General features: G+C 40.0%; 6 protein-coding genes across 8 annotated transcripts; 5 read left to right on the top strand and 1 right to left on the bottom strand.

Moving 5' to 3' along the window:
- Nucleotides 1-113,130: 113,130 nt before the first annotated feature.
- LOC122235271 lies at nucleotides 113,131-118,714 on the top strand. The gene is given in 7 exon segments (XM_042973950.1): nucleotides 113,131-113,319; nucleotides 113,676-114,282; nucleotides 114,285-114,842; nucleotides 114,845-115,005; nucleotides 115,008-117,089; nucleotides 117,142-117,833; nucleotides 117,871-118,714. Coding segments are annotated over 7 exon segments (4,572 nt in total). The 3' UTR covers nucleotides 118,154-118,714.
- Nucleotides 118,715-148,050: 29,336 nt separating this feature from the next.
- OPHN1 (oligophrenin 1) lies at nucleotides 148,051-712,453 on the bottom strand. The gene is made up of 25 exons (XM_042974015.1): nucleotides 712,401-712,453; nucleotides 711,651-711,808; nucleotides 518,858-518,953; nucleotides 477,629-477,690; nucleotides 472,229-472,300; nucleotides 422,851-422,952; nucleotides 411,076-411,186; nucleotides 408,164-408,268; nucleotides 406,178-406,307; nucleotides 403,535-403,635; nucleotides 399,523-399,617; nucleotides 388,664-388,742; nucleotides 386,350-386,383; nucleotides 385,773-385,835; nucleotides 384,065-384,139; nucleotides 327,039-327,123; nucleotides 316,351-316,409; nucleotides 315,079-315,184; nucleotides 285,946-286,105; nucleotides 232,613-232,760; nucleotides 201,433-201,756; nucleotides 163,923-164,088; nucleotides 162,614-162,664; nucleotides 153,347-153,388; nucleotides 148,051-151,906 (listed from the first exon to the last, which is right to left on the bottom strand). Exons 2-24 carry the CDS (start codon nucleotides 711,802-711,804, stop codon nucleotides 153,355-153,357), a joined length of 2,412 nt encoding a protein of 803 aa, XP_042829949.1. The 5' UTR covers nucleotides 711,805-711,808; nucleotides 712,401-712,453; the 3' UTR covers nucleotides 148,051-151,906; nucleotides 153,347-153,354.
- On the top strand, nucleotides 531,421-531,940 carry LOC122235316 (glycine cleavage system H protein, mitochondrial-like). The gene is given in 1 exon segment (XM_042974016.1): nucleotides 531,421-531,940. A coding segment is annotated over 1 exon segment (498 nt). The 3' UTR covers nucleotides 531,919-531,940.
- Nucleotides 712,454-751,978: 39,525 nt separating the features above from the next.
- Nucleotides 751,979-792,636, top strand: YIPF6 (Yip1 domain family member 6). 2 transcript variants are annotated; one of them, XM_015535298.2, is made up of 7 exons: nucleotides 751,979-752,205; nucleotides 765,181-765,309; nucleotides 766,571-766,649; nucleotides 770,219-770,261; nucleotides 772,972-773,097; nucleotides 787,315-787,472; nucleotides 789,254-792,636. In XM_015535298.2, exons 2-7 carry the CDS (start codon nucleotides 765,247-765,249, stop codon nucleotides 789,370-789,372), a joined length of 588 nt encoding a protein of 195 aa, XP_015390784.1. In that variant the 5' UTR covers nucleotides 751,979-752,205; nucleotides 765,181-765,246; the 3' UTR covers nucleotides 789,373-792,636. The 2 variants fall into 2 exon arrangements, with proteins under 2 accessions (XP_015390784.1, XP_007077221.2); XM_007077159.3 differs by having other exon boundaries at nucleotides 751,979-752,171.
- Nucleotides 792,637-895,080: 102,444 nt separating this feature from the next.
- STARD8 (StAR related lipid transfer domain containing 8) lies at nucleotides 895,081-940,318 on the top strand. 2 transcript variants are annotated; one of them, XM_042974800.1, is made up of 14 exons: nucleotides 895,081-895,203; nucleotides 926,581-926,652; nucleotides 929,092-929,173; nucleotides 930,143-930,206; nucleotides 931,422-932,818; nucleotides 933,438-933,611; nucleotides 934,597-934,756; nucleotides 935,224-935,422; nucleotides 935,851-936,061; nucleotides 936,584-936,698; nucleotides 936,951-937,175; nucleotides 938,166-938,383; nucleotides 938,484-938,660; nucleotides 938,808-940,318. In XM_042974800.1, the coding sequence occupies exons 1-14, from the start codon at nucleotides 895,143-895,145 to the stop codon at nucleotides 938,923-938,925; spliced, it is 3,273 nt and encodes a 1,090-aa protein (XP_042830734.1). In that variant the 5' UTR covers nucleotides 895,081-895,142; the 3' UTR covers nucleotides 938,926-940,318. The 2 variants fall into 2 exon arrangements, with proteins under 2 accessions (XP_042830734.1, XP_042830735.1); XM_042974801.1 differs by lacking the exon at nucleotides 895,081-895,203 and adding an exon at nucleotides 902,722-902,797.
- A 76,688-nt stretch (nucleotides 940,319-1,017,006) lies between these two features.
- EFNB1 (ephrin B1) lies at nucleotides 1,017,007-1,029,664 on the top strand. Its single transcript, XM_042975002.1, has 5 exons — nucleotides 1,017,007-1,017,904; nucleotides 1,026,307-1,026,584; nucleotides 1,027,342-1,027,434; nucleotides 1,027,616-1,027,744; nucleotides 1,027,880-1,029,664. Exons 1-5 carry the CDS (start codon nucleotides 1,017,777-1,017,779, stop codon nucleotides 1,028,290-1,028,292), a joined length of 1,041 nt encoding a protein of 346 aa, XP_042830936.1. The 5' UTR covers nucleotides 1,017,007-1,017,776; the 3' UTR covers nucleotides 1,028,293-1,029,664.
- Nucleotides 1,029,665-1,153,433: the final 123,769 nt, after the last annotated feature.

Here is a 1,153,433-nt window from a genome sequence, read left to right on the forward strand (position 1 = left end):
CTTGACACGTCTCCAAAGGCAAGGGAAATAAAAGCCACATTGACCTATTGGGACCTCATCAAGATAAAAATCTTCTGCACAGTTAAAGAAACAATCAGTAAAACTAAAAGGCAACCAACAAAATGGTAAAAGATATTTGCAAATGACATATTAGTTAAAGGGTTAGTATACAAAATCTATAAATAATTTACCAAGCCCAACACCCAAAAAACTAATAACAGAGTGAAGAAATCGGCAAAAGACATGAATAAACACTTTTCCAAAGAAGACATCTAGATGGCTAAAAGACACATGAAAAAAGCTCAATATCACTCATCATCAGAGAAATACAAATCAAAACCACAATGACATAACACCTTACACCTGTCAAAATGACTAACATAACAACTCAGGCAACAACAGATGTTGGTGAGGATGCAGAGAAATAGGATGTGCTTTGCCTTGCTTGTGGTAATGCAAACTGGTGCAGCAACTCTGGAAAACAGTACGGATTTCCTGAAAAAACTAAAAATAGAGTACGACCCAGCAATTGCCCTACTAGGTATTTATTTCAAGGGATACAGGTGTGCTGTTTTGAAGGGGCACATACACCCCAATGTTTATAGTAGTGTTATCAATAATAGCCAAAGTATGGAAAGAGCCCAAGTGTCCACTGAAAAATGAATACATATATACAATGGAGTATTACTCGGCAATAAAAAAGAATGAAATCTTGCCATTTGCAACTACGTGGATGAAACTAGAGGGTATTATGCGAAGTGAAATTAGTCAGAGAAAGACAAATAGCGTATGACTTCACTCATTCAGAGAAAGACAAATAGCATATGACTTCACTCATATGAAGAATTTAAGGTACAAAACAGATTAACATAAGAGAAAGGAAATAATAATAATAATATAAAAACAGGGAGGGGGACAAAACATAAAATACTCATAGATAACAAACAGAGGGTTGTTGGGGGGGTTGTGGTCAGTGGGATGGACTAAATGGGTAAGGGCATTAAGGAATCTACTCCTGAAATCATTGTTGCACTGTACACAAACTAACTTGGATGTAAATTTAAAAATAATTAATTAATTAAAAATAAATAAATAAAGTATATAAACAATATAGTTCTTTCAATACATGCAGAAAAAGCAATTGAAGTACATCATTAATGATAAAAACCTTCAATAAATATGGATAGAGGGAACATATTTCAACATAATAAAGGTAATATATAAAAAATCCACAGCTAATATCACCCTCAGTGGGGAAAATCTGACAGCTTTCCCTCTACGTTCAGGAACAAGACAGGGAAGTCCACTCTAACCAAAGTTATTTAAAATAGTACTTAGAGTCCTAGTCTCAGCAATCACAAACATGAAGAAATAAAAGGTATCCAAATAAACAAGAAAGAAGTCAAACGTTCACTATTTTCAGATGACATGATACTCTATATAGAATATCTTAGGGACTCGACCAAAAAATTTATAGTACAATAAATAAATATATATGCTCTCAGGATATAAAAACAATACACAGAAATCTGTTGCATTTTTTAAAAGTTTTTATTTAAATTTCAATTAGTTAGCATACAGTGTTGTATTAGTTTCAGGTATATAAATAGTGATTCAAAACTTCCATACAACATGCAGTGTTCATTACAATAAATGGATTCTTTACCCACCTCATCTACTTTTTTATTTTTATTTTTTAATATAAATTATTGTCAAGTTAGCTAACATACAGTGTATACAGTGTGCTTTCGGATTCAGGAGTAGATTCCCATGATTCATCACTTACATACAATACCCAGTGCTCATCCCAGCAAGTGCCCTCCTCAATACCCATCTCCCATTTTCCCACCCCCTATCAACTCTCAGTTTGTTCTCTATTTAAGAGCCTTTTATGGTTTGCCTCCCACTATGTTTGAAACTATTTTTCCCTTTCCCCTTCTCATGGTCTTCTGTTAAGTTTCTCAAGATCCACATATGAGTGAAAACATATGGTATCTATCTTTCTCTGACTGACTTATTTCACTTAGCATAATATCCTCCAATTCCATCCATGTTGTTGCAAATGGCAAGGTTTCATTCTTTCTTATTGCTGAGTTGTATTCCATTTTATATCTTCTTTATCCATTCATCAGTTGTTGGACGTTTGGGCTCTTTCCATAATTTGGCTATTATTGATATAGCTGCTATAAACATTGGCGTACGTGTGTCCCTATGAGTCAGCACTGCTGTATCCTTTGGATAAGTTCCTAGTAGTGCTATTGATCGGTTGTAGGGTAATTCTATTTTTAATTTTTTGAGGAACTTCCACACTGTTTTCCAGAATGGCTGAACCAGTCTGCATTCCCACCAGCAGTGCAAGAGAGTTCCTGTTTCTCCACATCCTCGCCAACACTGGTTTCCTGAGTTTTTCATTTTAGCCACTCTGACCAGTGTGAGGTGGTATCTTAAAGTGGTTTGGAAATGTATTTCCCTGATGATGAGGGATGTTTAGCATCTTTTCATGTGTCTCTTGGCCATATGGATGTCTTCTTTGGAAAAGTGTCTATTCATGTCTTCTGCCCATTTCTTCACTGGATTATTTGTTTTCGGGTGTTGGTTTTGGTAAGTTCTTTATAGATTTTAGATATTAATCCTTTCTCCGATGTGTCATTAGCAAATATCTTCTATTCCATCACTTGCCTTTCAGTTTTGTTGATTGTTTCCTTTGCTGTGCAGAAGGTTTTTATCTTTATGAGGTCCCAATAGTTCATTTTTGGTTTTATTTCCCTTGCTTTGAGAGAAGTGTTGAGTAAGAATTTTCTGCAGCTGAGGTAAAAGAGGTTGTTGCCTGTTTTCTCCTCTAGGGTTTTGATGGTTTCCTGTCTCACATTTAGGTCTTTCATCCATTTTGAGTTTTTTGTGTGTGTGTGTATATAGTGTAAGAAAGTGGTCCAGTTTCATTCGAATGCATGTTGTTACATTGAATACTCTTTCCTGCTTTGTCGAAGATTAGTTGGCCATACATTTGTGGGTCCAATTCTGGGTTCTCAACTCTCTTCCATTGTTCTATGTGTCTGTTTCTACACCAATACCATACTATCTTGATTAATACAGCTTTGTAGTACAAGCTAAAGTCCTGGATTGTGATGCCTCCAGCTTTGGTTTTCTTTTTCAACATTACTCTAGCAATTCGGGGTCTTTTCTTGTTTCATACAAATTTTAGGATTATTTTTTCTAGCTCTGAGAAGAATGCCAGTGCAATTTTGACCAGGATTGCATTGAATGTGTAAATTACTTTAGGCAATATCAACAATTTAACAATATTTGTTCATTCAATCCATGGGCATGGAATATTTTTCCATTTATTTGTGTCTTCTTCAATTTCTTTCATAAGTTTTCTATAGTTTTCAGCATATAGATGTTTTACATCTTTGGATAGGTTTATTCCTAGGTAACTTATGGTTCTTGGTGAACTTACAAATGGGATTGATTCCTTGATATCTCTTTCTGTTGCTTCATAATTGGTGTATATAAATGCAACCGATTTCTGTACATTGACTTTATATCCTACAACTTTGCTGAATTCATGTACAAGTTCTAGCAGTTTTTTGGTAGAGTCTTTCAGGTTTTCCATGTATTATGTCATCTGTGAAAAGTGAAAGTTTGACTTCTTCTTTGCCAATTTGGATGCCTTTTTTTTCATTTTGTTTTCTAATTGCTGAGGCAGGACTTCCAACCCTATGTTAAACAACAGTGGTGAGAGTGGACATCCCTGTTGTGTTCCTTATCTCAGGGGAAAGCTCCCAAGTTTTCCCCATTAATGATGATACTAGCTGTGGGCCTGTCACATATGGCTTTTATGATGTTAAGGTATGTTCTTTCTATCCTGACTACTTGAGGGTTATCAAGAAAGGGTCCTGTATTTGTCAAATGCTTTTTCTGCATCTATTGACAGGGTCATATATATTTTATTCTTTCTTCTATCAATGTGACATATCACATTGATTTATTTGTGCATATTGAACCAGCCCAGGAATGAATCCCACTTGATCATGGTGAATAATTCTTTTTCATTTTTTTTCAATGTATGAAATTTATTGTCAAATTGGTTTCCATACAACACCCAGTGCTCATCCCAAAAGGTGCCCTCCTCAATACCCATCACCCACCCTCCCCTCCCTCCCACCACCCATCAACCCTCAGTTTGTTCTCAGTTTTTAACAGTCTCTTGTGCTTTGGCTCTCTCCCACTCTAACCTCTTTTTTTTTTCTTCTTCCTTCCCCTCCCCCATGGGTTTCTGTTAAGTTTCTCCGGATCCACGTAAGAGTGAAACCATATGGTATCTGTCTTTCTCTGTATGACTTATTTGACGTAGCATCACACTCTCCAGTTCCATCCACGTTGCTACAAAGGGCCATATTTTGTTCTTTCTCATTGCCAAGTAGTACTCCATGGTGTATATAAACCACAATTTCTTTATCCATTCATCAGTTGATGGACATTTAGGCTCTTTCCATAATTTGGCTATTGTTGAGAGTTCTGCTATAAACATTGGGATACAAGTGCCCCTATGCATTAGTACTCCTGTAGCCCTTGGATAAATTCCTAGCAGTGCTATTGCTGGGTCATAGGGTAGGTCTATTTTTAATTTTCTGAGGAACCTCCACACTGTTTCCCAGAGCGGCTGCACCAATTTGGATTCCCACCAACAGTGCAAGAGGGTTCCCGTTTCTCCACATCCTCTCCAGCATCTATAGTCTCCTGATTTCTTCATTTTGGCCACTCTGACTGGCGTGAGGTGATATCTGAGTGTGGTTTTGATTTGTATTTCCCTGATAAGGAATGACGTTGAGCATCTTGTCATGTGCCTGTTGGCCATCCGGATGTCTTCTTTAGAGAAGTGTCTATTCATATTTTCTGCCCATTTCTTCACTGGGTTATTTGTTTTTCGGGTGTGGAGTTTGGTGAGCTCTTTATAGATTTTGGATACTAGCCCTTTGTCTGATGTGTCATTTGCAAATATCTTTTCCCATTCCGTTGGCTGCCTTTTAGTTTTGTTGGTTGTTTCCTTTGCTGTGCAGAAGCTTTTTATCTTCATAAGGTCCCAGTAATTCACTTTTACTTTTAATTCCCTTGCCTTTGGGGATGTGTCGAGTAAGAGATTGCTACGGCTGAGGTCAGAGAGGTCTTTTCCTGCTTTCTCCTCTAAGGTTTTGATGGTTTCCTGTCTCACATTCAGGTCCTTTATCCATTTTGAGTTTATTTTTGTGAATGGTGTGAGAAAGTGGTCTAGTTTCAACCTTCTGCATGTTGCTGTCCAGTTCTCCCAGCACCATTTGTTAAAGAGACTGTCTTTTTTCCATTGGATGTTCTTTCCTGCTTTGTCAAAGATGAGTTGGCCATATGTTTGTGGGTCTAGTTCTGGGGTTTCTATTCTATTCCATTGGTCTATGTGTCTGCTTTTGTGCCAATACCATGCTGTCTTGATGGTTACAGCTTTGTAGTAGAGGTTAAAGTCTGGGATTGTGATGCCTCCTGCTTGGTCTTCTTCTTCAAAATTACTTTGGCTATGCGGGGCCTTTTGTGGTTCCATATGGATTTTAGGATTGCTTGTTCTAGTTTCAAGAAGAATGCTGGTGCAATTTTGGTTGGGATTGCATTGAATGTGTTGATAGCTTTGGGTAGTATTGACATTTTGACAATATTTATTCTTCCAATCCATGAGCAGGGAATGTCTTTCCATTTCTTTATATCTTCTTCAATTTCCTTCATAAGCTTTCTATAGTTTTCAGCATACAGATCTTTTACATCTTTGGTTAGATTTATTCCTAGGTATTTTATGCTTCTTGGTGCAATTGTGAATGGGATCAGTTTCTTTCTTTGTCTTCCTGTTGCTTCATTGTTAGTGTATAAGAATGCAACTGATTTCTGTGCATTGATTTTGTATCCTGCAACTTTGCTGAATTCATGTGTCAGTTCTCACAGACTTTTGGTGGAGTCTATCGGATTTTCCATGTATAATATCATGTCATCTGCAAAAAGCAAAAGCTTAACTTCATCTTTGCCAATTTTGATGCCTTTGATTTCCTTTTGTTGTCTGATTGCTGATGCTAGAACTTCCAACACTATGTTAAACAACAGCAGTGAGAGTGGGCATCCCTGTCGTGTTCCTGATCTCAGGGATAAAGCTCTCAGTTTTTCCCCATTGAGGATGGTGTTAGCTGTGGGCTTTTCATAAATGGCTTTGATGATGTTTAAGTATGTTCCTTCTATCCCTACTTTCTCAAGCGTTTTTATTAAGAAAGGGTGCTGGATTTTGTCAAAGGCCTTTTCTGCATCGATTGACAGGATCATATGGTTCTTCTCTTTTCTTTTATTAATGTGATCTATCATGTTGATTGATTTGCGAATGTTGAACCAGCCCTGCATCCCAGGAATGAATCCCACTTGATCATGGTGAATCATTCTTTTTATATGCTGTTGAATTCGATTTGCTAGTATCTTATTGAGAATTTTTGCCTCCATATTTATCAGGGATATTGGCCTGTAGTTCTCTTTTTTTATTGGGTCTCTGTCTGATTTAGGAATCAAAGTCATACTGGCTTCATAGAATGAGTCTGGAAGTTTTCCTTCCCTTTCTATTTCTTGGAATAGCTTGAGAAGGATAGGTATTATCTCTGCTTTAAACGTCTGGTAGAACTCCCCTGGGAAGCCATCTGGTCCTGGACTCTTATTTGTTGGGACATTTTTGATAACCGATTCAATTTCTTCGCTGGTTATGGGTCTGTTCAAGCTTTCTATTTCCTCCTGATTGAGTTTTGGAAGCGTGTGGGTGTTTAGAAATTTGTCCATTTCTTCCAGGTTGTCCAGTTTGTTGGCATATAATTTTTTATAGTATTCCCTGATAATTGTTTGTATCTCTGAGGCATTGGTTGTAATCATTCCATTTTCATTCATGATTTTATCTTTTTGGGTCATCTCCCTTTTTTTTTTGAGAAGCCTGGCTACAAGTTTGTCAATTTTGTTAATTTTTTCAAAAAAAACAACTCTTGGTTTCGTTGATCTGTTCTACGTTTTTTTTAGATTCTATATTGTTTATTTCTGCTCTGATCTTTATTATTTCTCTTCTTCTGCTGGGATTAGCCTGCCTTTGCTGTTCTGCTTCTAGTTCCTTTTGGTGTGCTGTTAGATTTTGTATTTGGGATTTTTCTTGTTTCTTGAGATAGGCCTGGATTGCAATGTATTTTCCTCTCAGGACTGCCTTCGCTGCATCCCAAAGCGTTTGGATTGTTGTATTTTCATTTTTGTTTCTTTCCATATATTTTTAAATTTCTTCTCTAATTTCCTGGTTGACCCACTCATTCGTTAGTAGGGTGTTCTTTAACCTCCATGCTTTTGGAGGTTTTCCAGACTTTTTCCTGTGGTTGATTTCAAGCTTCATAGCATTGTGGTCTGAAAGTATGCATGGTATAATTTCAATTCTTGTAAACTTATGAAGGGCTGTTTTGTGACCCAGTATATGATCTATCTTGGAGAATGTTCCATGTGCACTCGAGAAGAAAGTATATTCTGTTGCTTTGGGATGTAGAGTTCTAAATATATCTGTCAAGTCCATCTGATCCAATGTGTCATTCAGGGCCCTTGTTTCTTTATTGACCGTGTGTCTAGAGGATCTATCCATTTCTGTAAGTGGAGTGTTAAAATCCCCTGCAATCACCACATTCTTATCAATAAGATTGCTTATGTTTATGAGTAATTGTTTTATATATTTGGGGGCTCCGGTATTTGGCGCATAGACATTTATAATTGTTAGCTCTTCCTGATGGATAGACCCTGTAATTATTATATAATTCCCTTCTTCATCTCTTGTTACAGCCTTTAATTTAAAGTCTAGTTTGTCTGATATAAGTATGGCTACTCCAGCTTTCTTTTGGATTCCAGTAGCATGAGAAATAATTCTCCATCCCCTCACTCTCAATCTGAAGGTGTCCTCAGGTCTAAAATGAGTCTCTTGTAGACAGCAAATAGATGGGTCTTGTTTTTTATCCATTCTGATACCCTATGTCTTTTGGTTGGTGCATTTAATCCATTTACATTCAGTGTTATTATAGAAAGGTACGGGTTTGGAGTCATTGTTATGTCTGTATGTTTTATGCTTATAGCGATGTCTCTGGTACTTTGTCTCACAGGACCCCCCTTAGGATCTCTTGTAGGGCTGGTTTAGTGGTGACGAATTCCTTCAGTTTTTGTTTGTCTGGGAAGACCTTTATCTCTCCTTCTATTCTAAATGATAGACTTGCTGGATAAAGGTTTCTCGGCTGCATATTTTTTTTCCATTCAGCACATTTAAGATCTCCTGCCAATACTTTCTGGCCTGCCAAGTTTCAAAAGAGAGATCAGTCATGAGTCTTATAGGTCTCCCTTTATGTGTTAGGGCACGTTTCTCCCTTGCTGCTTTCAGAATTTTCTCTTTATCCTTGTATTTTGCCAGTTTCACTATGATATGTCGTGCAGAAGATCGACTCAAGTTCTGTCTGAAGGGAGTTATCTGTGCCTCTTGGATTTCAATGCCGTTTTCCTTCCCCAGTTCAGGTAAGTTTTCAGCTATGATTTCTTCAAGTACACCTTCAGCACCTTTCCCTCTCTCTTCCTCCTCTGGGATATCAATTATGCGTATATTATTTCTTTTTAGTGTATCACTTAGTTCTCTAATTTTCCCCTCATACTCCTGGATTTTTTTATCTCTCTTTCTCTCAGCTTCCTCTTTATCTTCTAGTTCACCTATTCTCTCCTCTGCCTCTTCAATCCGAGCCGTCGTCATTTCGATTTTATTTTGCATTTCGTTTCAAGTGTTTTTCAGCTCCTCCTGGCTGTTCCTTAGTCCCTTGATCTCTGTAGCAAGAGATTCTCTGCTGTCCTCTATATTGTTTTCAAGCCCAGCGATTAATTTTATGACTACTATTCTAAATTCACTTTCTGTTATATTATTTAAATCCTTTTTGATCAGTTCATTAGCTGTTGTTATTTCCTGGAGATTCTTTTGAGGGGAATTCTTCCGTTTGGTCATTTTGGATAGTCCCTGGAGTGGTGCGGATCTGCAGGGCACTTCCCCTGTGCTGTGGTGTATAACTGGAGTTGGTGGGTGGGGCCGCAGTCAGACCTGATGTCTGCCCCCAGCCCACTGCTGGGGCCACAGTCAGACTGGTGTGTGCCTCCTCTTCCCCTCTCCTAAGGGCAGGATTCACTGTGGGGTGGCATGGCCCATCTGGGCTACTTGCACACTGACAGGGTTGTGGTGCTGAGGATCTGGCGTATTAGCTGGGGTGGGTAGGCAAGTTGCACAGGGGCAGGAGGGGCAGGCTTAGCTCGCTTCTCCTTAGGTGATCCTCTTCAGGGGGGCCCTGTGGCAGTGGGAGGGAGTCAGACCCGCTGCCGGAGGGGTGGCTCTGCAGAAGCACAGCGTTGGGTGTTTGCGCGGAGCAAGCAAGATCCCTGGCAGGAACCGGTTTCCTTTGTGATTTTGGCTGAGAGTTGGGTGAGGGAGATTGCGCTGGTGAGCACCTTTGTTCCCCACCAAACTGAGCTCTGTCATCCCGGGGCTCAGCAACCCTTCCTTCCTTTGTCCTCCAGCCTTCCCGCTTTTCTGAGCAGAGCTGTTAACTTATGACCTCCCAGATGTCAAGTCCCGTTTGCTGTCAGTACACACTCCGTCTGGCCCCTCCGCTTTTTCAAGCCAGACTCCGGGGCTCTGCTTGGCCAGCAGACTGCCCCTCTGCCCCGGATCCCTCCCGCCAGTCCGTGAAGTGCACACTACCTCTCCGCCCTTCCTACCCTCTTCCGTGGGCCTCTCGTCTGCGCTTGGCTCCGGAGACTCCGTTCTGCTAGTCTTCTGGTGGTTTTCTGGGTTAGTTAGGGAGGTGTAGGTGGAATCTAAGTGATCAGCAGGATGCACGGTGAGCCCAGCGTCCTCCTACACCACCATCTTCCCTTGGTCTCTGTCCTTTTTCAATTTTTTAATTTTTATTTATTTTTGAGAGAGAGACAGAGCATGAGAAGGGGAGGGGAAGATAGAGAAGAGACGCAGGGTCCGAAGCAGGATCCAGGCTCTGAGCTGTCAGCACAGAGCCTGATGGGAGGCTTGAGCTCACCAACTGTGATATCATGACCTGAGCCAAAGTCATACACTTAACCAACTGAGCCACCCAGGTGCCCCGGTGAATAATTCTTTTAATATTGTTTTAATTTGATTTGCTAGTATCTTGTTGTTGAATTTTTGCATTGACGTTCATCAAGGATATTGGCTTGTTATTATCTCTTTTAGAGAAATCTGTGTGGTTTGGGAATCAAGGTAATGCTGGCGTCACAGAATGAGTCCGGAAATTTTCCTTCCATTTCGATTTTTTTTGGAACAGCTTGAGAAGAATAGGTATTAACTCTGCTTTAAATGTCTGGTAGAATTCCCCTGGGAACCCTTCTGGCCCAGTACTCTAAATAAGAGTCAGGAGGTTTTTGATAACTGATTCAATTTCTTCACTGGTTATGAGTCTGTTCAAATTTTCTATTTCTTTCTGAGTCTTGGTAGTGTGTGGGTGTCTAAGAATGTGTCCATTTCTTCCAGATTGTCCAATTTGTTGGCATAAAATTTTTCATAGTATTCCCAAATATTTGTGTGTATTTCTGTGGTGTTGGCTGTGATCTCTCCTCTTTCATTTGTGATTTTATTTATTTGGGCCCTATCTCTTTTCTTTTTGGGAAATCTGGCTAAGGTTTTACCAATTTGTTTATTCTTTTAAAAAAACAGCCCTTATATTCATTGATCTGTTATGCTGTTTTTCTGAATTCTATACTGTCTCTTTCTGTTCTAATCTTTATTATTTTCTTCTGATGCTGGCTTTGGGGTTTCTTTGCTGTTCTATTTCTAGTTCCTTTAGGTGTGAGGTTAGGTTCTGTATTTGGGAGTTTTCTTCTTTCTTGATATAGGCCTGTGTTTCAATGTACTTTCCTCTTACGACTGTCTTTGCTGCATCCAAAAAGTTTTGGGCTATCTTGTTTTCATTTTCATTTGCTTCCATATATTTTTAAATTACTTCTTTAATTCCTTGGTTGACACATTCATTCTTTAGTGGAATTTGTTTTCTCACTTCCATGCTTTTGGAGGCTTCCCAAATTTTTTCTTGTGGTTGTTTTCAAGTTTCATAATATTGTGATCTGAAAATATGCGTGGTATGACCTCAATCCTTTTATATTTATTGAGGGCTGTTTTGTGACCCAGTATTTGATCTGTTTTGGAGAATGTTCCATATGCACCAGAGAAACATGTGTATTCTGCTGTTCTAGTATAAAAAGTTCTGAATTCATCTGTTAAGTCCATCTGGTCCAGGGTATAATGCAAGGTCATTGTTTCTTTATTGATTTTCTGCCTAGATGATCTGTACATTGCTGTCATTGGACTGTTAAAGTCACCTAAATTACCACATTATTATCAATAAGACTGCTTATGTTTGTGATTAATTGATTTATATATTTGGGTGTTTAAGTTGGGAGCAAAACATTTACAATTGTTAGCTCTTCTTGATGGATAGACCCCTTAATTATGATATAATGCCCTTCTTCATTTCTTGTTACATTCTTTAGTTTAAAATCTAGTTGTTGTTTTTTTTATATAAGTATGACCACTCCAGCTTTTTCTGACTTCCAGTAGCATGATAGATGGTTCTCCATCCCCTCAATTTCAATCTGCAGGTGCCCTCAGGTCTAAAATGAGTCTCTTGTAGACAGCATATACATGGATCATGGTTTTTTATCCATTCCGATACCATATGTATCCTGATTTGGGCATTTAGTACATTTGCATTGAGAGTAATTATTGAAAGATATGGATTTAGTGTCATTGTGTTATCTGTAGGTTTCATGCTTATGGTGATATCTCTGGTTTTTTACTCTTTGCTGCTTTCCACTCACAGAGTCCCCCTTAGGATATACTGCAGGACTGGTTTAGTGGTCATGAATCCTTTAGTTTTTTGGGTTTTTTGTGGGGGGGGGTCTGGGAAAGCCTTTATCTCTCCCTCTATTCTGAAGGACAGCTTTGCCAGATAATAGATTATTAGCTGCATATTTTGTCTATTCAGCACATTAAAAATTTCCTGCCACTCCCTTCCGGGCTGCCAAGTTTCAGCGACAGGTATGCTACTACCCTTATGTGTCCATGCTTGTATGTTAAGGCCCATTTGTCTCTACCTGCATTCAGAATTCTCTTTACCTTTGTATTTTGCCAGTTTCACTGTGATATGCCATGGTGATGACCTGTTCTTGTCGATTCTGAAGAAAGTTCTCTATGCCTCCTCGACTTGGATGTTTGCTTCCTTTCCAGGTTAGGGAAGTTCTCAGCTATAATTTGTTCAAATAAACCTTCTATCCCATTCTCCCCAACTTCTTCTTCTGTAACTCCTAGGATATGGATTTTATTACTTTTCATTGAATCATTTAAGTCTCTAATTCTCCCCTAGTGGTCTTGTATTTTCCTATCTCTATTTTTCAGCTTTATAATTTTCCATAATTTTATCTTCTATTTCATTTATTCTCCCCTCTGCTTCCTCCATCCTTGCATCCCTCCATCATTGTATTTTATTATTTGTATCTCTTTTACAGAATTTCTTTTTATTTTTCAATGTTTTTATTTATTATTGAGAGATATAGAGACAGAGCACAAGCAGGGTAGGGGCAGAGAGAGAGAGGGAGACACAGAATCTGAGGTAGGCTCCAGGCTCTGAGCTATCAGCACAGAGCCTGGCATGGAGCTCAAAGCCATGAACCATAAGATCATGACCTGAGCCAAAGTCAGACACTTAACTGTCAGATTCACCCAGGAACCCTGCTTTTATAGCATTTCTTAATTCATTGTGACTATTTTTTAGGTCCTTGATCTCTGCAGCAATAGATTGTCTGCTGTCATCTGTGCTTTTTTCTAGCCCAGCTATGATTATTATGACTATTATTATAAATTCTTATTCATATATACATACATATATATATATATATATATATATATATATACATATATATATATATATATATATATAGAATTATTCTGTTTACTCATTTTGGCTAGTTTTCTGTCTTTTATGTGTTTTAATAGCTTGTTATTTGTCTTGCACCTGTGAATACTAATATATTAAAAAGGGGTCATACATTGTCCAGGGTTGGCCCTTAAGGAGGTGTCTTTGGAGTGTGTTGTATGCTCTCTGTTGTTGGGAGTCTGGTTGCTTCATCTCCCTACTCATGGTGGTGGTTTGGACATTTCACCAGCTGTGCTTTGATTTTTTCATTGAAGTAACTCTGGAAAAAAAATTAAAAAGTGGGGGATGGTGGAAGAAACCTTTTCCCATACAAAGAGAGAAATGAGAAATGACAGGGGTGGGGAAAAATGAGCAGGCAGCATTTCAGAGAAACTATACGGCTTAATCCAAAGTGAGAGAGTAAAATAAAGAAGAAGGAGATACAGAAGAGCTGTAAGAAGAATAGATTAAAAATATCTGCTTAAATAAACCAACAACCAGAATAAAGAAGGAAAGGAAGAAGAAGAAGGAGAAGAAGAAGAAGAAGAAGAAGAAGAAAAGAAAAGAAGAAAAAAATATATAAATAAGACTTGACCAAGAATTAAATCAGAAAATGCAAAACAGCTGAACTGTTGTCTGATGGTGCTTTGGAATCAGTAGCAGTGCTGATCTGGAGGAGGGGCCCTCTGGTTTGGTCAGTGTCAATCTCGCTCTGGTAGATATGCAGTTGCCAGGCACAAAGGGGAGGGGTTTGGTGTAAGCAAATTCTTCCTCCACTCAGAGCCATTGTTCTGTTCCCTGAAGCACCCCCCATTGGTGATAGAGAGAAAAATGGTGACACCCCAATCTTTCCATCCCTGACCAGCTGTCCCAATCCACACTTTTCAAGAAGTCCTCACAACAACATGTGGGCATGAGTGGGCTGGTTTGTCCCACTCCACAGTCTCCTGTGCCTCCCAGTTGCTGGGCTGGGATTCAAACCCCAATGTTTTAAAATATCCTCCTCTGTGGGGCTCCTTCTGGGGTAGTGCCACTCCGCCAACCTGACAAAGCGCCTCTGGCTAGCACCTGAAAGTTCTTTTGTCCTTGGAACAGCAATATACCTTCTTCCCACAGAATTGAAGGAAGGGGACTGCTCTCCCAATGTACCTCTGAGCTTGCTACTGAGTCTGGGGATGGCTCCCCTTCCCCACTGGGCCTGGCACAAAGACTGGCAGCCAGCTCTTGTCCTGGTCCAAACAAAGTCATGCAACCCTGCATCATCACTCTTAAGGCTGTTTGCAAGTTAGATTCTGGGTCTCTCTGATTTTTTCCATCCCCCTGTCAGTGGTCCAGAGATGTTTTACTCTTGTCCAAATACAATCCCACACTTCCACAGCCTCTTTTCCTCTTCCTTTTGTCTCTCCACCAAAGGGGTTCCCCCTTCTGTCTGTGCCTATGCTGCCTGTTTTAGATCTTCCAATTTGCAAGCATGCACCTCTGTCCCATTAAGCTTTCCCTGTGGGCCCCTGGAGATGTTTCTGTCACCCTGTAGCCCAGATTCCTGGAATTCCAAGTCTTTTGGCCTCAATACTGCTGTGTTTGAGGGATGAGGCAGCTTTGGGCCCACTATTTCTCTACCACGTTGACTCCTCCATTTACTCCCTCTCATCTATTTAACTCATCTCCTGACCCATCTACACTCAGGTAACCATTAGTTTGTTGTTTATAGTTAAGAGTCTGTTTTTTGAAAAGAAAAAAAATTCTGTTTCATAGTTTACCTCTCTCTCTTTTTTCCCCATTTGCTCCTTTCCTTTGTTTCTTAAATTCCACATATGAGTGAAATTGTGTTTTTGCCTTTCTCTGACTGACTTATTTTGCTTAGCATGATACTCTCTAGTTTATCCATGTTGTTCAAAATGCCAAGATTTCATACTTGTTTATAGCCAGCTAATATTTCATTATATATATATACATATATATATATATATACATATATATATATATATATATATGCTGGCTATATATTATATATATCATATATATAATATCATATATATAATATGATATATACATGATATCTCTCTTTCTCCATATATATATATATATATATATTCATCAATCAATGGCTACTTGGGCTGTTTCCATAATTTCACTATTGTAGAAAATTCTTCTATAAACATTAAGGTTCATGTATCCTTTTGAATTAGTATTTTTTACTCTTCAGATAAATACCTAGTACTGCAATTCCTGGATCATAAGGTAGTTTTATTCTTAACCTTTTGTGGAAACTCCGCACTGCTTTCCACAGTGACTGCTTTGGTTTGCTTTCTTACCAATAGTGCAGAAATTTCCCCCTTTCTCCACATCTTGCCAAAACTTGTGTTTTTGATATGTTGTTGATTTTAGCTATTCTGCCAAGTGTGAAGCGATATCAATATTGTACTTTGGATTTGTATTTCCCTGATGATCAGTGATATTAAGCATCTTTTCATGTGTCTCTTGGTCATCTGCCTGTCTTCTATGGAAAAATGTCTATTCATGTCTTTTACCCATCATTTAATTGGGGTATTCGTTTTGGGGGTGTTGAATTATAGAAGTTCTTTACATATCATTGATACTAACCCTTTATTGCATATGTCATTTGCAAATATTTTTTTCATTAAATACGTTGCCTTTAAGTTTTGTTGATTGTTTCCTTTGTTGTGCAGAAGCTTTTTATTTTAATGAAGTCCCAGTGTTTATTTTTGTTTTTGCTACCCTTGCCTCAGGAGACATATCTGGAAAGAAGTTGTTACTACAGATGCCAAAGAGGTTACTCCCTCTGTTCTCCTCTAGAATTTTTATAGTTTCAGCTCTCACATTTAGGTATTTCATCAATCTTGAATTTATTTTATGTATGGTGTAAGAAAGTAGTAGCTGAGTTTCATTCTTTTTCGGTGTAAGAAAGTAGTAGCTGAGTTTCATTCTTTTTCATGATACTGTCCAGTTTTATCATTAATGATTGTTGAAGAGACTGTCTGTATCCATTTGGATATTCCTTCCTGCTTTGTCAAAGATTTATTGACCATATAGTTGCGAGTTCATTTCTGGATTTTCTATTCTTTTGCATTGATCTCTATGTCTATTTTTGTACCAGTAACATATTCTTTTTACTACATCTTTGAAATATAACTTGGAGCCTGGAATTGTAATGCTTCAGCTTCGCTTTGCTTTTCCAAGCTTACTTTGTTCTCCAATGCCTTTTACAGTGCCATACAAATTTAAGGATTGTTTGTCATAGCTCTGTGAAAAATGTTCGTTACTTTTTATAGGGATCGCTTTAAATGTGTAGATTGCTTTGGGTAATATAGACAATTTAACAACATTTATTCTTCCAATCCATGAGCATAGGATGCTTTTCCATTTCTTTCTGTAATCTTCAATTTCTTTCATCAGTATTTTAGGTTTTCAGAGTCCAGGTATTTCACCACTTTGGTTAAGTTTATTCCTAGGCATCTTACGGTTTTTGGTGCAATTGTGAATCAGATAGATTTCTAAATTTTTCTTTATGCTGCTTCATTATCAGTGTAATGAAATGCAACAGATTTCTGTACATTTATTTTGTTTCCTGTGACTTTACTGAATTTGTGCATCAGTGTTTGATGGAGTCTTTCAGGTTTTCTATGTAAAGTACTATATCATTTGCAAATAGTGAAAGTTTTACTTCTTCCTTGTTGATTTTGAGGCTACTTATTTATTTATTTATGTTGTGATTGCTGGGGCTATGACTTCCAGTATTATGTTAAATAACAGTGGTGAGAGTGGAATCCCTGTCTTATTCCTGAATGTTGAGTAAATGCTCTCAGGTTTTTCCTATTCAGGTTGATATTATCTGTGTTTTTTTTCATATGTGGTTCAAACCATTTAGATGCAGCAAATGTGGTCCTAACTGGTAATTAAATAGCAATACAGGCCTACCTAGAAACAAGAAAAATCTCAAGCGACCTAACCTTACATTTAAAGGAGTTATATAGAAATAGAACAATAAACAAAACATAAAGCCAGCAGTAGTAAATAAATAATAAAGATAAGACCAGAATAAATGATAGAGAAACTAAGAAAACAACAGAAAATATCAATGAAAACAGGACATAGATCTTTGAAAAAATAAATTGATTAACTCACCAGACTCATCAAAAAGAAAGAGAAAGGACTCATATAAATAAAATCACAAATGAGAGAGGAGAAATACAACCACAGAAATACAAACAATTATAAGAGAATATTATCAAAAAATATATACTAACAAATTGGACAACCTCAAAGAAATGGGTAACTTCCTATAAATATACAAACTACCAAAAACAAAACAAGAAGAAATATAAAACTTGAATGTATTGATAATTAGCAAAATTAAACCAGTAATGAAAAATCTCACAAGAAAAAATGTCAGCCAGAATGCTTTACATGTGAATTCTACCAAATATTTAAAGAAAAGTTAATACCTTTTTTTCTCAAACTAATCCAAAAGTAGAAAAGGAAGGAAAACTTCCAAATTCATTCTATGAGTCCATAATTATACTGATACCAAAACCAAATAAAGACCCCCCCCTACAAAACAGAACTACAAGCCAATATCCCTAATGAACATGGATACAGATATTCTGAATACAATACTAGCCAACCGAATCCAACAATACATTAAAAAAATCATTCACCACAATCACATGAGATTTATTCTTGGGTTGCAAGGATGGTTCAGTATTTGTAAATTAATCGATATGATATATCACATTAATAGAATAAAAGATAATAACCAAATGATTATTTCAGTAGAAGCAAAAAATCATGTGACAAAGGACAACATCCATTCATGATAACATCTCTCAGCAAAGTAGGCTTGTAGGGATTATCCCTCAACATGATAAAGGTCATATATTAAAAACCCACAGGTCATATCATCCTAAAAGAGGAAACACTGTTACATATCTATATAGTAATAATAAAGGGGCATAAAAAGAAATAAGAAAATAATCTCATTTACAATTGTACCAAAAAAATAAATACTTAGGAATAAACTTAACCAAGGAGGTGAATGTCCTGTACTCTGAAAAGTATAAAACATTGATGAAACAAATTGAAGATGACACAAATGGAAAGACATTCGTGGATTGAAAGAACAAATATTGTTAAACTGTCTACCCAAAACAATCTACACATTTAATGCAATCCCTGTCAAAACACCAATAGTATATTTCACAGAGCTAGAAACAAACAATCCTAAAATTTTTATAGAACCACAACAGACCCCAAATAGCCAAAGCAATCTTGAAGAAAAAAAAGCAAAACTGGAGACATTAAAATTCCAAATTTCAAGTTATACTACAAAGCTGTAGTAATCAACACTATGGTACTGACATAAAAATAGACACATAGATAAAATGGAACAGAATAGAAATAGAACAGAAATAAACCCACAATTATACTAAATTAATCTTTACTAAGGAAGAATATCCAACGGGAAAAAGTATTTTAAAGAAAGGGTGTTGGGAAAATTGGACATCTACATGCAAAAAATAAAACTAGACTACTTACACCAAACAAAACCAAACTAAAAAAGGATTAAAGACCTAAGTGTGAGAGTTGAAACCAAAAAATCCTAGAACAAAGCATAGGAAGTAATTTTCTGAGGTTAGTTTTCTAGATTTTTCTAGATATGTCTTTTGAGGCAAAGGAAGTAAAAGCAAAAATAAACAGTTGGGACTACATGAAAATGAACATGTTATCCTCTGCAAACAAAGTAAACAATCAACAAACTAAAAGACAACCTACTGAATAGAAGAAAATTTTTGTAAGTGACACCTTTAATAATAGGTTATTATCCAAAAAATATAAAGAAGTTACAAAACTCAACATGCCAAAAAAAACCCCAAATAATCCAATAAAAATGGGTAGAAAACATGAGCAGTAATTTCTCTGAAGAAGACATGCAGAAAGCCAACTGACACACAAAAAGATGCTCAACATCACTCATCATCAGGGAAATACTAATCAAAATCAAAACCACAATAGATATCACCTCACATTCATAAAAATGTGCGCATGGCTAAGATAAAAAAAGAAAAAAACAGAAAAATCAACAAGTTTTGGCGAGGAAGTGGAGAAAAGGAACCATCTTGCACTGTTGGTGAGAATGCAAACAGATGTAGCCACTATGGCAAACATTGTTGAAAATCCTCAAAAGTTAAAAATAGAACTACCCAAAGACCCAGTAATCTCACTAGTAGGTATTTACTAAAAAATACAAAAACACTAATTCAAAGAGCTACATGCACCCCTATGTTTATTGCAGCATTATTTACTGAAGGCAAATTATGGAAGCATGCCAATTGTCCACTTATTGATGAATGGATAAAGAGTCACACACATGCACACACACACACACACACACACACACAGAGGAATATTAATCAGCCATATAAAAGAATTAAATCTTGCCATTTGCAACAAAATGGGTGGATTATAGAGACTATAATGCTAAATGAAACAAGTTAGTCACAGAAAGACAAGTATCATATGATTTTACTCATATGTGGAATTTCAACACAAAACAAATGAACAAAGTAAAAAAGAGACAAACCAAAAACAGACCCTTAATTATTGATACCAAAATGATGGTTATCAGTGTAAGGGTGGGTGTGAGGAGAGGTGAAATAAGTGAAGGAAATTAAGAGTACACTTGTCATGATGAGCACTGATTAATTTATAAAATTGTTGAATCACTATATTGTACTCCTGAAACTAATATAGCACTGTATGTTAAATATACTGGAGCCAAAATTTAAAAAATTTAAAAAGCAGTATGGCACTGACACAAATATAGACACATAGATTAATATAACAGAATAAAGAGCTCAGAAATAAATTCCTAATTATATGTTTATTTTACAAAGAATAATATGCATAATATATTACATAATATAATACATAGCATAATAATACTATGAAGTGCTAATTTTTAAATGCTTTCAAAATAATGAAGAGAAGAGGAAACCCCTACACTTATTTTTTGAGGCAAATATTACCCTGTTACCAAAGCCAGATAAGACAATACAGGGGAACAAAATCTATATACTATACCTGGTGATATAGATTGAATAATTGCTCACAAAATACTAGCAAACTGAACTCAATAGCACATTACTAGTATCTTGATCAAATAGGATGTATACATGGGATGAAAGGAAGGTTCAATATACACAAATTAATAAATTTGATACTTCATATTAATAAAATTAAAGATAAAAATCAAATTATCTGAGTTCTTGCACTCTCCTTCTGTCCTGCTAAAGCTAGTGAGCATGAGTCACCCCTGTGCTCTCCAGATGCCCTTTCAAAGCCAGCAGATCCTCACATTTCTTGGATGCTCCAGGTGCCCGTCAAAAGCTGGAGGGTGCATATGGTTTCTATGCTCTCCCTCTGATCTCCCAAAATGAGTGGATGCATGTGCTTCGTGCACTTTCCTGAGACCTTGCTAAAATCAGTAGGTGTGACTTACCACTGAACCCTCCAGTTGACTCACTAAAGCCAGTAGGAAAATTCAGAACACAGAGAGACTCTGTTTATTCACCCAGCTCTGGTGGCCAAGGTGGCTTGCACATCTGTGTCTCTTGGGAATGTAACAATCATGGAAATAATTCTTAACAGTCTATCACTCCCAGAGAATGGCAAAGAAAGCAAACGAAAATATATTTCCGGTCTTCCTGTGGTGAAAAAAAACCTATTATTTGTCCTGTAGCTTCAGTTTGAAGAGTAGGCTTCATGTTTGCCACATGTACAGAGGCTAGGGTAGGTGTTCTCAAATAATGTGTCCTGTGGGACTTCTTTGTGCTCTACCTAGGCCTCACTACAGCTCACCAGTACTTTCCAAAAAGGAGCATATGCACTCAATTGCATCCACAACTTTTGCAGCTGTTTCCAGAGAGAGAACTGTAGCTTACCTGGTCTGGAGGCCAGTAGGGTCTATGGTAATAGTCTAACCCATAGGACAATATATATTTACATACTTTATAAGCTGTATCATGATAGTTCCCAATCATCCCAAAACTAGATGCTGACTGAGATCACTCACTTTGGATGACTGAGAGATCTTGGCCCACCCTCAACACCTGGAACTTATGAAAAATAAAACAGGATACTTAAACAAACACAAAGATTTGATAGACAACTGACAGCTAGAGCAGAGTTAAGTGACAAGCTTCAACACTTGCGTATGAGATTCAAGACTTGGAGAGGTAACTGTTTTACCTAAAAGGAGGAAAAAATACAGAAAGAAAAAGAAAGAAACAGAAGAATGTGCTCCAGATGAAAAAGCATGAAGAAAAAGAAACAAGAAAAAAATGAAACAGAGATAATTACTTCATCTTAAAAAAAGTTCAGAGGCGCCTAAGTGTCTCAGTCAGTTAAGTATCCAACTTCAACTCAGGTCATGATCTCACGGTTTGTGAGTTCAAGCCCCATGTCAGGCTCTGTGCTGACAGCTCAGAACCTGAAGCCTGCTTTGGATTCTGTCTCCTTCTCTTTCTGCCCCTCCCCACATGTGCTCTGTCTCTCTGTCTCTCAAAAATAAATAAAAATGTAAAAAAAGAATTCAAATTAATAGTCATAAAAAAGCTTACCAAAATAGGAGAAAATGAGTAAATTCAGTGAAAACTTTAACAAAGAGACAGAAAATATTTGTAAAAATACAAAACAGAGCTAAATACTACAAGAACTAAACTGAAATATACCCTGGAGGGGTTCAACAGCAGACCAAATAAAGCAAAATAAAAGATCAGTGAGCTAGAAGACAAGGAAGTGGGACTCAACCAAACAGAGAAGCTAAAACAAGAAAATAATGCAAAAAAAGTGAAGCTACCTTAAGGGACCTATGGGCCAACATAAAGTAGATCAACATTTGCATTTCAGCAGTCCCAAAGGGAGAAGAGAAAAAGGGAAAAATATTTGAAGAAATAATGGCTGAACACTTCTCTATCCTGGGAAAGGAAATAGACATCCAGTTCCAGGAATCCCAGAAATTTCCAAATAAGAAAAAAACACATAATCATTTCAGTAGATGCATAAAAGCATTTGACAAAATTTATCATCTATTTATGACAAAAACTCTCAAAAAAGTGGATATAGGGGCGCCTGGGTGGCTCAGTCGGTTAAGCAGCCAACTTCAGCCTGGGTCACGATCTCACGGTCCGTAAGTTCGAGCCCCTCGTCGGGCTCTGGGCTGATGGCTCAGAGCCTGGAGCCTGCTTCCGATTCTGTGTCTCCCTTTCTCTCTGCCCCTCCCCCATTCATGCTCTATCTCTCTCTGTCTCAAAAATAAATAAACGTTAAAAAAAATTAAAAAAAAAAGTGGATATAGAGAGAAGATACCTCAACATAATAAAGGCCATATATGACAAGACCACAGCTAATATCAATAAATACAAACTTTTCTTTGGATGTTCACTATTTTCACTTTAATTAAACATAGTATTGGGAATCCTAACCAGGGCAATTTAGTAAGGAAAAAAAAAAGTCATCCAAATTGGAAAGAAAGAAGTATAACTCTCACTATTTCTAGTTGATATGATTATATACATATATATAAATCTCTAAAGGGGCACCTTGCTGGCTGAGTTGGTAGAGCATGTGACTCTAAAAAAATAAAAATAAATATACAAACATTTAATAATGAACTATCACAAAGAGAAATTAATAAAACAATGTAATTTATAATTGCATCAAAAAGAATGAAATACCGAGGTGCCTGGGTTGCTCAGTCAGTTAAGTGTCTGACTCTTGATTTTGTCTCAGGTCATGATCACATGGTTTGTGAAGTTGAACTCCACATTGGGCTCTGTGCTGACAGCATGGAGCCTGCTTGGAATTCTCTTTCCCTATGTCTCTGCCCCTCCCCCAGTCATGCTCTCTCTCAAATTTAATAAGTAAACTTTAAAAAGGAATGAAATACCTGAAAATAAACTCAGTGAAAGAGGTGAAATACCTCTATATTGAAAATAAGACATTAATAAAAGAAATAAAAGACACAAATGAATGGAAAGGTATTCCATGTTCATGGATTGGAAAAATGTTAAAATTTCTATACTACCAAAAGCAATGAACAGACTCAATGCTATCCTTATCAAAATCTCAATGGCATTTTTCACAGAAGTAGCGTAGACTATCTTAAAGTCTGTATGTAATTGTTAAAGATCATGAATACCCAAAATAATATCAAGAAAAATGAACAAACCTGGTGGCATCGTACTCCCTTATTCATAAATGTATTACAAGGTATAATAATTAAAAGAGTATGGTATTGTCAAAGAAACACACGCAGAAATCAATGGAACAGAATATAAAGCTCATAAATAAACCCACTCATGTGGTCAATTAACTTATGACAAAGAATCCACACATATACAGTGGGGGGAGTATAGTCTCTCCAATAAATTTTGTTAGGTAAATTAAACAGACTCCTGCAAAAGAATGAAACTAGATAATTATCTTTCACCATATGCAAAAATGAACTCAAAAGTTGTTAGACTTAAAAGGAAGACCTGAAGCCCAAAAACTCCTAGAATAGAACACACACAATAAGCTTCTTATCATTGGTAATTGGCAATTATCATTGGCAATTATTTCAAACTGAAAAGCTTCTTCTCAGGAAAGGAAACCATTAAGAAAATGATAAAGAAATCTACTGAATGAAAGAAAAATTTGCAAGTTATATTTGGTAAGAGATTAATATTCATAATATATAAAAAATTCGTATAACTCGATAGCAAAAGAAATGTCTGAAAAATGGTCAGAGGTCCTGAATATACTACTTTTTTTGCAAATAAGACATATAGATAGGCAACAGGACCATAAAAAGATGCTCAGTGTCATTAATTATGAGAGAAATGCAAATCAAAATCACAGGATATCACCTCACATCTGTTAAAATGGCTAGTATCATAAAGACAAGAAATAACAAGTGTTGGTTAAATGTTCAGAAAAGGAGAATTTCATGTACTGTAGGTGGGAATTTAAATTGGTGCATCCACTATTTAAAACAATATGCAGTTTCTCCCCAAAATTAAATATCTAATGACCATCGTATCCAAAAACTCCACTATTGTGTATATTTATCTGAAAAAAAAACACCACTTATAAAAGATACATCCATCTCTATGTTCATTGATGTATTGTTTACAATATCCAAGATATGGAAAAAATATAACTGTCCATTGATGTATGAATGGATAAATATGTTTTATATAAATGCAATGTAATAGTACTCAGCCATTAAAAAAGAATGAAATTTTGCCATTTGTGACAACATTGATGGACCTTGATGGAATTATTCTAAGTGAAATAAGTCAGACAGAGAAAAACAAATATATTTCAATTATATGTGAAATCTAAAATCATAACAAAACAAAACTCATAGGTATAGATAACAGAACTGTACATGCTGGAGTGGAGATGACTTTGGGTTGGTTTAAATGGGTAAAGGGAGAAAAAAAGAAATGGGTAAAGGGGGTCAAGAGGCAGAAACTTTCAAATATAAAATAAATGTTATGGAGATGTAATGTACAGCACAGTGACTATAGTCAATAACATTGTATTTGAAAGTTGCCAAGAGAGTAAATCCTAAAATTTCTCATCACAAAAAAATGTAGCTTTGTATGGTGAAAAATGATAACTAGACTTATTGTGGTCATTTAACAGTGTAGGCATTGAATTACTATGTTGTACACCTGAAACTAATATAATGTTGTATGTCAATTATACCTCAATTTTAAAAAGACCTTCAGGTCACAGCAAAAAAAAAAAATTAATTGTCACCTAAATGGATAAAGAAAGAGCATTTGAGAAAATTCATCATCCATTCCTAATAAACTCTCAATAGAGTGGTATACATTAAAGGTAAATATGACAAACCCACAGCTAACATAATACTTAATGGTGAAAAGTTGAAAAGTTTTTCTCTTAAAAGATCAGAAGCAAGATGTGGGTGGCCACTTGCACCACTTTTATTTATCATAATACTGGATGTCCTGGCCAGAGCAATCAGGTGAAAACAAGAAATAAAAAGCATCTAAATCAGAAAGGAGGAAGTAAAACTGTCTTTGTATGCAGATGACATGATATATATATATATATATATATATAATCCTAAAGATGCCACCAAAAAACTTTTAGATCTAATCATAAATGCCATAAAGTTGCAGGAAATAAAATAAAAAATACAGAAATCAATAATGTTTCTATACACTAACAATAAAGTATCATAAAAAGAAATAAAGGAAACAATACCACTTATAATACTTTCAAAAAGAAAATACAATAATTTAGGAATAAATTTAACCAAAGAGGTGAAATATCTTTACACTGAAAACTATGAAATTAATGAAATAAATTGAATAAGACATAAAGGATGTATCATGTCCATGGCTTGTAGAATTAATCTTGTTAAAATATCCATAGTACCCAAAGTACATTGAATGCAATCCTTATGAGATTGAAGTGGAATTTTTATACAAATAGGAAAAAAAAATCCTAAAATTTGAATGGAATGGCAGAGGATTGTGAACAGAAGATTGAGAAAGAACAAAGCAGGAGACATCATATTTCCTGATTTTAAATTATACTACAAATCTATAGCAATCAAAAAAGTATACTATTTTCATAAAAATAGACCTATGGGGGGGTGCCTGGGTGTCTCGGTTGAGTGCCTGACTCTTGATTTTGGCTCAGTTCATGATCGCACAGTTCATGAGATTGAGTCCCATGTCAGGTTCTGCATTGACAGTGCACAGCTTGCTTGAGATTTTTTCCCATCTCTTTCTGTCCCTCCCCTGCTCTCTCTCTCTGTCTCTCTCTTTCTCACTCTCTCAAAACAAATAAACACTTAAAAAGATAGATGTACAGAAGAGAATCAAGACCCTACAAATAAACCCATGTCCATCTGTTCAACTAATACTTGACAGGTGACTCATGAATATTTAATGGCAAAAGGCTATTCCTTCAATAAATGGTACTGGGAAATTGGATATTTATATGAAAAAATAGAAACTGGACCAGTATTTACACCACTCAAAAATTAACTTGACTATATTAAATATTTTTATGTATGAATGAAAGAGCAGAAAATAGGAAGATGGCGGTGTAGGAGGACGCTGGGTTCACCGTATCCTGCTGATCACTTAGATTCCACCTACACCTGCCTAAATAACCCAGAAAACAGCCAGAAGACTAGCAGAACGGAGTGTCCGGAGACAAGCACAGACGAGAGGCCCACAGAAGAGGGTAAGAAGGGCTGTGAGGCGGTGCATGCTAAATGGACTGGCGGGAGGGAGCCGGGGCGGAGGGGCAGCCCACCGGCCAAGCAGAGCCCCTAAGTCTGGCTTGCAAAAGTGGAGGGCCGGATGGAGTGTGTTCAGACAGCAAGCGGGACTTGATACCTGGAAGGTTATAACCTAACAGCTCTGCTCAGAGAACGGGAAGACTGGAGGAAAACAGGAGGGAGACTTGTTGAGCCCCGGACGACAGAGCTCAGTTTGGCAGGGAACAAAGGTGCTCGCCAGCGCCATCTCCCTCGCCCATCCCCCAGCCAAAATCCCAAAGGGAACAAGTTCCTGCCAGGGAACTTGCTTGCACCACGCAAACACCCAATGCTATACTTCTGCAGGTCCATCCCTCTGCCAGTCTGACTCCCTCTCGGTGCCACAGGGCCCCTCCCAAAGCAGATCTCCAAAGGAAAAGTGAGCTGAGCCTGCCCTTCCCGCCCCTGTGCACCTTGCCCATCCACCTCAGCTAATATGCCACATCCCCAGCACCACAAGCCTCGCAGTGTGCAAGTAGCCCAGACGGGCCACACCACCCCACAGTGAATTCCACCCCTAGGAGAGGGGAAGAGAAGGCACACACCAGTCTGATTATGGCCCCAGTGGTGGGCTGGGGGCAGACATTAGGTCTGACTGCGGCCCCGCCCACCAACGCAAGTTATTCAAGACAGCACAGGGGAAGTGCCCTGCAATTCCTCACCACTCCAGGGACTATGCAAAATGACCAAACGGAAGAATTCCCCTCAGAAAAATATCCAGGAAAAAACAACAGCTAACAAACTGATCAAAAAGGGTTTAAACAATATAACAGAAAGTGAATTCAGAATAATAGTGATAAAATTAATCGCTGGGCTTGAAAACAGTATAGAGGACAGCAGAGAATCTCTTGCTACAGAGATCAAGGGACTAAGGAACAGCCAGGAGGAGCTAAAAATGACATCAATGAGCTGCAAAATAAAATGGAGACAACCACGGCTCGGATTGAAGAGGCAGAGGAGAGAATAGGTGAACTAGAAGATAAAATTATGGAAAAAGAAGAAGCTGAGAAAAAGAGAGATAAAAAAAATCCAGGAGTATGAGGGGAAAATTAGAGAATTAAGTGATGCACTAAAGAGAAATAATCTATGCATAATTGGTATTCCAGAGGAGGAAGAGAGAGAGAAAGGGGCTGAAGGTGCACTTGAAGAAATCATAGCTGAGAACTTCCCGGTTCTTGGGAAGGAAAAAGGCATTGAAATCCAAGAGGCAAAGAGAACTCCCTTCAGACATAACTTGAATCGATATTCCGCACGACATATCATAGTGAAACTGGCAAAATACAAGGATAAAGAGAAAATTCTGAAAGCAGCGAGGGATAAACGTGCCCTAACATATAAAGGGAGACCTATAAGACTCGACTGATTTCTCTACTGAAACTTGGCAGGCCAGAAAGGATTGGCAGGAAATCTTCAATGTGCTGAACAGAAAAAAATATGCAGCCGAGAATCTTTTATCCAGCAAGTCTGTCATTTAGAATAGAAGGAGAGATAAAGGTCTTCCCAGACAAACAAAAACTGAAGGAATTTGTCACCACTAAACCAGCCCTACAAGAGAACCTAAGGGGGATCCTGTGAGACAAAGTACCAGAGACATCACTACAACCATGAAACCAACAGACATTGCAATGACTCTAAACCCATATCTTTCTATAATAACACTGAATGTAAATAGACTAAATGCACCAACCAAAAGACATAGGGTATCAGAATGGATAAAAAAACAAGACCCATCTATTTGCTGTCTACAAGAGACTCATTTTAGACCTGAGGACACCTTCAGATTGAGAGTGAGGGGATGGAGAACTATTTAGCATGCCACTGGAAGTAAAAAAAAAAAGCTGGAATAGCCATACATATATCAGACAAACTAGACTTTAAATTAAAGGCTACAACAAGAGATGAAGAAGGGCATTATATAATAATCACAGGGTCTCTCCATCAGCAAGAGCTAACAATTATAAATGTCTATGCGCCAAATATGGGAGCCCCCAAATATATAAAACAATTACTCACAAACTTAAGCAACCCTATTGTTAAGAATGTGGTAATTGCAGGGGACTTTAACACTCCACTTACAGAAATGGATCGATCATCTAGACACACGGTCAATAAAGACACTAGGGCCCTGAATGATACATTCGATCAGATGGACTTGACAGATATATTTTGAACTCTGCATCCCAAAGCAACAGAATATACTTTCTTCTCGAGTGCACATGGAACATTCTCCAAGATAGATCATATACTGGGTCACAAAACAGCCCTTCATAAGTATACAAGAACTGAGATCATACCATGCATACTTTCAGACCACAATGCTATCAAGCTTGAAATCAACCACAGGAAAAAGTCTGGAAAACCTCCAAAAGCATGAAGGTTAAAGAACACCCTACTAAAGAATGAATGAGTCAAACAGGCAATTAGAGAAGAAATTAAAAAATATATGGAAACAAACAAAAATGAAAATACAACAATCCAAACGCTTTGGGATGCAGGGAAGGCAGTCCTGAGAGGAAAACACATTGCCATCCAGGCCTATCTCAAGAAACAAGAAAAGTCCCAAATACAAAATCTAACAGCACACCTAAAGGAAATAGAAGCAGAACAGCAAAAAAAGCCTAAACTGAGAAGAAGAAGAGAAATAATAAAGATCACAGCAGAAATAAACTATATAGAACCAAAAAAAAAACTGTAGAGCAGATCAACGAAACCAAGAGATGGCTTTTTTTTTGAAAAAAATAAACAAAATTAATAAACCTCTAGCCAGGCTTCTCAAAAAGAAAAGGGAGATGACCCAAATAGATAAAATCATGAATGAAAATGGAATGATTACAACCAATCCCTCAGAGATACAAACAATTATCAGGGAATACTATGAAAAATTATATGCCAACAAATTGGACAACCTGGAATGGACAAATTCCTAAACACCCATACTCTTCCAAAACTCAATCAGGAGGAAATAGAAAGCTTGAACAGACCCATAACCAGTGAAGAAATTGAATTGTTTATCAAAAATCTCCCAACAAATAAGAGTCAAGGACCAGATGGATTCCCAGGGGAGTTCTACCAGATGTTTAAAGCAGAGATAATACCTATCCTTCTCAAGCTATTCCAAGAAATAGAAAGGGAAGGAAAACTTCCAGACTCATTCTATGAAGCCAGTATGACTTTGATTCCTAAACCAGACAGAGACCCAGTAAAAAAAGAGAACTACAGGCCAATATCCCTGATGAATATGGATGCAAAAATTCTCAATAAGATACTAGCAAATCGAATTCAACAGCATATAAAAAGAATTATTCACCATGATCAAGTGGGATTCATTCCTGGGATGCAGGGCTGGTTCAACATTCGCAAATCAATCAACGTGATACATCACATTAATAAAAGAAAAGAGAAGAACCATATGATCCTGTCAATCGATGCAGAAAAGGCATTTGACAAAATCCAGCACCGTTTCTTAGTAAAAACCCTTGAGAAAGTCGGGATAGAAGGAACATACTTAAACATCATCAAAGCCATTTATGAAAAGCCCACAGCTAACATCATCCTCAATGGGGAAAAACTGAGAGCTTTTTCTCTGAGATCAGGAACACGACAGGGATGTCCACTCTCACCGCTGGTGTTTAACATAGTGTTGGAAGTGCTAGCATCAGAAATCAGACAACAAAAGGAAATCAAAGGCATCAAAATTGGCAAAGATGAAGTTAAGCTTTCACTTTTTGCAGATGACATGATATTATACATGGAAAATCCAATAGACTCCACCAGAAGTCTGCTAGAACTGATACATGAATTTTAAAAAGTTGCAGGATACAAAATCAATGCACAGAAATCAGTTGCATTCTTATACACTAACAATGAAGCAACAGAAAGACAAATAAAGAAACTGATCCCATTCACAATTGCACCAAGAAGCATAAAATACCTAGGAATAAATCTAACCAAAGATGTAAAAGATCTGTATGCTGAAAACTATAGAAAGCTTATGAAGGAAATTGAAGAAGATATAAAGAAATGGAAAGACATTCCCTGCTCATGGATTGGAAGAATAAATATTGTCAAAATGTCAATACTACCCAAAGCTATCTACACATTCAATGCAATCCCAACCAAAATTGCACCAGCATTCTTCTCGAAACTAGAACAAGCAATCCTAAAATTCATATGGAACCACAAAAGGCCCCGAATAGCCAAAGAAATTTTGAAGAAGACCAAAGCAGGAAGCATCACAATCCAGTCTTTAGCCTCTACTACAAAGCTATAATCATCAAGATAGCATGGTATTGGCACAAAAACAAACACACAGACCAATGGAATAGAATAGAAACCCTAGAACCAGACCCACAAACATATGGCCAACTAATCTGTGACAAAGCAGGAAAGAACTTCCAATGGAAAAAAGACAGTCTCTTTAACAAATGGTGCTGGGAGAACTGGACAGCAACATGCAGAAGATTGAAACTAGACCACTTTCTCACACCATAAACTCACAAAAATAAACTCTCTTACTTGACACATCCCCAAAGGCAAGGGAATTAAAAGCAAAAATGAACTACTGGGACCTTATGAAGATAAAAAGCTTCTGCACAGCAAAGGAAACAACCAACAAAACTAAAAGGCAACCAACCGAATGGGAAAAGATATTTGCAAATGACATATCAGACAAAGGGCTAGTATCCAAAAATCTATAAAGAGCTCACCAAACTCCACACCCGAAAAACAAATAACTCAGTGAAGAAATGGGCAGAAATCATGAATAGACACTTCTCAATAGAAGACATCCGGATGGCCAACAGGCACATGAAAAGATGTTCAACGTCGCTCCTCATCGGGGAAATACAAATCAATACCACATTCAGATATCACCTCATGCCAGTCAGAGTGGCCAAAATGAACAAATCAGGAGACTATAGATGCTGGAGAGGGTGTGGAGAAATGGGAACCCTCTTGCACTGTTGGTGGGAATGCAAATTTGTGCAGCCACTCTGGAAAACAGTGTGGAGGTTCCTCAAAAAATTAAAAAATAGACCTACCCTAAGACCCAGCACTAGCACTGCTAGGAATTTACCCAAGGGATACAGGAGTGCTGATGCATAGGGGCACTTGACCCCAATGTTTATAGCAGCACTGTCAACAATAGCCAAATTATGGAAAGAGCCTAAATGTCCATCAACTGATGAATGGATAAAGAAATTGTGGTTTATATACACAATGGAGTACTACTTGGCAATGAGAAAGAATCAAATATGGCCCTTTGTAGCAACATGGATGGAACCGGAGAGTGTTATGCTAAGTGAAATAAGCCATACAGAGAAAGACAGATACCATATGGTTTCACTCTTATGTGGATCCTGAGAAACTTAACAGAAACCCATGGGGGAGGAGACGGGAAAAAAAAAGGTTAGAGTGGGAGAGAGCAAAATCATAAGAGACTCTTAAAAACTGAGAACAAACTGAGGGTTGATCGGGGTGGGAGGGAGGGGCGGTTGGTGATGGGTATTCAGGAAGGCACCTTTTGGGATGAGCACTGGGTGTTGTATGGAAACCAATTTGACAATAGACTTCATATATTGAAAAATAAATAAATAAATAAACAAATAAATGAATAAAAATGTAAAAATATCATTTAAAAAACTTTTAAAAAATATGTTGACATAAAGAAAGAGATCATTAAAAAAAAAAAAAAAAAGAGCAGACCTAGGCCGGCTGACTCCATTTTTTCTGTGTCCTCCATCTTGTTCTGTGTCTTCCATCTTGTTTTGTATCCTCCTTCTTGAGTGAGTATGTCCTCGACATGGCTGCAGAAAGAAATTCCTGCTCATACCTCAGACCTCGCCTCCTCCTCTTGAGTAACTTCCAGTTCACACCTTGCCTGGCAACCTGCGTAATGGGACTCTGACCCTTCCCCAGCCGATTGGCTAAGGCCATGACCATTACCTCACCAACTACCCCTAGACCCCTATAAAACCTTTGTGCTTTTGAAACTCACTCTCTCTCTCTCCAGTATCTCACCGCTGCGTTGGTGCAGGTAGGGGATTGAGCTCGAGCTAACTCGAATAAAGGCTCTTTGCTTTTGCATCGGACTCGGCTCCCTGGTGGTCTTTGGGGATCATGAATTCTGGGCATAACATGACTTGAAATCATAAAAGTTCTAAGGGAAAAAAAACGGGAACAGCTCCTTGACATTGGTAGTGGATATTATTTTTTAGATATGACACTTAAAGGATAAGCAATAAAAGCAAAAATAATTAAGTGGGACTATGTCAAAATGAAAAGTTTCTTTGAACATCAAAAGAATCAGATTCAGGAAGATGGTGGTGGAGTAGGAGGACTGTAGGCCTGTCTCTTCCCATGAACTTAACTAGATAACTATAAAATCTTCCTAAATACCCCAGAAATCAACTCGGGCAAAATGCCAAGGCAAAGGAATTTATCCCAATTTAAAGAACAAATTAGGCCATTTCTAGAAATCTAATCAAAATAAATGTATGCAGATGAAATGATAACATGCCTGATGGGGAATATAAGGCAACAATCATAAGGATACTCGCTAGGCTTGAGAAAACAATAGAAGACATCAAGGAGACACTTATCACAGAGATAAAAGAGTTTAAGATAATCAATCAGTGACAAAGAATGTAATAAACAATATTGGAAGCAGGCTTGATGTAATGAACAGCGGGCTAAAAGGAGCAGAGGAATGAATTAGTGACCTAGAAGGCAAAATAGCGGAAAATAATGAAGCTGAACAAAGGAGGAAGAAGGAAGAATTATGGAATATGAGAATAGACTTAAGGAACTCAATGACTCCATGAAACATAGCAACATTTGTATTTTTAGCAGTCCAAGAAGAATGAAAAGGGAAACTTTTTCAGAAGTAATATCTGAAATCTCCCCTAATCTGGGAAGGGAAAGAGACATCCAGATCAATCATATCCAAGAAGCAAAAAGAACTCCCATCAAAATCAACAAAAACAGGTCAACACCAAGATATATTGTAATTAAATTTGCAAAATATAGTGATAAAGCAAAAATCTTCACAGCACCAAGATGAAAGAAGTACTTTACTTACAAGGAAGACCCATAAGGCTAGCTGCAGATCTTTCAACAGAAACTTGGCAAGCCATAAGGGAATGGCATGATATATTCAAAGTGCTGAATGCAAAAAATCTGTAGTCCAGAGTACTCTGCACAGAAACACTATCATTCAGAGTACAAGGAGAGATATAGAGGTTCACAAACAAAAACTAAAGGTTCATTACCACTAAATCAGCTTTGAAAGAAATATTAAAGTGGACTCTTTGGAAAGGAAAGACCAAAAGTGACAAAAACAAGAAAGAATTGGAGAAAATCTCCAGAAACAATGACAAAACAAGTAATAAAATGGCATTAAATACATATCTATCAATAATTACTCAGAATGTACATGGACTTAGTGCTACAATCAAAAGACATAGAGTGTCAGAATGGATTAAAAAAAAAACAAGACTCATCTATATGCTTCCTACAAGAGACTCACTTTATGTCTAAAGACACCAGCACAATGAAAGTGAAGAGATGGAGGGGCACCTGGGTGGCTCAGTCAGTTAAGCGTTTGACTCTTAGAATCAGCTCAGGTCATGATCTTGTGGTTCTTGACTTCAACCCCTGTGTCTGATAGTGGAGAGCCTGCCTAGGATCCTCTCTCTCCCTCTCTCTTTTCCCCTCTTCTGCTTGTGATCTCTCTTTCTCTCTCTCAATATAAAATGAATACACTATAAAAAATTTTTAAAAAGAAAGAAAGTGAGGAGATGGAGAAATATATATCACACAAAGGGGTGTCAAAAGAAAGCCAAAGTAGTGATACTTATATCGAACAAAATAGACTTTAAAACAAACACAATAACAAGAGACAAAGAAGGGCACTATATCACAATGCAGGGGACAATCTAAAAAGAAGATATAAAAATTAAATACTTATGCCCCTAACATGAAAGCACCCAATTATATAAAACAATTAATAGCAAATATAGAAGAACTCATTGATAATAATACGATAATAGTAGAGGATTTAACACCCCATTTTCATCAATGGACAGATCATCTAAACAGAAAATCAACAAGGAAACTGGCTTTGAATGATATCTTGGACCAGACGGACTTAACAGTTATGTTCACAACATTTCATCCTAAAGCAGCAGAATACACATTCTTTTCAAGGGCACATGGGAAATTCACCAGAATAGATCACATACTAGGTCACAAATCAGGCCTTAACAAATACAAAACTATTGAAATCATACAATGTGGCATTTCTAACAATAATGCTATGAAACTTGAAATCAACCATAAGAAAAAATATGAAAACACCATGAGTTCATGGAGGATAAACAGCATGCTACTAAAGAATGAATGGGTTAACCAGGAAATCAAAGGAGAAATTAAAATTTCTCGGAAAATATAAAAATGGAAACACATTGGTCCAAAATCTTTGGGAAAAGCCATCCTAGGAGGGAAAGAGAGGGCAATACAGTCCTACTTCAAGATGCGAGAAAAATCTCAAATGACCAACCTAAAATTACATCTAAGGAGCTAGAAAAAAGAACAAATGAAGCCAGACGCCAAAACAAGAAGGAAGTAAATAATAAAGATTAGAGCAGAAATAAATATTATAGAAACTAAAAAACACTTGAAAAGATCAATGCAAACAGGAGCTGGTTCTTCGAAAAAAATTAATGAAATTTGATAAAACTCTTGCCAGACTCATCAAAGAGAAAAGAGAGAGGACCCAAATAAATAAAAATCACAAATGAGAGAGAAGAAATAACAACCGACACCATAGATACACAGTTATCAGACAGTATTATGAAAGAACATATGCCAACAAATAGAAAACCTGAAATAAATGGATATATTCTTAGAAACATATAAATTAGCAAAACCAAAACAGGAAAAATAGAAAACATGAACAGACCAATAACCAGCAAAGAAATGGAATTAGTTATCAAAATCTCCCAACAAACAAAAGTCCAGGGCCAGAATGCCTTACACACAAATTCTACCAAACATTCAAGGAAGAGTTAATACCTATACTTCTCAAACTATTCCAAAAATAAAAAAAGGAAGGAAAACTTCCAAACTCATTCTATGAGGTCAGTATTACCCTTCTAGGAAAACCAGAGAAACACACCACAAAAAAGAGGCCAATATCCCTGTTAAACACGATACTACATTAAAAAATCATTCACCATAATCAAGTGGGATTTATTCAATATTTTCGAATCAATCAACATGATACAGCACGTTAATAAAACTAAGAACCATATGTGATTCAATAGATGCATAAAAATCATTTGACAAAGTACAACATCCATTTATGATAAAAACCCTCAACAAAGTAGGTTTACAGGGAACATACCTTAACATAATAAAGACTACTTATGGAAAACACAGAGGAAATATCTGTAATGGGGAAAAACTGAGAGATTTTCCTCTACAGTCACAAAAAGGCAGGGATGTCCACTCTCACAACTGTTACTTAACATAGTAAGGAAAGTACTAGTCTAAGCAATTAGGCAACAAAAAGAATAGAAGACATCCAAATTGGCAAGGAAGAAGTAAAACTTTCACTATTTGTAGATGATATGATACTCTGTATTGAAAAACCAAAAGACTCCACAAAAAATTTGCTAGAACTGATACAAGAATTCAGTAAAGTCACAGAAAAGAAAAATCAACATACAGAAATCTGTTGCATTTCTATACATTAGTAATGAAGCAGCAGAAACAGAAATTGAGGAATCAATTCCATTTACAATGGCACCAAAACCAATAGCTCACCTGGGAATAAACCTAACCAAAGAGGTGAAGACTTATATTTTGAAAATTATAAGACATTGATGAAAGAAATTGAAGAGGACACTAAGAAGTGGAAAGACATCTCATGCTCATGGATTATAAGGACAAATATTTTTTAAATGTCTACACTACTGAAATCATTCTACACATTTAACGTAATCCCTATCAGAATAGCAAGAGTATTTTTCACAGAGCTAAACAGACAATGATGATATTTGTATGGAACCACAAAAGACCCCAAACAACCAAAGAAATCTTGAAAAAGAAAAGAAAAGCTAGAGGCATCACAAGTCCAGACTTCAAGTTATATTGTAAAGTTGAAGTGATCAAACAGTATGTTACAGACACAAAAATAGACACATAGATCAATTGAACAGAATAGAAAACACAGAAATGTATCCACCACTATCTGACCAATTAATCTTCAGCAAAGCAGAAACGAATATACACCGGGAAAATTTCAGTCTTTTCGAAAATTGGTGATGGGAAAACTGAACAGCAACATCCAAAATAATGAAACTGGACCACTTTCTTATACCATACAAAAAAATAAATTCAAAATGGATGAAAGATCTAAATGTGAGATAGGAAACAATCAAAATCTTAGAGGAGAACATAGGAAGTAACCTCTTTGACATTGGCCATAGCAAATTCTTTTGAGGAAAGGGAACAAAAAGCAAAAATAAATAATTGGGACTTCATCAAAGTAAAAAGTTTCTGCACAGGGAAAGAAACATCCACAAAACAAAAAGGAAACCTATGGAATGGGAGAAGATATTTGCAAGTGACATATGTGATAACGGGTTAGTATCCAAAATTACAAAGAACTTACAAAACTCAATAACCAAAAAACAAAAAATGCAATTAAAAAATCGTCAGAAGATATGAATAGACATTTTTTAAATTTTTATTTATTTATTTATTTATTCATATGAAATTTATTGTCAAATTATTTTCCATACAAAACCCAATACTCATCCCAAAAGGTGCCCTCCTCAATACCCATCATCCACCCTCCTCTCCCTCCCACCCCCCATCAACCCTCAGTTTGTTCTCAGTTTTTAAGGGTCTCTTATGCTTTGGCTCTCTCCCTCTTTAACCTGTTTTTTTTTTTTTCTTCCCCTCCCCCATAGACTTCTGTTAAGTTTCTCAGGATCCACATAAGACTGAAAACATATGGTATCTGTCTTTCTCTGTATGACTTATTTCACTTAACATAACACTCTCCAGTTCCATCCACGTTGCTACAAAGGGCCATATTTCATTCTTTCTCATTGCCACGTAGTATTCCATTGTGTATATAAACAACATTTTCTTTATCCGTTCGTCAGATGATGGACATTTATGCTCTTTCCATAATTTGGCTATTGTTGAGAGTGCTGCCATAAACATTGGGTTACAAGTTCCCCTACGCATCAGCACTCCTGTATCCCTTGGGTAAATTCCTAGCAGTGCTATTGCTGGGTCTTAGGGTAGGTCCATTTTTTAATTTTTTGAGGAACCTCCACACTGTTTTCCAGAGCGGCTGCACCAGTTTGCATTCCCACCGACAGTGCAAGAGGGTTCCCATTTCCCACATCCTCTCCAGCATCTATAGTCTCCTGATTTGTTCATTTTAGACACTCTGACTGGCGTGAGGTGATATCTGAGTGTGGTATTGATTTGTATTTCCCTGATGAAGAGCGACGTTGAGCATCTTTTCATGTGCCTGTTGGCCATCTGGATGTCTTCTGTAGAGAAGTGTGTATTCATGTTTTCTGCTCATTTCTTCACTGGATTATTTGTTTTTTGGGTGTGGAGTTTGGTGAGCTCTTTATAGATTTTGGATACTAGCCCTTTGTCTGATATGTCATTTGCAAATATCTTTTCCCATTCCGTTGGTTGCCTTTTAGTTTTGTTGGCTGTTTCCTTTGCTGGGCAGAAGCTTTTTATTTTCATGAGGTCCCAATAGTTCATTTTTGCTTTTAATTCCCTTGCCCTTGAGGATGTGTCAAGTAAGAAATTTCTGCGGCTGCGGTCAGAGAAGTTTTTGCCTGCTTTCTCCTCTAGGGTTTTGATGGTTTCCTGTCTCACATTCAGGTCCTTTATCCATTTTGAGTTTGTTTTTGTGAATGGTGTAAGAAAGTGGTCTAGTTTCATCCTTCTGCATGTTGCTGTCCAGCTCTCCCAGCACCATTTGTTAAAGAGACTGTCTTTTTACCGTTGGATATTCTTTCCTGCTTTGTGAAAGATTAGTTGGCCACACATTTGTGGGTCCAGTTCTGGGGTTTCTATTATATTCCATTGGTCTATGTGTCTGTTTTTGTGCCAATACCATGCTGTCTTGATGATTATAGCTTTGCAGTAGAGGCTAAAGTCTGGGATTGTGATGTCTTCTTCAAAATTACTTTGGCTATCCGGGGCCTTTTGTGGTTCCATACAAATTTTAGGATTACTTGTTCTAGCTTCGAGAAGAATGCTGATGCCATTTTGATTGGGATTGCATTGAATGTGTAGATAGCTTTGGGGAGTATTGACATTTTAACAATATTTATTCTTCCAATCCATGAGCATGGAATGTTTTTCCATTTCTTTATATCTTCTTCAATTTCTTTCATAAGCTTTCTATCGTCTTTAGTATACAGATCTTTTACATCTTTGGTTAGGTTTATTCCTAGGTATTTTATGCTTCTTGGTGCAATTGTGAATGGGATCAGTTTCTTTATTTGTCTTTCTGTTGCTTCATTATCAGTGTATAAGAATGCGACTGATTTCTGTACATTGATTTTGTATCCTGCGACTTTGCTGAATTCATGTATCTGTTCTAGCAGACTTTTGGTGGAGTCTGTCAGGTTTTCCATGTATACTATTGTGTCATCTGCAAAAAATGAAAGCTTAACTTCATCTTTGCCAATTTTGATGCCTTTGATTTCCTTTTGTTGTGTGATTGCTGATGCTAGAACTTCCAACACTATGTGAAACACCAGCGGTGAGAGTGGGCATCCCTGTCGTGTTCCTGATCTCAGGGGAAAAGCTCTCAGTTTTTCCCCACTGAGGATGATATTACCTGTGGACTTTTCATAAATGGCTTTTATGAGAATTAAGTATGTTCCTTATACCCGAGTTTCTTGAGGATTTTCTTTAAGAAAGGATGCTGAACTTTGTCAAGTGCTTTTTCTGCATCGATTGACAGGATCATATGGTTCTTATCTTTTCCTTTATTGATGTGATGTATCACATTGATTGATTTGCGAATGTTCAACCAGCCTGGCAGCCCAGGAATGAATCCCACTTGATCATGGTGTATAATTCTTTTTATATGCTGTTGAATTCGATTTGCTAGTATCTTATTGAGAATTTTTGCATCCATATTCATCAGGGATATTGGCCTGTAGTTCTCTTTTTTTATTGGGTCTCTGTCTGGTTTAGGAATCAAAGTAATGCTGGCTTCATACAATGAGTCTAGAAGTTTTCCTTCCCTTTCTACTTTTTGTAATAGCTTGAGAAGGATAGGTATTTTTTTCTGTTATAAATGTCTGGTAGAATTCCCCTGGGAAGCCATCTGGTCCTGGACTCTTATTTGTTGGGAGATTTTTGATGACTGATTCAATTTCTTCGCTGGTTATGGGTCTGTTCAAGCTTTCTATTTTCTCCTGATTGAGTTTTGGGAGTGTGTGGGTGTTTAGGAATTTGTCCATTTCTTCCAGGTTGTCCAGTTTGTTGGCATATAATTTTTCATAGTATTCCCTGATAATTTATTGTATTTGTTAGGGATTAGATGTCATAATTCCATTTTCATTCATGATTTTATCTATTTAGGTCATCTCCCTTTTCTTTTTGAGAACTCTGGTTTATCCGTTTGGTTTATTTTTTCAAAAAACCAACTCTTGCTTTCATTGATCTGCTCTGCAGTTTTTTAGATTCTATATTGTTTATTTCTGCTCTGATCTTTATTATTTCCCTTCTTCTGCTGGGTTTAGGCTGCCTTTGCTGATCTGCTTCTAGTTCCTTTAGGTGTGCTGTTAGATTTTGTATTTGGGATTTTTCTTGTTTCTTGAGATAGGCCTGGATTTCAATGTATTTTCCTCTCAGGACTGCCTTCCCTGCATCCCAAAGCGTTTGGATTGTTGTATTTTCATTTTCGTTTGTTTGTATATATTTCTTAATTTTTTCTCTAATTGCCTGTTTGACCCATTCATTCTTTAGTAGGTTTCTTTAACCTCCATGCTTTTGGAGGTTTTCCAGACTTTTTCCTGTGGTTGATTTCAAGCCTCATAGCATTGTGGTCTGAAAGTGTGCATGGTATGATCTCAATTCTTGTATACTTGTGAAGGGCTGTTTTGTGACACAGTATGTGATCTATCTTGGAGAAGGTTCCATGTGCACTCGAGAAGAAAGTGCATTCTGTTGCTTTGGGATGCAGAGTTCTACATATATCTATCAAGTCCATCTGATCCAGTGTATCATTCAGGGCCCTTGTTTCTTTATTGACTGTGTGTCTAGATGATCTATCCATTTCTGTAAGTGGAGTGTTAAAGTCCCCTGCAATGACCACATTCTTATCAATAAGGTTGCTTATGTTTATGAGTAATTGTTTTATATATCTGGGGGCTCCGGTATTTGGCACATAGACATTTATAATAGTTAGCTCTTCCTGATGGATAGACCCTGTGATTATTATATAATGCCCTTCTTCATCTCTTGTTACAGCCTTTAATTTAAAGTCTAGTTTGTCTGATATAAGTATGGCTACTCCAGCTTTCTTTTGGCTTCCAGGAGCATGATAAATAGTTCTCCATCCCCTCACTCTCAATCTAAAGGTGTCCTCAGATCTAAAATGAGTCTCTTGTAGACAGCAAATAGATGGGTCTTGTTTTTTTATCCATTCTGATACCCTATGTCTTTTGGTTGGCGCATTTAATCCATTTACATTCAGTGTTATTATAGAAAGATATGGGTTTAGAGTCATTGTGATGTCTGTATGTTTTATGCTTGTAGTGATGTCTCTGGTACTTTGTCTCACAGGATCCCCCTTAGGATCTCTTGTAGGGCTGGTTTAGTGGTGACGAATTCCTTCAGTTTTTGTTTGTTTGGGAAGACCTTTATCTCTCCTTCTATTCTAAATGACAGACTTGCTGGATAAAGGATTGTCGGCTGCATATTTTTTTCTGTTCATCACGTTGAAGATTTCCTGACATTCCTTTCTGGCCTGGCATGTTTCAGTAGATAGATCCATCACTAGTCTTATCGGTCTCCCTTTACATGTTAGAGCGTGTTTATCCCTAGCTGGTTTCAGAATTTTCTCTTTATCCTTGTATTTTGCCAGTTTGACTATGATATGTCATGCAGAAGATCGATTCAAGTTACGTCTGAAGGAAGTTCTCTGTGCCTCTTGGATTTCCATGCCTTTTTCCTTCCCCAGATCAGGGAAGTTCTCAGCTATGATTTGTTCAAGTACACCTTCAGTCCCTTTCTCTCTCTCTTCCTCTTCTGGAATTCCTATGATATGGATATTGTTCCATTTGATTGCATCACTTAGTTCTCTAATTCTTCCCTCATACTCCTGGATTTTTTAATCTCTCTTTTTCTCAGCTTCCTCTTTTTCCATAATTTTATCTTTTAATTCACCTATTCTCTCCTCTGCCTCTTAAATCTGTGCTATGGCTGGCTCCATTTTATTTTACACCTCATTTATAGCATTCTTTAGCTCCTCACGACTATTTTTTAGTCCCTTGATCTCTGTAGTAATAGATTGTCCGCAGTCTTGTATGCTTTTTTCAAGCCCAGTGATTAATTTTATGACTCCTTTTTCTAAATTCTCGTTCTGTTATATTGCTTAAATCGTTTTTGATCAATGCGTTACCTGTCGCTACTTCCTGGAGTTTCTTTTGAGGAGAGTCCTTCCGTTTCATCATTTTGGATAGTCCCTGGGGTGGCTCCAAACGCAGGGCACTTCCCCTATACTGTCCAGAACAACTTGTATTGGTGGGTGGGGCCGCAGTCAGACCCAATGTCTGCCCCCAGCCCACTGCTGGGGCCACAGTCAGACTGGTGTGTACCTTATCTTCCCCTCTCCCAGGGGCAGGACTCACTGTGGAGTGGTGTGGTCCCTGTCTGCGCTGCTTGCACAGTGCCAGGCTTGTGGTGCTGACGCGATCTGGCGTATTAGCTGGGGTTGATCCGCAGGGTGCACAGTGGTAGGAGGGGCAGGCTTAGCTCACTTTGCCCTAAGTGGTCCCATGTAGGAGGGTCACTGCAGCACTGGATGGGAGGCAGGCCTGTCAGGGGGATGGATCCACAGAAGCACAAAGTTGTGTTTTCACGGTGCAAGCAAGTTCGGTGACGGGAACTGGTTCCCTTTGGGATTTAGCCTGGGGGATGGGAGAGGGAGATGGCACTTGCCAGAGCCTTAGTCCCTGCTGATTTGAGCTCTGTCTTCTGGGGCTCAGCAACTCTCCCTCCTGGTGTCCTCTCACTGTCTCTGCTCTCTGAGAGCAGAGCTGTTGACTTTTAACATTCCAGATATTAAGTCCCACTGGCTGTCAGAACTCATGGAGTCTGTCCCCTCTACTTTTGCAAGTCAGTCTTCAGGGGCTCTGCCTTGCCCAGTGGGCTGCCCCTCCACCGCCCGGGCTCCCTCCTGCCAGTTTGTGTAGTGCCCACAATTTCTCCACCCTTCCTACCCTCTTCCGTGGGCCTCTTGTCTATGCTTGGCTCTACAGAGTCTGTCCTGTAGTCTTCTGGTGGTTTTCTGGGTTGCTTAGGCAGATGTGGGTGGAATCTAAGTGATCAGCAGGACGAGGTGAGCCCAGCGTCCTCCTACACTGACATCTTCCATGGATTTCTTTAAATTTTTAAATGCTTATTTCTTTTTGAAAAGAGAGAGAGAGAGAGAGAGAGAGAGAGAATATGAATGATCTGTGGAAGGGCAGAGAGTGAGGGAGACACAGAATCCGAAGCAGGCTCCAGGCTCTGAGCTGTCAGCACAGAGCTTGATGCAGGGCTCAGACTCATGACTGCAACATCATGACCTGAGCTGAAGTCAAATGTTTAACCAACTAAGCCACCCATGACCTCCTCATTTATCATAATTTCTAATAAAACTTTTTGTTTAATCCCTAAGTCTGATAGTAGCATATCCACTCCAGTTTTCATGTGGCTGTTATTTGCATGATATATTTTTCAATCATTTTACTTTCAAAATATGTGTCTTTATTTTTTTATGTATTTCACCCATTCCCACCCATATCCCTTCTGGAAACCACCAGGTTGTCCTCTGAATTTAAGAGTCCATTTTCTTTGTTTGCCTCTTTTTGTTTATTTGCTTCTCTGTTTTGTTTCCAAAATTCCACATAGGAATGAAATCACATAGCATTTGTATTTCTTTGTCTCACTTAATTTACTTATCATTATACTATCTAGGTCCATCCAAGGGGTTGCAAATGGCAGGTTCTCATTCTTTTTTATGGCTAATAAATATATATATATTTATTTAGCCTTTTTATTAGCCATTTTTATGGCATATATATATATATATATGTACATATATATATATATATATATGTACATATATATATCACATGATATTCTTTGTCTCCACTCATTTTTGGATGGACACTTGGGCTACTTTCATATCTTGGATACTGTAAACAATGCTGCTATAGAAATAAGGTTCATGTATCCCTTTGAATTACCGGTTTTTGTATTCTTTGGGTAAATACCTGGTAGTGCATTTGCTGGGTTGTAAGGTAGTTTTATTTTAAAAGTTTTGAGGAACACCTGTAATGTTTTCCAGAGTGGGTGTAACACTTATCATTCCCATCAACAGTAAAGGAGGGTTCCCTTTTCTCTGCATCCTTACCAATACTCATTTTTCCTTGTGTTGCTGATTTTAGCTATTATGACTGGAGTAAGATGATATCAAATTGTAGTTTTGATTTGGATTTACCTGATAATCACTTATGCTGAGCATGTTCTCATGTTTCTGTTTGACATGTTTATGTTTTCTTTGGAAAAATGTCTATTCATGTCTTCTGCCAATATTTAATTGGATTATTCATTTTTGAGGTATTGAGTTTTCTAAGTTCTTTATATATTTTTTATAGTATCCCTTTAGCAGATCTTTCTTTTGAAATTATGTTCTCCCATTCCATAGGTTGTCCTTTAGTTTTGTTGATTGTTTATTTCACTGCGCAGAAGTTTTTATTTTGATGAAGTCCCAATAGTTTAATTTTCCTTTTGTTTCCCTTGCTTCAAGAGGCACACCTAGAAAGAAGTTGTTACTGGCCATGTCAAAGAGGTTACTTCCTGTGTTCTCTTCTAGGATTTTGATGGTTTCCTGTCTCACGTTTAAGTGTTTCATCAATTAAAATTTTTCCATTGTATATTCTTTCCTGCTTTGTGAAAGATTAATTGACCATATAGTTTTGGATTAATTTATGGGTTTTCTATTTTGTTCTATTGATCTATGTGACCATGTTTGTGCCAGCATTATACTGCTTTAATCCCTACAGCTTTGTAATATAACTTAAAGTCCTGAATAGTGATGCCTCCAGTTTTACTTTTTCTTTTCAAGATTGATTTGGATATTTGGTGCCATTTTTATCTGCATACATACTTTAGGATGACTTTATCTAGGTCTGAAAAATGCTGCTGGTATTTTGATAAGGATTGCATTAAATGTGTAGATTGCTTTTGGTAGTATAGACATTTTAGAAATATTGGTTCTTCTCACCCACGAGTATGGAATGTCTTTACATTTCTTTGTGTCATCTTTATTTTTTTTCACCAGTGTTTTGTAGTTTTCAAAGCATAGGTCTTTCACCTCTTTGGTTAGGTGTATTCCTAAGTATTTTACTATTTTTGATGCAATTGTAAATGGGCGTGTATTCTTAATTTCTCTTTCTGCTGCTTCATCATTGTGTATAGAAATGCAACAGATTTCTGTACATTGATTTTGCATCCTGCAATCTTACCGAATTAATTTATAAGTTTTAGCAGTTTTTTGGTGGGGTCTTTGAGCTTTCTATCTAGAGTATGATGTCATCTACAAAGAGTGAAATTTTACTGTTTTGGATGCCTTTTGTTTCGTTTTGTTGTCTGATTGCTGTGGTTAGGACTTCCAGTACTATGTTTAATAAAAATGGTGAGAGTGGATGTCCTTGTCTTCTTTCTAACCTTAGGGGAAAAGTTCTTAGTTTTTCCTCATTAATGTTAGGTGTGGGTTTTTTATAAATGACCTTTATTATGTTGAGGTATGTTCTCACTAAGCCTACATTTTTCAAGGTTTTTATCATCAATTGATATTATATTTTGTCAAATGCTTTTTCTTCATCTATTGCAATGATCATATAGTTCATATACTTTCTCATATTAATGTGATGTATCACGTTGATTGATTTGTGAATATTGTACTACCCTTGCCACACGGGAATAAAAGCCCCTTGAATATGGTGTATAATTTCTTAAATTTGTTATTAGATTCAGCTTGCTAGTATTTTGTTGAAGATTTTTGCACATGTTTGTCAGGGATATTGGCCTGTATTTCTCTTTTTTGTGGTGTCTTTACGTGATGTTGGTATAAGGTAATGCTGGCCTCATGGAATGAATTTGGAAGTTTTCCTTCCTTTTTTCTATTTCTTGCAAACGTAGGAGAAAAATAAATATTAACTCTCCTTTAAATGTTTTGCAGACATTTCCTGTAAAGCCAGCTGGTCCATGAGTTTTGTTTGTTTTGAGGTTTTTTTGTTTTTGTTTTTTGATTACTGATTTAATTTTTTGGTGGTAATTAGTGTGTTTAAATTTTCTATTTCTTTCTGTTTTGGTTTTGGTCGGTTATGTTTTTTTTTGTAATTTAATAATATTCTCTTAAAATTGCTTGTATTTCTGTGGTGTTGGTTGTTATTTCTTTCTCCTTTGTGATTTTATTTATTTGAGTCCTTTCCATCTCTCTCTCTCTCTCTCTTCTCTTTTCTCTATTCTCTCTTCTCTCTCACACTTTTTGATATGCCTGACTAGAAGTTGATCAATTTAATTGATTTTTCAAAGAACAAGCTCCTGATTTCATTAATCTGTTCTATTGTCATTCTACTTTCTATATCATTTATTTTTGAACAAATCTTTATTGCTTACTTCCATCTCCTGATTTGGCTTTGTTTCTTCTTTTTTCTAGCTTCTGTAGGTGTAGGGTTAAGTCGTTTATTTGAGATTTTTCTTGCTTTTTGATGAATTGCTATATACTTCCATCTTGGAACAGATTTTGCTGCATCCCAAGTGTTTTGAACCATTCTGTTTTATTTTCATATTTATTTTTAATTCTTTTATTTTATGGTTGACCCATTCTTTATTTAGTAGCATGTTATTTAACCTCCATGTGTTTGTGATATTTCCAGATTTTTTCTTGTGGTTGACTTCTAGCTTCACAGCATTGTATTCAGAAAAGAAGCATGGTATGACATTAATCTTTTTGTATTTGTTGAAACTCATTTTGTGGCCTAATATGTGATCTCTTCTGGAGAATGTTCCATGTGCACTTGGAAAGAATGTGTTTTTGGCTGTTTTAGGATGGAATGTTCTAAATATATGTGTTAAATCCATCTGGCCTAGTATGTCATTCAAAGCCATTGTTTCCTTTCTGATGTTCTGTTTGTTTTTTAATTTTTAATGTTTATTTTTGAGACAGAGAGAGACAGAGCACAAGCAGAGAGGGGCAGAGAGAGGGAGACACAGAACCCTAAGCAGGCTCCAGGCTCTGAGCTGTCAGCACAGAGCCTGACGCGGGGCTCAAACCCATGAACCATGAGATCATGACCTGAGCCTAAGTTGGATGCTTAACTGAGCCACCCAGGTGACCCTCTGATGTTCTGTTTAGATGATATGTCCATTTATTTGAGTGAGGTGTTAAAGACCCCTGCTACTATTGTCTTATTATTACTTACTTTGTTATTAACTGTTTTATGTGTTAGACTGCTTCCATGTAGGCTGTAAAAATATTTACAATTGTTATATCTTCTTTTTGGATTGTGCTTTTCATTATTACATAATGCCCTTATTTGTCTGTCATTACAGTCTTGTTTTAAAGTATTTTATCCAATATTAGTATTACTACTCCAGCTTTCTTTTGACATCTATTTGCATGATAGATATTTCTCCATCTTTCACTTTCAAATTGCAGATGTCTGTATGTCTAAATTGAGTCTCTTGTAGGCAGAATGTAGATAGTTGTTTTTTTTTTTTTTTTTAATTTTTTTTTCAACGTTTTTAATTTATTTTTGGGACAGAGAGAGACAGAGCATGAACAGGGGAGGGGCAGAGAGAGAGGGAGACACAGAATCGGAAACAGGCTCCAGGCTCCGGGCCATCAGCCCAGAGCCTGACGCGGGGCTAGAACTCACGGACCGCGAGATCGTGACCTGGCTGAAGTCGGACGCTTAACCGACTGCGCCACCCAGGCGCCCCAGATAGTTGTTTTTTTAACATTCTGTTTTCCTATGTCTTTTTATTGGATCATTTATTCCATTTACATTTAAATAATTATTAATAAACATGTATTTATTTCCATTTTATTACTTGTTTGTTGTTTTTTGTGAATATTTTCTCTCATCCTTTCTTGTCTTTCTTTCATAGTTTGCTTGTTTTCTTTATTTATATATGTGGATTTCTTCCTCTTTATTCTTTGTGTATTTATCAATGGCTTTTGTTTTGTGGTTACCATTAGGTTGTATATATATTCTGTATATGGCAGTCAATTTTAAGTTGATGAATGCTTAAATTTGAACCAATTCTTGTTTTTATAATTTTTTATTTATGTTAGAGAGAGAGGAAAGAGAGAGGGAGAGAGAGAGAGAGAAAGAGAGAGAGAGAGAGAGAGAGAGAGAGCGCTTGAGCGGGGGGAGAGCAGAGAGAGAGAGAGACACAGAATCACAGAATCCAAAACAGAGTCCAGGCTCCAAGCTGTCAGAACAGAGCCTGATGTGGGGCTCAAAACCACAAACCATGAGATCATGACCCGAGTCAGAGTCAGACACTTAACCACCTAAGCCAGCCAGATGACTCTTGAACCACTTCTTTACTCCTCCACCCACCACATTTTAGGTATACGGTGTCATATTTTACATCCTTTAATTTTGTGAGTTCCTTCACTGATTTTTTATGAAAGTATTCTTTTTTACTGCTTTTCTATCTCTTACCTTCATACAGTCACTTTTTTATCTTCCTTTCCCCTCGTATAGTCCCCTTTAATATTTCTTGCACAAATGATTTAGTGGTCATGAATTCCTTTAGTTTTTGTTTGTCTGGGAAACTCTTTTTCTCTCTGTCTATTCTGAATGATAGACTTGCTGGATACAATATTCTTGGATGCAGATTTTTTAACATTCAGCACTTTGAGTATATTATCCCTTCTGATTTAGAAAGTTTCTGCTGACAAATCCATTGATAGCCTTATGAAGTTTCAAGTTTCTCTTGTATGCAACTCTTATTTTCTATTGCTGCCTTCAAGATTTGTCTGTATCACTATATTTTACCATTTTAATTGCAATATATCTTGGTTCAGACCTTTGCTAATTTTGTTTTGGTTTCATTGCGCATACTGGATCTGGATATCTGTTTAGGGATATTTTCAGCTATTACTTATTCAAATGAATTTTCTCTCTTTCTTTTTTCTCTCTTATTTGAGACTCCTATAATATGAATGTTATTACATTTGATGGAGTCACCATGTTCCCTAAGTCTATTCTCATTTTGCATATTTCTTTTTTCCCTTTTGTTCATAATTATTACTTTTCATTATGTATTATGTATTATTACTGTCTTCTAGGTCATTAGTTAGTTTATCTACTTCTTCCGGTCTGCTACTCATTGCATCAGGTGTGTTTCTTATTTCACTTTATTGTACCCTTTATCTCTGACATGTTATTCCTTATCTCTATGTTAAGGTTCTCACTGATGCCTTCCTCTCTTTCTCAATTTCAGTATCTCTATGATCATATATTTAAATTCTCTTCAGGCATGTTAGTAATATCTGTTTCACTTAGGTCTTCACAAGGCTGTGGCCTTGTCCTGTTCTTTCATTTGAGGTAAATTCCCCAGGCTTCTCATTTTTTCTAAATGTCTGTGTCTGTGCCTGTGTCTATGTGTTAGGAAATTAAGCTACATCTCTTATTCTTGAGGGGAAATGCATTATGAAGAAGAGGTCCTACAGTACCCTGCTGTGTAGTGTCCCTTTGTTCCCCTGGACCTTGCTCTTCTAGGAGTATCTCCAATATGTGCTGCATGTACTTTGCTGTTGTGTCCTAGCTACTTTATCATTCAGACCAGTTCTCTGCAGTGATTCTCTTTGCCTGTTGTGGGCAGTGTTTTGTCGCTGGCATGAATTTTCATGGCCAGTTGTGACTAGGTGTGTTCTTGTCTGCTTCTGAAATGAAACCCATTGTCACTGCTGCTAGGACTGAGGCCCTGCAAAAGTCCCAGTTCAAGAGATTCAGTGTTGGCAGGAGTTTAAGCTGATGTTCTGGAGGAGGATGTCTGCCACTCTGGGAATGAAGCAAATGTGACTGGAAAGAGCAGTTCCATCTGAACATGGGGAGTTGGAGCTTGGTGTAAGCAAGTTAGGTTGTGAGTGTCAATGCTGTGCTGATTCCCACAGGTGGCCCAGTGCTTATGCTGAGGAGTTGGGTAGAGAAATGGTGCTGGGCAGTTCCTTTGTTCCCAGAGGGGTCTCTCGGTGAATATCTCCTCTCTGGAACATGCTGATAAAAAAGTAAATTACTTCCCCACTGTGTGCCCCAATCACTCTTCAGATTGTTGTTTGCATGCTGTATGTCAATGGGATGTTTTCCATACCTTCCCTCCCAAGAGCTGCACAATTCCCTCCAGGCTTTCACTGAGACAAGACTAATGACCTTTCAACTCAAGCTCCACTGTTTGCATGAACTCACAAAATTTGGACTATCTTACTTTCCCAAGCCATTTCCTATGAGGAATCGTCTTCCTTTCTGGGTTGCTTTGGAGGAATGACTGTGGAGTAGAAAGAGTTAGATGTGTTGAATTTTCAGAGGAACATGTGTCAGGGCATGATGTGCTAGCAAGATAGGTGGGAAGTGCTAGCATTGTTTCCTGTAACTGTTTGGCTATCTAGGCTGGGGTAAGGGGGTTGAGATACATGGCACCCACCAGCACTTTTCTTCTTGGTGAAGTCTCCTAAAGATTCCTGGCCCTTCAGCACATGTTATGGGACTAGTGAATATATCTCCTTCACTACTCCAAATGATTTTCAACCTAAGGTTTGTCTGTCATGTCTGAGTCAGGTTATTTGTTATGCTGACTCTTTAAGTGTGGGAACTCTGTTTCCTGCTGCCCTCTGGTTCTCCTGGAGCTAATGTCACTGATTTGAATTTACGTGGAGCTAAGCCTCTGTGATTGTACAAACTCACAATGTTAAGCCCCACTGTTTTTCAAAGCCAGATGTTATGGTGGCTTGTCTTCCTAGTACATGTCCCTTTTGCCTGTGGTACCTGCTGTGGGGTCTGATCTTGTTGTTTCTCTGTGCTTGTGGTATCCCTTCCATTTGTAGTTGGTGTCATTGGGCATTTGGTGCCTGAGTCTCTATCCCTCCTATCCTTTTCAATGTTGCCTCCTTTCTCTGATTAACTGTGAAAAGTCTGTTCTACTACTCTTTAGCTCATTTCAGAGTTAGTTTCTCTAATGTAGCTATCTCAGTGTGTCTATGGGTGGAGGTGAGCTCAGGATCCTCCTACTCTGATTTCTTTCCAGAAATTTGGATTTTCTTAATTTTTATCTGAAAGTGTTTATTTTGCCTTATTTTTTACACGTTATCTTTGCTGGATACAAAATTCTTGTTTGACAGTGTTTTTCCTTGAGAAATTTAAGTGTGCTATCTCACTGACTCTGACCTCCACTATTTCTCCTGAGACATCAGCTCTTAATCTTACTGGAGTTCCCTTATAAATGATATGTAGCTTGAAGCTAGAAGCTTTCGAAATTTTCTCCTTGTTGATTTTCAGCATTTTTACTCTGATATGTCTGTGAGTCTCTGAGTTTATCATACAGAGATTTCATAGAACTTCTGGGATATGTGTGTTGTCATTTTTAAAATACATTTAAAACAGTTTTGGCTATTGTATCTTTGAATATTTATCTTCAGCTTCTTTCTCTCTCCTGATATTTCTGTTAGGTGAATTTTGACATTCTCAATGATGTCTTGCATTTCTCTGAAACTTTATTTCTCATCATTTTTTTCTCTTTGTTGCTCAGTTTGCATAATCTCTATCAATTTATATTTAAGTTTGCAGATTATTTTTTCAGTAATAAATCTACTCTTGATCCCTTGTAGTAACTAGTTTACTTCAGTTATAGTATTTTTCAAATCTAGAATTTACAGTAAGTTCATTTAAAATTTGTTTTCTTAGGGGGCACCTGGGTGGCTCAGTTGGACATTCGACTTCGGCTCAGGTCATGATCTCTCAGTTTGTGAGTTTGAGCCCCGTGTCAGGCTCTGTGCTGAGAGCTTGGAGCCCAGAACCTGCTTCAGATTCTGTGTCCCACTCACTCTCTGCCCCTTCCCTGCTCACTCTCTGTCTCTCTATGTCTCAAAAATTAAAAAAAAAACAATAAAAAATTGTTTTTTAATTCTATTTATTATCTTTTTGATCAACAATGTCATACCTTCTTTACTTCTTTAATCAAGTGTTTCTTGTGTATTATTTAGTTCTATTAACATATTTATAATGGATAGTTTCAAATGTTTTCCTCTTACATTTGGCATACCGTCACTGTTACATGTCCTTTCTGTTGATTTCTCTCTTTTCTGGTGTGTTGGTCATATTTTCATGTTTCTTTTCATTCCTTATAATTTTTTTTTCCTTAGGAACTGGATATTTTATTTTATTTTGTTGCAATTTTTATTTATATATTAGTTAACATACAACACAATATTAGTTTCAGGAGTAGGATTCAGTGATTCATCCCTTAAACAAAACACCCAGTGCTCATCACAACAAGTGTCCTCCTTAATACCCATAACTCATCTAACCCATCTCCCATCATCTCCTTCCATCAATCCACAGTTTTCTATCATTAAGTTTCTTGTGGTTTGTTACCCTCTCTTCTCTTTCCCTCCTTCCCATATGACATCTGATTTGTCTCTTAAATTCTACATAGGAGTGAAATAATATGGTATTTTTCTTTCTTGATTAACTTATTTTGATTGGCATAATACATTCTAGTTCCCTCCACCTCCTTGCAAATGGCAAGATTTCATTCTTTTTGATGGCTGAGTTTTATATATATATATATATATATATATATATATGTGTGTGTGTGTATATACACATCCATACACATATATACATACATACATACATACCACATATTCTTTATCCATTCATCAGTCTACGGACATTTGGGTTCTCTCCATACGTTTGTTATTGTTGATAATGCTGCTGTAAACATTGGGTGCATGAACTTCTCCAAATCTGCATTTTTATATCCTTTGGGTAAACAACTAATAGTGAAATTGCTGGCTTGTAGGGTAATCCTATTTTTAGTTTATTTAGGAATAGCTACACCAGTTTTCACTCCCACCAACATTTTAAGAGTGTTTTTCTTCCTCTACATCCTCACCTACAACTGGTTATTCATGTGTTGTTAATTTTAGCCATTCTGACAAGCGTGATGTAGTATCTCATTGTAGTTTTGATTTGTATTTCCCTGATGATGAGTGATGTTGAGCATCTTTTTATGTGTCAATTTTTTAATTTTTAATTTTATTATTTTATTTGAAAAAAATTTATTTAATTTATTTTTTAAATTTACATTCAAATTAGTTATCATATAGTGAAAGAGTGATTTCAGGAATAGATTCCTTAATGTCCCTTACCCATTTAGCCCATCCCCCCCACAACCCCTCCAATAACCCTCTGTTTGTTCTCCATGTTTAAGAGTCTCCTACATTTTGTCCCCCTCCCTGTTTTTATATTATTTTTGTTTCCCTTCCCTTATATTCGTCTGTTGTCTTTTAAAGTCCTCATATGAGTGAAGTCATATAATTTTTGTCTTTCTCTGACTAATTTCACTTAGGATAATACCTTCCAGTTCCATCCGCATAGTTGCAAATGGCAAGATTTCATTCTTTTTGATTGCCAAGTAATACTCCATTGTGTGTGTGTGTGTGTGTGTATATATATATATATATATATATATATACATACCACATATTCTTTATCCATTCATCCATCAATGAACATTTGGGCTCTTTCCATACTTTGGTTATTGTTGATAGTGCTGCTATAAACATGAGGGTGCATATGTCCCTTTGAAACAGCACTCCTGTATCCCTTGGATAAATACCTAGTAGTGCAATTGCTAGGTCATAGGGTAGTTCTATTTTTAGTTTTTTGAGGAACCTACATATTGTTTTCCAGAGTGGCTTCACTAGCTTGCATTCCCACAAACAATGCAAAAGAGATCCTCTTTCTCCACATCCTCACCAACATCTGTTGTTCCTTAGTTGTTAATGTTAGCCATTCTGAACAGGTGTAAGGTGATATCTCATTGTGGTTTTAATTTGTATTTTCTTGATGATGAGTGATGTTGAGCAGTTTTTCATGTGTTGGTTGGCCATCTGGATGTCTTCTTTGGACAAGTGTTTATTCATGTCTTTTGCCCATTTCTTCACTGGATTATTTGTTTTTTGGGTTTTGAGTTGGATAAGTTCTTTATAGATTTTGGATACTAGCCTTTCATCTGATAATGTAGTTTGCAAATATCTTCTCCCATTCCATCGGTTGCCTTTTAGTTTTTTTTCTTTTTTTAAAAATTTTTTTAATGTTTGTTTTTTGAGAGAGATATAGAGTGTGAGCAGGGGAGAGGCAGAGAGAGAAGAAGACACAGAATCCAGAGCAGGCTCCAGGCTCTGAGCTATCAGCACAGAGCACGACGGGGGGCTTGAACCCACGAACAATGAGATCATGACCTGAGCCAAAGTCGGACGCTTAAACGACTGAGCCACCCAGGCACCCCAGTTGCATTTTAGTTTTGATGATTGTTTCCTTCTCTGTGCAGAAGCTTTTTATTTTGATGAGGGCCCAATAGTTCATTTTTGCTTTTGTTTCCTTTGCCTCTGGAGACGTGTTAAGAAGTTGCTTCAGCTAAGGTCAAAGAGGTTGTTGCCTGATTTCTCCTCAAGGATTTTTATGGCTTCCTGTCTTACATTTAGGTCTTTCATCCATTTTGTGTTTATTTTTGTGTATGGTGTAAGAAAGTCGTCCAGGTTCATTTTTCTGCATGACTCTGTCCAGTTTTCCCAGAACCACTGCTGAAGAGACTGTCTTTATTCCATTGGATATTCGGTCCTGCTTTGTCAAAGATTAGTTGGCCATACATTTGTGCACCCATTTCTGGGTTCTCTATTCTGTTCCATTGATCTGAGTGTCTGTTCCTGTGCCCGTACCATACTGTCTCAATAATTACAGTTTTGTAGTGTAGCTTGAAGTCCAGGATTATGATGCCTCCTGCTTTGGTTTTCCTTTTCAAGATTGCTTTGGCTATTCGGGGTCTTTTCTGGTTCCATAGAAATTTTAGGAAACTTTGTCCTAGCTCTGTGAAGAGTGCTGGCATTATTTTGATAGTGATTGCATTGAGTATGTAGATTGCTTTGGGTAGTATTGACATTTTGACAATATTTGTTCTTCCTATCCAGGAGCATGGGATCTTTTTCCATTTTTTTTTTTTTGTGTCTTCAATTTCTTTCGTAAGTTTTCTGTAGTTTTCAGTGTATAGATTTTTCACCTCTTTGGTTAGATTTATTACTAGGTATCTTATGTTTTTTGTGCAATTATAAATGGGATCAATTCCTTGACTTCTCTTTCTGTCGCTTCATTGTTGGTGTATAGGAATGCAACTGATTCCTGTGCGTTGATTATATATCCTGCAATTTTGCTGAATTCATGACTCAGTTCTAGCAGTTTTTTTGTGGAATCTTTTGGGTTTTCCACAGAGTATCATGCCATCTGCGAAGACTGAAAGTTTGACCTCCTCATGGCTGGTTCGGATGCCTTTTATTTCTTTGTGTTGTCTGATTACAGAGGCTAAGACTTCCAATACTATGTTGAATAACAGTGGCAAGAGTGGACATCCCTGTCTTGTTCTGACCTTAGGGGGAAAGCTCTCAGTTTTTCCCCATTGAGGATCATATTAGAGTTGGGTCACATATGGGTCATTCACATATGGTTTTTATCATTTTGACTTATGATCCTTCTATGCCTACTGTCTTGAGGTTTTTTATCAAGAAAGGACGCTGTATTTTGTCAAATGCTTTCTCTGCATATAGTGAGAGGACCATGTGGTTCTTGCCCTTTCTTTATTGATGTGATGAATCACATTAATTGTTTTGCAGAGACTGAACCAGCCCTGCCTCCCAGGTATAAATCCCACTTGGTCGTGGTGAATAATTTTCTTAATGCATTGTTAGATCTGATTGGCTAATATCTTATTGAGGATTTTTGCATCCATGTTCATCAGAATAATTGGTCTATGGTTCTCCTTTTTAGTGGGGTCTTTGGTTTTGGAATCAAGTCAATGCTGGCTGCATACAAAGAGTTTGGGAGTTTCCCTTCCATTTCTATTTTTTTTGAAACAGCTTCAAGAGAATAGGTGTTAACTCTTCTTTAAATGTTTGGTAGAATCCCCTGGAAAGCCATCTGACCCTGGATTCTTGTTTTTTGGGAGATTTTTGATTACTAATTTGATTTTTTTACTGGCTATGGGTCTGTTCAAATTTTCTATTTCTTCCTGTTTCAGTTTGGCAGTTTATATGTTTCTAGGAATTTGTTCATTTATTCCAGATTTCCCATTTTTTGGGCGTATAATTGCTCATAATATTCTCTTATTTTTGTTTGTATCTGTTGTGTTGTTTGCAATCTTTCCTCTTTCCTTCTTGATTTTATTTATTTGGGTCTTTTCCTCTTTTTTTTTTTTTTTTTTGATCAAACTGCCTGGGGTTTATCAATTTTGTTAATTCTTTCAAAGAACCAGCTTCTACCTTCACTGATATGTTGTACTTTTTTTGTTTGTTTCAATAGCATTGATTTCTGCTCTAATCTTTATTATTTCCTGTCTTCTGCTCGTTTTGGGGTTATTTGCTGTTCTTTTTACTAGCTCTTTAAGGTGTAAGGTCAGGTTGTGTATCTGGGACCTTTCTTCCTTCTTTTAGAAGGCCTCGGTTGCTATATACTTCCCTCTTATGACTGCCTTTGCTGCATCCCAGAGGTTTTAGGCTGTGGTGTTATCATTTTCATTGGCTTCCATGTACTTTTTAATTTCCTCTTTAACTTCTTTGTTAGCTCATTCATTCTTTTGTAGGATGTTCTTTAGTCTCCAAGTATTTGGTACCTTTCCAAATTTTTTCTTGTGGTTGATTTCGAGTTTCATAATGTTGTGGTCTGAAAATATGCACGGTATTATCTCGATCTTTTTGTACGTGTTGAGGGCTGATTTGTGTCTCAGTATGTGATCTATTCTGGAGAACGTTCCATGTGCCCTGGAGAAGAATGTGTATTCTGCTGCTTTAGGATGAAATGTTTGAATATATCTGTTAAGTCCATCTGGTCCAGTGTGTCATTCACACTGTTTCCATTGTTTCCTTGTTGATTTTCTGTTTAGATGATCTGTCCATTGTTGTAAGTGGAGTGTTGAGGTCCCCTACTATGGTATTATTATCAATGAGTTTCTTTATGTTTGTGATTAATTGATTTGTATATTTGGGTGCTCTCACATTTGGAGCATAAATGTTTATAATTTTTTGGTCTTCTGGGTGGATTGACCCCTTAATTATTATATAATGCCCTTCTTCATCTCTTGTCTTTGTTTTGAAGCCTAGATTGTCTGATATAAATATGGGTACTCTGGCTTTCTTTAGTTGGCCATTAGCGTGGTAGATATTTCTTCATCCCCTTACTTTCAATCTGAGGTGCCTTAGGTCTAAAGTGGGTCTCTTGTAAACAGTATATAGATGGATCTTGTTTTCTTATCCATTCTGTTACCCATTGTTTTTTGATTGGAGCATTGAGTCCATTGACATTAGAGTGAGTGCTGAAAGATATGAGTTTATTACCATTATGTTTCTTGTAGATTTGGAGTTTCTGGTAGTGTTCTCTGGTCCTTTCTAGGTTTTGTTCCTTTTGGTATTTTTTTTTCGTTGTTTCTCCCCTCAGAGAGTCCCTCTTAAAATTTCTTGCAGGGCTCGTTTAGTGGTTACACACTCCTTTAATTTTTGTTTGTCTGGGAAACTTTTAATCTCTCCTTCTATTTGGAATGACAACCTTACTGGATAAGGAATTCTTCGCTGCATATTTTTCCAATTCAACACATTGAATATATCCTACCATTCCTTTCTGGCTTGCCACGTTTCTGTGTCTTCCCTTGTAGGTTAATGACTTTTTTCTCTTGCTGTTTTCATAATTTTTTCCTTGCCTGGATCTTTTCTGAATTTGACTGTGATATGCCTTGTTCATCATCAGTTTTTGTTCAATCTTATGGGTGTCCTTTGTGCTTCCTGGATTTTGATGTCTGTGTCTTTCCCCAGGTTAGGAAAGTTTTCCACTGTGATTTGCTCACATAACCCTACTACCCCTTTTACTCTCTTTTCATCTTCTGGGACCCCTATGATTTTGATATTGTTCCTTTTTAATGAGTCACTGATTTCTCTAATTCTTATATCGTGCTTTTTTTGCCTTAGTCTCTCTCTTTTTTATTCATTTATTCTCTCTTTTTTGCTTCATTATTCTTCATAAGTTTGTCCTCTATATTGCTGATTAGTTGTTCTGCCTCATCCCTTTGCTGCCATGGCATCCATTAGAGATTGCAGCTCAGTTACAGCATTTTTTATTTCATCCTGTCTAGTTTTTACTCTTTTATCTTTGCATTGTATTCTAGTCTATTTTCGACCCCAGCTACTATTCTTATCATTGTGATTCTAAGTTCTGGTACAGACATCTTGCTTGTATCTGTGTTAAGTCCCTGGCTGTCATTTATTCCTGTTCTTTCTTTTGGTGTGAATTCCTTTGTTTCACCATTTTGAAGGGAGAAAAGGAATTGAGAAGGTAAGAAAAAATAAAATTAAAAATTAAAAACAACACACACACACAAATCAAATAAATAATGCTAGATTCTACATGTACTTTTGCCTGGTTATGAAAGGAACTTGATAGAGTAGATAAAAAAAGGAAAAAAAAAAAGAAAAAAAAAGGAAATGTTTGAAAATTTGAGAAAATGAATATAATAAAATGGAATAAAATGAAATGATGGAAGTAAAATAGGAATTTAAAAATTTACCAAAAGGGAAAATATAGTAGAAAACATAAAGAAAATATTTTTCATAAAAATTGAAAATAAAAATAAATTGTTTCTCTTTCTGTATTAAAGAAAATGAAAAGAAATGAAAAAGATAAGGAAAAAAAAGAAAATTGAGTAGATGGACCAGCGAATTAACTGAAATAGGATTGAAATTATGGGGAGTGGGTGATGGGTATTGAGGAGGGCACCTGTTGGGATGAGCACTGGGTGTTTTATGGAAACAAATTTGAAAATAAATTTCATATTAAAAAAAGAAAATTATATAGGTTTCCCCTAGAAGTCAAACTGTGAAGCACTTTATAGTGTTTAAACTAAGCAGGTGGAGAGATTTTTGGTGTTCTTGCAGAGCCTGGTTGGCCTAGTTGGGCGGGGGTTAGTGTAACAGCTCCGTTTTCTACTAGATCGTGCTGCTTCACCTACTGGGGTGGATTATTGTGGTGCTTGCAGGTGTGAATGTGCATGCGAGCAAGGAGTGAAAATGGCATCACCCAGCTACCCAGTCTCTAGTATAGAAATTCTGTGCTCTCCCTAACTAGCAATCATGCACCTGTCCTTTGTCTCTAGCTTCTATCCAGTCCCCTCTTTTACGATGTCTGTGACCAAGTTGTCAGGTTGCCAGGCGACACCTCCCTCCTGAGTTTTATCTCAAATGTTGTGTTTCCCAACCCCTCTCTTCTGAGGAACTGTGGTTTTGACCGGCTCAGAGCCTCTTGAGGAGGGTCTCATGGAGCAATGGCTGGGCCTGGAAGCACCCAGGAATGTTCAAGGGAACATGCTCTGCCAATTCCCAGAGACTGTGGCTGGTTCCCAGCTCACCCCATCAAAAGTTCACACAATCACATAGCAGCAGCATTTCAGGGATTATGGAAAATCACAATACACATCTGTCACCAGGCTTCAACCTTAATCATCTTCCAGCACCAGTGAATGTGGCTGTTCTCTGGGATCTGCTGGGACTGGGTGGCCTCACAGCCTCTAACAAGTGTCCTTCCAGCAGTGGACTGCTTCTCCCTGTGTGGCCTGAGAACCTTCCAGACCCCACTCTGCTCATTGGGATTCGCCCTTCCCACCAGAGCACCACCAGGTATTGACTTGTGGAGTTTCAGACTCTGCACTCCCCCTGTTTATAGAGTCTTAATGGAATTTAAACCCTCTCCTTTCTCCATTCTCCCTTTTTAGTTCAGTCCCTGTGTCTGTTTCCACTTTTTCACTTTCTCTCCAGCTGCTTTTGGAGGGGGGTGCTTTTCCAGAACTGTCCCCCCGTCTCCATCCTCTCTCCACAAGCAAAAATAGCTCCCTGCCCTCCACGTTTTCTCTCTCCTCCAGTTCACCTCTCCACACCACGTACCTGCTGAATTCTGTGTTTCACGTTGTGCGGATTGTTGTGTTAATCCTCAAATACTTTTTCTAGGTGTGCAGAATGGTTTAGTGTTCATCTGGCTGTATTTCATGGATTTGAGATGCAAAAATATATCCATGATGTTCTGCCATCTTGGCTCCACTCTCCAATACCACACATTCTTGATTACTGTAGCTATATATGAAGAGTTCATATCTGATAAAGTTATTACTCCCACTTTATGTTTCTATTTCAAAATTGTAGGTATTATATTTTCTTTGCCTTTTCATACACAATTTAGAATATTCTGTATACACAAAAAATATTGCTCGGATTTTAACAGGAATTATGTTAACCCTGTATATAAATTGGGGAGAATTGGCATATTTACTGTGCTAATTCTTCCAACCCATTACCATGATATTTCTTTCCATTTATTATGTTTTCTTTGCTTTCTTTTATCAGAATTTTATAATTTTCAGCATACAGATTCTATAACCTGGGAAAAAAGAAACAGTTTATAGGGAATTGTTTATGTAAATATGAAACATCTTTACAATGAGATATCCTGTGGCTGGTTAAATGACAATATAGAAATGTAGTTATTGAAAGATCATCACTTTTAGATATCAGAATACCATTCACCTTTTTTTGTTCTCCAGATTTCTGGCAAATGGAAAGCACACATGAATATCACTACCCAAATGAGAAACACATGCTAATTTTATTCAATTAGGCAAAATTGTTATACCCCCAGTGTAAAGCTATCGTTTAGAGAAAGTAGTGTAGGTTTGAGGCTGAATTGCTGCATTTTACACTCTCTTGCATCTGAAACTGGTCTGGGTACCTTTACCCAACAAGTTCTATGTATGAAAATTAAAGTCTGCCATATAAATCAACTACAGGCAGAAAAAAGAGAGTGGGAAAGATAAAGAGCAAGTTTAGATTTTCTGCCTAATGTCCTTATCTTATAGTGTTCTGACTGTGGAGGAAGGCCAGAAGTGCATAGATCAATGTGCATAGGCATTGGAAATGAAAGGAAAGAAGGATACTACTTTTTAAGCAATGTAACCTTGCCCACCAGTATATATGTCACCCCCAATTTTTTTCTATGTTAATAACTATTCTAAAAGCTTGGGAACATTGCAGTGTTAAGAAAACCCTGAGTTCAATGCATCTAGTGTTTACAGTGAGGTATCTTCCACATCCAAGTCAATAATCTAGATAGTGATCCAAAGACTGACAGAACAAACTAAATATAGAAAAGAAACTGCATATGAAAGGTTAGAAGTGTCAGAAAGCCTGAGGGAGGCTGCTCACAGGAGAAAGAGAGCTGCAAGCATGGAGAGGACACAGAAACAGACCCTCCCACCAGGGAGCTCACACGGGGAAGCCTAATCCTTATAAAATTTGTTTTTACAAACTGGAGGGGCTGAATTCCATGAGTTTGTATAAAAACTGTGTATTGGAGACTGAAGCTTTAAAAGTCAACTAACTCAGCACTAGGCAAGCAGGAAAGGTGAGTTATGGCTGGGTCACTTCCCTTAGACAACAGCCTGTGAGGAGACGCAACATTAAAAGGGCAGTTTACATAATATAGGGGGCAAACGGGAGACAGATTTGTTCGTACTGATTTAAGAGCATATTGGGGGATGTCTCTGAAAATGAGGGAGCTGGCAGGGGCCACGTTCCTCCCCCCAACCGCCAGCATAAACACAGAGCCATCTGCATGAGTTGGTGCTGCACACTTTTACCTAACCTGCTAGCAGTAAACCATGTATATGAGTTTTCCTGCAAAATTGCCCACTGCAAGCCTGCTAGCCTCAGTCCTGGGTTCAAGGCAAATTCTGTTAAAGCCCCACATGCACCATGCCCATCCACTACACCCAGCCAGATACCTCAGCCCCCATCCTGCACTGGACCAAGCAATGTCCAGGCATGACCACACATTGCACCTAGCCTCATGCACAGCCATAACCAGTGCACAGCTTCCAGCCACAACAGGACTTTGATGTACTTGGCTTAGGACTAGTGGCCTGGATAACTTTTGCTAACACTTCTGCTCTGCTCCCAAGTTCTTCAGTAGGCATGCACCCCCAGAGCTGCCCCTCCTGGGTCCCACTAACACAACAGAAAACAAGCACAGCCCCTAAAAAAGCAGAGAGTTGGTGCAAATGACTGCACTGAAAGGAAAAGTGACTCAGACAAAAGAAAGAGCAAGGCATAAGCAACACACACAGGATACTATCCTGAAGTGCCAGGTTCTGGTGAATAGGGGGCACTGTATGCAGGGGATTCCTGGACTTCTGTCTTCATAAAGTCACTACTTTCAAGAGCAGAAGGTACAGCTGACTTTCTTAACATACAGAAACAGATACAGCGAAGCAAACAAAATGAGAAGACAGAAAGTTTTATCTCAAATGAAAGAACAGCACAAGGCCATGGTCAGCTATCTAAGTGAAACAGATATAAGTAACATGCCTGAAAGAAGATATAAAGCAATGATCTTAAGGATACTCACTGGACTTGAGAAAAGAGTGGAAGACATGAGTGAATCCCTGAACACAGAGATAAGAATAACATAGCAAAGATAAAGTGTTCAATAAATTAAATGAGAAACATGCTTGATGGAATGAACTTCAATATAGAAGAAACAGAAGAATGCATTAATGACCCAGAAGACAGAGTAATGGAAAGTAATTAAGCTGAACAAGATAGAGAAAAAAGAAAAATGAAAAATAAGAATACACTTAGGAACTCAGTGACTCTATCAAACATAATAGCATTCATTTTACAAGAGTGCCAGAAGACTATGGGAGAGAAAAGGGAACAGAAAATTTATTTGATGAAATAATAACTGAAAACTTCCCTAATCTAGGGAAGGAAACAGATACCCAGATTTAAGATGCACAGAGAATCCCCATCAAAATCAATAAAAACAGACCCAGACCAAGACATATTGTAATTTAATTGGAAAAAATATAGTGATAAAGAAAAAACATTAAAGCAGCAAGGCAAAAAAGTCATTAACTTACAAAGGGAAACCCATAAGGCTAGCAGGAGATTTTTCAACGGAAACTTTGCAAGGCAGAAAGGAATGACATGATATATTCAAAGTGGTGAATGTGAAAAATCTGGAGTCAAGAATACTCTATCCAGCGAGACTATTATTCAGAAAGGAAAGAGAGATAGTTTCCAGACGAACAAAATGTAAAGGACTTCATAAACACTAAAACAGCCCTGCAAGAAATATTAACAGGGACTCTGTGAGTGTAAAGGAGATGCCAAAAGTGACTGTATGAAGATAAGAAACAGAAAAGCAGTAAAGACAAATATTTTTATAAAGAATCTGTCAAGAAATTCACAAAAATGATTAAAATATAATAATATATGCCTAAAATGTGAGGAGAGGAAAAAAGAATGGATTCAAACTTAAACAACCATCACCTTAATATTAACTGCTATATGCAGAAGAGGTTATGTACAAAACTACTGGTAAGCATATATGAATAACCACTAATAAATATGCAAAAAATAAAGAGAAGGAAATCCAAATATGTAACTGAGGAAAATCAGCAAAATATGAAAGAAAGAAAGAAAGAAGAAAGAAAGAAAGAGTGAGTCAGAGAAAAATCTTCAGAACCAACCACAAAAAAGTAATAAATTATATATATATATATATATATATATATATATATATAATAGCTTTCAATGTAAATGAACTAAATGCTCCAATCAAAAGACATAAGGTGACAGAATGGATAAAAAAGCAAGATCTGTCTTTATGCTGCCTTTAAGAGACTCATAAACCTAAAGACACCTGTAGATTGAGAGTGAGGAGATGAAGAAACGTCTATCATGGAAATAGATGTCAAAAGAAAGCTGGAGTAGCAATACTTATATTGCACAAACTAGACTTTAAAACAGTAACTGTAACAGTAAGCAACAAAGAACACTATATAATAATAAAGGGGACAGTCAAACAAGAAGATATAAAATATTCATGCGCCTGCCATAGGAGCACACAAATACACAAAACAGTTAATAACAAATATAGAGAAATTAATCAATAATAATTTTAAACAGTTAATAACAAATATAGAGAAATTAATCAATAATAATTTTAAAATAGTAGGGAACTTTCACATCACACTTACATAAATAGACAGATCTTCTAAATAGAATATCAACAGGGGAACAAGAGCTTTGAATGACACCCTGGACCAGATGGATTTAACATATATATTGAGAACATTCATTCCTAAAACAGCAGAATCCACATCCTGTCTAAGCGCACATGGAACTTTCTACAGAAAAGATCACATATTAGACCACAAAACAAACCACAGCAATGCATCTTTTTAATGACAATGCTATGAAACTAAAAGTCAAGCAGAAGAAAATTAAAGTAAGGATCACAAATGCATGGTGGTTAAATAACAGGCTACAAAACAATGAATGGGTCAACTGAGAAATGAAAGAGGAAATAAAAAGTACAGGGTAACAAATGAAAATGAAAACAAAATGATCCGAAACCTTTGGGATACAGCAAAAGTTGTAAGAGAGAAATTTATAGCAAAGAGGCCTCTGTATTGAGAAGCAAGAAAAATCTCAAATAAACAACCTAATCTTGCACCTAAAGAAGCTAGGAAATGAAAAAAAATTGAAGCCTAAGGGCGGCAGAAGGAAGAAAATAATAAATATTAAAGCAGATATAAATTATATAGAAACTAAAAAAATAAAACAGATCAATGAAACCCCGGGAGCTTGTTCTTTGAAAAATTAATGAAATTGATAAACCTCCAGGCAGACTTATCAACAATAAAATAGAAAGGAGTCAAATAAATAAAATCACAAAGGAGAGAGGAGAAATAAAAACTAACACCACAGAAATACTAACAATTAAATGATTATATGAAAAACTATATGTCAACAAAATAGCCTATAAACTACCAAAACTGAAACAAGAAGAAATAGAAAAATTGATCACACTGGCAAGCAATAAATAAATAAATTGAATGAATGATAAAAAACCTCCCAACAAACAAAAGTCCAGGGCCAGATGGCTTCAGAGGTGAATTCTACCAAACATTTAAGGATGAGTTAATAGTTAATTATCTCAAACTATTCCAAAAAAAAAAAGACCAAGGCATCACTAAAAAAGAGAATTATAGGCCAATATCCCTGATGTACATAGATGCAAAAATCCTCAATAAAATACTAGGAAACCCATTTTAACAATATGTTAAAAAAAACCATTCACCACAATCAAGTGGGATTTATTTCTGGGTTGTAAGTGTGGTTCAATATTCACAAATAAATCAATGTGATAAGTCAGATCAAAAAGAAAAAATATAAGAACTATACAATTATTTCAATAGACACACAGAAAGCTTTGACAAAGAACATCCACTCATGATAAAAATTCAACAAAGTAGGTTTACAGGGAACATGCTTCAACATAATAAAGGCCATATATGAAAAAACCACAGCCAGTATCTTCCCCAATGGGGAAAAACTGAGAGCCTTTCCCCTAAGGAGAGGTACAAGACAAGGATGTACACTCTCACTACTTTTATTGAACATAGTACTGGAAGTCCTAGCCACAGCTTTCAGACAATAAAAAGATATCAGAAGCATCCAAATTGGTAATGAAGAAGTAAAACTTTCACTCTTTGCAAATTACATGGTACTTTATATCAAACACCTGAAAGACTCCACATAAAAGCTAATATAACTGATTCATAAATTCAGTAAAGTCACAAGATACAAAATAAATGTGCAGAAATATGTTGCATTTCTATACACAATGATGAAGCAGCTGTAAGAGAATTAAGGAATATGTCCTATTTACATACAATTGTACCCAAACAATAACATACTTAGCAACAAATATAACCAAACGGGTGAAAGACCTGTACTCTGAAAACTATGAAATACTAATGAAATACATTGAAAATAACACAAAGAAATGTAAAAACATTCCATACTCATGGACTGAAAGAAGAAATATTGTTTAAATATACTACCCAAAGTAATCTATACATTTAATGCAAACCCTATCAAAATACCAAGAGCATTTTTCACAGAGCTGGAATAAACAATCCTGAAATATCTATGGAACCACAAAAGACCCCAGATAGCCTGAGAAATCTTGAAAGAGCAAGGAAAAGCTGGGGCATCACAATTCTGGACTTCACACTATACTGCAAAGCTGTAGTAATCAAAAAAGTATGGTACTGGCATGAAAATAGACACATAGATCAATGGAGCAGAATAGGAAACACAGAAATGAACCCATAACTGAATGGCCAATTGGCCTTCAACAAAGCAGGAAATAATATCCAATGGAAAAAGGACAGTCTATTCAACAAATGGTTTTGGAAAAACTGAACAGCAACAGGCAAAAGAATTAAACTAGGGCCACTTTCTTACACCATACACAAAAATAAATTCAAAATGTATTAGAGACCTATGTTTGAGACCTGAAACCACTAAAATCCTGGAGGAGAACACAGGCAGTAATCTCTTTGTCAGTGGCTGTGACAATTTTTTTCTATAAAAGTATCTTGAAGCAAGGGAAACAAAAGCAAAAACAAAGTATTCATACTTCATAAAAATAAAAAGTTTCTGCACAGTGAAGGAAACAATCAACACTAAAAGGCAACCTGATGAATTGGAGAAGATATCTGCAAATGATATTTCCAATAGTAGGTTAATATCCAAAATAAATAAAGAACATATAAAACTCAATATCCAGAAAACAAATAATCCCATTAAAAAATGGGTAGAAGCTTGAACATACATTTCTCCAAAGAGGTATAGATGGTTAACAGACACATGAAAATATGTTTATCACATACCATCATAAAAATGCAAATCAAAGCTCCAATGAGATATATCACCTCACACCTGTCAGAATGTCTAAAATCAATAACATAAGAAACAACAGGTGTTGGTGAGAATGTGGAGAAAGGGTGACCCTCTTGCACTGTTTTTGGGAATATAAAATATTGCAGGCATTATGGGTATTCTTCAAAATTTAAAAATAGAAAATTTGGGGGCTCCTGGGTGGCTCAGTCGGTTAAGCTTCTGTCTTAGGCCCAGGTCATGATCCCACAGTTCATGGGTTTGAGCCCCGCATCAGGCTCTGTGCTGACATCTCAGAACTCAGAGCCTGGAGCCTGCTTCAGATTCTGTGTCTCCCTCTTTCTGACCCTCCTCTGGTTTCACTCTGCCTCTCTGTCTCCCAAAAATAAATATTTAAAAAAAGTTTAAATAGAAATTTTCTATGAGCAGCAACTGTACTACTGGGTATTTACCCAAAGAATGCAAAACTACCAATTTAAAGGGATATATGCACCTGTATGTTTATAGCAGCACTGTTTACAATAGACAAGCAATGGAAATAGTCCATGTGTCCATGGATTGATAATGGATAAAGAAGGCATAGTGTGTGTGTGTGATGGAATATTTTTCAGCCATAAAAATGATGAAATCTTACCATTTGTAACAGGATGGATGAAGCTTTGAGTATTATGCTGAGTGCAATAAGTCAGTCAGAGAAAGACAAATACCAGAGAGTGAGGCAAACCAAGAAACAGATTCTTAACAATATAGAACAAAATGATTTTACCAGAAGGCAAGTAGTTTGAGTGATCGGTTAAATGGGTGATACAGATTAAGGAGTGCACTTGTGATGAGTACTGGGTGTTGTATGGAATTGTTGAATCATTGTGCTGTACATCTGCAAGTGGTTTAACACCATATGTCAATTGATAGAATTAAAATACTTAGGGGTGCCTGGTGGCTTGGTTGGTTAAGGGCCCAACAACTCTTGATTTTGGCTCAGGTCATGATCTCACAATTCATGAGAACAAGCCCTATGTCAGACTCCACACTAATAGTCTATACTCACCAGTTCCAAAGAGTGAGGTAAAGATTTATGTTATATCTCAAAATCAAATGTAACCTAATCCTGGTCCTTTATAAATCTGTACTGGAAGAATGGAGAGCATCTTCTCCTCCTCTGAGGTAACAGAGACTTCAATAATTGTTCAGAATTCACAAAGCAAGTGGAAAGCCCTTTCAGGATCTGAACCCAGCTAGAACACCCTCTTCCAGACATTTAACTGCAAGCAGTCATATAGCTCTCTAGCTTAGGCCTCAGGTAATAAACTTACTGAGACTCGGTTGTTTTTTATTTCATTTACAAATTGAATTTATTGGAAATCTCTCCTTATTGCATCTCTCCCTCTGAGTCAGGCACATGACCAATCACCTCTAATGAATTATTAAATGCTTTAAAAGTGATAAAAACTAAGCCAGCCTGAAAGCCGGCAGTAACTGTGTCCCTTATGAGCATGCTGGAAATAAGAGCCCTCATTGTTTCTCATCATACATGCAGGGTAAGGCAGAGTCATTTTACCACTGCTCCCTTGTTCCTCGTCACCAGGTTCTCTTGTGAACTTGAAAGTTGAGCACCCCAGGCCTTGACTCAAGGGGAAGAAGGAAGAGAACCAGAATAAAAAATAATAATAATAATAAAAAAAAACCTTTTCTTTGAGAGCACCTAGCATGGTAGTGCAGTACAGTGGAGAGATTACCAGCTTTGGAGACACACAGAGTGAGTTCACATCCCACCACTGTCAAGTATTGATACTAAAACCTCAACTAGGTCCTTTCATCTTTCTGAGACTCAGTGTTCCCTCATCTAGAAAATGATATAAATTGGGTTTCAATGAACTTCTTTCCCACTTACTTCCATCTCTTTAGTTTCTGTTTTAAATACATCTTCCTTATCTTCTTCCAGGAATCTGGCACTAGAAATGTTGCCCTTTATTAAAGTGTGGACACATTGAAACATTCTCATGTTTTTGAGCCCCATGCCAATGTTCTGGGGTTTGCAGTCTGCAGATGCAAAGCATATTTCAACTTCACATTCACATGCCACAGAACTTTGCATGTCTCCAGCAGTTCAGACAGAACATTCCCTAATGGAGTGGACTGGAGGGTGGGGCTTGTCACCAATCACTGAAAGTTTCATCCACTGGAGACCAGATGGGCTTTAAGGCTGCCAGCTCCTTGGCTGTGGTAAAAGGCTTGTTAAGAGAAGGCTGATTCCACTGTGGGTGAAAGCTACCCTGATTCAGAGGCCCATGGTAAAGCAGAAAGAATACTAGAGTGAGTGGGAGGGAATTACATAGTCATACAATGTGTCCTTGCACAAGTCAAAACCCCTTCTGGAACAGTTTTCTTTTCTTTTCTTTTCTTTTTCTTTTCTTTTCTTTTTTCTTTTTTCTTTCCTTTTCTTTCTTTTTTTTTTTGAAAATGAAGATAATAACCTCTGATCTTCTTATTTCAGAGGGAAGTATTAAAATAAATCATGGGCATGTGTACCTTAAAAGCTTTACTATTTATACACGTGTTATTATTATTTCAGAGGGCTTAATCTACATATACACCACTGGAATTTTGAACTAGTAGAAAGGTTTTATGGCTCTACCTGGGCTTGGTGGGAGAAAGTACCATGACTGTATACCATGAGACTGTGGGTTGTTGAAGGATTGTGAGTGGCAGTATGTGGTCTGTAGGTCTGTAGGTATGTATAGATTTGTTGACAAGGAGAAGCTGCTTTGAATAAATGGTTTCAGAGTGTACTTGACTTTGATTGGATTATTTAAAATACTGACTTTTGGATCAAGCCCCATCACTCTTACTTGTCCCACTCACTTTGGAACAGCCTGTGTTCTTTTTTAAAAACGTTTTAGATGTTTGTTTATTTCTGAAAGAGAGTAAGAGAGAGAGAGACAGAGCATGAGCGGGGGGAGGGGCAGAGAGAGAGGGAGATACAGAATCTGAAGCAGGCTCCAGGCTCCGAGCTGTCAGCACAGAGCCTGACAGGGGGCTTGAACCCACCAAACTCAAGATCATGACCTGAGCTGAAGTCAGACGCTTAACCAACTGAGCCATCCAGGTGCCCCAGGAAAGCCTGTGTTCTTGAATACTGAATAATTTCTGAGGACTTCATGACCCAGTCACTACTAGTACTTAGGGCTTTGTTTAGGAGGCATATGTTGGGGGGGAAAGGAGTAACCACAGGGTGCAGAGGATAGGAAAGCTACAACCGTTATGCATTTAATGGCTTGTGTGTATCCAATCTTGTGGCAGAACAGACTTGATAGGATAAAGGGAACACAAACTTGTTGTTTTATGTAAACTCTGTTTACATGCCCAGCTTAAATACCTCCTGGGCCATTATCAGAGCTCCTAATTACAGCAATACCTATTTCCTTGTTAGGCATTTTATAAGGAAGTAAACTTCTTGGAAATAAATACTTTATTTTAGTTTTTTTCACAACTAGGCCTGATAACTCATCCCTGCAACTTTATTTTTTTTTTATTTTTTTAATGTTTATTTTATTTTTGAGAGAGAGAGAGACAGAGTGTGAGCAGGTAGGAGCAGAGAGAGAGGGGGAAACACAGAATCTGAAGCAGGCTCCAGACTCTGAGCTGTCAGCACAGAGCCCAATGTGGGGCTCGAACTCATGAACCATGAGATCATGACCTGAGACGAAGTTGGACACTTAACCGACTGAGCCACCCAGGCGTCCCTCCTTTCTGCAATTTTCAAACAGGGGTTTCACAAGCCTTTAGGGAAATATATATTTACTAAGTACCCCCCAAAAGATATGGATTTCATGCCCTGGCAATGATGGTCCTCCCCAAAGAGACCTGTCCGTAGTTTTATAAATTAAACATTGTCTTTACCTGTGAATAACAGAAATCTCCAAATGGTTGTTTTTATTAGAGACTTTACTTTTCTCACATGAGAAATCCAGAGGTATGTGACTCTATGAAGCCCTGAGATATCTAAGCCTTTTCTGGTCTTCTATTCAGTCTAGACTGCAACGTACGGTTCTAACAATTTTTACTGTCCAATGGTACCCAATAAGAAGTTAAGGGAAAGATGAAATTGACCCTGTGTTTAGAGGTAACATCTTCTCTTTGTCACAAAAAAAGCTATAAGGTTTGGCTACGGTTAATCATGTCTTAACAATAAGACAGTTACTCTACTTCCTGTATCATGTACATATACTAGATAAGAAGAAAGGGAAGGGCAGAGAACAAAAGACATCCACAAGAGTCATCCTGACTTAAAGAACTTTTCTAGAAGCTCAATCTGGAGACTTTCATTACATTTCAAGGACCTGAACTGTGTCACATGCCCACTCCTAATTGCATAGAAGGCTGAGAAATGTATGTCTTTTTCTCTTTATTCTTTTTTAAAAATTTATTTATTTAAATTCAAGTTAGTTAATTCAAGTTAATTCAAGTCAGTGTAGCATTGGTTTCATAAGGAGAACCCAGTGATTCATCATTTACATGTAATACCCAGTACTCATCCCAACAAGTGCCCTCCTTAATGCCTATCACCCATTTAACCCATCCCCCACCCACCTCCCCTACAGCAACCCTCAATTTGTTTTCTGTATTTAAGATTCTCTTATGGTTTGCCCCCTCTCTGTTTTTATCCTATTTTTCCTTCCCTTCTCATATATTCATCTGTTTTTTTTTAATTCCACATGAGTGAAAAAATATGATATTTGCCTTTCTCTGACTAACTTATTTTGCTCAGCAAAATAGTTACATCCACATTGTTGAAAATGGCAACATTTCATTTTTTTATTGCCAAATAGTATTTAATTGTATACATATACCACATCTTCTTTATCCATTAATCGGGTGATGTACATTTGGGATCTTTTTATAATTTGGCTATTATTGATAGAGCTGCTATAAACATTGGGGTACATGTTTATAATCACATTTTTTTATCCTTTGGATAAATATCTAGTAGTGCATTTTCTGGGTTGTAAGGTAGTTCTGTTTTTAATTTTCTGAAGAATCCCCACACTATATTCCAGAGTGGATGCACCATTTGCCTTCCCACCAACAGGGCAAGAGGGTTCCCCTTTCTCTGCATATTTGCCAACCCCTGTTGTTGCCTGAGTTCTTAATTTTAACCATTCTGAGAGGTGTGAGGTGATATCCCATTGTGGTTTTGATTTGTATTTCTCTGATGATGAATGATGTTGAGCATCTTTTCATGAGTCTGTTAGCCATCTGGATGTCTTCTTTGGAAAAGTGTCTATTCATGTCTTCTACACATTTCTTCACTGAATTATTTCTATTTTTGGGGGTTGAGCTTGGTAAGATCTTTATATCTTTTGGATACTAACCCTTGGTCCCATATGTCATTTGCACATATCTTCTTCCATTCCATCGGTTGCCTTTTAGCCTTGTTGATTGTTTCCTTCACTGTGCAGAAGCTTTTTATCTTCATGAGGTTCCAATAGTTCATTTTTACTCTTGTTTTCCTTGCCTCTGGAGACATGTCTAGTAAGAAGTTGCTGAAGCTGAGGTCAAAGAGGTTGTTGTCTGTTTTCTCTTCCAAGGTTTTGATGGTTTCCTAACTCACATTTAGGTCTTTCATCCATTTTGAGTTTATTTTTGTGTATGGTGTAAGAAAGGGGTCCAGGTTCATTCTTCTCCATGTTGCTGTCCAGTTTCCCAGCACCATTTGCTGAAGAGACTGTCTTTTTTCCATTAGATATTCTTTGCTGCTTTGGCAAAAATTAGTTGGCCATACATTTGTGAGTCCATTTCTGAATTCTCTATGCTGTTCTATAGATCTAAGTGTATGTTTTTGTGCCAGTACCATACTGTATTGATGATTACAACTTTGTAACACAGCTTTAAGGCTGGAATTGTGATGCCTTCAGCTTTGGTTTTCTTTCTCAACATTACTTCACTATTCAGGGTCTTTTCTGGTTCCTTAAAAAAATTAGGCTATTTGTTCTAACTCTGTGAAGAATGCTGGTATTATTTTGATAGGGATTGCACTGAATGAATAGATTTCTTTGAGTACTATAAACATTTGAACAATATTTATTCTTCCAATCCATGGGCATGGAATGTTTATCCATTTATTTATGTCTTCAATTTCTTTATAAGCTTTCTGTAACTTTTAGTGTACAGATATTTTACTTCTTTGGTTAGTTTTACTCCTAGGTACCTCATGGTCTTCTATGCAATTGTACATGTTTTTAAAATTGACAGAATTGTCACATACAAAAATCATAATTCTCTTACTATATAAAAAAGCTGATTATTGTATAGATGGAATATGATTTTCACAAAAATTATAAGCCTCAATCATTCAAAAATACTTTGGGGGAGCTACTATGTGCCAGGTATTATTTTAGGTAATGAATACACAGTAGTTAACAGGATAGGCATGCTCTCTGCATTAGGGCAACTGACCTAAAGTCTATGAACCTAACTTTCTTAACTTAACAGTGATTATAATGCTTATCTTGCATGATTATTATAAAATATAGCTAATTTTTTACAGATATAGATATAGACATAATGATAATACAAATATAGTTAATGATAAATTTTATTAGTACCATTTTTCAGTAATCTATACTTTTCCTATTGATTTGATTCTACACTGAATTACAAATATTCTTGTTCCTTTTCCCCAGCTTTGCTAAAATATAATTGGTATACACCATTATATAAGTTTAAGGTATACATCATAATGATTTAATATATGAATATATTGCAAAATGATTACCACAATAACTGTGGTTAACATCCATCACATCACATAGTTACATTATTTTTCTTGTGACAAGAACTTTTAGGTCTACTCTCTTAGAAACTTCAAATATACAACGTAGTATTGTTAGCTATAGTCATCATGCTGTATAATACATTTTCATAATTTATCTTATAGTTGGAAGTTCATAAATTTTCACCACCTTCACCCATTTCTCTCAACCCATCCACCCATGCTGGCAACTACCAACCTGTTCTCTATTTCTATAAGTTCAATATTTCTGACTCTTCATATGATATTATGCAGAATTGGTATTTCTCTTTCAGATTTCACTTAGTATCACACCCTCAAGATTCATTCCTATTGTCACAAATGGCAAGATTTCCTTCTTTTCTGGCTGATAATATTCTATATATATAACTATACTATACCACATTTTCTTTATCCATATATCTGCTGATGAACACTTAGGTTTTCATGACATGGTGATTGTAAATAATACTGCAGTGTCAATGAGGATGCAGATATCTTTTAGAGATAGTGGTTTAATTTCCTTTGGATATATACCCAGAAGTAGAATTGCTGGATCATATGATAGCATGATTTTTATTTTTTTCAAGCCTTTATATACTGTTTTCATCTTAGCTGTACAAATTTACATTTCCAATAACAGTGTACAAAAGTATCCTTTTCCTCCTTTCCTTGCCAGTGTTTAATAATCTTTTCATGTGTCAGTTGGCCATCTGGATGTCTTATTTAAAAAAAAAATGTCTTTTTGGAGGAAGATGGTGGTATAGTCTTCTGGCAGATTTCTGGGTTATTTAGGCAGATCTGGGTGGAATCTAAGTGGTCACCAGGATGTGGTGAGCCCAACATCCTCCATGAGTTCGAGTCCCATGTCGGGCTCTGTGCTGACAGCTCAGAGCCTGGAGCCTGCTTCAGATTCTGTGTCTCCCTCTCTCTATTCCCCTTCCCTGCTCATGCTCTGTCTCTCTCTGTCTCAAAAATAAATAAAAACATTAAAAATTTGTTCAAATAAAAAAATAAAGACACATATTTTGAAAGTAAGATGATTGAAAAATACATCATGCAAATAACAGCCACATGAAAACTGGAGTGGATATGCTACTATCAGACTTAGGGATTAAACAAAAAGTTTTATTAGAAATTATGATAAATGAGGAGGTCATGGGTGGCTTAGTTGGTTAAACATTTGACTTCAGCTCAGGTCATGATGTTGCAGTCATGAGTCTGAGCCCTGCATCAAGCTCTGTGCTGACAGCTCAGAGCCTGGAGCCTGCTTCGGATTCTGTGTCTCCCTCACTCTCTGCCCTTCCACAGATCATTCATATTCTCTCTCTCTCTCTCTCTCTTTTCAAAAAGAAATAAGCATTTAAAAATTTAAAGAAATCCATGGAAGATGTCAGTGTAGGAGGACGCTGGGCTCACCTCGTCCTGCTGATCACTTAGATTCCACCCACATCTGCCTAAGCAACCCAGAAAACCACCAGAAGACTACAGGACAGACTCTGTAGAGCCAAGCATAGACAAGAGGCCCACGGAAGAGGGTAGGAAGGGTGGAGAAATTGTGGGCACTACACAAACTGGCAGGAGGGAGCCCGGGCGGTGGAGGGGCAGCCCACTGGGCAAGGCAGAGCCCCTGAAGACTGACTTGCAAAAGTAGAGGGGACAGACTCCATGAGTTCTGACAGCCAGTGGGACTTAATATCTGGAATGTTAAAAGTCAACAGCTCTGCTCTCAGAGAGCAGAGACAGTGAGAGGACACCAGGAGGGAGAGTTGCTGAGCCCCAGAAGACAGAGCTCAAATCAGCAGGGACTAAGGCTCTGGCAAGTGCCATCTCCCTCTCCCATCCCCCAGGCTAAATCCCAAAGGGAACCAGTTCCCGTCACCGAACTTGCTTGCACCGTGAAAACACAACTTTGTGCTTCTGTGGATCCATCCCCCTGACAGGCCTGCCTCCCATCCAGTGCTGCAGTGACCCTCCTACATGGGACCACTTAGGGCAAAGTGAGCTAAGCCTGCCCCTCCTACCACTGTGCACCCTGCGGATCAACCCCAGCTAATACGCCAGATCGCGTCAGCACCACAAGCCTGGCACTGTGCAAGCAGCGCAGACAGGGACCACACCACTCCACAGTGAGTCCTGCCCCTGGGAGAGGGGAAGATAAGGTACACACCAGTCTGACTGTGGCCCCAGCAGTGGGCTGGGGGCAGACATTGGGTCTGACTGCGGCCCCACCCACCAATACAAGTTGTTCTGGACAGTATAGGGGAAGTGCCCTGCGTTTGGAGCCACCCCAGGGACTATCCAAAATGATGAAACGGAAGGACTCTCCTCAAAAGAAACTCCAGGAAGTAGCGACAGGTAACGCATTGATCAAAAACGATTTAAGCAATATAACAGAACGAGAATTTAGAAAAAGGAGTCATAAAATTAATCACTGGGCTTGAAAAAAGCATACAAGACTGCGGACAATCTATTACTACAGAGATCAAGGGACTAAAAAATAGTCGTGAGGAGCTAAAGAATGCTATAAATGAGGTGTAAAATAAAATGGAGCCAGCCATAGCACAGATTTAAGAGGCAGAGGAGAGAATAGGTGAATTAAAAGATAAAATTATGGAAAAAGAGGAAGCTGAGAAAAAGAGAGATTAAAAAATCCAGGAGTATGAGGGAAGAATTAGAGAACTAAGTGATGCAATCAAATGGAACAATATCCATATCATAGGAATTCCAGAAGAGGAAGAGAGAGAGAAAGGGACTGAAGGTGTACTTGAACAAATCATAGCTGAGAACTTCCCTGATCTGGGGAAGGAAAAAGGCATGGAAATCCAAGAGGCACAGAGAACTTCCTTCAGACGTAACTTGAATCGATCTTCTGCATGACATATCATAGTCAAACTGGCAAAATACAAGGATAAAGAGAAAATTCTGAAACCAGCTAGGGATAAACACGCTCTAACATGTAAAGGGAGACCGATAAGACTAGTGATGGATCTATCTACTGAAACATGCCAGGCCAGAAAGGAATGTCAGGAAATCTTCAACGTGATGAACAGAAAAAAATATGCAGCCGACAATCCTTTATCCAGCAAGTCTGTCATTTAGAATAGAAGGAGAGATAAAGGTCTTCCCAAACAAACAAAAACTAAAGGAATTCGTCACCACTAAACCAGCCCTACAAGAGATCCTAAGGGGGATCCTATGAGACAAAGTACCAGAGACATCGCTACAAGCATGAAACCTACGGACATCACAATAACTCTAAACCCATATCTTTCTATAGTAACACTGAATGTAAATGGACTAAATGTTACAACCAAAAGACATAGAGTATCAGAATGGACAAAAAAAACAAGACCCATCTATTCGCTGTCCACAAGAGACTCATTTTAGACCTGAGGACACCTTCAGATTGAAAGTGATGGCATGGAGAACTATCTATCATGCCACTGGAAGGCAAAAGAAAGCTGGAGTAGCCATACTTATATCAGACAAACTAGACTTTAAATTAAAGGCTGTAACAAGAAATGAAGAAGGGCATTATATAATAATTACATAGTCTATCCATCAGGAAGAGCTAACAATTATAAATGTCTATGCACCAAATACAAGAGCCCCCAAATATTTAAAACAATTAATCACAAACACAAGCAAATTTATTGTTAAGAATGTGGTAATTGCAGGGGACTTTAATACCCCACTTACAACAGTGAATAGATCATCTAGACACAGGATCAATAAAGAAACAAGGGCCCTGAATGATACATTGGATCAGATGGACTTGACAGATATATTTTGAACTCTGCATCCCAAAGCAACAGAATGCACTTTCTTCTCGAGTGCACATGGAACCTTCTCCAAGATAGATCACATACTGGGTCACCAAACAGCCCTCATAAGTATACAAGAATTGAGATCATGCCATGCACACTTTCAGACCACAATGCTATGAAACTTGAAATCAACCACAGGAAAAAGTCTGGAAAACCTCCAAAAGCATGGAGGTTAAAGAACACCCTATTAAAGAATGAATGGGTCAACCAGGCAATTAAGGGAAGAAATTCAAAAATATATGGAAACAAATGAAAATAAAAAGGCAACAATCCAAACGCTTTGGGATGTAGCAAAGGCAGTCCTGAGAGGAAAATACATTGCAATCCAGGACTATGTCCAGAAACAAGAAAAATCCCAAATACAATATCTAACAGCACACCTAAAGGAAATAGAAGCAGAACATCAAAGACACCCCAAACCCAGCAGAAGAGAAATAATAAAGATCAGAGCAGAAATAAACAATACAGAATCTTAAAAAACTGTAGAGCAGATCAATTAAACCAAGAATTTTTTTCGTGAATAAATAAACAAAATTGATAAACCTCTAGCCAGGCTAATCAAAAAGAAAAAGGAGATGACCCAAATAGAAAAAGTCATGAATCAAAGTGGAATTATTACAACGAATCCCTCAGATACAAGCAATGATCAGGGAATACTATGAAAAATTATATGCCAACAAACTGGACAACCTGGAAGAAATGGACAAATTCCTAAACATCCACACACTTCCAAAACTCAAACAGGAAGAAATAGAAAGCTTGAACAGACCCATAACCAGTGAAGAAATTGAATCAGTTATCAAAAATCTCCCAAAAAATAAGAGTCTAGGACCACATGGCTTCCCTGGGGAATTCTACCAGACATTTAAAGCAGAGATAATACCTATCTTTCTCAAGCTATTCCAAAAAATAGAAAGGGAAAGAAAACTTCCAGACTCATTCTATGAAGCCAGCATTACTTTGATTCCCAAACCAGACAGAAACCCAGTAAAAAAAGAGTACTATAGGCCAATATCCCTGATGAATATGGATGCAAAAGTCCTCAACAAGACACTAGCAAATCGAATTCAACAGCATATAAAAAGAATTATGCACCAAGATAAAGTATGATTCATTCCTGGGCTGCATGGCTAGTTCAACATTCGCAAATCAATCAGTGTGATACATCATATTAATTAAAGAAAAGAGAAAAGAAAAGGAAAGAAAAGAAAAGAAAAGAAAAGGAAAGAAAAGAACCTTATAATCCTGTCAATCGATGCAGAAAAAACATTTGACAAAATTCAGCATCCTTTATTAATGAAAATCCTCAAGAAACTTGGGATAGAAGGAATATACTTAAACCTCATAAAAGCCATTTATGAAAAGTCCACAAGTAATATCATCCTCAATGGGGAAAAACTGAAAGCTTTCCCCCTGAGATCAGGAACACGACAGCGATGTCCACTCTCACCGCTGTTGTTTAACATAGTGCTGTCAGTGCTAACATCAGCAGTCAGACAACAAAAGGAAATCAAAGGCATCAAAATTGGCAAAGATGAAGTTAAGCTTTCACTTTTTGTAGATGACATGATATTATACATGGAAAACCTGAAGACTCCACCAAAAGTCTGCTAGAACTGATACATGATTCAGCAAAGTCGCAGGATACAAAATCAATGTACAGAAATCAGTTGCGTTCTTATACACTAATAATGAAGCAACAGAAAGACAAATAAAGGACATGACCCCATTCACAATTGCATAAAATACCTACGAAAAAACCTAACCAAAGATGTAAAAGATCTGTATGCTGAAAACTATAGAAAGCTGATGAAGGAAATTGAAGATACCAAGACATGGAAAAACATGCCATGCTCATGGATTGGAAGAAGAAATATTGTTAAAATGTCAATACTACCCAAAGCTATCTACATGTTCAATGCAATCCCAATCAAAATTGCACCAGCATTCTTCTCAAATCTAGAACAAGCAATCTTAAAATTTGTATGTAACCCCAAAATACCCCAAATAGCCAAAGTAATACGGAAGAAGACCAAAGCGGGAGGCATCACCATCCCAGACTTTACCCTCTACTACATAGCTGTATTCATCAAGACAACATGGTACTGGCACAAAAACAGACACATAGACCAATGGAATACAATAGGAACTCTAGAATTGGACCCACAAAAGTATGACCAGCTAATCTTTGACAAAGCAGCATAGAATATCCAATCAAGAAAAGACAGTCTCTTTAACAAATAGTGCTGGGAGAACTGGACAGCAACATGCAGAAGGATGAAACTAGACACTTTCGTACAGTATTTACAAAAATAAATTCAAAATGGATAAAGGACCTGAATGTGAGACAGGAAACCATCAAAACCCTAGAGGAGAAAACAGGCAAAAACCTCTCTGACCTCAGCCGCAGAAATTTCTTACTTGACACATCCCCAAAGGCAAGGGAATTAAAAGCAAAATTGAACTACTGTGACCTCATGAAGATAAAAAGCTTCTGCACTGCAAAGGAAACAATCATCAAAACTAAAAGGCAACCAACGGAATGGGAAAAGATATTTGCAAATGACATATTGGACAAAGTGCTAGTATCCAAAATCTATCAAGAACTCATCAAACTCCACACCCGAAAAACAAATAATCCAGTGAAGAAATGGGCAGAAAACATGAATCGACACTTCTCTAAAGATGACATCCTGATGGCCAACAGGCACATGAAAAGGTGCTCAATGTTGCTACTCATCAGGGAAATACAAATCAAAACCACACTCAGATATCACCTCACGTTGGTAAGAGTGGCTAAAATGAACAAATCAGGAGACTATAGATGCTGGCGAAGATGTGGAGAAATGGGAACCCTCTTGCACTGTTGGTGGGAATGCAAACTGGTGCAGCCGCTCTGGAAAACAGTCTGGAGTTTCCTCGAAAAATTTTTAAAAAATGTACCCTATGACCCAGCAATAGCACTGCTAGGAATTTACCGAAGGGTTACAGGAGTGCTGATACATAGGGGCACTTGTACCCCAATGTTTATAGCAGCACTCCCAACAATAGCCAAATTATGGAAAGAGCCTAAATGTCCATCAAATGATGAGTGGATACAGAAATTGTCATTTATATACACAATGGAATACTATGTGGCAATGAGAAAGAATGAAATCTGGCCTTTTGTATCAATGTGGATGGAACTGGAGAGTGTTATTCTAAGTGAAATAAGTCATACAGAGAAAGACAGATACCATATGTTTTCACTCATATGTGGATCCTGAGAAACTTATCAGAAGCCCTGGGGGGAAGGGAAAGGAAAAGAATAGGTTAGAGAGGGATGGAGCCAAAACCTAAGAGACTCTTAAAAACTGAAAACAAACTGAGGGTCGATGGGAGGTGGGAGGGAGTGGAGGGTAGGTGATGGGTATTGAGGAGGGCACCTGTTGGGATGAGCACTGGATGTTGTATGGAAACCAATTTGACATTAATTTTCATATTTAATAAAAAGAAAAAACTCAACAGGGAAATAAAAACATCAGAACAAATGAAAGTGGAAAAACAATATACCAAATATTGTGGGAGAATTCCAATCAGTTCTGAAAGGAAATTTATAGAAATAAATGCAAATATTAAGAAATAAGAAGGGAGCTTTGGAAGATGACAAAGTAGGAGAATCTTAAGCCCACCTTGTCTCATGCATACAACTAGATAACAGACACATTAGTGTAACTAACCCATAAAATGAACTAAAGCCTGGCAGAACAGGCTCTTCACAGTTAATTTTAGACAGAAGACCACATTAAAAATTGTTAGGACAGAGAGCTTCTCAGTAACAAAAATAGCCTGTGAGACTAACCACAAATGGGAAAAACACCACAAGTACAGAGAAGGGAGAGGAACAGACCCACTAGACATCCCAAAAGTAGGGAACCTACACTGGGAAGACAAGTACCCATAACATTTGGCTTTGAAAACCAGAGTGGCTTAACTTTGTGAGTTTTTTTTTTATTCAATGAAGCTTAACATTTATCACTTTAAAAAGCAGTAAGGCTGGCTCTGGGATAGCTGAGGGCTATAGGAAACAGTCCCAGTCCTGAAAGACCCAGCGTAACACACAACCCCATTAAGATACAGCATAGAAGCAGTAGTTCAAAAAGTGCTTGGGGTATATCAGAAGATTTATTTACCAATCTCAGGACATGAACTGGTGGGGCAGGGACCTTTATGAGACCTCTCCAAGAACAAAAGATCTGGTGGGCACCATTTCTCTCCCTCTCCCCTCAAGAGCCTAAATATCTGGACATCTTCTGGAACCAGTGCAAACACTCTGGTCCTAGCTTGATAACATTGTGGATCCCGCCTCCATATTCTCTTGCAGGCTTGCCTCATCCAACCTGCTCCACTTAGCAGGAGTCTTCCCAAAGTGGCTTCAGTTCTCATCCTGCAATCAGACCAATGCATATCTTTCTAATACCACACACCCTGCCACCATGCTCTTGTGGACTGCCCCATCCAACCCATTTCATTTGGCAGGAGCCTATCCAAAGCTACACCAGACATGTCTCATCCTGAAATTGACCCCAACAGTTGCCAGGACCACTCCAATGTGACACTAGCCCCAAGAAGAGGGAGAAGACAGCCACGCACATCAGTGAGACTATAGTCCCAGCAGTGGGCTGGGGGAAGGCATCTGATCTGACTGCTGGCTGCTCCATCAAGAGAAACCTCACATGGGACAACACAAACAGACAGCTTTTTATTTCAGGGTCATAGCAACTCCAACAGATAGACTGGGGGCAAATATCTGCTCTGACTAAAGGCCCAGCCACCAATGAAAGCCTCACAGGAAAGAACATAGGAAGAGCACTCTCTTGTTTGGTGTGTCCACAGTTATGGCAAATGGACTGAAGGCAGGCATCTGGTCTGACCCAACTCAAGCCCAAGGAAGCTCAAGACTGGCCCCTCAATAGCATAGTGACAAAACCCTGTCCACAACAAAGAGGGCTATTCCAGCTGACTGGATTGAAGGCAAACATGAATAAACCACAGTAGTAGGTCACATGTAACACACATAGGAGACACGCCTTAAGTGCCAGCTTCTGATGAACAGGGGACATTGACTAGAGGGCACTACAAGATCTCTTTCATGAAGCTACTACTTTCAAAATTGGGAGATGTACCTGAGTTTTGTAATACATAGAAATAGACACAGAGAGTTAGACAAAAGGAGGAAACCAAAGAATATGTCCCATATGAAATAACAAGGTAAAAATCGTAGCAAAACAGCTAAATAAAATAGAAATAAGCTATATTCTTGTTAGGGAATTCAAATTAATGGCGATTAAGATACTTTTTGGACTTGTGAAAAGAGCACAGGATCTCAGTGTGACCTTTCACAAAGAAATAAAAAAATATGAAAAAAAAAATCAGAGATGAAAAACTCAGTGATTGATATCAAAAATACACTAAAGGGATTAAGTAGACTAGAGGAAGGAGGAAAACAGATTAGTAAAATGGAAGATAGAGTGATGGAAAGCAATCATGCAGAACAGAAAATAGGAAAAAAAAAGAATAACAAAAGAGAATAGAGTAAGGGATCTCAGTGACACCATCAGGCAAAATATTTACATTATAATTATCCCAGAAAAGGAAGAGAAAGAAAAAGGGACAGAGAATTTATTTGAAGAGACAATAACTATAAACTTCCCTAATCTGGGAAAGGAAACAGAAATCCAGATGCAGAAGGCACAGACATCAACCTCTGGAACACAGCAAAGTCAGTCATAAGAGAAAAGTATATAGCAACCCAGGCCTTCCTAAAGAAGGAAGAAAGATCTCAGATACACAACCTAACCTTATGCCTTAAAGAGATGGGAAAAGAACAGCAAATTAAACCCGAAACCAGCAGAAAACAGGAAATAATAAAGATCAGAGCAGAAATTAATGCTATCGAAACCAAAAATCAAAAACAAAACAAAACAAAACAGAACACACAAACAAACAACAACAACAACAACAAAAAAAAAACAGTAGAACAGATCAATGAAACCATAAGCTGGTTCTTTAAACGAATTAACAAAATTGATAAACCCATAGCCATTTTGATCAAAAAGAAAAAGGAAAGGAACAAAATAAATAAAATCAAGAATGGAAGAGGAGAGATCACAACCAACACAGCAGAAATTAAAACAATAATACGAGACTATTATGAGCAATTATATGCCAATAAAAAGGGCAATCTGGAAGAAATGACCAATTCCTAGAAACATATACACCACCAAAACTGAAACAGGAAGAAATATAAAATTTGAACAGACCCATAACTAGTAAGGATATCGAATTAGTAACAAAAAATCTCTCAAAAAACAAGAGTCCAGGGCCAGATGGCTTTCCAGGGGGATTCTACTAAACATTTAAGGAAGAGTTAACATCTATTCTCTTGAAGCTGTTCCAAAAAATAGAAATGGAAGGAAAACTTCCAAACTCTTTGTATGCAGCCAGCATTAACTTGATTCCAAAACCAGACAGAGACCCCATTAAAAAGGAGAACTATAGACCAATTTCCCTGATGAACATGGATGCAAAAATCCTCAACAAGATATCAGCCAAATGGATCCAACAATACATTAAAAAAATTATTCACCACAACCAAGTGGGATTTATACCTGGGATGCAAGGCTCGTTCAGTCTCTGCAAAACAATTAACGTGTTTCATCACATCAATTAAAAAAAGACAAGAACCACATGATCCTCTCATTAGATGCAGAGAAATTATTTGACAAAATATAGCATCCTTTCTTGATAAAAACCCTCAAGAAAGTAGGCATAGAAAGAACATACCTCAAGTTCATGAAAACCTTATATGAATGACCCAACGTTAATATGATCTTCAGTGGGGAAAAACTGAGAGCTTTCCCCCTAAGGTCAGGAACAAGACAGGGATGTCCACTCTCACCACTATTATTCAACATAGTATTGGAAGTCTTAGGCTCTGTAATCAGACAACACAAAGAAATAAAATGTATCCAAATCGTCCAGGAGGAGGTCAAACTTTCACTCTTCGCAGATGACATGATACTCTATATGGAAAACCCAAAGATTCCACAAAAAAATTGTTAGAACTGATTCATGAATTCAGCAAAGTTGCAGGATATAAAATCAATGCACAGAAATTGGTTGCATTCCTATACACCAACAATGAAGCAACAGAAAGAGAAATCAAGGAATTGATCCCATTTACAATTGCACCAAAATCCATAAAATACCTAGGAATAAATCTAACCAAGAGGAAAAAAATCTATACACTGAAAGCTACAGAAAGTTTATGAAAGAAATTGAAGATTTCTTCAATTTCCATAAAAAATGGAAAAAAGATTCCATGCTCCTGGATAGGAAGAACAAATATTGTCAAAATGTCAATCCTACCCAAAGCAATCTACATATTCAATGCAATCCCTATCAAAATAACACCAGCATTCTTCACAGAGCTAGAACAAATAATCCTAAAATTTGTATGGAACCGGAAAAGACCCTGAATAGCCAAAGCAATCTTGAAAAAGAAAACCGAAGCAGGAGGCATCACAATCCTGGACTTCAAGCTATACTACAAAGCTATAATCATCAAGACAGTATGATACTGGCACAAGAACAGATACTCAGATCAATGGAATAGAATAGAGAACCCAGAAATGGACGCACAAACGTGTGGCCAACTAATCTTTGACAAAGCAAAAAAGAATATCCAATGGAATAAATACAGTCTCTTCAGCAAGTGGTGTTGGGAAAACTGGACAGCGACATGCAGAAGAATGAACCTGGACCATTTTCTTACACCATACACAAAAATAAACTCAAATTGGATGAAAGACCTCAATGTAAGACAGGAAACCATCAAAATCCTCAAGGAGAAAGCAGGCAAAAACCTCTTTGATCTTGGCCACAGCAACTGCTTATTCAACACGTCTCCGGAGGCAAGGGAAACAAAAGCAAAAATGAATGACTGGGACCTCATCAAAATGAAAAGCTTCTGCACAGCGAAGGAAACAATCAGAAAAACTAAAAGGCAACCAACAGAATGGGAGAAGATATTTGCAAACCACATATCAGATGAAGGGCTAGTATCCAAAATCTATAAAGAACTTATCCAACTCAACACTCAAAAAACAAATAATCCAGTGAAGAAATGGGCAAAAGATATGAATAAACACTTCTCCAAAGAAGACATCCAGATGGCTAATCAACACATGGAAAAGTGCTCAACATCACTCACCATCAAGAAAATACAAATCAAAACCACAATGAGATATCACCTTACACCTGTTCAGAATGGCTAACATTAACAACTAAGGAACAACAGATTTTGGCGAGGATGCGGAGAAAGAGATCTCTTTTATATTGTTTGTGGGAATGCAATTTAGTGAAGCCACTCTGGAAAACAATATGTAGGTTCCTCAAAAAACTAAAAATAGACTACCCTATGACTCAGCAATTGCACTACTAGGTATTTATCCAAGGGATACAGGAGTGCTGTTTCAAAGGGACATATGCACCCTCATGTTTATAGCAGCACTATCAGCAATAGCCAATGTATGGAAAGAGCCCAAATGTTCATTGATGGATGAATGGATAAAGAAGATGTGGTATATATATACAATGGAGTATTTCTTGGCAATCAAAAAGAATGAAATCTTGCCATTTGCAACTATGTGGATGGAACTGGAGGGTATTATGCTAAGTGAAATTAGTCAGGGAAAGACAAAAATCATATGACTTCACTCATATGAGGACTTTAAGAGACAACAGACAAATATAAGGGAAGGGAAACAAAAATAATATAAAAACAGGGAGGGGGACAAAACATAAGTGACTCTTAAATATGGAGAACAAACAGAAGGTTACTGGAGGGGTTGTGGGAGGGGGATGTGCTAAATGGATAAGGGGCATTAAGGAATCTATTCCTGAAATCATTGTTGTACTATATGCTAACTAATTTGGATGAAAAATTTTTTAATTAAAAAAAAAGAAGAAAGCACAGACCCCCCCCCAAAATCAACCCAAGTGTGACCACACGGAGACATATAATAAAATGACAAAAAGTAGTGATAAAGCGAATTTTAAAAGCAACAAGAGAAAAGAAAACAGTTACATACAAGGGAAACCCCATAAGGCTATTATTTAAGTTTCAGCAAAAACTTTGCATGTCAGAAGGGGTGGCATGATATAGTCAAAGTACTGAAAGGAAAAAAAAAAACCCTGTAACCAACAATACTCTACCCAGTAAGGCGATAATTCAGAATTGAGGGACAGAAAAAGGGCGTGTCATACAAACAAAAGTTGAAAGAATTCATTACTAATAAACTAGCCCTACAATAAATGTTAAACAGAATTCTTTGAATGGAACAAAAAAGCCAGTAAATGAAAAAAAAATTCAAGGGTACATGCCAACATAATAAAAGTAGTATATTAAGCACTTATAAAACCAGTACAAAAGGTTAAAGCACAAAAGCAGTAAAATCAATTACATCTATAAAAATTAGTCAAGGTACTCACAAAATAAAAATATATAAAGTCTGACGTTGTATACATAAAAAAGGGAAAAGGAGTAAAAATTGAGTGCTTTTACAGTATGTTCAAACTTAGCTGACCATCATCCTAATATAGAATGTTATATGCATAGTATGTTATATATAAACCTTGCATAGTATGTTACATATAAACCTAATGATACACACAAATCAAAAATATGTAATGACATGCAAAAAACAAAGATAAAATAATCCAAAAATATCACTAAAAAACCCACTAAACCAGAAAGGAAGAGATAAAGGGAAGAAAGAAACAGAAATGAACTACAAAAAAAAAAAAGACAAAAAAAAAAAAGATAAAACAAGTAACTAAATTGCAATAGGAACACACCTATCAATAATTATTTTGAATATGAATGGACAAAATACTCCAATCAAAAGACATAGTGTGGCTGACTGGATAAAAATGTAAGATCCATCTATATGGTGCCTATAAGAGATTCATTTCATACCTAAAGACACATGCAGATTGAAGGTGAAAGAATGGAAAAACGTTATGTAAATGGAAGTGAAAAAAATAGAGTAGCAATACTTACATCAGAAAAAAATAGACTATAAAAAAGACTGTAACAAGAGACAAATAAGGACACAATAGGGGAAGTAAGAAAAAAGAAAGAGAATGGGGAGACTATTAACTGTAGGGAACAAACAGAGATACTGGAGGGGAGATGGGTAAAGTATGGGCTAATGGGTGATGGGTATTAAAGAGGGCACTTGTGATGACCCCTGGGTATTATATGTAAGTGATGAATCACTGAATTACTCCTGAAACCAATATTACACTATATGTTAACTCACTAGAATTTAAATAAAAACTTGAAACATTAAAAAAAAATAAATAAAATACATCCTAATATCCTTTAGCACCACATGGACTACCTCTATACCTTTTTCAGTTATTCCCTTGGGAATGGGAAGTAATAATAAAAATATCTAACATCTAAAAAAAGACAAAGGACACTATGTAATAATAAAGGGAGCAATCCAACAAGAAAATATAATAATTGTAAATATGTATGTAGCCAACATAGGAGCACACAAATACATAAAGCCACTGTTAACAGACATAAAGGAAAAAAATTATAGCAATAGAATAATAGTAGATGACTTTAACACCCACCTAACATCAATGGATAGAACATCAAGACAGAAAATCAACAATAAAACAGTGGCTTTGAGTGACACATTGGACTAGATGGATCTAACAGATATATTCAGAACATTCTATCTTAAGACAGAAAAATACACTTTCTGTTCAAGTGCATATGAAACGTTCTTCAGATCAGATCACATGTTTGGCCACAAAACGTCTCAACAAATTAAAAAAATTGAAACTATATCATGGATCCTGGCTAGTCACAATGGTATAAAACTAGAAATCAGCTGCAAGAAATAAATCTGCAAATAACACAATACATGCTACTAAAGAATGAATTAATCAACCAAGAAATCAAAGAGGTAATAAAAAATACATGGAGACAAATGAAAATGGAAACACAGTGGCCCAAAATCTAAGGATTCAGCAAAACCTGTTCTAAGAGAATAAACTATAGCATTACAGGTGTTCCTCGAGGAGAAAAAAAATTCTCAACAACTTAACATTACACCCCAAACTAAAAGAAGGAAGGGAATACTAAAGATTAGAATAGAAACAAATGAAATAGAGACTAAAACAACAACAACAACAACAACAATGTAACAGATCTATGAAAACAAGAGCTAATCCTTTGAAAAGATTGGCAAAATTGATACAATTTTGGCGAGACTTAACAAAAGAAAGAGAGGACTCAACAAATCACATCGGAAATGACAAAGAGAGATTTTATGGCTGGGAAAAAGTTTGCTTCCCCCCAAGCATACAACTAGATAACACTCACATTAGCATAAATAACCCAGAAAACAATCCAAAGACTGGCAGAACAAACCACAACTAAAGATAAAGAAGACACCACATCAAAGAAGAAAGGAAGGGTGGAGACATGGTTTGGTTTGAAACAGACCATGGGTGTCCACAGTGTGGAGGGAGTAAGTGTAGCACAGAAGAGCAAAAAACAGCCTAGCACATTGGGGAGTCTGCAGAGGGAAAATGAATCCCCATAACACTTTGTTTTGAAAACAATAGGGGCTGAATCTCATGAGTTATTCCAGCCAGTGGGATTAAAGCCTGGAATTTTAAAAAATTGGTGAACTCTGTTCTCAGAAGGCCTGGAGGGCATTAGGAAGTTAAGTCCCTGCACTTAAAGAGATTGCAAGACAGCCAGTGGAGATGCAATGGGGAAGCAGCAGTTTCAAAAATACCAGGGACAGATGGGAGGGATACTTATTTATTCATCTCAGAGCATGGCCCAGGGAGGCAGGGATGATAGGGAGACTCCCCCAGAAACAAAGGGGCAAGCTTGTGGCATTTATCTCCCTTGACCCCAGTATAAACATCTGGCCATCTGTGGAAACCAGCCCACATGGATGCTCCCTATCTAAATTGCATAAACCAAGGCCTGAACCCCCGCCATTCAGTGGATCTACCCTTCTCAGTCATGCTTGCCTCAACTCCAGCACTGTAGGCACCTGCTGCCAGAAGACCAGCAGAAACCCAATCAACACTTCATCTCCCAACCTCAGCATTTTGTGGGACCTCAGCTTCTATGACATCAGTGGCAGTGGCACTGACAGGTAATACTTCAGAAAGAAACCAGCACACACCTTGTTAAAATGTGCCCCACCCATCCAGGTACCAAACGCTGCCCCAAACAGATAAATGAAGCCTCTGAGACAACTGTACCAAAGAAAAAAGCAGCCAGGAATCAACAACACAGACATACACAACACATGTAGGAGATGCTTTCTGAAGCACTAGGTCCTGGGAAAAGGGGGACAGTGCCCTGCAGGGCACTATAGGACCACTTCTTCCTAAAATCATTACCTTCAACAGCAAGAGATGTAGTTGACTTTCCTAACCCACAGAAACAGACACAGAGACAAAATGATGAGAATATGACCCTAACAAAAGAACATGACAAAAACCACAGCAAGAGAGCTAAGTGAAATGGATATAAGTAATATGCCTGATAAAGAATTTAAAGTAATGGTCATAAAGATACTCACCATACTTGAGAAAAAATTGGAGGACATCAGTGAGACCCTTTAGAAAGAGATAAAAAAAGAACCAATCGGAAATGAAGAACACAATAAATGAAATTAAAAATAAACCTGATGGAGTAAAGAGCAGGCTAGATGAAGCACAGAAACAAATTAATGACCTGGAAGACAGAGTAATGGAAATTGATCGAGTTCAGTAAATGAGAGAAAAAAGAATTTTGCAAAGAGAACAGACTTAAGGAACCCAGTGACTCCATCAAGCATAATAATGTTTGCATTATAGTAATCCCAAAAAAGGAACAGAGAGGAAAACAGGCAGAAATTTTATTTGAAGAAATAATAGCTGAAAACTTTCTTAATCTGGGAAAGGAAACATATTTAGATCCAGGAGGCACAGACATCGTCCAACAAATTCAACCCAAGGAGGTCCACACCTATAAAGATACATAGTAATTAAAATGGCAAAAAGTAATGAAAAAAATCAGCAAGAGAAAAAAGACATTTACATACAAAGGAAACCCCATCAGCTGATTTTTCAGCACAAATATTGCAGGCTGGAATAGAGTGGCACGATATATTCAAAGTGCTGAAAGGAAAAAAATCTGCAGCCAAAAATATTCTATCCAGCAAGGCTACCTCTCAGAATATAAGGAGAGATAAAGAGTTTATCAGACAAATAAAAGCAAGGGAGTTCATGAACAATAAACAAGCCCTGTATGAAATGTTAAAGGGGACTCATGTAGTGAAAAGGAAAGACCATCAGTGATAGTAAAAAAAAAAAAAAAAAGTTGGAATGGAGGAGACTTGAGAATATGGTGGAATAGGGGGACCCTAAGCTCACCTCGTCCTATGCTTACAACTAGATATCACTTACATCCAAGTAAATAAACCAGACAGCAATCCAAAGACTGGAAGTACACACGCCATAAGTAAATATAGAGAAGTCATATCATAAAAGTTAGGAAGGACAGAAACACTAGTCACAAGCTCTCCACAGGAGGGAGCTGTGGGTGCAAAGATGGGAAAGTACCAGGGAGTCCACCTGTGAAAAATGAATCCCCATAATATGTGCCCTTGAAAACCAGAGGGGCATAATTCCGTGGGTTTGTATAACCAATGGGATGAGGTGCCTGGTGCTTTAAAAGTCAGCTGGTTCAGCAGTGGGCAACCCAGAAGGGCAAGCGATAGCAAGGTTGCCTCTCTTAAAATGACAGCCCAAGGAGAGGCAACATAGAAGCGAGTTTACACAAAAGGACGGAGATCTGTTTGTAGATCTTGGAGCATGTTGGGGGACTTTCCTGGAAACAAAGGAGCTGACAGTCAGCATTTTCCTCCCCTACCCGCAGAGTAAGCACAGAGCCACCTGTGGGAGGCAGCTCTGCACAGACACTTACTACCTAGCCTTCTAGCAGTGGGCGCCACCCATGAGTTCTCCAGAGGACTCCCCCAGCCCAAGCTTGCTGGCCTAGGCCCTGGGTTAAGTGCAAGTTTTGTTAACTCCAAGCATTCCCCATGTAGGTGTGGCCTCCTCATACTAAACCCATGGCAGGTACAAGGCTTCAGAGGATCCAGCATAGGACTAATGGTTGGGTTTAATTTTACTAACTCTGTACATGCCCTACCCAGCCACCCTGCACACAGATGTCTTGAGCCCCTGCCACTGAAATGCTCCGTGACCAGCTGCCATGCACACAGACACCATGTGTGCTCAGCTGCCACACTCCACACACAGCCACCATGTTCAAAGATGTCCTATGCCATTGGTCACTGCCAAGCCTTGGGGTATTTGGCCTAAGACTGGTAGCTCAGCACCAATTTTAGTAATTCTGCATGTGTGCCCTGCCCAACCACTGCACAAATAGATGACATACACTTCTGAAATGTCAACACCACCACCATATGCTGTACCCCTGGCAGCCATCAGGCTGTGGGAGATCCAGCCTAGGACTAGTGGCTCAGTGCAAATTTTGCTAATAACATCACCCTGCCCTAAAGCCATTCAGAGTTCATAACCCCTCAGAGCCAGCCTGCCTGAATCTCACTAACCTCACAGAAAGTAAGCACTGACCTCACCAGGCAGCATCAGTGCAGATATCTGGACTGAAAGGAAAGGTGACTCACACAATAGGATGCAAGCAACACACAAGGAGACTTCCCTGACATAATAGGTTCTGGTGAGCAGGGGATATTGCACTGCAGGCAGTAGGGACCTTTTATTCATAAAGCCACTACTTTCGAGAGCAGGAGATGTAGCTGACTTTCCTAACACAGAGAAACACAGAGAGGTGCAAAAAATGAGGAGAGAGAGAAATATGACCCAAATTAAAGAACAGGACAAAATCACAGCAGAATAGAAATGCATGATATGCCTGATAGGGAATTTAAAGTAATGATCACAAATATACTCACAGGATTTCAGAAAAGGGCCGAGAACAGCAGGGAAAAAATAACATATTACAGGTGAAGAACTCAAAAAATGAAATTAAAAATACAATAGATGGATAAATAATAGGGTACAGACAGAGGAACATATCACTGACCCAAAGGAGAGACTACTGGAAAGCAGTCAAGCTGAACAGGTGAGAGACAAATACTGCATAATGAGAATTTAATTAGAGAATTAAGGTAGTCCATCAAATGTAATAACATTCGCATTATAGGGATCTCAGAAAGAGAAGAGAGAAAAGGAGGAGGCAGAAAAGATATTTGAAGAAATAATAGTTGAAAACTTCCAACATCTGATGAAGGGAACAGAGATCAAGATTCGGGAGGTACAGGGATCCACCAACAAATTAAATCCAAGGAAGTCCACACCAAGACACATAACAATTTAAAAACCAAAAAAAAAAAAAAGTGATAAAGAAAGAATTTTAAAGGTTGCAAGAAAACAGTTACATAGAAAGGAAAGCCCATAAGGCTATCAGCTTAATTTTCAACAGAAATTTTTCAGGCCAGAAGGGAATGGCATGATATATTTAAAGTGCTAAAATGGAAATCTCCTCAGCCAAGAATACTCTACCAAGGCTATCATTCAGAATAGAAGGAAGGTTAAAGAGTTTCCCAAACAAAATTTTAAAGAAGTTCATGACCACCAAACCATCCTTGTAGGAAATGTAAACGGGGACTGTGTGAGTTGGAAAGAAAAACCACAAGTAAGAGTAAGAAAAATAGGGGCGCCTGGGTGACTCGGTCGGCTAAGTGACTGACGTTGCCTCAGGTCATGATCTTGTGGTTCATGAGTTCGGCCCCCACTTCTGGCTCTGTACTGACAGCTTGGAACCTGGAGCCTGGAGCCTGCTTTGGATTCTGTGTCTCCCTCGCTCTCTGCCCCTCCCCCATTCACATGCTGTGTGTCTTTCTCTCAAAAAAGTAAAGAAACATTAAAAATTTTTTAAAAAAGTAAAAAAAATAAGAAGCACAAAAGCAAAGCAAATTAAGTATATCTGTAAAATAAATCAGTCAAGAAAAGAACAAAATAAAAGGATGTAAAATATGATAGCAAATATCAGAAAGGTGGAGGGCAGAAGAGAAAAGAATTTCAGTTCTAGCAACTTTTTGTTGGGTTCTTTCAGGTTTTCTACATAGAGTATCATGTCATCTGCAAATAATGAAAGTTTTCCTTCTTTGCTGATTTGGATACCTTTTATTTATTTTTGTTGTTTGGTTGCTATGGCTAGGACGTCCAGTATAATGTTAAATAACAGTTGTGAGTGGACATTCCTGTCTTATTCCTGACCATAGATGAAAAGCTCTCAGTTATTCCCCATTGAGGACAATATTATATGTTTGTTTTTCAGAAATAGCCTTTATGATGCTGAGGTAAGTTCCCTCTAAACCTACTTTGTTGAGTTTTTTTTTTCTTATCATGAATGGATGTTGTACTTTGCTCAATGATTTCTGCATCTATTGAAATGATCATAGAGTTCTTATATTTCTTTTATAATGCTATGTATCAAGAAGATTGGTTTGTTAATACTGAACCACCCTTGCAACTCTGGAATCAATCCCAATTGATTGTGGGGAATGATTTTCTAATGGATTGTTGAATTAGGTTTCCTACTATTTTATTGAGAATAACACAGGCAGTAACCATTTTGGCATGGGCTGTAGAAACTTCTTTCTAGACATGCCTTCTGAGGCAAGGGAAACAAAAGCAAACATAACATATTGGGACTTCATCAAAATAAAAATCTTCAGAGCAAAGCAAACAATCAGCAAAACTAAAGGTCAGCCTGCCGAATGGGAGAAGATATTTGTAAATGACAGATCTGATAAAGGGATAGTATCCAAAATATATAAAGAACTTATAAAATTCAACATACAAAAACCAAATAATGCAATTAAAAATGGGAAGACAATATAAGTAGACATTTTTCAAAATATTTTCAACAGACGAGAGGCCCACGGACGAGGGTAGGAAGGGCGGCGAGGCGGTGCGCGCTCCACGGACTGGCGGGAGGGAGCCGGGGCGGAGGGGCGGCTCGCCGGCCAAGCAGAGCCCCCGAGTCTGGCAGGCAAAAGCGGAGGGGCCGGACGGACTGTGTTCCGACAGCAAGCGCGACTTAGCGTCTGGGAGGTCATAAGTTAACAGCTCTGCTCGGAAAGCGGGAAGGCTGGAGGACAAAGGGAGGGAGAGCTGCTGAGCCCCCGGACGGCAGAGCTCAGCTCGGCGGGGAACAAAGGCGCCAGCGCCATCTCCCCCACCCATCCCCCAGCCAAAATCCCAAAGGGAACCAGTTCCTGCCAGGGAACTTGCTCGCGCAGCGCAAACACCCAACTCTGTGCTTCCGCGGAGCCAAACCTCCGGCAGCGGATCTGACTCCCTCCCGCTGCCACAGGGCCCCTCCTGAAGTGGATCACCTAAGGAGAAGCGAGCTAAGCCTGCCCCTCCAGCCCCCGTGCACCTTGCCTACCCACCCCAGCTAATACGCCAGATCTCCAGCAACACAAGCCTGGCAGTGTGCAAGTAGCCCAGACGGGCCACGCCACCCCACAGTGAATCCCACCCCTAGAAGAGGGGAAGAGAAGGCACACACCAGTCTGACTGTGGCCCCAGCGGTGGGCTGGGGGCAGACATCAGGTCGGACTGCGGCCCCGCCCACTAACTCCAGTTATACACCACAGCACAGGGGAAGTGCACTGCAGGTCCTCACCACGCAAGGGACTCTCCAAAATGACCAAACGGAAGAATTCCCCTCAGAAGAATCTCCAGGAAATAACAACAGCTAATGAACTGATCAAAAAGGATTTAAATAATATAACAGAAAGTGAATTTAGAAAAATAGTCATAAAATTAATCGCTGGGCTTGAAAACAGTATACAGGACAGCAGAGAATCTCTTGTCACAGAGATCAAGGGACTAAGGAACAGTCACGAGGAGCTGAAAAACGCTTTAAACGAAATGCAAAACAAAATGGAAACCACGACGGCTCGGCTTGAAGAGGCAGAGGAGAGAATAGGTGAACTAGAAGATAAAGTTATGGAGAAAGAGGAAGCTGAAAGAAAGAGAGATAAAAAAATCCAGGAGTATGAGGGGAAAATTAGAGAACTAAGTGATACACTAAAAAGAAATAATATACGCATAATTGGTATCCCAGAGGAGGAAGAGAGAGGGAAAGGTGCTGAAGGGGTACTTGAACAAATTATAGCTGAGAACTTCCCTGAACTGGGGAAGGAAAAAGGCATTGAAATCCAAGAGGCACAGAGAACTCCCTTCAGACGTAACTTGAGTCGATCTTCTGCACGACATATCATAGTGAAACTGGCAAAATACAAGGATAAAGAGAAAATTCTGAAAGCAGCAAGGGATAAACGTGCCCTCACATATAAAGGGAGACCTATAAGACTCGTGACTGATCTCTCCTTTGAAACTTGGCAGGCCAGAAAGGCTTGGCACGATATCTACAGTGTGCTAAACAGAAAAAATATGCAGCCGAGAATCCTTTATCCAGCAAGTCTGTCATTTAGAATAGAAGGAGAGATAAAGGTCTTCCCAAACAAACAAAAACTGAAGGAATTTGTCACCACGAAACCAGCCCTACAAGAGATCCTAAGGGGGATCCTGTGAGACAAAGTACCAGAGACATCACTACAAGCATAAAACATACAGACATCACAATGACTCTAAACCCATATCTTTCTATAATAACACTGAATGTAAATGGATTAAATGCGCCAACCAAAAGACATACGGTATCAGAATGGATAAAAAAACAAGACCCATCTATTTGCTGTCTACAAGAGACTCATTTTAGATCTGAGGACACCTTTAGATTGAGAGTGAGGGGATGGAGAACTATTTATCATGCTCCTGGAAGCCAAAAGAAAGCTGGAGTAGCCATACTTATATCAGACAAACTAGACTTTAAATTAAAGGCTGTAACAAGAGATGAAGAAGGGCATTATATAATAATCACAGGGTCTATCCATCAGGAAGAGCTAACTATTATAAATGTCTATGTGCCAAATACCGGAGCCCCCAGATATATAAAACAATTACTCATAAACATAAGCAACCTTATTGATAAGAATGTGGTCATTGCAGGGGACTTTAACACTCCACTTACAGAAATGGATAGATCATCTAGACACACAGTCAATAAAGAAACAAGGGCCCTGAATGATACATTGGATCAGATGGACTTGACAGATATATTTAGAACTCTGCATCCCAAAGCAACAGAATATACTTTCTTCTCGAGTGCACATGGAACATTCTCCAAGATAGATCATATACTGGGTCACAAAACAGCCCTTCATAAGTTTACAAGAATTGAAATTATACCATGCATACTTTCAGACCACAATGCTATGAAGCTTGAAATCAACCACAGAAAAGAGTCTGGAAAACCTCCAAAAGCATGGAGGTTAAAGAACACCCTACTAACGAATGAGTGGGTCAACCAGGCAATTAGAGAAGAAATTAAAAAATATATGGAAACAAACGAAAATGAAAATACAACAATCCAAACGCTTTGGGACGCAGTGAAGGCAGTCCTGAGAGGAAAATACATTGCAATCCAGGCCTATCTCAAGAAACAAGAAAAATCCCAAATACAAAATCTAACAGCACACCTAAAGGAAATAGAAGCAGAACAGCAAAGGCAGCCTAAACCCAGCAGAAGAAGAGAAATAATAAAGATCAGAGCAGAAATAAACAATATAGAATCTAAAAAAACTGTAGAGCAGATCAACGAAACCAAGAGTTGGTTTTTTGAAAAAATAAACAAAATTGACAAACCTCTAGCCAGGCTTCTCAAAAAGAAAAGGGAGATGACCCAAATAGATAAAATCATGAATGAAAATGGGATTATTACAACCAATCCCTCAGAGATACAAACAATTATCAGGGAATACTATGAAAAATTATATGCCAACAAATTGGACAACCTGGAAGAAATGGACAAATTTCTAAACACCCACACTCTTCCAAAACTCAATCAGGAGGAAATAGAAAGCTTGAACAGACCCATAACCAGCGAAGGAATTGAATCGGTTATCAAAAATCTCCCAACAAATAAGAGTCCAGGACCAGATGGCTTCCCAGGGGAGTTCTACCAGACGTTTAAAGCAGAGATAATACCTATCCTTCTCAAGCTATTCCAAGAAATAGAAAGGGAAGGAAAACTTCCAGACTCATTCTATGAAGCCAGTATTACTTTGATTCCTAAACCAGACAGAGACCCAGTAAAAAAAGAGAACTACAGGCCAATATCCCTGATGAATATGGATGCAAAAATTCTCAATAAGATACTAGCAAATCGAATTCAACAGCATATAAAAAGAATTATTCACCATGATCAAGTGGGATTCATTCCTGGGATGCAGGGCTGGTTCAACATTCGCAAATCGATCAACGTGATACATCACATTAACAAAAAAAAAGAGAAGTACCATATGATCCTGTCAATCGATGCAGAAAAGGCCTTTGACAAAATCCAGCACCCTTTCTTAATAAAAACCCTTGAGAAAGTCGGGATAGAAGGAACATACTTAAAGATCATAAAGGCCATTTATGAAAAGCCCACAGCTAACATCATCCTCAACGGGGAAAAACTGAGAGCTTTTTCCCTGAGATCAGGAACACGACAGGGATGCCCACTCTCACCGCTGTTGTTTAATATAGTGCTGGAAGTTCTAGCATCAGCAATTAGACAACAAAAGGAAATCAAAGGCATCAAAATTGGCAAAGATGAAGTCAAGCTTTCGCTTTTTGCAGATGACATGATATTATACATGGAAAATCCGATAGACTCCACCAAAAGTCTGCTAGAACTGATACATGAATTCAGCAAAGTTGCAGGATACAAAATCAATGTGCAGAAATCAGTTGCATTCTTATACACTAACAATGAAGCAACAGAAAGACAAATGAAGAAACTGATCCCCTTCACAATTGCACCAAGAAGCATAAAATACCTAGGAATAAATCTAACCAAAGATGTAAAAGATCTGTATGCTGAAAACTATAGAAAGCTTATGCAGGTAATTGAAGAAGATATAAAGAAATGGAAAGACATTCCCTGCTCATGGATTGGAAGAATAAATATTGTCAAAATGTCAATACTACCCAAAGCTATCTACACATTCAATGCAATCCCAATCAAAATTGCACCAGCATTCTTCTCGAAACTAGAACAAGCAATCCTAAAATTCATATGGAACCACAAAAGGCCCCGAATAGCCAAAGTAATTTTGAAGAAGAAGACCAAAGCAGGAGGCATCACAATCCCAGACTTTAGCCTCTACTACAAAGCTGTCATCATCGAGACAGCATGGTATTGGCATAAAAACAGACACATAGACCAATGGAATAGAATAGAAACCCCAGAACTAGACCCACAAACGTATGGCCAACTCATCTTTGACAAAGCAGGAAAGAACATCCAATGGAAAAAAGACAGTCTCTTTAACAAATGGTGCTGGGAGAACTGGACAGCAACATGCAGAAGGATGAAACTAGACCACTTTCTCACACCATTCGCAAAAATAAACTCAAAATGGATAAAGGACCTGAATGTGAGACAGGAAACCATCAAAACCTTAGAGGAGAAAGCAGGAAAAGACCTCTCTGACCTCAGCCGTAGCAATCTCTTACTCGGCACATCCCCAAAGGCAAGGGCATTAAAAGCAAAAGTGAATTACTGGGACCTTATGAAGATAAAAAGCTTCTGCACAGCAAAGGAAACAACCAACAAAACTAAAAGGCAACCAACGGAATGGGAAAAGATATTTGCAAATGACACATCAGACAAAGGGCTAGTATCCAAAATCTATAAAGAGCTCATCAAACTCCACACCCGAAAAACAAATAACCCAGTGAAGAAATGGGCAGAAAACATGAATAGACACTTCTCTAAAGAAGACATCCGGATGGCCAACAGGCACATGAAAAGATGTTCAACGTCGCTCCTTATCAGGGAAATACAAATCAAAACCACACTCAGATACCACCTCACGCCAGTCAGAGTGGCCAAAATGAACAAATCAGGAGACTATAGATGCTGGAGAGGATGTGGAGAAACAGGAACCCTCTTGCACTGTTGGTGGGAATGCAAATTGGTGCAGCCGCTCTGGAAAGCAGTGTGGAGGTTCCTCAGAAAATTAAAAATAGACCTACCCTATGACCCAGCAATAGCACTGCTAGGAATTTATCCAAGGGATACAGGAGTACTGATGCATAGGGGCACTTGTACCCCAATGTTTATAGCAGCACTCTCAACAATAGCCAAATTATGCAAAGAGCCTAAATGTCCATCAACTGATGAATGGATAAAGAAATTGTGGTTTATATACACAATGGAATACTACGTGGCAATGAGAAAGAATGAAATATGGCCTTTTGTAGCAACGTGGATGGAACTGGAGAGTGTGATGCTAAGTGAAATAAGCCATACAGAGAAAGACAGATACCATATGGTTTCACTCTTATGTGGATCCTGAGAAACGTAACAGAAACCCATGGGGGAGGGGAAGGAAAAAAAAAAAAAGAGGTTAGAGTGGGAGAGAGCCAAAGCATAAGAGACTGTTAAAAACTGAGAACAAACTGAGGGTTGATGGGGGGTGGGAGGGAGGGCAGGGTGGGTGATGGGTATTGAGGAGGGCACCTTTTGGGATGAGCACTGGGTGTTGTATGGAAACCAATTTGACAGTAAATTTCATATATTAAAAAATAAAAAAAAATTAACTAAAAGAAATAAATAAATAAATAAATAAATAAATAAAATATTTTCAAATGGCCAACAGGCACATGAAAAGATGCTCAACATCACTCATCATCAGGGAAATGCACATCAAATCTACAATGAAATATCACCTCACACCTGTCATAATGGCTAAAATCAACAACAAAATAAACATCAGGTGTTGGTGAGGATGTGGAGAAAAGGGAACCCTCTTGTCTTGTTGATGGGAATGCAAACTGATGGAGCCGCTCTGGAAAACAGTATGGAGTTTCCTCAAAAAGTTAAAAATAGAACTACCCTATGATCTAGCAATTGCACTAGTAGTTAATTACCCAGAGAATATAAATACACACTAATTCAAAGGAATACAGGCACTCCAATGTTTATAGCATCATTATCAACAAGAGCCAAGTTAAGGAAAGAGCTCACATGTCCATCAACAGATGAATGGATAAAGAAGATGTGGTATATATATGAGTTATTACTCAGCCATAAAAAAAGAATCAAATTCTTTCATTTGCAACAATGTGGATAGAGCTAGAGAGTATTATGCTAAGTGAAATAAGTGAGGCAAAGACAAATGACATATAGCTTCATCCATATGTGGAAATTAAGTAACAGATAAAACAAGCATAGGGGGCCAAAGAGAAAGAGAGGTAAACCAAGAAACAGACTCTTATCATAGTGAACAAACTTATTGTTACCAGAGGGGAGGTAGGTGGGATTATGGGTGAAATAGGTGATGGGAATTAAGGAATGAACTTGTGCTTGTGATGAGCATTGTGTGTTGTATGTAAATGTTGAATCACTAAATTGTACACCAGAAACTAATATTACACTATATGTTAACTACCTGGAATTTAAATAATTAAAAAAAAACTACTTTGCCAAAGATCAGTTGATCATATGGTTGTGAATCCATTTCTAAGTTTTCTATTCTGTTTCTTTGATCTATGTGTCTGCTTTTGTGCCAGAATCTTACTGTGATGATGACTGCAACTTTGTAATACAGTTTGAAGTCCAGAATTGTGATGTCTCCAACATTGTTTTTCTTTTTCACAATTGCTTTGGCTGTTTGTGGTCTTTGTGGTTCCATATACATTTTAGTGTTGTTTGTTCTAGCTCTGTGAAAAATGCTAGTGGTATTTTGATACGGATTGCATTAAATGTGTAAATTGCTTTGGGTAATATGAACACTTTAACAATATTGGTTTTACCAATCCATGAGCATGGAATGCTTTTCCATTTCTTTGTTTCCTCTTTAATTTCTTTCATAAGTGTTCTATAGTTTTCAGAGCACAGGTCTTTCACCTCTTTGGCTAGCTTTATGCCTAGATATCTTATTGTCTTTGGTACACTTGTAAATGAGATTGATTCCTGATATCTCTTTCTGCTGCTTCATTATTGGTGTATAGAAATGCAAATTTCTGTATATTGATTTTGTATTTTGCCATGTTACTGAATTTGTGTATCAGTTCTAGCAATTTATTTTTTACTGGAGTCTTTCAAGTTTTCTACATAATCATGTTGTCCACAAATAGTGAAAGTTTAACTTCTTCCTTGCCAATTTGGATGCCTTTTATTTCTTTTTGTTGTCTGATTGCTGAAGCTAGGACTTCCAGTATTATATTAAGAATGGTGACAGGGGCTATCCCTGTCTTGTTCTTGACCATAGAAGAAAAGCTCTCATTTTTTTCCACTAAGGATGATATTATCTGTGGGTCTTTTGTATATGGTTTTCATGATGTTGAGTTATGTTTTCTGTATCCCTACATTGTTGAGGGTTTTTATTAAGAATGGGTGCTGTACTTTGTTAAATGCCTTCTACATCTATTGAGAGGGTCCTATGGCTCTTATCCTGTCATAATGACTAATATTAACAATACAGGAGACAACAGATGTTGGTGAGAATGCAGACAAAGAGGAACCCTCTTACAATGCTGGTGGGAATGCACTCGTGCAGTCAATCTGAAAAATAGTATGGAGGTTCCTCCAAAAGTTAAAATAAAGCTACCCTATGACCCAGCAATTGCACTATTAGGCATTTACCCAAAAGACACTAAAATACTAATTTGAAGGGGCACACGTACCTCAAATGTTTTAGCAGTGTTATCAACAAAAGCAAAATTATGGAAAGAGCCCATATGTCCATTGACTGATGAGTTGATATAGAAGATGTGGTGTATATAGACATAGATGATATAGATATAGATATAGATGATATAGATATAAACATCATAAAGATAAAAACCATATATATATATATTTATATTTATATTTATATAATATATATATTGCTGCAGAGATCAAGGACCTAAGAACTAGTCAGGAAGAAATAAAAGACGCTATACCTGAGATGGAATACGAACTGGATACAGTGACAACAAGGATTGAAGAAGCAGAGGAGAGAATAGGTGAAATAGAAGATAAAATTATGGAAAATAATGAAGCAGAAAAAAAAGGGAAAGGAAATTACTATATAACAAGGGGAGACCTAGAGAACTAGGCAATCCCATGAAAAGAAACAATTATCTGTATCATAGGAGTCCCAGAAGATGTAGAGCGGGAAAAGGGGGCAGAAGGTTTATTTGAAGAAATTATACCTCAGTACTTCTTTAATCTGGGGAAGAAAACAGGCATCCAAGTCCAAGAGGCATAGAGAACTCCCCTCAAAATCAACAAAACAAGTCAACACCATGACATATCATAGTGAAACTTGAAAAATACAAAGATAAAGAGAGAATTCTGAAAGAAGCTGAGAAAATGTCCTTAATTTACAAGGGTAGACACATAAGGTTAGTAGAAGACCTATCCACTGAGACTTGACAGGTCAGAAGGAATTGGAAGGAAATATTCAATGTACTAAATGAGAAAAATGTGTAGTCAAGAATCCTTTATCTAGCGAGGCTGTCATTCAGAATAGAAGGAGACATAAAGAGTTTCTCAGACAAAAAATAAAAGGAATTCATGACACAAAATCTGCCATGCAAGAAATTTTAAGGGGAACTCTGTGAGGGAGAAAAAACAAAAAACAGAAGAAGAAGAAGAAGAAGAAGAAGAAGAAGAAGAAGAAAAATGAGAAGAGGAGGAAGAGGAGGAAGAGAAGGAGGAGGAGGAGGAGGAAGTAGAGGAGGAGGAAGAGGAACAGAGCAACAAAGGCCACAAAGGACCATAGAACATCGCTAGAAACACCAACTCTCCAGGTAACACAGTGAAACTCATTTTGGATTGTAACAAGAGATGAGGAGGAGCATTATGTCATAATTAAGGGGTAGATCCATCAAGAATATCCATCAAGAATATCTAAAAATTGTAAATATTCATGCCCCCAAATTGTGGCACCTAAAGATATAAACAAATTAGTAACAAACATAAGGAAAATCCCTTGTAATGCCACAATAGCAGGAGATGTTAATACCTCACTTATAGGAATGGACAGATCATCTAAGCAGAAAATCATCAAGGAAACAATGGCTTTGAATGACACACTGGACTAGATGGACTAAACAGATATATTCAGAACATTTTATCCTAAAACAGCAGAATACACATCCTTCTTGAGTGCACATGGAACATTCTCCAGAATAGATTCCATACTAGGTCACAAGTCATCCCTCAACAGATTACAAAAATATCAAGATCATATGATGCATATTTTCAGAACATAACATTATGAAACTTGAAACCAACCAGAAGAAAAAAAAATGGAAAACCCTCAAATACATGGAGGTTAAAGAACATCTTACAAAAAAATGAATGGGTAAACCAGAAAATTACAGAAGAATTTGAAAAAATACATGGAAGTAAATGAAACTAAAAACACAACAGTCCAAAACTTTGGGATGCTGCAAAGACAGTCTTAAGATGAAAGTACAGTGGAATTTAGGCATATCTTAAGAAGCACGAAAGGTCCTAAATACACAACTTAACCTTACACCTAAAGTAGAAAAGGAAGAGCAAATAAATCCTGAAGCCAGCAGAAGAAGGGAAATAAAGATTAGAGCAGAAAAAATGGTATACAAAGAAACTAATGGCTGGTTCTTTGAAAGAATTAACAAAATTATTAAGCTCCTAGCCAGATTTATCAAAAAGAAAACAGACCCAGCTAGGTAAAATCACAAATGAAAGAGGAAAAATAAGAACAAACAACACAGAAATGTGTACAATAATGAGAGACTATTATACAAAAAAAAAAAAAAAAAACTATACACCAACAAACTGGACAATCTGGAAGAAATGGAAAAAATCAAAGAAACTCGCACACTACCAAAACTGAAACAGATAGAGAGAAATATGAACAGGCCTATAACAAGCAAATAAATTGAATCCATTATCAAAAACCTCCCAATGAACAGGAGTCCTCGGCCAGATGGTTACCCACGGGAATTCTACCAGACATTTAAGGCAGAGATAATACCTAATTTTCAAATGTTCCAAAATATAGAAATGGAAGGAAAGCTTCCAAACTCATTCTATGAAGCCAGTATTACCTTGATTCCAAAACCAGATAAAGACCCCACTAAAAAGAATTACAGGACAATATCCCTGATGAACCGGGATGTAAAAATTCTCAACAAGATACTAACAAATTGAATTCAGCAGTACATTAAAAGAATTTTTCACCATGATCAAGTGGGATATATTCCTGGGATGCAGGGCTGGTTCAGTATTTGCAAATTAATTCACATAATGAACAACATTAATAAAAGATAGGATAAGAGCCATATGATCCTGTCAATAGATGCAGAAAAGTATTTGACAAAAATGCAGCATCCTTTCTTAATAAAAATGCTCGACAAAGTAAGGAAAGAAGAACCGTCTCTCAACATCATAAAGACCATATATGAAAGGCCTATAGCTAATATTATCCTCAACTGGGAAAATCTTAGAGCTTTCCCCCTAAGGTCAGGACCATGACAGGGCTGTGCACTCTCACCACTGTTGTTCAACATAAAACTGGAAGTCCTAGCCTCAGCAATCAGGCAACAAAATGAAATAAAATGTATATAAATTGGCAAAGAAGAAGTAAAACTTTCACTCTTCACAGATGACATGATACTGTACATGGAAAACCTGAAAGACTCCACCCAAAACCTCCTAATACTGACACATGAATTCAGCAAAGTCTCAACATATAAAATCAATGTACAGAAATCAGTCGCATTTCCATACACCAATAATGGAGCAGAAAGAGATATCAAGGAACTGATCCCGTTTACAATTGCACCAAAAAACATAAGATATCTAGGAAAAAAACCTCACCAAAGAGGTAAAAAATATGTATGCTGAAAACTATAGGAAGCTTATGAAATAAAATGAAGACATGAAAATATGGAAAAATATTCCATGCTCATGGATTGGAAGAACAAATATTGTTAAAATGTTGATACAACCCAAAGAAATCTACACATTCAATGCAATCCCTATCAAAATAACACCAGCATTCTTCACAGAGCTAGAATAAACAATCTTAAAAATTGTATGGAACCACAAAAGGTCCTGAATAGCCAAAGTCATGTTGAAAGAAAAACTGAAGCTAGAGGCATCGCAATTCCAGACTTCAAACTATATTAGAAAGCTGTAATCATCAAGAGAGTACGACACTGGCACAAAAACAGACATGTAGATCAATGAAACAGAACAGAGAATCCAGAAATGGACCCACAATTGTATGACCAACTAATCTTTGATGAAGCAGGAAAGAATATCCAATGGCAAAAAGTCTCTTTAGCTAATGGAACGAGGAAAACTAGATAGTGACATGCAGAAGAATGAAACTGGACAACTTTCTTACATGATACACAAAAATAAATTCAAAATGGATGAAAGACCTAAATGTGATACAGGAATCCATCAAAACCCTAGAGGAGAAAACAGGCAACAACCTCTTTGAACTCACCCACAGAAATTTCTTACCAGACCTATCTCTGGAGGCAAGGAAAATAAAAGCAAAAATAAACTATTCAGACCTCATCAAGATGAAAAGATTCTTCACAGTGAAGGAAACAACCAACAAAACTAAGAGTCAACCTAAGGAATGGGAGAAGGTATTTGCAAATGATGTAACGGATAAAGGGTTAGTATCCAAAATCTATTTTAAAAATACTTATCAAAGTCAACCCCCCAAAAAACAAAGAGTCAAGTGAAGAAGTGGAAGAAGACATGAATAGACACTTTTCCAAAGAAGATATGCAGATGACTAACAGACACATGAAAAACTATTCAATATCACTCATCATTGGGGACATACAAATCAAAATCACATCTCACACCTGTCAGATTGGCTGAAATTAACAACATGGAAAACAACAGATGTTGGTAAGGATGCAGAGAAAGAGGAATTATTTTGCACAGTTGATGGGAATGCAAACTGGTACAACCACTCTGGAAATCAGTATGGAGGTTCCTCAAAAAATACAAAATAGAACTAACCTATGACACAGAAATTGCACTACTATGTATTTATCCAAAGAATACAAAAATGCTGATTTGAAGGGGCACATGCACCCCAATGGTTATAGCAACACTATGAACAATAGCCAAATTATGGAAAGAGCCCAAATGTCCATTGACTGATGAATGTATAAAGAATATGTGGTGGGGCGCCTGGGTGGCTCAGTCAGTTAAGCATCCAACTTCGGCTCAGGTCATGATCTCGCGGTCCGTGAGTTCAAGCCCCGCATCAGGCTCTGTGCTGACTGCTCAGAGCCTGGAGCCTGTTTCGGATTCTGTGTCTCCCTCTCTCTCTGCCCCTCCCCCATTCATGCTCTGTCTCTCTCTGTCTCAAAAATAAATAAACGTTAAAAAAATTTAAAAAAAGAATATGTGAGATATATATATATATATATATATATATATATATATATATAATATTACTTGATGACCAAAAAGAATGAAATCTTGCCATTTACATCAATGTGGATGGAAATAGAGTGTATTATGCTAAGTGAAATAAGTCAATCAGAGAAAGACAAATATCATATGGTTTCACTCATATGTGGAATTTAAGAAACAAAATAGATGAGCACAGAGGAAGGGGAAGAAGAATAAAATAACATAAAAACAAAGAGGGAGGCAAACAATCAGAGATTTTAAATACAGAGAATAAACTGAGGGTTGCTGAGGGGGAGATGGTGGGTGGATGGCCTAAATGGATGATGGGAATTAAGGAGGGCACTTAATGGAATGAGCACTGAGTGTTATAGGTAAGTAAGGAATCACTAAATTCTACTCCTGAAACCAATACTACACGGTACATTAACTAACATCAATTAAAATACATAGACACATGCATACATACATACATACATACATTCTCTATGAAAAAAATACATTCCATGCTTATGGCTTGGAAGAACAAATACTGTTAAAATGTCTATGCTACCCAAAGGATTTTGCACATTTAATGCAATCAGTATAAAAATACCAACAGCATTTTCACAGACTAGAATAATACTGAAATTTGTATTAAACCACAAAAGATCCCAAATATCCAAAGAAATCTTGAAAAACAAGGACAAAACTGGAAGTATCACAATCCCAGATTTCAAGATATACTCTAAAGCCGTCATAATCAAAACAGTATAGTACTGGCAAAAAAAAAATTGGAACTTAGGTAAATAGAACACAATATAGAGTCCTAAAATATACCCAGGATTATATGGTCAATTAATCCGTGACAGAGGCAAGAATATACAATGAGAAAATTACAGTCTCTTCAACAAACTGTGTTGGGAAACCTGGAAAGCTACATGCAAAAGAATGAAATGGAACCATTTTCTCTCGCCATATACAAAAACAAACTCAAAATGGATTGGGGACCTAAATGTGATAATTGAAACCATAAAATTCCTGGGAAATAAAGAGGCAGTAATTTCTTTAACATTGGCTGTAGCAACTTTTTTCTAGACATGTCTCCTAAACAATGGAAACAAACAAAAAAAAAATTAAACTATTGGGACTACACCATAATGAACGTCTTTGTACAGCAAAGGAAATGTCAACAAAATAGAAAGACAATGTTTGAAATAGAGAAAGATATTTGCGAATGATATATGTGATTAGAGGTTAATTTTCAAATGTATTAAGAACTTATACAACTCAACATTATAAAAACACATAGTGCAATTTAAAACATGGGCAGTGGGGTGCCTGGGTGGCTCAATCAGTTAAGTGTTCAACACTCGGTTTTGGCTCAGGTTATGATCTCATGGTTCATGAATTTGAGCCCAACATCAGGCTCTGTGCTGACAATGCAGAGTCTGCTTTGGTTTCTCCCTCTCTCTGCCCCTCCCCCCTCTACCTCTGAATAAATAAATAAACTTTAAAAAATAGTATAAAACATGAGCAGAAGACATGTGTCCCCAGTACACAACCTAACCCTACACCTAAAGGAGATAGAAAAGGAAGAGCAAATAAAACCTAAAGCCAGCAGGTGAAGGGAAATAAAGATTAGAGAAGAAATAAATTATATACAAACAAACAACAACAAAAACCCACAGTAGAACAAATCAAATAAACTAAGAGTTGGTTCTTTGAAAGAATTAACATAATTGATAAACTCCTAGACAGACTTCTCAAAAAGAAAAGAGAAATGACCCAAATAGTTAAAATCATGAACAAAAGAGAAGGGATCACAACCAACACCACAGAATTACAATTTTAAAACAATACTATGAAAATCATATGCCAACAAATTGGGCAATTTAAAACATGGGCAGAAGACATGAATAGACATTTTCCCAAACAGATAAATAGATAGCCAACAAACACATGAAAAGATGCTCAACAGTAAAAATCATTAGGTAAATGCAAATCAAAACCACAATGAGATATGATCTCACACCTGTCAGAATAGCTAAAATGAAAAGCACAAGAATTAAACAGTGTTATATTGGTTTCTGGTATACAATATAGTAATTAAACAATTTTATACAATACTCAGTGCTCATCATGGTAAATGCACTCTTTATCCCCTTCAACTATTTCACCATATATTAATTATACTGGAATTTAAAATATAAATTAAAAAATTTAGAAGGAACCCTTGTGCACTGTTGGTGGGAATGCAAGCTGGCACCACCATTGTTGAAAGAGTATGGAGGTTTCTCACGAAATTAAAAATAGAATTATTATATGACCCCATATTTCCACTACCAGATATTTACCCAAAGAAAATTAAAACACTAATTCAAAAAGATACATGCACCCCTATATTTGTTGAGCATTATTTACAAAATCCAAGATATGGAAACAACCCAAGTGTCTACCCATAAAGCAATAAATAAAGAACTGTATACACACACACACACACACACACACACACATATACATACACATACAGTGTAACATTACACAGGCATAGAAAAGAACAAAATATTGCCATTTACAACAACATGGATGGATCTAGGGGTTATAATGCTGAGTGAAATAAGTCAGAGAAAGATGAATACTATATAATTTTACTTATGTATGGAATTTACAAAATAAAACGAAGAAAGAAAAACAAACAAAAAACCCAGTCTCTTAAATATAAAGAACAAAATGGGGGTTGCCTGAGGGGACATGGATGAGAGGATGGATGAAATAGGTGAAAGGGATTAAAAGTACACTTATGGTGTCAAACACTGGGAAATGTATAGAATTGTTGAATTGCTATATTGTACACCTACACTAATATAACTCTGTATGTTAATTATACTTCAATTTAAAAATAAATATATAAAATAAATAAAATAGAAAGATCTAAAATAAGCAACCCAACTTTACACCTCAAGAAACTAGAAAAAGAAGAACAAATTAAATACCAAGTTGGCTGAAAAAAGGAAATAAAAGGATCAGAGCAGAAAAAAATGAAATAGGTACCAGAAAAATAACAGAAAGGATCAATAAAACCAAGAGGTGATTTTTTTGGATATTAACAAAGTTGACAGAACTTTAGCTAGATGAACTATAAAAAAGAAAGAAGACTGGAATAAATAAAATTATATTTGAAAAAGGAGATATCACACAGATACTACCAAATACATAGGATTATAAAAAGCTACTATGAACAATTACATGTCAACAAAGTAGATAATCTAGAAGAAATGTGTGAATTCCTGGAAAGATACAATTTACTAAGACTGAATTAGGAAAAAATAGTAAGTCTAAATAGACCAATAACATGTAAAAAGACTGAATCAGTAATAAAAGAAAACTCCCAATACATAAATATTCAGGATCAGATGGCTTTATTGGAAAATTATACCAAAATTTAAAGAATTCATGTCAATTACTTTCAAACTTTTTCAAAAAATTGAAGAGGAGGGAACACTCCTAAAATCATTCTACAAGGTCAGCATTACCATGATATCAAAGCCAGATAAGGACACTACAAGAAAAGAAAACTCTAATAGGCCACTACCTTGATGAATATGGATGCAAAAATTATGAACAAAAAATAGCAAACCGAATTCAAGAACACATTAAAAGGCTTATAAACCATGAATATGTGGGATTTATCTCTGGGATGCAAACATGGTTCAACATATGCAAATCAATAAATATTATACATCACATTAATAGATGAAAAAAATCACATTACCATTGTAATAGATACAGAAAAAAAACATTTGAGGAAATAAATCTTTTCGTGTTAAAACCCTTAACAAATTGTTTATAGAAAGAACATATTCAAATAATAAAGGCTATCTACAACAAACCCACAGGTAACATTATACACAATGGTAAAAGATTGAAATCTTTTTCTCTAAGAACAAAACAAGAATGCCCTCTCTCACCAGTCTTATTCCACATAGTATTGGAAGTCTTAGCTAGAGCAACAAAGCAAGAGAAATAAATAAAAGACATCAAAATTAGAAAGGAAAAAGTAAAAAAATGGTAACTATCTGCAGGTGATATGATTTTGTATATAGAAAATCCCAAATACTCAACCGAAAAACTGTTGGAACTAATCAACAAATTTCAGTGAAGTTGCAGAATATAAGATCAATGCAGAATTCAGTTGCAATTCTACACACTTAACAATGAAATATCTGAAAAGGAAACAAAGAAAGCTTTTCTATTCACAATAGCATTGAAAACAATAAAACATCTAGAGATACTTTTAATCAAGGAGGTGAAAGATCTGTACAGTAAAAGCTACAAGATGTTGCTGAAAGAAAACTAAGAAGACACACAAATGGAAAGATATTCCATGTGAAAGGAACAGCTTTGAATCCAAATGACAGCCCTGCCTTAGTTTAAAGCTAGGTTCTCTTTTCTGCTTATTATGGATCTTTGATAAGAAATACAATTGCTGAGAAGTCTGTTTTGCTTGCTGTTTGCTATGAGCATTGTGAGACCTTTCCTGATTGTAACCCGCGTAAAATGGGCTGTAAAACTTCCTAAATGTAGTCTGATATGTAATAAAATGAGTAATTGTATACAAACTAACCGGCATTTCTCGCTTCTGTAAACCTGCTTGCTTAGCACATTCCTCACCTACCCCCTTCCCCCTTTCTTCCTCCCGCCACAAGTAAAAACCTCCCCTGTGCTATTTGTCTCTGTCTATAAAAACGCTATACCAACCCTAATCGTGGCCTCTTGTGTCACCGGCGACGAGTGCGCAGAGGACCAGGTTCGAACCTGCAATAAACGACCCTTGCCGCTTGGCTTTGACTTACGACTCTGGTGGTCTTTTGTGGGAGGTTTTGGAACTTCAGGCATTACATTTGGAGGTCCCACCGAGATCTCCCCCGAGCCCACCAGACTTCTGGTCAACGGGTCGTATTTGATTCCGATCGGTAAGTAAGCCGGCTCTAACGTTCTTCCTTTTCTCTCTGATCTGTGTTTCTTCTCTGGAGAACCGGTTCTGTCTGGAAGCTGGTGTGACCCTGGCGGACGCGCTATAGGGCACCCGGCCGGGGTCAGTTGGAGACGTCCACTGACATCTGGGGGCCTTCTTGGCCCATCTGGGGGCCTTCTTGGCCCATCTGGGGACCTTCTTGGTCCATCAGGGGACCTTCCTGGTCCATCGGGGGGCCTTTTTGGCCCATCAGGATTCTTTTCTGTGGGCTGCTTATGCCCAACGCGCCTGCGAACTAAATACTTTCATTTTCTCTATAAACTTCCAGAGTGCTAAGAAATATCTTTCGGCGTCTAAAAGAAAAAACCATCTAGGCATGCCAATTGTTACCCGTATTTTGATGTGATGTGTGTCTGTGTGTCTGTCTGTTAAATCGACTGGAATGATTGCTGGGAGTCAGGGGCACGCGCCTGACTTACCCTATGTGTAGTCCCACGGCATAAGCTACGGGATTCGAGTGGGCTCTAACCCGATTTCCGCGGTGATCCTCATACGGCTTAAGGCGGTCAAAATTTATTTTGATCCAAGCAGGGGGTTTATACCTGCCCGCCCATGCTAAGAGGCGCCTAAGTTCCCGCGAGGGACGCGGACGGGCGAGTACGCGAGTGCTTCTATGTCAGTCTAAATGTATTGTCACCCCTGGGCCCTTGTAATAACCGCTGTCCTAGCCATAACCCTTTCTGTTGGGCTGGCCGAGACGGCCCCAGAAAGTTGAAACCACTGTCAGAGATTCTTGTTGGCTCTTGTTTTTCTTTCGTGCGTCGGATGTTTTATTGGAATTAAGTGTTTTTTCGGCTGATCAGAATTAATTATTCCATCCTTTGTTCCTCTTACCTCCTTCCTCAGCTGCCTGCGGCTTTCCCTCCCGCCCCTCCGCCCGGGGCCCAGCCAGGCCGCCAGGGGTCTCACCCTCGGAGGTCGCCTGTGCGAACTCCATCGCTGATTTCACCGCTTCAGGGCCCCCTCCATGCCGCCCCCTTCTCTTCTCCTCTTCCTCAGAATCATAACATGGGCCAAACGCAGAGCACCCCTCTCTCCCTCCTTCTCGCCAACTTCAGGGACGTAAAAGCTAGAGGACATAACTTAAGCCTAGACATTCGCAAAAGGAAGTTGATCACCTATTGCCGCTCTGAATGGCCCACCTTTGGGGTCAATTGGCCTACAGAGGGAACCTTCTGCCTCCCTGTGGTCCTTAAAGTAAAATAAAAAATTTTCCTACCAGGGAAAGAAGGTCACTCGGATCAGATTCCCTATATTCTGGTGTGGCAAGATTTAGTAGAAAACCCACCTCCTTGGATGGCCTCTTCCTTAATAGCAGAGTTATGCCAAATCCTAGCGGCTAAACCTATCAACCCTCCCAAGCCGCCAACTCCAACTGCACCCCCTGTTCTCCCCGACAACCAAGATTTACTTTCCCTTGACCCTCCCCCTTACCAGGTTCCTCCTTTTATTCCGCAAGCTGCCCCTATCCCTGCTGCGCCGGCAGAGCCTCCCGTAGCCCAGCCCATAGGAGAACTAGAGAATAGGGAGGCTCAACCCACGCCCAAGCCTAGTGGGGGCAAAGTCCAAGGGCCGCCGGACATACCCGTAGGCGGGCCCCACATGAGCCAGGACTCCACCTTCCTGACTCCACCGTAGCTTTACCCTTACGGGAAATAGGGCCTCCCGATGAGACGGGGAACCCCCGACTTCAATACTGGCCCTTCTCTACCAGTGATCTATATAACTGGAAAACCCAGAATGCCTGATTTTCTGACAACCCTAAAGATTTAATAAGTCTCTTAGACAGCGTTATGTTTACCCACCAACCCACCTGGGATGATTGTCAGCAGCTCCTCCGAATCCTGTTCACCACCGAGGAGCGAGAAAGAATTCAATTGGAAGCAAGAAAGCTGGTTCCTGGAGATGACGGCCAACCCCCTGCTAACCTTGATCTCATTAATGCAGCTTTTCCCTTGACCTGACCCCCACAGGATGGCTGGGACTACAACAAGGCAGAAGGTAGGGGACGGCTACGCATTTATCGCCAGACTCTAATGGTGGGTCTCCGGGCTGCTGCACGCAAGCCCACTAATTTGGCAAAAGTGTATTCAGTGATACAAGGTAAGACAGAGAGCCCTGTCGCTTATTTAGAAAGATTAATGGAAACCTTCAGACAGTATACCCTCATGAACCCCGAGGCCCCCGAAAATCAAGCGCTGTTGTAATGGCCTTTGTAAATCAGGCAGCCACTGATATTAAAAAGAAACTCCAGAAACTAGAGGACCTGGAGGGAAAACAGATTCAGGACTTACTCTGCATTGCCCAGCGCGTCCTTAATAATAGAGAGACTCCAGAGGACAGGCAACTTAAAGCCACCGAGAAAATGACCAAAGTCCTGGCCGCTGTTGTCCAAAAGCCCCTGGATAAACAAAAGCCCCTAGATAAGGACCAATGTGCCTATTGCAAAGAAAAAGGCCATTGGGCCCGAGAATGCCCTAGAAAGAAAAAGCCACGTCATGATCAAAAACCGTGGCAGCCACAAACCACACCCGCCCTCTTCACTCAAGATGCAGAATAGGGGGGACGGGGTTCGGATCCCCTCCCCGAACCTAGGGTAACGCTACAAGTGGAGGGGAACCCAGTTCAATTTCTAGTTGACACAAGAGCACAACATTTGGTCTTGATCAGGCCCCATGGAAAAATTTCTCAAAAATCTTCCTGGGTCCAAGGGGCTACCGGAATAAAAAATATCCCTGGACCACCCAGAGGACTGTGGACCTAGGAAATGGAAAGGTCACCCATTCCTTCCTAGTCATCCCCGACAGCCCATGCCCCTTATTAAAAAGAGACTTACTCACTAAAATGGGGGCCCAAATTCATTTTACGCCAGGGGCCCCCAAGTGACTGGCCCTCACAACCAACCCATTACCACACTTACTCTAAGATTAGAAGATGAATATCGACTCCACCAGGGGCCACCCTCACAAAGTCAAAACATAGAGCCCTGGCTCCAACAGTTTCCAGGAGCATGGGCTGAAACCGGGGGTATGGGGTTGGCTAAACATCACCCAGCTCTATTCATAGAGCTGAAACTGGGGGCAGATCCAGTTCGGGTCCGACAATACCCGATGTCAATGGAGGCCAGAAATGGCATCACGCCACATATCCGTCGCCCCCTAGACTTAGGCATCTTGCGTCCCTGCCATTCAGCCTGGAGCACCCCCCTGCTGCCTGTACGAAAACCTAACAGTGCGGACTATCGTCCAGTACAAGATCTGAGAGAAGTTAACTGCCGAGTCATGGACATACACCCAACAGTACCCAACCCCTATACCCTCCTAAGTGCCCTCAGCCCAGAAAGACAATGGTATACTGTCCTTGATTTAAAAGATGCTTTTTTCAGCCTGCCTCTGGCCCCCAAAAGTCAAGAGCTCTTTGCCTTCGAGTGGTCCAATCCTGAGAGAGGCATAAATGGGCAACTCACCTGGACCCGGCTCCCCCAAGGATTTAAAAACTCACCCACCTTGTTCGAGGAGGCACTTCATGAGGATCTGGGTGAGTACCGGAATCAAAACCCCAAAGTGACTCTCTTGCAGTACGTTGACGATCTTTTAATCGCCGCTGAGACTGCCGAAGCTTGCTTGCAAGGCACCAGGAACCTCCTCCGGACACTTGGTGCCCTGGGGTACCGGGCTTCAGCAAAGAAAGCCCAAATTTGCAGACCCGAGGTAACCTACTTGGGGTATCTGTTAAGAGAAGGCCAACGATGGCTCACTGATGCACGGAAGGAAACCGTCCTCTGCATCCCCCAACCCACAACGTAAAGGCAGGTAAGAGAATTCCTGGGATCGGCCGGGTTCTGCCGCTTGTGGATACCTCGGTTCGCCGAGATAGCTAAGCCTCTTTACCTGGTCACCCGAGAACAGGCGCCCTTTGAGTGGACAGAGAAAACTGAGCAGGCTTTCCAGCAAATCAAACTCGCCCTATTGTCGGCGCCAGCCTTAGGGCTCCCCGATGTCTCCAAACCCTTTCATCTCTTCGTAGATGAAAAGAAGGGGGTAGCCAAAGCAGTGCTAACGCAACTCCTTGGTCCATGGCCCAGGCCCATTGCCTATCTTTCAAAAAGACTAGACCCAGTAGCGGCTGGCTGGCCCCCTTGCCTCCGTATGACCGCTGCTACAGCTCTAATGGTAAAGGATGCTGATAAGTTAACTATGGGACAAGAGTTACATGTTACAACCCCTCATGCCATCGAGGGAGTCCTCAAACAACCTCCTGACCGATGGATAAGTAACGCCCGACTGGTTCACTACCAGGGACTATTATTAAATCCCCTCAGAATCATTTATGCTCCCCCCCAAACACTAAACCCTGCCTCCCTGTTACCAGACCCGGACTTGGATACCCCCCTCCATGACTGCGCTGAGATATTGGCACAGGTTCATGGAGTTCAGGAAGATTTACAGGATCACCCGCTGCCAGACGCCGAGGTTACCTGGTTCACTGACGGCAGCAGCTTTGTACATCAAGGTCAAAGGTACGCGGGGGCAGCAGTCACAACTGAAACTGAGACTGTTTGGGCAGAGCCTTTGCCAGCTGGCACCTCTGCCCAACGAGCTGAACTTGTGGCCTTAACCAAGGCACTGACTTTGGGAAAAGACAAGAAACTAAACGTGTATACCGATAGCAGATATGCTTTTGCTACGGCCCACATACATGGAGCTATATACAGAGAGAGGGGACTGTTAACTGCAGAGGGGAAAACTATCAAAAACAAAGAAGAAATATTGGCTCTTTTAAAGGCACTCTGGCTGCCTAAACGACTAGCCATCATACATTGCCCAGGCCACCAAAAACCGGTCACACCGGTGGCCAGAGGAAATAATTTGGCTGACCAGGTGGCCCGAGAGGCCGCCTTACAGGTGGACTGTGCTTTAATGACCACCCTACCAGACCCCGGTTCAGCTAGTTTACCAGAAAATCCCGCCTACACTAAAAAAAGACCTAAACTGGACCCAAAAATTACCTTTAACTCAGTGCCTTAACGGATGGTGGAGAGCAGCAGACTGTAGCATAATCCTCCCAGAAAAAATGAAAAATAAAGTCTTATCCAAGATGCACCGAGCCACTCATATGGGCACAAGAAAAATGCAAGACTTAATAATAGTTACTAGCTGTAAAGCTTGTCAATTAACTAACGCCGCCAACCACGGGAAAAACCCTGGCTCCAGAACCCGCGGAACCAGGCCAGGAGCCTATTGGGAAGTAGACTTCACCGAGGTAAAGCCTGGAAAATATGGATATAAATATTTGTTAGTGTTTATAGATACCTTTTCAGGATGGACAGAGGCCTTCCCCACCAAGCATGAGACTGCGCAGGTAGTAGCAAAAAAAATGTTAGAAGACATCATACCCAGGTACGGATTCCCTACCCTAATAGGATCAGACAACGGACCAGCATTCATTTCAAAGGTAATACAAGGGATAGCGCAGTTTATTGGGGCTGATTGGAAACTACATTGTGCATATAGACCCCAAAGCTCAGGACAGGTAGAAAAAATAAATAAAACTCTAAAAGAGACCTTAACTAAATTGACCATAGAGACTGGCGCTAATTGGGTAGTCTTACTCCCCTACGCTCTGTTCAGGGTGCAGAACTCCCCTTACAAACTGGGATTAACCCCCTTTGAAATCATGTATGGAGTGCCCCCCCCCCATAATTCCCAACCTACAGTCTAATGTGTTAACTGAATTTGATGATCATAAACTTCTTATTTGCCTGAGGGAACTCCAGCACACCCACCAGGAAGTTTGGCCCAGATTGAGAGCCATTTATGAGAATGGGCCCCCTCCTGAGCCGCATCACTACCGACCCGGAGATTGGGTAGATTGGGTATACGTGTGGAGACACAAGCAAGAGACCCTCCAACCACGGTGAAAGGGACCCTACATTGTGATCCTAACCACACCCACTGCTCTCAAAGTAGAGGGGATTGCTACCTGGATCCATTACACCCACGCCCGACCAGCTGATTCCTTTGCGGTTTGAGAAGACTTCGTGCTGGAAGCCAACACTGCCTGGACGGTTGACCAGAGTAAGACCCATCCTTTAAAATTGACTCTGCGTCGAAAACCTGACCCCGAAAACCGGCTGAGACCAAAGGCCTGGGTGTCCCATACCAAGACTGTTGTTGCAGCTCTGGACCCACAATGATCGGAGGAACACTCATTAGCGTGCTCCTGTTCACCTCCTATGGACTCATAAGTATTGCAGGCAACCCCCACATACCCTATACTTTAACTTGGGAGGTTTCTAATTTAAAAACCCAGAAAGTCTATAATACTATCCTTCTCTCCACTTTACTCGGGCCTCTGGCCATTCTACTTCTCGCTCTCACATTAGACCTCTGCATCATAAACAAAATTATTAATTTTGTCCAAGACAGGTTCAATGCTGTACAATTAATGGTCTTAGTACCAACCGCTCGAGACATTACAAATAGAAAACTGAAGATCCAAGATTGGCTCTTTAGGCACAAGGAAAAGGGGGGAATGAAAGGAACAGCTTTGAATCCAAATGACAGCCCTGCCTTAGTTTAAAGCTAGGTTCTCTTTTCTGCTTATTATGGATCTTTGATAAGAAATACAATTGCTGAGAAGTCTGTTTTGCTTGCTGTTTGCTATGAGCATTGTGAGACCTTTCCTGATTGTAACCCGCGTAAAATGGGCTGTAAAACTTCCTAAATGTAGTCTGATATGTAATAAAATGAGTAATTGTATACAAACTAACCGGCATTTCTCGCTTCTGTAAACCTGCTTGCTTAGCACATTCCTCACCTACCCCCTTCCCCCTTTCTTCCTCCCGCCACAAGTAAAAACCTCCCCTGTGCTATTTGTCTCTGTCTATAAAAACGCTATACCAACCCTAATCGTGGCCTCTTGTGTCACCGGCGACGAGTGCGCAGAGGACCAGGTTCGAACCTGCAATAAACGACCCTTGCCGCTTGGCTTTGACTTACGACTCTGGTGGTCTTTTGTGGGAGGTTTTGGAACTTCAGGCATTACACATGTATATAGAATGAAAGAATTAATATTGTTAAAATGTTTATGCCACCGAATATCATCTACAGAGTCAATGACATCCCCATCAAAATACCAGTAATACTCTAGAAATAGAATAAAACAATCCTATAATTTGTATGGAATCAAAGAAACCCCACAATAGCTAAAGCAATCCTGAGAAAAAAGAACAATGCCAGAGGTATCACACTTCCTTATTTCAAATTATATGATGAAGCTATAGTAATAAAATCAGTACAGTATTTTCATAAAAATAGACACATAGGTCAATGGAACAGAATATAGAGGCCAAAATTAAAGCCTTGTATATATGGCCAACTAATATTTGACAAGGAAGCCAAGAAAATGCAATGGGGAAAGGATAGTCTCTTCAGAAAATGGTGCAAAACAAATGAAATTGAATCCCTATCTTACCCCACTCACAAGAATTTACTTGAAATGGAATAAAGACTTGAGCAAAAGACCTGAAACCATAAATTTCATAGAAGAAAATGTAGGAAAGAAGCTCCTTGACATTAGTCTTGGCAATGATTATTTGATCAATACCAAAGCACAAACAACAAAAGCAAAAATCAACAAATGATACTGCATCAAGCTTAAAAGCTCTTAACAGCAAAAGAAGCAACAAAAAAGGCGATCTACTGAATGGGAGAAAAATTTTGCAAACCTTATATTGGATAAGGAGTTAATATCCAAAATGTATAAAGAACTAATACAACTCAATGACAACAAAAAAATCTAATTAAAATAGGTAGAGGAGTGCTGCTATAAACATTGGGGTACAAGTGCCCCTATGCATCAGTGCTCCTGTATCCCTTGGGTAAATTCCTAGCAGTGCTATTGCTGGGTCATAGGGTAGGTCTATTTTTAATTTTCTGAGGAACCTCCACACTGCTTTCCAGAGTGGCTGCACCAATTTGCATTCCCACCAACAGTGCAAGAGGGTTCCCGTTTCTCCAAATTATGGAAAGAGCCTAAATGTCCATCAACTGATGAATGGATAAAGAAATTGTGGTTTATATACACAATGGAGTACTACATGGCAATGAGAAAGAACGAAATATGGCCTTTTGTAGCAACATGGATGGAACTGGAGAGTGTGATGCTAAGTGAAATAAGCCATACAGAGAAAGACAGATACCATATGGTTTCACTCTTATGTGGATCCGGAGAAACTTAACAGAAACCCATGGAGGAGGGGAAGGAAAAAAAAAAAAAAAAGAGGTTAGTGTGGGAGGGAGCCAAAGCATAAGAGACTCTTAAAAACTGAGAACAAACTGATGGTTGATGGGGGGTGGGAGGGAGGGGAGGGTGGGTGATGGGTATTGAGGAGGGCACCTTTTGGGATGAGCACTGGGTGTTGTATGGAAACCAATATGACAATAAATTTCATATATTGAAAATAAAATAAAATAAAATAAAATAAAATAAAATAAAATAAAAATAGAGGAACTAAATTGACATTTTCCTAAAGACATCCGAAGTGTCAACAGGTACATAAATAGATGCTCAACATTACTAAGAATCAGGGAAATGCAAATCAAAACCACAAGATATCACCTCACACCTGTTAAAATGGTTATTATCAAGAAGACAAGAGATAACAAGTATTTGCAAGGAAGTGGGGAAAAAGAACTCTTCTACACTGTTGGTGTTAATATAAATTGGTTCAGCCATTACAAAATGCAATATTAAGGTTCCTCAAAAAATTAAAAATAGGTCAAGCACACAATCCAACAACTCAACTTCTGGGTATATAACCAAAGGAAATGAAAACAAGATATTGAAGGAATATATTCACTCCCATGTTTATTGTAGCATTATTCACAAGAGCCAAAATATGGAAACAACTTAAGTGCTTATCAGTAGGTGAACAGATACAGAAGAAATGGCATATATATATATGTATATATATGACAATCCAAAGGACCTCAACTGTTGATGAATGACAAAGAAACTGGCACATTAATACAATGTGATGTTACTCAACAATAAAGCATGCAAAAATGTAGATTAACTTCATTATGTTAAGCAAGAGGAGTCATATACAAAAGACTGCATACTGTATAATTCCATTTATATGACATTCTGGATAAAGCAATAGTATAGGAATGGTTTTCAGGGATTGGAGATGGGCAGATGTGACTACCAAGTGGCAACACATTTTTTTTTCAGTCTAAGAAATTCTACATCTTTTTTTAATGTTTATGTATTTAAGAGAAAGACAGAGAGAGAACACATGGGGGAGGGACAGAGAGAAAGGGAGCAAGATAATCCCAAGCAGGCTCCACACTGTCAGCACAGAGCCAGATGCCAGGCTCCATCCCACGAACTGTGAGATCATGACCTGAGCTGAAATCAAGAGTCAGATGCTTAACCGACTGAGTCACCCAGGTCTTTGGACCTCATGATTCTTCTGACGCAAAGGCTGTATGAAAAGGAGTCAGAAACCTATGTGAAAATGCCTATGTAATACTCAGTGGCAAATTAAATCAATCAAGATCTCCTTCTCACTTTGATAGTGTAACCATGACATTTAAATAGAGAAGGACCTAAGGAGAAATGGCGATTTTCTTTAGGGAGGATCTGGGCCATTGGAACTGTGGTTATATCTTGAATGATGCTGAGTCATTATTCTCATTCTCCCTGAGGTCACACAATTCTGTGTTACCAACATGGCCTCCATATACTCCAAGACACCTCTACAAAACAAGATATTATCCAGGTACTCATTTTCCTTGCAACTTAAAACTTCTTGATAACTTTAACATGAAAGGAAAGTAAGTAATATTAAAGGTATACATTTACCTTCCAAAACTTATTCTATGATCACCTATGGTGATGGACCCTATCCCCACCTTGAGGCATCTACAGTTTTCTTTCTTATATTAAACTCAAATCTGTTTAATCAAGCTCCCATCCATAGGTCTTATCCCTCTTCTAATTAGATGATGCTTTTGAAGTGATGTATTAGACCTACATTTTAATTTTTGGTTTTCTAGGACAAATTATTGGGATTTTCAAAATTATCTTTTTTGTGTATCCTTCTAAAGAAGACATTAGCTATCATTTAATTAAACAAAACTTTCAGACCAGCCAGAGATGATAAATATGTTACAAGGCATGAGGACAAGCACTCTTGTAGCCAGAGCCCTCTCTCAGCTTTCCCTACTCAGGACTACTTCCAAGCCATTTTCCTCTATGTGTGGGGGCACCAGTTCAAGAAGGAAGGGGTAGTGGTTTATCCTGGCATAGGGCAAGCCTCTGGCCAAATATCCTTCATGAAGCATAGGCACCCTTTTGCTGAGATCATAGGGACAGTCAAGATTGAATTCTGAGACCATTTTCGTTGACCCAAGTTAAAAATTATGCAAATATTAGAGTATTCCAGAGGCCCCTAGAGGTTTCATTATAACACTGTCATCAATTTGCCATCTGCTTTAAGCCAATCTTCCTCGCGAAGAAAGGCTATACCTTTTCATCATATATCAGGGTTTCAATATACTTAGGGATAACCCTCATGAGACCACTGGTTATCCCAAAGAAAAGAGAAATGGAAATGAAAATTAAGCATAGAGGAAGACTCAGAGGTTGATCATCTCCCACGGTTCCCTTAATTGAAACAATTGCCATCTAAGGTATGGGAGAACTGGGCATTAGGTTTTGTTTTGTTTATATTATTACTGAAGTGTAGGAGAACTCACTTTTCCAGAGCACCTTCTATGGGCCAGGTGCCAAGCATATTACAAATATTGGGAATGTTCTTATTGGTAGCAACACCCACTTCCCAGACAAAAAAAGGAATGTAGAAGCCTTCCTGATTTCCTCCCTCACCATCACCCCCCACAGACAACCTATCAGTAAATCCTCTTACTTTATCTCTAAAATATTTTTAAAAATTAATGTTTATTATTTATTTTTGAGAGAGAGAGAGACAGACAGACAGAATGCTAGGTGGGGAAGGGGCAGAGAGAGAGGGAGACACAGAATCCAAAGCAGACTCCAGGCTCTGAGCTGTCAGCACAGAGCCCAATGTGGCTTTGAACCCACGGACCGTGAGATCATGACTTTAACCAAAGTCAGACACTTGACTGAGCCACCCATGTGCCCCTAAAATATTTTTATTCCATCTTCTTTCCTCCATACCTTCAGTTAGGAATTCAGGCTAGTTCACTATCATCTGGCTTAATGAAATAGTCTCTTAATCAATCAGCTTATAACTGTTCTTATGCCCCTGCAATTCTTCACACATTAACCAAAATGATCTTTTAAAAGTGAAAATTTGATTGTATCTCTTCCCTGTTTCAATGTCTTTCAAATGCTCATTGGAGAGTGCCCCAAATACTTGACCCACAAAGTTAAATTTCGTTGTCCAGCTTTATCTATCTCCACATGCAACCTTTCTATTTCCACTCCAGTCACATTAGAACTCTCTCAGTTCCTTCAACATGAAATGCTCTCCTCCATCTTACAGCTTGAAAACATGATATTACTTGCCATTTTAATATTCTCCTATCCTTTTTTTTCCCTAGTCAATTCCTACTTATCCTTAAGATATCAATTTAGGTATTATTCCTTAGGAACATCTACCCTATACTTACCCCCTAGCCTCATGCTGCTCCCATTTTCACCAAGAAAAGGTTGGATTTAACTGTAGTGTAGATGTATGAATATTTAGAAGTGTATAGTGAAATGGAAGTGTGTAGAGAATTCCTGATACTAATTACACTTATAATTATTGTTCAAATATATTTTCTATGCTTTGTTATAAATTTCAAGAGAGCAAAAGCAATGTCTTCAACATTCCGTGTAGAATTAGTACAATTTCCTCTGTAAACATTTACTATAATGCTATAGTGAAACTATTTGAACATGAAGATTTTTTCCACATACTTTTACATTTTGGACTCAATTTTCTTAGGACTATTAACTTATCTATTTCATATTGGATGAGTTTTAGTAGTTTGTGGATTATGAGAAATTTGTCCATTAAGCTGTTGAATTTATATGCATAGGGTTCTTTATTCCTTTTTTTCACTTTAATGAAAGCAATATCTGTAGTTACATACCCTGTTTCACTACTAATATTGGTAATTTTTTCTTATTTTCTTCTTTATCAGTTTTAGTGGATATTTGTCAATGCTATTGATACTTTCAAATAAGTACCTTTTTGTTTCAATGATTTGCTCTCTTGTTTTTCGATTTTCTATTTCATTGTTTTCTCTTTTTTTGGAGGTAATAGATACATTTATTATTTTGATTGTGACTATGGTTTCATGGGTATATACATATATCCAAGTTTATTACATTGCATACATCAAATGTATCCATTTTTTAATATCAATAATACCTTGGGGCACCTGGGTAGCTCAGTCAGTTAAGTGTTTGACTTCAGCTCAGGTCATGATCTCATGGTTCATGAGTTCAAGCCCCGCATCAGCATCTGTACTGACAGTGCAGATCCTATCTATTATTCTCCTTCTCTTCCTCACTGTCTCTTTGTCTCTCAAAATAAATAAACTTTTTAAAATACCTCAATAAAGTTATTTTAAAAATACAAATATTAGTAGGTCTATGCTGGAGTTTGGAATTATTTATTTATTTATTTATTTACTTATGATATAATTGACATATAATATTGTTTAATTTCAAGGTGTTTTAACTTCAGCATTTTTTTATTTTGTGTCTCTTTTTTTCCTTATACTCATTTGTTTTGTTTCTTATATTTCACATGTGTGTTTTTATTTGATACATTTATACATTTTAATATGATCACCACTGTAAGATTAGCTAACACTTCTATCACATCATGTAATTATCATCTCTTTTTTGTGGTCAAAACATTTAATATCTAGTTTCTTAACAACTTTATACAATACAGTATTGTTTACCTAAATCACTACGCTGTGTGTTAGGTTTCCAAAACCTATTCATCTTCTAGTTGTAAGTTTTCACCTTTTGATCAACATCTCCCAATTCACCAACCCTCCAGCCCCTTATATCATATTTTACTCTCTGGTTTTACAAGTTTGGTTCTTTTAGATTTCACATATAAGTGATATAATACAGTATTTGTTTTTCTCTGACTTATCTCAACTAGCATAACCACCTCAAGGTCCATCAATGTAGTCACAAATGGCAGAATTTCCTTTTTTCTCATGGTTGAATAATTTTCCCCTGTAGAAATATATACCACAACTTGAGGGAAGGTGAAGGTGGCAGTGTAGGAAGATCTTGAACTCACCTTCTCCCATAGACACACTGATTATTTACTTACATATAGATCAATTCCTCCTAAAGGATCACTAAAGGCTGATTAAAAACCTGTCACACAATGGGGAGCCTGGGTGGCTCAGCCTGGGTGTCCAACTGACTCAGGTCATGATCTCATGGTTCATGAATTTGAGCCCTGTGTCAGGCTCCATGCTGTCAGCTCAGAGCCTGGGGCCTGCTTTGGATTCTGTGTCTCCCTCTCTCTGCCTCTTCCTCAGCTCTCTCTCTCTCTCACTTTCTCTCTCAAAAATAAATAAACATTAAAAAGTTAAAAGAAACTTTCACACAACAAAGGATAGAGGGACCACATAAATAATTGCAGGAGAGATGGAGACATGGTAATTATGGGAACCCCACTCCCAATACTGTGAACTGCAGTGGGGAAGATAGTACTGAAGGATTCTGTGCAGGTATGTTTGTGCTGGAGCACAGAAAAAAAAACACAATTTAAATACAACAATACTACAAGTGAACTAATTTTGGAGTGTCTTCCAAACAGTGAGTAAATACTTTAGTATCTTCAGGGTTAGATGTGTTAGTAAGTGTCATTATTTATGTGCCCCCTCCACCTTAATAGCACAGAAAGGAGTAGGGTCCTGGTGCTCTAGCTGGCCTGCTACCTCAGAAATCTCTAGACTCATAGCCCACACCAGTCCCAGGCACATTGGAGCATAGAAAAAAAACCCCTGTGATATAAAAGGCAGCTAGACTAGAATTTAACTAACCCTAAAGGATCTGCCAAATGGTGGGGTAAATGCTGGAAATCTTTCCAACATTAAAGGTGCTGACAAACACCACTGTTTACATTTCCCATCCACATTTATGGCACAGACAGCATCAGGATCTGGATGTCTAGCAAGCCTGCTGCTTCTGTGAGCACCAGGACCCTAGTCTACACCAGCCCCAGCAGTCCCCCTAAAGTGGCCCCCACACTCACGTACATCTGCCAGAGCTCCAGCTATCCCACTAAGGTGACCACAGTGTGGTACATGCTGGGACACCTTCAGACTGCAACTACTACAACTTTAGACATCTTACAAAGTGACACAGGTACAAAGCAATTCAGTAAACCACAGTCCCACACACACTGCACCTCCAGCCAATTTGCCAGAACATCCCCTATTTGGAGCACCCCAAGACACCCTGGCCCACATCTACTTCATCTCCAGCTGTCTCTCAGGGCACCTCCATGATCAAATGCCCTGGAAATCCCTGGCCCATACTTGTGCCTTCTTAAAATACACCAATCCCAGCAGGGTGCCTCCTGTAATAGAGCACACTGAGACCCCCCCCATCTGGTGCTTACTTCAACTCCAGTCATCCTACAAGGGAGAGCCAGCATAAAGTACCCAGCAAACTCCAGCTAGCACCAACTACAGCTCCAAACAGCCTGCAAAAGCCACCAGGTACACACAGTCTAACGAGGAAATGTTTTTCATAAGGTCATTTCTTCAAGACTGGGAGACATAGCTTTCTACCGTAATTTATAGAAACAAACACAGGAGGTTAAAAAAAAAATAAGCAGAGAGAGGAATATGCTCCAAAAGAAAGAACAACACAAAACTTCAGAAACAGAAATAACGGACATGAAGATAAGCAATCAACTTGATGAGTTCAAGATGCTCACCAAACTTGAGAGAAAAGTGGAAGAACTCAGAGATAATTTCAACAAATGGATCAAAAATATTAAAAAGAACCAATCAAAGTTGAAGAATACAATAACTGAGAAGTAAAATACAGTAGAATGAATCAATATCAGGTTACAGGATGCAGAAGAACAAATTAGCAATCTGCAAGACAGGGTTTAGCACACAAACTAAACAGCAAAAAAGAAAAGAATTAAAAAGAGGATAGATTAAGGTATGGCTAGGACAACACCAAACATACTAGTATTTAGATTATAGGGGTCCAAGAGGAAAAAAAGAGACAAAAGTCAAGAATTTTATTTGAAGAAATAATAGCTGAAAACTTCCCAAACCTGGGTAAGGAAACAGACATACAGGTCCAGTAATCACAGAGAGTACCAAATAAGTAGAACCCAATGAGGTCCACACTAAGGGAAGTATAATTAAAATGGTAAACTTTAAAAATAGAGACTCTTGAAAGAAACAAGAGAACAATGAATACTTAAGTACAAAGGAAAACCCATAAAGCTACCAGATGATTTTTCAGCAGAAACTTGGCAGGCCAGAAAGGAGTGGCATGATATATTCAAAACTTACAACCAAGAACACTCCACCCGGCAAGGTTATCATTCGTTAATGAAGGACAGATAAGTCTTTTTAGGTTTTTTATATAAATTCCAGTTAGTAAGCATACACTGTAATATTAGTTTCAGGTGTAGAATTTAGTGATTCATCACTTATATACAACACCCAGCGCTCATCACAAGTACCATCCTTAATATCAATCACCTGTTTAACCCATCTCCCACCCACCTACCCTGTAGTAATGAACAGTTCTCTATAGTTAAGAGTTTGTTTCTTGGGACACCTGGGTGGCTCAGACACTTAAGCATCCAACTTTGGCTCAGGTCATGACCTCATGGTTCATTAGTTTGAGCCTGCTTCAGATCCTCCCCTGCTCATGCTTTCTCTCTCTCAAAAATAAATGAACATTAAAAAAATTAAAAAGCATCTGTTTCTTGGTTTGCCTCTCTTTTTTTCCCCTCTGTGTTCATATGTTTTGTTTCTTAAATTCCACATATTAGTGAAATCATATGGCATTTGGCTTTCTCTGACTGACTTCCTTTTTAGCGTAATACAATCTAGCTCAAACCATGTCATTGAAAATGGCAAGATTTCATTCCTTTTGATAGCTGAGTAATACTCTAAATATATATATATACACACACATATATATATAATATGTATATATGTACACATATGTATATATATGTGTGTGTATACACACACATATATAATATATAATATGATACATATATAATGTGATATATATGTGTATATGTATATATATGTATATACACATACACACATTTACATAATCACAACTTCTTTATCCGTTCACCAGTCAATGGACATTTGGGCTCTTTCCATAATTTGTCTATTGTAGATAATGCTGTTATAAACATTGGTATTCATTAGAATCTGTATTTTTGTATCCTTTGGGCAAATACCTAGTAGTGCAATTGCTGGGTTGTAAGGTAGTACTTCTTTTTTTAACTTTTTAAGGAAAAAAGTTGTCCAGAGTGGCTGCCCCAGTTTGCATTCCCACCAACAGTTTAAGACGGTTACGCTTTTTCCACATCCTCACCAACACTTGTTTCCTTGTTGTTAATTTTAGCCATTCTGATGAGTGTGAGGTGATATCTCATTGTACTTTTGATTTGTATTTCCCTGATGATGAGTAATGTTTAGTTTGGTAGCCATCTGTATGTCTTCTTTGGACAAATGTCTATTCGTGTCTTCTGCCCATTTTGAAGTGGATTATTTGTTTTTGGGTGTTGAGTTTCATAAGTTCTTTATATACTTTGGATACAAACCCTTTATCAGATATGACATTTGTAAATACCTTTTCTCATTCTTTAGGTTGCATTTTAGTTTTGTTGATTGTTCACTTTGCTGTGCAGAAGCCTATTATTTTGATGAAGTCCCAATAGTTTATTTTTGTTTTTGTTCCTCTTGCCTCAGGAGATATATCTAGTAAGAAACTACTATGGCAGATGTCAAAGAGGTTCTCCTCTAAGATTTTGATGGTATCTTCTCTCACATGTAGGTTTTCGATCCATATTGAATTTATTTTTGTGTAAGGTGTAAGAATGTGGTCCAGTTTCATTGTTTTGCATGTTGCTGTCAACTTTTCCCAACACCATTTTTCCCATTGGGTATTCTTTCCTTCTTTGTCTAAGATTGACTATATTATTGTGGGTTCAGTTCTGGGGTCTCCATTCTCTTCCATTCATTTGTGTGTCTGTTTTTGTTTCAATACCATACTGTCTTGATGACTACAGCTTTGTGATATATCTTGAAGCCCAGAATTGTGAGGTCTCCAGCTTCAACTTTCCTTTTCCAGGCTTCTTTGGCTATTTGGGGAGTTTTGTGGTACCATACAAATTTTAGGATTGTTTTCTTTAGTCCTGTGAAAAATGCTGGTGATAATTTCATAGGGAATGCATTAAATGTGCTGACAGCACAGAGCCTGGAGCTTGCTTTGGATTCTGTGTCTCCAGCTCTCTCTGCTCCTCCTGCACTTTCTCTCTCTCTCTCTCTCTCTCTCTCAAAAATAAAAAATAAAAATAAAAAAAGTGTTATAGCATTGCTGAAAACTGTGGTTTTATGTCTTACTGTAGTATCCTAACATTCTGAGCCATTATTTTTTCACATATTTCTGCTCTCTTTTTGCTCCCATCCTTTTCTGGAAAGTCATTTAGACCCACATTAGACCTTTTTATAGTTTCCTATACATCTCTTATCCTCTTCTTGCTATTCTGATCTTTCCATTATCCATGCTTTTGTTTATTTTCTACTGACCTATCTTAAAGTTCATTAATACTCTCATTAGCTATGCCTCTGGTCTGCTGTTAAATCCATCTATTGAGTTGAATTTTATTATTGTAAGTCTGTTTTAACTCTTTTTTGTAGATTTCATTTCTCCACGGAAATTTTATGTTTTTATCTGTTTTGTTTAATGAAACATCAGTTATTTTAAAGTCCAACTGTAATAATTGCAAAATATAGATCAAATGTAAGTGTGTTTTTTACTGCCATTTTCCTCTTAATTCTATCTCCTGTGTGTTGGTAATTTGTATTCAATACTGGAATTAAAAAGTTATAGAAGCTATTAGTATTACTTTTGTGTCTAGCAGGCAGATAGAATAAAGGGTGGAAAATTTAATGTAACCTGGGATCGAACTGATTCAAAGTTGTGTTTATTTATGAAAGCTGGTCTATTTCCAGTTCACTTTTGCTCCTAAGGACCAGTCCTTCAAGTGTCACATCATAAAGTCTGAAAGTTTCAAGTCTCTCAATCTTAATAGGCTATTGAGGTAAAATGTTTCTCTTTTCTGCTCTGTGAGACTGTTTTCAACCTTGTGCTTAAATTTTCTGCTGAGCTTTTAACCTCTGAGCTTTGTGCTAGTTATGAATGAGTAAAAACCCTGAAGGGGGGGAAAAGGGAAACAAATGTCAGAGTTACTTCTCTTTGCATCAGGTTTACTTTTTTGTCTTCCCAGTATCTTATCCATTCAAGTCATGGCTGCCTTGGCAGTTCTCCAATTCCATTAGGTTTATTTTTTCTGTAATCATGTTTTATTTTAGCACATTTATTTTATTTCTTTCTGAAAAGGTCAAATGTATATGATAAAACTGATATGTAGATAGACTTTTAAAATCATTTTAATATGAACATGAGTCTTTAATTTTAAAATACTAATCTTGATTGTATAATTGTAAAATTTTCAGATTAAAAATTGAGTCACTTGATAGTCACTTATTTTTCTTCTATTTCCTTGGCGTATTTTTTAAAATTATTGTGATTAAAAAACACATAACATGAGACCTACTATCGGAAAAAAAATTGTAAGTGTATAGTACAGTATTATTAATATGCACATTTTTGTAACAGAGTTCTCTAGATTTTTTTTTATCCTTCACACTATTAATCTGGTGTATTACATTGATTTGACTTTTATATTAAACCATTTCCACATCCCAGATATAAATCCCACTTGGACATGGTATATGATCTGTCTAATGTGCTGAATTTGGTTTTCTATTACTTTTCTGAGGATCTTTGCATCCATATTCATCAGGAATGGCTTATAGTTTTCTTTTCTTACAGCACCTTTGCCTCGATTTGGTATCAGAGTGATATTGAGCTCATAAAAGGAGTTGGAAAGTACTCCTTCCTATTCAAGTTTTTGGAAGGAATTGGGTAGAATAGACCTCGATTTTTCTCTAAACGTTTGATAAAATTCACAGTGAAGCCATCTGGACTATGGTTTTCTTTGTTATGAAGTTTTTTTGGTTACTGATTAAATCTCTTCACTAGTCTATTCAAGTTTTCTGTTTATTCATGCCTCAGTCTTGGTAGGTTTATGGTTGTAAGAATTTACCCATTTTTAAAGGCTATGTTGACAGTATTCTCGTATAATCCTTTTTATTTCTGTAGAATCAGTTGCAATATAACATTTCATCTTTCAATTTTATTTTTATTTGAGTCTTCTTTTTCTACTATACATAAAAATGCAATTTTTAAAATCATTTCCAAAAATAAATTTAGTTTTTATTTACTTTTCTATTGTTTTTCAATTCTCCATTTTATTTGTTCCTGCTCTACTCTTTATTATTTTCTTCCTTCTGCTACCTTTTGGTTGTATTTCTTATTCTTTTTCTAGTTCATGATGTTTAAAATTATACTTTTTATTTGAGATATTTCTTTTTTAAATATTGGCATTTACTGTAACAAGCTTATTTTTTAATACTGCTTTTAGGGTGCCTGAGTGGCTCAGTCAGTTAAGCATCTGACTCTCGATGCTGGCTCAGGTCTTGATCTCATGACTTGTGAGGTCCAACCATGCATTGGGCACTGCACTGGCAGCATGGAGCCTGCTTGGGATTATCTCTCTCCCCTTTCTCTTTACTCCAACCCCACTCATGTGCTCACTCTCTCTCTCTTAAAATAAAGAAATAAACATTAAAAAAATACTGCTTTTGCTTCATCCCATAAATTCGGATAAATTATGTTTTATTTTTATTTGTTTCAAGATAATTTTTACTTTCTCATTTATTTCTTCTTTGACCAGTTGGTGGTTCAAGAGTGTGTTGTGTAATTTCAACATATCTGTGAATATTTCAGTTTCCTCCTAGAATTTTAACTTTCCTTTTGAATTTCCCAGTTTTCTTTCCTACTGATTTCCAGTTTAATTTCATTGTGGTCAGGAAAGGTACTTAGTATGATGTCAATCTTTTAAAATTTTAGGCTATTTTTATAGCTTAATACATATTTTTATTCTGGAAAATATTCCATGTACACTTGAGAAGTGTGTATTCTACTGTTTCAGGTTAAACTATTCTATATATGTCAATTATGTCTAGTTGGTACAGAATGTTGTTCAGGCCCACTATTTCCTTATTTATCTTCTCTCTAAAGATTTCTGCATTATAGAGAGTGGAGTATTAAAGTCTTCACTTTAATTTTTTTAATTTTGTCTATACATAGAAGCTCTTTTTGTTGTTCCTGTATGTGCTTATAGTTTTTATATTATCATGATGTATTGATCCTTCTATGAACATATGATGCCCCTTTTTGTTTCTTGTAACAGTCTTTGATCTAAAGTCTATTATATCAGATTTAGTACAGCTACTTCAGCTCTCTTATGGTTATTATTTACATACAAGTTTTTTTGGTATTTTCATTTTAAATCTCTCAGTTTATTTCAATATAAGGTGAGTTTTTTTTATCTTATTTTTTAAAATTGACATCCATATTAGTTAGCATATAGTGCAACAATGATTTCAGTAGATTCTTTAGTGCCCCTTACCTATTTAGCCCATCCCCCCTCCCCCAACCCCTCTAGTAACCCTCTGTTCTCAATATTTATGAGTCTCTTCTGTTTATAAGGTGAGTTTCTTTACACATGAAAAGATGCTCAAAACACTAATCATCAGGAAAATGCAAATCAAAACCAAAAATAAATATTATTTCATGCCTGTCACAATGGCTAAAATCAAAAATACAAGAAATAACAAGTATTGGAGATGTGGAGAAAAGGAAACCTTTATACATTGTTGGTAGGTATGAAAATTGCTGCAACTATTCTAGGAAACCTTTTTGATGTTCCTCAAAAACTTAAAAATAAACCTACCATGTGATCTTGTAATTCTGCAACTGGGTATTTATTAATACAAAGAAAATGAAAAAAACTAATTCTTGTAATATATATAATTACAAAACTTTAATAAAGAATGAAATCTTGCCATTTACAACAACATGAATGGACTTGGAGGCAATAATACTAAGTGAAATAAGTCAGTCAAAGAAAGACAAATATCTTTTGATTTCACTCATTTGTGGAATTTAAGAAACAAAGCATGATAGGAGGGGAAGATAGTGGGAGGGTAGGAGGATCCCAGGCTTGCCTTGTGCCACAAATACAAGATAACTATGAAATCATCTTAAATACTCCAGTAACTGACCTAAAGACTGGCAGAACAAACTCCACAACTAAAGGTAGAGAAAAGCCCTCACTGAAAAAGGTAAGAAATGTGCATACATGGTTTGGGAGAGAAACGGGCCACTGTGGTGGGGAGGAAGCCTTGGTCACAGAGAAGGGTGAAAGACAGACTAACACACAAGACAATGCATGAAGAAAGTAAATCCCTTGGAAAGCAAAAAGAGCAAATTTCTTGAGTTCTTGCAATCAATGGAAGTTAGAGCTCGGTGTTTCAAAGGCCAGCAGGCTTAGCTTGGATAGACCCCAGAAGTATAGGGTTTCTCTTTGAGGGAAGGCAGGGCAAACAGCCCACAGGCACAAAGCATGGAAACAATGATCTGAAAAGCACCTGGGGCACACCATGGGGAGGTTATTTGTGTCAAATTGTGTCCCAGAGAAGCAGCATTCACAAAGAGACACCACAGGGAAAAAAAGAAACTTACAGGCTCTATTTGCCACTCCTTCACCTCAGCATAAGCACAGGGCCACCAGTGGCAACCAGCCTAGCACTGACACTCACAACCTAACTTGCTTACACCAAGCCCCACCCTCCTATGCTCAGATGGAACTATGTTTCCCAGTGACACTTGCTTCAGTCACACCAGAGTTGGCCCCCTGCCTGAGAATACTGTCTCAGACCCCTGCTCAGAATGCATCTCCTGAATTGGGAGTTTTGTGGTGCCTTGAATCACGCAGCAGTGATGACGGGTTTCCTTTCTCAAGAAGACCAGAGCACATCTAGTTAAAATGCACATTCAGACCAGAGACCAAACACTGTTCACAACATGCAAAGAGAACCTATACAGTAGACTGGCATGAAGAATAAAACAGTCAGGAAAAAAACAGCAGAACACATGTTAAATACATTGGAAACAATTCTGGAAGCACCAGTCCCTGAGGAACAGGGCACACAGCAGGGAACTACAGAATCTTATCTGCATAAGACCAATACCCTCAAGAACAGGAAACTAAGCTACTTTCCTAACACAGAGAAACAGGCACAGAGACTAGGACAAATGAGAAGACAGAGAAACTTGTCTGAAATGATAACACAGGACCAGCCCACAGCCAAATATCTTGGCAAAACAGAGATAATTAACATGTTTGATGGAGTATTTAAAGCAATAATCATAAAGATACTCACTGGACTTGAGGATAAGTGGAAGGCATCAGTGAAACCTTTAACACAGAGATTTTAAAAAGCCAATCAGAGATAAAGAATGCAGTAAATGAGATGAGAAACGTGCTAGATTCAATGAATAGCAGATTGGAAGAGGCAGAGGAATTAATAACCTACAAGACAGAATAATGGAAAATAATTGGTCTGAACAAAAGAGAGAAAAAATAATTATGCAAAATGAGAATAGACTTAGGAAGTTCAGTCCCAGAAGAAGATGAAGAGAGAAATGAGAGCAGAAAATTTATTTGTAGAAATAATAACTGAAAACTTTCTTAATCTGGGAAAGGAAAAAGATATCCAGATACAAAAGGAACAGAGAACCCCAAGGAAAATCAAGAAAGGCAGATTCACACCAAGACATTTTGTAATAAAACTGAGCAAAAAATAGTGACAAAGAAAAAAAAAATTAAAGCAGCAAGATAAAACAGTAACACAAAAGGGAAACCTCATAAGACTATCAAGGGGTTTTTCACCAGAAAATTCCCAAGCCAAAATGAAGTAAAGTGATATATTCAAAGTGCTGAATGGCAAAAATATGCAGCCATGAATACTCTCTCTGGCAAGGCTATCTTTCAGAACTGAAGGAGAGATAATGAGTTTCCCAGACAAACAAAAATGAAAGGAGTTCTTGGCCACTAAACCAGCCTTGCAAGAAATATTAAAGAATACATTTTGAGTGGAAAGGAGATACCAAAAGTGACAGTATGAAGATAGGAGACACAAAAGCAATAAAAACGAGTATTTCTGTAACATATCAGTCAAGGAACTCACAAAATGAAAGAACTTAAAATATGATAACATATACCTAACATAGGAGGAGTAGAGGAGGAAAGAATGCATTCAGAGTGAAATCACCATCAACTTAATAGAGATTGGTATATGCAGAGAATGGTATATACAAATCTAATGGTAGCCACAAATCAAAAACAACAAATAATATGAAAAACAAATAAAGAGACACAGAGAGAAATAAATGCAAATATATTACTAAAGAAAACCAGGAGGGAAGATGATGGCATAGGAGGATTCTGGGCTCACCTTGTCCTGCTGATCACTTAGATTGCACCCACATCTGCCTAAATAACCTAGAAAACCACCAGAAGACTAGCATAACGGACTCTCAGGAACCAAGAGTAGACAAGAGGCCCACGGAAGGGAGTAGGAAGGGCAGAGAGGCAGTGCGTGCTGCACAGACTGGTGGGAGGGAACCAGGGTGGTGGAGGGGCAGACCGCCAGGCAAGGCAGAGCCCCCAAAGTCTGATTTGCAAAAGCAGAGGGGCCATACTCTGTGAGTTCTGACAGCCAGTGGGACTTAACATCTGAAATGTTAAAAGTCAACAGCTCTGCTCTCAGAGAGCAGCTGGGAGGGTGAGAAGACGCCAGGAGGGAGAGTTGTTGAGCCCCAGAAGACAGAGCTCAGCTCAGAAGGGGAACAAAGGTGCTGGCAAGTGCCATTTCCCTCTCCCATGCCTCAGCTGAAATTCCAAAGGGAACCTGTTCCTGTCACGGAACTTGCTTCCACCATGAAAATGTCCAACGCTGTGCTTCTGTGGATCCATCCCTCTGACAGGCCTTCCTCCCTCCTGGTGCTGCAGGGCCCCTCCCATACAGGTCCACCAAAGGCAAAGCCAGCTAAGCCTGCCCCTCCCGCCCCTATGCCCCTTGCGGATCCACCCCTCTGATACATCATTGGCCAGATCCCATTGAAGCAGAACCACAAGCCTGGCAGTGTGCAAGTAGCCCAGAAAGGGGCCGCACTACTCCACAGTGAGTCCTACCCCTGAAAGAGGGGAAGATAAGGTACACACCAGTCTGACTGTGGCCCCAGCGGTGGGCTGGGGGCAGACATCGGGTCTGACTGTGGCCCTGCCCACCAATACAAGTTACTCCAGACAGCACAGGGGAAGTGCTCTGCAGTTTGGAGCTACTGCAGGGACTAGCCAAAATGACGAAATGGAAGAATTCTCCTCAAAAGAAACTCCAGGAAGAAGCGACAGCTAACAAATTGACCAAAACTGATTTAAGCAATAAAATGGAATAAGAATTTAGAATAATAGCCATAAAATTAATCACTGGCTTGAAAAAAGCATAGAGAACTGGAGAGAATCAATTGCAACAGACATCAAGGGACTAAGATATAGTCATGAGGAGCTAAAAAATGCTATAAATGAGGTGCAAAATAAAATGGAGGCTGCCATAGCACGGATTGAAGAGGCAAAGGAGAAAATAGGTGAATTAGAAGATAAAATTATGGAAAAAGATGAAGTTGAGAAAAAGAGACATAAAAAAATCCAGCAGTATGAGGGGAGAATTAGAGAACTAAGTGATGCAATCAAACGGAAAAATATCCGTATCATAGGAATTCCAGAAGACGAATAGAGAGAGTAAGGGGCTGAAGGTGTACTTGAACAAATCATAGCTGAGAACTTCCCTGATCGGGGAAGGAAAAAGGCATGGAAATCCAAGGGGCACAAAGAACTCCCTTCAGACTTAACTTGAATCAATCTTCTGCATGACATATCATAGTGAAACTGGCAAAATACAAGGATAAAGAGAAAATTCTGAAAGCAGATAGGGATAAATAGGCCCTATCTTACAAAGGTAGACACATAAGACTAGTGGCAGACCTATCTACTGAAACTTGACACGCCAGAAAGGAATGGTGGGAAATCTTCAATGTAATGAGCAGAAAAAAATGCAGGCGAGAATCCTTTACCCAGCAAGTCTGTCATTCAGAATAGGAGATGAGATAAAGGTTTTCCCAAACAAACAAAAACTGAAGGAATTCATCACCACTCAACCAGCCCTACAAGAGACCCTAAGGGGGACTCTGTGAGTGAAATGTTGCAAGGACCACAAAGAACCAGAGACACCACTATAAGCATGAAACCTACAGATATCACAATGACTCTAAGCCTATATATTTCAATAATAACACTGAATGTAAATGGACTAAATGCTCCAACCAAAAACCTAGGGTATCAGAATGGATAAAAAAAAACAAGACCCATCTATTTGCTGTCTACAAGAGACTCATTTTAGACCTGATGAAACCTACAGATTGAAAGTGAGGAGATGAAGAACTATCATACTACTGGAACTCAAAAGAAAGCTGGAGTAGCCATACATATACCAGACAAACTAGACTTTAAGTTAAAGTCTGTAACAAGAGATGAAGAAGGGCACTATATAATAATTACAGGGTGTATCCATCAGGAAGAGCTAAAAATTATTAATGTCTATGCACTGAATATGTAAGCACCCAAATATATAAAACAATTAATCACAAACATAAGCAACCTTATTGATAAGAATGTGGTAATTTCAGGGGAATTTAATACCCTACTTACAACAATGGATGGATCATCTAGACACAGGATCAATAAAGAAACAAGGGCCCTGAATTATACATTGGATCAGATGGACTTGACAGATATATTTAGAACTCTGCATCCCAAAGCAACAGAATATACTTTCTTCTCCAGTGCACATGGAACATTCTCCAAGATCAATCACATACTGGGTCACAAAACAGCCCTTCTTAAGTATAAAAGAATTGAGATCATACCATGCACACTTTCAGACCACAAAGCTATGAAGCTTGAAATCAACCACAGGAAAAAGTCTGGAAAACCTCCAAAAGCATGGAGGATAAGGAACACCCTACAAAAGAATGAATGGGTAAACCAGGCAATTAGAGAAGAAATTAAGAAATATATGCAAACAAACGAAAATGAAAATACAACAATCCAAACACTTTGGGATGCAGGGAAGGCAGTCCTGAGAGGAAAATACATTGCAACCCAGGCCTATCTCCAGAAACAAGAAAAATCCCAAATACAAAATCTAACAGCACACCTAAAGGAAATAGAAGCAGAACAGCAAAGACACCCCAAACCCAGTAGAAGAAGAGAAATAACACAGATCAGAGCAGAAATAAACAATATAGAATCTAAAAAAAATTGTAAAGCGGGTCAATGAAACCAAGAGTTGTTTTTTTGAAAAAATAAACAAAATTGATAAACCTCTAGCTAGGGTTCTCAAAAAGAAAAGGGAGATGGCCCAAATAGATAAAATCATGCATGAAAATAGAATGATTACAACCAATCCCTCAGAAATAGAAGCAATTATCAGGGAATACTATGAAAAATCATATGCCAACAAACTGGACAACCTGGAAGAAATGGACAAATTTGTAAACACCCTCACACTTCCAAAACTCAAACAGGAAGAAATAGAAAACTTGAACAGACCCATAACCAGCGAAGAAATTGAATCAGTTATCAAAAATCTCCCAACGAATAAGAGTCCAGGACTACATGGCTTCCCTGGGGAATTCTACCAGACACTTAAAGCAGAGATCATACCTACCCTTCTCAAGCTATTCCAAGAAATAGAAAGGGAAGGAAAACTTCCAGACTCATTCTATGAAGCCAGCATTATGTTGATTCTGAAACCAGACAGAGTCCCAGTAAAAAAAGAGAACTACAGCCCAATATCCCTGATGAATATAGATGCAAAAATTCTCAACGAGATACTATCAAATTGAATTCAACAGCATATAAAAAGAATTATTCACCATGATCAAGTGGGATTCATTCCTGGGCTGCAGGGCTGGTTCAACATTTGCAGATCGATCAATGTGATACATCACATTAATAAAAGAAAAGAAAGGAACCATATGATCCTGTCAATTGATGCAGAAAAAACATTTTGCAAAATTCAGCCTCCTTTCTTAATAAAAACCTTCAAGAATCTCGGGTAGAAGGAACATACTTAAACATCATAAAAGCTGTTTCTGAAAAGCCCACAGCTAATATCATCGTCAATGGGAACAACTGAGAGCTTTCCCCCTGAGATCAGGAACATGACAGGGATGTCCACTCTCACCGCTGTTGTTTAACATAGTGTTGGAAGTTCTAGCATCAGAAATCAGACAACAAAAGGAAATCAGAGGCATCAAAATTGGCAAATATGATGTCAAGCTTTCACTTTTAGCAGATTACGTGGAAAACCTGATAGACTCCACCAAAAGTCTGCTAGAAGTGATACATGAATTCAGAAAATTTGCAGGATACAAAATTAATGTACAGAAATTAGTTGCATTCTTATACACTAATAATGAAGCAAGTAAGAAACTGATGCCATTCACAATTGCACCAAGAATCATAAAATTCATAGGAATAAACCTAATCAAAGATGTAAAAGATCTGTATGCTGAAAACTATAGAAAGGAAGGAAATTGAAGAAGATACAAAGAAATGGAAAAACATTCCGTGCTCATGGGTTGGAAGAATAAATATTGTTAAAATGTCAGTACTACCCAAAGCAATCTACACATTCAATGCAATCCCAACCAAAATTGCACCAGCATTCTTCTCAAAGCTAGAACAAACAATCCTAAAATTTGTATGGAACCACAAAAGACTCCGAATAGTCAAAGTAATTTTGAAGAAGAAGACCAAAGCGGGAAGCATCATAATCACAGACTTTAGCCTCTACCAGAAAGCTGTAATCATCAAGACAGCATGATATTGGCACAAAAAACAGACACATAGACCAATGGAATAGATTAGAGACTCCAGAATTGGACCCACAAAATTATGGCCAACTAATCTTTGACAAAGCAGCAAAGAATATCCCATGGAAAAAGAGACAGTCTCTTTAACCAATGGTGCTGGGAGAACTGGACAGCAACATGAAGAAGAATGAAACTAGACCCTTTTCTTACACCACTCACAAAAATAAACTCAAAATGGACAAAGGACCTGAAAGTGAGACAGAAAACCATCAAAACCCTAGAGGAGAAAGCAGGAAAAAATCTCTCTGACCTCAGCCACAGCAATTTCTTACTTGACACATCTCCAAAGGCAAGGGAATTAAAAGCAAAAATGAACTATTGGGACCTAATGAAGATAAAAATCTTCCGCACTGGAAAGGAAACAATCAACAAAACTAAAAGGCAACCAACAGAATGGGAAAAAATATTTACAAATGACATATCAGACAAAGGGCTAGTATCCAAAATCTATAAAGAACTCATTAAACTCCACTCGGGAAAAACAAATAATCCAGTGAATAAATGGGCAGAAGACGTGAATAGACACTTCTCTAAAGACATCCAGATGGCCAACGGGCACATGTAAAGATGCTCAACATCACTCCTCATCAGGGAAATATAAATCAAAACCACACTCAGATACCACCTCATGGCAGAGTGGCTAAAATGATCACATCTGGAGACTATAGATGCTGGAGAGGATGTGGAGAACGAGAACCCTCTTGCATTGTTGGTGGGAATGCAAACTGGTGCAGCCGTGCTGGGAAACAGTGTGGAAGTTCTTCAAAAATTTTTTCAAAAAATCTACCCTATGACCCAGCAATAGCACTGCTAGGAATTTACCCAAGGGATACAGGAGTGCTGATGCATAGGGGCACTTGTGCCCCAATGTTTATAGCAGCACTTTCAACAATAGCCAAATTATGGAAAGAGCCTAAATATCCATCAACGGATGAATGGATAAAGAAAGTGTGGTTTATATACACAATGGAATACTACGTGGCAATGAGAAAGAATGAAATCTAGCCTTTTGTAGCAATGTGGATGGAACTGGAGAGTGTTATGTTAAGTGAAATAAGTCATACAGAGAAAGACAGATACCATATGTTTTCACTCTTAATGTGGATCCTGAGAAACTTAACAGAAGACCATGTGGGAGGGGAAGGAAAAAAAAAAGTTAGAGAGGGAGGGAGCCAAACCATAAGAGACTCTTACCTCCTGAGAATAAACTGAGGGTTGATGGGGTGTGGGAGGGAGGGGAAAGTGGGTGATGGGCTTTGAGGAGGGCACCTGTTGGGTGGGATGTGCACTGGGTGTTGTATGGAAACCAATTTGACAAAAATTTCATATTAAAAAAAAGACGTGGAAAAAAAACTTGTAGAGCTTCATTTCCACATATCTCACATTAGGACAGCACTCTCTCTCCCAGAGCTTTTATAGTAATAAATGAGGAATTTAGTGTAAAAGTGCCTAGCAGAGGTCTTTTACCTCCTCCATTGCTTAATTCTTTCTCTTAGCTACAAGTCAGCCTTCTAAAGCTTTCAGAATTTCAACAATGTGAGTTAGTAATATAAACTTAAATCCCTACTTTCCCTCTAACTAAGCTTCCATAATCCGTTTCTCCTTGGAATCATATAGGCTTTGATATATATAATAACCTTCTGGGCCTTAGATGGATCTGAGGCATGCTCATTAATGCCTCTGTTTGTTCCATGTTTATTTCACCTTCTTTGTACTTTGGGTCACCTTCTTCCTAAGGCCAAATAATGCAGTTGTGATGGCCACATCTAGAGGTGCCTTTCACATTTCAATTGGCGATTTGTCTATTTATTAATATTTTCTGGCAGATGACCATAAAGTGTCTTGAGCAATGGGTGGGTTTTTTTGTTTGTTTTTGATTGACACAAAGCCTCCATATAAACTACAGATAGTTTTGTACTTTCTTATCCCCAACTTGTTTCAGGTACTGACTTTACACTTACTATTCACCTCTTGCCCCACCTTTTACAGCACCATAAATAATAAGTTTCTTTTCCAGGTTGGAGTTCATCTGAGTTTGGAGGCCCTCAGCGTGAAAAAAAATTTCAGTAATGAAAATATACCATCTGTACACAGGCTAACGAGTCCTACAGGTCTCCATTCCTATCTTGGCTTCTACCATTTAATCTCTGTGTGACTTTGAGCAAGCAGCAATTTTTCTGGACCTCTTTATTTGTAAAATGTGACTAAAATGAGTTATTTGAGAGGCTCAAATGAGACAATGTACTTCGGGTCATGTATGTGCATGTAATGTGCCTGCCAGGTGGTAGTACTGTTTGTTTTTTTTTTTGTTTGTTTGTTTGTTTTCACAGAGTTACCACCCTAATTCTTATCCCAGATCTCCTGAAAAGGCCCTAGAATTCAAGTCTTTCCCATTTCATGCTTGGCACATGATAGATACTCCACAGTGTTTGTTTCCTTCCTTAGTTTCAGGGGAGACCCAACTCCATTGTGGGCTTTGTGTCAACTCCCAAGGACCTGAATTCTAGAAGCACAAATTATGCAAAGGCTCTGGATATGATTCTCATAACCTATCTGATTTGTGGTCAGGGCCGAGTCCTTTTCCCCCTTTGTCACAGTGGGATTGGCCTATTTGGCTGACAATGCTTCTTTCCCAGAGCTCTTCAAATTTATTTAAAGACTCTTTAGACCCATTCCTAAGGCATTTTGTGATGCCTTCTTCGCTACAGGGAAGATAATGTGATATTTTTCTGGACATAAATACACTCTGGACAGCCAAGACCCCAGGATTAATTTCCAATTAAGTGTGAAGTCAGCCAGTAGTAGGATAGGGTTTCTTTCTATTTCCCCTGTAAGACTTGCCCACCCTTTCACGGAGTGTCTTTGAGGAAGTACCATAAGCACCATTGTAATTATAGTAGGAGTAAAAAAATGTAAGAGGTAGGGAGAGTAAGGGAATGTGAGAAAGATGGCTGCTCCCCAGAATAGCATAAGGTGTGCTCAAAAAGGTGAAGGTACCCAAGCCACATCACCAGGGGCTTGTCATGAGAAGAACAAGCATCTGTCAGACCTCAAGACATATGAATCCTCCAGATTCCTCCTGCCCTGGCAACTTCACAGGGAAGAGTAGCTCAGACTCAGTGTTTGGCCTGAATCTCTTTTATGAGATAAAAAGTATGAGTGGAACTGAGCCTATTATGGGAAAAATGTACATAGGGATGTCGGAGTCAGGATGGCTGGTCACAAGGCCAAAGGACATAACAGTTTCCAAACAAACAGGTTACACTGCATTGAAGAATCTAAAAATCAAGTTGTAGATAAAATTTGAGAAGATTTTAAATGACAGAGCATGATCCATCAGATCTGAATGGGTGTAGAGAAGATTCTATTCCTGAATAGCAAGTGAGGCAGCTGCCGCCACCACCACCACCATCAGTATTTCTACTACTATGACCTGGTTAATATTAACTGAGCATTTATTAAGGCCTAACCACAGTTATTTGGGTGAAATGAGTTTCCAATGGTGACTGAGACATGAATATGGATAATACTTTTTGAGTTCCTTCCACAAGAATTACAGGCCAGGGTCTTATCTGCAATGGCTAGCAAAAAAAGACACAGAGAACAAAAGAGGAAATCAGTCTTTATTTAATCCTTCTAGATCTTAGCCAAATAACGGATATAGAATTCTGAGTCCTGCAGGATGATAGTAGGGGTGGAGAAAAGTTGAGGAACAGTTAGGACTGAGGTTGTTCCTACCCTACCTACCTCATATCTTAATAGCTCTGGGAACTACAATAGGTTGGTAGCATCATAAGACCCAGGTGGGAGTAGTTGAAGAAGCAAAATCCAGTTCTCACGGGCTTGCCAATTGCTAGGAAAGGGCCAGCATAGAGAACACTACTGCTTAGCTTTGTTTTCCAGGACCAGGAAAGCCCTCTTTTGCAGTCTTAATTTTAGGCACCTTCTTTTGGGCATTTTGAGGGCTTGGTCTTCAGGAAATGGGCTTCACAGAGAGAGAAAGTAATACAACTTCCATTCACACCAAAACAGGGAGATCTACCTCATGCAGAGGCTACCAAGTGGAAATTCTGCTCTGGAGAGAGCATTCCTGGGACCAAATTATCTTGGTCCCATTCACATGGACTGACAGTCTCCTTTTCTTCCAGCCTATGAAAAAAGATTGGGACATTCACTGTGCAGTCCACTGGCCACATAAAATCCATTAAGTCTAAATTTAACCTACTCTTTCAGAAAGTTCACCTGTGCTGATTTGGGTTTCGAGAATTCTGGGACTCTGAGAGCAAGCTTAGAGAATCAAAGGTGCAAGGGAGTTTTAAATCAACTTGACCTCAATGTCTCTTCTAGGAGATTTTTCTCTGTCTGGTGGAAGCCACTGGGGATTAGTTAAGAGAATAAATCCTGAATTCACCATTTCCAGGGCAAATGGCATAATCATTCTGTGCCTCAGTTTTCTCAGCTATGAAATGGAGCTAATACCACTACTTACCTCAAAGAAATATTATCAGGATAAATTCAATAAAGCCATTCAAAAGCATACAGAGACACATTTGGCATAAAATATATACTATATAATTGTTACCTCTTCTGGTCAAGTTATATGGGGAGTACATATCTCAACTTGGATCTTTGGGGGAACTTCTCCCTATTCCTAGATAGAATGAGACTAGTTAAGGAATTGGTCACCAGCATCAAGATGCCATCTAGGAGTACCATCAGCTTCCAAAGAGCCCCCTTTGCCTTCTAGCTACCACTTTCTTTGTTGTGCCACCCAATTGTGTCTGAGTGTAATTGAAAGATGGGAGAAATTGAATGGCACCAGAGTTTCTAGCTGCCATGTAAGTGGGATGCAAATGGTAAGTTTTTTCTTCCCCAGAATGAAGATCTTGACAACCATGTGTCTTGATGCTGAAAGGTGGGACTTCTGTAGGTAGCTGCTCCATGCCCGTTGTAAGCAATATTATGACCTCCAAGAATATTTTATGTCATAATCATTAGAATTGTGATGGCAATTATAATGGCAAAAGAGATGTTGAAGATGTGATTAAGGTTACTACTGACTTTAAAACAGGGAGGCTATCCTGGATTATCTGTGTGGGCCCAATGAAATCACTGCAACAAAAAAATAAGGCTGTAACAGCAGAGGCAAAAGAGGAAGTCAGATGCAAAAGGGGAAGCAAAAGGATTTTCCATGCCATTGTTAGCTTGAATATGGAGAGGTGCACATGTCAAAGAAATGATGACCTCACTCCTACAATGAGGGACTAAATTCTGCCAACAACCATTGAGCTTGGAATAGGATTCTGTGCCCCAAATGACAACCACATGTCTAGCTTATATGTTGATTTTAGTTCAGCGAGCCCCTAGGAAGAGGATCCAGCCACACTATGCTGAATTTCTGACCTACAGAAACTGTGAGAGAATAAATGGATGTTGGTTTTAAGCTGCTAAATTTGTAGTCATCTGTTACAGCAGCAACAGAAAACTAATACAGTGCTCTGGGCCTCGATTTGTATATCTGTAAAATGCAGGCAAAATGCCTTCTCTTGACTACTTTTTGGGGCTGTTATGAGAACAAAATGATGGATCCTAGAGGGCTCTGCAGTTTCAAGTTATAAAACTGTTAGGCTATTCTCCAACAGAAAAAAAAAGTTCATCTGTTTTGAAGTAATTGGATTAAACCAATTGAGAGTTTAGAGCTGACATTTCTCAGAAGTTCTGACGGTTTGGAGGGTTGCTTCTCCTCTCCTAGAGAAGCAGTACAATATGGATGAAATCAGAAAACTTAGGTCCAAGTTTATTTTCTACTTGCATGTCCTTGGTCATGTTTTGTCACCTCTCTGAGCCTCAATAAAATGAGGGTAATCATCTTGCCTAGATCATATAGTTGTCTGAGGCTTAACTGAAGCAATGACTGAAAACACGTGATGGAAACAAAATACCCAGATGGAAGGCCTATTAGTCATCCCCAATGTGTGCCCTGCTGCTGGAAGCAGATTTCTTGATTTGGGTAGTCACCCAAATAAAGTAGAATTGAACTCTGAGCACCTATTTTCTGTTATTTCTGGTACATGGCCTTAGACAAGTCCCTTCTTTATGGGTCTGATTTTGATTTTAAGAGTTTATATTATAGCCAGTTAATTGTCTTCAGCTAATAGGTATCAGAATCTGGAGAGTGGCAGATAGAGGATAAGTAGAACTTTTCCCCTTTTAATATTCCCCTTCTACTCTCAAGAAACTATCCCCTAAAAGCCCAACTCAGAGGAATTTACTGTATTAAATCATGCAAAGTAAGCCCCATTTAGGATATAGGAATTGATTCCCAAGTATGTGGTTTGAAACAATTGATTCTAAAATTTCATATTTTTAAAATTTAAAAATTGTCTAGCCAATTTCAAGCTGGTTAACTAGAGTCATGGCCCTCCCATTTCCTTGCAGTGCCCATTAATGTTGCTTTGTCATGACTGTGAGATTTTCTCTCAGAATAACCCTTATTATGTGAACTGAAGATGTTAAACTATGGCCTGACAAAACCCTATAGAGTTATCCATGTTTTAATTAAATGTAAGCTGTAGCAAAACCCATAGCTTAGAATAACAGAACATCAAAACTTAAAAGTACCTTTGAGACTACCTTGTTTAAAGACAATTTGAGACCTAGAGAGAGCAAGGTACTTGCTGAGCATTACAGAGAGTCAGTGACAGAGGCAAATCTGGATCCCCCTACCAGGGCTTCTGAAAGTAGCTCTTCCTACGGCCACATGTTGCCTTTCTACTGCCTTTAATGGTCAGAAATTTGAAAATCAAGTGATTTTTCAGTCTTTTCCCCCAGGCTGGTTTCACTGTTCTTTGAAGTGGAGAAATTTCATTCACGTGCCATCAAAGTACAAGGCCATGTACAAAGTAGTGCAAGAAGCAGGCAGCTATGGACACAATCTTTTGTAAACACTCTCAACATACCAGAATGCTCTTATCCACCATTTTTGGTCTTTGCCTCACTAAAAAATCTCCTTCCTCAACCCTTTTTTGGTCTCAAATGCCTTATATCAGTGTTTCTCAAACTTTAATGTACACTGAAATATCAAGATCTTATTAAAATAAAAGTTATGATTACAGTTGTCTGTGGTAGTACTCAAGAATCTGCATTTCTAACAAGCTCCCAGGTAATGATGATGCTGAGGCTGATGAACCACATTTGTAGTAGAAATATTTATAGATGTTGTTTCCATCAGTCTCATTTCTAAAGCATGTTCTCCATTTACCATCAGGATTTCTTTACTCCTAAGGGGTAGTGTGATGTACTAGAAACTGTAAGACCTCTGTAGTTTCCTGTCCTGTATTTTTATCAATCCTTAGCTGTGTGATCTTGGGCAAAGTCATTTCTCATTTCCTTGAACCTCAAGTTTCCTTATCCATAAAATGGGGTTATTACCCATCTTGCAGTGATGTTGTAAGGCCTGAGGAAATGACAAGGGCTTGGTGCAAAGTAGACTATAGCTTGAGAATCTTGGTAATAAAAAGATTCTGTGCCTGTATGCCCTTAGAATTGCAAAAGACAACACAAGCAGTGCATGGCAGCTACAGCATCATGTCTAATATGCTCAAAGATTGTTTCCATGAAAAAAATGCAGATAGAGGACATCAATACTAGAGAGTCTGCATATTTTATTGAAAGTCACATGAATGGGTCCAAGGACCTCCTTCTTTTGTCTGTCACATATGTATTTCACATAGGCAGTCTTTCTAGCATCTATTAATGTCCTTGGCATCAAGTGCTTCATGAAAATGAAGGTTTCTTCTTCATCAGAAACATCTTTTCAAGGTATCTTACTTCCGTCTGAAATTTTTAAATGCTTCTGAAGCTTTTGGGGATTGTAATGTGTCAAGGCCATTTGCTTGCAGCTACGTTAAAACTAATATCATTGATCTACGTTCTTTTGAAAGCAATTTGTTTTCTGGCCACAGAGATACATCTTCTACTCTATTCTAGTTATTACATAATCAAGGAAGTTCTAGAAAAGGGAAGAATCCTTTCCCATGAAACCAGTTATTTTATAAATACTCTATATGACACTGTTTCATTACTGAAATCAGATGCTGAATTTTACATCCACACCCTGTAGCTGGACAACCTCCCCACATTTTTTAAGCAAAAACTTCAATAACATTTTTTATTCTACACTATCTCTTAATTTTGCTCTCACCACAGAAAACGTCGTAACGATTTTACCCCAAGGTAATAAGTACCAGAGAACCACAAATACCTTTTTTGATTCTTAAACTGTCTGTGTGGATATCTCCAATCTCTTGAACTGAAAATACACATGCTACAACCTTGGTAAAGTACATAGACACATACAAGGATCCTTTTTCCTTTGAAAAACAGCTAAGCCAAGGACTCAACAACTACCAACTGAAAAGTAAACCATTCATTTCACAAGGTAAAATTGAATGATCCTTTTAAAAACATTACAAAATGGATAAATGGAAGGTGAGGAGAAAGCCCAACTCAGAAATCTCTTTCTGCCCAGTTTTTGTTCCCCTGTAAACTAGACCTGCATCCCCAAATTCCCCTCAAATTCTGGCCTTCTAATATTTTATTAGGGAGAAAAAGTCATAGAGTCATGCCAGCTCCAGTAATGTAGCCTCTGTGTGGCAAAGGGAAACCAGCATGGAGTCAGAGAGGCCTGGATTTCAAGCCACGGTCCTGTCATTTACTTTCTGTGTGAATTTGAGCCAGTTACTTTAGCCTCCTGGGCCATAAATCTTTTATCTGTAAAATGAGGAGAATAGCATCTCTGCATGATTGTTGTAAGGAAAAAGGAGATTATGTATATAAAGCACTTAGAACTTAGTAGGTGCTTAATAAATGTTATTACTGTCAGTTCAAGATTTACAGTTCATCCATTGACAGTTTATCTAACCTTCTGGCCAAGGTATGTAGGTAATTTCCTATAGTTGTCACTCTTCAATTATCATCCCATTCCAATAGCCTCTTCTGAATGACTATTCATCCATTAAGCCTGAGCCAAGCCAGTCTCATTCCATGATGATGTGCCTCACCACAAAAGTTTTTGCTCTTTAAATCAGAGTGCAAACGAGGAGGCTCTGAGGTTCATTTGGGGGCATTCTTTGGGTATAGACTAGGTCAGGGGCAGAACTATCCAGTTACTTTTTCCTGACATCCAGCCATACTGGTGGTCCCAACTTTCTAGCTCAGGGTCTTGATCTATATATGTCCCAGAAAACACACAGCAATCTCATGGTCACATTTTTAGGACACCTATTCAACTGAGACTGCAGTGGCTTTCTCTGGTTCTCAATAATCTTTCAATATGTGGCCAAAATCTACACACCCGCTTGCTTTAATCATTCATCTAATGGGGGCAGAGCAAAGACGCCACAGCTCTGAGACCAGTGCTCAACAAGCACTTCCTGGGTGAGGCCAGTAGTCTCACAGAAAATTCCTTTGGAGGTGAGTAGCAGGTAGAATGATGGCTACTTGGCTTTCTTGCTACTGGTTCTTATTAACTTGGTCTTTGAGACTGGGTAGAGCTGAGAGAGTTTTATGTGGCTACTTGGGCATGTCTTTATTGGGAATGGCATCAAGTTTCCACTCAATAACTTCCACAAGGGCTCTCAGTGTGTTTAGCCTACATGTTACTAATTCACCAATAAACCATGTTGAGTTCAGTCTTGAAAGTGACTATCACCTTTCAGTAACACTGTTTCAAAGGCATCTCAGAGTCAGTTTGAGAATGTGTGTTTCTCTCTCCTCCCCTTCATCCATCTCCCTCTCCTTCCTTCTCTCCTTCCCCTCTTTCCACCCATGTCTATGCTTCTCTCTCAGTTCCATAGTCAGGGTCTTTCTAGAAGGGTCCAAGTAGGAAAATCCTTTCTGTCACACTTGTTCACATTATAAATATACAGACTCTAAAGACAGGCTATGGTCTAGACACCTGCATGGGAACACAAGCAATGACACTTTCTCCAGCAGCCTCCCATCAACAAACAAGACTCAGAGATGTCTACTCAGATTTTTGACTACTCAATAAACCAGCTGTGTTTTAGTACTTTTCCAATGACTGAGATGGCAAATGGAACACCAGGAGCTTATGTCTTATTAAAGTTTTCCACTTGATGAAAAATATGTGGGATTCAGTAAAGAGGGTAAAAACCAAACACTCAAAATGATGACCACCAAAGCCACCTCATAAAGCCTCTTATTAGACAAGTGTTGTAAAATGGAAAGAAACTTGCACGGGAACCCAGGGACCTAGGATCTTGTTTAGGCCTGGCTAATAACTTGCATTGTTTCAGTTTCTCCAAAGGTAAATTAGGCAGTTAGAGTAAATAATTTTGGAAGGCTCTTCCAATCATATACTTTATGGGTTGTAAATAGAATCTTTTATCTCAAGTGCTGTGGTTCTTAACCTTTATTGGGTCACAGGTCCATCTGAAATTCAGTAGAATGCTATGGACCATCTCCCCAGAAAAGGCACATTGTCATGGAGTTCTGCATACCATTTCAGAAGCTTCGTGGAGTTTCTGAATCCACGGACACTGGGATAGGAGTTGTTTCTTGGAGGAGATAAAAGAGCTTGCTTATCTGCATAAGGCAAACATGAAGCAACAGTGCCAGCTGCCTGGACTCAATCCATCTTAACAATTTTTCCCAGTATTTGACCCAGGAATGGAACTCGTGCAGGACAAATACAGCCTGCATTTTTAAAAGAACTGTTTTTCAGCTTTTGTATCTTTCTTAATTGTTTGGAAATGAAGCTGTCAGGAAAAAAAAAACAGGAAAAATAACTCAAACAAACCTAGGCTTCAACATGCAAAATATTCTTTGTAGATTTGTCCTATGTGGCTATATGTAAAAACAGGAAGGCCACTTTTCGAGTCCACATGAAGAGGTTGTGGTTGGCATCACTCATGCTGTCCGGCCCAATAGGAGCAGACAGGTTCTTGGTAATATACTGCAGTGCCAGAACTCCAACCTAGTACCAGCCTCCTTATCCTTAGTAAGAGACATGTTAATATTCTCCAATGTTTAGCAAACATTCCTACTCTTCTACAATGGGCAATGACCCCCAACTCAAGTAGCTTCTACTTTAGGGTAAGACCTCTGAGATCAGTCTTTAGTCCAAAATCTTTCAGAGTTCCATGGTCTTCTGAGGAGGCAGGAAATTCAGAGAAGAGCTGAAAACTAAGCTCCTCTTCAACTCAGGTCAGGAGATAGCTTGGTTTCTGCAGTCTGGCTTGAGGGTGTTCAGCCATTCACAGTCATATAGTAGCTCAACATAGATCTTCAGAGGGAATGAAGACAGAATACATAGGAGAAATAAACCTGTGTCTAAGACATGTGCCCCTTATTTTATAGCATCCTAGAGCCTGAAGGTGCAAGGCCAGGAAGGAGCTGCTCTCCTCAGCACAAAATGACTCAACACACAAGGGTTTGAAGAAGACCCTTCCAGAACCTGTGGAGGATCCCCTGAGACCAAGGATTTCAAAACCTAAAAAGGAAAGAAGAGAGTAGGTAATTAGCTAGAACTGGTCAAGTACTTACCAGCCACTGAGGAGTGACACCTCTCTTGTTGGGTAGCTAAACATATAATTGGTAGCTAATCTTCTGAGCAACAGAGGCTGGCTAGGAAAAGGCCCTTACAACTCAGATCCTTTGAGACAGGCCTAAGATGGTGCTGTAATCAGGACTGGAAACTGTGTCCATTTGACCTCAACCCTTATTCCCTAAAAGTCCACAGGAGATGAAGCCTGATACCTCTGAGGTTACCCACCTAGAGTAGCCATTGCATTTATGGTACTACAATAACTGAACTGATTTTCTGGGACTTCACCTCCATGAGAGCTGATAAGGAAAAGCTTATCAACCCATGGACCCCTTAGGACTGGCAGTGATAGGAAGAAAAAGAAGGCTAGGAGACAAATGGAAAGTTCTTCTTCAGATACCCAGAGCTCATTTATGTTTATATTGGTTAATGTCATGCCAGCAACCTGATAGCCAATTAGAACTCCTTGGTAGAGAAAAAAAAATTCCGTGATCTCTGTGGCTCTTGTGACCTTACCATGTTACTTATCCCCTCTGAACCTCAGTTCCTTTTTTAAAGTTTATTTATTTATTTTGAGAGAGAAAGAGAGAAGGGGAAGGGATAAGAGAGAGAATCTCAAGTAGGTTCTGCACTGTCAGTAAGGAGACTGATGCGGGGCTCAAACTCATAAATCATGAGATCATGACCTAGGCTGAAATTAAGAGTCAGATGCTTAACTGACTGAGCCACCCAGGCGCCCGTGAACCTCAGTTCCTTTATTGGCTGAGTTAAAATACATATTATTCTCCTTATTCTGGCATTTGATATGGATCAAATAAAATAATGGAAGTGAAAGTATTTTGCATAATGGAAGTGGAAGTATTTTGCATTAAACAAATATACAGGACTAAGGATAAAGGTTTTGGGGGTAGGACTTAAATAGTGATTTGTTCTAAAGCTGCGAAGTCTCTACATGATACTGAAGTGGACTCATGGTACTTGCTAAAATACCGAAAGAGAGCTTACTGATTTTCTTATAGACCGAAAGAATGTCAGAGTTAGACAGTTCCAAACTTTTCATTGTACAGATTGGGAAATTGAGGCTAAGAGAATGAAATGTACTTGCCCCAATGTCACAGTCTAGGATTTCTAATGAACTTTATCCAAAGGCAACTTGTAAAACCATGCTGTAGTTTGGTTGGAGTAGAAAGGAAGGAAAGAGGAAGGAGACTTAAAAACACAGGGAAACTCAGAATTAGAAGGCAGTAAATGTAAGGGTCATGAACTGAGACAGGGAGGGAGCTCCTACCCTGTGGACCCTCAAGACTGAAGTCCTCAAAAGCTCAAATTCCATAAAGAAGGCTTATATTTAATAAGGTTTTGTAATCAGGGGTGAAGAATACATACCTGAGGCCTCAACTCTCATCTCCAGGAAGTCTTCCTTGAGAACTGTGGGTAAAGGAGGAAAAATATTTCACTAAGTCTCTAGAAATCAGAACTGGAAAGGCAAAGCAAGGGGATGGGTGACCCTTCCAGGCCAGTGTCAAAGAGTCCATTTGAAAAATGGGAAGTAATCCATCCAAATATTTCAAAGCATCTAGATCTATGCTTATAAGTTGGGATGCCTCTCGGCAGTTTTAGAAAGCCCAGTAACCTAAATACAAAGACATCTCTCAGGTGTCAGAATAATCCTTTTAGTGTTTAGGCAATGGGAGGCTAGGGGAGCCCAGAGAAACTGGCCCAAGACCAAAACCTGTATTCTGTGATTATCTCTCATAGGGATAAGGACAAGGGAGAATGGCAAATGCCATTCAAAACATTAATCACCCTTTGCCTTAAAGACCAAACCAACTTTCCTCAGCCCCTTAATATGCTTAGATTCATACTAAGTTAGCCTTGTCTGGGAAGAGCTGGAGGGAAGAGACAATCCTAAAGAATGAAGGCCTATATAGTTTTGCCAGAACATCCCAGACAATAGATAGAATGACAATAGGGCTATTTCCATAGCATTGTTTTTCTGACCTTTCCTAAGTCTATTTATACCTACTTCCTGAGTGATCTTACTCCCATTCATGGTTTAAATCACCACCAAATACTGAGAACCCACCAAGGGGCCACTATTCACATCGTAGTATATGTAAATGTCCCGTGAAGTTGCACAGTGGCTGTATTCAACAGTTCTACCCCTAAATCTCTGTGGATTCAACCTCAACTACTAGTCTAAGTTGCAGTTACCTACTGGACATTTCTTTTTTTAATTTTTTATTTAAATTCCAGTTAGCTAACACACAGTATAATAATAATTTCAGGTGTACAATACAGTAATTCAACATTTCCATAAAACACCTGGTGCTCATCACAAGTGTTTCCTTAATCCCCACAATGTATTTACAACATCCCCTACCCCCTTCTCTTCTGGTAACCACCAGTTTGTTGTCTATAATTAAGTCTGTTTCTTCATTTGTCTCTCTATCTCCAATTTCCCCCCTTTGCTTGTTTTCTTAAATTCCACATATTAGTGAAATCATATGGTAGTTGCGTTTCTCTGACTTATTTCTCTTATCGTAATACTCTCCAGCTCCATCTATGTTGTTGTAAATGCCAAGATTTAATTCCTTTATATAGCTGAGTAATATGCCATTCTATATATACCATCTCTTCATTATCTATTTATTCATCAGTTGAAGGACATTAGGGCTCTTTCCATAATTTGGCTATTGTTGATAATGCGGCTATAAACATTGGAGTGCATGTGCCGCTTCGAATCAGTATTTTTGTATCCTTTGGACAAATACCTAGTAGTGCAATTGCTGGATCATAGGGTAGTTCTATTTTTACCATTTGATGAACCTACATACTGTTTTCCAGAGTGGCTGTACCAGTTTGCATTCCCACCAAAATTGCATGAGGGTTCCCCTTTCTCCACATCTTCATCAACACCTGTTGTTTCTGGTGTTGTTGATTCATTCAGACATGTGTGAGGTGATATCTCACTGTAGTTTTGATTTCCATTTGATGTTGAGTGATATTGAGCATATTTTTATGCATATGTTGACTATATGTATGTCTTCTTTGGAAAAGTGTCTATTCCTATCTTCTACCCACTTTTTTAAATGTATTGTTCATTTTTTGGGTGTTGAGTTTCATAAGTTTTTTTTAAATATATTTTGGATACTAATTTTTATCAGATATGATATCTGCAAATATCTTCTCCCATTCAGTAGGCTCTCTTTCAGCCTTTTAGTTTTGTTTATTGTTTCCTTCACTGTGTAGGTTTTTATTTTGATGAAGTCCCAATAGTTTATTTTTTATTTCTCTTGCCTCAGGAGACATATCTAGTCAGAAGTTGCTATGGCTGATGCCAAAGGGGTTACTCCCTGTGTTCTCCTCTAGGATTTTAATGGTTTCCTCTCTCACATTTAGGTCTTTGATCCAATTTGAATTTATTTTTGTGTATGGTGTAAGAAAGTGGTCTAGTTTCACTATTTTGCATGTTGCTGTCCAGTTTCCCCAACACTGATTGTTGAAGAGACTGTCTTTTTCACATTGGAAATTCTTTCCTGTTTTATTGACCATATAGTTGTGGGTTCATTTCTGAGGTTTCTATTCTGATCCCTGATCCATTGATCTATGTGTCTATTTTTGTGCCAATACCATACTATCTTAATCACTACAGATTTGTAATATAACTTAAGCTCCAGAATTGTGATACTAGCAGATTTACTTTTCTTTTTCAAGGTTGCTTTGGCCGTTCAGGGTCTTTTGTGGTTCCATGCAAATTTTAGGACTGTTTGTTCTGGCTCTCTGAAAAATGCTGGTGGTATTTAGGTAGGAATTGCATTAAGTGTGTAGATTGCTTTGGGTAATATAGACATTTTCACAATACTTGTTCCTCCAATCGATGGACATGGAATGTTTTTCCATTTCTTTGTGTCCTCAATTTCTTTCATCAGTGTTTTATAGTTTCAGAGTACAGACTGTTTACCTCTTTGGTTAAGTTTATTCCTATGTATCATATGGTTTTTGGTGAAATTGTAAATGGGATTGATTCCTTGATTTCTCTCTCAGCTGCTTCATTATTGGTGCATATAAATTCAACAGATTTCTGTATGTTGAATTTGTATCCTGCATCTATATTGAATTTGTGTATCAGTCTTTTGAGTTTTCTATACAGAGTATCATGTCATCTGCAAAGAGTGGAAGTTTGGCTTCTTTGATGATTTTGTTGCCTTTTATTTCTTTTTGCTGTGTGCTTGCTGTGGGTAGAACTTCCAGTACTATGTTAAATAACGGTGAGAGTGGAATCCCTAATTCTTGACCACAGAGGAAAAGCTCTCAGTTTTTCCCCATAGAGGATGATATTAGCTGTGGGTTTCTTGTATGGCTTTTATTATGTTGAGATATGTTCCCTGTAACCCAACTTTTGTTGAGGGTTTTTAGTGAATGATGTTATACATTGTGAAATGCTTTCCCTGCATCTATTGAAAAAATCATATAGTTCTTCTTATTTCTTTTAATAATGTGGTATACAGTATTGATTGAATTGTGAATATTGAGCTACCTTTGAAGCCCAGGAATGAATCCTACTTGATTGTGGTGAATGATTCTTTTAATGTACTGTTAGATTTGGTTTGCTAGCATTTTATTGAGAATTTCTGCATCCATCTTCATCAAGGATAGTGGCCTGTACTTCTCTTTTAGTGGAGTCTTATTCTGGTTTTGGTATTCAGGTAATGTTGTGGCCCTATAGAATGACTTCCTAGGTTTTCCTTCTTTTTCTATTTTTTGCAACAGCTTGTGGAAAAATAGGTATTAATTCTTTCTTTAATGTTTGGTAGAATTTCCCCATGAAGCCATCTGGCCCTGGACTTTTGTTTGCTGAGAGATTTTTGATTACTGATTCAATGTCTTTGCTGATTATCAGTATGTTCAAGTTTTCTATTTCTTCCTGTTTCATTTTTGGTAATTTATGTTTCTAGGAATTTATCCATTTCTTCCAGTTTATTCAATTTGTTGGCATATAGTTTTTCATAATATTCTAAGTGTTTGTATTTCTGTGGTGTTGGTTGTTGTTTCTCCTCTATCATTTGTGATTTTATTTGTTTGTGTCTTTTCTCTTTTCTTTTTGGTAAGCCTGGCTAGAGGCTTATCAATTTTATTAATTGATAGGAGGAGTTAAGATGGCAGAGTAGTATGAGGATCTTATGCTTGCCTCATCCCTTGAACATAGATAGGTAATTATCAAATCATTCTGAACACCCAGGAAATCCATCTGAGGCCTGAGAGAACAAACTACACAACTAGATGGAGAAAAGAGGCAATATTATGGAAGGTAGGAAGTTTGGAGATGTGATTTGGGGGCTAGAAAAGAATCGTGGGTTCTGCAGAGAGGAGGGAGCCCTGACCACAGAGAGAGGAGAGATAGACAAAGGGAAAGAGAGAGAGAGGCAAAATGAAAGATAAAGCAGTATGCAAGGGGGTTGCAGAAGAAAAACACTTCCCCAAAACCAGTGACTTGGGAATACAAGAGGAGCTGATTATAGCCAGTCTTTACAAGCAGCCAAGCTGATAGTCTGAAGTTTTAGAAGTCTGCACCATCACCAGGGTCAAGCCTGGTGGGTATAGTGTTGCTCCTGTGGAGAAGGAGGCCAAAAGCCAGAAAGTAGTCAGTGTTCTCTGAGGATCTCCTGGGTTAGACTGAGAGAGGAAGTTCCTCTTCTTGGACTGCATTTGGAAGAGGTGGCACTGCCTCTCAAGGGACAAAAGAGCCAGTGGGCACCATTGAGCTGTCCCATTCATTAACATAAAGGCTGCTGAGGGCAGCTAACCTGGATGAGGGCTTTTTGTTAAACTTTACCATAAAATCCAAGCCCCTGCGTGATCATGTGACTATTTTTCTGGGACAAACTGGTACCAGCAGAGAGCAGTGAGACCCTCCTAGAGAATCAGTGTGGGTCCCTGCCACACCAAGTCCCTAAAATTTGCAGTTTTGAAACCCAGCCATGCGCCTGAGATAAAACACAGCAGCACTGCACTGCTGGGTGGACAGAAGGCCAGTAAACAGGGTGAAGGTAGAAGATTGTTCACTCTTCTGTGAGGGCTTCCTGAACAGAGGTGGAAGCAAAGTCACCTCGCTGGGAAAGAGAGTGGGCTAACACCATTTTACATCCATCATATGAGCAATGAGGGACATCAGCTAGTGGCATAGCCCACACAGCAGAGGGTGAGCTGCTTATACCAAGTCCCGCCTCCCTGAGATCTGCAGGTGTCTTTTTTTAGTAGGGAAAGTATGACTGAAAGCCAGAGCAGCAGTGAGCTCTTGCTCCAGAAGTGAACACGAACCCCCCCCCCCCCCTTCGCCCCACGCTGTCCATGGCCTGGAGCTTTACAAAGTGTCTCTTGTGTGTGCTGCATGTTTTCTGTTGTGTTTTAGGTGCTCCATCCTTCAGGCCAGTCCCATGCAGACATTTTCCTTGCCTACCTTGGACAGTGTTTGGTCCCTGGTCTTAATGTGGTGAGGTTTAACTAGGTGTGCTCGTGAAATGAGACATGATGCTACTTCCAATAGAAATGAAGCCCTGCAGAATGCTCTGGTCAGGAGATGCAATGTGGACAGGGGTTTCTGGCGGTCTTCTAGGGAAGGGCCTCACCATGCTGTGCCTGATACAAGCTTGACCTAGAAGGGCAGTACCTCCAGAGCATAGGGGTGAGGGACCTGGTGTAAGCAGGCTAGGAAGCTAGTGTTGGTGCTATGGTGCTTATTGCAGGTGGCTCTGTGTTTATGCTGAGGGGTGTGAATGGGAGAAATGGCACCAGCTATCTCCCTTGTCCTTGGAGAGGTGCCTCCACGCACACTGACTCTGAGGGAAGCACTCTGAGAGGAGCAGATAATCTTCCCCCGTATGTCCCAGGTGTTTTTCAGATAGCTGTTTCCACACTATCAGACTTGGGGGTGTATACTGCCTTCTTTATAGGAGCAGTGCCCCCAGCCTCTATCACAGCAAAGTCCACTCTCCCTTAAAACTACATGCTTTAAGCCCCACTTGTTGCAAGAACTCAAAAAATTCAGCCATTTTCATTTTCCAAGCCAACAACCCTGGGGAAATGTTCTCCTTGTGCACTCTTCTGTGATCCTCTATCTCTTTCCCTTCTCTGTGAGCACTGATCCCTCCCCTGCACATACCAGCGATCCATTTCTCCCCTAAACGCCCTCTCCACACTTCCTACCTTCTTCAGTGTGGACTATTTCCTACCTTTATTTGTAGAGTTTTTTCTGTCAGTCTTCCTGTCTATTTCTGGGGGCATTTAGGATGATTTTTAGTTATCTAGTTGTGTTTGTGGGATGGGTGAGCCGCAGGTCCTCCTACTCCGCTCCTATCTTCCTCTCAACCCCCACTGGATATTTATTTCTGGATATTCCACAGGGTCTTAAAATCACTGTGTCCAAAATTGAGGGGAGCAACACTTTCCTACAAAAGTTGTTCCTCCATGACTAATTATTGTTATCATACAGTTAATTTTCTAGAATAGACTTTTACCCCCTCTTAATCCTTCTCCAATGCTCCATGTTTGAAAAATCAGCAAGGTCTCATTGTGTCTATTTCAAAACTGTCCATTTTATTCCATTGTATTGGCAATGTCATAGGTTAAGGCCTCATTAACTGTTGCCATGATGATTATCATCCTAATTAGTCTCTCTATCTCCAGTCTTTACTCTCCCATCTATCTTTCTCAGTACTGCTAGAATGATTTTTTTACAATTCAGTCATCTCAGACTATGCATTGTCATGTTTAAAAGTTCCATGACTCATCATAGAGTATAGTATAAAGACCAAAACCCTTTGTATGTCATATAAGGTCTTTAAAATCTGGCCCCAAAGTATCTTTCTGGCCTCACCTCCAAGTAAGTTTCCCTCTTCTCACCCCCACATTGTAGCCAAAGTGGAACACTAATGACTTACTGAACTTGTCTTGCATAAGCTGTCTGCCTTGCTGAACTATCTTCCCCTCCCTTCTCTTCTTGATGAACCACTTCTCACTGTCATTTGAGATTTAATTTTTTATTGGTTATGGAAAGGAGATGAATGAGGAAGTCAGGTAATTCAAATGTCAGGCTACAGTCAGGGGTACACATGGGAAGCAAAAAGGAGGATAAACAAAGGATAAACAGATGATTATTTCCATCAGAGATGAGAGAAGAGATTTTCAACAATGTCTATAGATGGTACTGATGTAGATGTACTAATACAAGTGGGGGTTACAAGGTGGGAGCCTAGACAGAAGTGTTGTTTTTTCTACGTGGATACTAAATGGGAGGAACCTGTGGATACAGAATATGTCTCTATGGCTCATGACACACTGGAGGATAGGTGGATCCATTTCAGTGTTGCCCACACCTCTGCCAAGATGGAATCTGGAGGTAAAGTACAGAATTAAATCTAGGTTCCAGAAGCCTAAACATAGGATAAGTAGAGTTGTTCTCTAGCTTGAAATGCCTGGTTTGGCTACAGCCCTCTCATGTTGTAAGTTGGTCCAGGAATTCCCTGAGCAGTAGCTGACATAGCTGACATAGCTCAGCCAGTAGTGACAGTAGCTCAGACAATGTTTCCATACTCTCAACATCAGTTTGGCTATAATTTCCTTTTAGAAGCTGGCCTGCCTTCAAGATTCTATTGGACTTTGTTCATGCCTCTTACAAATTCTCTCTAATTGTCTCCGTTCCCTGTCCAAGGCTACCAATGAATTCTTTATATGTTTTGGTGTATTTCTACTCATCTTTTAAGCTCTAACTTAGATATCACTTCCTCTAAAAAAGTTTTCCTTTTAAAAAATGTTTTAATGTTTATTTTTGAGAGTGAGAGAGGCAGAGTGTGAGTGGAAAGGGGGCAGAGAGAGAGGGAGACACAGAATCCAAAGCAGACTCCAGGCTCTGAGCTGTCAGCACAGAGCTCAAAGTGGCGCTTGAACCCAAGAACCTTGAGATAATGACCTGAGCCAAAGTTGGATGCTCAACCTGAGCCAAAGTTGGATGCCTAACCCACTGAATCATGCAAGTACCCTGTAAAAAAAAGCTTTCCTTTAGATGTACCCATTTCATTCTGTTAATTCTAGTTTACTTCATTACATTTCCTTGGTAGTTATTTCTCATATGGCTTATTTTAGGGAGGGAGGAAGAATCACCAAGGAAATAGGATGTGATCCTGCTCACAGGCAGGTGCTATATTAAGAGTCTCTCTGTCTCTGTCTCTCTCTCTTATTTTTTTTTCAAGAGGGACATTTGACTAAGCCTGTCTTAAAAACATCCTAGGTAATAATTTTATTGTATTGGAAGATAAATCTGGGACTGTAACATCATTTTTATCTGTTATGGTAGAATAAATGGTAAATTATTGTCAAAGGAGAATTTGGCCTGGTCTAATGGCTGACTGCCAAGCAGAACTAGGGTGACTTGCTGTGCAGGGTCATGTCCTGGTGAGTTAGGTCTCACAGCATTGACTAGATAGTGTTAAGCATACCCCAGCTCCAGTGCTGGTAAAGGCACATTGTTCTTTTAACTGACCGCCTAGAAAAGCTATACTCTTATCACCCATCAGGAATCACAATTTCAAACTCTCTGATAAGCAACATGGAGCAAGCTCACAAAAAAGTCCCTAAAGGCTATGCAGCCATTTCTCTAGATGTTATAGCCTAAAGGGTCTCAGATGCCAGACTCTAGACAATCTGTATCAATACCTTAGAAGTTTTAAAAACAAACTGGAAGGAAGGAAGGAAAAGAAAGAAAGAAAGAGGAAATAAAAGGAAAGGAAAGGAAAGGAAGAGAAGAGAAGAAAGAGAAGAGAAGAGAAGAGAAGAGAAGAGAAGAGAAAAACATATACTCAGGCCCCACTCCTGGAGATTCTGTTTTAGTGGGTCTGGAGTTGAAGGCAAATCTATTTGTTTTTTGTTCCCTCAATTTTTTCCAGGTGATTTATATCATACCACCTAATGTTTGCTTATTCTAAGGCTGCTTATGTTAGAGTGCTCCATTATGTGTATTCCTATCAGTTGCTCTTTTAGAATATAATAGAGTCTAAATAAGTAAACTAACAAAAAAAATAAGACTTACGTTGAGTGTAATATTTTTTGTAGTGTTACTTAGTATGTGAGTACTGTTTGTATATCTGTGTCTGAGAGAGAGAGAGAGAGAGAGAAAGAAAAGAAAAGAGAAGAAAAGAAGAGGAGGAGGTGGAGGAGAAGGAGGAGTAAGAAGAAATGGAAAACAGTGCCAGAGACTCAATGGCACAACAGATACAGAAATAGGCAAAGAAAAAGAGACATGGAGAAAGACAGAAAAAGAGTGAAATATACAGATAGGAGACAGAGAGACAAAGACAGAAACAGAGATATAAGTAGAAAAACACAAAGAGAGAAAAAGACTGAGAATGACAAAGACAGAGAGAAGGAAAGTGTGAGAGAGACAAATAAAGTAACAAAGAGAAACACACATGTATATAGACAAAGACAAATGTACAGGGTGAGAGATGAGGAGACAGAGAGAACTAGGAGAGAGAAAGGGACAGAAAGACAGAGACAGCTACAGAGAAACAGAAAAACAAAATGTAAGAGAGGAAATGAAATGCTCATGATCCATTAAATAAAAAGTAACTTGGTTCTTCTGTCACTTATATGTCTTACCTTCCTGTTTTTCGGGAAGCTGTTTCAAAGAACCTGGTCCTGGAAGCCACCCTGCAAACAGAAGTCAATCAAGTCCCATGAGTTTCTCTGGAATACTTATGAGAACCAATAGACAATGAGCAACACAAAAACTATAAACCAGATGGGCACCAATTGAAGGGTCTGCCTTAGCTTTCAAAGGACCTGGGTCTGAGAAGAAACCCAAGCATCAGAATGTGAAATGACTCAGAGACCATAAGCTACTGCAAGGCTATGCTTAATGCCCTTTGCTTTCCCTTGGTTCAGAATGGTCTGAGTATGTTGTTGGTTCAGGCTATTCTTGTGAGAAACAAGTGAAACAAGTCCTTGGTTTCAAAGTATAAATTTTTGCCATTTTTGTAAATACACTTAGCTACTTAATTAACATGGTAGAGTCTTTGTTTTTCTTATTTCCCCCATTTTACAATTATGGAAAACAAGAGACATGAGAAAAAGGAATACCAGGAGGCAGTATATGAGAGGGATCCCAAGCACTGGCTGAAGAGAGACCAGTCAGGCTAACTGTGGCCATGAAAGGCTGATCTGTGAGAGCTGCTATGCTCCTACCTTAGCCACTCTATGCCTGGTTCCTTGGCTTCCAGTCCCACCTCAGGAAAAACTGCTAGAAATCAGCTCAGTTCCTACTTTGCAAGAGGTTCTCTGGAGAATCTGAGACATTTTGGAAGATTTTTAAAAAATGTTTTATTTACTTTTGAGACAGAGAGAAACAGAGCATGAGCAGGGGAGGGGCATAGAGAGAGGAAGACACAGAATCCGAAGCAGGCTCTCGGCTCTGAGCTGTCAGCACAGAGCCTGACATGGGGCTTGAACTCACAAACTGCGAGATCACAACCTGAGCCTAAGTCGGGCGCCCAGCCAACTAAGCCACCCAGGCGCCCCCATTTTGGAATATTTTAAAAAATCATACCCTTGATATTTAAAAAAAAGCCTAAAGGCACAAGTACAATAAATAAATCTGTTAATTAAATTACTTTAAAAACCAGTAGCAATAACAAGAAAATACAAAAAATTTCCAGAGGGAACATGAAAACAGAAGGTAATCTTATCACCCTGCAGAGATCAGGGCAGTTTTAGTGAAATCTGTCAGCCTTGAGTGATGAGTGCAACACGCCAAACAGGACTTGTCTGTGACATTTCCCTAGACTATTAAGTGAATGAAGCCTTGGGGTTGTAGACTGTATACTCTTCATAATCATAATGGTGATCCTGAAAGAACTCCTGATGGCCTAACATGAGCTTTAGGTCAAGGATGAGGAACAACTCTACTTACACAGACGATGAGATTCTCCCTGCATTGCTAACCACAATATCTGGCTTTGGTTCTGGCTTTTGGGGAGTAGCTGCCCGGCACGGAGGATCTGGAGGCCTCACTGGAGGGCGGACAATGGTTGGCTTTTCTCCTAGAGACCGCACTTTGCTGAAACTGTCAGAGTCTCCTGAAAGAGAACACCACCAAGAACTTGAGTGGTTAGCCAACTGGAACACTATTCATGAACAGGCACCCAATATTGGAGTTATCTTGGCTACCTCCCTTGGTCCCCACTTACTTTTGGTCACTAACAACTATGCATTTGTTTTCCTTTCTTTCTATTGTTTTTTTTTTTTTTGGTTGGTTGATTTTGGTTTTGTTTTGTTTGTTTGTTTGTTTTTGTTTTGTTTTGCTTTTCATTCTTTCAGCAGCTTAATCCTTCAGAAACTCTATGTTTGAAACCCAGCTCTAGAACTTCTATTTGTGTGACCTAGGGTATGTTATATCAATTTGATAATTCTTAGTTTCCTCATCTATATAATGAAGACCAATAATACTTTAACGTACAGAGATAAAAAAAATTAATTAGGTACTAGGGTGCCGGGGTGGCTCAGTCAGTTAAGCATCTGACTCTCGATTTCGGCTCAGGTTATGATCTCACAGTTCAGCTATGCACTGACAGTGCGGAGCCTGCTTGGGATTCTCTCTCTGCCTGTCCCCCACTCATATGCATGTGTTCTTGCTCCTCTCTCTTTTTGTCTCAAAGTAAATAAACTTAAAAAAATTAAGCACTAATATATTTAGTACAGGCCTGGCACATAATAGGCACTTAGTCAATGTTTTATAATGAATTTGAATCTGTTAGTTTTGTAATTACCAAAACTCAGGTCTTTTTTACTTAGACCTTGACTATGGTAGCAGTATTCCAACTTGCCTCCCTGCCTCTATGTCTCTGGTTTCCAGGTCAGTCAGTACAAAATAAATATATGTAATTATTTATGAAATGGTTCTGGCAGGAGTTTATGACATGGATGCACTTACACATTGCTGGTAGCAGTGTACACCAGGCTAATTCTGTCTACATAGCCATAAAGAATTCTGGAAAATGTGGATGCAAAATCATACATAAGACATAGTTTATACTTATTGATCCAGTTGATCCACATTGGGGAATAGGCCCAAGGGAATTAACCCCTCCCCAAAATAGGAAAAACATTCAGAACAAAAACATGCTTCTTAATAGCAAATACTCGGACCCAGCACAAAGAAAAGCAAACCAATTTTTATAAGCACTTAACCAGTAAATATTACACATGAACTGACAAGGATTTGGGGCAGGTTAAAAAATATACATGCATTTAAAATAATATTAAGTGGGGCGCCTGGGTGGCTCAGTCGGTTAAGCGTCGGACTTCAGCTCAGGTCACGATCTCGCGGTCCGTGAGTTCGAGCCCCGCATCGGGCTCTGGGCTGATGGCTCAGAGCCTGGAGCCTGCTTCTGATTCTGTGTCTCCCTCTCTCTCTGCCCCTCCCCCATTCATGCTCTGTCTCTCTCTGTCTCAAAAATAAATAAACGTTAAAAAAATTAAAAATAAAATTAAAAATAAAATAAAATAATATTAAGTAATGGGGCACCTGGGTGGCTCAGTTGGTTAAGCATCTGACTCTTGATTTCAGCTCAGATCATGATCGCAAGGTTTGTGAGATAGAGACCCACGTCAGGCTCTGAGTTGACAGTGCAGAACCTGTTTGGGATTCTCTTTCTCCTTCTCTCTCTGTTTTTCCCTCCCTATCTCTCTCTCTACAAAAAATAAATAAACTTTAAAAAATAATTTAAAAAGTTAAAATTAAAATATTAAGTGAAAAAAAAAACCACTAAAAGTACTTATGGCCTGCAGAACATTATAGGGAAATAGACATATGAGCAACTAAGGGTGTTAGCATGGAGGAGCTAAGATGGCGCTAGAATAGGAGGACTCTAGGCTCATTTCATCCCTCAAACACAGCTAGATAACTATCAAATCATCATAAATACCCCAGAAATCAACCTGAAGACTGACAAACTCCACAACTAAAGGCAGAGAAGAAGCCACATTGAGGAAGGTAGAGGTGCAGAGACATGGTTTGTGAGAAAAAATTAGATGGCAGGTGCTGCAGAGGGGAAGGAGCATGATCATAAAGAAAGGCAAGAGAGAGAGGAGAGCACAGGGAAATGCACAAGGAGAACATTTCCCCAAAGCCATTGACTGGGAAAATTAGAGGAGCTGATTTTCATGAGTTCTTGCAACTGGAGGGGAGGGTTAAATGTTGGTGTGCTTGGCTGTGATAGAGACCTGAGTGTACTGCCCTAATTCTGGAGAGATGGCAGGCAAACAACCAAGGGTCAGATGGCATGGGAAAAGTGATTTGAAGAATGCTTGGGGCACACTGGGGGAGATGACTCCCTCTTCCTGGAGTACCTCCATGAGAGTCAGAGTTCAGGAAAATGCCTCTCTGAGGACAGAGGAGCTTGCTATCAACATTGCCCTCATTTGCCACTCAGTACAAACACAGGGCCAACTACAGACGGCACCTTGGCCCTACACTGGCTGCCTAACTTGCTTAAACCAGGTCCCACACTCTTGTGCTCTGGAACAACTGACCTTCTCAATAAAACTTGCCTCAATTCCAGCTTGGTAGGCCCTTCACCAAGAAGACCAGCGCAGACCCCTGCCCAAACCATATTTCTTATTTATTTATTTATTTATTTACTAGTAATTTTATATACTTTTTTACTTTATTTTATTTTATTTTCAATATATGAAATTTATTGTCAAATTGGTTTCCATACAACACCCAGTGCTCATCCCAAAAGGTGCCCTCCTCAATACCCATCACCCACCATCCCCTCCCTCCCACCCCCCATCAACCTTAGTTTGTTCTCAGTTTTTAAGAGTCTCTTATGCTTTGGCTCTCTCCCACTCTAACCTCTTTTTTTTTTTTTCCTTTCCCTCCTCCATGGGTTTCTGTTAAGCTTCTCAGGATCCACATAAGAGTGAAAACATATGGTATCTGTCTTTCTCTGTATGGCTTATTTCATTTAGCATCACACTCTCCAGTTCCATCCACATTGCTACTAAGGGACATATTTCGTTCTTTCTCATTGCCATGCAGTACTCCATTGTGTATATAAACCACAATTTCTTTATCCATTCATCAGTTGATGGACATTTAGGCTCTTTGCATAATTTGGCTATTGTTGAGAGTGCTGCTATAAACATTGGGGTACAAGTGCCCCTATGCATCAGTACTCCTGTATCCCTTGGATAAATTCCTAGCAGTGCTATTGCTGGGTCATAGGGTAGGTCTATTTTTAATTTTCTGAGGAACCTCCACACTGCTTTCCAGAGCGGCTGCACCAATTTGCATTCCCACCAACAGTGCAAGAGGGTTCCCGTTTCTCCACATCCTCTCCAGCATCTATAGTCTCCTGATTTGTTCATTTTGGCCACTCTGACTGGCGTGAGGTGATATCTGAGTGTGGTTTTGATTTGTATTTCCCTGATAAGGAGCGACGTTGAGCATCTTTTCATGTGCCTGTTGGCCATCCGGATGTCTTCTTTAGAGAAGTGTCTATTCATGTTTTCTGCCCATTTCTTCACTGGGTTATTTGTTTTTCAGGTGTGGAGTTTGGTGAGCTCTTTATAGATTTTGGATACTAGCCCTTTGTCTGATATGTCATTTGCAAATATCTTTTCCCATTCCGTTGGTTGCCTTTTAGTTTTGTTGGTTGTTTCCTTTGCTGTGCAGAAGCTTTTTTATCTTCATAAGGTCCCAGTAATTCATTTTTGCTTTTAATTCCCTTGCATTTGGGGATGCATCGAGTAAGAGATTGCTACGGCTGAGGTCAGAGAGGTCTTTTCCTGCTTTCTCCTCTAAGGTTTTGATGGTTTCCTGTCTCACATTCAGGTCCTTTATCCATTTTGAGTTTATTTTTGTGAATGGTGTGAGAAAGTGGTCTAGTTTCAACCTTCTGCATACTGCTGTCCAGTTCTCCCAGCACCATTTGTTAAAGAGACTGTCTTTTTTCCATTGGATGTTCTTTCCTGCTTTGTCAAAGATGAGTTGGCCATACGTTTGTGGGTCTAGTTCTGGGGTTTCTATTCTATTCCATTGGTCAATGTGTCTGTTTTTGTGCCAATACCATGCTGTCTTGATGATGACAGCTTTGTAGTAGAGGCTAAAGTCTGGGATTGTGATGCCTCCTGCTTTGGTCTTCTTCAAAATTACTTTGGCTATCCGGGGCCTTTTGTGGTTTCATATGAATTTTAGGATGGCTTGTTCTAGTTTTGAGAAGAATGCTGGTGCCATTTTCATTGGGATTGCATTGAATGTGTAGATAGCTTTGTGTAGTATTGACATTTTGACAATATTTATTCTTCCAATCCACGAGCGGGGAATGTCTTTCCATTTCTTTATATCTTCTTCAATTATAAGAAAGCTTCATAAGCTTTCTACAGTTTTCAGCATACAGATCTTTTACATCTTTGGTTAGATTTATTCCTAGGTGTTTCATGCGTCTTGGTGCAATTGTGAATGGGATCAGTTTCTTTATTTGTCTTTCTGTTGCTTCATTGTTAGTGTATAAGAATGCAACTGATTTCTGTACATTGATTTTGTATCCTGCAACTTTGCTGAATTCATGTATCAGTTCTAGCAGACTTTTGGTGGAGTCTATCGGATTTTCCATGTATAGTATCATGTCATCGGCAAAAAGCGAAAGCTTGACTTCATCCTTGCCAATTTTGATGCCTTTGATTTCCTTTTGTTGTCTCCTTGCTGATGCTAGGACTTCCAACACTATGTTAAAAAACAGCGGTAAGAGTGGGCATCCCTGTCGTGTTCCTGATCTCAGGGAAAAAGCTCTCAGTTTTTCCCCATTGAGGATGATGTTAGCTGTGGGCTTTTCATAAATGGCTTTTATGATCTTTAAGTATGTTCCTTCTATCCCGACTTTCTCAAGGGTTTTTATTAAGAAAGCGTGCTGGATTTTGTCAAAGGCCTTTTCTGCATCGATTGACAGGATCATATGGTTCTTCTCTTTTCTTTTATTAATGTGATTTATCACGTTGATTGATTTGCGAATGTTGAACTAACCCTGCAGCCCAGGAATGAATCCCACTTGATCATGGTGAATAATTCTTTTTATATGCCGTTGAATTCGATTTGCTAGTATCTTATTGAGAATTTTTGCATCCATATTCATCAGGGATATTGGCCTGTAGTTCTCTTTTTTTACTGGGTCTCTGTCCGGTTTAGGAATCAAAGTAGTACTGGCTTCATAGAATGAGTCTGGAAGTTTTCCTTCCCTTTCTAATTCTTGGAATAGCTTGAGAAAGATATGTATTATCTCTGCTTTAAACGTCTGGTAGAACTCCCCTGGGAAGCCATCTGGTCCTGGACTCTTATTTGTTAGGAGATTTTTGATAACTAATTCAATTTCTTCGCTGGTTATGGGTCTGTTCAAGCTTTCTCTTTCCTCCTGATTGAGTTTTGGAAGCGTGTGGGTGTTTAGGAATTTGTCCATTTCTTCCAGGTTGTCCAATTTGTTGGCATATAATTTTTCATAGTATTCCCTGATAATTGTTTGTATCTCTGAGGGATTGGTTGTAATAATCCCATTTTCATTCATGATTTTATCTATTTGGGTCATCTCCCTTTTCTTTTTGAGAAGTCTGGCTAGAGGTTTGTCAATTTTGTTTATTTTTTCAAAAAAACAACTCTTGGTTTCGTTGATCTGCTCTACAGTTTTTTTAGATTCTATCTTATTTATTTCTGCTCTGATCTTTATTATTTCTCTTCTTCTGTTGGGTTTAGGCTGCCTTTGCTGTTCTGCTTCTATTTCCTTTAGGTTTGCTGTTAGATTTTGTATTTGGGATTTTTCTTGTTTCTTGAGATAGGCCTGGATTGCAATGTATTTTCCTCTCAGGACTGCCTTCGCTGCGTCCCAAAGCATTTGGATTGTTGTATTTTCATTTTCGTTTGTTTCCATATATTTTTTAATTTCTTCTCTAATTGCCTGGTTGACCCACTCATTCGTTAGTAGGGTGTTCTTTAACCTCCATGCTTTTGGAGGTTTTCCAGACTTTTTCCTGTGGTTGATTTCAAGCTTCATAGCATTGTGGTCTGAAAGTATGCATGGTATAATTTCAATTCTTGTAAACTTATGAAGGGCTGTTTTGTGACCCAGTATATGATCTATCTTGGAGAATGTTCCATGTGCACTCGAGAAGAAAGTATATCCTGTTGCTTTGGGATGCAGAGTTCTAAATATATCTGTCAAGTCCATCTGATCCAATGTATCATTCAGGGCCCTTGTTTCTTTATTGACCGTGTGTCTAGATGATCTATCCATTTCTGTAAGTGGAGTGTTAAAGTCCCCTGCAATTACCACATTCTTATCAATAAGGTTGCTTATGTTTATGAGTAATTGTTTTACATGTTTGGGGGCTCCGGTATTCGGCACATAGACATTTATAATTGTTAGCTCTTCCTGATGGATAGACCCTGTAATTATTATATAATGCCCTTCTTCATCTCTTGTTACAGCCTTTAATTTAAAGTCTAGTTTGTCTGATATAAGTATGGCTACTCCAGCTTTCTTTTGGCTTCCAGGAGCATGATAAATAGTTCTCCATCCCCTCACTCTCAATCTAAAGGTGTCCTCAGATCTAAAATGAGTCTCTTGTAGACAGCAAATAGATGGGTCTTGTTTTTTTATCCATTCTGATACCCTATGTCTTTTGGTTGGTGCATTTAATCCATTTACATTCAGTGTTATTATAGAAAGATATGGGTTTAGAGTCATTGTGATGTCTGTATGTTTTATGCTTGTAGCAATGTCTCTGCTACTTTGTCTCACAGGATCCCCCTTAGGATCTCTTGTAGGGCTGGTTTAGTGGTGACAAATTCCTTCAGTTTTTGTTTGTTTGGGAAGACCTTTATCTCTCCTTCTATTCTAAATGACAGACTTGCTGGATAAAGGATTCTCGGCTGCATATTTTTTCTGTTTAGCACACTGAAGATATTGTGCCAATCCTTTCTGGCCTGCCAAGTTTCAAAAGAGAGATCAGTCACGAGTCTTATAGGTCTCCCTTTATATGTGAGGGCACGTTTATCTCTTGTTGCTTTCAGAATTTTCTCTTTATCCTTGTATTTTGTCAGTTTCACTATGATATGTCGTGCAGAAGATCGATTCAAGTTACGTCTGAAGGGAGTTCTCTGTGCCTCTTGGATTTCAATGCCTTTTTCCTTCCCCAGTTCAGGGAAGTTCTCAGCTATGATTTCTTCAAGTACCCCTTCAGCACCTTTCCCTCTCTCTTCCTCCTCTAGGATACCAATTATGCATATATTATTTCTTTTTAGTGTATCACTTAATTCTCTAATTTTCCCCTCATACTCCTGGATTTTTTTATCTCTCTTTTTCTCAGCTTCCTCTTTTTCCATAACTTTATCTTCTAGTTCACCAAGTCTCTCCTCTGCCTCTTCAATCCGAGCCGTCGTGGTTTCCATTTTGTTTTGCATTTCGTTTAAAGCGTTTTTCAGCTCCTCGTGACTGTTCCTTAGTCCCTTGATCTCTGTAGCAAGAGATTCTCTGCTGTTCTATACTGTTTTCAAGCCCAGCGATTAATTTTATGACTATTATTCTAAATTCACTTTCTGTTATATTATTTAAATCCTTTTTGATCAGTTCATTGGCTTTTGTTATTTCCTGGAGATTCTTCTGAGGGGAATTCTTCTGTTTGGTCATTTTGGATAGTCCCTGGAGTGGTGAGGACCTGCAGGGCACTTCCCCTTTGCTGTGGTGTATAACTGGAGTTGGTGGGTGGGGCCGCAGTCAGACCTGATATCTGCCCCCATCCCATTGCTGGGGCCACAGTTAGACTGGTGTGTGCCTTCTCTTCCTCTCTCCTAGGGGCGGGATTCACTGTGGGGTGGCGTGGCCCATCTGCACTACTTGCACACTGCCAGGCTTGTGGTGCTGGGGATCTGGGTATTAACTGGGGTGGGTAGGCAAGGTGCATGGGGGCAGGAGGGGCAGGATTAGCTCGCTTCTCCTTAGGTGATCCACTTCAGGAGGGGCCCTGTGGCAGCGGGAGGGAGTCAGATCCGCTGCCGGAGGTTTGGCTCCGCAGAAGCACAGAGTTGGGTGTTTGAGCGGAGCGAGCAAGTTCCCTGGCAGGAACTGGTTCCCTTTGGGATTTTGGCTGGGGGATGGGCGAGGGAGATGGCGCTGGCGAGCGCCTTTGTTCCCCGCCAAGGTGAGCTCTGTCGTCTGGGGGCTCAGCCACTCTTCCTCCTTTTGTCCTCCAGCCTTCCCGCTTTCTGAGCAGAGCTGTTAACTTATGACCTCCCAGACGCTAAGTCGTGCTTGCTGTCGGAACACACTCCGTCAGGCCCCTCCATTTTTGCCAGCCAGACTCGGGGGCTCTGCTTGTCTAGCAGGCTGCCCCTCCACCCCGGCTCCTTCCCGCCAGTCCGTGGAGCATGTACCACCTCGCCGCCCTTCCTACCCTCTTCCTTGGGCCTCTCATCTGCACTTGGCTCCGGAGACTCCGTTCTGCTAATCCTCTGGTGGTTTTCTGGGTTATTTAGGCAGGTGTAGGTGGAATCTAAGTGATCAGCAGGACACGCGGTGAGCTCAGCGTCCTCCTACGCCACCATCTTCCTATCCTGTCCACCTTATTTCTAAAGTCTGGAGTTATAAAAGTCAGCATGCTTGGCTGGGATAGAGCCCAGAAGCCACTGCGCTCCTCCTGGAAAGAAGGCAGTATACACCCCAGAGTCTGATAGTGTGGAAACAGCTATCTGAAAAGCACCTGAGACATATAGGGGAAGATTATTTGAGCTTCTCAGAGTGCTTCCCTCACAGACATTATGCATGGAGGTACCTCTACAAGGACAAGGGAGATAGCTGGTGCCATTTCTCCTTACTCACACTCCTCAACATAAACACAGAACCACCTGCAATAAGCACCATAGCACCAGCACTAGCTTCCTAGCGTGCTTACAGCAGGTCCCTCACCCCTGTGCTCTAGAGGTACTGCCCTTCTAGGTCTAGCTTGTATCACTGACAGCATAATGGGCCCCTTCCCTAGAGGCCCAGCAGAAACCCCTGTCCACATTGCATATCTTGACCAGAGGATTCTGCAGGGCTTCATTTCTATTGGAAGTAGTATCATGTCTCATTTCACGAGCACACCAGAGCACACCTAGTTAAACCTCACCACATTAAGACCAGGGACCAAACACTGACCAATGTGGGCAAGAAGAATGTCTGCAGAGGACTGGCCTGAATGATGGAGCACTTAAAAAACAACAGAAAACATTCAGCATATACCAGAGTCATTCCCTGGAGCTTCAGGCCATGGATAGTATGTGACCTCTTCTTCCCAAAGCCATTACTCTCAGGAACAGAAAACATGACTGGATTGTCTAACACAGCAAAGAAGACAGAGACTTAGAAAAAACTGTGAAGATGGAGGGATTTATCCCAAATGAAACAACAAGATAAGGTCAAAGCCACAGATCCAAGTGAAACAGATATAAGTAACATGCCTGATGGAAAATTTAAAGCAACAATCATAAGGATACTTGCTGAGCTGGAGGAAAGAATAGGGAGACTTCAGGGAGACCCTTACCACAGAGATAAAAGAGTTAAAAAATCATCAGTCAGAAACGAAAAATGCAACACTGACATTGGAAATATGCTTGTGCAATAACCACAAGCTGGAAGAAGTAGAGAATAAGTAATACAAAGAACAAAATAATGGAAGATAATGAAGCTGAACAAAAGAGAGAAAGAAGACTTATGGAACACAAGAATAGACTTAAGGAACTCAGTGACTCCATCAAATGTAATAACATTTACATTATAAGAGTCACAGAAGAAGAAGAGAGAGAAGGGGGCAGAAAATGTATTTGAGGAAATCATAGCTTAAAACTCCCCTAATCTAGGAAACGAAACAGAAATCCAGATCCAGGAGGCACAGAGATGTCTCATCAAAATCAACAAAAGCTGGACAACACCAAGATATATTATAATAAATTTGAAAAATACAGTAATTAAAAAAATCTTAAAAGCATCAAGAGAAAAGAAGTTCCTAACTTTCAAGGGAAGACCCATAAGACTAGCTGAAGATTTCTAACAAACTTGGCAAGCTGGAAGGGAGTGGCATGATTCATTCAAAATGCTGAATGGGAACAACATGCAGCCATGAATACTCTATCCATCAAGGCTATCACACACAATTGAAGGAAAATTAAATAGTTCCCCAGACAAACAAAAACTAAAGGAGTTTGTGACCACTAAATCAGCATTGCAAGTATTAAAGAAGACTCTTTAGGTAAAAAGTAAAGACCCAAAGTGACAAAGACAAGAAAGGAACAGAGAGTATCTCCAGAAACAATAAAACAAATAATGAAATCACACTAAATACATATCTATCAATAATTACTCTGAATGTAAATGGACCAAACATGCCAAGAAAAAAACAGAGAGTGTCAGAATGAATTTAAAAAAAAAAAAAACAAGACCCATGTAAATGCTCCCTACAAGAGCCTCATTTTAGACCAAAAGACACCTAAGATTGAAAGTGAGGGGATGGAGAAAATTTTATCATGCAAATGGATGTTAAAAGAAAGCTGGAGTAGCAATATTTATGTTGGACAAAGTAGATGTTAAACCAAAGACTGAAGAAAGGCACTATATTATAATAAAGGGGAAAATCCAACAAGAAGATCTGACAATTGTAAATATTTATGCTCCCAACATGGAACAGTCAGATATATAAAACAACAACAAAAAAGGAACTCGTTGATACTACTACAATAATAGTAGAGGACTTTAACACCCATACTTACATCAATGGACACATCATCTGAGCTGATAATCAACAAGGAAATAATGGCTTTGAATGACACCCTGGATCAGATGGATTTAACAGATATATTCAAAACATGCCATTCTAAAACAGCAGAATGCACATTCTTTGCAAGTGCACACGGGACATTCTGCAGGTCATAGATCAGGCCTCACCAAGTACCAAAAGACTGAGATCATATCATGCATATTTTCTGAACACAACGCTAGGAAACTTTAAGTCAACTACAAGAAAAATATTGGAAAGACCACATATACATGAGTGTTAAACAGCATGCTGTTTAAACTTCAGCATATACATGAGTGTTAAACTAAACAATGAATGGATCAACCAGGAAATCAAAGAAGATATAAAAAATACATGGAAACAAATGAAAATGAAAACACAATGGCCCAAAACCTTTCTGATGCAGCAAAAGCAGTCCTAAGAAGGAAAGAGATAGCAATACAGGTCCACCTCAAGAGGCAAGAAAAATCTCCAATAAACAACTTAACTTTACACCTAAAGGAGCTAGAAAAAGAACAAGAAAAAAGCCTATAGCAAACAGAAGGGAGTAAATAATAAAGGCTAAAGGAGAAATAAATGATATAGAATCAAAGAAACCTAATAGAACAGATCAATGAAAGCAGGAACTGGTTCTTTAAAAAAATATAATAAAACAAAAAACCTAGAGCCAGACTTACCAAAAAAGAAAGAACCCCAATAAATAAAGTCACAAATGGGAGAGGAGAAACAACAACCAACACCACAGAAATACAACTGGAATATCATGAAAAAATATATGTCAACAAATTGGACAACCTAGAAAAATGGATGAATTCCTAGAAACATAAACTATGAAAACTGAAACAGGAAGAAAACAGAAAACTTGAATAGAGTGATAAACCAGCAAATAAACTGAATCAGTAATCAAAAAATCTCCCAAAAAACAAAAGCCCAGAGCCAGATGGCTTCACAGGGAAATTCTACCAAATATTTAATAAGGAGTTAATTAATACCCATTCTTCTCAAACATTCCAAAAAATAGAAAGGAAGGTAAACTTCCAAATTCATTGTATGAGGCTAGCATCACCCTGATACCAAAACCAGATAAAGACTACACCACAAAAGAGTATAGGCCAATATCCCTGATGAACATGTAGGCAGAAAGTCTCAATAAAATACTAGCAAACTGAATCAAACAGTACATTCACCATAATCAAGTGGGATTTATTTCTGGGCTTCAAGGGTGTTTCAATATTTGCCAATCAATCTATGTGATATACCATATTAATAAAAGATAGTATAAGAATCATATGATCCTTTCATTGGTGGAGAAAATGCATTTCACCAAGTACAACATTCATTCATGATAGTTACCTTTAACAAAGTAGGGTTAGAGGAATCATACTTCAACATAATAAAGGCCATATATGAAAAACCTAAAGCTAAAGCTAATATCATCCTCAATGGGGAAGAACTGAGAGCTTTCCCTCTAAGGTCAGGAAGAAGACAGGAATGCCCAATCTCACCATTGTTATTTAACACAGTATGGCAAGTCCTAGCCACAGCAATCAGACAATAAAAAGAAATCAAAAGCATCCAAATTGACAAGAAAAAAAGTAAAATGTTCATTATTTGCAGATAACATGATACTCTATATAGAAAACTTGAAAGATTCCACCAAAATATTGCAAGATGTTATACACAAATTCAGGAAAGATGCAGGATACAAAATCAATGTACAGAAATCTGTTACATTTCTATACACCAATAATGAAACAGCTGAAAAGAGAAATTAAAAGAATAATCCAAATTGTAATTGCAAAACCATAAGATACCTAGGAACAAACCTAACCGAAGAGGTAAAATATCTGTAATCCAAAAACTATAAAACATTTATGAAAGAAATTGAAGATGACATAAAGAAATGAAAAAATATTCCATGTTCATGGATTGGAAGAACAAATATTGTTAAAATGTCTATTTTTCCCAAAGCAATCTAGACATTTAATGCAATCCCTAGCAAAATACCACCAGCATTTTTCACAGAGCTAGAATAAACAATCCTAAAATTTGTATGGAACCACAAAAGACCCCGAATAGCTAAGCAAACCTTGAAAAAGAAAAGCAGACTGGAGGCATGACAATTCCAGACTTCAAGTTATATTACAAAGCTGTAGATATGAAGACATTATGGTACTGGCACAAAAACAGACATATAGATCAACAGAACAGAATAGAAAACCCAGAAATCAACTCACAACTATATGGTAGATTAAACTTTGATACAGCAGGAGATAATATCCAATGGAAAAAAGACAGTCTCTTAATGATAATGGGAAAAGTTAACAGCAACATGCAAAAGAGTGAAATTGGTCCTCTTTATTATACCATACACAAAAATAAATTCAAAATGGATGAAAGACCTAAATGTGAGACAGGAAACCATTAAAATCCTAGAGAAGAACACAGGCAGTGACCCCTATGACATCATCCACAGCGACTTCTTACTAGATATGTCTCCTGAGGCAAGGGAGACAAAAGCAAAAATGATATATTGGGATTTCATCAAAATAAAAAGCTTCTGCACAGCAAAAGAAACAATCAAAACTAAAAGGCAATCTACAGAATGGGAGTAGATATTTGACATATCTATCTATAATGACATATCTCATTAAAGGTTAGTATCCCAAATATATAAAGAACTTATAAAACTCAACACTCCAAAAACCAAAGAATCCAGTTATACATGGACAGAAACATGAATACACTTTTTTTTTCTAAAGAAGACATCCATATGGTCAACATATGCATGAAAAGATGTTCAATATCACATATCATCATGGAAAGACAAATCAAAGATGAGATACCACCTTACACCTGTGAGAATGGCTAAAATTAACAACACATGAAACAACATATGTTGGTGAGGATGCAGAAAGGGGAACACTTTTGCCCTGTGGTGGAAATGAGAACTGGTGCAGCCACGTTGGAGAACAGTATGGAGGTTCCCTAAACATTTATAAATAGGGGCTGAGCCTGGGTGGCTCAGTCGGTTGAGCTTCCAACTTTGGCTCAGGTCATGATCTCATGGTCTGTGAGTTCGAGCCCCGCATCGGGCTCTGTGCTGGCAGCTCAGAGCCTGGAGCCTGCTTTAGATTCTGTGTCTCCCTCTCTCTCTGCCCCTCCCCCATTCATGCTCTGTCTCTCTCTGTCTCAAAAATAAATAAACATTTAAAAAATTAAAAATAAATTTTTAAAAAAATTTATAAATAGAACTACCTGATTATGTAGCAATTGCACCCTTAGTTATTTACCCAAATTATACAAAAATGCTAATTTGAAAGGATACATTCACCCTGATATTTATAGCAGTATAAGAAAATGACCAAATTATGGAAAGAGCCCAAATGTCCATACCCTAATGAATGGATAAAGAAGATGTGGGATGGATATATATATTACAATGGCATAATACTCATCAATAAGAAAGAATGAAATCTTGTAATTTGCAATAATGTGGATAGAGGTAGAGAGTATTATGATAAGTAAAATAAATCAGAGACAAAAACCATATTATTTCACTCATATATGGAATTTAAGAAACAAAACAAATGAACATGGTGGGGGGGAGGAGAGGAAAAGCAAGAAACAGACTCTTAATTTATACAGAACAAACTGACGGTTATTGAGTGGGAATGTGTTTAATAGGTGATGGAGATTAATGAGTGCCTATGTTATGATGAGCACAGGGTGTCATATCTAAGTTTTGAATCACTAAATTGTACACCTGAAACTAATATCATACTGTATGTTAACTAATTGGAATTTAAAGAAAAATTTGGGAAGAAAAGAGGTGAGATATATATATATATAATATTACTTAGTCATAAAAAAGAATGAAATCTTGCCATTTGCAATGATGTGGATGGAGCTACAGATTATTTTGCCAAGTGAAATAAGTCTGTCAGAGAAAGACAAATACCATATGATAGCACTCATACATGGAATTTAAGAAACAAAACAAGCGATCATGGCAAGAAAATTGAGAGGTACACAAAGATACAGACTCTTAACCCTGAGAACAAACTTGAGGTTTTACTGGATGTGAGGTAGGTAGGGGGATGGGTGAAATAGGTGATGGAGATTAAGGAGTGTACTTGTTTTGGTGAGCACAGGGCATCATATATAAGTGTTGAATCACTAAGTTGTACACTTGAAACTAATATTACAGTGTATGTTATATAAATGGAAGCTAAATAAAAGCTAAAAAAAGTAATAAAAATTGTGTCAGTAGACCTTGATATTTATTCATTTTTTAAAAGGACATCTTGATACTTTCAAGTTTTCTTCTATAAAACGTTAAGGTAGAGGAGGGGACAAGATGGCAGAACAGCATGGAAGCTTTTTTTTTTTTTAGTCTCTCATCCCTGAAATGCAGCTAGATCAATGCTAAACCACCTTGTACACCTAGAAAACTGATTTTAGGATTAACACAAAAATCTGCACAACCTGAACCACAGAATTCAGCAGGTATGTGGTGCAGAGAGGTGAACTGGGGAAGAGAGAAGCCTCAGAGATCAGGGAGCTGTTTTTGCTTGTGCAGAGAGGATGGAGACAGGGGGAGAGTATTAGAAAAGCACACCCCCCTCCCGAAAGCAGCTTCAGAGAAAAGTAAGAGTCAAAACAGCTGCAGGGGCTGAGCAAAAAAGGGAGAAAGGAGAAAGGAGAGGGTTTAAATTCTATTAAGATTCCATAAACAGGGGGAGCACAGAGTCTTAAACTCTGCAGCTCAATACCTGGAGGTGCTCTGGTGGGAAGGGCAAATCCCTGGAAGTGGAGAGCAAGGTCTAAAGGGTCCTCAGGCCACACGCAGAGAGGATGTTCCCCTGTTGGGAGGACATTTAGTAGAGGCAGTGTGGCCAACCCACTGTCAAAGGTCCCAGAAGACCCAGAGAATGGCCACATTGATTGGTGTTAGAGAGGAGGTTAAGGGTGAAGCCTGGCACCAGATGTGTGTTGTGATTTGCCATAATCCCTAAAATGCTGCTGGTACATGATCACAAGTACTTTTTCTGGGGCAGGCTGGCACCTGGCTGTAGTCTCTCGGCATAGGCAGTGGCACAATCTTGTGAATATTCCTGAGGGCAGGCCGGGACATGGCCACTGCTTAGTGAGACCCTCTCCCAGAGTGGCATAAAGGGTCAAAGCTGCAGTCCCTCAGAAGTGAGGGGTTGGGAAACACAGCCCCATCTGAAATAAAACTCAGGAGGGAGGTGCAGCCTGGTAGCTTGACAGTTTGGTCATGGACAGTGTAGAAGTGAGGAGTGGACGGAAGCTGGAGACAAAAGAGAGCTGCTTGATTGCTGGGTGGGGAGAGCACAGAGTTCCGATACTAGAGACTGGGTAGCTGGGTGACCACGCCTACACATGCCACAACAATCCACCACATTAAGCTAAGCAGCACCACCTAGTGGAGAACAGAGCTGTTACACTAAACCCCACCCAACTGGTCCACCACGATCTTGAGAAACACCACAAGTGTCTTCGCCTGCTTAGTTTACGGACTATAAAGTGCTTCATACTTTGACTTCTAGGGGAAACCAGATGTAATTAAATCATATTTGTTTCTGTTTGCTGGGCCATCTATTAGATTTTCTTTTCTTTTTCTTTTTTCTTTTTTATTCTTGAATACAGAAAGAAAAAAAATTATTTTTATTTTCCATTTTTACTAAAAAATTTTCTTTAAGTTTTTTCTATTTTTTTAACTTTTTTGAAAATTTTTATGTTCTATTTTACTTCCATCATTTCATTTTATTCTATTTATTGCATTCATTTTTCCAAACTTTCAAACATTTTCCTTCCTCCACTCTTTTTTTCTTTTCCTTTTTTCTCTAATCTATCAATTTTTTCAACAACCAGACCAAAACACACCCAGAATCCAGCCTCATTTATTTGATTTTTTGTATTGTTTTGTTTAATTTTTAGTTGTTTTTTTACTTAAAAATTTTTTTCTTAATGTTTATTTATTATTGAGAGACAGAGAGAGACAGAGCATGAGCATGGGAGGGGCAGAGAGAGGAGACACACAACCTGAAGCAGGATCCAGGCTCTGAGCTGTCAGCACAGAGCCTGACATGGGGCTTGAACTCACAAACCATGAGATCATGACCTGAGCTGAAGTGGGATGCTCAACCGACTGAGCCACCCAGGCACCCCTTTATTTTTTTACTTTATTAATTACTTCTCTACCTTCAAAATGACTAAACGAAGGAATTCACCCCAAAAGAAAGAACAGGAAGAAATGACAGCCAGGGACTTAATACACACAGGTGCAAGCAAGATGACTGAACAAGAATTTAGAATCATGATAATAAGAATACTAGCTGTGGATGAAAATAGATTAGAATCCCTTTCTGCAGAGATAAAAGAAGTAAAAGCTAGTCAGACTGGATGAAATAAATAATGCAATGACTAAACTGCAATCCCAAATGGATGCCATGGTGGCAAGGGTAGATGAGTCAGAGCAGAAAATCACTGATATAGATGACAAACTTATGGAGAATAATGAAGCAGGAAAAAAAAGAGGGAGACTAAGGCAAAGGAGCATGATATAAAAATTAGAGAACTCAGTGACACATTGAAAAGAAATATCAGAATCATATAAGTCCCAGAAGATGAAAAGAGAGGAAAAGGGGTAGAAGGTTTATGTGAGCAAATCATAGTGGAAAACTTTCCTAACTTGGGGAAAGACACAGACATCAACATCCAGGGAGCACAAAGAACTCCCATTGGAGTCCACAAAAACCGACTATCAGCAAGGCATATCATAGTCAAATTCACAAAATACTCAGGCAAAGAAAGAATCATGAAAGCAGCAAGGGGAAAAAAAGTCCTTAACCTACAAGGGAAGAGAGATACGGTCTGCAACAGACCTATCCGCAGAAAGCTGGCAGGCCAGAAAGGAGTGGCAGCATATATTCAATGTGCTGAATCGGAAAAATATGCAGCCAAGAATTCTTTATCCAGCAAGGCTATCATTCAGAATAGAAAGAGAAATAAAAAGTTTCCCAGACAAACAAAAATTAAAGGAGTTTATGACCACCAAACCAACCCTGCAAGAAATTTTAAGGGGGACTCTATGAATGGGAGAAAAGATGAAAAACAACCCCAAAAGACCAAAAGCAACAAAGACTAGAAGGGAACATAGAACACCATCAGAAACTCCAACTCTACAGACGACATAATGGCAGTAAATTCATATCTTTCAGTACTCACTCTAATCTATCTTTCAGTACTCACTGTAATCATCAATGGACTAAACATTCCAATCAAAATACATAGAGTAACAGAATGAATAAGAAAACAAGATCCATCTATATGCTGTTTATAAGAGACCCAGTTTACACATAAAGACACATTCAGATTGAAAGTAAGGGGATGGAGAACCATCTACCATGCTAATGGTCCCCAAAATAAAGCTGGAGTGGCCATAATTACATCATACTATCTAGATTTGAAAATAAAGGCTTTAACAAGGGATAAAGAAGGACATTATATCAAAATTAAAGGGTCTATCCACCAAGAAGATGTAACAATTGTAAACATTTATGCTCCAAACGTGACAGAGCCCAAACATATAAGTCAATTAATCACAAACATAAAGAAACTCATTGATAAAATACCATAATAGTAGGGGACTTCAACACCTCACTTGCAGCAATGGACAGATCATCTAAACAGAAAATCAACAAGGAAACACTGGCTTTGAATGAAACACTGGATCAGATATATATAGAATATATCATCCTAAAGCAGCAGAATACACAATCTTCTCCAGTGCACATGAAACATTCTCCAGCACAGACCAAATACATAGCACTCCAGGCTTTCCTGAAGAAGGAGAAAAGTCTCAGATACACAACCTAACCTTACACACCTTAAAGAGCTGTTAAAAGAACAGCAAATAAAACCAAAATCAGCAGAAGACAAGATAATAATAAAGATTAGAGCAGAAATTAATGCTATCGAAACCAGTAGAACAGATGAATAAAACCAGAAGCTGGCTCTTTGAAAGAATTAGCAAAATTGATAAACCACTAGCCAGTTTGATCAAAAAGAAAAAGGACCCAAATAAATAAAATCAAGAATGAAAGAGGAGAGATCACAGCCAACACAGCAGAAATATAAGCAATAATAGAAGAATATTATGAACAATTATAGGCTAATAAAATGGGCAATCTGGAAGAAATGGACAAATTCCTAGAAACATATAAACTACCACAATGAAACAGGGAAGAAATATAAAATTTGAACAGACCAATAACCAGGAAAGAAATCGAATTAGTAATCAAAAATCTCCCAAAAAACAAGAGTCCAGGGCCAGATGGCTTTCCAGGAGAATTCTACCAAACATTTAAATAAAAGTTAACACCTATCCTTTTGAAGCTCTTCCAAAAATAGAAATGGAAGGAAAACTTCCACACTCATTCTATGAAGCCAGCATTACCTTGATTCCCAAGCCAGACAAAGACCCCACTAAAAAGAAGAACTATAGACCAACTTCCCTGATAAACATGGATGCAAAAATCCTCAACAAGATAGTAGCCAATCGTATCCCACAATACAATAAAAAAAATTATTCACCACGACCAAGTGGGATTTATGTCTGGGATGCAGGGCTGGTTCAATATCTGCAAAACAAGCAATGTTATAGATACATAACATCAAAAAAAGAAAGGAGAAGAAGTAGAACAAGATCAAGAACAAGAACAAGAACAAGATCCTCTCAATAGATGCAGAGAAAGCATTTGATAAAATATAGCATTCTTTCTTGATAAAAACCTTCAAGAAAGTAGGGATAGAAGGATGATACCTCAAGTCATAAAAGCCATATATGAAAGACCCACCGCTAATATTGTCCTCAATGGGGAAAAACTGAGAGCTTTCCCCCTAAGGTCAGGAACACAAGAGGGATGTCCACTCTCCCCACTGTTATTCAACATAGTATTGGAAGTCTTAGCCTCAGAAAGCAGGCAAAACAAAAGAATAAAAATATCCAAGTCAGCCAGGAGGAAGTCAAACTTACACTCTTCAATACAAACACAAAGAGTGTTTCAAAACAAACACTCTTCAAAACAAACTTCCACTCTTCAAAACATGATACAGTATATGGAAAACCGGAAAGAATTCACCAAAAAACTGCTAGAACTGATTCATGAATTCAGCAAAGTCACAGGATACAAAATCAATGCACAGAAATCGGTTGCATTTCTAAACACCAATAATGAAGTAACAGAGAACTCAAGGAATCGATCCCATTTACAATTGCACCAAAAGTCATAAAATACCTAGGAATAAACCTAACCAAAGATATAAAAGATCTGTATGCTGAAAACTATAGAAAGCTGATGAAGGAAATTGAAGAAGACACACAAAAAATTTAAAAAAGTGTTCCATGCTCCTGGATAGGAATAACAAATATTGTTAAAATGTCAATACTACCCAAAGCAATCTACGTATTCAATGCAATCCCTGTCAAAATAACCACAGAATTCTTCACAGAGCTAGAACAAACAATCCTAAAAGTTGTATGGAACCAGAAAAGACCCCAAATGTTCAAAGGAATCTTGAAAAAGGAAACCAAAGCTGGAGGCATCACAATCCCAGACTTCAAGATGTATTACAAAGCTGTAATCATCAAGACAGTATGGTACTGGAACAAAAACAGACATATAGATCAATGGAACAGGATATAGAACCCAGAAATGGACCCACAAATTTATGGCCAAATAATCTTCAACAAAGCAGGAAAGACTATCCAATGGAATAAAGACAGTCTCTTCAGCAAATGCTGCTGGGAAAACTGGACAGCAACATGCAGAAAAATGAACCTGGACTGCTTTCTTACACCATACAAAAATAAACTCAAAATGCATGAAAGACCTAAACGTAAGAAAGGAAGCCATCAAAATCCTCCAGGAGAAAGCAGGCAAAAACTTTCACCTTGGCCGCAGCAAATTCTTACTCAGCATGTCTCCAGAGGCAAGGAAAACAAAAGCAAAAATGAACTATTGGGACCCCATTAAAATAAAAAAGCTTCTTCACAGCGAAGTAAGCAATCAGCAAAACTAAAAGGAAACTGATGGAATGGGAGCAGATATTTGCACATGACACATCAGATAAAGGGTTAGTATCCAAAATCTATAAAGAACTTATCAAACTCAACACCCAAAAAACAAATAATCCAGTGAAGAAATGGGCAAAAGACATGAATAGACACTTCTCCAAAGACATCCAGATGGCTGACAGACACATGAAAAAATGCTCAACGTCACTCAACATCAGGGAAATACAAATCAAAACCACAATGAGATACCACCTCACACATGTCAGAATGGCTAACATTAACAACTCAGGCAACAATGTTGATGTTGGTGATGGATGCAGAGAAAGAGGATCTCTTTTGCACTGCTGGTGGGAATTCAAACTGGTGCAGCTACTCTGGAAACCAGTATGGAGGTTCCTCAAAAAATTAAAAATTGAACTACCCTATGACCCAGCAATTTTAGTACTAGGTATTTATCCAAGTGATACAGGTGCGCTGTTTCAAAGGGGCACATGCACCCCAATGTTTAGAGCAGTGCTATCGACAATAGCCAAAGTATGGAAAGAGCTCAAGTGTCTATTGATGGATGACTGGATAAAGAATATATATATATATATATATATATATATATATATATATCACATCTTCTTGTAATATGCCATTATATATACACATGTATATGTATATGTATATGTATATGTATATATATGCATATGTATATGTATATGTGTGTGTGTGTGTGTGTGTGTGTATATATATATATATATATATATATATATATATATATATAATGGCATATTACTCAGCAATCAAAAAGAATGAAACCTTGCCATTTGCAACTATGTGGATGGAACTAGAGGGTATTATGCTAAGTGAAATTAGAGAAAGACAAATATATGACTTCACTCATATGAGGAATTTAAGATACAAAACAGATGAATATAAGGGATGGGAAGCAAAAATAATACCAAAATAGGGAAGGGGACAAAACATAAAAGACTCTTAAATATGGAGAACAAACAGAGGGTTGCCAGAAGGATTGTGGGAGGGGTGATGGGCTAAATGGGTAAGGGGCATTAAGAAATCTATTCCTGAAATCATCGTTGCACTATATGCTAACTAACTTGGATATAAATTCAACAATAAATTAATCAGTTAAAAATATTAAGGCAAATATAAAAAAATTAACTTAATCTATTACTTTAATTATTACTTTATTACTTACTGTTATAATTTTTAATACTGTTACATATTTTACCTTAAGTATTTTAACAGTTTTTCTTCTTATAGTTCTTTTCCATGGCTATAAAATGCACAGGACAAAGTTCAAATTCCTTAATATAAATTCAAGGCCCTTTATGAGCTAGTCCCAAATTATGAACCCAGGCAGCAACTCTGGACCTTATCTTCAAGCTCTACTCTAGTCAAACTGGACTCCTCACTGCCCTATCAAATCAAGCCCTTGAGTCTTATTTCTGTGTGAGACAGTATGGTATAGTGGAAAGTACAAAAATCTGGAGTTGGGTAAGCCTGATTTTGAGACCTTGTTCTGCTACTTCCAAGCTATGGGACTCTGGAGAGTTATTTCACCCCTTTGACCATCAATGTCTTCACCTGGGAAGTGAGTCCAATAACCTCTCCTCAGCAGAGGAGTTGTAAGGACTAAACTAGATAGTCTGTTTAGAATGCCTAGCATAGAGTATGGATAAGTTAATGTTAGACTCTCTTTTGATTCCTACCTGATACATGCCCCAGTTCTCATGTCTTATCTGTATTGTAACCATCCCTTAAAACTCAGGTCAAATCTCATACCTCTGAACACTTCAGGTGGCATAGCAGATTTACATTCATGTAAACACTCATTAAGTGCTTATATATTGCCTTGTGGTTCTTTTTAAATTTACCCAGGTAGCCATTCTGGTGAGGGAGACATGGATGAAAAGAGCTAATGACAATACAGTGTGATTGGTGTCCTAATGGAGGAATTATTTGTGTATACACATACAAATTCTGTCTCCCCATATAGACTACATCTTACATTTCTGAACATGCCATTCCCCTTAACAGCAGGCTGGGCACAGAGAATTTCAGCTAAAAAAATGACCAAAATTATAATAATTGATTTTTCTAACACAGTTTATAGCATTCAAAGCATTCTTCCAGATAATTATTTGATGTTCACAATAAGCTTGGGAGGGAAGATGTTATGGGTCTTATCATCTCCATTTCATAGAGAATAAAACTGAGGTTCAGAAAGGTGAACTAATTCACCCCAAGTCACATAGTTAGGTAAGTAATAGAGTGAGAATTGAAATCCCCATCTCTTTTTGCTGTACCCACTGTTCTTCTTAGTGTCTGCTGTTTGTTATTTGAGGCATATAAAATTATAAATGGCAAAAATAAAGTAATGGTAATAACTGTTAAAAATTTAGCCATCATTTATTGAATACCTGCTCCATTCTAGATACTGAGATCCTGTACTTAGTACTTTATGCATACATTCTCATTTAACACTGGTCATAACCTTCCAAGGTAGAAAGTATTATCCCTATTCTACAGTTGAGAAACAGAGACAGACAGATGAGACATAACTTCATAGGTAATTGGCAATAGAATCAGGTACATGTGATTTCTTAAGTCAATGTAGTACCAGTACCAGTGGTTTTCAAACCTGGCTACACACTGGGAACATTAAAATCATACAGTACCTGGGGTCCATCCCCCAAACTTCTGGTTTAATTGATTGGGGTAGGACTAGGGTATAGGAATTTTTTTTTAATTTTAATTTTGCTTTATTTTTTTTTTTGAGAGAGAAAACGAGCAGGGTAGAGGGACAGAGGGGGAGGGAAGGAGGGAGAGACAGAGAGAGAGAGAGAAGGAGAGAAAGGATGAGAGCCTTAAGCAGGTTCCATTTTCAGCTCAGAGCCTGATGCAGGCCCAATCTCACGACTGCAAGATCATGACCTGAGCTAAAATCAAGAGTTGGTCACTTAACCAACTGAGCCACTCAGGAGTCCCAGGTATGGGTGTTTTTAAAAGCTCCTCAAGTGATGCTATGTGTAGTCAGAGTTAGGAATCAATAGGTCAAATTATGCTACTTGGTTACTGTAGATCAAAGATTACCAGAGTTGACAATGGCATACCATTTCTACTGTATGGTAGAGGTGGTGTTGGAAAAGAAGTGTATGTTGCAGTCTGTGCAAAAAAACACTTCTACCCAAAACTGTCCATTTTAGAGCTATCGCTTTTCTTGATGAGAGAACCAGATAATGCCCACTAAAATATGAATCCCATTCCTTTCCAACTAACAGCCACATCCAAATGGACATCACCCCCAAGGCCTTAGAAAGGAAACATCATTAGCCTTGCATTCTTAGTCTCCTTCTTGATGATTCATTAAAAATAAAACTTTGAAGTCACAGCAAAGGGATTTCTTGAGTGAAAGATTCCAACATTCTCTCTTATCTCTAATTTGCCACAGTAAAACTACAATGTCAAACTGAGGAGGCAGTGATGGAAGAGTAATAAAATGGAGTGACTAGATCTAGATTCCAGTCTTAGTACTAAAACTACCTTGCTGTGTGACCTTGACAAGATCACTTCAGTACCTGTACAATGTGGACTTGGGCTCTTTTATAGATCAATGTGTCCGTGATATAAGTCTACAGGCCTAGATCTCTCCTTACTGTCTTTTATTTATTATTATTATTTTTTAAATATGAAAATTATTGTCAAATTGGTTTCCATACAACAACCAGGGCTCATTCCATCCAACAGGTACCCTCCTCAATGCCCATCACCCAATTTCCCCTCCCTCCCATACCCCATCAACCCTCAGTTTATTCTCAGTTTGTAAGAGTCACTTATGGTTTGGCTCCCTCCCTTTCTAACTTTTTTTTTCCTTCCTCTCCCCCATGGTCTTCTGTTAAGTTTCTCAGGATCCACATAAGAGTGAAAATAGATGGTATCTGTCTTTCTCTGTATGACTTATTTCACTTAGCATAACACTCTCCAGTTACATCCACATTGCTACAAAAGGCCATATTTCATTCGTTCTCATTGCCAAGTAGTATTCCATTGTGTATATAAACCACAATTTCTGTATCCATTCATCCGTTGATGGACATTTAGGCTGTTTCCATAGTTTGGCTATTGTTGAAAGTGCTGCTATAAACATTGGGGTACAAGTGCCCCTATGCATCAGTACTCCTGTATCCCTGGGATAAATTCCTAGCAGTGCTATTAATGAGTCATAGGGTACATTTTTTTAAAAAATTTTTGAGGAACCTCCACACTTTTTCAGCGTGGCTACATCAGTTAGCATTCCCACCAACAGTGCAAGAGGGTTCCCATTTCTCCACATCCTCTCCAGCATCTGTATTTTCCTGATTTGTTCATTTGAGCCACTCTGGCGTGAGGTGGTATCTGAGTGTGGTTTTGATTTGTATTTCATTGATGAGGAGTGACGTTGAGCATCTTCTCATATGCCTGTTGGCCATCTGGATGTCTTCTGTAGAGAAGTGTCTATTCACGTCTTCTGCCGATTTCTTCACTGGATTATTTGCTTTTCCGGAGTGGAGTTTAGTGAGTTCTTTATAGATTTGGATACTAGCCCTTTGTCTGATGTGTCATTTGCAAATATCTTTTCCCATTCCGTTGGCTGCCTTTTAGATTTGTTGATTGTTTCCTTTCCAGTGCAGAAGCGTTTTATCTTCGTGAGGTCCCAATAGCTCATTTTTGCTTTTAATTCCCTTGTCTTTGGAGATGTGGCAAGTACGAAATTGCTGCGGCTAAGGCCAGAGAAGTTTTTCCCTGCTTTCTCCTCTAGGGTTTTGATGATTTCCTGTCTCACATTCAGGTCCTTTATCCATTTTGGGTTTATTTTTGTGAGTGGTGTAAGAAAGGGGTCTAGTTTCATTCTCCTGCATGTTGCTGTCCAGTTCTCCCAGCACCATTTATTAAAGAGACTGTCTCTTTTCCATAAGATATTCTTTCCTGCTTTGTGAAAGATTAGTTGGCCATACTTTGGTGGGTCCAATTCTGGAGTCTCTATTCTATTCCATTGGTCTATGTGTCTGTTTTTGTGCCAATACCATGTTGTCTTGATGATTACAGCTTTGCAGTAGAGGCTAAAATCTGGGATTGTGATGCCTCCTGCTTTGGTCTTCTTCTTCAAAATTACTTTGGCTATCCGGGGCCTTTTGTGGTTCCATACAAATTTTAGGATTGCTTGTTCTAGCTTTTAGAAGTATGCTGGTGCAATTTTGATTGGGATTGCATTGAATGTGTAGATTGCTTTGGGTAGTATTGACATTTTAACAATATTTATTCTTCCAACCCATGAGCACGGAATGTTTTTCCATTTCTTTATATGGTCTTCAATTTCCTTCATAAGCTTTCTATAATTTTCAGCATACACATCTTGTACATCCTTGGTTAGGTTTATTCCTAGGTATTGTATGATTCTTGGTGCAATTGTGAATGGGATCAGTTTCTTTCTGTTGCTTTATTATTAGTGTATAAGAATGCAACTGTTTTTTTGTAGATTAATTTTGTATTCTGTGACTTTTCTGAATTCATGTATCAGTTCTAGCAGACCTTTGGTGGAGTCTATAGGGTTTTCCATGTATAATATGTCATCTGAAAAAAGTTAAAGTTTGACCTCATGTTTGTCAATTTTGATGCCTTTGATTCCCTTGTGTTGTCTGATTGCTGAGGCTAGAAATTCCAACACTACCTTAAACAACAGCGGTGAGAGTGTCATCCCTGTCATGTTCCTGATCTCAGGGAGAGAGCTCTCAGTTTTTCCCCATTGAGGATGATATTAGCTATCGGCTTTTCATAAATGGCTTTGATGATGTTTAAGTATGTTCCTTCTATCCCGACTTTCTCGAGGGTTTTTATTAAGAAAAGATGCTGAATTTTGTCAAATGCTTTCTCTGAATCAATTGACAGAATCATATGGTTCTTATCTTTTCTTTATTAATGTGATGTATCACATTGGTTGATTTGCGAATGTTGAACCAGCCCTGCAGCCAGGAATGAATCCCACTTGATCATGGTGAATAATTCTTTTTATATGCTGTTAAATTCGATTTGCCAGTGTCTTGTTGAGAATTTTTGCATCCATATTCATCAGGGATATTGGCCTGTAGTTCTCTTTTTTTGCTGGGTCTCTGTCTGGTTTCAGAATCAAAGTAATGCTGGCTTCATAGAATGAGTCTGGAAGTTTTCCTTCCCTTTCTATTTTTTGGAACAGGTTGAGAAGGATAGGTATGATCTCTGCTTTACATGTCTGTTAGAATTCCCCAGAGAAGCCATCTGGTCCTGGACTTATTTGTTGGGAGATTTTTGTAACTCATTCAATTTCTTCGCTGATTAAGGGTCTGTTCAAGTTTTCTATTTCTTCCTGTTTGAAATTTTGGAATGGGTGGTGTTTAGGAATTGTCCATTTCTTCCAGGTTGTCCAGTTTGTTGACATATAATTTTTCACAGTATTCCCTGGTAATTGCTTGTATTTCTGAGGGACTGGGCATAATAATTCCATTTTCATTCATGACTTTATCTATTTGAGTCCTCTCAAAGACTATTTGAGTCTTCTTTTTGAGAAGGCTGGCTAGAGGTTTACAATTTTTTTTTATTTTTTCAAAAAAACAACTCTTGGTTTCATTGATCTGTTCTACAGATTTTGTAAATTCTGTATTATTTCTGCTCTGATCTTTATAAGTTCTCTTCTGCTGCGTTTGGGATGTCTTTGCTGTTCTGCTTCTATTTCCTTTAGGTGTGCTGTTAGATTTTGTATTTGGGATTTTTCTTGTTTCTGGAGATAGGACTGGATTGCAATGTATTTTCCTCTCAGGACTGCCTTTGCTGCATCCCAAAGCATTTGGATTGTTGTCTTTTCATTTTCATTTTTTTCCATTTATTTTTAAATTTTTTATCTAATTGCCTGGTTGACCCATTCATTCTTTCGTAGGGTTTTCTTTAACCTCCATGCTTTGGGAGATTTTCCAGATTTTTCCTGTGGTTGATCTCAAGCTTCATAACATTGTGGTCTGAAAGTGTGTATAGTATCATCTCAATTCTTTTATACTTATGAAGGGCTGTTTTGTGACCCAGTATGTGATTGATCTTGGAAAATGTTCCATGTGCACTCGAGAAGAAAGTATATTCTGTTGCTTTGGGATGCAGAGTTCTAAATATATCTGTCACGTCCAGCTGATCCAATGTATCATTCAGGGCCCTTGTTTCTTTATTGATCCTATGTCTAGATGATCTATCCATTGTTGTAAGTGGAGTATTAAAGTCTCCTGCAATTACCACATTCTTATCAATAATGTTGCTTAATGTTTCTGATTAATTGTTTTATATATTTGGGGGCATCTGTATTTGGTGCATAGATATTTACAATTGTTAGCTCTTCCTGATGGATAGACCCTGTAATCATTATATAATGCCCTTCTTCATCTCTTGTTACAGCCTTTAAAGTCTAGTTTGTTTGATATAAGTATGGGTACTCCAGCATTTTTTGACTTCCAGTAGCATGATAGTTCTCCATCCCCTCACTTTCAATCTGAAGGTGTCCTCAGGTCTAAAGTGAGTCTCTTGTAGCCAGAAAATAGGTATTGTTTTCTTATCCATTCTGATGCCCTATGTCTTTTGGTTGGAGCATTTAGTCCATTTATATTCAGTGTTATAGAAAGATATGCATTTAAAGTCATTGTGATGTCTGTAGGTTTTATGCTTGTAGTGATGTCTCTGCTTCTTTGTGGTCCTTGCAACATTTCACTCACAGAATCTCCCTTAGGATCTCTTGTAGGGCTGGTTGAGTGGTGATGAATTCCTTCAGTTTTCATTTGGGAAAACGTTTTTCTCACCTCTTATTCTGAATGACAGACTTGCTGGGTAAAGGATTCTCGGCTGCATATTTTTTTTTCTGTTCATCACATTGAGGATTTCCTGCCATTCCTTTCTGGCCTGCCAACTTTCAGTAGATACGTCTGCCACTACTCTTATGTGTGTACCTTTGTAATTTCGGGCCTGTTTATCCCTATCTGCTTTCAGAATTTCTCTTTATCCTTGTGTTTTTCCAGTTTCACTATGATATGTCATGCAGAAGATCAATTCAAGTTATGTCTGAAGGGAGTTCTCTGTGCCTCTTGGATTTCAATGCATTTTTCCTTCCCCCGATCAGGGACGTTCTCAGGTATGATTTGTTGAAGTACACCTTCAGCCCCTTTCTCTCTTCTTCCTTCGGCATTCCTATGATACGGATATTGTTCCATTTGATGCATCACTTAGTTCTCTAATTCTCCCCTCATACTCCTGGATATTTTTATCTCTCTTTTTCTCAGCTTCCTCTTTTTCCATAATTTTAGCTTCTAATTCACCTATTCTCTCCTCTGGCCCTTCAATCTGTTCTATGGCCGCCTCCATTTTATTTTGCACCTCATTGATAGCATTATTTTTTAGCTCCTCATGACTATTTTTTAGTCCCTTGATCTCTGTAGTAATAGATTGTCTGCAATCCTCTATGCTTTTTGCAAGCCCAGCGATTAATTTTATGACTATTATTCTAAATTCTTGTTCTGTTATATTGCTTAAATCGGTTTTGATCAATTCGTTAGCTGTCGGTACTTCCTGGAGTTTCTTTTGAGGAGAATTCTTCCATTTCATAATTTTGGCTAGTCCCTGTGGTAGCTCCAAACTGCAGAGCACTTCCCCTGTGCTGTCCAGAGTAATTTGTGTTGGTGGGCAGGGCTGCAGTCAGACCCGATATCTGCCCCCAGCCCACCGCTGGGGCCACAGTCAGACTGGTGTGTATCTTATCTTCCCCTCTTTCAGGGGTAGGACTCACTGTGGAGTAGTGTGGCCCTTGTCTGGGCTACTTGCACACTGCCAGGCTTGTGGTGCTGCTTTGATGGGATATGGCCAAGGGCATATCAAAGGGATGGATCCGCAAGGTGCACAAGGGTGGGAGGGGCAATCTTAGCTCACTTTGCCCTTGGTGGTCCCCTGCGGGATGGGCCCTGTAGCACCGGGAGGGAGGCAGGCCTGCTGCAGGGATGGATCCACAGACACACAGCATTGGGCATTTACATGGTGCAAGCAAGTTCTGTGAAGGGAACTGGTTCCCTTTGGAATTTTGGCTTGGGAATGGGAGAGAGAAATGGCACTTGCCAGTGCCTTTGTTCCCCTTCCTAGCTGAGCTCTGTCTTCTGGGGCTCAACAACTCTCCCTCCTGGCGTCCTCTTGCTCTCTCCACTTTCCAACAGTAGAGCTGTTGACTTTTAATATTCCAGATATTAAGTCCCACTGGCTGTCAGAACTCACAGAGTCTGGCCCCTCCGCTTATGCAAGCCAGACTTTGGGGGCTCTGCCTTGACTGGCGGGCTGCCCCTGCAGTGCCCAGGTTCCCTCCTGCCAGTCCATGTAGCACGCAACCCCTCTCTGCCCTTCCTACCCCTTTCCATGGGCCTCTTGTCTACGCTTGGCTCCAGAGTGTCTGTTCTGCTAGTCTCCTGGCATTTTTCTGGGTTATTTAGGCAGATGTGGGTGGAAACTGATCAGCAGAAGGAGGTGCACCCAACCTCCTCCTACTCCACCATCTTCCACCCATATCCTGTGTTTCCCCTTGCTGGCTTTTAAATGATGCTTTTGGAGTACTCTAGAAATCTGTTCTGCTCATGTACTTAACAAACTTGAAAAAAAAATCTCTCTATAGATATAGATTTAGATTCCATAGTTTCCTGTTGCTTGAAAAATAAACTGAAGTTTTTGTTTTTTTTTTTTTTTACCTAGAAGTTAGTATCCACTTCCATTTGGCTTCAACTGATATTTCCGATATACCTTTCCACTATTTATCTTCACATACCCTGCAGTCCACACAAACAGTACTATTTGTTTTTCCATATACATGTCTTAAAATTAATCATATTTTCCCCACATTCCCTTTACCCTATTCCCATATGCCCAAATTTACATCATCCATCAAGACTCAGCTTAAATGCTCCAAGCCTAAGATGCTCTAGATTCTTTTCTCTGACTCCTAATGCACTAATCATCTTGTACTATTAAACCAGGTTCCTTGTTTTGGTGGCTGTATGTCTCCTATTAGAATGCAAGCAACTCGATAGCAACATACAGGTGGGATTCATCTCTGCATTCCCCAAAAGCCCAAGTAAATTGCTTTGCCCATAACTGATATTCAATAAATATTTATTGAGTAAAGAAACACATACTTCAGTCCATTAGAAAGACAATGTAAAGAGATTTTCTTTTTTAAGTTCCCAGTTGTGACCTCTTTGAGACACACACAAACAAACGTGATATGTCCAAATTTTATGTCCAAATTTCAGGCTATTCCTAAAGCTAAATGGAAAGGTTTTAAATATACTGAGTGTTTCTTGAGGGCTTTTGTGCCCAGCCTTATGTTCTTACAAGTGATCTGACAAAGACCTTGCCCTCCAGGGACTTAGAACAGAGGTAGACAATGAAGTCATACATATGGGAAATAAGTGTGAATACTGTAACTCAGACCCACATTAAAGGGTAAAACTTGAATGTCAAAATAAGTGAAGTATTGGAGATTTCCCTGAGGCAGAATTGTCAGAAGGTTTCAAGGAAGGAATAGTACTTGAGCTGGACCTCAAGATGGTTAAAAATCCTTCCTTGCCCCCTTCCCCTCAACAATAGTCCTCCTTTTTCTCAGTGTTTGGCAGGGTCATAGAAAGTCTGAGGGTGGAAATAGCAGCTTTGAGCTCGATTATGACACCTACATTTGAGGCTTGAGGCTTCTCATAGGCTCCAAAATAGAGAAGAGTAAACACCTACTATCTTCTATGGATGCCATTTTCTGAGAGGTTGTTATCCATTTTGAACTTCTATTGTATTATAAAATGTTTTGTATACCTAATCTTAGTTTATAACCACAAAACATTTCCTATAATGTAGGCATTGTCTCCATTTATAGGTAAGAAAACTGGCTCAAATAAGTTAAATTTATCTAAGATTATGTAGCTAATAATTATCTTCCTGGAAAATCAAAACAACTGCTACCACTTACTGAGTATTCATTATGTGTCAAGCACATAGATATCTCAATTCATTGTTGCAGCAATCCTATGGGTACAATTATTATCTTCATTTTACAAATGAGAAAACTAAGGCTCAGAGAGGTTGTGACTTGATGAAGGTCCCACAGTTCTGAGGCAGAACTAAGATTCAAAATCACACCTGGGAGACTGGCGCCTGTCACATCTGAGACTTCACTAAGCCTTTTGAGGTTATGATCTTTATACCAAACTGTACTTCTCTTATTTTCTTTTTAACTTTCTCCACAGCCTGACTTTTACTACAAATTTGACCTCCCTCTCCAGCCCAACCTCTTCTTTCCCTTCCCATTCTCTGTCAAATGATCATAACCGATCTTAGCACTTGTTGATTTCTCAGTACCTCATGACCATCAGTCCTCAACATTTAGCAACTTTCTTTCAGCTTTCCTTATATCTATATATACCCAACCAAAGGGTAAATAAGGAGAGATTCTTTCTCTTTGTAGATTCCCCAAGTTTTCTAGAATCATCTCCTACTTTCTATGAAATTCTGCCATGCTCACCTGAAAGCCCCTCTTCTCCTGTAGCCACTAATTACTCTTTTGGATCAATTGGGAGTTAGGCTCCAGGAAAGGCAGAGAAAGAAGATAAAACACAGTAGATTACTAAAGCATAATTAATCTAAACAAACAAATGTGGATAATGGCCAGCACAGCCAATTACTGAAAGAGCAAGTCTGTTTCTAATACTTCTAGAGCAGATACAAATGTCACTGACTGCATGTCTTAGCCCAGTGGAAAATTGGTGGACCTGTGGCTGAGGAAGACTTTACAAGCTCTCTTCTCCAAACTCTAGAACACATCACCAGAATGAAGTCTTTTATTTCTTGTCAAGACAGAGAAAAAGAGCTAAGAAGGGCTCCTAAACACATGTATTGTATTTTACAGTATGGATGTATTCTTTACTTTTATCGAAGAACCTGAGACAGACAGGAATTTATTCACACCAGCTTTAGAACATGGATCACACTGGACTGGGACTGTTTTCTTACATGCCAGCCTCACCATGAACACTTGGAGGGCAGGGACCATGGCCTTTCATCATTGTCCTCCCCGTTGCATAGCACTATGCCTAAATAAATGAACAAGTGCATGTAAGTAGATGTTTTATCCACCCCACTCTCCAAAGGAAAGTCCCAAGTCCTTTTGTAGCAACTATACAAAGGAAAGTCCCAAGTCCTTTTCAAAGCCAGGCCTGATTAGAGGCAGTGAGATTAAAGGACAGTATATTGGCTTGTATATTTTTTCTCTCCTAAAAGTTAATGCTTCTTAGAAAATAGAAATAAGAAGGTAGCTAAAACCATTTAAGAAACTAAAATTTGGTAGCCAAGAAGCCTAGGTTCAATCTCTGTCTCCACATCTTACAATGTGGGTGGCTCTGGGAAGTTGTTTCACTTCTCTGAGCCTCAATTTTTCCTTAATCGGGAAATAAATGTGAAATGAGGGAGGAAACCTACCTCATAGGCCTATCATAATGATTAGATACAACAGAAAAAGAGAAAGTATCCAGTTCTATGTCTGGAACAGAAAAGAGCCCTTGCCAAAATTATCTCAGAAAACAATATTGATTTTATTGTAAGTTGACTGCCATGGAACAAAGCAATTTAACATGTACTTTGTGTTTGCTATCTTTAATTGCTAAGGAAAAATGTAAAGAATATCAAGCCCACTCAATATCAAATCCAAATGTTGGATTGATGCAAGGGGAGGACATCGGGGACAAGGAAATGGCATAGTTGGATCACTAAAGAAATGAGGCCTGTGCATTGACCTTTGACATGGTAGGCAAAACTCTGAACAAAGAGCTGAAATGGAGTGACAACTGCAAAGTGCAGAGTGGGTCAGCTGAGGTGACTGTCATTAAGGCTGCTGGCCAGTACCTGGGGCCAACAACTCTTAATTATAGCTCAGGGTCAGAGGTGTTTGCAGCTTTTGCTTAATTGATATCTGTTCTGATGCCTGGAATCTACCACTGGAGTGGTGGCCAATATAGGGAGGAAGCGGGGGGGAATAAGAGGTGAGGAGGTGGGAGTGAGTGAAGTTCAAAGAGGCAACTATAGAGATGTAGTTAGTAAGAAGTTGCTATGGGCTGATGTCAAAGAGGTTGCTGCCTGTGTTCTCCTCTAAGATTTTGATGGTTATAGTAGCACTATCAACAATAGCCAAATTACGGAAAGAGGCCAAATGTGCCCACTGACTCATAAAAGAATAGAACAGTTTTGGGGCACCTGGGTGCCCCAGTTGGTTAAGCGCTGACTTCAGCTCAGGTCATGATCTTGCAGTTCATGAGTTCAAGCCCTGCATCAGGCTCTATGCTGACAGCTCAGAGCCTAGAGACTGTTTTGGATTCTATGTCTCCCTCTTTCTCTGTGCCCATCCCCCACTTGTGCTCTGTCTCTCTCAAAAATAAAACATTTAAAAATTAAAAAAAAAATAAAGGATAAAAAAGTTTTGAAATATACACACACACAATGGAATATTACTCAGCCATAAAAAGAATAAATCTTGCCATTTGAAACAACATGGGTGGAATAAAGGGTATCATACTAACAGAAATCAATCCATCAGAGAAAGACAAATATCATATGATTTCACTCATATGTGGAATTTAAGAAACAAAACAAATAAGCATAGAGGGAAGAAAGAGAGAGGCAAACCATAGAACAGACTCTTAACTATAGGAGAAACTGAGCGTTGTTGGAAGGAATGTAGGTAGGGAGATGGGTTAAATGGGTGATAGGTTATTAAGGAAGGCACTTGTGATGAACACTGGGTGTTATATGTTAGTGATGAATTACTAAATTCTATTCCAGAAACTAATGTTACACTGTATGTTAAGTAACTGGAATTTAACTAAAAACAAACAAACAAAAAAAAAAAAAACAAAGAGGCAACTACATCATAAATTTGGCTCATTTTTCTCCAAGGCCAGGATTATAACTACAGTTCTGTTTTCTGTAGCTAAGGCTGGAGGCATGGATCTTTGAAAAAATCTACATAACACTAGCCTGTTGCTGACTGATTTAAGGTAAAAAGCAAAAACCAGGCAATGATGTGGCCCAGATTTAGACAGTCTGACTGATAATGTACAGTAAGATCATTATATTAACTGAAACTATTAGATAAGAGCAGCTGTTGCCAGCAGCCTGGAGCAGGACTGTGGAGGAATGGGAAGGGGAAATGCCTCTAGAATTTAACTCAACAGTAGGCAATAGTTAGGGAGGGCTAAGTTGTGGTGTGCTGACCTTAGAGGATCTGGCTGACCTCAAGGCTTAGTAGCAGGCAAAACAAACTTCTTCGTGAAAAATATATCTTGAATTACCCAACTCTACCAGATTGATGTGAAGGTCAATACATGACTTATAAATTGAAGCAGTGTCTACATAGAAGTCTGGTGTTAATTGGTTATTTCCCTAAATAGGCAAATCTTAGGGGAAAAGCAGGGTAGGGAATTAATAACGTATTTTGAATATATGGCAGAAATTTTGGTATTTCTTTTAACCTTACCAGTAATTCTGTTAGATGAGCTGTTTCTCCTATTTATAGATTTAAAAACCTAGGTGCACAGAGGTTAAATAACTATTAATCATACAGACAGATGGATCAGTGGGCCAAGACAAATAATTCACAGAGTCAGTTACTTAGTGGAAATCTTATCAGATTCCCAAAGAATAGCTTTTACGGAATTGTGCTCTGAGACATTGCCATCAGCCCATGTTAAGGTTGTTATATGCAACAATTCTTGAGAGAAAATGCTTCTTAGAAGTATTCTCTTGCCTCAAAAATGGATGAGTTGTACTTTTACTTGAACAAGTGGCTTGTTGTTACCTTAAGAGCATAGACTTATATTACCATTAAGTTCCTCCTCTTTTCATTTTCTCTAGAAAGTTTGGAGACAAATCTGTGACACTGCTCCAGCAAGTATGTAAGGTTTCACAGCAAACATTTTGTGTATGAACTCCATTATTTCTATATTCTTACTATACTACCTTTTTTTTCTCTCTTGACCTCATTTTTTCTCACCTGTATTCTCTAGAATCTAAGGCAGAAGTCAGCAAACTTCTTCTGTAAAGTATCAGATAGCTAATATTTTAGGTCTTGTAGGCCATTGGAAGGTCTCTGTTGCTACTACTAGATTCTGATGTTGTAGTATAAAATCAGCTTTAGACACTATGTAAGTTAAGTGGTATATTATGGACACAGAAATTTGAATTTCATATAATTTTCATGTTTCATGACATATTATTTTTCTTTTGATTTTTTTCAACCAGTTAAGGCCATAGTTTGCTAAGCCCTGATATAAGGCTCAAGAGAGTAGGGACCTTGTGTCTTATTCATTCTTATGTCCTCAACACTTAGAATGAGGCCAGGCATACAGTAAGTATTACATAAATACTTGTTGAATAAATTATTCTTACTATTTTGAGTCCTTGTATTTTCCATATTGTGAAATGCCTTAAATCCTTTTTGGAATAGGACAAGATAAAAAAAAACAAGGCATATTTTTAGAAGGTCATCTATCAAGAAAATAAAATATCCACAATTTGGATCGAAGCCTTTGTGATATCAAAGTCTATATTCTGTCCAGTATACCATACTATCTTCATAGAATTATGTACCCTTCTCCAGATACCCTCTGGATTAGCTCCAACCTCCAAATATGAGTCTCCACATGTAGTAACCAATTAAATTTACAGAAGTCAGCCACGTCTTGAATTTGTAATTTAAAAAGCCTATAGTTTTGCAGAAGTTGTGCCCTTTTGTCCCTATTTTGATTAATCTGGCAAGTGAGAATGAGAAACCAGCAGTTTACCAATTTCAAAGTTTCTTATAGAAAGGTAAAGTGATAGTTCTGCCTTATTGGAAATAAAACAGGCTTTTGTGCCTGTCAGACTTGGTAAGATTGAGATCCCAGCTCAGCCAGTTACTAGCTATGAACGTTTGTCAAGTCACTTAGCTCTAGGATCCTCAGTTCTAGTAGGAAAAAAAAATGGTAATACGTTCTCCACAGTAAGGCTGTGAAGATCAGAAATAGTTTGTCAATACCTAGTACAGTGCCAAGGACATAGCAAATACTTAATGGCAACAGTAGCAGTAATAATATTTATAAAAAATATTATTATTAATTTATTATACAAGTAATAAGTGTCTACCTTGTAATAGTCAGGCAATGTTCTAAACACTTGGATATAGAAGTAAATAAAACAGGCCCCAAATCACCACCCTCATTAAGTTTACATTCTAGTGATTATTGTGAATGGGTTTTATGTTCTTACCCATAATTCCAACATTAGTGGTAGTAAACTGGAACAGATTCCTATTTAAATATCTCCAACCTCAGAAAGATCTCAATGTACACAAGAGTTGGTTTCAATTCTGGTTTCAATGGGATTCCCAAGCACTTACCCTCCTTGTGGTGAGTCAGGGGACGAGGAGCTGGTCTCTTTATTTGGAAAGAGGGTGCTTTGGTGGGCCCAGAGCCTGGCACAGGTCCATTGGTGGCCTTTGATATGGCCTTGGTTCCTCCATCTTGCAGCCTAGACACCAGCTTCCCCACATCCACTTCAGGACAGGACTCCAACTTGCCATCTGAAACAAGCCTGCTTGGGGACTGCCTCTCAGTATCAGCTTCCCCACTCCTCTGAATAGGCAGTTTGGGGTATTGTGGTAGCTTGGGGGGTTCTATACTGCTGGTGATAACACCATTGGGTGTTTGATGTTGGATTTCATCTAGGAAAAGTTGGTGTAAAGAGGGAAAATTAATGATATAACATTATTACCATTTCATTTTTATACACACATAATATTGAAATATTGTACACATTTTCAATGGGGTTATTATTGTGGAACAAATCACTGATAGCTCACAAAATCAGTCTCTACCTACCCCAATTCATGTCGAGTCACAGATTCCAACTAATAGGGAATTCAGTTCAAGATCTGAGTATGATTTTCACCACCACAATTCAGTAACACCACAGTACACCAAGATGCTTTATTCAAAGGGATATGTAATTTAAAATGGACTTAAGAGTTTCTGATCAATTATAATTCTATTCTTTTAAAAAAATTTTTAAGTGTTTTTATTTCTTTTTGAAACAGAGAGAGACAGAGCATGAGCAGGGGAGGGGCAGAGAGAGAGGGAGACACAGAATGCAAAGCAGGCTCCAGGCTCCGAGCTGTCAGCACAGAGCCTGACGCGGGGCTCGAACTCATGGACTGTGAGATCATAACCCGAGCTGAAGGAGGATGCCTAACCGACTGGGCCACCCAGGCACCCCTATAATTCTATTCTCTTTAATGTGACACCAATTAATCCTTAACTATTTCTATTCCTCTCAAAAGTAATTTGTTAAATTCTCTTAAATTTCAAGTTAATAAACTTAACAGAATTTAACTTCATTCTCCATCCTCATAAACTCCCAACTCTAATGAAAGCCAAGGATATTCTCCTAAGACAAATTAACCAACACAAATACATGCAAAATTTTAACAACTAATTTTAAGAGATTCATAGCTTCCCTTAAAGCTGTTACTCCCTAATTTAGAACTCCTGCTCTAAGGAAAGTGGCACCTTTCTTCATAGTAGAAACCCTAGATCAGAGTGTAGTGGTTAATAACAGGTTCTAGATGGCTAAATGAGACTTGAGAAATATGTCAAGCAGTTGTAATACATGAATCTTATTTAGATCCTGATTTTTTAAAAAAAAATGACAGGAAAATTTGAACACTGACCGGACAGTGATCTTAAGGAATTACTGTTTGCTTTTCTTTCAGGTACGATGATGGTATTGTAATTTTGGTTTAAAAAGGTCTTTATCTTTTAGAGATATATACTGAAACATTTATGGATGAAGTGACATGAGGCCTTGTTTGGGGATGTGGGTAGGGGTATAGATGAAACAAGAATGGGCATATGGTGGTAAATGTTAAAGCTGTGTGATAGGCACCGGGGAGTATGTTATACTTTTTTTTTTTAAGTTCAGTTTATGTTTTAAACTCTCCATAGTAAAATGTTAAAAGAAATGCAGGCTTTGGAATCAAGTGGCCAAGTCTGAATCTCAGTTCTGCTTCCTATCAACTGTAGGACATTTGGCAAGTCCATGATCTCTCTATACCTCAAGTTTTCTCCTCAGTATAATGAAAATAATAATAGTACCTACCTCATGAGGTAGTAGTCAGGGTTACATGAGATGGTATACTTATTTCAGTATGTGGTACATAATAAATACTCTATAATTGCTAGTTATTACTTATGCTATTATGCTCCAATTAGGCAGTGAGGTAAGAGTTTTTATGTGAGAAAGAAGGGCTAAGTTTTGCTGCAAAGACTTTTCCCCCCAGAGAGCTTTCTTCTATTTGAGAACCTGTTACCAATCACTCCTGTTACCATTATAGAGATCAGGGCCAAAAGGATTCCCTTTATAGTTTTCCTACTTTGTCCCAAGGTAGATAAATAGTCCTGCTTTCATAAGCCTAGCACTAGAACATTCAAACAAAAATCAGATTAGAGCATTCAAACAAAAATTTACTGAAGGCTTACAACTAATAGGGGCATAAGCACAAGAGAGCCATGTAACTAGATCATATGCTTCCAGGACATGACTTGTGGCAGAGGCTACCTGTAAACCTCCAGCACTTAGGAGTAACCTTAAGCACATTTACCCTCTCAAAACAATGAAGTGAACAGTGACATGAATTTCTTCTCTCATGTGCTTTAGGCCCAACATCTCATTTACATGTTTCTATTTGAATACTTTCTTCTAGTATAAAGACCCTAGGAAATTTCACCCCTGCTCTACTTTAGTAGAGACAACAGGGATGGACTGTGCTCTACAGGACATAACAGCATTATTGCCATCTCAATACAGTACAAGAGGTCCAATGTCATAAAGATGGGCCACATATACAGTCTCACAGAGGTCACTACCTTCTACATAGGAAAGGATATTTTTCTGATTCAAGGAAATAGGGGATAGAATGATAGTAGCAATGGGGACTTTGGAACTAGACCCTCTGCCAAGGGAAAATGTTTCCAGGTTCTGGGATATGCTGACAAATAATGCTCACAAATAATAATGACAAAATGGTAGTGATGATAATAATGACTGTGATGGTAATGGTAACAGATACCATTATTTGGGCACTTTCTCTGTGCCAGGCCCTGTTCTAAGTGCTTTACATGGATTATCTCACCATTATTTTCAAAACTGCTTTATAAAGTAGTGAACTCTTTATTAGTCCTACTTTACAGATAAGGAATCTAAGGCACTGGGAAGATCAGTGTCACAAAGTTAATGTGGCAGAGCCAATTTTCAAAGCTAGAAGTTTGTTTCTAGAGTTCACACTCTTTCTGAGGAGAGAGTTTATTGCTCCGGTCAGGTAAAAAGTGTTCAGTACCATTCCCTTTCTTTAGCTAGTCATCCATTTCCACAATAAAACACATAGCCCACTTCATAAACTGCAGAAAACTGAGAGTGAATCAGGAAAGACAGGGAGGCCTCACAAATAGGCAAGTAGCCAACTGGGGCCCTCTCTTCTACATGTGGGTAAGTGGTAGGGAGAAGCTTTGAGATGTATCATACTAGTATAGCAGGAGAAATATATCAATTATTATAATACAAGTAGAATCATGCAAATAAGTGCTATGAGGAGGACAGTGCTAATTCTACTTGGAGGGGCTGAAGAAGATCTTTCAAAAGGAGTAACATTTGAGTTGGGCCTTGAAGGATTACAATAGGTAGAAAATGAGGGAAAGGGAACTTCAGACAGAACACCTTAGAGGAGTGAAAGATCATAGTTTGCCTAAGAAAATGTAAACTAAGAGTAAAGTTTAGTGTGGCTTGAGCATAGGAACCAATTTTAGATGATAAGTGTGGGTAGCTGGAGATGAAGCTGTTAAGGTGGGTTGGGGCTGTATCATGAAGGCAATGAATGCCATGTTCATGAGTATGAACTTTATCACTGGGCTGAAGTGGGTATGACTTTTTTTGTTTACAGGGAAGTGGTATTATCAAATGCATTTTTAGAATATCCCTTTAGGTTCATTATTGAAAGTTGACTAGACTAGAGAGACTGAGGTAGGGAGACCAGATAGGATACTGCTGATAAGAAGGATCTAAATTAGAATACCAGCAGCAAAGAGAGATAGATTCAAGAGATATTGAAGAGGGAGAATGGGCAGTGCTTAGATATGGAGGTGCGAAGGAGTCCATGATGTTAGTGAGCAGACTCATTGAAATACTTTATACAAGAGGAATAACAAGTTTGGGGGTAAGATAATAGGGGTAAAGCACAGTGGTGAATAAAAGGATTTGGTGCCTTCTCAGAAGAGGGTTTAGACATTATACAGTAGACAAATGAGCTCTGGAATGAGATGGATGCAAATTGCTGCACTGTTGTTTAGAAGTAATGTGGATTGGGCAAAATACTTTCCCTCTGAGCATCCAAGGACTTCACTATAAAATAGATCTCAATTTACCAGCCTCAAATGGGAGGTGATAAGAATTAAAGGAGTATGAATTCATGTCTACTTATGATGGAAAGAATTAAAAAGATAACAAGATATGGAAACTGTCTATTAAAGGATGAATGAATACAGAAAATGTGATATATATATGTTCACATATGTGAATACTATTCAGCCTTAAAAAAGAAAGATATCCTGGGGCTCCTGGATGGCTCAGTCGGTTCAGCATCCGACTTCAGCTTAGGTCATGATCTCGTAATTTGTGAGTTTGAGCCCCGCATCTGGCTCTGTGCTGACAGCTGAGAGCCTGTAGCCTCCTTTGGATTCTGTGTCTCCTTCTCTCTCTGCCCCTCCCCCACTTGTTCTCTGTCTATCAAAAAAATAAAATAAAAAAAGATATCCTGCCATTTGCAATGATATGGATAAACCTGGAAGATATTATGCTAAAGGGAATAAGGCAGACACAAAGAAAAAAAACTGCATGATCTCACTTATATGTAGAATCTAAAAAAGTCAAACATACAGAATTGCATTGAGCCTGTAGATATCTATGGGTAGTATGGACATTTTAACAATATTAATGTTTCTAATACATAAACACAAAATATCTTTCCACTTATTTGTGTCTTCTTCAATTTATTTATCAATGTCTTCTAATTTTCAGTGCATAGGTCTTCAACTCCTTGGTTTAATTTTTTAATTAAGTATTTTTTGAGGCTACTGTAAATGGGAAGGTTTTTAAAATTTCTTGTTACTGAGTTTTAGGACTTCCTTATATATTTTGGATATTAACCCCTTAACAGATATATGGTTTGCAAATATCATCTATTAGGTAGGTTCTCTTCATTCTGTTGTTTTCTTTGCTGTGCATAAGCTTACACAGGTCTTCAACTCCTTGGTTAAACTTTTTCCTAAATATTTTTGATGCTATTGTAAATGGGATGCTTTTCTTAATTCCTTTTTACTTTTTTCTTTTTGGATAGTTCATTGTTAGTATGTAACATAAGTGAATTTTGTATACTGATTTTGTATGCTGCACTTTACTGAATTTTCTTATTAGTTCTAACAATCTTTTGGTGGAGTGTTTAGACTTTTTTTCTATATAAAATCATATCATCCAGGGGTGCTTGGGTGGCTCAGTCAGTTAAGCGACTGACTTCAGCTCAAGTCATGATCTCACAGTTTGTGGGTTTGAGCCCTGCATCAGGCTCTGTGCTGACAGCTCAGATCCTGGAGCCTGCTTTGGATTCTGTGTCTCCCTCTCTCTCTGCCCCTCCCCAACTTGTGCTCTGTCTCTCTCTCTCTCTCTGTCTGTCTCTCTCTCTCTCTCAAAAATAAATAAACATTAAAATAAAATTTAAAATCATATCATCTACAGATAATTTTACTTCTTCCTTTCTTATTCGGACACTTATATTTTTTCTTTTTCTCGACTAACTTCTCTGGCTAGAACTACAAGTATTATGCTGAATAAAAGTGGACACAGTAGACATCCTTGTTCCTGATCTTAGAAGAAAAGCTTCCAGCTTTTCAACTTTGAATATAATGTTAGCTGTGGGTTTGTCATATATGGCCTTTTTGATATTGAAGTACATTCTTTCTACACCTAATTTTTTGACAATTGTTGTCATGAAATAATATTGATGAATATGCTTTTTCTGGATATATTGAAATTATCATATAATTTTTATCCTTCGTTCTATCAATGTGATGTCTCACATTTATTGTTTGTTATATAGAACTGTCCTTGTATCCATCCTAGGGATAAATCTCCATTGACCATGGTGTAAGATCCTTTTAATCTGTTGCTGAATTCAGTTTTCTAGTATTAATGTTGAGGATTTTTGCATCTATGTTCATCAGGGTTACTGACCTACAGTTTTCCTGTTTCATATTGTCCTCATTTGGTTTTGGTATCAAGGTAATGCTGACCTCATAAAAAGAGATATGATTATTCCCTCTTCTTAAAGTTTTTGTAATGGTTTAAGAAGGATTGGTATTAATTCTTCATTAATGTTTGGTAGCATTTTCCAGTGAAGACATTTGACTGTGAAACTTTTCTTGGTTGGGAGGTTTTTGATTGTTGATTTAATTTTCTTACTCATTATTGGTCCGGTCAGATTTCTTATTTCTTCATACTTCAGCCTTGGTAGCTTGTATGTTTCTAGAAGTTTAGCCATTTCTTCTAGGTTATCCAATTTGTTGGCATTTAATTATTCACAGGTATCTCTTTAAGATTCTGTAGATTTCTGTGGTATCAGTTATAATGACTCCTCTTTTATTTATAATTTTATTTGAGCCTTCTCTTTTTTCTTAGTCTAAATAAATGTCAATTTTGTTTATCTTGTAAAAAACACTTAATTTCTTTGAATTATTTTTCTATTTTTTTCTGGTCTTTATTCCCTTTATTTTCACTGTGATATTTACTTTTCCCTTTCTTCTGCCACCTTTGGTCTTATTTTGTTCTTTTTTCTAGTTCCTTGAAATTTAAAGCTATGTTGTTTATGTGATCTTTCTTTTTTCTTAATGTAGGCATTTGACACTATAAACTTCCTTCCTAGAACAGCTTTTACTTTATCCCATAAGCTTTTGTATATGTATTTCTATTTTTATTTGTCTCATGATAATTTTTGTATTCCAATCTGATTTATTCTTTAATTGGTTTCCAAATATTTGTAATTTTATTCTATTTTTCCCCAGTTATTTATTTCTAGTTTCATACCATTTTGGTCAGAAAAGATACGTGGTACAACTTCAACCTTCTTAAATTTGTTAGGCTTTGTTTTGTGGCCCAACATATAATCTATCCTGGAGAATGTTCTGTGTGTGCTTTAAAAATGTGTATTCTTCTGCTGTTGAGTGGAATGTTTGGCATAGGTCTTTTAGGTCCATGTGGTCTATATTGTTGTTCAAGTCAACTATTTCCTTATTTTCCATATGAATGAGCATTTTTAAAAGTAAGTTATTAAAATCCCCTACTGTTATTTTATTGTTCTATTTCCCTCTTTATTTCTGTTAATATTTGCTTTGCATTGGATATTGTGTACATGTGTATTTACAATAGCTATATCCTTTGATAAATGACATAATAATTACTATATAATGACCATTTTTTCTCTTGTGACAGTTTTTGACATATATAGTTCATTTTTCCTTATATATAGGTATTGTCATTCTTACTCTTTTGTGATTATCACTTACATAGAATACCATTTCTAGTCCTTCACTTTTAGCCTATTTGTGTTCCTAATGCTAAAGTGAACCTTTTGTGGCCAAAATAGAGTCGAATCTTATTTTTTAATCTACTCGGACACTGTGTCTTTAATTGGAGAATGTAATCTGTTTCCATTTAAAGTAACTACAGGCATAGCAGATATATTGCAGGTTTGGTTCCAGACCACTGAAATAAAGTGAATATTACAAGTAAAGCAAGTCAAATAAATATTTTGTTTCTCAGTACATAGAGAAGCTATGTTCATACTACACTACATTATATGCAATATACATATACATATGCACTACATTATGTGCAGTGGCATTATGTCTAAAAAGACAATGTCTATACCTTAATTTAAAAATATTTTATTGAAGTGACTCACTGAGTAGAAGGGAAAGACCATAAATAAAAGTATGAAAAATAAGTATATCGGTAAAAATCAGTCAAGGGATTCACAAAATAATATGATGTAAAATATGATACCAGATACCTAAAATGTTGGGAGGAGAGGAGTAAAGAATGGGTTCAAACTTAAGTGATGATCAAGTTCATATAGACTGCTATATGCAGAAGAGGTTATATATACAAACATAAGGTAAACATATATCAAAAACCACTAATAACTATGCACACAATAAAGAGAAGTGAATCCAAGTATATCACTAAAGGAAACCATGAAAGAGCAAAAGAAGAATGGATCAGAGAAATAACTCCAAAACAAGTTACAAAATGGCACTAAATACGTGTCTATCAATAATTACTTTGAATGTAAATAGACTAAATGCTCCAATCAAAAGAAATGGGGTAGAAAAATGGATTAAAAAAACCAAGACCCATCTATATGCTGCCTACAAGAAATTCATTTCATACCTAAAGACATCTGTAGATTGAAAATGAGGGGATAGAGAAATATTTATCACTAAAATAGATGTCAAAAGGAAGCCATAGTAGCAGTACTTATATCAGACAAAATAGACTTTAAAAAAGACTGTAACAAGAGACAAACAAGGACACTAAATAATAATAAAGGGGACCATCCAACAAGAGGATATAACAATTATAAATATGCACCCAACATGAGAGGGACCAAATACATAAAACAGTTAACAACAAAGGAACAAATCAATAGTATTACAATAATAGTAGGGGACTTTAAAACCACACTTATATCACTGGACCGATTATCCAATTAGAAAATCAACAAAGAAATCGTGGCTTTGAATGACACAGTGAATGAGATGGACATAACAGATATATTCAGAACATTCCACATAAATAAAATACCAGAATACACATTCTTTTCAAGTGAACATGGGACATTCTTCAGAATAAATCACATATTTTGCCTAGTGCATATAGAACATTCTCCAGAATAGATCACATATTATGCCACAAAACAAGTCTCAACAAATTAAAAACGATTTAAGTCATACGATGTAGCTTTTCTGACAATGCTATGAAATTAAAACTCAAAAGAGAAAATCTGGAAAGAGCACAAATACATGGAGGTTAAATAATATACTACTAATTAATAAATGGGTCAACCAATAGATCAAAAAAGAAATAAAAAATTACATGGAAACAAATGAAAATGAAACACAACAGTCCAAAAATCATTGGGATGTAGCAAAAGCAGTTCTAAGAGGGAAGTTTAGTGCAACACAGGCCTGTCTCTAAAAGAAAAATACTCAAATAAACAACCTAACTCTACATATAAAGGGGCTAGAAAAAGAGGAAATAAAACCAAAACCCTAGCAGAAAGAAGGAAACAAAGATTAGAGCAGATACAAATGATATAGAAAAAAAAAAAAAACTAAAAAAACCCCTATAGAACAGATCAATGGTTCTTTGAAAAGAAAAACAAAAATTGGTGAACCTTTTGCCATACTCATCAGAAAAAAAAGAGAGAGAGAGAGAGAAAGGACTCAAATAAATAAAACAATAAATGATGGAGGAGAAAGAACCACCAACACCACAGAAACACCAACAAATGTCAGAGAATATTATGAGAAACTACATGCCAACAAATTGAACAACCTAGAGGAAATGGATAAATTCCTAGAAACATATAACCTACCAAAGCTGGATCAGGAAGAAACAGAAAACTGGAAGAGACCCATAACAAGCAAAGAAATTGAATCAGTAATAATAATAGTAATAATAATAATAATAATAATAATAACAACCTCCCCCAAAACAGAAGTCCAGGACAAGACAACATTTAAAGAAGAGTTAATACCTATTCTTCAAATATTCCAAAAAATAGAAAAGGAAGGTAAACTTCCAAATTCATTCTATGAAGCCAGCATTACCATGGTACCAAAACCAGATAAAGACAGCACAAAAAAGAGAACTACAAACTGATATCTCTGTTGAACATAAATGCAAACATTCTCAACAAAATACTAGCAAACTGAATCCAACAATACATTTAAATAATCATTGACCACTATCAAGGGGGATTTATTCCAAGGATGGTTCAATGGTTCAATATTAGCAAATTAATCAATGTGATACATCACATCAATAAAGAACAAAAATCACATGATCATTTCAAAAGATGCAGAAAAAAAAATCTGACAAACTACACACCCATTTGTGAAAACAACAACAACAACAAACATCAACAAAGTAGGTCTAAAGGGAACAAACCTCAACATAAAGTTCTCATATGAAAAACTCACAGTGAATATCACACTCAATGGAGGGGGAACTGAGAGAAATTTTCTCCTAAGATCATGAACAAGACAAGGATCTCCATTCTCACAAATTTTATTTAACATAGTACTAGAAGTCCTAGCCATAGCAGTCAGATGAGAAAAATAAATAAGAGGCATTCAAATTGGTAAGAAGTAAAACTTGCACTATTTCAAGATGACATGATATTATATAGAGAAAAATCTGAAGACTCCACCAAAAAACTGTTAGAACTGATAAATAAATTTAGTAAAGTTGCAGGATACAAAATCAATGTTCAGAAAAGTTGATACATTTCCACATAATAATAATGAAGCAGCAGAAGGAAAAATTAAGAAAACAAGCCCATTTAAAATTGCACCAAAAATAATAAAGTAGGTAGGAATAAACTTAGCAAAAGAGATGAAAGCCCTGTACTCTGAAAACTGTAAAATACTGATTAAAGCACTGTTCTTTAGACGACACAAAGAAATGGAAAGACATTCCATGCTTAAGGACTGGAAGAATAAATATTGTTAAAATGTCTATACTACCCAAAACAATCTAGACATTTAATGCAATCCCTAACAAAACATCAGCGGTATTTCTCAAAGAACTGGAACAACCCTAAAATTTATATGGAATCACAAAAGACCCTGAATAGCAGCTACATCCAAAAGAATGAAACTGGACCAATTTCTTACACCATACACAAAAATAAACTCAGCATAGATTAAACACTTAATGTGAGACCTGAAATCCTAAAAATCCTAGAAGAGAGCACAGGTAGTAATTTATCTGACATTGGTCACAGCATCATTTTTGTAGATATGTCTCCTGAAACAAGGAAAACAAAAGCAAAAATAAACTATTGGGACTACATAAAAATAAAAGGTGCTGCACAGTGAAGGAAACAATCAGCAAAATTAAAAGGCAACCTGCTGAATGGGAGAAGATATTTGCAAATGACATATTCAAATAAGTGTTAGTATCCAAAATATATAAAGAACTAATACAATTCAACACCTAGAAAACAAATAATCTAATTAAAAATGGGCAGAGTAAATGAATAGACATTTCTTCAAAGAAGACATCCAGATGGCCAACAGACACATGAAAAGATGCTCAATATCACTCATCAGGAAAATGCAAATCAAAATTGCAATGAGATATCATCTCAAACCTGTCAGAATGGTTAAAATTAAAAATAAAAGAAACAAGTATTGGCAAGGATGTTCAGAAAAAGGAAACCTCATTCACTGCAGGTGGGAATGCAAACTTGTACAGCCACTGTGGAAAACAGTATGGAGGATCCTCAAAAAGCTAAAAATAGAACTATCCTATGGTCCAGTAATCACACTACTGGGTATTTGTCCAAAGAATACAAAAACACTAATTCAAAGATACATGCACCCTTAAGTTTGTAGCAGCATTATTACAATAGCAAAATTGTGGAAGCAGCGTGTGTCCCTTGATAGATGCATGGACAAGGAAGATGTGGTATATATACACAATGGAATATTACTCAGTCATAAAAGAGAATGAAATTTTGCCATCTGCAATGATGTGGATAGAGCTAGAGAGTATTTTGCTAAGGGAAGTCGGAGTCAGTCTGAGAAAGAAAAATACTATATGATTTCACTCATTTGTGTAATTTAAGAAACAAAACAATCCAGCAAAGGGAGGGGGGAGAGAGAGAAAGAGAGAGAGGTGCAGGCAAACCAAGCAACAGACTTTTAACTGTAGAGAATAAACTGTTACCAGAGGAGAGGTAGATGGGGGGATGGGTGGAAAAGGTGATTAGGATTAAGGAGTGCACTTGTGATGAGCACCAGGTGTTGTATATAAGTGTTGAATCACTATATTGTACACCTGAAACTAATATAACACTTTGTGTTAACTATTTTGGAATTTAAATAAAAACTTAATAAAAAATGCTTTATTGTTTAACAAATGTCAACCATCACGTGAGATTTCAGCAAGTCATAATCCTTATGCTGGAGGAGAGTCTGGGTTTATTGTTGATGGCTGCTGACTGATCAGGCTGGTGGTTGCTGAAGGTTGGGCTGGCTGTGGCAATTTGTTACTTTTTTTAACATAATTTATTGTCAAGTTAGCTAACATAAAGACTATACAGCATGTTATTGGCTTCCGGAGTAGGTTCCCATGATTCATCACTTACATACAACACCAAGTACTCATACCAACAAGTACCCTCCTCAAAGTCCACTGCCCATTCCCCTCTCCCCTGCACCCCCTCCATCAGTCGTCAGTTTGTTCTCTATATTTAAGAGTCTCTTATGTTTTGACTCACTCTCAGTTTGTAACTGTTTTTTTCCTTCCCTTCCCCCATGGTCTTCTGTTAAATTCCTCAAATTCCACATATGAGTGAGAACATATGATATCTGTCTTTCTCTGATTGACTTATTTCACGTAGCATAATACCCTCCAGTTCCATCCACGTTGTTGCAAGTGGCAAGATTTCATTCTTTTTCATTTCCAAGCAGTATTCCATTGTGTGTGTGTGTGTGTGTGTGTGTGTGTGTGTGTGTGTGTGTGTATACCATACTAATTTTATCCATTCATCAGTTGATGGACATTTGGGCCCTTTCCATAATTTGGCTATTGTTGATAGCACATTGGGGCACCTGTGCCCCTATGAATCAGCACTCCTGTATCCTTTAGATAAATTCCTAGTAGTGCTGGGTCATACAGTAATTCTATATTTAATTTTTACTATTTATTTTTATTATTTATTTTTAATACTCTGAGGAACCTCCATACTGTTTTCCAGAGTAGTTGCACCAGTTTGCATTCGTACCAATAGTGTAAGAGAGTTCCCCTTTCTCCACCTCCTTGCGAACATTTTTTGTTTCATGTGTTCTTAATTTTAGCCATTCTGAGTAAGTGTGAGGTGATATATTTCATTGTAGTTTTGATTTATATTTCCCTGATGATGAGTGACATTGAACATCTTTTCATGTGTCTGTTAGCCATCTGGATGTCTTCTTTGGAAAAGTATCTGTTCATGTCTTCTGGCCATTTCTTCACTGGATTATTTGTTTTGTGGGTGTTGAGCTTGGTAAGTTTGTTATAGATTTTGGATACTCACCCTGTATACAATATGTTATTTGCAAATATCTTATCCCATTCCATTGGTTGCCTTTTAGTTTTGTTGTTTCCTCTGCTGTACAGCTTTGTATCCTGATGAGGTCCCAATAGTTCATTTTTGCTTTTAATTCCCTTGCCTTTGGAGACATGTCAAATAAGAAGCTGCTGTGGCTGGGACAAAGAGGTTGTTGCCTCCTTTCTCCTCTAGGATTTTGTGTTTTCCTGTCTCACATTTCGGTCTTTCATCCGTTTTGAGTTTATTCTTGTTTATGGTGTAAGAAGGTTGTCCAACTTCATTCTTCTGCATCTGCTGTCCCATTCTCCCAGCACCACTTGCTAAGGAGACTCTTTTCCATTGGATATTCTTTCCTGCTTTGTCAAAGATTAGTTGGCCATACATTTGTGGGTCCAATTTTGGGTTATCTATTCTGTTATATTGGTCTATGAGTCTGTTTTTGTGCCCATACCATACTGTCTTGATGATTACGTCCTTGTAGTACAGGCTAAAGTCCAGGATTTTGATGCCTCCAGCTTTGGTTTCTTTTTCAACATTAATTTGGTTATTTGCGGGGTTTTTTTTTTTTTTTGGTGGTTCCATACAAATTTTAGGATTGTTTGTTTTAGTTATGAAAAGAATGCTGATGTTATTTTGATTGTGATTGCATTGAATGTGTATATTGCTTTGGGTAGTATTGATATTTTAACAACATTTGTTCTTCCAATCCATGAATGTAGAATGTTTTTCCATTTCTTTGTGTCTTTTTCAATTTCTTTCATAAGTTTTTCTATAAATTCCAGGATACAAATCTTTTACCTCTTTGGTTAGGTTTATTCCTACATATTTTATGGTCCTTAGTGCAGTTGTAAATGGAATCAATTCCTTGATATTTCTTTCTGTTGCTTCCTTATTGGTGTATAGAAATGCAACAAATTTCTGTACATTGATTTTATATCCTGCAACTTTGCTGAATCCATGTATCAGTTCTAGTAGTTTTTTTGGTGGAGTCTTTTGAGTTTTCAATGAAGAGTATCATGTCATCTGCAAAAAGTGAAAGTTTGACTTCTTCTTTGACAATTTTGATGCTTTTTATTTCATTTTGTTGTCTGACTGCTGAGGGTAAGACTTCCAACACTATGTTAAACAACAATAGTGAGAGTGGACATCTCTGTCATGTTCCTGATCTCCGGGGGAAAGCTCTCAGTTTTTCCCCATTGAGGATGATATTAGTGGTGGGACTGTCACATATGGCTTTTATGATATTAAGGTATGTTCCTTCTATCCCGACTTTCTCAAGGTTTTTTTTTTTTTTTAATCAAGGATGCTGTATTTTGTCAAATGCTTTTTATTGCATCTATTGACAGGATGTTTATCTTTTCTTCTATTAATGTGATGCATCACATTGATTGATTTGCAGATATTGAACCAGCCCTGCAGCCCAGGAATGAATCCCACATGACCATGGTGAATAATTCTCTTAATATACTGTTGAATTCGATTTGCTACTATCTTCTTGTGAATTTCTGCATCCATGTTCATCAGGGATATTGGCCTGTAATTCTCCTTTTTAGTGGGGTCTTTGCTTTTGGGAATCAAGATAATGCTGGCTTCATAAAATGGGTCTGGAAGCTTTCCTTCCAAGTTTTTGGAACAGCATGAGAAGAACAGGTATTAACTCTGCTTCAAATGTCTGATAGAATTCCCCTAGGAAGCCATCTGGCCCAGAACTCTTATTTGTTGGGAGACTTGATAACTGATTCAATTTTTTTGCTGGTTATGGATTTATTCAAATTTTCTATTTCTTCCCGTTTGAATTTTGTTAGTGTGTGGGTGTCAACGAATTTGTCCATTTCTTCCAGATTGTCCAGTTTATTGGAATGTAATTTTTCATAGTATTCTCTAATATTTGTTTGTATTTTTGTGGTGTTGGTTGTGATCTCTCCCCTTTCATTAGTGATTTTACCTATTTGGGTTCTCTCTCTTTTCTTTTTGAGAAATCGGGCTAGGGGGTTATCAATTTTGTTTATTCTTTCAAAAAACACTTATTAGATTCATTGATATGTTCTACTGTTTTTCTGAATTCTATATTGTTTCTTTCTGCTCTAATCTTTATTATTTCTCTTCTTCTGCTGGCTTTGGGGTTTCCTTGCTGCTCTGCTTCTAGTTCTTTAGGTGTAAGTTTAGGTTCTGTATCCAAATACAGATTTTTATTGCTTCTTGAGATAGATCCGGATTGTAACGTATTTTATTCATAGAATGGCCTTTGCTGCATCCCAAAGTGTTTGGATTGTCATATTTTCATTTTTATTTGCTTCACTATATATTTTTAATTTCTTCTTTAATTTCCTGGTTCACCCATTCATTCTTTAATAGGGTGCTCGTTAACTTCCATGAATTTGGAGGCTTCCCAAATTTTTTTCTTGTGGTTGATTTCATGTTTCATAGTGTTGTGATGTTAAAATATGCATGGTATGATCTCAATCCTCTTATATTTTGTGACCCAGTATGTGATCTATTTTGGAGACTGTTCAATGTGCACTCAAGAAGAATGTATATTCTGCTGCTTTGGGATGAAAAGTTCTGAATATATGTCAAGTCCATGTGGTCCAGTGTATCATTCAAGGCCATTGTTTCTTTATTGATTTCCTGCCATATGACCTGTCCATTGTTGTAAGTGGAGTATTAAAGTCACCTACAATTACAGTATTATTATCAATAAGTTTGCTTAGGTTTGTGATTGACATATATTTGGGCTTAAAAGTTGGGGGCATAAACATTTACAGTTATTAGCTCTTATTGATGGATAGACCCCTTAATTATGATATAAGGCCCTTCTTCATCTCTTGTAACAGTCTTTAATTTAAAGACTAGTTTGTCTGATATAAGTATGGCCATCCTGGCTTTCTTTTGACATCCATTAGCAAGACAGATTGTTTTCCATCCCCTCACCTTCAATCTGCAGGTGTCCTCAAGTCTATAATGAGTCTCTTGTAGACTGGCTGTGGGAATTTCCCAAAATAAGACAATCATGAAATTTGCTGCATTGATTGACATTTCCTTTCACAAACCATTTCTCTTTAACATGCAATGCTCTTTGATGGCATTTTACCCACAGTAGAGCTTATTTTTTCCTGCTAAACATGGAGTTTATTGGTATTGTTTGGTATAACTTTATCCCAATCCAGGCGTGTTAACAATCCTTTAAAAATCATGCTACATTACTTTGGAGGAAGATACCTCCAGCTTAACGTGTTTAATGTCAGATAATTGTAATCTTTTAAAACATTTTTCACTGCCTCTGATTTTTAACACAGTGAGCATCAGTCTAATGTCAATGTGAATGCACATTAACCAGGTAATGGCTTTCTAAAGTGATTCCTTCACAGATAGCAAATGGCATAGTCCTGGAACTGTGTATGAGAGGCAAAAGGGAAGCTGCGCGTGCTGCCAATATTTTATGGATTATCTCCCTCTTGTAAGTAGTGTCCACTCTTTTTTTTATTAAAAATTTTTAATGTGTATTTATTTTTGACAGAGAGAGAGACAGAGCATGAGCGTGGGAGGGGTAGAGAGAGAGGGAGACACAGAATCCAAAGCAGGTTACAGGCTTTGAGCTGTTAGCACAGAGCCCGATGTGGGGCTTGAACTCACAGACCGTGAGATCATGACCTGAGCCGAAGTCAGACACCCAACCGACTGAGCCACCCAGGCACCCCAAGCAGTGTCCACTCTTTGATTAACAATTGCAAATGACCCAACTGGAGAGAACACTCAAGAGAATAAGCAAAGAGAACTGGAAAGCTATGAAAATGCAATGCCTGGCTGAGCCCTGAGGGGCATCCTAGGTTGGATGTGTTGATCACAATGACCATGATATCGTTGTACAGAGGCTGACATGGACACCAGGAAGGGGGGACATTGAAGGCAGATGAGAAATGGATGTGACTGCATCCTAGAAACCTCCCAAAACACACTTTGGGTGTTGGTGGGGTTATTTTGTGTGAAACTTGATATCAATCTGTCTCACACTGAGCTAAGGAAATAAGTATAACAGGGAGTTTTCCTGTTTCTTGATTTCTCCTATATCTGGGTTTACAGTTAGGTGGAAGACAACTTTAAAGTGAACACGGTAAGCTTCCTTATGGTGGTGGTATTCAGAAAGGAAGAATGAAAGAATAAGCTGGCCTGAAACAGTGCATGCTAACATGGTCAGGAGAACTTAGAACCCATGTGAGCCTTTTTTACCCAGGGAATGAATGTATTCCTGCTACTTTTCTCTGTTTCATAAACTTTCCTGTGGCTTTGGCTCACCACTTTTACATAAAACAATATTGCAGGAGTTGCACAGGCAAACTAATTGCACATTCAGTTTATTACCATATGCAAGTACTGTGCCAATACATTTATGTGGTAAGTAGGAGGCTGAGAATATCCCAAAAGCCCAGGCAGCCATTGGCTGCCAGGTAAGACAATCTCTCAAGGAACTCAGCAGCAATCATGCTCAGTAAGGGCCACTCACTTATTCAAGACTTCTTGATTGGATCCAATATGTGGAGGGCACCAAAGAAGTCAATCTATCCTTCTAGTTGACACTCTTCTAGTTAATACAGTTCATGATTTTCAACTTGTGTCCCCCTGTCAGATACTTTATTTAACATTAATGGTGACATTATTTTGCAGACATTCACTTAGCATCTCTTTTAGTATGTGTGATCTGAAGGCTATTATGTTTCTGGGTCAGAGAGCCTGAGTTGAGGCTCTGGGGATTCAAGAACTGGGTTCCACAGCTCGTCTTCTTCTCTGGGGCCGTAGATCAGGGCATACCATTGAAAGACAGTCCATCTTCCAACACACCTGCATGCAGGCCACTGACTTCATAGCCATTGTCAGTGGCAGAGACATCAGGTGGCAAATCCAATTTGGTGTAGGTAAGTCAGGTGGACTCACACTCCCTGGTCCAGCTCTTGTAGTAACAGGACTTGCTGGCATTGGCCCAACTCCTACCACAGTTTATGCTCCCATGCTGTGGGATGTCACAGTGTGCCCTGTGACTGGAGGGCTCAAGGCTCCAAAGGTGCTTAGCCCCTGTGGTGCATCCCAGGCCCCCAATCAGGTAGCAGTGGCTGTGACTTCAGGTTCCTGTGCCCACCTGTGCAACATTCAGGCACCCAGGTCCTCCTGCACTTGCTGCACCCCCCACAGTAGAAGTTCCTTCAAAATTGGATTCAATCCTCTCAAACATTGTCACTGCTTTATCAACTAAGTTTATTGATATTCAAAATCCTTTGTTGTCATTTAAAAATCTTTACAGCATCTTCACCAGGAATAGATTATCAAGAAACCACTTTCTTTGCTCATCCATAAGAAGCAACTCCTCATCTATTGAAGTTTTTCTTTAAAAAAAAGTTATAATTTTTTATTTATTTTTGAGAGAGAAAGACAGAGTATGAGCAGGGGAGGGGCTGAAACAGAGGGAGACACAGAATCTGAAGAAGGCTCCAGGCTCTGAGCTGTTAACACAGAGCCCGATGCAGGGCTCAAACTTGTGAACCAAGAGATCATGACCTGAGCCAAAGTCAGATGCTTAACTGACTGAGCCATACAGGTGCCCCTCATCTGTTGAAGTTTTATTGTGAAATTGCAGCAATTCAGTCACTTCCAATTATAGTTCTCTTACTATCTCCACCACATCTGCAGTTACTTCCTCCACTGAAATGTTGAACCCTTCAATGTCATCCATGAGGGTTGGAATCAACTTCTTCAAAACTCCTGTTAATGTTGATTTTATGGCCTCTTCCCATGACCAAAAATGTTCTTAATGGCATCTATAACGGTGTTTTCTTTCCAGAAAGTTTTCAATTTACTTTGCCCAGGTCCGTCAGAAGAATCACTCTGTATGACAGCTATAGCATTACAAATGTAGATCTTAAAGAATAAGACTTGAAAGTTAGTATTACTCCTTGATCCAAGGGCTATAGAATGGATGTCATGTTAGCAGGCATGAAAAACAACATAAATCTTATTGTACATCTCTAACATACACAGCTTTTGGGTGACCACTGGATACTGACAATGAGCAGTAGTATCTTGATAGTATTCTTTTTCTCAGTGTATGTCTCAATAGTGGGCTTAAAATACTCAGTAAACCATCTGTTTATAAAAACAGATGTGCTGTCATCCAGACTTTGTTGTTCCATTTATAGTGCACAGGCAGAGTAGATTTAGTGTAATACTGAAGACTGCCTTAGGATTTTTGGAATTGTAAATGAGCATTGGTCTCAACCTAATGGCACCAGCTACATTAGCCCATAACAAGAGTGAGCTTATCTTTTGAAGCCAAGCATTGATTTCTTCTCACCTAGCTATGCTACATGGCATCTCCTTCCAATATAAGGTTGTTTCATCTACACTGAAAATCTGTTGTTCAGTGTTGCCACCTTCACTAATTATGTTACCTAGATCTGGATGACTTGATGCAACTTCTACATCAGCGCTTGCTGCTTCACCTTCCTCTTTTCTGTTATGGCAAAGGCTTCTTTCTTTAAACCTCATGAACCAAAGAATATCCAATGGAATAAAGACAGTCTCTTCAGCAAATGGGAAAACTGGACAGTGACATGCAGAAGAATGAATCTGGAACACTTTCTTACACCATACACAAAAATAAATTCAAAATGGATGAAAGACCTAAATGTAAGACAGGATGCCATGAAAATTCTTGAGGAGAAAACAGGCAAAAACCTTTTTGACCTTGACTGTAGCAACTTCTTACTCAACACGTCTCCAGAGGCAGGGGAAACAAAAGCAAAAATGAACTACTGGGACCTCATCAAAATAAAAAGCTTCTGCACAGTGAAGGAAACAATCAGCAAAACTAAAAGGCAAGTGACAGAATGGGAGAAGATATTTGCACATGATACATCAGATAAAGGGTTAGTATACAAAATCTATAAAGAACTTATCAAACTCAACACCCAAAAAGCAAATAATCCAGTGAAGAAAGGGGCAAAAGACATGAATAGACACTTCTCCATAGAAGACATCCAGTTGGTCAACCAACACATGAAAAAATGCTCAACATCACTCATCATCAGGGAAATACAAATCAAAACCACAATGAGATACCACCTTACACCTGTCAGAATAGCTAACATGAACAACTCAGACAACAACAGATGTTGGCAAGGATGCAGAGAAAGAGGATCTCTTTTGCATTTTTGGTGGGAATGCAAGCTGGTGCAGCCACTCTGGAAAACAGTATGGAGGTTCCTCAAAAAACTAAAAATAGAACTACCCTATGACTCAGCAATTGCACTACTAGGTATTTATCCAAGGGATACAGGTGTGCTGTTTTGAAGGGACACTTGCATCCCAATGTTTATAACAGCACTAGCAACAATAGCCAAAGTATGGAAAGAGCCCAAATGTCCATCGATTTTTGAATGGATAAAGAAGATGTGGTATATATATACAATGAATATTACTTGGCAATCAAAAAGAATGAAATATTGCCATTTGCAACTACTTGGATGGAACTGGAGGGCATTATGCTAAGTGAAATTAGTCAGTCAGAGAAAGACAAAAATCATATGACTTCACTCATATGAAGACTTTAAGAGATGAAACAGATGAACATAAGGGAAGGGAAGTAAAAATAATGTAAAAACAGGGAAAGGGACAAAACATAAGAGACTCTTAAATATGGAGAACAAAATAGAGGGTTACTGGAGTGGTTGTGGGAGGGGGGATGGGCTAAATGGGTAAGGAGAATTAAGGAATCTACTCCTGAAATCATTGTTACACTTTATGGTAACTAATGTCTATGTAAATTTAAAAATAAATAAATAAATAAATAAATAAATAAATAAATAAATAAAATTAAAAACAAAACAAAAAAAATCCTCATGAATGAACCTCTGATAGTTTCAAACTTTTCTTTTCACCTTCCTCACTTCTCTCAGCCTTTATAGAATTGAAGAGAGAGTTAGGGCATTGCTCTTGATTAGGCTTTGGCTTAAGTGAATGTTGTGGCTATTCTGATCTTCTATACAAATGAATGAAACTGTCTTCATATCAGCAAGAAGGCTGTTTTGCCTTCTTATCATTCATGTATTCACTGGAGTAGCATTTTCTATTTCCTACGTTTTGTTTTGTTTTGTTTTTGCATTCAGAACATGGCTGTTTGGCACAAGAAGCCTAGCTTTCAGCCTATCTTAGCTTTCAACATGCTTTCCTCACTAAGCTTAATAATTTCTAGCTTTGATTTTAAATGAGAAATCTTCAACTCTTTCTTTCACTTAAATACTTGCAGGTTATTGTAGGGTTATTTAATTGGACTCATTTCAGTATTGCTGTGTCTCAGAGAAGAATGATGAGAGGAATAGATATGGGGGAATGGCCAGCTGATAAAGCAGTGAGAACACAACATTTATCAATTAAGTTTGCCATCTATATGAAAACTATTAATGGTGCCTCAAAACAAATACAATAGTAACATCAAAGATCACTGATCATATATCACTGTAACAAATATGACAATAATTAAATAGTTCAAAATATCGCAAAAATTACCAAAATGTGATGCAGAGACATGAAGTGAGCAAATGCTGTTGGGAAAAATAATGATGCCAATAGAGTTGCTAAATACAGGGTTGCCACAAACCTTCTATTCATAAACAACAACAACAACAACAACAACAACAACAACAACAAAAACAACACAGTACTTGTGAAATGCAAATAAAGTGAAGCACAGTAAAATGAAGTATGCCTATAGTGGTAGTTAAGAACTTACTATTGGCATTTTGTTAATCGTTTCTCATTCCTTTGTATTCCATTTCTCCTGTTTGCTATCTTTCCTGGTGATTTTTTTGTAGTGTATACTTTGACTCCTTTCTCCTTATCTTTTGCATATCTACTACAGATTTTGTATTTGTGAGTATCATAAAGTTTAAAACTTTGTACAGTTATAGCCGTTGATTTAATCTAATAACAAAGTAACTTTGTTTACAAAATCTCTGCACTTGGATATAGAGAAGAAGAAGATGGAGGTGTAGGAGGACGGTGGGCTCACCTCATTCTGCTGACCACTTATATTCCACCCATATCTGCCTAGAAATAACCCAGAAAACCGTCAGAAGACCTAGCAGAACAGACTCTCCGGAGCCAAGCATAGACAAGAGGCCCACAGAAGAGGGTGGGAAGGGCAGAGAGGCATGTGTGCTACACGGACTGGTGGGAGGATAGCCAGGGTGGTGGAGGGGCAGCCTGCCCAGCAAGGCGGATTCCCCGAGTCTAGCTTGCAAAAGTGGAGGGGCCAGACTCCGTGAGTTCTGACAGCCAGTGGGACTTAACACCTGGAATGTTATAAGTCAACAGCTCTGCTCAGAGAGCGGGAGGGCAAGAGGACACCAGGAAAGAGAGGTGTTGAGCCCTGGAAGACAGAGATCAGCTCAGCGGGGAACAAAGGTGCTGGCCAGCACCATCTCCCTCTCCCACCCCCCAACCTAAATCCCAAAGGGAACCAGTTCCCATCACCAAATGTGCTTGCACCTTGCAAACACCCAATTCTGTGCTTCTGTGGATCCATCCCTCTGACGAGTCTACCTGCCTCCCTCCCGGTGCTGCAGGGCGCCTCCCTCAGGAGACCACTGAACACAAAGCAAGCTAAGCCTGAGCCTCCCGCCCCTGTGCACCTTGTGGATCCACTCCAGCTAATACACCAGATCCCATCAGAGCAGCAACACAAGCCTGGCAGTGTGCAAGTAGCCCAGACAGGGGCCACACCACTCCACTATGAGCCCTACCTCTGGGAGAGGGGAAGATAAGTCTAATCACACCAGTCTGATTGTGGCCCCAGCGGTGGGCAGGGGGAAGACATCAGGTCTGACTGTGGCCCCGCCCACCAACACAACTTAGAGGAGACAGCACAGGGGAAGTGCCCTGCAGTTCCCCGCCACCCCAGGGATTGTCCAAAATGAAGAAATGGAAGAATTCTCCTCAAAAGAAACTCAAGGAAGTAGTGACAACTAACGAATTGATCAAAACTGAAGCAAGCAATATAACGGAACAAGAATTTAGAAAAATAGTCATAAAATTAACCGCTGGGCTTGAAAAAAGTATAGAAGACAGCAGAGAATCTATTGCTACAGAGATCAATGGACTCAGAAATAGTCATGAGGAGCTAAAAATATGCTATAAATAAGGTGCAAAATAAAATGGAGGCAACCACAGCCAGGATTGAAGAGTCAGAGGAGAGAATAGGTGAATTAGAAGATAAAATTATGGAAAAAGAGGACCTGAGAAAAAGAGAGATAAAAAATATCCAGGAGTATGAGGCGAGAGTTAGAGAACTAAATGATGCTTCAAACGGAACAATATCCGTATAATAGGAATTACAGAAGAAGAAGAGACAGAGAAAGGGGTTGGAGGTGTAGCTGAACAAATCATATCTGAGAACTTCCCTGATCTGTGGAAGGAAAAAGGCATTGAATTCCAAGAGGCACAGAGAAGTCCCTTCAGACATAACTTGAATCGATCTTATGCATGACATATAGTGAAACTGGCAAAATACAAGGATAAAGAGAAAATTCTGGAAGCAGCTAGGGATAAACAGGCTCTAACATATAAAGGGATACCGATAATACTCGTGGCAGACCTATCTACTGAAACTCAGCAGGCCAGAAAGGAATGGCAGGAAATCTTCAATGTGATGAACAGAAAAAAATATGCAGCCGAGAATCCTTTATTCAGCAAGACTGTCATTTAGAATAGAAGGAGAGATAAAGGTCTTCCCAAACAAACGAAAACTGAAGGAATTCATCACCACTAAACCAGACCTACAAGAGATCCTAAGGGGGATTCTGTGAGTGAAATATTGCAAGGACCACAAAGTACCAGGGACATCACTACAAGCATGAAACCTACAGACATCACAGTGACTCTAAACCCATATCTTTCCATAATAACACTGAATGTAAATGGACTAAATGCTCCAACTAAAAGACATGGGGTATCAGAATGGATAAAAAAAAAACAAAAACAAAAACAAAAACAAGACCCATCTATTTGCTTTCCACAAAAGACTCATTTTAGACCTGAGGACACCTTCATATTGAAAGTGAGGGGATGTAAAACTATCTATCATGCTACTAGAAGTCAAAAGAAAGCTGTAGTAGCCATACTTATAACAGACAAACTAGACTTTAAATTAAAAGCTATAACAAGAAATGAAGAAGGGCATTATATAATAATTACAGTGTCTATCCATCAGGAAGAGCTAAAAATTATAAATGTCTATTTGCTGAATACGGGAGCCCCCAAATATATAAAACAATCACAAACATAAGCAACCTTATTGATAAGAATGCGGTAATTGCAGCGGAATTTAATACCCTACTTACAACAATGGATAGATCATCTAGACACAGGATCAATAAAGAAACCAGGGCCCTGAATGAAACATTGGATCAGATGGACTTGACAGATATATTTTGAACTCTGTATCCCAAAGCAACAGAATATACTTTCTTCTTCAGTGCACATGGAATATTCTCCAAGATAGATCACATACTGGGTCACAAAACAGCCCTTCATATGTATAAAAGAATTGGGATCATACCATGCACACTTTCAGACCACAATGCTATGAAGCTTGAAATCAACCACAGGAAAAAGTCTGGAAAACCTCCAAAAGCATGGAGGTTAAAGAATACACTGCAAAAGAATGAATGGGTCAACAAGGCAATTAGAGAAGAAATTTAAAAATATACAGAAACAAATGAAAATGAAAATACAACAATGCAAACATTTTCGATGCAGCAAAGGCAGTCTTAAGCGGAAAATACATTGCAATCCAGTCTTATCTCCAGAAGCAAGAAAAATCCTGCATACAAATATAACAGCACACCTAAAGGAACTAGAAGCAGAAGAACAAAGACACCCCAAACCCAGCAGAAGAAGAGAAATAATAAAGATCAGAGTAGAAATTTAAAATATAGAATTAAAAAAAAAAAACAGTACAGCAGATCAATGAAACCAAGAGTTGGTTTTTTGAAAAAATATACAAAATTGATAAACCTCTAGCCAGGCTTCTCAAAAAGAAAAGGGAGATTACCCAAATAGGTAAAATCATGAATGAAAGTGGAATTATTACAACCAATCCCTCGGAAATGCAAGCAATTATCAGGGATTACTATGAAAAATTATATGCCAACAAACTGGACAACCTGGAAGAAGTGGACAAATTCCTAAGCACCCACACATTTCCAAAACTCAAACAGGAAGAAATAGAAAACCTGAACAGACCCATAACCAGCGAAGAAATTGAATCAGCTATCAAAAATCTCCTATCAAATAAGAGTCCAGGACCAGATGGCTTCCCAGGGGAATTCTACCAGACATTTAAAGCAGAGATAATCCTTGTCCTTCTCAAGCTGTTCCACAAAATAGAAAAGGAAGGAAAACTTCCAGACTCATTCTATGAAGCCAGCATTACTTTGATTCTGAAACCAGACAGAGACCCAGCAACAACAACAAAAAAAACACACAAATACAGGCCAATATCCCTGATGAATATGGATGCATAAATTCTCAACAAGACACTAGCAATTCGAATTCAACAGCATATAAAAAGAATTATTCACCATGATCAAGTGGGATTCAGTCCTGGGATGCAAGGCTGGTTCAACATTCACAAAAAAATCAATGTGATATATGACATTAATAAAAGGAAATAAAGGAACCATATGATCCTGTCAATTGATGCAGAAAAATCATTGGACAAAATTCAGCATCCTTCCTTAATAAAAACCCTCGAGAAAGTCAGGAGAGAAGGAACATACTTAAACATCATAAAAGCCATTTATGAAAAGCCCACAGCTAATATGATCCTCAATGGGGAAAAACTGAGAGCTTTCCCCCTGAGATCAGGAACACGATACGGATGTCCACTCTCACCGCTGGTGTTTAACATAGTGTTGGAAGTCCTAGCATCAGCAATCAGACAACAAAAGGAAATCAATGGCATCAACATTGGCAAAATGAAGTAAAGCTTTCACTTTTTGCAGATGACATGATATTATACATGGAACCCGAAAAACTCCACCAAAAATCTGCTAGAACTGATACATGAATTCAACAAAGTCTCAGGATACAAAATCAATGTACAGAAATCAGTTGCATTTTTATACACTAATAATGAAGCAACAGAAAGACAAATAAAGAAACTGACCCATTCACAATTGCACCAAGAATCATACAATATCTAGGAATAAACCTAACCAAGATGTAAAAGATCTGTATGCTGAAAACTATAGAAAGCTTATGAAGGAAACTGAAGAAGATATAAAAAATGGAAAAACATATTCCATGCTCATGGATTGGAAGAGTAAATATTGTTAAAATGTCAATACTACCCAAAGCTATCTACACATTCAATGCAATCCCAATCAAAATTGCACCAGCATTCTTCTCAAAGCTAGAACAAGCAATCCTAATATCTGTATGGAACCACAAAAGACCCCGAATAGCCAAAGTAATTTTGTAGAAGAAGACCAAAGCAGGAAGCATCACAATCCCAGACTTTAGCCTCTACTACAAAGCTGTAATCATGAAGACAACATGGTATTGGCACAAAAACAGAAACATATACCAATGGAATAGAATAGGGACTCTAGAATTGGACCGACAAAAGTCTGGCCAACTTATCTTTGACAAAGCAGGAGACAATATCCAATGGAAAAGAGACAGTCTCTTTAACAAATGGTGCTGGGAGAACTGGACAGCAACATGAAGAAGGATGAAACTAGACCCCTTTTTTACACCACTCACAAAACTAAACCTAACATTGATAAAGACCTGATTGTGAGACAGTAAACCATCGAAACCCTAGAGGAGAAAGCAGGAAAAAACCTCTCTGACCTCAGCCGCAGCAATTTCTTACTTGACACATCCCCAAAGGCAAGGGAATTAAAAGCAAAAATGAACTATTAGGACCTCATGAAGATAAAAAGCTTCTGCACTGGAAAGAAAACAATCAACAAAACTAAAAGGCATCCAACAGAATGGGAAAAGATATTTGCAATTGATATATTGGACAAAGGGCTGGTATCCAAAATCTATCAAGAACTCATCAAACTCCACACCAAAAAACAAATAATCCAGTGAAGAAATGGGCAGAAGACATGAATAGACACTTCTCTAAAGAAGACATCCAGATGGCCAAAAGGTACATGAAAAGATGCTCAAGGTCGCGCCTCATCAGGGAAATACAAATCAAAACCACACTGAAATACCACCTCACGCCAGTCAGAGTGGCTCAAATGAACAAATCAGGAAACTATAGATGCTGGCGAGGATGTGGAGAAATGGGAACCCTCTTGCACTGTTGGTGGGAATGCAAACTGGTGCAGCCTCTCTGGAAAACAGTGCAGGGGTTCCTAAAGAAATTAAAAATAGATCTACCCTATGACCCAGTAATAGCACTGCTAGGAATTTACCCAAGGGATACAGGAGTACTGATGCATAGGGGCATTTGTACCCCAATGTTTATAGCAGCACTCTCAACAATAGCCAAATTATGGAAAGAGCCTAAATGTTCATCAACGGATGAATGGATACAGAAATTGTGGTTTATATACACAATGGAATACTAGGCAGCAATGAGAAAGAATGAAATATGGCCTTTTGTAGCAACGTGGATGGAACTGGAGAGTGTGATGCTAAGTGAAATAAGCCATACAAAGAAAAACAGATACCATATGGTTTCACTCTTATGTGGATCCTGAGAAACTTAACAGAAGACCATGGAGGAGGGGAAGGGAAAAAAAAGTTTAGAGAGGGAGGGAGCCAAAACATAAGAGACTCTTAAAAACTGAGAACAAACTGAGTGTTGATGGGGGGTAGGAGGGAGGGGAAAGTGGGTGATGGGCATTGAGTAGGGCACCTGTTGGAATGAGCACTGGGTGTTGTATGGAAACCAATTTGACAATAAATTTCATATTAAAAAACAACAACAACAAACCAAAATCTCTGCACTTGACTACAGTTCAACTTCTTCTCCCTCTACATTTTATGTTATTGATGTCATACTTTATATCTTTTTAAATTTTGTATTTAGTAAAAATTACTAGAGCTCTATTCATTTTTAATACTTCTGTATTTTAACTTTTGTACTAGAGTTAAAAGTGATATACACGTTAAGGAAAATGTCAGAGAAAGACAAATACCATATGACTTCACTCGTGTGGAATTTAAGAAACAAAACAAGCAAAGGGAAAAAATTTAGAGACAGACAAATCAAGAAACATACTCTTAATTATAGAGAACAAACTGATGTTTACCAGAAGGGAATGGGGGATGGGTTAAATAGGTGATGGGGGTTAGGGATTGCACTTGTCACGATGAGCATGGAGTGATGTATGGAAGTATGGAATTACTATACTGTACATCAGAAACTAACATAACGCTGTATGTTAGCTAACTGGAAATAAAATAAAAACTTTTAAAAAGTGATTTACCCATCAGTATTATAGTATTAGAGTATTCTCAATCTGACTATATCTTCACTAATGAGTTTTATACTTTCATGTTTTCTTCTTGTTAGTGTTCACTTGTCTCAACTTGAATAATCTTTTTTTTAGCATTTCTTATAAATTAGGTCTAGTGGTGATGAACTCCCTTAACTTTTGTTTTTTTCTGGAAAAGTTTTCTCTCTCCTTCATTTCTGAAGGATTGTTTTGTCTGGTATATTATTCTTGGTTGGCAGGTTTTTAAAACTTCCTTTCAGTACTTTAAATATATCATCCCACTGTCTCCTGGCCTGCAAAGTTTGTGCTGAACAATTGCTCATATTATTATGGGAGTTTGTTTTTTATTTACTTATTTTTATTTCTATTTTTTTTTAGAGAGAGGGAGAGAGACAGAGAGAGAGAGAGCAGGGGAGGGGTAGAGGGAGTGGGAGAGAGAATCTCAAGCGGACTCAACACTCAGTGCAGAGCCCAACATTGGGCTCAATCTCACGACTGTGAGATCATGACCTTAGCTAAAATGAAGAATCAGACACTTAACTGACTAAGCCACCCAGGCGCCCATGGGAGTTTCTTTATATGTGATGACTCATTTTTCTCTTGCAGTGTTCAAAGTTCTCTGTCTTGGAATTTTGAGAATTTTATTATAATCTGTCTTGGTGAAAAATATTCTTAATCTATTTGGGTTTATTTGGGCTTTGATGATCTGGATGTTCATGTCCCTCTCTTATTTACAAAGTTTCTCTCATTATTTCTTTAAATAAGCTTTCTCTACACTTCTTTCTTTGCTCCTTCCAGGACTCCCATGATACATATATTCGTTTGTTAGACAATGTTCTATAAGTCTCAAGGTTTTTTTTCACTTTTTTTCAATTATTTTTCTTTTTGTTCCTTGACTGGGTAATTTCAAGCGACCCATCTTTGAGCTCGATGATCCTTTCTTCTTCTTAGTGATAAAGCACTCTATTCAGTGCACTCATTTTTCAGCTCCAGGTTTTCCGTTTGTTTTTTTTCCCCTACAGTTTCTATCACTTTCTTGAACTTCTTGTGTATTGTTTTCTTGATTTTATTTAGTGGTCAATCTGCATTGTCTTTTAGTTCACTAGGCATCTTACAGACAATTATTTGGAATTCTTTGTCTGACAGTTAATAGATCTCTACTTCTTTTGGGTGAGTTTCTGATGCTTTATTTTGCTCCTTTATTGGTGTCATTTCCCCTGGATATTCCTGATTCTTGTGTCTTGTGGTCTTGTGTTGGTGGTTGTCTATTTGAAGACATAGGCACATCTCCCTGTCATTACAGATGATTGGAAAGGAAAACCCTTTAGAGTCAGAGCAAACAGAGATTTTGGGTGGCCCAGCTGATGGGCTACACAGGTGGGATCAGTGCTGGAGTCCTTGGGTAGGCTGGTCTGGTGCCTGGATCAGTTGGCCAAACTTTCAGCCTGGATCTTCAGGGGCAAGCTTGCAGTCTGGGACCAGGGGGCTGGTCTGGCACTGGGGCAGACCTGTAGTGTGGATCTACAGGAGGCCTGCCTGGAGGCTGGGTCTGTGGTTGCATTCTGTAGGGTAGGGCTGCAGGGGCCAGGCTGGGGCCACAGGGACATCCTGGTGCTGTGTTAGTCCTGAAGCTTGGGGTTGCAAGTAATAGCTGGGGCAGGACTAGAGCCTAGGTCTGTGGGCGCCACCCTGGAGATGGATCAATGGAAGATGGGTAATTGGGTTCACTGGGGTGGGTCTGCTGCTGGGGTTGTGAAGTCAGGTGTTCACTTTATTCTCCTTCACCCATGCAGAGGATGGCTATCTCTCTCTGTACTGTGCTGTGTGCGCTTGGGAGAGGGGTGATATGTCTAATATTAAAATGTCCTCCCTACCCTCTGCAATGCACTATTTCTTATTTCTGTGCTCCCCTCAGGTGTTGTAATCTCTCAGCTGGATTGTATAGTTCTTATGAAGGGATTTTCATGCATGAAAGTTTGCTCAAATTAATTTCACCATGGGGAAACAGCAAAGAAAACTCCTATTCAGTCAACTTGCTGAGATCACTCCTCCATGGAAACTAAACTTGAATTTAAAATCTGAGAATATTCATGGGTGCTTGGCTAGTTTAGTCGGTTAAGCGTCCGACTTCAGTTTAGGTCCTGATCTCAACATTTATGAGTTCAAGCCCCGCATCACGTTCTCTACTGTCAGCGCAGAGCCTGCTTCAGTTCTGTCTTCCTTTTTCACTGCCCCTTGCCCACTCTCTCTCTCTCAAAGATAAAAATAAAACATTTTTTAAAAAATGTCAGAACATTCAGAACACACATTGTTTACCCATTTCAATGCACTGAGGTACATATCTTAGAACATTTTGGATCTTCCACTGTCCTCCTTAGGGATCATGGTATCTGGCTTTACATGTTCATCTCTGTCCTATCCACTAACGATTTCTCAGTGGCACAAATTTTGCAAACCTTGCTTTGCCTGGCTCAGGTACTAGAAAAAGTCTATATTTATATTGAGAAATATGGCTCCACTTCTGCTCTTCGATATACTTTTTGTGTCTAATCACTATTAAGAAGCTAAGGGTGTACCTCAGTACCGACCTTCACGTTCATCCACAGAAGAAGTATAAAAAACTGTTCTTTCTCGCAACAAGCGCTTTGAAATTGTGATTGGTTTGTGCCTTCTTGCTGTCACTCGAGGTGGAGGCACTGGAGGTGTAGCACTTTCTTCAGGTGGACCTGAATAGATCTGTAAAAGGAGGACATTTTCAGGAAACAATTAGAAAGACTGAATTTTTGTCTCCCTAATGCTAACTAGCAATTGATGCTCACTAGCATTACATCTAGAGTCCGCCATAGCAATTCTAATATGACTGAAGGAATTGGGGGGGGGATTTTTAAGAATCACTCTAGCTACCAGCAAGTGTTTAGAGGCCTTCCTTCCTGTTTACCACATAGGACCTGGCACTTTACAATGTGGAGGAAACAATGCAGACAAGAACTGCAATATCAGTCCTGGATTTTTCACTTACTTCCTGAAAAACCGTAGGCAAATTACATCCAATCTCTAAGCTTTAGATTCCTTATCTGTAACATGGGAAGACCACCTACCTCACAGTGTGACAAAAATAAGGTGAAAAGGGCAGTCAAGGTACATTGTATGGGTAGGGGTAGGTTGTGGAGGGTTACTAAATGCACCAAATATTTCGGAAAGGATACCAAATAAACTGGTTAGAGTGTTTGCTTCAAGACAGGAATAATGAATGGCTGAGGAAAGGATGGAGGGAACCTATTTCTCACTCCTATATCATTTTTATCTTTTAAAATTTCATACCATGTATGCACTACTTGTTCAAAAAGGAAAGGGGAAAACCAAAATGTCTTATATGATATAAAAAGTGCTGAACAAAAGAAGAGAAGCTATGATTACATTTTTATATAGTGTCTCATATGTATTTGAGAATCTTTCTTGTCTCTGAGGAGACTGAGCTTTTGGCCAGAGTGGACCCACTTTGGGAGGACACACGTGTGGTGAGGGAAGAAGGGGACCATTGAATAATGCAATAATGAAATCAACCCCAATGATTAGTGCAAAGAGAAATGTCAGAGCCCGACATTTCATCAGGCTGCATAGTCACAGAAATTAAATGATTGGGAACACAAACGCTGTGTAAAAGCTGGACAATGATAGAAAGCAGTGCAAGCACAATCAAAGGCACTACATGTCTCAACATTTCATGACATAGGAAAGAGAGAATATGGCATAGTAGCAAGCAGAGGAGTTTTGAGGCCATACAGTTTCACAATGATTAGTAATAATATTTTAAATAGCTACAATTTTGTGAGCATAGGTTTAGGTACTGTAGAGTTTCTTAAGAACATTCTTTGCTAGACCTATCCACAGAAACTTGGCAGGCCAGAAAGGAGTGGCAGGATATACTCAATGTGCTGAATCAGAAAAATATGCAGTCAAGAATTCTTCATCCAGCAAGGCTGTCATTCAAAATAGAAGGAGAGATTAAAAGTTTCCCAGACAAACAAAAATTAAAGGAGTTCATGACCATTAAACAAGCCCTGGAAGAAATTTTCAGGGGGACTCTCTGAGGGGGAAAAGATGAAAATAAATAAATAAATACCAAAAGCAACAAAAACTAGAAAGGACCAGAGAACAACACCAGAAATTCCAACTCTGCAAGCAATATAATGGAAATGAATCCATATCTTTCAGTACTCACTCTAAATGTCAATGGTCCAATCAAAAGACATAGGGTAACAGGATGGATAAGAAAACAAGATCCATCTGTATGTTGTTTATAAGAGACCCACTTTAGACCTAAAGGCACCTTCAGATTGAAAACAAGGGGATGGAGAACCATCTATCATGCTAATGGTCAACAAAAGAAAGCTGGAGTAGCCATACTTATAACAATATAGACTTTAAAATAAAGACTGCATCAAGAGATGCATAAGGGCATTACATCATAATCAAGGGCTCTATCCACCAAGAAGACCTAGCAATTGTAAACATTTATGCTCCAAATGTGGTAGCACCCAAATATATAAATCACTTAATCACAAACATAAAGAAACTTATTGATAATAATGCCATAATAGTAGGGGGACGTCAACATCCCACTTACAGCAATGGATGGATCATCTAATCAGAAAATCAACAAGGAAAAAATGGCTTTGAATGACACACTGGACCAGATGGGCTTAACAGATATATTCAGAACATTTTATCCTAAAGCAGTGGAATATACATTCTTCTACAGTGCAATGGAACGTTTTCCAGAATAGACCAAATACTGGGACACAAAGCAGCCCTCAACAAGTACAAAAAGATCGAGATCATACTGTGCATGTTTTCAGACCACAATGCTATGAAACTCGAAATCAACCACAAATAAAAAATTGGAAAGGCGACAAATATTTGAAGACTAAAGAACATCCTACTAAAGAATGAATGGGCTAACAAAGGAGTTAAAGAGGAAAGGAAAAGTACATGGAAGCCAGTGAAAATGATAACACCAGAGCCCAAAACCTCTAGGACACAGCAAAGGCAGTCATAAGAGGGAAGTATATAGCACTCCAGGCCTTCCTAAAGAAGGAAGAAAGATCTCCGGTACACAACCTAACCTTACACCTTAAAGAGCTGGAAAAAGAACAGCAAATAACACCCAAAACCAGCAGAAGACAGGAAATAATAAAGATTAGAGCAGAAATTAATGCTATTGAAACAAACAAACAAACAAAAAAACAGTAGAACATATCAATGAAATGAGAAGCTGGTTCTTTGAAAGAATTAACAAAATTGATAAACCACTAGCCAGTTTTATCAAAAAGAAAAAGGAAAGGACCCAAATAAATAAAATGAGGAAGGAAAGAGGAGAGATAACAACCAACACAACAGAAATAAAAATGATAATAAGAGAATATTATGAGCATTGATACACCAATAAAATGGTCAATCTGGAAGAAATGGACAAATTCCTAGAAACATATAAACTACAAAAACTGAAACAGGAAGAAATAGAAGATTTGAATAGATCCATAACCTGTAAAAAAATAGAATTAGTAACAAAAATCTCCCAAAAAACATGAATCCAGGGCCATATGGCTTTCCAGGGGAATTGTACCAAACATTTAAGGAAGAGTGAATACCTATTCTCTTGAAGCTGTTCCAAAAAGTAGAAATGGAAGGAAAACTGCTAAACTCTTTCTATGAAGCCAGCATTACCTTGATGCCCAAACCAGACAAAGACCCCACTAAAAAGGAGAACTATAGATCAATTTCCCTGACGAACATGGATCCAAAAATCCTCAACAAGATAATAGCCAACTGGAACCAACAATACATTAAAAAATTATTCACCACGACCAAGTGGGATTTATACCTGGGATGCAGTGCTGCTTCAATACCTGCAAAACAATCAATGTGATTCATCACATCCATAAAAGAAAGGACAAGAACCATATGATCCTCTCAATAGATGCAGAGAAAGCATTTGACAAAATACAGCATCATTTCTTGATAAAATCCCTCAAGAATGTAGGAATATAAGGATCATACTTCAAGATCATAAAAGCCATATATGAAAGACCCACCGCTAATATCATCCTCAATGGGGAAAAGGTGAGAGCTATTCCCCAAAGGTCAGGAACAAGACAAGGATGTCCACTCTCACCACTGTTATTCAACATAGTATTGTGGAAGTCTTAGTCTCAGCCATCAGATAACACAAAGGAATAAAAGACATCCAAATTGGCCAGGAGGTGGTCAAACTTACACTCTTTGCAGATGACATGATACCCTACATGAAAAATCCAAAAGATTCCACCAAAAAACTGCTAGAACTGATTCATGAATCGGCAAAGTTGCAGGATATAAAGTGAATGCACAGTGATCAGTTGCATTCCTATACACCAACAATGAAGCAACAGAATGTGAAATCAAGGAATCGATCCCACTTACAATTACACTGAAAACCATAAAATACCTAGGAATAAATCTAACCAAAGAGGTGAAAAACCAATGTGCTGAAAACTATAGAAAGTTTATGAAAGAAATTGAAGAAGACACAAAAAAATGAAAAAGTATTCCATGCTCAAGATTGGAAGAACAAATAATGTTAAAATGTCAATACTACCCAAAGCATTCTACATATTCAATGCAATCCCTATCAAAATAACACCAATATTCTTCACAGAGCTACAAAAAACAATCCTAAAATTTGTATGGAACCGGAAAAGACCCAGGATAGCCAAATCAATCTTGAAAAAAACCAAAGCAGGAGGCATCAGACTTCAAGCTATTTTACAAAGCTATAATCATCAAGACAGTATGGCACTGGTACAAAAGCAGACACTCAGATCAATGGAACAGTATAGAGAACCCAGAAATGGACCCACAAGCATATGGCCAACTAATCTTTGACAAAGCAGGAAAGAATATCCCATGGAATAAAGACAGTCTCTTCAGCAAATGGTGCTGGGAAAACTGGACGGTGACATGCAGAAACATGAACCTGGACCACTTTCTTACACCATACACAAAAATAAACTCAAAATGCATGAAAGACCTAAATGTAAGACAGAAAGCCATGAAACTTCTTGAGCAGAAAGCATGCAAAAACCTCTTTGATCTTGGCCGCAGCAACTTCTTACTCAACACGTCTCCAGAGGCAAGGGAAACAAAAGCAAAAATGAACTATTGGGACCTCATCAAAATAAAAACTTCTGCACAGTGAAGGAAACAATCAGCAAAACTAAAAGGCAACTGACAGAATGGGAGAAGATATTTGCACATGACACATCAGATAAATTGTTAGTATCCAAAATCTATAAAGAACTTATCAAACTCAACACCCAAAAAACAAATAATCCAGTGAAGAAATGGGCAAAAGACATGAATAGACACTTCTCCAAAGAAGACATCCAGATGGCTGACAGACACATGAAAAAATGCTCAACATCACTCATCATCAGGAAAATACAAATCAAAACCACAATGAGATACCACTTCACATCTGTCAGAATGGCTAACGTTAACAACGCAGGCAACAATGTTAATGTTGGTGATGGATACGGAGAAAGAGGATCTCTTTTGCACTGATGGTGGGAATGCAAACTGGTGCATCCACTCTGGAAAACAGTGTGGAGGTTCCTCAAAAAATTGAAAATAGAACTACCCTACGACCTAGCAATTGCACTACTAGGAATTTATCCAAGTGATACAGGTGTGCTGTTTAGAAGGGACACTTGCACCCCAATGTTTATAGCAGCACTATCAACAATAGCCAAAGTATGGAAAGAGCCCAAATGTCCACCGATGGACGAGTGGATAAAGATGTGGTATGTTTGTATGTTTGTATGTGTACACACATGCATACATACATACATACATACATACGACACAGTGTTACTTGGCATTTAAAAAGAATGAAATCTTGCCATTTGCATCTACGTGGATGGAACTGGATGGTATTATGCTAAGCAAAATTAGTCAATCAGGGAAAGACAAATATCATATGACAGTACTCATATGAGGACTTTAAGACACAGAACAGATGAACACAAGGGAACGGAAGCAAAAATAATATAAAAACAGGGAGGGGGACAAAACATAAGAGACTCTTAAATATGGAGAACAAACAGAGGGTTCCTGGAGGAGTTGTGGGAAGGGGTATGGGTTGAATGGGTAAGGGGCATAAAGGAATCTGCTCCTGAAATCACTGTTGCTAACTATTTTGCATGTAAATTAAAAATAAATAAAAATTAAAAGAAAAGAATATTCCTTGCTATTTATTACACACCAGGGTCTTTGCACTGAGTGTTTAATCTACCTGGTGTGTTCTTCCTCCAGATATCCGTATAGCTTGCTCTCTTGAATTCAGTAGGTTATGATAAAATATATTCCTCTCAGTGAGTCCCTCTATGTGAATGTATCTAAAATTTTGACACACCTCCCTGTATGCAGTGCCTCCTATCCCCCTTCCTTGTTTAGGTTTTTTTCTCCCTAGCATTTCTTATTACTTTCTATCAAGATAAATTGTAGTTATTTATTTTTTGTTGTCTGCTGCTGTAATCTATTGTAAGCTATTTGGAAGTATATTATCATGTTCATTGCTATATCTCCAGCAACTAGAACACTGAGTGAAATTGCTGACTGACTGAAATTCAAACACTGACTGAAATTCAAAAGAAAAACCCATTTAAAACAGTGATATAAAAGGCCAGACTGTCCTCTGAAAAGACATAACAGCTACTTCCATTTCCAGCCAAAATAGGACAAGAGGTATTAGGTTTACATCCTCAGCCAGGAATAATTTAAAAACTAGAAAAAATACATGTAACAATGTTATGTGCCTTTTTCAAGGCATTAGAAATCTGGCAATGAAAGTCAGTGATCCGTGAGAGACAGTAAAAAGAAAAGACAGTGATCCATGAGAGAGAGTAAAAAAAAAAAAAAATGATCCCCATATTTCCAGCTTACAGCCTGGAGAAAGTCTGAAAGTCATAATATATGGAGGGAAACTTGGGGGGTGGGCATCAGTCTGCTTAAGTTGAGGACAGTGGGTTGCAGGTATGGAGAGAAGAAGAAAGTGAATTTTCCAGGCAAAATATCAGAGAGGAGGTAGCTGCACAAAGAGCTCTAGAGAGCTGCAGGGATCTTCTTTAAGACTTTAGCTGAGTACTAGTCAATACTTATGTGTGAGGCAAGAACCACAGAATTGAATTAGAAGGACTAATTACCTAAGATCACACAGTGCCTTCAAGAGTTCCTGTTCTCACCACTCACACTGGAAAATCAAATAATTAAGTGCTGTGGTTGGTGAGCACTGCAGATGTGGAGCATGCAGGGAGGTAACCAACTCCAGCAGCACAAAGGCTGGGTGGCAGCTTGGGTGCCATTTTTCTTTTGTCTTAAAGTAGGTGTTAATCAACATAAAATTCCCTCTTAGAACTGCTTTTGCTGCATCTCATAAGTTTTGATACAGTTTTTTCACTGCAATTTGTTTCAAGATATGTTTTAATTTCCCTTTTGATGTCTTCCTTTGACCCCTTGGTTGTTCAGGAATGTGTTTGTTTAATTACCACATATTTGTGAATTTCCAATTTTCCTCGTGTTATTGATTCCTACTTTCATATAATTCTAGTCAGAAAGGATACTTGATATAATTTCAGTTTTCATACATTTGTTAAGGATTGTTTTGTGACCTAGTATATCATCTATGCTTTGAGAAAGCTCCATATGTATTTGAGAAGGTGTGTTCTGTTGCTGTTGGATGCAATGTTCTATAAACGTCTGTTAGGTTCATTTGGTCTAAGGTATAGTTCAAGTCCAATATTTATTTATTAATTTTCTGTCTGGATGATCTATATGCATTGTTAAATGTGGCGTATTAAAAGTTCCCTACTATTTTTTTTTCTATTTCTCCCTTCAGATCTCTTAGTATTTACTTAATATATTTCAGTGCTCTAATGTTGGGTGCATAATATTGATAATGGTTATATCCTCTTGGATACTAGACCACCCTATTATTATATAATGATCTTCTCTGTCTCTTGTTACAGTCTTTGGCTTAGAGTTAACCTTGTCTCATATAAGTATAGCTATCCTTGCTCGCTTTTAGTTTCCATTTGCATGGTATCATCTTTTTCCATCCCTTCACTTTGAGCTTATGTGTTCCCTTAAAGCTGAAGGGAGTCCCTTTTAGGCAGCGTATTGCTGGGTCTTATTTTTAATCCATTCAGCACTCTATGCTTTTTGATTGAAAATTTTAATCCATCTACATACTTGTTGATAGGTAAAGATTTACTAATTATCTCTTTATAATTGTTTTCTGGCTCATTTGTAATTCTGCTGTTCCTTTCTTCTTCTCTTGCTATCTTTGAGTGAACTGATCATTTTCTGTATGGGTATGTTTTGATACCTTGCACTTTATCCTTTGTGTATCTACTTTAGGTTTTTGTTTTGTGGTTACCACGAAGCTTCCATAAACAAAAATATCAATGTAACAATCTCTTTTAAGCTGATAACAACTTATCTTTGATCACATACAAAACCTCTACAATTTTACATCTCCCTATATTTTGTTTTTGATGTCACAATTTACCTCTCTTTATATTGTGTACCTATTAATAAATTATTGTAGCTGAAATTATTTTAACACTTGTGTCCTTTAACTTTTGTATTAGAGTTACATGGTTAACACACCACCATATTACAGAATCCGAACATACCTAATTTGAGTATATACTTACCATTACCAGTAGATTTTATATTTTAATATATTTTTATATTACTAGTGTCCTTTCATTTCAGCTTGAGGAATTCCTTTCAGTATTTACTGTAAAGTAGATCTAGAGTTGATAAACTCCCTTAGCTTTTGTTTTTTGTTTTTGGTTTTTTTTTTTTTGTAAAGTTTTTATCCTTCATTTCTGAAAGATGACTTTTAAGGTAACATATTCTTAGTTGGTATTTTACTCCTTCAGCATTTTGCAACATCAACCAAGTCTCTCTTCGTCTGAAAGGTATCTGTGGGAAATCTGTCCATAGCCTTATAGGTTCCCTTTAGATGTGAATATTTTCTTCTCTTTTTCCTTTTTTAATTTTTTTAACATTTATTTATTTCTGAGAGACAGAGAGAGGCAGAGCATGAGCAGAGGACAGAGAGAGAGAGACACAGAATCTGAAGCAGGCTCCAGGCTCTGGGCTGTTTGTTAGCACAGAGCCCAACGCGGGGCACGAACCCACGAACTGCGAGACCACGACCTGAGCCGAAGTCGGACGTTCAACCAACTGAGCCACCCAGGTGCCCCTTTCTTCTCTTTTTCTTACTGCTTTGAAAATTCTTTTTTGTCTTTAATTTTAGACAGTGCCTTGGAGAAGATTGCATCAGGTTGAAATTTTGAAGTGCTTATTAGCTTCATTAAATCTCTCCCCAGATTTGAGAAGTTCTCAGCCATTATTTCTTTTTTTTTTAATTTTAATTCCAGTATAGTTAGCATACAGTGTTATATTAGTTTCAGGTATAAAATATAGTGATTCAACAATTCCATACATCACCCAGTGTTCATCATGACAAGTGCCCTCCTTAACTGCCATCACATATCTCACCCATCCCCCACCTACCCCCCTCTAGTAATCATCAGTTTGTTCTCTATTGTTAAGAGTCTGGAGGTGCCTGGGTGGCTCAGTTGGTTAAGCCTCCAACTTCAGCTCGAGTCATGATCACACGGTTCGTGGGTGTCAGCCCCACGTCGGGCTTTGTGCTGACAGATTGGAGCCTGTAGCCTGTTTCAGATTCTGTGTCTTGCTCTCTCTCTGCCCCTCCTCCACTCATGCTCTCTTTCAAAAATACATAACACACTTATTTTTTAAAAAAAGAGTTTGCTGCTTGATTTCTCTCTTTTCCTTTGCTCATTTGTTTCTTAAATTGCACATATGAATTAAATCATGTATTTTTCTAACTAACTTATTTTTTTGTCTTTTCAAATTTTTATTCAAATTCTAGTTAGTTAACAGTGCAATATTGGTTTCAGGAGAATTTTGTGATTCATTACTTACATACAACACCAATGCTCATCATAACACGTGTCCTCCTAAAACCTGTCACCTATCTAGCAAATCTCCCACCCACCTCCCTCCAACAACCCTCACTTTGTTCTCCATCATTAAAAGTCTCTTATGGTTTGTTGCCCTCTCTCTTTTTCTTTCTTTCTCACTCCCTTATGTTTATCTGTTTTGTTTCTTAAATTCCACATATGAGTGAAATCATATGGCATTTGTCTTCCTCTGATTTATTTCACTTAGCATAATACATTCTAGCTCCATCCACATTGTTGCAAATGGCAAGATTTTATTCTTTTTGATGGCTGAGTAATATTTCTGTGTGTGTGTGTGTGTGTGTGCACCACATCTTCTTTATCCATTCATCAGTCGATGGATATTTGAGCTCTTTCTATAGTTTGGTTATTATTGATAATGCTGCTATAAACATTGGGGTGTGTGCACATCTTCGAATCTGTATTTTTGTATCTTTGAATAAATGCCTAGTAGTGCAATGGCTGGATTGTAGGGTAGTTCTATTTTCAACCTTTTGAGGAAACTCCATACTGTTCTCCAGAGTGGCTGTATCAATTTGTATTCTTAGCAACAGTGAAAGAGGGTTCCCCTTTCTCCGCATGCCCGCCAACACCTGTTGTTTCTTGTGTTATTAATTTTAGTTATTCTGAAAAGTATGAGGTGATAGCTCATTGTGGTTTTGTTTTGTATTTATCTGGTGAGGAGTGATGATCTGATGTTGACCATATTTTCATATGTCTGTTAGACATCTGGATGTCTTCTTTGGAAAAGTATCTGTTCATGCCTTCTGACCATTTCTTAACAGTTTATTTGTATTGGGGGATTTGGATTTAATAAGCTCTTTACAGATTTTGTATACTAACCCTTTATCAGACAGGTCATTTGCAAATATCTTCTCCCATTCCATACACTGCCTTTTAGTTTTGTTGTTTGTTTCCTTCACTGTGCAAAAGTTTTTATCTTGATGAAGTCCCAAAAGTCCATTTTTGCTTTCGTTTCCCTGACCTCTAGAGATGTGTCTAGTAAGAATTTGCTATGGCCAAGGTCACAGAGGTTGCTGCCTGTGCTCTCCTCTAAGATTTTTCTGAGAGAGAGAGAGAGAGAGAGAGAGAGCAAGCAAGCACACACAAGCAGGGGGAGAGGAAGAGGGAGAGAGAAGATCCCCAGAAGGCTTCCGTTTTGTTAGTTTGTATGTTTCTAGGAATTTATCCATTTCTTCCAGATTGCCCACTTTGTCAGCATATAATTTTTCATAATATTCTCTTATGATTATTTGTATTTCTGTGGTGTGGCTGTGATCTTTCTTATTTCATATGTTATTTTATATTTTTGGGCCTTTATCTTTTCTTTTTGATAAATATGGCTAGGGGTTTATCAATTTTAGTAATTCTTTCAAAGAACCAACCCTTAGTTTTGTTGATCTGTTATATTGGGTATTTTTTTTGTTTCTATATAATTTATTTTTGCTCTAATCTTTATTATTTCCTTTCTTATGCTGGATTTAAGCTTTATTTGGTGTTTCTTTTCTAGCTCCTTTAGGTGTAATCTGAGGTTGTGTATTTGAGACTTTTCATGCTTTTGAGGTAGGCCTGCATTGCTATATAGTTCCCTTTTAGGACTGCCTTTGCTGCATCCCAAAGGTTTTGGACTGTTATATTTTCACTTTCAATTCCTTCCATGTACTGTTAAAATTTCTTCTTTAATTTCCTGGTTCATCCATTCACTTTTTAGTAGGATGTTCTGTAACTTCCACATGTGTGTGGTCTTTTCAATTTTTTTCCTCATGATTGACTTCAAGTTTCATAGGGTTGTGGTCTGGAAATTTGCATGCTATGATTTCAGTCTTTGTACTTGTTGAAGGCTGATTTGTGATCCAATATGGGATCTATTCTGGAGAATGTTCCATGTGCATGTGAAATGAATGTGCATTTTGTTTCTTTAGGATGGAATGTTCTGAATATATATTAAGGCATCCAGTCCAGTGTGCCATTCAAAGCCATTGTTTCCTTGTTGATTTTCTGTTTAGATGATCTGTCCATTGTTGTAAATGGGGTGTTAAAGTCCCTTACTATTTTTGTATTATTATCAAAGAGTTTCTTTATGTTTGTGATTAATTGATTTATACATTTGGGTGCTTTCAAGTTGGGGGCATAAACATTACAATTGTTAGATCTTCTGGTTGGATAGATGCCTTAATTATGATATAATGCCCTTCTCCATCTATTGTTAGTCTTTGTTTTAAAATCTAGCTTGTCTGATATAAGTATGGCTACTTCAGCTTTCTTTTGACCATCATTAGCATGATAGATAGTTCTCCATCCCCTCACTTTCAATCTGCAGGTATCTTTAAGTCTAAAATGAGTCTCTTGTAGGAAGCATAGAGATGGGACTTGTTTTTTTTTTAATCCATTCTGATACTCTATGTCTTTTTAAAGGAGCATTTAGCCCATTTATATTCAAAGTGAGTATTGAAAAGTTATAAATTTAGTGCCATTGTGTTACCTGTAAAGCTGGTGTTTCTGGTGATGTTCTCTGTTATTTTCTAGTCTTTGTTGCTTTTGGTCTTTCTTTCCCCAAAGAGTCTCCTTTAAAAGTTCTTGCAGAGCTGGTTTAGTGGTCACAAACTCCTTTAGTTTTTGTTTGTCTTGGAAACTCTTTGTCTCTCTCCTTCCATTCTGAATGACAGCCTTGCTGGATAAAATATTCTTGGCCATATATTTTTCCATTTCAGCATGTTGAATGTATCCTGCCATTTCCTTCTAGCCTGCCAAGTTTCTGTGGACTGGTCTGTGAGCCTGTTCTGTCTTCCCTTGTAGGTTAAGGACTTTTTTTCCTTTGTTGCTTTCAGGATTCTTTCTTTATCTGTGTATTTTGTTAATTTGACTATGTTATGTCCAGGTGATGGGTGGCTTTTGTTGAATTTAATGTGAGTTCTCTTTGGTTCTTGTACTTCTATGGTTGTGTCCTTCCCCAGCTTGGGGAAGTTTTTAGCTAAAATTTTCTCAAATAAACCTTCTGCCCCCTTGTCTCTCTCTTAATCTTCTGGGACTCCTATGATATAAAGATTATTATGTTTTAAGAAGTCACTGAGTTCCCTGAGTCTACTTTCATAATTCAGTACCATTCTTTCCCTCTTCTTTTCAGCATCATTATTTTACATAATCTTATCTTCTATATCAGTGATTTGTTCCTCTGCTTCATTCATCCTCATTATGACATCCATTCAGGTTTACATCTTGGGTACCACATTTTTAATTTCAGCCTGACTAGATCTTAGTTCTTTTCTCCCTGAAGTATTGGATTCTCTAGTGTCTTCTATGCTTTTTTTCAAGCCTAGCTAGTATCCTTATAATTGTTTTAAATTCTAGTTCAGACATCTTACTTATATCCGTATTGATTAAATCCCTGGCCATTACTTCTATTTCCTGTTTTTCCCTTTGAGGTGAATTTCTCTCTCTTGTCATTTTGTCCAGAAAAAAAAATGCTATATCCTAGGTGTGTTTAGTCTGCTTATGAAAAGATGCTAGATCTAAAAAAAGTTTAAGTAAAAATTATATGTAAATAAAACAAAAAAATTAAAAATTACAAAAAGAAACAGAAAAAATAAAATAGTAAAAAAAAATAAAACTAAAAATATAAATGAAGTTAGATCCTATTTCCCCTAGGGCTAAAGCTTTTCAGCACTCTGTGATCAGTAGACTTGGTGTGTGGGAGTGGTTTGTGCTAGTCGTCTGGGGGAAGGGCCTGTTACACTGATTCTCAGGCAAACTTGCCTTCTTAGAGATGCACTTGCTGCACGCAGTGGGGCGGGGTTTAGTGTAAGTTGCTCTGGTCTCCACTTGGTGGCTCTGTTTAGCTCACCGAGGTTGGTCAGTGCTGTTGGCAGAGAGGGGCAAAAATGGTTTTGCCCCACTTTCTCCTCCCCAGAGTGAAGAGGTAATTCTGTTCAGGAAGCCCTCACAGAAGAGCAAATAATCACCCTTCTTGTGTCCCCAGCTTCCATCAGATCCCTTCCTTTACCCTGTGTCCAAGCTATTTTATCTCAGACTCATAGCTAGGTTTCTAAATTCTAAATTTTAAGGAATCATGCAACTCAGACTGTGCTGATCCTCTGGGGGAGGGTCTTGCTCTGCTTTTGCTGTTTGCTGGCCCATCCCAGGAAAGCAGTTGCACAACTGCTCAGCAGTTTGGAGCTGCCACTGCCACTTCCAAATGCACTTCAATCATGGTACTGTTTCTCCCCATGCAACCCTGGGGATCCTGACACCATGCTGTCTGCTCCCAGGTCTCTACCCTCCTTCTGCACAGAAGTACTACTAAGCCAGGCATGACCCTGGCAGTGGCAGACTTCTACAACATCAGATTTTACATCCACTGATTATAATACCTTGTGGTAGTCTCCATAAGCTCTATATGTGGTGGAGTTCCATAAGCTCCATATACTCTCTCCCCTCCGCAGCATCCACAGTTTTTTCTCCTCCAAATCAACTCTCCACAGCTCCTACCTTCCATAATTCTACATGTAGTTTTGTTCTCTTAGTCCTCATATTGATTTCTTGGGTGTTCAGAATGATTCGGTATTTATCTACCTGTGTTCAAGGGATGGGCAAACTTAAGGTTACCCTACTCCTCTACCATTAACTCCTCAATGACTGACTTATTTCACTTAGCATTATACTATCTAGCTCCATCCTTGTTACTGCAAAAGGTAGGATTTATGACTGAATACTATTTCATTAGGTGTGTGTGTGTGTGTGTATCTCCACATTAAAAAAAACTGTATATATATACATATATGTATATAAAAACATATATATATATATATATATATATATATATATATATATATAATCTTCTTTATCCATTCATCTACCAATGAACACTTGGGCTGCTTCCATAATTTGGTTATGGTAAATAATGGTGCTATAAACATAGGGGTGCATGTAACCCTCTGAATTATTGTTTTTGTATATTTTGGAAAAATACCTAGTAGTGTGATTATTGGATGATAGGGTAGTTCCATTTTTAACTTTTAGGGGAAACTCCATACTGTTTTCCACAGTGGCTGCACAAGTTTGTATTCCCATCGATAGTGCATGAATGTTCTTTTTTTCTCCATATCCTCACCAACACTTGTTTCTTGTGTTGTTGATTTTAGCTATTTTGACAGGAGTTATGTGCTACCTCATTGTATATTTGATTTACATTTCTCCTATGATGAATGATGAGACTATTTTCATGTGTCTGTTGGCCATCTGGAGGTCTTCTTTGGAGAAATGTCTGTTAATGTCTTCTGCCTATCTTTAATTGGCTTATTTGATTTTGGGGGTGTTGAGTTGTATCAGTTCCTTGTATATTTTGGATACTAACCCTCAAGTGGATGGTTCATTTGCAAATATCTTCTCCCATTCAGCAGGTTGCCTTTTAGTTTTACTGATTGTTTCCATGGCTGTGCTGAATCTTTTTACTTTGACGTAGTCCCAATAATTTATATTTTATTTTATTTAGCCTTGTATTAGGAGACATATCTAGAAAAATGTTGCTATGCCTAATGTCAGAAACATTACTGCCTGTTGTCTCTTCTAGAATTTTTAGGGTTTCTGATTTCACGTTTAGATCTTTAATCCATTTTGAGTTTATTTTTGTGTAATGTGTAAGAAAGTGGTCCAGTTTCATTCTTTTGCATGTAGCTGACCAGTTTCCCCAATACCATTTGTTGAAGAGACCGTCTTTTTCCCTTTTGGATATTGAGCCATTCTTTCTTTTAAAAAAATTTTTTTTAATGTTTATTTATTTCTGAAAGGAAGAGACAGAAAATGAGCTGGGGAAGGGCAGAGAGAGAGAGGGAGACACAGAATACAAAGTAGGGTCCAGGCTCTGGGCTGTCAGTACAGAGCCCGATGCGGGGCTCAAACCCACGAATTGCGAGATCATGACCTGAGCTGAAGTTGGACGCTTAACCAACTGGGTCACCCAGGTGCCCCAGCCATGATTTCTTTAAATAAGCTTTCTCCTATTCTTCTCTTTCTGGGACTTCTGGGACTCCAATAATACACAGATTGTTTCTTTTAATGGATCACATAATTCACATAGGCTATCTTTATCCTTTTTCGTTTTATTTTCTTTTTGCTCTTCTGACTATATGATTTTAAATGACCTGTCTTCAAATTCACTAAATCTTTCTTCTGTTTTGTCAAGTGTGATGTTGAAGCTCTCTGTTGACTTCTTCAGTTCAGTCACTATTTCTTGAACTCCAGGATTTCTGTTTTTTTTTTTTTAATGATTTTTATTTCTTTGTTGAACTTCTCATTTTGTTCATGTTTTGTTCTCCAAACTTCATTTAGTTGCCTATCTGTGTTTTCTTACACTTCACCTAATATCTTTAAGATGATGTTTCTGAATTCCATGTCAGACAATTCCTAGATCTTCATTTCTTCAGGGTCAGTTAATGGAGCTTTATTAGCTTCCTTTGGTGGTGTCATGTTTCCTTCATTATTCATGATTCTTTCTGTCCTTGCATTTGTGTCTGTGCATTTGTTCAAGCAGGCATCTTCTCCAGTCTTTACAAACTGGCTTCAGCAGGCAGAACCTTTCAGCAGACAGCTCAGTCTGAGATTCTGTGTGAACCATCTGGTGGCATCTATGGGGAGGTTTGCTGCGAAGTTCTTGGAAAGGATGTCTGGTTCCTGGGTCGCCAGATGGGCAGGCCTGATGATGGGTTCAAGAGGGTGGGCCTGTAGCCTGGATTCACTGGGGTGGGCATGGTGCTTCAGTCTGTGGTGATGGACCTATAATCTCAGTTTGTGTGGATGGACCTGAACCTGTACCTGGGTCTATCGGGGTTCACTAGGTTCAGGGGATTACTGGGGTGGGCCTGGAATCTGGGTCAACAGGAATCGGCATGATGCTGGGTGGGCCAGGAGCCTGGTTTCATAGGAACTAGCTTAAAGGCTAAGACCACAGGGGCTGGCCTGCCACTAAAGTACACCTGCAGCCTAAGGGCATGGAAGTTGACCTGTTACTTGGGGCCTTGGGGTCCACCTTGGAGATTGAGTCTATGAGGCCTGCACTGGTACTAGGGCAGACAAGGAGCCTGGGTCCATGAGAGCCTAAAGGCTGAAGCTGCAGGTGCTGGCCCAGCACTGAGGCAGACCAGGAGGCTGGGTCCACAGGAGCCCACAGGAAGCCTGAGCCACAGGGGCAATCTGAGTGTTGAAGCAGGCCAGGGGTCTGGGTCTGTGGGAACTGGTCTAGGCGGCTAGTTCTGTGGATGCCGGCCAGTTATGGAATTAAACAGGAGTCTCTGTATACTGGAGCCCACCAGTAGCCCAATGCCTTGGGAGCTTCCTGGGGATATGGGGTCTGCATAATGCTAGTGTGGCTTGGGGGCTTGGGTTCACAAGAACCTGCTGAGCCTGATTCTGTGGGAAATTTCTGGGGCTGCAAGACATGCCTGGGGCAGTGGAAGCTGGAAGTGTGTCAAAGTACTGGGTTTTCAGGAGCCCACCTGGAGACTAGGGCTATGGGAAACACCCAGGCTTGCAGGAATTGGCCTGGTCCTGGGGAGGCCAGAAATTGGATCTATGGTGAAGTCAGGTGCTCATTTTACTCACCTCCCATTGGGAGGGTGTCCTTTTCTGCACTGGGCTGTCAAGTATTGGGGGATGGTTAATAGGGATAATGTGATTATCTTTCCTCCTTGGTGTTTCTTATTTCTGTGCTTCATCCAGGTGTTGCAATCCCTCATCAGGTGCACACAGTTGCTCAAATTTATGTTGCTGGGAAGAGACTTGTGCTAGAAATTCCTATGCTGACATCTGGCTGATGTCACTCCACAATCTTCTGGCCTCCACTTCATATCCCATTTGCTTCTCAATCTGATCTCTGCTCATACCAATCTTCTGTACCTGTTTTAATAACGATCACCACTAACCTCCTAATTGACAAACCCAATGGGCCCTTCTCAATCTTTATTTTGACTTTGCTAAAGCATTTGACACAGCTGACATTCCTGTTCTAAAAATGCCTTACCTTTTACATTTCTGAATGAGCATATTCCTGTATCTCTAAGCACTGCCAAGACTCTCTCACTGGCTCTTCCTAAATGTTGATCTTCCCCCAAATTGTGTTCTCAGTCCTCTAACGATTTCACTAATTGATACTCTCTCTCAACAGTTTCATCTCTCATGGCTTTTACTATTAGTTTTCTGTAATGATTTCTATACAAGTATATCTAACTGACTGCTGAATAGATGCTATTTGGATATCTTAATCTCAATATTATGAAAATTAAACATATTTAGTTCTATACTTATAATTTTATTACTCAAAATGATGCTAATGTCCAAGCCAGAGGGATTGACATTATTATCCTGGTATCCTCCCTCTCTCTTACACCCCACATCCATTTAGTCACCAAGTTCTATCAATTATACTTCCTTGATTTCTCTAATATATCCTCTCTGTTTACAGCCACTGCCTTGGTTCCAAGTCTCATCATGTCTCTCAAACATTGCTACAATGGTCTTCTGTTTTCTGTGCGACTGAGTTTTAGCTGGGTTCCCACGCCTACATTTTCTAGCCTCCTTTGAAACTAGGTAAGACCATGTAGTTAAGCGTACTTTTAGATAATAGATAATAGAATACAAGGGAAAATGAGGTAGCTAAACTTCTGTGTCATGTTTTTATAAAGAACTTGTCTGTATTCCATTCTGTCTCTTTTCACCCTCTCTTTGGGTGGTAATGGAGACAAATGTCTAGGATCCAGAGATTGAGGCCAAGTGGTGAGGTTGGGAGGGCTGCCACACAAATTTTGTACTGTATATCTATGGATTCCTCCATGACAGAAATGAATTTTTCTCTATCTTATTTATGTCACTGAATTTGTGGTCTTATTTGTTACAGAAAGTTAGCCTGTACCTTAATTAATCCACTCCTCTTTAACTTTCAGGACTCATCTCTTGCATTACCCAGTGTATGAAGCCTTTTCTAACTCCCAAACAGAGATATATTCATCTTCCATGTGTTCCCATAGTGTCTGATATATATCTTCATCACAGTAGTTATTATACTGTATCCTGAGTGTTAGTTGGTCCAAAATCTCTGCCAAGATAATGAATCTCCTGACAATATAGATTTTTGTCTCATTTATCTTTAGAAGCAAGGGTCCTACTAGGGCACCATATAAAAGGTAGCAGCTTAGTGGCAGTTTTCAGAATTAATGAATCTTGGCCACCAGGACCCTCAAGGTCTATTAAATCATAGAGGCTATTGTCACTTATTCCTTCTCCAATTGCCATCAGGAAAAGAGAGCACAGCATAGAAATTAAACTTTGAATCAGAATCAGTTGTGTTGAAGATTTTCCACTTGCTAGCTGAGTGACTTCAGGCACAGTACTTAAAGTATATGAGCCTGACACTTGAGGCTCAATTTGAATTTTGCAAACAGTTGCAAAATGAGGATAAAAGTACCAGCTACCTATTAAACACTCAAAAACTGATAGCGACTCTATTAGCAATCCTAAGAAGGTCTTAAACCCATGTTTTCTTGGATATGGGTAATAAGAAGCTGGGGCAGGAGGGAAGTTGAGATTGGAGCAATAATGGAGTGAAGCAGTTATGTGATAAGCAAATCAGGAGATGTGAACTTATTGGCTCTTTAAGGTCTCTGCCAGACTAAATAAATATTTCCCTCTTCCAGTTTCACAAATTACTCACTTCTCATTTACAAAGGTCCTTCCTCACAGCCTGCTCTTTAAGGAGTTATCCAGGCCCAAAGATAGATATGGGCTCACCAACTTCTAGGGTTTAGAAGGAGAGATTCCAAATTTACTTGAACAGAGGTTTTCTACAGTCCCTGTCTCCTCCAAATAGACTGAGGCATTGGTTTGGAGCCTTCTGAGATCGCTTCTGCCAATGTGCCAGTAGGTAGAACTCAGAGAAGATGCTTGTTAGGCTTAAATACAACATTTTCTCTCTAAATGAGAAAAGTCTAGAAAAACAGAAAGGACACTTCCTGTTGTGTATCATGTCTAAAATTAAAACATGGCCTTTACAACCCCACAGTCAATGTGGATTGCAACATCCTTCCTAAAGCTGGCTGACACTTGTAAACCTTGGAGCGAGGTTTTAATGTGGAAATGCTGGGAATTATTGTGGTAGGAAGAATCTACTTACCTCTTTCTGGACTGTGGGCCTTCCAAAGGTCTCATTTCACATCTTTTATTAAAAAGTTTATTTATTTATTTTGAGAAAGACAGAGACAGCAGAGGGACAGAGAGGAGAGAGAGAGAGAGAGAGAGAGAAAGAGAGAGACAGAGAGAGAGAGAGAGAGAGAGAGAGAGTCCTAAGCAGGCTCCGTGCTGCCAGCACAAAGCCTGCTGTGGGGCTCAAACTCATGAACCATGAGATCATGACCTTAGCTGAAACCGAGTTGGATGTGTAACTGACCAAGCCACCCAGGTGCCCCTCATATCTCTTTTTAAATGAGTTTAACCAGGGTCCCTGGCTGACTCCGTCGGTTATGCATCTGATTCTGTCAGTGCAGAGCCTTCTTGGGATTCTCGATTTCCCTCTCTCTCTGGCCCTCACCCCCCTCTCTTTCTCTCAAAAATAAGAAACAAACATTAAAAAAATAAATAAATGAGCTTTAACCTATGTGTTACTGCTATCCCCTTTAAAAAAATAAATGGAGTAAATGGTCCTGCTTGCTCATTCAATTCTAGCCACTTTGGCCTCTTTGCTGTTCCACATGCCAAAAACTTCTGCCTCAGGGTCTTTGCACTTGGCTGTTCAATATTCTTGGAGCAGCTCTTCCCTAAGATATCCACCATGGCTTGTACCCTTAATTTAATCACTTTTTTACCTAAGTATTATGTTAACATCACCTTCTATAAGATGAAAATCCCTTATCTTGTGTTTATTTTTCTTCAGAGAACTTATCATCACCTGGCAAATATATCAAATTATCATTTATCTTTCCAAATAGAATATAAGATCCATGAAATAAAGACCTTTATTTTGCTTACATGTATATACAATAAAAATTTAGTATTTATTTAGTTAATGGATATCATCAGCTCTTTGAAAATAGAGCTCTAACCTACAGACTAACTAGTGACCTTGGGAAGGAAATTGTGGAAAAATCTCCATAGTTCCTCTTAAGAGAGAAGAAAGGAGAGATGATAGGACCATGATCTCTGGACTTACTTTTGGCAGCCCAATTTTAATGAGGGAAAAACTTTTAAAGATGAAGAGAGTTAAGAAAGGAACAAGAAACCCAGTCTGCCTATTCAATTCCCTATCAACTTCTTGAGTATCCAAGAAAATATATTCTAACCATGTTCTGAGAAAGGAATAACAATATACCCTTTGAAGGAAGAAGAAATAAATCCTAAAGCAATAGGAAACACATAGTCTATGGGGGTCTCCTAGGGGTGGATGGGGCCAAATACCAGGTGGCATAGGATACAAAAATAGCTCCTCTATATCTCATGTAATCATGCAAAAGGGAAGTGATAGCAATGGCAGGAAAAAGCCTAAAGGATGGGACCAGCTGCTGACCTAGAAGACTGACAAAAAAATCGCTTTGGTGGAACAAACATTTTCCAAGTTCAAGCCATAGGTCAGAGCTGTTTTTAATGATCAACTCCTATACAGTGTTTACTATGTATCAAGCACAGTTTTAAATGTTTTACATATACTAACTTATTTACTGATTGTTTACAAATTCTTTCTCTGAACTTCCAAAGGGAATTTAGGGTGAAAAGACATTGCTGATCAACTAGTACATTAGGGTAATCACAGAATAAATCCTGCTACCCACCCCTTTCATAGGACAAAAAAGGGGAGAATAATTGGCAATATAAATGGAAAGTTGAAGAACTATTACTAAAACTTGACAGGAAATAAGCCCTTATTTTCCCCTCTTTGGACACTGTATAAGAGTCTTCTATAGGTGAAAAACCAAGCTGGAATTCTTAACTCGTAGATAGACTAGGTCAATTAATTAGGGAGAAGGCTAAAGAGAGGATCTGAGGCCAAAGAGTTGGATAGGAATAAAGAGTGTACATTTTCTAAGGTACCCGGATCGTAAATGACAGCACTATGATATGAACTCAGCTGTGTGTGACTTTAAGGTTAACATTCTTTCTACTATATAATATAGAAGGAAACATTTTAAGTTTGAAATATAATTCCTTGGCGGGGTGGGGGGGCCGCCTGGGTGGCTCCTTGGTTAATCATCTGACTCTTGATTTCAGCTCAGGTCATGATCTCACAGTTCGTAAGATCTAGCCCCACTTGGGTTCTGTGCTGATAGCATGGAGCCTGCTTGGGATTCTCTCTCTCCCACTCTCTCTCTCTGCCCCTCCCCCAACTCACATGGGCTCTCTCTCTCAAAATAAATAAAAGGGCTTAAAAAATTAAAAAAAAAATCCTTGGGTGGAAAGAGTATTAGCCAAAACTCAAGATAGAGGACAGACTGAACTGGTTTTCTGTGGATTTGTTAAGAACTTAGGGTTTTGTGATCTTTGATAGTGACTTCAGAAAAAATCCTAGAGGGTAGCCAGAGCAGAGTCTTGGGCTAAACCTGTGCCTATTTGTTTGCTGGGCACATGGTTAGCACTGAATGAATGTTTGCTGAGTTGAATTCTAAAGGCCTGGTCTAATAAAACTCAATATTCAAGGGATGCTATTTCACACAATTGGGCCTTGGCCATTGTCTGGGGTTGTAGTTGGGAGTCCAACTGAGAATCCTTCTTCTGAAGTCTCCTAAGGGTAACACTGGATGATAACATTTGTTGAGCTTTGAGGCATGGCCAGAAAGGAATCTTCTACAACTGGGAAAGGAGTTCATGAACTACTTGCCTAACTGGTCACATATTAACTGTCTTCTGGTTTCTTCTTTTTCATGTTTTAGGTGTTAAATAAAGAATAAATGTAACATAAGGCAATTATTTTTCAATTGCTAAAAGCCATGAGGTCCAGACTCATTCAAACTGTTCAAAATTTTGGCAGAACTGAACACCAATCCAGATTCTTCCCAGATGCTGCCTCAGGGCTACAAATATCGGATTGTACAAAAAGCATCTCGCCTTTCTATAAATCAAAGCTACAAGACTTGGACTTGATGAAATCCAGCTTTCCACTGAGTCTCCCTTTACACTCTGGCTCAGTCTGTCTTGGGCTTTCTTGGGTGTGGTTATATTAGCAAAATCTGCACTCTGAACTTCGTTAGAAAAAAAGGTGGTGATGAGGTTAAAAATAATGAGCTCTTAGCATTTGGCAGACACCACTTTAAACATCAAGTGTGTCACCAAGTCTTCTTAAAGTGTGCACAGAAATTTGAAAATATCATGTCTGTTGTTATCAAGAGCCAACTATTTTTAAAGAGGGCTCTCATCAGCTATCTTTGGTCTCTTCAACACATAGTTTTAAGGCCCTTCTATGTGGAATATTCTAGAAGCCTATCTAGTCTTACCCATACATTATACTTATGTGAAAACTGATATCCAAATAGGGGGAGTGATTTACCCAAGGCTCCAAAGCTAGTAGCTGGTAGAACTGGGAGAAGAACCCAAGAATACTCTCCTCAAGCTATCCCCTTAAAACATGGTACTTCGTATATAAACCAATTGTATTCTCCCACTGATTATATCTAATAGGTCTATAATCCATGTTCTGTCAGTCCACTCCCCTGTCCAGTTGACTTGGGAAGACAATACTGAGGGAGAGAAACAATAAAGTCAGATTCTGCTAAGGACAACTCCATCTACTTAGCATAGGTTATGTTTTCTACTAGGAATGAGATAGCATATTTCAAATGGAGTTTTCCTTTTAGATCTATTTAGAATGATTTTAAGCTGGATTTTAGATGTATTTAGAATGATTTTAAGTTTTTGTATCATTTAACAACCAATAATTAACAATAGTCTAAAGACATCTAAGGAAAGTCCCTTTCCTTATTAAAGACTTACTAGATACCAAGGTAAAAGGATTATGGAAGAAGGTCATCATGAACATAAAGTTAATTTCATGTCAATATAGTAAAGAGGTAGTAGTATATGGCAAAGGGAGGTATTAAAATTTGGTGGGCAATACTACATACAAAGAACTTGACATATTTATCTCACTGAATCCTGCAAACAACAGAGTGAGAAAGGTCTAATTCTTAGCCTAGTTTTAAAAATAAGGGTAACCAGGATCAGGGAGGTAGACTAGCTTGTTGAAGACCACCCAGCTAGCAAAGGATGGAGCTGGGATTCAACCTTAGGGCTGTCTGGTTCCAAAACATTCTTTCCATTCTTTCCATAATATACTTACCTCTAGGGATATTTGGCAAGCCTACAGAGTTGGTCTTGGCATTTTCAGGGTTATTTTAAGAAGTTTTAATCCAAGAAATTAGCAGTGACCCAGCCATCAGTTCCAAATTATCAGAACAAAGAAAAGTCCACCCAATCTCAATGTTCCTCCCCTGATTCCTGGTTTTTGAAATTTCCATAGGCAGTACCAACAGACTGAGGAAATTCAGTCTACTTCAAGTCTAGCTTGCCATTTAGCACACTGGTCCCAGTTTTACTGTATTATTTGGACTCTGATGTTCAAACCTGAGACTCAGACCACTCAAAGGAGCATATGAGAACACGACTGGCTATTGAGGGTAATGAACTATATCATCTTAGAGATCTTTTTAAACTCTCAACATTCTCTAATTCTATATTTCTCTTTCTCATACTTTCAACAAGCACACACATGCACAAACACAGACAAGCAAACTAGAAGCCTACAAAAATACAATAAAAACAGATATTTGATTTTGATAGTCCATAACAAATTTAGCCCTTGTAGGCCTCAGTTTGCCTGAAGTAAAATTAGGGAATACCTCATAAAAGTTGTAAAGATTCAATGAGATGTTGAATGTCAACTGTTTAGCATAGTACATGGAATATAGGAAGCTCTCAATAAATGCTATCATTTTTAATGTTGTAATTATTATTTAAATGCCAGCTGAAGAAAGAAAAAGGAAGGGGAAAGCATTTCCATCTTCTGCTGACTCTTGAAGATAATTCTCAGTGTGATAAGAATGAAAAGGGTGACTCATGGGGGATGTTTCAGTTCTCTGAAGGTTGAAGGGTAAACCCCAGCTTACAGCTGCATCCTACACTTATCACACTATCTCATCAGGCTTGGACATGTTTATTCACTTCACTTCAAAGCTAAAACAAGTAGGCTTTTGGAAATTGTGTGAAGATCTTCTTGATTTAGCCAGAATTGAAAACTTGAAGCTGTATTTTCAAAGATTCACTATGACTAATAAACACATCTGAATTTCTCAGTTTTAATAATTCTCTGTTCAAAGATGTTTTCCTTCAGGTTAAACTTTGCTCTTAATATTCACTAGTTAAAGATATTTATTCTGAAGATTCATTTTAAAATGTTTGTCAAATCCCCAGATGACTACATATTAAACTAAAAATGTCTTCACATGTACAGGCTAACAAAAATGTTATTTTTGATAACTTTTAGGTTAACTTTATCATTTCAGAGATTAATGGTAATGAAGTAGAGACTTGGCTTAATTAGATTCTCTTGTTGTCTCCATATGTATGTATGTGTGTGTGTACACATATATGTATATATGTACTTAGATACATAGAGTATATTTTTAAAATATATAAAAAATCTGTAAAGTATAAATCTATATGTATATTTACTTATATTTTAAAATATTTATCTATCTACTTATTCCAGAAAGCAGAAGTGGAGAGAAACATTCATCTATTCTCTTGCTGCCCTCTGGTGGCAGACCAAAATTCACAGAAGTCACATTTCAGAGAGAAAGGAGGAACAAACTAGAAGGGTTTGTTTCCCCAGAGTTGCTAGACTGGGTGTCTTAAAAATACATAAATCAGAGCTGTTCCTTAAAAGGGTCTCTTTCTTCCTTTCCCAAATCCATTAAATTGCTACGATTTTGAGTTTTTCCTGGACAAGGTCCTGTTTGGCCATTTAAGGACATAGACAACATTTGAGTTCCCTCAAATTTCACTGAGAACAACGCAGCTTTCTCTGGCCAATTTACAGAAAGAACTGCCTCAGCCATATACATCTGTAGCAAAGACTGTACTGTTTGGTTTCCTCTAAATAGTATGGCTTCTAACCATACATATTTAGAGATAAGAATAAAATCCATTTTTACATACATTGATAATAGATTTTCTAATTATCTTAAAAATAACTAATTATTTTCCCAGAAAATTATACTTAACACAGTAAAGCAAGATTATGTGGGATTAAAAATCAGCTTCCCACCAAGTAAAAGGAAAAGATTGGCAATGCGGAGGGAGCTCAAGGGAGGTTAGAAAAGCTAAGTCAATATCAGTGATACAAAGACAAGTACAACAACGTCACTGTTGTTTTAAACATCTCACATAAAACAGATCCACATTCCCTGAGGTACAGGCTTACTCCGACAAACGTAGATTTTGGTCTCAGCTTTGTCACTGACCATAATCAATGCCTAATCCAAAAAAATAGCAATATCCATTATTCACAGAGTTATAATAAGGAATAAATGAGATAAAAAGTACATTGCCCTACACTGGTCACATAGTCTGATTCCATGTTCCTTGAATACAAATCAAAATCTACAAAGGCCAAATTGATGGTTCCTAGATTTAATATAATGATCTCAGTAGTAGTAAAAGGAAAATGCTAGCTTGTGTAACTGAGATGAGTTTGCAAAGCACAAATGGGAAAACTGGTAAGACTTTGGGGCTGGTACTTGATTTCTTTTATAAACTAGTTGGGAAGAACTGTGAGGGTAGGTGAGTGGGAGTGGGCTTAAATTCTAAAGAGTAAATGAGTGGGAATGGAGCTGGACAAATGCAAACTTGTTACCACTACTGCAGCCTGCAAAAAGGGACTTAATTTAAATGAAGCACATGGAGCAGAAGGTATTCAAGATCCCTTTCCAAGTACTAATATTCAAATAGACCTATCCTATATTTTGTCACCTTAAGTGAAATAACTTGCTGTCCTCAAAACTAAATCGAAAAGAGCTGACCTGCCTTCCCTTGTATTTCCTGGAAGTTTCCCAACACAAAATGTTCAGAAAAGTAAAGTCAACCTTCTTCTATCAGTCCAAATTGTCTGTGTCTCAAGGCAGCAGCATCAGGTTTGGGCACCCTGACACATACTGCTCAATGAAGTGGGAAGAGAGAGAACTTAAGAATGATTGATGCTGTTCTAGGGATCAGAGCAGAGGCAGATATCTCCCCATCATTTACCTACCTACCAACTTAGAAAATAAATAATTTAGACAAGATGATTCAATTGCTTTAAAAATTCTTTAAAAAAGACTTTGGAATGGACTCCTTAAGTATCAATTTTTTGATGACTTTAAATTTTATTTACAAACCCTGGTTGTTCTTAAAAGAGAGGCTGAAGGAAGGGAATGGCAGAGAAACTTAAAACCAACATGTATAAGCCCTTTTCTATTAAAGAGCAAGTATAAATGGAAAAAAAAAACATATTACTGAAATTATAATATACGTCACCTGAAAAATCATATCCTATTAACTGAACAACTTGGCAGGAACATATTATCCCTGATATTTGTAGAGCAGTATCAGTTCTCATATATATTATCTCTTTTAATCCTTATAACTATCCTATGAGGGTACACCTACAGAATGTTCAGAATTTCTGAAACAATCTCACCCACACATCATTATGCTCTTTTTTCTAAAAAGGCAATCCAATATAAATGTATAAAAAACTAGGACTTCATTTCATATGTCTAAAAAGATATTTCATATGAAATAAATTTATAAATCTGGAAAGATCCTTGGTTACCATGTCTTTGTGTGGAAAACATGATGAGACTACATCTCTGGTAACACACAAAGGTCAGAACTTCAATCATTTAACACATAGTTATAGGCTACAAGGGTATAACAACTTCACTCAAAAGCTGACCATTGGTTAGTAGAAATAACCTCCTATTGGATCCTGGAGATAACAGATTATCAGTACTTTCATTGCTCTTTAAATCACTCCACAGGATATGCCTTGTGCCTGACCAAAAGCATACCAAAATCACACTTTAATACACTCAGTAGGGATTGAGGTCATTCATTTAAAAAATGGACTTTATGGTAAACTGAAGTTGGCATTTTCCCTAAAAATTATATAGAATAACAACACAAGAGGCCCTATCTTGTTAGATTAATGATGAGAGACTAAGCACACTGTGTCAATCTTGTATCCATTTGTTAATTTATTAGAACACTTAAGGGCGGAACAGCATGGAAGTTTTTTGTGTGTCTCACGTCCACGAAATACAACCAGACCAACACCAAACCATTCTACACACTTAGAAAACTGATTGAGGGATTAACACAACAATCTGCACAACCTGAACCACAGAATTCAGCAGGTATGTGGTGCAGAGAGGTGAATTTTGGGAGCAAGAAGCCACGGGAAGGGAGGTGCTTTTGCGGATGGAGAGAGGATGGAGACGGGGTGGGGGAGAGAGAATACGGGAAAAGCACCCCTCCCCAAAAGCAGCTGGAGAGAAAGTGGAAAGTTGGAAACAGCTGCAGGGACTAAACTAAATAGGGAGAAAGGAAAGGGTTTAAATTCCATTAAGACTGTAAAAAAAGGGGAGTGCAAAGTCTGAAACTTCACAGATCGATACCTGGCAGTGCTCTGGTGGGAAGGGCAAATCCCCAGGAACAGAGTGGGGTCGGGGAGGTTCTCAGGCCACACAGGAAAAAGCGGTTCCACTGCTGGAAGGACATTTGGTAGAGACTGTTGAAGCCACCTGGTCCCAGCAGACCCCAGAAGGCGGCCACATTTGCTGGTGCTGGGGCAAGGTCATTAAGGGTGAAGCCTGGTGCCAGATGTGTGTTGTGATTTTCCATAATCCCTGAAACGCTGCTGCTACACTGTCTAGCAAGCATTTTCTGGGACGGGCTGGCACCTGGCCACAGTCTCGGGGCACCAGCAACAGCAGGGTCCAGCCAGCATTCCAAGGTGCAGGCAACATTCAGCCATTGCTCATTCGACCATTGCTTGGTGAGACCTTCCCACAGAGGGGTGGAACGGGTCAAAGCCACAGTCCTTCAGAAGGGGCCAGAGAAAACAGCCACATCTGAGACAAAACTCGGGAGAGAGGTACTGCCTGGGGCCTGGTCACGAACAGTGAAAAAGCGGGGAGTGGACGAAAGCTGAAGACAGAGGATGGGTGTTTAATTGCTGATCTGGGAGAACAGAGTTCCCATACTAGAGACTGGGTAGCTGGGTGATGCCATTTTCACCACTCCCGTGCATGCGCATACGCAGTTACCAAGGCCAAACACTCCACCCTAGTAGGCTAGCAGCGTCATCTAGTGAAGAATGGAGCCATTAAACTGAGCCCCGCCCAACTGGGCCAACCTCCCTCTTCAAGAACACAAGTCTCACTGCCTACTTAGTTTATGGACTATAAAACACTTCATAGTCTGACTTCTAAGGGAAAACGAAGTAATTTCAGTCCTATTTCAAGCTGTTAGCAGGTCCATCTATTCAATTTTCTTTTTTTTTTCTTTTTCACTTTTCTTTTTCTTGAATACAGAAAAAGAAAAAATCCATTTTTATTTTCAATTTTTATTAAAAATATTTTTAATTTTTTTACTATAAATTTTGCTTTTGTGTAATTTTTTTCAAATTCTATTTTACTTCCACCATTATATTTTAGTCTACTTCAGTATATTCACATTTTAAAATTTTCAAATGATTTCATTTTTCTTTTTCATTAATTTTCTTTTTCTTGAATGCAGAAAGAGAAAACCTTCACTTCTACTTTCAATTTCTATTAAAAATATTTTTATTTTTTTTCTATATTTTTTGCTTTTATGTAAATTTTTTCAAATTCTATTTTACTTCCATCATTTTATTTTAGTCTACTACAGTGTATTCACTTTTTCAAATTTTCAAACAATTTCCTTTTTTCTCCCTTTTTTTTCATTTTTCTTTTTCTTGAATACAGAAAGAGAAAAAAAATCATTTTTATTTTTAATTTTTATTCAAAATATTGTTCTTTAATTTTTCTACTATATTCTTTACTTTTCTGTAAATTTTTTCAAATTCTATTTTACTCCCATCATCTCATTTTAGTCTACGCCATGTATTCATTTTTTAAAATTCTCAAACGATTTCCATTCCCCCCCCCTTTTTTTCTCTAATCTGTCAAACCATTTTCAATTCACAAACCAAAACCCACCTAGAATCTAGGATCATTTATTCGATTTTTTGTGTGTGTGTGTGATTTTAATTTTTCATTTTTAATATTTTTTAAATTTTATCTTTTTTAATTTTAATTTTTCTACTTCATTAATTCATTTTCTCCCTTCAAAATGACAAAACAAAGGAATTCACCCCAAAGAGAGAGCAAAAAGAAACGACAGCCAGAGATTTAACCAACACAGATACAAGCAAGATGTCTGAACCAGAATTTAGAATCATGATAATAAAAATACTAGTTGGAGTCGAAAATAGATTAGAATCTCTTTATGCAGAGATAAAAGACATAAAAACTAGTCAGAATGAAATTAAAAATGCTATAACTGAGCTGCAATCATGGATGGATGCTTCAGTGGCAAGGATGGATGAAGCAGAACAGAGAATCAGTGACATAGAGGACAAACTTCTATAGAATAATGAAGCAGAAAAAAAGAGGGAGATTAAGGCAAAAGAGCATGATTTAAGAATTAGAGAAGTCAGTGACTCATTAAAAAGGAACAATATCAGAATCATAGGAGTCCCAGAAGAGGAAGAGCGAGAAATAGGGGTAGAAGGGTTATGTGAGCAAATCATAGCAGAAAACTTTACTAACCTGGGGAAAGACACAGATATCAAAATCCAGGAACCACAGAGGACCCCCATTAGATTCAACAAAAACCGACCATCAACAAGGCATATCATAGTCAAATTCACAACATACTCAGGCAAGGAGAGAATCAAGAAAGCAGCAAGGGAAAAAAAGTCCCTAAGCTACAAGGGAAGACAGATCAGGTTTGCAGCAGACCTATCCACAGAAACTTGGCAGGCCAGAAAGGAGTGGCAGGATATATTCAGTGTGCTGAATCAGAAAAATATGCAGCCAAGAATTCTTTATCCAGCAAGGCTGACATTCAAAATAGCAGGAAAGATAAAGTTTCCCAGACAAACAAAAATTAGAGTTTGTGACCACTAAACCAGCCCTGCAAGAAGTTTTAAGGGGGACTCTCTGAAGGGAGAAAATATGAAATATATATATATATATATATATATATATATATATATATATATATCAAAAGCAACAAAGACTAGAAAGGACCAGAGAACACCACCAGAAACTCCAACTCTACAAGCATCATGTCAAAAATTCATATCTTCCAGTACTCACTCTAAATGTCAATGGACTCAATACTCCAATAAAAAGACATAGGGTAACAGAATGGATAAGAAAACAAGATTCATCTATATGCTGTTTACGAGAGACCCACTTTAGACCTAAAGACACCTTCAGATTGAAAATAAGGGGATGGAGAACCATCTATCATGATAATGGTCAACAAAAGAAAGCCAGAGTAGCCATACTTATATCAGACTCTCTAGACTTTAAAATAAAGACTGTATCAAGAGATGCAGAAGGGCATTATATCATCATCAAGGGGTCTATCCACCAAGAAGACCTAACAATGGTAAACATTTATGCACCAAATGTGAGAGCACCCAAATATATAAATCAATTAATCACAAACATAAACATAAAGAAACTAATCAATAGTTAATACAATTATAGTAGGAGACACCCCACTCACAGCAATGGATAGATCATCAAATCAAAAAATCAACAAGGAAACAATGGCTTTGAATGACACACTGGACCAGATGGACTTAACAGATACATTCAGGACATTTCATCATAAAGCAGCAGCATATACATTCTTCTCCAGTGCACATGGAATGATCTCCAGAATAGACCATATACTGGGTCACAAATCATCACTAAGTAAGTACAAGAAGATTGAGATCATACCGTGCATATTTTCAGACCACAACATTATGAAACTCGAAATCAACCATAAGAAAAAATTTGGAAAGGTAACAAACTTGGAGACTGAAGAACATACTACTAAAGAATGAATGGGTAACCAAGCACTTGAAGATGAAATTAAAAAGTACATGGAAGTCAATGAAAATGATAACACTACAACCCAAAACCTCTGACATGCAGGAAAGGCAGTCATAAGAAAGTATATAGCAATCCAGGCCTTCCTAAAGAAGGAAGAAAGATCTCAGATACACAACCTAAACTTATACCTTAAAGTCCTGGGGAAAAAACCAGCAAATAAAACCCGAAACCAGCAGAAGACAGGAAATAATAAAGATTAGAGAAGATATTAATGCTAAGGAAGCTAAAAACAAAAACAAAAACAGTAGAACAGATCAATGAAATGAGAAGCTGGTTCTTTGAAAGAATTAACAAACTTGATAAACCACTAGCCACTTTGATCAAAAAGAAAAAGGAAAGGACCAAAATAAATAAAATCAAGAATGAAACAGGATAGACCACAATCAATACAGCAGAAATAAAAACAATAATAAGAGAATATTATGAGCAATTATATGGGCAATCTGGAAGAAATGGACAAATTCCTAGAAATATATATACTACCAAAAGTGAAACAGGAAGAAATAGAAAATTTAAAAACACACATAACCAGTAAGGAAATCGAATTAATAATGAAAAATCTCTCAAAAAACAAGAGTCCAGGACCAGATGGCTTTCCAGGGGGAGTCTACCAAACATTTAAGGAAGAGTTAACACCTATTCTCTTCAAGCTGTTCCAAAAAATAGAAACGGAAGGAAAACTTCCAAACTCTTTCTATGAAGCCAGCATTACTTTGATTCCAAAACCAGACAGAGAACCCACTAAAAAGGAGAACTATAAACGAATATCCCTGATGAACATGGATGTAAAAATCCTCAACAAGATATTAGCCAACCACATCCAACAATACATTAAAAAAAATATTCACCATGACCAAGTGGGATTTGTACCTGGGATGCAGGGCTGGTTCAATATCTGCAAAACAATTAACGTGATTCATCACATCAATAAAAGAAAGGACAAGAACCATATGATCCTCTCAGACGCAGAGAAAGCATTTGACAAAATACAGCATCCTTTCTTGATAAAAACCCTCAAGAAAGTAGGGATAGAAGGAGCATACCTGGAGATCATAAAAGCCATATATGAACAACACAATACTAATACCATCCTCAATGGGGAAAAACTGAGAGCTTTCCCCGTAAGGTCAGGAACAAGACAGGGATGTCCACTCTCGCCACTGTTATTCAACATAGTATTGGAAGTCTTAGCCTCTGCAATCAGACAACACAAAGAAATAAAAGGCATCCAAATCGGCCAGGCGGAGGTCAAACTTTCACTCTTTGCAGATTACATGATACTCCATATGAAAAACCCAACAGATTCCACCAAAAAACTGCTAGAACTGATTCATGAATTCAGCAAAGTTGCAGGATATAAAATCAATGCACAGAAATCAGTTGCATTCCTATACAACAACAATGAAGCAACAGAAAGAGGAATCAAGGGATCGATCCTACTTACAATTGCACCAAAAAACATAAAATACCTAGGAATAAATCTAACCAAAGAGGTGAAAAATCTGTACACTGAAAACTATAGAAATCATATGAAATAAATTGAAGAAGACAGAAAAAAATGGAAAAAGATTCCATGCTCCTGGATAGGAAGAACAAATATTGTTAAAATGTCGATACTACCTAAAGCAATCTACATAGTCAATGCAATCCCTATTAAAAAAACACCAGCATTCTTCACAGAGCTAGAACGAATAATCCTAAAATTTGTATGGAACCAGAAAGACCCTGGATAGCCAAATCAATCTTGAAAAAGAAAACCAAAGCAGGAGGCATCACAATCCCAGACCACAAGCTACACTACAAAGCTGCAATCATCAAAACGTATGGTAGTGGCACAAGAACAGACACTCAGATCAATGGAAGAGAACAGAGAACCCAGAAATGGACCCACAAACCTATGGCCAACTAATCTTTGAAAAAGCAGGAAAGAATATCCAATGGAATATAGACAGTCTCTTCAGCAAGTGGTGCTGGGAAAACTGGACAGCAACATGCAGAAGAATGAATCTGGACCACTTTCTTACACCATACACAAAGATAAACTCAAAATGGATATTAGCTAGGAAGCCATCAAAACCCTCCAGGAGAAAGCAGGCAAAAACCCATTTGATCTTGGCTGCAGCAACTTCTTACTCAACACGTCTCCAGAGGCAAGGGAAACAAAAGTAAAACTGAACTATTGGGACCTCAAAATAAAAAGCTTCTGCACAGCGAAGGAAACAATCAGCAAAACTAAAAGGCAACTGATGGAATGGGAGAAGATAGTTGGAAATGACATATCAGGTAAAGGGTTAGTATCCAAACTCTATAAAGATCTTATCAAACTCAACACCCAAGAAACAAATAATCCAGTGAAGAAATGGGCAAAAGACATGAATCGACACTTCTCCAAAGAAGACATCCAGATGGCTGACAGACACATGAAAAAATGCTCGACATCACTCATCATCAGGGAAATACAAATCAAAACCACAATGAGATACCACCTTACACATGTCAGAATGGCTAAGATGAACAACTCAGGCAACAACAGATGTTGGCGAGGATACAGAGAAAGAGGTTCTCTTTTGAATTTTTGCTGGGAATACAACCTGGTGCAGCAACTCTGGAAAATAATATGGAGGTTTCTGAAAAAAACTAAAATTAAAACTACCCTACGACCCAGAAATTGCACTACTAGGCATTTATACAAGGGATACAGGTGTGCTGTTTCAAAGAGACACATGGACCCCAATGTTTATAGCAGTACTATCAACAATAGCCAAAGTATGGAAAGAGCCCAAATGTCCATCAATAGATTAATGGATAAAGAAGATGTGGTAGATACTTTGGAGGGAATATTGTGGTGTAGGAGGACGCTGGACTCACCTCGTCCTGTTGATCACTTAGATTCCACCCACACCTGCCTAAATAACCCAGAAAACCACCAGAAGACTAGCAGAACAGACTCTCCAGAGCCAAGCGTAGACAAGAGGCCCATGGAAAAGGGTAGGAAGGGCAGACAGGCGGTGCACGCTACACGGACTGGTGGGAGGGAGCTGGGGCAGTGGGGGGGCAGCCCAACAGCAAGCTGGAATCCCAGAGTCTGGCTTGCAAAAGCGGAGTGGCCTGAGTTCGTGAGTTCTGACAGCCAGTGGGAATTAACATCTGGAATGTTATAAGTCAACAGCTCTGCTCAGAGAGTGGGAGGGCAAGAAGACACCGGGAGGGAGAGGTGTTGAGCCCTGGAAGACAGAGATCAGGTGAGCAGGGAACAAAGGCGCTGGCCAGCACCATCTCCCTCTCCCATCCCCCAGCCAAAATCCCAAAGGGAAACAGTTCCCATCACCGAACCTGCTTGCACCTCACAAGCACCCAATGCTGTGCTTCTGTGGATCCATCCTGCCGAGGGGTCTGCCTGCCTACCTCCTGGTGCTGCAGGGCCCCTCCCGCAGGGGACCACTGAAAGCAAAGCAAGCTAAGCCTGCACCTCCTGCCCCTCTGCACCTTGCAGATCCACCCCGGCTAATATGCCAGATCCCATCAAAGCAGCACAAGCCTGGAAGTGTGCAAGTAGCCCAGACAGGGGCCACACAACTCCACAGTGAGTCCTGCCCCTGGAAGAGGGGAAGATAATGTACACACCAGTCTGACTGCGGCCCAGTGGTGGGCTGGGGACAGATATTGGGTGTGATGGCGGCCCCACCCACCAACACAAGTTACTCTGGACAGCACAGGGAAAGTGTTCTGCAGTTGGGAGCCACCCCAGGGACTACCCAAAATGACAAAACAGAAGAATTCTCCTCAAAAGAAACTCCAGGAAGTAGCGACAGCTAACGAATTGATCAAAAACGATTTAAGCAATATAATGGAACAAGAATTTAGAACAATAGTCATTGAATTAATCGCTGGGCTTGAAAAAGTATAGAGGACAGCAGAAAATCTATTGCTACAGAGATCAAGGGACTAAGAAATAGTCATGAGGAGGTAAAAAAATGCTACAAGGGAGTTGCAAAATAAAATGGAGGCAACCACAGCTCAGATTGAAGAGGCAGAGGAGAGAATAGGTGAATTAGAAGATAAAATTATGGAAAAAGAGGAAGTTGAGAAAAAGAGAGACAAAAAAATCCATGAGTATGAGGGGAGAATTAGAGAACTAAGTGATGCAATCAAACAGAACAATATCCGTATTATAGGAATTCCAGAAGAGGAAGAGAGAGAGGAAGTGGCTGAAGGTGTACCTGAACAAATCATAGCTGAGAACTTCTGGATCTGAGGAAGGAAAAAGGTATTGAAATCCAAGAGGCACAGAGAACTCCCTTGAGACGTAACTGGAATAGATCTTCTTCATGACATATCATAGTGAAACTGGCAAAATACAAGGATAAAGAGAGAATTCGGAAAGTAGCTAGGGATAAACAGGCTCTAACTCATAAAGGGAGACCCTGCAGATCTATCTGCTGAAACTTGGCAGTACAGAAAGGAATGGCAGGAAATCCTCAATGTGATGAACAGAAAAAATATGGAGCTGAGAATCCTTTATCCAGCAAGTCTGTCGTTCAGAATAGAAGGAGAGATAAAGGTTTTCCCAAACAAAGAAAAACTGAAGGAATTCATCACCACTAAACCAGACCTACAAGAGATCCTAAGGAGGATTCTGGAGTGAAATGTTGCAAGGACCAAAAAGTACCAGAGACATCACTATAAGCATGAAACCTACAGACATCACAATGACTCTAAACCCATATCTTTCAATAATAACACTGAATGTAAATGCACTAAATGCTCCAACCAAAAACCTAGGGTATCAGAATGGACAAAAAAAAAAAAAAAAAAAAAGACCCATCTATTTGCTGTCTACAAGAGACTCGTTTTAGACCTGATGAAACCTTCAGATTGAAAGTGAAGGGATGGAGAACTATCTATCATGCTACTGGAACTCAAAAGAAAGCTGGAGGAGCCATACTTCTATCAGACAAACTAGACTTTAAATTAAAGGCTGTAAGAAGAGATGAAGAAGGGCATTATATAATAATTACAGGGTCTATCCATCAGAAAGAGCTAACAATTTTAAATATCTATGCACCAAATACGGACACCCCTAAATATATAAAACAATCACAAACATAAGCAATCTTATTGATAAGAATGTGGTAACTGCAGGGGAATTTAATACCCTACTTACAACAATGGATAGATCATCTAGACACAGGATCAATAAAGAAACAAGGGCCCTGAATGATACATTGGATCAGATGGACTTGACATATATTTTGAACTCTGCATCCCAAAGCAACAGAATATACTTTCTTCTCGAGTGCACATGGAACATTCTTCAAGATAGATCACATACTGAGTCACAAAACAGCCCTTCATAAGTATAAAAGAATTGAGATCATACCATGCATACTTTCAGACCACAATGCTATGAAGCTTGAGATCAAACACAGTAAAAAGTCTGGAAAACCTCCAAATGCATGGAGGTTAAAGAACACCCTACAAAAGAACGGATGGGTCAACCAGGCAATTATAGAGAAGAAATTTAAAAATATATGGAAACAAATGAAAATGAAAATACAACAATCCAAACGCTTTGGGATGCAGCGAAGGCAGTCCTGAGGGGAGAATACATTGCAATTCAGGCGTATCTCAAGAAACAAGAAAAATCCCAAATACAAAATCTAACAGCACACCTAAAGGAAATAGAAGCAGAACAGCAAAGACACCCCAAGCCCAGTTGAAGAAGACAAATAGTACAGATCAGAGCAGAAATAAACAATATAGAATCTAAAAAACTGTAGAGCAGATCAATGAAACCAACGAGTTGTTTTTTTGAAAAAATAAGCAAAATTGATAAACCTTTAGCCAGGCTTCTCAAAAAGAAAATGGAGATGACCCAAATAGATAAAATCATGAATGAAAGTGGAATTATTACAACGAATCCCTCAGAAATACAAGCAATTATCAGAGAATACTATAAAAAAATTATATGCCAACAAACTGGACAACCTGGAAGAAATGGACAAATTCCTCAGCACCCACACACCTCCAAACCTCAAACCGGAAGAAATAGAAAATTTGAACATACCCATAACAAGCAAAGAAATCGAATCACTTATCAAAAATCTCCCAACAAATAAAAGTCCCGGAACAGAAGGCTTTCCAGGGGAATTCTACCAGACATTTAAAGCAGAGATCATACCTATTCTTCTCAAGCTGTTCCAAAAAATAGAAAGGGAAGGAAAACTCCCAGACTCATTCTATGAAGCCAGCATTACTTTGATTACTTTGGACGTGAATTAAAAAAAAATAAAATAAAAAAGCAAGGGTTCCTCTCCTTCCTTCTGGGCATTTGTTTATGGTTTTGCCATAACCTACTTGTCTGGGATTGTAATTCTCTGCTTTTTTCCAAATAAACCCTTTTTTGCTTCTAAAAAAAAAAAGAACATTTAAAATGCAATGAATCATGCAATGAGCTTCCATGTCTCCCTACTACCTTCAAAATAAAGACTGACAACTTAGTCAAGCATACAAGATGCATTATCTGACTACCAAATGCTAAAATTAGAAGAATATCTTCTAATAAAACTTGTCATGGTCTGTGTAGGTGACCCTTAAGCAACTCTTGACTCAAATTTCCTTGGTCTTTTGATCACCAATGACCTTCACCTCCAATTCAGGTACATATTTTCATGAATGTAATGAAGATCTTGAGGTGGTAACTGCCTGATCCTGATCTCAGGTTCTAAATCTGAATTCCAATACTCATTCTGTGACAATGGACAAGTCACAACTTCTCTGTGTCTGGGATTTTTCCTATGTGATATTAGGTGTAAATTTCCTAATATGTTTCAAGTGCTGCAAACAGTGTTTGACACATAGTAAGGGCCTTCTAAGTATTAGCTAATACTTTCTTGTCATCACCTGGAAATTTGCTTTATCTTTGACATTTAAATACTAGTATTCAACTTTGATGACAAGTTATTCTTCTAGCAAACTCAAGCTTTCACTCTCTCTATTCCTGGTCTTTAATACTGATACCTCTACTTCCTTGATAATTCCACTTTCTCTGAGTCTACTAATTACCTCACTTCCTTCCCCTCATTGTCAGATTGGTCTAAATGGTGGATCATAAACAACTAACTCAACATTTTTGGGTCTTGTTCATTTTCTGCATTTCATTAAATACACCAGTGCTGAAGGCAGCACATAATTATTCTTTTCCAGATCTACACACTTGCTTTTGAGCAGTCTTGCGTGGGGAAGTGAAGACCCACCATGGATGGTACCACTCTAGATTTATAGTATATATAGTTTTTTTTTTAATAACAGCCCTGTAACATGTCCTTGGTCAGCTCTTTCCATTCCGTAATAGACTGTTCTAAACTTTCTCTTACTCTTTTCAAGCCTCCACCTCACACCCATTTACCTTTGCTGTCAGAAGATAAGATAAACTTACATTTTACTTCAGAAAATAAAGTACAGTAATCATTATGTTTCTCAGTTTTCACAGACACTGCTTCCTCATGCCCCCAGCTTGCAAACTCATATGCATCTATTCCTATTTCCCTTCTTTTGTAAAAGGTCATCCAAAGCAATCCTTCTTCAAGTAATCTGGAAGCCATATGCTCAAAGCTCCTTAAGGACCTCCCTCCATCAATTATCTTCTCACTTGGATCTTCACTTCCATCATACTAATTCTACTCCCCCTGGTTTATAAACATGTACAAATTTACCAGCCTTAAAAATATTATCTCTTGAATAAATATCTTTTAGCCATTGTTTCCAATTTTTCTCTCCTTTTACAACTAAGCTACTTGATGCTCATTTCCTCACCTACCACTAAATATTTAAAAATAATTTATTATTAAATATTTAAGATAGATAAGGGATTAAAAATATTGTAACAAAACCTGTGTAACTACCACTCATTTTAAGATCAATAACCCTCACCAATTGCACTCCCTTTTTCCTCACAGCAGAAACCACTATAATGTAATGAAGTTTTTGGTGACTAAAGATTAAATAAGTGCACAAGGATAATACACATACATTCAAATTTTAACCTAGTAAAAACAATCTGCCACCCATCTCTCAAATCAAATAGACACCTGTTATGGACTAAAATGTGCTCCCATTCATATTTTGAAGCCTTTACCCCTAAGGTGACTGTATTTGGAGACAGAGCCTTTAAACAGTAATTAGGGTTAAATGAGGTCATAAAGGTGGAGCCCTAACCCAATATGACTAGTGTCTACATAAGGGCACAGTGATAAGGCTACCATCTGAAAACCAAGGAGAAAGGCCTCAGAAGAAGACAACTTCCTAGCACCTCAGCACCTTGATTTCAGACTTTCAGCCTTCATAACCGTGAGAAAATAAATTTCTGTTGTTTAAGCCACTCAGTATGTGGCATTTTGTTATTACAGCCCTAGCAAACTAACATAACCATGAAAAGATAACCAATCTCATTCATAATTTCAAAAATTGAAAACAATGAAATATAATTATTCATTTATAATTCAGATAACATTAACACATTTGGTAATTTGGTAAGTTTATTGAGAATGTGAAGAAATAGGCCAAATACTGATGGTGCCAATATATATCAGTAAAAGTGTTTTTTAACTTTTTATTTTTGAATGATTTTAGACTTACAGGAAATATGCAAAGATAGAACAGAGTTTCTGTATAACTTTCATCCAGATTCCCCTAATGTTAACATATTTCATAATCATAATATAATTATCAAAAAGGAGATTAACACTGACATAAAAATATTAACTAACCTACAGTTTTTATTTGAATTTTGTCAGTTTTCACATAATATCTTTTTTTCATGGTTTAGAATGCAATCCAGGATCCCATGAAGCATTAAGCTGTCATGTCACTTTAGTCTCTTCCTGTGATACTTAATCTTTGTCTTTCTTGACCATAACACTTTTGAAGAGCAGTGATGTGGTAGACATATTAATGATACCCAAGATGTTCATGTGTTAATCCCCAGAAACTGCTATTATGTTAACTTATGTGGCAAAAAAGACTTTGCAGATATGATTAAAGTCAGGATTTTGAGATGGGAAGATTATGTTGGATTATCTCCATAGGCCCAATATAATCACAAGGGTCTGGCAGGAGTGTCAGAGAGATAAGGTGATGTGATGACAGAGCAGAGGTGAGTTAGTGAAGGAGAGAGAAAGAGAGAGAGAGGGAGAGAGAGAGAGAGAAATTAATCTGAAGATGCTGTGCTTTGAAAATAAAGGAAGGAGCCACAAACCATGGAATGCAGACTTCTAAAAGCTGGAAAGGGCTAAGAGAGATGCAGCATTGCCAACTAATTTTATATTTGTGACCTCCAGACCTGTTAAGACAATACATTTGATTTCTTTTAAGCCACAAGGTTTGTGGTTATTTTTTTACAGCAGTAATAAGAAATTAATATAAATTTTGGTACCTATAAACGATGTGCTGTCACACAAAATACGTTAAAATTGTGGAAGTCAAAATTGTAATAAAATTGTCGAGGTGGCTTTGTAATCAGGCAGTGATCAGAATTTGGTGGAGGGCATGATAGAAATAGTCTAGACTGCCTTGAACAAATTGTGAGAATGTTCATATTAACAATTCTGCTATTGAAGGCTCAGAAGGAGGTGAAGAGCACAATATAGAAAATGTATATTGTCTTAGGGCACACTGAAATTCTTATAAACAGACTATTGGTAGAATTACAGATTTTAAAGATACTGCTGACAAGGGTTCAGAAAAAAAATGAACATTTTATTAGAAACTGAAGGAAAAAGGATTCTTGCTATAACAATGGCAGAAAGCATAGCTGAGTTGTGTCCTACAATTATGTGGGAAGCAGAACTAATAAGCAGTGAACTTAGTTATTTAGCTGAAGAGATTTGCAAGCAAAGTATCAAAGGTATAGCCTGGTTTCCTCTTGCTGTTTATACTAAAACATGAGAACAAAGACATAAATTGAGTAAAGAACTGTTAAGCAAAAGGGGAGTATGTCTTCTAGAAGTAGATAATTTAGGAAAGCCTACACAGATTTCAAAAAATTCTAAAATTAGGAGATTCATTGTAAGAAAAACATGTTCTGAAGAGAAAGCCAAGGATATGGCTAAATAGATTTTGCTAGTGACTCAGAAGGATCAAAAGATCACAGTAGTTACAAAGGGGGCTCTTAAAAGAGATTATACATGTGGCTCCTCATCCCTTTATCTAGTTCAATAAAAGCCAAAATTAGAGATGGGATGGCTAAGGGGATTATTTAGGAAAGACTTGTGGAGAAGCTTCTTGCCTAATGGAATGAATCTCAATGACATACCTGGGGTACCCACAGAATTTTGAGGATGTTATACCAAGATAAACACTGCCAGGTTGGCTTCAAAGGGACAGATAGTAGATGAAATGAAAGAAGGTGGTCAGACCTTCAAATGCTACAAGCAGGAAACAGGCTGATATAGCTACTCAGCTTCAAACACATGCTACTTTTCATGAAAAAGGAAGGATGACTCAGAGGGTGGAGATATAAGCCCAAAGGATTGAGCCACAATTCACAGAGAATTATTCCAGGCCTTGAAACCTAAAAAAAAAAAAAAAAAAAAAAAAAAAAAAAAAAAAAAAAAAAAAAATGTGCCCATTTGAATTTCAAAATTGCTTGGTATTGGTGGCTCATTTTTCCTTCCATTTTCTCCCCTTTCTAATGGGAATATCTATAACTACTATCTTATATCTGTCCTACCACTGTATTTTGGGAGCAAATTACTTGTTTTCTAGGTTCATAGGTGAACAGATGGTAAGAAATTTCAACCTGGGATGAATTATAACAAGAGATTCACCCATATCTAGTTTATATTATTTAGATGATGAGATTTGTGACTTCTGAGCAGATAATAATTAGATGACATTTTGGACTTGAGTTTATGCTATTATCAGTTGAGACTGTGGGGGAACATGGAATAGTCTGGATGTATTTTATATGTGGGATGGATGTAAATATTTTGGGGCCAGAGGGTGAATTGCAGTGGACAGAATAATCATCCCCCAAAACGTTCCTATCCTAATCCCCAGAACCTGTAAATAGGTCACCTTACATGGAAAAAGGGCACACAACTGGTCAGTTATTTTGTATGATTCAGTCAACTTGGGGTTTTAAATGTCTTCTCATGGTTAGATTTAGGCTATGCACTTTTAGGAATAAGTGATGCTGTACCCCCTCAGTGCATCATATTAATGGTACAAGATATTAATATATCTTATCACTGGTGATGTCAGACTTTTCCACCATAAAAACACTATTTTTCCCTGTCTCATTAATAAGTATCTTGCAGAGAGATATTTCGAGACTATGTAGATATTCTGATTCTTGCCATATTTGATCAACTAATTTCAGTATTCTTTAATGATTCTTGCCTGCAAATACTGTGTTATTTACTATAGTGATTTGCTATTTTTCTTATTCATCCTATTTTGTTAAATAAAATTCTATGATAAGAGCTGTTAATTCTTCCTCCCCTGTGTTTGTTTTATATCAGTATGAAATCATACATGTTTACTTTTTTTCTCTGGATTATAATTCAATACTATCATTATTTTTTTGCTCAAATATTCTCATTTTGACCATTGGGATCAATTTCATGTTGGCTCCTGTGTCCTTTCATTGTGTCCTTGCAATTTGTTAGTATTTCCTTACTTTCTGGCACCAAAAGACATTCTAATATCATTTCTTATTTCCCATTCTCCAGACCTGGCATCAGCTATTTCTCCAAACAGTTCTGGTTATTTTATTGGAGAATGGTATTTAGAAACCAAGATCTGGCTACTAAATGTGCTTATTATTACTGAAATGGCACTGCTTCTAGGCCCTCTTAGCAGACACAGATACATAATTATATTTACTTCTATGTTTATCTGTATATTTCTAAAAAATGAGTTCCCATTCTTTCCATTCCAATCAAATACCACAGATATAATTGTAATCTTCACCCTTTGTTTATTTTTAATGTCTGTCTCCAGTAGCAATAAATCTAGTTTTTAATATTAATAATATTTATTTAATCCTAGAATATAAAAACATTAGTTTCAGAATTGCTAACCCATACCTGTTGACTTTGTTATCAGCATTCTGTAATTTTTCAGCATATAAATCCTATACATATTTTATTAGACTTACACCTAAGGATTTCACTTGTTTTGAGAGTTTGTAAAATAGACTGTATTTTTAATTAATTTCCCACACATTTATTGCTAGTATATAAAAAATACAATTGATTTTTGCATGTTGGCCTTGTACCCTGTAACCTTGATAAATTCCTTTTTTAGTTTGTAGGAGGTTTTCTTAATAGATTCCTTGAGATTTTCTATATAGACAATCATCCCAGCAGCAAATAGAGAAAGTTATATTTCTTCTGTTCTGATATATATGTGTTTTATCTTCTTTTCCTGCCAAATTGCACTGGGTAAAAATTCTATTACTATGTTGAATAGCAGTGGTGAGAGAAATTGTTCGTATGTTATTCTCACTCTTAAAAGGAAAGCATTAATATTTCAACATAAAGTCTGATATTAGCTATAGGGTTTGTTTGTTTATTATCTATTTATTTATCTATTTATTTTTGTAGATGTTCTTTACCAAGTTGAGGACGTTATCTCTATTACTAATTTGCTGAGTTTTTGTTGTGTGTTTTTTTTGTGTGTGCGTGTGTGTGAATGTATGTTGATTTCTTCAAATACTCTGCATAAATAGGTATGTTCATGTGATTTTGCTTCTTTAACCTGTTAATTTGGTAGATTATATTGATTGATTTTCAAATAAATTCTGCTTCCTTGGCCATTATGTGTACACACACACACACACACACACATACACACACACACACACACACACACACATATATATATATATATATATATATATATATATATATATATATATTTGGTGAGCTCTATCTGCTAACATATTGTATGAATTTCTAAAAACTTATTTATTTAAATTCTAGTTAATATACAGTGTAGCATTGGTTTCAGGAGTAGAACCCAGTGATTCATCACTTACATATAATAACCAGTGTTCATCCCAACAGGTGCCCTCCTTAATGCCCATCAGCCATTTAGCTCATCCCCCACCCACCTCCCCTCCAGCAACCCTGTTTGTTCTATTTAACTTTCTCTTATGGTTTGCTTCCATCTCTGTGTTTATCTTATATTTACATTTCTCCCCCTATGTTCATATGTTTTGTTTCTTAAATTGCAAATATGAGTGAAACCATATGATACTTGTCTTTCTCTGACGGACATATTTCACTTAGCATAATACAATCTAGTTCAATCCATGCTGTTGAAAATGTCAAGATTTCATTCTATTTGATTGCTGTGTAGTATTCCAGTGTGTGTGTGTGTGTGTGTGTGTGTGTGTGCCACATTTTCTTTATCCATTAATCAGTTGATGGACATTTGGGTTCTTTTCATGATTTGGCTATTGTTGATGAGCGTGCTGCTATAAACACTGGGGTGCATTGCCCTTCGAATCAGCACTTTTGCATCCTTTGGATAAATACCTAGTGGTGCAATTGCTGGGACATAGGGTAAGTTCTATTTTTAATTTTTGAGGAATCTCCATACTGTTTTCCAGAGTGGCTCCACCAGTTTTCCAAAGTGGCTGCACGAGCATTACCACCAACAGTGGTAATGCAGAGAGTGCCCCTCTCTGCATCCTTACCAACATCTGCTGTTTCCTAAGTTGATAATTTTAGCCATTCTGACAGGTGTGAGGTGGCATATCATTGTGGTTTCGATTTAGATTTCCTGTACTGTTGAGCATCTTTTTATGTGTCTGTTAGCCATCTGGACGTCTTCTTTGGAAAAGTGTCTATTCATGTCTTCTGCCCATTTCTTCACTGGATTATTTATTTTTGGGGTGTTAAGTTTGATAAGTTCTTTATAGATTTTGGATACTAACCCTTTATCCAATATGTCATTTGCAAATATCTTCTCCCATTCTGTCAGTTGCCATTTAGTTCTGTTGATTCCTTCACTGTTTTTATCTTGATGAAGATTTTTATCTTGATGAGGTCCCAATAGTTCACTTTTAACTTTTGTTTCCCTTGCCTCCGGAAACATATTTAGCAAGAAGTTGCTGTAGCCGAGGTCAAAGAGGTTGTTCTCTCTCTGTCTACTCCTCTAGGATTTTGATGGTTTGCTGTCTTACATTTAGGTCTTTCAACCATTTTGAATTTATTTTTGTGTATGGCATAAGAAAGTGGTCCAGTTTCATTATTCTGCATGTCACTGTCCAGTTTTCCCACACCATTTGCTAAAGAGACTGTAGTTTTTCCATTGGATACTCTTTCCTGCTTTGTTGAAGATTAGTTGGCCATAAATTTGTGGGTCCATTTCTGGGTTCTATATCCTGTTCCATTGATCTATATGTCTGTTTTTGTGCCAGCACCATACTGTCTTGAAGATTATAGCTTTGTAATACAGCTGGAAGTCTGGGATTGTGATGCCTTCTGCTTTGGTTTACTTTTTGAACATTACTTTGGCTATTCAGGGTCTTTTATGGTTCCACAGAAATTTTAGAATTGTTTTTTCTAGCTCTTTGAAGAATACTGGTGTTTTTTGATAGGGATTGCATTGAATAGATTGCTTTGGGTAATATAGATATTTTAACAATATTTGTTTTTTCAATCCATGAGCATGGAATGTTCTCCCTTTTCTTTGTATCTTCTTCAATTTCTTTCAATAATCTTTCTATAGTTTTCAGCATACCAATCTCTACTTCTTTGGTTCCGTTTATTCCCAGATATATTAGGGTTTTAGTGCAATTGTGAATACCCTCTGCTTTTCTTTCTTGTTCTTATACAGCTGTATACATCTCAGTTTTGCTCATCTGAGTGGGGTGAGATTGTAGTTAGATCTTCATAGTGCTCTGAGAGGATGGAGAAACTGGTTGCTCACTTCATTCTTCCTTTCCTGGTGAGGGGAAGGTTTTCTAGCTGGGAAATTCCTTCTTGGCACTGAACAACACTATCTTGTAGAATGGGATGATGTAAGCAAAATGAAGTTAGTTTTCTTTCTCTTCTTATGCAGTTATTCTCAGATTTTTTAGTTCCATTGTGTTGCTAAAACTACCTATGTGAATTCTAGAGGTCTCCAAGAGCTATTTTTGCTCACAGATATCTATACAATCATTGATAACATTGGAGGATGGGGTAGCTGGGTTCTTCAATCTTGCCATTATTCCCTCCAAGCCTTATGTTGCTTTTTTGTTAATGATTTTTAGTTTTATTCCATTGGGGTCAGTAAAACACCATGCATACTTTTATTTTTTAATGTTTTTGGTTTGTTATATGGCCCAGGATATGGTCTATCTTGGTATGTGTTCCATGGCTACTTGAAAATAATGTGTATTCTGCTGTTGGTGGCTGGAGCATTGTATAAATCCTGTTGGTTGATAGTGTTCTTGAATTCTTCTAAATATTTTATGATTTTCTATCTAGTTGCTCTTTCAGTTGTTGAGAGGGTTATTAAAGTCTTCAAGTATAATTGTGGATTTTTCTATTTTTCCTTTCAGCTCTATAAATTTTTGTTTCATGTAATTTGAAGGTTTATTGTTACTACATAAACATTTAGGATTGCTATGTCTTCTTGAACACTTTTTAGAATTCCAGTTTATCTACAGTGTTTCTGAGTGTACCTCTTTGTATAGATTTTTAGTGGTTGCATTAGGTATACATATATACTCATCACAGGTTACAGGTGTCAATATTTTACCTGTTTGGTTAAATGTACAAACCTTACCTCCTTTGATATTCTTTATACTCCTTCTTTTATAAAACAATTGTCTTAAACACTTCTTTCACATACATTTAGAATCACATCAGATCATACTGTAAATTTTATTTCAATAAAGCTGGAAAAATTGCTTTAACCATCAAACATAATTGAGAACACTCAAGAGGAAAAGGAAAGTCTATTAAATTTACCCATATTTTTGTTTTTCCTATTGTTTATTTTTCCTTCCTGATATTCCAAGATTCCTTCTTTTATTGTATCTTTTTTGTTTAGAGAACTCCCTTTAGCCATTTTTTACGATAGGACTGCTGGCTACATTTTCTCTTAGTCTTCTATTGTTCTAGCCTTAGTCTTCTGTTGTTTGGATTCTGTTATTCTAACAGTTCAGTTTCTTTCTTTTTCTTTCAGAGAAGAGAGAGAGAGAGAGAGAGGTTGAGAGAGAGAGAGAGAGAGGGAGAGTGCCAGGGAGGGCCAAAGAGAGGGAGATAATCTTCACACTGGGTGCGGAGCCTGATGTGGAGCTCAATCTCACAACCATGAGATCATGACCTGAGTTAAAATCAAGAACCAGACACTTAACCAACTGAGCCACTCAGATACCCCTTAGTTTTTTTCCCCTGTCCTCCCCCATTCTATTGTTAAGCCCATCCACTGGTTTTTAGAATATAGTTTATTGTATTTTTCAGTTCTATAATTTTCACTTGGTTATTTTTTATATCTTTTATATCATTTTTATACCCTCTATTTAGTTGCTGAATCTGTATTTCTTTGAAGAAACTTTTTATTACTTTGCTGAGATTCTCTTTTTTTTTTCTTTCAAATGTATTCCTAATGGTTCATTAAAGCATTTTTATAATGGCTACTTTAAAATTCTTGTCAGATAATTAGCATCTGTGTCATCTTGGTGCTGATATTCATTGATGGTCTTTTCTCATTCATGTTGTAATCTTCCTGGTTCTTGGTATTATTTTGACAAATGATTTTCAACTGAAGCCTGCAGACTTGGGGTATTATGTGACTCTTGTTCTTACTTGTATCTTCGGTTATAGCCAGCTTCCTCTGACACTGGCACTATAGGGAAGAAGGAGCACTGCCTCATTACTGCCAGGACTGAGTGAAAGTCCAGGCCTCTATTGACATTCCAATGGAAGGGAAGAACTTCTTGTTACTGATAGGTAGGAGTTCAGACTTCCCACTTAGGCCTCTGCTGATACCTCTCTGGCTGGAGGGAGATGGATATCTCATTTTTCTTCCCAAAATGGTATCCTCTACACTGACACTACAGTGTGCTAGCCATATTACCACTGAATGGTGGTTAAAAATCTGTATTTCTACCAGGTCTCCTCTGATGCTACTCCAGTGCCAAATAGGTATGGTTGTCCAGGTGCTTCATGTGGTCTCCACTGACATGATTAGGAGTGTGGGAAAGTGTCTCATTACCACCAGGTGAGGATGAAATTCTGGCTCCTCACTTGGTATTCTTGAGACTACCACATGGAGTCAGGGGAGGGAGGCTCAGGTGCCTTGTTACAGACTTGCAAAGGTAGGAGTCTACCTTCCCTGTGCAGTCTTTGCTGGAAGGGGTGGGAGTGGGGCCACAATTTTTCTGTACTATTTTGCTGGAGTAGAGATGTTATTATCTGAACATTTTCTGTGTTGTGGGGCTGTCCCTTTCCTGGTCCTTTGACTAGAGAGTGTAGGCTTTTGTTGACACCTTTTTTTGACTGCACCTGTTGGTGTTCTTAGGCTGTCAGCTTCTACACTACCCAATCTGGAAGACATGAGGCAAAAACAAAATCCAGATGACTCAAGGCCATGTCATTCCTCAGGTCCTAAGGTTCCTAGCCAATCTGGTCTGCCTTCCTCCCTCCATATTTAGAGTATTCTTGTGACTGATTATGTGTGTGTGTGTGTGTGTGTGTGTGTGTGTGTGTGTGTGTGTGTTTTCTTTATGGTATTTTTTGGCATGTACATCTATTGCTTATATTTTTAAAAAATTAACAACTTTTAAAGCAGTAGATTATGTTCAGTGATTGTCCTACATAACATGTCTTGATAAATTGAGACTACTCTTCACTCTTTCCTTCCTAAGACTCTCTCTTTTCCAGGGGTCTGTGGCTCCCCTATCTCCTAGTTCTTTCATTGACGATTCCTTCTAAATGTGTTTTATAATCTCTTCTATTGGCCCTTCAAACATTGGTACTCCTTACATTTCAATTCTTTGTCTAATATTTATTGTCTCACTACACGTATTCCATAGGCAAGAATATTTACTCACATTGTCTTAAACACCATCTCTATGTTGTTGACGTCAACTCTATTTCTCTAATCCTTCTTCTCTGACCTCAGATGTTTCACAGACATATCTATCTTAACTTGTTGTAAACTGAGTTTCTCCTCTCCCTCACCCGTATGTATCTCAGTAAATGGCAATTTCATCCTTCCAATTGCTCAAATTAAAAAAAAAAAATCTTGAAGTCACCCATGACTCCTCTCTTTCTCCAACATTTCACATGTGATTTGTCAGCAAATCCTGTTGGCTCTGACTTCAAAATATATTTAGAATGTGACCACTTCTTACCATCTCCACTATTACTACCCTCATGCAAGATACAACCTTTTTTGATTGCATTACTGAAACAGCTTCCCAATCAGTCTCCTTCCTTCTACCCTTATATCCACACAGTATCCAGAATAGTCCTGTTAAACATAAGTCAAATTGTGTTATTTCTCTGGTCAAAAACCTCCTTATATCTTACTCAGATACAGCAAAGTCACAAAGTACTTCCAATGGATTCTAAGGACATATTGGAATCTACTCAGCTTCCCTTCTCTATTTTCTTTCTGACTCCATCTTCTTGTTTTTTTTTTTTTCTTAATCTTTTCTAGCTAATCAGGCCTCCTTTTTGTACTTTGAACATGATAGGCACACTTCTGCTTCAGGGATAATATACTTACCATTTCCTCAGCATAAAATGCTTTTCCCTCAGATATCTGAATGAAATCACTCCTTTATTTCCTATGGATCTCTGCTCAAAAGTTGTCTTCTCAGTGAGGTCTTCCTGTATTTAAAATTGGAAAACCACTTTCCAATCCTTCCTATTCCCCTTATCTGTTTTATTTTTCTTCTTAATGCCCATTACCATCTAACATACTATGTATTTTACTCATTTTAAATACTGTTTTTCTACTTTTAGAATGTAAATTCCATGAGGGTTGTATCTCCAGGCCCAAAAATAGTAACTGGCAGGGGCACTTGGGTGGCTCAGTCTGTTAAGCATCTGACTCTTGATTTCGGCTCAGGTTCATGAATTCAAGCCCCACGTTGGTCTCTGCACTGACAGCATAGGGCCTGCTTGGGATTCTCCCTCTCCTCTCTCTGCCCCTCCCCCATTTGCACTCGTTCTCTCTAAATAAATAAATAAATAAATAAATAAAATAAACTTTAAAAATAAAACAATAAAATAGTACCTGGCAAATAGTAGTTACTCAATACATATTGGTTGAATGAATATCAATTAGTCAATTAATTAATAAATGAAATTTGGGCTTTAGATCAAGAGTCAGGAAATTACAGCCCATAGGCCTGCTCCCTGTTTTGTAAATAGAGTTTTATTGGAATACTCATTTGTTTACATGTTTTTCCAATACAAAGGTAGAGTTGAACAGTTGTGAAAGATTTCTATGATCTGTGAAGCCTGAAACATTTACCATATTGTTCTTTAAGAAAAGTTTGTTACTCTTTACTTTATATAGTCAACTACTTCCTAGATACTGCCTTCTGGATATCCTTCAGGAATCTCAAGTCCAACCTGCCCCTAATTAAGTTTTTTTCCCCCCATCTTTCCCAAAACTTTAACATTCTGTATTTTTATATGTGTGAAGGACAGTCCCATCCATCCAGTCAGCCACATCAGAAATCCAGAATTCAGACATCTTCCTCTCCCACAATTTCCATTTCCAATAACTAAGTCTTATACTTTTCCCTCTCTATTCTTTTTCCCACCACCCTGACTCAGACTACAGCTGTTTATTGCTCTCACTATAACACTACCCTCCCTCTCTGTGGTCTCTCTTTCACACCACAGTCAAGATAATGCCTTCCAAATGTAAGTCTATCCATCATACTATTCTACTTTTATGAAATGCTTTCCCAAGCTTGCAGGAACAATTCCAAACATTCCAAACTCCTCAACTAGGCAGAGTTTAGTCCTTTTAGGACCTGGCCCCTGTCTGCCTCCAATCACATCTCTGGCCACTGCTATTTTCATTTCATGTTCCAACAATACCAAATTACTTGAAGTTTTAGGCCCTTGGGCCTTTGTTCATTCTGGGTCAACTCCTCGAAAATTCCTCTTCCTATTTTCCTTTATTTCCACCTTCAGTATTAACGTAAGCTGTACTTCTCTGAAAGTACCCATCCTTGACAATCCCAAAGTGCCCTCTATGCCTAACAATATCACTGTTCAAAAATTATTGGTGAGGCAGCACTGATTAAGGATTAAGTGATTAAGGATTTCTATGCTACTTGGATATAAACCCCAGCTCTGTTATTAGCTAAATGACCTTGGACATGTGTCTGTCACATAGTACAGGTTTATTATCATCTTCACATTTTAGCTGAAAAAATGACTATCATAGAAGTTGTTTGATGTAACACAGATAATATAACAGAAAATGCCAGCTGTTATCCAATATACATTCTCTCATTTTTCTTTTAGCATAAGAACTAAAGTCTTATCTTCGCATATGAAGTGTCCCAAATAAAAACTACACTTCTCTAATTCTCTTATAGCCAGATGTGACCAGGGAATTAAATTCTGAAACGGTAAATAAAAGTGGTATATGGGGCTTCCAGGTCATGGGCTTAATGGAAAGGTTTGAATCCTTCACTTGACTTTCTTTCAACCTTTTCAAATGATATAACACAGAAGGTATTTGGCCATGCAGATGAAGCAGCACCTTGGAGATGGCAGAACAACAAGAAAGAAGGAACCTGAGTTCCTGCTCATGTCAAGTCACCATACCAGCCCTGAAACACTTCACTGGACTATTCCACAATCAAATAATAAGTGTCTCTTTTGTTGGAGCCACTGTGTTTGTATGTGGAGTCTTAGAGGCCTAACCTGTATCCCCCCAAATACAGCTAGTAAGTGGCAGAGCTTGGATTTGAACTGTGGATGCTATCCGAGTTATATCATTAGCCCCCTCCCCTGCAAAAAGTTTTTATTGAATTATGTTTTTCTAGGATGGTACTGGCTGCTAGAAAGCTTAGAGGTTGATGAAGGGCCATCTGTAACAAGTGTACAGGACTTGTCAATAAATATTTCTTGTCTAGCCTCATTCCTGGGTACATTTTCTGTCTCTATCCTTATTTCTCCTTTTCCATTTGACCTAATTATTATGTACAATACTTCATATTTTATATGCCATATAAAATATACCACCCTAATTTTTTTTTAATGAAATGAGGTTTAAATAAGTATTAGTATTGTTTTATTTATGGTTTCATTGTACATGCACCACTTTTATATCTATCATTTTCATTTGTTTATATGGCTATCACCATATTACACTGTTAGCTCCATAAAGGCATGAATAGTTTTTGTTTTTTCTTCTTCTATATCGTGTAGCCTGGTGCCTAATAATAATTATAGAATTGAGCAATATTTTCTAAATGAATGAATTTCACAGTGTGAGAAATGTTATTAAATGCCATTGTGTCAAAACGGAATTTCCTTCCATTATCAATTTGAGCCAGGGAGGGAGACACAACTCTAAAAGGTGCCAAGGGGAAAGTGTCACATGCTTGGAGAAGTGATGGTGAGAACAGGGAATGCATACCTTGACAAAGTGCTCGATTAGGATTTCCACCACAATGTTCTGGAATTTGATGTTCATCATGGCAGCAACAGTGTCCTCCTGAGCTCTCATCAGTGTGGGCCCAAAGATCACCCCCATGTTAGAGGGGGTCATAAGATTCTCTTTGCTGTGCTCACATACACTGCCAAAAGAGGAAGAAAATGATTAACAAGACTTTCTCCAAGACCCCTTGTAACCAACCAAGACTGTGTTAGCTGATATAGGGGGTAAGAGAAACTAAATAGTAAGGAAAAAAAGGAGAGTCCAAAATATATATGAGAATAAAATACTACAAAAGAAGCAAATAGCAAAGAATAAAAGTTAGTATATAATTAGGGGCCAAAGTGAGACACATCTAACTTAGTAGCACTGTAGGAGTTACGAGAAGGAGGGTGGGCAGCTATAGTTAGAAAGTATTTGGGAAGACAGGAGAAAAGCAAGACAGCATTCCAGGCAAGAAGTACAGCATGTATAAAGCACATATAAAAAACAATAAAGCACACAGATAAATGTATACCAGCTTCGCCAGTCAGGAATCTAGCATTTTCCCTACCCCTAGTTTGAAAGCAAAAAACTCTAAGGGCTGGAAGGGATACTTTTTTTTTTTTTCAATATACGAAGTTTATTGTCAAATTGGTTTCCATAAAACACCCAGTGCTCATCCCAAAAGGTGCCCTCCTCAATACCCATCACCCACCCTCCCCTCCCTCCCACCCCCCATCAACCCTCAGTTTGTTCTCAGTTTTTAAGAGTCTCTTATGCTTTGGCTCTCTTCCACTCTGACCTCTTTTTTTTTCTTCCCCTCCCCCAAGGGTTTCTGTTAAGTTTCTCAGGATCCACATAATAGTGAAAACATATGGTCTCTGTCTTTCTCTGTATGGCTTATTTCACTTAGCATAACACTCTCCAGTTCCATCCACGTTGCTACAAAGGGCCATATTTCATTCTTTCTCATTGCCACGTAGTACTCCATTGTGTATATAAACCACAATTTTTTAATCCATTCATCAGTTGATGGACATTTAGGCTCTTTGCATAATTTGGCTATTGTTGAGAGTGCTGCTATAAACATTGGGGTACAAGTGCCCCTATGCATCAGTACTCCTGTATCCCTTGGGTAAATTCCTAGCAGTGCTATTGCTGGGTCATAGGGTAGGTCTATTTTTAATTTTTTGAGGAACCTCCACACTGTTTTCCAGAGTGGCTGCAACAGTTTCATTCCCACCAACAGTGCAAGAGGGTTCCCGTTTCTCCACATCCTCTCCAGCATCTATAGTCTCCTGATTTGTTCATTTTGGCCACTCTGACTGGCGTGAGGTGATATCTGAGTGTGGTTTTGATTTGTATTTCCCTGATAAGGAGCGACGTTGAGCATCTTTTCATGTGCCTGTTGGCCATCCGGATGTCTTCTTTAGAGAAGTGTCTATTCATGTTTTCTGCCCATTTCTTCACTGGGTTATTTGTTTTTCGGGTGTGGAGTTTGGTGAGCTCTTTATAGATTTTGGATACTAGCCCTTTGTCTGATATGTCATTTGCAAATATCTTTTCCCATTCCGTTGGTTGCCTTTTAGTTTTGTTGGTTGTTTCCTTTGCTGTGCAGAAGCTTTTTATTGGAAGGGATACTGTAAACTAGCCCTTTATCACTGTCCTCATTTTACAGATGAAATCACACACACACACACACACACACACCAAAACAAACAAAAACAAAAACAAAAACAAAACAAAACAAAGAGCTCCAAAGAAGGAAAGGAATTTCCCTGAAGTCACCATTAGTCTCATCAGAGTAGAGCCTGTAATCACTAATGTTCTAATCCCTAGTCCCTCTCCTTGCTTAAATTCTCTTTAGGGGTTTCCTACCATTTATAGGATAGGACCAACTCTTCAAAGTTGCAACTTGATGCCTGTTTCTAATCCCAATGCACAGCTTGGACTCTGAAGCTTATCTGGGTTTGAATCCTAACACTACCACATAGCTGTGCAACAGTGTTAGTAACCTAACCTCTCTGGGATTCAATTTTTCCACATGCAAAAATAGTATCCACCTTAGAGGGAAGTTGCATAGAGCTAAATTGCTTCAGCATGGTATCCTGGAAATACTGCATCAGAAAGATCTGATGTTATTGTTACCTCTACAGGAGGCTCCATTCAGGCTCTGCTGGCCTTTGACACTCTTGATATATTACACTGCTTAGATTAACATGGCTGTACCATGTTGTTACATGCCACTCCTTCTGCGTAGAATGTCTCCTTCTTCCTGGATCTAAAGAATGTCTATCCTTTGAGATACACTTCAGATGATATATCCTTCAGAGCTATCACAGCCCATTTTCTTCTTGATTGATACCATTGGCAAGCAAGTATGTTACGATTTTCTGTTTTTTTTTTTATCTGCCTCCTTTACTAGGTGGTAAACAACTTCCAAGTGTGTGTGACTCATACACATCAGGTGCCAATTAATTATTTTTCATGGAAATAAATGCTTCTAGTGCTTTTTCAAATACTACTGGAGGAACCAAATGAAAGATTAACAGCTGTTTGGTCAGTTTGGCTGTGGGGTGGGGAGGTAAGGCTATGAGACCACCCACCACAAACACTAATTTTCAAAACTCCCTGCTCAGGTAAAGACCCCTGAGAGGTTGACCCCATCAACAGGTTCTTGTTACTAACTGGATAATTGGGAGGGACAGAATCCCTAGACAAATCCTAATGTTAAGCCAATGACAAAGGCTGGTGAAATTCACATGATGATGAACAGCAACAATGCATAGGCATTTGTTATTGCTGGGCTGGTTATGGGTCCCTTTTAACAGTTTAAATATTTCTACAATTAACCCTTACTTTTTTAAATTTTTTTTACATTTGTTTATTTTTGAGAGACAGAGAGAGACAGAGTGTAAGCAGGGGAGGGGCAGAGAGAGAGGGAGACACAGAATCAGAAGCAGGCTCCAGGCTCCGAGCTGTCAGCACAGAGCCCAACGCGGGGCTCAAAACCACAAACTGTGAGATCATGACCTGAGCCAAAGTCGGATGCTTAACTGACTGAGCCACCCAGGTGCCCCAATTAACCCTTATTTAATGACAGAATTTTTTGAAATGTTAAAATGGAAAAACAACTCTATACAGCCACCAAGAGATCCAGAATGGCTAAACCACTAGTAGCAAGGCAAGGGCACTCCTGAGAAGATAGCCTCCAACATGTGTGAATGCTTATCTCCTTATGTGAGCTTTGAAAGGAACTGACTTTGATTGAAGGTGCCAAAGCTTGCTTAATCCTCCCAACTCCAAAAAAGGCAGAGTGTTTTATCTCTGAAGCCTAGGTTCATAGAGGGTAAAGCACTTAATCAAGATCACAGAGTTTGTGAATACATGAAAATACAGGGATTGAAACCTATATTTGTTTGGCCACAAGTCTTACAGTCATTCTATTGCCTCCCACTGCCTGCTTGTTTAATTCCTCTCAAGAAATCAAAACCCGTGTGGGGACCCTTTAAGCTAAAACCACCTTCTATTTCTCTAAGGGAGGTTGCTGGTGATGTGGGAAACAAAGGGAAATGAAAAATTAAATTTCCTTACTGCCTATTGACAAGTCCTTGAAACAGGCAGAGTGATATTCCTCTAGGAACTGAGCGGCTTCAATGATGATATGTTGCTCAGGGGAAAAGGCAATCTTAGCTTAACATTATCCTGACCCCCAAGGACACTGTAAATCTACTTTAACATATAAAAATTCCTTTGGAATCTTCCTTTATCTCTACCCCCCAAGATATATGTTGGTAACCATCCTCCAAGCATATGGCCCACTGATATACATCTTAAGGGTCTCCTGACTGAATTTTTACTAAACAATAATGAATGACCTTTTCCTAACAGCAGCTAGCCCCTCAAGGTCCTGGAAACCTTGTTTCCAAAATACCTTAGAGACTTATGCTATCCCTGACCCCCCTCCCAACCTGAAGATACATAATCACTCACTCTTCGCAACCCCAGTGCAGCTATTTCTGTCCACAGGTCCTGTCCCTGTGCTTTAAGAAAATCACCTTTTTCCACCAAAGACATCTTAAGAATTCTTTTTTTGCACCAAAGATGTCTCAAGAATTCTTTTTGGTCATCAGATCCAGACTCCCACCACTCCAAAACCCCATCACTGGTATCCCATTTAGGACATTCTTTTACTTCTTGGCCTTCTTATGATAGGAAAAGATAGGATAAGATAGGCAGAGAGGGAAAGATTAGGACCTGAGGTCCCTGGGTGGGGAAAAACAAATTTTGGAACAATTCTAGGAATGTCTAACTGCAGCAAAACCCCTCGGATATAAGGTCCCTCTTAAGAATGTAACAGATACCACCTACTCCCTCTCATGTTCCCCCCAGGAATTTGACAATCAACATACCTAACTAAAAAAAGTAAACCATAAAACTTATGTTATATGAGGGACAGTCTGACCAATCTGATTCCTCACACAATAGAACTGAACCAATCAGGAATGGACAACCCAGAACCTAGAGTTGTCAAGCCAATAACGATGAGACCTGAGAAGAAAGGGGGAAGGGAAGGGAGGTGACCAGAACCCTATAAAACAAGGACATCCCCTCTCTGTAAAGACAGTTTTAATAATATTCTTCTTTCCTAATGTTATACCCTAATAAACTTTGGCCTGCTGCTCATTTTGTGTTCACCTCTTCATTCTTCGAAGTGGCGAGACAATGAACCCTGGGTATTGATGTAAAAAATCCCACAACACTATAAGATTTGGAAGATAACCTATTTCTGGGTAGATTTCTTTGCATCTGACATATTTCCTTTGAATATACATTTTGAGAACCATTAGGGGGCATAAGTCACACCCCAAACCATAAGATGAATAAAACTAAAAGGGCACTGTGAGTAGTCAATTAGGTAGGAGTTTGTGATATGATTTGACAGCAAATAAACCTTAAATTCTCTAGTCCACATGGACTAAAAACAATGGGTACAAATTCTTGAACATCAATATTTTTTTAAAAAGTGGATATCAGAGGGAAGTTGTAAAAAGCTTCCAGTTGAGGGAAAAATAATTTTTATTTGAGAGTCTATAAAATAGAACAACCTTATGATCCAGAAATCCCATTTCTGGAAATATATCCTGATGAGAGAAAAACTCTCTAAAGGCCTATATACAAGGGAAGCCATTTTAGATTTCTTATTTAGCATGAATGTACATAAACTTTGTTAAAATCAGAAGCCTGATATATGGCTTACCACACATACATTGTACACTTGCTTTGTGAATGAGTAGCATAAAGGAAAACCATCTTGTCCTTGAGATATTGGTCAATGTTCCTACTCCCTATGATGAGGAGAACAAAGGCAAGAAAAACATAGATAAAATTAAATTTTCTTACAACTTGCAGCCGATTGATAAACGCCTGAGACATGCAGAGTGTGAAATTCCTCAAGAAACTCAGGCCTGACTTAATCTTGATGTTCTGCCAGAGACTAAAAGCAACCTTAGCTTGACAATAGTCAGACCTCCAGGATCCTGTAAGTCTTCTTTAACATATGGAAATCCTTTTAGAGACTTCCTTTATTCCTACCCCCCAACTTGAAAGTATATAGTCAATCAATCCTCACAGTCACAGTGCATCTCTTCCTGTCTGGGGGTCTTGTCCCATGCTTTAATGAAAACACCTTTTTGCACTGAAAATGTCTCAAGAATTCTTTCTTGACCATTTGCTCAGTGGCCCTACATCACCTGTATTCATGATAAAACTCGTGATTCCTGCCTATCTTCAAAATATATAATATTTTGAGCTTTTATAAGATGTAAAAAACTATATAGCCTTGTAAAAACTGTTAATTTTCTGGAGCACTTTCTTCCTTGTGAAGACTATGTTTCCTGAGCAACTGTCCTTATCTTGGGCTCAAATAAAACTCTATTTCTACTTCTGGAGATTCCTTTTTTAAAGTTTATTTATTTGTTTTGAGAGGGGGGGTTACACACATAGTGGGGAGAGACAGAGAGAGAGAGAGAGGGAGAGAATCCCAAGCAGTTTCCATGCTTGCGCTGAGCCCAATGCAGGTCTCAATCTCATGACCCTGAGATCATGACCTGAGCCGAAACCAAGAGTCAGACGCTTACACTGACTGAGCCATCCAGGCGCCCCTACATTTAGAGATTCTAAAATGTTTGTTCACTTTGCATAGACAATCCAAATGAAATTAAATCACTATCTCAAAAAGATATCTGCACTCCCATTGCAGCATTATTCACAATAGCCAATATTTGGAAGCAACCTAAGTGTCCAACAATAGACAAATAGGTAAATATACACATACAATGGAATGTTTATCAGCCTTAAAAAGGAAGCAAATTCTGCCATTTGCTACAACATGGATGCACCTAGAAAACATGTTAAGTGAAATAATCCAGCCACAGAAAGACAAAATTATCTTGCTTATATGTGGAATCCAAAAATAGTCAAACATAGAAACAGAGAGTAGAATGGTGGTTTCCAGGAGCTGCGGGAGGGGGAAATGGGGACATGGTGGTCAAGAGGTGCAATGTTTCAGTTATAGAAGATGATTAAGTTCTGGAGATCTAATGTATAGCAATGCGAATAGAATTAACAATACTGTACTGTACAGTTGAAATTTGCTAAGAAGGTAAATCTTATGGGTTATCACTACAACAAGAAGAAAATGAAATTATGTGAGTTGACAGATGTTGTTGTGGCAACCATTTCATAACATATATATATATATATATATATATATATATATATATATATACATATACCAGCCATCAAGTTGTATATGTATCTTAAATATATATAATTTTATTTATAATTTCATATATAAATTTTATTTGTCAATTATATGTCAGTAAATATGGAAAACATAAAAACTGAAGAAGTTCATTAAAGCTGGTTCCATCACTTATGTGCTGTGTGAATTTTGGTATATCTTTTTCTATCCTTAGATATCTATTCTCTCGTCTGTAAAATGAGCAAGTTATTATGTGAACTAAAGAGGCTCCAAGATCTGCCATCTAATGAATCTAAGAAAGCTGTCTCTTGAAAGTAATGGGAAAAAAAGAAAGCTACACATTATGTATCTACTGTTGGAAGAACACAGGACAATGTATAAAGTGTGCTTGTCTTCCCCACTCTAAACACCACCACCACCACCATCACCAAAAACCCAAAACAAAAAAAGCACACACAAAAGAAAACCCCAAAACCAAATATTTCAAAAAAAATAAAAAAAAGAACTGGAATCAGAGCAAGCCTCTTGATTCAACCATAGCAAACTTTGAAAAACAAATGATCTGTTTCCATTAATCAAGAAATTACAAGAAAAAAAAGATGAAGAAACTTTTATATTGGGAACATGGTAAAAACATAGAAGCCCTATCCTATATTGTATTAAGATTTGGCCTCTGTGTTCATTAGCCTTCTAAGTGCTTATGATACACACAAAAGCTTCAGAACTACTGCTATAGATTGGGGCTCATCAAACTACAGCTGTTGAGCCAAATGTAACCTACCACCTGTTTTGGTAAATAAAGTTTTATTGGAGCATAGCTCTGCCCATTTGTTCACATATTATCAATGGATACTTTCGTACTGCAAAGGTAGAACTGAGTAGTTGTGACAGCATCCATATAATTCACAAAGCCTAAAATATGTACAGTATAATCCTTTGTGGAAAACATTTTCTGACCTCTGTTAAAGATTAAAATAGGTTTAAAAACATTTCAATAGATACTATGTATGTATAGTATTTGCATCCTGATTCAAGGAAAAACCACATGACATATTTGAGACTACTGGAAATTTGAACACAGAATAAATAATAATATTAAGTAATTATTACTAACTTATGTTTAGGCATGATAATTATATTGTATTTATATGTAAAAATAGTTTTAATTATTTCAATATACATACTAAAATAGTTATGGATGAAATAATATGATGTCTTGGATTTACTTCAAAATAATATGGGGGAAGGTGGGTAGAAATATAGATGAAACAAGATTGGCCACATCAGTTGGCCACAAAAGTTGATAACTTTTGAAGCTGGGTGATATACACATGAGAGTTCCTTACACTATTTATTCTATTTCTGTATACACTTGAAATTTTGCATAATAAAAAGGAATTTTTAAGGGACAAGATACTAATAGAGGGAGAGAGTGAGTCAGTGTCTGTCACAAAGTGAGCAGTTTCCATGGGTGCCCTTAAGGTTAGATAGGTTTGTTTCCTCTACTGATGTTATATTATCTGTAAATTTTTTGCTTTACTTTACTTTTTATTTTCATTTCATTTCTTTTCATTTTTCAACTGTAATTTACTTTAAAAATACTTCAACACAGTCAGTGCAATGTCCTGAATTTCATCAATGTCATCAATTGCAACCACATCATCATTTTATGGATCACTAAGTATGAAAAACAATCAGTTTATTGTCAAATTATATAATATCATAAAACATTTTAATAGAACCTAAGCTCAACAATGAACATCATTTAACCAAATGACTACAAAATGAGTGGCTATGACCAAGTTCATGCATGTAAAGGTTATGACATTATATCAAAACTGCTCTGCTGCCTGACAACAGTAATTTTAAGAAACTATTGATTCTTTTTAAAAATGTTTTTAAAATATTTTTAATGTTTATTTTTTGTGAGAGAGAGAGAAAGAGAGAGAGACAGAAAGACAGAATGAAAGTGGGGGGGACAGAGAAAGAGGGTGACACAGAATCCGAGGCTTTGAGCTGTCATCACAGAGCCCAATGCGGGGCTTGAACTCACGAACTGCAAGATCATGACTTGAGCCAAAGTCAGATGCTTAACTGACTGAGTCACCCAAGTGCCCCAAGAAACTATTGATTCTAAGATGCATTTGGAATTCAGGTTACAACTAGAAAAAAAGTGCCCCTTAAAATTGATAAAATTTGATATATGTTAGTTTTCATGCATACTCTAGGATAGGTTAGTTATAACTGTAGTATTCTAATTGTAAATACATGCTTACATACAGTAGGAGTGATTGATTACTATTTTAAAAACTAATCAGAAGGCAGAGGGATTACTATAAGCTTCAGACAACTGCACCTCCAATCAACACCAGAGGCTTTTTAAATTAGCATGATTGATGGTAAAGTGATTTCTCATTGCTTAGATGTGTCAAGATACTATATATGGAGTGACTACAAATATTGTATGGACACTACCAAACTTGCATAGATAGGTTAGAAGAATAGAGCAATGGTCAATCATAACATCAGTAGGGTGGACCAACAAATATGCATCTTCAAATGTGATATACCACATGGGACACAACACTGTCTATTATATGTTCTAGTCAAAAAATAGTTAATTTGAATTCAACTAGTCTTTAAATATAATCTCTACTTTAGCAGAAATAAAGGAGATATGGGAATAAGCTGAACAAAATGACACTAAAGAAAGTAGACACAAGTAGTAAGGCTCTGCAGGAAAAATGGTGGATCTAGTCTTATCAATAAGCCAAAGTCAATAAAAAAGGGACTGTGCTAGAATTTTTGAATATGAAAATAATATATGAGGTAGATATAATGTGTGGCACTCTATGGAGTACAAGATTGAACACACCATCTACACAGGGAATTTTTGGTTCAATGGGAAAATGATAATATTTCTGAAAAGTAGAAATAGTTGAACTGAAAAAAATAAGTTGCAGAATACCATAATCTCATTTTGGTAAAAAAAATGCAAATTGTGTGTGTGTGTGTGTGTGTGTGTGTGTGTGTGTGTATCAATACACATTCACAGAAGGATCTGAAAAAATGCACTAATTATTAATAGCAGTGATTTTGGATACTGGGGATAAAGAGCTTTTACTTTTAATTTTTTCTGTATTTTCTAATCTCTATAATGTACAGTATTGCTTCAGAAGTAACAGATGTGTTATTACAAAAATAAGAATGTAGTAAACCAAAGAGCCACACCTTTTAGAATCATAGCCCAGGCCTATGATTACAAAGTAGTCTTTCATTTGAGCATAGAACACAGGATTTTATTGTCTGACTCCAGTTGTGTTGCTATATTATTTATCTCCATCCAGTGAACATTTGATGCAAATGCAGTCAGAGCATCTGAAAGGAAAGAGAACTGGGACTTCATGGAGTTTATAGAAGAGGTTGTTTTTATGCATCAGTAGCAGAAAAAGGCCTGAGTATCACTTCCATTGTAATATTCCTCTGGTAGTGAGGTTGTGGGGAAAGTAACCTGTAGCATTCTCCTACCTCTGATTAATAGTAACTGTAAGTACTATTCAAAAAGAACTGGATATTTGGGAACCTCATATTGGCTGAGGAAAGTTTGTGTCTGTCTGTTATTACCTTAGAAAATGAGTTGGCAGTGGGAATACTTTACAAAGGCAAAGATATAATTATATATAGATTAGCAAACAGCGGTTGGCAGGCAGAATAATTATGTGAATTTTAAAAGTACATGGATTTTCCTCTCATGTGTGTATTTCCCTATTAGAATGAAGCCTATTTTTTATTTGAATTTTCCCTACAACTTTTGGTTTATAAAGTTTACAAACACACAAAATACTGAAAAAATTTGTATTATGAACATTCATACTGTCATACCTACATTCAAGAATTAGCATTTTACAAGTGCTTTCCGTCTCTCTCTATATTTTTCTAAATCCTTTAAAAGTAAATTGATCAACTCCAAATACTTCAGTATTCATCTCCAAAGAAAAAGTACACAAAGGGGAGGATCTAAGATGGCAGGGTAGTAGGAGGACCTTAGGCTTGCCTGGTCCCCTGAACTCAGCTAGATAAATATCAAATCATTCTGAATATCCAAAAATAAATGTGAGTACTAAAAGAACAAACTGCACAATTGGAGGGAGAGAAGAGGACACATCATGAAAGGTAGGAAGTGCACAGACATGATTTGGGGGAGAAGAGGATTGTGGGTGCCCCAGAAGGGAGGGAGCCCTGGCCATGGAGACAGGAGAGAGAGAGGAATGCATAGGGGATCGCACAAGGAAAACAATTCCCCAAAGCTACTCACTGGGAAAATAAGAGGGGCTGATTTTTGTGAGGTTTTACAATCATGGGGCTCAAAAGCTAAAGTTTTAGAAGTGTGTGGCATGGCAAGTGTAGAGGCTAGAAGGCTCTGCAGTGCTACTGTAGAGAAGGAGAGCAAATAGCCTAGAAGGAAGACAGCCAGACGGGCAGATGGCATGATCTGAACATCACCTGGGATGCACTACTAGAGATGGTTCCCTGTTTTTGGAGTGCATTTGAAAGAAGTGGCATTGCCTCTGCATGGATAAAGGAGCCTGAAGGCACCATCTCTCTCATTCTCCTCAGCATAAACTGACTTCAGTAAGCAGCACAGTGCCAACACTGGCAGCATAAACCCCTTACACCAAGCCCCATCTTCTTATGCTCAACAGGTGCTGCTTTTCTTGGGTAAGTGTGCTGCTGAAGCAGCACAGCTGGCCCCTCCCCCAGAAGATCAGCACAAACCCCCCCCCCCACACACACACACCATGTGTACAGACCATAGAGTTCTGCAAAGATTTAGCTCTAGTGGAAATAGCATCAGGTCTCTTTCAGCAGGCAGACCAGAGCAACCTAGTTAAAACTCACCACATTATGGCCATGGACCAAACACTCCCCACTGCAGGCAAGAGGAAATTCTGCAGAGGACTGACTTGAGGGGTAGAGCAGCTATAACACAGCAGCAGAGTGCAAAGCATACTCCAGAGACACTTCCTGAAGTGCCAGACCATGGACATTATATGACCTCTACTTCATAAAGCCATTACTCTAAGGATCAGGAAACATAACAGGCTTTCTGAACATACAGAAGAAGACAGATACTTAGACAAAATGCCAAGATGGAAGAATTCATCCCAAAAGAAAGAACAAGAAAAGATCATGGCCAGTGATTTAATGCAAACAGATATAAGTAATATGCCTGCTATGGAATTTAAAGGAACAATAATAAGGATACTATCTGGACTTGAGATAAACATAGAAGACACCAGGGAGTCCCTGACTTCAGAGACAAAGACCTACAAACTAATCAGGCCAAAATTTAAAAAAAATGCTATAATCGAGATGCAAAACAGACTGATTGTAATGACCACAAGGATGGAAGAAGCAGAAGAATGAATAAGTGATATAGAAGATAAAATTATGGAAAATAATGAAACTGAAAAGAAAAGAGAAAGAAAAATATTGGATCATGAACGTACACTTAAGGAACTCAGGACCCCCACAAAGTGGAATACCACTCATATCATAGGAGTCCAAGGGAAAAAAAAGAGAGGGAAAAAGGGCAGAAGATTTATGGAGCAATTTATAGCTGAAAACTTACCTAATCTTGGGAAAGAAATAGATATCCATATCCAGGCCTCACAGAGAACTCTCATCAAAACCAACAAAAGCTGGCCAACACGAAGACATATCATAACTATATTTGCAAAATACAGAGATAAAGAAAAAGTCCTAACAGCAGTAAGACCAAAGAAGTCCCTAACTTACAAAAGAAGACCAATAAGATTAGCAGCAGAAATCTCTGCTAAAACTTGGTAGGCCAGAAGGGAATGCTTGATATACTCAATGTGCTGAATGGAAAACTATGCAGCCAAAAATACTCTATCCAGCAAAGCTGTCACTAAGAATGGAAGAAGAGATAAAGAGTTTCCCAAACAATAACAAAAGTAGTTTGTGACCACTAAGCCAATCCTGCAAGAAATGTTAAAGGGGGCTCTTTGATTGGGAGAGAAAGACCAAAAGGGACAAAGACTATAAAGAAACAGAGAAAATATCCAGAAACAACCAGAAAACAACTAGTGAAATGGCACAAAATTAGTATCTATCTATAGTCACTCTGAATGCAAATGAACCAAATGCTCCAACAAAAAGACATAAGTTGTCAGAATGGATAAAAAAGCAAGACCCATCTTCATGCTGCCTACAAGAGACTCATCTGCAACACAAATACACCTGCAGATTGAAAGTGAGGGGATGGAGAAACATTTATCATGCTAGTGGACATCAAAAGAAAGCCAGAGTAGCCATACTTATATCAGACAGACTAGATTTCAACCCAAAGTCTAACAAGAGATTAAGGGCACTATATCATAAAAAGGGGTATATCCAACAAGAAGATCTAACAAATGTAAATATTTGTGCCCCAAGTTTGGAACACCCAAATATATAAAACAATTATTAACAAACAAAAGGAACTCATTGATAATAATACAATAATAATAGGGGACATGAACACCCCACTTACATCAATGGAAAGACCATTTAAGTAGAAAATCAACAAGAACAATGGCTTTGAGTGACACCCTGGAGCAGATGGACTTAACATATATTCACAACATTCCATCCTAGAGCAACAGAATACACCTTCTTTTCAAATGCACATAGGATTTTTCCAGAAGAGATCACATACTAGATCACAAATCAGGCCTCAACAAATAAAAAAAGAATGAGATCATACCGTGCATATTTTCAGACCACAACACTATGAAACTGAAAGTCAACCATGAGCAAAAAGATTGGAAAGACCACAAATCCACAGAGTTTAAAGAACATCATACTAAAGAATAAATGGGTCAAACAGGAAATCAATGAAGAAATACAAAAAATACATGGAAATAAATGATAATGAAAACATGATGGTCCAAATCTTTGAAATGCAGCAAAAGTGGTCATAAGAGGGAAGTATATAGCAATACAGGCTATATCAAGAAGCAAGAAAAATCTCAAATACACAACCTAATATTATATCTAAAGGAGATAGAAAAACAACAGCAAATGAAGTCTAAGGCCAGCAGAAAAAGGGAAATAATAAAGATTAGAGAAGAAACAAATGATATAGAAACTAAAGAAACAGAACAGATCAATGAAGCCAGGAGCTGGTTCTTTAAAAGAATTAATAAAATTTATAACCCCCAAGACAGACTTAACAGAGAGAGAGAGAGAGAGAGAGAGAGAGAGAGAGAAATGACCCAAATAAGTGAAATCAGGAATGTGATATGACAAATCACAGCTAACACCACAGAAATAAAAACAATTATGAGAATAGTATGAACAATTATATACTGACAAATTGGGCAATCTGGAAGAAATGGACAAGTTCCTAGAAACTCACAAACTATGAAAACGAAACAGGAAGAAATAGAAAACTTGAACAGACCGATAACCAGCAAAGAAATGGAATCAGTAATCAAAAAATTTCCAAAAAGCAAAAGTCCAGGGCCATATGACTTCCCAGGAGAATTCTACCAAATATTTAAAGAAAAGTTATTACCTATTCTTCTGAAACCATTCTAAAAACTAGAAATGGAAATAAACTTCCAATCTCATTCTATAAGGCCAGCATAACCTCGATTCCAAAACCATACAAAGATCCTACTAAAAAAGAGAATCACAGGCCAATATCTCTGATAAACATGGATGCAAAAATTCTCAACAAAGTAGTAGCAAATCAAATCCAGCAGTACATTAAAGGAATCATTCACCACAATCGAGATTTATTCCTAGGCTGCAAAGGTGGTTCAATATTCATAAGTCAATCAATGTGATATACCACATTAAGAAAAAGAAAGGATAGGGGCACCTGGGTGTCTCAGTTGATTAAGCCTCCAACTTTGACTAAGGTCATGATCTCACAGTTCCTGAGTTCGTGTCCCATGTTAGGCTCTGTGCTGGCAGCTCAGAGCCTGGAGCCTACTTCAGATTCTATGTCTCCCTGTCTCTATGCCCCTCCCCCACTCATATTTCTCTCTCTCTCTCTCTCTCTCTCTCTCTCTCTCTCTCTCTCTCTGCCTCTCAAAAAATAAACACTAAAAATTAAATTAATAAAAAAGAAAAAAAGGATAAAAACCACATGATCCTCTCAATAGATGCAGAAAAAGCATTTGGCAAAGCACAACATCCATTGTTGATAAAAACCCTCAACAAACTAGGGACAAAGGGTACATATATCAACATCACAAGGTCATATATGAAAAAACCACAACTAATATAGTCTTCAATGAGGAAGAACTGAAAACTTTTGCTCTAAGGTCAGAAACAAGACAGGGATGTCACCTCTCACCATTGCTATGTAACATAGTAATGGAAGTCCTAGCCTCAGTAATCAGACAACTAAAATAAATACAAGTCATTCAAATCAGCATGGAAGAATTCAAACTTTCAGTATTTGCAGATGACATGGTATTCTACATAGAATACTAAAAAGATTTCACCAAAAAATTACTAGAACTGGTAAACAAATTCAGTAAAGTCACAGGATATAAAATCAACGTACAGAATCTCTGGTATTTCTATACACCAATAATGAAGCAGCTGAAAGAGAAATCAAGGAATTGGCCTCATTTACAATTGCACCAAAAACCATAAGATACCTAGGAATGAACCTAACCAAAGAGATTAAAGATTTGTACTCTGAAAACTACAGAACACATATGAAAGAAATTGAAGACTACACAAAGGAATGGAAAAACAGTCCACGCTCATGGAATGGAAGAATAGATATTGTTAAAATGCCTATACTACCCAAAGCAATCCACACATTTAATGCAATCCGTATCAAAATACCACCAGCATTTTTCACAGGCTAGAACAAACAATCCTAAAATTTGTATGGGACCACAAAAGACCCCAAATAGACAGAGCAATCTTGAAAAATAAAACCATAGCTGGCAGCATCACAATTCTGGACGTCAAATTATATTACAAAGCTGTAGTGAGTAAAAGAGTATGGTACTGGCACAGAAACAGACACATAGATTAATGGAACAGAATAGAAAACTCAGAAATGAACCAAAAAACTACATGGCCAACTAATCTTCTTCGACAAAGCAGGAAAGAATATGCAATGAAAAAAAATATATAGTCTCTTTAACAAATGGTTTTGGGAAAAGTGGACAGAAATATGCAAAAGAATGAACCTAGACCATTTACACCACACAAAAAAGAAATTTTAAATGGATTAAAGACCTAAATGTGAGGCAGGAAACCATCAAAATCCTCAAGGAGAACACAGGCAGCAACGTCTCTGACATTGGCTGAAGCAACTTCTTATTAGATGTGTCTCCAGAGGCAGGAGAAACAAAAGCAAAATTCAACTATTGGGATTTCATCAAGATAAAAAGCTTCTTCACAGTGAAGGAAATCAACAAAACTAAACAGCAATCTGCAGAATGGTAAAAGGTACTTTCAGATGACATATCTCATAAAGGGTTAGTACCAAAATCTATAAAGAACCCATCAAATTCAACACTCAAAAAACAAACAATCCATTTAAAAATTTGGCAGAAGACATTAATAGACACTTTTTCAAAGACATTCAGATGGGTAACAGACACATGAAAAGATGTTCAACACCACTCATCATGAGGGAAACACAAATCAAAACTACAATGAAATAATCACCTCATACTTGTTCAGCACAGGTAAAATTAACAACATGGGAAACAACAAAGGTTGGCAAGGAGGCAGAGAAAGGGGAACTTTCTTATACTATTGGTGGGAATGCAAACTGGTGCAGTCACTCTAGAAAACATTATGGAGGTTCCTCGGAAAGTTAAAAATAGAACTACCCTATGATCCAGCAATTGCACTACTATGTATTTACACAAAGATACAAAAATACTGATTCCAAGGGACACATGCACCCCATTGTTTATAGCGGCATTATCAACAATAGCCAAAGTATAGAAAGAGCCCAAATGTCCTTCGACTGATGAGTGGATAAATAAAATGTAGTGTGTGATACACACACACACACACACACACACACACACACACACACGTATACATACAATGGAATATTACTCAGCCATCAAAAAGAATGAAACCCTGCCATTTGGAATGAAGTGGATGGAGCTAGAGTACTTTATGCTAAGTGAAATAAGTCAGTCAGAGAAAAAAACACCATATGATTTCATTCATATGTGGAATTTGAGAAATGAAACAGATGAACATGGCTGGAAAAAAGAGGCAAACCAAAAAAACAGCCTGTGACTACAGAGGGTCAGTGTAGGGGAGGCGGGTGGAGGGGTGAGTTAAATGGGTGATGAAGATTAAGGAAGGCACTTGTGATGAGCATCTGGTGTTGTATCTAAGTGATGAATTATAAAATTCTACTAGTTAGTAGAAATAGTTACACTATATGTTAACTAACTGGAATTTAAATAAAAAGTTAAAAAACAGAAAAAGCACGTTGTTCTGCAAAATCAAAAAATATTTTTATACCTAAGAAAATTTACAACATCATACAATAATTAGTTCATATTCAAATTTTCTGAAATGTATTGCAAAAAAATCATTTTGTAGTCAGGCTTTTACAAATCTAGTCCATAGTTCACACACTGCATTTATTTCTCTTTTGTCTCTGAATGTAAAACAGTACCCCTATCTCTGTTTCCCAGGATTTTGACTTTTTAAAAACTCCAAACTAGTTTCTTATAGAATGTCCAGAAGTCTGTATTTTTCTATACCCTATATTTTCTATAAACTGCAAAGGTCTAATTTGATTGAGGTTAAATATTTGTGGCAAAATTACTTAGGTTACATTGTGCACTTCTTTTTGTATCCTATCAGGAGGCACATAAAGTCAGTTTATACCATTCTTAGTGATGCTAACTTTGATCAGATAATTAAGGTGGTGTTTGTCAGACAGTTTCATTGTAAGATATATTTTTTCACTTATAACTAGTAAGCAATCTGTGGATGAAACATTGAAATTATTTGAATATTTTTTTGTGAACAATCTTTTATCCAATAGTATTGATGTATGCCTGAAACAGGACATTGAGATTACAAACTACTGGTTTGTCTAATTCTATTATTCCTCCTAACATTTATTAGCTGGCATTCTTCTGTAATGAAGGGCTTTCCTTAGTCTACCTATCTCCCATAAATTTTTATTTATTCAAAGTGTTATATTCAATACAGTATTTATTGTTTTTAATTTTTATTTTGACTCTAGATTTAATCAGTGTCAGCCTTTTCAAGCAGGTTCCTGTGCCCTTGTGACATGACCATATTAGTACTTGAGGTCTTCTTTGCTTACAAAGGTAAAATTTTCCGAGGCTTACCTTGTATTTCCCTTGTTTAAGACCTGGAATCAACCATTTCTCTAAGAAGCCTTGGTAGTTTTGAAAAGTGAAGATACTGTAGAAACAAGGATCTGGGCATTATGTGTGTTCACTGCTTTTTTAGAGTAGAAGCACTTCAAGACTGGTTCAGTGAATAGAAGCTTTTGTTGTTTTGTTTTTAAATCATTAGCTCATATGGCATTAATTCAACTTAACTATTGTAGGATTTTTATCTTAAATTTTATATCATCTCTTTTTCTTACACCATAAATTTTGTCTTCTGATAATATTATTTAATTTTTGCTTTATCCTTGTGATATACATTGCAGGGAATAACTTTAGAAATACCCTTAGCCTCTACTGATGGGTTAAGGCAAAAAGATTTACAAAGCCATAGGATGCTCACACCCAAGTTTGAGTAAACAAGATTAAGTAAATAAGTATAAGGAGGGTAGGGCCAGGGCCACCAGGATAGAGAGGGTGGGGCAAAGTCCCATTACAAAGGTACATGAGGTAAACAAGAATAGGTATTCAGGGTGAAAATGCCCCCCGATTTAGTACTATAGCAGAAAGCTGCTTTCACAGGAAGGAAGGGCCAAATTAGGTAAATAGGTAAATAGGGCTATAGACCTCTGCAGGTGAAGATGCCCAGAGTGGAGCTAATTAGCAAAAGAAAGGTGCCTTGTTAACCCTGAGGTTGAAGGCTCTGTCATATCCCCTAGGCTGGCTAAGATAAACAGACATGGGGCCTCCTGTCTGCTGTTAACATCCATCTGGCTGGTGCCAGGATTTTGGTTTATATTGACACAAACCCCTACCACCATATATCATCAAAACCCCTTCCCTCATGCCCATGAGTTAATGTTCACAGATTCATTGTCTCTTTGTGCATGCCCAATCACGTCTGTAAGCCTTCTGATCTTAATAAATACGGAGCAAGGACCCTTATTCGGGGCTACTGTCTTTTCCCAGACATTAGCCATCTCTTGCATTTTAATCCTGCGTCCACTCTCTTGCTGGACAAGAGAGAACTTTAGATCCAGAGTCTATGACAATACACAAACACAAAATGGTTTCAAATTTATTTATATTATTAATAGTGTTAGTAAACCTACTGAGTGATGTTTACTACTTTTTTTGTAGCTTGTCCTGTTTTCAGAATATACCTCATTGAGGATAAGTCAGAGGATCGTGTTTATAAGTTAGGTGGAATAACTTGTCTTTGTTTTATCAATTTGATAGATTTAGATTCATTTGCCTTTTTATCATCAACTTTAGGGTTTGTAATCCTTGACTCAATTTTACTTTTTAGGTATGTAAAACATTAATATGGCTCAAAAGTAAAAAGCATTCAAGGAGATGGACTTAGAGGAATCTAGCTTTCATCTATATCCCTTCTACTGTATTCACCACCCTGTAGTAATCATTTTCATTCTTTTTTTTTTTTTTGGACAGTTGTACCTCTTAATGCCCTTCATTCATCTCCCTCCCACCTTCCCTCTGACAAACACCAGTTTGTTCTCTATATTTAAGAGGGTTTTTTTTTGTTTTTTAGATTCCACATGCGTGAAATCACGTAGAACTTGGCTTTCTCTGATTGATTTATTTCACTTAGCATAATACCATGTAGGTTCATCCATGTTGTTTCAAATGGCAGGATTTCATTTTTAGGGCTGAGTAATATTCCATTACACACACACATATCCATCATATATAAATATCTATATCTATATAGCTATGTCTATATCTATCTATCTATACATACATGTATTCCATATATACATGTATTCCACATATACATGTATTTATATTCCACATATTTATATATCTCATATCTTTTTTTATCCATTCATCTATGGATAGCCATTTGGGTTGCTCCCATACCTTGACTATTGTAAATAATGCTGCAATAAACATGGGGCTGCATGTATCTTTTTGAATCAGTATTTTCATATTGCTTGGTTAAATCCACAGTAGTGGAGTTACTGAATCATATGATAATTGTATTTTTACTTTTTCAAGGAACCTCCATAAGGTTTTCCACAGTGGATGCACCAATTTACATATCCACCAATAATGCATGAAAGTTACTTTCTTTCCACATCTTCACCAACATTTGTTATTTCTTGTCTTTTTGATACTAAACATTCTGAGAAGTGTGAGATGGTATTTCATTAGGGTTTTGACTTGTATCTCCCTGATGGTAAGTGATATTCAGCATCTTTTCATGTGTCTGTTGGCCATATGTACGTGTTCTTTGGAAAAATGTCTATTCAGGCCTACTGCCCATTTTTCAATCAGATTGGGGATTGTTAGTGTTGAGCTGTATGACTTCTTTATAAATTTCGGATATTAAATCCATACCAAATTAATATGTTCTTCCATTCACTAGGTTGTCTTTTTTTTTGTTGATAGTTTCTTTACTATACTTGCTTTAATAATACCTTTATTAAAATATATTTCACATTCCATACAATTAACCCTTTACTGTTGTTTTAATTATCTTAGTATATTCACAGAGTTGTGTAACCATCATCACACTCTAATTTCAGATCATTTTCACTACTCCAAAAAGAAACCCCATAGTAGTCACTCCCCATTTCTTCCCATGTCTCCACATGCCAGCCCTAGGCAACCACTAACCTACTTTCCGTCTTTATACTTGTCTGTTCACATTTTATATAAATGGAATCATATAATATGTGGCTTTTTGTATCTGGCTTCTTTCACTTAGCATAATATTTTCAAAGTTCATATTTGTTGTAGCATGTATCAGTGCTTCATTTCTTTTTATCCCTGAATAATACCCCATTGTATGTTTATGCTACATTTAATTTTTTTCATTTATCAGTTGATGGTCTCTGGGTTGTTTCCACCTTTGGGCAACTATGAATAATAGTACTTTGGATATTTGTGTATATGTTTTCATTTCTCTTCAGTATATATATGAGTGGAATTTCTGGGTCATATGGTAAGTATATATATAAGAGTGGAATTTCTGGGTCATATGGTAACTCTATGTTTAACTTTCTGAGTCATTCGTTTTTTTCTAATTAATTACTTAATTAATTAATTTTTAAATTTTCATCCAAGTTAGCATATAGTGCAACAATGATATTAGGAGTAGATTCCTTAATGCCCCTTACCCATTTAGCCCATCCCCCCTCCCACAACCCCTCTAGAAACCCTCTGTTTTTTCTCCATATTTGAATCTCTTATGATTTGTCCCCCTCCCTGTTTTTATATTATTTTTGCTTCCCTTCCCTTGTGCTCATCTGTTCTGTGTCTTAAAGTCCTCATATGAGTGAACTCATATATTTGTCTTTCTCTGACTCACTAACTTTGCTTACCATAATAACCTCTAGTTCCTATCCACATAGTTGCAAATTACAAGATTTCATTCTTTTTGATTGCCAAGTAACACTCCAGTGTGTGTGTGTGTGTGTGTGTGTGTGTACATACATATATATACATATACCATATCTTTATCCATTATTCCACTGATGGACATTAGGGCCCTTTCCATACTTTGGTTATTGTCAATAGTGCTGCTATAAACATTGGGGTTTATGTGCCCCTTCGAAAGAGCACATCTGTATCCCTTGGATAAATACCTAGTAGTGCAATTGCTGGGTCGTAGGGTAGTTCTATTTTCAATTTTTTGAGGAACCTCCATACTGTTTTCCAGAGTGACCGCACCAGTTTGCATTCCCATCAACAGTGCAAAAGAGGTCCTCTTTCTCCGCATCCTTGCCAACATTTGTTGTTGCCTGAGTTGTTAATGTTAGCCATTCTGACAGGTGTGAGGTGGTATCTCATTGTGGTTTGATTTCTATTTTCCTGATAATGAGTGATGTTAAGCATTTTTCAATGTGTCTGTTAGCCATCTGGATATCTTCTTTGAAGAAGTATCTATTCATGTCTTTTACCCATTTCTTCACTGGATTAATTGTTTTTTGGGGTGTTGAGTTTTGTAAGTTCTTTACAGATTTTGGATACTAGACCTTTATCTGATATGTCATTTGCAGATATCTTCTCCCATTCCATCAGGTGACTTTTAGTTTTGCTGATTGTTTCCTTCACTGTGCAGAAGCTTTTTATTTTTATGAGGTCCCACTAGCTCATTTTTGCTTTGGATTCTCTTGCCTCCAGAGATGTGTTGAGTAAGAAGTTGCTGCAGCCAAGGTCAAAGAGTTTTTGCCTGCTTTCTCCTGTAGGATTTTGATGGCTTCCTGTCTTATATTTAGGTCTTTCATCCATTTTGAGTTTATTTTTGTGTATGGTGTAATAAAGTGGTCCAAGTTCATTTTTCTGCATGTCCCTCTCCAGTTTTCCCAGCACCATTTGTGAAGAGACTGTTTTTACTCCATTGTTGTTTATTTCCATTCCATTGATATTCTTTCCTGTTTTGGGTTCTCTATTCTGTTCCAATTATCTGAGTGTCTATTTTTGCACCAGTACCAAAGTATCTTGATGATTACAGCTTTGTAATACATCTTGAGGTCGAGGATTGTGATGCCTCCAGCTTTGGTTTTCTTTTGCAAGATTGCTTTGTCTATTCAGGGTCTTTTCTGGTTCTGTACAAATTTTAGGATTGTTTGTTTTAGTTCTGTAAAGAATGCTGGTGTTTTTTGTTAGGGATTGAATTGAATATACAGAGTGGTTTGGGTAGCATAGACATTTTAACAATATTTGTTCTTCCAATCCAGGATCATGGAATATTTTTCCATATTTTTTGTGTCTTCTTCAATTTCTTTCATAAGCTTTCTATAGTTTTCAGTGTATTGGTCTTTCACCTATTTGGTTAGGTTTATTCCTAAGTATTTTATGGTTTTTAGTGCAATTGTAAATGGAACCTATTCCTTGATTTCTCTTTCTGTTGCTTCATTATTGGTATATAGGAATGCAACGGATTTCTGTACATTGATTTTATATCTTGTGACTTTGCTGAACTCATGAATCAGTTCTAGCTGTTTTTTGGTGGAATCTGTTGGGTTTTCCATGTAGAGTATCATGTCATCTGCGAAGAGTGAAAGTTTGACCTCCTCCTGAACAATGTGGATGCCTTTATTTCTCTGTGTTGTCTGATTGCAGAGGCTAAGACTTCCAATACTATGGTTGAATAACAGTGGTGAGAGTGGACATCCCTGTCATGTTCCTGACCTTAGGGGGAAAGCTCCCAGTTTTTCCCCACTGAGGATGATATTAGTGTTGGGTTGTTCATATATGGCTTTTATGATCTCAGGGTATGCTCCTTCTATCCCTAGTTTCTTGAGGGCTTTTGTCAAGAAAGGATGATGTATTTTGTCAAATGCTTTCTATACATCTATTGAGAGGATCATGTGGTTCTTCTTGTTTCTTTAATAGATGTGATTTAACTCATTGATTGTTTTGTGGATGTTGAACCAGCTCTGCATCCCAGGTATAAATCCCAGTAGCTTGTGGTGAATAATTTTTTAAATGTATTGTTGGATCTAGTTGGCTGCTATTTTGTTGAGAATTTTTGCATCCATGTTTATCAGGGAAATTGGTCTATAGTTCTCCTTTTTAGTGGGGTCTCTGTCTGATTTTGGAATCAAGGTAATGCTGGCTGCATAGAAAGGGTTTGGAAGTTTTCCTTCCAGTTCTATTTTTGGAATGGCTTCAAAAGGATAGATGTTAATTCTTCTTTATATGTTTGGTAGAATTCCCCTGGAAAGCCATCTGGCCCTGAACTCTTGTTTTTTGGGAGATTTTTGGTTACTAATTCGACTTCTTTACTGGTAATTGGTCTGATGAAATTTTGTATTTCTTCCTGTTTCAGTTTGGTAGTTTATATGTTTCTAGGAATTTGTCCATTTCTTCCAGCTTGCCCATTTCATTGGTGTATAATTGCTCATAATATAATTTTATTATTGTTTGTATTTCTCCTGTGTTGGTTGTGATCTCTCCTCCTTCATTCTTGAGTTTATTGATTTGGATCTTTTCCTTTTCCTTTTGGATCAAACTGGCTAGGGGTTTATCAACTTTGTTAATTCTTTCAAAGAACCAGCTCCTAGTTTCATTGATCTGTTCTATTGTGTTTTTTTTTTTGTTTTTGTTTGTTTGTTTGTTTGTTTGTTTCAGTAGCTTGGATTTATTCTCTAATCTTTATTATTTTCTGTCTTCTGCTGGTTTTGGGTTTTATCTGCTGGTCTTTTTCAGCTCTTTAAGGTGTAAGGTTAGGTTATGTATCTGAGACCTTTCTTCCTTTTTCAGGAAGGCCTGGATTGCTATATACTTCCCTTTTATGGCCGCCTGTGCTGCATCCCAGAGGTTTCGGGCTGTGGTGTTATCATTTTCATTGGTTTCCATGTACTTTTTCATTTACTCTTTAACTTCGTGGTTAGCCCATTCATTCTTTAGTAGGATGTTCTTTAGTCTCCAAGTATTTGTTGTCTTTCCAAAATTTTTCTTGTGGCTGACTTTGAGTTTCACAGCGTTGTGGTCTCAAAATATACATGGTACAATCTTGATCTTTTTGAACTTGTTGAGGGCTGATTTTTGTCACATTAATTGTTCTATTTGGAGAGTGTTCCATGTGCACTGGAGAAGAATGTGTATTCCACTGCTTTAGGATGAAATGTTCTGTATATATCTGGTAAGTCCATCTGGTCCAGTGTGTCATTCAAAGCCACTGTTTCCTTGTTGATTTTCTGTTTAGATGATCTGTCCATTGTTGTTAGTGGGATGTTTAAGTCCCCTACTATTATGGGATTATTATCAATGAGTTTCTCTATGTTTGTGATTAACTGATTTACATATTTGGGAGCTCCATGTTTGGAGCATAAATGTTTACAATTGTTAGACCTTCTTGGTAAATAGACCCCTTAATTATTATATAATGCCCTTCTTCATCTCTTGTTCTAGTCTTTATTTTAAAATCTAGATTGTCTGATATAAGTACCGCTACTTTGGCTTTCTTTTGGTGACCGTTAGCATGACAGATGGTTCTCCATCCCCTTATTTTCGATCTGAAGGTGTCTTTACACCTAAAATGGGTCTCTTGTAAACAGCATATAGATGCATCTTGTTTTTTTATGTATTCGGTTACCCGATGTCTTTTGATTGGAACATTTAGTCCATTGAGGTTTAGAGTTAGTACCAAAAGATATGAATTAATTGCCATTATGTTGCCTGTAGAGTTGGAGTTCTGGTGGTGTTCTCTGGTTCTTTCTAGTTTTTGTCACTTTTGGTCTTTTTGGTTTTTGTTTTTTCATCTTTTCTCCCCTCACAGAGTCCCCCTTAAAATTTCTTGCAGGGATGGTTTAGTGGTCACAAACCCCTTTAGTTTTTGTCTGGGAAAAGTTTTTTCTCTCATTCTATTTTGAATAACAGCCTTGCTGCATAAAGAATTCTTGGCTGCATATTTTTCTGATCCAGCACATTGAACATATCCTGCCACTCCTTTCTGGCCTACCAAGTTCCTGTGGATAGGTCTGTTGCAAACCTGATCTGTCTTCCCTTGTAGGTTAAGGACTTAAGCGATCATGTAGAAGCAGCATTTCAGGGATTATGGCAAATCACAACACACATCTGGCACCAGTCTTCACCCTTAGCATCCTTGTTCCAACACCAGTGACTATGGTTGTTCTTCAGGGTCTTTTGGGACTTTTGCCTGTCGGGAGGCGGCACAGCCTCTACCAAATGTTATCCTAGCAGGGGAACCACCTCTCCCCATGTGGCCCAAGGACCCCTTGGACCTTGATCTCTGCTACTGGGGACTTGTGCTTCCTACCAGTGCACCACCAGGTATCAAGCTGCAGAGTTTCAGGCTCTGCACTCCCCCTGTTTATAGTCGTAATGGAATTTAAACCCTCTCCTTTCTCCTTTCTCCCTTTTTTGATTTCCATCCCTTGTGGCTGTTTCTACTCTTCCTTTCTCTCCAGCTGCTTTTGGGGGGGTTGCTTTTCCCATACTCTCCCCCTGTCTCCATCCTCTCTCCATAAGCAAAACAGCTCCCTGCCCTCCATGGCTTCTCTGTCTCTCAGTTCACCTCTCAATATCCTGTACCTGCTGAGTTCTATGGTTTAGGTTGTGCAGATTATTGTGCTAATCCTCAAATCAGTTTTCTAGGTATACAAGATGGTTTAGTGTTGATATGGTTGCATTTCATGGATGAGAAACACAAAAAAATCATGCTGTTCCACCATCTTGGTCACTCCTTGAATCATTAGTTTTTTTATTTATCTTACTGTGTGTTTAATTTGACAGAAGTAAGAAAATATGTGTTTAATATTTTTACATATTCTTTTTTTAATGTTTATTTTGAGATAGAGAGTATGTGAGTGCAGAGACGGGGAGAGGCACAGAGAGAGAGAGAGAGAAAGAGAGAGAGAGAGAGAGAGAGAGAGAGAGAGAGAGAGAGAGAATCTCAAGCAGGTGCCACACTATCAGCTCAGAGCTCAATTGGGTTGCTTAATCTCGGGAACCATGATATCATTACCTGAGCCTAAATCAAGAGTCAGGCACTTAACTCACTGAGCCAGCCAGGTGCCCCAATATTCTTATATATTCTTATTTCCCTCATTTTCTTTTTACATAAAAGTTATCATACTAATATAATGTTTTAAACTTTGGGTTTTGTTGCTGTTGTTGTCTGAACATATAACCTCAAATTTGTAATGCATCTTGGAAATCACTGCAAAAGAAGTTCACAGATATTTTCCTAATTATTTTTAGGTTGTAGAATGCTACATTATTTGAATAGACCATTATCTACTCAACTAGTCCCCTATTGTTGGACACTTTTGTGTTTCCAACCTTTTGTTATTAAAAAATTATGCTGCGATAATGAACCTTCTACATATGCTATTTGGTACTTGGTGGGGTGTGTCCTCAGAGTAAATGTCTAAAAGTAGAATTGCTTGGCACTGGTTAAGTGAATATACAGATTTGTTAGATATTGTCAAATTCTCCTCCTGTCGTATATATTGCATTAACACCAGCAATGTATTACAGTATCCATTTGCCCCAATGTCTCATCAACAGAGAATACAGTCATGCCTTAGGTTTTTCCCAATAAATGGCATCTCAGTGTAGGTTTAATTCATATTTTTCTTATATGAGTGAACTTGAGCAGTTTTTCATATATCTAAGTGTATTTGTCTTTCTATTTCTCTTCCTTGTGTGTTTGTGTCTCTTGTTCCTTTTGTTCTAGAGTTTTGAAGGACCAAAATTCTTGAAATAAGGCAGCAGTCAGCCTTTGAGTGCATGGTAGCAGGTGCTTCTTACTAACTGCTGGTAGGATAATTCTCAACTGAGTCCCTGCCTCCCAAAACATACAAGACTGTTAGAATGTCAGAGCAGGAATAATCCCTTGAGATTAGCTAGTTCAGTCCCCTCATATTATAGATGAATAAACTAATGTCCAGAGAGTGGGAGGGACTTTCTTTAGTTCACCCAAAATTAGTGTCAGTGTGGAACTTGAACTCAATTTCTCTTTCCCCCAGGGCAGCTTCAAATTAATATGCAAATGATTTATGTATTGATTGTTGTACTTTTACTGAGATTATCACAAACAACTATTTGGGAAGAAACTGCTCTTAATGTTCTGTATTAGCCCAAATTGGAAACATTGGCAATAAATGTAAAAGGTATCCTCTTGTTAATTCTGCCTATTTATCTTCCTTTGTGTATTTAATGCTCATTTGTTATAGAAGTATAAAAATACATAGACTGTCAGAGCTCCATTGAATCTTGGTGGTATCTCATTATGTCATTAGGGAAACCTGAGATCCAGTGATGCAGAATTTATTATAGGGGGAGACCAAGAGGATCATTTAGCCTGGAGCCTCAACTTCAAGTTGGGGCTTCAAGTTTAGGTATTTGAGATCCTCTTCAAATGAGGTTAAAATGTATAATTACTGTACTTTTGTAACTTTGATGATAGCTTTATTTTTTAATAGACACTCTTAAAATGCATCATGATTTTTCTAAGCTTGTTGTCTCATTTCTGTACTTTTAAAAATATCAGGAGGAGCCTTGAGAGTGACCTGCTTATGATCATCAAGAAAGCCAGTAGCAAAACAGAGCACCTGTGTGGCTCAGTCAGTTAGGCAACAGACTCTTGAGCTGGCTCAGGTCAAGATCTCATGGGTTAGTTCATGAGATTAAGCCCTGTGTTGGGCTCTGAGCTGACAGTGTGGAGCCTACTTGGGATTCTCTCTCTCTCTCTCTCCCTCTCTCTCTCTGACTCTCTCCAACTCACGCTCACACTCTCTGTCTCTCTCAAAATAAATAAATAAACTTTAAAAAAGGAAGCTAGTAGCAGAACTGACACCAGAACACAGGTTTGTTGACCCCTAGACAGAGTGCTTTCTGATGCACCATACTGCTTCACAAGAGCTACTTGCTGTATTTTACAAGGCACGTCAACTTACTTTTATTCCAATCATTAAGCTCTCTGGCCAAAAATCACCACCACCCCATGCCACTTAAACCCACTATCTTGGAGCTCATCACCGGGCCTACTCTTTCAAATACTTGTCTTTCCTGCTTGTCATACTCAAGCAAAGAGTTGACCACAATCCTAATAATAACTCCAATTTCTTGAGAATCTTCTATGTGCCATGCACTTTACCTGTGTTCATTCAAAGCCACAGAACAGTCCTGCATGGTGGGCAATACTATTCTCTTTTTAGAGATGACTAAACAGAGGTTAAGAGGTTTATCTAAGATCGTACAATTAAGTAAGTGGTATGGTTGGTATTTGAAACCAACTTTATCTGACTGCAAAGTCTGTGTTCAGTCCAATTTACCTCATGTTACCTCTTAACTGAGATGCATGATGAGCCTGAGAGGATATATACAAGGTTCAAGATAAAATCATCTTCATAGAGCACTCAGCTTTCCAGGATGAAACAGCTGGTGGCTGGGACTTAATCAGTTGGTAAACAGTTCCTCTCCGGTACTACCCTATGGGCCAGTCATTTAATAGCAACTCCTCCTGAAAATCCAGAAGTTACTTACTTGACCAAGTGTCTTATAATAAGTTCCAGCATCTCTCGGTTCTTTTCAGGTAGCTTATATACCAAGGAATGAATAGCTCCCAGCCGGTAATCCAGGTTGTCAGACTCTGAGATAGAACAGAGAGAGACAGTTTTGCCTTTTGGGCAACTGTATCAAGTAAACTCTCTCTCTCAATCTCTCTCTCTCTCTCTCTCTCTCACACACACACACATGCACACAAAGACAATTAGAGACATAAAGAGACAAAAAGAGACACAGAGATAAATAGGCACTATGAAATAATGGTAAAGAGAGATGAAGAAAAAAAACTGAGATGGAGAGCAAAAAACTAAAAGACAAAGAGACCAAAAGGCAAAAAGAGAGATAAAAACAAAGAAATAGTCCCATATAGTTGAAGTAGACGACAGAACAGAAAGATGAGAGCATAAGACTATTTCTGAGGAAGTGAGAGTTCTAGGTACAGCAGGTTGTTCCCAAAGTTCTGCATGTAAACTTCCACTGGAAACCCTTGCCCACCCATTTTCTTATGGTGATAGGGGGTATGCTCTTTCTCTGGGTTCATGCGAAAATCACTGAGACATCTCAGAGTAAAGATCAAAGGTCCCTTGCCTCCACAAAAATTCATTATGAGGACAAGTCCTATGAATCTTTTTTCCTGCACACCACAGAGGGTACCAAGCAAGAGAAAGGTCATGTAGAGATAGGGACAGATGCTCATAGATACAGTGGCCTCAGCCAAAATTTTTAATACTTCTTCAGCTGCCAAACGTTTTAGGGTGATTCTTTATGCCTTATTTCCCATGCAATGTTTCACCTTAACCCTCAGGTTTATCATCTAGAAAATGTGATGCTAGCACTAACAGATTAGGAGTATTCGTTCACAGCACAATTGAAAAGCGTTTGAAAAGGCAAAGTGATGAAATAAAGCTAAAACAGTAACTGTAAGGGAACAATTTTGTTGTCTCCTAGTAACATAAGCCAATGCTCTTGTTCTGATAGAAGAGGCATAGTCAATAAAGCCCTCATACCTGTTATATTCCTCATATTACCCAGTTTTGCCCAAACTACTCAACTTACATTGATTTATGAAAAATAATAGAACATTTGAGTTAGACAACAAGCAGGAATACTCTCATTTAGCAATAGACGCAATCTGTGGATGTATTTTTGTTTTCTCCCCTCACTTTCCCTCAAGCAGTCTTCTAGGTTTATTGCTATGAACATTATTAAGAAGGCAAGACAACACAATTAACTAGTAACATAAATACTTACTGGCAGCAGAGACCAGCTCTTTGTGAAGTCTGTAGGTCATGACAGGTTCAGAAAGATTCCTGAAATAAAGGAACACTGTAAGTTCCTTTGGGGAGGGAATAGCCAGGCCTTGGATTCTCAGTTTTGTGGGCAGCAAGGCTTAAGTTTCTGAGCCCCATAGCTTAGTGTGACCATATACATTTCTCTCTTCACCTGAAACTTTGTCAGAGGAATCCTAGTTACTAGTAATTCAATGAAAAACCTGCAAAAGTATAGGAAAATTAGTCTAGTAAGGTCTCTAATTAGTTCTCAAAAGTGAAAGGAGTTTCAAACCAATTCTGAAAAATTCCAAAGTAGACCCACTCTGAATTCTGCTATAAAGTTCTTGCAGTTGGTTAGTTCTTTAGTTTTCAAAGTGCTTCATATCTGTCCTACCATCTGATCCTTCCAATGATCCTGTGAGATGGAGCAGTTATTCCAGTCCCAGTTTAATGGAGGAGAAAATTGAGGCCCAATAGATTTATTTGGTAAAAAAAAATGACTGAGCACCTATGGGTACCTAGCATTGTACCAGATGTTGGGGATCCAGCGATGAATAAGAGAGACCCCAAACCTCCAAGGAGCTAATAGTCTAGTTGAGAAGAGTGTCATATACAAAATTTTCAATGTAAAATGACCAGTGTGATGATAAAATAAAGGTAGGTGGTGGGTGGCTCAGAAGAAGTAATTCACTTATAATAATAATAGTAAACTCTTCATTGTTCTAAGCGATGTGCATATATTTACTAATTTAATCCTCATACCAACTCTGTAAGATGCATATTGTTATTATCTCCATTTCATACATGAGGAAACTGAGGTTCAGAGAAGTTTAATTTATCCAAGACTACACATGCCTAGTAAATGGCAGAACTAGTCAGTCTGTCCTGAGTCTATGCTCTTAATCACTGTTATACTTCCTCCCACTGTTATTATTGTAATAATCCAGTTGAGAGTTAATAAAGGCCTAAACAAAATTAGTGGCATCAGGGATAGAAAGAAATGATGAGAATCATTTAAAAGACATTAAAGACAGAACTTCTTCAATCATTGGGTATACTGGTGAGGGAGAAAGTTTTCTGGCTTGGAAGACTGCATAGAATAGAAATTTATTCAGAAGGAAGTGGAGATCTAAGCTAGAGGGACTTATAGGATAGCCAAAGGGAGATGTCTATTAGGCAGATGGAAGGAGTTCCTTCTAAATTTGAGAAGTGGAAATCACGAACCTAGGTGAGTGATTAAAACCATGAGAACAGATACCACTGTTCAAGGAGAGATGACCAAGTCACAGCCAATAGCTACATGAGGACTTTAATTTATTATTTGTCCAGAATAGTGTATAAAAAAGAAATGGAATTGAACCAGTCATTAGAATATAAAAAATTTGAAATATTTCACATAAAATCCATTATTTTCTAATGCTATTGAAAAACTGAACGAGTTGGCTATATTGGGCCTATATGGTTATTTGTGGAAGTAAATAATATTGCGTATTATACATAAACAAAGGTATCACTATGCAAATACAGGTTCAATATGTAATGTGTTTAATATGAAAAGAGTCTGCTTCATTCATCTTCACATCCTGGCCCCTGTGGATATTTGAATTTTCCCTCCCTCCAGTATAGCAAAAAGAGGGGAGAGTCCTGGAATATATCAGGTAGAAAGTCCATAAAGGGAACTGCTAAAATGGTTGAAAAGGTGTGAGGAAGCCAAAAGCAAGAGATACAGTAGAATCCAAAAGAAGATAATGTTTCAAGGAGGGCTTGGTAACACCTTCAAATGCTACAAAGAAATCAAGTAAGGTAAAGACTGACAATTGTCCATTGTGTTTAGCATTGAAGGAGTCACTAGTGGCCTTGGCAAGAGCAGCTTCAGTGGAGCAGAGTTGGTGGGAGGGAGACTACAATGGGTTAAGGAGTAAACTAGGAGGTTAAGAAGTAGAGACACTGAGTGTATATTACATCATATACTGAAGCTTGAATAGGAAGGCATGAAGTATCTCTCTTATTAGGCAATCTCATCCAAAATCCTGCCTCCAATTTTCATCTATATTGTCAATGATTCAAAATTTTTAGCTCAAGCTCAGAACTCTTCTCTGAGTTTATTCCCATATATGCAATGCCTTGGTTAATGCCTTGTTCTGATTTCTTCAAAGACACCCAAATTTTAAATATCTAAAACCCAACTTGCCATCTCCCTTACATCTAGTCTTTTTCTTGTGTTTCTCAAATCACTGAATGTATGACCACCATTTGGCTGTATGGGTCAGAAACATGAAAATCATTCTTTTATCTCCCTCTCCCCCATTCTCATATCTAAATTTACTCCCCAAATTTCTTTATTATGCTTATTTCTAAAAATCTATATTCCTATTCCCTACTTCAAGAAGAAGCATCATCTTTTTCATGGACCACAGCAATAGCCTGCTAATTGGTTTCTAACTCAACGTATTTTGATTCCCTATAATCTGATCTCTATTTTTTTTTTTCAAAATTCAAACCTCATCATGTAACTTGTTTAAAATCTCTCAATTTATTCCCATTCTTTTTAAAATAAATCCATACTCCAATTCTTAAAATGTCCCATACAGCCTTGCAATGTCTGGCTCCTACACATCTCTCCCTCCCTCTCTACACTCAGTACTCCACCTATACTAGTACATGTAGTTTCTTGAAGAGGTCATCCCCTCTTTTGCTTCAAGGCCTTTGCACATGCAGTTCTCTTTGTCTGCAACTGCCTCCTCCCAGTTGACTCCAAATTATAATTTAAACCTCAGTTCAAACGGACACCCAGAATACAACAGGTCTTCCCGTTGTAAGCCTTCATACCACCTTGTGCCTTCCCTTCAGAGTACTTACTATAGTTTGCTATATTTGTATGATTACCTGTTTTTTTTTTCTGCCCCTCACTGGATTATAACCTTTTTAAATTCAGAGATCACATCCATTCACAATTGTATGCCTCCTGCTTAGCACCATGCTAGACATAGACTAGCTATACAGGAAATGTTTACTGATCCAGTAAATGGTAAAATGAATAAATGAAAAAAGACACAAAGTCAAAGAGATGTGCTTTATGGTACCATATTTATATGCTGAGAAGAAACAGCCAGTCGAAAAAGAGACATTAAAAATATAAGAGAGAGAGGATAGTTTTTGGAGTACTTTTCTGAAAATGTTAGAGATAAGGGTTGAGTCAGGTATCTATAACACAAATGGAAGAGGCCCTCTTTGAAAATATTAATGTATTTGAGAAATGTAATGGGTGTTGATTGGCTCGTGTATATTAAAGGCCCATACATAAGTCTTAAAGAAAAATCTCTTACTAGGGGTATTGCTCATTCAGGCTTTAAGGCCTGACCCTCCCATCTTTCAAAAGGGCCACACTGGTTATTATGGGATGAGCTTGAAAACATATAATGTGTGGATGTATCTAACCTATATAAATCTTTGAAAAAACTTGACTCCTTTGAAGAAGGCTAAAGACAGAATCATTTACTCTCAATATTATCATCATCAGTATTCTAAAAACATACATAGTAGATTGCTCTCTATCTTCACTAAAATTACCGAAGTAACTCCAAGGAGGCCATAACCCCTGGGGGTAGGAAATAGAGGAAAAAGATGCTACAATATAAGTGGCCTACAAGTCATAGATACTTAGGTTCAAGTAATATGAGCTGTGAGCATGGATAGTACTAAATGGGGAAGGGGGTGCCTTTCAATTTTCTCATCTATAAAAGAGCATGGTACTACCTACCTTATAAGATTATTGTAAAAAAAAAATGACATTGCCCGAGAAGTTGGAAGATGGCGGCATAGGAGGATGCTGGGCTCACCGTGCATCCTGCTGATCACTAAGATTCCACCTACACCTGCCTAACTAACCCAAAAACCACCAGAAGACTAGCAGAACGGAGTCTCCGGAGCCAAGCGCAGACAAGAGACCCACGGAAGAGAGTAGGAAGGGCGGAGAGGCAGTGCGCTCTACACGGACTGGCGGGAGGGAGCCAGGGCGGAGGGGCAGCCTGCCGGCCAAGCAGAGCCCCCGAATCTGGCTGGCAAAAGCGGAGGGGCCGGACAGAGTGTTTTCCGACAGCAAGCGCAACTTAGCATCTGGGAGGTCATAAGTTAAAAGCTCTGCTCAGAAAGCAGGAAGGCTGGAGGACAAAGGAAGGGAGAGTTGCTGAGCCTCCGGAAGATAGAGCTCAGCTTGGCGGGGAACAAAGGCGCTCGCCAGCACCATCTCCCCCGCCCATCCCCCAGCCAAAATCCCAAAGGGAACCAGTTCCTGCCAGGGAACTTGCTCCCTCCGCTCAAATACCCAACTCTGTGCTTCTGCAGAGCCAAACCTCCGGCAGCGGATCTGACTCCCTCCCACTGCCACAGGGCCCCTCCTGAAGTGGATCACCTAAGGAGAAGCGAGCTAAGCCTGCCCCTCCTGCCCCTGTGCACCTTGCCTACCCACCCCAGCTAATACGCCAGATCCCCAGGACCACAAGCCTGGCAGTGTGCAAGTAGCCCAGATGGGCCACACCACCCCACAGTGAATCCCGCCCCTAGGAGAGGGGAAGAGAAGGCACACACCGGTCTGTGGCCCCAGTGGTGGGCTAGGGGCAGACATCAGGTCGGACTGCGGCCCCGCCCACCAACTCCAGTTATACACCACAGCACAGGGGAAGTGCCCTGCAGATCCTCACCACTCCAGGGACTATCCAAAATGACCAAACGGAAGAATTCCCCTCAGAAGAATCTCCAGGAAATAACAACCGCTAATGAACTGATCAAAAAGGATTTAAATAATATAACAGAAAGTGAATTTAGAATAATAGTCATCAAATTAATCGCTGGGCTTGAAAACAGTATACAGGACAGCAGAGAATCTCTTGCCACAGAGATCAAGGGACTAAGGAACAGTCACGAGGAGCTGAAAAGCGCTTTAAACGAAATGGAAAACAAAATGGAAACGACGACGGCTCGGATTGAAGAGGCAGAGGAGAGAATAGGTGAACTAGAAGATAAAGTTATGGAAAAAGAGGAAGCTGAGAGAAAGAGAGATAAAAAAATCCAGGAGTATGAGGGAAAAATTAGAGAACTAAGTGATACACTAAAAAGAAATAATATATGCATAATTGGTATCCCAGAGGAGGAAGAGAGAGGGAAAGGTGCTGAAGGGGTACTTGAAGAAATAATAGCTGAGAACTTCCCTGAACTGGGGAAGGAAAAAGGCATTGAAATCCAAGAGGCACAGAGAACTCCCTTCAGACGTAACTTGTATCGATCTTCTGCACGACATATCATAGTGAAACTGGCAAAATACAAGGATAAAGAGAAAATTCTGAAAGCAGCAAGGGATAAAAGTGCCCTAACTTATAAAAGGAGACCTATAAGACTCATGACTGATCTCTCTTTTGAAACTTGGCAGGCCAGAAAGGATTGGCACGAGATCTTCAATGTGGTGAACAGAAAAAATATGCAGCCGAGAATCCTTTATCCAGCAAGTCTGTCATTTAGAATAGAAGGAGAGATAAAGGTCTTCCCATACAAACAAAAACTGAAGGAATTCGTCACCACTAAACCAGCCCTACAAGAGATCCTAAGGGGGATCCTGTGAGACAAAATACCAGAGACATCTCTACAAGCATAAAACATACAGACATCACAATGACTCTAAACCCGTATCTTTCTATAATAACACTGAATGTAAATGGACTAAATGTGCCAACCAAAAGACATAGGGTATCAGAATGGATAAAAAACAAGATCCATCTATTTGCTGTCTACAAGAGACTCATTTTAGATCTGAAGACACCTTTAGATTGAGAGTGAGGGGATGGAGAATTATTTATCATGCTACTGAAGCCAAAAGAAAGCTGGAGTAGCCATACTTCTATCAGACAAACTAGACTTTAAATTAAAGGCTGTAACAAGAGATGAAGAAGGGTCTATCCATCAGGAAGAGCTAACAATTATAAATGTCTATGTGCCGAATACCGGAGCCCCAAATATATAAAACAATTACTCACAAACATAAGCAACCTTATTGATAAGAATGTGGTCATTGCAGGGGACTTTAACACTCCACTTACAGAAATGGATAGATCATCTAGACACACGGTCAATAAAGAAACAAGGGCCCTGAATACGACACTGGAACAGATGGACTTGACAGATATATTTAGAACTCTGCATCCCAAAGCAACAGAATATACTTTCTTCTCGAGTACACATGGAACATTCTCCAAGATAGATCATATACTGGGTCACAAAACAGCCCTTCATAAGTATACAAGAATTGAAATTATACCATGCATACTTCCAGACCACAATGCTATGAAGCTTGAAATCAACCACAGGAAAAAGTCTGGAAAACCTCCAAAAGCATGGAGGTTAAAGAACACCCTACTAACGAATGAGTGGGTCAACCAGGCAATTAGAGAAGAAATTAAAAAATATATGGAAACAAACGAAAATGAAAATACAACAACCCAAATGCTTTGGGACACAGCGAAGGCAGTCCTGAGAGGAAAATACATTGCAATCCAGGCCTATCTCAAGAAACAAGAAAAATCCCAAAGACAAAATCTAACAGCACACCTAAAGGAAATAGAAGCAAAACAGCAAAGGCAGCCTAAACCCAGCATAAGAAGAGAAACAATAAAGATCAGAGCAGAAATAAACAATATAGAATCTAAAAAAACTGTAGAGCAGATCAACGAAACCAAAAGTTGGTTTTTTGAAAAAATAAACAAAATTGACAAACCTCTAGCCAGGCTTCTCAAAAAGAAGAGGGAGATGACCCAAATAGATAAAATCATGAATGAAAATGGAATGATTACAACCAATCCCTCAGAGATACAAACAATTATCAGGGAATACTATGAAACATTACATGCCAACAAATTGGACAACCTGGAAGAAATGGACAAATTCCTAAACACCCACACTCTTCCAAAACTCAATCAGGAGGAAATAGAAAGCTTGAACAGACCCATAACCAGCGAAGAAATTGAATCGGTTATCAAAAATCTCCCAAAAAATAAGAGTCCAGGACCAGATGGCTTCCCAGGGGAGTTCTACCAGACGTTTAAAGCAGAGATAATACCTATCCTTCTCAAGCTATTCCAAGAAATAGAAGTGGAAGGAAAACTTCCAGACTCATTCTATGAAGCCAGTATTACTTTGATTCCTAAACCAGACAGAGACCCAGTAAAAAAAGAGAACTACAGGCCAATATCTCTGATGAATATGGATGCAAAAATTCTCAATAAGATACTAGCAAATCGAATTCAACAGCACATAAAAAGAATTATTCACCATGATCAAGTGGGATTCATTCCTGGGATGCAGGGCTGGTTCAACATTCGCAAATCAATCAACGTGATACATCACATTAATAAAAGAAAAGATAAGAACCATATGATCCTGTCAATCGATGCAGAAAAGGCCTTTGACAAAATCCAGCACCCTTTCTTAATAAAAACCCTTGAGAAAGTCGGGATAGAAGGAACATACTTAAACATGATAAAAGCCATTTATGAAAAGCCTACAGCTAACATCATCCTCAATGGGGAAAAACTGAGAGCTTTTTCCCTGAGATCAGGAACACGACAGGGATGCCCACCCCCACCGCTGTTGTTTAACATAGTGTTGGAAGTTCTAGCATCAGCAATCAGACAACAAATGGAAATCAAAGGCATCAAATTGGCAAAGATGAAGTCAAGCTTTTGCTTTTTGCAGATGACATGATTTTATACATGGAAAATCCGATAGACTCCACCAAAAGTCTGCTAGGACTGATACATGAATTCAGCAAAGTTGCAGGATACAGAATCAATGTACAGAAATCAGTTGCATTCTTATACACTAATAATGAAGCAACAGAAAGACAAATAAAGAAACTGATCCCATTCACAATTTCACCAAGAAGCATAAAATACCTAGGAATAAATCTAACCAAAGATGTAAAAGATCTGTATGCTGAAAACTATAGAAAGCTTATGAAGGTAATTGAAGAAGATATAAAGAAATGGAAAGACATTCCCTGCTCATGGATTGGAAGAATAAATATTGTCAAAATGTCAATACTATCCAAAGCTATCTACACATTCAATGCAATCCCAATCAAAATTGCACCAGCAGTCTTCTCGAAACTAGAACAAGCAATTCTAAAATTCATATGGAACCACAAAAGGCCCCGAATAGCCAAAGTAATTTTGAAGAAGAAGACCAAAGCAGGAGGCATAACAATCCCAGACTTTAGCCTCTACTACAAAGCTGTCATCATCAAGACAGCATGGTATTGGCATAAAAACAGACACATAGACCAATGGAATTGAATAGAAACCCCAGAACTAGACCCACAAACGTATGGCCAACTCATCTTTGACAAAGAAGGAAAGAACATCCAATGGAAAATAAGACAGTCTCTTTAACAAATGGTGCTGGGAGAACTGGACAGCAACATGCAGAAGGTTGAAACTAGACCACTTTCTCACACCATTCACAAAAATAAACTCAAAATGGATAAAGGACCTGAATGTGAGACAGGAAACCATCAAAACCCTAGAGGAGAAAGCGGGAAAAGACCTCTCTGACCTCAGCCGTACAATCTCTTACTCGACACATCCCCAAAGGCAAGGGAATTAAAAGCAAAAATGAATTACTGGGACGTTATGAAGATAAAAACTTCGGCACAGCAAAGGAAACAACCAAAAAAACTAAAAGGCAACCAACGGAATGGGAAAAGATATTTGCAAATGACATATCGGACAAAGGGCTAGTATCCAATATCTATAAAGAGCTCACCAAACTCCACACCTGAAAAACAAATAACCCAGTGAAGAAACGGGCAGAAAACATGAATAGACACTTCTCTAAAGAAGACATCCGGATGGCCAACAGGCACATGAAAAGATGCTCAACGTCGCTCCTTATCAGGGAAATACAAATCAAAACCACACTCAGATATCACCTCACGCCAGTCAGAGTGGCCAAAATGAACAAATCAGGAGACTATAGATGCTGGAGAGGATGTGGAGAAACGGGAACCCTCTTGCACTGTTGGTGGGAATGAAACTGTTGCAGCCACTCTGGAAAACAGTGTAGAGGTTCCTCAAAAAATTAAAAATAGACCTACCCTATGACCCAGCAATAGCACTGCTAGGAATTTACCCAAGGGATACAGGAGTACTGATGCATAGGGGCACTTGTACCCCAATGTTTATAGCAGCACTCTAAACAATAGCCAAATTGTGGAAAGAGACTAAATGTCCATCAACTGATGAACGGATAAAGAAATTGTGGTTTATATACACAATGGAGTACTACATGGCAATGAGAAAGAACGAAATATGGCCCTTTGTAGCAACGTGGATGGAGCTGGAGAGTGTGATGCTAAGTGAAATAAGCCATACAGAGAAAGACAGAGACCATATGTTTTCACTCTTATGGGGATCCTGAGAAACTTAACAGAAACCCATGGGGGAGGGGAAGGAAAAAAAAAAGAGGTTAGAGTGGGAGAGAGCCAAAGCATAAGAGACTGTTAAAAACTGAGAACAAACTGAGGGTTGATGGGGGGTGGGAGGGAGGGGAGGGTGGGTGATGGGTATTGAGGAGGGCACCTTTTGGGATGAGCACTGGGTGTTGTATGGAAACCAATTTGACAATAAATTTCATATATTGAAAAAAAAAAGACATTGCCCATGTAAGCAACTAGAACACTGCTTAGCACTGAATAAACCCTCGGACAACAGTACCTTTCTTCTTTTGCAGATGTAGGAGAAATACTCCTGGAAAAAGCATCCATGTTTATATAAAGTTCTAAGATTATACTACAGCAGGAAGTCATTTAACAGCAATATCTGAGGTCCAATTTATTTTGGATTAATGATATTTAAGTATCTATCTTAATGTCTGAAGAGTACAATAATTGAAAAAAAGTCATTTATTTAATAAAGTATGGTACATAATATTGCACATAAAGAATAGTAAGAAATGAATGAGTTTAAAAGTATATGTCCCAAATACTTTTACATAATATAAATTTATGCCAATTAACTAAATGATATATTTATTACCATTGCACATCCCCATATTTTGCTGATAAGGTAAATTTTGTTTTCCTACTTCTGTCAATTCATTCAGTTTTAACATTTTTATGGTTGTACTTTCTTCTTTTTTTATTTCTATTACATGGATTAAAGCATGGAATATGGCATATAAACTTACAAACACATGTATTGTTTGTGTAAATGCAATTTAATGTTTCAAAATAGTTATTATTCACCAAAACATGTTAACAACCTTGAATTGTCATAAATCCTGATATTACTAGTGAGCTAGTAAGCACATTGTGACACCATTACATATATGCACAATGGGAAAACCTCCATTATTTTAAGGGTATGATTTTTAAAATAATCATTTCCCTAAGAAAAAGCAATTTTTCAATAACAATCCTATTATTTTGATGCTTCACTTGCGTAAATTCCCAGATTAAATGTCTTCTAATGCACATTCTTTGTTTTGACAGAAATCCTTTTCACTCTTTTTTTCTTTAGCATTCCTATCCAACCTCCAGAAACTATGACCACATAAGCTCCAATATCCACCCAGACAAATTTCATGAAGTGTGAAAAACAAAGTTCCAAATCATATCAGGCATACCTGAGGTAGAATTTCAAGGAGCTGGTAATTGTCTTAATGTCCCAGTCACTATAATGAAAATCAACATCTCCTGGACATTTAGGATCTATTTGAGAAAAAAAAATATGAAAAAAGTTAATGTTCCAAAAGTTCTTACTTTTTACCCCTTTAAAAGAAAAAGTTCATTAATTAAAACATGATTATGTTACCCAGTTTTCAAGAGATGAAAACTTTGTGCAACAAACATCTTTGATGCCTCAAAAATTTCCTTGCATTCCAGTCAGTCATGTAAGAAGGTTGGAAGTCATCTCTTCTACCCACACAACAAGAAAAAAGGTGTAATAAACCGAAAATCAACTCCTCTTAGATCTATCAGAGAACTGAGGTCATTGAACTACTGTCCCCAAACTGAAGAAATAGACAGGCATATACAAAAAATCAAAACTTATTAGAGCAGGAGCCCGGGAGCAGAAAATTCCTTGGGAACCAGTACAAGTTTAGGAAAACCTAATCTGCAATTGATGAATTGCTAGAGGTTCAGTGTGGACAGGTTTGAGAGTTAAAAATTCTCAGGGGGCCTGGTCCTATGGGGACTTCCACACTTTTGTGAATTTTACTTCCAGGAGCCCTATCAAGTTCTCAAGGTGAAGATGTGAGAAAAATTTACTCATGTTTCTGTGCTTCTGAGAGGGCAAAAGAGGAAAAGTAGCTCTTTAAAAAATATTCACAGCACATTTCATTCTTCTTAGTGAAGCCTACCATTAAGAGAAACTATTTTACCAGATCCTAATGTGATGGGCTTTTACTAGAACTTAACTGAACTAGGAAAATTAAAATACCCAACTCCATACCTGGACTGCCTTCCTGTCTAAGGGGGAAAACCGAAATTATACTGAGAAGTACTTGTGAAGGTCACTGGCCAGTGGCAGAGACTCACTAAAAGACATAATGATAGGATTATAGGATATAGGATATAGGATATAGGATATAGGATATAGGATCCCCCCACAAATTACCACCACATCAATAGTCCTCCTGAATAGTAACAGGGGAATGCAACTAAAAGAACTGTGCTTCTTAGGTAATATTTAAGAAGTCTCTAGGGAAAACCGAAGACAACAGAGGAAATAAAAACAAGGTCATCAGAGATAACTGTAGCCTCTGACACATATGGTTACAGCAAACATAAACACAGGCTAAATTCTAGCAGCTAAACAAAACCTCACAGGATAGGCTTATTCACTTCAGTTCTTTTTATCATTACATCGTGTCAAGCTTACAACAAAAATTGTAAGACATACTAAAGACAAAAGACCAAAAACAAAAACAAAAACACAGTTTGAAGAGACATAGCATAGCAAGCATCAGAACCAGGCTCAGATACGGCAGAGATGTTGGAATTATCAGACTGGGAATATTAAACAAGTATGATTAATATGCTATGGACTGTAATGGATAAATGGACAACATAAAAAAGGAGATAAATTAGGTAAGCAGAGAGATAGAAGCTTTAAGAACCAAAAGGAAATTCTATAAATCAAAAACACCATAACATAAATGAAGAATTCCCTTAATGAGCTCATCTATGAATTGGACACAGCTGAGGAAATAATCAGTGAGTCTGAAGAAATGTCAATAGAAATTTTGAAAAGAAAAGAGGAAAAAGAAAGAAAAAGACAGAATATCCAAGAACTGTAACATAATAACAAAAGGTGTAACGTACATGTAAGGGGAAAATCAGAAGAAGAAAGAAAAAAAGGAATAGCAGAAATATCTGAAGCAATAATGATTGAAAATTTCCCCAAACCAATGATAAACATCAAAGCACAGATCCAGTAAGCTCAGAAAACACCAAGCAGGTTATACACCAAAACAATCCACACTTAGGTATAACATATTCAACTAAACAAAATCAAAGACAAAACATCTTGATAGAAGTCAGAAGGAAAACAAAACCAAAAACAAAAATGATTTTGCCAAAGTTGGAGAAGGATAAGAATTACATCATACTCATCTTTCAGAAACCATGCAAACAAGAAGAGAATGGAGTGAAATATTTAAAGTATTCAAAGTAAAGAAGACCAGCCTGAATTCTGTACCCAGTAAAATTATCTTTTAAAAGTGAAGGAGAAATAAAGACTTTTTCAGATACAGAAATATGGAGGAACTCTGTCAACGGTAGACCTGCCTTGCAAAAGACATTAAAAGAAGTTCTTCACAATAAAGATGAGGTCAAAAACTCAGATCTATATGAAGAAAGAAAGAGCATTAGAGGAGGAATTAATGATGGTAAATAAAACTTTGTATTTGACTTAATCTTTCTTGGCCTAACAGGTAAAAGTTCAAAATAATATAAACAATGTATCCAGTAATTATAGCTTATGAAAAAGTGAAATGAATGATAATAATATTAATGAGGATTAGAGACAGTAATTAAGAATAATACTTTGTCATAAGTTACTGGCACTACTTGTGTAGTAGCATAGTGTTATTTGAGAGAGGATCTGAATAACATGAATGTATATTAAAAATATAAAGGCAACCACTAAAAAAAAGTTTTTAAAAAAATATAATTGATATGCTAACAGAAGAGAAATCATACAAAGTACTCAGTTAAACCCAGAGAAGGAAGAAAAAGAGTGGGAGACAAAAAATAAGCAAATAAGAAAGACAATGAATAGAAAACCGTAACAAATATGGTAGATACTAATCCAGCTATATCAATAATAACTTTAAATATAAGTGGTACAAATATGTTAATTACAAGATATAGACTGTCAAGAGTGTATTAAAAAACAAGACTCAATTATATATTGTCTACAAGAAACCAACTTTAAATATAAAGACACATATAGATTAAAAATTAATGGATAGAAACAGGTATGTCATACTAACAATAATCAAAAGAAAGCTGGAGTAGCTGTATTCATTTCAAACAATGCAGACTTCAGATCAAGAAAAATTATAAGGTATAAAGAGGGGCATAACATAAAAAGGAGCGATTCTCAAGGAAGACTGAACATTTCTTAACAGGTATGCATCCAACAACAAAGTATCCAAATATGTGAGGCAAAAACTGATAAAACTGCAAGAAAATGAATCTACTATTATCGCTAAAGACTTCAACACACCTCCTTCAGACAGACGCAATAGGCAGAAAGTTGGAAAGTATACAATTGAACTAAATAAGACCACTGACCATTTGGACCTAATAGACATTTGTAGACTACTTCATCTAACAATAGCAGGATAAACATTCTTCTCAAGTCCGTATAGAACATTCACCAAGACAGACCACAGTCAGGGCAAAAAAACATACCTGAACATATTTAGAACAGAAATCACATAAAATATGCTCTCAGAAAATGAAATTAAACTAGAAATCAATAACAGTAAGATACCTGAAAAATCCCCAAATTCATGGAGATTAAACAACACAATTCAAGTTATTTAGGTGAGTCAAAAAATAAATCTCAAGAGAAATTTTAAAATATTTCAAGTGAAAGGAAAATACAAATACAAGTTATAAAAATTTGTGGGGTGTAGCAAAAGCAATGCTTTAAAGGAAATACATAGCACTGAATGCATATATTTAAAAAAAGAGGGATGAGCTAAAATGAATCACCTCAACTTCCACCTTATGAAACTACAAAAAGAAGAGCAACCCCAAAGGAAGCAGAAGGAAAGAAATAATAAAAGTTAGAGTAAAAATCCATGAAATTGAAATAGGAAATCAGTAGAGAAAATCAATAAAACCAAAAGATGGCTCTTTGAAAAAATTCAAAATAAAGGTAAACCTCTAGCCAGTTTAATTTAGAAAAAAAGAGAAGACATAAATAACTAATATCAGAAGAGAGATAATCAACTACTGATCCTGTGGACATTGAAAGAAAAAATAGAGAAATATTATGAATAGTTCTATGCCTATAAATTTGATAATCTTGATGAAATGGACCAGTTCCTACAAAGATGAAATTTACCAAAATACAAACATAAGGATATAGACAATCTGAATAGATTGGTAGCTATTAAAAAAAAAAAAAACTGAGTCAGAAATGAATTACATGCTAAAACAGAAACCACCGGGTCCAGAGGGATTCCCTGGTAAATCTGCCAAAACATTTAATGAAAAACAAAACAAAACAAAACATATCATTCCTATATAATGTTTTCCAGAAAATAGAAGCAAAGGGAATATTTCCTAAATCATTCTTTGAGACCAGCATTACTTGAATACCAAAACCACAAAAGTCATTGTGATGAAGGAAAACAACAAATGAAATATCTCTCATGAAAATGCAAAATCCTGAATTAAATATTAACAAATAGAATACAACATAGTATAAAACCCATGAACAAGTGGGATTAATTGCAGGTATGTAACGCTGATTCAATTTTCAAAAATCAATTACTGTAATTCATCACATCAATAGGTTAGTTCTTCTTTAGAGTAAGCATATGATTGTATTCATAGATGCAGAAAAAGCATTTGAAAAATGCAATACTCATTCACAATAAAAAACCATCAGGAAACTAGTGATAGAAATGAACTCAATTTGATAAAGAGCATCTACAAAAAACAGGAAGCTAACATATACTTAACAGTGAAAGATAGAATGCTTTTCTCCAAAGATCAGGAACAAAGCAAAGATGTCCTCTCTCACCACTCCTATTAAACATCAAACTGGAAATCTTAGTTAATAAAATAAGAAAAGGGAGTATAAGGTATACAGTTTGGGAAGGAAAAATGAAAATTGCCTTTGTTACAGATATAATGACTGTCTATGCAGAACATCCCAAACAGTTAACAAGAACAACAAAAATCCAGGGAGAAGAGAAGATAGCGAAGAAGCATGGAAACCCTTACCTTGTCTCATACCTGAAACACAGCTAGATCAGCACCAAACCATTTTTGCACACCTTGGAAACTGATCTGAGTATTAAACACAAAAATCTGCAAAACTTGAACCACAGAACTTGGCAGGTACAGAGTGCAGAGAGGAGAGTTGAACTAGGGGACAGAAAAGCCTTGGAGGGTAGGGAACTGTTTTTGCAGAGAGACAACAGAGAAAGGGGGAGAGTGAAGCACATAAGGAGAGTGCAGGAAAAACACTCCCCTGAAAGCAGCTGAAGAGAAAGAGAGAGAAAGAGTGAAAACACTCACAGGGGATGAAAACAAGAAATCTGTTCCCCAAAACCACTGACAGGAAGAAAGGAGAAGGTTTCAATACCACCAGGATTCTATAAACAGTGGAGGTCAGAGTCTGAAGTTCTGGAGCTCAGTGCCTGGCAGTACCCTAATGAGGAAATAGGGCAAATCTCCGGGAACAAGCAGAGGGGTCTGAGAGGTCCGTGTGCCACATGGGGAGAACTGTTTCCCATGCTTAGAGAACCCTTTGGTAGAAACCATACAGCTTTGCCACACGTAAAGGTCCCAGGAGACCCCGAGAGCATCCATGTTTGCTGGTACTGGGACATAGATGCCAGGATACTGTGAAACCTGGCACAACCTGTGTGTTGTGATTCACCAGTCTCTGAATCTCTGCCACTGCGTGATTGCATGAACATTCTCTGGGGTAAGCCAGCATCACTGGCCATTGCTCAGTGAGACCCTCTGCCAGAGAGTCAGTGTGGGTTCAAGCCACAGGGGTCTCTGAAGTGTGGGGTTTGAAACACAGCCCCATCTAAGATAAAACTCTGGAGGGAGGTGCCACCTTGCAGGTGGATGGCTTGGACATGGACAGGGTAGAGACAGGGAGTGGACAGAGACCTGATACAAAGGAAGGATGGTAAATCATGAGTCAGTGAGAGCGTAAAGTCCCTGGGCCAGAGACTAGGGAATTGGGTGAAGACGTTTCCACCTTTCTCGAGCATGAGCATGCGCATTCATGCTCACTCATATGTGCACCACACTGATCCACCCCAGTAAGATATGCAGTGCCACCTAGTGGAGAACAGAGCCATTACACCAACCTCCACCCAACTGCACCCTCCAAGCACAATACCCTAGAAGACCAACATAAGTCCCTCCATCTGCTTAGTGTATGAACATGGACTATAGAGTGCTTGATAGTGTCAGTTCTAGGGGAAAGTGGATGTAACTTCATTCAAGTTTCATTCTGTTTACTGGCTCATTTTTTAGTTCGGTATTTTGCTTCTGTTTTTGTTTAAGTTGTGTTTTTTTCTTCCTTTATCTTGGATACAGAAAGAGAAAAAATTATTTTTTATTTTCTTTTTCTTAATTTTTAAAATTATCTTTTACTTTATTATATTTTATTCTATTCATTTTATTTCATTTTATTCTTTTATCATATATTTTTTAATTTTTAAATTTTTCTTACCTTTTTTTCCTTTCTTTCCATTTTTTCTCTATTCTATCAAGCTTATTACAACAAGCAGAACAAAATACACCAATGATCTAGTTTCTTTTATTTGATTTTGTGGTTGGTTTTTAATTTTTTAATTTTAATTTTATTAATTTTTTTTCTTCCTCCAAAGTGACAAAATGATGTAATTTACCCCCAGAAAAGAACAGGAAGAAATGACAGCCAGGGTCTTAATCAACACAGATATAGGCAAGATGTTTGAACTACAATTTACAACCATGATAATAAGAATACTAGCTGGGGTTGAAAAAAGCCCTTTCTGTAAGGAAAAAAAGTAAGAACTCAAATAAATATAATCATGAATGAAAGAGGAGACATCACAATGAACACCACAGAAACACAAACAATAATAAGAGAATATTATGAGCAATTATATGCCAACAAATTGGGCAATCTGGAAGAAATGGACAAATTACTAGAAACATATAAACTACCAAAACTGAAACTAGAAATAGAAATTTTGAACAGACTCATAACCAGTAAATAAATTGAATTAGTAATCAAAAATATCCCAACAAGAGTTCACATCCAGATGGCTTTCCAGAGGAATTCTACAAAACATTTAAAGAAGAGTTAACACCTATTCTTTTGAATATGTTCCAAAAAAAGTAGAAATGGAAGTAAAACTTCCAAACTGATTCTATGAGACCAGCATTACCTTGATTCCAATAACAAAGATATCACTAAAAAGGAGAACTAGAAACCAATTTCCTGTTGAACATGCAAAAATTCTCAACAAGATATGAGCAAACTGGATCCAACAATACATTAAAATAATTATTCACCAGGATCAAGTGGGATTTATTCTTTGGACACAGGGATGGTTCAATATTTGAAAATCAATCAATGTGATACATCACCTTGACAAAAGATAGGATAACAACCATATGATCCTCTCAATAGATGCAGAGGAAGGATCTGACAAAATACAGCATCCTTTCTTGATAAAAACCCTCAAGAAAGTAGGGATAGAAGGATCATACCTCAACATCATAAAGGTCATATACGAAAGACCTACTACTAATATCATTATCAATGCGAAAAAAAACAGAGGTTTCCTCCCAATGTCAGGAACACTACTAGGATGTCCACTCTGACCACTCTTATTCAGCATAATGTTGGAAGTCTCAGCCTCAGGAATTAGACAATACAAAGAAATAAAATGCATCAGAATTGGCAAGGAGGAAGTCAAACTTTCACTCTTCATAGATGACAAGATACTCTTATGTGGAAAACCCAAAAGACTCCACCAAAAACTGCTATAACTGATACATGGATTCAGCAAAGTCACGGGATATAAAATCAATGTACAGAAATCAGTTGAAATCCTATACACCAACAGTGAAGCGACAGAAAGAGAAATCAAGGAATCAATCCCATTTACAATTGCACCAAAAAACATAAAATGCCTAGGAATAAACCTAACCAAAGAGGTGAAAAATCTATACACTGAAAACTATAGAAAGTTTATGAAAGAAATTGAAGAAGACACAAAAAAAAATGGAAAAACATACCATGCTCATGAATTGGAAAAATATTGTTAAAATGTTGGTATTGCCCAAAGCAATCTACACACTCAATGCAATCTTATCAAAATAACACCAGCATTCTTCACAGAGCTAGAACAAATAATCCTAAAATTTGTATGGAACCAGAAAAGACCCTGAATAGCCAAAGCAATCCTGAAAAAAAAAAAACAAAAAACCAAAGCTGGAGGTATCACATTTATGGACCTCAAGCTCTATTACAAAGCTGTAATCATCAAGACGCTATGGTCCTGGCACAAAAACAGACACACAGATCAATGGAACGGAATAGAGGACCCAGAAATAGACCCACAAATGTATTGCCAACTAATTTTGATAAAACAGGAAAGAATATTCAATGGAAAAAAGGCAAGTGTCTTCAGCAAATGGTGCTGGAAAACTTGGATAATGACATGCAGAAGAATGAATTTGGACCACTTTCTTAAACCATACACAAAAATAAACTCAAAATGGATGAAAGACCAAAGTGGAAGACAAGAAGCCATCAAAATCCAAGAGGAGAAAACAGGCAACATCTTTGACATCAGCCACAGCAATTTCTTACTTGACATGTCTCCAAGGCAAGGTCAATAAAAGCAAAAAATGAACTATTGGGACCTCTTCAAGATAAAAAGTTTCTGCACAGCAAAGCAAACAATCAGCAAAACTAAAAGGCAACCAATGGAATGGGAGAAGACAAATGACATATGACAAATGACATATCAGAAAAAGTGTTAGTACCCAAATCTATAATGAACTTATCAAACTCAACACCCAAAAAAACCCAAATAATCCAGTGAAGAAGGGGCAAAAGACTAAAATAGACACTTTTCCAAAGAAGACATCCAGATGCCTAACAGACACATGAAAAGATGCTCAACATCACTCATCAGCAGGGAAATCAAAACCACAATGAGATACCACCTCACACCTGTCAGAATGGCTAACATTAACAACTCAGACAACAACAGATGTTGGTGAGGATGTGGAGAAAGAGTAAACCTTTCACACTGCTGGTGGGAATGCAAACTGGTGCAGCTACCCTGGAAAATAGTATAGAGATTCCTCAAAAAATTAAAGATAGAACTACCCTATGACCTAGCAATTACACTACTAGGTATTTATCCAAAGGTTATAGGACTGCTGTTTTGAAGGGCACATGCACCACAGTGTTTATAGCAGCACTATCAGCAAGAATCAAAGTGTGGAAAGGGCCCAAATGTCCATCGACTGATGAATGGATAAAGTAGATGTGGTATATATATACACAATGGAATTTGACTTGGCGATGACAAAGAATAAAATTTTGCCTTTAGCAACAATATGGATGGAAGTAGTGCATTATGCTAAGCAAAATAACTCAGTCAGAGAAAGACAAATACACAATTTCACTCATATGTGGAATTTAAAATGATGAACATTAAGTAATGGAATAAAAAAAACAGAGAAGGAGGCAAACCATAAAAGACTGCTAAAAACAGAGAACAAACTGAGGCTGCTAAAGGGGTTACGGATACGGGGATGGGCTAAATGGACAAGGGGCATTAAGGAGGACACTTGTTGGATTGAGCACTGGGTGTTATATGTAATGAATTAGTAAATTCTATTCCTAAAATCATTATTATACTATATGTTAACTAACCTAGATTTAAATTTAAAAAAATAATAAAATGAAATGAATCTGAAAAAAAAGGAACAACAAAAATCCTGGAAGTAATGAAAAATTATAGAAAAACTGCAGGATACAAGGTTAATAAGCAAAAGTCAACTGCCTTCTCATATACCAACAATAAACAATTTGAATATGAAATTAAATACATAATGCCATTTATGTTAGCACCATAAAATGAAAAACTTAGGTATAAATACAATAAGAGATGTGCAAGATCTATATGAAGACTGCAAAATCTTGATAAAATACAGATCTAAATAAATGGGCAGATAGTCCATATACATGGATAGGAAGACTCAATATGTCTTTCTTCCCAGCTTTCCAATGATTTTATTTATTAAATGAAATATAAATAAAATCCAAGCAAGTTAATTTATGGACATCAATAAGTGACATGAAAGTTTATATGAAAACACAATAGATACAGAATAGGCAATGTAATAATGGGGGAGAAAAAATAAAGTCTGAAGAGTGACACTATCCAACTTCAAACTCATTATAATTCTATAGTAATCAAGGAAGAAAATGAGTGTCTTAGTTCAGGCTACTATAACAAATTACCATAGACTGGGTAGCTGATAAATGACATAAAGCTATTTTCACTGTTCTGGAGGCTGGAAGTCCAAAATCAGGATATATGGTCTGGTCAGGTCAATAAGACCCTCTTCGAAGCTGCAGCCCACAAACTATCCAATGTGCCCTCACATGGCGGAAGGGACAAGGATCTCTCTGGAGTCTCTTATAAGAGTACTAATCACATCCCAAACGCTCAACTCCAAATACTATCACTTTGGGGGGTTAAGATTCAACATGAATTTTAGGGGGACATATTCAAACCATAGCATTCCACCTCTGGTTCCTCAGAATCTGTGTCCTTGTTACATGTAAAACACATTCATTCCATCACTAGAGCCCCCAAAATTAACTCTTTCCAGAATCAACTTAAAAGTCTAACCCCATTTTTAATTTTTTTGAGAAATCTCCATACTATTTTCCACAGTGGCTGTACCAATTTGCATTCCCACCAACAGTGTATGAGGAGGGTTCCTTTGTCTCCACATCCTCACCAACATTTGTTATTTCTTGTCTTTTTTATTTTAGCCATTCTAACAGGTATAATGTTATACCTTATTGTGGTACTTATTTGCATTTCCCTGATGATTAGTGGTGTGGAGCATCTTTTCATGTCTGTTGGCCATCTGTATATCTTCTTTAGGAAAAAAAAATGTCTATTTACTTCCTCTGCCCATTTTTAATTCCATAGTTTGCTCTTTTGGTGTTGAGTTGTATAAGTGCTCTATGGATAAGGAAGATGCTAAAGTTTCCTGGAACATGCTAAAGTTTACACAAGACAATGAACTAAGACAAACGACTAAAATAATTCCTTCAAAAAAGAATAAATGAGAATTTGTGTTACTTGATAAGAAAATGATTAGTGATGCTACAATTGTAGCAAGATCATACTAGTATAAGAACAGTCATACAAGTAGAAAAAATGAAAAGTCCAGGAAAAAAAATCATGTAAATATAACAACCTAACACACAATAAAAACAGAATTATAAATTAGTTAATAAGATGTGTTCAACACATGGAATTTTAAAAAAATTAACTCTTTAGGGGAAAAGTTAGATCCCTATCTCATAATGGAACAATATACTTAGTTAGGGAATGACTTTTTGAGCATGCTAGAAAATAAAGTTTTGAATGCACCCTGGAGCATACTATGGGTATATTGCAAAGGTGTCAAGTTCTAGAAACTGGAATAGAGATGACCACTTGAGACCTGTACTGGGGTCATGACTTGATGTGGAGCATGCACTAAAATGAAAGTATGCATTCTCAAAATGAGCCTATAGTAAGGTGCCAAACTGCAACAAATTTTATTGGGGAGCCTTGCAAAAATGTTGATCCCTGGATCTCAAGAGACCGAATCATTGAGTCTAGAATTAGACCTATGAATTTGTTTGTTCATTTGTTTGCTTAATAACAATTTCTCAAAGATGATTGTAGGCTGAGGCTGGCTTTCTGTCATGTAATGTGATAGATAATCAGATTGGGAGTAAAAATAATCATAGCAATATCTTGAACAAAGTTCTAACCAACACTTCAAATGAGTACCATGATCTTTTGTTACATGTAGAGGCAAAACAACAACAACAAAACCAAAACCAAATCCAAAACAAAAACAAAAAACTCAACAACCCATAACAGCAAGAAAGTTACAATGGTTCTTCTGAAACACATGAGTTATGCCAGAGTGTCCCAATTAATTAAAAATAAAAGTTAATAATATATTACTGTGAAAATCCTGGTTGCATAAATAGTAAGATCAGTTTTGATGGCTTATAGTTGATAAAACTGATCAAGTGAGATGATGCAACAGACATGATTAATAGAAAGTGTAGTCAGAAATGAGCCCATCAGGCTCTGATGCTAGCTGAAAAGCAGCAATTACTAATGTGAGAATTGATCAGTTTCATGAAGTTACAGTTTTGATAGCTGTATTTTAGGATCTTACTCATCCTCATATAAAACCCAGAAATGCCAGACTAAAGAATAGCTAAAAGAAAGGTCACTTGTTCTTTTATTGTTGCTGTATATAAGATGCGTGTGTCACCAGTGCAGTGATAAAAAGAAAATCCACCTGTAGAAGAACAAATGTTATATAAACTATGGCAGGGGAACATGTTCAAATACTTAATAATTAGTAATGGCACAATTTCCATTAATTGGCAGAGATACTGGTTATAAACTCCAAAAATAGCCACACTGGTGCCTCCCAACTATTTCAGACCTGGATCCTGTTGTATATGTAGGAAAGAGGGGTGTGACCTCATAAAAAGGTGGAAACTACCTTATCAGCTTAAAGTAAATCCATCTGTGGCCTACTGGTTCTCTTAGATTCAAATTATAGAAAGATTATTAATAACATTTATAACCCTAGAGCAATAATTCTACTTCAGCAAATCTACCCAAAGTATACATTACAATTTATTCTACAAATATGTCATCACAAAAAAAGGAAGCAAGTTGAATGCTCAAAAGGAAGGAAATGATTTGATAAACATTGGTTCTTTTATTTACCACAATATTATGTAGCCATTCAATTATTTACAAAGTATTTTTAACTATATGAGAAAATGCTTATGTCAAGGTAATGCTGGACATGTAAATCTACATCTCCCTACACATACTCCATAAAACAACATGCAACCACCAGAAAAAAACAGGGCTACACAAAGCCATGTACCCCACATAACAAATACATAGAGAATAGCCAAATTCCAAATCACCTGAAAGTAGAAAAATGGACACCAAATCCCAGGGAGCTATCGCTAATATTCCTTCTCCACAAACCATTGCAGGGAGAAAGTGCAATGCTGGAAAAAGTATGTTCATAAGAAAATAAGGGGTCTAGAGGCATAAAATTAATCTAAAACTAGCACCAGAAAGACAAAGTCTACACAAAGTATAAAAATACTGAAAAACACGGTAAACCAGAGCACTTTTGGAAGAGTGTTCTAAGTGATCTTCAAAAGGAAGTCATGGAAATATATTGCTCCTAGGAAAGGAAAGGTCAAAACATAAGGGAGAGACATCAGCCAAAGGGAAGTAATGAAAAAGAGGAATATTTAGGAATGGGCAAATATCTACTAGGCAAAAGGAATCAATATCAGACAAAGAAAATTTCAAGCCCAAAAGCACTACATGAGAGTAAGAACACTTTTTAGTGCTAAAAGCCATGCTCAGAATGAAAATAAAATAGCTTTGAGCATCTGCACATAAAATAACATAGCAACCAACATTCTAAAGCAAAAAAGGGTATAAAAGAAGCCATCAATAGGGACTTCACGGAGATATGGTGGAGAAGGAAGACTCTAAACTCACCTCTTCCCAAGGATACAATTAGATAACACTTAGCCCAGGGCAAAAAACCCAGAAAAGGACCCAAAGACTGGCAAAATAACTCCACAACTAAATGTAGAGAAGAGGACACATTAAAGAGGATAGGAAAGGCAAAGATTTGGTGAGAACCTAAACCCTGCAGGTCTGAATGCTGGATGGGTGGGGGGTGGGGGAAGCTGCGTGCACAGAGAGGAGCAAGAAACAGACTAGCACACTGTGGCACCTAGAAAGTGAAGACAAATCACCACAGAATTTAGCTTTGAAAATCAGAGGGGCCAAATTTGGTGAGTGCTTACAACCAGCAGGAATTAAATCCTAGAACTATAAAAAATCAGCAGGCTTGGCTCTGAGATGGCAATGGGAAGCTAAGCGCCTATCCTTAAAGAAACAGCACAAAAAACAGCCTGTGGAGATACAGCTTGGAAGCAGCAGTTTGAAAAGCACTTGGGATACAAGAAGGAGAGCTAGTTACTAATCTCAGAGTTCACTGAGGGACTTCACCAGGAACAAAGGAGTTGGCAGGCAATGTTTCCCTCCCTGGCCCAACATCATAAATGCACAGTCACCTGTGGGGAACCAGAGAAGCACCAACACTTGCTACCTAACTGACCTACACCAACAGCACAAACCCCCAGCCAGACCTGCCTCAATCCTGGTGATATAGATGCCCACTGCAGAGGACCCATGCAAACTTTGCCAACATTGGGTCTATCGATATCCCACAGAGAATGAGCACACCTTCTTAAAATTGCACCCCCTGACCACCATGTTGTGTTGAGTAACTGGCCCAGGTCTCTGTGGCAGATGTGAATCCCCAGTGGAAGAGGACCAGCACTTATGGCACTGTGGCCCGTTCAGTCTGCTTGAGTTTTTTGCAATGGCTCTGGCCATTCCCAGTCTCCACAGTGGCTGTGCATCCCTATGGAGGAGGACAAGTGCCACCTAGTTAAAAGTGCACATCCCGACCACTACTTTCAAGAGCAAGAGGTAAAGCTGACTTTCCTAAAACACAGAAACAGACACAAAGAGGTAGGCAAAATGAGGAGACAGAAGACTATGTCACAAATGAAAAAATAGGGCAAAACCACTGCAAGAAACCTAAGCAAAAAGGATATAAGTAACATGCCTGATAAAGAATTTGAAATAATGATCATAAAGATACTCACTGAACTTGAGAAAATAGTGGAGTACATCAGTGAGACTCTTAACACAAAGATAAAAAAGAACTAATTAGAGATGAAGAAGACAATAAATGAAATTAAGAATACAACCGATGGAATAAATAGCGGCTGGAAGAAACAGAGGAATGAATAAATGACCTAGAAGACAGAGTAATGGAAAGTAAATAAAGATAAACAAATAGAAAAATAAGTATGCAAAATTAGAACAGTCTTAGGGAAGTCACTGACTCTATCAAGCATAACATTCACATTATAGCATTCCCAGAAGGAAAGGACAGAGAAAAGGGGGCAGGGCATTTATTTCAAGAAATAATCACTGAAAATGTCCCTAATCTAAGGAAGTAAAAGGGTATTCAAATTCAAGGGAAACAGGGATCTACCAAGACACACAGTAACTAAAATGGAAAAAGTAATGATAAAGAAAAAGTTTTGAAATTAGCAGAAGACAGTTACATACTAAAGAAACTGCAAAAGGCAACCAGCAATTTTTCAACATAAACTTTACAAGTCAGAAGGGAGAGGCATGATATATTTAAAGTGTTGAAAGGGAAAAATATACAGCCAAGAATAGCTATCCAACAAGGCTATCATTGAGTAGAAGGAGAGAAAAATAATTTCTCAAACAAACACTAAAGGAGTTAATGACCACTAAACTGTCCCTACAAGAAATATTAAAAGGGATTCTTTGAGTGGAAAGGAAAGACCACAAGGGAGAGCATGAAAAGAAGGAAACATAGACGCAGTAACAATAAGTAATTCTGTAAAGGGATTCAAAAAATAAAAGGATGTAAAATATAATGACATATACCTAAAATGGTGAGGGGTGGAGAGACAGAGGAGTTAAGAAAGTTTTCAAATGAAAGTGACCATCAACTAAATATACACTGCTCTAGACATATGTTATATACAATCATAATGGTAACCACAAATCAAAACCAATTAATCATTATGGAAAGAATAAAGAAATCGAGGTTTATCACCATAGAAAACCAAGAAACCATGAAAGACAGAAAGAGAAGAAAGGATCAGAAAAACTACAAAAACAAAAAAAAAGACAAGTAATAAAATGGCAATAAGTACATATTTATCAAAAGTTATTTTGAATGTAAATGCATTATACTCTCCATTCAAAAGACACAGGGTGACAAAATGGATAAGGAAAATAAGATGGACTTATATGCTGCCCACAAAACATTCATTTCAGACCAAAGACATTTGCAAATAGAAAGTGAGGGGTTGGAGAAACATTTACCGGGCAAATGGATGTCAAAAGCCAGAGTAGCAGTACTTGGACAAAATAGACTTTAAAACAAAGTCTGTAAAGAGAAATAAATAAATAAATAAATAAATAAATAAATAGACAAAGACGGATACTATATAATAATAAAGGGTACAATCCAAGAAGAAGATATAACCATTTTAAATAATTATGCACCCAACATAGGACCACCCAAATAAATAAAACAGTTAATGACAAACCAAAAGGAACTAAACAACAGTAATACAATAATTGTAGGGGAATTTAACACCCAAGTACAACAATGGACAGATCAGCCAAACAGAAAATCAAGAAGGACACAGTGGCTTTGAATGACACACTGGACCAGATGGAGTTAACAGATATATTCAGAACATTCCATTGTAAAGCGGAAGAATACACATTCTTTTCAAGAGCACAAGGAACATTCTCCAGAATAGATCACATATTAAGTCACAAAACAGGACTCAAAAAATACAAAATGATTGAAATCATACCATGCGCCTTTTCTGACCACAATGACTAGAAGTCAACAACAGGAAAATTTTGAAAACACCACAAATACATGGAGGTTAAACAATCTGCTATGAAACAGTGAATGGTAAAGCAGGAAATCAAAAAAGAAATTTAAAAAATAGGTGGAAACAAATGAAAATGAGAACACACAGTTCAAAACCTTTGGAATGCATTGAAAGTATTGAAAGTGGTCCTAAAAGGGAAGGCTATAGCAATACAGGTCTGTATCAAGAGGGAAGAAAAATTGCAAATAAACAACCACATTACACCCAAAGGGCAAGAAAAAAAAAAAAAACAAAAAAACAAAAAAACCCCCACAAACCCCAAACCAGCAGAAGGAAAGAAACTATAACTATTAGAGCATAAATTGATTTGCAAATCAATCAATGTGCTGCATCAATCACATCAATAAGAGAAAGGATAAAAAACATATAATCATTTTAATAGATGCAGAAAAAGCATTTGACAAAATACAACATGCATTCATGATAAAAAAAAAAAAACCTCAATGAAATAGGTTTAGAGGGAACATACCTCAACATAAAAAAACCATGTATGAAAAACCCACAGCAAACATCATACTAAATGGAAAAAAACTGAGAGCTCTTACACCTAAAAAGTCAGAAAGACAAGGATGTCCACTCTCACCACTTTTATTCAACATAGTACTTGGAGTCCTAGGCACAGTAATCACAAAAAAAAAAAGAAACAAAATATATTTGAATTGGCAAGGAAAATGTAAAACTTTCACTATTTGCATAATACAGGATACTCTATATAGAAAACACTAAAGACCCAACAAAAAACTACTAGACTGATTGATAAATTCAGTATAGTCACAAAATACAAAATCAATGTGAAAAAATATGTTACATTGGTATACATTAATAATGAAGCAGCAGAAATGGAAATTAAGAGAATAATCTCATTTACAATTGCAAGAAAAACAGTAAGATACCTAGGAATAAACCTACCAAAGAGGTGAAAGACCTGTACTCTGAAAACTATAAAGCACTGAGGAAAGAAACTGAAGATGACACAAATAAATGGAAAGATATTCCATGTTCATGAATTGGAAGAACAAATATTGTTAAAATTTCTATACTACCCCATACAATCTACACATTCAAAGCAATCTCTATCAAAATACCAACAGCATTACTCACAGAACTAGTACAAAAATCCTAAAATTTATACGGAAGAAGAAAAGACCCCAAATAGCCAAAACAAACTTGAAGAAGAATAGCAAAGCTGGAGGCATCACAATTTCAGACTTCAAGTTATATTAGAAAGCTATAGTAATAAAAACAGTAGGGTACTGGCACAAAAATAGATGCTTACTTCAATGGAATGGAATAGAAAAGTGGGAAATAACCCCACAATTGTATGGTTAATTAATCTTCAACAAAGAAGGAAAAGATATCTCATGGAAAAAAGACAGGCTGTTTCACAAATTGTGTTAGGAGAACTGGACAGCTACAGGCAAAGAATGAAACTGGGCACTTTCAACATACACAAAAATAAATTCAAAGAAACACTGAACACACAAATGTGAGACCTGAAACAATAAAAATTCTAGAAGGGAGCACAGGCAATAATCTCTCTGACACTGGCTTTAATAACATTTTTCCTAGATATGTCTAGGAAAGGGAAATAAAAGCAAAAATAAACTATTGGGATTGAAACAAAATAAATAGCTTCTGCATACAAAGGAAAAAATAAACAAAACTAAAAGCAACCTTGGGAATGGGAGAAGATATTTGCAAATGACATATCTGATAAAGGGTTAGTATCCAAAATATAAAAAGAACCTATAGAACCCAATATGAAAAAAAATAATGCAATTAAAAATGGGCAGAAGACATGAAGACATTTCGCCAATGAACACATACAGATGTCTAAGAGACTCATGAAAAGATGCTCAAAATCATTCATCATCAGGGAAATTCAAATCAAAACTACAATGAGGGGGGTGACTGTATGGCTCAGTTGGTTAAGCATCCAACTTCGGCTGAAGTCATGATCTCACTGCTCATGAGTTCAAGCCCGGCATCACAGCTCAGAGGCTGGAGACTGCTTCAGATTCTGTCTCTCTCTGCTCCTCCCCTGCTCGCTCTCTCTTAAATATAAAATAAAAAAAAAATTAAAAAAATTTAAAAAAACTTACAATGAGGTATCACCTTACACTTTCATAATAACAAACAAACAAACAAAAAACAAGCAAACAAAAAAACCCAATAAATGACAAGTGTTGGCAAGGATGTGGTGAAAAAGGAACCTTCTTACACTTTTGGTGGGAATGCAAACTGGTGCAGCTACTCTTGAAAGCACTATGGAAGTTCCTCAAAAAATTAAAAACAAAACTACCCTATAATCCAGTAATTGCACTACTAGATTTTCATCCAAATAATATGAAAACAGTATTTCAAAGGGATACACGTATTCCTATGTTTATAACATCATTAATTACAGTAGCCAAATTATGGAATGAGTTCAAGTATCAATGGATAAATGGTTAAAGAAGATTTGGTATATGTGTGTGTGTGTATATATATATATATATATATATATATATGTGTGTGTGTGTGTATAATGGAATATCATTCTGCCATGAAAAAGAATTAAATACTGCCATTTGCAATGACATGGATGGAGCTAGAGAGTATAATGCTAATTGACATAAGTCAGCAAGAAAAAGGCAAATATCATATGATTTCACTCATATGTGGAACTTGAGAAACAAAACAAATCAGCAAAGGGAAAAAAGGGAGATAGGGACAAACCAAGAAACAGACTCTTTTTTTTAATGTTTATTTATTTTTGAGACAGAGACAGAGCATGAACGGGGGAGGATCAGAGAGCGAGAGACACAGAATCTGAAACAGGCTCCAGTCTCTTAGCTGTCAGCACAGAGCCCAAAGCAGGGCTCGAACTCACAGAACGCGAGATCATGACCAGAGCCGAAGTCGGCCGCTTAACCGACTGAGCCACCCAGGCGCCCCAAGAAACAGACTCTTAACTACAGAGAACAAATTGATGGTTACCAGAGGGGTGAGGAGTGGAAGGATGGGTTAAATAGGTGATAAGGATTAAGGAGTGCACTTGTGATAAGTGCCAGGTGATATATATGTGTTCAATCACTACAATGTACACCTGAAACTAAAATGATAACTAACTGAGATTAAAATAAAAACTTTAAAAAAAGCAATTGTAAGAAAAAAACCTGGAGAAAACAAAAACATGTGGAAGCTAAACTATATGCTACTAAAGAACCAATAGTTCAATGAAAAAAATTAAAGAGGAATTCTTAATATATATTATATATATACATTACATATTACATATTATATAATATGAACATACACACACAAATGAAAATAAAAACACAATGGTACAAAATCTTTTGGACACAGCAAAAGCAGTTGTGAGAGGATAATTTATATCAATACAGAACTATTTCAAGAAACAAAAATCAACAACATTCTAACATTACCTCTAAAGGAACTAGAAAAAGGAACAAAAAACAAAGCCCAATGTTACTACAAGATAGGAAATAATAAAGATCAGAGTGCAAGGGTGCCTGGGTGGCTCAGTCGCTTAAGTGTCTGACTTCAGCTAAGGTCTTGGTCTAGTGGTTTGTGAATTCAACCCCCACATCAGGCTCGCTGCTGTCACCATGTCAGTGCAAAGACTGTTTCAGATCCTCGGTCCCCCTCTCTCTGCCCCTCCATTTCTCACACTCACCCTCTCAAAAAATAAAGAAAACATTGTAAAGAAAAGATCAGATTGGAAATAAATGAAATAGAAACTAAAGAAACATTAGAAAAGATCAGTGAAACCAAAAGCTGATTCCTTCAAAAGGGAAACAATGATAAACATTTAGCCAGACTCATCAAGAAAAATGGAGAAACACCAAGTAAATAAAATAAAAAGGGAAATAGAAATAACAACCAATACTATAGAAATACAAAGGACTATACAGACTACTATAAGAAATTATATGTCAACTAAGTGAACAGCCTACAAGAAATGGATATATTTCTAGAAACATGCAATCTAACAAAATTGAATTAAGTGGAAATAGAAATTTTGTTACCAATTACTAGAAACAAAATTGAATCAGTAATATAAAATTCTAAACAAACAACAAAAAAAGTCCAGGAGAAGATGGTTGCACAAGTGAATTTTACCAAGTATTTAAAGAAGAGCTAAGGGGAGCCTGGCTGGCTCAGTCAGTGGAGCTTATGACTCTTGATCTCGGGGTTGTGGGTTCAAGCCCCACACTGTGTGTACAAATTGCTTAAAAATGAAATCCTAAAAAAGAAGGATTTTTCTCCTCAAATTACACCAAAAAAGAAGGATTTTTCTCCTTAAATTACACCAAAAAAAAAAAAATAGAATAGAAAGGAAAGCTTCCAACTACAATCTATGAAACCAGAATCACCCTGTCACCAAATCCAAAGATACTACAAAAAAAGAAAACTAAAGGCCAATAACCCTGATGAACATAGATGAAAAAAATTCTTAAGAAAATATAAGCAATCCAAATTTGGCAATATTTTAAAAGGATCATTCACCAAAATCAAGTGTGCTTTAACTTAGGGATTCAAGGATTGTTCAATATCTATAATCAATCCACTAGGCACACCACATTAACAAAATGACAGATAAAAATCATATTAACATCTAAATAAATGCAAAGAAAACCCTTGACAAAATGTATTATCTGTTCATGATAATAATTCTCAACAAACTAAGTTGAGAGGTAATATAACTCACCATAATAAAATCTATATATGACAAACACACAACACACACCCCAGGAACTATCAAAAATGATGAAACTGAAGAATTCTCCTAAAAAGAAACTCTAGGAAGTAGTGACACCTAACGAATGGATCAAAATCGATTTAAGCAATATAATGGAACAAGAATTTAGAATAATAGTCATAAAATTAATCACTGCACTTGAAAAAAGCATAGATAGTAGAGAATCCATTGCTACAGAGCTCAAGGGACAAAGAAATAGTCATGAGGAGCTAAAAAATGCTATAAATGAGGTGCAAAATAAAATGGAGGCAGCCATAGCACGGATTGAAGAGGCAGAGGAAAGAATAGGTGAGTTAGAAGATAAAATTATGGAAAAAGAGGAAGCTGAGAAGTGAGATAAAAAAATCCAGGAGTTTGAGAGGAGAATTAGAGAACTAAGTGATGCAATCAAACGGAACAATATCCACATCATAGGAATTCCAGGAGAAAATGAGAGAGAGAAAGGGGCTGAAGGTGTACTTGAATAAGTCTTAGCTGAGAACTACCCTGATCTGAGGAAGGAAAAAGGCATTGAAATCCAAGAGGCACAGAACTCTCCCTTCAGACGTAACTGAAATCAAACTTCTGCATGACATATCATAGTGAAACTGGCAAGATACAAGGATAAAGAGAAAATTCTGAAAACAGCTAGGGATAAATAGGCTCTAACTTACAAAGGTAGACACAAAAGAATAGTAGCAGACCTATGAACTGAAACTTGGCAGGCTAGAAAGGAATGGCAGGCAATCTTCAATGTGGTGAACAGAAAAAATATGCAGCTGAGAATCCTTTATCCAGTAAGTCTGTCATTCAGAATAGAAGAAGAGATAAAGGTTTTCCCATACAAACAAAAACTGAAGGAATTCATCATCATTAAACCACCTCTACAAGAGATCCTAAGGGGGATTCTGTGAGTGAAATGTTGCAAGGACCACAGTACCAGAGACATCACTACAAGTATGAAACCTACAGACATCACTATGACCCTAAACCCATATCTTTCTATAATAACACTGAATGTAAATGGACTAAATGCTCCAACCAAAAGACATAGGGTATCATAATGGATAAAAAACAAGACCCATCTATTTACTGTCTATAAGAGTTAGACCTGAGGACATCTTCAGATTGAAAGTGAGGCGATGGAGAACTATCTATCATGCTACTGGAATTCAAAAGAAAGCTGTAGTAGCCATACTTATATCAGACAAACTAGACTATAAATTAAAGGCTGAAACAAGAGATGAAAAAGAGCATTACATAATAATTACAGGGTCTATCCATCAGAAGAGGTAACAATTAAAAATGTCTATGTGCTGAATATGGGAGCCCCCAAATATATAAAATAATCACAATCATAAGCAACATTTTTGATAAGAATGTGGTAATTGCAGGGGACTTTAATACCCCACTTACAACAATGGATAGACCATCTAGACGTAGGATCAATAAGGAAACAGAGGCCCTGAATGATACATTGGATCAGATGGACTTGACAGATATATTTAGAACTCTGCATCCCAAAGCGATAGAGTATACTTTCTTCTCAAGTGCACATGAAATATTCTCCAAGATAGAACACATACTGGGTCATAAAACAGCCCTTCATAAGTATAAAATAATTGGGATTATACCACACACAATATCAGACAACAATGCTATGAAACTTGAAATCAACCACAAGAAAAAGTCTGGAAAACCTCCAAAAACATGGAGGTTAAAGAACACCATACTAAAGAATAAATGGGTAAACCGGGAAATTAGAGAAGAAATTTAAAAATATATGGAAACAAATGGAAATGAAAATACAACAATCCAAACGCTTTGGGATGCAGCGAAGGCAGTCCTGAGAGGAAAATACATTGCAATCCAGGCCTATCTCAAGAAACAAGAAAAATCCCAAATACAAAATCGAACAGCACACCTAAAGGAAATAGAAGCAGAACAGCAAAGAAACCCTTAAACCAGCAGAAGAAGATAAATGATAAATATCAGTGCAGAAATAAACAACATGGAATATATATAAAAAAAACAGTAGAACAGATCAATGAAACCAAAGAGTTGTTTTTTTGAAAAAAATAAACAAAATTGATAAACCTCTAGCCAGGCTTCTCAAAAAGAAAAGGAGATGACCCAAATAGATAAAATCATGAATGAAAATGGAATGATTACAACCAATCCCTCAGAAATACAAGCAATTATCAGGGAGTACTATGAAAAATTATATGCCAACAAACTGGACAACCTGGAAGAAATGGACAAATTCCTAAACACCCACACACCTCCAAAACTCAAACAGGAAGAAATAGAAAACTTGAACAGACCCATAACCAGCGAAGAAATTGAATCAGTTACAAAAATCTCCCAACAAATAAGAGTCCAGGACCAGACAGCTTCCCTGGGGATTTCTACCAGACATTTAAAGCAGAGATAATACCTATCCTTCTCAACCTGTTCCAAAAAATAGAAAGGGAAGGAAAACTTCCAGACTCATTCTATGAAGCCAGCATTACTTTGATTCTGAAACCCGACAGATACCCAGTAAAAAAAGAGAACTACAGGCCAATATCCCTGATGAATATGGATGCAAAAACTCTCAATAAGATACTAGCAAATCGAATTCAACAGCATATAAAAAGAATTATTCACCATGATCAAGTGGGATTCATTCCTGGGATGCAGGGCTGGTTCAACATTCGCAAATCAATCAACGTGATACATCACATTAATAAAAGAAAAGATAAGAACCATATGTTCCTGTCAATCGATGCAGAAAAAGCATTTGACAAACTTCACCATCCTTTCTTAATAAGAACCCTCGAGAAAGTTGGGATAGAAGGAACGTACTTAAACATTATAAAAGCCATTTATGAAAAGCCCACAGCTAATATTATACTCAATGGGGAAAAACTGAGAGCTTTTCCCCTGAGATGAGGGACATGACAGAGATGTCCACTCTCACCGCTGGTGTTTAACATAGTGTTGGAATCAGCAACTAGCATCAGCAATCAGACAACAAAAGGAAATCAAAGGCATCAAAATTGGCAAAGATGAAGTCAAGCTTTCACTTTTTGCAGATGACATGATATTATACATGGAAAACCCGATAGACTCCACCAAACGTCTGCTAGAACTGATAAATGCTTTCAGCAAAGTCACAGGATACAAAATCAATGTACAGAAATCAGTTGTATTCTTATACACTAACAATGAAGCAACAGAAAGACAAATAAAGAAACTGATCCCATTCACAATTGCACCAAGAAGCATAAAATACCTAGGAATAAACCTAACCAAAGATGTAAAAGATCTGTATGCTGAAAACTATAGAGAGCTGATGAAGGAAATTGAAGAAGATAGAAAGAAATGGAAAAACATTCTGTGCTCATGGATTGGAAGAATAAATATTGTTAAAATGTCAATACTACCCAAAGCTGTCTACACATTCAATGCAATCCCAACCAAAATTGCACCAGCATTCTTCTTGAACCTAGAACAAGCAATCCTAAAATTTGTATGGAACCACAAAAGACCCCAGATAGCCAAAGTAATATTGAAGAAGAAGACTGAAGTGGGAGGCATCACAATCCCAGCCTTTAGCCTCTACTACAAAGCTGTAATCATCAAGACAGCATGGTATTGGCACAAAAACAGACACATAGACCAATGGAATAGAATAGGGACTCCAGAACTGGACCCACAAAAGTATGGCCAACTAACCTTTGACAAAGCAGAGAAGAATGTCCAATGGAAAAAAAGACAGTCTTTTTAAGAAATGGTGCTGGGAGAACTGGACAGCAACATGCAAAAGGATGAAACTAGACCACTTTCTTACACGACTCACAAAAATAAACTCAAAATGGATAAAGGACCTGAATGTGAGACAGGAAACCATCAAAACCCTAGAGGAGAAAGCAGGGAAAAACCTCTCAGACCTCAGCGGCAGCAATATCTTACTTGGCACATCTCCAAAGGCAAGGGAATTAAAAGCAAAAATGAACTATTGGGACCTCATGAAGATAAAAAGCTTCTGCACTGGAAAGGAAACAATCACCAAAACTAAAAGACAACCAATGGAATGGGAAAAGATATTTTCAAATGACATATCAGACAAAAGGCTAGTATCCAAAATCTATAAAGAACTCACCAAACTCCACACCCGAAAAACAAATAATCCAGTGAAGAAATGGGCAGAAAACATGAATAGACACTTCTCTACAGAAGACATCCAGATGGCCAACAGGCACATGAAAAGATGCTCAAGGTCGCTCCTCATCAGGGAAATACAAATCAAAACCACACTGAGATACCACCTCACGCCAGTCAGAGTGGCTAAAATGAACAAAACAGGAGACTATAGATGCTGGAGAGGATGTGGAGAAACGGGAACCCTCTTGCACTGTTGGTGGGAATGCAAACTGGTGCAGCCACTCTGGAAAACAGTGCGGAGGTTCCTCAAAAAATTAAAAATAGACCTACTCTATGACCCAGCAATAGCACTGCTAGGAATTTACCCAAGGGATACAGGAGTGCTGATGCACAGGGGCGCTTGTACCCCAATGTTTATAGCAGCACTTTCAACAACAGCAACTTAAGGAAAAGAGCCTAAATGTCCATCAACGGATGAATGGATAAAGTAATTGTGGTTTATATACACAATGGAATACTATGTGGCAATGAGAAAGAATGAAATATGGCCTTTTGTAGCATCATGGATGGAATTGGAGAGTGTCCTGCTATGTGAAATAAGTCATACAGAGAGGGACAGATACCATATGTTTTTACCCTTATGTGGATCCTGAGAAACTTGACATAAGACCATGTGGGAGGGGAAGGAAAAAAAAAGTTAGGGAGGGAGCCAAACCATAAGAGACTCTTAAAACCTGAGAATAAACTGAGGGTTGATGGTCGGTGGGAGGGAGGGGAAAGTGGGTGATGGGCATTGAGGAGGGCACCTGTTGGGATGAGCTCTGGGTGTTGTATGGCAACCAATTTGACAATAAATTTGATCTTAGAAAAATAAAGAAAACAAAACAGCCAAGTACTGAATGGGAGAGGATATATGCAAATGCTATATCTGATAAGGGATTAATATTCAAAATATATAAATACAGAATATATAAATTTATATATATTTTTAAATAAAATTTATATATATAAATAGTATTTATAAATATATATAAACATACATAGAAGTCAATACCAAAAAAACACAAATAATCACAATAAAAAATGGGTAGAGGGCCTGAATAGACATTTTTCCTAAAAAAGACATACCAATGGCCAACAGACACAGGAAAAGATGCTCAACATCCCTAATAACCATGGAAATGTAAGTCAAAACACCAATGAGGTATCATCTTATGTCTGCCAGAATGGCTAGTATCAAAAAAATAAGTATAGTAATGTCATTTCCTAGTATATATCCAAAAAAATTGAAATCAGTATCTTGAAGAAATATCTGCACCCCCATGTTCATTTGAACACTATGTACAATAGCCAAGACTTAGAAACAGTCTTGTGTCTTAAGTGTCCTTAAACAGATGAATATGTAAATAAGATTATATATATATATATATATATATATATATATACACACACACACAACACTCATACACACACACACACACACACACACACACACACACACACACACACACTCATACATAAAGGTAAACTGTGTAAAGGAAGTCTCCTTCCACCCCTGGTTCTCAATCATCCAGTTTCCACCTCAGGAAGCAACCACAGTTACCATTTTCTTTACCATCTAGTTCTTTTTTTTTTTAATTGTAGTATAGTTGACACATAATGTTACATTAGTTTCAGGTGTACAACACAGCGATTCAACAAGTTTATACATTTTGCATTTTGCCTTTTTTACAAGTATAGCTAACATCTGTTACTACCGAATTCTATTATAATACTGCTGACTATATTCCATATGCTGTACTTTTCATTTTCATGACCTATTCATTCCATAATTGGAAGCTTGTATCTTCCACTCCTCTTCACCCCTTTTTGCCAATCTCCCCACCCCTCTCATTCCTGGAAACCACCAGTTTGGTCTCTGTATTTATAGGTCTCTTTCTTCCTTTTGATTTATTTGTTTGTTCTTTTGTTTTATTTAGTTTGCTTTTTAGATTCCAAATGTAAATGTTAAGATCTCATTTCTTATGGCTGAGTAATATTCCATTGTATGTATATGCCACATCTACTTTACCTATTTATCAATGACAGTTGTGCTAGTTCTATGTCGTGGCTATTGTAAATAATTTTGTAATAAATATAGGTATGCATATACGTTTTCCAGTTGACGTTTTCATTTTCTTTGGGTAAATACCCAGTAGGTGAATTACTGGCTCATATGTATTTCTATTTTTATTTTTTTGAGAAATACTCATAGTGTTTACCACAGTAGTTACACTGATTTACATTCCCGCCAACAGTATACAAGGATTACCTTTTTCTCCACATCCTCACCAAAATTTGTTATCTCATATTTTTGATAAAAGCCATCTTAAAAGGGATCTTAAAAAACTTAACTCATAAACATAGAGACTAGAATGGTGGTTTACCAGGGGCTGAGGTTGGGGGAATTAGGAAAATGTTGTTTAAGGGAAAATCTTACAACTACTAGATAAATAAGTTTTGGAGCTTTTATGTACACCATAATGATTGTAGTCAACAATACTGTGCCATAAACTTTATAGTTGCTAAGAGGCTAAATCTTAACTTCCCAATGCAAAAAAAGCAATGATAAAAGTGTGACATGATAAAGGTGTTAGCCAATGTTACTTTAGTAATAATATCACAATATATACATGTATGAAACCTACTGTTGTATACCTTAAACTTATACACTATTATATGTAAATTATATCTCAATTTAAAAAAGGGGGGGGGAGACAAAACCTCATCTTGGGCAAGGCCCTACCAAGAAAGTACATGTTGGCTACTTGCTCTCCCAAGAGGAGATGGTTACAGAAATCTCTATCCAGACACCAACCTTTTGAGGATAACTTAACTACGAGGGAAGAAATAACATGTTCTGTTTAGACCTAGCAAGTGTCAGCTGACACATTTTCAGTTGGAACTTTCCTTGAGCTATATAATTGCTATGTGTAAAGAGAAAGATAAACCCTGAGGCAAATCCACTGGACTTGCTACATATAGTTCCTTTAGAAACCTGACAAAGACAGATGCAACATATTAGATCCACACACTAGAAAGAAAACCTTAGAGGCAACTGACAAGGCCATGAAAGAGATGAATCAACTTGAAGCAGCCATCCCAAACAGGTTCATTGGGCATAGTACAAAATGATCATCCAGAGGGGCACCTGGATAGCTCAGTTGGTTAAGCATCTGACTCTTTGGTTTAGGCTCAGGTCATGATTTTGTAGTTTGTGTGTTTGAGCCCTGTGTTGGGCTCTGTGTTGGCAGCATGAAGCCTACTTGGGATTCTCTCTCTCTCCCCCTCTCTCTGACCCTCCCCCACTCACACTGTCTCTGTCTCTCTCAAAATAAATACATAAAAAGAAACTTCAAACAAACAAACAAAACAAAAAAAGTAAGAGTTCTTTTTTCAATATATGAAGTTTATTGTCAAATTGATTTCCATACAACACCCAGTGCTCATCCCAAAAGGTGCCCTCCTCAATACCCATCACCCACCCTCACCTCCCTCCCACCCCTCATCAACCCTCAGTTTGTTCTCAGTTTTTTAAGAGTCTCTTATGCTTTGGCTCTCTTCTACTCTAACCGCTTTTTTTTTTCCTTTCCCTCCCCCATGGGTTTCTGTTAAGTTTCTCAGGATCCACATAAGAGTGAAACCATATGGTATCTGTCTTTCTCTGTATGGCTTATTTCACTTAGCATAACACTCTCCCTACGTGTCAATGAGAAAGAATGAAATATGGCCCTTTGTAGCAACATGGAAGAGTTATTTAAAGAAAAAAGTAATCGCCCGGAATATTTCCTTCCATATGGAAGAGAAAAAGACTGAGGAAAAAAGATTGAGGAACCTAGATACCAGAGGAACAACTGCATGATCTGACCTATGATCAGTACAGTTTATAATGCTAATGAATCACACTACCTTAAAAGAGTATATAATGAAAATAAGCAAGAAGTATGTCTGGTTTGCTCATATTTCTATCCTTAGCACTTATCACTATGTTTGGCACATAGAAGATATTCAAAACACATTTAATGGAAGGACTCAAGAAAGGCCTATAGAACAGGAAACACTCATAGGCCAGCATGAAGAATATCTACAGCATAAAGCAATGTGGTAAGGTCAGGGCAGAAGCAAGGGATTACATGTAAACAAAATTTCTGTATGTGAAGGTTACCATTATACCTTCGTATACTTTGTAAAATTACTGCTACTTCAAATCTAAGATACATTTAAATGTAATCTCTTCCATTATTGTTGTATTATTAACAAAGAAAAATACACCTGCCAGTTATACAGTGACATACCATCAAGTACGAGAAAAATCTCAATTTAATAAATGTCAAATGTGAAAAATGTGTGATTCTCTGTATCAATGAAATATGATATTTATGGTTGCTGGGACTGGCTCTTTTCCAATGGGGATACAACAGCTCATAAAGAGGGTCAGTGGCTGAGACTTATGTTGACGTCAAGAGAGGTCCTAAAAGAAACCAGAGGTATATTCTGGCCAGGAAAAGAAAAGCCAAAAGAGGGAAAGAAAATGAAGATAGTGACAACATGGTGTTGCTAAGAGAAAAGCAATTAGAGAGGTAAGGGCCCAGCTTGGAAGACTTACAAATGAAGACAAGTGCCTATGGATCTGGACAGTCCTTGAGACGATGACCACAACTGGGCCCTGGGCAAAGATCCCCTCAGTCCTGACATTGTCACTTTCCCCTTATGTTCCTACATGGTTTCCCAAATGTTGGTGAAACATTTATTCAGCTGACTGAAGTATAAGAGTGCCTATTCCAGGGGCTCCTGGGTGGCTCAGTAAGTTAAGTGTCTGACTTCGGCTCAGGCCATGATCTTGTGGTTTGTGAGTTCAAGCCCCGCGTCAGGCTCTGTGCTGATAGCTCAGAGCCTGGAGCCTGCTTCAGATTCTGTGTCTTGCTCTCTCTACCCCTCCCCTGCTCATGCTCTGTCTTTATCTGTCTCAAAAATAAATAAAACATTAAAAAAAGAGTACCTATTCCATGTTTTAGATGGTGCTGACACAGGACCTAGGACACAAACAACAATATTCCAGGCCATGATACCCCGAGGAATTCTTGTAAGAGCATGATGACATAGGTGTTATACAAATGTAGATGATAAAGGATTATTCAAATTCTTAAGAACATGTAGTGTAGTGCAGGAGTCAAATATGAAGATAAAGTATTACTATACAGTGGGCTAGGGACAAGTATGCAATTATTAGTTAAAAGGAATAAAATATTTTCCCCAAATGGTTTAATTTGGGGATAGATGGACATTTTATTGGTAAACAGAATCATTATTTTAGAAATTTATGATATAAAATCTTGAGATAAATTATCCATTCTCTACTTGATAATTTGTGATGAAAAAATAAAAAACTGGAGAACAATTATGTAGTTGTAAAGGTATGTCTGATTTCAATTGCTTAGTTTCTCCATATTAATAGTTGGGCATGGTTTGTGGCCTCTTACCTTCTATGTTAACCTTTATAGAACAAGCATTCTCTGTGAGTTCTTTTATCCTGGATTAAGACTTGAAAACCTCTTTTGCTATGGAAATCTGGGCTCTCCATGAAGATTCTCCAAGCCCCCATGGTGCTTAAACAAGAAGATACATTAATACCTTTTGGAATCATACCCTATCTCTAGCATATAACCAGACTGCAAGGAGAAATTGCCCAATGCTAGACCTCAGTAGAAACTTAAAAAAGAAAAGAAAACATATTGTATGTGTAAAACTTTACTAAATATAAAATCAATAAGCTGCATTGTGGGATAGGAGGTAAGAAAAGGAACCTTCACATTAGTTAAAGAGTGAAGCTCATTACAAGAAGTATGATGTTATGCTTAGTGGTAAAGGCTTTTAACTGAAGACATCTGGGAGGGGAAAAAGACACCAAGTGACAACAAAATAAATTTGGATTTCTTCAACTTTGGGAAATTGGTGCTTGGTGATGGCAGGGGCCCATTCACATCTGAGACAGTGACTAAAAGAGAAGACAGTGAATACTAGAAATGGTACTATGGACTATTGCTGGACCATATTGAGAACATCTCAATAGAACCTAGACTGTCTATGCAAACACTGTGGCTTTTGCTGATCACTGCTTTCCTCTTGTAGTCTAGAATTTTGGTACGTCCTGGGCAGAGGATGCCTGCATGATCCGCCATCAGTAAAAACCTTAGTCACTTAGTCTGTAATGAGCTCCTATGGTAGACAACACTTCACACACGTGGTCAAAATTCCATAAGGGAAGAATTAGGTGTATCCTGTGTGACTCCACTGGGAGAGGACTCTTAGAAACTTATGCCTGTTTTACTCCAGACTTCACTCAATGTACCTTTACCCTTTGCTAATTTTGCTTTGTATCCTTTGACTATAATAAATCATAGCCATGAAAATGACTATATGCTCAGTCCTATGAGTTATTCTAGCAAATGACCAAACCTAGAGGTAGTCTTGAAGATCTCCAACACCTATGGGTAATACATTTTCAGAACTTTCAGGAAGAGAATTTCTTTTTTTAGTCTTTCAATAACTCAACTGACAATGCCTATGGCACTGTACCATACAGAGTGACAATTATAGAGAGTAATGTACTAAAACAACATTGAAATAATAACAGCATAGATATATGCATAAAAATTAAAAACAAAGTTTGCAAAGTCCCACAAACAAGTTTCAATTAAGTAAAGAAACCAAAAAGGTGGCATGTAAATATAAAGGTTTATAAAACATATTTACACATGAAATTGGGTAAGGTAATAAAATAGCATATTACATAGAATCTGATACATGCATGTTGCATATGAAAAAAAAATAAACAGGAAACAGGATATGATAAGTAAAATTATACTAAAGTAAGAAATAAAAAGGGAACCAGGGTGAAACTCCAAGCTAATCACAAACTCAGAGCTTTGAGTTTCCTCTGTCACTGTGGTATCTAAAGCTGCCTTTGGAATAATCCCACATCCCCCCAGAAACCATACAGAACTATGCCCTCTGAGAAGAATAGTATAATTCATTTATTTATTCAATACCTGTTTCTGAAGTAATTTTTCCATGCAAAACACTATATCAAGGTTCTAAGAATATAGCAGTAAATAAAACAAAATTTCTGTCTTCATGGAGCTCAATATAGGGTTCGTTTCATAACTCTTCGCCAAGCAAGTTCAAGGTCAACAGAAAAGCATGCCAGCCTTGATCTTGCAACAAGAAAAACAATGGTGATGAAGCATCATATTATTTAAAAAGTCACAATATATGCCAGGTTTAATAGGATAGTTCTGATGTGGCCAGAGGCAAGTCTGAGTAAAGGCTTCCATGCTGAGGAGAGGTGGTTAATTAGTTTATTAAATAACTAGATCTAACTGGAACAAACTGTATCTTTTTAAGAGTCCACAAAACCACAGAGGAAATAAACATAAAATGAAATAGGCTAGAAAACAAAGTTACAATTGTAATATGTATATGTTGTCAAGGAGTTATGCAACAATTTTGTAAAGAATGAAATATTATACATTGACAAAAACCATCTTGATTAATATCCAGATGATCTATCATAAACTTCTATTACATTAAAGGTCTCCAGACATAAATGCAGTAGATTCTAATTTATCGACATAAAGATTTATCATTTTCCACCATGCTGATATTCCTTAACAATTCTTGCATGCATCAACAGCAGAGGTGGCAAAGTGACAGTATCTGAGTCAAATTCACCTTGCAAACATGTATTGATTGGCTTATACAGTGTTTTTTTTAATGCTTACTTATTTATTTCAAGAGAAAGAGAGAGAGAGAGAGAGAGCAAGTAGGGGAGAGGCAGAGAGATATATAGAGAATCCCAAGCAGGCTCTGTGCTGACTATGCTGTCTGCGCAGAGCCTGATGTGGGGCTCGATCTCATGAACCATGAGATCATGACCTGAGCCGAAATCAAGAGATACTTAGCCAACTGAGTCACTCAGGCACCCCCCCACACACACAGTGTTTTTTTAAATTGTCAAATGCTTCACACATAAAGACACAAAAAGAAAAAAAATATAGCAAAAACCAATGTACTAATCATATCATATTATGCCATATGTCTATCAAATCACTTTTATAAAGAAATTAAACACTGTAATTACATTGACTCACTGTGTACCCATCCCTCCCTCTTCAGAGATAATCACTATTATGAGTACAATGCTTATCATTCCCATGTGTACACATGTGCACACACACGTCTATAAACATTATGTTGTTTTTTGCATCTTTAATCTTTATCCAAATGTTAATAAGACGCATGAATCTTTCTACAACTTAATTTGTTTATTCAAATTATTTTTCTGATATTTATACATGTTGATATATCCTACTTTAGGTCAAGAGTCAGAAAATTATCATGCTTCATCCCAAATCAATCTGCTGCCTGTTTTTATAAACACAGTTTTATTAGAACATAGCCATTGGAACACTCTCATTAGATGACATATTGTTTATGGCTGCTTTCTCACAATAGCATTGGAGCTGAGACAGATGATGTGGGTCTCAACACTTCAACTATTTACCATCTGGTTCCTTATAGGAAAAGTTAACCAACTCTCATAATAGTTAATTCATTGTAATTGTTTTGTGTAGCATTTTATTGTGTGAATTTATAACACACAGATAGACATTTTCATTTCTTCAATTTTTTCACTATTTAAAATGTCACTTGTGTGAAGTTTTCTTTACCAGCCCGTGTTGCCGTCTCCTCAATGCTACAAGTGAAGATCAAATGGACACTGACTTTAACCTTCTGAAACATACTGAGCCAAAAACTGCTATGCCAAGCCAAAGGCCTTATCTGAGAAAGGCTTTCCAATAGTCGAGAGCTCAAATGGTACCAAGCACGGTATGAAGTGGAAGATAAAAATAAAAAGGAACAAGGGGAAATTGTAAAGTCCATGATTAAATTGAGGCAAAAACACAAGTTTAATATAACCTGAGTTATATAAGATAGATATTTCAAAGTAGTTGTAGAGAGCTCATTTTTATCAGGAAGTAATCACTGTAATTGTTAAGAAATCACATGCCAATGACAGTGAAAATCACAAAGGACTATATGATATTAGTAGGGATGTGTCCAAGTATCCAGGGCTGACATCCAGTGCACACGGTAAGCACAATGCCTAGGGCCCATTATACTTTCAGAGGCTCAAGAAATAATTTATTTTTTAAATCAAAAGAAAATAGGGGCGCCTGGGTGGCCTAGTCAGTTAAGCGTCTGACTTCAGCTCAGGTCATGATCTCACGGCTCATGAGTTCGAGCCCCGCGTCGGGCTCTGTGCTGACAGCTCAGAGCCTGGAGCCTGTTTCAGATTCTGTGTCTCGCTCTCTCTCTCTGACCCTCCCCCATTCATGCTCTGTTTCTCTCTGTCTCAAAAGTAAATAAACGTTAAAATTTTTTTTTAAATTAAAAAAATAAAATAAAATAAAAAAATAAATCAAAAGAAAATATTAATATAATTCAGTCTCTATAATATATGCCTTTATGCCAAAACAGTCATAAAATAGAACTTTTAAAATTTTAATGGAAAAGGTGTCCAATGAAAGAAAAAGTGCCTAGGACCCATGAAAACTGTAATGTGGCTCTGCAGATAGCTTTTAAGAATTCCCAAATTCATGACTATTATTATGAAGAATAACAAAGCCACAGCTGACATTTAGATGATTAATATTCTTCCAGACTCACTCGACTAAAAAATTCCTTGCCCCTGAGGCTTCAGCCTTGAAACCCATACCACAGAAACAACTAATTGAACCAAGCAAAAAATCACCACATATGCTGACTATTGCAAATTCCTTGGAAAGAATCAAAATAATTATTATTATATGCTTGAGTGGCAGACTCTAATGGAATATGGGAGAAAGCAATTTTAAAAAGTTATACCAAAGTTTTAGCCAACGTGCATTAAAATAACCTCTAAGTACACTGTTCATGGCAAGTTGTAAAGCCATTGACATGAAAGCTCAGAATTTACTACCAGTATGATTTTTCTTATAATTACTGTATTTATATGCACCCCATTCCCTTCATTTATGATAGAAAAGAAGAAATCTGTACAAGACTACATCAGTAAAGACCACATACAAATGGCCAACAAGCACATGAAAAAAATACACAAACTATTAATCATTACAGAAATGCAAATTAAAACCAAAATGAGATGTTATTTCAGACATAAAGTGATGACTATAATAATTAAAAAAAGACAGAAAATTTCAAGTGTTGGCAAGGATGCAAAAAAGTCAGAACACTTGCACGTTGCTAGTGGGAATGGTTCAGCTGCTGAAGAAAATAGTTCAGCTTTCCTCAAAAAGTTACAGAAGTACCATGTGACCCAGAAATTCTACTCCTAGTCATATAACCAAAGAATTGGAAACAGGTATTCAAACAAGTACATGCACATGCATGTTTATAGCCACACTATTGACAACAGCTAAACGATAAAATCATCCCAAATATCCATCAAGAGAATATTAATCAGTCACAAAAAACATGAAAAAAGTATATATGCTACAACATGGATGAAACTCAAAACCACGCTAAGAATCCAGACAAAAGATTATATATTATAAAATTCCATCAATATAGAATTCCTGAATATATAATATGAAGAATAAGCAAACCCATACAGACAGAAAACATATATGAGGGTACCAGGAGCAGAGAGAAGGGGGAAATGGGGAATAAGTGCTTAATGGGTATTGGGTTTCCTTTTAGGGTACTGAAATGTTTTAGAACCAGAAAAAGGCTGTGGTTACACAACGTTGAAAAGTTACTAAATGCAACTACACTGCTTACTTTTAAATGGTAAATTTTACATTAGGTGAATTTTGCCTCAATAATAAAAAAAAGGCATTAAGTCACTTTGAAATGTTTAAGTCATTCTCTACATTCATCTTGAAGAGAGCACACAATGTGGGGGTAGAGTGGGCTAAAATGGAACGAAATAACAGAAAATTATAGCACAAATCTAACACATTCCTATTTTAGTAGTAAAGTACAACAACAAAGACATGTTCAGTAGTGATGAAGAGGACAATAACCAATAACAGCTGAATCTATAGCAGGGAGGTTTATAGAAAAGGAGAAAGAATTTACAAAAGACTATCTGAGAACTTGAATTGTCATTTCTTTACTTAAGACTAAAGAAGATGAAAACTCAATAGATTGATGACTGCCCTTGGACTTACCAGAGATTGGTTGATAAAATCAATTAGCAATGGTAAGTCAGTCAGTAGAGACAGCTAAGTAAAATGATTCTAGAACCATGAATGAAAGGCTGCAAAAACGGAGTTTTTTAAGGCTTTTATTTTAAATCTAAACCACCCCTTGAAGGTGAAACTACAAGTTGACACTCTGAGGAAAATGAAGTAACTAAGAAAAGTCTGGATAGAAGAATGGTTATATATTTGTGAATAAAATTCTATGATAAGAAATCACTTCAAAATTGGAATTCTATTATTATTCTAACACATCTTATTTAAGACTTCACATTGGTATGACTTAGAAGGTAAAAATTATATATATATATATTTAACAGAGGAATTGAAAATATATGAATTATATCTAAATAAGAAAATGGATTATAAACCATAAATGGAGGACCATTATACCACCTGAGTGAAAGAATGCCAGCAAGTAACCTAGAGCATAGCCGTGGCCTCTTGATTCAAACACCTGGTATCAGGAAAGGGTTCAGCAAAGTTTTTGTATAAAGGACCAGAGAACAATTACATTAGATTTTTCCAGCTACATAGTTTCTATTACAACAATTCAATTCTGCCACTGTAGGGCAAAAACAGCCAGAGACAGGGGTGCCTGGGTGGCTCAGTTTGTTAAGCATCTGACTCTTGATTTCAGCTCAGGTCATTATCTCATGGCTTGTGGGATTGAACCCTGCATCAGGCTGCACACTGACAGTGAGGAGCCTGCTTAAGATTCTACCCATCTCTCTCTGCCCTCCCCCACTCATTCACCTTTTCGCTCTCTCTCTGAAAATAAATTTAAAAAATAATTATTAAAAAAAACAAGCCATATAAGGAAAATAATTGAAGATTTACTTCAATAAAATTTTATTTTCAATAACAAGCAGTAGACCATAGTTTGTCAAGGTGCCCAAAAGGTCAGGTAGCTATAAAATAACTTCCTTGTCTCTTAGTAGGCATGAATCTACTTGAGGTTGAAAGATTTATGTTGAAACCCATTCTCCACCAAATTATGATGAAAATAAAAATGATTCTGAGTGAAAAGAGACCCTAAAATCCATAGGCAGTAACATTCATACCTATTATTACACTACACAGTTTTTAGGACACCACAATGGGGAAAGCCTAATAGTAATAGGTCTTCCCGATTGAGGTAAACCCAGCACTACCTAGTCCTGCATAGGAGCAGGTGCACTGCTTCACTTTTATCCATGAAGGAAACTGCGTAATTGGACATCTGGGGATAGCTAAGAACAAAGATAAAGGATTGGTTGCTTACTACAGCTGACTTGCATTTGCAAGACTGGGAAAAGGTACACAACCCTGAGGCATTTCCCCCAGGAGGAAGGGGGAAGAGTGAGGAACACACATCCATAGAAAACTTTAAGTTGTCCATGTATAAAATCATGTCATATGCAAAAAGTGAAGGTTTGACTTCACCATTGCCAATTTTGTGCCTTTGATTTCTTTTGTTGCCTGATTGCTGATGCTAGAACTTCCAACACTATGTCAAACAACAGCGGTGAGAGTGGACATGCTCGAACTGATACAAGAATTCAGCAAAGTCGCAGGATACAAAATTAATGTACAGAAATCAGTTGCATTATTATACACTAACAATGAAGCAACAGAAAGACAAATGAAGAAACTGATCCCATTCACAATTGCACCAAGAAGTATAAAATACCTAGGAATAAACCTAACCAAAGATGTAAAAGATCTGTATGCTGAAAACTATAGAAAGCTAATGAAGGAAATTGAAGAAGATAGAAAGAAATGGAAAAACATTCTGTGCTCATGGATTGGAAGAATAAATATTGTTAAAATGTCAATACTACCCAAAGCTATCTACACATTCAATGCAATCCCAACCAAAATTGCATCAGCATTCTTCTCGAAACTAGAACAAGCAATCCTAAAATTTGTATGGAACCACAAAAGACCCCGAATAGGCAAAGTAATATTGAAGAAGAAGACCAAAGCGGGAGGCATCACAATCCCAGACATTAGCCTCTACTACAAAGCTATAGTCATCAAGACAACACGGTATTGGCACAGAAACAGACACATAGACCAATGGAATAGAATAGGGACTCCAGAATTGGACCCACAAGTGTATGGCTAACGAATCTTTGACAAAGCAGGAAAGAATATCCAATGGAAAAAAAAGAGAGTCTTTTCAACAAATGGTGCTGGGAGAACTGGACAGCAACTTGCAGATGAATGAAACTAGACCACTTTCTTACACCATTCACAAAAACAAAGTCAAAATAGATAAAGGACCTGAATGTCAGACAGGAAACCATCAAAACCCTAGAGGAGAAAGCAGGGAAAAACGTCTCTGACCTCAGCGGCAGCAATTTCTTACTTGACACACCCCCAAAGGCAAGAGAATTAAAAGCAAAAATGAACTATTGGGACCTCATGAAGATAAAATTTTCTGCACTGGAAAGGAAACAATCACCAAAACTAAAAGACAACCAATGGAATGGGAAAAGATATTTTCAAATGACATATCAGACAAAAGGCTAGTATCCAAAATCTATAAAGAACTCACCAAACTCCACACCCGAAAAACAAATAATCCAGTGAAGAAACGGGCAGAAAACATGAATAGACACTTCTCTACAGAAGACATCCAGATGGCCAATAGGCACATGAAAAGATGCTCAAGGTCGCTCCTCATCAGGGAAATACAAATCAAAACCACACTGAGATACCACCTCACGCCAGTCAGAGTGGTTAAAATGAACAAAACAGGAGACTATAGATGCTGGAGAGGATGTGGAGAAAGGGAACCCTCTTGCACTGTTGGTGGGAATGCAAACTTGTTCAGCCACTCTGGAAAACAGTTTGGAGGTTCCTCAAAAAATTAAAAATAGACCTACCCTATGACCCAGCAATAGCACTGCTAGAAATTTACCCAAGGGATACATGAGTGTTGCTGCATAGTGGCACTTGTACCCGAATGTTTATAGCAGCACTTTCAACAATAGTCAAATTATGGAAAGAGCCTAAATATCCATCAACGGATGAATGGATAAAGAAGATGTGGTTTATAGATACAATGGAATACTACTTGGCAACGAGAAAGAATGAAATCTGCCCATTTGTAGCAACATGGATGGAACTGGAGAGTGTTATGCTGAGTGAAATAAGTCATACAGAGAAGGACAGATTCCATATGTTTTCACTCCTATGTGGATTCTGAGAAACTTAACAGAAGACAATGGGGGAGGGGAAGGAAAAAAAAATGTTAGGGAGGGAGGGAGCCAAACCATAAGAGACTCTTAAAAACTGAGAACAATATGAGGGTTGATGGGGGTGGGAGGGAGGGAGGGGTGGGTGATGGGTATTGAGAAGGGCACCTTTTGGGATGAGCACTGGGTGTTGTATGGAAACCAATTTGACAGTAAATTTCATATATTAAAAAAAAAAAAAAAGAATACATAAAAAAAAAGAATCACTTTGAATATTAATAGACTAAACTCTACAATCAAAAGACATAGTGTCAGAATGGATTAAAAAAAAAGACCATCTATATGCTGCCTACAAGATATTCAATTTATGTCTAAAGACACCTGCAAATTGAAAATGAGTAATGGAGCAATATTTATTATGCAAATGGATGTCAAAGTAAGCCAGAGTAGCAATACTTAAATCAGACAAAATAGACTTTAAAACAAAGACTGTAACAAGAGACAAAGAAGGGCACTATACAGTAATAAAGGGGAAAATCCACCAAGATATAACGACTGTAAATATTTATGCACCCAACAAGGAAGTTCACAAATTTGTATAACAATTAATAACAAACGTAAACTCACTGATAATAATACAATAATTGTAGAGGATGTTAACATCCCACTTCATTCTTTTTTTTTTAAATATGAAATTTATCGTCAAATTGGTTTCCATACAACAACCCAGTGCTCATCCCAACAGGTGCCCTCCTCAATACCCAGCACCCACCCTCCCCTCCCTCCCACTCCCCATCAATCCTCAGATTGTTCTCAGTTTTTAAGAGTCTCTTATGGTTTGGCTCCCTCCCTCTCTAACCTCTTTTTTTTTCATCTCCCCCATGGACTTCTGTTAAGTTTCTCAGAATCCACATAAGAGTGAAAACATATGGTATCTGTCCCTCTCTGTATGACTTATTTCACTTAGCAGAACACTCTCCAGTTCCATCCATGTTGCTACAAAAGGCCATACTTCATTCGTTCTCATTGCCACATAGTATTCCATTGTGTATATAAACCACAATTTCTTTATCCATTTATCAGTTGATGGACATTTAGGCTCTTTCCATAATTTGGCTATTGTTGAAAGTGCTGCTATAAACATTGGGGTACAAGTTCCCCTATGCATCAGCACTCCTGTACCCCTTGGGTAAATTCCTAGCAGTTAACACCCCACTTGAAAACAATAGATCATCTACATGGAAAGTCAACAAGGAAACAATGGCTTTGAATGACACACTGCACCAGATTGATTTAACAGATATATACAGTACATTCCATCCTAAACCAGCAGAATACACATTCTTTTCAAGTGCATATGGAACATTCTCCAGAATAGAGCACATATTAGGTCACAAAACAGGCCTCAACAAATAAAAAATGATTGAAATCATACCATCATGTTTTCTGACTACAACAGTATGAAACTAGAAGTCAAGAACAAGAAAGTTTTGGAAATACCACAAATATGTGGAGGTTAAACAACCTGCTACTAAACAATGAATTGGTCAACGAAGAAATCAAATAAGAAATAAGAGAATACATGGAAACAAATGAAAATGAAAACACAACATTCCAAAACATTTGGGATGCAGCAAAAGTGGTCCTAAGATGAAAGGATAAAGCAATACAGGCCCACCTCAAGAAGTAAGAAAAATCTAAAATACACAACCCACCATTACACCTAAATGAGCTAGAAAAAGAAAAACAAATAAAGCCTAAATCCAGTGGAATGAAAGAAATAATAAAAATTACAACAGAAATAAATGATATAGAAACTAAAAAACAATAGAACAAATAAATGAATTATGAGATAGTTCTCTGAATAAACAAAATGATAAACCTCAAACCAGACTTACACAAAAGACCAGAGAAGGGTCCAAATAAATAATATCACAAATGAGAGAGAAGAAATACAAACTAGCACCATGGAAATACAAACAATTATGAAAGAAAATTATTAAAAACTATATGCTAACAAATTGGACATCCTGGAAGAAATAAATTCCTAAATATATATATATATATATATATATATATATATATATATATATAGTCAAATGGAAACAGATAGACATAGAAAACTTGAATAAACCAATAACCAGAAAGGAAATTGAATCAATAATGAAAAAGCTGCCAAAAAACTCCATGGCCAGATGGCTTCAGAGGAAAATTCTCCTAAACATTTAAAGAAGAGTTACACTGATTCTTCTCAAATTATCCCAAAGAAAAGTACAGAAATGGAAGAAAAACTTCCAAATTCTATGAGGCCAGCATTAGGGTGATACTAAAACCAGATAATGACTCCATTAAAAAAGAGAACTACAGGCCAATATCTCTGATGAACATAGATGCAATAATTGTCAATAAAATACTAGCAAATCAAGTCCAACAATATATTTAAAAAACTCATTCACTACCATCAAGTGGGATTTATTCCTAGGTTGCAAGGGTAGGTCTATATTTACAAATCAATCAATGTGATACATCACGTTAATAAAAGAAAGGATAAGAACCATATGATCCTTTCAATAAATGCGGAAAAAATGTTTTACAAAGTACAACATTCATTCATGATAAAAACCCTCAACAAAGTAAGTTTAGATGGGACATACCTCAACATAATTAATGCCATATATGAAAAACCCACATCTAGTATCATCCTCAACGTGGAAAATCTGAGAGCTATTCCTCTACAGTCAGGAACAAGACAGGGATGTCCACTCTCACTACTGTTATTTAACATAATCCTGGAAGTCTCAGCCACAACAAACAGAAATAAATGGCATCCATATGGGCCAGGAAGAAGTCAAATTCTCAGTATTTGCAGATGACATGATACTACAGATAGAAAACCCAAAACACTCTCACAGAAAACTGCTAGAACTGATAAATTCAGTAAAGTCACAGGATACAAAATCAATGTACAGAAACCTACTGTATTTCTGTGTACCAATAATGAAACAGCAGAAAGAGACATTAGAAATCAATCATGTCATATAATCCCAGAAGTAATTACATCACAATAGGAAATGCACAATAACAGAAATTGTGTGAAGTATAGAACTAGTAGAGAAGAGGAAGTGATTACCTGTTTTGGGTAAGATGAGATTTGGCTTCAGTGGACACAGAACATAAATCTAATAGATGAACAAGAATTCAAAAGGTGGACAAATATGGAAGTATGGCCAAACTGCCTGAACTTAGAATGCACATATTTTTTTTATTTCTGAGATGACAGTTTCCCCAGTAGAGGGAGACCACAATATGCTCTAAAAAAGGAATGAATCAAGTGGGTGATGGGCATTGAGGAGGGCTCCTGTTGGGATGAGCACTGGGTGTCTTATGGAAACCAATTTGACAATAAATTTCAAATTAAAAAAAAAGGAATGAACCAAAAAATAAATGGGGTGGGAAGAATAATAAAAATTGAACTACCTAACCAGGTAAGAATAGCCTGAAGAATAGCCAGAAGAGTGAAACATTTATTGCTTTACTTTAATTCTGAGCAATAAAAATGGTTATTGTTAAATGTGTCTATTATTTTCGGGTTTCATGCTTTTAGTCATGATTTATTAGTTCTCTTGTCTGTATTCTATATAATTTTGAGTTATTAAGAATTTTAAGTTAGTAAGTCCATGTTAACAAAGTGAGACTTAATTACAGTTTTGGCTCTCAAAGAAATGGAATTTTTAAACAATCAGGAATTACCTTAACAGCACTAGTTAGGAAATTTGCCTAATAAACCTCTGTCATCCTTTAAAGTGAAGTAACCTTGTAATAGGAAATCTGCCTAATAAACCTCTGCCATCCTTTAAAGGGAAGTAACCTTGTAATAACCAACATGCTTTTTTTGCCAATATAACTTCCTTGTTTCCCACTTCCTTCTGCCCATGAATGTCTGTTATTTTGTACAGCTCCCCTGAGCTCCTTTCTATCTTCTAGATTGGATGATGTCTGATTTGAATTGACTTTTACTCAAATACACATAAAGTTATTAATATGCCTCAGTTTATCTTTTAACAGTTCTTGTGTCAGAAATGGGATTTGAAGAGGAAACCCACCCTCAAAGACTTCCAGGAACAACAAGCAACCACACAAAGGTACCCACTGAGTCCCCTGAGCTTGCTGCTTTCTTGCTGCCTCTGGAGGTTGTGGGTAAGTTCTTCTTGGATCCTAGCTCTACAGCCTTTGCATTGAGGGATTTCAGACTTTGAACATTTATTTTTCTGGACTGAGCCTAATGTAGAAACCAGCCTGGGTCGAGCATCAGACTGAGACTGACTTGGAAACCAGACTAGATGGGGTCAGACTGAGACTGACTTAAGCTGGACTGGGTCCAGTATTAGGCCTCAGATGAATGAAATTGTATTCAAAGGATGAACAAGTATGTTAAACTTAGTACAATATTCTTGAATTTCAATGGCCAGTATGGAGAACTTTTAACCTAACTAAGCTTATCCATGTAGGTAGGTGGTGTTCTAGAGAAAAATGGGATCTAGCCAAGCACACATCATAAACAGTGGAAGGAGAATTATTTTTCCTCCTCTACAGTTTCTTGTGGCCATGATAACACCCACTGGGACACCCCACTCACTCCAGAGCCTACAGATGGGATCCTAGAAAAATGGGCAGAAGCCAGAAAAGGGTGAGAATTCTTACCAAATTCAGCTCTCACAGAACTCTATCTGTAGTGTATGGTTGAGAGAGAAAGGTAAACGTTTACAGTGTCCCTTCATTATTAAATTTAGATTGGTAGTATTAAACATTTGTAAGAATTAAAATTGTGAATTGTGACTCATGACTTTGCTTTCAGATACTTTTGCCATTGGTTGTTGATCTTTAGCATGGACAGCCATTGCCTTCTTCTTTTGCCTTGTTTTGTGACCTGAGATCTTGGCTTGGCAATAGTCAGGTTGGGGATCTCCCAAATTTGGCCAGACAGAAATGTGGGCTGTACTCCATTTATGGCTAACTATGGCTGAAGAGAAATTCAGGTCACATTCCATTTGCATCTAGGGTCCTACCAACTATTACCTACTCTCAGAGGAATTGCCTGTTTCTTTCTTTTGGCTATTTTGAGAGTAGCTCTGGATTGTGGGAGGATAGTATCCTTTGCACCCTCTTTTAAGACACCTCTTATGCCTAAAGGGTTATTCAAGACTTCCAGGAATATTTGCTATTTGCCCCAGTTGAAGCCTGGCAAGATATTTGAAAGAATTTTTTTAACTCTATGGTCAGAAGGTGGCCAAATTGGAAGTTTATATTCAGAGCCTAATAGAAAGGTTTTTTTTTTTTTTAGGCCTTCTCTCCTAAGCTAAAATGAAAGATGTAAGACCTCCTTTTGTGTCTGTCTTCACAGTTATGAATGTCTGTGTATATATGTTATAGATGTGTGATATTTTTCGACCTCTAGGTGATATTGCCAAAATTAATTTATAAAGAACTCTATTTAACTGGCTTAAAGACAAACAAGAATTTATATAAATCAAGTATACTCTCAGAAGTACAGAAGTAACCCAAATATTTTTCAAGTTCATGTGATCTAGGATAATATTCAGTAAATAAAGCTCTTTTAAGTTTGGTTTAATTAAAATAGGAATGTCTTTAATATTATCAGCATTAAATATAATATTTTATTGTACTTAGGTTTACTAAAAGTCAAATAAACGCATGTTATTTCTGTTACAGAATCTATCAGCAAGAAAGAGAACTTAATATGATTGTTAGCTATGTAATAACTCATAAAATTTTCCATGACTGATTTAAACATAATTGTTAAGAACAAGTAAATTAAATAGATGTAAGGAAAAAGTTTATAAACAGGTTTCTAGTTATGGAATGAATAAGTCATAGGAATAAAAGGCGCAGCATAGGAAATATAGTCAATGATATTATAAATAGAGTATTATATGGTAAATTATGGTAGCTATAATTGTGAGAATAGCATAATGTATAGATATGAGAAATCACTATGTTATACATCTGAAACTAAGATAACATTGTGTATCAACTATACTCAAAAATAAATAAATAAATAAATAAATAAATAAATAAATAAGAAATTTAACAATAATTATACTTTATGGTATGTCTATTTAAAAACAGTTTCCTAAATCTTTTTGGTAAGATAAAACATTGAAGTTATACTGAGATAAGTTAAGTAATGGATATTCATTGAATATCCAGATCATTTCCAAATAAGATAAAACAGTGAAACTCAATTACTAAACATAGGTTTATCTACCTTTGGCTTGCTTCTATAGAGGAGCACATATATGAGTCTATAATTAAACATGTTTTATGCCAGTCTGGAAAATTCACTATGAGGAAGAAGATACTTCTAGAAATCATGAAATGTATTTATAAGTTTTCCAGTCTATTACTGTTTACTTCTTGTTTTTTACTAGAAATTAAGAATTCTCAGGATTAAGAATTCTAATTAATATATGTAATTAAAACTACTAGAAATACTAAGGGTTTTAAAAACAAGCTATTAGGGAACCTGGGTGGCTCAGTCACTTAAGCGTCTGACTTTGGCTCAGGTCATGATCTCATCGTTCATGGGTTTGAGCCCCGCATCGAGCTCTTTGCTGACAGCTCAGAGCCTGGAGCCTGCTTCAGATTGTCTCCCTCTTTCTCTGCTCCTCCCCTACTCATGCTCGCTGTCTCTCTCTCAACAATAACCATTAAATAAATAAAAGAATCTATTATATCAATAGTGTACTTATGTAAAACTAAAGCTAAAAATTTTCCTTCATATGCTAAAAGAACAAAATTTTCTTAGATTATTGGTCTCTTCTTGATAATAACTTATGAAAAGACTTTCTTTACCTTTTAATAAAGTACTTCACATGGAAAGCAAAGATTTTGTTTCTAATCAAAATAATTTACTATACTTCACATTGTCTTGATCAGGGCTTTAATCAAGAAAACCCAATATTAAGAGAGTTAATTTTTATTCAATATTAAGAGAGTTAATTTTTATTCACAACTATGTAGCCTTCTGTGTTTCCTTTATTCATCTTCTATATCACTTTGGCTAAATATATAAAGTATTATTTCATAATGATCTTTGATCCTTTTTAATAAAATGTCTAAACCTTTGACATCTTCTCAAAATCAAATTCTAAATGGAGTTTTTTTGACCTCAAACTAACTTTGATATTTCTCAAAGGGTCCTTGGAAAATCTCAAAGGATTTGTCTCTCACCTTGTATAAGAGAAATGTTAAACTAATTAGGCTTATTTGGTATGTTAAATTATATGTGGAATATTGTTAAATAAATGATGATAAACCTTCTTAGGGTATATTGTATGGATGCATGTTATTGATATAACTGATCTAGAAATCATGTGAAATTCTTAAAAATCTGATACATCTTGGTATAATGTCATCAGTCTTCATTGTAGTAATTATCATATAATGTTATATGTTACAGAAATAACCAAATTTCCTTGACAATTCTATTATAATGAACTATCATCAGATTGTTAACCATGGGCATTTGTAAGTCTTTTGCCATTTACAGACATTTATTCTGATGCTTTTGCAAAAGCACTTCATCTTCAGAAAGATTCATGGAAAGAACTCTGACAATTACTGTAGAATACAGACTTCTGATAACTTTAACATAATAAAACTGAACTGTGCAAGAATGTCCAGAACAAATGGAAAAGCAGGATACAAGCAGAACAACAATAACATGAGGATGGATGAACTGATGAGGATGATTATAATTTTTAAAAACTTTTTCTTTGAAACATTGCTGATTATTCCTTAATGTTGTTTTATCCAGATTTAAGGAAAACGTTTTCTCTTTTCTCTTAAGCTACCTATGACTTACAGTAATTTTGTAGAGTATCACTTTTTAAGCAGAATTTAAACATTTACTTTTTCTCTCTACCTGATTTCTCCAGAATTTGGAAACTTAATGAATTTTCTTATTTTCAAGGCAATATAGTTATTTAAGTAATTTCAATAAGAATCTGTTCTCCTCCTGGGACTCCTGGGTGGTTCAGTTGGTTAAGCAACCTACTCTTGGTTTTAGCTCAGATCATGGTCTCACCGTTCATGACTTCCAGGCCTGCATCAGGCTCTGTGCTGACAGCTGACAGTGCAGAGACTGCTTGGGATTCTCTATCCCCCTCTTTCTCTGCCCCTCCCATGCTCTCTCTCTCTCTCTCAATATAAATAAACTTAGAAACAAGGATCTGTTCTCTTCAGACACAACTGGAAGACATTGGTTATGTTACCAATGCTTTGACTAGAATGTTATATTTGAGAATATGCATAGAACCAAATATGAACAGACAGCTTTAAGAAACTAAGGTTGACTTTATGCAATCAATAAAGCCCTTGGGAAAAACCAGCCTGGGACCTTGTTTACAGGATTCTTGCCAGTCTAACAAGGTGAGTAAATAAGGTCACTTCCTGACAGGCCCAGGGACCTCAGGATCTCCTGGGGAGTTCATGAAGAAAGGAATCCATCCAAATCTAAAGGTATTCCAGAAGTCTGATGGTGAGTGTTTGGCTTGGTTTCTTAGTCTGGAGAGGGTTTTAAAAGTCCAATCTAAGATTCTTTATGAAAAGTTCCAGCATAGCAGATTTAAAAAGAGCCTATACAGTCAATCACTATTCTTGCTGTACTTATGTAAATAACCAGGACAGTGGAATGAGACTAAATTTATTTTGCAAACAAATTAGTCTTACTAGGATTATCTTTGATAGAAATGAGGGTGATTGTAGAGAAAAAGAAGGTTTCTGCAGAAAATTATGACAAAAGTCTGTAAATGTCAACTTATAGCCCTGCTCATTGCCATTGATATTTTGTTATGTAATTCTACACTGGACTGGATTCTAAATTCTGCTAGTTTCCTCAATTATCCAGGCTACAAGCTACAATTTTCCAAACATTTATAACTTCCTCCAACTTTTCTAATTTGGAATCATTTAGAATAAAGAGTGCTCTTGAACCTCCTTGGAAGGGACTATACCAGGTCCTCCTCACTACCCAGACAGAAATAAAACTTCAGGAACCTGAACTTTAGGTCCAAAACTCCCAATTAAAAAAAAAAATCTCCAGACTCTTGGAGCTGCATACCAGCTGCAGATATAAAATTAATACTGACTAGGGAGGTTCCCCCACAGAATCAGATTGCATCCTGAGGTAAACAGCTGTCCCAAGTTGCAGATCGAGATCTTCATCTCCAACAGTAAGCTTTTATTCCTTTTGCTTTTCACTTCTTATTTTTCGTCTCTGTTAATGCACAGGAAGGTAATGCTCCTTAACTCTGGTGACTATACCTGAATCTACTGCTCAAACAATAGCTGCCAAACAAAAATCCCTAGATTCTATGGCCAAAATTGCTTTTAATATCCCTTGATTATCTTTTAGCTGTGCAAAGAGGTGTTTTTGCTATGGCCAATACCAAATGCTGCAACTGGACTGACACTTCTGGGGAAGTTGAGATTCAGCTACAAAAGATTACTGAACAAGTTAGTTGGATTAAGAGATCAGCTTCTTCAATGGGGTCTTTCTTTGACTTATTTGATTCTGATGGGTTTGGGTCTTGGGAACCATGGCTCTGATGTACACTCCAGACCTTGGGAATTATCTTGCTTCTAATAATCATAGTAGTTTCCCTGTACACGTGTATTCTCTCAAAAGCTTTAAGTGCATGCTCACATCTGCTAATCACCAGGAAAATTACCTACCTAAGATCAGAATGTCAGAAAAGGAGTGAAGAGAATGACCAACTTAAAGCATGTGAACCTGATGTGACCTGTGAATACCAGATAGATTCAGCAAAAAACAAAACAAAACAAAACAAAACAAAACTGTGAGCACTCCAATGCAGTAGCTGGGAATAGCACTAATGCCTTAAATTTTTATCACATCCCTCAGTTAGGCTGAAAGTCTATTCAAAGGGGGGGGGGGGGCTTGTTTAAGAAAATAAGACAACAGGCCAAAAATGAAGTCACTTGTGTTAATCACCACATTCTCCAAACTGAAACTTAATTATTATTTTGGCTTTCCCAGTAATGGAATCTTAAACAAGTCCATCAGGAATCACCTGATTAGCATTAGTTAGGTTATATGCCTGACAGACCCCTGTCATCCCCTAAAGGAAGGTAACCTTGCAATAAGCAAACTACTTTTACCCAATATAACTTCCTGTTGTTGCTCTCATCTGCCTATAAAAGTGTTTGATTTTGTACAGAGCCTTTCATCTCTTTTCAATCTGCTAGATTGAATGATGACCAATTCAAATTGATTTTTGCTCAAATTAGCTCTAAAAATTTTTAGTATGCCTCAGTTTATATTTTAGCAGTAGGTGTACTGACCATGGAATGTAATATTGTAAGTGCAAGTACAGACTGATTAATCTGTGAAATCAATTTAGAATGTATACTCACACAACAATGGGACACACTGAGTATTTTTATTCTACAAATTTTGCTGATTTCTAATTTTTAATTTATTTGAAAAAGTATGTGGAACTCTGCTAAATGTAACTGACAATTAATTACTTGTACCACTATTAAAGGTACATGAAAATACATGAATATGGAACTATAGTTGGATTTTGCTGTGGCCAGTACTGTGTCATAAGCTTTGTGTCTTTTAAGGTTATCATTATAGCATTCATTCATTCCACAAATATTTCCTCTATCAGCCATTGTGCAGGATACTAGATTCCTAGAGATCCAAGCATTTGGTTAAAAAAATACAGATAGAAAAATACTAGAGCATGTACTAGCTACCTGAGAATTCTGTAAATTCAGTTTTCCCAGATGACAGCTAGGTTTGATCCAGAGAAAACTAGTCTCTCACTTCTGATTGACTTGTTACTTGTAACTGAAAGGGTCTCCAATATGAGCTAATGGGAGAAATTTTATGAAAGTAAACTGATAGTCAAAGTATATCAGAATTGAAGGCAAGGAATATGTGAAGAATGAGACACACACACAAAAAAAAGATAAAGCGAGGTAAACAGCAGCCATAAACACTAATGTCTATCATACAGTAGACATTCAATAAACACTGGATGAACCAATGCAAGAAATGGGGTGAACTGTAATACTGGTCTAAAATGAGAAAGGGGTTCATAAATCTAGATAGGAGGAGGCAGAAGACAAGCAAAAAGAGTGGGAAGAAAATGAAAAGCAGTGGAGTTCAGATAGAGGAAACAAAGTATATACTCCACATCAGAAAAAAGAATACTTTTACATTACCTCAAAGTTAATATATTCTTCTTATGTGCTTCATATAAATAGTACAAAAGACTTTGGTTCAAGAAGCAGTCTGTTTTTTCAAAAGGGAATTCAAAATATTCAAAAGGGAATACTGTGATTTCTCTTTTCCAATTGCCTGTAATGCTTTATGTGCTAGTGATGCCAAAACAAATATATTTGGAGCTTGATGTTAAATAGATGCAATATGCCAACCCTACCAGTTTTCATGATATGTGAGCAAAATTGTATTGCTATGTATGATTTGAGGGAACCATTTCAGGCCTCTTGAAGCCTGTAACAAAATCAGTAGGATACTGAGAATGGCATATTTTTTTAGCTTATTATATATTAGGTAAAAGAACATAGTGATACTATACACAGAATTCTAAACAGTTAATAGTTATATTGCACAGAATTCTAAACAGTTAATCTGAGTTCAATAATTTTTCAGAGACTAAATATTCTGGGCCATGCTATAAACCCTTTTATATATATAAAAAAGTGTCCTTTGGTTTACAAAATAGGATGTAAATGGCTAGGAATAAGACAATGTGAATTTTTAAAAGTCAAGAATATAAAGAGATAAATACAAGCAAATATTGAGGCACTAATGATGTAATATGTAATGCAAAAATTCCATACTTGACATTACTAGATGTTGTAGCACTCTAAAATACTAACAGGGTTGGTTTGTCATGGCTACATGGTTATGGAAGGTAAGCTATGCATCAAAGACAAAAAATACATGCTTTATCCAAACTGCAGCTTTCCACACTCAATTTGTTTTCTGACTCTGCGAAAATTTTGCTTACCAGATAGTTCACTATAATTCACAAAAGAAAGAATAGCAGGTTTGCAGACAGATAAAAGCAATTAAGTTTAATTTTGGACATGTAAAATACACATATCTTTGGAACATCTACATACGGAGAGAGTCTGAATCAATTCCAGTTCTGATTCCTTCAGCCCTTGGAGCCTTATTACCTCAGGCATGATGAGTTTTGTTCATTTATCAAAGTGTGCTATACAGATATGATCATTCCAATGTGTCATGACGTAAATATGTTTGGGAAGCACAGGTCCAGTGAGAACTGAATAAATGACTTTAGAACTCATGAGATGATGTCTAGACTAGAGATTTTTGGGTGCTGCAAGCACAGAGGTGCTAGTAAACCCACACAGAAGGATTTCAACTCCAGGCCATGATGGAGTAACTGGTACTAGACTTGCTTTTCTACTTTAACAATTAGAACCCTTGACATAATATTAGAAAGAGTTGTTTGTAGTCATTTAGCTATGAAGCATGGGAGTATGACTCTCAAAAAAAGGGGAAACAAAGTCCTACCATTACCACAGGTTGCTACCTGAATGCACTTTCTGAAGGATAGCACAGCGAATGAGAACTCAAGCTGACATAGAAGTCTTATTAAGTAGAAGAGACAAAGTTTAGAGTTCAGAGAGACTTGGGCAGAAAGAATTTGCATGGCAGTGTACCAGAAAAGAGGGAGCTATATAAAGGAAGAATATTAAAAGAAAAAGAAAGAAAAAGAAAAACACCTTATTCTATGGGCCCTATGGATACTATCATTGAATACTGAGCCATGAATGGCCAAGATACAAATCTTCATAGATTTTATCAGGGAATTTAAACTGAACAATCAATAAGAATGAAGAGACAAAAGAAGTCAGGCCTTAGTAGTACACCTAACCTAGCCAGTAAAAGATACTTTATATTTGTACTAACAAGCTTAAAAAGAAGCCCCTAATGAACCAAGCTGATCTACAAATAACTACCTATAAAAGAAAATTCAGTAGTCTTTAAAAGAAGTCAACAAAATCAGGACATGCAAAACCCATAATTTTATAATTTAATCAAAATTACTAGATATAGTCATAAGAGGAAAGTACATAGCAATAGAGGTCTACCTGAAGAAGCAAATTAAATGTCAAATAAACAGCCTAAATTTACACTTAAAGGAGCTAGAAAAAGAACAAATGAAACCTCAGCCCAGCAGAAGAAGGGAAATAATAAAGAGAAGAAATAAATTATAGAGAAACAACAACAACAACAACAACAAACAATAGAACAGATCAATGAAATAGATCTTTTAAAAAATTAATGAAATTGATAAACCCCAACCAGACTTATTAAAAACCAAAAGACAAAAGACCCAAATAAATAAAATCACAAAAGATAAAGGAGAAATAACAACCAACACCAAAGAAGAACAAACAATTATATGAGAATACTGTGAAAAACTATATGCTAACAAATTGGACAACCTGGAAGAAATGGATAAATTCCTAGAAACTTACAAACTACCAAAACTGAAACAGGAAGAAAAAGAAAACTTGAACAGACCAATAAACACAAAAAAATAGAATCAGTAATCAAACGTCTCCCAACAAACAAAAGTCCAGGGCCAAATGGCTTCACAGGTGAATTCTCCAAACATGCAAAGAAGAATTAATAACTGTTCTTCTCAAACTGTTCCAAAAAACAGAAGTGGAAGGGAAACTTCCAAATTCATTCTTGAGGCCAGCATTACCTTGATACCAAAACAAGATAAAGACTCCACTAAAAAAAGAGAACTACAGGCCAATATCCCTGATGAACATGGATGCAAAAATTCTCAATAAAATACCATCAAGCCGAATTCAACAGTATATTAAAAGAATCATTCACCATGACCAAGTGCGATTTATTTATACCACATTAATAAAATAAAGGATAAGAAACATATGATCCTTTGAAAAGATGCAGAAAACGCATTTGACAAAGTACAATATTCATTCATGATAAAAACTCTCAAATAAGGAGGATTAGAGGGAACACTACTCAACATAAGAAAGGCCAGCCATGTAGGAAAAACCCACAGCTAATATCATCCTGAATGGGGCAAAACTGAGACCTTTTCCTCTACAGTCAGGAACAAGAAAGGGATGTCCACTCTCACCACTGTTATTTAACATAGTACTGGAAGTCTCAGCCATACCAGTCAGACAACAAAAAGAAATAAAAGACCCAGATTGCAAGGAAGAAGTCAAACTTTCACTATTCGCAGATCACATGATATTCTATGTAGAAAACCTGAAATACTGTACCAAAAACTTGCTAGAACTGATACACGAATTCAGTAAAATCACAGGATATAAAATCAACATTCAGAAATCTGTTCCATTTCTATACACCAACAGTGAAGCAGCAGAAAGAGAAATCAAAGAATCAATCTTATTTACAACTGCATCCCAAACCACAAGATATCTAGGAATAAATCCAACCAAAGAGGTAAAAGATCTGTACTCTGAAAACTATAAAATACTGATGACAAAAATTAAAGATTACACAGAGAAATATTTTGTGCTCATGGATTGGAATAATAAATATTTTGAAAATGTCTATACTCCCCAAAGCAATGTACACATTTAATGCAATCCCTATCAAAATACCACTAGCACTTCTCACAAAGCTAGAACAAACAATCCTAAAACTTCTATGGAACCACAAACACCTGGAATAGCCATAGCAACCTTGAAAAAGAAAACCAAAGCTAGAGGCATCAGAATTCTGGACTTCAAGTTATATTGTAAAGCTGTTGTGATCAAGACAGTATGGTACTGGCACAAAAAAAACAGACACATCAATCAACAGGACAGAATAGAAACCCCAGAAATAAATCCACAACTATATGGTAAATTAATCTTTGACAAAGCAGGAAAGACTATCCAATGGAAAAAGGACAATCTCTTCACAAATGGTATTACGAAAATCGGTAATCTACATTCAAAAGAATAAGACTAGACCACTTTCTTACACCATACATAAAAATAAGTTCAAAATGGATGAAAGGCCTAAAAAAAACAAACCCATAAAAATACTGGAGAACACACCTAGAGAACAACTTTGACGTCAGCTGTAGCAACTTCTTACTAGAATGTCTGTTGAAGCAAGGGAAACAAAAGCAAAAATAAACTACAGGGACTTCATGAAAATGAAAAGCTTCTGCACCATGAAGGAAATAATCAACCAAACTAAAAGGTAACCTAGGGAATCAGAGAAAATATTTGCAAATGACATATTGGATAAAGGGTTAAAGAACTTATAAAACTCAACACCCAAAAAACAAATAATCCAGTTAAAAATGGGCAGAAGATATGAACATTTTTCTTATTTCTTTAATTTTAAAACGTTTATTTATTTTTGAGAGAAAGAATGCAAGAGGGGAAGGGACAGAGAAAGAGGGAGACGCAAAATCTGAAGCAGTCTCCAGGCTCTCAGCTGTTAGCAACAGAGCCTAACATGGGGCTCGAACCCATTTACCGGGAGATCATGACTTGAGCCGAAGTCAGTCGCTCAACTGACTGAGCCACCCAGGCACCCAGAACAGACATTTTTCTAAAGAAGACATCCAGAGAGCTAACAGAAACTTGAAAATATGTTCAACATCACTCATCATCAGGGAAATACAAATCAAAACTACAATGAGATATCACATCACATTAGTCAGAATGGCTAAAATTAACAACACAAGAAACAACAAGTGTTGGCAAGGATGTGGAGAAAGGGGAACTCTCTTGCTCTGTTGGTGGTGATGCAAACTGGTGCAGCCACCATGGAAAACAGTATGGAGGTTCCTCAAAGAGATACAGGTAGAAATATACTATGACCCAGCAATTGCACTATTAGGTGCTTATCCAAAAAATATGAAAATACTAACACAAAGGGATACATGCACCCTGATGCTTATACCACCATTATGAACAATGGCCAAATTATGGAAACAGCCCAAATGTCCACTGACTGATGAATGGATAAAGAAAAGGTGGCACACGCGCACGCGCACACGCACACACACACACACACACACACAGACACACACACACAGGAATATTACTCAGCCTTAAAAAGGAATGAAATCTTGCCATTTGCAACTATGTGGATGGAGCTAGGGAGTATTATGCTAAGCAAAGTAAGTCAGTCAGAGAAAGACAAATACCATATGTTGTCACTCATATGTGCAATTTAAGAAACCAAACATATGAGCATAGGGGGAAAACCAGAGAGGCAAACCAAGAAACAGATTCTTAACTATAGAAAACAAAGTAATGGTTTTTAGAAGGGAGGTGCGTGGGGGGACAGGTGAAATAGGTGATGGGATTAATGAGTACACTTGTGATTAATGAGTATACTTGTGTATGGAAGTGTTGAATCACTATATTATGCACGTGAAACTAATATTACACTGTATGTTAACTGGAATTTTGAAAGTTAAAAAAAATTACTAGACATACAAAATTGAAAAAAATGTGACACATAACCAGGTTAATATTTATTCATTAGGAAAACAGGTAGAAGAAGTAAAGGGGGACAGAGATGGAATGCTTGAAAATACCCAAACAAGATTGAGAAGATGGGAAGAATAAAAAGGAGCTGACAAGAGTCACTTGAAAGGTTTCATAGAAGATTTTAGAAAAATCAAAAGATGTTGAGTCACAGAAGTCACATAGGGAGAAAGCTACAAAAAGGAGGGAGTGGTCAACAAGGAGATCAAGCAAGATAGAAACTGAAAATTGTCCCCTAGATTTCACAGATGATACCTTCTAAGCCTGGTGAAAATATTTTCAGTGGAGAGGCTGGGGTAGAAGCCAGATTGCAAAGGCTTTGATGAGTGAGTATGATGTGGAGAAGAGATGCTAGTTGTTTCTTCAAGGCAAGATTGTCTCTGACACAGGGTTGGCAAATATGTGTACATTTCTCCTTTGAAAATATTTTTTAAAACATTCTACAACCATTGCTAAAGCAATGTCTCATTTCTTTTATAGTCACATTTCTTTCAATACACAATTTCCAATGAGAATAATGAAATTAATTTGTTACCAAAAAAGGCATTCAGCAGCTTCTGAACCTGGATATTGCTGCCCACAGTACGGTACAATCCTTCTGTCTTGATCCCTAGGGAAAAGAAAATCAGGTCAGTTTTGTTTATACAGCTAGAGCTTTCATTTCCCTCTAGGTAGAAAAAGTAGGTACTTTCACCCTGGCATCAATTCAAACAAGAAAGGGTCTCCTACTCTCTCCTAGCTTTCTAGCCCTCCCCTGCAATAGGGGGCCAGTTTTGAAGCAGCTCTCCAAATTATTCTCTCCATACTTTCATTTGGATTATACGGAGGTTTCATTAGTGTGAACAGAAGAGAATATACACTCTAGTAAATAGAAAAATATGGTTAGGTTGATAGCAGCAGATGGCTGAGAATAGTGCTGCCATCTTGGAAAGGAGCTAGAGTTTAACTGATAAAGGAGGAAATATCAATCATCAAGCTGCCCATGAGCAGCAATATAAAGGAAGAAAGGCCTGAACTATGGCAAATGTGAAACAAAAGGCTATTTTGTGTATGGGGAAAGATTAAAGCAACATTTCAAGGAAAAAAAGAGGCTTGGCTCATATACTACATGCCCACATTCTAAATATTCCCAGAGAGAATCTAGAGAGTATCATGAACATGGAAAAACACAGATTCCACATTTGTCTGAGTTAAGCTTTGCACCCCATCAATTTTTTTAAATTTATTTATTGAAATTCAAGTTAGTTAACATAGAGTATAGTATTGGTTTCAGGAATAGAACCTAGTGATTCACCACTTAACATATAACACTCAGTGCTCATCCCAACAAATGCCCTCCTTAATACCCATCACCCATTTAGCCAGAAATTTTTAAACCAATATGTATTATGGCAGAAATTGAACTCTTATTTATTTGTGATGGAACCATCATAACACTACTTGAGGAGTGCCCATTAGTAGTTCAGAATACTTTAAAAGCCATTTGAAGCTCTTTGCCTTGTTTCTGAAATACAAGAAGCTGTACATATTTAATAGATATAACTTGGTGAGTTTGGAGATAAATGAAACCATCACCATAATCTATGCATAAACATATCTATCACCTTTAAAAGTTTTCTGCTGTCCTCTTTTTTCTTTAGTATTTTTTCCAATAAAAACTCAATACAAAATCTACCGTCTTAGCACATTTAAGTCTGCAATACAGTATTATTTTTTTAATGTTTATTTATTTTTGAGACAGAGAAAGACAGAGCATGAATGGGGGAGGGTCAGAGAGAGAGGGAGACACAGAATCTGAAGCAGGCTCCAGGCTCTGAGCTGTCAGCACAGAGCCCGACGCGGGGCTCGAACTCACGGACCGTGAAATCGTGACCTGAGCCGAAGTCGGATGCTTAACTGACTGAGCCACCCAGGCGCCCCTGCAATACAGTATTATTAACTATAGCTTTATGCTGTACAGCAGATCTCTTGTATAACTTAGAACTGTGTACCATTTGATTAATTAAGCTATTTCTCTTTAAAAGGAAAAAAACCACAAATTATTCCAATATGCTTGGATACCACTGGTTTGGAACTTGCTGGAATTTTACAAATTTGTGTCTAGTGTTCAAGGTATATAGTCTTCATTCCTAAAATGAGTCCTGAACAATAAATGACATCATTGCTACTTTCAAGAAATTGACCCAGGATAAATTCAGAGTGACCAGATTCAAACACTGCCAATACTCTGGTTCAAATCTTACCTTTTGTCTCAATGACATTGATGCACTTTCTAACAAACTTGAACCCTATGTCATTCAGCTCCACTGTTTCAAATAAAGGAAAACAAAGTTAGATCCACTATAACAAGCTTTACCTACCAAGTATTTATTGATCATGTTAGGAGACTGCAGTTAGAGAATAAGGGGTATGGTTTTTCATCTCCAATACTCTTAAATGGAAAGGTCTTTGTATTCAGGGGGAACTTAGAGTTTTTACTCTTATTACACAAAATGCTTTAATTATCCCTTTGCATTATGTTTGTTTTAGGTAGTAGCAACATCAAACGTGAAATGGTGGGCTAGAAATGCACATAATTTCTATCATGTGTTTAGAACAAGAAAGAGATAATGTTCTTCTCTATATTAATATTACTGCCCACAACATAAGCCAAGATAAAGTGACTTCCTTATTTCAATAAGTAGACATATTTAAAAAAAATAGGTCTGAATTCTACTCCACACAGTTGCATCCATAAACACACTTGAATCAATATTACATATCACAGATGATAGGAAAACTGGCAGTTTGTAATGTCAATAGATTGTAAATTTGACTCACTTTCTTCCTGTTTTGTTATGGGGCTGTGGTAGATCTACAAAAGAAGAGAAAGAGCCATGTCTATTGTGAATCACTATAGGTAAGTACAGCAAATAATACTAACTCTCTTTCCCCAGAAAGTCCATCAAAACCATTAGTGACTCTAAGGCTTTAATGGAAAAGTGGGCTAAACAGAATCATCTTTGACTAGGTCCCTAGAAAACAACTGATTTAACAAATCTGAAGACTAAACTAGATTCCAAGTAGCTCACTATAGCTGAAGTTGTTGCCTACCTATTTTAGAGATTTACTTATGTAAAACTTGGAGAATTTTTCTGATAGAGCAAGAGAAACAGTCTCCTTATGGGACCTGGGTAGTGGGCATTGATGGTAAAATTTAAATGTGCCCAATACCAACCTCCTACCCCAAAGGCTAATTAATGGGTATTTCTCTGTAGAAAAGCAAGTGTCTGTCTGAAAGAGATCCACACACTGACCAAGATTTCTTTGAGTTATCGTGAAATACACATCACGATAGCTATGTGAGAGGCCAAACAGGAGATCCTTGACTCTTGAAGTCTAGCCTGGCTCTTTTTTTCATTATAAATTTTATTCATTATAAAATCTTGGGCATGTCCTTTTCATTCTCTATTCTTCAAACTTCATATCTCTAAAATGATTTGAGTTGGAGTAGATGTTCCTTAAAGTCCTAATCTTCTTTGATACTTTAAGCAAAGGCATGCATATCATGTATAAAATTAGTGAAATGGGGTGTTTAGCAAGGCAGCAACAATAACAATGTGAAACTGCAGGAAATAAACCTTCTGTACAGTATCTATTAGAGTCCACTTTAACAATCTCTCCTTTTAAAAGAAAACTTTCTGCATATGTGTGTATACCCATGGATATTTCAATGAGAGAGATTTCTGTTCTGGGAAGCCCTTGCTGCCACTTTTATAAACAAGTTATTTGTGAAAAGTCTAGCATAATCGAGTTGTTAAGGATCCACATTCAGTGGACCCATGTTCTATTATCATTCTCCACAAAAAGCCATCTGCATCCTTCGATCTTTAAAACTTAAAGGGAGAACAAGTTCCAATGACGGAATTAAGAATAAAATGTTTCACTGAGCCTGCTACCATCTTCCTCGAGAAACATCATAGGCATGCAATAGTTAAGCTCCAGTCTTCTGGGAAGGAGGGAGGAGCAACAGGTCATGGGCTACTTCCTGTATGACAATCCTCATAACACCCCTTCTCTCTTTGCTACCTTCTTGGTTGCTATAAGTACATTCTGAAATCTGTGCACTTCTCTTTAGTTTCCAGGGCACTGAGGAGACACAGAAAGAAAACCTTGGAGTATTTCCCCTCTTAGCACATTTTTGCCTTGAACAAAACAAAGATATTAGACTGTACACAAATACTATGGAATCTCAGTAGCTTCACATTCATTCTTTATCCCACTTCCATTCATTCAATTTTTCAAAGCAACTCTGTGAGGTAGATAGAATAGAGATGATTCAACCCTTTTTACTGAAGAGAAAAAACTGAGTCTCAGAGAGATAGAATACCTTGCCCAAAGTCACACCACCACTGATGGCACAACTGGGATCCAAATTCAGGCTTTTGTAAATCTAACGGTAGGAAGCTAATATTATTTCATACACCACTAGAAGAAATTTACTTGGAAGATACTGAAGAAAAAAAAAACTCTCTTCAGGAATTTATGACTCTTCAGATTGGTCTTTCTATGACAATCACTAAACCTTTTAAGGTATTGCTTGTCCTCCTGTGTAACAATGTTCTAAATGGAGTGGTACATCTTGGGATATAGGATGGTAGCACCATCTTCTCCACCAGCTATACCTTTAAAGAGAATAAGCTGACATGGGAATGTAAAATAGGGGCAGCAAAACCCTTTTGAATAAATTCTTAATAAATCCTTATTCACAGTTATGAAAATTATTTTCCACCTTTCTATATGAACACATTAATTTTATAAACTGACAAAAGGGCTTAATTTTCTTTAAGAAGATCTTGTAGGCACAGCTGCATAATCTAACACTGAAGCAAGAAGCTAAGAAACCTGGATTCTATCTAGGCCCAACTTTTATGTCTTTTCAGATAGTAATCCTAGAGAAGTCCCTCATCCTCTATGGAACTCAAATTGCCTTACTTTTTAAACAAAAAATGTTGAGTAAACAATTCCTTCTAACTCTAAAATTTTGAGTCTGAAGATCTGACTCTTTAAATGTCCTAGACCCACTAGTACCACCAAGGGTACTCATATATTGGACTATATTGCTAAGTTTCTACAGTGTCCTCACGTAACTTACAGGTTCTTTTCCATCCATGGCTTCCATCCATAGCCTTCTGTTAGCTTCCGAAAGAGCTTGCAAAGTTATGGTTCCTGGCCTATAGAAAAAAATGACAAGTTAAAAGCAGAAAACTCACCTAAAAAATGGAACCTGGTTCTACCAGGAACCTTATAAAGCAGCTTAGAGAGGCTGATCTAGGGTCCCTATCAGCCCTGGAAGGTGTCACACCGAGCAGACACATATAGAATTCCAATTTTTCAAAATCTCCTTTACTCAAAAAAACAATGGAACATTTACAAAACAGTATCTTTGGGAACCCTGGAGAAGGTGGTATCTTGGCAGCCTCATGCCAGGGTCAGGCAAGGAAATAGAGTCAGATGTCAAGACACCTCACCATTATACATACTTAAATTGGCTCGATTGCACTTGAGCCTAACTGTGGCTCTCTCTGCCTTTCTCTCTTGGAAGCTGGAAGTTTGTTCTGGGCACTAGGAATAAGCATGTTCAGCCACAAAAAAAGATGTCTGTGCTACTTCCACCACCTATGATGTCAAAGGAGTATTTCTAGATGGAAATAATTCAACATGAACACTGGCTCAGTACAGGGAGGAGGGCTTTTTGCTGACTTAAGCAATTTTATGACTAATAATAACTAATAGTTATTGAGTGCTCACTATGTACCACATTCTGTTCTAAGTACTTTATAGGTATTAATTCATGAAATCTACCAGGAACCTTATAAAACAGGTACTATATAGTAATCCCTATTTTACAGAAGGGGAAGCTGAAGCACAGAGCTCTTAGCTACGTTCACACAGTGGGTAAGTATAGAGCCAGAATTTGATTTTAGGAATTCCGGTCCAGCAGTCTTTCTTTTCTTTCCTTTTCTGTTTCTCTTTCTTTTTCTTTTCTTCCCTTCCCTTTCTCCTCCCCTCCTCCCCTTCTTTTCCTTTCCTTTCCTTTCCTTTCCTTTCCTTTCCTTTCCTTTCCTTTCCTTTCCTTTCTGTCTGCCATCTTCTTTCTTAACCACTATACTACAAGGCTTCTCCATGGAAGATGGCCTCAAAACCATTTTTTGGTATTTATTTGTAGGCTACCTTTAACCAGAGATACTCCAAGTTGATATACTCTGTATGGCCTTTTTAGACCTTCATGACTAAACTGGGAATTGCAGATTGGACATATCATTGCAAACATAAATCTTCCTCACATTATCTGTGTATCTGCACCATTATGAGAAACTGGTTCCTCTTGTTCCTTCTATGTTAAGACTCTCAGAGTCACAAAATGATAAGAATAATGTCAAGAGAGCTCAGAAAGCCTGGAAAAGTAACTTGGGCTCTATGGGCTTCAGTTTCTGTATCCATAAGGGTGTCAGACAAGATGAACTGGAAGGTCCTTTCCAGTTTTGATATCATAGGATTCCTATTCTATCTTCCATTCTTTTATTCCATTAAAGTACATTTTAAAAAGGAAAGTCTCCAAGTCTTTAAGTCAAATCAACTGAAAAACAGGACTTGGCTTTGGGAACTGGATTCTTTCAAGTTTACCTTTCTCTAACAAATAGCCAACCTTCTGGATATATTACATGGGGATAGAAAGTTTAGAAATAGTTTTGGAAAGATAGGAGCCCAGCTGAATCCTGAAGGCAAAAAGAAGGAGAACAAGTAAATTGAGAACAGACTTAAAAGCAGACAGTGTAGATCAGGTATGATATTAATCCCATTCTGGAACTCAGCTTCCCTATCTGGGAAATCAAAAAGCCAGTGTGTGTCTTTCCTTAACTGTAAAGAGAAGCTGAAATAATAAGTAAGTAACTATTTAAGAAGCATTTGAAGATTCTCAGGTGCTACAGAAAGTCAAATTCAAAGAATAATCATAAGAACAGGATGACAAAGTAGAAAGAACATTGACTTCTAGTCCAGGCTCTTCCATTGACTATCTTTATTATCTAAGACAAATCCCTTGCACTCACCAAGGTCCCAGTCACTCAATCTGGAACAAAAAGGCATATACAGCATATGTGCAGTATAGTGTAATGGTTGAGTGTGGGCTTGGAGACTAAAATTCCTGGATTCCAATCCGGGCTCTACCGTTTGCTAGCAGTGTTACCTAAGTTGCTTAATTTCTCTCTGTCTCCTTGTATTCCTTTGTGAAATTGTGAAATACAGTCACCTCATATGACTGTAGTGAGGAATAAAGGAAATTATACAATTTCAAGGGCTGAGAATGGTACCTGGCACATAGAAGTTACTCTGCAAATGTTAGCAGTTGTTGTTTGTTATTGTTATTATTATTATTGCACTTCAAGCTCTATGAGCTATAAGTCTGTGGTTTTAAATACTGGCAGCAAAGCTAATTAAAGAAAAAAGTTATCCTCTATTCCTTAGATAGAAAAAGGGACTAAAAGAGCTCTTTGCTCTCTGTGCTTCAGGGACATGAGTACAGGTACCCAATGCCTGCTGGGAAGTCTGACTTTATTTTTTATATCAGATTTACTAGCCACTAAAGCAGATGTCACATCCCTCAGATAACTCCATGTGCACACATGTACCTCATCACCTGTTCGTTATTTCATTTGATCCTTTATTTCACAGCATATTTATTCTCATTCTAAGATGATGTAGCAAAATTAAAAAGAACATGGACTTTGTAAACCTCTAAAGAAGTGTTTGAGCTCAGCCTTGCCACTATGTGACTTTGGGCAAGTCACTTAATGTAGTCAAGTCTCAGTTTCCCCCACCTGTAAAATAGAGGAGGGATTCAATGACTGAATGTTTTTTCTGTGCCCAATATGTGGTAACTTAAATCACAGACACAACAAAACTTTAATTCCTGGGTTCTAGTCTAAGAATTCCTTAGTGTTAGGAGTGGGAAAAATACATTTAAAAATAAACACCAAATATTGTACCTACCATGAGCCATGCATAGTACTAGGTACAAGATATATGAAGATAAACTGGTCCCAGCCCCTAACCTCAGGGCCAAGCTGTCTGCAACTGCTTTGTGTATATGGGAATATTATTTGCAAGAAGCTTGCAAATTTAAGCTGAAAGGGGAATCAGAATGAAACTAGACACACATAAAAAAATTTAATTTCTTTTAAGCACCTTGATGTTGCAGAGCCAGAGACACTAAAAGTTCATGAAAGAGAAGCCACAGGCAATAGTCATTTTCCCCAATAAATAGTATAGTTTCCCCTTCCAACTAGACCTGAAGCTATTGGAAAAAATGAGTGACATCTTTATGGTTACCAGTAACAATGTTTACTATCACAACCATCTTTGGTCAGGACCATCCATTTTTAAGAAAGAAATCACATAGATTAAAAAACAGAAATTTCAAATGTGGAAAAGGACTTCCTACTTTTTTAGAGACTGAAAAAAAGAGCCCTCATCTCTTAGTCTAATCTTTACGATTCCAGTCACTGATAATTTTGTTCATATGACACTGTAATTCAAACTTCAAGCCCCCTTATAGGAATCTGACCATTTTGTTAAATTCTATTCTATTAAGCAGTAACAAAAACATAGAAATAATAGACCAAAATAACACATAGAAACATTTATTCACTGAATTTTAGATCAACTTCCCAACTATATAACATGCTTTTCTCCAAAATACCTCCAAATGCGGATACTCGGGAGAGGGAGGGAAGATGGCAGCATAGGAGGACAGTGGGCTGACCGCGGGTCCTGCCGATCACTTAGATTCCACCTACACCTGTCTAAATAACCCAGAAAACCACCAGAGGATTAACAGAACGGAGTCTCCGGAGCCAAGCGCAGACGAGAGGCGCATGGAAGAGGGTAGGAAGGGTGGCGAGGCGGTGCGCGCTCCACGGACTGGCGGGAGGGAGCCGGGGCAGAGGGGCGGCTCGCCAGCCAAGCAGAGTCCCTGAGTCTGGCAGGCAAAAGCGGAGGGGCCTGACGGACTGTGTTCCGACAGCAAGCCCGACTTAGCGTCTGGGAGGTCATAAGTTAACAGCTCTGCTCAGAAAGCGGGAAGGCTGGAGGACAAAGGGAGGGAGAGCTGCTGAGACCCTGGACGACAGAGCTCAGTTTGGTGGGGAACAAAGGCGCTCACCAGCGCCATCTCCCCCGCCCATCCCCCAGCCAAAATCCCAAAGGGAACCAGTTCCTGCCAGGGAACTTGCTCGCTCTGCACAAACACCCAACTCAGGGCTTCTGCGGAGCCAAACCTCCGGCAGCAGATCTGACTCCCTCCCGCTGCCACAGGGCCCCTCCTGAAGTGGATCACCTAAGGAGAAGCGAGCTAAGCCTGCCCCTCCTACCCCCGTGCACCTTGCCTACCCACCCCAGCTAATACGCCAGATCCCCAGCACCACAAGCCTGGCAGTGTGCAAGTAGCCCAGACAGGCCATGCCACCCCACAGTGAATCCCGCTCCTAGGAGAGGGGAAGAGAAGGCACACACCAGTCTGACTGTGGCCCCAGCAGTGGGCTGGGGGCAGACATCAGGTCGGACTGCGGCCCCGCCCACCAACTCCAGTTATACACCACAGCACAGGGGAAGTGCCCTGCAGGTCCTCACCACTCCAGGGACTATCCAAAATGACCAAACGGAAGAATTCCCCTCAGAAGAATCTCCAGGAAATAACAACAGCTAATGAACTGATCAAAAAGGATTTAAATAATATAACAGAAAGTGAATTTAGAATAATAGTCATCAAATTAATCGCTGGGCTTGAAAACAGTATAGAGGACAGCAGAGAATCTCTTGCCACAGAGATCAAGGGACTAAGGAACAGTCACGAGGAGCTGAAAAGCGCTTTAAACGAAATGCAAAACAAAATGGAAACGATGACGGCTCGGATTGAAGAGGCAGAGGAGAGAATAGGTGAACTAGAAGATGAAGTTATGGAAAAAGAGGAAGCTGAGAGAAAGAGAGATAAAAAAATCCAGGAGTATGAGGGAAAAATTAGAGAACTAAGTGATACACTAAAAAGAAATAATATATGCATAATTGGTATCCCAGAGGAGGAAGAGAGAGGCAAAGGTGCTGAAGGGGTACTTGAAGAAATTATAGCTGAGAACTTCCCTGAACTGGGGAAGGAAAAGGCATTGAAATCCAAGAGGCACAGAGAACTCCCTTCAGACGTAACTTGAATCAATCTTCTGCACGACATATCATAGTGAAACTGGCAAAATACAAGGATAAAGAGAAAATTCTGAAAGCAGCAAGGGATAAACGTGCCCTCACAAATAAAAGGAGACCTATAAGACTCGTGACTGATCTCTCTTTTGAAACTTGGCAGGCCAGAAAAGATTGGCACGATATCTTCAGTGTGCTAAACAGAAAAAATATGCAGCTGAAAATCCTTTATCCAGCAAGTCTGTCATTTAGAATAGAAGGAGAGATAAAGTTCTTCCCAAACAAACAAAAACTGAAGGAATTTGTCCCACTAAACCAGCCCTATAAGAGATCCTAAGGGGGATCCTGTGAGACAAAGTACCAGAGACATCACTGCAAGCATAAAACATACAGACATCACAATGACACTAAACCCGTGTCTTTCTATAATAACACTGAATGTAAATGGATTAAATGCGCCAACCAAAAGACATAGGGTATCAGAATGGATAAAAAAACAAGACCCATCTATTTTCTGTCTACAAGAGACTCATTTTAGATCTGAGGACACCTTTAGATTGAGAGTGAGGGGATGGAGAACTATTTACCATGCTACTGGAAGCCAAAAGAAAGCTGGAGTAGCCATACTTATATCAGACAAACTAGACTTTAAATTAAAGGCTGTAACAAGAGATGAAGAAGGGCATTATATAATAATTACAGGGTCTATCCATCAGGAAGAGCTAACAATTATAAATGTCTATGCGCCGAATACCGGAGCCCCCAGATATATAAAACAATTACTCATAAACATAAGCAACCTTATTGATAAGAATGTGGTAATTGCAGGGGACTTTAACACCCCACTTACAGAAATGGTTAGATCATCTAGACACACGGTCAATAAAGAAACAAGGGCCCTGAATGATACATTGGATCAGATGGACTTGACAGATCTATTTAGAACTCTGCATCCCAAAAAACAGAATATACTTTCTACTCGAGTGCACATGGAACATTCTCCAAGATAGATCATATACTGGGTCACAAAACAGCCCTTCATAAGTTTATAAGAATTGAAATTATACCATGCATACTTTCAGACCACAATGCTATGAAGCTTGAAAGCAACCACAGGAAAAAGTCTGGAAAACCTCCAAAAGCATGGAGGTTAAAGAACACCCTACTAACGAATGAGTGGGTCAACCAGGCAATTAGAGAAAAAATTAAAAAATATATGGAAACAAACGAAAATGAAAATACAACAATCCAAACGCTTTGGGATGCAGCGAAGGCAGTCCTGAGAGGAAAATACATTGCAATCCAGGCCTCTCAAGAAACAAGAAAAATCCCAAATACAAAATCTAACAGCACACCTAAAGGAAATAGAAGCAGATCAGCAAAGGCAGCCTAAACCCAGCAGAAGAAGAGAAATAATAAAGATCAGAGCAGAAATAAACAATATAGAATCTAAAAAAACTGTAGAGCAGATCAACAAAACCAAGAGTTGGTTTTTTGAAAAAATAAACAAAATTGACAAACCTCTAGCCAGGCTTCTCAAAAAGAAAAGGGAGAGGACCCAAATAGATAAAATCATGAATGAAAATGGGATTATTACAACCAATCCCTCAGAGATACAAACAATTATCAGGGAATACTATGAAAAATTATATGCCAACAAATTGGACAACCTGGAAGAAATGGACAAATTCCTAAACACCCACACTCTTCCAAAACTCAATCAGGAGGAAATAGAAAGCTTGAACAGACCCATAACCAGCGAAGAAATTGAATCGGTTATCAAAAATCTCCCAACAAATAAGAGTCCAGGACCAGATGGCTTCCCAGGGGAGTTCTACCAGACATTTAAAGCAGAGATAATACCTATCCTTCTCAAGCTATTCCAAGAAATAGAAAGGGAAGGAAAACTTCCAGACTCATTCTATGAAGCCAGTATTACTTTGATTCCTAAACCAGACAGAGACCCAGTAAAAAAAGAGAACTACAGGCCAATATCCCTGATGAATATGGATGCAAAAATTCTTAATAAGAGACTAGCAAATCGAATTCAACAGCATATAAAAAGAATTATTCACCATGATCAAGTGGGATTCATTCCTGGGATGCAGGGCTGGTTCAACATTCGCAAATCGATCAACGTGATACATCACATTAACAAAAAAAAAGAGAAGAACCATATGATCCTGTCAATCGATGCAGAAAAGGCCTTTGACAAAATCCAGCACCCTTTCTTAATAAAAACCCTTGAGAAAGTCGGGATAGAAGGAACATACTTAAAGATCATAAAAGCCATTTATGAAAAGCCCACAGCTAACATCATCCTCAATGGGGAAAAACTGAGAGCTTTTTCCCTGAGATCAGGAACACGACAGAGATGCCCACTCTCACCGCTGTTGTTTAACATAGTGCTGGAAGTTCTAGCTTCAGCAATCAGACAACAAAAGGAAATCAAAGGCATCCAAATTGGCAAAGATGAAGTCAAGCTTTCGCTTTTTGTAGATGACATGATATTATACATGGAAAATCCGATAGACTCCACCAAAAGTCTGCTAGGACTGATACATGAATTCAGCAAAATCAATGTACAGAAATCAGTTGCATTCTTATACACTAACAATGAAGCAACAGAAAGACAAATAAAGAAACTGATCCCATTCACAATTGCACCAAGAAGCATAAAATACCTAGGAATAAACCTAACCAAAGATGTAAAAGATCTGTATGCTGAAAACTATAGAAGGCTTATGAAGGAAATTGAAGAAGATATAAAGAAATGGGAAGACACTCCCTGTTCATGGATTGGAAGAATTAATATTGTCAAAATGTCAATACTACCCAAAGATATCTACACATTCAATGCAATCCCAATCAAAATTGCACCAGCATTCTTCTCAAAACTAGAACAAGCAATCCTAAAATTCATATGGAACCACAAAAGGCCCCGAATATCCAAAGTAATTTTGAAGAAGAAGACCAAAGCAGGAGGCATCACAATCCCGGACTTTAGCCTCTACTACAAAGCTGTAATCATCAAGACAGCATGGTATTGGCACAAAAACAGACACATAGACCAATGAAATAGAATAGAAACCCCAGAACTAGACCCACAAACGTATGGCCAACTCATCTTTGACAAAGCAGGAAAGAACATCCAATGGAAAAAGACAGTCTCTTTAACAAATGGTGCTGGGAGAACTGGACAGCACCATGCAGAAGGTTGAAACTAGACCACTTTCTCACATCATTCACAAAAATAAACTCAAAATGGATAAAGGACCTGAATGTGAGACAGGAAACCGTCAAAACCCTAGAGGAGAAAGCAGTAAAAGACCTCTCTGACCTCAGCCGTAGCAATCTCTTACTCGACACATCCCCAAAGGCAAGGGAATTAAAAGCAAAAGTGAATTACTGGGACCTTATGAAGATAAAAAGCTTCTGCACAGCAAAGGAAACAACCAACAAAACTAAAAGGCAACCAACGGAATGGGAAAAGATATTTGCAAATGACATATTAGACAAAGGGCTAGTCTCCAAAATCTATAAAGAGCTCACCAAACTCCACACCCGAAAAACAAATAACCCAGTGAAGAAATGGGCAAAAAACATGAATAGACACTTCTCTAAAGAAGACATCCGAATGGCCAAGAGGCACATGAAAAGATGTTCAACGTCGCTCCTTATCAGGGAAATACAAATCAAAACCACACTCAGATATCACCTCACGCCAGTCAGAGTGGCCAAAATGAACAAATCAGGAGACATAGATGCTGGAGAGGATGTGGAGAAACGGGAACCCTCTTGCACTGTTGGTGGGAATGCAAATTGGTGCAGCCGCTCTGGAAAGCAGTGTGGAGGTTCCTCAGAAAATTAAAAATAGACCTACCCTATGACCCAGCAATAGCACTGCTAGGAATTTATCCAAGGGATACAGGAGTACTGATGCTTAGGGGCACTTGTACCCCAATGTTTATAGCAGCACTCTCAACAATAGCCAAATTATGGAAGGAGCCTAAATGTCCATCAACTGATGAATGGATAAAGAAATTGTGGTTTATATACACAATGGAATACTACGTGGCAATGAGAAAGAATGAAATATGGCCTTTTGTAGCAACATGGATGGAAGTGGAGAGTGTGATGCTAAATGAAAGAAGCCATACAGAGAAAGACAGATACCATATGGTTTCACTCTTATGTGGATCCTGAGACACTTAACAGAAACCCATGGGGGAGGGGAAGAAAAAAAAAAGAGGTTAGAGTGGGAGAGAACCAAAGCATAAGAGACTGTTAAAAAGTGAGAACAAACTGAGGGTTGATGGGGGGTGGGAGGGAGGGGAGGGTGGGTGATGGGTATTGAGGAGGGCACCTTTTGGGATGAGCACTGGGTGTTGTATGGAAACCAATTTGACAATAATTTTTATATATTAAAAAAAATAAAGTTTTTGAAGAATTTTTGAAGAATTAAAAATAAATAAATAAATAAAATAAAAAATAAAAAATGGGCAGAAGACATGAATAGACATTTTTCTAAAGAAGACATCCAGATGGCTAACAGACACATGAAAAGATGCTCAACATCACTCATCATCAGGGAAATACTAATCAAAAGCAAAATTAGATATGACCTCACACCTATTGGAATGGCTAAAATTAACCACATGGGAAACAGCAAGTGTTGTGAAGGATGTGGAGAAATGGGAACCCTGTTGCCCTGTTGGTGGGAATGCAAACTGGTGCAGCCACTCTGGAAAACAGTATGGAAGTTCCTCAAAAAGTTAAAAATAGAGCTACCCTATCACCCAGAAATTGCACTACTAGGTATTTACCCAAAGGATACAAAAATACAGATTTGAAGGGATACATGCATCCCAATTTTTATAGCAGCATTATCTACAATAGCCAAAGTATGGAAAGAACCCAAATGAATAAAGAGGTTGTGGTGTGTGTGTGTGTGTGTGTGTGTGTGTGTGTGTACCACATTATACACACACACACACACACACACACACACACACATATAATGAAATATTACTCAGCCACCAAAAAGAATGAAATCTTGCTAACTGCAATAATATGAATGGAGCTAGATTGTATTATGCTAAACAAGATAAGTCATTGAAAGACAAATACCACATGATTTCACTCATATGTGGAATATAAGAAACAAAACAAATGAACATATGGGATGGGGGAAAAGAGAGAGGCAAACCATAAAACAAGAATCTTAACTATAGACAACAAACTGAGGGTTGCTGGAGGGGAGGTGGGCAGAGGGGATGGGTTAATTGGGTGATGGGTATTAAGGAGGGTACTTGTTAAGCACTGGGTGTTGTATATAAGTGATGATGAATCACTAAATTCTACTCCTGAAACTAATATTATACTATATGTTAATTAACTGGAATTTAAATAAAAACTTCAAACTACAAAAAAAATTAAAAAAATGAATTTTTGTATGCTGTCCTTGCAGCATCACCAAAAGTTGACCTCTGCATATCTGATAGCAAATTAAATCCTAGGAGTGATTTATTCTACCTAGAGTAGGTGAGGTGAAGCTGATTGAAGTTTCCCCAGAGGGAAACAGCTCTGGGCCAGGTCTAACAGGGATTCCTTCGAATGGCAGCCAGAAGAGCCAAGACGATGATGTCATGAACAGATTTTCTCACTTTCATCAATAAGAGATGACAAAGGAAAATAAAAGATCTACTCAGTCTCAGTATCTATCACATGGGGACATTGCCAATTCATACAATCACAGCTTACCTTTCATTAGTTTCTATATCAAAACAGAACCTTTTGTCGATAGACTCTGTCTTCCTCCTCACGCAGTACTTCAGCGTTAAGTCCAAGGGCCCCTGCTATAAGAGAAGGATTAATAGCCAATTTGAAAAAAAATGCACAGAGGCTTCTTCTGCCTCCTTAATTATCCTTAGGGTCACTTGGAAGGCATCTGTCAGGGCAGCAGGAGCAATGTGTAGTCTCACTGAGAACAGTAGTTGCAGAAAGGCGGCAGATGGTTTCTTCCTGCTCTAATAATTAATGGCTGAGACCAGGAGAAAATGCTCAGGGTAGATGACTATTCTTTTCCAAGCATGGTAGATTAAATAGAAAGCTCATTACACATTAACATAAGGGGGAGTATTGGAGAAATTGGCTGACCAAAAGGCATTAAGTGTACCAAATAAGGTAGGAAGTGGCTTTATGAAACCCTCCTTCCATTAAATTGGCAGATAGAGGAGAGAAGGCAAACATTTTCATTCCCCACCTCCAGACTCTTCAGGAAGACAGGAATCACGAAAGCAATCTCTCCAAAGATAGATCAGGGAGTAAGCAAATTTGAGTTATTTCTCAAAGTGCATTTGTTATTTCATACATGAAGAATAGTGTAGCCCCCCTTAGTTTTATGGACACTTAATAAGGCCATTGAAATCCACTCTGTTCACAGATTAAAATCCCCCAGTCCCATATTGTTCGGTTTCCCTCTATTATCTCAATAGAGACAACATAGTATAGGAAAGAGAAGCAACATTTATCCATTACCTACTATGTGCCACATATTATCCTAGGTGTCTTCAAACCAACTTTCTTCATAACAACCCTTAGAAAGAACTGAAGCTCAGATAAAATGACTTACCTAAAGTCACGCGAGTCGGTATAGTGATAGTGGAAATAGCAATAAACTAGGAAGTCCATCCCAGTTATACCATTTAGTAGCTTGCAACCCAGGGCAAATCATTTCTGTCACTGAATCTTAACTTCACAATCTATAAATGGGGATAATGCTAACTAAACACCTTGTTCCCACCAAGTCAGAAACACTTCCCAAATGCCAGGTCTGTGTTTAGGTACTCTGCCCTCTAAACTGGACCATAGAGTTGATCCAGCTGATCAAAAAAGAATTCTTTCTCACTGGCACACTCAACCCCCTTTCAGGCCTATCTTTTTGCTGCTCCCACACTATAAAAACTCAACCTGAATTCATCCTTCAATCTGCCTTCCTTACCCCAGTACTGAGGGGATCAAACATTACTAGCCTTTCAAGAGGAGAGTAATTAACAGTATCATATACTGACCCTCCCTCTTTAAACTCATCTCCCTCAGGTTCAGAAGCATCATGGCTCCTTGGCCTACACCCTGCTTACTACTTCAGGTTTACTTCTAGCCACCCCAATCTGTTTTATGCCCCATCCATGCATAAGTACTCTCATTTCACACATATGTCATAGTCTTTCGTGGCTCCATAACTGCAAATAATGTTTCCTCCACCTGAAATGACTTTATCTATATTCTTTGCCTGGAAAAACTCTTAATTGTTCTACAAACTGCAGTTCAGCTTTCATTTCCTCCAAAATTCTTCCCAATCCCGCACACTGTTCACTATGTGTTTTCTGCATTATTTCTTTCCCCAATTGACTATGAACTCAAGGGGATGGACATTTTATTTATCTTTATCTCTCTAGCACCTAGTGAAGAATTACTGCTCCAGAAATTTTTATGAACTACAGTATTATTCTTGTCATTTTTCTGACGAGTAAAATTATATTAAGCAACATTATACAATTTACTTGGGGTCAAAAAGCTACTAGGCCACAGAGCTCAGATTTAAACCCAGTTTTTGAAACTCAAAATACAGCACTCTTTCCTCTTACCATAACTGCCTGACAGGGAAATGATGGGGATCTTCTAAAATAGCATTTAGGAAGATAATTCATAAAGTGAACAGAACAACACAGGTGGAAGGTGATAGGCTGAACTAGCAGGGAACACTGGCAAGTACCACAGTCAGAAAGAGGGTTAATTCCTCTATCTTCAAACTGAACTAATAAAACTTCACAGGGATGCTGAGAAAATAAATGAGGCACATGGCAAAAAGTGTCTAGCTCAGTGCCTGGCACACAGTAGACATTCAATAAATAGTGGATTATATGGTGTTATTATAGTCTCACTTACTCGTATGATTTACCTTTCTAAAACACAAACCAGTAATAGGAACCGACAGAACTGAAAAGAAGAAAGCTTTTTCAACTTCATTTTATGGAAATTCAAGTTACTACTTACCTCCCTTTCCTTCTAAATAGAGAACCCAATTCCTCTTCCCACTCCATAAGGAATCCCATATTAAAACTGCTTAGGCTAACACTACTGCAAGTTTTGCAAGCAGCCTCTTAATGAAACGGGACGAGGAAAAAAGAACTAAAATGAGAGCTTGCACTCATCTGCTAGGAGGATATGAAAGTGGCATCTACTGCTTCTGTCTTGAGCTTTCCAGTATGTGCCTGAGCAAGAGAGAAAAGGCCTAAATGAGCTTACTGTCTAAGAGAGTAACGTTAAAGGCTGGGATCTGGAAAGTAATGTGTGTAGAAAAAGAAAAGGAAGAGACCACAGGACAATGCTTCTTATAAGTACTAGCCAGTCAGATACATCAGCTGCATTCTGACAGAAATGGAACAAATTCTGTGATAGTGCACCAGATAAATTTATTGAAACCATACTGAAAGGTGCCTTGGCAGACTGGAAACTAAGGAGAGTTTTGGAATCATGAATGAGTAACTGGCCTACACAGAAGCATTGGATGAGGGTTCTGGAAATCCCATTTAGTACACTTCATTAGAGGTGATTTTCATCTCCAATACACATCCAAAACAGAGAACAAAATTTTTGGTTAAAGACACAAAAAAGCAGTTTTCAAGAGTCTGCCACCAAATCTCAGACCTCTCTAATTTTCTGTGGACAAGTAACACAAGAGAGATCTTCCATGGAAACCAGCAGCAGTGGAGAAAAATTGGCCCATTTTTTCTCCAAATTTCTGCCTACCTCAATTGCGTCTACTTATACCACCAAGGTCCAGCATTAGTAAATGGACCTTGTTTCATTTTTTAAACAATTTGTAAAGAACAGAAATCCTTAAAAACCCATGCATTAACACCCAGTTTGGGAGGCAGTTTAAAGGACACATTAAACTACTTTTAGAGTATGAAACGTTTGTCTATCAGCTTTTATCTTAATAAACCCTTGAGTGAGTGTGTGTGTGTGTGTGTGTGTGTGTGTGTGTGTGTATATTTCCAAAGCCTCTACAAATACAGGCAAAAGTGAGATGACAGAATAAAAATTTTTGGCTGTGTGGTCATTATATTATATTATATTATATTATATTATATTTTATATTATATTATACAGTATAGTATGTAATATATAAGATTAAGTTCTTCCGGTAGGTAAATATCTTCTCAGTATGTTAAACTCATCTTGACATTTTAGGGAATAGGGGAAGGTTTGGAGGACAGAAGAAGAGGCATCGACTGCTTAAATATATCTGAACATTACATAGAATATGGGGTATAGTTTATTCCATTATTCCAACTTTAGGAAACAGACATATTTATCTAAAAAAGCAATTTTGGAAAATGATATTTTAAACACTTGCTATTTAAAGGAATACTACAGTAGAAACTTATTAAAAGCAAGTAATACTATCCTCCTCCAATTCATCCATATCCTTGCAAATTTTCTTGTACAATGTGACAGGCACTTTTAATAATTTAATAAATGATCTTAAAGAGTATAGGCACTTTCAGAAGGCTTGACATAATAGATATCATTTTACTCAACTGAGTAGTATCTGGTCCAATTCAATCTTAGGCCAAGAAGAACACACAGAGTCATGATTCACATGACAGTGATGAACTTGATTCTTTGGCACTAAGTCAAGGTATACTCTTTTCTGAGATGCAGGCACAGATGCATTTCAAAAAATATGGCACACAAAAGAACTGACCTGCTTAGCACCTGGCTTCTGCTCCATAGGTGTCATGGTGAGCGTTTTGGTCTCTTTCTCATACTGGCAGTAATATTTGACCCAGGATATTCCCAAAGCCCCTACAATGATAGGCAAAAGTGAGCTGGCAGAATATATTTTTAGGCAGTATGGTCAATACACTCCTAAGATGGGAAGGGTGTACAGTCTGCTCTTCATAGTCATAGTGTTTCAGATCCAGCCCTAACCCTCCCCTGAACTCCAGCAGCCCTGCAGTGCCATCAACACACAGAACGTATGGAGATCCTAAAACTCATCAACTACTTTCCACATTGGCTCTAGCTTGCTCCAAATCACTCTCCTTGCCATATCCCCTATGAATGCTTCTACTACTTATCCTATTACTGTATGAGTTGGATACAACTGTAATCTTCTGCTCGTCTTTCCCTGTAACCTGCCATTTGACTGGTGGTTGGGTTCTGTCCATTCTATTCCTTATATGTCTCTCTTCCAGCTGCTTCATCCTCTCCATCCCTTTTAGACCTGAATTAGTTCAGGACACTATTGCTGAATTACTTTTAATGTTTTATTAAGTATTTCAGACAAAACAAAAATTCACTATTTCTCCACAATTAACCATGTCAGTGGTCTTCTCTCTGATTTCCCCTATCTCTGATCACTCTTTTCTAGTGCATTCTCCACTCTTTAGCTAAAGGAGTATTCTTAAAACACATATCTGTATATCATTTCTCTTATAAATCATGCATGGCTTTTCCACCATCTTTAAACTCAGGTTGGCCCACAAAATCCTTCATAATGTGATATTTACCTTTCCTACTTTGTCTTTTGCCACCCTCTATGGTCCTGTCTCATTGAATTACTTTCAGTTATCAAACAAAGAGTTGGTCATGTATTTTTAGTCCAAATTTTCAAGACATATTTAAGACTGAATGGGTCACCATTAATAATTACAAAAGGATTACAGGTATAAACCAGGGTTATTCTTGGCAAACCAAGAACCTGAAAATAGATTACATCCTCACATACCTCTGTGCCTGAGTAACATGCAATGGTATATACATGGAAATTTCTTCCCCCTTTTTTTGCCTATCAAACTCCCACTCATAATTCGAGTTCTAATTCAAACATTACTTCCTCACTGAAGCCCTTAGATATATGCCCCAAATGCAATGCTCAGCACATTTCCTTATAATTCTTGACATAGTTGTCTATCTTCCTCCTCAGACTGTGAACTTGAAGGCAAAAATCAAGATTGATTCAGTTTTTAAAATCCCCCAGTGCACTGCACATTGTCTGGAAAAAAAGGATGCTCAATAAATATTCAACTGAGTAGCAATATCATATCCATTTGACAAATTAGAAAACTGGAGCTAGTTGATATTATAGCCAAGATTGCAAACTCATTATTTCCACCTCTTTTATAATATAGCAGTAGTTCTCAACCAAGGGAAATTTTGCCTCCCAAGGGACATTTGGCAACGTCTGGAGACATTTTAGGTTGTAGTACCTAGGGAGTGCTATTAGAATAAAGTGAGGACAGGGCATAGATGCTGCTAAACACCCTAAAATGTATATGATCCACCCCCCCTCCCCGACAAAACAAAGAATTACCCAGCCCAAAATGTCAATAGCACTGAGATTGAGAAATACTGCAATATAGAGTTGAAGGGATACATCTGAAAAGTGGAAGAACACATCTTTGAAAAATATCAAAAGTTAATTTCTCAAAGAGAGGAAAAGCATGATAATATCAATGCTTAAATGCCATGTTTTGTGAATTGCAGTAGTTTTTTGCCACTGGTAACATCTGAGTAGCTTCTTCTTCTTACTTCTCAGGTAAAATAATTATGGGCAGGGCTGAAATCACAGGCTTTGGGAGCACTGGGTCATAGTTCATAAGGAAAAGCAAACAGCATAAGCAGGTTTTCATAATGTTATTTAGGAGGTAGGAAGGCTTGAATCTTCTGCAATATTCAGTAAGTGGATAAGTTAACTCATTTTCCTTGGTCAGCAATGAACAACTGTCATCCCATTGAAATCACAATGGTTGTTGTTTAGTGCTTTAAGAGCAACCATGTGCTTCTAAGGCAGTGAGAAGTATAGAGTATAGTGATACGAGCATAGGTTTTGGCATTTCACAGAATGGAGTTTACTCTTAGGACTGTTACTTGATAGTTGGCTGACTTTCAACTAGTGATCTCTCTAAACCTCAGTGGCCTCAAGTAAAATGGGTATGGTAAGTGGTTTTAATGATCAAATGAAATAGTGTATTTAAAGTACTTAGCACCATGCCTGCCTGGCACATAGCAGGTGTAATAAATATTATTTTTCTGCCTCTTTTCCCTTACCACTTTTTCCCCCCCATCAGAGCCATCAGAAGGATTAAACAATTAACAATCCCCATTTTGAATCACAGAGAAAAACCTTAAATCTTATCATACCAGACCCTTTGTAAGACAAATTCCTAACCTCCCCCTCCAACTTCCCCTTCATTTTTTTTTTTAATCCACTATGTCCAGACTATTCTCCAAAGAGGTGTAGCTGTCAGGGGTCTGTGAACAATATAGGTTCCTGGAGTTTGGAGAGTGGCAAGTAGGTGACAGTCTACTGAAACCCAATGGGGATCCCTATATTCCCACACACATTTCTCTTGTGTATAGAGATAGCCTTCGATGGTTGGCTGTCCTGGAAGTTTGCATGTCTGGGGAGCTTCTTTCATCCTTTTCTTAAGTTCTTCCATCTCTTCCCGAGTACTGGAGAAATGATTTCTTGTCTGTTAAGACATTATCATCATAATTATTATCATTATCACCATTATGATATGATATTATGATATCACCATTATCACCATTATCATTATCACCATTATCACCTTATTAAAAAGCATTTATTGGTCAGAGATCCAGTGCAGAGTTTTCTTGGTTTTCATTATATGCTACAACACAGCAGAAAACAAATGTTGAACGGCATAGTGACGAGAAAATAATTTTATGGAGTGTAACAGTACTAAAGACTAAAAGGGAAACAGAAACATAAATAATATAACAATAAAACACATGTGGGAGACTTTTATTTTCTAATGGGAATGACATAAGGCTCCAATAAACAAGGGCTCTTAGAATTCTGAGCACCAGACTGACTTTCACTTTACAAGAAGGGAGACTATAAAGAAGGTTCCCAAAGATAATATTATCATGGCAACTTTTACGTTTTGCCTCAAGTAAAGTTACTGCCTATTTGACTCTGAATCAAATTCTAGCCATTAGGATAAAATACATGACAATGTACTCTTTGAAGATAGATCAACTGAAAAGTTATGTTTTCATATTCATGAAAAAAAAAGCTAATGGTAAGAAATAATATATGTACAACTACACAACTAAACACAATAGCAAAACACTGTTTGAAACATGGGTAAGAAAATCACTAGAGATAGGTCCTTAGCATCTAGCCTCAAGATTGTTATGTCAGTCAAAATGGTGATCTGGGCTGCCCTATCTTTTTGGGCCTACTCTACTGATCATCCTGTGAATGAATTCATCATATACATAGATACAAGGGGTTTTATTAAATTCATACTTCTCAATTTCTTTTTTGAGGAAGATTCAAATGATTAACCTGGTTATAGGGATATTTTATAAATCCAAAGACATGGGCTCTCACATTCTGGTGAAGGTGAGTACCCAGCAAAAAATTTAAAAAAACTACTCTAAGTCAAGATCCTCCTAAACAACCAAGTGAAGTTTATGTCCACTACAACTTACCAACCTATTTCATATAAAAATACTCTGTAAATTTTATGCAATGTAACAACTAGTCCAAAATCACTATCTCAGTGATGCCTTCTCTAACTGCACCAGGCAGTCAATGTTCTACTTTCTGTGCTGCTTTAAAAATTTTGGTCGTAACACTATTGAAACACTTATCACAAGGAATTATGATGTGTTCCAGTGTTTATGTCTCCTTCATGCAAGAAACTGCATGTACCCTGAGGAAAGAAAAACTAACATGCATTATTATGGTATATCCAGTGTCTTGTAAAATGTCTGGCACAAAGTATATATTATATACATAAGTATTCATTAAATGTAGTTAAATAAATGAATGAGAAAAAATATATATGTTACAAAGATGGGAAGACTGTGCCTATGCCATCTATAAGAACTAGCATTTGAAAGAAGGTGAATAAAACCTTTAGATATAATTTATTTAACTCTAGTATTTAATGAGAAAAGGAAGAGAGGGGAAAATGGACATTTGTGGTCATAAAACTCTTAAGTGTCTAGACCAACACGGAAGTAGCATAAGACCTGTGCTTAAACAAGCCCATAGCTGGTTTCTGATCTGGAAGAGATGTGGTAAATTAGCAACATTTAATAAATATTGGATAGATAGAAGTATTAGTGGGTGGAGGGGTAGGTTTGAGCAACAATAAGCCTCAAAGACTGCGGAGAGTTGAAACTGAAAGAGCAAGAACAGTCTAGCGCACAAAAATATTTGTGACCCATACCAATATGTCCTGACAAATTGGCTAGACTGCAATAAACTGGGATTTCAAGGTTAAAGTTATTGAGGCTAAAATCCAACTGGAATGTGGGGACAGGTGAAGAAACCCACATGCAAACTCACATTCTGCAAACTGAGCTGGAGCTGCTGTTTGTATGGGAGAAAATCCTGTGTGAGCTCTACAGTCAAGCTGTTGGAAATGAAGAGGCTATGAAGAAAGGCCAAGACCTAGGGAAAACATGTAAAAATAACTTTATCACCAGCATCTTCTCATTATCAAATAAAGGAAAAAGAAACATGGAAAATAAATTCCATAGCGTTACACGGTATAGTGTTAAAAGTAATCATGAAAACAAAAACAGGTGTACATAAAGCCATTCTCTTATTAGGTTAAGCATTTACACTGGAATTAGTTCCAGAAAATAAGAACTACCAACAAATTTGTTCATTCAGATCCTTTTCAGATAGCATATAAAACCATTCATAATTTGGATAGTATGGGAATAGACTGTGTCTTTTCTCTTTATATCTTCAGAATTGTCACCGAGTAGGTGCTCAATTAATATTTGTTGAATAAACAGATAAGTGAATAAATGAATAAAGTAAGATTCTGTACCTTAATGAATACTGTCATAATGCTAAAATATTCACAGAGTGTGAACCCATTTTTGAGTTAGAAATGTTTCAGGGGGGGTTCAGAATAAGACATACAAATTATCAATCAAACATTTTTAATGTGAAAAATATTCAACCTCAATAATCAAATACACATAAATAAAAACAAAGAAAATATGATTTCAGCTATCAAAAACAAACCTTTAAAAAATAATACTCAATTCTGCCAATAGTAAAGTGTAATAAGAAGTAGTAATAATTGTTCTATTCTTTTTAGAAAATAAACAGGTAGGTGCATATAAATATGCACACAGATAACACCATATGCATATAGACATGCATATATGCATAAATACAAAAACAAACTATATATATGTATATATACATAAATACATATAAAAACTATGTACATATACACACGTATGTGCTGCATATATATGTGCATGTGTGTGTGTATAAACGTATATGGGTGTGTATACCACATACATTGTCATATACATAATCTTTCTGTTTCTCTCCCAAGCTTTCTCATCTCAGGAAATGACACTACTACCCACTCAGTCAAGCCAGAAAGAATCATCCCTGATTTCTCTTCCACTCACATCTGAATCCAAATTGTGTCAGTTTTATCTCCAAAACATAGGTCTAATCCAGCCATTCTTTTCTTTTTGAATTTCCACCACCCTAACCGAAACCAACATCTTTTCTTGCCTAGACCACTGTAGTAGCCTTCTAACTGGTTTCCTCACTTTCACTGTTGGTCTTTTTTAAGCCATTCTCCACACAACAAAATCAGCTCATGTCATATTCTGTTTAACACTTATCAGTGGTTTTCCACTACACTTAGACTAATATCCAAACTTTTTACCATGCTTACAGGTCCTGTGCCTTCCTATCATACATTAATTACTTCCTGCCCCTCTCTTTTTCTATTGCCAGTATCTAGAGGCACTAATCTTTTCATTCTTCAAGCACACCATTCTTTCCTAACTTAAGGACTGTGCACATGTGTTTTTCTGTGTCTGGAGTATTATTTCTCCATTATTCATGTGGCCTCACCCTCTCTTTCTTTAGATCTTACCGTAAATGATACTTTCAGAGATCTTCCTTGACCATCTACTCTAAAGTAGCTGCCCATTCTTGTTATTGTTTTAGCCATTATCACAACTTATAATTAATTTTATTTATCTGTATCCTTGTTTCCCTTCTGTCTACCCAATACGAATGTAGTCCTTATAAAGAGAGAAACAGAGTCCATCTTATTAATTATAGAATACCCAGTGTTTAGCACAGTGCCAGTCATAGAAGTTCAATCAATTTTTTGTATAAATGAATACACACTTGATTGCATACATATATATACAGATATATACAAATGTGAGCACAGATACACGTGTACATAAATATACATGTTCATGTGCAAAACATATACATGTAAACACATGTTCACACATGTGTACACACACACCCACATATCTATAAGTACAAAGGCATACATAAATAGAGAAAGAAATACTGTAGATACACAGAAAACTTAGAAGGAAAATGCCACAATATTAACAGTGATTACCTCTGTTTTGGAAATTTATTATTTTAGTTTTATTTTTCCTATAGTTATTTTTAGCTTTTCTGCAATAAAAGTACATTTTTTATGCTAGAAAATAAAAGTTGTTAAAATTCCACATAGTTGTCAAATCAAAGCACATCACTTTTATGCTCAAAGAGATGTAAGTAGAAAAAAATAAAGAAGATAGAAGTAAAAACAGTACAGAAGTAAAAACAGTACAATAGGAAGTCATTAAGTGCAAGGGACATGAGCTTGTAGCACATTGACTGGTATGTGATAGGCCCTTTAGAAGCTTTATGAAAGCATGAGAGCAAGGAAGGGAGGAGAGCAAGATAAAATGAAGGGTGACAGAGAAATCAAAGGAGGGAGAGAAGGAAAGAGGAAGCAAAGAAAGAGAAAGAAAGGAAATTCATAGCTAGGGAGACAAAATGGGAAAGAAGGGACGCTTGGGTGGCTCAGTCAGTTGGGTGTCCGACTCTTGGTTTCAGCTCTGGACATGATCTCCTGGTTTGTGGGATCAAGCCCCACATTGGGTCTATGCCGACAGCATGGAGCCTGCTCGGGATTCTCTCCTTCTCCCTCTCTTTCTCTGTCTCTCTCTCAAAATAAATACATGAACATTAAAAAAAAAATGGGAAAGAAAAGAAAGGCAAGAAGGGGTGGTAAGGAAGAGAAAATGTTAGTAAGAAAGCAAGAACAACACAAGCTGGTGTGTCTATTTTCTTGACATTCATTATTAAGCATTAAATATCCTTCACCATCTTTGAGATTTCAATTTTATGATCAAAGTTCTCTGCATTTACCAGGAATTTGGTAAATATTTTTACACTATTCATCAACAGATAGAACTTACTGGCTCCACAATATTGAACTTCTTGGACTCCTGAACTTCCTGGATTTGATAAACATAATCAAGGGAGGACTCAAAGAAATTATGCCTCTCTTTGTCCACCTGGAGGTCTGCCTGTAGAAGAAGAGCAGCAAAAGTCACATAACAGCATAATCATTCACATAAGTCACTGCTTATGCACTCAACAGAATGCTAGAGCTAGGAAATAATTTAGCCACCAAGTAGTGATCTTACTCCTTTATTTTACAGATAGGAACTATAAGCCAAGAAATAAAAAGCGATCAATGGGAAACTTCTGGTTTCTGGTCGAACAATTAAAAAGCCTGCAAGTTATCATAACCATCCTCACAAAAAAACAATGCTGAACAAGTTGAAAATCACAACTTCTCTTAGAAACAACAGAGAATTGAAATCAGAGGGAAAAGAGCTGCCTCAAATATTGGATAGACAGGTGAAAATGGAGAATCAGAGCTTACAAGAGCAAAAGCCCCGAAGCAGAAACCCGTTGCTATAGCCGGTATCAGACTATCAGTTATTTAAGAACAACTCTATAAGGAAATCCAAAGACAACAGGGAAGACAGAAACAAAAATACCACAGGAAATTTTGGCCTCTGAGAACAATATCTAGAATAAACCAAACATAGTCTAACAGCAAACTAAGTACAGCCTAACTCCTATCTATATAAACATAAAGCCTCATGCTAAAGACCTATTTACTTCAGTTCCTTTTACCCAGAACATTACATCTGGCTTTCAACAAAATATTACAAGTCATACAAAAGGGGAAAAGACAACAACAACCAGTTTGAAGATAAAAAACAAACATAAAAACCAAACAGATAAGGCAGAAATACTGGATGGTGGAATTACTAGACAAGAAATTATAGTGAGGGCTCTAATGGAAAAGGAGGACAATACACAAGAACAGATGAGTAATACAAGTGGAGATATGAAAGGTAAGGGAAATAATCAAAAGGAAATGCTAGAAATAAAAAACATTAGCAGAAATGAAGAATGCCCTTAATGGGCTTATCAACAGACTGAACAAGGCTAAGGAAAGGATCAATTGACTTGAAGATATGTCAATAGAAACTTCAAAAACTGAAATGCAAAAAGAAAAAAAGAATGAAAAAGATGGAGTAGTGTATTTAAGAGGTGTTGGACAATTATAAAAATGGAAGATACGCATACTGGGCTTTCTAAAAGGAGAAGAAAAAGAGGAACATAAGAAATACTTAAAGTGATGACTAAATTTTTTCCAAAATTAGACAGATAAGAAACAAAAGATTGAGAAAGCTTAGAGAACAATAGTATAAATACAAAAAAATTACATGTAGGCATATCATATTCAAATTGCACAAAGTCAAAGGCACAGAGAAAATCTTGAGAGAAGCAGGAGAAAACCTACCTTATCTAAAGAGGAGCAAGAATAAGATTTCTCTTAAGAAACCATGCAAAAAGAAGAGAGTGGAGTGAGATGTTTAAGGTACTGGAATAAAATCACAAATTTATAATTCTGCATCCAGTAGTTATTTTTCAAAAGTGAAGAAAAATTAAAGATTTTCTCAAATAAAAATTTAAGGAATGTTTGAGGTAAACTTGTGACTGAATAAATATTACAAGGAGTTCTTCAGACAGAAGGAAAACTATATAAATGAGAAATGTGTACCAAAAGAAAGAAAAGAAGAGTACTAGAGAAGGAATAAATGAAGGTAAAATAAAATCACATTTTTTCTTATTTTTAACTAATCTTACAGATAAGAGTTTGTCCAAGATAATAATTGTAACAACGTATTTGGTGAATATAGATTATCAAATAGTGGAATGAATGACAATAATATTATAAGTGACTGAAGGGAGCAATAGGAAATATTCTGTTATAAGGTTCCTGTACCACACATGAAGAAGCATAATGTTATATGAAAGCATAAATGGATTAATTGTAAATGTGTATGGGAAACCAGAGTAACCACTAAAAAAGTTTTAAAAAGTATAAATCATATATGCTAGAAGAGGACATAAAAGGGAATCATACAATTTTAAGTTAAAAAAAGAGAAGGCAGATAAAAAATTAAGACAAAAATAAGCAAAGGGTAGCCAACAGTAACAAACATGGTAGATATTTATCCAACTATATCAATCACTTCAAAGGTCAATGGCCTAAGCACACCAATTAAAATGTAGAGACTGTTGAGAGTGCATGAAAAATAAGAGCCAACTATATGCTATGTATAACATATCACTTGAAATATAAAAGACATAGACTAAAAGTAAAGGTATGGAGAAAAAAATTCCATGCCAACAAGAATCAAAAGAAAGCTGGAATAGCTATATTAATTTCAGAAAAAGGAGACTTCAGAGCAACAAAACCTGTCAGGGAAAAAGAAGCATAACATAATGATAATGGTAAATTCTCTAAGAAGATATAACCACCCTTATTGTGTAATAGGACATCAAAACATGGGAGGCCAAAAACTGATAGAACACCAAGGAGAAATAGGTGAACCCACAATTAGAGTTGGAAATTTCAACCTTCCTGTCAGTAATTGAGGCAGAAAATCAGTAAAGACATAATCGAATTGAACAGCACCATCAACCAACTGGATCTAATTAACATCTGTAGAACATTTCATCCAACAACAGCAGAATACACCTTATATTCAAGCTCACTCAGATCACCATGATCAACCACGTCCTGGGACATACAATATACTGGAATAAATTTACAAGAACAGGAATGATGAAAAGTATGCTCTCAGACCACAAATAAATTACACTAGAAATCAATAACAAAAAATAGCTGGAACCTGCCAAAATACTTAGAGATTAAACAGCACATTTCTAAATGACACATGGGTCAAAGAAGAATTCTTATGAGAAATTAAAAAGTATTTTAGACTAAACAAAAATGAAAATATAACTTAGTATTTGTGGATGAAGTGAAGGCAATGCTTACAGGAATGTTTATAGCATTAAAACCATATATTAGAATAAAATAAATCTAAAATCAATAATTTAAGCTCCCACCTTAGAAAAATAAGAGCAAATTAAAACCAGAATAAGCAGAAGAAAAGAAATAATAACAATTTTTAAGGAAACCAATAATATTAACAATAGGAAATAAACAAAGAAAATCAACAAAATCAAAATCTGGTTAATTTAAAACATCAAGAAAATAGATAAGACTACAGCCAGATTAAGAAAGAAAAAGAAAACACATACATTTAAAATGCCAGAAATGAGAAGCGCCCATATGTCTTAATCAGTTAAGGATCCAACTCTTGATTTTGTCACAGGTCATGATCTCATGGTTTGTCAGATTGAGCCCCATGTCAGACTCAGTGCTGATAGCACGGAGCCTGCTTTGACCCTCTCTAGTTCTCTCTCTGCCTCGCCCCCACTCACGCTCTTTCTGTTTCCTTCTCTGTTAAAAATAAATAGTAAATAGCCTTAAAGAATAAAAAAAATGTCAGAAATGAAAGCAGAGTCATCACTATTGATCTCATGGATATTAAAAGGATAACAAAGGAGTATTAATAACTCCATGCCTTAAATTTTGATAACCTAAATCAACTAATTCCTTGAAAGACACAAGCTTCCAATACTCACACAGGATGAAATACACAATCTGAATAGATTTATATTTATTAAAGGAATTGAATCAATAATTAAAATCCTTCCAAAAAAGAATGCACTAGATGGGTTCACTGGTGAATTTTACTAGATATTTTAAGGAAGAAATGATACCAAATTTTTACACTCTCATCCAGAAAACAGAGGCAGAGGGAATATTTCCTAACTCATTCTCTGAGGCCAGCATTACCCTGATACTAAAACCAGACAAAGACATTACAATAAAGGAAAAGTACAAACTAGTATCTCCAATAAACATATATATAAAAATTCTCAATAAAATATTAGCAAATCAAATCCACCAGGGTATAAAAAATATACACCAGGACTGCATGTGATTTATTTCATGTATGCAAGGCTGGTGCAACATTCAAAAATCAGTTGATATAATTCATCACATCAACACCTAAAGAATAAATATTAAATGACAATACCAACAGATATAGAAAAAAATATTTGACAAAATCCAACACACATCCTTTGAGAAAAACTTTCAACAAGTTATAATTATAAGGGCACTTCATCAACTTGATAAAGACTATCTGTAAAAAACCTACAGCTAACACCGTGTTTAATTTTGAGAAACTAGATATATTCCCGCTAACACCAGGAACAATTCATATTCAAATCATAGTGGAATTCTAAGCAAATGCAATAAGACAAGGAAAGGAGATAAAAAGTGTATAGATTGGAAAGGAAGAAATAAAACTATCTTTTTTTTCCACACATGACACAATTGTGTGTATAGGAATTCTCCCCAAAAGTCAACAAAAATCTGCTGGGAGTAATAAGTAACTAGATAGCACAACTGCAGGATACAAAGTTGATATAAAAAATCAATTGTTTTCTTACATGCTAACAGTGGACATTGAAATTGTAAATTAAAAACACCAAACTATACAGGTGCCTGGGTGGCCAGTCGGTTAAGTGTCTGCCTTCAGTTCAGATTATGATCTCATAGTTCGTGGGTTCAATCCCCACAACGGGCTCTGTGCTGACAGCTCAGAGACTGGAGCTTGCTTCAGATTCTGTTTCCCTCTCTGTCTGCCCCTCCCCTGCTTGCACTCTGTCTGTCTCTCTCTCAAAATTAAATAAACATAAAAAAACTGAAGTATTTGTATTAGAAGAAAATTTGAAATGCTTAGTCATAAATAAAAAATTTATAAGATCTATATGATGAAAATTATAAAACCAGTAAAGTAAATCAAAGATCTAAATTTATGGAGAAATATTACATGTAGATGGATAGAAAATATTATCAAGATGTCAGTTCTTCACAACTTGATCCATAGCTTCAGTGTTATCCAATTCAAAATTAATGCAAGCTATTTTCTGGATATCAACAAAGTGACTCTAAAGTTTATATAGACAGGGAAAAAGGCAAGAAAAGCCAACACAATATTGGGAGAGAAGAACCAATTGAAGTATTTACACTATCTGATTTCAAAATTCCCATAAAGTTATCATAATCAAAACAATGTGGTACTGGTGAAAGAACAGACAAATAGATCAATGGAACAGAATAGAAAGCGTGAAAATTATATTTACACATAAATATAGTCAATTAATCTCTGACACAGGCGCAAAGGCAATACAATAAAGCAAAGATAAGTAGGCATATACTAGGACATGATTTAAGATACTGTTCTGACTCACTATAGTAAAAACAAAGACTATTGTCAAGTTTAATAAAACACTACAGATGATGCACTAAGATTTTTCCTTTTTATTCTTTCATTTTACAAAATGTAGGGCATGAATCACTAAATTGATATCATGACCTACTAAATGAGTGGCAACCTGCAATTTAAAAATTACTGCTCCCATGAACAGTATTAGCAGATAGCTCACCAATCTTATCCCAGAAAATAACACAAAACAGATATTGTTTTCTAGTACCATATTTCTTGTATTCGAAGGACCTACTCTTGAAACATCTTTTTAAAGGGTCACCTTTATTTTTGCCTCAATGATCCAGAGGTCAATGTAGATATTATGTAAGAAAATCAGGATCATAATCTTCCTTCATTGTTTCTGACACCAGCCCTAGATTCTGAGCATCTACTTCATCCCCCCAATACTTCTTAAGGTAAAGTCTTTATAGAAACTGGTTGGGGGGCGCCTGGGTGGCTCAGTTGGTTGAGTGTCCGACTACAACTCAGAACTCAGGTCATGATCTCGTGGTTCACAAGTTCGAGACCCGCAGCAGGCTCTGTGCTAACAGCTCAGAGCCTGGAGCCTGTTTCGGATTCTGTGTCTCCCTCTCTCTCTGCCCCTCTGCTGCTCGCACTCTGTCTCTTTTTCAAAAATAAATAAGCATTTAAAAATTAAAACAAAAACTGGTTGGGAATTTATCTAGCCAGGGCTATGACTCAGGTTGTTTACCTGCAGAGATTCTCATTGGACCAGAAATGGCTTATGAAGTAATGAAAAAAAAGGGACTGTTTAAATATCTATGGAAGTTAATAAAATGAAATACAACACAACTGTGGGGGAAAAATTTCAGTATGTGTGCTACGAACCAATATTCAAGGTATATTCTTAGGTTAAAAAGAGTAAGATAAGCACACTGTGTATATTAGCCTTCTAGACTTCTGGAAAGTTTCACAAGCTATTAGTAATGGGAACTGCCTCTAAGGAAGAGAAAGAAAGGAACGGGAATCTTGAATGATAAGGATTTAATATTTTCTATACCTTTTTATAGTGTTTGAAGTTTTTATTTTGTGTATATACATACTTTATACTTTCAATTAAAAATAGATAAATTTAAATAATATAGCAAAGATAGTCTTTTCAACAAATGGTGCTTAAGCAACTGCACATCATCGTGCAAAAAATTAATCTAGAGACAGACCTTAAACTTTTCCCAACAATTAATCCCAAATATATCATAGAGCTAAATGTAAAAATCAAGGCCCTAAAACTCTTAGAAGATAATATAAGAGAAAATTCAGGTGACCTTTGACTTGGTGATAACTTTTTGGATATAACATAAAAACATAATCCACAAAAGAAAAAAACTGATAAATTGGATTTCATAAAAATTAAAAATTTCTTCTCTGTGAAAATCTTGGTTAAGAGAATGAAAAAACAATCCATAGACTGGGAGAAAATCTTTGCAAAACATATCTGAGAAAGGGCTGGTATCTAAAATAGACAAACAAGCAGCATTATCAACAATAGCCAAATTATGAAAAGAGCCTAAGTGTCCCTCAACTGATGAATGGATAAAGAAGATGTGGTGTATATGTATATATACAATGGAATATTACTCAGCTATCAAAAGGAATAATCTCTTGCCATTTGCAATGTCACGGATGGTGCTAGAAGGCATTATGCTAAGTGAAATAAGTCAGTCAGAGAAAGACAAATACCATGTGATTTCACGCATACGTGGAATTTAAGAAACAAAACAGATGAATATAGGGGGAAAAAGACAGTGAGGCAAACCATAAAACAGACTCTTAACTATAGAGAAGAAACTGAGGGTTGTTGGAGAGGAGGTGGGTGGGGGGATGGGCTAAATAGGTGATGAGTATTAAGGAGGACATTTGTTGTGAAGAGCACTGGGTGTTATATGTAACTGATGAATCACTAAATTCTACTCCTGAAACTAATATTATACTGTATGTTAGCTAACTAGAACTTAAATAAAAACTTAAAACAATACAAATTCCAAGTTAAAATTTTATTTTTTACACCTAGAAAGTTGAAATAAATATCTTTTACCCCAAGGGGTGTGGAGAGGGGGGGATAAAACAAACAAAGAAGTAGTAGGGTATCTTTTTTTTTACATTTATTAATTTTTGATTGACAGAGAGAGACAGAGCACAAGTTGGGGGGTGAGGCGGCAGAGACAGAAGGAGACACAGAATCCAAAGCAGGCTCCAGGCTCTGAGCTGTCAGCACAGAGCCTGACACAGGTCTCCAACTCACAAACCGCAAGATCATGACCTGAGACGAAGTCGGATGCTTAACCAACTGAGCCACCCAGGTGCCTCTAGTAGGGTATCTTTTAAAAAAATAAGAATAAAATAGACAAACAGCTCTTAAAATGAAACGATAATAATCCAATTAAAATGGCAAAATATATGAACAGGTACCTTACCAAAAGAGATATACAGATGGCAAAAATGCATATGAAAAGATGTTCAACAGAATATGTCATTACAGAAACGAGGATTACAATGAGAGATCACTACATACCTATTAGAATGGCTAAAATCCAAAACACAGACAACACCAAATGCTGACAAAGAGAGCAACAAGAGCAATAAGAACTTTCATTCATTGATGATAGAAATAAAAAAATGTAGTCACTTTGACAGACAATATGGAAGTTTCTATAAAAAACTGTAAGAAACTAAATATACTTTTACCATACAATCCAGAAATTGTGCTTTTTGGTATTTACCAATATTATTTGCAAAGTTATGTACACAAAAACCTGCATTCAAATATTTACATAAGCTTTATTAATAATTCACAAAGTTGAGAGGAAGCCAAGATATCCTTCAATAGGTGAAAAGATAAACTGTGGTAAATACACACAATGGAGTATTATTCAGCACTAAAAATAAGCGAGTTATAAAGTCATGAATAGACACAGAAGAACCTTAAATGAATATTGCTAAAATAAATAAGCCAAAATGAAACTGCTACATGCTGTATAATTCCAACAATAAAACATTCTGGAATAGGCAAAATATGGAAACCATAAGATCAACAGTTGCTAGCAGTTTGGGGGGTGTGGCTGGATAGAGGGATGAATGGGTGGTGCCCACACATATTTTGGGCAGTGACATATTTTCTGCATGATAGTGTAATGGTGGATTTATGTCATTACACATTTGTCAAAACCCCCAGAATGTATAATGCATTGGCTCATCATTCATGCAAATGTTAATAGTAGGGGGAACTGTATGCTGGAAATTAGGGATATATGAGAACTCCGTACTTATAATTCATCTTTTCTGTAAACCTATAACTGCTCTAAAAATAAAGTCTCTTAATATTAAAAAAGTGACCCAAGGTCCCCCAGATTATTTTTTTAATGTTTATTTATTTTTTAAATATGAAATTTATTGTCAAATTGGTTTCCATACAACTTCAGATTATTTTTAATTGAAGAAGTTCAAAGGCTGTATCCTTGCTCTTTAGTAAAGTCACCAGGGACCTCTACATACAGCAACCAAACTACTAGGACATTCCAGAAGCTTTCATTGTAAAAGTCTCCAAAAGAACAACTTTTGGACTGTGCCAAGGGTCCCAACCCCCTAGAGAATTGGTAATTCACTAGGAGGACTCAAAGGACTCCAGCATATAGTCATACTCATGGCTAAGATTTATTTTAGTGGAAGGATATGAAGCAAAATCAGCATAGGGAAAAATACATGGGATGAAGTATAGAAGAAACTAGGTGAAAGCTTCCAAGAGTGTTCCTTTAGTACAGTCACAAAAGACACAGTTAATTCCTTCAGCAACAAGTTAACAACACATGTGCAATATGGTCTACCAGGTAAGCTCTTTAGACTCAGTGCCCTAGGTTTTTATTAGTGCCTGTACACAGGTACTGGCTGCTGAGCATATACCAAGACTCCAGACTCCCAGAAGAAAATAAGACATTCAACATAAACCACATTGTTTGTACAGGCAGTCTAGGCACAGTGAGTCATTCTTACCATTTAGGAAAAATTTTATATCTGTGTAAGAAACTGCCCACTAGCCTAGTTCCCAGATACCAGCCAAGAGTTAATATTATAGTCGGATTTTCCTAATCAAAGTAGACTCAGGCCTTTTATGTTAACTCTCTTCTAGCTAGGAACCCAAAACAGAATAGATGGAAAAGGAAGAAAACAAAGGTATGCAGAAGAAAAATGACAGAAGACCCCAGAATAGTACTTCATTCCAGTTTATGGAAGAAAAGTAGTCCTTCACTTTTTCAATACTAACTCTATCCACCACTGAGGATAGATTTATCACCTTGAAGCACCTTACATGATGTAATGGACACTCACCAAATCACATATCAGCTTTGCCACAATCTATATAACCTTGGACAAGATGATTTCTAAGAAATTTCACAGCTCATGTCTATGACCTTATTCAATTGAATATCTCTTTTTATACTTGAATCTATCTTTTACTTGATCTATTATCCAACACACAGAACCATTCTTCCATTAAAAGCAGTTTTAATCAGTTAATTCCTTTCCTCCCTTCTCCAGGGCCACCCTTGTGACTTAGACCTTTTCCTCTAGATCATTGTAATACTTTCCTAAACTGATTTTTGTTTGTTTGTTTGTTTGTTTCCAGTCTCTCCCAGGTCTAATTCATCTTATAACCTCATACAGTTTAAGATTTCTAAATCAGAATTCCACTCATATTGCTTATACAACCAAAAGGTCTTGTTAATCTTCCCAGAGCCAATAGAATTCAAGACAAACTCCTGAGCCTATCACTCCATAATATAGTCTGAACTTTCCTGATCATATTTTGTCTTTCACTACTCTCCAATAGTAATGAAAATTCTGGTCATACTATTTCCCAAACGTACTCCATGTTTTCCATTCTTGGGGCCATTGCCCTCCATGTGAAAGGTCCATTTCTCCATTTCTATCTGTCAAAGACTTCACTTTTTGTTGAATGACCACCTCAAATTGAATGGGCCCCATTATTTTACAAAGGCAAATCTCCACATCCAAATGTAAGTTTTTTATTCTCCAAACACCTCCCCACCCCTATAAGGATACCACATACAGATACATGTTACAGTATGTAAAAAATGCTACTTGTTTAAGTGTCATGTGTGAATACATGTGTGGAATTTTAGCATTCCAATTATAAGCTATAGAAGGACAGGAAGTATGTCTCATTGTCTCTCTAGTACTGTTGAACCCAGCTTAATGCCTGGCATGTGGTATGCATTCATGGAATAGTGATTTATTTGAACTAAAGTCCCTGAAAGCCCATACAAAAAAAGTTAATGTTGGAATATCTTGGGGGGAAAAAGGAGAAGATCTGCTCCTGATCTACCAAATACAGTACTAGTCTAACTTTATCCTCATGTGGATTTTGGAATCAAAAACAGAACTGAAAGGGACTCTGGAAATCATTGTATATCACTCCTCCTTTGAAAGAAAAAAAAATATGTTATCCAAAGTCACACCTTGAAAGACAAGAAATAACAAGTGTTGGCGATGATGTGAAGAAAAAGTAACCCTCATGTATTATTGGTGGGATGCAAAATGGAGCAGCCACTGTGGAAAGCAGCATGAAGGTTCCTAAAAAAATTAAAAATAGAATTACCACATGACCCTGTAATTCTACTACTGGGTATTTAGGCAAAGAAAATGATAACACTAATTCAAAGAGATACATGCACCCCTATCATAGTTGCAGTATTATTTTCAATAGCTAAGATAAGGAAGAAACCTAAGTATTCATTGATAGATGAATGGATAAGGAAGACGTGGATTTTGGTATAATATGCAGCCATGAAAAAGGATTATATCTTGCCCTTTGTGACAATATGGATAGCTCTGGAGGGTATTGTGCTAAGTGAAATAAGTCAAACTGAGAGAAATTAATACCATATAATTTTAGTCATATGTGTAATCTAAGAAACAAAACATGAGTAAACAAAAAGAATAAGACCTATAAATAAAGAGAACAAACTGATGGTTTTCAAAGTAAAGGAGGGTGAGAAGGATGGACAAATTGGGTGAAGGGGAGTTGAAGAGATAGAATTCTACTTATGGAATGAATAAGTCACAGGAATAAAAGGCAGAGCATAAGGAATATAGTCAGTGATACTATAACAGTGTTGTATGGTAAAATTTTATTTTCTCAAACTTACATGTTATTGTTTACATAAAAAGTATTTATATATTAAATTATTTATTCTAAAGTCCAAAAAACAAATGAACAACAACAACAAAAAAGTCACATAGTTAGTGAGTGGAGGAGCTAGTTTGGGAACTCAAGGCTCCTCAGTCCCAGGCAAATGGTTTTAACTGTAAGACTACTATTATAGTGGTTCCCTGCTGAGGCAGGGTATTAAGGAAAACCTTGTAATAGGAAGATACCAATGTTACCAAGGCATATCTGGCAGCAGAAGGTAGGAACAGGCTTTTTGAACATACCTCTTGTAACTGAGATTCTTTCTTCTTGGAAGACAGATGTAAGTGCCGATCCAGCAAAGAATAAAATCTTTCACCATCCTTTTCAAATTTCTTTTTCCGTTCCTAGATGTGGGAGAGAAAGCACAGATTAAGATGTCTATAGTTTTTAATTCACTCTGCTCAGAACTGAGAATGAAGGATGCAGTGTCACATTCTCCATATTTCTAGTCTCTGGAAAAAACAAATAAATAGAAAATTTACTTTTGCATTGGTCTCAGCAGTTTCGATTACCTCAAATATAACCCTAAACCATTCCACCTAAACACAGGGCAGTTCCTATTGGTACAGTTGATGGCCCTGGGAGCTGCTGCTCAGAAAATGGCACTTAAAATGGCTCTGTACAGTTGTTACTTTTTCTTCCTTCTAATATCTTTCTTTTTTTATGTGCATTAACTACTCATTCATTTTTTAAAAATAGAAATAAGGAACAATGGTGAACTAAATATATGCCTTTAAAAGTCATATACAATGCATTTAGACAGCTTAATAAGCAAAACATTTCCAAGGCAATAGGAACCTTGGACTGCTTCTATAAGTTATGAATTCTTTGGTATTGTTTAAGTATTTTACTACTGCATGTTAAAAGATGATGTTTAAAATGAGGAAACAATCCTGGAAAGTGTGGCTTGGAAAGCAAGAGTCAAAAACTTTACAGGAGGATGCGCCTGGGTGGCTCAGTAAGTTAAGTGCCCAACTCTTGATTTCGGCTCAGGTCGTGATCTCATGGTGTCATGAGGTCAAGCCCTGTGACAGACTCTTCAGTGCTGGACATGGAGCCTGATTAAGATTCTCTCTCCCTCTCTCTCTGCCCCTCCTCTGCTCGCATTCTAGTCCTCTTTATCTCTCTCTCTCAAAATAAAAGTATGAAATTTAATTAAGCTCTCTGCCTCAATAAAACTTAATTAAGCTCTCTGCCTCAGCACAACTGGAAGTCACACAGCACCAAAGGAGCACTAACAATGTCCATTTGTCACATACTAATACTGACACTCTGCAATCCTCTGAACATCATGCTGGGAAATTCATGGAAACAGCTTGTACTGTGTCATGGTAAATCCAAATTCACTGAGCATCTACAGGGTGCCAGTTACTAGAAGAGGCACAGCAAGGGACACACAGGAAAAATAGAAAAAAAAAACATCCATTATTGATTTCTAGAGGCAATCTGTTCCTGGGCAAGAAGCTTAGACCGTTTGTGACCTCTGACCTGTAAGAAACATGCTTTTTTCCAAAGGTAAAGAAGCAGAGAGGAAGCTAACATTAACTGAGGCTTACAACAGTCCAGGAAGTATGCTATATACTTATAATCCATTATTTCATTTAGTCTTCACAACCCTGAGTAGTAGATATTGGAAAGGAACTTAAGTCAGTAAGGGGAAAAGAGACTAGTTTTGTTCTAAGGTGGTTGTTCCAGAATAAGAAAGAGGGTAGCGAAGGACAAAACCTGGATGTAGATAGAAAGTTGTAGAAGGTTCACAAGACAGGAATTGTATTTGCTTTGGTTTATAGTATGTGCAAATAATGAATGTGGGAAATCTAGGAGATATGATAAAATCTGGGCAAAGTTTTCTCAGTTTTGATGGGATTGTTTTCTTTCATTCACTGTTTATTCCGTTGCCGTATGGTATGTAATTCTGTGTAATCTGTACAGATTTTGTGTTTTACCATGATAATTTTCTGTGCTTTGTATTCACTTTGTTATGACCTTGATTATGACACAACAAAACAAAAGTCACTTACGAAAGAGCTCGAGTTCTGTCTCCCTAGTTCTTTACAGTCTTGTTATGTTTTATGCTTATTTTTCAAATGAGGAGACAAACATTATTTCTATCTTGTATGTTCAAAACTCCTGTTTTTTTATGGGTTTGTTTGGCTTGGGTTTTGGTTTTATTATTTGGCTTTCCCAAAATGAATCCTAAATGTAAAAGGAAATAAAAGAAGATGAAACTGTAAAAAAAAAAAAAAAAAAAAAAGGAAAGGAACTTAAGGATCAAAAAGAAGAATTAACTTATTCAAAGTCATATAATATACAGATCTACTTGATTTATTACATACAGTCTAATAAGGCCCAGATGATCATGAGAGGAATTGCACTCAGGAGGCCTGTAAATAACCAGGAAACCTTGTGAATAAAACTCAAGTAGGTCTACAGCCCTAGTCCAAACTCAGATACCAAAACACAATAGAAATATTCACACAAAACATATAGGTAGGACAAACTGTACCTCCAGCTGGTAAGTCTATTTAAAGTAGCAATTGTTTGAAGAGAGCATTAGATCCAGAAAAAGTCAGTGACTTCTCCAGGAAAAGATAAAGTTCTGTTGGTCATTTACCCCTCCAATTCCATTTTTGAAATAAAAACTATGAAATATAATTCATATATCATAAAATTTACCCTTTTAAAGTAGACAATTCAGTGGTTTTTAATATATTTACAAAGCTGTATATCCATCATTGCTGTTTAATTCCAGATTATTTCCGTCACCTAAGAGAAATCCTATACCTGTTAGCAGTCATTTCCCCCTTCTCCCAAATCTGCCCCCCCAGAAGCCACAATTTTTTTTGTCTCTATGGATTTGTATATTCTATAGATTTCATATAACTGGAAGCATGCAATATGTGACCATTTGTGACTGTCTTCTTACACTTAGCATAATGTTTTCAAGGTTTATCCATGTTGTAACATGCATCAGTACTTCATTCTTTTCGTGGCTGTATAATGTTTGACTGTATGGATACACCACATTTTCTCTATAAATTCATCAGTTGATGGACATTTGAGTTACTTCCATTTCCTTGACTGTTATGAATAGTGCTGCTGTGAACATTTATGTACAAAATTTTCTGCAGTCATGTTTTCAACTCTTTTGGGAATACACACACACACACACACACACACACACACACACACACACCACACACACATATATATGCAGTGGACTTGCTGAGTGATATGGCAACTCTATGTTTAACTTGCTCAGAAACTGCCAAACTGTTTTCCAAAGCAGTTGTATCATTTTACATTGCCAACAGCAATGAGTGAGAGTTATAATTTCTACACATCCTCACCAACACTTACTTATCTTTTTGATTATAAACAACCTTGTGGGTGTTAATTTGCATTCACTGTGGTTTGACTTGCACCTCTCAAATGATTAATGATGTTTTTTCATGTATCTGTTGGCCCTTTGTGTATATATGTATATATATTTTTGAGTTAAAAAATTGATTGTATAATTCTGAATACTAGCTATGCTGTATTTTCTCCCATTCCTTGGATTGTTTTGGCACTGTGTTGATAGTGTCCTTTGAAGCATGAACATTTTTAATTCTGTGAAGTCTAATCAGTCTATTTCCTTTGATTTCTTGTGTTTTTGCTGTCATATCTCAGAAACTGTTGCCTGATATAAGGTCATGAAGATTTATACCTATGTTTTCTTCCAAGAGCTTTATATTTTTTGGTTTTTATTTTTGAATATGGTGTAATATAGGGCTCCAACTTCATTCTTCTTCATATGGATGTCCAGTAGTCCAAGAACCATTTGTTCTTTCCCTATTGAATTGTTTTGGCATTCTCACAAAATATCGATTAGCTATAAATGTATAAATTTATTTCTGGACTCTCAATTCTATTATATTAATCTATATGTCTGTCTTCTTCATGTCAGCACCACACTCTCTTGATTATTATAGCTTTGAAGTAAATTATGAAATTAAAGATTATGAGTCTTTTTTTCAATATTTCTTTTTCTATCTTGGTCTTCTATGTGGACTTTAGGATCACCTCATCAATCTGTTGAAAATGGCCAGCTGAAATTTTGGTACAGATGGCACTAAATCTGTAGATCAATTCTGTGACTATTATCATCAATAATATGAAGTCTTATAATTCATGTACATAAGATGTGTTTCCATTTATCCTTCTATTTATTTAGATCTTCTTTAACTTGTTCCATTAATGTTTTGTACTTTTCAATGTACAAGTGTTGGACTTTTTTTTTTCTAATTTACACCTAAGGAGTTCCTGGATGGCTCAGTCAGAGGAGCAAGTGACTCTTGATCTCAGGGTCATGAGTTCAGGCCCCATGTTGGGGGTAGAGATTACTTAAATAAATAAAATGCTTTTAAAATTTAAACCTAAGTGCTTTAATCTTTTGATGCTATTATAAATGGGAATTTCTTAATTTAATCTTGGGACACCTGAGTGGCTGAGTTGGTTCAGCATCTGACTCTTGATTTTGGCTCAGGTCACGACCTCATGGTTCGTGAGATCAAGCCCCATGTCACGTTCTGTGCTAAAAATGTGGAGCCTGATTGGGATTCTACCTCTCCCTCTCTCTCTCTCTGCCCCTCTTTTCCTCTCTCTCTCTCTCCTGCTCTCTCTCTCTCTCAAAATAAACAATTAAATATTAAAAAAAAGAAATACAATTTATCAACAGCCATTATACCATGGCTCAAGTCCAAGCCAATGCCTACCATAGGTTATTCCATAGATAACATGAACTAAGTAATTCATGAGCATAGGTAGGATCCAACCCTTAAATACGCATTAACTAGATACGGGTTAGCTGTTTTCAGCATAGCCAGAAAGCAGTATAATGTGTTCCCTATAATCTCCTCAACCAGAAAATAGCTATTTGATTTCCCACATATTAGCCTTCCTCTCACCTCTCTTGACTTGTGGAGTCTTGAGTAATCCTCTTTGCCATCCTTAGCTTTGCTGGACAAAGCTGAAAGCCAAACCCACAACTTATGATCCCAACATGATAAGCTGAACCCACACAGAATCAGACACTGAATAGAGAAAATAGACCCAGGAAACTTTCCTGCAGCATTACACTCATAATGCCCAAGTGATCACTTAAAAAGCATTCATGTGTAAGACTTTTAAAACTTCATTTATTCACATGATCATTTAGTTCCATGCAGTAAATTAAGAAATGCAGCTATCCCCTGTCACCTTTCTTCTATTTCCCCTTCTCCAGAAATAAACTTTTTCATCTCTAAGCCAATTATTCTAGTATTTGCTTTAACATTTCTAATATCTCAAAATAAAGGTTTACATTGCTATTACTAATTCTTAAGTTTTGTGCATTATCTATTAACTTCCAAAAAAAGATGAGGATTTAGCCCTTTCCTCTCCTTGTCTCATTATCACCACCATCTCTTTTGTCCCCCAACCCAAACCCATGTCCTGATACTCCTATTAAACTTATATTGCAATTTTGCTTTGATTCATATTCAATAATTAAATTATTATGACCATCTAAATATTACTTATAGATTAAACATGTAATACAATATTGTTAATGTTATTTTCCTGTACAACTAGATAACTATCAAATCATCTTAAATACCTTAGAAATTGATATAAAGATGGGCAGAACAAACTCCACAATTAAAAACAGAGAAGAGGCCACATGAAAGAAGGTAGAAAGAATGGAGATGTGGTTTGGGACAGAAACAGATCATAGCTGCTGCAGTCCAAGAGAAGGGTGAGAAACAGACTAGCAAATAAGGAAGTTCACAGGAAAAATGTATCCCTATAGCAATAGGCTTAGAAAACAAGAGGGGACAAATTTCTTGCATTCTTACAACCAGCGAACCTTGAAGCCTGGAGCTTTAAAAGTCGGCAGGCTTGTCTGTGATAGAGCCCGGAAGGCATTGTTCTGCTCATGGAGAGAAGACAAGAAAACAACATAGGGATAAACAGCATGAAAACAGCAATCTGAAGACTTTGGGGCACACAGTGGGGGAGATTATTTGTTCATCTTGGAGCACACCACAGAGAGACAGCATTCCAAGAGAGAACCGTCTGGGAACAAAGGAACTGGCCAGTACCATTTCCATGCCTTGCACCTCAGCATAGGCACACGACCATATGCAGGAACCAGTGCAGCACCAATACTCCCTACCTCACATGCTTACACCAAGCTCCCAAACTCTGGTGGAACCACTGTTCCCAGTGATGCTTACCTCAGTCCCAATGTTTTGGGGACCTGCCCCCTGGAGGATGGCCCAAATTCCTGCTCAAACCATGTCTTCCAACACGGGAGTTTAGCAGAGCTTCAGTTCCATGAGTGGGGGTGACAGGTCTCATTTCACAATCAGAGCAGAGCACACCTAGTTAAAATGTACTACATTCAGGCCAGGGACTACATACTGCATGCATCAGGCAAAGAAAGTCCCTGCATACAACTGGCCTGAAGAATAAAGCAGGCAGAACAAAACAGCAGAACACATGGAGAAAATATTAAAGACACTCCTGGAAATGCCAGGCCCTAGGGAACAGGGGACACTACACAGTAGGGCACTACAGGACTTCTTCATAAGGCCACTAACCTCAAGAATAAAGATGTAGCTCACTTTCCTAACACAAAGAAACAGGCACAGAGACATAGAAAAAAGAGAAGACAGAGAAATTTATCCCAAATGAAAGAGGAAAAGGCCATGACTAGAAATATAAAAGAAAAAAAAAGAAATGTAAAAAAAAGTTATAAATAACATATATTATAGATAATTTAAAGTAAAGATCATAAGAATAATCACTGTACTTAAGGAAAGAGTGGAAAACATGACTGATACTCTTAAAACATGGATAAGAAATAACACAGCAGAGATAAAGGCTTACTAAACAAAATGAGAAACATGACTGATAGAATGAAAACCAGGCTGAAAGAAGCAGAGCAATGACATAATGACCTAGAAGACAGAATAATGGAAGGCAATTAAGCCTAACAAAAGAGAGAAAACAGAATTATGCAAAATGAGAAGAGACTTAAGGAACTCAGTGACTCCAGTAAATGTAAAAACATTTATATTACTGAGGTACCAGAAGAAAATGAGATACAAAAGGGGGCAGAATATTTATTTGAAGAAATAATAGCTGAAAACCTTCCTAATCTGGGGAAAGAAACAGACATCCAGATTTAGGAGGCACAGAGAACTGCCATCAAAATCAACAAAAGCAGATCCACATCAAGAAATATTCTAATTAAATTATAATAGTGATAAAGAACAAATTTTTGAAAGCAGCAAGACAAAAGAAGACAGTAACTTACAAGGAAAACCCTATAAGGCTATCATCAGCTTATTTTTCAGCAGAAACTTTCTAAGTCAGAAGGGAATGGCATGATATATTCAAAGTGCTAAATGGGAAAAATCTGCAGCCAAGAATACTCTGTCCAGTAAAGATATCATCCAGAAGATAAGGAAACATAAAGTCTCCCAAACAAACAAAAACTAAAGGAGTTCATGGTCACTACACCAATTCTGCAATAAATATTAAAGGTAACTCCTTGAATGGAAGGGAGGCCAAAACTGATAGTATAAAGATAGGAAACACAAAAGCAGTAAAAATGACTTTCTATTTTTAAAAAGTTCAAGGAAATCACAAAACAAAAGGATGTAATATGACAACATATACCTAAAATGTGGGGAGGGGAGGAGTAAAGAATAGGTTTAAACTTAACTGACCATCAACATAATATAATTGCTATATGAAGAAGAGCTTATAAACAAACCTAATGGTAACCATATATCAAAATCGACTGATACATATGCAAAGAATAAGGAGAAATAAATCTAAACATAAAACTAAGGAAAATCAGCAAATCATAAATGAAAGATAATAAAGGATTAGAGGAAAGCTTTAGAAACAAGCACAAAATAATAAAATGACAATAAATGCACATCGATCAATAATTCCTTTGAATGTAAATGGACTTAAATGCTCGAACAAAAGACACAGGTGACAGCATGGATTAAAAAAAGAGAGACCCATCCATATGCTGCCCTCAAGAGACTCACTTTAGACCTAAAGATGCCATCAAAGTGAATTGAGGGGATGGAGAAACATCCATCATGCAAATGGAAGTCAAAAGAAAGCCAGGGTGGCAAGAATTGTAACAGACAAAATAGACTCTAAAACAAAGACTACAAAGGAGGAGTTAAGATAGTTGAGAAGTAGGGGGATCCTGGGCTTTGCTCATCCCTCAAACACAGCTGTATTGAGGTCAGATCACTTGGAACACCCAGGATATCTATCTGTGGAGTGGCAGAAGGATCTCCACAGTTGGAGGGAGACAGTGTGGCAGGTGCAAGGTGCATGAAGTGAATTAGGGGAGAAAAAAATGGCAGTGCCATGGAGGGGAGGCAATGCTTTCTCTGGAGAGACAAAAGGGACAGAAAGAGAGAGGGGTTGATAAAGTGGGGCATCAAGTTCACACAAGAGGAAAACCTCTTGAGACCAGGGACAGGGGCATGAGAAGTATTGAGTGTTGTGGCTTTTCTTTGTTTATATGTTTCTTTGTTTGAAAGCAGCATTTGGAGCTTAAACTCTGAGGCTATGGAAGTATGCAACTTTCTCTAAAGTGGAGCTGGAGCACAAGCTGGGGAGGAGGGAGATGACCCCACATTGCATAACAGCATGTAGGGATCTCCATGGCGCATAGAGAGAGAATATTCCCCTTCCTGGAGTGCTTTTCAAAGAGGGTATATTACCTCCCCAAGGACAAAACACCCTACAGGCAACAGAAAAAAGGCCTTTCATCAGTAGATGACATAAGTGCACCCAAAAGGAATATAACTTTTGCTGCTATCAGTGGCATTACGCTTTAGATTCCTTAAATTCCACAGACTGCACAGGTATGGGACTGTTTTTCAGGGCAAAGGATTACAGACACAACATGGAGAGGCTCTACTCCAGAGTAGGGGTGGGCGTGGATCCCAGTAGTGCCAGGTCCTTTAAGACTTTGGGTTTGGAATCCAAGCTGCATGCCAAAGAAAAAATGCAGGAGAGTTGTGGCACACAGAGAAGTGACTGCCCTCAATGTTCTGTGAAGCCGTCTGAACAGAGGAGGGGGGTCAGTGAGTTCCCCCATCTGGGGAAGAGAGATTGGAGTGGTGCCATTTTCCATCCAACAACACTGTAGGACTTTGGAGAGCAACATAGCAGCCCCCCAGGGGAGGCTGGAGGCACTTACACCAAACCCCACCATCTGTGCCTGGCAACTATTTATTTAGTGGAGCAGGACTGATTTTAAGCCAATGCAGCAAACTCCTTCTTCAGAAGACCAGCACAGGCAGCACCAAGCACACACCAAATGTACTGAAAATCTAGTGCTTCAAAATGACACCTGCAGTTCTGGTGGAAATAGGACTAGGCTTACTTTTTTTCTTTCTTTTTTAAAAATTTTTTTCTTTCAGAATCAAGCTCATATTCCCTTGTTTGTTTTTCATTTTCTTTTCGCTGTGTTTGGAGCAGACTTTTTTATTCTTTTTCTTTTGTCTTTTCTTCCTTTTTCTTCCTACCTTTTTCTTTGGAATCAGCCTTGTACTTTTTTTGAGTCTCTGTTTGGTTTTTATTGTTCCATTTTCTTTTCTCTTTTTGGGTATCAGGGTTCTCCCCCATTTTTTGACAAACAAATCAAAGCACACCTAATTAAAGGTCCCAACACTAACCACTGCAAGCAAGGAGGAGCTCAGCAGATACTGACCAGTGAGAAAAAGCAGCCAAAATGCAACAGCACAGTACACACAGCATACACTAGAAACAGCTCCTCAAATGAAAGGCCCTAGACAGTGTATAAACCCTTTATAATGAAGAAGTACAATCAGGTGTAGGAAACAATACAAGCTTTTAAAATACACAAAATACAGAAACTTATTCAAAATGACAAGATGGAGGAATTCTCCCCAAAAAGAAAGATCAAGAAGAAATCACCACTAGGGACTTGCTCAAAACAGGCAAGCAATATATCTGAACAAAAATTTGGAACAACAATCATAATACTATTACCTCTACTTGAAATAAGCATGGAAGACACCAGAGAAGCCCTTGCTACAGAGATCAAAGACGTAAAAACTATTCAGGCTAAAATAAAAAAAAATGGTATACTGAGATGCAAAACTGACTGGATACAGTGATAACAAGGATTGAAGAAGCAAAGTAGAGAATAAGAGAGAATTCTGAAAGCAGCTAGGGACAAAAGGTCCTCAATCTAGAAGACTAGACACATAGGGTTGGCAACAGACCTGTCCACTGAAACTTGGCAGGCCAGAAGCAAGTGGCAGGAAATATTCAAACTACTGAAGTGGAAAAATATGCAGCCAGGAATTCCTTATCCAGCAAGGCTGTCATTCAGAATAGAAGAGATACTTTCCCATAAAAACAAAACCTAAAGGAGTTTGTGACCACTAAACGGGCCCTGCAAGAAATTTTAAGGGGAAAGCTTTGAGTGGAGAGAAAAAAAAAAAAAAAAAAAAGAAGACCAAAGTAACAAAGACAGCAAAGGACCAGAGAACATCATGATAAACACCGACTTTGCAGGTAATGCAATGGCACTAAATTCATACCTTTCAATAATTACTCTGAATGTAAATACACTAAATTCTCCAATTGAAACACATAGGGTATCAGAATGGATAAAACAAAATAAGATCCTTCTATATACTGCCTACAAGAGACTCATTTTAGACCGAAAGACACGTGCAGATTGAAAGTGAGGGGACAGAGAACCATCTATCATGCTAATGGACATCAAAAGAAAGACAGCATAGCCATACTTACATCAGACAAATTAGATTTAGAAAAAAGACTGCAACAAGAAATGAAGAAGGGCATGGTATAATAACTAAGGGGTCTATCCATCAAAAAGACATAACAATTGTAAATATTTATGCCCCCAATGTGACACCCCAAATATATAAATCAATTAATAACAAACATAAAGAAATTAATTGACAATAAAACCATAACAGTGGGAGACTTTAACACCTCACTTACTTCAATAGACAGATCATCTAAGCAGATAATCAACAAGGAAACAATGGCTTTGAATGACACGCTGGACCTGAAGTTCTTAACAGATATATTCCTTTTTATCCTCAAGCAGCAGAATACACATCTTTCTCGAGTGTACATGGAACATTCTCCAGAACAGATCACATATTGGGTAACAAATCATCTCTCAACAGATACAAAAAGAAAGATCATATGATTCATATTTTCAAAACCCAATATTATGAAACTTGAAATCAACCAGAAGAAAAAAAATTGGAAAGCTCTCAAATACATGGATGTTAAAAAACATCCAACTAAAAAAAGAATGGGTTAACCAGGAAATTGTGGAAGGTAAAGAAACAAAACAAAACAAAAACAAACAAACAAAAAAAAAACAAGGAAGCAAAATGAAAACATGACAGTCCAAACTTTACGGGATGCAGCAAAGACAGTCTTAAGAGGAAAGTACATTGCAATTCAAGTGCAGGCTCTGTGGTGCAATGGGTAGCACACTGGACTTCTAATGTGAGTACACTGCAATTCAGGTGTGTCTCAAAAAGGAAGAACGGTCTCAAATACACAATGTAACCTTGCACCTAAAGGAACTAGAAAAGGAACAGCAAATAACACCTAAAGCCTGAAGAAGATAAATAATAAGATTAGAAAATAAATAAATAATATATATAAAAAATGCCACAGTAGAATGGATCAATGAAACTAAATGCTTGTTCTTTGAAAGAATAACAAAATTGATAATACCCTTGCCAGACCTATCAAAAATAAAAGAGAAGGGACCCAAATAATAAAATCACAAGTGAAAAAGGAAAGATCACAACCAACAACACAGAAATACAAATAATTATAAGAGAACAGTATGAAAGATTATGGGCCAACAAACTATACAACCTGGAGGAAATGGACAAATTTCTAGAAATTCATGCACTACCAAACCTGAATCAGGAAGAAATAGAAAATTTGAACAGACCCATAACCAGCAAAGAAATTGAACCATTTATCAAAAATCTCCCAACCAACAAGAGTCTTGGACGAGATGGCTTTCCAGGGGAATTCTACCGAACATTTAAAATAGAGTTAATATCTATTCTTCTTAAATGGTTTCAAAAAATAGAAATGGAAGGAAAGCTTCCAAATGCATTCTGTGAAGGCAGCATTACCTTGATTCTAAAACCCAAGAAAGACCCCACTAAAGAGGACAATTACAGGTCAATATCCCTGATGGACATGGATGCAAAAATTTTCAACAAAATACTAGCAAATCGAAGTCAACAGTACACTAAACGAATTATTCATGATGATCAAGTGAGACTTCCTGGACTACAGGGCTAGTTAAATATTTGCAAATGAATCAATGTGAGTCACCACATTAATAAAAAGATAAGAACCATATGATCCTGTCAATAGATATAGAAAAAGCATTTGACAAAATACAGCATCCTTTCTTGATAAAAACCCTCAAAAAGGTAGGGATAGAAGGAACATACCCCAATACCATAAAGGCTCTATATGAAAGACCCATAGCTAATATCATCATCAATGAGGAAAAACTGGGTGGGGGTTCCTCTTAAGATCAGAAATACAACAGAGTTGTCCACTCTCACCACTGTTGTTCAACATAGTACTGAAAGTCTTAGCCTTAGCAATTAGCAAACAATTAAAAAGGCATCGAAATGTGTAAGGAAAACCTCAAACTTACACTCTTTGAAGATGACATTAAACTACATGGAAAACCCAAGACTCCACCAAAAAACTGCTAGAATTGATAAATTCATCAAAGTCACAAGATATAAAATCAATGTTGAGAAATCAACTGCATGTCTATACAATAGTAACTATAGGATATGTGATGTAGGGGCAGCTTTTTCCAGGAACAAAAGTGGGGGTGGGTGCCTTTTTTCTTTTCTTTTTTCTTTTTTTTTTTTTTTTACTTTCCTTCTACCTAGCTGGCCCAGCATTAGAGAGCACAATTTCTGAAAATTTCCATCTATTTTGTTAGCATCACTTACCCTGCCCCAGAATTCTCCTGGAAACCCAACACACTCAACCTGCCTTCCCTGGCAGATGCACCTCCAAAGCTGCACCTGCTGTACCACATCCTGTGGGCAAGTTTGGCTGGAACTGGCAATCCCTGAAAAGTTGCTCCTGACTCACCAAATCAGGCAGGTGGCCACAACCAAACCTGGGGTCCCCTCAAAGTGCCTCTCATACTGCCACACCAATAGGTGGACTTGGCCACAAAAAAACACTCCTGCAAAGAAGCTCCTGTTTTATCATACCACATGAGTGGCCTCCACTTGGAACCACGCCAACCCAAACCATTCCCATCATTTGGGGTGGGGCAACCCCACCCACCAGCATGCCTGCAACAGTCCTGGCCAGGCCATGCAGCTAGCTGCACCAGAGGGCTAACCCCACCCAAAATATGACATCAGCATCTACAGCCAGGGCTCTCAGCTAGCCTCATTGGAAGCCAACCCCACCCACCAATGCAACCATAGGCATAGTAGGAATTGCAGCCAGCCAGTTTGGGGGCCAGTCCTACACATCAGCACATCTACACTAAACATAATCCAACCACAAGAGAAAAGTGCATGAAGCCAAGAAAGGGAGCACCTCTGGAATTCCTGGCTCTTGTGACTGAAGGAAATTATATTTCTGTACTCCTCAGGACATGTTGTAAATATGCTCACTCCTTAAAGACTGGGAGATATAGTTGAACTACTTAATTCATAGAAACAAACATAGAGTCAGGAAAAATGGGGAGACAGAATAATATGTTCCAAACAAAAGAACAAGACAAAACCTCAGAAAAAGAACTAAACGAAACAAGGATTAGCAATGAACCTGATAAAGAGGTCAAAATAATGGTCACACAGATGTGAAGGGAACTCTAGAGAAGAAAGAATAAACAGTGAGAACTTCAACAAAGAGGAAGAAATTATATAAGAAAAAAAAGCAAATCAGAGCTGAAGAGCACAATAATTGAAATGAAAAAAATATACATAGTTAACAGAATCTATAGCAGATTAGATGATGCAAAACAATACATCAGTAATCTGGAAGACAGGTTAGTAGAAGTCACCCAAATAGAATAGCAAAAAAAAAAAAAAAAAAAAAAAAATTACAATAATGAGAATAGTTTAAGGGATCTCTGAGACAACTCTAAGTATAATGACATTTGCTTTCAGGGGTCTAAAAAGCAGAAGAGAGAAAAAAGTGGGGGAAGAAAGCATATTAGAAGAAATAGCTGCTGAAAATTTACCTAATCTGTAGAAGGAAACTGACGTCCAGGTACAGGAATGCAGAGAGCCCCAAACAAGATGAAGCCAAAGAGGTCCACATTAAGACACATTATAACTCCAATGTCAAAATTTAAAAAGAGAATCTCAAAAGAAGCAAAAAATTAACTAGTTATGTATAAGAGAACCCCCATAAGACCATCAGCTAATCTTCCAGCAGAAATTTTGCAGGACAGAAGGGAACGGCAGTGATAGATTTGAAGTGGAGAAAGCGGGGCACCTGGGTAGATCAGTCTCATGTGCACTGTATCAGGCTCTGTGCTGACAGCATGGAGACTGCCTGGTATTTTCTCTTTCTCTCTCTGCCCCTCCCTCTCTCATGCTCACTCTTGCTCTCTCAAAATAAATAAACAACAAAAAAAAGTGGAGAAATGACAAAAAAAAAAAAGTACAACCAAGAATATTCTACCCAGAAAGTTTGTCAGTTTAAATTCAAGGAAAACTAGTTTCCTAGACAAACAACAGTTGTTAAAGGACTTCAACAACTTTAAACCAGCCTTACAAGAAATATTAAAAAAAAGACTTCTTTGAGTGGAAAAGAAAGGCTATTACTGGAAGTAATAAAATTATGGAAAAAAAATCTCACTTATAAAAGCAAACATGCAGGAAATGACAGCCACTCACTTATAAGCTACTATGAAGGTTAAAATACAGAAGTAGAAAAATTAACTGTATCTACGATAATTAGTTCCCAGGTATTCAAAATAAAGATTTAAAATATGGTTTCAAAAACAAAGTCTGGGATGGGAGGAAGGCAGTAAAACTTGGGTGCTTTTAGAATGCATTTAAACTTAAGCAACCGCCAACATAAAATAGACTATTGTATACATAGATTGTTATATATAAACGTCATGGTATCCAAAACCCAAAAATCTATAATACACACACACACACAGAAAGGAATACAAACACAACATTAAAATTTTTAATAACGAAGGAAGAGAACAAGAAAGGAACATAGAACCACAAAAACATCCAGAAAACACTTAACAAAATGGCAATAAGTACATACTGATTAATAATTATTTTAAATACAAATGGATTAAATATTCCAACCAAAAGACACAGGGTGGCTGAATGGATAAAAAACCAAGACCCATTTATAGGCTGCCTATAAGAGACTCACTTCAGACCTAAAGACACACAGACTGAAACTGAAGGGATGAAAAAAGGTCTTCCATGCAAATGCATACAAAATGAAAGCTGGTGTAGTTATACTCATATCAGAGAAAAATACACTTTAAAACATACTGAAATTTGAATAAAAATGAAGGGCACTACATAGTGATAAATGGGTCAATTTAGCAAGATCTAACATTTATAAATACATATGCACCCCCAAATGGGCAGTAAATATATAGAGAGAATATTAACATACCTAAAGGGAGAGACTCAGAGCAATACAATAATAATGAGGGATTTTAACATCTCACTTAAATCAATGCATAGGTCATCCAGATAGAACATCAATAAGAAAACATCGGTATTAAATAACACATTAGACCAGATGGACTAGCAGATTTATACAAAGAATTCCATCCAAAACAACAGTATACATTCTTTTGAAGTGCACACAGAGAGAGAGAGGGAAGATGGCGGCGTAGAAGGACTCTGGGGTCACCGCTCATCCTGCTGATCACTTAGATTCCACCTACACCTACCTAAAGAACCCAGAAAACCACCAGAGGATTAGCAGAACGGAGTCTCTGGAGCCAAGTGCACACAAGAGGCCCACGGAAGAGGGTAGAAAGGGCAGCGAGGCGGTGCGCAATCCACGGACTGGAGGGAGGGAGCCGGGGTGGAGGGGCGGCTCGCCGGCCAAGCAGAGCCCCCGAGTCTGGCTGGCAAAAGCGGAGGGGCCAGACGGACTGTGTTCCGACAGCAAGCGCGACTTAGCGTCTGGGAGGTCATAAGTTAACAGCTCTGCTCAGAAAGCGGGAAGGCTGGAGGACAAAGGGAGGGAGAGCTGCTGAGCCCCTGGACAGCAGAGCTCAGCTTGGCGGGGAACAAAGGCGCTCGCCAGCGCCATCTCCCCCGCCCATCCCCCAGCCAAAATCCCAAAGAGAACCAGTTCCTGCCAGGGAACTTGCTCCCTCCGCGCAAACACCCAACTCTGTGCTTCTGCGGAGCCAAACCTCAGGCAGCGGATCTGATTCCCTCCCGCTGCCACAGGGCCCCTCCTGAAGTGGATCACCTAAGGAGAAGCGAGCTAAGCCTGCCCCTCCTGCCCCCCGTGCACCTTGCCTACCCACCCCAGCTAATACGCCAGATCCCCAGCAACACAAGCCTGGCAGTGTGCAAGTAGCCCAGACGGCCACGCCACCCCACAGTGAATCCCGCCCCTAGGAGAGGGGAAGAGAAGGCACAAACCAGTCTGACTGTGGCCCCAGCGGTGGGCTGGGGGCAGACATCAGGTCGGACTGCGGCCCCGCCCACCAACTCCAGTTATACACCACAGCACGGGGGAAGTGCCCTGCAAGGTCCTCACCACTCCAGGGACTATCCAAAATGACCAAACGGAAGAATTCCCCTCAGAAGAATCTCCAGGAAATAACAACAGCTAATGAACTGATCAAAAAGGATTTAAATAATATAACAGAAAGTGAATTTAGAATAATAGTCATAAAATTAATCGCTGGGCTTGAAAACAGTATACAGGACAGCAGAGACTCTCTTGCTACAGAGATCAAGGGACTAAGGAACAGTCACGAGGAGCTGAAAAGCGCTTTAAACGAAATGCAAAACAAAATGGAAACGACGACGGCTCGGATTGAAGAGGCAGAGGAGAGAATAGGTGAACTAGAAGATAAAGTTATGGAAAAAGAGGAAGCTGAGAGAAAGAGAGATAAAAAAATCCAGGAGTATGAGGGAAAAATTAGAGAACTAAGTGATACACTAAAAAGAAATAATATATGCATAATTGGTATCCCAGAGGAGGAAGAGAGAGGGAAAGGTGCTGAAGGGGTACTTGAAGAAATTATAGCTGAGAACGTCCCTGAACTAGGGAAGGAAAAAGGCATTGAAATCCAAGAGGCACAGAGAACTCCCTTCAGTCGTAACTTGAATCGATCTTCTGCACGACGTATCATAGTCAAACTGGCAAAATACAAGGATAAAGAGAAAATTCTGAAAGCAACAAGGGATAAACGTGCCCTCACATATAAAGGGAGACCTATAAGACTCGTGACTGATCTCTCCTTTGAAACTTGGCAGGCCAGAAAGGCTTGGCACGATATCTTCAGTGTGCTAAACAGAAAAAATATGCAGCCGAGAATCCTTTATCCAGCAAGTCTGTCAATTTGAATAGAAGGAGAGATAAAGGTCTTGGCAAACAAACAAAAACTGAAGGAATTAATCACCACTAAACCAGTCCTACAAGAGATCCCAAGGGGGATCCTGTGAGACAAAGTACCAGAGACATCACTATAAGCATAAAACATACAGACATCACAATGACTCTAAACCCGCATCTTTCTATAATAACACTGAATGTAAATGGATTAAATGCGCCAACCAAAAGACATAGGGTATCAGAATGGATAAAAAACCAAGACCCATCTATTTGCTGTCTACAAGAGACTCATTTTAGATCTGAGGACACCTTTAGATTGAGAGTGAGGGGATGGAGAACTATTTATCATGCTCCTGGAAGCCAAAAGAAAGCTGGAGTAGCCATACTTCTATCAGACAAACTAGACTTTAAATTAAAGGCTGTAACAAGAGATGAAGAAGGGCATTATATAGTAATTACAGGGTCTATCCATCAGGAAGAGCTAACAATTATAAATGTCTGTGCGCCGAATACTGGAGCCCCCAGATATATAAAACAATTACTCATAAACATAAGCAACCTTATTGATAAGAATGTGGTCATTGCAGGGGACTTTAACACCCCACTTACAGAAACGGATAGATCATCTAGACACACAGTCAATAAAGAAACAAGGGCCCTGAATGATACATTGGATCAGATGGACTTGACAGATCTATTTAGAACTCTGCATCCCAAAGCAACAGAATATACTTTCTTCTCGAGTGCACATGGAACATTCTCCAAGATAGATCATATACTGGGTCACAAAACAGCCCTTCATAAGTTTACAAGAATTGAAATTATACCATGCATACTTTCAGACCACAATGCTATGAAGCTTGAAATCAACCACAGGAAAAAGTCTGGAAAACCTCCAAAAGCATGGAGGTTAAAGAACACCCTACTAACGAATGAGTGGGTCAACCAGGCAATTAGAGAAGAAATTAAAAAATATATGGAAACAAACGAAAATGAAAATACAACAATCCAAACGCTTTGGGACACAGCAAAAGCAGTCCTGAGAGGAAAATACATTGCAATCCAGGCCTATCTCAAGAAACAAGAAAAATCCCAAATACAAAATCTAACAGCACACCTAAAGGAAATAGAAGCAGAACAGCAAAGGCAGCCTAAACCCAGCAGAAGAAGAGAAATAATAAAGATCAGAGCAGAAATAAACAATATAGAATCTAAAAAAACTGTAGAGCAGATCAACGAAACCAAGAGTTGGTTTTTTGAAAAAATAAACAAAATTGACAAACCTCTAGCCAGGCTTCTCAAAAAGAAAAGAGAGAGGACCCAAATAGATAAAATCATGAATGAAAATGGGATTATTACAACCAATCCCTCAGAGATACAAACAATTATCAGGGAATACTATGAAAAATTATATGCCAACAAATTGGACAACCTGGAAGAAATGGACAAATTCCTAAACACCCACACTCTTCCAAAACTCAATCAGGAGGAAATAGAAAGCTTGAACAGACCCATAACCAGCGAAGGAATTGAATCGGTTATCAAAAATCTCCCAAAAAATAAGAGTCCAGGACCAGATGGCTTCCCAGGGGAGTTCTACCAGACGTTTAAAGCAGAGATAATACCTATCCTTCTCAAGCTATTCCAAGAAATAGAAAGGGAAGGAAAACTTCCAGACTCATTCTATGAAGCCAGTATTACTTTGATTCCTAAACCAAACAGAGACCCAGTAAAAAAAGAGAACTACAGGCCAATATCTCTGATGAATATGGGTGCAAAAATTCTCAATAAGATACTAGCAAATCGAATTCAACAGCATATAAAAAGAATTATTCACCATGATCAAGTGGGATTCATTCCTGGGATGCAGGGCTGGTTCAACATTCGCAAATCGATCAACGTGATACATCACATTAACAAAAAAAAAAGAGAAGAACCATATGATCCTGTCAATCGATGCAGAAAAGGCCTTTGACAAAATCCAGCACCCTTTCTTAATAAAAACCCTTGAGAAAGTCAGGATAGAAGGAACATACTTAAAGATCATAAAAGCCATTTATGAAAAGCCCACAGCTAACATCATCCTCAACGGGGAAAAACTGAGAGCTTTTTCCCTGAGAGCAGGAACACGACAGGGATGCCTACTCTCACCGCTGTTGTTTAATATGGTGTTGGAAGTGCTAGCATCAGCAATCAGATAACAAAAGGAAATCAAAGGCATCAAAATTGGCAAAGATGAAGTCAAGCTTTCGCTTTTTGCAGATGACATGATAGTATACATGGAAAATCCGACAGACTCCACCAAAAGTCTGCTAGAACTGATACATGAATTCAGCAAAGTTGCAGGATACAGAATCAATGTACAGAAATCAGTTGCATTCTTATACACTAACAATGAAGCAACAGAAAGACAAATAAAGAAACTGATCCCATTTACAATTTCACCAAGAAGCATAAAATACCTAGGAATAAATCTAACCAAAGATGTAAAAGATCTGTATGCTGAAAACTATAGAAAGCTTATGCAGGTAATTGAAGAAGATATAAAGAAATGGAAAGACATTCCGTGCTCATGGATTGGAAGAATAAATATTGTCAAAATGTCAATACTACCCAAAGCTATCTACACATTCAATGCAATCCCAATCAAAATTGCACCAGCATTCTTCTCGAAACTAGAACAAGCAATCCTAAAATTCATATGGAACCACAAAAGGCCCCGCATAGCCAAAGTAATTTTGAAGAAGAAGACCAAAGCAGGAGGCATCACAATCCCAGACTTTAGCCTCTACTACAAAGCTGTAATCATCAAGACAGCATGGTATTGGCATAAAAACAGACACATAGACCAATGGAATAGAATAGAAACCCCAGAACTAGACCCACAAACGTATGGCCAACTCATCTTTGACAAAGCAGGAAAGAACATCCAATGGAAAAAAGACAGTCTCTTTAACAAATGGTGCTGGGAGAACTGGACAGCAACATGCAGAAGGTTGAAACTAGACCACTTTCTCACACCATTCACAAAAATAAGCTCAAAATGGATAAAGGACCTGAATGTGAGACAGGAAACCATCAAAACCTTAGAGGAGAAAGCAGGAAAAGACCTCTCTGACCTCAGCCGTAGCAATCTCTTACTCGGCACATCCCCAAAGGCAAGGGAATTAAAAGCAAAAGTGAATTACTGGGCCCTTATGAAGATAAAAAGCTTCTGCACAGCAAAGGAAACAACCAACAAAACTAAAGGGCAGCCAACGGAATGGGAAAAGATATTTGCAAATGACACATCGGACAAAGGGCTAGTATCCAAAATCTATAAAGAGCTCATCAAACTCCACACCCGAAAAACAAATAACCCAGTGAAGAAATGGGCAGAAAACATGAATAGACACTTCTCTAAAGAAGACATCCGGATGGCCAACAGGCACATGAAAAGATGCTCAACGTCGCTCCTCATCAGGGAAATACAAATCAAAACCACACTCAGATACCACCTCACGCCAGTCAGAGTGGCCAAAATGAACAAATCAGGAGACTATAGATGCTGGAGAGGATGTGGAGAAACAGGAACCCTCTTGCACTGTTGGTGGGAATGCAAATTGGTGCAGCCGCTCTGGAAAGCAGTGTGGAGGTTCCTCAGAAAATTAAAAATAGACCTACCCTATGACCCAGCAATAGCACTGCTAGGAATTTATCCAAGGGATACAGGAGTACTGATGCATAGGGGCACCTGTACCCCAATGTTTATAGCGGCACTCTCAACAATAGCGAAATTATGGAAAGGGCCTAAATGTCCATCAACTGATGAATGGATAAAGAAATTGTGGTTTATATAGACAATGGAATACTACGTGGCAATGAGAAAAAATGAAATATGGCCTTTTGTAGCAACATGGATGGAACTGGAGAGTGTGATGCTAAGTGAAATAAGCCATACAGAGAAAGACAGATACCATATGGTTTCACTCTTATGTGGATCCTGAGAAACATAACAGAAACCCATGGGAGGGGAAGGAAAGGAAAAAAAAAAAAAAAAAAAAAGAGGTTAGAGTGGGAGAGAGCCAAAGCATAAGAGACTGTTAAAAACTGAGAACAAACTGAGGGTTGATGGGGGGTGGGAGGGAGGGCAGGGTGGGAGGGAGGGCAGGGTGGGTGATGGGTATTGAGGAGGGCACCTTTTGGGATGAGCACTGGGTGTTGTATGGAAACCAATTTGACAGTAAATTTCATATATTAAAAAAAAAAAAAAAAAAAGTATGTTCCTTCTATCCCGACTTTCTCAAGGGTTTTTATTAAGAAAGGGTGCTGGATTTTGTCAAAGGCCTTTTCTGCATCGATTGACAGGATCATATGGTTCTTCTCTTTTTTTTTTGTTAATGTGATGTATCACGTTGATCGTTTTGCGAATGTTGAACCAGCCCTGGATCCCATGAATGAATCCCACTTGATCATGGTGAATAATTCTTTTTATATGCTGTTGAATTCGATTTGCTAGTATCTTATTGAAAATTTTTGCATCCATATTCATCAGAGATATTGGCCTGTAGTTCTCTTTTTTTACGGGGTCTCTGTCTGGTTTAGGAATCAAAGTAATACTGGCTTCATAGAATGAGTCTGGAAGTTTTCCTTCCACTTCTATTTCTTGGAATAGCTTGAGAAGGATAGGTATTATCTCTGCTTTAAATGTCTGGTAGAACTCCCCTGGGAAGCCATCTGGTCCTGGACTCTTATTTGTTGGGAGATTTTTGATAACCGATTCAATTTCTTCGCTAGTTATGGGTCTGTTCAAGCTTTCTACTTCCTCCTGATTGAGTTTTGGAAGAGTGTGGGTGTTTAGGAATTTGTCCATTTCTTCCAGGTTGTCCAATTTGTTGGCATGTAATTTTTCATAGTATTCCCTGATAATTGTTTGTATCTCTGAGGGATTGGTTGTAATAATCCCATTTTCATTCATGATTTTATCTATTTGGGTCCTCTCCCTTTTCTTTTTGAGAAGCCTGGCTGGAGGTTTGTCAATTTTGTTTATTTTTTCAAAAAACCAACTCTTGGTTTCGTTGATCTGCTCTACAGTTTTTTTAGATTCTATATTGTTTATTTCTGCTCTGATCTTTATTATTTCTCTTCTTCTGCTGGGTTTAGGCTGCCTTTGCTGTTCTGCTTCTATTTCCTTTAGGTGTGCTGTTAGATTTTGTCTTTGGGATTTTTCTTGTTTCTTGAGATAGGCCTGGATTGCAATGTATTTTCCTCTCAGGACTGCTTTTGCTGTGTCCCAAAGCGTTTGGATTGTTGTATTTTCATTTTCGTTTGTTTCCATATATTTTTTAATTTCTTCTCTAATTGCCTGGTTGACCCACTCATTCGTTAGTAGGGTGTTCTTTAACCTCCATGCTTTTGGAGGTTTTCCAGACTTTTTCCTGTGGTTGATTTCAAGCTTCATAGCATTGTGGTCTGAAAGTATGCATGGTATAATTTCAATTCTTGTAAACTTATGAAGGGCTGTTTTGTGACCCAGTATATGATCTATCTTGGAGAATGTTCCATGTGCACTCGAGAAGAAAGTATATTCTGTTGCTTTGGGATGCAGAGTTCTAAATAGATCTGTCAAGTCCATCTGATCCAATGTATCATTCAGGGCCCTTGTTTCTTTATTGACTGTGTGTCTAGATGATCTATCCGTTTCTGTAAGTGGGGTGTTAAAGTCCCCTGCAATGACCACATTCTTATCAATAAGGTTGCTTATGTTTATGAGTAATTGTTTTATATATCTGGGGGCTCCAGTATTCGGCGCACAGACATTTATAATTGTTAGCTCTTCCTGATGGATAGACCCTGTAATTACTATATAATGCCCTTCTTCATCTCTTGTTACAGCCTTTAATTTAAAGTCTAGTTTGTCTGATAGAAGTATGGCTACTCCAGCTTTCTTTTGGCTTCCAGGAGCATGATAAATAGTTCTCCATCCCCTCACTCTCAATCTAAAGGTGTCCTCAGATCTAAAATGAGTCTCTTGTAGACAGCAAATAGATGGGTCTTGGTTTTTTATCCATTCTGATACCCTATGTCTTTTGGTTGGCGCATTTAATCCATTTACATTCAGTGTTATTATAGAAAGATGCGGGTTTAGAGTCATTGTGATGTCTGTATGTTTTATGCTTATAGTGATGTCTCTGGTACTTTGTCTCACAGGATCCCCCTTGGGATCTCTTGTAGGACTGGTTTAGTGGTGATTAATTCCTTCAGTTTTTGTTTGTTTGCCAAGACCTTTATCTCTCCTTCTATTCAAATTGACAGACTTGCTGGATAAAGGATTCTCGGCTGCATATTTTTTCTGTTTAGCACACTGAAGATATCGTGCCAAGCCTTTCTGGCCTGCCAAGTTTCAAAGGAGAGATCAGTCACGAGTCTTATAGGTCTCCCTTTATATGTGAGGGCACGTTTATCCCTTGTTGCTTTCAGAATTTTCTCTTTATCCTTGTATTTTGCCAGTTTCACTATGATACGTCGTGCAGAAGATCGATTCAAGTGACGTCTGAAGGGAGTTCTCTGTGCCTCTTGGATTTCAATGCCTTTTTCCTTCCCCAGTTCAGGGAAGTTCTCAGCTATGATTTCTTCAAGTACCCCTTCAGCACCTTTCCCTCTCTCTTCCTCCTCTGGGATACCAATTATGCGTATATTATTTCTTTTTGGTGTATCACTTAGTTCTCTAATTTTCCCCTCATACTCCTGGATTTTTTTATCTCTCTTTCTCTCAGCTTCCTCTTTTTCCATAACTTTATCTTCTAGTTCACCTATTCTCTCCTCTGCCTCTTCAATCCGAGCCGTCGTGCTTTCCATTTTGTTTTGCATTTCGTTTAAAGCGTTTTTCAGCTCCTCCTGACTGTTCCTTAGTCCCTTGATCTCTGTGACAAGAGATTCTCTGCTGTCCTGTATACTGTTTTCAAGCCCAGCGATTAATTTTATGACTATTATTCTAAATTCACTTTCTGTTATATTATTTAAATCCTTTTTGATCAGTTCATTAGCTGTTGTTATTTCCTGGAGATTCTTCTGAGGGGAATTCTTCCGTTTGGTCATTTTGGATAGTCCCTGGAGTCGTGAGGACCTGCAGGGCACTTCCCCCGTACTGTGGTGTATAACTGGAGTTGGTGGGCGGGGCCGCAGTCCGACCTGATGTCTGCCCCCAGCCCACCGCTGGGGCCACAGTCAGACTGGTGTGTGCCTTCTCTTCCCCTCTCCTAGGGGCGGGATTCACTGTGGGGTGGCGTGGCCCGTCTGGGCTACTTGCACACTGCCAGGCTTGTGTTGCTGGGGATCTGGCGTATTAGCTGGGGTGGGTAGGCAAGGTGCACGGGGGCAGGAGGGGCAGGCTTAGCTCGCTTCTCCTTAGGTGATCCACTTCAGGAGGGGCCCTGTGGCAGCGGGAGGGAATCAGATCCGCTGCCTGAGGTTTGGCTCCGCAGAAGCACAGAGTTGGGTGTTTATGCGGAGTGAGCAAGTTCCCTGGCAGGAACTGGTTCTCTTTGGGATTTTGGCTGGGGGATGGGCGGGGGAGATGGCGCTGGCGAGCGCCTTTGTTCCCCGCCAAGCTGAGCTCTGCTGTCCAGGGGCTCAGCAGCTCTCCCTCCCTTTGTCCTCCAGCCTTCCCGCTTTCTGAGCAGAGCTGTTAACTTATGACCTCCCAGACGCTAAGTCGCGCTTGCTGTCGGAACACAGTCCGTCCGGCCCCTCTGCTTTTGCCAGCCAGACTCGGAGGCTCTGCTTGGCCGGGGAGCCGCCCCTCCGTCCCAGCTCCCTCCCGCCAGTCCGTGGAGTGCGCACCGCTTCACTGCCCTTCCTACCCTCTTCCGTGGGCCTCTCGTCTGCGCTTGGCTCTGGAGACTCCGTTCTGCTAATCCTCTGGCGGTTTTCTGGGTTCTTTAGGCAGGTGTAGGTGGAATCTAAGTGATCAGCTGGACGCGCGGTGAGCCCAGCGTCCTCCTACGCCGCCATCTTCTGGAACTCCTTCCATTTATTTATTTTTTTAAACATTTATCCATTTTTGAGGGACAGAAAGAGACAGAGCAGGAGCAGGGGAGCAGCAGAGAGTAAGAGAGACACAGAATCCGAAGCAGGCTCCAGGCTCTGAGCTGTCAGCACAGAGCCCGACGTGGGGCTCAAATCCACAAACTGTGAGATCATGACCCAAGCCAAAGCCGGACGCTCAACCGACTGAGCCACCCAGGAGCCCCAACTATATCACTTATTTCTACTTTAATCTTTATTATTTTCCATCTTCTGCTGGATTTAAATTTCATTTGTTGTTCTTTTTCTATCTCCTTAGGTGTAAGGTTAGGTTGTGTATTTTCAGATTTTTCTTGAGGTAGGCCTGATAAACTACATACTTCCCTCTTAGGACCACTTTTGCTGCATCCCAGATGCTTTTCATTAGTTTCCATGCACTTGTTATTTCTTCTTTAACTTCTTGGTTAACCCATTCATTCTTTAGTAGCATATTCTTTAACCCCCATGTATTTGCAGTCTTTCTGAATATTTTCTTGTGGCTGAATTCAACTTTCATAGCATTGTGGTCTGAAAATACACATGGTATTATCTCAATCTTTTTGTACTTGTTGAGGCCTGATTTGTAAACTAGTGCATGATCTATAGTTTAAAATCTAGTTTGCCTGATATAATTATGAATACTCCAGGATTCTTTTGATGTCCATGTGCATGAAAAATATTTCTCCATCTCTTCACTTTCACCTTCACGTGTGTTTAGGTTTAAAATGAGTCTCTTGTAGGGGCTCCTAGGTGCCTCAGTTGGTTAAGTGTCTAACTTCAGCTAAGGTAATGATCTCATGGTTTGTGAGTTCAAAACCTGCATCAGGCTCTCTGCTGTCAGCAAGCAGCCTGCTTCAGATCTTCTGTCTCCAGCTCTCTCTGCCCCTCCCCACTAACACACACATGTGCTCTCTCTCTTTCTCTCTCAACAATAAATACTTAAAAAATAAATAAATGAGTATCTTATAGGCATCATATAGACGAGTCCTGTTTTGTTATCCATCTTACACCATATGTCTTTTGATTGGAGCATTTAGTCCATTCACATTCAGAGTAATTATTGATAGATAAAAATTTAGTGTCATTTTATTAGTTCTTTTGTCATTGTTTCTGGAGATTTTCTTTGTTCCTTTCTACTCTTCTTCACAATCAAAGAGTCCTTTTAGTGGATGTAAACTCCTTTAGTTTTAGTTTATCTGGGAAACTCTTTATCTCCCCTATTCTGAATGACAGCCTTGCTGGACAAAGTATTCTTGGCTGTATAATTTTCCCATTCAGCACATTGACGCCACTCCTTTCTGGCCTTCCAAGTTTTGGTAGAGAGTTCTGTTGCTAACCTTATTTGTCTTCCCTTGTAAGTTAGGGACTTCTTTTGTCTTTCTGGTTTTAAGATTTTTTTTTTTTCCTTATCTCTATTATTAAGTTTTGCCAATTTATTTGCAGCACATCTTGTTGTTGGTCTGCTTTACTTGATTTTGATGGGAGTTCTCTGTGCCTAATAGACTTGTATGTCTGTGTCCTTCCCAAAATTACAGAAGTTTTCAGCTTTAATTTCTTCTAAAAAAAATTCTGCCCCTTTTCTCATTTTGCCTTCCCCTTCCCCTTCAAGGAGTACTATGATATAAATGCTATTACATTTCCATAAGTCTGGTTTCATGACCCAAGAATTTTCTTTCCATCTTGTGTTCATTATTTTACATAATTTTACAAAATTCTATTTTCTGTATCATTTATTCATTCCTCTGTTTCTTCCATCCTTGTGGGCATTGCATTCAGTTAGCTTTGAATTATGATTATTCAGTTTTCCATTTTGACCTGATTGGTTTTAAACTCTTTTATCTCTGAGATAAGGAACTCCCTGGTGTCTTCTATGATTTTCTCAAGCCCGGATAGTAAACTTATGATTGTTCCTTTAATTTCTATAGCAGATATATTATGTACATCTGTTTCCATTAGATCCCTGGCCATGACCTTTTCTTGTTCTTTCTTTTGGGATGAATTCCTCCATCTTGGCATTTTTTGCAAGTCTCTGCCTTCTTATGTGTGTTTGGAAAGCCTGTTATGTTTCCTGATCCTGAGAGTAATGGCTTTATGAAGGAGAGGTCATATAATCTCCAGGGTCTGGTGCTTCAAGAAGTGTACCCTGAGTATGCTGCTGTGTGTACTTGGGTGCTGTGTTATGGCTGCTCCATCCCTTAAGTCAGTCCTCTGAAAACTTTATTCCTGCTTGCAGTGGGTAGTTTTTGGTCCTTGACCAGAGTGTGGTGAGTTTCAAATAGGTTGCTCTGGTCTGCCTGTTAAAAGACACCTGATGGTATTTCCACTAGAGTTGAAGCTTTACAGAACCCTATGGTCAGTAGATATAGTGTGTGGGGGGATTTGTGCTGGTCTTCTGAAGCTGTGCTGAAGAAGGACCCTGCTGTGCTAGTTCTCAGGCCCACCTAGGAGTTGGTGGAAGAAAGTCAGGCAGCCAGTGTTGGCACTGTGCTGTTTATTGAAGATAGCTTATGCTGAGGGGCTGGGAATGGAAAAGGTACCAGCCAGCTCCTTCGTCCTGGAGATGAGAGCTTATGCTTCTTGCTCTCAGGGAAGCCCTCCCAAAAGACTGAACAATTAAATCTGTGCATCTTAGCTTTTTTTATTTTATTTTTTTTCTTATACAGCTTTTTATTTGTGTACATTTATTTTACACAGTGCTTATTTTATACATTTGGTTTTCTAAATTTTATTTAAATCCAGGTTAATGAACATATAGTATAATAATGGTTTCAGGAGTAGAATTTAATGATTCATCTCTTACATATAACACCCAGGGCTCATCCCAACAAGTACCCTTCTTAATGCCCATCACCTATTTAGCCCAACACCCCACCCAAACACCACTAAAGCAACCCTCAATTTGTTCTCTATATTTAAGAGTCTCTTATGCTTTGCCTCCCTGTTTTTATCTTATTATTCCTTCCCTTCCCCTATGCTCATCTGTTGTGTTTCTTAAATTCCACGTATAAATGAAGTTATATGATATTTATCTTTATCTGAATTTTTCACTTAGAATAAATTCTAATTCCATCCACATTGTTGAAAATGGCAAGATTTCATTCTTTTTGATTGCCAAGTAATATTCCATTATATATATATATATATATATATATATATATATATATATATAGACACACAACTACATCTCTTTCCATTCATCAGTTGACAGACATTGGGGCTCTTTCCATAATTTCGCTATTGCTGATAGTGCTGCTATAAACATTGGGGTTCATGTGCCCCTGAATCAGCATTTTTATACCCTTTGGATAAATACTTGGCATAATTGCTGAGCTGTAGGGTAGCTCTATTGTTAGTATTTTTTTTATACTCAAGTTAGTTCAGATACAGTGTAGTTTTGGCTTCAGGAGTAGAACCCAACAATTCATCTTTTACATATGACATCCATTACACATCCTGAGAGTTGCCCTCTTTAATACCTGTCACCCATTTAACCCACCCAGCCCCATCAACCCTCAGTTTGTTCTCTGTATTTAAGAGTCTTTTAAGGTTTGCCTCACTCTCTGTTTTTTATCTTATTTTTCCTTTCTTTCCCCTATGTTCATCTGTTAAGTTTCTCAAATTTTAGACTGGAGTGAAATCATATATCTGCCTTTCTCTGACTGACTAATTTCACTTAGCATAATACATTCCAGTACCATCTACGATGTTGCAAATGACAATATTTCATTCTTTTTCATCACCAAGTAGTATTCCACTGTGTGTGTGTGTGTGTGTGTGTGTGTGTACTCACATACATATATCACATCTTCTTAATACATTCATCAGTTGATGAACATTTGGGCTCTTTCCATAATTTGGCTATTGTTGGACATTTGGGCTCTTTACATAATTTGGCTATTGTTGGATATTTGGGCTCTTTCCATAAATTGGCTATTGTTGATAGCAATGGTATAGACATTGGGGAGCATGTGCCTTTTCTTAAGGAACCTCTATACTCTTTTCTAGGGTGGCTGCAGCAGTTTGCATTCCCACCAACAGTGCAAAAGGGTTCCCCTTTCTTCACATCCTCACCAACATCTATTGTTTCCAGAGTTGTTAATTTTCACCATTGTGACAGGCTTGTGGAGGAATCTCATTGTGGCTTTGATTTGTATTTCTCTGATGATGAGTGACGTTGAGCATCTTTTCATGTGTCTGTTAGCCATCTGGATGTCCTCTTTGGAAAAGTGTCTGTTCATGTCTTGTGCCCATTTCCTTACTGAATTGTTTTTTGGGTGTTGAGTTTGAAAAGTTCTTTATAGATTTTGGATACTAACCCTTTAATGGATATGTCATTTGCAAATATCTTCTCCCATTTTGTATATTGCCTTTTAGTTTTGTTGATTGTTTCCAATACTGTGCAGAAGCTTTTTATATTTATGAGGTCCCAATAATTTATTTTGCTTTTGTTTCCCTTGCCTCCAGAGACATGTTTAGTAAGATGTTGCTATGGCTAATGTGAAAGAGAGTTTTGCCTGTTTCTACTGTAAGATTTTGATGGTTTCCTGTCCTACATTTAGTCTTTCATCCATTTAGAGTTTTGGTGTCTGTGTGTATGGTGTAAGAAAGTGGTCCAGGTTCATTCTTCTACACGTCGCTGTTCAGTTTTCTCAGCATCATTTGCTAAAGGGACTGTCTTTTTTCCCATTAGATATCATTTCCTGCTTTGTCCAAGATTAATTGGCTCATTTATGTGTTCTCGATTCTGTTCCATTGGTCTATGTGTCTGTTTTTGTGCTAGCACCATACTGTCTGAAGGATTAGAGTTTTGTAATACAGCTTAAAGTCCAGAACTGTGATACCTTCAGCTTTGGTTTTCTTTTTCAACATCATTTTGGCTATTAGGGGTCTTTTCTGGTTCCATACCAGTTTTAGAATTGCTTTGGGTATAATATACATTTTAAAAATATTTGTTCTTCCAATCCATAAGCATGGAATGTTTTTCCATTCCTTTGCGTCTTCTTCAAATTCTTTCATAAGTTTTCTAGTTTTCAGCATACAGATCTTTTACTTCTTTGGTTAGGTTTATTCCTAGATATTTTATGGGTTTTGGTGAAATTATAAACAGGATTGATTCCTTAACTTCTTTTTCTGCTGCTTCATTATTGATGTATAGAAATGCAACCAAGGAGCACTGTCTGGATGGTTCAGTTGGTTAAGTATCCAACTTTGGCTCAGGTCATGATCTTGTGGTTCATGAGTTTGAGCCCTGTGTCAGGCTCTGCCTAGAGCCTGCCTGGGATTCTGTGTCTCCCCTGCTCTCTGCCTCTCCCCAACTCATTCTCTCTCTCTCTCTCTCTTTCTTTCTCTCAAAAATGAATAAACATTTTAAAAATTTTTTAAAAGAAATGCAACTGATTTTCTGTACATTGATTTCATATCCTGTGATTTTGATGAATTTATATATCAGTTCTAGCATTTATTTGGTGGAATCTTTTGGGTTTTCCATGTAGAGTGTCATGTCATCTGCCAAGATTGAAGATTTGACTTCTTCCTTGTTGATTTGGATGCCTATTATTTCTTTCTGTCGTCTGATTGCTGAGGCTAGGTCTTACAATACTATGTTGAACAACGGTGGTGAGAGTGGACATCACCGTCATGTTCCTGACTTTAGTGGGAAAGCTCTCAGTTTTTCCCCATTGAGGATATTAGCTATGGGTGTTTTGCATATGGCCTAGGTTTTTTTTTTTTTTTAATCACTATTCTCATACTATCTGTGTCTGGGTTGCTTGCCTGCCATGAGAAGTGTAGTGAACTTTGGGCTCTACCCCAGCCAGGCTGGCTAACTTTTAAAATTCCAAACTTTAGGTACCCAGTGTGGCGGGGACCTCCACTGGTCTTTGGGGGGAGGGTCTTGCTGCACTGGGATTGATGCAGGTTTGACCCAGAAAGGAAGTTACACCAGAGCACAGGAATTAAGTTTGGGGCAAAGCCCACTAAAGAGACACTGTCCAGGTTAGGGACCCTAAGCAGGCATCTCTGCACCCATGCTGTGGGGCAGGGGAGGGAAATGGTGCCCAGCAGCTACTTTATACCTGGAAAGGCAATGCCACCTCTCTCAGATGCTCTCCAAAATGGGGGAACCATCTCTTCCAGTGTGTTTCAGGTGATCCACAGATCGTACCCTCTGACCCCAGGTTACCTGCCTGACTTCTCTACAGGATCACAGCACTGCTGTGAGGGCTCTATACCAGCCATGCCACGGACCTCTGAAACTCCAGTTTTTGAGCCCCCCTGGTTGCAAAAATCTCAGACCCACTCATTTTCCCACTCAATCGCTTTAGGGAAGTGTTTTCCTTGAGTGAATCCTTATGTGCTCCTCTCCCTCACCTCTTTCCAGGACCAAGGCCCCCTCCCCTCTGGGACACCCTGAGATACATTTCTCTTCCAAACCAAGTTTCCTATACACACCTTCTACCTTTCATGATGTGGCCTCCTTTCTCACTCTAATTGTGTAGTTTTTTCTGTCAGTCTTCAGATCAATCTCATGGGTAATCAGAATGATTTGTTATTTATCTATTCAAGGGATGTTATTTATCTGTTCAAGGGATGAAGCAAGCCTAGGGTCCTCCTAATACTCTGCCATCTTAGGTCACCAGGAATGATTTTTTGCTTCAAGTTAACAAGAAGCCTAATTGATTCATTCAGTCACTTTGTTCCTGGCTAGTTATTATTACTCTTGAACATCTTACTAAGGAAAAACATCTTCAAAGCCCATGGAATTTAAAGTGTAAACAAATCAATTTATTCATGCAAATTAGCAGTTAAGAATTTACCTGCTACCTGTGTTGCAAGGCATTCAATTTTAAGCTTTTCTGGTTAATAGCTAGAGCCAAACAGCAAGAACAGAACTGTACCCACACAATACAAGATGAATAAAATGACTTTGGAATTGGAAGCCCAGACAAACCTGAGTATTAATCTTGGCTGTACTATTTTGTACCTGTGTGACCTTGGACAAATCCTTACCCTCTCTGGTCCTTGGATTCTTCATCTGTAAAATAGGCATAATATAGTTTTCACAGGGTATTATGAGAACTAAATGCCAGTACGGACTGCAATGCATAGTACTACTGAACAAATGTTACCTCCCCTACTTTCCCCTACACACAAAAATTTTTTTTTATATTGAAGTTTATTTGAAACACAACATTACATTAGCTTCAGGTGTACAACTTACTTATCAAATCTATACATTATGCTATGCTCACCACAAGTGCAGCTAGCATCTGACACCATACAATGCTATTAAAATACCATTGACTATATTTCCTATGCTGTACATTTCATCCCTATGACTTATTAATTCCATAACTGGAAGCAGTTTTCTGCCATTCCCCATCATTCACTTTACCCTTTTTCCTACCCCTTCCCCTCTAGCAATCACCAGTTTGTTCTCTGTATTATGTATTTCTTGTTTATATTATTTTTAAGATTCCAGATACAAGTGAAATCATATGGTTTTTGCCTTTCTCTGATTTCACTTATCACAATAAACTCTAGGTCCATCCACATTGTCACCAATATAAAAGCTCATTCTTATTATGGCTGAGTAGTATTCCACTATTCAACAATAGTTTATAGTTTTCGGAGTACAGGTCCTACAACTCTTTGGTTAGGTTTATTCCTAAGTATCTTATGGTATTTGGTACAATTGTAAATGGGATTGATTCCTTAATTTCTATTTCTACTGTTTCATTATTAGTGTATACAGCTACAGCACATTTCTGCACATTGATTTTGTATCCTTCAACTTTACTGCATTCATTTATCAGTTCTAGTAGCTTTTTGGTGGATCTTTCAGGTTTTCTACATATAGCATCATGTCATCTGCAAATAGTGAAAGTTTTACTTCTTCCTTACCCATTTAGATGCCTATAGGACATGCAGTACTATGTTGAATAGAATTTGTAAGAGTGAACATTCTTGTCTCGCTCTCGATATTAGGAGAAAAGCTCTGTTTTACCCATTCATGATGATATTAGCTGTGAGTTTTTCATATATAGACTTTACTAAGTTGAGGGATCTTGAAAGCTTTTAGCATGAATTGATGTTATAATTTGTCAAATACTTTTTCTGCATCTATTAAGATGACCATATGGGTTTTATGGTTTCTTGCATTGATGTTATGTATCACATTGATTGATTTGAAAATATAGAACCACTCTTGCAATCTGGGAATAAATCTCACTTGATCAGGGTGAATAAATTTTTTCAATGTATTGTTGGATTCAGTTTGCTAGTGTTTTGTTGAGGAATTTTGCATCTATATTCATCAGAGAAATTGGATGGTTATTTTCTTTTTGTGGCGCCTTTATCTGGTTTTGCTTTGGTATCATAGAATGAATTTGAAAGTCTCCCTTGTTCTATTTTTTGGAATGGTTAGAGAAGAATAGGTGTTAACTCTTCCTCAAATACTTCACATAAACCTCTAGTGAAGCCATCTGGTCCTGGATGTTGGTTTCTTGGGAGTTTTGTGATTACTGATTCAATATCCTTGTTGCTAATTGATCGATTTGCATTTTCTATTTCTTCCTGTATCAGTTTTGGTAGGTAATATGTTTCTAGGAGTTCATCCATTTCTTCTATGTTGTCTAATATGTTGGCATATAGTTTTTTGTAATATTCTCTTACAGTTGTTTGCGTTTCTGTATTGTTGATGCAATTTCTGCTCTTTCATTTTTTAACTTATTTCGTTTTCTCTCTCTCTCTCTCTCTCTCGATGAGTCTGTTAAGAGGTTTATCAATTTTGTTGGTATTTTTAAAGAACCAGCTCCTGGTTTTTTTTTTTTTTACTATATATATAATATGGTTTTGTAGTTTCTATATCATTTATTTATGGTGTAATCTTTACTATTTCCTTCCTTCTGCTGCTTTAGCATTTTTCTTTTCTAGCTCCTTTAGGGTTAAAGTTAGATCTCTTTTTGAGGATTCGTGTTTCTTGACATATGCCCGTATTGCTATGAACTTCCCTCTTAGAAATGTTTTTCCTGTGTCCCGAAGGTATTGGACTATTTTGTTTTTATTTTCATTTGCTTCCATCTACTTTTGTTTTTTTTCCTTAATTAATTTAATCTTAAATCTACAATCTAATTCAAGGGGTTATGGGCTCTTGATTTTCCTCATTTCTTTTCCTCTCGAGGGGTAAGTTTGGAAAGAGCTGCTATCAGGGACAGAGTTGCAAGCTCACTTAGGTCCAGCTCATTTGAACACAGTCCTGCTTGTAATTACATACATGTCTTTAAATAGTTCAGGTAGAAAGGTAACTAAGGTGAAAAGGATGGGAATATTCCTCTCATTTTGATTACAAAATGAAGGAAAAATCTTTTGATGTCACTCTCTTCTATGATGCAACTTCCTTCAGCTCTAGTGAATGATGGCAAGGGAGATGAAAAACAGATGTGATTGCCTTCTGAGATATAGTCCTTTCATCATCACAGACAGTTAAGATGATATTCCCCCTTTAATTCTCTCCTCTTCAACCTAAATGCAGACATTTTTCTATTTTGTGGGATAGGTTACCTTATAAAAATTTTTTATCAGTAACATTATCCTAAGAAAAGTAGGGGGATCCATACTTCCCACGTCTCTCAAACAAAGACGTACTGAAGCAAAAGGACTTTGAATACAAGACCCTGGGAGGAAAAGAGACTGAATCTACCAGGAAGAAAATAGGAAAACTGGAGGAAAGATAGGTGGGTGACTGCGAACTGGGGTAGATAAAAAAGGTCATGTGAGCACAGAGGGGAAGGACCCTATTCTAAGGAAAGACAAACGGAAGAGAAAGAACAGCTACGGAATTGTAAGACTGTATCTGGACAGGAGAAAGACCCTGGACTGGGACTGAGAGGGATCCTATCTCTAACTTCGGGGTTTTCTTAAGTCTGGGACTGGCTCCCTGTTCCTGCACCTGGGGAGGAGGTGAGCCAGGCCTGGGTGCGGTGGTAGCTCAGGGGCTCAGTCTGCAGTTGGAGAAAGTAGTCCCTTCCCTGGAGGGCTGCACAATAGTACAAAGCCTGTGTCCACCACCTCTGGGGTCAGTGGCTGGGCCAAAGGCACAGTCCACAGTAGGAGAAAGCTGTCCCCTCCCTGGAGTGCTGTGGGATAAGACAAAGCCAGCCTGTGTCTGCCTGGGTCTGCCACCCCCAGGGCTCAGTGGCTAAGTCTGCTGCACAGTCTGCTATATTAAAGGGGGGGGATCATATACTGTCCAGGGCCTGGCCCTTCAGGAGGTATTTTTTTAAGAGATTGTTACTTGCTCTCTATTGTCGTGACTTTGGTTATTTTATTACCCTACTCGTAGTGATATTTTGGACCCTCCACCAGGTGTGCTTTGATTTGTTGCTTGGGATAGCCCTGTAAAGGAAAACAGATAGACAAACAGAAGACAAAAACATGCATACACACATACAAATAACATAAACAAACAAATAACATAGTCAAAAAACTAAAAACAAAAAAACCCCAAAACACTGATTACAAGTAAAGAACGGGGTGGAAGTGGTGCTGGTGGTATGGCAAAATACAAGGATAAAGAGAATTCTGAAAGTAGCTAAGGATAAACGGGGCTTAACATACAAAAGCAGACTGAAAACAACTAGAGATAAATGGGCCTCAATATACAAAGGGAGACACATAAGGGTAGAAACATACATAAGTAGACTGAAAACAACTAGGGATAAATGGACCTTAACATACAAAGGGAGACACATAAGGGTAGTAGCAGACCTATCTAATGAAACTGGGCAGGCCTGAAAGGCATGGCAGGAAATATTCAATGTGAGGAACAGGAAAAAAATATGCAGCCAAGAATCCTTTATCTAGCATATGTCATTCAGAATAGAAGGAGAGATAAAGGTTTTCCCAAACAAACAAAAACTGAACGAATTCACCACTAAACCAAGAGAGATCCTAAGGGGGACTCTATGAGTGAAATGTTGCAAGGATCACAAAGTACCAGAGACATCACTACAAGCGTGAAACCTACAGATATCACGACTCTAAACCATATATTTCAATAAACACTGAATGTAAATGGACTAAATGCTCCAATCAAAAGTCATAGGTTATCAGAATGGATAAAAAAAAATGACCCATCTATTTGCTGTCTACAAGAGACTCATTTTAGACCTGAGGACACCTTCAGATTGAAAGTGAGGGGATGAAGAACTATCTATCATGCTACTGGAACTCAAAAGAAAGCTGAAGTAGCCATACTTATATCAAACAAACTAGACTTTAAATTAAAGGCTATAATAAGAGATGAAGGAGGGCATTATATGATAACTACAGGGTCTATCGATCAGGAAGTTAACAATTATAAATGTGTATGCACAGAAATTAGTAGCACCCAAATAGATGAAGCAATTAATCACAAACATATGCAACCTTATTGATAAGAATGTGGTAATTGCAGAGGACTTTAATACTCCACTTATAACAATGGAGAGATCATCTAGACAGAGAATCAATAAAGAAACAATGGCCCTGAATGATACATTGGACCAGATGGACTTGATAGATATATTTAGAACTCTGCATCCCAAAGCAACAGAATATACCTTCTTCTCGAGTGCACATAGAACATTCTCCAAGATAGATCACATACTGGGTCACAAAACAGCCCTTAGTAAATATAAAAGAACTGAGATCATACCATGCACACTTTCAGATCACAATGCTATGAAGCTTGAAATCAACCACAGGAAAATGTCTGGAAAACCTCCAAAAGCATGGAGGTTAAAGAATACCCTGTGAAAGAATGAATGGGTCAAGAAAGCAATTAGAAAAGAAATTTAAAAATATATGGAAACAAATGAAAATGAAAATACAACAAACCAAAAGCTTTGGGATGCAGCAAAGGCAGTCTTAAAAGGAAAATACATTGCAATCCAGGCCTATCTCAAGAAACAAGAAAAATCCTACATACAAAATCTAACAGCACACCTAAAGGAACTAGAAGCAGAACAGCAAAGACACCCCAAACCCAGCGGAAGAAGAGAAATAATAAAGATCAGAATAGAAATAAAAAGTATAAAATTAAAAAAAAAAAACAGTACAGCAGATCAATGAAACCAAGAGTTGGTTTTTTGAAAAAAAAATAAACAAAATTGATAAACCTGTAGCCAGGCTTCTCAAAAAGAAAAGAGAGAGGAGCCAGATAGAAAAAATCACGAATAAAAACGGAATTATTACAACGAATCCCTCAGAAATACAAGCAATTATCAGAGGATACTATGAAAAGTTATATGCCAACAAACTGGACAACCTGGAAGAAATGGACAAATTCTGAAAAACAAACACACGTCCAAAACTCAAACGGGAAGAAATGGAAAATTTGAACAGACCCATAAATAGTGAAAAAATTGAATCAGTTTTCAATAATCTGGGTTCAAAGACCCCGAATAGCCAAAGTAATATTGAAGAAGAAGACCAAGGCGGGAGGCATCACAATCCCAGACTTTAGCCTCTACTACAAGGCTGTAATCATCAAGACAGCATGGTATTGGCACAAAAACAGACACATAGACCAATGGAATAGAATAGAAACCCCAGAACTAGACCCACAAACGTATGGCCAACTCATCTTTGACAAAGCAGGAAAGAACATCCAATGGAAAAAAGACAGTCTCTTTAACAAATGGTGCTGGGAGAACTGGACAGCAACATGCAGAAGGTTGAAACTAGACCACTTTCTCACACCATTCACAAAAATAAACTCAAAATGGATAAAGGACCTGAATGTGAGACAGGAAACCATCAAAACCTTAGAGGAGAAAGCAGGAAAAGACCTCTCTGACCTCAGCCGTAGCAATCTCTTACTCGGCACATCCCCAAAGGCAAGGGAATTAAAAGCAAAAGTGAATTACTGGGACCTTATGAAGATAAAAAGCTTCTGCACAGCAAAGGAAACAACCAACAAAACTAAAAGGCAACCAACGGAATGGGAAAAGATATTCGCAAATGACATATCGGACAAAGGGCTAGTCTCCAAAATCTATAAAGAGCTCACCAAACTCCACACCCGAAAAACAAATAACCCAGTGAAGAAATGGGCAGAAAACATGAATAGACACTTCTCTAAAGAAGACATCCGGATGGCCAAGAGGCACATGAAAAGATGTTCAACGTCGCTCCTTATCAGGGAAATACAAATCAAAACCACACTCAGATACCACCTCACGCCAGTCAGAGTGGCCAAAATGAACAAATCAGGAGACTATAAATGCTGGAGAGGATGTGGAGAAACGGGAACCCTCTTGCACTGTTGGTGGGAATGCAAATTGTTGCAGCCGCTCTGGAAAACAGTGTGGAGGTTCCTCAGAAAATTATAAATAGACCTACCCTATGACCCAGCAATAGCACTGCTAGGAATTTACCCAAGGGATACAGGAGTACTGATGCATAGGGGCACTTGTACCCCAATGTTTATAGCAGCACTCTCAACAATAGCCAAATTATGGAAAGAGCCTAAATGTCCATCAACTGATGAATGGATAAAGAAATTGTGGTTTATATACACAATGGAATACTACGTGGCAATGAGAAAGAATGAAATATGGCTTTTTGTAGCAATGTGGATGGAACTGGAGAGTGTGATGCTAAGTGAAATAAGCCATACAGAGAAAGACAGATACCATATGGTTTCACTCTTATGTGGATCCTGAGAAACCTAACAGAAACCCATGGGGGAGGGGAAGAAAAAAAAAAAAGAGGTTAGAGTGGGAGAGAGCCAAAGCATAAGAGACTCTTAAAAACTGAGAACAAACTGACGGTTGATGGGGGGTGGGAGGGAGGGGAGGGTGGGTGATGGGTATTGAGGAGGGCACCTTTTGGGATGAGCACTGGGTGTTGTATGGAAACCAATTTGACAATAAATTTCATATATTAAAAAAAATAAAAAAATAAAAAAATAAAAAATAAAAACAACCTAAAAAAAAAAGAAAAATAAAAAAAGAACTTATAAAACTCAACACCAAAAATAAATAATCCCATTATAAAATGGGCAGAAGACATGTATAGACATTTTCAAAAGAAGACATACGGATGGCTAGCGACACATGAAAAGATGCTCAACATCACTAATCATCAGGGAAATACAAGTCAAAACTATAATTAGATATCACCTCACACCTGGAAAAATGTCTAAAATCAACAACACAAGAAACAACAGGTGTTGGCAAGTATGTGGAGAAAAAGGAACACTCCAGCATTGTTAGTGGGAATGCAAACTGATGCAGCCACTCTGGAAAACAGTATGGAGATTCTTCAAAAAGTGAAAAATAGAACTACCCTATGACCCAGGTATTGCACTACTGGGTATTTACCCAAAGAATACAAAAATGCTAATTCAAAGGGATACATGCACCCCAATGTTTATAGCAGCATTATCTGTAATAGCCAAATTATGGAAAGATCCCAAGTGTCCATCAATTGATGAATGGATAAAGAAGAAGATGTGGTGTACACACACACACACACACACACACACACACACACACAAGAATATTATTCAGCCATAAAAAGTAATGAAATCTTGCCATTTGCAACAACATGGATTGAGCTGGAAAGTATAATGCTAAGTGAAATAAGTCTGTCGGAGAAAGACAAATACCATATAATTTCACTCAAATGTGGAATTTAGGAAAAAAACAAATACACACATCAAAAAAGAGAGGGAAAGAGAGAGAAAGCAAGAAAGAGACTCTTAACTATAAAGAACAAAATGATGATTGCCAGAGGGGAGGTGAGTGGGGGATTGGTCAAATAGGTGACGGGGATTAAGGAGTGCACTTGTTGTGATGAGCACTGGGTAATGTATGAAATTGTTGAATCACTATATTATACACCTAAAACTAATTTAACACTATTGTTAACTATACTGGAGTTTAAATAAAAAAACTTAATAAAGAACTGTAACATGTAACCTGAAAAATACTCTACACAAGTTTCAATATTCACAAACTGAAAATGCATGTGCAATCAGCACTCATATAAAAAGCCAAAATATTACCAACTCCCTTAAAGTGACACTTGTGCCTGACTTTGTCACTAATACCTCATTGTGGGGTAACCAGTATACTGGCTTCTAACACCATCACTTATTTTTGTTTGTTTTTAAATTCTATAAAAATATGTACACACAGCAGGTAATCTTTTGTGACAAGCTTCTCCCCCCTTGACCTTGTATTTGTCAGATTCACTCATGTTGTTGTATACAACAGGTCTAGTTCATTCATTCTCATTGCTGTAAAAGTACTGTGAATTTATTGTGAATTTGTTTACCCATTAAATTGTCAATAGGCATTATTAATCTATCTTTTTTAATTTTTTTTTCATAACAACCCCACATAATCTGGGTTCAGAGTGCATAAAATGGAAAGAGTACAATTTCTGGAATTACGAAAATCTGGTTGAAGCTTACTTCTGTTAATAACTTTGTGTCCTTGGACAAGTTATTTGGCCATTATGGGTCTTGAATTACTCATCTGTGGGATGCAGATAATAATGCTTAACTGAGTTAATATACAGCAATTACCTAGTATCTGGTAATTATTATAAATCATGTAAAATATTTAATATTGGCTTGGAAACCACTTATGGATTACTGTCACACAGCTTAGCTCTTGAGCACCTTGAGTATTTCACTCTTCTGGTTAATACATTATGGGGCCATTGAGATTCAAACAGGGATGAGTGGATGTGATAATTCAAACTCTTTGTAGCTGTTGAAAGTTCTTTGCTCCTGTTTCCTTCCTTTCTGTCCCAGGGTATACTCTCATATTTGGAATGCAGGGCAGACTGATACACCCTTGGTTTCACCTATCCTATCAGGTTGCATTTTGTTCCATCTTCTTAATTTTTTCAACCTCATCTGTTTCCAGAACAGGCTCTTTTCCTAAAGTTCTTCCTATGATCTCTGTTCATGGAGAAGAAACAGCAATAAGACTGGCAACTTCATACATTACTGTCAATGTCTCTTGCCTGACATCTGTTGGGTAAGAACACACTAATATCATAGCTTCCACAGAAGCTCTAACTCTCCAAAAAGTGAGTTAAATGCAGATTCAGATGTCTTAGGCAATTTGGCCCTATTATGTCCAGAGAATACACAAAGTCTCAATTCAGCGACAGTTCTTTGGCAAGGGAATCCTTGAAAAAGAACTGAAAACATAATACTGTGGACAATTCTGACAAGTCCAAAAAATATGAATCAAAGGGTACAAATACTTTCTCTGTCATGGGTCTACAGGAGATGACTAAGTCTTTATTCTGCCATCTCCAATGGACAGTCCAGCATTCTACACTGCTACATGAAAGACCCATTATGAACAGAACTGGACTGAGTTTTGTTTGTCCTTCCTTGACCTTGGTGCAGGATGTTGGGGGGGGGGTTGTTGCATGGTGGTTAGAAGGGGAATAGTGGTGGGAAGGCTTCTGTTAATCAAGTGATAGCTAAAATATACACATGGAAAATGACTCACAAAATTTGCATGTACAGTTACTTTTAAGAGGTAAGAGGAATAGAAGGAGTTAACTAAACAGGAGTCTAGAGTAGGGTGGTCAAAAAACTCTAAGCCTAGTAGACAGGAAATTAAGAGAAAAGGGTAAAGAAGGTGTCATCCTTGATCTATCCCATCCACCAGAAATTAATACTTATATTAATCCAATATAAGAAATGTGAAAATTCATGGACTCAGAGCCAAGAAACTTGTGTTAAAATTATGGAAATTTCACTTGCATTTGCCACTATAAAATGAGCCTAATAATAACCAAAAACAAGATTAAATTAAGGTTCCAGAATAGAATAGTACTGTTATCAACCCTACCAGTGAAAAGTAAAGGTGTGTCTGACAGGAGTCGAGGCTTTTAGTAAAGCAAGACAGAAGTGTTAATACTTTCATCTTACAAAGTCAGTCAAAAGGTGATGGAGTAAGAAATATGGGTTAAGTATATTATTTAAACAGTGGTGAACAACAGAAGGTAAAAGTATGTTATAGTTATTAAAAATTATAAGTGTTAGAATAGGCAGTTAGGCTTTAACAGGATGCCTGGAGGCCAGCAAAGGGCATATCATGCTCCATTATCAGGAAAGTTAGAGACCTGTCCTGACAGCACTCCAAAAACAAAGCCACAAGAAGCCATATCAAAACTACACAGGCCCAAGGCAAAGAAGGCCTGAGACCCTCATCAAGTGAGGGAGAAAAGGCATGAAACCCTGCTCCCAAAGAAATACCCTCCACAAATAATAAATATTCCATCCCTTAGTTTATAAAAGATAAAGACCCAAACCTGGGGCACAGCGTTCACTTGAGCTTGCCTGCTCTCAGATCTTAAGAGTGTACTCTCATTTTAATAAACTTTTCCACCAGCACTGCTCAACCACTGTGTCTGGTCCATCCTTGAATTCTTTCTGGTGATGAGAATAAGAGCCTCTGGCGACAACCATTCCCAGAGACAGGCTGGGTGGAGGCCTCAGGATCTGGGGGTCTCCCCAGTCCACCCAACAACAGGAGGGGAGGGGAAGAAAGAGGTATGAGCCATGATCCCCTCTGTTTATAGCAAGACAAATTAAATAATTTCCCAAGTAGATAAATAATGCAATAGCAATACAAGCATATTTTTTTAAAATATGAAAGTAACCACCAAATGGTGGAATATAAGTGGTTAAAAATGAATGTTTTTTGAGGAGTAGGTAAAGAATGAAGACTATTAAGTTTTTATATATATTTGATTGCATTATTTTATTTTCAATTGTATATAAATTCAATTTTACAGTAGAAAAATAAAAGCTATTTTTGTCAAAACTTAAGGGTTGTAAAATGGGATTAGTCTGATTACATTGCAGATTACACACTAAAATTTGAAGAAAACAAATTTTCATCTAATTGCATATGTCCTAACTGCCATACAGAGATTAAAAGACATATCCTATTTAATTGGAAAAGGGAGACCAATAGAGTTTTAGCATAAAGAGTTGGTGTTCAAACTTTTTAGCCAATAGAATCCTATTATAAATGCAAGAGAAACTGTTCTGGCTTAAGTAGGGAGTTAGGAGCCCTACCAAGACAGTTTCTCCTAGGGAAAAAAATCCTCTGATGGAGACGATACCTGGGAAATCATCTGACCCATGATTCCATGCCTGGGAAGCCAACTATCTGAGACATTTAGAATCTATTGTATAACAAAAGATAGTATCCAAGGCATCACATCAGAGTGGCTAATCAGATAGAGAATCTGTTGTCTTTGTGAAATGACTGTGTTGCAAAATGGCCTTTTGAGATTCTGATTATTGAAAGAGCCTTTCCACTAGGTCTTGGTTAGCCAAGCTGAACTTACAACAGAGTTCATTGGCCTGCAAATGGACTCTGCAAACAGAGTAACTTGCATTACCCAGGAAAGCCAACCCAGACCAATAGCTCAAAATCTATCACAGGAACCACAAGAGAAGAGTACCATTTGATTATCACACATCATTCCCCTCCATGCATGACCATTCACCTTTCCACAGATTTCACACAAGACATTTATTATTTCAAGAGGTAGTATCATCAGCATCATTTGAAGAGGCTAATCTTCTTTGAACAAGATGAGTTTATTCCGAATATGTCCCCTCTCAGTTCCCAGCATTCTCTTTTATTTACCCCGTTTGTTTGTTTGTTTGTTTGTTTGTTTGTTTGTTTTACTTTCTATGATAAGAAGACATCTTCCACATCCTGCAGAGCCAGAGACACAGTTCTAGTGAAATGAAACTTCTCCATATACCAGTAGTCACTTGGGAAACATTCATTGACCCTATCCTTCTCTTCCTGCCTCATTCACTAACGTCTCTTCTTGTGATTTTTTAAAATTCTTTTTAAATGTTTATTCCCTTTTGAGAGATGTAGAGAGACAGAGTGCAAGCAGGGAAGGGGCAGAGAGAGAGGGAGACACAGAATTCGAAGCAGGCTCCAAGCTGTCAGCACAGAGCCCGGACGCAGGGCTTGAACCCATGAACCGCAAGATCATGACCTGAGCCAAAGTCTGCCGCTTAATCAACCAAGCCACCCAGGTGCCACTTCTTGTGATTATTTTAATCAGAGTAAGACCATCACCAATTGGACAATTTCATGCAGAGTGTTCTATTCTCCCAGTTTTGCTGCCAATAACAATGATAATGATGATGATGATGATAACAAAACACTAACATATATTATTTGCCAGGTGCTATTTGAATAACTTTATATATATGTGTGTGTGTGTGTGTGTTAACTAATTTAATTAATTATATATCTATGTGTATATTAATTTTCTTCAAATGCTGCCTTTCTGTTAATTCTGAATCCAGAGAATCCACGAAATGTCAGGACCTTTCTATCAAAAGCAATTACTTGGACCTAAATGTAAGACCTGAAACCAAACACCTCCTAGAAGAAATCATAGGCAGTAACCTCTTTGACATCGGCCATGGCAACATTTTTCTAGATATGTCACCTTGGGAAAGGGAAACAAAAGAAATATTAAACTATTGGGACTTGATCAAAATAAACAAATTTTGCATAACAAAGGAAACTGTCAACAAAACTGTCACTGAACAAGAGATTTGTAAATGACATATCTGATAAGGGGTTAATATCCAAAATATATATAGAACTTGTAAAAGTTAGTACCAACAATTAAACAATCCAATTTAAAAATGGACAGTGAAGAGACATTTTTCCAAATAAGACATCTAGATGGTCAATAGTCACATGAAAAGATGCTCAACATCACTCATCATCAGGGAAATACAAATCAAAACCACAATGAGATATCACTTCCCACCTGTAACAATGGCTAAAATCAACAACACAAGAAACAACAGGTGCTGGCGAGGATGCAGAGAAAGAAAAAGCAAATGCTGTTGCACTGTTGGTGAGAATGCAAGCTGGTACAGCCACTGTAGAAAACAGTATGGAGGTTCCTCAAAAAATCAAAAATAGAAATGTGATATGATCCAGTAATCCCACTGTTCGGTGTTTACCCAAAGGGGGGAAAAACAGTATTTCAAGAAGATATGCACCTCTCTATCTTTATAGCAGCATTATTTACAATAACCAAGATATGGAAGCAACCAACCATTCATTGACAGATGAATGGGTAAATAAGATGTGATATATATTATCAGCATTAAAAAAGAAAGATCTTGCCATCTGTAAGAACACAGATGGACCTGGAGGGTTATTATGCTAAGTGAAATAAGTCTGACAGAGAAAGACAAATACCATATAATTTCACTTACATGTGCAATCTAAAAAATAAAACAAATGAACAAACAAACCAAAATACAAAATCTTAAATACAGAGAACAAACTGGTGGTTGCCAGAGGGGGGCAGGGTGGGGGCATGGGTAAAATGGATAAAGGGGAACAAGAGGTACAAACTTCCAGTTATAAAATAAATAATTCAACTGTAATTACTTTCTCTTGTTCAGTGCTACCAAATAGAAATTTAATGCAAGCCACATTTATAATTTTTAACTTTCTAGTAAGCATATTAGGAAAAGGAAAAAGGTTCTCAGGATCCTTAACAGAAACCCATGGGGGAGGGGAAGGAAAAAAAAAAAAAAGAGGTTAGAGTGGGAAAGAGCCAAAGCATAAGAGACTCTTAAAAACTGAGAACAAACTGAGGGTTGATGGGGGGGGGGTGGGAGGGAGGGGAGGGTGGGTGATGGGTATTGAGGAGGGCACCTTTTGGGATGAGCACTGGGTGTTGTATGGAAACCAATTTGACAATAAACTTCATATATTGAAAAAAATAAAAAAAAGGAAAAAGAAACAGGTGAAATTTATCTCAACAATATATTTAACACACTATATCCAAAAGAGTACCACTTCAACATGTGATCAATATAAAATATTAATGATATTTAAAATTTTCACACTACCTTCAAAATCTAGCACATATTTTACATTTATAGCACACTAAATTCTGACTAGTCAATTTCTACTACTACTGTATAGATGCACATTTAATCACCCTTAGAATTTCACACAGAATATTAGATTAGGAATTATTTGCCCATCATTTTTTGTACATATGACAAAACTGAGGTCCAGAGAGAAGTGAGATCTCTCATAAAGTGAAATGAGCCCCAGACGTACAATCAAGAAAACTGAATTCAAACCCAAGCTCTGCCACTTCCTGGCTGAATGGCTTTAGACACTACACCTCACTGAACCTTAGTATCTTCATCTGTAAAAAATGGATAGTAACTTCTACTTTACAAGGTTCTGAGGTTCAAATGAGAACACACACCTCTCTGTAATGGCCTGGCAAAGCACATACCACTACCAATTAAGTCACAGAGCCAACTAGCAGAAGTGCTGGGTGTATCAGTCTGGGCCCAGACAAAAGACAAAAACCACTACATAGAATTATTAAACTACAAACTTGTTAAACTAAAAAGAAAGTAACTATAATATATAAGGAAACTCTTCACAGTACCCTGAGGCTGAGAGAAGGCACACAAGGAAGGCGAAATCTGGAAGGGGTTCCAAACTCATTGGAAAAGGTGTAATTTAAGCAAAGAAATTAGTTTAAATTGGTTTGGCCTGGTGGTCCACAGTTACTAGGTAAGCAGGAGGCAACTCTCCAGAGCGCAGGTAGTACTATAGAGAGAATGGGAACCTTCTAGGTTGCAGATAAGCATTGCAGGACCAGCCTGCCTCAGGAGGAACCTCCTAGAATTCAAATAGGCTGTGTGGGAGCTGGCAGAGAAATCATGGAGCAGCAACTCTGTTATGGACCTTCAGTCAGCTGGTGGGATAGGTGGGGGCCCTACAGAGGGAAGCTAGGGGACAGCATGAGTGGGGAAGCTTTCAGGGAGAGACCTAAACTGAGAGACCAGCAGGAAAGTTATCACCAGGCCAGGCAGAGAGGCTTCAAGGTCACTGAGGGACTATGTGTTTTGGATGTGTGACTGGTTCAGAGCCCCACCAGATAGCTCACTCCCTCTCTACTGACGCCCACTTGCAGCAGCTGAAAACTTCAGGAGAGCCCCTTCTCCCTGCAATATCCCTCCAGCACCCTCTACTGAGAAAGCTTAACAGCATGTATAAAGGAGTGATGCTTAAAGGAATTCTGTCCAATTTCATAGAACATGTATTAAGAAGTGCTGGAACTGAGAGGCAATAATTGGAAAACACACAGAGGTAGACTGAAAGCTGTATTTTCTAGTCTTTAGTTCAGTGCTCTATTACCCCAAATTTTACTACTAGGATAATTCTAGACAGACTGAAAAACAACACTCATACTGAGAGTTGGTCACTTTCCTTTTAGGTGTGCAAGTTGACCCTACCAGTAAAGAAGTAGGAAAAAAAAGACTGATAGGAATATAGGAATTTAAGCTTTCTGAGTCTCTGTTTCTTCATTGGGATAATGAATATTATACATCCCACCTCATAGATTTGCTGTAATAATTAAGGAAGACAGCATATGTAAAATCCTCAGCACAGGCCTGGGACATAGGAAATATATGTTAGAAACTTGTTTCCCTCAGATGATATGGGGTCAACCAATGCAGCATATTTTTACTGTGCTTTTTCCTAATATCATTCAGGAGCGAAAGCAGACTAACTGTGAAGATTCTCAAATTGTCTATGCTTCTTCATACTCTTTATTCATTGTTATGTAACAACTGTCACATCACTTAGTCAGTGGTTAATTACTTCCATACCATACTTGTGATTTTAAAGGTTCTTCTCTCCTTCAATTATATACTTTCCCAATTAAGTATTTATGTTAATAAGATTCCAGGTAAACTGAATGGAATCCAGAATTACTGGGCTATCCAGATAACTCATTTAGCCTTGATGTCAGTCACTCAAATAATGCCCATGTCAATCTGACTGATGATATCCAACTATGGTATCACAGCCACTTAGTCTCCTCTGTTTTCCTACTTCCATATCTTCAATCCAAACTGCTTGTCACAATATTCTAGATAATAACCAGATGGTGTGTTCTTAGTCCTTTTTAGGACTACATGCTTGGTCAAGATGCTATATTTAGTTCTGGAAGACTATTTAGGTTACATGGCACACATATTGGAGTTCAGAAAATAGGCCTACACCTAGCTGAAAAAGAATAAATTTGACAATTTTTATCCCTTTATGAAACACTGGGGAATCAGATCCATGAGTAGCCAAGCTGGAAATAATCTCAGATTATCTGGCAAGGTGCTGTCCAGTAGAAATTTCTACAATGATGGAATGTTCTATATCTGTGCAATCCAATATAGTAGCTACTACCCACATGTGGGTACTGACTACTTGAAATGTGACTAGCATGACTGAGAAACTGAGTTGTTAATTTTAATTTATTTATATAACTATGGCTATAATATTGGACAGCAAAGATCTACATAGTATGGCTTAGTGGAAAGAATGTGGGATTTGAAGCTAAAAAACCCTAAAGTCTAAATCCTGGTTACTGTCACTAACTATATAACTTTGATCAAGTTCTTTATCATGCCCAAACCTCAGTTGCCTCATTTGTAAAATGAGATACTACCAGAACCTCACACAATTGTTGTAATTAGAGAATGAATGTAAAGCATGAAGCCCAATGCTTAGCAAATATAACAGTAATTACCCTTTAAATAATACTTGTTATTATTGAGCTCCTCATTTTCCAGATGGAGAAATGGAAGCTCCAAAACGAGAACTGACTTGTCAACAGTTGCACAGCTAGTTGGAAACATGACCAGGCACCAATTCCAGATTTTCTCACTTTTTTGAATTATTCTTATATATATGAACCCTCCTCGCCCATAAAGAATGAAGGGTGGTAGCCCAAACAACTACTCAACTGCCGTAAAAAATATCTTATGTGGAGAAAATGTACCTTGGTGAAGCCTATTTGCTCCTTCCGAAAATTTTCCAGGGGTTTAATCAGCAAATCACTAGCATTGTGTACCTAGAAAAAAAAAGAAAACATATAAAACAACTTTCAGATTAGAAAAGATAAGATTCAAGTTTCCTTGTTACTAAGGCATTTCATTGTAATACATCAGTCTGCAAAATGTAAATTGATTTGCTGTTTTTTTTTCCCATTGTTGTTACTTCCCCCCCCTCCCCATATTGGTCTTTTAAAATCTAATGATTTGAGAGGAAATGAGAGAAGGAACACTAGGGGCATTTCTCTGTATTTTTACTGGCAGTCTTATCTGAGTTTTTAATCGATAAATATCTATAGTCATGTCCAGAAACAGATATGGGGGCCTGAAGTATATGTGGAAAAGATAAGATAAAGGGAATGGAAAATGCATGAAAATACCAATTGCACGAAGTGCAAATAATTTCATGAGAGGGAAATGAGTTAGCAGTAATAGCATCAATATAAATTGTTTCCAGTCCTGCCAGTGTGTGTCATAAAACCAGAACATTTCCTTCAGAACTTGGAGTGTATTACAGCATCACAGAGAACACTGGACTAGGCCTTCAAATTACCTAACTATAGATGCTCTGAAGCTGCTAAAAACAGCCTGCCCAAATACTAAAACATTGACATTAATATGGGTCTAGAGATATAAAAACCCCATTTACAAATTGGACCCATTGCTTAGTGGTCAGGCAGAGATACACAAAGTTTTGTCTTCAATATTAACCTCTTGAAAAATTACACCTGTCCAAGGCAGAAAGTGGAGTTTGTTTTCTTCACTTGTCGGAATCAGCTGTATTTTAATGGAGGACCTAAAAGAATACATCTAAAGGGCTGGGTTTTAGGATCCATTGCATTAATTTTGATATAGTATAAGACAGGAAAATGAGGGACTGCCTTCCTTGTCAAATGAGACATAAAGTGTCAGTAAGACAAGATATATATTCATACCAAAAATAGAAAACAGAGTAAAGAGCCAGTTTTGACCAGTCCTGTATTCTCCATATTAAGAAGCAGTTTTTAGAGGCGCCTGGGTGGCTCAGTCGGTTAAGCGTCCGACTTCAGCTCAGGTCACGATCTCACGGTCTGTGAGTTCGAGCCCCGCGTCGGGCTCTGGGCTGATGGCTCAGAGCCTGGAGCCTGCTTCCGATTCTGTGTCTCCCTCTCTCTCTGCCCCTCCCCTGTTCATGCTCTGTCTCTCTCTGTCTCAAAAATAAATAAAAACGTTTAAAAAAAAAAAAAAGAAGCAGTTTTTAAACTACCCACCAAAATGCATGGCAAGTTGGGGCATTAGTACATATTTTTTAGCTATGTCCTGCAGGCACTTTGGGTCTCCTGTTTTGTGTCTAGGTATGATTCAAAGTTCAACTAAATGGGCAAACTCTCACCCAATCAAAGCTCTACCAGAAGCCCTAGCACCAAAAATAAAGACACCAGTGATTCTGCTTGATCGAAAACAAGAATTCTTCTATTAAAAGTACTAGCACATCTCTTTTGCCCAACACACTCTACAGTTATGAACTGTGAATTGTGTGACATCAACTTTGTGTACCTACCTGGAAACAAATTATGTCATTGGTATCATAGATCCAATGCAGAGAGTCATTTTTCTTCTTTCCTTTTGTGGAACTTTTAAAACATGGCCACAAATTTTGTGACACTTCTCCTATTGAGGTGAGGCCTCTTCCCCCTCTACCTTTAATGAGAGTGAGTTCATTACTTCTTTGAACCAATAGAATATAGCAGAAGTGACACAATGTGACTTCTCAGACTAAGTCATAAAAGGCCAGCAACTTCCACCTGGTTCTCTTGGAACACTCCCAATGGGGAGCCCTGAGCCACTCTCTAAGAAGTTAGACTGACCTGAGACTACCAAAGTAGTGAGGCCAAACATACACATTCTGGTAAAAGTTATGTTCAGCCCAACCTTCCAGCCATCCCACTGAGGTGCAAGATAGGTAAGCAAAGCTGCTTTGGACTCTCCACATCAACCCACCTCCCAGGTGAACACCTCCATATGAAGCAGAAGAATCACCCAGCTGACCCCTGCCTGAATTCCTGAACATAATGAGATAAAATTAAATGGTTTTAGGTTAAGCCACTGTATTTTGAAATAGGTTTTTATGCAGCAATAGATAATTAGAAAAAATTTCCACTTTCACCAAGGTAACACAAAAAAAGTGGTTACCTGGGACACACTGAAGAAGTTTGCTGTTGAATAAGAAGTGAACATGTCATTTCTAAGGAGAGTAATATGTGTCAAACCTCTATATGGATATTCAGCTGAGCCCTTGCATACACAGGCAACACAAGGATGGCACAGTACCAGTTTTCGTGATTCAAAGGGGATTTTCTTGCATAAGCAGGTGTACCAGCAACTTCTCACACAGGGTCCATAAGACCACTTGCTTTTTGTATGTTTGGCCCTAGGAAACTAGTATATGATTCACTGAAATTGGAGGCCATAGATTTCCCTTAATCACATTGGCAATATTGCTCCCAGTCTCCTACAACACAAATAGATACTCTGAGCCACTTCCTTTTTTTGACACTCATTGGTAATTATATTACTTTCTGCCAGAAAACAGAGCTAGAGATATAGGAAATAGTCACACTGAAGCTTGGCTCTTTTTTTTTTTTCATTTTGTTTTATCTTTAAATCCCTTAGAAGTCCAGCATCTACTCAAAAAAAGCCCTTTTAATTAAATATGACCTTTATTCCCCTTTCTGATCACTGCATCCATTTCATAAATTCTCTAGGAGAAAAGCTCCTACCTTCTAACTCAGGGTAGAATACCCAGCATGATAACTGATATTCTAAACATCTTAGGGAGTTTAATCAGATTCTTATTGCATGAATCCCAAATTAACACTAGATAAAACATTTAGCAGATTAGAGATGGTACACAATCCAGCAGTGTAGGATTGTCTGTGAATCTTTTATTGTTAACTAATTACCAAAAAAAGGATTTGAAGATACACTGTTTAAAATAGTATGGGTCTCTTTAGGTCATTCTTGGCAGTCCTCAAAGACAAACCTTGCATATTGCTAATAAGGTCCCCTTCAGAGTCAGAAAGGCACATAGGCAAGACTCCTATCCTTAATCATACAGGAAGTCTTTTATCCAGACTTTTCAAGGCCAACTTCTGAGGTTAATACAACATCCCACAGGGTACTATTTAAGAACACCACAGTTGGGAAATGCTTCCCCTCAATTCTTTCCTCCATAATTCCTTCAACAGTTTAAGTTCATTACAAGAATGACTAGACATTTGCAATTATCAGATGCTAGGGCTGTGAACTTTCTTCCTGTTCTTCTAAAGATTCATTTGGTCTCTTCTTATAGAAAGGATAAAAAGCTGTTTAATACCTCAGATAACCCAGATTATCCATACTGGGGTAAGGAGTCCTTTTACCACAGTTCTAGGAAAAGGGAGAGGTGCAGTCAAGCAATGAATTCCTGGCACGTTGTGAAAGGCCCTCATTGAGCTTAACCTTCACAGCATTCCTAGAATTAAACGGGAAGTGGGGAGCTAAAAGTCAATACATGATTGAAAAGTTGTGGGCACAAAAGGGCACAACAATGGAAGAAGAAAATGAGTCATTCCTGTGGAAAAGATCCAGCAAGAAGGGTGAGAAAAACAATATCTCAAAAGATGAGTCCTACTTAAATATTTTAGAGCTTTATAATTGGGTAAATAAAAGAAATAAACAACTAGGGCTGAAGGAAGTACAGTTGAGCTTTCTAGTGGTATCTGAATGAAAAGGAGTTGAATGCGTTTGAGATCAACATTGGCAATAGTCCACAAACTCTTCAGGCAGAAGAAAATAGTTAGTAGAGTGTAGATTAGCTAGTGGGGGGACATCTACCAGACTCCAGAGAAACTACCCATATTGGTCCATCCTTAGTATCCCTAGAAGCAATTCTCTTAAACTAAGAAAATTCCCAAGTCAAATTTCCACAAGCAGAATCTTGGGGATTACAAAAGATAACTACAAACAAGACTTACTTAATAAGTGTTTTTTGCTACATATAGAACACTTCATTATATCATTTGGAGCTCTTACAACAACTGTGGGAGGTAGGGATTATTTTCCTCATTTTACATATGAAAAAAGAGAGACAGCAAAATACCATGATTAGTCTGAAAACAACAATTAGTGGCACTGCCATTATTGGAACCTAAGTCTCTACTTCCCCTACCTCCAAGCCCTGCAACCCCACTTCTCTAGGAGCCTAGATAAAATCGTAGCACTATTCTGAAAAGCCAGTACCACCCTGCTGGAAAGGATGAGTAATGACAGATTGAAGAACTCTGGCTATTGGATAAATGGACTTCACAAAACTGAACTGCCCATAGGAAGACAACTTATCAAGAAAGGCAAGATACACCTCTCTTTGCTCTCTACAAAGTTCCAACTTTACCCTCACACCCCTAATCAAAATAAATATTGACCAACTTAGGTACGTTCACATTAGGTACAAATAGGTCTGGGTTGGGGCCAAGGACTTCCATTTCTAACAATTTGCCAGGTGACATTAGTGCTGCAGGTCTAGGGTCCACACAAAATGATTACTTTTTAAGCTGCTAAAATAGAGCTCACAAAAAAGAAAATATTTACTTAGGAACATATCTAATAAAATGCATACAAGAGCTATGTAAGAAACTCTGATAACAGAAATCAAAGAAGGGCTTAATAAATGGAAAGATAATCCATGTTCATAAATAAGAAAATACTTTTAAGATGTCAGTTTATCCCAACCTGTTCTATAGATTCAATGTACTCTTGATCAAATCCCAGTAATTCATTTGGTGGATGCTGACAAAATGGTTGTAAAGTTCACACCTAACATTAAGTCTTACTACAAAGCTATAGGAATCAAAATAGAAGAAAGGGATTATATGAAATCTCTGTTTCTATAAAACTAAAACTGCTCTAAAAATAAGTATATTATTTTAAAAAACAGACTTTAAATGTAAGGAAAGTTTTCACACAGATTTAAATAAAACAATTATATGTCAAATATAAATAAAACCCATATTATTATTTTTACAAACAGAGAAACAGATAAATAAATGGATAATATGTTTAAGAACACTAAAGGCCACAATTTCTTTGCACATGTTCAATAGCCTAGTTTAATGTCCTTTGAAACCCTTTCTCACTGATATGAAGAGGAATGGAGTTTCTACAATAATTTATTTCTAGCTAATGTTAAATTCCCAGGGTAAAAGCTTGAGACAGAATAACCAGATCTATTTCCTAAATATCTTTACTGTACTAAACAGCCATGAGACAAAATGGAAACAAGAGAGTACCAATCCAATGAATAAGGTCATGGCCCAGTGTTAGAGACCTACCATCATCATCCTTTCATTTTCTACTTCATTGAGCAATTCAGCAAATTCCTTGAAGGATTCAGCTAGAAGGATAGAATAAAAGATAAGACAAATTAATCACAGTACTTGATAGGGAGGTGGGCATAGACCTGTGTGATATGAGGTAGGGGCCAGTGCTCTGAGCCTGCCTGGACACTAGAGGAAGGTACCAACCAAAGGCTAACAGAAGAATGTGTTCAGTACCTGTTGAATATCTTTTTGTTTTCATTTTCTTTCTTATTTTTTTTCCTTGCCAATCCCTACCAAAGAGATTTTTTTTCCTTCAGTTTTACTGAAATATAATTGATATACATACCACACAAGTTTAAGGATAGGATCTATTCTCTTAGCAACTTTCAAAATACCACATAGCCATACTAATTATAATTATCATGTTGTACACTACATACTCAGTTCTTATTTATTTTATAACTGTAAGTTTGTACCCTTTGATTACCTTCATACAATTAAAACAACCCCCACTTCTGGCAACCACAAGCCTGATTTCTTTTTCTATGAGTTTGTTTTTCAGGTTCCACATATAAGTGGGATCATACAGTATGATTTTGTCTGATTTATTTCACTTAGCATAATACCATAAAGATCCATTCATGTTGTGACAAGTGGCAAAATATCCAACTATTTTATGCCTGAATAGTATTCTAATATACATATATATGTCAATATACATATATATGTATATCACAACTTTTAAATCCATTCATCTATCAATGGACATTTGTTTCCCATGTCTTGGCTATTACAAATAATACTGTAATGAACACAGGAGTGCAGATATCTCTTCAACATAGTGATTTCATTTCCTTTGGATATATACTCAGATGTGGAATTGCTGCATCATAAGGTAATTCTATTTTTAATATTTTGAGGGACCTCCACTCTATTTTCCTGAGTGGTTGTACCAACTTACATTCCTATCAACAGTGTGCAAGGGTTCCCTTTTCTCCACATCCTCACCAGTATTTGTTATCTCTTGTCTTTTTGATGACAGTTATCCTAACCACAGTGATATCTCATTGTGGTTTTGAATTGCATTTCCCTTATGATTAGTGAAGTTAAGCAAGTTCCATGTACCTCTTGGGTATTTTAATATATTATTTGGAAAACTGTTGATTCAAATCCTTTGCTCATATTTAATTGAATTATTTGGAGGTTGTTTGTTTTGCTATTGAGTTATATGAGTTGTTTATACGTTTTGGCTATTAGCCCTTTATCAGATATATGATTTGCAAATATTTTCTCCCATTCCATAGGTTGCCTTTACATTTTGTTGACTGTTTCTTTGGCTGTGCAAAAGAATTTTGGTTTGACATAGTCCCACTTGATTTTTTATGTTGTTGTGCTTTAGGTGTCATATCAAAAAAAATATTTGCCAAGACCCATATCAAGAAGCTTTTCCTATATGTTTTATTCTAGGAATTTTATGGTTTCAGGTCTTACATTTAAGTCTTTAATCCATTTCAAGTTAACTTTTATGAATAGTGTAAGATCAGAATCATTCTTTTCCATGTGAATATCCAGTTTTCCCAGCACCATTTATTGAAGAGACAGTCTTTTCCCTATTGTATATTCTTGCCTCCTTTGTCTTAGATTAATGGACCATATAAATGTGGGTTTATTTCTGGGCTCTCCATTCTGTTCCACTGATCTATATGTCTGTTTCTGTGCCAGTACCATACTGTTTTGATTACAACGTTGTAATATAATTTGAAATCAGGGAGCATTAATGCCTCTAGCTTTGTTCTTCTTTCTCAAGACAAATTTTAGGATTATTTGTTGTAGTCTGTGAAAAGTGCTATGATATTTTGTTAGGGATTACATTCAATCTATAGATTGCCTTGGGTAGTGTGGATATTTTAATAATATTAATTCTTCCAATCCATGAGAACTATATCTTTCCATTTATTTGTTTCATCTTCAACTTCTTTCATCAATGTCTTACAGTTTTCACAGTATAAGTCTTTCAGCACCTTGGTTCAATTTATTCCTAAATACTTTGGTTATTACGCCCTTGCAAATGAAATCATTTTCTTTATTTCTTTCTCACATAATTTACTTTTTGTTTTTTTTTTAAACTTATCATCCCCTTCACTCATTTCTTTCACCTCAGACCCCACTTTTTTTTTTTTTTTGGTGAAGTCTTTAGGATTTTGTCTACTTAAAATCAAATAGAGATAATGTTACTTCTTTCTTTCCACTTCTGATGTCTTTTCTTTCTTTTTCTTCCTAATTAATATGGCTAGGACTTCCACAACAATGTTGAACACTTGTCTTGTTCTTGATGTTAGAAAGAAAGTTTTGGAACTTTCACAACTGAATATGATGTTAGATGTGGGCTGTCACATACTGCCCTTATTATACTGAGGTACACTCCTCCTATATCTAACTTGTTGAGAGTTTTTACCATGAATACATATTAAATTTTGTCAAATATTTTTATCTATTATTTTTATTGATGGTTAATCATAATGCAAATAGTTTTTATTTGTTATGTTTACTTTACCATTATGAAATATTCATTTCAGGATACCTTTAATTACTGAACTTTCCTAACAAATTTGAAGTGTTATTTGATTTGTACAAATTTACAAACTTTCCAACTTTCCAAAATGCATCAACTTTGTTGAGTAAGGTACTTCCAAAGCCCTGACTTATGACTAAACAATAACAATGAGATGATGACTGGCATTTATTTAGTCCTGATGACCTTAGTCCAGCATTTAGGTCCTATAGTGCAATTACTATAAAATTAATCTCTTTACCCCACTTTTTTATCATTTTATTTTATTTTACTTTTTTTTCATGATGATGTGTATTATTTAATCCCCATATCCTATTTCACCAATCCCCCCCATAATCCTCCCCTCTGGTAACCCTCAGTTTGTTCTCTATAATTAAGAGACTGTTTCTTGGTTAGTCTCTTTTTTCCTTTGTTCATTATTTTTTTGTTTCTTTTTTTTTTTTCTTAAATTCCACATACAAGTGAGATCATATGGTATTTGTCTTTCTCTGACTGACTTGTTTCAATTACCAATATACTTTCTAGATCTACTCATTTCATGGCAAGATTTTCTTCTTTTTATGACTGAATAATATTTCATTACACACACACACACCCCACATCTTCTTTATCCACTTATCTATCAATGGACACTTGGACTGCTTTCATAATTTATCTATTGTAAATCATGCTCCAATAAATATAGGGATGCATATATCCCTTTGAATGACTGAGGTTTTTTTTTGTATTTTGGGGGGTAAGTACCAGTAGTGCAATTACTGGATAATTGGATAGTTCCAGTTTTAATTTTTTGAGGAAACTGAATACTATTTTCTACACTGGCTGAACCAGTCTGCATTCCCACCAACAGAGCAAGAGGATTCCTTTCTCCACATCTTCACCAAGACTTATGTCTTGTATTTTTCTATTGTAGCCATTTTAACAGGTGTGAGGTGATATCTCGTAGTTTTGATTTGCATTTTCCTGATGATGAGTGATGTTGAGCATCTTTTCATAAGTCTCTTGGCATTTGTATGTCTTATTTGGAAAAATGTCTATTCAAGTCTTCTGACCATTTATTACTATTTTTTAAATTTAAATTCAAGTTAGTTAACATACTATAGTCTTAGTTTCAGGAGTACAAGAATAGGTATTAATTCTTCTTTAAATGTTAGGTAGAATTCATTTCATATATGAATTATGGTCCTGGACTTTAGCTTTTGGGAGTTGTCAAATGGCTTTTCTGCATTGATTGAGATGATCATTGACTTTTACCTTTCATTCTATGAATGTAATATATCAAATTTATTGATTTGCTCTTATTCAACCATCTTTGCTTCCCAGGGATGAATCCTACTTGATCTTGATTATGCTCCTTTTAATGTGAATCTGAATTTTGTTTTCTAATATTTTGTTGAGAATTTTTGCATCATCATGCATCAGTAATATTGGCCTATGGTTTTCCATGAATTCTTTCATAGTTAATATTTTATTAATCCTCACAGGCACCCTTAGGAGTAGCCAGGACTTCTCTCATTTCATAGACAAGCAAAATGATTAGGAAAGTGGGTTTTCCATGTAAATGGGTTTTCCATGTAAAAAAAAAAGTGGAACTAAAATCTTGAGATTTGAGTTTGAGTCCCTGCTCCACTACTTACCAACCTAGACACATTTCTCAATTTAGTCTTTCTATGCCTCAATTTCGACATCTGTAAAATGAGCATATTAGGAATTATTACATCAGAGTAGTTATGGAGATATAATTGAAGAATGAGTTGTGTTTTTTTCTTGTTTTTTAGAAGTACTATGGTTGAGTAAAAAGCACATTTGATGTACTAACTGTGACCTTTGATAAGTTACTCAAATTCTCTGAGACTCACTTTCCTTACCTAGAAATAATAATTCCTATCTCACAGGGTTATTTGATGAGTAAACAAGATAACATCAAGTATAGCTCCCAGAACACATGATAGCCAATCAATAAATGTTAGTTCTGTTTCTTCCTTGGTATAAGGCAGTTATACTTCACACTGGAAACACGTTAGAATTATCTGGGAATCCAATAAAAAAAAATAGGGTATCAATATAATAAATAAAAAAACAAGACTCAACTATATGCTGCCTACAAAAGATTCATTTTAGACCCAAAGACATCGTGAGGCTGAAAGTGAGGAGAGGGAGAACCATCTAACATGCTAACAGACACCAAAAGCCGAAGTAGCCATACTTATATCAGACAAGCTAGATTTTAAACCAAAGACTGTAACAAGAGATGAAGAAAGACACTCTATCATAATTAAGGTCTATATTGATCAAGAAGATCTAGTGATTGTAAATATCTATGCCCCCAATTGGAAGCAGCCAAATATATAAATCAATCACAAACATAAAGGAAATCATTGAAAATAATAAAATAATAGGAGACTTTAACACCCCACTTAAAGCAATGTACAGATCATACATGCAGAAGATCAACAAGGAAACAATGGCTTTAAATGACACACTAGAGCAGATGGACTTAACAGATATATTCAGAACATTTCATTCTAAAGCAGTGGAATACACATTCTTTGCAAGTGCACATGGAGCATTCTCATGAATAGATCACATACTGGATCACAAATCAGTGCTCAACACGTACAAAAATACTGAGATCATACCATGTATATTTTCAAGCCACAATGATATGAAACTTGAAGTCAACCACAAGAAAAAATTTGGAAAGACCACAAATATACGGAGATTAAAGAATCTCCTACTAAAGAATGAATGAGTTAACCAGGAAATTAAGGAGGAAATAAAAAATATATGTGGAATCAAATGAAAAAGAAAACATGACAGTCCAAACTCTTTGATAGCAAAGGCAGTCAGAAGGAGGAAGTATATAGCAATACAGACTTAAGGAGCAAGAAATGTCTCTAACACACAACCTAACCTTACACTTTAAGGAGCTAGAAAAACAACAGCAAATAACGACTAAAGCCAGGAGAAGAAGGGAAAAAATAAAGACAAGAGCATAAGTAAATGATATATAAAAAAATAGGAGAACAGATCAATGGAACTAAAAGCTGGTTCTCTCAAAGAATTAATAAAATTGATAAACTCTAAGCCAGACTTATCAAAAGAAAAAGAGAAAGGACCCAAATAAAACCACAGATGAAAGGGGAGAGAATACCAACACCACAGAAATACAAACAATTATAAGAGAATATTATGAAATACTATATGCCAACAAACTGGGCAATCTGAGAGAAATGGACAAATTCCTAAAAACATACAAACTACTAAAACTGAAACAGGAATAAATAGAAAATTTGAAAAGATCCATAACCAGCACAGAAATTTAATCATTAATCAAAAATCTCCCAACAAAGTCCAGGGACAGATGGCATCCAAGGGGAATTCTACCAAACAGTTAAAGAAGGCTTAATACTTATTATTCTCAAACTGTTCCAAAAAATGGAAATGGGAAGTTTCCAAACTTATTCTAGGCCAGTACTACTTTGATTCCAAAACCAGACAAAGACCTCACTAAAATAGAGAATAACAGGCCAATATCCCTGATGAAACTGGATGTGAAAATTCTCAACATGATAATAGAAAATCGAATCCAACAGTACATTAATAGAATTAATGTAATAGAATTGACCACAATCAAGTGGGATTTACTACCTGGCTGCAGGGGTGGTTCAATATCTACAAATCAACCAATATGATACACCACATAATAAAAGAACAGATAAGAACCTCTTTATATCCTCTCAATAGATGCAAAAAAAAAAGCATTTGACAAAATACTTTCTTGATAAAAACCTTCAAGAAAGTAGGGATAGAGGAAACATAACTCAACATCATAAAGGCCATATACAAAAGGCTTACAGCTAACAACATCCTCAATGGGAAAAAACTGAGAGCTTTACCCCTAAGGTCAGGAATGACAGGGATGTCCATTCTCACCACTGTTATTCAACATACTACTGGAAGTCCTGGCCTCAGCAATCAGACAACTAAAAGAAATAAAAGGCATTCAAATTGGCAAGGAAGATGTCAAACTTTCACTATTTCCAAATGACAAGATACTCTATGTAGATAATCTGACAGACTCCACCAAAAATTTGCTGGAACTAATACATGAATTGAACAAAGCTGCAGGACATAAAATTAATGTACAGAAATCAGTTGCATTTTTATACACCAATAATGAAGCATCAGAAAAAGAAATCAAGGAATCACCCCCAGTTACAATTGTACCAAAACCAATAAGATATTTAGCAATAAACCAAACCACAGAGGTAAAAGATCTGTACTCTGAAAACTATACAACACTTATGATAGAAATTGAAGAGGACACAAAGATATTGGAAAAAATCCCATGCTCATGGATCGGAAGAACAAACATTACTAAAATGTCTGTACTACCCAAAGCAATTTACATGTTTAATGCAATCCTTATCAAAATAAGCATTTTTTACAGAGCATTTTTTACAGAGCTGTAACAAACAATCCTAAAATTTCTATGGAACCATAAAAGTCTTTAAATAGCCAAAGAAATCCTGAAAAAGAAAAGTGAAGCTGGAGGCATCACAATTCCTGACTTCAAGCTATATTGTAAAGCTGAAGTCATCAAGACAGCTTGATACAGGCACAAAAACAGACATATATGTCAATGGAACAGAATAGAAAACCCAGATATGGGCCCACAATAATATGGTCAACTCACCTTCAACAAAGCAGGAAAGAGTATCCAATGGAAAAAGGCAGTTTCTTCAACAAATGGTGTTAGGCCAACTGGACAGTAATATGCAGAAGAATGAAACTCAACCACTTTCTTACACTATACACAAAAAGAAATTTAAAATGGATGAAAGACCTAAATGTAAAACATGAAACCATCAAAATCCTAGAGGAAAACACAGGTAGTAAACTTTTTGACCTCAGCCAGAGCAAATTCTTACTAGACACGTTGTTGGAGGCAAAGGAAACACAAGCAAATATGAACTATTGGGACTTCATTAAGGTAAAAAGCTTCTGCACAGTGAAGGAAATAATCAACAAAAATAAAAGGCAGCCTATGGGATGGGAGAGGATATTTGCCAAAGACATATGTGATAAAGGGTTAGTATCTGAAATATAAGGAAGACTTATCAAATTCAATACCCAAAGAACAAATAATCTAGTTAAGAAATTGACAGAAGACACAAATAGACACTTTTCCAAAGAGGACAAACAGATGGCTAACGGGCACATGAAAAGATGCTTAACATCACTCATCATCGGGAAAAACACAGCAAAACCATGAGATACCATTTCACACCTGTCAAAATGGCTAAAACTAACAACACAGGAAACAACAGATTTGGCAAGGATGTGGAGAAAAGGGAACACTCTTACAATGTTGATGAGAATGCAAACTGGTGTAGCCACTCTGGAGAACAGTATGGACGTTCATCAAACAGTAAAAATACAACTACCATATGATTCAGCAATTGCACTACTAGGTATTTACCCAAAGAATACAAAAATACAGATTCAAAGGGGTACATGCACCACAATGTTTATATTGTTTATAACAGCATTATCAACAATAGCCAAACTATGGAAACAGCCCAAGTGTCCATCCACTGATGAATGGATAAAGATGTGCTGTGTATGTGCTTGTGTGTGTGTGTGTGTGTGTGTGTGTGTGTGTGTGTTAAGCTTTCATTATTTTGATGGCTGAGTAATATTCCACTGAAAGCTGAGTAATATTCCATATTGTATATGCATTATATATGTAATATAATATATGGAATATTATATATATATATATATATATATATATAATGGAATATTACTCAGCTATCAAAAATAACGGAAGCATACCATTTGCAACAACGTGGATGGAGCTGGAGTATATTATACTAAGTGAAATAAGTCACTCAGAGGAATACAAATATCATATGATTTCACTCGTATGTGGAATTTATGAAACAAAACAGAAGAATATATGCAAAGGGAAAAAAAGGGAAGCAAACCATATGAGACTCTTAAGGATAGAAAACAAACGGAGGGTTGATGGATGAGCATGTGTAAGGGATGGGCTAGATGGGTAATGGGTATTAAAAAGGGCACTTCTTATGATGAGCATTGGGTATTAAATGTAAGGGATGAATCACTGAATTCTACTCTTGAAACCAACATTACACCGTATGTTAACTAACTAGAAATAAATAAAATTTTGGAACAAAAAATAAATACATAAAATGTTTTTAAAGAACAAAAAGAGCAAATAATCTGAAGTAAATACAAAACTTTAATTATTGAATAGTAGGCATATGTGTATTAATTGTATCTTTGTAATTATATTTTCTTTATATATTATCTTTCATTTTGTTTCCATATAATTACAAAAGAAACACAGCAAGGCAGGACTTTAAAAGATAAACATAATAACATCAAATAAGCAAAAAAACAAACCACTTGAAATAGAATATACAACTGTGTACTAGCTATTGTTGATTTATCCAAGAGGGGTATCTTCCAATCATTAGAGGAGGGATCTTTCAGTGTCAACAACTCAGGTCTTTATTAGTCTACTTAGAATCCTAAGCAAGTGGTATACACTGCTAGGTGTCAGCATATCTCCACTCAACCTGATAATACAAGGCCAGTCAATAGTACCATGCTTCACATACTTGTAAATCTTATATAACATATTCTTATACCTATGGGGGCCTGTGCTTCCTCTCAACCACCTCCACAGTGATCTTTAAAACCCCTATTCATTATACAGAGATCTTCCCTTAACCCAATACTCTTCACAGAATTCTCCTTTCCTGTCCTTTCCTGAGGCTAAGACCTGACTTTTTCTTTTCTCCCTGAAGCTGTCTTAAGGGAAGGAGGATGTTCATACTCCCATACTTTATGCACCTCTGCACAAAGAGATAATTTTGTTAGTATTACCTTAATGTTTCATTCCCACTTCCAGGTAATTTTTCCTTAAAAAACTGCATGAAGTTAGTTAAGCTTAAAGACTCTGAGATCAGATTGCCTGATCTTGAAGTCTGGCTACACCATTTTCATAGCTATTTGCCCTGGGGAAATTAGTAATTCTTTTGTATCTCAATGTCCTCATTTAAAAATCAGAGATTAAAGGGGCGCCTGGATGACTCAGTCGGTTAAGTGTCCGACTTCAGTTCAGGTCATGATCTCACGGTTTGTGGGTTTGAGCCCTGTGTCGGCCTCTGTCCTGACAGCTCAGAGCCTGGAGTCTGCTTCCGATTCTGTGTCTCCCTATCTCTCTGCCCCTCCCCTGCTTGTGCTCTGTCTCTCTGTCTCTAAAATAAATAAACATTAAAAAATTTTTAAATAAAAATCAGAGATTAAAAGGATACTAAACTTCTAGACTTGTGAGAATTAAATTAATTCATACATAAAGCACATAGAAAGTATTTTTTGAAATGTACACTGATTGTAATTTTTTTCACATATATTCATTACTATAATGTTTACTAGAAGAGCCCAAACTGTATCTTTTTTAAAATTTTAATATTTATTTATTTTTGAGACAGAGAGAGAGACAGAGAGAGACAGAGACAGAGAGACAGAGCATGAGTTGGGGAGGGAGACACAGAATCAGAATCAGGCTCCAGGCTCAGAGCTGTCAGCACAGAGCCCGACTCAGGGCTTGAACTCACAAACCAAAAGATCATGACCTTAGCTGACGTCGAATGCTTAACCAACTAAGCCACCCAGGCACCCCTAAACAGTATCTTTTAATTCTCACTATTGGTTTCATATATGATCTCTGTAATAGCGCAAAATCTCAAATATTTCAATATTTTTAAATAAAATTCTGATATTTCCTTTAAAAAAAAAGTATCATCTGGCAAGCTTACATACCAATGCCAGCCCCCTTCCCAGACTAGTTAAAGCCCAAATTCACCTGCTAAGTATCAGACGGCTTGATTGGCACAACAATATAATTGCAGGGATGAACACTCAGAGGCTGTCAGGAAATGAATCATAACTACCTAAGAATGTATTCTTATATTGAAATAAAACAAAAAGGAATGAACAAAACAACAACAATGAAACTATGTTCTAGTAGTACAGAGAACAGTAAGACTCAAGTATTCCCTTGTTTCTATTTTGTGTTATTATATTTAACTTTCAGCCCTCTGACCTAATTTTATCAGAATTTGGACCTGAGCTCCAAAAACAAAAACAACAAGGTAAACATCTTATTTCACAGTACCAGAAGAATCTCAGATGGTCTTATGCAACTCTTCAAGCCTGAGGAACCATCAAATCTCTGCTCATACACCTCCAGTGAAAGGAGTGATGACCAACTTGTCTTGGTGTCCCCGGAACTGTCACAGTTATAAAATTGGAAGCCCCTTGTTCAAGGAAAACCCCAAGTCCTGGTTTTCCCAGGACTGTTAGTCACCCTGCTTGCAGTGTCTCTATTAAAATCTCCTTCCTTAGTTGGGATGAGCAGTGGGTGCTCTATATAAGCCAACTTGACAATAAATTATATTTAAAAATAAACCTTTTTCCTTAATATATAGATAAATTCCACTTCCCTGCATTCTACTTTTGTTTCTCCTCAGGTTCCTAATGAGTGTGGGAATGTAGGTAAGAAAGCCATGTGACATGTTAGGAAGAACATTAGGGTGACAGAAAAAGAGGATTCTACTTTAGGGGATGAAATAAAAAAGAGCATGACTTTGAGAGAGGGCTGGACTTGCAGCCATATTTTGTCATCTTCTTGCTGTGAAACTTTTGATAAATTACTTACCCCCTATGAGTTTCAGTTGCCTCACTTGCCAAAGAGACATGATAATATATCTACCTGAGAGTGTTGTAAAAACTAAATCAGAAGGGGCGCCTGGGTGGCTCAGTTGGTTGAGCGTCCGACTTCGGCTCAGGTCATGATCTCACAGCCTGTGAGTTCGAGCCCCACGTCAGGCTCTGTGCTGACAGCCCAGAGCCTGGAGCCTGCTTCAGATTCTGTGTCTCCCTCTCTCTCTGCCCTTCCCCTGCTCACGCTCTGTCTCTCTGTCTCAAAAATAAATAAAAACATTTAAAAAAAAAACTAAATCAGAAGATAAATGTAAAGTGCCAACACATAGTAGAAAATAAACCTTACCACTTCTCCCCCCCATCCCAACTTTCTACACTTTTAGTGCCAGTTCTGTGATCTACTGGTGAGGTGACTGGGCAAGTAACTTCTCCTTCCTAGACTTCATGGTCTCCAGATATTAAAAAAAGAGAAGTTAAATAGTATTTAGTGTCCCTTCAAATTCTGGTAACTACTAGTTTAAAGTTCAAAACTTCTCACCAGAAACAGGAAGAATATTATCAAATGGTATCTGATTTAAAGAAAACTTCTTGAAAGCCTAGAAAACAAATATAGTCATATTGATATTTTTAATCAAAAATAGATTTCCCTTCCCAAGAGAACTGGATAACTAATCAAGAATTCCTAGCACCAAAGAAACTAAGTGCTGGGTCAATAGAGGACACCAGATAATGGCACTCCTTTCTTCTAAGGATCAAATTGCTCATACTCAAGGAGGTCACCTTTGGAAACACTGCAAATTAAAAGCTCAAGCTCAACATAAAGAAAAAAAATAATTTAATCAGGAAGAGTAAATAGGAAAACACAGAAATGTTTGCAGACCTCCTGTCCCCAAATACTGTATGCTACTGAAAAAATTAATAAAGGCAGACCTCATTAAAGTGGACTCAGGATTCTAGAAGGGGAGGCTGGAAAGGTGGGGGGAGGCATAATCAATGTCAATTACAGGAAATATCATCAGTTACAGACCCCATAACAGAAGAATCCTCAGTGGGAAAGAATCATCAATTGCAGGCCTCAGCAGGGAAAGATGTATATTGCATCTACTATAAGAAATCAACTACACACGCAAATCGGCCAAGGGGAAACAGCTATCACCCGCTTGCTTTTCTCCAGTGGACTTTAACAGCCCCTCCCAACTTCCTTCTTATCTATAAAATGTTTCTTTCCTTTGCTTGTTGAATTTGCTTATGGTTTTTCCATAACCTCCTTTTCCTGAATTGCAATTCTCTTATTCCCAAATAAATCCATTTTTGCTGGTAAAAAAAAAAAATGGCTGTTTTATTGTTAAGGTTAACACTACAAAAGGAGTCAGATTGTTTCTTATTTGAGCATTTTTCCAGGCAAGATCAGTTTGACTCTAAAAGAAGTGTGATGCATATAATATTGGAACATTTAAAGGAAAAGGTTAATTTCATGAAATATAAATGGATAAAAGCCCTTTGGTTGACAGCTTAATACTCATAATAACTTTATGAGGGACATGTAATTATTCCTAAATTGAACATGAGAATACTAAGGCTCACAGAAGCTAAGCAACTTGTTCAAAACCATACAAGTAAATGACAATGCTACATTACAAATTCAGACCTGTCTTGCTGCTAGAGTCTTGCCATTGTCACACTGCCCACAACTCTCCAGGTAGAGGTAACCAAAGATTAGGTTACTAAACATCATCTGAATAGATTATCAGAGATGGGGGAAGCTACTACTACCAGCAGGTATGTGTTTAAAATTAGTCAGGCTTAACAGGCACATGAAAAGATGCTCAACGTCGCTCCTCATCAGGGAAATACAAATCAAAACCACACTCAGATATCACCTCACACCAGTCAGAGTGGCCAAAATGAACAAATCAGGAGACTATAGATGCTGGAGAGGATGTGGAGAAACGGGAACCCTCTTGTACTGTTGGTGGGAATGCAAATTGGTGCAGCCGCTCTGGAAAACAGTGTGGAGGTTCCTCAAAAAATTAAAAATAGACCTACTTAAGTGGGCCCAGAGAGAAAATAGAGAGCCCTTGATCTATAGTTGGCATCAGAATGTTATCTTATGAAGGGTTCTAGAGCTAGCTTGTAGAAATAGGAGAGTGGGAGGTAACAACTCCTCCAAACAGATTGCTAACAGCCTATTCCGTGCTGTTTGCTAGAACAAGTCCTGCGTTTTGTTAACCGAGGCCATAGGACAGTATGGCCTGTTTTATAAAGCATTCTAAGTGGAGAGGAGAGGCATCTGAAACTCACTAAAATCTCTGAAAAAAAAAAGTGTGTATAAAACTAAGAATAGAGTCTGTGCAACCATAGAAACTGCCTTTTTTAAGTATCCACTTCTTTGCACCTTCTATTTCTTTGGAGCCATCCTTTACATAAAAGCAAGGTAATTATTGGGTGGAGTGAGAGCTTAGGTCAGGTAATAACAATAAGAAGTTTCCTGCTGATGTAAACCATTGTGGTTCTTCTCTTTGTCCTTCTGAAAAGTTGGACTTCCCATAACACTCTGTACCAAAATAAAAACTTGATTCAACTGGAAAAAAAAAAATAGACCTACCCTATGACCCAGCACTAGCACTGCTAGGAATTTATCCAAGGGATACAGGAGTACTGATGCATAGGGGCACTTGTACCCCAATGTTTATAGCAGCACTCTCAACAATAGCCAAATTGTGGAAAGAGCCTAAATGTCCATCAACTGATGAAGGGATAAAGAAATTGTGGTTTATATACACAATGGAGTACTACGTGGCAATGAGAAAGAATGAAATATGGCCCTTTGTACCAACATGGATGGAACTGGAGAGTGTTATGCTAAGTGAAATAAGCCATACAGAGAAAGACAGATACCATATGGTTTCACTCTTATGTGGATCCTGAGAAACTTAACAGAAACCCATGGGGGAGGGGAAGGAAAAAAAAAAAGAGGTTAGAGTGGGAGAGAGCCAAAGCATAAGAGACTCTTAGAAACTGATAACAAACTGAGGGTTGATGGGGGGTGGGAGGGAAGGGAGGGTTGATGATGGGTATTGAGGAGGGCACCTTTTGGGATCAGCACTGGGTGTTGTATGGAAACCAATTTGACAATAAACTTCATATATTGAAAAAAAATAAAATTAGTCAGGCTTCATCATTCATGAGGAAAAAAATATTTGACAATATTTATATTTGGCTAAATAGTTACATCACTTTTTAAAATTGAGATATTATTTATATACCATAAAATGTACCATTTTAAAGTATACAACTCATTGGTTTTTAGTATATTCTCAAAGTTTTGCAACCATCATTGCTATTCCAGATCGTTTTATCACCCCTAAAAGCAGCATTAACTCATTAGCATCACTCCCCATTCCCATCTTCCTCCTGTATTCAGTCAACCACTCACCTACTTCCTATCTCCATAGATTTGCCTACTCTAGACATTTTACATAAATATGAAATCATACACTATGTGGTCTTTTGTGACTTTCTTTCATTTAGCATAATATTTTCAGGGCTATTCCATGTTGTACTATCAATACTTCATTTTTTATTGCCACATAACATTCCATATAGCTATATCAGATTTATCCAACCATTTATCAACTGAAAGACATTTATGGTGTTACCATTTATTGGCTATTATGAATAATGTATCCATGAATATGTACGTACAAATTTAGTGTGGATTTTTTTCGTTTTAGGGGCGTGCATACCTAGGCATGGAATTGCTGAATCTTATGGTAACTCTATGTTGAATTTTTGAAGAACTGACAAAATTGTTTTCAAAATCATCTACACAATTTTCTATGAACAAAGCAACGTATGAAGGTTCAAATTTCTCCATGTCCTAACCAAGATTTGTTATTACCTGTCTTTTTGTTACCCACAATCCTAGTGGGTTTGAAGTGGTATCTCATTGTGGTTTTGTTTTACCCTAATTCCTAATGATACTGAGAATCTTTGTCTGTGCTTATTGGTCATTTAATTATCTCCTTTGTATGGAACTAGAATGTATTATGCTAAGTGAAATAAGTCAGTGAGAGAAAGACAAATACCATATGATTTCATTGATATGTGGAATTTAAGAAACAAAACAGATGAACATATGGGGGAGGGGAGAAAAATAGAGAGAGGGGAACAAGCCATAAGAGACTCTTAAAGATAGAGAACTAACAGGATTGATGGAGGGAGGTGGGGGGGTGTTAAGTAGGTGATGGGCATTAAGGAGGGCACTTGTTGGGATAAGCACTGGGTGCTACATCTAAGTGATAAATCACCAAATTCTACTCCTGAAACCAATACTACTACACTATATGTTAACTAACTTGAATTTAAATAAAACATTGCAAGAAAAAATATTGATCCAATCACTTTGCCCATTTTGTAACTGGGCTAATTGTCTTTATTATTGAATTGTAAGAGTACTTTATCTACTTTGAACAAAATGTCCCCCTTATCAGATAGATAATTTGCAAAATTTCGGGGCACTGTGTGTGTGACTTTCACTTTCATTATGGTGCCCTTTGAAGAACAAAAGTTTAAAATTTTGTTGAAATCCAATTTATCTACCTTTTCTTTTGTTGCTTGTACTTTGTTGGTCTTATGTAAGAAACCACTGCTTAGTCAAGGTTGTGAAGATTTATATCTTTATTTTTTTTCTACTAAGAGATTTATAATTTTAGCTTTTACATTTAACTGTTTGATCCATTTTGAGTTAACTTTTGTATGCTATAAGGGTCCAACTTCGTTTTTTCACTTGTATTTATCCTATTATCTCAGCACCATTTATCAAAAAGACTATTCTTTCCCTAATTAATTATCTTGACACTCTTGTCAAAAACCAATCGGCCATATAATAAGGGATTGTATTTGGACTCTTATTTTTATTCTATTGATCTCTGTATATGTTCTTATGCCAATACCAAACAATTGTGGTAATAGTAAAGAACATACAAAGAAGTAATGAGTTTTGAAATGGGGAAGTATGAGTACTCCAATATTGTTCTTTTTCAAGATTATTTGGCTATTCTAGGTCCCTTGAATTTCCATATGAATTTTAGTACCACCTTGACAATTTCTGAAAAAATAGCTGCTGAGATTTTGATAGGTACTACACTGAATGTGTAGATGGATATGGGGATTGTTGCCAATTTAACAATATTAAGTCATCTAACACATGAACATGGGATGCTTTTGGTTTTTGTATCAGGGTAATGCTGGACCTACAGAATGAGTTGATGGGATATTTTTCGATTAAAAATTAAATCACTTTATTTGTTATAGGTCCAGTAACATTTTCTGTTTCACCAGTTTTAGTAGTTTGTATATTCCTAGGAATTTGATTTCACTAAGGTTATCTTATTTGTAGGTATAGGCATGTTTATACTATTTCCTTATAATCAGTTTTACTTCTGTAAGGTCAATGGTAATGGTCTGTACTTCATTCCCAATTTTAGTAATTTAGTATTGCTCCTGGTTAGTCTAGCTAAGGGTTTGTCAATGTTGTTTAACTTTTCAATAAGCAAATGTTTGGTTTTGTTGTTATCTATTGTTTTCTTATTGTCTACTTCATTAATGTCTTCTCTATTCTTATTTCATTCATTCTGTTTGTGTTGGACTTTGCTCCTCATTTTTTTCAGTGACTTAAGATAAAATGTTCTGTTATTGATTTGATACCTTTGTTCTTTCTTAAAGTAGGAATTTGAAGCTACAAAGTTCCTTCCATTCATTGTTTAGCTGAATTCCATAAGGTTAGATATACTATGTTTTGGGGTTTTTTTTCTATTTGCAAAGTATTTTATCATTTCCTTTGTGATTACCTTTAAATTTAATCAATTCATTAATTTGGAGTATGCTGTTTAATTTCCACATATTTATGACTTTTCCAACTTTCTTTTTTTTTTTTTTTTTTTTAATTTTTTTTTCAACGTTTTTTATTTATTTTTGGGACAGAGAGAGACAGAGCATGAACGGGGGAGGGGCAGAGAGAGAGGGAGACACAGAATCGGAAACAGGCTCCAGGCTCCGAGCCATCAGGCCAGAGCCTGACGCGGGGCTCGAACTCACGGACCGCGAGATTGTGACCTGGCTGAAGTCGGACGCTTAACCGACTGCGCCACCCAGGCGCCCCCCAACTTTCTGTTATTAATTTCTAAATTCATTTCATTGTATTCAGCAAATTTATTTTGTATGATTTTCATTCATTTAAGTTTATTGAGGCTTGTTTTATGGCCTAACGTATGTTCTCTCCTGGACAATATTCCTTGCACACATGAAAAAATATATATTCTACTGCTCTGGGGTAGGGAAATGTATTAGGTATAGTTGATTTATGGTATTGTTCATGTCTCCTATTCCCTTTCTTCCAAATTTGGCTGTAGTATGTTTAAGCATGTATTTGAGTTTTCCTTCCCTTGGTTTGTTGAATTTGTTATATGAGCAGACTAAAGTTTTTCATCAAATTTAGCAAGGTTTTTACCTTTGTTAACTCAAATATCTTTTCTACCTTTTCTCTCTATCCTCTTCTTCTGAGACTGCCATTATGTATATTCTGTTATGGGTCTCTGAAGTTCTGTTCATTTTTTAATTTACTTTTTTCCACAGATTGTATGATCTCAATTCATCTATCTTAATATTTATTGATTCTATCTTCTACCAGTAAACATTTGAGGTTAAGCCCCTGTTGTGAATTTTCATTTCAGTTATTGTACTTTTCAACTGCACAGTTTTAAATGGCTCTTTTTTATTAAGTAAATATGTTTCTAATATTAGAAATACATCATCGAAACTCTTTTCCCAGGAAGTGCAATGATTTGTTTTCCTCAGGGACAGTTTCTATTGATTGTGGCCTTTTTTCCTTATTCATGGCCCATTTTCTTATTGCTTTTTTAAAAAATATTTATTTAATTTGAGAGAGAGAGAGAAAGAGAGAGAGAGAGGCAGAGATAGAACCCTGAGCAGGCTCTGTGCTGTCAGCACAGAGCTCAACACGGGGCTCAATCTAAAACACCATGAGATCATGCCCCAAGAAAAGATCAAAAGTCGGACGCTTATCTGATTGAGCCACGTGTCCCAATTTTCTTATTTCTTTACACTTCTCACAATTTTGTTGAAAAGAGAACATTTTAAATGATGTAATGTGACAAATCAGAAATCAAAACCTGTCTTTTTCCCAAATTTGTTCCTGTTGTTGCTGTTCGTTTAGTGAGTTTGTAGCTAATGCTATAAAGTCTGTATTCTTTATCATATGAAGCCACTGACATCTCTGGTCAGTTAGCTTAGTGGTCAGCTAATGATTAGACAGAGATGTATTTAAATGCATTGAACCATTAAGTATCACAGGCTTTGTTGAAGGGCTCTTGTGTGTGTTGGTGAGTGCCTTCAACACTCAGCCAATTAGTTTATAATTCTGCCTTAATCTTCCCACCCAGAGCTTCAAGGTCAGCCAGAAGTAAGACAATATAGCCTTCTAAAATCTTTTCTAGACAGGCACAAAACAATACATATAAGCAAAGCCCTAAATGTGCACATGATCTTCCATATTTATAGGAATATGTAGCAACATTTCAAAGCTCTCTATGGACATTTCATTCTCCAGTTTTTCTTTTTTAAGTTTATTGTTCAGCTTCTTGGTTGCTATCACACTTTATGCTGCCTAAGAGAACTGCAGTACTGAACAATCACTACTAATTGATTGTTTTGAAAAGGAAACTCTAAGGAAAAATCCATTTGCAGTAAGCCAGCTATGAGTCAATTCAAATAAGGCAACCCATATGAGTAATATATTTCAGCTCTAGGGGAGCTACAATCCCCTTCTGCCCTCTGCAGTGGCTACTAAAATCATGATATTCACAGCTTCCAAAACTATCCAGCTCATAGTTTTCAAAGTGACTATGGAGCTGGAGAAAAGGGTATAGAATACATGGCAAAAAACCACAAAGCTCACTGTTCTATTAATTACTCAGCTATTTTTCTTGAACAAGCACACCTTCTATTATTTCAAATTTTGGTTAATGTCCAGAGATCTTAAAAAGTTGATTTTGAAAATGTCTATTGGCGTTTCTATTGCTTTTATTAAAGATCAGCATTTCAGAGGTCATTTCTCAACCATTCCACTGAAGTAACCTGGTCACCTCAATTAATAAATATTAATAAAATAATTAACAAAAATAAATTATTTAAAAATAAATTATATAATTAATAAAAATAAAATAAAAAAGAGTTACTCTCAATAGAAATTCTGTGATTATTCAATATATCATTTTATTTTTATTTTTATTTTATTTCATTTAAATCCAAGTTAATTAACATATAGTGTACTAATGGTTTCCAGAATAGAATGTAGTGATTCATGACTTACATGTAACACCCAGTGTTCATCCCAAAAAGTGACCTCCTTAATGACCATCACCCATTCAGCCCATTCCCTACACCAACACTCCACAGCAATCCTCAGTTTGTTCTCTGTCTTCAAGAGTCTCTTATGGTTTGCCTCCCTTTTTTTATCTTATTTTTCCTTCTCTTTCATTACGTTCAGCTGTTTGCTTCCTAAATTCCATGAGTGAAATCATATGATATTTGTCTTTCTCTGACTGACTTATTTTGCTTAGCATCATACATTCTAGTTCCATCCATGTTATTCCAAATGCCAATATTTAAGTCTTTATAATCTCTGAGTTATATTCCATTGTATACATATACCACTCCTTCTTTATCCACTCATCAGTCAATGGACATCTGGGCACTTTCCATAATTTGGTTATTGTTGGGAGTGCTGCTATAAACTTTGTGCATGTACCATTTCAAATCTTTATTTTTGTATCCTTTGGGTAAAAACATAGTAGTGCAATTGCTGGGATAAGGTAGTCCCATTTTTCATTTTTTGAGTAAACTCCATGCTGCTTTCCAGAGTGGCTGCGCCAGTTTTTATTGCCATGAACAGTGTAAGAGGGCACCCCTTTCTCCACATCCTATCCAACATCTGTTGTTTCTTGAGTTGTTAATTTTACCTATTCTGATAGGTGTGAGGTGGTATCCCATTGTGGTTTTGATTGTATCCCATTGTATTTCCCTGATGATGAGTGATGTTGAGCATGTATTCATGTGCCTGTTACCTATCTGGATGTCTTCTTTGAAAAGTATATGTTCATGTCTTTTGCCCATTTATTCGCTGGATTATTTGATTTTGGATGCTGAGTTTGATAAGTGCTTTAGAGATTTTGGATACTAACCCTTTATCCAATATGTCACTTTCAAATATCTTCTCCCATTCTGTAGGTGGCATTTTAGTTTTGTTGATTGTTTCCCTCACTGTGCAGAAGTTTTTATCTAGATTCCAATAGTTCATTTTTGCTTTTATTTCCCTTGCCTCCAGAGACACGTCTAGTAAGAAGTTGCTTCGGCTGAGGTCAAAGAGGTTGTTGTCTGTTTTCTCCTCCAGGATTTTGATGGCTTCCTATCTTACGTTTAGGTGTTTCATCCATTTTTAGTTTATTTTTCTGTATAGTGTAAGAAAGTGTCCATAGTTTTTCTGTATGATGGATTCTTGGAAGGTGTCAGCGTAGGAGGACACTGGGCTCACCGCATTCTGCTGATCACTTAGATTCCTCCCACATCTGCCTAAATAACCCAGAAAACTGCCAGAAGAATAGCAGAATGGACTCTCCGGAGCCAAGTGTTGACAAGAGGGCCACAGAACAGGGTAGGAAGGGCTGAGAGGTGGTGCACACCACACAGACTGGTGGGAAGGAGCCGGGGCAGTGGAGGGGCAGCCTGCCTGGCAGAGCAGAGCCCCAGAGTCTGGCTTGCAAAAGAAGAAGGACCGGACTCCGTGAGTTCTGACAGCCAGCATGAATTCACATCTGGAATGTTATAAGTCAAAAGCTCTGCTCGGAAAGCAGGAGGGCTAGAGAACAATGTGAGGGAGACTTGTTGAAACCCAGAGGACAGAGCTCAGCTAGGTGGGGAACAAAGGCGTTGGACAGTGCCATCTTCCTCGCCAATTACCCAGTCAAAACCCCAAAGGGAACCAGTTCCTGTCACGGAACTTGCTTGTACTGCGCAAACACCCAATGCTGTGCTTTTGTGGATCCATCCCTCTAACCGGTCTGCCTCCCTCCCAGTGCCTCAGGGCCCCTCCCACAGTGGACCATCGAAGGCAAAGTGAGCTGAGCCTGCCCCTCTGGCCCCTGTGCACCTTGCAAATCCACCAAGGATAATATGCCAGATACCATCTAATCAGCACCACAAGCCTGGCAGTGTGCAAGTAGCCCAGACAGGGGCCACACCATTCCACAGTGAGTCCAGCCCCTGGGAGAGGGGAAGGTAAGGTACACACCAGTCAGACTATGACCCCAGCGGTGGGCTGGGGGCAGACATCAGATCTGACTGTGGACCCGCCCACCAACACAAGTTACTCCAGACAGCACAGGGGAATACCCCTGCAGTTCCACGCCACTCAGGGACTATCCAAAATGACAAAACAGAAGAATTCTCCTCAAAAGAAACTCCAGGAAGTAGTGACAGCTAACGAACTGATCAAAGATGATTTAAGCAAAGTAACAGAACATGAATTTAAAATAATAGTCATAAAATTAATGGCTGGGCTTGAAAAAAGCATAGAGGACCGCAGAGAATCTATTGCTACAGAGATAAAGGGACTAAGAAATAGTCGTGAGGAGCTAAAAAATTCTACAAATGAGGTGCAAAATAAAATGGAGGTGACCACGGCTCGGATTGAAGAGGCAGAGGAGAGAATAGGTGAATTAGAAGATAAAATTATGGAAAAAGCAGAAGCTGACAAAAAGAGAGATCAAAAAAAACCAGGAGTATGAGGGGAGAATTAGAGAACTAAGTGATGCGATGAAACCCAATAATGTACGCATAATTGGGATTCCAGAGGAGGAAGAGAGAGAGAAAGGTGCTGAAGGTGTACTTGAAGAAATCATAGCTGAGAACTTCCCTGAACTGGGGAAGGAAAAAAGCACTGAAATCCAAGAGGCACAGAGAACTCCCTTCAGACGTGACTTGAATAGATCTTCTGCATGACATATCATAGCAAAACTGGCAAAATACAAGGATAAAGAGAAAATTCTGAAAGTAGCTAGGGATAAACGTGCTGGAACATATAAAGGGAGACCGATAAGACTCGTGACAGATCTCTCTACTGAAACTTGGCAGGTCAGAAAGGAATGGCAGGAAATCTTCAACGTAATGAACAGAAAAAAATATGCAGCCAAGAATCCTTTGTCCAGCAACTCTGTCATTTAGAATAGGAGAGATAAAGGTCTTCCCAAACAAACAAAAACTGAAGGAATTCATCACCACTAAACCAGCCCAACAAGACATCCTAAGGGGGATCCTGTGAGACAAAGTACCAGAGACATCACTACAAGCATGAAACCCACAGACATCACAATGACTCTAAACCCATATCATTCTATAATAACACTGAATGTAAATGGACTAAATGCTACAACCAAAAGACACAGGGTATCAGAATGGATAAAAAAAACAAGACCCATCTATTTGCTGTCTACAAGAGACTCATTTTAGAGTTGAGGACACCTTAAGATTGAAAGTGAAGGTATGGAGAACTATCTATCATGCTACTGGAACTCAAAAGAAAGCTGGAGGAGCCATACTTATATCAGACAAACTAGACTTTAAATTAAAGGCTGTAACAAGAGATGAAGAAGGGTATTATGTAATAATTACAGGATCTATCCAACAGGAAGAGCTAACAATTATAAATGTCTATGCACTGAATACAGAGCCCCCAAATATATAGAACAACCACAAATACAAGCAACCTTATTGATAAGAATGTGGTAATTGCAGGGGACTTTAATACTCCACTTACAACAATGAATACATCATCTAGACACAGATTCAATAAAGAAACAAGTGCCCAGAATGATACATTGGATCAGATGGACTTGACAGATCTTTTTAGAACTCTGCATCCCAAAACAACAGAATATACTTTCTTCTCAAGTACACATGGAACATTCTCCAAGATAGATCACATACTGGGTCACAAAACAGCCCTTCATAAGTATAAAAGAATTGAGATCACACCATGCACACTTTCAGACCACAATGCGATGAAGCTTGAAATCAACCACAGGAAAAAGTCTGGAAATACTCCAAAAGCATGGAGGTTAAAGAACATCCTACTAAAGAATGAATGGGCCAACCAGGCAATTAGAGAAGAAATTTTAAAATATATGGAAACAAATGAAAATGAAAAGACAACAATCCAAATGCTTTGGGATGCAGCAAAGGCAACCCTGAGAGGAGGAAAATACATTGCAACCCAGGCCTATCTCAAGAAACAAGAAAAACCCCATTACAAAATCTAAAAGAACACCTAAAGGAAATAGAAGCAGAATAGCAAATAAACCCTTAAACCAAGCAGAAGAAGAGAAATGATAAATATCAGTGCAGAAATAAACAATATGGAATATAAAAAAACACTAGAACAGATCAATGAAACTCAAGAGTTGGTTTTTTGAAAAAATAAACAAAATTGATAAACCTCTAGCCAGGCTTCTCAAAAAGAAAAGGGAGAGGACCCAAATAGATAAAGTCATGAATGAAAATGGAATTATTACAAACAACCCCTCAGAAATACAAGCAATTATCAGGGAATACTATGAAAAATTATATGCCAACAAACTGGGCAACCTGGAAGAAATGGACAAATTCCTAAGCACCCACACACTCCCAAAACTCAAACAGGAAGAAATAAAAGCTTGAACAGACCCATAACCAGCGAAGAAATTGAATCAGTTATCAAAAATCTCCCAACAAATAAGAGTCCAGGACCAGATGGCTTCCCAGGAGAATTCTACCAAATATTTAAAGTAGAGATAATACCTATCCTTCTCAAGCTATTCCAAAAAATAAAAAGGGAAGGAAAACTTACAGATTCATTCTATGACCAGCATTATTTTGGTTCCTAAACCAGACAGAGACCCAGTGAAAAGAGAGAACTACAGGCCAATATCCCTGATGAATATGGGTACAAAAATTCTCAATAAGATACTAGAAAATCAAATTCAACAGCATATAAAAAGAATTATTCACCATGATCAAGTGGGATTCATTTCTGAGCTGCTGGCTGGTTCAACATTCGCAAATCAATGTGATACATCACATTAATAAAAGAAAAGAACAGACCTATATCATCCTGTCAATGGATGCAGAAAAAGCATTTGACAAAATTCAGCATCTTTTCTTAATAAAAACCCTCAAGAAAGTTGGGGTAGAAGGAACATACTTAAACATCATAAAAGCCATTTATGAAAAGCCCACAGCTAATATCATACTCAATGGGGAAAAACTGAGAGCTTTCTCCCTGAGATCAGGAACACGACAGGGATGTCCACTCTCACCGCTGTTGTTTAACATAGTGATGGAAGTTCTAGCGTCAGCAATCACACAATAAAAGGAAATCAAAGGCATCAAAATTGGCAAAGAGGAAGTTAAACTTTCACTTTTTGCACATGACATGATATTATACATGGAAAATCAGATAGACTCCAGCAAAAGTGTGCTAGAAATGATAGATGAATTCAGCAAAGTCACAGGATACAAAATCAATATACAGAAATCAGTTGCATTCTTATACACTAATAATGAAGCAACGGAAAGACAAATAAAGAAACGGATCCCATTCACAATTGCACCAAGAAGCATAAAATACCTAGGAATAAACCTAACCAAAAATGTAAAAGATCTGTATTCTGAAAACTATAGAAAGCTTATGAAGGAAATTGAAGAAGATATAAAGAAAGGGAGAAATATTCCATGCTCATGGATTGGAAGAACAAATATGGTTAAAATGTCAATACTACCCAAAGCTATCTACACATTCAATGCAATCCCAATCAAAATTGCACCAGCATTCTTCTCTAAGATAGAACAAGCAATCCTAACATTTGTATGGAACCACAAAAGACCCCAAATAGCCAAAGTAATTTTGAAGAAGAAGACCAAAGCACAAGGCATCACAATCCCAGACTTTAGCCTCTACTGCAAAGCTGTAATCATCAAGACAGCATGGTACAGGCACAAAAACAGACACATAGACCAATGGAATTCAATAGAAACCCCAGAACTAGACCCACAGAAGTATGGCCAACTCATCTTTTACACAGCAGGAAAGAATATCCAATGGATAAAAGACAGTTTCTTTAACAAAAAGTGCTGGGAGAACTGGACAGCAACATGCAGAAGAATGAAGCTAGACCACTTTCTTACACCGTTCACAAAAACAAACTCAAAATGGATAAACAACCTGAATGTGAGACATGAATCCATCAAAACCCTAGAGGAGAAAGCAGGAAAAAACCTCTGACCTCAGCCACATCAATTTCTTACTTGACACATCCCCAAAGACAAGGGAATTAAAAGCAAAAATGAACTATTGGGACCTCATGAAGATAAAAAGCTTCTGCACAGCAAAGGAAACAATCAACAAAACCAGAAGATAACCAACAGAATCGGAAAAGACATTTGCAAATGACATAGTGGACAAAGGGCAAGTGTCCAAAATCTATAAAGAGCTCACCAAATTCCACACCCGAAAAACAAATAACCCAGTGAAGAAATGGGCAGAAAACATGAATAGACACTTCTCCATAGAAGACATCCAGAGGGCCAACAGGCACATGAAATGATGCTCAATGTCGCCCTTATCAGGAAAATACAAATCAAAACCACACTCAGATATCATCTCACGCCAGTCAGAGTGGCTAAAATGAACAAAACAGTAAACTATAGATGCTGGCGAGGATGTGGAGAAACGGGAACCCTCTTGCACTGTTGGTGGGAATGCAAATTGGTGCAGCTGCTCTGGAAAACAGTGTGGAAGTTCCTCAAAAAATTAAAAATAGATCTACCCTATGACCCAGCAATAGCACTGCTAGGAATTTACCCAAGGGATGCAGGAGTGCTGGTGCATAGGGGCACTTGTACCCCAATGTTTATAGCAGCACTCTCAACAATAGCCAAATTATGGAAGGAGCCTAAATGTCCATCAACGGATGAATGGGTAAAGAAATTGTGGTTTATATGCACAATGGAATACTACATGGCAATGAGAAAGAATGAAATATGGCCTTTTGTAGCATCGTGGATGGAACTGGAGAGTGTGATGCTAAGTGAAATAAGTCATCCAGAGAAAGACATATACCATAAGTTTTCACTCTTATGTGGATCCTGAGAAACTGAACAGAAGTCCATGGGGAGGGGAAGAAAAAAAAAAAAAGAGGTTAGAGAGGGAGAGAGCCAAAGCATAAGAGACTCTTAAAAACTGAGAATAAACTGAGGGTTGATGGGTGGTGGGAGAGAGGGGAGGGTGGGTGATGGGTATTGAGGAGGGCACCTGTTGGGATGAACACTGGGTGTTGTATGGAAACCAATTTGACAATAAATTTCATATTTAAAAAAATAAAAAATAAAAAAAAATGAATTTGAAAAAAAAAGTGTCCATGCTAATGTTTCTAGATGTTACTGCCCAGTTTTCCCAATACCATTTGCTGAAGAAACTGTCTTTTTTCCATTGGATACTTTTTCCTGCTTTGTTGAAGATAGTTGGCCATACATTTGTGGGTCCATTTCTGGGTTCTCAATTCTGTTGCATAGATCTATGTGTCTGGTTTTTTTTGCTAGTACCATACTGTCTTAATGATTATAGCTTGAAATACAGCTTGGATTCCAGAATTGTGATGCTTCCAGCTTTGGTTTTCTTTTTCAACATTACTTTGGCTATTTAGGGTTTTTTCTGGTTCCTTAAATATTTTACAATTATTTGTTCTAGCTCTGTGAAGAATTCTGGTGTTATTTTAATTGGGATTGCTTTGAATGTGTAGATAGCTTTGCATAGTATAGACATTTTAACAATATTCGTTCTCCCAATCCATGAGAATAGAGTGTTTTCCATGTCTTTGTGTCTTCCTCAATTTCTTTCATAAGCTTTCTATAGTTTTCAGCCTACACATCTTTTACCTCTGTGGTTAGGTTTATTCCTAGATATTTCATGGGTTTTGTTGCAAATATAAATGGGATCGATTCCTTGACTTCTTTTTCTGCTACTTCATTAATGCTGTATAGAAATGCAACTGATGTCTACATTGATTTTATATCCTGTGACACTGCTGAATTAATGTAGCAGCGTTTCTAGCAGCGTTTTGGTGGTGTCTTTTGGGTTTTCTGCGTACAGTATCATGTTGTATGTGAAGAGCAAAAGTTTGACTTTTTCCTTGCCAATTTATATGCATTTTATTTCTTTTTGTTGTCTGAATGCTGAGGCCAGGACTTCCAGTAGAATGTTGAATAACAGTGGTGAGAGTGGAAGTCCGTGTCATGTTCCTGACCTTAGCAGTAAAGCTCTCAGTTTTTCCCCATTGAGGATGATTTTAGCTGTTGGTCCTTCATATATGGCCTTTATGATGTTGAGGTATGTTCCTTCTATCCCTACTTTCTTAAAGGTTTTTATCAAGAAATGATGTTGTGTTTTGTCAAAAGCTTTTTCTGCATCTATTGAGAGTATCATGAGGTTCTTATCCTTTCTTTTATTAATGTGATGTATCACATTGATTGATTTGGGGATAATGAACCACTCTTGCACTGAGGAATAAATCCCACTTGAACATGGTGAAAAATTATTTTAATCTATTGTTGTATTTGATTTGCTAGTATCTTGCTGAGAATTTTTGCATCCATGTTCATCAAGGAAATTGGTCTGTAATTCTCGTTTTTAGTGGGGTCTTTGTCTGGTTTCGGAATCAATCTAAGGCGGGCCTCATAGAATGAGCTTGGAAATGTTCTGAATCAACCTAAAATTAAGTAACTGAATCAAGGAAAACCATTATATTCCATTACTGGCCTCTAAAAGACCTTATAAGTTTATTTATTAGGTGATCAAAAGACTTTAAAAACACACCAAAGTATATGTCAACAGGCAAGAAGTAAAGATTTTTTTTTTTTGTATCTGGTTACCCACTATCAAAAGCCTCAAACTTCTCCATATTATCTATCATAGTCCAACTACTTTCATTAAATCATAAGGAGAATAGAGTCCATAGAAGGGAACTGCCAAGGTCACAAAGCTAGCTACACAGAGAGGACATGAATTTAAAGCTCTGTCTAACCACTGTAAGATAATAATGTGACTCCTGTCACAGCCACAGTATCTATGTCACATATGTTTCTCTAATTGTCTCCCCCTCCTCAGAATGGTGTTTTCAGTTTTCAAACGGTCTCATATTCACCATTCTTTGCTCATGTCTATGGTAAGTTGGAAAATACATATGAAAGGTTAAAACAAGAGGTTTGGGCAATGGTTATTTCTGGCTCTGAGATACAAAGTCCTATAAGGCTTCTTATTCCTACATTTTAACCAAATATTATGGATCGTTACAGTACCTTCTAATAGCTAACCCTGCAAATGCTTGTTTAGTGTTAATTTTTATAAAAGCAAAAGACACAGTAAGGTGAGATTATCCACAATACTTAAAATGTCCAAGATTAAAGATAAAAACAGAATCTTAAAAGCAACAAAAGAAAAGCTAACAGTTTCACACAAGAGAAACACCCAAAAGGTTATCAACTGATTTTTTCAGCAGAAACAGAAAAAAAAAAAAAAAAAAAAAAACTACCTACACACAAAAAATAAAGACAAAGGAACATGAAAGAAAGCCATCAAACAACAAGGGGACGCAGCAAAAGAAGAAGAAAGGAACAGAGGAAGACTACAAAATCAACCAGAAAAAAATTAACAAAATAATAGGAAGTACATACCTATAAAAAATTACTTTAGATGTTTATGGTAATAAAAGCTTACCTCAAAAAGCAAAACAAACTTCAAATAAACAATCTAACCTTACATCTAAAGGAACAGGAAAAAGAATAAGCAAAACACAAATTTATTAGAAGAAAGGAAATAATAATAAAGTAAAATGGAAATAAGTGAAATAAGACTAAACCAATTTAAGAGAGCAATGAAACCAAAACTAGTTCTTTGAAAAGCTAAACAAAACTGACAAACCTTTAATGCACAATCAAGAAAAAAATGAAAGGACTCAAATTAATAAAATCAGAAATGAAAGAGGAAAAAATGACAAGTGACATCAAAAACAAAATGGATTATAAGACAATATTATGAAAAATTATATGCCAACAAACTGGACACTCAAGAAGAAATGGATAAATTCCTAAAAACATACAATCTTCCAAAACTCAATTAAGACAGAGAAAATTTGAACAGACCAATTACTAGGAAGAAAATTTAACTACTAACCAAAAAACTCCCAATAAAGAAAAGTCTAAGACCAGGGGTTTTCATGGGGCAATTCTACCAAACATTCAAATGAGAGATAATGCTCATGCTTTTCAAACTATTCAAAAAAGGAAATGAAGCATAGAGAACTCCCAATAAATTCAACCAAGGCTGACCACTGCCAAGACATATCATAGAAACCTTTACAAAATACAAAAAGAAGGAAAGAATCCAGAAAGCAGCAAAGGGAATGAAGTCCTTAACCTACAAGGGAAAACAGATCAGGTTCACAGCTGATCTGTCTAAAGAAACTTGGTAGGCCAGAAGGGAGTGGCAGGATAAATTCAACATGCTGCATGGGAATAATAAGCAGCCAAGAATACTATCTCCAGCAAGGATGTAATTCAGAAAAAAAGGAAAAATAAATACTTTCCCAGACAAACAAAAACTAAAGGAGGTTTGTGACCACTACACCAGCCCTGCAAGAAATATTAAGGGGGGGAGGGGGGTTCCTTGGTGTGGGACTTGAAAAAAAGCAACAAAGACTAGAAAGGACCAGACAACATCACCAGAAACACCAACATTACTGGTAACAGAATAGCACTAAACTCATATCTTTCAATAATCTCACTGAATGTAATTGGACTAAATGCTCCAATCAAAAGACATTGGGTATCAGAATGGATAAAGAAACTCAATTATATGTCTACATGCTGCCTACAAAAGACTCATTTTAGACCTAAAGACATTGACAGATTGAAAGTAAGAGGATGGAGAACCATCTATCATGCTAATGGATGCCAAAAGGAAGCCGGAGTAGCCATATTTATAGCACACAAATTAGATTTTATTTTATTTTATTTTATTTTATTTTATTTTATTTTATTTTATTTTTTTTTTTCTTTTATTTTTGCAATTAAAAAATTTTTAATGTTCATTTATTTTTGAGAGAGAGACAGAGACAGAGTGTGAGCTGGGTAGGGGAAAATAGAGAGGGAGACACAGAATCCAAAGCAGGCTCCAGTCTCTGAGCTGTCAGCACAGAGGATGACATGGGGCTCAAACCTGTGAACTGTGAGCTCATGACCTGAGCTGAAGTCAGAAGCTTAACCAACTGAGCCACCCAGGTGCCCTGAGGCTATGCATTTTTGGCAAAATAACACAAAAGTGGTACCATAACCTTCCCAGTGTATCACAATAAGGGATTCTTGGTATCAATATTCTTATTACTAGTGATATTTATCTTTTTTTTTTTTAGATTTTAAATGAAAGACTGAAATAAGAGATAATGAAGGACATTATACCATAATTAAGTGGTCTACCCATTAAGAAGATCTAACAATTATAAATATTTATGCCCCCCCCCACCTGGAACACCCAAATATATGAACCAACCAATAACAAACATAAAGAAACTCATTGACAATAATACAATAACAGTAGGGGACTTTAACACCTCACTTACAGCAATGGACAGATCATCTAAGCAGAAAATCAAAAAGGAAATAATGGCTTTGACTGACACACTGGACCAAATGGACTTAACAGATTTATACAGAACATTCCATCCTAAATCAGCAGAATACACATCATTTTTTCGAGTGCATATGGAACATTCTCCAGAATAGATCACATACTGGGTCACAAATCAGCACTCAACAAGTACAAAAAGATCAAATTCATACCATGCATATTTTCACACCACAACACTATGAAACTTGAACTCAACCACAAGAAAAAAAAATGGAAAGAACATAAATACTTGGAGGTAAAAGAACATCCTACTAAAGAATGAATGAGTTGGGGCACCTGGGTGGCTCAGTCGGTTAAGCCTCCGACTTCGCTCAGGTCATGATCTCGCGGTTCGTGAGTTCAAGCCCCGCGTCAGGCTCTGTACTGATGGCTCAGAGCCTGGAGCCTGTTTCAGATTCTGTGTCTCCCTCTCTCTCTGACCCTCCCCCATTCATGCTGTGTCTCTCTCTGTCTCAAAAATAAATAAACGTTAAAAAAAATTTAAAAAAAAGAATGAATGAGTTAACCATGAAATTAAAGAGGAAATTAAAAATGCATGGAAGCAAAAGAAAATGAAAACACTACAGTCCAAAACCTTTATTACGCAGCAGAGGCAATCCTAAGAGGGAAGTATATTGCAATACAAATCTACTTCAAGAAGCAAGAATGGTCTCAAATACACAACCTAACCTTACCCCTGAAGGAACTAGAAAGGGAACAGTCAATAAAGCCTAAAGCTAGCCTAAAGTGAAATAATAGACTAGAGCAGAAATAAACAATATAGAAACAAACAAACAAAAGCAGTAGAACAGATCAATGAAACTAAGAGCTGGTTCTACTAAAGAATTAATAAAATTCACAAACCCTAGACAGACTTATCAAAAAGAAAAGAGAAAGAACCTAAAGAAATAAAATCATGAATGAAAGGGGAGAGATCATAACCAACACCACAGAAATACAAACAATTACAAGACAATTTGATAAAACATTATATGCCAATAAACGGGGCACCCTGGAAGGAATGCGTAAATTCCTGGAAACCTAGAAACTACCAAAAACTGAAACAGGAAGAAATAGAGAATTTCAACAGACCCATTACCAGCAAAGAAATTGAATCAGTAATAAAGTATCTCCCAAAAAACAAAATTCCAGGCCAGATGGCTTCTCAGAGGAATTCTACCAGACATTGAAAGAAGAGTTAATACCTATTCTTCTCAAACTGTTCCAAAAAATATAAAAGGGAGGAAAACTTACAAACTCATTCTATAAGCCAGCATTACCTTCATTCCCAAACCAGACAAAGACCCCACAAAAAGGAGAATTACAGGCTAATATCCCTGGTGAACATGGATGTACAAATTCTCAACAAGATACTAGCAAATCAAATTCAACAGTACATTAAAAGAATTATTCACCACGATCAAGTGAGATTTATCCCTGGGCTGCAGTTCTGGTTCAATATTCACAAATCAACCAATGTGATACATCATATTAATAATAGAAAGGATTATAATTATATGATCCTCTCAATAGATGCAGAAAAAGCATTTGGCAAAGTACAGCATCCATTCTTGATTAAAAACCCTCCACATCACAAAGGCCATATATGAAAGACCCAAGGCTAATATCATCCTCAGTGGGGAGAAATTAAGAGCCTTTCATTTCCCCTATACTCAGGAACAAGACAAGGATGTCCACTCTCACCAGTATTATTTAACAAGGAAGTCTTAGCCTCAGCAATCAGACAACACAAAGAAATTAAAGGCAGCCAAATCAATAAAGAAAAAAGACAAACTTTCACTATTTACATACAACATGATACTCTATGTAGGAAACCTAAAAGACTCCATCAAAAAATTTCTATAACGAGTACAAGAATTCAGCAAAGTCACAGGATATAAAATCAACATACAGAAATCAGTTGCATTTCTATGCACCAAGAATAAAGCAGCAGAAAAAGAAATCAAGGAATTGATCCCATTTGCAATTGTACCAAAAACAATTAGAAACCTAGGAATAAACCTAACCAAACAGGTAAAAGATCTTTACAGTGAAAACTATAGCACACTCATAAAACAAATTGAAGATAATACAAATAAGTGGAAAAGTATTCCATTCTCATGGTTTGGAAGAACAAACATTGTTAAAATGTTTATACTACCCAAAGCAATCCACATTTAATGCAATCTCCATCAGCATACAACCAACATTTTTGACAGAGCTACAACAAACAATCCTAAAATTCGTATGGAAGCACAAAAGACCCTGGATAGTCAAAGCAATATTGTAAAAGAAAAATAAAACTGGAGACATCATGATTCCATATTTCAAGTTATATTATTAAGCTATAATCTTCAAGACAGTATGGTACTGGCACCAAAACAGATGCATAGATAAATGGAACAGAATAGAGAACCCAGCAATAGACCCAAAACTGTATCATCAAGTAATTTTTGACAAAGCAGGAAAAAGAATCCAATTGTAAAAAGACAGTCTCTTCAACAAATGGTGTTGGGACAACTAGACAGCAACATTCAGAAGAATGAAACGGAACCACTTTCTTACACCATAAACAAAAATAAATTCAAAATTGATGAAAGACCTAAATGTGAGACAGAAAACCATCAAAACCCCAGCGAAGAATACAAGCAGCAACCTCTTTGACCTCAGTCATAGCAACTTCTTACTAGACACATCACCAGAGGCAAGGGAAACAAAAGCAAACATGAACTAGTGGGATTTCAACAAGATAAAAAGCTTCTTTCTGCACAGGGAACAAAATGATCAACAAAACTAAAAGGCAAGGTAAGTAACGGAAGAAAATATTTGCAAATGACATCTGATAAAGGGTTAATATCCAAAATCTTTATAGATTTTAGCAAATTCAACACCCAGAAAACAAATAATCCAGTTAAGAAATGGGCAGACAATATGAATAGGCACTTTTCCAAGAAAGACATCCAGATGGCTAACAGATGCATGACAAGATGCTCACTCATCATCAGAGACATAGAAGTCAAAACCACTGTGTCATACTACTGCATACCTGTTAGAATGGTTAAAATTAACAACACAAGAAACACATATTATCTGGTGAGGTCTACCAGATAATACTCAGATTTTTTAAGGTTAAAGCAAATATTTTGGGTATCTGCCTAGGTCTCCTGCTTGATCATTTGCCATTTGGGTATTACTCCCCATAAGCTTCAGGATACAATCCAAAATATTTCATGAGGTATTCCAGGCCCCTTATTGTCTAACCCAGGCAACAGCATCACAAACCCATGCAGTGTTTTTGGCCAACAGGTATGTTTTGTTTGGTTTGCTGTGTTTTCAATTTTAATTTACTGGTGGCACTTAATACTATGCATAAAATATATGGGTGTCACTTTCTGGAAAAAAAATAAGAGATTATGGCAATGTAGCCCCACATATTTTAGGTGGAAACAATCACTGGAGCCCAGTCAAAGATGCTGCTCTTAGATGGAGCATGTCTTTTTTTGTTCGCCACAGCCCTACCTCTCATTACCAAGTCACAGAGACAGAATATCAATTGCCATCCTATATCCAGCCTGCTTTGCTCACTTTTATTACCTGCCAAGACTCTAACTTAGCCTTTATGCAATCTCTAGGTCTTAATCTCTGACTCATCCCTACTCTTTCCAGTCACATTCAATGCCCTCCAGTATCAAGAGAGATAATCTCACTCCCCTCAACTGTGCCTTTTTTATATGTGTTTTCTCTCCCCTCTTTAATTCTCATTCATCCTTTAGAAATTCAACTCAGATCAGGACCAAAACAGAAAAGAGGCAGGTGAGGCACTTAGGGTACAAAATTTAAGGAGGCATTCACACTCTGGTGCCCACCTGTACTTTCCACAAATCTGAGAATAAGTGCTTTATTAAATGCTTGCCTTAGAAGCCTCACTTGCCTCACCCTAGCCCTGGATCTAACTTAGATATAATCTTTCTCAGAAGCCTTCCTTGTTTATTCTCCCCACCACTCATACAAGACAGACAGACAGACACATGCACAGACACACACGCACACACGCACACACACACACACACACACACACACACAGTGTGGAATAGGGGCTACTGTGCGCCTACCTCTACCACAATACTTATATTGTATTGCAATTGTCTGTTTGTTCATCTGCCTCATTTTTTAAAATATAATTTATTGTCAAATTGGCTAACATACAGTGTGTAAAGTGTGCTCTCAGTTTTTGGGGTAGATTCCCGTGGTTCATCGCGTACATACAATATCCAGTGCTCATCCCAACAAGTGCCCTCCTCAATGCCCATCACCCATTTTCCCCTCTCCCCTACCCCCCCATCAACCTTCAGATCCTTCTCTGTATTTAAGAGTCTCTTATGGTTTGCCTTCCTCCCTCTCTGTTTGTAACTATTTTTTTCCCCTTCCCTTCCCCCCTGGTCTTCTGTTAAGTTTCTCAAGATCCACATATGAGTGAAAACATATCTGCCTCCTTTAATAGACTATGATATCCTGGAGGGCAGAGAGATACATTGTGTACCTGAAACCCCAGTCTATGGCATTTAGGGGACACTTTCTACCTATTTACTAATGAACAAACACATAGCAGTGTTCCTCAGAAAAGAGCAGGGAAGTTCTCTGAAGCCTATGTGGGAAGCATTCTTCTTTCTTGCTCCTAGTACTGCAATGATATAGGAAGTTATTTGCTTATACTTCTTCCTAAAACTTTCTTTTAATTTTTTTAATGTTTATTTAGTTTTGAGAGAGAGAGAGAGAGAGAGCAAGGAAGGAGCAGAGAGAGAAGGAGACACATAATCTGAAGCAGGCTCCAGACTCTGAGCTGCCAGCACAGAGCCTGACACGGGGCTCAAACTTAACTGACTGAGCCACATAGGCACCTGTATGTCTTCCTAAAATTTAACTGAAGCTCCATGAAGGTAGAGTTCACAGCAGATGCTCAGTAAAAATTGGTTGAATAAATCAATTGGGCTTTAGGAGACCTTGGTTCCAGTAATAAACCTGGCACTACTTAACTGTGTGAGACCTTCAACAATCACTAGCCCACCTCTGGACATCAATTTCCCTATCTTTAGAATTGGCAGGAGTGGTGGTGGGGAGGTTGGTAAACTAGTCTAGTATATTCTCCTCTCTCCCTCTCTCTTTCCCTCTGTGTGTGTGTGTGTGTGTGTGTGTGTGTGTGTGTGTGTGTGCGTGCGCGTGTGCACACACACACACCTATCTTTTAGTCACTGTCTTTCTGACTTTCTCTCATTAGTTTATGTAAAGTTCTTAGAACAAGACCTCTTACTTAGTAAGCACTCTGAAAATATCAGCTTATTTTTTAATCTGAAATTCGAATTTGCAAGTAAATTCTTACATGCTTCATTTGAGCTTAGGTGGATAGGAGACATTGAAGATCCAAGGAACAGTTTGAAAATCCCTGACAACTGATGAGTTCCAAAATGCTCACTGATGTTATGATGACTGTACAGAAATCAGAGACCTGGGATCCACTACAGAGATTCTGATTCATTTGATCTAAGAGAGGTCCTGAGACTGGATCAGTAAGAGCTTCAGGTGCCTCTGACATATATTAGAAATAACTGAACTAGATATCCTCTAAGGTCCCTGGAACACTAACATTTTATTTTATATTTCTTGTAGTTATTCAGGAAATCAAATTGCAAACTGACATTTTCAAAAAATTGGGTTCTACTACCTAATGCTAAGATTAATAACAACCATGAGATATTGAGCACCAATCATATGCCCGACACTGAGCCAAATGATTTACATATACTCTCTGTTGTATGTATTTATCTGATTTACTCCTTACAGTCTTGTGAAATAGATTATACTTCCTACTTTACAGATGAGGAAAGCAGGCCCAACAAGTTTAGGTAATATTGCTAAGATCCTATAGCTGATAAATCTGAAGTATATACAAAACTACCTAAACACCTGAGATTTCCTTTAGTTATTGAGCTCTAGAGGTAGAGAAAAAGTCAATGTGCTAATTGAAGGCACAGATGTCTTACTCTAAGAGCAGAAACAAATGTCATCTTCAGGGCAGTGAGACACTTCCTCCCACTTGTTCCTGTTGTACGCAGACTGCTCAAGTTAGATACTAGAGCTGATCATCAACGGAAGGGACTCTTCAGAGAAGCCTCAGGCTTTGCCTCACATCCTCTAGGAATCACTATCATTTCTGTTAGACAAATAGTATCTACAAGGGGCTTAATGGTACTGAGTCACCTTTTGCAGCCATCATGAAAAATGCATTATGGAAAGAACTGCAAGGCCCTCTTCACATGCAATGTGAAATCTAAATCTCAACCCAAAATTGTATTGCAACTGTCCTTCTACCAATATTTTCAGTTAAATGGAAGATCTACTAACTCAGGGCCAGTAGTATTGGCAACTGGAGGGCATGGCACACTCTGCTGTCTCAACTTCCAAAGCAACTGTTCTTTCCCACCAATATTCTCCCAGTATGCTCTCTAATATTTCTTCTTAAAGCCTCCAAAAAGCCTCACCTTAAACTGTTGGAGCATTGGGTGTTACTGTCACTACCACCACACATCCCAGTTCTCAAAATGACAAATTCAACAAGGACAGTGAATATGACAGGCCAATTAAAATCTCAAAATCTTTTTTCAGTCTCCATCAATAAAGGTCAGTTCATGAGTCATCAGCCCTAAAAGCAATGATCAGTTGATAACCAAGAATATCTGGAGTTGGCAGGCAAATAGTAACTGAGTTAAGAGGTTGTTGTAAAGCATACATTAAGAAGCAAATGTGTCCAGCTAACACCTTACATGGAGCTCACAGACACCCACAAGAACCTGACATATCAGGGGGTCATTTTTATTTTTGTTTATAAGCCATCATGCTCAACCTCACCCACTTTCTTTTTCCTTAATGGCACTGGTTGACATTTATAGTAGGGTAGGTGTTATACCCTCAGTAGGCCCACTCCTACAGCTCCCTGGGCATTGGTCTTGCCATTTCAAATCTAAGAGTCGGCCCCCAAAGCCTATGTACACTATGTATATGATAGGAGTGGCAGCCCTGATGATCTCAGAAGTGGCTTCAGAGGCCTTCTTCTCTTATCTTGAAGAATAGTGCATGTTCATAGCCAAATAGCTCTACGGTCTTGTCTAATAGGGTCTAAGAAGTCAACCAGTTTTTCTTCATTTTGTCACATTTTTTGTTTCCTATATTCCCAGCTGGTGGTGTTTCTGCTCATATAATCCCATCTCTATTCCTGGCTTCTGCTGTGATAGTTGAATATATCCATGGTTACATCCATATTGAGCTCTTTATGCAATGGTCAGTCCACCACACCCTTGGCATTCTCTTCCAAATACACTTTGCCATTTTTTGTAATATAGGCAAGCAGAGAAATGTCCAAATCTTGAAGTTCTGTTTCAAGTATTGAAGTATTTTGTTTAATAATTCCATCTCCAATTCATTCTCTCCTCTCAGCTTTTACTATAAACAGAGAGAACCAAGCCATTCTTCCAACACTTTGCTTACAAATTTCCTCATCCAAATATTCCATTTTATCACTCACAAAATACTACTTCCCACAAAACACTAGAACACAAATACAATTCAGCCAAGTTCTTTGCCTACTTTGTAACAAGGATGGCTTTTCTCCATTGTCCAATAACATGTTCTTCATGGAAGCTTTCTCTATGGCTCTCCTTTTTTCTTTCTGAGCTCTCACCACAATTGCCTTTAAAATTCTATTCATGGCAATCTAGGCTTTTCCTAGCGTGCACCTCCAAATTCTTGTACTTTCTTCCCATTAGATTCCAAAGCTACCTCTACATTTTTAGGTATTGGCTACAGCAGTTTCCCCCACTTCTCAGTACTGATTTCCGCCTTACGAAGTTTAGGATTCTGTAACAAAATACCATAGACTGTGTGGCTTATAAACAACAGAAATGTATTTCTCACAATTCTGGAGGCTGGAAGTTTGAGATCAGGGTGTTGACATAGTTAGGTTCTGGTGAGAGCCCTCTTCCAGGTTGCAGACTGACAACTTGTATTCTCACGTGATGGGAGGAAGGTAAAAGAGCCCTTTGAAGTCTCTTTTATGAGAGCACTAATCCCATTCATGAGGGGCTCCACCTTCATGACCTAATTATTTCCCAAAGGCTCCAGCTCTTAATACCATCATATCAGGGGTTAGGATTTTAACATATGGATTTTGGGAAGGACACAAAAATATCCAATCCATTGCAGAGTACAAATACATCAAATTTTATGTTAACAACAATTGCGTAGATAAAATGTATTTAGGCACTGTGTACACTTGGAATTGATCACCCCATCCCCATTTCAAAGATGAGAAAAATTAACACTCAGGCAGGGAAAGTCACTTGCCAAGGTTACACCGATAATAAGGTCCAAAGCTAGAGTTCAAATTTGGCCTATCTGACTCTAGAGCCCATGAAATTAACTTTTAAATAAGTCATGCCCTTTGACAAAAATAGATTTGCAAAAGTAAAATGAAGTGGAGTGAATAAGTAAATAATCTAAATGCAAATGTGTGCCTCACTAGTTACACCACTACATTTACCAAAACAAATAGTCACCAATCATAATCTCATAAAAGCACTCATTGCAGTATTATTTATAATAGTGAAAAATTGGAAATAAGCTACATAGTTGAATATTATGTACAGTATGGCTCCAATAATAATGAGATCTGAATGCATCCATTATTTAGTCAGTAAACATGAATCGAGTATCTACTACATGCTAGGCACTCCTCTACCTGCTGGGGAAATAGCAGTGAATAAAAACAATGTCCTTGCCCCCCCATAAAACTTAAAAAGAATTTGAACTGATACCAGAAGATAATTATGATAAAAGGTAGGTTAAAAAGTTAAAATTATGTATATACTATGAACTAAATTGCATACATATAAAAGAGGTACATGTAGAAAAAAGAACGAAAAGATAACATGCCAATACCATCTAATACAAAGTTTCTGTGCTAGAATATCCTATTATCATAGGTAATTTTATACTTTTATATATTATACTTACTACAAATGTCATTTAATAATAATAATAATACATTTTATATTTTAATGCTGGGGTTCATAAATAGAACTGTGTAACTAACTTGTTTCAATGACATTAAATCATTTCCAACATTCCTGTGGTTCAATGTTCTTGTCTAGCAAATGCTTTACACTAACTCTTCAATTCAGTGGTTACCAAACTTTTTCTTAAATGGCCAGAGAGCAAACATTTTAGGCTTTGAAAGCTATCCAGTCACTACTACTACTCAATGTTGTTTTCCTACCACAAAAGTACCTTTAGAAAATATTTAAACAAATAAATGTGGCTGCGTTCCAACAAAATTTTATTTACAAAAAGAAAAAAAAGGTGGCAGGCAAGTTTGGCGCAAGGGCCATGGTTTGCTGATACTACTTTAACTTCATTATAACTAACACAAACACAAAGTTCTTTACCCTCCACTGTTCAATCTCCTCATGGTAACAGTCTTGCTATTAATATTAACCACATTTTACAGAGGACAAGACTAAGGCTCAGAGGAAAGAAATATCTGTCCAAGATGATACAGCTGATAGAGTGAGTTGTTAAATTCAGTTCCAAGAGAGATGTCAAATGTCCTGTTGTCTGAAAAGCTGTACATATATAAATGCTAATTTTAAACTTTCTAGGGGAGTTTATTCCTTAGAGGACTCTTACTCTAAATCATTTTGGAAATTTTTTTAAATCACTCTTTAATTTATCCCTTACACAAATATCTATTTTCATGTATTATATTCTTTAAAGAAAACTTCTCCTGCAGACTGATACAAAGGCTTCAGTGGAAGCTTCAGGGATATATTTTTATTGCTTTTGTGTGAGTGGGGAACAGGACTGACAAGCAGTGTTTCTTTATCCTTCTTAAGCAGCTTCCCATGAGCTTGGCACAAGACCACAGAGGATAAAGGTGCCCAAGTTCTCTGTATCTAGAAACCTAGGAGACTGAATGGTCTCCGAATCGCCTCAAGAGGCGCATGACCACATGTAGGTGAAGACTTACCAATGTTAATTTCATCATCAGTCAGAGTATCTCCAATGAAATCGAACTGAAAGGACTGAAGTGTCTGAGAAAATTTCTGAACAGCTGAAGAATAATCTGCAAAGTAAGAGAAACAGAAGAAATGGTCAAAATTTCTGTCCTTTAACTGATTTACTCATCTCTGTTAGGGCAAATAGGAGAAAAAGCAAAGTGCTCCTGGGAGTTAGCAACTTGCATTTAATAAAGTTAAACAAAAGATCTCACCCTCAGTAGAAGATTTGAGCAATGAAAATCATACATTAAGGAGGAAGGAAGGCAGCTTAGTGAATCCTTTTAAGTTATGGGACATGTTTTAATCTCACTCCCTGTCCTTTCTGACTTGTTCTACCCAAAGCCTGTAAAGACCTAAAACTACTTAGTTTTACTTCTAAAAGAGGCTCTTTTGAGCACCAATTATGGGCAATGGACTAAATGCTTTCTCACCTCTCACCAAACAAATATCCACAATCATTCTACAAAGAAAGATGTAGCTGAATTTTATAACTGTGGTAATCAAAGTCCCCAAGCTAGCCGGCAGAGCCAAAAGTAAAAGCCAGATGGTCTGTCTCTTCAGGGCCTTTTCCATGGCAACACAGGCACAACATGGAAATGTTACACATTAACCATATGGAAGCCTGGGTTAGAATACTACCTGGCAGGAGAACAAATTTAAGTTGCTCACATAATATTCACCGAGAGACCTGAACTACAAAGGCAATTAATAACAAACTTCAGGATGGTATGGCCAGACAAATGCTTTTACTTTGGGTGAACAGTTTTGAATTTTATTATATAAAAGATTAATGCAGGTATAAAACTAAATCACATTTAGCTAACCTTTTGACAAATTCTCTTTATGGATTTATTTTAAATATGGCCTTCATCAAGTGGTCTGGCCAAACTCTCCAGCCTTGCTACTCTGAGTGGTTCTCAGGTCAGCAGAATCATCATCATCTAGGAGCTCGATGGAAATACACATTTCCAGGTCACAACCTAGACTTACTGAATAAGAAACTGCATTTTAATATAATCCCTAGGGGATTCATATGCCTTTGAAAGTTTGAGGGGCACTTCTCTTACCAACTCAAGGAACCCACTGGACAATCTTCTAGGAAAGCTCAAGCTTTGGGTTATCTTTGGCTCCCTTTTCCTATTTCTTCTCTAACTCCATAGTTTCATCATCCCCCACCTTCACATGTATCAGAAACACAGGGTTATGGGAGTTTTTGTTCTCAGACTAACAGAAAGGGAGACAATGCAAACAGCATCTATCCGTTTCAATGGAAAACTATCATGGTTAAGCACAAACACAACAAAACATGTTCAGACATTTGGTGGAAACAGATTAAACTGCCTAGAATTTTATTGCCATCTTATCTGTGTCCCATTTCCAGAAGAACTTATTTTCAGTATTTAGAGCCCTGACCCTTTGAATACATGATTAGTGAGTAGGACGGGGGAAGGAGAGGGAGGGAGAGGAGGAAGTGGAGGAGGAGAAAAGTTTTACAAAAATTGGAGGCTGCAGACCAGGTTACCATGCCTTCTCAAATCTCCACATTTTGGATAGCATTTTCTATTTCAAATCTGGTCCACATAAATGTGAGAGGAGCATGCCCACCCTGCTTTCCATATTCTATCAGCAAAGAGAATACAAAACCAGCTCCATGGCTGGAAAACAATCACTTGCCTCTGCCCTCCTTAGCCAATAGCAGAAAAGGTCAAGCCCAGAATTCTGCCATGCACTTTCTGTTTCACTCAGAAAGATTAAATGAAAATATTTATTATATTGCCTTTTCACACATACCTGGATTTCTTCATTATTTTCTTGAGACAAGCAAGGTACAGTTATTAATAATTCCTCTTTTAGAATAATCTGAACTTTTCTGGAACAACAAATACTATAATTTTTGACATTTATATTATTTTGTAAGTAAAAGCATAGAATAAGAAAGGAGTGGCATTTATTCCCTTTTTCACTATTTGCACCAACGTCTCCTCTCCAGACTTCTGGTTTTCTTTTTTTTAAAAAACATTTATTTAGTTTTGAGAGACAGATAGAGACAGAGCATGAGCAGGGGAGGAACGGAGAGAAAGGGAGACACAGAATCCGAAGCAGGCTCCAGGCTCTGAGCTGTCAGCACAGAGCCCAACGCGGGGCTCGAATTCATGAACCGCGAGATCATGACCTGAGCCAAAATCAAGTCGGACGCTTAACCAACTGAGCCACCCAGGCACCCCAGACTTCTGGTTTTCAAAACGCTACTTTACATTTGCATAGAGCTTCAAAAAGTATATGAAGGACTTTCCACACTGTCATTGACTCCTCTCAAATACCCCAATGTTCGTATTACTATGTTCACCTTATAAACAAGCAAATAAAAAATGAGAATGCAGACAAATCACATCTGCAAATATGAACAAGCACAAATTAACAGCTCTTCATTGAAACAAAGTCTCAATATTTAGACTCTGTACTAAGAGATGTACCAGGAATGAGTCAGATAAATAAGTTGGGTAACTTTTGAACTCCAAAGAATCAATAGATAACCTAGAAATGCTTGCAGTGTATGGGGCACTTATTTCTTTATTACACTAAAATTTACTGCATCACTCTAAACCATGTAAAGTCATTATTTTATCCTTCCTAATACTCCTGCATCCCTGTCCAATAAGCCATTATCTCATAATTTTTCAAGCTATCTTTGAAGGTTCTCTCTATACCACCTTCTTATTTACCTTCTATAATGTTTTTCCCTCACCTTCCCCTTAAACGTAGCTAGATAGTGTTTTTAGGCAATTGAAGCTTTCTGGGAATAAGGTAGAATATAAACAGAATTAATTAGTCAGGTACTTAATTAATGTTGTATACACACCACTTTACTTTTATCACTATTATCTGACATGGAATCATATAGAATATACCCTGATGTCTACATTACTTTGGTCTGCACAGTGTCTTAGAAATTCATCTATCTGTAATTCATTATTTTTGTTGCTGAGTAGATTGCATTGCATAAATATGCCATAATTCATTCATTCACCTATTTATGGATATTGTGCTGTTTATAGTTTTTCACTATTGTGAAGAAACTTACTTTAAACATTCATGTATAAGCCTGCCTAGAACATATATTTTCATTTCTCTTTGGTAAATACATAAGAGTCCAATAAATTGGTTATATGTTTAGTTGGAAAGTGTATATTAAAATATACAAGAAAAGGTCTAACTGCTTTCCAAATTCATTATACTATTTTGTACACCTATCAACAATATATGAGAATTTCAGTTGATCCACATATCTTCCAACATCTGGTAATTTATTTTAAAATCTTTTTATTGCAGTATAGCTGACATACAATATTAAATTACTTTCAAGTGTACAACATAGTGATCCAACAACTCTATACATGATGATATGCTCACTACAAGTACAGCTACCCTCTGTCACCATACGATGCTATTACAGTGCCACTGACTATATTCTTTATGCTGTACCTTTCATCCCCATGACTTACTCATTCCCTACCTGAAAGCCTGTACCCCTACTTCCCTTCAGTCATTTTTTTTTTCATCCTCTCATTCACTTACCCTCTGGTAACCATCAGTTTGTTCTCTGTATTTGTGGTTCTGTTTCTGCTATTTTTGTATCCACATTAAGTGATATCACATGGTATTTGTCTTTCTCTCACCTATTTCACTTAGCAAAATCCTCCCTAGGTCCATCCATATTGTTACAAATGGCAAGATTTCGTTCTCTTTTATGACTAATAATGCACTGTATATATATATACATCTTCTTTATCCATTCATCTACTGATGGACACTTAAGTTTCTTCCATATCTCGGCCATTGTGAATAAACATACAGTAAAAAGCTGGTAAGTTACTTTTGTATTTTAACTATTCAAATGGATGAGTACTAGTATCTCCTTATAGTTTTAATTTGCATTTTCCTGATGACTAATGGCATTAAGTAGTTTATCATGTACTTATTAGACATTTATAGTATCTTTTTTTCATGAAGTGTCTGTTCAAATTCTTGCCTGTTTTATAACTGGGTTTTTGTCTTCTTATTATTGAGTTATAAGATTTCCTTATATATTCTGGACACAAGTTTTTGTTATATATATATATATAGAAAGGGAGAGAGAGAGAGAGAGAAATAGATACCAAATATTCTCTAAATAAACTAAAGGTGTAACAATCTAAGGTTCTCTCTTCAAGATAAAATACTGAATCTTGATAACACCAGTGTACTTTGTGATACATTAAGTAAACCTAATCAAACCACTCTCTCCCCGTCTCTACTGTAGCATTGAAAAACAACAGCTTCACAACTACAGTAGCTGTGAAAAACAATAGGTTAGCAGCCACCAGAGAGGGCAGAATGGGGTGGAGTTTTACTAGGCTGTGTTCTTAGACAATTATCACTATTTGCCCATTTTGAGAGGTCCTGAAAATTCCATTATTAAGAATAGTCTCTCTCCTTACCCAAAGCTCATTCTGTGTAAACAGTGCTGCTATTGGGGCATTTGTCAAAAACAGTTACCTGAAATTTTTAAAAACTGTGGTGGCCTTAAGCAATGTAAAAGTTGGAGTTATCAAGAGGTTGATCAAAGTATTTGGTGTGATATTATGATTTATAAGAAATATATTTTGAGGGGCACCTGGGTGGCTCAGTCGGTTAAGCATCTGACTTCAGCTCAGGTCATGATCTTGTGGTTTGTGAGTTTGAGTCCCACATCGAGCTCTGTGCTGACAGCTCAGAGACTCAAGCCTGCTTCAGATTCTGTGTCTCTCTCTCTCTCTACCACTCCCCTGCTCACATTTTCTCTCTCTCTCTCTCTCTCAAAAATAAATTAAAAAAATATATATATATATATGTGTGTGTGTGTGTGTGTGTGTGTGTGTGTGTATGTGTGTGTGTTTGATCATTCAGATGACAAAAATACATTTCTCATATATATTTTGTCTTTATCCACAGTTCCTGGCTGACAGCTCCCAAAACACTTGGAATACCAAAGTGATGACAGCCATAAAATTGTCTTTTGTTAGGTTATTAGAATGACTTTTGGACCACACCTAAAAATGGAGACTGATTTCCAGGATAACTAACTATGTGATTAGAGCATTGGAACTTTCATTCTCACTCCCCTGACCTCTGGGTCCCTCTGACCTCTGGGAGGAGAGAGGGGCTGGAGGCTGAATCAATCACCAATGGCCAATGATTTAATCAATCATCCCTAGGTATCCATAAAAACCAAAATGGATGTGGTTCTGGAAACTTCTAGGTTAGTAAATATGTGGAGGAGAAGTGGGGAGAATGGTACACTCAGACAGGGCATGGAAGCCCCACACCCTTTTGCATAATATGCTCTATACATACCTTCCATATGGCTGTTCCTATATTATATCCTTTTATAATAAACCAATAATCTAGAACGTAAAATATTTTAGCTCTGTGAGCCACTCTAGTAAATTAATCAAACCTAAGAAGGGTATTGTGGAAACACTGGTTTATAATCAGTTGGTCAGAAGCACTGGACTTGTGACTGATACCTGAAAGTAGTAGTGTAGTCTTGTACGACTGAACCCTTAACCTGTAGAATCTGGTTTCCAGGTATATAGTGTTGTAATTGAGTTGAATGGTAGGACATCTAGCTGATGTCCAGAGAACTGCTTGTTACTGTGGGGAAACCACTCCCAAAAATAAATTGGAATTGGGTCCAGGAACACAAAACCCTTCATAAAAAAATTAGAGAATGACAATTTGGAAAATGACATGCACAGGGCCTTTGCAAAAGTACAAACTATTCCTAAGAATCTAGAAAGACATGTGCATGCAAAGGAATGTGTGAACACCCCAGGCTGTATCTATGTCCATTAAAGATTTAAGAAGGCCCTAATCTCTCAGTTCTATCTGAACTTGAGGCCCTGAACAAGCAGGGAGAGAATGGCAGGCAGAGTTGTAAACTGACTGGCTGAATGTTGAGGTCATACCATAACACACACCAACAAAGCCCTTCACCAAAGGCTGAGAAACTTGCCGGCTCAAGATATTTCATGGAATCCTTGTCCACTCATTAGCTGGTCACAGAGGTAACCTACAAAAGACCTCAGCAGCTGCACACAACAAAAAATACAGACTTTAATACAGAATTAGCTCAGGAAACCAATAAATAAGCAAACAACAATAGACAGAGCAAACCATGGGCAAAGAGAGATGATCTTATTTCCAGAGTTGTCACATTATATAATATTAATGTACACTTCTCAACAAGAAATGAGGAAACACACAGAGACAGGAAACATTAGCTTATACTCAAAAAATGTAGGGACACCTGGGTGGCTCAGTTGGATAAGCCTCCAACTTTAGCTCAGGTCATGATCTCACAGTTCATGGGTTCGAGTCCTGCATGGGGCTCTGTACTGACAGTTCAGATATTTAGAGCCTGCTTCAGATTCTGTGTCTCCTTCTCTCTCTGCCCCTCCCCGGCTCATGCTCTGTCTCTCTCTCTCAAAAATTAATAAATATTTTTAAAAATTAAAAATGTAATCAACTGAACTGTCCATGATGAAGATATTGGACTTACTAGACAAAGATTTTAAGTTCGTTATTCTTTTTTCTAAATGTTTTTATTATTTATTTTTCAGAGACAGAGTGTAAGTCAAGGAGGGGCAGAGACAGAAGGAGACACAGAATTCAAAGCAGGCTCCAGACTCTGAGGTGTCAGCACAGAGCCCGATGCAGTGTTCAAACCCACGAACCATGAGATCATGACCTGAGCCGAAGTCAGACACTTAACTGACTAAGCCACCCAGGTGCCCCTTAAGTTGGTTATTCTAAATATTTCAAAGAATTAAAGGGAACCATGTCTAAAAAAACTGAATGAGAGAATAAGAACAATGTCTCATCAAATGCAGATATCAACAGAGTTGGAAAATATTTTAAAAGAACCAACTAAAAATTCTATAATTAAAAAATACAATAATAAACATGAGAAATTTACTACAGAAGCTCAATATTTGATTTAGGCAGAATCAGTGAAGTTAAAGACAGGTCAATTAAGATTACCAAGTTTATGTAACAGAAAGAAAAAATGAAGAAATTATCAGAACCTCAGAGACCTAAAAGGCACCATAAATATAACAAATACAGACAATGGGAATCCTACAATAGGAGAGGAAGAAGAAGAAAGAATATTGTCACACTTGATAAAAATAAAACTCATCTTCACTCCCAACAAGCTCAATATAGTTAAAGGAAGATAAAATCACAAATATACACCTAAAAGCATCATAGTCAACTATTGAAAGATAAAGGGAGAGAATCTTTTAAAAAAGAAAAAAAAAGACTCACCATGAACAAGGAATTCTCAGTAAGATTAACTGCTGAATTTTTCATCAGGAATCATGAAGGATCAGACAGTAAAGGGAATGCTTGGGAGGAGGGAGTGCCTAGGGGACTCAGTTGGTTAAGTGACTGAATCTTGATTTCGGGTCATGTCATGATCTTGCGCTTTGAGGGATTGAGTCCTGCATCGGACTCTGTGCTGACAGTGCAGAGCCTACTTGGGATTCTCTCTCTCTGCCCCTCCCCCACTTGCACATGTGCACTCTCTCTCAAAATAAACTTTTTTTAAAAAAAATCCTTGGGGCAGATTATAAGATATTCTACATCTACCAATATTAACCTCCTAAAAAATAAAGAGGAAATTAAGATAAACAAAAACTGAATTTGTTGCTGGCAAATTTGTCCTACAATCAATCAATCAATCAGTCAGTCAATCAATCAATCAATAAAGGGAGTCTACCAGTCAATAAAGGGAGTCTACCAGTCAATAAAGGGAGTCTACCAGGCTAAAATCAAAGAAAACTAAATCAGGAGGTTGAAAGATGGTGTCAGAGTAGGAGGACCCCGGGCTAGTCTCAACCCATGAACACAATGATACAACTATCAAATTATCCCAAACACCCAAGAAATCAACCTGAAGACTGACAGAACAGACTCCAAAACTAAAGGGAGAGAATAAGCCACATGGAAGAAGGTAGGAAGTGTAAAGACATGGTTTCAGGGAGAAAAGGATTATGGGTGCTGTAGAGGGGAGTGAGCCATGGTCACAGAGAAGGGCAAGAGACAGGGAAGCACACAGGGGGACAGAGAAGAAGAACATTTCTCCAAAGCCATTGACTGGGAAAATGAGAGTGGCTGACTTTCCTGAAATCCTGCAACCAGCAAGCCTCAAAGTCTAGAGTTTTAAATGTCAGCAGTTTGGGGCGCCTGGGTGGCGCAGTCGGTTAAGCGTCCGACTTCAGCCAGGTCACGATCTCGCGGTCCGTGAGTTCGAGCCCCGCGTCAGGCTCTGGGCTGATGGCTCGGAGCCTGGAGCCTGTTTCCGATTCTGTGTCTCCCTCTCTCTCTGCCCCTCCCCCGTTCATGCTCTGTCTCTCTCTGTCCCAAAAATAAATTAAAAAAAAAAAAAAAAAAAACGTTAAATGTCAGCAGTTTTGGTTGAGATAGAGCTGAGAGGGAATGACACTGCTCCTAGAGAGAAGGTAGGCAAAAAGGGGGGAGGTAGACAGCATGGAAAGGCCAATATGAATAAACTCTTGGGATACACAGTGGGGAGATTACTCATTCTTCTCTGAAAGCTTCCTTGAGAGGCAGCACTCACACAGATGCCTCTCTGGTGACAAAGGAGCTAGCTGGTCCCATTTCCCTTCCTCCCCTCAGCATAAACACAGAGTCACCTGCAGGAAGCTGCACAGGGCCAAAACAGGCTGCCTAATTTGATTACAATCCCCACACCCCTGAATGCTGTAAGGACTACCCAGCTCAGTCAAGCTTGCTTCAGTCCCAGCATGGTGGTCACAGCATGTGTCCCCTAGAAGTCCCACACAAGCCCCTGCCCACAACACATCCCTAAAGCATGCAGTTTTAAACGTCAGCAGGCTTGGCAGAAATAGAGCCCAAAGGGAACTGGGCTGTTCCTGGTGAGAAGTCAGGCAAAAAAACACAGAGACAGACAGCATGGAAAGAACAATCTGAAAAACACCTGAGGCACAGAGTGGGAAGATTATGTGCTGTTCTCTGAGTGCTTCCCTAAGAAGCAACATTCAGGGTGACACTTCTCCAGGAATAAAGATGCTGGCTGGAGCCATTTCCCTCCCCTGCACCTCAGGATAAACACAGAGACACATACAGGAGGCAGCTCAGGGCCAACACAGGCTACCTAACTTGCTTACACAAAATCTCAGACCACTGCACTCTAGCAGGACTACCCTTCTCAGTCAAGCTAGACTTAGTCCCAGCATGATTGGCCCCTTCCCCAAAAGACCAGAAGAAACCCCTGCCCGCACCATGTCTCCTGACCAGAGAGTTCTGCAAAGCCTCAGTTCTAGTGGAAGAAGGATCCAGTCTCTTTTCACAAGCAGACCGGACCATACCTAGTTAAACCTTGTCACATTATGGTCAAGGACCAAACAATGCCCACTGTAGGCAAGGAGAGCCTCTGAAGACAATTGGCCTGAAGGATAGAGCAGTCAAAACACAGAACAGAGTGCATGAGCACATGGCAGAAACACTCCCTGAAGCTCCAGGCTCTGCACACTACATCATCTCTACTTCATAAAGCCATTATTCTCAGGAACAGGAAACAGAACAGACTTTTTTAACACAGAAAAAGACAGAGACTTAGACAAAATGCCAAAATGAAGGAATTTACTACAAATGAAAAACAAGATAAGGCCCTGGCCAGAGATCTAAGCAAAACAGATATAAGTAACATGACTGAGAATTTAAAGCAATAATCATAAGGATACTCACTGGTCTTGAGAAATGAATGGAAGCCATCAAGGAGAATTTTACCTCAGAGAAAAAAAAATTAAAAAAGAATCCAACAGAAATGAACAATGCAGTAACTAAGATTGGAAACAGGCTTGACACAATGAACAGAAGGTTTAAAGAAGAATTATAGAACACAAAAATAGACTTAGAGAACTCAGTGACTCCATCAAATGTAATAATATTCATATTGCAGGAGCCCCTGAAGAAGAAGAAAGAGAAAAGGGGCAGAAAATTTACTAGAGAAAGTAATAAGTGAAAATGTCACTAATCTGGGGAAGGAAACAGACATCTGGATCCTGGAGGCATAAAGAACTCCCATCAAAATCAACAAAGGCAGGCCAACACCAACACATAATGTAATTAAATTGACAAAATATAGTGATGGGGAAAAAGTCTTAAAAGCAGAAAGACAAAGTAAGTCCCTAATTTACAAGAGAGGACACATGAGGTTAGCTGCAGCTCTCTCAACAGAAATTTGGCAAGCCGGAAGGCAGTGGCATGATATATTCAATGTGCTGAGTGGAAAAAAATCTACAGCCAAGAATACTCTATCCAGCAAGGCTATCATTCAGAATAGAAAGACAGATAAAGAGTTTCCCAGAAAACCAAAAACTAAAGGAGTTCATGACCACTAAACCCAAACTGCAAGCAATATTACAGGAAATTCTTTGAGAGGAACGAATAGAATAAAAGTGACAAAGATAAAAAAGGATCAGAGAAAATCTCTAGAAACAATGAAAAACAAGTAATAAAGTAGCACCAAATACAAATCTATCAACAATTACTCTGAATGTAAATAGAGTAAATGCTCCAATCAAAACACACAGGGTGTCAGAAAGGAAAAAAAAAAAAAACAAAAAAAACTAGATCCATTTATATGAGGCATACAGGACACTCACTAGAGATCTAATGACACCAGCAGATTGAAAGTAAGGAGATGGAGAAACATTCATCATTCAAATGGAAATCAAAATAAAGCCAGTGTAGCAATATATATATATTGGACAAGCTAGACTTTAAAACAAAGAATGCAACAAGAGAAAAAAGGGCATGATATAGTCATAAAAGGAACAATGCAACAACAAAATCTAACAACTATAGATGTTCATACACTCAAAATGGGAGTGCCCAAATATATAAAACAATTACTAATAAACATAAAGGAACCAATTGATAATAATACATAACAGTAGGGAATGTTTACACACCATTTACATCAAGAGGAAAATCATCTAAACAAAATCAACAAGGAAACTGGCTTTGAATAACAGACTGGACCAGATGGACTTAACAGATACATTAAGAATATTCCAACCTAAAACAACAAAATACACATTCTTTTCAAGTGCACATGGGACATGCTCCAAAAGAGATTACATACTAAGTCACAAATCAATACACAACAAATACAAAAAGACTGAGATCACACCATGCATTTTTTTTTGATGACAATGCCATAAAACTTGAAGTCAACCACAAGAAAAAATCTGGAAAGACCACAAATACATGGAAATTAAAAGATACTAAATACAGGATGGGTCAACCAGAAAATCAAAGAATAAACAAACAAACAAACAAAAAACATGGAAAGAAATGTGTGAAAACACAATGGTCCAAAACCTTTGGGATGCAGCAAAAGTGGTCCTAAGAGGGAAGCATATAGCAATACATGCCTATCTTAAGGGGCAACAAAAATTTCAAATAAACAACCTAAGATAAACCTAAAGAAGCTAGAAAAACAACAATAAATGATACCTAAAGCTAGCAGAAGGAAAGAAGTAATGAAGATTAGAGCAGAAACAAATGATATAGAAACTAAAAAAACAATAGGAAAAAATCAATAAAACCAAGAGTAGGTTCTTTGAAAAAAACTAATAAAATTGATAAACTGCTAGCCAGACTTACCAAAAAGCAAAAAGAAAGGACCCAAATAAATAAAATCACAAATGGGAAAGGAAAATAACAACAAACATCACAGAAATACAAACAATTGTAATAGAATATTAAAAAAAAACTATATAGTAAATAATTGGACTACCTGGAAGAAATGGATAACTTCGTAGAAATACATAGGGGCGCTTGGGTGGCTCAGTCGGTTAAGCATCCAACTTCGGCTCAGGTTAGGATCTCACGGTTTGTGGGTTTGAGACCCGCGACACGCTCTGTGCTGACAGCTCAGAGCCTGGAGCCTGCTTCAGATTCTGTGTCTCCCTCTCTCGCTGACCCTCCCCCACTTGCGCTCTCTTTCTCTCTCTCGCAAAAATAAATAAAGCATTAAAGAGTTTAAAAAAAATTTTAACGTTATTATTGACAGAGAGAAAGAGAGAGGGGCAACAAGTGGGGGAGGGGCAGCAAGTGAGGGAGACACAGAATCTGAAGCAGGCTCCAGGCTCTGAGCTGTCAGCACAGAGCCAGATGCAGAGCTCAAACTCACCAACTGTGAGATCATGACCTGAGCTGAAGTCGACGCCTAACCGACTGAGCCACCCGAGTGCCCCTAAAAAAACTTTTTAAAGAAATATATAAAGTAGCAAAACTGAAACAAGAAAAAATAGAAAACGTGAAGAAATTGAATCAGTAATGAAAAATTTCCCAACAAAAGAAAGTGCAAGGGCAGCTGGCTTAACAGGCAAATTCTCCCAAACATTTAAAGACAACTTAATAAAAACAGAGACTGCGGCCCCTCACCTCTGGCAACATGGCGCTATGAGCAGTGTAGAGCATTTGGTCTAAGGCCTGCAGCCTGCGGGCCTGCCTGCCGCGGCCCTGGGGGCTGAGGGCGGGTGCCCTCCGGATGTTTCGCACGGGCTCCGCTCTGCTGTCTGTGCGTAAATTCACAGACAAACATGAGTGGATAATAACAGAAAATGGTATTGGAACAGTGGGAATCAGCAATTTTGCACAGGAAGCTTTGGGAGATGTTGTTTACTGTAGTCTGCCTGAAGTTGGGACAAAATTGAAGCAAGAGGAGTTTGGTGCTTTGGAAAGTGTGAAAGCTGCTAGTGAACTCTATTCTCCTCTATCAGGAGAAGTAACTGAAATTAATGAAGCTCTTGCAGAAAATCCAGGACTTGTCAACAAATCTTGTTATGAAGATGGTTGGCTGATCAAGAAAACACTCAGTAATCCTTCAGAACTGGATGAATTGATGAGTGAAGAAGCATATGAGAAATACATAAAATTTATTGAGGAGTAAAAATGGAACCCCTAAATAAACTATTATGAAACAACTTAATCTAGCATAGTTGTTTTAAATTAGTGGTGCACAGAAGATTTAAAATGGCAACTTTTAGCAATACCAGTGCAAAAAGAAACTACTTGCAACAATGTTAATGAAAGAAAACACCCCTTAACTTTCTAACGATTGCAGATAAACACAATATGTATCTTTTTACAACACCCTATGATTTTTAGGCTAGGCTCCAGTTATAATATTCAGAATCCTGAAATTATCTGTGGTTAAAAATTAGTTATAAAAACTATGTAATTCAAGGATAACACTGTCATCTTAAACTTTTGGGAATTTTCACTTGCTTACATCTATCCCTGGATTGGGATCAAAATACTTAAATGATCTGTCCATTGGAAATAAATGGCAGTGGAGAAAGGTTGTTAGTTGTATAGTGTCAGATAAAGAACAATATTATCTTAATTTTGTAATATACTGTGCTTGTTGGTGCTATTTTTATATGGTGAAGCAACAGCCTTGCAGGAAGATAAATAGTTTAATAATAAAACATTTAACTTAAAAAAAAAAACAAACAGAGAGGGAAGCAAACCATAAGAGACCCTTAAAAAAAGAGAGAGAGAGAAAAAACTGAGGGTTGCTGGAAGAGAGGTGGGTGGGGGGATAGGCTAAATAGGTGATGGACATTAAAGTGGGCGTTTGTTGGGATGAGCACTGGGTATTATATGTAAGCGATGAATCACTGAGTTCTACTCCTGAAACCAACAGTATGTTAATTAATTTGTATTTTAAAAACTAAATAAAATAGGGGCGCCTGGGTGGCTCAGTCAGTTAAGCGTCAGACTTCGGCTCAGGTCACGATCTCGCGGTCCATGAGTTCGAGCCTCGCGTCAGGCTCTGGGCTGATGGCTCAGAGCCTGGAGCCTGCTTCCGATTCTGTGTCTTCCTTTCTCTCTGCCCCTCCCCCATTCATGCTCTGTCTCTCTCTGTCCCAAAAATAAATAAACATTAAAAAAAAAACTAAATAAAATAAATAAAGAAGACTTTATACTTTCCTTTTCAAACTATTCCAAAAAATAGAAAAGGAAGTAAATCTTCCAAATTCATAGTAAAAAGCAGGCATAATCCTCATACAAAAGTCACATAAAGATTACACAAAAAAAAGGAACTCCAAGCCAATACTTCTGATGAACATGGATGCAAAAATTCTCTATAAAATACTAGCAAACCAAATCCAACAATATATTAAAAATAATCGTGGGGTGCCCGGGTGGCTCAGTCGGTTAAGCCTCCGACTTCAGCTCAGGTCACGATCTTGCGGTCCGTGAGTTCGAGCCCCGCGTCGGGCTCTGGGCTGATGGCCCAGAGCCTGGAGCCTGCTTCCGATTCTGTGTCTCCCTCTCTCTCTGCCCCTCCCCTGTTCATACTCTGTCTCTCTCTCTGTCTCAAAAATAAATAAACGTAAAAAAAAAAATTTAAAAAAAAATTTAAAAAAATCGTTAACCATGATAATGTGGGTTTCAAGGGTGGTTCAATATTCACAAATAAATCACTGTGATACATGACATTAATAAAAGAAAGGACAAGAACCATATGATTGCTTCAATAGAAGGACAAATAGCATTTGACAAAGTACAACATTCACTCATGAAAAAGACCCTCAACAATGTAGGTTTACAAGACACATACCTCAAAATAATAAAGGCCATATAAGAAAACCACAGCTAATATCATCAATGGGGAAAAACTGAGAGCTTTTCTTCTACAGTCAAGAACTAGACAGGGACATCCACTATCACCACTGTCACTTAAAATAGTACTGGAATTCCTAGCAAGCAGGCAATAAAAATAAAGAAAGGGCATCCAAATAGGCAAGGAAGAAATCCAACTTTCAGTATATGTAGATATGTAGATACATATGTAGTATATGTAGACTCAATCAAAAACTTGCAAGATCTGATACACAAATTCAATAAGGTCACAAGATACAAAATTAAAAAAAACCTGTTGCATTTCTATTTATCAGTAATGAAGAAGCAAAAAGAGAAATTCAGGAATCAATCACATTTGCAACTGCACCAAAAACCATAGGATACCTAGGAATAAACCTAACCAAAGAGGTGAAGGAAGTGTAATCTGAAAACTGTCAAACACTGATGAAAGAAATTGAAGAAGATACAAATAAATGGAAAATCATTCCATGATTATGGACTGGAAGTACAAATATTATTAAATTTTCTATACTACCCAAAGGAATCTACACATTTAATGCAATCCCTATCAAAATACCACCAGTATTTTTCACAAAGCTAGAACAAACAATCTTAAAATTTATATAGAACTACAAAAGACTCCAAATACCCAAAGTTACCTTGAAAAGGAAAAGCAATGCTGGAGGCATCACAAATCTAGACTTCAAATTATATTACAAAGCTGTAGAGATCAAGACACTGTGGTACTAGCACAATAAACGACACAATGGAACATAATAGATATCTCAGAAATAAACTCCAAACTCTATGGTCAATTAATCTCCAACAAAGCAGGAATGAATATCCAATGTGAAAAAGAGAGTCTCTTCAAAAATTAATTCTGGGAAAACTGGATAGAGACATGCAAAAGAATGAAGCTGGACCACTATCTTACACCATCTACAAAAATAAATTGAAAATGGATGAAAAACCAAAATGTGAGACAGGAAACCATCAAAATCCTAGAGGAAAACACAAGCAGTAAACTATATGACATCAACCCTAGAAAGTTCTTTCTAGATACATCTCCTGAGGCAAGGGAAACAAAAGCAAGAATAAATTATTAGAACTTCATAAAAAAAAAAAAACTTCTGCACAGTGAAGGAAACAATCAACAAAACCAAAAAGCTTTTCTTCTACAGTCAATAACTAGACAGGGACATCCACTATCCTACAGAATGAGAGAAGATACCTGCAAATAACATCTGATAAAAGGTAAGTAACCGAAATATATAAGGAACTTATAAAACTCAACATGCAAAAAACTAATAATCCAATTAAAAATCTGAAGAAGACAGGAACAGACATTTTTCCAAAGAAGACACACAGATAACCAAGAGACACGTGAAAAGATGCTCAACATCATTCATCATCAGGGATAGCATATCAAAACTACAATGAGATATCACCTTATACCTGCTGGAATGACTAAAATCAACAACACAAGAAACCACAGGTGTTGATGAGAATGTGGAGAAAGGGGAACCCTCTTGCACTCTAGGTGCCAATGCAAACTGCTGCAGCCACTCTAGAAAACAGTATGGAGGTTCTTTAAGAGGTTAAAAATAAAACTCCCCAAAGATCCAACAACTGCACTACTAGGTACTACCAAAGAATACACAAATACTAATTCAAAGGGATACATGTACCTCAATCTTTATGGCAGCATAATCTACACAGCCAATTATAAAAATAGTCCAAATGTCTATTGACTGATGAATGGATAAAGAGAAGAGGTGGTATATATATACAATGATATTACTTAGCCACCTAAAAGAATAAAATCTTGCCATTTGCAATGATGTGGATGGAGCTAGAGTATATTATGCAAAGCAAAATAAGTCAGAGAAAGACAAATACCATATGATTTCACACATATGTGTAATCTAAGAAACACAGCAATCATAGGGGAAATAAAAGAGGGAGAGAGTCAAACCAAGAAACAGAAACCTAACTATAGAGAACAAATTGATGGTTACCAGAGGGGAGGTGGGTGAGGGAATGGGTTAAAGAGTGATGGGAATTAATGAATGCACTTATTGTGATGAGCACCAGGTTTATTGAATCACTAAATTGTACACATGAAACTAACATTTTACTGTATGTTAACTAGCTGAAGTTTAAATAAAAACTTAAAGAAAAAACAAAAAACACTAAATCATAACTCGATCCACACAAAGAAATAAATGGTACCAGGAAAGGAAATACACAAGCAAATATAGAAGACAGAATAAATACATTTGATTTGTAATTCATTTCCTCTTATATATGTTCAAAAGAAAACTGTATATCAATAATTATAAAATTATATTTATGGAATTATAATGTATAAATTATAATTTGTATGAATATACAGATACAAAGGAAAGGGGAGGTAAGTTACCTATATGGAGAAAAGATTTTATACACAATTGGAACTGATATTAATCTGCTACACATTGTATCATTAAGATACTAATTGTAATTCTGATGACAACCACTAAGAAAATAGCTAAAAATATATAGTAAATCGAACTAACCTAAAGAGTCTACTAGAAAATCAACTTTACACAAAGGAAAACAATAGTATTAGAACAGAGGAACAAAATATATATGAGGCATACAGAAAATAAATAGCAAATTGCCAGATGTAAATCCTAACTTGTCTGTATTAATTTAAACATGAATATAGTAAAAACCCCAATCAAAACCAGGGAGTGATAGAATAGATTTAAAAGTGACTACAGAGGAAGAGTTAAGATGGTGGAATAGTAAGGGGACTCTGGGCTTGTCTCATCCCTTGAACACAGCTAGATCAACATCAAACCATTTTGAAAACTTAGGAAATTGATCTGAGGATTAGAACAATCTGCATAATTTGAGGGAGGGAATGCAGGTATGCAGGTATGCAGTGAGGATTGGTGAATTGCTGGGGAGATCTGTGGTACCACAGAGAGGAAGGAGCCATTGTCACTGAGAGAAGAAACACAGAGCTGGAGAGAGAACAGCACATGCAATTTGCATAAGAAAGCACTACCCCAGAGGGCAGCTAGATAGAGTGAAAACATGCACTGGTGCCTGCACAAGAAAACTGTTCCCAATACCACTGACAGGGGAAAAAGGAGAGGGTTTCAATACTGCTTTTTTTTTTTTTTTTAAATAAACAGCAGAGCACAGAGTCGGAATTTTCAGAGGTCAGCCCCTGGTGGTGCTCCAGGGAAGAAACAGAGCAGAGCCCAGTAAAGAGGCAGCATGGTCTGAGGATACCCTGGGTTGCACTGGGAGAAGCAGTTTCCTCTGCTTGGAGTGCATTTGGTAGAGGTGATACAGTGGCTCCATGGGCAAAAGACCTGGCAGGCACCATCAAACTGCCACATTCACCCATACAAAAAACAAACACAGTGGCTGAAGGCAGCAAACCCTGGCACTGGCTGTATGTTGTGAATTACTATAAATTCTAAGCCTGTGCTCACTGGTACCAGCGTTTCCTGGAACAAGTTTGTCCTGGCCACAGTGCAGTGAAACCCTCCCCCAGAAGATAACTATAGGTCAGAACCTTGGGGATCTCTGAAGTGTGGGGTTTTGAAACACAGCCTCACATGAGATAAAACTCTAGAGGAAGGTTACACCTGGTAGGCAGAGAGTTGGGACACACACAAAGGGAAAGTGGGGAGCTGATGAAGAGGGGGACACAAGAGGGATGTCTGATCACCCATCTGTGAGAGCATGAATTCCTGCTCTGAAGACTACAGAGCACAATAAACACATTTTCCCATTAACCCACAAACACTGATCAACCCCAGTCAGCTAAAGAGCGCCACCAAATGGAGAACGGAGATATTACATGAATCCTGGCCCCCTGTGCCCTCCAGGCACATCTCCATTAGGGCAAGTTGGCCAGAGAAACAGAGCACCAAGCCCCTCCAAGACCAGCACAAACCCCTTCAAAGAGCTTAGTCTACTACCCATAGACAGTTGCAAAGTTTCAGCTCTACAGGAACCTGGATCTAGCTTCCTTTCAGTTTTTTTGTTTGTTCATTTGTTTCTTCTTTTGTTGTTGTTATTGCTTTTCTTTTCTTTTTAGTTGTTGTTACTGTTGTTTATCTTTTGTTTCATGGACACTGAAAGAGCAAAATATTTTATTTTTTTTCTTATATTTTATTTTTTTAATTTTTATTTACTTTTCTCTCTTTTCTCTTTTCTCCTTTTTTTCTATCAAGATACTCCAAAAGAACACCAAACCACACCAAGGATCTAGCTTCCTTTATTTGATTTTTTAACTTTTTTTGAAAAATTTTTTTAATGTTTATTTAGTTTTGAGAGACAGAGAAACAGAACCTGACTGGGTGAGGAGCAGAGAGGGAGACACAGAATCTGAAGCAGGCTCCAGTCTCTGAGCTGTCAGCACAGAGCCCGACGCAGGGCTCGAACCCACGAACCGTGAGATCATGACCTGAGCCGAAGTCGGATGCTTAACCAACTGAGCCGCCCAGGCACCCCTTTTTTTAACTTTTTAATTTTTATTTCATTCTATTATTATTGTTGATGTTGTTTCCTCCAAAATGACAAGATGGAGGAATTTACCTCTAAAGAAAGAACAGGGAGGGGCGCCTGGGTGGCTCAGTCAGTTAGTTGGGTGTCCAACTTTGGCTCAGGTCATAATCTCGAGGCTTGTGGTTTCGAGCCTCACGTGGGACTCTGTGCTGACAGCTCAGAGCCTGGAGCCTGCGTCGGATTCTGTGTCTCTCTTTGACCCTTCCCCACTCATGCTCTGTCTCTTTCTCAAAAATAAACATTAAAATTTTGTGCTTTAAAAAAACAAAACAAAACAAAGAACAGGGAGAAAGAAAGCCAGGGATTTAATCAATGCAGATATAAGATACCTGAAATTAGAATTTAAAACAGTGATTATAAGGATACTAGCTGGACATTAAAAAGCATAAAACATGAGATTCAACACGGAAGATGGCAGTGTGGGAGGACTGGGTTCACCTCATCCTACTGATCACTTAGATTCCACCCACATCTGCCTAAATAACCCAGAAAACCGCCAGAAGACTAGCAGAATGGATACTCTGGAGCCAAGTGTAGACAAGAGGCCCATGGAAGAGGGTAGGAAGGGCTGAGAAGTGGTGTGCGCTAAACGGAATGGAGGGAGGGAGGCAGAGCGGTGGAGGGGCAGCCTGCCCAACAACACAGAGCCCCTGAAGTCTGGATTGCAATAGTGGAGGGGCCAGACTCTATGAGTTCTGACAGCCAGTGGGACTTAACATCTGGAATGTTAAAAGTCAACAGCTCTGCTCAGAGAGTGGGAGAGCAAGAGGACACAGGGAGGAAGAGTTGTTGAACCCTGGAAGACAGAGCTCAGCTCAGCAGGGAATAAAGGCATGGCAACTGCCATCTCCCTCTCCCATCCCCCAGCTGAAATTCCAAAGAGAACCAGTTCCCTTCACCAAAATTGCTTGCACCCCACAAACACCCAACACTGTGCCTCTGTGGATCCATCCCTCCTACAGGTCTGCCTCCCTCCCGGTGCTGCAGGGCCACTCTCGAAGGGGACCACTGACAGCAAAGCAAACTAAACCTGCCTCTCCTGCCCCTGTGCACCTTGCAGATCCACACTGGCTAATATGCCAGATCCCATCAAAGCAGCACCACAAGTCTGGCAGTGTGCAAGTAGCCCAGACAGGGGTCACACCACTCCACAGTGAGTCCTGCCTCTGGGAAAGGGGAAGATAAGGTACACACCAGTCTGACTGTGGCCCCAACAGTGGGCTGGGGTCAGACACTGGGTCTGACTGCGGCCCTGCCCACCAACACAAGTTACTCTGGACAGCATGGGGGAAGTGCCCTGCAGTTTGAAGCCTCAAAAAAAAAAAAAAAACAAAAAAAACTCCAGGAATAAGCAAGAGCTAACGAATTGATCAAAACTGATTTAAGCAATATAACAGAATAAGAATTTAGAATAATAGCCATTAAATTAATCACTGAGCTTGAAAAAAGTATAGAGGACAGCAGAGAATCTGTTGCTACAGAGATCAAGGGATGAAGAAATAGTCGTGAGGAGCTAAAAAAATGCTATAAATAAAGTGCAAAATAAAATGGAGGTGGCCATAGCATGGATTGAAGAGGCAGAGGAGAGAATAGGTGAATTAGAAACTAAAATTAGGGAAAAAGAGAAAGCTGAGAAAAAGAGAGAAAAAAAATTCAGGAAAATGAGGGGAGAATTAGAGAACTAAGTGATGCAATAAAACGGAACAATATCTGTAAAATAGAATTCCAGAAGAGGAAGAGAGAGAGAAAGGGGCTGAAGGTGTACTTGAACAAATCATAGGTAAGAACCTCCCTGATCTGGGAAAGGAAACAGACATTGAAATCCAAGAGGCACAGAGAAGTCCCTTTAGACATCACATGAATCGATCTTCTGCACAACATATCATAGTGAAACTGACAAAATGCAAGGATAAAGAGAAAATTCTAAAAGCAGCTAGGGATACACAGGCTCTAACTCATAAAGGGAGACCTGGCAGATTTATCTACTGCAACTTGGCAGCCCAGAAAGGAATGGCAGGAAATCTTCAATATGATGAACAGAAAAAATATGCAGCTGAGAATCCCTTATCGAGCAAGTGTGTCATTCAGAATAGAAGGAGAGATAAAGGTCTTCCCAAACAAAAACTGAAGGAATTCGTCACCACTAAACCATCCCTACAAGAGATCCTAAGGGGGATTCTGTGAGTGAAATATTGCAAGGACCAAAAAGTACCAGAGACATCACCACAAGCATGAAACCTACAAATATCACAATGACTCTAAACCCATATCTTTCTATAATAACACTGAATGCAAATGTAATAAATGCTCCAACCAAAAGACATAGGGTATCAGAATGGATTAAAAAAAATATCTATTGCTGTCTACAAGAGACTCATTGTAGACCTGAGGACACCTTCAGATTGAAAGTAAGGGGATAGAGAACTATCTATCCTGCTACTGGAAGTCAAAAGAAAGCTGGAGTAGCCATACTTATATCAGACAAACTAGACTTTAAATTAAAGGCTGAAACAAGAGATGAAGAAGGGCATTATATAATAAATACAGGGTCCATCCATCAGGAAGAGCTAACAATTATAAATGTCTATGTGCCAAATATGGGAGCACCCAAATATATACAACGATTCATCACAGACATAAGCAACCTTATTGATAAGAATGTGGTAATTGCAGGGGACTTTAATACTCCACTTACAACATTGAATAGATCATCTAGACACAGGATCAATACAGAAACTAGGGCCCTGAATGATACACTGGATCAGATGGACTTGACAGATATATTTAGAACTCTGCATCCCAAAGCAACAGAATATACTTTCTTCTCGAATGCACATGGAACATTCTCTAAGATAGATCACATATTGGGTCACAAAACAGCCCTTCATAAGTATAAAAAAAGTTGAGATCACACCATGCACACTTTCAGACCACAATGCTATGAAACTTGAAATCAACCACAGGAAAAAGTCTGAAAAACCTCCAAAAGCATGGAGGTTAAAGAACACCCTACTAAAGAATGAATTGGTAAACCAGACAATTAGAGAAGAAATTAAAAAAATATATGGAAACAAATGAAAATGAAAATACAACAATCCCAAAGCTTTGGGATGCAGTAAAGACAGTCCTGAGAGAAAAATTGCGATCCAGGCCTATCTCAAGAAACAAGAAAAATCCCAAACACAAAATCTAACAGCACACCTAAAGGAAATAGAAGCAGAACAGCAAAGAGACCCCAAACACAGCAGAAGAAGAGGAATAAGAAAGATCAGAGCAGAAATAAACAATATAGAATCTAAAAAAATTGTAAAGCAGATCAATGAAACAAAGAGTTGGTTTTTTGAAAAAATAAACAAAATTGATAAACCTCTAGCCAGGCTTCTCAACAAGAAAAGGGAGAGAACCCAAATAAATAAAATCATGAATGAAAATGGAATGATTAGAACCAATCCCTCAGAAATACAAGCAATTACCAGGGAATACTATGAAAAATTATATACCAACAAACTGGACGACCTGGAAGAAATGGACAAATTCCTAAGCACCCACACACCTCCAAAACTCAAACAGGAAGAAATAGAAAGCTTGAACAGACCCATAACCAGCGAAGAAATTGAATCGGTTATCAAAAATGTCCCAACAAATAAGAGTCCAGGACCAGATGGCTTCCCAGGGGAGTTCTACCAGACATTTAGAGCCGAGATAATACCTATCCTTCTCAAGATTTTCCAAAAAATAGAAAGGGAAGGAAAACTTCAAGATTGATTCTATGAAGCCAGCATTACTTTGGTTCCTAAACCAGACAGAGACCCAGTAAAAAAATGAGAACTACAAACCAATATCCCTGATGAATATGGACGCAAAAATTCTCAATAAGATACTAGCAAATCGAATTCAACAGCATATAAAAAGAATTATTCACCATGATCAAGTGGGATTCATTTCTGAGCTGCTGGCTGGTTCAACATTCGCAAATCAATCAATGTGATACATCACATTAATAAAAGAAAAGTTTACAACCATATGATCCTGTCAATCAATGCAGAAAAAGCATTTAACAAAATTCAGCATCATTTCTTAATAAAAACCCTCAAGAAAGTTGGGATAGAAGGAACATACTTAAACATCATAAAAGCCATTTATGAAAACCCCAAAGCTGATATCATCCTCAATGGGGAAAAACTGAGAGCTTTCTTCCTGAGATCAGGAATACGACACTGATGTCCACTCTCACCGCTGTTGTTTAACATAGTGTTAGAAGTTCTAGCATCAGCAATCAGACAAAAAAAGGAAATCAAAGACATCAAAATTGACAAAGATGAAGTTAAGCTTTTACTTTTTGCATATGACATGAGATTATACATGGAAAACCCAATAGACTCCACCAAAAGTGTGCTAGAAATGATACATGAATTCAGCAAAGTCACAGGATACAAAATCAATGTACAGAAATCAGTTGCATTCTTATACAATAATAATGTAGCAACAGAAAGACAAATAAAGAAACTGATCCCATTCACAATTGCACCAAGAAGCATAAAATACCTACGAATAAACCTAACCAAAGATGTAAAAGATCTGTATGCTGAAAACTACAGAAAGCTTATGAAGGAAATTGAAGAAGATATAAAGAAATGGAAAAATATTCCGTGCTCATGGATTGGAAGAATAAATATTGTTAAAATGTCAATACTACCCAAAGCTATCTACATATTCAATGCAATCCCAATCAAGTTTGCAACAGCATTCTTCTCAAAGCTAGAACAAGCAATCCTAAAATTTGTGTGGAACTACAAAAGCCCCCAAATAGCCAAGGTAATTTTGGAGAAGAAGACCAAAGCAGGAGGTATAACAATCCCAGACTTTAGCCTCTACTACAAAGCTGTAATCATCAAGACAGCATGGTATTGGCACAAAAACAGACACATATGCCAATAGAATAGAATAGAAACCCCAGAATTAGATGCACAAAATATGGCCAACTAATCTTTGACAAAGCAAGAAAGAATATCCAATGGAATAAAGACAGTCTCTTTAACAAATGGTGCTGGGAGAACTGGACAGCAACATGCAGAAGAATGAAACTAGACCACTTTCTTTTTTTATTTATTTATTTATTTATTTATTTATTTATTTATTTATTTATTTATTAAGTTGACTTTCTTAGTCATTTTATTTTATTTATTTTTTCAATATATGAAATTTATTGTCAAATTGGTTTCCATACAACACCCAGTGCTCATCCCAAAAGGTGCCCTCCTCAATGCCCGTCACCCACCCTCCCCTCCCTCCCACCCCCCATCAACCCTCAGTGTGTTCTCAGTTTTTAAGAGTCTCTTATGCTTTGGCTCTCTCCCACTCTAACCTCTTTTTTTTTTTCTTTTTCCTTCCCCTCCCCCATGGGTTTCTGTTAAGTTTCTCAGGATCCACATAAGAGTGAAAACATATGGTATCTGTCTTTCTCTGTATGGCTTATCTCACTTAGCAGAACACTCTCCAGTTCCATCCACGTTGCTACAAAGGGCCATAGTTCATTCTTTCTCATTAACATGTAGTACTCCATTGTGTATATAAACCACAATTTCTTTATCCATTCATCAGTTGATGGACATTTAGGCTCTTTCCAGTGGTCTAGTTTCACTTTCTCAAACCATTCACAAAAATAAACTCAAAATGGATAAAGGACCTAAATCACTTTCTTACACCGTTCACAAAAATAAACTCAAAATGGATAAAGGACCTGAATGTGAGACAGGAAACCATCTAAAACCCTAGAGGAGAAAGCAGGAAAAATCCTCTCTGACCTCAGCCACAGCAATTTCTTGACACATCCCCAAAGGTAAGGGAATTAAAAGCAAAATGAATTATTGGGACCTCATGAAGATAAAAAGCTTCTGTACTGCAAAGGAAACAATCAACAAAATTAAAAGGCAACCAACAGAATGGGAAAAGACATTTGCAAGTGACATAGTGGACAAAGGGCTAGTATCCAAAATGTATAAAGAACTCACCAAACTCCACACCCGGAAAACAAATAATCCAGTGAAGAAATGGGCAGAAAACATGAATAGACACTTCTCCACAGAAGACATCCAGATGGCCAACAGGCACATGAAAACATGCTCAACATCGCTCCTCATCAGGGAAATACAAATCAAAACCACACTCAGATACCAGTCAGAGTGGCTAAAATGAACAACTCAGGAGACTATAGATGCTGGCGAGGATGTGGAGAAACGGGAACCCTCTTGCACTGTTGGTGGGAATGCAAACTAGTGCAGCCACTCTGGAAAACAGTGTGGAGGTTCCTCAGAAAATTAAAAATAGATCTACCCTATGACCCAGCAATAGCACTGCTAGGAATTTACCCAAGGGATACAGGAGTACTGATGCATAGGGGCACTTTTACCCCAATTTTTATTGCAGCAATTTCAACAAGAGCCAAATTATGGAAGGAGCCTAAACGTCTATCAACTGATGAATGGATAAATAAATTGTGGTTTATATACACAATGGAATACTACTTGGCAATGAGAAAGAATGAACTATGGCCCTTTGTAGCAACGTGGATGGAACTGGAGAGTGTTCTGCTAAGTCAAGTAAGCCATACAGAGAAAGACAGATACCATATGTTTTCACTCTTATGTGGATCCTGAGAAACTAACAGAAACCCATGGGGGAGGGGAAGGAAAAAGAAAAAAAAAAAAAGAGGTTAGAGTGGGAGAGAGCCAAAGCATAAGAGACTCTTAAAAACTGAGAACACACTGAGGGTTGATGGGGGGTGGGAGGGAGGGGAGGGTGGGTGATGGGCATTGAGGAGGGCACCTTTTGGGATGAGCACTGGGTGTTGTATGGAAACCAATTTGACAATAAATTTCATATATTGAAAAAAAAAGAAAAAAAAGAAAAAAACGAAGAAAAAAACAAAAAAAAGAAAATAAATAAATAAATAAATAAATAAATAAATAAATAAATAAAATACAAAAAAAAATAATTTAACTATATGACCTTTACATTTGTCTTTGAAATCTTTTATTGTCACAGTGTCAAATAATAATTAGATATTGTTTCACAATGATCTGTGATCCTATTTGGTAAAGTATCTAACAATTTTTGATATTTTTCACAAGCTTCCCAAAATCAAATTCTAATAATCTTTTTTTGTAACATTTTTAAAATATGAGTATACTTGACACACAATGTTACATTAGTTTCAGGTTTACCATATAGTGATTCAACACGTTTATATATTATGCCATGTTTACCACAAATGTAGCTACCACCTATCCCCATACATGGCTATTACAATATCATTGACTATGTTCCTTAGGTTGTGTCTTTTATTCCCATGACTTATTCATTCTATAGCTGGAAGCTTGTATCTCCCAGTTTTTTTTACCCATTTTTCCCAATCCCCAAACAATAACTCTCAGCCCAATAACGGGGAGATTTAGATGGTCCCTGGAACTTTTCAAAAGATTTGTTCCGTCTTCTTATAAAAAATGAGATGTTACAATAATTATGATTACCTAATATGCTAATTTACATAGGAAGCATTGTCAAAAAGTAATACTTCTTTATGTTATAATTTTACAAGTGTTGTAGAAATTATATAAAATTCCTAAAATCCTAATATGCCCTGGGGTAAAGATAATTCTAGTTATTATCATGAAATAGTGTGTCACAGAAATAAGCAAATCTCCTTGTCAATTACATCAAAATGAACTTTCTTCAGATCTTTAACGATTGCTATTTTTTAAGTCTTCTGTGATTTCTGGGCAGTTATTGTTTTAAGTGCTTCATTTTCAAAGAGATTTATAAAAAAGACTTTGACAAATACTCTAAAACACAGGTTTTGATAAATTTAAGATCATAACATTGAAGTAGATAAGGATTTCTAAAACTCTAATAGAAAACTGATTTCTTGAATGTTTTGTTTTCCAGATTTAAAGGACCCCTTTTTCTCCTCTCCTTTAAGCTATGTATAACTTACAATTTGGTAAAGCATATCTTTACAACAAAGGTTGAATGAAGCATTTTTTTTCTCCCAACCTTATCCCTCCAGAATTCTGAAACTCTTTTTAAATATTCTTATTGTCAAGGCACCTGGATGGTTTAGTTGGTTGAGCATCCAACTCTTTGTTTCAGCTCAGATCATGATCCCAGGGTCATGGGATTGAGCTCTGCATCAAGCTCAGCACTGAGCATGGAGCCCGTTTAAGATTCTCTCTCCCTCTGCCCTTCTCCCCACTTGCTCTCTTTCTCTCTCTCTTTCTGTCTCTCTTTCTCTCAAAAAAAAAGAAAGAAAAGAAAGAGATATTCTTATTTTCTATGACAATGTATGATTTGCATAAGTTCAATAGGACTCTGTTCTCTTTGTAACAGGATGCCCCATGCATGTAGCCATTGATTACTTGCTGAACAAGGAGGCTATTTTTTTAATAACAATACCACCTGTTGCACATGGATAAATTCCTCTGGGAAAGAAGAAATGCAATTGCATAAAATCAGAAGACAAGAACATTTGGCTACAATGACTTTCACCTAAAGACCCCAGGTCTTTTCATCTATTTATCTGGTTACCTTCAGGTTAAGGGAATTTCGTTTAGAATTATCATACCAATTGTACCTGTCATTACTTTTAATTCTTCTTTACAGAATTATTTTAAAACTTTGTACCTATTGACTATCAAATTTCTGCAAAAGCAAAGCAGCAATAGGGCAATGGTAGCTCCGTGCTTTGAGATGATCTACAATGCTTATGACCTTGATAAGATATACACTTTACATGGGAAGTACCTGAAAGTTCTCCCTGCTACCCTTCCTTGTTACTTAAATGTGACCTCAGTGGTTTCCAATCATTAGGTACTAAATTTGTTTCATTATGCTTCTTATACTACTCCATAATTTAATGATTCTTAAAAACATATCTAAACTTATTCTTTCTGCTATACCCAGCTCAGTCACATGCCTTGTTTTCCCACATGACCATGCTTGGCATTACTAAAATTCACAAAGCTGACAACCCATATGAACATACCTTCCTCACTTAGGATACCAGAAAAGGATCACTAATGTCCTACTCTGAGGTACATGATGGAATCAGAGCAGGTATAGATGACCACAATGGCAATGAGGAGTCAAATGTTGACTGTGATGTTTTACAGAGGAAATATCTCAGTCAAAAGGGGGGAAATGTAAACTTGTATGAAACCTCTGAACATGAGAGACTCTATTTTAGGACTAAAAACTTCATCTTTCTTTTTTGAAATAGGGACTACATTGAACTTTCAAACTGGGCAGAAGTATATGACTGAACACAAGGCTGCTGCACCCACATTCTTGACAAAAATTGGGCACTCCACAAATATATTTTCCTGGTAACAGACATAGTGTACTCAGAAAACCAATGAATTATAAAATGTAATTATATCTTCTAACCATAATTTTTGGGAAACAACTTCCATGCATTTCCTAATAATTCCACAATTTACTAATGAAGACCCCTGAGTTTTATTTGACAGGACACATTTGTGATGTGTGCAAATGGGTGCTCCCTGAATTGTAATTCTAAGACTCCAAATAAATGCTTTAATTTCAGTACTTCTTCTTTTCTTGGCTGACAACAGACTAATAGACATGCCACATTTTAGTTTCTGCTGTACAACATAGTGATTTGATATTTATAAATATTATGGAATGGTCACCGCAATAAGCCATTACTATATATCACAATACAATGTAGCTACAGTAGTATTTACTAAACTCCCTATTCTGTACATTATATCATCTCGTATTATTTATTTTATAACTAGAAGATTATACATTACATTTAGTAGTCATGTCTCACTAGGTACCTTTTAGCTGTGACAGTTACTCAGTCTTTCCTTATATTAAATGACCTTGATGATTCTAAAGAGCACTTAGGTATTTTGTAAAATCAGAATGTTCTAATATTTCTCCCATAAACTAGAGTTATATGTTTTGGGGAACAAAACACAAAAGTGCCATTCTTATCCCATCATATCATGGGCACACACTATCAACTTGACTTACTATTGCTAATATTCACATTGTTTACCTGGATGAGGCAGTATTTGTCTGAATTCTACACACTAACATTACTGTTTCTTTCCTTTATTCCATACTGTGTATTTGGAAGGAAATCACTGTATACAGCCCACAATTAAAGAGAAGGGAGTTATACTCCACCTCCTTCAGGGTAGAGTATCTACATAAATTATTGCTGAACTTATTTTTATCGAAAGTGTAAAAATTATTGAATGGAAAGAAGGATAGCTTTTTCAAGTGCTGGAACCACTGAATAGGAAGCATAAAAATAAACCTGAACATAAACCTCAAACTTATATAAAAATTAACTCAATATGGACCATTAACTTAAACCTAAAACAATAATTTTTTTTAGAAGAAAACTTGGAGAAAATCTTTAGGTCCTAGCCCTTGCTGAAAAGTTCTTTGACTTGGCACTCAAAACATGATCTATAAAAGAATCATCTATAAATGGAATTTCATCAAACTTTTAAACTTAAAAAAATTCACTCTGCAAAAGACCCTATTAAAGGGATGAAAAGATAAGTCATAGAATGGGAAAAAATATTTACAAATTTTATTTAAAACACCATAAAACCCAGCAATTGTATTCCTGGGCAGTTACCCCAGAGAACTGAAAACATGTCTGCCCCAAATCCTCTACATGAATATTTTTAGCAGCATTATTAGTAGTCAAAACCTGGAAACAACCCAGATATCTTTCATCAGATGAATGGTTAGAAAAACTATGATATATCCATACAAGTAATGCAACTCAGCAATAAAAAGGGATAAACTATTGATACACACAACTTGAAAAAAATTCCAGAAAATCATGCTGAGTGGGGGGAGAGGGGGAAGCCAGTCCCAACAGATAATATACTATATGATTCCATTTTTATAGCATTCTCAAAATGACAAAAATACAGAGATAGGGACCACATCCTTGGTTGCCAGGGGATAAAGATGGTGACAGGAAGATGGGTAAGTGTCAATACAAAGGGGTGGCATGAAGGAGATATTCATGGTAATGTGCTAGCTATATATCTTGATTAAAGTTATAGTTACACAAATCCCCAAGTATGATGAAATGCATAGAACTTTATGTACACAGTGTACCAATGTCACCTTCCTCGTTTTGATACCATATAATAATTATTTAAGAAGTAACCACTGTGGACACGTTTGGGTAGCTCAGGTGGTTAAGCGTCTGACTCTTGATTTTGGCCCAAGTCATGATCTCACAGTCGTGGGATTCAGCCCCACATTGTGTTCTGCACTGACAGCGCAGAGCCTGCCTGGGATTCTCTTTCTCCTTCTCTCTCTCTGCCCCTCCCCTGCTCTCTCTCTCTCTCTCTCTCTCTCTCTCTCAAAAATAAATAAATAAACATTTAAAAAAAGAAGTAGCCTTTGTGATAAAGTCAGATGAAAGGTACAAGGAACATTTTTGTACGATCTTTGCAATTTCCTGTGATTCTATGATTATTTCAAAAAAATACATTTAAAAAAAAACTGAGAAAGCTATTCAATCATTTACTGGCCTAATAGAAAAACCAGTGTTAGCCACAGTAGCTTCCTTTCTGGTCTGTGAACTCACCAGAAACGTGCAAACTTCAGGGCCATTAAAAGTTATCTTCCCACAGATGTCTTTACTAAAATGTCACTTTACCAGAGAGCCTTCCTTATAAATCCTTATCTAAGACTGCACAAGGCAACCAACGGAATGGGAAAAGATATTTGCAAATGACATATCGGACAAAGGGCTAGTATCCAAAATCTATAAAGAGCTCACCAAACTCCACACCCGAAAAACAAATAACCCAGTGAAGAAATGGGCAGAAAACATGAATAGACACTTCTCTACAGAAGACATCCGGATGGCCAACAGGCACATGAATAGGTGCTCAACGTCGCTCCTCATCAGGGAAATACAAATCAAAACCACACTCAGATACCACCTCACGCCAGTCAGAGTGGCCAAAATGAACAAATCAGGAGACTATAGATGCTGGAGAGGATGTGGAGAAACGGGAACCCTCTTGCACTGTTGGTGGGAATGCAAATTGTTGCAGCCGCTCTGGAAAGCAGTGTGGAGGTTCCTCAGAAAATTAAAAATAGACCTACCCTATGACCCAGCAATAGCACTGCTAGGAATTTATCCAAGGGATACAGGAGTACTGATGCTTAGGGGCACTTGTACCCCAATGTTTATAGCAGCACTCTCAACAATAGCCAAATTATGGAAGGAGCCTAAATGTCCATCAACTGATGAATGGATAAAGAAATTGTGGTTTATATACACAATGGAGTACTACGTGGCAATGAGAAAAAATGAAATATGGCCTTTCGTAGCAACATGGATGGAACTGGAGAGTGTGATGCTAAGTGAAATAAGCCATACAGAGAAAGACAGATACCATATGGTTTCACTCTTATGTGGATCCTGAGAAAGGTAACAGAAACCCATGGGGGAGGGGAAGGAAAAAAAAAAAAGAGGTTAGAGTGGGAGAGAGCCAAAGCATAAGAGACTGTTAAAAACTGAGAACAAACTGAGGGTTGATGGGGGGTGGGAGGGAGGGGAGGGTGGGTGATAGGTATTGAGGAGGGCACCTTTTGGGATGAGCACTGGGTGTTGTATGGAAACCAATTTGACAATAAATTTCATATATTAATAAAAATAAAAAAAATAAATACATATAATTAAAAAAATAAAATAAATTAATAGTTTAAAAATTATAGAAACTGGTCTGAGATGGTGAAGTAAAAAGACCCTGAAATCTCCTGCTCCAGGGAACACTCTAAATTATACCTATATATAGAAAAATTCTTCCTTATATAGAAAAAATCCTCCTTAAGAACTGAGGGCCAACTGAATAGCATCTTCACAATAGAAAACACAGAGAACAGCAAAAGAGAACACCAAGAGAGGTGGAAACATGTAACAAAGAGAGACCCTAGCCTGATGCTGAGAATGGTACTGGGGAGGAATAATACTACACAACCAGGAACAGCTTCCTCTGTGCTGGGCCACAGAGAAAAGGCATGGTTTAAAAGAGTAGTTGGTTTATCAAAGAGACAACACTAGAACTTCAACAAAGGGCATGAACTTTAGGAATGCTCTTCTGGTCAGACGGACTGGAGATCTACATAGCTTACATTCCCCCTCCACCTTAAATGCCCAGGCCAGACTGAGTCTGATCACCATAACAGGAGGGTCCAGTCCACACAGTGAGCTTGATACCTCAATGCATTCCAGGTCTGCAAACCCACACCAGCACAGGTCATGCTGAGGCACAGGAGAAAAAAAAAAACAAAAGCCACAATTTAAAAGGACCTAAGAGCTGCAGGAATGCTGTCTCCACTTTCACATTAAAAGCCCAGGTGAGAACAGACTCCAGTGGACACACTGAACTTGCTGACTCAGTGAGCTCAGAATCCATAAGCCCACAACAACCCTGGTCACTCTGGGGTACAGAAAATAATCCAGGAATTTTTCTTTCCTTCCTTTCTTTTTTTTTTCTTTTTTATAGTCTTTTATTTTAATTCCAGTATTGTTAACATACAGTGTCATATTAGTGTCAGGTGTACAATATAGTGATTCAGGAATTCTATATACATCACCCAGTGCTCATCATAAGTGTCCTCTTTAATCCACATCACAGATTTAAACCATCTCTTTTCCCTACCTCCACTCTCCTATCATTTGGTTCTCTATAGCAAAGAGTCTTTCTTGTTTTGTCTCCTTCTCTTTTATTTTTCTCTGGTCATTTGGTTTATTACTTAAATCCTACATATGAGTGAAATCATCTAGTATTTGTCTCTCTCTGACTGATTTATTTCACTTAGCATTATACACTCTAGCTCCATCCATGTACTTAAAAATAGCAAGGTTTCATTCTTTTTGTATAGCTGAATAATACACACATATATATCAGCTCTTCTTTATCTATTCATCTATCAATGAACATTTCCACTGCTTCCATAATTTGGCTATTATAAATAATGCTGCAATAAACATAGGAGTGCATGTATCCCTTTGAATTACTGTTTTTGCATAACCAGTAGTGTGATTACTGGATCAGAGGTTAGTTCTATTATTTTTAACTTTTTATTTATTTGTTCTCAGGGAGGGAAGAGGGCCAGAGAGAGAGAGAGGTTGAGAGAGAATTCCAGCACAGAGCCCAACGTGGGGCTCAATCTCATGAACCGTGAGATCATGATCTGAGCCAAAATCAACTGTACCATGCTCAAGCAACTGAGTCACCCAGGTGCCCCAAAGGTAGTTCTATTTCTTAAGTTTATGACGGCCTCCATACTGTTTCCACAAGGGCTGCACCTGTTTCCATCCCCACTAACAGTGTGGGTGTTCCTTTTTCTCCACATAGTTGTTTCTTGTGTTTTTGATTTTAGCCATTCTGACAGGTGTGAGGTGATATTTCATTATAGTTTTGATTTGTATTTCCCTGATCGTGAGTAATGTTGAGCATCTTTTCATGAGCCTGTTGGTCGTCTATGTATCTTCTTTGGAGATATGTCTGCTTGTGTCTTCTGCCCACTTTGAAACTGGATTATTTGCTTTTTGGGTGTTGATTTGTATCAGTTCTTTATATGTTTTGGATACTAACCCTTTATTGGATATGTCACATGGAAATATCTTCTCCCATTCTGTAGGATGCCTTTTAGTTTTGTTAATCCCTTTGCTGTGCAGAAGATTTATATTTTAATGTTGTCCCAAAAGTTTACTTTTGCTTTTATTTCCCTTCCCTCAGAAGACTATCTAGAAAAAATGTTGCTACAGCTGATGTCAGAGAAAGTAATGCCTATGCACTCCTGTAGGATTTTTATGGTTTCAGTTCTCACACTTCAGTTTTAAATCCATTTACAGTGTCTTTTTGTGTATAGTGTGAGAAAGTGGTCCAGTTTCATTCTTTTACATGTAGCTGTCCAGTTTTCCCAACACCATTTGTTCAAGAGAATGTCTTTTTTTCCCCAATGCATTTTCTTTACCCCTTTATCAAAGTTTAATTGACCATATAATTGTGCATTCATTTATGGATTCTCTATCTGCTCCATTGTTCTATGTGTCTGCTTTTGCACCAGTACTATACTCTTTTGATTACCGCAGCTTTGTAATACAACCTAAAGCATGGAATTGTGAGATTTCCAGTTTTGCTTTTCTCTTTCAAGATTGCTTTCGCTATTTAGGGTCTTTTGTGGTTGTATACAAATTTTAGGAGAGTTTGTTCCAGTTCTGTAAGAAATGCTGTTAGTAGTTTGGTAGGGATTGCATTAAGCTTATAATAGTGTGAACATTTTAACAATATTTGTTATTCCAATCCATGAGCACAAAATATATCTTAACGTTTTTTATGTCATCTTTAACTTATTTTATCACTGTTTTGTTGTATTCAGAGTACAGGTCTTTCACCTCTTTGGTTGTTTATTTCTAGCTAATTTATTTTTATAGTGCAATTAAATGTGATTGTTTTTTAATTTCACTTTCTGCTGCTTCACTATTAGTGTATAAAAATGCAAGAGATTTCTGTACGTTGATTTTGTATCCTGCAAATTTAATGAATTTGTTTATCAGTTCTAGCAGTTTTTTGGTGGAGACTTTAGAGTTTTCTACATATAGAATCATATCATCTGCAAATAGTGAAAATTTAATTCTTCCTTAACAATTTGGATGCATTTTAAGTTTTAACTCATTCTTTACTCCTGTCCCCTGTATGTTTTAGATATATAGAGTCATATTTTGCATCCTTTTATTTTGTGAATCCCTTGACTGATTTTTACATAGTTATTTTTATTGCTTTTGTATTTCTTTTTTTTTTTAATATATGAAATTTACTGTCAAAGTGGTTTCCATACAACACCCAGTGCTCATCCCAAAATGTGCCCTCCTCAATACCCATCACCCACCCTGCCCTCCCTCCCACCCCCCATCAACCCTCAGTTTGTTCTAAGTTTTTAACAGTCTCTTATGCTTTGGCTCTCTCCCACTCTAACCTCTTTTTTTTTTTTTTCCTTCCCCTCCCCCATGGATTTCTGTTACGTTTCTCAGGATCCACATAAGAGTGAAACCATATGGTATCTGTCTTTCTCTGTATGGCTTATTTCACTTAGCATCACACTCTCCAGTTCCATCCATGTTGCTACGAAAGGCCATATTTCATTTTTTCTCATTGCCACGTAGTATTCCATTGTGTATATAAACCACAATTTCTTTATCCATTCATCAGTTGATGGACATTTAGGCTCTTTCCATAATTTGGCTATTGTTGAGAGTGCTGCTATAAACATTGGGGTACAAGTGCCCCTATGCATCAGTACTCCTGTATCCCTTGGATAAATTCCTAGCAGTGCTATTGCTGGGTCATAGGGTAGGTCTATTTTTAATTTTCTGAGGAACCTCCACACCGCTTTCCAGAGTGGCTGCACCAATTTGCATTCCCACCAACAGTGCAAGAGGGTTCCTGTTTCTCCACATCCTCTCCAGCATCTATAGTCTCCTGATTTCTTCATTTTGGCCACTCTGACTGGCGTGAGGTGGTATCTGAGTGTGGTTTTGATTTGTATTTCCCTGATAAGGAGCGACGTTGAACATCTTTTCATGTGCCTGTTGGCCATCCGGATGTCTTCTGTAGAGAAGTGTCTATTAATGTTTTCTGCCCATTTCTTCACTGGGTTATTTGTTTTTCGGGTGTGGAGTTTGATGAGCTCTTTATAGATTTTGGAAACTAGCCCTTTGTCCGATGTGTCATTTGCAAATATCTTTTCCCATTCCGTTGGTTGCCTTTTAGTTTTGTTGGTTGTTTCCTTTGCTGTGCAGAAGCTTTTTATCTTCATAAGGTCCCAGTAATTCACTTTTGCTTTTAATTCCCTTGCCTTTGGGGATGTGCCGAGTAAGAGATTGCTACGGCTGAGGTCAGAGAGGTCTTTTCCTGCTTTCTCCTCTAAGGTTTTGATGGTTTCCTGTCTCACATTCAGGTCCTTTATCCATTTTGAGTTTATTTTTGTGAATGGTGTGAGAAAGTGGTCTAGTTTCAACCTTCTGCATGTTGCTGTCCAGTTCTCCCAGCACCATTTGTTAAAGAGACTGTCTTTTTTCCATTGGATGTTCTTTCCTGCTTTGTCAAAGATGAGTTGGCCATACGTTTGTGAGTCTAGTAGTGGGGTTTCTATTCTATTCCATTGGTCTATGTGTCTGTTTTTATGCCAATACCATGCTGTCTTGATGATGACAGCTTTGTAGTAGAGGCTAAAGTCTGGGATTGTGATGCCTCCTGCTTTGGTCTTCTTCTTCAAAATTACTTTGGCTATTCGGGGCCTTTTGTGGTTCCATATGAATTTTAGGATTGCTTGTTCTAGTTTCGAGAAGAATGCTGGTGCAATTTTGATTGGGATTGCATTGAATGTGTAGATAGCTTTGGGTAGTATTGACATTTTGACAATATTTATTCTTCCAATCCATGAGCAGGGAATGTCTTTCCATTTCTTTATATCTTCTTCAATTACCTGCATAAGCTTTCTATAGTTTTCAGCATACAGATCTTTTACATCTTTGGTTAGATTTATTCCTAGGTATTTTATGCTTCTTGGTGCAATTGTGAATGGGATCAGTTTCTTCATTTGTCTTTCTGTTGCTTCATTGTTAGTGTATAAGAATGCAACTGATTTCTGCACATTGATTTTGTATCCTGCAACTTTGCTGAATTCATGTATCAGTTCTAGCAGACTTTTGGTGGAGTCTATCGGATTTTCCATGTATAATATCATGTCATCTGCAAAAAGCGAAAGCTTGACTTCATCTTTGCCAATTTGGATGCCTTTGATTTCCTTTTGTTGTCTGATTGCTGATGCTAGAACTTCCAGCACTATATTAAACAACAGCGGTGAGAGTGGGCATCCCTGTCGTGTTCCTGATCTCAGGGAAAAAGCTCTCAGTTTTTCCCCATTGAGGATGATGTTAGCTGTGGGCTTTTCATAAATGGCCTTTATGATCTTTAAGTATGTTCCTTCTATCCCGACTTTCTCAAGGGTTTTTATTAAAAAAGGGTGCTGGATTTTGTCAAAGGCCTTTTCTGCATCGATTGACAGGATCATATGGTTCTTCTCTTTTTTTTTTGTTAATGTGATGTATCACGTTGATCGATTTGCGAATGTTGAACCAGCCCTGCATCCCAGGAATGAATCCCACTTGATCATGGTGAATCATTCTTTTTATATGCTGTTGAATTCGATTTGCTAGTATCTTATTGAGAATTTTTGCATCCATATTCATCAGAGATATTGGCCTGTAGTTCTCTTTTTTTACTGGGTCTCTGTCTGGTTTAGGAATCAAAGTAATACTGGCTTCATAGAATGAGTCTGGAAGTTTTCCTTCCACTTCTATTTCTTGGAATAGCTTGAGAAGGATAGGTATTATCTCTGCTTTAAACGTCTGGTAGAACTCCCCTGGGAAGCCATCTGGTCCTGGACTCTTATTTGTTGGGAGATTTTTGATAACCGATTCAATTTCTTCGCTGGTTATGGGTCTGTTCAAGCTTTCTATTTCCTCCTGATTGAGTTTTGGAAGAGTGTGGGTGTTTAGGAATTTGTCCATTTCTTCCAGGTTGTCCAATTTGTTGGCATATAATTTTTCATAGTATTCCCTGATAATTGTTTGTATCTCTGAGGGATTGGTTGTAATAATTCCATTTTCATTCATGATTTTATCTATTTGGGTCATCTCCCTTTTCTTTTTGAGAAGCCTGGCTAGAGGTTTGTCAATTTTGTTTATTTTTCAAAAAACCAACTCTTGGTTTCGTTGATCTGCTCTACAGTTTTTTTAGATTCTATATTGTTTATTTCTGCTCTGATCTTTATTATTTCTCTTCTTCTGCTGGGTTTAGGCTGCCTTTGCTGTTCTGCTTCTATTTCCTTTAGGTGTGCTGTTAGATTTTGTATTTGGGATTTTTCTTGTTTCTTGAGATAGGCCTGGATTGCAATGTATTTTCCTCTCAGGACTGCCTTCGCTGCGTCCCAAAGCGTTTGGATTGTTGTATTTTCATTTTCGTTTGTTTCCATATATTTTTTAATTTCTTCTCTAATTGCCTGGTTGACCCACTCATTCGTTAGTAGGGTGTTCTTTAACCTCCATGCTTTTGGAGGTTTTCCAGACTTTTTCCTGTGGTTGATTTCAAGCTTCATAGCATTGTGGTCTGAAAGTATGCATGGTATAATTTCAATTCTTGTAAACTTATGAAGGGCTGTTTTGTGACCCAGTATATGATCTATCTTGGAGAATGTTCCATGTGCACTCGAGAAGAAAGTATATTCTGTTGCTTTGGGATGCAGAGTTCTAAATATATCTGTCAAGTCCATCTGATCCAATGTATCATTCAGGGCCCTTGTTTCTTTATTGACTGTGTGTCTAGATGATCTATCCATTTCTGTAAGTGGGGTGTTAAAGTACCCTGCAATGACCACATTCTTATCAATAAGGTTGCTTATGTTTATGAGTAATTGTTTTATATATCTGGGGGCTCCGGTATTCGGCGCATAGACATTTATAATAGTTAGCTCTTCCTGATGGATAGACCCTGTGATCATTATATAATGCCCTTCTTCATCTCTTGTTACAGCCTTTAATTTAAAGTCTAGTTTGTCTGATAGAAGTATGGCTACTCCAGCTTTCTTTTGGCTTCCAGTAGCATGATAAATAGTTCTCCATCCCCTCACTCTCAATCTAAAGGTGTCCTCAGGTCTAAAATGAGTCTCTTGTAGACAGCAAATAGATGGGTCTTGTTTTTGTATCCATTCTGATACCCTATGTCTTTTAGTTGGTGCATTTAATCCATTTACATTCAGTGTTATTATAGAAAGATACGGGTTTAGAGTCATTGTGATGTCTGTATGTTTTATGCTTGTAGTGATGTCTCTGGTACTTTGTCTCACAGGATCCCCCTTAGGATCTCTTGTAGGGCTGGTTTCGTGGTGACAAATTCCTTCAGTTTTTGTTTGTTTGGGAAGACCTTTATCTCTCCTTCTATTCTAAATGACAGACTTGCTGGATAAAGGATTCTCGGCTGCATATTTTTTCTGTTTAGCACACTGTAGATATCGTGCCAAGCCTTTCTGGCCTGCCAAGTTTCAAAGGAGAGATCAGTCACGAGTCTTATAGGTCTCCCTTTATATGTGAGGGCACGTTTATCCCTTGCTGCTTTCAGAATTTTCTCTTTATCCTTGTATTTTGCCAGTTTCACTATGATATGTCGTGCAGAAGATCGATTCAAGTTATGTCTGAAGGGAGTTCTCTGTGCCTCTTGGATTTCAATGCCTTTTTCCTTCCCCAGTTCAGGGAAGTTCTCAGTTATTATTTCTTCCAGTACCCCTTCAGCACCTTTCCCTCTCTCTTCCTCCTCTGGGATACCAATTATGCGTATATTATTTCTTTTTAGTGTATCACTTAGTTCTCTAATTTTCCCCTCATACTCCTGGATTTTTTTATCTCTCTTTCTTTCAGCTTCCTCTTTCTCCATAACTTTATCTTCTAGTTCACCTATTCTCCCCTCTGCCTCTTCAAGCCGAGCTGTCGTGGTTTCCATTTTGTTTTGCATTTCGTTTAAAGCGTTTTTCAGCTCCTCGTGACTGGTCCTTAGTCCCTTGATCTCTGTAGCAAGAGATTCTCTGCTGTCCTGTATACTGTTTTCAAGCCCAGCGATTAATTTTATGACTATTATTCTAAATTCACTTTCTGTTATATTATTTAAATCCTTTTTGATCAGTTCATTGGCTGTTGTTATTTCCTGGAGATTCTTCTGAGGGGAATTCTTCCGTTTGGTCATTTTGGATAGTCCCTGGAGTGGTGAGGACCTGCAGGGCACTTCCCCCGTGCTGTGGTGTATAACTGGAGTTGGTGGGCGGGGCCGCAGTCCGACCTGATGTCTGCCCCCAGCCCACCGCTGGGGCCACAGTCAGACTGGTTTGTGCCTTCTCTTCCCCTCTCCTAGGGGCGGGATTCACTGTGGGGTGGCGTGGCCCGTCTGGGCTCCTTGCACACTGCCAGGCTTGTGGTGCTGGGGATCTGGCGTATTAGCTGGGATGGGTAGGTAAGGTGCACGGGGGCTGGAGGGGCAGGCTTAGCTCGCTTCTCCTTAGGTGATCCACTTCAGGAGGGGCCCTGTGGCAGCGGGAGGGAGTCACATCCGCTGCCGGAGGTTTGGCTCCGCAGATGCACAGAGTTTGGTGTTTGCGCGGAGGGAGCAAGTTCCCTGGCAGGAACTGGTTCCCTTTGGGATTTTGGCTGGGGGATGGGCGGGGGAGATGGCGCTGGCGAGCGCCTTTGTTCCCCGCCAAGCTGAGCTCTGCGGTCCGGGGGCTCAGCAGCTCTCCCTCCCTTTGTCCTCCAGCCTTCCCGCTTTCTGAGCAGAGCTGTTAACTTATGACCTCCCAGACGCTAAGTCGCGCTTGTTGTGGGAACACAGTCCGTCCGGCCCCTCCGCTTTTGCCAGCCAGACTCGGGAGCTCCGCTTGGCCGGAGCCGCCCCTCCGCCCCGGCTCCCTCCCGCCAGTCCGTGGAGCGCGCACCGCCTCGCCGCCCTTCCTACCCTCTTCCGTGGGCCTCTCGTCTGCGCTTGGCTCCGGAGACTCCGTTCTGCTAATCCTCTGGCCTGCTTTTGTATTTCTTACTTTTTATATTCCCATTTATGGTCTTCTGTTTTCAAAGTGTTCCCTTTAACACTTTTTGTAGGGCTTTTTTAGTGGTCATGAACTCCTTTAGTTTACGTTTGTCTGAGCCACCCTTCATATCCCTTCTATTCTGAATGACAGCCTTGCTGGGTATTATAATCTAGGTTGCAGATTTTTGTCTTTTAGCACTTTGAATATATCATGCAACTCTCATCTGGCCTACAAATTTTCTGCTGAAAAGTCAGCTGATAGGGGTTTCCCTTGTATGTAATGTTCTTCTTTTCTCTTGAAGCTTTTAAAATTTTTTTCATCATTGTTTTTGCCATTTTAATTACTACATATCTTGCTGTGGACCTCTTTGGGTTTATTTTCTTGGGGGATATCTGTGCCTCCTGTATATAGATATCTGTTTCCTTTCCCAGAGTAGAGATGTTTTTTGGTACTATTTCCTCCAATAAATTTTTTGTCCCCTTTTCCCTCTCTTCTTCTTTTGGTGTCCCTTATTATGCTTTATGGAGTCCCCGACTTCCCTAAGTCTATTCTCAATTTGCATATTTTTTCTCTTACTTTCTCAGTTTGACTGCTTTCCATTACTGTGTCTTAAGGTCATTAACTCATTCCTCTGCTTCCTCTAGCCTATGTATTCCATCAAGTGTATTTCCAATTTCATTTATTGTGTTCTTCATCTCTGATTGGTTATTTTCAATTTATTTTTTAAGGGTTTGTCTCATGTCCTCCAGTCTTTTCTTATGTCCACTGAAAATCTTTTTGATCGTTACTTTAAATTCTCTATCAGGTGGGGAACCTGGGTGGCTCAGCCAGTCTACTGTTTAACTCGATTTTAGAGCAGGTCATGATCTCATGGTTCATAGGTTTGAGCGTTTCATCAGGCTCCAAGCTGACAGCATGAGGCCTACTTGATATTCTTTCTCTCCTTCTCTCTCTGCCCTTCTCCAGTCGCACTCCCCCCCCCCTCAAAAATAAATAAACTTTTTAAAAAAGTAAATTCCTGGGGCAGCTGGGTGGCTCAGTCAGTTAAGCATCCAACTTCGGCTCAGGTCATGATCTCACAATTTGTGTGTTCAAGCCCCACATCAGGCTCTTTACTGTCAGGGTGGAACCTACTTTGAAGCCTCTGCCCCCCCCCCCCCCGCCCCTTCCCTATTCATTCTCTCTCTCTCAAAAATAAACATTTAAAATTAAAAAAAAAGTAAATTATCAGAAATATTACTTATATCCATTTCACTTAGGTCTCTTGCTGTGGTTCTGTCTCATTCTTTGATTTGGGACATATCCCTCTCTCACCTCATATTGTCCAACTCTCTGTGTCTGTTTCAGAGTATGAAAGTCTGCTATGTTTTCTGCTCTTGAAGGTAATGGTCTAATGAAGAAGAGGTCCTGCAATTCCCTGCAATGCAGTATCACCTGCTCCCCAGGACCTGTCACGTCAGAAACTGTCAACTATGTGTGCTGCTTATGCCCTGCTATTGTGTCCTAGCTGCTTTTTCCTTCAGTCCAGTCATCTACAGAGGCACTCTTTGCCTGTTATATGCAATGTTTCATTCCAGACAGGGTGTGGAATGTTTTAACAAGATGCACACTGGTGTACTTGACAAGTGAGACCTGCTGCCACAGACACCAGATCTGAGGCCATGCAAACTGTAAGGGTCAGAGGTGGTGTTGGGGGCATTTGTGCAGCTTGTGGGGGGTGGACCCACAGTATTGTGGACTGAGACAAGCGTGACGTTGAAGGCCAGATCTGCCAAAGCATATGGCGGCAGGTCCTGGTGCAAGCCAGTTAGGTAGCAAATGTCAGTCCTTGCTAGTTCCTGCACCTATTGGTGTGGTGGGCACAGAGGTAAATGGCATCTGTTAGCTCCTTTGTTCCTGGAGGTGCCTCCTTGCAATTCCTTCCTCTGAAATGAGTAAATAACTCTATCTCCCATATACCCCAGGTGTTTTTCAAACTTGTGGTTCTATGCTATATGTCCAAGGAATGTTTGTCACGCTATCTTTTTAAAACCTGGGACTCATATTCTTAGTGCCCTCCAGGCTTTCCCTGAGCCAAGCCTGCTGATTTTTAGAATTCCAAGCTTTAAGTCTCACTAGTTTTAAGAACTCACAAAACTCAGCCTCTCTCCCTTTCAAGGGCAAATATGGGGATTTGTCTTCCATATGCCGGTTCCCCACTGTGATAGTCTTTTTCTCACCCTTTTCTGCACCACTGCATCCCTCCTGACCATGGAGAGCCATAGTCTGTTTCAGTCCCAAACTGCATGTCTGCCCTTTCTGCCTTGTTCGATGAGGCCTCTTCTCTACCTTTAGTTGTGGAGTTTGTTCTGCCAGTCTTCAGGTAATTCTCTAAGTTATTTACTCTGATGTAGTTCTATGTGTGGGATGAGGAAAGCTTAGGGTCCCCCTACTCCTCCATCTTCCCTGCCTTGCTCTCACTTTTTCTCTTTTATCTTTTTTTCATTTTTCTTTTTTTTCTCTTATTCCTTTTTTTCTTTGCTCTTATTATTCTTTAAAAAGACGTAGTTTGTAAAAATAATTGTCATATAAAAGCCTCAGCCCTTGAACTCCACCAAACAACAGTGAGGTAGCTGCTGGAACACTCTCTAGTTGGGAGGGGCCAAAAGACATGGTCTACCCCTCAACCTTGAAAGCACAGACCAGTGCATAGTCTGGGCACCCTAACTGGCTGGCTGCCTCAGTGAATCCCAAGGCCTCTAACCACAGCCATCCAACCAAGGTGGTCATGGGTTGGTGCACATTGGGACACCACTGGTTAGTACTCACTATAGTCCCAACTTCATGCCTAGTTAACATGGATGCAAAGTACCACAAAACACTCCAGGTCCACACTACTTTGGTTTCAGACAGCTTACGAGGGCACCCTTGGTGCAGAGTGCTCCAGAGCCTCTTGAATGACATCAGCCTCAGATTCAGTCACCCAGCAAGTGTGCCCCCAATGTGGAAGGCTCTGGAAATCCCAAGCTCATGTCTGCATTGATTTCAGCCACTTCACCAGGGCAACTCCTCTGGGCTCTATGAGTGTCTTGGAACATACCTGCCTGTACCGGCCTCAGCTGTAATCAATCAGCCAGGGAGTCCCCTGTGATAAACACCTTTGGATACTACATCTTGCACCCAATTCAGCTTCAGCTGTCTGACCAGGTTACCTTCAGCATGGGGAACCCAACTTGCAACTATTTCAGTTTCAGCTGTCCCATAGGGAGACATTCATGGAGAGCTCAGGGACCATACTGGCTCACACACATTTTAGCTTTAGTTGTCCTGCCAAGATGTCATCTCTGCAGAGCACCCTAAGACCTTCCAGCCTGTACCCTGCCTAAGCTTTATCCATCTCTTTAGGGCACCCTCTTTGTGGAGAGTCCAGGAAGACCCCAGTTTACATATAATTCAGTTTTGATTATTCTACTTAGGTACCCTTTGGCTGTAGAGTCCTAGGGTACCCATGTTCACACCCAGTTTAGTTTCACCTATCCTGCCAGGGCATCCACTGCACAGAGAGCCCAGGGAATTCCCAGCACACATACTGCCTTGGCCCCAGCTTCCCAACAAGGGCATCCCCTGCAGAGAGCACACTGGGACACCATGCATTGCACACATTTCAGTCTCAGCTTCCTGACAGGGCATCCACTATGTGGAAAGCCCAGTGACCTCCAGATCCCTCCAGCCAGCCAGGAAAAGTCACCAAGCACACACAATCTACATACAGGACAATCATACACAAGACCATTTGTTCAAGTTTAGGAGAGGTAGCTGGTCCACCTAGTCCATAGAAAGAAATACAGAAAATCAAGCAAAATGGGGAGATGGAGAATATGTTCCAAAAGAAGGAACAAGAGAAAACTTCAGAAAAATAACTACATTAAATGGAGATACATCATACACTTGCTAAAGAATTTAAAGTAATTGTCTTAAAAGATGCTCACTAGGCTGGAAAGAAGAGTGGAAGAACTCAGCGAGACCTTTAATAAAGAGATAAAAATATAAAAAAGAACCAATCAGAGTTGAATATAATAACTGAAATAAAAAACACACTAGAGGGAATCAACAATAGATTAGCAGATGCAGAATGTATCAGCAATCTAGAAGACAGGGTAATGCAAAGCACCCAAGTTAAACAGCAAAAAGAGACAAGAATAAAATAAAAGGGGAACAGTTTAATGGATCACTTTGACAACATCAAGTGAACAAACATTTGCAATATAAGAGTCACCAAAGAAAATTTGCAATATAAGGGTCACCCTGACATAGAGAAAAAAATAAACATCCAAGTCCAAGAAGACAAGGGAGTTCCAAACACAATGAAGCCAAGGAAGTCCACACCACAACACAAAATAATTAAAATATCATTCACCATGATCAAGTAGGATTTATGCCAGGAATGCAAGAATTGTTCAATATTCACAATCAATGTGATACATCACATCAACAAAAGAAAGGATAAAAAACCATATGATCATCTCAATAAATGCAGAAAAAGAATTTGACAAAGTATAATATACATTCATGATAAAAACTCTCAACAAAGTAGGCTTATAGGGAACATACTTCATGTTAATAAAGGCCGCAAATGAAAAACCCACAGCTAACATCATAGTCAATGGTGAAAAACTAAGAGTTTTTCCTCTAACAACAGGAAAAAGGCAAGGATGTCCACTCTTACCACTTTTATTCAACATAGTACTGAAAGTCCTAGACACAGTAATCAGATAAGAAAAATAAGTGGCACCCAAATTCCTAAAGAAGAAGTTAAACTGTCGCAATCGGCAGAAGACATGATACTAATAACAAAAGAGCAGAAAGAGAAATTAAGAAAACAACACCATTTACAATTTCACCAAAAAATTAATAAAATACCTAGGAATAAATTTAACCAAAGATGTGAAAGACCTATACTCTGAAAACTAGAAAACACAGATGAAATAAATAGAAAATGACACAAACAAATGGAAAGATACTTCATGCTCATGATTAGAAAAACCAACGTTATTAAAATGTCCACGCTACACAAAGCAATCTACAGATTTAATGCAATCCATGTCAAATCACTAAAAGCATTGTTCAAAAAACTGGAAAAAAAAATCCTAAAATTTGTATGGAACAAAAGACCTGAATAGCCAAAGAAATCTTCAGAAAGAAGAACAAAGCTGGAGGTATCACAATTCCACATTGCATAATATACTACAAAGCTCTAATAGTCAAAACAGTATGATACTCCCATAAAAACAGAGAAATCAATGCAACAGGATAGAAAGCCCAGAAACAAATCCATGATTATATTCGTCAATTAATCTATGACAAAGGAGGCAAGAAAATACACTGGGGAAAAGACAATCCCTTCAATAAATGGGGCTGGGAAAACTGGACTGCTTTTTAACAATAAATAAATAAATAAATAAATAAATAAATAAATAAATAAATAAACTCAAATGGTTAATTTAGGTCTTTAGTAGACCTAAATGTGATACCCAAAACCATAAAAATATTACACGAGAACACAGGTGGTAATTTCTCTGATATCAGCCCTGGAAACATCTTTCTAGATAGATCTCCTAACACAAGGGAAACCAACAACAAAAAAATATTGGGTCATCATCAAAATAAAAAAGGTTTTCACAGGAAAGGCAACCATCAGCAAAAGAAAAAGAAATCTACTGGATGGGAGAATATATTTGCAAATGATATATCCAATAAGAGGTTAAATATATAAAGAACTTATAGGGGCGCCTGGGTGGCTCAGTCGGTTAGGCGTCCGACTTTGGCTCAGGTCATGATCTCGCGGTCTGTGAGTTCAAGCCCCGCGTCGGGCTCTGTGCTGACTGCTCAGAGCCTGGAGCCTGTTTCAGATTCTGTGTCTCCCTCTCTCTCTGACCCTCCCCCATTCATGCTGTCTCTCTCTGTCTCAAAAATAAATAAACGTTAAAAAAATTAAAAAAAAAAGAACTTATACAACTCAACACCAAAACAAACAAAGAAGCAAACAAACAAAAAATCCAATTTAAAAATGGGAAGAGGACCTGAATAGAACACATCCAAATGCCCAACAGACACATGAGAAGATGCTCAACAACACCAATAATCAGAAAAATTAAAATTAAAACCACAATGAGACACCACCCTACACCTGTTAGAATGGCTGGAAAAAAAAAAGACAAGAAATAACAATGTTGGCAAGCCTAGAAGAAAAAGGAACGCCCCATACACTGTTGGTGAAAATGTAAATTGGTACAGGAACTGTTGAAAACAGAATGAGGCTTCTCAAAAAATTTAAGATAGAAATATATGATTTAGTAATTCCACTATTGGTATTTACCCAAAGAAAAAAAACAGGGGTGCCTGGGTGGCTCAGTTGGTTAAGCATCTAAATTCAGCTCAGGTCATAATCTCACAGTTTGTGAGTTAGAGCCCTGCATTGGGCTCTGTGCTGACAGCTCAGAGCCTGGAGCCTGCTTCAGATTCTGTGTCTCCTCCTCTCTCTGCCCCTCCCTTGCCTACGCTCTGTGTCTCTCTCAAAAAGAAATAACCATTAAAAATTAAAAAAAAAAAAGAAAAACAGTAACTTGAAAAGATATATGACAACAGTCAAAATATGTAAGCAAACTAAGTGTCCATCAATATGTGAATGGACAAGGAAGATGTGGTGTATATATACCCAAGCGCATGCGCGAGCACACACACAGGAACATTACTCAGCCATAAAAAAGGTTGAAATCATGCCATTTGCAACAACATGGATGCACCTACAGAGTATTATGCTAAGTGAAATAAGTCAGAGAAACACAAACACCATATGATTTCACAATCATATGTGGAATCTAAAAAAACAAATGAATATATAAAGGAAAAGGAGAACCGCATCTACAAATACAGATAACAAACTGATGGTTACCAGAGAGGAGAGGGGTTGAGCGCATGAGAACAAATGGGTGAAGGGAAGTAGGAGATACAGGCTTCTAGTTATGGAATGAACAAGTTCATGGGAATAAAAGGCACAGCATAAGAAATATAGTCAATGATATTGTAATAGTGTTATATGGTGACAGATGGTAGCTACATTTGTGGTGAGCACAGAATAACATATAATAAAGTTGAATCACTGTGTTGTACACCTGAAACTAATGTAACTTTGTGTGTCAAATATAATCAAATTTTTATTTTTTAAGTTTATTATTTGTTGAGAGAGACAGAGACAGAGACAGAGACAGACAGACATAGGGACCTGGGAGGGGCAGAGAGAGAGGGAAAGACAATCCCAAGCAGACTTCATGCTGTCACCATGGAGCCAGATGCAGGGCTCAAACCCACGAACCGTGAGATCATGATCTGAGCTGACACCAACAGTCAGACACTCAACTGACTGAGCCACCTAGGCACCCCTATACTCAAATTTTTAAAAATAGGAAAATAAAAATTAAGTAATAGTGAGATTCCATTTCATACTCATAGATTGGCAATATTTTTCAGGTACAACAATATTGAGTGTTAATGATGTGGACAAATGGAGAATCTTATATTTGTTGATAAAATATATAAATGGATATAACCAGGTAGGAGTATAATTTGGAAATATCTGGTAATGTTAAAAATGTTCATTACCTGAGAAATTCTTGCATATTTTCCAGGAAGGCATATAGGAGGATGTTCGTCGGAATGTTTTGGCAATAATGAAAAATTATAAACAGCCTACAATCCCATAAATAGAAAAATTAATAGGTAAATATGTGGTATATTGTACAATTGAATGTTCCTGGTTGCCACAAAGGAAAGACCTTTCCTCCTGTCCCTTTCCTTAATTTCCTTATGAAAATTTAATTGTAAAGCTGCCTTCTGTCCCTTTGATATGTATGCAAATCTTTGTGAATGCTAAATAAGCATTGTAACCCAGTAATATTTTTTCTTAGAAGCCTAACAGCCATCTCTTTAAAGTATTAACATCAAGGAAGATAAGTCATTACCTCTCTGTTACCTTGGAAGTTTATGCTAGGTACCTAGCTTCAAGTTTTTAATTGCCTGTTTGTCATAGAAGAAAAGTTTTATTTTTTTCCTTTTGATAAAGGCAATTTAAATGCATGGCCACTTCAAATACTAGGTGAATTCTGGATGAATTATGTAAATCTAATAGTGCTGTCAAGTCACTTTACTTGAGGACAAGTTACGGTTTATCTTACAGCATGTACATAATGGATTTTATCTGCTTGGCTATATAAAAGGATGAAATTTCTTTCTCTCCTTGCAATCTTAGTAGTGGATTGCCTATCATTTACAGCCCAGTTTGGTTTAAAGCTTATTCAATAATAAAATAATTTTCTTTCTTTTCTATATTTACAAAAAGGATTTTGTGGGTTAGCAGATTTTATTTTTAGTTTTTCCAACAATATTCATAGCAGAAGTATACTATCCATTATTAAAAGTGAATAAACTATATATATATATATATATATATATATATATGTGTGTGTGTGTGTGTGTGTATATATATGTATATATATATATATATATATATATGTATGTCAACATGGAAATATCTAAACATCTGAGTGAAAAAGGTAACTTCAAGGATACATATGGTATGATTTCATTTGTGAAAAAATTTAAATAAATATATAAATATATTATAAACAATATTTATAGTTATAAATAAATATGGTTTATAAATATATATACAACTACTCTGAGATAGATCTATATCTATCTATCTATCTATCTATCTATCTATCCTGAATATATAAAGAAAGAGAGTATGGCCAAGAAGGATACACACCCAATTCAGGATTGTGGTTGCCTGTGTTGAGGACTAGAGAGAGGGGTAAAAGCAGACTTCACTAACTCTGCAATGCTTTATTTAGAAAAAGAGAGCAATGAAACTAACATCACAAATTTTCATATTCAGGAAGTGGGTACAAAAATGGTTATTATATGACTCTATACTTTTTAATTCACATTAATAATAGTACTCTTAATAATAATAATAAATAAGTAGTTGGTTTTTTTTCCCTGTGTCTGCTGTTCACTTTCCAAAGCACATATTTTTTTTCCAATTTCCCCACATGTTTGTGGCAGCAACTACCAGTTAAGCACTCGCTAGCAGCTGCAGTTAGAGACACAGAAAGAAACCCAGAGAAAATGTGAAAACCTGGCACCCAAATAGGTACCAGTACTTTTTGCTGCTTGTGACTTTTGGAAGTTGTATGGAATTCCAAGTTCAGAGAAATGCCTTCTGGTGGAATTCTACCTTCGTATAGTTATCACCAATATTAAGAATTTGGCCATCAGCGAGGGAAAGGTTATACTGCTTGGGTATTTAATCTGTCCTTCATACTGCAGGGTCCTGCTTAGTCTTATTAACATTTGAAAAGATTGTCTTTTTCAGATTTACTGAGTACTGCTGTTCTCTGAGTCCCAAGGGAAAACTCCAATTTCCCTTGGCAAAGCCTCTGCAAAAGACCCAGCCTTTGAGAGAACAAAGGAGGAGACTTCTAGGCCAAAAAGGACTGATGAAAAATGTAAGGTCCCCACTATTTTTTTCTCTTCTAATTGGTCATTTGTGGAAACTTTTTAAAAAGCAGAGAGCTTAAAGCTTTCAAATCATACGAATATAGGCTGCTGCTATGCCTGTGCAGAGACCTACAGGATGTAAAGCAAAACAGAATCTGCTGCCTGGATGTAGGAACAATAGCCAATGGCCTCTTGGGGCAAATTTGTTTCTTTAGCACAGATAAACAATATTCTTCAGGGACTGACTACTCTACCACTGCCTAGCTTCTAGGTCCAGTCAAACTTACAGAGAAAGGAACCAAAATACTGCAACTTTAAGCTGACATTCTAGCCTCTGTTAAATTACAGTTCGTATAATGCACGTAAATGTGATACAATGTAATAATATGCAACCAATAAGATTGGTACTTTAAAGTAAATATACCTGTGAACATATACACACTCGTACCCCACATATGAAAGGGCTGTGACAAAATAGTTCAACTGAATTTTATACTGTTTGAGTACCTCTATCAGAAAATAAGTGTGTCATTATCATGAAAAAATGCTCAACATCACTCATCATCAGGGAAATACCAATCAAAACCACAATGAGATATCACCTCACCCTTGTCAGAAAGACTAACAGTAACAACTCAGGCAACAACAGATGTTGGCGAGGATGCAGAGAAAGGATTTCTTTTGCGCTGCTGGTGGGAATGCAAACTGGTGCAGCACTCAGGAAAACAGTATGGAGATTTCTCAAAAAATTAAAAATAGAACTCCCCTAAGACCCAGCAACTGCACTACTAAGTATTTATCCAAGGGATACAAGTGTACTGTTTTGAAGGGGCAAATGCATCCCAATGTTTATAGCAGCACTATGAACAATAGCCAAATCATGGAAAGAGCCCAAATGTCTATCAATGGATGAATGGATAAAGAAGATGTGGTATATATATACAATGGAGTATTACTCGGCAATCAAAAAGAATGAAATCTTGCGATTTGCAATTACGTGGATGGAACTAGAGAGTATTATGCTAAGTGAAATTAGTCAGTCAGAGAAAGACAAATATCATATGACTTCACTCAGTCAGAGAAAGACACATATGACTTCACTCATATGAGGATTTTAAGACATAGAACATATGAACATAAGGGAAGGGAAGCAAAAATAATATAAAAACAGGGAGGGGACAAAACATAAGAGACTCTTAAATATGGAGAACAAATGGAGGGTTACTGGAGGGGATGTGGGAGGGAGGATGTGCTAAGTGGGTAAGGGCCATTAAGGAATCTATCCCTGAAATCATTGTTGTACTATATGCTAACTAACTTGTATGTAAATTAAAAAAAATAATAATAAAATATATAAAATAAAATAAAATAATTAAAAAAAAAGAAAAGAAATATGTCCTTAATTTGCAAACCCCTTCACCTGACTTTCAAGAGTCTGTAATCACATTGCTAAGGATCAATATTGATAGAGAAATTTTAGCTACATCAACTGGTATTTTCTAATCAGGTCCAATACAATCCAATTATTTCTAATCTGACATTGATTTTGATAGTTAAACCTATCTAAAAAGATACCTTAAAGGTTCAAAAGGAAAGTAGTTTTTATAGCTTTTAACAATGACTAAATTTCACACGTAACCATAGATCTTAAGTTAACAGACTAAAGTGTAAAAGATATTTTAAAGGGTGGGTTTTTTTGGTAAAACTGCTTATTTTAAAATGAAGACTGAAGTCAAGAGAGGAAACACAACTTCTCCGATGTTCCCTATGTCAAAGCTAAGTATTAACATGTTCTAACTACTAACAGGACAAGATCTCATGTGCTCTTCTCAGTGAGGAGGTGAGTGAATGCAACAAAATACTCAAGTATTTTAAGAAACAGCATTCACCCTTTAGCTTTCAATATCGAACTTTGATGAACTGGATTTTTACACAGTTAGACTTTGATATAAGATACAATTTGATTTACTTGGATTTTGATGTAATTGTATTTTAAATCTGGATTTCAATGTGTGGATTCCAATACAGTTGGAAAACTAAACTGAATTGCTAAATAATTCTAACACTACTTGCGGAGTGGCTAAGGACTAAATGAGACAACATATACAGAGTGCCTGGCATAGATTACTCAGTAAATTTTAGTTTCATTTGTTTATAATGATGGCTTACACTGCATATAGGCTTAATAGTTTATAAAGGACCTTGGACATAAACACTCTGAGTAGTATCACAACAACTATGTGAGTTATATAGAGCAAATATTATCCTTAGAAAAAAAGTAAAAGTGGCTCAAAGGAGAAGTTGCCCAGCAACGCCCCAAAACAGGTCAGTGAGATCTCCAAAACTCACTAGAGTCACCATACCACAAAGCCCACAGTGTTCTTTTCCTATGCCAGTGGTTCTCAAACTTCAAAGTGTATCAAAATCAATAGGAGAGATAGAGCTTGCTAAAACACAGTCTACTGTGTTCCACCCCTACAGCTTCTGATTTCATAGGTGTGGAGTAGTAGCTGAGAATTTGCATTTCTGACATTTTGCCCAGAGATGCTAATGCTGCTGGTCTAGAGAACATACTTTGAGAACTACAAGCCTATACTATACTGGCAAGTCAAGAATATGTCTTAACATGGGTTAAGAATCTCAGGGAGAACATTTATCTTGCTTACAGTATTGCAGAATGTCAGAGCCACAAGAGACCTCAGAAAACCCTAGTCCAGTGGTTATAGCCCCTGATTTATTATTAAAATAACATGGTACAATTTTTTAATCAACTTTTCCTGGCTCCACTCTCAAAGATGATTTAAATTATACAGGATAAGATCCATGTTCTACTGAGAGAATCCTTGCTAGCAGATTCACCTTACAAAAAAAAAAAAAAAAATTTAAAGCACTTCTTCAGGCTGAAAGCAATTGAACATACACAGTAATTAAAATTCACATGAAAAATTCACATCTCTTGCAAATTCTGTAATTATAAAAGACAATATATACATCTTTCTTCTTTGTTCTCTTAACTAATATAGAAAGCAACTGTATAGGGGTGCCTGGGTGGCTCAGTTGGTTGAGCAACTGACCAGCTCAGGTCATGATCTCACGGTTTGTGAGTTTGAGCCCTGCATCGGGCTCTGTGCTGACAGCTCAGAGCCTGGAGCCTGCTTCTGATTCTGTGTCTCCCTCTCTCTCTGCCCCTCACCGACTCATGCTCTGTCTCTCTCTGTCTCAGAAATAAACATTAAAAAAAAAATAAAGCATAAAACAATATGTACATGACTGCATTTGGGGGCCTGCACAAAGGAAACAATATATTTTACAATAAAATCACATAGAAGGAAAGTAAAAGCAAAGCTATAATAGCGTACGAAATGATAAAAAATGGTAACTTAAATCTACAAAAGCAAATAAAGAGAACCAGAACTTCCACCCAAGAAGGCTAATATACCAAACTCTATAAATGTAAGCCTATTCTCCTTCCCTCAACTTCTTTAGAAGACATACAGTTGGGGCACCTGGGTGGCTCAGTCAGTTAAGCATCCAACTCTTGATTTCGGTTCAGGTTATGATCTCACGGATTGTGAGATCAAGCCCCTCATTGGGCTCTGCACTTACAGTGCAGATTCTGCTTGGGATTGCCTCTTCTGCTCTCTGCCTCTCTCCTGCTTGTGCTCACTCTCTCTCTCTCTCTGTCTCAAAATAAATAAACATTTTAAAAAAGATAAAGTTTTATAAGTTAATTATTATAACAACGTAATAAAGTTTTATAAGCTAATTATAACAATGTAATATTGGTTTTGTAATACAATATGTAATGTGTACAATAATAATAACAACGATAGCATTTATTACAAAAGAAAGCAGTAAAGGAATATATGAACAAAAAAGACATGACACATTAAAAAAGTAAAATACCAGACATAAATCCAACTACATCAATGAATACATAATATGCGAATTGACCAGATAACCTAATCAAAAGAAAATGAGTGAAAAGTGGATTTTTTAAAAAATTGAACAGTATACTTCCTATAAGAGACACATATTACATTCAAGACACAAATAAGTTAAAAGTAAAAAAAAAAAATGAAACAGATAATGAGGATGCTTTAGTGGCTATACAAGCATCAGATAAAATACATTTCAGAGCAAAAATTACACTGGAAATAATAAAGGACATTTTATAATGATAAAAAGGCCAATTCACCAGGAAGGTATAACCATTATAAACACATATGCACCTCACAATAGAACCCCCAAAGTACATGTAACAATGACAAAACTGAAAGGAGAAACAAACAATTCAACAATAATAGTTGGAGAATCCAATAATCTATTTTCATTAAAGGTTAGAACTAGACAGATAATCAATAAAGAAATATAAGGCTTGGACAACATCATAAGCTAATTAGACCTAACAAACCTCTATAGCACACTCCACCCAACATCAGCAGAATATACATTCTTCTCAAGTGAACATAGAATATTCTCCCACATTGGGGCACCGGGGTGGCTCAGTCGGTTGAATGTCTGACTTCAGCTCAGGTCATGATCTCACTGTTTATGAGTTCAAGCCCCGCATCAGGCTACGAGCTGACAGCATGGAGCCTATAAACTGCTTCAGACTTTGTGCCTTCCTCTCTCTCTTCTCCCCTCTCTTGCTCATGCTCTATCTCTCAAAAATAAATAAAACTTAAAAAATTAAAAATAAAAAATATCCTCCCACATAGACTATATACTAGTCCATAAAAATTCCTCCCACATAGACTATATACTGGTCCATAAAAATTCCTCAATAAACTTGAAAGAACTGAAATCATAGAAGTATGAAATCATACAACTAGGACCACATGGAATATTATAAATTACTAATGGAAATAAAGTTGAGAAACTTGCAAGTATGTGGAAAATAGACAACACATTACCAAGTAGTAAATGGGTAAAATGACAAATCACAAGGGAAATTAGAAAATATTTAAAGATGAATGAAAATGAAGGCACAACACGCAAAAACATAGGGCATGTAACTAAAGCAGTGCTTACAATCAAATTTATAGCTACAAATACTTATGTTAAAAAGAAGAAAGATGTTAAATAATTAACTAAACTTTCCTCTTTAGATATTGGAAAGAGAACAAAATAAAGCCAGTATTAGCAAGAAAATACTAAACATTAGAGCAGAAAACAATAAAATAGAAAAATAAAAACAGGATTGAGGGAAGATGGCGGCGTAGGAGGACGCTGGACTCACCGCGTCCTGCTGATCATTTAGATTACACCTACATCTGCCTAAATAACCCAGAAAGCTGCCAGAAGACTACCAGAATGGATTCTCTGGAGCCAAGCGCAGACGAGAGGCCCACGGAAGATGGTAGGAAGGGTGAAGAGGCGGTGCACTCTACATGGACTGGCAGGAGGGAGCCGGGGCAGAGGGGCAGCCTGCCGGCCAAGCAGAGACCCCGAGTCTGGCTTGCAAAAGTGGAGGGGCTGGACGGAGTGTCTTCTGACAGCAAGCGGGACTTAATATCTGGTTATAACTTATAAAAGCGGGTTATAAGTTAACAGCTCTGCTCAGAGAGCGGGAAGGCTAGAGGACAACGGGAGGGAGAGTTGTTGAGCCCTGGATGACAGAGCTCAGCTTGGTGGGGAACAAAGGTGCTGGACAGTGCCATCTCCCTCGCCCATTCCCCAGCCAAAATCCCTAAGGGAACCAGTTCCTGCCAGGGAACTTACTTGCATCCGGCAAACACCCAACGCTGTGCTTCTGCAGATCCATCCCTCCAGCGGCAGGCCTGACTCCCTCCCTATGCCGCAGCCCACCCACCCCCGCAAAGTGGACCACCAAAGGATGAGCGAGCTGACCCTGCCCTTCCCACCCCTGTGCACCTTGCTGATCCACCCCCGCTAATACGCCAGATCCCCAGCACCACAAGCCTGACAGTGTGCAAGTAGCCCAGATGGGCCACGCCACCCCACAGTGAATCCTGCCCCTAGGAGAGGGGAAGGGAAGGTACACACCAGTCTGACTGTGGCCCCAGCAGTGGGTTGGGGGCAGACATCAGGTCTGACTGCGGCCCCGCCCACCAACATAAGCTACTCAAGACAGCACAGAAGTGCCCCAGAGTTCCGCACCACTCCAGGGACTATCAAAAATGACGAAACGGAAGAATTCCCCTCAAAAGAATCTCCAGAAAATAACAACAGCTAACGAAATGATCAAGAAGGATTTAAACAATATAACAGAAAGTTAATTAAGAATAATAGTCATAAAATTAATAACTGGGCTTAAAAACAGTATAGAAGACAGCACAGAATCTATTGCTTCAGAGATCAAGGGACTAAGGAACAGTCAGGAGGAGCAAAAAATGCTACAAACGAGCTGCAAAACAAAATAGAAACAACCACGGCTCAGAGAGAAGAGGCAGAGGAGAGAATAGGTGAACTAGAAGATTACATTATGGAAAAAGGGTAAGCTGAGAAAAAGAGAGATTAAAAAAATCCAGGAGTATGAGGGGAAAATTAGAGAATTGATTAATACACTAAAGAGAAATAATCTACGCATAATTGGTATTCCACAGGAGGAAGATAGAGGGAAAGGTGCTGAAGGTGTACTTGAAGAAATCATAGGTGAGAACTTCCCTGATCTTGGGAAGGAAAAAGGCATTGAAATGCAAGAGGCACAGAGAACTCCTTTCAGACGTCACTTGAATTGATCTTATGCACGAAATATCATAGTGAAACTGGCAAAATGCAAGGATAAAGAGAAAATTCTGAAAGCAGCTAGGGATAAACGTGCTCTAACATATAAAGGGAGACCTATAAGACTTGTGACCAATCACTACTGAAACTTGGCAGGCCAGAAAAGAATGGCAGGAAATCTTCAATGTGATGAACAGAAAAAATATGCAGCCAAGAATTCTTTATCCAGCAAGTCTGTCATTTAGAATAGAAGGAGATAAAGGTCTTCCCAAACAAGCAAAAACTAAAGGAATTCATCACCACTAAACCAGCCCTACAAGACATCCTAAGGGGAATCCTGTGAAACAAAATACCAGAGACATCGCTACAAGCATGAAACCTACAGACATCACAATGACTCTAAACCCATATCTTTCTATAATAACACTGAACGTAAAAGGACTAAATGCTACAACCAAAACACATAGGGTTTCAGAATGGATAAAAAAACAAGACCCATCTATTTGCTGTCTACAAGAGACTCATTGTAGACCTCAGGACACCTTCAGATTGAAAGTGAAGGGATGGAGAACTATTTATCATGCTACTGGAAGTCAAAAGAAGGCTGGAGTAGCCATAGATAGACAAACTACACTTTAAATTAAAGGCTGTGACAACACATGAAGAAGGACATTATATAACAATTACAAGATCTATCCATCAGGAAGAACTAACAATTACAGATGTCTATGTGCCAAATACAGGAGCCCCCAAATATATAAAACAATTACTCACAAACATAAGCAACCTTATTGATAAGAATGTGGTCATTGCAGGGGACTTTAACACCCCACTTACAGAAATGGATAGATCATCTAGACACATGGTTAATAAAGAAACAAGGGCCCTGAATGATACATTCGATCAGATGGACTTGACAGATATATTTTGAACTCAGCATCCCAAAGCAACAGAATATACCTTCTTCTCGAGTGCACATGGAACATTCTCCAAGATAGATCACATACTGGGTACAAAACAGCCCTTCATAAGTATACAAGAATTGACATCATACCATGCATACTTTCAGACCACAATGCTATGAAGCTTGAAATCAACCACAGGAAAAAGTCTGGAATACCTCCAAAAGCATGGAGGTTAAAGAACACCCTACTAACGAATGAGTGGGTCAACCAGGCAATTAGAGAAGAAATTTAAAGATATATGGAAACAAACGAAAATGAAAACACAACAATCCAAATGCTTTGGGACGCAGCGAAGGCAGTCCTGAGAGGAAAATACATTGCAATCCAGGCCTATCTCAAGAAACAAGAAAAATCCCAAATACAAAATCTTACAGCACACCTAAAGGAACTAGAAGCAGAACAGCAAAGGCAGCCTAAACCGAGCCTAAACCTAAACATCAGAGCAGAAATAAACAATATAGAATCTAAAAACACTGAGCAGATCAACGAAAACAAGTGTTGGTTTTTTGAAAAAATAAACGAAATTGACAAACCTCTTGCCAGGCTTCTCAAAAAGAAAAGGGAGATGACCCAAATAGATAAAATCATGAATGAAAATGGGATTATTACAACCAATCCCTCGGAGATACAAACAATTATCAGGGAATACTATGAAAAATTATATGCCAACAAATCGGACAACCTGGAAGAAATGGACAAATTCCTAAACACCCACACGTTCCAAAACTCAATCAGGAGGAAATAGAAAGCTTGAACAGACCCATAACCAGCGAAGAAATTGAAGCAGTCATCAAAAATCTCCCAACAAATAAGAGTCCAGGACCAGATGGCTTCCCAGGGGAGTTCTACCAGACGTTTAAAGCAGAGATAATACCTATCCTTCTCAAGCTATTCCAAGAAATAGAAAGGGAAGAAAAACTTCCAGACTCATTCTATGAAGCCAGTATTACTTTGATTCCTAAACAAGACAGAGACCCAGTAAAAAAAGAGAACTACAGGCCAATATCCCTCATGAATGTGGATGCAAAATTTCTCAATAAGATACTAGCAAAACGAATTCAACAGCATATAAAAATAATTATTCATCATGATCAAGTGGGATTCATTCCTGGGATGCAGGGCTGGTTCAACATTCGCAAATCAATCAATGTGATACATCACATTAATAAAAGAAAAGACAAGAACCATATGATCCTGTCAATCGATGCAGAAAAGGCCTTTGACAAAATCCAGCACCGTTTCTTAAAAAAAACCCTCAACAAAGTCGGGATAGAAGGAACATACTTAAACATCAAAATAACCATTTATGAAAAGCCCACAGCTAACATCATCCTCAACGGGGAAAAACTGAGAGCTTTTTCCCTGAGATCAGGAACACGACAGGGATGCCCACTCTCACTGCTATTGTTTAACACAGTGTTGGAAGTTCTAGCATCAGCAATCAGACAACAAAAGGAAATCAAAGGCATCCAAATTGGCAAAGATGAAGTCAAGCTTTCACTTTTTGCAGATGACATGATACTATACATGGAAAATCTGACAGACTCCACCAAAAGTCTGCTAGAACTGATACATGAATTTAGCAAAGTTGCAGGATACAAAATCAATGTACAGAAATCAGTTGCATTCTTATACACTAACAATGAAGCAACAGGAAGACAAAGAAAGAAACTGATCCCATTCACAATTGCACCAAGAAGCATAAAATACCTAGGAATAAACCTAACCAAAGATGTAAAAGATCTGTATGCTGAAGACTATAGAAAGCTTATGAAGGTAACTGCAGAAGATATAAAGAAATGGAAAGACATTCACTGCTCATGGATTGGAAGAATAAATATTGCCAAAATGTCAATACTACCCAAAGCTATCTACACATTCAATGCAATCCCAATCAAAATTGCACCAGCATTCTTCTTGAAACTAGAACAAGCAATCCTAGAATTCCTATGGAACCACAAAAGGCCCCGAATAGCCAAAGTAATTTTGAAGAAGAAGACCAAAGCAGGAGGCATCACAATCCCAGACTTTAGCCTCTACTACAAAGCTGTAATCATCAAGACAGCATGGTATTGGCACAAAAACAGACACATAGAACAATGGAATGGAATAGAAACCCCAGAACTAGACCCACAAACATATGGCCAACTCATCTTTGACAAAGCAGGAAAGAACATCCAATGGAAAAAAGACAGTCTCTTTAACAAATGGTGCTGGGAGAACTGGACAACAACATGCAGAAGGTTGAAACTAGACGACTTTCTCACAACATTCACAAAAATAAACTCAAAGTGGATAAAGGACCTGAATGTGAGACAGGAAACCGTCAAAACCCTAGAGGAGAAAGCAGGAAAACACCTCTCTGACCTCAGCCGTAGAAATCTCTTACTTGACACATCCCCAAAGGCAAGGGAATTAAAAGCAAAAATAAATTACTGGGACCTTATGAAGGTAAAAGCCTTCTGCACAGCAAAGGAAACAACCAACAAAACTAAAAGGCAAACAACAGAATGGGAAAAGATATTTGCAAATGATACATCGGACAAAGGGCTCGTATCCAAAATCTATAAAGAGGTCACCAAACTCCACACCCGAAAAACAAATAACCCAGTGAAGAAATGGGCAGAAAACACGAATAGACACTTCCCTAAAGAAGACATCTGGATGGCCAACAGGCACATGAAAAGGTGCTCAACGTCGCTCCTCATCAGGGAAATACAAATCAAAACCACACTCAGATATCACCTCATGCCAGTCAGAGTGGCCAAAATGAACAAATCGGGAGACTATAGATGCTGGAGAGGATGTGGAGAAACGGGAACCCTCTTGCACTGTTGGTGGGAATGCAAATTGGTGCAGCCACTCTGGAAAGCAGTGTGGAGGTTCCTCAGAAAATTAAAAATAGACCTACCCTATGACCCAGCAATAGCACTGCTAGGAATTTATCCAAGGGATACAGGAGTACTGATGCATAGGGGCACTTGTACCCCAATGTTTATAGCAGCACTCTCAACAATAGCCAAATTATGGAAGGAGCCTAAATGTCCATCAACTGATGAACGGATAAAGAAATTGTGGTTTATATACACAATGGAGTACTACATGGCAATGAGAAAGAACGAAATATGGCCCTTTGGAGCAACATGGATGGAACTGGAGAGTGTTCTGCTAAGTCAAGTAAGCCATACAGAGAAAGACAGATACCATATGGTTTCACTCTTATGTGGATCCTGAGAAACTTAACAGAAACCCATGGGGGAGGGGAAGAAAAAAAAAAGAGGTTAGAGTGGGAGAGAGCCAAAGCATAAGAGAGTCTTAAAAACTGAGAACAAACTGAAGGTTGATGGGGGGTGGGAGGGAGTGAAGGGTGGGTGATGGGTATTGAGGAGGGCACCTTTTGGGATGAGCACTGGGTGTTGTATGGAAACCAATTTGACAATAAATTTCATATATTGAAAAAAAAAAAAAAGGGGGAGATGACCCAAATAGATAAAATCATGAATGAAAATGGAATTATTACAACCAATCCCTGAAAGATACAAGCAATTATCAGGGAATACTATGAAAAACTATATGCCAACAAACTGGACAACCTGGAAGAAATGGACACATTCCTAAACACCCACACCCTTCCAAAACTCAATCAGGAGGAAATAGAAAGCTTGAACAGACCCATAACCAGCGAAGAAATTGAAGCAGTCATCAAAAATCTCCCAACAAATAAGAGTCCAGGACCAGATGGCTTCCCAGGGGAGATCTACCAGACGTTTAAAGCAGAGATACTACCTATCCTTCTCAAGCTTTTCCAAAAATAGAAAGGAAAGGAAAACATCCAGACCCATTCTATGAAGCCAGTATTACTTTGATTCCTAAACAAGACAGAGACCCAGTAAAAAAAGAGAACTACAGGCCAATATCCCTCATGAATGTGGATGCAAAATTTCTCAATAAGATACTAGCAAAACGAATTCAACAGCATATAAAAATAATTATTCATCATGATCAAGTGGGATTCATTCCTGGGATGCAGGGCTGGTTCAACATTCGCAAATCAATCAATGTGATACATCACATTAATAAAAGAAAAGACAAGAACCATATGATCCTGTCAATCGATGCAGAAAAGGCCTTTGACAAAATCCAGCACCGTTTCTTAAAAAAAACCCTCGACAAAGTCGGGATAGAAGGAACATACTTAAACATCAAAATAACCATTTATGAAAAGCCCACAGCTAACATCATCCTCAATGGGGAAAAACTGAGAGCTTTTTCCCTGAGATCAGGAACACAACAGGGATGCCCACTCTCACTGCTGTTGTTTAACATAGTGCTGGAAGTTCTAGCATCAGCAATCAGACAACAAAAGGAAATCAAAGGCATCCAAATTGGCAAAGATGAAGTCAAGCTTTCACTTTTTGCAGATGACATGATACTATACATGGAAAATCCGATTGACTCCACCAAAAGTCTGCTAGAAATGATACATGAATTCAGCAAAGTTGCAGGATACAAAATCAATGTACAGAAATCAGTTGCATTCTTATACACTAACAATGAAGCAACAGAAAGACAAATGAAGAAACTGATCCCATTCACAATTGCACCAAGAAGCATAAAATACCTAGGAATAAACCTAACCAAAGATGTAAAAGATCTGTATGCTGAAGACTATAGAAAGCTTATGAAGGTAACTGCAGAAGATATAAAGAAATGGAAAGACATTCACTGCTCATGGATTGGAAGAATAAATATTGCCAAAATGTCAATACTACCCAAAGCTATCTACACATTCAATGCAATCCCAATCAAAATTGCACCAGCATTCTTCTTGAAACTAGAACAAGCAATCCTAGAATTCCTATGGAACCGCAAAAGGCCCCGAATAGCCAAAGTAATTTTGAAGAAGAAGACCAAAGCAGGAGGCATCACAATCCCAGACTTTAGCCTCTACTACAAAGCTGTAATCATCAAGACAGCATGGTATTGGTACAAAAACAGACACATAGACCAATGGAAGGGAATAGAAACCCCAGAACTAGACCCACCAACGTATGGCCAACTAATCTTTGACAAAGCAGGAAAGAACATCCAATGGAAAAAAGACAGTCTCTTCAACAAATGGTGCTGGGAGAACTGGACAGCAACATGCAGAAGGTTGAAACTAGACCACTTTCTCACACCATTCACAAAAACAAACTCAAAGTGGATAAAGGACCTGAATGTGAGACAGGAAACCATCAAAACCCTAGAGGAGAAAGCAAGAAAAGACCTCTCTGACCTCAGCCGTAGAAATCTCTTACTTGACACATCCCCAAAGGCAAGGGAATTAAAAGCAAAAATGAATTACTGGGACCTTATGAAGATAAAAAGCTTCTGCACAGCAAAGGAAACAATCAACAAAACTAAAAGGCAACCGATGGAATGGGAAAAGATATTCGCAAATGACATATCAGACAAAGGGCTAGTATCCAAAATCTATAAAGAGCTCATCACACTCCACACCCGAAAAACAAATAAGCCAGAGATGAAATGGGCAGAAAACATGAATAGACACTTCTCTAAAGAAGACATCCGGATGGCCAACAGTCACATGAAAAGGTGCTCAACGTCGCTTCTCATCAGGGAAATACAAATCAAAACCACTCTCAGATATCACCTCACGCCAGTCAGAGTGGCCAAAATGAGCAAATCAGGAGACTATAGATGCTGGAGAGGATGTGGAGAAACGGGAACCCTCTTGCACTGTTGGTGGGAACGCAAACTGCTGCAGCCACTCTGGAAAGCAGTGTGGAGGTTCCTCAAAAAATTAAAAATAGACCTAACCTATGACCCAGCAGTAGCACTGCTAGGAATTTACCCAAGGGATACTGGAGTACTGATGCATAGACGCACTTGTACCCAAATGTTTATAGCAGCACTCTCAACAATAGCCAAATATGGAAAGAGCCTAAATGTCTATCAACGGATGACTGGATAAAGAAATTGTGGTTTATATACACAATGGAGTACTACGTGGCAATGAGAAAGAATGAAATATGGCCCTTTGTAGCAACGTGGATGGAACTGGAGAATGTGATGCTAAGTGAAATAAGCCATACAGAGAAAGACAGATACCATATGGTTTCACTCTTATGTGGATCCTGAGAAACTTAACAGAAACCCATGGGGGAGGGGAAGGAAAAAAAAAGAGGTTAGAGTGGGAGAGAGCCAAAGCATAAGAGACTCTTAAAAACTGAGAACAAACTGAGGGTTGATGGGGGGGTGGGATGGAAGGGAGGGTGGGTGATGGGTATTGATGAAGGCACCTTTTGGGATGAGCACTGGGTGTTGTATGGTTACCAATTTGACAATAACTTTCATATATTGAAGAAAAATAAAATAAAATAAATTAAATCATAAAAAAGAAAAATAAAAACTTCAGAAAAACAACAAAAGCAAAGGTTCGTTTTTTAAAGAAATCATCAAAATTAGCAAACTTTTACCTACACTAACCAAGAAAAACAACGAAAGCTCAAATAACCATTATCGTGACTGAAAGAAGGAACATTACTATAATGTTATAGAAATAAAAACAATTAGGGGCACCTGGGTGGCTCAGTCAGTTAAATGACTGACTCTTGATCATGATCTCAATCATGAGATGGAGCCCCACATTGGGCTCTGTGCTGAGAGTGGACCCTGCTTAAGATTCTCTCTCTGCTCCCCTCTGCCTTTCTCCCCAACTCACGTGCTCACTCACTCTCTCTCTGAAAATAAATAAACATTTTAAAAAAAGAAATAAAAATTATTATTAGGGAGTTTTATGAACAACCGTATGCCAAAAGTTAGATCACATGAAACTTAAAAATTCTTTGAAAGACACAGATTGCTAAAACTAACTCAAGAATAAAGAGGAAATCTGAAAATACCTACAACCACTATGTTCAGGGATTAAATTTGTATTTTTAAAAGATTAAGTTTGTAATTTTAGAATTTTCCATGAAGAAAAGCCCAAGCCCAGAAGGCTTCACTGGTGAATTCTACCAACATTTAAAGAACACACACATGTGCACACTAACAGACACACACACACACATACACACACACACACACACACAAACAGAAACCAATTTATAAATACAGAGAACAAACTGGTTTTGCCAGGGGATATAGGATGGGAGTATGGGTAAATACGTAATGGAGATTAAGAGACAGAAACCTCCAGTTATAAAATAAATGAGTTATGGGGATGAAAAGTACAGCGTAGGGAATATACTTAATAAAGTTGTAATAACTTTGTAAAGTGGCTGATAGTAATTACTCTTATTGTAGTAAGCACTGCATCATGTATAAAACTGTTGAATCACGGGACTCCTGGTAGGCTCAGTTGGTTAAGTGTCTGACTTCAGCTCAAGTCATGATCTCGCAGTTCATTAGTTCGAGTCCTGCATCGGGCTCTGTGCTGACAGCTTGGAGCCTGGACCCTGCTTCAGATTCTGTGTCTCCCTCTCTCTCTCTGCCCCTAACCCACTCGCATTCTGTCTCTGTCTCTCTCAAAAATAAATAAACATTTAAAATTAAAAAAAAAAAGTTGAATCACTATGTTGTACACCTAAAACTAATATAACATGTGTCAACCATACTTCAATTTAAAAACATTATTTTTTTATTTTCAAAATCTAATAAAATACTTTAGAAAAAGCAGAGTGACAGAGAATGAACTCAACAGGCAAAACTACATAAAGAAATAAGAATACAAAGTCTTAAACTTTCTAGGTTGAAAAAAAGAAAGGTTGAAAAAAAGGTTGAAAAAAAAGAAAACACTTCCCAACTCACTCTATAAGGCCAATATTACCCTGATATAAAAGAAAAGTCATCATCAAAAAAAACCCTTATAAATATAAAAACACTATGAAACTCTTATAAATATAAAAGCAAAACCCTCAATTACAATAAAAACAAAAGCAGCAAACTGGTTCTAGTAACATATAAAATGGATTATGCACTATGGCCAAGTGGGATTTACTTCACAAATGCATGGTTGGTTCAACATGAAAATTAATGTCATAATCACATTATTAGAATAAAGAAGAAAAATAACATAATAATCTCATTTGACAAAGTATTTGATAAAATCTAACAATTTTCATTATTAAAACACTCAACAAACTAGGAATAGAGGAAATTTCCTCAACCTGATATAAAGCCTCTATAAAAAAAAACATACATACAGTTCACTTCATACTTAAAAGTGAAAGACTGAATAATTTCCCCCTCATTCAATGATGAGAAAAAGATGTCCACTCTCACCAGTTCTATTCAACATTATACTGGAGATTCTAGCCAGGGCATGTAGGAGAAAGGAGAGGAGAAGAGAGTGGAGGGGAGGGGAGGGGAGGAGAGGGGAGGGGATGGAGGAAAGAAAGAAAGAAAGAAAGAAAGAAAGAAAGAAAGAAAGAAAGAAAGAAAGGACAAGCTATCCAGATTGGAAAGGAAGTGGCAAAACTATATTTGCAGATGACATGATCTTGTATAAAGAATATTCAAATGGAATCCAGTAAAAAATCATTTACAACTAATAAACAATTTCATCGAGGTCGCATATCACAAAATATATAAAAATAAATCATATTCTATATACTAGCAATGAACAATTGAAAAATAAAATTAGGATAACCATTCCATTTACAATAGTAACAGATTCTGGACCCAATTTCAATGTGTACGTGTGTTGCAGGAGGCAGTTTCCCACAAAAAGAAGAATTTTACTATGACACTATGTACCTAAAGATAGAATCAGATTCCACAGGTTAAGCAATCAGTCCCACAAGACTGCCCTCCACCTCAGAGGCCCACTGCAAGTCAAGAAGTTCCCATGACCCCCTTCTAGGGTTTAACTTGATAGAGCCGCTCACAAAACTCAGGAAACTCATTTACTCAACAGATTATCAATTTATTACAAAAGATATTAAAAAATACAAATCTTATTTCTGGGGAAGATGGTGAAATAGGACGACCCTAAACTCACATCATCCAATGGATAGAACTACATAACACCCATATAAGTACAAATAACCCAGAAAACACCTCAAAGACTGGCAGAATGGACTCCACAGCTAAATGTAGAGAAGAGGCCATATGGAAGAGGACAGGAAAGGCTGAGACACTGTCAGGAGTTAAATGACCCAAGAGACTATCAGGGGGAGGGAGGGATTCCACAGACAGGCAAAGGGGAAAGAAATGGACCCTCACATCAAGCACCCCAGGCACAGGGAACCTGCACAGGGAAGATGAACCTCCATAACATTTGGCTTAGAAAGCCAGAAGGGCCCAATTTCACAATTTCTTAGAATCAGCAGAGCTGATTAGAATGTTAAAATTCAGCAGGCAGGACTGTGGGAAGGACAGGATTGGAAAAGGAAACTGAGTCCCTACCCTTAAAGAGCACAGCAAACAGCCCTGGGGAAACAACAATAGACCCAGTAGTTTGAAAAACACCTGGGATATACTGACGGGAGATTTGTTAACGAATCTCAAAGCTGTGCTGGAGTGGAAAGGATCTTTGGGATATTTCTCTAAGAACAAAAGAAGTGACAGGCACCATTTCCCTCTCCCACACCCAGCCTACAGCAAAGCACAAAAGTCACTACCTAGCTTGCTAACAGGCCCTGACCCGTATTATCTTGTTGACACACCCTCTCCAGGCAAGCCTCAGCTTCAAGTACCCTCCACAGCACATGTGAGCAACCCTTGCTAACACCACGCATCCAGCCCCATGTTCTCCTGCAGAACTGCCCCCACTAATACACTTTTGGCTGGAGCCCATCAAAAGCAGTGCTACAACCAACAGACACATGAAAAGATGCTCATCATCACTTATCATCAAGGAAATGTAAATCAAGTCTATAATGAGATATCACCTCCTACCTGTCAAAATGGCTAAAATCAACAACACAAGAAACAACAGGTGTTGGAGGTGGAGAACAAGGAACACCTGTGCACTGTTGGTTGGCCTGCAAGCTGATGCATTCACTGTGGAAAACAGTATGGAGCTTCCTCAAGAAGTTAAAAATAGAACTACTGTACAATCCAATTGCACTGCTGGGTATTTACCCAACTAATACAAAAATCCTAATTCAAAGGGATATAAGCACCCCCAAGTTTACAGCAGCATTATTTACAATAGCCAAGATATGGAAACAGCCCATGTGTCCATCGATTGATGAATGGATAAAAAAAATGTAGTGTGTATACACACACACACACACACACACACACACACACAATGTAATATTATTCAGCCATAAAAAGAAAGGAAATCTTTCCATTTGCAAGGACATGGATGGAGCTACAGAGTATTATGCTAAGTGAAATAAGTGAGTCAGAGAAAGACAAATACCATATGATTTCACTCATATGTAGAATGTAAGAAATAAAACAAATGAAGCAAAGGGAAAAAAAAACAAGAGAGAGAGAGACAGAGCAGGAAACAAGACTCTTAACTATAGAGAACAAGCTGACGGTTACCGACGGGGAGGTAGGTGGGAGAATGGGTTAACTATATGATGGGGATTAAGGAGTGCACTTGTCTTGATGAGCACAGGATGATGTATGGAAGTGTTTAATTACTATATCATACACATGAAACTAATATAGCACTGTATATTAACTACACAGGAATTGAAGTTTTAAAAAAAAGCGAGTAATGTTAACATGTGAAGAACCTAGGTGAAGAGTATCAAGTTTATATAGAAATCCCATGTAGTATTTTTGCAACTATTCTATAAATTTAAAAAACTGGAATGAAATGTATCATTTCTTTTTCAGTTTGTACCTTTTGATCACCTTTACCCAATTCTCACACCCCTCACCCCTGCCTCTGGCAACCACCCATCTGTTTTCTGTTGTTAGTAGTTCAGATCCTTAGATTCCACAAATGAAATCATACAGTGTTTGTTTTTCTCTGAATTATTTCACGTAGCATAATTCCCTCAAGTTATAGTAATGCTATCACAAATAATGGACATCCTTCCTTTTATGACTGAATATTCCACTGTGTATGTGTGTGCATGTATGTGTGTGTGTGTGTGTTTATATACCACCACTACTTTATCAATTCATCCACCACTGGACATTTAGGTTATTTCCATCTCTTGGCATGGGACTACTGAACATATGGTAGTTGTAATTTTTAATTTTTTAAGGAACCTCCATACCGTTTTCCATAGTTTTGCAGCAATTTACATTCCCATCAATAGTGCAAGAGGGTTCCCTTTTCTTCATACCCTTCCCTTTTCTCCATATCTTTTGTCTTTTTTGATGAAACTGATTCTAACAGGTGTAAGGTGATATCTCACCACGGTTTTGATTTTCATTTCCCTGGTAATTAGTGATGGATTAATAGTGATTGAACAAGAGTGATGGCATTTTGAAGAGATTTGCTTTCCTCTTCTTATTTTCAAAATATTTTTGATGCAGTTACATTACCCTTGTATTGGAAAAATGATTCAAAAACATGATTAAAATACATATGGACAGGGACACCTGGGTGGCTCAGTCAGTTAAGCCTCCAACTTCTGCTCAGGTCATCTGATCTAATGGTTCATGAGTTCGAGCCCTGCATCGGGCTCTCTGCTCACAGCACAGAGCCTGCTTCAGATCCTCTGTCCCCTTCTCTCTACCCCTCCCGCACTAATCTCTCTCTCTCTCTCTCTCTCTCTCTCTCTCTCTCTCTCTCTCTCCCTCCCTCCTTCCCTCCCTCCCTCCCTTTCTCTCTCACTCTGAAAAAAAATAAAAATATTTAAAAGAAAAAGAAAAAATACCTATGGATAAAACTGGACAAGAACATAGAAAAATTAAAAGCTAAGCTTATAAATAAATTTTTTTCATTATTACAATAATATTTTAATGACAAATGAATACCCTTTTTAAAGAAAGCACAGAGACTATTAGCAGAGGTACAAGCTGCATGACCTTGAAATACACATACTGTTATATTTGGTAGTGTTCCAGCTAAAATAAAATAGAGGAGTAGAGTCCTCCAGCACTCAATGGTTTTCAGAACTGAGGAGTTGAGAAATGACTAAGAAGACAAACCTCTATTAATAAGAGAACAATAGAGTCTGATGAGAAATGAACAAACAAAGAAACTGTGAAATTCAAGAGAAAACAAAGGGATCTACAGAAATGACAAGTGCAGCATGCCCATTAGTCTGTAGCATGAAACAATCTGATTAGGCAATAGGGAGAGAATAAGGGCCTCTCCTGGAATGCAGCAGATGGCTAGGAGGGGCTACTTCAGCAGAATGTTAAAAATGCCTTCAGAACCTAGCATATCAACACAAGAATATTCATGAGAGGAACCCATATAACCTCTGATTTTATGTAAGGGGAAAACAAAGCCCAGAGAACAGAGTAAGGGCCTTATGAAAAGTCCACAGTGAGATCTGGCAGTGCTAGGACTTAATCCCAGGCCAGAACTCTTTCCATCAACACCAGCTGCTTTCCCCAAATGTGTATGCTGAGAATGTTACTATTTTTATGAAGGGAATCTAAAGTCCCCAAACAAGCATACAGTTGACCCTTGAACAACACAGGTTTGAACCACATGGGTCCATTTATACACAGCTGTTTGTTTTGTTTTTTCATAAATATGGTATAGTACTCTAACTGTATTGTCTCATGATTTTCTTCATAACATTTTCTTTTCTTTAGCTTACTTTATTATAAGAATACAATATATAATACATAAAATGTTATAAAATACGTGTTAATCGACTGTTTTTTGTTATCAGTAAAGCTTCCAGTCAACAGTAGGCTATTAGTAGTTAAGTTTGGGGGAAGTCAAAAGTTATATGTGAATATTTCACTGCACAGGGGAGAGGGGTGGGTGCTCCTAATCCCCATATTGTTCAAGAGTAAACTACACTCCATACTGGGTTCATTGTAAAAAGCTGGCAATGTAATCTCAATTTCTCTCCAGAGAATTTTTAAGAAAAAACAATCCAATTCCTTTAACTTGAGATAATTTCTCCTGTGTATGTACAACACAGGACTAAGGTGTAAGAAGCAAATTCATTTCTGTGGGCCACTTCATGTTTGTAAATATGATAGTTGCTATGTGTCACAGGAAAGACACATATCCAAAGCCCATCTCCTTCACCTACCTGTTGGCTTTGCCTAGACATATTCTCTAGTGTCTTTTAGTACAAACAGCAGGAGGCCTGAGCTCCTGGTAGCTTCTCTGCCATTTTACAGCTAAGTGAACTTTCATTCTATTTCCTTCATCAATAAAAAAGGGGGTTGTACTACATGACTTCAAAGGTCTCTCCAAGTTCCAGCTGGACAGCAACATGCAGAAGAATGAAACTAGACCACTTTCTTACACCATTCACAAAAATAAACTCAAAGTGGATAAAGGACCTGAATGTGAGACAGGAAACCATCAAAACCCTAGAGGAGAAAGCAGGGAAAACCTCTCCGACCTCAGCCACAGCAAGTTCTTACATGACACATCCCCAAAGGCAAGGGAATTAAAAGCAAAAATGAACTATTGGGACCTCATGAAGATAAAAAGCTTCTGCACAGCAAAGCAAACAGTCACCAAAACTAAAAGGCAACCAACAGAATGGGAAAAGATATTTGCAAATGACATATCGGACAAAGGGCTAGTATCCAAAATCTATAAAGAGCTCACCAAACTCCACACCCGAAAAACAAATAACCCAGTGAAGAAATGGGCAGAAAACATGAATAGACACTTCTCTAAAGAAGACATCCGGATGGCCAAGAGGCACATGAAAAGATGTTCAACGTCGCTCCTTATCAGGGAAATACAAATCAAAACCACACTCAGATACCAGTCAGAGTGGCTAAAATGAACAAATCAGGAGACTACAGATGCTGGCGAGGATGTGGAGAAACGGGAATCCTCTGTTCTTGCACTGGTGGTGGGAATGCAAACTGGTTCAGCCGCTCTGGAAAACAGTGTGGAGGTTCCTCAAAAAATTAAAAATAGATCTACCCTATGACCCAGCAATAGCACTGCTAGGAATTTACCCAAGGGATACAGGAGTGCTGATGCATAGGGGCACTTGTACCCCAATGTTTATAGTAGAACTTTCAACAAGAGCCAAATTATGGAAGGAGCCTAAATGTCTATCAACTGAGGAATGGATAAAGAAATTGTGCTTTATATACACAATGGAATACTACATGGCAATAAGAAAGAATGAACTATGGCCTTTTGTAGCAATGTGGATGGAATTGGAGAGTGTTATGCTAAGTGAAATAAGTCATCCAGAGAAAGACAGATACCATATGTTTTCACTCTTATGTGGATCCTGAGAAACTTAACAGAAGACCATGGGGGAGGTGAAGGGGAAAAAAAGGTTAGAGAGGGAGGAAGGCAAACCATAAGAGACTCTTAAAACCTGAGAATAAACTGAGAGTTGATGGGGGGTGGGAGGGAGGGTAGGGTGGGTGAGGGGTATTGAGGAGGGCACCTGTTGGGATGAGCACTGGGTGTTGTATGGAAACCAATTTGACAATAAATTTTATTTTAAAAAAAAAAGGTCTCTTGAAGTTCTAACATTCTATGATTCTGTGAACACTAAATTAACACTGCTATAATCAAACTTTCAAAAACTCCATATCCAAATGTGTATTTCCTTATGAGAAAATTAGGAGCCCTCCTCAGAGAAGCCAGTGGGCCCTAATAGCCTAAATCCAAAATCTAGGAGCTGAAGATATGCATTAGATTCCTAGCTCAGACAAGTAATTCTCTAGGAGTGCCTGGGAGAAGTCCCAAAGCCAGGAACCATTCTACCGTGGGTCATTTGGTCAGGCAAGCTAACATTCGAAGAACATTAATTTTGCAAGGAATTTTGATGTTTAAACATGCAAAATGTTTACTCAGCATCTATTTTGTGTCAGAACTATGACAGGCACTAGAACTACAAAGACAAACAAGAGAGCAATTGTTTTGATGTAGGAAAGCCTTCATAAAAAAGTAATATATATTTGGCTGTGACTATGAAAATAAAGAGACATTTACCCAAGTAAGAAGGGATGAGGAAATTCCAAGCAAAAGAAATAGCAGATAGAGAGACAATGGATATAGAAAAAAAAAAATTAGAAATATTCTGAGAACTGCAAGCAGTTGGCAAGTAGATGGTGTGGGGAAGAAATAAAACTGAAAAAGTCTTCTAAGTAGAAGACAAACTGTGAAGAATCTTGTATGTTACACAAAGAAGTTTAAATTTCAACCTACAAAAGCTTTTATGAACCAAAGAATAACCAAATAATATACTCATGGTATAAAGAGGTTTTAACATGCCAAGTGTTTCCACAGTAAGACTGTCTCTGCCCTATTTTCATATCTTTTACATATTATATTTTAGTGGCTTCTTTATTTATCAGATATTCTTATGGCATTCCCTCAACCAGATTTCAACAACATGAAAATGTTAGGGGAAGGGCAAAAAAGAGGCAAGAAATTCAGTAGCATTATTTCCTCTCTTCTCACCACTGTTCAGTGGTACTCTCAAAAAAGAATTACAAAATTCTAATTTATCTGTTATTAGTACTAAATGTCCCAGAAAATAAGGAACAGTACTAATTTAAAACATCACATCCTGTTGTTACCTTAAGCACATAAGTAAATTCCTATTAATATGGAGCATATAGGGATGCCTGGGTGGCTCAGTCCGTTAAGTGACCGACTTCGGCGCAGGTCATGATCCCACGCTTCATGGGTTCAAGCCCTGCATCGGGCTCTGTGCTGACAGCTCAGAGCCTGGAGCCTGCTTCAGATTCTCTCTCTCTCTCTCTCTCTCTCTCTCTCTCTCTCTCTTTGCCCCTCCCCCATTTGCACTCTGTCTCTCTATCTCCCAAAAATAAACATTAAAAAAAATACAGAGTATATATTCTAAATTCCAGTTCACTAAGCATGGTCACCATAGCATGGCTGGTTGTAAATATGCCTATCTTTCTCTCCCATTAGGCCATGTGCTACCTGTAGGCTTGCACTGTATCTACTTCATCTCTCTATCCCCTAGGCCTAGCATAGGACTTCACATTAGCTTTGCGGTATCCACTGGGTAAAACCCTCTCTTTTTTAAGTTTATTTATTTATTTTGAGAGAGAGAGCAGGGGAGGGGCAAAGAGAGGGAGAGATAAAATCCCAAGCAGGCTCCACGCTGTCAGCTAGGAGCCCGACTTAGGACTTGAACTTACAAACTGTGAGATCATGACCTGAGCCGAAATCAAGAGTCCAACATTTAACCAACTAAGCCACCCAGATGCCCCAAGGTAAAATTTGCTTGGCAGTTTTAAACTTTGTAAAACTTCCCACAGAATATTCATTTCATGCCTAAAAGGTTTCCCTGTTAAGAAGATTTAGTTTAGTTGAGAAAATTTGTTCCTATAAAAAGACTTTAGAAGGTTTATTTTTTTATTGTGAGAGAGAGAGAGAGACAGAGAGAGAGCACGCACATGTGCAAGCGAGGGAGAGAGAGAATCCCAAGCAGGCTCCCTCACTGTCAGCACAGAGCCCTAACATGAGGCTTCATCTCATGAACCATGTGATCATGACCTGAGCCAAAACCAAGAGTCAGACACTTAACCAACTGAGCCACCCAGTGGCCCATAGAAGTTTTTTATTTCATATGAATTAACAAAAGAAATGGACAAAAAATACAAGCCCTCTCCAAAGCACATTACTGTTGGTAAGAACTAAATTATCAGCAGAGCCCACTGACTTACTGTGCACACATTTCTCCTAAGCTTTAACCTCTACATGAAGGAATAGTATCACCACAGCTACAATTACAATGTGAGAATTCACAGGCAGAAAGATAGGACAAAGCCTAGACACTTAACCTTATCTATGGGAAAACAGTCCCTTATTAAAATAAACACAAGACCTAGAATGGAAAGCAACTTAGGTTTCATGGGGGATTCTGATGAAACTAAAACACAAAATCTTTCATAAAGTCTTTTCAATGTCAGAATTAGGGCTTTAATGAAAATAAGAGAGAGAGAGAGAGAGAGTATGTTTTCAAGCTAGTTCTAGGGAAGAGCAGCCTCCAAGTGCAGAGGACCTTCTCAATGCTTTGGGATAAGGAAAGTTTCCGCATTAGAAAGTCATAAACAAATCAGAGTAACAGGGAGATTAAGTGGAGTTTTTTAAAAACACCTTTGTGGAGATATAGTTCACATACCATAAAATTCACCCATTTAAAATGTAAAAGGTAAATTTATGTTGTTTTTTATTTCCTACTTAAAAATAAATTATACTCTTTTTAGAACATTAAAGCATGACATCTTCAAATAATGCCAAAAAATGATCATTCCTTATCATTCCCCTTAGATGAAATTTTTCTATGATTCCATTTTACCCTAATAATCTTCACTGTATAACTTCTTCAATGCAATGTCCATAATTGTTTTAACATACGCTTAGTTGAGCTATACAACAAAGAATGCAGCAAGTCTTTTTCTCTGGCTGAGATACAATCTTGTAAAAAGTTAGCAGGGAAGCAAATTAGGCAGCCAGATCTTTCAATGCTATCAATTCAACACTCCAAATCATAGTGATGAAGATTCAGCAAAATGGATGCTCAACTCCAAAAAGTTACAAAAAGTACACTATTTCACAGAATCAGACTTCTGATTCACAAATATACTTTTTTTAAAGGCAAACTTCCAATTTTTTTTAATTTTTTAATGTTTTTATTTATTTTTGAGAGAGAGACAGCGAGTGGGAGAGGGGAAGAGAGAAAGAGGGGACAGAATCTGAAGCAGGCTTCAGGCTCTGAGCTGTCCGCACAGAGCCCGACACAGGGCTCGAACTCATTGGCTGTGAGATCATGACGTGAGCCAAAGTTGGACGCTTAACTGACTGAACCACCCAGGCATCCCTCACAGATATACTTTCTGAATTCACAACTACTTATACAAACTCAGTATCTCCTCTGACAAAACAGCATTACAATGATTTCAGCCATTAATAATGCCTCTGGACAAGGCACTGTTGGACAGTATCTGAAAAGCCATGATGAGATAAAAAGAACACTGGCTTTGTAGTTTATCTTCTGGCCACAGTTTTTACTGTCCGTGTGACCTTACAGCTGTCCTTATCCCTAACATTCCGTACCTCTAGGCTAAACACTCCTTCAAATGACATAGGCACACATATCCTAAGTACATTTCAGGGGGGAGGTACTGTTATAAACAACCAGGTTCTTTCTCCACACAGAACTCTTGGGCCCAGGAGAGTGCTCTTAAGTCTGTAGCATGAGGCTGAAGAATTTGAGGAGTAGAATAGTTTCCCTGCATATTATTCAGCCTACATCTGTTCAATCTCCACAGAACTCCTTTACTTACAGATCCTGAAGTGTTTTACATTTTACATGTCTGTGACTAGAAAAGCTTCCTCTTGAAATGCAGAAACAAAGGGAAATCTTTCTAGCTCCACCAGTAAATCTGGTAATTGCAATCTAGAATCTGCAAGAAAATGGATTCATCTTAAGAAACCAATAGTGGAAACTGATAGGACTGGGACAGGGATGAAATAGAGAAGTACCTAAAAATGGTATCTGTTCAATGGGGAAGATTATTGTCTGCTATTGAAAGTAGACCAATGAAACCTGAACATGGTCCTGACATTTGATAATATGAGTTTCTGGCTGATAAATGTGGCTTAATCTCTCCCTTTTGGGTTTATTTGGATATAGGCTATCCATGACAGGAACAAAGGCCCAGATGCTTTCAAGATGAAATATTTTCCTATTTCAAGAAGATGGAAGAAAAAAAGTCCTTTTGGGGCGCCTGGGTGGCTGAATCGGTTGAGTGTCCGACTTCGGCTCAGAACATGATCTCACGGTTCGTGAGTTCGAGCCCCCCATCTGGCTCTGTGCTGATAGCTCAGAGCCTGGAGCCTGCTTCAGATTCTGTGTCCCCCTCTCTCTCCGCCCCACCCCTGATTGTGCTCTGTCTCTCTCTGTCTTTCAAAAATGAATAAACATAAAAAAAATTTTAAGAAAAAAAGTCCTTTCTTAGCTAAGCTTTGAGACTGCTGTACAAGATGAGTACTCTTCTTTCTGGGTCATTTCAAAAAGTCATGTTTTATCTCAGAGTTGGTTACAGAAAGAGTCTCAAAATACAGCAATTTCTGGTGCTCATTTTAAATTGTATGTTTCAAATGAAGGCAACCCTCAATGTTAAGTTTACTTACCTATTTACCAGATAAAAATAGACTGATCAAGTGTAATAGTTAATTATATATGTCATCTTGGCCAGGCCACAGTGCCCAGATATTTGGTCAAACATTTTTCTTGATGTTTTTGTGAGGGTATTTTTGGATAAAATTTACATTTTAATCAGTAGACTCTGAGTAAGGCAGACTGCCCTCCATATTGTGAGTGGGCCTCATCCAATCAGTTGAAGGCCTGGATAGACCAAAATGCTGACCTCCCCCACTCCTAGCAAGAGAGAATTTTCCAGCAGACTGCCTTTGGACTTTATTTTCAACATTGGCCCTTTCTGATTGCTATACATTTAATGTTTGTGTTCCTCCAAAATTCATATTTTGAAACCTAATGCCCAGTGTAATGGTGTTAAGAGGTAGGGCCTTTGAGAGGTGTTTAGGTCATGAGGGCAAAGCCTTCATGAATGTAATTGAACTCTTATAAAAGTACTAGAGAGCTCACTTGGTTCCTTCTGTCACTTGAGGTTACAACAAAAAGACACCACCTGTGAACTAGAAATCAGGCCCTCACCAGACACTGAATCTACTGGCACCATGATCTTGCTCCTTCCAGCCTCCAAAACCAGGAGAAACAAATTTCTGTTGTTTATAAGCTACCCAGTTTATGGTTTATTTTTGTTATACAGAAGTCCAAATGGACTAAGACACTGGTTCTACTGCAGACTGCCTTTGCACTAGAACTGCAACTCTTTCCCAAGTCTCCAAACTTCTGGGCTCCCCCATCAGATTTTGAATTTGGCAAGCCTCCACAATTGTGTGTGCCAATTACTTAAAATAAATATCTTTCTATACATATATACAGCCTATCACTTCTGTTTCTCCAGAAAACCCTGACTAATACAGGAAAGTCTCACCTTCAAATACAGAGCTTTTAAGAATAGGCTCCAGAATGTGACTAAACCTTGAAAATACGCTAAGTGGAAGGAAGGAAGGAAGGAAGGAAGGAAGGAAGGAAGGAAGGAAGGAAGGAAGGAAGTGAAGAAGGAGGGAAGGTAGGGAGGGAAGGAGGATGGGTGGGAGGAAGGAATTAAGTCATACTTATCAGCTAGAAACTCAAATATTCAAATGCCAGGGCAATATTCAGGTTTTACTGGTATACATTCCACTTTTCAGCCCCACCCTTTTTTCCCTTTTTTTCCCCTCTACCTAGTGACACAAATACTATACATTTTATTATAATCACAAAGGTCCCTCAGGCCCAGGGCATTTTTTTTTCCGTCTATTTTTTCTCTCTTATGTTCAGATTGGTGTTTCTATTGTTCTATCTTTAAATTCACTGATTCTTTCCTCTGTCCTCTCCATTCTGTTGTTGGCTTTATGCATTGAGTTTTTAATTTCAGTTCTTTTCAACTTTAAATTTTCATTTTGTTTTTCTTTGTATTATCTATATTTTGCTGAGGATTTCTATTCATTTGTTTCATGCATATTAACAATTGCTTATTAAAGCATTTTTATTATCGATGTTTAATGTTTAATGATTATTGATATAACAAAAAAAATTCTATTATATCATGGACATTTAAGGAATTCTGTTATGAGATTCCCTGATCTCACTAAATCTTGTGTTTTTGTGGTCCTACTCTGACACCTCTCTGATGTGTGAAGGGAAGCACCATTACTGCCAGGTAATGGGAAAAATCGAGGATCCCTACTTGGCCTTCAATGATACCTAGAAGAGGAAGTGTTCTTCCTTATGGCTACATAGATGTAAGAGTTCAGGTTCCTTAGTACCTCACTAAGCTTCCATTGACACTACTCTAGCTGGAAGAAGTAGTTAGAGTGTTTCATTCATTTCATGCAGGCAAGGGTGGTCTAGATTCCCTAGTTGTTCTTTCCTGGCAGTGATGGAGGTAGAGCCATAGATTTTTCTCTGGTGTTGGACTTAAGGAGAATAGTTATTGTCTAAAAGTTTTCTGTCTGGCTGGGCTTCCCCTAGAGAGAGCAGACTTTTCTTAAGTTTCTGTTTTCGTTTTTGCTTCTACCTATTGGCATTATCTGGTTGCCAGCTTGTACAGCTACCAGACTGGGATATGTAAGACCAAAAGGACACTCAGGAACTTGCCACCACGCACTTTCTCAGGTCAAGGTTATTGGTCAGCTTGTCTACTTATCTCCACATTTCATAGTCTTCTTGTACCGATTTTATATATAATGTCCAAGATTCTTATTTGTACATAGCAGGAGTAATAGGAAAAAGTGCATCTCCTCCATTTTTCCAAAAGGGGAAGTCCAGTGTGTGTGTGTGTGTGTGTGTGTGTGTGTGTGTGTGCTTGTGTGCATGTGTGTGTGTGTTGTACAATCTTCTCTAAATTTTATATATGATAAATACTTTAACATTTTAATTTTCAAAGAGGTATCTATTATAATAATCAACACAAAGAGTCACGCTAGATTTCCATTCTTACCACCAGGTCATAAGCTCCATTTACAACTTCATGGCTAGTCAAAAGCACCTACTCTGGGCCTAGCACAGTGTCAGAAGCTATAGTGATACAAGACAAATAAAATGTAATTCTGGCCATGGGTAAGTTTACAATATATAAAGGAGAAAAGCAGAACAGAAACCATCACAATCCTGAATGAAATCAAGACTATAATAGAGTTGTTTTGTGCTAGTAACCTAAGAAAGAATAATGAGCTTGGCCTAGGGTGCTTGTAAAAGGTTTCCCATTGGTGACCCATCTGAAGGGAGGAAAGAAACAACTGTAAACTGATTTCCTATTATGTATTAGGTACTTCCCTGGGTACTTTATTTCATCTCATATCATCCTAACAATACTATGTGGAAGTTGATATCCTATATTACAAATGAGCAATCTAAGGCTCAGACATGAGTTCTCATCACTGGAATAAAGTTCATACAGCAGAGATCTGGATGCAACTTTATAACAGAGCATGTTGCACTGTTGGACACAAGTAAAAAAATGTACATGAAAAACTCATTCTTAATTAAAATCTGGTTTGATAAGATGGTGGAGATACAAGAAAGCCTAATACTGCAGGTTAAAACATCTTTGTCTACCAAATACAACAGCAATTTGTTAAGACTCTTTAAAATTATTTTTATTGTTTATTTATTTTTTAGAAAGAGAGAGACAGAGCATGAATGGGGGAGGGTCAGAGAGAGAGGGAGACACAGAATCTGAAGCACGCTCCAGGCTCTGAGCTGTCAGTACAGCCTGACGTGGGGCTTGAACTCACAGAGTGTGAGATCATGACCTCAGCCGAAGTCAGATGCTTAACCGACTGAGCCACGCAGGCACCCAAAGAGACCAACTCTTGATTTTGGCTCAGGTCATGATCTCACATTTCGTGGGTTTGAGCCCCTTGTCAGGCTCCATGCTGATAGTGCAGAGCCTGCTTGGGATTCTCTCTCTCTCTCTCTCTCTCTCTCTCTCTCTCTCTGCCTCTCCCCTGCTCATGTTCTCTCTCTTAATAATAATAATAATAATAAACTTGAAAAAACAAAGCAAAAAAGAGTTGCATAATGAAAAAATATGACATAAAATAGAATTCAAACAGCATTTAGTATACAGGACTGGAAATATGACTTCATCTAAGTTCCATCACCAGCATCTTCCAAATGTGTAACCTTAGTCAATTAATAAATCTTTATAAGCCTCAATTTCCACCTTTAAAAAATTTAAAAAGAGGATAAAAATATCTCTTTTGTTGCTTTATGATTCTGTCATAAGTATTAAAATGAACTCTTCCACGAAAATACTTTCTTTTTTTAATTTTTTTTAACATTTATTTATTTTTGAGACAGAGAAAGACAGAGCATGAACGGGGGAGGGTCAGAGAGAGGGAGACACAGAATCTGAAGCAGGCTCCAGGCCCTGAGCTGTCAGCACAGAGCCCGACGTGTGGCTCAAACTCACGAACCGCGAGATCATGACCTGAGCCGAAGTCGGATGCCCAACCGACTGAGCCACCCAGGTGCCCCGAAAATACTTTCTATATCAGTGCTGACCAATAATAAATGATATATGCCACAAATGCAAGCCATGTATGTAATTTTAAATTTTCTAGTAATCACATTAAAAAGGTAAAAAGAAATTAATTAATTTTAATGATTTTATTTCACTCAATTTACACAAAATGTTATAATTTCAACATGCAATCAATATAAACATGATATTCTGTACCTACAGATGTAAAAATGAGATATTCTGTTTTATCATATTAAGTCTTTGAAATCCAGTATATCTTTTACACTTATAGTACATCTCAATTCAGACTAGCCACATTTCAACTGCTCAATAGCCACATGCAGTCAGTGCCTACCATAGTACACAGGGTAGTTCTAGACATAACAATATGCAGGACTGCCTGGGAACAAATCCCACTCCACCACTCAGTTGTCACTTAGTGGACTTCCCTTACACCATCTTTAGGCTCTCTTTAGAAAGGTAGTAAAACGTAGTGCTTAAGAGCACAGACTCTGGGGGCACCTGGGTGGCTCGGTAGGTTGTGCTTCCTACTTTGGCTCAGGTCATGACCTCGCAGTTTGTGACTTCGGGCCCCGAGTCCGGCTCTGAGCTAATAGCTTGGAGCCTGAAGCCTGCTTCAGATTCTGTGTCTCCCTCTGTCTCTTCCCCTCCCCTGCTTGTGCTCTGTCTCTGTCTCTCAAAAATGAATACATGTATAAAAAATTAAAAAAGAAGAAAAGAGCACACACTCTAGAAATAGCCTGCCTAGGTTCCAGCTCTACCCATTACAGGCTTTTTACTTCAAAGCAAACTCTTTAATTTTTCTTTGCCTCAGTTTACTCATCTACAGAATGAGGATAATTTTTATCTACCTCATAAAAATTTTATCTACTTCATAAAATTTTGAGGATTAAATTAATATTATAAAAAATACTTCATACAGTACCTAGAATATAATAGTGCCCACTCATATTGAGCTGTTATAACTAAAATATGAATTATTCTTTTCTCTCTAAGCCTTATAAAATAAACTATCATAAACTGCATTTTATTCTACTGTATATTATTATAGTAAAGTTTTATTAAACTTAGTACAAATACAAGGCACTATATGGAAGTACAAATGCAGGCTGCGAAAGTGCAAGCAGAGAAAGGAGGAATTGTTTCCACTGGGTAAATCACACGAGGCTTCTTTGAGGGGGCTTTTCATTGGGGCTTTAAAGATCTGTATAATTTCAGCAGCTAAAAATGGGGAGAGTATACTCAGCAAAAATATATATTGGCCAAAGAATTGATGTAAGAAAGTGCATTTTCAAAGAGTAATAGATCTAGATTAACAAGAGCAGGTTCACATTGGAAAGTAATGGAAACATAACACTCAGAAAAGCTGACTAGGACAGGCCTATTCATGAAGGTGTTTGAACACCAGGCTCAGATGTCTATATTTATTGAGTGCATAATGGAGTCAATGAAGGTTCTGACAAGGGATGCATTAGGGCAGTGTTCTCAACCCTGGATACACATTAGAATAACTTGGGAGTTTTAAATTTTCCAGTGCCCAGGCTGCATCCCTAATCAATTAAATCAGTATTTCTAGTTCCAGATCCCAGGCTTTTATTTAAATTCCCTTCCTGATTTCAATGTACAATGAAGGTTAAGAACTACTTCTCTCAGGAGGCTTACTCAAACAGCCATCTTTCTTGGCAAGGATACCAGTTGAAGGGAAAAAATATCTCTTCTAGGGTCTAAACAAAGGATCTGCTTTAGGGAGAGTCTGGTGAAAACAAGTGGTGCTTTCCACCAGAAAAATCTTAATCCACAGTTAAAAGCAAAAAGGAGTCTAAAACTCATGCTAGAGGTAGTCCAGAGTCAAAGGAGGTCATAATTAAGATATATAAGTTTAGAAATAAATCATCTGTCTACAAAGAAAACACAAATAACAATCTCTTCTCAACTTTAAATATTTACTGAATTACAAGTACATGTTAGGCAAGTTCTATCCATGTTAATATAAGAAATATCAAGACTAAATACACTAGAATGTATCAATCACTAAGATAAATGGCTTAAAAGCATTCTCTAGTCTACTCTTCCTAACCACATTGTAATAGGAACCACTATTAGTTCCAGTTAAGAAAATGAAGCTCAGAAAGATTAAGTAACTTCCTCAAGGTCAAACAAATAGTAAGTGACAGAGCCAAGATTTGAATTCTAGTCCATCTGACTTCATGCTAGCAAAACCTGAGTTCCTAGCCACCTTATTTGTTGTCTTACGTATTTTGTGATTTACTTTGTATATTAACAAATACATTTTCAGATAAAGAAATTTAGAGCCAGAGAGATTGAGTAACTTGTCCAAAATCATACAACTATTAAACAGTGGGAATGTGATTCCAATTCAAGAATACAAATGCCAAAACCCCTAGGTTAATACTCTTGGTACCACTTCACATGTCTTCTTTTTCTATTCTCCAAAAATGGCAGCCCTTGAAAGTTTGGAAAACATTTTCTCATTTTACAGAAGAAGAGCCAATGAGGCTAGGGTTTCCCTTTCTAACCAAAGGTTTTGTTTTCTACTTATCTCTGTTATATTATTTCATTCATACTCATTGTCTCTCCTTAGCAATGGTTACCCCCTTCAACTATAAAAATTTTTTGATGCACCCCCCACCAAATTATGGAGCCTCTCATGTGATTGTAGTTGTAATTTATAATATCCACCAAGTAAGAAAATGCAAGTACACTGTTATTTATTATTTATATAAACTTTAAAAATAGTGTTCATGCTATTATTCTACAGATAATGTTTGGGGTACATATGGAATTGTAGATGCTTTACAATAAATACAAGCTTCCAGGCATCTCATACTCATAGGACCTATGGCTTTTATAGAACAGTGACTGGAAGGGGAAATAAGTAGTTTCTATTTTTGTGAGGAAGCACAAGAGATCACAGAAGGAAAATAATAGAGATGATTAAAAAGGAAATTCCTCTGAAACATGACCTTCCTGGGGCATAGTACAGACAGGCCCCCAAAATGGAATATTCAACACCTATTCTACATTCAGTATTAATACACATCACTTTCTAGGAATCGGCTAGAAGAGAAGACCCTGATTGTCTAAGTTCAAATCTCTACTCTGAAAAGTAATATCTTTCTGGCCTTAGGCGACTTATTTAACTTCTCTGTTCTTCACCTTCCTCTTCTGTAAAATGAGCATCGTATTATCACAGTAACCTTACAGGTTTGCTAAAGTACTTGTAACAGTGACTGGCATATAATAAGTGTTTGTAATTTACAAACTACTTGGGTTACATGAGGTAAATCATCTTAACTCTCTTAAAATGAGTGGTTCATGCTATAAAAAGTTTGAAAGAACTTCCTGGTTTCCAGTCAGGTATGTAAGGAGCATGGAAGACATCACTATAATTTTCGCAACAAACAAGGTGAACAAACTGAAAATCAATATTTCTTTTTAGATTCATCAGATAATTGAGGTCACAGGACAAACTGGGGCCCCAAATTTGGAGAGACAGGTGAATACAAAGATTCACACCTTGGTATAGCAGAAGCTCAAGAGTATGAACCCTCATTGGAGCCAGTACCAGAGTAGGAAAACAAAATTATAATTGATAAATTTCTGGGGAATCAGTTTGGACAAGTTTGAGATTTAAAAGCTCTGGGGGAGGGCAGTTTTAGGGAGTCTCCCAACAATTCTGTGAGTCTTAGTACCAGGAGCCTTACCAGGTTCTCACAATGAAGATAAGAGGAAAGCTCCCTTATGTTTCCATCAGGAGGAGGGAGAAAATAACCATTTTCAGATACAACCAGAGCACTGTGTTCTTAACAAGACCTAAAGTCAAAGGAAAGTATTTTATCAGAGCCTAACAACTAGGGTTTTACCAAAGCCTAACCAATCCAAAGAAAGGAAAATTCCCAACTCCAACAAACTTTAGCCATTCACATAAAGGAATGAAATTATTCAACTCCAGTGACATCTACTTTTCCATATGGGGAAAGAAAATTACCAACTCCAGGACTCACTAGCACCCCTCTCTAACTTAAGGTAAGAGAACTGAGAAGCACCTGCAAAGATCACAGGCCAGGGGCACAGGATCACTAAAACACTAAATTCTAAACATATGACTACTAAATGCTTCTCATCTTCCCCTCCCCCCAAAACTTAGCACAACATCAATAGGGCTTATATATGATACCAGGAAAATATAACTGAAAGTACTTAAATAAGTACAAACCTTATTTAAGAAGGTATCACTAGGGAAACCCAAAGACAAAAAAGTAGACAAAAACAAGGAAACCAAAGGAGGTTTTAGCTTCTGACACCTACTGCAATAGCAAACATTAGTCAGATGAACTCTTAGTCAGATGAACATAAGGTCTCATACTAAAGGTATATTTACCACAGATCCTTTTATCTAGTACATTATGCCTTACTCTAAACAAACAAAAAAAAATTACAAGATGTACTAAAAGTCAAAAAATGCAGTTTCAATAGGCACAGCAAGCTTCATAACTAGACTCAGATATTGCACAAATGTTGTAATTCTTAGATCAGGAATTTTATTAAAATATGAGTAATGTGCTAAGGGCTCTAAAGAAAAATGTGAGCAACATGCAAGAACGGGTGAATAATGTAAATAAAAAGATGTGAACTACAGAAAAGAATCAAAAAAAATGCTAGAAATCAAGAATAAAAATGACTGGAATAGGCCAAGGAAAGATCACTGAACTTGAAGATAAGTCAACAGAAACTTACAAAATTGAAATGCAAAGACAAAAAAATAATTTGCAAGATGGAACAGAATATCCAAAGACTGTAGGGCAATTAAAAATGGTGTGACATATGGATAATGGAATTACCTCAAAAAAATGACATAAAGGAACAGAAGAAGAAAAATGACTTAAGAATTTCCCCCAAATTATTATCAGACCCAAAACCACAGGTCAAGGGGAAGCAATGAACACCAAGCATGGTAAATACCAAAAATTCCTACCCCTAAGAATATCATGTTCTAACTGCAGAAAATCAAAATAAAGGGGGGAAAGAAAGAACAAAGCCAGAAGGGGGAAAAATACACCTTACTTATGGAGGAGGAAAGATAAGAATTATACCCAAATTCTCTTTAGAAACCATGCAGGCAGAAAACAAGTGGAGTAAAGTATTTATCATGCTGAGGGAAAAAAAATCAACCTAGAATTATGTGCAATGCAAAGTTATACTTCAAAAGTAAAGGATAAATAGGCTTTCTCAGAAAAACAAAAATTGAGGGAATTATTTTCAGAGTAGAACTGTTTTTGAATAATGTTGGAAGTTGTTCAGATAAAGAAAATATTGGTCAGAAACATGGACCTACAAAAAGAAAGGAAAAGCATTAAAGAAGGAGTAAATGATGTTAAAATAAAACCTTTGATCTTTCTTATTCTTAGTTGATATAACATAAGAGTTTGCTCAAAATAACAATCAAGACTATGTATTATGTGGTTATACTGTATGTGAAATGAATGACAGCAATGTTATAAGGGACCAGAGAAGGAATTAGGAATACTATACGATATAGGTGCTTGCATTGTATATGAAATAATAGTGTTATCTGAAAGTGGGCTTGGATTATTTATAAATATATATTGTAGGGGTGCCTGGATGACAAAGTCGATTAAGTGTTCAACTCTTGATTTTGGCTCTGGTCATGATCTCACAGTTGTAAGATCAAGCCCCATGTCAGGTTCCACTCTGAGCATGGAGTCTGATTAACATTCTCACCCTCCCTCTCTCTCTGCCATCCCCTGCTTGCGTGAGTGCACTCTCTCAAAAACTATAAATATAAGTGTGTGTGTGTGTGGGTGTGTGTATATACATAAGTGTGTGTGTGTGTGTATCTATATATAATCTCTATGGAAACCATAAAAACAAAGTTTCAATATAAGTATAATTGAGAGGCTAAGTCAGGAGAGAAAATGGAATCATATAAAATGCTCAATTAAGGGGCGCCTGGGTGGCTCAGTCGGTTGAGCGTCCGACTTCAGCTCAGGTCACGATCTCACAGTCCGTGAGTTCGAGCCCCGCGTCGGGCTCTGTGCTGACAGCTCGGAGCCTGGAGCCTGCTTCAGATTCTGTGTCTCTCCATCTCTCAGCACCTCCCCTGCTCATGCTCTCTCTCTGTCTCAGAAATAAACATTAAAAAAACTTTTAAAAAAATGCTCAATTAATACCACAGAAGGCAGAAAAAGTACAATACAAAAAATAAAACCAAAAAACAAAGGCAATGATTACACAGTAGTCCAACTATATCAACAATCACACTGAATATCAGTGATCTAAATAGAGCAATTGAAAGACGGAGTCTGTCAGAGTATAATAATAATAAAAAAAAAGACCCAAATACATATTGTTTACAAGAAACCTAATTTAAATATAAAGACACCAACAGATTAAAATTAAAAGCCTAGAGGAAAGTATGCCATGCTAACACTAATCAATAGAAAGCTGGATTAATAACTATATTAATTTTAGACAAAGATGACTTCCAAGCAAGGAAAATTATTTGGGATAAAGAGGGGCACTATGGAACGATAAAGAGGTCAACTCTCCAAGAAGACACGACAATCCTTAATGTATGTGCATCTAACAACAGGGCATGAAAATATGAGAGGCAAAAACTAAAAGAACTGCAAGCAGGGGCGCCTGGGTGGCTCAGTTGGTTGAGCATCTGACTTTGGCTCAGATCATGATCTCATGGTTTACGAGTTCAAGCCCCGCATTGGGCTCTGTGCTGATAACTTGGATCCCGGAGCCTGCTTCTGCTTCTGTGTGTCCTTCTCTCTTTGCCCCTCCCCTGCTTGTGCTCTAGCTCTCTCTCAAAAATAAATAAACATTAAAAAAATTAAGAAATGCAAGCATAGACAAATCCATTAATTACTATTGGAGACTTCAACACTACTTTATCAGTAATTGACAGAGCCAACAAACAAATAATCAGTAAGAACATAGTTGAACTACCAATCAACTGACATTTACATAATATTTCATCCAACAATAGCACGATACACATTATTCTCAAACTCACAAGGAATATTCACCATAATATACTACATTTTGAGCCATATAATACACGTTAACAAATCAAAAAAATGGAAATTATACAAACTATGCTCTTAAGCTGCAATGGAATTAAACTGTAAATAAATGATAGCTGAAAGATAAAAAAATATGTGGAGATTAAACGAAAACCTCTAAATAACACACAAGGCAAGAAACAAGTGTCATGAAAAATTTTAAAATATTTTGAACTAGGGGCACCTGGGTGGCTCAGTTGGTTAAGCATCTGACTCTTGATTTTGGCTCAGGTCATGATCTGACAGTTCATAAGATAGAACCTCATATTGGGCTCCGTGCTGACAGTGTGGAGCCTGCTTGGTATTCTCTCTCCCCCTCTCTCTGCCTCTACTCCTCTCTCTCTCTCTCTCTCTCTCTCTCTCTCTCAAAATAAGTAAATAAAATTAAAAATAAAATGAAATATTTTGAACTAAATCAAAATGAAAATACAACTTACCAAAACATTGTAGGATATAGCAAAGTGGTGCTCAGAAGGAAATTTATAACCCTAAATGTATATATTTTAAAAAGAAGAAAGACTGAAATTCAATCATCTAAGCTTTCCTTTAGAAAACAAGGAAAAGAACAAGATTCACTAGAGTTAAAAAAGAAAATCAATGAAATTCAAAAAAGAACTCAACAGATAAATCAAAAAAGCCAAAATCATATTCATTGAAAAGATTAAGAAAATGTATTAATTTCTAGCCAACTTAATGAGGAAAAAAGGAGAGAAGACACAAATTAGTAATGCCAGAAATGAAAGAACCACCATAATAATCCCATGCATGTTTAGAAAGATAATAAAGAATTACTACGAACAATGCTATGCCCACAAATTTGATGACCTAAATGAAATGGACCAATTCCTTGAAATACACAATTTGCCAAAACTCACGCAGAGAGAAACAGATAATGTAAATAGGTTTATGTCTATTAAAGAAATTGAATTAATAAATAATAAACTTCCAGGGTGCCTGGCTGGCTCAGTCGAAGTATGAGGAACTCTTGATCTTGGAGTCATGGGTTTGAGACCCATGTTGGGTGTAGAGATTACTAAAAACAATAAACACTAAAAATAATAACAATAACAAAAATAATAAACTTCCAAAGGTAAAAGTACAAGACTGAGATGGATATATTGGTGAATTCTAACAGACATTTAATAAAGAAATTATGTGGGGGTGCCTGGGTGGCCCAGTCGATCAGGCATCCAACTCTTGATTTCAGTTCAGGTCATGATCTAACCAGTTTGTGGGTTCAAGCCCTGCAATGACAGCACAGAGCCTGCTTGGGTTTCTCTCTCTTCCACTCTCTCTCTCTCTGACCCTCTCCCACTCGCACGTGTACTCTCTCTCTCAAAATAAATAAACTTTAAAAAACATAAATTACACAAATTTTCTATATCTTCTAAAACTTAAAGGCAAGGAAAATACTATCTAACACATTCTATGAGACCAGCAAACCTTAATACCACAATCAGACACTGGCATTAGAAAAAAGGAAAATTACAGACCAATATCTCTCATGAACACAGATGTAAAAATCCTCAACACAATATTAACAAGTTGAAACCAACAATGTATAAAAAATAATGATAGACTACAATCAAGTGAGATTTATTCTAGGTATGCAAGGCTGGTTTAACATTTGAAAATCAATTAATGTAATCCATAACATCCATAGACTAAAGAAAAAATATATCATCATACCAATAGGTGCAGAAAAAACATTTGACAAAATCCATCACTTTTTGATAAAAACTCAACAAACTAGAAATAGAGGGGAACATCCTCAGCTTGATAAAGAACATCTACAAAAAGCCTACAACTAACATTACACTTAATGATAAGAAACTAGAACCTTTCCCACTGAATCAGGAACAAGACAAGGATGTTTCATCTCACCACTCCTTTTCAAATGGAAGTCCTAGATGATGCAATGAGACAAGACAAAGGAAATAAAAGGTATACAAATTGAGAAGGAAAAAATAAAATTATCTTTGTACACAGCTTACATTATCTATGTAGATACTGTCTATTTATGTAGAAAATCCCAAATAATCAACAAAAATCTCCTGAGACTAATAAGCAATTATGGCAAGACTGAAGGATAAAGGCTAATCTACAAAAGTCAACCACTTTTTATATATCAATAAACATTTGGAATTTGAAAGTTAAAATATTTACATTAGCACCAAAAAATATTTAAGAATAAATATATTTAAGAACAAATATAACAAAATATGTACAACATCTGTATGAGCAAAATTATGAAATTCTAATAAAATAAATAAATAATCTAAATAAATGAGATATTATATGTACATGCATGGAAAGACTCAACATTGTCAATATGCCAATTCTTCCCACTTGACCTACAGATTCGATACAAAGTGATTCTAACAGTTAGATGAAAAAGCAAAGGCCCAGATAGCCAACATAATATTTAAACATAACAATAAGGTCAGAGGATTGACTACCCAACTTAACACTGACTGCAGAACTACATTATCAAGACTGTCACCATGGCAAAAGGATAAATATATCAATAAAACAGACCAGAGAACCCAGAAATATATCCACATAAACATAGTCAACTGATCTTTGACAAAGAATAAAGGGAGATTTAATAGATAACAGTCTTTTAAAAAAAAATGGGGCTGGAACAATTGGATATCCATGTGCAAAAAAAAAAAAAAAAAAAAAAAACGTGGGGGGAGAGGGGATTTAGACCAAGACCTTACACCATTCGCAAAAAATAACTCAAAATGGATTGCAGACATGAATATAAAACACAAAACTATAATACTTGTATTAGATGAGATAGAAAAAAAAATCAAGGTTGCCTTGGATTTGGCAATGACTTTTCAGATATAACAGCAAAAACACAATTCATGAAAGAAAAAAACTGTTAAGCTGGGCTTCATTAAAATTAAAAACTCCTTCCCTGTGGAAGACACTGTTATGAAAATGAAAAAAAAAAAAAAACAACCCACAGACTAGGAGAACATTTTTATAAAACACAGACATCCAAAATATACAAAGAACCCATAAGCTCAACAATAAGAAACAAACCAATTTTAAAATGGGTGAAAGATCTGAACAGACAGATCACCAAAGAAGATGTACAAATGGCAAACAAGCATTTGAAAAAAAACATTCAACATCACATATCATTAAGGAATTACAAGTTAAAACAACAATGTGAGACAGCTACACACCTATCAAAATAGCTAAAATAAAGTTCAAAACACTGACAACTCCAAATTCTGGCAAAGATGTGGAACACTGCTCTTGGAGAGAAGGCAGGGCAAACAGCCCCTCAACACACAACAAAGAAACAGCAATCTGAAGAGCTAAAGTGGCACACAGTGGGGAGGTTATTGGCAGCTTTCACAGATTCCAACAGGCACAAAGGAACTGGCAGGTACCACATTCCTCCCCCACCACTCAGCATAAGCACAAGGCCACCTGCAGTCACCAGCACAGTACTGACACTACCTAATGTATTACATCACACCCTGCACCACTATGCTCTGGTGGAACCACTCTTCCTAGTCATGCTTGCCTCAGTTCCAGCACAGTGAGCCTCCTCCCTCAGAAGACCAGACCAAACCCCAGGGGAATTTGTCCTAAGTGAAAGAACATGTAAGACCATGGCCACAGATCTAAGGGAAACAGATATGATATGCCTGACAGAGAATAAAGGTAATGATCATAAAGATATTCACTGGACTTGAGAAAAGATATGATTGAGACTGTTAATACAAAAATAAGGAATAACATAGCACATATAAAGTGCTCAATAAAAGAAATGAGAAACACACTTGATGGAATGAACAGCTGTTGGAAGAAGCAGAGGAATGAATTATGATCAAGAAGACAGAGTAATGGAAAGTAATCAAGCTAAACAAAAGAGAGAAAAGAGAATTAGACAAAATAAGAATAGACTTAGGGAATTCAGTGACTCCAGCACATGTAATAACATCCGATTACAGGAGTACCAAAAGAAGACAGAGAAAAGGGGGCAAAAAATTATTTGAAGAAATAATATCTGAACACATCCCTAATCTGGGGAAGAAAACCAATATCCAGAACCAGGTGGGACAGAGAAACAAAATAAACAAAAGAATATCTACACAAAGATAGGTGGTAATTAAAAAGGCAAAATACAGAAATAAAGAAAAAAATTAAAGGCATCAAGAAAAAAGAAGACAGTTACATTAAATGGAAATATAAGGTGACCAGCCAATTTTTCAGCAGAAACTTTCCAGGCCAGAAAGGAGTGGCATGATATATTCAAAGCCCTCAAAGGGAAAAATCTGCAACCAAGAATAATACTCTATTCAGTAAATCTATAATTCAGAATACAAAAAGAGATAAAGTTTCCCAGACAAGCAAAAAATAAAGGAGTTCATGACCACTAAAACCAGACCTGAAAGAAATATTAAAGGGGACTCTCTGAGTGGAAATGAAAAGACCAAAAATGAAATTATCAAAGTAGGAAAAACAAAAGCAGTAAACTATAAGTCAAGGAACTCACAAAATTAAAGAATGTAAAATATGACACCATATGCCAAACACATAAGGAGAGTGGTAAAGAATAGGTTCAAACCTAAAAAACCAATGACTTAATATAGAATGCTATATGCATAAAATGTTATATACAGACTGAATGGTAACCACAAATCAAGAACCACTAAAATACAGACTAAGAATAAAGAGAAAGAAATCCAACTATATCACAAAAAAAAAAACAAAACAACACCAAATAATGAAAGAGAGAAAGAGAAGCAAGGATCAGAGAAAATATTCAGAAACACAAAACAAGTAATAAAATAACACTACATACATATGTATCAATAATTACTTTGAATGTAAACGGCAAAATACCCCAAATAAAATACACAGGGTAACAGAATGGATAAAAAACCAAGATATATATATATATATATATATATATATATATATATATATATATACATACACACACACATACTGACTATAAGGGATTCATTTTAGACCTAAAGACACCTGAGGATTGAAAGTGAGGGAATGGAAAAACATCTATCTTGCAAACAAGATGTTAAAAAAAAGCCAGACTAGCAATACTTACATCAGACAAAATAGACTTTTAAAAAAGACTGTAAAATGAGACAAAGAAGGACACTATACAATAAGAATAGGGACAATCCAACAAGAAGACATAACAATTGTAGATACTTAGGCACCCAAAATAGAAGCACCCAAATACATAAAACAGTTAATTACAAACATAAAGGAACTAATTAATAGTAATATAATAATTGTAGGGGTCATTAACACCACACTTATATCAACGGAAAGATCATATAAACATGAAATCAAAATGGAAACAACAGCTTTGAATGACACACTGCACCAGAAGGATTTAACAGATATATTCAGAACACTCCATCCTAAAGCAGCACAATACACATTCTTTTCAACTGCACATGGAACATTCTCCAGAAAAAATCACATATTAGCCCATAAAACAAGCCTCAACAAATTCAAGAAGATGGAAGTCATACCATGAACATTTTCTGATCACAAGCTATAAAACTAGAAGTTAACCACAAGAAAAAAAATCTGGAAAGACCACAAATACATGGATGTTAAATAACATGCCACTAAAAATGAATGGGTCAACTAGTAAATAAAGAAGAAATTAAAACATACATGGAAACAAATGAAGATGAAAACACAATGGTCCAAAACTTTTGGGATGCAGCAAAAGCAGTTCTAAGAAGGAAATTTATAGCAGTACAAGCCTAACTCAAGAAGCAAGAAAAATCTCAACCTACCTTTACACCTAAAGGAGCTAGAAAAAGAAAAACAAACAAAACCTAAAACCAGCAGAAGGAAATAATCATGATTAGAGCAGAAAGAAATGGTATAGAAACTAAAAAAAATAGAACGTTTCAATGAAACCAGGAGCTGGTTCTTTGAAAAAAAAAATCAGTAAATTTGATAAACCTCAAGCCAGACTTCTCAAGAAAAAAGAGAAAGGACTCAAATAAATAAAATCACAAATGAGAAAGGATAAATAGCAATCAAAAGCACAGAAATGCAAACAATTCTACAAAAATATCATTAAAAACTACATGGCAACAAACTGGACAGCCTAGGAAAAATGGATAAATTCCTAGAAATATATAAACCACCAAAAATGAACCAGGAAGAAATAGAAAATTTGAACAGACCAATTACCAGCAAAAAATTGAATCAATAATCAAAAATTCCCAGCAAACACAAGTCCAGAACCACATGGCTTCACAGGCAAACTCTACCAAATATTTATAGAACACTTAATATCTACACTAGTTTTAGAAGTTAATGCCTACACTTCCAAAACTATTCTAAAAAATGAGAAGAAAATTTCCAAATTAATTCTATAAAGCCAACAATAAATACCCTAATACCAAAACAAGATAAAAATACCACAAAAAAAAGAAAAAAGAGAGAGAGAGAGAACTGCAGGTCATTATCTCTGATGAACATAAATGCAAAAATCCAGAAAAAATACTAGAAAACGAATCCAACAATACATTAAAAAATCATTCACAAAGATCAAGTGGGATTTATTTCTGGTTTGCAAGAATGGCTCACTATTTGTAAATCAACCAACAGGGTACATTATGATAGGAAAAAATAGGGAGGGAAAGGATTAGGACCTGAGGTCCCTGGGTGGGAAAAAACACATTTTCAAACAATGCTGGGAATGTCTGACCACAGCAAACCCCTCAGGCTTAAAGTTCCTCTTAAGAATGTAACAGACCCCATCTACTTCCCCCTCAGGTTTCCCTCAGGAATTTGACAAAAGACCTAAGTATGGCTATAGACCACCCATCATACTATGAAAACAAGCCAATCAGGAATGGATAACCCAGTACCTAGAGCTATCAAGCCAATAAGGGTAGAACCTGAGAAGGAACAAGGGGGAAGGGTAGGGGGAGGGCTGAACAGAACCTTACAAAACCAGGACCTTTGCCTGTAGTCCTCAGACATTCACTTTTGAATGTCCCCTCTGTAAAGAGTTTTCTACTATTCTTCCTTTCTGATCTAATATTTAAAAAAAAAAACCTATGCCTGCTGCTAATTTTGTGTCCACCTCTTCATTCGTTGAAGTGGCAAGACAACAAATCCCTGGTATTGAGGTAAAAAATCCTGCAGTAACATCACGTCAATAAGAGAAAAGATAAGAACCAAATGATCATTTCAATACATGCAGAAAATTCATTTGACAAAGTACAACATCTATTCATTATAAAATCCTTCAACAAAGTAGGTTTAGAGAGTACGTATCTTAACATAATAAAGGCCATTTATGAAACACCCACAGCTGATTCCATCCTCAATGGGGGAAAACTGAGAGCTGTTCCACTAAGGTCAGGAACAAGACAAGGATGTCCACACTCACCACTGTTATTCAACATAGTACTGGAAATCCTAGCCACAGGAGACAACAAAAAGGAATAAAGGGCTTCCAAATCAATAGGAAGCAGTAAAACTTTCAATAATTACAGATAACAGAATACTATATTCACAAAAACCTAAAGACTCCACCAAAAAACTACCAGAACTAATAAATGAATTCAGTAAATTCACAGGATACAAAAATCAATGTACAGAAATCTATTGCATTCCTATATACCAACAATGAAGCAGCAGAAAGAGAAATTAAGGAAACAATCACATTTAAAATTTCTTTGATATTGGCTATTGCAACTTTTTTCTACATAGTTCCCCTGGGGCAAGGCAAACAAAAGTAAAAATAAACCATTGGGACTTCATCAAGATAAATAGCTTCTGCACAGCAAAGGAAACAATGAACAAAACTGAAAGGCAACCTACAGAATTGGAGAAAATATCTATAAATGACATATCTGATAAAGGATTAGTATCCAAAATCTATAAACAGCTTATAAATCTCAACACCCAAAAAAACACAAATAATCCAGTTAAAAAAATGAGAATACATAAACAGATATTTTTCCAAAGAAGACACAGAGATGGCAACAGACACACAAAAAGATGCTCTGTATCACTTACCATCAAGGAAATGCAAATCAAAACTACAATGAGATATCACCTTGCTCCTGTCAGAATGGCAAAAATAAAAACCACGAGAAACAAGAGGCATTGGCAAATATGTGGAGAAAAATGAACCCTTATGCACCGTTTGTGGGAATGCAAACTGGAGCAGCTAGTCTGGAAAACAGTATGTACGTTCCTCAAAAAATTAAAACTAGAAATACCTTATGATCCAGCAATTGCACTACTAGGCATTTACCCTAAGAATACAAAAATAGTAATCCAAAGAGGTGCATGCACCCCAATGTTTAAAGCAGCATTATTTACAATAGCCAAGTTATGGTGTTACAGAACCAGGCTGGATCACTGGCGGAAAAACCAAGCAGCACTCGGAGATCTTGGTGGATCAGTCTTACTTTACATCGGAGGGCTCAGAGGAGATCCTTCTCCAGAGATCTGAGACCCAAGCGCAAGCATGGTGGACAATTTATCATCTGTTACTTCTGCATTCTGCATTAGTAGTAATTTGGCACACATGGCAAGCAGGGCAGGAAGAACCTGGAAGAGGAGTCTTTAAGCTAGGAACTAGAGCTTATGTTAGTACCATAGGCCATCTTATGGTGCATAAATTTACTTATTTTCCCAACATTCCCCCCTCTGATGCCTTTTCTAAAAATCTTTTTTTAGTAGGCATCACCCTTTAGCTCTAGGGGTTGGTACCCTCAGAGGGCTAAGATGCACGTTGCAGTTTCCAGGTAATGTTGAGGGACCTGGTCAGGGTTTGTATAATGTCCACCACAAATGCAGGTCTGTTGTCACTGTGTATGGTTAAGGGCAGACCAAAATGAATGCACGATTTCCCATAGAAGAGCTTTGGCCACCTCATAACTTCGTTCCATCCTGGTCAGGAAGGCTTCAACCCATCCTGAATATGTTCAGATTATTACAAGGAGGTACCTGAATCCTTTGCTTGGTTGTATATCTGTGAAGTCCACCTCCAAGTCTTTTAAAGGGGTGGCCCCCATCCTTTGAATAAACCAGATCTCCTGGGTTTATATGGGATGGGTCTCTAGTAACTGTCAGATCAGGTTTAGGGAGGATATGGCTTGCATATTTAGAGATTTATGAATTAACCAGGCCTCAAGTGAATAATAAAGCATGAAAATATTTATCTATTGATAGGTCTACAGTGAGAAAGGTCTTTGCATACTATTGGTGGGGGAATCCATCCCATTTTCCAGTTGTTTAAATAATCATATGCCCAAGGGTCTTATTGTTATCCCCACAGAATAACAAGCACAGCAGATTGTCTATACATGAAATACTGTGACAATTTTTCTGAAGTTTACCTCAAGTTGTCTAGTTTAGGCAAACAACAAACATTTAAAGACAATACAAACTAGAATTTAACATCCATAATGGTGCGTTGTTGAAACAGTTTTTCTCTCTAAAAACCCCCATTTCCAGAGATAGCTAAATTAAGACCAATCTTAACAAACCTGGCCTAATTGTTTACATAAGCTCAGCAAGAATAGCGATTGATCGTGAGGATCTTTTAAAGTTTGCTTTGTTGGAACCTTTTATAAGGAATATCCAGGTTGAACTTTTAGTAGCCTCTCCAGGCCAGAAGCCAAGCTAAATACTTGCCATCAGAAAGGCCTGCAATACCTATAGAATTGGGCAAATTCCTCTTCATGAGGCCCTCAAGATATCCTGAGTTCCTGTACTTGCCAGGAAGTGACCTTCTTTACTCACCTGGTGAGGCTGCTGGGAACTCTGTAAGCAAGGTATCAGGCCAACATTTCCAAGGGGCTTTATGGCTCCATGTTTCATAAAGTCAACCTTAGTTCCTTAAAGCTGTCTGGTTATATGTGAGTCTATGCATGTCACTCTCAAATATGACATTCTAGTCAAAGCCTTGGTAAAATAACCAGTATTTCCAATGGTGACCTGTTACAAGATGAACAGATGCTTATCAAACTTATGCAAACAATTGTAATTGCCATGAAAGAAAGAATACTCACTAAGAGGTTTTGAATTTCAGATGGTTTAGGTAGGGAGAAAAGATAAATGCTTCAGTTTACAAATGAATACTTCATGACATTTCTGTATATCATAGATACCTTAAGAGAAATCTTCCTTAATCGGAAAGAGCAAACATTAAAGAACCAGCAATATTTACAAGACTCACAAAAGTATAATCTTCCTCAGTTCATTTAGTCCCATGTTCCTAATTCTTGTTCAGTTTGAATGCAACTTTTCAGTCCTGGTAATTCTTACCCATTTTAGTATTAATCTTAAAGATGTCAAACACCTGTATTTGTCCCAAAAGTCCTTTTTATAAATCTCCTTGAAGAAGAAACACATTTTGTAAGAGAAAAAGAGCAATTATAAATGACAAAATCTCAAAAATGGACATTGTTAAAGATCTGATGACAGTTCATTATGATGCAATTGACAAAGAAATTCAGTTATTTCTGACACATAACACTTCAAGTAATCAGCATATTAAGTGATGACCTTATACCAAAACACTAAAACTTTAGGAATTGCATATCTATTTTGGCAGTTACAACATTTACCTGTGCAATGCAACCTAAGGTTTACCATGGTATGACTGTGCTCTTCCAAGTAACTTAGCATCCCAAATAAAAGGGCCTAATTGGTCAAAAAGACTTCACTTACCATTCAAATCCTGGGAAGTTTGTTAAAACTTTAGGAAGTTATAAGTACATCCTAAATAGGATTACAGATCATTACAAATGTTAAAATTTTATTCAACCAAGGTGGCAATAAAAGATCCTAAAGGTGAATGTATAGCATTACATAGTTGTTAGCAAAACCTGGCTCCTTTAACATTGAGAAGTTTTAACTAAGCAATCAAAGACCTGATAAAGATGAAACTTAAAGCTTTGGTTTTCCTGGTAGACAAAAGAGAAAAAAACCTTTGTTTACACTGTCTTATCAATAGCGATCAACAGTCCAATAAAATGTTGTCTTTTGAACAGAGAGAAAAGCAGAATTTCAATCTTATACCAGTGTATTTTAAATTTCCATTCATCTCAACCTTAGTCTATCCTTAGCACACATAAAATTCCTTTCCAAAGATTTCCCTTAATGAACCTTCTACAACTTTCCTTTGCCTTTAAGCTTTGTCCCAAAGCCATTTCTCTCCAAACAACCAGTCTCATTTAGGACAAAATTACTTTCTTTTACCCTCAACAAATATGTATTTCAATTACATATATATACATATATATAAATATTTTTTTTTTTACTTATATCTTTCTTACATACCTCCTACTTTCCTACATACAGGGTTGCTTTCCTTATTTCCAGTCTTAAGTACACTTAGCAGAATTTTAACTCTTAGGAAACCTTAGTCTCCAATTGAGGACTTAGTAACCAACTGAGAGGTGTTTACACCAGAATTTTTTTAGATGGTAAATTCATGAACCAATTAAGCACAAAGCATGTTTTCCAATAGGTCCAAATAGCCTTAGTTTCTCTGCAATAAGAAGTTAAAAACACAAACCTATGTTCAGTGATCAAAGCTTGAGCACTCCATCCTATTTGGAAAAGACCTAGATGTCCAATGAATTTAATCTTATTTATCATGCAATCAAAACTTTAAAGTTTCAGGTTACCAAAGATCTTGAAAGCTATCTTAAGAATTACCCATGAAAACTCTGAGACAGATAAAATTAACTACCATTTTAAGTTATCTTTTTGCTAACAAACTGCAACAGAGATAACATGAGCTTATTTGACCTTTAGTCAACCTTGGTAGAGTGCTGATAACTTTAGAGACAGGTCCAACAAACATAAATACTTTAAACATTGAATATGTTTCATCTGTATCCACTTAAAATCAATTTTTCTCCATTGTCAGTTTTCACCTAGGACACCAGTGGGGGTATCTGAAGTGGGTGGCCCAAGGGGGTGCTCTTCGCCCCTTGACCTTGAGGGTGGGGGGAAGGAGCCAATGGTGCCTGAGGCACTGAGGATGGTATAGGAACCAGTTATATAGACCATACCCAAGTTGGTGCAGAAACAGGAGGGGGAAAGGAAGGCAGAAGAGGCAAGGTGCCAGCAGAAGGCAGAGAAGGAAAACTGGATTCAAAACCAGCTCAGACAGAGGAGTGCCATGTTTTTACCACCAAAGTGGAAATATGGAGTCCATATCAGGACAGAGAAGAAGGGGAATTTCCTCAAAACAAATGGAATTTCAGCAACTGCTTGGGAATATTCCTTACAGTCCCTGTCCTGCAGTAGACTAAACACAGTTGGCTCCAATTATAGCCGTTAACCCAGGAAATAAATGAGGGAGAAGCCCTCACATCTATTAGGCAGAGGAACAGAGAGAGAGAGAGAGGCAGCATCCCCCTCAGTCTGATTCTATCTCAGCCAGACTAATAAGGTCCCCTTCTCGAGGTTCCTCCCGATATTGGCTGGGTTTCTGGGACTTTCCCTGGTTGTGACATTTATCCCCTTAATGTCCTTTCTTTTTGCAGTAGGCTCAATGACCCCTTGCTAAGGAGGTTCTGGGCCTCCCCTCTTCTGGCAGCTGCACCTCCCCCATCCTTTTGTCATGGCTCTCTTGTGCCTTGGGATCAAAGGAGGTGTAAGCCTTGCATAGCCTCTCATAATAATCCCCCGGGGATTCCCCTTGCTGTTGGGCATATTCATGGGCTTCTTAGCCCCTGCTTGGACCCCCCAAAGGAGAGCCTCTTGGTACCAGCAGGTGTGGACCTGCATCTGGAGAGTGCCTGCACCTGACCGAAGGCACAACCTGGCCACTGGTCCAGGGGACAGAGGATCTGCCGAGTCTGGAGGTGGTGAGGAGACCGAAGGTGGCAGAGTATCAGGAACTGGGGGGTTCATATGGTGGGGGCAAGATTGGTTCTTCCTCCAGGTCAACGGCGAGAATTTGTGGAGGTCAGGACTTCTGTTGGCCTTTCTTGGGCTGCTTTGTTGAGGCGACTAAGACCCTAGCCTGTCCCTGTTTGTTGCAGGTAAATCACACCCAAGGGGGAAGGGTTTGGGCAATCTCTAACCAGGAGTCGATATATGGGAACTTATAGGGGGGACCTGGGTCTCTGGTGACAACACGCCAGACACAGCGGACCACTGGGACATCTAAGGTTCCCTCTGAGGGCCATCCTACACCAAAAGTGGGCCATTCTAACTCACATAGGGTCCTTAACTTGCCAGGGGATATCTTAATTCCATAGTCTCCCAAAAACCCCTTCTTTGCTCTGTCCCGACTCCATAATGTTCCCGTGAGACAGAGTCACAAAGACAGAGGGGTAGGGGTGCCAACTCTAATGATGAGACCAGTCAGATGCCCGTCTGGCCATGTCCTGAAGGAACTTAGGTGATGCTTAGCCATAGCGGTCTCAGCTTTATGACTTACAGTTGGAAACTATTCTGATGCCACCACAAACCATAGGCCATTCACCACAGAATCACAGATGGGCCCATTCAGACTCCGTGGGCTTTTGGGAAACTTAAGGGTGCCTGCCCGTGGAGCCACAGAATGGAACTTGGCAGATGCACCAGACTAAGTCGCACATTCCAACTCAAATACACACAAGAGGTTATTACATTCCCTCCCACAGAATTTCTACCTGTGAGACCTCTGAGGTCTCTGGGGAGTTATCAGGTCCCCCTTCTACACTTATGGGTTGGCCGGACTGAATTGGGGCCCCATACCTGTGAGACCTCTGAAGTCTCCAGGGAGTAATCAGGTCCCCCTTCCACTCTTGCAAGTGGGCCTGACTAGATTGGGGCCCTGGCCTTACCAGATCTGACGTCGGGTCCAGGTCTTCATCTGCCAAGTCCCCTTGAGTCTGGCAGGAACGGCAGAGCAGGGCTGGCCTGAGACAACCAAGTGGGAGACTGCCAAAAATCAGGCAGAGCATGCCTTCTCCATAGCGATTCCTTGTCCCGACACTGCCTCACCATTCTGCCAACCGGTGGTAACAATGGGCCAGCACAGTTGGGTTTCCCAGTCATGGAACCAAATATGTTACAGAACCAGGCTGGATCACTGGTGGAAAAACCAAGCAGCACTTGGAGATCTTGGTGAATTGGAATTTTATTTTACATTGGCGGGCTCAGAGGAGATCCTTCTCCAGAGATCTGAGTCCTAAGCACAAGCATGGTGGACAATTTATCATCTATTACTTCCACATTCCACATTAGTAGTAATTTGGCACTCATGGCAAGCAGGGCAGAAAGAAGAACCCGGAAGAGGGGTCTCTAAGCTAGGAACTAGAGCTTATGTTAATCCAGGTCATCATGTTATGGTACATAAATTTACTTATTTTCCCAACAATGGAACCAGCCCAAATGTCCATCTATTGATGAATGGATAAAGAAGATGCGATACATGGACTTCAAGCTGTATTACAAAGCTGTAATCATCAAAACAGTATGGTGCCGGCACAAAAACACATACAACAACGGAACAGAATAGAGAACCAGGAAATGGACCCACAAACATATGGCCAACTAATCAAGAAAGAATATCCAAAGGAATAAAGACAGTCTCTTCAGCAAGTGGTGCTAGGAAAACTGGACAGCGACATGCAGAAAAATGAACCTGGACCACTCTTACACCATACACGGAAATAAACTCAAAATGCATGAAAGACCTAACCGTAAGACAGGAAGCCATCAAAATCCTCGAGGAGAAAGCAGGCAAAAACCTCTTTGATTTTGGCCACAACAACTTCTTACTCAACACATCTCCAGAGGCAAGGGAAACAAAAGCAAAAATGAACTATCGGGACCTCATCAAAATAAAACGCTTCTGCACAGTGAAGGAAACAATCAGCAAAACTAAAAGGCAACTGACAGAATGGGAGAAGATATTTGCACATGACACATCAGATAAATCGTTAGTATCCAAAATCTATAAAGAACTTATCAAACTCAACACCCAAAAAACAAATAATCCAGTGAAGAAATGGGCAAAAGACATGAATAGACACTTCTCCAAAGAAGACATCCAGATGGCCAACCGACACATGAAAAAATGCTCAACATCACTCATCATCAGGGAAATACAAATCAAAACCACAATGAGAACCACCTCACACCTGTCAGAATGGCTAAAATTAACAACTCACACAACAACAGATGTTGGCAAGGATGCAGAGAAAAAGGATCTCTTTTGCACTGCTGTTGGGAATGCAAACTGGTGCAGCCACTCAGGAAAACAGTATGGAATTTCCTCAAAAAAGTGAAAATAGAACTACCCTACGACCCAGCAATTGCACTACTAGGTATTTATCCAAGGGATACAGGTGTGCTGCTTTGAAGGGACACATGCACCCCAATGTTTACAGCAGCACTATCGACAATAGCCAAAGTATGGAAAGCGTCCAAATGTCCATCGATGGATGAATGGATACAAAAGATGTGTATACACACACACACACACACACACACACACTGGAGTATTAGTTGGCAATCAAGAAGAATGAAATCTTACCATCTGCAACTACATGGATGGAACTAGCGGGTATTATGCTACGCGAAATTAGAGAAAGACAAATATCATATGACTTCATTCATTTGAGGACTTTAAGACACAGAAAATATGAACACAAGGGAAGAGAAGCAAAAATAATATAAAAATGGGAGGGACAAAACAGAAGAGACTCCTAAATATGGAGAACAAACAGAGGGTTACTAGAGGGGTTGTGGAAGGGGGAATGGGCTAAATGTTAACGTAAGGGGCATTAAGGAATCTACCCCTGAAATCATCATTGCACTATATGCTAACTTGGATGTAAATTTAAAAAAGAAAAGAAAAGAAAAAAAAAGTAAAGGAAAAAATAGGGCAACCCAGAGTTCCCTTTCTTTCAGTCTTTCCTTAATCATTAGAAAGCTGGAGAGCGTTGATGGAATGAATATATGTGCATATTAAGAAGCAAAATAAAAAGTTGAGTTAGTTTTAAAAAAAGGTGTCATACATACACACACACACACACACACACACACAATGGAATATGATTCAACCTTAAAAAAGAATGAAGTTTTGCCATTTGAAAAGATATTGATGGAGCTAGAGAGTAATATGCTATGCAAAATAAGTCAGAGAAAGACAAATACTCATGTGGAATTTAAGAAACAAAACAAATGAGCAAAGGGGAATAAAAAGAGAGAGAGAGAAACCAACAAACAGACTCTTAACTATAGAGAGAAAATTGACGGTTACCCAAGGGGAGAATGGAGGGGGGATGGGTGAAATATATGATTGGGATTAAGGAGGACACTTGTGATGAGCACTGGATGATGTATGGAATTGCTGAATCACTATATTGTACAGCTGTAACTAATGTAACACATATATTAACTGAAATTAAAATAATATTTTTAAAAAGCATAGTCAGAAAGTAACATTAGCAAAATGGCAGAGTAGGCAGATCTAAGCTCTTGCCCAACTCCCTCATCCAGGAACATCACAAAGCAAGCAGAAAATGTCAGAACCAATTTCATCCAAACTGGAAAACAGTCAAAAGTTTACACCAACCAAACAATGCTAAATCAAAAATAAGGCAACCTCACAACAGTAGGAAAGTTTTGTGGGATTTTTAACTCTCCTCTTCCCCACCCCATCTCTGATGCAGTAGCATTTGCTGTCTTAAACCGGTGGCAGCCTGTGCTCCTCGTGTGTAATCCTAGCCCCTGATTCCAGAAGGTGCAGATCAGATTTTATTCACAAATCACCATGTATACCTGTTTGAACGTGTCTGGGGGATACTTGAAAGACTGAAGTCAGCTGCTTGTGTTTGTTTCACTTAACTCAAAACTCAAAACTCAAGAAAGTGGTGAGCAACTCCTGAAAATACTGCAAGCTGAACAATGCTCTGATGCCTAAGGCATGATTGTATGTTGAAACATAATACACTGCCTAAGGCATGAGAGTAACCTGAGGGGGGTTCCTTGCAAAATTAGAATATTCCAAAGCAAATGTGTATATGGGGCATTAAATTAAACTACATTCATGCCCAGGGCAATATGCATATTCAGAAAAAATCTGAGAAGACTCTAGTCTTTCACCTTGGGCCAATTGCTAGTAAACCCAAGCCTGGCTAATTGTTCAAGGATGGCCTAAGCACAAGGCCAATCAAGAAAGATTGGGAGAGGTGTTTGTTTATTTGTTTTTAGCTTTGGCATTCAAGATCTGTGTCAAAATCCTAGTTGTACACAAGCTAAGGGACAGAGACATCAGTGACCCCACAGGAAAAGGACAAAGGATTTAGTCTTTGCCAAAATAGCTTTAAAAAAGAGAGAGAGAAGAAAATCCTGTGGTAGAAGATCTAATTTCCAGAGTTACCACCTTATAATATTCAAATGTTCACTTTTCAACAACAAAATCACAATGTATATGAGAAACAGGAAACTATTGTCCAAAGGAACAAAATAAATTGTCAGAAACTGTCCCTAACGGTGTCCACATATTAGATTTACCAAAGACCTGAAAACAATAACTTTATTAAATATGCTGAAAGACCTAAAGGAAAACACAGAGAACTAAAAACAACAGGAATATGATATACAAACAAAATGAGAATATCATTAAAGATATAAAAATTAAAGACTAAATAGAGTCTAAGAGACCTGGGGGACACTATCAAGTGGACAAGAATATACACTATAGGACTTCTAGAAAGTGAACAGAGAATAAGGGGCAGAAAGAATATTTAAAGAAATAGTACCAAAAAACATGCCAAATTTTATGAAAGATAAAAATCTATACATCCAAGAAGCTGAACAAACTTCAAGGAGGACAAACTCAGAGGCTCACACTGAGACACCTTGTAATTAAACTTCCAAAAGCCAAAGATAAAGGGAAGACCTTGAAAGCAGCAAGAGAGAAGTGACTTGTCATGTAAAACGGATCCTCATTTATAATTAACAGCCAATTTACCTTCAGAAAACATTGAGGCCAGAAGACAGTGAGAGGACACAAAGTGTTAAAACAAAAAGAAAACCAAAACCAAGAATTCTACATTTGGCAAAACTATCCTTCAAAATGAAGGAGAAAATAAGACATTCCTAGGTAAACAAAAACTGAGGGAGTTCATTACCAGTACACTTCCCCTACAAGGCATGCTAAATGGACTCCTTGGGTTGAAATAAAAGGACACTAGAAAGTAACTCAAAATCATATGAAGATACAAAGATCTCCCGTAAAGGTAACTATATATGCAAATATAAAAGCTAACATTATTTTATTTTTGGCTTGTAACCCAACTTTTTAATTTCCTACATGATTTAAAAGACAAATGCATACAAAGAATTACATATCTATGTTCTTAGACACATGGTGTATACAGATGTAATTGTGACAATCCACAGGTGAGAGACAGAGCTATAAAGAAGCCGAGATTTGTATGCTATTGGAACTAAGTTGGTATCAATTCAAACTTGTTTGCTATAAATTAAGGATGTTAAACGTAATCCCCAAGATATCCACAAATAAAATATTTCTAAAATATACGTAAAAGGAAATGAGATGGGAATAAAAATGGTCACTACAAAAAACTCAACACAAAAGAAAGCAGTAATAGGAAATGAAAGAGAAAAAAGTACAGGACATACAGAAAACAGAAAAATGGCAGAAGTAAGTCCTTACCTATCAATAATTACTTTAAATGTAAATAGATTAAACACTCCAATAAAAAGGCAGAATCCATAGAATGGATCCATATAATTAAATAATCCCACAGATTTTTAACCCATAGATTTTTATCCATAGAATGGATTAAAAAACAGGATCCAACTACATGCTATCTACAATAGACTCACTTTAGATCCAAAAACGGAAATACATCTGTTACGGAACCAGGCTGGAAGGCTGGCAGAAAAACCAAGCGGCACTCGGAGATCTTGGTGGATTGGAGATTTTTTTTTTTAATTTTTTAAACTTTTATTTATTTTTTATTTAAAAAAAATTTTAATGTTTATTAATCTTTGAGACAGAGAGACAGCATGAATGGGGGAGGGTCAGAGAGAGAGGGACACAGAATCTGAAGGAGACTCCAGGCTCTGAGCTGTCAGCACAGAGCCCAACGAGGGGCTCAAACTCATAAACCGCAAGATCATGACCTGAGCTGAAGTCGGACACCTAACTGACTGAGCCACCCAGGTGCCTCTCGGAGATTTATTTAACACCGGTGGGCTCAGAGGAGACATTCTCCAAAGGTCTGAGTGCCCAATGCAAGTGGGGAGGGTAATTTATAGCCATCAACTTCCGTATCTGTGGGGGTTTTTGCGTGCACAGCAAACAAAGGAAGAAGAACCTGGAGGAGGGGTCTCTAAGCTAGAGACCAGAGTCTGTTTTAGCCCTATTGGCCATCTTTGGCATACTTTATTCACTTCTCCAACATTGCCCCCTTTGATGCCTTTTAAAAAAACTTTTAGTAGGCATCACCTTTCAGTTTGACAGGTTGGTATTCTAGGAAGACTAAGGTACGTGCAGTAGTTTGGGGAGCAACAGTGTTTTCAATAAAACATACCACGGCATTCAGGATAAAGGAGCCGATGGATAAAAGTAAAATTATGGAGAGGAGGGGCCCCGCCAGGGCAGGAAGCCAGGATGCCCAATCCGTGAGATCCCATCCTTTCCATTGATTGATACTTTCCTGTTGTCTACGTTGAATTCTTTCCTTGAGTTCCTTAACCTTAGTTGTAACTATTCCTGACTGGTTCTGGTTTCCCCAGAAAGATGCAAGTCCCTCCTTTTTCTGAAGTGAGGAGGTCGAGGGCTCACCTATTTTGGAGGGTCACTGCCGCCAGAGAGTTTATTTGGTTTTGTAAGGTTACCAGAGAATCTGCCACCTGTTCCATGTCTTCATTTATCTCTTGAGATAGTCTATGGTATAGTCCTACAGATGAACCTATGCCCCCTATTCCAGTTCCTATTCCAGTCACAATTCCCGCTCCTATCAGAATGGGTAGCAGGACTGCCTGTTTAGCCCAGGACTTGGGGCTAAAGCTGTTAGGAGCTGATTTCCAGTGTATACGGATATCTCAGGGGTTAGGAAGACAGAATAACATATCTGAGTCCAGTTGGCCTCTAAGCATCAGTAGGCCAAATTAGAACACAGAACAACCCAGGGGTTGAACACAGGGTTGCATTCCTCTTTAAGGTTATATTTCTTCCGCATAGAGAGGTGCTGTTCATACCTTCAGGGACTGTACAGATTAAATTGTCGGCATTTGTGAGACGGACCCCAGTGGCCAGGGGTCCAATTAAGACAGAGGTGTTAGTTTTGAGATTTTCAGGAGCCTCCCAGGTCAAAGGGATGGGAGTGGCTAAGTAAGGCCTACAGCTGAGGGGCAAGCACATCCAGCAGGTTTGGGTGTGATTGTCTATTTTATGGAGGACTCGTAGAGTAGTGTTGGCCCAATGCTGGAGTGGGGAATTGGTAAGCATCCGATTGAGAGCTGAAAGGTTCAAACCTCGGCAGGCTGCAGGGGGAGTGGTCACCTTTATGACTTGTATTACCCTATCCTGGGTATCCTTTATAACTTTTTGAAGGACCCTGTCTTGCACCACTCCCCCGTCTGAGATCTCCCATTGAGGAAGGTAAGTGTAACAAGCTCGTTTCCCTCTCTGGAGGCTCTTGTTGTGACATGGGTTCCTGACATTTTGAGTTATCTCTATGGTCCAATACTTAGTCCTTGGGGCACTGGGTGACTGACAGAGAGTGGGTATTTTTCCCTTGTAGCAATCTTTGTGGAGGGAGGTAAAGGCACTGAATGCCCTTGACCCCCTTATTGTCATATAACAATCCTAGGAGCAAGGTGGGTAAGCGGCAGTTGTGAGGGTGAGAGTGGTTATCATAATATACAGGCAATATTTAACAATCCTCCCATCCATAGGCGGTATGTGAAACCTAGCATGCATCTTTTGTCCCATGTCCAGCTTGTTGGTGCAGTCTCTATCAGCCCAACAGTAAGAAATAAGATCAGGGCTATGACACCAGTAAGGAGCAAGGGCTGGCAGAGTTGCATCCAAACCCCTGGGCTAGGTTCATGCGTTGATTCCTCGAGCTTCTGCTGTGTGCAGGCCAGCCAGTTTCTGGGGTGTGTCTGGAGCAGGGCTGGAGGTCTCAGGGACCAGTTTCCCTTTTGAGGGTCAGTTTAAGCAGGTTGACTGGATCTGGATCACTTTGCCAGGTTGTGGGTTCTTCTGAGTTGGCCTTCTAAACTCTGGAGTGATGGATCCATGGGGTAATACCTGAAACTTTAAGAGCTGTAGGAATTGTTAGAATAACAGTATGAGGCCCAGTCCACCGTGGTTTAAGAGGTTTCCTCTTCCAAACTTTGACCCACACAGAGTCTCCTGGCTGAAAGGGGTGAATGGGGGTCTCTAAGGAAATTGGGGCCCTCTCTATGGTATATCTCTGTAACTTATTTAGGACTAGCCCCAAGGTCTGGAGCTGTTCTCTTATTCCCTTGTCTCCAATCTGGTGTAGGTCTCCTGGGAGTTTTCCTAAACATGGGGGGGGGGGTTGCCCATATAATACCTCAAAAGGGGAGAATCCCAGTGCCCCACACATGCATCGGGCACGCAGGAGGGCCAGTGGTAGTAAATCTGGCCATGGAGGTTAGTCTGTTGGTGGAACTTAGCCAGGGTTTCCCTGAGGGTGCGATTTATCCGCTCTACTTTCCCTGAGCTCTGGGGTAGGTAAGCAGTGTGTAGTTTCCAGGTAATATTGAGGGACTTTGTCAGGGTTTGTGTAATGTCTGCCACAAATGCAGGTCTGTTATCACTGTGTATGGTTAAGGGTAGACCAAACCGAGGCACAATCTCCCGTAGAAGGGCTTTGGCCACCTTGCGACTTCGTTCCGTTCTGGTCGGGAATGCTTCTACCCATCCTGAATATGTGCAGATTATTACAAGAAGGTACCTGAATCCTTTATTTGGTTGTATGTTGGTAAAGTCCACCTCTGTCTTCGAAAGGGGCGGCCCCCATCCTTTGTGTGCCAAGCAGGGGCCGTGGGGCAGACCAAGCATTGTTTTTGGCACACGTTACACATTGTTCACTGACAGCTTGGCATAATGCCAGCAGCTGGCTGATATAGTAGTTCTTTTTGAGGAGGGCCTCTAGTGCAGTTTTCCCTAGGTGTGTGAGTTGATATTCCTTCACTAGGTGCTTTCCCATAGACAAGGGGACAAAGATGTGTCCATTTGGCAATGACCCATCAACCCTCTTTGCTTAGTCTGCCCCCTTCTGTTGAGGCCCAACTTCTTTCTTCCTTTGTGTACAGGGGCGGGGAGGCTTCCCTCTGGGATGCAAAAGTCACAGTGTAGGTAGGAGCTTCATCTGGGTCACCACAGGCTGCCGCTCTGGGTGTTCTGCTGGCCAGGTGATTTCCTTGAGTTATGGGGTCGTCTCCTTTCTGATGTCCTTTACAGTGTAGGATAGCTACCTTGTCTGGCAGCCATACGGCCTCAAGAAGCTTTAGTATTCTTTCCTTGTTTTTGATAGTTTTACCTGCAGCAGTAAGGAGGCCTCTTTCTTTATAGATGGCCCTGTGTACATAAACAGTAGCAAAGGCATACTGAGAATCAGTGTAAAGTTAACTCATTTACCCTTGCTAAGGATGAGGGCTCGGGTTAAGGCTTACAGTTTAGCTTGTTGTGCCCACCATCCTCCTGGCAAGGCCTTGGCTTCCAGAACTTCAGTGGTTGTGGTTACCACATATCCTGCTCTTCAGCTGCCCTCTTGTAAATAGTTGCTCCCACTGCTGAACAGGGTGATCTCTAGGCTTGTTATAGGCTGGTCTTGGAGGTCCGGGTGGCTAGCATAGACTTCATCCACTACTCCACTACAGTCATGTTCGGGCTCTCCCTCCTCCGTGGGAAGGAAGGTGGCTGGGTTTAGTGTTCTTACTGTTTTGAGAGTGACCCCTGGGTTTTCATAGAGAAGGCCTTGGTATTGTGTCAGCCAAGAATTGGAAAGGAAACGATATCCTTGGGTGCTCATGAGGGACATGACCACGTGTGAGACCTTAACATTAAGTGTTTGTCCCAGTGTGAGTTTGTCTGCCTCCTTGATGAGCAGGACTGTGGCTGCCAGCGCTATGAGGCACGGTGGCCATCCTGCAGCCACAGGGTCAAGTTTTTTTGATAGGTAGGCCACTGGCCGTTGCCAAGGCCCCATACTCTGAAGGAGCACTCCAAGGGCTATTTTTTCCTTTTCATGTACGAAGAGGTTAAAGGGCCTTTCTATGTCAGGCAAACCCAGGGCTGGGGCTCATCCCAGATCCAACTTTATTTCTATGAAAGCGGCCCTTGCTTCCTCAGTCTATGCGAGGGGCTCCCGGTCTGGCCCTCCCAACAGGTCATAGAGGGGCCTCCCTATGGCTGAGAATCTAGGAATCCAAATGTGACAGAACCCTGCAGCCCCTAAAAATTCACGCAAGCCTTGTTTTGTTTGGGGCTATAGCAGTGTGGTGATAACTTTCTTCCTTTCCAGTCCTAGTTCTTTTTCCTTTTGTGAGGAGGAAGCCTAAGTATCAGCCCTACTGCTGACAAATCTGTGCCTTTTTCCAAGAGGCCCAGTACCCCGAGTAGGATAGGAACTGCAGGAGGGCCTTGGTACCTTTCATATAGTCTTCTTGGGTGTCACTGGCAAGGAGGAGGTCATCTACATATTGGAGGGCACACACACCCTGTGGTTTCCCTCGGAACGTCGGTGAGGTCTGCAGCTAGTGCTTCTCCAAAAAGAGTGGGCGAGTTCTTGAAACCTTGGGGAAGTAGTGTCCAGGTCATCTGCATCTGGCGTCCTGTAATGAGCTCAGTCTATTCAAAGTCATACAATGGTTGATTTTGAGGAGCCATGCAGAGGCAGAAGAAAGCATCCTTTAGGTCGAGGCATGTAAACCATCTGGCTGACCCCGGAATTTGGCTGAGGAGAGTATACGGGTTCGGAACCACTGGGTGTAAGGAAACAGTCACTTTGTTAATGGCCCTCAAATCGTGTACTGGTCGGTATCCTCCTCCTGGCTTCTTTTTTTTTTTAATGTTTTACTTTTTTTTGAGACAGAGAGAGACAGAGCATGAACAGGGGAGGGGCAGAGACAGAGAGAGACACAGAATCTGAAGCAGGCTCCAGGCTCTGAGCTGTCAGCACAGAGCCCGATGCAGGGCTCGAACTCATGGACCGTGAGATCATGACCTGAGTCGAAGTAGGATGCTTAACCGACTGAGCTACCCAGGCACCCCTCCTCCTCCTGGCTTCTTGACTGGCAAGAGCGAGGTATTCCAAGCCGATTGGCACTCAATTAGAATACCTGCTTCTCTGAGCTTGGTCAGGTGCTCTCGTATACCCATTCTAGCCTTGAGTGGAAGGGGGTACTGCCTTTCTCTCTGAGGTTGGGATCCAGGGATCAGGTCAACAATGATGGGGGCCTGATTCCAAGCTAGTCCAGGTGGGTTATCTTCAGCCCATACAGAGGGGAATGTAAGCCTGAATTCTGAGGGGCTACAGGGTAAGGCCTGGGCACAGAATAGTCCCCATTCTTCTTCCCTTGGCAGGGTAATCGCCAAGACCAGGGTTTCCTTCTGCCTTGGGTTTAATTGGAGGCTAGTGTGTCCAGTGGGTTCAAAAGTTATCTGGGCCCCAAGTTTGGAGAGCAGAACCCATCCCAGGAGAGGAATCGGGCAGTCAGGTAAGTAGAGGAACTCATGCCAGACCTTGTGACCCCCAAGTTCACATTGTCGAGCTTGACAGAAGGGGTGCTGCAATCACCTGTGTCCCAGTAGCCTCAAGTATGGTTGCTGTCTTTTGGCTTAAGGGAGCCACTGGGGAAGTAACAATGGAGTATTCAGCCCCAGTGTCATTCATGAGTTATTGTTCAGCCCCCTACCTTCATTTCGAACGTGGGCTCATGGGGGCCAAGAGAGAAAGAGCCCAGTCCCCCTCAGTCCGATTCTACCCCAGCCAGACCAACGAGGTTCTCACCTTGAGGTTCCTCCAGGTATCAGCTGGGTTTTGAGCGCCTCTTCCAATTCAGACATTCATTCTTCCAGTGTCCCTTCTCTTTGCAGTACAGACATTGGTCCCTTCCTAAGGGGGCTCTGGGATTCCCCCCTTTTGGTGGTTGGGTTCTTCCCATCTTCGCAGCATCTGTTTCTTTTAGTGCTTCTGTGAGAAGGGTGGACTTCTTTTTTAGTCTTCTCTCCACTTCTCTTTTGGCTGCGACTTCTCTGTTCATGAAAACTTTATTGGCGACCTCTATCAGCTGAGTGATATTCATCCCGGCAAAGCCTCCAACTTCTGAAGTTTTCTTCTGATATCTGGGGCAGCCTGTGCCACAAAAAAGGTATTTACCATCTGTTGACTTTCTGGTACCTCGGGGTCTAACGGGGTGTATACATGGAATGCTTCACATAGTCTTTCATAATAGTCTCCGGGAGACTCCCCAGAGTGCTGTGTGACTGACAGTATTTTAGTCATGTCCATGGGCTTTTTGGCTCCAGCTCAGACTCCCCGAAGGAGGGCTTCCTGGTATCATTGGATGTGGGCCTGTCCTTCTTCTGTGGTGAAATCCTATGTTGGGCATTCTACAGGTGCGGCAGCTTGAGCCCAGACAGCAGGGTCATTGATCCCTGGAGGTGCGTGATCTTCTAGATACTGTTGTATTTCTCTCATTCCTCTTCTTTCTTCTGTATTAAACAGAGTATGGAGTAACTGTTGACAATCTTCCCAAGTCAGTCGGTGGGTCTGGAAGGGGACTCCATCAAGTCGACCATTGCTTATGGCTTTTCAGAGTGTTATGGAGTGTTCCATTTCCAGTTGAGGTCAGTTGTAGAGAAAGGTTGATAACACATCATGGAACAGCTGGGCTGGACTATTCTGTCCTCATTCTGCCTTTCAGGCTCCCTCGTCTCCCTTACAGGCATTTGTAGAGTGTTAGGTCTGGGTCTGGGGCGCAGGCTGGTGGCTGGCTCCTGTTGGGGAGGGTCTCTGGGTGAGAGAGGGGCTGGAAGATGGGTGGCGCCAACTGCAGCGGCAACCTCAGCAACTAAGGTGGCGGCAGCAGAGAGACAGACAGACGGGGCAGGAGTTTCAAGCTCAGGGGAAAGGGAGGGAGCTTGGCGAGTCATAATGAGATGGAAAGACAATATCTTCCTCCGTGTCTCCTTTAAATATTAGAGGAGCAGTGGGTCGCTTCTTTGGCTCCTTGGGTGAGCCTCCAGATAAAGTGGCTAAAACCTGGCTCTGTTTGCTAACAATGAATTGCACCTAAAGCGGGGGATTTTGGGCAATTTCAAGCCAGGAGTCGATGTATGGAAATTGATCAGGGTGGCCTGGGTTCCCAGTGACTATTAGCCAAACCCGCTGCACTATTTGAGCATCTAATATCCCTTCTGGGGGCCATCCTACATTAAATATGGGCCACTTTAGTTCACAAAAGGTCCTTAACTTCCTGGGTGTCATTTTCACCCTGTAATTGCCTGAAAATCCTTTTTTAAAATTTCTGAGCATGACCTGTAAAATCATAGGCTTACTCTGTTTTGATCCCATTATTAATTTCTTTCTTGTGTTCGGTGTCGCAAAGACAGACAAAGGGAGGGTATCCCCTTGGATGAGAGGACCAATCAGATACTCCTCTGGTCGTGTTCTCAAGGGAAAGTTTATGTGAGGTTTGGCCATAGTGGACTCAGCTTTGTGACCTGCAATTGGAATCTGATCCGATACCACCCTAGACCTTATACTCTTACCACGACACAGGAGAGCCCATTCAGACTCTGTAGACTTTTGGGGACCTTAAGGGTGCCTGTCTATGGAGCCACAAACTCAAACTTGACTGGCAAGCCTGGCCGAGCCACACATTCTCTCTCTCTCTCACACACACACACACACACACACACACACACACACACACACACGCCAGAGTCTATTACATTCCCTTCCACAAAATTTTCTACTTGTGAGACCTATTAAGGCCTCTGGGGATTGATCAGGTCTCCCTTCCACCCTTTTGGGTGGGCCTGACTTCCTTGGGGCCCCGGCCTTACCGGTTCCGACGTCGGGTCCAGGTCCTCACCTACCAGGTCTCTTTGAGTCCTGCGGAAACCACGGAGCAGGCCGGCCTGAGGCAACCGAGAAGACTGCTGAAATTCAGGCAGGGCGTGCCTTCTCCCTTGCGATCCCTTGCTCCATCACCACCTCACCGTTCTCCCAAACTGGTGGCAACAATGGGCCAGTGCGGTTGGGTTTCCCGATCAGGGAACCAAGTATGTTACGGAACCAGGCTGGAACACTGGCGGAAAAACCAAGCAGCACTCGGAGATCTTGGTGGATGGGAGATTCATTTAACAATGGCGAGCTCAGAGAAGACTGTTTCTCCAAAGGTCTGAGTGCGGAATGCAAGTGGGGAGGGTAATTTATAGTCATCAGCTTCCATATCTGTGGAGGTTTTTGCACATACAGCAAACAAAGGAAGAAGAACGCAGAGGAGGGGTCTCTAAGCTAGAGACCAGAGTCTGTTTTAGCCCTGTCGGCCATCTTTGGCGTACTTTATTCACTTCTCCAACACATCCAAAGAAATAAAAGATAGAAAAAGCTATTCCATGCAAATAGTAATCAAAACAGTATGGTATTGGAATAAAAAAAGACACACAAATCAATGGTACTGAATAGAGAGCCCAGAAATAAACCCATATATACAGTCAAATTAATTTACAACAAAGGAGGCAATAATATATAATAGGGAAAGGAAAATCTCTTCAATAAATGGTACTGGGAAAACTGGACAGCCACATGCAAAAGAATGGAACAAGACTACTACTATCTTAACATCATACGCAAAAATTAACTCAAAATGGATGAAAGACTTGAATGTAAGACCTAAAACCATTAAACCCCTTGAAGAAAATATAGACTTATAAGCTCCTTGACATCAGTCTTGGCAATGACTTTTTTTTTTTTGGATCTAACTCCAAAAACAAAGGCAACAAAAGAAAAATAAACAAATGCAACTACATCAGACAAAAAGCTTCTGAACAGCAAAAGAAATCAACAAAATGAAAAGGCAACCTACTGAACGGGAGGAAACAATTGCCAATCATATATCTGATAAGAGTTTAATATCCAAAAAAATTAAGAACTCATACAACTAAATAGCAAACTAACAAACAAAACGCCAAACATCTGATTAAAAAATGGGCAGAGAATCTGAATAGACACTTTTCCAAAGAAGACCTACAGATGGCCAACAGACACATGAAAACATGTTCAACATCACTAGTCATTAGGGAAATGCAAACCAAAACTGCAATGAGATATCACCTCATAACTGTTAGAATGCTAGTATCAAAAACACAAGAAATAAATGGTGGCAAGGATGTGAAGAAAATGGAAAGTCTTGTGCAATGTTTGTGGGGCCATAAAATGGTACAGCCACTATGGAAAACAACATGGAGGTTTCTCAAAAGATTAAAAATAGAACTACCATATACTCTAGCAGTTCCACTTCTGGGTATTTATCTGAAAAAAATGAAAAATGTAACTCAAAAAGAAATCTGCACCCTTATGTTCATTGCAGCATTACTTAAAATAGCTAAGATATGGAAACAACCTAAGTGTCCATTGATGGATGAATAAAGATGGTGTGTGTGTATATATATGTATGTATATACACAGTAACCAAAAGAGAGGTGAGGTAGATATACTAACACACAAAATTAACTTTAATTCAGGAACTGACAAAGATGCCAAATCCATTCAGTGGAGAAAGAACAGTCTGTTCAACAAATGGGGCTGCAACAAGTTTGTTTCCACAGGCAAAATAATGCATTTGGACCTTTATATCGTGTCACATCCAAAATTTACTCCAAATGAATAAAACCTAAAATAAGAGCTAAAATCATAAAACTCTTAGAAGAAAATATGGGGGCAAATCTTCATGATCTTGGACTTGACAATGAATTCTTAGATATAACAACAAAATCATGAGCAACAAAGAAAAAAAGATAAATTGGATTTCATTAAAATTTAAAAATTTTGTGTACCAAAGAACATCATCAAGAAAGTGAAAGACGGCCTACAGAATGGGAGAACATATTTGGAAATCATATAGCTGATAAAGGTTAATAGCCAGAACATAGAAAACTCCTATAGCTCAGTAACAGAAAGATAAATAATCCAATTTAAAAATGGGCAAAGGACTTGAATAGACATTTCTCCAAAGAAGATCTACAAATGGCTAATAAGCATATGAAAAGATGCTCAGTCTTAGTCATTAGAGAAATGAAAATAAAATCTGTAATAATATATTCTATTCACACCTACTAGGATGTGGTTTTAACAAAAGAATAACTAGCAAGTGTTGGTGAAGATATGGAGAAGTTGGAACCCTTGTATATTGCCAGTGGGAATGTAAAATGGTACCGCTGATGTAGAAAAGTTTGAAACTCCTCAAAAAGCTAAACATAGAATTACCATATGATCCAGCAAATCTATTCCTAGGTATATAACCAAAAGAATGAAAACAGGTATTCAAACAAAAACTTGTTCACAAATGTTCCACAGTAGTCAACATGTGGAAGCAACCTAAATGCCTATCAACAGATGAATGGATAAACAATATGTGATATATATATATACAGATATATATATATCTGTATATATATATACATATACACATACACACACACCCCACGTGGAATATTCATTACTTGGCAATAGGAAGAAATGACATAGTGATTGATACATGCTACAAAATGAATGAACCGTGAAAACATTATGCTGAATGAAATAAGTCATCTATAAAAGGACAAATACTACATTATCCCACTTATATGAAATATCTAGAATAGACAAATTCATACAGACAGTAGATTAGAGGTATTAGAGGTTACTAGGGACTGAGACTGAGGGTAGGGCTAATGGGGAGTTGTTTAATGGCTATAGAGTTTTTGTTTGGGATGATAAAAATATTTTAGAAACAGTGGTGATGTTTATACAACATTATGCATGTAATGCCATTGAATTGTACACTTATAAATGTTCAAAGTCACAAATTTTATGTTATATATATTTTGCCAAAATACAAAAACTTAAAAAGAAGTAGGCAATCTGCCACAGAACCTATGCTTTTGATCACTATGGATGATATCTCAGCCCCCTCCAGCTCTAAGTCCCTGACAGCTTCCATATCTGTAAAATATGAATAATAATCTCTGCCCTGCCTTTCTCATCCTTGTTGTAAGAATCAATTTAAATAGGGAACAACACAAGGCTTTCTAAACTGCAAAGGACTGAAGTCAGATGCCTCTTGGAGCTTACACATAAACCACCACAATAAGTTGATACTCAGTACTATGCTATAAAACATATTTGTTTTGCCATATCTTGCAGCTCAGAGGCAATTTCAATTACACTATCAGTTTCCAATGACACTACCTCTAACCCGTAAAACTTCACACTTGACCAGACTGGTAGGAATCTCTGGTCTGGCTGATTGTGGTTACAACTTTCCCAATAACAGTATACTTTTTCAAGGTATCTTACACATGCCTATCACAAAAGATTAATTCATGTAGGATCTCAGAACACAGATCAAAGAGGAAGTAAAAAGCAAACAAACAAAGAAAAAAAATATGGAAGATTCCAGCTCTTTCTCAGGGACACTAAGGAGAGTTCCTGGGGAGCCAACAAGGTATGCAACGCCAGAGAGCATAGTGGGAATCAACAAAGTGGCAGTGGTATCCAGCTTTCGAAACAGCTTCCAGACCAAGACCTACCACAGGCACAATCAGCTTCCTGAGAAGGTTCTTCAGCCTTTTCAGATCTGCTAAGCAGAATGTTTTAGAAAGACTTCCCAGAGGGTACCTGGCACATCACCCCACTGTTGGCACCAAAGTAAGAGAGTTCACAGAAAAACACGGTCTTGGACTAAATTCGCTTACAGAAGAGAAGGCAAAAGACTCCCCACACAGCTAGTAAAGAGCATCCTGAAGTGAAAAGCCAAGGCCAAGACCTTTAAACAAGGCTGTGAGGCCACAACTCAGTAACAGTGTATCTCAGTATTCTGCTTTATACACACTCAAAGTCCAGAACCCCATTTGCCCTTACCTATTCAGAAGAAAATTCTTGAATTCTTTCTGATTTCCATAATATCTGACTTCATTTCTTATTTCCTGTTTTTGGCTACACACTTTTGACTTGTACTGAACTGGCCTTGGCCTCAGCACCCCTCCCAACTGGGAATTGCTGTGATTTCCTCACTACAAGTACTTTCAGCCATCATCTCAGTAGAACCCATCTGCCAGAATCTACCTTAGCACTGATCCATGTTCTCCAACATCCATGGAAGGGATTAAAAAGAGACAGTGTATTATATGTTATCAAATTTTGTAAATCATAACGTAAAATACCAAAATTTGAAACTCTGTAAGTAATAATAATGGCTACTACTATCTACTGTGTGCTACGTGTTTACACATAGAGTCTGGAATCTTCACTTCATCCTTAGAGGTTAGGTCCTATTATCATCTCCATTTTTGAGGAAAGAAAAGTGAGGCCATGAGAGGTTAGATGATTTCCCAAGGTGTCACAATTAATAAGTAACAGAGATTTTTCAACAAATGTTGTGGAGCAATTAGATACCATAGACAAAAACAAACAAACCACTTTAACCTAAACCTTTCACCTTATACAAAAATGAACTCAAAGTAGACCATAGATCTAAATGTAAAACCTAAGGGTGCCTGGGTAGCTCAGTCGGGTGTCTGACTCTTGATCTCAACTCAAGTCTTGATCTCAGGGTTGGGGGTTCAAGCCCTGCACTGGGCTTCATGCTGGGTGTGATGTCTACTAAATAAATAAATACCCTAAAACTATGACACTTCTACAAGAAAACATAAGATAAAAATTTTAGTAATCTAGGGTTATGTGACATGTTCTTGGACACCATAAGCATAATACATAGAGAAGAAGTAAATACATTGGGCTTCACCAAAACTAAAAACTATTGCTCTGTTGAAAACTCTAATGAGAAAATTTTCAATATTAAGCCACAGAGTAGAAGAAAGTATTTTCAAATTACATATCTGATAAAGGACTCATATCCAGAATACATGAAGAATTTACTAAACCAAAAGTTAGAAAACAGGGCCACCTGGGTGGCTCGGTAGGTTAAGCGTCTGACTTCAGCTCAGGTCATGATCTCACAGTTCGGGAGTTCAAGTCCCATGTTGGGCTCTGTGCTGACAGCTCAGAGCCTGGAGCCTGCTTCAGATTCTGTGTCTCCATCACTCTCTGCCCCTCCCCCACTTGTGCTCTGTCTCTCTGTCTCTCTCAAAAATAAATAAACATTAAAAATAATAATAATAAAAAAGTAAGAAAACAAACAACCCAATTAGATATTGGGCAAAACAGTTGAACAGATACCTGATGAAAGAAAATATACAGATGGCAAACAAGTACATGAAAAGATAATCAGGGGCACCTGAGTGGCTCAGTCAGTTGAGCATCCAACTCTTGATCTTGGCTCAGGTCATGATCCCAGGGTTGTGGGATTGAGCCCCACATCAGGCTCCACACTGAGCGTGGGGCCTGCTTGAGACCCTCTCTCCCTCCCTCCCTCCCTCCCTCTCTCTCTCTCTCTCTCTCTCTCTCTCTGCCCCTGTCCCCTGCTTGTGCTCTCTCTCTCTCTCTCTCAAAATAAAAAGATATTAACATCATTAGCCACTAAGGAAAAGCAAGTTAAAGCCCAGATAAGATATACTACCCACCTATTAGCATGGCTACACTCAAATATAGTGACAATACCAAGTGTTGGCAAAGATACAGAGAAAATGGAATTATCATACATTGCTCAAGAGAATATAAATTGGTATAGCCACTCTGGAAAATGGCTAGTAATTTCCTTATAAAATTAAACATGTACATATATGAGCCCACAATCCCATCCCTGGGCATTTACCCTATAGAAATGAAAACTTGCATTCACATGAAAACCTATATGACAATGATTAAAGCAGCTATATTTGTAATCACCGAACTGTACAAACAATCCAAATGTCTCTCAACTGGAGAGTGGATAAACAAACTAGTACATCCATACAGTGTAACACTACTCAGCCAAAAAAAAAGGAATAAACTATTGATACACTTGGAGGGATCATAAGGGCATCATGGTGAGTGAAAAAAGCCAATCTTAAAAGTTCACATACTATATGATTCCATTTAATGAATATTCTCAAAATGACGAAATTATAGAAACAGATCAGTGGTTTCCCTAGGTAAAAGAACTTGAAATTGAGATCTTAGGAAAGCCTGCAGACATCTTCGAGAAATACATCAGTAGCTATAGCTGTATGCAGAAGAAAAAACTCTTTGTTGAGTAATCACATAGTGAACTACTGAAACTTTTACAAGAAACTCTTATGAGAGATGCTAATATGATGTGTTACCAAAATCTTAGAATATCAAGGACTTTCAGCAGGAAAAAACTTTCAAAATAAGAAGGAAAGACTCCTAAAGACAGCAGACACCAAGTTTTATCCAACTGTCTCAGTACCTCGCTCATAGCAGGCACTTAGGAAATGTCTGTTTTCAGTAGTGTTGAAGTTAAAGAGATCACCAGACTTCTCCCAAACTGCCTTGTCCATAGATATGCTGGGTTAGCCTATTTGATTTTGGGAAGAAAAGCTAACATTTAAAGAGTATTTATTATGTACTAAGAAATGTCAAATATGTTGTATATATTAATTCATGTAATTCTCAAAATAACCCAATGAGGTGTAGGGATGATTATGATCCTCATTTTACAGATGAGAAAAATGAGTCACAAAGAGATTAAAGTACTTGCTTCATGTCCAATCACTAAGAATAGAAGGAGCTACAATGTAATCTGGATCTAGAATTATATTCTCATAATTATTATATAACCTTATTACTATCTTCTACAGTCTCTCTCTGATACACCCTTCAGTCACTAGGCCTTTGATTATGTTTAAGTTCATTAAAGATGCATAAATATAGCACTGTTGAAAACTTTCTTAGACAAGACAAATAAGACATATTTTCTTAGATAAATCATATAGTTATGATTTATTCAGTCAGCAAGCATTTCTTTAATACTAATTTCAGCACTAAGCACCAGGACCCAAAGAGACACAAAATATAATCCTGTCTTCAAGGAGCTCATTCTGGTGAAGGTGATTCACAAGGATCAAATGCAATTCAGTCCAGTAACTCTGACAGTGGGAAAAATATCAGGGAAGGCTTCCTGGAGGAGGGGAAATTTTAGTTGAGGATGTGAAATTAGAGGTTGTTAAAAAAAAATGGCAGGGAAGGGTGCTTCGGCAGAAGGTAATACAGCTGCAAAGGAGTAAATGATAGAGACAGACAAAGAGAAAGACAAATAGAAATATCAGGGTTCAGTGATAACATGGTTCAGTGAAGGGCTGGTTGCTAGACAGGGCAAGGTTGCAGAAGTATGGCCAGCACTGTATATTTATACTACCTACTCCACAACCGAGTTTCCCATCTTTCATGCTGGCAGCCTTCAACAAGGAAGAAAGAAAACTTCCTGGGGTAAGAACAGTATTGGTCACCACTGCACTCCCAGTGCCTAGGATAGTACATCTTACAGGGTATCTTATATTAATTATACTTTGTGATTTAGAATTTAACTTAGGACTTTGTTGTCACAAAAAATTAAATGCTACTATCAGAACTGTAGATGGACTAAAAAGAATGAAAATTCAATTTTCACAGGCACTGTCTATAACCTTTCACATTGTACAGTGTTACACAACTAATAAATTTTTTATTCATATTATGCCAAGTAATCCAGAAAACACTCATTAGTTTGGTATTTCTAACGCTACTATACAGAAGAGGAAACAAAGCTTAGAGAATTGAAGTGACATAAGGTTACTGGCAGAGTCCAAACCATATGGATTCAAATCCAGTGGTTTTTTCCACAATACCACAGCAACTAGACTCAGAGTAACAAGCCAGACCCAGCTCCAACTTGCCCTTGACCTTCCTGACTGCCTCTATGCCTCTCCACACCTAACTTCTCACTTCTAAATCATTTCTTCCCTTGCAATCCCTAGGATAAATGCTTTGTCAAAACATAATATGGAAGTTTGTTAACTTATCTAAATGAAAAGTTAAAACTATAAATTTGCAGCCACTACCTCTTACATCTGACAAACCCTGTCCCAACCCCTCGACTGATCATACCATCGGATTATATAACTGACTTACTTGTCATCTACTTTCTCAAACAGAATTTAAGTTCTTTGAAGACTAGTATTTTTGTCTTCTGCCTTCAGCTCCACCCTAGTGTCTACAGAAGTGCTTGGTGCATAGTAATTGTTCAATAAAGATCCATTAAATGGGAGTGCCTGGGTGGCTTAGTCGGTTAAGCATCCGACTTAGGCTCAGGTCATGATCTCACCGGTCCCGAGTTCAAGCCCCACATTGGGCTCGTGCTGACAGCTCAGAGCCTGGAGTCTGCTTTGGATTCTGTGTCTCCCTCTCTCTCTGCCCCTCCCCCACTCATTCTATTTCTCTCTCACTTTCTCTCTCAAAAATAAATATTTTTAAAAAGATGCATTAAATGAATGAATTTACTCTTTGGCTAATATGCAAGGCCTTTCACAGTTTGACTTGCACAACGGTCTCCCTCACCATCTTCCAATCTCCAACCTATCTAAAGATTCTCCTGACATGCTTCCAGGCCTTCCTACCCCTATGCTTGTTTGTTGTTCTCATCTACATTTAGGTAGAACCTACTTATTTCTAGAAGCCTCCTTTAATCACACCAGCCCATATTAATCTCACTTTCTACTAAGCTTAACAGTATCAACCATCTGTGACATGTGTATGGCATTCTCTAAAGTGTAGTGCTATATTATAAACCAGCAATCAACTAGATTGGGAACTTCTTGAGGATATGATTTCTGTTTCAGTCTTCTCTGCATGCCACTTTGCTTCTGTACCAGTACCTGATATATAGTAAGTAATCAATAAATACTAATTTACTCACAACTTTGAGTATAGTTGATACACAATGTTAAATTAGTTTCACATGTACAACATAGTGATTTGACAAGTTTAAACATTATGCTATGCTCACCACAATTGTTGCTACCACTTCTTACCATACAATGCTATTACATGATAATTGACTATGTTCCTTATGGTGTGCCTTTTATCCCATGACTTATTCATTCCATAACTGGAATCCTGTATCTCCCACTGCTCTTCACCCATTTTGCCTATCCTCCCAACTCCCTTCCTTCTGGCAACCCAGTGGTTCACTTACCAGTTTATGATAGAACATCTCAAATCATGGGTCACATTAACAAAAAGGAGGGAAGACTATGCTTGATCCTATCACATGACTAAAGTGTTAAAAGCTCTGGAGTCAGGGAAGAGAAGGAGAAGATGGTGGCAGTGTAGGAGCACCCTAGATACTCCTCATCCCATGAACACAAATAACTATCAAATCATCCTAAATAGCACTAAATCAACCTTAAGACTGGCAGAACGCACTCCACAACTAAAGACAGACAAGAGGCCACATCAAAGAAGGTAGAAAGTACCTTTTGTCTTGGGAGAAAAAAAGACCAGGGCCACTGCAGTGGGGAGGTAGCTGCAGCATGGAGAAGGGTGATAGACCAGCACACAGGGGAGCTCAACACGGGAAAAATAAATCTCTATAGCAATTGATTTGTAAAGTGAGAGGGGCCAATTTTTGTGAGTTCATGCAACCAAAGGAGTTTAAAACCTAGAGTTTTAAAGGTCAATGGGCTTGGCTTGGATAGAGCCTGAAATGCATTGTGCTGCTCTTGGAAAGAAGAAAGGCAAACAATGCCTGGACATTCAGCATTGAAACAGTAATCTGAAGAGCACATGTACACACAGTGGAGGGGGTATTTGCTCATTTTGGAGTATGTCCCAGAGAGGCAGCATTCATGGAAAGACCTCTCTGGGAACAAAGAAACTGGCAGTCACTATTTCCCTCTGCTGTCTCTCAGCATAAACACAGAGCCACCTTTGGGAACTAATGCAACATTGACACTTGCTACCTAACTTGCTTACATCAAACCCTGCCTATCCATGCTGTGGTGAAACCACCATTTCCAGCCATGCTCTTCTCAGTCCCAGAGTGGCAAGCCCCCTCCCCTAGAAGACCAGCCCAAACCCCAGCTCACACCATGTCTGCTGACCAGGGAGTTTTGCAGAGCCTCAGTTCTGGTGGTGGTGACAACAGATCTCATTTAACAAGCAGACCAGGGCATACCTAGTAAACACTTGCCATATTCAGGCCAGGGACCAAACACGGCCCACAACAAACAAAGAGAGCCTCTGCAGACAACTGGCCTGAAGGATAAAGCAGCCAGGACACAAATGCAGGGCACATAGAGCACACATTGGAGACACTTCTAGAAGCACCAAGCCCTGTAGAACAGGGGACACTACAAGGAACAGACAGCAAAACAAGACCTCTTCTTCATAACAAGAAAGAACAGGAAATATAGCTGACTGTTCTTACCTTCAAGAACAGGAAATATAGCTGACTTTCCTAACACAGAGAAACAGGCACAGAGACTTAGACAAAATGAGAAGACAGAGAAATTTGTCCCAGATCAAAGAATAGGACAAGGCCATGGCTAGAGATCTAAGCACAACAAATATAAGTAACTTGCTTGATGGAGTATTTAAAGCAATGATCATGAGGATACTCCTTAGACTTGAAAAAACAGTGGAAGACATCAGAAAGACCCTTAACACAGAAATAAAAAAGAACCAATCAGAGATGAAGAGTGGAATAAATGAGATTAGAAACATGCTTGATGCAAAGAACAGCAGGATGAAACAAGCAGAAAACTGAATTAATGATCTAGAAGATAGAGTAATGAAAAGTAACCAAATTGAACAAAGAAGAGAGAAAACAGAATTACATAAAACAAAAATAGATGTAGGGAACTCAGTGACTCCATCAAACAGAGAACAGAGAAAGGGGGGAAGAAAAGTTATTTTAAGAAAGAGCTGAAAATTTTCCCTAATCTGAAAAAAGATACAGATAGCCAGATCCAGGAGGCATGGAGAACCTCCAACAAAATCAACAAAAGGATATCCATACCGAGACATATTGTAATGAAATTGCCAAATACAGTGATAAAGAAAAAAATATATTAAGTTTAGAGGATATATATCTAAACCTAATAAAGGCCATTTATGAAAAACCCATAGTTAATATCATCCTTAATGGGGAAAAACTGACAGCTGTTTCTCTAAGGTCAGGAACAAGACAAGGATGTCCACTCTCAACACTTCTACTCAAAATAGTACTGGAGGTCCTAGCCACAGTAATCAGACAACAAAAATAAATAAAAGGAATCCAACGCGGGAAGGAAGGAGTAAATCTTTCTCAATTTGCATGTGATATGACACTGTATACAGAAAACCCTAAAGATTTTACCAAAAAAAAAAACTGCTACAACTGATCAACGAATTCACTCAAGGTGCAGGATACAAAACCAACATACATAAACCTATTGCATTTCTATATACCAATAATGAAGCAGCAGAAAGAAAAATTAGGAAAACAATCTCATTTACAACTGCAACAGAAGTAAGATACCTAGGAATAAACCTAGCCAAAGGTGAAAAACCTGTACTCTAAAAACTATAAAATACTGATGAAAGAAATTCAGGATGACACAAAGAAATGGAAAGATATGCCATACTCATGAACAGGAAGAATGAATATTGTTAAAATGTCTATATTATGCAAAGCAATCTACACATTTAATGCAATCTCTATCAAAATACCACCAGCATTTTCCACAGAACAAGAACAATCCTAAAATGTGTATGGAACCACAAAGGACCCTGAATAGCCAAGGTAACCTTGGAAAAAAAAAAAAGCAAAACCGGAAGCATCACAACTCCAGACTTCAAGTTATATTGCAAAGCTCCAGGAATTAAAACAGTATGGTATGTGGGGAAAAAAATAAAAACATAGACCATTAGAACAGAATAGAAAACCCAGAGACAAATCCACAATTATATGGTCGATTAATCTTTGACAAAGCAAGAAAGAATATCCAATGGGAAAAAAGTCTCTTCAACAAATGGTGTTGGGAAAACTGGGCAGCAACATAAAAAAAGAATGACCACTTTCTTACACCACACACAAAATAAATTCAAAATGGATCAGCTGTCCTAAATGTGAGACCCAAAACCCATAAAAATCCAGAAGAAAACAGGCAGTAACCTTTCTGACATTGGCCATAACAACTTTTTTCTAGATAGGTCTCCTGAGGCAATGGAAATGAAAGCAAAAATAAACTATTGGGCCTACATCAAGATAAAATGCTTCTGCAGAGTGATGGAAACAATCAACAAAATTGAAAGGCAACTTAAGGAATGGGAGAAGACATTTGTGAATTATATATCCAATAAATGGTTCATATCCAAAATATATTTCAGAAACATAAAACTCAACACCCAAAACAGATAATCCACTTTAAAATGGGCAGAAGACAAGAATAGACATTTTTCCAAAGAAGACATACAGATGGCCAACATGAAAAGATACCTGGCATTACTTACCATCAGGGAAATGTAAATCAAAACTACAGTGAATATCACATCTGTCAGAATAGCTGAAATTCACAACACCAGAAACAACAGCTGTTGGCAAGCCATGTGGAAAGAAAGGAACACTCATGCAGAATGGTAATGCAAACTTTTGTGACCACTGTGGAAACAGCATGGAGGTTCCTCAAAAAGTTAAAAATAGAATTACCCTACAATCCAGCAATTTCACTACTGGGTATTTACCCAAAGAATACAAAAATACTAATTGAAAGGGATACATGCACCCCTATATTTACAGTGGCATTATTTACAATAGCCAAGATATGGAAGCAGCCCAAGTGTCCACCTATTGATGAAAGGACAAAGATGTGGTGTGTGTGTGTGTGTGTGTGTGTGTGTGTATATATATGATGTATGTGTATATATATACATACACAAATGTATATGTATGTATATATATATACACATGTATATACATATGTATATATATATACACATGTATATATATATACACATATATACATGTGTATATATATATACACATGTATATACACACACACACACACACACACACACACATATACACACACACATACAATGCAATCATATTCGGCCATAAAAAGGAATGAAATCTTGACATTTACAACGACATGGATGGAGCTAGAGTGCATAATGCTAAGTGAAGTCAGTCAAAGAAAGACAAATACCATATGATTTCACTCATATGTGCAATTTAAGATACAAAACAAATGAGCACAGGGAAAAAGAGGAAGGGAGGGACAGAGAGAGAAAGATAAAGCAAGAAAGAGACTCTTAACTATAGAGAACAAACTGATGGTTACCAGAGAGCAAGGTGGGGAATGGGTTAAATAAGTGATTGGGATTAAGGAATGTGCTTGTAGTGATGAGCACCGGGAAGTGTTGAATCACTATATTGTACACCTGAAACTAATATTACACCATATGTTAACTAACTGGAATTTAAATAAAAACTTTTAAAAATGCTATGAAGTCAGATAGCCTGCATTTGAATCCAGGCTTTACTACTTAAAACCGGTTTGATTCTGGGCACCTGGGTGGTTCAGTGGGTTACGCATCTGACTCCTGATCTCAGCTCAGGGTATGATCTCACAGTTTGTGAGTTTGAGCCCCGCATTGGGTTCTGCACTGACAGTGTGGAGCCAACTTGGGATTCATTCTCATTCTCTCTCTCTCTCTCTCTCTCTCTCTCAAAATAAATAAATAAATTTAAAAAAATAAAAATAAATCCTGTTTGATTCTGAACAAGTTTTAAATGTCTCCATGCCTCAGTTTCCTCATTTACAAAATGGGGATAGTATTAGCCCATACCTTATAGGATTGTGACAAATTTTAATTGAGATAATACATGCAAATGTTCAGTCCAGTGCACATAATAAGCTCTCAACAAACATTAGCTATAATTATTGGCAACAACCCAGGCTTAAGAGTAGGCCTTTGTAAGGGTACAAGGTTTCTTTTTGGAATATTGAAAACATTTTGAAATTGACTGTGGTAATGGTTGCACAACTCTATGAATATACTAAAAATCACTGAATGGTATGAATGGGTGAATTGTATGGTATGTTAATTATACCTCAATAAAAATATTTTTAAAATAACCCCCAAAACAAAATAGGCCTTGGATCTATTCATGAATTGGAACAGATGGTAGAACCTAAAAAGGTCTCTGCCCAAAAGCAAATTATTAACTCTATTTGCCCAAAGCATGTAGAATCTAGGAGGTTCACTTTCTTTTCTGATCTTTGTAGTTGTGGCCCACCTAGGAGGAGGGATGAGGGTCACCATGTTAAACTTAAAGATTACATTAAAAATGCTACTGAGTGGAATCAGAGATAAAGGGATAGAAAAACATCACTTCTCATCTCAGAACAAATGCAGACTGCCTAAATGTACTCAGGAAACATTTTGGCATCATTAAAATGGAATTAAACAGGCAGATGAAGAAAAATCCTCCAAAGCGAAGCTCAACATGGAAAACAACAGGAAAATATAGGGAAACAACAGTCTGTCCAGAAGAGGACAAGTCCTCAGGGATCCTCAGAAAGCTCCAACTTATTCTTTCAATTCTTTCTCTTATCCATCAGAGATCTAATCACATTTGGTAATCTCAAGCAAAAACCTCATGGCAGAGAAGGCTGTTCTGTGTTTGTTTGTTTGTTTGTTTGTTTGCCTCAATGTCACCAGTGACAAAGGCAAGACCTCGATGCCACCACTTGACCTGGTAGTAAGTTCAGAATCATTTCCCCAAGCAGGAACATTTGCCAGGCACCTGATGAGTCCACACTCTTACCTGGGCTAAATAACTAGAAAATGAGAGGTTTATATGTCATCTACAACTTATGGGGGAAGAGGTGACTGAAGAAAAAATACAGAAGCTGGTGATTATACCTGATTCCTAGTGAATACTGGGAAGAAGCTATGGAGAGAAAAAGACAGAATGGATTGCAAATATTTCATTGCATTCAACTTAAAAAAAGCCCTCTTTTAAGATCTTTAGATAATTTTCTTCATATCACCACCCTTCCCATTTATATTATTTCCAAAGTAGAGGCCCATGAAAGTTACCAATTTTTCAAGCTGCCATACAGCAAACATGAACAAAATTTCATAGATGAATAAAAATTGGAATATATTATTGTTTAATTAAATTCCAGATTCTACTACCTTTGGACCATATGTATGCCATGGAATACCTTCCCACCAGTCAAAACCCCTAAAAGTACCAAAGACATCAGCCTAAAGTATTTAAATGAGCCTTCAAAATATATGGCAAGAAAGGACACTAGGCAAAATTCAGGAGAGCTGAGTTTTAGTCTAGTTTTGTCACCAGTTGTATAATTTTCAGCAAATCTCTCTAGTCCAGTCTCCTGCTCTAAAATATGGGGAGTTTAAAATACATCAGTAGTTCTCAATCTCAAGGCAGTACTGTATGCAGGGTAGACTTGGAAATGTGTGGAGGTGATTTTGTTTGGAATAATGACTCGGGGATAACTGCTGTCATTTATTACATGGTAGGGAGAGACAGCTAAGATATTGGACAACTAGCAATGCCCAGGACAAACACAATGAAGAACTATCCAAATGTCCAAAATGTCAAGAGCATATTAATTTCCCCTTCCCAGAAATAACGGGGCAAAATAATTAAGATCTTGTCAACCCCTAAAATCCTTTGCCATATACAAATGTAACAAAGAATACTGCAACACTGTGTTTACGCTATTGAAAATGAACAGTGGAGAAATTTCAGTCATCTTTTGCTTGGTAAATGAGGAGAAATGAAAACTAAATAAATTACTTTGCACTTCACACTCTAACATGTGTAATTAACAAAATCTCTTCTAGAAAAGATCTGAATCTGGAAATGAACTTTGTAAGTGAAGACATATTAGACACACACACACACACACACACACACACACACAACCATTAACTACAACCAGATGTTCCTTAACAACCATTTGTTTAAAAAAACACAAACAATAAATTCCATTAGACTTTGTTGTTCACATTTGAAATCCAAGTGAAACTGTGTTAGGAACAAGTAAGAAAAGGGGTTGGGAAAGTGTTCACAGAACAGCAAAATGTTTACTCTGCTGGATCCATGTGTTTCAGGCCAATAAAAAAACATGGGTGGCTGTTTATCAGCTGCATCCCAAGAGTCAAGAGGGTGGAGTTGAAGAGGCTTTACTTATTAATATAATTTACTATTTTTAATGCCTGCTCTGAAATTCTTCCCACAAACCTGCATGATGTACTCTGCCTTATGGATCAGAAACAATGAGCTATTTCATATCTTTTACTTATCAATCTGAAGGTAAATGGGTTGGGATAAAAATTCTAATTCCAGAGTCTTAACCACAAACTGTTATAAGATGATAATTAACAAACTGATAACAATACCAGCAGCCAGGGTGAGAATATCAAAGCCTCCAGAATGCCAACAGAAGAAGGGCCAACAGATAAATATGATCTTTTGAGAAAATAGCTTTGAGAAAAAATAGCTTTTCTGATTTTTCTGGACACAAACTATAACAACTCCATCCATACCCATTACCCATCAAAGCCAAATTTAACCCTTCCTGAAACCAGCCAAGAGATTATAGCAAACAAACCGTTTCCTTTTAAGGATATATTTCAAAAAGTAGTTATTTCCCGGGGCAGAAAAAGCAGATCTCTGTGGCAAGCCCCACCTTGGCAGCAGTCTCCTAGAATATAGCTGAGAGTTCCAGAAATTTAAAAATCCTGAATCTGCACTAGCAGTTTTTGCCAGTGGCCTTCCTGGGCTGGTATCCAAACTCTAGGGTCTAATGTTTCAAAAAAAGCCAAACACAATACTGAACAATCATCCTTACTGTTTAGCAGTGTCTTCTAAGAATATTTTGATACCAACAAATTCTCATCTATACTGGGGAACTAATATCTGTATTTGGTTCTGACTAATCAGTCCTTTTCCCTGCCACCCACCATTGACTTCTAGCCAATCTATCCACAACTGTTATTAACCTGCAAAGACCATCAAGGCTCTTGTTAAGGGCCAGTTGTGTGGGTCAGTTTATTTTTAAAACTGAATGAGGAACAGGAGGGGCAAACATCTTGTCTCCAACTAACATTTGCAAAAGGTAAAACAGAAGAAAAACCTAGGTAAACTCCAGCAATTTTAATGCATAAGGAAACTAAATTTTAAATTGTCAAAATGCTTCCCTTCCCTCACTTCTGCTCTCACAAATCAGAGAAATATGCATAGGGGAATGAAGTTTTGCTTCTGCTACACAGCTGATAAAAATTCTAGACTGACAAAAGCTACCCTTGTTTTATCCATTTCAAGTAGGCATCTCAAGTTTTATTATGTCCAAACAAAACTCTCAATATCTTCTCTCGCTCACTCACTCTTGCTCTCACTTTCTTTCCTCTCCTTTCCCTCCCTCCCTCCCTCCCTCCCTCCCTCTCTCTCTCTCTCTCTCTCTCTCTCTGACACACACACACACACACCATCCAGATGCTCAAGGCAAAAACACTTAGTGACTCATCCTTGATCTCTCTATTCCTCCCTTTCCTTCCCTCTCTCTCCCTCTCCCTTCCCCTCTATCTCTCTCATCCAATTCACTGGCAAGTAATAAATAATGATGGCTCCAGTTTCTAAGCATATCCTGAATCCCTATGCATGTCTCACTGCCTCCAACATGACTTGAGTCCAGGCCACCTTCATCTCTTAGTCATATTATTGCAATAGACCTTCAACTGATTTTCCTTCTTCCACTCTTACTCCTATAATTCATTAAACTTACAGAAGCTATAAGTAACTTTTAAAACTATTTTCTATCCTATTATCCTCTTGTATTCTTTATACAACTAATAACTATCAATAAATATTATAGAGAACAAATCGATGGTTACCAGAGGGGAGGGGGGGGGATGGATGAAATGAGTGATGGAGATTAAGGAGTGCACTTGTCCTGATGACCACCAGGTGATGTATGGAACTGTACTGTACACCTGAAACTAATAAAATATGATATGTTACCTAACTGGAATTAAAAACTTAAAAACTTAAAAAAAAAGAAATATCTTACTTAATTATTTACTACTATGTTTTATGTTTCTCCTTATTAAAATACAAGCTCCATAAGAGAAAGGGTTTGGTCTGTCTCTTTCACCCCTGTATCTACAATACCTAGAACATTTCATGGCATACAGGAAATGTTCACTAAATATTTGCAGAATTAATGAATAAATAATTACCCAACAAACTTTTAGTGAGCACTTACCTCAAAAAATGATTCTAGGTGCTATGGATGATGGAGAGAAAGAAGACATGGTCCCTGACCTAAAAGAGCTCACATGAGGGACACAGACATTAAATAATTACAATACAATGTCATGAATATAATACTTAAAGTATAAACCAGAGGCACTGGAAAAAATAGAACTGGGGGTCATCTGACTATGTTTGGGTGAGACTCAAAGTGTCACAGAAGGGAATAAATTTGAGCTGTAACTTGAAGGATGCATCCATTCCCCAGACTTAGAAAACGTGCAATCTGTATGACAGGTAAAGGGAACAAGACAGGCTGAGAATGCAGTTGTAGGCAAGGATATGGGGCATAAGAATGTCAATTACATTCAGAAAAAATGAAGTAGTTTGGTGACTGGAGTGGAGGATATATATGGGAGGAAAATCTAGGAATGGAAGCTTGAAAAGATGGGCAGCTGTCAGAATATGAACGATCTTCCATACTTTAAGAACTGTGGTATTAGGGACACCTGGGTGGCTCAGTCAGTTGAACGTCCAACTCTTGATCTCATCTCAGGTCATGATCCCAGGGTCATGAGATCAAGGCCCTTGTCAGGCTCCATGCTGAGCATGGAGCCTGCTTAAGATTCTCTCTCTCTCCCCCACTCTGCCCCTCTCCCCTGCTCGCTCTCTCTCTCTCTCCCTCCCTCCCTCCCTCCCTCAAAATAAAATAAAAAAATTTAAAAAGTGTGGTATTCATTCTTGTACACAGGGAGGAATCAAATGCAAGTAAAGAGTGAAAGGAGTTCATCCATTCAACATATATTTATTGAGGGTCTGGAACAAATTTGTTTTTAAAGAAGATAACCCAGGTAATAAGGGCAAAAGTTCACCAAAGTTGAGAATAAACTAAAGGGAGGCAAAAATTTAGAGAGGTGCTACCAATACCATACTGTTTTGATTACTACAGCTTTGCAGTATATCTTCTCTCTTTATTTTTTAAAAATGTTTTATTCAAATTCCAGTTAGTTAACATAGAGAGTAATATTAGTTTCAGATGTACAATATAGTGATTCAACAATTCCATACAACACCCAATGCCCATCACAAGTGCACTCCTTAATACTCATCACCTATTTAACCTACCACCCACCACCTTCTCTCTGGTAACCATCAGTTTGTACTCTATAGTTAAGAAGCTTTCTTTTTTCTCCCTTTGTTCACTTGTTTTGTTTCTTAAATTTCACATATGAGTGAGATCATATGGTATTTGTCTTTCTATGACTGACTTTTTTTACTTATCATTATATACTCTAGCTACATCTATGATGTTGCAAATGGCAAGATTTCCCCCTTTTTATAGCTGAGTAATATTCCATTGAGTGTGTGTGTGTGTGTGTGTGTGTACACACATACACACCACATCCTCCTCATCCATTCATCAGTTGATGGACATTTGGGCTCTTTTTATAATTTGGCTCTTGTGGATAATGCTTCTGTAAACATCAGAGTGCATGTATCCCTTTGAATTAGTAGTTTTGTATTCTTGTTGGGTAAATACATAGTACTGCAATCACTGGATCCTAGGGTAGTTAGTTCTATTTTAACTTTTTAAGGAAATTCCATGCTGTTTTCCACAATGGTGCACCAGTTGATATTCCCACAAACAGTTCAAGAGGGTTCCCCTTATGGTTTGCCTCCCTCTCTCTCTGTTTGTAACTATTTTTCTCTCCTTCCCTTTCCTCATGGTCTTCTGCTAAGTTTCTCAAGATCCATTTATGAGTGAAAACATATGATATCTGTCTTTCTCTGACTTATTTCACTTGGCATAATACCCTCCAGTTCCATCCATGTTGCTGCAAATGGCATGATTTCATTCTTTCTCATTGCCAAGTAGTATTCCATTGTATATATAAACCACATCTTTGTTGTATGTAAGTGATGAACCATGGGAATCTACCCCCAAAACCAAGAGCACACTTTACACACTGTATGTTAGCCAATTTGACAATAAATTATATTAAATAAGTAAATAAATAAATAAATAAATAAATAAATAAAGAGGGTCCCCCTCTCTCCACATCCTCACCAACACCTGTTGTTTCTTGTTGATTTTAGCCATCTTAAAGGTGGGAGGTGATATATCATTGTAGTTTTGATTTGTTGTTTCCCTGATAATCAGTGATGTTGAGCATCTTGTCATGTGTCTGTTGGCCACCTGGACATCTTCTTTGGAAAAATGTCTATTTATGTTTTCTGCCCCTTTTTAATCGGATTACTCATTTTCTGGGTGTTAAGTTTTTGTTTTTGTTTTTTTTTTTTATAAGCTCTCTATATATTTTGGATACTAACCCTTTATGGGATATGTCATTTGCAGATACCTTCTCCCATTCAGTAAACTGCCTCTAAGTTTTGTTGTTTCCTAAGTGTACAGAAGTGTTTTATTTTCATGTAGTCCCAACAGTTTCTTTTTGCTTTTATTTCCTTGCCTCAAGAGACCTTTCTAGAAAGAAGTTGTGGCAGACAATACAAAAGACGTTACTGCCTGTGTTCTACTCCAGGATTTTTATGGTTTCTGGTCTGACATTTAGGCCTCTGATCCATTTGGAATTTATTTTTGTGTATGGTGTAAGAAAGTGACCCAGTTTCATTCTTTTGCATGCTGCTGTCCACTATTCCCAACCCCATTTGTTGAAGACTGTTTTTCCCCATTGGATATTCTTCCTGGCTTTGTCAAAGATCAATTTACCATATAGTTATTATTATTATTATTATCAGCTATCTATGGCAAGAGCTACTTTTAAAAAAGCATAACATTGGGAAAAACTTAATATCTAAAATGAAATAAAGGTAACATAAATTATAGCATATTCATTCACTGATTTACTAAATAAATAGCTATTAAAGGGGCAACTGTGGAAAAGACTTTAGAAATATAATGGTGTTGAAGACATAAATAGAAGACAGCAATGCTCACCACTATACAAAAATCAGCTGTTCCTATAAATTGCCAATAAACTATCTGAAAAAACAATCCCATTTACAATAGCATCAAAAATAATAAAATACTTAGGAATAAATTTAACTAAAAAGATAAAAGATCTGCACACCAAAAATCATATGCATTGATTAAAAATTGAGGAACATATAAATAAATAGAAAGATATCTTGTGTTCATGGATTGGAAGAATTAATAGTGCTAAAATGCCTATACTACCCAAAGCCATTTATAGAATCAATAAAATCTCTATCAAAATTTTAATGGCATTTTTGTAGATATAGAAAAAGCAATTCTAAAATTCATATGAAACAACAAAAGACCAATAGCCAAAGCAATCCTGAGATAGAAGAACAAAGCTGGAGGCATCACAATACTAATTTCAAACTTTATTACAAAGCTATAGTAATCAAAATAATATGGTATGGGCATAAAAACAGACACATAGACCAATGGAACATAAGTGAAAGCCCATAAATGAACCCACACATATTTATGGTCAACTAATATTTGAACAAGGGAGCCTAGAATACTCAATAGGAAAACAATAGTCTCCCCAATAAATGGTTTTGGAAAAACTGGATATATACATCCAAAGGAATGAAACTGCACCCCTACCTGACACCATTCACAGAAATTAACTCAAAATGGATTAAACACTTAAATGTAAGATGGAAAACTAAAATCACTAGAAGAAAACATAGGAGAAAAGCTCTTTGACATTTTTCCTGGCAACAATTTTGGATATGACACCAAAAGTACAAGCAACAAAAGAAAAATAGACAAATGTAATTGCTTCAAACTAAAAAGCTTCTGCACAGCAAGGACAATAATCAAAAGAGTGAAGAGACAACTACAGAATGTGAGAAAATGTTTGCAATCCATATATCTGATAAGTTAATATCCAAAATATATAAAGGATTCAAACAACTCAATAGCAAAGAAAAAGTAACCTGATTAAAACATAGGCAAAGAACCCAAACAGATATTTTACCAAAGATAAACAAATGCCTAACATGTTTATGAAAAATGTTCTCAATATCAGTAATCATCAGGAAAATGCAAATGAAAACCACAATAGGGTATCACCTCACACCTGTTAAGATGGTTATTATCAAAAAGAAAAAGGACAAGTGTTGACAAGGATGTGGAGAAAAGGGAACCCTTGTGCACAGTTGGCGGGAACATAAATTGGTATAGCCACTATGGAAAACAGGATGGAGGTTCCTCAAAAAATTAAAAGTAGAACTACCATATGATCTAGCAGCCCACTTCTTGGTATATATCCAAAAGAAATGAAATCACTATCTCAAAGGGATATCTGTATCCCCAAGTTTGTTGCATTCAAAATAGCTAAGACATGGAAAAAACCTAAGTGTTGCATGGATAAAGAAAATGTGGTATAAATATAAATATGGTGTGTGTGTGTGTGTGTGTGTGTGCGCGTGCACGTGTGTGTGTGTAAAAAGAGAGAGAGAATATTAATATGAAATATTATTCAGCCATAAAAAAGAAGGAAATCCAGCCTTTTGCAACAACATGGATGGATCTTGAGGGCACTGTGTTAAGTGAAGTAAGTCAGGCACAGAAAGACAAAAACTGTATGATTTCACTATCTAAAAAAGATGAACTCAGAGAGCGACTGGTGGTCGCTAGGGGGTAGGAATTGTAGGAAATAAGGAGATGTTGGCTGAAGGCTATAAACTTCCAGCTTTAAGGTGAATAAGTTCTGGGGGTGCCTGGGTGGCTAGTCAGTTAAGCATCCAACTCAATTTGGGCTCAGGTCATGATCTCGTGGTCATGACATCAAGCCCTGTATCAGGCTCTGAACTGGACATAGAGCCTGCTTGGGATCCTCTCTCTCCCTTTCCCTCTGCCCCTCCCTTGATCATGCTCTCGCTCTCAAAAAATAAAAAAAGGTTGAGTAAGTTCTGAAGATACACTATACAGCATGGTAACTATAAGACAGTACTGTATTATATACTTGAAAGTTTAGAGAATAGACCTAAAATGTTATAACCACACACCAAAAAGAAGGCAAATATGTAAGGAGATAGAGGTGCTAACTAACTTTATTGTGGCAATTATTGCACAATATATATGTGTATCAAAATCATCACATTGTACACCTTAAATGTGCATATATGTCAACATCTCAATAAAACTGTGTTAAAAATACATCAATGTTCCTGCCCTTGTACAACTTACAGTATAGAAAATAAGACAAACAAGTGATAATATTAAAGTAAAGGGCCATACAGTGTTCACAAAAAAAAAGTTAAAAGAGCATGGGGAAATGCTTATCATTTAAAGACCCTGCACTAGTTTCCTAATGCCAATGTCACAAAAAACAACACAGTCAGTATTGTTAAACGACATAAATTTATTCTCTTACAGTTCTAGAGGTCAGAAGTCCAGGAATTCGGTCCTTCCCTTTTCCAGCTGTGCACATTCCTTGGCTCCTGAATGCATTACTCAACCACTGTTTCCATTTTTATATCACCTTCTCTCTCTCTCTCTCTCTCTCTCTCTCTCTCTCTGACCTTGTTGTCTCCCTCATATAAGGGTATTTGTGACTACATTGAGTGCCCCCCAGATAATCCAGGATGATCTCCCTATCTCAAAACGTTTAATCACATCTATAAAATTTCTTTGGCCATGTGTGGTAGCATATCCACAGGTTCTGTGGATTAGGGCTTGGACATCTTGGGAGTTATTTACTCTGTCTACTACAGACATAACTTTGAATCTAAAAAAATAGAAGGAAATATAGAAAAAAATATTAACAGTATTGATCTGGATGGTTGGATTATGATTTATATTTTTATGTTTTTCTCTTTTACAACTTATAAAAGCTCTAACAATGAGCATATTTCACTTTCTTAAAAAAGAGTGAATACAGACAAACAAACACAAAAAGTACAAAGGGGCATACAGTAAACTGTCTTTGTCTCACCCTTGTCCCTCAGGCCCCAGGTTCCTCTCTCCAAAGGCAATTATCATTAACAGTTTCTTACTCTTCCAGAGATAGGATATGCAAGAAATGTCCATGGTACGCTAATTAATGGTCCCTCAAAGATGTTCATGCCCTAATCCCCAGAACCTGTTAATGTATTACCTTACTGGCAAAAAGGGACTTCACAGATATGATTAAGTTAAGGATTTTGAGATGGGTTGATTATCACCACTTGTCTGGATAGGCCCCATATAATGACAGAGATCCTTATAAGAAAAGGCAAGAGCAAAAGATTAACAGAAGCAGAGACTGGAGTGATACACTTTCAAAATGGAGGGAGAGGCCACAGGCCAAAAAAAAAGAGGTCACTAGAAGCTGAAAAAGGCAAGAAGACAAAATTTCCCCTTAGAGCCTCCAGAAGGAACCAGCCCTACTTATGACTTGACTTTAGCCCAGCGAAACTTATTTTAAACCTAGAACACCCAGAACTGTAAGAGAATAAATTTCTGTTGTTTTAAGCCACTAAATTTGTGGTCATGTGTTACAGTAGCAATGTAGATCATCTTTATACATATATCTTTTTGTACATGTATGCATATACTGGATATATCTATACAATAAACTCAAAGAATGAGAATTCCTGGGTTAAAGTATGTAATTTTTCACTTTGATTTAAACTGCCAAACTTCCTACATGCAGGTTGCACCAATTCTACTGCAATGATGTAGGAGTGTAATTCATATGACTTTTGACTTTATCATGATGCTCTTTTTCAACACAGAGGTTTGCGTTTCATGCTCTTAAAGATATCATCTTTTCCTCTTACTGATTCCTAATTTTGTATCATATTTTAGAAATAGCCACTCTAAACTTAATTTTTAAGCACTCCCATTTTCTCCTATTGGTTTTATGGCCCAATATTTTACTAACTGCAATTTATTCAGCAGTTAAGTATGAAGTATGGATGCTACTCATTTTCCCAAATGGCTACCAAGGTGATCCAACAATATTTGTTAAGTAATTCATCTTTTTCTCACTGTTCTTAAGTGGCATCTTTATCAGATGTGAAATTTCTATATGATTTCAATCTATTCCTAGACTTTCTGGTCTGTTTCATTGATTTGTCTATAAAATCCCGTAGCAGTACCACACTGTTTTAACTACTGTAACTTAAGATGTCATTTTTTTTTAATTTTTAACATTTATTTATTTTTGAGACAGAGAGAGACAGAGCATGAACAGGGGAGGGGCAGAGAGAGAGGGAGACACAGAATCGGAAGCAGGCTCCAGGCTCTGAGCCATCAGCCCAGAGCCCGACGCAGGGCTCGAACTCACGGACCGCGAGATCGTGACCTGAGCTGAAGTCGGATGCTTAACCAACTGAGCCACCCAGGTGCCCCAAGATGTCATTTTTAATCTCTGATAAAACTAATCTACCCTAACCACTTCCCTTTTCTAAACTGATAAAACTAATCTCCACTAACTACTCCCCTTTTCCAAAACTATCTGGGTTTTCATGCTTGCTTGTTTTCACATATGAATTTTACATCCAGCTTCACACACAAAAAAGGTACCTTTACTTGAACTGACCTTAATTTACCCTACTATTTACTTAAGTGAATGAATATATTTCACATTATTTTTCCATTTAAGAATATGCTACGCCTTTCTATTATTCTAAGTCTTCTTTTATGTTCCTCAATAATATTTATTTTTTCATTCAGGTAGAACTTGCATATTGTTTATTGAGTTTATTTTTTGGTGTGACCACTAAACCAGCCCTGCAAGAAATTTTAAGGGGGACTCTCTGAGGGGAGAAAAGATGAAAATATAAATAAATACATACATACATACCAAATAAATACAAAGATTAGAAAGGACCAGAGACCTCATATGAGTGAAGTCATATGATTTTTCTCTTTCTCTAACTGATTTCACTTAGCATAATACCCTCCAGCTCCATCCACATAGTCGCAAATGGCAAGATTTCATTCTTTTTGATTGCCGACTAATAATCCATTGTATATATATATACCACATCTTCTTTATCCATTCATCCATCAATGGACATTTGGGCTCTTTCCATACTTTGGCTATTGTTGATAGTGCTGCTATAAACATGGGGGTGCATGTGTCCCTTCGAAACAGCACATCTGTATCCCGTGGATAAATGCCTAGTAGTGCAATTGCTGTGTCATAGGTAGTTCTATTTTTAGTTTTTTGAGGAACCTGAACATAAGGGAAGGGAAACAAAAATAATATAAAAACAGGGAGGGGGACAAAACATAAGAGACTCATCAATATGGAGAACAAACTGAGGGTTGCTGGAGGGGTTGTGGGAGAGAGGATGGGCTAAATGGGTAAGGGGCATTAAGGAATCTACTCCTGAAATCATTGTTTCACTATATGCTAACTAATTTGGATATAAATTTTAAAAAATAAAAAAGAAAATTAAAAAAAGAAAAAATATAAAAGCCTTCTTACACATATTTATGTATAACCTGCATGCATTAAAGTTCAATCAAAAATTAAAAATAAATAAATAAATAATATATTTCCTTAAGAAAAAAAAAAAAGGACCAGAGAACACCACCAGAAACTCCAACTCTACAAGCATCATAATGGCAATAAATTCATATCTTTCAGTACTCACTCTAAGTGTCAATGGACTCAATGGTCCAATCAAAAGACATAGGGTAACAGAATGGATAAGAAAACAAGATCCATCTATATTCTATTTACAAGAGACCCACTTTAGACCTAAAGAAACCTCCAGATTGAAAATAAGGGGACTGAGAACAATCTACCATGCTAATGGTCAACAAAAGAAAGTCAGAGTAGCCATACTTATATCAGACAATCCAGACTTTAAAATAAAGGCTGTATCAAGAGATGCAGAAGGGCATTATATCATAATCAAGGGGTCTATCCACGAAGAAGACCTAACAATAGTAAACATTTATGCACCAAATGTGAGCACACCCAAATATATAAATCAATTAATCACAAACATAAAGAAACTCATTGATAGTAATACCGTAATAGTGAGACTTCAACACCCCACTCACAGCAATGGACAGATCATCTAATCAAAAAATCAACAAGGAAACAATGGCTTTGAATTACACACTGGACCAGATGGACTTAACAGATATATTCAGAACATTTCACCCTAAAGCAGCACAATATACATTCTTCACCAGTGCACATGGAATGTTCTCCAGAATAGACCACATACTGGGACACAGATCAGCCCTCAACAAGTACAGAAAGATCGAGATTATTCCATGCATATTTTCAGACCACAACACTATGAAACTTGAAATCAACCACAAGAAAACAATTTGGAAAGGTAACAACTACTTGGAAACTGAAGAATATCCTACTAAAGAATGAATGGGCTAACCAAGCAGTTAAAGAGGAAATTAAAAAGTATATGGAAGTCAATGAAAATGATAGCACCACAACCCAAAACCTCTGCAAAACAGAAAAGGCGGTTATAAGAGGAAAGTATATAGCAATCCAGGCCTTCCTAAAGAAGGCAGAAAGGTCTCAGATACACAACCTAAACTTATGCCTTAAGGAGCTGGAAAAAGAACAGCAAATAAAACCCAAAACCAGCAGAAGACAGGAAATAATAAAGATTAGAGCAGAAATTAATGCTATCGAAACCAAAAACAAAAAACAAAAAAAACAAAAACAGTAGAACAGATCAATGAAACGAGAAGCTGGTTCTTTGAAAGAATTAACAAAATTGATAAAGCACTAGCCAGTTTGGTCAAAAAGAAAAAGGAAGGACCCAAATAAATAAAATCAAGAATGAAAGAGAAGAGATCACAACCAACACAGTACAAGTAAAAACAATAATAAGAGAATATTATAAATAATTATATGCCAATAATATGGGCAATCTGGAAGAAATGGACAAATTCCTAGAAATATATACACTACCAAAACTGAAACAGGAAGAAATAGAAAATTTGATCAGACCCATAACCAGTAAGGAAATCGAATTAGTAATCAAAAATCTGCCAAAAAAAAAAAAAAAAACAGAGTCCAGGGCCAGATGGCTTTCCAGGGGAATTCTACCAAACATTTAAGGAAGAGTTGACACCTATTCTCTTGACGCTGTTCCAAAAAATAGAAATGGAAGGAAAACTTCCAAACTCTTTCTATGAAGCCAGCATTACCTTGATTCCAAAACCAGACAGAGACCCCACTAAAAGGGAGAACTATAGACCAATTTCCCTGTTGAACATGGATGCAAAGATCCTCAAAAAGACATTAGCCAACCAGATCCAACAATACATTAAAAAAATTATTCACCATGACCAAGTGGGATTTATACCTGGGATTTATACCTGGTTCAATGTCCACAAAACAATTAACTTGATTAATCACATCAATAAAAGAAAGGACAAGAACCATATGATCCTCTCAATAGATGCAGAGAAAGCATTTGACAAAATACAGCATCCTTTCTTGATAAAAACCCTCAGGAAAGTAGGGATAGAAGGAGCATACCTTGAGATCATAAAAGCCATATATGAACGACCCAATGCTAATATCATCCTCAATGGGGAAAAACTGAGAGCTTTCCCCCTAAGGTCAGGAACAAGACAGGGATGTCCACTCTCGCCACTGTTATTCAACATAGTATTGGAAGTCTTAGCCTCTGCAATCAGACAACACAAAGGAATAAAAGGCATCCAAATCGGCCAGGAGGAGGTCAAACTTTCACTCTTCGCAGATGACATGATACTCTATATGGAAAACCCAAAAGATTCCACCAAAAGACTGTAAGAATTGCTTCATGAATTCAGCAAAGTTGCAGGATATAAAATCAATGCACAGAAATCAGTTGCATTCCTATACACCAACAATGAAGCGACAGAGAAATCAAGGAATCTATCCCATTTACAGTTGCACCAAAAACCATAAAATACCTAGGAATAAATCTAATCAAAGAGATGAAAAATCTATACAATGAAAACTATAGAAAGCCTATGAAAGAAATTGAAGAAGACAGAAAAAAAATGGAGAAAGATTCCATGCTCCTGGATGGGAAGAACAAATATAGTTAAACTATCAATACTACCCAAAGAAATCTACATATTCAATGCAATCCGTATCAAAATAACATCAGCATTCTTCACAGAGCAAAAACAAATAATCCTAAAATTGTATGGAACCAGAAAGACCCCGAATAGCCAAAGCAATCTTGAAAAGAAAACCAAAGTAGGAGGCATCACAGTCCCAGACTTCAAGCTATCCTACAAAGCTGTAATCATCAAGACAGTATGGTACTGGCACAAGAACAGACACTCAGATCAATGGAACAGAATAGAGAACCCAGAAATGGACCCACAAACATATGGCCAACTAATCTTTGACAAAGCAGGAAAGAATATCCAATGGAATAAAGACAGTCTCTTCAACAAGTGGTGCTGGGAAAACTGGACAGCGACACGCAGAAGAATGAACCTGGACCACTTTCTTACACCATACACAAAAATAAACTCAAAATGCATGAAAGACCTAAATGTAAGACAGGAAGCCATCAAAATCCTCGAGGAGAAAGTGGCAAAAACCTCTTTGATCTTGGCCACAGCAACTACTTACTCAACACCTCTCCAGAGGCAAAGGAAACAAAAGCAAAAATGGACTATTGGGACCTCATCAAAATAAAAAGCTTCTGCACAGTGAAGGAAACAATCAGCAATACTAAAAGGCAACCGACAGAATGGGAGAAGATATCTGGAAATGACATATCAAATAAAGGGTTAGTTTCCAAAATCTATAAAGAACTTATCAAACTCAACACTCAAAAAACAAATAATCCAGTGAAGACAAGGGCAAAAGACATGAATAGACACTTCTCCAAAGAAGACATCCAGATGGCCAACCGACACATGAAAAAATGATCAACATCACTCATCATCAGGGAAAGACAAATCAAAACCACAATGAGATACCACCTTACACCTGTCAGAATGGTGAACATGAACAACTCAGGCAACAACAGATATTGGCGAGGATGTGGATAAAGAGGATCTCTTTTGCATTGTTGGTGGGAATGCAAGTGGGTGCAGCCACTCTGGAAAACAGTATGGAGTTTCCTCAAAAAACTAAAAATAGAACTACCCTACGACCCAGCAACTGCACTACTAGGTATTTATCCAAGGGATACAGGTGTGCTGTTTCAAAGGAACACATGCACCCCAATATTTATAGCAGCACTGTCAACAATAGCCAAAGTATGGAAAGAGCCCAAATGTCCCTCGATGGATGAATGGATAAAGAAGATGTGGTATATATATACAATGGCTTATTACTCGGCAATCAAAAAGAATGAAATCTTGCCATTTGCAACTACGTGGATAGAACTGGAGGGTATTATGCTAAGTGAAATTAGTCAATCAGAGAAAGAGAAAAATCATATGACTTCACTCATATGAGGACTTTAAGAGACAAAACAGATGAACATAAGGGAAGGGAAACAAAAATAATATAAAAACAGGGAGGGGGACAGGAGCACCTGGGTGGCTTAATCAGTTAAGCATCCGACTTCAGCTCAGGTCATGATCTCATGGTTTGTGAGTTTGAGCCCCGTGTAGGGCTCTGTGCTGATAGCTCAGAGCCTGGAGCCTGCTTCGGATCTGTGTCTCCCCCTCTCTTGCGCGCTCTGTCTCTGTCTCTTAAAAAATGAATAAACGTTAAAAAAATTTAAAAAACAGGGAGGGGGACAAAACATAAGAGACTCATAAATATGGATAACAAACTGAGGGTTACTGGAGGGGTTATGGGAAGGCATGGGATGGGCTAAATGGGTAAGGGGCACTAAGGAATCTACTCCTGAAATGATTGTTGCACTATATGCTGCCTAATTTGGATGTAAATTTTAAAAAATAAAAAATAAAGTTAACAAAAAAAGGTTATTTTTCAATATTTTCTCTTTTCTGTGAAGATTTCTGGGAAGATGGTGACTAAAAGAATCCTGTACTCAACTCATCCCATGAACACACCTAGTCAGCAGCCACATCATGGCAACAAATCCAGAAAATGACCCAAAGACTGGCAGAACTGACTTTCCAAAGTTAATCATAGAGAGGAGGCCACATTAAAAAGGATAATAGGGGTGGACATGCAGTCAAGAACTAAACTCCCAGCAAGACTAACCACAAATGAGAGGGACACCAGAAACACAGCAAAGGGAGAGGAACAGACCCCATACCAGTTACTCTAGACATGGGGGACCTGCAGTGGAAAGACTAGTCCCAATAACGTTTGGCTTTGAAAACCAGTGGGGCTTAACTTTGAGAGTTTTTACAATCAGTGGTGCTTAACCCCCAGCACTTTAAACTCTGGCAAAGCTAGAGGGTGAAGGAAACAGAGCCCTAAAGGAGCCAGCATAACAAACAACCCAGCTGAGATACAGCATAGAAGCAACAGTTGGAAAAGTTCCTGGGGAATACATGAAATAAATTTATTTACTAATCTCAGAACATGTCCTGGAAGGGCAGGGATCTTTAGGAGACTTCAAGAACAAAAGATCTAGCAGCACCATTTGTCACCACCCTCTCTACCAGCCTAGATGGCCGGACACTTGCAGGAACCAGCACTAATACCCATCACCTAACTTACTCACACCCTCTACTCCACCACCTCCAGGTTTTCCTAAAGGTCCACCCCATCCAACCCACTACACTCAGCAAGAGTCCCTCTAAAGTGGTTCCATGTCTCATACTATAAGCAGTACCAACAGGGACTGAAGCCATTCCAAAGTGACTCCTACTTTGGAGAGAGGGAAAAATAACCACATACACCAGTTCGACTGCAGCCCCAGCAGAGTGATTAAGGGCAGATATCTAATCTGACTGCTGGTCCTGCCCACCAACAAAAACCTCTCAGGGGGGAAGCACAGGGAAAGAGCCAAGTAGTTCGAGGTCACTGTGGCAACAGCAGACAGACTGGGGACCAGCACCTGCTCTGACTGCCACCCCCACCCACCTACAAAATCCTCTCAGAGGAGAAGGTAGGGAGAGCACTCTGCAAGCCAGTGCTATGCAGCCCCAACAAACAGACTGGGGACAGGCATCTGGTTGGACTGCTGAAAAAAGCCATTAAATCACAGGGAAGAGAGCAAAAGAAGAAAGGAACAGAGAAGAACTTCAAAAACAATCATAAAAGAAGCAACAAAATGGCAATGAGTACTTACCTATCAATAACTACATTTTAAAGTTCATTTCTTTATTTTGAAAGAGAGAGAGAGAGAGAGAGCAAGCACACTAGCAGTGGAGGGACAGGGAGGAGAGAGAATCCCAAGCAGGCTCCACACTGTCAACATGAAGCCTGTTGTGGGGCTCAAACTTACAAACTGCAAGATCATAACCTGAGTCAAAACCAAGATTTGGACGCTTAACCAACTGAGGTAGGCACCCTATCAATAACTACTTTTAATTTAAATGGACTAAATGCCCCAATCAAAAGAAATAGGGTGATGGAATGGATAAAAAGGGAGGACCCATGTATGTGCTGCCTAAAAGAGATTCACTTCAGCCCTAAACACACATGAAAATTGAAAATATAAAGGGATGGAAAAAATATTTACCATTCAAATGGAAGCAAGAAGAAAGCTCAGGTACCAATACTTGTATCAGACAAACTAGACCTCACAACAGAGACTGTAACAGTGAAAAAGAAGGTCACTACATAATCATCAAGGGAATAATCCAAAAAATGAATATAACAATTATAAATATTTACGCACCCAACATAGAAGCACCTAAACACATAAAGCAACTATTAACAGACATAAAGGAAGAAATTGGCAGTAATATAATAATAGTAGCAGACTTCAACACACCACTTACATCAATGGACAGATCATCCAGACAGAAAATCAACAAGGAAACAGAGGCTTCAAATGACATATTGGAAAAGATGGGCCTAACAAATATATTCAGAACATTTCATCTAAAAACAGCAGAACGGAAGCGCCTGGGTGGCTCAGTCGGTTGAGCGTCCAACTGCGGTTCAGGTCATGATCTTGTGGTCCGTGAGTTCAAGCCCCGCATCGGGCTCTGTGCGGACAGCTCAGAGCCTGGAGCCTGTTTCTGATTCTGTGTCTCCCTCTCTCTGCCCCTCTCCCACTTGTGCTCTGTCTCTCTTTTTATCTCTGTCTCTCAAAAATAAACATTAAAAAATTAAAAAGTAAAAATAAGAACAGCAGAATACACATTATTTTTTTTTTATTTTTTAATATATGAAATTTACTGTCAAATTGGTTTCCATACAACACCCAGTGCTCATCCCAAAAGGTGCCCTCCTCAATACCCATCACCCACCCTGCCCTCCCTCCCACCCTGCCCTCCCTCCCACCCCCCATCAACCCTCAGTTTGTTCTCAGTTTTTAACAGTCTCTTATGCTTTGGCTCTCTCCCACTCTAACCTCTTTTTTTTTTTTTTTTCCTTCCCCTCCCCCATGGGTTTCTGTTATGTTTCTCAGGATCCACATAAGAGTGAAACCATATGGTATCTGTCTTTCTCTGTATGGCTTATTTCACTTAGCATCACACTCTCCAGTTCCATCCATGTTGCTACAAAAGGCCATATTTCATTTTTTCTCATTGCCACGTAGTATTCCATTGTGTATATAAACCACAATTTCTTTATCCATTCATCAGTTGATGGACATTTAGGCTCTTTCCATAATTTGGCTATTGTTGAGAGTGCCGCTATAAACATTGGGGTACAGGTGCCCCTATGCATCAGTACTCCTGTATCCCTTGGATAAATTCCTAGCAGTGCTATTGCTGGGTCATAGGGTAGGTCTATTTTTAATTTTCTGAGGAACCTCCACACTGCTTTCCAGAGTGGCTGCACCAATTTGCATTCCCACCAACAGTGCAAGAGGGTTCCCGTTTCTCCACATCCTCTCCAGCATCTATAGTCTCCTGATTTCTTCATTTTGGCCACTCTGACTGGCGTGAGGTGATATCTGAGTGTGGTTTTGATTTGTATTTCCCTGATAAGGAGCGACGTTGAACATCTTTTCATGTGCCTGTTGGCCATCCGGATGTCTTCTTTAGAGAAGTGTCTATTCATGTTTTCTGCCCATTTCTTCACTGGGTTATTTGTTTTTCGGGTGTGGAGTTTGATGAGCTCTTTATAGATTTTGGATACTAGCCCTTTGTCCGATGTGTCATTTGCAAATATCTTTTCCCATTCCATTGGTTGCCTTTTAGTTTTGTTGGTTGTTTCCTTTGCTGTGCAGAAGCTTTTTATCTTCATAAGGTCCCAGTAATTCACTTTTGCTTTTAATTCCCTTGCCTTTGGGGATGTGCCGAGTAAGAGATTGCTACGGCTGAGGTCAGAGAGGTCTTTTCCTGCTTTCTCCTCTAAGGTTTTGATGGTTTCCTGTCTCACATTCAGGTCCTTTATCCATTTTGAGTTTATTTTTGTGAATGGTGTGAGAAAGTGGTCTAGTTTCAACCTTCTGCATGTTGCTGTCCAGTTCTCCCAGCACCATTTGTTAAAGAGACTGTCTTTTTTCCATTGGATGTTCTTTCCTGCTTTGTCAAAGATGAGTTGGCCATACGTTTGTGGGTCTAGTTCTGGGGTTTCTATTCTATTCCATTGGTCTATGTGTCTGTTTTTATGCCAATACCATGCTGACTTGATGATGACAGCTTTGTAGTAGAGGCTAAAGTCTGGGATTGTGATGCCTCCTGCTTCGGTCTTCTTCTTCAAAATTACTTTGGCCATTCGGGGCCTTTTGTGGTTCCATATGAATTTTAGGATTGCTTGTTCTAGTTTCGAGAAGAATGCTGGTGCAATTTTGATTGGGATTGCATTGAATGTGTAGATAGCTTTGGGTAGTATTGACATTTTGACAATATTTATTCTTCCAATCCATGAGCAGGGAATGTCTTTCCATTTCTTTATATCTTCTTCAATTACCTGCATAAGCTTTCTATAGTTTTCAGCATACAGATCTTTTACATCTTTGGTTAGATTTATTCCTAGGTATTTTATGCTTCTTGGTGCAATTGTGAATAGGATCAGTTTCTTCATTTGTCTTTCTGTTGCTTCATTGTTAGTGTATAAGAATGCAACTGATTTCTGCACGTTGATTTTGTATCCTGCAACTTTGCTGAATTCATGTATCAGTTCTAGCAGACTTTTGGTGGAGTCTATCGGATTTTCCATGTATAATATCATGTCATCTGCAAAAAGCGAAAGCTTGACTTCATCTTTGCCAATTTTGATGCCTTTGATTTCCTTTTGTTGTCTGATTGCTGATGCTAGAACTTCCAGCACTATATTGAACAACAGCGGTGACAGTGGGCATCCCTGTCGTGTTCCTGATCTCAGGGAAAAAGCTCTCAGTTTTTCCCCGTTGAGGATGATGTTAGCTGTGGGCTTTTCATAAATGGCCTTTATGATCTTTAAGTATGTTCCTTCTATCCCGACTTTCTCAAGGGTTTTTATTAAGAAAGGGTGCTGGATTTTGTCAAAGGCCTTTTCTGCATCGATTGACAGGATCATATGGTTCTTCTCTTTTTTTTTTGTTAATGTGATGTATCACGTTGATCGATTTGCGAATGTTGAACCAGCCCTGCATCCCAGGAATGAATCCCACTTGATCATGGTGAATAATTCTTTTTATATGCTGTTGAATTCGATTTGCTAGTATCTTATTAAGAATTTTTGCATCCATATTCATCAGGGATATTGGCCTGTAGTTCTCTTTTTTTACTGGGTCTCTGTCTGGTTTAGGAATCAAAGTAATACTGGCTTCATAGAATGAGTCTGGAAGTTTTCCTTCCCTTTCTATTTCTTGGAATAGCTTGAGAAGGATAGGTATTATCTCTGCTTTAAATGTCTGGTAGAACTCCCCTGGGAAGCCATCTGGTCCTGGACTCTTATTTGTTGGGAGATTTTTGATAACCGATTCAATTTCTTCGCTGGTTATGGGTCTGTTCAAGCTTTCTATTTCCTCCTGATTGAGTTTTGGAAGAGTGTGGGTGTTTAGAAATTTGTCCATTTCTTCCAGGTTGTCCAATTTGCTGGCATATAATTTTTCATAGTATTCCCTGATAATTGTTTGTATCTCTGAGGGATTGGTTGTAATAATTCCATTTTCATTCATGATTTTATCTATTTGGGTCATCTCCCTTTTCTTTTTGAGAAGCCTGGCTAGAGGTTTGTCAATTTTGTTTATTTTTTCAAAAAACCAACTCTTGGTTTCGTTGATCTGCTCTACAGTTTTTTTAGATTCTATATTGTTTATTTCTTATCTTTATTATTTCTCTTCTTCTGCTGGGTTTAGGCTGCCTTTGCTGTTCTGCTTCTATTTCCTTTAGGTGTGCTGTTAGATTTTGTATTTGGGATTTTTCTTGTTTCTTGAGATAGGCCTGGATTGCAATGTATTTTCCTCTCAGGACTGCCTTCGCTGCATCCCAAAGCGTTTGGATTGTTGTATTTTCATTTTCGTTTGTTTCCATATATATTTTAATTTCTTCTCTAATTGCCTGGTTGACCCACTCATTCGTTAGTAGGGTGTTCTTTAACCTCCATGCTTTTGGAGGTTTTCCAGACTTTTTCCTGTGGTTGATTTCAAGCTTCATAGCATTGTGGTCTGAAAGTATGCATGGTATAATTTCAATTCTTGTAAACTTATGAAGGGCTGTTTTGTGACCCAGTATATGATCTATCTTGGAGAATGTTCCATGTGCACTCGAGAAGAAAGTATATTCTGTTGCTTTGGGATGCAGAGTTCTAAATAGATCTGTCAAGTCCATCTGATCCAATGTATCATTCAGGGCCCTTGTTTCTTTATTGACTGTGTGTCTAGATGATCTATCCATTTCTGTAAGTGGGGTGTTAAAGTCCCCTGCAATGACCACATTCTTATCAATAAGGTTGCTTATGCTTATGAGTAATTGTTTTATATACCTGGGGGCTCGGGTATTTGGCGCATAGACATTTATAATAGTTAGCTCTTCCTGGTGGATAGACCCTGTGATTATTATATAATGCCCTTCTTCATCTCTTGTTACAGCCTTTAATTTAAAGTCTAGTTTGTCTGATATAAGTATGGCTACTCCAGCTTTCTTTTGGCTTCCAGGAGCATGATAAATAGTTCTCCATCCCCTCACTCTCAATTTAAAGGTGTCCTCAGATCTAAAATGAGTCTCTTGTAGACAGCAAATAGATGGGTCTTGTTTTTTTATCCATTCTGATACCCTATGTCTTTTAGTTGGCGCATTTAATCCATTTACATTCAGTGTTATTATAGAAAGATATGGGTTTAGAGTCATTGTGATGTCTGTATGTTTTATGCTTGTAGTGATGTCTCTGGTACTTTGTCTCACAGGATCCCCCTTAGGATCTCTTGTAGGGCTGGTTTCGTGGTGACAAATTCCTTCAGTTTTTGTTTGTTTGGGAAGACCTTTATCTCTCCTTCTATTCTAAATGACAGACTTGCTGGATAAAGGATTCTCGGCTGCATATTTTTTCTGTTTAGCACACTGTAGATATCGTGCCAAGCCTTTCTGGCCTGCCAAGTTTCAAAGGAGAGATCAGTCACGAGTCTTATAGGTCTCCCTTTATATGTGAGGGCACGTTTATCCCTTGCTGCTTTCAGAATTTTCTCTTTATCCTTGTATTTTGCCAGTTTCACTATGATATGTCGTGCAGAAGATCGATTCAAGTTACGTCTGAAGGGAGTTCTCTGTGCCTCTTGGATTTCAATGCCTTTTTCCTTCCCCAGTTCAGGGAAGTTCTCAGCTATAATTTGTTCAAGTACCCCTTCAGCACCTCTCCCTCTCTCTTCCTCCTCTGGGATACCAATTATGCGTATATTATTTTTTTTTAGTGTATCACTTAGTTCTCTAATTTTCCCCTCATACTCCTGGATTTTTTTATCTCTCTTTCTTTCAGCTTCCTCTTTCTCCATAACTTTATCTTCTAGTTCACCTATTCTCTCCTCTGCCTCTTCAAGCCGAGCCATCGTGGATTCCATTTTGTTTTGCATTTCGTTTAAAGCGTTTTTCAACTCCTCGTGACTGTTCCTTAGACCCTCGATCTTTATGGCAAGAGATTCTCTGCTGTCCTGTATACTGTTTTCAAGCCCAGCGATTAATTTTATGACTATTATTCTAAATTCACTTTCTGTTATATTATTTAAATCCTTTTTGATCAGTTCATTAGCTGTTGTTATTTCCTGGAGATTCTTCTGAGGGGAATTCTTCCGTTTGGTCATTTTGGAGAGTCCCTTGCGTGGTGAGGACCTGCAGTGCACTTCCCCTGTGCTGTGGTGTATAACTGGAGTTAGTGGGCGGGGCCGCAGTCCGACCCGATGTCTGCCCCCAGCCCACTGCTGGGGCCACAGTCAGACTGGTGTGTGCCTTCTCTTCCCCTCTCCTAGGGGCGGGATTCACTGTGGGGTGGCGTGTCCGTCTGGGCTACTTGCACACTGCCAGGCTTGTGGTGCTGGGGATCTGGCGTATTAGCTGGGGTGGGTAGGCAAGGTGCACGGGGGCTGGAGGGGCAGGCTTAGCTCGCTTCTCCTTAGGTGATCCACTTCAGGAGGAGCCCTGTGGCAGCGGGAGGGAGTCAGATCCGCTGCCGGAGGTTTGGCTCCGCAGAAGCACAGAGTTGGGTGTTTGCGCGGAGCGAGCAAGTTCCCTGGCAGGAACTGGTTCCCTTTGGGATTTTGGCTGGGGGATGGGCGGGGGAGATGGCGCTGGCGCCTTTGTTCCCCGCCAAGCTGAGCTCTGCCGTCCGGGGGCTCGGCAGCTCTCCCTCCCTTTGTCCTCCAGCCTTCCCGCTTTCCGCGCAGAGCTGTTAACTTATGACCTCCCAGACGCTAAGTCGCGCTTGCTGTCGGAACACAGTCTGTCCGGCCCCTCCGCTTTTGCCAGCCAGACTCGGGGGCTCTGCTTGGCCGGCGAGCCGCCCCTCCGCCCCGGCTCCCTCCCGCCAGTCCGTGGAGCGCGCACCGCCTCGCCGCCCTTCCTACCCTCTTCCGTGGGCCTCTAGTCTGCGCTTGACTCGGGAGACTCCCTTCTGCTAATCCTCTGGCGGTTTTCTGGGTTCTTTAGGCAGGTCACACATTATTTTCAAGTGTACATGAAACGTTCTCCAGAGTACGATACATGTTAGGACACAAAACAAGCCTCAAAAAATGCAAATAAATTAAAAATCATATTATGCATCCTTTCTGACCATAATGATAGGTAACTAAAAAATCAATTAGTAGAAAAAATATGGAAAGAAGACAAATACATGGAGGCTAAATAGCATGCTACTGAACAATGAATGGGTCAACCAAAAAATCAAAGAGAAAATCAAAAAATACATGGAGACAAGTGAAAATGAAAACACAACATTCCAAAATCTCTGGGGTACAGCAAAAGCTGTAAGAGGGATTATACCAATACAAGCCTGCCTTAAGAGGCAAGAAAAACCTCAAATAAACAACCTAACCTTACCTTACCTATAAAGAAGCTAGTAAAACAACAAAGACCAAAACCTGCTACATTTTTAATACAATCCCTATCAAAATAACATTTTTCACAGAATTAGAACAAATAATACTAAAATTTGTATGGAACCACAAAAGACCCCAAATAGCCAAAGCAATCTTGAAAAAGGAAAACAAAGCTGTAGGTATCACAATTCCAGACTTCAAGTTATATTACAAAGCTGTAGTTATCCAAACAGTATGGTACAGGCACAAAAACAGACACATAGATCAACACAACAGAATAGAGAGCCCAGAAATAAACTAAGAGGCAAGGAGGCAAGAAATAAAGCAGGAGGCAAGAATAAACAAAGGGGAAAAGACAGTCTCCTCAATAAATGGTGCTGGGAAAACTGGGCAGCTACATGTAAAAGAATGAAACTGGACCATCTTTTAACACCATAAACGAAAAAAAACCCACAATGCATTAAAAACCTAAATGTGAAACCAAAAACCATAAAAATCCTAGAGGAGAACATAGGAAATAATTTCTCTGACATCAGCCCTGGCAACATTTTTTGGATATGTCTAAGATAAAGGAAACAAAAGCAAAAAGAAACTATTAGGACTACATGAAAATAAAAAGTTTTTGCACAGCAAATAAAACCATCAACAAAACAAAAAAAGCAACCTACTGAATTGAAGAAGATATTTGCAAATGATATATCCAATAAGAGATTAATATTCAAAATATATAAAGAACTTCTATAAGCCAACACACAAAAAAAAACAAACAATGTGATTAAATAATAGGCAGAAGACCACAACAGACATTTTTTCAAGGAAGACATACAGAGGCCAACAGGCACATTAAAAGATGCTCAACATCACACTAATCATCAGGGAAATGTAAATTAAAGGCAAAATGATATACCATTTTACACCTGTCAGAATGACTAAAATCAAAAACACAAGAAACATCAAGTGTTGACAAGGATGTCATTAAAAATGAAACCTTATGCACTGCTGGTAGGAATGCAAATTGGTAGAGCCACTGTAGGAAACAATATGGATTTTCCTCAAATATTTAAAATAGAATTACTGTATGATCCAATAATTCCACTGCTGCATATTTACCCAAAAAGATATGTGCAACCTTATGTTTCTTGAAGCATTATTTATAACAGCCAAGATATAGAATCAACCCATGTGGCTATCCATAGTTAAATGAATAAAGAAACATTGTATATACATATACATGTATATATACACACAATGGAATATTATCCAGCCTTAAAATAGAATGAAATCTTGTAACAACATGGATGGACCTAGGGGGTATTATACTAAGTGAAATTAAGTCATTCAGAGAAGGACAAATACCATATGATTTCACCCATATGTAGAATTTAGAAAACAAAACAAGTGAACAAAGAACAAAAAGAGACAAAAAAACTCTTTTCTTTTAATTCGAGAATAGTTAACATACTGTGTCATATTAGTTTCAGGTGTACAATATAGCAATTCAACAGTTTTGTACATTACTCAGTGATCATCATGATAAGTGATCCCCTTTAACAGATACTTAAATATAGGAAACAAACTGAGGGTTGCCAGAGGAGAGGTGGGGGCGAATGGATGAAAAAGACAAAGGGGACTAAGAGTACCCTTATCCTGATGAGCACTGAGTAATGTATAGAATTGTTTAATCACGATACAGCATACCTGAAACTAATATAACACTGTATGTTAACTATACTGGAACTTAAAATAAGACATAGGTAGGTAGGTAGGTAGGTAGGTAGGTAGATGATAGATAGATAGATAGATAGATAGATAGATAGATAGATGATAGATAGATAGATAGATAGATAGGGTTTTTCCTTCCCTTATACATTCTGATGGTTACTACTTTACATGAAGGTAATTTCAGGATGGCTGCAGGAAAGGTGTCTAGGATCCTTTCTTTGAATTTGTATCAAATATTCAGATCAACAGATTATTACTGAGGGTGGAGGCTGGCTGGTAGGACCTTCAACCATTCCTCCCTGAGACAGAACAAGGCAGGACTTCCCTGTACAGGCAGTAAGCATCAAGCATGTGAAGGCTAGCTGAATATCCATGCCCTCACCCTATGTCTATGGTTTAAGGACTTATATGAAGGACTACCTGGGAGTTACTGACTCTGAATACTTGTCTTGGAGGTTGAGCCCCTGGACAGTAGTAACTAGCTATAAGTTTACCCAACACTCCCTGCCTTCCTAGGAGAACTTGCTCTCAGAGGCATGTGACTCTGTCTGAACTATGAGAGCTCGAAGAAACTGCAAATAACTGGATCCTGTTGTTAATCTTTCTGGGTGGCTAGTGAAAATTATGTCCCAACTGTGAGAAAATCTTGTCTTGGGAGCAATCCCAGGGCTGTTTTACAAGAGCTATGTTGAAACAGCCTCCAGCACAGCTCACTCAGATTTCTTTTCATCTTCTCTAAGCCTATAATGGAAGTTCCATTTAGATAAAATCATAACAAGGTTAACAACATTTTCCTCTTTTTTTATTTCTAATATATAATTTGCTGTGAACTAGGGACCACATGCATTTGCTACAGGAATCCCCACAAATTTACAAAACAGGCCTCCCCCAGTGCCTTTCAGTACAAGCCTGCAGCTTCTCAGGTAGCTGAATTCACTTCCACACTGTGGCCTCAACACAGCCTGAGAGTGTATTTCCTTTGGCTTTTTTTCTCTGTTAGGTTAACCAGTTAACCTCTTCTTAATTCCCTGAGATGCTTGGGTTTTGTTTTTGTCTTTTGTTTTTATCACCACCATCTTCCTTTTGGCACTGGCATATCTCACACTGCTCTTGCTTGCTACTTTTTCTTCTCGAATGAAGCTACTTCTGTCCTCTATCATTTATAAAAAGATAATTTCATTGTCTTGCTTGGGGTTGGGAATTGAATCAAAGAAAGACAAAGAGGATATTCCAGACCAAAATATCTCCAGGAAAACTAACAGATTGGAGCACAAAGGACTGAAAAGAAACTGGAGCTGACTTCAATCTTATGTTGCCTCCTGTCTTTTCTCTGCCTTCATTTACTAACTTTGACTTGCCAGTATTTTTAGGAGACACTTATATAGTTGCGCCTGGGTGCATCTGTGTGCATTTTCTTCAACTTATTTTCTATCCAACAAGAGAAAGGTCCACCATCTTATATAGTGCCCAAATACTTGAATGATCTATGGATGTTTTGGATTTTCATCTGCTGCTCCATTAATTGATTTCAGCTGCAGCTATAATAACCCTATGGAACAGTTGCCAAAAATTTCAAGCCAACATATTTTTCACTTGAAATTTTCAAGCCCACAAAAATGTTCTCCAGCCCCTTCTACATGTTCCATTCCTGCTGTAATGATGCATTTAATGGTGAAAAGGAAACCACATATGGCTGTCAGGCTTATAAAGAAGTCAGTTGCCCTGGTTGCCCTGCCTTGAATGAAGATCACATTTACACAGTACCAGAGAGCTGAAGCCCTAACCTAGAGGCAGTATGCCTATGCTATGTGTCAGGAAGGCTCCTCAATATATTAGTCTAATGCCCAATCTTTTCCACAAAACTGGTCCTCTGTAGGATTCCCCATGTCAGAGAATGGCCCCAACATCCATCTAGAAACCAGATATCTGTGAAATTTCCCTCTTCCTCACTTTCCATATCTAATCCATCACCAAACCCATTGATTTAAAGTTCTAAATATCTCTCTAATATACTTTTCTCTATCTCTAACCGTAATCTAAGCCATCGTCATCTCATGTGTACTAATTACTGCACCTACCACCTAACCAGTCTCCCTTTGTCCACTCTTGCCCATCTTGAATTCATCATCCACAATGCAACCACAGTAAGCTGAAAATAAAAATCACATCACTTGAATCCTCCTGTTTTAAACTCTCTAATGGGTTTACACTTTATACCCCTACCTTTTCTACAGGCCCTCAGTGAACAGGCAACTACTCAATACCTTCTAACCACATCGTGCTTCTTTTAGTATCTTGAAGGTGAAAAAAGGAAGCTCTTTGCAACCTCAGAGTCTTTGCATGCACCGTTCCCTCTGCCTGTAATGTTCTCCTAACCCCTTTCCCAGATCTTTGTGTGGTTGGTGCCTTCTTATCATTCAGTTCCAAATTAAATGCCACCTTTTCTAAGAAGACTTCCCTGACCATGCTGCCAAAATAAAGTTTCCCTCCATTATTCTCTCATCCTTTGTTTAGAGACATATTAGTCTTGCACTCTATCCCAGTGCCCAGTACATAAAAGGTACTCAGTATGTACTTCTGAAGGATTGACATTCTAACTGAGCTAAACACTCCTTTATCCTTTTTCTCTGCCCTCCCTAAGTATCCTGGATTAAGTTTTTATAATATTATTTTTTCATGAAGTCTTTACTATGTATGGTAGATATTAGTGATGCTCACCAAATATTGCCGGTTCCTCCTTCAAAGCAGCTGGTAGGGTTGCACTTTCCCACCTTTTCTAAAGGCAGCTTTGACCACGTGACTTACTTTGGCCAATGTAATATGAGCAGAAGTGACGCATACCATTTCACGCAGAAGCTGTAAGAGATGAAGCAAACCCTCATTTTTCCCCTGCCCCAGTGATTATGAAAAGCATATATGAAAATGGAAGTCCTTCAGCCTCAGTCCATGAATATCTATGATAAAAAGGGCACCCAGACAAGCTTCCATGGATATGGATCAGAATAAAGAAATAAACCTTTGTTATTATAAGCCATCGTGTTTTTTGTAGATTGTTTGGTACTGCAGCATGAAGTAGACCATCCTCACTGATATATATTTCACTGATTGTCAATATGATACTCACAGATTTTTTAATGTCATAACCTTTCACTCTTGCACACAACATCAACCCCAGATGTGTTTATACAGCTTCTACTTTACAGTGGATATTAGAACATCACCATTCCTGACCATGACAAGAAAAGGTTCTTACAATGGGTCTCAAATAATTGGGAGAAAAGTTGTTCTATATACTAATCTCCCTATGAATGTGGTAGATTGATCCTAAGAACAACTTTCTTGAAAAGAAGGTGAAATAAATGTAAACTTTAGAATACATACTTACTCAATTCAACTAATAGTCACTGAATATCTTTCTATGAGCCAAGCACTGTACTTAATGTCATGAGATTTACACAGGTGAATCATAACCAATCCCTCTCCCAGAAAGGAAGGGAAGATATTCACAAATATGGCTAACTTAACAACAAGATAGATGGCTGTAAATACAATATAAACAACATATAGGGGCACCTGATGGCTTAGTCAGTTAAGTGTCTGACTTTAGCTCAGGTCATGATCTCGTGGTTTGTGTGTTTGAGCCCTGTGTCAGGCTCTGTGCTGACAACTCAGAGCCTGGAGCCTGCTTCGCATCATGTGTCTCCCTCTCTCTGTTTGCCCCCCCTCCCTGCTCATACTCTGTATCTCTCCTTCAAAAATAAATACACATTAATTTTTTTTTTAAAAAAACATATAAATGATCACCAGTGCAAGTAGTGCTGGTTCTAATTGAGAAGGTAGCATTTGGGCCTGGCCTAGAAAGATTTCAGATAGACTACTGGAACAATAAAGACAACCAAAGAGAACTCTATTCAATATCACAAATAATTTTAGAAAGCCAGATATACACAAGGCCCTAGGCCTCATATTATTCAGTAATATAAAGATTATTAAGAAACAACTTTTGTCTTCCAATGACAGCATACAATGAAGCAGTGAAGATGAGTACATAAATATGTATAATATCAAGAATCATACAAGCATCATGGGACATAGATAGTCCCATGAGAGTTCAAATGAGGAAGAAATCACATTCAATTGGAAGGATCTCGGAAGGAGGAAGAAGGTGAGATTTGACATGAGCCTTGCAAGATAGAAGAATCACAAAGAGAGATGATGGAGGCAAGATCAAAAGAATGCCTGGAGCAAAAAGGACTAAGGAGGAACAGAGCTAAGCATAGGTTTGGAGATCAGTATGAAATCCAACTTATCTTGAAAACAAAGGGTAAAAATTGACATGACAGGAAATGAGGCTGGAGAAGATAGTTGGGTACCTAATCTGGAAAAACTTGGTCAGACTGAACATTTTTTTAAAGAAGTTCACAGTATGAGAGGCTATTTAATATTTCTAAACAGGAAGTGGCATGATGGATGCTTTGGTTTGGAACAGTTCAACTGGAATCTGTATAGGATGAACTAAAGGGAAGAAAAGATAAACATTTTAGGACCAGTTTTTGCTCAGGCAAAAAGTAAGAACGGTTTGAAATGCAGCCAGAAGAAGAGCAAGAGAAAGAGTTAAATGCAAAAGACACTGCCAGAGATAAACCTACCAGATTTGGCCATTTATTGGATGTGAGGGCCATGGGAGAAAAAAAGAAAGAAAAGCTGTCTTTGAGGTTTCAAGTCTGGCCAACTGGCAAGCTGGGGGTACCATGAACCAAAATAAGGAAGTCAGCAGGACTTGGGGAAAATGCTTAGCTGGGTTTTGACTCAAAACAAAGACAAAATAAATCAAATCATTAAGCCCCAGGTATAAATAAACCCTGTTGCATACCTTATGTTGACAGGCATATGTTCTCTTCAAACAGTTCAGTAAGAGTTATAGGTAGTGCTACACCAAGAACTAGAAACCAAAGACATAAGACCTGGTAAGATATTCAGAGGAGTGCTTATAAGATCAGATTTGCAAAATTTCCATAATGAGAAGGGTTAAGATAGGTCCCACATATGACCAGTAGTTTTTAATCTTTGGAAACTGATTGAACACTCGGGGTTTGCTCCCTGAGAAAAACATGCATTAGAACATACTCACACATTAAAATATAAAATTGAAGGGAAGGAGACGTTGGATGGATCTGCAGGTTATTATCCTAAGTGAAATAACTCAGAGAAAGACCATACCTTATGATGTCAGTCATACATGCAATTTAAGAAACAAAACAAATGAACAAAGAAAAAAGAGACAAAAAAAAACAGACTCTTAAATACAGAGAACAAAGTGGCTTTTGCCAGAGAGGCGGTGGATACGAGGATGGGTGACATAAATAAAGGGGATTAAAAATACACTTATTGTGATGAGCACTGAGTAATGTATAGAACTGTTGAATCATTATATTGTATACCTAAAACAGATATAATACTGTATGTCAACTATACTTCAATGAAAAGGAAAAATAAATAAAAGTAGGGGGTGTTTCCACAAAACTCCTAATAGAGAGTTATGATTATATAGGAGTAGTTGAAGTAAATATTCAACATTTTGATAGCCACATAGAAAGAATGATGGTGTCCTTGAAGACTGGAACTTGAACAAGCCAGCACCAAATCACAACCAGGTAAGGTGGGAAGATGATGAAAAAACAAAGCCAAAAACAGAGAATTATGATATGGTCCCAGGTGCCAACTGTCCCTATGTGCTAAATAGAAATAGGAGCACAGACACAAAATGTCTGTTCAGTCTGAAGACTCCAGAAGGACACTGTTTATTTAGGAATCTATGGCTTAGGGAGCTTGTCTTAGAAGCTTTCACACCACTAACCTCAGAGACCAGATACAGAACCAATATCAAATGCCTTTCACTTTAGCAAAAGAGAATACTAAGATGATCCTTATGGAAGAAGAAAAAGTCATCAAATAAATTGAAAACAAAATTTAAAAAGCTCAAATCAGGGAGACTCAACTGTGGTAGGAAGCATTCATAGAGAGAGGGGTAATGTTTGCTACAACTGAAATATAAAAATCATATGCCTTTTTTATACAACTGCCTGTCTTCCCTACAGATGAGCAACCTTTTTGCATGTGAGCAGCCATGTTATTTTTGAAGGTGTTGCTATTGAAATAATACCTACTTTAAATCAGCAGAAATCTAAAGGGGCAGGGTCAGTGCTCAGCAACTAAATCAAAGAGTAATTGTGCCTTTCAACTTTAGAAAGGAAAATTCCCTATCACTGAGCTAGTGCCATAGAGACTTTCAGAGCTGTGCCAGTTGGCTGCTTTCTTGTGTGTGATCCCAAGCTCAAGAGTACAAGGCAAAGGAGCAGTGATGAAGTCTAACTGAGGCAGCATTCTGAACTCTAAGAAGTTAGGTACTGCACCAGACACACTGTTTGATGGTGGGACATTTCTTGAGCAAAGGGTACAGCTGCACCAAACAGAAAATTCTAAAACAGAAGTGCCACAATCACGTCTGAAGAGCTCTGGAGGAATGACACGAGGAAGGGAAGGAAGGCACAGGAAAGTAATAAAGGAGGAAATAAGATACTGAATGCAGAGTAAGATGATGTGGATGCAAGTCTCAGCTTTACCACAGTGTAACTTTGTATATTTAAATTATTTTGCTTCTTTCTCTGTATTACATGGTTAATGACAACAACCTTATTTCAAATAATTCATACAAGATGCAAACAGGATCATAAAAGTAATGCATATTATTTACTTTGAAATAATAAAGTCCTATATAAACGTACAACAGTTCTTGTCCATCATGCATTCCCCTATTCCACTCATTATAGTCCCATAAATTATTTTCTTTTTCTTTGTTTTTTTTTAAATGTTTATTTTTGAGCACGAGTGGGGGAGGGGCAGAGACAGAGAGGGAGACACAAAATCTGAAACAGGCTCCAGGCTCTGAGCCATCAGCACAGAGCCTGATGCAGGTCAGGAATGGTGAGATCATGAACTGAGCTGAAGTCAGACGCTCAACGGACTAAGACACCCAGGCACCCCTTTTTCTTCTATCTTTGAACAGCCACATTCTTGTAATACAACTGACATCAGACCCGTACATGACTAGGATTTCCTAGATGTCAACAGGAGAGCTGGAAGATGCCCAAATCCTTGCCTTGTTGAAAGCAGAAGCTGCTGCAGAATAGATGATCTCTATCTTCATCAGGTCCAGGTGGTAGGTGAGGTTTCACAAAGTGTGCAAGAAACCTGAGGTGAGTGCCAAGGAAAGACGGTGCCCATGTTCCCATTTTTGTCCTTTAATTCATTGTATGTACCTTTCATCCAAGAGATGTTTCCTAATTTTATGACATAGTGGGCTAAGGGAAGCAATAAGATATTATATAAAGAGTAATGATCCAATGATAACTAAATGCAATTCATAATCTTGGACTGGTTCCTGAACCAGAAACCAAATAGCTATAAAGGACATTATTAGGACAACCTGACAAATTTTGATCTGGACTTTAGATAACAGTATCAATCAATGTTAAAATGTCTTGATTTTAATAGGTGTACTAGAGGTATGTAATAAATATCCTTGTTATTGGGAAATACACACTGAAGGATTCAAGGAAAAGGGTCCTGATGTATGCAACCTGCTCTCAAATGATTCCAAAAAAATAATACCATGTAAATATTCAGAGGCAGAATAAGGCAAATGCAGCAAACTGTTAATAATCAGTGAATCTGACTAAAAGATACACTAAAGTTCTTTGTACTATTTTTGAAACTTCCCTGTAGATTTGGAAATATTTTTAAAAATAGTTAATGGTCCAAAATTTAATAAGCCTGGGTTCTAGTCATCATGTGACCCTTAGGAAAGTTACTTGGTACCTTTCAGTTCAATTTCTTCAGATGATAAAATGGGGGCAATGATACCTATATGCCCTACCTACTTTCCAGAATTGTTCTAAAATGCAGAGCATAATGATGCTTCCATGAGGAAGACTTGAAAAAAACAAAAGCTTTATAGTCTAAAGACAAGATGTAAATCCAGTGCTCTAACACTTATATGAGCAGATTTCATGAATCTTAAGCCTCAGTATTCCTGAGGCTATAAAATGGGAGTAACAATATGTACCTCAATGGATCACTGTGGAGTTTGTAAAATGAGGCAATGCCTATAGGAAAACCCTTTATTTATAGCGGTTGGTAACATATCAGAAGAGATAATAATAACCATGTGTTCCTCTCCAGATGATGCCACAAATTTGGCATACCAGTACCCTGTCAAGGTCCTCTACCTATAAATTAGGTATAACAACACTAAAGTATCCAACTTGGAAAAATAAAAATAATTTTATAATATAATGATCCATAAAATTATAATGCCCTATTTGTTCAACATTATTAGATAATGCATCATTAAATAAAGTTAATTTTCAATTTGAAAATGGCTTAACTCTTTAAGCACTAATTACTTTTTTTTTTTTATTTTAACCACCTTTATGGAAAGCTAACATTTAACACTTTACTTCCTTTTAAGGAGATTCTGGATGACTCAACTTCATCATTACCACCAATTAATCTGAGATTGTCATATACTCAAAAAATTGAGTATTACTTCCTTAATACCCCCAATTAATCTGAGATTGTCATATACTCAAAAAATGCTCAGGTATGTAGAACTGTTTACCCCTACACAAAATCAGCCCAAACACAATGTTTTATAGACTTTATATCTGTTTCAGATATTTTCAGTTTCCTCCCTAACCTCAACTCAATTAAATTTGATTATCACTTATTCTTCATATCAAAGTTCTGTTTCTAGACACCTTCCTACTTCACCATCACATCCCTAGTTTCTGCCTTGAAATTCCTGAGGAGTAGGAAACCACATGCTCTCTCATGGAGTAGAACACCCAGTGAAAACCACATTAGCTATTTAAAACCATTTTTTGCCAACCTCTAGACTCCCAGTTTTATTCTGGATATTGAGATTAGAAAACTAATCTTCAAATATGTAGTGCTATTACTGCAATTAGGAAATGAGAGCAGTTTTATACATATTACTCTAATTAGCAACTGATCCAATGGCTTATAAATAAGAGGAAATTAAGTGAGGGAAGCAAAACTATTTGATATACCCTATGATTAAGTTTCAATTAATCAACATTTAGTGCATACCACTTAATGAAAAAGTACTCTAACTTCTATTATTTCACTTGATTGTCAGAATAATCTTGTGGGGTGGACAGGGCAGATGTTGTTGATTCCATCTCACATAAACAGAAACTAAGGTCTAAAAGATAAACTACACCTAATATCTGGTTAGCAAAGATTTAAGACTTGACTCCTGGTTCTAGGAATGCTAGGCCAGTGTTCATTGTGCCAGACCATAGTGACACTTATGAACACACTGAAGCATCTCTGTAAGTATAGTAACTCTGAAGAACATTTTATCAGCTACTATCCTAAAAGGGAGGAGGTGTGGACTATTTCTAAAATATATGAGCCCCCAAAAATGGTGTATCACTAGGCAGGTAATTATACACCTTGCATACTAAAATCTCCTCCCTAGGCTTCAGTATTGTCCTGGAATGCTGAGCACAATGTTCAGAATATCATATGAAACCTGGAGATGATCCAGAAACAGAGGAAAAAATATTTCCAAGCAAATGATGTGTTTTAAACTGAAATGCTAATAGAAAAATTAAAATTATTTTATATGAAAAGATGAAGACTGATAACTGAAAATAGAAACCAGCATAGACACACAAGGTAAGGAGATGTTAATACTTGTTTTGTTTTGTTTTTTGTCCCAACTTTGGCTCAGGTCATGATCTTGCACTCCATGAGTTTGAGCCCTCTATCGGGCTCTCTGCTAACAGCTCAGAGCCTGGAGCCTGCTTTGGATTCTGTGTCTCCCTCTCTCTCTGCCCCTCCCCAACTCGTACTCTGTCTCTCTCTCTCTCAAAAACAAACATTAAAAAAATTTTTTTAAAGATTAGAGCAGAAATAAATGAAATAGAGACTAAAAATAACAATACACCAGATCAATGAAACCAGGGGCTGGTTCTTTGAAAAGATCAACAGAATGGATTAACCTTTATCCAGACTCATCAAGGAAAAAAAAAAGGACTCAAGTAAATAAAATCAGAAATTAAAGAGGAAAAATAATAACCAATACTACAGAAATACAAAGGATTATAAAAGAATACAATGAAAAATTATATGCAAACAAATTAGAAAACCTAGAGGAAATGGGTAAATTCCTAAACACATCTAACCTTCCAAAACTGAATCACGAAGAAATTTTAAAAAAATGAACAGACCAATTACTAGCAATGAAATTGAATCAATAAACAAAAAATTCCCAACAAACAAAAGTCTAGGACCACATGGCTTCACAGGTGAATTCTACCAAACATTTAAATAGTTAATTCCAATTTTTCTCAAACTATTCCAAAAAACAGAAGAGGAAGAAAAGCTTCTGAATACACTGTACAAGGCCAGCATTACCCTCATAACAACCAGATAAAGACACTACAAAAAGAGAAAACTACAAGCTAATACCTCTGATAAACATTGGTGTAAGAATCCTCACAGTATTTGCAAATTTAACCCAACAATATGTTCCATATTCACAAATCAACACACATGATACACCATACTAAAAAGAGAAAGGATAAAAATCATATGATCATCCCAATAAATGCAGAAAAAGCATCTGACAAAGTAAAACATCCATTCATAATAAAATCTCTCAACAAAGTATGTGTAGAGTGAAAATACCTCAACATAGTAAAGGCCATGTGAGAAAAGCCCACAGCTAACATCATACACGATGTTGAAAAACTGAGAGCTTTTCTCCTAAGTTCAAGAATAAGATAGGGGCACCTGGGTAGCTCAGTCGGTTGAGCGTCCAACTTCAGCTCAGGTCATGATCTCGTGGTCTGTGAGTTCGAGCCCCACATCGGGCTCTGTGCTGACAGCTCAGAGCCTGGAGCCTGTTTCGGATTCTTTGTCTCCCTCTCTCTCTGCCCCATCCCCACTCGCACTCGGTCTCTCTCTCTCTCTCTCTCAAAAATAAATAATAAACATTAAAAAAAAAAAGAATAAGACAAGGATGCCTACTCTTACCACTTATATTCAACATAGCACTGGAAGTTCTAGCCACAGCAATCACATAAGAAAAAGACATAAGAGGCATCCAACTTGGTAAAGAAGAAATAAAACTTTAACTACTTGCAGATGACTTACTATACATAGAAAATCCTGAAGACTCCACCTAAAACTACTAGATGCAATGAATGAATACAGTAAAGTTGCAGGATAAAAAATTAATACCCAGAAATCTATAGCATTTCTATACACTAATAACAAAGTAGCAGAAAGATAAATTAAGAAGACAGTATAATTTACAATTATGCCAAAAGGAGTAAAATACCTACAAAAAATCTTAACCAAAGAGGTGAAAGACCTACACTAAAAACTATAAAACACTGATGAAACAAATTGAACATGACACAAACAAATGGAAAGATATTCCATGCTAATGGATTAGAAGAATCAATAGTATTAAAATTTCCATACTACTGAAAGCAATCTACAGATTTAAGGCAATCACTATCAAAATACTAACATTTTTCACAGAACTAGAACAAATAATACTAAAATTTGTATGGAACCACAAAAGACCCCAATAGCCAAAACAATCTTGAAAAAGAAAAATAAACTGTAGCTATCACAATCCCAGACTTCAAGATACATCACAAAGCTATAGTAATCAAAACAGTATGGTAAAGGCATAAAAAACAGACACATAGATCAACAGAACAAAACAGCAAGCCCAGAAATAAGTCATGATTATATGGTCAATTAATCTATGACAAAGAAGGCAAAAATAAACAATGAGCAAAAGATAGTCTCTTCAATAAATGGTGCTGTGAAAACTGAATAGCTACATGTAAAAGAATGAAACTAGACCGTCTTTTACATAATAAACTCACAATGGGTTAAAATAAACTCACAATGGGTTAAAGACCTAAATGTGAAACCCAAAACCATAAAAAAATCCTAAAAGAGAACACAGACAGTAATTTCTCTGACATCAGCTTTGGCAACATTTTTCTAGATGTGTCTCCTAAGGCAAGGGAAACAAAAGCAAAAAGAAACTACTAGGACTACATGAAAATAAAAAGATTTTGCACAGCAAATAAAACCATCAACAAAACAAAAAAAAAGCAACCTACTGAATGGGAGAAGATAATTGCAAATGATATATTTCATAAGGGATTAATATCCAAAATATATAAAGAACTTTTTAAAAAAAATTTAATGTTTATTCATTTTTGACAGTGATAGAAAGCAGGGGAGGGGAAGAGAGAGAGGGAGACAGAAGATCACAAATGGGCTCCATGCTGACAGCAGAGAGGCCGATGTGGGGCTCGAAGTCACAAACCGTGAGATCGTGACCTGAGCCAAAGTTGGAGGCTTAACTGACTGAGCCACCCAGGTGCCCCCAAAATATATAAAGAACTTCTATAAGCCAACACCAAAAAACAAATAATCTGATTAAATAATAGGCAGAAGACCAGAACAGACATTTTTCCAAAGAAGACATATAGACAGCCAATAGGCATATTAAAAGATGCTCAACATCACACTAATCATCAGGGAAATGCAAATAAAAAGCCACAATGAGATATCACCTCACACCCGGCAGAGTGGCTACTATCAAAAATATCAGAAATAACAAGTGTTGGCAAGGAAAAAAGGAACCAACATATACTGTTGGTAGAAATGTAATTTTGTGCAGCTACTATGGAAAACAAATGGAGGTACCTCAAGAAAATAAAAATAGAAGTACCATATTATCCAGAAATTCCATTTCTGCATATTTACCAGAAGAAAATTAAAACACTAATTCAAAACGATATATGTACCCCTATGTTCTCTGCAGCATAATTTACAACAGTCAAGGAATGGAAATAACCTAAGGGTCTAACGATGGATGGATGAATGGATAAAGATATGGTGTGTGTGTGTGTGTGTGTGTGTGTGTGTGTGTGTGTGTAATGGAATATTACATAGCCATAAAAAAGAATGAGATCTTGATATTTGCAACATGGCTGGACCCAGAGAGTATTGTGCTAAGTGAAATAAATTAGTCATAGAAAGACAAATCCCATATGATTTCACTCATATGTGGAATTTAAAAAACAAAACATAATTTTATAAAAGCAGAATCAGACCTATAAATATGGAGAACAAACTAATAGTTGCCAGAGGGGAGGGGGATGGAGCATGGTCAAAATGGGTGAGGGCTAGTGGGAGGTATAGACTTCTAGTTATAAAATGAATAAGTCATGGGGATGGATAGTACAGCATTAGAGAATACAGTCAATGATATTGTAATAGCACTGTATGGTAACAGATGGTAGCTACACTTGTGATGAGCATAGCATAACAAAGAGAAGTTGAATCACTATGTCATACAGCTAAAACTCATGTAACATTGTGTGTCAACTATACTTTTAAAATGTTTTAAAGGAAAAAAACAAGGAAGAAAAGAGCTGCTGCAGTGACTCAAAAGCAGATAGGAAGCAAAGAGGAAAGGCAAACTGGTCAAATAACCTGCTATCAAATATGAAATTATTTCTCTCCAACTTGTCTAGGCCCAGTGTAACAGAACCTGTCTATGTATTTCCAGTGGGGTTTCCAAATTACTTCAGCAACAACTGGGGCACAGTGAGGAGTTCAAAATGGGGCCAGCTTTCTAGAGTGTCATAAACTCTTGGTCTGGAATTCTCTCTTGTCCAGCAAGTGAATGGATGCAGAATTTAAATGCAAGAGAGGCTAATGTCTGGGAGGAGACAAGAGCCCCAAGTAAGGGTCCTTGCTCTGTTTTTATTAAGATCAGAAGGCTTACAATTGTGATGGACATGCGCAAAGAGACAATGAAACCATGAACATTAACTTGTGTGTGTGGGAGAAAGAGGGTTTCGAACATATGTGGTGTTAGGGGTTTGGATAAATACAAAACAAAATTCCTTCACTGGGCAGATGGTTGTTTACAGCAGGCACAAGACACAAGGCATGAAGCACGGTGTCTGTTTTTCCTAGCTTGCCTAGGAGGTAAGACAGAGCACGCTATCTCAGGGTCAACAAGGCACCTTTCTTTTGCTAATTAGCTCTGCTCTGGGCAACTTTGCTCTGCTGTGTTATCAGTACACCTATTTTGGTCCTTCCCTCCTGTGAAAGCAGCTTTCTGCTATTGTACTAAGCTCAGGGGCTTTTGCCATGATTACCTAGCCTTGATTACCTAATCTTGGATCCTTTCATCCTGTGGCTTCCTATTCCTCTATGCCTTGTTAACCCATCAGTGCAAGCTCAGGGAATTCCTAAGCTTATTCCCCACAACAGAGAATCTCTATACATTCAGGGAGAGGATTTATATACATAGTTTTATTAATGTACATTAGCCCTACCCTGTGGCTCTATCAAAGTAACTGATTTTAATCAATGCCACATCCCTGAAGAATATAGTCAGATTCAAGGATTCGAAGCTGTAGAATGAGACATACCCCCTATACCTATATCCACACATCACTGTTACTGTGCTTTTCTTGAAAGCCAACACCATCTCCCTATAAAATCCATGCCATGACACCTATCCTTCTCCAATCTCCCACCTTGGCCCTTTTGTTCAACCTCTTCTCCAATTAAGTAGACAAAAAAAAAAAAAAAAAGGTTCTCCCTAATTTTTTGCAATTTCAACAACTATGAAATCCTGGATAAAAAACTGTACTTTGAATTGCCATATAACACTCTCATTGAATTTTTAACCCACTCTCCTAATTTAGGTAGAAGCTAATCACCCGCTGGTGAGGAGGAAGGAAGTCCCTTTACATTACACTGCATGATATACATGGAGCAAGAGGAAAGAGACACTGGAAAGGGAAGAATTTGTGTTAATATACCAAGGCAGGAGACCAGGTCCCCTTAGGGACAAGGCCACAACCTCTGCGTTGATTCTTGGAGAAGCCACTTAACTGTTCCTTGTCTCAATTTACCTGATGTTAAAATGGCTCTCATCATTCATTCAAATAAAATACTTAGAGAATACAGAGGGCCAGGCACTTTATTAAGCATTTTGACCAGACCTAAAGAGTGTTCCCTTTCTCAGAGCCAGTAGAACTACAGCAAAAATATGACATTCAATGGCACTGAAAACAATGCTAATCTTTTTCAAATGATTATTATAGAAAAGGAGACCATGATAGGTCACATTGATACTTTGTTAGTGGAATTACTTTTATATCCTATCTCAGGGGGCTTTCTGATCAGTCCCTACTTTATTCACATTGGAGCATCTTCAGGGGTGTCTGTCTTCTCTTTGTAAAATATATTCTTGAATTCTCAATTAGTGGCCCATATCCAAACTCCAACCAAATTGTTGATTACTACAACTGAAATTTATGGCACAAGCATTGCCACAAATATGTTTTTAAAAAATATACTTGGATAGCAGATCCTAACATTTATTAAGAACATGTTACTTCAAAAAAAATTTTTTTAATGTTTATTTATTTTTGGTACAGAGAGAGACAGAGCATGAACGGGGGAGGGGCAGAGAGTGAGGGAGACACAGAATCGGAAGCAGGCTCCAGGCTCCGAGCCGTCAGCCCAGAGCCTGATGCGGGGCTCGAACTCACGGACCGTGAGATCGTGACCTGAGCCGAAGTCGGATGCTTAACCGACTGAGCCACCCAGGCTCCCCAAGAACATGTTACTTTTAAATACCTTACTTCATTAACATACTCAGTGACTAAGGTTGGCATTACTATCTCCATTTATAGTTGAAGAAACAGACTTGAGAAGCTGGTAGCTTGCCAAATGCCACCCAACTAGACAAAGGCATATATGGAATTTGAACCCAGGTCTATGTGCCTGGAATTCCAATGCCCATTCCCAAAGCATCACGCCACTGTGCTAAGCATTGCCATGTCATTCTTTGCTGATGAACTCTATTTCCCAGATAAAGGATATGCTGAAACCTAAGCTTAATAACCTAACTTCAACCAAGAGCATATCTTTAACAACTTTAGTCCCAAGTGTCCTTTAGGGAAGAATGAAAAAAACATAGAAGACTTAATTAAAGCCCTGGGATCCAAAAGTTATATTTTCCCTAACAAACTAGTATCCATTACTCCCAAAAGGACATAAGTAAATGATGGAAAACATCCCCAAGGCAACAGTCTAATTCCAGTCTTTCTCTAGCTCTCATCTCTCTTGGCTGGTTTAGGGGCCTGGAAAACAGAGGAGTTGTTGACTCCATGACCTCCCAGACCCCTTCTAACACTAGAATTCTGATTATCTTTGCCCTACTTACATAGGGGGAATTTGTGGTTATTCTCTAAAACTACGTTTTAGAGGTCAGACTGTTCCATTTTAGTAAAGGTACCACAAATAACATGAAATTGCATCTAGTAATTGCCATGCTTTTTAAAACTCACATAAAATCATACCAAAATGCCAAAATCATACCAAATAGTCACAAGGAATAAATAAGAACCAGGAAAGCTGAGAGGTACGCCTATTCATTTCATTTCTTTGGACCTCCATGAAATAATATCTTACCAGTTGGACAAAGCCTGACTGGGTGGCACACCCAGTTGTGACTTTTGTGGTTCCTGTCCTGTCACCTTCATTACTAACTATCAAGGGAACTGCTGTCTGGACCTTTTAATGAACCAGAAGTTCCAAAATCTGTCATAGAGAAGAAAAGATTCCTGTTATCTTATGACAAATAATACATCAGAAATCATGGGTTTCCCTTCCAGCAAAGCCATAGATTACACCATAGGGCTTCATATGCCAGTTCAAATTTCAAAATCAACAAATACAAACTATTCAAATACATACAAACTATTCAACTATTCTTTGTAAAAGAACCCAATGATGGTCTATAATGGGAAGGAGGAAACAGGGGTTCATGGCCAAATACTGAAAGGAAATCAATTTCTATACTGGAGAAGCAAAGTGTTTCTGATTGGTCACTGGCAAAAGCAAAACCCATGGATGATAGCTTCTTGAGACCAGAGCTGAGATTGCCTCAGGCCCTGGGCTAGGCACTAGGGATGCATCACTGATGATGGAGATTTTTACCCATTCAAACAAACACGTAGTGGCACCATATGGATCCTAATCTTCATTGTGTGTTAGGAAGGAGGCTATTTCTAAAACCACTTCCTTGCATACCTCTCTACACAAACCGAGCTGAAGCTAAACAAAAACAAAAAGGTCCAAGGAATATTTGAGGAACTATCTTGCCCTACCCAAAAATAGCCAATTAAAGTTACACAGGCTATTTTAGTCCTCAAGGCTATATTGTCCCTGCTGAAACTACTGGATTCTGCCATTTTAGCACAAAAGCAGCCTTAGGCAATATGTAAACAAGTAGGTGTACTTCTGTGCTAATAAAATGTTATTCACAAAACTAGATATTGTTTACAAAAGCAGGTGGTAGGCAAGATTTGGTCCATGAGCCATAGTAGGCTGACCCTTGCTTTGGTGCAAACAAAGCACTGAGACCTCTTTGAGAGATCAAGTACAGTAAAACCTTGGGTTTCAAGTAACTTGTTCTGCAAGTGTTCCACAAGATGAGCAAACATTTCTAATAAATTTTAACTTGATAAACGAGCAATGTCTTGGAATACTAGTAGTATGTGACACTGAATATCACATAATCACAACTGAACCAATGGTTCTTCTCTCTCTCTCTTTCTGAAGAATTGTGGGTAATCCTCTCATGCTCAGATGCTTGGTCTCAGGCCACAGTGTTTGGCAGAAATCAGTGATTTTTCAGAACGTTGGAAGATGCTCACAACTGGCACTAGTGTATTTTTTGTCACTTCAAAGCACCTATTGACAGTCTTTTGATTTTCCAGACAAGAGTAAGCTTAGGAATGCTTTGCTTCATTCTAGGTCATTGGATAGGTTCCTTGTTAAAGCTGCATGAAAATAAAAAGATTCCATTGAGCCAATAGATAGCAGTAATTCTGTTAGTGATAGTGAAAGTCATCCTACACAATAACCCTGCTCTTTCTTGTCTCCCTCACACCAGCTATGAAGGTTTTCAAAGGTATGTGCATGTTAATTTATTTTTCTTTATATTTTATATTTTATTACCTTGTATTATATTACAGTATTGTAATCATTTTTATGTGAATATTTCTGGGTTGTGGAACGAATCACCTGAATGAATTTCCATTATCTCTTACAGGGAAATGTGCTTCAATACACAAGTGCTTTTGATTACAAGCATGTTTCCAGGACAAATTATACTCACAAACCAAGGTTTTGCTGTAATTCCATATCCCCTCTCCCTTCTTCCCAGGAAGGAGCAAAGAGCAAAGGTACAAGGCTAGAAAGTTTCCCTCAATCACTTATTCTTAAGGTTAAAGCCTAGAAAGCACTTCAAAGTAAACAATGCCTGTGAGTATCCATTCTACCTACTTCTACTTGTCTCCATTAGAAAATAAAAGTCTTCGGGGCACCTGGGTGGCTCAGTCAGTTAAGGATCTGACTCTTGGTTTCGGCTCAGGTCAGATCCCGCAGTTCATGGGTTCAAGCCCAACATCAAGCTCTACACTGACAGCGCAGCCTGCTTGGGATTCTCCCCACCCCCACCCCCACCCCTGCCTCTCTCTCTCTACCCCCTCCCTGACCCTCCCCTACTCTTTCTCTCTCTCTCTCTCTCAAAATAAATAAACATTTAAAAGAAAAGTCTTTGCTGGTCCAATGAAGGGACCAGAGTGACCTTCTCTGTCAGGCCAGTGTCATACATACATGTATGTTATTAACTCTTGCCTGATGCAGAAACTCAGACAGTATCCCATAAGAAACATCAAAGGCACAATTGCCCAGCAGCCTTCAGAACACACAGAAGCTCCTGGAGGGCCAAATTTTTGGAAAACCAGTCCCAAAAGGGACTACTAACTCCTTGAGAATGAGAGTGCTACTGAGAAGAATTCTCCCTAGAAAGAAGACTTGTCAAGCAAGTGCCTCCTTGCCCAGTGACTGGTTCAATTCTTTACTCATCCAGATCCTGCAGGACTTGTTAGACCTAACAAAACAACAGCAGTAGCTTTGGTAATAATTCCAAACATGGGCAAGGGCAAAATTGCCTCCTGTAAAGGAAATCTATCTAATGGGCTTTGCCCAGGAAACATGCCAATTATTCCCATATTACCAGGAAAGCAGAAACTGATTAAAGGCACAGGGGTAAGAGAGAGGCAAAAGGATTGGTCCTAAATATCACTATGGCACACCTATATTTATTATTGAATGGGGGCTGCCTAACATGAGGCATGAGTGAAGGGCCCAAAAGACAAATTTGGAGGGTGGCAGGTGAGTCATCAGGGCAGGGACAGATGGCTAGGCATAAAAACAAGGCACAGTAAGGCAAGGTTTCTGAGAAGGCTTCCTAGGGTCTGGCAGGTAGCTATGGGCAATGCTGAGGAGAGTAAATAGTAAGAGTTTTACAGATAGTGAGATACATAAGGAAATGGTGTTAGAAGGACAGGTTCAAGGAGCAGAAAGGGTTGAGTACAAAGCCAGGCCAGAGCTGGGACATACATCAAGGAGAATCGGGTAACTACCATGGCAAGAAACTCTGTAAGAAAGCCCAGAGACACAGATTTCTCAAATCCATCCTGAAAGGTATAACCACTGACCTCATTCTACAGAGAATACATTAGAATACAGAAGAAAATTTGCAGCCCTTGGAAACCAGAAAATCTGGGTTTGGACCGAAATTTGCCACACACTCAGCCAAATAACTGAGCAAATCACCTAACTTCCCTGAATTTCAATTTCCTCATCTGTAAAACTGGGAGACCATTATCTGCCCTTGGTTACTTCACCTGAATAAGAGGAACACTAATAATACACTGCCTGATTAGCTCATCGAGTTGTAAAGATCAAGTTGAAATCAAAGGTAAAACAGGTGAACTAAAAAATATGAAGAAAGATGTTATACTCCCATTATTTTTATGAAGCATTATTATGTACGATATCAGTGCAAACACACAACTCCATCTAAGGATCACAATGGTTTCAAACAAGATGGGTATTAGCCCTAAAAGTCAACATTCACATAACTTGGGATGAAATAATGCCTCCACCACCTATGCAACCTCTAGAACAGAAAACTAAGTGACCTATTAAAATATGCCCCTATTTTTCTTCCTTATTAACTAATTTATAATTTTAAGCTTTATTTTATATCCCAAAGATGTAACGAATATTGCCCAGGATCACCCCCTCCCCCATCATCAATATGGGGAATTAAATAAAAGAATTCTTTAATTCTTTTTAACCACCTCCATTGGCTTCAGAGAATTCTCCCTTAAAGACCTCTCTACCTTGGTCTGAACTGTCTTCACGGCAGCCTTCCCAGAATAGCACACAGTTAGTTGATGATGCCAAAAACTCTACCACAAGCTCTGGGCTATCAGCCCTGCCAGCTACCCATTTCTTTACTGCTGTTCTCCAGCTTTCAAACCTTTGTTAATGGCCACTTTCCCTGTACATGCATACTGGTGATTGCTCCTGTTTCTCTACAAAAGGCTCCATATCTCTTTTTCATATCTATTCTTTCTAAACTATCTGTTCATCTGAAAAACACTCATATCCTCTTTCATCACTAAAAGGAATAAAAGCAATGTGGAACAGTGTAAAGAATATTCAGAAAATCTAAGTCTTAGCTCTACTACTGACTTAGCAGTGGGAAAGTACTTAAGCTCTTTAAGCCTTGGTTTCCTCATCTACAAAATGGAGATAATAACATTTTCCTTCTCAGATTAAGTTATATAAGATATGTGAAAATGTCTTGTATACTGTAAAGTGCTTCGCAAATGTTAACTTCTATCCATATCTATATCCACATCCAAGTACTTGATCAGCCTAAGATCACATTCACAGAACCTAGCCTTGCTGTTGTCCAGTACAAGCATTACCATACCTAAAACAACCCAATTTGTATTAGAATTACTTCTTCCTCATTCATAATTGGATTCTCTAAACTCCACATTTCTGAAGGGGAATTCTATTACAAAAGAGAAAGCTCTTGATCTTCTATTTCACCAAGCTCCTACTGGGCAAGAGCCAACTAGAAAAAGTACAGCAGTAACTTCAGACTCCCTGAACTTTCTTTCCCCTACTCTATTCCTGCAGGTCTGTGAAATGCGTGTCTGTCTTCAGGCCAACACTGGAGGTGCATTCTTGGCAAGAGGCTGTAAAGAAAAAACAATTATTTTCTTTCACAATCTGAAAGTGATTCTGAAAAAAAATCACAGGCTTAGCAAAAAGAGGTTGTAAAGAGTAGAGACTGCTTTGTGAGGCACAGTGATACTGCATAGAGCCAAGGACTGGGACTAGTTATTGGGTTCTAGTACTGACTCTGTGATTAACTGGCTCCGTGATCTTGGACAAGAACATTCCCTTTTAAGTTTGTTTCCTCATCTGAAATATGAAAGAGTTAAATGTTCTCTTAAAGGCCCTTAGATCTCTATAAGTTCATTTCCAGCAAGACAGTGCCATTAGTCAAAAAGGAAAGGAAATAGTTAAACAGCATCTGCTTTTCACAAAGGAAAATCAAACAAAATGCCAAGAAGCCCCAGCTTTCCTTCCCCTTTCTGCTAGTGCAGCCATATAATCCCTGGCTGAGCTGTTACCCAATTAGCACACTGATAACCTTTTGCTTTCCCATTTGGTACTATAACAGAATAATCATTCCCATAAGCCATGAAATATTGAGCATGGGCATGGATTCTAGAAGACAAATCTCTCCAGACAAACCAAATTTGAAGATATATCAATATTTCCCATATTAAGAGCAAGAGAAATTCAGCATGGTGACAATGGTAGCAGGGACATTCTCTTTAAAATTCCCTTTCCATTTTTTTTATGCTCTAAGCAAGAGTTGTAAGGGGCAGCTATAAAAACACCTTGATGGCTTGTTACCCATCAACCTTCCCCCACCTAATCAATTCAGGATGGATGAATTCAGGATTAGGCTCCAGCTGTCAACTGCCACATGCATAATACATATTTTTCCAATCACATGGAAAGGTTTTTCCATAATAGCCTGGCTCTGGAAAGAGAACTGGAAGCTGAAATGTGGCCCTCCTATTTCTGGGAAGTCCTTAATGAAAACCTTTTGTAAAGAACTCCCTTGAAATTCCTAATATGGTACTAAAGTTCAGGGCCTAATGCTTGCCACTTATGAGAAATTTCACACTGCTTTATGATAAAAATAATATGGGGGGAGGACTTTGTCACCCTTTAGTAATGCCACACATTTCCCAATCATACACTACACTACATGAAAAGCAGCTACATTTGCTAAAAGACATCAACAAATGAGCAGAGAAGAGGGAAGCCGTCTAGAACTGCCCAACCAGATGGTATAGACTCTCAGTGAAGGAAACAAAGAGGACGAGTGTCACACCATCAAAAGGTATAGCCATTCTTCTATGACAAAGGAAAGAAAACACAACCAGATCCTAATTAAATTGAGGCTAGACTTCTCAACAGGGAAAACCCCTTGTCAACAGGGAAAATTCCAGCCATGATGGTGGGGTGGGAGAGGGAATGAAAGGAAACTACAAGTACAGTTCTTTACTGCTAATGGGGTCATTTCAAATAAAAGCACTGTCAGCCCCAATAAAGAATATCCAGGCAGTTTTGATGCAAGATACCTTCTTAAAGTACAGTACAGAAAGAACCCTAGAATGGAAAACCAGGAAATCTGATTCTGATCCCAACCTGAACTCCAGCTCTAGGTCCCTGGAGAAGCCATTTCTCTCTCTCGGCTTCCTTTTCCCTGGATATAAACCCCACAGAGTGGATGTAAAGTTTCCTAAACAACCTTCCAGGTCTGTTATTCCATAAGAACCAAAGGAAAATGTAGGTATATAACCCAAGCACCTGTTTCCATGCACAATGTTAAAAAAAAATTGACTTTAACATATAACTCGCATATCACTCATTAAAGTGTACAATTAAATGGGTTTTAGTATAGTCACAGAGTTGTGCAACTATCATCACAATCTAGTTTTAGAAAATTTTCACAATCCCAAAAAGAAATATTTTACTTATTAGCAGTCATAATATGTCCTAACCCTCTCCTCCAGCCTTAAACAACTACTAACCTGATATACCTAGTTTGTCTAGTGTTCTTTTAACATAATAAAGTAATAACCTTTTTAAAATATCTGTATCTATTAAGATAATAATATGCAATATCTTCTTTATCCTAATTATTTGGTGTATTACATTACATTAATTAATTTTCATATGTTAAGCTAATTTTGTATTCTTAAAATAAATTCCATTTGATTATGGTATATAATCCTTTTTACATGTTGCTGGATTTGATTTCCTAGCATTTTGTTGAGGATATTTGCATCTGTATTATTAAAGGAATTTGGTCTATAGTTTTATTTTCTTGTAATGTCTGGTTTTGCTATCAGGATACTACGGGCCTCAGACAATGTGGTAAGAAGTGTTCTCTCCCCTTCTGAATTTTGGAAGAGTTTGCAAAACATGAGTGTTAATTTTTCTTTAATTTTTTTAAAGTTTATTTATTTTTGAGAGAGAGCATGAGCAGAGGAGGGGCACTGCTTTTCCTGCATCCCATAATTTCTGGCACTTTTTTTTTCATTTTTATTCATTCCAAAGTATTTTCTAATTTCCCTTATGATTTCTTTGGCTCACAAGACACTTAGGAGTGTGATATTTAATTTCCACATATTTGTGAATTACCTAAATATCCTTTTGTTACTGATTTGTAATTTCATTACACTGTAGCTAGAGAATATACTCATATGAATAAATATATTCAGTCATGTTTTGTGACTTACCAGAGGGTCTATCCTGAAAAGTGTTCCATGTTGCACTTGAGAAGAATGTGTACCTGCTGTTGTCATGTAGAGTGTTCTACAAACATCTGTAAAAGGTCTAGTTGGCTTACAGTATTGTAAAAATCTTCTATTTCCTTGTTGATCTCTGTCTAGTTAATCTATCCCTTATTGTAAGTGGAATATTGAGGTCTCCTGCTACTATTGCTAGAGTATCTATTTCTCCCTTCAATTCTGTCCACTTTTGCTTCATGTATTTTGGAGCTCTGTTGTTAGATGCATATGTTTATAATTTTATATCTTCCTGATATATGGGCTGTGTTTACCATGATAAATTTCTTTCTTTGTATATCAAAAATATTTTGTCTTAAAATCTATGTTGTCTGATATTAGTATAGCCACCACAACTCTCTTTGGTTACTATTTGCTTGGCACATTTTTGCATCTTTTTATTCTCACCATTTGTGTCTTTCAATCCAAAATGTGTCTCTTAAAGACTGTATGTATGTATATGTGTGTGTATGTATATATAAATATATATATGTACATATATGTGCACATATATACACATATATACACACATATATATACGTACATATATATACACATACATATACATACATATGAGAGGGAGTACATGCACTAGTGGGGGAGAGGCACAGAAGGAGAGATAGAATCTGAAGTGGGCTCCATGCTCAGTGTGGAGCCCAAAGAGGGGTGCAATCCCACAACTCAGGGATAGTGACCTAAGCCAAAATCAAGAGTTGGATTTTCAACCGAGTCACGCAGACACCCAAGACAGTATATATTTTAATCAATTTATCCATTTTGCTAATCCCTGCCTTTCTATTGCAGTGCATTCCATTCACAATATAATTGCTGATAGGTAGGATTTATGTCTACCATTTATTTTATTTTCTATATGTCTTATCTTGTTTCCTCTATTCTTCCATTACTACCTTCTTCTGTGTTAAATAGATATTGTCTATTGTACTACTTTAATTCTCTTGTTGTTTCTTTCACTATATTCTTTTAGTTATTTTGTTAGTGGCTGACCTCAGGATTACAATTACCATCTTAATTTAAGACAATCTAGTTCAGATTAGTTTTAACTTAATTAGAAAGTATGCAGAAACATGCTGCCAGTATAAATGTTTCCTCTCCCCTGCTTTGTGCTGTATTGTCATATGTGTTACATCTTTATATATCATTAGCTCATTGACATAGTTTTATAACTATTGCATTATGCAGTTGCCATTTAAATCAGGTAGGGAAGAAAAAGAGTTACTAAAAGACAGTGATACTGTCTTTTATATCTACATATATCATTAATTTACTGGTACTCTTCATATTTATTACAGATTTGAGTTATCATTTATCATTATTTCATTTCATCCCAAAGGACTCCCATTAGTATATCTTATAGGGCAGGTCTGCTAGTGACAAATTCTCAGTTTTTGTTTTTGTTTATCCCAGAATATCTTAATTTCTCCCTTGTGTTTTGAAGGATAAAGGATAGTTTTCATGAATACAGAATGCCTGGTTGCCATTATTTTTCTTTCAGCACGTTGAATATGTCAGCCCACTGCCTTCTGGTCCCCATGATTATTTATAAGTTAACTTTTAATATTATTAAGGATCCCATTTATCCAATGAGTTATTTTTCCCTTGCTTCTTTCAAGATTTGGTCTCTGGTTTTCATCTGTTTGAATATAATGTATCAGGTATGGCTCTCTTTGAGTTTATCCTACTTGGAGTTTTTTGAGCTTCCTGAATCTGGAGATTAGTGTTGTTCATCAAATTTATGAAGGTTTGGGCCATTATTTTTTCAAGTATTCTTTCTGCTCCTTTCAATCTATCTTCTCCTGGGACTTCCATTATGCATATGTTGTACACCTGATCATGTCCCACAGTTTCTGGGGTTCTGTTCATTTTTCTTCATTTGTTCCCATCTTTTGCTCAAACTGGATAATCTCAATTGACATATATTCAAGTTCTACTATCCTATTTTTTATGATTATGATTATGATTATAGCTCAAATCTGCTATAAAGCCTCTCTAGTGAATTTTTCATTTCATCTATTTTACTTTTCAATTCCAGAATCTCCTTGTTTTTTTTTTATAATTTTTATCTCTTTATAATAACTCTTTGGTGATACATTGTTCTCATGCATTTCTTTAATCTTTAGATATGGTTTCCTTTAGTTCTTTGACTATGTTTATATTAGCTGATTTAATATTTTTGTCTAAATTTTAACATTTAGGCCAGGTTAGGGACAGTCTATACTGATTGCTTTTTTCCTGCATATAGGCCATACATTTTTGTTTTGCATGCCTAATCATTTTTTTGTTGAAAATTGGGCATTTAACACAATCTACTATGGTACCTCTAGAAATCAGATCCTGACCCCTAGGATAGCAAAAGTTGCTATTGTTGTTTTGTTATCCTTGTTGTTGCTGCTGCTTTGTTTGGTGTCTTTCTTGAACTGATTATGTAATGTTTGTATTCCTTGCCACTGACATCTCTGCTTAGTTAGTTTAGTGGCCAGCTAGTGATTTTTCAGAGATCTTAAATTTCTTGAACCATTATGTCTTCCACCTTTTGCCAAGGGGCTCTATGTATATTTTGGGGCATTCCTTCAATACTCAGCCAGGCAGTTTACAACTCTGCTTCAAGTTCAGCCATTGGGAAGAAATTGGAGCCTTCTCAGGTCTTTTCTAGGCACATGCACAGCCCTGAGCATGCATGTGGCATTCTAGATTTCCAGGAATATGTCAGAGTTTTCCAAAGTCCCCGATGGGTATCTCATTCCCCATTTCTTCTTTTCATGTTTTTGGCCAGACTCTTGCTTACCCTACTGGTATTGCAGTCTCAGGCAGCTGTAACGTAAAACACTCTGGGGATAGAACTTTGCACACCGAGCTAGCTATAAGTCAGGTAAAGTAAGGAGAAGCCCTGCAAATGTGGTTTTTCTAGGTAGCTTTGAAACAGGTTAAATAGTGGGTGTGTGAGTTTTTGAGGAGCTACAAACCCAGTCTTTTCTGACAGCACAGAGCCCAACGTAGGGCCTGAACCCACAAACTGAGATGATCTGAGCTAAAGTCAGACACTTAACTGACTGAGTCACCTAGGTGCCCCTCTGATGTCTTTAATCTACCATTCCCTCCAAACACAATCTTTACGAAATCTTACCCCAGTGTGGCTAGAAATGTGCCTACAATGAAACACACTCCTGAGGAAGCAGAAGTTAAAAGAAGCAATGGGGTAAAGTCTTTTTAAAGGATAAACAGCTACCTGTTGTTGCCTCTAGGGTGGAGAATGGGGGAATTGAGACATAAGAGGAGGGAGAACGTTTAGCCTTTTGTACCTTTTGAATTTTGTACCATGTTCATGTGTTATCTATCAAAGAAAAATTAATATACTTATAAAAGAAGAAGGAAATAGTAGGTACTTTAAATTTTCCCTAAAGTTCACATGAGATATACATACCCTGTCTGTTGCTGAGAAAATCTCCATTAACTTGAAGAGTCTGGCTCATTATCAGAACTATTAACTACCAATAGAGTAAAACAGGTAGCTTTGACTTCGGAGCTCTTCCTTTTCAGTTTATTCTTTTTCCTATGGATGGTTACATCCCTATGATCTAGCTCCCTTTTTTCCCCCCACAAAGCCCCTCTTTTTAACATGAAAGAATATTCATCATACCCTGAACTTCTTCACAGCTCTTCTCACAATTGTAATTAAATTATTTAAGTGAGTAATCAGATGTTTAATGTATGCTCCAAGAGGGAGAGCCCATAGCAGCCTTATCAACCATTATATTCCCAATTCCCAAGATAGTACCTGACACATATAGGTGCTTAGTAAATCCATGTTGAATTAAATTGAATTGACTTTATATTGTACAAGGCTTTAGCACTTGATGCAAGCCCAACAAAGCATCATGAGGACACTCTACCCCACTAGGAAAAAAAAAATCGACTTAAGATTTCCAGGGTGCTTTCCTGGTAAACCATATTTCTTTCTAGGTCTTCGTAGGCTTTAGAAATTTTCTGTAGTGGGGAGCCTAGGTGGTTCAGTCAGTTAAGTGTCCAATTCTTGATCTCAATTCAGTCATGATCTCACAGTTTTGGGTTTGTGCCCCACGCCAGGCTCTGCACTTACAACACATAGCCTGCTTGGAATTCTCTCTCCCTCTCTGCCCCAACCCCCCTCCAGCTCACTCTATCTCTGAAAATAAATAAACTTAAAAAAAACTCTAGAAATTTTTGTAGTAACTGATTAGAGAAACAGATGCTATATTAAACAAGTTTGAGGCTATGCTTTAAAAAGTAAGGCTACATTGGGGGCACCTGGGTGGCTCAGTTGGTTAAGCATCCGACTTCAGCTCAGGTCATGATATCATGGGTCATGAGTTCGAGCTCTCTGCTATTGGATCATCTGTCTCCCTCTCTCTCTCTGCCCCTCCCCTACTTGTGTGCTCTTTCTCTCTCTCTCAAATAAACATTTAAAATTTTAAAAAAATAAAAAATAAAAATAAAAAGTGAGGCTATAAAAATGAAGCTGAAAAGTAACTTCCCTTCATCACTATTAACTTTGATTGAAAACCCTTCCTTAACAAGCAAGTCAAGCCATAATGTTCCCTACCCCATGACAGTACCATTCCCCCTCCCCAGCACAAAAAATCTTATAAATGGTCACACTGCAAGGCTGATTTGGTTCGTTTTTCCACCCTACTCCCTACAGCACTACTAGTTCAACTACTTTAGACTTTGGAATCTAGTCTTCTGAGGACCCTCAGTGAACATGACAATAATGCCTCCACCAAATTCCCTTTGACACTGATTAATATCTACTAACAGTAATATCATATGACATACCCATTACATTGATCTGACTTCGGAGAATATCTAACATAACCCCATGTGTTCCAAAGTACAAATACCACCAGCATAATGACAGGATATCTGCTGAGAATGTATATTACATCACCAACTCCTCCCTGCACACCATTACACTACACCCACCCCAAAGGGATTAAAAGCTTTGGTCACTCTCACTACAGAGCTATTCAGGACAGAACTAAAGGGCATCAGGTTGACATCTTTCAAGAAGCATTCATCAAGAAGATAATCAGAGGGCACCTGGGTGGCTCAGTCGGTTAAACATCTGACTTAGCTCAGGTCATGATCTCATGGTTCATGAGTTTGAGCCCCGCATCGTGCTCTGTGCTGACAGCTCAGAGGCTGGAGCCTGCTTTGAATTCTGTGTCTCCCTCTCTCTCTGCCCCTCCCCCACTCACACAGTCTCTACTTCAAAAATAAATATTTTAAAAAAAGAAGATAATCAGATAAGTTAACATGATTCAAGTCATCTATGCATACTGGACATTATCAGTTTGATTTTCCCCTTGCCTGCTCATCCAGAATAAAGATTATTTGGCTCTAAAATTTATAACAGAACCAATTTAGGTTGCTTGACTATTTGAGCAAGATAGGTACAGCCCAGAAAATAGAGAATGGTAAAACCAAGAGGAACTCTAAAGCTTACTGACCCAAACTCCAATTTTAAAAATGGGAAAACTCTGGCTCACAAAGCTAAAAACGTATTCAATGCCAAACAGCAAGCTAGTGACAGAGTTGGAACTAGCAACCAGGTTCTTTCTGTGTCAAGGTAGAGATGGCTCCACTAAGGATATTCAAGATCAAATTTGCCTCAAAGATGGAATCAACCCATCCTTCCAGTAAAGCACTTATCACATAGGTGCCCCAGTTGTCAAAGCAAGAGCTGAACAAGCACCCCCAAAAGGTTTACCTTACTATAAACAACTAAAACTCTTGTCTTTAAAAGTATAGGATATAAGAAAGTAATATTTTTTTTAATTTAAGACTAGGTTATAAAACCTATACAAATTATATTATTTATATTTATCAACCTAATGTACATTTTTAGTACAGAATGCATCTTTTGCATTCTTTTAAAACATAAGTTTTCATTAGTCCTAGACAGCCTATGTATGTGTGGTTGTACATGTATATGTGTGGGCTTAGGGAAATTATTTTTTTTTTCTGACATCTGTTTTATATATACAAACATACATAAAGTATGTTATCCTTGGTTTTTGAAAGACTAATATTTTTGTTTAATTTTTTCTATTTAAATACTGACATGTACATTAAAATAATGTGAAAATTTACATAGGGATAAAATAACTTCCTATAATTGGGTTAGTCATTCCTTTCCTAAATGATTAAACTACAATATGCGATGCAAAAAAAAAAGTCATGGAATATTAGAGCTGAAAGTGAGCTTATAGGTCTCCTGCCCACCCCTACCTTTGTAAAGCTGCAGACCTGGGGCCCCAGCAAAATGACTTCCCAAGGTCACAGACCCCGCTGGTAAGAGAACCATACCCAACTATCTAGTCATCATGTCTAGAGTTTTTTCCCATTATACTATCATTCTGCCTCTGCTCATTTGCAAACAGTGGCCAGTAGTACTTCCTCAGAGAAGTCTCTATCTGGAGACTATTGTCTTTCATTTCCCTAGCCCATTAGTGTCCAGGACTCATAGACTAATAGAGCTAGATCATCTAGCTCTGGAGTTGCAACCTGATTAAATACAGGCTGTGGATGTATTTTATTACATTTTTTTTAAAAAAGAAGGTAAAGTCCATTTGAAAGGGGTGATATTTTACCCCAATCACTCCAGTCCTATTAACCCATGTCCAACAGCTTTATACTTTTCTGTTTTCTCCTTGGCCTCTGACCACATTTGAGCCTATGATCCCTGAATCCAGATCGGGCATAATTAACAGCACACCAAGGTAAACCTAGTTGATGGAAATGTGAAATATGGCATTATGTCCTACCATTAGCTATTATCAGTGCCTTACCAATAAAAATCCATTTGGGGTTTTTAGGTTAACTAGTCATATCAAAGGTCTGCCAACTACCACCAGTGAGACAAACACAACCTGCTGCCTATTTTTGTTTGCCCCCCCCCCAGCTGAGCTGAGAATGATTTTTCTATTTTTAAACAGTTGAAAAATTCAAAAGAAGAATATTTCATGACATATGAAAATTAACTGAAATTCATGTATCAATGTCAATAAATAAAGTTGTATTAGAACACAACCATTTTCATTTCATGTACATATTATCTATGGTTGCTTTTTCATGACAATGGCAGTTAAGTAATTTCCACAGAAACTGTATGGCCTGCAAAGCCTAAAATATGACCCTTTACATGGGGTGCCTGGGTGGCTCAGTCAGTTGAGTGTCCGACGTTGGCTCAGGTCATCATCTCGAGGGTTGGGGGTTTGAGCCCCACATTGGGCTCTGTGCTGACAGCTCAGAGCCTGGAGCCTGCTTTGGATTCTGTGTCTCTCCCTCTCTCTCTCTTTCTCTGTCTCTCTTCTCTCTCCCTCTCTCAAAAATAAATAAGCATTAAAAAAATTTTTAGGGGCGCCTGGGTGGCTCAATCGGTTGGGCATCCAACTTCAGCTCAAGTCATGATCTCACAGTTCCTGAGTTCGAGCCCCACATCAGGCTTTGTGCTGACAACTCAGAGCCTGGAGTCTGCTTCAGAATCTGTGTCTCCCTCTCTCTCAGCCCCTCCCCCACTCTCATTCTGTCTCTCTCTCAAAAATAATGAACATTAAAAAAAATTTTAAATAATTTTTTTTCAAATATGGCCCTTTATAGAAGAGGCCTTCTGACCCCTGAGCTATATCAAAGAGAATTTAAAGCTGCCAATTAACTTCTAAAAGTCACAAATATTTGTGTGGAATTGCTCGCACCCTACATGTCACACTAGATGAATCTTCCTAAAGCACAGCTCAAACCATGCCTCTCTCCTACCAAAAACATCTTTATGCTATCTACAAAGGAAAATCTGAAGTACTTAACAGGTTCCTTCACAGTCAAGTCCTCAACCTTCTATTCCAACCTCATCTCCCAAAACTCCTTCCTGCACCCTACATATTGCAGATGACTTGAATTATCTGCTGGCCCTTTACATTTTCTATATCATTCCTACTACAAGAAATCCTTGCCCTGAATACAGTGCAACACAGCAAAATAAGCAGGGCCTTTACAGTTAGGTCTGGGTTCTAATTCAGACTTTTGCCCCTTTTAGTTGAGAAAGTTACTTAATACCTCTGAACTTCAGTTTTCTCATCTATAAAATGGGAATATAATGCTTACCTCGTAAACTGTTATGATATTTTAATGCCTGGCACATGGGAACAGTTAAACAAGCAATAAGTGTTATTAATTCTGCTCAATTCCAATGCTACTTCCTCCTTTACTTTTCCTTGTCCTCCCACCAAGAAATAAGCTCTCCTGATAGTGTCATGTGCCACAGTAGCCACCTGTTCCACTCTTATGACTCTGATCCATATCTATGATATACATGATAGTGAACTCTACCCATGTCTTGTCTCTCCTACTAGTCTAGGAACTCTCTCATGGCAGAATCCATCTATGACTTACTCTGCCACACCTGTGATAGCACTGAGAACACTGGCTTGAATAAAGTATGGGCACAAGTATTTACTGAATGAATGGTATGTGTTCAGTGAACTATATATAGCATTTATTAAGTGTATTATATTGCATTGTGATATAAGAAGGAGCCACATCACTTGTTCTGAATAATACCTAGTGTGAGTGCTTAGAAAATATTCAAACATCAGGGACCAAACTCTCAACAGAAAAACAAAGGACAAACAGAAAAGCAGGAAATACATTCACCTTTCAGTGATGGTGTTTTTATTTTCCATTAGTTTATGTTATAATCATCATCTTGTACTCCAACAATTATAAATAGATCACATTTAAGGTGGGAAATAAACCACTTCCCCAAGGGAGAAACAGTGAGTATTTTTCATAACATCAATGACCTATGAGTACAAAAGTAAATGTAAATATTCAAAAGGGACCTACATTTAATGAATAAATCATCACAAACAGTTGTGACTAAAACCTCATCTGGAGCTCTGTACAAAATCAGACACAAGCAGAATAAACATAGAAATCAAGTTCCACCCAGGTTAACAACTCTAACAAAAACTGCAACTAGTTTTTGCAGCACAATGCACCAAGTTTCATTGGTTCCTAGGAACACTAGCCATTTGATTTGATAGTCAATTTAGTAAGTTAAATATAAAGGTGTCTATAATTCTTCATGACTTTAATGCCAGACTCCAACTGCCAAAACAAATCCCCACATATGAATACAAAATTAACTGCTGACATATGCCAATCAATGAAGGGAATGACATTTTCCAATAAGATGACAGCAAAAAATATGCTTCCAACTACTTCTTATGCATTTCCCTTCAGAAACCTCATTAAAAATACACATTCACCAGCAGATACATTATTAGCCTAAAGACATGTTATCAACAACTTCCAATGCTTAGCTGTTTCCATTTACAAAACACTTTCATAATCTATTTACTCCCTTGAGTCTCACCACAACCCTGTGAAGTGGGTATAATTCCCCCCATTTAACAGATAAAGTCAGCAATTTGTACCATCTTATCCCAAGATGGTGAAGCCAGGTCTTCTAACTCCAGTTCCGGTGTTCTCTTTTCCTGTTTCCTCCACACAAAGCAAAAGCATATCTTTGTTTTGCTTCCCCACTTATTCTCAGAAAGCTAGCACAGTGTGAGGAAGTAGAGTGGGAGTATCAACATTACTGTGGTCAAGACAGCAGTAAACATCCCGCTTGTGCCTCTACCTAATCATGTTTTTAGAATCGTGCAACTTAAAGGAAAGAAATGGAGTGTGGGTTAGCTGCTTTGTTTTATTTCCTACCTGTCCTATTTTGGCTTTCTATGCATATTCACAAACAGAAAACCACCCTGAATATCCAGAAGCCCCATGGGCCAAAATGATTTCTTGGATCTTCTAACCATCTGCAAAAGTTTAGGCCTGCATAATTATTGGCTCTTACCACTCTTAGTCTCAGAAAAGAAGGAAGGAATAAAAACCATGACTTGCCTGTAGCTTACAAAAATTTGCCCTTCCTCAAATGTTTTATTGCACTGTTTATTTTTTCTTGAAAATCTGAATCTCTCTGCTGTGCCTTAGCAGGTCACTTTTTAGCACAAACACTTTCTGTTTAGCATACACTTCTCAAAACCATCCCCTTCCTGGGGCTTATGACAAGCTACATTTGACTGCAGAGGCTACACCAAGCAGTTTATCACAGTAAGTAATTTTTTTTTAATCCAAATATTCTCCTCTTTCCTTTTCAATGAGCCCTCAACCTTTCTAACTACTTTTGTGGTATAACCTGCATACCTTTAACCTCTCAATAAATTTGATTAAGTGGCAACATACTCCAAAAGCTGGCCTAGAAGTCTCTAAGGATCAGTATTTCAAAATACCCCATCTTTAAGGTGCTGCCAAGAGTGTGCTCTTATTTAGACCACAATAGTACAAAGCATTAAATAATCAAGCTCAATCAAGTGACTGGCAGGAACTTGGACAATTCATATATTCTGACCAAATGTGCAGACAACACCAGCAGTGAAAGCGGACTCCCAGGAGCAAATCAGTAAGAGCTGCATAAAAAAGCAGTTACCACTGCCTTTCTCCCTGTTCTTCATTGGCTGTATTTGCCTCAAAGGAGGTCACCACACTGGACTTAGACACAGTCTTTTGGGGATAAATCCAGTCAGAAAAAAGTTATAAATATACAGGACATATTTACAAGTAACTCTGACCAGTGACTTTATTTTTCGCAGTCATTTTTCAGCCAAGAAGGGAAAAAAATGATCACTCCACCCAATCACTGCCCTCCATTCTTCTGGGTACACTCTGGCACAAAAGGCTAGCTTGCTTGCACTCCTGTCAGGAATGTTTATTATTCTTTCTCTTACTCTAAGTCTTCTGCCAACTAGCAGAAATAAAAACTCCACAAGTAGGGAAAGGGGGTAGGGTCCCACAGCTGTCAGCTGTGACCGCTGGGAAAGCTAAGTTAGGTGAGGTTCCTGCAGACCAGTGGCTCTTAACCCTGGCCCTATAATATGCTCCCTGGGGGGGCTGGGATCCTTGTGTCAGGTGCTAGGCAGGTCTTTATTTCACCCCCAAGCAAAATGCAGTGGAATGTGAGGCCATCCAATAATTCTGAGCTTAGACTGACTTTGACCAAAACCTTAGCTCAGTAACTTAAAAAAAAAAAAATCACTGGGGCAAAGGTGCTTTCCTTAGAAAACAAGTTGAGATAGGGAATTTTTTTCTGCCCCCATCTGTATCTGTAGCGACTAAGGGCTGGGACAAATCATTACTCAAGCTGCCGGCCTCAATCCCCTCCTCTCTAGGAGGTGCTAGGGGCAGTTCCTTGGTCAGCTTGGATGTCTCCTTACCCAAGACATGAGCACTAAACATGTCTGACACTACAGGCAAATTGCCCCCTCGGAACAACCTGCCAAGTAAGAATAGGTGCAGAGTAAGAGATTCCTTGGCACAGGTACAGATCCTGTCTTATAAAGTCAAGGCCACTAAAGGGAAAGGCCCAAAGTTCTAGTTACAGCCACCACCTTCCACTTCTGACCCCACTGCCAAAGTGTTCAGAAACCCATTCGCCTCAGAGAACAGGATTGGGAATCACCCTGAATCTTCCCTTTCCCTGTAGTGTCGAAGAGCTTAAAAGGCCAGAGTCACTGGCTCAAGGAAACGGCTCATCCATCGAAGCCTTCCACTTACTTCTCATTGCGCTGATAAGCGCGTTGCCATCTTTGATCACGTCCTTAATGAATTTATTGGTCCTCTCCAGCTCCAGCTCATAACACTTGAGCCTCTCGCGGAAATCAGGGCTGTCCAGGTAGCAGTCGCTGAACTCCAGCGGGGGATGCCCCATGGTTCTGATGGCGAGGGTTGAAAGAGAAGAAAGACACAAAGACCAAAAGCATCAGCGACACAGTAGAGGGGAGTAGATGGGAAGGATTGAGTGTGGGTCCCGCCTGGGAAATTCTTAGCCTCCCTCCCTCTGGAGGACAGGTACCTGTTCGGTTGAGATTCCCGGGTAGAGCCGGCTGGCCTCTACCGGAAGCGGGAGGCCGGCAATTGCTTCAGGTGACACGCAAAGCAAACTAATGCGGTCCGACCCGGGCTGGGTTCTTCTGCCTAGCAAGCAGCATGCCCCCAAGGCATTGCCTCCCCAGACAGGCGGCCCAGCTTGCCCCCGGAGAGCAGCGGGATCCTTCCAGAGCAACTGCAAACGTGACACTTCTGCCCGCCCAGAGTGTAGGCTGTGGTGAGCGCTGGGGCTGGAACTCTCCTCTCCTCGCTCCTTGTTCCCGAGCTAGCTGAAGATTTCCTTTGCCGAGCTCCGCAGGCAGCCTTGATTGTACTGTCCCCTCCCCCTTCTTAAAGCCTGAGCTGCCGCCCAGCCCCAGCGAACCCTTGTGCCGAGCCTCAGCACTCGGGCTCCTTCTCCAACTGTTCTCCACGCACCCTGGGATTGCGTTACCAAAGTGTTCTTGCTCCCAAGAGTTCTTCCTGGTCCAAGGGAGCCGGCCTGCTGTCCTGTTAGTCCCCGGAGGGGTTAAGCCTAGGAGGCAATAAAACGTAGCCTTCCACCCTAGACACCCGAGAGGGAAGAGGAGGGCGATATCACTACGCACAATAGCTGCAGTAGCCCGGCGCTTCCCTACGGAAACTGGGGAGCCTTGGGCGCCCTGGGACTCCAGCTGGAAAGCGTGGCGGCCTGGGAGATGTAGTCTTTCCGTTTCTCGTCCCATGACTCCTCCCTGCGATCTCCCCACCACTCAGCCAGGGCGGCGGCTCTCAGAGCAAGACTTTCCCAGCCTGCCCCAGGCTCATTCCTCAAGCCCAGCCTCGAGGGGCAAGTGCGCCGCACTGGAGCTTCTAAGTGGAAAGTTTCCAAAAAGAGCGAGAGAACAGGGAGGCATCAATGGTGGGAGGCCATCTCTCACTTCCCATTACTTGGCTGTATTTTTTTTTTCCTTGCTCTTTCCACCCTCCCTCTGAGGAAGCAAGTTCTTTTCCTCTTCCCTTGCCCATTTTTCCTGGTTCTAGTGTTCTAATCCCCATGGGCCTTAGACCTGAACAACCTGAAGGGTTGAGTGCTACTCTAGCATCTCATTGTTACGCTCAGAAATCCCCTGCCAAAGGAAAGACCATACTTAGGAGTTCACTTTTTTCTGAATAGGACTCAGAATATGGTTTTGTGACTCAACTCACTGTATAGGTTTTTCATTAAAGCACATGATTTTCAATGTGTAAGTGGAAAATCTAAGAAGAGGTTGTTATAAATTGTCTTGCAGCTTACCCAAGAGATCTCTTGTTCATTGTCCAAGGTAGAACTGAGGCCACTGTTACAGGCCAATGCCTTGAGATCAAAAGTAGTTACGGGTTGGAAAATCATGTGTACATGGGCAAAAGGATCCATTTTTATTTTGAATAAGTGTTTAGATTACATTGCCCTGTGATGAAAGCCAGGAAAAGCCAGAACTGAAGAGAGTTGTAAATAGAGTAATAATGACCAAGCCACCTGTATTGTTGTTCTATTTCTTATAGTTCTATCTTATCTTATGGTTCCGGAAGTCAGAAATCAGAAATGGACCTCACTGGGTCAAAACCAAGATGTCAGAGGGCTGTTTTCCTTTCTGGAGGCTCTAGGAAAGAATTCACTTCCTTGCCTTTTCCAGCTTCTAGAAGCTGTCCACATTCCTGGGCTCATAGCCTCCTTCCTCCATCTTCAAAGGCAGTAATGGCTGATCAAGCCTTTCTCCCACTGCATTGCTCTAAAACTGGCTCTCCTGCCTCCCTCTCACTTATAAGAACCAACCAAATAACACAGGATTATCTCCCCATCTCAAGATCCTTAACTTAATCACATCTGCAAAGTTGTTGTTGTTGTTGTTGTTGTTGTCCTTACCCTGTAAGGTAACATATTCACAAATTCCAAAGATTAGGACATGGGCATATTTGGCAGGAACATTCTTCTGTCCGCAAACCTATAATCCTATAAACCCACTTCATTAATCCTCAAAACAATCCTATGAGGTTAGTATTATTATTATTATTATACCTATTTAAAGATACCTGAGTTGAAGAGAAGTTAACTGACTTGCCCAAAGACACACAGCTAGTTAAGTGACAGTTTTTGAACTTGAGCTTAACCTGTCTGGTTCTAGAGGCACTACTTTTAACCACTGTACTATACCACAGTATAATAGAGTCCAATGAAGAAACACCTTCAGAAAATTAATGAGTAGCCACATCCCAGCGAAGGATTTTATTTCCTACTCCTTTTACCTTCATGAGAAAATGCCAGAAATGGGCTTTAAAAACACCAATGCACATACTAAAGAAGGTGCCCACTAAAGAGTATATGGTCTCTCATTCAACCAAGGCTCCTTATAGCATTCATTCACTAATTTGACAAGCATTTATTGCATATCTGCTATAAGCCTTGACTTACAAAGTCTGTACCTGGTTTCATCACTATAATCAATACCATTAATATTACTGATGTTAGGTACACTCATGCTTGTCTAACTTCCTATATTCAAAGTGTTTGTATAGTCTTCTGTTTTCCTTTATCCAGACAATGAGGCTAAAGTGCAGAGGAAAACAAATGCCCTGGATCAAATACCAGATAAGAAAGAGGGTTAAAATTAGAATTCAGTCCTTCAAATATTAGGTGCATTAATTGAGCATTATCCTAGAAGCTTTTCACAGATTATAACTCACCCTTACAACAACCCTAAAGGATTGGGATCTTCAAACTTTTATCCACATAACCCCTAGAAGAATTTTGAGAAGCTATGTACTACCTCACATATTTTTAGGTTGACATCTAAATTTTTTCATCATGTTTAAATAGTTGCAAAAGGTATAATATCTAGCATACTATACATATGGACAACTTAAAATAAAACTGTTATATTACACTTTCATTGGGGGGGCATCTGGGTGGCTCAGTCGGTTGAGCAACCAACGTCAACTCAGGTCATAATCTCATGGTTTGTGAGTTTGAGCCCCGCGTCGGGCTCTGTGGTGACAGCTCAGAGCCTGGAGCCTGCTTCTGATTCTGTGTCTCCCTCTCTCTCTGCCCCTCCCCGACTCATGCTCTGTCTCTCTGTGTCTCAGAAATAAATAAACATTAAAAAAATTAAAGGTTTTCATTGGTTTCTAAATACCAGAGCAATTTGATGCCTACTATCAAACATTAAACACGAAAGTGTAAACTTTCCTTTAACCTTCAGAAAACTTACATTGTTTCTTTTTCTTCTTGAAATCAAATGTCCATTGCATTCTCTGCACAGAATTGTATTACAATATATTTTTATACTTGAAAGTCTCCTATTGATCACCATATTGAATTTCTCTGCAAAAAAGACATGTCCATAGATATTGAATTATTTTTATTTCCTTGTGATCATAGGCTCCAAGTATAAAAAGTTTTCTAGACTGAGTTACAATTGCTATTGTTATTAATACACAATAAATAAAAATAGCATGAATTTTTTTCAGATCTCATAAATTTTATTTGTAGCAACAAACCTCAAATAGCCATTATACAATTAGGGTATCCTGAAAACCAACATCAAGGTCATAAACCCTTCTGTCAATATGAACCATGGAATAGGATTGTGCTGCCATCCTTAGGATATCTTGTTTCATGGATCAAAGATTTGAGTCAATTAATTGCCTTACATTATTTGACTGGGTAAGTCTAAGTTTGGTCATTCAGGGTTTTTTTTTAAGTTTTTTATTTAAATTTCAGTTAGTTACCATAAGGTGTAATATTTAGTTTCAGGTATACAATATGGTGATTGAACACGTCCATACAACACCCGGTGCTCCTCATAACAAGTGCCCTCCTTAATGCCTATCACCTATTTAATCCATCATCCCACCCACCTCCCCTCTGTTAACCATCATTTCTTTCTCTGTAATTAAGAGTCTGTTTCTTGGTTTGCATCTCTCTCTCTTTTTTTCCATTTGCTTATTTATTTTGTTTCTTAAATTCCACATGAGTGAAATCCTATGGTATTTGTCATTATTAAACATAAAACATAAACTTTATTGGAAATGCAGGTCTTAGTGAGGTGGAGGGGAAGGGGTAATTATAGGGCCTCAATTTAAAGAAGATTCCTGGACATCAATTTGTGAAATTGTTGCTTTGTTTAGCACCAAGGGTTATTTACACCCTGGGTCAATATACCCTAGTAAAATTCTTGACCTTTGAAAAGTATGCTTTCATTTTGAGAAACTTGGAAAAGCAAGTGGGAAAGACAAAGAGAAGATGAGTTCTCAGGCAAATAGTTTTTTTTAGGAAACAGTACTAAAGGATGTTGAGTATTTAGAAATTGGTCCTCTTTCGGCTGTCTCAGCTTTGGTAATTCAGGATTACCAAAACTTGGGAGGACCCAAGAGGTCCTTCTGTAGGTAAATGTACAAATAAGCTGTGTTATATGTGTACAATGGAATTTCATTCAGTGCTAATAAGAAAGGAGCTATCAAGATAAAAAAATATGAAGGAAACTTAAATGCATATTAGTTAAATAAACCAATCTGAAAAGGCTACCTACTGTATGATGCCAACATTATGACATTCTGGAAAAGACACAACTATGAAGACAGTAAAAAGATGGTTTGGGCCAGAGGGTGTGGAAAGGAGGAAGAGAGATGAATAGATGGAGTAAAAGAGGATTTTTAGGACAGTGAAAATACTATGTATGCTGCTATAATGGTGGATACATGCCATTATACATTTGTCCAAACTCATAGAATGTACAATACCAAGAGTGAACCCTAATGTAAACTGTGGACTTTGGGTGATTATGATGTGTTAATGTAGGTTCATTAACTGTAACAAATATGCCACTTTGGTGGGAGATGTTGATTTTGAGGGAGGCTGTACATGTGTTGGTGGAGGGCTTTATGGGAAATCTCTGTACCTCCCTCTCAATTTTGCTATGACCTTAAAACTGATCTAAAAATAAACTTTGTAAAAAATATTGGGGAATACAGATCCCATTTTCCCTATTTCTTGTATGTAAAGATAATACCACCTCTAATACAGGACAGAGTCTTAATACAGGACAGAGATGAGGAATCACTCTATTTTAGCTGTGATGCTGTGGGAAGAACACAGAGCTTGGAGCAATATAGGTAACACAGAGCTGAAATATGGTCTAGTTCCACCCCTTAGAATCTCTGTGACCTGAATAAGTCATGTATACTCTCCTTGAAATAATATATTCGTAAAAAAATTTTTCTAAGAATTAACTATAGATAATGTATGTGAAAGTGCCTGGAATATAATAACCCCTCAATAAATGTTGGTTGAGTTCAAAGCTTTTTCATTGCTCTTGTTCTGATGAACAGCATCAGAGGCAGAAAGGAGTGAGATTGCTCACAATGATATTCCTAGAGAAACATTACTATTTATATAAAACCACAACTTGATCCCTGTTCATCATCATTATAGGAAAACAAAAACAAAAACATGCTCAGAGGAAATTTATACTTCACCTAACACAGAAACTCCATCCTGATTTGTGGTCTGGTTAAATATGCTTTCTCAACTTTTAGGACATTCAAAGAGTCCGCAGCATAACAACACAGCCAAGACTCCCTTTCAGGTTTTAGGAACCAAAACCTGAAATCCTGGAGTTAATCATTTTAGTGGATTATTCTAATGTGGAGTTGCAGGACAGCTATAAGTCTCATCAGCTTAGGTTCATCCAGGATAGGAGCTTATCAGCTTGATGTGTCTATCTGTGCTTCATGCTGGAATCAGAACCATAACAGTTAACCCAAAGAAGCAGATCAGCCTCTTATAAATTTCAGATTGTTTTCACAATTTGCAAGGTATAAATAGAAGGAAAGTAAAGAAACTATATGTGATATATTTTTAGGAAAGGCAATATACGTCCCCAAGAAAATAAAATAAATATCCAATATTAACTTAATATGCCAGCTTCTGCTTCATCTCTCCCGTCTGGGACCACAGCTGGCTTCATTAAAATATTTCATTACAGTACTTGTTTGTCATTTGCTCTTATCCACATGTGGAAATACATATATATGGAGAGGGATTTTTTTAAATATTTATTTATTTTTGAGAGACAGAGAGGCAGAGAGAGAGAGAAGGAGACAGAGGATCTGAAGCAGGCTTTGCCACTCAGGCGCCCCAGGAGGGTTTTTTAAATGCTCTGGGAGCCTGGAAAGAAAGGTAATTTTCCAAAAGGTGTGTCTTAAGCTTCAGTAATTTGTGAGATAGGTTTTAAGAGTGTTTTATATTGATGATATAAAGTAAATTTTATAACCCTTGTGTTTCTTGTAAAAAATCTTAAGTGTGTTTGTCCTAAAATGTTACAGTTCTTCTTTCACAAAAAGGGAGAAAAGATGCATAAGTTAACTGGGATAAATCAGTAACAAGAAGAGAAACCAGAGGGGAAGGAAGATTAAGAAATAGAAGGCTATAGGGGCACCTGGGCAGCTCAGTCGGTTGAGCGTCCCACCCAACTTCAGCTCAAGTCATGATCTCAAGGTTCATGAGTTCGAGCCCCACATCAGACTCTAGGCTGACAGCTCAGAGCCTGAAGCCTGCTTCGGATTATGTGTCTCCCTCTCTCTCTGCCCCTCCCCTGCTCACACTCTGTCTGTCTCTCCCTTTCTCAAAACTAAATAAACATTTAAAAAATTTTAAATAAAAAAAAAGAAGTAGAGGACTAGGGGATAGCATAGGTTGATGACTTCTCTTATGCCAGGCACTTTACATAAATGGTCTCCTTTACTTTGCATGACAACTCTGTGAGAAACGTTCTGTTGTCACCTTCATTTTACAGATGAAGAAACCAAAACTCAGAGAATTTAAGCTACTTGGCCAAGATCACCCAGAAATTAAATGATGTACTAGAGATTTAAATCCATGTATGAATCTGAAGCCACTTTTTGCCATTGCATTACAATGCCTTCCAGGCTACGGGTGCCTGGTTGGCTCAGTCAGCTAAGCATCCAACTCTTTTTTTTTTTTTAATATGAAATTTGTTGTCAAATTCGTTACCATAAAACACCCAGTACTCATCCCAACAGATGCCCTCCTCAATGCCCATCACCCACTTTCCCCTCCCTCCCACCCCCATCGACCCTCAGTTTATTCTCAGTTTTTAAGGGTCTCTTATGGTTTGGCTCCCTCCCTCTCTAACTTTTTTTTTCCCTTCCCCTCCCCCATGGTCTTCTGTTAAGTTTCTCAAGATCCACATAAGAGTGAAAACATATGGTATCTGTCTTACTCTGTATGACTTATTTCACTTAGCATAACACTCCATTTCCATCCACGTTGCTACAAAAGGCCATATTTCATTCTTTCTCGTTGCCAAGTAGTATTCCATTGTATATACTTTCAACAATAGTCAAATCATGGAAAGAGCCTAAATGTCCATCAACTAATGAATGGATAAAGAAATTGTGGTCTATTTCATTTTTTAAAAACTTTTTTCTTTCAAAGTTTCAATTAAATTCTAGTTAGTTTACATATACTGTAATATTGGGTTCAGGAGTGGAATTTAGTGATTCATCACTTACATACAACATCCAGTGCTAATCATAACAAGTGCCTTCCTTAATGCCCATCACCCATTTATCCAATCCCCTACCCACATTCCCTCCATCAACCCTCAGTTTGTTCTCTATAATTAAGAGTCTCTTATGGTTTGCTTCCCTCTCAATTTTTCCCCTTCCCCTATGTTCATCTGTTTTGTTTCTTATATTCCACACATGAGTGAGATCATATGGTATTTGTTTTTCTCTAATTGACTTATTTTGCTTAGCATAATACACACTAACTCCATTCACTTTGTTGCAAGTGGCAAGATTTCATTCTTTTTGATGGCTGAGTAATATTCCATTGAATATATATACCCCATATTCTTTATCCACTCATCAATCAATGGATATTTGGGCTCTTTCCATAATGTGGTTATTGTTGATAATGCTGTTATAAATATTGCAGTTCATGTGCCCCTTCAAATCAGTATTTTTTGTATCCTTTGGGTAGATACCTAGCAGTACAATGGCTAGATAATAGGGTAGTTCTATTTTTAACTTTTTGAGAAACCTCTGTACTATTTTCCAGAGTCACTGCACCACTTTGCATGCTCACAGAGCAAGAGGGTTCCACTTTCTCCACATCCTCACCAACATCTTTTGTTTCCTGTATTGTTAATTTTAGTCTTTCTGACAGGTGTGAAGAGGTATCCCATTGTGGTTTTCATTTGTATTTCCCTGGTGATGAGAAATGTTGACCATGTTTTCATGTGTCTGTTGACAATCTGGATGTCTTCTTTGTAAAAATGTCTATTCATTTCTTCTGCCAATTTTTTTACTGTATTATTTGTTTTTGGTGGGTGTTGAATTTTGTAAGTTCTTTAGAGATTTGGATACAAACACTTTTTTGTTTATTTTAGAGAGCGAGAGAGTACACAAAAGTGGGGGAGAGGGGAAGAGGGAGAGAAAAAGAGAATCTTAAACAGGCCCCACACTCAGCACACAGCCTGACTTGGGGGTTGACCCCACAACCCTGGGATCATGAGCTGAGCTGAAATCAAGAGTCAGATGATCAACCAAATGAGCCACCCACGTGCCCCCTCTTTATCAGATAGGTCATTTGCAAATATTTTCTCCCATTCCTAAGGATTCCTGTTAGTTTTGTTGATTATTTCCTTCACTGTGCAGAATCTTTTTAACTTGATGAAGTCCCAATACTTCAGTTTGGCTTGTGTTTCCCTTGCCTCCAACAACATGTCTCATAAGAAGTTGCTTTGGCTGAGGTCAAACAGTTTACTGCTTGTGTTTTCTTCTACGATTTTGATGGTTTTCTGTCTCACATTTAGGTCTTTTGTCCATTTTGAATTTATTTTTGTGTATGGTGTAGAAAGTGGTCCAGATTCATTATCCTACATGTTGCTGTACAGTTTTCACAACATCATTTGTTGAAGAGACTATCTTCTTTCCTTTCGATATTCTTTCCTGCTTCATTGAGGACGAGTTGACCATAGAGTTGTGGGTCCAATTCTGGATTTTCTATTCTGTTCCATTGATCTATGTGTCTGTTTTTGTGCCAGTGCCAAACTGTCTTGATGACAACAGCTTTGTAATACAGTTTAAGGTCCAAAATTGTGATACCTCTAGCCCTGCTTTTTTGTTTTGTTTTGTTTTGTTTTGTTTTGTTTTGTTTTGTTTTGTTTTGTTTCAAGATTGCTTTTGCTACTCAGGGTCTTTTGTGATTCCATACAAATTTTAGGATTATTTGTTCTAGCTTTGTGAAAACTGCTGGTGGTATTTTGATAGGGATTTCATTAAATGTGTAGATTGCTTTTGATAGTATAGGCATTTTAACAATATTTGTTCTTCCAATCCATGAGCAAGGAATGCCTTTCCCTTTCTTCATGTAATCTTCAATTTCTTTCATAAGTGCTCCATAGTTTTCAGAGTACAGATCTTTTACCTCTTTAGTTAGATTTATCCCTAGGTATCTTATGGGTCTTAGTGCAATTGTAAATGGGATCTATTCCTTGATTTCCCCTTTTGCTGCTTCATTATTGGTATATAGAAATGCAATAGATTTCTGTATGTTGATTTTATTTCCTGCTATTTTGCTGAATACATATATTAGTCCTAGCAATTTTTTAGGTAGAGTCTTTCAGATATTCTACATAGAGTATCATGTTGTCTGCAAATAACAGTTTGAGTTCTTTGCTGATTTGGATGCCTTTTATTTCTTTTTATTGTCTGATTGCTGAGGCTAGGACTTACAGTACTATATTAAATAACAATGGTGAGACTGGACATCCCTGTCTTGTTCCTGACTGTAGAGGAAAACCTCTCAGTTTTTCCCCATTAAGGATGATATTATCTGTGGGTCTTTCGTATATGGCCTTAATGATTTGAGGTATGTTCCCCCTACCCCTATTCTATTGAGGGTTTTTTTTTCTTTGCTGGTTATGGGTCTGTTCAAATTATCTATTTCTGCCTGCCTCCATTTTTCAGTCTATATGTTCCTAGGAATTTATCCATTTCTTCCAGTTTTCCCAGTTTGTTGACATATATTTTTTATAATATTCTCTTATAATTGTTTGTATTTCTGTGGTGTTGGTTGTGATCTCTCCTATTTCATCTATGATTTTATTTATTTGGGTCCTTTCTCTTTTCTTTTTGATAAGTCTGGCTAAGGGTTTATAAATTTTGTAAATTCTTTCAAGGAATCAGGTCTTAGTTTCATTGATATGTTGGACTGCTTTTTTTGTTTCTATCTCATTTATTTCTGCTCTAACCTTAATTCCATCCCTGCTTCTGCTGGCTTTAGACTTTATTTGCTCTTCCTTTCCTAGCTCCATTAGGTGTAAGGTTAGGTTGTGTATTTGAGACTTTTTGCTTCCTTAGGTAGGCCTGTATTACTTTATATCTCCCTCTTATAACTGCCTTTGCTTCATCCCAATGGTATTGACCTGTTGTGTTTTCATTTTCATTGGCTTCTATGTATTTTTTTTTGAGAGAGTGATTAAGAGTACAAGTAGAAGAGGGCCGAAGGAAAAGGGAGAGAGATAATCTTAAGCAGCCTCCACAGCACAGAACCAAAGGCAGGCCTCAATCTCACGACCATGAGATCATGACCCGAGCTGAAATCAAGCTCAATTGACTTTTGTGGTCTTCCAAATTGTTTCTTGTGGTTAACTTCAAGTTTCATAGTGATGTGGTCAGAAAACATGTATGATATCATCTCAACATTTTTCTACTTGTTGAAGCCCGAATTTTGACCCAGTAAGTGATCTATTCTGGGGAATGTTTCATGTGCACTCGAGAAAGAATGTGTACTCTGCTGCTTTAGGATGAAATGTTCTGAATATATCTATTAAATCTATCAGGTCAGCTTGTCATTCAAAGCCATTGTTTCCTTGTTGATTTTCTCCTTAGATGGTCTGCCCATTGTTGTAAGTGGGGTGTTAAAGTCTCCTACCATTATTGGGGGCACCTGGGTGGCTCAGTTGGTTGTCCAATTTCGGCTCAGGACATGATCTCACAGTTCGTGAATTCGAGTCCAGCATTGGGCTCTGTGCTGACAGCTCAGAGCCTGGAGTCTGCTTCAGATTCTGTCTCCCTCTCTCTCTGCCCCTTCCCCACTTGTGCTCCATCTCTCTCTCTCTCTCTCTCTCTCTCTCTCTCTCTGCCTCTCCCAAAAATAAATAAACATTTTAAAAAGTTGTTAAAGTCTCCTACCATTATTGAGTTATTATCAAGGAGTTTCTTTATGTTTGTTATTAATTGATTTATGTATTTGGGAGCATAAATAGTTACAATTGTTAGATCTTCTTTATGGATAGGTCTCTAATTTTATATAATGTCCTTCTTCATATCTGTACAGTCTTTGGCTTAAAACCTAGCTTGCCTGATGTAAGTATGGCTACTCTGGCTTTCTTTTGATGTCCATTAGCATGACAGATGGTTCTCTATACCCTCACTTTCAATCTGGAAGTGTATTTTTTTTTAAATTTTTTTTTCAACGTTTTTTATTTATTTTTGGGACAGAGAGAGACAGAGCATGAATGGGGGAGGGTCAGAGAGAGAGGGAGACACAGAATCGGAAACAGGCTCCAGGCTCCGAGCCATCAGCCCAGAGCCTGATGCAGGGCTCGAACTCACGGACCGCGAGATCGTCACGGGGCTCGAACTCACGGACCGCGAGATCGTGACCTGGCTGAAGTCGGACGCTTAACCGACTGCGCCACCCAGGCGCCCCTCTGGAAGTGTATTTAGGTCTAAAATGACTGTCTTGTAGGCAGCATACAGATGAATCTTTTTTTTTTTTTATCCATTCTCGTACCTGATGTTTTTCAATTGAAGCACTTAGTCCACTTACATTCAAAGTGACTATTGATAGGGCACCTGGTGGCTCAGTCAGTTAAGCAGCTGACTTCAGCTCAGGTCATGATCTTGCAGTCCATGAGTTCAAGGCCTATGTCGGGCTCTGAACTGCTTTGGACTGTGTGTCTCCCTCTCTCTCTGCCCCTCCCCAGCTTTCAGTCTGTCTCTGTCTCTCTCAAAAATAATAAACGTTACAAAATTTTTTCAAAGTGATTATTGATAGAGATGAATTTCTGCCATTCTATTACCTGTAAAGTTATTGTTTCTGGAGATTTTCTCTATTCCTTTCTAGTCTTTGTTGCTTGCAGTCTTTTGCTCTCACCCAAAGAGTCCCCTTTAATATTTCTTGTAGGGGTGATATAGTGGTCACGAGCTCCTTTAGTTTTTGTTTGTCTGGGAAACTATCTCTCCTTCTATTCTGATTGATAGCCTTGCTGGATAAAGTATTCTTGGCTGCATAGTTTTCCCATTCAGCATGTTGAATACATCATGCCACTCCCTTCTGACCTGCCAGGTTCCTGTGGAAAGATCTGCTTCTAACCTAATTTTTTTCCCTTGAAGCTTAGGGATTTCTGTTCCCTTGTTGCTTCCAGGATTCTTTCCATACCTCTGTATTTTGCAAATTTTATTACTATATGTCTTGATATTGACCAGCTTTTATTTTGATGGGAGTTCTCTGTGCCTTCTGAATTTGGATGTCGAGTTCCTTCTCCATATTAGGGAAGTTTTCGGTATAATTTACTCCAATAAGCCTTCTTCCTTTTTTTCCCTCTCTTCTTCTGGGACTCCTATGATAAGAATGGTATTACACTTTATGGAGTCACTGAGTTCCCTAAGTCTACATTCGTGATCCAGTATTTTTTCTTCCTTTCCTCATTTCAACTTCATTATTTTCCATAATTTTACCTTCTATATCACTTATTCATTCATATGTTTCTTCCATCCTTGCGGTCATTACACACAGTCGGTTTTGCATCTCAGTTATAACATTTTCTATTTCAACCAGTCTAGTTTTTAGGTCTTTTATCTCTGTAGTGAGGGACTCCCTGGTGTCTTCTATGCTTTTCTCAAACCCAGCTAGTATCCTTATGCTTGCTGTTTTAAATTCTGGTTCAGGTATATTACTTATATCTGTTTTGATTGCCTCCCTTTTTGTAGCCTGTTCTTGTTCTTTCTTTTGGGATGAATTCTTCCCTCCATGCATTTTTTCTAGGTCTCAGTCTTTTTGTGTTAGGAACACCTGTGCTTGGGTCTATTTCCACTAGAGTTGAAATATGTTCAGGACTCTATGTTCAGTAAGCACTCTATGTTCAGTAGACTTGGTGTGTGCAGGGGGTTTGTGCTGGTCTTCTGGAGAAGGGTCCTGATGCTCTGGTTCTCAATCACATTTGCCCTACTTAAAAAGGCACTTGCAGATTGCAGGGGCCGGGAGCTTGGTTTAAGCAGTTAAAGCCTCCATGTATGCACTGTGAGCCTGCTGAAGTCTTTCAATGCTGATGGGAAGGGTGAAAAATGGTGACAACCCACTCTCTTCCATGGAGTGGAGAGTTCATGCTAGCTGCTGTGCAAGGAGCCCTCACAGAAGAGCAAACAATCTCCCTTCTTGTGTCTCAGGCTTCTGCCAGATCCTTGCCTTCACCTTATCTGTGTCTGAGCCATCTACCTGCCCTGCAGTGCAGTGCTCTTGTATTTTATCTCAGGCATGGAGCTGGGTTTCAAAACCCCAAATTTTAGGGACTTGGTGTGTTAAGGACCTGTGTTGGTCCTCTCAAGGAGGGTCTCACCATGCTGTGGGTGGTGCTAGTTGTCCCCCCAAAAAAACAGTCACAGGACCACAGAAAGCCTTGGAATTTATTGTAAAGTGTAACAAAAATCCAGCATCCAGCATCCCAGTTAGCTGCCCTGAGCAGCTGCTTTTGTTCCTATGCTAATGAACAGGGCAGCTCACTGGACCCTGCTGGCTCTTTTGACCCCTGAGATGCAATGTTGCCTCTCCTTAATGCAATACCAGAAGGGGAACTATCTCTCCCAGTGGATCTTCAAAGCATGCAGTCTGCTTCCAGGCCTCTGCCTCCTCCAAAGGAACTCTGCTATGTCCACCAGGCTCAACCCTGGTGATGGTCCAGACTTCTAAAACTTCTAACTTTGTGAAAAACTTGTGATAATAATCCCCTCTTGTTTCCCAGTCAATGGTTTTGGGGACGTGTTTTTCTTATGCAATCCTCTGTGTACTTCTCTCTCTGTCTCTCTGTCTCTCTGTCTCTCTCTCTCTCCCCATGATCAGGGATCCCTGTCCTCTCCAGGTTTCATGATTCTTTCTCCCCAAATCACATCTCTGTACCTCCTACCTTCCACAATATGGCCTCTTCTCTCCTTCTAGTTGTGCAGTTTGTTCTCTCAGTCCTCAGATCGATTTCCAGGGTGTTCTGAATAATTTGATATTTAACTATCTGTGTTTGAGGGACAAGGCAAGCATAAGGTCCTCTTACTACTCTACCATCTTAACTTAATTCTATCCATTTGTTTTAAACTTTCGTTACTACCCACTAAAATGATTTCATATTCCAAAGTAAATCTCGACTTGTCCTGCTGATATAACCAATAAATATCTGGAGGTAGCCCTAATTCACAATGGACCATCTCTAGCCAGCCCAGTGTTTACCTAACCCACAAACTCAGATATTCCCAACACAATTAACACAATAGAATGCTTTCTTAAAATAGGACAGATGTGGTCTCAAATCTTTTCACTTTAAGAATTTATCCCATTCCTCCTATTCCCAGTCTCATATCCCAAAACGTACCTAGACTCTACTGAATTGGGTTTAGCAGTAATCCTTGTTTAGTAGTAAAATTTTTAACTCAGTTACCTGTAATTTGATTTTATCTAATTCACCAAGGAACAAAAAAAAGTTGGTTCTGTTGCTCATTTGTTTTAACTCTATTCTTCTGTTTTCTTCACATTGTACTACCAGTTCATATACTCAAATTTTTATTTGCCTTATTCATATAACGTATTTCATATTCCTGATTTACTTATTCTGAGATTGTGCAAAGCAAAGCCAAGCTTACTTGTAGCCAGAACTAACACATTTAAAAAAACACGGAGCCCAAAGATGTGGGGAGAGTTTGGTTGACCAAAAAATTTAAGAGAGGCATTAGACTATTTAATGTGGAACCCAATTTAAAATTGTACATCATGTGGTTTAAAAAATGCTTACTTTTTGTGGTTGATGTGAGCTTATGTAAACTACCTTGTTAAACTAAATAAGTGAATCCAAAATAAAGGAGAAAATACGAACTATTTTACATTTTTATCCTGCCTTTATCAGTAAACAGTAAATTGGAACCACTTAAACTTTAAACAAATATTAAACAGTACACTCTTCAGTTCTTTAAATAACTATTCTGGGAGAACTGAAAACTATAGTCACTCTTGTATCTAACCAATACTTTACTGCAACAGACCTATCCTTTTTGTTTAACAATTTTATTGATACATAGTTCATATAGTATATAATCCACACATTTAAAATGTACACTTTTAATGCTTTTTTGCATATTCACAAAATTGAGCAATGATCACCACAATAAATTTTAGAATATTTTCATCACCTCAAAAAAATAAGCCTATGCTCATTAGCAGTCACTCCCCATTTCCCCAGAAACCTGCCTCTAGCAACCAGGCTGTACCAACCATTATTTTACCTTCTGTCTCTATAGATTTGCCTATTCTGGACATTGCATATGAAAAGAATTATATAATATGTGACCTTTACTGTCTGGCTTCTTTCACTTATCAATTTTATAGAGTAAATCAGTGCTTCATTCTTTTTAATTGATGAATAAAAATCCATTTTAGAAATATATCACATTTTGTTTAGACTTTCATCAGTTGATGGTCATTTTGATTGTTTCCACTTTGGAACTATTATAAATAATGTTACTATAAAAGTTCATACAATAACAAGAGACATCGATAACAAAGGACAACTAACAGATCACATATGTTTGGGAAAAAATACATAGTAATAAATAACATTTTAGTTACAAAAAGGAAGCATAAAAATTAAGAAATGCTAGAATAGAATAATAAAACTATACGTGTCAAAATTTGGTGACCATACCTGAAAAAGTTATATAGGTATATAGGCCAAAATTTATGACATTAGATAAGTTTAACAGTAAAAAAGAAATGTTAAAAAACAAAACAAAACAAAAGTTGAACATTCAAGTCATAAGTTTGGAAAAAGTGCATAGAGAAAATATAAAAAGGGAATAATAAGCATAAAAGAAATAATGAAATAGAAAAGAGAAAAAACAACATAGAAGATTTACAAAATAAATTGTTTCCTTAAAGAGATGAGTAACATAGAACTTTGGCAAAACTATTTGTTTAAAGACCTTTCTCCAAAGAAGACATCCAGATGGCAAACAGGCACATGAAAAGATTCTTGATATCACTCATCATCAGGGAAATGTAAATCAAAACTACAATGAGATACTACCTCACACCTGTCAGAATGGCTAAAATAAAAATGCAAGAAACAAATGTTGGTGACAATATGGAGAAAAAGGACCCTTTATGCACTGTTGGTGAGAATGCAAGCTGGTGCAGCCACTCCAGAAGAGAGTACGGAGGTTCTTCAGAAAGTTAAAAATAGAGCTACCCTATGATCTAGCAATTGCACTACTGGGTATTTACTGAAAAAATTCAAAACCATGAATTCAAAAGGATATATGCATCCCTATGTTTATAGCAGGATTATTTACAATAGCCAAGATATGGAAGCTGCCCAAGTGTCCACTGATTGATGAATGGACAAAGAATATGGGGCATATATATATACATATACAACAGAATATTACTCAGCCATCAAAAAGAGTGAAACCTTGCCTTTGGCAATGATGTAGATGGAGCTAGAGTGTATTATGCTAAGTAAAATAAGTCAGTCAGAGTAAGACAAATGCCATATGATTTCATTCATATGTGGAATTTAAGAAACAAAACATATGAACATAGGGGAAGGGAAAAAACTGAGAAGGAAGCAAACCATAAAAGACTGTAGAAACAAACTGGTGGTTGATGGAGGCAGGTGGGCAGGTGATGGGCTAAATGGGTGATGGTATTAAGGAGGGTAATTGTTGTGATGAGCACTGGATGTTATATGTAAGTGATGAATCACTAAATTCTACACCTGAAACCAACTTTACTGTATTTGTTAACTAACTAGAATTTAAATAAAAACTTGAAGTCAAAAAAGGGATTAAATTCCTAAGTGTGAGACTTGAAACTATAAAAATCCTGGAGGAGAACACAAGCAGTAATCTCCTTGACATTGGCTATGGCAAAATTTTTCTAGTTATGTCTACTAAGGCAAGGGAAACAAAAGCGTGAAGAAACTGATGGGACTCACTCAAAATAAAAAGCTTCTGCACAACAAAGGGAACAATTAACAAATCTAAAGGGCAACCTACTGAATGGGAGAAGATATCTGCAAATGACATATCTAAGGACTTAGTATGCACAATATATAAAGAACTTATACAACTCAACACTAAAAATCCCAAATAATACAATTAAAAAATTGGCAGAAGACATGAACAGACATTTTTCCAAAGACATACAGATGGACAAGATCATTCTTAACGTCACTGATCATCAGGGAAATGCAAATCAAAACTACAGTGAGATATCACCTAACACCTGTCAGAATGGCTAAATCAAAAACACAAGAAATAAAAAGTGTTGGGTGAGGATGTGGAGGAAAATAAATTTTCATGCACTGTTAGTGGGTATGCACACTCATGCAGCCACTGTGGAAAACTATATGAACTTCACACAGAAAATTAAAAATAGAATTACCATATGATCCAGTAATTCCACTACTGGGTATTTACCCATAGAAAATGGAAGTGCTAATTTGAAAAGATATATGCACCCCTATGTATATTGCAGTATTTATTTACAATAACCAAATTATGGAAGCAACCCAAGTGTCCATTAACAGATGGATGGATAAGAAGATGTAGAACACACACACACACACACACCATGGAATATTACTCATCCATAAAAAGAATGAGATCTTGCCATTCACAACAACATGGATTGATCTAGATGGTATAATGCTAAGTGAAATAAACCAGTCAGAGAAAGACAAATACAATATAATTTCACTCACTTGTGGAAGTTAAGAAACAAAACATATGATTAAGCAAACAAAGCAGAAGCAGACCCATAAACACAGCGAAGAAACTGGTGCTTTCCAGTGGCAGGGCAAAATGGGTGAAAGGAAGTGGGAAGTACAGGCTTCTAGTAATGGAACAAAAAATCCCAAGAATGGATGGTACAGCATATTGTCAATGGTATAATAGTGTTGTATGGTGACAGATGGTATGTCCACTTGTGGTGAGCATAGCATAGCATATACAGTTGATGAATCACTATGTTATACACCTGAAAGTAATATAATATTGTGTGCCAAGCAAATTTCAATTTTTGGAAAGGCAAATTAACCTCAAAATAATGTAGAATGCCATTAATTATCAAAAAATTCACATTAAAATTTCAGTGACATACTGATACACACTCACAAGAGGGGTTAAAATGAAAAGGTATAGCAAAAACAAAACAATGATTAGAATAATAATTTACAGTCAATGAGTTTAACAAGGTCATAGAACACAACACATAGAACACTGAGTAGTAAGAAAATTGATTGTATGCTTACATACTAACAAATGAAATGTAAAATTATTTTGCACATCCAAAAACACTGAATATTAAGTGGCAAGGAATAAATGTTTAAAAAGATATCCAAGGGGTGCCTTGGTGACTCAGTTGGCTGGGTTTCCAACTTTTGCTCAGATCATGATCTCACTGTTTGTGGGTTCAAGCCCCGCATTGTGTTCTGTGCTGGCAGCTCAGAGCCTGGAACCTGCTTCGGATTCTGTGTCTTCCTCTCTCTCTGCCCTTCCCCTGCTCACACTCTGTCTCTCTCTCTCTCAAAAATAAACAAAACAAAACAAAACATTAAAAAGATATCCAATATCTGTACATTAGAATCTTCAAGGGGTGCTTGGGTGGTTCAGTCAGTTAACCGTCCAACTCTTGGTTTTGGCCCAAGTCATGATCTCATGGGCTTGTGGGTTAGAGCCCTGCATCGGGCTCTGTGCTGACAGTGCAGAGCCTACTTGGGATTCTCTCTCTCTCTCTCTCTCTCTCTCTCTCTGCCCATCTCCTGCTTGTGCTCTCTCTCAAAATAAATAAATAATCTTAAAAAAAGAACCTTCAAAATATTGCAGAGATAAAGAAAGTCTAATCTAAAAGCTATGCCATATTAATGGATTGGAAGATTTAATATGGTTAAGATGGTATTCTCCCCAAATTGATCTATAGATTTAATACAAAGCCATTAAAATTTTCCACTGGCTTTAAAAAAATAAGTTAAAAGACCAATTCTAAAATTTAAATTGAGACTGGGTGAAATAGGTGACAAGGATTAAAGAGTACATTTATTATGATGAAACAAATAAAATAAAATGATAAAAACATAGAAATAAAATTTTTATGAGAATGCTAGAACCTACAATAACTAAAAACATTTTTAAAAGGGACAAATTGAAGGACTTACCCTTATCTGATTTCAAGATTGAATGTAAAGCTACATTAATAAAGACAGTTGTTATTGGTGACAAAAAATTGATACACAGATAAATAAAATGAAGCACAGACAGCACAGAAATAGATCCAAACATCTTTTTATAAATGAATTTTTACAAAGTGCAAGGTGATTCAGCGGGTAAAGGCAGAACTTAACAAATGGTTTTTGACAAATGAGAATTAAATGTGGGAAAAATGAGTATCTATATCATGCACAATTAACTGAAAATAGATTATAGATATAAAAGAGCTGAAAACTATAAAATTGTGAGAAGAAAATATAGAAGCAAATCTTTGTGACTTTGAGTTAGCTATGACACCAAAAGCACAGCAAAAAGATTGGATTTTATCAAAATTTAAAACTACCTTTCATCAAAAAAAAAACTATCAAGAAATTAAAAAAGAAAACCTGTAGAATGGGGGAAAATATTTTCAAATTATATATCTGACAATAAACATGTATATGTAATATGTAAATTACTCTTAATAAATCAACAGTAAAAAAGACAATAATTTTTAAATGGGCAAAAAGTTTGAATAGATACTACTTCAAAGAAGACTGGTAAAATGACAGTAAGGAAATGAAAGATGTTCAACACCAGTAGTCATTATGAAAATGCAAATAAAATAATCACTTCACACCCGCTGTGATGGCTATAATACAAATATAAAAAGTATATGAAATAACAAGGGTCTGCAAAAATGTGATAAAATTTAAACCCTCATAATTTGCTTGTGGAAAGGTAAAATCGTGCATTCATTTTGGCAAACAGGGTGGTAGTTCCTTAACAGGTTAAACATAAAGTTACCATATGACCCAGAAATTCTACTCTTAAATATATATCCAAAAGAAATGAAAACTTATTGGGTACCTGGGTGGCTCAGTCGGTTAAGTGTCCAACTTCAGCTCAGGTCATGATCTCCTGCTTCGTGAGATGAAGCCCTGCATTGGGTTCTGTGTTGACAGCCAAGAGCCTGGAGCCTGCTTCAAATTCTGTGTCTCCCTGTCTCTTTGCCCCTCCTCCACTCATTCTCTCTCTCTCTCTCTCTCTCTCTGTCTCAAAATAATAAATAAACATTAAAGAAAGAAATAAAAACTTATGTCCACATACACGCTTTCATACAAAATTTCAAGCAGCATTATTCATAATAGCCAAAAGAAATGGAAATAATCCCAATGTCCATTAACTGATGAATGGATAAACGAAATGTGGCTTGTCTGTACAATGTAATATTATTCATCTGTAAAAAAGAATAAAATATTGATTCACACCACAAAACGAATAAACCTTGAAAGCATATGTTAAGTGAAAGAAGCCCACATGTTGTGTGATTCCATTTATATGAAATGTCCAGAATAGGAGAATCTATATATAGAGAAATTAGATTAGTGACTGCTTAGGGCTGAGAATGGGGAATGGAAGATTGACAGGTAATGGCTACAGGATACAGGGTTACTGTTTGGGGTGATGAAAATTTGTAAAATTGATTGTGATGATGTATGCATAACTCTGAATATACTAAAAGTCATTGAATTATGTACCTTAAATGGGTGAATTATATGATATGTGAATTATATCTCAATAAGTTATTACAAAAAGACTTGAAGTTTTAATAAAGATGATTTCAAACATAAAATAGACCTACACTACAAGAAATATTAAAGTAATTCTTTCAAATGGTAGGTAAATGATACCAGTGGGAAACCTTGGGCTATACAAATAAATGAAAAGCATCAGAAAAGCAGAAAGAGTAACCATATGTACGAATATAAAGACTTTCCTTTCTTATCATTTAAATGTTTAAAAGATTATTGGTTGTTTAAAGAAAAACAACCATGTATGACAGAGCTTATAGTATTATAGCAGTAAAATATATGAAAGCAAGGGCACAAAGGCCAGGAAGAGAGAAGTGGAAGTATGCTGTTAATAAGTTTCCCATACTATAAAAGAAACAGCATAAATTACTTGAATATGTCACTTGACTGTGATATATTAAAGATATCTAATATAAACCCTAAAGCAACCATTAAACTAACACAGCAAAGAATTATAGCTAATAATCCAAAAAAAGGATTAAAAAATGGAATGATAGGGGCGTTTGGGTGGCTCAGTCAGTTAAGCGTCCGACGTCAGCTCAGGTCATGATCTCGCGGTCTGTGAGTTCATGCCCTGCGTCGGGCTCTGTGCTGACAGCTCAGAGCATCGAGCCTGCTTCGGGTTCTGTGCCTCCCTCTCTCTCTGCCCCTCCCCTGCTCACCCTCTGTCTCTTTCACTCTCAAAAATGAATAAATGTTAATAAAAATTTTAAAAAATAGAATGGTAAAAAACAATCAGAAAGAAATCAGAAAAAGAAAAGAAACAAAAATCAGATGGAACAAACAAAAAACAAATTTTAAGATGGTATATATAAAGCCAACTATATCAATAATCACTTTAAATGTAAGTGATCTAAATATATCCATTACAATACAAAGATCGGGTAAAAAAGTAAGATCCAACTGTACGCTGTTTATAAGAAACATACTTTACATATAAAAAGCTATTATGTTAAAAGTAAAAAGATAGCAACAAATACCATGAAAACTGTAACCAAAAGAGAGCTGGAGTATCTTTATTAACTTCAGAAAAACTAGACTTCAGAACCAGGAATATTATCAGGAATAAAGAGAGATATTACATAATGATAAAAGTGTCAGTTCTTCAGGAAGACATAAAAATCCTAAATGTGTATGCACCTTGCAATTATATGATGCAAAAACTGATAAATCTGAAAGAAGCAATTCACAAGTATGGTTGAAGACTTCAGCACTCCTTTCTTAGTAATTTATAGAAAAAGTAGTCAGAAAATGTGTAAAGAATACAGATAACCTAAACACCACAATCAATCAATTTGACCTAACTGATATCTATAGAGCACCCCATTCAAAAATAGCAGAATAGACATTCTTTCCCAGTACACTTGAAATGATCACCCAACATAGACCATAATCTAAGCCATAAAACAAACCTTAGCAAATTTAAAAGGATACAAATCATACAAAAAAATGTTCTTAAACTATAATGGAATTAAATTAGAGATTGATAACAAAATAACTTGAGAAATTCCTAAATATTTGTAAATTAAACAACACACTTCTAAATATCCTGTGCATCAAAAGGAAGAGGCAGGGAAATTGAAAATATTTTGAACTAAATGAAAATGAAAATAAAACATATCAAATGTTGTCAGATGCAGTTACAAACTGCTTGGAAAGAAAATTATAGCATTAAATTCTTACATTAGAAAAGAAAAAAGATCTCATGTTGGTAACTTAAGCCTCCAAATTAAGAAATTAGAGGACCTGGATGGCTCAGTCAGTTGAGCATCTGACTTCAGCTCAGGTCATGATCTCATGGTCCATGAGTTCCAGCCCCACATCAGGCTCTGTGCTGACAGCTTGGAGCCTGCTTTGGATTCTGTGCCTCCCTCTCTCTTTCTGCCCCTCCCTCACTTACTCTCTCTCTCTTTCTGTCTCTCTCTCTCAAAAATAAATAAACATTAAAAAATTTAAAAAAAGAAATTAGAGAAAAAAGAGCAAAAAAGAATTGAAACTAAAGCAAGCAAAAGGAAGAATATTTGGAGGAGAAATGAATAAAATCAAGAATGGAAAAATGGTAGTAGAAATAAATGAAACCAATAGGTGGATTTTTCAAAAGTTCAAAACTGAACTTACAGACCTGAAGCAAGTCTGAAGAAGAAAAAAATGATAAAATACACAAATTACCAACATCAGAAAGGAAAGAGATCTCTACTAATAGCCCAGACATTAAAAGGATAATAAAGAATTGCTACAGGGGGCGCCTGGGTCGCTCAGTGGGTTAGGAGTCTGACTTCGGCTCAGGTCATGATCTCAAGTCTCGTGAGTTCCAGCTGCATCAGGCTCTGTGTTGACAGCTCAGAGCCTGGAGCCTGCTTCAGGTTCTGTGTCTCCCTCTCTCTCTCCCCCTCCCCTGCTCATGCACTGTTTCTTTCTCTCAAAAATAAATAAAAACATTAAAAAAATTAAAAAAACAAAAACAAAAAAAAGGATTGCTAACAAACAACTCTATGCCCATAATTTAAAAACTTAGATAAAATGGACCGATTCCTTAGAAGATACAAACTATCAAAAATCACTGAAGAAGAAATAGATAACCTGAATAGTCCTGTGTCTATTAAAGAAATTGAATTTACAGTTAAAAAAAAACTTCCATAAAAGAAAAATCAGGCCTAAATAGTTTCACTGATGAATTCTACCAAATATTGACAAAGAAATTATACCAATTCTCAACACTTACCTACAGAAAATAGAAGATTGCACACTCCTTATCTCATTTCATGAGGCCATCATTCCTCTAATACAAAAAACAAAGATATTAAAAGAAAACTACAGATCCAAATCCTTTCTTTTTTTCTTGCAAAATTACATAGTAAAATTTACCATTCTTTTCTTAATATAATTTATTGTCAAGTTGTATACATACTTGTGTGTGTGTGTGTATATATATATATATATATATATATATATACAATACTGTATACATACAGTGTATACAGTGTCTCTTGGTTTTGGGCGTAGATTCCCGTGATTCGCCACTTATATACAACACCCAGTGCTCATCCCAACAAGTGCCCTCCTCAATGACCATCACCCATTTTCCCCTCTCCCCCATCCCCCCATCAACTCTTAGTTTGTTTTCTGTATTTAGGAATCTCTTATGGTTTGCCTCCCTCCCTCTCTGTTTGTAACTAATTTTCCCCTTCAAAATCCTTTCTTCAACAAAATCTTCAATAAAACATAAACATTAAATCCAGCCATATATAGAGTGGAAAATACAATACCACTAGTAGGTTTCATCCTAAAATAGCAAGACTGGTTCAACATTTGGAAATAAATCAATTTAATTCACCATTTTAACAGACTAATAAAAACCATATGATCATGTCACATGGTATGTATTTTCTGGAATTGATGCAGAAAAATTATTCAACAAAATTCAATGCCCATTACTGATAAAAACTCTCAGCAAACTAGAAATAGACAGAAACTTCCTTAATATAATAAAAAAAGTCAGTGAAACATCTACTACAATGTAATATTTAATTATATTAAGAACCAAGCAAGGATGTCCTCTCTCACCATTCCTGTTCAGTATCATACTGGAAATCCTACTGTGTAAGAAGACAAGAAAATGATATGAAGCATCCAGATTGGAAAGAAAGAAATAAAATTGCCCTTATTCACAGATAACATGTTTGTTCACCCCCAAATCCCAATAAATCCATGAAAAATCTCCTAAAACTAATAATGTGTCTAGCAAGATCGCAGGTTAAAAAGTCAATATACACACTAGCAATGAACAGGTAGAATTTGATATTTTAAAAATACCATTTACAATAATGCTGTAAATAAAGCTAAATGCTTAAGTATAAATCTAACAAAAATATGTATACATTTTGCTGAAGACAACAAAATACTGATGAAAGAAATCTAAGATATAAATAGAGAGATATATTCTATATTCATGTGTTTGAAGACTCAATGTTGTTAAAATGTCAGTCCTCCCAAGTTTATGTATGGATTAATTGCAATTCCAATCAAAATTCCAACAGAATTTTTGGTAGACATAGACAAGCTGTTATACCAAAACTAAACAAAATCAAATAAAACAAAACCAATCCTTAATGTCATCAAAATTATCATCAGTATTTAAATTATCCAGATTGTCTCAAAAGTGTTTTTTAAACTGTTTGCTTTTTTGAATTATGATCCAAATAAAATTCATACATAACAATTGACTTTTGCTCTTGCAATTTATATTCAAATTCAAGACTGAAGAGGAGATGTTGAACTGTTGAGGATACGAAACAAGTTGTTTGTAGATTAGTTTCCCTCAGTTTGGATTTTGCTGATTGCATCCCTGTGGTATCATTGAATATGTTCCTCTACCTTGTGTATATCTTGTAAAGAGGTAGCTAGATCTACTCTACCCTGTGTATACCTTGTAAAGAGGTAGCTAGAATTGGAAAACTACAGCCTACAAGCAAAATCCTGGCTGCAGCCTGTTTTTGTGCTGCCCCATAAGTTAAAAATGGTTTTTGTGTGCTATGGTCTGTAAGTTTGTGTTCCCTCCTCCCAATTCATATGTTGAAATTCTGACCCCAAAGGTGATGGTGTTAATAGGTGGGGCTTTGGGGAGGTTATTACGTCATGAAGGTAGAGCCCTCATGAATGGGATTCACTTTTAGAAAAGAGAGCCCACAGAGCCTTCTAGCCCATTCCACTATATGAGGACATAGTGAAAAGGTGCCAGCTCTGAACCAGAAAGAGGGCCTTGGTGCTGGTGCCTAGAGCTTGGACTTCTAGTTTCCAGAACTGTGAAAAAACAAATTTCTATTGTTTGTAAGTACCCCACTCTCTGGTATTTTGTTATAGCAGTCCAAACAGGCTAAGACACATTTTTAAAGATCTGTAGAAATCTGGGGCACCTGGGTGGCTCAGTTAGCTAAGCATACAACTCTTGATCTCAGCACAGATCTTGATCTCAGGGTTGTAAGTTCAAACCCCAGGCTGGGCTCTATGCTGGTTATGAAGCCTACTTAAAAAAAAGGAGCTGTAAAATTCAAAACAAAACAAAAAGAATACGCAACGGAACCAATAGGTCTTCAAAGCCTAAAATATTTACTGTCTTTTTACAAATAATGTTTTTCAATCTCTGATTTAGAGAACTGATTCTCTGACTATTTAAAATACATTTTTTAAAAAGTCGGGGACCAGTACTTTTATCAGACAAAATAGACTTTAAAACAAAGACTATAATGAACTACACACACACACACACACACACACACACACACACGTAGGTTTTAGAAAGGTGAAAATTTACTAAGATATGTAGTCTAGTTCTCTAGTTCTTAGTAGTCTAGTTCTTCACTGAGAATTATCTGGTTTTGACATATTACAAGTAATGTCAAATTCAAAGTAAGAATTCACTCTAGGATCAAAATTACCTGGGACTCTTTGTACTTTGCAGCTTCCTGCAAGTCTACAATCATTTAAAAATAAAAACAAAAAAAACCCCAAATTTATTTCTTAAAAAATCAATTTTAAAGATGCCTGTTAGAAAATAAAGTCAAAAACTAAACAAAAAGAATATTTTAAAATTTCCAAATATTTAAATTTGATAAAGTGTCATCAGTTTAAGTTCACAATATTCATGGGATTAAAATAGGATTTGGTTGGGGAGCACCTGGGTGGCTCAGTTGGCTAAGCTTCTGACTCCTGATCTCAGCTCAGATATCCACCTCAGTGTCATGAGATCAAGCCCTGCACTGGGCTCTGTGCTGGGTATGGCGCCTACTTAAAATAGGGTTTGGTTGGATTCAGAGTAAAAAATGGTCTGTCATCCCATCACTCAAAAGTGCATGTTACATACATGTGTGCACAAAATACATAAAATGAGCAGTTAAAAATACTATAACAAGATACAAAGAAGGGCATTACATAAAGATAAAGGGATTAATCCAACAATAGGATATGATAACTGTAAATATCTATGCACCCAACATTGGAAAGTGTGAATACATAATCAAATACTAAAGGACATAAAGAGAAATGAATGGTAATAAAATAATAGTAGGGCACTTTAGTACTCCACTTACGTCAATGGATAGATCATTCAGACAGATTTTTCAGTAAGAATGTGCCTTTAAATGACACATTAAACCAGATGGACATAACAGATTTATATAAAACATTCCATCCCAAAACAACAGAATGCATATTCTTTTTATAAAAATATTTTTAATGTGTATTTATTTTTGAGAGAGAGAGAGAGAGAGAGAGAGAGAGAGAGAGTGCAGGGGAGGGGCAGAGAGAGAGGGAGACACAGAATTTGAAGCAGGCTCCAGGCTCTGAGCACTCATAAAACGCAAGATCATGACCTGAGCCAAAGTTAGACACTTAACCGACTGAGCCACCCAGGTGCCCCAGAATACACGTTCTTTTTAAGTACACATGGAACATTCTCCAGAATATATCATATGTTAAGCAACAAAACAATTTTCATTAAATTTGAGACTGAAATTATGCCATGCATGTTTTTTGAACACAATGATATGAAAGTATAAATCAATCACAAGAAAAAAACTGGAAAAAACACAAACACATGGACAGTAAGCAACATATTACTAAAAAAAAAACCCAATGGGTCAATGAAGAAATCAAAGAAGAAATAAAAATACATAGAGACAAATGAAAGAAGAACACAAATATTTTAAGTCTTTGGGGTGGATGAAAGCAGTTCTAAGAAGAAAATAAATAGCAATACAGGTCTACCTCAAGAAACAAGAAAAATCTAAAATAAATAATCTAATTTTCCACCTTAAGGAACTAGAAAAAGAAGAACAAATAAAGCCCAAGGTGAGTAAAAGGAAAGAAATAATAAAGATCAGAGCAGAAATAAATCAAATAGATCCCCCCCAAAAAAAACCAATAGGGAAAAAAACAATGAAACCAAGAGCTGATTCTGTTTTTAAAACATGTTTATTTATTTTGAGTGTGTGTGTGAGGGAGAGAGAGAGCATGAATGGGAGAGAAGCAGAGAGAGAGGCAGAGAGAGAATCCAAAGCAGGTTCTGAGCTGTCAGCATGGAGTCTGGCAGTGCTTAGCCTCACGAACCATGAGATCATGACCTGAGCCAAAATCAAGAGTTGGATGCTTAACTGACTGAGCTACCCAGGTGTCCCATGAGCTGGCTCCTTGAAAAGGTAAATAAAATGGATAAAACCTTAGACAAAATGATCAAGAAAAAAAAAGAGAGAAAGGACCCAAATAAATAAAATCAAAAAAGGAAGAGAATAACTAACAACTGATACCACAGAAATGCAAAGGATTATAAAAGAATACTACAAAAAATTATATGCCAGTATATTGGACAACCTAGAAGAAATGGATAAATTCCTAGAAACATATAATCTTCCAAAATGGAATCAGGAAGAAATATAATTTCTGAACAGACCAATTAGTAATGACAAAATTGAATCAGTAATAAAACACTACCAAAAACTTAAAAGTCCAGGACTAGATGGATTCACAGATGAATTCTACCACACATTTAAAGAACAATTAATACTTATTTTCCTCAAATTATTCCAAAAAAAAGAGAAAGGGAAGGAAATCTCCAAATGCATTCTACAAGGGCAGCATTACTCAGATACCCAAACAAAAAACATCACAAATGGTTTTATCCTAAGGATGCAAGGATGGTTCAAAACCTGCATATCAGTCAATGTGATACACCACATCAACAAAGCAAAGGATAAACATCATAAGGTCATCTCAGTAATAAAGAGATGTTCATGATAAAAAAACTCTCAACAAAAATGAGTTTAGAGGAAAGATACGTCAACATCAGCATCATAAAGACCATATGTGAAAAACCCATAGTTAGCATCATATTCAATGGTGAAAAACTGAGAGCTTTTTCTCTAAAATCAGGAACAAGACAAGGATGTTCACTCTCACCACTTTTATTCAACACATTACTAGAAATCCCAGACTCAGTAATCAAACAAGAAAAAGAAATGAAGCATCCATATTGGTAAGGAAGAAGTTAAATTATTACTATTTGCAGATGACATGATACTATACATAGAAAACCCTAAATCACACACACACACACACACACACACACACACACACACACAAATTAGAAGTAATGAATAAATACAGTAAAGTTGCAGGATACAAAATTGATACCCAGAAATTGGTAGCATTTCTATGCACTAATAATGAGTAGCAGGAAGGGAAATGAAGAAAACAATTCCATTTGCAATTGCACCAAACAGGACAAAATAGCTAGGAATAAAACTTAACCCAGGAGGCGAAAGCCTTACACTATGAAAAGTATAAAGTACTAATGAAAGAAACTGAGATGACACAAACAAATGGAAAGATAGTCCATGCTTATGGATTAGAAGAATTGATATTGTTAATATGTTCATACTACCCAAAACAATCTACAGATTTAATGTAATTCCTATCAAAATACCAACAATAGCTTTCACAGAAGTACAACAAATAATCCTGATATTTGTGTGGAATTACAAAGCAATCTTGAAAGAGAAGAATAAAGATGAAGGTATCATAATCCTAGATTCAAGATACATAGAAAAGCTATAGTAATCAAAACAGTATGGTACAGGTACAAAAATAGATACATATATCAATAAACAGAATAGAGAGCCCAGAAATAAAATCAGGCTTATATTTTCAATCTATGACAAAGGAGGCAAGAAAGTAGAATCAGACCTACAAATACAGAGTATTGGTGGTTGCCAGAGGGAAGGGGGAGGGGGAGGTGTACAAAATAGGTGAAAGAGCATGGCAGATATAGGTTTCCTGTTATGGAATGAATAAGTCACGGGAATAAAAGGCACACCATAAGATATATAATCAATGACATTGCAATAGCATTGTACAGTGACAGTAGCTGCACTTGTTGTGAGTATAGCCTAGTGTATAGATTTGTTTAATCATTAAATTGTATACCTGAAACAAATCTAACACTGTGTGTCAACTATACTCAAGTAAAATATTTTTTTTTAAATAAAATAATATACGTTATTACATAGCTATTGTTCTGATAAGGTTTTCTGAATCCTTCTGGGGCAGTTTTGATTCATATTTTCCTAAGAATCTATCCATCTCTGATACTTTTTTTAACTTGTTTTATTTTTTATTTTTTTAAGTTTACATCCAAATTAGTTAGCATATAGTGAAACAATGATTTCAGGAGTAGATTCCTTAGTGCCCCTTACCCATTTAGCCCATTCCCCCCTCCCACAACCCCTCCTATAACCCTCAGGTTGTTCTCCATATTTATGAGTCTCTTCTGTTTTGTCCCCCTCCCCGTTTTTATATTGCCCTTCCCTTATGTTCATTTGTTTTGTCTCTTAAAGTCCTCATATGAGTGAAGTCATATGATTTTTCTCTTTCTCTGATTGACTAATTTCACTTAGCATAATACCCTCCAGTTCCATCCACGTAGTTGCAAATGGCAAGATTTCATTCTTTTTGATTGCCAAGTAATACTCCATTGTATATATATACCACATCTTCCTTATCCATTCACCCATCGATGGACATTTGGGCTCTTTCCATACTTTGGCTATTGTTGATAGTACTGCTATAAAGATGGGGGTGCATATGTCCCTTCGAAACAGCACACCTGTATCCCTTGGATAAATGCCTAGTAGTGCAATTGCTGGGTCGTAGGGTAGTTCTATTTTTAGTTTTTTGAAAAACCTCCATACTGTTTTCCAGCCATCTCTGATATTTTTAAACTTGTTTGCATGGAAAGTACATAATACCCTTATATAAATTAAAAAAAAAAACTTCTTCATTATTACTCTTGACCTTAATTTTAATCCCACTTTCATCACTAACAAAATTTCAGAGTAGTTTGGAACAAACCACTTGTTTAGTCTCTTGTTTTAGTCTTCTCATAAATGGGAAGAATAATACAACTTACTTCACAGACTTTTTATGAGGATCAGATGCAATAATGTATGTGAAATTGATTTCTAAAATAGTAGAGCCCAAGCAGAGGCTAGTTGCTTTTTTAATCTGCTAGACTATTTTAATAAACTCATTTCATTTATGTGGACTTTTCCTTTTAATGTTTACATGTTATCTTTGAGTGGGAAGATAGGGGATTGGATCTAGTACACAAGTGAAGGGGTTAGCCTTATATAGTAATGACATTTATCAGAGAATGTGGTTACAGATGTTTATAAGTGGGTAGATGTGGTGGTGAAAGTCTGTAGATGTTCTCTTTTTATTGCAAAGTTGTCATGTGAAATTCAGGACTAGAGAGAAAATGTTGAGGAGACAGAACGTATAATATAATCTTCTTCTAGGCAGTGGGGTGAGTGAATGGACTTACAAAATGTGTGTGATCACCCAGCAGCATTAACCAGTCTATAAAAGCTTTGTGGTTACTTTAAGTGAGACCTGTCAGCATAGTTGCATTCTTTACTCTACTCCAAGCACACTTAGCTGACTGTGGCAGGCACCAAGTAGATAGGGCTAAACTTTTGCCACATTAAGTATGATGAAGCAAAACAGGGGCAAGGGAGTTTAGAGTTTCCAAAGGAGTGAGTGTAGCGATCATCAACGGAGTTTAAACTGAATAAGTAGGGAAGAGAGAACATCAGTGGGATGTGAGACAGTGAAATATTTGTAGATTAATGAATTCTAAGTCCCAACAAAGCAAAGAGTAGCAAGTGTGAGGTGGTTTTGTTTTTCCCTGAGCTTGTTTCTTGCTCGTCTCATATACATTAAAGCGGCGGGTTTTTCTAAGAATTCACACATAAACAGAGGTAGGAAATAATTTGGAGAGCTGAACTGAAGAATTTACTATATTTTAAGTTCTCATACAAGTAGCTCAAATATTAGTGGATTATGTATGCATCCTTACAGACTGTAAGATCTAGGAAAATCAGTGACCTCTGCCCCACTTTGTCATGCCCACTCCCACCATTTTCCTTTCCCAACCTTCTTATAGAGGAAGCCTACTTTAAAATTATTCCAAGTGGTGTTTCTCATATGGCAGTGTATATAAAGAACGGAAGTGATGCTGCTCCATACTCCTCAGAGCGTTCTTTCCTTTCCTATACTTCCTCCTCCTTTCCTTCTTTGCAATCTTTCTTTTTGAAAAAGAGATGTTGGGGAAGGGTGGAAAAAGAAATATTTAGTCCAGCAGACACACTTCTCTTTGCTCTGTGTGTAATTTTAAGGAAAGTCTGGTTGCAAAGGTTTTGTTCATTTTTGAAAAATACACTTTTCATGGGGTGCCTGGCTGGAGCATGTGGCTCTTGATCTTAGGGTTGTGAGTTCAAGTCCCACGTTGGGCGTAGAAATTACTTGAAAATAAAATCTTAATAAAAGAGAGAAGTACACTTTTCAGATGAACTTACTCAGAAGAAACACTGACTAGACATTCTACATTTTTAGTTCTTTTTGTCCACTGAGCCTAGAAATTCTCCCACAGTAGCCCCGTGTCCTCTTTCTTCCTAGCAACAAAAGAGGAGGGCATTGCTGCTAAGAAGATAGTGAAGGACCAGAAAAAGAGAAAGAAGGAATAACCAAAGAAGGTAATGGAAGAAACACCTCTCCTTGGCTAATGAGATAATAACACTCATCACTTAATTTATCTGCTTTACATTCCACTTCTCAGTTTTCCCCAACTCCTTGACCTGACATTTGCTGACAGAGTAGTTTTATGTCACCTTACAATGGCCTAAGCCCAAAACTTCCCATCTCAATATCCCATCCATGGCCCTTGTTCTCTCCAATCCCTCACTGGCAGTGTGGTTCGATTTTCTTTCATTTGAAAACAAAAGCATTCTAACAGATACAGGACACTTTGTGTTTTATATACTTATGTATTTTGATTCTTTACAACAAACATTTCTATTGTAAGTGTTGACAGCTAATTTTTGACTCATAGTCCTTACAATTCTATAAGGTAGTTATTGCCATTATTTCAGATGTCATTTTACAGATGATGAGATTGAGGCACAGAGATGTTTAGTAACTTGTCAAAAGTCAAGTAAAAAGTACATGGTGGAGTTTAGCTTCATACCCAAGTGTTTTGGTTCCACAGTTTGTATTCTTATTCAATTCACTAAATTGCCTCTCTTTTTATAAATGTAAATATAAAAGATAAAGAAAAAATGAAAGCAAAATTGTTTCCTTGGCACTCCTACTGCCACCACTGCTTTTCAGATGTCTATTATCTTGTGTTTAGACTAGGCATCAACCCCTCTCTTGCCCTGCCTGCCTCACATCCTCTTAGCCATCCATTTTGCCAGGTTGAACCTGGAAGCACTTGTCTATGCTGTGCTGTATCTCATGATCTGTCATAGGCCTGGGGGAATCTCTTCTGTCATTTTGAATGTGCACAAGTTTGGAGATGCAAAAGAGTTAACACTCTACATAGTGACCCTTGACAATGGGATTTGGGAGTGCTAGAGACATGTTTGCCTCTTCTATCTCTCCAGCAGACAATTCTGAAGCCCATTCTACATGGCTCCCCAGTAGGATCTCCCCCCAGTTTTGCAGCTTGAAAACATACCTAAGTCATGAGACTTTCCTTCCATTTCTGCTTCACTCTTCCCAGCTCCCTACTAATGTTGGGGATCACTTTCCAACATCAACATATATATAAAAGTCCTTGTCTCAGACTCTGCTTTCTTTCTTTTTAAAAAAAAAAAATTTAATGTTTTATTTATTTTTGAGACAGAGAGAGACAGAGCATGAACGGGGGTGGGTCAGAAAGAGAGGGAGACACAGAATCTGAAACAGGCTCCAGGCTCTGAGCTGTCAGCACAGAGCCCAACGCGGAGCTCGAACCCACGGACCGTGAGATCATGACCTGAGCCGAAGTCGGACGCTAAACCGACTGAGCCACCCAAGTGCCCCTCAGACTCTGCTTTCTGAAGGAAATGCAGAGTAAGACAGACCACTCTTCCGATAAGAAATATTTAACCTTTTTTTCCCGCACTGCTACTTTCTCATACACTTTCTCATTTAAGCCTCCAAAATCTACTTTGAATATAGTGTTGATAGTATGTCTCCATTTTAATAGAGATATACTTATTCATATTTTACAATAATATTATTTATATATTACAATAATATATATGATGATTCTTTTTAAAAAATTACACAAAAAATGAAAAGACCATCTTTAGCACATGAGCTTTGGTCTTTGTCTTTGTGTTTTCTTCATTGCAAGATGATTGCTGCACCTCCAGACATCATATCTGCATTCAAGGAAAGAAAATTGGTGGGGGTTGGGGGAGTGGCAAGCCATGCAAGCTGAATCTGTCTTTTCTATCTAATAAAGCAAATGTTTTTCCAGAAGCCTCCCTAAATGACTTTTGTTTTTTTCTCAGCCCAAACTGGATATGGCCATCCCTGTCTACAAAGGAAGTTGGAAAATTGGAGAACAAGATTGCCATGCTTGACTTGAAATGATCATGCTTCAATACTTGGGTCTGGACACATTGCCAAACCGAACATAAGTGGAGTGTATCAAGAAGGAATAAGGGGGGGGGGCTCCTTGGTGGCTCAGTAGGTTGGGTATCTGACTTCAGCTCAGGTCATGATCTCACGGTTCATGGGTTTGAGCCCTGTGCCGCGCTCTGTGCTGACTGCTCAGGGCCTGGAGCCTGCTTTGGATTCTGTGTCTCCCACTCTCTCTTCCCCTCCCCTACTCGTGCTCTCCCTCTGTCTCTTTATCTCTGAAAAATAAATAAACGTTAATTTTTTTTAAAAAAAGAAGGAATAAGGGAAAAATGGATATTGTTGAGGCAATTGAATCTTGCCTTCATTAATCTTTATATTTAACACAAGTAGTGGCTACTTTTTTTCATTTAATATATCATGAACATCTTTATATATCAATACACAAAGATCTATCTTTTCTTTTCTAAACAATACCTGCTGAAATGTTTAGGCATGAAGTATACTAATGTCTTTACTCTGAAATGTATAAAGAATGAAGTAAATGATGCATGAAGAGGTTTGTTGGATGAACAGATGGATAGAGATGTAATAAGGCAGAAATAGCAAAATATGAATTGTAGAAATCTAGGTGGTGTGTGTATGGGTGGTCACTGTACTATTCTTTCAACTTTTTAAAATATATTTGAACATTTTCATAGCAAAATTTTGGGGAAAGTATTAACCTAATTGAATAGTACAAATGTACAAGTATTACAAAATAAATCGTAGGGGCACCTGGGTGGCTCAGTTGGTTAATCTCCGACTTCAGCTCAGGTCAAGATCTCATGGTTTGTGAGTTTGAGCCCTGAATTCCTCTCTACTGTCAGTACAGAGCCTGCTTCAGATCCTCTGTCTCCCTCTCTCTCTGTCCCTCCCCCGCTCTTGCTCTCTTCAAAAAATAAGCATTTTAAAAAAAGAAAAGAAAAAAATAAAAATAAATTGTAAAATTATTTCTTTTGTTATAAAATTACAATTAGGACACATGCTAAGTGTGTGAATGTAGTTTTATTATTAAAACAATCAAATGTCAAAGGATCCATGGTTTGAAAGAGAATAATTCATGTTGGTATACACAATTATAAATGTTGCTGGATTATGATTATAACTGAAAAAAATATATATCATGGCGATTCTTATTCTGTGAGTTATTTATGCCCTTTACATCGTTTTACCTTACTTAAGAGGCACTCTGGAATTTTGTGGAGTGCTTAACCAAAAATACACAGCACTCTACTTCATCTCATATGAATTTCCTACCTTGTTTGTTAAACAGGGAATAGGTATGTGTAGCCTGAAAGGGCACCCAGGTAACCTTAATACTGACTGAATCTGTAACTGCTTTATAATCTGACCTCCTCCTAGCCCAGGAGCAAGGCAATCCTGAGTCAGAAGTGCTGAGAAAGCACAGGAATGAGGTACAGGTTAGAGGAGTTAGATAACTTAGTTTGGAGTTAGATAACTTAGTTTGGAGTTAGGTGTGGAAATAAAAGTTAAAAAAAAAGCTTCAGGAAAGTGGGAAAGGAACAGACAATGGGGTAAGGAAGAGCTGGGCCAGGGCAGCAACCAGGAAAGAGGTGGAGGCAAACAGAGAGATTAGAGAGGGGTTTATTAGTAATTCTTCACAACAGGAGAGAGGAAAAACTATGTTTACACTGGGAAGGGTGGAGTGTTTATGAAGAGAAGTACTATACTTTGGGAGAGGCAAGTGACAAGAAAAGAAAATACTAAAAGTAGAAAACATGCCTGGAGTTTATAGGGCTGAAAGGTTGCTTGTGTGTTAGAAAGGGTTAAGGTGGGGTTTATGGCTGAGAGTATTCAGGGGAAACAATGGCCTCAGAGAGAATGAGCAGGCTACCCCTGGCCCCAGAGGAGGAAGAGTCTAATTGCACTGTCTAGTACTTCCAGAACAGTGTCAAATGATGGTGGTGATAATAAGCATTTTTCTACTGTTCTTGGCTTAAATGGGAATGCCAGGTATATCAAGATATTGACTTTTGGTTTGAGACAGATATCTTTTCTTTTCTTTTCTTCTCTTCTCTTTTCTTTTCTTTTTTCTTTTCTTTTCTTTTTTCTTGTTGAGAGAAAGAGAGAGTGAGAGACAGAGTGAGAGAGCACAATCACTGGAGAGAATGGGGAGGTGAGGGGCAGAGGGGAAAAAGGAGAGAATCCTAAGCAGGCTTCACACCCAGTGCAGAGGAGCCCCACTTGGGGCTTGATCTCAGGACCATGAGATCATGACCTGAGTTGAAAACAAGAGTTGGATGCTTAACCAACTGAGCCACCCTGGTGTCCTGAGACAAATGTCAGTATAATGTTAGGTATCCTACTACTTTATTATGTAGTTATTAGGTAGTTATTATTATTAATGCATTTACTTTCAGGAATGAAGTTGAATTTTCAGCATTAAGATGATGGATTTCTCTTTATCATCATTGCATTTCCTGCTTCTTTTTTTTTTAAACGTTTATTCATTTTTGAGAGATGGAGAGAGACAGAGTATGAGTGGGGTAGGGGCAGAGAGAGAGGGAGACACAGAATCTGAAGCAGACCCCAGACTCTGAGCTGTCAGCACAGCTTTGTGGGCTTGAACCCACAAACTGGGAGATCATGACCTGAGCTGAAGTCGGGATGCTCAACCGACAGAGCCACCCAGGTGCCCCTGCATTTCCTGCTTCTCCATGAACTTTATATTTCTGAGAAAAAACTTTAATTGATCATGTAATATTATTATTGTATTATTTGCCAGATTTGATTTGCTAATAGTTTAAGATGTTTACTTATATTACCTATATTAACAAGTGAGACTGGTACAAAATTTTTGTTTTTATTGCTATCTTTATCAGCTTTGATACCAAGTTTACACTGAATCACTAGAATAAATTGGTAAATTTTCCTTTTCCCTCTCTCTGGAAAAATTTATATAATGTAGAAATGGTCTGCTCCTTGAAGGCTTGAATGAATAGCCTGTGAAATCATCTAGCACATTGGGGCTGGGATGGAAGGATAGATCTTTGGCAAGTTTTTTTTTTGAGGTAATATATGTATATGGCAAAAATTTCAAATTGCACGAAAGGTCATGTAACAAATAGCCCTCTCTTAAAACAAGAAGTAGTTCTCCCACCTCTTATTGCCAGTTCTTCAGTTTTTCTCCTGAGGCAACCACTGTTACCAAGTTCTTGTGTAGCCATTAGGACATAGTCTGTGAATATTCAAGCATATGAATATACATTCCCTTCCCCTTATATTTTTACCCAGATGATAGCATACCATACAAACTGTTCTGTACCTTGCTTTTTATATATTTGATTGTTTTAAGTTTATCTTATTTATTTTGAGAGAGAGAGAAAGAGCAGGGGAGGGGCAGAGAGAGAGAGAGAGAGAGAGAGAGAGAGCATCCCAAGCAGGCTTTGAGCTAACAGCGTGTAGCCCAACGAGGGGTTCAATTTCATGAATCAAGAGTCGAATTCTCAATTGATTAAGCCACCCAGGCGCCCTGATGTTTTTTATTTCCCAAATTTTGTCCTAGTGAAATTCCTTACTTCCTTTCTGAATTAATTTTGACCATTTTTCTAAGAAACTGTTTCCCCAATATTTTCTAGTTGTTTTCTTAGAGTTGTGCATTATATTGTCCTGTAATTTAGAACAACTAAAAAAGTTCCCCATACCTATTGGCCTAAATGCTGATCTCACTTCCACCACTTACAAAGTTTCTAAGCAACTTTGGGCATGTCATGTGAGTCCTGCAGCACTGTAAATTTTCATAATCTAACAGAGGGTAATGACTCTAAGTGTATTAAAGAATACTGAATTTTGCAATTTTGCAAGATATATTTGCAACTAAAAACACAAAATATTTTCCATTTAAGAGATTGTCCCTATTCCACCCCCTTTCTCTACAACTTTTCCCTCTGACTTTTTTCTTCACAGCATATTACCTCCTACTCAACCTGTACCCTATTAGTTAAATGAGGAAAACTGACATTTTATTCTGAAATAATGCCTGGGTAACCTGAACACGGACTACCTCAATAATTATTTTATAGTCTGTCCTCTTCTTAACCCAGTGCCAAGGCCATCTTGAAACCACTAGCAAAGAGGCAAAGGGATGAGGTTAGATGGCAGAAGTTGGAGCGTGGGGTTAGGGAGAGATAACTAATTTTGGAGGTTTTGCAGGAAATTGAAGAGATTATCAATGGCCACAAGAAATTGGCCGGAAATCTGGACTGGGGTCGAAGTGGGAGGGGTACAATGGGTGACGAAGTTAGGGCTGGGAAATTGTACGTATTCTCTTGTAATAAAAATGTTTCATATCCACTAGCGTCAGTTTTAATATCATTACCATCAGTACCTGAGCAAATATTGAAAATATGCTTGATCTGAAGAATTATGACAGTAAACAAAACAAAACCATACAACTAGCACTGTACACACACCACCACCACCATCACCACCACCATTCATTTGGGAATTTCGTCCCACCACATTCCACATTCTTTCCCCTTAAATTTAAGACTTGATGCCTTTCTGGATTGCTTACCCAAAAATATAAAGCACTTCATTTCACACCCATCCCTACCCTGTTTGTTAAAAGCGGAAACTTGGTATTCCCATCCCCCCAAAACACTTAGGTCTATAGCGTGCATGAAAAATGTATTACCTGATCTCGTTATAACCTGGGGCCGTGGTAAAGTGGAGTGAGAATCACCGAGAAACACCCGGAATTAAGTAGGGAAAAAGAGGTTGGCACATGTAGGGTTTTTTTCTTTCTTTTTCTTTTTTTTTTTAAAGTTATTCTTACAATAATCACCCTCTTTAAGACCTTAAACTTTTTTAGTATTTGCTCCAAATCGCTTAGCAATTTTTGAAGTTGTACTGGTATTAGCATTTTGGCCAATGTATATAGAGAAGCTGGCTTCGCCCCTCCTCCAAGGGGGTAAGGGAGAAAAGCCATCTTGTATAGTTTATAATAAAGTTGAGAAGTGGTAACTGGCTGGTAGCGGGGCGGGGCAGGACGGGGGATCGCAAGGAATCATTCAGGCAGGGACCAGGGCAGAGGGAGCAGTTGGTCTGGAGGGCTTGACTGCTTTATTCGGCAGCACGGAATCTTGAGATTTCTCTGCGGCCCCGGGGAGGCGCAGGCTTTTTCCGTGAAATGCTGGCTCCGGAAACCGGCAACAAGAGCAAGAAACGGGTGCGTGCACACACACACACACACACACACACACACACACACACACACACACAGAGGCAGCAGTGAAGCGATCTGAAGATAGGCGTTGAGTATTAGAGGGAGTGGCCTCAAAGAAGCGAGGCGAGGCGCGGCAACTCAGACCTCTCGCCAACAGCTGGAGGACAGGGAGAGCAAAGGGCAGGCGCCGCCTGCAGTTGCCAGACGCTTTACGGTGACGCGACAGCAGTGCGTTGACGCGCTGATGAGCCGCGGCCTCCACGTCTTAAGTTCCGCAAAGGCCTGTGGGAGCGACCCGGGAGAAGGAGGGCCAAGATGGCGAAAGCGGCAGAGTCTTCGGGAGAGCCGGGGACAACGTCGCCCAGGCCCCTGGTGAGCTTGGGTTCTGCGACGAAAGGGACTGAGGGTGAGGCAGAGCGCCCTTATGGAAGTCGGGTGACGGGCTCTTGGCCTGAGAAGGCCGGAACTCCTTTCTCCCGGTAGGCCTGCCCTGTATCCTATACCAGAACCAGCCCCAACACTGCACCTGCTCTTTGGGCTCACCGCTTTCCCCCTGCTCTCCTCGTTCCTTCAACGCCTTCTTGGGAAACTCCGATTCACTTTGCTTTCCCATACCCTGAGGGAAAGTCCTCATCCTGTACATTGTGTTAAATGCCGAGCTTTAGGTGATTTCTTAAGTATCTTAAGAATTTAGATGTTTCTGCTGTCCTTCATGTTGTCAAGAACCTGTTCTTGTTGGAGTAGTAGCATTCTTGGATTAATGATATTACTTCCCATAGAACGTTATAACTTGATTATTGATTTGTTCAGTGACCCCAGTAGTTTTGGTTTCATCCCTGCCCTCACTGTTGCAGCTCCTTGTAATTCTCTTCATGCTGTTGTATTGCTCCTGTTGTTACAGGGGATATGATTTCTATTTCAAGTACAAGCCCAAAGCCTGGACAGGTATTTAAGAACAGAGGTTTTGGAGTTAAACTTACCTGGACTGGAATCACCCCACTCTGCCTCCTATGAGAGTTTGGGCAAATCATTTCATGGAGAGTGTTTTCTTCATCTGTAAAATGGATATATAAATACGTGCCTCAGAGAGCTTTTAGGAAGATGAAATGATATGATTTATGTGAAGTGCAGAACACAGTCAGCGTCATGAACTAAGGATTGTAATTCAGCATTCTGCCCCAAGATCCCTCTTCCAAACAGTGTTTAGTTCTATAGCAGTTGTTTAATAAATGGTACATCCCTTTCCTCTGTTTTAAATTGTCAACATAGCAGAGGACTGAACTGGGAGTCAGGTGAAATTGCTTCTAGTCCTGCTTACTTACTTACTTACTACTTACTTGTTACTTACTGATAAGTTACTTACTACTGCTTACTAGCACTATTTGTTCATCTCTTCATTCATTCAACAAATATTTCTTGAACATCTGCTGTGTCCCAGGCACTCCTTTAGGCACTGGGGATACAGCAATGAAAGAGAGTTGGGTAGGTTCAAGTTCTCATGGAACAATTGTGACCTTGAGGAAATCACTCTCAACACCAGTTTCCTCATTTGGAAAATGAGGATAGTAACTCATCACAGAACTAATGAGAGTACTAATGAGCTAATATACACACAGTGCCTGATATGACATAGTTTACAGGTGTTTAGCTGTTTTTGTAGTTGCTGTTCCACCTCTCTTATGAAGTTCTCCACAATTAAATTTAGTGGTTCTGGTCATTCATTGCTCAATGTCTGATCCACTTCTATTCAGTAATGCTTATTTAAGTCCCACAATGTGCAGTGCACTATGCTATCTGCTTTAGGAAATACAGATGGCCTGCCCTTTTTGGTACTTACAGCCTAGTAAGACAAATGTACAATGCTAAGATAAGATAGTAAATCAGAGAGAGTTACATATAAAATATTAACAAAATTTAAAGGAAGATGCTATCATGTCTAGTTGGGATGACAAAGCAAGCTACATAGTAGAAGTTATATTCGAGAGGGCCTCAAAGGATGGGTAGGATTTGAAATTTCAGGTGACCATAAGAGCTATCAGTGATTGAGAACCTGCTATATGCCAGGATTGTATTAGACATCCTCCACACACTTTCTAAACTTCACAGCAACCATTTCAGTTAATTGGTTTTTTAAACTGTGTTTTACTTGCAGATGAGGAGATGAGACTCAGAGAAGTTTGACGATTTCCCTAGGGTCTTAGAACCAGTTAGTGGCCAGGCCTGAAATTTGAAGCTGGGTCTGCGTCTAAAGCCCAGATTATTTCCATTAATACTGCACAACCTCTCATGGGCAAATGTACAGAAGTTGGGAATTGTTAATGTGTTTATAGGATAACAGATCATTTTGGCTAAAGCACAGGGAAATATTAGGAGGTAAGCCTTAAAAAATAAGGCTACTGATTTAGGGAGGCAGTATGGAACAGTGGTTAGGAATTTGTGTGCTGGGGTCAAATTGCCTAGATTTGATTTTAAGCTCTGTCATTTAACCTCCCCATGCCTCAGTTTCCCCATCTGTAGAATGAAGATACAGCAATAATACGCTCATAGGGCTGTTAGGTGGATTCAATGAGTTAACGCATGTAAAACACTTGGTAGTGTGCCTGGCACGTAATAATCATGCAATAAGTGTTATTTATTCTTATTGACTACTGAGCTTGGAGGTGTAATAGGCAATGAGGTGCCAGTGGAAAGTTTTAAGAAGGGAAGGGCTTAAAATCATGACTTTGACAAAATAATAGAAGAAGGGTTACCAGGAAGAATGTCTGGAATCTAGACCAGTGAAACCAGTAGTTCGAAGAACAGGTGATTGCTACCTGGACTATAGCAGTAGTGGGGGTCATGAAGTTTAGAAAGGCAGTATCCTTAAGGGTTTGTAGTGCTAGGGAGAATGTGTCTTACATCAGTGTTTTTCAAACTTTAATGTGCATAGCAACCATCTGGGGAATCTTTTTAGATTGCAGATTCTGATTTGGTAGGTCTGAGATGAGACCTGAGATTCTGCATTTCTAACATGCTTCCAGGTGCTGATGCTGCTGTGAGTCCCAGTACCACATTTTGAAAAACAAAGCTGTAGACAAATGGTGGGATAGTGATACCCTGAGCAGATATATGTAAGAGGAGGATGAAGACCCTAAAAGTTGATTAATTCACTTTCGGACAGGTTCAGTTTGAGATATTGGCAAGCCATGCAGTAGATACCCAGCAGGCAGTTTGTCTAAACCCTGAATTTCAGGGCTCAGAAGAGGTCAGGATTAGAGATGTTTGTTTGTTTATTTATTTATTATTAAAATTTTCTTTAATGTTTATTTATTTTTGAGAGAGAGAGAGAGAGTGAGCGAGCCGGAGAGGGGCAGAGAGAGAGAGGGAGACACAGAATCTGAAGCGTAGCAGGCTCCAGGCTCTGAGCTGTCAGCACAGAGCCCAACGTGGGGCTCGAACTCAGGAACAATGAGATCATCACCTGAACCGAAGTCAGACTTAACAGACTGGCTTAACAGACTGAGCCACCCAGGCACCCCTAGAGATGTTTATTTAGGAGTCATTTGCATAGAGTTGGAAAGACAGTATTTGGTAATGCCTATCTATTGCTTGTCTGTTTGGGGAACAGGAAAAAGAGCTATAAAATGGCTTTAGCATGAGGTCTGGAAGCATGTTGGTCCTAGGTAAAGGGGCTGGTTGGAGACCATGCCACTAGTCACCCTCCCTACTTCTTGAAGCCAAGCCTGTTTGACTGAGCTGGTTTCTGCTTGATGCTCCTCTACTCGTTGACTCTTTGCTCCAGGGTTTTGGTCAATAGTATAATTCGTCTGGTCCCAGCTGCTTTCTTAAGGCTGCAGTCCCTGGTTTTACTGTTTGTTTTTGGCCTTGCCTCTACCCGCTCCCCTTGTTGGCCCAAGCCAGGCAGTGAAGTGCATGTGGGTTTCTGTGCACACATGTGCATATATGTGCATGAACCCACCTGCACAAGAAGAAGGGACATGGGATCCAAACTCACCTATCCCCACTGAGAGACTAGTCAGAGAGCAAGGTCCACTAGCTGAGGGCCTGGAAGTCCTGTCTGTCTTATGTGAGGCTGGAAGGCCACAGATCCTTGGCTCAGCTCACTGAACAATGTCACTCATTCTCCTGAGAAGAGATATTGAGGAAATGTTGGGATGGGGAATAGGGTGGGAATCACATGGCCTTTAATGACTATAGTGACTTCCAAAATCAATTACCTGGAGTTAGGCAACAGGTTAAGGACACAGTCTTCTACAAGGCTGCCCTTATTTCAGACACCAGCCACAGGTTTGGCTGTTCCCAGGACCACTCTTAATTCTGACCTACTGGCTACAGAGGGGTTCCTGTGTTCCCCCTCAAACTCCATACTTAACTAGAATGATTCACAAAATTCAGGACAGCACTATACTTAAAATTACAGTTTCATTATAGCAAAAGGATGCAATCCAAACCAGTGAAAGGGAGAAATGTGTAGGGTGAAGTCTGGGAGGGTCCCTAACACAAAGATTCCTTGTCTTCTCCCTGTGGAATCAGGACCCTGTTAACCCCCCGAGATATCAGTGTGTGACAATATGCAGAATATTGCCAATCAGGGAAGTGCACTCATGTATCCAGAGTCTTTATTGGTGTTTCTTTATGTAGGCATGATTGACTGGGTCATTGACTCCTCCCCTCCTCAGAAGCCAGGTTTATATCACAGGACTCAAAGCTTCAGCCCTCTAATATTGTGTTTGGTTTTTCTGGAATGGTTAACCTCCATGCTGAGCCATCTCATTAGCAAAAACTGTCTAGGGGCCTACCATGACTTATCTGTTAGCTAAACTGTTATGGCACACCATGAATAACAAAAATACCACTCTCATTTGGGAAATTCCCAGGGTTTAGAGGAATGGGAGACAAAACCCAGCCAAATTCTTTATTATCCAATAGTGACAGAACTACAATAGACTCCCTGGGAATCTTGAAGTAGAGCTAACATTCATCTAGCCCCTGCTGTGAGCCTACTACTGAGTGCTATACACATAGTAATACATTTCTTCCTCACAACAACCCTGAGTGATGATACTGTTATCTCAATTTTACTGAGGTGCGCAGAGTAAGGAACCTGCTCAGTGTCACATAGGTACTAAATGATAGAGCTGGGATTTGAACCCAGGCTGTCTGGCTTCAGCAGTCTGAACTCTGCACTCTTAACCCATACTCTCCAAATCTGTATGTTGAGCATTGACCAACTATGTGTTAGGTGCAATGCTGGTGTTACCTAATTCTTACAGCACTTTGTCTTCAAGTGAGAGCAGAGCCCAATTTGGGTTCGAAGCTCATTCCTTCCGTACTGCCTTGCTTTACCCTAGCACTTGCAGGCAGTGAGAAAACTCAAAACAGTTGTCCTGGACCTTGAAATGTCAGTGTCATAGTAGTGAGAGAATACAGCTTTGAAAGGGGTGGTTTACATGTTAAGTGTTGAAGAGTATTCAGAGGGTAAAAGGATCCCTGTACTTCTTGATGATGAGCCGAGTCAGTAAAATTATGGGGAGGCCAGTACCAAATTACAAAGGATTAAGGGAGTGGGCGAGTGCAGAGCCATTTAATCAGGAAAGAGGAGAGGAAGAATAGTTTGAGGGAATGGCAAAAACAAAGAAGTGATGTACTTAAAAATGCTATTACAGGAGCTTTCAATATATAAACAAAATAAAAAGTGGTATAATGAACCCCATGTACTTACAAATTCTGCTATTCTTATTTCATATTCCCCACCACATTTTTTCCTGGAGTATGATTTTTTTCAATTTAACCTTTTTTAAACTTATTTTTTAAGTTCAAGTATAATTTTTTTTATTTTTTTTTTAACATTTATTTATTTTTGAGACAGAGAGAGACAAAGCATGAACAGGGGAGGGGCAGAGAGAGAGGGAGACACAGAATCCGAAACAGGCTCCAGGCTCTGAGGTGTCAGCACAGAGCCTGACACGGGGCTCGAACTCACAGACCGTGAGATCATGACCTGAGCCGAAGTCGGACGCTTAACCGACCGAGCCACCCAGGCGCCCCAAGTTCAAGTATAATTAACATACAGTGTTCTAATAGTTTCAGGTATACAGTATAATGATTCAACCATTGTATATACATCTCAGTGCTCATCACGATAAGTGTACTCTTAATCCCTTTTGTCTTTTTCACCCATACCCTCAACCAACCTCCTCTCTGGCTACCACAGATTTGTTCTCTATATTTAAGAGTCTGGGTTTTTTTTGTCTCTTTTTTTCTTTGTTCATTTGTTTTTGTTTCCTAAATTCCACATATGAGTGAAATCATATGGTACTTGTCTTTCTTTGACTTATTTTACTTAGTAGCATTACTTACCCTCTAGATCAACCCATGTTGTTGCAAATGGCAAGGTCTCATTCTTTTTTATAGCTGAATAATATTCCATTGTACATATGTACCACATCTTCTTTATCCATTCATCAGTTGATGGACATTTGGGTTGCTTCCATGTCTTGGCTCTTATAAACAGTGCTGCAATAAACACAGGGGTACAAATATCTTTTCAAATTAGTGTTTTGTTTTCATTGGGTAAATACCCAGTAGTGGAATTACTGGATCATATGGCAATTACTGGATCACTATTTTTATTTTTTTGAGGAACCTGTGTATTGTTGTCCACAGTGTCTGCACCAGCTTGCATTCCCACCAACAGTGCATGAGGGTTCCTTTTTTGTTGGAGTATGATTTTTAACCTTGTTATTTTTAACTAATTTTATACATATAGAAAAGGTGGCACAGAGAGTTTCCTATATGCCTTCTCTAGTGTTAACATTGTATATAACCATAGTAAAATGATGACAACCAGTAAATTAACATTGGAATAATGCTATTAACTAAGTTACAGATCTTATTTGAATTTTATCAGTTTTCTACTAATGTCCTTTTTTGTTCCAGGATCTTATCCAGAATCTCGCATTTCATTGAGTTACTATTTTTCCCTGGTTCCCTTAGATCTTTAATGGTCTTTTGTTGTCTTTCATGATCTTTTCTGAGTGTTGTAAAGCAAATTATAGACATATAACTTTACCTGTAAATACTTAAGTATGTTTCTCTAACAGGTAAGGACGTTTTCTTTGTTATCACAGTAACAAAACTAATAATTCCTCAATATCATCTAATCTGTGCTCGTCATCTCGCAGTTTTCCAAAAAAAATGTGTTTTTACAGTTTGTCCGAATCAGGACCCAAAGGTCAGCAAATTGCATTCGGTTCATAAGTCTTTTAAGTCTCTCTTAATATGTAAATGTTCTCCTGTTTTTAATGTAATTTATTTGTTTAAATTTAGTCATTTGTCTTGTGGAATTCTCCACTTTCTGTATTTGGCTGATTATATCCTCATAGTGTTTTTAGTATGTTCCTCTATCCACATATTTTCTGTAAACTCTAAGATTATATTCAGGTTCATTTTGGCTGGAGATGGGGCAAGAATAAAAAAGAACTTAGGTGGCCCCTAAAATTAGGAATGTTTGTTTTTTAACTATTCATTAAGTTTCAAAATATACCAAAGTACAATAGTAAAATATACCTTCATGTACCCAGCCTTCAATACTTATCAATTTATGGCCTATCTATCCACTTCCTATCTATACTATTTGGAAGCAAATCTCAGGCATCATCACATTAGTAAATATTTAATACATGTCTCTAAATAAAAGGATTCTGCTTTTAAAGAACATAACTATAATATCATTGGTACATCTAAAAAATTAGTAAACTTCTAATATCAAATATCCTGTCAGTATTCAAATTTCCAATTATCTCCTAAATGTCGTATTTTTAGAATTTAAAATCTGGCCTAGGGGCGCCTGGGTGGCTGAGTCGGTTGAGTGTCCAGCTTCGGCTCAGGTCATGATCTCATGGTCCGTGAGTTCGAGCCCTACGTCGGGCTCTCTGCTGACAGCTCAGAGCCTAGAGTCTGCTTCGGATTCTGTCTCCCTCTCTCTCTTTCTGCTCTTCCCCCACTCACAATGTCTGTCTCTCTCTCTCTCTCCCCCCAAAAATAAATAAACATTAAAAATTTTAATCTGGCCCAATACCTATTTTATTAATAAGGTTTTATTGGAATATAGCCACACTTAATTGTTTATGTATCATCTCGGACTGCTTTCATGCTGTAACAGCAGAGTTGGGTAGTTGTAACAGAATCTACATGACTCTCAAAGTCTAAAATATTTACTTTTGGGGCCCTTTATAGAAGAAGTTTGGGGACCCCTACTTTAAGCAATCATCTTTTAGAATAATTAAAAATAAAAAAATATTTTTTATATTTATCTTCATTTTAACCACTTCTGCAGATCTTCATTTCCTGTGTAAATCCAAGTTTCCTTCTGATATATTCCTGAAGATCTTTCTTTTTTTTTCAGGAGTAGAATTCAGTGATTCATTGCTTACATAATACCCAGTGCTCATCACAACAAGTGCCCTCCTTTTTAAAAAGAAAAAAAAAATAATGTTTATTTACTTTTGAGAGAGACAGGGAGACCACACAAGCAAGGGAGGGGCGGGCAAAGAGAGAGGGAGACATAGAATCCAAAGCAGGCTCCAGGCTCTGAGCTATCAGCACAGAGCCTGATGCAGGGCTTGAACTCACGAGCTGTGAGATCATGACCTGAGTTGAAGTTGGGCGCCCAACCAACTGAGCCACCCAGGCACCCCAACAAGTACCCTCCTTAATACCCATCACCCACCCAGCCCATCTCCCACCCACCTCCCTCCATTAACCCTCAGTTTGTTCTCTACTTTTAAGAGTCTCTCATGGTTTGCCTCTCTCTCTCTTTATTCCCTTTGCTCATTTGTGTTGTTTCTTAAGTTCCACATATGAGTGAAATCATATGGTATTTGTCTTTCTCTGACTGACTTATTTTGCTTAGCATAATACACTGTAGCTCCATCCACATCATTGCAAGTGGCAAGATTTCATTCATTTTGATGGCTGAATAGTATTCCATTGTACATATATACCATATTCCTGAAGATCTTTTTTTAACATTTCTTCTGCAACTTTTGCTTATCTGAAAAATATTTTGCCTTCATTTTTGATAGCTGTTTTTGCTGGGTTTTCTGGGTTGACAGTTTTTTCAGCATTTTAAGGGTGTCTCCATTTTTTTTCTGGCTTGTGTAGTTTTGGGTGAGATGTCTGTTACTTATCTTTTTCCTCTGAATGCAATGTCTTTTTGTCTCTGGCTGGCTTCAGGATTTTTTGTTTTGTATTGTTTTTAGTAGTTTGAATGTGTTTAGGTTTGTAGATTTTGGGTTTTGTTTTGTCTTTAAGTATTTATCTTGAGTGGGGTTCTCTGGGCTTGGATCTATCAGTTGATGTCTTTTATTATTTTTGGAAAATGTTCACCCATTATCTTTTCAAATATTTCTTCAGGCACATTTTCTCTCTCTTGTTCTAGGATTCCAATTATATACATATTAGACCGTTACTATTGACCCACAGCTCTTGGATGCTTATTCTGTTTTGGGTTTTGTTTGCTTTTTCCAGTCTTATTGAGATATAATTGACATAGTAACACTGTATAAGTTTAAGGTGTACAACAATGATTCATATGTTTTTTTTAAATCTTCTGTTTTTGTTTTAGTCTGGATAATTTTCACTGACCTATTACTGATTTTCTTTGGCTGTGTCGAGTCTATGGATAAAGTTGTCAAAGGCATTCTTCATCTATTACTATGTTCATTTATTTCTGGCATTACCATTTGAATCTAACAGTTTCCATCTGTTTGCAGAAATTCACCATCATTTATTTGTGCATATACCTGTTCTACTAGAGCATTTAACATATTAATCATAGTCCTCTTAATTTTTTTCTGATAATTATAACATCTAGGTCATCTCAGAGTCTGTCTTGTCATAGTGGGTTGTTTTTTCATTGTGGGGGGTGTAATATTTTTTATTGAATGCTGGCCATCATGTATAGAACAGTAGAGACGGCCTGGAAGTAGTGCATCTTTTCTTCCAAGTTTTTACTGTGGGGATGAAGTCAGTCTAGTCAGGAGTTGAGCGGTGTTTGGATTTTATCCTTGCAATGGGAACATTCAGTCTGTCACCAGCTTCAAATTCCTCTTCCACTACATTGTGCTTAGGGTGGGTGCTAGATCGTCCTGGTGTTTTTCTTAATGTCCCTGTTCTATGCTCAGATCTGTGCATTTTCCCTTTCCCTTGCATAAAATAGTGGGTCTTTCTCTAACCTCTAGCCCCTCCCCTAGCAGTAGACTGCTGTTGGTTTTGACTCCACACTTGCTAGCCTGGGAGAAGGGATTATTTGCTGTCTTGGTCCAGCCTCAGCCTTAGGTAGTTCATGTGTCCCTGTTTCTCCCCCAGCTGAAGGACACTGTAGTGGTCTGGCTTCAGGATGTTTTCCTATCCCTCTCCCAGAAGTAGAGACATTTGTCTTTCCCTTTCACCATACACAGTGGGCCTTCACCTGTGCCCTGGAGACAGCAGGGTTCTCTTAGTAGCTCTAAGGCTCCTGTTCTGTAGAGGAGAAGGGCCTGAGCAGGGGCTCTTTGCTTTTCTCAGAATTGGCAGCTGCTCCCTTCCCCAGCACCAAGACCCAGTGGAAGTCTGTGGTGTAGAGCCCACAAGTGGGTGTGAACTCCCCTCGTGTCTGATGCATCCAGGGGCCGTACTCACATACTAGTCCATGCTTGGCCTCTGGCAATTCCTTTTAAGTTTTAGCTTAATTCTTAAGCATCTGTGTGATATCTAGTGTCATTGTCTTATATTTTGCTGCACTGTGCAATGTAGTGCTCATGTCCCATCTTTTCCTGGAAGCATCTCTCCTTCCTTAGATTTTATTCAGGCTACTTGGTTGCCCTACAACCTCAACTGTCTGATGGGTTTAAGAAAAGTTATGATTTTGTAGTTTAACTTTTCCTCATTGTTCTAGTGGTAGGGGTATTCTTTCTAGCTTTCTGTATCCTACTCACAAGTCAAATTACAGTGTTCTAAAGTCACTTGAAATAGTTGGCTCTCTGTGTAGTTGTGCATTTAATTCAATGTACAGTAGATTCATTTGTTTTATTTTTCTTTCAGTTTTAAGGACTTCTTTTAAATTTTTTTTAAAAATTTTAAACGTCTATTTATTTTTGAGAGAGACGGAGACAGAGAGACAAAGTGCAAGCAGGGGAGGGGCAGAGAGAGAGGGAGACACAGAATCCGAAGCAGGCTCCAGGTTCTGAGCTGTCAGCACAGAGCCCGACGTGGGTCTCAAACTCACGAGCTATGAGCCAAAGTGAGACGCTTAACAGACTGAGCTACCCAGGTGCCCCGGACTTCTAAATTTTAATTTTGTTTCATGATTATGTGAACTATTTATATGACTTCAAGTCCTATATATAGAACTACTTGTATTTGCAGAAGCCTAGCTTCTCTATCTCCTCTACCTTATTCTCTCCTTTCCTTAATGGAAGCCTCTTTTAAAAAAAATCATGTGACTTATTTCTTACATTATGTATGACTTAAATTATACTGCATGATTTATTTCTTATACATTTCTTACATTTAAAAGTAACATTCATATGTGAGTGTGTGTGCGTGTGTGTGCATTGAGCGCCTTTATAGCCTCTACTTTCTTAAATGAATGGCAGCATGTTATAAAAACTTTTCTCCACATTGCTTTTTTATTCAATACTCCATAAATAGTTCTTTAGAGATACTCCCATTCCTTATTATAGATGCACAGTGCTCCATTATGTGAATACATCATACTTTGTTCAGCTAGTTCTATGTTGATGGATGTTTAGGTTATTCTCAGGTTTTTGCTTTTACAAGTAACATTATAATAAACAGCTTTGTGTATATGTTCCTTTTGGAACAATGGAGTAGTATTTTTGCTACTCTATCTTTAGACTCCTAAAAGTGGCATTGCTTTCAGTGGATGATCCATATATAAATTTGCTAGGTATGGCCAGATTCATCTTCAGTAGAATGTAGTACTACTTTGCATTTCCACCAGAAACGTGTGAATACTCTTTCCCCACAGTTTCACCTGCAGAGTATGTTGTCAAACTGTTGGATTTTTGCCAGTCTTAACACATAAACATTTTTATTACAAGCAGTTATAATTTTCATTTCTTTTTTTTTTTTTGATGTTTATTTATTTTTGAAGGAGAGAGAGCAAGTGGGGGAGGGGCAGAGAGAGAGGGAGACTCAGAATCCAAAGCAGGCTCCAGGCTCTGAGCTGTCAGCACAGAGTGCGACGCAGGGCTCAAACTCACAGACTGTGAAATCATGACGGGAGCCGAAGTCGGACGCTCAACCGACTGAGCCACCCAGGTACCCCTAATTTGTGTTTCTTATTAAAAAGTGTGTTTGAGAATTTATTTTTCAGAAGTTCTTTGAACAACTTTATTCTTCCTAGAATTTCAGTATACTGTCTTACACTTCATTTACCTGCAGCTGCTACCCTGTAAATATTGTGCCCATTGGGCCAAAAATCATGGGAGAAGTGATCGTCGTGTTTGTTTTCTTAGGAACTAGAAGACTCCTGAGGTTTAGTTACAGTGATCAAATTTGGCAGATGAACATGAGTTTAAAAGCTTTTAGTCTCATAATTCATTTTGGAAATGTTATTTGATCTGGTTTGCCAGATAACCTGCTAAAAAGAGTATAGATTAAGATTTATTTTGCTATTTCCCTGTTCTTCCTAGTTTCGCTTTAGGCTTCACATAATGCTTTTTTCTAGCCAGCAGAGGCCACCAGAGCCTATCAAAGAGCAAAAGAGCTACAGAATTGTGACTATGTGAAGATGTCATTGCTGAAAGGTCTTTTTAAATAGCTTTGCAATCTTGCTAGCTTGTGTGTGTCCTGTGAAGATTTCATGCTTGAAAGAAACCAAATATTTAAGGGCAAGAAAGTGTCTGTGAAATTTACTTCATATTTTTTCCATCAAATGCTATCTCCTTTAAAAGAAATAAGCATTTGAGAATTTCAGTTAACCACATTGTTTAATGTCTGATAAATTAATGCCTTGCTTTCAAAAGTGTATAAAGCCCTGCAAAAAAACATAGTCCCGGGGCACCTGGGTGACTCCCTTGGTTAAGCATCCAGCTTCGGCTCAGGTCATGATATTGTGGTTTGTGAATTCAAGCCCTGCGTCGGGCACTGTGCTGACAGTTCAGAGCTTGGATCCTGCTTCGGATTCTATGTCTCACTCTCTCTCTGCTCCTCCCCCACTCACACTCTGTCTCGCTGTCTCTCTCTCAAAACTAAAGAAAGAATAAAAAAATTAAAAAAAAAGACATACTCCCTACTCACTAGGAAATGATGTCTTTGAGGAATGCTGTAGTTGATTACAGGCTTTAATTTTTTTTTCCCCAACTCTTCTCAGTTTGCAGGCCTTTCTGATATATCCATCTCACAAGACATCCCTGTGGAAGGAGAAATCACCATTCCTATGAGATCTCACATTCGGGAATTTGACAGCTCCACGTTAAATGAATCTGTTCAGAATACTATTGTAAGTGAGACTAGTTGAAAGAACTTCTGTTCAGTATCATGGGACTAAATAACTAATAGCACTTTGTAATATTTGTTTTGTTTGGTTCACTGACTTTCAATATAATTTATTGAAATTTTAAGATTTTACTCTAGAGAATAATTTGGTATAGCCTTTTTGGAAAGCAGTTTGGCTATAATGAGTATTAAGAATATTCAGATGTTCAAATATTTTTAAGCTGATAATTCTGCTCCACCTAGAGTATACGGAAATTTTTTAAAAAATATGTTTTTAAAATACAGAAAAATATTAATGTACAAAAATGTTCATCCCAGCATTCGTTATAATAGGGAAAAATTGAACACCAGAGGGGATATCAATTAAATAATGTTACATCTATGTGGTGGAATACCGAACAGCCATTAAAAATGTATTTACAAAGCACTGTTAATAACATGAAGAAATTTTTTTTAATGTTCATTTATTTTTGAGAGAGAGAGAGAGAAATAGAGAGAGAGAGTGAGTGAGAGAGCAGGGGCAGGGGAGAAACAGAGAGAGAGGGAGAGACATGGAATTTGCAGTGGGCTCCAGGTTTTGTGCTGTCAGTACAGAGCCTGATGCGGGGCTTGAACTCACGAACTCTGAGATCATGACCTGAGCTGAAGTCAGACGCTTAACCAACTGAGCCACCCAGGCGCCCCGACACGAAGAAATTTCTAGGTGAAAAAATTAGGACAGAATTATCTCAACTATATTTTGAGAGGTTATGTTTGTATTACTATATTCTTCCTCAAATGTCTTGATTCTTAAAAATCTGGCTTCTAGGCTTCATTTACCAGTTAAATTGGGAATGTTGGAAACTAATTTGTTTTATATTGTGAATAATGTGGTAGCTGGGGAGCAGGCTGATTGGCCCTTGGGACTTCATCACTTGTGAACGGAATGTCAGATGCCATGTTTTGCAGAGCAGACTTTAGTAGTGCTATTATTACTTTAATTTCTTTAAGGTATCAGAACGGCTATAGTTCTCTTTTACAGAGCTTTAAAAATCAAAATAGAACTGGTGGGTATGGTAAAGAGTTAAACGTTGGCCTAAGGAGTTAATAGAAAAGCCCTACCTCTCTGGTTTGTTTGTATTGTGAAGGAGTTAAACTGGAATTGTAGTTCTAAAATTCCACATGAAGGATTCCCATGAAATTAAAATAAATCTTAGCAAATTAAGTAAGGGAACTACTTGGCAACTTTGGTCATGACAATGCAGCAAGTTGTTTATGTCTTTCAGATGCGTGATCTAAAAGCTGTTGGGAAAAAATTCATGCATGTTTTGTATCCAAGAAAAAGTAATACTCTTTTGAGAGATTGTAAGTATATGAGGTTTTTGACAATTTTCTGTTTTTCGCTTTATCTTATCATAAGTACTTTATGTGGCTAAATTTCTTTTTTGTAATTAAAAAAATTTATTATTATGTTTATTTTGAGAGAGAGAGAGAGCAAGTGGGGGAGGGGCAGAGTGAGAGGGAGCTACAGAATCCAAAGCAGGTTCCAGGCTCTGAGCTGTCAGCACAGAGCCCAATACGGGGCTCAAACCCATGAGTGTGAGATCATGACCTGAGTTGAAGTCGGATGCTCAACCGACTGAGCCACCCAAGCGCCCCTATATGGCTAAATTTCTGTGGTAAGAAAACTGGATGAAAAAATATATAAATGAATATGCAAATGAAAATTTGGGAAGAAATAAAAAAAATTAGAATGGAATTTCAGAGACTGGAAGATTTTGTTTAATATATTATCTTCATCAACAAATACAGTTTGTATATCCTCAACTACTATAGTGGACACTGCAAAAAATATCTCTGGAAATTGTAAACACATAGGAACTTTTGTTCAATCAAAGAGCTGACGTCTCCAAAGGAAAGGCAAAATGTTTCAATATTAAATTAGAATAACAGCTAGTACCCATTAAGGATTAACAAAATTATTAATACCTTTATTGACATTTCTATTTTCAGAACTATTAGTCTGATGACTGTATTTTTTTTTGTTCAAGAGTTCTATCAAAACAGTGCTTGCAGTACATTATGCTCTTATTTAGAATTTATTATTAAAATTGTTAGACCTTTTAGTGTTATTTTCATAGTACCCTTTATTAGAAAAATTGAATCAGTTGTGTGAGAATAGTAACAATGATGTTATACATGAGTGTACCTTCTATTTTGGCGGCATTTCAGCTATAATGTAGGAATGCCAAATATGTGGCATATATGCCGTCACTCTGTGGAGACTGGATGCAGCGTCAGAATCTTTTTCAACATAGTACACCGTGGGTTGAAGCTGACATGATTTGCCACCGCTGGTATGTGATGGAAAGAGCATGGACAGATCTGGGTTTGAATAGCAGTTCCATCCCTACCTGTGTTATCTTGGATAAGACAGTTAACTTTTCTGAGGCTCAACTTTCTTCCCCTGTTAAAGTGGAGATAATAACATACCTGCTGGTGAGGATTAGAGATCATGCATACCAGCCACCTTGCACAGCATCTGACATTTATTAGGCACTCCATAAATGATAGCTATTATTCTAGTGCCTTGCCTCTGCCTACATACACATACCTCTTTTTTAATCCTTACAACAACCTTATGAAAAGTTATGGCTCCTGTTTTACAGGTGAAGAAAATGAGTCTCCATGAAGGTGAGTATCGGTTAGGATGACACAGGCAAAATTAGAACCCAGTTTTCAAGTTCAGTGCCCTTTCCATTCTACCACTGTTATCCCAGATGTGAAGATATCCTTTCAACTGCTGCTGTGGCTCCGTTCAGAGCAAGGTTGATTCAGTGACAATGCAGAACCAGTGTGTTAACTTTGCTGATTAGTGATGATTATTAGCCGTGTCATATGTTAAGGTCCATTCTCAGACCTTGGGATACACAGATGGGCTGTGACAAAGGGTGAGTAAGTCATGGCCCAGATTTGCACTTCTTCCCTGCTGTGTTAGCACAGTCCTGGGCAAAGTGGCAAGGAAAAAATTCACAACTTAAAAATCTTTAAAAAAAAAAATCACAATGCAATATGACTCTGCACCCATTAAGATGGTCATTATCAAAGAAACAGAAAATAACAACTACTGGTGAGAATATGGAGAAATTGTAACCCTCGTGCATTGCTAGTGGAAATGTAAAATGGTGCAGCTACTGTGCAAAACGACATGGTGACTTCTTAGAAAACTAAGCATAGAATGACTATATGATCCAGCAATTCCACTTCTGAGTATATACCCAAAAATTGAAAGCAGGAACTCAAACAGATATTTGTACACCCATGTTCATAGCAGCATTATTCACAATAGCCAAAAGGTGAAAACAATTTCAAATGGCATCAATGGATGGATAAACAAATTGTGGCATATACACCATGTCATATACTATGTATTAATGGAATATTACTTAGTTTTAAAAAGGAGTGAAATTCTGACAGCTATGACATGGATGAACCATGAAGACATTGTGCTGAGTAAAATAAGCCAGTCGCAAGAGGACGTATATTATATTTTTTCACTTATATTAGGTACCTAGAATAGTTGAATTTCTAGAAACAAAGTAAAATGATGATTGCTAGAGGCTAAGTGGAGAGTTATTATTTCATGGGTTGGAGTTTTAGTTTGGGAAGATGAAAAAGTTCTGGAGATGGGAAATATGAAGGTTGTACAACGATGACTGTACTCAAAGCCTGTACACTTAGAAGTGACTCAAATGGTAAATTTTGTGTTTATATATATATACATTTATATACATGTATGTATATATATATATGTGTGTTTATAATATATTCTATATATATATTCTACTAAAATAAAGATTTTTAAATACAGTTACAGAATTTTATTAATTAAAAACCTCAGTGTATTTTTTAAAAGCCAGTATATTAATGTCAGTTGTACTTGAATTCACTTTTCAATTGATAAGTTCAAAAATTTAACAAGAACAATATTTAATCAGAGTGGTAGGATTATGATTTGTTTTTACATCTTCCTAACTTGCCACAGTGATATCAAAATTACTTATATAATATGAAGAAAAACCAATGTAAGTATGTACATATGCATACTTATTTAAAGTTATGTACATATGAGGTTAAAGTTAGAAATGGTATATGTATCTTTTTTCATATTTGTTGAGGAAGGTAATTTTGCTCTAAGCTGTATGTTACTCATCTGTTGGCATATCAAGTACCTAACAGCTATTAATTGAGAACCACTGTGCTTACACCTGATGTTGGTAGAGCGATTTATACCTTTCAAAAAGCTTTCATGTTATTTGCTAAGGTTTAACTTTATAAAATTACCAATATTGGGCTGTTTTTTCACTTATAAGAACAGCGATTCCATACTAGTTCAATTTAATGATTATAAAAGGGAAGCAGTGTGGCAGAGTGGAAAGAACTTTGGAGTAGGAATCAGAAGATCTAGGTTGTGGTCCCACCTCCATACATAATAAATATTTATATAAACTTGGGTAAGTCACTTCTCAGCTTCAATTTTCATATTCTTGAGGTGACCCTGATTATGTTTGCCTTGTCTCCTATAGTGTCAGTTTGGCGGAATGAGTTAACTCTAGTGTTTCTGAGGGTGGAGCACCTAAGTCTCTTGACTCCTGGCCCATTGGTCTTTATAGCATGCTGGAATGTGGCTTAGTAGGTGGAAGAAGGGTGATTTGTGGGATATGGAGTAAACAGAATTTAAAGGATATATGAAGAAGGGTATTCAGAATCGGGGAGCAGGGAGGGCAGGTAGAGGGGTAAGAGGTTGGAAGGCTTGGGCAGGGAGAGCCTTGATGTCTGAATTCCAAGAGTAGGAGAGGCAGATATTGGAATAAAGATAGAAAATTCTACATAGTTGTTTCTTAACAATCTTCTGTTTTTTGCTTGCCTTGTAGGGGATTTATGGGGCCCTTTGATCCTTTGTGTGACACTTGCATTGTAAGTACTTACATTTCCGTCCTTTGTCATTTGAGATAGACTATACTTTTTTGTGTGGAGTTTCAAAATTGAGGGGAATATTGAATATTTCAGTTAGGACTTCTTTGACACATTATGCTCCTTATGGTTTAAATCTATAAAGTCAAGTAGGTTTCCAGATCAATTCAAAAAATGATGGAATTAGAGATGGGAAAATTATGCTCACCTGTTTACCAATTTCTTAGCCTGCTTTAGCCATTTTTGTTGAATAGATATTTGTTTACTCTCATGCACCTCCCTATCATTAAACTAAGTGAATTAAATATCTATAGGTTTAAGCAATGTTTATTTGCAAACATATTGTTTTTAAATCTTAACAATAATATGAATGAGAATAAATTAGAGTAGAAGTGGTACAGTTCAAAGCAAGATCATGTTTCAAAGTGTTAGGCTTTCTATACACATAGTACATAAAGGGAGAGGACAGGAAGAGCGAAGTTCCATTGGAGAGGGGAATATAACCATTGGTAGAGAGGAAAAAAAGTACTGCATTAGGATTCAGTTCTGGGTTCTCATCCTGACTGCGCTATCAGCAAAGCGATTTTGGGCTACTTAGAACCAAAATGTGTATAATAATTTTTCCCAGTTTACAGAAAACTTTTAAATACCTTCTCTTATTTTAACATCATAACAAGAATATTATTTTCTTTTTTTGACAAACAAGCTTAGGTTCAGAGAGATTGAGGACTGAACCAAGATCACACAGTCAGTGGTAGACCTGGGATTCAACCTCAGGTTTCCTTGACTGCCCGTTCTCTATCTCTATGATTATTATACCTCTCTTCCCACCTAACCCCTATGGGTCTCCTCTCCCATATCTGTAAAAGGAGATGGCTGAGGATCCTTTCCAGGCTTGATGTTTTATGATTCTAAATTCAACAAGTTTCTTACTGGCTTTTCTACCCACTTTTTTACTTTAAAGTTTATTTTGAGAGAGAGGGAGGAAGGGAAAGAGAGCGTGAGAGAGGAAGGGGCAGAGAGAGAGAGAGAGAGAGAGAGAGAGAATCTCACGCAGGCTCCATGGGGCTTGATCTCACCAACTATGAAATCATGACCTGAGCTGAAATCAAGTTGGATGCTTAACTGACTGAACCACCCAGGCTCCCATACCCATTTTTTAATGTAAATTGAACATGTGTTGATTTAGGTAATAACATAGAGTGCTATTTCTTAGCCCTTTAATAACCACATCAAGGGCAATAACCTGGTGCCTTGATGGACAGGTTTATATTAGAATCTCTGAGCATGTACTTTTTTAGTTTTAAAAGGTTAACATTAGAGATTATGTAGTTTAACCCAATTTATATGCAGAGAGGAAAACTGGAGTCCCAAGACATGAAATGATTACTCTAGTGTATGTATCTAGTGACAGAACTAGGATCACTTTCTGGATCTCCTTCCTTTGAGGCCAGTTAATGTTCTTCCATCATACCATGCTGAAGCAATAGAGATTCCAGACAAGTGATGAATGCCAGCATTCCTTGCATCGGATTGTCAGGACTCAGAGTGGAGTATGTACAACTGTAGAATACAAAAGCCTGTACTGGCAAACAGCATAGCAGGGCAAGACTTACTATGTGACTTGTCTATACTATGTAATGAAAAGAGGTTGTGAGCTTGGTGGTATTTATTATTTTTCTGAAAAAAATGACACTGAATCCAAGTGTTCTTGTCCAAAGTTCAAAACAGTTTATGTCTGTAAAATTCTTAGACAAAGAGAGGATATTTAAGTGACAGTTCAACTACTCTATTTTAAAGCAAAGTCTCTTAGTAATAATCTGTATGTTTTTATTTTTAAAAATCCATAGCTAAATAGGTTTATAGAACGTTTCCATTTTTGAATGTAAGAACTAAAGACTTAACCCCAGGATTATAAATCCAAATGTGTCTAAGGGCTAGAAAAGTAACCTAAATATATTTGTTGGGAATTGGTGACCTGAAGCCCCTTGTGAAGGGAGCTGCTGCTGTGTCACCTGCTCCCAATTGTTCCTGTGTAGGAATGTAGGCCCAGTGTTAGAAATTCTTCTGGTTTTTTAAGAAAATCCAGAAATACATATTTTTTAATGTTTATTTTTTGAGAGAGAGAGAGAGAGAGAGAGAGAGAGAGTGAGCAGGAGAGGGGCAGAGAGAGAGGGAGACACAGAATCTAAAACAGGCTCCAGGCTCTGTGCTGTCAGCACAGAGCCCAATGTGGGGCTCGAACCCATGAACCACGAGATCATGACCTGAGCCAAAGTTGGATGCTCAACCAAGTCACCCAGGTGCCCCCAGAAATACATGTTTTTATGTGAAACCTCCCAACTTTAAAATAATGTCATCTTGGATTTAAACCCATGTTAAGCCATGTACAGACCAACCACCTCATGTCTGTGAGTCACATTTGGCCCTTCAGTTTATAACCTCTGCTTAACCAAAACGGTCTTCAGTAATGCATGTAAACATCTTAACAAGGCCATATGAGGCAACCCTTGTAGTCCTGAGGCATTTGGAATTTGAAATAAAGGAGCCTTGCTAAATATTTCTGACATCTTCCTTTTATACAGCCTACATATTACAGATCTCTAGGTGAGGTTTCAGACAGCTCTCTGATTCAATGTTGGACAACCCATGCCTTAACTTTATTGCTCTAAATAAAAGATGAAGCATTTCTCATGCCATTTCCTTGTCACAGAATGCTTCAAAGAAGCTCTGTAGATAGTGAAAAGGATGGAGGGCCCCAGTTTGCAGAAGTCTTTGTCATTGTCTGGTTTGGTGCAGTTACCATCACCCTCAACTCAAAACTTCTTGGAGGAAACATGTGAGTATTATTAAAATGCATTTTTTTCCCTTGGCAAGTAGCGTCTCTTAGATTTTTTAGGAAGTCTGACTGTTAGGTATTTAAAAAAAAATTTATATATATATATATATATATATATATATATATATATATATAAGGGCTAAAGAGAAAAGTCTCTTAAAACTGCTGAACAGAGGATTTCTAGGAGGGGGCCAAGATGGCAGAACAGCATGGAAGTTTTTTTTGCATCTCTCATCCCTGAAATACAGCCAGATCAACACTAAACCATCTTGCACACCTAGAAAACTGATTTGAGGATTAACACAACAATCTGTACAACCTGAACCAGAGAACTCAGCAGATAGGCAGCACAAAGAGGTGAACTGGGGGAGAAGCCCGTGGAGGGCAGGGAGCTGTTTTTCCTTGCAGAGAGAAGACAGAGATGGGGGGAGAGTACAGAAAACATCCCCCCCCCCGCCCAAAAGCAGCTGGAGAGAAAAGAAAGATTACTCAAGGGACTGAACAAAACAGGGAGAAAGGAGAAAGGAGAGGGTTTAAATTCCATTAAAACTTTATAAACAGGGAGAGTTCAGGGTCTGAAACTCTGCAGCTTGATACCTGGTGGTGCTCTGGTGGGAAGGGCAAACCCCAGGAACAGAAAGCGAGGTCCTTAGGATCCTCAGGCCACGTGGGGAGAGGTGGTTCCCCTGCTGGGAGGACATTTGGTAGAGGCTGTGCAGCCTCCCCACAGGCAAAGGCCCCAGTGGACCCTGGAGAGCAACCACATTCACTGGTGCTGGAACAAGGACGTTAAGGGGGTAGACTGGTGCAGATGTGTGTTGCAATTTTCCATAATCCCTGAAATGCTGCTGCTACAAGATAGCGCAAACTTTTTCCGGGGCGGGCTGGCACGTGGCCACAGTCTCTGGGCATCAGCAGCAGCATGGTCTCCTGAATGTTCCTGGGGGTGGGCCGGCACCTGGCCATTGCTCAGTGAGACTCTCCCCCAGAGGGTCTGAGCGGGTCAAAGCCACAGTCCCTCAGAAGTGAGGGGTTGGGAAACACAGCTACATCTGAGATAAAACTCAGAAGGGAGGTGCCACCTGGCAACCTGATGGCTTGGTCACAGACAGTGTAAAAGTGGGGAGTGGATGGAAGCTGGAGACAAAGGAGGGGTGCCTGATTTCTGGTCGTGGAGAGCACAGAGTTCTGATACTACAGACTGGGTAGCTGGGTGACACGATTTTCACTCCTTCTGCATCTGTGCATACACACCTACAGGACCACAACAATCAACCCCAGTAAGCTAAGCAGCACCATCTAGTGGAGAACAGAGCCATTGCACTAAGCCCTGCCCAACTGGGCCAACCTCACTCTTCAGGAACAACACAAGTCTCTTTGCCTGCTTAGTTTACAGACTATAAAGTGCTTCATAGTTTGACTTCTAGGGGAATCTGATATAATTTCAATCTTACTTAAGTCTACTGGTCCATCTATTCAATTTCTTTTCTTTCTTTTTTTATCCTTGAATACAGAAAGAGAAAAAATTTATTTTTATTTTCCATTTCTATTAAAAATATTATTTAATTTTTTCTACTTTTTTTACCTTTTTGTAAATTTTTCAAGTTCTTTTTTAATTTCATCATTTCATTTTATTCTATTTCATTGTATTCATTTTTTTCAAATTTTCAAGCATTTTCCTTTTCTTTCCTTTCTTTTCTTTCCTTTTTTCTCTAACCTATCAAGCTCCTTTCAACAACCAGACCAGAACACACCTAGGATCTAGCATCCTTTATTTGATTTTTTGTGTGTTTTTAATTTTTTAATTTTAATTTTTTTTTACCTTTTTAATTCCTTTTCTTCCTTCAAAATGATGAAATGAAGGAATTCACCCCAAAAGAAAGAACAGGGAGAAATGACAGCCAGGGACTTAATCAACACAGATACAAGAAAGATGTCTGAACCAGGATTTAGAATCACGATAATAAGAATACTAGCTGAGGTTGAAAACAGATTAGAATCCCTTTCCGCGGAGATTAAAGTTAGTCAGGATGAAAATAAAAATGTTGTAACTGAGCCTTAGTCTTGAATGGATGCCACAGTGTCAAGGACAGATGAGGCAGAGCAGCAAATAAGCAATATAGAAGACAAACTTATGGAGAACAATGGAGCAGAAAAAAAGAGGGAGACTGTTGTAGACTCTGTGTCCAATGTTCTCTCTTGTCTAGCAAGAGAGCAGGACACAGGATGAAAAAACAAGAGATTGCTAATGTCCAGGAAAAGACTAGAGCCCCAAATAAGAGTCCTTGCCCTGTGTTTATTAGGATAAGAAGGCTTACAAACATGATGATGGACATGTGCAAAGAGACAATAAATCTGTGAACTTTAACTTGTGGTTGTGAGGGAAAGGGGTCCTGAAGACATTTGGGGTTAGGGGTTTGGACTAATACAAAGCAAAATGCTGATGCCAGGCAGTCAGGTGGAAGGTTGTTTATAGCGAACATGAGGCACCACCTCTGTTTATCTTAGCTAGCCTAGGGGATGAGACAGGTAGGACACGTGACCTCAGAGTTAACAAGGCACCTTTTCTTTTGTTAATCATCTCTGCTCTGGTCTACTTCACCTGTAGCACAGTGGTCTATAGCCCAATTTACCTGTTTACCTAACTTGGTCCTTCCTTCCTGTGAAAGCAGCATTCTGTTATAGTACTAAATTGTGGGGTGCTTCCACCCTGAATACTTAATCTTGTTTATTTCATATACCTATGTATTGGGTTCCTTTGTACCTCCCTATTCTTGATTGCCTTGTCTTTTTTACCCAAACTCAGATGTGAGCATCCAATGGTTTTGTACTTCTTTATGCCTTGTTAACCCATTGATGTAAGCCTGGGGGATTTGTAAGCTTATTCTCTACAGGAGACTAAGGCAAAGAGCATGATTTAAGAATTAGAGAAATCAGTGACTCATTAAAAAGGAACAACATCAGAATCACAGGAGTCTCAGAAGATGAAGACAGAGAAAAAGGGGTGGAAGGGTTATGTGAACAAATCATAGTGGAAAACTTTCCTAGCCTGGGGAACGACACAGACATCAAAATCCAGGAAGCACAGAGGACTGCCATTAGATTCAACAAAAACCGACCTTCATCAAGGCATATCATAGTCAAATTCACAAAATAGCCAGGCAAGTAAAGAATCTGAAAGCAGCAAGAGGAAAAAAGTCCTTAACCTACAAGGGAAGACACATCAGGTTTGCAGCAGACCTAGCCACAGAAACTTGGCAGACCAGAAAAGAGTGGCAGGATATATTCAATGCGTTGAATTGGAAAAATATGCAGCCACAAATTCTTTATCCATCAAGGCTTTCATTCAAAACAGAAGGAGAGATTCAGTTTCCCTGAGAAACAAAATTAAAGGAGTTCGTGACCACTAAACCAGCCCTGCAAGAACTTTTATGGGGGACTCTGAGAAGAGAAAAAGATGGAAGAAAAACGACCAAAAGCAACAAAGACTAGAAAGGACCAGAGAACACCACCAGAAAGTCAAACTCTACGGGCAACATAATGTCAATGAATTCATATCTTTCAGTACTCACTCTAAATGTCAATGGACTAAATGCCCCAATCAAATGACATAAGGCAACAGAATGGATAAGAAAACAAGATCCATCTAGATGCTGTTTACAAGAGACCCATTTAAGACCTAAACACACTTTCAGATTAAAAGTAAGGGAATGGAGAACTATCTATCATACTAATGGTCTCCAAAAGAAAGCTGGAGTAGCCAAACTTATATCAGACAATCTAGAGTTTAAAATAAAGACTGTAACAAGAGATGAAGAAGGGCATTATATGATAATTAAGGGGTCTATCCACCAAGAAGACCTAACAGTTGGAAACATTTATGTTCCAAATGTGGAAGAACCCAAATATATAAATCACTTAATCACAAACATAAAGAAACTCATTGATTATAATACCATAATAGGGACTTCAACACCCCACTTACAGCAATGGACAGATCATCTAAACAGAAAATCAACAAGGAAACAATGGCTTTGAATGACACACTGGACGAGATGGACTTAACAGATATATACAGAAGATTTCATCCTAAATCATCGGAATACGCATTCCTCTCCAGTACATGTGGAACGTTCTCCAGAATAGACCACATACTGGGACACACATCAGCCCTCAGCAAGTAAAAAAAAATTGAGATTATTCCGTGCATATTTTCAGACCACAAAGCTATGAAACTCGAAATCAACCACAAGAAAAAATTTGGAAAGATAAATAATTGGAGACTAAAGACCATCCTACTAAAGAATGAATGGGCTAACCAAGAAGTTAAGAGGAAGTTAAAATGGAAGCCAGTGAAAATGAAAATAACACAGCCCAAAACTTCTGGGACACAGCAAAGGCGGTCATAAGAGGGAAGTATATGGCAATCCAGGCCTTCCTAAAGAATGAAGAAAGGTCACAGAGACACAACCTAACCTTACACCTTGAAGAGCTGGAAAAAGAACAGCAAGTAAAACCCAAAAACAGCAGAAGAGAGGAAATAATAAAGACGAGAGCAGAAATCAATGTTATCAAAACCAAAAAAAAAAACAAAAAACAAAAAACAGAACAGATCCATGAAACCAGAAGTTGGTACCTTGAAAGAATTAACAAAATTGATAAACCCCTATCAAGTTTGATCAAAAAGAAAAAGGAAAGGACCCAAATAAATAAAATCAAGAATGAGGGAGGAGAGATCACAACCAACATAGCAGAAATAAAAAAAAAATAAGAGAATATTATGAGCAATTATACGCCAATGAAATGGGAAAGCTGGAAGAAATGGACAAATTTCTAGAAACATATACACTATCAAAACTGAAACAGGAAGAAATAGAAAATTTGAACAGGCCCATAACCAGTAAAGAAATCAAATTAGTAATCAAAAATCTGCCAAAAAACAAGCATCCAGGGCCAGATGGCTTTCCAGGGAAATTCTACCAAACATTTAAGGAAGAGTTGACACCTATTCTCTTGAAGCTGTTCCAAAAAATAGAAATGGAAGGAAGACTTCGAAACTCTTCCTATGAAGCCAGCATTACCTTGATTCCAAAACCAGAGACCCCAATAAACAGGAGAGCTACAGACCAATTTCCCTGATGAACATGGATGCAAAAATCCTCAACAAGATAATAGCCAACCAGATCCAACAATACATTAAAATTATTCACCTGGACCAAGTGGGATTTATACCTGGGTTGCAGGGCTGGTTCAATATCCGCAAAACAATCAATGTGATACATCACATAAATAAAAGGACAAGAACCACATGATCCTCTCAATAGATGCAGACAAAGCATTTGACAAAATACAGCATCCTTTCTTGATAAAAAAACCCTCAAGAAAGTAGAGATAGAAGGGCTTTTACCTCAAGATCATACAAGCCGTATATGAAATACCCACTGCCAATGTCATCCTCAATGGGAAAAAACTGAGAGCTTTTCCCCTAAGGGCAGGAACAAGAAAGGGATGTCTACTCTCACCACTGTTACTCAACATAGTATTGGAAGCCTTAGCCTCAGCAATCAGATTCCACCAAAAAACTTCTAGGTTGATCCATGAATTCAACGAAGTGGCAGGATATAAAATCAATGCACAGAAATCGGTTGCATTCCTATACACAAATAATGAAGAAATAGAAGGAGAAATCAAGGAATCTATCCCATTTACAATTGCACCAAAACCCATAAAATACCTGGGAATAAATCTAATGAAAGAGATGAAAATCTATGTGATGAAAACTATAGAAAGCTTATGAAAGAAATTGAAGAAGACACACAAAAAAATGGAAAAATGTTCCATGCTCCTAGATAGGAAAAAAAAATATTGTTGAAATGTCAATACTACCCAAAGCAATCTACATATTGAATGCAATCCCTATCAAAGCAACATCAGCATTCTTAACAGAGCTAAAACAAATTATCCTAAAATTTGTATGGAACCAGAAAAGACCCCGAATAGCCAAAGCAGTCTTGAAAAAGAAAACCAAAGCAGGAGGCATCACAATCCCAGACTTCAAGATGTATTACAAGGTTGTAATCATCAAGACAGTATGGTACTGGCACAAAAACGGACACTCAGATCAACGAAACGGAATAGAGAACCCAGAAATGGACCACGAAACGTATGGCCAACTAATTGTTGACAAAGCAGGAAAGAATATCTAATGGAATGAAGACAGTCTCTTCAGCAAATGGTGCTGGGAAAACTGGACACCAACATGCAGAAAAATGAATCTGGACCACTCTTACACTGTACAAAAAAAATAAACTCAAAATGGATGAAAGACTGAAACGTAATACAGGAAGCCATCAAAATCCTCAAGGAGAAAGCAAACAAAAGCCTCTTTGACCTTAGCCATGGCAAGTTTTTACTCGACAGGTCTCCAGAGCCAAGGGAAACACAAGGAAAAATGAACTATTGGGACCTCATCAAAATAAAAAGCTTCTGCACAGCAAAGGAAACAGCAAAACTAAAAGGCAACCTATGGAATGGGAGTAGATATTTGCAAATGACATATCAGAATAAAGACTTAGTATCCAAAATCTATAGAGAACTTTTTTTTTTTTTAATTTTTTTTAACGTTTATTTATTTTTGAGACAGAGAGAGACAGAGCATGAACGGGGGAGGGTCAGAGAGAGGGAGACACAGAATCTGAAACAGGCTCCAGGCTCTGAGCTGTCAGCACAGAGCCTGACGCGCGGCTCGAACTCATGGACCACGAGATCATGACCTGAGCCGAAGTTGGCCACCCAACCGACAGAGCCACCCAGGCGCCCCTATAGAGAACTTTTCAAAGTCAACACCCCAAAACCAAATAATCCCATGAAGAAATGGGCAAAAGACATGAATAGACACTTCTCCAAAGAAGACATCCAGATGGCCAACCGACACATGAAAAATTGCTCAGTATTACTCATCATCCAGGAAACCACATTGAGATACCACCTCACGCCTGTCAGAATGGCTAACATTAACAACTCAGGCAACAACAGATGTTGGCGAGGATTTGGAGAAAGAGGATCTCTTTTGCACTGCTGGTGGGAATGCAAACTGGTGCAGCCACTCTGGGAAACAGTATGGAGGTTCCTCAAAAAATTAAAACTAGAACTACCCTCCGACCCAGCAATTGCACTACTAGGTATTTATCCAAGGGATACAGGTGTGCTATTTCAAAGGAACACAAGCACCCCAATGTTTATAGCAGCACTATTGACAATAGCCAAAGTATAGAAAGATCCCAAATGTCCATCAATGGATGAATGGATAAAGAAGATGTGGTGTGTGTGTGTGTGTGTGTGTGTGTGTGTGTGTGTATATATACACACATACACAATGGAGTATTACTCGGCAATCAAAAAGAATGAAATCTTACCATTTGCAACTATGTGGATAGAATTCGAGTGTATTATGGTAAGCGAAATTAGAGAAAGACAAATATATAACTTCATTCATATGAGCTCTGTAAGATAGAAAACAGGTGAACATAAGGGGAGGGAAGTAAACATAATATAAAAACAGGGAGGGGTACAAAACATAAGAGACTCTTAAATATAGAGAACAAACAGACGGTTGCTGGAGAGGTTGTGGGAGGGGGGATGGGCTAAATGGGTAAGGGGCTTAAGGAATCTACTCCTGAAATCATCGTTACCCCATGTGCTAACTAGCTTGGATGTAAGTTATAAGAAATAAACAATAGAAAAAAATAAAAATAAATTTTTAAAAAATTGAACAGAGATAACTTAGTTTAGTTACCTTACCTTAAATTATCTACGGTCCTTTGATAAGCTTCAGATGCTATGCCCAGCTCATGAAATCATATGGAGAATATTTTGTGTTAGAATATTATGTCCAGTTTTTTTTTGGGGGGGGGGAAGAATGCAGCGTAGGAGGATGCTGGGCACACCGCATCATGCTGATCACTTAGATTCCACCCACACCTGACTAAATAACCCAGAAAACTGACAGAAGACTAGCAGAACGGACTCTCCAGAGCCAAGCATAGACAAGAGGCCCACGGAAGAGGGTAGGAAGGGCAGAGAGGCGGTGCACGCTACATGGACTGTGGGAGGGAGCCGGGATGGCGTAGGAGCAGCCCGCCCAGCAAGGCAGAGCCCCCGAGTCTGATTTGCAAAAGCGGAGGGGCTGGACTGCATGAGTTCTGACAGCCAGCAGGACTTAACATCTGGAATGTTAAAAGTCAGCGGCGCTTTTCGGAGAGCGGAGAGGACACCGGGAGGGAGAAGTATTCAGCCCCGGAAGACAGCTCAGCTCAGCGGGGAACAAAGGCGCTGGCCTGTGCCATCTCCTTCACCCACCCCCCAGCCAAAACCCCAAAGGGAACCAGTTTCTGTCACCAAACTTGAATGTACTGTGCAAACACCCAATGCTGTGCTTCTGTGGATCCATCCCTCCCACGGGTCTCCTGCCTCCCTCCCGGTGCTGCAGGTCCCCTCCCACAGGGGACCACCGATGGCAAGGTGAGTTAAGCCTGCCCCTCCCACCCCTGTGCACCTTGAAGATCCACCCCGGCTAATACACCATATCCCATAGAAGCAGCACCACAAGCCTGGCAGTGTGCAAGTAGCCCAAACCGGGGCCACACCACTCCACAGTGAGTCCTGCCCCGGGAGAGGGGAAAATAAAGTACACACCAGTCTGACTGTGACCCCAGCGGTGGGCTGGGGACAGACATCGGGTCTCACTGTGGCTCTGCCCACCAACACAAGTTACCCCAGACAGCACAGGGGAGGTGCCCTGCAGTTCCGCGCCACTCCAGGGACTATCCAAAATGATGAAATGGAAGAATTCTCCTCAAAAGAAACTCCAGGAAGTAGCGACAGCTAACGAATTGATTAAAAATGATTTAAGCAATATAACAGAGCATGAATTTAAAATAATAGTCATAAAATTAATTGCTGGGCTTGAAAAAAGTGTAGAAGACAGCAGAGAATCTATTGCTACAGAGATCAAGGGACTCAGAAACAGTCAGGTGGAGCTAAAAAATGCTATAAATGAGTTGCAAAATAAAATAGAAGCGACCACAGCTCGTATTGAAGAGGCAGAGGAGAAAACAGGTGAATTAGAAACTAAAATTATAGAAAAAAAGGAAGCTGAGAAAAAGAGAGGTAAAAAAATCCAGGAGTATGAGGGGAGAATTAGATAACTAAGTGATGCAGTCAAATGGAAAAATATCTGTATAATATGGATTCCAGAGGAGGAAGAGAGAAAGGGGCTGAAGGTGTACTTAAACAAATCATAGCTGAGAACTTCCCTGAACTGGGGAAGGGAAAAGGCATTGAAATCCAAGAGGCACAGAGAACTCCCTTCAGATGTAACCTGAATCGATCTTCTACATGACATATCATAGTGAAATGGGCAAAATACAAGGATAAAGAGAAAATTCTGAAAACAGCTAAGGATAAATGCACTCTAACATATAAAGGGAGACTGATAAGACTAGTGACGGATCTATCTACTGAAACTTGGCAGGCCAGAGAGGAATGGCAGGAAATCTTCAATGTGATGAGCAGAAAAAATATGCAGCCGAGAATCCTTTATCCAGCAAGTCTGTCATTTAGAATAGAAGGAGAGATAAAGGTCTTCCCAAACAAACAAAAACTGAAGGAATTCATCACCACTAAACCATCCCTACAAGAGATCCTAAGGGGGATTCTGTGAGTGAAATATTGCAAGGACCACAAAGTACCAGAGACATCATTACAAGCATGAAACCTTACAGACATCACAATGACTCTAAACCCATATCTTTCAATAATAACACTGAGTGTAAATGGACTAAATGTTCCAACCAAAAGACATAGGGTATCAGAATGGATAAAAAAACAAGACCCATCTATTTGCTGTCTACAAGAGACTCATTTTAGACCTGAGGACACCTTCAGATTGAAAGTGAGGGGATGGAAAACTATCTATCATGCTACTGGAACTCAAAGCTGGAGTAGCCATACTTATATCAGAAAAAGTAGACTTTAAATTAAAGGCTGTAACAAAAGATGAAGAAGGGCATTATATAATAATTACAGGGTCTATCCTTCAGGAAGAGCTAACAATTATAAATGTCTATGTGCTGAATATGGAAGCCCCCAAGTATATAAAACAATTAATCACAAACATAAGCAACCTTATTGATTAGAATGTGGTAATTGCAGGGACTTTAATACTCCACTTACAACAATGGATAGATCATCTAGACACAGGATCAATAAAGAAACAAGGGCCCTGAATGATACATTGGATCAGATGAACTTGACACATATATTTAGAACTCTGCATCCCAAAGCAACAGAATATACTTTCTTCTCGAGTGCACATGGAACATTCTCCAAGATAGATCACATACTGGGTCACAAAACAGCCCTTCATAAGTATACAAGAATTGAAATCATACCATGCACACTTTCAGACCACAATGCTATGAAGCTTGAAATCAACCATAGGAAAAAGTCTGGAAAACCTCCAAAAGCATGGAGATTAAAGAACACCCTACTAAAGAATGAATGGGTCAACCAGGCAATTAGAGAAGAAATTAAGAAATATATGGAAACAAATGAAATTGAAAAGACAACAATCCAAATGCTTTGGGATGCACCGAAGGCAGTCCTGAGAGGAAAATACATTGCAATCTAGGCCCATCTCAAGAAACAAGAAAAATCCCAAATACAAAATCTAACAGCACACCTAAAGGAACTAGAAGCAGAACAGCAAAGACACCCCAAACCCAGCAGAAGAAGAGAAATAATAAAGATCAGAGAAGAAATAAACAATATAGAATCTAAAAAAAATGATAGAGCAGATCAATGAAACCAAGAGTTGGTTTTTTGAAAAAATAAAATTGATAAACCTCTAGCCAGGCTTCTCAAAAAGAAAAGGGAGATAAAATCGTGAATGAAAATGGAATTATAACAACCAATCCCTCAGAAATATAAGCAATTATCAGGGAATACTGTGAAAAATTACATGCCAACAATCTGGACAACCTGGAAGAAATGGACAAATTCCTAAACACCCACACAATCCCAAAACTCAAACAGGAAGAAATAGAAAGCTTGAGCAGAGCCATAAGCAGCGAAGAAATTGAATCAGTTATCAAAAATCTCCCAACAAATAAGAGTTCAGGACCAGATGGCTTCCCAGGAGAATTCTACCAGACATTTAAAGCAGAAGTAATACCTATCCTTCTCAAGCTATTCCAAAAAATAGAAAGGGAAGGAAAACTTCCAGACTCATTCTATGAAGCCAGTGTTACTTTGATTCCTAAACCAGACAGAGACCCAGTAAAAAAAGAGAACTACAGGCCAATATCCCTGATGAATATGGATGCAAAAATTCTCAATAAGATACTAGCAAATCGAATTCAACAGCATATAAAAAGAATTATTCACCATGATCAAGTGGGATTCATTCCTGGGCTGCAGGGCTTGTTCAGCATTTGCAGATCAATCAATGTGATACATCACATTAATAAAAGGAAAGAAAAGAACCATATGATCCTGTCAATTGATGCAGAAGAAGCATTTGACAAAAGTCAGCATCCTTTCTTAATAAAAACCCTTGAGAAAGTCGGGATAGAAGGAACATACTTAAACATCATAAAAGCCATTTATGAAAAGCCCACAGCTAATATCATCGTCAATGGGGAAAAACTGAGAGCTTTTTCCCTGAGATCAGGAACACGACAGGGATATCCACTCTCACCGCTGTTGTTTAACATAGTGTTGGAAGTTCTAGCATGAGCAATCAGACAACAAAAGGAAATCAAAGGCATCAAAATTGGCAAAGATGAAGTCAAGCTTTCACTTTTTGCAGATGACATGATACTGTACATGGAAAATCCGATAGACTCCGCCAAAAGTCTGCTAGAACTGATACATGAAACAACAAAGTCACAGGAAACAAAATCAATGTACAGAAATCAGTGGCATTCTTATACGGTAATAATGAAGCAACAGAAAGACAAATAAAGAAACCGATCCCATTCACAATTGCACCAAGAAGCATAAAATACCTAGGAATAAACCTAACCAAAGATGTAAAAGATCTGTATGCTGAAAACTATAGAAAGCTTATGAAGGAAATTGAAGAACATAGAAAGAAATGGAAAAACATGCCATGCTTGTGGATTGGAAGAATAAATATTGTTAAAATGTCAATACTACCCAAAGCTATCTACACATTCAATGCAATCCCAATCAAAATAGCACCACCATTCTTCTCCAAGCTAGAACAAGCAATCCTAAAATTTGTATGGAACCACAAAAGACCCCGAATAGCCAAAGTAATTTTGAAGAAGACCAAAGCAGGAGGCATCACAATCCCAGCCTTTAGCCTCTACTACAAAGCTGTAATCATCAAGACAGCATGGTATTGGCACACAAAGACACATAGACCAATGGAATAGAATAGAAACCCCAAAATTAGACCCACAAAAGTATGGCCAACTAATCTTTGACAAAGCAGGAAAGAACATCCAATGGAAAAAAGACAGTCTCTTTAACAAATGGTGCTGGGAGAACTGGACAGCAACATGCAGAAGGATGAAACTAAACCACTTTCTTACACCATTCACAAAAACAAACTCAAAATGGATAAAGGACCTGAATGTGAGACAGGAAACCATCAAAACTCTAGGGGAGAAAGCAGAGAAAAACCTCTCTTACCTCAGCCGTAGCAATTTCTTACTTGACACATCCCCAAAGGCAAGGGAATTAAAAGCAAAAATGAACTATTGGGACCTCATGAAGATAAAAAGCTTCTGCACTACAAAGGAAACAATCAACAAAACTAAAAGGCAACCAACGGAATGGGAAAAGATATTTGCAAATGACATATCGGACAAAGAACTAGTATCCAAAATCTATAAAGAGCTCACCAAACTCCACACCCGAAAAACAAATAAGCCAGTGAAGAAATGGGCAGAAAACATGAATAGACACTTCTCTAAAGAAGACATCCAGGTGGCCAAGAGGCACATAAAAAGATGCTCAACGTCGCTCCTCATCAGGGAAATACAAATCAAAACCACACTCAGATACCACCTCACGCAAGTCAGAGTGGCTAAAATGAACAAATCAGGAGACTATAGAGGCTGGTGAGGATGTGGAGAAACAGGAACCCTCTTGCACTGTTGGTGGGAATGCAAACTGGTGCAGCCGCCCTGGAAAACAGTGCAGAGGTTCCTCAAAAAATTAAAAAAAAAAAAATTAAAAATAGATCTACCCTATGACCAGCAATAGCACTGCTAGGAATTTACCCAAGGGATACAGGAGTGCTGATGCATAGGGGCACTTGTACCCCAAGTTTATAGTAGCAATGTCAACAAGAGCCAAATTATGGAAGGAGCCTAAATGTCTATCAACTGAGGAATGGATAAAGAAATTGTGGTTTATATACACAATGGAGTACTACATGGCAATGAGAAAGAATGAAATATGGCCTTTTGTAGCAACGTGGATGGAACTGGAGAGTGTTATGCTAAGTGAAATATGTCATACAGAGAAAAACAGATACCATATGTTTTCACTCTTATGTGGATCCTGAGAAAGTTAATAGAAGACCATGGAGGAAGGGAAGGAAAATAAAAAGAGGTTAGAGTGGGAGGGAGCCAAAACATAGGAGACTCTTAAGAACTGAGAACAAACTGAGGGTTGATGGGGCCTGGGAGGGAGGGTAGGGTGGGTGACTGGTATTGAGGAGGGCACCTTTTGGGATGAGCACTGGGTGTTGTATGGAAACCAATTTGACAATAAATTTCATATTTAAAAAAAAAGGATATTATGTCCATTTTGTGGAAGAAATGGTCCATAGCTTTCAACAAATTCTTAAATAGGTTTTTAAACTAGAAAAGATTAAGAATCACTGTTTTAGAGGTTCAGTGGGAAAAGGAAGTCTTTACGAATTAGAGTAGATCATCTGGTATCCTAGATGATTGACTCTTAAGGAGTGTGAGAGGAAAGGAGGAAGAGTATGGGCAGAGAAAAATTAAATCATATGATTAATACAGAAACCTATCTTCATAAAATCAATGTTAAAGTATAGGTATTATGTATTTTGAGGACTGTAAGAATCCAGGCTACATAGAAATCTGTGTAATAAACTATCTCGTGATACAGATCAAATATATTTATGATCTTTATGGTTGTATATTATTTTTTTAGATCTTTTTTCCAGAGCCTCTGTGTGCTGGGTTACTGTATACTTCCCTTGACAGTGGCAATGCTGGTTTGTCGGTTGGTGCTTTTGGCCGAACAAGGACCAATAAACTTCATGGTCCGGCTTTTTGTGGTGATCGTGATGTTTGCATGGTCTATAGTAGGTAAGAATGTATTTATCTCTACAATGGCAAAACATACAAGGACAGGAGTTAAGAAATGAAGACCAGATGAAGAGCAATGTAACTCCTAAGTCATACATGGGTGATATGATTCTTGCCAGTGTCATCCATGGAACCCTCTTCTCTGAGTAGGCATTTGATAGGGGTGATGTCCACCTTATGAAGATTGGGTATCTAGATTTTTGAGATGTAGATAGTCACACCCTTTTTTTTTTAAATTATTAAATAATATATAGGATTGGGAATGGAGATTACACTAGACCTAGCTCAGTTCCTGGCATGTAGGAGGCATAGGTGACTTGAGAAATGACTTGGGACTTTTCCTGTGAAATTCATCATAATAAAAATAGTAGCTTGCATATACAGATTGCTTATTACAGACCAAGCACTGTTGTGAGGCTATGTATGCATTATCTCACTTAACCCTCACAATAGCCCTAATAAATAAAAACAATATATATTAGTCCTATTTTTACAGATGAGGAACAGACACAGAGAGGTTAAACAACATGCCCTAGGACACATAACTAGTAAATAAGGGAATTAAGTTTAAAACCCAAGCAGATCTCACACCTCTTTAGAAGTGTACTAAACGATCTCCCAGTATAGGTTGTTAGGTATCATTATATAGTACTTTTATGCTTCAGTAGAACATTCTGCTAACAATTAGGAAGAGCCTGTAGCAGTGGCAGTAAATGCCAAGTGCTCATTAGTTTTGCCTTCCTAAAATTCTCTTAAAATTCTACCTTCAGCTACAAGGTAGCTTCTTGTTTCATGGGATAGACAGATTGCTTAATATTTTTAAGTGCATTATCATGTCTTTGCTCTGGACCATGATTAAAATCCAAGAAGTAATCCAAAAGTAAGGTCCATGAGTGATAGAATTGATACTGCAGAGACTGTATATTAAGCTCGAGTGCTTTACCCATGGGAGAACTCCTCATTCCCTCACATAGAATCTGATAATTTACCCTATATGTAGTTCTAAATACCCAGTGTCCAGGCTCATAGCAGTTCAGAAAGTAGAATCTTAGAAGGGAGAGAGGCTCCTGTAAACATTCCATTTTTTAATTCAGCAAGTATTTCTTAAGCACAAACTCTGTGTCAGGCATTGTGCTAACCATGGTCTCCATCCTCAGAGTTCATAACTTAGTGGAGCAGCCAGACATGTAAACACTTAAGGGCAATAGGCATCCGAGGTGGAAGATGGAAGTCTGTGCAGGGCATGGTGAGGACACAGAGGAGGTATGTGGGCAGATCTGCCTGGGGTGGCAGGATAACAGATGGTTGTTCAGGAAAGATTTCCATGAAAGGGGGTCATTAATAAGTAAAAATATGAGTCTCCTTTCCTGGGTGGACAAGAGGGACAGCATCATAAAGAGCTGGTAACTTAAAAATAAGAACAGTTACCTAGCACAGCAGTATGAAGTCATTTGCCACAGGAGCAACTAACCTTAGACATCTTTGTAATAAGCCTACTCATCACAGTTCAGTAACTTCTGAGAAAAGAGTAGGAAACCCCTTTTAGAAAGGTTTTCATGTAAAATGGTTGAAATCTTAATACTAGAAACTAGTAGCTCTCAACTGTCTGGGAAACTATGCTTCAAAATGCCTTTTTCTCTGAGGATATCAAATATAACTGAACTTTTAGTATAATTCTATGTTCCAGACTATGCCAAGCACATTCAAGTTTAGTAGATGTTAGTGGTTGTGACAATCTTATTATATTAAAGGTTCCATTTTGTTTTGTTTGTTTTGTTTAGCCTCTACAGCTTTTCTTGCCGATAGCCAGCCTCCAAACCGCAAAGCCCTCGCCATTTATCCTGTTTTCTTGTTCTATTTTGTCATCAGTTGGATGATTCTCACCTTCACTCCTCAGTAAATCAGGAAATGGAAATTAAAAACCAGTGAATTGAAAGCTCGTCTGAAAGATGCAATTTACCATTGAGCTTTGCCTGTGGCCCTCTTTTGTCTAATTTTGGAGATATTTTGAGATGAAAGGGGAGCCATAAAGCACCATCACCATTTATGTAATGAACTGGTGTTTGAAAGATTGTCCTTTTCCTCTTAATGTCATTTCTTGAAAATACATAGTATACACAGTATAGTGCTGCCTTAAGGCATGATAGGGTCACTGTGGTCCATTTGCGTGACAACCAATGATTTGGAAAGCACATGGATACATCCTGCAAGTTGAGTAGAATTAATAACTGTATTTTCAGTTTTGAGAATACCAGTTCAGGTGCAGCTCTTAAATACATTGCCTTATGACTATTAGAATATGCCTCTCTCTTCATAAATAAGAATCGATAGTCTGTATCCATTTCCTTTTATTTCTCTCTTAGGCTTAAAAAGGCAATGACAGAGGTTGGGAAGGGGGTTCATAACTGGGTATGAGAAAACATGCATCATGCATCAACCAGTGTTCAGATTTTGACAGGGGAAAATTCTACACTTGTTGCTTTTTTAAAAAGCAAAGGACAGCTAAAGAATTGGCTTCTTTAGTCTTTCCATATAGTCACCTTTCTGCCATGCTTAACAGCACCTCAGTGACACTCTAATTTTTAATCTTACCCCCCTAGCTCTGAATATGCAAACTGTTCACAGTTACCATATAATTACTCTAATTTTTAATCTTACCCCCCTAACTCTGAATATGCAAACTGTTCACAGTTACCATATTATTTTCCTTTGATTAAAGCTCTCTGTGGACCAGTGCTTGAACTTATCCAGGTGGAAGACCTCAGAAATTTAGATTGATAGGTCCTTCATGCATATTATCACGTGGGCACTTTGTTCTTAATAGTAGGAGGTAGTTTGGATACAGCATAGCTCTAAACAATTATTCTGCATAGTCTGGCCTCTAACTAGAAAGTAAAGCTAAATCAGAAGCCTGCACTTAACCATGTGAACATGGAGGGATTTAGTGTTCTGATGGCTGGTTCACAAAACAGCTAGATGCTTAGAGCATGACGTAGGATGAGTTGGGTTTACAGCTGCCACCTTTTCATAGTGGGCTTAGCAGTTTTTTCATTAGATGTGCTTCTCAGATTGGGGAATAGCAATTTATTTTCTTGGTTTTAGACTTTATTTGTAAAGCTAATTAACTCTTCTTTAGACAAGTACTTTTTTTGCATGTGTGCACCTGCTTGTATTCTCAGCTATTTATACACACAAGTGTGAGGGCTTTTCAGGAAGCAGAGTGTCTGGAAAGGCTGATTTCTAAGCTAAACTGGGCTCCTTTCAGGTAATATGAGCTACTGCCTTCTATAAATTGCACATTGAAGAACTCTTAATAGACAAAAGATTAGGAGTCAGCAGACAGCATCCACTGTATATACAGTTACTTATAAAGATAGGAATTTATTCCACATTTTTTCTTTATCATGGAATTTAAATATTTATTCATTTTGTATCTAAAGACTATCTACACATAGATATATAATTTTAAAAACGTATTTTCTCCATTCTCAGCTTAACTAAGAACAATACTAGGACAAATGTGTTCTTGGAGTGATATTAAATTACAGAGCGTTACAAAGTTGATTCCCTCTGCCCCAGCCTTGTCCAGAGTTTTTGTTTATATCTTTATTTCAGCTTCCCTTCTAAATTTTAAAATAAATCTTGTGAGCACAAAGCCAATATTTCAGTCTTGAAGTGGTAAAGAAAATGTTTTGAAACTGTTTCTGACTGGTCCAAAAATATCATCCATTTCCATTGTCTGAAATTTTCTAATTTCTTACCAAAAACATCTTTCTTCCAAAGTTATTTCATACTCTGTCCCAATGGTTATAGTGTAAAATTAAAAAAAAAATAATCATGTTTCTCAAAAGGGAATTATCTGCTGGATTTTATTCAGGCTAAATATTTTGGTCAGAAATTTTTAGGGCCACAACTGGAGTAGGGGTTGTGTGTGTGTGTGTGGGGGGGGTTATACATATTGGGTGTTAAGGCAGCTTGTTCTGTCTATTAACCTGTTGCTCTTTGGTGACTTGAAGAATGGTTTTATTTGATTTAAATGAAAGTGGGTAAAATGGAGATTATGTTTCTCAAAATGAATGATCAGTTTTGTGGCATAAATTATATTTTCTTAATATATGAAAAAAAAGTGCATTGCTTTCTGTGGCAGAAGACCTGATTATCTGGAAGTTGTAACCCTCAACACAGCTTTCCCTGATTTGCTGCAAAGGCACATGGCTAATTATAGAAAGAAAGACTAGAATAGAAGGGGATTTTAACAAAGGAAACCCTGTTCCAAGAATTGGGAAGTTTCATGCTTTAGATGAAACTCAAGTGTGTGAGCATCATTACCAAATGTGGTGGATCATTGCCAAGTGTGGTGCATCACTACTGTCGTGGCTTATCATTTGCTGCTCTTGCCTCTGAGATTGAGCCTCCACTGTCATATTCTTTAGCAATAGGAAGGGTAAAGACTGGATTTAATCGCTGTTCAGATTATAAAAACTCAACTGATGCAAATGTATTTGTGCCATGTAGTCGTAAATGTCAGTCATACCATTAATTTTCAAGTCTTTTGCATCTTAAAAGGCTTATTACATGAATTCAATTGGATCTTTTTATTGTGATGGGGGTTTTGTTTTGTTGGGCAAGGTGGGCTTGTCACAGAGCATGGGACTGGTAAGCATTTAACTGTTTACTATATTTGTCTTTTTATAAATATTCCCCAGATGTGGTGAGAAGGTTAGCAAGACTGTATATGAAGATTTAATTGTATACTTCTTATAAGCTAACTACTTACTGTACCTGGACTTCCTGTTTATTCCTGGAGATGAAAATGAGAATCTCCTGTCATTTGAAATCTTTGGGTAACATCAAATCATTGAAATTTATCTGAATGCTATCATGATATGATCAGACATCCATTGCATGCAGCTGTTCTATTCCATGTAAAATACTGACATTGTTATTCTTTATTAGACTGTTAATTTCTGAGACAATTTGGATAGAAATAAATGTGTGAATGTTAATATATGTAAATTAGAAATACTTTTCTAGATTCTGTGGGCTTTTATTGAAAGTAAAGAATTTCTAGTGATTTACTCAGGCCATAGGATGGCCATATAATAATAATAACAGTAATATTACTACTAATAATGGTTAACATTTATTGGACACTTACATTGTGCCAGGCAATGTTCTATTTTTTTAAGAATTTTTTTATAACAGCTTTGTTGAGATATACTTTACCAAATTCACCCTTTTAAAGTGTTATACAATTCAGTGATTTTTCAGTATTTTCACATAATTGTGTAATTATCACCACTCTCATCTTAGAACATTTTCATCACTTCACAGTAAAATCCCATATCCAGTAGCAGTCACTTCCTCTCCCACTTCTCCCCAGCCTCTGGCAATCACCAGTATGCTTTCTGTCTCTGTGGATTTGGCCAGGCACTATCATTAAGTGCATTTTATATATCTCCTTTAATCCTTAACATAAAATGCTACAGTTCTTATTTTACAAGTAGAAAATTGAGTCACAGAAAGTTAAGTAAATTGTCCAAGGGCATGCAGTAAATTGATTTAAAATAGGAAAACGTGGGGTGCCTGGGTGGCTCAGTCGGTTAAGCATCTGACTACTGCTCAGGTCATGATCTCATAGCTCATGAGTTCGAGCTCTATCTTAGGCTCAGTGCTGACAGCTCAGAGTCTGGAGCCTGCTATGGATTCTGTGTCCTCCTCTCTCTCTGCCCCTCCCCTCTTCACGCTCTTTCTGTCTCTCAAAAAATAAATCAACATTATAAAATTTTAAAAAATAAAGTAGGAAAACACCATAGATGGGAGCATAGTAGGACCAGTTTTGAATTGCATTGTTATGTACATGAAATGAATGTACCCCTTTCCCAGGGTATGCTCCCTGTCATTAACCATTATACCCTACAACTGACTAGAGATAGATAACTCATTCTTTTTTTCCCCTGAGTAATAGAACACTATATTAGCATCTGAGAAAAACACAAGAGCAGGTGTACATTGGAGTTAGGTTTGCTGCCCCCTGCACCTTGAATCCCTTTTCTCTCCCTTCTCCCCACCAGCACACACACCCCTCCCCCAAATTCCCAAAGTCTTAAGAGTCAAACGGACTTCTGCCTCTTTCATTTTAAATCTTCCATAGGGATGTTTAATGCATCAAAATTTAACCTGTTTATTCAGGTGTTTATAGTCCTCAGATGCATCTAGTCACCTATAGTACCATTTATATTTCTAAGACTTCAGAAAGCAGTACTGTGAGAATAAAATCCTTTTTTTATTTTGGTTAAACTAGGTGGGGAAAATAACAGTAAGGGCATTGCCTTAATGAAGTCAGTGGTTCTGCCTGGTAGGACGTGGCCACATGCTGCTATTGCTCACTCTGTTCTCTTTATTTCAGAACTTTTTAAACTATGCCATCACTGCTGGTAATTTCTTGGTCCTCTTTAGTACTCCATTTCAATCCTGATCTTTCCTATAAATAATGAACCTGTGGAAATAATAAATCTGTAAAATGATTTGTGAATGTTAAATGTGCAAATAAAAACACTGGAAAAGGAGATTTTGTATGTGCCTCTTCTTGTACTGAAAGATGCAGAGATATTTGCTGCATACTATTTTCAGATAGTAATATATTATCATCAGACAATATTGAATGCTGTGTAGGATTGCACAGGAAGCAAGTTAGTAAGAGAAATCACATTTATTGAGCAAATAATATATACCAAGTGTTAATATTAGCTACTTTATAAACAGTATCTCTAATCACAACAGCCTTTTGAGGTTGGTGGTATTATCCTTATCTCAACATTTTGGAACCTGGGAACTTGGGAAGGTTAAATAAATTGCCTAAAGTCACAACACAACCAGGGTTCAAACTCTGGTTTTATGACTCCATAGTCTTCTATATTGGTTCTTTGCCATCATACCTACCCACTTAAAGTAAGCCGCATCAATCAGGTACCTTAATAACATGGTGAGAAACTGGGTTTTCACACATCTTCTGGGAACTATACCTGTTTCTGCTTTCAATTTGCAATCTACTTGGAGAAACTGAACTCACCATCCCTACACACTAATAGTTGAAATGCATTGTGGTTCTTATTTTTGGTGCCACATAGGATCTCAGAATGAGCAGTAAGAACAGGAATACATCTGTGACATATTGGGAGAATTTGTATCATCCAAGATGGGGGTGGGGTGTGGCATTCCAGATGGTAGAGAATACTTATGAACAAAGGTGAGGGAGCAGGCAAGTCTAAAGCCATCTGTGTGCACATGTGCAAGTGTGTCACGTCCTGTACATAATCACAATGCTTTGTGAAATTTTTCTAGCTGCCTTTATTTCACTTTGCAAGGTAGATAAAGCTTCTAAGCTTATACCTAAGGAAATAGGCTCAGGTAAGTGAAGTGATAGGCCTTGAATGATAAAGCCAGTCTCAAGAACACAATTGGAAAGTTGTTCTTCATGTTAATATTGATCCTTTTCTAATGATAACTCACATACTGAAGTGAATTCAACTGACTTTGGAAAATAAAGTTGGTTGGATAAGATGAGACCAAATTATTGAGGGTAGATACTGAAAAGTCATGAGTAGGTCATACTGTGGTAGGAAATAGGATGTTTTCAAAAGTTCTGGAGCAGGGGAGTTTTTTGAAGAAAGTTACCTTAATGGAATAAATGAGGACCTTGAAAACTTGGATTATGAGTAGGGTAGAGAAGAAAGGAATGCCAATATATTTCTAACCATGGGCCTTGAAGAATGGTATGTGTTTGAGAATAGGTACTGAGTTTGACCATCAAAGCGATCATATCCTAAAGACAACTGGAAATACAAGTGAATTGTAAAAATCATAGCTAGGAATGTAAATTTGATCTTGTAGATGTGATGCATGTTGAGAGAATGTATTGTTTCAGTCTTGTCGACAAGTGTAGTTGCTGAAGGGAAGGCCTGATTAAGAATCAGAAAGATGAGAAGGAAGAAATGAAACTATTACTTATGTGCCACAGATTTCTGCATGGTACCTTCGTATTACACTAACCTTTTGAGGGAATTTCCTTCATTTTTACAGAGGAAGAAGCATTTTGGATTCAGTAAGTGGCAAAGTTGGAATGTGAACACAGCTCCATCTTAAAAGTGTATGTACTTCTGCTATGCTCTGCTACCCTTACAGAAAGTTTTATACTCTGAAAGTCTAAGAATGAGTGTCTTGCACAAAGTAGGTGTTCAGGAAATGTGTTGAATTAGTTAAAAGAAAAATAGGCAATAAATAGGTATTACATGCTGAGTGTGGGGGCATGATGAGAAATAAGAATTGAAAAAATATATTTGGCTAGAAGGCTGTGGTAATTTGATTGCATTAGTGTCTCAATATTTTACCCCTCTCTGAATCCCTGCCCTTTGCCATGTGACTTTGAAGTTCTTCTCAGTAAAAGGCAGAACCTATTCCCCACCTCTTCTTTCTCAGTGGTCCTTATAGCTTGCTTTGCCTAATAAAATCTGGCAAAAGTAATGGTGTGACCCTGCAACCCGAGGCTTTGTGTGTTTTTATTTATCTCTCATTTCTCTGCCATATCTGTGAGAACATGCCTGAATTAGCCTGCTGGACATACAGAACATAGCCCAGTCATCCCAGCCTTAGCTATTCCAGATTAGCCCAACACCAACTGACTGTCAGACAAATAAGTGAGCCTTCTAAGAGTAGAAGAACTGCCCAGCTGTAGCCAACATAAGTTGTCAATCTGCAGATTCAAGAACTAAATAAATACTTATTGTTTTAATCTACTAAATTTTCAGTGGTTAGATATGCAGCATTATAGTGGCGGTAGATAACTGGATACAAAAGCCATTCTTAATTTTCTTTTTAGGTTTCCAAAGTTATTAGAAGCTTGAGGCACTGAGTATTGGCTTCTTATCTGTAGAGTCATATCAAGCACAGAATATTAGAGATGAAAGGAATCTTAGAGATAGTTGATCCCATTTACTCATTTTACCAGTGAAAAGCTGAGGGTCAGAGAGGGAAGATTACTTATCCAATGCTAATGGAAGGAACCAGAATAAAACTTAGTTTTCCTCACTTCAAGTCCACTGCTCTTTATATAACATAACACAGTAGAGTAGCTGAAAGGATCATAACCTAATGCAAAAAAAAAAAAAAAATCAACACTTTGTCACTGTACATATGTAACAGTGAAAAAAGGAGATGCTTGTAAGAAAGAGTGATAGGTTGCAAGGAATAGGGTTTATTAAGGGAGTAACTACCGAAAGAAGATGAAAAGGACTGTGATTCTGAACATAGTTGGTAGATCAGCTTTGGAGAAAGTAGAGAAACCTCTTGTGCGGTGAAAATGAAGACTGAGTGGTTAGATAGATACGTTAATGATTAAATGTTGCACCTCAACAAGTTTGTTGACTGTTACATTATGCTAGATACTGAAAATTCAAAACTGCCTCAGGGGAGTGATAGCACCAAGATGGTGGCAGAGGTTACTCCTAACTTCGCTGCCATTCACAAGAAGAACAACTAACAACTATTCAAGAACAAGACACCACTGAGAGAATCCTAGAACATAGGGGTGAGGCTGAAGCACCCCACTGTACCACAAAGACCAAGACAGACGGAATTAGAAGGGCAAGAGAAATAGCTACATGTTGACGACATTGCTCCTCCTCCAGTCCAGCACAATGCCATGTGGAGACATCTCTCCTAAGCTTCTAGTTACTCCAGTAGGACAAGGAGGACAACCCAGGGGAGGCAATCATCCCATCCAGCATGGTAGGTTGCTCTGCAGGAGCCCCTGCTCTGTTCTCACACCAAGGGGATTGTAAGGAAATTTATGGGGCTCAACCACTGGGAATCTGATGGAGAAGGGAGAAGCTTGCAACAACCAGCACATGGATCTTGGCAGACCAAATTCATACCTACAACGCCCATGTAGTCCCAACTAGCAGATTTGCTCATCTGCAAAACCAAGTTGGGGACAGACTCTGACTAGGGAACTTGATGGGGTGCAGATGTTCCTGATTCAGATCCTGAAATGAGATATACTGGACATAGAACCCATGTTGCCTATACCAAGGCAAGTAACTGAATCACAGGTCCACCTACTATGGATGGTCTCTCAGCCCTATCCAACTATAAGGGCTGGCAACAATCTCTGGAAGCTGTGCTGGCTCAGTGGTGATTGAGCTGAGAGGCAAGTAGAACTGATCACCCCCAGAGCAAATCCAGTACTGGGCATGGAGCATTCATGGATTAATTCATAGCCAAAGCTCAGGGTAGCTCCTAGCTCCTTCCAACCAAAGAGACTGGGAAATTGAGAGTAGACTGGAGTTCCCCTACTCCCAGCCAGGTAAGAGAGCTGAGACCTAGCGTCCCACTTGTTTTGAAGAGTGTCTTCTGGTCTCATCTGACCAGAAAAGCTGGGACAACTCCTGGAAGCTGTGTGGCTCAGCAGTACTTGAGCCAAAAGGTCGTCAAAGCCAATAGTTTTCAGAGGAAAGACAGTGGCCGTGTTCTATCTGGGAATTGGGGTGTAAGTTGGTTTAAGGCAACAAGGAGCTTTATTGCCTTTAGAGGTGCTTCTGCTGTGCCAAGGCAAGGACTCTAATTCATAGCCCTGCTTATCACTTAATACAGCCCTCAGTCCATCCAACCAGGGGACCTAACCAGAGCACACAGTTGCATAGCCCATTCAACAACCCTATATATAGTAGCACTTGAAAAGAGACCACAGCTGATGGCTCACCCCATCTGCAAAGCAAACTAGTGGCCTTGGAAGACCGTGGCAGAGTAGGAGGACTCTACCTGATGAAGGTCCCACAAACACAACTACATAACTATCAAATCATCCTAAATACACCACAAATTTACTTGAAGACTGAGAAAAATACACAACTAAGGGGGAAAGAGGCCACATTGGAGAAGGCAGGATGTGTGAAGACGTGGTTTAGGGGAGAAACCAATTATGAGTGCTGAGAGAGGAGAGAGCCATGGTCACAGAGAAGGAACAGAAACAGAAGGGCACACAGGGAAACACACACAAGAAGAAAGTTTCCCCAAAGCCACTGGCTGGGAAAACAAGAGGGGTGAATTTCTTGAGTTCTTGCAACAAGCAGGGCTTCAAGCCAAGAGTTTTAAAGGTCAGTAGGCTTGGCTAAGATAGTGCCCACTGGACACTGCCCTGCTCCTAGAGAGAAGATGGGCAAACAACCCAGGGGCAGACAGCATGGAAACAGAAATCTGAACAATGCCTGGGGCACACAGGGAGAGATTATTTTCTCTGGAACCTGTCACTGAGAGGCAATTTTCACCAAGATACCTCTAGGGAAAAAAAAAGGAGTTGGCAGGCGCCGTTTCCCTCCTTCATCCCTCAGCATAAACACAGAGCCACCTGCTCGATGCAGCACACTGCAGACACAGGCCCCAAATCCCTGCACTCTGGTGGAACTGCCCTTTTTAGTCATGCTAGCCTAAGTGGGGCCCTTGCCCAGAACACCAGCACAAACACCTGCTCACACAGTTTCCAACCAGAGATTTCTTCAGGGTCTCAGTTCTACTGGATGAAGTTTGGGGTCTCATTTCACAAGCAGAGCAGAGCACACGTAGTTAAAACCACATTCACACCAAGGACCAAACACTGTCTACTATAGGCAAGAAAAGACACCTGAAAGATAGAGCAGCTAAAACACAACAATAGAGAGCATGCAACACACACAAGAGACACTCCATGAAGCACCAGCCCTGGACACTACATGACCTCTTCTTCATAAAGCCATTACTTTCAGAAGCAGGAAACATAACTGGCTTTTCTAACTGGCAGATACTTAGACAAAATGCAAAGATAGAGGAATTTAGCCTAAATGAAAGAACAAGATAAGGCCTTGGCCAGAGATCTAAGCAAAACCAATATAAGTAACATGTCTAATGGGTAATTTAAAGCAACAATCATAAGGGTGCTCCCTAGGCTTGAGAAATGAATAAAAGACATCAGTGAGATCCTTACCACAGAGATAAAAGAGTTGAAAAAGAGTCAGAGATGAAGAATGAAATAAAGGAGATTGGAAACATGCTTGATGCAATGAAAAGCAGGCTGGAAGAAGCAAAGGAAAAACAGTGACCTAGAAGACAAAATAATGAAAAACAATGAAGCTGAAAAATAAGAAATAAGAAAATAACAGACTCTTAAAGAGCAAACTTAGGGCTGCTGGAGGGGAGGTGGGTGGGAGGATGGGTTAAATGGGTAATAGTCATTTAGGAGAGCACTTGTGATGAACACTGGGTGTTATATATCAGTGACAAATCGCTAAATTCTCCTGAAACTAATTATGTGTTAACTAACTGGAACAGAAATAAAAATCTGAAATAAAAAAATAAGAAAATACATGGAAACAAATGAAAATAAAAACAAAATGGTCCAAAAATTTTGGATGCAGCAAAAGCGATAAGATGGAAGTATACAGCTCTATAGGCCTATCTTAAGAAGCAAGAAAAATCTCAAATAAATAACCTAACCTTACACCTAAAGGAGCTAGAAAAAGAACAATAAATGAGGCCCAAAGACAACAGAAGGAAGGAAATAATAGAGATTAGAGAAAAAATAAAAGGTATAGAAACTAAAAAAAGAAATTAATAAAATCAGGAGCTAGTTTTTTGGAAAAAAAAATAATAAAATTGGTAATCCTCTAGCCAGACTTATCGAAAAGAAAAGAGAAAGGACCCAAATAGGTAAAATCACAAATGAGTGACAAGAAACAACAAACAGTACAGAAATACAAACTTCTAAAAGAATAGTATGAAAAACTATATAACAACAAATTGGACAACCTAAAACAAATGGATAAGTTCCTAGAAACACATAAACTGCTAAAACAGGAAGAAATACAAAACTTGAACAGACTAATAACCAGCAAAAAACAAAAAATTGAAACAATAATCAAAAACTTCCAACAAACCAAAGTCCCAGGCCAGATGGCTTCATAAGGCCAATTCCACCAAATATTTTAAAAAGAGTTAATACCTATTCTCAAAGTACTCCAAAAAATAGAAGAGGAAGTAATACTTCCAAATTCATTTTATGAGGTCAGCATTACCCTGATGCCAAAACCAGATAAAAATTCCACTGAAAAAGAGTACTATGGGCCAAATAGCCCTAATGAACATGGATGCAAAAAATCTCAAGAAAATGCTAGCAAAACGAATCCAACAATACATCAAAAATTTATGCACCATGATCAAGTGAGATTTATTCCTGAGTTGCAAGGGTGGTTCAATATTTGCAAATGAATCAATGTGATATACCACATAAAAAAGAAAGGATAAGAACCATATGATCATTTCAATTGATGCAGAAAAAGCATTTGACAAAATACAACATCCATCCATGATAAAAAAAAAATCCTCAACAAAGTATGTTTAGAGGGAGCATATCTCAACATAATAAAGCCCATATACAAAAAACCCACAGCTAATATCATCAGTGGGGAAAAATGGAGAGCTCTTCCTCTACAGTCAGGAACAAGGCATGGATGTCCAATCTCACCACTGTTATTTAACATAGTATTGGAAGCCCTAGCCATACCAATCAGAAAACAAAAATAAATAAAAGGCATCCAAATAGACAAGGAGGAAGTAAAGTTTTCACAATTTGCACATGACATGATATTCTATATAGAAAACCCGAAGACTACCAAAAAATTGCTAGAAATGAAACACGAATTCAGTAATGTCCCAGAATACAAAATCAACATACAGAAATCGGTTGCATTTCTATACACCAATAACGAAGCAGTAGAATGAGAATTTAAGGAATCAATCCCATTACAATTGTACTAGAAACAATAAGATATATAGGAATAAACCTAACCAAAGAGATTAAAGAACTATACGCTGAAAACTACAAAATATTGGGGAAAAAATTCAAGATGACAGAAAGAAATGGAAAGACATTTCATACTCACAGATTGGAAGAACAAATATTATTAAAATATCTACATTACCAAAAGCAATCTACACATTTAATATCGAAATACCAATAGCATTTTTCACAGAGCTAGAACAAACAATCCCAAAATTTGCATGGAACCACAAAAGACCCCAAATAGCCAAAGGAATTGTGAAAAGAAAAGCAAAGCTGAAGGTATCATAATTCTGAACTTTAAGTTATATTACAAAGATGTAGTGATCAAATCAGTAAGGTACTGACACAAAAATACACACATAGATCAATAGAACAGAGTAAAAAAATCAGAAATGAACCCACAAATATATGGTCAATTAATCTTCAACAAACAGGGAAAGAATATCCAATGCAAAAAAAGACAGTCTCTTCAACAAATAATGTGGGAAAAACTGGACAGCAACTTGCAAAAGAATAAAACTGGACCACTTTCTTACACCATACACAAAAATAAATTCAAAATGAATTAAAGACCTATATGTGAGACATGAACCATAATAATCTTAGAGGACAGCACAGTGAGTAACCTTTTTGACATTGACCATAGCAACTTCATTCTAGATATGTCTCCTGAGGCAAGGAAAACAAAAATAAAAATAAACTATGGGGACCACATCAAAATAAAACATTTCTGCACAGCAAAGGAAATAATCAACAAAACTAAAAGGCAACCTACAAAATGGGAGGAGATATTTGCAAATGACATATCTGATAAAGGAATAGTATCCAAAATATATAAAGAACTTATAAAACTCAATACCCTAAAAGCAAATAATCCAATTAAAAATAGGCAGAAGAAATGAATGTACATTCCCCAAAGAAGACATCTAGATGGCCAATAGACAAATGAAAAGATGCTCAACATCAGGGAAATACAAATCAAAAGTACGAGATATCACCTCACACCAGTCTGAATGGTTAAAATCAACACAAGAAACAACAGGTGCTAGTGAGAATGTGAAGAAAGGGGAACCCTCTTACACTGTTGGTGAGAATGCAAAGTCGTGTAGTCACTCTGTAAAACAATATGGAAGCTACTCAAAAAGTTAAAAATAGAACTACCCTACAATCCAGCAATTGCAGTACTAGGTGATTACCCACAGAATACAAAAATGCTAATTAAAAATGATACATGAGCTCTGATATTTATAGCAGCACCTTCAGCAACAACCAAATTACAGAAAAAGCCCAAATGTCCATTGACTGATGAATGGATAAAGAATATGTCATATATATTCTTTAATAATGGAATATTACTCAGACATAAAAAGGAATGAAATCTTGCCACTTGCAACGATATGGGTGGAGCTAGAAAGTATTATGTTAGACAAAATACGTCAGAGAAAGACAAATACCACATGATTTCACTAATTTTGAATTTAAGAAACAAAAGAAATGAGCAAAGGGAAAATAAAGAGGGAGAGATGGAAACCATGAAACAGACTCTTAACTATAGACAACAAACTGACGGTTACCAGAGGACAGGTGGGTAGGGAAATGGGTTAAGTGGGTGATTGGGATTAAGGAGTGCACTTGTCATGATGAGCACCTGGTGTTGTGTGGAAGTGCTGAGTCACTATATTGTGCAAATAAAACTAATAGTACACTATTAACTATCTGGAATTTAAATAAAAAAGAAAAAACTACTGGGTTCAGCTAACCAAGAAATTCAGTGCACAGTCTGGCCTGATTCTGATCCCCAGACATCATGCTGCACAGTCTCTGGTACCTGTCCTACTGTCCTTCCAGGTCAGGCAAGCTAATCCATAGCCCCACTAACCACTGAATATATTACCAAGTCCTGACTATCTAGTAAGCCTAAGCAGAGAATCCGGGCCCATCCTGCAGAATCACTTACACAGGTAGCCAAGTCACAAGTCCTATCAAACTGTTCTTAGGCCATGGCTCCCCTCCCACTCCCCTCCTCAGAGATCAAACTGTTGCCTCGCTTAAAAAACAACAACAACAACAAAAACCACATCATAATAGCAGGTTCTACCTGCCCAAGGACATTACCAGCAGACATACCCAGAAGTCAAATCTGAGCTGCCTGATAAAGTACTGTCTCTGCCAATATAAACCTATAAAATCTGGAAGAGGAACCTGATTACTTAAATGCAGATACTAATGTAATAAATTAAGGATCACAAAAAAATCAGGTAAATGTGACACCACCAAAGGAAACTAATGAAGCTCTAATAACTGGCCCTAACGAAATGGAGATCAATGAACTGTCAGGCAAAAAATTCAGAGTAAATCTCCTAAGAAATTTTAGTAAACAACAAGAAAACACAGATAAGTAAATAAAATTAGGAAAACAATGCATAAATAAAACAAGTTTGACAAGAAAATACTAACCATCAGAAAAAGAAACCCCAGAAATCCCAAAGTTGAAAAATATAATAAATAAACTGAAGAATTCAATAGTTTCATAAGAAGACTCAAACATGCAGAAGAAAGAGTCAGTTACCTAGACAAGAAGATATTGGAAATTTCTGAGTCTGAGGAGCCAAAGGAAAAGAGAATGACAAAAGGAAAGTCTATGTGTTGGGTTCCTGGGTGGCTCAGTCAGTTTAGCATTTGACTCTTGATTTCAGCTCAGGTCATGATCTCAAGGTTTGTGAGATCTAGTCCAGCATCAGGCTGTCAGTGCAGAGCCTGCTTGGGATTCCCTCTCTCCCTCTCTCTCTTCCCCTCCCCCCATTCATGCTCTCTGTTTCTAAAAATAAATAAATAAATAAACATTTAAAAAAAGAAAGTCTCGGTTATGGGACACAATGAATAGAAACAATGTTCTCATTATGAAATTTCCAGAAGGAGAAGAAAAAGAGACAAAGTATATTTAAAGTAATAATGGCTGAAAGTTTCCTGAACCTGGAGTGAGAAATAAAAATCCAAAAACATGAGGCCCAGAAGACCCCAAATAGATTGAATCTGAATAGGATGACACCAAGAAGCACTATCATTAAACTTAAAAAGTCAAAGACAAAGAAGGAATTTTAAGAACAGCAAAGAAAAGAGAGATTATATACAAAGAAAATTAGATGAGGTAACCATTGGATTTCTCAAACTTTACAGGCCAGGACAGAATGGTATAACATATTTAAAGTATTTAAAGAAAATGCCTGACAACCAATAATTCTATACCTGACAAAGCTGTTCTTCAGAAACAAAGGAAGGATAATGACTTTTTCAAACAAACAAAAGCTGAGGGAGCTCATTACCACCAATCCTACCTTTCAATAAATGCTAAAGGTTGTTATCAGAATGGAATTAAAGCATGCTAATTAACATTATGAAAAACAGAGGTGCCTCGGTGGCTCAGTTGGTTAAGTGTCCAACTTCAGCTCAGGTCATGATTGAGGTTTGTGGGTTCAAATCCTGGGTCGTGTTCTGTGCTGACAGCTCAGAGCCTGGAACCTGCTTCATATTCTGTGTCTCCCTTCTCTCTCTGCCCCTCCTTCACTCACGCTCTGTTTTCCTCTCTCAAAAATAAATAAACATTAAAAATTTTTTTAAAAATTAAAAGTGTAAATCTTACTGGTAATAGTAAATATATAGTCATAGTTAAATTCTGCAATATGGCAATAGTATTGCATAATTCACTTCAATTCTAGTTTGAAAATTAAAAATGAATGTATAAAAATAATCATAACTACAATAATTATTAGTTACACAGTATAAAAAAACATGTAAAGAGGAGTTAAGATGGAGGGGTAGTATGGGGACCTGTCCCTGAAACACAATTAGATTAGCATTAAACCATTTTGAACATCTAGGAAATTGATCTGAAGATTAACGCAACAACTTGCATAATTTGAGCCACAGATCTTGGCAGGTACACAGTGCAGAGAGGTGGCTTGGGGGAGAGAAAGCAGCAGTGCCACAGAAGGTAGGGAGTCATTTTCAGAGAGGACAGAGAGAGGAAGAGAAAGGGGGAGAGAATGTAGCACATCAGGATTGCACAAGAAAAGCACTCCCCCTGAAAGTAGTTGGAGAGAAAGAGAGATAGAAAGGGTGAAACACAGGGAACTGGACAAGAAATTTGTTCCCCAAACCATGGGACAGGGAAAAATGAGAGGGTTTCAATACTGCCAGGTTTCTATAACAGTGGAGCTCAGAGTCTGAAGTTTTGGACCTCAGTGTCTGGCAGTGCTCTGGTGAGGAAGCAGGGCTAATCCCTGGGAGCAGGCAGCAAGGTCCAAGGAGCCCTTGTGCCACATGGGGAGAAGCAGTTCCCCTGATTGGAGTTGCATTTGGTAAGAGGAAGTATAGCCTCTCTGCCCGCAAAAGTCTTGTCAGACACCAGAGAACTGCCACATTTATTGATACTGGAACAAAGACACCAGCTGAGTGCAACAAAACCTGGTGTCAGCTGTGTGCTACGATTTACCATAAACTCTGAGCCTTTGTCACAGTGGGAATGCAGAAATGTCTTGTGGGACAAGTTGGTACCCGGTCATTGCTCGGGGAGACCTTCCACCAGAGGATCAGTGCAGGTCCAAGCCACAGGGATCTCTAAATTGTGGGGTTTTGAAACCAGTCCCATCAGATAAAACTCTGGCAGGAGGAGGGAGGCACTGTCTGGAAGGCAGGCAGCTTGGACACTGGGAGGGTAAAAGTGGAGAGTGGACAGAAGCTTGAGACAAAGGAGGGGTGTTTGATCATATGACTGTGAGGGTGTTAGGGTGAAGCCATTTTCACTTCTACCCCACCCACACAGATCATCCCCAGAGAACTAAATAGTGCCACCAAGTGGAGAAAAGAGCCATTACAACATGCCCTGCCTAACTATGCCCTTAGGCACTGCCCCCCCACCAAGACCAATCACTTTCACCCACGTAGTCTATGGAGTGTAGTGTGCTGCAAACTTTCAGGTCTGGGAGAAACTGGATCTAGCTTTATTTGGGTTTCATTTTATTTGCTTCTTCGTTTGTTCATTTTCTTTGCTTCTGTTTTTATGTTGCTTTCCCTTTATTTTCTTTTTATTTCTAGATACAGAAATAACAATTTTTTATTCTATTTTATTTTCTTTCTTTTTTTTAATTTTTTAGTATTATGTTTATTGATTTTGAGAGAGAGAGAGTGCGAGTGGGGGAGGGGCAGAGAGAGAGGGAGACAGAATCCAAAGCAGGCTCCAGGCTCTGAACTATCAGCACAGAGCCCGATGCAGGGCTCTAACCCAAGAGTGTGAGATTATGACCTGAGCCGAAGTTGGATGCTCAACCGACTGAGCCACCCAGGTGCCCCTCTTTTATTCTATTTTATTATTTAAAAAAATATTTTTTAGTTTAAAAATTTTTAGTTTAAAATTTTTTCTCCTTTTAACAAATAATCCAGTGAAGAAATGGGCCAAAGACATGAATAGACACTTCTCCAAGGAAGACATCCAGATGGCCAACCGACACATGAAAAAATGCTCAGCATCACTCATCATCCAGGAAACCACATTGAGATACCACCTCACATCTGTCAGAATGGCTAACATTAACAACTCAGGCAACAACAGATGTTGGTGAGGATTTGGAGAAAGAGGATCTCTTTTGCACTGCTGGTGGGAATGCAAACTGGTACAGCCAACTCTGGAAAACAGTATGGAGGTTCCTCAAAAAATTAAAACTAGAACTACACTCTGACCCAGCAATTGCACTACTATTTATCCAAGGGATACAGGTATGCTGTTTCGAAGGGACACATGCACCCCGATGATTATAGCAGCACTATCAACAATAGCCAAAGTATGGAAAGAGCCCAAATGTCCATCGATTTTTGAATGGATAAAGAAGATATGGTATATATATACAATGGAGTATTACTCGGCAATCAAAAAGAATGAAATCTTGCCATTTGCAACTACATGGATGGAACTGGAGGGTATTATGTTAAGTGAAATTAGTCAGTCAGAGAAAGACAAAAATCATATGACTTCACTCATATGAGGATTTTAAGAGACAAAACATGAACATAAGGGAAGGGAAACAAAAATAATATAAAAACAGGGAGGGGGACAAAACAGAAGAGACTCATAAATATGGAGAACAAACTGAGGGTTGCTGGAGGGGGTGTGGGAGGGGAGATGGGCTAAATGGGCAAAGGGTATTAAGGAATCTACTCCTGAAATCATTGTTTTGCTATATGCTAACTAATTTGGATGTAAATTTTAAAAAATAAAAAATTAAATTAAAGAAAAAAATTTTTCCTCCTTTCTATCAAGATTCTCTCAATAAGCAGACCAAGACGTCTAGGATCTAGCTTCCTTTATTTGATTTTTTTCTTTTGGTATTAATTTTTTAATTTTTATTTTTTATTTCATTTTGTTATTATTTTTTCTTACTCCAAAATGATGAGACAGGGAAATTTAGCTAAGAAGAAGGAACAGGAAGAAATGACAGCCAGGGATTTAATCAACACAGATATAAATAAGATGTCTGAACTAGAATTTAAAACCACAGTTGTAAGAATACTAAATGGGTTGAAAAAAACCATAGATGACACCAGAGAATCCCTTTCTGCAGAAATAAAAGACCTAAAAGGATGCCTGCGAGGCTCAATCAGTTAAGCATCTGACACTTGATTTTGGCTCAGGTCATGATCTTGGGGTTCATGAGTTTGAGCCCTGCATTGAGCTCTGTGGTGGCAGCACAGAGTCTGCTTGGTATTCTTTCTCCCACTCTTCATCTCTCTCTGCCTGTCCTCTGCTCTCTCTCTCTCTCTGCCTCAAAATAAAGAAAAAAACATTTTAAAAAGAACTAAAATCTACTCAGGCTGAAATTAAAAATGCTATAACCAAGATGCAATCTCAAGTGGATGCCATGGTGGTGAGGATCAAACAAAGGAAAGCAGCAAATCAGTGATATAGAAGATAAATTTATAAGGGCCATCTAGGTGGCTCAGTTGGTTAACTGGCTGAATTTCGGCTCAGGTCATGATTTCATGGTTAAGAGTTCGAGCCTGGCATCAGGCTCTCTGCTGTCAGCACAGAGCCCACTTTGGATCCTCTTCCCTCCTTCCACCCTTTCCCTGCTTGTGCTCTCTCTCTCTCAAAAATAAACATTAAAAAAAGAAGAAGATATAATTATGGAAAATAATGAAGCTTAAAAACAAAACAAGAAACAAAGGCAAATGATTACAAGACATAGAGACCTCAGCAATTTATCAAAGGTAAATAATATTTGTATCATAAGAGTCCCAGAAGATTAGAGTGAGAAAAAGGGAAAGAATGCTTATGTGAGCAAATTATAGCTGAAAACTTCCCTAATCTGAGGAAGGACACAGACATCAAAATCCAAGAAACACAGGAAACTCCCATTAAATTCAATAAAAAACTATTACCAAGGCATGCTATAATTAAATTCACAAAATACACAGACAAGGAGAGAATCATGAGATCAGCAAGGATAATAAAAAGTCCTTAACTGACAAGAAAGACAGATCAGCTTTGCAGTAGATCTGTCCACAGAAAATTGGCAGGCCAGAAAGAAGTGGCAGGATATATTCAACATGTTGAATGGGAAAAATATGTAGCCAAGAATTCTTATCCCACAAAGCTGTCATTCAGAATGGAAGGAGAGATAAAGAGTTTCCAAGACAAACAAAAAATAAAGGAGTTAATGACCACTAAATCAGCCCTGCAAGAAATGGTAAGGGGACACTGAGTGGAGAAAAAAAAAAAAAAAGCAACAAAGACTAGAAAAGGCCAGAGAATATTACCAAAAGCATCAACTCTACAGGCAACACAATGGCACTAAATTCATAACTTTCAATAATCACTCTGAAAGCAAATAGACTAAATGTTCCTATAAAAAGACATAGGGTAACACAATTAATAAAAAACAAGATCCATCTACATTTTGTCTACAAGAGACTCATTTTAGACCTAAAGACACCTCCAGGTTGAAAGTGAGGGGATGGACAAGCATCTATCATGCTAGTGGATGTGAAAATAAAGCCAGAGTAGCCATACTAATATCAGAAAAACTACATTTTAAAACAAATATTGTAGGGGTGCCTGGGTGGCTCAGTCGGTTAAGTGTCCAACTTTGTCCAACTGATCAAGATCAGATCATGATCTTACAGTTCATGAGTTTGAACCCTGTGTTGGGCTCTGTGCTGACAGCTCAGAGACTGGAGCCTGCTTCAGATTCTGTGTCTTACTCTATCTCTGCCCCTTTCCACTCATGCTCTGTCTCTCTCCCTATCAAAAATAAACATAAAAATGTTTAAAACAAATATTGTAATAAGAGATGAAGAAAGACATCATGTCATAATCAAAGGGTCTATACATCAAGATCTAACAACTGTAAATATTTATGCCCCCAACTTGAAGGAAAACAAATATGTAAATCAGTTGATATCAAATATAAACAACCTCATTGATAATAATACAATAATAGTAGGCGGTTTTAACATCCCATTTACAACAGTGGACAAATCATCTAAGAAGAAAATCAGCAAGGAAATAATGGCTTTGAATGACACCGTGGACCAGATGGATTTAACAGATATATTCAGAACATTTTATTCTAAAGCAGCAGAATAAACATTCTCAAGGGCATGTGCAACATTTTCCATAATAGATCACATACTGGGTCACAAATCAGCCTTCGAGATTCTACCATGTGTATTTTCAGACCACAATGCCTAAAACTTGAAGTCAACCACAAGAAAAAACTTGGAAAGGTCACAAATACTTGGAGGATAAATAACATTCTACTAAAAAATGAATGGGCTAACCAGGAAATCAAAGAACAAATTAAAAAGTACATGGAAACCAATTAAAATGAATACACGACAGTCCAAAACCTTTGGGATGCAGTCAAAGTGTCGTAAGAGGGAAGTACATAGCAATCCATACCTTCTTAAAGAAGGAAGAAATGTCTCAAATACACAACCTAACCTTAAACCTAAAGGTGCTAGAAAAAGAACAGAAGATAAAGCTCAAACCAGCAGAAGGGAAACAATAATCAGAGCAGAAATTATTGATATTAAAAAAACTATTAGAACAGATAGATGAAACTAGGATCTGGTTGTTTGAAAGAATTAACAAAATTGATAAACCCCTTGCCAGATTTAACAACAACAACAAAAAAAGAAAAAAGAAAAAAGAAAGTAAGAAAGAAAGATGACCCAAATAAAAAATCATGAATGAGAAATGAGAGAACACAACCAACACCACAGAAACACAAACAATAATAAGAGAATATTATGAGCTATTACATGCCAGCAAATTGGGCAAGCTAGAAGAAATGGATAAATTTCTAGAATATGTAAACTACCAAAACTGAAACAGAAAGAAATATAAAATTTGAACAGACCCATAACCAGTAAAGAAATTGAATCAGTTATCAAAAATTTCCAACAGACAAGAGTCCAGGACCAGATGGATTCCCAGGGGAATTCTAGAAAACATTTAAAGAAGAGTTAATACCTATTCTTTTGAAGCTGTTACAAAAAATATAAATGGAAGGAGAATTTGCTAACTCAATCTATGAGACCAACATTACTTTGATTCCAAAACCAGACAAAGACCCCACAAAAAAAAAAGAATTATAGACCAATTTCCCTGATGAACATGGATGCAAAATCTCAACAAGTTACTAACAAATGAAATCCAACAATACATTAAAAGAAGTATTGATCATGATCAAGTGGAATTTATTCCTCAGCTGCAGGGGTGGTTTGATATCCACAGATCAATGTGATACACAACATTATTAATAAAAGAAAGGATAAGAACCACATGATCCTCAGTAGATACAGAAAAAGAATATGACAAAATACAGCATCTTATCTTGATGAAAAACCCTCAAGAAAGTATAGATAAAAAGAATTTACCTAAACATCATGAAGGCCGTATACAAAAGACCCACAGCTAATATCATCCTCAATGGGGAAAAACTGAGAGCGTTCCCCCTAAGGTCAGGAACATGAGAGGGATGTCCACTCTCATGACTGTTGTTCAGGTTAGTACTGGAAGTCTTAGCCTCAACAATAATACAACACAAAGAGATAAAAGGCATACAAATTGGCAAGGAAGAAGTCAAATTTTCACTCTTCACAGATGACATACTTTACTTGGAAAGCCCAAAAGACTCCACCAAAAAACTGTTGGAACTGATACATGAATTCAACAAAACCGCAGGATATAAAATCAACATACAGAAATTGGTTGCATTTTTATACACCAATAATGAAGCAGCAGAGAGAAGTCAAGGAATTGATCCCATTTAAAATTGCACCAAAAACCAAAAGATGCCTAGAAACAACCCTAACCAGAGGTAAATCATGTGCATGCTGAAAACTATAGAAAGTTTATGAAAGAACTTGAAGAATACACAAAGAAATGGAAAAACATTCCATGGTCATGGATTGGAAGAACAAATATTGTTAAAATGTCGCTACCACCCAAAGCAATCTACGCATTCAATGCAATCCCTATCAAAGCAACACCAGAATTCTTCACAGAGCTAGAGCAAACAATCCTAAAATTTATATGGTACCAGAAAAGACCCCAAATAGCCAAAGTTATGTTTAAAGAGAAAACTAAAGCTGGAAACATCACAATTCTGGACTTCAAACCATATTGCAAAGCTCTAATCACCAAGACAGTATGGTATACATAGACCAATGGAATGGAATAGAGAACCCAGAAATGGAGCCACAAATGTATAGCCAACTAATCTTTGACAAAGCAGGAAGGAGTATCCAATAGAAAAAAATTCTCTGTAGCAAATAGTATTGGGAAAACTGGACAGCAATATGCAGAAGAATGAAATTGGACCACTTTCTGACACCATATATAAAAATAAATTCAAAATGGATGAAAGACCTAAATGTGAGACAGGAAACATCAAAATCCTACAGGAGGAAACAAGCAGCAATGTGTTTGACCTTGGCCGCAGCAACTTCTTATTAGACATGTCTCCAGAGGTAAGGGAAACAAAAGCAAAAATGAACTATTGTGACCTCATCAAGATAAAACCCTTATGCACAGTGAAGGAAACAACACAACTAAAAGGCAGCCTACAAAATTGGAGAAGATATTTGCAAATGACATAGTGGATAAAGGTTTAGTATCTGAAATCTATAAAGAACTTAACAAATTCAACACCCCGAAAGTACATAATCCAGTGAAGAAATGGGCAGAAGACCCGAATAAACTCTTTTCCCAAGAAGACATCAGATGGCTAAGAAGCACATGAAATGATTCTCAACATCACTCATCATCAGGGAAATACAAATCAAAATCACAGTGAGATACCACTTCACATAGGTCAGAAGGCTAAAATGAACACCTCAGGAAATGGCAGATGTTAGTGAGGATGTGGTGGAAGGGGAATCCTTTTTGCCCTGTTGGTGGGAATGCAAATTGGTGTAGCCACACCAGAAAACAGTATGGAGGTTCCTCAAAAATTTAAAAATAGAACTATCCTACAAACCAGCAATTGGACTACTAGTTATTTTTCCAAAGACACAAAAATGCTGATTTGAAGTAGCAATACACCTACTACTTTATAGCACCATATTTTATAGCACCATATTAACAATAGGTAAATTATGGAAAGAGCCCAAATGTCCATCAGCTGATGAATGGATAAAGAAGGTGTGTTATATACAATGGTGGTCAAAAAGAATGAAATATTGCCACTTGCAATGAAGTGGATGGAACTAGACTATATTATGCTAAGTGAAATAAGTTAGTCAGAGATAGTCAAATACATGATTTCACTCATATGTGGGATTTAAGAAACACGACAGATGGATATAGGGGAAGGGAAGGGAAAATAAGATAAGATAAAAACAGAGAAGGAGGCAAACCATAGGAGACTCCTTTTTTTCTATTTTTATTTATTTATTTATTTATTTATTTATTTATTTATTTTGAGAAAACTCCATGCTGTTTTCCATAGTCGTTGTACCAATTTTTTTTCAATATATGAAGTTTATTGCCAAATTGGTTTACATACAAGGAGATTCTTAAATATGGAGAACAAACTGAGGGTTGCTGGAAGGGGCACTGGGTGGGGGGATGGGCTAAATGGGTTATGGGCATTAAGGAAAGCACTTGTTGGGATGAGCAGTGGGTGTTCTATCTAAGCGACAAATCACTAAATTCTACTCCTGAAACCAATACTGCACTATATATTAACTAAGTTAAATTTAAACAAACAACAAAAACATGTAAATTGTAAGAATAACAACCTAAAATATGAAGGGGAAAAGAACTAATTCTATTGATGTTACGAGATTAAAACAGGATGGTATAAGTTCAAGATATTTTATGTATGAATCATAGTAATGACAAGGGAAAATCCTGTATTAATGATACAAAGGAACACAATAAAGAGGTTAGTGCATAGTGGTGCCAAAAGATGTCAAAACAAAACAAAACAAAAATAAGAGATAAGGATAAGAAACAAAGATCTTCAAAGCAACCAGAAAACAATTGACATAATGGCAATAGTATGTACTCACCTATCAATAATTACTTTAAATATAAATGGCTTAAATTCTCCCATTAACAGACATAGAATGGCTGAATGGATTAAAAAGAAGATCCAACAATATGCTGCCCACAGAGACTCACTTTAGTCTTAAAGACACAATTAGACTGAGAGTGAAAGGATAAAAAGGGAGATTTCAAGCAAATGGCGAAAATAACAAAAAAGCAGTGGTAGCTATACTTACACAGACAAAATGGAATTTAAACTAAAAATATTAAAATACATCAGTATGTAACAATTAAAATGTATATATATACATATATATATATATACATACATACATATATATATATATATATATATGTGTATATATATGTATATCTCCATCATTGGAGCACCTAATTTATAAATCAAAATACTGACAGAGCTAAAAGATGATATAAACAGTAATGCAGTAGTAGTTGGGGAATTTAATACCCCCCTCTCAATAAAAGATAGATCATCCAAACAGAGAATCAATAAGGAAACAATGGATTTGAAGAACACTATAGACCTAATGGACCTAACAGACATATACTGAATATTCTGTCAACAGCAGAATGCACATTCTTCTCAAGCACACATAGAATATTTTTAGGATAGACCTTCATTAGGCCTCAAAATAACTCTCACTTAATTCAATAAGTATCTTAAAGATACCAAGTATCTTCTCTGACCACAAAGTCTTGAAACTAGAAATCAACAGCAAGAGGAAAAAAGGAATATTTACAAATACATGGAAATTAAACAACACTCTTCTGAAGTTTATCAATAGACAAAGGAGAAATTAAAGTGGGAATAATGATGTATGTTGACAGAAACAAAAATGGAAACACAATATACAAGAACTTGTAGGATGCAGCAAAAAGAGCTCTAAGAGCAACAAAGACCTACATTAAGAAATGAGAAAGATCCCCAATGAACAATCTAGCTCTACACCTTAAGGAACTAGAAAAAGAAAAACAAACTGGGGAAGATGGCAAAGTAGAAGGACTCTAAGCTTGCCTCTTCCCATGGATACTGAAAGAGCAGACCTAGGCCAGCCGACTCCATTTTGTTCTGTGTCCTCCATCTTGTTCTGTGTCCTCCATCTTGAGTGACTATGTCCCCAACATGGCTGCAGAAAGAAATTCCCGCTCAAACCTCAGACCACGCCTCCTCCCCTTGAGTAACTTCCCTATCAAACCATGCCCGGCAACCTGCATAATGGTACTCTGACCCTTCCCCAGCCAATCGGCTAAGGCCAGGACCATTTCCTCACCAACTACCCCTAGACCCCTATAAAACCTTTGTGCTTTTGAAACTCACTCTCTCTCTCTGGTATCTCACTGCTGCGTCGGTGCAGGTAGGGGATTGAGCTCGAGCTAGCTCGAATAAAGGCTCTTTGCTTTTGCATCGGACTTGGTTCCCTGGTGGTCTTTGGGGATCATGAATTCTGAGCATAACAGATACAACTAGATGACATATCAGCATAAATGACATAGAAAATGATCTGAAGACTGGTAGAACAAACTCCGCAAGGAATAATAGAGAAGAATCCACAGCAAAGAATGTCAGAAGGGCAAAGATGAGGTTTAGGAGCAAAAAAGACCATGGGGAGGGAGCTGGTGGCATAGAGAAGGGCAAAAAACAGACTTTCCCAGCAGGAAGCCCACATGAGGAAGACAAATCCCCATAACATGTGGCTTTGAAAGTGAGAGAGGCTGAATTTCATAAGTTCTTATAGCCCATAGGACTTAAACTTGAAATTTAAAAAAAGTGATGGGTTCAGCTCTGGGAGAACTCAGAGGGTCTTAGGAAGCAGAATCCCCACCCTTACAAAGACAGCACCACAAACATCCAGCAGAGATAGAGTTTGAAAGCAGCAGTTTGAAAAATGCTAGAGGGCAGAAAGAAGGAAGAGTGATTTACTTATCTCAGAATAAGGCCCAGAGAGGTGGAGATCATGGTGAGACCTCTCCAGGAACAAAAGTGCTGGCAGGCACCATTTCCCTCTTCTGCCCCCCAACAGAAACACAGGGTCACTTGAAAGGACCAATGCAGCACCAACACTTGCTATCTAACTTGGTTACACCAAGCTCAAACCTCCACCCCCCAACACACTCTTTGGCTGATCAGCCCTTCCCAGTCACACTAGCCTCATTCTGGTTACTGCAAGCTCCCTCCTCCAGAAGACCAGTACAAATCCCACCAATACATCTCCTGACTCCTGCATTTTGCAGGACCTAAATTCCAGCAGCAGTGGCAACAGGTCTTATTTCACAAGCAGACCTGTGCACACTTTGTTGAAATGAGACCCACCCCTGCTGAAGGACCAAACCCTGTCCATAACAGGCAAAGAGAGCCTCTGTAGGCAATTGGACTGAAGGGAAAAAAGGCCAGGACTCAATAGGAGAGCACACACAACACACATGGGGTCATTGCCTGAAGGGCCAGGCCCTAGGGAGCAGGGGACCCTGCACTTAAGAGCATTACAGGACCTCTTCTTCATAAGAACATTATGTTCAAGAGCAATAGATAAAGCTGACTTTCCTAACACAGAGAAATAGACAAAATGAGGAGACAGAGAAATATGTCCTAAATGAAAGAATAGGACCAAACCACAGCAAACGATCTAAGTGAAATGGATATAAGTAATATGCCTGATAGAGAATTTAAAGAAATGATAGTAGAGATACTCACTGGACTTGATAAAAGAGTGAAGAATATCAGTGAGACCCTTAACAAAGAGATAAAGAATGAATAAGAGATGAGAAACACAGTAAATGAAATTAAAAATACACTTGATAGAATAAATAGCAGGCTAGATGAATCAGAGGGACCTGGATGACAGAGTAATGGAAAGTAACCAAGCTGAGCAAATTAAAGAAAAACAAATATGCAAAATGAGAATAGTCTTAGGGAACTCAGTGACTCCGTTAAGTGTAATAACATTCACATTACAGAGATCTCAGAAGAAGAAGAGAAAAGAACAGAAAATTTATTTGAAAAAATACTAGCTGAAAACTTCCCAAATACATGGATGAGGAAGGAAACAAATTTTGAGATCCAGGAAACAGAAATTACCCCCCAAAATCAACCCAAGGAGATCCACACCAAGACACATAGTAATTAAAATGGGAAAAGTAATGAAAATAATTAAGACAGTAAGAGAGTTACATACAACCAAAACTCCTTTAAGCTCTCAGCAGATTTTCTAGCACAAACTTTGCAGGCCAGAAGGAAGTGGCATGATATGATCAAAGTGCTGAAAATGAAAATTATGCAGGCAAGAATACTCTATCCAGCAAGGCTATCATTCAGAATAGAAAGAGAGATAAAGTGTTCTCAGATAAACCAAAACTAAAAGATTTCATGGTCATTACACCAAGAAATATTAAAAGAGAATCTTTGAGTGGAAAGGAAGAAACATAAGTGAGAGTATGAAAAGCAAAAACACAAAAGCAGTAAAAATAACTAAATCTGTAAAAATCAACCAAGAGATTTATAAAATAAAAGAATGTAAAATACAACACCATATATCTAAAAACATACAGGGGCAGGGTACAGGAGTAAAGGATGGGTTAAAACTTATGTGACCATAAACTTAATATAGACTGCTATAAGCAGAAGAGATGATATACAAACCTACAGGTAGCCACAAATCAAAAACCAGTAGTAGATTTGCAAAGAATAAACAGAAAGAAACCCAAGTATATAGTTAAATAGAGCAAACAAAGCATGAAAGAGAGCAAGAGAAGAAGGGATCAGATAAAAACTACAAAACAAGTAACAAAATGGCAATAAATACTTATCTATCAGTGATTACCTTGAACGCAAATGGACTAAACACTCCAATCAAAGGACATAGAGTGACAGAGTGGATTAATAAATAAGACACATCTATATGCTGCTTAGAAGAGACTCATCTCAGACCTAAAGACATCTGAAGATTGAAAGTGAAGGTATGGACCATTGAAAATGTCAGTGGGGTAGGAGAACTCTAGGCTCACCTTGTCCCACCGATAGAACAACGTAATTATTAAATCAACCTAAATACCCACAGAAATTGACCTGAAGACTGACAGAACAAACTCCACAACTACGGGTAGAGAAGAGTCCACATCAAAGAAGGTAGGAAGTACAGAGAAATGCTCTGAGAAAAATGGAACGTGGTCACTGTAGTGGTGGAGGAGCTGTGGTTGCAGAGAAGAGCAAGAGATTGACTAATCCAAGGGAGCACTCAGGGAAAATGAATCCCCATAGCAAATGGCTTGCAAAGCGAGAGGGACCCAATTTCATGACTTCTGGCAACCAGCAAAGTTTAATGCCTGGAGTTTTAAAGGTCAGTGGGCTTGGCTGGGATAGAGCTTGGAGAGCATTGTGCTGCTCTTGGAAAGAAGGCAGGCAAACAACCTGAAGACATACAGCATGGAAACAGTGATCTGTGAGTGCCTAGGGCACACAATGGGGAGGTTATATGCTCATTTTGGAGTGCATCTCATAGAGGCACCATTCATTCACAGAGAGACCCCTCTTGAAGCAAAGGAACTGGCTAGTGCTATTTCCATCCCTGTCACTCAGCAAAAGCACAGGGCCACCTGCTGGAACCAGTACAGCACCAACACTTGCTACCTAACTTGCTTACAACAATCTCCAGTCCCCCCACCCCGCACTGCACTCTGGTGGAACCACCCTTTCTAGTCTCAGTTGCCTCAGTCCCAGTGCTGTGGGCCCTCTCGTACAGAAGACTGGCCCAAACCCTTGATCACACCATGTCTCCCAACATGGCAGTTTTGTGGAGCCTCCACAAAACTGCAGTGGCAGTGGCAACAGGTCTCATTTCACAAGCAAACCAGAGCATACACATTCAGGTCAGGAACCAAACACTGCCCACAACAGGCAAAAAGATCCTCTGCAGATGACTGGTCTGAAGGATAAAGCAGCCAGGACAAAAGAACAGAGCATATGAAGCACACATTGGAAACTATCAGAAGAGCCAGGCCCTGGGGAACAGTGTACAGCACACAGCAGGGCACATCAGGGCCTCTTCTTCATTAGGCCATTAACCTCAAGAACAGGAGATGTAGGTGACTTTTCTAACACAGAAACAAATCACAGAGACTTAGACAAAATGAAAGACAGAGGAAAATATCCCCAAAGAAAGAACAGGGCAAGGCCATGACCAGAGATCTAAGCAAAACAGATATAAGTAATGTGCCTGGTAGGCTATTTAAAGCAATGTTCATAATGATACTCACTGGACTTGAAACAGTGGAAGACATGAGTGAGACCCTTAACACAGAGATAAGGAATAACAGCAGAAATAAAGGTTCATTAAATGAACTGGAATGAATGAATGGAACGAAATGCTTGATGGAAAAAATAGCAGGATGGAAGAAGCAGAGGAATGATTTAATGACCTAGAAGACACAGTAATGGAAAGTAATCAAGCTGAATAGAAAAAAGCAAAAAAGAATTGGGCAAAATGAGAATAGACTTAGGGAACTCAGTGACTCCATAAAATGTAATAACATTTGTATTGTAGGAGTCCCAAAAGAAGAGAGAGAAAAGGGGGCAGAAAATTTATTTGAAAAAATACTAGATGAAAATTTCCTTAATCTGGGGAAGGAAACAGATATCCAGATTCAGAAGCCACAGAGAACCCCCAACAAAATGAACAAAAGCAGGCCGACACAAAGACATAATTAAATTGGAAAAATATAATGATAAAGAAAAAGTTTTTAAGCAGCAAGAAAAATAAGACAATAATATACAAGGAGAGCACCATAAGACTAGCAGGGGATTTTTCAGCACAAACTTTCCAAGCAAGAAAGGAGTGGCATGATATATTCAAAGTGCTGAATGGGAAAAATCTGCAGCCAAGAATGCTTTATCCAGCATGGCTATCATTCAGAATAGGAGAGATAAAGAGTTTCTCAGACAAACAAGAACTAAAGGAGTTTGTGACCACTAAACCAGCCCTGCAAAAATATTAAAAGCAACTCTTTGAGTAGAAAGAAGAGATAAAAAGTGACAGTATGAAAGTAGGAAACAAAAAAGCAGTACAAATAAATATTTATGTAAAAAATCATTCAAGGAACTCACAAAATAAAAGGATGTAAAAAATGAACATATACCTAAAATGTGGGGGAGAAGAGTAATAAAGAATGGGTTCAAACTTAAATGACCATCAACTTAATATACACTGCTATATGCAGAAGAGGTTATATACAATCCTGATAGTAACCATATATGAAAACCCCTTAATGCAAAGAATAAAGAGAAAGAAATCCATATATATCGCTAAGGAAAATCAGCAAGCCATGAAAGAGAGAAAAGCAAGAAAGACCAGAGAAAATCTTTAGAAATAATCACAAAGCAAATAATAAATTACAACAAATACATATCTATCAGTAATTACTTTGAATGTAAATGGACTAAATACTCCAATCAAAAGACATAAGGTGACAGAATGGATTAAAAAAAACTAGTTCCAAGTATATGCTGCCTACAAGAGACTCATTTCAGACCTAAAGACCTGTAGATTGAAAGTAGGGGGATGGAGAAACACTTATCATGCAAATGAATGTCAAAGAAGCCTGGAGTAGCAATAAATATATTGGACAAAATAGACTTCAAAACAAAGTCTGTAACAAGAAACAAAAATGGACACTATATAATAATAAAAGGGAAGAAGATCAAAGTGATACCATGCATCTTTTCAGACCATAACGCTATGAAACTAGAAGTCAACCATAAGAAGAAATCTAAGAACACAAATATATGGAGGTTAAATAACATGATATTAAGCAATGAATGGGTTAACCAGGAAACAAAAGAAGAAATTAAAAAGTACATGGAAACAAATGAAAATGAAAACACAATGGTCCAAAATTTTGAGGATGCAGCAAAAGCAGTTTTAAGTGGAAAAGTTCACCTCAAGAAGGAAGAAATATCTCAAATATACAACCTAACTTTACACCTAAAGGAGCTACAAAGAGAATAAGAAGAACCTAAAAGTAGCAGAAGAAAAAAAATAATAAAGATTAGTGCAGAAATTAATGATACAGAAACTAATAAACAATAGAACAGATCAATGAAACCAGGAGCTTGTTCTTTGCAAAAATCAATAAAATTGATAAACCTGTACCCAGGCTTATCAAGAAAAAAATAAAATGACTCAAATAAATAAAATTACAAATGAGAGAGGAGAAATATCAACCAACACCACAGAAATATAAACAATTCTAAGAGAATATTACAAAAAACTATATGCCAACCAATATTGGCATACTAGACAACCTAGAAGAAGTGGATAAATTCCTAGAAATATATAAACTACCACAACTGAAACAGAAAGATATAGAAAACTTTAACAGACCAATAATCAGCAAAGAAATTGAATCAGTAATCAAAAAACTTCCAACGAACTAAAGTCCAGGACCAGATGGCTTTACAGGTGAATTCTACCAAACATTTAAAGAAAGGTTAATACCTATTTATTTCAAACTACTCTAAAAAATAGAAGGGAAAGGAATACTTCCAAATTCATCCTATGAAGCCAGCATTACCCTTATACAAAACTGATAAAGACTCCTTTAAAAAAGAGAACTACAGGCCAATATCCCCGATGAACATGTATGCAAAATTTCTCAATAAAATACTAGCAAACTGTTCCAACAATACTTTGAAAAGATCATTCACCATAATCAAGTGGGTTTATTCCTTGTTTGCAAGTGTGTTGCAATATTGGCAAAACAATCTTCATGATACATCACATCAATAAGAGAAAGGATAAGAACCTTGTGATCATTTCAATAGACCCAGAAAAAGCATTCGACAAAGCACAGCATCCATTAATGATAAAAACCCCTACCAATGTAAGTTTAGAGGGAACATACCTCAACATAATCAAGCCCATATGTGAAAAACCCACAGGTAACACCATCCTTAATGGAGAAAAACTGAGAGGTTTTCCCTTAATGTAGGGAACAAGACAAGGATGTCCACTCTCACTACTTTTATTCAACAGAGTACTGGAAGTCCTACTCACAGCAATCAAAAATAGAAGACATCCAAATAGGTAAGGAAGAAGTAACACTTTCACTATTTTCATATGGTATAATACTATATATAGAATACCCAAAAGACTCCAAAAAATTGCTAGAACTGATAGACAAATTCAGTAAAGTTGCAGAGCACAAAATCAACGTACAGAAATCTGTTGCATTTCTATACACCAATAATGAAGCAGCAGAAAGAGAAATTAAGTAATCAGTTCCATTTATAATTGCACAAAAAAACAATAAGATATCTAGGAATGAACCTAACCAAACAGGTGAAAGACCTGTATTCTGAAAACTACAAAACAGGGATAAAAGAAATTGAAGATGACACAAAGAAATGGTAAGACATTCCATGCTCATGGATTGGAAAATAAAATATTGTTAGAAATGTCTGTATTACACAATGAAATCTATACATTTAATGCAATTCTCATCAAGATGCTATCAGCATTTTTCACAGAACCTGAAAAAATAATCTTAAAGTTTGTAAGAAACTACAAAAAATACTCTGAATAACCAAAGCAATCTTGAAAAGAACGAAACTGGAAGGATCACAATTCCAGACTTTGTTATACTACAAAACTATAGTAATCAAAACAGTATGGTACTGGCATGAAAATAGACACATACAGCAGTAAGAAGAATAGAAAACCCAGAAATTAACCCACAATTATATGGTCAATTAATCTACAACAAAAGAGGAAAGAATATGCAATGGAAGAAATACAGTCTCTTTAACAAATGGTATTGGGAAAACTGGACGGCAACATGCAAAAGAATGAAACTGGACCACTTTCTTCCACCACACACAAAAAAGAACTCAAAATAAATTAAAGACCTAAATGTGAGGCCTGAAACCATAAGAATCCTAGAAGAGAGCATAGGCAGCAATTTCTCTGAAATCAACCCTAGCAACATTTTTCTAGATATGTCTCCTGAGGCCAGGGAAACAAGAACAATAAATTATTGGGAATACATCAAAATAAAAACCTCGGCACAGCAAAGGAAACAATCAACAAAGCTAAAAGGCAATCTACAGAATGGAAAAGAAATTTGCAAATGACATATTGGATAAAGGGTTAGTATCCAAAATCTATAAATTATAAAACTCAACACCCAAAAAAACAAATAATCTAATTACAAAATGGGCAGAAGACATAGACATTTTTCTAAAGAAGATATATGGCTGACCGACAGATACATGAAAAGATGCTTAACACCACTCATTTTCATGGAAATACAAATCAAAACCACTATTTGATATCACTTCACACCCGTCAGAATGGCTAAAATTAAAACCATAAGGAGCAGTTGGTATTGGCAAGGATGTGGACAAAATGGAACCCTCCTTCACTGTTGGTGGGAACGCAAAGTGGTGCAGCCCCTCTGGAAAACAGTATGGAATTTCCTCAGAAAGTTAAATATAGAACTACCCTACATTCCAGTAATTGCCCTACTGGGTATTTCCCCCCAAAATACAAAAATACTAATTCAAAGGGATATATGCTGCACCCCTATGCTTATAGCAGCATTATTTACAATAGCCAAATTATGGAAGCAGCTCAAGTGTCCATCAATAGATGAATGAATAAAGAAGATATTATATATGTATATATTTCATATATATATATAATTTCATATATATATAATTTCATATATACATAATGGAGTATACAGAGATGAAATCTTGCTATTTGCTACAACATGGATAGAGCTAGAGAGCATAATTCTAAGCAAATAAGTCAAAGATAGACAAATACCATGATTTCATTCATATTTGGAATTTATGAAACAAATTGGCAATAGGAAAAAAGAGAGAGAGAGAGAAACCAAAAAAACAGACTCAACTATAGAGAACAAACTGATGTCTACCAGAAGTGAGGTGGGTAGGGGTATGGGTGAAATAGGTGATGTGGATTAAAGAATTCACTTATCATGATGAGCACTGAGAGAATTGTTGAATCACTATATTGTATACCTGAAACTAATATAACATTGTATGTTAACTATACTGTAATTTAATAAAACTCAATAAGAATGAAAAATAAAAAAAAAGCAACTCACAGATACACAGAAGAGGTTGGTGGTTGCCAGAGTTGGGGGGTTGGGGAAGGTCCACATGTGTGAAAGGTGTCAAAAGGTACAAAAATCCAGTTATTAAGTAAGTAAGTCTTGGATAGGAAGTGTACAGCCTATTAACTATTGTTAATAATTCAGCATGGCATATGTGAAAGTTGCTAAGAGAGTAAATTCAAATGTTCCCATCACATAAAAAACATTCTATAAATTTGTATGGTGATTGATATTGTAGTGATCATTTCATAGTATTTACAAATATCAAATGATCATATTCTTTGTGTCTTCTTCAATTTCTTTCATAAGCTTTCTATAGTTTTCAGCATGCACATCATTTACCTCTTTGGGTAGGGTTATTCCTATCTTATGGCTTTTGGTGCAATTGTAAATGGGATCAATTCCTTGATTTATTTTCTGGGTTCTCTATTCCGTTCCATTGGTCTATGTGTACCATACTGTCTTGGTGATTAGAGCTTTGCAATATGGTTTGAAGTCCAGAATTGTGATGTTTTCAGCTTTGGTTTTCTCTTTCTGCTGTTTCATTATTTGTGTATAGAAACACAACCAATTTCTGTATGTTGATTTTATATCCTGCGGCTTTGATGAATTCATGTATCTCTTCCAACAGTTTTTTTTGGTGGAGTCTTTTGGGTTTTCCAAGTAGAGTATCATGTCATCTGCAAAGTGAAAGTTTGACTTATTCCTTGCCAATTTGTATGCCTTTTATTTCTTTTCGTTGTCTTATTGCTGAGGCTAGGACTTCCAGTACTAAGTTGAACAACAGTGGTGAGAATGGACATCCCTATCATGTTCCTGACTTAGGGGGAATGTTCTCAGTTTTTCCCCATTGAGGATGATATTAGCTGTGGGCCTTTCTTATATGGTTTTTATGATGTTGAGGTATGTTTCTTCTATCTATACTTTCTTGAGGGTTTTTCATCAAGATAAGGTGCTGTATTTTGTCAAATACTTTTTCTGCATCTGTTGAAAGGATCATGCTTCTTATCCTTTCCTTTATTAATGTGATATATCACACTGATTGGTCTGTGAACATTGAACCAGCACTGCATCCGAGGAATAAATTTCACTTGATTGTGGTCAACAATTATTTTAATGTACTGTTGAATTTGATTTGCTAGTATCTTGTTGAGAATTTTTGCATCCAGGTTCATCAAGCATATTGGCTTGTAATTCTCCATTTCATTGGGGTTTTTGTCTGGTTTTGGAATCAAGGTAATGCTGGCTTCATAGAATGAGTTTGGAAGCTTTCCTTACATTTCTAATGTTTTTGGAACAGTTTGAGGAGAATAGGCATTAACTCTTATTTAAATGTCTGGTAGAATTCCCCTGGGAAGCCATCTGGCCCAGGATTCTTATTTGTTGGGAGATTTTTGATAACTGATTCAAAATATTTGCTAGTTATGTGCCTGTTCAAATTTGCTATTTCTTCCTGTTTGAGTTTTGTTAGTGGGTGGGTGTATAGGAATTTGTCCATTTCTTCCAGATTGTCTAGTTTTTTGGCATGTAATTTTTCATTATATTCTCTTATAATTGTTTGTATTTTTATTGTGCTGGTTGTGATCTCTCCTCTTTCATTGTGATTTTATCTATTTAGGTCCTCTCTTTTCTTTTTAAGAAGTCTGTCTAGGGGTTTATCAGGTTTTTTTATTCATTCAATAAACCAGATTTTAGTTTCATTCATCTGTTCTCTTGTTTTTTTTTTTTGTTTTTTTTTTTGTTTTTTGTTTGGTTGTTGGTTTCTTTATAGTTTATTTCTGCTCTAATCTTTATTATTTCTCTTCTTCTGCTGGCTTTGGGCTTTATTTGCTGTTCCTTTTCTAAGAGCAGCCTTACTTTTTGCTCCTGTAGGTGTAAGGTTAGGTTGTTTATTTGGGGCTATTATGCTTCTTGAGATAGTCTTACATTGCAACTTACTTTCCTCTTAAGACTGCCTTTGCTACATCCCAAAGGGATTGGACTGTTTTTTTTTTCATTTTCATTTGTTTCCATGTATTTTTAATCTTTTCTTTAATTTCCTGGTTAACCCATTCATTCTTTAGTAGTATGTTCATTAACCTCCATGTATTTGGGGGATTTCCAAATTTTTTCTTGTGGTTGATTTCAAGTGTCACAGTGTTGCGATCTGAAAATATGCATGGTATGATCTCAATCTTTTTGTACCTGTGGATGTATGTTTTGTGACCCAGTATGTAATTTATTCTGGAGAATGTTCCATGTACACTCGAAAAGAATGTGTATTCTCTTCTGCTTTAGGATGAAATGGTCTGAATATAATTGTTAGGTCAATCAGGTCCAGTGTGTCAGTCAAAGCCATTGTTTCCTTGTTGATTTTCTGCTTATATGATCTGTTCATTGTTATAAGTGGGTTATTAAAATCTCCTACTATTATGGTATTATTATCAATGAGTTTCTTTATGTTTGTGATTAAGTGATTTATATACTTGTGTTCTTTAAAGTTGGGGGCACAAATATTTACAATTGTTAGATCTTCTTGATGGATAGACCCCTTAATTATGATATAATAATTCCCTTCTTCATCTCTTATTACAACATTTGTTTTAAAATCCAGTTTGTCTGATATAAGTGTGGCTACTTTGGCTTGCTTTTGACGTCTACTAGTATTATAGATGATTCTCCATTCCCTCACTTTAAATCTGGAGGTGTCTTTAGGTCTGAAATGAGTCTCTTGTAGATAGCATATAGATGAATCTTATTTTTTATTCATTCTGATACTCTATGTCTTTTTATAGGAGCATTTAATCTGTTTACATTCAGAGTGATTATCAAAAGATATGAATTTAGTGCCATTGTGTTATCTGTAGAACTGGTGTTTCTGGTGAGGTTCTCTAGTCCTTTGTAGTCTTTATTGCTTTGGTCTTTTTTTTTCCTCCTCTCAGAGAGTCTCCCTTAAAATTTCTTGCAAGAGTGGTTTAGTTGTCACGAACTCCTTTAGTTTATGTTTGTCTTGGAAACTCTTTATCTCTCCTATTCTGAATGCCAGTCTTGCTGAATAAAAATTCTTGGCCATATATTTTTACCCATTTACCACATTGAATATTTCCTGATACTCCGTTCTGGTCTACCAAGTTTCAGTGAACAGTTCTGCTAGTAACCTTATGGTCTACCTTTGTAGGTTAAGGACATTTTGTCCATAGCTACTTTCAGAATTATTTGCATTTCACTATGATGTGTCATGGTGTTGATGTGTTTTTGTTGATTTTGAGGGGAGTTCCCTGTGCTGCTTGGACTTGAATAACTGTTTCCTTCCCCAGATTAGGGAAGTCCTCAGCTATAATTTGTTCAAATAAACCTCCTGCCCCCGTTTCCCGCTGTTCTCCTGGGATTCCTATGATATGGACATTATTTTGTTTCATGGAATCACTTAGTTCTCTAAGTGTCCCCTCATGACCTACTAATTTCCTTTCCCTCTTCTTTTCATATTCATTATTTTCTGTATTTTTATCTTCTATTCCACCTTTTCTCTCCTCTGCTTCTTTAATTCTCATTGTCACTGTATCTCATTTTTGCATCTCATTTATAGCATTTTTTATTTCATCCTGACTAGTTCTTAGGTCTTTATTCTCTGCAGCAAGGTTTTCTCTCATGTCTTCTATGCCTTTTGAAGCTCAGCTACCACTCTTATGACTGTTATTCTAAATTCTTGTTCAGATATATTGCTTATATCTCTTTTGAGCAAGTCCGTGGCTGTGATTCCTTCTTGACCTTTCTTTTGGGGGGAATTCCTCTGTCTTGTCATTTTGGTTATGTTTCTATCTTTTGAATGTTTTAAGAGATTGTATGTTTCCTGCTCCTGAGAGTACCGCTATATTAAAAAGGGGTCATACAGTGTCCAGGGCCTGGAACTTCAGGAAGTGTTTCTGGTGTATGCTGTGTTCACTCTGCTGTTGCATTTTGGCTGCTCTTTCCCAGTGGTCAGTCCTCTGCAGAGTTCCTCCTTGGTTGCTGTGGTGGAGTGTTTGGACCTTTAATCAGATGACTTTTTAATTAATTGATTTGTTTGTTGAAATAACCCTGGAAAAAAAAGAAAGGAAGCCTAATCCAAAAAAAAAAGAGAGAGAAAAGGAAAGAGAACAAAGGAAACATAATCAAAATCTATAAGGCTGACTCCAAAGAAAAAGAAAGGAAAATAAGAAAAGGAAAAAAGAAAGAAAAAGAATTAAAAAGCTTGATCCAAAAGAAAGAGAGAAATGAAATAAAGAAAACAAACAAGAAGCAATGAGCCTGATTCCAAAAGAAAAAAAAGATAGAAGAAAAAAGTGAAAAAAAAAAAACTTTCAGTGTTGTTTTGAGGCACAATTTTCAGTGCACTTGGTGCATGGGTTTGCTGGCTATGCTGGTTTTCTGCAGGAGAGCCCCCTTGAATTGACTCAGATTCAGTCTTTCCCTAGTCAATAAGCAATTGCCAGGCAGGGGGGACATGGGGTTTGGTGTACGTGGGTTCTGCCTCCCCTGGTGGCCACTGTGTTGCTCTCTGAAGTCTCACCTTGTTGGTGTTGGGGGGAAAATGGCACCACTCCAATCTCTTGTCTGCAGACCAGGGGTCTCACAGTTCCTGATGTTCAGGAAGCTGTCACAGAATAGAGAGGACAGTCAGCTCTCCCTGTGCCACACTCTCCTGTATCCTTTTCTTCTTGGTGCATGGATGGGATTCAAAATCCAAAGTCTTTTTTTTTTAAATCAAGTTAGTTAACATACAGTGTAGTCTTGGCTTCAGAAGTAGAACTCAGCGATTCATCTCTTACATATGTTGAGTTTCTCAAATTCCACATATTAGTGAAATCATATGATATTTGTTTTTCTCTGACTGACTTATTTTGCTTGGCATAATACCTCCAGTTCCATCCATGTTGTTGTAAATGGCAAGATTTTTTTTTTGATCACCAAGTAGTATTCCATTGTATATATATTTCACATCTTCTTTATCCATTCATCAGTTGATGGACATTTGGGCTCTTTCCATACTTTGGCTACTGTTGATAGTTCTGCTATAAACATGGGGGTTCATGTGTCCCTTCGAAACAGCACACATGTATCCCTTGAATAAATACCTAGTAGTGCAATTGCTACATTGTAGGTAGTTCTATTTTTAATTTTTTGAGGAACCTCCATACTGTTCTGCAGAATGGATGCACTAGTTCACATTCCCACCAACAGGGCAAAAGGGTTCCCCTTTCCCCACATCCTTGCCAACATCTGTTGTTTCCTGAATTGTTAATTTTAGCCATTCTGACTGGTGTGAGGTGGTATCTCATTGTGGTTTTGATTTGTATTTCCCTGATGATGATCAAAATCCAAAGTCGTAAAGGGCCCAGCACTACATGGATCCCACCCCTCTTCCAGAGTAGAGTCTGTCCACTCTGCTGATGAAAGGCTTTTGGCTGGCACCTACAAGGTCTTTTGTCCTTGGGAAGGCAATAAACCTTCTTCCAAAATTATTGCAGGAAGGGGAATGTTCTCTCCCAGTGCACCCCAGAGATCTCTACATATGTTAATGCACTCCAGGGTCAGCTCCCTCCTCCCCAGGAGTGCTCACCAAGGCTCTGCTTTGGAGAAAGTCATGCACTTCCAAAACCTCAGAGTTTCAGCTCCAAACACTGTTTTCAATAAAGGAATGGGACACTCAATACTTCTCCCTCCCCAGTCTGTGGTCCAGAGAGGTTTTCCTCTTGTGAAACTGAATGCTGCACTTTCTCAACCCCCCTCTTTTTCTCTCCCTTTTGTCTCTCCATGGAAAGAGTTCCCTCTCCTCTGAGATTCCGCCATTTTTTCTTTCTTCCAATTCACTTCCATGCACCTTGCACCTGCCAAGCTGTCTCCCTCCAACTGTGGAGATCCTTATGCCAGTTCACAGGTCTATTTCCTGGGTGTTCCAAGTGACCTGACCTCAATACAGCTGTGTTTGAGGGACAAGGAAAGCTCAGGGTCCTCCTAGTTCTTCACCGTCTTAATTCCTCCTCTTAGAAAGAATATTGTTAAAGGTATTTCTTATAATATAGATGGAATTGCCTGTTTTATTATGTGAAAGGAATGTCTAAGAAACCAGAATGGAATTGTAAATGTCTCAAATCCATAAAGAGACCTGGATGCTCCTCAGCTCTGCTATTAACCTGCTTTGTCATCCAGGTCAATTCTCTCTAGGCCATTGTTTCTTAATTTATAAAATGCAAGTGACAAGGGAAGATGTTAAACTAAATGATTTTTTTAAAGTAGTTTCTGGTTCTGTGGACCATGCTCAGTCTGTCTCTCTTCTTTTAAGAGTATAGTCTCCTTGCTACAAAATGGGAGCATAGGGCCACCTTACCTTGAATATTTCTTCCAGTTCTTCCATTTGGTATCTGAGATGAGGAGACACTCCTGGGCCATCTGTCCCCCACTAAAGATCCCCACATTAGGCTGGCATAGACTTGAGCAAATGGCACATTACTTCCATGGAGAGCTGAACTTCCATGCTTCCCAAACTTAAGCATAGGAGTTACCTTGGATGTTGTTAAAATGCAGATTCGGATTCAAAGGTCTGAGTTGGGGCCTAAGACTCTGTATTTCTGATAAGTCCCTAGGCACTTCAAAGAACAAGTGGCTATATAACCTCTTTGGGATCACATTCTCTAAGATGATTACTCTTTTCTGGAACAAGGGATTGACTGTATACTTTGTTTCTTTACTTCAATTCAAAGTCAGAGCCTGGTAGTAAAAACAAAGGGCACAGGGCTCTACCCTGGCCAGGAAGTGGTGGCAGAGCTGCAGTATAAATGGACTGAGGTCATATAAGAACATTTCCTATCCATAGAACTCTCCCCATTCCACATTTTGAGGGTCCCAACTAGCATGGACTGAAGCAGGGCATCCAGAGAAATAGACTAATTACAATTTCATCTATCCAGCTAGCTCAGTTAGTTCATTCATGTCCTCATTAATTCACTAATCCATCTAATGATCAATTCACTCAAATATTTACTAACTCCCCGCTCTGTGCCAAGCCTTGTGATGAGCATGATCATTCAGAAGTGAATCAGATACAGCCTCATCCCAAAAAGGGCTCACAGTCTAACAGGAAAGATAGACACATAAAAAGATTGCAATTTAGTGTGATACATTTTATAATAAAATGTGAGCAAGATGAAATAGATTCATGAAGAAAGGATGCTCTGGGTGTAGGGTGATGGTTAGAAAGTCTTAATAGAGAAGATGGTGACACTTAAAAACAGGACTTGATGTATGAGTATTTGTCATGCAGATATGGTGGTGAATGAACTCCAGGCAGAAGAACCAACATGCACAACGCCATACACTGGTGTATTCAAGCAGTTATAAATTGTTGAATATGGTATGTATTAGTTAGGATGTTTTCAGTTGCAGCTAAGTGGATATCCAACTAAAAGTATCATGAACACATGAACAGTAGTTATCTCACATGACAAGAAGTCCAAAGGAAGGTGGTTCCCAGGCAGGTTCAGTGATTCAATGTTGTCATAAATGTCCCAGAGCCTTCCTTATCCTTCTGCTCTATCTTTGTGTTTTCGATGTCTTCTGGATTGCAAGATGGTTATTGTGTCACATGGAGGCACAACCACATCCAGTGAAGAACAAGAAGACCACTTCATGCCACATGTGCCCTTTTATTAGGCAGGAAAACCTTTCACAGAATTTCCCCATTAGACATCTCTTCCAGTCCCCTGCCCTTGCCCTCAATGCAAAGGAGGCTGGGAAAATGAATATATGGCATTTTTTATAATGAGAAGCTCTACAACAAGGAAAGGATGGCAGGAAAAGAGCCTGAAGAAGCCAGGTCTTGAAGGCCTCATATGTCTAAGGATTTTGCATTTTCTCCCACAGACTATTTGGGATAAATTGGATCAGAAAAGTAATATAATCAAATCTGCATTTTGAAAGATCATATTGCTATGTAAGGAAATAGAAAAGGTCTAGAATGATAGATGTCATCTGATACAAATGGCTATCTCTGAAGAGGGGAGTGGGATCGGCAGATGTGAAGGGGTCATGCACATTTTACTCTTTAGCAGTGGTTCTCAACAGGAGAAGATTTTTTCCTCAAGTGATATATCCCAATGTCTCTACATTTTTTTTTTGTAGTCACAAGTGGGAAAGTGCTAAGGGAAATTAGTGGACAGAAGCCAGGGATATAGCTAAACATTCTACAGGGCATGGGACAGCTCCCACAACAAAGAAGAATCCAGTCCAAAAGCTGAAAGTGCCAAAGCTGAAAGACTATGGTCATAGACTTCTTTAGACCTCTTTTGTTTGGATTTTTACTGCAAACTTATATTCATGTAGTATTTATGTTTTAAAAATGTTTAAAACTTTATTCCATAAATCAGAATTCATAAGCATTTGTTGGAAAGCAAATTGGAAGGGTGGAGACTAGAGGCAAGGAGACCAATTAGGAAGCTATTGCAATATTTAATTCAATGGTTTGCATTTTCTTTCTTTTCCCTGCCTTTCTCACTCTCACCACCTTCCTTCCTTTCCTCTTTCTCTTGTTTTCTTTATTTTGGCAGTAGTAACCCTTTATTTCAATGAAAATTTCAATGAAATTTTCAAGGAATCTAAGAATCAATCAATAAATCAATCATCACTGCTCTGTTTGAAGCAGGAGTGGGGTCTAGAGCCCTAGTTTCTTGTGTCCTCCCTCTCTTTTTATGGTGGCTTGATATACTTCCAGGGAATACTTTGAATGCCCCCAAGTAGAAGCTGAGACCTGACCTAGGCCAAGGATGGTAAGGGTAAGGAGACTGAGAAGACTAAATAATTAGGTGTGTGTGGTACGTTTGTCATACCAGTCATGGTAATAACTCAGATAGTTAATTACAAACTGTTTATTATCATTTTGTCAATATAAAGTGGTATATTTTGGACCATTTATAATTTCTAATTTGCTACAAATAACTCTTTTACCATTTAACATCAAGTAAAGGAGAAATAAATGACAAACCAAGGGAGATATTTAGCAGGTAGAACTGATGAAACATGGTGATTAAATATTAGAATAAGAGAAAGAGGAAGCTTGGAGGATTCCCAGGTTTCCAGTTTATGTTACTGAGTTTTTGGGGGTGATATTACAGTGAGGACTACAGGAAAGGAAAAATGATGAGTTAAACATTGGATGTGTTGCATTGGAGGTGCTTGTGACAAATTCAGGCAGACATATTGAGTAGGCAACTTAATACATAGATCTGATCTCAATACAGAGAGAGGTCTGATCTGAAAACAAGGATTGGGCATCATCAGGATATAAATGGTGGTTAAAACCTTGAAAATAAGTGAGATTATCCAGGGAGAATAGAATGAGCCTATGATAGAACTTTAGAGAAAAACAATAGCTAAGGAATATTCAGAAAATAATGTCTCTGCGAAGGAGATAGGGAAAAGATGAACCAGAAGCAGATGAGAAGAAGGAAAATGCAGAGTCTTTAATGGAAGAGAAGTGTTTCAAGAAAATGAAAGTAATTAATAGTCAAATTCAATGGAGATGTCACATAAAATGAATAGGGACGCCTGGGTGGCTCAGTTGGTTAAGCGTTCAGCTCTTGATTTCAGCTCAGATCATGATCTTGTGGTCATGATGGGATCAAGCCCTGCATTGGGCTCTGTGCTGAGTGTAGAACCTGCTTAGGGTTCTCTGTCTCTCCCTCTCTCTCTGCCCCTCACATAATCATGCATGCTCTCTTGCTCTTTCTTTCTCAAAATAAATACATAAACATTTTAAAAAAAATTTTTTTTAAAGAAAATGAATAAAAGCCAGTTTCCTTGGTTTCTCTCTCAGGGCCTTTTGACAATGCTGGTTGTGAAAGATTTGAAGATGAAAAACCAAGGATAGAGAATTTTCAGGACTCATTTTGTTAGAAATTGACCCAAAAATTTCAGTTAAAAGTAGTGTAGGCCAAAAAAACCCAAAGTGTAATGTAGGGTTGAACAACCAAACCTCAGGAGAGGCAAGGATACAGCTGGGCCTCAGGAACAATTGGAACCAAGTCCTTAAATCTAGCTGTTTCTCACTAGTAAGTTTATCTCTACATGTCACCATTACTATCTTCGAATGCAGACTGACTCTCTTCACATGATAGCATGGCCTTTGTGCTTTGTAACCAGAGAGTGACTGCATCCCTTTCCCATGCTCCAGTTAGAAAAACCAAAGGGTGGAATTCAATGGTCCATACTTAGGTCAGCCAGCCATCCTTAGACTCATCTCTGGATCAACAAATTATTTTCAGGAAGTATGTTTTGGAAGGTAATGGTAGTGCTGGGTATCTAAGACTATGACAGGTTTCATTAAAAAATGGAGGGTGGAATATTTCTCAGAAGAAGAGGGGAAATTGCTGAGCATACAAAGCAACTGAGCATGAGAGATTAATCAGGGGTCCCTGAAATCTTTCAGTTCCTGAGATTTCACATGTTTACCTCCATCTTTTCTTTTTTCCAGTGGAACCAAGTATGCACACAGACATGGACACTGAAGGCCATGTATTATCTATAAATCCTGATAGTCCTGTCCCAATCCCTGTATCCCTTGGTCTCTATACTCCAAATGCCAAGGAAAGGGACTAAATGGCTTGTATTTTTATATGCTGCCAGATAAAGTCTCTCTCCTCCCGAGGGCTTCACTCTCTGTAGGGAAGCAATCAGTCCCCCTCCCCACTGTGGTCCAACCTACTGCAGCTTGGTCTCCTTCTCTGTGGACCTCAGCTGGGTCCACGGAACCCATCTCATTCTAACACCGTGACAAGGTGCACTTACCTTTGATGCCAAAATGATCTGAACTGCCAAACAATTAGGCCCTACTGGAATGCCTAATTCCAAATTGGAGGATTCTAGAAGGAAATGTGATGACATCTACATTTTATAGTAATGACATATTTCCATAATATTTTCCAATTTATTTAAAAAACACATTGCTCAAAAAAATAAAAATAAAAAAAAACACACATTGCTCATGCGTAACAGAATTGTATCTAACTGTATATATTAAACTCATATGTGAGTTTTGCATTTGATTTAAATATTTAACTTAGTAGAGGTTGATGTTGAAGCCAAGCTGTTTTCATAAAGAGTTTCATTTTTATGGAAAAAAGTATAAATGCTTTGAAAAGCACAACCCTGTCCTTGTCTCAGTTAACCTATGCCATAGCCAGCTTAGCTGTTCAGGCCAGGATAAATATCTTCCTCCATTTGCATGACACTTTATAGATCCCCAATACTTTCACATACATATATCATTTGATTTTTAAAATATTTCTAGCAGGCTGATAAGACAGATTATTATCCAGATTTTCCATAAGGGGAAACCAAAGTACGGAGTCATGCAGAGGCTTTTCCAAGTTCAGTCAGCTATAAAATTCTGAGCTGGGACTACAAGGTATATCTACTGCTTCTCAGCCTGGGGCCCCTTACCTTCCAATACAAATGTCTGTTCTGTGCCTGAGGTTAGATTGCAAGCTCTTTAAGGGCAGGATTGTGTCTTGTTTATTTTGGATAAACCCACAATGTTTGATGTTCAAAAAAATTGGTGACCGCCTGACGTATCAAATGAGTCCCAGATTCACCCCCATGTGAAAGCTGAGGTGCTCACTGCTATTGAGTTCCAGAATTAATGAGAAAACTAACTTCTCCATCTATTGTTTGGTCTTGCCACCAGGGGTCAGCACTAGTGCTCATGGGCCCTGAGTCCAGGGCAGCAGGAAGCCAAGAAAGAGGAAAGACAGAGGCAACCTTGAGCTTCTGTTCCTAATGGCTAGTGAAGGGATTCCCATTGACCATGGGAAGAACAAGACTACCACATGCATTGAGCCCTGGCCTTGGTAGGATGTGACAGAATCCAGGGCTTTTGGTGGGGGTTGGTGAGATGTGGGTTGGAGGATAAAGAGACAAAGAGCAGTGGAAGGAAGCCTGGGTAGGCATAGAGACACTGAGGCTCCATTTCTAGTCCAGATGCTTTGACTTCTGTGTGACTTCAAGCATACACATTTTACCCTCTGATCTTCAGTTTCCCTGTGACATGGCAGGTTAAACCAGAGTGTTATTTCATAACCAGATCTGCTTATCAGCATAATCTGAAGAGCTTTTTTTTCAAAATGCTCAAGTCCCAAGACCTCACTCCAAATCTACTGAAGCAGAATCTCCAGGAGGTAGGATCTATGATTCTATTTTTGAAAATAGCTTCTCAGATGATTCTACTTACCCCCAGTTTTAGAATTGCTGGGCTGCGTTGTTACTAAGAGCTCTACAAATATGTGGCCCCTACCTCTTCACAAGCAGTCCTAGGCAAGGGGGCTCACAGGACACCTCCTGAATATCCATACTTCCAAGTTGTTCTCCTTCTTTGCTCCCAGGAGTCACAATAGCTATCTGGAGAAGGTTCTTCCCCCACTGCCTTCCCTTCTCACTCCCTGGCTCTCTAAACCTTGATGGGTGGAAGCCACAGGGCTCCAGAAGTGCCACTTCCCTTACACATGGGCAGCACACTCCAGTCCCCTGGTATCTACTCTACCTTCTTCCTTGGGAAATGTACTTTGTACAATGGAGACCCTTAGAAGCATTTTGGAAGGAACAGTCACAGGACTGGCAGGGGGAAGGGAAACATCCATGAAACAGGAGCTTGGAGAAAGGGATCTCTTTTGAAAAAAAAAAGTGAAAGGCAATAAATAGACCTTCCTGTCACTAAGGATAAGAGTAGGAATAATTTCTCCCATTTGGGCATTTTTATAATTTCCAAAACACTTTCAGAATCAATGACCACTTCATATATTTTTAAATTTAAATTTTAGTTAAAATAGAGTGCAATATTGATTTCAGGAGTAGAATTCAGTGATTCATCAGTTACATACACCTAGTGCTCAACACAAGTGCCCTCCTTAATATCCACAACCCATCTATTTTCAGCCTCAATAATAGCCCTTGGAGGTAAGAGCCATTATCCCCAGGTCTTAAGGCCCTACTTTCCTGGCCATCCTAGCTAAAATAGCACTCTCTAACTTCATCATTTTTCATATTCTTCCTCTGCTATATTTTATAGCCCTTATCACTACCTGACATTTTATTTTACTTTTATTGTATATTTACTTGTTAATTTATTTATTGTTTGTCTTCCCCACTGGAATGTAAGCTTCAGAAGGGCAGGGACTATGGCCATCTCATTCATTATTGAAGTTCCAGTGATCAGAAGAGTGTCTGGCCTATGATGAGAACAAGTAAATATTTGTTTAATCAATAAATGGGGAAATCAAGTTCCACAAAGGAGAACAGCTTTGTCCCAAATCATACAGTTCATCACTGTTTCAGACAGGACAAGATCCTATGTCCCTCTTTTTCCTGACTCTCAAGACAGTTCTCTCTCCACTCCCATGGAGTCATAACTGCTGCACAGTGCTTAGTTCTAAAACCACTCTGTTGATTTGGTGGCTAGGACACTAGAAAAGGGACATTGGACTTGGTGGTTAGGGCCGATGATAATCACTGCAGTCTTGAGAAGGGCTATTTGCCTTATACAGAGGAAATCTCTGGCATTAGCCATAAGCTGAGCCCCTGGGCCTGGCCAGACAGCATCCCCCAGTGGTCCAGGGGACTGGGTGAGAGTGTGAATGACCATGCCCAATGCTCACTGGTGTAGGGACTCTCACTAACTGTGGATGATCTAGCAGGGGCAGCTGGGTTTATTATTATTATTATTTGTTGTGGAAGGCTGTTGAGCATGATAGTTACTTGTACAGGCTTAAGAGCCAGCCAGCCTGCCAGGATTAGGAAGCTGTCTCTATCAATTACCAACTGTATGACTTCAGGCAAACTTCTCCTAACCACCTCCATTTCTTCATCTCTGCCTACCACATGGAGTTACTGTGGGGGTTAAATGAGTCAATCCATGAAAAGTGTTTGGAGGGGTGTCTGGCACAAAATAAGTGCTTGATGCATGTTGGTCATGATTGTGGCTATTTTAAAAAGATTTTTATGGTTTATTTTTATTTTAGAGAGAGAATGTGGGAGGGGCAGAGAGAGAGGGAGACAGAAGATTTGAAGCGGGCTCTGTGCTGACAGGAGAGAGCCCAACACAGGGCTTGAATTCACAAACTTCGAGATCATGACCTGAAACAAAGTCAGATGCTTAACCGACTGAGCCACCCAGGTGCCCCATGATTGTGGTTATTTTGCTAGAACCTATTATTATACTTTATTCTTATTATTGTTCTATTGTTATTTATTTTATTTCACCATCCTCATCATTGTTATTATTCCTCTTATTTTGCTTTTTTTGTTCCATACATTCTATGCACTTTTCTTTCCCAGCCCTAATGATTGATCATAGATGGGAAAATGGAAGCACAGAATCCCAGCAATGGTTTGTCCCAAGTTTCATCGTTTACCAAGTCACCAATAAGGCCAAAGCATCTCCAGCTGAGGGCTTGCTTTTGCTGAGCTTGGGCCTCTTGGGAAGTTTCCTTGCCACTATAATAGGGTCTGAGTCACACTGTGCAAGCTGAATGGTATTAAGCATAGGGAGGTGGACACTTCTGGGCTGGACTTAGCACCGTGGGTTGTCTGTTATCTAATGTTGCCTGAGAGCCGGCTCCCATAGCTGAGACCTTTTGATCCCACCGCAGACCCAACCCAATCCTTGGCCCATCCTGACAATGGGCAACCCCAGGCCCACCTACTGGCCTCAGCATCAGAGTCTTGCTATGAGGCTTGGTACTGGACCTGTACCCTGGTTTGAGTCACTAGGCTCTGACTGGTAACCGTGACCAAGTCTCAACTTTGCCCACCCCAGCTCTGATCCCTGGTTCCATCCTTGGTGACTTGAAATCTGAACGCTGCCTTGCCTTTGCTGGTCCCATCGAAGACTGGAGTCCTATCCTTTCTTTCTGCTTGAATCCTGCTGTCTGTAGACACCCTCCAGCTGTGACATCCCAGCTGCCCCTAGAGTGTTTGGCATCACCTGCCCCCAGACTCCTTGTCAGTTACCATGTTCTCTGCTGAGATTATGTGAGACTGAAGACCTCCACTGTCCCTCTAGAAGTCCCATTTATGGCTGTCATCTCAGCTCTCCAGAGAGCCTTTTCTGCCTGCCTTACTACAAGAGTATCAAGGCCTATTCCATACTGCCTGCCCAGGTCTTGTCATATCTTGGGGCATCCAGGTTTCCTTCAGAAAGCTGAGGCCATGGTTCCATGCCAAGGAATTTGACTCCACCCACTAAGTTTGACAAAGAAGTTCTCAAGCATTAGATGCTACTAACCCAGGGTCTCCCTGAGCCCCTGAGACGTGCCAATAGAGCTCTAAGCCAACTTTGTTCTAAGGATAAATCCTCTGCTGTATCGTTGGACTACACCTTGTTCTCTTCCCTTGCTGGCCAGTGTTCCCATCTTGCACTTAGCTCTGCCAGTCTTTATCTGACTCTGTGAGAACCAAGGCAGCAGCCCTTCTGCCAGAACTTCATGCAGAAAATTGTTCATGTGCTGGACTGTTAATGACTGACAATCCTGATAATTGATGCTCATGGGATTCATCCCTCAGTTGTCATCACTTCTTGTGAGGCCCTGCCAAGCCAGCTGTGGCCTGGAAGGGCCCTCACCCTTAAGAATGGTGTCTAAGACCAAAAATAAGAAAAAGCCTAGGAATAAACTTAAGCAAGGAGGTGAAAAACCTACACTCTGAAAACTATAAAACTCTGATGAAATAATTTGAAAATGACACAAACAAATGGATAGATACTCCATGCTCATTGATTAGAAGAATGAATATTGTTAAAATGTACATACTACACAAAGAAACTTGCAATGCAATCCCTATCAAAGTACCAACAACATATTTCACAGAACTAGAACAAATAATACTAAAATTTGTATGAAACCACAAAAAACTCCAAATAGTAAAAACAATCTTGAGAAAGAAAAAGAAAGCTGGAGGTATCACAACCCCAGATTTGAAAATATACCACAAAGTTGTAGTAATCAAAACAAGATGGTGCTGGCAAAAAATAAACATATAGATGAATGGAACAGAATAGAAAGCCCAGAAATAAACCCATGCTTATATGGTCAATTAATCTATGACAAAGGAGGCAAGAATATAGAATGGGGAAAAGATAGTCTCTTCAACAAAAGGTGCTGGGAAAACTGGACAGCTACATGCAAAAGCATGAAACTAGACCATGTTATTACACCATATACAAAATAGATTAAATGGACAAAAGACCTACATGCGAGATCTGAAATCATAAAATTTATAGAAAAAATATAGCCAATAATTCTTTGACATAGGCTGTAGTAATATTTTTCTAGATATGTTTCCTGAGACAAGGGAAACAAAAGCAAACCTATTGGTACTATACCAAGATAAAAAGCTCCTGCACAGTGAAGGAAACCATTAATAAAACAACCTAATGAATGGGAAAAGATATTTTCAAATGATATATCTGATAAAGGGTTAGTATCCAAAATATATAAAAAACTTATGCGACTCAGCACCAAAAAACCAAATAATCTGATTAACAATGGGTGGAAGACATGAAAGAACATTTTTCCAAAGAAGGCATACAGGTGACCAACAGGAACATGAAAATATGCTCAACATCACTAATCATCAGGGAAATGCAAATTAAAACCGTAATGAGATATCACTTTATACTTATTAGAATGGCTAAAATAAAAAACACAAATTAAGTGTTGGCAATAATGTGGAGAAAAAGGAATCCTTGTGTACTGTTGATGGGAGTGCAAATTGTTGGTGTAACCACCATGGAAAGCAGGATGGGGGTTCCTCAGAAAATTGAAAATAAAATTACCATATCATCCAGTAATTGCACTACTGGGTGTTTACCCAGAGAAAATGGAAACACCAATTCAAAAAGATGCATACACTCCTATGTTTACTGCAGCATTATTTACAATAGCCAATATATGGAAGCAATCCAAGTGTCCACCAATTGAAGAATGGATAAGGAAGATGTGATATATATATATATATATATATATATATATGAAAAAGAATGAGATCTTGCCATTTGCAACAACATGGATGGACCTAGAGGGTATAATGTTAAGTGAAATAAGTCAGTAAGAGAAAGACAAATACTATATGATTTCATTCATATGTGGAATTTAAGAAGTAAAACAAATGAATACACACAGAAAAAAGACAAAAAAGAAAACTCTTAAATACAGAGAACAAGCTTGTAGTTGCCAGAGGGGAGATGGGTGGGGGGGATGGATGAAATAAAGGAAATTAAGAGTACATTTATCTTGATGAGCACTGAGAAATGCATAGAATTGTTGAATCATAGTGTATGCCTGAAACTAATGTAACACTGTATGTTAATTATACTTGAAAAAGAAGGAACCCAAGGCCTCCCCAGAGAGGTGGAGTAGCCCAGGGTGTGGGCTGCTGGGTCTGACTAGGAAACATAGCAGAGCTTGGTCCTTAGGGATCATGTCTTCTGCCTTTCTTTCAACTCTCAGCATACCAAGCTGGTTGAAGTAGGGACAACAGGAGCTAGGAGGTGCTGAGCTGGACTACTTATGGGCAGACCCACTGTGGTGGTATGCAGGGACACTGTTCCTGAGATGGAAAATCTGTATTTCCCACCCCAGGGTTTCACTTCTCCAAGAGGTATCTAATTTTTCTGGACATCTCATTTAGGCCTGCTTTAGTCTCTGGATGCTTACCCTGATGGTCCTGTGACACACAGAATTCCAGTCTGCATCCCATCTTCCAGCCACCTCTGGTCCCCTGCCTTGCACAGGAAGAAGAAATTCCTGTTCAAGAGAAGGGTCATTTTTCAGCAAAGAAATGTTTAGCTGCCTCCCATCTGCTAGAATTCCCCATACTGTGGACATTTTAAAATGGTAGTCTTCAGGAGCTCCTGGGTGGCTTAGCCAACTGACTCTTGGTTTTGGCTCAGGTCATGATCTTGCAGCTCATGAGTTCAAGCACCACATCAGTCTCCACAGTGGGATTCTCTCTCTCTCTCTCTCTTTCTCTGCCCCTCCCCTGCTCATGTTCTCTCCCTCTCTCTGTCTCTCTGAAAATAAGTAAACTTAAAAAAAATAATGATAGATAAAATGGTAGTCTTCTGCCACTGGGAGAGGAATAGAAGGAGAATTCTGAAGACTTTTGTGTTGGGCCTCCCTGGTGAGAAAACTTGGGGACAGAAGGGGCTCAGGGATTTTAAAATCATTAAGGTATATACTGCTTCTCCAACATAATCAAATCTTGGGTTGGTCACAAAGAATGTGGGAGCTAGAAGGACCCTTAGAACCACCTGGCCCATTGGTATTCAAACCGAGCTATTCATCAGAATCACCAGAGGTGAAGACTCTATCCCTTAAATTTCTGATTCAGAATATCTGGGGAAGGGCTTGACAATCTCTCTTTCTATTTTTTATGTAAGCCTCATGCCCAGCACGGAGCCCAGCACAGAGCCCAATGCAGAGCCCAACGTGGGCTTGAAATCATAACCATGAGATCAAGACCTGAGCTGAGATCAAGGGGCTTAACCGACTGAGCACCCAGGTGCCCCAATCTATATTTTTAAATATAGATGTACAGCCAGATTTAGGAAGTACTGATATAGTCCAGTGTGCTCACATTACAGATGAGGGAATTGAGGCTTAGAGAGGCATATTTTCAAGGTCATATGGCAACTACTTAACCTGATATTGAAGGCCCTCTATGATCAGTTCTAATCTATATTTTTTCACCCTTAGGGTTGCTATATAAAATACAGAATGCTAGTTACATTTTAATTTCAGACATACTTATACTAAAGTAATTATTCACTGTTTATCTGAAATTTAAATTTAACTGAGTATCCTGTACTCATATTAGTTCAATCTGGCAACTCTAAGCACCCTACACCACAGACCACCTGAATGAACTTTGCCATATGTGTCAGATGTAATTTCTGAATTCCTACTTCTAAGCCTTTTCTTATGCTGTTCTCTATGTCTGGAATACTCATCCCATTATTTCCTCAAATACCACCCATTTTTCAACCTAATTCCACATCTTTCAGATTTCCTTAGTTTTTGAGCTGGTGTTCATCTAGCCTCCTTCTTTCTCTACTTCCACCTCATCATGGTCTATCATGAATGGGAGTTCTTTATCTACTTGGCTTAGCACTCTTGTGGATCATGAACCAGCCCTCTGCCATAGCAGGAACCATATTTGAGTAGAGAGCAATGTGTAAACACATAAGCTCTGGAGTCAGAAGGGTTTTTCTTGAATTTCAGCTCTGCCACTTACCACCTGTGTGACCTTGGGCAAGATTGTTCATATTTTTGGGACCCCGTTTCCCCATCAGTAAAATGGGAATTTTAAGAGTAATTTTTACATAGGGTTGCTGTGAAATCTAAATAAGATGAAACTATGTAAGTACTTAGAACAGAGCTAGTATACAGAAAGCGCTGAATCTATGTTAGCTATTGTTATAAATCACTGTCTCTGTAACCTCAGGATCGAGTACAGAGTAGTGATCAGTAGTCTACTAAATAAATGAATGAATACATGAATATATGATTAAAAGTAAAAAGCCTGGATATAAGGTCCTATACCCTACTGACAGTGGTAAATGCCAATGTGGGCAGTTTTGCACTGAAAATACATGTGCATTAGAAAACTATGTTTCCTCAGGAGAAAGTTTCTGCCCTCAAGGAGCTGCATATAATACCATATTCCTATCTGGGAGAATAAATTGTTGTTTGGAGATTGTTACACAAATGTTTGTCTCTTCTATGCTTCTATTCTCTACAGTAATTATTGGAAATGAAAATCTAGACTGTGCCTTTCACTCTGACCCTACCTTCCAATGGACTGACAAGAAACTTCATTTCCATTGGGCTTTGTTCTTTCCCTCTGTTACAGTGAAATTCATTGATTGAAAGATTGACAAATACTTGGAAATCAAGGGAGAAAAAGATGAGATAGAAATGTCATGTTCTTGGGTGCTTGGGTGGCTCATCAGTTAAGCATCTGACTCTTGATTTCAGTTCAGGTCATAATCTCACAGTTGTGGGATCAAGCCCCACGTTGGGCCCTGAGATGAGCATGGAGCCTGCTTAAGATTCTGTCTCTCCCTCTCTCTCTCTCTGCCTCTCTTCCACTTGCATTCTCTCTCTCTCTCTCTCTCTCTCTCTCTCAACATAAATGCAAACATACAAAAATATGTAAACAGACAAACATTTAGAAAAAAATGCTGTGTTCTATTCATTACTTTTCTGATTCCTCACCATTACTGTTCCCAACAAATGCAGTATTTGAGGGTTCATTGCGTCCTTGGCATTTATTAAAATGAGCATAAAATGAACAGGTAGAGATTGAAATAAAAAGAGATGAGACAGGTGGTTTTCTAGTACAGTGGGATTATCATCTGAAATCACTTATGGCTTTTTTGGAACAAGAACTCAGCATATTGCCTGATATATAATAGGTGCCAAATAAATATTTGTTGAACAAATGACTGAATATTGTTGAATTAAAGATATAGTAGAAATAAATAAATACATAGTGTTTTAAATAAAGTAAATGTGGAATAATTCTTCTACCCCTTCTTTCTGCATACCATGTTCTTAGCTGAACCAAAAAAGTGACTGATTAGGCCCTGCCTCAGGAACCCTGCCTGAACTTTGGTGCAAGTGTCATTTGTAGTCACCTTTGTTAGGCTCTTGAGGCTGATAGGAACCTGAGAGGTTAGTTGGGCCAACTTTTCCCTTGTATACATCTAGTGACAGGGAGCTCCCTACTTTATAATATTTGCTATGCTTTTAATCTATGCTATAATCTTTGAATGCTCTGAAAAGCTCTGACTGCTGTATCAATGACAGATCTGGTACTAGAACCTAAACCTCACTATAACCAAAACTATGGTATTCTCCACTGTACTATCCTTGGAATTATAAAGCTATATTTACTCAAAGGTGTTGGGAAAATAACTTTCTTATGGAGCAGGTGACCTAGTTCCAACTCTGAGCCCTTGCATTGACTTGCTGTGTAAAATTCAGTAATCCCTTTTCTTACTTGGCCCTCAGATTCCCTTTTTGCACAATAAGGGTTTTCAAACTGGATGGTCTACAAGACTCAGTTCATATGTTCTAGCATCCTCTAATGCAGTCTAATCAAGATCTCATAATACAGTCGTTCTCAAAGTGTGGCCCAAGAATCCCCAGGGATAACTGAGACCCTTTCCAAGCATCAATGAGGTCTTCACTTTCAAACTCTATATCTGTGGAAGGCAGGATTCTCTTCATATACTTCAACAAAAAACAGCATATCACAGCAGACTGAATGTGGAAACATCTGTAACAACTCAGTTCTCTTCTATTAAGACAGACAGTAAAAAGAATGGCAAAAAAGGTAAAACCATTCTCCTTTTCTCAGTAAATTCATTTTTGCTCCAGAAAATATTGTTATTATTTATAAACTATATTAAAAACATGTTCTAGAGAGAAGGAGTAGGATGGTGGCAGAGTAGGAGGAACCTAGGCTCACCTTGTCCCACAGATGCAACTGGGTAACTATAAGTCATCCTAAATACCCCAGAAATCAACCTGAAGACAGAACAAATTCCACAACTAAAGAGGGAGAACAAGCCATTTCTAAGAAAGTAGGAAGTGTGGAGACATGGTTTAGGGGGAGAAATGGAACCTGGTTCTTGCAGAGCAGAAGGACCCATGATGGTGGAGAAGAGCAAGTGAAAGAGAGGAGCACACAGGGGATCCTACAAAGAGAATGTTTTCCCATAGCCACCAACTTGGAAAATGAAAGTGGCTGAATTTCATAAGTTCTTGCAGTCAGTAGGGCTTAAATCCTGGAGTTTTAAAGGTCAGCAGGCTTGGCTGGGATAGATCCCAGAGGGCACGCACTGTTCTTGGAGAGAAGGCAGGCAAACAAACCAGGGACAGTGTGGAAACAGCAATCTGAAGAGTGCCTGGGGTACACAGGGGGGATTATTCACTCCTCTCAGAGTGTGTCCATGAGAGTCAGCATTTATGGATACACCTCTCTGGGAACAAAGTAGCTAGCTGGCAACATTTCCCTCTTCCAACCCTCAGCATAAACACAGAGCCACCTGCAGGAAGCAGCTCAGTGTGGACAATGGCTGCCTAACTTGCTTGCACCAAGCCCCACCCCCCTGATCTCTGAAAGGTCTGCCCCTCTCAGTCAAGCTTGTCTCAGTCTCAGTGATGCCCCACCCCTAAAGACCAGCACAAAGCTCTGCCCATACCATGCCTCTTGAACATAGGGGTTTGCAGGGACTAGTTCCAGTGGAGGTGGTGACCAGTCTTATTTCACAAGCAAACCTGAGCACACCTAGTTAAAAATAAGCCATATTTAGGCCAGGTACCAAACACTGTGCACTGAAGGCAAGGAGACACTCTGCAGATGACTGGCCTGAAAGACAGAACAGCCAAAACACAACAGCAGAGCCACATTGGAGGCACTCACTGAATCACCAAGTCTTGGGCACTACATGACCTTTCTTCTTAGCCCATTATGTTCAGGAGAAGGAGACATAACTGATTTTTGTAGCACAGAGAAGGCAGAGACTTATACAAAATGTGAATATGGAGGGATTTATTCCAAATGAAAGAAAAAGATAAGGCAACAGCCAGATATAGAAACAAAATAAATATAAGTAACATGCCTGATGAACTATTTAAAGCAACAATCAAAAGGATACTCATTGTGCTTGACAAAAGAATTGAAAACATCAGTGAGACACCACAGAAATAAAAGAGTTAAAAAAGAATCAGAGATGAATTCAGTTAACAAGATTAGAAACATGCTTTATGGACTCAACAGCAGGTGGGAAGAAGTAGAGAAACAAATTAATGACCTAGAAGACAAACTAATGAAAAGCAATGAAGCTGAATGAAAGAGAAGAAATATGAAACACTAGAATAGACAGGGAATTTGGTGGCTCCATCAAATGTAGTAACATTTGTATTATAGGAGTCCCAGAAGAACAGAAAGAAAAGGGGACAGAAAAATTATTTGGGAAAAAATAGCTGAAAACTTCCCTAATTTGGGGGAATAGACATTCAGATACAGAGGGCACAGAAAACTCCATTCAAAATGAACAAAGGCAGACCCACACCAAGACACATTGTAATTAAATTGGAAAAATATAGTGATAAAGAAAAAAATCTTAAAAGCAACAAGACCAAAAAAGTGATTAACTTACAAGGGAAGCCCCACAAGGCTAGCAGGGGATTTTTTTAGCCAAAACTTTCCAAGTCAGAAAGGAGTGGCATGATATATTCTAAGTACTGAATGGAAAAAATCTGCAACCAAGAATATTCTATCTGCAAGGCTAGCATTCAGAATAGAAGGAGAGATGAAGAGTTTCCTAGACAAACTAAAGGAGTTCATGACCACAAAGTCATACCTGTAATAAATATTCAAGGGGACACTTTAAGTGGAAAGGAGAAATGAAAAGTGAGAATACAAAGGCAGAAAACACAAAAGTAGCAAAAGTGAATATTTCCATAAAAAAATCAGTCAAGGAACTCACAAAAAAGGATATAAACTTTAATAACAGATACCTAAAACATGGGGAGGACAGGAGTAAAGAATGGGTCCAAACTTAAATGATCATCAACTTAATATAAACTACTATTTGCAGAAGAGGTTAAATACAAACCTAATGGTAACCACATATCAAAAATCACTAATAAGCATGCAACGAATAAAAAGAAAGAAATCCAAGTATATCACTAAAGAAAATCAGCAAAACATGAAAGAGAGAGACAAGCAAAGAACAGAGAAAATCTACAGAAACAACCACAAAACAAGTAATAAAATGGCAATAAATACATATCTGTCAATAGCTACTTTGAATGTAAATGGACTAAATACTCCAATCAAAAGACATAGGATGAAGGGTTCCTGGGTGGCTCAGTTGGTTGATCATCGAACTCTTCATTTTGGTCAAGTCATGATCCCAGGGTCATGAGATCAAGCCCTGCATCAGGCTCCACACTGAGCATGGAGCCTGCTTAAGATTCTCTCCCTCTGTCTCTTCCTCTGTCTCTTTCTTTCCCCCTCTTCCCTGCTTGTTGGTTCTCTCTCTCTCTAAAAATTATTTTTAAGGGGCTCCTGGGTGGCTCAGTCGGTTGGGTGTCCGACTTCAGCTCAGGTCACAATCTCGCAGTCCATGAGTTCGAGCCCTACGTCAGGCTCTGGGCTGATGGCTCAGAGCCTGGAGCCTGCTTCCGATTCTGTGTCTCTCTCTCTCTCTGCCCCTCCCCCATTCATGCTCTGTCTCTCTCTGTCTCAAAAATACATAAACGTTAAAAAAAATTTAAAAAAATAATAACAATTATTTTTAAAAAGACATAGGGCAGCAGAATCATAAAATAAACAAGCCTAAAGGAGACTCATTTTAGACAAAAAGACACCTGCAGATTGAAAGTGAGGCATGGAGAAACATTTACCATGCAAATGGATGTTAAAAGAAAGCCAGAGTAGCAATACTTATATTGGATAAACTAGACATTAAAACAAAGACTAAGAAAAGACAAAGAAGAGCAATATATAATAATAAAGGGGACAATCCAAGAAGAAGATACAACAATTGTAAATATTTATGCATGCAATATGGGAACACTTAAATATAAAACACCATTAATAAGAAACATAAAGTAACTAATAGATAACAATACAATAATAGTAGAAGACTTTAACACCCCACTCAAATCAATGGACAGAATAGAAAATCAGAAAGGAAACAAAGTCTTTGAATGACACACTGAAACAGATGGACTTAACAAATATATTCAGAAGATTCCATCCTAAAACAACAGAATACACATTCTTTTCAAGAGCACAAGGAACTTTCTCCAGAATAGATCACATGTTAGGCCATGAAATAGGCCTCAACAAACATAAAAATATTGAAGTCATACCATGCATCCTTTCTGACCTCAACGGTATAAAACTAGAAGTCAATCATGAGGAAAAATCTGGAAAGGCCACAAATACCTGAAGGTTAAATAACATGCTACTAAACAATGAATGGGTTAACCAGGAAACAAAGAAATAAATAAAAAAAATACATTGAAATAAATGAAAATGATAACACAATGGTCTGAAACTTTTGAGATACAGCAAAAACAGTCCTAATAGGGAAGGATATAGCAATATAGGCCTACCACACAAAGCAAGACAAATCCCAAACAACCTAACCTTATACCTAAAGGAGAAAAAGAACAACAAATGAAGCCTAAAACCAGCAGAAAGAAGGAAATATTAAAGATTAGAGCAGAAATAAATGATATTGAAACTAAAAACAACAGTGGAACAGATCAATTAAACCAAGAGCTGGTTCTTTGAAAAAATTAATAAAATTGATAAACTTCTAGCCAGAAGTTTATCACAAACGAGAGAGGAGAAATAACAACGAACGGCACAGAAATGCACACAATTCTAAGAGAAAATTATGAAAAACTATATGCTAACAAAATGGACAATCTAGAAGAATGGGATGAATTCCTAGAAACATATAAACTACCAAAACTGAAACAGGAAGAAGTAGAACATTTGAGCAGACCTGCAAAGAAATTGAATCAGTAATCAAAAAACTCCCAACAAACCAAAGTCCAGGGCCAGATGGCTTCATAGGCCAATTCTACCAAACATTTAAAGAAGATTTAATACTTATTCTTCTAAAACTATTCCAAAAATTTAAAAAGTAAAGAAAACTTCCAACATCATTCTATAGGGCCACCATTACCTTGATACCCAAACCAGATAAAGACACCAGAAAAAAAAAAAAAAAGAGTCTACAGGCCAGTATCTCTGTGAACATAGATGCAAAAAATCCCCAACAGAATACTAACAAACCAAATCCAACAATACATTAAAAAAAATAATTCATCAGAATCAAGTGGGATTTATTCCTGGGTTGCAAATTTCCTTTAATGTTCACAAATAAATCAGTGTGATACATCACATTAATAAGAGAAAGGGTAAGAACTATATGATCATTTCAATATTTGCATAAAAAGCACTTGATAAAGTATGACATGCATTCATGATAAAAAAATAACCCTCAACAAAGTAGGTTTAGAGGGAACATATCACAACATAATAAAGGCCACATATGAAAAAGCCACAGCTAACATCATCCTTAATGGGGAAAAACAGAGCTTTTCCCTTAAAGTTATGAATAAGACAAGGATGTCCACTCACCACATTTATTCAACATAGTATTGCAAATTCTAGCCACAGCAATCAGACAACAAAAAGAAATAAAAGGCATCCAAATTGGCAAAGAAGTAAAACTCTCACTATCTGCAGATGACATGATAGTACATATATAAAACCCAAAAGACTCCATCAAAAAATTGCTAGAACTGATATACAAATTCAGTAATGTCCCAGGATACAATATCAATGGATAGAAATCTGTTGCATTTCCATACACCAATAATAAAGCAGCAGAAAGCGCCATTAAAGAATCAATCCCATCTACAATTACACCAAAAGCAATAAGATACCTAGGAATAAACCTAACCAAAGAATTGAAAGACCTGTATTCTGGGAATTATAAAACACTGATGAAAGAAATTGAAGATGACACAAAGAAATGGAATGACATTCCTTGCTTATGATTTGGAAGAGCAAATATGGTTAAAATGTCTCCTACCTAAAGCAATCTACATGTTTAATTCAGTCCTTATCAAAACACCAGCAGCATTTTTCAGAGAGCTAGAACAAACAATCCTAAAATTTTTGTGGGACCACAAAAGACCCTGAATAGCCAAAGCAATCTTCAAAGATAAAAGAAAAGCTTGAAGTATGACAATTCTGGATTTCAAGTTATATTACAAAGCTATAGTAATCAAAACAGTATGGTACTGGCACAAAAATAGACACGCGGATCAATAGAACAGGATAGAAAACCCAGAAGTGGTTTTCTTTTATATGGTTAACTAATCTTCAACAAAGCAAGAAAGAATATCCAACAGGAAAAGACATTCTCTTCAACAACTGGTGTTGGGAAACTGGACATATTCATGCAAAAGAATGAAACTGGATGGCTTTCTTACACCATAAAAAATAAATTCAAAGTGGACTAAGGATCTAAATGTGAAACCTGAAACCATAAAAATCCTAGAGAGAGCACGGGCAGTAAGATCCCTGACATCAGCCATATCAACATTTTTTAAAGATATGTCTCCTGAGCCAGGGAAATAAAAGCAAAAATAGGGGCGCCTGGGTGGCTCAGTTGGTTAAGCGTCCGACCTCAGCTCAGGTCATGATCTCACGGTCCGTGAGTTCGAGCCCCGCGTCGGGCTCTGTGCTGACAGCTCAGAGCCTGGAGCCTGTTTCCGATTCTGTGTCTCCCTCTCTCTCTGCCCCTCCCCTGTTTATGCTCTGTCTCTCTCTGTCTCAAAAATAAATAAACGTTAAAAAAAAAAAGCAAAAATAAACTGCACAGTGAAGAAAACCATCAACAAAACTAAAAGGCAATCTATGGATTGAGAGACGATATTTGTAAATGATATATCCAACAAAGGGTTAGTATCCAAAATATATAAGGAATGTATACAAATCAATACCCAAAAAACAATCCCATGAAAAATGGGCAGAAGAAATGAACAGACATTCCTCAAAGAAGACATCCAGATGGCCAACAGCCACATGAAAGGATTCTCAACATCACTCATTATCAGGCAAATGTAAATCAAAACTACAATGCAATATCACCTCACACCTGTCAGAATGGCCAATATCAACAACACAAGAAACAACATGTGTTGGTGAGGATGTGGAGAAAGGGGGATACTCTTGTACTGTTGGTGAGAATGCAAAGTGGTGCAGCCACTGTGGAAAACAGTATGGAGGTTCCTCAAAAAGTGAGAAATAGAACTACCCTATGCCCTAGCAATCACACTACTGGATATTTACCCAAAGAATACAAAAATACTAATTCAAAGAGATACCTGAACCCTTATGTTTGTAGCAGCATTGTTTACAAGAGACAAAATGTGGAAGCAGCTCAAGTGCCCACTGATAAATGAATGGATAAAGAAAAAGTGGTATATATATACAATGGAATATTATTCAGCCATTAAAAAATGAAATCTTGCCATTTGCAAGGACGTGGATAGAGTTAGAGTATAATGCTAAGAAAAATAAGTCAGTCAGAGTAAGAAAAATACCATATGATTTCACTTATATGTGGAATTTAAGAAATGAAACAAATGAGCAAAGAGAAAGAAAAGAAAGCAAGAGAGAAAGTGCGTGCGTGCGCAAGAGAGAAACCGAGAAAACTCAAAACTATAAGGAATAAACTGATGGTTATCCAAGAGGAGATTGTTGGGGGGGTGGGTTAAATAGATGATAGTGATTAAGGAGTGCACTTGCTGTGATGAGCACTAAGTGATATATGGAACTATTGAATAATTCATACACCTAAAACTAATATAACACTGTATGTTAATTATGCCAGAATTAAAATAAAATAAAATAAAATAAAAATATGCTCTAAAATATGTCATTTATGTTAATGTGTCTGATTTTAAGCATGTTTTTTAAAAAACTTAAAAAAATTTTTACTTAGAGAGAGAGAACGTGGGCAGGGGAGGGGCTGCGAGAGAAGGACAGAGAGAATCCCATGGAGGCTCCACACTCAGTATGGAGCCTGAGGCGGAGCTCCATCCCAGGACTGCGAGATCATGCCCTGAGCCAAAATCAAGAGCCAGATGTTCAACCTACTGAGCTACCCTGGCGCCCTTAAGCATGTTTTTTGAAATAAATAAGTAAATCAATGAACATTAAATATCTCTGTTTTGGTTTCTAATGTGGTAGATATCCATAGATATAACCCACACAAATAAAATTTCTGGTCTTTAGTAACTTAATAGTGGAGAGGGGTCTGGAGAGCAGCAAGTTTGAGAGTCACTGTTCTAGTATGTTTCTGACTTCCTGTCTTCATTTGGTACAGCCTTCTCCCTCCAATGGTTCCAACTGTGATCTGCTCAATATCCAGCAGAAAGATGGACACAATTACCTTGAGAGGTATGCCATTCTTCCTAATTTACAGGTCTCAACCATACAAAGCTTCTCTTCTCCTTCATTTTAGTTCCTTGGCATGGACTGGTGATTTGGGCCTTAAACAAAGCACCCCATAATAGGCAGTGCCAGCTCCTGGGTAAGAAAATAAAGCAGCTGGCCCAGTGAGTGTTAATGTGATAGATAGCCTCCCTACTTGTCTGCCTGCCCTGATTGTTGCACTTTCTATACCCCCCCGACCACCTTCCCCGACTTTCTCCCAATTCTCCCCGCCTCCCCCACCATCAAAAAAAAAAAGCAGGCTTTGTGCCTGGTATGCTGTTCCTGGGAAGTATTGGATGTGAGGTAAGGGAGGCTCTGCCTGATTCAGAGCCTCTATGGGATGTGGGAGGCAGAGGGAGGAAAGAGAAGAGGGAGGATTCATGTTAACTGAAAGAATCCACTACGTGTCAGGTTCTTCATGTCCCTTCTTCCTTAATGATAAGGCTGAGAGGTGAGTAGGGATCTTTATCCTCATCCTCATATTACAGCCAGGGAAACAGGGTCCTAGAGAGAAAGTGACTTGCCTCGGGTAGTCACACAACAGAAAAGTAGCTGGGCTTGGATTTGAATTCAGGTCTGGATGATGCCAAATCAATGTACCTTCTGTTTTACCAGAAGGAGGGAGAGTCAGGAACATCCAGGACAGGCAGAGAGAGCAAGGGAACTAATATCTATTAAACACTTATGATGTGCTGAGCATGCTAAGTATAAGTGAATGTTATCTCACTGACTCCCAGCAGTCGTCCCCTTACATAAACAGTGAATCCGGAGTTTACAGATGAAGGAACACATTTTGAGAAGTGAAGTTTTCCTAAGGGAGCACTGCTAGAAGGTAACAAACCAGTATTCAAATCTAAGTCTGTCTGGTTCCAAAGCCTGGGCTTCTTCAATAATAACAAATAACATTTATTGAGAATTTACTTTATGCCAGGCACTATACTAAATATATACTAAATGCTTTAACTCATTTTTATAGGTGGGGAAGGGATACTGTAAATGATAAGAAAAGATGAGAGATCAGTTATCGCAACCTCCTTAGAGGACAAATGGGGAAACCGAGAGCCACAGAGTAAGTTGTATCAAGAGCTGGAGAGATTCTCATAGACTCTTGGGACGAACCTCTGAACCAAACCATTAATGAGGAAAGTCCTCAAAGATAGGCAGAGGCATCCTCAAAGGGTCCCAGGATTTGGTCCTTTGCCTAACCAGCTGGGGTCTCTGAAGGGGAAGTGAAGCCAAGGGAAATAAGTTATTCTGGGCCTTGTGATGACACATGTCTCCAGAGACCCACTCCTGGCCCTTTGCCATCGAGTTCCTAGGAGCCTTCTGGCTGCCAGCCATAGCACTCTGCCTGCTGAGGCTTGGGGGAGGGGAGAATAACCACTTCTTAATGGTTTCCTGCCCATAAAGCCTCTGGAACTGTCTAGTGCTAACTTTATTTTTACTGAAAGAACTGACTTCAGTGTATTCAGGAGTTTCAAGTTCAGATTCCAGGCTAAACATAATCTGGAGGTTTCTGAGCATGGGAGTAGATAAAGGAGGGAAGCCACCATCTCCTCAGATGTTCAGAAAAGGGCTTACACCTAGGTTATCAAGCTGGGAGAGAGAGAACTATGATGGCCTGAGGCGAGCAGATCAAGAAATGGCCCTTTTGGGCTCAGATTCTCTTTGGAACGTTACCTGATTTCTTATGGGCAACATGGGAGTTCTGAGGGGAGCTTGCAATTGTTGTTCAGAATGCAATTTCTTCTTGAGTCACCCTGTACCTAACCCCAAACAGAAGTCACACAAAAGACTTGAGGCTTAGATAACTGTGACTCTGCCTTTCATTGCACAGCCAGGAAAACTGAAGTCCAGAAAGAAAGGTGCCACCTTAAAGTGCCAGTGTGATTCATGATCCTTAACTTTAAAGTGGGGATGGAGAATGACCTATTGATCAAGGGCCCAGAGTCTCCTGTCTGAGAGTTTCCTAGGCTCATACCTTTTCCCCTTCCATCAAATGCCTTCATACTTGCCTGGGTCTTGCCCAGGTTGCAGGCTCCCCTTCCTGGGCTCTTTGCCCGGAACTCTTTCCACAACTCCTGTGTGGTCTTGGTTGTACCTAGAGACCCCAAGTGAGAGCTTGTGTGTCATTCAGCAGAAGACAAGTAGGCATGCATGCCAGCGTGCAGGTGGCAGGAGTGACGGGTGAGCTGGCAGGCAGGCTGGACATGCCAGGCTTGGGAACTGTAATGTTTAAGGAATTTCAACTGGCATTGGTCTCCCAGCCAACTGGTTAACGGTGCCGAGTTTGAATCAATGACCCGCCTCCTGGTCCCTCCTCCTTAGCTAGCCTCTCTCTCCCTCCCTCTCTACTTCCCTCCCTGGGGCCCTTGGGAAGCAGGAGGCTGCTGAAGAGGAGGCAAGCTGAGCTCAGGCCAGCCACTGCTTTCTGTCTCTCCCTCCGCTGGTATGGCTGATGGAGTACAGGGCCAGGGCTGATTCTCATGGAGGCCCAAATCCCTTCTAGTCTAGTCCCTAGAGACAAAGAGGCCCGTGCCCAGCAGAGCTCTGCTGGACCCTGACAGCTCCCCACACCCCACCATGCCTCTACTGGACGTTTTCTGGGCTTGCTTCAGGAAAGTGAAGGTAAGTGGCTGCCCAGACCCAGCCTGCTCCACTGCTTAGAGGGGAAGGAGGGAGCTGGGGACCACTGTGTGCCGCTGGAAGGCAGATGGACTTCTGAGACTACCTTGGAGCTAGAAAGAATTGGATTCAAGTCTTACTTTTGTCACTTAACCAGCTCTATAAATATCTGCTGTTTTCCCATAAAAATAAGTAGGCTAGCTGGCCCTTTATCATAAAACTTGCCTGTGTTTGCATCCCAGACCTTGCCACAAAGGAAATATTCTTAACCTCTATTAGCCTCAGTTTCCTCAGATTTAAAATGAAGATAATAGTGGCAATAACCTTATAGGGTGATAAGGTTGGTGTTATTGTTTCTATACTAAATGTATGTGAATAAAAGAGATATGTGTGTGAAGATCCTAGCGTGATGCCTCATATATAACATCCATACTATTACCATTAGTAATGGTATTTATTATGATTATTAGTGGTACTATTATTATGATTATTATTACTAATTTCCATCACATATATCAAGCACCTACTCTGTATTAGGCACTATAGGAGTCACACAAATACAAAAAGGACATGGCTTCTGTTCTCAAAGAGGAGGTAAGAAAAGTGACTGATCTTTATCAAGCACCTACTATATGCTAGACACTGCTAGATAGTCGGTCAATAAATATTTGTTGAGTGCCTACTATATCCTGGACATGGGTGATACATGAGCACAACAGGACTCACAAGGATGTGCAGGGCATGATTTCTGCTCTCAACATCCTAGGGACTGATATTTATTTACTATCTGTTATGCACCAGACATAGGCACTTTCAATACATCAACTGTGGTGGTAATCTTTACCAAAACCCATTGTTTTCCTGTTTTTATAGATGAGGAAGGGACACTATAAACAATTAAGGAAGGTCACTCAGATATGACTGGTAGAGCTGGGATCTGAACTCCTAAGTCCATATTTCTCTTGATACTATGTGGCATTCCACAGTTTAATTCAGTAGGGAAACTTTTAAATAACTAGCCTGACTATTAAATATGGTGAAGGGAGGCCTGGGACCCTTGGAAGGAAAGATCACTTCCACCAGAAGGACTTGGAAAGGTTTCACAGGAGGTCACATTTGGGCTGAGCCTGAGGCTTGAAGGAAGAGAAGACTTTGTCAGTCTAAAAAGGGGGGAAGGGCATTCCAGGCATGCCTGGCAGAGGGAACTTTGTGAGCAAGAGTCTGGAGGCAGTCAAGTGGTGGTGAGTTGGGGGGAGGGCTTGTTTTGTGATGTGTCTCATACAGGGTTTGAGTGGAGAGGAACTAGAGAGGGGAAATTAGGCTGCCTCCCATAGGGTTTGGAATTGATCCATGGGTCCATGGTCTTTACCTACAGGGGTACCTAAATGAGATTTTCACTCATCTGTGGTGAAATGGGATAAAAGTATTGATAATGTAATGCAGTTTTCAGAAAGCTAAATTAATTCACCTCAAAAGACTATTCTTTATTTGGAGATTATTATGTCCTTCTAATGGGATGGGGTCCAGGAGTGAGAGATTTTTAAAATATCTGCCCTTAGCAACATAAAAAGTTTGTAACACTCTGTTCCTTTATTTATTTATTTATTTATTTATTTAAAACATTGTCTTTCTCATCTATGAAATTCCAAAGTCTAGAGACTGTTGTTTTAAGGGATAAGGAGGATTTCAGTAAAGTAGGGATACATTTAAGTGGGCACTTTTAAGAAACCTACTCCAGCAGCCTTCAATTCCAGTGTGGAAGAGCCCAAGTGGTGACACAGCATCATGAAGGTGGCTGAGATGGAAGTGAGGGTGGATAGGGAGGAGATGATGAGAGATGGGTCTAATGATAAAGACAAAGCAGGGTGGAAGCAAAAGCACCTATGAAATTTGACACCCGATTGGCACCACTGTTCACTACTCTGGCTAACCACTCTGGGTACTTGGAAAGGATTTAAATCACTTTGCACTTATTACCTCAGTCTTTCAGACTCCCAGCAAACACTTCGTACCCATGCCAGCCTTTTAGACATTTTGTGAGTAGCAGAGCCCCCCAAAAGGCTTGGACACCTCTATCCTAGGTCCCCAACACTAGCACACACGGACACATTCACTCATGCATGTCCACAAACACAGGATGTACACGTGTATGTGTTTATAGTTACATGCACATATGCATAGACACACCATTCAAGTGCACACACACAAATATCAAGACAAACACATTCAAATGCACACACACACAGAGATAGTGCATATCCACAATCATGTAAACTCACACACACATGCTTGCATTCACATACAGAGATAGGCACACATGTACACAAATAAATACCCTCCCATGTACAAGCAGGCAGGCACACATAGACCTAGGCATATACACAAAATTGTGTAGACATACAAAAGTATGCACATGGCACAAAGGCACATGTGCATGCATGCACACACACAGGGCTGTTGCAGATGTGAATCAACATGTGGCTATATCTCAGGGCTAAGAGGCAGCTTGCCAAACTCACATACATGCTACTTTTCCAATGCTGCTGCTTTGAGGCCCCAGTCAGATAAGCAGGGCTTCTGAGCTTATAAACCCAGGCAAGGGTACGCGCTGCTATGGGCCACCCTCCCTTTCTGAGCCAGGCCCCCTTGTAAGCAATTGCACGGCTGTGGGAAAGCTGATGGCAGGCAGGGGCATGGCTGTGGCAGAGTCTTTCATAGTTGAAAAGGGTCTTTCAGATCATCTCATTCAACCTTCTTGTGGTCCTAATGGAGAAACGAAGCTGCCTACCATCCCACACCATATGGAGCTCTCCAACAACTGAAGAAGTATGAGAAGAGGGATGCAGAGAAACTTAGTCCTGAATTCCACCCCTCTGACACACACACACACACAACACACACACACACACACACACACACACACACACACACTGGATGTGTGCCTTTGAGCAAGTCCTCTCTGAGCCTCAGTTTTCTTATCTGAAAAATGATACTAATAAGCACTTGCCTCACAGAGATGCCATGAAGATTTGGGGGAGGTTGCGCCTTTAATGTGCTTGGCATACACAAGGTGGTCAACATATGACCTGTTAGAAGCAGAATTCCAAACTGCACTGCACACTGGGAGCACCAGAGCAAAGAACAAGGGTTATTCCGTATTTGGAAACTCCAAGGTTAAGATCTCAGGCCTTACTTGCTCCTTAGGAAGAACTTCCCTGCAGCACTCTACTCTGGCCCTGCCTGAATCTAGGACCAGAAACAACCCATTTGGGAGCTGAAGAATGACACCTCAGAAGCCAGGGATACTGGAAAGGTAGCAAGAGGCCAGGGCAGGGCCCAGGACTGCTTTGAGCTGCACTGGGGTTAGGGGCAGCCAAGGGACAAGATGTTTGGATGTGAGACGAACCCAATATAAATAGTTCCATATGTGTCTGATGTGTCTTCCCTGGAGGCCAGCACAACCAAGCATGCATATAAGTCTCTCACTCTAGCCTCTTATACCTGGCTCCTAGGTACCTGCTCATATGGGTGTATGCTTTCACACCCCCTCTGCCTGCTTAAATTTATATACATATATACACTCATGTAAGCACACATACTCACATGTGCTTTTTCACACCTGGGGCTCTTTCTGTTCCCAGGCCAGCTCATAAATTCCCAGTCTTTGGCTGGCAGGATATGGGGTGAAAGTGTGACAGTAGCTGCATGATTCAGCAGTTTTACTCTCAGTCTCCAGAATGTCTCTACTTTTCTAGGCCTTTGCCCTTACTGTCCCAAGCAAGACCAATTTGCCACATGCACTGTGTATTTGCTGTGGGAGGGGCAAGAAGGAGTGTACAGAATTCAGGAGAGCATATGAATGCATAGAAAATTTCAAATGGTTCTGGATGCCATTTCCACATTCCATGTAGGAGTCCTATCACATTTTGTCAAAAGGATGGCCAGACATTGTCGCATACCCCCAATGATGTAGAGCTCACCACCTCCTCAAATAGCCTGCTTCATCTGAGGACACTGCCACAGGTCCCTTCATCAACTTGAGTGTGTGTGTGTGTGTGTGTGTGTGTTCGTGTGTGTAAGTGGTTAAATGTAAACATGTACATCTGAGACTTGTACATATGGTCACCTCTCGGTTACTGGATCCAAAGAAAGGAATTATTACATAGACTGTCATGTCATGGGAAAACCACTTAGTAAGGGCAGGGCAAGGCCTTATGCCTGATAGAAGGAGTCTTCACTCTCAGGACCTCTCTTTGCAGTTTCACAGCTCAGCTTGAATGGTGGGTACTGGTTCCTGACATGGGTGAAAAACCCACACTATGGATTGTCCCTGTGTGGCTAAATTATTAATTACCTAGATGCTGACATATGTCATAAATCTGTGGGGCCTATGTCAATGGGCTGAAGTAAAAGAATAGATTGTGCTAAGGTTATTGGCACATATGGATTTAAAGAGATTTGGGAGTTGGTTTTTGAGTCATTTAAGAAACTTTCTTGGAGAAGTTTCCTGGCTCAGAACAGAAGGCAGCTTGGTGTGGCAGAAAGAGCACTGGACATGGAGTCAGACTGGCTTGGATGTAATGCCCACCTTTGCCACATCTAAGCTGAGTGGTCTTGGTCAAGCCATCTCTCCTCAGTGGATATGACTTAATGGAATTGCCAATGAAATGGTGTATATACAAGCCCAACACATGATAGATGCACAATTGGATCAGAATCTGAAGGGATTATCTATGGAAAGAAAGAGTAGGAAGGCTTCTTCAAGGAGAAGACTGGAGACAGGAGAAGGAAGAGACACAGAAAGGCAGGGGACTTACCCCAGATGTAGAAATTAGGTGTAAATGGTTATGGGAGAAGGGGCCAAAAGGAGACACTTGCAAATTTGTATGTGGGAGTTAGACTTTGAGAGGGTGTTCTTGATGCAGTGAAAAATCCAAGGTCTCTAGAGTAAGAAAACATGGAGTCAAGCCATTCATTCTCTGAGCCACAAACTGCTAGCTGTGTGACCTTGAGAAAATTACTTCACCTCTTTGAGCTTTAGTTTCTTGCTCTATAAAATGGAACTAATAACAGTACCCACTTCATATAATTGTTATGAGGTTTAACTGAGTGAATACGTACTAAGCACTTAGAAAAGCACTTGGCACATGGTTAGTGAGCATTAACTTTTTTTATTATTTGTACACTGGGGAAAGTTATAATTCCTACCTCATAAGGTTGTAGTGAGGATCACACGAAATAATGATGGCAAGGCCAGTTGACATAATTATTTGTTGTTATCTTGAAGAAAATAGGAGGCTTCCTTATGCTGGGAATAGCCTTGAGGGAATCATTCTTTCACTCATTACCAAGCAATATTTATTCAAGGCCTACTATGTGCCAGACACTGTGTCAGGCCCTAAGGAGATAGATAATGGTTAACAAAATAGCTGTGGGTCCTTAACCTCATGGAACTTACTCTCTAGTGGTTATAAAATGAGAGTTTTTCATACTCACACCACAAAGTGCCCTGTTGGTGAGTATAACTGGTTGAGTCCAGAAAATGCCAGGGTATAAAGTGTTCACTTAACAATTTTAATCTATCTAACACCAGTGCATGGGAATCCCACCTAGTGTTCAAGGCAAAGGGATGGCTAAACTGGAGTCCCAGGTACTTCTTACAACAGCAGAGCCAGAACAATTTTAGTCGTAGGCCCAGCCTGCAGATGGAGATGGGGACCTCCAGAATTTGCCTGATCTGAACTCCATTAGGAGTTACTTTGCCCCTCTTTCCCAGTTGCCCCATTTCAACACAATTGATACTGTTTGAACAAGATTGATCAAGAGATGGGACAATATTTGTTCTGGGAAGTGGGAGAGATGGAGATGGGCACAGAGGAAGTAAGATGAGGAGTGGAAAGCAAAACTTTGACTCTGACCTCTATCTTGGACGTGAATTCTTACTTTACCTTTAGTTTCATTGGTGCCAAAAGGAATATGAGTGGGGACTGCTGGAGGGTGAAGGACATATCTGACAATATGGCTGGTGAAGACAGAAGTAACTGGGAACTGTTTGAGTAAACTCAAACAGAAGTTTGAGGATTGGTGATGCCCGGTTTGCTTTTCCCTCCAAAGCACTATAAAAAGTTAAAAGTAATATTATCTAACATTTATAGAGCACGTATTTGTGGTAGACACTGTTCTAAGCCCTACACATATACTAACTCATTTTATCATCACAATAACTACAAGGCAAGTGCTATTATTATCATCATCCTCATTTTATTGAAACATGGAAAAACTAAGAGACTTACCCAAAGTCACACAGCTATTATTGGGAGTTTCAACCCAGGTAAGCCAGGTCCAAAGTTCATGTTCTATCCACTGTGTTTATGTGATCTCTGCTCTGTTTCTCCACCTATAAAATGACAATGTTAGACTGGTTTATCTCTGAGAGTCCTTCCAGCTCTGGCACTCTCATCATATTTCATATATACTTCTTTGAACTTCCAAGCAAAGTGAAAAAAAAGTGCTCTCCAAAGGTCAGTGATTTCTACTCAAGGTCCCTGGGGAAGGGGAAGGGGAAGGGAGCCCAGGCTCAGGAAAATGAGCCTGCCCTGGAGTTTCATCCTCCCAGCAGCCAGCAAGGCCTGAGAACAGCTGCAGTCTTGGCAAAAGCTCTGTAAGCTAGGGCCTGGCTTCCAAGTTACTAGTAACAATAACAAGGAGCAGCAGCTCAAGTGGCCTATGCTGGGATGGGGGGCCAGAGATTTCACAGTGGGGAAGAAGAGTGGAGCACCTTGACCCCACTTCTCTGGCCCACCCCTCAAACTGCTGCTGCTGAAACTAGGGACCTTGAAGTCCAGTTCAACTGGCAGTTCCAAGGCTGAGGCTGCCAAGGGGCAGAATAAAGGAAGTCCTGCACTTGGGGAATGGGGCCTGAGGCCCTGGAAATGGGTGTGAATTGACTTTCCCTGAACTCTCCTCTACCCTAGGCTGGGTCACGCTGAGAGCTTGAGAGGAAAATATAGTATGATGATATAATCCCATAGCTACCGGAAACAGGACACCAATCTGCTAGCCCAAGGTCAGACTCTACTTCTCCTCTCTGATCCCCAGTTTCCACATATACAACATGGGGAGAATATGCCCTACTTCATAATTGAAGTATGTGAATGATGACATATGTGAAAGGGCCTACTACATTGTAGATGCTCAGTAAATCTGAGTTAAATTTGAAGATAGTTGATTGGTTGCTTTAAGTGATCCTGGGCTCATGGCTTGTACTTTCAGTTTCCTCATCTATAAAATAAGATTTACTTGCCTGAAGAGAGCCTAGAATTCAGAATATCTTGGAAGTAAAAAGACAGTAGGAAACACTGAGGCTCAGGAAGTGGGTTGTTTAGGTGATTTCCCTCTTTTCTCCTCTCTCCACCCTTACTCCCATCCATTGTTGAACTAGTTCAGAGTCTGAAAAAGAGGCGTGGCTCCACCCTGGAACCACTGTGTCTCTCTCCTCCAGTCCCTTCCTGCACTCACCCCACCCAAGATCCCTCTCCCAGAAGGACTCTCAAGCTCTGGGCAGGAAGGAGGGTCCCTGTTGGCTGGTGGGAAAGCCAAGTCTTTAGGATATGACATTCCTGAGATTATCCAGAGAACCCTTGGGCATTGCAGCTGCAAGCTCACTCTTTGGCCCACTCTCGCCTGCTGTGGAGGTGGAAGGACAGTAAGGAAGGACAGAAAGCTGAAGAAAACAGGACCAAAGGCAAAAGCTAGGCCTGGAACAGCCCTTCTGGCCAGGTGACGAGTGGGGACTGGGAAAGGAGGAAAGGAGGCCCTTCTGCAACCGGCAGGAAGAAATTAAAGTAAAAAGAGTCCAAGGCAGCAGGAGTTTCTGTCATAGGAGGAATTACAAAATGATATGCAGATCAGCCTTCTTGAGGCTACAGGTCAGGTACTCTTTTGGGGTGTATGTGTGAGTAGATATGAGACCACCATGGTCCTGATGGGTCAGAAAGGGCATTTAGGTTTTCTGGGAGGCCCCACACTGCAAGCTTGCATGGGACAGCTTGTATCCTCAAAAAGGGGACAAGGGGAGGGGCGCCTGGGTGGCTTGGTCGGTTAAGCGTCCGACTTCGGCTCAGGTCATGATCTCATGGTCCGTGGGTTCGAGCCCCGTGTCGGGCTCTGTGCCGACAGCTCAGAGCCTGGAGCCTGTTTCGGATTCTGTGTCTCCCTCTCTCTCTGCCCCTCCCCTGTTCATACTCTGTCTCTCTCTGTCTCAAAAATAAACGTTAAAAAAAAAATTAAAAAAAAAAGGGGACAAGGGGAAGTAGACCCTCTAGGGATTCCTCAGAAGACTGTTCCAGACTCTGAATTCTGCAAAGACCTTCTAGAATTCATGTCTTCCATTGACCTTTCCCATCTGGGATTGTCCCTTACCCTCCTCCCTGTGTTGAAAGGATGAGAATTGTCAAGGACTTGCATATCATTATAGGCAACAAAGAATCTGAAGCCCAGAAAAGAATTGATCAAAGGCACATGGTCAGGCCCAGAATGCCTGTTTTGGTCAGTCTTACTCTAAATTAGGTCTCCTTTCCCCTTCCAGGGAAGATATTGGCAACCCTCAAGGCTGCAGCACCCCGTCCCAGCAGATGTCATGCCCCAAACATGAGCACATGGTCTCAGGCCTCCAGGATGGGGTTTAAAAGTGGCACCGTGACACCAATACTTCAATTTAGGACCTGGTGGCAGGATGATTCCAGACTCAGCTTGCACAGTGCCCTCCATGAACCCGGATATCTCCATACTGGACTGTGAGCTCTTCTAAGGACCCAGACTGTGTTTTATCCACCCTTGTGTCCAGCCCAACACAGCTCCTATTCTAGATCTAGTCTAGAGGAAGTTGACTGAGTGTATAGGACATATACACATACTCATGCTCATACTAGTAGCCAGACCCACTGTACCTCGTCCCAGCAGAGAAACCCTAAGATATAGAGAAGTCAGCTCTTGGAGAATCAGGGGAGCCTGTTTCCCACAGTGGCCATAGTCTGTGTTGGCAGAACACTGGCTGGGGCTGGGCCTGGAGGTGGTGAAGGCCCACTCCTGAGAGCAGGAGGGTCAGGCTGTGAATAGGACTCTGTGTGGACTAGAGGATAGGGCTGGAGGAGGCTGGAATGTGAAGAATGTGCTCCCATGACTGGCCCCAGGCTTGAGCCTGTGGCACAGGGCTGGCCAGGGGATGAGGGGGAGCAGAGAAACCAGGCAAAGAAAGCTTGAAAACCAGGTAAAGAAAACCAGGCCTTTTTCAAGTCTCAAGGCAAGGACTGGTCATACAGCTTGCAGACCCAGCAGAGAGGTTGCTGGAGAGAGTGAGGTCCATCCTGGCCACTTATGGCTGAAAATTCTTTGGGTTTTGACAAGGCTTGTCAGTGGCTTTTGCAGCTTGTCTCCAAACTAACCTTCTCAGACCTCTCACCTTCTCACACAGCAACCAGCTTTCTTCTCCCATCCCATCTCCCTTCTGCTCCCATTCCCTTTTCGAGTTCTCTCTTTTTCACTCTTTCAACATGATTCCCTGTTTTTCTCAAAAACTCTTGATTTTTCTTTTTATGCCGTCCACTCTATCACCCACTGGACTACAACCTCCTCAAGGGCAAGGACCACATCTGCTTCTGTGCAATTTTGCATTTGTAGGTCTACCACAGTGCCTTCTGGATAGCTCTGAATGGATTCTCCACAGACTTCTCAAATTCAACAGTTTCAAAACTGTGATTCATTACAAAAAGAAGATCCCTGTTCCCCCTACCCCCAACCATGCGTTTTCCTCTGTTCTTGGCCTCAGTTAATAGCCCCTTTATCTACCCAGTTCCACAGGCCAGAAAGTTTGGATTCATCTTTGACTCCATTTTTATGCTCCCACATCCTGTCATTGACTTTTGGTTCCACCACATAAACAGTTCATATATTGGTCCTCTTTTTGGTCCCAAAGGCCACTGCTCAGATCTGTTCTGGCCTCTCTGTCTCTAGTTTTGCTTAACCTCTCCCAGTCCTTTTCCCAATCTATTCTTCACTCAACAGATAAAATAACATTTTGAAATATAAATCTGACAATGGTACTCTTCTGTCCTTTCAATGGTTTCCCCCTGGGTTCTGGATAAAGTTCAAATTCCTTCACGTGACCTACAATGTACTTCATAATCTGGCCCTTATCCACTATTCCATCACTCTACTCTCCAGCCAGACTACACACTTCCACAAACCATGTGCTTCTATACCTCCTTGCCATTTTCTATGTTCTTCCTTTTGCCTGCCATCTTGTCTGCCTCATGAACAACTAACGATTCAGCCTTTAAGACCTGTTCAAAATGCTGCTTCCTTCATGAAGATCATCATGACAATGCACCTACATTCCCAGCAAACAATTACTCCATTTGCTAAGTTCCACAAAGTTTTATACTTCCTAGTAGCACTTACATGGAATTGTGATGATTTGCACATGCAGTTTCCCCAGTCACCTGCTTGGCTGTGAATTACTCAAAAGCAGGGGACATGACTAATTTGCCTGAATCCATGAAGACCTACCACAGGGCCTGGCCCTGAAGAGGCTTGCAGTGAGTGAATGAATGAATAAATTAATGATGGGAAGACTGTAACCACTAATCCTGGTCCTCTCCAAGAGTGGCTGTCTCTGTAACTGCTGGATTCCTTGGTTCAAAACACCCCCAAGTGTAAGGTATATGCTCTACAACAGGGAAAAAAGAGCCTCCACTCTGCAGCATAACTCTCTGATGTAGAAGTTTATGCCTCACCTTTCCCTGTAAGTTTCTCAGCTACTATGATCAGGGTCCAAAGCAGAGTGGGACTCATAGTCTTGGCCTAGTCAATGTTATCCTGAACCCCAGGGAGAAAAGAATAAGATGCAATAAAATTGGGAGCTCCATAGGCCTAAAATGTAAATTTGGCTCTGACATTTACTAGCTATGTTACCTTGGGTAAGTCATGTCACTTCTCTGTGCTTCGTTTTCCTCATGTGTTACATGAAGATAATAAAACTTACCATGTGGAATGTTTGTGACAAACAAGATCACTTACTTGTGACCTGTAAATCCCTGTGTAAAATTAAAGCTTAGTTAGCTCTTGATGTTTAATTCTTTAATTCTTTACTTCTGTTATACCCATGATGGGTTAGGGGATAGGGTGGGAGAAGAGGAAATTTAATGTGAATAGAACAGGACTTCAGAGTAACAGACTGTCCTACCCATCAGTTCATCTCCTAATTTCCCAAAATGGTCACATTAGGACCTCACAGGAGGCTGTTTCCTCTTTCCCTCCCACTCCCTTATCCTTTTCTTTTACTCTCCTTTCGTCCACCACTAATAATTATATTGACTAGGTTAATCATAGGTTCTTTTGTAGCTTGTAGGGTAATTTCATATCTGTCGCTCTTGACTGGTTTTCTCCTCTTTTTACACCTATCTCATTCTATACTTTGCCACCTCTCTCATACTAACATCCCTCAAGGACCTTGTCAGTGAACATCCGGGGGACACTTCTTACCCCTCCTCTCTCCTGTGGCCAATTGTGGGTTGAAGATTCACCAGGTTGTCTTGTGGTCTACAAGGGTGGAGCTGAACTTTAGCCATTTAAAATGATCTAGGGCTGAGACTAATCTCCTAGGACTAGATATCATTGTAGTCAAGTGTCTGCACCTAGTGAGGCAATCATTATTCAAGGGATAAGAGAGATGACAAATAATATGGCAACTCTGTTACTGATAAGCTTTTGGTTGACTGCATAAGAGAAACCCTTCTTTCTTTTCTTCCTAACTTTCAAATTACAATCTTGATATTGATTTCCTGTAAAAGCCTCCTAAAAGGTCTGCCTGCTTCCACTGTAACTCCACAATGCATTCCTCACACAGCAGCCATAAAGTGATCTTTTTAAGGTGAAAATCAGATAGTCATTCTCCTCTACACACTCCAATGGCTTCCTAATGTAATTTAAATAAAAGTCCAAATTCTCCCCCTGGCCCTTAAAGCACCTTACCTCTCTCTTCCATCTCTGCTTGAATATTCTGCACCAAGATTGTCACATTACTGGTTCCTTCTTTTCATACATGCCTCTATTCAAAGTTCTGCTCCACTACATAATAATAAAGGGGACAATCCAACAAGAAGATATAACAATTGTGAATATTTATACATAGGGTCACCAAAATACATAAAACAGTTAAAAACAAACATAAATGAACTAATCAATAATAATACAATAATAGTAGAGGACTTGAACACCCCACTTACATCAATGGACAGATAATCTAAACAGAAAATCAACAAGGAAACAGTGGCTTTGAATGACACACTGGAACATATGGATTTAAAAGATGTATTCAGAACATTCCATCCTAAAACAGAAGAATACACATTCTTTTCAAGTGCACATGGATCATTCTCCAATATAGACCACATATTAGCCTACAAAACAAGCCTCAACAAATTCAAGATGATCGAATTCATACCATGCATCTTTTCTGACCAGAATGCTATGAAAGTAGAAGTCAACCACAAGAAAAAATCTGGAAAGAGCACAAATACATGCAGGTTAAATAGCATGCTACTAAACAATGAATGGGTCAACCAGGAAATAAAAGAAGAAATAAAAGTACATGGAAGCAAATGAAAATGAAAACACAGGTCCAAAATTTGGGGATGTAGAAAAAGTGGTTCTAAGAGGGAAGGATATAGCAATACAGACTTACAACAAGAAGCAAGAAAAACCTCAAATAAACAACCTAACCATACACCTACAAGAGATGGAGAAAGAACAACAAACAAAATCTAAAACCAGTAGAAGGAAGGAAACAATAAAGACTAGAGCAGAAATAAATGCTAGAGAAACTAAAAAACCAGTAGAACATAACAATGAAACCAGGGACTGGCTCTTTGAAAATATCAGTAAAATTAATAAGTCTGTCCCCAGACATATAAAGAAAAAAAGGTAAAATATTCAAATAAACAAAATCACAAATAAGAGAGGAGAAATAACAACTAACACCATGGAAATACAAACAATTATAAGAGAATATCATGAAAAACTATATGCCAACAAGTTGGCCAATCAAGAAGAAATTGACAAATTCCTGGAAGCATATAAACTACCAAGACTTCCTGGAAGGACATAAACTACTAAGACTTAAACAGGAAAAAATAGAAAACTTGAACAGACCAATAATCAGCAAAGAAATTGAATCAGTAATCAAAAAACTCCCAACAAACCACAGTCCAGGGCCAGATGGCTTCACAGCCCAATTCTACCAAACGTTTAAAGAAGAGCTATACCTATTCTTCTAAAACGATTCCAAAAAATAGAAAAAGAAGGGTAATTTCCAAATTCATTCTATGAGACCTCATCTATGAGGCATTATCCTGACACCAAAACCAGATAAAGATCCCACTAAAAAAGAGAAATACAGGCCAATATCCCTGATGAACATGCATGCAAAAATTCTCAATAAAATGCTAGCAAATTTAATCCAACAATACATTAAAAAAATAGTTCACCATGATCAAGTGGGATTTATTCCTGGGTTGCAAGAGTGGTTCAATATTTGCAAATCAATCAATGTGATACATTACATAGATAAGGGAAATGATATGTACCGTACAATCATTCCAATAGATGCAGAAAAAGCATTTGACAAAGTACAACAACCATTTATGATAAAAACCCTCAAGAAAGTAGGGCAACAGGAAGCATATCTCAACCTAATAAAGCCCATATATGAAAAAGCCACAGCTAACATCATCCTTAAATGGGGAAAAACTGAGAACTTTACCCCTAAGGTCATGAACAAGACAAGAATGTCCCTTATTACCATACTTATTCAACATAGTACTGGAAGCCCTAAGCATAGCAATCAGACAACAAAAAGAAATAAAGTCATATAAATAGGTAATGAGGAAATAAAACTTTCACTATTTGCACGTGACATGATACTCTATATAGAAAACCCAAAAGACTCCACCCTAAAACTGCTAGAACTGATACACGAATTCAGTAAAGTTTCAGGATACAAAGTCAATGTACAGAAATTTGTTGCATATCTATACACCAAAAAAGAAGCAGCAGAGGAGGAAATTAATAAAACAATCTGATTTGCAGTGACACCCAACATAGTAAGATATCTAGGAATAAACCTAACTGAAGAGGTAAAAGAGCTGTACTCTGAAAACTATAAAACACTGATGAAAGAAATTGAAGATGAAACAAAGAAATGGAAATAAATTCCATGCTCATGGATTGGAAGAACAAATATTGTTGAAATGTTTATACTGCCCAAAACAAGCTACACATTTCATGTAATCCCTACAAAAATACCAACAGCATTTTTCACAGAACTAGAATAAACAACCCTAAAATTTGTATGGAACCACAAAGACCCCAACTAGCCAAAGCAATCATGAAAAAGCAAAGCAAAGCTGGAGGTATCACAATTCTGGACTTCAAGTTATATTACAAAGCTGTAGTGATGGAACTAGAGTGTACTATGCTAAGTGAGATAAGTCAGTCAGAGAAGACAAATATCATGTGATTTCAGTCATATGTGGAATTTAAGAAACAAAACAGATGAATATAGGATAAGGGAAGGAAAAATAAAACAAAAACAGAGAGGAAAACCATAAAAGACTCTTAACTATAGAGAACAAACTGAGGGGTTTTGGAGGGGAGGTGGGTGGAGCGATGGGTTAAATAGATGTAGAGGGCACTTGTTGGGATGAGTTCCAGGTGTTATATGTAAATGATGAATCACTAAATTCTACTCCTGAAACCAATAGTACACCATATGTTAATTAACTTGAATTTAAATAAAATCTTAGAAAGAAGTGCAAAAAAACAAAAAACAAAGAACTCCCCCCCAAAACCAAACAGTGTTGGGAAAACTGGATATCAACTTGCAAAAGAATGAAACTTGACCACTTTCTTACACCATAAATAAAAATAAACTCTAAGTGGATTAAAGACCTAATGTGAGTCCTGAAACCATAAAAATCCTAGAAAAGAACACAGGAAGTAACCTCTTTGACACAGGCTGTAGCAAATTTTTTCCAGATATGTCTCCTGAGGTAAGGGAAACAAAAGCAAAAATAAACTATTGAGACTAAATCAAAATAAAATGTTTCTGCACAGAGAAGCAAACAATCAACAAAACTAAAAGGCAACTTACAGAATTGGAGAAGATATTTGCAAATGACATATCCAACAAAGGGTTCGTATCTAAAATATATAAAGAACTTATAAAACTCAACACCCAAAAAATCAATCCAATTAAAAATGGGCAGAAGACATGAACAGACATTTCTCCAAAAAAGACATCCAAATGGCCACCAGACATATCAAAACATGTTCATCATAACTTATCATCAGGGAAATGCAAAATGCAAATCAAAACTACAATGAGATATCACCTCACACCTGTCAGAATGGCTAAAATCAACAACATAAGAAACAACAGTTGTTGATGAGGATATGAAGAAAGAGGAACCATCATGCACTATTGGTGGGAATGTAAACTGGTGCGTCCACTGTGGAAAACAGTGTGGAGATTACTCAAAAATTGAAAAACAGAACTACCCTATGATCTAACAATTGCAGTACTAGGTAGTTATCCAAGGAAAACAAAAATACTAATTCAAAGGGATACATAACCCCAATGTTTATAGCAGCACTATCAACAATAGCTAAATTATGGAAAGAGCCCAAATGTCCAATGACTGATGAATGGATAAAGAATATACCATACACACACACACACACACACGCACACACACACTGGAATATTACTTAGTCATAAATAAGAATGAAATCTTGCTATTTGCAATGACATGGGTGGAGCCAGAGACTATTATGTTAAATGAAATAAGTCAGTCAGAGAAAGACAAATACCATATGATTTCACTCATATGTGGAATTTAAGAAACAAAACAAATGAACAAAGGGGGGAAAAGAGAGAAAGAGAGACCAAGAAATAGACTCTTAATTATAGAGAACAAACTGATGGTTACCAGAAGGGAGGGGATGGGAGGATGGGTTAAATAGGTGATGGGGATTAAAGAGTGCACTTGTGTTGATGAGCACAGGGTGATGTATGGCATTGTTGAATCACTATATTGTACACCTGAAACTAATATGTTAACTAATTGAGATGAAAATAAAAGCTTAAAAAAACCCACAAAGCTCAGCTCCTCTGAGACACCATCTCTGACCATATTTTCTAAAGCGATTATCCTTATTTATCCTACCCTATCACCTCATCCTGTTCTTTAGTTTCTGCTTCTTGGTTCTTAATTATGTCTGAAATTTCCTTTTGTTTATCTGTTTACCTATTGATTGTTTGTCCCTGTTCTGTGAGAACAGGGACCTTATCTGTCTAGATGACTGCTACAGCTTTAGCATACTGCATAGTGCTCCATAGGGCACTGGTGCTCTATAAATATTTATTGAATGAATGAATTTATAATGTGTTTTATAATTTTTAAAAGTGCTTTCATGTAATTTAATTTCTCACAAAGCCTGTGAGGTGGGGATTATTACCATCCTAGACTTATGGATGCAGAAAATGAGGCTCGAGAAGGTAAGTCCAATGTTACATAAGGTAGCCCTGAACTTGAGTTTTCCAATTCTAAATACTGCTCTTCCCACCAATATGCCTTACTTCTAACCAAGGATGGCATGTGCCAAGAAAATGTCGACTGATTCTTTGGCAATCCTTATTGTCAGTTCTTGGAACAGCACTGTGAGCTGTGCAGACTTTCTCCAGTCTCCTGACTTCCCCAGCTGATGAGAGTGAAGTGAACCAGAGGAATCAGCCAGTGGAGTGGGAGAAAGTATTGTGCATCAAGTAGTCAGGAGTCTGGACTTCTAGACTCCACTTTGCTCCCTATTGTATTCCACTTTCCTTTTCTGTAAGCTTCAGTGTGTATTTCTGTGAAATGAGTAGATTGAACTTGCTGACTTAAAAGTTCCCTTCCAGTTCTGACATTGTGTGGGTTGATTTCAATGTGTTGATTTTTTCTGTTTCCTTTGCAGTGCTTCCCATTGCTGCAGAGGAGGAAGACTAAAGGTAAGTGTGTGAAGTGAGGATCACAAGTGACATGCAATATGGCTGAGCTTCTCAATGGTCCTCATGGGCAATTTTGTTGCTCAAAAATTTTGATTGTTCCCTACCTTTGGCCAAAGTCCAAATTCTTTGCATTGGCATTCAAGGTCCTTCACAACTTAACTATCTTTCTTTCATCTCCCACCACATCCTTACATTTCTGAGCTCCATGGGACAACTCCTTATTTCCTATACATACAATGAACCCTTATATTGGACTCTCTACTGGGTGTGTCTTTGCCATCTCCCACAGCCACAAACATTTGGTCTGTTAAGCCATCCTCTGGACTCCCTTTCCATTGTGTCCATATCTCTATTATAACACATCATACTGTTCTTCATTTTCTTCTTTTCTTTCCTGTATCTCCTACAGACAATGAGTGTATGAGAGTGACATCTCACTGATTCCTATATTCCCAGAACTAAGCACAGGATCTCACATAAACAATGAATCTGCCAAAGATTGTCTTTTTATTTTTGATAACATAACAAAAGAACTGCTGGTAATCAGGCTAGTGCCTTCTTCTTCTCAGCAGACTTTCTTCTCTATCGTTTCATCTCTGAACTAGCTATTACAAATTGACACACAGCCCCCACTGTCTCCAGATGACAAATTCTTGAAGCCTTTAAGGTCCTGTAGTTCCAGTTAATGGTGCAGATCCATGTAAAGCACATTTCCACCGAACTCTTGAAACTTCAAGATTGCCTTAATCTCAAGGCAGGAAGGGCACTTAAAGGACCTTATTAACCAGTGGTTTTCAAACCAAACACTGAGGAACTCTAGAGTCCCCAGAAATTCATTGGGGAATGTGAAAGAGTTGAGGGGTGCTTCATTCAACCAAATCTCATTTGGTTCAACCAAATGTAAACATTTTGGAGATTTCATGAAGATTTCATTTGGAGACTGGAGTTGGGCACATAAAAGTAGACGTTGCAGACCACTGCTCTAGCCCAGTGCTCAATTGCTAACAGCCTCCCTTTTATACCATTCCTGCTATGTGTTCACTCAGGCTTGGACCAAATTCTCCAGGTATGGTCAAGTATCCGTTTTCATTCTGTACTCAGCTGAAAGTTCTTCTTTATATACAACCAGAATCTGCCTTATAACTTCCACCCAGCTGTCCCATTTTCACTCCTTGGAGTCTCATGGAAGTTGTTCCTTCTTCAATATGACCAATCTATTGGCGTTTAGAATTTCCCAAAGTCTTAGATGGAAGTGACTTTGTAGTTCATACAGTCCAATGCCTTCATTGTATTTGGGGAGCTCAAAGCCGAGTGATCTGCACAACAGCAGACAACTCATTGGTGGTAAAACTGAGACTAGAAGCCAAATTCCCACTCATCTATAATGTCCTCCCCTGAATCTGTCTTTCCCCTGAGCAAATAGCTCCAACTCCTAAAATTATTTCTCACAGTCCTGATGACTATTCCCTAAACTTACTCCCGATTAACAGTAACTAATGGCTGAAGATCCGCAGCTCAGCTGGTGGATATTCTATGGCACCTAGGCTTTTGTTGGCCTAGGGTAAGGGCAAAGGAAAAGGAAAGCAAACTGACATCAGAAACAGAGCTGTTCCCTCACCACAGCCTGGATGCTGCTCTCCATAGGACTAAATTCCATTCAAACAGCGCTCCTCCCATGGCAGGGCAGCCAAAGGGCAGCTTTCAGAGGTCCCTTCTGACCTGTCTGTTGGAGGGTCCTGCCGTGTGACCTTCCACATCCCAAACTCAGAAACAGGAAGAGTTGGTTTGGTTTACATTTTGAAAAGAAAAATGAAAACATAGGAAGTGGGGCGCCTGAGAACAGAGGATTCCAACTCTGTGTGCATGTGCCCCTGGAACAGGATATTTCAGAGAATACATTCCACAAGAGAAGGGAACAGCCTCCTTATTAAAAACAAAACACAAAGCCTGCCAAGGTTTGGAAAGAGAAAAAGGCCAAAAGGAGACTCTTAAGGAGGGGAGGGGCAGCTGTTTCAGAATCTCCAACTCTTCTCCCCCATCCACCACTTTGAGCTGTTGTACTTTGATCTCACTGCTGTTATCACCACATCTGGCCCCCAGAGTTGCCCTGCTCCCTTCAACCTATGGCCCAGAAGAAGGTCCAAGCCTCTTTTCTTGTTTCTCTGAAGATCATCAAAACAGGCTGTCACTCAGAACCTTACTTTAAAACTAAGAAAAAAACAGACATAGATTAATTACAGAACCTACAAACAGCAGGACAACATTCAGGCTTTACAAAGTAAATGCCTCTTATCTTAAAGCCAGCAAAAGGTGGGACACACTTTTCCAGTCCCCAAACATCCCTCAGGATAACTACTTTATTGCTGCACATGAGCTGCTGTAAGTTTGCCTGGCTTTCTCCCCACTTAGCTCTCTGTTGCTGGGAGGCGAGTGCCATCTTATTTCCCAAACACAGTTACCAAAAGAGCCAATGCAAAAGGTCTTTTAGAAAAATAAAAATATTCCAGGGGCACCTGGGTGGATCAGTCAGTTAAGCATCCAACTCTTATTATTGGTTCGGGTTATGATCTCACATTTGGTGAGATCGAGAACCACATAGGGCTCTGTGCTGACAACACAGAACTTCCTTGGGATTCTCTCTTGCCATCTCCCTGCCCCTACCCTCCCCTGCTCTCATGCTTTCTCTCTCTCACACACACAAAATAAACAAACAAACAAACAAACAAACAAACATAAAAAACTAAAGCCATCTTTTAAAAAAAAAAAGAAAGAAAAAAAACCCAGAACCCCTTGGGTCCTTTCCAATTCTGGTTTTTGCATTGAGGAACATGGCTAGTTGACAGATAATTGGCAGAGTAAAAATGTGGATCATTTGTGTGCCAAAGAAACATAGTCCTGCAAAGAAACAGTTCTGGCCATCTCTGGAGCTTCTACAGGCACACACGAACACGTGTTACATGCATGTATGCACACATACACACACACACACACACACACACACACACATAACATCTTTACCAAAGTATTAGTTCTGCAGAGTAACAGCTCCTTCAAAACACAAAAATGAACCACTGTCTCTTGCTTCTCAAAGGGGATTATGTGTCCCCTTGGGCCAGAGGTATGTAGAACCTCTTCCTGGAACATGATTTCAAGAGCATCTGCTTGGAATGGCTCATTCTTCTTAAAAGATCTGGGTGGAGGGAGCATTATTTTTATATTAAAACAAGCAGGGATATATGTTATGGAATAGCATGCAAAATTCACATGAATTTGTGAGATAAAAGTGGAGACTTCAAAGAAATTTCACACTTGTAGCTGACTACCTGGGCTTCTCCAGCTTTTTGGGGGCTGTGCGGGGAATGAGTTCATTCCGTTTAGCCATTTGGTACTTTGGTGCAAAAGTTTGAGAAGCACTCACTGAAATGGTGGGCACCTTGAGGGTAGAAACTTTGTCTCACTCCTTTCTGTATCTTCATGCCCAATACAGAGCAAGCCACAGAGAGATTGTGCTCAAGAACTATTTGTTGCACCTTTCCATCCACCTATCTGCCCATTTGTCCTTGTCAAGGAACAACCAAAAAAGGCAGCCTTGAAGTGAATGGTGGAAAGAACTCAGTTTCTGGAGATTTCAGACAGTTCTGGGTCTGAATTCTAACTGTGTCACTTAGTTGTGTGACTATCTCTCTGAGCCTCAGTTTTCTCAGTTTAAAAATGTGGATGCAAAACTCATCTCCTGGGTTGTTGCAGGAACTAAGTGTAGTAGTGGGGGATGGGCTAAATGGATGATGGGCATTAAGGAGGGCATTTGCTACGATGAGCACTGGTGTTATATGTTAAGAGATGAATCACTAAATTCTACTCCTGAAACCAGTATTACACTATATGTTAACTAACTACAACTTAAATAAAAACTTGAAAAAGAATAATTTTCTTAAATGTTAAAAAAGAGTGCTTTATAATCTCTTAGGCAATATGAAAATAATAGTTATTAAGATTATAAAATGACCACCATGACTAGCCCTGGCAGTAGGGTGAGGGAAGGGAGAGAGATTTTCTGCAACCTGGAAGTCTGATTTCGGATTAAGAAGGCAGGAGCTGAGGCCTCAGCAATGAGCCACTGGGCCTCTGAGATGTGGAGGGTCAATGTTGAATCATGACTCTAGAGCCCCACCCCCACTTCAGAGAAGCACTTCCCAGGCCAGAGGGCAACTTCTTCTGGTGGAATGATGGAAGGAGCAGATGAGCCTGATATACCTCAGGTCTCCAAAGACCAGACATGCTTGCTTTCTCATGTTTGCCAATGAGCTCCTTGGTGGCCTGGCTCATAGCAAGGGTCATTCATCAGTAGGAGCTCAAGTACAACCAGGAATGATGACTTGGCTGCTAACAAGCTATGTCACCTTGGGCAAGTATCTTCTTCTGGGCCCTGACTTCCTCATCATTAAAATGATGAGATTGTAAAGGGTAGACTCTAAGGCCATCGATCTCCTACACACTATGGTTATGTGACCCTTAACTGAAAAGGCATTTGACCTTGATTCCTCCCCCCGCAAAAAAATAAGTGATCAATCTGATCATCTGATAGTTTGATACTGGACCCCAGTGAAAAACAGTGAAAAACGTTGTGGGGACGCCTGACTGGAATCCTCTTCTCTTTGTAAGTCTGCTGTGTCTTGCTGGACTGGCAATATGGGATCACAGTCCAGGTAAGGGATGTGTGGATAAAGCAGGTGTTTCCCAAGCCCTGGGCTCTGGCCCAGGTACTTCACAATATAAAATGAGGAAAGGGAAGAAAAAAGGAAATCCTGTCCACTATATACACCTAATTTTTCAGGAAGAATTCCTTCTAGGCCAGCTCGCTGTCTCAGAAGTCAGCAACAGCTGCTGAGCTGGAAAGCTGACTGCTGCAGTCTCTGGGATTCTAGGGCTCCCTGCCCTCATCTCAGCCTCTTTAGACCTTTGCCATTTTTCAAAGCTTATTTCAAATACTATTGCCTCCCCCTTCAAATCCCCAGCATACTGTGTATCTGTCTAATAGTATGGATCAAATTCTGTCTCGTGTTGGAGCTATTTCCTTTCACATATGGATTAGAAATAAAATACATTCTCCAAGGAAAAATTTAAACCTGTATATCTGAATATAAAATAGAGAGTCAAAGTCCTATAATCGCTCATTCCCACTTTCCATAATTAACCACTGTTTGGAGATTACTTTGCAGCTTCCCAGAAAGCTCCTATTGTCAAAGCTATTGAAAATGCAGGAGCATGTTACATGGATAGAGTGATGGCTCTGCAGACCAAACAGTTGGGTTTGTGCCTCAGCTCTCCATTTGCTTGTCAGATCATCTTGTGCGAATTATGTGTCCTCTTTGATTCTTGGTCCTCTGCTTTGTAAAATGGGATAACAATCCCTCTCCTGCTATCTCACTGGATTATTGTAAAGACCAAGTGAGACAAAAGAAATAAAAGCTTTTTTGCAACTGTAAGTGGTACTCTATTTATCTCCATGCCTGTGTCTGCAACTTGAATGTAAGCACCTTGACAAGAGAAACCTTGGTCCACTGGGGCTGAAGTTCCCATTACCCTTAGCTCCAATAACTTGTCTAGAACAAGAAGGTGGTGAATAATGGGAGATATGGAACTGAATCCCAGAGGTTGGTGCTTTGCTCCTTTCCTGCTTCTGGGAACATAGTTCCTTGACTTTCCTTTGGAGACAAGCCCAGCTGAGAAGACCACTTTTCTCTTTTCTTTTTAATATGAAATTTATTGTCAAATTGGTTTCCATACAACACCCAGTGGCCTCCTCAATACCCATCACCCACCCTCCCCTCCCTCCCACCCGCCCATCAACCCTCCGTTTATTCTCAGTGTTTTAAGAGTCTCTTATGGTTTGGTTCCCTACCTCTCTAACTTTTTTTTTCCTTCCCCTCCCCCATGGTCCTCTGTTAAGTTTCTCAGAATCCACATAGGAGTGAAAACATATGGAATCTGTCCTCTGTATGACTTATTTCACTCAGCATAACACTCTCCAGTTCCATCCATGTTGCTACAAAAGGCCATATTTCATTCTTTCTCATTGCCATGTAGTATTCCATTGTGTATATAAACCACAATTTCTTTATCCATTTGTCAGTTGATGGACATTTAGGCTCTTTCAATAATTTAGCTATTGTTGAGAGTGCTGCTATAAACATTGGGGTAAAAGTGCCCCTATACACCAGCACTCCTGTATCCCTTGGGTAAATTCCTAGCAGTGCTATTGCTGGGTCATAGGGTAGATATATTTTTAATTTTTTGAGGAACCTCTGCACTGTTTTCCAGAGAGGCTGCACCAGTTTTCATTCCCACCAACAGTGCAAGAGGGTTCCCATTTCTCCACATCCTTGCCAGCATCTATAGTCTCCTGATTTGTTCATTTTGGCCACTCTGACTGGCGTGAGGTGATATCTGAGTGTGGTTTTGATTTGTATTTCCCTGATGAGGAGCGACATTGAGCATCTTTTCATGTGCCTGTTGGCCATCCGGATGTCTTCTTTAGAGAAGTGTCTATTCATGTTTTCTGCCCATTTCTTCACTGGATTATTTGTTTTCCGGGTGTGGAGTTTTGTGAGCTCTTTATAGATTTTGGATACTAGCCCTTTGTCCGATATGTCATTTGCAAATATCTTTTCCCATTCCGTTGATTGCCTTTTAGTTTTGTTGATTGTTTCCTTTGCAGTGCAGAAGCTTTTTATCTTCATGAGGTCCCAATAGTTCATTTTTGCTTTTAATTCCCTTGCCTTTGGAGATGTGTCAAGTAAGAATTGCTGTGGCTGAGGTCAGAGAGGTTTTTGCCTGCTTTCTCCTCTAGGATTGATGGTTTCCTGTCTCACATTCAGGTCCTTCATCCATTTTGAGTTTATTTTTGTGAATGGTGTAAAAAAGTGGTCTAGTTTCATTCTTCTGCATGTTGCTGTCCAGTTCTCCCAGCACCGTTTGTTAAAAAAGACTGTCTTTTTTCCACTGGATATTCTTTCCTGCTTTGTCAAAGATTAGTTGGCCATACTTTTGTGGGGAGGACCATTTTTCTAAAGTTACTTGTCTTTCAAAACCATGCTTTACTTTGAAAATCCTACAAGTGCTATTTCCAGTCTCTACCTCTCTCAGCTTCCAGTTCCTCAGATTCTGGCCCAGCTAATGTTTTTGGAGTTCCTCATGTGTGAGTGTGTGGATGTAGATATAGATACAAACACAGGTGAAAGAAACAGTGGATGTAGATATAGATACAAATGTAGGTGAAAGAGACAGAAAGATAGAGAGATTTCATTTTTTTTTTAATTTTAGAGGGAGAGTGTGAGCAGAGGACAGGAGCAGTGAGGGAGAGAGAGAGAGAGAGAGAGAGAGAGAGAGAGAGAGAATCTTAAGCAGGCTCCTCACTCAGCTTGGAACCTGACATGGGGCTGGATCCCATGACCCTAAGATCATGACCTGAGCAGAAATAAAAAGACACTCAATCAACTGAGTCACCCAGATGCTCGAGAAGACTCCATTTTTTAAATGGACAAGCTGTAGAATGGTAGAAAATGAGAGCTGGAAAGCACCTCAGGTATCATTTAGTCCAATCACTATCCAACCTTTAAGAGCTGGGGAACCCGAGACCCAGAAAAGGGAAGGGATTTTCCCAGGGACCTAGTGGCTCTGACAGCCAAATTAAAGAGGGAAAAGGCAAACCTCTGGGCTGAGGGAACTCAAGTTGAGGTAACTAGCCTGGGGAAAGTTTGTGGGGCCCAAGAAGAGATGAATATGAGCAGAGAGGGGGGGGATCAATCAGGAGAAGCAGTTGGGACCAACTGCAAAATTCCCCTGGAAAGTAAAAATATAACATGAGGGTTGTGGTTTAGCAAGTTATTATGAGTCTTGATGAGCAAGGAGAGGGAGGAGAGAGGAAGAGAAAAATAGAGGGGGCCAGAAAAGGAGAAAAGAGGAGAGAATGAAATCTAAACCAGGCAGATGGAGAATATTTAAAGTGGTAGGCTCAGTAAGGACTGAGCATAGCAAGTCAGTAGGGTCTTGTTGCATGCAAGACATCTAGAACTTTCTAAGTTCCCACCAGGTCTGCTGCCTGGTTCCTTTCAGACTCTGAACGTGCAAGCCAGTCCTTATTTTTTTAGCAGATGCAAAATTTTTCCACTGTGTTGTTTGGAAAAGTGGCCCCAGACTGTAGGTTTTGCCTCAGATTTGGCACACGAAGGCACCATACAGCCTGGGCTGGTTGTCAGAGTGGGAATGCACTCGCTGTACAGCCACGATCTGATTTTAGGCACACAGTCACATTCAGAGGTAAACTCAGCCCATTTTACAGAGGAGGGGTAATATAATTTGCCAATGAAAATAATAACAACACAAGAATAATACAAAGAGCTACATCTGTATTGAAAACCAATTGTTGTACTGATGAAGAATGAGGCCCCAGAGCCAAACTGCCTGGACTCAAACCCCAGTTGTTCCTCTCATCAGTGGTGTGATCTTGGACAAGTTGATTAACCTCTCTGTGCCTCAGTGTCCTTATTTGTAAAGTAAAGATAATAATACCTTCTTGAGAATATTTGTAAGGATCAACGAGTTGATGGCCTTTGAACAATTCCTGGCACATAGTGCTCAATAAATAGTAGCTACTATTGATACCATCATTATGTGCTGGGCACAACTCTAAATGTTTTATTTTGTATTGTGGCATACAATGATCACTCAGAAGGCAACTGAAGTCCAAGTGCAAGAACATATCAAGGCCATTAGCCTTTAAAGTTTTCCTAGGTGCAGAGAAGCCTGGGTGGCTCGGGGAAGTGTCCAACTTCAGCTCAGGTCATGATCTCACGGTTCGTGGGTTCAAAACCCTCACTGGGGAGGCGAGTGGAAGATGGCGGTGTAGAAGGACGCTGGGCTCACCGCGCGTCCTGCTGATCACTTAGATTCCACCTACACCTGCCTAAATAACCCAGAAAACCACCAGAAGACTAGCAGAATGGAGTCTCTGGAGCCAAGCGCAGATGAGAGGCCCACGGAAGAGGGTAGGAAGGGCAGAGAGGTGGTGCGCGCTGCACGGACTGGCGGGAGGGAGCCAGGGCAGAGGGGAAGCCTGCCGGCCAAACAGAGCCCCCGAGTCTGGCTTGCAAAAGCGGAGGGGCCAGACGGAGTGTTTTCCGACAGCAAACATGACTTAGCATCTAGGAGGTCATAAGTTAACAGCTCTGCTCGGAAAGCAGGAAGGCTGGAGGACAAAGGGAGGGAGAGTTGCTGAGCCCCGGGACGAAGAGCTCAGTTTGGCAGGGAACAAAGGCGCTAACCAGCATCATCTCCCTCGCCCATCCCCCAGTCAAAATCCCAAAGGGAACTGGTTACTGCCAAGGAACTTGCTTGCTCTGTGCAAACACCCAGCACTGTGCTTCTGTAGAGCCACCCCTCCGGCAGCGGGTCTGACTCCCTCCCGCTGCCACAGGGCCCCTCCTGAAGTGGATCACCGAAGGAGAAGCGAGCTAAGCCTGCCCCTCCTGCCCCTGTGCACCTTGCCTACCCACCCCAGCTAATATGCCAGATCCCCAGCACCACAAGCCTGGCAGTGTGCAAGTAGCCCAGATGGGCCATGCCACCCCACAGTGAATCCCGCCCCTGGGAGAGGGGAAGAAGAGGTACACATACCAGTCTGACTGTGGCCCCATCAGTGGGCTGGGGGCAGACGTCAGGTCTGACTGCGGCCCCGCCCACCAACTCCAGTTATTCTCCACAGCACAAGGGAAGTGCCCTGCAGGTCTGCACCACTCCAGGGACTATCCAAAATGACCAAACGGAAGAATTCCCCTCAAGAGAATCTCCAGGAAATAACAACAGCCAATGAACTGGTCAAAAAGGATTTACATAATATAACAGAAAGTGAATTTAGAATAATAGTCATAAAATTAAACACTAGGCTTGAAAACAATATAGAGGACAGCAGAGAATCTCTTGCTACAGAGATCAAGGGACTAAGGAATAGTCAGAAGGAGCTGAAAAACGCTTTAAACGAGATGCAAAATAAAATGGAAATGACCACGGCTCGGATTGAAGAGGCAGAGGAAAGAATAGGTGAACTAGAAGATAAAATTATGGAAAAAGAGGAAGCTGAGAAAACGAGAGAGAAAAAAATCCAGGAGTATGAGAGGAAAATTAGAGAACTAAGTGACACACTAAAAAGGAATAATATACGCATAATTGGTATCCCAGAGGAGGAAGAGACAGGGAAAGCTGCTGAAGGTGTACTTGAAGAAATCAGAGCTGAGAACTTCCCTGAACTGGGGAAGGAAAAAGGCATTGAAATCCAAGAGGCACAGAGAACTCCCTTCAGACGTAACTTGAATCGATCTTCTGCACGACATATCATAGTGAAACTGGCAAAATACAAGGATAAAGAGAAAATTCTGAAAGCAGCAAGGGATAAACGTGCCCTAACATATAAAGGGAGACCTATAAGACTTGTGACTGATCTCTCTTTTGAATCTTGGCAGGCCAGAAAGGATTGGCAGGGGATCTTCAATGTGATGAACAGAAAAAATATGCAGCCGAGAATCCTTTATCCAGCAAGTCTGTCATTTAGAATAGAAGGAGAGATAAAGGTCTTCCCAAACAAATAAAAACTGAAGGAATTTGTCACCACTAAACCAGCCCTACAAGAGACCCTAAGGGGGATCCTATGAGACAAAGTACCAGAGACATCGCTACAAGCATAAAACATACACACATCACAATGACTCTAAACCCGTATCTTTCTATAATAACACTGAATGTAAATGGATTAAATGCGCCAACCAAAAGACATAGGGTATCAGAATGGATAAAAAAAACAAGACCCATCTATTTGCTGTCTACAAGAGACTCATTTTAGACCTGAGGACACCTTCAGATTGAGAGTGAGGGAATGGTAAACTATTTATCATGCCACTAGAATTCAAAAGAAAGCTGGAGTAGCCATACTTCTATCAGACAAACTAGACTTTAAATTAAAGGCTGTAACAAGAGATGAAGAAGGGCATTATATAATAATCACAGGGCCTATCCATCAGGAAGAGCTAACAATTATAAATGTCTATGCGCCGAATACCGGAGCCCCCAAATATATAAAACAATTACTCATAAACATAAGCAACCTTATTGATAAGAATGTTGTAATTGCAGGGGACTTTAATGCTCCACTTACAGAAATGGATAGATCATCTAGACACACAGTCAATAAAGAAACAAGGGCCCTGAATGATACATTGGATCAGATGGACTTGACAGATCTATTTAGAACTCTGCATCCCAAAGCAACAGAATATACTTTCTTCTCGAGTGCACATGGAACATTCTCCAAGATAGATCATATACCGGGTCACAAAACAGCCCTTCATAAGTATACAAGAATTGAAATTATACCATGTATACTTTCAGACCACAATGCTATGAAGCTTGAAATCAACCACAGGAAAAAGTCTGGAAAACCTCCAAAAGCATGGAGGTTAAAGAACACCCTACTAAAGATTGAGTGGGTCAACCAGGCAATTAGAGAAGAAATTAAAAAATATATGGAAACAAACGAAAATGAAAATACAACAATCCAAATGCTTTGGGATGCAGCGAAGGCAGTCCTGGGAGGAAAATACATTGCAATCCAGGCCTATCTCAAGAAACAAGAAAAATCCCAAATACAAAATCTAACAGCACACCTAAAGGATATAGAAGCAGAACCAGCAAAGGCAGCCTAAACCCAGCAGAAGAAGAGAAATAATAAAGATCAGAGCAGAAATAAATAATATAGAATCTAAAAAAACTGTAGAGCAGATCAACAAAACCAAGAGTTGGTTTTTTTAAAAAATAAACAAAATTGATAAACCTCTAGCCAGGCTTCTCAAAAAGAAAAGGGAGATGACCCAAATAGATAAAATCATGAATGAAAATGGAATTATTACAACCAATCCCTCAGAGATACAAACAATTATCAGGGAATACTATGAAAAATTATATGCCAACAAACTGGACAACCTGGAAGAAATGGACAAATTCCTAAACACCCACACTCTTCCAAAACTCAATCAGGAGGAAATAGAAAGCTTGAACAGACCCATAACCAGCGAAGAAATTGAATCGGTTATCAAAAATCTCCCAACAAATCAGAGTCCAGGACCAGATGGCTTCCCAGGGGAGTTCTACCAGACGTTTAAAGCAGAGATAATACCTATCCTTCTCAAGCTATTCCAAGAAATAGAAAGGGAAGGAAAACTTCCAGACTCATTCTATGAAGCCAGTGTTACTTTGATTCCTAAACCGGACAGAGACCCAGTAAAAAAGGAGAACTACAGGCCAATATTCCTGATGAATATGGATGCAAAAATTCTCAATAAGATACTAGCAAATTGAATTCAACGGCATATAAAAAGAATTATTCACCATGATCAAGTGGGATTCATTCCTGGGCTGCAGGGCTGATTCAACATTTGCAAATCAATCAACGTGATACATCACATTAATAAAAGAAAAGATAAGAACCATATGATCCTGTCAATCGATGCAGAAAAGGCCTTTGACAAAATTCAGCACCCTTTCTTAATAAAAACCCTTGAGAAAGTCGGGATAGAAGGAACATACTTAAACATCATAAAAGCCATTTATGAAAAGCCCACAGCTAACATCATCCTCAACGGGGAAAAACTGAGAGCTTTTTCCCTGAGATCAGGAACACGACAGGGATGCCCACTCTCACCACTGTTGTTTCACATAGTGTTGGAAGTTCTAGCATGAGCAATCAGACAACAAGAGGAAATCAAAGGCATCCAAATTGGCAAAGATGAAGTCAAGCTTTCGCTTTTTACAGATGACACGATACTGTGCATGGAAAATCCGATAGACTCCACCAAAAGTCTGCTAGAACTGATACATGAATTCAGCAAAGTCGCAGGATACAAAATCAATGTACAGAAATCAGTTGCATTCTTATACACTAACAATGAAGCAACAGAAAGACAAATAAAGAAACTGATCCCATTCACAATTGCACCAAGAAGCATCAAATACCTAGGAATAAATCTAACCAAAGATGTAAAAGATCTGTATGCTGAAAACTATAGAAACCTTATGAAGGTAGTTGAAGAAGATACAAAGAAATGGAAAGACATTCCCTGCTCATGGATTGGAAGAATAAATATTGTCAAAATGTCAATACTACCCAAAGCTATCTACACATTCAATGCAATCCCAATCAAAATTGCACCAGCATTCTTCTCGAAACTAGAACAAGCAATCCTAAAATTCATATGGAACCACAAAAGGCCCCGAATAGCCAAAGTAATTTTGAAGAAGAAGACCAAAGCGGGAGGCATCACAATCCTAGACTTTAGCCTCTACTACAAAGCTGTAATCATCAAGACAGCATGGTATTGGCACAAAAACAGACACATAGACCAATGGAATAGAATAGAAACCCCAGAACTAGACCCACAAACATATAGCCAACTAATCTTTGACAAAGCAGGAAAGAACATCCAATGGAAAAAAGATAGTCTCTTTAACAAATGGTGCTGGGAGAACTGGACAGCAACATGCAGAAGGTTGAAACTAGACCACTTTCTCACACCATTCACAAAAATAAACTCAAAGTGGATAAAGGACCTGAATGTGAGACAGGAAACCATCAAAACCCTAGAGGAGAAAGCATGAAAAGACCTCTCTGACCTCAGCCGTAGCAATCTCTTACTTGACACATCCCCAAAGGCAAGGGAATTAAAAGCAAAAATGAATTACTGGGACCTTATGAAGATAAAAAGCTTCTGCACAGCAAAGGAAACAACCAACAAAACTAAAAGGCAACCAACGGAATAGGAAAAGATATTTGCAAATGACATATCGGACAAAGGGCTAGTATCCAAAATCTATAAAGAGCTCACAATACTCCACACCCGGAAAACAAATAATCCAGTGAAGAAATGGGCAGAAAACATGAATAGACACTTCTCTAAAGAAGACATCCGGATGGCCAACAGGCACATGAAAAGTTGCTCAACGTCCCTCCTCATCAGGGAAATACAAATCAAAACCACATTCAGATATCACCTCACGCCAGTCAGAGTGGCCAAAATGAACAAATCAGGAGACTATAGATGCTGGAGAGGATGTGGAGAAATGGGAACCCTCTTGCACTGTTGGTGGGAATGCAAATTGGTGCAGCCACTCTGGAAAACAGTGTGGAGGTTCCTCAGAAAATTAAAAATAGACCTACCCTATGACCCAGCAATAGCACTGCTAGAATTTACCCAAGGAATACAGGAGTACTGATGCATAGGGGCACTTGTACCCCAATGTTTATAGCAGCACTCTCAACAATAGCCAAATTATGGAAAGAGCCTAAATGTCCATCAACTGATGAATGGATAAAGAAAGTGTGGTTTATATACACAATGGAGTACTATATGGCAATGAGAAAGAACGAAATATGGCCCTTTGTAGCAACGTGGATGGAACTGGAGAGTGTGATGCTAAGTGAAATAAGTCATACGGAGAAAGATACCATATGTTTTCACTCTTATGTCGATTCTGAGAAACTTAACAGAAACCCATGGGGGAGGGGAAGGAAAAAAAAAAGAGGTTAGAGTGGGAGAGAGCCAAAGCATAAGAGACTCTTAAAAACTGAGAACAAACTGAGGGTTGATGGGGGGGGGGTGGGAGGGAGGGGAGGGTGGGTGATGGGTATTGAGGAGGGCACCTTTTGGGATGAGCACTGGGTGTTGTATGGAAACCAATTTGACAATAAATTTCATATATTGAAAAAAAAGAAAAACAAAACAAAAACAAAAACAAAAACAAAAACAACAACAAAAAATCCCTCACTGGGCTCTGTCTTGACAGCTCAGAGCCTGGAGCCTGCTTTAGACTCTCTGTCTCCCTCTCTGTCTGCCCCTCCCCTGCTTGCACTCTGTCTCTCTCAATAATAAATAAAAATTAAAAAGAAAATGTTTCTTAGATGCATAACTCTTTTCTCCCTACCCCCAAACTGAATTCTATGTAGAACTCCAATCTATAGAACAGATAGAAAGCAGCATGGCTTTGATGGAAGCAAAATTGGGTAAGGGTGGGGCTAGAGCCTCCAGGCTCAGACTTCCCCTGATCTCCCCGCTTCCAAGATCCCCAAGGTAGGCCTTGAGGGTCTTTGCTGCTCACTAGGAGGAATAATTTGCAAGCCTGCTGATGTAGTCTATCCAACCTTGTTATGCTCAGATGAAGGTATTATTAACCCTGAAAGGGCAAGTAACATCCCCAAGGTTGCATAGCTAGTCAAAGGCAGAGCAGGGCACAGGTGGTACGACTAGTCATGGACAGTAATAACCTAGTCGAAGAGAAAAGCCTCCTTGGTTAAACTAGAACACAAAACATGCCAGGCTTGGGCAGAGAACAGCTAGGTAAGGAAAGAGAGCAAGAGGGAAAAGGAAGCTGAGCCAGACACCCTGCCCCTGAGCCCTGGATATGAGCAGACCCCTGTGAACCCTTATAGCCTACTAGAGCCACCCTAGACTTCAAGAGAATAAGATAAGCCTTACCATCATGGGGCCTCTCACTGTACAGGGTTTGGGGTTCTGTTTTGACAAGGGATGTTGTCACCTGTCTCTGAGGTTTTCAGTCTGTGGGACTCAGCAGACCTGGGGCTATATCCTACCATTCTGGCCTTCTTACTGGACTCTTGGCCCTAACTGGGCATTTTTATAAGGCTTCTTTTCCCCCAGGTTCTGGGATGGCAGTCTGGCTTCCAACTTATGGTTGTCAGGGAAGTGCAGGGGAATGACCTGATGTTCTGCCCCTTGTACAGTTACACATGTGGGTGCCCCTATCTGTTCAAGGTGTGCTACTTTCTATCTAAGAACCTGTGTGTTGCCAACTTTTATTTCCAGACTTCAGCGTGGGTTACCTGAGAACACCACATGGAGAAATTATAGGAGAAGTTCCTCCCAGAGAACTTTGGGATTTCTCTGGAATCCCTTCTTCTGACCTAATCATTTGAGCACTCAGGCCCCATGAGAGCTCTAGAAGACTATATCATCCTGAGGCAAATACTGGAGGGCAAAGCCTGGGTGCAGGCCCTGAGTTGCTTGGCCCTCCTTTGGTAGGCCTCAAGATCTTCATCTGGACCATGAAGGAGTGGAGTAGATTCTCTCTGAGGGCCCACCAGCTCCGGGCTGGGCTTCTGTGGAGGCTCCCACCACTTGGATACTCTCTCATATGCTGGCCTAGAATCCCAGGGGAACACACCAAGTGATGGATACAAACAAAGCCTGCCCACTTCCATGGTTTGCTGGCCCTTTGGACTAGTCACAAGAAGGAAGGGATGCAGGAAGCAGATTAATGACCCTTAACTTGAAAACTACTCCTCTGATATAAAAGCAGCTTTTCCTCATGGCAGGGCCACTTGCTCAAATGCACAGAGCCCTAAACCCCTGAGCCATAGTGTGAGATATGTGTTACTGTAGGGTTGGTGCTGTACCCTACCAGATGATGGGAGGAGCTTCTGCAAGTTTTCACCAGGTTAAAGGTGTATGCACTAATGCTGAGGAGTTAGGGGTAGAGGGTGGCTGGAGAGAGACCCAGATAAAGGCAGAAAGAATCAGTGAAGGTTTGAACTATGCCGCCTACATGATTCAAAGGTAAGAAGAAAGCAATGAAGCAGGATAAAGGGCTAAGGGGCAATCTTGCCACTGATAAAGGCATCTCATTGACACCTGCACTTTTGATCCACGTAACATTTTAGGAAGGTAGGTGTTATTGTCTCCATTTAGTAAGTGAGGAAACTGAGGCCCAGAGAGGTGATGTGACATGCCATCAAGTTAAAGCTGGTGTTCAAACCCAAGGCTGCTTTGAGAGTTACAGTGCTCAGGGATCCCTTTCTCTGGAGCTGATCCAATCCATACACGTATACACTGTTGCTTTTCATCCAGCAACCCTTCTAAGACTTGGCTGCAATGGCTTAAGAATTATCCTTCCAATTTTACAAAGGCACAGGAAAGGCTGATGATTGTTTCAGAATTATACTCAGGCAGAGTGAGAGAGGGGAGAGGCTGAGGCTCAGGTCTCTCACCTGTCTGCCTTCAAATGGAAAGCTGCAAAACGCTGCTAAAGTAGCACTCCCACTGCCATTTTCTCTGCATCTGGTCATTTTCCACTTACAAAGGCTCTCTCTCAGATCCATTATCTCAGTGTTTGTTTGCAGGGCAGGAAAAATTATTTTCATTTTATTTTATTTTTTAAAATTCTTTCCATTTTCTAGGTTCAGTTAACTTGCCAAAGGTTATGCAGCTACTGAATAACAGAAGCAGGACTTGAGACCAGAGTTGTGCCCAAATTCCCTTCTACTTTCCCACAAAGTGCATTTGGCCGGCCACAGATGGACAGAGAAAGTTCATTGAAGCATACTGTTTGAGACCAAAAGAGGCAAACTCTGACCCCCTGGAATGACATTTAAGCCCTTTGCTCTTTCCCATATGAACATCTGAATTGCAAGGGCAGTCCTGAGGCCTTTGAGGAAGAAAAACAGAATCCAGTGAGCTCAGTTTCTCTCACACAGACCCCGGAGCTGGCAGCTTCTGTGGTTTGCTAGATGCCCCATCAACCCTGTGATCAGGGTGCCAGGTTTGGTCCAGCCACACAAGTAGGAGGATGGTGGAGGAGGGGGTTCTCTCTCTGCTGCTCTCACTACCTGTGGATGCATTTCATACTAGGTCATTCGGCCATCTTTATGTTCCTCTATCCCAATGCCATTGGGGCAAGAAAACCTAAAATTTCTTAGCCACAGTTTGGTTGGGTCAAGGCGACTTTTGGGTCACACGCTCATTCATTCTCTCAATTGTCATCAGTTCTTTACTAAATATCCCTTCAGTGCCAACTCAATGCCAAACTCCTTCCTGAGCAATGGGCGTGCTGTAAATAATAAAACGCAGTCCTTGCCCTCAGGGAACTCACACTTTTATTGGGCAGGAAGACATATAGATAACTAAACTCAATACAGAAGGATTGCTGGTATAACTGAGCTGTGGGAGCACACAGAACTGGAATGGCTTATGGTATTCATAGGGAGGACTAAAGGAATATGTAGGGCTTTGCCAGATCCAGGAGATAGGGCAAATAGCTTAGCCTCTTTGTATGTCAGTTGTCTCATTGTAAAATGGGATGGTAATGATACCTGCAGCGTTTCCGTAAGAAGTCCATGAGTTAAAATGTGGTAACAGCTTAGAACAGTGCCAGGAACACAGAAAGCACCATATAAATGTTTGTAAAATAAGTCAAGAGAAGTAAGAATGAGCATTTTTGTGAGAGAGAAGATTAAACGTAACACATTTGAAGGGTTAATGAAGTATAGGGTGTTCTGGGATTGCAGCTGATTTGGCTGGGTAAGCTTGAGCAGCACTTTGAATGTCAGTGCTAGAGGCATGGACTTGTCCCTGTAGATGATGTGCAGCCATTTCTGAAGCTGGATCTTTGCCACAGGGAGTAGCAGAGGACTCCTGTGTGAAATGATAGTGCCCAGTAGGTGCTAGGTCCAAGAGACTGCCACAAGCCAGGGAGCCATCAGTTGGCAAATATGAATGGAGGACCTTCTTTGTGCATGACCCAGACCCTGGCTTAACATCATTTGGGAAATGCTGGGTTGGTGGGAGAGACACTATGTATTTGCCCTCAAGGAGCTGCTCATCTAATTGGAATATGTCCTGCTTTTGCCAAGAATGAACTCAACCATCCTGGTGGGAAGTAGTGGAGATGGGTGGGTAAGAAAGACTCTGTTGTGGCCTGAGAGGCAGTACGTATGGTGGTTACCAGCCAAGGCTAACGGGGTTTAATTTTTTAAAATGTTTTTATTTACTTTTGAGAGACAGACAGAGCATGAGCAGGGTAGGGGCAGAAAGAGAGAAAGACACAGAATCTAAAGTAGGCTCCAGGCTTTGAGCCTTCAGCACAGAGCCTGATGCAGGGCTCGAACTCGCAAACCATGAGATCATGACCTAAGCTGAAGTTGGATGCTTAACTGACTGAACCACCCAGGCACCCCAAAGGCTGTAGGGATTCAAAGCCTAGTGGTCACTTGCAAACTATGCGGCCTTGGACAAGTTGCTTAAACTCTCTGTGCTACAGTTTTCCCACTAGAAAATAAGGGCAATGATAATAATTATACCTCCTCATAGAATTGTCATGTTGATTAAATCATATGTGGAAAGTGTTTAGAGTGTTGGTTCATATAATAAGCACTTCATTAACGTTAGCTCTTCCCAGTGAGTAATGGTCTACCGTGTGCCAGGTATGTGGTACTTCTGGGGTAAAAGGCAGTGGCCTGGAACATACACAGGCACAGGACTAATGTACCCCATTTCCTCGAGTGTCAACTTTCCTCAAAGGCTTAAAGGAGAAAAACACCCATTTTTATGAGACAACATGGATGTATACCAGAGTTAACCAGGAAATTCAAGTAGGTGTTTAAGATAAGAGTGGGGACTTCAAAAGCATTCTCTGCAGGGAGTGAAGTCTTCTGGTTATATCTTCAGCTCTCCCAAGGTTCCTACACATTCTTCCCCACAGCCTTTAGGTTAGGGTGGAGTACTTTTGGGTTCAAAAGTTCCAGCCACAGGGACACATGTGAGCTCATGAAACTTCACTGATGGATTGTTCTCTGGGGTAAGGGTGATCACTGCCATTATATGTGTGAAACCTGAGGTTCAGCGGTCAAATTCTGCCATTGTCACTCATTAGCTGTGTGAACTTAGCAAGTCACATTATCTTTGTCATCGCTCAGTTTCTCCATCTGTAAAAGGGGGTGATAAGGATGATGATGACAATAATAACAGTACCTACTTTAGAGGGTTGTGGTAAAAATTACATAGATGAATCCCCAAAAAGCACTCGGAACAATGCTGGGCATAGAGTTAGTGCTCAATGCATATTAGCTTTTATCAAATCCATTCTCACATTTCCTCCCACAACAACATTGTCAGGTAGGTGTCATCATGTCCATTGTATGAAGGAGGAAATTGAAGCTGTATGAGGTTAGATCACATGCCTGCTTCCTCTTTGCTAACAGAGGGCATTCCTGCAGTGGGGAGGAGGTTGGAATAAATGAGCTCTGAGGTCCTTTCCAGTTCCAAGCTTCTATGATTCAAGTTAAACTCAGGAGCCCTTTCATATCACTGTTCTGGCTGGGGCTGAAGCAGCAGAGCTCAGGAAATGGGAGGGACTTAAGGGAGATGCCTTAGCAGGGTAGGAAATGGCTGCTGCCGCCCTTCCTTCTAGGCTGCTGCTCTGAGAGCCTGTGTCCTGCACTCCCACCCCACCAGAGAGCAAAAGGGAAACTCCTGTGCTTGGAGGAAGCTGACTGGGGCCTCCTTTTCCTCAGAGAGGAACTTGCCCCTGAGGCAGAGGCTGCTGGAAACTCAGAAGTCAAAGGTTTGGCAGTACCAAGCTGGACACAGACAGCAGACTCCCAGTGGCTGCTTACCCTGGCTTAGCTCATCCAGAATGAGGATTGCTGATAGACCAGAGGGTGCTGGGGGAGAGGAATGAGCTCCCCACTGATTTATGATCATATGGGGGAGGGGAAATTCCATTAAGTAGCATGGCCTGATAGAAGGAAGAGTGGACAGGAGATCTGACTTGATTGTGAAACAGACTCACTGTGTGGCTTTGGGCAAGTTCTCTTCCCCATGTGAAGAATATACTCATTCCATATTTTGTGAAGACCTACTGTGTGCCAACACTACCCTGGGGAAAAGGGTGAATGACATGGAGATCAACATGTTAATCTCTCATTCCTTTCCAGTTCTGACACTGAGTCTATGAAAAGTGAGTGCAAATCTCATGCAAAAAGCACATATCAATTCACAAACTCCTCTTCCTTTTCTTAGCCTGTCCCTCACAAATGGTGCTATTCTGCCCTTGTCTAGTGGCACAAGGTATGGAGATAGTAGAAGAAGGGGCTGTGACCTTTACCTGTGTATCCCCTTATCATTATTCTGGTTGAGTCATGGGATTATGCTCATGTTACAGATGAGGAAATGGAGGCTCAGAGAAGGAAAATGGCCCGGGCTTTGCCCAGTTAGTGCAGAACCACTATTAGAATCTTCCCTCCTTACTGGCCACTGCCACAAGTGGAGTGGAAATGACCAGGTCTGAGAGAGCAACTTTTTGCCTTCCCTCCATTGTAAACAAAGGCAGATAGAGACTCCCCACCATCGCTGAAAAGGGAATACAAGTTCCCTTGTTGTGGATGGAAGTTGGGGGTAAGGGAAAGAGTCATGTAATTTAGGGTCCTGTTCCAGGCTTTTTTCATGGTAGATCCTCTTCTTTGAGAATAAAAGTTAATCTTTCTTCATGGAGACTGTACTCTGTGCTAGGTACCATGTTCAGTAGCTTTAGATCTTCAAAACAGCTCTGCAACAGAGATCATTGTCCTGCTGACATGGTGACCAAGTCATTTGCATCCTTGGGCCTCAGTTTTGCTTCTCTAGAGAGAGTCTGTAAGAAAAGAATGCTTCTGCTCATAAGGTCTAGAATACTCTTGGTACTAGAAGGATTTCAAGGTGTCGTTGGAACTCAGGGTCTTGTTGTTCTGGTCAGAGACACATTAAACGGGGCTGGAAGGGTGGTGAAAAGCAGGGTATGTAGGAGGCTGAGGAGTCAGTAAGTGAGTCAGTCTGCCAAGCTGGCTGGAGCCATTGTTCCCCTCTCCATCTGGCTGTTGCATAAGGTCTTATGCCTTGTAACGTGGTTGGTAAGATTTGGGGGAGACAGGAGGTAGAGGGGCTGACTTAGTGGCTAAGACCCCCACTATCTTTCACTGGCATAGTACAGCAAAAAGGAGTGAGATCAGTGATGAGACACCCCTCAAATCGGGGGCTAGTGTAGAAAAGGCCAAAAGGTGACTCCAACCCAGGAGAGGAGGCTGGATGGCAATGGAAGAGGCAGCGTAGCTAAGCTAAATGACTTGAGGCCAGTGTAGGATAGAGAAGAGAAGCGTCCTGCTTAAGGTGTGGGCGTGGAACTTTCTAGTCGCTACTGAGGGGGTGGGGCAATCCGGGCCTTCATTCCCTCAGCCCCTCCCTCCCTCCCTCCGATGCAGCCCTGGCTGTAGGCTCAGTCCGGGTGCGACCACCAGAGGCGCAGCGCTCCCCTTGGGAGTGGCCGGCCTGTGCATACAAGGCTGAGGCGAGGGACTGGGGGTCAGCCTTGCGGCTCCCAAAGCCCCGGGCGCGGATGTCCTGGAAGCCGTGGGGTGTGAAGGGCACCCGGTGGGACCCGCCGCGTTGGAAACCAGGTGAAGAGAGCTGGGCGGACCCGGGCGGACACGGGTGGGAGGTCAGGGCTAGGCTTGGACTTCTTCGCTGAGAACCTGGGCGCTGCGCTGCCCTCTGCTAGGCAAAACTTGAGTCCCCCTTGCCTCCTCATCTTTGATTCCAGTCCCGTTTTGATCTACTAGCCCTATGTCAGTCTGTCTGAACCTCACCTCTGGCTGGCAGACTCCGTTTTTCAGACCTTCCATCTCCGCCCGCTGGCTTTCCTCTAATTCTTAGCCAGCTGTTCTTTCTCAAGGTGCCCCATCCTTTTATCCCAACTGTCCATCTGGCTTCGTCCCCACCCACCTCTCTCCCTCTATCTTCATCCTCCACTCAAAGAAGAGCAACATTTTGGTTGTTAACACACAATAGGCATTTAATAAACGGTAGGTCCCTTACCCCCTATTCCCCCAGTACTTTCTTTGTCTCTGCCTCTGCCTTCCACCCTCCTGTCTGTTTTCCTGTCCCACTATATGTCTGACACTCTGCTTATATTTTTACTTTATCCCACTGTCTGTCCTTCTATCCCTCTTTTTGTCTCCTACCCTTGGGTCTTACTTACCTAGCTGGTAGCTCCATACCCCCCCATCACTCCAAGGTACCCTTATTGCCTCACTCTGTCCCCTTGTTGCATGACACAGCCCAGCCACCCTGGAAGCACCTTGTTAGTCATCTTGAATTGCCTAAAGCTCCACCCCAAGGCCTGTTTCCACTCCAGCGGGTCTTCCAGACTACCTGGCACTTTGTCTTTTTAAAAATTGAAAAAGTATATATTTCTCTGAGCACTTAAAACACTTTCCAGGCTCTGCTCCTTCCTTTTCTCCAATAAGTCCTCCCTTGGTCCTGCCCAAATGGTAGGGTGGAAATAGCAAACTGGGTCGGGTTTCTTGAAATGGGTTTGTCATGGAACATGAACACATTTACAGGACAGGGCCCACAGAAATCTTCAGAGCAAACTCTCTGATTGTACCTTTGTGGACTCTGAGGCCCAGAGAGGTCAAGACTCTCAGCCAAGTCACACAGCCCCTCAGTGGTAAAAGCAGGGTAGAAGCCAGAGTTGCAGTGTCCTGGACCCTGATGCAGGAAGCTTGGTGGGGGTGGGGCCCAGAAGCTACTTCCCTGGTGTTTCCTGGAGGTCTGTTGATCCAGAGATATCAGGTGTCCAACCTGGGAGCCTGGCTGTCCCCTCTCTCCTTGATCTCTGGGATGTGACCTGGCTGCCCACCTGCCTGGGTTGGGTATTCTCTATCTGGGGGCTGCTGTTGCCTCTTCCATTGGCATGGGAGCTCCAGAAGACAGGCACCCTGGCTGTTGGGCCTACTTTCTCTGTTCTCTGCTCCAGCCCCCCTGTCAGTGCCTGGGTGCCCATGTTGACTGATGGGTTGCTGTGTGTGTGTAGGGAAGCCCTGGCCCTGGTTGAAGATCAGCTCAGAGTTTTTATTTAGTTAGAATGTGTGTGTGTGCGCGCGCGCATGTGTGTGTGTATGTGTGTGTGTGTAGGATTGCAGAAGGGGGAAGCTGTGTTTGGAGAAGGGCACACTGAGAGGGGCTACAAGAGCCCAGACCCTTAGCTGAGTGGCCCTCGAGCCTCACCACACATCCTGTATCTTCTCTGATGTCATCCAGGAGCCTCTGAGGGTATTCTTCACGGAAAATAGACAGGGTGGGTGGCCAGAGGATGGCTCTGTCTGCTTGAATTGAAATTACCAAGTCCTAGAGACTCATAATCACAGGGTTGGACTGGGCCAGGCTCTGGGCTGGCCTGTGAAAGCTAATCCCCATCCTCCACCTCCCACCAGCAGCTGTCCCACTTTGTCGACACTATATCTGGTGGCAGCATGAGGTCAGGCCATGGTGGACTGATGGGGTAGCCTGTGGGTAGGAAGTAAGAGCCCTTGCCTTTCATCCTACTCCATCTCCTCTTTACCCTTTCAGTTTTGTCTTGAGAGCTGCTTCCCCTGAGGGACATGTGGAAAAGTCCCAGGAAAGGAGGCAGGATCCTGCCTCTTTTCAGAGGCTCTGTGTGTCCACTGCCACTAGGTGAGCTGGAGACAGTGCTGGAGGTGGGGGCCAGGTTTCTAGACTTCTGGGCTTGTTTGGTCTCAGCACCTGCTCCCTTCTTTCTCTGCCTTTCACATCAGCTTTCCTCCTTCCTTTTTCTCACTTTCCTCTGTTCTTTCTCCCCATCCTCAGAGGGCTGTCACACCCCCAACACTCCCTTCTTCTTCAGAAGCTGCATGGATGGTGGGCTTCTGGGAGCCTCACCCCTATAGGAACACACAGAGAAGCTTACAGAAGCAGAGAATGTTACAGAAAGAGGGTACTCAAGAAACCAGTCCTGTTTTCCAGATGAGGAAACTGAGCCTAGCCAGGAAGGAGAAAGCTCAAGGACTGAAACAAAGTCAGGTAGGGGGGACTATTGAGGGGTACAAGGAAGGTTCCTCTGGCCTCAGGTGTTTGTAGGTGCATGGGATTGAGGCAAGGCGAGGGGATTTGTGTTAGAAGTTGACTTGCTTTTGCTCATCTCTCCTCACCACACTATGACTGTTCTCTGAAGGGCAGGAATGAAGTGGGAGGGTGGGAGTGGACATCCTGCTCTGGGTGTCTGTGCCAGATTCACCAACTGCTCAGCCCAGGGTGACCCCCGTCTATTCGTTTGAACTGAGGCATTCCCTGAGGGAATGGTGGGTGCGCTCCATCTGCCTGCAGCAGAAAACCTCTAGCCCCTTTGAGACTGACCAGTAAAGCCAGCCATCCTGGTGTGAAATAAGACCCATCACACTGTCATGGCTCAGTGGGTCTATTGTGTTAGATTCTGGTGGCCAGCTCTCCATCAACTGACACTTTGCCTAGTGACTGTTGGAGGGATGGGGACAGAGTGTTGGGTATTGAGGGAAGAGTGGGGGGCAGAGACTGAGTGGGCCTGGGTTCTCCCCCTCCAGCTTCCTAGTCCAAGTATGTGGAGGTCCATCATGAGTAGCACCACACACTCTTTTCAGTAGTTCCAGGAGAGGAAATAAATGCATCTGTGTCATAGCTTGGAGCTGGGCGGGGGGGGGGGGGGGGGGGCGCGAGAGAGTTAGTGATCTCTGAAACTCTGCTGGCCTGTACTCCAGCTCTCCTGACAGCCAAGCCCAGGGCTCTCAGCCCAGCAGAGAGCTCCCCATTTCAGGGTACTCTGGAGTGTGGGTTGGGCACAGCCAGAGTGATCTCCTGGGCTGTGGGCTGAGAGGGAGTCTTTGTGCTCTTCTGGACATAGCTCTGTGCCTTCACTCCCACTTGGCAATGCACAGTGAGGTGCCTGTGTGCTCCTCACCTCTTCAATTCCCTCCCACTACCAAATCCCCTTCTCCCCACATTGGCTCTGCTCTGGCTGCCCCTCTTAGTGCAAACCCCTCTGCCATGGCATGGCTCCTGAGGATTTTTTTTTAATGAGCTGTAACTATCTCATGTTGTGGAAGTCTGATCAGTATCCCCCTTTCATGAAATTGGGTGGGGGCCCCCAAATCTTTGGAGAGCAGGCCTTGACCCTCCCAGGATTGACTGGTGGGCTTTTGATGAGGCATGCAGGAATGTGTGTGCAAGTGTGAGGACATCCATGGTCATGTGCTGTGCGGGGCTGGTCCAAGTGTAATTCATTTTCCCCCCATGGTTCCTACTCCCCTTTTTTCTTCTCAGCTCAGGTCCCTGGATTTGCTGCTGCTCCTTTAGCTCCATGGAAAAGAGTAGTGGAAGGGCCTGTTTCATTACCCTCAGCCATTCCAGAGTGGCTGCAACAGCCTGAGGAATCCCCATTCCTAGGCAGGGAGGAGTATGGGGGCTGTTATAAGTCCAGATAGGCACTTATTGGGACTCAAGTGTCTTGGAGTGAGGCCCACAGTAACAGCATATGGAGTTTGTCTCTGCCATATCCTGGAAGAAAAGGAATGATTGGCCTTGGAAAAAAGCTGAGCTGTCAAACACCTTCAGTGCTATCCTGTCACCTGCCCTTTACAGTACATCCTCACATCCATTGTCTTAATTTTGCCTGCTAGGGATTATGCTCTACTCTCATTTTATAGGCCAAGAAACTGATGGTTGGTGGTGCAATGACTTCCCCCTCAGTGACAGCCAGAAAATGGTAGAACTGGGAGTAGACCCAACTCTCCTACTTTCTGATCCAGGGCTTTTTCCATTTCTCAGTGCCTCTGTCACCACTAATCTAACACTTTGAATCACTTATTATGTACTAGCCACCATTCTAAGTGTGCTTTAGCCCAGTGGATCCACTCAACAGCCACATAAGGTCAGGACTGTGATTATCATCCACACTTTACAGGTGAGGAAACTGAGGCACAGAAAGTTGGAAAATACCTACCAGAACTGGCCTTTGTTCTTAGGCTGTATGGCTCCAGAATCCATCATACTGCTCTTTGTATGGCATAGCTGGGCTTTCATAGTGGTAGAAATATGGAAACCCCATGTATAGGGCATGGAAATGCATACATGTACCCACGGCTTTTCCACCTGCTCTCAGCCTGCCCTCATGCACTCTACATTTCCCTGCTTAATGCCTGAGCTGGCATCCAAGGTAGCAGCAGCAGCAGCAGCAGCACTATATGACACACAGTCAGTAAATAGTGGGGGTGTGTGGGAAAAGGACACCCAGGACCTAAAGGCTCCAGTTATCACCAGAGCCACTCCAGATGCAACCCAGAAAGCAGATTATCGAAAGTTACTATTTCTTGGGGCGCAGTGCTCGCTTCGGCAGCACATATACTATTTCTTGGGGCGCCTGGGTGGCTCAGTCGGTTGGGCATCCGACTTCGGCTCAGGTCATGATCTCGCAGTCCGTGAGTTCGAGCCCGGCGTCGGGCTCTGTGCTGAAAGCTCAGAGCCTGGAGCCTGTTTCAGATTCTGTGTCTCCCTCTCTCTCTGACCTTCCCCCATTCATGCTCTGTCTCTCTCTGTCTCAAAAATGAATAAACGTTAAAAAAACTAAAAAAGAAGAACTTAAATTATAAAAAAAAAAGAAAGTTACTATTTCTTCATCTGTTCCAGGCACCATTATTGTATATTTGTTCCATGTAAGACTCTGGTTTAGGTCAGAGCATGGGAGTAGATCAGGGAGCAAGAATGAAGAGAGTGAGCTATCTCCTTCTAAAGAGGCTGAGTTCTTGCCTTTCTGAAACTCATGGGGTAAGAGAAGGAGATCAAGAAAGACCCAAAGAAACAGTCTAGATATTGTTTGGACTATTGATTGATTGATTGATTGCGGGGGGGCACCTGGGTGGCTCAGTCGGTTGAGCATCTGACTTCTGCTCAGTTCATGGTCTCACAGTTAATGAGTTTGAGTCCCATGTCAGGCTCTGTGCTGACAGTTCAGAGTGTGGAGCCTGCTTCAGATTCTGTGTGTGTGTGCCTCTCTCTGCCCCTCCCCTGCTCGTGCTCTGTCTCTGTCTTTCAAAAATAAATAAACATTAAAAAATGCATTTCTATTTATTTATTGCTTGGGCCATTCTACGATGTCACAAGGTACATGGCAAATATTAGGATTATAGCTTTCTCTGGCTATTGTGTTCACTTAGTCATTCGACAGATATTTTTATTGAGTACACACATGCTCTATGCCAGGCATGTGAAGCTCTTGTTCTACTTATTTGTAGCACTTGCTCTTTTTGTAGTTTTTGTACTTTCTGTAGCTTTCCCTTTTTTAGTTTTCCGGTTTGATTACCTTAAAAAAAAAAAAAGAACTGGATGTCTCAGGACCCATCATGTCTGATTTAGTTAAATGAATCTACTAAAAGGTAAGTGGGGTTTGGTCATTATCTATATGAATGTAATTTCTTCATGGTTGTCCCTTGAATATCTTTCAACATTCATTCATCCATTAACAAACATTACTGAGAAACTACTGTAGACACTGTGCTTGGTGCCATGAGGTGGATGGAATTGGCTCTGACGTGGTTTCCTGCCCTTAGGGAAGCTATAGGATATCCTTTTAGCATTTTCCAGAAGCAAGATAAGTTTGGCTCCAACTCAGAGCTTTAGGGATGCATACAAACATAACAGCACAGCCTCAGAAAGGAGGTCTTCTACCTTCCCACCCATCATAGTGGTTCCTGACTCTGGATGGGATTTTGTTTCAAGAAGTGAGTTCTGTTGTACAGAACTCCAAGACCCACAGGTACATGACTCATCTTAAACAAAGTGCCAGCTCCAGTGTTGCCATTGAGAGGAAAGGAGGTGTGCACACTGGAGGTAGACTTGCTTCATTATTTCTCCTCTGATTCTCATCAAGGCCAGTAGGTAAGTAAGGTGGGATAATTCTAATGAGTCTGAATACCAGACAGTAGGGGGACACCTGGGGCTATGTCTGTCTTTGCCATTGCCTGGGTGACCTTAAGAAAGTTGCTGTCCCAAGAAACATGAATTTTTGCTTTCATCTGTGTTGGGTACTTTGGCAAACAAATTAGATGGATGTGGAGCCTGTTTTCTACCTGTTAGGTATGGAGAAAATAACCCATGTGCAGGTATTATCCCTGCTATGGATTTGGTGGGTCAAGATGAGCGAGTATTCTCTTCCCAGTTTCTGTATTTGTAAATGTGGAGGATGGTAGTTGGATGGCATGGCACCTTGAGTACTCCAAATCCCAGCTAATAGGAGTCCTCAATTCAACAGTGAAATCATGGTTGTGAACATGTATTGGAGCTTTGTGAGGAAAGGCAAGAGAGAGATCAAATCTTAACACTCTGTTTCTTACCGAATTTAAACCAACTCTCTGATGGTACTTGCTGATAACACTCTTGGGAGCCCTCGTCTGCCATGGTTAATGTATATGCTCCAAGTTTTCCATGCATTTCCCCGCGGGGGTAGTGTTTGGACTTGAGTCAGAGAGCTGGGGTAGTGGGAAAGTTGCAGAATCCTGGGGCCTGAGCAAAGTGGGGATGGCAACTTCCTGCTCACATATTTAATGTCCAAGATTCTCTCTTGATTGTCCGTACTAATCAGAGATCTCACTGAAGTTGTCTTCTGAAATCCCTATAAATTATCCTCAGCAAGCCACTGAATCTTCACGTCTACAAGGCACATGTATTTAAATCCCCCATATGGTACCAGGCACATTCAGAGCCCAATAAATAAACTGTGCGCCTGGCCAACTCTGTCTTTCACCTTCAGTCGCTAGCTCTGGCTTGACTGCTCCCCGCCTACCCCCTCCTCACTAGCGGTGTGACCTGAGGAAGAGGCAGCGGCGAGGTTATTGGAGGAGCTAGAAGGCAGAGCCCCGCCCACCACAATTTGGGCGACTTTTGGGGGAGTCCGATGGGCCGGACTGCGGCCTCATTGGTCGAAGGTCGTGTAGGTGGGCGGGGCGTCCCTGTCGCCCAACTCGCTGCCGTTCCCTCCCCACCTGCGCCGAAAGTGGCCTCAGATTGACAACAGCTAAGCAGCTGCGGCAGCTGCTATTCTGGCTGGCACCATTACCCACGCCCGACCCTAGGCTCCGCGCGTGCCCCGGACGGAGCAGTCCCTCCTGCACTCACGTCCTGCGCACTGGCAGGGTCTTGAACCAAAGCAGTGGACGCGGCCTCCAGGTAGGAGCTGGGGAGACGGCAGGGAGAAATCCGGACCAGCAGGGCCTCCTGGGCCCCCTTGCCCGGCCTAGCCTCGGGCGCGCTCTGGCCCGGCCCCCGCTCCTAGCGGTTCGGCTGGGCGGCACACACAGGAGGCGCGGAGGAAGCAAGCCCAGCCACCTTCCGCCCTGGGATTTGGGGTTGGAGTCACCGAAACTGGGGGACCCCCTGAGCCGGCTGGCAGCGCTTCTCCCCAGGGAAGTCTGGTAGTAGAAGGAGGTTTTCTGCCTGTTATCCAGGGCCTGGCCAGAGTCCGAAGGCGTAGCTGTGGGGCTTTGGAGGGGAACTGGAACCAAGCAGGGGTGGCAGGCCTTTGGGCTCTGCGCCACTTCGCCTACCCTTTTCCTTCCTCTGCTTTTGAGGGCATTTCCAGAAAGCCCCAGTCCGGCCCTATGGGCTTTCCCCTTGGCCACTGTCTTCCCTTCTGAGAAATGCTCCAGACTTTCCTGGTAGTTAAGGTAGCTGTAGGGATCAAGTGAAAACCTTTGGAGAAGTCGCATCTTTCAGGGCCAAGTTTCCCCATGAAATCCAAAATGGGTTTGGATTACAGATGCTCTCACGAAAGGTCTTTTAATGGAAGTTTTTGGGATTTTCAAATTAGTTAGGCTGGGGTTTTCTCCATTTCTCTTCCCCCAAGACTCTGTAAACTTAAGCACTGAATTAGAACTCAGGAAACTGGGGTTCAGCCACTAATTCATGTGACCTTAGGTGAGTCATGCTACTTCTGGGGGCCACAGTGTTTTCAACTGCACTTCAGGTGGTGGGCTGCATTTTAGTATCGCAAGGGCCAGTCTCTTCCATGACATTTGGTGACTTGTCACATGGTGAAAGGTTGTCTTTGAGATGCTTGGGGTGACAGGAACTATTCAGATGGAAATCTTTGTGGTGATATGCAGCCAAGCCCCCTGTAACTAGTAGTGGTGGGAAGGGTGAGCAGGACAACAGCCAGACTGAATGTGGGGCCAACTCAGAGCCGGGACTACAGAAGTTGGGCTGGAGAAGCCTGGCTTGTTTCTATCCCACTTGGAGCACCCAGGTCTGCCCACCCAGGAGGAGAGGGTGATGAATCACACCAGGGCTATTTTCAAACCCTGACTCCTACTGTGAGACCTGTTCCCGTCTCCATCCTAGGGGTTGCTGTCACCACCCACCATCTTGTGTTATTGCTCTCTGAATCTTCTCCACACGTCCATCTGTCTGGAATAAAGAAGAGACAGTTTCTATCTGGGTATGGGAAGGCATAGTGTCCAAGGGCATAAGGAAGGAGGCATGGCTGCAGGTGGTTTATGAATGGTTGATGGAGCAAGTGGGTAAGAGTGTGATGGTTATGATGGTGTTGGGTGTTGGTGGTTCTTTTACCCTAAAACTACAGCTACCATATCAGTGGACATTCTGGGCTTGATCCTCATTTTCAGGATTTAGTCTTTGTCCAGTTTTGTTCTAGGGTTAGGGTTTGGAATTTCTGCTCCCTGGACCCCTGTAACCAGGGCTAGAAAACACCACATGGATAGAATCCTGTTTCCCTTCTTCGCTTGCCTTCTGTTCACCTCTTAAGCAACTCTTCAGGAAGTATGCTAAACCTCCCTGTGCATCTGCAGCTCCCCTCCCCCATCTGGGGCGGGGGAAGACATTGTTGAGAGATATCTGGAGGTGTTTAGAGCATGAAGAGGGGCAGAAGGTGCACAAAGAAGCTGTGTATCTTGAGTGACTGCTGCAGAGTGGAGCATGAGTTGGGCAGGGCCAATGGAAGGGCCTTCCTTATTAAAGCACACCTCCAGAGTTTGAGCATAGGAGCAAAGAAAGTGGCACAAAGAGGCCTGAACTTTGACCCACTCTGTCTTCTTGAAGTTTTAAAATTCTATTCTTAGGGATAGGGATTGGAGAGGGAGCAGAGGGCCCCTGGAGCGTGGTATAGGAATACCAGCAACAATACAAAAGCAAGAAGTTCCAAAGGGAGGAGAGGATGGAGTCTCTAATCTGGGTGCTGTTGCAGCTGCCTGTGCTTTTCTGCTAGGACTCTCTTGGAGCTTCCTGTTCTAGCCATGGAAAAAGTTCAGGTTCAATGGATGCCAGTCCTAAGAAAAGCAGACTGTGCCCCCACTTTTCTCAAGAAGGTGGGGCAAGGGGTCTCTGGCTGGAAGAAGGAATTGCCTCTGGCTTGAATAAAGTAGAACTTATTCTTTGGGCCTCAAGTTTGGGTAAGATCAAGTGTCAGGCCCCTGGGCTCTTGGGGGGCTGTTATCAGATAAAATAGAGATAAGAGATCTCAAATCTGTTATCAGATAAAATAGAGATAAGAGATCTCAAAAATGCAAGGGCTCTAGGATAGGAAGTGTGAACTCCCCTATCCTGCAACCCTAAACAAAGTAGTTGAGCGCAGGGCTGGGCACACAGTTGCTGGTGTCAAGTGTTTATTAAGGCTTTTCTCACCTGTGACTTGAAATCTTGGTTTGTGTGTATATGAGGAGTGAGGACCAGTCCTTGAATCAGTCTGTCACAAGTCTGAAATGCTGTGTTTGTGTGTTGAGTCTCCTCTTTCCCAGCCTTCCACCTTGGGAACTCACATGTACACAATTGTCCCTGTGGACAATTGCTGTTCCTGTTTACCCCAACTCTCAGGGACTGTAGAACTGGATGTTAAGTTCCTCAGACCCTCAGGGGTCCAGGGAGGTATGGGGCAAAACACAGGGGACTGAGAGCTGGATGTGTGAAGTTTAAATTTTTTTTAGTGTTTATGTATTTATTTTTTTTGAGAGAGAGACAGAGTGTAAGTGGGGGAGGGCAGAGAGAGAGGGAGACACAGAATCCGAACCAGGCTCCAGGCTCTGAGCTGTCAGCAGAGCCGGATGCGGGGCTCAAACTCACCAACCGTGAAATCATGACCTGAGCTGAAGTCAGACGCTCAACTGACTGAGCCACCCAGGTGCCCCTGAATATATGAGGTTTAAATCCAAGCTCTACTGTTCCATTCGTGACCTGTCAGACTCTTGGTTTCTCCCCACTCTTTGCACTTCACTGGATTAAGTGAGGGGATCCATGGCTAAGTGCTTTGTAAACTACCAAGTTCTATACAAATTATTAGTCATTAAGTTCAGTCTTGGCTTGGTCTTGTAGAGGACAAAGAATGTAACCTTCATCTTCAGGGAATTACCATCTAGTTTGGGGGTTACTGGCATAAATAATGAGTATGTCATACTAAATCTTTACTTCAGTGAGAACTTTTTAAAAGACTATTACAAAGACTTTCAAACATATATAAAAGTAGAGATGATTAGTGTAATGAGGCCCCATGTACTCATCACTCAACTGCAACAGCCATTAGCCCATCACCAATCCTGCCTATTAACACTTCCACCTCCTTACCTTCTTTCTTGTTATTTTGAAACAAACCCAAAGCATCTTATCAATTTATATGTAAGTAGTCTAGTATATATCTCTAAAATATAAGGATTCATAAAAAATAGCCACTGTACTATTAGCACATCTAAAACAGCCCCTTAATACTGTCAAATATCCTGACAGTGTTCATATTTCCAATTGTTGAGGGGACTGTTTTTCCCTGGCGAGCCTGACTAGGGAGCCATTGGTTTTGACTGAGGGGAAGGTGGCTGACGGAGGCAAGGCAGTGACATTTGAGCTGAACCTTTGAAGAGAGGCCCAGGGAAAGTCAATTAGGGAGCCCTAGCTCCTCATTTTATAACACTTGGCCACAGTCTCTGGGGCTGCAGCTACAGAGGCTGACTTGTGGGATCTTCTTGTGGAAACTTTGTGCCTTGCTTCTCTAGCAGTAAATGGGGTAAACTCTCCCACTTGCTTCCCCAGTTCCAGGGCCACCCAGGAGCTTGAGGTCAGCAGGCCTGGGAGAATTCCTGGGAGGATTCTTTCCTCCTGACCCCTTCCCTCTCTCCTGAGGCCACTTTGGAGCAAAACAGGATGCATTCAGGATGAGCGTCTTTCCCAGCTTGTCATCTAATCACCAAGGCCCAGCTTGGAGCTTCCTCTCTCATTCATGATAAAAACCCTCACTGTCTCCTTTTTCCCTCCACCCCAGTAAGGGTGTGCTGACTTCCTCCACATCCGGACCAGCCCTCCTCCACCCCATGTGGAGCTGAGGGACAGCTTCCCTCATCCAGGTCTCTCTTCCTAATGCCCCAGAGCAGGCTGTGAAAGGGACAGAAAGACCCCATGAGTGCTCTCCCTGGCTGCAGCCTCCTGCTCTTGGGCTGTCCTTGGGAAAGGAGTGGCTCCTTTCCAACAAGCCTGGGGTCCTGCCACTGCTTGGTTAATGATTGAGCCACATAATAACCACCTTGAAAAGTCACCTCTGGGGATGGCCATTAACTAACTCCCTGTCTACCCCAGGCCTTAAGGGGATCCCATCTTAACCCTCACTTCCTCCAAGAATACATTAACAAACATTCTTTAACAGGAACTTCCAGGGCCAATTAAACATCTGTCCCTCTGTTTTCGTTTGGGCAAACAGAAGTTGTTATTCACATTGCTGAAGGACACACATTCATTTGGGTGGTATTGAGAGAGTCAGGGAGTTGAGTTGATAGGAATTCAGATGGGCAGTTGGGGTAAGGGGGATTTTTAGGCATCATAGTCAGAAGGGGCTGGGGATGTTTCCAGGAGCACCTGAGCCCCTAATGTCAATTTGAAAGAGCAAGAAATGTCCACCCAAAGGATCTTCCCTGTTAGTGGGGCTATGTGCATGTGTTTCTTTTGAGTATAGCTGTGGGTCCCCGCACACAAGGCAAGGACATGAACTGTCAGCCACGCTGCTGCTGTAAGGCTGAGGCCTCCATAGTGGAGGAGGAGACCTTCCTTCAAGAGCCTGTATCTTGACAAACAGTGGGAATTGGGAAGGCTCAGGCCAGGTCCAGTTTGGAAAGCTCTGGACCACAAGCAGTTTTCTGCAGTTTCAGTGAGAAGAAAAGGAACCGACATTTAGTGAACCATGTAAGCCTACTATAGAGTCAGGAAACCTGGCTTCTGGTTGTGCCTCTCTGTAACTACCTCTACATGAGTGACTTTAGAGAAGACATTGCTTTCTCTGTGCCTCAGTTTCCACATCTTTAAAATCATCAGGGCAAGTGGCGTGGACTCAATGGTCTCTCAGGTTTTCCATTCCACCTGTAAAATTATGCATGCCCAGTCAAAACCTTTTGCTTATCCAGGTCAATTGGCTTTAAATTCTGCCAGGCCTGGTCACTAAATATTCCCAGTTGGCTGGTCAGTTTGGGCTGACCAGGCCTTGAACTGCCAGAGCTTGGGTTTTCCTTGAGCATGGGCTTTTGTACAGTTTGCTCTCGAGCCCCCTCCCCATGTTTGTGTCTGTCCCAAGCGGCTACCCTCTGACCCATTCTGCCACAAGTTAATGAATGACCTGCTCTCCGTGGGTAGTGCCAACCTAAGGTGCTCCTGGGATCCCGGGTCTCTGTGGCAAGTGGCCAAGGGCTTAGCTGGCCCCAGTCACCTTTATGCTTTCTCCCATAATACCCCAGAGGTAGGAAGGAGACAGAGCTCAGGGGACAAGGGCCTTTAGAGGTCCAACTATCCTTATGAACCTAGATCTTCCCGCCAAGTATTTGTGCAGCTCTTGTTCCCTCATTTTCAGTACATGGGAGCACAATGTTCAAAGCAGTTGCTTTCATTCATGGACTATTCAAAAGTTTTTGCTTATGTTGGATTGAACTCTGTATCTCTGTGGCTTCTATAATGCTGGATCCCAGCTCTGCCCCCTGGGACCACCTAGCCACTGTCCTCTCTGACTTTCAGAGGTCTGAGGTTGGAATCCAAGTCCTCCTGCATCTTCTCTAGGACAAACAGCCTCAGTTCCTCCAAGTACTCCTCCAGGTACTAGGGGCAAGTCCCCTTCCCAGCCTCGTTACTGCCTTCTGCACATGCTACTATTTGTGGCCCTGGGAATGGGAAATGGCCACTTTCCTCTTTCTATTTCTAGCCTGAACTTTTCTATAAGATTTCTCTATCATCTTTTTCTGGTGACTAACAGGTGAATCCCCAGAGTCTTGGGTCCAAGCACCTTATGCAGCTCTCTGATTTGTTTGTTGGTCAGGTCCAGCCAGTTCTCATGACTGGGGAGCCATTGGAGGCTAGAGCTTTCTTCTTATTGTCTTCGTAGCAGAGGGCAAGCCTAGTGAGAGGAGGTACTTACCTTTGACCAGTTGACTGCAGTGTACTCTGTGGGGTCTGCCGGTATATCCTGTTTTCCTGCCACTTGCTTTCTTCCCTTGAGCTGGTGGAGGTGGGGGGAAGGGGATATTTTAAGGAGCACTGAACCCGGAAATGAGTATGAGCCATGCCCACAGTAGGGCCAGAAGGGTGAATCGGACAGGGAGAAATACCAACTCAGCCATTCCTCTTCTGCAATTGATGATTATGACAACAATAAATCTTCCCATTTCTTTCCATTTCCAAGGCACTTTCACTTCTGTGATTCCATTCTGTTCTTAGAGCAGCCCAGTAAGATAAGCAGTGTGATCCTTGTTGATATGTGCCTGTGGCCCAGAAAGGGGAAGGGAATGGTCTCCAAGGAGGGAGGATTTAGAACCCAGGTCTCCTGATATTCAGCCGTCCCTGTTTCCCCTAAACCACACCCGGCAGCCAAGGCATCTGGGGCTGACTCAACAGCTTCCTCACCACAGAGGAACCTCTGCCCAGGCTGCAACTCTGTTCCCATGGTAGAGGGAACAATCTCCAGGGGAGGTGGCCAAGGATTTCCTGTCCTTTATCTGGGCTGGCCAAAGGCTGGCCTGTCTGAGGTGTGAGACATGCACTTGCAGCCAGCTTTTCTGCTCCAGGCTGAGGTCAAGTCAGGCTGGGGCTAGGAGCACGGAGCTTGGGAAGCGCTTGGCCCCAGACATCTGGCCTGAGCAGCCCCTACCTGAGCAGGGCTTTTTAAATCGGAACAACATTTGTAGAGGGGCTTGTGGGAAAGGGGCCAGAGTGGAGATGAAGCAAAACTCATGCTGATTTGTATACATGGAGCTTGAGGCAGGAAAGTGTCATGGTGGGGAGCAGGGGCTCTGGTATAAACAGCACTGGGTGACTTTGGGCAAATTACTTAACCTCTGTGAGCCTCCATTTTGTCTGCTATGAAATGGAGATCTGTACCTACCTCATGGGGTTGCTGAGTATTAAATCCCATAATACAAAAAGAAATCTCACTATTATTATTGTTTAGTAGTACTTTCTGCCACCTCGTCACTTTGCTGTTTTTCAATGACCTGGGGAAGTGCAGTGCTCAAACATGCTGCCCCCTAGGCATTACGTCTGGATTTTTCTGTCACTTCAGATTCCACCTTCCCCAGAAAAGCATTCCTTGGCCATACCCACCTATAGGGATCCCTCCCTCTGGCCTCCTTTAGTGGCATTTGTGGCACTGCAACAGGTTTTAGTAACCCTGATCCACCAATAATAATAGTAAATTCTTCTGAGGTATTGGCACATTTGACCTTATTTAGCTCTCAGGATAATTCTGTAAGGTAGGTGCTGCTATCATCATCCCCATTTTACGTATGAAGAAGCAGAGGCAAGAAGAGGTTAAATGAAGAAGTTACTCAAGGTCCCATAGCTAGGGAATGATGGAGCTGAGATCAGGACCCAAGCAGGCTGACTCTACCACTCACACCCTTAGCAACAGTACCATGCTTCTTCTCCGTTTCCCAGTTGCCTGGCCAGGAGGCAAGAGCTGAGACTTGGGCCTTCCTTCTGCCCCTGACAGCTTATTGTACCCACCAGTGATCAGTCACTCCTGGGCAGCAGTCCCTAGGTCCTTGCCTGCCCCCTCCCCACCAAGATGGACAGATGGAGAGGAGAGAAAATCAAAGGGCTGGGTATTGATGCTCTATAGCAGAGCTGCACAGTTGGGGGAGGGTGTGCAGGAGAAGGTTGGGGAGGTGGTTCTGAGAGCAGTAGGTCTGCCTGATTAGCACCTTCCAGCACTGGGGAAACATTAAATTTTTTTAATGTTTATTTATTTTTGAGAGAGGGAGAGAGATAGAGTGTGAGCAAGGGAAGAGCAGAGAGAGAGGGAGACACAATCCGAAGCAGGCTCCAGGCTCTGAGCTGTCAGCACAGAGCCCGACGTAGGGCATGAACTTACAGACCGCAAGATCATGACCTGAGCTGAAGTCAGATGCTCAACCGACTGAGCCACCCAGGTGCCCCAGGACAAAATAGACATTATAATGAGCTCTCTTGACAACCATATTTCATTATTTAGAAGGTGTGGGTGGTTGGGGCACCTGGGTGGCTCAGTTGGTTGGGTGTCTGACTCTGGCTCAGGTCATGATCTCATGGTTCATGGGTTTCAGCCATGCATCGGGCTCTGTGCTGGCAGTTGGGAGCCTGGGGCCTGCTTCTGATTCTGTGTCTCCCTCTGTGTCCCTCCCCTGTTCATGCTCTATCTCTCTCTCTCTCAAAAATAAACATTAGAAAAAATATTTTTAGAAGGTGTGGGTAGTTAGGGGCAAGCAGGAGGCTGGCTGGATTAACTTTTTGACCCCCTCCAGCTGGTGTGGCCCATGCTGGTATTGGGAATGTGGAGGGGTAAGCTTTTGCCCAGAAGTTCTAGCCGCCCCCCCACAGTGTTCCCACCTCAGGGCCCTTGGGTGCTATAGACTTCCATCCCCCAAGCTGTAACTGTTGCTGTCAGCTCCATTGCTTTTGAGCTCATTCTATGCTATCTTACCACCCAACCAGCTCCAGGGAATGCTTCAAAGGACAGCCCATCTTAGTTTCTGCCTCCTTGGGAAGTATGGGCCTGGTAGCAGCTCTGGCCAGGTACTCCAGGAGAGTTTGGCTTTTGTTCAGGTTTAGACCTCGGTGCCTAGCATAGTGGTTAGCACCAACTAACTATTCAGGTAATACTGGTTGAATAAGTGCACAGCCAAGTAGGAGTGAATTTGGAGGGGAGAGCCTAGAGAGACTGACATGGGAACAGATTAATAGGATGGCTATGGTCATCTAGGCAGGCTCCTGGCCCCCATCTGTAGTACAATAGAAGCCAGTTGACCTTTTGTAGCCTCAGATCCCCCATTTGTGCAGTAGGCCTGCTTTGGACAGGGCCGTCATGGGGACCAAATGAGATGTGGGATGGTCAAATGTCTTCTCTGCTGATGGGAAGTTACTTCAGGCCAAGGGTTCATACTACAAAAATCCTAGCATATGTTTTTTGTATCTATGGCCAACATGATTTCTCCTGTTTAATGAAGAATATTCTAACTTGGTGGACTTGGAGGACTCTGTAACTAGACTGCTTGGATTTGCATCTTGACACACCACTTCCTAGCTGCTGACTTTGGGCAAGTCACTAGCTATCTCTGGGCCTCAGTTTTCTCAATCTGTCAAATAGAAATATAGCACTTACCCCACAGGGGTGTTGTGAAGATTCATTGATATAAACCATATAAAAAGTACCTAGGCCTGGAACATAACGATGACTCTGTACCCTTTGGCTGTTGTTATTATTATCTTATTTTATACTTGCAGAAACCTCATGTTGTCAGTGCTATAATCGTATCCCTATTTTACAGATGAGAACACTGAAGCACAGGGAAGTTAAGTCTTGCCCAATGTGATCTGTGTAAAGTCCTTAGCTCAGGACCTGGCATATAGTAGGTGCTCAGTAAATATTAGTGTTTCATATTAATTATTATTAATAATTACATTCACTATCATAAATATTGTTATCAATAATGAACACAACCACAATTAAGAAGTAGCAGAGTCAAGACTAAAAGCCACATTCTCAGATTGCTAGCCTGTTAGTCTTCCCTCTGTAACCCAAAACCTCTATGTTTCTAGACTTTACACAGCTGTTAGGCCACCATTGTGGATTCTCCTTCCCTTCACCCCATACGACCTAAATATGCATGTTGTCACCCCCTGCCCACAAAGCCAAGGCCCCTGCCTTCTCCTTTATGTTCAGAATCACAGCCCTCCCTTTGGCTTCAGGTCTCCAGGGAGGCCTGTGTCCCATGGCTTCCAGAGGGAGAACAAACCCCTCTTGAAGAGGCTACTTCTCTCAGGCTCATTTTTTCTTCCTATAAGAGACAATTTTCTCTGGATCTTAGGGTGGGGCCAGGCTCCTTCAAGGCATTTCCTGCCCAGGAGTTTATATTTGGCCCCAGCAAAAGGAAAAGGAAGTAGGCAAGGGGGTGGGGTTGGGATGTAGAAGTGGTGGCACAAGGTCAAAATGGGTGCATGCCAAGACTTTGCAGGCCAAGAGAGGAAGCAGGAGATGGCGCATGTCCCTTCTTAAGTGGGCTTGGATGCCCTCATAGGAGCTTGGGATGGAAGAGCTGAGTATTCCTTGAGGTCAGAATGCCTGCACCCTCACGTAGAGGTTATTTTCCATTTTTATACCTCTGGGCCTTGGTTCCTGGTCCTGTGGCTTCTGCACTGGGGCAAGGTGTTCTTCTAGTCATCTAGTTGGCTGAGTTGCATGTGTGTCCTCAGTTCTGTGTCTCTGCTATAGTGATGCCAGAGGAATGGCTGGAGTCATAGGTCCACACACTGTTTAGTTGGAAAGCAGGACTTCCTGTCTGGGTGTTGCCTGAACATTTTGTAGCTCTGATTAAACTGCAGTTGGGATACTGAGACCAATAAGACCCAGTTGAACTCCAGTTGAATGGAGGAGATAGTCTCATGTGCTGCTGAGAAGGTAATGGAAATGTGTAGAAGGTCATTTAATTTAAATGAGCTATTGGGTGGTAGGGGGTTAGTGAGAGGTCAGGGAAGGAAGATTTCATAGGAAGCATCCATCCTGATGCATAATAGGAATTTGCAGCTTCAAGTCAGGCTGGGTCTAGAGTGTAGAAGGCCTCAAGTGCTAGGTGGAAGACAGTCTGGTGTCTACCCTGGGCTGTGGGCAGTGGGAAGCCTGCTAGGTTGCAGAGTAGGAGAGTGGCCTGGTCAAAGCTTGGCTCTTGTAAGAAGAAGCTGGCAGTACAACCTGTTGAAAGGAGAGACTAGAGCCTGGGAACTTGGAGGGCTTAAGTAATCCAGACATGAGAACCTAGAGCACTGTTGGGCATGGGAAACCGTGACCACCTGATGGAAAAGTTTATAGAACTTGGTGACTAAATACATGAGCCAAGAAAGGACAGAATAGGATGACTAGTGTTTCAAACCTGGGTGTTTGGTGCCTTTGGAGGCAGGAAATCTGGAGAGAAAGCCAGGTTGGGAGGGGAAGATGAGTTTGGTCTTGGTCTTCACCGAAGACCCTCACTGGAGTCTCCCAGAAGAGAATGTGCAGGAGGAGGAAAGCTCCCTATACTGAACCAGCCACTGCTAATCACACACACCCTTGCTCTGGGTCTAGATTTGATGAGTGGCTATTAGAAGATGGGGAAATTGTAGCCCAGAGAGTGTTGGTGGCTTGTCCAAGGTCACCCAACAAGTTCCTAGTACAGTTGGGGCTAGAATGTAGTTCTCCTGGCCTTAAATCCAATAATCTTTCCACCCATACCATAATGGAGAGCAGTTTCCACTGGTCCAACATCTGCCCCAGACCAGTTAGGCTGGCAGTTCTTGCCTCCAGGCTGGGAACTGGAGGTGATGGAGTAGTACATGACTTATTAAAACACATGTCTTTCCTTGTCACCATGACCTTGTCAGAGCACTTGGGGACTGGGTTGGGGGTAGGATACCCTGGAGGCAAGAAAGCTAATGGAGTGACTGCAACAAAGAAGGTGACAGCTTTGACCTTCACTGTCACAGAGAAGCCCTGGGCTAAGCAAGAATGTCAGCTGCCTGCTTTAACCCTGCTGTATCAACTGCCAGTTCAGGAGACCACAGACTGGACCCAAATTTTCAAGCAGCCCCAGCAGACCAGAGGTCTGATTTAGCCACAAGGCCCTCATGAGACTCCCTTGCTTAAAGCTGCATACCAGATCTCCGGCTACAGCTTCTATGGGAAGAGGTGTATGGTTGGGGTTTCATGCATGACTTCCATATTTATAAAAACTCCAAACTAGAACTGCCACCTGTCCATGGCTGACCCAACTCTGCCTACGAAGGATTAACAGGGTCCACAGACCAGGGACGCCACTGAATCATGTATCCATTATTTGCCTCATCCCTCAGGATATCCCCAAGGAAGGATGGGAATACCTGGAAGTGCTAGAGGATCCCAGGTAAGGTGGAGCTGACCCTCATAGTTTCACACTTCAGGTCTGGAGTCAACCGTTCTTTTGTTGTGGGGACTGTCCTGTGTGGTGTAGCATGTTTAGCAGCATCCCTGGCCTTTACTCAATAGATGCCAATAACATCCCTCCCCAGTTGTGATGGCCAAAAATGTTTCTAGATATTTCCATAGGTCCCCTGGGGCATAACATTGTCTCTGGTTGAGAATCCCTGAGGCCTAATGGCTTTGGTGTAGACATGGAGTGTTAAGGAGAAAGGGGTATTAGAATGGAGAGCCACACATGTGAGCTTGCCACTAGCCAGCAAGATTCAGTGGCTTCACTAATGTTGCTACCCAGTCCCATGGTATTGTCCCTTCCTGGGCTGTGTGCCTTGGTGGTGCCTCAGTTCTGACAGGGAGACTCCAAAAGTGTTGCATGTATGGGCGCAGGAGCTTGGCAGCCAGCTGTAGCTCTGGCTGAGATTGAGGCTGGCATCCAAACAGGTGCAGTAGGGGCCCCGAGTTCTGCTTGTGACCTAACAAGCCAGAGGCCAGCCAGTGACTAGTACAGCCAAGCTAGCTGCTTGAAATCCAACAGCCCTTACCATGGCACCCCTCCTGTGAGGTTTAGAATGTGGGATGAGAGCTATTTTGGTCTTGTCTCTTTTCCTCCATTTGTGTCCCTCCCCTGTAAGAATCTAGTAAGAATTGTAATTACAGCTAAGAGCTGTAGCAGCTCTAGTAGCAGGGAGACAACGAGTGTACCCAGTCTCGTAGTGGACAGGGTATTGCAGACTCCCCTGAATCTCCCTCCCAAGGTCAGGAAGGGGGAAATCTTGGCAGTCTTCAAATTCATGATAGCTGTTATTATGAGCCCTTGTGAAGGCTCCCCTCCCACTGTCCCTCAGGGAAAGAGGGGGCATAGCCAGACAGTCACCTGTTGCAGCATTTGTGAAAATTTGAATGAAGATCCACTTCTGAGGGATCCAGGGATCAAGACTGGGTGGGCATACTTCTTGTGGCCTGGGCTCCTTAGATGTATCCTTATGAGAGGGTGAAAGGAGCTGGTAATAGCTGCCTGGGGCCAACTGAGATCCAAGCCATCTGCCACAAAGCCAACATCTCTTCATTAAGCAGGATCCCCTTCTAGTAATGGAGATGGGCAAAGAAAAAGGGCCTGCATCAACCAAGAGAAACGATCTGAGAAGCCTTTTGCCAGGACCTAGCAGCAGGGCCTGGAGTGGTAGGGGGCTCCTCTGCCTACCTTGAATACCAGCTTGATCTCACAAAGTCCACCTTAGACACTTGGGTCATCACACAGTGGCATCCCAGATCTTTCTCCACTCCCTCATAATGGTGGCTTTTCCTCCTGTGCTCACTAAAGGTGAGAAAGACCATGATGATGCCAGACCTTATTTTGGAGACACTCCTCCTATGGTGAGGGCCATGAAGAAGATGCCTTTCCAAATAGGAAACAAAGTAAGGTAAAGGAAATCAACACAATTGCTGGTCCTCTGTTTGAATAAATTACCTTCACATATACCCATAGGTTTGCCCTCCCCTGTCTTACCATAAGCTCATTGCTTTCTTGCTCCTTCACTCTGGCTGAGAGAACATGGACCAGTGATTAGAATGGGCCTGAGTCTGGCCTCTGGCTAGAATCTTTCCAGAGACCTATGCTGTGGCTTTTTAGCTGGCCATGTTTGTTTAAGGCCTACACTTTATATTGCCTACACTTTAGAATCATCTAGAAATCTCTCAAAAACAAATGAAAACTAACCACCCCTGTTCCCAGAGATTCTAATTTAATTTGGTCATGATGGGGGCTCAGGCACTGGAATTTTTAAAAGATCCCAGATTATAATGTGCAGTCCGAGTTGAGAGAGTACTGCTTCAGCAGGACAAGGATCCTTTGATGTGGGGCCTCTGTGACATCCACCCATTGCTTATCCTGGGCCCTGAGTCTTACCTGGTACCTATGTCTGAGCTGGCTTTTGGGTTGGGGAAGCGCAGGCAGAAGTGGGGTTCAAGTGGCTCTCTCACGGCCCAGAGTGACCACAATGCTAAAGTCCCCCAAGTGTGATATGAAGAGGGTCAGGTTGGTGATATCGGCTGGGTGCAGCCTGACCTCCCTCAGCTTAGTTGCCAGTTGCCTTTTCTTTTTCTCCTAGCTCATTCTTACTGTTTTAAAACTAGGACACAATCTGAACTGAGCCTTAGAGACTGAATGTGTGAATACCAAGTTCAAGTAGTCTTATTTTAAGTTTTTATTTAAATTACAGTTAGTTAACATATAGTGTAATATTAGTTTCAGGAGAGAGAGGCCAAGTTCAAGTAGCCTTAACAAAAGTAGCACTAATGATAGCTTTCATATAGTCACTTTCAAAACCAGGCAAAAGCTGACCAAATCCACACAGTAGCTGTGGAGGTAAGCAGGAAAGTTGTTAGTCCTTGCTGTATAGATCAAAATCCAAAGCTTACGGAATGAAGCAAGTTGCCTAAAATGACTTAGGCAGCAGGTAGGGGAGCCAGCTTGATTGTAAAAAGCTCTTTCTTCAACTCAGTTATCATCTTTGAGCATTATTGCATTTCCTCAGTGGGGATGTTGCTGCCCCTTTCCCGAGAGCATAAACTCTACTCTTGTTCATATAGCATTTCTCAAGAAGAAAAGCCCTGCTTTTCTCCTCATTCCATCCTTCTCTGGATAGAAAAAAAAAACGCTGTGCTAAGAGGATCCCTGGTGCATGGCCTATATTAGTAGGTGCACATCCTGTCATTGGCCTCTGAAATCATCCATTGCTGCTCAGCAATGTTTCTTTGACACTCCCTCCAGGAGACTCGTGAGTATGGCCTTGAAGCCCGATCTGATGTTGGAGCTTTCGAGTATGCCCTTTTCCCAAACTTTTATGGCTCAGATCAGCTGGGACCCTCCCCAGGGAAAGAGTCTGGGCTTAAATCTCAGTGGAAACCTGGGGCACCTGGGTGGCTCGGTTGAGCGTCCAATTTTGGCTCAGGTCATTATCTCACAGTTCCTGAGCTTGAGCCCTGGATCGGGCTCTGTGCTGACATCTCAGGCTGCTTCGGATTTTGTGTCTCCTTCTCTCTCTGCCCCTCCCCTGATCATGCTCTGTCTCTGTCTTTGTCTCTCAAAAATAAAGAAACATTAAATTTTTTTAAAAAAAATCTCAGTGAAATCCAGCTTGTGCCAGATGAGTGACATCCCTGACCTGTCCCAGCATATCAACCTAGCCTTGACCAGAGCATGGCCTGCAGAATATAGTGAAACCGCTGAAATCTGCACATCTGGACATAGAAACAGGACTAGGGGTCACAGACATTCCCACGTCACTTGCCTCAGCTTGCCTAGTGTTACTCTCCCCACGAGGCATGTAAGGCAGTCCTCAGTCCAGGACACCTGGGCCCCAACCTCAGGTGAGTGGACTCTACTGGGAGTGAGTGGTCACTCCTGGCCCCAGCCTCGACAGGCTGGGATGTGTGGGAGGGATGAAAGCAAAGCACTTTAGCTCAGCCCTTAATCACCAAGACATATATCTTTGCTCCATTTGGGAGGGAGCCCCAGGGCCTCCCAGCCCTCCATGAGGTGGTATATTGTTAGGAGCCAGTGTCCCTGACATCCTGTTGGGTACTAACCCATTACATTCTCCAGATTCCTGCCAGGGAGTACTTTCTGGGGATTCATCCCATAACCCTGCTTCAAACTACTGGATCCTTTGTCTTTTGGAGCTATTGTGGCCTCTTTGCAACTTCTGCCTCCTAACTAACCTCACTTCCTGGAGCCATTAGGCTGCAATTTTGACAGTGATGTGGATGCAGCCACTTTCTTTTTGTTTTGTTATGTTTTGTTTTTATTTTTTTAATATCAAATTTATTGTTAAATTGGTTTCCATACAACACCCAGTGCTCATCCCCAAAAGGTGCCCTCCTCAATATCCATCACCCACCCTCCCCTCCCTCCCACCTCCCCATCTACCCTCAGTTTGTTCTCAGTTTTTAAGAGTCTCTTATGCTTTGGCTCTCTCCCTCTCTAACCTTTTTTTTTTTTTCTTTCCTTCCCCTCCCCCCTGGACTTCTGTTAAGTTTCTCAGGATCCACATAAGAGTGAAACCATATGGTATCTGTCTTTCTCTGTATGACTTATTTCACTTAGCATAACACTCTCCAGTTCCATCCACGTTGCTACAAAAGGCCAGATTTCATTCTTTCTCATTGCCAAGTAGTATTCCATTGTGTATATAAACCACAATTTCTTTATCCATTCATCCGTTGATGGACATTTAGGCTCTTTCCATAACTTGGCTATTGCTGAGAGTGCTGCTATAAACATTGGGGTACAAGTGTCCCTATGCATCAGTACTCCTGTATCCCTTGGGTAAATTCCTAGCAGTGCTATTGCTGGGTCATAGGGTAGATCTATTTTTATTTTTTTGAGGAACCTCCACACTGTTTTCCAGAGTGGCTGCACCAGTATGCATTCCCACCAACAGTGCAAGAGGGTTCCTGTTTCTCCACATCCTCTCCAGCATCTATAGTCTCCTGATTTGTTCATTTTGGCCACTCTGACTGGCTTGAGGTGATATCTGAGTGTGGTTTTGATTTGTATTTCCCTGATGAGGAGCGACGTTGAGCATCTTTTCATGTTCCCGTTGGCTATGTGGATGTCTTCTTTAGAGAAGTGTCTATTCATGTTTTCTGCCCATTTCTTCACTGGATTATTTGTTTTCCGGGTGTGGAGTTTGGTGAGCTCTTTATAGATTTTGGATACTAGCCCTTTGTCCGATATGTCATTTGCAAATATCTTTTCCCATTCCGTTGGTTGCCTTTTAGTTTTGTTGGTTGTTTCCTTTGCTGTGCAGAAGCTTTTTATCTTCATAAGGTCCCAATAGTTCATTTTTGCTTTTAATTCCCTTGCCTTTGGAGATGTGTCAAGTAAGAATTGCTGTGGCTGAGGTCAGAGAGGTTTTTCCCTGCTTTCTCTAGGATTTTGATGGTTTCCTGTCTCACATTCAGGTCCTTCATCCATTTTGAGTTTGTTTTTGTGAATGGTGTAAGAAAGTGGTCTAGTTTCATCCTTCTGCATGTTGCTGTCCAGTTCTCCCAGCACCATTTGTTAAAGAGACTGTCTTTTTTCCATTGGATATTCTTTCCTGCTTTGTCAAAGATTAGTTGGCCATACTTTTGTGAGTCTAGTTTGGGGGTTTCTGTTCTATTCCATTGGTCTATGTGTCTGTTTTTGTGCCAATTCCATGCTGTCTTGATGATTACAGCTTTGTAGTAGAGGCTAAAGGCTGGGATTGTGATGCCTCCTGCTTTGGTCTTCTTCAAAATTACTTTGGCTATTCGGGGCCTTTTGTGGTTCCATACAAATTTTAAGATTGCTTGTTCTAGCTTCGAGAAGAATGCTGGTGAAATTTTGATTGGGATTGCATTGAATGTGTAGATAGCTTTGGGTAGTATTGACATTTTAACAATATTTATTCTTCCAATCCATGAGCACAGAATGTTTTTCCATTTCTTTATATCTTCTTCAATTTCCTTCATAAGCTTTCTATAGTTTTCAGCATACAGATCTTTTACATCTTTGGTTAGGTTTATTCCTAGGTATTTTATGCTTCTTGGTGCAATTGTGAATGGGATCAGTTTCTTTCTTTGTCTTTCTGTTGCTTCATTGTTAGTGTATAAAAATGCAACTGATTTCTGTACATTGATTTTGTATCCTGCGACTTTGCTAAATTCATGTATCAGTTCTAGCAGACTTTTGGTGGAGTCAATTGGATTTTCCATGTATAATATCATGTCATCTGCAAAGAGTGAAAGCTTGAAATCATCTTTGCCAATTTTGATGCCTTTGATTTCCTTTTGTTGTGTGATTGCTGATGCTAGAACTTCCAACACTATGTTAAACAACAGCGGTGAGAGTGGACATCCCTGTCGAGTTCCTGATCTCAGGGAAAAAGCTCTCAGTTTTTCCCCATTGAGGATGATGTTAGCTGTGGGCTTTTCATAAATGGCTTTTATGATGTTTAAGTACGTTCCTTCTATCCCAACTTTCTTGAGGGTTTTTATTAAGAAAGGATGCTGATTTTGTCAAATGCTTTTTCTGCATTGATTGACAGGATCATATGGTTCTTTTCTTTTCTTTTATTAATGTGATGTATCACATTGATTGATTTGCGAATGTTGAACCAGCCCTGCATCCCAGGAATGAATCCCACTTGATCATGGTGAATAATTCTTTTTATATGCTGTTGAATTCAATTTGCTAGTATCTTATTGAGAATTTTTGCATCCATATTCATCAGGGATATTGGCCTGTGGTTCTCTTTTTTTACCGGGTCTCTGTCTGGTTTAGGAATCAAAGTAATGCTGGTTTCATAGAATGAGTCTGGAAGTTTTCCTTCCCTTTCTATTTCTTGGAATAGCTTGAGAAGGATAGGTATTATTTCTGCTTTAAATGTCTGGTAGAATTTCCCTGGGAAGCCATCCTGGACTGGTCCTGGACTGGTCCTGGACTCTTATTTGCTGGGAGATTTTTGAAAACTGATTCAATTTCTTCGCTGGTTATGCATCTGTTCAAGCTTTCTATTTCTTCCTGTTTGAGTTTTGGGAGTGTGTGGGTGTTTAGGAATTTGTCCATTTCTTCCAGGTTGTCCAGATTGTTGGCATATAATTTTTCATAGTATTCCCTGATAATGGCTTGTATTTCTGAGGGATTGGTTGTAATAATTCCATTTTCATTCATGATTTTATCTATTTGGGCCATCTCCCTTTTCTTCTTGAGAAGCCTGGCTAGAGGTTTATCAATTTTGTATATTTTTTCAAAAAAACAACTCTTGGTTTCTTTGATCTGCTCTACAGTTTTTTTTTTTTAGATTCTATATTGTTTATTTCTACTCTGATCTTTATTATTTCTCTTCTTCTGCTGGGTTTGGGGTGTCTTTGCTGTTCTGCTTCTATTTCCTTTAGGTGTGCTGTTAGATTTTGTCTTTGGGATTTTTCTTGTTTCTTGAGATAGGCCTGGATTGTAATGTATTTTCCTCTCAGGACTGCCTTCACTGGGATGCAGCCACTTTCTAGACCCAGAAGGGAATGCTAGCTGGGCCTCTTTCTCCTGTTTGTCGTTCTTTCTTGGGACCCTTCAGTTAGTTGGGAGTACTTGTACTATGTGTCAAGGATATTTTTCCCCTCTCCAGGATTTTATTTAATGCTCTCAGTAGCTATTACAGGTAGACACAATTGCACCCATTTTACAGTGGGGGAAACTGAGTCTTACAGAGGTTAAACAACTTGCCAAGGTCCGAGAGCTAGTGACTGACAGCACTAGGATTTCAAATCAAGCTTGTAACTCCACTACATCAGGAGGTCAAAAAAAATTTTTGGGACCTGGAGTTTGTTCCTTTGAGTCTAAGCCCTTTGTTTACCTGGCCTCTGAGGGCAAGTGGCATAATGAAATGGGAAAGAGAGAGCTGTAAAGGAAATTAAAAGGTCAGGGTCTCACATGAAAAGACATTTCTCCAAAGAAGACATACAGATGGCCAACAGATGCATGAAAATATGCTCATCATCACTTACTATCAGGGAAATACAAATCAAAACTATAATGAGATATCACCTCACACTGGTCAGAATGGCTAAAATCAACAACATCAGAAACAGCAGGTGTTGGTGAGGATGTGGAGAAAGAAGGACCCTCGTGCAGTGTTGGAATGCAGCTACTGGTGCAGCCACTCCGGAAAACCGTATGAAGTTTCCTCAAAAAGTTAGAAATAGAACTACCCCATGATCCAGCAAATGCACTACTATTTACCCAAAGAATACAAAAACACTAATTCAAAAGAATATGTGCACCCCTCTGTTTATGGCAACATTGTTTATAATAGCCAAGATAATGGAAGTATCCCATGTTCATCAATCGATGAATGGGTAAAGATGTGGTGGTGTGTGTGTGTGTGTGTGTGTATGTGTGTATAGCGCACACACATACACACACACACAATGGAATATTAGTGATCAAAAAGAATGAAATCTTACCATTTGCAATGACATGGATGGAGCTGGAGAGCATTATGCTAAACAAAATAAGTCAGATAAAGACAAATACCATATGATTTCACTCATATGTGGAAGTTAGGAAACAACAAAGGAGCAAAGGGAAAGAGAGAGAAAGTGCAAGAGAGCATGCACACAAGAAATAGACTCTTAAAATACAGAGAACAAACTGATGGTTACCAGAGGGGAGTTGGTCAGGGGATGGGTGAAATAAGGGGTGGGGATTAAGGAGTGTATTTGTGATGAGCACCAGGTGATGTATGGAATTGTTGACTCATCATATTGTACACCTGAAACTAAAATAACACTGTATGTTAAGTAACTGGAATTAAAACAAAAACTTAAAAAAAAATAAAAGATTAGGATCATAGTCTCAGCTGTGACATGTAACTCTGTGGGAATTGGGAAAGTTCCTCGGGACTCAATATGCCCCATATTATAGCTTTTTAAAAGTGCTGACGTGGAAACCCCCACCATAGACCAATTAAATCAGCCTCTGAGGATGGGATCCCAGGGAATTGGTCTTTTTTAAGCTTCCTAGCTGATTTTAACGTGCATCCCAGGGTGAAAATCCTTCAGCTAGGAATATAGGCCAGTGCTTCTCAAACTTTAATGTGCATGCAAATAAACTCAGGATGTAGTTAAATATAGATTCTGATTCAGTAGGTCTGGAATTCTGCGTTTCTAACAAGCTCCCTGGTGATGCTGATGCTGCTGGTCCAGAGATCACAGAGTAGTAGCGGGATAGAGGGCTCTAGGTAAAAGCAAAAGAACTTGGTGCCCACTCAGGTGCGCTGGTTTCCTTCCCACCAACCCTGGCTAGGGCCAATGCCTAGCGTTAGAGGAGCAGGCGGCTCACCACTCTCCTGTGGGCTCTGCCTCTGTGGCTCTGGTAGATGGTGCATATGTGTAAGATGCGGGACTTTTGGGGCGCCTGGGTGGCTCAGTCGGTTAAGCGTCCGACTTCGGCTCAGGTCACGATCTTGTGGTCCGTGAGTTCGAGCCCCACGTCGGGCTCTGGGCTGATGGCTCAGAGCCTGGAGCCTGCTTCCGATTCTGTGTCTCCCTCTCTCTCTGCCTCTCCCCCGTTCATGCTCTGTCTCTCTCTGTCTCAAAAATAATAAAATAAACATTAAAAAAATGAGTTTTAAGATGCGGGACTTTCTTACTACACTCTCTCAACTTCTTCAGGCTTAAGAAGGACCTCAGGACTAATGGGCAGGCAGGTACCTCTCTCCTTCCCTTTCCTCTTTGTTCTGCCTGTAGCCACGAATGGCTAAGGGCTGCAGTGGACTTCAAGGGTGTGTTCTTGGCATGCAGGCCTAACCCTGGGGATTAGCTTTCCTACCTGGGGTGGCCATAGCAGACTCATGGCCCTTTAAGGGTCACTATTTCTTTCTGTGCCTGTTCCCGCCTTTCTGGGAACTATCAGGTCCTTTCTTTGGTACCTTCTCTTCATCCTAATCATGGGAAAGCAGAGCTGGCTGCTAGGAGGGGCTCTGAGGATGGAGAAGGGCCTTCTCCTGGGGGTGTGGTAGGATCAGGAGACAGGGAGGTGGTAGTGGCAGCTGGCTAAGCTGTTTTAGCAGCAAAACCAGGTACCTCGGATGCTTCCTGGGCTGGTGTGAGGTCCCTTCCAACAGCTCTTACCACAGTTCCCCCACACCACCAATTGCCTGGAGACCTGTATCCTCTGTTAGGCCTGCACTGCACCCTGTCAGAGGGTCTGAGGTACTGTTAGCTAAGCTCTGTGGGAACAAACACTTTCCAGTACCTCTCTGAAGTCTGGATGATTCCTAGATCTTTATCATAGGTTAGAAAGTTGCAGTAACAAGAAACATGGACACATACACACACCATTCAAGTGCTGCACAGACTGAGGGGGCCTATAGGGGGTGTGTGTACAGGTGCACCATCTCATACCAATCTTCACGGATCACGGACATGAGCAAACTTGGCTACAGCTATGTGCTGAGGCAGATGCTGGGGTGGCACTGACCTGATGCACTCACTCTGGGAAATGCCCAGATGTCATCTCCGCCCCACTCCTGTTTGCCCCAAAAGCCTTCAGGGGCTCCAGGGGCTCCAGAACCTTCTCTTCTCCCCCCTCAAATCCTCATCAGTTTGTGGCCCTTGAGAAGCCTATTGTTTTTTCTCATCAACTTCGATCTTCCTGTATTCTTCCCTCTGTTGTCTACCTACCCGCATCCTCTGAAATGTTGTTTTGTCTTTTAACTTCTCAGTCTCAGCTGCCAGGATCTCATCCTGGATTTTCCTGTAGAAGAGCACTGGAAAGAAAGAGCTCTTCCTGTCTCGGAAAAACCCCACCAGTCTCCTCGGAGTTGCCTGGAGACAAGTGCTAAGGAAGTCAAGGAGATGTTGGGAGTATGACTCTGTGGCCAGAGCAGCTCTGCTGAGCCACCAGCCTACCCCACCCTCCAACCCCACAGTGCCTTGTCCTATAGTCCCAGCCCCACTGCTCCCTGGCAGTGCTTGGGGTAGGAAACAGATGGCTGCCTGGGTAGTCCCAGGCATTGCTGCTGGCACTCAGCCTATCCTTGCCAGGAGGGCCTCCTTTAGTCCAGCTGCATGTCTCCACTGAGGCTGGCAGAGGTGCTGGGCACTCCCAGAGCAGAGGTGGGAGGCTAACCCAGCCAATGTCCTCCAAGATTCCCAAAGGTACCACTGTGTCATCATGACAGTCAGCACTGGATTATGCCACATAGATCTAGCCACAAGGGAGAGCTGGAGCAGTCTTGGGAGGTTCCCTGGGAAAGGAGGGCTGTAAATCCATGAGTGATGGGGAAGAGTAAGCACTAGGGAAGCTGCCATGTCAGAAAGGTAGGGGCCCTGAGTGGGAGGGAGACTGAGTTTTAACTCTGGCCCCAGCACTGCTCCCTTGGTCAGCTGTGAGACTGTGGATGACTTTTTCCTTTCTGAACTTGTCTGGAGATCTATAAAATGTAGATAGTAAAACCTCTTTCACAGCTTATTGTGTGTGTTAAGTGAGATTTCGTTATCAAAGTGCTAGGGAATGTGAGGTATGATGGTGGGAAAAAGAATGATAATCGTTGAACATTTTGTATCCCTAGCTGGACTAGGATGGTCTACCCAGGGTCATGGAAGGGGATGTCGCCCTGAAGAAGGGGAAGGTGAAGACACAGCTATGGCTTCCTCCCCCAGCAGTACTCCTTGACTTCAGACTTTCCTGAGAGTTGCTCCTGCTCGTGGGTTCTGTTCTTGGGCAGGGGCAGGAGAGCAAGAGGGGTATTGAGACAAGCAGGGGAGTGAGGCTCAAGAATGGCCTCACAGGACATACAGAGGGTAGGGTATGGGGAACAGGGAAAACTCTTGCTGGTTGTGATATGGAACAAATAAGCCAGCCCCCTCCTTGCTTTTCTTGCCATTTCCAGATCATGGGAACTAGAGGTGCTTGTCTGCTGGAAATAAGGCAGCATACACCCAGGATGGCTCAGTGCCAGCACCCACCTAGACCCATTTCTCTCCTTCTGTTCCGTTTTAGAAGTTGAGGCCAAAAGAGCATGCAAGTGGCTCCGAGCAACAGGATTCCCTCAATATGCTCAGCTTTTTGAAGGTAAGGATACTCAGCTGCTCCCCCTCCTTTACCCCAAAACTTGCCATATCCCTCTGTTTCTCATCTGTAAAATGGTGCCAATCAGATCCTTTCTCCAACCACACAGGAAGCTGTGGACCTTGGCCCTCCTCCTACAGTTACATCATCATGTCTACTGGGTCACTTCGGCTCTCATAAGTTCTGGTGTCACCCATGTTTTGACCAGGGCCCCTGCACTGTACCAGTTCTGAGGATGCCACTGGCATAGATGCAATGTGGAGGGTGCATCCTGGTGTCCCCGACCTCATCTCCACTTCCCCATGGCCTCACTTCTCTGTTTCCTTCATTTTTCTGTTTTTCTTTAGTGTTGTCTATACTTTCTATTTCTGCTTTCCTTCTTCTTCTCACACTCCCCACTGTACTCTGCCTTCAACCCCACCTTGCCAATAAAACAATCCTTGTCCAGGTCACCATTGACCTCCATGTGATCAAGTTCACTAGTCACTTCCCAGTCCTTACTTAATCTCTCAATAGCATTCAGTGCCGCTGGCCACTCACTTCGGCTTCTAGAACACTCACCTGTCTTTGCTGTCTCTCTAGATGCTGCTCTTAGTCTTCTTATAGAGGACTCTGCTTTCTCTAACTGATATCTAAATGTTGGAGTGTCCCAAAGCTCAATCTTGGTCCCTCTTCCCTCTCAACATTTCTTTCCCAGGAGATCTTTCTCCAAGTACCATCTATATTCTGGTAACTCTCAAATATTTCTGTCAGACCTCATTCCCAAGCTCAAGATTCATCTTTTCAGCCAGCAGTTAAGTATCTCCTTGGATGTCTGACAGACATCTCAAATGTAACAGGTCTAAATTCCAACTCCTGAGAGCACCGCTGTCCACTCAAGCCCTGCGTCCAGAAATCACCCTTGATTCCTCTTTTCTTTCATATTCTATATCTAATCCTTCAGCAAGTCCCTCCTCCCTCCACGGTATGTCTCGGATCAGTCTAGTTCCTGCCATCTTTACTGCCGCATCCTGTGTGACCTGCCATCACTGCTCACCTGCCAAAGTGCACCAGCCTTCTTCCTTTGCTACCTCCTCTATTCCTTTTGAGAAAAAAATTTAAGTTTGTTTGTTTAGAGACAGAGAGAGCAAGAGCAGGGGAGGGGAAGAGAGAGAATCCTAAGCAGGCTCTGCGCTGTTGGCACAGAGCCCAACATGGGGCTTGAACTCATGAACTGTGAAATCATGACCTGAGCCGAAACCAAAAGTTGGCAGCTTAACCTACTGAGCCACTCAGGTGTCCCCTTTCTCTTCTCTGCAATGCACAGAAGCCAGAAGGACCTTGTGAGCCTTGGGCCTCACTTTGTCACTTCTGTGCTCTGTCACTCCTCTGATGGTTTCCCAGCACACTCAGAATGAGGCAAGCTCACATGTTTTATTATGACTGACAAGACTACATCACTCAACTGCCGTTTACTCCTCTTCCCTTTTCTCACTACATTCCAGGCTCCTTTCTTGCTCACTTGCTCACCATGTTTTTTCCTCACTCAATACCTTAATGTTGGTCCTGCCTGGAGCCCTCTTCCCAGGCTCTTGGCATGACCAGCCTCCTCTTGTTCTTCAGGATTCAGTTCAGAGGTCACCACCTCAGAAAGGCCTCTGTTGACCACCTCTCTATGAGTAGCCCCCACCCCTTCAGCCTCTCCTTACCCCATCACCCTGTCTAATGTCTTTCATGGCATTCAGAGCCATATTATCTTGTTTCACACATTTCTTATTGTCTGTTGTCCCCATTAGAGTGTAAACTCCGTGAAGGCAGGATCATTTTTATCTCGTTTGCTGTTGTAGCCCCAGCATCTGGCACCAAGTAGATGCATGATTAATATTAGTTAAATGAATAAATGGGCTTGCTTTACCAGTAAGACAGAGAGAGGTATGGGATTTCCTGGATGCTCTGTCCTCTTACTGCACCTTCTTCTCTCTCCTCTCCTTCCTAAATCCCAAGGAGTGGGCTCCCCTGCTTTGAGCAGTAAGAGGAAATGAGGTGGGGTTTAGTTGCACACTGTCCTTTCTGTCTTCACTCTCTTCCTGATCCCCCCAGTTCATCTTGGGGCAGGGAGGAGTTTCCTTGTCTTAGTACCCAGGATTCAAAGGGGACTGGGCGAGCCCAGCTTGGCTCCTGGCAGCCACCCAAGGCCTCAGGCCTGCCATCTCCCATGGACCTGTATTATTGTTGGGTCCTCTTATCCAGCTCAACCCTCCTTTCCTTCAACCCTGAACTTGTCCCCAATGGTCAGCCTGAGTTCCCTGGGCCCCTTCTTTACTCCAGGCTTGCTCCTTTTGCTCAGCTTTTGCTTTCCTGCCTCCTCCCTTCCCTGCCCCTCCTTTGCAACTCAAGGGCTGCTGGCACTGAGTTTCTGACCATACCACCCTCAACTCATCTTGGCTTTTCTCTGCCGTACAGAAGGTCTGTTTCCCTTGGATATTGGCTCTGTGAAGAAGGACCACGGTTTTCTGGACGAGGACTCTTTGGGGGCCCTGTGCAGGTAGGGAGCACTAAGGGCCAGGCCTGGGAGGTCAGGGCCTTGCTTGGAGCTTCTTCATGGAAAGAAACAATCCCTGTCCCCTCTAACAGAGGAGGAGCCCAACCTGTAACAAAGCTCATCTGGTACAGTCACACTGCTCACTCTGTCTTCTGTGTCTGTGACACCTCACCACCCAGGCACTCTAGCTGGAAAGTCAAAATCTGGTGTTGATTCTTTTCTCCCTTCAGTTAGATTCCTGAGACATTCTTCTGATTTTCCCCTTCTCTGCTTACACTGGTTTGGGCCTTGTTTGAGGCCAAACCATGACTTTTTGGATCCATTACAGTAGCCAACTAACTGGCCTTCCTGCCATGTCCCTCTGCACCTTGATCCAGCCTCTTTACAGCCACTAGATTCAGTTTCCAAGCAGGAACTCCTCTGCTTAGAGTGTGTAACTGCCTGCAAAGAAAAGTGAAGCTTTTTTAGCATGAGGCACCTTTGCAGTATGGCTTTGACAGACCTTATCAGCCTCAATCTCCTCTGTCACACCAGTACTGGTCAGTTTACTCTTTCCCTCTCTACCTTGTCACAGCCTCTTGTGGAAGCCCAGGATAAGAGTCCCTGTTTTTTTTCCCTTCCAGAAACCCATTTCTGACCACCAGGAAGCCTTCTCTGACCACCCACCCCCTCTTCATGGAAGTTCCTTGTCCCACTCTCTGTGTGCCTGTTGTGTCTTCTGTCTAAGTTCCTGAACTTGTGCTGTCTCTCTAGTGGTTTATTACACATATGTAAGCTTCCAGAGGACAGAAGCCATAATTTTCCTAGCATTGTGTCTGGCACTGAAACCTTCATGAGCACTGGATCTTGGGAGAGGTTTTGATAGCTTGAGCATGTAGAGTAGTGGATGGCATCATGGGACTGTTTCAATAGATTATGCCCTGCAAACTTGGGTTGGGACCCTTGGGTGAACACTGCTTCATTTCCTTATAGAAAGCTGATGACCTTGAACAATTGTGCTTCGATGAAACTGGAAGTTAATTTTCAATGCAAGCAGGTGAGTCATGGCAAGGGTGGGGTCTGGGGTCTTGTGGCACCGTGGGGAACCCAGGATATACACAGACCATTTGCAAAACTAGATCCAGTGTCCTGGGTGTCTGGGATGTACAGAGCAGTGCCTTGCCCTAACCTGAGAGTGAGGTATAGGGGGCTCTTATGAGCCTGATGGGTTTGGGCAAGCTTGGTCTAGAGTTTAGAGTGTGAAAATAAGTACCATGGCCACACCCACCTCCCTCAGCACACCTCTCCACACTGAGTTTACTAATAACTTGACCTAGTGATTGCCCTTCCTCAGGGAAATCTATCTGCCTCCACTACTTGCTTTGTGATGGTGAGAATTCCTTCACTAGACAGCAGAGACAGAATAATGTGGTGGAAAAATCATGGCCTATATGATCTTAGAAGTCAAGATCCCCAACTGTGTCCACAGGAGGTCTTACACCCCTGAGCCTCGTTTTTCCCATCTCTAAACTCAAGAGGCCTTTCTGACTCTGCCAATGTGGGATTGCAGAAACCGAGAGGACTCTTAGTCCACATGTAGCGCTGGAATGCTAGCCTGATGACCTCATCTTTCCAGGGGGTCAGGCTTTATTAGTTTCCTCTGAAGCTTTCTCCACCAGAGGTCTGGAGCCAGGAGGGTCAGCTAAGCAGCCAGAGCCCTGGCCTGGGAAGCAGGAAACCCCTGGGGCCTGATCCCACCTCTGCCACTGACTACTCAGTGGCCTTGAGCAAGCCTCTTTCCCTCTCTGGGCCTTGATTTCCCCATATTGCAAAATAGAAAATTAGAAAATCTAAAATCTCCTTTCAGTTCTGGCATTCTGTGATTCCAATCTAAGACTATAGCCTAGAGACTTGGGAGGCTGCTGAGGACAGGTCAAGACACCTGGATTCTAACCCTGGCTCTGTCACTGGCTTACTACATGACATTGGATGACCTTAGGCAAATGACTTCTCATTTGTGGGTCTTAGTTTCCCTATCTGTAAAATGAGGAAGGATTAGATTAATTCGATGACCATTACCATCCATCTGGGCTCTGTCTCTGACTCCTGGCTTACTCCGGTACTCCAGAGCCAGCTCCACATCTAGGACATGTCTTGAGTCAGAAAGTGGCGCCCTTTATCTCAAGGTCCTCTAAGAGTTTGGAGGCAGGGAGTGGAGTACAAACAAGCATTTGAGGACTATTCTGACCTGACCCTGTGGCTCCCTCCCCAGAATGAAGACTCAGAAGAGGAAGAGCAGTGTACCATCAGCAACCACTGGGCTTTCAAGCGTGAAAGTAAATGTTGGTCTCATGTAGGCTCCTCTGACCTACTGGCCCCACCAAGCCCTGGCCTGCCAGTGACCTCCAGCTGTGAGAGTGTCCTCACTGAGCTTAGTGCCACTTCCCTGCCAGCTATCACCGTGAGCCTATTGCCCGAGCCAGCAGACCTGCCCTTGCTAAGCTGTGCCCCCAGACCAAATGACCAGCCATTCCTCAGCCCCACCCAGGGCCGAGAGGGTCTCCAGGACAAAGCCAAGAAGCGCCGTTCTCGTAGCTTCCTTAAGCACCTTGATTCTCTGAGGCGGAAGGAAAAGGGTGGCAGCCAGCAAACAGAGCCTGAGCATAGCCCAGCCACCTCAAAGAAGACCACCAAAGCCTCCTCTTTCTGCAGTCGCCGTGGCTTCCTCTCAGCTGGATTCTACAGGGCCAAGAATAGGACAGCTACCTCAGCTGGTGACAGTGGCACTAAGGCTCAGAGGGCTTGGGAAGCCTGGCCTGTGGCCATGTTTCAGCATCCTCAGCGGGTGCACCGGGGTGGCTGCCTCGTGCATGTGCCCAGGGACTACAAACCAGGCACATTCCCTCGCTCCCTGTCCATTGAGAGCCTATTTCCTGAGGATGGACACCGCCTGGCAGATTGGCAGCCAGGTAGGCCCTGGGGCTATGAAGGGCGCCGAGGCTCCTGTGGCTCCACAGGCAGCCATGCCAGCACCTATGACAACATGCCTGAGCTATACCCAGCTGAGCCTGTACTGGCTGGGGCTGAAGCTGAAGATGAGGAGGGTGGGGGCAACTACGCCCACCTAGATGACATTCTCCAGCATGTGTGGGGGCTGCAGCAACGGGTAGAGCTCTGGTCTCAGGCCATATACCCAGACCTGGGGACTAGAGATAAGGAAGAGGAAGAAGAGGAGGAGGTCACTTCATCAGTAAAAGTAGCCACAGTTGAGGTTGAAAGGCAGGCTGAGTCTCTGGCCCAATCAGAGGCTCTGACCCATAGAGAGTCCTCAGCTCTGGGCCAGGCTGATGTTCATCCAGTAGTCCCAGCTCAGGTTCAGGCTCAGGCTCAGGCTGAGCCCCTGGAACAGGCACAGGCTGAGGCCCCACGCCCAACCCAGGATAATGAGCAGGAGGCAAATTCAGGTGGGGAACCAACCTCTGCCTCCAGCCTGTCTGTGGAAGAAGGACACTCCATTTCTAACACTGTGGCCTCCTCCAGTGAACTGGACAGTAGTGGAAACTCTGTGAATGAGGCTGAGGCTGCAGGCTCACCAGCTGGACTTCAGGCATCAGCACCACGTGAACGACGAGATTCAGGCGTTGGGGCCTCACTGACTAGACCGTGCAGGTGGGAGTTTTGAGTAAGGGTGGGGACAGAGGACTCTGTTGTGTCTCTTTGTCCTGCTCCCCATCCTTCATCCTCCCTTTCTTCTTTCCCCTCTCTCCCATCCCTCCCTCTCTCCTCTACACAACTCTTTTTCAAGGCACTTCTTAGTGCCCAGGCCCAGGGACAGGTTCTTGATTGCCTCCAGGTTAAGTTCAGGGCTTACCTCTGCTATGGCCTTGAACAAATTCTAGCTCCACTTTGGGCATTTTTTTCCCCATGAGTAAATCATAGGTGTTAGAGGACATGGTCTCTGGTCCCCAGCTTTACCATTCTGGGCTCTCAGAACAGCCCTTACACTGCAGTCTTGGAGGGATAAGGGGCTGGTACTGCTTGCTGGCACTAGATGGGTCTGAGCTCTGTGCCACCCTCCCTGATAGCTTCTTGGCCACTTGGCAGCCCTGGAAACTAAAATTAAGGTTTTCCACCCTGGGACCCAGTAGCAATGCTGACAGTAGTCACATCTCCCTCCCTGCATTTGTTTTCTTTGGGGAGAATAAAGGGATCAGAAGAAGTCATCGTTTCCTAAGGCTTATCCAAACCTGCTCCTCTGGCCCTTCTGCACTCCCTCATCTTTCACCAGGAAGCTCCGTTGGCACAGCTTCCAGAACTCCCACCGGCCTAGCCTCAACTCAGAGTCACTGGAGATCAACCGGCAGTTTGCTGGCCAGATCCACCTCCTGCACAAGGGCTCACTGCTGCGGCTCACTGCCTTCATGGAGAAGTACACTGTGCCCCACAAACCAGGATGGGTCTGGTGAGTGCTCCTGGGCCATGGTGTGTGGGGAGCTTCTCATCCAGGTGCTGGCCCCCTCCCTGCCCCCACTCCAGGACCCTGGAAGGGTCATCCCCTGAAGGTGGGTGCAAGCAGGCGGAGCCCAGAAGCCAACAGTGTTGGGAAGCTGGAGGGGCCATGGCCTGAGAGGTCAGCATGGCTTGCATATGTCTGTGGGGGATGCTCATGGGACATGCATGAGTGTGTGCCATGTGTGAGGAGGAGTGGTGGTAGTGGACCTTAGGTCCTTGAGCTGTAACTCCTCCATCCCAATTTCCAGGCTGTTACCAGTGAGATTGTCTTAAAATACATCTTTGGTTGCTGCTCTCCTGATAAACACCCTTCTGTCCCCTGCCCCCCGCCCCTCAACTGCCAAAGAATAGGGCCTAGCTTCCTTCCCATGATGATCCTTTCATGTTCCGGCCCTGCCCTTGCTGTTGGGTTCTCTAGCCTGCCACTCTCAAGCACTACCATCATATAGGCCACTGAAGTTGTTGCCCTTCCCTGAATGTGCTATACTCTTTTTTCCTACCTCTTTGCCTTTGTCCATGCTGTTCTCTCTGCCTGGAATGCCTTTTCCCCATTTCTCCTCTGGGAAAACACCTACCTATCCCTCATGAGCCTGCTGAATTTCCACATCCTCCCTGAAGCCTTCTCTGATCCACTAGGTATAGTTCCCCTTCCTCATGGGTCTTCCCCTAAGTTCTTGGTCCACTCCTGGCCACATATATTGTCATTGCCTGTCGACACAGTTATTTCCTTAACGAGACAGAGAGCTCCTTGTATTCCTCTGTGACTCCCGTGGGCCAGGCCCACAGCAGGTGCTCAGTGAATGTTGACTCTGGCGATGTGGTGTGTTTTTTACTCCCCTCACCCCTGCCTGAGCCCCCTGAGACTGCAGAGTCTCCAAGCTGTGTCTGGGCCTACCCCACACCCCTCACAGATCTCTTGTCATTCCCCCAAACAGGTCAGTGCCCAAGTTCATGAAAAGGAGTAAGACCCCAGACTACCGGGGCCAGCACGTGTTTGGGGTGCCACCCCTCATCCACGTGCAGCGCACAGGCCAGCCACTGCCACAGAGCATTCAGCAAGCCATGCGCTACTTGCGCAGCCAGTGCCTGGACCAGGTGAGCCCTGCCAGGGAACCTACAGAGAAATGACACTGGGGAAGAAATCCAAGGCTGAGGAATTTGGTGGGGAGCTGCTATGGCCTTTCTGGCCCACTAGAGACCTTTCTGAGCCTTAGGAAGGCCCAGCAAGGATGGAGCTGAAGCTCCTCTCAGCCAAGCTTTCTGCCAGCTTATTTCCAGCCCAGGCACCGTAAGCCCCATCTTTAGGAGCCTGCCTTAGGTCCCTCTCTTCCTGCTCATTCCCACTAAAACCATATTTCTTCTTGACCCTAAGGCTATAAAAATGCTTCTCTTTGGTTTTGCCATTTTTCTTCTACCCTGCCCAGCAGGAAACCTTCCAGGCTTGGAAGTCTCTAGGGTGCCCTACTCTCCTGACACCTGATCCAGGGCTGGCCTCATAATCTTCCTCCCCACCCCACCCTTGTCCTGCATGTCTCCCTCCCTCCCTTCCCTGCATGGGCCAGGTGGGCATCTTCCGCAAGTCTGGGGTGAAGTCCAGGATCCAGAACCTGCGCCAAATGAATGAGACCTCCCCTGACAATGTTTGCTATGAGGGCCAGTCGGCCTATGATGTGGCTGACCTGCTGAAGCAGTATTTCCGGGACCTACCAGAGCCTATCTTCACCAGCAAGCTCACCACCACTTTCCTGCAGATCTACCAGCGTGAGTCACCTGCACCTGTCCCCAGCAACCTGCCCCATTCTCAATCTCTCCAAATCCTGGGGCTTGTGAAAGCTAAACCTGGTGTGAGCAAATCTAGCCACATCCATGAGCTCATTGGAAGATTTGCTATCCAGAGTTGGAAAGGCCCTTGGAGGGAGATCATGTTCTATTCCCCAAACCCATTATATGGAAAGATAGACTGAGGCCTTGAGGAAAGGCCGGGGCTTACCTAAGGTGACATTGTATATTAGAGTGGGGCTTTATCCCCTCTTTTACCCAGAGACATCCCAGAGCCCATCTTTACCCTTTCCTTTCACTGACTGACTTCCCTTGGGACTGCTGTGCCCTCTGAATTCCTAGAAGCAGGAGACTTGCTGCCAGAAGCTCTAGGGGAATAAGAAAGCTGTTCTGCCATTCCTTCCTCACAGTCCTCCCCAAGGATCAATGGTTGGCAGCAGCACAAGCCGCCACCTTGTTGCTCCCCGATGAGAACCGAGAGGTCCTACAGACCCTGCTCTATTTCCTAAGTGACATTGCCTCTGCTGAAGAAAACCAGATGACAGCTGGCAACCTAGCAGTGTGCCTGGCACCTTCCATCTTCCATCTCAACGTCTCCAAGAAGGATGGCACCTCACCCAGGTGAAACATGGCAGTGTGTGGCAGGGCCAGGCAGGGAGGGTTTGGGCCTCCTTGGACTGTTGGTCCTTGATGGCTGGTCCTACAGTTCCCCAGCATCACCACAAGGGGTCAGCCTGACAGTTCAGGGGCCTGAAACTGGTTGGATGTTTTGAAGCAGGGCTTTCTAAACAAATTCTTTTTTTTTTTTAATTTTTTTTAACGTTTATTTATTTTTGAGACAGAGAGAGACAGCATGTGAACAGGGGAGGGGCAGAGAGAGAGGGAGACAGAGAATCCGAAACAGGCTCCAGGCTCTGAGCTGTCAGCACAGAGCCCGATGCGGGGCTCGAACTCACAGACCGCGAGATCATGACCTGAGCCGAAGTCAGACACTTAACCGACCGAGCCACCCAGGCGCCCCCTGAAGCAGGGCTTTCTAAAGAGCAGCAGGTTGTTTTGTGTTTAGGGGAGCTAGAAGCCAACCAGTCAGCCATCTTGTCTTGTGCCCACGTGCCATCCTCTCCTCCCTGCCCTTCCCTCTAGGATCAGGAACAAACGCAGCATGGTTGGCCGGCCAGGCCCTAGGGACCTGAGTGAGAACATGGCTGCTACTCAGGGCCTATCACAGATGATCAATGACTGTAAGAAACTTTTCCAAGTGAGTAACTCTAAGCCCACACCTGGGGGAACTATCAGGCCAGAGATTTTTACCCCAAGTCAGGGGTAAGGGCCCAACTTGATGCATGCCCAACTTCCAACTCTTTTCTTATAAGGTTTCTCATCTATCTCACTGCAGTAGTCAGGCCTCTCTACCCCCATAACATGGACCTGAAAGATCCCATGGGCTCTGGGAATGATGGTCTCTCACCCCATTTCTCCCCATGGCCCTAGTGTATGTGTGCTCTCCCAGGTTCCCCAGGACATGGTGCTGCAACTGTGTGGTTCCTACAGTGCAGCTGAGCTCAGCTCTCCTGGCCCAGCTCTGGCTGAGCTGCGGCAGGCCCAAGCTGCAGGCATGAGCCTGAGCCTCTACATGGAAGAAAGTGTCCAAGAGCTGCTGCGTGATGCTGCTGAGCGCTTCAAGGGCTGGATGAGTATGCCAGGGCCCCAGCACACGGAGCTGGCTTGCCGGAAAGTGAGTAGCACGCTGCCCATGGCTGCCATGGGGTTGGGAGAGGGCGTGGTGCATGCAGGGGAGGCCAAGAATCCCAAACAAAGGAGCTCCCCAGCCAGTGTCACTGTGCCTCAGCTTGATCCTGGAAAGTGTAAGCCAGCAAAGCAAGTTCCTTAAGGAGTCAAGAACCAAATGAGACCAGGGGCCCTCATTTGGGCATTGCCTGCCAGAATTCCTATACCAAATCTCCATTCCAGACAGGTCACTATTTGCAGAGCCTCACCTCCAGTATCTTTCTGAGCTCCTTACACTTCCACCTTTGTGCTTCTGCCCCTGCTTTCCTGCTGCCTGGACTGACCTTCCCCAAGCATTAAATTTCCCAAGCCACTTTTAGCCTTGACTTGATATGCACTCTCCTTCATTCAGAGCCTATTGTCATGTCCCAAACTGGAGATGACTTTCTCTCTGTCCTCCTCTTGGCACTAGCCATCTTCTTTCTTGGATTCTGATTACAAGTAAGACTGCAAGCCTGAGGTTTGCCATGTATAAACCCATCTAAAATCTCCCTTACGGGATCGGGATGAGAAGCTCGCGCAGTGCCTGGCACATACGAAAGACTCACTAAGTGACAGCTTTGATTGCTGTGCCCATGTTCTACTTCCTGCACTAGATGGTGAGTTCCTTGAGGATGATCACCATCTTCTCTTCCTGTTCACTTCTAGAAATTCCAAGCTCTGAGTCCATTTCGTGGTAGAGCCTACTAGGCCCCAGAGAACTTGTGTCTCGTCATCTCTTTGTGCTTTTGACAAGGTGGAGAAGCAGACGTCCAAAGAGGAGAGAGAGTACAGGGAACACAGGGAAGGCCTGTCTGGATCTGGCTGGGGTTAGCACAGTAGCCCTGCAACCTTCCCTTTTCAGGGGCTAAAGTGAGAGCAGGCTGGAACTGGGGGATGGAGTGGTTGTTCTCCAGCTCTGACAGTTGTCCCCTGTCCCCACTCCTGTGGCTCCCAGGCGTCCGATGGGCATCCCCTGCGTGTGTGGAAGGTGTCCACAGAGGTAGCAGCCCCTCCGGCTGTAGTGCTGCACCGTGTTCTGCGGGAGCGGGCCCTCTGGGATGAGGACCTGCTGCGGGCCCAGGTGTTGGAAGCCCTGATGCCGGGTGTGGAGCTGTACCACTATGTCACTGACAGCATGGCACCCCATCCTTGCCGCGACTTTGTGGTGCTCCGGTGAGGGCTTCTGGTTGTCATCCTTGATGCGCTTGGGGAACAGGGAGGTGGAGTGGGAACAGACACCAGGAATGTGAACGTATGTGTCTCTTCCCCACAGGATGTGGCGCTCCGACCTGCCCCGTGGTGGCTGTCTGCTTGTCTCCCAGTCCCTGGATCCTGAGCAACCTGTGCCAGAGTCAGGGGTGAGGGCCATGATGCTCACTTCCCAGTACCTCATGGAGCCTTGTGGCTTGGGCCGCTCCCGGCTCACTCACATCTGCCGTGCTGATCTCAGGTACCAGGCCCCTTTAGCCCTGGCACTCCCCCCACCTCTGCCCCATGCCATTGATCCCGGGAGGCTGGGGGAAAGCCCTTTCTTCCTCCTGGGAAGGGCTCCAGGGAAGAACCCATAGCTCATGCCGGCCTACTTCTACCTCCCCAGGGGCCGTTCTCCTGACTGGTACAACAAAGTCTTTGGGCACCTGTGTGCCATGGAAGTGGCAAAGATCCGGGACTCCTTCCCCACCCTGCAGGCAGCTGGCCCTGAGACAAAACTGTGAGCCTCAGCTTGGTCCAAAGGTGGCGCCACCCAGGCCCCCTGGCACCAAGGGAGTAAGGGGATAAAGAGAGCAGAGCAGCCCCTAGATGTTGCTTCCAGGGGCGGAGCCAGGCTCTTGAAGCTCCCACTGACTGTCCCCTTTACTTCCTGAAGCTCCTCCACACATTCAGGGGAGGAAAAGAGAATTTCAGTGCCCCATCTCCAGTCCACCTCCACCCCCAAGCCTGTGGTCTGTCCTCCCAAGAGAGAGGAGTCATTTTAGGAACAAGAAGACTGCTGCTGCTCTCCAGACCCACAGAGCCACCATCAATCTGAAGCCTTACCAGCTCCCCCACCTGCAGGGGAAGGAGGTAGAGAGCAATATTTGCTTCCAACTCCTTGCCTCTCTGAGAGGGCAAGCCATCCTGTCTGGTGCTAGCATCCCCTTGAGGTTGGCAGGAGGCTCTGGTCCTGCCTTGGGGCCTAATATTGGCCCTGAACTGGTTTTTCCACAGAAATTAGACAAGATGAGCACAGGGCAGCTACAAGCACTATGAGCTGTTTTATTTGTGTAAATACAATGCTGATTTTTATGAGGCTGATTTAAAGAGTGAGCACTGACAGGTTCCTAGTAGGTGACATGACAATTTCAGCTAGCTTGGGATATGGTAGTGGGGGGAGGTGGCTTCCTTTCTCAGGTCTCAGGAGATCAATGAACCAGTCTCCCTAGTTTGGGCCCCATACTTTATCTGCCACTCCCTGGTGTCCTGTGCGGCCTGTGGTCACACACTCTTTTGTCTGGAGAGCAAACAAGCTCACTCCCACCACACAGGCCAAGCAAAAACAGATGGTGGTAAAAAGAGACACACATCTGTATCTGTGTCTCTTCTCCTGATCTTCCTGCCTGTGGTAGCTGGCTGACATAACAGTCCCTTCCTCAAGCAGAGACCAGGCCCCTGCCTGAGGCAGCCAGCCCGCCAGATGGAAGGGCCTAGTGTCATCTCAGCCAGCTGGGGCTTGATCCAAACCTGATCCATCCTACCCAGCAGCTATCTTGGCTTATGTGGAATTTCCAATGATATTCAAATGCCAACTAGTGCTTTATTTTTCTTTCAGCAAAATAAACTGGAGTGAGATGGATCCCAGGCAATATTGTAACTTTTTAAGCCTTTTTTATTTCTACCTATAAATACTGTACAGTCAGAATAATCTATGTATATATGTATATATATATATATATATACACATATATACATGCACATCTATATATGCACACATATTCTGTCCAGACTATATTATAATCTGTGGGTATGAGCAGGGGTCTTGAAAGCCTAAGGGGGCGGGGCATTTAAGATGAGGGAGGTGGAGACCAGGAACCATGTGACCCCTCTGCAGAACAATAAAGCTTTACTAGAGATGCACTCTGGCTGTGTGGCTGTCTTCACTGAGATGATGGGTTAGGAACTGAGGGTGGGTTACAATTTGGGCTTCATGTTAGGATCAGAAACACTCTAGGACTCAAGGGAAGGCCATAGGAGGAATGGGGAGGGCCTCAGCGCTTCTCTTTGGGAGGCAATTTGGGGGTGGGGGAGGTGGGACTCCAAGAACCCAGGCCCTGGGTAGAAGCTGCAGATCCCATCCCCTGATCTGGCCAGGGTTCCCAGTCTGAGTGGCCCACAAGCATGATCTCAGGCATGCTGACAGTGGCCCTGGAGAGAGATGTCCCTGGCTATGTTGTCCTTCCTTCACCTGGTACACACAGTCTAAGCTTAAGGATGAAGAGTGGAAACCCAGCCCTGGATGGCTACAAGACCGTTTTCCCCATAAGCCAGCCTAAGAGAGGTTAGAGTGCCTGAAGGCAACCTCTGGTCTGGCTCTAGTAGCCTGCAAATCCCAGGGGGCTAGAAAGTCTCCCCCCTCCCTTGTCTTTACTTCTTCATAGGAAAAGGCTTTCTTTGACACACTTCTGTAGCCATAAAGTTCCTAAGCTCCTAAGGGCAACTAGAGAGGGAGTATAGGCTTTGCAATTCAATCTATATTTGCACCCATAGAGTGGTATTGACTAGCCTGGGGTAAACATCCTGCTGCTCTCCCTCTACCGGAACCTCAGCCTCTTAGTAGGCCAAACAGGCTAGTGAAACCTGGGCACAAGCCTGGCTCAGTAAGTGTTCACTTTGCTCTGCCCCACTCAGCCTGAACAGGTTGGGGTCCCTGTCAAGTCACACTTCTCTCTCACCTTTCATTCTCTTCTTTTGGGTTCAGCTGTCCCTACATCCCTTTGGCCTTTCTTCACTGCTGCTGCCTGGGGATCTCAGCTAGCCTTGGGATCAAGATGAAACAGAGGTCTTGTCAGCCTCTTGCCTTTGGGAAAACAATGAAGGCACCCCACATGTGGGTATGGGTGATGGGAGATGGCTCAAGCAGTGTTGGTGTTAAGGGACACTAGTGTGAAGCTCCAGCCAGTAGTTTGAGGCCGGCAACCAGGGGCACCTTATGGCACAAACACTGCCTGACCTGGTCATGGAAGGAGGTTGTAGTGATAATACAGAGGATGAGGTTGAACATGCTGTTAATGAGTAATATGAAAATGACCACCCAGGTGATGGTCTCTAGGAGACAAAGAGCTGTGTATGGTGGAGATTCTTGGAAGAGCCAGAGAATTCCTCCAAACTTTCAGCTCTGGGCTCTTGCCCAGAACCAGCTGCCCAGTGTAGTTCTACATCTCTGGCATTCTGGGAGATCTAGTGCCAAGTTAGGGAGCTTCTCTGGGCCTTAGTGTAGTTCCCCTGCATAAAGCAGAGGCTCCCATTTCTGCCTCTCTGCGTGGCCCACTGTGAAGTCAATGAATTGACCACCATGGCCTATAGATGTGGGACTGGGTGTCATGATTATGGGGCCTCTCAATTCCACACACATGGCAAGCACTGCCTATGACCATTTCTAACCCTCAGTCATTACCTTGGCCTACCCTGACTTGATCTCTTCCTTTCCCTTATGCTAGACAACTCTCATCTTCAAATACCCGATCCTGTTGCCTATATTTTCTCTTCCTGTATTTCCCCTGACCCAGCACCTCAAAGAAACCAGGTGGTGAGAGAATCTCACATAGGAATTAATCTACCTGGAGCTTTTAGTCTCCAGTGCCCTGTTCCTAGCTAGAGTGGCTGAGGGTAGATGGTATATAGACTCAAGTTCAAATCTAGCTGTATCATTTCCTGGCTGTGATCTTAAGTGACACTTAACCTTTTTAATTTCTTTTTCCTCACAGAAGATAGGGTTAATAATTGTTTAGATACTGCAATGTTGTCATTAGGGTTAAATGAGCCAATGGCTGTGAACATGGCTGCACAGAGCCTAGCACATGGTGGACATGAATAAATGGTAGTCTCCCCTGTCCTTCCTCCTACTTGCCTCCTCCTTGCCAGTCAGGCTCTGGAAGAGGGCTTAGGCTTGGGTGGATGAGTGGATATGCACATTATGTTCTGCTTGGCATCAGGGCCCTACCTACCTCCTTGGCTCTCAAACCCCCATAGCCTCAGCCACCATTCTGGACACACTTACCTCCTCATTAGGCTCAAAAAATCCAAGTGGCCTTTTTGCATCTTTTGGTTTCCACTCCATGTCCTCTTTGAGAATTTGGCTCTGTGACTTTATCTTCCCTCTCAAAGCCCTCCTTCCTCCACACAAGAAGAACTCTTCTCAATTCTTTGCAGCTCTTGGTCCTCTTTCCTCGCCCCTTCCACTTTTCTTCTCCCTCAGTCCCACCTCAACCTCAATCATTCCTCTCAAGTTTTTCCTTTTCCTCTTCCTGCATCACCTTGCTCATAAAGGACCTCACTGGCATCCATGGTTTCATTTTATACTTTTGTGCAGATGACCCCCATCACTCCCAGAACCCCATCACTTCTTTGAGCTCAGGCCAGTATTTCCTGCTGTATAAGTGGACCTCTCTACCTGGAGGCCCTATCTGCATATCAGACTCACCAAGCACAAGCCAAATTCAACATCTTCTCACACATAGTCAGCTCCCCGCTGCCTGCTGTATCTCTGTTAGCACTGTTATCTTCCTGGCTGCTAAACTCAGATCCCCAAATCAGCGAGAACTCCTCCCTCTCTCTCACTTCCCCCCATAACCAATGCATACAGGTATCCATCCATCAATCCAAACACTCATCCATTCTGCCATTCAACAAGTAGTTGCAGAATGTCTGCCATATGCCAGACTCGAGGCACAGAGAATAGAGCAATGACAAAGACTGAAAAGGTTCCCACCTGCCTTTAGCACACATCCTAGTGGATGCATGAGTAGAAGGAGGTCGACAATAAACACATACACAAGCTAACTTCAGCTATGATAAGGGTTATGAAGGCAATCAAGCAGGGTAAGGCAGTGGTGACTGATCAGGGAAGGCCTGAGGAAGTGACATGTAAGTCAGGCCTTAAGAGAGGAGAATAAATCAGCAATGCAAAGATCTATGGGGAGGAGTTCTAAGCAGAGAAAATAGCAAGTACAATGGACCTGGGTGAAGACAAAGTTGGCATTTCTGGGGCTGCACAGCTGGGTAGCATGCTGGAATGCAGGGAGCAAGGGGAGAGGAGAAGGAGATGGTGTTGCAGAGGTAAGTAGAAGCCTAGATCGTGTGGGCCTAAAGGGGAGCTAGCTACGTGCTATCTGATCTACCTCCACCATGTCTCCTGTATCTAGCTTCTACCTAGTGTCTGAAGCACTCAATTAATATTGCATGCCTTTCCACCCAGGTATTAGAAAGAAGCTTTCACCTCCTTTCTCTCTTCTCCCACCCATTTCCACCTATACTTAGTACTAGGTGAGTCTTTCAAAAATCCAATGTCTTCCTATGTTTTTCAGACTGTGGCATTCAGGACCCCACAATGTGGCCTTCACCTGTCCACCAAGTTTCTTTTCACTTACCTTCTTCAGCCATGTGCCTGACATGCTCATTTAGTTACCTTTGCCATAAGCAGACATAGGACTGTCTTGGATTTAGAGGACCCAGGCTCAAGTCTCAGTTCTGTCAGTTCTTATCTGTGAGCCTGTGCGCAAGTTATTTAAGCTTATGGAAGCCCAGTTTCCCCATATGTAAAATGAGGCTTGGAAAGATGTGTGGATTACTTATGACAAAGTGCTATTACCCTCAAACCTTATCAGTCTGGCAAAGCCCAATTCCAATATATATCCCCACTATGAAGCTGTCCCTGAAGCTTCTGGCAAGATTTGTTGACTCCCGTCTTCTGAGACATCATTGTCTTTTGCATCTGTTTCAAGGCTTCCATCTTGCTTATGTCTCCTCTTAGGGTTCTTTGGGTACCAGTCACATGACCCCCATTGGCATGGGAGCACCTGGGATCAGGATCATAGTGAGGTTCAACTCTGAGTCCTTTATAATTCCCACCTCAGAGAGGCAGGAAGGCCTGGTGGAAAGCATCTGGAGACACACAGAGGTGGGTTTAAGTCCTGGCTCTGCCACTTGTTAGCAGTGTGATTGTGAGCAAGCTACTTTGCTCTCTGAGCCTCAGTTTTCTCATGTGTAAAATGGGTGTTGACAGGAGCCCATGCACCTAGAACAGTGCCCAGTACATTAATGGACATAAAGGGAGTGTTTCATTACCATTGACTATGTTAGCTTGTTCACTTCAAGCCCTTGCTCTACAAGCTTCCCTCTACTTGGCTTGCCCTCCTGTATCTCCTCTAGCTATTCACACCCTTCCAGACTCAGCCAGCCTTTTCTAACCAACCTACCCCTAAGCTCCTTAAGCACTTTTTGAATGGACACTCAAAAAGCACTTTTTTATCACACAAAAGTAACTTCAAATGGACAAACCTGTCTCTTTGCCTACACTATGACATCAAGGACAGGGACCAAGTGAGAGTCATCTCTGTGGCCCCAGTGTCCAGTACAATGTCTGGTCTAGAAGAGCCAGTGTCAGGGAATGTATGCTGAATGTGGTTACATGTTTGTGTGTAGGATCAGGGAGACATGAGAGAGCATGAGGTGGGGAGTGTGAGGGTGGGTGCACTGGAACCTGAGGAACCTGGTAGAGTGGGTGAGAACAGCATCAAACCCTTCTACTGCCTAAGAGGGAACACATGAATACTGAGTGCCTACTGTATAGCAAGCACTATGCCATGCATTTTCCAATACAAGATGTCCTTTCAACCTCAAAAGTCTCCTGTGAGGTGTTAGGACCCCCTTTTTCTGGTTGGGGATCTCGGAGCCTGAGAAATAAGGTGACTTGCCCTGGAGTACACAGCCAAGTAAGGGGCTGAATGGGGACTTCTGCCCAGACTCCTAAGCCTGTCTTTTAAAAAAAATTTTTTTTAATGTTCATTTTTGAGAGAGTGAGAGACAGAGCTTGAGTGAGGGAGGGGCAGAGAGTGATGGAGATGCAGAATATAAAGCAGGTTCCAGGCTCTTAGCTATCAGCACAGAGCCCAGCATAGGGCTCGAACCCATGAGCTGTGAGATTATGACTTGAGCTGAAGTCGGAAGCTTAACCAACTGAGCCACCCAGGCACCTCATCCTAAGCCAGGCTTCATTCCACTGGAGCCCAGTGCAAAGGGATAGGACACTCCTACTTCCTGCTGCTGGCTTCAGTGTGTGTGTGTGTGAGGGGCAGTGGGGAGTGAACTGGGAGTGGTAGGTATGACAGCTGTTAAACAAAGTAGGAAATGTGTTTGAGGAATGCTGGCTGAAGAGCAGTCTGGCCAGGAGAGAGGGAAGAGGGCCAGGGATGCTAGGATGAACAGTGATATAGAGGCTGCTCTTCTCTGGCCCCAGCCCATCCTCACAGCCTGCTGGGAGTCAGCCTTCTCTGCCCTGCCTTGCTTCCTGGATTCCAGCAGTGATCCAAAGGCCCATAGAGTGGCCTTGGCCTGCCGCCACACCTCTAAGACAAGCAGATGGTGCTTCAATCAATGGGGACGGCTGAGGACTGAGCGGAGATGAAGGCTGCATCTGGACTTTCATGGGCCATTCCTCTATAAGCAACATTTAAAAATATATTTTATAACTGCATTGGTATAATGGTAAATATTATTTGGGTTGCACTATTCGTTATATATTTGGTGTTATTATACTCATTTTTTCCTCTGAGGTTAAAATAAATTAAGATTAAAACAATTTCCTGTGCCCTAGAAGCTGTGCCTACGGATAATGCCTAATGATAAGTTGGGCCTGTCAGAAGGAAGCACAGAGCCTGTATTAAAGTAAAAACATTACAGCTTAGGGAGAAAGGTACTTAGGCATGGGCAGCTGGATGCCTGACTCTATACTTCAGGTGATCTGGTGTGTGCAACCGTAGGGACACTTCCTGCCTCCCTTGTTGGACTGTAGACACCTCTTCTCATTTACTAACTCCACCCTAGCTATGTTTCTTAGTCTAGAGAGGCAAGCAGGTTTCCCTCAGGGCCTCGAACTGGCTTCTATGTCCTTGGACAAGTTCCTTGCTGCCAAGTGAAAGCAATATAGCCCAGGGCTCATGACTGGGAGGCAGAGCCCTCGGGGTTCCCAGCCTTCTCTCCTCTGAGTCAGCAGCTAAATCGGTGACTCCAGCTTGTCCATGTAGTGGGACACATTGTCCAGGTCACAAAATAATGCCGGCATGAACAAGTGCTGCTTGTATGGAGTAAATGGCCATGCCCTGGCTTATGACAGCTTTATGAGGAGGAGGAGAAGAGGAGGTGGGGGACAGGGTGAGATGGGAGGTAAACGGGCAGAGTGCTAAGAATGGACGCAGGGCCCAGGGCCTAGGGAAAAGAGGAGGAACCAGAGAAATAAAACCCAGCCTCTCTCCAGTACCTATTTTCTCATTAGATACTCACAAAATGCTGAAGATAGGTATACTTTTGGTCCCCATTTTAAAGGTGCAGAAACTAAGGCTCAGAGAGGTGAGAGAAGGTACTTGCCCAGTGTTATACTAAGCTAGTTAACAGTACTCCAGTACTACTGGAGCTAGATTTAAACAAATTTGGCCTGTGCGACTCAGTATTGGTTGAGGTGGGTGGGGAGAACGAGTGAGGCAGGAGTGCCTTTTCTGGTGGTTTCACTTGTCTGGAAAGCCAGGTCACTCTCTTTACTGCCTCCCATAAAGTACACTTGATTTGTTTCCAAAAGATCTTCCCTTGGGTATCAGCATAATAGTAGCTAACATTTATTCAGTGCCTCCCATATGCCAAGCACTGCTTTACACAGTTTGCATGCCTTTCCTCCTTTAATGTTTAGTGTGCATTTATCATGCCAAGCAGTGCTGCACACTTTATATGCATTAGCTCATTCACTTTTCACAACAATCTTATGATTAGTAGACCCATTTTATGGATGAGAACAACTGCACGCGGAGAGGTAAAGGGGCCTACCTGAGGTCACAGAGCTAGCAAGTGAGGGATCCTGAATTTGAAGCTTGGGCTGTCAGACTCTAAAGACCAAAGGAAGGCTGTGCTTTGGCAGCGTGGTGGGCATTAGATCCAGTGGGATAAGCTTGGCAGAGTGAGGGGGCAGAAAATGGAGCCCAGCCAGAGAAGAAGCAACACATGACTGAGACATTCTTTATCCAGATATGGTGAGAAGTGGTTTCCTTGTCTATGGAGGAAAGAGAAGTAGGTCTAGGGAACAGCTTGAGAGGTTGGGAACACTTCCTCATTCTATGTATCACTAAAACACCACTTACCTGGCAGCACCTTACTTGGAGACAGGGGCTGTCTAAAATGACTCCCATGGGGTCTGGAGGTTGAGCCAGAATTCGGGGAGGACATGTAAGGACTCAGATTGTCTGGAAAAGAGCAGGACTGAGTTCCTTTTTGGAGACCAGCTCACAGAGACAGGTGGGACAGAAATGGGCTTGAGCCCCCAAGAACCAGATTTCCCACCACCTGCCCCTTCCTAGGCCAGGTCTATTCTGGCTGTGTATTTGATTATTTACACTTGAGTGGCAAACTTACTTCCTACTCTGAGGTTTAGAGACCCAGCCTCTCAGAAGGCTTTGCACCCCCTGTCCTCCCACAAGATGAGGAGTTAAAGGACAGTGCAGAGTGCTACCACATTACTACTGAACTAGGTGCACCACTAGCTGAGGCCTCGGTTCACTGGGGATAGCATGATGAAGAAGGGCAACAGGAGAGCACTGTCAAACACCTTCATGCTACATAGGCTATTTTCATCTGAATTCCACAACAGGCCATGTGCTGAAAGCTTATTAGACCCATTTTACAGGACAGGGAAACAGATTCAGAGAGGACTAGAATGTGACAGGAAATATGGAAGATGTGTCACAGGGCAAAGGTTTAGAGGAAGCAAGATTTTATCCTAATGGGGTAATGTAGGGGGAGCATCAATTTAAAGATGCATTTGAGAGAAACATTTGAGTGAGACAATTTGGGGAGGATGGGAGGAGATACTGTGGAAGAGAGAAGTGTGAGCTAGGATTGGCAGCTGGGAGAGCACAGGTCCCACCCACCTAGTGAACTTGAGGAACTGGGTTGTCAGGTGACCACAGTAGAGGCAGGGAGAGAAGTAGGATGGGTCTGGAGAAGAGGCTCCTCACAGGGAGACTGAATTGAATTCCCTATGGCCTAGGCCACAGGGAGCCATTGAAGGTTTTTGAGCAGGAGAGGAGTATGATGAAAACCATGCTTAAGGAAGATAAATCTGGCAGCATAGTACAGTAAGGTTAGATGGGGGGGAAGGTCTGGGAGTAGGAACCCCAATGAGAAAGCTGTTTCCAAGACTCCTATAAAGAGTAGGTAAAGATCATGGACTTGGAGCCAAGAGGGGTCAGTTCTAGACCCCATACAGCCACTGAGTCATTGTTTGTCTTCTTCTCTTGGCCTCAGTGTTCTGATATGCACAGTGATTTGGGCTTTGGTTCTCCAAGGGTCCTACAGCCAACACATCCTGTAGTTCTAACTTGCCAAAGTCCCTCCAAGAGTTCCTGGAGAAACCAACTCAAAACCTTGGCTACTCCTGCCACATGGGCCAGAGGATTGAAAAGGTGAGTGTGCCTGAAGGATGGTAAAGTGGGGTTGGCAGTATGGGCAAGTGTGCTGAGAAAAGACTTGCTTACAACACAATGAAGGTCCTACAGCCCTGAAACATGGAGGTGCTCAGACCACTGATATTGTCACACTCCAGGTCCCTCAGGGTAGAGCAGTTAGAGGGTTGAGCCCAGGGACACTCTGGAGGCACTGACTTTTCCCAGGCACCCCATGGTGATGGCAGATTGCCTAGAGAGGAGAAAAACAAGGAGTTATGAGGCTCATATTATAAGCCTCAGCCATGATGAGCACCTAGCAGGACAGGTAAGGTCTTTAAAAGACCCAGCTGGGCTCTAAAATGAAAGTGGCACTTTGTCCTAGGACTTGGCCTTGCAAATAAGGTCCATTTGCTACTAATACACTGGCAAGTCCCAGTGTCCTCCCCCAGCCCTTTCCCCTTCCCACACTATTAGATCTCATCCCAATCCACTTCCAAGTCCTTGCAATTTGTTTGGATGGGAGTGCTCAGGCCTAGCTGCCAAATGTTGGCTCCCGGAATTATGGATTTTACTGCCAAGCAGGCAAGGGGCCTGGCAGGGAAAAGGCCTCAGAGAGGTACTGGGAGCTTTGGAGCTGGTCTAGCTCACCACCAACACCACAGTGTTCCCAGGAAAAAGAAGGCAGAACCAGAGTAGTTGCCTTCAGCCTAACCCAGTGGTTCTCAATGGAAAGCAATTTTGCCTCCCAGGGGCAAAATTTCTGGAAATGCTTTTTGTTGTCACAACTTGGGGACAGTGAGGAGAAATGTGGCAGTGGCACACCAAATGCCACGTAGAGGCTAAGGATGCTGCTGATCAGGATATAGGACAGGCTCCACAACAAAGAACTTCCCTACCCAAAATGTCAATAGTGCTAACTATTGAGAAATGCTGGTCTAAGCCAAATCCTTCCAGCTGCAATTGGGATTAACTGGCCAAGGCCATTGGGACTGAAGTCCATAAATCCAGAAAATAAAAGTTGAGAAGATAAAGGGAGAAGAAAAGAAGGGCTGCAGGGAGCCGACTGTGAATCCCCCAGTCCTATTTCCAGAGCTCTGAAAGAGGAGACTTCACAGCCATTTCAGCTTGGGTCTCTGGGTACAGATAGATGAAGTGGGCATGTAGCTGAGAGAATTGTTCAGCAGGATCCTAAAAGGTGACAAGCAAGTAGGCAGGACTGAGTACCCTCCAGGGATTCAGTACTCTCCCAGACACCTAGGGAGACACAATGCCTAAGAGTCACCTCTTACAGCCATATGGCCCTTTACACCTAACCAAGCATTGCTCTGTCCACTGGCTCCTGCAGGCTTCACACGTGCTCCATGGCATTGGCAGGATGAAGATTCTTCTCTCTGCTCTGGGGTGGTAGGAAAAACACTGCTCTGAGAATCAAGAGCCATGGTGTCTGTCACAGCTCTGTTACTTCTGAACTATGTTACCTTGAGCAAGACATCCCACTTAGCATTTCCTCCAAGCCCACCCAGTGTAACTGGAGACATGGTCTAGGGAGTTAAACCAGGGTCTGCCTTCCACATCCCCACCACTTCCAGGGGATAGACTTGGGGACCTGTGGGTCCCTGTTCTCTAGGAAGAAGCCCTTGTGCCTCTCCTGGTTGCATATAGTTCTATGCATACACACACACGCTCACAGACGTGTGCTATACACACATGCTTATGTGCACAAAGCCACACACATATACATACAGTCACAAGATTCTTTGATCCCTGGCTGGAGTAAATGTGGGGAAAATGGATGACAGGATCAAGAATTTACAGAAAGTTCAGTTATTCACAAGGAACTCAGCCCAGAAAATTATCCAGGAGCACCTGGATGAGGTTATTGCTGTCCAAAATCCTGCAGCAGGCAAGCCTCAGCAAGGGGGTACAGCAGGTGGGCATTTCCCAGGCAGGGGGCCTAGCTCCAAAGTGGGGTACAACCAGAGGTGTGGTCTCCAGTCAGTTTTTCCCTGATTTGCTGTCCTTATTCTGGATAGTTACAAGAAAACATCACAGATTTGCCCTGACAGTGGGGCCAAGAAGTTTTTGAACATATGAGGTGAAGTCTCCTTCTGAGGGTGGGCCTTACCAGGCCCTCAGTCTTGCTTTTTCCTTGTTATCCAAACACAAGGGGTGGCTGCCAATAGCCAAGACACAAACTGGTCTCACTGTTTTACTATTCATAGGGTGCTGAGGCTGTGCAGTCAAGGCGAAAAGTGCCACCCAGGGAAGAGACAAATACATGATTCAAGGTCACTGAGAATAAACAGCACACATACCGGGCTCAAGTGGCATAGCTCTTACTTACAAGCAAGGGATGAGAGAGTGCACAAGATCCAGCCCCTTGAAGAGGTTCTCCCATGCCAGAGGATCTGTATTACAACTGGCAGTGTGACTGCAGGCACCCAATTTCATGCTTCAGTGGAAGGACTTGATCTTTCCCCCATGCAGGGTCTGAAATATAGAAAGCTGGGGCATGCCTCATGGCCACTGACATGGGAACCGAAGCAGGACACATGAGTATGCATCAAGCCCAGAAGAGGGAGAGATAGTCCTTCACAAGTCTATACGCCCAGCACAAGGTTCTAGGTCCAAAGCCCAATGGGGAGGGGGGTGAAATGGAGGGTACAGGTGGAAGACTGCATGAAACTGCCTTTCCCAACTCTCACTGAGCCTTTTCTGGACTCCTTTCCATCTTCTTCCTTGGAAAAAATCTACACTCCAGGTAAAGGTCCTGAAAGTGCCAAGGAGGGGGCACCACAAGGGCCCCAAAGGACAGAGAAGAGTCAGAAACAAGGGCAGGGCTGGACATGGGGCTTACCTGAGCAGTAGGTGTGCCGAAGGGCCCAGGAGGTCTGGTTTGAGTGAAAAAAGCAAGCACTGAAGAGTGAATCTGCTTTAAGAGAGAAATATGTAGTAAATTCCTAGTTGGCCATGAAAGGCACAGACCTTTTTCTCAGCTGAGTCTTCCCATGGAAGATTAATTTTTCTAAATGTTACTAAGGTTACTAAGAAATGTACTATTGCTTCCTTAGAACAATAATTTATCCAAAGGGGCCAAACTCACCAAGTGCCCAGGGTTGCCAAGAGAGGAAGTGAGAGCAGGGATGGTTCTGTGTAGCACATCCACTTGCTGGAAACATAATTCATGGTCCTGGTCTTTAGGCAAGAGTGAGGACAAAAGCCTTGGTCATCTTTAAGATCTGGGACAGAAAGAGGTGACAGATGTCCCTCCAAAGCCTGACCAGTGATCCCTAGGATCAGAGACAAGTGTAACTCCTGGGTACATAGTCACTTACAACTGGGGGCTGAACACGCTTCCCTTTCCTATGGCCTCTGCTAAAGACTGATTACTAGTGGCCCATAGAAATGTTCTCCAAACAATACCAGGGTCACCTCAATCTCAAGTTTCTTTCTGGGCTGGGTACCCATTCTACCAATAGCTAATGGGTCTTTGGTAAATGGTCCAATCTTACCTCTTCCCCGGCTGAACAACAGCTGAACCTTTCCATCTTTAGCTCCCAAAGCCTCAGTCTCTGCTCTCTAACCACCAGCCCCGGGATCCAACAAAGAAACCTGGCACTCAGAGCTTTCTTAGTTCTGACAAACCTTTGAAAACCTTGGCAGTGATAGAGTGGATTGAGTTGGAAAAAGGAAGCCGTTAAGGAAAGAAAGGCTCTGGGGTACTTTATAGCAACCAATGCTCTCATGCCCCAGAGAAGTCCAGGACTCAAGGGAAGAAACAGATCCTCATGTGTTCTCTCTGGCTTCATTGACTTTCCCAGATTCCAGTGTTTCTACCTGGGCCTGCCAAACATCTCATTCTCCTCCTTCCAGCAAAACACATGGGGCTTCGTCAAGTCAAGCAGGACCTGTACTGGGGGCAGTCACTGAGGGGGATAAATGGGCTTTGAAGGAACTTGGGTTACCTTCACCATGCCCTGCAAATTGGTTTGATTATCTGCAGCAACTAGCAATAAATGGCAACTCCATCTTTTCAGTTGCTCAGGCCAAAATCCTTAGAGTCATCCTTGACTCCTATCTTTCTTGTATACTCCAAATTTAATCCAAGTTCTGTTAGTTCTCCTTTCAAAATCCATCCAGAAACTCCCCATTCCCTACCAAATCCACTGATACCACCCTAGTCCTTGCTAACATCATCTTTCACCTGGGTGATTGCAGGAGCCTCTAAATTGGCCTTCCTATTTCCACCCTAGATTCCTACAGTCCACTCTCAATACAGAAACCAGAAAGACCCTTTGCTCAAAGCGCTCCAGTGGCTTCTGACTTTGTTCTACTCTTTGTGTTGGTCTACAAGACCCTGACCAACTTTGCCCCTTGTCACCTCTCTAACCACATCTTCTACTACTTGCCCCTCGTTTTATTTGCATTGGCCACAATGACCTCCTTGCTCTACCTTGTCAGGCATACTCTTGCCTTGGTGTCCTTATATTGCCTGTTTCTCCAGATATCAGGAAAGTTTTGTCTCTTATTTCCTTGGACTTCTTACTCAAAAGTCAGTGATGCTTTCTGTGATCACTTATTTGAGATGGCAATGCATACCCCCATCCTGGGCCCAACTCACCCTATGTCATTTTCCTGTTTTATCACCATGTGAAATACTACATCACTAATGTATTTCATATATTGTCTGTCCTTTGCACTCAGCAGAAGTCCCACTAAGGGCAGAGATGTTCAATAGGTTTGGTCTCTGCTTTATCACCAGAATAAGGACAATAGGTAGTACACACTCAATGAATAAGCATTAAATGAGTTAGCAGTGAAACCTTTCAAATCAAGCTGGGAAACCCTACCCTTCTTCAAATGGGCTAGTGCCCACATGGAAGCATCTTGAACATAGGATTGCGAGTTCAACAGAGCAAGGATTATGTCCACCTGATGCAGGATCTGGCACTTTGTAGGTACCCAGTGTTTGTTCAATCAACAGATATTAGGACAAGTTGATAGACAAATGTGAATTGACTAAGTACTGGTTTCTCCTCTTTGGTAAAATGTTTGCATTTCAAAGGAGTCCTCTCAAAACACAATGCTTCAACCCCAAGGATGACCAGCAGTGGTAGAAACTCAGGCCCTGTAGCCACATCAGCCACTCACTTGGGAAAAGTGAGGCTTGAGGTACTCCTTGAATTTCACTCCAGCCCCCAAACTCATATGCTCTGACCCAGGTTCACTTATTTAACAAATATTCCTTGAGTACTTATGCCAGGTTCTAGGAAGGCTAGTCCTTTGTCAACAAGGAAGCCCATCCAAACTCAAACCTTGGCCTTGCTTTCTAGTATCTCTTTTCCCCACTTCCAAACTCTGAGCCTCAGAAAAAAAGGAGAGGGAAACAGATGTAGAGAAAGAGGTGTATCACCTGCATGGATGCTAGGATGCCCTAGTGTCCTTCTATAGATATGGGTGAATCCTCAGGTCTAATCATCCCATAGAAGCACTACAGCAGTTTATGGGAAAGGCCCCAGTGGAGTAGAACCTGACACTGACATGTGCTGCATGAGGGCCAAATGAGGGTCACCTGACCAGGGGGATGGCCCACCTAAGCTTTTTAGCAGGCATTGTTTTTTTCAAATTAGTGAACACTGCTGAATTAGTAGGCTGGACTGGCCCAATGTACTGGCCTCCCTGTTGTTGTTTGTGGGCTAAAGCATCACTGGATGTCAATAAGCTAAGAATAATCGGCGATTCTTACTAAAGCTGAATATAGTATCTTATATAATGTACTACTGTTCAATTTCAAGTCTATTAAGTTGACACATAGAACCTGGAGCATTCTGAGGGCTTCCTAACAAAAGCTTCCATATAGTTGACATTTGAACATGTAGGAATTGAACATGTTGACACCCCATATAGTAAAAAAAAATTCATGTATGACTTTTGACACCTCAAAACTTTACTAATAGCCTACTGTTGAGTGGAAGCCTTACTGATAACATAACACATATTTTGAATGTTATATTTATTATATACTATAACTGTATTCTTACAATAAAGTAAGCTAGTAAAAAGAAAATGTTATTAAGAAAATCACAAAGAAAAGAAAATACATTCACTGTCCTGTACTATAAAAAATCCACATATTAGTGGACCCATGCATTTCAAACCCACATTGTTCAAGGGTCAAATGTACTTGCTTTTGCTCCCTCATTTTCTCTTTCTTTCTATCCTTCACTTTGTTATTTATTTATTTATTTATTTTATTTTAGAGAGACAGAGAGGGGTGGGGAGAAGGGAAGAGGGAGGGAGAGAGAGAATCTTAAGCAGGCTCCACGTTCAGCATGGAGCCTGATGTTGGGCTCAATTCTATGACCCTGAGATCATGACCTGAGCTGAAATCAAGAGTTGGATGCTCACTGACTGAGCAACCTAGGCGCCTCATCTATCCTTCTCTTTCTTAAGCTCTCTTTCTCTTCTTTTTTCCCTGCTGTTCTTTTTGTCCCATCTCTCCATCCAGCATTCACTGAGAACTGGCAGGCCCTGTGCTGGGCTCTGGGCCCAGAGTTGAATAAAGCTGAGACCCTGCCTACAAGGAGCTAAAAATCTCATTCAGGAGACAAATATAGAAATCATTTTAATATATGGCCATTACTGAGAAGTCGGAGATAGGCACATCCTGGAGACTGAGTGATGCGTAGTGGGTGGGCATAGCCATGATAACTTTCCTGGGGGAGGTACAGTCTAAAAGTCCTCACAGATAAGTAGGAATTAGGAAAATGAAGGGTCAAGGAAGGCATTTCAGTTGAGGGGACAGCATTAGTGGACACAGGGGGCTGGAGGTGCAAGCAGGCACCAGGTCCCAGAGACCTGCTGAGCCAGCGTTTCCTGAAATGGGTTCTGTTGAACACAATGTCCTATGAGAAAGATGAAGTAGAGGAGGGTTTTAGTGAGCCTTGAGCCTCAGTACACATTATTACAGTACAAGTGCTGATCCATCCTGCAATAAAGATGCCGGCTTTACTTTGTTGAGCCCAGCATTCTCTTAACGTATTTATCCTTAAAGCCTCTTTTGTCACCAGATCCCAGTTATTATCCCAGGCCACAGAGTTTGAGAAATGTTGTCATAGACACTAGGGAACCAGCAAAGGGTTTCAGTCTTGGAGTGATGAGATTGAACCTGTTTTAGAAGGCTCACTCTGGACACTGTGTGGATCATGGACTGCAGAGGGAGAGAAGAGCCACAGGAAGATCAGAAGAGACCAATGCAATCACCCAGGCAAGAGAATTCAGAGTCGCACCCATAGCAAGGGTGCAGCAGGGATGATGGATGGCATTGGAGCATGTATCATGTTTGAATTGGACCCAGTCCATGCGTCCTGAAGCTTGCCCACAGACCAAGACTAAGCCCACTCAGTCAGCCTAGTCCCACTGTAGGCCTGTCTGCACTCTCCCCACCCAGTTCTATTCTACCCTCCCAGCCCTCACTCCTCCAGACTGCCAAGAATGCCAGTGTGCTTGCACTGAAGGAAGCTAGGTTCCTCCTTCAGTAAAATCTTAAAAGTCTGGCATCTCACAAGGCCCATACTCTTCAATTTCATTTCACCCTATTGGGGTTTGCAGCCTGAGCAGATGTGGCATCAGGCTCCCTTATCTTTTATGAAGCATTTTATGACTTTCCACTGGAGGGACTGTGTTAGAAAGGCTAGCTAGACTGATGACAGCAATGAAAAGGTGAGGAGGGGGTGCAAATAGCAGCTCTTCTCCCCATGGATAAGCCTTACTTCCTCACCCCAGCCAAATGTAAAGCCAAGGGCACAGATAAAAATGCTCTGGCAGGCTATTTCTGCGGGAAATGGTGATAAGCACCTTTGCACTCATGGACACACACTACGTACACCAAACAAGGTCCTCAGGTCTATGGGTACTTGGGCTGACCAAAGTGTTCATAAAAGGAGCATTTATCCACTGACCCTTATTTTACTCACATGAGGCTCTCTCTCTTTCTGTCTCTGTCTCTGTCTCTGTCTCTGTCTCTGTCTCTCTCTCTCTCTCTCTCACACACACACACACACACAGGTACATGATATTTTCAGCTGGTCGTTTTGATGCATCCATTTGGACACCTGCAATATTTTGTTCTGAGTGCTTTAATGGGGTGAATTTGATATAAATATCTTTTTACAAGGCCTAAAATTAAACCAATAAACTTTTTCTTTTTTAATTTTTTTAAGTTTTCATTTATTTATTTATTTAGATATAGAGAGAGACAGCATGAGTGCGGGGTGGGGGTAGAGAGAGGGAGAGAGAGAATCCCACGCAGGCTCTGCATTGTCAGCACAGAGCCTGATGTGGTACTCATTCTCACAAACCATGAGATCATGACTTGAGCCAAAACTGAGAGTCAGGTGCTTAACTGACTGAACCACCCAGGCACCCCTATACCAATAAACTTTTACCTTAAAAAATGATTATTGTCAAGTGCTATTTGAAAAAGACATCTCAAGGTACATTCTGTAATTTGTTAATGGTGGTGAATAATTCACTTAAACTATAGTATAAAGGTTAAAAATGAGTGTAGTAAAAATAACTATAAGTGTTATTAGTTACAAAATATAAAAACATGTAACTTTTAATAACAATAACCTGAAATGTAAGGAGAAGAGAAGTAAAAGTGTAAAGTTTAGAAGTTCTATTAAAATTAAGTTGTTATGACTCTGGGGTGCATAGGTGTCTCAGTTGGTTGGTTGGTTGAGCATCCAAATCTTGATTTTGGCTCAAGTCATGATCTCACTATTCATGAGGTTGAGCCCTGTGTTGGGCTCTGCGCTGGCAGTGCAGAGCCTGCTTGGGATTCTCTCTCCCCTCTCTCTCTGCCCCTTCCCTGCTTGTGCTCTCTCTTTCTCTCAAAAATAAAATTAAACTAAAAAAAGTTGTTATCAGCTTAAAATAAGGTATTATAATTTTTAGATATTTTATGTAAGCCTCATGGTAACCACAAAGGAAAAACCTGTAGCAATTACAGAAAAGAGCATGATAAAGAACTCAAGCATACTGACACCAAAATACATCAAAACATGAAAAAAGACTGGAGATTCTCCAGTTGAAAGACATAGAAAGGCTGAATGGATTTTAAAAAACAAGATTTAAAGAAATACTGCCTACAAGAAACTCATTTTAGCCTTAAAGATGAACATAGACTGAAAGTGAGGGGACAGGAAAAGTCATTTCAAGGAAATGGTAACAACAACAACAATAACAAAACAGAGGTAGATATACTTATATAAAAAATAGACGTTAAACTAAAAATGATAAAAAGAGGGGGGAAAAGCCATTATATATTAATGGAGGGATCAATACATCAAGAACATAGAACAATTACAAATATTTATGCACCCAACATATAAAGCAAAAACTGACAGGGATAAAAGCAGAAATAAACACTAAAACAATAATAATTGGAGACATTAATACCACACTCCCAACAATGGATAGATAATCCAGACAGAGAATTAATAAGGAAACAGTGGATTTGAATAACACCATAGACCAAATGGGCTTAATAGATCTCTACAAAATATTCTATACAGCAACAGCAGAACATACAGTCTTCTCAAGTGCCATGGAACATTACTAGGAGAGACCATATGTTAGGCCATAAAACAAGACTTAGTAAATTCAAGATTAGAATCATACCAAGTATCTTCTCTGACCAGAATGGCATGAAACTAGAAATCAATAACAAGAGGAAAATTAGAAAATCTATGAACACATGAAAATTAAACAACACTCTCCTGAATAACCAATGGACCAAAAACAGAAATGAAAGGGGAAATAATAAAATTTCTTGAGACAAATTAAAATGGAGATACAACATACCAGAACTTATGGGATGCAGCAAAAGCAGTTCCAAGAGGGAGAGTCAGAGCATTAAATGCCTATGTTAAGAAAAAGCAAGAAAGATCCCCCAAAACAACTGAAATTTATACATTAAGGAAGTCAAAAAAGAATAAACTGAGCCCAAAGTTAACAGGAGAATGGAAATAATAAATATTAGAGCAGAAATAAATAAAATGAAGAACAGAAAAACAACAGAGAAGATTAAACAAACTAAGAGTTGGTTTTTTCAAAAGATAAACAAATTGACAAACCCTTAGCTAGACTAAGCAAGGGAAGAATAACCTCAAATCTGCAAAATTATAAACGAAGAAGAAAACATTACAACTGACACGACAGAAATACAATAGGTCATAAAAGAATATTATACCAACACACTGGAAAACCTGAAAGAAATGAAACAATTCTTAGAAACTTAAAACTTACTGCCACTGAATCAGGAAGAAATAGAAAATCTGAATAGGGCAATTACTAGTAAGGATATTGAATCAGTCATCAAAAACCTCCCAACAAAGAAAATCCCAGGACCAGATGGCTTTAATGGTGGATTTTACAAACATTTAAAGAATAATTACCAAATCTTCTCAAATTCTTTCAAAAATTCAAAGAGGAGGAAACTCTCCCCAAAACATTTTACAAGGCTAGCATAACCCTGATTCCAAACCCAGAAAAACTACTAGAAGAAACAACAAGAGACAAAACAAACAAACAAAGAAAACAACTATAGGCCAATATCCCTAATGAATATAGATGCAAAAATTCTCAACAAAATACTTGCAAACTGAATTCAACACACCTTAAAAGAATCATTCACCATGATCAACTTGGATTTATCCCTGGGATGCAACCTATGCAAGTCAATCAATCACATAAATAGAATAAATGAATCATAGGATCATCTCAGTAGATACAGATAAAGCATTTGACAAAATTAAACATATTCATATAAAAACTCATATAAACTAATTCATATAAAAACTTCACAAATTTGGCACGGAAGGAACATATCTCAACATAATAAAGGCCATATGTGACAAGCCCATAGCTAACATCATACTCCATGGTGAAAGTTTGAAAGCTTTTCCTCTAAGATCATGTATAAGACAAAAGAACTCACTGTCACCACTCTTATTCAGTATAGTTCTGGAAGTCCTACCTAGAGCAATCAGCCAAAAAAAATAAATAAAAATATCAGAATAGGAAAGGAAGAAGTAACATTGTCTCTATTTGCAGATGACATGCTTTTATATATAGAAAATCCTTAAATGCTTAACCAAAAATAAAACCAAACTGTTAGAGCTAATCAATGAACACAGTGCAGTTACAGGATACAAAATTAACTACAAAAAAAAAAAAACAGTAGATATCTACACACTAACAACAAAATTCCTAAAAATGAAAGAAATTGACCCCATTTATAATAGCATAAAAACCATAAAATCCTTAGAAATAAATTAAAGTAAGGAGGTGAAAGATCTCTACTCTGAAAACTACAAGACACTGATAAAAGAAATCAAAGAAGATACAAATAAATGAAAATATATCCTGTGTTTATGGAATGGAACAATTAATATTGTTAAAATATTAATACTACCAAAAGCCATCTATTCATTCAATGTAATTCCTGGCAAGATTTCAATGGCATTTTTTTACATAGGTAGAACAACATTCCTAAAATTTATATGGAACCACAAAAGACCCCCACACCAAACAAATCCTGAAAGGAAGAAAAAAGTCAGAGGCATCACGTTTCCTGATTTAAAGCTATAGTCATCAAAACAGTGTGGTATTGGCATAAAAACATACAAATGGACCAATGAAACAGAATCAAGATCCCAGAAATAAACCCAAGCATGTACAGTCAACTAATATTTGACAAGGGAATCAAGAGTACTCAGTGGAGAAAAGCAAGTCTTTTCAATAAATGGTGCTGGGATAATTGAATATTCATATGTAAAAAAATAAAACTGGATCCTTATCTCACACCACTCACAAAAATTAAATTGAAATGGATTAAAGACTTAAATGTAAAATCTGAGGAGAGGAGCCAAGATGGCAGAACAACAAGGAAATTTTTTGTGTGTCTCATGCCCATGAAATACAGCCAGATAAACACTAAACCATCTTGCACACCTAGAAAAAGTATTCAATGATTAACACAATAATCTGTACAACCTGAACCACAGAACTCAGCAGGTACATGGCACCGGAGAGGTGAACTGGGGGAGAAAGAAGCTGCAGAGAGCAGGGAGCTGTTTTTGCTTGCAGAGAGAGGACAGAGATGGGGGGAGTTCTGGAAAAGCACCCCCCCCCCAAAAGCAGCTGGAGAGAAAGTGGAAAAGTGGAAACAGCCACAGTGACTGAACTAAAAAGGGAGAAAGGAGAGGATTTAAATTCCATTAAGACTCTATAAACAGGGAGAGTGCAGGGTCTGAAACCCCAGAGCTCGATACCTGGTGGTGCTCTGGTGGGAAGGGCTAATACCCAGCAGCAAAGTAGGTCTGGGGATCCTAGGACCACATGGGAAGAGGTGGTTCCCCTACTGGAAGGACATTTGGTAGAGGCTATGCAGCCACCCAGTCCCAGCAGACCCCAGAGAACAAACACATTTGCTGGTGCTGGAACAAGATTGTTAAGGGTGATGCTTGGTGCCAGATGGGTGTTGTGACTTTCCATAATCCCTGAAACACTGCTGCTACACAATCGTGTGAACTTTTTCTGGGGTTGGCTGGCACCCAGCCACAGTCTCTGGGCATCGGAAGCAGCATGGTCCCATGAACATTCTTGGGTGCGTCCAGGACCCAGCCATTGTTTGGTGAGATCATTGTCTGAGTAGATCAAAGCTGCAGTCCCTCAGAAATGAGTGGATCAAAGCTGCAGACATGGGGCTCAATCTCATGAACTGTGAAATCATGACCTGAGCTTAAACCAAGAGTCAGACATTTAACCGACTAAGCTACCCAGGCATCTCTAAGATTTGATTGTATAGCTGAAAATTAACCTTGGACAGACACAGCTACATCTGAGACAAAACTCAGGAGGGAGGTGCCACCTGGTAACCTGATGGCTTGGTCATGGACAGTGTAAAAACGGGGAGTGGATGGAAGCCAGAGACAAAGGACAGGTGCATGATTGCTGATCAGGGAGAACAGAGTTCCAATACTAGACACTGGGTAGATGGGTGACACCATTTTCACCACTCCCACGCATGCCATTACACACCTACAAGAGCCACAACAATCCACCCCAGTAAGCTAAGCAGCACCATCTAGTGGAGAATGGAGCCGTTACACTAAGCCCCGCCCAACTGGGCCAACTTTGCTCTTCAGGAACACCACAAGTCTCTCCCTCTGCTTAGTTCATGGACTATAAAATGCATCAAAGTTTGACTTCTAGGGGAAAACGATGTAATTTCAATTGTATTTCAGTCTGTTTGCTGGTCCATCTATTAAATTTTCTTTTTTCTCCCCTTTTTTTCCTTTTTCATTTCTTTTCTTTTTCTTGAATACAGAAAGAGAAAAAATGTATTTTTTGTTAAAAATATTTATCTGGGGTGCCTGGGTGGCTCAGTTGGTTGAGCTTCCCAGCTTCAGCTCAGGTCATGATCTCACAGCATGTGAGTTCAAGCCCCACATCAGGCTCTGTGCTGACAGCTCAGAGACTAGAGCCTGCTTCGGATTCTGTGTCCTCCTCTCTCTCTGCCCCTCCCGCACTCACACTCTGTCTCTCTCAAAAATAAATAAGAAACATTAAAAATTTTTAAATATTTTTCTTTAATGTTTTTCTACTACATATTTTTAATTTCTTGTGATTTTTTTCAGATTGTATTTTACTTCCATTATTTCATTTTATTCTATTTCATTGTATCTATTTTTTCAAATTTTCAAACGTTTTCCTTTCTCCCCTCCTTTTTTCTCTAATCTATCAAGCTCCTTTCAACAACCAGATCAAAACACACCTAAGATCTAACATCATTTATTTGATTTGTCTGTGTGTGTGTGTGTGTGTGTGTGGTGTTTTTAATTTTTTAATTTAATTTTTTTTTACCTTGTTAATTCCTTTTCTTCCTTCAAAATGACGAAACAAAGGAATTCACCCCAAAAGAAAGAGCAGGACGAAACGACAGCCAGGGACGTAATCAACACAGATACAAGCAAGATGTCTGAACCAGAATTTAGAATCACGATAATACGAATACTAGCTGGTGTCGAAAATAGATTAGAATCCCTTTCTGTGGAGATAAAAGAAGTAAAATCTAGTCAGGATGAAATAAAAAATGTTATAACTGAGCTGCAATCTTAAATGGATTCCATTTCGGCAAGAATGGATGAAGCAGAGCATCGAATCAGCGATATAGAGGACAAACGTAAAGAGAAGATGAAGCAGAAAAAAGAGGGAGACTAAGGCGAAAGAGCACGATTTAAGAATTAGAGAAATTAGTGACTCATTAAAAAGGAACAACATCAGAATCATAGGGGTCCTAGAAGATGAAGAGAGAGAAAAAGAAGTAGAAGGGTTATGTGAGCAAATCATAGTGGAAAACTTTCATAACCAAGGGAAAGACACAGACATCAAAATCCAGGAAGCATAGAGGATTCCCATTAGATTAAACAAAAACCAAACATCGACAAGGCATATCATAGTCAAATTCACAAGATACTCAGGCAAGGAAAGAATCATGAAAGCAGCAAGGGAAAAAAAGTCCTTAACCTACAAGGGAAGACAGATCAGGTTTGCAGCAGACCTATCCACAGAAAGGTGGCAGGCCAGAAAGGAGTGGCAGGATATATTCAATGTGCTGAATCAGAAAAAATATGTAGCCAAGAATTCTCCAGCAAGGATGGATAGATTATAGAATGAGAGATTAAAAGTTTCCCAGACAAACAAAAATGAAAGGAGTTCGTGATGACTAAACCAGCCCCGCAAGAAATTTTAATGGGGATTCTCTGAGGGGAGAAAAGATGAAAAAAAAAAAAAAGACTAAAAGCAACAAACACTAGAAAGGACCAGAGAACATCACCAGAAACTCAAACTCTACAATAATGGCAATAAACTCGTATCTTTCAGTACCCACTCTAAACATCAATGGTTAAATGGTCCAATCAAAAGACATAGGGTAACAGAATGGATAAGAAAACAAGATCCATCTATATGCTGTTTACAAGAGACCCACTTTAGACCTAAAGACACCTTCAGATTGAAAGTAAGGGGATGGAGAACCATCTACCATGCTAATGGCCAACAAAAGAAAGCCGGAGTAGCCATACTTAGACAATCTAGAATTTAAAGACTATCAAGAGATGAAGAAGGCCATTATATAATAATTAAGGGGTCTAAGGGGTCTATCCACTAAGATGACCTAACAATTGTAAACACTTTCACTCCAAATGTGAAAGTACCCAAATATATATATATATACATGTATATATATATATATATATATATATATATATATATATAGCACAAACATAAAGAAACTCATTTATTATAATACCATAATGGTAAAGGACTTCAACACCCCACTTACAACAATGGACAGATCATCTAAACGGAAATTCAAAAAGAAACAATGGCTTTGAATGACACACTGGACGAGATGGACTTAACAGATATATTCAGAACATTTCATCCTAAAGCAACAGAATTTACATTCTTCTCCAGCGCACATGGAACATTCTCCAGGAAAATCACATACTGGGACACAAATCAGCCCTCAACAAGTACAAAAAGATTGAGATCATACCATGCATATTTTCAGACCACAATGCTATGAAACTCAAAATCAACCACAAGAACAAAATTGGAAAGATAACAGATACTTGGATACTAAAGAACATCCTAATAAAGAATGAATGGGCTAACCAAGAAGTTAAAGAAGAAATTAAAAAGTACATGGAAGCCAATGAAAATGATAACACCACAACCCAAAACCTCTGGGACATAGCAAAGATGGTCATAAGAGGGAAGTATATAGCAAGCCAGTCCTTCCTAAAGCAGGAAGAAAGGTCTCAGATACACAACCTAACCTTACAGTTTAAAGACCTGGAAAAACAACAGCAAATAAAATGCCAAACCAGCAGAAGACAGGAAATAATAAAGACTAGAGCAGAAATCAATTCTATCAAAGCCAAAAAAAAAAGAAAGAAAAGAAAAGAAAAGAAAAAAACAAAACAAAACTAAACAGTAGAACAGATCAATGAAACCAGAAGCTGGTTCTTTGAAAGAATTTTTAAAAAATGATAAACAACTAGCCAGTTTGATCAAAAATAAAAAGGAAAGGACCCAAATATATACAGTCAAGAATGAAAGAGGAGAGATCACAACTGACACAACAGACATAAAAACAAAAATAAGAGAATATTATGAGCAATTATATGCCAATAAAATGGGCAATCTGGAAGAAATGGACAAATTCCTAGAAACATATAAACTACCAAAACTGAAACAGGAAGAAATAGAAAGTTTGAACAGACCCATAACCAGTAAAGAAATCAAAATAATAATCAAAAATCTCCCAAGAAACAAGAGTCCAGGGCCAGATGGCTTTCCAGGGGGATTCTACCAAACATTTAAGGAAGTTGATACCTATTCTCTTAAAGCTGTTCCAAAACATAGAAATGGAAGGAAAACTTCCAAACTCTTTCTATGAAGCCAGCATTTCCTTGATTCCAAAACCAAAACGTCACTAAAAAGGAGAACTATAGATCAATTTCCCTGATGAACATGGATGCAAAAATCCTCAATAAGATATTAGCCAATCAGAAATAACAATGCATTAAGAAAATTATTCAACACAACCAAGTGGGATTTACACCTGGGATGCAGGACTGGTTCAATATCCACAAAACAATTACCATGATTCTTCGCATCAATAAAAGAAGGGACAAGAGCCACATGATCCTCTCAATAGATGCAGAGAAAGCATTTGACAGAATACAGCATCCTTTCTTGATAAAAAAAAACCCTCAAGAAACTAAGGATAGAAGGATCATACCTCCAGATCATAAAAGCCATATATGAAAGACCCACTGCTAATATCATCCTCAATGGGGAAAAACTGAGAGCTTTCCCCCTAAGGTCAGGAACAAGACAGGGAAGTCCACTCTAGCCACTGTTACTCAACATAGTATTGGAAGTCTTAGCCTCAGCAGACAACACAAAGGAATAAAAGGCATCCAAATCGGCCAGGAGGAGATCAAACTTTCACTCTTCACAGATGATACTCTATATGGAAAACCCAAAAGACTCCACCAAAAAAACTGGTAGAACTGATCCATGAATTCAGCAAAGTGGCAGGATATAAAATCAATGCACAGAAATCAGTTACATTCCTATACACCAATAATGGAGCGACAGAAAGAGAAATCCAGGAATCTATCCCATTTACAATTGCACCAAAAACCATAAAATACCTAGGAATAAATCTAACCAAAGAAGGAAAAAAATCTATACACTGAAAACTATAGAAAGCTTATAAAAAAATGGAAGAAGACACAAAAAACTGGAAAAATAGTCCATGGTCCTGGATAGGAAGAACAAGTACTGCTAAAATGTCAATACTACCCAAACCCATCTACATACTCAATACAATACCTATCGAAAGAACACCAGCATTCTTCACAGAGCTAGAACAAATAATTCTAAAATTTGTATGGATCCAGAAAAGACCCCGAATAGCCAAAGAAATCTTGAAAAAGAAAACCAAAGCAGGAGGCATCACAATCCCAAACTTCAAGCTGATTACAAATCTGTAATCATCAAGACAGTATGATACTGGCATAAAGACAGACACTTAGATCAATGGAACAGAATAGAGAACCCAGAAATGGACCACAAACATATGGCCAACTACTCTTTGACAAAGCAGGAAAGAATATCCAATGGAACAAAGACAGTCTCTTCAGCAAATGGTGCTGGGAAAACTGGACAGCGACATGCAGAAAAATGAACCTGGAACACTTTCTTACACCAGACACAAAAATAAACTCAAAATGGATGAAAGACCTCAATGTAAGACAGGAAGCCATCAAAATCCTTGAGGAGAAAGCAGGCAAAAACCTCTTTGATCTTGGCCACAGCAACTTCTTGCTCAACACATCTCTGGAGGCAAGGGAAACAAAAGCAAAAATGAACTACTGGAACCTCATCAAAATAAAAAAGTTTCTGCACAGCAAAGGAAACAATCAGCAAAACTAAAAGGCAACCGACAGAATGGGAGAAGATATTTGAAAACGACATATCAGATAAAGGGTTAGTATCCAAAATCTATAAAGAACTTATCAAACTCAACACCCAAAAAACAAATAATCCAGTGAAGAAATGGGCAAAAGACATGAATAGACACTTCTCCAAAGAAGACAAACAGATGGCCAATCGACACATGAAAAAAATGCTCAACATCACCCATCATCAGGAAAATACAAATCAAAACCACAATGAGATATCACCTTACACCTGTGAGAATGGCTAACATTAACAACTCAGGCAAGAATAGTGTCAGTGAGGATGCAGAGAAAGAGGATCTCTTTGGCATTGCTTGTGGGAATGCAAGCTGATGCAGTCACTCTGGAAAACAGTATGGAGGTTCCTCAAAAAATTTAAAATAGAACTACCCTACAACCCAGCAATTGCACTGCTAGGTATTTATCCAAGGGATACAGGTTTGCTGTTTCGAAGGGACACATGCACCTCCGTGTTTATAGCAGCACTATCAACAATATACAAAGTATGGAAAGAGCCCAAATGTCCATCGATGGACAAATGGATAAAGAAGATGTGGTATATATATATATATATATATATATATATATACATACACACACACACACACACACACACAATGGAGTACTACTTGCTTGGCAATCAAAAAGAATGAAATCTTGCCATTTGCAACTACATGGATAGAACTGGAGGGTATTATGCTAAGTGAAATTAGTCAATCAGAGAAAGACAAATATTATATGACTTCACTCATATGAGGACTTTAAGAGACAAAACAGATGAACATAAGGGAAGGGAAGCAAAAATAATGTAAAAACAGGGAGGGGGACAAAACATAAGAGACTCTTAAATATGGAGAACAAATAGAGGGTTACTGGAGTGGTTGTGGGAGGGGAGATGGGCTAAATGGGTAAGGGGCATTAAGGAACCTACTCCTGAAACCATTGTTGCACTATATGCTAACTAATTTGGATGTAAATTTTAAAAAATAAATTAAAGAATCCAAAAAAATAAAAAATAAGAAAAGTAAATGTAAAATCTGAAACTATGAAAGTCCTAGAAGAAAACAAAACTCTGTGACATGGGTCTTGGTGATGATATTTTGGTGATTACACCTAAAACACAAACAACAAAAAATAAACATATGGGACTACATCAAACTAAAAAGCTTCTGCAAGCAAAAGAAACCATCAACAAAGTGAAAAGACAACGTATGGAATGGCAAAAAAATATTTGCAAACCATATATCTGATAAGGGGTTAATATGCAAAGTATATAAACTCACACAAAGCACGAGTATAGAATTGTTGAATCACTATATTGTATACCTGAAAATAATATAACACTGTATGTTAACTATCCTGTAATTAAAATTTAAAAATTAAATAAGAAAATAAAGAACTCATAGAACTCAGTTGCTAAAACAAACAAACAAGCCAATTAAACAATGGACCTGAACACATTTTTTCAAAGAGATAAGGAAGGCTAACGGGTACATGAACCAATGCTCAACATCACTAGTCATTAGAGAAATGCAAATTAAAACAACAGTGACATATCACCTCATGATTGTTAGAATGGCCATTGTCAAAAATGCAAGACAAGAAATGCTGGCATGGATATTGAGTAAAGGGAATATTTGTACACTATTCATGGGAATGCAAATTGGTGCCACCACTATGGAAAATAGTATGGAAGTTCCTCAAAAATTAAAAATAGAACTGCCATATCATCCATCAATTCCATTTCTGGGAATAGATCTAAAGGAAATAAAAACAGTAAATCAAAAGGGTATCTGCACCCCCATGTTCATAGCAGCCTTGTTTACAAGGACGTGGAAACAACCTAAGTGTCCATCAATGGATGAATGGATAAAGAAGTTGTGGCATATATAGCCAAAATAGAACATCATTTAGCCATAAAAAAATGAAGAAATCCTATCACTTGAGACAACATGAATGAACCTTGAAGAAATTATCCTAAGTGAAGTATGTCAGCCAGAAAGACAAATATTGTATGATCTCCTTTATACATGGAATCTAAAAAAACAAACAAACAAAAACAAAAAACAAAAACAAACAAACTCAGAAAAAGAGATCAGACTTGCAGCTACCAGAGGTGGGGGTGGGGGGAGGGGGAAATGAAAGAAGGTTGTCAAAATGTACAAACTTCCAGTTGCAAGAAGTTTGTACTGTACAAATTTGTAATGTACAACACACTGGCTATAGCTAACACTGCTCTATGATATATAGAAAAGTTGTTAAGAGAGTTAATCCTAAGAGTTCTAATTAGAAGGAAAAACTTTTTTTTTTGTTTTTTATTCTTTTTATTGTATCTATATGATTTGATGGATGTTAACTGGACCTATTGTGGTAATCGTTTCACAATACATGTAAATCAAACCATCATGCTGTACATCTTAAACTTATAGAGTGATATACGTCAATTTTTTTTCTCATTAAAACTGGGAAAAGAAGAAAAGAAACCAAAACTGAAAATCATAAAAGATGCATTATGGCTGTATTTTATGCAGATGATGCAAAATTTTTGGCCCTGCAATAAATAAATAAGAAATAAATACACATTAATGGTTTATTTAAAAAGAAAAAGAAAAGGACATCTTCACCTTACTACTTCACCTCACTCTATTGGCAACACTGGCTATGGTGGGGACTTGTAGAGGCATTCACAGGTGAAGGGAGGCTCAGGGAGAAGTCCATTATCTGGTAATAAAATCATGGTGATTATATATTGTAACCCAGTCATCTGGGTATAGTGTGTTAATGGCTCCAGTAGAATGGGCCTTAAATTGTTCTGTGTTAGCATGTGCTGGTTATGGTGGTGCATGGAGATGCAGGGCACACAGGCATGTGTCCACACAGTGGCACAGAAAAACAATTCTAGGCACAAAGACACACAGGCACCTGCACAAACATATAGGAGTCTCTAACACACATCATTTCCCCTTATCATTTACTTGTTTATGCAACTTTGGGCTGTAGTGTGTCTAGTGACACAGCCTCTGCTGGAATCAGGGTGTGTGATGGGCACACCAGTCACAGGGCAAGGGTAGAGGCATGCAGGCACTTGCCACCCTTCAAAACATGAGTACTAGATGAATTGCTTGTCCCAAAGCTGGTGGGGCTGAAGGAGTGCTGGAGACCCAAGACTGGTCTCACCCATTGACCACCCTATAGTCCTCCCCCGGGGGTGAATCACACACATGGTCAGCCCCGTCAACAGAGGTGATAGGGCATATGTGGGGTGCTGCTCTGTATGCCCCTTGCAGGGTCATGGGAATGTCTGTCCTCAGGTACTTTCCCTATAAGGAAAGATGACAGACCGTTTGGGAGACAGAAGTGACCAGACCTGGTCCTCTAACCATCTGGGGGCTGTGGAGAGGAAAGAGTTGGGAGAGCAGTGATCTCCAGGCTGAAATGAGGTGTTGGTTCAGACAGCTCCCAGGCCAGGTCTTCTAAACAGACCACATTGGCAGGGGACAGGGCTAGGGGTATGCATTTACCCCTCATTCAGGCCGGGCCCATGTGAGGAGGGGTCTCTTGCTGGAGGCAAGTCTTCATACAAGACCCTTCCACAGCCACTCTTCTACCCACAGGCCAAGCTGGCTCTGCAGCTGGAGGGGATTGGCCTGATACAGGGTACAGTCTCTCACTGTCACTCCCCCCAACACACACACACACACACGTATCAATCACTCCAGTCCAGCCAGAAACTTGTGTTTTGAGGGGAGTGTCACACTGCCCCAGTCCCACTGTGTTTATGGGAACTCTGTCCAAGTTGAGCTGATTACTGGCCTTGTCAGTCTTATTTAAGAGGTTTTCGTAGCTCTTTCTAGCCAGCCATCATAGAGTTGTTGTGAGGGTTAAATGAGTTAATACTTAGTTACTTATTAGAACAGTGCCTAGCATGTAGCGAGAGTTTTTGTGTGTAATAAGGCATAATAGCTACTATGTATTAAGTACTTTCTAGGCGCCTGATACGTTATATGTATTATTTCATTTAATCCTCATAACTGCACTCCAAGATTGGTACTATAATTATCCCCATTTTACAGATAAAGAAACTGAGGTCTAGAGAGGTTTAGGAATTTGTCCAAGGCAGAACAGGATTTCCAAACCAGGGAATTTGGCTCCAGAGCCCAGGTGTTTCATCTCTAGGCCATTCTGCCAAGTGAGCTGGGTGTGTAACTCTCAAGGGCACAGGGCTAATTAGACAACTGACCCTTTCTGCCACAGGAGGGTCCATGAGGTTATTTCTTCAATATCTCCCTCAGGCCTTCAGAATAAAATCAGATTCCTGGCATGACATACCAGGCTCTCCACAACATATCCCTGCCCATGTACCTTATCGCCCATCACTACGTTCCCTTACGTTCTTTGCTCTGGCCACATTCATCCTCTTGCAGTTCCTGGAACATGTCATGCTTTCATTTTCTTCCTAGACTTTGAACATGCAGGTCCTTTTGCCTGGAATGCCATTTGTTTTCCTTAGTTAACTATAATTTCTTCTTCAGATCTTAAGCCAGATTTCACTTCTTCCTGCAAATCTTCCTTGGTCTTCCTCCTCAATCCCAGTGTGGAGTAAGTGTCCCTGTATTTACTTTACATTCAGTGTTATAGAAAGATATGGGTTTAGAGTCATTGTGATGTCTGTATGTTTTATGCTTGTAGCGATGTCTCTGGTACTTTATCTCACAGGATCCCCCTTAGGATCTCTTGTAGGGCTGGTTTGGTGGTGACGAATTCCTTCAGTTTTTATTTGTTTGGGAAGACCTTTATCTCTCCTTCTATTCTAAATGACAGACTTGCTGGATAAAGGATTCTCGGGTGCATATTTTTTCTGTTCATCACATTGAAGATCTCATGCCAATCCTTTCTGGCCTGCCAAGTTTCAAAAGAGAGATCAGTCACGAGTCTTATAGGTCTCCCTTTATATGTTAGGGCACGTTTATCCCTTGCTGCTTTCAGAATTTTCTCTTTATCCTTGTATTTTGCCAGTTTCACTATGATATGTCGTGCAGAAGATCGATTCAAGTTATGTCTGAAGGGAGTTCTCTGTGCCTTTTGCCTTTTTCCTTCCCCAGTTCAGGGCAGTTCTCAGCTATGATTTCTTCAAGTACACCTTCAGCACCTTTCTCTCTCTCTTCCTCCTCTGGAATACCAATTATGCATATATTATTTCTCTTTAGTGCATCACTTAGTTCTCTAATTTTCCCCTTATACTACTGGATTTTTTTATCTCTCTTTTTCTCAGCTTCTTCTTTTTCCATAATTTTATCTTCTAGTTCACCTATTCTCTCCTCTGCCTCTTCAATCCGAGCCGTGGTCGTTTCCTTTTTATTTTGCATCTCGTTTATAGCATTTTTCAGCTCCTCCTGACTATTCTTTAGTCCCTTGATCTCTGTAGCAATAGATTCTCTGCTGTCCTGTATACTGTTTTCAAGCCCAGCGATTAATTTTATGACTATTATTCTAAATTCACTTTCTGTTATATTATTTAAATCCTTTTTGATCAGTTCATTAGCTGTTGTTATTTCCTGGAGATTCTTCTGAGGGGAATTCTTCCGTTTGGTCATTTTGGATAGCCCCTGGAGTGGTGAGGACCTGCAGGGCACTTCCCCTGTGCTGTGGTGTATAACTGGAGTTGCTGGGCGGGGCCACAATCAGACCTGATGTCTGCCCCCAGCCCACCACTGGGGCCACAGTCAGACTGGTGTGTGCCTTCTCTTCCCCTCTCCTAGGGGCGGGATTCACTGTGGGATGGCGTGGCCCGTCTGGGCTACTTGCACACTGCCAAGCTTGTGGTGCTGGGGATCTGGCGTATTAGCTGGGTTGGGTAGGCAAGGTGCACGGGGGCAGGAGGGGCAGGCTTAGCTCGCTTCTCCTTAGGTGATCCACTTCAGGAGGGGCCCTGTGGCAGCGGGAGGGAGTCAGATCCGCTGCCGGAGGTTTGGCTCCGCAGAAGCACAGAGTTGGGTGTTTGCGCGGAGCGAGCAAGTTCCCTGGCAGGAACTGGTTCCCTTTGGGATTCTGGCTGGGGGTTGGGCAAGGGAGATGGCGCTGGCGAGCGCCTTTGTTCCCCACCAAACTGAGCTCTGTCGTCCCGGGGCTCAACAACTCTCCCTCCCGTTGTCCTCTAGCCTTCCCGCTTTCCGAGCAGAGCTGTTAACTTATAACCTTCCCGATGTTAAGTCCCGCTTGCTGTCAGAACACACTCCGTCTGGCCCCTCTGCTTTTACAAGCCAGACTCGGGGCCTCTGCTTGGCCGGCGGGCTGCCCCTCCCCCAGGCTCCCTCCCGCCAGTCCGTGGAGCGCGCACCGCCTCGCCGCCCTTCCTACCCTCTTCGCGGGCCTCTCGTCTGCGTCTGTCCTTGGTTCCAGAGACTCCATTCTGCTAGTCTTCTGGCGGTTTTCTGGGTTATTTAGGCAGGTGTGGGTGGAATCTAAGTGATCTGCAGGACGCGCGGTGAGCCCAGCGTCTTCCTACACCGCCATCTTCTCTAGAATCCCCCCTGTATTTACTTTAAACGGCACTGACAATACTGCATTTTCATCACCTTTTGGTGTGCTCTCTTCTCAATTAACTGTGGATCATTGGAAGGCAAGAACTATGACTCAGTTCCTCAGAGTCTCCAGCACTTTGCTTGGGTATGGCCTCAGTGGAGCTTGGCCTATGCTTTTGAGCAGATGACTGGGAATATCATCTGAAGGAAGAGATGCAAACCAACCATTTGACCTGGACCACCCATTGAGGGCAGGAAAAGACACTAGAGAAAGCTTTGCCACCACAGCATTGGACAGGCCACCAGAAGGCAGAAGTAGAAATGATGCTGTGCTTGTGGATAGAAGGTGCAAAACAAAGAAACAAAGTGGATATTGAGGAGAGAAGTGGTCCTGTGGTTCAGTGGCTGAGTAGCACTCTAGAGTGGGAGACTCTTGTGTGTTTTTCTGGTACAAGTGTAGTATTCCATAAGGTGCCTGGTCCCTGTGTGACCACAAGGCTTTAATGGCAAAGGAAAGCGCAGAGGTAGCCCTGGAAATCTGAGAATGACCACTGCATGCTCACAAGTCAGAACTGCTCTGAGGTGCTGGGTTCTTTCTTAGTGAATTTACACGAGCTTTGATTTTGACTTTGAAATGTATCCTTGTTTATTAATTTAAAAATGACCAGTGATCTCTTTCTTGCCTCCCCTTTTCTTACTGTATGAAGCCTTACTTTATCTGTGGCTTCATATTAGCCCTTTCACAGAGCTGGGTATAAATTTATTTCCAGGGGCAGGGATCTTTTCCAGAGCTTTGAAGGCCTGATGTGAAAATGGAGCCTTGGGTCACCTGGGTGGCTCAGTCAGTTAAGCGTCTGACTCTTGATTTCAGCTCAGGTCACGATCTCATGGTTCGTGGGATTGAGCTCTGCACAGACAGTGCAAAGCCTGCTTGGGATTCTCTCTCTCTCTCTCTCAAAAGAAATAACAAGAATTTTTCAAAAAGTAGTATTTCATTTACTGTGTTCTTGATTTCTAGTTGGCTCTTTTTTTTTTTTTTTATCTCCATGTTAAGGGTTCACTGCTGTCCTCCACGCTTCTCAAGTCCAGTGAGCACCTTTTTGATCATTACTTTAAATTCTCTATCAGGAATATTACTAATATCCATTTTGCTTTGATTTCATGCTGTGATTTGGTCCTGTTCTTTCATTTGGGAAATATTTCTCCATCTCCTCACTTTGACTGACTTTCTGTGTCTTCTTCTTTGTGTTAGGAAAGTCAGCTACTTCTCTTGCTCTTAAAGACCAAGAAGAGGTTCTGTAGTGTCCCGAAGTGCAGTGTCCTCTGTTCTCCAGAGCCTGGCTCTTTTGGGGGGTGTCTGTAATGTGTGTTGTGTATGCTTTGCTGTTGATACTTGGCCTCTTTTTCCTTCAGCCCAGTTGTCTGCAGAGGCTCTCCTTGCTTATTGTGAGCAGTGTTTGGTTTCCAGTAGGGGTGGGGTGCATTTTAACAAGGTATGTGGTGGTGTGTTTGCAAAATGAGACCTGTCCCCCACTGCTGCATCCTTGGCATTCTTAACAAAAGACAGCTTAACTGGCTCATGGTTAACTAAAGTGAAGGGAGACCCACCTTGGTGGTCTCTCAGCAATTTCTGCTATCTCCCCTCTTCTGGGACTCCATACAAACACGGGCAGGACCCATTTAATGCTCTGGCCTGGGGAAGGACCTAGGTCATTTCCCTTCATTCTTTGCCTTCAGCGTGGACTTATACACCCAAAGCTTTCCTATAGGCACATGGATAATAGCAGGGAAATGACATAAAAGTACATTATCAAGCTTACAACAGAACCTATCCATGAGGCCCATGTCAGTCCCACCTCAGCTTCTGATCTGCTACCACAGTGTAGATGCCACCCAGAAACCTGTATGTAGTCCAGTGCTCCAGCGGGCTGAAGAGGTTCTGTCCTGCCAAATGGCCACTTCTCTCAGTTTGGGTTTCCTTTTTTTAAGTTTATTTACTTATTTTGAGAGAGAGAGAGAGCACAAGTGGGGGAGGGGCAGATAGAAAGGGAGAGAGAGAGAATACCAAGCAGGCTTCCACTGTCAGTGCAGTGCCCGATGCGGGGCTTGAACTCATGAACAGTGAGATCATAACCTGAGCAGAAATTAGCCACTTAACCGACTGAGACACCCAGTTTCCCCCACAGTTCAGGTTTCTGTATCTGGATCTGCTTCTTCCTCAAGTCAATGACCCCAGAAATGTCTTCTCTTTAAGAAAAAGCATACCCACACATGGAGTGCCAAAGTACAACACAAAAACCAACCATTCATACCCACAGGAATATCCATTTGGAGGATGGATGAGATGTCCTTACATTTCTTTCCTTTCTCTCCCTCCTTTGTCCCTCTCTTCATTGCCACCTATAAAATACACTTTGGAGGTAACTTTGTTCCAGTAAAGGGCTTACTGTGGGATTCCTTGAAGTCAAATGCCACTTCACCCCTCTCACTCCTGCACTTGAAGCATAACTGGGTGTGCCCATGTTTGATTTGAATGCTGGTTTTTAGCATCATATCTGTTATTCAAGCCCAGGAACACCTAGACTCTCTAAACAACCTGGGTTATTTGGCTAACTCTCGCAGTCCAACTGTGAAGTGTTTCCCAGGTGATTCCAATGTGTAGGCAGAGCTGAGAACCACTATCCTAGATGGTCCATTAACTCTCTTCCAGCCCTAAATTCCATGGCATAGAGATTGTAACATCTTCCAAAGCACTGCATGTCCTAACTACCCCCCACTAAGAAAATGCATCTATGTCCTTTGCTTACCTTCGAAACCAAACCCATAACTAGGCTGGAGTTACAAACCATTCACCATCTGGTCTCAGAATATCTTTTCAGCTGCCTCTCTCACCCTCTCTCCTTCCCTACTTTGGGCAGGACCCAGCCACACAAGATTACCCTTGATTTCTCTCAAATTCCAGGCTCTTTCAGGCCAGCATCACTTTGCTCACACTGTGCTCTGCCCATGCTGTATTCCACCCCAGACTGCAAGGAAGCTCCTAGTTTTCCTTCAAGACTAGGTCAAATGTCACCTTTTATGGGATGCTTTCTCTGATATGCACCTCCCTTATGCACCTCCCTTAATTCAGGCCCAACTGCTTAGGCCTTTTGTCCTGGCTGCTCCCCCTCTGGTCCTTCAGCACTATACGCAGCAGGGTTGTGCTAACAATGCAGAGCCTACTTGGGATTCTCTCTCTCTCTCTCTCTCTCTCTCTCTCTCTCTCTCTTTCTCTCTCTGTCTCTCTCTCTCTCCCTCCCTCTCTCCCCCCTCAAAATAAATAAAAAACATTTTCAAAAATCTTTTTTAAATGTTATGCTAAAATACCTCAAAATTTATGAGGGTTTGTGTGTGTGTGTGTGTGTGTGTGTGTGTGTGTGTGTGTATGTGTGTGATCCTGTAAATTTTAGCCAAAGGCAACTGCTTCACCCTAGTTCAGGCCCTGGGATATTCTGTATCCCTTAGCACTGTGGCTGACTTTCTTACTTCATTCATGTTTCAGCTCAAAGATCACCTCAAGCCAGAAATGGACTCACACATATATATGGTCACTGACTTACAAAAAAGGCCCTCATTGTGATTCAATGGAGGAAAGGGCAGCCTTTTCAGTAAATGATGCTGGAGCAATTGACTGTCCATATGTGGGATTAGTGTACTGTATTCTATGTAAATCATACTTCATAGAAAAAAGATAAAAGTATTAGCTATTCATGAGGCCATCTGGGACCATCTTGTTTGTTTGCTTGTTTATTACAGAGAGATGGTGAATGGGGAAGAGGGGCAGAGAGAGAGACAGAGAGAAAGAGAGAGAATCCCAAGCAGGCTCCATGCTCAGCATGGAGCCCAACCCAGGGCTCGATCCCACAACCCTGGGATCATGATCTGAGCTGAAATCAAGAGTCGGTCAGCCCAACTGAGCCACCCAGGTGCCCCTGGGACCATCCTGTTTAAAACAGCACATGCATCACTCTCCAGCACATGACCCTGCTTCACCTTTCATGAAAGCACTTACCACAACTTAACACTGCATTAACCATTCACTGGTTTACTGTCCATCTACCTGCACTAGATTTGAAGTCCATCAGGGAAGGGATTTTGTCTTGTTAAGTGCTTAAAGCAATGCCTGGCACAGAGTAGAAGCTTGATTACTTATTTTCTGAGAGCCCTTAGCATACTGTCCAGTATGATGGCAAGAGGTGTGGAAGCAAGCACACAGGCTCTGGAATTTCACTACCAGAGTGTGTATTCTGATTCTGTTGCCTAGTAGTTGAAGGGCATCAGGCAATTTTTCTCACCTTACTGTGCTTCAGTATCCCCATCTCTAAAATAGACAAAACCCCAGTTCTGGCCTAGCTGTAGCTAGAGCAAGGAGCTGAACCTTGCCGTTCCTCTCATGGGGGGCCAGTGGGCTCATATAGCCTGGGACTCATCCTGCAATCAGCTCCCTGCTCTTACTCATACCTTCTCTTTGGAGGTCTCTGATATCTTTCAACCCTCTGAAAAGGAAGAGCATATTGTGTACAGTGCTGTTCCCCAACCACTGCTTCTAAAGTACATATCTCAAGCAGACTGTCTGTAGTTTATAAGACAGTTTGTTAGAGCTCCTGGTTTTCCCCTGGCATCTCTTTCTCCAAAATATTCTATGCCAGGATAGAAAGGACAGTCCCAGCTCATGCGACCTTTAGACACTTCTTCTAGCTTCAGATGCAAGTGCCCAAAGAGGGCAAGGAACTTACCTTGGGTCCCATGGTGGACCAGGAACAGAAGGGAATTTTGACTTCCTATTCCAATGTTCTTTTGATTATGAGATCTCTTTCATTTCCCCATCTAAACTCTTTCCCCCAAACCCAGGCAAAGCCTCAAATCATAGTGAGTAATATGTTTCTCAGACAGACGCAAAGACAAGCTGAAAGAAGAGTGGGTTAGGCAAGATGGCATTTGTTGTGAAGCCAAAGCTTGGCTTCGTCTAGAGGAACTGAGTTTTCACTAGAAGTGAGGACAAGTGTGTATCTTTAGGGCTGGCTCTAAGCAGGCTGCATATCACTTCTCCAGGCTGTTTTCTGCCCAGACACTGCAGCTCTCATAGACCCTTTCACCCAAGCATTCAGACCTGTGTATATGTTCTGGATCCAAAGGTGCCCTACGCAATGTTCAAGCTTCTGCATATTTCAGGTTTAGTTATACATGGAAATGTGTTTCCATATAGAGACATTCATTCATCTAGTCAACAAACATGTTTCCCTACCAAGAGAGACGCTGGGAGCTTCTGTCAGCATTATTACTGGTTTTTTTTTTTTAACCATACTTCAGGTTCACCTGGTGATTTATAATTTTAGAAATACTTCCTGATTCACTTTATGCTTTCTTCTTTATAAAACCCATTCGAGGCCCACCTGGTGATTTCACCATTATAAATGGGAAAACTGAGGCTCAAAGACCAGGATGTACTTTGTGAAGATCAGAGTTAGTGGCAAACCCAGTACTAGAACTCAAGTTTCCTGAGTCCTTTTTCTGTGCTAACTCCATAGCACCAGGCCACCTCCTCCAGGCATATGCTCCTACACTCTCTCATGGGCAACTGTTTTAGTATTTGAATATCCCTCACTTTTCTTTAATGTCCTACCCCAATCTATGCAGCTGGCATATGCAGTCCAGCTCCTCTGCTTCTGTCACTATGTAACATCTGAGACTTCACAGAGTGTTTTGCCAAGAGAGGCCCTGAATTTCCCCTGAAGGTATAGAGGGAAGAAGTCAGTGGGGAGGAGAATGGAGTGGCTCAGAAATGACTTTAGTGCCAGGGCAGTAAAGAGAAACTGAAGGTACTTGCTGCATCTGTATCCCCACCATGTGCTCCACTCTCTGGCTGGCATTGCAGGGTTTTGCTAAGACCTCTAGAAGATGTTCTTATTCAGAGAGCGAGAGAGAGCAATTCCTATGGAGCCCAGCAGTTCCCACTCGGATGATCTGATTCAATGACTCCAGAATGGTTGTATCTCAGGAAAAGTCAAGGCACAGCCTACCCTGATGGAAGGAGCTGCCCACCCAATTTCACAGTGCCACCTACCTTGCTGGATGTCCCCCACTCTGCAAAGTGACCAGAACTTTCTTCAGGAAAAATATAACTTCATTGTCTCATTTATTGACCTCTAGGAAACCTTGCCCAGGGATAAAGCTGAGGCCCACATCCTTTAGTTTCTCTTCAGCCCACCCAATCTGAACCTGGCTGCTAGGCCTCAGAGGCTGGATTCCCTAACCTCTCCCTTGAAGCTCACTTTTTCCAGAGAACCTTCCTTAATTAACTTGATTTTTCTCCACAACCCCTCCCCCAGCTTCATTCTTTCCTGCTCTCTACACTGCTCTTTATCCTAGGTGGGCAGGAGGCAGCTGATCCTTAGGGACAGTATCACTTGGTCTCCCTTGCCCTCTGGCTTCCCATTGGGTTCAGTCAATGGGAAGCACCTGCAAGGGTTAGGAGAGGAGTAGAGTGGAGTCAAGATGTTTCTACTTCTCACCTACCTACCTGTGGTAGCACCTTCTTCTGATAGAATTACCCCTCCTGTTGGTGGCCACCTTTATATGACTTAAACTCTCTGGAACAGCAAACAGGCCAGCCCCTCACTCAGCCATCTGCCCACTGGGGACCACCTCTCTGGGGTCATGGACTAGGGAAACCACCCTTCTTCTCCCCTGGATGGGAGAAAAGCAGAAGGGAACCAGAAGGTACTTTAAAGAGGGCTATGAGCAGACAGGAGGTGTTCTTTAGGTTGTTGTGACTAGGAGTGCAAGCACAGGGAGAAGGAAATCTCTGGCAGAACTTGGCTCATCTCTGAGGGCCCTTGACTGGCTGGGGTAGACTCTGCTATCTCTTTGCTTCCTGCCTTCCTTCCTTTCTCTGTTACCCCCTTACCCGCCTCCCTCCTTCCCAACCCCCTTGCTGTCACCATAGTCACACATGTATTCATTCACATAGTATCACACACACACGTACACACAGAAACTGGCTCCCCCATGCACTGGCACTCATGTACACACATTTACATGCAGTTGTCAGCATCATGTGGTACATACTCCCTTTCCCTTCAGCTTCATCTATGTCCTTCAGAGACATGCAGGGACTCACACACAGACTCACAATGATAATCTCTCTCTCACACACACACACACACACATACACACACACACACACACACACACACACACACAACGGCCCTGTCTGAATTGCTTTAAAAGCCTAGCTTTCTTCCTTTGTCCTCCCCGGCTCCACAGGTACTCCCATCTACCTCTCCAGCTTTGGAGAAGAACTTGGGAACTCAAGCCTGGCTATGACCCCATAGTCTCATCTGAGCAACAGAATACTGCTTGCTAGCTTATTTGTTCTCTGGAAAGTCAGGAAATACTTATTCCTGAGAGGGAGAAGGGAGGTATCAGAGGCCTTTCCTGCTCTAAGGTGCCAGACACTCACCCTGTCTTCCCCAGGGCTCAGCAGGCAAGGCAAAGTCAAATAGCTGGAAAGGGCCTGGCTGGCCCAGCTATCCCCTGGCCCTCCCCTCCTCAGCCTGACCTCACTAGGATAGTTGGAGTTAAGAGGTAAGTTTTTCATCCAACAAATTGTTTTGAACATCTATTATGTGCTACGCACAGAGGATACAGTGATGAACAAGATATTTGATCCTTCTTCCTTATGAAAGTAGAGGGAGAAACAGGTTGTAAATCTGTCAAATCATTAATTACCGTGATTTGTGGTGAGCTCTATGACGGGAAAGTATCTATCTTGGAGGGCCAGGTAGATTTCCTTGAGGAATTGACAATTAAACTGAGCTCTGAAGAATGAAAAGGATTTAAACTAGGCAATAGTGTGGTCGGGCAGAGGAAGAGTATTTCAGGATGTGGAAACAGCATGGACAAAGGCCTTGAGGCTGGAAACATTTGGGAGTGTTTGAGAAGCCCAGTAGGGTTAGAGTGTAGTGAAAGCAGGAGAGAGTGGTAGGGAATGAGATGGGAGAGGTAAGCAGAGGCATGCTAAAGATTGGACTTGATTCTAAGGATAATAGGAAACTATTGGAGGGTTCCGTGCATGGGAGTAGCATGGTTTGATTTTCATTTTTTTTAAATTTTTTTAATGTTTTTTTTTTTTTTGAGAGAGAGAGAGAGAGAGAGAGTATGAGCAGGGGAGGGGCAGAGAGAGAGAGGGAGACACAGAATCCAAAGCAGGCCCCAGGCTCTGAGCTGTCAGCACAGAGCCAGAAGCAGAGCTTGAACTCATAAACCACAAGATCACAGCTTGAGCCGAAGTCGGACACTTAACTGACTGAACCACCCAGGCAACCTGATTTGCATTTTAGAAAGGTCATTCAGGCTTTGGTGGGAAGGATGGATTGGAAGAAGACAAGAGCCAACTCAGAGAGACCAAAATGAAGGTATATCAGGGAAAGTCCAATTAAGGAAACAACCCATGCTGTATCTTTCTTTTTTAAATTTTTAAATTTTAATTTTTATTATTATTTATTTTACTTAAATATAAGTCCAAATTAGTTAACATATAGCGTAATAATGATTTCAGGGATAGAACTTAGTGACTCATGACTTATATATAACACCCAGTGTTCATCCCAACAAGTGGCCTCCTTAGTGGCCATCATGCATTTAGCCCATTCCCCCACCCAACACCCCTCCCACAACCCTCAGTTTGTTCTCTATATTTTAGAGTCTCTTATCATTTGCCTTCCTCTCTCTTTTTATCTCATTTTTCCCTCCCTTCCCCTATATTCATCTGCTTTATTTCTTAACTTCTACATGAGTGAAATCATATGATATTCATCCTTCAAACAGAAGGAATTTAACATGTGAACAGGGTTACACAGTGAACAGAAAAGCTGAGAAGCCAAATAGAGGATGGTGAAGCAGCCCACAGTTTAACAGCAGCAGGAGGCCACTGTCATCCTTAGGCTGGAGGAAAAATGGGAAGTGGTGTTGTGTTACTGGATCCCAGAAGCTGGCTAATTAAGTGGGAACTAGAACCACACAGAGTTGCCTAGTGACAGATGGAGCACAGAGGGGACATAGCGGCTGCCATAGCCAGTGCACAAAGCAGAACCAGAGGTAGAGAAAGACTTACTTCCTCTTGCTATCTAATCTTCCACCAGTGCCTCCCATTGGCCAAACCCAACATAGAACAGAGGGAGGGAAGGGCCAGAGACAAGATCTGAATATAAACTCACAAATGACAAACACAAAAAGGCTGGTGTCTCCATCCAGGTAATGAATGCTGGTGGCCTGAGCTAGGTGGACTAACTCATTGCTTTGCTACTCCCTGCACCCAAACATCATGACATTTCCAGGAACCCATCCCAAGGATAAGCCTTCTTGAGTACCTTATAGTCAGGGAAAGTGTGATAGGGTTGAGGCACAGAGCACAAAGGAGGCTCCAGTCACAGGCTGTCACATTTCTAGGAGGCCAAATCCCTGAGCAGAGGTTTCAAGTACTCAGGCTACCACTGCTTCCTTATCACCAAATCTCCAAAGTACTAATTGTTCCCATATCTTCTGGACATGAGGAAAATTCCAGAATTCTCAGTCCTTTCTAGGAGAGTCTGTCCTATGACTTTGCTAATCTCATCTTCTTAGAACACAGCTCTGGCTCATGACACTCCTTGACTTGAGAACTATCAATGGCTCCCCATTACCTGTAGGAGAAAGTCAAAATTTAGCTTGTGGACATCTGTGATTGTCTAGGAACTGGCTCCAATCTACTTCCCTAATTTGATCTCCCCCTTCTATTAAATAGTAGTACTAATTGCTATTTATTGAGATGTCTACTATGTGCTGGATGTTATTTTAAGAGCTCTACATGTATTATCTCATCAAATTCTCATAATATCCCTATACAGAAGGTCTTATAACTATCCTCACTTTGCAGATGAGGAAACTGAAGCCCAAAGAAGGTAAAATTTCCATGGTTACACAACTGTAAGAGCCAGAGTTGTAGCCTCTATCCATAACTGATGCTTTACTCACTTTGTACCCACCATGCCACGCATCTTTGGATTCTTTTTTGCTTCCTTTCCTTTGTTTGTCCTAGATGAAATTCTATGGGATCCAGTGTCTTTTGGGAAGGCTCTCTCGATCCTCCCCATTCATAGTGCTTTGAACATAGCAATTCTGTGAGCAGAAACTCTCTTAACTCTCATGTGGCATCATAAACCAAGCCTAGTCTTCCAAGACAGACAGATCTCAGTGTGAAAGTTGTGACCTTAGGCAAGTCATTTCACCTTGCTAAACAGCCTCAGTTTCCTCATCCCTAGTATGGAGCTAATAATTTAGAGCCTCCAAGGTGGCCAGAGACATTAAGTGAGGCAGTGAATAAAAATGAGGTCTCTGACAGTGGAAGTAGCATCTCTTGGCTTGCTGGTTTCCTTATCATGTTCATTGGTATTCTCTCTCAGAGAATTAAGCTACAGGTTGGGGAGGCAAAGGCCCTTCCCTGAATGGCTGTGTCCCTGAAGAAGAGAAATGAAGTGGTCAATTACTATGGCCCCTCCACATTCAGCTCTGTGTTCTGTGTTCTATTTACCTTCTCTTCTGCACTTTGATGGCTCCCCTTGAGGCAGTGTCATTATCCTCATGTCACAGATAAGAATGCCAAGGCCTTATAAAAAGAAGTGAGAATAGAAAACAGGCCAGCCTGAGGCTCAGACCCCTGCTCTGAAAAGCAGGCCACAGTGCATTGTGGGAAAAGCTGTTCTATTGCCAAAGAAAGCCCCAGTCCTTACTACTTTCCAGAGTCTTGGTATAGAAGAGCCACCTTCTGCCAGCCATGGATGGTGGTACCCACTGTGTCTGGTGAGCTTTACTCTATAGACTGTACATGCCTTTGAGGCATCCTCTGGGATTGAGCCACTTATCAAACACTCCCTAGAGTAAACCACCCATGATATCACCAAAGCTCTCCATGCAGACAGATATTCACAAACCATAATGATGTTTTAAAACAATTTATAAAAGAATATTACATCCAGCTCAGGATAAATGGGGTTGGCCTTGGGTATAGGGCCCAAAGTGTGAGCCGCTACAAATCTGGCAGCAGAGTCGGACTATGTATTCATCTCTCTGGCCCTGTACTCCAACTTCTAATTTGTATATAATTCATAAATTTTTACTTCCTGTAGCAAATATTTCTAGAACTCCAGCCTGTGGCATCTGTGACTATGAAAAACTGCGACAGAATGCAAAGAAAAAACCAAATAGGGAAAAAGCAAATTCCCACCTACTACCTGATTTCTTTGAGATCCTGGACCTGTGGGCTGGTACGTATTTGCATGTCTGGAATCTGTTCTCACTGGCCACCTCTGCTCACTAGCTTCTTTCCTAGAATAATGTGTTCTTCTGTGTGCTTCTCTCTTGTCCTCCAGAGAGCCTCACACAACCTCAGTGCATGAAATATATATGGACTGATAAATCACCCAATGCCTATAACAGTCATCCCTCACCCACCTATATGTACTGCATTTAACAGTTGGGGAACTGCTTGCACATACATTATCTTATTTGACCTCCACCCCCCACCAAATGTGCAAAGAGGTACCATGAGAGAGAGATGGTAAGTGGAATGCACACTGGACAGGGATGCAGGACTCCCAGGTGCAAGTCCTGCCATGGCTACTTACTCATTCTGTGACCTTAAGAAACTTTTCCCCTAACTATAAAATGAGGGGATTGGATCAGTTCAGGTACATAAGTTCACACAATAAGCAGTGGCTACCTGGATCACTACCTGGAGGTAGATTCTGAGGACATCTGAGCTAAAGGAGAAGGAGTGAATGAATCAGCAATATCTGCCATGGATGAGGGAGAGGGAAGCAATAGCATACATACCACCCTTTTACCCTCTTTGGATTAGGCAGCATTTAAGAGCCCATTCAGTTCTGAGGGTTTTGGGTTCTCAAGTGCTTTGCCCCAGAGGCTACTCAATGAGCTGAAGGCAGAGCTGTGTCTAGACCCATTTCTCTACTCCATAGGCTTTTCATCTCCCCTTCCAAGCTCCACTGGGGCACTGAATTAATAATTTACTTAAGTCCTAGGTGCCAAATTGAGATTTTCCAAGTATTTGTTTTGTAGCTTGGGAAAAGCTACTTCTCCAAATGTTGTTTACAAGGTAAACTCATGTTGTAGCCTTGATCAGTACTTTAATATTACATGCATTTAATGGATAAAATTTGGTAAGAACTGACAGTACAGTGAAGAAAATAAAAATCATGTATAACTTTGCCACCCAGGGTCATCGGTGTACACATTTTGGTGTACTTCTTTGTAGTCTTTTATATGTACATATAAATATATACATAATATGAATGTATATATTATATATGTATATTTTAAAAGTATTTAAAAATTATATGAGTACATAAAATAAATATATAAAAATGTATAACATTTAAATATATATATATATTTAGCATTATATAGCATTATATAGCAAATATATATTTAGCATTAATAACATTATATATACATATATAGATATATATACATATACATATATATACATACATATATGTACACACATATATACATATATATACTTATATATATGTGTATATATATGTGTGTGTATATATATATACATATATACACACACACACACACATATATATATATATATATATATATATATATACACATATATATAATGCTATTAAGGAGCCTCCAAAATTGTGATTTAAAGAAATAGCTGTCCAGTGTTCTATCTTGTGGGTGAGCTGTAATTTATTTAAACAATCTCCTATTGTTGGGTTTTTAGGGTGTTTCCAATTTATCTTAAGCTGCCAAGTTTTAAACAGCGCAGAGAGTCTTCTTAGTGCAAAATGGCTTCAGCACAGGGCAGGGGAATGGCTGAGATGTACTCTTAAATCTCCTCTTGTGCTAAATACCCTCTCCAAGGGAATGTCTTCTTTTCTGTTCTGCCTGGGAAATTTATTTCAGTAATGGTTGGGATTATTTTTGTCTGCTCTCTGAGCTGACACACTATTCCTCTATTCCTCCAAGTTCTCAAGTGGCTCTTCAACTAAATCCAAGCTGCTTATAGTTTTGGCCTTCTTGGTGATAAATCCCCATTCCTGGCTTATCCACCCACCCACTGTGGCAGCTGCCAAGAAGCAGTCTTTGCCAGGGCCCACAAAATTAGCTTTAGGGGTACCTTCCAGAGCCAAGTGGCCAACCAGAGCAGCCAAGATCCTTCTAGAGTTGGCATGGGAGGAATGTAGGGACAGCTAAAGCCAGGGACTATGGTAGCAAGAATGTCTGAAGGGTGCCTGCAAGATGGGTGACCTAACCTGTGGAGTCTTCTGTTCATGACCAGGGGACTCCTGAGTTTCTGGTGGAGAAAACAAAGGAAACAGAGACAAGAATACCAATGATTTCTCACACCCTTTCTGAATTATACCAGCTGGCATTGCCTTCCCCCTCTATCCTTAGGAACTAGATGGGGCAAGGGTTATGGTTCTCATTTGAAGCATAAGGTAAATGAAGCCCAGAGAAGAGAAGTAACTTACCCAGGGAGGAAAACCTATCCACCCATTCACTAGATGAACAAAGTCAGGCACTATGCTGGTCACAAAGATGAATACAGCTCAATCCTTACCCTTTACTGGGCAATAGCCAAGTGACAGAAATGGCAAACAAGAGAGATGTGGTCCCCACCATGAAGAAGCTCTTTTGACTATCAGGTTGGTTACTTGCACAGGCTGCTCTGTCCAGTCTCTGGCATGGACTGTATACTAGGGTGCTAAGCAGGGTCCCTAGGACTTTTGGAGGCTGGACAGAGGATTGTAGCCTTCCATACCTCTATGTTTGTGGGCTGAGTGGCATATCATTCCCCTGGACCAATACCATTCCCTTGAGGAGGGATCTAAGCCATGAGTGCACAATTCAAATGATATAGCAGAGGTTTCAGGTTTTTCTTCCTTCAGGAGTAGTAGGCTCCCTGTGGCTGGGGATGTGCAAGTGGAGGCTGTGAGAACACCTGCTGGGGATGCTATACAGAGTTATGGGGCATCAGGAGCCAGTGGCAGTGGGCATGGAGTGGAACCAGGTGGACTTCCATATCTTTTCCTGGTTTGGAAGCTGAAATTTAGAGATTCTGCCCAGTTGTTTTCCAGAGATGAACCCAGAGAGTTCCGCCATAGACAGATAGTGGGACACAGTCCCCCAGCCAGGTCAACAAAGTTCCCCTTTGGCTAGTAAGTTGTCTCCAAGAGACCCCTTGATATCCCTGCCATTCTCCTTATGCCTCAAGAACTCTAGTCCCCATCCTCAATGTATCCTTTGTTGCTAGGTGACAGATGAGCCTCGGACACCAAACCTACTGTGGTTTGGCGTCTGCCTGGAGGAGGTAGGAGATGCTGGGGATCAGGTAGCAAGTTTTATGCCTCATAATGCAGGTCTACTCTGAGCATTGTGTAGCCCAGCCATGCCCCTTGCTCCTGCTGACCCATCTGGAGTCTTAGTGTCTGAAGTACTCAGTAGAAGATACATAACTGGGCAAAAGTTTCCCAGGGAATGGAATAGTGAGAGAAGGAAGGAATAAAGAAAGGAAGAAGGGAAGGAAGGAGAGGAGGAGGAAGGGAGGGAGGAGGGATAGAGAAAACTTTTATCAAACTTCACCTATGTGCCACGCCCCATATTAAACCCCAAAGGAAGGATGGTTTAATGGAAAGAGCAAAGACTTTAGAGTCAGATGTTCATTCATTCATTCACAATTTTATCCATTTATATAACAAATGTTTATTGAACCCACTATGCATCAGGCATTGTGCTAGATACTGGGGATATACAGTGAAAAACCATGACCTCTGACCTCATGAAACTACAGTGTGCTGGGAGAAACAGACATAAAGCAAATCATTCCCCCAATTTGATTCCAAATTACAAAGTGTGATAAATGCTCTGAAAAAAAAAATTAGAAAGGCTTTGAGAGTATATAGCAAGGGGAGCACAATTCAGGTGGTGGGGAGGGGAGTGTCAAAGAAATCCCCTATGAAGAAAAGCCCTAAAATGAGACCTAAAGGTTGAGTAGGAATTGCTAAATCAAGAGCCAAGGGAAGAATGTTTCACATAGAGGGACTACTTTAAGCTAGGGCCTCAAGATGGGGAAGAGATCAGAGTGCATGAAGAATTGGAAGGAGACTGTTATTACTGGGGCAAAGAGGTTGAGCCACCCTGCAGGATTTGTTCCTTCCTAATCGCCTTCTAGGTATCCAAGTGTCAGGGACTGTAGGCTCCACTTGAAAGGAGGAATGAGGCCTGTGAAGGAAACCAGCTGCTCAGTTCCTGTGGAGACAGTAACCTGTCAAGCCTCCCTAGTACTGAGCCCAGCTCTGCCTTTCATCAAGCAACCCAGCATGGTACAGGAAGGCTTAGTGGGGCATTCTTGAAACTGTAAGCCAGCCTGGCTATCCTCACCTTGTTCTTAAAAACCTGCTATCCTCACCTTGTTCTTAAAAACCTGCTTCTAGCACTCTTGACAATATCCAAATTATGGAAAGAGCCTAAATGTCCATCAACTGATGAATGGATCAATGATGAATGGAAGAAATTGTGGTTTATATACACAATGGAGTACTACGTGGCAATGAGAAAGAATGAAATATGGCCCTTTGTAGCAACGTGGATGGAACTGGAGAGTGTTATGCTAAGTGAGATAAGCCATACAGAGAAAGACAGATACCATATGTTTTCACTCTTATGTGGATCCTGAGAAACGTAACAGAAACCCATGGGGGAGGGGAAGGAAAGAAAAGAAAAAAAAAAAAAAAGAGGTTAGAGTGGGAGAGAGCCAAAGCATAAGAGACTGTTAAAAACTGAGAACAAACTGAGGGTTGATGGGGGGTGGGAGGGAGGGGAGGGTGGGTGATGGGTATTGAGGAGGGCACCTTTTGGGATGAGCACTGGGTGTTGTATGGAAACCAATTTGACAATAAATTTAATATATTAAAAAAAATCTGCTTCTAGTGCCCCCACCCCAAATATTTTCTGATTGCCTATTCTGTGCCAGGCCTATGCTGGGTGCTGAGGATCTAAAGATGAATTTGACAGTTTCTCCCTCAATGAGTGGGGAGACAGGCATAAAGAAACAATTACATTTATCATCAGGAAGTCTTCAGTATCTAACTTTAATCTCTCCTGCTGCATTCTGGGATGATGTCATGCCAGATTCTTTTATATAAGTCCTCCCTCAGTTTCCTGACATCACCTTGGTAGGCTACAGTAGAAGCTTCAGTCATCAAGCTGAACTTCTGCTACTGTTCTCTGATAGCCAGGAGTGAAGACTTCCAATTTCCCTCTGGCTTTTATGTCTCCACTGCTCTGTCTCCCAACACCCAGAACTCAACAGAAAAGTATTTATGTGAGCCTGAGCTAGTGGTAGGGGTGGGGTGAGGTGAGGTTCATCAGAAGCCTATGAATTCCTACCCCTCTGAGAATCAGAGAATGGAAGGGGACAGTGGACTTCAACTTATTCCAGAAGTTCTCCTGGACTTACCCCAGGAGTAGAAAGCACCCTTGGATCCTGAGGGATTTGGCGGGAAGAGTCATAGAGACACTGGACATGGAGAGGCCCCAGTCTCCTACCCCTCCTACCCCAAGCCATGTCAATTGCTAGCTGTGTCACCATAGGAGTGTCAGCCATTCTTCCTGGGGGGCACAAGAGGAGAGCTGTCAAGCTTAGTGATAGAGAGTGGAGGCTTGAGAACCAGGCAGCTAGAGGTTGAATCTGTGTAAGCTGTGGGGTTGTGATAGGTATCACCAACATTCACCAATAGCAGTCTTTATTTGCATTTCTAGGTACACAGAGTATTAGATGTCCCTATTTGCTTGAAGTTATATGTGACCATGTGACTAGTTCTGGCCAAAGAAGTGAGGACAAAAGTGACAGGGGTCACATCTGGATCTAAACATTTAATGGAAGGTTTTCAACTCTCTACCTTTGTCTTCCATAGTTTTGGTAATGGTGGAAGCCCAGGTTTAGATGGTGGTGTTATTGTCTTAAAATGGTGGCTTCTCCCTCAGCCTGGATTCTCCTGCTGACCCATGATGAACATATAATACGAGTGACAGTAAACTTTCTTTTTAAATCCCTGAGATTTAGGTGATGTTTACTACTGCAGCATAATCTGGCCTGTACTGCCCCAAATGGGAAATTATGGGCAGGTTACTTACCCTTTCTGTGCCCCAGTTTCCTCATCTGTAAATTAGAGTCATAAAAGTCCCAATCTCCTGTAAAGATTAAGTGGGTCATACATAATGGGCTTAGAACAGTCTGAGATATATGATAAAACATATAATCAATGTTGGATTTATTACTACTGTCTCTTACCTGGAAAATCTTCTTCATCTTGATTTGATTAAGCAGAGATAAAGAAACAGACAATCATTTTGTGTTGGATCCTTCTGTGCAGCATCCTTGCCAAGTGCTATCTGGCTCTTCTGGAGGTCCTAGTACTGGTTATAAAGACAGAGGCGCAACATGTTCATAGATACCTTCCCTCTCTTCACCCCTAGTGCATCTATATTAGGGGTGGCACTCAGACCTGGGATTCCTTCCTCTTTGTCTGGTATGTGTTTTTTTGACACTGACAAAATGCAGGGCACTAGTTTCTGCTGTCACTGATATAGTCATGGGGGAAAGGAGCTAAAGGACTTTCCTCTCAAGCTGCTTGGAAATTATATAATCCCCACCCTACCCCCCACAGTCATCTGCCCCATGCTGTCATTGGACTTCCCTCAAAGACATCTCCCTAAACATGTGTCCTGGGCTCTGACCAAATTCCTCGGTTGCTCTATCTCCTAACCTCTTATGTCATTTTTGAAAGGGGCTTCCTACTGTCTTCCTCCATCAAACCACTGGTGTATTCTTCCCAGACTCACAAAAATTGGCTTTGTGCCTCTCCATTATCCATGCTTCCTGTGGTGCTCACACCCCCGCCCCCAGGCTGAATTTTAGCAGAGGCTGGGAACTAAGCTTGTTTGGCTCAAATGTGGGAAGATAAAAAATATATTTGCACCTTATGGGACCCTGTGGTCACACTCATGAGGTACCATCTGAGTGATGTGGAGAGGCTGGACCCCAAATGTCACTCCTACCCATCATTCACAATGTCTCACTACCATCATTTAGGATAAGGTATTGCCTTGCAAAGAACCCAGGAGAGCTACTGGTCCTGTTCATGTAGATTAATTAAGGTAGTTATCTGGTCTGAGGAATTATTCATTGGAATCATCTGAGGTGCATGTTATAGATGCAGATTTCTGAAGTGGCTTCATGGGGCTTTTTGTCTGCTATTGGAAGAAGGGCTGCTAGGGGAAGGAAAGGAGCAAATTTTGAGCATCAGTCCTTATTGCTCCCACCCAGAACCCATCTACAACCTCTGCTTGTGACAATACCTCTGAGGTCTGAAGTCAGATACCATTGTACCCTTGAGTCTCCACTCTACTTTTAAGTAAAATGAGAGCGGGGGCTCCACAAGATTTAGGAAAGCAGTTGTAGTATTTGCCACTTTGGAGAATAAGGACTAATAAGAAGCATGGGCTGAAACACAGCAAGAGGAGTCCATGCTAGAGGTGGAACTGCTGGTTAGACAGCACAAAAAATTCCTGGCAATAAGACTTCCTCCTATTTGTGCACTGGTTTACAGTTTATTGAGTTCTTTCATATTCACACTCTTCTTTAAGCATCTCATAACACTGTGAGGTGGATACTAATTATTTCTATTTTACAGAATTGGCAGTCGGATCTCAGAGAGATTAAGTCACTTGCTTAAGATCACATAGTTACTAAGTAGTAGAGGAGAGATTCAATTTTAGGTCTTCTGCCCCTCAGTGATGATTATAGGTCATTCTGTGTCAGCTGGATGGATGCTGGCATAGATTTCAGGTCTCATAGAGGCCATCAAGTAGGTTGGAGGCCTCACAGTGTCCCTTACACCCATTGTGATGTCTTTCTTCTCCTTAGGGAAGGTCTGAAAGAGATGGACCCCAGTCCTTGTGGGTAATTAATCTTGGGTAATTACATACCTGAAATTGTTTTCCATTGGGCTCCCAGCTCTCAGAAGCCACTGTTTGAACAAGTGTGTCATCCTTGGATGATCTCTGAACTGACCAATAAGGCACGTACATCTCTGCTGCAGTGGGGTACTTTTGGAGTAGAAATACAAGTCTCCATTACCCCCCATGGGCTGATCCCAATAGCTTACCTGCTAGGTGACATTCAACCCAGTGAGAATGTAAATGGGGCACAAGTTGGCCTAGTGAAACCCCTATTTTAAAGTAGAAAAGCCAGAGTCAATTGAATAGAACTCTCTGCTGAGACAATTTGGAAAAGGAAATTTCTTAGCTCCTCTTTATGTCTTCATGGCAAGTAAGAACCCTCTCTGATTGGTCAATATATAAAGTATCCCTTTTTGTGCTAGAAATAATCCACTGTGTGCGCTCAAGCACCAGCCTGGGTGCAAAAGTACCAGGTTCTGGTCCCCTTTCAGCTATGAACTCACTGTGTGAGCTTCTTAACAACCCACTTTCTCTCTCTGGGCTTCACATTCTAAGGGTATTTCCATTTAGTAGTTCAAAAGCCTCTGATCAGATGATGCTATGTCAAGAGTTAATGTACATGTCTGCAATTAAAGATTCACTATGGAGAAGAAATTGACTGATGGAAAAGATAATAATGCATTAATTGGAAATATGTGGTTGTACTCAGATGTACTTAGGGATATTTAGTTGGGATGGAACAGAACAGAACATAATGGGATGGAGGTGGGCAGACAAGCTGATGGCCTTTAGAAAGAAGGATGAGAGGTACAAACATGGAGATCTAGTAGAAATGACAAGGCAAAGGGATTAGAATAATGAAGAGAATGGAGAACCCCAAGATGGATGAAACTGAGCTACTTGAGAAAAATGTTGGCACTCATAAGTCTATTTGCTTACTGGACATCTCCCTTCAGAAGTGCCACCAGCAACTTAAAGCCACCATGGCTTTGGTTGGCTCCAACCTAACTCAGCATCTCTCTCCTTCTGAACCAGATCCTCCAACAAACTAGCCTCCAAGGCCAGTGTTTTTTTTTCTCTTCCCTACATCGCAAGTTTGAATCTGTCCTTTCCTCCATGTCTGCACTGGTAACACAAAGTCATCATCATCTTTCACTACTCACCTGGAACACCATAGTGCCTCCTAATTTATTTCCCTGAGTTCACTCTTGCATCTCCAGCCCATGCTCCACACCTCTGAAATACTCTTCTGTGGTTCCCCATTGTTTTTTAGGTAAAATCCAAACTCCTCATCATGGCCTACAACTCCTCTCTCATGGTCTGACACATACTTTCTTCCCAGCTTCACTTCTTCCACTTCCTGGTAGATGGCAACACTCCTATCTTACAAACTTTGTATCTCAGACTTTGGCACACACTGCTTCGTCTGCCTGAAACATCTTCCTTTCTACTTCATCACTTGGCAAACTCTTCATCTTTTGAGCCTCAGCTTACACAACTTCTTTTTTGAAAGCCAGTCTGGGTTTCTCTTCTGGGTTCCCACAATCCCTGGCTTCTCTTTGTCACAGACCTAATCACACTAACTAGTATGAATATAGTTATATTTTGGACTCCTTTACTCAACTAGGATCAACTTGAGGACAGAAACCATGTCTTATTTGTCTTTGTATGGCATCTTGTAGATGCTTAATAATTGTGCGTTGAATGAACATTCTGGAAACAGTCTGGTATCTTGTGCACAGTAATCCAATTTTTATTGGATTGAATTACTATCCATAGAAGAGGTGGTAGGTGTGGATGTCAATGAGTGAATAGGACTGGGAAAGAGTTTGAGGTAGTCAGGCAGAGTTTCAGCTGAAAGCTGAAGTTTCTGCTAGTAAGGACTAGGTAAGTTGAGAGAAGGGGAAGCCTATCCAGGCTGCAGGGCTAGGTGGGTGAATGTGAGGTGCATGCCACGACATGGAAACCAGAAGGAAAGATACCAGCTTTAGCCCTTTAAGGGGAAAAGGAGTTCTCTGTAACCACACTGCCCATTCCATACTTCAAGGGCATGTGGGATGTTGTGCACACTGTGATGTTTTGTAGGTTGGATAGCTGATAGTGGAAGATTTCGTCTGTGAGACCCCATCCATACCGTGAATCTTTACTGAGCACCCATGATGTGCCAGGCACTGTTCTTGACACTGAGGAACACAGAGGTGACTATGAGAGGCAAAGACATATAAAAACCCCTTCCCTCATGGAGCTCCCATTTGTGACTGGAGACAGACAATAAACAAAATAAATAAAATTTATAGAATGCTAAATGGTTATAAATCTATGAATAAAAAGTAAGGATCAAAGGGAACTAAGAAGTTGCTAGAAGGGGTGTATGTTTCAGACTTGTAGAAGGTAAGAAACCCAGAGGAGGGGCAAGGCCAGGGTGAGGTGAACTCCCCACTGGGCCTGTGAGTGGAAGCCACAGTGAGGTACCAGGGACCTAAGTGGGCACCCTGGAGATTGGTGTGAGCCTGAAATTTCACGGTGCCTGCATTCTCATCTATTCTTATTTCCCACTCTGGTCCCTGCCCTCACCACATATACACATAGTAATAAGACATCAACCCTCACAGTCCAGAACTGCTTCTTGGTGGCTACTTCCTTTCAGCTGAAACTGGTGATCATTGGGGGTGTGACTAACAAGTCTGGTTAACCAGTGCAGATTGTATCTGCTATCTCAGGTCCCTGAATTTATCAGGATGGCATGAATGAATGTGAGTAAGACACCACCACTAATGTATACAAAATGTGCTCTGGGTACTATGTGTGCATGTTGGAGTTGGGATTGCATGTGCAGCCTCACTGACTCTGGGAAGTTCCTGTTCTTTTCTCTGTGCCTCAGTTTCCCCATTTGAAATATGAAGCTCCTGCCCTACTTACTTTGCAGGATACTTAAGGATGAAAATGATGTGAAAAGCTTAAAGGGGAATATAAAAATCTTCGGTGAATGCCATCTTCATTCACTCTCTTGCTGAGAGGTAGAAACATCCAAGCTTCTCTAGCCATCTACATATGCCTGGACCTTGGATGAACCTTTGGATGATTTCAGTAATTGGTTATCAGATGGGTTTACATATGCCAGAGAACGCGGCTGATGACCCATGGCAAGGAGGGAAAGGATATTGCCTCATCAGATAGTAAGAGGTGACCTTTCTCCTCATTTGTGTAGCATCCTTAGTGAAGAAACTTAAATATCTCTTTGGTAGACCCAGGATATTTAAGAAGTATTCATCACACCAGGCACTGCACTGAGCACAGCGCACGTGTGTGTGTGTGTGTGTGTGTGTGTCTGTGTGTGTGCCTGTGTGTATGTTTTGGTTATGGTGGGGAGAAACAAAAAGATAAACAAGATCTGGCCTCTACCTCAAAGGTTCACATTTTAGTAAGGGGAGAGATAGGGAGTCTTGAAGGGGAAGTCTTCCAGATAGGGTTTTAGATTCACCCTAGGTGTGGAGAAAGTGGTGGCTTGAGGCAAGGTCATCTAAGAGACTTTTGCTGTGGGCTAAGGAAGGGATGTTAGTATCTCAGACTAAGACAGTCAGTGAGAATGGAGAGGAGGGCATATGTGGAAGTGACTGCAGCCTCACCTGGCAAATGGTGGATTAAAGGGAATAAAGGGAAGGGGGCAAATTCAAAAAGCTTCCAAATTCACTGCTGCTAAGACCCACCTTCCCTTTCTTAGACTTGTATAGTTGAATTAGGGGGTGAGGTGTGGAGCTAGTTGCAGGTTACATTTGGTGCTATAATTTGTTACTTTGTCCATCTCAACTCATTATTCCAGCCTGCAAAGAACTCTCTGACGCTTGGTTCACTGTCATCACTATTAGTCCTCTGGATTTCATGTAATTTGAAAATTCTCAAGAGTTAGGCTTCTGTGTTTAACTCTTAGCTCTACCACTTACAGATGTGTGATCTTGGGTAAGATACATAACTTCTCTAAAGTCACAATTTCCTCAACAGTATTATGGGGATAATAATAGTATTTACCCTATAAAGTTGATGTGAAAATTAAATGAGTTGATGTATGAAAATATCTCAATGCCTGCCATATTGTAAACACTTGATAAATGCTATTATCATTAGTGTTGAATGCATTTTGACTTAGTGTGCATATTGTGCCTGATTGTGCTAGATGGCCTGGGAGAAGCAGGAAAGAATTGGACCAGGTTTCTGAGAGAGAAATGCATACTTACTGGCCAGAATCCAAGAGGCTTAGGACTATAATAGAGAGAGGCTCAGAGTACTGTGAGAGCAAAGGAGAGAAGAGGAAGTAGTTGAATTTAGTGAGGTGGAGAAGAGGTGAGCATGATTAGTTGAATCAAGTTAGCTATCTAACCAGAGGGCAGTGCACTTGGTGCTGCTTTAAAGGTGGTCTGGCAGAAAATTCTATGCAAAAGGAATTCTGATATGAGAACTGGAGAAAAATCATCAAGCACCCAACATTGAAAATTGGATCAGAAAGAATGAAAAGAGAAGCTAAGAGTGAAAATTTAAACTCCTGCTGCAGAGGTCTCTGAAGTAGCTTAGAATCCAGTTCCAGCCTCCATGAGGCCAGGTTATTCAAAGGTTCTGTCTCTTCAAGTCCCATATTTATGTCCTTATTGCTCTATACATGAAACTTCCACTAATTGAGTTGGCCTGAGTGGATCACAGCTTCTTTTTAAAATTGTCTAAGTGGAGCTTTTATAAATGAATAGCTTTATTGAGATATACTTCATATACTATACAATTCATCCATTAGTGAGTATACAATGCAATGGTTTTTAGTGTATGTGCAACTATTGACTGTGGTGATAAAACATTTTCACAACCTCAAAAAGAAATCTTGCATCTGTATTACCAGTCATTCCCCCTTCCTCCTTTTCTCCAACTCCTGGCAACCAGGAGTATCTGTATTTTTGCCTACTACAGACGTTTCATATAATTGGACTCCTATAATACATGGCCTTGTATGACTGGCTTCTTTCATTTAATGTAATGTTTTCAAGGTGGATCTGTGTTGTAGTATGTGTCTGAATTTTATTTCTTTTTATTGTGAAATAAATTTTCACTGTATAGATACAGCATATTTAATTTACTTATTCATCAGTTGATAGATATTTGGGTTGTTTCTACTTTTTGGCTATTATTAATAATGCTGCTATAAACATTCATAAACAAGTTTTTGTGTGAATATGTGTTTTTATTTCTTTTGAGTATATGCCTAGGATTGGAATTGCTAGGTCATGTGGTAGCTCAATGTTTAACCATTCAAGGAACTGCCAGACTGTTTTCCAAAGTGGCTGCACCATTTTACATTCCATCAATCAATATATGAGGCTTCTGATTTCTCCACATCTTCAGCAACACTTGTTATTATCTGACTTTTTGATTATAGCCATCCTAGTAGTTGTGAAGTGGTATCTCATTGTGGTTTGGACTGTTGACTAATGATTTTGAGAAACTTTTCATGTAATTATTAGACATTTGTATATCTTCTTTGGAGCAATGTCTACTCAGATATTTTGCCCATTTTTAAAAATTGAATTGCCTATTTATTATCAAGTTTTAAGAGTTGTTTATATATACTATATGTAAGTCCCCTGTGATCTGCAAATATTTCCTCCATCCTGGGATTGTTTTTTCACTCTCTTGATAATGTCTTTTATATCATAAAATATTTTCATTTTGATAACTTCAAATTTATCTATTTTAATTGTTTTTCCTGTGTTTTTGTGTCTTCCACAAGGATCCACTGCCAAATCTAAGGTTATTGTTAGGGGATGTCATGGAAAAGACATGACCAGCGGTTGAACCATGAGCTGAACCAGGGCTCCTCACCCACTCCTCTGACCTTGAATGTGCATTCTGCTTGCCTTTATTGACCCTATAAGGTGTCCCAAGGACATAGCCTTGAGATAGTGATGTGGTGTTGAGACCATCTGAATGGCATATGTGAGTGAACTCAGATCCCCAAATATATGAAACAAAAATGGACAGAATTAAAGAGAGGAATAAATGTTTCTACAGTAATTTTTGGAAACTCTAATATCCCTTTATCTGATATGTCATTTCCAGATATCTTCTCCCATTCTGTCGGTTGCCTTTTAGTTTTGCTGATTGTTTCCTTTGCTGTGCAGAAGCTTTTTATTTTGATGAGGTCCCAGTAGTTCATTTTTGCTTTTGTTTCCCTTGCCTCCGGAGATGTGTTGAGTAAGAAGTTGCTGTGACCAAGATCAAAGAGGTTTTTGCCTGCTTTCTCCTCGAAGATTTTGATGGCTTCCTGTCTTACATTGAGGTCTTTCATCCATTTTGAATTTATTTTTGTGTATGGTGTAAGAAAGTGGTCCAGGTTCATTCTTCTGCATGTCACTGTCCAGTTTTCCCAGCACCACTTGCTAAAGAGACTGTCTTTATTTCATTGGATATTCTTTCCTGCTTTGTCAAAGATTAGTTGGCCATACGTTTGTGGGTACATTTCTGGGTTCTCTATTCTGTTCCATTGATCTGAGTGTCTGCTCTTGTGCCAGTGCCATACTGTCTTGATGATTACAGCTTTGTAGTATAGCTTGAAGTCTGGGACTGTGATGCCTCCTGCTTTGGTTTTCTTTTCTTTTTAAAAAAATTAATGTTTATTTATTTTTGACAGAGACAGAGAGACAGAGCATGAGTGGGGGAGGGGCAGAGAGAGAGGGAGACACAGAATCCAAAGCAGGCTCCAGGCTCCGAGCTGTCAGCACAGAGCCTGATGTGGGACTCAAACTCACAGACTGCAAGATCATGACCTGAGTTGAAGTTGGACGCTCAACCGACTGAGCCACCCAGGCTCCCTGGTTTTCTTTTTCAAGATTGCTTTGGCTATTCAGGGTCTTTTCTGGTTCCATACAAATTTTAGGATTATTTGTTCTAGCTCTGTGAAGAATGCTGGTGTTACTTTGATAAGGATTGCATTGAATATGTAGATTGCTTTGGGTAGTATAGACATTTTAACAATATTTGTTCTTCCTATCCAGGAGCATGGAATCTTTTTCCATTTTTTGGCATCTTCTTCAATTTCTTTCATAAGCTTTCTATAGTTTTCAGTGTATAGATTTTTCATGTCTTTGGTTAGATTCATTCTTAGGTGTTTTATGTTTTTTTGTGCAACTGTAAATGGGGTTGATTCCTTGATTTCTCTTTCTGTTGCTTCATTGTTGGTGTATAAGAATGCAACCGATTTCTGTGTGTTGATTTTATATCCTGCAACTTTGCTGAATTCATGGATCAGTTCTAGCAGTTTTTTGGTGGAGTCTTTTGGGTTTTCCATATAGAGTATCATGTCATCTGTGAAGAGTGAAAGTTTGACCTCCTCCTGGCCGATTTGGATGCCTTTTACTTCTTTGTGTTGTCTGATTGCAGAGGCTAAGACTTCCAATACTATGTTGAATAACAGTGTCGAGAGTGGACATCCCTGTTTTGTTCCTGACCTTAGGGGGAAAGCTCTCAGTTTTTCCCCATTGAGGATGATAGTAGCGTTGGGTCATTCATAATGGCTTTTATGATCTTGAGGTATGATCCTTCTATCCCTACTTTCTTGAGGGTTTTTATCAAAAAAAAAGAATGCTGTATTTTGTCAAATGCTTTCTCTGCATCTTTTGAGAGGATAATATGGTTCTCAAATGCATTTTTTAAAAGGACACTTGAAAAAATAAATTTTACTAAGAAACTAGGGGAAAAGAATAAGGACGTCTCAGAAAGCTAGTACAGGTGGTTGTGTTACAGCATTACCATAACTATGAAGAAACACTGATAGTCTGGTAGTTCCTCAAAATGTTAAACAGTTACCACATGACCCAGAAAGTTCAATTCTAGGTATATACAATATTCAAGAAAAATGAAAATATGTACCTGCATAAAAACTGAACAGTAGCATTATTCATAACAGTCAAAAATGGAAATAACCCAAGTGTCTATCAACTGAAGAATGTATAAACAAAATGTGCTATCCATGCAACAAAATATTATTTGGCAATACAGAGGAATGAATTATCAATATATACTACAACATGGATGAACCTTGAAATCATGCTAAGTAAAGCCAGACACAAGAGACTTCATTTTTATAAAAATTTCAGAATAGGCAGGTATATAAAGACAGAAAGTAAATTAGTGGTTAGTTAGGACTGGCCAGGAGGTGGGGGTAAATGGAAGTGACTGCTAATGAGTGCAAAGTTTCTTTGTCGGGTGGTGAAATGTTCTAAAATTAGATAGTGATGATTATCACACAACTTTGGGAATATGCTAAGAAATTATATTGCACACTTCAAAAAGGTGGACTTCATGGTAGCCAAAGCATATCTCAGTAAATCTGTTTTTTTAAAGAAGGAAACCTGGAAAAATCCTACAAAATATACACCAAAAGTTTAAATAGTTGTTAACCTTGAGTTATGGGCAATTTGTGAAAGTGATTGCTATTCTTTCCTTTTCCTCTACTTTACAATGTCTTTCACTTATCCTATGATGAACATATAACAAAAATAGACACTTAGTGCTTGAAAATATCAAGAAGGATGGAAGAGAAGAGAACTAACGTGTTCTAAGTACCTACTATGTACTAGGTAAGACAATCCCTGCAGCATCCCTGAGAGATTGCTATTTCTATTTTGATATCACTAGTGTGACAGGGAAAAATGAGGCATGAGGATTCACTGTCTTTCCCCATTCTCTTCCTCCTTCTAAGAGGCTTGAGTTTTCTGGATTGATTTGGAGCTTTTTGTGTTGTTTAATTGGTACTAAATAAAGGAAAATTGAAAGAGGCTTTGAAAGCCTGGACTGATTTATAATAAAAGGAGTAGAGAATGGCCAGAAGAAGCAAAAAAAAAGCTCTGGGGAAAGATCAGAGGATGACAGAGAAAGAGAAGAGGTGAATGCAGGAGAAATGAGCCTTGTGCATAGAACAGTGGACTGGAATTTGTGTGCCTGATTTTTTTAAGTCATTCTGATCTTAGCTCAGACATGGCCTTTTCAAAGTCCCCCTGATGGCCACCTCTAAAGGAAACCCACCCATCTCTGTCTCCATTTTCCTTCCCATAGTATTGATTACTATCTGAAAGGATCCTGTCTCCTCTCACTGTGATGTGAGTGCCATTTCAGAGCCAGGGTCTCCTCTGGCTTACTCACTGCTCTGCTGCAGGTCTGAGAACCAGGTATGTTAACATGGTGGTGTTCAGAAAATGAGAACTGCTGTTGCTGTTGTCATTCATTAACTCCTCTCTCCTTACTTATCTCCACTTTTTCAAATGTTATTCATCCTTCAAAGCCTCACTCAAGACCCAACAATTCCTAGAACTCATACCTCTTGGGGGGAAGTAAGCTCCTGACCTTGGCACATGAGCCCTCAGTTACTCTTACACCTGTATCATAAGGTCTTTGATGCTAGGGTCCATTTCTTATACATAACAGCAACAAATTTTACTGAGTTTTTGTGTGTGTACATGCCAGAAAGTAAGCACATAAGGAAAATGGTAATTTCAGACTGTGATAACTGTTATAAAGAAAATAAAACAAGACAGAGGCCTAGGCAATGACTAGGGTTGGGGGAGTGGCACTAATTTAGTCTGGATGGTTGGAGAAATTTCTCCAAGGAGGTGGCAATTGAGCTGGGACTTGACTGATGAGAACTAGATCTTTTTGTACCTCCCACAATGCCTTGTTCAGGGGTGGAAGGTTCCTAAAGGTTATCTAGACAAGGTCCAATCCTACATAGGTTTTATCTCCCAACAGTAGGTTACTGATCCCAAGTAGAACAACCTGCCTCAAGGTCCCCAAAACTTCATACTGAAGTTATTTTTCAAGACTCCCTTATGGATAGCTGCTGAACCAGCATTTTCTAGGCATGTGCTGTGTGCCAGACACTTCTATACCCAGTATCTTACTTAACTCTTATCTAGTAGTACTATTATTATTATGCCTATTTGAAAGATGGAGCAAATTAAAGAGTTTATAAACTTGCCCAAGGCCACAGTGCTAGCAAGTGTGCAGTGAATGTGCCTAACTCTAAAGCTGGTGCATATTGCTACCATTCCTTGCTTCCCTAATTCTGAAGTTTAAACCATATTATTCAGGCTAGAACTTCTTTGAGATTCCTAACCTCAGAACAGGCTTGATTTCATCAGATCTTTCTCACTATAACTATCAGCTTAGCTTTGTCCACATGCTAACCTTATAGAGACATGAAGCTTTACTGTCTTTATTTTTCAAAATTATAACATGAAGACTGAGATCTAGTGTAACTCAAAACGCTCCTGGCTGGTCATTCTCATGCCTCACTCATGCTCCCCTCCCTAAATCTGGGACTCCCTCATAATTTCTGTGTGTGTGCATATGTGTGTGTATGTGCGTGTGTGTGTGTGTGTGTGTGTGTGTGTAATAGACTGATGTTGTTTACCTGCCTAGCCTGGAGGCTAAGAGGTAATTTCAACCCTCTGTATTGTGACCTCTTCCCTCTCCACTCAACCCCCAAACATGCTGAACCGGTTCTACTTTCCCTTTTATTCCTTTCAGTGGGTCAATATAAGGTGTCTTTTGTGCACCAGAGAAGACCCTGTTAAACTCCTATGCCTCCACTCTCCCTCCATCAGCTTCCTTCTCAGTCACAGGGCCTGGGCTTGTTGCCCTTGAGATGGAAACAAGGGAGCCAGAGCCTGGGGCTTCTCTGGGAGTCTCTGAGCCCGCCCGTTGTGAGGAGCACACGCCCTCATGTGTTCACCTAATGTAAATTCAAGCTGATATGACATTCTGCAGCCCTCCTGTCAGTCTCCAGAGCCCAGCCAAGGATCCTAGCTTTTCTCTGCCTGACTGTACTATTGCCTTCCTGGCATTTGAATCAGCCTAGGTCTTGGGAACTCCATCTGGTCTCACTCCAAATGTAAGACCTCTTGGTCATTTCCCCCTCTGTCTTTCTTTCTCTAAAAACTGTAACTATACAACAATAATAGCCACTATTTGCTAAACCTATAGTATGTGCCAGAATATTTATACACATGAACTCTTCGATCTGCACAGCTTCCTGATAGGTAAGTGTTATTTTCTTGGCACATTGTGGGCAATGTGTAAATTGTGTATTTTCTTGGCACACTGTGGGCATGAGTAAATGATTTCTCCCCAGTTTATCATAGGGCCAACAGAAGCTCAGGGAGATCACATAAGTAATAAGGGACAGAGAAAGAATGGAAACTCAAGCCTACTCAATCTCAAAAATCATATGAGGATGCTTATAAAACCATGGCAAGTGCCTTGAATCCCAATTCCCAGGTCTGGCTGAGGGGGAAGCTCAGCATTGTGATTAGGGATACTGGATTTGAAGTCAGATGGCTAGTAAGCAGGCTCACCATTTCCTGGCTATGTGAGCATGGTCAAGTTGCTTAACTTCTTTGTACCACAGCTTCCTCCTTGGCAAATGGGGATAGTAAAAGTAACAACTCAAAGGGTTGAACCACTTTAATGATATAATGTACATAAAGGACTTAGCATGGAGCTTGGTACATGTAATCACACAATAAATGTTTTTGATGGTGATGAAGGTCCCTGAGTCAAACACAACATGACAGTCCCTCCTTATACCTTCTCTGAACCTTGCTCTTCACCCCATTCCCTCCATCCCTTTATCCACTGTACTGGCCTGAATGGTAGCCACCAAAAACATATGCCCATGCCCTAATACTATGTAAACTACAAATGTTACCTTATTTGGAAAAAGAATCTATCTCTGCAAGTATGAGTAAGTTAATGAGCTTGAGATGAAGAGAGCATCTTGGATTACCTGGGTGCATTCTAAATTCAATGACAAGAGAAAGGTAGAGGAAGATTTGAGTATCAGTATTATAAATTTACATCATATTATTTAAGTTATGAGGATATTATGGTGAGAGTAAATATCACTCAAGGACTTCACCCTCTCATCTGGGAAAGGTGTTAGTGTGCTTTTGGTTGTAGGCAGGATAATTTTATCGTGCTGGTGGAATTGTCAATAACCTCATTGTTGTCTTTATATTTGGAGTTTAAATATGGTTTAAGAAGATGGATATGGGTGCCAAACTGATAAAGGGTAGGCTTGTGACAGATAGTTTTATGTGCCAGCTTTATTGGGTCATGGAGTGCCTAGATATTTGGTCAAACATTATTCTGGGAATGTCTGTGAAGGTGTTTTTGGATGAGATTAACATTTAAATCATTAGACTGAGTAAAGCAGATTGCCTTCCATAATGTGGGTGGACCTCATCTAATCACTTGAAGGCCTAAATAGAATAAAGGGCTTATCTCCCCAATATTACTTGATTTTATCCCCAATAAAAGAATTTTCCTACCTGCCAGCCTTCAAACTAGAACATCATCTCTTCCTGCTTGAAGGCCTTTGAACTGGGACACCAGCTCTGCAGATTTTGGGCTTGCCAGCCTTCATGACTGCATAAGTGAAAAAGTCAATTAGTAAATATACAATATTGGTTCTATTTCTTTGTAGAATCCTAATACAAGAAGGGAATACTTTTCAACTCACCCAATGAAATAAATGTTACTGATATTAGAACTAGACAAAGACATCATAAGAAAACAATGGACCAACCCATATCCAGTAACATATAAATAAAAATGATTAAGCACTATAAACCAGTGGAACTTCCTCCTGGAATAAAAGGTTTATTTAACACCCATATTAATTAAGGACAAAAACTACATGATCTTCTCCATAGATACACAAGAAGTGCTTGATAAAATTTATTATCCTTTCATAATAAATAAAATGCACAGAACTCAATACACTAGGATGAGAAGGGAACTTTTTTCAACCAGATAAAGGGCATCTACCAAAAAAACTCACAATTAACATTCTATTTAATGGTGAAAGATTGAGTTCTTCCCGAAGTTCAGAAACAAGACAAGGATGTCTGCTTTTGCCACTTCTTTTCAACATTTTACTGGAGGTTCTAGCCAAGGAAATATGGAAAGAAAAATAAATAAAAGATATCTAGATAACAAAAGAAAAAGTAAACATTTATCTCTATTTACAGAGTACATAATCTTATGTATAAAAAAGCATAACAAATCTACTGAAACCCTATAAAAGTAATAAATGAATTAAACAAAGTTGCAGGATACAAGATCGATGTACAAAAATATGTATTTCTATATACCATCAATGAACAATCTGAAATAAAATTTAAAAAATAATCTCATTTATGATAACATAAAAAGAATAAAATACTAGTAAAGTTAACAAAAGAAGTGAAAGGCTTATAGTCTGAAAACCACAAATTGTTATTGTCAGAAATTAAAGAAGACCTAAATAGGTGGAAAGTCATACTTTGTGTTTATAACTTAATGGAAAACTTAATATTGTAAGTTTAATTCTTAAATTGATGTACAGTTTCAGTGGAATCCCTATGAAAATCCCAGCTGGCTTTGTTTTGCAGATTTGACAAGCAGATCCTAAAATCCATATGGAATGCTATGGACCCTGAATAAGCAAAACAATATTGAAAGAGAGAAACAAAGTTAGAAGATTCATGCTTTCCAACTTCAAAACTTACTACAAAGCTATAGTAATCAAGACAGTATCATATGGGCACAAGAATAAGCATACAGATCAATGGGATATGATAAAATAAATATTCACATGTATGGTCAATTGATTTTCAGCAAGGGTGCCAGGACAACTGAATGGCAAAAGAAAAGTCTTTTCAAGACACTCAACATCACTTGTCATCAGAGAACTACAAATCAAAATACAATGAGATACCACCTCACACTTGTCAGATGGCTAAAATTAACAACTCAGGAAACAACAGATGTTGGCAAGGATGTGGAGAAAGGGGAACTCTTTTGCACTGTTGGTGGGAATGTAAACTGATGCATCCACTCTGGAAAACAGTATTGAGGTCCCTAAAAAGGTTAAAAATAGAATAGAACTACCCTATGAACCAGCAATTGCACTACTAGGTACTTATCCAAAGTATACAAAAATGCTGAATTGAAGGGGCACATGCACCCCAATGTTTATAGCAGTGCTATCAACAATAGCCAAACTATGGAAAGAGCCCAAATGCCCATCGGCTGATGAATGGATAAAGATAAAGTGAATATACATATATATATAAATATATACATACATACAATACATATATTCATATGTACATGAATATTACTAAAGGATCACAAAGAATGAAATCTTGCCATTTGCAACAACATGGTTAGAGTTAGAGTGTATTACGCTAAGTGAAATAAATCAGAGAAAGACAAATATATTATTTCACTCTAATGTGGAATTTAAGAAACAAAACAGATGAACATGGGGAATGTGAGGAAAAATAAAATAAAATAAAAACAGAGGGAGGCAAACCATAAGAGACTCTTAAATACAGAAAACAAACTGAAGGTTGATGGAGGGGAGGTAGCTGGGATGGCTTAATGAGTGATGGGCATTGAAAAGCGCACTTGTTGGGATGAACACTGGGTGTTGTATGCAAATAATGAACCACTAAATTCTACTCCTGAAACAAATACTACACTATACAGTAACAAAATTGAATCTAAATAAAAATAAATAAATAAAAGTCTTTTCAACAAAAGTGCTAGGATACCTGCATATCCAGAAAAAAAAAATGAAGTTGGAACCCTAAAACATACCAAACACTAAAATGAACTCAAAATGGATCAATCTAAATGTAAGATGTAAAACTATACAACTCTTAGAAGTAATTTTGGAGTAAATCTTTGAGACCTTGGGTCATACAGTGGTTTCTTGATGTGATGCCAAAAACATAAGCAACAAAAGAAAAAAATGATAAATTGTACTTCATCAAAATAACAAAAATGTGCTTTAAGCACATGAAAATGTTCTCAACATCTCCAGTTATCAGAGAAATCAAAACCACAGTGAGATACCACTTCACACCCACTAAGATAACTGTAATCACAGAGAAAGGAAATAAATGTTGGGGAGGATGTGGAGAAATTGAAACCTTCATATATTGTTGGTGAGAATGTAAAATGGTACAGTTGCTTCAGAAAACAATATGGCAGTTCCTAAAACAGTTATAGAATTACCACATGACTCAGCAATTCCACTTCCAGGTATATGTAAGCAAGAAAAATGTAAATATATGTCCACACAAAATTTTGTGCACGAATGTTCATAGCAGCATTATTCATAGTATCTAAAGAGTAGAAACAACCCAAATGTTCAACTGATGAATGCCAAAAAATTGTGTGGTATATCCATGCAATGAAATATTATGTGGCAATGTACTACAACATTGACAAACCTCAAAAACTGGCTACATGAAAGAAGCCAGTCACAAAATATGGCACATTGTATGACTCCATTTATATGAAATGTTTAGAATAGGCAAATCCACCAAGACAGAAAATAGATTATTAGTTGCCAGGGGCAGGGGGAGAAAGGAATGGGGAGTGGGGAATGGGTGCTAATGGATATGGTACTTGGGGCATGATTAAATTTTGTGAAATTAGATAATAATGATGTTTTCACAACTATACAAATATACTAAAATGTACTGATTTGTACATTTTAAAGGAGTGAATTTTATGGTTTGCAAATTATTTCTCAACAAAGCTGTAATAAGGAATAATCTGAAAATCAAAAACATAATAAAAATAATTTGGGGTCCAAGTCCAAGAGAGTTTCAACAAATAATTGATATTCTTTTTTTTAAGTTTATTTATTTTGAGAGGTGGGGGGAGGGGCAGAAAGAAGGAAAGACAGAATCTTAAGCAGGCTCCACACCATCAGCACACATCCCGACGTGGGGCTCAAACTCATGAACTGTGAGATCATGACCTGAGCCAAGATCAAGAGTTGGATGCTCAACCAACTGCACCACCCAGGCACCCCAAATACTTAGTATTCTTAACAGATAAATTATTCTTACAACTTAATAAGAAGAAAACCACAAAGGCAAAGGAGAGGAATATGTAAAGCTGAGAAGAAATACAAATTGGCTAATAAATATTTGAAGAGGGCAAAAAGACAATTAATAAGGGCTAACACATCTATGGCACATGCTGTATAAATATTTCACATATATTATCCATTTAACCCTCACAACAGCTCTATGATTTGGGCTCCCATTCCCTCATGGTGAACTCCATTAGGCCACCCAATACTGTGTGACACCATTGCCCCATCCATTGTGGTCTGTTGATTTGTGTGTGATGATGTGTGTCCCCACAATTCCCATTTTAACACCACTGACCTGGGGTTTGATTTCATCCCTGGGATCATTTAGGGTGCCAGGATAGATTGCTAGGCTGCATGCCTTCAGTCAAGGCTCCTGGAGTCATTATTTCCAGAAGTATAAGTTTTGCTATGTGCTAGGTGGCAGTGTGTGAGTCCAACTTCCCTAATGAGCTCCTGGAGTGCAAACATCTTGTGTGGTGAGGTACATGCACACCCATAAGTCTTAGCAACCAGCTAAGGCTGGGAATGAGGTTGTTTGCTGCTGATGGAAGGTGGGTTGCCTGGTGAGGGCACATACGCTTCTAGAGGACGATCACAGTGCTTCTGCCCAGCAGTGGCCCTGGGAGGCCCTGCTAGCAGGGCTGAGATTTCTTACAGGAAGCACTTGTGTTTTGCACAAATGTGAGGGGGGGAAAATAGAGTTCAGAGGCAAGGCCTGTGCTTTATTTCTTGGCTCTGGTCTTTTCAGACTGGACATTTTTAAAAGCAGGTGTTACCACTCAGCCACTTTGGCCATAGAAATCCCTTAATAAACTGTCCATGGAAAGTCCAGCATGAAACCTGCAAGTTCTGCCCCTTGTAGAATGTGCCTGGGAAACTAAGCATCCTACTTTCCAAGGTTGTCAACTCTAAGCCACGGCCTTGTTAGAACCCTAGTAGTGGGGCAGGCCAGGGAAGTGTAGTTTGAACTGCCTCTGACCCCCCAAAATGGGCTTTTTTCCTTTCCAACTCAAACAGGTACTCTTTGCACCAAGGACTACTAAAAATAGAGTGACTGAAAGAGTCTCAGATGAAGAGTTTACTTGGGGAAAGAGAGAGGGCGAGAGTGGGTTTCCTCTAAGGTCACCAGGCTAGAGAAAGGCAAATGGCTCAGGTTCAGATCAATGGGTGCTCTACTCAATAGTGCTTGTTGGCCTGGCACTGTTAGCTAACTGGGCTCAGCATGGAGAGAGGGGAAGTAAGTCACATGTCTCTCTCATCTCTTTAAACCTCAGATTCCAGCACCTGCCAGGCTCCCAGAGAAGTCCCAGCAGTGCTTGTGAATTTAACAGACCCATGTTGTTCATGGGAGGGTCTGGGTATTTATTCTACCGACAGCAATCTCTGATGGACTCTTCCTCTGTGCTGCTGGATTCTTGACTTTGTCAAGCCCTCACTGTCTGTAGAAGTCTCCTAGGTGGCCCCAGTCTCCTTGTGTGATGGGACCTGGGAGAGTTCCCATCTGGGCTTGGCAATCTGTTCTGTCAAACGAGCAAACTAGAGACAAATTGGAAAGATGTAGAGCTAGTTCCTCCATGCTCTGTGGAGCATATCATCTTTGCTGTGGCCCATATCATGCCATGTTGTCAGGGACTAAATCATAGTCATCCCCATGTCCCTTCCAGGGGTAAAGACAGTGTATGGCATGTAGGAGATGGGGATACCTATAGTTTGGAGCCAGAGAGATCCACATAAAGCCTTGGAGTCTGCCGGTCTTACTAGATGTAAGGCATTATTTAAGTCAATTGGCTTCTCATAACGCCAGTTTCCTGGTCTCTATATAAAATGATTTTTGAATGAGAAAATGAATACAAAGTGTGTGGAATGTAGTAGGTACTCAGTAGATGGCAGCTGTCACCAATATCACCACATCACCACTACCACCACCATCATCATCAACATCATCACCATTAACACTGCACACCTCCTGTATGCCCATCCTTATGCTTGGCTTCACGTAGAAGATAAAGGAGAAGCAGTCAGTGATTTCTGCCCCAGGTTAGTATGTAGTGGGAGAGCTAGGAGGTATACAAATAATGGCAATTCAAGTGCCAATCATAGGAAGTACAGTCATGATATGGAGTTCAAAGGAAGAAACAGACTTGTTTTCTAGAACCTTCCAGGAAAGCTGCCCAGAGGAGCTGGGTGCTGATATAGGCCTGGAGAGATCGGATTTACAGTACTGAAAGGGAAGATGGGGAGGAGAAGAAAGGATGTTCTTGGCTTAGCTCAGCCCAGGCCAGCACCCAAAGCTGGCAGTGTCCCCTACTTCCTGTTGGGCTGTAACTGGCCAGGTTTAGTGCTAGGTCAGCATTTGGAATGCAAACACTGGGCTGGCCACTGGAGGTCGACAGAGATTGAGGAATAGGGAGGCTACCAGGGAGAGGGAAGTATTTCCTTAGGGACTCTATCCCTGTGATTCAACAGCCTCATTTCCCCAAATCTGAAATCCTGTCTTCTCCCTCCTATGTCTTCAGAGCCCTAATCCCCTGTGGCACTCTTAGTTCAGAAGCCCCCAGCTTCCTGACTTCCCCACCTCTTCCTAGGACACCAGCCCAAGGAAGAAAATTCCTCTTGAGATTAGGTGCCACTATAGGCTCTACTTTGTGTCCTAGAGAGAGTCTGTAAAAGAAAAACAATCCAGGCCAAGGAAATTCATGTTCCCCTGAGAAGGTGGCTTCCTGTAAGGAAGATGCCGGGTGGTTCTGTAATTGAGGTCTTACCCCAACCCCAAGTTAGGCAGCCCTCTGGGGAGGTGGAGGCATGGTGGGGGCAGGATAGGGGAGGCTAGGTGCAGACTAACAGCTTAGAAGGAAACTAGGCCCTCACTGGGAGGTACACTGAGCCCAGGCACTGGGGCCCTCCTAACTGTAGATAGGAAGGAAGGTCTCTAAGCCAAGTTTGGGCTAAGTTGTGAGTGGGGAGCGGAGGTTTCAATGTCAGAAATACTGGCTGGGTTGGCTAAGGGGCAGCTTGAGGCTAGTGGGCCTGGGTGCCATATATCTGCCAGTCATTATCTGGGCAGCTGGGTCCAGCCTCAGGATGCCCTCGGGGGCTCATGGACTCTCCACCAGTAGGCCTGTGTTTATCAGTCAAGAAAGTCCAGGACCTGATTCTTTAGCCTTCATGGTAGGGTGGGATGTAGGAAGTTAGCTCACAGGCTGATGAGAGGTTAGAGCTAGGAGGGCTGGAGAGATGAGGAAGCAGCTACCCTTCCCTGTGCTCCTTGGGTTGTTCAAATGTTTGCTCTGTTTGGGATGTTCCTCCAAGGGTATTTTATTCCCTGTGTTTAAGAGGCCTGGCACGTCCAATGTGTTCTCTAAGGATCCAGGAGCAGGACTGGGTAAAGATGCTATTTCTCCAGCCAGCATTATCCTCCCCCAGGCCTACTGGGCTTCTGAGATGGGAAGCTAGACTAGGGTCAGTGACAAGGTGGAGACAGCTACTGCTTCTCCTCCTCCAAATTCTTCAGACCTTGACAGTGATGAATGGCCCAGCCTTGCTTTGCACACTCTATAGGTTACCAGGAGTGAGAGAACAACAGGAGGGCTAGGTTGGAGTGTTGTGGGATTTCTCTCTTAGACTGCCCCCTGCTGGGCTAGAGAGCTGAGAACAGGAGGGATGGCTAGAAGAAGCTGAGTCCAGATCAGTGACACAGGAGGGCAGGGATGTCCAAAGAGGAGGCTTCTAAGGAACCCAGGGTCCCAGCTGCAGTCAGAGCCTTGTGCTACTACCCTGCCACACCTAGCCATGTTCTGTCTCTCAGATGCCCTGTTGTAGGCTTTTTTCAGGGACAGGGGATAGGTCATTTGCCTGTATGGGGCCTGAGGGTTTGGGACAGATTTCTAGAAGTCCAGGGTAGGGTGAAGTGGAATAAGGAAGGGATAAAGAGAGTGAGAGGGAGGGGAGCAAGACCATCTCAAGAAGAGGGGCTCCTCCTATCCCTAGTATAGTGCTGATAGCTTGAGCAAGGACCAGGCTGACACCTAGAAGATCAAGGTGATCTCAGTGCAAACACCTATAAACCAGGCATGAAGTTGGGGCAGGACTTGGGAGGGGCTAGGGGTTGAGAGTCTGGTTGAACCTTGGGCCTTGGGGACCACCCACTCCTTCACCAGCCACTTAAAATTGTCATGGCTGCAGTGAAACTAGACTTGTAAGGTTTACCTACCTGGGGCTTGATCTGACCTAGTCCTGGGTGGGGTCACCTGGGTGACCTGACCTGGGGTGTGGTGCATCCAGGGGAGGGGAGGAGGAAGAGTGGGATGGCTCAGGCCCCACCCTGGGTTTGCCCTGAGACTAACCCAGAGATAGAGTGATTTGGGAAAAGCAAGGTATTTGTGGGGGAAGGAGGACAGCTGGGTCCAACACAGACCCCAGCAAATCTCAGCTAGGGGAGCCATGATGGCAGAGGGAAGAACAGGAGAGAAATGGATGGTGGGAATGAGCCAGCCAGGCAAGAGAGGGCCTTGCAAGCTGAGGTTGGCAGGGGTAGAGGATGCAGACAGTTGGAACCTGGAACCTCAGTTTTTCTCATCTCTAGAATAGGCCCATAAATATCTACTTCAGGGATGTATAATATAGCACCAAAGGTGAAAGTAACCAGCCACAGTGCCTGGCATACAGTGGGTGTTCAAGATACGGAGCTCTCTCTCTCTCCCTGTAGGGAATAGCTGTGTGTGTCTGTGAGGAGGGTATGTGCAGAAGCTATGGATCTTTGAGAGGACAGACAGGAGACCTAGGGCAAGCTGGGGATGACTGTAGATATTAGAGAGGGCTGCTAGGCTTACTGGGTTGTCCCAGCTCATATTGCCCTAGGCCTGTTCTCTAACCCTTTGGTGTGCAAGGCCCACCCCTTGGCACACACTCCTTTCCAGAGCCTTGGGATATCAGTGTAGATTCATGAGAGTCATCAGTTACAACACAAGTTGTGCAGCTAAATGGCCTAGGTTAGAATCCTGACTTTCCTACTTCTTGGCAGTGTGGCCTTAGGTGAGTTAGTTCACTTCTCTTAGAGTACAAGCAGGCAAGGAGAGGTCAAGGGCAAGGGCCACAGAAATTGAGGGTGTGTTTGTGTGTGTGTGTGTGTGTGTGTGTGTATGCATATGTATGTAACAGTGACATGAGAAAATGTGGGGGCTAGAATCTAGGTTCCACAGGAGCAGGAATCAATCCTGTCACCTGGTACTGCATGAATTGATAGGTGAGAAACACCAAGTATTCTTGTATGAATATGTGTGTACCTGTGTGTGAATATACAAGAGGGGCTACAAACTGTGCATGTGTACATGAAATGTGTGAACAGGCAAAAGGGAGAACTTGTGTGACTAGGAATGAGGGTATCTCTGTGGAAGAATGAGTTTCCATATAGTGAACCATGGTGGGCCAGGCATGATGCTAAGCCCTTGATGTACACATTATCTCATTCACCCCTCACCACAGTTCTGTGAAGGAGGGATGATCTCCAAATTATAAATGAGTTCACTGACTTGCCCAAGGAAACACAGCTGATAAGCAGTGCAATCTGGGGCTCTGAAGTTTATACGTCGTGCCTCCGGTGGGTGTGGGAAGCTGGGCTCAGAAGGAACTGATGGAAACTTTCTGGGGACTGCGTGATGTCTGAGGTTTCCTGAAGTTTTCAGAAGTTCTTCATCATCCCTGGATCTGGGAGGTCCCCACGTGCTGATTTTGGTGTGCTTGGAGCTCCTTGAAGACAGGGCTGGTGGGGCTCTTCTTTGGGTCACCAGGTAGCTAGCACAACTGCTCAGGAAGCCCTGGTGGACTTTAATCCCAAGGGTGTGTGTGTGTGTGTGTGTGTGTGTGTGTGTGTGTGTGTGTGTGAATGTTTGGTGACACTGATCTGGGAGGCGTGGGGAGGGGTGCGACTGCCACTGGAGTAGGGAGGGCTTGGATAAGAGAGGGTCCACATGCTCCACACATTCCAACTCCTTCTCAGGCTCCCTTGGGGAGTAATTTTTCCCGACCTTAGGGGCCTGAATCATTACATCTGAGGCCCTGCTAGGGTGGGGCAGGATGTGAGGGCTTGAAGTCACTGGCCCTGGCTGTGGCAGAGAGTAGGTCCAGCCTGGCTACTGAGGACCCTATAACTGGAGGGGACGGGTTGAGGCAGAAAGGTTGTGTTGTGACCAGGGGTGATCAGCATGTAGAGCAGGCCTAGACACAAAGAGTCTTCTCCTCTTTCCTCTGCTGCCCTCTCCAGGCATAATTAGGTGTTGGCACACTCAGAAGTTATTTCTGTCTTCCCAGGTTTCCCAAGTCTGGGACCATAGCCTCATCTCCCCTATCCCCCTCCTGGTCTTGGGTTTGCCTCCCAAGGGGCATTGGGCATGTTGGCAGCAGAATCTGAGGCTGGTTCTGGGGTTGGTGGTGGCAATTTTAGGTGGGAACTTGGAGATGTGGCCAGGAACACAGATGAACTTTCCCAGGCCTAGTAACCTGGGAATGAAGAGTAGACTCCTGGCCATCCTGAAGGCTGCTGCCTTCCAAGCATGAACCAGCTTTTAACCAGGAATGTATTAAGTAATCAAGTAGGCAAGGAGCAGCTGAAAATTTGTCAAGTCAATATAGGCTTTGGAGACAAATAAGCCTGGGGGAAATCCTGCTTCTGCCATTGATGAGCTCAGTGGAGCTACTTCTCCTCCCTGAGCCTTATCTTCCTTCTTATCTGAAATGGGGGGAGTGAAACCTATCTCATCAGACTATGAGAGAAAAGCCATCTAACATGATTCTTGGCACAGAGTAGGTACTCAGGAAGCAACACACTTCTTTCCATACTCAGGTGCATGCACATTTCAAGGGATCCAAGTCTCTAAGCCAGACTATTGGTGTGCCCTTGTATCTTGTTCTCATTTCTCCTTGTTCACACCCCAATAAGGGGTCCAGCTGTCAGTTGAGAGACCTGACATAGTTCCTCCTCGACCCTGTCCACCCAGATCCCTCTCACCTTCCAGGCCCTGTCCCTAAAAGTAGAAGTGGCCTACCTTCTCCCTTATTTCCCTCCAAATACAGTTTCACCCTACAGCCAAAGAGAGCATCATAGTGAGAAACCCCTACTTAAGTGATATGACACAAAACTGTGTAAATTGTAGAGAATTTGGGGAATGTTGCTCACCTAATTATCTCTATAAAGTATCAGCAAAGACAGTATATCCTTGGCAATCCCAAAGCCAACCCAAACCTAGATCTCTTCCTCCTAATGGTTTCCCTTCCTCCACATACTGGGCCGCAGTTCTTGCCAAGGCCACTAAGCCTGTCCCAAGTCTTGTGTTCAAATCATGTGCTAGGTTTGTGTGTGACAGGCTCCCGGGTTGGAGCTTCCAGTTTGTCCCAGGTCCCCACAGTGCTACAGAAGACCAGTAGGGGGAGACATTAGCACGTGGGTACGCTTGTTGGGGTCCGACCACGAGAGTGGGTCGGACTGGGAGGGTCTGAGCTATGGGATGGAGCCAAAGTTATAAGCAAGGAAGCGAGGAGGGGCGGGAAGAATGGGCGAGGGCTGGGAGACAAAGACCCAGATGGCGAGGCCGGGAGGGGCTGGAGTCTGGTGTCTTGGGGCCAGGACGCCCGCTTTTGCTTTTTCAAAAAGCGTCCACCTTGTGCCTTTGACTCTTTGCCTTCGAGGTGTCTTTCTTTATCGAGGTACTCTCTCACTCACTCATCCCCGCTGGCCTATTCCGGGGCCTTGCCTGCGACTTCGGACAGGACACGACGCCAAATTTGGGTTCCTGGGTCCCACAAGGCTTTCCCCTAAAGCTGAGATTCCGAAGGCCCAGTCCCCAGGGGCAAAGAACTCACCTCCCACCCACCTCCATCCCGTACTTGTACTTGACCTCTCTCAGTCTCCATTACCTAACGCTATCCGTATGTTTAGGACTCCAGGTCCAAGTGCAAGCAGACACTGCATTGCTAGGGAAGGAGAAAAGACCACCAGAACTCTACGTGAGATGGGACCAAGAGCAAACAGGCTGTTTTTGCCACAGAGAGGGGCACAGAGCACGACTTCAGGGCTCCTGCGTAAAGAGAATGGAAGTACTTTCACGGGATACTTGTGACAGGGCCTGTGTGGCCCAGGTCAGTGGGCCAGTGTTGACTAGGCGCGCGGGAGGAGGGCAGGCCGACAGCCCTTGAGGAGCTCCAACTTCCCACGGGCTGCGCGCTCTGGGAACGGGACTATACCAGACCCACCCCTAACCGCAGGAGCCACACTCTGAGATTGGTGCCATCGCGAGCACGGCGTCCTTAAGAGCTCCCAGAAGCCCCGCCCCCTTCCTGTTCTGGGGGCGTGGTACGGGACGAGGACCCCCGAGACGGAGCTTACTATTGGCTAAGAGGAGTAGGGTTGGCCTTGCGTTCGCCTGAGCAGGGGAGTAGACAGCTCAGCGGCAGCCGAAGGGAGTCTATGCGCGCTGGACAGCAGTGGGAGTTGTGTGAGGCTCGCACTGGCCGCAGACCTTCGGGCGCAATCTCCGGGGAGCTAGGAGTCGGCGAAGGGGCTGCGGGGCTACCCGGCGGAGGCTTCCGAATAGAAAACTGATGGAACTGGCTCGCTCGACTGCGTCTTCCCGCTCTTCTAAGTACACTGAACGGGGGCCCCACTGAAGTAGAAGCTGTCGGGGGGCGCGAAGCCCAGAGTCCCAGTGTGGCCTGGAGGAACAGAGACCGTGCCAGGGCGACCCAGCCGGGAGCCCCCGGATTGAGCTCGTGTTGTGGGGAGACTCCCATTTCTTCCGAGGGGCGTCGATCCCGAGACGGTCGAGGCGTCGGGGCGGCCACCGAGTCTTCAGTGGGGAGACCCAGTCAGGGAGAGGGCGCGCAGTCTCGAACAGTCTCCGGGAGCCGAGCGGAATCGGGCCGGATCACCCGGGGGCGCAGAGCCCCCGTCGCCCCTCGTGCGGCGGAGAGACCAAGGGAACGAGCCATCGGAGGCTGCGGCCCATGCCCAGGTTGGGGACAGCTGCCCAGTGAGTCCTCCTGGCCCGCCGGGCGGAGAAGAGCGACATCGAAGCCGGCGGGAGGGGAGCACTTCAAGGCCGGCGACTGCGGAGGATGGGCGCCTGAGCGGTTCAGAGCGCAGCGCAGCACGGGAAGGCGAGGCCAGTTTGCTGAGGAGGCGCCAGGGAATCCCAAGTGCAGCCTGCACCCGGGAAGATGGCCCGGCCTGGGCAGCGTTGGCTCGGCAAGTGGCTTGTGGCGATGGTCGTGTTGGCACTGTGCCGGCTTGCCACGCCGTTGGCCAAGAACCTGGAGCCCGTGTCCTGGAGCTCCCTCAACCCCAAGTAAGTAACTTATTGGCTCTGATCCCTGGGGGTGGGAGGCACTCCTACAGGGTGAGGCCACGCGCCTCCGAGTGCGTGTGGGGAGGTGTTCCGAGGAAGAGCGGTACCCCATTTTGTCTCTGTCGTTTTCGTGTGTGTTTTCCTGCGGGCGGGCGGAGCAGGGTGCGGCGGGGTGGGGTGGGGGCACTCGGCTGGGTTGTGACCCTTTGGCTTCCCCGCCTTCTCCTCCGCACGTCCCGGATCAAGTCGGGATGGTGGCGCCAGGCGGAGCTGGGAGTCCCGGCGCTCGAGGGCGCACCCGAGAGCTGGGTGGGGGAGAGAACGCATTACCCTATGGGGCCCTTGGGAACGTGACGGTTTTCGCCGAGAGCCGCTCGAGGGGCTAGCGTGACCTGGGTGGGGGCGAGGCCAGAACACAGGTTCCTCGTTTGTTTAGCTGTGAAAGGACCACAGCGCGGGACACCGCGCTTGGGGTGGGTGGCAGCGCCTGTATCCCCATTCGGGCTTCTCCCATTTTCATTTCTCTTTCTTCCCTGTTTGCCTCTCTAGCTTTCCGCTTTGCCGTCTCTTCTAGCCCCTCTTTTCTCCCTGCCGGGCCGTGGAAGGGCGGGCGCCGCTCCCAGGCTCACAAAGGCGGCGGATGGAGAGGGGTGGAGTGGGAGAGGTATCTGAGAGGGGGTGGTTTCGATCCAGCGCCTGTCGGGGGTCTAATGGAGCCGGTGGCAGAGCTTCGAGAGCCGGCCCAGGCAGAGAGTGGCGTCCGAGCTGGCGAGGGAGGTGGTTGGGGGGTCGAAGGATTCCTGCTCAAGCGAATCCCGTTGGCCCCCCACCCTATGTCCCTCAGATTGGGAAGCTATGCTTAGCTTTTCCCAAGGGGTTAGCGAGGTAGCTATGTAGAGAAGATCCTTTCTTTTCTTCCTCCTCCTTCCCCCTTCACAGTTCCCCCTACCCCAAACAACACACACACCTTTTAGGGCGGTGGCTCAGTGGTTTCTGGGCTGTTAGTGAAGAGTCGCTGGGGCTGTGTGGTGACCTCTGGACCTTTTACTCTTCTGGCATTCAGTACTGGGGTTGAAATCCAGGGTCAAGATTGCTCTTCCTGTTTTGTGGAGGTCCCGGCAATGTGCAGACACCTCTACTTAGTGGGAAACTGGGGGGCTTTGGCCTGCCCTCTATGCTCTCTGATGTTTGTATCCGGAATCCCTGTCCACTCTCATGGGCTCCCCGCTAACTTCCCCGGGCTCCTGCCTCCCTTGGCCTCTTAGGTTCCAGGGACAGTGTCTCTTAGCCCTGGAGTGGAAGAAATCAGCTTCTCTAGTTCTATTCTCTTTGGGTTAAGGCAGAGTCCTATTTACTGGTTTGTGGGATGGTTAAAACAAGGTCAGTTGAGGGTTTGGGAAAGAGAACAAGGTACAAGGAATGGGATTGACAAGAATTTCTCCCCCACCCAGAAGCCAACCTGGGTGCAGAGCTCTCCTAACAGCAGGGATTCAAGATAGTCTGGGGACCCCTGAGCTAAGCAGGGGAAAGGTTCTGAAGAGCCCAGTTCCCTCATGTAAGGGTGGAGGCTGGAAATGCTCTCTCTTGAACCAGGATAGCTGAAATCGCCTGGGGTAGCCCATTATAGGGGCTCATGGGAGTGACCTAATTGCTCTCTCGGGGTCTCTAACCAGAGATAGCATGCAGCTCCACAGCTGGAAAGGAGCCCTCCTGCAGAGTTGGGGGGGGGAGCTGGGAGAAACAAGATCTCTCTGAGCTTCTCCGTTTTTGTGTTCTGAGCCTTTAGTTCTCTGGACCAGTTTATAGGTTTTTGAGTTCTGCCCACGCCACCATCCACTTCAAGCTGAGGGCAGGCATCCTTGAGGGGGCGGTAAGGTGGGGGGGTGGCTGAGGACTCAGTAGGACCTGCACAAATTCTATCCCATAATTGAACAGATCCTGAGAATGGTGGGGGACTGATCTTGGCGCCCCTGCACACACACACACTCCCAGTTCCATCTATGCCCAAGCGTCTGTGTGTGTTGGCACATGGGGGATGGGCAGGAGGACAGGAGGGAGGCACTGCCCTCAGCTCCACTCAAGCTCTGGGGGCTGCCTCTGCCACCGCGTCCAACCCTCAGGCTGCCACAGCCTTTCAACTAAACAGTCTTTCTCTGTCTCTCCCTCTTTGCCTCCTGCCCGAGTTCTCCCTCTCAGGTCTGTGTCTGGTTTGCCCTCTCACACCCTCTGTGAGCTGTGCTCACCTCCCCTCTCCAGCTAGGTTCGCCTGCTCTCCCTCTTTCTCACACTCCCTCTCACTCTTAGTCACTCTCTGCCTCTTTTTCTCAAGTCCTTTTGTTTCTCGCACATGCCCGTGCTCTCCCTCACAGGCTCATTTTCTCTCTTCCCTCCCCTCTTCCTCCCTGCTTTTGGTCTCTTTACTCAGCCTTGTCAGGAGCTGGCACCCCCACCCCACCCCTCAAATCTCCCAGTGCCTATAAACCTTGCTTAATTGCTTCCTTCTTGGGAAAAAAATCAAAATAAAGAAGTGATGGGGCTGGGGGTATGTTTCCAGGTTCCAGGGTGCGTGTAGCCCCAGTCCTGACTGGAAGAGGGGAGCTGGAAGGGCCGGCTTAAGACTTCCAGCTTCTTTCCCAAATCCGTGCTGGGGTCTTTGAATGGGTGGCATTAGCTTCTGCCTCTTCGGCCCCTCCTGTCAGATTACCCAGATGAACACAGGTTGGGGAAGCAGGTTTAGTCCCACTAGAGGTTGGGAGAAACCAGAATGAATGCATGTGCTTGGGTGGGTTGGGGGCTGTGATGGAAGGTCCCAGAGCAGCCCCCTCCCCCAGCTTCTTCCCCTGAGAGCTTGGGGCAGCCGGTAGGCCTCACACTTGAGTCCTCAGCCAAGTCCAGCTGCTGCAGTTCAGTCTCTCAGTCCCATTCTGACCCCTTCCTGCCCCCCACTCAGGTTCCCCCACCTCCAGGGAGTGGGAATGTGCCTGAGATCACATTACACCTTCCCTATAAGGGGTTGGGGGTGGGGGGTTCAGCTTGGTGTCCAGGACCCTTGACTCCATCCAACATGGGTGGGGGCAGCTGCAGACCCTAACCCAGGCTTGCCTGCCACAAGCCAAAGTGTTGGCCCCAGCCCCCTCACAGCTGTTCCAGCTCACAGTCCTGGGGAGGCCAGCTCAGGGGGCCCCTTTCCAGGGTGGCTGACCTCTCCTACTCTGTGGCTGATTGGCCACAGGTGGGGGCCTGAGAGTGATGGGAACCCAGCAGCTCCTAAAGTTTCCTGTTCCCCTTCCTCCCCACCCCCACCCCAGGCAGCCAGGCCAGGGCAAGAAGGGCCTGTGAGGCTGGGGTGCAGGCTGAATTGAGGGTTCCCTGTATCCCCTCAGGTTCTTTGTTGCCTCATCAGCTCAGGTGAATGGGGACGGCCAGGCCCTGGATACTACTCTTTTCTGGGGTTTGGACTGTGGAGGAGGTGGGCCAGCCAGGAGGCAGCTTATTGCCATGAGAACACCAGGTTTGGGGGAGGGTACACTCCATGATTATCAGGGGAGCTGTGGTGGGATGCTTACCAGCCACATTCTGGGTTCCTTGCCTTGTGTACCATAACCCACTCCTCCTAGGTGTGTTTTCATAGTGGTCATTTGGGGTGGGGGTGCTAGCAGCCAGGAACATAAGCCGTAAATGGTAATGTGCTTGGCAATGCTAACTAACAGGCAGCACCTTGCTACTTACAAAGCATCCTCATATGTAAATATTATTGGTTGTTCCCAACCGCCCTGGGAAGTAGGAATTGTCCCCATTTCCAGATGAGAAGGCATATGCCTGGAACAGGGAAATGAATTGTCTGAACTCAGTCTGCTTATAGTGGGTAGAGCTTGCTGTATGCCATTCTTTCCATGCCATCCTGCTATACCTTGGAATCTAGGAGAGATAGGAATTCAAGGTGGGGTTTGGAAAGAGGTGCCATCTCCCTGCCCCTCTTACTTCACAGATGTGCGTGCATCTGTCCTCGTGACTCAGGCCCTGCCTGCATCAGATGAGCAGTGCTCTGGCTTCCTCATTTGATTTTGCTAGGTCTACCAGCAGCCTTGCTTGGGTGACCTGAACTAGAGGCAGCCAACTCACTGCCTGGCACTCTCCCTCCTGAGTGCTGAATCTCACCTTTGGTTCCTCTCTGGGCCAGGAATCTCACTTCCTCTCAGGGATCCCCTAGAAAGCAGACAGGGAAGGGCGTGTTAAGCCCCCAATGGGCCCTAGTGTTAGCCTGGTGGGGCAGAGGGGAGAGCGTAGTCCCATGTAGGTGGGGAGGGTGACCCTCTGGGACTCTCCTGGCTTCCCTACCTCCGACAGTGCTGCTTGTGTGCCAGGACCCAGCTGCTGTTCCTGCCCACCCACGCCTGGGCGGGCACTGCTGGGACATGCCAGGCCGGCTCCTGCTGCCTTGGGGGCTGGGTGGAGCTGGGGGAATGAAAGAGGAGCCTTTAATTTGGGGGCTCCCCACCCTTGCTGGGATGAGAGCAGACTTGAGCTCTGGCTTGGGGTCTGTCCTCTGCTAGTCCTGCCACTCTGTGGATGCAGGCATAGTGGTGCTGGGGTCACCAAATCAAAGCTGTGTCTAGAGTCTTAACCAGACTTGCACTAGCATGGCCAGGGACCACGCTCTCCCAATCTCTGACCACAGGTTCCTAGAGCCTGTGGGAAGGGTGAGAGAGAAGAAAATGTAGACGTGGTGGAACATGGGCACCTTTCTGGGCATGACACCCACATCTGCAAGCTAGCCCCACTGTAGACTGTATGTGTTTGGGTGGAAAGGAGTTCAGCGGGACAAAAGAAACAGGAGGACAGTTGACCTCTGACCAGGCTACTGCCCCAGACTCTTCAGGCTTCTCGAATGGCAGGATTCTGATTAGCAGTCATGGTGGCCCTTCTCAGTTCAGTAGAAAGGCTGAGAAACAAACTTGGGCTAGGGTGGAAGGAAGAAGTAGGCCATAAGACAGGAGCTGGAATGGCCTCCTTCAAATCCCTTTACTCCCTGGGGTGGCTCACTGGGGTCCTAGGGCTATCAGAAGCTAAAGAGGGAAGGCCTCAGGGGTTACCATGGCAACCTGCTTCAAGCTTCCTGCTGGGCCTTGTCAATCCCCTTATTTTCCAGAAAAGGGCTTTGTCTAGGGGTGGCCCCAGGCAAGAAAGCTTGGCTTGATAATGGGGGAGTAGTAGTTTTTGAAAAGTGGGGGATAAAGAGTTTAACTTGGGGACAATCTTTCCTCCAACTCTCTTGCCCCTATTCCTAACCTGATATGTATGAGGAAAGATGGGCAGGGTCCTTCCTATACAGTATGGCTAGTGTTGTAAGCTGACTTCAGGTTTCACTCTCACTGGCCACATGTCCACCTTGGCAAGGTCCCCTTGCCACTTTCCTGGGCTTCTCAAAGGCCAAGAAGCAGTTTCCTGGTGGTACAGAAGATGCTGAAAAGGCACCATTATGGGGGATCAGGGTCAGGAAAGGCAGGTCTCCTCAGGGTCTTCTCCCTTCTGCACTTTAGGAGAAGGTGAGTTTCCCCTCTGCAGCTGCCAGGCAAATTAACTAATGAATATTTATGAAGTCTTCTCTGAGGTTGAGGAGTCTGAGGGGTGTTAGGGGCAATAGTCCTCTTTTCTTCCCCTTCCCCCATCCACTATATAGACATCTGCTACCTCAATGTGTCTGGATTCAAGGGATAACCCCAAGTAGCTGGAAGCCCTGTGTTTCGCTTCTGGAGCTCCAGAGCCTGAGTGACCACAGATGTGCTCAGAACCCATAAGACTCCCTGGTGAGGAGGCCAGGTCCAAGTGGTTAGAAAGGTGAGCTGGCCCATACCCCCCATTTGCATGTCCTCTGTGTACCTGCTATCACCTCCATGTAGGGTCTTGTTGAGGTGCAGCTGTACAAGGATTCAGCCAATGTTTCAGGTCTTCTTAGACCCCCTAGGGGTCAACATCCTGGGTGAGGTTAGCCTCCTCTGGTTGCCTTTGAGAACTTCTCTTCAATAGGAATGTTCATCTGATCACTCCCTCCCTCCCATGAGGAGCCTGGACTCTGTGGGTCTTAAAGGTTCCTCTGGTGCTAAGAAGTTAGAAGTTGTCTAACCCTGCTGTCTGGATGGAACCAGTGTGAGGATTGGAAAACGAAAAATGCCTTGGGAGTTATAGGGGATCTGGTGAAACTTCTCAGCCTTTTGTGGTTAATGGGGTGAGGATGTTTCCTCTCAAATGTTTGTATGGGCCTTCATCCCATGCCCACCTCCTTTCTGGCCCTCTGGAGTGCAGTAAAGCTAGATACTAAGGGAAGGACCTTCTCATTGTGGTTTTTACCGACCTGTACAGCAAAATGGCATGTCCCAGCTTGTTGAAGCCTCCTTTAACATTGAGGGAGGGCTGTCTTTCTTCATCTACTTGGTCTATACTCGTCTCCTGGGATATCCTTTCCCTCCCTTGAGTGAGGGCACTGTGCGACTAGGCACTCATATCTTGTGCTCCCCACTGTGGTATGGGCCTCCAGGAAGTGGAGTCATGCTTTTCCACTGTGAGCTTTGTTCTGTTGAAGCACTGCTTTCAACCCTTCATTGTCCTTACTAGAAAGTCTGTCTCCAGTGGGATGAACCCCACACTGCTTGTTGTGACCCTCAAGGCCTTTTACCCTGGCCCCAGCTGAGCTTATTGGCCTCCTCTTCTGCTTCTCTCTACCAGTTGTGGGGCCAATCACTGGCCTGGGGTTTGTGTCCCAGCCACTCTTGTCCACTCTTGCTCTGTGTTAACTTCTAATTCCTTACCCAGGACCCACTTTCATTCTGCTACTTCTGAGGAACCATCTTAGACCCACATAACCTACAGATAGCCTTGTCCTGTCTATTGCCAAAGCATGGACCATTTTTACTTTTCTGACCTACAGCAGACAGTAAAATCCTTGAGGATGGAGCCATAACTCCTCTTTCTATTCCCCCTCACCTGCCGAAAAAACCGCAAGACTGGTCTCATAGGTTACTTGCTGTTAATCTGGCCTCCTGCCTCTTGGCAAACTAGATTGTTTCTAAGCAGGAGTCAAACACGTTGAGTGCCTACTGTGTGCTAGGCACTCTGCATGCACCATTGCATCCCCTCCACAATCCCAGGAGGGTAGGGCTCTTACCTTTGCCAGTTTATAAGTGAGGAAATGGAAACCCAGGGAGATCAGGTAGCTCATCCAAGGTTGCAGAGCTCAGAAGGGCCATGTCTGTCTGATTCCAAAGTCTGTCTGCTTCTTCCTTGCTACATACTATTGCCTTGTTTCCAGCTCCAGCCTGCCCAGGCTCAGAAATGGCCAAGATAGCACCACCATTTTGCTGTGTGCTTAGGCTAGGACACTGATATGAATAGATGGCCCTGGGCAGCTGCTCTCTCCCTGCTATTCCCTGTGCCTGGCCTTCAGGATTAGAAGAGGAACCTGGCTCAGAAGAAATTTGTCCATCTCCCTCAGGATCTGGAACAGAGGCAGTGTGGAGATGGGTAGTTTAGAACACAGATGTGTGAAGTTCCTGGGGCCCTATCTTACATAATCTGTTGTCCCTGCTTGGGCCCCTTCTCCCCTCCCTCTGTTCTTTTAGGACTGAGACTGGTCAAGTTTGGGGACTCACATTCTTGCATTATGGGAGTTGAATCAGTCCCCTATAAGACACTGGGCTGTGGGAGTGGGAGGTGGTGAGAGCTATGTGGAATTGCTCCTGGCCAGAGACTATGCCCATCACTCTTGGTTCCAGGTGATGCCTATTCATATCTCCTCATCATGCCCAAGATTAGCAAAGATGGCAGAGAAGGTATGGGTCCCAGATAGGTTGAGCTCCCCCAGTTGTTTTCTGGGAGCTGCAGGGGTGGTGGCTAAGGCATGTGTGGGCTTGTGTGTGGGCTTGTTTGTGTGTGTGTGTGTGTGTGTGTGTGTGTACGCGTGCACGTGCACAACATGTTTGTGTGCACACACATGCATGTGTGGTAGGGAGATGGTAGCAGTGGCTCTGAAGGAATGTGTGTGATGGGGCCGGGAAGAGGACAGGGCTGCCACCTCCAGGCAGCCCAAGTTTCACACCATTGGCCACATCAGCCCCCTGCAGAAATGCCACATTAGGACAAAGGGCTCCCCCAGCTACTCAGTGCCCCACCCTACCAAGCAGTCAAAGCCTGGCAGCCTTGCCCATGGGCCACCCCTTCCACACCCTGCTGGCAGTGTGATTCTCTCTCTGCACCCCCAGCCTAAGGATGGAGGGAGGACAGAATGCCTATTCTTGCCATCTCCACCCAGTAGGCTCAGCCTGGCCCCTCATTGTTTGTGCCCTTGATTCTAGAGATGGTCCGGGACCCCTGACCATGAGGCTGACCATCTCTTCCCTTCTGGGCAGGTTCCTGAGTGGGAAGGGCCTGGTGATCTACCCAAAGATTGGAGACAAGCTGGACATCATCTGCCCCCGAGCAGAAGCAGGGCGGCCCTACGAGTACTACAAGCTGTACCTGGTGCGGCCTGAGCAGGCAGCTGCTTGCAGCACTGTGCTTGACCCCAACGTGCTGGTCACCTGCAATAGGCCAGAGCAGGAAATCCGCTTCACCATTAAGTTCCAGGAGTTCAGCCCCAACTACATGGGCCTGGAGTTTAAGAAGCACCATGATTACTACATTACCTGTGAGTCTCTTCCCGTCATATGGTTCTCTCTTATCTAGGAGCTTTCTAAGTAGTACAGTGAGATAGCACACAGGCCACCTTGATCTGGGTTCCCTCTGAAGACTGGCATGCTCTCCTTCCAGCCTGGCCTTGGAATTCTGGCCCTAACATTCACCAAGAGGATGGCTGCCAGCTCACCTTGGCTCTAGCAGTTGGCTGGGAGAGGGCTCCACTTTGTGGTGCTCTCTCTTATTTCTTTGGCCTACCTAAGATATAATCTTGGGAGTGACAGAGTTGGAAGAACCCTTTGGGATCAGCTGGCTGTCCGGACTTTCTCTTCATGGGAAACTGGCCCCAAGAAGTGAAGGAGCTTCCTGCCCTGATATGATATCACTCATGGAGTTAGGGGCAGGATTAGGACTCTAACCCAGTTCACCTGACTGGATTCCTTCTAGTCTGTATAGAAGCCTCCCTCATGATTCCAGTTCTGACTGTTTTGCCTCTGAGTGAGATCACACAATGAGAAGATACTGAGAAAGAAGGCTAAGCCCTGGTCATGTTAAAGGAGCAGCACCCTTGGGGGAAGGCCTAGTTTCTGATGTGGCCTGAGCTGGGCCAGCTACTCTGTTCCCAGTGAGAGGGAGATAAGTAGAAAGGTTCACTGCTTGCTACTCCCCAATTCCCAGTTCTGTTCTCATGGGCTAAGACAACACTAGGATTTCTAGGTAATGAGGGCAGACCTTCCTTTCCCCCTGACTTCTCTGGCCTCTTGCTACAGCTACATCCAATGGGAGTTTGGAGGGACTGGAAAACCGGGAGGGAGGTGTGTGCCGTACACGCACCATGAAGATCGTCATGAAGGTTGGGCAAGGTGAGTGCCCAGTCATAACAGATGTCTCTGTCTGGGTATGGATGTGTTTGGGAGTAGGGGAGGGGCAATGGGGTTAGAGTATCTGAGGTCTGATATACAGACCATTGTTGGCCCATGCTAGATGATTGAGGCATGTATGCTAGTGGGGTCCCCCATCAACCTGTGCTCTCCACACTCCCAGACCCCAATGCTGTGACACCTGAGCAGCTGACCACCAGCCGGCCGAGCAAGGAGGCAGATAACACTATCAAGATGGCCACACAGGCCCCCAGCGGTCGGGGCTCCCTGGGTGACTCTGATGGCAAGCATGGTGAGTGTATAGGTGTCTCCCAAAGGGCAGAACCCATTGCTTAGCTACATTTTCAGGCCCTGTCTCTGAAGTGAGGCAGAACAGGGCCTTGGGACCCCTGGCTGACCATTTCTCCCCTCCCTTCTCCTTCCTCAGAGACTGTGAACCAGGAAGAGAAGAGTGGCCCAGGTGCAAGTGGAGGTGGCAGTGGGGACCCTGACAGCTTCTTCAACTCCAAGGTGGCATTGTTTGCAGCCGTTGGTGCTGGTTGCGTCATCTTCCTGCTCATCATCATCTTCCTGACAGTTCTGCTACTAAAGCTGCGCAAGCGGCATCGCAAGCACACCCAACAGCGGGCACCCGCCCTCTCACTCAGTACCCTGGCCAGTCCCAAGGGGGGCAGTGGCACGGCGGGCACCGAGCCCAGTGACATCATCATCCCCTTACGGACTACAGAGAACAACTATTGCCCCCACTATGAGAAGGTGAGTGGGGACTACGGGCACCCCGTCTACATCGTCCAGGAGATGCCACCCCAGAGCCCAGCGAACATCTACTACAAGGTCTGAGAGCCCAGTGCAGCCTCGGGCCCTGAGGGACAGTCGGCCAGGACTGCACCTCTCCTTTCTCCCCCACACTCCCTCCCCTTACCAGCTGTGCCCACCTTTGTATTTAGTTTTGTAGTTTCTTGGCTTTTATAATCCCCCTTTTGCCCTGCCCCCTGGGCTTCGGAGGGGGGTGCTTTTGCCCCCAGCCACCATGCTCTTGTGCCTTCCCCCTCTGGCCAGGCCTCTGGGCTCTGCAGGGGCACCCCTTCTTGGAGGGCAGGGTTGGACGCTGATGGACAGCAGGCAGGAAGATGCCCCCCTGGCCCTGCCCCCCCCACCCCCTTTCCCCCTTCCCAGGACTGTTTGTCCGCTATCATCACTGTTTTTAATGTTTTTGTGTTCATTTTTTAGCTGTCAACTCATTTGCATCTGTTTTTTAAAGAAAATGGAAAAGGCAGTCCCTCCTTAGGCTTTCTGAGCCAGACCCAGCTCAGTTTAAGGGAACTGGGGCAAGATGTGGCCAGCCAGGAAGCATAGGATGGCATTTCTTTTAATAACTCCTTGGTATTTTGGGGAGGGGTGGCAGGCCAGAGCTCTTCTTGCCCATGAGGGAACATGAGAGTGCCATTGGGCAAAGTGTTTCACTCTGTCCTCCTGACCCTCCTTCTACAAAGCTGATCTTGGCAATGGGGTAGTGGCTGCCACCCTTCCACCAAAAAAAAAAAATCTCTTCCTTGTGGGATTCTTGGGCATCTCCTGCCTCCCTCACTCTCACGGTAATTAACGTCTTAATTGGCTGTTGCCTGGGGAACAGGAGAGCTGCTGCAGGCAGATGACCTCATGGGGGTGGAGGGAGGTGAGGTGCCCAGGTGGCTATTTGCCCTGCAGATCTGGGAGTTCCCCCTCCCCCTCCCTGCCCTGTTCTCTCCTCACCTTTGGCATCCTTTGGCCCGGTGGGGAAACAGAGGCCCAGGGCAGAGACCTAAGCGGGTATAAGGCCCAGGTGGCCTGCTCCTTTTCTGGGCTCTAGCACAAGTGGGTGCCCCCCTCAACCCAGCTTCCACTGGCTCCTCCAATCTTGGGCTGGGGCCTGGAAAGAGGAAGAGGCTGCCCAGGGCTGGGCCAGCACGCCGTGCACTTTGACCCCGGCTCCTTGCCAGCACGGCTGCTAACAGACTGCCACTTGAGTGCGCCTTGCAGGTGCTCCCAGAGTGGCCATGGAAGGAGCTGGGCCTTACACCATCCACCTCCACACTGCCTCCTGGCCAGCTGCCCACCCCAGTGCCAGGTGGGAGAGGGAGCGGAACAGCCATCCCCTTCCAGGTGGCAGTCGGAAGGGTTTTTTGTTTTTGTTTCTGTTGCCATTTGTGTAAATACTAGTCTTTTTGGAAAAAATAATGTAAAGATGTTTTGTATAAACTCTGAATTATTTTCTTGTTGCTTTTTTCTTAGAAAAAAATGAGAACTAAAGAAAAAAATTAACCACATGGAGAACTGGGTGTAAAATGGTGTCATGATGTTGTGGAATGAAGCGTGAGTGAGTATGTGAGTGTGTGTGTGAATATGTGTGTGTTTGTGTGTGTGTGTGTGTGAGACAGAGAGATAGAGAGAGACAGAGAGATTCCCTGTGCCCAAACCACTGAAGATCTGGGCAGGTATAAGAAGAGGGTGGCTTTCCTAGTGGAACAAGATGTTTCAATTGTCCTGTGCCTTTCTTCTTCTGCCCACAGGATACTCTGCCCTCTGGTTCTGCTGGAGCCTGTGACAATTTCTCCCTGTCTATCCTGTCACCTCTATGGCATAGGCCGTGAGCATCTGCCCAGTCTGTCATTAGGCTCAGCTAGAGAGAATTGATGGGGGAGGAGGTGTTCCCATGGGGACCTGGGTGTGTCTGCAAGTACGGCCACCACCTGGCTGGAGCTACATCTGGAACCTGCTGGCAGGCCCAGCCCTGCCCTGCCTCAAGACACCTAAAGGTGGATAGAAATAACTTCCTAAGAGCTGGGCCTCACTTGTGGCCCATTGGGTACTGAGGTTTCAGGCTGCCAAGTTCACTTCGTAGCCAGAAGATTCTTCCTCTCTTGTCTCCAGAGCTGGGCCACACCAGAATCCTCACCATGGCATACTTAGGAGCTTCTGGCTAGCAGTTGAAGCCCTCGAGCTAGAGCAGCCCTGAACACTCAGTTCCCCTGAAGGCTCGTGGTCCAGGAGTGTGGCAAGGGCCCTGAAGAGGGTTTGGCCTCAGTCCCGCAACAGAGATGGACACTGGCAGGGCCTGGGGCCTTCCCACTCCAGTCTGAGGGGATTCCCTGTCAAGATGGCTAAGGCAGATGTCAGAAGTGGAGGCCATGTGAGATCCCACTAGCTAGAAATGGGTAACAAGGCACTAGAGGAAAGGAGAAAGAGGAAGAGGAAGGAAGGGGGGGGGGTTGGTTAGTGATCCAGAACAAGAAGCCTCAGAGAAGCAGCCAAGGAGCAGGCAGGGCTATGAGGGAAGTGGGAAGCACATGGAGAAGCAAGGGGGAGGAGAGCCACGGGACCTGTAGGGCAAAGGGAAGGGAGGCTGGGCCCGGCTGGGGTGCTCCTGGAGCCAGCTGGGGCAGAGGCTGTTTATTTGGTTTCTCATTAACCAAAGGAAGTGCCTGGATCAGATGGGGCCTCTGCTACTTGAGTGCCTGCCCAGAGTGGGGCCCTCAGCCTGGCTTGGTGGTCTTTAACCAGGACTGGTTCAGGCCAGGTTGATATCTCTGAGGTGGAGCCTGACCAGGGTTGGGTGAGCTATCCCTTACTCCTATAACTGAGTGTCCTTGGGTGGTCCCCCACCCTGCCCAAGATATCAGCTACCCTCACCCTGTCGGTGGGGGGTTGAATTCCTGGGAGCCCCTTGGGAGTAGCTGTGGGAGTATAAAGTAAAAATCTGTGGGGGAGAGCAGAGGAAAGTATGGGGCAGTCTCCAACAGCCCAGGTTTGTGACTGCCTATTCTCACTTGCCCTGTCCTGGGTGCTGTACTGGTGCTGGTGCGAGCTCAGTATCCAAGCCATGCTGGCCACACAGTGGTGCTCAGTAGCTCCTTGTGGCAGAGTGTCCTTTACCTGGCCAGTGCCTGCCACTTTTTTCAAACGCTTATCTTACACACACTGTATCATTGAGTCTCATAAACTTCCTGTGAGGGTGGACAGTGAGGAATTTTTGCCTCATATTTGAGATGAGGAAACTGAGACCCTGTGAGGGGCAGTAACTTACCCAAGAACACACATCAAGTTATCCAGAGCACTAGGATTGGAGCCCAGGCCTTTTTCTATACCAGGAGCAAATAAAAGTTTCTTGATGGTGATTCTCCTTCTCCCCACACCCCTGTTCCTTGTGCTGTCCCTGGTGAGACTGAGCAAGCATGCTTCCTTAGGGATCTTGAAGAACAGGAGACATTCCCCACCCCCTTACCTTCCCATCTGTGTGGGTCAGACAGAGACCAAGCATAGCTAGGTGGAGGCAGGAGGTGTGAGCCTCCCGTGGAGGGCCCCAGACCAGCCCCACCCTCAGCTCTAATTCCTGTCCCAGCTGGGCCAAGCTCCTGGTGAGTCAGGGATAGAGGATGCTTTCCAGGTGAGGGTGGGGCTGCCTGGCTTCCTCTGCAGGCTGAGCCCAGATCACCAATGAGGCTGGGCAGCTGCTAGCCAGGCCTCAGTTTCCCTAAAGGGACAGGCCATGTGGAGCTGGGGAACCGAGGCTCTTATGATTTATTGCACCAGTCCATTTGATGCTCATAGGAGGCCTCCCTGAGGATGCGGATGGCCTAGCACACTCGAGACAGGGACTTGGTGGGGGCGGGGGGAGGGAGGTGAAGAACCCAAGGAGAGACCCAGGCCCCACTGGGATCATCCTAGGTGGTGCTTTGGCCACCTGGCATCAGTCAGTCTCAGAAATCCACCCTGCCTGCCTAGCTTCCTGTCCTGCCCAGGCACGTCACAGTCCCACTGACACCCCAGTTGAGTCAGCCCCAGCTGGCCTGGGGACCCTCCTTGCCCATCTGCTGCCGGTCTCCTGTACAGCTGGCCATTAGATCTGGGGGGCTGGGGCCCCAGCTGGTGCTTGTTAGGTTGGCTCCCCCTTTGGGAGGCTGCTGAGGAGGAGACCAACCTCCACCCAGGACAGGGGTCACAGATCCCAAACTGAAAGCAATTTAAGGGCATGGGGGAGACAGTAATTATAGGTTCTGTTTCCAATAGTTAATTACCCAGCTGGCAAAGAGAAAGGAAAGAGGAAAGGCTGGGGAGTGGGGGGAATAAGGAATGTGTGAAGGGATATGGAAGGGTGGGAGGAGTTTGCTGCAAGGCCCTTTGATACAGGGGAAAGAGTCCCAGGCTGAGAGGCTAGAGACTAAGGGCCTGTCCCAACTCCAACATGACTTTTTGACCAGAGGCAGGCAGGTCTCTGCTTCTTTGGACCTCAATTCCCCTGTCACGGTAATGAAGAGTAGAACTAGATGTCTTCATTCATTCAGAAAATATTTACTGAGCAGCCACTATATGCCAGCTAGTGGTCTGGGCACTGGGATGCAGTGGTGAACAGAATAGATAAGGTCCCTATTTCCAGGGACCTCACATTCTATAAAGGCCTTTAAGTGCCTGGTTAGCTCTTAACTGTGCTTCTGTGGTGATGGGTCATGGGAATGTGAGAGGCAGAATAGAAGATACACAGATTAAAACCTTGGGTTCTGAAGTTAGCCTTTCATGCATTCATTCACCCATTTTTTTCCCCATAAAATGTTGAAGCCCTGGCACATTGTAAGCACCAAATACCTGTTGTTTTCCTCCTGAGGCATGGAATGGGCAGTTCAGCTGGGCTTCCTGGGGACCTCAAGCCCCGGCCTTTCTCATCATCACTGACCAAAGCTGGCCTTTTGCAAAGTTACTGAACATCCTCATCAGAAGTTTTCCTGAGGCACCAATCCCCGGTTACCTTCCCTAGCCCCAATCCTGGGTCCCTGGCTGGGGGCTGGGCAAAATATATCCATGATAAACACTTCCAAAGCCAAAGTAGAAGAGATGTGTGTCCTTAGTCCTTGCCTACTCCTATGGCTCCATGGGTTCGTCTCTCCCATCCTTCCTAGAGGCAGTACATGAGGAACTGGCTTCTGAGAGAGAATCTTCCCGTTTTCTCTGGCCAGGGCCCTAGAGAGAGGCTCCAGATGGCTTCTTTGCTTCCAGGTTACCAGAAGCCGAGGAGATGCTGGAATCCATCTGACATCACAGGGACTTCACACTGGCTGAATTCTACTGGACAGAGTGTTTGTTCTCAAGGGGTACTAGCTGGTGGTTTCCCTGGCTGCCCTCATGCCTGTTCAGTAGAATCTGAGAGGTTAGAGGCCAGGAAATGGTAGCACTAGGAGTGTGCTGAGAGCTCCTTTCCAGAACAAGCCACTTATGGGGAAACTGAGGCCCAGACACCAGAAGGGGCTTACTCAAGGGCACACAGGGAGTGCTTGCTGGCAGAGCCAAGCATCACAACCATTTCCTTTACCTCACAGGTCATGGTTGTGTGCCCTTCTTTCTTGCACACTTGCTTTGTTCCCCCAGAATCCCCAGGCGTTTGTGTATGTGAGTGAACCAAACAAATCTATATATACACAGTATTTATATTGACAAACTATGTAAGTTGACACAAGGCAATTACCAAAATGACACATTATAACCCTGAGGACAACATGGCCCTGGGAAGTTTAGGCCTAGTCAGAGCAGACCTCGAAAATGCACTGATGGTTCACCCCATTCCCTAGGGCCCCCCTCTCCTGTGGCACCTCACACAGCTCTGAAGTCACTCAGTACAATAGTTTAGGGACAACTGTAGAGGCCAGGCCTACTAGTTTGTGTAGTTCATGGCCTAGACCCAGAATTGGGCATCTCAATTGGGTGGGGCCTTAAAGGTCATGCAGTTCACCCTTCCCTGGAAGCCTAGTGAGGCTATACAGCCTCTTGTGCACACCTCCAGGACCTTCTTCCCTCCCTCCCCCACCCAGGCAGCCAGCCTGGACCTTTCAGGACAGCCTGACAGTTAGCTGTCCTTGCCCTGTCTTCAGCCCCCCTACACACACTAATAGCCATGGCAGTAACATGCTTTCACATGCAAATTGCTATGGAATTCTCAGCCCCTGTTGGTGCCCCAGCCCCCAAGGCCTCCCCCTGGGCAGATTCAGAGAAGAGAATGGAATCTTTCAAGTTGTTAAGGCGTTTAGAGACCTTCTAGTCCAGCCCCCTTGTTGGATGGATGGGAAAACTGAGGTCCAGAGAGGGGAAAGAAGGAACTGCCCACAGTCACATAGAAAGTTCACCAGGACTGGCCTTCACCCAGGTCTTCTGACTTCCAGCCCATTGCCGCTTCAAACCACCATACAGCTCCCAATCCCCCTGCCCCACCCCCACCACGGGTTGTTTATTGTGGACTCTGGGATCCCTCCCTCTAGCACAGACACTCAGCTGAGGCAGCTCTCAGTGGGGCCTGGGAGTGTTGAATCCACAGAAGAAAAGGCCAAAGGTGTCTATGACTTAGAGGCATTGCCCAGGGAAGGGAGCCATTCTCCTTTGAAACAAGTGATAGGCAGGATTTGCTCACTTCTCTCTCTGTGCAACAACCGTCACCCCCACCCCCCACCCCAGATCTAGGCTGAACTGCTCTCACCATCCCCCACCCCTGCCCCAGCAGGCCTGCCAAGCCATGCCAAACCTCACCAGATCTTCCTAGCTTTGTGTATCATCACTCTGCTGGAGTTGTCACTGGTAAAACCTCGGCCCTGGGAAGCCTGGGAACCCAGGCCCCAGGTTGGGTATGGACAAATCTCCCTTCCTTTCAGTTCAGCTGAAACAAGATCAGAATTTTCTGAAATGAACTTTACAAGGAAACAAAACTAAACAGCAAAGGGGAAAAAAGAGACTACAGAGCACAGGTGTCTGCTCCCAGCTCATCCTTGGTCTTGCCACAGATGGGTCTAAGCTAGAAACTTCAGGGTTATCCTTTGGTTCTGCCCCTGAAACAGCTAACTCTGACCATTTCTAACCACCCCTAACGCCACAACTGTGATTCAAGCTGCCTTCATCTCCTGCCTGGACTATGGCAATAGCCTCCTAACTGGTCTCCCGGCTTCCATCCTGTCCCCATCTCTTGCAGAACAGCAGCCAAAATGATCCTTCCCAAACTCACTCCTGATACTGTCAGTCTGTTTACCTTTCAAATTTGTCAATCATCCATCAGCTCCTTAGCATGGCTATCAGGGCCCTGTGTGGTCTGGTTCCTACCCATATTTTTAAGCTTTGAACCTCTCATCCCTCCACACCATCCTCACCTTACATCCCAACAACACAAGCCTCCCCATTGGTCCCTGACCACAAGAGGCACCGTTAAGCCTTTCTGGATGCACTTCCTTCCATCAGCCAGAAATGCCCATCCCCTTGCCCTTGGCCTGGCAAACTCTTATTAATCCTTTATGGACACTTCTGATCCAAAGATCCAGGCAAGGGTAGAGTTCCCTTCTCAGTTCTCACAGTACTTCTGCTCACACTATGTGGCCTGTGTCGGTTTCCTCCACTAGATTGTGAGCTTCCAGAGGGCAGAAACTGTGTTTAATTCATCTCTGTAACTCACCTGGAGTGAGGCCCAGTACAGAGTTTAGCACAGAGGCAATATCAATAAACTTGAACTGTTTGTCAAATTGAATGGGCTTGGATGGACTAGGACAGTCATCCCAGGGCTCTGTCCCTGCCCCTGCCTGCTTACATTACTGTCCAGCCAATCTGGAGAGTCAATGACTTATTACATTACCCTACAATAACAGTGACCATTTATTGGGTACTTATTATGGGTCAGGCACTGTGCTCAACACTTCACATGCATTATTCCATTGACACCTCATGTCTCAATGAGGTCTCAGGGAGAGCCTTATCTGAGGCAGGACTATGATTAGCCCTGTTCTACCAATACAGAAACAGAGACTCAGAAAGGGAAAGTACCTTGTCAATGAGCACAGTTGTAGAGCAAGGATTTGAACTTAAGAAGCCCATATCCAGAGCCTAAATGCTTAGGTACTTTGCCACACTAGTGAGGTGAGGTGGTAGTGCCAGCAAGGGGAGAGAGTGAAGTTGGGCCCTGTAGCCTGTGCTCTCGATGTCAGCCATGTGGCTTCAGAGGCTGGTTGCTGTGGTAGTTAAGAGCCCAGGCCCTGGAATCAGGCTGTCAGGGTTTACACCCCAGCTCTACCCCTCTCTAGCTATGAATTCTCTAGCAAGTTACTTAAACCCCTCTGTGCTTTTGTTTTCTCCTCCATAAGATAGGACTGAGCATAGCAACCGTATTCATGAGATTGCAGTGAGGATTAAGTGAACACACACATAACAAACCCTGAGAACAGTGCCCTGGTAATTGCTCAATAAGTGCTACTTACTAACCTTTGAGTCTTGAGGCAGCCTTTGGTTCTTCTCACCCAGCTGTAGGCAGCTATGTCTGCTCTAGGCTGGTCTCTGTGTGGCCACATGAATCAGGGACTCACCAGCCCTGGCCTCAGCCTCAGCCTGGGTCACTATGATTCCAGTAGGAGTCCAGCGGTGGTAGGCTGCAAGCTCTCCAGGCCCCAGCCTGAGGGCTTGGCTGGCCTGGCCTTGACTCCCAAAGGCCCAGAGGAAGGAACACCTAGTCTGTTGTGCCCTCACAGGAGCTTGGACTCAGGGTCGGGAGGCCTGCATTCAGGGCCTGACTCTGCCACTAACACTTGAATAATTTATTTCTTGGGGTTTGGGTTTCTTCTTCATCTGTTGAGAATGGAACCATGTGAGCAAAACTGCTTGGTAAAAGCACCAACTGAACTTTGTTGTAAGGAGCCACCAACTCTCATCAGAATGTGTGTTCCTTTGGGGCAGTGAACCTGGTGCTGCAAAGACCTTATGAATGAATGCCTAAGCAAGTGTCTATCCCACCCAGCATCTGTGCCCGTCCCCAGCCAGGCTCCAGCAGCCAGAGGTCCAGTTCTGAAGCAGGAACACTCTGGTAGTTGTCTTCAGTGCTTCTGGGAAATCAAGAAGCATGTGTTAGCCTGTTGAGGAGAAGCCCGGTAACTAAAACCTGAGATCCAGAGCCTATTTTGTTCAGATCCTCAGCAGTGTCACTGGGGCTTACAGGTACCATTGAAAAGAAAGAAGCTACACTTAAATGGCTTCTTTCTACACTTATTAGACTGGTGAAGTCTAAGTCATTGCAGCCTTTCTGGAGGCCACTTAGATAATATACATATCAAAAGCCTAAAAGAGGTGCAGACCCTCTCACTTAGCAATTCCAATGTGGGTTAAGGGCCTGTGGAAAGGATTTTCATCACATTTGTACATATTTTTAGTGGTTTTCTAGTAATGAAAAATGGGAGAAACCTCAAAAGCCACCTTCTCTGGTAAGTTTTCACCATCCACTCACACACACACACACACACACACACACACACACACACCTCCAGTAACAATGAGCATGTTTTGAGGTAGCATATATTAATTGTCTTCTCCATTCAGAAACCTTCGCAGTTCTTGGGGTGCCTGGGTGGCTTAGTGAGTTAAGCATCTGACTCTTCACATCGGCTCAGGTCATGATCTTGTAATCATGAGATCGAGCCCCACATCAGGCTCTGTGCTAAGCATGAAGTCTGCTTGAGATTCTCTCTCTCCTTTCTCTGTCAAAATAAATAAATAAATAAATAAATAAATAAATAAATGTTTTTACAAAAAGAAACCTCAGTTCTTTTTCTGAGCTCTATGGGTGTCCCTGGGCTCTGACACATTAGATCACAGTTACTGAGTTCTTTCCCTGTCAATAATTCAGTTTTCTCATCTGGAAAATGGGACTTCTGGACTATCAATAGTGTTGGGCTGTTAAAGAGATGCCATTTAAAGCCCTCAGCACAGGGCCTGGCATGTCATAATCACCCGATTCATTTTATTATGATGATTACTATCTCAATGCGAGATAGTTACATGACTGCCTCTGTCATTACACCATGATGTCTTCAAGGGTGAAAGTTATGCTATATATTTTTTCTCTCTGAATCTATAGGGCCCAGTACAGGGCTTGGCACACAGTAGGTACTGAGTGAGTTTGATGAAAGAAATTTAGTCCAATGCCCTCAACATGGAGAAGATGCAGCTGAGGCCCAAGGAAGGGGCAAGTCAAGGGTTAGGCCTACATCTTGGGTCTTGTGTACTTAAATTGTGGTGTCATGGGGAATTGGGGGCGAGGCTGGGGGCTGGGGATCTTCTGGATTCCTTGAGCTGAACTGCCTGGGCTCTTTCCATGCTTTGGGTCTAGGATCCTGTGATCAGAGGGTCTCCAAGGCTGGGGCAGTTGTGCTGACTCTCCTCATTCTTGCCCTCATTCTCTCCATCTCAAGCTCTAGCCTGGCCCCAGCCAAACAGGAAGATTCATTAACCATCTAAATATACAGAGCCCAGGGGCCATGTGCAGCCTGCAACAGAGCTGGGGTCCCAGCAGGGCCAGAGCCTGAGGCAGTGGTGCAGGCAGAGGGCTGGCTGGGAGGGGCCCAGCAAGGGGGAAGGCCTTGGAACAGCTAATGTGATGATTGATGGGGAGGTGAGTGAAGCCAGGCCAGCACCAGGCCATTGGAACTCCCAGTCTCTAGTCCCATTTGTAGCCATCTATCCTTGCAGCAGCCCCCCAGGTCCAGCTCTGATCCTCATGCCAGCTTTGATACCATCCCCCTCTCCACACTCCCCAAACCCTTCAGTCCAGGTTCCTGAGCCTCAGAAGTATGGAGCTTAAAGGTGGGCAACCAGGAGTGGGGGTAGGTTTCCCCAGGCTCCTGCCTGCTTATTATTGTAAAGGCTATTTCTCTAATCAAAACTCCCCAATTACCCAAGGGCCCCTCTGATTAATATTCCATGATAACAGGAACAGGTCACATCTGGCTGCAGGAGCTGGAATTCGACACTCCAGGAGCCCCATGATTGGTCTGCAGGAAGAATAATAAACTTCCTTTATCCTGCCCCCCTTTCCCTTCCTTCTCATTCAGAGCCTCCCCATTTCTTTCACCTCCCCTTCCTCAGCCATTTTCTGCCCCTCTCCACCTCCACCCAAGTTCCCTTCTTTGCCCTCTGCCCTCTGTGGAGGTAGAAGTCACCTTCCCAGTCTTGGTCAGCCCCCTGGTCATTATCTACCTCTGCTTTGCTAGGCTGACTCTGTGCAGGGAGCATCTTATGCTGGTGTGTGGTGGGCTGAGCAGGGAGGGCAATTTCTGAGTGGTTGTGGGTGCTCTGAATATATCATTTCATCAAATTCTCATTACCATCTCCTACAAGGGGGTCATATTATCCCTGTTTATTGACAGGGACATAGCACATCTGAGAAGCTTCTGGACTTGCCCACATCACAGAGGCTTTACATGATAGAACAGAGATTTTAAACTCAGAGCTTTCTGCTTCCAAGGCTCCTTTTCTTCCTGCACCCCACCCTGATCTGGTAAGGATGATTTCAGTCTCTGGATGCTTAGATTAAGATGGGACCCACTGATATGACATAGAGTCAGTGCTCATGACACCAGATCTCCAGGCTTCCATTGGGTTACAGTTGGATTGTTAGGAAAAAATGAGCTGAGACCTTTTAGGTGAATTCCACAGGCCAGACAGGAGAAAAGACTCACCTTCATTCATGTGGGAAGGTGGTGGTAAATATGGGACTTGGCCCCAGGTCTTCCGACATGCAGGTGAAAACCATTTGCCATTTGCCATCCTGCAGATGGCTCCGAGAGAGAGAGAGAGAGATTTACCATCACAGCTACATGTGAGACACTGCCAGATGCCACCGTCCTCGGACCTGACCCACAGACACCCAGACAAGGGCATAGCTGCTTGTGTTTGTTAGACTTCACCAAGGAGCCTGGGAAGACAACAGTCTTTCCTTGGAGTGGGATAGGAGCACAGGGCAAGGGGTTGTGGTCACCACTGAAGGTCAGAAAGGATTTGCTTTCATCCAGCTCTCCCCTAGGGTGTGTATCCATTTGGCAACTGCTCCCTCCTTTCCCACCATGATTCTCAGTAGCCAGGAGAAGAAACAAGCCATTGTGGGTCAGGGGCACAATTTTCCCCTGTTGTCCCTTCCCCCTCAGTGGTGGGGCACACACGGACTTTATCAGTACCTAATGGCCAGATAGTGGTTTGACTTTGCTAAGGAAGGGAAGGGCAGTGGAGTGTGCCTCCCATCCCTCACTCTCCCACCTGGCACTTTCCTCTGCCTCTCACCTTGATCTTATCTCCTCTGTGTGCTCCTTCGCTCAACACTATTCAGAAACACCTTGGAATCACCTACCTAATTAATAGCCTGGTAAACTGAGGGCTCCAGATGAGGAGAATGGCTAACACTTGACTCAGTCAGTGCCCCCTGGCTCCAATGGCACTTCTGACTCCATTTCCTGTCTGGGATGATCCTGGCCAAAGGGCTAAAACATGGGGCTGCTCAGTCCTAGTGTCCTACCCCTTGGTGATGTCTGAGACCCACTGTGCTTTGTAGGGAACCATGAGGCCTCTGGGACACAATCACCTCAAGATTTATAGAGGTCCACACAGGTCTTGTGGGATCTTTATCTATGCCTTGGAAGCAGAGGCCCAAGTCTCTCTCATCCCTGTGTTTCCTTCCTGTTGCTGCTCTTATGGCCCTGGCCCCACAGCCTCTCACTTGAACCCCTGCCTCTGCATCCTCCCCAGTCCCACTTTACTGCCCAGTTGCCCCTGTAATTCATGATTTACACCCTGAGGCCAGGATGACCTTCTTAAACTCCAGACCCAGGTTATTTGCTTACCTTCTCTATGCTTCAGCTTCCTCCTCTGTGAGGTGGGGATAAAAACCAGTCCTATCTCATGGGGTTGTGGAAATGAACCAAGAGCATGATGTAAAGCATTTACATCCATGCCTGGAGTAGAGGAAGCACTCAATATTATCATCTCATCTGCTAATAATGAAACAGGCTGACACCAAGTGAGTGGTGACTATGTGCCAGGCAATGTTCTAAGTACTTCACATGTCATAGTGTATCGAGTTTCTGCAACAGTTTTACATGGGATCACTGCTATCATTATCATTTCACAGATGAATACACTGAAGCACAGCAATATTATGCAACTTCCCAAAGTTCACATTGCTAGTAACCTGCTGATCAAGCATTTGAATCCACATTGTTTGATTCCAGAGTTTGGCCTCTTAACCACTCAGCTGTTTGTGCCCCTAAAACAGTCTATGACTCCCTAGTACCTATAGGATAAAGTCTAAATTCTTTAAGCTGCCACTCAAGGCTCTCTTACCTGTCCTTCTCCTCACACCACAAATCACCTTGTGAACTGACTGCTTTCAGAACTTCAAGGGCACTTACCTGCTCCCCAGCCCTGGCTTAGTTTCTTCAACTTGGAATGACCCTTTCCCCACCCCCATCAAAAAAGAATCCTGCATATATGAACACAAACCCTGCCTTTTCAGGTATTTATTCTGAACCCATCTCCAAAGCAAGCACCTGGAGAGGCAGGGTTTGTGTGTTGAGGGGGAGTGGTTGGCAGGAGAGGCTTAGAGGGACACTTCACATGTGACCACCTTGATGAAGCTATATAAGGTACTCATTGCCAGTAGCCCTTAACCGTTTCACCACCTAGGACTATCTTTTGGAATTATTCCTCTTCATTCCTCTCTTCTCCCTGCCCTCAATACTAAAGCTTTGAAAGATCTTGCCTAGCAAACACTCTGCATTTAAAAAATATAATGCAGGGTTAGCAGGGAAGGCAGGTCTCCTGGAAATCAGATACCACATTTGAGAGGTGTATAGATTTTGCCTTTTCCACACACCCCACTTCTGCGCTTGAGTTCGAATGACTCCATGCGACTTCTGGGCAAAGCAGAGGCCTGGCTGGGCCCCCTGCAAATGAGAATAGAAAGATCAGTATTTTTTTCTCTGCTGTTGATACGGCTTTATTGTCATGCTGTAGGATTGTCTGCAGCAGACAATTGATCCTACTGCCCAATTATCAGAAAGCAGACCTTAAGATCAACTACCCGAAAACCCAGATCATCAGCGTTGGCAGACAGCCCCCAGCATTCAGTTGGTTTCTCTCCAACAATTTAATACAGAAGGTCAAATCATTTAGTTACCTGGGGGTGCAATTTGCAACTAATTCATCTTGGAGGGTTCACCAGGAAGCTATATTGCCTAAATTAGATGTTCTAGGGGTGTTTTATTGAGTTTTTAAATGGCCACAGTGGCAATTGGTAACGCCTGCTTTGAAAGCATTCCAGACAGAAATGGCTGCAGGCCTGGCTCAATGGCAGAGAACTTTGCACATTGGAGGGGATTCAGAACTGTTTTCAAGGGAACACTGCCCTTGCACATGGGTACCCCTCCAGGCCTCTCTGTGAGAATCGCTCCTAGGCCCTTTTGATCCACATAAGCCCTCCCCTCTGCCTAGCTCTCCAGCCAAGTGTGCGGCTCTGCCCTGCATCAGCGACTCACAATTGCTACACTCCAGGATCTTCCTCCAGATAACCCAGCCTTGAAGCCCCTGATGCCCCAGCCTTATCAACAGCTCCATTGAGAGAGCTAATATTTATGGTGGACAGTCTGCAGAGCAGAATGTCCAGCCTATCTCCTGGGGTCTTATCCTGAGCTTAAGGTAGCTTATCAGAGGGCTGTGTATTTGGAGCACAGCACTGTGGCCTTCCCAGAGTCAGGAGAGTATAGTGATTATGAATCTGGGTTCTGGTTACAGACCCATCTGGGTTTGCATGTAGCCCTACCACTTCCTGCCTGTGTGTCCTCAAGCAAGTGATTTCACCTCTCAGTTTCCTCATCTATAAAATAGGAATAATAACATTGCTCACCTCCTGAGTTTATTCAAGGGACTCCAATGCCTGGCACATAGTAAATGGTGGCTGTTATTATTTATTGTTATTCTTACAAAATTGTTCTGGGTCCTCATAGTTAGGTGGCTAGAGGGAACACTGTCAGAAAGTCAGCTTGGAGCTCACTGGCTGCAGGGATGTTGAAAGACATTGTGTGGTTATTTTTCCAGGGTCCTCTTTGTGAAGGACCAAGGAAGAGATGTGATTTCTTTTCTGACTAAGGAAAGCCATGCTTCTCTAGAATACTTGGTTTATTTTTATGTTACAGATGCCATGAAGCTTATAATTGATGATGTTTCCCTCTTTTATGAGACTACTAGAGGAGCTGAGAGCTAAATGCAGGCTCCAATATCTGCATAGAATTTCAGAGAAGGCATTGTGTGTGTGTGTGTGTGTGTGTGTGTGTGAATCTTACTTCTGGATTTATTATTTTCCTAACCTTATTTTATCTCGATTTCTCTCCAGTACATATTTTATCATTTTATATTTTATAGCATTTGTTCAGTTGTCCCAAATCCTTTGATGAATAACTTGTGATATAAATGACTGTTGTAAGAGCCACCATCATTTAGTGAATGTGTATTGTCACCAGTACTCACAAAGAATTAACTTATTTAATCACACAACAACCATATGAGAAAGGGGCCATTATTATTATTCAACTTTTAGATGAGAGAACTGCGCCTCAGAAAAGCTAAATGACTCATGCCAGGTCATATGGCTTGGTAGATCTGGGTAGGAACTTGTGCCATCAGAGTCCAGAGCTGTATCCTCGCTCTGATAAATGAAAGGTAGTTACTCAGGTAGGTATCTAGGGAATGCATGTATACAGATGACAGGTTAGGTACATAGATATAGGCAGACATGATAGGCATACATGACAGTGAGATGAAAGATATGATTGGTTTTTCCATAAGATAACCAGAGTTGCCTCATCGAGGTGATACAGTTCTAGCCCAAGGCAAAAGAACTTGATGGCTTAGCTTGAACAATCCTATGATAAAGAAATGTTCATTCTCCCTTAGGGCTTTTGGAATTGAGATAGTTGTGGATGTTCATTAATGCCCCTGTGGACCCCTATTCATTCATACATTCATCCATCATGCAATTACTACGTGGCTTGGCACTAGGGATACAAAGATAACTAAGACATGGTGTGTCCCCATCCTCAAGGGGCTCCTGATTCACTGAGTGAGACATGCATGAAGACTAGAGATCACAGGGGCACCTGGGTGGCTCAGTCGGTTGAGCATCTGACTTCGACTCAGGTCATGATCTCGCGGTCCCTGAGTTTGAACCCCATGTCGGGCTCTGTGCTGACAGCTCAGAGCCTGGAGCCTGCTTCGGATTCTCTGTCTCCCTCTCTCCCTGCCCCTCCCCCACTCATGCTTTGTCTCTCTGTCTCTCTGTCTCTCTCTCTCTCTCAAAAATAAATAGACATTTAAAAAATTAAAAAAAGACTAGAGATCACAATGCAGATGCAGATGGTAGAACCCAAGCCTCTTCAGGGTGTCTGGGAAGCACAGAGGCAGTCAGAGGTGGGGAGCAGGAGGTCAATGAGAATCAGGAAATGCTTTAAATTATCATCTCATTGGGAAATGTTTCCAAGAGGGAGATTGAGCAAAGAATAGAGGATGATTAAGAGTTTGCTAGGTTGCAGAGGTGCCAGAAGACAGGTAGAATCACATGGATGAAAGCACAAAGACAGGGAAACCAGGGCACGTTGGGAAGCTTTAAATAATCTGTTCTGGTTGAAAGGCAGGGGATGTGTTGGGTGGCCTAAGAGATGAAGCTGGAAAGGTAAGGAGGCCAAATCATGAAGGACCAAGGCATTTGGAGTTCATCATGCAACAGATGGGGAGTTCTGGAAATGTTGAAGCCAGGTCAGGGACCTGGTCAGCTTGGCGTTTTGGAAAGTCATCCACATACTCAGAGCAGTGTGGATTGTGGAGACAAGGAACCAGTTAAGAGGCAGTTTTCACCACCCAGTTCTGAGCTGCTACCATATATGTCACTGCTTCAACAAATACCTATTGAGTGCCTATTAAGCACCAGGCACTGTTGTAGGCATTGGAGATGTGGCAATAAACAGCATGGACAAAGCTCCTTGCCCACGGAGACACACAATAAACAATAGGCATAATAAATAAGTAATTTATATATTAGGTTAGAAGGTGATAAGAGCTATATAGAAAAAGAGAAAACAGCACAATAAGGAGACTTGAAATTGTGAGGGTGGGGCTGGCTTACAACGTTTTTTTAAAATGTTTATTTTATTTATTTTTTTTTATTTTTGAGAGAGAAAGAGACAGAGCATGAGCAGGGGAGAAGCAGATGGAAAGGGAGACACAGAATCTGAAGCAGGCTCCAGGCTCTGAGCTGTCAGCACAGAGCCCAATGCGGGGCTCGAGCTCACGAACCATGAGACCATGACCTGAGCCGAAGTGAGACGTTTAACTAACTGAGCCACCCAGGCGCCCCTGGTTTACAACCTTTTTGAGAAGATGACATTTAATCCAAAAATGTGAAGCAAGCAGAAATAATATTAAGGACTCTTCTCATGTCTGATTCCTACAGATTTTCACAACCCAGGCCAGTATACTTTGGATCTGACAATCTTGGATTCAAGTCCTAGTTCCTTGGGCAGGAAACTGCCTCTCTGAGCCTCCATTTCTCCTGTGCACCCTGCTTCCTGAGGCTGTGGTGAGATGATGGACACGATGGTGCCTTCTAATCTGACAGGCAGGGCACAGAGGTAAAGGGGTTATTACGAATCTTCTCTCTGGCATCCCTTTCCAGGCCTCTGGCAGCCCCAAGGCTCTTTGCACCTGAGGAGCCAGTAGAAGAGAGGCAGTGGGAGAGTTGCTGACAGCCTCTTATTCAAGAGAGGGTGATCAGTTTCCCCTAGCTCCAGTAAGGATGAAACTGGGCCATGAGCTGGGCCTGTGGCATTGTGGCTGTTGCCTCTGCCATGCACCACTGGCCATGAACCCACCATGTGGCAGAGCTGGAAGAAAGCCCTGACAAATAATCCAGCTCAGCCCATATAGGATAGATGGAGATGCTGAGTCCAGGGGTGGCAAGGGAATGACCCACGAGCACACAGTGATTGAGTTAGAAACACCTGGAACTGGGATCTAGGTGTCCTGCCTCCCAAGTGGGTCATGGTTGAGCTGGGAGGCTGCTTTGACCTGAGTGAATTTGTTAATAGTTATAGCCTGCCCTAGCTTTATTCCCCCCCCCCCCCCCCACTGAGGCTTCCTTTGGGGGCGTGGAGCCCACTGCTAAAAATTATAATAATAGCTAACATTTAGCATTCTTCCAAGAGATTTCCAGTCATGATCTCACTGAGTCACCTTTGATTTCACTGATCTCACCTTTTGAAGTATTACTAACCCTATTTTCATTGATGGGGAAGCTAGAGCTCAGAGCAGTTAAGTGACTTGTCTAAGGTAACACATTAGGAAGTGAGGGAGTTGGCCAATTTTGGCAGTTTTGTTGATGAGTCTTTATATTTAGCCACTAGGTTATACAGATGTGAGATGAATGTGTGTGCATGATGATTTTGTGTGTGTGTGTGTGTGTGTGGGTGTGCGTGTGTGCTTGTATGTGTGCACACATGATGGTTGTGTATGGTCAGTTGTGAGCTGGGAGGGGTTCTTGGCTAATTCCCAATTGCTCTTTCATGCTCTGCACAGGGGCTGTCTGGGGCCCAGGGCAAGCTATCTAAGACCGGGGTTTGGGTACCAGAGGTTCAAAATAGCTGTGACTTCATGTCCAGATACCCTTATCCCTCTAAGAAGAGCAGCACACTTTAGCAAGAACATGCACAGATACCATGGTGGATGTGTAACCCTTTGCATGTGGTTCTCCAAACTGTGTGGTCCCAGGACCAGCAGCATCAGCATCACCTGGGAACTTGTCAGAAATGCAAATTCCTAGGCCCTACCCCAGTTCTACGGAATCAGAGACTCAGGGTGGGGCCCAGCAATCTGTATTTTAACAAGCCCTCCAGGTGATTCTGATGCAGCGCAAGTGATAAGCGTTAGATATCGGTGGGAGTGGCCCAAAGCATGCTGGGATGCATGCGTCTATGTACATGTACACACAGGCCTAGGGCACAGCGCTTCACAGTTTCCAAAGGGTCTTCTGACTTATAGCCTCCTCTGATCCTCTCAACAATAGGGATCCCGCCCACTTTCCAGATGAGTAAACTGACTGCCAGGGAGGTGAGGTCATACAGCGAGCAGCTAGTCCTTGACAGATGCTAAACATGGCGGTCTTCTCCATTCACCCAGTGCCTGTCTTGGATCCTCCCATCCTTGCCCCCTGTATTGGTCCAGGGTTCTTCCTGCCCACAGAAGCTTTCCAAAGGAAAGAGAGTAGAGAGATGGCCGGTCTTGGCTTTCTGACCACCTACCACCACCACCCTCCTGTCAGCAGCACCTGTAGAACAAGTTCCCTCTTTCCCAGGTTAGTTCACCTGGCAAAGAAGGAGAGCAGGGTCCACAGAAGTAAAAGGGGCTCCAGGGGCCCAGTGGCTATTTTCTAGGAGATACCTAAAAGTGGATCTGGGGGCAGCAGAAAGTTTGGGTTCAGAGTTCCTTCTCCATTTAGTCCCCTGGATACGGAAGCTTTACTGGGGCTGGCCCAGCCCCAACGGAGGGTGAAAGGTGGGACCTCAAGCTGATTTCTGCCCAGGCCCATCTCCCATTCTGACCACATAGCTGCTCTGGGGGCGCTGGCAGGAAAGTGAGAAGCCTATCTAGTCTGCCAGAGGGGCTGGGGGTAACAAGAAGAGACAGGGAGAAGGGGCATGTCTGGGTCCATGGAATTGAGGTATATACATAGCCAAGAGACCATAAAAGTAGGCGTAGGTCCAGAGCATGTTGGCAAGCATCTGGCCCAGTGATTCTCAGCCTGGGGTTTGTGTGATTTGGGGGTAGGGAGGGGTCTGTTCTCAGGGGTCATGAGTTCTTTGAGAATTGAACTTTTATGTTCTTATTTTGATGGTAATCTAAACATGATTTTTCTTACATTTATAACAACAGCTATAATTCACACTGGAAGACATTTTCATAGCCTATGTTCAATTCTGAAGACATTTCTCAAATGAAGGACGTGCAGATCTCAGGTTGAGAGCCGTAATTGTTCAAAGATATCATTTTAGGGGCTGGTTCTGCTGGAATTTTTGTCCTGTAAAGGGAAGATCTGTTGACTCCACCCAAAGGTTGAGAAGCACTGATTTGGTTCAGCCCCTTCATGTTTCAGTTGAGGACACTGAGACTTAGAGAGGGCAAAGCACTTGCTTGAAGTCTTTCCAGGAAGTCAGAAGCAGGGCTGATACTGGAGGGCTGGACTCCCACAGTCTGACCCAGAGCTCTATCTGTCACACTTGCAGGGGTCATGGTTCAGGCCAGGGCAGGGGCAGGCAGGGTGACAGAAGTGTGTGGCTCAGATGTTTCCATTAGGATTTGTCTAGTGCTCTTTCTGTTCATGGGACTGCATGGAGTCATTTGGATCTCTTTAAGAGATCCAGTCTGAAGGAGAGGGAAGATGGCGGCGTAGGAGGACACTGGTCTCACCGCGCACCCTGCTGATCACTTAGATTCCACCTACACCTGCCTAAATAACCCAGAAAACCGCCAGAGGATTAGCAGAACGGAGTCTCCGGAGCCAAGCACAGACGAGAGGCCCACGGAAGAGGGTAGGAAGGGCGGCGAGGCGGTGCGCGCTCCACGGACTGGCGGGAGGGAGTCGGGGCGGAGGGGCACCCTGCCGGCCAAGCAGAGCCCCCGAGTCTGGCTGGAAAAAGCGGAGGGGCCGGACGGAGTGTGTTCCGACAGCAAGTGCGACTTAACGTCTGGGAGGTCATAAGTTAACAGCTCTGCTCAGAAAGGGGGAAGGCTGGAGGACAAAGGGAGGGAGAGTTGCTGAGCCCACGGACGAGAGAGCTCAGCTTGGTGGGGAACAAAGGCGCTCGCCAGCGCCATCTCCCTCGCCCAACCCCCAGCCAGAATCCCAAAGGGAACCAGTTCCTGCCAGGGAACTTGCTCGCTCCGCGCAAACACCCAACTCTGTGCTTCTGCGGAGCCAAACCTCCGGCAGTGGATCTGACTCCCTCCCACTGCCACAGGGCCCCTCCTGAAGTGGATCACCTAAGGAGAAGCGAGCTAAGCCTGCCCCTCCAGCCCCCGTGCACCTTGCCTACCCAACCCAGCTAATACGCCAGATCCCCAGCACCACAAGCTTGGCAGTGTGCAAGTAGCCCAGACGGGCCACGCCATCCCACAGTGAATCCCGCCCCTAGGAGAGGGGAAGAGAAGGCACACACCAGTCTGACTGTGGCCCCAGTGGTGGGCTGGGGGCAGACATCAGGTCTGATTGTGGCCCCGCCCAGCAACTCCAGTTATACACCACAGCACAGGGGAAGTGCCCTGCAGGTCCTCACCACTCCAGGGACTATCCAAAATGACAAAACGGAAGAATTCCCCTCAGAAAAATCTCCAGGAAATAACAACAGCTAATGAACTGATCAAAAAGGATTTAAATAATATAACAGAAAGTGAATTTAGAATAATAGTCATAAAATTAATCGCTGGGCTTGAAAACAGTATAGAGGACAGCAGACAACTCTTGCTACAGAGATCAAGGGACTAAGGAACAGTCACGAGGAGCTGAAAAGCGCTTTAAACGAAATGCAAAACAAAATGGAAACGACGACGGCTCGGATTGAAGAGGCAGAGGAGAGAATAGGTGAACTAGAAGATAAAGTTATGGAAAAAGAGGAAGCTGAGAGAAAGAGAGATAAAAAAATCCAGGAGTATGAGGGGAAAATTAGAGAACTAAGTGATACACTAAAAAGAAATAATATACGCATAATTGGTATCCCAGAGGAGGAAGAGAGAGGGAAAGGTGCTGAAGGGGTACTTGAAGAAATAATAGCTGAGAACTTCCCTGAACTGGGGAAGGAAAAGGCATTGAAATCCAAGAGGCACAGAGAACTCCCTTCAGACATAACTTGAATCGATCTTCTGCATGACATATCATAGTGAAACTGGCAAAATACAAGGATAAAGAGAAAATTCTGAAAGCAGCAAGGGATAAACGTGCCCTCACATATAAAGGGAGACCTATAAGACTCATGACTGATCTCTCTTTTGAAACTTGGCAGGCCAGAAAGGATTGGAACGAGATCTTCAGTGTGCTAAACAGAAAAAATATGCAGCCGAGAATCCTTTATCCAGCAAGTCTGTCATTTAGAATAGAACGAGAGATAAAGGTCTTCCCAAACAAACAAAAACTGAAGGAATTTGTCACCACTAAACCAGCCCTACAAGAGATCCTAAGGGGGATCCTGTGAGACAAAGTACCAGAGACATCACTACAAGCATAAAACATACAGACATCACAATGACTCTAAACCCGTATCTTTCTATAATAACACTGAATGTAAATGGATTAAATGCGCCAACCAAAAGACATAGGGTATCAGAATGGATAAAAAAACAAGACCCATCTATTTGCTGTCTACAAGAGACTCATTTTAGATCTGAGGACACCTTTAGATTGAGAGTGAGGGGATGGAGAACTATTTATCATGCTACTGGAAGCCAAAAGAAAGCTGGAGTAGCCATACTTATATCAGAAAAACTAGACTTTAAATTAAAGGCTGTAACAAGAGATGAAGAAGGGCATTATATAATAATTACAGGGTCTATCCATCAGGAAGAGCTAACAATTATAAATGTCTATGCGCCGAATACCGGAGCCCCCAAATATATAAAACAATTACTCATAAACATAAGCAACCTTATTGATAAGAATGTGGTAATTGCAGGGGACTTTAACACTCCACTTACAGAAATGGATAGATCATCTAGACACACGGTCAATAAAGAAACAAGGGCCCTGAATGATACACTGCATCAGATGGACTTGACAGATCTATTTAGAACTCTGCATCCCAAAGCAACAGAATATACTTTCTTCTCGAGTGCACATGGAACATTCTCCAAGATAGATCATATACTGGGTCACAAAACAGCCCTTCATAAGTTTACAAGAATTGAAATTATACCATGCATACTTCCAGACCACAATGCTATGAAGCTTGAAATCAACCACAGGAAAAAGTCTGGAAAACCTCCAAAAGCATGGAGGTTAAAGAACACCCTACTAACGAATGAGTGGGTCAACCAGGGATTAGAGAAGAAATTAAAAAATATATGGAAACAAACGAAAATGAAAATACAACAATCCAATCACTTTGGGACGCAGTGAAAGCAGTCCTGAGAGGAAAATACATTGCAATCCAGGCCTATCTCAAGAAACAAGAAAAATCCCAAATACAAAATCTAACAGCATACCTAAAGGAAATAGAAGCAGAACAGCAAAGGCAGCCTAAACCCAGCAGAAGAAGAGAAATCATAAAGATCAGAGCAGAAATAAACAATATAGAATCTAAAAAAACTGTAGAGCAGATCAACGAAACCAAGAGTTGGTTTTTTGAAAAAATAAACAAAATTGATAAACCTCTAGCCAGGCTTCTCAAAAAGAAAAGGGAGATGACCCAAATAGATAAAATCATGAATGAAAATGGAATTATTACAACCAATCCCTCAGAGATACAAACAATTATCAGGGAATATTATGGAAAATTATATGCCAACAAATTGGACAATCTGGAAGAAATGGACAAATTCCTAAACACCCACATGCTTCCAAAACTCAATCAGGAGGAAATAGAAAGCTTGAACAGACCCATAACCAGCGAAGAAATTGAATCGGTTATCAAAAATCTCCCAACAAATCAGAGTCCAGGACCAGATGGCTTCCCAGGGGAGTTCTACCAGACATTTAAAGCAGAGATAATACCTATCCTTCTCAAGCTATTCCAAGAAATAGAAAGGGAAGGAAAACTTCCAGACTCATTCTATGAATCCAGTATTCCTTTGATTCCTAAACCAGACAGAGACCCAGTAAAAAAAGAGAACTACAGGCCAATATCCCTGATGAATATGGATGCAAAAATTCTCAATAAGATACTAGCAAATCGAATTCAACGGCATATAAAAAGAATTATTCACCATGATCAAGTGGGATTCATTTCTGGGATGCAGGGCTGGTTCAACATTCGCAAATCAATCAACGTGATACATCACATTAATAAAAAAAAAGAGAAGAAGCATATGATCCTGTCAATCAATGCAGAAAAGGCCTTTGACAAAATCCAGCACCCTTTCTTAATCAAAACCCTTGAGAAAGTCGGGATAAAAGGAGCATACTTAAAGATCATAAAAGCCATTTATGAAAAGCCCACAGCTAACATCATCCTCAATGGGGAAAAACTGAGAGCTTTTTCCCTGAGATCAGGAACACGACAGGGATGCCCACTCACACCACTGTTGTTTAACATAGTGCTGGAAGTTCTAGCATCAGCAATCAGACAACAAAAAGAAATCAAAGGCATCAAAATTGGCAAAGATGAAGTCAAGCTTTCGCTTTTTGCAGATGACATGATATTATACATGGAAAATCCGATAGACTCCACCAAAAGTCTGCTAGAACTGATACATGAATTCAGCAAAGTCGCAGGATACAAAATCAATGTACAGAAATCAGTTGCATTCTTATACACTAACAATGAAGCAACAGAAAGACAAATAAAGAAACTGATCCCATTCACAATTGCACCAAGAAAGCATAAAATACCTAGGAATAAATCTAACCAAAGATGTAAAAGATCTGTATGCTGAAAACTATAGAAAGCTTATGCAGGTAATTGAAGAAGATATAAAGAAATGGAAAGACATTCCCTGCTCATGGATTGGAAGAATAAATATTGTCAAAATGTCAGTACTACCCAAAGCTATCTACACATTCAATGTAATCCCAATCAAAATTGCACCAGCATTCTTCTCGAAGCTAGAACAAGCAATCCTAAAATTCATATGGAACCACAAAAGGCCCCGAATAGCCAAAGTAATTTTGAAGAAGAAGACCAAAGCAGGAGGCATCACTGCTAAAGTAGAGACTTTAGCCTCTACTACAAAGCTGTAATCATCAAGACAGCATGGTATTGGCACAAAAACAGACACATAGACCAATGAATAGAATAGAAACCCCAGAACTAGACCCACAAACGTATGGCCAACTAATCTTTGACAAAGCAGGAAAGAATATCCAATGGAAAAAAGACAGTCTCTTTAACAAATTGTCCTGGGAGAACTGGACAGCAACATGCAGAAGGTTGAAACTAGACCACTTTCTCACACCATTCACAAAAATAAACTCAAAATGGATAAAGGACCTGAATGTGAGACAGGAAACCATCAAAACCCTAGAGGAGAAAGCAGGAAAAGACCTCTCTGACCTCAGCCGTAGCAATCTCTTACTCGACACATCCCCAAAGGCAAGGGAATTAAAAGCAAAAGTGAATTACTGGGACCTTATGAAGATAAAAAGCTTCTGCACAGCAAAGGAAACAACCAGCAAAACTAAAAGGCAACCAACGGAATGGGAAAAGATATTTGCAAATGACATATCGGACAAAGGGCTAGTATCCAAAATCTATAAAGAGCTCACCAAACTCCACACCTGAAAAACAAATAACCCAGTGAAGAAATGGGCAGAAAACATGAATAGACACTTCTCTAAAGAAGACATCCGGATGGCCAACAGGCACATGAAAAGATGCTCAACGTCGCTCCTTATCAGGGAAATACAAATCAAAACCACACTCAGATATCACCTCACGCCAGTCAGAGTGGCCAAAATGAACAAATCAGGAGACTATAGATGCTGGAGAGGATGTGGAGAAACGGGAACCTTCTTGCACTCTTGGTGGGAATGCAAATTGGTGCAGCCGCTCTGGAAAGCAGTGTGGAGGTTCCTCAGAAAATTAAAAATAGACCTACCCTATGACCCAGCAATAGCACTGCTAGGAATTTACCCAAGGGATACAGTAGTACTGATGCATAGGGGCACTTGTACCCCAATGTTTATAGCAGCACTCTCAACAATAGCCAAATTATGGAAAGAGCCTAAATGTCCATCAACTGATGAATGGAGAAAGAAATTGTGGTTTATATACACAATGGGGTACTACGTGGCAATGAGAAAGAATGAAATATGGCCTTTTGTAGCAACGTGGATGGAACTGGAGAGTGTGATGCTAAGTGAAATAAGCCATACAGAGAAAGACAGATACCATATGGTTTCACTCTTATGTGGATCCTGAGAAACTTAATAGAAACCCATAGGGGAGGGGAAGGAAAAAAAAAAAGAGGTTAGAGTGGGGGAGAGCCAAAGCATAAGAGACTGTTAAAAACTGAGAACAAACTGAGGGTTGATGGGGGGTGGGAGGGAGGGGAGGGTGGGTGATGGGCATTGAGGAGAGCACCTTTTGGGATGATCACTGGGTGTTGTATGGAAACCAATTTGACAATAGATTTCATATATTGGAAAAAAAAAAAAAGAGAGATCCAGTCAGCCAGAGGGTAAATGGGGAAGAAAGACACACAATTTCATGCCATGGTGACTACTCTGTCTCCATTCTGCAAGACACACATGGATGGGCAAAGTCTAGCCTCTGCTGACCCCCTGCTCCTGCACTGTCTGGGGAGGCTGATGTAAAAATAATGGCAATGCCTCATAAGCGTTCAAAGTGAACTTTCTCATACATATAGCTAACAGACATTTATTGAACATTTACTATATGCCATGTACTGTACATGTAGGATGTCAAGATGTCATTGAAGGAAGTGTGGCCCTACTTTGTAGATGGGGAAAACGAGACCCAGGAAGGTTAAGTAAACTCCTTCTAGGTGGCAGAGTCAAGCAGACTGATTCCTGTGCCCATTTTCCTTTACATTTCCTTAGGTCATGCGGTCCTTGTAATAGCCCTGGAAGTGGGCCCGGATGGGTTATTTCTCCCTATTTCATAGAAGAGGAACCTGTGGCTCAGAGAGGGGGAGCAGTTCGACCACAGGATATGAAGCTAGGAAGTGTGCTGTCTGCTTCCTGATGTAGTGTCTGCTCATTAGCCCTATACTGCCCCATTGAAGACCGGAGACAGTGAGATTTTTGAGGATCTGGTAGCATATCAGAAACAAACTTGTGAGGGGCACCTGGGTGGCTCAGTCAGTTAAGCATCTGACTTCAGCTCAGGTCATGATCTTGAGGTTGTTGTGTTTGAGCCCTGCATCGGGCTCTGTGCTGACGGCTCAGAGCCTGGAGCCTGCTTTGGATTCTGTCTCCCTCACTCTCTGCCCTTCCCCACTCTCAAAAATAAACATTAAGAAAAAAGGAAACAAACTTGAAAAGTCAGTGGCAACAGCAAATTAGTTAAATTATACTGATGGGTGCCTGGATGGCTCAGTTGGTTAAGCTTCTGACTTCAAGACAGGTCATGATCTCACGGTGCGTGGGTTAGAGCCCAGCATTGGGCTCTGTGCTGACAACTCAGAGCCTGGATCTTGCTTCTGATTCTGCATCTCCCTCTCTCTCTGCCCCTCCCCAGTTCATGCTCTGTCTCTTGTCTCTCTCCCTCTCAAAAATAAACAAACATTAAAAAGAATTTTTTTAAATTATAAATTGGTTGAAAATAAATATTTCCAAGCAATGAATTTCCACGTAATCATAATGTTCAGGCACTTTGAACATGTTTGCCTGTTTTCTGGATTTTCCTTTTTTTTTTATTTTGGGGGGAGAATAATTTGCAGATTCATTTTCAACTCACTCTTTCTGCTCTGGTTGTTCAACAATATTTTCAAAAACTTTGAAATCTTACCTCTGGTTCTAAATAAACTGCCCCAAAAGCAAGTAAGTTGAAACTGAAATGTTTCCATCTGCTACTTCCAGTTTCCATAAATCTGTGCAAGCCAGGATGCAATCTGCTTTTCAAGTGATTTGCCTTTAAGTTTTTCAAATTAATTTTTTCTTTGACAGTGATGCTCATGTTCTTTACCTTTAACTTATGCTCCCACCAGTTTCAACGTACACCCCTTTTCAACATAAGCAACTTTTCCTTAGCATCTTTTTAACTGTGCCATGGTAATCGTTTGCTCCCACTAGGAATGCTGCTTGCTGTCAGGATTGAAGTGCTATATGGTTTCTGCAACAGGGACAGACTTAGGCTGAACTTTGTTGGTGTAATGGTGCTTGAAAGTATTGGCAAGGAAAATGCCAGCAGGCATATTGTTCACACACACAGCACACCAGGTGGGGTGTGAGGTGAGGGAAGCATCTGAAGCCAGTGAAAAGGATCAGGGTGTATGGTTTGTTGCAGCCCACGTGCTGCTGCCTCAGTGGTGGTCCACATTGTCTCAGCATTGGTGGTTCCAACACCGGCTCTGTCTGAAAAACTGATTGGGGCCCCTTTCCTGGGTAGCAGAACTGTGGAGTCTAGGCTCAGAGTGGTTGCCCCACTGGCCCTGCATGCGTTGATCCTTCCACCAAAATGAAACAAATACCCTTCAATGCAGCTGACCAGGAAGAATAGGAGTTTAAATGAATTAGAAATAACACCCCACAAATAAACAACAATTTCCTCCCTTCGACATGAACAATGCACGAAAAATGCTTAAAATTGTCAAAAACATTTGTGGAAACATCTCACGTACATCAAAATGGCCAATAACTGGAAAATCAATCAGTTAGGAGTATGTATTTTTCTCTAGTTTATCATTTAGAACCAACTTTCTTTTTCCATCATTTCACTTGGATCCAGACCAGATAGGCTGGAAAAAAGGTCCTCATCTTGTTCTCCTTGGAGGTGCCTAGAACACCACTGGGTCCATGCTTGAATTTAATCCAGCTGGGCTTCATGCCTCCTTTTTCTATACATTTGCATGGTAATATCCATCTTGAAGTAGATCCTCTGGCTTCAGAATTCAGAGAAGAGATGCATGTGGACAAATTGAGGTCAAATCAACCCCATAGCCATTGTAGATTCAAAGTAGATTTCTTCCTTTTTTATGGGTTTTCCTGTGTTTTCTACATTTCCTACAATTAGGAAATTCAAGTATTACCTTTGTAATTAGCAAACATAAATCCCACAATAAGAAATTGAAAGCACATATTCAAAATGCAGACCCAAACCATTTACCAAACACTGTGATGGGTACTTTGGGGTTGGGATTGTGGGTTCCTGTCCTGTGCTGTTGTGTCCTCATGGAGGCTTACTCTATCAGCTAATAACTGGTCTATTCTCATACCTCCTCTTTCCACAAGAGCTTCATCTACCAAGAGAGCCGAAGAAGGAGATGGGGTACTCAGGTGTCTGTCACCAGAGGAGTGAAGTGATTAGTATAAGGGGACACATAGTAAATTGAGACTAGGTTGGAATAGGACAGTAACATTCAAGACAGGAAAGTATTTCCACTCTGAAGACTAACGACCTCTTTTGGCAGGTATCTCTTCTCTTGTCTCCCTCTTCTTTGACCCTCAGGCAGACCTAAAGTCCCCCCTCCTTCTCCATGTCCCCTCCCCCAGTCCAGGGAAGACCTCTTTTGCCCCCTCCTCACAGTCTGTCTGGGCCAGTCTGTCTCTCCAACTCCAGCAAAGCATTAAAAATTGAAAGCTCTTTTGAAGAGAAAACAGTTTAATAAAAGCTCTATCCATTTTTCATGAGAGAATCAGAAGGATGGCACAAACAAGTGGGGGTGGGGACAGTGGGCAATGAGGGGATTGGGGAATCCCTGATGGGGCTCAGCAGAGCAGTGGCCAGGAAGTGCTGCCTCCCCTTTACCCGCAGCTCTGATGGCCCCAGTGTCCTCTTCTTTTCTCATTTCCTCTTAGCAGGATCCACACCGGGCCTGTCAATACTAGGAAATATGGCTTGCTTTTTGAGGGAGCCTCCTGCCCTCTTTTGGGGGAGGCTTCAGAGGACCTGGGCTGCACTCATCAGAGTAGTGGCCGCACTAGATAACCTCTGGTGGGGATGGGGGCCCTCTTCCACAACTGAGCAGCTTCCCAGTTTGGGCAAGAGGAGACCTGTTACTTGAGCCCTGGCCACATATTTTGCACCCAGAGGACTGAGCAGGGCAGGGCCAGGCTAGAGCACCAAGCTGGTCACTGGGCAGAAGAGGGCCAAGTTTTGGGAAGAAGTACAACAGAGAGGTTGGGGCATGGGGGGTCTAGGGGAATTAGATCCAAACCCTGGCTTGGGTTCTTTGGACCCTAGAACCATTTCCAAACACAAGAGACACAATCACATTCACTGTCCCACTTAGCCTCCACCTTTTCTTATCAGTCCCACCTCAATAAAGACAGGTCTGCCCAGGAAGAGAACTCACAGACTGGCCCTGGCAGGATAGATATGTACTTAGGTCTAATTGGGTCTATCTCTGGTACAAGTGTCTGTGTGTCCATGAGTGTCTACATGTGCCAGTGTGTATAGTGGCATGTGAATGTACAGTAGCATGTATGTGTGCATGGCATATGCAAGAATGTCTGTAACTAGGGTGTGTGTGTGTGTGTGTGTGTGTGTGTAAGCAAGGATGTGGGATGGTTCCGATGTGTGAGAGTACTTGTTCCTACTGCTCCCTGTTTCTGAACAAAAACAAGACCTTCCCTGAGTACATCCCAGAGGGCAAGTACGACAGCTAAGCTGGGTAAGAGGGAAATGGGAAGCATGGAAAGGAGGGTAGGTCCCAGAGAGCTGAGCAGGCTTTGGGGCCTGGAAGACAGGCAGGCCAGATGTGCCATGCTAGCCACAAAACTATTTCCTGTGGGCCCTGGGAACCAAGGAGTTAGCTTCGTGAGTGTTACCAACTTAGTCGGGCACTAGAGTGTGTGTGTGTGTGTGTGTGTGTGTGTGTGTGTGTGTACAGGAATGGGGCTTTTGCTTCATCAGCATGGTTAAGAGGGGATTCAGGAGACATTCCTGGAGTGATGGTTGGGGAGGAGAATGAGAGGCTTATTGATGGTGCCTCTATGGGTTTTGGGGTCCAGCTTTCAATGAAAGACCCAGGACAACTTTGGAAGAGCTTCCTCTCCACTCTACTCTGTCCCAGTAGGAGTCAGGTCCCCAGGGTAGTGGGGTAAAGGAGTGAAGTCCTGGATCTGGGAGAGGACTTGGGACCAGTGTTGGGTATCCTGCATGGACCTTTCTCTGGGTTTACTCCAAACATGTGTCCACCTAGTCATTATTCCATCCATGTACTCAACTCATATTTGCTGAGCCTTGATTCTTGTGCCAGGGATTTTATTGGGACATTGAACAGGCAGATATGTTGCTGCCCCCCCAAGACCACTGAACCTAGTACGTTCTTAGCTATTCTTCTCCATGACTTTACATATTTTGCCACTTCCGTGGCTCTGTCAGGCAGGTTGCCAACCATTGTATTGGCAGTTCACTCTGGTAGCTTGACAAGAGGAAGCCAGAAGACACAGAACCTCTCTTTCATTCACCATGTGACCTTGTCATTGACCCTGCAAGGTTCTTTGTTTTCCCATTTGTACTGGGACTGTATGCCCTATGATGTGCTCAGAGGGCTTTTCCTGCTTCAGTTACTGTTCTTGCCTTTGGACATATGCTATAAGTTCTAGCACTGACAATTCCTGGGGAATTTTTCCCGTGGCCAATGGTTCTGGCTGGTCTTAGGCAATTGATTAGCTTAGTTTCCTCAACTGTAAATAGGGCATAATAAAACTATCTACCTCATAAGGTCTTTGGGGGCATTAGCTGTGGGTGATCATGTATATAGAAGTTCTGACAAAGAGCCTGGGAGCCTAGAGCAGCATGAGGCCATTGATCTGGGACTGGTGGTAGCATCCCTGATGGTGTTCCCAGTGGCAGAGCCATCCTTAGCTCCCCCTGCACATTGCAGCAGGAGTGTGAGTTAAGATGGTGGGCCTGGGAATTGGTTGTTGAGGGAGCTGGTCTGGGTCTTGAGGAAATCTGGCAAGGGAGCCAGGGAGAGAGGCCATACCAGGTATAAGCTCCACTTGTCCTCTTCACCTGAGCCCAATGTTGGGAGGCTCCCATAGGCCCCAGTGCAGATCAAAGGAGTGGTTGCAATGCCCCATTTCATTGCTCTTTCCTGCCCGCCCCCCCCTCCCCCAGTTATCTTTTAAATGTGAAGGCAAGAGCTGAAGAACAGCTGCTGGCATTGTCCTTGGTGGGTAAAGCATTGCAGAACAGGGAAATGAAGGGATCTAGCAGGAGGCTGATGGTCATGGGCTTGAATCCTCTTTCCCCTCTTCCTTCTTCTCAACTGCCCTCCTCTGCTCCTTACCCCTACCCTCCTCAAAGGAAAGAGTGGCCCTTCTCCTCCGAAGTCCAACTAGCTCATCCCTTAGGGGACCATGCTTCAGTCATTTTCTCCCCTCTGCTTGTTCCCTGCCCTCAGCCTGTAAATACATTCCAGTTTTTCCCATCTGAAAAAATCCTCTCCTCCATGCTATATACCTCTTTGAGCTGCCACCCTTCTGCTTGCCTACCTGGTCACAGCCGAGCATCTACATGCATTGTCTCCTGGCTTGACCTCCCTCCCACTCTACTCTTAACGCAAAAGACAGTGATGTCTGTGCAGCTCAAAGTCACCTCCTTCCACCTGGCCTTTACAACATCCATTTGGTTTTGACACCATTGTCCAGCCTCTCCTTGCAGTGCCCCTTTCTGGGTTTCTTTGGAATTGTGCTCTCAAAATCCTCCTTTCTTTCTAATAATCCTTCTCAGGATTCTGCATCTTTTTCTTTGGATTCCTTTTCTTCTTCCAATACCTTACCTTGGGAAACCCATCTATTCCTGTGGTCTCAATTGTCTCCCCTGACAGAGGAAGAGAGGGCATGTGAGGACAGACCAGGAAGGTCATGCACCAGACTCCTGCCTCAGTAAGGAGAGATGAGTGCAGAAGAAGAGACTGACTCTGAGCTTCTCCAGGCCATAGGCTGTGGCTTCAGGGAACTGCTGTATCTGAATTTCCAATGTTCCTCCTCCCCCTCCCTTTCCTCCCTGCCCTGTCCACCTCTAGTCTTCTTTTTTATCCACCCCCTAACATCTTCTGAGTGTTCACTACATTTGAAGAGCTTTGTCATGTTGGAGGGCTCAGCAAGGAGGAGGTTGGTGGCATTGGAGGTGAGCAAGTAAGGAGAAAAATGGTGAGGACTGAGTGGGAGGGCCAGGTAGGGCCAGAGAAGGTAGGGCCCTGGAGACCATGAGGTGGACTTGGGGATTTATTCTAAGCTATCTGAGAAGCCAATGGGGGGTTGTGAGCATGAGAGTGGCTTTATCTAATTTGCATTTTTAAAAGACTCACTCTGGCCTCTATGTTGAGAATAGACCATGGAGATGAGAGGAGGTCCATTGGGGTGAGTGGGGATGGTGGCTTGAGTCAGGCTTGTGAAAGGGGTAGTGCAGAATACTGGATGGATTAGGATATAGTCTGGGGGTAGGGTGGCTAGACTGGTTCACGGACCAGATATAGGAGGTGACTAAAAGAAAAGATTCAAGAGTTTGGGGCTGGAGCAACTGGCTAGATAGTGATACCAAGTATGGAGCTGGGAAGCATGGGAGAAAGGAAGCTTTTGGGGAAACTCAAGAATTCTACCTTGGCTATCTTAACTTCAAGATCTTATTAGACAGGTAGAAGTGTTAAGTTGGCAGTTGTCTGGAGCCCAGTGGAATGGTCAGGGCAAGAGATAGGGCATGGAAGGGATCAGAGTTTTTACCTTGGGTCTTTGAACATGCTCCCCTCTGTCTAGCACTTGTCCTCAGGTCTCAGCTCAAACGGTGCCTCGGTCTCAAGTTGCCTCCTACCTCCTGCCCCAGGCATGCTCTATTTTATTTTCTTCCCAGCACTCATCACTCGCTGAAGTAGTCCTGTTCATTTACTTATCTACATGCTTCTCCATGACAGAAATGTAAGTTCATGAAGGCAAACATTATAATATGTTTTTGTTTGTTGGTATATTCTTGTGGCCCAGAATAGTACCTGGCACATAGTAAATGCTCACTAAATATTTGTGGACTGAATGAATAAGCACTTTATAATGCATCAGCTTCCTTCATCCTGACAACACCATGAGAGTGGTAATTGTTACCCCCAGCTTTCAGGGCAAGAAACTGGGGGCTTAAGGGGCTCACTCAAAGTTCTAGGCCACCCACTAGGAGGTGGTGTAATGGGGATTTAATCCCAGGTCTTTAGCTTCAAAGCCTGAAAGTGCCTTTGAGACAAGACTTAGGTTAGAGCTCTCCTCTGCCACATATTTGCTCTGAGATCATGGACAAATTCTTAGGCAATTCTGACCCCCAATCTCTTCTTCTCTCAGCTGGGCATAACAAGTATTCCTTACAGGATTATTCTGAGGGTTCCATGAAGAAACATGTGCTAAAGAGCTTTGTCCACTCTATCAATGCATACATATATAAAGGATTACTAACCTCTTTGAACTTCAGTCTTCTTTTCTGAATAGTGGGTGGGGGTTGAGGAAAGTGTAGAGAGGGGACTGGATGATCTGTGACCATCTTTCTAGCACTGACATCCCAAGAATCTTGGATCTCTAACTTTTGTAGAGATGAGTTGAGCTTATGCATTCTAACTGTGAGCATTGTGAACACAGGGTTCTCTACTTTGGCTACTAGAGCTTTAGCTCTTTGGATGTGGGAGGCCTCTTTGAAGCTTGAGGGAGGTAAATTGAGGACAAATCAAAGGAAGTCCTTCCTCGCCCCAATTTAATGAGCTTATGGCTTTCATTACACACAGGAGTGGTCCAGGCAGGAAACAGGAATGGCTTTGGATGGAATCATAAATGCCAGAGACACGGATGGCTGTGAGCAGGAGCTGGCAGTGATGACCTCTAAGGTCAATGGGAGGAAAGTGGCCCCTTAGGGCCCAGAGACCAGCCCTAGGCTTCCAGAATGGCAGTTATGGGTGGTGGGAATTGGGGGTGGGGAAGTCAGTGAGACCATCTACCTGGACCCCTTCCTCTCAATTCCCTTAGCTTAGCCCCTGACTGATGGTTTGTAGGTAGAGAAAGGGTGAGAATTACAGGAGAGGCAGTAGAATGCAGAGATTCCAACTTTGAATCTCTATCCACCTTCTCAGGAAGGCTCTGGCTGGCTATGCCAACACTCACAGCTGCTGTGAGGAATGTCTGACGTATGATCTCCCTTTCCTTCTGCCTCACCCTCACCTGCACCTGGTGATGTCAACTGGAAGGAAGGACTCTGTTCCTTCCATACACTGCAGGGCAGGAGAAGGTTGGTAGAACTGGGAAGTTGGTGGGGTTTGGCCCTGATGCCTTGGTCTCGACCCTTTCAAAACCCCTCTATTTCTACTATTTCTGTCCTCCTTCTTCTAAAAGCCAGTACTATAGGGTCTTGCTCTCAGCTGGCTGTCAACTAAGGTGTTAGCTGTCAACTAAGGTGTTAGCTGTCAACTAAGGTGTTAACTGATATCTAAGGTGTTACCTGATAACTAAGGTGTTAGTTGACAACTAAGGTGTTAGTTGATAAGGCTTAACACCCCCCAAGGGGTATGTGCATTTTAATAGGGGATTGTTGAAAAGGACTGGCCTTCAAGACTCAAATGATACATGCTATATTGGTGGAATTTCAGGCAATGGTGTTGATTGTGGGTGGAGGTGTGGGTAGTCCCCTCTAAATCATACCACTTAGGTAATCACTTATTCATAAGGTCACACGTGCGCACACGCACACACATACACACACACACATCTCTATTACTCTTGCAAAAAGATTCTGAATTGTGTGTATATAGGTATACATTTTAATGACATGTAATAACAAACACATAGCATTCTATGATAGACACTGTTCTAAGCACTTTACATATATTAACTTATTTCATCTGCACAGCAGCCTTATGAGGTAGATACTATCATTATCCTGATCTCATAGTTGAAGAACTGAAGGATCAGAGAGGTGACATAACTTACCACCAGGCCACACAGGTAGCTGGAGGCAGAGCATGTAGATAGATTGCATTTAGGCTCTTCACTACTGTACCAAACACTTCTCACCCTGGTACACAGTAGGGTGCATTCACTGTAGTATGGTTATACCCTTGGATGTGAGGGTGGTGATCTTGTTTGTAAATGTGCACCCCATGTTTTTAAATACTAAAATACAGGGCCTGGGAGAGGTCTCTTTGAACAGAGAAAATGCACTCATTGTATGAGGTACAGGTCTGTGCACTCACTGTGTGGTGTGAGGGCTCCATGGGCTAAGTGAAATGCAGGTTGGCTACTATGAAGGCATATACAGATACTTAAGGGTTGTATTTACAACTGTATACTGAGCTCACCAGTCACATGAGACAGTCCTGTGATCTCTCTGCCCCACACACGGGCCTTACTTTGCAACTTGCCCTGCTGCCCTTAGGAATTGCCTCCTTTAGGAGGCTGGGATCTCCCAGAGTCTACAACTGAACAAAAAGAATAAGCTTCTGGTTGGCCAGGGGAGAAGAAGATCCTGGCACCCAAAGGAGGGCAGACAGGAGAAATGGATTAGAAGTGAATAAAGAGAATGCGTGTAGGGAGGGTGGTATGGGTTACATTGTGGTAGGGCTTCTCCCAAGTAGGGATGGGATGATAGGAGCAAAAGTGGGAAGTGTGTGTGTGTTCCTCCTCCATGGAGAGGAGACTCTGGGAAATGAAGTTTTCAGAGAGGCTGACAGCCTATAGTTCTTTTCTTATATGGGCACTTGGGAACCACTGATTTACTTTACAGGTGGGAGAGACATAATTGGATGAACCTTTTAACAAAAGTTGTACAGATTGCAGTGTGAGGAAGGTGGAGTGGAGGGAGCAGACCAAAGGCTGCAGTAGCCCAATCTGTGTGTGGCTGTGTTGCTGTGGGGAAGCTGGGAAGGGCACTGAGGTCAAGACTGGAATTAAGGTTGCCTTGGCCATAAGAGGGGGAGATGCCTGCAGCCCTGTGGAACAACCAACAGTGGGTTTTGTAGCCTGGAAGTCAGGAGAGAAGTCTGAGTTGGAGATGAAGACTTTTTTAATGTTTATTTATTTATTTTTGAGAGAGAGAAAGCAAGCAGGGGAGGGGCAGAAAGAGAGAGAGACAGATAATCCCAAGCAGGTTCTGCACTGTCAGTGCAGAGCCTGAAGCAGGGCTCATACTCACAAGCCATGAGATCATGACCCGAGCTGAAATCAAGAGTCAGATGCTCAACAAACTGACCCACCAAGGTGCTCCAGAGATGAAGATTTTTTAAAAAATATTTTACATGTAACTTTCTTATTGCTTTTTCTTATTACAAAAGCAATATATGCTTAATTAAAAATATATGGCAAATGTAGACAAGGAAAAATAAGACAGCAATAATTTGCAATATCCCTGCCAGAGAGAACAAGCATTAACATTTTGGTGTATTTCATCCTTCTGGTCTTTTTTCCCCTGTATGTGTCTATTGGTTTGGTTTTTATAAAGTGATCTTTGAGGTATGTTGTAAACATTTTCTGACACTAAATTTAATCTACAACTTTCTGTTGTTCCACGATGAGTAAGCTAAATGCATATAGTCAGTTCCCTATTGTTGGACCTTCACGATATTTTTAAAGTGTCCCCATTAAAATGATTGTTGTAATGAATATCATTGTGGTCAATGAGGCAGAGATTTGGTGGCTGTCAACTCTATCCCTCTTGGCCCCCTCCCTTCACAGGACCCTTTAGCTGAGGTGGGGTAGTGATAGTCTGGGCTTGGGTGTTTAGAACCCTGCCAAGGATAGGCTGTGGGGTCTTGGGCAAGTCTCTTTTTCTCTCTGGGACCTCAATCTCCCCACCTGTGCAATGGAGGAGATTAGACTTGGTGAAGTTCTTGGGTTTTCCTGGGCAATGTAAGCAATGTCCTCTCTGAGTGCTTTGTTTGCTTTCATTCTCTTTAGTATCTTTCTTTGGCCTCCATCTCCTTCCTTCTCTGAGCTCCCTTTTTCCTTTTTTTCACTTCCTCACTTCTCCTCACCCCCTGTTTTTGTCCACTTCTCCTTGTTTCTCCTACTGGGTCAAACTACCAGTGTGTCATGGCCATTTCCCAGCTGACCTGCTGATGCAACCCCTCTGTTCCACACCAGTCCTGCCTGGCAGAGACCTACCATGGATGCCAGGGCCCTGGACATTTCTTGCTACCCAAGTGGCTACAGTGACACTTTCCTGGCACTGGCTGTCAGGTAACTGGGTGGGCAGGCAAGACACTCCTGAAGTGAAAACTGAGGCTCTAGGAAAGGGCAGGAAAAGTTGAGGATTTCTTGAGTTTATCTTAGAGGAGTAATCTTTCACAAGACCGGTGGCACCATACAGGAAAGAGCCATTGGATCAGAGTTTCTGGATCCAAGTTCATGACCAGGATCTCTGAACAACTTCCAGGGATCTGGGGATCAATTCTTTGAAATGAATTGCAAACAGGTGGGGGTGTGTGTTTCCAAGTCCAGGCTTTTCATCAAGATGCTCAATAGGCACATGACTTCAGAGAAAGGTTAAGAAGGCCTGTTCTGGAAGTCTTCTTGTCCCTCCCCTTGTCTTCAGGCAGGATCCACCCTCTGGTACCCAACACAGACATATATACAGACACACACAAATCCAGACACTGGAGATTTACTCCAGTGATGTCATACATCACTGGGAAGGTGATATCGGTGTCGCTTAGGGATGTGCTCCCCACATATTACTTTTGGGAATCACTGTCCTTCTAGCTACCATTCAGTGCCTTCTAGAACTCCCAAGGTTTTCTGTGATGAGCAGAAGTTGTTCAGCCAGGAGCCTGGGCTTGGGGCATCTGCATGGGAGGTAACAAGGGCCAGAGCATCTGCTGCCTGGGGCCTCTGAAAGTGCCTGAGGATGTGAGTGTGTGGAGCAATGCAGAGCTGGAATGGAGAGGATTAGATAATTGACCTCATAATTGACCTAATTAGTGAGTGGCTGTGTGGAGAGCCCTTGGAGACTCTTGGCCTGCAGGTGGCACAAAGGCCAGGCAGAGAAACACATAGAGGTGGTGAGAGCCCAGATCGTGGGCATTTGCCAACAATGAAGAAGGGAAAGCATTGCAGGGAGAGGGGCAGGACCTGGGGCCACCAAGAAGAGAGGGGCAGAGGTAATGGGAGGTCACTGAAAGTGAGAGGGGCAGGAGAGATCTTGAGAGCAGAGGCATGGCAGCTGGGCAGGCAGTGAAGGGAAGGATCAAGATCTAGGAACACCAAGGGGAGGAAAGAGGGGACTGGTGATGGCACTGAGAGAGGGGACAAGGTCTGGGGACACAGGGAATAGGGTCAAGAGGAGGGAAGAGATGACCTTGAGGGTACAGAGACAGAGGCTAGGGGGCCTGGAGAAGAAAAGGGAGTTATTGGGAGAACAGGAGCAGCAGGTGAGAGAAATTTAGGAGGGGAAGGGCAGGGCCTGGAGGCTCTCTGGAGTGTGGTGAGCCATAGGTGGAACCAAAGAACCTGACCCCAGTGCCCACATTTGGGTAGTGTGTGTGTGTGTGTGTGTGTGTATGCACACACGTGTGCATAGTCGATCTAATCCTATTTGGGGCTGTGAGGAACTTAATGGCATCTTGGTAAGAGGAGAGGTGGTTGGGTAGCATTGGAAATGAGAACTAGAACTCCTAGATCCCAAAACAAGCTTTAGGAAGAACTTGGCCTTTGGGGTTTCCTTTCCAGGATACATATTCATTGTGTGCCTACTAGATGCCAGAAAATGTTTTAGGAGCTGGGATAGATACATCAGTGATTAGATCTGACAAAGATCTCATTGAGCTTACTCTCTAGTGAGGGGAGACAAATAACAAACGTAATAAATAAGAAAATCATACAGTGTGCTAGAACATGATTAAGTAGTATGGAGAGAAAAAGGACTAGATTATGGAAAATATGGAGTTCCAGGGTGGGGTGGGCAGTGATCTGCAATTTTGAATAGAGTGGTTCCGGTTGGCCCCATTGAGAGGGTGACAGAAGGCATGCGAGTAAATAATGAAGGGGAGGGAGTGATCCTTGTGTATATCTGGGAGAAGAGCCCTCCAGGCAGAAAGAGTAGCAGGTACAAAGGCCCTGAGGCAGGAGAGTGTCTGGTTGCTGGAGAAACAGCAAAAAAGCCTGTGAGGCTGAGGGCAGTGAGTAATGGGGAAAGTTAGAAGAGGAGGTCAGAGAAGTAATGGTGGGCAGGGGAGGGCATATCTTGTAGTGGCATGGTAAGGGCCATGGAAAGGACAGTGGCTTTTACTCTGAGATGGGAGCTACTGTAGGGTTGGCACCAGAGGAGTGGCTGGACCTGACTTAGTTTTAACAGACCCTTCTGACTCATTTGTAGAGACTATGCTTTGGCAGGGTCAAGGGAGAAGGCAGAGAGCAGTGAGGAGCCTCTGAAGTAATCTTGGTGAGACAGAAAGGAGGCTCAGCCAGGATGGCAGTAAACAGGTGGGTAGACGACCTCATCATTGCCAGCCTCCTGTGCTTGCCTAGCCCTGGTTGGGGTTAGTCAGGGCAGAGTGAAGAGCCCTGTCTAAGAAGAGAATATAAATCTAGGTCTAGGAGTTCCAGCCCTCATTTCATCAGTTCCAGTCCCAATTCATCAGGAATTGGGCATGTTTGATGGAGAAATATGTCGGGGGATGCTGTGTTGGAAACTGTTGGTGTACAGGGCTTGGTCCTTGGCACTTGGTGGGTGAGTAATTTACAGGAGAAATGGCATTTACAGTCCCTGTCCCTTGGGTGCTGGCAGTGTGGTTGAGGAGACCAAACATATACATGGACATGCCAGCTAAGGAAGAGCCTGACCCCAGCCCTAATGTCTGCTGGGAGCAGAAACGGCAGGGAGAAAAAATGGCTTTTGAAGATGGCTCAGGAGAATATAAGGAGACTTTCTGGACGAGGTGGCTTTGGGCCCTCCTACTGACAAATATGCACACATAGAAGCACACATTCATATACAAACGCCCATCACAAAAGTGGCCATTACTGCATATGCACACAAGCTGAGATACATAATAACTCATGCCTAGAGATGTGCACACACAGACACTAATGCATGCATGGCTCACGCTTTCATATACACATACAAAATCTTCAGCATGGGCTACAACCCATTCCCAGCCGCATCCTCCACCAGCCTCTGCCTCTCTCCATTCCCACTCCAACCAAGCCACCTTCCTCAAACAAGTTGTGTGTTTTCACACTGCATCATTGTGCTTTTGCACATTTTCTCTGCCTGGGGTAATCATCTTCTTTTTCTCTGACCTCCTTCAACAATTGGCAGGCCCCCTGCTGCAGCATGGAAAACACAGAACTGTCAGTAACTGTGCATTTATTTCTCTTCTACCCTGTACTGGGAACCCCCCCGGGGCCTTGTCTGTCTTCACCACTAGACCCCAAGATCAGTACATGCCACACACCAAGTGCTCAATCACTTGTTGAATGAATGCAGATCTTTGCAGAGTAGATGGTCTGTGGTGGGTTAAAGGGCAAGACAGACCCAAGGTAAGGTGGCCAGAGAAGACTGTACACATTTCTCTGAGAAGGAGCAGTAATGGCAACCAGGGAGGCTGTCTGCTGCCCCTGCTGCAGCTCCACAAGCCTCAGGGACTGGTCTCCCTCCATCTCTAGGCCTGAAGGAGCTTCTTGGGGCTGGGGAGGTGGAGGTGCAGGGGAGGGGACATGGAGGAGGAATGGATTAATCTGGGGATTAATTGAAGGGCTTGGCGGCCTGGCAGCGCATGCTTGGGGTAGCGGCTCTAATGGCTTAATCAGATTATAGGCCTCGGCACTTGCTCTGTCCCAGCAGTACCCAGCTCACCCTCAAAAGCATCCACATCCCAAGGCTCTCCAGGATGGAAACAACACCCTGTGGTCAGAACTCACTCTGAAGCTTGGTATCTTGAGCATCCACTATGGAGACCTCCTATCTATCCAGTTTAGCCAGGTCCAGGCCCACTAAATGAGCTGATTCAAAGGGTGTGTATTTGCAGTTGAGACAAAAATGGGTTCAAAGCTAAGCTCCACCACTGCTTAGCTGTGTGATCTTGAGTAAGTTATACAATCTCTTTGAACCTCAGTTTTTGTTTTGTTTTGTTTTGTTTTGTTTTGTAAAAGGGGATAGTAACATCTCCCTTGAAGCACTGATGTGAGAATTAAACAAGATGTAAGTGAAAGCACTTTGAATTCCTTACTGCTGGTGGAGTTGGTCAACCCTATCCTCCCACTGGTTCAGTCTAGCTGAGGCCAGAGGTGAAGAATACAGAAGGGGCAAGAATTAATAACAATAAAAACAAGAATCTGGGTGTCTGGGTGGCTCAGTAGGTTGAGCGTCTGACTCTTGATATCATGTCAGGACATAATCTCATGGCTTGTGAGATTGAGCCCCATGTTCTTCTCTGCACTGAGAGTGCAGAGCCTGCTTGGGATTCTCTTGCCCCCTCTCTCTCTGCCCCTCCCCTACTTGCATGCACATGTGCTCTTGCTCTTTCTCTCTCAAAATAAATAGATAAACATGAAAAACACCTAACAATAATCATCAGCCATCCCTCAAACCGACATGTGTCTGGCACTTTAAAGTTGAGGAAGCATTTTCCTGTCCACAACCTTATTTAATACCTAGGATAGCCCTAGGAGGCAGGTGATGGGAGATCGAGAGCCTCCATGTAAGTATAAGAAAGCAAGCAAGGCCAAGAGCAGAGATGATTTGTCTCAGTCAATGGCCAGAGCTGTGCCCACAGAGAAAATCCTAACCACACAGATTTTGAAAGGATGGATGGCCAGGTACCAAGTATATTGGGGGTCTCCAGCCCAAGCTCTTGAACCAAATAGGCTGCAGGCAGGAGCACTTGGCCTTGCCATGTCTCCTTCCATGCCAGGCAGAGCTGGGCTGAGCCCCTGCAGTACAGTGAAGATGAGAGCCTCTGGCCCTGGGGAGCCCCCATAGTTCTGAAACCCGGGGAATCTCAGATCCCAGGGCTAGGACTGGTGGGGGTGGGGAGGTGCAGCTAGAGATGTACTCTGTGTAGGCCTGGAAGGCCTATGCCTGTCCTGGGATTGGCCAGGCCCACCAGGGCACAGAAGGAGGTACTACTTTGGGAACAGGCTAGCTTCTGGCCTCCCTTCCTCCAGTCCCCAGTAGTTTATTAGGAGTAATTTGTTAAGCTATTCCAACTTGTCAGCAGCCACTTCAATGCCTCTGCCTCCTGCTTGCTTTTTGGGGGGGTCCAAAAATGTCAAGAGCTGAGGGGCAGCCTAGAAAGGAGGAGGTCATTTGAGAAACAGACCTTTTGAGGAAGGGGGTGCCCAGCCTCTCTCCACCTTGGGGCCTTACCTCCACAAGATGCCATGTCTGAAGGGAAGAGAGATGGGATAATTAATCTATTGCTCTCACACCCCTGCCCCCTCCAGTTTTGCTCTAGTCTCAGAGAAAGAGAGGTATCCAGAGAGGAATTGGTGGCTGAGGTGGGGGCAGCCAGTCAGGGTGCCTTCTGGTGGATAGGGGTGGAGACTGGGCCTGCAAAGGAGATTAGAGATGGCTAGGGGACCTCATGCTGTTCTGTGGTGCTTGGCCTCAGATGGGATCTTAGGAACTTGCATGAATAGAAAACTAGATAGGATCACATTGCATAGGGCACTGAGTTCAGGTTTCACTGGAATTAACTCATTTTCTCTTCACAACCTTGTCCTTTTACAGGTGGAGAAACGAGGCTCAGAAAAGTAAAGCGACTTGCCCAAAGTCACACAGTTTGAAACTGGTAGGACTGAATCTGAACATAGATCTGGCCAGCTCCAAGGCCTTCAGAGTATTTAGGACTGCTTTGGATTACAAAGAAACAAAAAGGCTCAGTCAGGCAGGTGAGAGAGTAGCTCACCAGTTTTCCAGGACTTTGGCCCTGACCTGGTTTCCTGCCCCTATGAAAAGCGAGAGCTAGAATGGAGTATCCTGGAAAATTCTGCCAGCTCCGATGGTCAAGGATTCCCCATATCTGTCTTTTACTCCTTGTGATGGCCAGTCTGCTAGCCAGTCTGGGTTGGGGACAGGAAGGCAAACGTAGAAGAGCTTGAGCCACCGTGGGATGAGGGAGGTGTGGGGGGTAGTTTTCATGAGACAGCCAGGCTCATAGTACCCAACCAGGTGCAGCTTTGAGCAAGACTTGGCAAGAGGAGACAGGTCTGAGGCAAGTCTTGGCTCTTAATGACTGCTTCCCTCCCTCCTGCACACCCTGCCACCCTCCCAGGAGCTGGACGCCATGGGGGGCTGGGAATGGGAAGGGCCTGCCTGCCACATCCCCTGCCCTGCCCCTGCCCCATGGACTCTGAGGGAAGCTCATTAGCTTGGGGGGTGCCCTGGCCCTCCCCTCACAGCTTGTCACACAATTAGCCTCCCTCTCTGTACAACTTGCTATGTAATTATTGGGTCTTGGCGGGCTTGGGGCCATGTAATTAGCCTACCCCAGCCTCCAACCAGCTCTCAGGGTCATTAGTGGGTTCACTGGGGGTGGGTGGGTGGGCAAAACATCTGCATGACAATGCACACATTGTGGCCCCTCTGCCTGCACCCAGGGCAGAGGGGCAGCTGGTGCCACTGTGTGGCCAGGCTCCTGGGCACATCTGCCCCTACCCTAACTGCCTGATCAGAAGCACTTCCAACAAACCCTTTCCCATCCTGTCTCATCTGTGAGCATCACCACAACCTTTGGAGGTAGGTACTCTGCTTATCCCCATTTCACTGATAAGGCAACCGAGGCTTAGAGAGGAGCCAGGATTTCACTAAGATCACTTTTAGCTCACAGGTGGTGGAGACAGGTTTGATACTCAGATCTGTGTCATTCATTCACTTTCTCCTCATGGTAAGCCTGGGAACAGACTGGCTCCTGAGGGTGAGTGCTTGATGTTGAGCCAGAGGCTACCTGAGCAGCGTTGTTTGCTCCCGGGGGCCTCTGGGGGGGGGGGGCCTCTTTTCTGGGCCAGGAAACCCTCTGCCAGCTCCTTGGCCACCCCAGCCTCTTCCAGGATCCTCCTTTGGGAGTTCTTGGTATTCTCCCCCAAGCCAGCATGACAAGCCGACTTCTGTAAGCATTCAGACTTCCAAGGGAAGAGCTGCCAAGACCCCCTTGGTACTCCTGACTGTTTTGAAATGTCTCTTCTATCTGTAGCCCGTTGCATCCTTGGAGGCTAATAGTGGGCACCCCTGGCTTCGCCATAATATTCCTTCCCTGAGACACTGTCCCCTGTCCCCCTCCTAATCTACTTCTCCAGGCCTTGAAATGTCTTTCACCATCTCCCACCCTAACCTGCTATCTGAAAGCCTGGGCTGTGCTGTCCTCCATTCAGAGGCTCTGCACAGTTGACAAAGGTAGGGAGGGATGTGGCAAGGGCTCCTGGATGCTTAAGTCACTGACCCTGCTTTGCAAAGGTCTTAAGGTACATTCACCATGGGACCTTGACTGGTTTATAGCTCCTCACTCTGGCCATTTAGAGCTGTGTGATCTTGAGCAGGTTCCCTAACCTCTCTGACCTGCCTAGGAGTTATTGTGAAGACCAAATGACATAACTTTGGCAAGTGCCTGGCTCTGCTAGTGCAGAGCACAAAGTGAGAAAGTGAGTTCTCTTCCCAGTTCTCAGCAGCTATTGCCCTCTGAAGCCAATCCCATCTTCCATTTCTCCCAGGGCTCTGAACAAAGTCCCCACAGAGCCCCAGTGTTCTGCACTTTGTCCCCTCCCCTGCTGCCTGCCCCTGGCGACCTCCAGCCACCTTCTAGCTCCCCCTGAAACCTCTCCCCATTTTGAAGGCTGCATTATCCTGGCTGCAGGGAAATTAGTTGATCCCTTGAAACCCCCTGCCCCGCCCTCCCTGCCCCCCTTCCCAGGGCTGGTGACAAGTATGTGAGACTTAATTGGCTGGCATGAAAGGCAGCACTGACATTAATTGGCTACATTTGGCAGGCAGGCCCCCAGCCTCCCCCTTCACTCTCCAAACCCCTACCGCTTCCCAGGAACCTTATCAATCCCACCACAGGGACCAAGAGCTTCGAGGCCCCTGCCAATTAGGCACTTTTTTCTTCTTTTCTTCCCCTGATGGGGTTTCGTTAGAATTTATGACACTATAGGGCTGGGGGTGAGGAGGGTGGGAAGCAGGAGATGGGAAGGCAGGGGGAGGCCCATTCCTTTGGAGAACAGGCTAGGGGAGGGAGGCAGGGTGTGGATGTGAAAAGGACACTTGGGATTAGGCCCTGAAGCTGGAGGGGAGGGGGTCTATGGTGCAGGATGTAGGGCTTGGGGGAAGGGCTTTGGCCAGGCCAAGAAGGCTGATTTAATAGGCACTGCATGCACACTTGAAGGAAGCATTGAGAAACTTTGAGGCAATCCAGTAACATGGCTAGGGGACAGAGCCAGAAGGCCCAAGATCAGGGTTTTCTTCCCTGTAATCTGGTGTGCCCTTGCATCACTGGCCTTTTCCAAGACATGAAGGTTTGGGACGAGGTCCGTGGTTCCCCATCCCAGCCAGTGTCCATGAAGAGAATACCTGGGGAGCCATCTGAAAGTCAGCAATACTGCTTCAGAAAGCCTGTCCTGGGTTTGGGCTGTCATGCCAACGACTGATTAGTCTTAGCCAATTTTATGCTGGCCAGAAGCTTCCATTGGCAGCCCAGGATGTCTATACAATAAAACTAGGAAGACAAATGAATTGTTACTCCACAAATTCTTTGCTTGGGAGAATAGATCTTTCAAAGCTTGAAGAAGGTGGCAGAAGAGATTCCTAGTGATGTTAAGGCAGACCCACTTGCCTAGGTAGGTTGGCATAGGTAGAGAGGAGGCAGAGACTGGGAGTCACCTCTTATCACACTCTAAAACCATCCTCACAACCAACATTCTTGCCCTTGTGGGCAATAAGAAAGGTTCAGCTGATTCAGGGCTCCCAAGAACATCTAAATACACATGTGTTCTTTTGGAAAAGTAAGGCCTTGGCATTTTGGATCTATGGTAGCATTTTGGTGTTGACTAGTGCATCAGATACTATTATTACAGGCTCCTGTTGTTCACTGCTTTCACATTGGTTTACGAGCCTCTTCTTCCTTGTTCTTTAAAAAGAAATGCCTGCTTCCATTTTGGTTTTCCCTCTGTTTCAGGCCACACACAAACCTCTCATTCTTCGTAGAGTCTTGGAATCCCCTCTTTCCTCCCCGTGGCACTGTCCCTCAATCTTTTCTCTGCCTTCTCTGAGCTCTGTGTTTGCAGTGCCCTGGGTCCATGCCCGTGCCCAGCCCTCTGTCACAGTGGGATCCAGTCGTGTGTTACCTGCTCGCTTCCTCCTACAGGACCCAACACCTCCTCCTCCCCAATCAGGTCCTTCTTGTGGTCCAGAGAGAGGTTCAGAGAAGCCACTGGCCTCAACTTCCCCTCTGCCAGCTTAGAGGCTCATGGTCATCAAGGGGGCCTGACGCTGGCAACAGTCAGGAGAGGGAATGCCAACATGAAAACCCCATTGCTGTTCTGTTTTAACAAGGGATGACTTCCAACTTTAAAAAAGAGGTAAAAATAGACCCCACATTCCCAAGGTTTTCAGTTCCATAATCAGGGTTTCCAGGCCACTTAGGACTCATTCTGGGTTTTGTCTGATAGTCCTCATTGGCCTCTGCATGACTTGTCAGGACTGTGCGGTGGGAGGTAGCCGTGAGGAATCTTGGTGGGCTACTTCAGACACATGTTGAATCCAACCCACCTCTCACATGTGCCCCTTTGTCTCTTTGGACAGATGTTTCCCATTGCCCAAACTCATCTCTGTTTCTACTGACAACTACTTGATCATTATAGCAACCACTGTTTTTGAGAGTGCACTATGTCCAGGCATTATTCTAAGCACTTCATTTATAGTAACTCATTTAATTATTATTCCCATTTTGCAGGCAAAGAAACCAAGGGAAAAGTAATTTTTCCTAGGTCACATAGGTAAGAAGAGATAAATCTGGGCTTCACATGAAGATCTGTGTAACTTTGCACCCTGGGCCTCTTTGTCTTTGGGAGGGCCCAGGGTACTCCTCACAGTGCAGATGAGCAAGTGCTGCTGGTGTGTATGTGTGCTGATGGCAGCACACGGAAGACATGTGCCCTTCCTTTGTTCCTTGATCCCGTGACACTGATGCCCCTCCAGGCCCTCAGACCCTCTTTATTTTTGTATGACATCTTATATCCCATCTAGAAAATTGAATCTCCTCTGCAGATCCTGGGGGAAAAGGAGGAGAGCCAGCAGAGCCACAACCTCAGGCCCCAAAGCTCAGGACAAAGACTTCAATGGCCACCAGGGTTGGGTTTTAAGACCTTTAGAGGCCTTGAGCTCTAAACAGACTGCACAGCCCCTGCCCCCCGTTGGCCATATATAATTAAAATTAAAAACAATACTAACCCATAAAATACATGTAAGGAAGTCCAACAAAGTTTCGATTTTTCCCAAGATACTACTTTGATGCTTGAAAAAATACATCAAATTCTTTCAAAATTTTTTGCTTTCCGTTTCACTTGCATGCATGGACACGTGCACACTGCTGTTAGTGACTTAAATGCACACAAGCTTCCTGCCATTCTTGGAATCCAGTCCTCTTGCCCTCGCTGTTATCTTCACCTCACCAGCAAAGTATTACATTCTCACCTCTCTCCAATGCTGCCTTTTTGCTAAACTTTTGGTTCCTGAGACCTGCACTCCTCTTCCCTGGTCCACTTACCTCTGCTAAACTTCCAACCTGATGATTGGGAAGAGCTGGGTAATTAACCATCAACCACTCCTCTAAGCCTTGCTATGCAAAGTGTGGTGGGTAGAGCAGCAGCAGCAGCAGCAGCAGCAGCAGCAGCATCTGGAGCTTCTTGGAAGTCCAGAATCCCAGGCCCCACCCCAGACCTACTCAATCAGAATCCACAGTCATGCATCCTCCCCAGGAATTCCACAAACACATTGTAGTTGCTACTTTAAGGCAGTGGTTGTCAAAGTGTGCTCCCCAGACCACTGGCATCAGCACCCCTGGTACTTGTTAGAAATCCAAATTCTCAGTCCCCATGCCAGTTCTACTGAGTCAGAAACTCTAGAGGTGGGGCCTAGCAATCTTTGTTTTAACAGGGTCTCCAGGTGATTCTAATAGACCTTACAGTTTAAGAAGCACTGTTTCTCTAAGATAGATAAAGTAAGAAGCTCTCACAGGAAAGTGTCAGGCCCTTGGATTGCCCTAACCTCAACAAAGATGAGTACCAGGCAGGCTTCAGCATCTGAAGGGGATCATGCAATGTCCTGATTACTATACAGTCATCTAAGGGTAGTCTCTGAGAAATGATGCTAGGTATTTGGGAGATTTCAGAAGGCTGTCATTTATTGAGCACTGACTATGTGCTAGGGATAGCCAGACATAATCACAGACATTTTTTCATCTAATCTATAGACCATCTGGTGGGCTAAGAGTTAGTCCACCACTCCCTTTAAAGAGGAGGAATTTGAGGTGCCAGGGTGGCTCAGTCGGTTGAGCATCCAACTTCAACTCAGGTCATGATCTCCTGGTTCATGGGTTCAGGCCGTGCATTGGGCTCTGGGCTGACATCTCAGAGCCTGGAGACTGCTTCTGATTCTGTGTCTCCCTCTCTCTCTGCCCTCCCCACCTCTCTCCCCAAAATAAATAAACATTATAAATAAATAAATAAATAAATAAATAAATAAAAGGAATCTTGGGTGCCAGGGTGGCTCAGTAGGTTGAGCATCTGACTCTTGGTTTCAGCTCAGGTCATGATCTCACAGTTCATGGGATCTAGCCCTGCATCAGCTTCTGGACGGACAGCAAGGAGCCTACTTGGGATTCTCTCTCTCCCTCTCTCTGCCTTTCCCCCCTCAAAATAAATAAATAAACTTTTAAAAAGTTTAAAAAATAAAAAAATATGAGGAATCTGAGACTTAGAGAAGTCAAACCAGAAGTGAAGGGTTTATGCCCAGTTCTGTCAGAACCCAAGTTTATTGCCTTTTCCATAGAACCTCTGCTGCCCAGACTTTAGTGCTCTAGAAACACTGAGTGCTGACTGTATGCCAGACACCATTCTGTTTTACCAATATTAAGTCATTTAATCCCACAACACCCCATTTTAAAGATGAGGAAATTGAGGCATGGAGAGATTAACTTACCTGTCCAAGGTCTCACAGCTAATAAGTGGCAGAGCTGAAATTCCAACCCAGCCAGAGTGGCGCCAGAGGCCTCACCTAAACACCAGAGTTAATTTGCTGTCCCTTTAGAAGCCAAGTACAGGTCAGGCAATGGAAACAAAGGAGGGAGTTTGTTGCCCTTGACAGATTTATTGAGATGGTTTATGTTTGATTTCCCCAATTTCCAGCTCAGCTGTTTCACTCACATCCTCTCCCTCCCAGGCAGAATCAGCCTGGGGCTGCAGGCCACTCCCCTGCTCTGTCTAGTGCTTCTCCCACCTCATTCTCTAGGTCCCATAGGGTCCCTTGTAGCAATCATCCTCAGCTGAGGCTGGGTTTTTGGGCTTCCTGCTCAGCATCCACTTGGCCAACTTGAGGCCAAGAACCCAACCACCCAAACGGCAAGAAATAAGAATCATACAGGTCCTGGAGTCCCCAGGGGGCAGGGTTAGATGACAGCTGGATGAATATGTCCTCATGGATCCTCTCCATGCTTCCCTCTCCTCAGCATTCTGGCTTCCTTCCCCTTTCTCCACTGGACTACTACCTGCCAGGAGCAGCAGATTCCCAGCTTGGCACAGGTGCTTGGATGCTAGCTTCTTGTACTGACAAATGGGGAGGTGGGCCACTGGACAAGCAGACAAGGTGATGGGTCTTCTGGCATTCATCAGAGTGTCCTGAGGCCACAGCCCTCCTCCCAGGGGTAATGAGATTCTCTTATCTGACATGTGACTAATGACTTACAAAGACTTCTCGAGCATTCTCAGTTAATCATCACAACCATCTTGTGAGGAAAGCCTTCTTACACTGATTTTTCAGGTGTGGAAACTGAAGAGGTTCAGAGAATAAAGCAAGGACAGAACTCACACAGGCCTACTTATAGTGTCCTGTCCCTGTCTTTGGATTCCACCAAAGACCTGACCTTAATTCTGTTTGGGAGATATTAGAGCCAACTTCTTGACAAAGGAAATGGAATGACTGGACCAGCTGCGAAAACTCCAGGAAAAGTTGGGAGGCTTGACATGCTTTGTGCCGGTCAGCCCCAGGGACCCAGGCAGCTTTGCTGTCTGTTGTCTCTTGCATCTGGCTTTGTTGGGAAGAGGTTATACAAGCTTCTGTGGTCGTACTCCCATAGAACTGCTCCAAGGACAAATGGCTCTCATAGGTGCCACCCCAGTCCTTCATCCTTCTCTCCCAAGTCTGACCTCACATTTTCACCTCCCTGAGTGTTCTCCAAGAAAGCCTGTTGTATTAGAAACAAGGCCACCAGCATCTAGATTTTGTCCAAAAACATTTTCCCTTTACCCTCAGATCAGGAGTGAAACATAGTATCTGCCTTTAGCAACTCTCTCCAATGAATGCCCTGCTTTTTCTTTGCCCAGATTGGCTTCTAGGAGCAGTAGGAAGACGTATAGCCCAAGTTTGCTGTGCAATTGCTGTTTATGGCCCAAGGCTCCTGTGCCTAATTCCAATTCCCCTTCTTCCATAGAAACCCATGCTATTGACTAGAAGCCCCTCTCCCCTTTGTCAGCCCCACTACCCATCAGAATATTGGCTGGTCTTCAGTTCCCACAGCACCAGGACTGTCTCTCCAACTTAGCCCCTGCTACCTTCCCTACTGACTTTAGCATCCTCATGGACTTCTCCTCAGCCTGACCCCCAGCCATCCTACCTCCATGACATCATCTACATATCCTCTCTATTGAATATGTGGCTAGGCCACAGCTGGAGCATTGCTATTACTTGGATTGGGCTCTAGCTCTAAAATTTCCAGTCTTCATTTCCTCTATCCCATCCCTCAGATGACTGGCTACTTTATTCCTCCTGAACCTTGTCTTGATTCCAGCACTTGGTACTGAGCTAAGTAACCATTTGTTGGATAAATGAGAAAAATGAACTGGTCCCTCCACTCCTCAGCACTTTAGTCCCTTATCCTCATCCCCTATTCATTCTCCTAGCCCTCAGTCCTCTTCAAGCCCCCCTCACCTCCCTGATTTGTCTACTCTAGACCCTGGTGCCAGCCATGACCTTCATGAGTTGAAGCCATTCAAGCTTTGCTATTTTTGCCTTATGCTGTCCCTAGCTCTGGCCAGTTTATAAGTTTTCCAGCCTCAACAGGAGGCCCTTGCTGCTCCTGCTGCTCCACAATCCTTTGACTCATCCCATGGGAACTGCCATTCCCATCTTCCACTTTTCTCACATTCCAACCTCACGACTACACCATTCCTAATACTTGGCTTCCAATTTTGCTAAGATAAAGGCTGTCCATCCCAGAATTTCTCTGTATCCCCTCCCCCCTCCCCGTCTCTCTTTTTCCTTAACCTCCATCCTTCCCTCCCTCCCTCTCTTCCTCCCTCTCCCTTTTGTCTCCTAGGAAGACATGTCTATCCTCCTCTCCATACCTAACCTCTAACTCCATCAATTATTCCCTTTGTCTTGTATCTCCATCTCTCCCTCTCTTTTGAGTGCTGTTTCCTCCTCAGCCTTCAAGGATTTTCCGTTCTCCCCCAATCTTTCAAAGAAACCCTGCCTTGACCCTTCCTCCCTCTTAAGCTATCATCTTCTTTCTTGCCTTCGTTTCTCAGCCAAACTTCTTGGAAGCATCGTCTACTCTCACTGTCTCTGCTTCCTCACCTCCCACTCTCTCCTTAGTCTACTCCTTCATGTACTATCTCCCTCTGCCTGAAATTGCTCTTTTAAAGGTCAATGACTTGTTTATCACCAAATTTAGTGGCTTTTTTCCACCCTCACATCTGACCCTGCCACATGTCCCTTCCTGCTCAGCATTCTCTCTTCCCTTGGCTTTGGAGACACTGAATGGCTCCAGGTATCTTGCATATCACAGTTCCTTTACCCTCCTCTCATGCCATGCATGGGTCAGGTTTGCTCTAGTTTTTATCTTTGGTCTTCTCTCTCTGTGCTCTCTCAAGATCAGTAAAGTCTACTCTCCTGCTTTCAACCATTCTGATCATGGTCCCTTACTTATCTCTAGCCCTGATCATTTACTCAGTTCCAAAATCAGGTGCCAGTGTATTTACTGGGTATGTTCATTTTAGGCCAGATAGGGACCTTAAACTCAATGCATCAAACTGAAGTCATCATTTCCCCCCCAAGCTGGCCCCTTCCCATATTGTTCAGCTTCATAAATGGTACAACTATCCACTCAGTTAATAAAGCCAGAAACCTGGGAGTCATCACTGCCTTATTTCTTCTTCCCCCCACATCCAGCCCATCACCAAGTCTTATCATGTTTACTTCCTCAATATCTCTCCAGTTTTTCCCCTTCTTTCCAGCCCCACTTTCTGTTTTGCTTAATTTATCCATTCATTCAGAAATTGTTGACTTCTTTGTGACAGTCACTATGTCAGACTCTGGGGGACACCTGTTTAACAAGACAGTCTAGGTGTCTGTCCTCATGACACTTATATTCTAGTGAGGGAAACAGTGAAGAAACAAAGAAATACATAAAGAGAAATGAAGGGAGTATTTACATGGCCGTGATATAAAACAATGTGGTATGGGAGGCCTATTTTACATATAGTGTTCAAGGAAGGACTTTTAAGAGGCACTATTTAAGCTAAGACCTGAAGGCTGATAAAGAGTCAGTAATGTGAAGAGCCACTGAGTAAAGTTTACAAGCAGAATGAACAACAACTGCAAAGATCCTGAGGCCAGAAAGAACTCAAGTGTGCTAAGAAGCAGAAAGGATGCCAGTGCCATTTATATGCTTGTGAATTGGGGAAAACAAGGAGGCCAGTGGGACAAGATGTGGTCAGAGAGGGAGGTAGGGGTCACATCTTCATGGGCATTGAAAGCCAAAGTAAGAAGATTGCATTTTAGTCTAAGCACAATCCACAACCACTGGAAGGTTTGTATTTAGGGAGAGACATAGTCTGATATACATTTCATAAAACAATTACTCTGGCCATTGTATGGAGACCAGATTGCAGAAGGATGAGAGAAGAAGCAGGATGGTGGAGAAGAGGTCTGTGCTGTGGTCCATGAGAGAGAGGATGGTGATGGTAATGGTGGGGCAGGTGCAGAGACATGAATGGACAAGATATGCTTGAGGTAGAACAGAACCTATTGATAGATTGAATAGGGAGTATGAGGGAAAGGAAAGACTCAAGGCTAACTCCTGGGTTTTGGGTCTGAGCAACTAGTAAATGGTACCACTTACTGAGATGGAAAGAATGGGGGAGGAATAGGTTGTATGGTGAATTCAGACTTTTCCTACAGATGTTGAATTTGGATTTTTCCTTTGGATGTTGAATTTGGATTTTTCTTTAAGCATTCAGGTGAAGATACCAAGTAGGTAGTTGGTTAAATGAGGCTGGAGATCAAAGAGGTTTGGGACGGACATGCACATTTGGGAATCCCAAGCATATAAATGGTACTTAAAGTCATGGGAATGGATGCGGTCACCTAGGGAAAGAGTGAAGAGAGGAGAGGAGAGATCCCAGAATGCATCTCAGGAATTTCAGTACTTACAGCACAGATAGGGTGGGAGTGAACAGAGGGAACAGTGAGGTAGTAGAAAAAACCAGGAGAGTGTGTGGTCACAGGGTTGAGAGAAGGTACATTGTACAGGAGGAAGTTGGCTGACACTAGTGAAGTTTGCTGGGAAGTCAAGTCAGATAGAAGCAACTGGTATGGAGCATCTGCCGTGTGTCAAGCACTGTGTACTTCACACGTATTACCTCCACCTTACAGATAAGGAAATTGAGTCCCAGAAAGGTTAAGTATCTTTCTCAAGGTCACAGTCACACAGTTGGTTAATGGTAGATCTGAGGTTCAAACTTTGGCAGGCTGGCTCCAGAAAACCTGTCTTAACCACTACACTGGCTTCTCATAGTATCAGCTCCTAGAAGCATCTGATGAATTTGGCAATCTGGCAGTTGTTGGTGATCTTGACAAGGGTGATTTTAGTGGAGGGGTAAGGGTAGATATTAGAATGCAGGGGTTGACAGACTAATGGAAGGTGAGGAAGCAGAGACTGAGTATATATAGATGACTCTTTCCAGAAATTTCCCTGTGAAAGAAAGCATAGAAATGGTGTCATAGCTGGAGGGTGTTGTGGATCAAAGGAAAGACTTGTCTTTAAACATTTTTTTTCCTTTTTCCCTCTCCTGTTCTCCTCTCTTCTCCCTTTTTATTTTTGTTAAGAAGAAAGACACTGAACTTGTGTCTTTGTTAAAGGGAGTGAGTCAGAGAGTAGGAACTACCCAAAAAAGCCTTGGGAAGATGAGAAGGGTGGTCTCTGGAGAACAGTTTGGAGGGCTGGTCTGAGATAGGAGAAAGTCCTCGTCCTCCATTGTGATGGGGTGGGAGGGATGGGAGGCAGGAGGAGAAGGAACAATGTGGCTGTGGAATTTGTGGGGATGAAGTTTCTGTCTCATGGCAATTTTCTCAGTGCATAATGAGGTGAGGTTATCAGTGGAGAGGGGTGGGGGTTGGGGAAGAAACAGAAGAATGGAATCATAACCCCATCAATTGCCCCCTGAGCCACTGCAACAATCCTCAACAGGCCTCTCTGCTTTTACCTTTTCTCCTTCCTCCATGAGAAGCTAGATTATTCTTCCTAAAGATTACAAAGGTTAACCTCTGCTCAAAAACCTTCAGTGTCTTTACCCATGTCTTCTCCTTTACCTGGAATGCCTTCTCCATTGCCCACCTCTGCCTGTCAAAGCCTTCTCTGGAGCTTTTGAAGTGGTATAACTTTTCTGTCCAGATGGAACTGAGCACTCCCCACCCTTTGTGAATAACAGATCAATATGCCTGGCTCTGAGCCCTCTGAGAGCAGGGTTTCTGCCATATTCACCTCTGTGCTCTTTCCGTGCCAACACAGCACCTGGCACACAGTAGGTGCCCTACTGTGTGTTTATCTATATTAGGAGATAGACACATATTAACCTGGACACATGCATGGGCCAGAAAGTCAAAAGGGCAAGTTTCTAGTCTTCCCTCCTGCAACTTAGTTTCCATTTTTGTAACATGAGGGGATGATATCTGATGGTTTCTAATGCCTCAGTGCTGATACTTTATACCTCCGTCATTGGTGTATTTGCCTAACTCTTCTGGGAAGCCACAGCCACTGCCAACCTGTAACCTAAGTTTACAAGCCTTTGGATAGAGAGGAATGGCTTTTGACCTATGTGCCAGCCTCTGCTTGAATCAGCCTTTCTAGCTAACAGCGATAATAGCCATCCTTTGTTGAGCACTTACTGTGTGTACTATGTCAAGATCTTGGCATGTGTTTTTTCATTTCATCCTCACAACTGTGGAGGCCATATTTTACAGATAAGGAAACTGAGTTTTGACAAGACTAGGTAATCTGCCCAGTGAGACACAGCCAGGTCAGTGGTAGAGCTTAAATTCAAAATCAGGCCTGTCTACTTGCAGAGCCCCTGTTCTTAACCACTCTGCTATATGCTTACCTTTACTAGTGGTCCTGACTTTAGCTATACATTCCACTCATTTTTGGGGGGCTTTAAAAAATTATTGATGGTGGGGCACCTAGGTGGCTCAGTCAGTTGAGTGTCCAACTTTGGACCAAGTCATGATCTCTCGGTTTGTGAGTTCAAGCCCCACATCAGGCTCTGTGCTGACAGCTTGCTCTCAATCTCTCTTTTCTCTTTCTCTCTCCTTCCTCTGCTCATGCTCTCTCTCTCTCTCTCTCTCTCTCTCCCTCAAAAATAAATAAATGTCAAAAAAATTTTGAAAAATTATTGATGGCTGGATCCTATCCCCAGACATCCCGACCCAGTTGGGCTGGGATATGGCCTGGTTCATGGGGATATTTCAGAGCTCCCTAGGTTATTCCATCATGAGGCTAGGATTGAGACTACTAGAGGCCTGAAGCTGATTCTGACCTGGACCACCTCAGCTCCACCAAGTGTTTGGAGCAGGGGTGGGAGTGGACCTTGGGATTTGCAGGAGGTGGGGGTGGGGGTGGGGAGGGGTGGTGTAATGGGAAAGGTGTCTGGAATTTCTCTTATGATATAGGCTGTAGAACCTGGGGCTGGGAGAGAATCCTGGGCCAAATTTGTGTCCATTGTGACTTTCTTGCCACCTACAGCCATACATGGGTCTAAACTGTATGATTTGGTGACCAAAAAGCATATTTCTTTCTCACAGAGTTGATGCTCTGTCCAAAGCCCCCTCTTTACCCATAGCCTTAGATGCTATTTCCTGGATGTTCAGGCCCTGGCTACAATGCTTTGGTCAATGCAGAGTATCTAGAATTCTACCACTCTGATACCAACAAATAGTCACCCACCCTCTGGCCTCTTGTCATTGGATCTACCCCAACAGTGAGTCTAACCAAGGTCAGGGCCATAATCCATTGGACCAAGCTTCCTGCTCTGGAATTGGTTCTTGGCCTCAGCTTCTTCAGGCTCTGACTTCCTTTTTCCTCACCAATCCTGATGGCTGAGGTCACAGCATACCTTTTACAAAAGCCCACCCAAGTTATGACTTGACAAGGCCAAGCAACCTCTTTCCAGAGGGCCAGAGTGCTCTTTCGAGGGCAGTGCCAAGCTAGGGCAGTCCTGTGCCCCTAGAAACCGGCTTCTACATGCCTGCATGCCAGGGTGGGGTACCCCTGAGGTGGAGAGGGCCTGGTCAGGGAAGGAAGACTGTGAGCTGCCGGGTGGGCCAGGTGGGTGTGGAGAAATTCTCTGTCCAGCTGCACATCTTTATGCATAATGCTTGATTTTTCCTGGCTAGGGAGCTGATCATGCTGTGTGTCTTGGGGCGGGGGGAGCCCCAGGCAGGCAGGCAAGCAGTGGGCTCACCCTGCTCCCTTCTTCTGTAAGTGCAGTGGGAGTGGGGGTGGCCACAAGCCTGGGGCTCTGAGGCTGCTCACAGCTGGTCCCGATTTGCGGACAATGGGAACTCAGCTCACAGTGCATCTCATCTGAGCCCCAGCTCAGTCTGGGACTGCTTGAAGGCTTGCACAGGAATGTGGGGTGGAAAGGCTCAAAGGGTGCACTGCAGAAGAGGCTGCAAGAAAAAGCTCCGCCAGAGAGGGGAGTGAAAAAGTGCAGGGGAGAGCAGCAGGAAGGAGGCATGCCAGCTGACCTCACTTAGCCAGGCAGGGTCTTAGCAGTGACCCCCACTTTGGTAGCCTGGACCCCTTGCAGCTCCACTGTTGGGGGAGAGGCTTCCAGCTGACACCTATATAAGGACAAAGACTCAACCAAGGGCGCACAGAGTCCCTGGCAAATCTGTTACTGGTATCCAGGCCTCTGGACCCCAGCCATGCCTTTCCCACTCCTACAGCTGACTCTGCCCTGTGCTGAAGTCCCAGTCCATGGCCTTAGCTCCCAGGCCATTCAGGGCCCCTGTGAATCCAGCACCCCCAGGCCTGCCAGAAAGCATAGGGAGGAGCCCAGGGGTGACATGAATTCCTGAAGTCCTGGCCTCACTTCCTCTGAGCAGAGACTTACCCCACACCCTCTGCCCTGCCAGGCACAGGAGCACCTGGGCTGTTCTGACTGGATTTAGGTTTGGGCTGGGCCAGATAGGGAGGGGTAGATGTGGGGAAATGGAGGCAGGAAGAGTAAGAATAATAGCCCAATGTGTTCTCATCATAAGAAAAAAATAGAAAAATATGTGAGGTGATGGACATTAACTATACTTATTATGGTAATCATTTCACAATATATTTGTATATAAATCATTATTGTACATGTAAAACTAATACAATGTTACATGTCAATTATATATCAATTAAAAAAATAGTAGCCCAACATATTGATCATCTATTATGTGCCAGGTGCAGTGCTAAGCGCTTTGTGCACATGACCTCATGTCATCCTCGTAGGCACCCTAAGGGGTAGCTGTGGTCATTAACCTCATTTTTAGAGGAAGAGACTATGGTTTAGAAAAGAGAGGCAACTTGCTCAAGGTGTCAACACCAGTGATTTGCAGAGCAGAGATCTGAATCCAGGACTGTCTGACTCCCAGATGAACGTTCTTGCCAGTATGCTGTTTTTATGAATGCTTTGGGCTGAGAGAGCTTTTGAAGCATCATCTAATCCATGCTCTGAACCCAATCAGGGATGTAAATGCCAGCCCCCAAAGAACAGGCTGAACTTAAATCTTCCAAAGACCTTTTAGGATCTAGTGAAGGCCCTCTCTTTCTGGGTAGAGTGAAGTACTATTTTGCCTAGTGGGGCCAGGGGTGGGGGTGGGTAGTGTAGGCTATTTCTCACAGGACCTCAAAGAAGGCTGAGGTCAGCCAGTGAGGGATGGAGTAGACATTCCAAATATTGGTCTTCTCCTCCATCCAGGGCTGGGCTGAAGTGCTGTGAAAGGCAACTTTGGCACTGAGCTGGGCTCCTGCCTTGGGAGATGTGAGTTACCAAGAAACCAAGAATTCTGAGAGAGAGAGAGAGAGAGAGAGAGCTAGGGTTAGTTCATTAGGGATATTTGGGACCTTTGTGCAGCTGCAGAGGCCTCCCTGCCCTGGGAAGCTTTGTCTGTTGCCCAAGCAATGTTTCATTAAAGCAGCTTGCGGCTGGTGGTGTGGGGGCAGAAGGGGAAGGAGCCCAGGCGGCCTCCAGTCTCTGTGTAGAGCTACCCCTGGCTCTGAGAACAGCTCAACCAGGTCTGACCTGGGATGGGTACTGACCAGAGGCAGAGGCCTGCTGTGGGTGGCGATGCTCCTGAGCAGAGGAGCCTCTCTCTGCCCAGGCGCTGTGGTGGGCTGTTTGAACAGAGGGCCCCTGATTTTTCCCAGCAGCCTTATGAAGTGGGCCTGAGGATTCTCCTCATGTAGCAAATAAGGAAACTGAGGTCCTGAGAGGGGATTAGCCCAAGGCCACAGAGCTCTTGAATTGCCCAGCTGGGATTGCAAGCTGGGCTGTGCTTCGTCCTCAGCCTGGCAGCCCTGGGCACTGGAAAGAAAGCTCTGGTTTATGTGCCTATGTCTGACCTGTGCAGGCTGGGCTGGGGTCAGGCTGGGTGCGGGGAAGAGAGGCACAGGCTGCCAAGATGGAGAGCTGTGTGTGTTTGTGTGTCTTTTTGTGGGCGTGTGTGTGCCTGTGTGTTTCTGTGTATGTGTCTCCCAGCGGCTATTCTGCTTCCTCAGCAAGCTTTTCCCTCCCCCCTCCACTTCATTTCTCTTTCTTCTTCTCCTTATTCCTCATTGTTGTCTTCTTTTTTTTTTAATGAGACTTAATTAGCATCGAGTTCCTCCTCTGGCTCTCTCTCCGCCCCCTCCCCGCCCCTGCCCTCCCCTCCCTCCTCTCCCTCTTTCTGGAGGTACAGGCCAAGTGATCTGACAAATGCACTTGAGAACAAAGCGCCAGGCTAATTCGGGGCCTGCTCAGGAAGCAGGAGCTGAGCTGAGATAATGGGTCTGAAATAGCCCAGCATGATTATGCTTCCTCAGCCTGTGGCCAGGCGAGTGCAGGCTCAGGCCGGCAGGCGGGTGGCAGGTGGACAGCGGGTGCCGGACACCGGACGCCACTTGCCTACGTCCTGCCGGTGGGACCATGCCAAGTCCTGAGCCTTTCCTTAAAAGCCCTCCAGATGCTCTGGGTAGTGAGAACCATGCTTCTGTCCCCAAGTCAGTCCTCTTCTGGCCCTTCCAGGAGCTGCTATCCCTCCTGGGAGCCTACAGACCCCAGCAGGGAAAATCTGGGTCGTCAAGGGCAAGACACTCCACCATAGCTGCCTGATGGGCTGTGTCGAGTCCAAGAGTCCAGGCTCCCTGCCCCAAGTCCTTCTTGCGTAGTCGTGCTGTCCCCATCCCACCTTGGTGTGAGAGGAGTGGTAGGAATAATACAAAGCAGGGTTTGGGCCTCTAGTCAGAGCCCTCTAGGAACGTGAGTAGTGGGGAGAGATGGAGCCCTCTAAGATGACCAGAGAAGAAGGGGCAGCTGGGTCTGTTCTGGCATCTGAAGCAAGACAGGACATTGGCATTATGCCCACCAAAAGGGTAGGTTCAGATGTCACTTGGATATCCTCTGCTTCAGCTTCCTGGACTTTGTCCAGAGCTTGAAGCCAGACTGCAGGAGGAACAGTCAGAAGGATAGGTCCAGGATGAGCAGGAATTACTTCCTGCAGGCCTATCCCATTGTCTCCCTGCCCCTGCTACCATGCCTTCATCCTCATCCAGACATGGCCTGAAGCCCTGCAATGAGAACAGTCATGGACCTGTATTCCCTGGCCCAGTTGTTAAGTTTTCTGCCTTTCCCGGACCCAGCAACCAGTGTACTGTGTGTGGACATGTGTCCATTTTATTTCATTCATCCAGACAATATGCATTTTTTAAGTTCCTCCTAGCACCAGGCTCAGAGCCAGGCCACGGGGACTCAGGCAAATTGGACAGAGGTCCTGGTTTTAGGGGCCCTTAGTCTGGTGGTAGTGACAAACAAAACCAAGAGATACAGTGCAGTGTGATCTGTGTGGTGACAGCTGGAGTCCAAAAAGCCATGGGAACCGAGAGGATATCAGGGTAGGGGGTCAGGGAAGGCTTCGCAGCGAACGTGACATTTGAATTAGGCTTAAAAGATGAATAGGGCTCTGACAGGATAAAGATGGAGGGGGCTAGAGTTTTGCTCCCTTCCAGGCATAAAGGAGCTGGAGTGTGAAAGTACTAAACACATGGTGTTATAATGTTCTAATGATCATTTATAATCTTGGGATCCTGGGACTAGAAGGAGGCAGAGGAATAGGAACTGCCAGGTGGGGCAAATGGGCCCCAGTTGCATGCAGTCCTGGTGGGCCACACTGCCTACTGCCCCTGTCCCCCAAACTGATCTCACCTAACATAGGACCAAGCGTTCTCTCATCAGACACACAGCACTGATCTCTCTGTTCCTCAATCAATCCTTAGCCCTAACCACACTGATGGAACCCAAAACTCAGCCCTTGCCTCCTGTTTTCTACATAGAACCCCAGGCCTGACATTTTTGGTTTTCATTTTGAACTTCATTTCTGATCCCATTGTGCCAGCCTGCCCTCAGTCTTACATCACCTTTCTAGCTACGGGATCCCAGAGACGGCCTTCCCTTCTGCACATCTGTGCATGTCTGTCTTTGGAGTGAGCAGACCACCTTCCTTTGCTGTTTTTCCATCTCTTGAGCTCTTCTAGGGCTTAATATAACCATCCTGGCTTTTCTTGTAGCAAGGTCTCTACAGGAGCTCAGTCTAGGCTTTCTGAATGTGCATTAGAAAGCTCAGACTGTCTCCCAGACTCACCATGTATAGTTGTACAGGTTGGAGACTGCACAAGGGTATCTGTCTGAGGGTGTGAGTGGGGACTGACATTCAGGCTGTCTTCTCTTTATCAATCTTGTGCAAACTGGTACAAGCTGTGTCTGCCTACAAGGGATGCCTTTTTTCTAATTAGCACAAAGGTACAGGATGGATGAGAGGGGCCCTGGCTCACCTCTCCCAGGTCTCATCCCATCACAGAGCCCTGGATGAAGGGGACTGGAGTTGATGAACTCTACAAGGCCCTCCCAGCTGAGAAACCTAGGTTTGTGAGCTGCAAGAAATATCTGGTGAGTGGAGCCAGCTCCAGGACAGAGGCTGTTCCGGGCTGTGCAAAGGGACTGTGTATGAGGATTAGTGAGAGGAAATGAAAATTGGGGATGGCCCTCAGGGGAATTGACTGCAGATGATGTCAGAGAGGAGGCTGCCTCCTGGAGAGCAAGGGACCTCAAAGGCTGCAGAAATAGGGAAAGGCGTGGGAAGGAGGGGGCTATCTCCACTGTCCCCAGCAGCTAGGCAGGCTGCCACCTTCAACGCCCAGATCCCAGTCAGCCCACCTGGTTTTCTGACCCCTAGCTGATTCCTAGCTCTCCTGGCGCCTGGAGCTCACAGGGCACATTCCTGTAGAGGGCCTCCAAGAACCCAGAGTGGGAAGGCAGGGAGGAGGGAATCATCAGGACAGGGTTTTACCTCCTGACAGCACATTTCACAGCCTGCAAAAGGATTTGCTCTTCCAAACATGTTCATTATAGATTCTCTTGACCATGTTGCAAAATGAGTATTATTGTTCCCATTTATAGGTGAGGAAACTGACACTCAGGGAGATAGGAAAGTGGCCTATCTAAGCTCATTCAGCTAGTAAGTTGTAGAACCTGTATTTGAACTCCATTCTGCTCAGGATTTTCCCATTTCACCCCACTGCCAGCCATGGGCAAGAGCTGAAAGCCAGGTGTTACCTGTTAATGATTTGAAAAACTCAAAACATTCTATTTTGACATGATTTATTCCCTTTTCCAGATAAGGAAAACTGAGTTCACACACAACTAATAAGTGGTAGAGTTGTCAATCATAGCCTTGGAGTGGGGCAGAGGATGGGAGTGTTTTAGAGAAAGAAGAAGAAAATGCATGTGTGTACGTGTGTTTGCATGTTGGGCAAGGGACCGGGATGCATCATGGAGCACTCATGCCAGCTGAGCAGAGGAACATAGATGGGAGGGCCAAGCTAGAAGTGGCTTTGGGATGGGTGGAGAGGGGAGTGGGTAGTATGTGGGTTTGACAGTATGGCTAGAAGGTTGTACCATGGGGAAGGGCAGGCTCCATTTATTGAGATAGTTCCCTGAGTTTGAAAATGGCTCTTTCTTCTTTTTCAGGGAGGGTTTTCTCTCCAAAGCTCTGCCACTGCCTGCCCCCCTCTACCTTCTATGGGGGCTTTGCCTGCTCCCAGGTCCCCAGCTGGAGCCCCCAGCCCTGCTCCCTAATTCCAGCAGGGCAGGCAGCATGCCCGCATGCCCAATTGATTCTCCCAGCACACACAGGTAATTCATCTCAGCTTCCCTTTCAGACCCCCACCCCCAGATGTGCAGCCTTCTCAGCAGCCAGAGGCCAGCTCACCCCACCCATATTCCCGGCCAGCTGCAGCCCCTTATTTCCCAGGGAAGAGAGAACTAATAAAGGATAGTTTCTGAGCCACAGCACCCCCCCCCCCACCGTCATTCTTTCTTGCCACAGCCTCCCCATAAAACTGAGGGGAGAGATATAAAGGGAGCAAGTGTGAGTGGAGATAGAGTTTCCATCTGAGGAGGGAAGTGGAAAGGTGGGGATGTATGGCTAGGGCTGGGACAAGAGTGGGCCAAGGCTGGGGCCTGAGCAGAGATGGAAGCCCCTATTAATAGTCACTTTGGCCCCCACGCCAGCTTCTAAAGAAGGGAGAAGGGTATTATAGGTTTATAGGTCTGAAAGACATGGTAGTGGTGAATGTGCCAAAAATGGTAGGCCTGGTGTTGGTGCCCAGGATGGGCAATCCTGAGGGCATCCTTTCTGCCTTTCCTTTCCCTTCCCTGATCTTTCCCAGAACCCAGCAGGAGAGTCAGGAGCCCTGACTCCAAAGCCTAGCTCCACACTGACCCAGAGTGACTTTGGTCTGCTCCTTTACTCTTCTCTCCAGGCCTCAGCCACTTTAACTATGGAATGAGCTCAAATCTGAGTTAAGACAGGATATGCTATTGGCCGTGCTCCATGGGAACTCATGGGAAGCCCCTTATTCCTCACTTCTGGTGTCTTGCAGACCCTTTAGGTGAAAGTAGGGTCTTACAGGGGTACATGTGCTAGGTGCTCTGAGATGGGCAGAGTCTGAACTCTGTAACAGACATGCCCTTTCCCGATATGTCCAAGAGAAGGAGGAGGTTAATTCTTAGGATATGAAACCCTCCCCACTTATGGGACCCCTGGTATACCATTAATTTATTAATTTATTCAATTCAACAATTACTTATTGAGCTCATTCTGTGAGCCAGCCATTGTTGCAGGCCCTGGGGATAGAGCAGTGAACAGAATGCAAAAATCCCTGTCCTCATGGAGCTAACATTATAGTGGGGAGAGAGAAGGACAATAAGCAGGAAAGTCTCTTCTATAACCCAGAATTTGGGAAATGGCAGTAGGAAGTAAGACCAGGGGGTCTCTGGTCACGTCAGGACTTCTCCTCCCTGGTATTGCTCTCAGAAAGGAGCCCTACACCCTTTTCCCACAGAAGCTCCTTTGCCAGCACTGGGCCAATGTGGGCTGGGTTCAAGATTTAAGGGTAGTGTGTAATGGCCAATCCCTTCCATCTAGATCTTCGAATAGGAGCACCTTCCTATACTGTCCACTGGGCTCTGCCTGCTGGGATGGACCTGAGGTTCAGTCCTGTGAGTGTAGCCTGAACTGGCCCTCGTGTAGGCCCCATGGCTGATACCAACCTTCTCAGCGATAAAAGGCCCGGGCAATTTGGGTCCCCTGCTGCTAGGGGGGGAAGGCAGAAAGACCTCTGGATCTGGGATTATGTGAGTAGGCTCTAATCATCTCTCTGCCATCTACTCTTTAGCAGACACTGGCAGTAAGGTTAATCACCATTTACCTTGGTTATTAAAAAGGTGGCAAATGTGACATGTATGGGAGGGTCTTCTGGAAACAGTAAAACTCTTGCCAGATATTAGTTTATTTGTGTCTGCCTGAATTTCCCTAGGTTCTTGCCTGAAGTGGGACCTCAGTATTTGTTGACGAAGACTTTGCAGTGGAGAGCACCTACCTGCTCCTTTGCCCATGGTTCTGGGAGCAGAGTTGGGGTGGGACAGTGCAGAGTGGTTGATCTCTGCTCAGTCATTTTTACCCCTGCTCTACATCTGTCATCCACTGGCTGCATGTTCCAGGCCAAGTCCTTTGATTTCTTAGAACTCAGGGTTCTTGCCTATGAAGCAGGCAGTAGACTCTCTGGCTTTGCCTCCCAGAGGTTGGTAATGACAGTGAGCACAGACACTATCAGAGCATTCAGCAAGTTATAAAGTGGGGAATGGATGGCAGGAACTCCGAGGCCCACAGGGCCAACAGGGTGCAAAGACATTTTGTCACCCCTAACAGCCTCAATGTTTAATTGGAATGATTATTCCCAGGGCCAGACTCAGGAGGGACCTAGCATGGTGGGGGGTAGGGGCACTTTCCAAGGAGAGCAAGGCTTAGGGCTGCCATTCCCTGCCCTTCCCCCACTAGGCTTGGCCCCCAGCAGGAGTCTGGCACTCAGAAAGCCTTGCCCAAATCTGTTCCACTTCAGGGAGGGGTCAGCCCATGGTCATCCTCAGCCCTCACAGAGCAATGCAGAGATGGGAGGGGGGGGGGGAGAGAGAGAGAGAGAGAGAGAGAGAGAGAGAGAGAGAGAGCAACCCAGAGAGGGTGCAGGACCCAGATACCAAGAGAGACAGCAACTGTGAAGCCCCTGCTGCTTCAGAGAGCCTGAGAACATGCTAGAAGGGGGGCCCAATTGTTGGGGAGATGTGGAAGGGGCCTTTACTTGGGAACTCTGGATTCTGGTTCCAGCTCTACCACCACTTGGCTTTGAACATGAGGCTAGGCCTTTTCCCTTTTTGGACCCCAGTAGGCCTTTCTGTATAATGGATGTGTCTGAGGAGAGCTGAATTGAATAATCTCTTCCAGCTCTAATGTTCTAGGACTCATCTAAGGAAAGGCAGGAGAAAATGAGATCCCTCAAAATACAGAAACCTGTAGGTGGAGAATTTTCAGGCTCCATATGGATATTTTTTTTTTCTATAGAGAAGGCTAAGAAATTAGATTTTCAGTCTCTGAGGGGAAACACAATTGGGTGTCTGAGAGCTGGGAATGTAAGGAAGCTCTGAGGAAGGACTGCTTGGTCCTGAACAGAGAGAGGCTGCATCAGGTGGAGGAGCTTAGCTTTGCCTTCACGTAGGGAAATGGTGTGAATCATTGCAGAGATTCCTGCCAGTCTGCTTATTAGTGTTTTGAGAGTTAGAGGGTAGAGTTTGGGCACTCCAATGGCTGTGCTGCCCTGAGACAGCACCTGGAGGCCTGGCCACTGTGGAACATAGTCTTGCCCTGACCCCAGCTTCAGCAACTGAAAGCTTGGTTAACATGGTAAAGGAAGATGGTGGGGGTGATGCCAATTCCCAGGAGCAGGCCAGATGGGGAGGGGCTAACAGAGTCCTGTTGCTGTGCTGCTGGAGTTGGGACCCACAGAAATTTTTCAGCCACTGCTCCCAAAACCAGGAAACTGGGGTGTGGCAAAAAAGATGGCAGAGGGTTTGCCCAGCTGATAGGTTGGGGTAGAAGTGAGGGTAGCCCTGTGCAGGCCTTTCCAACATGCTCTGTGCTTCCTCCTCCTCACTTCATCTTGTAAGCCTGCCCTCCACTCTCATGCCCACAGATCTTGTCCTCAGGACAGCTGCTGTGGTCCAGTGGGCAGGCACTCGGGCACAGGAAGTCTCTACCTAGCCCAGGAGCTTTATGCTCTCCCACTGCATGGCATAGTGGTTGGACTTGCTCATGACACTCTCATTTTTCATACTGACAAACCAAGGCCCTATCCTCCCCTTTCTCTTAGTTTGGCAGGAGAAAGAAGGGCTGGTTGAGACTGAGGGCCACACCCAGTGCTTGCACACATCTTGGAGGCTTTGTGTGGGGATAAGGATGCCAGTTTCTCCACCTTTGTCCTTCATCTCCCCGGAGGGACTAAAGAGCTAAAGGGAGCTAAAGGTAAGTTAGCTCTACAATAAAGACAAAGAAACATGATATCACAACACTCATCCCAGAAGTGAAGCATTGAGACTCAGAGCAAATGGTGTGACTTATCCACAGTCACATAACTAATGGAGGCATGGCCATGATCCTCTGTGTGTCAGGCTCTAAAGCATATGCTGTTTTTTTTTTGGTTTATTTTGGTCCTTCTCATTTTGAGGGAGGAGAGGTGAATGATAAATGTAGTACATATTTACTGTCAAAAATTTTAAAGCCACAGAAGAGTATTACCAAGAAAATATTACCTATGGTTCCACTAACCAGAGAAAACCACTGTTAACTTTTTGGTATCTTTCTTTCTAGTCATTTTTTCCATCTGCACACACATGGACGCATGTACACATGCACAATCCTCCTTTTTTATCCAAGTGATCATACTGGTCATTCTTGGGTTTTTTTGTTGTTGTTTGTTTGTTTTGTTTTTGTTTTAACCTTTATTTCGAGGAAGAGAGAGTGAGAGTAAGAGCATGAGAGCCAGGGAGGGGCAGAGAGAGAGAATCCCAAGCAGGCTCCATGCTGTCAGCTCAGAGCCCAATGTGGGGCTCAATCCCACAAAGCGTGAGATCATGACCTGAGCTGAAACCAAGAGTTGGACGCTTAACTAACTGAGCCACCCAGGTGCCCCTGTTTTTGTTTTTGTTTTTTTTTTTATTGTGGTGAAAACACATAACATGAGATCTATCCTTCTAACTTTTAGGTATAAGTGTAGTTAACTATAGGCACAATGTTTTACACAGATCTCTAGAACTTTTCTACTTCACATGGCTGAAACTCTAAAGCCATTGAACAGCAACTTCCCATTTCTCCCTCCCCCAGGCCTTAGCAACCACTATTCTACTTTCTGTTTCTAAGACTGACTATTTTAGATTCCTCATATAAGTGGAATCATGCAGTTTTTGTCTTTCTCTCACTGGCTTTTTTCACTTAGCATAATGTCCTTCAGGTTCATCCATGTTGCCACATATGACAGAGTTTCCTTCTTTTTAAAGGCTGAATAATATTCCATTGTGTGTGCATGTGTGTGCATTTATTATGTTTCTTTTATCCATGTATCTGTCGATGGGCACTTAAGTTGTTTCCACTCTTGGCTATTGTGAATAGTGCTGCCATGAACACGGGTGTACAAATATCTCTTCAAGCTCCTGATTTCAAATCCATTGGATAAATACCCAGAAGTGGGATTGCTGGATCATATGGTATTTCTATTTTTAAGTTTTTGGGGAACTTCCATACTGTTTTCCACAGTGGCTGCACCATTTTACATTCCCACCAACAGTGGATGAGGGTTCCAATTTTTCCGCCTTCTCACTAACAGTTGTTATTTTTTGTTTTTGTTTTGCTGTTGTTATGATTGCCATCTTCTAACAGTTGTGAGATGATATCTTATGTGGTATTGATTTGTATTTCCCTGATGATGAGTTATGTTGAACACTTTTCATGCACCTATTGGTCATCTGCATGTCTTCTTAGGGCCATTGTGTTTTATACCCTGAGTTTCCCATATATCAATAAACCATAAGCATTTCTCCACATCATTAAATACTCTTGGCACTGACCCTTACTTCACCCTGAAGACAGGGGCCTGAACTTGGAGAGCCTCAAGGTCCTGCCAGGCTTCTGGTGGTGCCTGGTGCATCAGCAGGTCCGTGGCTTGGCAGGGATAGAGGTGGGAATAAATCCAGGAGAGGCCCTAGAGCGATAATAGATAAGAGTGTAAATTTGGCGGCAGACAACCCTAGGTTCAAATCCAGATTTTGTCACTTCTAGGCTGCCTGGCTTTGGGCCAGTCAGTTCCTTTCTAAGCCCTGGCTTCCCCATCTGTAAAATGGGGATAATAGTAGAATCTATTTCATGGCCCTTTTGTGTGGTCTCCCTGAGCATGCCACGACTTAAGCTACAGGAAGTCCCCTGTAAACAATTGGCTGTTATGGGAATTCCAGGAAGCCTGAGCTAGTTCCTTCATCTCTCTATGGCCTCAGTTTCTTCATCTGTACTATGGGGGCACCATACTGGACATCCCCTTTCAGCTCTGTCTTGAGTTCTCTATGAATACAGGTGGAAGAAAGTACATGTTAGCTGTGGAGAAGCTAGGCTCTCCTCCTCTGACCTCCTTGTCTTTATGGTCCTTGGCATTTTCCTCCAGAAGACCCCCGTCCCCCTGGTCTGACGCCCAGACAGGTTCTCACAGGGCCCTGGCTTGGTGGGGCCTCTGTCCAGAGTAGAGCAAGGCCAGCCGCCTTGCTACAGACAGTCATTCTGTAGGCCTGGGCTGCATCCATCAACACCCTGGAGAATGTAAGCATTTAATTTTGTCACTTGTTAGGAGACTCACAGGGAAGGGAAAGCCAGCCCTGCAGAGGCTGGGATTGGGCAGAACTGGGCTCACTGTGTTACAGCTCAGAACCAGATACTCAATTAGGTTTTATAAAGACAGAGACAGAATCTCTTACAGGGATCCTGCCGGTCCTTGAGATTTGGTTCTCTTCTTGCATACAGAAGGAACCCAACCAAGGGAAGGACTTCAGAAAATATTGAATCCAATTCTCCCCATTGTACAGATGGAGACACTGAGGCTGGGAGGGGAGAAAGGATCAATCCACACTGCCCATCTCTCCCATGTTACTGAGTAGGATACAAAGATCCATTCTGTTTTTAGCTTCTCTGGAGATTATAGATGACCATAACGAGAGGATGTGTGGGATATAGGTTAGATAAGCAGATGAACTCTTCAGCAAGACCCTAAGCTCATTGAACCTTCCAGTGTCAGGGAAGAAAGAAAAGGCACATAAATTGCATAGCTTGAGACCTGGGCGATGGGTGGGTGGGTGGGGTGGGGGACCCAACCCCTGCACCCTCTTCCAGCAGGACCCACAGGCACACCTGCAAAGAACCTTGGGGCTGAGCTTGCAAAAAAGGGAGGAGCTGGCTTAAGGTCCAATGGGAAAGCATCAATTTGCCCATTTTGGTGTCCCTCCCAGGACACACACTGTCCTTCAGTTAGCCTCCTTTGGCCTGTCCCTGCCCAAGTGCAAGCTTTCTGGGGATTCAGATTACTGTTTCTTTAGCATCTCTATTTGCCCCCATATGCCACATCAGGGGCTCAGCTTCATGTAGGCTGCCTGAGTTGGTGAAGACCAAGGGGTACTAGACCCAGAGGGGCATGGGCAGAGCAGCTGGCAGAGCCCTCACTTACTTAGGGCCCTGACAGCTGTGACCATCTGTGTCCTGGCACTGGAGGAGCTCTATCCCAGTAGCAGCAAACTGAAGCCTTTCTTAGGCAGCCCCCAGGTGCTCAAGAGGTGTCCACTGAACTGTTCCCATAGTTCTTAGACCATGGGATGCACGTAAGGGAGAGAGATCAGCCCATCTAGCCCTTACCTCTGGGGCCCACAGCCCCTTTTGAAGTCCAGACAGGTGGCAATGGGAACTTCTGACATTAAAAGCCAAAGCTGAGGCTGGGGTCACAGGCCCTGTCAGGAAGCTTTTCATTTCTCACCCAACTTCATTTAGCTGCCATTTTTTGATAATTCCTTCTTGGAGACCAGGAGTGGCTGGCCCCTCTCTCTAGATGATATTAGAGTATTAGAAGAAAAGAGGAAGATATTGTCCATGAGTTGAGTACCTATAATATGCCAGGCATTAGGCTAGATGCTTCTTTTACATGATTTTATTCACTCCTCAAACAGTCCCCATTTTACGGCTCAAAAATTGTCCCCATTTTATGGCTGAATTAACCAAAGCTCAGAGGTCGCGCTACTTCCCTAAAGCCATGCAGCAAATAAGAGACCAAGCTGGGAAAGAACCTGTGGTACTCTTTTTATTGCTCCTACAAGCCTGTCACAGAAACTTAGAAAGTTGCTGGGCATTGGGGTAGGGCAGAGAAAAGAGATCACTGAAGTTGGGTGCCCTTGTCTAGGGCCCCTGGAGCACGGCCTTTCAACGCCCTCTCCCCTTTCTCTGAGTGCTCCAATCTTGGGAGGGGCCTAAAGGGGCTGGGGGACAGGAGAAGTAGGGTGGGGAATGCCAACAGTTGCCCCCAGCCCCAGGAACTCCCTGCTTGATCCCTGCCAGTGGGGTAGCTCCAAAGAGACCTTCTGGGAATAGAGAGAAATTCATTAATGGATGTGTAAGTCCCAAACCGATTAGCGATTTATACTCTGGACTCAAACGGCAAGTAGCTTAGGTTTATTATCTGACTTAACCCAAAGGCCACCCAGTTCTACCCTCCCTTCTTCTTTGTCTTTTTCCTGTGGTCATCAGAATTGGATCCTTAGTCTGACTTGGCTTAGGCCCTTCCTTTAATCCCCATAGCCTAGGCCAGTTCCCAGGAGAGAATGTGCTGGGGATGGTAGTGGTGGGAAATGACAGGTGGCACGGTGCCAGGATTCCCTCCTGAGCAGGAAGAGATTTTCTAATCTGAGCTTTGTTCAGGGACCAAAGAAGACTGCATTTCCATTTTGGGGTAAGGCAGGAAGAAAGAGAGTGAGGTACTACAGCAGGTAGGATGGAAGATAGATATTAAGGGGAACTTCTAGTATGCTTGAGTTTTGATTCCTGGGCTTGGGTAAATACACTACTTGGCTGTGGGAAAGGGGCTGGGATGGAAATGACACAGGCTGGGCCTATAGCCAATGGGAACTTGCCCACAGAAGATGCCACTTAAAAGTGTTATTAAACCCTCAGGACTTTTAAAGCAGAGAACAAGGTAACTATGAACACCCTTTAAAGCAGTATTGAGAGTTCCCAGGGGAGCTCTGTGTCTTTCTCACTCCCCTCTGTCTTGGGATGGAGACATGTGGCCTTCCCATATCTCCACTCCACCCCCACCCCCGCCTGCACTGTGTCTTTGGTCATGGCTGCCATCCCCTTTTCTATCCTCCAGCCTAGCCCTATCTTCGGCTCTGAGCCTAAGGGTCAGCACTGATTTCTGAGCTTCTCTGTAGTGGTGACAGAGGGTAGGCCTGGGTCTGTCTGCCTCAGCTGGGTTCTACCTCCTTGGGCAGCTTCCAGGGAGATAAAGGCTATAGTGGCCTTGAGCTTCCACTTCTAATCAGCAGCCTCAGCCCTAGACTGGGAACATTCCTAGGAGTCATTAGCTTCAGACCGGTAGGCAGGAAATGAGACGAATTGACTCCCCACACCCCCTACTTCCCAATGCTGAGCTCTAGGCTTAGGGATACAGGTAGAAAAGTCACTCCACCAGCCCTTGCCCAGCTCTGAGTGTTACTTCCTCATTCCCCCACCGGGCTTCCAGTTCAGGGCTGGAGACTCAAGAGTCTACCTGGATTGCTGCTTCTGTGGGGTTCCACCTTCAGGAAGTTCTTCCTGGTGTCTGACCTTAAGCCTTCCTGCTGTAACTAAGTCTTTTTTTTTTTTTTCTAGTTCTGTCTAGAGAATCATGGGGGAAACTTTTTTGTTTAAGATCACACTATATGCAGAGCTTAGAAGACTGGGAAGCAGTGGTTGAACCAGGAAGCCTGAAGAGGCTCAGGATCTGCTGGGGTGGGAGCTGAGATGGCTGACCATTCCCTCCTGGCTGTTCTTGAGGTTCCTCCCCAGTAAAAAGAGAGGCATCACAGGGTGATGGGAAAGGGCTTAGTGCAGCTTCTTCCTGGCCGTGTGACCTTGAATGGAGCCAGTCCTAGCTCCATTCAAGCTTGCTCCATTTGAATGGAGCAAATGACCTAGTCCTGGTCATTTGCCTTCTGGTTCAGGGTCTTGTCACTCACAGTCTCTCCTGGTACATTACTCCTGCCTGTTAGTCAATTATTCAGCCAAGGGTTGTGTGCCCATCCCAGAGTGAGGCACTGCTAGGGGTGGGGGTGGCACTGGCAGGAATGTGACCAAAGTGGCCAGGCCCTACCCTTCAGAGTCTCCCAGCCTAGTAGCCCTTCCCAGACTCACGTTCTTGATAAAAAATCTGGGCTAGGGGTGGGGGCTGGAGGGTGCTACCAACCCAGCTGAATTGAGTAATTAAAATCTCTCCTCTTACCCTGACAGATGACCTCCAAGGTCTGTTCCAGCCCTATGATTCTATGATTCCAGCTGGGGTATCCAATTAAACCTTGTCATGCTTCACTGGGCTTTGTGGGCTGTAAAGCGGGAAGGGGAAGCGATGCACAAACCGGGATGCTCCACCCCTTCCTTCCCTCCACTCCTCTCCACTCCATCTTCCCCAGCCCCCATGCCAAGGTTGTGCTTACCAAGCCTGGGCAGTGAAGTCAGAATGTGAGAGAAAGGACAGGACTACTGGTAGTCCTGGATCTGGGGTGCTGCCTCTTTCCAGTGTGGGCCTAAGGGCAGATGGTATACTACTGTGGCTTTGCATAGCATCTTCCTGGCCCTTGGTCCATGCCCAGGCAGAATGTGTTAACAGAAGAAGGTCTTGGAGGGCTGGCCTGAGGTAGTGGGCAGTGGGGGCTTTGAGAGCAAGATCACTGGCCAGTAAACAGGTCATCTGGAAAACTAGCATCCTGGGTCATATCCACCCCCCCCATGCCAATGTAAGGCAGACCCCTTTTGGTGGTACATTCTGCCTGTTCCCCAAAGGCATGATATTTGGGTGAGGTTTGGATTACCCTTAGGATGGTGGTGGAGCCATATATGTGGTGATTGAGCCGATGTGGGCCTTTGAGACTGCCATAAAAAGGCAACTTATGGGCCACTTAAGACCCTCAAAAGTGTTTTCTTTGGCTCACACAATGCCTACATTAAGAAGAAATTAGCTGCCATCATTTAAAATTCAGATTTTTACATAAAAATCCAGATATATAACTTCTAAAAACTCTGAAGGTCTAGTAGCACTGGGCCCATATTCTCACAGGGCCACAGCTGGAGCTGCACGACAGCTGTCCCCTTAGCCAGGACACATATTCTGCTTCTCTGTTGTCCCTACCTGCTTGAGTTCACCCTTCACAGGAGCAAATGGGGAAATTGAGGTTCAGAAAGAAAGAAAGGAGGACACTTGCCCAAAGTCACCCAGCCAGGGTGGGGGGCCAAGCCAAGATTAGAACCCAGGTCTCCTGCCTGCTGGCCAGCCACATGCCCTTCCCCTGCACCCTCTTCCCCAGAGCTTGGCAGAGGCTTCAAGACCCCTGCACTGCCTTCTCCTCTATTCCCAAGGCCTGGGCAGCCTCAGCAGGCCAGGCTTTGTCTGGTCGCCTTCCTGCATAGCCCCTTTAGCTGCTGGGCCCCAGCCCCAACCCAGGCCTCCTTCGGGTGAGAGCAGAGGCACTGCGGGGCCTCCGAAGCCTGGCCCCATCTCCCGCAGCTCTGAACAAGAATCTCATTAAGTGCAGGGGGCGGCCGCCGCCGGGCCTGGGGCGCCCTGACCACAGAGCTGGCTTCCTTCTGCAAACAGCACTGGCTGGGCCTGGGCCGGCAGTGTGTATGTGCATGTGGGGGCACTGCAGCGGCCCGTATCCAGACCGTCCTGCAGCCTCTCATGCTGCCTCTTGCCTCCTTCCTTGCTCACCCCTCTGACTACCCCATCCCTGTTTTTGTTTCCCCACCCTTCCTCCTGCCCTCATCCCCTTTATTTCTCTCTCTCTCTCCTACTCCTTCTCCTTTTTTTCTCTCAGCCTGGCTCTGTTTCTCTCTGGCTTTTGTCCTCATCTCTCAAGCAGCCCTGGTTCTTCATGATCTGGTTTTCCATCTCAGCCGGGAGTCCTGGGAGTCCTGCCTACTTCCCTCAGGCACCGTCTTGCTGCAGCACCATCTTGCTGTCCTGGAGAGTCACCCTCTTAGCTTCTGTTTCTCACCCTCTGTCTCTGAACTTCACTCTGTCTCTCTTCCTCAGACTCTCCAGCGCTTGCTCTCCCTTAGGCCTCCCTTACATGGAGCCTCTGAGTCATTTTGTCTCCCTTGCTTGGGCTCTGTGGCCTGCTCTGAGTCTGTGTTTCTGAGGCTGCCACAAGACACTTCTGGGGAGGTTTGCTGTACTGGATAAACATGGCCCCAGCAGCAGGATGTGAGGAATTCTGCTGACGGCGCTTTCCTCAGGGGCTGAGGAGGCGTAGTGTGAGCCGGTGGCCAGGGGGCCAAAAGAGATAACAGTGTCCTTTCCATGCCTGTACCCCTGACTTCCTGGCATTTCAGCCAGCTCAGAGTGTCTCCTCAGCTGGAAAAAAGGAATAGGCCCCAAGAGGCTACTCACCCAGCCTAGCCCACTCACCACCAACCCCCTCCCCACACACTATGCACACACTTCCCTCCAGTATCTATGCCTGGAGCCAACTAAATGGAATTCAGTCCTGTGTTTCTTCTGGCCAGGCCTGCCTAAGCCTCAAGGGCAGGGGCTGTGGGGAGGGAAAATAACCCTAGGGGCCTTTGGCGTGAGGTAGTACATGAAAGAACCCATTAGAGGTCATTGCAGCCACCCCTCTGCTCCCAGACAACACCCTGTCCTTTGTAATTGTTCTATATTTAAAATCCCTACCCTCAAAGGAAAAGTTTATTGACCTTCCTTCTCACCTATTCTGAGGCCTGATCCTACTGTCTGTCAGAAGTATCCTAAATCAGAAATCCTTCCTCCTGCAACTCAGATGAGTATGGGTATGTCTATGATGTGTATGCTGTGTGGTGCCTATGTGTTGGGGTATGGGTGGGCCGGGAGCCTAGAGAGAGTGGAGAAGGGATCATTGATTTGGAGGTGTGGCAGTGGTACGGAATGAGACAAAATACAGGGAGCTCAGAGGAGAGGCTGGTACAGTAGTCTAGGGGAGAGACCATGGGGTCCAGTGGCAGAGGCACTGAAGGAGGGAAGACTCTGTGGATACAAACACTGAGGAAGGAACCATAGAAGAAGGCACTACATGGCATGAATCCAGGAGGCTTCCTGAGGAAGAATCGGGGGCAGATTTGGGAGAAGAGACTTTCAGACTGAGGAACATCAAGTGTTTGAAGTCATAAGGAGAAGCGAGAGGGTCTTTAGAGGTGGACAGTTTCTAGGAAGAAACATTCATCTAACACCTACTATTAGGATTACCAACCCATCGTGGTTTGCTCAGGACAGTATAGTTTTTAGCACTGAAAGTCCCACATCCTGAGAAACCCCTCAGTCCTAGGTAGGCCGGATTTGTTGGTCACCCTACCTACCTACCCACCCTACCTATCAGGCAGTGTGAACAGGATGGCTCATGTCAACCTCACAACAACCCTGCATGGAGTATGTTAGCCCCATTTTACAGATGAGAAAATGGAAGCTAAGAACATTTAAATATCTCACATTAGTGGCACACAGTGAGTGACAGGTTGGAAGCCATGTTCTGTTGTTCCACTGAAATGAGTTCTTTTACCCTAGACTCAGAGACCTTCAGGGACAAACTTAGTAACCACCACCCCACCCCCCAATCTCCTTCCCTGCATGCATTCCAACCTCAACAGTTTCAAAGTCTTGACATAAGCCAGTGTCATTTGGACCTACTGCCAGAGTCCCACTGGACTGCGGCTGGGAGTGGGGGTAGGCTGGAGGAAGGGGGGGCTTCATCCCCTTCAGCACAAGGCCTACCCAGGCTTCACTATGGACTGCCACCTGTTGATTCTTTGGCTTCTCCCCCAACTGGGGGCAGGACCAGCTGCTGGGGGATGGGGGCGGGAGGCGGAAGCTGGGGGAAGTACTGAAGGGGGGTGTCTCCAGGGCCTTGCTAGGTTCCTGGGCTCCAAGTGGTAGGTCTGAGGAGGGCTGGCCGAACATCTGAAAGCAGGCTGGGGGCTGGGCCCCAGGAGTCCCGCACTGCTGGTCAGCGCCTCCGGTGTGCTGGGGTGTGAGGAAGCGGCCACAGAGCAAACAAACAGAGCCTGTGAGGACAGGAAGCAATTACGGACCACCCGGCCTAGGCTGCTGAGTTGTTTAGGGTGGAGGGAGGCAGGCTGAGGCAAGGATAGGCCGTCAGCTAGGTGTGGCCTGGGGCAAGGCCAGAGAAGCAAGATGAAGAGGTTCTAGGCTGGCAGGATTCTGGGGAGGCCATAGCAGGTGTCCTCCTGCCTTTGGGGGATGTCTATTCCACTTAGAAATAATTCCAGAGAAGGGGATACCTTAGTGGGCACAGGGTGGTGGCTTCTGGTCAGGAGGCCTTTGTCCTTGGTCTAGCTACCACACTCATGTGCTTTGTTTGAGGCCTGTCCCTTCCACTCACTGAGTCTCAGTTTTCCCACCACCCACTGACATGGCTGAAGTAAATGATCTTCAACAGTCCCTCCAGATTTGATAGTCCATAGTGCCATAAAGTTGCTACAAGCTAAGGATTTTTTAGCTAACAGGGATATACTGAGTGCCAGCTATATGCAGACCCTGCAGCTAAATGGTGGGGTTGGGGAAAGACATTTGGAAGTCTCAGACCTGGGTTCTGTACTTGAGGAATAATATTATCTTAAAAATGATATGTATTGAATTTTGCCTGGGATGTATATTGAAATGATATCACTGAATTTCCTCCCAAATCCTTTAAAGTAAATACTATTATTATTTTCATTTTATAGATGAGGAAACTCAGACTAAAGAAAGGCAAGTAACTTGCCTGAGACTACATATGTAGGAAGAGGAGACCTAGATCAGTCTAACTCAAGGCCAGTGCTCTGAACATCGATTCTAAATTGGTTCTAGTGCAGATGATCAAACAGTAACTGCCCACAATTTACATAATGTGTTCCTTTATACATTAGCTTATTTCAGCTTCACAATAGCCCTGTGGGCCTGAGGATACTATCCCCACTTCACAGATAAGAGGATTGAGGCTCAGAGACCTGGAGGGCCCAAATGCCCTCCTTCTGATGCCTAATGTGCATTGAAGTGAAGCTGAACTCCCTGCTCCCCTAGCCTCTGGCTCCTACAGAAAGCCAGAAGCACTCTTGCAGTAACCTGGGAAGCATCCCATCTTGTCATCTGCTATGTGGTGGGTGGACAGGCAGGAAGGCAGGATTTGACCCTTTGCTCCTATCTTTACCCTCCCTTTTTCTTCCCTTTCCAAGTGTTTATTTTTTTATTAAAACATTTTTTTAATTTTTTTTTAACGTTTATTTATTTTTGAGACAGAGAGAGACAGAGCATGAACGGGGGAGGGGCAGAGAGAGAGGGAGACACAGAATCAGAAGCAGGCTCCAGGCTCTGAGCCATCAGCCCAGAGCCCGACGCGGGGCTCGAACTCGCGGACCGTGAGATCGTGACCTGAGCCGAAGTCGGACGCTCAACCGACTGAGCCACCCAGGCGCCCCTATTAAAACATTTTTTAATGTTTATTTATTTTTATTTTTAGGAGAGAAAGAAAGAGATGAGAAAGAGTGCAACTGGGTGGACGGGCAGAGAGAGAGGGAGACACAGAATCTGAAGCAGGATCAAGACTCTGAGCTGTCAGCATAGAGCCTGACATGGGCCTTGGGCTCACAAACCATAAGATCATGACCTGAGCTGAAGTTGGATGCTTAACCAACTGAGCCACCCAGGTGCCCCTCCCCAAGGGTTTATTAAGCTCCTATCATGTCCCTGGTGTTGTGGCTGGGGGGTTCTGTGCATTATTCCCTTAATCACACAGCTACCGCCATGAAGTAATTTGAACCCTCATTGTGCAGATAAGTCAACCAAGGCTCAGGGCATGCTGGCTTCCCTCCCTCCCAGGACCCAGTGCAGGGCCTGCAGGGACTGTAGGGGCCTTGGGAGCCTGTCCTTACAGTTCAGTCCCCTTTCTGGGACACCCTCCACGAACTTCCCAGCCAGAGGTAGATCTTTCTCTCAGCTCCTAGAAATGAGGCCATGTTCAGCCTCACTCACAGCACCCTTCTCCTCTCCCTTTCTGATTTGCATGGAACTGAGACTCAGGCCCACTCAGGCTGAGGCTCCTTTGGGTCCTGATCCATAAGTGCTCTTGTACCACTGAGACCTCAACGCATAGGTATTATCCAGAGCTCTACTACCTGAATCACTTCATTTATTCCTTACTGCAATCCCATGAGGTAGATCATTATTATCACCATCATTCCCATTTTCCAGATAAGGAAATTGAAGCAAAGGGAGGTAAATGGATTACTCAAGGTCATCAGCTGGTAAGTAGCAGAGCCAGGATTCACATCCAAGCCAGCTGGTGCAGAGCCCCTATCCCGAGCCAATTTCTGAAATTTTCAAGTGCCACCATTAAGGAGCATGGCCTTGATCCTGAGGCAAGAGGAAGTAATTGAGGGGCTTAGTCTAGGAGCGACATAATCTGCTTTGTCTATGAGAATAATCTGAAGAAGTTTGGTTTAAAATACTAATAGAAGTACTTTTAAAGGCAATAAAAACTCAATGCCCAGGGTTGATGCAAGTATCAGTTGAGATAATGGACAGCACTTTGCAAATTGAGGGGTTGGATGACTGATTAGTGATATTTGCACCCCTCTGTGAAAAAGGAAAGGACAAAATGTCTTGGGCTGATCATTCCCAGGTGCAGAGCCCTAGGTGGGCCAAACCCTGGGAAGTAAGTGGTCAAACTCAGCTGTCCTGGGCTCCTCAATGGTTACTCTTATCCCATCAGTTCCCTGGGGCCAGGCAGAGTTTGCACAAAAGGGAGCTTTAGTTGTAGGCCTTTGCTGGGGCCCTGGGAATCAGTGACAAATTGAATGGGATAATAAGTTAATTAAAGCTCTCTCATATGTGAAGCATCCCAGGACAGAGGAAAGAGGCTTGGCCAGAGAGTCACACAGGGCACCTGGATTCCTGAGCCACAGACTACCTGAGGAACCTCAGGCCAGTCTCCCCCCATCTCTGGGCCTCAGTTTCCCCATGTATACAATAAGGAAACTGGCAAACCTGGTCTCTTAGGGCTGCACCAGTGCTAGTGTTCCAGGAATCTCTAATTAAAACTGTCCCCTGTGTATTAATCTTCTTGTCAAGTTTTAATTAATGGCTGATGGAGCCAGAGCAGGCACCAGCTGCCATCCCCCTGCTTGGAGGCAAGGGACACCCACAGGATGCTTGACCTGATAATCATCACTAAGTGGCCTCTATCCCCATCTCTCCACCCCAGGCCACCTCTCATAGCTGAATGCTTTTTCCACTACACTCCACCACCTAGGGTTTGAGGGCCTGTGTGTGTGTGTGTGTGTGTGTGTGTGTGTGTGTTTGATGGTGGTAAAGGGTGTATATAGCCTTTCTCTCAACTCTGCTACTAACTAGCTCTGTGATCTTGGTTTGTAACTTAACCTCTCTGATCTTCAGTTTCCACCTCCATTAAATGGGGGATACCATTTGGCTGCAAGTAACAACAAAAAACAACCACTCAAAGTGCCTTCACAATAAGCACATTTATTATCCCACAGAGGAAGTCCTAAAGAAGAGTACTTCAATGGTTGGTTTACCCAGCACCGGTAATGCCAGTTCTTTCCATCTTTTTGCTCCACCATTCTTAGCTCTTCACTTTTGTTCTTGGACCTGTCCCCTCATGGTCATAAGGTGGCTGTAGGGGCTTTGAGTATTACACACTAATTCAACAAAACCTAAAGACTGAAAGAAGTAACAATCTTGCCTTATGTTCCTTATGACCCCTTTCAGAAATAAGGCAGCCTTCCCCAGAGTCCCACAGCAGCTTTCTGTTTGTGCTTCTTTCATTGGCCAAAATTGTGTCACATACCCAAGCTGAACCCAGCCACATGGCAAAGAGGTTGGCATTACCATGACTGGCTTAGACAAGCATTCTCAACACTGGCTATACAAAAGAATTTCCTGGGGTGCTTTTAAAAAAATACCGGTGCCCAGACTGTACTCAGATCAATTTAATCTCTGGAGGTGGGGCCTGATTACCAGTATCTTTTAAAAGCTCTTCAAGTGAGTCAAACATGCTTATACTAACCAGGATTCAACCTCTGAAGCCCAGCCTTCCATGTGCTGGTTCTGATAGAAAAGAAGTAGTGGCAAGTGGCTGTTAGCTACCCACTGTCCACACACACCCTTTGTCTCACATTAGCACCAGAAGTGAGGTTTAATACCATGAAAACATGTGTCCTCCAAAGATTTCCTTTTAGGACCAGCCCTGCGTTTAGAATCTAAGGCTCTCTTAAAGTAGCTGCTTCCAAACCAGGCTACACTGCAGATTATCCTGACATGCTTGTTAAAAATATAGATTCCTGAGCCTACCAAATGGCAATAGAATCAGAATCATTTGGAATAGAGACCAAGAATACCTATATGCTCACATACGTGCACACACAGAAACATGAATTTGTTTATTCCTTAGATGATTCCCAGGCACTTACTCATAGAGTGATGTTTTGGAATGACTACTCTACATGTCTTCCTCATGGGCCTGAAATGGTGCCTGAAAGTCTACCATCAGGGTCACTTTTCTAAGTCATCATCTCTAGTATTGCTGCCCCCCATTAACATGTGTTACATTATTAGTTGTTAAGATAAAGGTAGTTGGAAAGTCACTGAGAGTCTCTTACTTCAGTTTCCTTTTTCTTTTTTTTTAATTTTTAATGTCTATTTATTTTTGAGAGAGAGAGAGAGAGAGAGAGAGAGAGAGAGAGAGAGAAAGCATGAGCAGGGGAGGGCCAGAGAGAGGAGGAGACACAGAATCTGAAGCAGGCTCCAGGCTCTGAGCTGTCAGCACAGAGTCCGACGCGGGGCTCGAACCTTTCGACCTGAGTCAAAGTCAGACGCCTAACCAACTGAGCCACCCAGGCATCCCAAGTTTCCCTTTTCTTAAAATGAGGGTAATTATGCTTGCCTCATCACTAATTAGAAAGGGCCCAGGAGATCACAGAAAGTAGTTTGTCAACTTGAACATGCCAAAGGGATGATGTGAAACTATCTTTGGATCTGGAGACCAGAGGCCAGTGTTCTGTCCTGTTACTGGCTCATTTTCGCCAAGTCCTTCCTACTTTTCAAATGCCCAAACCTCCATTTTATAATTTGTGAAATGTAAAGGGTTGCATACAGGAATAGATTTTTTAAATTATTTTTTTTCACTGCAGTATAATTAATATACAATGTTTTATTCGCTTTAGGGGTACAACATAGTGATTTGACAGTTCTATACATTCACTGTTGATCAAGAAAAGTTCACTTACCATCTATCAACACACAACGTTATTACAATATTATTGGCTATAGTCCCTATTGCTGTACTTTGCATATCTGTGTCTTATTTATTTTATAACTGGAAGTTTGTACCTCTTAATCCCATTTACCTATTTTCTCCTTTCCCCTACCCAAGTCCCCTCTGGCAACTACCAGTTTATTCTCTGTATTTGAGACTGTTTTTGATTGTTTTGTTTTTTATATTCCACATATGAGTGAAATCATATGGTATATGTCCTTCTCTGCTTATTTCACTTGGCATGATACCCTCTAGGTCCAGCCATGATGTTGCAAATGGCAAAATCTCATTCTCCTTTATGGCTGAGTAATATTCCATTGTATATATATACCACTTCTTTATCCATTCATCTATTAATGGACACTTGGGTTGCTTCCATATCTTGGCTATTATAAATAATGCTGCAATAAATATAGGGGTGCATATAACTTTTCAAACTAGTGTTTTCATTTTCTTTGCGTAAATACCCTGAAGTGGAATTACTGTATTTTATGGTATTCCTATTTTAAATTTTTCAAGGAAACACCATACTATTTTCCACACTGGCTGTACCAATTTACATTCCTGCCACAGTGTACAAGGGTTCCTTTTTCTCCACATCCTCTCCAACACTTGTTATTTCTTGTCTTCTTTATTTTAGCCATTCTAAAAGGTGGATGGTGATATCCCATTGTGGTTTGATTTGTATTTCTCTGATGATGAGTGATGTTGAGCATCTTTTCATATATCTGTTGGCCATCTGGATGTCTTCCTTGGGAAAATGTCTATTCATGTCTTCTGCCTATTTTTTAATTGCATTATTTGGTTTTTGGGTGTTGAGTTTTATAAGTTCTTTATTTATTTTGGATATTTATCCCTAATCAGATAATTCATTTGCAAATATCTTCTCCCATTCACTAGGTTGCCTTTTTCTTTTGTTGATGGCTTCCTTTGCTGTGCTAAAGCTCTTCATTTTGGAGTAGTCCCAATAGGTTATTTATTTATTTTTTGTACCATTCTTAATGACAACAATAAGAACCTCTTTTGCAAAAATAATTCACCAGTTTAGCAAGTTGCCTTGCTGTGTCCTGATAGGTAGTACAGAAGTCATCTGTGTTTGGCATAATGAGGGCACAGGAAAAGGGCTAAATTGTGGGGTTCTCTCCAGGGAGAGAAAGGCCTGGGAGGTGTCCCTGGTGAGGTCTAGAGAGGGCTGGAATGAATGAGAAAGTTTTCCCATGTCTTGGGATTTCTCTCAGGACCTATGGGGACCTTAGTGTTGCTCACTGGACTTTCCAAAGCTCCTGATCCAGAAGAAGCTTACTGCCTCACTCAGCAGTGGTCTATTGGAAACCTAGGCACTGAGGGGTTTTTGAGGTCTGTAGGTCCCAGCCTAAGCCTAACCTCAGGCCCCAGTGCCCCTGCAGGCCCTGGAGATCCCACTTCCCCACTTCCCTTTGCTCTACATTTAGCTCCAGGTCAGGTGTGGGTTTCCTTTAACCAGCAGGCCTGAGAGTGTCCGTCTGTGGAGCCAGAGGCAATCTAACAAGGAGTTCTTCCATCAGCTGAGTCCAGGCTGGAGCTGGAAAAGAAGACCATGAGTTATCAGGCTACCCAAGATATGGGGTGAGGAGGGAGCCTCTGGATCTGCCAAGGAGGCTTGTTCTGACTGAGGCAATCTGAGGACTAGGGGTGGGGGTGGGGATCCAAGATGGGGAATGAGGAATTCTGAGCCTAGTTCTCTGAGTGCCAATCTTTGTGTGACCTTGAACATGACCCTATTCTCTCTGGTCCTCAGTATCCTCACCTGTAGCATAAAGGGGTTGGATTAGAATCCCAGAGTCATGGACTCTCAAGTGAAAAGTACCTTCAGTAGCTACCTAGTCCCAGCCCATACCCAGAGCTTGACTCCCTTCTGCAGCATCCTTCACAGTGATCATCCAAATTCTGCTTGCATACCTCCAATGATTGGAAGCTCACTTCCTCCAATGGCATCCTGTTTGATCTCAGCATAGCCACCTGTTAGATGTTTCATCTGAAATTGGTCTTCCTGTGGCTTCCATGAATGGGTCCTAGCTTTGTCTCCTGGGGCTGTCTTCCCTGTGACAGCTCTTCAGAGGTCTGAATTCAGAGTTCAAGTTCCCTGAGTCTACTCTTCTGCAGACCAAATAGCCCCTTGATTTACAACTATTCTCACAAAGTCTTGTGAGACTCTCTTCATGTGTGGAGCCCATAACTGGACACAGTCCCCCAGGTGGGATCTTGGACCAGAACATCCCCTGGCTCCTTTCACAAGAAATAGTTCATGAAGTTAAACCTAAGATACCATTGGATTTAGTACCTACAGGGTCTCACCTAGCCTGTGAGCTCTGTGATGGTGGGGGGCTTTTCTGATTCTTTTCTGTTACCCAAGGGCTCAGCCCGAGGCCTTGCTCAGAGTTGGCATCATAGCTTGTGTGTTGAGATAGCTGAGAGCAAGGTGCATGTGAGGATGAAGCCCAAACTGGAAGAGTGGGCTGGTCCATGGAAGGGCCTAGATTATGCATATACTTTTAAGCAGCCTCCTTCCATCCCTGCACTAGCTACATCGACCCACAGGGAGGGCCCAGCATGTGGGCCTTGTGGTACCTGGTGTTCATCACTGCCTGAGCCTCAGGGAAGCTGATATCTGTATCTGTGGCCTCCCAGGACTCCTGGGAGCCCTGCCTTCTCTCACAGCTCTGTGTACAACTTGACAATGCTGTGCACATGTGTGTGTGTGGCTGCTGGAGGTATCCCCTGGTGTCTATAGAAGCAGGAGGAGGAAGCTGTATCCCATCCATTGGCAGGAGTGACCTGTAGATCCATCTGAGGCAGCAAGAAATATGTTCCGTCAGTCAGCAGGGGTGTTCATGGCTGTCTGAGGTGGAGGAGAACAGTGGCTACCACTTGACAGTGGTATTCCCAGCTGTCTGCATGAAGAAGGGGAGACAGCTGCCCTGGCAGGCAGCTGGGGTATCTTGGCCATGCCCACCCTGACATGGTCCATCTCCCACTCTCTCTCTCTCCCTCTGTATGTGTCCTCCTGCCACTCAGCTGTCATCAGCTCCAATCACCACAAGGCAAGTTGGCCCTGCCAGAGCTCAGGGTCAAGGAAAGGATGCTTCAATTATTCTACCATCATCTTTCAGGGTCCCAGTGAAGTGGGCAAGCCAGTGGTTACTGGCTTCACGGCTGGCTGGAGGGACTGTGTACCAGGGAAGAACAGGGCAGATGAAGGGAAAGATAGGGAGAGTCATGAAGAAACCCATGGGCCAAATTGAGCAAAGGGAGCCAGTAGAGACTTTTACAGACACACAGAAAGGGATGGGGCATTTCCAGAGCCAATTCCTGTGGTTGCTAGAGAGGCAAGGGCAAACATGGATTTGGGAGTCAGACAGACCTGGGTTCTAGTCCTTGTTCTGCTATTTCCTGGCTGCCTGGCCATTTTCTGAGCTGTGAAGTGGGGATGTTGTGAAAACACCAGGTCAGGCCCCGGACACACACCTAGGAAATGGAAGGCCCCTCTTGCTATTTCCTTTCTCTAAGGCTGCGAACATGAGGCAGATGGTGGCTTGCAAAGGCAAGAATAGGAACTGCCTTGGGGGTCTCTGTCAGGTATGTCCTGAGCCCAGTCCAGAGTGTCTTTTCTCTTGGCTTCTTCCCCTTGACTGGGAAAACTAGTTATCATAGAAGATAGGAAGGGGCGATAGGGCAGCGGCCAGAGTCCCTGTGACTCTGTGGCCAGGTCTAGCTTCTTCCTGGGTATTCTTGGCATTCCCCACATATGCGATCTTTCTAGGCATATAGCCAGGGGCTAGTGACACACCAACTCCACAGACTAAAAGACTCTTCTTCCATCTCCTTCCCATAGTGGAAGGCAGGCATTGGTGCAGATGAGGAAACTGAAGCTCTGTTTAGTGACTTCAAGGTCACACAGCTATGGGATTGACACAGGACCAGACCCATTGTCCCTTTAATCCTTATTATCCCCCTACCTCCCCTATCCCACCCCCAGCATCCTAGGCCTCAGCCATGACAGACTGACTACTCATGACCTCCATAATACTTTCTGCATTTTCCTGCCTCTGTGATTCTACTCAAAGGCTCCTCTGGCCTAGAATGTCCACCGTGCCCTGCCTTGCCCCATCACCCCCACTTCCCCCTACCCCTTCTCTCCTCTGGGCCTGTGAAAATCCTCCTTATTCTTCAAAGCTGTAATGCCTTTTCTGATTCCTGAAAGCTGAAGGATTTCCTGTGTTGCCAGAGGGCTTTGTTTTACTGTTGTCTTAAGTTGCCCACAGAACAAGAGAGATCTTGGAGATCATTGAGGCAAATCCTCTCAGTGAAGGAGCCTAAGAGAACCAGAGAACAGAAGGGGCTCCAATACCTTCCTGCTTTTCTTCCCAACCCTTTTGACACTGATTCACAGTCTCTTTTCTGTTAGAGGTCCTCAAGGCTTTAGATCCTCTTCTTGCCCCTCCCCTCCCCTCCCCTCTCCTCCCTTTCTCTCCCTAGGGGAGCTTATCTATGATGAGAACTTAAGGACAATATTTGTAATTGCCTCCAGGTCATCACCACCAGGATGTTCCCTACTATTCACTTCAAATTCAATATGTCACATACTCACCTCAAATTCAATATGTCACAACTAAATCCATCAGGTGCCAACCTATCCAAACCTGCCCTTGTTTCTGTATCCCCTCTCTCAATGGATGGCATCACTACATCTCCACCAGAATCTTGAAGGCATCCTCCAATACCTCCTCCTTGACCCTTGTCACATCCAACCAACCACCAAGTCCTACCCATTCTACCTCCAACACATGCTGAATTCACTTGCTTCTCTCAAGCTCCATTGTTACCACCTTGGTCTAGACCTCATCAGCTATTGCCTGGGGTTGCCTCCTTCCTGCCTTACTGTTTCCATTCTGCCCCTGGGTCTGCCAGCCTATTCACCACAAGGTAGTCAGAAGGAATGTTTCAAAATGCAAATCAGACCATGTTAGTGCCATGCTCAGAAACCCCAGGGATAGAGAATAAAATTCAAGAGCCTAAAGGGTCTCACCCTGATTTCCTTCTCCCCTGTCATATTGAATGTACTAGTCTATCTTCTGCTCCTGAACTTTGCCCAGGCTGCTGCTTCTACCTGAACAGCTGTTCTTTCACCCTTCACGTGGCTAACTCCTTCTTAGCCTTTGGGTCTCAGGTTCTTCATCACTCTGTGTGTGTCCTTTAGGACTCAGCTCAAGTGCCACCTTTTCCTGGAAGTTTTTTCAGATTGCTCTTCCCCTCATGTCTGGGTTAGACACCCATCCTGTGGGCTTGGATCCCCTTCCATGACTCTCCCCTGCAGATAGATCTCCTATCTGTATTGTAAATACTTGGGTATTTGTTCATTTCTCCCAATAGACCAGGGGCTGGCAAACTACAGTCTCCAGGCAAACTCTGATCTACTGTCTATTTTTGTAAGTAAAATTTTACTGGAGCACAGCCATGCCTATTCACTTCCATATTGTCTACAGCTGCTTTGACACTATGACGGCAGAGTTGAGTAGTTGTGACAGACCACAAAGCCCCAAATAATTGCTATGTGGCCCTTTATGGAAACTGGGTTTCCATATGCTGGGTTTCCATGTTTCCATATGCTGACTCCTGCTCTAGATCATCTGCCCCACAAGGACAAGGGTAGTGTCCACCTGGTTAATTGCTGGTTCCTCAGCACCCAACATAATGGCTAGTGGTTGGCAGGTGGTCTAGAAACATTTGCCAACTAGTGCTTAAAGTGCATATGATCACAGGGTAAATCTGCAGCCCACCAACGGTCCCTGCAGCCCCAAGTGGGCTCCAACCTTTGGTCTCTCAATCTGTATCCCCAGGAAACAAGAATGAGGTCAGATTGCCCGTGTATTCCCAGTCTTTCCCAGAGCAGGGCCAGGTCCAGAGGATAAAGAAACTATGTTGCTGTTGGCTACCTGAAGGGCTCAGGGGGGAACAACAGGGCCCTGGGGCTGCCCTGCGGAGGCTACACCCACATCAAAGATGTGCACCTCCACCTTAAGACTGTCCCTGACACTAAGGCAGTGGACCTCAATCAGGGACAACTTTGCCCCCCCCCTCCAGGGAATTTTTAACAATGCCTGGAGACATTCCTAGTTATTACATATGAGAAGCTGGAGGGAAGTAGCTGCCAGTGGCACCTAGTGGGTAGAGTCCACGGATGCTGGTAAACATTTTACAAATGCACAGGACATTCCCATACAACAAAAATATATCAGGCTGAAAATGCCAATAATTCTGAGGTTGCGAAATTCTGCTCAAAAGCAAGGGCTTTCACCACTGCATGCCCATTAGAAACACCTGATGCTTGGGCTCCAGCCTAGATCAATTAGAACAGAATCTCTGGGCTGAGACCCAGGCATTAGCACTTTTATAATCTCCTCAGGTGATTCTAATGTGAATCCAGCACTGAGAACTTCCAGAATAGAACCTACTTTCTGGGAAAAGTTTCCAAAGACGGATCCGCACAGTCCCAAATCACCTAGGACAGTCTTTGCCTCAAACATTTGATCCCACTAATAAGCCCTGGGGGCAGCTGGTCATTTGAGAAAATCTGCTGCTCTTGTGGGGTATCTCTGAGCACTGAGGGGGCAGCAGATCCCTTTTCTCCCCATCCCTCCATGCCTGTCACTGAAGGAGGAGGGGGTGGTGGTGGAGGAGAGGGGAGGGGCTAGGGAGCACAGCTGGTATTCTAATCACCTCCAACCACAAAAATCCATATCAAGCCATCTCTCTCCTTTCTCCCCCTTCCAAGCTGAGCTGTAGAGAGAAGCACTCCCTTCCTGAAAGCAACCTAGAGGCCCTAAGCTGATGTGGAGAGAGGGGCTCAGCAGTGTGGATGTTGGGGAGGAGGGACAAAAGCTCCTACCTTATTTGGCCCTAGTTTGGAAGATGTGTGTAAAGCTTGTTGTACCTCCTAAATCCAATCAGTTCCTGGGCCTGAGCAGGCTCCTTGGCCCTGGAAAGACGGCACTGGATGAATGAGGGAAGGTAGGTTCCTCTACTATGGGACAAACTTTTCCTCTCCCTCTAAAACAGCAACTCTATGGGGGGTCTGGCTCCCTGATCCTCTCCCCAAGGTGGAACTGGGTACCCATCCCAGAGTGTAGGCCTTCCTCTCCAGGGAGAGTCCCTCACCAGCCTCCACTTTTCTCCTGGGCTAGGCAAGCCCTGATCCCAGTCTAGGCAATTCTAGTCAGAGCTGCTTAGCCACTGAATGCTGGGAGGAAGAGAGGCCTAAAAGAGCATAGCCAGGCTTCCATGGCACTCTCTGAACCAGGAAGACTTCTACAGTTCAGAGGCTGCTGGAATTCAAGATTAGAGAGGCCACAATTCAGCCAGGGTCTGATAGTAAGCCTGCAAGGAAGTGATTAAGCTAGGCCAGATCTTGTCTTTGGGGTAGATTCCTGGGGTCTAAGCTGGGAAGCCATTGCCAGAGGGATAGAGCAGAAGCACAAACACAGTGAAGCTGAGCAGCAGATTCCTGCTGCACAGAGTAAATCCTGGCAGGGACTACCTGAAAATGACAGGTGAGGCTCCCAAGACCACTGGAGGGGGAGCAAGATACTAACTGTCCTACTTTGGGGAGGTGAAAAGAAGGCAACTAGGAAGTGATAGGCAGGTGACATTGGAGCCAACCTTGAAGCATAAAGGAGAAATTACAGAAGACAAAGAAGAGTGATCAAGAGGGAGGATACAGTGGAGGCAAATGCCTGGAGGGGAGTCTTATCTGGGACACACTGCATTGGGCCTTGAACACATGGTGTGAGTAGGCCAGAGACAGAACTGAGGGCCTCAGTAGGTGTGCTCAGAATGGGAAGGTCTGTGTGTCTGCCCAGATGAGAAACCTGACTTCATCCTGAAGGTCATGGGGAGCTATGGATGTACTCAAAGCAGGATAAGTGATATGATTGTGTTTGACATTTATGACAGTTCCTCCCATTCTAGTTGGAGGCTGGATTGGAGCATAGGAAGGTCCAAGACCTAAAGACGGGGACCCATCTGGAGGTCAGTGCAATGGTCTAAGTGTAGGCCCATGTGGATGATAATGGAAGGCAAAAAAAGGCTGAGCTGCTGTGGAGCTATACCACTTGAATATTAGGGTGAGGAAGACTAGACAATCTTCTGGAAACTCACATCATAGTTCCACTTGCTCCTGATAGCTCTTAGGATAAAGTCTGTATTCCTTCCAGTGGCCTCTGAGGCCCAGGTGTCTTGGTGCATAGCCATTTCTCTAGCCTCTTCTACTACCAGACATGGCCCCTACTTCCACGTTCTTAACTTTGGCTCCATACGCAACTTCTTTCAGTTGCTTCATAGCTGTAGGCTCTCCATTGTCTCTCCATTGGCACATGCTCCTGTCTACTTGGGATACTCCAGTGTATACTCTCCCTGATCTTTCCTTACCCTGACCTGACACCCCCACACTCTGGCCCTAGTCACCATTCAGGCCTCAGCTTTCTGGGAGGTCCCCCATGATCCCCACCCACCTTGGCCCCTTGGACTGCTCCCATCTTGGCCCTTAATAATCTGGATGGTGATTTTCTGTAAGTTGTGGGAGGGCAGGGATCTTGACTGACTTGTTCACCACTGTCACCCACCTCCATGCACAGTGCTGGCACATGTTCAATACATGTTGAAGGAAGGGAAGAAGAAAGGAAAGGGATATGTCAAGAATGATGGTCAGCTGATGGATGGTGATATTACTGCTAGGGGCAGAGAATGGATTTTATTTTGGTGGTGGAGAGAGATGAGTTTAGTTTAGGCCTCATTGAACTGGAGGTATCTGAGGATCACCCCAGAGGACATATTGAGTAAACTGTCAACTCTGTGGGCCTGTAGCTCGAGGAGCAGCTTGGACTGGGCCAGTATGCTGAGAGGTGTGAGCTAAAGCTATGGGAATGAATTTAAAACTTGATGTTTTTGATTCCTAAATAAACAGCCAGCCAAGAACCAGTATATTTTGAAACACTGGTGGCCAAGGACGTGACAGGAAGAGGTGGAGGGAGGTGGCAGGAGGTGGCGCCCTCCCCCTGTGGGGTTGAGGAGGATCCCTCCCCTGGAACTGCCCCAGCTGTCACACAGCTCTGCAGGGAGAGAGAACCCTCTGGCTAGGGGGCCTGGCTTGGGAAGGAGAGCTGGACAGAACAAAGGTCTCCCTGGTCTCTCTGTGCCCCTCCCCCACCAGGTGCCCTCAATGCTCCCTGGATCCTTCCCCCTGGCTGGAGCCTGTGGCCCCCAGTTTGCTGTGAGTCTCCCATCTCCATGGACTTACTTAACTACACCCCCTTCTCCATTGCCTCTTCCCTGCCCTAGCCAGCCTCTGTAACTCAATGCTCCTGCTCCTTCCTTACCTGGGCCCAGGAATCCTGCCAAACATTGTGCTTCCTTCCTGGCCTGGGGATGACTCAGGCTTCCCTCCCCAGCACCACCCCACCCCCCAGCCCCTGAGCCATGCCATAGACTGAGCAGGGAGATTTGCTGACTTTAAGTGCCAGGGTGAAGTGGGCCCAGGACCCTGCTCCTCAGGCCAACAAGACAGCATCCATGGGAACTGGAGGTACTGCAGACAAGGTGTCAGAGCTGAGGATTGCTGGGAGACCTGGCAGGCTAGCATCAGTGCTCTGACATGATAGTATCCTAGGAACCAAAGGATCAATAGATACCCACTAAGTTTCAGGCCAGGCCATCTTCCTTAAGCCTTAAAGTTTTCCACTGAAGGTGGAGGGGCCACCAAGGGTTCTAGGGATCACCAGCATGACATAAAATCCTGGTGCCGCCTCCTACTAGCTGAATGACCTTGGACAAGTAAGTCACTTTGACTGAATGGGACTCCATTTGCTCCTCTGTACAATGGAGATTAGAATAAAACCCTCCTCCTAGGGTTGTTGAGAGGATTAAATGAAGGAACACTTGGAAAATGCTTTGTAAACAGTCAGGGACTGTAACAGGAGAGGTGTTATATTTATCTACATGGTTAGGATGGAGAAGAAGAAACAGGTGGCTTTCTGCTTTTCTGTCATCTGGGGGCACATTCCCCAGTTCTTTCCACTTGATACTATGAGATTCCTTGAGGGCTCAGAAAGATGTTTGCATATTTTGCTGGAAGACCTTCAGTAAGAGGCTTGACTTTCTGAGCCTCAGCAAACTGTATTCAGAGGGGGAAAGAAAGGGAGAATTTCTCCTTCCCTCTTTCCTCTCCCAACCTCTTTCCTTCCCTGGGGCTGGTGTGATGTTCAAAGAGGAGGTTCACACAGAGGTGAGGCCCAAAGGCCCAGTGTTCTTCCCAGATGTGCTGGGGTTGTGGGAGGGCAGAAGAAATATGGACATGTGGAGGGAAGGGCCAGGGCTGGCCTGTGTCTGTGATCAAAGGCACAGGGTGGGGTAGGGCAGGAGATGGTGGGTGAGTTCTTTGCATTGCTGATGGTTTAGTGCTTTCTCTTGGTTGCCTGGATGCCTTGGTGCACCCCCCCCCCACCCGCCAACCTCAGTATCCATCTTGGGCCTATGCCCATAGCCCCACTCAGGACTAGTGTGAGTAAAGAGCAGGCTGCCTGCCTGGCCACTGGTGAGCAAGTTGGTGGATCACCCGCCTGTCCACCTGTCTGAGCCCTGCCTAGCTGACAGCAGACTAACCTAGTTCTTGCATGTATAGCCGTGGGGTACAAGCTTCTTAGGTTGACTATCAGAGGACTGAGCTGCCTGCAAGCTGCCCATGGCTAGACTGTGAGGCATTCCACTGTCCCACTGCCTGGGGCTCACCAGCCTCCAGTGTATGTGAGAAGGTTCCAGTGCTATACCTGGGTCTAAGCTTCTCAATCTCTTGACTCAGGGCAGCAACTCCTGCATGGTGCTGTGCGCCTTTGCAAGCCCGTTCTCTGTCCTGGGCCAGAGTAGGTAGAGTTTAGTTCTATAGGCCTGCAGCTTGCTCTGGGGGAAGGAACATGGGAGCAGAAATAGTGGTTTTGTTTTGGAGGAAAGGAGGAAAGATGCAGGCTCTTCTAGGCCCACTCCAGTACCCTGGGGACTATGACTGCCGACTCATCCAGGAAATGTGCCTGCTAAACAATACCCAGACCAGCCTATCCCAAGCTCTACTTCCCATCCTTGGTGGGAGTCCTGGGGGAGACGCCTCTGAACCATTGTTCCAAGGGACAGCTCACCAGGGTCAGGTCTAGGCCAAGCCAGAGTCCTGAGCTTCCACACCCAAAGAGGAGGCACGTGATGTCCCAGAGAAGTGGCTCCTCCAGCCTTCGTTCTTGGCTGGGCCGGCAGCCACTCAGGACAACATGGTTTGGTGGGGAGAGGGGTTGGAGAAGACAGTACTCCTTTTTGTTTCCTTTGGGAAGGGCTTATGGAGGTAGAATGAGGAAGGGAGCAGACACTTGGCACATGATCATGGCAGAGTATGAATGGCACCACAAAATGGAAGGAACCCCTAAAGTGTGCTTAGTTGCTGTCTGGAGTTTGGTTTTGGCTATTGGGGTAGGGACTTTATTTTGTTTCTGGTTGCATCCTCAGTGCCTAGAACAATGCCTGGCATATAGCAATTGCTCAAAAAATATCTGTGACTCTATGAACCCCTCTGCTTTCCCATTTGATGCTCCACCCACATGAATGAAAGCTGCGATGCTCAGAGTGCTTTGGTCTCATAGACAAGGCTAGTTTCCATTTTGGTCTTAATCACTTTCTAGCTAGGTGGCCTCAGGACTCAGTTTCCTTATCTGTAAAGTGGAGATAGCTATTCCTACCTCGAAGTTACTGGGAGGATTTTTTGAGATAGCTTTGAAGCTTTTCAGGCACACAGTAGATGCCCCACAGATGTTAGTTCTTTCCCCCTTTCTTTTTACCGAGTCTACTCATGTTCAGGCTGAACAACCTAGCAGTTGCAGACATTCCTTATTATTTCATTTGATCTTCACAACAGGCCCTGTCAAGTGTAAGGCTGTCCATAACCCCATTTTATAGATTTGGAAACTGACACCCAAGGAGAGAGGTTCTGGTCACACAGGAAGTGCTAGAGGCAGAATTTTTATGCCATTCTGTCTGGCTTCTGGCCTTTTGCTCTAATGTAACACTTGACTTGTACCATTCATAATAGGTTGTGTCTGACATTCTAGCTGTGTGACCTCAAGCACCTCACTACATGGCTGTGAGTCTTGGTTTCTTCAGCCGTCCAATGGGAATAATTATTCTGACTCCCTTGGCCTTGATGCCAATCCAGGGTGATGGGCTATATCATCAGTCCTTCACCTTCCCCCTGCTTCTCTCCCAGTGATTGACAGACTATGTGCCTCTGACCACCATCGTCCCCAGGCATTCCTGGAAAAGTGGCTGGAACTCCAGCCCTTTTGCTCTCTTTCCAGGAAACATATCTGAATGCAAGTGAATGAGAGGGACATTATTAGAGGGATTACACTGGGTCAACTCTAGTTTATTAAAACAGCAGTAAATCATTTTTTAAACTATTATTAGCACCAAATGACTTTTGACACACTGTACAACTGATTGTGACACACCAGTGGGTCATGACTCCTCAGGGAGAATGGCCGGTATTTCTGATAGCTCTTTTGTGAATATGTAGAGTCCTACAGAAATGCAAGCAATGATAAGTATTGTTATAATAATTACCATTGTTCCTATCCTGGGAGCCATGTAGCACAAAAGTTAAGACCATGGGTTTAGAGGCCAAACTGCTTGAGTTCCAATACTGGTTCTGCCATTTCCCAGCTGTACAACACAGGGCAAATTTCTTAACTTCTATGTGCCTCACTCTCTCCATATATCAAATGGGAATAATAACAGTAGAATCTACTTCTCAGGGTTATTTGAGTTTTAAATGAGATAATGTGAATAAAGTATGTAGCACCTTACTTAATTCAAGGGTCAGCAAGCTACAACCTGCAGGCCATGTTTGCCTCTCTGTCTTTGTAAATAAAATTTTATGGGAACACAGCCAGGTTAATTTGTTTAACCATTGTCTATGGCTGTTTTTGTGCTATAACAGCAGAGTTGAGTAGATGCAATAGAAACTGTACTCTCTGGTCCCTTACAGAAACTATCTGCCAACCTCTGTGCCAGTTCATAGAGGAATTGTTCAATAAATGGGAGCTGTTATTATTTCATTTCATTTCATTATTCTAAAAGCTCATTCATTGCAAATATGGGGGTATGAGTCCAGAGAGGGGAAATGACTTGTCTAAGACCTCACAGTTAGTATGGCACAGGATTGGGCATAGAACCCAAGCTTCTTGATTCCTAGTCCAGGGAACTATCTAGTGTATAACATTGACCAAGGGTCCCCTGTGCTTGGAGTCCTTGGATTCAAAGTTCTTCCTTCAGGACATGGAAGTAGCTGGCTTAGCTCCCAGGCCAAGGGATGCCAGCTGCAAATCCCATAGACACTCCTCCCTCCCTGTGTCAGAGGCTCTGCCAGATCAGCTGGCACAGAACAGCTTCTTTGTCCATGCAGATCCGTCAGGACCCTTCTCTGGCTTTCTGTCCTTGGGTCCATTGCCCTAGTAGGCTGGGCTGTGGTGGCTGGCTTACTGGGTGATTAATGTTTCTGTCTCACATTCAGGACTCTTATCTGCTTGCTGGCCTTGCCCTTGTTCTTGTAATAAGCTGGTTCAGGACATTTACATTTCCTTTGGTTGCTCTGCTATCCAATAGCAACCATGACATAATTATGTTGCTCTCCCTTATCCTTAATCCTCTCAAACTGCCTAGTTATCTTTAATTTCCTGTCCATTTCCCTTATTGGGGAGCTAAGTGGAGCTAAGTCAGGCCAAAAGTTATGGGATAGCGTGGGAAATCTCATAGAGTCTCACCCAGGGTCTCTGGAGCCCACAGAGGTAGTTGGACTCCAGAGCCTATGAAGGCTCATAGACACACCACTTCCCAGTCTGAACCTCCTCCGTTAACAAGTATGAATCATAGGTAGGGGCAGGGAGGTGAGACCTCTGAAGTCCTTTCGTCCCAACTTGGGCAATCTGCGAGTCTTGAGACATAATTTTAGTGACCACCATAACCTCCAGCCTCTCCACATCCCCTCAGTGCCTATATCAAATACTATTCCTGTCCCTGACATCTTCCCCAGCTGTCTCACAGCTACAGGAGTGGCAGGCCTAGGACTGATTCTAGCTCGAGTGACTGTGTGTGTGTGTGTGTGTGTGTGTGTGTGCGTGTGCACACATGCATGTGAAGGCTCACAGATGTTCCTGTAACCATGAACTCCCTTTGACATACGGTAGGCACTCAAGACGTACTCATTTTCTTCCTCTCATGGGTGATCATAGTGCCTAACATAGTGCTAGTCAGGTGGGAACACAGTAGATATTCAATCAGTGTTTATCAAATAACTAGATTAAGTAGGGGTGTTCTTTCTGGAATGTGTTCTGTGTTTAATCTGTGTGTGTGTTTCTGTGTGTAGTGTATGAAATATGTGCCCTTTGAGTATGGAGTGTGTGCTCTGTGAGCGTGTGTACTACATGTGCTGGGTATGTGGGCACGAATGTGCACGGCATGATGCTGTGTATGTGTACATGGGAGTGGTTGTAGGTAGGAAAGTACAGTAGTTTAGAGTTCAGTGCATAAGCTCTGACTGACCTGGATTTGAATCCCAGCTCCCTACTTTCTCATGGTTTTACTTTGGTCCCTGAATTCACCTAAGTTCCCATTTCCTCACCTATAAAAAAATCGGAGTGGGGAACCAATGCCAAACTCACAGGGATGTAGAGAGCATGAAATGTGCTAATGTAGGCAAAACTAGCACATGACCTCACACATGGTGAGTGCACAACAGTTGATAATTTTTTGATGATGATTAGTAAGTGGAGAGCTTGGCTGTCAGGGGTGTATGTGCTGTGTGCAGAGTGTGAGCATGTGTGTGTGTGTGCCAGTGTGCGGCCGAGTGTGTAAAGGAAGACTCAACTGGAGAGGCTGGAGGTGTTTCCAGACCCTGGGGATACCCACCTAGAAGTAAAGCCTGGAAAGCAGGAGCAAAGGTCACATGCATGCACAGAGTGGGGTGAGAGAAGCCTATACTTGGGTGTATGGATATGATGACTTAATGAGCCTCTTCCCCTCTCAGCAGCAGGATTAATGGGATGAAAGTGGGTAAAGGACAATTTAGCTGGAGATTTAGGAAACACTCCCTGATAGGGCAGCCTGTTTAGCTTAAGAAACAGTCTCTCATAGGACCCTCTGTGGCCTCTCACTCAAGGCATTTCAAATCCCTGCCTGCCCAAGTGAGGGATGGAGAAATCTAGAGAGGTGAGGAAGAGACAGCAGGGAGCCAGAAAAGCAGACTGGAGAGAAGACCAGGAAGTAGAGCAAGTTTGCAGGGAGCACTGGAAGAAGGAGTTGGAAGAGGAGAGGGTGAGTTTGAGAAGGGAAAGAACAGGGAGGTAGGAAAGGAAGGGAAGAGAAAAGGAAGGCAGTGGCACTGGGAAAGCCACCTTCTCCTTCTCCCTGGGCCTAGTGGAATCTCCTTTAGGCCAGACACTGCAGCGTCTTGTGAATCACAGAGGTCGTTTCATGCTCAGTGACTGGGCCTGTAGTTGAGAATATGGAAGGTGACCAAAATTCCAGGGTGATGCAAGGACACCTCAGGGTACTCCTCAACATGGGACTGAGTTTAAAACCCAGACACCCTACAGCTCCCTAGCTCCCTTTCATGGCATTTTCAGCCTACCCTTATGCCCTCTCCTTTGGCTTCTATCTCTCAGAACACCATCTAGCCTAGCCTGGCCCTTAGTCACTTCTGAAGCTCAGCTGAGGCTGATCTGTCATATACTCTGGGAGTAGATGGCTGATTGCCCTTACCATCTGCTACTGTAGGTTTGAAGTCCTGCCCACTTCCCTGCACTCTCCGGGGTAGACCTGCACCCCTGAATGGTAAGACCTCTTTGTTTTCTGCCTGAGTACCTATGAATTTTCTTTGGGTTTTTGAAAGCAAGTACCACAGCAATACATGTCATTAATGATAAAAGTGGTGGTCGGAGTACCTGGGTGGCTCAGTGGGTTAAGCATCCGACTTTGGCTCAGGACAGGATCTCATGGTTTGTGGGTTTGAGCCCCGTGTCAAGCTCTGTGCTGACAGCTCAGAGCCTGGAGCCTGCTTTGGATTCTGTGTCTCCTTCTCTCTCTGCCCCTCCCCTGCTCACATTCTGTCTCTGTCTCTGTCTCTCTCTCTCAAATATCAACAAACATTAAACAATTTTAAAAAAATGATGAAAGTGCTGGTGATGATTATAATATTACTGCCAATGAAGATAGTGATAGTGACAATGTCAGTGGTGGTAATGAAGGTGCTAATAATAATAGCATTGATGGTGATATTTGTGGTAAAGGTAATGGTGAAAAGACAATAGAGATGGTGACAATAAAGGTGGTGGTGGTGATGATAAGTGTGGTAATGACAATGGTGTTAATGGACATGGTAATGGTGGTACAGGTGGTAACGATAATGAGGTGATGATGGTGGAGGTAAGGAGAGTTATGTTAGAGATAGAAATGGTGGCAAGGAAGAGAATGAGGTTGATGATGATGGTTGAGGTGGTAATAGTAATAACATTGCTGGAAGTGGAGATAGTAATGTAGAGGTAGTGATGGTGGTGGTGAAGGTAATGATGGTAGACATTCTTGAGATATTAGAGGTGGTAATGGTGGTAATTGATGGAAGTGTCAATATGTTGACAGTAATGGTGGAGGCAGTGGTGCTGATAGTGGTAGAGAAAGTGATGGTGAGGATGGTGATGCTGATAGTTGTGACAGCAATAAAAATGGCAGTTAAGGATGTAAATGGTGGTGGCAGTGGTAATGGAGATAGTGATGAAGACTGGAACAATTGATGATGGTGAGGGAGATGACAATATGATAGCCAATGGTCTAATAGGTGTACTCACTAGGTCTATAATTTTCTACATTATTTGTGACTTTTACTCCAATATCCTCCCTTCTTAGCTTTACCTTATCCTTTATCCTTTATCCTTCACTATTTCTGGGGAATTCAAACATTGGGCCAACCAATAAAGACACTGTACAGCTATTGGTTTCCAGAAGAGTAGCTGACTTTCCCTGTTTCCACTAAAGTCAAAACAGCAAAGATTTGGCACCAGGAATTAAAGTTAGGTATTATAAAGAGCATCCTATTAATTAGAAATACAATGCTAAAAAATTACCTCAGGAAGGCTATGGAATGTCTTGAATACCTTTGAGATGACACAGAACAAGAGAGAAACCCCCTCCCCCTGGTGGCCTAAATGAATCATACCTAAAGGCAGGAGGATGGACATAATAATCTCTGTAGGTCAGGACCAACTTCAGGAGCCTGATTCTTTGGCTTGCTAGTCAGAGAAATAAAGTAGATTTGTCTACTGAAACCTGGAGTTCCATCTCTGAACCTAATGGTGAGGAGATGAGAAGAGGAGATTTTGGAAGGAAATGGCAATGAAATCTGGTGGTTTAGAGAAATGTTAGCTTTCTCATCCATATTCCTTGTGGCTCTGAGTGGGAGGTGACCCAGGATGTGGGCCTCTGTGGCACTGCCTCCAGCTTTACATCTGCCAAGAGGCTGCCCTTCAGGGCCATGACACCCATCCCCCAGCCAGGCTGTGGTTAAGAAGGAAGGAGAGGAAGGAAAGAGGGAGGGACACTGATCACAGTTCTTGGGAGGAATCTGCTTTCTACCACAGGCTCTTGGAGCTCATACTTCCCCCAGGGTTCTCTTTTCTCCTCCCTCCTCTCAGTTTCCTGATTCCTGAAGGCCACTCACAAAAGCCATCAGGGACAGGTTTCCTGTAGCAGCTGGATGGGTACCAAGGAAATGGCTAACATACCAAGGGAAGGAGGCACAGAATGGGCTTTTGAGTCTGAACCAGGGCCAAGTCCTAACTCTATTACTTAATCACTGTGTGACTTTAGGGGCACCTGGGTGGTTCAGTTGGTTAAGTGGACAGCTCAGGTCATAATCTCGGGTCAGGTCATGATCTCACAGTTCATGAGATCATGCCCCATGTTGGGCTCCATGCTGACAGTAAGAAGCCTGCTTGGGATTTTCTCTCCCTGTCTCTCTGTCCCTCACTTGCTCACGCACTCTTGTTCTGTCTCTTAAAATAAATAAATAAACTTAAAAAAGTAGTTTAATCACTGTGTGACTTTAGGCCTACTGGTACCACTCTCTGAGCCTCAGTCTCTCCCTCTTTAAAATGAGGATCTACCTTACAGAATTTTACTAGGATTAAATGAGATCATGTATGTAAGTTTCCTAATATATTTTGGCACCTAGTAGAAGTTCAAGAAGCATTAGTTTACTCCCCACCCCCTATCTCTTTTACAAGGGGAGAGAATAAGCATGACCTAATTCTCTTGCCAGGCTCCTTGGGTATAAACCCTTTCCATCTAATTATACCATCTGAGTCTCCTCCCATATTCCCCATGAGACTGGGAAATTCTATGTAAGGTGGAAGGGGAAGGCACCCCTTCTAGCCTGGGTGCTGAGTTTGGAGTCAGAGGACTGGCTAGTAGTGTGTCTTTAGCCATTGCCTAGCTTCTCAGAGCCTCGGTTTCTTCATCTGAAAATAGGGATAATAATCCCTGATTCTCTGGACTTGCAGGATTCTTATGAGACTCAAATGAGATCATGCTTTGGGAAGTACACAAAGCTGGATACATGTGGGGGTTATTAGCTTAGTCCTGGAGGGATGGAGGGAAAGATTAGTCCCTGGAGACTAAGTACACAACTCAGGGGATTTTCCCCCTTGGGGATACCAAGGCCAAAGTATTCATGGGTTCACAGTAGTTGGGGACATGGAATTAGAACCCAGACACAAAGCCATCTATGTTCAGCTTGGGTGGAGAGGGGACAGGGGGTGTTCATTTATGTCCTTTAGTATAAGTCACACATAACTATGCCAATTATGAGGTTTGAGTCAACTGCCTGGGGATTTCTTCAGCCATATGACAACCCCAAAAGGTCAAAGGACTTCCTGTCTTTCTTCCACTGAACTTCTGGTTCTACTGAGGTTAGAACTTGATCAGTGTCTGAAGTTGGCCAATCCTTCCCCACTTGGCACAGAAAACTGTGGGCCATGTCCTTCTGGATGAACTGAAGTCCAAGAAATTGTTTTCTGAGTTGGGAGTTCTGATGAGGTGTGGATTTTTATGGTGCCCTCTTCCTATATTACCATGAGCCCAGTGTCTCCCTCCTGGTAGCTCTCACCAATGGTCTTCTTTCTCCCACATGTCCTTCTCCTGTGTTCTCCTCATCAATAGCCCACTCTTCTTCTTTCTCACAGTAATGGCCAACTTCTGCACACCTTAAGCTCTGATCAGTGGGTCCTCTTCTCCTTGACCAAAGTCTAATTCTCCACCCCCACTTCTGGACAGCAAGGATGCCCCTGCCTGTCATATGCCCCAGGCTGACTACATAGCTGTCAACTGCATTTCTTTGTCCTTTGTCCCTGTTACCCCTCCCCAGCCTCTCATTCTTTTTTGGAAGCCTCAGTTCCAACCCTCTCTGCATGCCAGCCTCTAGCTCTGGTCCCTCCGGTCTCTAGTTCCAATGTCTGCCTCTTTCATTTTCCTGAGGGCCGGCCAGAGGAACCTGGAGATTCTCATTCCACTCTTTCTTTCCCCTCCACTCATCTTCCTGTCTCTCTACCACAGTGTCTTCTCTTACCTCAGGATTCAGCTCCTATCTCAGGTCCCTGCTGGTGATGCATTCTTATACTTCTGTCAACATGAGCAGCCTGAACTCTAGGCTCCTCCTCACCTGAAGTCAGTTTGGGCCCTGCCTGGCTCCCACCCACAAAGCTCAGTCTAATTGGTCCCTCCCTGTGGGCATCTCACAGTAGCCAGTTGCTGCCTGCAGCTCATTGGTGGGGACCACCTACCAGGCACCCCTGGAGCTGAGGTTCAAATGTGGACCTCCTGTCATGTGTTTGATCAGCTAAGGCCAAATCCATAGCCTTCTAGGAAATTGCACCTACCAGTTAAGCTGTGCTCTGGATCCAGGATTCTAAGACAGGCCTGGCATGGCCCAGTGGCCAAGACATGAGGAGGGAAAGAAGGGCAAGGAAAGGACAGCTCTTTTCCTCTCTTCTGTGTGTGTGTGTGTGTGTGTGTGTGTGTGTGTGCGCATGCACACGTGTGTGTGTGTGTGTGTGTGTGTGTTTGTGTGATGAGCAAGGGTGGTGGTGATGCATGTATTGTGTCACTGTGTCAGAAACTGCTGGGTGTCATGGGTGTTTGTTGGGCTGTCACTGTGCTGTGCAAGTGCTAAACACTTATTCTGTGTTTTGTGTGCCAAAGGTTGGAGGGCTGCCATGCTTTGGGGGTGGTGTGTGTGTTAGGTGTCACTGTGTCCTGTGTGTGTTCATGCTGTGGCTGTAATGTGTGCTGTGTCAGTGGCCTGGGGTCTGGTAGATGTTATGATGAGTGTGTTACCTCACTGATGTGGGGGTGCTATGGGGGATGCATCACGTTTAGCTGCAAGTGTGCCATGGGTATGCTGGGAGATTTGGGGGTCATAGTGCTGGTGTGTAGTAAGGACATGCTGTGTATCACTAAGTGTGTATGTCTGTTGGGAGGCTGCAATCTGTGTGGCATGAATTTATGAACCCCAAATCCAGTTCCCAGTGCCTGTAGCTCAGACCTGAGAGTCTCCAATTTCAGGTGAACTGGGGCCAAATTCTTGTATGCATTGTCCTACTTCCCACCCTACCCCCACCCTGCAGATCAGGTCTTCCTTCAGTTCCCGTGGTTTAATCCAAACCAGCAGCTGAAGTTCTCTGACTACTCAGCTTATGATGACCAGAGTGAAAGGAGGTAGAGGAGAGGCAGTGAGAGAGAAGGAAGAGGAGGGGGAGGGGGATGAGGAGACAGCAGAGGAAGAGGCAGAGGGGGAGGAGGAGAGAATGGAGAAAGAGGAGAAGGAAGAGGAGGAGGAGGAAGAGGAGGGGGAAGAACAGGAGGAGAGGAAGAGTGGAGCATGGAGAGCCAATTGGATGAGCCCTGAGATACTCGTCTAGTGATGCCTAGAGATGCAATAAATTCAAGTGAGGTCAGCATTCCTGAGACCAAGTTCAGAGGGCCATGGGAAACTCAATCAGGTGAGGCTGGTTTAATCTGGAGGAACAGAAAAGACCCCGAGAGGAACAGATGTTTGAGTTCATGTCTGAAGGTGTGATGTGTGTGAAATCTCTGAGTTTCTAATTCCAGTGCTTGGGAACATTTCCAATTACTTTCTTGGTTACCCAGGCTCAAGCTGAGGGTGTTATCTTTGGATTATTCCTCTTCCTCCACATCCAATCAAGTTGGCAAATGTTGCAATGGCTTGTGCTTTTAATCAGTCACTCAACAAATAGTCATTGAGCCTGGACTCTGCCAGGCACAGAGCCAGACCCTGGGAAGCTATCGGCAAGCAAACAGGACTAGGTTCCTGCTCTCATAGATCCTGCTTCTCCTCAGTGCCTCCCCCCCAACCAGTGCTTTGGGTTAGGCTTAAAGTCCTCCACACAGGGAGGACTCTGGAAGTCTCCTGACTGCTCCTCTACCTCCAGGCTCACCCTTCTCACACACCATTCTCCCTGCAGCCAGGGCAGCTGGAAAGAGCTGTGTTAATTCTATGTTCATTCACCAAAATTCATTGTGGTCTGCGTGCCAGGTATAGTTTTAGGCTCTTGGGATACATCAGAGAACAAAACAAAGTTCCTTATGGACTTAACAGTAGCAGGAGGAAATGAATAAACAATAACATAAGTAAATTACATAGGACGTTAGAAGGTGGTACAGATCAGGGATTGGGGATGCTAGACTGAAGGGTACAGAATTAGTTAAGGTGGTCAGGGTAGACTTCATTGAGAAGGTGATATTTAAGCAAAGACTTTAAAGAGGTGTGAGAATTATCCATGCAGATATCTGGGGGAATATCATTCTGGGCAGAGGGAATAACTGGTGCAAAGGCCAGGAAGTGGGAGCATACCTGGCACAGTTCAATAACAGCCAGGAGACCAGTGTAGCTGATGTTCCGTGAGCAAAGGAGGAGTAGCTGGAAATGCTGGGGGGTCAGATTGCAGGAGGTTTCAGAGGCCAGTGTAGGTACAATAGTGTTTACTCTGAGTGATATGGGGAACCTTGGGGAGGTCTCAACCTATGTTGTAATAGGATCTCTTGGGCTTCTCAGTGGAGAAGTGTGTAGGGGGCAAGGGCAGAGGCAGAGAATCAGTCAGGAGGCTACTGCAGTGATCCAGAAAAACTCAAATGGATCTAATGGGAAAGAATATGGGATGGGGTTTTTGTGCTCTAAAAAGCTGGCCAGGTAGGCAGGGTCAGGGAGGTACCATTACTACTGGCAAGGGGAAGCCCCATGATGTTGCTTAGGCCAAGATTCTAGCTCCATCCCAGCCTCCAAATGCAGGCAGTAGTGTTAGGCCAGGTGGAGGCTGAATGTGTACATTCATCACTAGAGCTTATGGAGCCCTTGCTAAGCCATTGTCTTTTATGCTCCTCCCATAATCCTGTGCAGTAAATGTGTCCTCATTTTACAACAACATTAGCAGTAGCTGCCACTTGCATGGCACTTACTATAATGCAGGCCCTTATTCTCAGAGTTTGACATACATCAAGTTATTTGACACTCACAACCATCCTATAAGCTAGATATTGTTATCCCCCTTATACATGTGATGAAATTGAGGCACAGAGAGATTAAATAGCTTGCCCCAATTCACCCAGTTGATAAAAAAAAAAATACAACCAGAATTCAAACGGAGGCATTTTAACTCCAGTCTGTGCTCTTAATCCCTATGCTGATAGGAAAACCAAACTCAGAGACAGAAGTGACTTCCCAAGGTTACACAGCAAATTGGTAGTGAAGTTCATATTTGTACCAATGCACCTGACTCAGCCCAGCAATTCCCCTGATGTGCCACACATTTCCCCAGCCTTCCACCCTAACCAAGTTCACGCAGACTCTGAAGGTTGACTATTGTCTTTAGACTTTATTTTCATTACAATTTTTTTTTTCTTTTGCCTCATACCCTCCCCCACCTGCATGTTTCCAAGCAGAAACTTGGATCATTCACCCAGCCCAAGTCCTGAATGGCGGAGGCCAAGAAAGGAGGCTCAGCTGATGCCAAGTGGGTGGCATTTTCTTGAGGCATTTTTCCATTCAGTTAGTGTCTTCATCCCCCAAAGACTAAGGGAGAGATCTGAGGGAAGCATGCTGTGCTATGGGCTGGGCTGGAACAATCCAGTCCCAGCCTTCTCCAGAAGGTACATGAATGTCTGTGGGTGTTCATGCATGTGTATGCCTGTGTTTTCACACATGTGTCTGGATGAACAAGTGTGTTAGGGGACAGTGTGTATAGAAGCTTCTGTGTGTGTCTGGGCATGTGTGTATTTATTGTGTGTGTGTGTGTGTGCATGTATGTGTATGTATGTAACTGAAGCTGGGTGGGTGGGTATGTGTTAGCCTGTGTGCCTGAATGTGTGTATGAGGGGAGTGGAATGGTGTGTGCATGTGTCTGTGTGCAGATATGGGTATTTGGGGCTCTAGAGCAAAGGGCTAACCACTAGGCTCTGCTGATCTGGCTGGCCTTAGCCTACACCCCTACCTCCCTATCCCCTGCCCACCTTGGGCACACCTGTTGGCCCAGTTCTGCAGCCCACATCAGAAATCACCTGGCTCTCTGCTTTAGCTTCAGCCCCCTCACAGCCCCTCCTTCAAGGCCTTCAGGCCTTGCTCAGGGGAAGCAGAGACCACTGTGAGGAAGGTAGGCACACAGTGGCCTAACACCCTGAGATCCAGCATGATGGTGGTTCTCGGGTCCTGGGGGCATGGGGCCATAGTTTGCCACCATCAAGATGGAAAGGGTTATTCATGTTGAAGCATACTGACAACCCCTTCTCTTCCCATGGCACAGAGGGGAATTGTGTCTATTAGAATGTAGCTAGGAAAACAGAAACCAATAGAGGGAACTTTATCCAGTGGTTTAATCCAGGTAGTATAGACTTGAGAGTCAGCTCAGCTTCAGGTGCCAGCTCTACTGTTTATTTGATGTTTGACTTGGGTAAGTAACTTAACCTCTCTGTGCTTCAGTGTCCTCATCTGTAAGCTAGAGATGGTGATAGTGGTATGAAGCTCACAGGCTCATGGTGAGCCCATGTATATAAAAGTGTTTAGAGCAGTGCCTGGCACACAGTAAGTACTGTATAAGTGTGGCTTGTTATTAGTAGTAGGATGGTGGCTATGGAGTAAAGATAAAATTTCTGGGTTTCTAGGCTTTGCCCTACCTTAGGCAGGTACTTTTCTCTCTCTGGATCTCCACTTGTTCCAGCATCTGGTCAGAAAAATCCTTTCACATTGCTAGGATGGTGGCAGGAACAGGCAGTGGACAGCATCTTGCCACTTGGCTCTGAGCCAGAGCTACTTTTTTTCCCAGAGTGCTCTTACCATTCAGCTTCCAGATGCACATGCACATCTGGATGCATACCAGAGGCTCAGCCCATTCCGGGTGTGGCCCCAACCCTCTAATCCCAGCCCATTGGAACATACCCACACACCTGCACAATTCATGATTCACAAAGGACTCACCAGTCATTAGCTCATTTGGCAGGTATGGCAATCCTGGGAGATGATTTTTAACCTTTTTCCCCCACAGATAAGCTGCTCCTCAGAGAGGTTGAGCAACTTGCCCAGGGGCACACAGCTAGTACATAGCAGAACAAGCACATGAACTCACATCTGTCTGACTCCAGGCCCACATTTATAACCACTCCAGCCATCGCCTCTTAGGGTCTGTGGACATGTCTGTCTCCCTCACAGGACTCTAAGCCCCCTGAGACCTCTGTTTCTCTGCCTAGCACTGCCCAGCAGTGTCTGGCACAGAGCTGAGTACTTAGTGGGGTGCAGCTCACATGCCAAACTCAGCCAAGATATATATTTTGTTTAGCTTGCATAATATTTCTAGGAACTTTAAGATTAGTCACCAAGATGGAAAAATGAGGTGATTTTATATAAAAATTCAAATTTCCTGCTCCTCTTGAAAAATTCAGTAATCCTGGCAAACCTGGGCTTGCATTCCAACATGGCAAGAATCAACTGTATGAAGACCCGCTGTTCCTGGAGATTGGGCACATAATCATCACTTTACCCCAGTCACTAGTATTCCCTGTTGCTGTCCCAGCTGCCATTCCTCATCCTGCTTGTACTATGTCTTCCTGTTACTCACTCTATTCCTTCACTTACATCCCTCACTTGACCTGAATGGGCACCTGGGCTGATACCTCCTAAGGTGGAGTGTAAGCACAAAGGAAGCCCTGGAGGCCAATGTAGCTGTCTACCCTCATAAGTTTTCCAATATCAACTATGTATTCATTTATCCTCTGGCCCATCTGCCCAGACCTCTCTCCCTCCACTCCACCTAGCAGGGAAGAGACACAGTTTTCTTGCCCATAAATAAAGGACCAAGGGATGGTAGAAGATAGGGGCATTTCTTCTGGTCAGAGTAAAATCAAGGGAAGCTTCTAGGAAGAGACTGCACTTGAGCTTGGAAGGATGGGCAGGCTTTGGATGGATGAGGGTGGGAGCAGAAGGGAGGGTAGAATTAGCAGCAGAAGCAACAAAGGTAGGGAGGTGGCCATGTCTGGGTTGTGTACTTGAATGGTTGAGTATGACTGGATATTGGGGTGACAGACAGGAGCAGGGAAAGGGAATAAGGGGATTAACATTTGCTGACCCCTCATCTCTGGAAACTCTTAGTCCCTGCTTGGCACCCTGGGAGGGACATGCATATGGGAACTTGGTTAGTTCTCACAGCAATCCTGTGAACCTGGGACTATGGAAGCAGTCATTATAAATGAGTGAATTGAGGTTCAGAGCCATAGAAGGTTTTGAGCAGGTTACTGGCTGGGTCTGTCGTGCCTTCTGGGCTGTGGGCAGGTGGCCCAGGGGATATGGGAGGGGAATCCCAGTCTCTTCTGTCTCCTGTCACAGTTTACCCTCTCCAAGTCTATTGACCACCCCCCTCCTAAATAGCTCTTCATCCCTACTGATTTTCCCCTAATCTAGGCCCCCATACCTCTCATTTGGATCACAGCAGGAACCTCCCACCTGGTCTCCCTGTTCACATTCTTTCTCCCTTCTCATCCACTCTCTGGCCACAGTCATAGTGAACTTCAGAAATGTCAGAGCTAAGGGTTCACTCCCCACCCTGTATTCACAGCCATTCATTTGTTGGGAGCTCTCCAAACAGCTCCCTGTTGCCTGAAGGGTCTGCTTTTTTGTCAGCCCTCCACCCTTTCCGTGCCTGGCACATTCCTTAGGTCCTTTACGACTCTGTTCAGATGCTACTTCCTCCTGGAAGCTGGCCCAGACTTCTCTCCTTCTCCCATGTCTGGCCCTCCCCTGGACTTCCAGAGCCTCCTGGGCTTGTCTCCACCATGGGCCTTTCCCATGCATCCTGTAATAATAAGAATACCTTCCTTCGTGATCTCCTACAAGACTGGCCACTCCTCCCCGGCAAGACCAAGGCCCAGTAGAGTACAGTACAGTGGTTTTCTGCTTGGTTTTGAAAGCTTGTACTGCCATTTACTAGATGTGTGCATTTGAGCAAGTGCCTTTGCTGCTCCATGCCTCAGTTTCCTTCTGTACAATGTAGATTATAATAGCACCAATTTGCCAGAAGGTTTTTGTGAGAAAGAAAAAAAAGTCCATGTAAAACTCTTAGACCAGCATCCAGTTTATGGTGAGTACTGTAAATTTGGGACAGAGTAGGTGTTTGGTAGCTGAATGGGGTCTGGAGTACCTTGGGTCAGGGGAGACTGGCTTTCTTGGAGGGAGACCTAGCTGGAAGATGAGCCCCTTGCTAAGTGGCTGAGAAGGGGCTGTGGGCAGAAGTGGCCCCAAGGGAACAACTTCAGATATAATGGCTGCTGCATGTGGCAGTTCCTATCTGGTCCTGTTGCCAGCCTCCCCCATCAATGTGGTTCTAATAGTCAGCTGACACCTCATTAGCCTAAGTCCAGTCCCAATTCTGCTGCTGCGCAGTAAGCGAGCAAGCCGCTGGGGGGCCAGAGGCTCGTTAGGACCAGGCCTTCATCAGGGACAGAGGGCCTACAATGTGATACCGGCTCAGGGCCCAGTCAATGTGTTTCCAATCAGCAATTAGTCTTTAATTAATGGGGCTGCAAAATGATTGTTTTCCCGTCTGAATGGCAGCATGGGCAGGGAGCCTGCAGGAATGGCCATCTGGGGAGTGTTAAGCTGGAGTTACAAGAGGAGACATAAAGAGAGGAACCAAACACCCCAATTTGGGCCCAAATCATGGCCCTGGGAAAGCTGCATGGCGTCCATTCCAGTGGCAAATAAAAGCCAGGCCTGGGCTGCTGGTGGCACCTGTTCTTGCTCAGGCTCTAGTGTCCTCAGTGGCTCAGGAGATGTCCAAGAGGATATCCTCTGGCACACCATGAAGAGTTTCTTGGTGGTTCTCTAGGGGCCCTCAAAGCTCTGGTGCTCCAACAGCCTTGCACAAGTTACACATGACTTAATGGGAAAGCCAATCCTCAGGTCATGTTCCCTGACATCCCAACCAGGCCTCATCTCTAAAATGGTGACCACCATTCCTATTTCCTGTTGGAATGCAAAAGAGTTCTGTACATTGCAAAGTGCTGTGCCCCTGGAACTTGGAGCTGGGAAGTCACCCATCAGATCTTGGGGGTTCCTGTCCCTGAGTGCCTCTGAGCCTGGTTCTCATACTCTCTACTCCCATCAGCTGAAGAAGTGACATCTAGTGAGGATAGAAGTCATTGTATATATTGAGCATGACCTCATCAAGTCTTTATTCTAGCCCTCTGAGGTAGGGATTGTTTTATTGCCCTTAGTTTACAGAAGAAGGATCTGAGCTATTGAGCAGTTTACTGAGTGTGAATTGAGCCCAAGGAGGTCCCACTCTGGAGCCTGTTCTCTGAATCACTAGCCAAGGGGGAGCTTCTGGAAATCCTCATCTTGGACAACAGTTTGACACCCTCCCCTGACATCTAGAACCATCTAGCTAAGAACATCAGCCCTGGATGAGCCATTAATGATAAAACATACTCAGCACTATCATGGTATAGATGAGGACACTGAGACCCAGGGAGGGCTAGGGATATGTCCAGGACTATACCATATGTTTTTGGAAGTTCTGGGGTTGGGGCCCAAATTACTGACTCCTAGGTCTATTCAGCTGAAGCAATATCACCCCCTTGGGCTCCTCCCTCTCTCTCATCCCTGCCATCCTGTTGATTCCACCTCTTAGGTATGTCACTAATCCATCAGCACCTTTATGTCCATTCTGTGCCTGCCTGGGGTCAAGTCTTCTCCTACTCCCTCCCATGCCTCATCTCCCTCAGTTGTTTCCAGATGAGTCTTTGAAGTGTACACCTTGGATACTATTGAACACTTGCTTAGAACTCCTCAGCGATTTCCTATGAACTTCTCAGTGAAATACAAGCTCCTTATCCTGCCATCAAAAGCCTTCTACATAAAACTCCAATGTACTTTACCAGCTTTATCTCCATTTTCCCCCTAATGAATCTTATGCCTCAGCCAGACTCGACTCCTCAAAGATTGGTCTCCTGCTCCATAAAACTGTTGTAAGGATTAAATTAGTTACCCTTTGTAAAGACCCTGGAACTCTGGCATGAAGCAAGAGCCATATCAGTAGTGTTAGATACAAAAGTAAATATTTGTGGACCTGCCTTATCTATGGCTAACTCCAGGATTTTCTGCTCACTAGGTTCCCTTAACCTACATTGCCCTTTCCACCACTCTCTCTACATGGCCAAACTCTATTCAGCCATCAAAGCCTTAAGCTGTTCCATGTTACTTCCTCCAGAAAGGCTTTCCTGATGTCTTCTGCCTTGGAATACCACCAGCATTCTCTTCATCCTCTTCCATGGCTGCCTAGTCACTCTTTTATTATTAGTATGTGCATATGTTCCTGAGTAGCCTCAAAGTAACTTGAAGGTAGGTAGTATGGTATAGGGAAGAGAGCACAGGTGTGGGCATCAGACTGACTTGAGTGTAAATCCCAGCCCTGGACATGGACTATCAGGTACACATTAGAGCTCTCACCTCTTACCATTTTGTGCTGAGGAGCTAATAAAGAACCCTGATATTTATGGGCTGAGGTTTGGCCACTTCTGGACTGGGAGGCATTTCATAGGTGACTTGACCTCTTCCCATATCCTGAGGCCTAGGTGACTATGTCCGTTCCCAGTCCTTCCCTAGTCTAGCCTCCAGCACTTACAACAGTGACCTGAGCTCATGAGAACAAGAGTCAGCTGACCTTGTATTTCTTAAAGCAAAATTTGCCATTGACTGAGGAGGGATGACCACTTTGAGTCAGTACCTTCTAGCAGTTTCCTTCCTTCATGGGAATCAGAGTATAGAAACCCTGGGAATTACCAAAGGGTTCCAGCCCACCTGCCAGCTCCTTATGTCCTTGCTCAGTCTGCTTCCTGAGTTAGACTATAGGCCAGCCCTATTCCTGTTCCCTGTATTGAGAGAGCTTGAGAATGACCCCATGACTGTCCTAACCTTCTGAGGATTCCCAGGAGGGCAGACTTGGAACAGTGCAGATTGCCTAGGAAGGTAAGAGGCCTACCTATGCTTTTCATGCTGCCAATGATGCCTGAGGCCAGTCCTTTCCCCTCTCTGACCTTAAGATTTTGAATTTCTAGAATGACATAGTCTAGGCCTCCATTATCTCTCATCTGGATGACTACACTAGCCCCTGACTCATCTCCCTGCTTCCACCATTTCCCACCTCTGTCTACTCTCAATACAAAAGTCAGTAGGATCCTGTTAAAACATATACCACATCATATCATGCCTGTGCTCAAAACCACCCCTTGGTTTCTCAACAACCATGGCAAATGCCAAATGCCTTGCAGTGATATATAAGACACTATTTCATGGGTTTCCCAATTTGGCTACACATTGTAGTCATCTAGGGACTTTTAGTGTTTAGATCTTTAGTATTTTTTAAAATACTGATACCTGGATCTCATCCCCAGAGGTTCTGACTTAATTGATCTGGGATGTAGCCTGGGTGTGGGGAGTTTAAGAAGCTCCCTGGAAGAGTCTAGATGAGACCCACCACCTATGTGATCTATTTCCACCACCACCTCTCTGACTTCATCTCCTACTCTCCTTCCATTCACTCTGCTCCAGCTATTGCCCTTGCTGTTCTTCAAACATTCCTGGAAAACTCCCACCTGAAGACCTTTGCACTTACTGTTCCTACTGCTTAGGATACTTTTTCTCTAGCCACCTGTATATCTAGTTCTCTTCTTTTATTCAGATTCCTGCTCAGATGTCACCTTTTCAGAGAGGCCTTAGCTACTACACTAAGCTAAAATATCATCTTCCATCACCACCACTACTCTCTGACCATTGCGCTGCTTGATTTTCCTTATAGAACTCATCACTATTAAGCATATTTTTACTTTTTCATAGATTCGGTTATTTGTCTGTCTTCCTCCACTAAGGTATCAGCTCCATGAGGGATATTGTTTTCTTTTGTTTATTGATATATCCCCAGCATCTACAGTAGTGCCTGTGACATAGTAGATGTTTCATAAAGGTTTTTTGGATAGGTGAATGAATCAAAGCAATAGAAAAGGAAACTTGGGAATCAGGTCCGTATAAATTGGAATTTCCAGCTCAGCCCTTTTCTAGCTCTGAAACCTTGGTAAAACCATTAAAAAATCTCTGATCCTTAGTTTCCTCAGCTGTTAAATGTGCCTAGGGATGTCTACTTTATAGGGTTGTTGTACAGAATGATTATTCAGAAACAGGTTATAGACAGTCCTAGGGGCTACAGGGCAGCCAAGGCAGAGGACTGGTCATTTGCTAGTATATCTGTACCTACATTTCCCTTAACAATCCTTTTTAGCTTTTTCCTTTGAAATAATTATAGATTCACAGGAAATTACAAAGATAGTACAGAGATACATTATCAAGGATGACAAAATAAGGACCTCCATAAAAACAACCAGAACACTGGTAGAAATTGTCAGGATCAACTTTTTCAGAACTCTGGAAATTAACCAAAGGGTGACAGAAATCCAGGGAGTGTTCATTCTGAAAGTTTAATACTGACACTTCATAAGGAAGTGAGATATTTGGTATTTTAATTGCCCTTATCCTCATCTATGTTCCCCAGCTTTATAGTAGCCTTGAACCTGAATAGCATGAAATCACTAAGAAAACCAACAACCTAGTATAACCACTGGAGAAAAAGGGATAGGATAACCCCATTCTCAGAGAATTGTCACTGTTTGACCTATCTTGTGGTTCACACGAAGACCCTACTTGCAAGGCCTGTCTTTATTTAACCAGGCTTAGAGCTCACCCAATGCAAATAGCTTTTTCCTCAGGGGCATTTGTTAAAAACAATCAGTTAAAAACTGACTGGGTGGCCCAGTCAGTTAAGCATCCAACTTTGGCTCAGGTCATGATCTCGTGGTTTGTGAGTTCCAGCCCAGTGTCGGGCTCTGTGCTAACAGCTCGGAGCCTGGAGCCTGCTTCGGATTCTGTGTCTCCCTCTCTCTCTGCCCCTCCCCCACTTGTGCTCTGTCTCTGTCTCTCAAAAATAAATAAATGTAAAAAAATTAAAAAATAATCATTGGAAATTTTAATTTTTAATTGTTTAATACCATGGTTGCCTAAAGTAGTGGATAAGAGTTGAAGCAAACAATAGGCTAACCAAAAAACTTAATAGAAAAAAAGATAGAGAATGATACATCCATAGGAAGCTCTGAAAACCTCTGAGATATTCCTGCGAATCTGGCAGGCCACACAAACCTGTACACCTGCTCATGAAATAACTGAGAAGGCCCTAAGCTTTCAACTCTGGCTGATTTTAAGCCTCTGCACAAGGAGGAAGTGAAGGCTAGGGTGGAGTCATTTGTAATTTGTAATTTGCCTGGCTGAGTATTAAATATGTGTCCCCAACATGCACACAGATCCTTTTGGTAAAGACAAGCATTTAAAAAACTTTCCATCTAATCATTAGCTGACCACTAAGTTAACCAAACAGAGAATTTACTGGCCACACATGACAAATAATACATACTTTATGGAATTACTTCAGAAAACTCACTAAACAAATGAACAGAAACAACTGCAAAAAATAGCAACTACAACAAACCCTGGGATAATGGTAGTCTGATTTTCACAGTTGTTATATCATATTATTTAAAATGTTTGGTTTTCAACAACAGCAATAAATAAACATACAAAGAAATAAGAAAATATGGTTTATACACAGGACAAAAAGGAGTCCATAGATAGTAACCTGAGGGAAGCCCAGACATTACACTTATTAGACAAAATTTTTATAATATGTTCAAAGAACTGAGAGAAACCAATAATTAGAGAAAAATATCATAATGTCTCACCAAATAGACAATATGAAAAGATAGATATATTATATAAAAAGAACCAAACATAAATTCTGGAGGTGAAAAGTACAATAATAGAGATAAAAAAATTTACTAGAGGACATCAACATAAAATTCAAGCAGATAGAAGGAAAGATCAGCCAACTTGAAGACAGGTCAGCTAAGATTATTCAATCTAAAGGACAGAAAGAAAAAAATTAAGAAAAATGAACAGAGCTTCAGAGAGCTGTGGGCAACCAGTAAACATACCAATATGCTCATGATAGGAGTCCCAAAAGATAGGTGAGATAGAAAGGGGTAGAAAGAATATTTGAAGAAATAATAGCTGAAAACTTCCCAAATTTGAGGGAAAATAATAATCTACACATGCAAGAAGCTTAATGACTCCAAGTAGGAAAAATTCAAAAAGATATCCAGACCTTGACACATTATGACCAAATAGTCAAAAGCCAAAGCCAAAGATGGAATCTGAAAAGCAGCAAGAGAAAAGTGACACATCACATAAAAGGAATTCTCAATAAAATTAATAGCTGATATCTCATTAGAAGCAATGGTTAGAAGGGAGTGGGATGACATATTCAAAGTGCTGAAAGAAAAATGTTGTCAGCTAAAAGTTCTATATCCAGCAAAGCAATCACTCAAAAAATTAAGAAGAAATTAAAATTCAGGTGTAAATGAAAGAATGCCAGACAGTAACTTGAATCCACATGAAGAAATAAAGAACACCAGTATTTTTTGTTTGCAATGTCTTTTCTCTCCCATCTGATTTGAAAGACAACCACATAAAGCAATATTTATAAATCTGTCAATGGGTATACAACATATATAATGTAATTTGTTTGACAATGAAACATAGAGGATGGTAGAGGGAATGGAGCTATATAAGAGCAAAGTTTTTGTATACTACTGAAATTAAATTAGTCTTAATCTAAAATTGACTGTTATAAACTAAGATGTGAATTATAATTCCCAGGGCAACCAATAAGAAAATAACTAATAGGGGTGCCTGGATAGCTCAATAGGCTGAGCATCCAACTCTTGATTTTGGCTCAGGTCATGATCCCAGGGTCGTGGAATCAAGCCCCAAGTCGGGCTCCATGCTAAGTGTGGAGCCTGCTTAAGATTCTCTCTCCTTCTCCTCTCCCCTGCTCTCTCTCACTCTCTCTAAAAGTGAAAACAAAAGAAAACAACTAAATAATAGTAAAAGAAAAAAAAATATTAAAATGATACACCAGAATATACCTATTTAACACAAAAGAAGGCAGTAATGAAGGAAGAAAGGATCAAAAATACATTGTATATATATATATATATATATATATATATATATGACAAATGGCACAATGGCAGATATAAATCCTACCATTACACTAATTACATTGAGGTAAATGGATTACATATTCTGAATAAAGGTAGAGATTGGCAAAGTAGATTTTAAAAACCCCATGATTCAATGGTATACACTGTATAAAAGAGATGGACTTTAGATTCAGATGCAAATAGGTTGAAAGTAAAAAGGATTGAGAAAGATATACCATGAAAACAGTAACCAACAGATAGCTGGAATGGCTTTACTAATTTAAGGCACAATATACTTTGTGGCAAAACTTGTTACTAGAGATGAAGGAGAATATTTTATAATGATAAAAGGATCCATCTATCAAGACAATACAGCAATTATAAAATATATGTACCTAACAACACAGCTCCAAAATACATGCATCAAAAACTCAGAGAATTGAAGGGAAAAATAATAGTTGGATACCTCAATACCTTACTTTCCATAATGGGCAGAACAAAACAGCAGGTCAACATGGAAGAAAAGAAGACTTAACACTATAAACCAACTAGACCCAAAGACTTCTATAGAACACTTTGCCCAACAAGAGCAGAAAACCTTCTGCTCAAGTGTCCATGAAACTTTCTCCATGTAGGCTACATGTTAAGTCATAGAAAAGTGTCAATAAGTATAAAAGGATTTAAGTCATTCAAAGTATGTTCTCCAACCACAATAGAACGAAATTAGAAATCAGTAACAGGAATAACTTTGATGATATCACAAATATATGGAAATTAAATTACCTTCCAAGCACACTCCTAAACAGCCAATGGGTTAAAGAAGAAATCACAAAGGAAATTAGAAAATATTTTGAGAGAAGTGAAGACAAAAACACAACATATCAGAACTTATGGGGTTTTGCAGACATTGACAGGCTGATGCTAAAATTTAAATGGAAATATAAGGGCCAAGAATAGCCAAAACGATTGTGATGGTTAATGTTATGTGTCAACTTGACTAAATCATGGGATGTCCAGATAGCTGGTTAAACATTATTTCTGGGTGTGTCTGTGAAGATGTTTCTGGAAGCGATTAGCATTTGAAATAATAGAGTAAAGCAGAAAGCTCTCTCCAATGTGGGTAGGCATCATAAAATCTGTTGAGGGCCTGAATGGAACAAAAAGGCAAAGTAAGGTTGAATTCATTCTCTGCCTGACTGTTGAGCTGGAAAATCACTTTTCTCCTGCCCTCGGTGTTTCACATTTTCAGGTCTTCAGACCTGACTGGAATTTACACCATTGACTCTCCACCTCTCAGGCCTTCAAACTATAGCACCAACTTTCCCAGATCTTCAACTTGCAGATGACAGATTGTAGGACTTTGCAAACTCCATAATCACACGAACCAATACCTTATAATACATCTATGCATATCCTATTGGTTCTGTTTCTCTGAAGAACCATGATGAATGCAACAATCTTGAAAAAGAGCAAAGTTGGTTCTTTGAAACACCCCAATTTTAAAACTTACTATACAGCTATATTAAACCAAGTCTGTGTGGTACTGGCATAAAGATAGACAAATAGATGTATAGAAAAGAATTGAGTCTAGAAATAAACCCATACATTTATGTTCAATTGATTTTCAGTAAGGGCATCAAGGCCATTCGGTGGGGAAAAGAATTGTCAATTCAACAAACAGTGTTGGTACAAATAGATATGCAAGAGAACCAAATTTTGACTTCCACTTTACACCATATAAAAATACCTCAAAATAGATAAAAGACCTAAATTTAAGAGCTAAAACAATACATGTTTTCTTAGAAGAAAACATAGGTGTAAAACTTCTTGACCTTGGATTAGACAGTAGTTTCTTAGGACACCAAAAGGACTAGCAACAAAAGAAAAAGAAACAAATGATTCCATCCAAATTTCTGTGTTTCAAAGGATACTATCAAGAAAGTAAAAAGACACCACACAAAATGAGAAAGGAGAAGAAAATATTTGCAAATCATGTATCTGATAAGAGACTATCATCTGGAATATATAAAGAACATTTAAAAGCTAACAAATAAAAAATGTAATTTTAAAATGGGAAAAATATTTGAGTATCAATTTCTCCAGGAAAATATACAGATGACCAACAACCACATGAAAAGATGTTCAACATCATTAGTCATTTAGTGAAATTCAAATCAAAACAATGAGATACCACTTTATACTACTAAGATGGCTAGAAACAAAACGTCAGATAACAAATGTTGGTGAGGATATAGAGAAATTTGAACCCTCAGGCTTTGCTGATGGAAATGTAAAATGATGCAGCCTCTTGGAAAACAGTCGGGCCATTTCTCAAAATGTTAGACATAAGCTACCATACAACCCAATAATTCTACTGCTAGTGTAGATACCCAAGGACATTGGAAACATATGTTTACACATAAACTTGTACATGAATGTTCATAACAGCATTATCCACAATAGTCAAAAAGTGGAAAGAATCTATATGTCCATCAGCTGATGAGTGGATAAAAAATATGATATCTATATCTATGTTTGTATGTATGCTCATATATGGTTCTTAACCTGAAGTGACTATACACATACACACATGCATACACATGGAAATATTATTTAGTCATAAAAGGGAATGAAGTACTGATACATGCTGTAACATGGATGAACCTTAAAAACATTATGCTAAGTGAAAGGAAGCAGTCAAGAGGATGACAAATTATATGGTTATTACTATATGATTCCATTTATATGAAATGTTCAGAATAGGCAAATCCATAAGGCCAGACAGTTGATTAGTGATTGCCAGAGGTGGGAGAAAATGAGGGGTGATTTCTAATGGGTACTGAGTTTGGGGGTGGTTAAAATGTTCTGGAATTAGATAGTGAAAATGTGCAACATTATGAATATACTAAGAATACTGAATTGTACACTTTAAAGGGTGAATATTATGATATGTGATTCATATCCCAGTAAAAATTGTATAAGAAAAAAAAGGGAGTACAGATGGGTTCCATCTAGTGTTTTCCAATGGCTGCATATTGCATAATTAAAATAGAATATCAAATCCAGGAAACTGGCATTGATATGATGTGTGCATGTAGTTTTATGCTATTTTATCACATGTAGATTTGTGTAACTACCACCACACTCAAAACCCAGAATTGTTCCATCTCTACTAAGTTCTCCTTCATGCTACCTCTTGATAGTCACACCCAGCCCCTTTTACCCCACCATCTCTAACCCCTAGCAATCACCAGTCTACTCCCCAATTCTGTAATCGTGTCATGCCAAGAATGTTATATAAATGGAATTTTATAGCATGTGACCTTGGTATTAGATTTGTCACCCGGCATAATTCCCTGGAAAATTATCTATGCATATATTAAGACCTCGTTTCTTTTGATTGCTGATACAATATGAATGTACCAGTTTGTTTAACCATGTACCTATTTAGAGCACTTTTGGTTGTTTCCAGCTTTTGGCTATTACAAATAATGCTGCTGTGAACAATAATGCAGAGGTTTTTGTGTGGACATGTTTTCATTTCTCTGGGATCAATGAATGCCCACAGGTGGAATTGATGGGTTCCATGGTAAGTGTATGTCTAGCTTTTGAAGAAACCACCATACTATTCTCTAAAGTGGCTATACCACTATACATTCCCACCAGCAATATGTGAGATTTAGTTTATCTCCATCAGCATTTGGTATGGTTACTATTTTTTTTTTCATTTTAGCCATTCCAATTGGTATGGAGTAATAACTTATCATTTTCTCCATTTGTATGTCCTCTTACTGATGTTGAACATCTTTTCATGTGCTTATTTGCTATCCATATATCTTCTTCAGTGAAATGTTTTTTTCACGTCTTTTGTCCATTTTGATTGGATTGTTTGATTTTTGCTATTGAGTTTTGAGACATCTTTATATATTATTGATATAAGTTCTTTGTTAGATATGTGATTTGCAAATATTTTCTCTTACAATGTAATTTGTTTTTTTATCCTCTTTTTAGGAAATTTTGTAGAGCAAAAGATCTTAATTTTGATGAGTTCAAAAATTATCTACCTTTTATATGATAGATTATGCCTTTGATGTTAGATCTAAGAACTCTTCATCAAGGCTTAGGTACTACAAATTATCTCCTATGTTTACTTTTAAAGAGTTTTCTACTTTTACATTTTACATTTAAACAATTGGCCCATTTTGAGTAATTTTTGTGTAAGGTGTGAGGTTTAGGTCAAGGTTCATCTTTTTGCCTATGAATGTCCAATTGCTCCAGCACCATCTGTTGAAAAGTGATTTTCCTCCACTGAATTGCTTTTGCACCTTTGCCAAAAATAAGTTGGGTATATTTATGGGTCTATTTCTGGGGTATCTATTCTGTTCTTTTGATCTGTGTGTCTATTTCTCCATTAACACCACACAGTCTTGATTACGGTCCCTATGTAAGTCTTAATATCAGGTAGAGTGATTTCTCCCATTATGTTCTTCCTTTTCTAAATTGTTTTTAGCTATTCTAGTTCCTTGGCTTTTCCACATGGATTTAAAAATAATCTTTTTAATATCTACAAAAAACTTGATGGTATTTTGATAAGAAACCTGTATTTCAACTTCAGAAGAATTGACATTTTTACTGTGTAGAGTCTTCTAATATGTAGACACACTGCCTCTCCATTTATATAGATCTTCTTTGATTTCTTTCATTATCATTTTGTAGTTTTCATCATACAAATCCCATACCTGTTTTGTTAGATTTAGGTTTTTCACTTTTTGAGTGACTGTAAGTGGCACTATAATTTTAGTTTCTGTGTCCACATGTTCTTGAATAGCACATAGAAAATGCAGTTGGGTTTTTTGTATGTTGATCATGTATGCTGAGATCTTCAAAAAGTCACTTAGTTGTGGAAATTCATTTGTTCATTTGTTTTTCAGGTTTCCTAGCATTTTCTATGTCAACCATTGTGTCACCTGCAAATAGGAACAGTTTTATTTCTTCATTTCTGATTGGCATGCTTTTTATGTGTTTTCCCTGCCTTAGTGTGCAAGCTACAATTTCCAGTACTTGTTGATTACAAGTGGTGACAATAGGCATATTTGCTTTGTTTCCCATCAATAAAAGGAAAGCATTCTGTCTGTATGTTTCTTGGTCAAGTAATATAATTCTTTAAAAATATTGCTGAATTCAATTTGCTAATATTTTGTTTATTTACCTAATTTTTAAAATTTATTTTCAAGTTGGTTAACATACAGTGTAGTCTTGGCTTCAGGAGTAGAACCCAGTGATTCATCCCTTACATATGACACCCAGTGCTCATCCCAAAAAGTTCCCTCCTTAATGCCAATCACCTATTTAACCCACCCCTCCAGCAACCCTCAGTTTGTTCTTGGTATTTAAGAGACTCTTATGATTTGCCTCCTTCTCTGTTTTTATCTTATTTTGCCTTCCCTTCACCTATGTTCATCTGTTGAGCTTCTCAAATTCCACATACGAGTGAAATCATATGACCTCTGTCTTTTACTGACTGACTTATTTCACTTAGCATAATACAGTTAGTTCCATCCATGTTGTTGCAAATGGCAAGATTTCATTCTTTTTCATCAAGTAGTAGTTCATAGTATAGTATATACTATATATATGTAGTGTATATATATATATATATATATATATATATATGTAGTGTATATATATATAGTGTGTATATATATATATGTAGTGTATATATATATACACAACATACCACATCTTCTTCATCTATTAATCAGTCAATGGACATTTGGGCTCTTTCCATAATTTGGCTATTGTTGATAGCACTGCTATAAATATAGGGGTGCATGTACCCCTTCAAATCAGCATTTTTGTATCCCTTGGATAAAGTCCTAGTAGTGTGATTGCTGGGTCTTAGGATAGTTCTATTTTTAATTTTTTGAGAAACCACCATACTGTTTTCCAGAGTGGCTGCACCAGTTTGCATTCTCATTAACAGTGCAATAGGGCTCCCCTTTCTGCACATCCTTGCCAACATCTATTGTTTCCTGAGGTGTTAATTTTAGCCATTCTGACCAGTGTGAAGTGGTATCTCAATGTGGTTTTGATTTGTATTTCCCTGATGATAAGTGATGTTGAGCATCTTTTTATCTGTCTGTTTACCATCAGGATGTCTTCTTTGGAAAAGTGTCTATTCATGTCTTCTGCCCATTTCTTCATTGCATTATTTGTTTGGGGGGCATTTTGTTAAAGATTTTGCTTCTATAGTCATGAGGGATTTTTAAAAATATTTATTTATTTTGGGGAGAATTCAAGTGGGGGAGGGTCAGAGAGAGGGGACAGAGGATCCATAGAGGGCTCTGCACTGACAGGCTGACAGCAGTGAGCCCAATGTGGGGCTCGAAGTCACAAACTACGAGATCATGACCTGAGCTTAAGTCAGATGCTCAACCGACTGAGCCACCCAGGGAATGCTATTCATGAGGGATATTTATTTGTACTATCTTTATCTGGTTTTGGTATCAAGGTAATATCTTTTCTTTTTGTACTATCTTTATCTGGTTTTGGTATCAAGGTAATATCAGCCTTATACAATGAGTTGAGTGTGAGCTTTCTATTTCCAGGAAAAGATTATATAGAATTATTGTTAATTTTTCTTAAATGTTTGGTAGAATTCTTCAGTAAAGCCATTTTGGCCTGAATATTTCTTTAATGGGAAGTTTTTAATCACAAATTTATTTCATAGTTATGGGGATAATAAAATTATCTACTTGATATTGTGTGAGTTGTTACAGTTTGTGCTTTTCTAGGAATTGGTTCATTTCATCTAAGTTGTTAAACTTATGAGTTTAAAGTTGTTCATAGCACTCCTTTTTCATTCATTTGATGAGTTCAGAGTTTGTAATGATATCCTATATTTAATTCCTGATATGGGGTGGTTTGTGTCTTCTCTCTTTTTATCGTCAGTCATGCTAGAAGTTAATCCATTATATTGATCTTTTCAAAGCACCAGCTTTTTGTTCCATTTGTTTTTCTGTTTTTTTTCTATTTTGAATTTTATTATTTTCTGCTTACTTTATTATTTTACTACTTCTGCTTGCTTTTGGGTTTACCTTTTCTCTTCTTTTTTTAAATATCTTATAGTGAAAGTTTAGATTACTGACTTTATATTTTTTTCTCTTTTCTGATGTAAGCATTTAGTGCCATAAAGTCCCCTCTTATCACTGATTTAGCTGCATTATACAGATTTAAAAACTTTTTTAATGATTATGTATATTTTAGAGAGAGTGGCAGACAGAGCACAAGAGGGGGAGGGGCAGAGAGAGAGTGAGACACAGAATCTGAATCAGGCTCCAGGCTCTGAGCTGTCAGCATAGAGCCCGATGCGGGGCTGCAACTCACAGACTGCAGGATCATGACCTGAGCCGAAGTCAGATGCTTAACCACCTGAGCCACCCAAGCGCCCCTACATTATACAGATTTTAATGTTGTATTTTCATTTTCATTCAGTTCAATGTATTATACATACATAAACTATCACCATCTACTGTTGTGAACATTTTACCACTTCAAGTGAAGTATAGTAATTCTACCTCCTTTTATGACCCTGTAAACACCACCATTTATAACTTTTAAAAATATTTCCACTACCTACATGGAGAGCCACATTAAACATTGTTCTAATTTTTTCTGTAACTAATTTAGAAAATTCAACAGGAAGAGGAAAGTTAATTATATTTACCCATATTTTTACTCTTTCAACTATTCTTTCTTCTTTCCTGATATTCCAACATTTATTCTTTTAGCCTTTCTTTTACATTTTAACAGTTTTCCTTAGCCATTCTTTTAGTATAGGCCTGTTAGTAACAAATTCCTTAGTTTTCCTTCATCTGAGAATGTCTTGTTTACCCTTCATTCATGAAGGATATTTTTGCTAGATAGAGAAGTCTGGGTTGACAGTTCTTTTCTTTTAACTCTTGAAAATACTGTGCTACTTACTTCTGGCTTCCATGGTTTCTAATGTGAAATCTACTCATGTGAACTATTTTCCCTCATAAGTAATGTGTTTTGCCTTGCTGCTTTCAAGATTTTTTCTTTGTCTTTAGTTTTTAGAAGTTTGACTAGGTGTGACTTGGTGTGGATTCCTTTGGCTTTATCCTGTTTGGGATTTGCTCAGCTATTGAATCTATAAGTTTAGGTCTTTTGACAAACTTGGGGAATTTGTGACATTATTTTTTAAGTAGGTTTTCAGCCTCATCTGTATTCTCCTCTCCTTCCATGACATGGATTCCAATGACATGAATGTTAGATCCTTTGTTATAGACCTACAGGTTCCTAAGCCTCTCACTTTTTTAATGTATATTCTCTCCATTGTTCAGATTGAGTAATTTTATTGCTTTGTGTTCAAGTTTAAGTATTTCCCCTGTCCCCTCCATCATTTTTAAGCCCATCTATTGAAAGTTTCATTTCAGTCATTGTATTTTTCCACTCAAAAAATTTCCACTTGGTTCTTTGTTATATATTCTATTTCTTTCCTAAAACTTTTTCCATTTGTTTCAAGTATGTTTGCCATTCTTTTCTGAGTGGTTTTTATAATGACTACTTTAAGATCATTGTTGTAATTTTAATATCTGTGTCAACTCAGTTTGGGCATCCATTGCTTTTCTTTTCCATTCAGGTTGAGATTTTCCTGTTTCGTGATATGGCAGGATATTTTTTATTGAAACCTGGACATTTTGTGGAT

This window comes from Panthera tigris, chromosome X (assembly GCF_018350195.1).
Source record: "Panthera tigris isolate Pti1 chromosome X, P.tigris_Pti1_mat1.1, whole genome shotgun sequence".
NCBI classification, from domain to species: domain Eukaryota; kingdom Metazoa; phylum Chordata; class Mammalia; order Carnivora; family Felidae; genus Panthera; species Panthera tigris.

Coding starts and splice junctions, on each gene's coding strand:
- OPHN1 (XM_042974015.1), bottom strand. CDS start 711,804: ATGGGGCATCCCCCGCTGGAGTTCAGCGACTGCTACCTGGACAGCCCT. Junction 162,665..163,922: donor GGGAGAATCTCATCGTCTGT/GTAAGTAGAGTT, acceptor TTCTGTTTGCAG/GGTGGCTTCCAGGACCAGGT. Junction 153,389..162,613: donor GCTTCCCGAAAAACAGGAAG/GTAAGACATATA, acceptor CTTTACCCACAG/TTCTCAAGGAAGACTTCCTG.
- STARD8 (XM_042974800.1), top strand. CDS start 895,143: ATGTCCTGGAAGCCGTGGGGTGTGAAGGGCACCCGGTGGGACCCGCCG. Junction 933,612..934,596: donor CACAAACCAGGATGGGTCTG/GTGAGTGCTCCT, acceptor TCCCCCAAACAG/GTCAGTGCCCAAGTTCATGA. Junction 938,661..938,807: donor ATCTGCCGTGCTGATCTCAG/GTACCAGGCCCC, acceptor CTACCTCCCCAG/GGGCCGTTCTCCTGACTGGT.
- YIPF6 (XM_007077159.3), top strand. CDS start 752,115: ATGGCGAAAGCGGCAGAGTCTTCGGGAGAGCCGGGGACAACGTCGCCC. Junction 773,098..787,314: donor AAACTTCTTGGAGGAAACAT/GTGAGTATTATT, acceptor TTATTTTTTTAG/ATCTTTTTTCCAGAGCCTCT. Junction 787,473..789,253: donor GTTTGCATGGTCTATAGTAG/GTAAGAATGTAT, acceptor TGTTTTGTTTAG/CCTCTACAGCTTTTCTTGCC.
- EFNB1 (XM_042975002.1), top strand. CDS start 1,017,777: ATGGCCCGGCCTGGGCAGCGTTGGCTCGGCAAGTGGCTTGTGGCGATG. Junction 1,026,585..1,027,341: donor CCATGATTACTACATTACCT/GTGAGTCTCTTC, acceptor CTCTTGCTACAG/CTACATCCAATGGGAGTTTG. Junction 1,027,435..1,027,615: donor CGTCATGAAGGTTGGGCAAG/GTGAGTGCCCAG, acceptor CCACACTCCCAG/ACCCCAATGCTGTGACACCT.